The 1,153,433-nt window shown below is 46.7% G+C and overlaps 5 protein-coding genes and 2 pseudogenes across 7 annotated transcripts; 3 read left to right on the forward strand and 4 right to left on the reverse strand.

Annotated features, from left to right (window-relative positions):
• Positions 1–253: 253 nt before the first annotated feature.
• GSPT1 (G1 to S phase transition 1) lies at positions 254–34,943 on the reverse strand. The gene is made up of 15 exons (XM_028117491.2): positions 34,328–34,943; positions 19,580–19,624; positions 19,419–19,460; positions 18,468–18,695; positions 17,447–17,480; positions 14,989–15,066; positions 11,406–11,586; positions 10,616–10,770; positions 10,299–10,439; positions 8,769–8,862; positions 7,870–7,950; positions 4,075–4,248; positions 3,046–3,135; positions 2,383–2,551; positions 254–740 (listed from the first exon to the last, which is right to left on the reverse strand). The coding sequence occupies exons 1-15, from the start codon at positions 34,689–34,691 to the stop codon at positions 688–690; spliced, it is 1,929 nt and encodes a 642-aa protein (XP_027973292.1). The 5' UTR covers positions 34,692–34,943; the 3' UTR covers positions 254–687.
• Positions 21,021–29,812, reverse strand: LOC148162845 (small nuclear ribonucleoprotein F pseudogene; annotated as a pseudogene).
• A 76,169-nt stretch (positions 34,944–111,112) lies between the features above and the next one.
• Positions 111,113–113,782, forward strand: TNFRSF17 (TNF receptor superfamily member 17). The gene is made up of 3 exons (XM_028117670.1): positions 111,113–111,352; positions 111,710–111,841; positions 113,404–113,782. The coding sequence occupies exons 1-3, from the start codon at positions 111,235–111,237 to the stop codon at positions 113,679–113,681; spliced, it is 528 nt and encodes a 175-aa protein (XP_027973471.1). The 5' UTR covers positions 111,113–111,234; the 3' UTR covers positions 113,682–113,782.
• A 3,642-nt stretch (positions 113,783–117,424) lies between these two features.
• Positions 117,425–624,436, forward strand: SNX29 (sorting nexin 29). Its single transcript, XM_028117489.2, has 21 exons — positions 117,425–117,500; positions 134,891–134,955; positions 137,288–137,340; positions 161,944–162,068; positions 181,115–181,295; positions 184,179–184,249; positions 185,624–185,872; positions 187,301–187,676; positions 194,074–194,192; positions 200,397–200,472; positions 201,461–201,543; positions 239,280–239,343; positions 241,429–241,557; positions 311,812–311,894; positions 378,002–378,108; positions 443,548–443,664; positions 473,072–473,127; positions 477,657–477,738; positions 529,017–529,157; positions 568,239–568,378; positions 619,830–624,436. Exons 1-21 carry the CDS (start codon positions 117,494–117,496, stop codon positions 619,957–619,959), a joined length of 2,454 nt encoding a protein of 817 aa, XP_027973290.2. The 5' UTR covers positions 117,425–117,493; the 3' UTR covers positions 619,960–624,436.
• LOC114219871 (ATP synthase peripheral stalk subunit F6, mitochondrial pseudogene) lies at positions 286,346–286,672 on the reverse strand (annotated as a pseudogene).
• A 67,268-nt stretch (positions 624,437–691,704) lies between the features above and the next one.
• Positions 691,705–793,884, reverse strand: CPPED1 (calcineurin like phosphoesterase domain containing 1). 3 transcript variants are annotated; one of them, XM_028117528.2, is made up of 4 exons: positions 793,684–793,884; positions 770,658–770,871; positions 724,885–725,307; positions 691,705–692,203 (listed from the first exon to the last, which is right to left on the reverse strand). In XM_028117528.2, the coding sequence occupies exons 2-4, from the start codon at positions 770,809–770,811 to the stop codon at positions 691,974–691,976; spliced, it is 807 nt and encodes a 268-aa protein (XP_027973329.1). In that variant the 5' UTR covers positions 770,812–770,871; positions 793,684–793,884; the 3' UTR covers positions 691,705–691,973. The 3 variants fall into 3 exon arrangements, with proteins under 3 accessions (XP_027973329.1, XP_027973327.1, XP_027973328.1); XM_028117526.1 differs by having other exon boundaries at positions 770,658–770,876; XM_028117527.2 differs by lacking the exon at positions 793,684–793,884 and adding an exon at positions 747,880–748,141 and having other exon boundaries at positions 770,658–770,771.
• Positions 793,885–864,431: 70,547 nt separating this feature from the next.
• SHISA9 (shisa family member 9) lies at positions 864,432–1,146,493 on the forward strand. Its single transcript, XM_028117450.2, has 5 exons — positions 864,432–865,117; positions 877,424–877,551; positions 1,121,161–1,121,316; positions 1,128,059–1,128,106; positions 1,146,114–1,146,493. Exons 1-5 carry the CDS (start codon positions 864,432–864,434, stop codon positions 1,146,491–1,146,493), a joined length of 1,398 nt encoding a protein of 465 aa, XP_027973251.2.
• Positions 1,146,494–1,153,433: the final 6,940 nt, after the last annotated feature.

A 1,153,433-nucleotide genomic window follows, 5' to 3' on the forward strand; every position in this document is an offset into this window, starting at 1 on the left:
GCAGCTCCATAAAGGTTATTTACTGGACATACGCATTAACCATCAAAGGAAGTAGTCAAACTAATTCTTTCCTGTAATACAAACTTGCACGTCGTTTGGAAATGCCTCATTTAAAGTAGTGGGTAGGGAAAGAGTTTAGAAAAGTCCAAGTCATAAAATGTACTCAATTACTTGGTAAGTTAAAAAGCTAATGCAACAATGTTACATCCAGATAAAAAACGTTATTCAAAAGCAATTCAAATACCGAAAAGGATTTCAAATTGAATATTTTATTAACATGGTAGTTGTCTGTAACATGTGCACACACTCGCACACTCAGAATCATCTGCCTGGGGGAAAAAGACTAAGTATGCCTAAGGGGAAAATGAAAAATAAAAAAAATTCCTGTAAGTTTTCATTATTGTAGGCAATTATGTCCACATCACTTACAAAGCTATTGCCAAATCTGTCCAAGGAAGCAGAGTTTGGGAGGGGAAGGAAAAAAATCTGGGGGGAAATTCAACAGTGGCATAGCAGAGCTCTCAATATGAGAAAGCTGACACAATGTGGACTTTTGCTGTGGATTTCTGTCTTTGCAAAATATGGGGAGAAGTTTGTCAATGGGCAGAAAACAAGAGAAGGCGGTGTGAAGTAGGCTTTTGCAGTCAATTTTCCTCACAGTATTGTGCAGGGTCATCAAGAAAATGCTTAGTCTTTCTCTGGAACCAGTTTCAGAACTTTTCCAATTGCAATGGTTTTACCTAGAAATGAAATTAAAAAAAAAAAACAAACAAACAAAAACCCTTTTTCAGTAGTCAACAGCAAAGCTATGTGAGGTATTCAAGCTTATTATTTTAAATCATAAAATTATTTTTTACAATGTAAATTACTAATTAACTGGCTTTACCACCAAAGGTGTGATTTCTGATTAAGTAGTCTTAATAAGTGGGTCTTTAGAGGATGGGTGGAGTCGAAAAGAAACAATCATTTCCTGTATCATAAACCTAAGCCTGGACAAGTAAAATGTGAACTATCCGTACCGTGGAATACTATTTGGCAATATAAAGGAACAAATTACAAAGAATACATGTTACAACATGGTTGAACCTCAAAAACATGCCAAGTGAAATAAACTAGACACTAAAGACCACAAAATGTATGATTCTATTTATATGGCACGTCCCAAAAGGGCAAACAGCGCAAGATCTGTGGTTGGCTAGGGATGGGAACACCAAGTGACTGTAAACAGGTATCAGGGTTTTTTAGATGTTCCAAATGTTCTAAAATTAGACTGTGGCGATGGCTGTACAACCCTGTAAATAGACTAAAATTCACTATACTGTACACTTAAAACAAGTCCATTTCAAGGTGGATGAATGAAAATAAAGCTGGGAAGAGGGGTTCTCAGTCCTACTGTAAGGGGTACAAATCCTACGAGGTCCTGTGAAAAACCTAAAACCAAGCTACTCTTTAGGAAAAAAGTTAAACATTCTTCCTACATTAACTTCTGTCCACCCCATTTTGTCAGTTAAGATTCTCATTTTGTTATCTTAATAGGACAAACCCAAGTAACCAGGTTCACTATTACCAAGAAGAATTAAGGTTTAAGACTTCAAAATACAGTGAATACTCTCTATACAGATTCCTCTGAGGTAAGGTCCAGGAGCCGTATTCACCATCACATCCCCAGTGCTTGTCACAGTAAGTTTTCTATCGAACAGAACTGGAACGAATGTGTGAGGTGCCGATGCTGTATTTCAAGTGAAGCACTGTGTTTAAGTTTTCCACGCTCTTAAAATAGTTATCTGAGTTAGAAATACTAATGATCCAGAGAATCATTTAATAAGAGCCACTTGGTTTTCATGCTACCAAAGAGTTTCATGGTCACAAGATTCACTCAGAACTAGGTAGAAATGGACACCCACACCAAAAAACTGACATTAAACCTCTATAAAAATCAGGTGCTAAAAGACCATCAAGGTATGTGTCCCTTTCATCCCCCCTATATCAGTGTAGTGAATGTCTGTCATATTTGATTTTAAAGCGTTCTACTTCAGAGGCTTGTATGGTGAAAACCTGCCTTACAGGGTTAAGCCCTTGCAGACGGGCTTTGATCACACATATCACAAAAGATTTCATCATAGCAATGTCTCATTTAGTAAATAAAATAACTCTCAAAGCCCACTACTTGCAAAGTATCAAAATTAAGATTCTTCATCTACAGCATACTGCCACAATGCATGGTCAGTTCTGCCCATTCAATCCACTCAACTCATAAACCACCTGTTATAGAACACACTACAGACACGCACCCAAGTTTTCTATGAACTTGTGTGCGCCGTACTCGGACGGAACAAGCTTCACATCCCTGAGATGCTACTAGGCACGAGTGCAAAGGCTTACCCTCATCTCTTAAGGTAAAGCGGCCCATCTGAGGGAAGTCTTTAAAGGTCTCAAGGCAGATGGTTCCCGCTGTCTTTAAGCGAGCGATGCATACTTGATCTTGTTTCACAAAACGGGGTCGAGTCTTACTTTTTTCTCCTGATTTTTTGTCTACCAAGCAGATTAAGGCCTATCCAAGAAAAAAGGATGAGATCAGAGGGCCAAATAAATCTTTAAGACAAGGAGTGCAGACAAACAATGAATCATGGAACACTACATCAAAAACTAATGATGTAATGTATGGTGATTAACATAACAATAAAAAATTATTTAAAAAAATAAAATAAAAAGACAAGGCGTGCAGGGCACCTGGGTGGCTCAGTTGGTTAAGCGACTGCCTTCACCTCAGGTCATGATCCTAGAGTCCCGGGATCGAGTCCCGCATCGGGCTCCCTGCTCAGCGGGGGGGGTCTGCTTCTCCCTCTGACCCTCCCCCTTCTCATGCTCTCTCAAATAAACAAAATTAAAAAAAAATAAAATCTTAAAAAAAGTTAAAAAAGACAAGGATGCAAGTAAGAGTACATCACTGTTGCCGATGAGAAATGATCAAGACAGTCTTCAAACGTCTTTAAACACACAAACAAAAATGCCAAGTAGCTTAATTATCAATTAATGAAGACTCACTGTTATTTCGACTTCTTCAATACAGGTGTGAATATGCAGCACCGCATTATAACCTGGGCAGATGATGGATTTGTGCTCTATAATCACTATCTGTCAAACAAAAAAATTCACATCTTTATCCCTGGGGTAAAGAAAGAACTGAATGTTCTCCAGCGCCATACAGTAGTACCACAATAGGGAACTTACCACCTCCAGTTATTTTTGAGTTAGAAGTGCTGGGTCAGATCGCCTGATATCCAAACATGAACTCTGACATCCTTACCCTACTGATCTTCTTGGCCAGACCCAAACTTTAGAAACACAGCAGGCAGACTAATTCTGGAGAAGCCTTCTCCATCCTCCCCAAGGATTTACAGTAATCACTGCCACTACAGCTACTTTGGTTTGGTTCCAGATGTGAACTTCTCATGATTTTATCCAATTCTCTTTATCTAAGGTCCAGTAAAAGTAAACAATCTTGTACCCAGCATCAAAATCTAATTTATCATCATAGCTTGTAACAGAACTCAAAATTCTGTGAGCTACCCTGTCATTCTTCTGCGGAAGTCAGGTTGCTAATAACAGAAATTGTGTTTTCCTGTCTGGAAAGTTACTTACTCTGAATGAGCAGACACACCCTAATTTCCAAGGCAACTGTGCTCTATTTATGAGGAAAGACACTTTGAGCAAAATATAAGTTGTTATTAAAAGGAGATCAAAAATAAAAAGGAACTTGGGGTGCTTGGCTAGTTCAGTCAGTAGAGCATGGGCCTCAATTTCAGGGTCATGAGTTCAAGCCCTACGTTAGCCATGGAGCCTAGTTCAAAAATAATTAAATAGATAAATAAAAATAAAAATGAACTTACAAAGAATACCACCTCTTAAAGACTTCATGTGTGAGATATACATCATGGTTGTTGTGATATATATGATGTATTTTATTTCAATACACACAATGGTATGTCACCAATAACCAGGATAAAAGGCATTTAAATTCTAATTTCACTTAGACGGTAAAGATCACTAAGACAATTACAATAATAAGTTTACCTGGGCATCAAATGTGCGTCCAGAATGACAAAGATTATTAGGATCACAAAGTATGAATCCTGGAAGAATCTCCTCCTCTTCAATTCCTTTCAGTCTGATTTTGAGGTTTTCACCTGGGGCTACAGAATCAGTTTCTACATCATCGGAAAGGATTCCAAGAACTTCCACATTGTGCTTAAGGAAAAAAAAAAAAAGGCAGCAATCAAACCCAAGACTGGGGGTTTTCTGACACATTCACTGCATAGCAGAACATAAAATGATCTGTTCACTTAAAGACTTGCAAGTCACATTTTTCTGAGGTTGTGGATTAGCCAAAACACTTATTTGAACGTAAAACTTTATTACATTTGTATGACATGAATTTAATGAAAGTCATATCCTAGAAGTATAAACTGCCAATTAAAATATTCATCAGCTGTTTATTATCACATCCTAGTAATTTCCAAACTGAACACAGTATAAACTAGCATTTGCCTTTTTTACCTTTTCAAAATTAAAACACTGAATCTAACATTTGGATTTTAATTTTATGAATGTCGTTTTTATTATTATCATTAAATTCTAGGATTTAATGGGCACAGCTTCTATTGACTATCAACCCCAAATATTTGAAGAGTGTGCTTCTCAAAAGATATTTAAACAATTAAGCTTTAAAAGAATACTACTTAATGGGTACAGGGTTTCCTTTCGGGGTGATGAAAATGTTCTAGAACTTGATAGGGTGATGGCTGTGAAGGTACTAATGATAAAATTTACATTTTACCATTTACATTTTTTAAATAAAGTGCATATAGATGGGACAAAATGTTAAAAGCAATACCCATAAGCATTCCCTTATTTTACTTCCTTTATGCCCTTGGAAATTCCTATTTTTAGAACACATACCACAAACCAAAGTAACAGCCCTCAAGACAAAATAAACTATCTCATGCTGGTAGATGAAGGTGGAGAATCCAGAATCTGCTGTTCCACACCAGAACTCTACAGACTGTCACTTGCTGAACTCTAGTAAACTCTCCCCTCTCCACCAATAATGGCCTCCTTTCACAGAAGGCAGCTTATACCTTATTGATACGTGTTGAAATTCATCCCAAGAAGTGAAAGAGAGCCATATTTATTAGCTAAATTCTTTCCAGTAACAGGACAAAAGCGCAGAAACCAGCAGTCCCACCATAACAACGAAGCCAAGTACCGTAAACTACTTTTGCCCAAATAATCCAGCATTAACAAGCCCTCTTCTCCAAATGTGGTCTTCTCTGGCTAAATACAGAGGAGCTTGTCTAATCTTTAAATTAATCCATAATTTCAAAAATTATGACTGAGACCAACAAATTCTCTTGGTTTATGAAAGGTAATAAGGATTTTGTCTGTTCTAAGTACCTCAAAGAAGTGGAATCATAGGGGCACCTGGGTGGTACAGTCAGTTAAGCAACTGACTCTTGGTTTCGGCTCAGGTCATGATCTCAGGGTCGTGAGATCGAGGCCAGCACTGGGCTCCACGCTCAGCACAGAATCTGCTTAAGACTCTCCTTCTCTGCCCACCCCCAAAATAAATAAATCTTTAAAAGAAAAAAGTGGAATCATGTATTATTTTTTTGTGACTGGCTTATTAATTCACTTAGCACAATGCCCTAGAAGTTCATCATATTGTATAATGTGTCATAATTTCCTTCCTTTTAAGGCTGAATAATATTCCATTGTATGGCTGTATCACACTCTGTTTATCTACTCATCCATCAGTGGACATGATAGGTTGCTTCCCCATTAAAGCTTTTGTGAATAATGCTGTTATGAACATCAGTTCTTCCAGGCTGGCTTTCCATTCTTTTGGGCTCACATCCTGAGGTGGAATTGCTGGATCGTATAATTTTCTGTTTTTAAATTTTTTTGAGGAAACATCATGTTTTCCACAGCGGCTGTGCAGTTTTACATTCTCACCCACAGTATACAAGGGTTCCGACTTCTCCACATCCTCACCAACATCTGTTATTTTTTTTGATGGGTGTGAGGTGTTTTTTCGTTGTGGCTTTGATTTGCATTCCCCTAATGATTAGTGATGAGATCTTTTCATGTGCTTGTTGGCCATTTGCACATCTTCTTTGGAGAAATGTTTCAGTCTCTTGCTCATTTTTTAGTCAGGTTAATTTTGTTGTTGAGTTGCACTTCTTGATATATTCTGGATTTAGCCCCTTATCAGATTTATGATATACAATTACTTTCTCCCATTTCGTAGGCTACCTACCCATTAATTTTTCAATGTAAGATAGTCTGGCATCTGTGCCTTCTGAAATATTTAACTCCATTCCACTGAGACTCAGCAGGACTAACGGGAATGGAGTCCTTAAGGCTTGCCCCCAGCTACAAGCGAGGCTATGCCGACCTGCCAGTCATCTGTATAAAGTCCCAGCTCCCGCAGAGAAGCTGTGACTAGTCTAGCCTGCCACCCAGTCCACCTGCCGATAATGAATTTTACTTTTCTTTCTATTGTGGTAGAACACTCACAAAATTTACCTTTTATAACCATTTTACATGGTACAATTCAGTGGCATCTAGTTGGCATTCACGATACCGTACAATCAACGCCAGCATCTAGTTCCAAAACATCCTCATCATCCCAAAAGGAAACTCTGTGCCCTTCACTCAAGTCACTCCCCATTCTTCGACCCCCTAGCCTTTTGCAACCACCAATCTGCCTTCTATTACCAGGACCAAACTACTTCTGTAACTGCTCTGAGCTAGGATTCATGACGAACAGACTCTGTGCTGAGTGTAGAGCCCGATGTGGGGCTGGATCCCATGACCCCAAGATCGTGACCCGAGCCAAAATGAAGAGTCAGACACTCAACCGACTGAGCCACCCAGACGCCCCACTAATTCTGAGGTTCTGATGACTGAGGCCTACTTTCCTACATAAACATCTTTGAAGCTGTTAGAGCAAGCCCCTCTGGAAAACAGGTAACAGTTTCTCTAGTATCATGTCTGTAATTATCAGCAACTGAGCAGCCACAAATAACACAAAGGAAGAGTTCATGGAGACTTTACGTGTTTTAATGGAACCCTCTCCAATAATAAACAAATTACAAAAAGGCAGGAAGAAAGAATTAAGACCCATTTATGATAAAGGCACATTCTCTTCTCTCAAAACAGACTATAAGTATAGATTGGGCACATTTTATAGTAACCAATATAACGATAAAGCAGGGACACCTGGGTGGCTCAGATGGCTGAGCATCTGACTGGCAAACAGGTCATGTTTTCAGAGTCCTGGGATCGAGCCCTACGTCAGATTCCCTGCTTGGGGGAAGTCCACTGGTCTCTCTCCCTCTGCCCTCCCCCACTTGTGTTTTCTTTCTCTCTCTCTCAAATGGATAAATAAAATCTTATTAAAAAATTTAAAATTTTTTTAAAATTAAAAAAAAAAAAAAGCAAACTATATCATGATTAAACCCGAGTTTTCATCCTGGGTTCACTTACTAAAAGAAATGTGTTAACAGGAAGAAGTCACTTAACTGCTCCAGAGCTCTACTTGCTTCTGGTGGAAGAATGCAGGTAAAGCTCTCTTGATGATACATCTTTTAGCTCTCACGTGGTACGAATACTGGCTCTTCCCCATTTGTCATGGGGTAACTACAACACCTTATCTTCTGTACTAAATTTTGTACTTGACATTAATAAAACATAATCCTGGATTTTAAGTTTCTTTTAGTGGAAATCCCTACATTTTTCAAAAGTTCTAATTCTTTGCTGATATTTTTAAGAGAAATCTAAATGAGAAAGAGCATTACTAATTCTTACCTTGTTTGGCATCATCACAAGCTGCTGGCCTTTACAAATAGACCCTGACTCCAGCTTTCCCAGGACCACAGTGCCCATATCCTGTTTAAATTTGAAATAAAAAAACCAAGTGGTAGACTTTAATTACTATTCCACAAATTCAACAACCCAAAGTGAAATCTCATGGGGCTTACTCAGAAAATCTTTAGTTCAAGTGGCAGAATGGTTAGGATTAATCTTAAACACAGGATATGTCATCAGCATATGTGCAATTACAATACTAGTAAGTGTGCCGAAGATCTTAAAAAAAAAAAATAAAAAGGCATGGTACCAGAAACAGCACAAAATTTTACATATTGAAGATCTCCATTATTTGTTTAAATTCCAGTTCTCTCAAAAATCTCTGAGCCTGCTTCCTCATGTATAAAATTGGAAAAATACTGAAGATATTTAGCATGGAGCTAAGGAAAGAATTATTTGAGGAGGTCAAAACATTATATACCCATAAAACTTTTTTAAAAATCAAGTTGAAAATCCAGTTAAAAATAATGAAGCTTATCTTTTTAAGACTAGTGGCCAGTGTTGGCAAGGCTACAGTAAAACCAACACTCCTACACTGCTGCTAGTACTTCGGAAGGCTGCTGGTCAATACCCATCAACTTTAACGTGCAAATCCTGGGTCTAGCAGTTTTACTTGTATGACTTTCTCTCTCAGAAATGATCACTGGCTTATTGGGAAAACAGCTTAAATAAACTAGGCTGGCTGATTAAATTACGATCCATCTCATCCACAACACTAAATAACATATGGCCATTAAGAAAGAGACATTTATGCTACGCTGTTAATTATTAGGGTTGTTTTGTAACTTAAAATACAAAGCAATGATTTTCCCTCCCAATCTCGTGAACATCTTGGGTACCTTGTACTTATCCACAATTGGCAGCCTGATTGGTCCATCAACCGATCTATTGAAGTTTGGCAAATTATCCAGATAGGGAATAAACGGTAATCCACTGAGAACATAACAATATCCATTAAAGAGAATCAACATAAATATCTAAATTTTAAGATTGTAACTTTATATGAAAAACAGTTATAATACTTTCATTCTACCCACATACTCTTCTCATCAACCCATTTATTATCTGGTTCATCCCCTCCATTCCTCAGAAAATTAAAAATATTAACAAAATAGTCCTATAAATATAATGAAAGAGCTTCCCCATAAACTTAGTTTATTAAGATTGAGAAAAACATTTTAGGGGCGCCTGGGTGGCTCAGTCGTTAAGCGTCTGCCTTCAGCTCAGGCCATGATCCCAGGGTCTTGGGATCGAGCCCCGCGTCGGGCTCCCTGCTTAGCGGAAGGCCTGCTTCTCCCTCTCCCACTCCCCTTGCTTGTGTTCCCTCTCTCGTTGTGTCTCTCTGTGTCAAATAAATAAATAAAATCTTAAAAAAAAAAAGGAAAGAAAAATATTTTATAGCAAATGGCCTACATTTTTTTTTTTTTGGCGAGTGAGCAGAGGGGGAGAAGGAGAGAGAGCATCTTAAGCAGGCTCCACTCCACGCACAGTGTGAGCCCCATCTCACAACCCTGAGATCATGACCTGAGCCAAAGTCAAGAGTCGAGACCCTTAACCAACTAAGCCACACCCAAGTGTCCCTAAAATGACTACATTCTATTACTTAATTCTTATGGACTTTTCCAGCTCTCAAATCAGGATTCTATAAAATAATTTCCCCTTTAAAACTACAGCATATGAACTGGGAGGTTTACTATTGCCAAGATAGCAATGCTCCCCAAATTCGTTTATGGATTCAGTACAATCCCCATTAAAATCCCAGCTGCGTTTTGGCACAAATTGACAAGCTGATCCTAATGTTCATACAGAAATTCAAGGGACCCAGAATAGCCAAAACAATCTTGGAAAAAAAGAACAACAAAATGTAAAGACTCACACTTCCCAATTTGAAAACTTACAAAGCTATAGTAATCAAGACTTTGTGTTCTGTATCTCTCTGTCTCTCTCTCTGACAAATGAATAAATAAAATCTTAAAAAACAAAAGAAAAAAACTTTACCTAACAAAAAGAAGTTTTTAAGATATTCTTTCAAAATGAAATACACATCTAAATGTAAGAGCTAAAACTGTAACAACCTTAGAAGAAAATAATATGGCTATGACTTCCTGACTGAATTAGGCAATGTTTTCCTAGGTATGACAGCGAAAGCCCAACCAACAAAAGAAAAATAAACTGGATTTATCAAAATTAAAACCTCTTGTACCACAAAGATACGATCAAGAAAGTGAAAGAGTAACAAGAAGACAACCCAATTAAAAAATGAGCGATGGTCGTGGTATTTTTAAAGCCACAGTTACTTACAGTCTGTGTTTTCCAAAATTATTTACAAAGACATAAAGTTTTTCTAAAAGGAAGAAAAGATTACTTACGTGTACCAAGGACAGAAATCTGATTGCTCTTTAAGATTTGCTCCAGTCAGTCCTGAGCAGGGCATAAAGTGAATGTCCTTTTTGGGATTGAAGCCAACTTTTTTCAAAAATGGCACTAGTTTCTCTTTACATTCTTCATATCTATGAATATTCATAAGTAACTCAATTGTAATATAAAGCAAGTGAACTCTAGTCTCATTATTAAACAAATTAAGATTTTAGAAAAACCCCAGGGGGGAAAAAAAAGCGCAGGGTAGCAAAACCATCCTTTATTCCGCTTCCAAGCCTGTAAAAACTAGTATGAGGGCAAAGCTCACCTCTCATTGCTCCAATTGACCGTTGGATCATCCATCTTATTAATAAGCACAATCAAGTGCTTCACACCTGCTGTCTTTGCCAACATTGCATGTTCTCTCGTCTGTCCGCCCTTTTCAAATCCAGTTTCAAACTCTCCCTTCCTAGCAGAGATGACCTATTCCAAGAAATCCAGTTTATTCTTATGTACTCAGGTATACCTCTTGAGCAGTGAAAACAGCTTTCCTTTCAGTTTTATCAGAAGCTTTTTGCAAGAAAATAAAAGTAAATGAGTTGTAACCTGCATGCTTTTGAATGTCACAATGTCTCAACGGCTTAAGATCTTGGTAAATGTTTCTTCTGATCCCCCCAATTTTCCAAAACCTAGGATGCCTTTATATTTTGCAATTCAAACATGCATGTGATTCAGGGCTGGTATAGTGACGAAGCAAACAAAAACAAACCCGCAAAATGCCTGAGGCCTTGAGAAACAAATCATTTCTTACTCCGCTTTGTACCCACAGCACTTGTGGTATGTACACAGTGCAGCAGGCCTGGCACTGAGTGGACACTGAGCTCTGACATGGTCACAGGTCAGAGCACCCGTACGGAGAACAGACGGAAGGTGTTTTCCCAAGTGAGTCCAATCAGAAAGATTTCTGGAGCAGACGCGTGACACAACCATGAAATGTGCCACCGTGTATTATAGCTCACTGCGACTGCAATTTTAGCTTTTAGAGGGTAAACTCAAATACTAACATTGAAGCAGGGCTGCTAACAAATACACGGGTGAACTGGAAAGACCTTACTTACCAATACAGCCAAATCAGCTTGAGAAGCACCGCCTATCATATTTGGGACGAAACTCTTGTGGCCAGGGGCATCCAGAATTGTGAAATGCTTCTTTTCTGTTTCAAAATAGGCACGGCCCACTTCTACTGTTTTACCCTTGTCTCGTTCTTCCTGATTTGTATCTAAGGCCCAAGATAAATACCTGAAATAAGTTTAAAATAAGGTTAATATTGCTAAGAACGTAAGTTTTAAAGATATTCTTCTACCATTAAAGGTGTAATGATGACATCCAGCTTTACATCCGACATACATTTAAATCAGGAACAGGACAGGGGCGCCTGGGTGGCTCGGTCGGTTAAGCATCTGTCTTCAGCTCAGCTCATGATCCCGGGGTCCTGGGATCAAACCCCATGTCGGGCTCCCTGATCAGAGGGGAGTCTGATTCTCCTCTCCCTGTGCCCCTACCCCCTGGCTTGTGTTTGCTTTCTCTTTGTCAGTTAAATAAATAAAATCTTTAAAAAGATAATGATAAATCATGAACAGGACAGCTGGCTTAGTCAGTGGAGCATGCAACTCTTGATCTCGGGGTTGTGAGTTTGAGCCCCATGTTGGGTGCAAAGATTACTTAAAAATAAAAAAAAAAAAATCTTTAAAAAAATCATGAATAGGACTGGATAGAAATGAAAATCAAGAGAATAAAACTTGTATTACTGTGATTCAAACACTTGGAGCTTTTACAAATATCCAGTCAATTACAGGCATCCCGATTTTTGAAAGTTCATGTTATGCCACTTGACTTTTACAAAAGACCTGTCAGAAAAAATTTAAAAATTAAAAATAAATAAATACCTACATTAGTACCTGTTTTTGCTAACTGAAAGATGCCTAAAGAGGATTTTTTGGTGTTTTTTAAAAATATTTTATCTATTTATTTTACTGAGAGAGAGAGTCCGTGCATGAACGGGGGAGAGGCAGGGTGAGACGGAGAGAATCTGAAGCAGTCCCCCCCGCTGAGTGCAGAGCTGGACGCGCTGAGCCAAAACTGAGAGTGGGGGAGTATTTAGCATGTTCAGCATTTCAATGAGCTGTCACAGGGGCAGTGCTGAGCGGCGCCGGTGACGCCTTCAAGCCCTTCCAGCTTTCCCTCCGCGCAGCATCTGCATCGAGCCACCATCACTTTGAACTGTGTCGGTGAGCATCTGTGCTTTACCTCCATTTATTTGGTGCATCCGTTAGCAAGATGAGCCCTAAGGTATCAGAAAAGCCTGAGAGAGACTATTCTCTGAAAAATTTTTCCATATAAATTAATGACGATTGCTTCTTTGCTTTATGCCATTTTGGTTTACAAAAGGTTTCAAAGGAACTCTTGGATAGCAGGGAAAGTGGTGTGTGTGTGTGTGTGTGTGTGTGTAAGGCTCCACACTAGGCGTGGAACCCAACATAGGGCTTGAACTCACAACCCTGAGAGCAACGGAAAGTGGTGTGTGTGTGTGTGTGTGTGTGTGTAAGGCTCCACACTAGGCGTGGAACCCAACATAGGGCTTGAACTCACAACCCTGAGAGCAACACCTGAAATGAGATCAAGAATCAGACACTCTGGGGCATGTGGGTGGCTCAGTCAGTTAAACGTCTGCCTTCCGGGGGCGTCTGGGGGGCTCAGTCGTTAAGCATCTGCCTGCGGCTCAGGTCATGATCTTGGGGTCCTGGGACTGAGCCCCACATCGGGCTCCCTGCTCAGCAGGAAGCCTGCTTCTCCCTCTCCCACTCCCCCTGCTTGTGTTCCCTATCTCGCTGTGTCTCTGTCAAGTAAATAAATAAAATCTTTAAAAACAAAAACAACGTCTGCCTTCAGGCTCAGGCCATGATCCCAAGGTGCTGGGATCGCTTCTGCATAGGGCTCCCTTGCTTGGCAGGGAGTCTGCTTCTCCCTCTCCCTCTGCTTGCACTCCCCCCTGCATGTACTTGCAAGCACGGGCGCTCTCTCTCTCTGTGTCAAATAAATAAAATCTTAAAAAAAAAAAAAAAGAAAAAAGTCGGACACTCAACCGACTGAGCCACCCAGGTGCCTCAACCCTGTGTATATTCTTTTTTTTTTTTTTAAGATTTTTATGTATTTATTTCAGAGATACAGAGAGAGAGAGCATGAGCAGGAGGAAGGGCAGAAGGAGATGCAAACTCCCTGCTGAGCAGGGAGCCTGAGGTGGGGCTTGATCCTGGGACTCCAGGATCATGAACCGTGCTGAGAGCAGACACTCATCAGACTGAGCCACCCAAGCACCCCAAACCTGTATATATTCTATAAGCAAACTGTATTTATGAAAACAAGCTGACGACATACCCAGAAAGACTACTTTGTACCAATGCCAATACGACTGTGAGCTTTTATAATCATCTGGCACAAAGTATAACACAAATAATGGCTATCTAAGGGATATTTTTCAAAAGTGAAAGCCAGTAACCACCATTTGGGAGGAAGGGTTACCTGCTAAAAATTATTTCAGTATTTCTTTGCCATGTGAAAATGCTTTATGTAAGTTCAAACCATCTAGAATAGTAGGTGTTAATTTAGATGACCTCATCATCTGTATTAAATAGTATACGTAGGGGCGCCTGGGTGGCTCAGTCGGTTAGGCGTCTGCCTTCGGCTCAGGTCATGATCCCAGGGTCCTGGGATCAAGCCCCACATCGGGCTTCCTGCTCAGCAGGAAGCCTGCTTCTCCCTCTCCCGCTCCCCCTGCTTGTGTTCCCTCTCTCGCTGTCTCTCTGTCAAATAAATAAAATCTTTTAAAAAATAATAAATAAATAGTATGTAATCCATTTTTTAGTATAACATTGATGATGATCTTTTCCCTTAATACAGAGAAATACAATTTAAAAACACCAACAAAACAAAAACCATGAATGTCCCAGTCAAAACTTAAAAAAAAAAGATTAGAAAGAAAAAGAAATTGACCCTTTTTCTCACCACTCAAAGGCAACCCACTGTCAATAATTCTGTCCGTTCTTTTTATCTTTCCCGTGTTTATTTACATCATTAATGATCATATCCTAAGCACTATCACATCACCTGCTTTCTCCCCCAAATTCCACTATAACTTAAGTTCTACTTCTGGTTATTATAAATTCTCGAAATGCGGGGTGCCTGGGTGGCTCAGTCAGCTGTCTGCCTTCAGCTCAGGTCATGATCCCAGGATCCTGGGATCGAGTCCCGCATCAGGCTCCTTACCAAGGAGCCTGCTTCTCCCCCTCCTTGTGCGTGCGCTTTCTCTCTCTGACAAATAAATAAAATCTTTAAAAATAAATAAATAGATTCTAGAAATGCAATTTTTTAGTGGTTAGGTAATGACCCTATGAAATGAATGGTTTAGAACTTATCCAACAAGTCCATTTCTAGATGTCTGGATGTTCCCAAACGTTCCCTGGGCAAGTTTTGAAGGAATCAAGTCATCAGGAGCTGGTCTACTTTGTAGTGTGAGGGGAAAGGAAATTTTTTCTTTGTTATGACATCACCTCCTCATGCACGTATATCTAAGTAGACTACAACAGCATAAGTAGCCAGTGCTTCCTTAAAAGTAATTTATAGTGCCATAAAAGTTTACTATACCAAGTTTCTCTGTTTTTCTCTTTAGCTTCTCTTTCATATTTCTCAAGTGTCCTTTTGTCAACCATTCCAGTCAAATACCTGAAAACAAAGAAAAAAGAAGGAAACACTTAATTACAAATTATTCAGTGAAATTAAGAAGCCCTTTAGGGGAATTTCAACTCCAGAAAAGAGCTATTTTAAAATAAAGAACCAATAATGGATGCTGAAATCACGGAAAGTTTCAGAGGAAAAGATATTTACATGGTCTCAAATTCTCTCCCCCCAGATAAAGGGGGAAAATAGTAAATTTACCGTGGGGAATCCTGGCAGACAACATGTTAACCAAGTAATCCTGGCTAACAGCACCAGCAGTAAAGAGAACACATCAAGTACTGACATGCGGTAGCCCTGATGGGATGTCCGTGTCACAGTCTTGCCCTGATGTATAACCTCAATCTAACTGCAAAACCTCAGCTGAACCCCAACTGAAGAATATCCTAAATAGCACTCTTCAGATTAAGCAAAGTCATGGAAGATGAGACTGAGGCAACCGTCACAAGCTAGAGGAGACTAAGATGGAACGACTAAATGCAACGTGGAATTCTGGAACCGAAAAATGACATTCATGGAGAACTGGTGAAATTCAAGTAAGAGCCACAGTTTAGTTAACAGTACTGTACCAATGCTAACCTCCTAGTTTTGAGGACTATACTATGGCTATTTAATATGTTAACGCTAGGGATGGCTGAAAGGTATACGGGAAGTCTGTACTATTTTTGTAAGCTTTCTGTAAGTCTAAAATTATTTCAGAATAAAATTTTAAAAAAATTTATTTATTTTAGGGGCGCCTGGGTGGCTCAGTCGTTAAGCGTCTGCCTTCGGCTCAGGTCATGGTCCCAGGGTCCTGGGATCGAGCCCCGCATCGGGCTCCCTGCTCAGCGGGAAAGCCTGCTTCTCCCTCTCCCACTCCCCCTGCTTGTGTTCCTTCTCTCGCTGTGTCTTTCTCTGTCAAATAAATAAATAAAATCTTCAAAAAAAAATTTTATTTATTTTAGAGAGAGACAAATGTGAGCAGGGGCGGGGCAGGGAGGAGGGAGAAGGGGAGAGAGAGAGAGAAGCAGACTCCCTGATGAGTGCAGAGCCCCCCACACTCGGTCTTGTGATCCTGAGATCATGACTTGAGCCGGAACCAAGAGTCAGATGCTCAACTGATAACCACCCAGGAACCCCCAGAATAAAATTTTTTTAAGGGGCAAATATAAATACTATATAAAAGAAGTGGTGTCCAACAGTGTTGGCCAGGCAATTAAATCTTATTAATACATTTCAATATTTAATATTTTTTAAAAATTATCAAAGATTGTAATTTTAAAACAATTCCTTAGGAATACTGAACTGCTTCCCTTGACTCAATCCAAATCAAAGCCTTCCTGTTCAAGCTTTCTTCTCTGCAGTCATCTACAGTGCATACTCCTAGCTAGCTGAGCACAGAATCCTAGTGAAATGCCCACGAAAATTACAGCCCATAAGCAAAAAACACACATTCTCCTAAAACACGAAATCATATGGGCCCAACACTTCCAGCCATAGAGCCTTAGTTAAGGGTCCCTATTTAAAAGCTTATTTTAAGGTCTGTTGTAGAATTTTCAGAAGTAACTGGGAAGGTTACCAACTAAGATTACAAGGCAAGACAATGAAGATATGCCCTCTAGATCCTCTGATAATACAGTTTAAAGAAATGGATCTAATTCAGAAGGGATTAAAATTGTAAAACCTAAGAAAAATAATCTCTATCCCCAATGTGGGGCTCAAACTCACAACCCTGAAACCGAGAGTCACATGTTCTACCAACTGGGCCAGCCAGGTGCCCCCAAATTGCAAGAACTTCTAATTAAAAAAATTTTTTTTCAATACCAGAACACACTGCTAAAGATCAACCATGGTGTTTTCATACTTAGATAGCTTCTATATATGATAAAAAATTATGATAAATTATCTTAGTATGCTAGCAGACTACCTGTCTTTGATTAATCCACCTAGGATTTAAAGAGTTGATGAATCAGGAATAAGGAGTTCCCTCCCCGCCAAGTACCAGATTCATGTGCTGGTTTTCATTATTCCTAAGAAAACTATATTCAAAGCAAACTAACATTTCCTACAATCTAGGGTTCTATAGTAGCTTTTATGAAAAAAAAAAAAATCTAAAATACAGCTTTCAGAAATACATTTAATGTTCCAGAAGAGCCTGACAGTGGTAACCAAAGAATTCTAGGGAATGCCTAAAATCCATCAAAAAATACTAACAATGATCACACACTGCAAAAAATTCCTTCTTAACATCAGCTTTCCTTATAGGTAATGTCTTCATAACTTTCTCAGGTGACCTGTTTTCTCTCCTTTGTATGACTGTATTGTTTATAATGCCCAAAATTCATTCAATCAAGTTAACTCTATTATTTAACAAAAAATAGAGACTTACATTATTTGTCCTCCTATGGTTGACTTGCCAGCATCTAAAAGTAACAACAACATCAATAATATGCAAACCACACGCGTAAAAAAACAAAAACAAAAAAACCACTATACGTGTTAACTCATTACCAATTAGCATATATAATTACATAATTTCAGTTGCAAAAGAAGCTGCCAAGACCCCTTGCCGCTCAACAATGACTTATACTGATCAAGAATTTAGAACTACTTTACTGATAAAGAAGCATTTTTGAACAGACTGTGTTCTGTGACCTTCAGCTAAGAGCACAGCAGCAACAGAATATAAATCACCCAAGGGGATCTCAGGGGAGAGCAAAAGTAGCCAAAGAGCCATGAACTACATTTAGGTAGTCTGTCTTTCACTAATTTTAGCAAATATAGGTGTCCCTTTACAAATTTCAAAGGAGTTCTTGCTACTAAAAAAAGTAGTGTGGTGTAGCATTATATTCAGGAGAAGGCAGAGATAAAGGGAAAAAAGGACACATGATTCTGTATTTTCTTCTCATGATTTTGGGGCTAAGTCAGATGGTCAGGAAGTATCTGAGTAAATTAAATAGGGTTTTGTTTTGTGCTAAACCACTAACCTCACAAGCAGCCAAAAGTCACTCCCAATTATTAATTTCCTTTGTCACACAAAATTAAACTATCTAGGTTAGATGAAGCCGATAAAATTAACAAATTAACTGAAGTTCACACAAAACAACAGGCACATTTTCTAGAATATTAACTAATAATATGCTTAGCCACCATCGGGGGGGCGGTCTATAAACCAACTGTGCATAACATACAAATACACTGAAGCTTGTTTTCTTCCAGCTTCCATGACATTACAAAATTATTTATGTGTCCAACAAAGCGTTGGCAATGTTTTGCCGGCTAAAAAATCTATCAAGTTAAATATCAAAACATTTCAGAGTAATTCAGTTCAGTTTCACTAAACCTCTCCAAGTAGCTGTTTGATGTAGCTAATGCCCGGTCATTGCTTCACTGCTAGGAGTGTAACTTACCTACATGCCCAATGAATACCACATTTACATGTTCTTTTTTAGGAGCCCCAGGGGGTGCGACCACAGATTTAGGTTTTGGTATTTCCTCTTCCTCCTCCATCATTTCTTGGGTGCTCTCCTCTGGGGGTCTTCCATCTCCCAAGGAACCACCCCCTAACTCTGCTTCACTTATTTCTTCTTTGTGCTCCCATGATTCTTCTGGGGACATTTCTGTCTCCCCATTTTCTACTGAAATAAGACATTTAACTTAGTATTCCGAAAAAGACTTACAATCTGTACTGTAAAACACAGATGCCTTCAAACAACAAATAGAACTTTGCATATTTAGTTCTATTTCCTAACAGTCTAGTGAAACATAAGCAGGAAAATCTCTTTCACAACAGAAATGGATGACAGCTGGCCCCACTGCGGACATCAGAGCTGACTCAGAGACTATGAGAGATTGCTATTTTAACAAAGCTTCACTTCCATAAGGACAGACAAAATGTAAACAGGAGATGTACCATTCCTAACAGCCCAGTTATTCCAGTGTCAGGATGTCCTGACACAGGGAAAACGGGAAAGTTGACAATCAGAGCTCGGGATTTACAACATCTTTGCTTTTCCCTCTGCAAATCATTTGGTATCAACTTTATCAAAGACATGGGGAATCTGACACCCTTAAGAGTAAGAAAGTTGCAAAAAGGAAGGAAATTTTTCACAAATGACATCGAACAAGCACAAGTCCTTCAACTGCCTTTAGCGCTCTTCCACTCAGCTTTCACATCTGCGGCCATTCAGTGCATCATGGCAGCGCTCATGTCCAACCAGGTCTGCTTTCTAAGTCCCACAGAAAAGACTCAAAGTCAGTTTTAAATGCAGGCATTACAATAACCATGACACTTACATTTGCACCTTATATCCTGAAAGAGTTTCATATTACTGTATTAATATGGTCAGAAATTTTCTTACCAACAGGTTCTGAAAGTTCCATGCTAACAGCTGAATTTGAACCTAGACGAGAAATTGAGATATAATATGTATTTACAAAACAATATCCAGGCTTCACACACCATAGACAACTTAATGTTTTCTCAATTAGACATTCAAAGGATCGTATCATAGAAAATTACCTTCACACAACAATGACTGTTCGTCTTGAGAAGATTCCACAGGTGCTGTTTAATAGAAACAAGTTCTATTAAAAATTAAGTCCTATACATCCATTTTCATCTATCTTTTAAAATACGGTAAAAATAGAATTTCAATAGCCCAACAAAAACCTCAGTAATTTAGACCAACAGCAACTAACTCAGGTGTTCAAATTAGAAGTCTGTTTAAAAAAAATTTTTTTAACATCCACTGATTACAGCAGATTTCTACCATATTTTCAGTAATTGAAATGTATTCATAAAGGTATGCTTATTCTCTTAATTTGCTTCATAAAATTTTTCCTTCAAAAGTATTATAAAAGTAATCTGCGGCCCAACTGCAGACCAAATTATTAAGATTTTGCTCAACAAATACACATTACTTCTCTAGATTCTCTCTTGCTAGCTCCAGGTGGCCAAGAAGGCTATGATTAGCTCTTTTTAAAATTCCATAATCACACATTATTACTAAGATCCTTGAATAAATTCTATCTGATACCAATAAAATAAAAAGGACATTCACATAAAGTCCTTGAAATGCAAAGGATCCCTTACAACGTGTCAGAAATGGTGATTACAATGACGCCAGTTTTGCCCTGTATTAGAATTCTAAGATCAATAATCCAGTTTCCACAGCTACCACACTGCACCTCTACATGTGACATCCCCGGAAGAGGGGTATGAAAAATATGTACTGATACCCAAATATGTCAATTTATTTTTTTATATCTGATAAACCTAAATGATATCCCAATATGAAAGTGCCCTTGCTTCAAAAAATCTCCAAGAAGCAAAAGGTATCAAAGGATTTGAAGTCACCTGAATCCTGCACACAAAATAATAAATAATGAATTCATAACTGCAAAGCTCCTATTTAAATCACTTCGTAGAATCACCTGTAAGTCAAGACAAAGTTTTGGGCCCAGTCTTCAACAATGTGAAGTGTTGAAGAAAGTAATTTTCTGTTCCTGAAAGGTAAAGGGCAACCAAGTTTTTCCAAGAGAAGTGACATGCTGAGTGTCACCTGGGAAGGTCCCTCTACCATGGCAAAGACATAATGAGAGAGGGGGGGAAAAAAACACCACCAGCAGAAAGACCAACATCACCACTACAGGCAAGCATGCCCTGTGAACACGTGAGCGGTACACCTAGAGAGGAGGGGTCGAGCGAAAGGATAACAGGGGCATCATCTGGCAGGAGGAGGAAGGAAGAGTGAAAGGTCTAAGATGACCCCAGCCTACGTGGTTAGCAGGATATAAACAGAAACTAAAAAATCATTTGAATGAGGTGTGGGAGGGAAAAGGAATTATATATATATTTTTTTGTTTTCCTATTTCAAAGAAAAGTTCATGGGTGGGGGAAGGAAAATTTCTCAATTTTCAGAGAAAGCCAGGCTGTGCGGAGGCAAGTTCATATGCCTCCCTCAGGCTGGAGGGGGCAGCACAGGGTAGTGGTAAGGGGCTAGCACTGAGCTGACTCCTGCTGTAAATGCTGGCTTGTCACTTCAGGTTGTGAGATGCAGCTACTTCACTGGAATTCTGGAAATGACATGCCACCCACCTGACAGGCCCGCTGAGAGAATTAAATGAGAGAATACATTTGTTTTGTATTAAGGGGCACCAAGCAGATATTCAACACGTGAGTCTCTTCCCCCTAACAGGCGCTGGGATACACTCGACTCTATCAACCAGCATGACTGAGTATCAAATATGTGCCAGCCTGGACAGAGGCCCTCACAAATCCACACAGCGCTGGAGGTGGGGGCAAATTACCTCCAATTGATTTTTAACAAGCCGTGATGTGCTGACTCATTCAATCCCCTTCAAACACCCTGAAATACATAACTGCAATCACTCCCATCTAACATTCAGACAAACCCGACCCAACCGGGCTTTGCCAAGTTAGACAAGCGTCATCTCGCCCTCCTTCAAACAGCCCCTGCTGAAAAATTACTCGATAAAAGTACATTGAGTCAGAGATGATGTAGTGTTTTAAGGCAGGAAAAAGATCACACAGTAAGATACCCCAAACTGCAGCTGAGCTTTACAAAACCCAACAATACACATAGCTGACCACCCAGTTCTAGAACTAACTCTTAGATTTACAAATACACAATACATGCAGAAGACTGTAAGGCGCTTCTCAGGATAATGACGTCACCAGACCACCTCAGTGGCTGCAGAATGCACCATAATGAAAATCTGCTCACATTTTTATTTTTCAAAACATCCTATTTATGATATGTTCGCCTTAAGTTTGTAAAGCTCACAGGGACAGCGAGTCAAATACCAAAATCAATTAAGTGCTTAATATATACCTAATGGTATTAAAGGGTCCCAAAATAAAAAGTTGACCATACTTTCCCCAATGTGGAAAAAAGCTTTCCATGCATCCAGACATGGATCACATTATAAACCTAATGGCAAGGCTAGCGACATTTGTGAACTGGTATTTCTGCAATAATGGACCAGAAAAATCAGATATAGCAAGATGCTCTTTTAAACTCCTCAATCTAATTGTACCCCGGTCTTCTTACACGCACACACATACACAGTCAACACTTTCCAGTTCATTCTACTCAGGTCTTATTCATAATGCATATCATATCCTGATTTTATTAGCACTAAGGAGCCCAGGCTCAGAATTCTACAAGGGCCCAAAGTCATTTGTTCATGGTCAGCAAACAGATGACCGTGATTTAAGTCCTGCACAGTTCATATCCCAGTGAAGGAAAAGCTAGTAAACCTCCCACGTAAGGAGTGACATTATGGTTTCATATTTTCCAATGATATTTCCATGTTCTACACCCTTGTCAAGTATTCAAAAAACGAACAATTCTAATTAAGTGGGAAAGTTATCAGACTGCATCAATGAGTAACCTGCCATATCCCAAATTAAAAGGGAAACTAATAACTCTGGTTCATGATAAAGGAAGATTAATGAACTAGGTGTAGATACTGGGTGTATCACCACAAATTTTAAAACAAGAGGTGAAAGATGTTACTGTTAGGCAATATGACTGCCTGTGCTTTAACACCGATGATGATCTGAATCTTAAAACTGTTAGGAGAAAATTTGATCCTGGTGAAATAAGCCAGACACAAACGGTTATATGCTGTACAATTCCACTCATAAAATGTTCAGAACAGGTAAATCCACAGAGACAGAAAGCAAGCTCATGATTGCCAGAAGCTGCGAGGAGGCAAAGGGAATGGGAAGTAACTGCTGAACAGGCATGGGTCTCCTCTCGGGGTGGCGGGGGGGGGGGCTGAAAATGTTTTGGAACTAGACAGAGGTGGTGACTGCACAACACTGGCTGAATTATTCACTTTAAAATGGTTAATTGTATGTTACATGGATTTCACTGTAGTTTTTGTTTTTAAAGATTTATTTGAGAGAGAGCAGGGGGAGGGACAAAAGAGGGAGAGAGAGAAGCTGACTCCCCACAGAGCGTGGAGACCAACACAGGGCTCGATCTCACGCCCCTGAGATCGTGACCTGAGTGGAAATCAAGAGTCAGACACTTAACCAACTGAGCCACCCAGGCACCATGATTTCACTGTAATTTTTGAAAAAAGAATATAAATATTTTTTAAAAGAGCTGATCATGGAGGGGCACCTGGCTGGGTCAGTCGACAGAGCATGAGACTCTCTGTTCCAAGGGCTCATGAGTTCAAACCCCATGTTTAGCATGGAACTCACTGAAATGAAAGGAAATGAAATGAAATGAAAGATCTGATCATGAATCAAAAGACGTCAACATGGAGACTCGTACTTTGTCAGCTCATCAGTGTAGCACAAATTAGTCAAGGCCATACAGGTGGTAGCTAATGAAATGTTTTAATTCAAGCTACATGTTTTCAACACAAATGTCTGGCCAATTCTTGAAAAGTGCTTAATTTGTATATTTCATAAATAACCAATTTGCATTTGTACTGCTTTAGATATAAAACTGATCTTTAATCCTCTTTACACACTAAACAGCAATATATAAAATAGCTACCCTAACTAAAATTCCTTAGCCCTGTTAGCTAAATGGCATGCTCGTTAAAGAAAAAAATAAAAACAATTTCAGTGCTGTCACAGAAGTCACTGTGTGTTACACTGGACAGAAGTGAGAAGCAGTGTGACAAAATTCTGTCCAATACAAGTTTCTGCAGTGAGGGACGTGTTCTCTGTGCTGTGATAGGACAGTCCCAAGCCACATGTGGCTATTAAGCATTTGAAAGGTGGTACCTCAACTGAGGAATGGAATTTTAAGTTTTACTTAATTTCAGTTAAAGAGCCACAAGGGCACAGCTCTAGCGGCTCTCACATTCTCCTCACGTGTACAAACTGGCCACACCTGATCTTCCACTTTTACACACTCCCAACCCAGCCCACCACCTGAAGGCTAATGATCCCTCCTCAGATCTCCTCTAGGGTAGGACCCTGCCTTCAATTACAGGGGCGCACAAACAGATCTTTGTTTCTGGTTCCCCAGGAGATCACAGACTTCCAGAACGATGGTGGTTTTCTGAAATATGGAAACTTTTTTCTCTACTCTTGTAGTCCCCACAGGCTGGCAGAGCGCATGTACCATACAGGATAAACATACAACTGATTTTACTGAATTTCCTTCAGCTTTCTTTTGGTTTTCACAGGGCTAGTTCCTTGTGGTCTTATTGGTTCAGTTTTCTCAGGAGTCTTGTTTACTACATTCCCATAAGGGCTCAACAGAGTAAAACCAACCTTTTATGTACTGGCATTTTTTTTTTAATTTTTTATTGTTATGTTAATCACCATATATTACATCATTAGTTTTTGGTGCAGTGTTCCATGATTCATTGTTTGTTCAATATTTTATTTATTTATTTGACAGAGAGAGAGAGAGAGAGCGAGAGAGGGAACACAAGCAGGGGGAGTGGGAGAGGGAGAAGCAGGCTTCCCGCCGAGCAGGGAGCCTGACGCGGGGCTCGATCCCAGGACCCTGGGATCATGGCCTGAGCCGAAGGTAGACGCCTAACAACTGAGCCACCCAGGCGCTGGCATTTTTTTTTTTTTAAAGATTTATTTATTTGACAGAGAGAGAGAGCACCAAGTAGGTAGACACGCAGGCAGAGAGAGAGGGAGAAGCAGGCTCTCCGATGAGCAGGGAGCCCGACGTGGGGCTGGATCCCAGGACCCCGGGACCATGACCCGAGCCAAAGGCAGACGCTTAACTACTGAGCCATCCAGTCGCCCCTGTGTGCTGACTCTTTAACAAGGGTTCAGTGAAACAGTATCCAAGAAATGTTCAAGTATAGTCTGAGTAAGGAACTAAAACTTCTCTAGCACTCAGGTGACCACGCAGTCTCACCAAAACTGCATGCTGTGGTATTTTTCTCCCACAGACAAAACCAGAAAACAGTAAACATTTCATTTCAGTGAGTTCCATGCTCAACATGGGGCTTGAATTCATAAGCCCTGAGAACAGTAAAGAGCCCACCGAACACATACAAAGGTCCATGGTTTTGCTTTAATTACCTAACACTCTAAAAATAAAAGGAATGATGTCACAGACAGTAGTGAACAGTCTGTTTTAATGATTTTACGTCATCATTTCCTAAAACATATGAAGAAGCAATTTCCAAGTATTACTTTAGAGCACTGCCTCCTTATGAAGATGTTCCTTGGCCCCCACTGACAGAGAACATGGAGACAGTGCCATAGCCCACACATTCATGGGCTCCTTTTCTGAAAAAAGTATCTTGGCCAAAAAGATCATTCAATATCAAATCACAAGGAAAGGGCTAGCAGAGTAACCATTACTAGGAATAAGCTTTGAAATCAGACCTAGATTCTAACCCTAGCTTCTCTGTTTAGTCATGGATGTCACCTTGCTAATTCTTTTTTTTTAAGGTTTATTTATTTGACAGAGAGAGACACAGCGAGAGAGGGAACACAAGCAGGGGGAGTGGGAGAGGGAGAAGCAGGCTTCCCGCGGAGCAGGGAGCCTGATGTGGGGCTCGATCCCAGGACCCCGGAATCATGACCTGAACCGAAGGCAGACACTTAATGACTGAGACACCCAGGCGCCCCTCACTTTGCTAATTTACTTAGCTTCTCTGAGTCTTAATTTTCTTACTTGTAAAATGTGTTTACAGTACCTATACCTCAAGACAGTGTTGTGAAGATTCCATATTAAGCAATGATGGTGGTAACTGCTCAGTAAATTTATGATTACAACACGCAGTTCAAAGCCCCATAATAATTCTAAAAATTTAAGAATGAAATATAAGAAAGGCAAATTCCCGAGTGAGAAGACCCTCGCTGGTTGAGTATCAGCTCTAGGCACACCCTTTTCCCCATTATTAAACAGCGATGTGTGCAGAGAGCACTGAACTAGCAACTGGCAAATGTGGACTCTAGCATCAACCATGGCATTAAAGCTCCAAGTGACCTTATGCCTTCACTTAGCATCTCTAGGCTTCAGTTTCTTTATCCAAAATGAGGCAACTGTTATTACTGCTGGGGTCACTTCTAGCCCTCACATTCCAAAATCCTATTTATTCAATCACTAACACATCGCCACATACCAACTTGATTAGGCTTTCTGTAGAGTTAAATCCCGCTGTATTCTTCAAGCAACCCTAAAACATTCATCTATGATTTATATCCCACCTATGTCAAAAACAACTTGAGGAATACTTGAGATACATCAACCAAAACCATTTCGGACAGCCCCAATAAGGTACAAAAAGAAGAGAAAAACACGTATACGCAACCAAAATCAACCACCCAAAGGAGATGGACACAGACCGCTTAGTAGTATGGTAACCCACTGGAGTTCCGCAGAAATGGTCAACCAGGAAATTGCCCCAATGACATTCACAAGTGTACACTTTTTGTTTGTTTCAAGTGAAGTGACCTACCATTACCTAGTCAGAATGTAGTCCGGAATTTGGTGTCACCACTCTCAGGCCAGGCTAATAAAAGATGCTCAGAAAATCCTGACTAAACGTTTCTCTCACCTGGAAAGTAGAATTATGCTGGGGATCGGGTTCAACTTGGAATACGATAACAATTAGGTTTCCTCAGAACAAAGCCACTTATGAAAAAAAACCAAACACATCTACAGCCCAGCCATGCTTTGTTAAAATCCACTGAAAATAAGGACAAAACTTTTAAGCAGCTTTGGTATGAATCAACGATTGCAGCTAAAAAAGGAGTCTAAGGATCTCAGAACAATTAAGAACCTTCAACTAGTGGCCAAATTCTTGCTTCCCAAAGATTTTTAAGAACTGTGAATAGAATGACGCAGTCCTAAATTAACATGCCCAACAGATACATCACCAGAACTGCACTAACTCACTGCCGCTCCTATGAAAGTGACAACAAGTAATGTAGAAAGAAAAGCCGTCGATGCTCCCAGGGATCCAAGGCACAGCAGGGCACTGGGAGCACAGGCAGCGGTATGGTAATCTCCGCCGCGCTGACAGCAGCTACACCTGTGGTGGGAGGAGCCATTATATCTTACACCTGAAACTCATGTAACATTGTGTCAACTACAAATAATAAAGATAACCAATGCTCTACTCCAGCAAATTCCTAGCAAACTTAATAAAATAGAGAAACACAAAGGTTAACCGTGTATATAAATTAGATCTCGGGCGCCTGGGTGGCTCAGATGGTTGGGCGTCTGCCTTCAGCTCGGGTCATGATCCCGGGGGTCCTGGGATCGAGCCCCACATCGGGCTCCTGGCTCAGCGAGGAGTCTGCTTCTCCCTCTGCCTCTCTCCCTGCTCATGCTTTCTCTCTCTCTCTCTCTATCTCTGTGTCTCAAATGAAAAAATAAAATCTTTAAAAATAAAAAATAAAAAATAATAAAAAAATAAAAAAATAAATAAATTAGATCTCAATTTAAAAAAAACCCAAGGTATTCACAAAGAACACTTAGCAGAAAACAGATCTTTAGCTTTGGGATTACGGTGACAGGACTAAAATGATTTACTTAAGGAAATCTGTGGACAATTCCTCCTCTCAGCTTTGAAAGCCCTCTACCCCCTTTGTATGGTCCCTCTTACCACCTTGGGTCTCCCATTAGAGTAAAATGGGTATTTGATCCATCCCTTTCTATGCTCCTTGAAGGATCACAACTTAATCATCTTGGTGGCATCCCTTCAAGGGCCCAGCACAGCATCCTGTGTTCTGAAGGCATGAAAACATTTGTTCTTTAATTGCAATATATAAGCAAAGCCAGAGATTCACATCTCCAAACATTTCATTCTAATTCTGCTAATTCACCCCAAAACGTTATCAAATCTCTTTCATTCCTTTCTTTTCAACCAGGAAGACAATACTACTTTATTTTTATTAAAGATTTTATTTATTTATTTTGACAGAGAGAGAGAGAGACAGTGAGAAAGGGAACACAAGTAGGGGGAGTGGGAGAGGGAGAAGCAGGCTTCCTGCCGAGCAGGGAGCCCGATGCGGGGCTCGATCCCAGGACCCTGGGATCATGACCTGAGCCGAAGGCAGATGCTTAACGACTGAGCCATCCAGGTGCCCCAAGACAATACTATTTTAACACTTTGAGACATTTCCTCCCTGGGACACCTGGGTGGCAGAGTTGGTTAAATATCCAACTCTTGGTTTCGGCTCAGGTTGTAATCTCAGGGTCGTGAAATCGAGTCCTGGGTCGGGCTCCAGAGTCTGCACGGAATTCTCTCTCCCTCTGCCCCTCCCTCTTGTGTGCCACATTCTCTCTCTAAAAAAATTAATTTAAAAAAAAAGGATATTTCCTCCCCAGGGAACAAAATCAAGCAAAACAAGGCTTAAAATCTGTCCTCTATATTTCCCCAACTCGCATGATAAATTTTTTGGAAAAAAAAAGTTGTCTAGAAGTATATATATAAAAAATTACCCACAAAAGATGCTATTCTCTCATTTCCCCATCATCTTCTTCTTCTTCAACACTCCTGATATATAGGACATTATTACACCTTATTAAAACTTCACCCAAGGGGCGCCTGGGTGCCTCAGTTGGTTAAGCGACTGCCTTGGGCTCAGGTCATGATCTGGAGTCCCGGGATCGAGTCCCGCATCGGGCTCCCTGCTCGGCAGTGAGTCTGCTGCTCCCTCGGACCCTCCCCCCTCTCATGCTCTCTCTATCTCATTCTCTCTCTCAAATAAACAAAATCTTTAAAAAAATAAAAAAATAAAAAAAACTTCACCCAAATGTCCAGACAGTGCTCCACCTATGTATTCTTCTGTGTTTGCAAGCTGCATGTTCATACAGCCATCTACAGATACCAGGTACCCTTTGTACTCCATTCCCCACTTAAGTTTCACCATTACTGGCTTTCCTGTTAATGCATTCAGGAAAGGTTTGGGATTGAGAGGCAAACTCATCGCGACTACAAGCAAATGATGCAGGAAACTCGCCGCCGACCCAAGTGTAGTCCGTCCCTCGTGACTGGCGTAACTCCCGCCGGGCGCGAAATCTCGCATGATAAATTTTAATTGCTGTCTTTTCATGCAGTACGATTCCAGAACAGGTGAAAAATAAGCAAAGGACAAAAGAATGCAAAAAGCTATGTACTAACTACATTAAATAAAACCTGCCCCAAAGAGGGTTTACTCCCAATCAAAAATTCTAACAGTTTGTAAAATCATGAAATAAGAGCCCAAATCTAACAGTCTAATAATGAGTAAGTCAAGGCAGAAAAGGAAATAACCAGGTAGAACAGAAAATTTAGGTAGGAAAAGAAATGACACTCCAGGAATAAGACTTTTCCCCGATTTCCTCTGCTTACTCTATTTCACTTACTGTCCCATGGAAGTCTGAAAAATCCTTGACAGAGTTGTTGTTGCAGGCCTTTGGTCTTACCGAAAGAGAAACAAATCTCAAGAATCTTATCTATTAACTATCTAAACTTATCTCTCAGTTTCCACAGGTATTGTTTAATGTAAATAAAGTCTAAGGGCCCTGCTGGACAAAACAACTATTACTTTGAATCTGGATCTTCTCTACTCCAGTGGCTCTGAGGAGGTCACCTTTGAGAGATGAGTGATTAACAAGCATTCACCAAATGGTGATGGTTGCATAACTTTGTGAATATACTGAAAACCACTGTATAATTCTAAAAGGTAAATTTTTTGTGAGTTATAGCTCAATTACTAAAAAAAAGAAAATCCCTCCCCCACTAAAAGTTAGCATTCAGTGAAACCCAAACACTACAATATAGACCATTTCTCTTTAAAATTCAAGCTTCAGGGGCGCCTGGGTGGCTGAGTCATTAAGCATCTGCCTTCAGCTCTTGGGTCGTGATCCCAGGGTCCTGGGATCGAGCCCCACATCAGACTCCCTGTTTGGCGGGAAGCCTGCTTCTCCCTCTCCCACTCCCCCTGCTTGTGTTCCCTCTCTCGCTCTTGCTCTTTTTCAAATAAATAAATATTAAAAAAAAATAAAAAATAATAAATAAAATTCAAGCTTCACAACATAATGTGCAACATTTTGGAGACAATTCTTTGGAGGGCCTGCTGAGGCCTGCTAGTTTTATTCTGTACTGCTTTTTTTTTTTTAAACATTTTATTTATTTGCCAGAGAGAGACACAGCGAGAGAAGGAACACAAGCAGGGGGAGTGGGAGAGGGAGAAGCAGGCTTCCCGCGGAGCAGGGAGCCCGATGCGGGGCTCGATCCCAGGACTCTGGGATCATGACCTGAGCCAAAGGCAGATGCTTAACGACTGAGCCACCCAGGTGCCCCTATTCTGTACTGCTTTTATTTATTTTTTTTAAAGATTATATTTATTTATTTGTCAGAGAGAGAGAGAGCACAGCAGGGCAAGCAGCAGGCAGAGGGAGAGGGAGAAGCAGGCTCCCCACCAAGCAGGGAGCCCGACGTAGGACTCGATCCCAGGTCCCTGGGATCATGACCTGAGCCAAAGGCAGCCACTTAACCAACTGAGCCACTCAGGAATCCCTCTGTACTGCTTTTAATGGCAGAGTTTTGAGAGGTGTTGAGAGTGGGGTGGTGGAAAGGACACTACACCACTATTTTAGAAGCTCCGGCTGTTCTAAAAGTCCAAGTGCTATGTATGGTCTGAATATTTGTGTCTCCCATAATCCCTATATTGAAATCCTAATGCCTAATGTGATAAAGTTAGTGCGGCGTTTGGGAGGTCCTAGGTCATGAGGGTGGAGCCCTCATGAATAGGATTATTGCCTTTATTTAAAAAAAAAAAAAGAGGTCCCCCTAGAGCTCCCTTGCTCCTTCTGCCTCAAGACACAGGAAGTCAGTAGTTGGCTATCCAGAAGAGGGCTCTCCCCAGAACAGGCCAGAACCCTGATCTTGGGCTTCCAGCCTCCATAGCTGTGAGCAATAAATTTCTGTTGTTTAAAAACCACCCAGTCTGGAGTATTTTGTTACAGCAGCCCAAATAAAACAAGACACAGAGTAACCCTGACCACCCCTGCTAAATGTTTCTCATTTAACAACAACAACAACAACAGACTTAACCGGGTACAAAGTGGAACTTCAAGTACATTCTATCATAGAAAATGTTAGTTCTAGTACAAGTAACCCCTGTCTTGTATTTTCATTCATTTCAGGACCTCTACTTTAAGGAGAATCACTTAGCCAATTTACTCGGATCTGTAGAGAATTACACTTAAATGAATTATACTTAATTACACTTAAATGTGTTCTACTTAATCATTCCTTCCGAAACCTGTATTAAATTTTCTTTTTTCTTAAGATTTTATTTATTTATTTGACAGAGAGAGACACAGCGAGAGAGGGAACACAAGCAGGGGGAGCGAGAGAGGGAGAAACAGGCCTCCCGCGAAGCAGGGAGCCCGATGCGGGGCTCAATCCCAGGACCCTGGGATCACGACCTGAGCCGAAGGCAGTCTCTCAAGGACTGAGCCACCCAGGTGCCCCTGTATTAAATTTTCAAAAGGATTCAAGGTCAACACTGAATCCCAAGTTCTGACGTGGGACAGCTAGAAACAGGCATAACTAGTAGCCCTCCAGTAAGGTGACTGATACTTTGGGCAAAAGCATCTTCCTCCTCTTGCTCAAGGCCCACTGAAACTATTTCCAAAAAAAAAAAAGAAGGAAGGAAGGAAGGAAGCAATGGAGGGAGGGAAAAAGGAAGGAAGAGAGGGAGGGAAAGGAGAGAATTTTCAGGAGAAATGACAGATATTCATTCTAGATAGACACATTTTACAAGTCATTCATTCTGGTGCTCTAGTCTAGACAGACTCCTTCAAGAGCTCTCCTGATATTTCAAAACACACCCACCACAAATTTCAGCTATGGCTTAACAACAAAAGAAAACATGCTTGCCCTACTATTTCCTCACTATAAAAAAAACTTGCAAATCTTATGGTTCCCCCCCCCACTTTGTGAATTTCAATCTAAGTGCTACTTCCAACTTTTTCCCTTCTTCCAAGCACACTTCCCTGCTCTAACGGTGGTATTTTACGGACCTGAATGGGCTGGAACATGCAATCCAACATAACTCTGGACCTCAATTTAAAAATCTATTCTATTTTTTAAGATTTTATTTATTTGACAGAGAGAGAGAGCACAAGCAGGGGGAGCGGGAGGGAGAAGCAGACTCCCGGCTGAGCAGGGAGCCCAATTGGGGGGGGGGGGCTCGATCCCAGGACTCTGGGATCGTGACCCAAACCGAAGGCAGACCTTAATTGACTAAGCCACTCAGGCACCCTATTCTTTTCTAAATAAACATCCTACAGAGGATTATTTTTTAAAGTTAACAGGCATTTTGTAGAAGCATCTGATAAAATCAGTAACACCAATATAGGTTTCCAATAAAAAAAGAAAAACCTGACCACAACGTAGGGAATTTTCTTACCAACAACCACTTCCCCACACACTTTTACATCTCCCACTTCTAGTAGTGTCACAGAGAAAAGGGTTAAGATAAAGCCGAAATTGGCAGATACCAGGAAGAGAAAAGCAATCCCCCCCTCACCTAAGAGGTACTGCCTAACCACTCAACAATAACCATTATTCCTGACTATTGCGCTAAGGACGACTGTCTTTTGATGGCTGATGGCTACATCCCCTGCAAACGGAGTTCTAGGTGTAGCCCAAGTGGTGCTGGAGCCTCCAAGGGAGGGGGGGGGCAAAAAGAAAATGGCTGGATAAAAGGAATCTACCCATGATAAAGCATGGGGAAACAGACACTTTTAGAAGCTGGTAATGAACTAGTTCCAGCAGCCAAAATGGCTTGATCTAAGCAAAAAATAAATAAATAACTGAATTTCCTATTCAAAAGGAAATAACAAGTGCCTATACAAATAAAATACTAGTCAATAAAACAATCAAATCCAAACTGTGTATTCACATATACACTTTGCAAAAGTATTTCTTCACACTCTTTTTGCCTCTAGAGAGAAAACTATAGCAAAAATTTAAGAAACTTACCTCCCAGAGCACTTTTATGATGTCCACTTATCTAAGAAATACCACAATTTAGAACTTTAAAGAGAAATCAACAACCCATTCTCACACACAAATTGTTGGGAACATCTATGACCCAGTCCCCAATACCCTGGTTAGATAATGGGAAGGACATTCCACCTTCTCCTTTCTTTTTCTCTTTAATCAATACGGACAGTTCCTAACATAAGTACCTGTATCTGGGAGGTATAAAGTTCTCTGATTTGACATTCCTATAAATCAGTTCCCGAAAGCATGCTATCACAATGAAGCAGAACACGGCAAGATTTTTAAAGACCGAACTTGACTTGAAACCACAGAAAGAAGGCCTACCAGCGCCGATGAGAATGGCACGTGACAACTACTAAGTCCTAACAAATGCTCAAGTGTGTGAACAGACTCACTGCTGACACAGTAACAGAGACAGAGCGAGTTATTCCAAGCAACCTGAGTAAGGTAAACGATTTTAACGCAATGAAAATTCCAAACGTGTCACTAAGAAGAAAAGCCCAGTCCCACTTAAGGAAAAGGGCACACAGATCAATGTAGTTTCCTAACACATTAACGTTTAAGTGAGGAACTCTTATAAACTTCCTGACACTTTGTGAACTTTACAAGCTTACAAATGCTAAGGGTGAACGAGATCTTTGTATTGATAGCCAACAGTTTCGGCCGTATCACAAGGCTGCAATGCATCTTGGGATTCTTTCAGGACGGTTCCGTGTCACAGACATTTAAAACGCGATTACAGTCTCAATAATAGAAATTGCAGCAAGAGACTCTCTCGGCTCGGCCGAAGGTGAAGGGAAAACTCGAGCACTCGTCCGCGCCAACTCCTCGGATCTCTCAACGCCCACCCGACCCACTCGTGGCTCCATCTGTCCTCACTTCTAGGCCTCGTGGCACTGACCTGCCGCGGCCCCCTCTCCGTCCCATACGGTCCCCACTGCCAGGGGGTGGCTGCGGCCCCCCCCCCCCGGGGAAGGGGCGGCCTCCAGGCCCCGCGGGTGTATCCCGCACGCCGCCCCCGCCCCGCCCGGCCCTTCGCCGCCGCCGCCGCCGCCGCCCCGCGCAGGCGGCCCCCGGGCCGCCCCACCCAGGGCTACCCGCGCCCGGCGCCGCTGTCAGCGCTCCACGTGCCACCCGGCCCCGCGCGGCGCGCCGCCCGAGCCCACCGGACCCCACCCCACCCGCAGCCCCACTGGGCTCCGGGCCCAGGCCGGCTGCTCCCGCCCTCGCCTAGCCCGGCTTCCTCCCGCGCCCCGAGGCCGCCCCGCGCATCCCGGCCCTTTACCCGGAGGGCCTCCCGCGCCGCTGCCGGCTCCGTGGTTGGGGGTGGCGGCGCCAGCTGGGGGCGGCGGCTGCTGGGCCGGGCCCCGCAGGAAGGACGGCACGAACTCGGCGGCGTGGACGTTGGGCACGAAGGGCTTGGCGTTGACGTTGAGTTGCCGGCTGAAGGCCGCACTGAGGTGCTCACGCTGGGCCTCGGTCGCCGCCGTCGCTGCCGCCGCCAAGGGGCCGCCGCCGCCGCCACACGGGCCCGGCCCGGGGGCTTCCATGTCCGCCTGGTCCCAGCAGTCGGGCGCCGAGTCGCTGCTGCTGCTGCCGCTGCTGCTCCCGCCGCCGCCGCCGCCACCACCGCCACTGCCCGGATCCATGATCGGGGGGGCCGTGTGTGTGGTGAAGAGAGGGCGGGAAATGGAGGCGGGGGCGACGGACCGGGCAGGAGGAGGCCGCGATGACCCGGCGAAGCGGCGAGGCAGAGGGGCCAGGGGCTAGCGACACAATCCCCGGCGTTGTCGCGGCGAAGGCTCCAGTCCCAACTCCGCACTCGCGACAACGGCGGCGGCGGCTCAACCCTCCTCGTGTGTGCGAGCGGATCTCCTCCCACCCAACCCCAACCACCTCGGACCGCCTCACCGCCAACCCCACGCCGGCGCGGATTGACCCCTCCCTGCCACCCGTACCTTCGCCTCGGTAGTTCTTGGCCCTGCCCTTCCCAGTTTCCGGCTATGAGGCGCTGCAGCAGATGGAACTACGAGTTCCGGCAGCACCCGCACGACCCCGCTGCGGTTTTCCCGGGAGCCGACGGGAGTCGGAGTTCCGAACCCCAGAGCAACCGGAAGCGGCTCTGGCTTCCGGCAGGCAGCGCGAGGAGGCGGAGGTCCAGTAGTCGCTCCACGGCCCCACCTGTCACTTGGTGGGGGCAGGGGTGGGGGCGCGTCTTTGCGCGACACCTCAGACCCCGGGGTGGTCCTCGCCGTCCTGTTGGGCACAGGATGCGGGGAAACGGACAGCAGTTCTAAGGCGCAGAACACAGCGCTCCCCTCCTGGAATTCTTTCCTTCTCGCATCACCAGCCTGTGCGCTCTCTGCTTCTCAGTCTCCCTACCTTGTGCTCTCTTTCCACCTTCCTTCTCCCCGCCCCCAGCCAGATTTTGCCCTACATTTCAAAGCCGACGCTGCGCGTCTTACATTTTATGTATTCATTTGGTAGAAGAGAATAAAACCGTGAGACAGTACAACTTAAACTGTAGTGTGGCTCGTAAAGCGCTCGGGCCCAGGCTCTGCCCCGGCACAGGGGATTATTAACTGGAAACTTGGAATGACTCACCGTCTGTTAGACTATTCATTTAAAGCCTTCACCCAAACTTTTCCATCACTCCCTCCTCCCGGCCAAGGGCCTTGCAAATTAAACAGAGGATTGGCCTCTTCCATAATGTATCCAGCTGTATCCAACGAATACGGTTATTTTGGTGCGTCCAGCTTCTATACGCATCATTAGGTGAAGTGTTTTTTTTCTGAACGATGGGATTTGCTCGAGTATTCCCGTAGTGTTTTATTGACTGCTTCTCACGCGGGCAGACTGAGTTTAGGTAAACATGGGGGTGGGGGGGAAGCGAAAGATAAATACTTGGACCCAATTACATAAGGTAGGAAAATAACGTTGTTCTGAGTACCTGTTAAGTTTTCCTGTAATTCACCCATGCGGAGCCCAAACGGGGAAAAACATATTGTTGACATTTTCTCCAAGGAGTCTAGACAAGAGTGCAACTAACCTGCTAAAAATTACAGAGTAAACGCGTAGACACACAGAGAATAGATGTTTCTTAACAACCGTATGTTACATCGAGAGAGGGAACACAAGCAGGGGGAGTGGGAGAGGGAGAAGCAGGCTTTCCCTCTGAGCGGGGAGCCCGATGTGGGGCTCGATCCCAGGACCCCGGGATCATGACCTGAGCCGAAGGCAGATGCTCAACGACCAAGCCACCCAGGTGCCCCTTTTTCCTGAACTCTTCTTAATACTTGAGATATCAAGTGCTGTAAGTGTGAAGAAACCAGGGACCTCCGTTATAACAAGCCTGGCTTTAAGTTTTTCTTCAGATCTGTGGTCAGTGCTCCCTGAAATCTTCTGGACATTGATTTTTCTTTTTTTCCATGATAGATGATGTAGTCCCCAGATTAATAGAAAGTTCAGGTTACATACTATTAATATAGTTCTCTGAAGACCCATTGAAATCTTTCTTAAGAGTGTCCCACTTTAAAGTTGGTATTAAGTGATTGCCCTCAAATTTACTCAGAACTTATTAACAATTGATATATAAACTCCTTCATATAAGGGAGACCTGCATTGCTATTGAGATAAATATTTTTATCTTGTATTCACAACAGGAAGAAAATACAGTGTGTCCAAAAGAAAGTGCCTTCTCACTCAAGATTGGCACCCCCTAACCTACTCCTAAAAACAAAGTCAACACACACACACACAAATGTCAAAACAAGCAGCTGACTGAAAGAGTGACCCACACTGTCCTCCAACTGCTTTATCATTGGATGCCATACTTCAACGCGGATCACCCATAGGGCACTGGATGATGGATCCCTCTTAGGTTAGCTCTTCACATCAAATTAAATTAGCAGTGTCTTTGTGCCTGCGGGTTTTTTCTAGAGACAAAGACAAAAACCGCTGAGACCAGCTGCTTAGAAAAGCAGTTGATGTCAGGTCCCTGAATAGGATAATTATGGAAATTCAGGAAAGAATCCACTCCATTGGTTTTCAAAAGCCTTGACCTGCCAGGGTTGAGGCACTGCTCCAGCAGGAAAATGAGAAGCTCTTCTTGATAATTGTTGTTGTGCTAAGATTGAGAGACTTGAGGTCAGCATCTTTTCATCTTCTTTATATTCCCAACGCCCGGTGTGATGCCTGGCATAGGAAACGTGCTTAACAAATGTTTCACTGAATGAATCAGTGCATCAATAGGAAGTTTCCGGTGATACTGCCCTTTTATACTCACTTAGGGCTGTTGAGACACAGGACTATCAACTTTAAGAGAGCTTTCCCAAGGACATCCTGCTCTGTGCTGTGATGCACACACAGGGTTAGCCTGATAACCGCTGTACTTGACAACGCCATACTTATTCAAGGTCTGAGCCTTTCCACGACAGAGAGTTCCCATCTTCCGATGCAAGCCCCACCAGCTGGCATTCCTAGTATTCTCTCTCTTTTGTGCTCTGCCATCTTCCTCTCCTCACTTAGAAAATCTGCCTTTAAAGTGAATCAGGGGGTGTCTGGGTGGCTCAGTTGGTTAAGCGACCGCCTTTGGCTCAGGTCATGATCCTGGAGTCCCGGGATCGAGTCCCACATCGGGCTCCCTGCTCAGCAGGGAGTCTGCTTCTCCCTCTGACCCTCTTCCCTCTCATGCTCTCTGTCTCTCATTCTCTCTCTCTCAAATAAATAAATAAAATCTTTAAATAAATAAACAAATAAAAGCTTATCTTTTAGGGGGCACCTGGGTGGCTCAGTCTGCTAGGTGTCCCACTCTTGATTTCAAGCTCAGGTCTTCATCTCAGGGTCATGAGTTCAAGCCCCGCAAAGAGCTCCACACCTAAACAAATAAAAGTTTATCTTTTATGCTTCTGAACATGAGGCTGATATGAAAACTCATGGCCATCCCAGGGGTTTAGTGGATGAAAACATGTGCACACACATGGACACTGAGGTAGCAGGGCCACTCCTGGAAATGTTTTCTGTAGAAATGTGAATGCAAGTGTAAAAAGCTGTCCTTTCCAGCATTTTTGCAGCAGCTCCAAACCAGAAACAACCTAAATGTCCATCAACAGGGAAATTCTGATTAAATACATGATGGATAGCAACAGTATGGAATAATATGCAGCTATCAAAAAAGAGTGACACAGACTAGGTGCTGATGGGGAAATCCATTTATAATATATGATGAAGTAGGCAAGAGCAATATACCTTGTATGTGTAGAATATACAGCGGATCAGTGTATCTAGTGTAATCCTATTTCTTTAAAAACACCTAGATTTTTCCTCTCCCTGGAATGCTCCTTCCCTAGATCTTCACCTCTCTAGCTCATTGTCATTCAGTGCCAATGTGTCCTCTCCTAACCACCTTGGCCCTCCACCAACCCACATTACTCTCTACCCTCTTGCCCAGTTTTATTTTTTCAGATGCCTTATCACAATCTGAAATTCTTATTTGTTCCCATGCTTACTACCCATCTCCTCCTACTGGAAAATTAATTCCACGACTCTGTTATTTGCTATTGTGTTCTCGTGGCTTGCAACATTGCCTGGCATGGGTAAAGTGCTCAGTAAACATTTGAGAGAGAAAGAGACATATGTATCTCTTTGTTATAAAACTTTTTAAAGTGTGAATAGTTACATATTAAATTGTTAATGGAAGGTGTATTTGTGGGGTGGGATTGGATGTGGAATGGAGAGCAGCTAGAAGAAGAAATTGCAATTTTTTACTATACTTTTATGTTTGGATTTTCCTACAAGAAACAAATTGCTTTAAAAAATTCTTTTATCCGGCGCCTGGGTGGCTCAGTTGGTTAAGCGACTGCCTTCGGCTCAGGTCATGATCCTGGAGTCCCGGGATCGAGTCCCGCATCGGGCTCCCTGCTCAGCAGGGAGTCTGCTTCTCCTTCTGACCCTCTTCCCTCTCATGCTCTCTGTCTCTCATTCTCTCTCTCTCAAATAAATAAATAAAATCTTAAAAAAAAAATTCTTTTATCAGGGTGCCTCGCTGGCTCAGTCTGAAGAGCATGCGACTCTTGATCCTGATCTCAGGATCGTGAGTTCAGAGCCCCATGTTGGGTAGAGGGATTACTTAAATAAATAAAACTTTTAAAAAATGAGGTGAAATTCACATAATATAAAATGAATCATTTTCAAATAAACGATTCAGGGGCGCCTGGGTGGTGCAGTTAGTTGAGCGTCCTCCTCTTGGTTTTGACTCAGGTCATGATCTCAGGGTGGTGAGATCAAGCCCCACATCTGGCTCCACACTCAGCACAGAGTCTGCTTGAAATTCTCTCTCCCTCTGCCCCTCCTGTTCATGCTCTTTCTCTCTAAAATAAATTTTTTAAAAATTTATTAAAAATAAATAAATAAATGGGGCATCTGGGTGGTTCATTTGGTTAAGCATCTGCTTTCAGCTCAGGTCATGATCCCAGGGTTCTGGGATCGAGTCCCACATCGGGCTTCTGGCTCAGCAAGGAGCCTGCTTCTCCCTCTCCCTCTGCCTCTCTCCCGGCTTGTGTTCTGCTCTCTCTTGCTCTCGCTCTCTCTCAAATAAATAAATGAAATCTTAAAAAAAATAAATAAGAAATAAAAATAAATTAAGAAATAAAAATAAAGTGAACAATTCGGGTGTAATCAGTGCATTCACAATGTTGTGCAACCACCACCTTTGTCCAGTACCAAAACATTTTTATCATGGCACAAGGAAACCCATGACTGTTCCAGGAATTGTTCCCATTCCCATGGAAACATGCTCCCCATTCTCCTCTCCTTCCTGCCCCTGACAACCACCAATCTCCTTTCTATCTCTAGATTTACCTATTCTAGACATTCATATAAAAGGAGTTACACAATAGACAACCTTTTGTACCTGGCTTCTTTCACTTAGCATAGAGTTTTCAAGGTTCATCCACATTGTAGCATGTATCAGTACCTCATTCCTTTTCATGGCTGAGTAATATTCCGTCGTAGGCACGTACCACTGCTTATGTATCCATTCATTCAATGACGAGCAAATTGCTTTTGTAACTTAAAGACATTTTTATTTCCTTTTTTTTAAAGATTTTATTTATTTATTTGAGAGAGAGAGAATGAGAGATAGAGAGCACGAGAGGGAAGAGGGTCAGAGGGAGAAGCAGACTCCCCGCTGAGCAGGGAGCCCGATGCGGGACTCGATCCCGGGACTCCAGGATCATGACCTGAGCTGAAGGCAGTCCCCCAACCAACTGAGCCACCCAGGCGCCCAGACATTTTTATTTCTTTTTTTTTTAATTTTTTTATTGTTATGTTAATCACCATATATTACATCATTAGTTTTTGGTGCAGTGTTCCATGATTCATTGTTCATAACACCCAGTGCTCCATGCAGAACGTGCCCTCCTCAATACCCATCACCAGGCTAACCCATCCCCCTCCCCCCTCCCCTCTAGAACCCTCAGTTTGTTTTTCAGAGTCCATCATCTCTCGACATTTTTATTTCTTAAAAAAGATTTTATTTGGGGCGCCTGGGTGGCTCAGTTGTTAAGCGTCTACCTTCGGCTCAGGTCATGATCCCGGGGTCCTGGGATCGAGTCCCACATCGGGCTCCCTGCTCCGCGGGAAGACTGCTTCTCCCTCTCCTCCTCCCCCTGCTTGTGTTCCTGCTCTCGCTGTCTCTCTCTGTCAAATAAATAAATAAAATCTTAAAAAAAAAAAGAATATGTAAAGCCTACTTTTCAGTCTCTGTGTTTGTCTTTTAACTGCTATAGAGTAAATCCATCTATGTTTATACTTCTTTTTTATTTGTCCATTTTCCTACTGATAGGCTGTTAGGTTATTTCCAAACATGTTTTCTACCAAAGGTATCCTTTCAGAAAACAAGTTGCAGAAATTTCCATTCAAATTAGATTTAGCCATAAGAAATGTATTATTTTACATAACTATGTTAAAAATTCAACTGGTGAAATTTTAAAGATCTTATTGGCTTTGTTCAGTGATTCATGAATTAAACAGCTTCCCATCTAGCAGACAGAAGGGAGCTCGAAGAGCTGAACAAAATGAAAGACTTCTACAGGCAGAAGGGAGTGGGACAAGGAAATTATGCTAGCAAAAAGGAAGATTGGAGGGGCGCCTGGGTGGCTCAGGTGGTTAAGCGTCTGCCTTCGGTTCAGGTCATGGTCCTGGGGTCCTGGGATTGAGTCCCGCATCGGGCTCCCTGCTCAGTGGGGAGCCTGCTTCCCCTTCTGTCTGCCACTCCCCCGCTTGTGCTTTCTCTCTCTCTGACAAATAAATAAATAAAATCTAAAAAAAAAAAAAAAGGAAGATTGGTTGTGGCAAGGTCACTTTCCTTTGGCAGATGGCAGAGGTCTATCAGGCAGATGACCTCATTAGTGCTGACCAAGTGATTCCTGATTGACTGATTGAAGATGCCATTTCTGGGAGAGGCCAACACTGAAATTAAGTTGTCTCAGTTTGTTGATGTGGGCTTAGCATAAATGACTCTATTCTAGGCCTATTGTCTGATTTCTAACAATAAACCCTAAGATAGGACTGACTTCTTAGTCCATTGGGTCAGGAGCTTAATGACATCATCAAGGGCCTGTTCCTTTCCATTTATCTGCTGCCTTGGATGTTGGCTTCATCCTCAGGCAGGGCCCAAGACGGCTGCAGATCCCCAGGTGCCAAGTCCAGAGAAACAATAGACAGCATCTCATCCTGCGGCTCTCTTCTAAGAATGAGGAAGTTTTTCCCAGAAACCCTCCAGGAGGTATCTCCCCCATGCCATTGGCACGAATTGGGTCAGATACCCATTCTTGAAAAGGACGTCTCTTTGTATTGTGGTAAAATATACACGAGATAATATTCACCGCGTGAACCAATTATAAGTATATAGCTCAGTGGTATTAAGTACATTTCACACAGTTGTGCAACCATCACCACCATCCAGCTCCAGAACTCTTCCATTTTTCCAACCTGAAATGCTATACCCATGAAACCCTAGCTCCCCATTCTCCTCTCCCCCAGTCCCTGGTAACCACCATGCTATTTTCTGTTTCAGAGGGACTTCAACTACTCTAGGCACCTCATATAAATGGAATCCTACAGTGATCCTATACAAATATTGTATAACTTAGCATAATATCCTCAAGGTTCATCCATGTTACAGCATATGTCAGAATTTCCTTCCTTTTTTAGGGCTGAATAATTTTCCAGTGTGTGTGTGTGTGTGTGTGTGTGTGTGTGTGTGCGTGTGTGTTTTGTTTATCCATTCATCTGTCAGTGGACACTTGGCTTGCTTCCACCTTTTTGGAATAATGCTGTTGTGAATTTGAATGCTCCATACTGTTTTTCACAAGGCTAAACCATTTTTTTAAAAAAGACTTTATTTATTTACTTGAGAGAGAGAGAACACAAAGGAGAGTGAGAGGCAGACTCCCCGCTGAGCAGGGAGCCCAATGCAGGGCTCAATCCTGGGACCCTGAGATCATGACCTGAGCCAAGGGCAGATGCTTAACTGACTGAGCCACCCAAGGCCCCCAAGGCTAAACCATTTTTTTAAAGGAGATATTATCTTAATTTTTTTTAAAGAATTTATTTATTTGAGGGGTGCCTGGGTGGCTCAGATGGTTGGGTGTCTGCCTTCGGCTCAGGTCATGATCCCAGGGTCCTGGGATCGAGCCCTGCATCGGGCTCCCTGCTTCTTCCTCTCCCTCTGCCTGCTGCTCCCCCTGCTTGTACACTCTCTCTGTCAAAAATAAATAAAATCTTTAAAAAAAAAAAGAATTTATCTGAGAGAGAGAGAGAGCATGAGCAGGGGAAGGAGCAGAGGGAGAGGGAGAAAGAGACTCCCTGCTGAGTGCAGAGATCCACGTGGGGCTCAATCCCAGGACCCCAAGATCATGATCTGAACCACCCAGGTACCCCACGGCTAAACCATTTTACATTTTTACCAGCAGTGCACAAGTGTTCCGATTTCTCCACATCATTACCAGCATGGATTACTTTATGTTTTGTTTGTTTTAATAATAGCCATCCTAGGGGCTCCCGGGTGGCTCAGTCGGTTAAGCATCCAACTCTTGATTTCAGCTCAGGTCATGAGATCAAGCCCTGCGGGATTAAGATCCTTTCTCTTCCCACCTCCCTCTGTCTCTCTTAAAAAAAAAATAGCCATCCTAATGAGTGTGAAATTGTATCTCACTGTAGAAAGGGGATTCCTTAGACTAGTGGTTTGCACTGTTGGTTGCACGTTAAAATCACCTGGGGGAATCTTAAACTTAACCCATCTGCAGACTCTGATTTAATTGGTCTTGGGTAAGATGTGGGCATTGATACATTTTATTTTTATTTTTTTTAAAGATTTTATTTATTTATTTGTCAGGGGGAGAGGGAGTGAGAGAGAGCACACAAGCAGGGGGAGATGTAGGCAAAGAAAGAAGCAAGCTCCCCACTGAGCAAGGAGCCTGACACGGGACTTGATCCCAGGACCCTGGGATCGTGACTTGAGCAGAAGGCAGACACTTAACTGTCTGAGCCACCCAGGTGTCCCATGGGCATTGATACATTTTAAATATGAGGCCTCTATGTGAGGCCAAGCTGGAGAACTACTGTCTAAAGACAAATCATCTAGCAAAAAAAAAAAAAAAAGTATGTTGGGGAACCGATCACAGCATTCAATGCTGCTCAGAATTGAAACTACAGCGTCCTTAGTTGGGTTTCTGTACTTGATATGTATGGCTAACTCTAAATTATGCATAGAAATCTAGAAGCAGGTAGCATGTTAGCCCAGGTAACCGTAATGGATAGAAAATAGGACTTGCTGCTTAATTTCCTCGCCCAGCAAATATTTTGGTAGAACTGGCAACAAACACTATGGTAAATTGACTGCTTCTGCACTTTGGCTAGACTTTCTCCTTTCATGTGGTTGGTTTTTGTTTTTAACAGCTTGTTGAGATTCCATTCACATGCCATACAATTCACCCATTTATAGAGTGTACCGCTCAGTGGTGTTTTAGTATATTCACTGTTGGGCAACTGCAGCCAAATATCACGGTGTGTGTTTGTTTTTGAAGTCTGGATGAATGGTAATGCAGTTTGGACCGAAATGACCCAGTACGCTGACATCAAGCAGAAAAGAAGCAGAAACAGGGGGTCTTTTTTTTTTTTTTTTAAAGATTTTATTTATTTATTTGACAGAAAGAGACACAGTGAGAGAGGCAACACAAGCACGGGGAGTGGGAGAGGGAGAAGCAGGCTTCCGGCCAAGCAGGGAGCCCAATGAGGGGCTCGATCCCAGGATCCTGGGATCACGACTTGAGCTGAAGGCAGACGCTTAACGACTGAGCCACCCAGGGGCCCCAGAAACAGGGGGTCTTGATGAGTCAGAAAATCCATAAGCAAAGAAGACCGCAGTGTGCAAGGTAACAAAGGTAATGAAATACTGAATGGATAGTAGATGACAGGGATGTTAAATTTAGTAATTCCAGCACAAGCACAATGACTTTGAGCCCCAGAACTCTGTCTGAAGGAGTCAATCAACCAATTCTCGAGCGGAAATTGGCTTCCTCAACGAGCTCCTGTGGGTTAACCGCCTGTTCAGTAGAACTGCTATGAAAACCAGTTGTTCTGGTTTTCTCAGGACTGGGAGACGCTTCCATGAGTCAATCTTCTATGTCCCTTTGTAGGCTTCATTTTCCAAGACCATCCACCCAGGGGAAATGCTTGCTTTCAGAGATCTTAGCCAATATAATCCCGGTGCCCTCTGTGACTAAAATCCAGGAGGTTTAATGATTGCTGACCCCTGCCGGCTTTCCCTGTAAATGGTTTGTCCCCCTGAAGCAGAAGGCAGATGCAAGGACATTCCCCCCACCAGGAGCTGCCTGTTTCCTCAGCCTGGCCCCGCTCTGCTCCCTGTGTTAGCAAAGCTTGGCTATTAAATGGTATCTAGGTAGCCGCGGTCCCCAGGTTCCACTAGCCTATTGATTTACATTTGAAACAGCTGTCTCATTGCTAATGATTATCTCATTACATCCCCTTTGTGAGTGCCAAAGACCCATAATGGAGAGCACAGAGAAAGTCTGATAATGATCCGTTAACTCAGATGAAAAGTTGATTCATTCTGCAAAAATCAGGGCTCATTATTCCCGAGGTATTAACATATTGCTTATTATGTTTTACCTCTAAGAGCCTGGCCAGCTTCATTCCAGGGTCCTGGCCTGTTTTCACAGACGCCTTGTGGGGGAGGGGGTGTTTATAAGTGGGATCAGGAAAACAACTTCAGTAGCTTCAAGCTAACCCAGCAAATAATGTGTATGTTTTGCAACTATGTAATAATAGCAATTGTTATTTAACCATTTTCATGGCACAATTTGGTGGCATTAAATACATCCCTATTGTTCTGCAACCGTCACCACCGTCCATGTCCAGAACTTTTTCATTTTTTTCTAAAAGAAACCTTGTAAACACTAGCTCCTCATTCTCTCTTTTCCCTAGTCCCTGGTAACCCCTATTTTATTTTCTGTCTCTATTAGTTTGCCTTCTCTAGGTATCTCATATAAGTGGAATCATACATTTCTTTTGTGCCTGGCTAATTTCACTTAGCACGTTTTCAAGATTCACCTGTGTTGTAGCCAGTATCAAAATCTCAAGCTTTTTGTTTACACATGCATCTTTGGGCGGATACTTGGTGGTTTCCACCTTCTGGCTGTGGGGAACAATGCTGCTAGGAACGTAAGTGTACAATGTATCTATCTGGGTCCTTGCTTTCAAATCAAGTGGGAATTACTGGATCATATGGCTATTATCTTTATTATTTTTTAATTATTCATGACATTTAAAAAAAGATTTTATTTGAAAGAGAGGGAGAGAGAGCGCGCACGCGCGGGCAGAGGGGCAGAGGGAGAAGCAGAATCCCTGCTGAGCCGGGAACCCTGATGTCCTGGGGTTCCACCCCAGGACCCTGAGATCATGACCCAAGCCAAGCCGAAGGCAGCCGCTCAACCAGTTGAGCCACCCAGGCGCCCCTAGCTATTATCTTTAACAATAACCTCCAGGTCTGCATGTATTATGTCCATCGTCAAGGGAAGAGACAGAGTTCAGAGATACTGAATTACCTGAACCCAGGTCTGTCAGACTGCAAAGCTATGGCTCATTCTCTACGGATGTAGAGACATAATCCTAACATCACTGGTGTGTCTTGATTAAGGACTCAATCAGAAATTACACAAGTCAGTTTCTCTAAAGAATGCCTCTTAATGCTTTGCTTTAACAAATAAGCTATTTTCTGATCAGTTGGATTGAAAATGAATCTCTGGTTTAAAAATGTCACTGATTCCATCAGAATGGCTGAGCATTCTAAAAATGTCACTGATTCAAACTTCCAAAGAAGATTGGGAGCATTTTATAACAAAAGTAGGAACAATAATGCCAAAAAGCATAATACGAGAGAAAAGAGAAACCAAGATAAACAAAAGGGAGAAGGGGGAAAGGATATCAAGATTTGCCGAGTGAGGGGCGCCTGGGTGGCTCAGTCGTTAACCGTCTGCCTTCAGCTCAGGTCATGATCCTGGGGTCCTGGGATCGAGTCCCGCGTCGGGCTCCCTGCTCCGCGGGAAGCCTGCCTCTCCCTCTCCCACTCCCCCTGCTTGTGTTCCCTCTCTCGCTGTGTCTCTCTCTGTCAAATAAATAAATAAAATCTTAAAAGAAAGAAAGAAAGAGAGAAAAGAACAGGCAGGCTGGGATCAAGCTCAGAAAGGCAACCAGCGCTTCTTGGCACACGGTTCTCTTCAATCTTTTGCTACTTCTCCGAAGACTGATGATATCCGGAGGAAGAAATCCCATTAGAGGAAGTGCAGGAGAACCAGGAGGCTGTTGATGAATCAGTGAGGCAAGAATAAGTAGGTGAAATGAACTGAGGACAGGGACAGTTTTTAATGTCACTCCTGTCCTGAAAACTGTATTCGGCTTACGTGGCCTCATACGCTGGTAAATGTACTCAGTGTTCCCGAGTGTGCTTCAATGCTTGTCAGGACCCCAGGAAAGCTAGTATCAATAATGGAGGCCAGTCACATGTGGGGAGGTCAGGAGTCTGGGAGGGAAGGTGGACCCCAACATCGTAGGTTGTGTTGTATTCGTTGTGCTAAATTCAATTTCGGGGAAATGACTTCAGGATCAGTAAAAAGTTCGTTGGTCCACAGGAGACTCACAGTGAATTAAAATAAAATGAAGGAAGGAAGGAACGAACGAACAAACGAACTAGTGTATACTCTACTACCAAAGAGAGGTACACAATCCACCCATCTCTCTTTTCCCTGCGTGCTGAAGAACTTGGAGTTAAATATTGTCATCAGTCCATGTAGCCTTCCTCACCCTGTATTTAACTTCTTTAAAAGAATATCCAGGAAGGCTTCTCTTAGGAGGTGACCCCTTAGCTGGGTTCTGAAAGGGGTAGGAGTTCACCAGAGGAAATGATGCTCAACATTAACTCGCATAATATGCTTACTCAATTACTCGAGACTTCGGGGAAATGTATGGCCATAATTGTAGCAGAATAAGGTTTTACTTACTTAAAATGGTTATTGAGGGCGCCGGGGTGGCTCAGTCGGTGAAGCGTCTGCCTTCAGCTCAGGTCCTGATCCCAGGGTCCTGGGATCTTGTCCCTTGTCGGGTTCCCTGCTCAGCGGGGAGTCAGCTTCTCCCTCTCCCTCTGCCACTCCCTGTTCCCCTCCTTGTGCTCTTTCTCCCTCTCTCACAAAAATAAATAAATATAATCTTTAAAATCGTTATTGAAGGGTAGCAGAATATGCCACCCCAAAATATGCCACTTTGGCATAAGGATTATTTTGAACCGAGAACAACTGAGAAGAAACAGATTTAAGAAAAATTCTGTGCCCTTGCCCTATTTGCCTACAAGTAGGACAAAAATTTGTAAACGTGTCTCCCCTCCCCCAATACCAGGAAGGACAGAAGTTGATCCCTGGAGACAACTCTAGACCTGGATCATCAAGAAAGGCATCTGCATAACAAACCCCACTAACGATTAGCCCTCACCACCCTTCGTCTCCCCGTATATTTACCTTCCCATGATTTGCTGCCTCTGGAAGCTCAAAGTCCTTTTCCTTTGGTTTGTCACTTCTCCAAAAATGCATTGCTCTTTTGTTCAGAGGCTATGTAAGCCCAAGTTCTAACCACCCCTTCCTTGTGTGAGTGCTTCCACTAAACGCACAAGCTTTTTCTCTTGTCAGTCTGTCTCTTGTTAGTTCAATTCACAGGGAAGAATTTACAGCCAGAGAACGTAAGGTGGGCGGAGGAAAAAGATTTCTTTTCTCCAAAAGATTTCTTTTCTCCCCTATGCTATCGGAGCAGCAGGCACTTCGGACCCATCACGTGGTGTAGGGTGATGGTGGGTGAAGCAGGAAATTGGAAGAAATGCGGGGTTAGTTCTGTGAGTTACCTAGAACCACTTTGATCCGCCTAGGTATGTAATTCCTTGCTCCTGGAACTCTTTTTTTTTTTTTTTTAAGATTTTATTTATTTATTTGAGAGAGAATGAGATAGAGAGCACGAGAGGGAAGAGGGTCAGAGGGAGAAGCAGACTCCCTGCCGAGCAGGGAGCCCGACGCGGGACTCGATCCCAGGACTGCAGGACCACAACCTGAGCCAAAGGCAGTCGCTTAACCAACTTAGCCACCCAGGCGCCCGCTTCTGGAACTCTTGAACAGAGTTCCCCTCTCTGGTACTCAAGGATGTGTTCTCAACATACCCGATGGCGGTGGTTCTCCGAGTTTAAGGCTATCAGATGTACCTGCGGGCTTGCTAGGAATGCAAGACTCAGGCTCCCAACGATGCTGGTGTCAGGTAGCTCATTCTTAAGAACAGAAAGAATGTCAGGGAGGGAGTGGGCGAGGAGAAGGGTTGGGCGTGGGATAAAATGAGAAGAAGAGGCAAAATCCAATCCTGCAGAGCCTCAACAGTAATGATGGCTGTCTAGCAGAGCTCCCCCCACGGCCTTGGCTCCCTCCATCTGTTCTCTGTACAGAAGTTGTTGGCATCCTCAGTTATTCTTCTACTCAAAATGCTGTGTAAGATGATTTCCCGTTGCTCCCAGAGGTGAAGGTCAAAGTCTTTATCATAGCCTGCAAGGCCATGCATCACTTGGCTCCCTGCTACCTGCTCTGATCACTCTGCTCAGCCCCGATGTGGGGCTCGATCCCAGCACCCTGGGATCATGACCTGAGCCAAAGGCAGACGCTTAACGACTGAGCCACCCAGGTGCCCCTATACAACTCGTTTTACAGATTTAATTTCTTCATCAGCTATTCTGTGAAGGTGGAGATTTAATATCATGTCCGGTTGCATGATGTAGTAGAGAGTTTCCCTGAAAAAGCAGGTTAAAACAAGGAGTCGTATTTTGTTTGAGTGTTTGTTTAGGAATTTTTTTAAAGATTTATTTATTTATTTGAGAGAGAGAGAGAGCACGAGAGGGAAGAGGCAGAGGAAGAGGGAGAGAATCTCAAGCAGACACGGCGCTGAGCACAGAGCCCGACTCAGGCCTCAATCTCATGACCCTGAGATCATGACGAGAGCCGAAACCAATTGCTGGACACCTAATCGACTGTGCCACCAAGGCGCCCCTAGGAATTGTTTTTTATTTATATATATAATATATAATAATATAAAATATGTATATTTTAAGGAATCTCTATGCCCCATGTGGGGCTCAAACTCATGACCCTGAGATCAAGAGTTACATTCTCTACCAACTGAGCCAGCAGGTGTCCTGGAATTGTGTTTTTATAAAAACAACAACAGCAACACCACCACCACCTGCATGCTTAAAATTTACAAATGTGCTTTCATTTGTCAATCTCTTGAGGTAGGACCAAACCCTTTCTTCTAGGACAGGTCCAGGTGTTGGGGTTCTTTTTTTTTTTTAAGATTTTATTTATTTATTTGACAGAGACACAGCGAGAGAGGGAACACAAGCAGGGGAAGTGGGAGAGGGAGAAGTAGGCTTCCTGCTGAGCAGGGAGCCTGACGAGGGGCTCTATCCCAGGACCCCGGGATCATGACCTGAGCCGAAGGCAGACGCTTAATGACTGAGCCACCCAGGCGCCCCCAGTTGTTGGGGTTCTTGACCTAGTCTGAGAGTGATAATACCTACCGCTGACTGTCTTATGTGCAAGGACATCAATTGGAAGGCTCTGTGGCGGTGGTTGAGTGGAGACCCAGGTTTGGGAATGGAAATGCCAGAGGGCCAAGACCCGGGAAATGCCAAGCACAGCCACAAGCCACTGGCATGGTCTGGTCAGCACGCCCACATCCCTCTGACCTCTGCTCAACTCACAGTCCAGGGACAGAGCTGAGCATTGGCCAAGCTCTGCTCACATTCTCCCCGCCCCCCCGCCCCCCCCCCCCCCCCGCCTGCCCGAGTGGACCATGGAAGGCGCTCATGTGGGACTGCTTCCCAGCAAGAGAAAGATTCCCCACAAAGGTATTTATTTCCTCAGCCTGAAATGGATGTGTTACTAGAAAGAGGGAATGAATGTGGAATAAGTGAAAACAAAAAATACCAGGACAAACAGTGCTGGACAGACAGCCACGACATGGGCACAGCAGGACGGATGCCCGCACATTTGCCCACTCAGCCAAACTGGCAGAATGTCGTCCTTCCTGTTCAGCTCTTCGTGTAACAAATGTTCAATTCAGATCTACCAGACTCAAGATTTATTTTTTTTTAATATTTTATTTATTTGACAGTGAGAGAGGGAACACAAGCAGGGGGAGTGGGAGAGGGAGAAGTAGGCTTCCCGCGGAGCAGGGAGCCCGATGCGGGGCTTGATCCCAGGACCCTGGGGTCATGACCTGAGCCGAAGGCAGACTTAACGACTGAGCCACCCAGGCGCCAGACTCAAGATTTAAATAGTGGCCGTGTACCTTTGGTCATACGCCGGATTCACTCTTGCTAAATCCAGACCTTGCAAATAATAATCAGCCATAGAGATGGACTTTTGATTCCCTCTGCACAGGGGAGGGTATGGTGAACAAGATAAGCCACAGGATATCCTGATGATCCACGAAGAGGAGTGCTGAGGGTCTATAGGTTTAAGAAGAGCCAGGGGAGGGCGCCTGGGTGGCTCAGTCGTTAAGCGTCTGCCTTCGGCTCAGGTCATGATCCCAGGGTCCTGGGATCGAGCCCCGCATCGGGCTCCCTGCTCAGCGGGAAGCCTGCTTCTCCCTCTCCCACTCCCCCTGCTTGTGTTCCTGCTCTCGCTGTGTCTCTCTCTGTCAAATAAATAAAATCTTAAAAAAAAAAAAAAAAAAAAAGAAGAGCCAGGGGAGAAAGAGGAGATAATAGAAAGAGCCCAACTTGGAGTCAGATAGACCTGAGTCTGAATCTTCTCGCAGTATTGAGCTGTGTGACTTTTGACAAGTTCCTTAACCTCTCTGAGCCCTTTTCCTGAAAGCATATTGCTTGTGCTCAGAGATGGTAATTATAATATGTTAATGGACATGATCGTGATAGTAACTCCTCTACATAATTACTCAAGACAACAGAAAGTGCATTGTTGCAAGACTGATTTGGGTCACGCGTGAGAAAGAACTTTCTGCTCATTAGCATGGAAACGTGTGGGACTTAAGCCCTGGGGTCCAAGTGAGAGAGAGGGCAGGGCCTGGGCTGCTAGGGGAAGCACGGGGGACCATCAGAGGTAAGGTGCTGAGGGTGGGACCATGGGGGTGGCCTGAAGGGAACCCTTGGAGTCACAGGCAGACCCTGATTTTATGTAGGTGATGGGCCAGGATCTATGTGGGACCTCGGGACCGACTCACCCCCATGCTACTTCTCCAGCTTCCCTTCCTGCCTCTCTCTCCATTGCTCTCTCTGCACTTGAGCAGCTCAGACCTCCTTTCTGATTCGCCAGTTCTTCACGCTGGTTTCTTCCTCATGCCCTGTATCCTTGGGGCTCCCGCTGCCTGGCATGCTGTGATGCCCGAACCTCACACGGCTGGCTACTTCTCATCACTCAGGTTTCAGCTGACATGTTACCTACCTCCTCCTCAGAGCGATTCCCAATTGAATACTATCCCCCTGCTCACCCCGCCACGTTCTCTACCCCGTCACCCTCATTTTTAGTCAGTCCCATCATCTGCCCATAGATTCGGCATTTGCGAATCTGCCTACTTGCTGGAATTTATCTGTAACCCCCAAATCAACGCTCAGAGCACTTTCAGTCGTTGGTGGACGCGCAGAGTGGCAAAAGATTTCAGTCACCTGATGTGCCCATTCCCTGATGGATTGGAGCAAGGCCATGATCTGCCTTTTTGTTTCTGCTGTCATATTGTAAGCAAGTGCCCTTTTCCGGAGAATAAAGGGCACAGACTATCCGAAATTGATTCATGTCTATGGGTCCTCTTGCTTATTATTATTATTTAAAGATTTCCTTTATTTATTTGACAGAGAGAAAGAGGGAGAGAGCAAGCACACAAGCAGGGGGAACAGGAGAGGGAGAAGCAGACTTTCCGCTGAGCAGGGAGCCCGATGTGGGGCTCCATCCCAGCACCCTGGGACCATGACCTGAGCCGAAGGCAGATGCTTAACCAACTGAGCCACCCAAGTGCCCCTATTATTATTATTATTATTATTATTATTATTATTGCTCATCTCTGGGCTTGGGGAGTGTAAGTCCTCTGAGAGTAGCAGCCTCACCTTCCACATCCCCTGCTGCCCTCCCCCCCTTTGCCTAGCAGGCACTTAATAAAAGTATGTGTCACATCAGTGAGTGAAACAAAAGAAAAGATCAGCTGTCCTCATTCAGGAGGCAGGGTTAGGAGACAGGCGGGTCCACTGATGGGCGGGTCCACTGACTGGTGTGAGCAGATGGAAGCATGAGCGATGATGTGTAGATGGGAAGGAGCATGTGTGGGCAGGGAGGGACTAATGCAGAAACATCATTGTCCCTGCGGTTCTGCATACATGGACCGGGATGGACCCCTACATGGGTGGGCTTCTGAGTGTTTGCCAAAGCACACAGGCTGTAGCCCAGGGGAAGGCAGGACCATTGTCATATCAATAGCATCAATGGAGTGAGCTGCTTTTATGAGTCAGATGGTGTGCTGGTGTTTCGTTCACATTTCTCTTTAGACCACACAAGTTCTCTGTGGGGATGGGATTATCCCCTGGAACAGGTGTAATCACTGGTCCAGGATCACTGAGCCACCAAGTGGCAGAGCTGAAATTCAAACCCAGGCCAGTCAGACGCCACACTGGGACCCCTTAACCACCACTAATCTGTTTCTCAAACTTCAGCCTTTACTTGTTTGCCGTCAGCACGTCTGTACTACTATTTACTTTATGTTTTTTCTTTAAACCTGCACCCTTTCTTCATCAAATTTATTTTATTTTATTTATTTTTTTAAAGATTTTATTTATTTATTTGACAGAGAGAGACAGTGAGAGCAGGAACACAAGCAGGGGGAGTGGGAGAGGGAGAAGCAGGCTTCCTGCTGAGCAGGGAGCCCGATGCGGGGCTCGATCCCAGGACCCTGGGACCATGACCCGAGCCGAAGGCAGACGCTTAACGACTGAGCCACCCAGGAGCTCTATTTTATTTTATTTTTAAAGATTTTATTTATCAATAAATATTTTATTTGTTGTTTATTTATTTTATTTATTATTAATAAATACATAGAGAGAGAAAGAGAGCACAAATGAGGGGAGGGGCAGAGGGGGAGAGACAAGCAGACTCCTCACTGAGCAGGGAACCTGACGTGGGGCTCGATCCTAGGACCCTGAGATCATGACCTGAGCTAAAGGCAGATGCTTAACTGACTGAGCCACCCAGGCACTCCATCAAATTTATTTATTTATTTATTTATTTTAAAGATTTTATTTATTTGTTTGACAGAGAGAGAGACAGCGAGAGAGGGAACACAAGCAGGAGGAGTGGGTGAGGGAGAAGCAGGCTTCCCGCCGAGCAGGGAGCCCTATGCGGGGCTCTATCCCAGGACCCTGGGATCATGACCTGAGCTGAAGGCAGACGCTTAACGCCTGAGCCACCCAGGCGCCCCATCCATCAAATTTATTTTGAAAGGAAACTTTGTTACTACAATCAACGGAAAACAAGTGTCCCTTCTTAGGGAGAGAAGATCATTTTGACAGTATATATAAAGGAAACAAAATACTGTTACATTTTGGCCAGACACTGTTACCTGCTTGAGGCTCATTTTCTCTTTGTTCACGGGGCAGGTTAGCAAGCCTTGGAAGTGTGTTAACGGAAGAGAATTCCCCTGAGGCTGTCTTCTAGAACTAATCAAGGGATATCTGAAAAGAGAATAATTGTCTCACTGTGTGACTCGCTGTTATTCAATGCCACGCCTCTCCACCCCCCAGGATCTCCCTGTAGTCCTAAAATCAATTCATGTGCCACCCAGGCTTTGGGAAAGGGGAAGTGGCTTCACACCTTTGTGGCCTTATGCCCTAGTGCACATCCTCTCTGAACAGTGTAAGGAGGCAAGTTCATGTCATGGAAAGTTGTAGAGGGAATTTAAGGAGCTAGAAATGCAACTCCTTGAGCTGACATTCGATCCAGTCCCAGGGAATAGGCCAAGGGGTCAGTCGCACCAGACGGTGAGTGTGCTGCTGTATTGGCTTTCTAGGGATGCATCAAAGTCACAATGTAGGGCTTTGAGAATGGTGGTAAGGATCATTGCAGGGAATAATAATTCATAATAAGGGCAGAGTAGGGGCACTGGTAATTGAGGACTGACACACAGTCCTTAGTAGGTGGAGAGCCAAGGTAGAAGATTGTTTTCTTGTTTTGTTTTTGTCTTGAGAGAGAGAGAGCAAGAGCATGCAGGAGCGGGGGGAAGGGGCAGAGGGAGAGGGAGAAGCCCAAGCAGGCTCCATGCTCAGCACAGAGCCCGATGCGGGACTTGATTCCAGGACCCTGAGATCATGACCTGAGCCGAAGGCAGACACTTAGCTGACTGAGCCACCCAGGCGTCCCTATATTTTTATTTTTAGAAAGAGAGAGTGTGAGAACAGGGAGGGGCAGAGGGAGAGGGGGAGAGAATCTTAAGCAGTCTCCACGCCCAGCATGGAGCCTGACGCAGGGCTCAATCTCAAGACCCTGAGATTATGACCTGAGCTGAAATCAAGAGTTGGACACTTAGCCGACTGAGCCACCCAAGCGCTCCACCCTTAGACATTTTAGAATGAATGTGCCCTCAGTTAAAAGATGGGATAAGAAAAAAAAGGGGGGGCACGCCGGGGTGGCTCAGTCAGTTAAACATCTGCTTTTGGCTCAAGTCATGATCCCGGGGTCCTGCATCGGGCTCCTTGCTCAGCGGGGATCTGCTTCTCCCTCTCCCTCTGCCTGCTGCTCCATGAGCTTGCGCGTGTGCACTCTCTCTTTCACAAATAAATAATAAATAAATAATAAATGTTAACAACAACAAAAAATAAACAAGGTAGTTCACACAGGTCTATACAAGGAAAAGTCCTGGGGGTGAATCCGGAAGAAAAATATCTCTGTAGACAACTTCTCCGAGGTAGGGGAGGAAAGCAGTGCCGGGGCGGGGGGCAGCGGCAGATGAATCCCTGTTGAAAAATTCCTCCTACCTGATGTCCACGCAGCTCACCTTTCCTAGTCCTCTCCCTTGGTGGACATTACGGATTTCCTTCTCAGGCGGACAGAGTGCATTACTGAAGGTGAAACCCCTTGAAAATAACTCACTGCTTAAAGTGGTTATTGTTGACACTGTTAATAAATTGCTTCCTACATGAATAATATATGCAAATATTGAAGCGCAGCTCACAATTACAATGTAATCACCTTATAAATACTTTGCTGAATCAAGTCATTCTTGTGGCAATATCCTCAATTGGCATGATTTTTATTCAGCTCTACGGTTAGTCTGAAAATTTCATCTATGTGATGAATACAACCACCTTCATTTGGTCCTCTGTCATATTCTGGTTTTGCTAGATTGTTTTTCTGAGCCTATGAGTTTCATAGTGCTTATAGTAACTGTAAGGAGTATAATATGAAAGATCCTACTTTTTACAAAAAGTATATCAATATATAGTAGAAAAGAAAAAAAACCTATACTATCAATTATACTTCAATTAAAAAGAACAAGAAGAGCGCCTGAGTGGCTCAGTTGGCTAAGCATCTGACTCTTGGTTTTGGCTCAGGTCATGATCTCAGGGTCCTAAGATCAAGTGCCAGGTTGGGCTCCACGCTGGACGTGGAGCCTACTTGAGATTCTCTTCTCCCTCTCCCTCTGCCCCTCCTCCACTCTCTCTCTTTCTCTCTCTCTCAAATAAATAAATTAATTTAAAAAAAAGAAGAAGGGGCGCCTGGGTGGCTCAGTTGGTTAAAAGACTGCCTTCGGCTCAGGTCATGTTCCTGGAGTCCCGGGATCGAGTCCCACATCGGGCTCCCTGCTCAGCGGGGGGTCTGCTTCTCCCTCTGCCTCTCTTCCCTTTCGTGCTCTCTCTCTCTCAAATAAATAAAATCTTTAAAAAAAATAAAAAAAAGAAGAAAAAGAAAAAGTTAGCTTAGACTGAGGAAGTGAAAATCTGCCTGACCACTCAGCAGGCTGGAAAAACAGAAATAGAGAAAGCCCTTGGAAAGTTTTGTAACAGCCCCCTTTCTTTGAGTACTGCCTTTTTACTCATTGAGAAAATTTGTTCTATAAAATCATTGATAACCAGAAATTTACTATACCAGTACGAACATTCCAATGTTAATACCTAAGTCACTTTGACACAGAGAAGCTGCCTTGATTTCCAGCCCATGACAAAGTATCAGGTACTTGATTTTATGTATGCATCTATCCATCCATGCATCCATCCATCCATGTGAAACAGACTGAGATAACATTGACTAACATTTATTGAGCACTTATTATCTGCCAGTGACCATTCTAATCATTGTGCAATTATCTACTAGCTTAAGGTTTATAAGGACTCCTGAGATAAGTCATAGTACTCATTCTTATAGATGAGGAAACTGGCCGTAGAAATAGTAAACAAGGGGCGCCTGGGTGCCTCAGTTGGTTAAGCGACTGCCTTCGGCTCAGGTCATGATCCTGGAGTCCCGGGATCGAGTCCCACGTCGGGCTCCCTGCTCAGCAGGGAGTCTGCTTCTCCCTCTGACCCTCTTCCCTCTCGTGCTCTCCATTTCTCATTCTCTCTCAAATAAATAAATAAAATCTTAAAAAAAAAGAAATAGTAAAAAATTTGCACAATATCACAACCCTGAAGTGACCGAGGAAGGATTTAGCATAGACCCCAGACCCATATTCTTTTTTCTTTTTTAACTTCCAGACTTACTAGAAAGTTGTAAGAGTGTTACAAGAAATTCCTGGAAAATCTTTACCCGGATTCCTTATGTTAACATTTTACTATATCTGCTTTATCATTCTCTATTTATTGCTATAAGTTTTTTTCTGAACTCTTTTTTTTTCATTTTTTTATTTTTTCAAAGATTTTTATTTATTTATTTGTCAGAGAGAGAGAGAGAGAGAGAGCACAAGCAGGGGGAGCAATAGAGGGAGAGGGAGAAACAGGCTCCCCACCGAGCAAGGAGCCCGATGTGGGACTCGATCCCAGGACCCCGGGATCATGACCTGAGCCGAAGGCAGACGCTTAATGACTGAGCCACCCAGGCATCCCTTTTTATTTTATTTTTTAAAAGATTTTATTTATTTGAGAGAGAGAGAATGAGAGACAGAGAGCATGAGAGGGAAGAGGGTCAGAGGGAGAAGCAGACACCCCACCGAGCAGAGAGCTAGACGTGAGACTAGATCCCAGGACTCCAGGATCATGACCTGAGCCGAAGGCAGTCACTTAACCAACTGAGCCACCCAGGCACCCCTGAACTCTTTTACAGTACACCACTTTACCAGTAAGTACTTCAACGTGTGTGTTTCCTGAGAGCAAGGGCATAGCGAGATCAGGAAATTACCATTCATACAACATTACAATCTAATATACAGATGTCATTCAATTTCACTGATTATCCCGCAATGTCCTATAGAGCAAAATAAATAAATAAATAAATAATAAATTCTGGGTCATGTTGCGTTTGGTCGTCATGTCTCTTTAGACTCTTGATTTAGGGAAGATAGATAGTTCCTCTCTGTGTTTCATGTCATTGACCTTTTTGAAGAATACAGTCTAGACTGTGACACAAAAGCACAAAGGACACTGACATTAATACAGTGAAGATCGTTCCATCATCACAAGGATCCCTCATCTTATCTTTCATGTTAAATAATTTCTTCTTCTTTGTCTCTGTCTTTGTCTTTGAACATCCAGTTTCTCTAGCACCAATGTTTCCTCCACTGAGCTGCTTTTGCAGCTTTATAAAAAAATCAGTCAGCCATACTTGTGTGGGTCCATTTCTGTGTCCTCTGTTCTGTTCCATCAATTTTATACCTCTATCCCTTCCCCAATACCACACAGTCCTGATAACTGTAGTTATAAAATAAGTCCAGATGTTGGGTAGACTGATTCCTCCCACTTTAGTCTTCTTTGAAAAACCTGTTATGGAGTTTAGAATTATCTTATCCAGAACTATAAAAAAATCTTACTTGGATTTTGACATGAATTGCATTATGTGTTTATCAATTTGGGAGACCTGACATATTTATTATGCTGAGTCTTCTAATCCATGAACATGGTCTGTGTCACCATTATATTTAGATTTTCCTTATCAGTGTTTATTAATTTTCAGTATAGAAGTCCTGTACATGCTTTGTTAGATTTCCACTAAATGTCCCATTTTTTTCTAAGGTATTGTAAATGGTATTGTGTTTAACGTTTTGGTGCCCAGGGGTGCCTGAATGGCTCAGTTGCTGAAGTGTCTGCCTTCAGCTCAGGTCATGATTCTGGGGTCCTGGGATCGAGCCCCGCATCGGGCTCCCTGCTCAGCAGGAAGCCTGCTTCTTCTTCTGCCCCTCCACTCTGCTTTCTCTCTCTCTCTCGTGCTCTCACTCTCAAATAAATAAATAAAATCTTTTTTAAAAAGATTTTATTTATTTATTCATGAGAGATAGAGGGAGAGAGAGAGGGAAAGAGACAGAGAGAGAGAGAAGCAGAGGGAGAAGCAGGCTCCCAAGAAGCAGGGAGCCCGATGTGGGACTTGACCCCAGGATCCTGGGATCAGGACCTGAGCCGAAGGCAGACGCTTAACCATCTGAGCCACCCAGGCGCCCTAAATAAATAAAATCTTAAAAACATATATTTTTTGGTGCCCACAAGTTCACTGATTGTCTGTAGAAAAGGCATTTGGAAAAAAAAAAGTCTTGGTTGCCGGCCCATGCCCAGAGATTCTGATTCTCTTGTTCTAGGTGGAAGCTGGCATCGATGTGATGTGATTTTATTTTATTTTATTTTTAAAGATTTTATTTATTTATTTGACAGAGAGAGACACAGCGAGAGAGGGAACACAAGCAGGGGGAGTGGAGAGGGAGAAGCGGGCTCTCCACTGAGCAGAGAGCCCATCTTGGGACTCGATCCCAGGACCCTGGGATCACGACCTGAGCTGAAGGCAGACGCTTAAACAACTGAGCCACCCAGGCGCCCCTGACGTGATTTTAAAGCAGATGATTCTGAAGTGGAGCCAGGGTTGAGAACCACTGTTTGAATGAGCTTGGTTTCATGGTCGTTGTTTTCAACACCCCGAATCCTCTTGCCTTGGTAACTCTGGCCTCAGCTCAAATATAATTTCCTCAGAGAGAACTTCCCTGAAGACACTATCTGAAGAGGGCTTGTCTCTCCCCTAAGATACTGTCTACCTAATACTCTCTTATTTTTTACAGCATTTTCACTGTCTGAAATGATCACTGCTTTATTTCCTGGGAATCCACCCCCACTCATGCCCAACGGCAGGCATGGTTTCTAGCCTACTCACACAGTATCCCCAGGGTCTGAATTGTGCCTAGCACACAGTAGACACTCCATAAATACTGGATGAACACATAATTAGATTTCTTTATTCTCAGGGAGTTGGTAATTCCCTAATCACTTTGCTTGAACTTGGTATTCCTTAAGTCTATGTTGGTAACGCACTTACAAATGACCTTTTGAGATTTTTATTTTATACCTGACTAATTTCATGTTATATCTACATTTTAAAATGTGGCAAGTTGCACAAATATGTGTTCAGTATAGAAAAAATAGAAGCAACAGTCTCAAGTTAAAAAAAAAAAACTGTGGTAAAATATGTAAAATAAGCATAAGGGGCACCTGGCTGGCTCAGTGGGTGGAGCATGTGACTCTTGATCTCAGGGTTGTGAGTTCAAGCTCCAGGTTGGGTTTTGAGATAACTTAAAAATAAAATCTTTAAAAATATGTGTGTGTATATATGTATACACGCACACAAAATTGACCATTTTAACCATTTTTAAGTGTACAGTTCTTTGGCTTTAAGTACATTAACGTTGTTGTGCAACAATCACCACCTCCATCTCCAGAACTTTTCCATTATCTCAAACTGAAACTCTGTCCCCATTAAACAGTATTTCCCTGTTTTCTCCTCCCTCTAGCCCCTGGCAACCACAACTCTACTTTCATTGTCTCTGACTCTGACGACTCTAAGTAGTTCATATAAGTGGAATCATACAGTGCTTGTCTTTTTGTGTCCGGCTTATTTCACTGAGCATCATGTCCTCAAGTTCACCCATGTTGTAATGTGTCAGAACGTCTTTCCTTTTTAAGGCTAAAAATTTTCCATTGTATGGAGAGACCACATTTTGCTTATCCACCCATCATTGGGTTGTTTCCATATTTCGGCTATCGTGAGTGAATATGGGGCTATTGCTATGAATATTAGTGAACAAATATCTGTTAGAGTCCCTTCTTTCAATTTTTTTTCTGTATATAACCAAAAGTGGAATTGCTGATTCATGTAGCAATTCTTTTTTTTTCCTTTAAGATTTTTATTCACTTGACAGAGAGAGAGACAGCGAGAGAGGGAACACAAGCAGGGGGAGTGGGAGAGGGAGAAGCAGGCTTCCGGCCGAGCAGGAGCCCGACGCGGGACTCGATCCCAGGACCCTGGGATCATGACCTGAGCCAAAGGCAGACGCTCAACAACTGAGCCACCCAGGCGCCCTTCATGTAGCAATTCTAAGTTTAATTTTTTGAGGAACCACCATACTGTTTTCCACAGTGGTGGCATCCTTTCACATTCCCACCAACAGTGCACGAGGGTTCCAATATCTCCACATCCTCATTAACACTTGCTGTTTTCTGTTTTTGTTGTTGTCGTTGTTATAATTGCCATCCTAGTGGGTGTGAAGTGGTATCTCATTGTGGTTTTGATTTGTAGTTCTCGAATGATTGCTGATGTTGTGCATCTTTTCATGTGCTTGTTGTTCATTTGTATATCTTCTTAGGGAAAAGGTCTATTTAAGTTCTGATTCTAAGTGCCTGCCTTCCCCACCTTCTTTATGTGTCAGGATATCAAGTTCCATACCGTCTTTATATATATATAGTCTCCATTGTATAGATGTTCTACACTGATTTTTTTTTAAATATTTTATTTATTTATTTGACAGAGAGAGAGACAGCGAGAGAGGGAACACAAGCAGGGGGAGTGGGAGAGGGAGAAGCAGGCTTCCCGCCGAGCAGGGAGCCCGATGCGGGGCTCGATCCCAGGACCCTGGGATCATGACCTGAGCCGAAAGCAGACGCTTAATGACTGAGCCACCCAGATGCCCCCTACACTGATTTTTTAAAAAGATTTTATTCATTTATTTTAGAGAGAGAGAGCCAGCAGGAGAAGGAGCAGAAGGAGAGGGAGAGGGAGAGAGAGAGAATCTCCCCCAGACTCCACACTGAGCGCAAAGCCCCATGCTGGGCTGGATCCCAGGACCCTGAGATCACGACCTGAGTGGAAACCAAGGGTTGGGTGCTTAACCAGCTATGCCCCCCAGGTGCCTCTTCATTATTTTAGACAACACAATGATAACATTCTTGTAGCCAAGTCTTCGAAGGCTTTCTTAATTTCATAAAAATAAGTTTCTGGGAATGAACTTCTAGATCAAAAAATATATATGTATTTAATAGAACATAAATATGTAAATATATAAATATATATTTATATTTAATATATATATTATTTAAGGATATAGAACCTCTCAATCCACATTGTCCAAAGCCCCTTGGATCAGGAATAATATCTATACTGCCACCCACGTTGTAAGAGAGAGATACATATTGCATTTGTTTGGTGTTCAGAAACACATTTTAAGCCTTTATCTTTATAAATTATAATTACGTCTTGTTTCTTTGGGGGTTTAAATTGCCTTTGTCAGATGAGCCCAGCTGGTGGGTGCTAATCCTCAGGGCTGTTACTGAACACTACAATGTTACTAAACTAATGAGAGCAGCAAGCTTTAGACTTAGAGCAGGTTTGCTTTTCATTTCCAGCCAGGCGATTAGAGTCTGTTTATAATTGCTTGGTGGAGACAGTGGCTGATTTCCGGTTAGCAAACCAGACAAATAGTATTCACTTGAAATTTTTGTTTGTGTACAAATTTAGTGTTTCCATAATTTACTTTCTAATTTAATATAAAGTCAGAGGATGATAATTTGCCTGATATTTTCTGATACTTCCTGGATAAATATTTGCACCCTTGTTATTTAATGATTGTCTCTGAAAATGCATTTGGTTTTTGTCCCTACTTGTCCATAGGCTTTCAGCCTTGAAGTGTTAGATATAGCAGGGACACAAAAGACTGATCTGGGAAATGATGTTCAATCAAAATGAAATTTTCACAGTGTATGGCTTTCACTTTTCTTTTCTTTTTTTTATTTTATAAAAGATTTTATTTATTTATTTGACAGAGAGAGACACAGCGAGAGAGGAAACACAAGCAGGGAGAGTGGGAGAGGGAGACACAGGCTTCCCGCAGAGCAGGGAGCCCGATGTGGGGCTCAATCCCAGGACCCCGGGATCACGACCTGAACCAAAGGCAGATGCTTAACAACTGAGCCACCCAGGCGACCCTCTTTTCTTTTTTTTATTTAAGGGAGGGCGGGGCAGAGGGAAAAGGAGAGAGAGAATCTTTTTTTTTTATGAAATTTTTTTTTAAAGGCCAGCTAGAGAACCACTTATTTATTTATTTTTATTTGACAGAGAGAGACACACAGAGAGGGAACACAAGCAGGGGGAGTGGGAGAGGGAGAAGCAGGCTTCCGGCGGAGCAGGGAGCCTGATGCGGGGCTCGATCCCAGGACCCTGGGATCATGACCTGAGCCGAAGGCAGATGCTTAACGACCGAGCCACCCAGGTGCCGCAAGGAGAGAGAGAATCTTAAGCAGGCTCCACGCCCAGCGCGGAGCCTGATGTGAGGCTCGATCTCAAGACCCTGAGATCATGATCTGAGCCAAAATCAAGAGTTGGACTCTTAACCGACTGAGCCACCCAGGCACCCCTGGCTCTCACTTTTCTTATGTCTACATGACATTTATGTTATTCTATCACATCACCTGTCATGAATGGATGGTCCCTGTCTAGGAAAATAGCATAAAGAATAGTGATCTAAAGCCCGAGACTCAGAGACATTTGGCTCCACCATGTACCAGCTGTGTGACCTGGGACAAGTAATTGAATCTCTCTGTGCATCAGGCTCATCTTTAAAGAGGCATAAAAATAATAATAGCCGCCCTCTAAATGGGAAAATGAATGTAAAAAAGCTTAGCATGTACCAAGAATATAAGACTATCCCCTCTTCCTATGGAAATTTGCAGTGGAACATTTGAGAATGAAGCAGTGTAACAAACTGTTCATAGTGATAACATTCATTTCAGTCTGTTAATGCTATTTTGGTTTCTACCTTCCCTAGGTGAAGGACCATTGAACTTGCTTTCAACGTAATCAGGGCTCTCAGTTCTTGCAAGGGACGTACCTTGTATCACTCATAGTCTTTCTGTGGGTTAAAGTAGAAGAATAGCTGAGCAATTGGCCCTGAGTTGACACTCTGGTGCATTCATGGAGTAGGTGCTCAGTAAACCCTTGTTGACTGTTGTCCAGGGACTTAGCCATCGGGGGCTTTGTGGTTTCACGCATCACTATCTCATGTATTCCCTTCTTCCTGTCTGTTTTGGGTAGCTTCCCCCTTCTTTAGATGTCCCCCAGGATGTTTCTGAAGAGGTGGCCCAAGTGGTCATATTTGCCCTAGTTTATTCCATCCCCTTGCCAAAGATGATTAGACTAACCCGATTACATCTGCAAAGACCCTATTTCCAAATAAAGTCATGTTGCAGGTACCAGGGGTGGGCTGGGGTGTTAGAGCTTCAACATATCTTATTCTAGGGGACACAATTCAACCCCTAATAAGGGGTTGTGTGTGCTGCTCTTTGGGGGACAATTGACTGAGACCAGGGAAGGAGGGCTCCAGTCCCAAGCTGATCCTGAAGAAGAGCATTTTGAGTATAAGACGGGGCTGGTGTCTTCAGTGGGAAGGAGCTGGATGTGTCTGAGAAACAGCCAAGAGGACAGTGTAGCTCGAACCAACTTCGAGAAGGAACAGAGTTCAAATAGGTTGTGGGGCGAGGGACCCAGATGGTGGAAGCTGATAGTGTAGACCCTTCTCCTTACGTGTCCCCGTCTTCATGCCATGGGGCAGCACTGGCCAGGACCCAGGCACCCAGTCTTTTTTAAACAGAGGCTAGATATCTAGATTTTTGAAATGTGAAATCTCCCAATTTTTAAATGTTAATGATAAATTCATGTTGAAAGAAAATTCATTGGAGGCTGTCCGTTGGCAGGATAGAGCAGGAGGAAGGAGGGGAGTTGGGGAAGGCATCTCAGAGGAGGTTTCGGATGCTGAATAGGAATAAAAAAATAAAGGACAAGTCAAAATATGGACTGAGGTGGTCCCCTTCTTCCCCCACCAGTGGTCTCCCCTGCTCTTCTTTTTCTTTGGAAGTCTGGCATCTTTCCCAGCCTCCCCACTCAGCAGCTCTGTGCTCTTATGGTTAAGCAATCCAGCTTCTCTGTACCTGTTTCCTCATCTGTGAAGTGGGGCAAGTCCCTTAACTTCCCTGGGCCTCAGTTTCTGCTCTTAAAAATGAATGACCATGGCAGGGAGCAGGGCAGCCGTTGTGAGGATTAAATAAGATCCAGTGCCAGGCTCACAATAAGTCGTTAATTAAAAGCCAGTTCTTGGGATCCCTGGGTGGCTCAGTTGGTTAAGCGTCTGCCTTCGGCTCAGGTCATGATCCCGGGGTCCTGGGATCGAGCCCCGCATCGGGCTCCCTGCTCCGCGGGAAGCCTGCTTCTCCCTCTGCCTGCCGCTCCCCCTGCTTGTGCGTGCTTTCTCTCTCTCTGACAAATAAATAAAATCTTTCAAAAAAAATAAATAAAAGCCAGTTCTTATGGTGCTCTGCCCTCTCCTCTCCACATAACCCCACCCAGCCCAACTGTGGGGGATTCATCAGCATCCCAGGCTCCCTAACAGAGAGGAGCTCTGCCCCCTGAGAGGCACGGAGGTCCCACCACGGGGGCCTGGCACTCCTGGGCAGGGGCTGCTGGAGGGAATTCTCAACAGTTCCCAGCCACTTGCCTTGTTTCCCCAGAGACCTGGCAGTGGTCCCAGCGGTTTTGCCAAGTGGGCAGTTGAAAACCAACCATTCCCGGCTGGGGAGGAAGGTCGGATCGCAGGATAGATGCCTGTTACTCCTGTTCTTCTGCCTGGATGCCTCCAGGACTGTGACTATAGCTCTGCGTGCGTGCGTGTGTGCGTGCGTGCGTGTGTGTTCTGTCGCCGAGTGAGGCTCCCAGGTGTGGTAAGGGGAACACGGAGATCCAACTAAAAAAATGACAGGAATTTGGACTTTAAGTGCTTTTCGGGCATTTGGTTACTCTGGACTCACACCTTTGAAAGCTTTAGCACCGACGGGGTCAACTTTGTCAACTTGAGGGGGCACAGTGTGCCCAGATATTTGGTTAAACATTACTCTGGGTGTGTCTGTCAGAGTATTTCTGGAGGAGAGAAACTTTTGAACCTGTAGAGAGAGGGCATTGCATTGCCCTCCCCAGTGCAGTGGGCTCTTCCAGGCCATTGGAGAACCGAGCAGAACAAAAAGGAAAGGTAAGGGAGACGTTTTTGGAGCTGGGTCATCAGCCTTTTCCTGCTTTCGGACTTGGACTCACATGGGAACTTAGGCCATCAGCTCTCTTGGGTCTCCAGCTCACCAACTGCAGACATTGGGACTTCTCAGCCCCCATAATCACGTGAGACAATTGCTGAGAGTAAATCTCTTTTTATGTGTGTCTCCTGTTGTTTCTGTTTCTCTGGAGAACTCTGACTAATGCAGCCACTTCCCCATAATTGAAAATTTCCCCCCTTTTCACCTGTCACAACCCACAGAGAAATCTTCCAAATGAAATGAGTCTGTGGCTGGTTTAATTTGGGGAGTAGAGCCAATTCATTCATTCCTTTATTTAGCAGATGTGGCTAGACTGACACAGTCCCCTCTATTGTGCACTCCTTGGGGGTGAGGTGTGATGTGTAGAGAATGCGCAGGACACAGGTGCCCCCGGAATTGTATGGCTTGGCCCCCCTGTGCCTGTTATGTTAGATCATGGCTGTGTGCTGGGTTCTGGGGACATAGCCCTGAACAAATCTGACGGCTTCCTGTGCTCTGGGGCTCACTCTGACTTGTTGCAAAGTGCTGGAAACCAGACCAGTTTACCAGTCCCAGATGCGTCTAGCCTAAACATAAGGAAAATTAATAGTCTTGATCATCAACTGAAGGGTAGCAGATTTGGAAGCCTGTAGGGAAATATTTTGCTGATTATCCGCACCCCCCTCCCCAGCCTGGCTGGGTTGGATGCCCCTTTCCTTGCTCCCTCTGCATTCTCTACTTCCCTGATCACAGCATTTCTCTTCCTGCTTGAATCTGCAACCAGAGAGACCAGTTAGCAGAACCCAGAGTAACTCCAGTTTTAGAAGGCTGCCTGGCAAGAGCTGTGGCCTTTGGTGGAGGAATGCCATCAGCATGCTGTGTCTGGAAAAGAGAGAGCTGGGGGTATTAACACTGCAGCCTCTTTCCTCTGGTGCTACTGTCCTGCTGGTGTTTCCCGGGGGCTGACCCCGACTATAAACAAGAGGGCAATGATCAATTAGTGTTGATGTAATTCGTATTCATCAGCCCCCGCCCCCCGGAGCAGAAAGCCGGGTAGAGGAGGTAGAGAGTAGATCTGGATGGGTAGATGGAAAATACGAAGCATAGGAGGCAACTCCAAATGTCCTTTGCAAGAAGGTAGAACTTCCTGACTATCCAAAAGATGGAATGAGCCACTGGATGGAAGTGCATGGTGTTTATAGAATCCTGGTGAGGTCAGGCATCACCTGGGAGACTGGGATACACGACCATTCAAGTCCTTTACCAAGGACTTCAGCGAGTAAATGGTCTTGTGAAAGCCACTACCACCTGCTGTCCTTCTGCTTTGTCCTGAGATGGGACGACAGTCATAGTAATGGCAGTAGTAGTAACGATCATAATAATAGTATTACCAATCACCACGACCTCTACTGCTGACATGAATTAACATGTGATGGGTGCTTGGTAGGTGAGACTCAGTGCTACGCCATTTGCATGTTTTATCTTATTTCTTCCTCATCACAACCCCATGAGGTAGCTACTTTTACAGATTCCATTTTGTAGATGAGGAAGTGAAGCTTAGAAAGGGGTTCAGTCCCTTTCTGGAGGTCACACAACTAGGAAGTTTCAGAGCTGGGATTTGAACCCAGGCCTGAACCATGGGTTGCCACAGCCCAGAAGCCAGGGAACAGGAGAGTCCTGAGTGAAGTGTTGGGAGGATATAGAGTGTCTCTGAAAAGAACAGAACCTCCAGGAAGAAGCATCTCCAAGAGTGGGACCCGGTTTGCTGGGGTCTCTCCCGGCATACAGATGCATGGGCTTCGCTGGCTTCTAGATCAGTGGAGATCACCAGTTTCAGTTCTTCCTGACTGTTCACGAGGCTCAGTCGGCTTTTCAGTCTCTGGACGAATGATCCAGCAGCTAAATACACAGACAGCTCCCCCTCCAGCTGGGGAACGGAGAGCTATAAATAATAAGCTTGGGGTTCTGCCTGGAACCAGAGTCTTGTGGGAGGAAGACACTGGTGACGGCCAAGGCCTGTCACTCTTCCTCTTTGCAGACTTCCAGGCTTGGTTTCTGCTGATCCATATCTCTTGGCATGCTGAATGGGAAGGACGCCCTCCTGGGGGCCTCCGACAAAGATCAGGAAACTCTTTGTGCCTGTGGCCCATGGCAGAGCTGGGGCTCTTGTTTTCCTGAGAGTAGGGATACTGTCTCTGGGGCCACATGACTCACAGGGGGGAAGCACACAATAGGGTATGCGTCCATAAAATGGGGATTATAATAGAACCTACTGCATATGGGGGTAATAAGGGCTAAAGATACCATGTAAGAAGCACACCTAGCACAGTGCCTTTTTTTAAAATAATTTTTATTGTTATGTTAATCACCATACATTACATCATTAGTTTTTGATGTGTTCCTTTATTCATTGTTTGTGCATAACACCCAGTGCTCCACGCAGAATGTGCCCTCCTTAATACCCATCACCAGGCTAACCCATCCCCCCACCCCCCTCCCCTCTAGAACCCTCAGTTTGTTTTTCAGAGTCCATCGTCTCTCATGGTTCGTCTCCCCCTCCGACTTACTCCCCTTCATTCTTCCCCTCCTAGCACGGTGCTTTGTACATAGTAGTCAGTAACTCACTAAGCATTGAATGAAAATGTCCCACCTTATAATTCCAGAAGGGGGCACTACTTTGTTATTTGACTTCCCTGTATAACATTCTTGATTGAATGATATCAAATGTTTTCTCTATGTGAAGTGTGATAATCACAGGATTTACTCCCTTTAGCCTAATAATATGATGAATTACAAGGGTAGGTTTTCTTATTTTGAGCTATCCTCGCATTCCTGAGATAAACCTTACTTGATCACAGTATACTATTTTCTTTTTTTTTTTTAAAGATTTTATTTATTTATTCATGAGAGACAGAGAGAGAGAGAGAGAGAGAGAAGCAGAGGGAGAAGCAGCCTCCCAAGGAGCAGGGAGCCCAACGTGAGACTCGATCCCAGGACCCTGGGATCATGACCTGAGCTGAAGGCAGCCGCTCAACCGACTGAGCCACCCAGGCGCCCACAGGTTACTATTTTCTTTTTTTTTTTTTTTTTTAAAGATTTTATTTATTTATTTGAGAGAGAGAGAATGAGAGATAGAGAGCACGAGAAGGAAGAGGGTCAGAGGGAGAAGCAGACTTCCTGCTGAGCAGGGAGCCCGATGTGGGACTCGATCCCGGGACCCCAGGATCATGACCTGAGCCGAAGGCAGTCGCTTAACCAACTGAGCCACCCAGGCGCCCCAGGTTACTATTTTCTTAATACATTGTTGGGTCCAGTTGGCTAATTTCCTAGGTAAACTTTTCCTCTCTTTCTGCTCCCACCTTTATTGAGGTATGACTGACAATTAGAAATTGTATATACTTAAGGTGTACAACTTGACTTGATATTCGTACACATTATGAAATAATCACCACAACTAAGCTAATTAATATATTTACTATCTTCTTGTGTGTGTGTGTGTGTGGAGGGGGTCAGGACACTTAAGATCTACTCTCTTAGCATACTTCAAGTATTCAGTATAGTATTGTTAACTGTGATCAGTGTCGTACATCAGTTAGATCTCTAGAACTTATTCGTGTTGCGTAATTGAAAGCTCGTACTCCTTGACCAGCATCTCCCCATTTCTCCCTCCCCTGAGCCCTTGCCAACCACCACTCTACTGTCTGCTTCTATGAATGTGACCATTTTAGATTCCACAAATAAGTGAGATCATGCAGTATTTGTCTTTCCATGGCTGGCTTATTTCACTTATTATAAATTGATCCAGGTTTATCCATGTCATTGCAGATGGCAGGATTTCCTTTTTTAAGGCTGAATAGTATTCCATTGTATAGATATATACCACATGCTCTTTCTTTTTTAAAGATTTTATTTTTAAGTCATCTCTACACACATCGTGGGGCTTGAACACACAACCCCGAGATCAAGACTTGCATGCTCTGCTGACTGAGCCAGCTAGGCACTCCTATACCACATTTTCTGAATCAAGAAGAGATAGAAAGCCTGACCGGATCAGTAACAAATAGGGAGATTGATCAGTAATCAAAAACTTTCAGCAAAGAAGAGCCCAGGACCAGATGATTTTGTGGCTGAATTCTACCAAACATTCCAATAGCTAATACAAATCCTTCTTAAACTCTTCCAAAAGTAGAAGAAGGAACACCTCCAGACCCTCCAAACTCATTTTATGAGGCCACCATCACCTGATACCAAAACCAAAGACAATGCAAGAAAAGAAAACTGTAGGCCAATATTCCTGATGATCATAGATGCAAAAATCCTCAATAAAATACTAGCAAATCACATTTAGCAGCACATGAAGATGCAAAAATCCTCAATAAAATACTAGCAAATCACCTTTAGCAGCACACATACCATAGCCAAGTGGGATTTATCCCTGGGCTGCAAGGATAGTTCAACACTAGGCAGGACTTTGGCATCTACACTCATAAGTGAAATGGGCCTTTAATTTTCTTGTGTTGATCTTCTCTGGTTTTAGAATCAAGATCACACCAGTCTCATGTTATCTGGGAAGTTTTCTTTCTCTCTCTGTTTCAAATCGTGTTTTGAAAGTTTGGTAGGGGGGGTACCTGGGTGGCTCAGTCATTAAGTGTCTGCCTTCGGCTCCGGTCATGAGGTCCTGGGATCAAGCACTGCATCGGGCTCCCTGCTCGACAGGAAGCCTGCTTCTGCCTTTCTCACTCCGTCTGCTTGTGTTCCCTCTCTCGCTGTGTCTCTCTCTCTGTCAAATAAATAAAATCTTTAAAAAAAAAAAGTTTGGTAGAATCCACTTATAAAGCTGAGAAACAGACTCCTAACTATAGAGAACACACTGATGGTTACCAGAGGGGAAGGGGAGGCGGGATGGGTGAAACGGGTGATGGGGATTAAGGAGTGCGCTTATTGTGATGAGCTCTGGGTGTTGTACGAAAATGTTGAATCACTATGTTGTGCGCCTGAAACTAACATTACACTGTGTGTTAACTAACTGGAATTTATTTTATTTTAAAGATTTTATTTATTTATTTGACAGACACAGACAAAGCGAGAGCGGGAACACAAGCAGGGGGAGTGGGAGAAGGAGAAGCAGGCTTCCCGCAGAGCAGGGAGCCCCAGGAGGGGCTCGATCCCAGGACCCTGAGATCATGACCTGAGCTGAAGGCAGATGCTTAACGACTGAGCCACCCAGGCGCCTAACTAACTGGAATTTAAATAAAAACTTAAAAACATGTGGACCTGGAATTTGGGGGCAATGGAGATCTTGGTGACTCTTCAGTTCCCTTGTACTCAGTTTATTCTAGCACTCTTTTTCTCGTGTCTATCTGTACAAATTCATCTGTTTCCCAAGCCATTGACTGTAATGGTTGAACAAGAGTTCATCTAGTTCAGATAGGTGTGTGTAACTCAGATACCAGCTGGGGACCATCCCGCCACAAAAGGCAAAACATGAAACTGTCTTAGAGACACCTTCCATCCTATGCCCCAGAACTCGCAGAAATCCAAAGTCCTGCCCTTGACTTCTGCTTCTTCCTGGGAGATTTATGTTTTCCTGGCCACCCTTGCCACTTGGGTTCCAGTTTGTCTGTGTGCTATCTCTTCTGCACACCACACCAAGTCCAGTGTGAATTCAGCTTCTTTAGTTTCTACAACAACGGGTCAAGTGGAGATTTTAGGAGATAGTGCGTAGCTTTCCACTGTGCCCCTGGTTTCTCATTTCCTCTCCTCCCTGTCTCCGCTCCTCATCTTCTCCTTCTAGGATTCCCCCTGGGAGACCAGCTGCTTCTCTTTCTCCTTGTCTGGGTGGCTGCCCCTTTTCTGAAGCCGGGGTGCTGTAGGCCCCTAAAGGCCTGGGGAAGAAGAGGAGGCTCACTATCCAACTCAAGCACTTATTGAGTCATCCTGATTGACAAAGAATTCCCACCTCGAAAGAAACTCTTAATGTTGCTGTTAAAGCCACATAATTTTCCCCATCATATTCTACCTCTCCAACTATTGGATATTATTTATCCAATATCTGTCCAACGTCTGTGCTATTGGGACTTTACTGAGATGAGAAAAGGAGAAGTGAAGAATGACTGAACTCATGAAGACTCCGTAATGTTAATACCTTGAAGAGAAAGGCACGTAACGGATTGTGTATCTTATACAATAGTATTCGTTCTGATACTAATTTCTTGTTCTTTCTCACAAAGGAACCATTACACGTTTCTTAGTTTGGGCTAAAATAATATTCTGTGCTCTTTTTCAGTGCGGTGTCCTCTGGCCACTTTTAGCTCATTCTCCTCTCTCTACCTTCCTCCATTCTTGCTCTTGGATGTCTGTGTTGAAGCCAGGTATCTCCCTCCATCAACTCCTTTGTTCTACTTGAATTGTGTTCCCTTTTTTTTTTTTTTTAAGATTTTATTTATTTATTTATTTATTTATTTGAGAGAGAGAGGGCATGCACAAGCAAGGGGGAAGGGTAGAGGGACAAGCAGAGTTCCAGCTGAGCAGGGAGCCTGAATTGGGGCTTGATCCTAGGACCCTGAGACCATGACCTGAGTCCAAGTCAGATGCTTAACTGACTGAACCACCCTTGTGTTCCTTGAACTGAGTTCTTAGTCTTCACTTGAGCAAGCATGCCATGTTCATTCCAAATGCTCAGTCTGTGCACCAGAATTGATAAGGAAATTTGCCTCTCTCCATTATACTCAGCAAAGTGCAAGTAACAGAAAATCCAACTCAAGTTGGCTTCAACCATACAAAGGATTTATTGGCTCCTGTGACTGAAGACGACTGAAGATTGGATGGACTCTGGGTACTGTTTCATTGGTGCAGCTTTCTGAGTTCTTCCCTCCTCTGGGTCACTCATCCTAGGATGGTGAAAAGGTCCCAGACCTCACATCTGTTTAGAAGGAGTGAGGCTACTATTTCTTCATGACTTGCTCTTAAGAGTGAGGAAATGTTTCATGAAGAGATGCCAAACAACATTCATCATTACATAGATGCAAATTAAAACCACAATGAGATACCACTTCATATCCACCCAGATGGCTATAATAAAAAAAAACAAAAAAAGCCAGAATAACAAATGGTAAGGATGTGGAAAACAGAAACCCTCAAACATTTCTGGTAGGAATGTAAAATGGTGCAGCCACTTTGGAAAAACAGTTTGGCAGTTTATTAAACGTGTAAACAGAAACTTACCATATGATCCATCAACTAACTTCCTAGGTATTTACAACCCAGAAATGAAGACATATGTCCATATAAAGCCTTGTACAGGAATGTTCATAGCAGCATTATTCGTAATAGACAAACGTAGAAACAACACAAATATCCAGGAACTGATGAGTGGTTAAACAAACAATGTTGAGTAATAAAAAGGAATAAATTACTGATACATGCTATAACATGGGTGAAGCTCGAAAACATGCTAAGAAAAGAAGCTAGTCACAAAAGACCATGAATTATTCGATCTCATCCCTATGAAATGTTCAGAAAAGGCAAATCCTTTGAGATGGAAAGTGGATTAGTAGTTGCTTGGGGCTTGGAGTGGGAATGGAGTTGACAATAAATGGGCATGAGGGATCTTACCGGGGTGATGAAAGTATTCTAAAACTGTATTGTGGTGATGGTTGCACAACTAAATAAATTTTTTAAAAAATCACCGAGTTGGGGCGCCTGGGTGGCTCAGCCAGTTAAGCGTCTGCCTTTGGCTCAGGTCATGATCTCAGGGTCCTGGGATCAAGTCCGGGATAGGGCTCCCTGCTCAGCAGGGAGTCTGCTTCTTCCTCTGACCCTCCCCCTGCTTATGTGCTCTCTCTCTCAAAAATAAATAAATAAAAATTTAACCAACTGGGCCACCCAGGCGCCCTAAATAAATAAAAATTTAAAATAAAAAAAAACTTTAAGGGGAGCCTGGGTGGCTCTGTCATTAAGCATCTGCCTTCGGCTCAGGTCATGATCCCGGGGTCCTGGGATCGAGCCCCACATCGGGCTCCTTGCTCAGTGAGGGACCCTCCCCACTCTTGTGTTCTCTCTCTCTCTCTCTCTGTCAAATAAATAAAATCTTAAAAAAAGGGGGGGGGGCTAGCCAGAAAGGGAGAATGGCCCCCCAGCAGGATAAATCATCAAGGAAGCATCATCTGGGCAACACGGTGGAGGCTGACCATGGATCTTCCACAGGTGACACTTTGATCTGGCAGATGCCTGTCTTATGAACTTCTAGTCTTGCATTCATGAGATATTGGTTAAAAGCCTACTATGTGCCAGGCCCCGGGGTACGTGCAGGGGATATAATGTTGAACTGAAAACCGGGCATGATCTCTGCTCATGTGATACTGTGATGCTTACAGAACACACATGGATTGGATCATCACCCTGCAGGATGACACAGTACAACTCCACTGAGCACCATGAATATGATGAGGAGGTCAAAGGAGAGGAGCCGCAGGTAAGCCCATGTGTGGGGACCAAGCGCAAGTTACCACGTATTGAGAGTTGGAAGGGAAGGGTCACTCACCCTGTCCCTGGTGTCTTCAATGACAATAGAATTTTTTTTCTAAAGATTTTATTTATTTGACAGACAGAGAGAGAGGGAACACAAGCAGGGGGAGGGGGAGAGGGGGAAGCAGGCTTCCCGCGGAGCAGGGAGCCCGATGCGGGGCTCGATCCCAGGACCCTGGGATCATGACCTGAGCCGAAAGTGGACGCTTAACCACCCAGGCGCCCTGACAATAAAACTTTTAAAACATTTTGATCCCCTTTCTCTATGTTTAGCAGCACTACGGGGGGAGAGAGGGGCAGAGGTACCTCGTGCAAGTTCCTGTTGATAATAACATTTTTTTATTATTTCTTTTATTGTGCTAAAGCATCTAAAATGTGCCATTTTTACCCCTTTTTCTTCTTAGATTTTATTTATTTGGGAGAGAGAGAGTGGGGGTGGGGAGGGGAGGGGCAGAGGGAGAGGGACAAGCAGACTCTGTGCTGAGTGCAGAGCCTGACACGGGGTTCGACACAGGGCTTGATCTCAGGACCCCGAGATCATGACCCAAGTCAAAACCAAGAGTCAGTCACTCAACCGGCTGAGTCACCCAGGCGCCCTTATTTAAATCCTTTTTTAAGTGAACATTTCAGTGGCATTAATCACGTTTACAGTACTACGCAACGATTATCATCATTTCCAAAATTTTTCATCACCCTGAACAGAAGCTCTGTGGTCATGCAACACCAACTCCCCATCCCCTGCCCCCCAAGACCCTCCTGACCTCTATTCTACCTTCTCCGAATTTACCTCTTCTAGGCACCTCGCATTAGTCATACACAACGTGCCCTTTTTTGAAGGGTTTCTTCCACTTAGCAAAATGTTTTCAAGGTCCGTCCATGTTGTGGCATGTATCAGAACTTTGTTCCTTTTCATGGCTGAATCTATTCCTTTGCGTGGAGACGCCCCTCTACGCCCGCATCCACTCGGACACAACGCTAGGCTTCAAGCGAGTTTCTTCTTTGGATACAGCTCTATGTTTCTTTCTCCTGTAACTTCCCCATCTGTAAAATGGGGAAAGTGCTTAAAGGCAAAGCACCGCAGAGAAGCAGATTCTGTAGCCAAAACTAGCCCACTGCATCTCGAGGCCACAGTGAAGGTAGGGCAGAAAAGGCTGAGACACACAGCCCCAGGGGTGAGTACCTTGCCCTGTCGCTGCAATACCACCCAGCAAAAATGTGCAGAGACCCTCCGTTCTCCAGCCCAGGGCCAAAGCAGGGGTGCCAACCCTTAGGAAGCAGACAATGGAAATGAATAAAGCAGGGGGAGCATTAGAAAAACAACAGAGGCATGGGGATAAATGGGAGCCAATGGGGAGTCGTGGGTGGGGAGTGTGGAGAACTGGAGAGAACACACCCCTATCAGCGCCCATCACCACCGTATGGGAATGTGGGTTCAAGGCTGCCAGAGCATCTGCTCCTTAAAAGATGCTGGAACTCTGGGTTTTTATGGGAACTTGCCTGATTTTAAATGCTGGCAATTAATTTGAGACTATTAGACAGCACAGCCAAAAGAAACATGTCTGGTGCCTGCTTGTGCCCTGAGGGTGACCAGGTCCATTGGCAAGAATCCATTCCTATGAAAGGAGGCAAGGCCTACGCCGCTCCCTCATCAGGACCAAAAGTTCATGGTTAGGGGGTGAAATTCGACAAGTGGAGTCCTGCCCCATCCTCGGCCTAATATGCCGGGTGTCCTCGAGAACTCGCCTTCCCCATGGGGGACCTCAGGATGCTCCTCTATGAAATGTGGGGTGAACCATATCCGACCTCCTTTAGGACTTTGCCCCGAGGAGAACCCAGGGGACAATCTGTTCATTTGTTTATCTCTTTTTATTTTGCTAAGGTACACATGACATAATTTACTAGCAGTGGCATTTACTCTATTCATAACATTGCGCCATCTAGGTCCTATCTGGTTCCAGAACATTTTCGTCATCACCCCGAATGATCTCTCTCTCTCGTGTCCCTGAGTTGCCAGGGAAAACGGGCTCATATCTGATCCTGAAATACGTTGCCTTAAGGAAAACATCAAAAGCAGTTGGGAGGTGGGTCTCAGGGGAGAGGAGGCAGGGTGGGGAGAGGAGCAAGTCACAGTGCGTGAAATGGGGGCTTCGGGTGTCCGGGGCACACACAGGCCACCAGCTAATACCAGCGCCACGGCTGGGCCGGCTCCACTGTAGTCACAAAGGAGCCCTGGGTGTTGGCTGACTACAGACAGAAAGCCCGGGCTGCTGTGAGCCGGGTGTTATCGACCACTGGAGCAAAAAGCATCTCATTTCCAAATATCCTACACTGAGAGCCCCCTGGCAGGAAAGCCCCCCTTGAATCTGCAACACCCCCCCCACACACAAGTAGGAGTAGATAAAAGAGGGCTTCAGAAAAGGGGTGGGGGGCGCCTGGGTGGCTCAGTCGGTTAAGCGACTGCCTTCAGCTCAGGTCATAATCCTGGAGTCCCGGGATCGAGTCCTGCATCGGGCTCCCTGCTCAATGGGGAGTCTGCCTCTCCCTCTGACCCTCCCCCTTCTCATGTGCTCTCTCTCTCTCTCAAATAAATAAATAAAATCTTTAACAAAAAAAAAAAAGAAAAAAGAAAAGGAGTGGGTCCATGAGTACTCGGGGGAACCTCCCCTGTACCCCTTGAGTAGCTATGGATTTTAAGCCCTACAGCCTCCAAGTCCTTCCCTCACTAGCAGAGGGAAGTGAGATCAGCCAGCTCCCCCGGCCCCCATCTTCCTTCCTTTCCCCAGGCTATTTGTGCAGTCATCTGCAGGGTGAACTGAGAAAATAGGGTCACCAAAGCCAAGTTTGTCTGTGAGGCTAATGGTGCCCAGTTGAAAGGCTGACTCTTTTCTGAAATGATGTCATTGTGTTCCTATGCTCTTGCTGTTAGGAATTGGTGCTGAGAGTTGATGGTGTTTTTTTTTTTTCTTTTTTAAGATTTTATGTATTTATTTGAGAAAGAGAGCGAGCGAGCGAGAGAGAGAGAGAGAGAGAGAGAGAATGAGTGGAGGGAAGGGCAGAGGGAGAGGGAGAAGCAGACTCCCAACTGAGCAGGATTGACCCAGGGACCACGACCCAAGCCGGAAGCAAACACTTAACGGACTGAGCCACCCAGGTGCTCCCGCAGCGTTTTGTTTTAATTTGGCAAAACGAAAAATTGACTTTGTCCTTCACCAATAATTTTGGAAAATTCACAGATGTGCGTCATTCTAAATTCTGTTGAGACACTGGCCTACCTGTGACTAAGGACAGCCCCCCCCCCATCCCAAGCAGGGAGGGTTAGGACATGGGAAAAATGAGAACACCATGCATCTTCTTTTGATTGTTCTGATTAGGGAACATGTCAACATTTCAAACAGTAAGGAGAATAGCATGTACCATCACTTGGCTTCAAAAATTATCACCAATGGCCAAGTTTGCTTTATCTTTACCCTCACCTTCTTCCCCCTGGATTATTTTGAAGCAAACCTAGGTATCATACCATTTCAACTATAAATATTTCAGTATGGGTCTCTAAAAAGTAAGGACTCTTCCTGAGAAAGCATAACTACAATACGTTATTATACTAACAACTTATTTTTTTAGTATTTATTTGAGAGATAGCGCAAGCAGAAGGGGCAAAGTCTCAAGCAGACTCCCCACTGAGTGTTGAGCCTAACACAGGGCTCGATCTCAGGACCCCGAGATCATGTCCCGGGCTGAAACCAAGAGTCAGACACCCAACCACTGTGTCACCCAGGCACCCCTGTACCAACAACTTCTTAACATCACCAAAAATATACTATTAGAGTTCAGATTTCTCTCTCTAATTTGTTCAAATCAGGATCCAAATAAGATCTGCACATTGCTATTGGTTGATAACGTTTCTTAAGTGTCTTGTCGTCTATAGGTTCCCTCCTACCTCTGTTTTTTCCCCTTTCCACTTTATATATTGAAGAACTAGGTCATTTGTCAGGGCACCTGGCTGGCTCAGTCAGTGGAGCATGCAACTCTTGATCTTGGGGTTGTGAGTTCGAGCCACATGTTGGGTGCAGAGATTACTAAAAAAAAATAAATCAACTTAAATTTTTTTTTTCAAAAGTGGTGTTGAGTGTGCTTTCAGGAGAGGCACACGGGGACGGCTTGTCCTTCTGGGGTGTTAGCAGCCCATGACACCAGAATTCACCAATTCATTAGGCGTGCTTCTATATTTCTATTTGGTGAGTCATTGGGTGACCAGCCCCTTCCATTTTGCCTGGGACTTCCCCTGGGTTGGCGCCTTCATTCCTGAATCCCAGGAAAATCACGCCAACCCAGGCAAAGCAGGACAGTCAGGAACCCTAACTGAGGTTCCCCATTTTCAAGAAGTGGTTCTTCCCATGACCTCCCCCCTCCCTTCTCTGTACTGGTCGGAGAACCTAGAGACAAAATGTGGGTAACAGATCAGAGAATGCTGGAATACAGCTATGGTATTAAGCAGCCATGTGTGGTTGATACCTTGGTTACCCACCGACCTTCCATTTCCATGTTCCTCGTGATACCCTGATTTTTGTGTAGATAGTGATAGTGAACCCTATCCATGCTCTGTGTGTTGCCAGAGAGCTGACCACAGCCCTAGTTCCAGGGATGGGCTCTCCCTTTCCAGAACCGAGGCCCAGGCCAGTAAGTACATGCCATTTCCCAAGGCACAGCCCGGGCCGGTGACTCACAAGGGGCGGTTTGCTCGTGACATTTGAAAAAAACACTTTTTCATTCCCTTTTTTTCTTTAACATACCATAAGCCGTTTTAAGCACGCTTAACGACTGAGCCACCCAGGCGCCCCCCTCCATCTCAAGATTCTTAGCCCAATCTGCAAACTCATCTGTAAAGTCCCTTTTGCCGTGTAGAGTAACACACACGCGGGTTCTGGGAATTAGGATGTGGACATCTTTGGAAGTCTGTTACGGACCTTCCACTCTGTGTGTCTAAATTTTGGTTTATGACCATTTATGTAGAAAATTCCAAGATAAAAAAATGATCTTTCTTGCCTTCCAGTTGCTTCTAATCCTGCTGGGGAGACAGGATATTTTTGTCTCACGGAGATAGTCCACAAAGCCCCAGGCAGTGTGGCCAATGCTGTGACGGCAGGTGCATAATACATTGATGAAATGAAGACGAATATCCAGATCCTCCTTTTTCTCTCTGTATCTCCTCTCCTTGAAGTTGTGGCTTACAGCCGTGTAGGCGGCACCCCCACTAAATCCGGGGCTCACTTTCCCAGGAACCATAGTTCCAGTGAGTGCTATCCCCTGGAGGTGTGTGACAGAGCTTCCCTGCCTTCTCATAGATGGTGAGCAGAGGACTTCGCTTTCTACTTGTATTGATTGCTATGGTCTGAATGTTTGTGTCCCCCCCCCCCCCCCCCCCGGCCAGTTCCTATGTGCCTATGTTCCTAATCCCCAAAGGAGATGGTAATAGGAGGTGGGGGTATTTGGGAAATCCTTAAGTCATGAGGGTGAGTCCTTGTGAATGGGATTAGTGCTTTGCAAAAGAGGCTTCAGAGAGCTCTCTTCTTCTGCCACATTGAGGATGCAATGAGAAATCTGCAGTCCAGAAAGGGGTCCTCACCTGAACACCTCTGCACCCTGATCTCAGACTTCCAGCTTCCAGAACTGTGAGCGACAAATTCCTACTGTTTACAAGCTGCCGGGTCTGTGATATTTTTGTTAGAGCAGACATGGACTAAGACACTGATGGCTTTGTTCTAGGGAGAAGGTTCTCAGTGTTAAGCTGGCTTAGGGTCTGGAAGGTAAATTGTTGGTAAAATGGGGTATGGGAAGGGTGAAGGCATGTCTCCCTCCTCTAACTTCCCAGAGCCCCCAGAGAAATTGTATCAGTTAGAAACAGGGTAGGACAGGGGCGCCTGGGTGGCTCAGTCGTTACGCGTCTGCCTTCGGCTCAGGTCATGATCCCAGGGTCCTGGGATAGAGGCCCGCATTGGGCTCCCTGCTCGGAGGGAAGCCTGCTTCTCCCTCTCCCACTCCCCCTGCTTGTGTTCCTGCTCTCACTATCTCTCTCTCTCTGTCAAATAAATAAATAAAATCTTAAAAAAAAAAAAAAAGAAAAGAAACAAGGAACAGGGTAGGACAGTCCAAAGAACAGGAAATCAGCTACCACATTATACACCATGTGAGCTGTTCCGTGAAAGCATGAACCTTGCAGATCTTTCATCAAGACAGTAAAATACCACTGCCAACAGCAATAAAGACAGGCTGTGAGCAATTTAATTGAGTTATCTGGAAGGGAGACTACCACCACGCATCCAGTTTCCAGGTAATGACTCTGAGTCTGGCACGTGGCTGGAATGAGCTGGGTCATTCATTGGTGGGTAGTTACTTTTTCAATGGTATCTGTCCTGGGATGTGCTCCATGCACCTCTACTTCCTCAGACTAAAAACGGTGATGTCTTCCTCATTAAGGATTACTTGATGTGTGTGAGTTATGTGACAAATACAAAAGTCTTAAAATTTACTTCTACATTGAATCTTTTCTTTAAAAATAGCTTTATTGAGGGGTGCCTGGCTGACTCAGTTGGTGGAGCATGCCTACTCTCGATCTCAGGGTTGTGGATTTGAGCCCCACATTGGGTGTAGAGATTACTTAGGAATAAAAGCTTAAAAAATAAAAATAGCTTTATTGAAATATAATTCACACAGCATGCAATTCACCAATTTAAAGTAAATAATTCAGGGGCACCCATGTGGTGCAGTCGTTTAAGCATCTGACTCTTGGTTTTGGCTCAGGTCATGATCTCATGGTCATGAGATCGAGCCCTCCGTCAGGCTCTGTGCTCAGCGTGGAGCCTGCTTGAGATTCTCTCCCTCTCCATGTTGTAGCACATATTGGTACTTCATTCCTTTATATGGCTGAAAAATATTCCAGTGTATGGTTACCCCACATTCTGGTTATCTATTCATCGGTTGATGGACATTTGGGTTATTTCCACTTTTTGGTTATGAGCAGAGAGTAACGTGGGTATGGAGAGTAAAGCAGCTATGAACATTTGTGGGCAAGTTTTTGTGTGAGCAAATGTCTTCAGTTCTCTTGGGTCTATACCTACGAGTAGAATTGCTAGGTTATATGGTAACTCTATGTTTAACTTTTTGAGGAATAGCCAGTTGCCTTCCAAAGCAGCCATACCATTTAACATTCTCACCAGCAATGTATGAGGGTTCTGATTTCTCCACATACTCTCCAACACTTGTCATTGTCCACTCTGTGGTTGTGGTGGGGGTTATTTGATTGTTTGCGTGGCCGTGCTGGGTGGACCTGAAGTGGTATCTCATCATGGTTTTGATTTGCAGTTCCCTGAGAGTTCATGATGTTGAGCATCTTTTCACGTGTCGATTGGCCATTTGTGTATTTTTCCTTGGAGAAATGTCTGTTCAGATCCCTTGCTTGTTTTGTCATTGGGTGCATTAATCTTGAATAGTCTCCATAACCATTACACACTGGAACCACTATAGAAACATGATTCATAGTGGACACTCTGAAATTGATGGCCTGGATTTGACTCCCAGCTTGGCTGCTTATTAGTACATTAGCCCATTCTCTCTGGATCTGTTTCCTACGTACACAATGGAGGTAGAAATATTAGCTAACTCGCGGGGTTGTTGTAAGGATCAAAATAGGCATGTGCGTGTCAAAGGTTTAGTAAGAACTCGAATGTTATCTGTCATAGTAACGACATCAACACTTGCTAAGCTGTTTCTATTTTATTACGTACACACAGGTGATTTTATTTAATCTGTACATGGCGATCTTGCAAAATAGGTATCATCGCCTCCATTTTACAAGTGAGAAAACAGAAACTCAGGGAGGTGAAGGAATGTGTGCAGGGCTCCACACTCGGTAAGAAGCAGGGCAGAAATTCTACCCAGATTTGGCAGACTCTGGGGCCCTCCGAAAGCGTTAGTCTTGGGAAAGTTTTTAGCCTGAATTGGTGGCGTGTTCTTGCAGCTTCTGCTATTCAAATGCAACTGTAATTAAGCAAATGCCATCAGAAAGGAATCAGAGAAGAACCCAGGAATGAAATCGTCCACAGCTTATTCAGGCACAGAAAAGTGACAGCAACCCCGAGAAGAATGTACTCATCTCGCTCCGGACTGGCTTCTGAGTCAAGGAATTTTTCACAAAGTCCTGGCAAGCTTTCCTTGTTTGGCAAAGGAGCTAACTGGAAAACAGTGAAAGCCAAGGGTCCAGCTTTGCCCACCCCCCTCCCTGGAACCACGATTGAAGATTTCTGTGTAGTTCCCCTTGGCGACATTGGGTGTCACCTTCGAGTTGTCTGAAGCCAATCGCCCCCGGAAATTGACAAAATGTGTTGTTTTCCAAGGGTTTCTGGCTCCATAGAATCCAGTTTTGGAGGTATGCATCACCCGCACTCCTGCCCCCAACTCATCCTGGATCATCTGGTTTTCCTTTGTGGGGCCAAGCATTGTCCTGAAAGAAGTGAAAGCCAAGGATAAGCTTTGAGTTTGAAAACGGGTTCCATGGTCATGACTTTTTCAACTGGCTTCTCTTCCCATTTGTGTTCATGGGGAAGTGATGAGACACAGTTAATGTGAAACCCAGTAGCTCAGAACCTTTTACTGCCGGAGTTCTCTGCACTGCCCCTTCCCAGAACAACTCATCTGTGTCCGTGCTAGCATATAACTGTGAGCTGTTTGGGGGCAGCAACTCTAGCCTTCCCTCTCTCCCTGCCTCTGTTCCTTCTTTCCTTTGTTCCTGCATTCTGTACCTGTTTACTGAGTAGGTATTATGTGCCAGACACTGACGCAAAACAGCAAATTCTCTTTCTTCATGGAACCGACATTCTAATTTCTTCATGATCTGCATGTTCCCAGCACCTAGCACACAGTAGGCACTTAATAACTGCTTTAATGGCTTGGTGTATACACTTCTTTTCCAGTTTTTTCCTTTGCACATCTTTTTTTTTTTAAAGATTTTATTTATTTATTTGAGAGAGCACGAGCAGGGAGGAGAGGCAAAGAGAGAGGGAGAAGCAGGCTCCCCGCTGAGCATGGAGCCCGATGTGGGGCTCGATCCCAGGACCCCAAGATCATGACCTGAGCCGAAGGCAGACGCTTAACGGAATGAGACACCCAGGTGCCCCTCCTATGCATGTACTAACACATATACATGATGTTTAAATTTTAGATGAAAAGGAGATTACCCTTAATGTTACTCTGTGACCTTTTTTCCTACTTAATAGTATATTCTGGCCGTCTTTCTATGTTAGAACATAAAATCGACTTCAGTGTTTACACGTCCCAAATGCTATTTGGAGTCTTCCTGCCCCTGGGAATCTAGAAAAGACTGGCTTGAACCCCAAGTCTATTCCCTGGAGATTCTCAAGGTCAGGTTAGGATTGCTCATGTTCTCATAGTCACCTCTGGTCACTGTCCTTGCTTCTGCTAACTTTATTCCATCCAGTGTCCTTAACCAGTTTCCTACTGATGGGCGTTTAGGTTGTTTTTGGTCTTTTGCTATTCTAAACACTGCTGCAGTGAATAAGCTTGTTCATCCTTTGCTTTATGCATATTGAATAAATTGCTAGAAGTATTGCTGGGTCAAGTTAGCAATAGATACTGCTGTAGATACGGGTACAGTAGTATGCACTCATATTGCTAAATTCTCTTCACAATGATGGTACTAATTTTCATTCCTGTTAGGATGTCTTAGCAAATTGTGATCCTCACTTATCTGTGCAAATACACAGACACACACACACACACACACAAGTTGTTTTTCATATTCTTTGCCTTTTTTTTGGTGAGTTATTAATAGGAAGGAAACTTGTATGTTAGGGCAATTATCCCTTTGTAATTTGAGATACAAATATCTTTTCTTAGTTTATTATTTGTTTTTGCATCTTTTTTTTTTTTTTTTTTACCAACTGGCTAGTGTTCTATTAAATGGGCCTTTCTATTTGGTTTGTTTCCAACTTCTTGCTTATTATAAATATTTTATTTATTTATTTTTTTACGTAAAGTCTCCAGCCAACGTGGGGCTCAAACTTACGACCCATGACCAAGAGTCACATGACCGACTGAGCCACCTGGTTGCCCCCCAGTTGTTTGCTATTATAAACTACACAGCTCTTTCCACCAATCTGCATTGTGTCTCTAAATCTAGGCTAAATTCCTAAAAGTGCAATTGCTTTGTTAAAGAATATCAACTTAAAAAAGCCTTTTAATATGTATTGGGTTTTGGATGGTACATTGAAAAAATTTTTTATTATTATTTAAAAACGACAAATGTTCCTTGGTATAAAAAATCCCCCACGTGCCAGTCACCCACTCACCCAGACTGGCTGGTCTAATCTATACTCCCGCCCACTTCCGCTTCTTCCCAGTTGTAGGGGAACAAATCATCTGCAAAGATTGAAGGATTTGGAGAGAATCTATCTTTGGCTGAGAGACTCACTACCTCTCCTCTTCCAGATGGTGGCAACGGAGAGTTACCCAACACTGCTGTTTGGATGCCTTATGAAGAGGGGGCTGTTCATGGGGCTAATGTGTAATCCCACCCCGAGCGCCCCTTCTCTGGAGCCCCACTCTGCTTTTGCAGATGGGGAAAGAAACGATCGCCCGCATGGATGACTCAGCCAGCCCCAGGCCACTTTCGTCCACTGCAGAATCCCCTCAGACCCAAAGGCTTTGCTTTGACCATAAGGTTTCACTTACCTTTGATTCATCCCGTCCCAGATAGGCAGGAAATAGCTGGTGGTGCATGAATCATGTAGGAGGCTTTCCTCTGCCCCCTCTCATTTCTATGTGGCTTCCTTGTACAATACCCCGACGCCGGTGTTGGGCACTCCCTCATGCCATCTCATCTGGATGGGCACTGACATCTGTCTATGTCCCGGCTGGGCCACTGAGACTCGGGGAGGCAACAGTCACCCATCCTCGTAAGTGGGAGAACCAGGGTTTGCCCCTGGCTTTGTGGGCTCTTTCCACTCTTTTCCAACTCACGTTGCATCTCAAAAAATGGCTTCTCCCTGGGGAACGGCTCCCAGTAGCCACCTGGAGGGGAAATGATGTCAAATACAGTCTTCAAGAGGGTAAAACCTCCTGTTGGTGTTGCCTAGGGAACCACCTCCCAGGACTCTCCAGGCCGGGTTCTGGAAACTCTTGCTCCTGACCAGTTGCTAGGTTGCATTCTTGGTTGGTTTCACCCCAGGGGTACCAGGCACTGAGGGCGGCAGGGCAGGCACCTGGCCAGCCAAGTTCCTGGGAAGGCTTCACCATCCCTGATTATTGCCAAGGGGGCTGCTAGTCCTCGGGATTTGGGAAGCAGAGAACCCACAGGGGTGCAGCAATACCCCGGGGTGCTTCTCAGTCTGGAGATTGCTGCAGCTGTCTGTCTGGAAACGTGAGCCATAGCCTGACTCTCTCTGCACGAACGACATGAACCCAAACTCTGACCCTAGGCAAGCCATCGTGGCGCCAGGCCCTCACCCACACTAGCCCACTGAAGCCTCTGTACCCTACATGTGGGCATTTAATTATTCTTATTTTACTCAATAAGGATAGGGAGTTCTCAGGGAGAGTGAGCAACTCCCTGAAAGTTACATAATAAGCAAGTCATGAACTGGGATTTTGAATCCAAGCCGGAATTCTGACCTCAAGGCCCTTGTTCTTACCTCTTGATTCATTTTTTTCAGAACCAATAAATCAGATAGAGGTCACAGTAAAGAGGCCACCTGATTAACCCCCACCTCTGAGGCCCAACCTGGGTAATTCTCGAGCAATAATGTCAGGTAGGGGTAACGTGAATATTGACCAAAGACAATTTTCCAGGTATGGGTGGGTTCGGGTAGAGGAGTCTTCCGGTGGGAAGTCTGTGAGCAAGGACTCTGGCTTCTTTGGGGTTTTATCTAGAGATGAGAGGGCTGGATCTCCACTGGGGGACTTTCTAGCTCAGTGATGGGCAGTGTTGGGGCCATTGGAATGTTTTCATACCACAATTAACAGAGAGCCTGTGCATGCATGCAAAGTTGAGTGCTTAGCCCAAGTGGGGGTCCTGGGGCTGGAGTCTACTCTGCCACCAGGGAGCCAGGGGATGCCAATGTGGTAGAAGAGAATTAGTTCTGCTGTGTATTCAATGTGAGATAAAAAACAGAGGATTGTTTTGTTCCCACGGTAGGGGTTCAGAATGTCACCCCAAAATATGCCACTTTGGCATATTGATTATTTTGAATTAAAGTTTCTTGAGAAACAGCCAATGTAAAAAGGACACTGATCCTCCTCTGTCCCCCCAAAAACAGGAGAAAAGTCTTCCATGGGAAAGTGCCCTCTCTGTACCAGGAGGGTAGAAGGCATCCTTATCACCCGAGACAGGGAATTCAGGGCCAAGAAGACTGTATAAACAAGCCTCGTTAATTCTTCACCATTTGCTACCTGTAGCCCATAACCCTCTGCCTTGTCAATCCTCCACAATGTATGGTTTCTTTGTCTAAAAGGTATAAAAGCTCCCAGCTCTTGCCACTTCTTGGAGTCTCATATCCTTGTGGGGCTTCCATATGTACATATGTAATTGAATTAGTTTTTCTCCTCTTCCTCTGTCTTTTATTACAGGAGGTCTCAGCCAAGAACCTAGAAGAGCAGAGGGAAAATTATTTTTCTTCCCCTATACCACTTTGCCCCGTTAAATAAAAGTGCACGATGGGGAGATTCCCAATCATGAACTTTGAGATGGGTCAGGGCTCAGGCATCATTTTGCACCAATCTCCCCCGACCCGAGTCCCTTCAGTGAATTTGTGACATGGCCCTTCATCCAGGCTTTCAAATGAAACACAGGCTCATCATCTTCACTCTCCCACACTCCCCACAGCCAGGCATTCATCACTGCCCTCGCTCGCTTATTCTCTCTCTCCGACATTTCGAAACTTGCAGTAAACCCTCCAAATGCATCTCACATCTTTCAACTCTTCTGCATGTCTGTCTCTTACTTGGGGGGGCGACAGTCCCCTCTTAACTGTCTGTGGCTTCCTCTCTGTCTCGACTGCAGCCTATTCTCACAACACAAGGCCAGAATGAGCTTCTAAAACCCAAACCAGATTTTCTCCCCATTCTGCTTAAAATCAATGGCTGTCTTCCCACTGAATCAATGTAGGAAAATGCAAACTCCTCTCCTTGGCCTCCAAGACCCCGGGGAAGCTGGTCCCTGCTTGCCCACCTGGCTCAGCTGCCCTTTTTTTTTTTTTTTAAAGATTTTATTTACTTATTTGACACTGAGAGCGAATGAGCGTGAGAAAGCACAAGCAGAGGGAGCAGCAGAGGGAGAGGGAGAAGCAGATTCCCGGCTGAGCAGGGAGCCCGACAAGGGGCTCAATCCCAGGACCCTGGGATCATGACCTGAGCTGAAGGCAGACGCTTCACCGACTGAGCCACCCAGGCGCCCCTCAGCCGCACTTTGTTGCAGGCATGCTGGCTTTCTTTCATCTTCCATCATTAGCATGGTCTTTCCAAACCCAGGCCATTTTCACCTGTGGCTTCCTCTGCCCGGACTACTATGCACCTGGTCCTTCTCAACCTTCAGGACTCTGCTGAATTGACAGTCCCCCAGAGACCCTTCCTATCATCTGAGCAGATTGCCCCTCCCCTCTTTTAAATGATAGCATTCCTTTAATTTTTTTTCCTTATGATTTGTCACTGGGTTAAATAATGTTCCCCCAAAAGAGATGTCCAAGTCGTAACCACTAGGACCTGTGAAAGCGGCCTTGTTTGGAAATAGGGTCTTTGCAGATATAACCAAGTTAAGATGAGGTCATCCTGGATTAAGGTGGGCACTAATCCATTGGCTGGTGTCCTTATAAGAAGAGGGAAATTTGCACGCAGACAGACAGAAGGAGAACACCATGGGAAGACAGGGGCAGAGACTGGAGTGATGTGTCTACAAACCAAAGAACGCCAAGCTTTGCTGGCAGCCACCAGAAGCTGGAAGAGATTAAGAAGGATTCTCCCCTAGAGCCTTTAGAAGGAGAGTGACACTACAAACACTTTGATTGCAGACCTCTGGCCTCTGGAACCATGAGAACACCAATTTCTGTTGTTTTAAGCCACCAAGTTGTGGTGACTTGTTACCTAGGAAACTAATTGTTGGTAATTGTTTTGTTGGCTTATTTGTTTGTGATTTTTCTCCTGCTTGACAAGACTTTTATTTCTTTATTCTCTCTTGTACCCCTACTGTCCAGCTGGGTGTCTAAAACATAGGAAGTACCCACCAGGGAGTTTCAGAGGAATCGATTCCCCCACATTGTCAGCCACAACATCTTACCAGCTTCAGCTCATTTTGAATTCATCGCTCTGTATCACGTGTATTGTCCCTGCTCTGGCTCATTGCTCCCTCTCAATTACTGCAAGAACCTTCCATCGGTTCTCCTTGCTGCTTGACTTTTTACCTTCTTTTTAACACAAACCTGATCTCACATTTCTGCTTTTAACTCTTTGTTCTTTCCCTATTACTCCACGCCAGCGATTGGACCTCGGCCCTGTGCCATAAACTCTCAGCCTTAGCCTTTGTCTTCCCATTTGTGGGAGTAATGGGAACGGGAAAATTGCTCCTCCCTGACCAGGTGGATGCGAAGATTGACTGAGAATCAGTGCAAATCGTGGAGCACAGTGCCCAGCACCGAGAGCCCACCCAAGTGCTACCTTTCAGGATTAATGTCAGCATTTGTCTTGGATTGAGGCTGGAGGCCCAAGGCGATGTAAAATGAGTCCTTTGTTAAGATGGGAAAAATCACATGTGCAAAGCTGGCTTGCCCAACAACTGTTCAAAATGATGAAGAGGCAGTTTGCCTAGCATCTTGGCCTGTTGAAGTTTGGAGAAGTTGGGAAGCATGAGTCTGCATATCCTTATACACACAATACCAATACAGTAAGTGAGAAACTTAAAATAGACTGACATTTATATTAAAATCATTTAATTTGCACCATAGACCTAATCTTAAGTATAGAAATAAAGGGATTCATTTTAATCATGGCTCGGAATTGGTGTTCTTCACTTCTGAAAAACCTCTTAATCAGGAAGTTTCAAAAAAATGTTTAAAATGCATGGTAAGACATTTCAGAGCAATTCCAAAATTTAATGTGTGCAAATTATTCATATATTCATAATTTTATTATAGCACATAAGATTTGGGGAATCAAGTGCGGGGTAAAGAGAATATCCATTAGCTGCTTAAAAAAAAAAGGCCCTTAAGTGAAATGAATTTAAATATTGTAACTAGCTTCCTATTGGCTCCTAGCTCTCCCCAAAGCACTAGTCATTTAATAAGATTGGAACTTCTCATTGATTTGAGGAGCTAAGTTGGTGACAACCTTTCTTTTCAAGAAGTCAGGCTTTCTGTAGAACTGAACTGAGCAGATGTGGTCAGCTGCTTTGGTAAGTGTCATGGAGCCTGAAAGGGGGCTCCATCCCACGACCCTGAGATCATGACCTGAGCCAAAACCAAGAGTCTGATGCTCAACCAACTGTACCACCCAAGCACCCCTGATTTGGGAAGTTTTTTTTTTGAAAGATTTTATTTATTTGTTTATTTGAGAGAGAGAGAGCAGGGGGAAGAGCAGAGGGAAAGGGAGAAGCAAGCTCCCCGCTGAGCACAGACCATCCCAGGACCCTGAGATTACGACCTGAGTGGAAATCAAGAATTGGACGCTCAACCGACTGAGCCACCCAGGTGCCCTGGGAGGTTTTAAACAGAGGGAACTAATGATTGAAAATGGAGATACAAACCTGCCTGGATAGTACAGTTAGTCCCAGGGAGCTCCCAGCAAAGAAGTATGCTGTAATTTACTATTTATTAAAATTAGAAATTCTCCTAAAAGTAAGAAAAACAGGGCCAAAGTGCATGTGTGTGTTCGTGTGTGTGTGTGTGTGTGTGTGTGTGTGTGTGTGTGTGTGTCTGAGTTTAAAGGAGGCAGAGACTGTTTGACAGGAGGAATCTTGGGAGTTTGTACAGATTCTGGGGAACATACCAGACCATGAGAATTGAACAACCCCCTGGCCCATGCCCAATAGGAGAAGAGTATTCTCTCCACTGTGTCATTCTATTAAAAAGTAAAATCTTCTAAAATGTTCTTTATACAGGCATTCATGTGCTATACAATTAAAATAATGCAGATGAAGTGTTAATGTTCCTCGACCCTCCACTCCTCCCTCTCACCCTCTCCACCTGGGACTTGGCTCCTCTCATTCCAAGGTCAAGGGGCATGTTATTATTTTGATGTTTCTTCCTTCCAGATATTTTCTTTTCTTTGTTATTTTTTAAAGATTTTATTTATTTATTTGAGAGAGAGAGAGCTGAGCAGGGAGCCGGGAACCCGATGTGGGACTTGATGCTAGGACCCTGGGATCATGACCTGAGCAGAATGCAGTCGCTTAACCGACTGAGCCACCCAGGAGCCCCTCCTTCCAGATATTTTCTATGCATTTGCAAACACACAGGTACATATGGAAATATATGGAGATAATGTGTGATTTCTAATTTGCATCTTTTAAAATTCTAAGTTATACATGCTCACCGTTTAAAAAACGAAATCATTATACAAGACCGTTTATTAAGTCCTTACTGAGGTGCCAGGTACTGAGCTGCCATAGTATCCCAAGCCAATTCTAAAGAGTAGCAGTCGGTGAATACTTTCCCTCTGGGTGCACCACACCCAGCTCCCAGTCCCCAGCGGTGGTGTCTTCAGTATTGTCTTATTTGATCTTCACAACAACTCATGTGATAGGTGCCATCCTTATTGTCTCTCTTTTATAGACTAAGTAGTCCAAGCTCTGACCAGTTAAAAGAGATTTGACCAAAGCCACATGACCAGTCCCAGGCAATGTACCAGAATCTCAAATCAGGCAGCCTGGCTCCAGGACACATGACTCCATCCGGGAATGTTACCTGTGGTCTGAAGTTGTTCTTGGGTCTAACTGAGGGCAACGGCTGAGAAAAGAAATGCACTGCAAGGTAAAGCAAAAGCAGCACGACATGCAGCTTTGCATTGTGTCCCTTGACACCTTGAATCATGGCAGGACGTCACACTCCACACGTCATCAGCGGCATCGGTCCTGCGGCTTTCCACGACCGAGAGGAAGCTTCCGGAAGAGGGTCGCGATAAAAGAGCGATGCCTATAGGATCACAGACCCCAGCCACTGCTCGGGGCTTGGCACCTTCTTCTCTGAGTCCATTGCCTCAGTGCGATTTATTCTTGAATCTCCATCATGAAGAAAGCAAAGTGAAACAAGTGTGAGAACTGCTCTTGCTTCAGATACTTGAATGATTTCACCATAAGAATTGAGGAAAACAGTCTCATTTTTCTAATCAATTCATGAAATCACAAATGTGGATGTTTCAAAGTTATTTACATCTTAGGAAAGCATATTTTTTCTAAAGTTTATTTATTTATTTATTTTTAGTCATCTCTGCACCCAAGGTGGGGCTCGAACTCACGGCCCCCAAGATCAAGCGTCACATGCTCCCCTGACTGAGCCGGCCAGGCGCGGCGCCCTGTGTTTAATCTTATAAGAAACTACCCAACTGTTTCCTAGAGTGGCTCTATAAATTCTGCATTCCCACTAGCAACGTATAAGAGTTTTGTTTATTTAGGGGCACCTGGGTGGCTCAGTCAGTTAAACCTCTGCCTTGGCTCAGGTCACGATCCCGGGGTCCTGGGATCCAGCCCCGCATCGGGCTCCCTGCTCAGCGGGAAGCCTGCTTCTCCCTCTCCCACTCCCCCTGCTTGTGTTCCCTCTCTCGCTGTCAAATAATAATAATAATAATAATAATAATAATAATAATAAAAAAATAAAGTTGCTTTAAAAAAAAAGAGTTTCATTTATTTAACTCCCTCACCAGTGCTTGGTCTTGCTGAGAGATTATATATATATATATATTTAGCCATTCTAATATGTTTGTAATGATAGCTCACTGTGGTTTTAATTTGCATTGCCCTGATGGCTAATGATATCGAGTAATTTTCCACGGGCTTATTTGCCTCCTCACTTAGGTGAAGTGTCTTTTTAAGTCTTTGCCCATTTTATTTTTTTATTTTTTATTTTTAAAAGATTTTATTTATTTATTTGACAGAGAGACACGGCGAGAGCAGGAACACAAGCAGGGGGAGTGGGAGAGGGAGAAGCAGGCTTCCGGCCGAGCAGGGAGCCCGATGTGGGGCTCGATCCCAGGACCCTGGGATCATGACCTGAGCCGAAGGCAGACACTTAACGACTGAGCCACCCAGGTGCCCCAGTCTTTGCCCATTTTAGAGAGGGGGGGAGGGGCAGAGGGAGGGAGAGAGAGAATCTTTTTTTTTTTAAAGATTTTTATTTATTGAGAGAGAGAGAGAGTGGTAGAGAGCATGAGAGAGAGGAAGGTCAGAGGGAGAAGCAGACTCCTCGCTGAGCAGGGAGCCCCATCCCATGCAGGACTTGATCCTGGGACTCCAGGATCATGACCTGAGCTGAAGGCAGTCGCTTAACCAACTGAGCCACCCAGGCGCCGGGAGAGAGAGAATCTTAAGCAGGCTCCACGCCCAGCGAGCAGGGTTCGATCAAGAGTCGGCCCCTTAACTGACTGAGCCATTAAAATGAGTCTGCCCATTTTTAAATTGGGTTGTATGTTTTATTATACATTCCATTTGTTACTATTGAGTTTTGAAAATTACATGTTTTAAATACAAGTTCTTTGTCAGATATATGATAGCAAAATTCTCTTCCAGTGCACGTTCATTCTCATAATGTGTCTCTTGCACAGCAAAAGTTTTAATTGGAATGAGGTCCAGTTTATCAATATTTCCTTTTATGGATTATTCTTTTGATGTCCAGCCTAAGAACTCCTTGCTTAGCCTCAGGTCCCAAAGGTTTTTTCCCATTCTCCACCCCCCCCAAACTTCTGTAGATTTATGTTTTACATTTAAATCTGTGATCCATTTTGAATTAATTTTTGTATCAGATGTAAGGTTTAGTTTGAGGTACATTTTTTTTTTGCACATAGATGTCCATTTTTCTACAATTTGATAAATAAAACCGTCTTTTCTCCATTGAATTTCTTTTACAACTTTATCAAAAATCAGTTGGTTGGGGGGCGCCTGGATGGCTCATTAGGTTAAGTGTCTGCCTTTGCCTCAGGTCATGATCTCAGGGTCCTGGGATCGAGCCGGTCTTGGGCTTCCTGCTCAGCGGGGAGCCTGCTTCTCCCTCTCCCTCTGCTGCTCCCCCTGCTTGCACTCTCTCTCTCTCTCTGTGTCAAATAAATAAGTAAAATCTTTTTTAAAAAATATCAAATGGTTACGTTTGTATGGATTTATTTCTGGATTGTCTATTCTGTTTTCTATCTCTCCTCTGTCTTAATTATTGTAGTGTTATTGTAAGTCTTAAAATTGGATGGCTTGAGTCCAACTTCTCCTTTTTCAAGATTGTTTTAGCTATTCTATTTCCTTTGCCTTTCCACATAAATTTTAGAATCAGCTTGTTTGTATCTACCAAAATTCTACTGAGATTTTGATTGGAATTGCATTTAATGGATAGATCAATTTGGAGAGAACTGACATTTTTCCTATGTGAGTCAATCACTACGTGGTTTATCTCTTCATTTATTTAGGTCTTCTTTGGTTTCTCACATCAGTGTTTTGTGGCTTTCAGCATTCATATCTGTATGTCTTCTGTTAGTTTTTTATGTAATTATTTCATTTTCTTGGTGGGGAGCTATTGTCAATGTATCATTTTTTGAATTTCAGTTTCTAATTACACATTTTCAGTACATAGAGGTTCAACGGATTTTTGTGTGTTGAACTTGTATCCCATGCTAAACTGACTTATTAGTTCTAGAAGTCTTTTTTTTTTTGTAGTTTTCTTGGGATTTTTTTCTGTAGGCAATCATATTGTGTGTGAATAGGGAGAGTTTCATTTCTTCCTGTCCAGTGTATATTATTCCTGTTATTTATTTGTCTTGCCATGCTTTTCTAAGGTACTTGCATCATTATATTTGAAGTAACTTTCTTTTTAAAATTATTTATTATTATTATTATTTTTAAAGGTTTTACTTATCCACTTGGCAGAGAGAGACACAGCAAGAGAGGGAACATAAGCAGGGGGAGTTGGGAAAGGGAGAAGCAGGCTTCCCACTGAGGAGGGAGCCCAATGCAGGGCTCGATCCCAGGATCTTGGGATCATGACCCGAGCTGAAGACAGACGCTTAAGGACTGAGCCACCCAGCCCTTTTTATTTTTTTTAAAAAAGATTTTACTTATTTATTTGAGAGAGAGAGAGTACAAGTGGGGAGGGGTCGTGGAGAGGCCGAGGGAGAAGCAGACTCCCTGATGAGGGGGAGCCTGATGAGGGGTTTGATCCCACGACCCTGAGATCATGACCTGAGCCGAAGGCAGAGGCTTAACTGACTGAGCCACCTGCACACCCCTTGAAGTAACTTTCTTGTAGATAGTGCATAATTGGTCATGCTCCACCACCATCCTCCCTGCCCCCCATTTTCACAATCTGTCTTTAATTGATTTGTTTAGACTATTTACATTTAATGTAATTATTAATATGTTTGGATTTAGGTCTACCATTTTATTATTTGCTTGCTTGCTTTCTTTTTTCTCAGGAACTCACAACCCTGAGATCAAGACCTGAGCAGAGATCGAGTTGGAAGTTTAACTGCCACCCAGGCTCCCCTTATTATTTGCTTTCCATTTATTACTTTGTTTTTAACTCCTCAGTTTTCCCTTTCCAGCATGGGTTAAACATTTTCTTAGTATTCCAATAAAATGTAAATGGATGGCAAGATGACATTGCTTTAGGGGCACCTGGGTGGCTCAGCCGTTAAGTGTCTGCCTTCGGCTCGGGTCATGATCCCAGGGTCCTGGGATTGAGCCCTATGTTGGGCTTCCTGCTCAGCAGAGTGTGCTTCTCCCTCTCCCACTCCCCCTGCTTGTATTCCCTCTCTCGCTGTGTATCTCTGTCAAATAAATAAATAAAATCTAAAAAAAAAAAAGATGACGTTGCTTTAGCAGGCAAACAAGCTAGCTAGGTTTAGGAGAAACATCCTTTTTTTTAAAAGATTTTATTTATTTATTTGACAGAGAGAAAGGGAGAGTAGGCTTAGGGGGAGGGGCAGAGGGATAGGGAGAAGCCGACTTCCTGCTGAGCAGGGAGCCCAACACAGGGCTGGAGCCCAACATGGGGCTGGATCCCAGGACTCTGGGATCATGACCTAAGCCGAAGGCAGATGCTTAACCAACTGAGCCACCCAGGCGCCCCTAGGATAAACGTTCTTATCCATTTTCTGTGGATTGTGGTTCCAGTATCAGTTTACTCTTTAGAAGCTTTGCAGTGCTAGTCAGATCTGTCTTTTGTGTGTACCACCAAATGGCCGGTGTGGGATCTGGACTAGGCAGTAGTCTGTCTCAAGGTTCTCCAAGTCTTTTCTGTGTAGAGAAGTTCAGGAGGTCATAAATGACTTTATGGAGTCACTTTCCCAGGCTTCTCCCTTTCTACAATATCCCGGGTACTTTCTAGTCCTCTGGGAAGCCCCTTTTTGGTCTTACAGACCAGATCTGGGGGTTTAGTTATCCCATACTGCCTTGCATTTCTAGGGATGCACCCACATCTGGGCTAAGCAGTGAGAGAATGGGAGGACTCATCTCTGCTTTGCTAGCACTTAATATTTTCTTCTTCATCCCCATTTACTGCCATTATGTATTTTTCAGAGTCCTCAAGTAGCTACATTCCACTCAGTTTTATAGCAATAATTCGGAGAGACTAGGGAGAGTGTGCTTATTTCATCTTACCTAGAAACTGGAACCCTTCATGTAATTTTATTTATTTTTTATTTTTATTTTTATTTTTTTTTTAAGATTTTATTTATTTATTTGACAGAAACAGCAAGAGCAGGAACACAAGCAGGGAGAGTGAGAGAAGGAGAAGCAGGCTTCCTGCTGAGCAGGGAGCCCGATGCGGGGCTCGATCCCAGGACCTCGGGATCATGACCTGAGCCGAAGGCAGACGCTTAACCGACTGAGCCACCCAGGTGCCCCCCCCTTCATGTAATTTTAGAGAACATTTTGAAGAACTTTGAATCAGAGCTTTGGTTATAATTCAGACATATTTTCCTTTCTTCATTTTTCAAAATATTATGTCAAATACTGGTTTTATGGAATTAAAAAAATCCCAAGTGGGATGATCTAGAGAAGAAATTAAATCATTCCTTTTGGCATTCTGATGTATAATCATCTTCCTAATGAGTTTTATGTCTCTAAATCACATTTTAATGGGGTCTTGCTCAATCTAATGTGAACTAAATGGGAATAACCACAGATCTGAGGTGGTTAAAGGTACCTAACAATTCTGATGTAAAAACATCAGTGTTTCCAACATAAGGAGAATGTTAATACACCTCTCCACTGCTGGATGGACAGAAGATTTAAAAAAAACCTCCTACAGTATCTACGCAGAATACCCCATCATCCATAAAGAACTATTTGCGATTAATGACTTGTTCTGTGCTTTTCTTCTCTGCAATACTGAGCTCCATGAGGGCAGGGACTATAACCACATTGTTCACTGCTCTATCTCCAGGGTCTTGTACAATGTCTGGCAAATAGCTAACACTCAAGAGAAATTTGATGTCTGAAGGATTGAATGAGTTGAATGGAATGAGGCAGGAATGGATTCCCCATAGTTACCATAAAAAGAAGTGTGCATGGATGGGGTAGGAAGAGGGCAGGATAAAACCAACTCTAATGTCCACCATACAGTAGTGTTCCAGACTAATACCCTACAACAGAATGTGTGCTTATTTAACAAGCGTCTGTCAGAGGCCCACCAGGTTCAAAGCACTTGTTAGGTGATGGAGAAGAGAGTGATACAAAGATGAATGACGTCAATTTCTTTTCTGAAAGTCACCAGTCTTCTAAACAAAGGGATGCTGTGTTCTAACTCAGAATCCAGGAAGAATAGTAGATTCTATTTTTTAGTACCTGATATGATTTAATTCAATTCAACAAATAATTGTTGCATGCCTACCATATGCCGGATACTGTGTGAGTTACTTTCATAAAAATAAGAACAATAAAAGCTACTATTTTTTCCCAGTGATTACCATATGCCAGATTGTGTTAAATGCTTTGCAGTCGTTAAAAAGTTTTTTTTTTTATTTTTAAAAATTGTGGTAAAATGAACATAATGTAAAATGTACCATCTTGACCGTATTTAAGTGGACAATTCAGTGGCACCGAGAAACCACTCACCACTCACTGTGCAACCCTCACTACCATCCAGCTCCAAACTTTTTTCATCCTCCCAAACTGAAACTCCACACCCGTTAAACACTGACTCCCCATTACCCCTTCCCCAGCCCCTGGCAACCACCCTTCTGCTTTCTGACTCTGTGAATTTGATGACTGTAAGTATCTCATTTAAGGGGAACCATACAGTATTTGTTTTTTTGTGACTGGATTCTCTCACTTAGCATGATGTCCTCCAGGTTCATCCATGTTGCAACACGTGTCAGAATTTCCTTCCTTGGGGAGTCTGGGTGGCTCAGTCGGTTAAGACGTCTGCCTTCGGCTCAGGTCATGATCCCAGGGTTTTGGGATTGAGCCCCGCATCAGGCTTCCAGCTCAGCCGGGGAGCCTGCTTCTCCTTCTCCCTCTCCCTCTGCCCTTGCTCGTGTGCTCTCTCTCTCTCTTGCTCACTTTGTCTCTCAAATAAATAAATAAAACAAAATTAAAAAAAAAGAATTTCCTCCCTTTTTCAGGCTGGGCAGTATTTCAGTGCATGGATAGACCACATTGGGTTCATCCATTGCCGTCATACTTTTATTTAATTCTTACAACAGGTCTCCCAAGGGACATGTATCTATAATGGATACATAGTATGTCCTGCTCAGAGGACCTCAATGCCCTTCTCCTGAACTCTCAGTTGCTCCCCGGACCTGGATCTGACTAGTCGTTTGCCCTAGGAGTTCTGGACCCACCCCTGCAGCCACATCAACCAGCTAGAGGTGTGGAGTTTCTGGCTCCTCCTGTAAATTTCAGATCCCGATGAAACACCACCATCCCAGGTGGCAGCCAAAGCTGCAGCAGGAGGCAAACCAGCTCAGACTAGTTAACGCCCAGGGGAGAACACTTTGCATTCTGGGAAACAGGAAGTGGGAGGCAGTTGGACAAATTCCCTTTCTTTCCTCCTTCATGGGCTCATGGACTATTCAGATGTAGCTTCCCCTTGCAGCCTGTATTAGTTTCCTGTGGCTCCTGTGACAGATTGTCACAAACAGAGTGGCTTAAAACAGCAGGGACTTATTCTCTCACAGTCCTGGAGGCCTGATGTCCTAAATCATGGTGTTGATACAGCTGCACTCCCTCTGAAGGCTGTTGGGGAGAATCCTGCCTTGCCTCTTCCAGCTTCTGGTGGCCCCAGGCATTGCTTGGCTTGTGGCTGTGTCTCTCCAGTGTGCCTCTGTCTTGACATGGCCTTTCTCTTAGACACTGCTTGTTGGATTTAGGAGGTCCTGAACTAATCACATCTGCAAAGCCCCTATTTTCAAATGAGGTCACGTCTGCCCCCATTGCATTCAGGCACCCGTGCCACCATTCCAGGTGGACATGAATTTGGGGGGGACACTACTCAACAAATTACAAAGGCCACCTGAAGAAGTCCTGCATGTAGGACAGACAGCACCTGCTTTGTCTCTCTGCAATTCACCCCAAATCAGTAGCTGTTGAAGTAACTCATATATTGGTCTGTGAGGGCTGCCATATTACATATTGTAGACCATGGGGGCTTAAACAACAGAAACTCATCTTCTCACAGTTTTGGAGACTGCAAACCCAAGACCAAAGCATCACAGGTTTGGTTTCTCTCAAGGCCCCTCTCCTTGGCTTGCAGACAATTACCTTCCTACGTGTCCTTATAGGGGCCTTTCCTCTATGCATGTGCTCGCCACCCTGGTGGCTCTTTTTATATGGACACCGTTCAGATGGGATGAGGGTCCTACCCTGATGGCCTCGTTTTAACAGAATTACCTCTTTAAAGACCCCATCTCCAAATACAGTAGCAATCTGAGGTACAGGGGTGGAGGGGTTAAGACTTGAACTTATGGATCTGGGGGGGGGGCAATTCAGCCCATAACACTGATTACTCACATTGCTTCACTCCCTTTTCTTCTCACCCTTGCTGGCACATTTGCACGCCCCAAGTTTAGCATTAGCACCTTCGTCCTTGCCTCCAGTTCTGTTTTCTAGGGAACTTAGGCTAGTATAGTGTCATTAGGAAAGAAGACAAAATCCTGCAGTTTCACACCAAATCTATGTTCCCTGTCACAGTGGACTTAAGTGAAATAGTTTCTTTCTTTTTTTCTTTTTTTAAAGATTTTGTTTATTTATTTATTTGACACACAGAGAAAGAGAACACAAGCAGGGGGAGCGGCAGGCAGAGGGAGAGGGAGAAGCAGACTCCTCGCTGAGCAGGGAGCTCGATTCGGGGCTTGATCCCAGGACCCTGGGATCATGACCTGAGCTGAAGGCGGTTGCTTAACAGACTGAGCCCCAAGTGAAATAGTTTCTATGCTAAATTGGATCATAACACCCATCTGGGTAAAATGCACCAATGCACTTGGTCTAAAACCCCCCACTTCCATTCCTGCAGGACCGGCCTGGTCTGTGCCCTGCTTACCTCTCTGTTCTCAACTCCAACCTGTGCCCTTTTTCAGGTCCTCCAGCTTACCTGCACCCTTCCTGGCCTACGGGGCATTGCCTTTAGTTTTCCTTTTGCCAGAACCACTGTCCCCTGGTGGCTCACACTGTTGCCTTCTCTTGATCTGGTGGGTCTCAAACTAAATATTACCTTTTATATTCATTTCCTAGGGGTGCTGTAACAAAGTGCCACAAACTTGGTTGCTTAAGACAACAGAAGTTGATTGCAATGTTGTAGGTGCTGGTCCCCACAGGGGGTGTGCGCTGTTGACTGCCAGGGGTGGGGCGGTCAAAAGCCATGCCAGGACCCTTTGGACACCTGTGCCCAGACCAGCAGGAGAGAATGGAAATCATATTAGTGTAGGTAATTGGCCTGGTCGGCAGGAAGAGGTACGGGTGCCTGAATGCAATGGGAGCAGGGAGGAATATGTGCAACCCAGGGAATCTACTTGGGGGCACTCCCTTGTCCCCCCTGAAACTGTGAATGAGCACACGCAGTAATCTGGGCCTGAGAAAGGTGTGATTTGCAAGAGTTCATACCTCTCAAGAGTGAAGATTTGGGCCACGTCACCAGGTGAGCCCTCCCGAGCAGCTCAGGTGATGGCTGCAGGTAAGGAGCTATCGGATGAGGAGTGGAGGAAAGAATGAGACCAGGTGCAGTCCTATGACCAACTGCAGTGACAAAGGCCTTGGTTTGATTCACTAACTTCCCTCAGGGAGAACGGCCCATGGAAGTCATGGCAGGCTGCTCCCCAAACACTCATGGCCGCCATGACAGTGTCCTCTGGGATGTCCAGCAGGGAACACGCTTGACTGACCACGCTGGCTGCCGCCACTCACCACTGCTTTCACACTGAGACTACGCTTCCCCTTTCTGTTCCCAGCCAGGCCTGAGCCCGGCAAGGGCGTTAGCACACTGGGCCCCCTCCTCCAAGACATGAGATTCCTCTGATGGGCAGTCTTGGCTCCAGAACTCCCCTTCAGGGCGCCTGGGTGGCTCAGTTGGTTAAGCGACTGCCTTCGGCTCAGGTCATGATCCTGGAGTCCCGGGATCAAGTCCCACATCAGGCTCCCTGCTCAGCGAGGAGTCTGCTTCTCCCTCTGACCCTCCCCCCTCTCATGTGCTCTCTCTCTCTCATTCTCTCTCTCAAATAAATAAATAAAATCTTTAAAAAAAAAAGAACTCCCCTTCAGACTGGCCTTTCGGGGACTTGCATTGCCTGCTGAGGTGCTTTCCCCCCCGAATTCTTCCCTCCCCTCACCTGCAGTGCAGCTAGGCCTGCATCTGAAGGTTTCTTCTCTTCCGCTGGCTTCCTCCCTTTATCCTTCACAAGTATTTCCGCCCAGAACTTGTCATGGTCTAATTCCATCATGGCAACTGTTTCTAGGAAGACCTCCAGCCAACACTGGAGTAACTCCCCGCTCCCCGGCCCCACTCACCTCTTTTTAGTTTGTGTCTCAGTACTGTGCTTTCTCCTTAAAAGTACTTTCACAATTGGATATGCTTCCTTTATATATATATATATATATATATATATATATATTATATTATATTATATATATGTTTTAAGAATTTATTTATTTGAGAGAGAGAGGTCATGAGCAGAGATGAAGGGTGGTGGGAGAAGCAGACTCCCTGTGGAGCAGTGAGCCTGATGCGGGACTTGATCCCAGGATCCTGGGATCATGACCTGAGCCAAGAGCAGATGCTCAACTGACTGAACCACCCAGGTGCCCCTATATATTTTTGGGGGGGAGGGGGAGAGACAGAGAGCAAGCTGGGTAGGGGCAGAGGGAGAGAGAGAATCCCAAGCAGATTCCATGCCCAGGGCCAATCCTGACTCAGAGCTCCATCCCATGACCCTGAGACCATGACCTGAGCCAAAATCAAGAGTCAGATGCTTAAACGACTAAGCAACCCAGATGCCCCTCCTTTGCTAATTTTTGCTGTGTTTTCCCCACCAGACTGCAACCTCCGTCAGGGCAGGAACCCCATCTAAATGGAACTCACTCTTGTGCCTGGTGCCTGGCACAGAGCTTGGCACGTGGTGGGCACGTGGTCCATCTTTACTGGATGGGAGGACTTCCTCCACCGCTCTGATCCCTTAACGATGCAGACGTCACTGTCAGGTCCTCTGGGTCTTGTGGTTGTTGGTGTTTAAAGCAAGGACAAAAAAGCGTCCCAGGGAGGAGTCAGTGATTTGAAAAACAAGAAACCCCCATTCCCTGACACCGTGAGCCTGAGAATTGCAAGCAGCCAGGACCCTCTGGAAATCAGAGGGAGGCCACTTTGAGAAGTTCTAAAGAGCTGACAGGTTGTGGCGCTTCTGATAGTGTCTGTGTTGGAGGGGGGGAAGCAGGAATTCAGAGGTGCCCGTCTTCAAAGGGAATATTCACAGGCCTCCAGCCTTGGCCTCAAATCAAATTAGCCTTCTCATGTCCCCAAGCAAACAAGGCTTCTGAGTAATGCGCGGAGATCTAAGTGAGAGGAAGAGAAGGAGGGAGGAGCATCTTTGCATTGGAATCTTCCAGTGCAGGGCTCCAGGGCTCGCTCAGTGGGGCTTCTGGGCTCTGCGTCCTTAGATCTCTTGGCTCTGAACAGTTGAACCTCGTCCCTTGCCCCTCAGTGAAGGCTTGCTTTCCCCAGGCTCTGTTTCAAAGTGAAGAAGAAACGAAACCATCTGGAGTTTGTGGGTGCTCTAGTGGGCCAATGATCCTGGTTTAGGGTTTGCTCTTCCTTTGTGTTCGTGTTAGTTTTGTGTGCTTTGGGGTTTCTTTCAGTTTGGACTGCACAACACGAGAACGGGGTTGTTGGGAATAGTAGGTCTCGTGAAGAAGTTGTTAGTGACAGTGAAGAGGTGCAACTGCACAGTGGTTAATACCATGGCTTTTGACCCTTTATCAGTCAGGAGAGACAAAGCGATGTTGCCATAACAAATAGCATCCAAATCTCATTCGTGCCATGTGTCTGGCTTAGTTCCGGCCGCTGTACCAAAATATCATAGGCTAGGGGGCTTCAACAACAGAAATTTAGTTCTCACACTTCTGGGGGCTGGGGAGTCCAAGATCAGGTGCCGACAGACTTGGTGTCTGGTTTACAAACCAGACTGGCTGCCTCCTTGTTGTGTGTTCACATGGCATGATTATTGCTTGAGAGAGTAAGATCTCTGGTGTCTCTTCTTATAGGGACACTAATCCCATCATGAGGGCCTCTGCTCATGACCTCATCTAAACTTAACCACCCCCAAAGGCCCCACCTCCAAATACCATCACATTGCGGGTGAGGGCTTCTACAAATAAATTTTAGGCCCATTGGGGTTTTGCCATTCGGCATGGGAGAGGGAAGAGAATGTGATGACTTAAGCACAGCCTCTGTCTTCAAGTGACAAATGTTTCTTCTGCTCACATTTCTTTGATCAAAAGCAAGTTACATGAGTAACTTCAAGAGGGATATGGAAAATACAATCTGGCCTTGTCCTCAGATGGAAAGAACTGTATTATTGGCAACAGCTCTAATGAGCAGAAGAGCAACACAGTCTAGATGTTGCTGTGGATATACTCTTTTAGATGTGACTAACATTTAAATCAACACACTTTGAATGAGGCAGTTCACCCTCTATAATGTGGGTGGGCCTCATCTAATCAGTTGAAGGCCTTAAGACCGAGGTTTCCCAAAGAAAGAATTTGGCTTCAAGACGGCCACATAGAAATCCTGCTTGGGTTTCCAGACTGCTTGGCTTGCCCTCTGGATTTTGGACTCGAGACTGTGACAACACCAAGTCTTTTCTGAATTTTCAGCCTGCTGGCTTGTCCTATGGATTTCAGACTTGCCAGCCCCCATAACTATGTGAGCCAATTCCTTAAAATATCCACCTTTCTCTCTTGGCTCTTGTTGGGTCTCAAGCCTGCCAGTTCTTAGACTGGAATTTACTTTACACCAACACTATTGATTCTCCTGCATCTCCAGCTTGACAACTGCAGATTTTAGGACTTCTCAGCCTCCATCATTGTGTGAATCAATTTCTTGTAATAATATAATATATATACAAATGAATGTATGTATATGTTTGTGTATACACACACACACCTTGCTGGTTGTATTTCTCTGTAGAACCCTGACTAATACAGGTGTAGATTTCTCCTCCCAAGTGAAAAATCTACTAAAGCCCTTGGAAGAAACTGTGTACTTTTGTTTGGAGTTAAGAGCTAAAGGTTAAAGTGCTCTGTTGTGAAAACTTGATCATAGTTTAATAGTGTGGAGAGAAGAATCTTCTGGTTGGATGGAATTTTCCTTGCAGAGCATGCTAATGTCTTTGGATGTTTGAGGCAGTGTCTCTGCTTCTTCAGAGCTATAAGTAGGTGTAGAAGCTTAAGGCAGACTCCGGGATTGGTTTTCCTCTTGTTTTTTTCTGTGTAGAGTGAGGTCAGACCTAGCACTGTTTTGGTGACGTTATTTCATTGACAAACTCTGTCATGACACTTTTAAAAAATCCTTATTTTAAATGTTGCTCTGCTAAATTCCTAAATCACAGTATTTCAGACCTGGGGCGAATCATGGAGCTAATTTGGCCTCATTCTTCTCAAATTGTGTTCTATGAAACATATATTCCTGAATGTTGATAGGTGGTCCTTGAAAAAAGGGATTCCATGACCAAGTGGATTTACATAAAGACAGCATATACTCTGTCCTTTTTGGAGAATCCAAATGCACTTCAATGAAGTTTGAGGTGCCTCCTTGGCTTGGAAGTAGAGATGTCAAGTAGGCAGTCGTAGTTGGGTCTGGATTTCAGGGACAAGGTTGGGGCTGCACATGTAGGTTTGGATGTTAACACGTTCAAAACCACAGAAGCAGATGAGATTACTTGGGAGAGAGTTTGGAAGGAAGAGGAGTGTGTGAAGTCCGGAGGTGCTGCAGCTTTCTTGTAACCATGAGGGGAGGACCCGAGACTGTAGGCAAGACCCAGAAGATGGCATTGCTGAATTAAATGACAGAGAGAAACCAGAATGCTAAGACAAAACTCAAGCCAGTAAAGCCGATTCTACTGCTGGATTTCTCAACCAGAGGCCAGTAAATTCCCTTATTATTATTATTTTTTAAAGATTTTATTTATTTGACAGAGAGAGACACAGTGAGAGAGGGAACACAAGCCGGGGGAGTGGGAGAGGGAGAAGCAGGCTTCCCGCTGAGCAGGGAGCCCGATGTGTTGTTCGATCCCAGGACCCCGGGATCATGACCTGAGCCAAAGGCAGATGCTTAACGACTGAGCCACCCAGGTGCCCCCCTTATTTTTTTTTTAAGAGAGGGAGGGAGAGAGGCAGGGGAGAGGCAGAGGGGCAGAGGGAGAGAGAGAATCTTAAGCAGGCTCCATGCCCAGAGTGGAGCCTGATACAGGGCTCAATCTCACAACCCTGAGATCATGACGTGAGCTGAAATCAATAGCTGGTTGCTTCACTGACTGAGCCATGGTAAATTCCTTTTTTTTTTTTTTTAAAGATTTTATTTATTTATTTGACAGAGAAAGACACAGTGAGAGAGGGAACACAAGCAGGGGGACTGGGAGAGGGAGAAGCAGGCCTCCCGTTGAGCAGGGAGCCGGATGCGGGGCTTGATCCCAGGACCCTGGGATCATGACCTGAGCTGAAGGCAGACGCTTAACGACTGAGTCACCCAGGCGCCCCCTTTTTTTTTTTTTTTTTGAGCCATGGTAAATTCCTTTTTAAAAAATATATATTTTTTAATTTATTTGAGAGAAAGAGAGAGAGAGGAGAGAGAGAGTGCACACACGAGCAGGGGGAGAGGGAGAGGGAGAAGCAGGCTCTCTGCTGAGCAGGGAGCTCGAGGCGGGGCTTGATCCCAGGACCCTGAGCTCATGATCTGAGCCAAAGGCAGACATTTAACTCACTGAGCCACCCAGGTTAAGTTAAATTCCTTTTAACTTAAGTTTTTATGTCATGCCTTTGAAAGAGTCTTGACTAGTATGACGTCTCCCAACCTCTGTTGCACACTTATCCCTGTCTGCTCTTAGTCTGTTTCCCCATCTCCTTACCTGTCCTGCAGGAGAACCAGCTGACCCTAAGATGTCAGAATTAACTAGTCACTCCCATCCTGAGGAGCAAAGGGGAAGGCATGACACCCCCCAGTCATGGTCCGTTGTTGTCCTTTGAGGCGTGAGTGGAGCAATCAGCTAAAAATCAGTTATGTGGTTAAAGATTTTATTTTTATTTTTGGATTGCTAGCAACCAACCCAAACTGACTTTGGCTAATGTAAGCCAGAGACAGAGTTTATTGGAAGCATCACAGGCTTCCCCCACAGAATCAAAGACAGAGCTGGGACAAGCTGAGCAACAACAGACTTGGGGAAGGCAAGCAATCAGAGCCGTCCCGGGGAACTTCAGCAGGCTTTCATCGAAATCCTCTCTGGGCTGACCACAGACATGGTGCACTCTTGGTTCCAGCTTGAAATGGCTGGGAGATGGAATACGTTTTAAGGATGAGAGTGAAGTGAGATGAGCCTCTTGGCCTTGGTTGCTGGGAGGAACCTGGTTCCTGCATATCAGAGAGGCTTGGTGGCCCACCAAGAAGGGTCAGCCAGACCTCTCTGAGGGTGGAGCCATCCCTGGGCTTCTCCAAGCTGCTCGAGGTCCCCAGGTGATGAAGAACAACCTCTGCAGGACTTCACTGCTTCTAAGACCCAGGGAGAGCTGGGGAGATGCTTCCCTTGGTGCTTTTGGCTTTCAGGACTCACATTGGCCCAGACTCTGCCCATCAGGGGTCTCTCTGACATCTTTATTTTTTTTAAGATTTATTATTTATTTATTTGACAGAGAGAGAGAGAGAGAGAACAGGAACACAAGCAGGGGGAGTGGAAGAGGGAGAAGCAGGCCTCCCCGCGAGCAGGGAGCCCGACACGGGGCTCGATCCCAGGACCCTGGGATCATGACCTGAGCCGAAGGCAGATGCTTAATGACTGAGCCACCCAGACGCCCCTCTCTGACATCTTTAATCTTTATCCCTTTTCTCTTGGTCTCTGCTGTTCATACCTTTCACTCTGCTTTCTTTCCTCTTCCAAATGCCCCTGCTCCTACAGACTAAATATTTGTGTCCCCTGGAAATTCATGTTGAAACCTGATCCCCAGTGTGGTGGTATTGGGAGATGGGGTCTTGGGGAGGTGATTAGGTCATGAGGGTGGAGCTCTCGTGAAGGGGATTAGTGTCCTTATAAAAGAGACTCTGGAGAGATCTCTTGCCCCTTCCGCCTTGGGGGAATATAATAAAAAGATTGCTGTCCTTTCCCCCTCAACCCTCTTGCCAATTTAGCTTTTCCCTTGGACTTCCCTATTTCTTTCCCCATTCTCAGATTCTTCCTAGGTTCAAGAAGTGGGCTCTCACCAGACACCTAATCTCTGAGAAATATACTTCTGTTATTTGTAACAGAACTACACTCAGTCTAGAGGCACCTGGGTGGCTCAGTAGTTAAGCGTCTGCCTTCGGCTCAGGTCATGATCCCGGGGTCCTGGGATCGAGCCCCACAACGGGCTCCCTGCTCAGCGGGAAGCCTGCTTCTCCCTCTCCCACTCCCCCTGCTTGTGTTCCCTCTCTCGTTGTGTCTTGCTCTGTCAAATAAATAAATAAAATCTTTAAAAAAAAAGAACTATACTCAGTCTATAGTATTTTTTTAAAGATTTTTATTTATTTCTCAGAGAAAGAGAGGGAACACAAACAGGGGGAGCGGCAGGCGGAGGGAGAAGCAGGCTTCCTGCGGAGCAGAGGCCGGACACGGGGCTTGATCCCAGGGCCCTGGGATCATGACCTGAGCCGAAGGCAGTCGCTTAACCTACTGAGCCACCCAGGCATCCCATTAGTCTGTAGTATTTTGTATAGCAGCCTGAATGGACTAAAACACCACCCTTAAAAAAAAAAGATTCTTATTTAAAGAATAATTATTCAAAAATAATTATTCAAACAGTACCAAAGATTTTTCAGTGAAAACTGTCTTTTTTCCCACCCTAGCTTACGTCTATATATAGATATATATCTTTATAGGTCTATATACCTACTATTCTACTTGTTTGTTTGTTTTTTTTCAAGTAGTCTCCTCGCTGGGCTTGAACTCACAACCATGAGATCAAAATCTGAGCTGAGACCAAGAATTAGATGCTGAACGGCCTGAGCCACCCAGGCGCCCCTGCCTACTGTTTTATTTGTAAACACAGCAGAAGAGATTACACACTTGCTCAGTAACTTGCATTTTCCACTCAGTGATGTATCGTTCATATGAGAACACATCTGGCGCATTCTTTCTGATGGCCGCATAGTCTTCCACCCCAAGTCCGCATTGATGGATGGGCTTTTGTGAATACAAATGATGAGGCAGCAAATATCCTTGTGCACCTTACGTTAGGCACCTGAGCACACACACATCTGTTGGAAACAATTGTGCTTCTTTTCCCAAGAGTTGGCAAAGCTTTGTTCTTCTGGTTTCTACCAGACTTCCCAGGCATGGCCCACATTGGCTGCTTCTCTTTCTCTCGACTCCTTAAGTACTTACAATATGGCTTCTACCCACAAACATACTCAAGGCGCACCAGTGACCTCCTTCCTTAGTACATCACTTCTGACTTTTCTGTAGAATTTGACCTCACTGCCCATCCCGTCCTGAAACTCTCCTTGTTTGGCTGTTATGGTGGATGATCTTCATCTTCCCGTTTCCCTAAGCGTGATTTTCCTGGGACCTTTGTCTGCCTTATTGTCTGGCAGGAGCTTGAGGGAGTGGAACCTGCTGGGTTAGCTCTTGGTCCACACCCATTTACCTCACTGCCTGGACTCCCAGAGGAATGGGAGGTTTTGATCAAAATCTGAATTCACAATCTCTTTTAGGCTCAAACCCTTCATTAAAAAAAAATAGTGTTGTTTTTAATTCCCGCATTTTATGTTATCATCATCACTATCTTAATATTTATTATGTACCATTTAAAAAATATGAAAAGGTGTGGGGTCACCTGGGTGGCTTAGTTGGTTAAGCATCTGACACTTGATATTGGCTCAGGTCTCGATCTCAGGGTTGTGAGTTCAAGCCCTGAGTTGGGCTCCACGCTGGGTGCGGGGCTTAAAAAAAAAATATGAAAAGATGTCAATAGTAACAAAGAGTACAACAAAAGAATAACACAACAAATACCAATGTATCCACCACTCGGCTTAATAAAATGTGACCAACACAACTGGGGCTCTTTTGTACCCTCCCTGCACCCCAGAGATTACACTGAATTTGGAGTTTGTCATTTTCTTGCATTTTAACTGAATCCTGAATTTCTGACTGACCTCTCCGGATGTCTCTATATGGGTATCCCACTTAGTATGGCTAAAAGCTAACGCAAGTGATTCCATTTATGTAAAAAGGAAAATGTGTTTGCCCTATCATCTATCTATTTATCTATCATCTAGCCTCAGAAATCCTTCCAGAAAGATCTATATCAGGGGTTGACCAAACAGAACCCAGCAGCAAGCCTGTTTGCAACTTCTGTTAGACATCAAAATGTTAATTATTTCTGGATGCTTGGACTATGGATAGTTTTTCTATCTGCTCATTTGTGTTTTCTAAATTTTCAACAGTGGAGCATGGATTACTTTACTACTAATGCCCCAAATCTATCTTCCCCTCAACCCTCTTACCAATTTAGCTTTTACCCCAGACATCCCTATTTCTTTTTTTTTTAAAGATTTTATTTATTTATTTGACAGAGAGAGACACAGTGAGAGAGGGAACAAAAGCAGGGGGAGTGGGAAGGGGAGAAGCAGGCTTCCCGCTGAGCAGGGAGCCCAATATGGAGCTTGATCCCAGGACCCTGGGATCATAACCTGAGTCGAAGGCAGACGCTTAACGACTGAGCCACCCAGGCGCCCCATAGACATCCCTATTTCTGTTGGAATTCTGCAATTCTTCACAGGTCCAAAACCCGGGAGGCATGCTTGATGCCCTTTTCCCTGTTTCACATTCCATTAGTTCTTACTACACCTTGTGGTTGAGTGGATTTCTATCTCCCCTGTTAGATTTTCTTATTTTTTTTAAAGATTTTATTCATCTATTTGACAGAGAGAGAGAGAGAGAGAGAGAGAGAGAGAGAGAGAGAGCCCAAGCAGGCAGAGAGGCAGGCAGAGGGAGAGAGAGAAGCAGGCTCTCTGCCAAGCAGGGAGCCCAATTCGGGACTCGATCCCAGGACTCCGGGATCATGACCTGAGCCGAAGGCAGCCACTCAACTGACTGAGCCACCCAGGCGCCCCTCCCCTGTTAGATTTTAAGTTCTTAAGGGGCACAGACTTTGTCTCCCTGGGGCGCATCACACAGCACAGCTCAAAAACAGATGGTCCAGAAGTGGTTATTGAACCTTTCTGCCTGATGCGTCAGGCATGTCTGCACACCTTGCAACTATCACCTGGCTTATTTATAGAAATTTCCTCTATAAATAAGTGGTTTCTGTTTCAGGTATGGTTTGCCCTTGATATTTACACTCCATCTCTGACCCTACGCCAGCCTCAAACTTAGAAACTGGAATTAGAGCTGGTATTCAAATCCTTAGCCACAGTACAAGTAGCCAGCCCCTCGTAGGAACTAAGTCATAGTTGTGAAGTTCTTTTTTTCCCCTTGACATTCTAGCTGCTGTCAGTACATTTGCTGGGGAATTCCTGACGAGATTTTACTTGTCCTTCCATGCTGTTCTTTCTGGGGTTTCCTTGTTTCTTTTTGTGATCCCGTTCCAGATGGCTCAGCAGTGCATCCAAAATGAGTATTTTGACAAATTGCTTACTGCTTGCAAACCGTGTCACCTTCGATGTTCTAATACCCCTCCTCTACCTTGTCAGCGTTATTGTGATGCAAGTAAGTAATACTGCTTGAACAATTAATTCACTGGCGTGACCTATTTTCTCTACATTGACTATTTATTCGAAGAATAGACATTATGGGGAAGAGGGTGAGATCTCCTGAATCAAAAAGAGAAAGGAAATAAGGCAAGTATTTAAATGCCAACAGGAGCAAAGTAATTACTCAGAACTGAACTCAATTTTTATTCAGCGCTGTTAGCAACATAGATTTTATCAACTCTTCTAATTAAGTGTTATTTAGAATTTACAAGTCAATGCTGATGAATTAAGGGAATTGGATGGTAAATAATCTTTACTTGATGTGGATATTATGTTGTCAGTTCATTATCTCTCTGATATTCTTTTCATTCAGTGAAAGAAACGAATACAATTCTCTGGACCTGTTTGGGCCTGAGCTTGATCGTTTCTTTGACAGTTTTCGTGTTGATGTTCTTGCTAAAGAAGATGAATTCAGAACCATCAAAGAATGAACGTAAAAACACAGGTTGGTTTGATGTTTAGTCTTGGAAATCTATTTCCAAGAGGTCGCTATTGTGAATTTCAGTTCCTTTTCGCGGCACGCTCTCTCTCTTTTTTTTTCCCATGTTGAGTGTTTCATTTGGTTAGAGCCCTTTTGAGTGTGTTAGAGGACAGTTGTGTTAAAAGAACTTTTGGGAAGTAGCAAGCTGTCTTCTTTTTGGTTTGCAGGTGCCCCACAGAGCCATACTTCCCCCACATTCTTCACTCAGTAATTACTCTTCTGAAGTACTGAGGCTTCCTTGGCAAACATCCATCTCTTTGACCAAAGTTAGCACATTGATTAAATGTCTTTCTCTCAGAAACTGCTACCCAGGTCTGCTACTATCAGGAAAAAAGTATTTGACAAGATCCATGGCCATATTCTTAATAGAAATGTAAATGCTGTTTGCTTGGGTGAATATTTTACTGCCAAAAAAAAAAAAACCTGCTAGAAATGAATAACCAGCTGTTCTTGGAGTATTTGAACAGTCATTTTAAAGATTATTATCTTTATTAAGCAGCAGAGAACCAGTCTCGGAGAAGTGAATGTTCTACTTAAAGGCTTTTTAAGATAAAAATATTTCTGCAGCACTTTTGCCCATGATCTGATTCCCAAACACATTGCAGCCATTGGCCTATTTCTTGATGCATTTATTTTCTGTGCATCATCTGCATAAAGCACCCAGCTCGTTTGCAGTAAAGAGAGGTAGATGACTGTTGCCTATAATTTACTCACTTTTCTTTTTTTCTTGTGCCTGAGATCTGAGAGACAGGTGGGGAGTGACTTTAAGTGGGACATTCTGGAAGATGGAGTTATTCTGTGGCATGTTGGGGAAGTAATAAAGCTTACCTTCACCGGCATATAAATGGGGACATAATAGAGGCTCCTTCCTTACATGGTCACAAAAGATGCATTATAAAGGAAAATTTTGATTTGCTACCAAATGCTCTGTAAGGGAAGCATCTTTGAATTCTGAAGTGTCACCCAAAGGCTCATTTTGGTGTGCTGTAACATACGGTAATCTGTCATTTCACCGGTGTCTAATAGGATCAATACCTCAATGCTTCCAAGGGCCAAGTGGGCAACCACTGAATGCAATGGGCCAGGTGGAGGTTTCAACAGTAGAGAGCCTATGCCCTTCCTCAAGGAGACAGGTGCTACTGACTCCAGCCAACTGTTTTCATGTAGGAATGCTAGCTACCAGTTACCCCCATTTTTTTTTTTTTAAAGAGACCAATCACCTCAATTTGCGGGTGAAATCCCTTGAATTTTTTTTGTTTTTTAAATCTTTTGATTTTTAAAGGGGGGGTCAGCATAAAACATGTAAGCAAACACTTAAAAACACTGTATGGACCTAAACAAAGTCTATCTTCAAATCCAATGTGGCCTGTGGTCTACCAGTTCGTGACTTCTAGTGCAGGAACATACTCATTTATTTTGTAGGAGATCTGTCTCCGTGGCTTGGAGCCCTAATGTGTACTGCTAAGACTATCATGACTGCACCACCTGGGAAGTTGGGGTTAATGGTTGTGTTTCTGCATAATCAGGATCGGCTCTCCAGAACGAGGTGAACACTGACCAGGAGGAGGGCCGTGCTAGCAGGACTGGTGAGGAAGTTCTCTTGAGGGGCCTGGAGTACACAGTAGAAGAATGTACCTGTGAAGACTGCGTCAATTCTGAATCAAAGGTCAATTCTGACCATTTCTTTCCACTTCCAGCTATGGAGGAAGGTGCAACCATTCTTGTCACCACGAAAACAAATGACTACTGTAACAGCCTGCTAGCTAGTATCACAGAGATGGAGAAACCCATTTTTACCAGATAATCAACCATTTCACCTGGTGTAGAGCTGCTTTGAAAATCCTATGTCAGAAGGATGAGGTATCAGATCTCTTTAGGATGATTGTACTTATTGGTTGCTGATAGAGCTTTTTGTCCTGTAATTCTAGAAAATCTTTGTTAGATGTACTTCCCTACCTTACTGTTGGGAGCTTAACTGTGGAAATTTCCTTGGTTTCATGATTAAATTCTTGACTCACTGAAGAAAAGCACTGCAGTGTGCAGAGCCCATAGTCCCATATTTCTATGGCTAGCTCCCTTCTCTCCTATACACACACACACATATGTTTCAAGCCAGATTGGATTTTTCTCTTTATTATCAATGGAAAGCAAGGTGATCCTATGTACTCCTGGATATAGGAGAAGCCTAGAGTCAGCCACACTAATTTAGTGTGCAATGCGTGAGGGCAAGGCTCCTGACCTTGTGAGCTTTCAGCTTAATGGAGACATCAGGCATTATTATGATCCCATAAATAAATGTGTAATTGCAAACTATGACAAAGGTATAGTAGGTATCATTTTCAGACCCCAATGCAGGTAATAATAATGATGGCTAAAACTTAGCCTTACTAGGGGCGCTTGTGTGGCTCAGTCAGTTAAGCGTCTGGCTCTTGATTTCAGCTCAGGTTATGATCTCATGGGTCCTGGGATCAAGCCCCATGACTCAGGCTCTGTGCTCAGCAAGGAGTCTGCTTGAGATTCTCCATCTCTCTCTCTCCCTCTGCCCCTTTCCTTGCTCACACTCTCTTTCTCTTATTCTCTAGTAAATAAATAAATCTTTAAAAAAAAAACAACAAAAAACTTAGCCTTACTAATGTGCCAGGATTGTTCTATATGCTTTACCTGTACTAACTCATTTAATGCATACAACAAATCACAAGGTAGGTGGACAATTATTACCTCCATTTTACAGATGATGGCAGAAACTGAGTCAGAGGAAGGTAACATAACCAGTAAATGGCAGAGCCAGGATTTAAACCCAGACATCCTGATTTATTTATTTTTTTCTCTTCATGTCGATTTAAGTTCGAGTTCCCCAGCTCTTTGGGCTACAATCTTAGTCATTATTGGGGGAGGGGGTCCCTCCCTGGGGTTGTGCAAAGGTCCTGAGGTGTTATGGAAAGGTTATGCAACAGGTGATGATGCCCTCTGATAATATGTTGACTTTGATCATTGTTAAGATGCCCACTGACAAAACAGCGTAGACCTCAAAGTCTTGGGGCTTTGTGGCTTTTGTGTCAGGTTTGGGATAAGGGGAAACTTGGTGAGCCCTTTTTACCCATTGGGGGCCATTCCAAGTTTCCATTCCAGGCCCTTGAGGACCACAGGAGACAATATAGTACAGTGGTTAAAGTACTGGCTCTTGGAGCCAGATTGCCTGGACTTGAATCCCGGCTCTGTTACTAGAAGTTACAGACTTCGGGTGACTGTGAAAGTTACTTAACCACTTGTGCCTCAGTTTCCCCATCTGTAAAATGGGAATAATAATAGTATCTACTTGTAAGTTGTTTTAAGGATTAAATGAAAACACACAGACACACTTATTTGCATACATACATGTGCATGTATATATATATATATATAAATTTTTTCATGAAAGTATCTGGTTTATAATAAATACTTTGAGTTACATTGCTGTAATGATTTTTATTAATCCGCTTGAATTGTAGTCTGAGAGCAGGCACACACTCTTTTCCTGTTCTACAGCTATTGCAGGAACGGTATATGGAATACTGCTCCTAGCTTCTCACAGGCCCTCTTCCTCCCCAACCCCCCAACATCTCCTCAATGAGTTTAGTTTTTCAAGGCTGACAAGAGCTGTAGACTTTAGGCTCTTAATTCTTGGTCTTTGAGGACCAGGTGAAAATCTCTGAAAAAAGGAATTACAACGTTTCAATTGGGTTGGTTTGGGATAGAATAGGTAAAGCATAAGCTCTGATGTCACTACTTAATCTGCCTCAAGTGCCATGAAGGAAAGGTACAGGGCGCTATGAGAAGGCAGAACATGTTATCCTGGTGACAACTCCATGAAGCAGGTATGTGATGCCTCACCAAGGGTTACAGAGGCAGGAGGAACCAAACTAGACTTTTGGGGGTGGGGGAGTTGAGGGGGTGGACTTAGGCACATAGACTCTTCAAAATTACAAATTCACAACAAATATAGAGTATAATTTTGGAAAATGGCAAAGACAGCCCCACCAACCAAATACACAAGTATTTTCATCTCTCCATTCTCTTAGTCCCTACACATGGTCATACTTTGACACGATTGTAATCATGGCATACAGACCATTTTGTATGGGGCTTTTTTTTAGTTAACTCATTTTCATTGGCCTTTCCCCATGTTTCCATCTTTATAATTAGCATTTTCAACTACTGCAAGAGATTCCTTGTGAAATGGGCCATGATTTGCTCAGCTATTCTTCTGCAGTTGGGCTTTGGTGCTTTCCACTCTTTCACTGTCATAAATAATGCTGCCCTACAGCCTTCTCCAAAGAGCTCTTGACTTCTGCTGAATCCAAAAGATAAATTCCTGGGGGCCGGAGGTTTTGTGTTGAGAGGCAGTGTAGTAGGAAGACCATGGAGCTGTGGGTCACACAGGACTGGGCTGGAATTCTGGCTCCATTTCCCTGTGGGGCCTGTTCCTCATTTCAGTGTTTCAACTGTGGATCAATCAACTGTCTCAGTCAGCATAAAAAAAAAAAAAAGAAAGAAAAATAGAAGAGAATACATTACCCATGGAATTGTTTTGTTAAACATCTCCTTAAATGTATGCATGTGTGTACTGGGTTGTGATGTAAAATGTATTTTTTTTTTTACTCCGGGTTTTCAGGAAAGATGCCCTTTTAAACCTTTCTGGGTCCCCTTTCCCCCACGTATAAAATGGGACAGCAATCTGAGCTTCGTATTATGAACACGTGTTGGCACATCATCCATCCACCTTCATCTCCAATGCCACCACGCTAACCCCAGACCTATTTCTTGCTGGGCAGCTGACTGCAATGGCTCCCTAAGCAGGTGCCCTTTCTCCACCCTGCCCCACTACAATTCATTCTGAACCCAGGAAGAGTAATCGTCTTAAGACCTAATTCAGATCGTGTCACTCCTCTGCGTAAATTCTTGCAATGGCTTCCCATTCCCTTATACCCTCCACCCTGCTCTCCTACCTCCTCTCTCTCACCCAACTTCTGGCTCCAGTCAAGCCCTGAGGCAGAGCGTTTGCACTCGCTGTTCTGGAACACCCTTCCTGCGCATCTTCTCGGGCCCGTCTCCCAGCCATGGTCCCGGTCTCAGCTCAAAGATCGTTTCCTTAGGGGTGCCCTCCGGAGCTGCCCATGTCCAGGCAGGTTTTGGACCATTGCCCTTTTTTATTTCCCTTCTCAGCTCCTACTGCTCTCTGGAACGGTGTTGGCTCATTTCTCCGGGCCTGTTCACTGTCTCCCCGACAGAGCTGTGGGCCCAAGAGGGCACAGAAACGTCCACTTCGCTCCCTCCGCAGCCAAGCACGCCGGGCGACTTTCGCACCTCGGTGCTTCCCAGCGAGGGTCTCTGACCCGCCAGGACCCCACCGCCTCGCTACGCCGCCACGCCGCCGCGCCGCCGCGCCGCCGCGCCGGCGCCCGTATTTACCTTCCGGGTCGGGGGGCGGGTCCGCGGCGGCGGAGCTCCACTTCCGGGGCGGGGCGGGGCGGGCGGGCGGGGAGGTGCGCTGTCTCCCGGCCTGTCTGGAGCCCGGCGGCGGCAGTGGCGGCAGTGGTGGCGGCGGCACGGCGCAGGCACCGGCCCGGGAGCGGCACCATGAGCGGTGAGTGGCGGCTTCGCCGCTGTCACCCGGCCCGGCTGCCCCGGCTCCCGCCGCTCCAGCTGCACACTCCGGCCCCCGAGTCCCCGGTCTCGCTCGCTCTCAGACCCCCGTCCGGTCTCTCGCAGACCCCGGTCCGCGCGGGAGCTGGCCCCTGGTCACCTGCACTTCTCTGGCGTCCCAAGTCCAGGCACTGCCAGTCCCCTGCCTCCTGTCCATCGCTTACAACCAGCTCCTGGACACCTGTCCCCAGACCCCCAGCCTCTCCCAGTCCTCCGACTGCCTTGCCCAGTCACCGGTCCCTCCCCCCAGTGCTCAGACCTCCCGGCTCTCAGTCCCTCCTAACTCCGGGACCCCCCGCCCCCCAGTCCCAGTTTCAGTTCCGGGCCCCCCTGCTCCGCAGTCATTCCCATTTCCCAGGCCCCTGTTGTGCAGTCGCTCCAGTCTCCACACGGGCATGGTGTCGTCTCTGGACACTGTTAGTTGGATGACCCCTGAACCGCGTGCCCCCCGTGGCTCTCGGTCCCCAGAGGACTGTGAGTTCTCCAGCCTCTTTGTCTTCCCCGCCCCTCCCCTTCCCTCGTGTCCTGTCCCCCGGTGCTTTGCTGTTCCAGTTACCAGTTGTTCCCAGTTACGCTCTCAGGGTCCCTCTCTGGTCCTTGCTTCTTACATTTTGGTCCTTTTTTTTTTTATACTCCCGCTCCTTTGAGTTCTTTTCCTAGCTCATTTGAGGTCTCCCTCGCCCTGTCAGCACCCCTTCCCTTCTTGTTCAGCACTGAACCCATCTGGGGACCATCGCGTTGCCCTTCCCAGCCCACCATCCCCCTCTCCCGCCCGTAGGGAGGGGTGTGGTTTTTGGTGGGGAGGCCGGGAGTGGGCGGGAGGTGGGTGTGGACAGCTTGTGCTCCGCGTTTCTGAAGTTTAGTCCCAAGACTTGGACGTGTATGCTCAGCCCTTCTCTGAAGCGATCTACTGGTGTTTTGGTGCTAAGTCATTCCTGGGTGTTGTGTGTGCAGAGGGACTCCGGGAAGCCTCGCAGTCCGCCCTGTCTGGGATCTGGATTTACTTAGGAGGACCCGCCTATCCTCACACTGCCTGTTTTCCTCTTACTGTGGAGTTGCCTCTGAAGAGTCCCTGCATCCAGCTACCTTGGCCCTAGCCTTTCACCCAGGCATTTCTGGAGGTTGAGGAGGAGGGGGGAGGGCAAGGTGAAGGAGCTGGGTCTCTCTTAATGTTTAACTCTTGAGTTATCTCCGTGGGTCATTTTTTTTTTTTTAAACAAGTCATGCGCCTTTTGTTTTGCTGTTCAAGAGCAAGATTTGTGAAATTGTTGGTTCTAATGAGGGAGCTGGGAAGGGGGTTTCCTGGGAGATAGTCCGTACAGCTTCTGTTGTCAGAGCACGTGACTTTTGGCCTCATTAAACTTCTGGTCCTTGAACATTAGTGATACTGCAACAAAGAGGTGATGAGCTGGTTTCCACCGAGCACGTAGGTAGTACAGCCTGGTTTAAGTGCAGGCCCTGGAGCCAGACAGCCTGAGTTCAAATTCTGACTCTGCTCTATAAAGCTGTGTGTGTTTACGACCATTCTGAAGTCCCAGCAAAATGGGGGTAAATAATAGTACCTGTCACCTAGGCTTATTGCAGTGACTAAATAACTTTATTTAGGTGCTGTGCTTCTTAAATGGTATGTACATAGGAACTTAGACCAGTTGTTTCCATAAGGACCCAGCTGGGGTTCAAGTGGGGTTGTTTTCTGACCCAGTTCTGGGACAAGGGCTGGGGCTAAGTATGCCTTGAAAATCTCTTGCTTTTATTTTTTTAAATTATTTTTTATTTTATTTAAATTCAATTAATTAACATACAGTGTATTCTTAGTTTCAGAGGTAGAGTTTAGTGATTGCATATCACACCCAGTGCTCATTCCATGAAGTGCCCTCCTTAATGCCCATCACCCAGTTACCCCATCCCTCCACCCACCTCCCCGCTCCAGCAATCCTCAGTTTATTTCCTATAGTTGAAGAGTCTCTTAGGGAAAACCTCTTGCTTTTAATATGACCAAGGAGACTCTGCCTCAAGCTCAGGGTTCTGGACCATTCTCCTGCCTTGATCACAGGAACAGTGAAATTGATGAGCCAAGGGAAATTGGTCAATGTGTCCTTCAAGAACCAACTTAATATCAAAGATAACGAGGTTTTGAAATTTAATTTAAAAAATCATTACAAATGGAAACCAACAGATGGCTTTTTTAGGAAAAAGCATTCAAGATGAAAGCCTTCTTTTGGAGAGATTGTAATTGAGGCCGAAAAAGTGGTTGCTGAGGACAGAAGGGAAGTCCAAGGTATTTCAATTTTTTCTTTCCCCAAGTTTTATTGAGAAGTAATTAACATACATCACTATATAAGTTTAAGGTGAACAGCATGATTGACCTATGTTGTGAAATGATTACCACAAAAGGCTCAGCTAACATCCATCCTCTATGGATACAATAAAAAGAACAAAAAGAAAAGAATAAATTTTTCTTTCTGATGAGACCTCTTAGGATTTACTCTCTTAACTCCTATATGTTGTACAGCAGTGTTAGTCATCATGTGACATCTCTAGTGCTTATTTATCTTATAACTTGGCAGTTTCTACCTTTTGAACCTCTTCCTCCAATTACCGCCTTCACGTGTCTTGAGAATACAGTTGAAACAGGGTCTTCCCACCCTTGGGATTGATGACCAGCATACAATAAAATAATGTTGCGTGGAAGTATTTCCTCTCTTTCCTCTGTCCTTTTTTTCAATAGAAAATTTCAGACGTCTCCAAAGTGGAGAGAATAGTGTAGTGAGCATTTACCATCTCGTGACCAGCCCCTATGCAGTCCCCTATATATAGCTGTCTTTTTTACCTCTGTCCCCAGTTTCTTTTGAAGCAAATCCCAGACACTGAATCCTTTCATCTGTAAATATTTTAATATATATCTCTAAAAGATAGGGACTCTTTTAAAAAAAATAGCTCAATTTCATTATCATACTTAGAAGAACTGAGCAATAATTCATAAATATCATCAGATATTAAATGTTCAAATTTCCATAATTGTCTTATAATTTTATAGTGTGTTTTTTAGACTCAGGATCTAAATAAGGTTGAAACAATGCAAATTGGTTTTTTTTTTAAGTCTTTTAGTCCTCTCTTTAGTTTTAGTTTAATTGTTATTTTTTTAGCGTTTAGTATATTCACAGAGTTGTGCCCACATCACCATAATCAGTTTTAGAACATTTTTGTTTGTCCAAAAAGGAACCCGTGTACCTGTTAGCAGTGGTTCCTCATTCTCCCTCCCCTTAGCCCCAGGCAGCCACTAATCTACTCTATCTTGGGTTTTTACCTCTTTGGCATATTTCATATAGATCAAATCATACAACGCCGTAGGGTGCTTCTAAGCTGTATCATATTGTAGCATGTAGCTGTTTACTTCATTCCATTTTGTGTTTGAATACTGTTTCATTTTATGGATATTACACACTTTGTTTAACCATTTGTCAGTTGATGGACATTTGACTTGTTTCCACTTTTGGCTCCTCTGAATAATGCTGCTGTGAACATTCACGTACGAGTTTTTGTGTGGGCATGTGCTTTCATTTCTCCTGGGTCAATATCTGAGAGTAGAATTGCTGGCTCCGGGGCGCCTGGGTGGCTCAGATGGTTAAGCGTCTGCCTTCCGCCCAGGTCATGATCCCAGGGTCCTGGGATGAAGCCCTGCATCGTGCTCCCTGCTCCGCGGGGAATCTGCTTCGCCCCCTCCCTCTGCTTTTCCCCCTGCTCATGCTCCCTCTCTCTGTATCTCTGTGTCTCGAATGGATAAATAAAAAAAATCTATTAAAAAAATTGCTGGCTCCATTTGAACTGTCAGATTCTGCCAAAGTTGGCCACACTGTTTTCCATTCCCACCAGCACTGTATGAAGTGTGAAGGTTCTGGTTTCTTCACATCCTTGTCAACAGTCTTTTTGATTATAGCCATTCTAGTGGGTGTGAAGTGGTATCTTTTTGTGGTTTTGATTTGCATTTCCCTAATGATCAATGACCCGGTCAGCATCTTTCCATGTGCTTATTGGCTCTTTGTGTATATCTTCTTTGTAGAAGTGTTTGTTCAGATCCTTTGTCCATTTTTAAATTGGGTTTTTATTGTTGAGCTGTAAGAATTCTATATAATTTCTGGATACAAGTCCCTTAGATGTGTTACTTACAAAAATTTTCTCCCATTTTGTGTTTTTTTCCTCTTTCTTGATTGTATCCTTTGAAGCACAAAACATTTTTTTTTAAACTAATAGGTTCCTCTTTTCTCTCTCTTTTTACCCCTCACAATTTTTGTTGAAGGAAACAGTTCACCCTGGTTGTTACAGGATAGATTGTTTCTTTGTGGGATTTTGCTGACTGCATTCTTGTGGTGTGGTTTGACACGTTTCTCATTCTCTTGTATTTCCTATAAATTGGCAGTTGTAGCTGAAAATGTTTGAGTCAGAGGTCAGACGGTTTCAAGGCCAAGCGCATTAAGTGCAAATCCCCAGGAAGTGGAATGCCTAGGTAATGCATACGCGAGATAAATGAGTATCCTGAGGCCAGAAACAACTAGGATGACCATTAACAGGGGAGATAATGCATGTATGTGGTATGGTCACATGATGGAAAACCTCAAAGACGTTAAAAGGAATAAAATGGATTTATGCACATCACATAATGTTATCTCAACATTAACCTTCTCTAAAAAGAAGCAGAGTGCAGAATTATACTAAAATATATACCTTGCTGCACATTAAAACATGCATATGAAACAATGTTTGTGGATTTGTATATGTGTGTAGAAGTAAACAATTGGTCTGGAGGAAGGATACTTGCTACAAGTGGGTGGTTGTCTTAGGGTGATAGCAGTCATGATTTCTTTGTTTCTCTTTAAAGAATCCAGTAGGTAGGAATACTTGATTTCCAGCCTCTCTAAGCAAAGGAATTACGAATTTCAGATAATGCTTTTGTTCTTACTTGGAAAGTAGAACTTGAAGGGCCGGAAAGTCATTATGATTCTCAAGTACTGTCTTTCCTAAGACCAGATTTGAAGGTCCTTGGTGCTCATTTCCATCAGTAATGAATCTGTCAAGAATCTTTAAAAACCCAGTTTCAAGGGTGGGGAAAACTTGACCCAGAGAGGTCAGATAATTTGTGGAACCGTCAAGCTCTAGGGGCCTGATAGACCAGGGTTTGGGGCTTGGTGGGTAATTTACTGCTGTTTCATGACTGATGTTTGTGTACATTTTAGCGGCTTTATCTTATTTTTCTGGAATGCTGAGGGTCATGGTTTTCTCTTTGGCATTGACTGGGTCCTTTCCAGCAGTAGCTTGTGTTTGGGATAAAGAATCAGCTGAAGCGAATGAATGGAAAAAAGAATGTTTGTGGTTTTCATTCAAAGCAGAAAAAGTGATGATATCAACTCCCCTCCCCCCATGAAGGCACCAGATTGATTTATTGTGGCAGATTATAAGAAGTAAGTGTTATACCGTCAGCAAATATTTGACTACGTCCTATGCTGGTAAGTGGCAATGGACTAAATCTCATTGACATCACCTCTCCTGCTTTCTTGTTGTAACCAATAAGAAGTCAAGTTCTTAGAGCTCTTAAAGCATGAAACCAAAATCCAAGATTTTATGGACTTCTCTAAATTCTGGCAATGTGTACATAATTCCAGATAAAGCCCCTTCCATCCTGCCACCATCTTGTCTGTACATAGGCCATGCATTCTCAGGGGGAGCGAAAATTGGTTCTCGAGGGAGAGAGAGATTTTAATGTTGTGTGTAAAGCACAGGTATGTGTGCAGTATGTAAACAGATACACAGTATACTTGTGGTATTAAAATTTCATGGAGAGTATGATCAAGAAAACGTCTGAAAAGGATCCTAAGAGGGAAGGTAATGAACAAAAGGTTGAGAAACACTGGTATGTGCTGAAGTAATTTTACCATTACCATATAAACTTGCATTTTGCCTTTACCCTTAGCATTTTAGGATAAAACTTTGCCACATTGGTACGTGGTCTTCATATTGATCACTTTAACGGACTTCATAATCCATCATTAATCCATCGTTTTGCATGTAGTATAATTTTTAAAGTATTTGATTCTACTTATGGAAACTTAGCTTATTTTCCTCCCTTTCCCCTCCCCCCCTTATTTGGTTCCTATTATAAGGAATGATGAAGTGACATTTTTGTTTAAGGTAGTTTTCCTTCCTTTACATTGATATGTCTTTAGGATGATTTCCCTGAAATAGCCATAACATGAAAGTATTGATAGTTCTTGATTGCTCTGGCTTTCAGAGTGTTTGTAGTAGGTTAAAATGCTGCTAGTAAGAGTGAGGACTCAAGTGGCAGCAGAGCCTGGCCAGAAATTCAGGGTTCAACATTCAGCATTTCCTGAATGACAGTTTAGTGCTTCTTCTGTCACTTAGCAGAGGGCTGTACTGTTGGTGTCTGTTGAAGCACATCGAATGAATGCACCAAAAAATATTTTGTTGGAGTAATGGGTGTGTTAGCCAGGACTTTTCAGTTGCATGTGGCAGAGTAGAAGTTGATTTCAGAAAAATTGGAGTTTAAAGCGTCTTGTAATGGAAATGTCTAGGGATAGGGCTGTCTTCAGGCTCGGTTGCATTCAGGTGCTTAGTCATCAGGACTACCTTTCTGTCCAGTTTGAAACTCTGCTTTCCTCTCTGTTGGCTTCATCCTCCAATAGCCTCTTCTCCATGGAGGCAAGATGGCTACCAGCAGCTCTTGGGTCTCATCCTACAATGTAGCAACACCTGAGCCAAGGGTGGGCCTCTTTCCCAGTTGCTCCAGCAAAAGTCCTGAGGCTGACTCACAGCAGTCTGGCGGGCTGTGTGGTCATCCTGGAACCCATCACTGTGGCTTTGGTTGGCCAGGTCTGGATGGCAGGCCCAGTCCAGAGCCCAAGGGTGGCATCTGACTTACTTGTCTGGATAGAGGATGAACTGAAGGGGGAGGGCTGTTGTAATTCTGAATGGAGCCCTCAGGGAAGGCCTCGCAGGGAAGGTGAGATTGAGCAGAGACCTGAGGGAGAGGAGGGTGACTCCTGGGTTTGCTACTGAGCAGCTGAAAAGAGTAAACATTGCCTTTCACTGAGGTGGGAAAGGCTGTGGAACATCAGTTTTGGGTGTGGGATGTAGCAGTTTGAAGCCTTCAGGGGGAGCGAGGACTCTTTCCCAGGCCCTGACTTCTGTGTGCCAGTCCTAGAGCCCTCCAGAGGCCTGGTGGTGTTGCCTCCTCTGTCCTTGCTGCCCCACCCTGCTGGGCCTGTGCTCCCAGGCTTCCTGCTTGGAGGGAACCTTGCCCACCGCATCTTATTTTTCCTTGCCTGAGCTGCATATTTGGGGATCTGCTCTTTTCTTCCCCATCTAAAAAAAAAAAAAAAAAGGCAAAAAACCCAAAATGACATTAAAGATTATTGTGAAAACATGGGATAGCCCTATAAATATACCTCCCTAGAACATTAAATATTTAGATTTTTAGGTATTCCACTTCTGTCTTTGCGCAGTGCATATGCATTTTACATAATTGCCCTGAGTCTACATCTGAATTAGTGTTTCCATTTACATTATAGCATTTATCCATGTGCCTTCCTGTCACAATTATTTAAAAAGGCTGCATAACGTTCCACCAAATGGATATACCATTGTAGGAAAAGAAAGTAAATTCCATTTACAATGTTCTAGGATGGAATTGGCAAACGTTTTCTGTAGAGATGCAGATAGTAAATAATTTCTGCTTCGTGGGCCATCTGGTCTCCGTCCCAACCACTCATCCTTGTTGTAGCATAAGGCAGCACAGTCAATCAATAAATGAAAGGATGTGGCTGTGTGCCAATAAAACTTTATTTAGAGGAACAGGCAGCAGCTGGATTTGGTTAGTTTGCTGACCCCCGTTCCAGGACACTACCAGAAAAGTCTATGTGCCCATGATGCCATGTTTCGGCAGTCATTGGGGTGTAGTGGAAAAAAGTTGGGATTCAGACAGCCCTGGATTTAACTCCCCGTGGAAGAGCCTGAGCATGTTATTGAACTTCTCTGACTCAATTCCCTCATCAGAAAATGGAAATGAAAGCAAGTGATGAACATACAGGGCCTTACTCAGTACCTGGAGGATGGAGGAACTGGTGAAATTGTCACTTACTCCTTTTCTCATTTCCCCCCTTCGTCCCCTCTAGCCTAGTTTCCAAGGTGTCAGAAAGGTGTTTTTTGATATTTTGGTAGCTTTTTGTATGCACTGCCTTGTTGCCTTTCAGAACCCACCGCCCCAATATGTTGTTAGTGGCGGTGTGTGCATGTTTCCCCATAGCTTGTCAGCATTAAATGTTTCTTGGTGAATTGAGTAGTTATATAATGCTAACATGTGGCAGCTAATTTAGTAGGTTTATAATTTGCAATTGCCCAACCATGAGGGAAGATACACTTCTCCTTCAAAATGTTTGTACAGTGACATTTTGGTATTTTTCTAAGCAGAGATTGGCAAACTGTGCCAGCCCCCCTGTTTTGTGAATAAAGTTTTATTGGAACATAGACACAACATCCATTTGTTGACTATTGTTTATGGCTGCTTTCACTCTACAATGGCAGAATTGAGTGGCTGTGACAAGAGACCTTATGGCTTGGAAAGCCTAAAATACTTACCATTTGTTCTCGACAGAAAATGTTTGCTGAGCCCTGCTCCAGAGTCAATTCTTCACCCGTTGATGAATATGCTGTTGACTTAGTCTTTGACCTTTGACCTCACAAGTCCACTTGGATGGCCTGAGGCCATCTGTCTGCCTTGAAGCAGAGCCAGTCTCTTTCCATTGTGTGGTGGTGGACAGTCTTTCCTTTTGTCCTGGCCCAGCTGTGCGGCTTTGCCCCACAGTACAGGGAGCGCCTTGACTTTGGGGAAGAATGAAGTCTGTTTTATCTGTTCGTGTGCAAACGCTGAGTGGACAACCCTGCTGCTTCTCTCGGCTCATGACACACATGCACGAGGCTGCTGCTGTGTGTTGGCTCCTTCTGGTCCTCTCTGTTTAAAGCAGCCACTTGGGGAGCCACAGAACCTAACCCCAGAGCCTTGATTCGACAATTGTTGGGCTCCTTCTGTGAGTCTGGGTCGGGGTTGGGGGGGATTAATGTGCTCCACCCCAGAGAAGGCTCACAGTCTAGGATAGGCACAAGGAGCAGGTTTATGATTCCCCATAATCCTTTCTATAGGGATTATACTAGGGCTGTGATGTGGCTGGAGGGTCACGGGAGCACCCTATAGAGAACAGTTTATTGTGCCCAGGGCAGGAAGGTTTCTCACAGAAAGGGACAGTTGAGCCAGCCACTGGGAGGTTGGTTTGTCCTTAGTGACCCTTTGCAGAGGGCTCCCTGTCTGCAAGTTGAGCTGCCTGAGGTTGGCCTGGCCTTGTGAAGATTGGCGGGCCTGGGCATTGGGGTAAAGTGTTGGGGTGCAGTTCCTGGGGCTAGTGATTGGTTTCTCCAAACCTCAGTTCCTTTATCTGTTACGATGGTGCTGTCCGCTCAGCCATCTTACAGGTGGATATGAAGGTTTAATGTGTGTCTCAGAACAGAAAATTGTTAGCAGATCTGGCCCCGAGGTGTGTCATATTTGGTTCACGCAGAGTTGGCTGAAACAGTGCTCTAAAAAGTATACAGCAGGTGCCAACTAGTTGACATGAAAGTCTTGAGTTTCTGGCTTCTCTGGAAAAACCAGAAGATGGGGCAACTGCTTGCTGGAGTTGCTGTGAGGCGTGACCTGCTGGAGCCCAGTAGCAGCTGCTATTTCTACAGAGACACCCGCCTTGCCCCCTTCTCCCTACCTCACCCTGCTTTTCCATTCTCCGCCTGACCCTGGAGGGATGGGGGTGGGGATGGGGGGCGGGGCAGGGTCTGATCTTGGTCTTGGGCACGCCCCTGGCCTATGTGAGGCCGCCCTTTCTGCCCACTCCTCTTGATTCTGCTTTGGAATGGTGGTGGGTTTTGGGGGATGATGGAAGTTACAGAACAAAGCACCAGCACTAAACTCACCACTGGGCCGAGAGCGCCGAGCATCCTATGCCTGCAGATGTGACTGAGCATGAATTCTAGCAGTGAGCACAAGCTGATGGTGTATCTGTCCCTTGCAGGGCTCCAGTTTGGGCTCTAAGTTATAGGGTGAGGGAAGATGGGAACACAGTGGAGGTGTGGGTCTGGTCTACAGTCTTCTGGGGATCCCCTAACATGTAACCATCTTACTGCTTACTGGGTGGCCATAAAGTTTGCAAACACAGACACTGTTGTTTTAATTTGTAAAACCCCCATCAGATTAATTCTGCTAGGGCAGTGGTTGGCAAACTATGGCCCGTAGGGTAAATCCAGCCCAAGGCCCATTTTGGTAAACAGCTCTGCTCCTTCATTAATGTATCGTCTATGGCTGCTTTTGAGATATAAGAGCAGAGTTGATTAGTTGGGACCATATGACCTGCAAGGCCTAAAATATTTACTATCTGGCTCTTTACAGAAAACGTTTGCTGACCCCTGTCCTAGGGCACGCTAAAGGTGGAGGTTTAATTCGGTGAAAACCAGAAATACACATCGTCTGAGACAACCCACTGCGAGCTTCGGACTTGATAAAAACCGAGGGTTAACTGCAGTTTTGCAGGGTGCATGGAAGGAACAAATCACAGAATATCATTGAGTGTATCATGTCTTCGTTATATAATATCAGTAAGTCATTTGCTGCCACCTGTGCTCCCAGATGTTATGGCCGCTGTGTAGATTATCAATCAGTGCAGGGTGAAGGCGCTGGGGGCAGAAGGGCACCAGAACGGCCGGCATTCTAGGCAGGGGTGGCTCTCCGTGAGAGCCTGGTGGCTCCTGTGAAGGACAAGCTGGCCAGGGCAGCCGAGGAGTGGGGTTGCAGCTGGAAGGGCATGTGGGTGCAGGCATGGCTTTCAGTAAACTTGGGGGAGATATTACAACATCCTCGTTAGCTGTAAGAATTGCATAGATGAGAAGAAACAACTGACCGGGGGACAGTTGCCCGAGTGTGTCCTCGAGCAGACGAGAGGAGACAGGATTCAGAGCACCAGTTGAGGTTCAAGTTATTTAGCCTCTGAGAGCCTCAGTTTCATCATCTCTGAAATGGGACAATCACATGTACTTCAGGGCAGAATTTCCTCATTGCAGCACTGCTGACATTTTGGGCCAGGTAATTCTCTGCTGTGGGCGCACATCCTGTGCCCTGGAGGAGGGGTAGCAGCATCCCTGGCCTCACCCCCTCGTGGCACCCTCCTGAGTTGTGCCAGAAATATCTGCATACGTTGACAAATGTCCATGGTGGGGGCGAAATCACTCTGGTTGAGAATCATTTATCTATACCCACCCCTCATAATTACACCTCCCTGAACTCCCCTTATTTGAGTGTGCCTGTTGTTTCCTGTTAGTAGCCCCATGATCAGACCTCTTAGCATCCCACCCGCTCAGTGTAATCAGAAATATGGAAGAGATGTGAGCATGGGGTCGGGGGGCTATCTGGAGTCCTCTTGTCTACCCGCCAACCCCCCCAGGGCAAATCCTACTGTACCTGTCCCTTTGGTTTGGAATGTGCTCTGGGCCATTATTTGCTTGTGGCAGCCCTTCCCATAAAAACATTATTTTACTGAAGTGAAATTAACATAACATAAAACCATTTATGTTTTTAATACTATTAAAACCATGAATAATTGCTCAATTTTAGAATTAACAATTAGTAAAACAACCATCTTAAAGTGAGCAATTCAGTGGCATTTAGTACGTTCATAATGTGCCACCACTCTCTGTCTAGTTATGAAAGATTTTCATCCCCCCAAAGGGAGAGTCCGTTCCCATTAAGTAGTTGTGTTGTATCTGCATTGATTTACCTATTCTGGTCCTTCCCATTTTTTTAAGCACAACGCAAGTTCCCCCTTTTTCAGTGAGCCTCCCTTGGCTCCAGCAAAAGGGTAGCATGGTTTGGTGGACGGAGCACTGGCCTAAGAGTCAGGCAGACCAGGGTCTTATCCTCTGATGCACCACTTGTTTTGTTGCATGACTTTGGGCAGAATTCCTTGCATGCAGTGACATCCGAAGAACATTGCCCTTTCTTTCCTTCCTTGAACCTTCGTAGTGTGTGCATCGCAAGGATTAGCCTTCAACCAGAGAAATACCTGGCATGACTTCACTTCTGCCACTGCATAGAGAGGTTGGGAAATGCCACTGTGTAAGTGCATATGTGGGCTTGATCAAGTGACCTAACATCCTCTGTGGGTGGCAGCGGTATTTACCTTGATCTCTAGAGTTGTTGCAAGGATGAGAGAAGGAATATACATAGAGTTCCAGGTTCATCTTGCTTGTTTTCCCCTCCCTCCATGCCCTGGGCCCTTTTTCATTTATTCCACCCAGTGCAGTGAGCACAGAGGCCTGGATTGAGTAGCTTTCTTGCGCTTTAGAGAGAAACCAGTTGAAGGCATGTCTTAGGGCCAGAGGTCTTACATCTCTGGGTATAGGGTTGCCAACCACAACAAGAGTAATAATAGCTAATATGTAAAAAGTGCTTGGTCTAAGCTAGGCACTGTTTTAGGTGCACAGTTAACACTCACTCACTCAGTAGACCTAGGAGGGGCAGAGGGGGTCAGTAACCTGGCCCATGGTCACATAGCTGGCGGTGAGGATTTGAATTTGGGCTATTCCATTCTTAACCCCTGCTCTGTCTCCCTAGGAGGTAACTGAGGGCTGGAGGTTTGTGGTAAAAAGTAATGTAGGATCCTAAGGATTCTAAACATTAAAGACAACAGGGATGCACATGAGCCAGGTGATTGATTTTTCACATGCACATGTGACTTCCGAGTTAGAGCGCAGGGGGTCACTACATTTCTCTGACAGCTTTGTGGCCCCCTGGGGATACTCCCTGGGGGCACCTTTACATTTTCTATTCTCATTTTTGATGGTGATCTAAGAAATTAAAAAGAAGCCTGGTTTTTTTTTTTTTTTTTTTTTTTGGCTCATCTGGTCAATAGTGTGGACTGAGGGCTGCCCTTAGAAAAGAAAGAGAGCAGGAAGGTTGGGGCTTCCTTCAAGAGAATCACCCCTGAGCTGCAGTTGGGCTGTGACTGCAGGTTTGTTGCAAGGCTTGAGAGCCAGCAAGATTTAGCAGACGGCTAAGCCTGGAGCTAGTGGACTTGAAACTGAATCCCTCCTTGGGTACTTCCCATGAGACTGCCCTTGGGTGCTCCACACTGAGCCTCAGTGCTCTGGTGAATGGAGCCACGTTTCCTATGTCAAAGATGAAATGTCAGTCACTTAATGGCTTCCCCACTGTTGAGGCTCAGTGGGTAGGCGTTGCCTCCCTGCTCCCCTCCGGTGGTTGCAGTGTTTGAGACGGGGGGATTCTTTTTGGCCCTGGCAGGGGTGCTGTAGTCTCCTCTTGCTCACTGGAAAAAGACAGGAAAGACACTGGTAGCATAGATTGCCTGCCTGTCTGCACGGGGGCCCCATGTTCCAGACTGCGGAGCTAGGAGAGTATGATCTCATGCAGAAACCAGTGCCCGGAGAAGGGAAGTGACTGTCCCTGTCACATGGCCAGCAAGCGGCTCTGTTGGGATGAGAACTCATGATGCCTTGTGACTTCCCGCTGGTCCTCCTTCCGCTGCTCCTCGTGGCCATGGTCCCCCGGGCACCTCCTGCAGTTCGTACATGCTCCCAAGGCCTCATGTGCTCCCTCCACCCTCTGAGACTCCCTTCTCTGAATCCCCAGTTAGAGCCAGGATGGCCACAGGTGCCTCTGCTGAGGTCAGGACTGCCTCACTCGGGTACACTTCTCACCTGCCGAGGGATTGCAGTCAGGGAGGGTGAGTGGAGGGCTGATCCTCTGTAGTGAACAGGGTTTTCTTCCCACCACAAAGAGAGGCTTTGCGGGGTAAGGCAGAGGAGGCTGCTGACATCTCATCTAGAAAGAGCAGTGGATCCAGATACTGTAAAAAAGAACCCGGATCATCATGCAAATCAGGAAGGGTAGGGTGTGAAATCCTCGCTGTGCTAGCGTGGGTCAGGAACCAGCAGCATCAGCACCATCCGGGAACTTGTGAGAAACGCCCAATCCCAGGTCTCATCCAGACCTGCTGAATCAGAACCTGTCTTTGACAAGAGCCTGGCAGATTTCGTGTGAATACAAAAGCTTGAGAATCACTGCACTAAAAATGATCAGTCATGAGATGATGGAGATTTTTATTTTCATTTTACCTGCTTTCCTGATTTATAATTATTTTTTTACATGATTACTTTTTTTTTTATTGTGGTTCAATACATGACAAAATTCACCATCTTAACCACTTTTAGGCAGACAGTGCAGTAGTATTAAATACATTCACACTGTTGTGCAGCCATCACCACCGCCCATCCCCTTGACTATCCATCTTGTAAAACTGAAACTCAGTTCCCATTAACAATAACTCCCCATCCTCCCCTCTCCTCAGTCCCTGGAAACCACCATCATATTTTCTGTCTCTGATTTTGACTACTTCTTATGAGTAGAATTGTGGTATTTATCTTTTTGGGGACTGGCTTATTTCACTCAGCCTAAAGTCCTCAAGGCTCATCCATGTAGCATAGTGCAGAATTTCCTTCTTTTTGAAGGCTAAATAATAGTGCATTGTGTGGATAGACCCCATTTTGCTTATCCGTCTGTCGATCGACACTTGGTTGCTTTCTCGTCTCAGCTACCACCAAGGATGCTGCTATGAACATGGGCGTACAGTATCTTTTTGAGACCCTGCTTTCATTTCTTTTGGGTGTCTACCCGGATGTGGAATTGCTGGGTCATATGGGGATTCTATCACATAAATTACTTCTTTGATTAGAAAAAAAATAGCAAAGGCATTTCAGGGTGGAAAACCTTGTCAAGTTTCCAGCTGGTATTGCCCAAGGGCGGGTAGGGTTGTTGGATGCAGTGCTTGGAAGAAGGAAGAAAGAAAGCCTCACTTGTCCATCCTGGTGTTAGAGAGAGAAGAGCAGAAGCCAAACCTGCTAAACAAGAAAGTAGGATTTACTGGTAGACATAGGTATCAAGGGAGGTGTCTGGGGACTTTGGGCAGGGGGGTGGTCTCCAGATGTCCTGAATGACCCTTCAAACCCCCTTTCTCAAGGCCCCTCCAGAGAAGAATAACAATGACAACGTTGGGGAAGTCAGTTGCTATCACCGGGTGTCCGTGGCGTGTCTACTCCCTGGTTTCATCTGTGGGCCTGGAGTGAGGCAGGAACCTTGTGTGGTGGCCCCGACACAGACTCTCGAGGGGCATGGTCTTGAGTAAGAATCATAGTTCCACCAATTAGTATTCAAATTAGAACAAAACCTGTTATTTTAGTTCGCAAGGTCCTTTGTGACTAGCCCCTGCCTACCTGTCTGATCTTTCCTTCCTCATTTTTGCTTTTTGCTCAAGTCACGGCAGACTTCCTTCTGCTCCTGGAAGACGAGAAGCCTAGTTTCTTCCTGCCTCCAGGTATCCGCCCTGGCTATCTGCTCTGCCTGGAATGCTGGGCTCCCATGTCTTTCCAGGGTTGCTCCTTCTCTTTATTAAGGGGTCAGCTCACATGTCAGCTCTGTGGGGAGGCCTTCCACCACTGCCCTGGTGAACAGGGCCGTCTTGCCTCCTCCCTGTCTCATCACCCCATTTGGTTTTTCTTCCTAATATGACTCTCTGACATCATCTCAGTTTAGGTTTACTTAGGTGCGATTTTTGCTCCATGGGAGGCTGGATCTTCTGTACCATTACAGTCCCATATCCCCAGCACTCAGCACATTGCCTGGCACACAGTAGAAGTTAAATAAATACTGAGTGGGTCAGTGCACACACTTGCTGTCATCTCTGGGCTTCAGTTTTCCCATCTGCAGCGTGGGGATCCTAATACTTTGCTTGTACGGGGGGTGGGGGAGGTGTAGAAATGACAGGATGTGAGGCATGCAGAGTATTCAGTTTAGTGCCTGGCATGCAGGAAGTGCTTAACACGTGGTCACAGTTGTTATCAACCAAGTGGCCCTGACATAACTCAGATGAGTCACTGACCATCTCTGCGGGAAGGCCTTGCTGGGACTCCCTGGTGAAGTCCATGATAAATTGCCCAAGCAAGAAGCAGCTTGGTGTCACTTCAAGGCCTGTGGTGTGGGGCGTCTGTTCTTGTACCTCTGAATTTGAGTTTCCTTTGACTGTGTTCTCCGTCTGGAGCATCATAGTACAGAGCTGTGTCCCTGTTGACTGGAGTTGCTGGGCCTCCTGTGGACCATCAGATGTAGCTCTATAGTGGTCTCCTTGGTGCTTTGAAGTGTCCCTGCCTCAGACCCTTTTAAATGGAAGTTTGGTGCATGCCACGTGTATCAGTTAGGAATGCTTTGGGCTGCAAATAACAGCCCGGCATCCAGTGGTTTGAACAAATGGGGTTGCTTGCTGTATGAGAGGCCGGAGATTTCTAGTATTGGTTCAGCAGTGAAATGGCGTGAGGGCTGGTGTCTCTCTGGTTCTCTTGGCCTTCCCTCTGGGCTGTTGCCTCATGGCTGTGGTCCCACTCTGCCCAGTGTGGTTATGATGAAGGCGTGAAGGATGGAAGGAGGAGTGAAACCACTAACATCTGTTCCTTTATCAGGAAGGCATGGTTTCCCCCCAGCCCTCCCTTCTGCTTACATCTCATCAGCTTGAACTTCTTAAGGTCAGCCTTCCAAAAGAGGCCGAGAAAAGTAGTAATTAGGCTTTTCAGCTTGTACCGTGGGAGATGGCATGGGGAAAGGACGTTGGAGCCGATGGTGAGGTCAGCCAATGGGCAGTGCCTGCCATACTAGGGAACCTGTGTGGTAAATTAGACTGCTGGTTCTCAGCTGGGGGCAGTTTTGTCCCCCAGAGGGCATTTGGCAGTATCTGGAGACATTTTGCTACAACTAGGGGTGTGTGTGTGTGTGTGTGTGTGTGTGTGTGTGTGTGCGCGCGCGCGTGTGTGTGCGCGCGCGCACGCATGAGCGTGCTTGCTTGCTAATGGTGTCTGGTGGGTAGAGGCCATGGATGATGCTCGGGATCCTGCAGTTCACAGGGCAGCCCCCACCACAGAGATTGATCTGGCCCAAACGTCCGTGGCACCAAGGTTGAGAAACCCTGAGCTAGACCTTTCTGGACACATTTTTTGAATGTGGGAGACATTCGTTGAGCTGCTTTCCTGTGAGGTAGCAACAGGCAAATGGCCAAACTTCACTGGAATGATGTAGATTATTGGTGCCTTCACTGGAGAGGAGGCTGAAGCCCGTTGTGGCAGCAGGCGCGTGTCAAACAGAACTAATGAAGCCTCGTTGCATTTTAGGATCACAGAACAATGACCTGAAAAGACAGTTTCTGCTGGAGCGTCTGCTGGATGCAGTGAAGCAGGTAAGAAGAAAGCTCTTGTTTGACTCTCGGGTCGAGTAACAGTGTCAGGCAACTCATGTCGACGTCCCTTGCACACGGACCTACCCCTACTTTCTGTCTGGGAGCAGTGAGGCTCGTAGCATCCCCCAGGCCACGAGAGAGCAGGGAGGGCACTCAGAAGTACTGACGGAGGAATGCCCCGTGTCCTGACTCTTTAACACCGTGGGGGACCCCGTCCGTCATGATGTCCCTTTGAGAAGGGCTTTGGTGTCAGTGTCAAAGTCTCACTTCCCCTCAGTTGTGTTTCAGGGCAACTCTTCTGGGCGCTGAAGTGGTGGCTGGAGTTAGCGCTCCTTGGGCATAAGAACAAAGACACACAGGAGGAGCGAAGCCATGCCCAGGGTCGCGTGGGTCCTCCAGGTGGGCTCTGCTCTGATGGCTTGATGAGATTTTTGATATCGACTTTTGGCTGGCTGTGGAAGCAAGCTTTGGCACGAGGCTGGCTTCGGTGTGCTTGCCTGTGTGTGGCAGACATGTATGGTTAACTGCACACACGTCAGTCCCGTACCGGGCTCTCCGCTGAGTGCTTCCCCTCTAATCCTTCCAACCATCCTGTGAGGTGGTTCCTGCATGTGTTTCCAGTTTACGGACAAAGAAACGGAAGCTCAGAAAGATGCAATAATTCGCTTAAGGAGTTAGAGGTAGTAAGTAGCAGAGCTAGGACCCAACGCTGGGAATTCTCGGTAGCTCACATTTCGGAAGGCGTCACTGACAATTCTGTGCATGTGGTCACCATATAGGGAGGTCGATACTTTCATAGAGATGCGTGTCAAGTGTTGAAGTGAACCCAGAGAACTTGGCATCTCCCCAGCCTCTAGGCACCCAGGTGTGGTATGTGGTGGAAAGGACACAGGCTTAGGTGAAGCTGGGGCCGAATGCCAGCTTCATCTCTTCAAGGCTGTGTGTGCTGGGGCAACTCATCTAGCCTCTCTGGGCATCCCTCTTCTCTGTCATCGGGTCACTGCTCTCCAGAGGGCTGACGAGGGGATTGCATTTGTTAAAGTAGCTAAAGGGCCCAGCAGTAAATACGGAATCCACATTATTTGTTTCTTTGTCCCAGAAGTGGGAAATACAATAAGAAAATGAAGAGGCAAGTGGGACCACTTTGAATGTAGCTGTTAAACAGAAATAAATTGGAGCCTATGCCCAGAGCTGCTGTTACTATTGTTGTTGTTATGATTTGGGGAGATGGAAGCATTGTACACAGACCTTTTAAAAGTCAATCTTATTGAGGTATAACTGAGGCATGCAATAAAGTACACCGATTTAAAGTGTGCAGTTCCATGAGTTTTGACATACGTATCATTTATTTTTTTTATTTTTTATTGTTATGTTAATCACCATACATGACATCATTAGTTTTTGATGTAGTGTTCCATGATTCATTGTTTGTGCATAACACCCAGTGCTCCACGCAGAACGTGCCCTCCTCAATACCCATCACCAGGCTTACCCATCCCCCTACCCCCTCCCCTCTAGAACCCTCAGTTTGTTTTTCAGAGTCCATCGTCTCTCATGGTTCGTCTCCCCCTTCGACTTACTCCCCTTCATTCTTCCCCTCCTGCTATCTTCTTCTTTTTCTTTTTTCTTAACATATGACATACGTATCATTTAAAAGCATTCATTCTTTGGAGAATAAGTTCTGGAATCTTGCAAGCTTGCTACACACAGAGGTGATTCCACACCTTTAAAAGACAGTAGTGGCTACTGCTGATGGTCATACGGTTTTTGAATTGAATGTTATATAACTAAAAATGTTTAAGATGGTAAATTTCATGTTTTCTATTTTTTACCACAATTAAGAAAGAATGGTTTGCTTTTATGTGTACCTGCCCTGGGTGAAATGTCATGCAGCACAACCGGATGACATGGTTGAAGCTTGAAGCATGCTGCCATAATTTTATAGGCAATCATAACAACTCTGGGGCCCTTTCCAAAGGCACCCATCATCACAGATTTGTGTAAGTTTTAATTGTCCCATTGGGAGCTCTGTGTTCAGGCAGCCAGCCTCTGACATACAGAAGAAGCTTCCTAGATAATCCGCACAAGGCTGTGTGCTTTTGTTTTCCTCTTGGTGTTGTTTTCCCACAAGGCTCCCCACTCTGTACAAGTGGCAGATAAGGCCTTCCTGTAAGCGGTGGCTGGAAGGCTGGGGTGTCCACCATCTCACATCTTGGCTTGACACCTAGGGCACCCTGTGTGTCCCAGGATCTTGAAAGCCTGTGTGGGCTGATTGTGATGTCTGAGTGTCCCATCCCAACTGCCGATCTCAGTGACTTCTCTTTCCCTGCAGTGCCAGATCCGCTTTGGAGGGAGAAAGGAGATCGCCTCGGATTCCGACAGCAGGTAAACATGTCGCTTCTAAAACCATTTATTGTCAAGACCAAAAAGGTGGCCAGAGATGACTAGCTTCTGTATTCTGCCGCTGCAGCTGAGGTGTGTGGGGCTTTAGTTTGGGTGATCTGTAGACCACCCATGCTGTGACTACCTGTCTAGAGTATTTGCAGCTTCCTGTGATGCTCCCTCCCTCTAGTAGTCCATTCCGAGGGAATTCCCTGAAATACCTTTCTACTTAAAGTTATTTTCAGGGTAATTGATCATGATGGCAACTCAGAAATCTAAATGCTTAACAGGTGGGAAATGGTTAATAAAGTGCAGTGCATCGGGAGGACGGAATGTTATGTAGCCATTAAAATTGATGTCCATACAACATTTCTTTATTTTTTTATAAATGCATTATTTGTTCTTAGTATTTATTTATTTATTTATTAAAGATTTTATTTATTTGACAGAGAGAGACACAGTGAGAGAGGGAACACAAGCAGGGGGAGTGGGAGAGGGAGAAGCAGGCTTCCCGTGGAGCCAGGAGCCCGATGCGGGGCTCGATCCCAGGACCCTGGGATCATGACCCGAGCCGAAGGCAAATGCCCAACGACTGAGCCACCCAGGCTCCCCACAACATTTGTTTTAAGCAGAGAAATGCACGTGTAGTAATTTACAAATTATATATGTAGTTGACATAAAAAGAGTAAGACACAAAATTATATGGATGCAGAGTGATGCTAGCTATGTTAAACCACCACTCTGGTGAAAAACACATCAGAATGTGAACAGAGGTAATCCTGGGGTTGAGAATATTGGGAATCCTTACACTTTCTGATATTTTTCGTATTTTACACTGTGGTCATGTGTTTCTTTTATAATTAAAAAAAAAATCCTAAAAATTGCTGTTGAACTTCATGACCCAGGAAGGGCTGATGTAATTGCATAAGCTTTTCACATTGACTGGGAGGAGACGGAAATGTTTTGGCAAAGGTAAGAGACACACAGGCCGTTGCTTTGTAAAATCGTTCGGGGCTGATTCATGGTGGCAGGAGGAGCATTCCCACAAAGGAAGGGAAGAGAACTCACGAGCTCAGCATTCATCTCATCCTGGAGACTGGCCGTGGCCGCCACCCTGCCCAGCAGAGCCAGTCCCCATCTGTCCTTTCAGGTCCCTGTCTGCTACTTTACCAGCTGCGAGCAAAGCACGAAGTGCTACATTTTAGTAGAGCTGCGGGGCCAATTTGAACTGGTACAGATTTAAAACTGTACCCCTCCCTTATTCTCTTTTTTTTTCTCTAGTTTTTCTCCTTAACACTTAGCACCCACCAACAGACTGTACGTTAGGCTTTTTTATTTTGTTGATTTCTGTCTCTGTGTCCTAATGTCAGCTCTATACGGGCAGGATGTTTGCTGTCTTATTCGCTGATGTATCCCTGGCGCCTGGAAGCATGGAGAAGGTGCTCAGGAAAGACTCGCTGTCCGGCTGAGCATGTGCATTGCGTTGTGCCATAGTCAGGTGTTTAAATATCTGTGCCACCACGAGACTCGTGAGCCCTGAGAGCAGAGGGGCGACTCCTCTAGTGTTTTGCATGGGCATTTCGTGCCTGTCACACATTTGCTTCTCAGCATATGCTTGTGGCATCAGATCATTAGACTGGTTTATTGCTTCAGTTTTTATGAGGCTCTACTATGGGGCCTGGCCCCGGTCAGCACAGGGGTCCTGATTTGGGGATGCAAGGTCAGCTTACATCAGAATCATCCGGGAGGCTCACTCATCAATAAGGCAACTCTCCATCCCACCGTAGACTGCCTGTGTATATGCACACGAGCGTGTGCATCCATATGGATGTGTATGTGGTATGTGGATTCAGGACTTCTTCCTCCCTTTTTTTCCCCCCCTCATGATTGTCTAGTCTTTTTCCTGAGAGAATCCATCTCTAAATGCCAACATGTTCTTATATAACAGTATTTACAACTAAGATTTTTATTGGGTACAATATTATGTTTTATAGTAGAAGTTAAAAAGTTCATTCCTTCAATGAGAGCTGTAGTTTATGGCTAAAAGTAGTATGCTGCTTTATATTAATAAGAGTGACTGTTTCGGGCTCCTGCCATTCATGATTCATGTTTATGCTTCGTCTTCAGGACAACCCCGGGAGGAGTGATGGTTTTACCCCTTCTTTACAGATAAGAAAACAGACTCAGAGGTAGGATAATGCAGCCTAGGTTAGACATCTGAGAAAGTTAGACTTGCAAGTGGGACCCTAGTTTCTAGGGCTCCAAAGTTTGTTCTTCCCGTGTTATAGCGCATTGAGTGATTTTGTTAGTTTTGAAGGTGGTTAAAAAAAAAAGTTTTTCCCTCACCTTGAGGGCTCCTTCTCAATAACAGTCTTGGTCTTACCTTTGAAATATGTTTGCATAAAGGTGATATCACATTCATATAGGAAAGTCCACGTCCTTGTCCTTACTCTGTGAGAAAGCTTAAGCTCAGGAGGGAAAGTCTCTGAACATTTTGTTGTGGGGTCTGAAAATATAGATGAGTCTCCTTTCTCCTCCACCCCTGACAAATGGCCCAGCACCAGAAGTGATGTCAGATGTTTTTTCTTCTCTCCAGCTCCCCTGCTATCACCTGTCCCAGTCACCACATCTCCCACGGGATAGCTGCCATAGACTGACTGCCTGTCTTCCTTCTTGTTCTGCTTCCTCTGCACAGAGACTTCTGCAGAATTCAGATGCCTTCCTGTCCGCCCCCCCCCGCCACCTCCTTGGAGAACCTTCCCCTGGCTTCTTTTTGCTCTGTGGAAAAAGACTCAGATCCCTAACACAGTCTTGCTCTTTGCTCCAGCTACCCTGGCCTGACCTTTTCTGTTTTTGTTTTATTTTGTTTGTTTTTAAAGCCTTTTAATAATCTTCAGGGAAATCTTCAGATCCCTGACACCAATTCTACCCCCCACCCCCCGCTGCCCCCACCCCCCCCAGTCCTGGTCATCTGGATCTTTTTTCCTTGCTCTATACCATGGATCAGGAAATATTTATATTTGTTCTTTTTTTTTTTTTTTAAGATTTTATTTCTTTATTTGACAGAGAGAGACAGCGAGAGAGGGAACACAAGCAGGGGGAGCAGGAGAGGGAGAAGCAGGCTTCGGGCCGAGCAGGGAGCCCGATGCGGGGCTGGATCCCAGGACCCTGGGACCATGACCTGAGCCGAAGGCAGACGCTTAACAACGACTGAGCCACCCAGGCGCCCCTATATTTGTTCTTGGTCGTGATTGGCACTGAGCTCTAAAACCCCTGGAATTCCCAAAGTGATAAGAGCCATAAAGGTGTCTTCTGTTATGTTAATGCAGTGGCTTTTAGAAAGTCCCAAAGGTTGGGGGCCAGTTACCAAGAGAACCAACCCTGTGACTAAAGGGGTGGACCTTTCTTTCCCAGCCCCCCACCACTGGGGAGAAGAGAGGGGTTGGAGATGGAGTTCAATTGCCAAAGGCCAATGATTTAATCAATCCTGCTTATGTAATGAAGCCTCCATAAAACCCCGAAAGGATGGGGCTCAGAGAGCTTCCAGGTTGGTGAACATGTGGAGGCACAGGGAGAGGTGTGCCTGGGGAGGGCGTGGAGGCTCCATGTTCTTTTCCCTTACCTGGCCCTACGCATCTCTTCCACCTGGCTGTTCCTGAGTTACATCCTTTTATAATAAACTGGTAATCTAGTAAGTAAAATGCTTCTTTGAGTTCTTTGAGCCACTCTGGCAAATTAACCCACAGAGGAGGACGTGGGAATCTTCGAGATACATAGCCAGTCAGTCAGAAGTACAGGTGATAACTTGGGCTTGCGACCAACATCTGAAGTAGGGGGGGATGTGTGCCGTTTTGTAGAACTGAGATCTTCACCTGTGGGATCTAACGCTGTCTCCGGGTGGATGGTGTCAGAATCAGGTGGAGTTGTAGGACACCCAGCTGGTGTCAGAGAACTGCTAGGATGTGTGGGAAAAACCCACATGTCCAAAAAGGTGATCAATCAGCATCACATCTACCTTGCCACTTGGGAGGATTAAGTCAGATACTGTGTGTAGAAGTGCCAGCCAGGTAGGTGTTAATTTCACTCCCCAGGGAATGAAATCTGGGTGGGGGGGACAGTCATCACCTAGCTTTGCCTCCTGCCCATGCTGCCTCCTGATGGAGATAGTAGTCTGCAAACAGAAGGGCAAATGTGAATCAGTGAGCCTTATCGACATTCTCTTTTGCTCTTAGAGGAACAATCGGAGATGGAAGGTTTCTTTCTGTGTAACTCTGGGTATAGTTCTCAGCCCCATTTGGAAGGTGGAGCTCTTTAGGGGCGCCTGGGAGGCTCAGTCGGTTAAGTGGGTGCCTTCGGCTCAAGTCATGATCCCAGGGTCCTGGGATCGAGTCCCACATTGGGGTCCTTGCTCAGTGGGGAGTCTGCTTCTCCCTCTGACCTTCCCCCCTCTTGTGCTCTTTCTCTCTCTCAAATAAATAAATAAAGTCTTTTTAAAAAGTAAATAAATAAAATGGCATTCAAAGATAACACTTGACTTTTTTTTTTTAAAGATTTATTTATTTATTTGAGAGAGCGAGAATGAGAGAGAGAGAGTACATGAGACGGGGGAGGGTCAGAGGGAGAAGCAGGCTCCTCGCTGAGCAGGGAGCCTGATGTGGGACTCGATCCCGGGACTCTGGGATCATGACCTGAGCCGAAGGCAGTCGCTTAACGAACTGAGCCACCCAGGCGCCCAACACTTGGCCTTTTAAGAAAACATCCCTTCTGATTATCCATTATGTCTTAGCAGACACTGGTTCTTAGCTTCCTGCAGAAGAATGATGCAGGAAGAGACACATCTAAAGAGCTCCATTTTCTTTTCTTAAGATTTTATTTATTTATTTGACAGAGAGAGAGAGAGGGAGAGAGCAAGCACAAGCAGGGGGGAGTGGCAGGCAGAGTTCAAAGTAAATTTAAAATTTACTAAGGCAAAGTTCTAAGCATGACTGGGAGTGTTGGCCTGTGGTCACAGCTAGATTCCAGCTGGTTGGATGAACATCAGTGGGAACCTTTGAAAGGATGGTACACAGCTGTTTCTGCCAAGGCTCTTTGGTAACAAGCAACAGAAATCTACTCCAGTTAAGGAAGTTGTGAGCTTATAGAGTTGAGGGCAGGCCAGGTTTGGAAACAGGAAGGAGTCAAGACAACTCCCGAAGGAAGCCTCCTAAGCTGGAAACAGGGGCCCAGAAATGGTCTTCTAGCAGGAATGGCAGTCTAGTTAAGGTTCTGCTGCTGAAGTGACTCTCATTCTGCTCAAGATTGACATTTCAGGGAGGAAGCACCTGATTGGCCATTCTCAGGTCACATGACCCTCTCATGGCTGCCAGTACAAGGATTTGGCTGAAGGAGCTTCCTGGGACTCTACTGGCTTGCTCAGTGCAGTATGTCTACCTGGGTTCACATCCCAAGACAGGATCCAGTGAGGAAGAAATAAACCTTCAAATGAAATCTGGGTGCTCTGTTGAAGGTGACTTATGAACATGGGCTGCCCGCAGTGCCCAACAGCTCTCCCCTGTCTCTACTGTACTGTAGTGATGTAGTGTAGTCTTTCTTGTGACAGTAGTCTCTGGTTTAAAAATGTTCATGTCTCAGGACGCCTGGGTGGCTTGGTTGGCTAAGCGTCTGCCTTCGGCTCAGGTCATGATCCTAGGGTCCTGGGATCGAGTCCTGCATTGGGCTCCCTGCTCTGCCGGGAGCCTGCTTCTCCCTCTGCCTCTGTCTCTCATGAATAAATAAATAAAATCCTAAAAAAAAAAAAAAAATAAAAAAAAATGTTCATGTCTCCATCATCAGTCTCATTTGATCCTTGCAATGACCCTGAGGTGTAGACAAGCAGGAGGGGGGATGATTTCCCTACTTTTACTAGTGTAGAAACTTGGCAGCTGGTCGTTTATGCAGCTTTAACTTAGTATCTGGTACACATTGGTGCTGGGGGCAAAGACTTTGGTTGGGTGGGTCACGTGGTTTGCAGGTAGTGGAGCAGGACTGGAGACAGACTTTGTATTCCTGCTGTGGTCTTCACTCTGGCACTACACTTCCTCCTGTTTTTCTAACACACAGTTTCCCCAGATGAGAGGTTTGTCTCACTGCAAGTGCTTAACATGATTTCGATTGTTACATGTCATGGCATTAGATTCCTTTCAGTTGCCTAGTGGCTCAGTGTTTCGCCTTTTCTTTTTATGTCTCGATATTGATGGTGAGACTTGGTTTGGTATTAATGTTAGGTTGAATTAAATGAAATTGTTAATATTTGATCCTTTTAACCTACAAAAACAACAGTATCCTCCATTTCAAAGTAGTATGTCTCCAGCAGCCCCCTCCTCCTCTTTAAACAGAGGCTTCAGGCTCATTCTTCCTCTGGCTGAGGGGCAGAGACAATTTAATACTTTAATTGCATTTACATTTACTCTGTAGGGCCCATGATGCTGGCTTCCATTTGCAATAGCAATAGTTTTCCCTTTATTTTATTTTTTATTTTAATTTTTTTAAAGATTTAATTTATTTATTTGAGAGAGAGAGAATGAGAGATAGAGAGCACGAGAGGGTCAGAGGGAGAAGCAGACTCCCTGCTGAGCAGGGAGCCCGATGTGGGACTCGATCCCGGGACTCCAGGATCATGACCTGAGCCCAAGGCAGTCGCTTAACCAACTGAGCCACCCAGGCGCCCAGTTTTCCCTTTAAAACAGGCTTCTTTACATGGAAAATATGAGTCAGACTCAGGACAAGTAAATAACAGTACCTGCCGTCAGATGTAACAGAAGTTGCCCAGCTGTTTGTGAACGACTGAAGTCTGGGCAGGAGCCCTGGCCAGTCTGAAGCTGTGTGTGGCGTTTGGGTCTCCACGATAAACAGTACTTTTGGGCTAACACTAGATGCAAAGCCTGAGGGTGTGGGAGGGAGATTTGTTTGATCTTCTACACGGCAAGATGCACCAGTCCTCCTGTTAAGTGTCAAACACCATTTAAATGAAGGGAAATTAGAGGCAGGGCTTGTTTCATCAGCTTCTGGCCTTAGAAACCTCCCCAGGAGGAAATGGGGGCAGTCACTGGGCCCCGAAATGCGTGCGTTTCTCCTTAACTCTCTCTCTTGGAGTTGTTCCCCTTCTCTGTGTTCCCCTAAGAGCAAAGACCCACTCTTGTGCTTCATTAAAATTATTGCACGGACTGTCAGTCATGCTGGCTGATGGCGAGGCTGTAACGTATTATTTTGAATAATTTGCCTTCTAGAAATAATGGCCAAAGAACTCAGCAGGCACTGGAGGTTACCTCCAGGGCTAGATACGTTATTGTTCCACAGAAGCATCTTCTTCCCACGTGGAATTACCGAGCACAATCTGGAAGTTTCTCCTTGGAATTGTCAACAGTAGCCCCAGCTGTGGGGCGGCAGAAGGCGTGTGGGATTTGGGGCTCAGAGTTTGAATCTTGGTGTTGCCAGTCCTGAGTCATGTTGGTCTGTGCGCAAGTTTTGACTTTCTCGTGCCCTGATGTCCTCATCTGTAAGTGGGTACATCTGCCATCATATTGACTTGGTAGAGTTGTGAGTGAGTTTATGTGGAGTCTTTGGAACAGGGCCTGGTGGCTAGGAAGTTTCCAGAAATTGTTAGCTGTTGTTATTGTCACTGTAATTTTATGTAAAATGCCTTGACACTTGGTGACTGTTCTCTGCACACCCGGTCTCTTTGTCATTACAGGGAGGCAGTGAGTCGGCTTTGGGCATTTGTCTCAGAATATTCAGGAATTGTACATTTTTGTGACCCTTTTGGTGACTATGTCAGAAGAAGTCCAGGAGCATTTCTCCTCCTTTCAAAGCTTGCCAAGGAAGAGTGATTGGTTTTGGTGGTTTTTCTTTACCTATGAGGAATTAGAAACATTTCTGAACTTTTCAGGAAGCTACAAAACAAAACCAGCTGCCCTTTGCTGTTCCCTAATGTTATTCTTAGCGTAGTTGAAAATGGTCATATGTATTCCCCTGAACACTTATGAGACCAAATGGCTCTTCCAAGCATTCCTTTTCCTCTTTTATTTTTTTTAAATTTATTATTGTTATGTTAATCACCATACATTACATCATTAGTTTTTGATGTAGTGTTCCATGATTTATTGTTTGTGCATAACACCCAGTGCTCCACGCAGAATGTGCCCTCTTTAATACCCATCACCAGGCTAACCCATCCCCTACCCTCCTCCCCTCTAGAACCCTCAATTTGTTTTTCAGAGTCCATCGTCTCTTTTGGTTCATCTTCCTTTTCCTCTTTTAAATGTCTCTGGATGTTCATCATCTGATTTTCGTCTTCAGTTTCTCATAGGTTTCTTACCAACCTAATAGTTTGAGGTGTTGACTGGATATTCTAATTCTTCTCATCCTGCAAACGATCTGGGGGTTCATTAATTGGATTATCTGTCCTCCCTATCCTGAGCACTTCATTTCCACCTTGAGGATCTGTGGCAGATAGTTCCACATTGTATATTCTTTTTTTTTTTTTACTGTATCGATCAAATGAATTGATTTCTTTTTGGAAAAAGATTATTTTTAGGTACTGGGGAGCCCTAGGGCATTTAGCAAATCTGAGCACATTTCCATGTCTGATTTTTAATAAATATTGATGTTGTTTATATTGATAGCTATAGAAAATAGTGCTTGGCCCACAGGAAACAATATGTAAGCACCATCATCGCTGTCATCCTCATCACTGTCCTGATGGTGGAAAGAGACCGTGAGCATGAAGTATGAGCTTTGATATCAGATGCCCACCCCAGGGACAAATTACCAATTACCAGCTGTGTAATTTGGGATTTACTTAGCTTCTCTGGGCCACGCTCATATCATTTGGAAAGTCAGATGGTGATCACAGCCCCCACTTCCTTAGATGTAACAATGTCTGCTTGGCACAGCCGGTAGGAACTTACTAAAAACTCAAAACGTTTTCAAGCACTAATGCTGTAATGTATGGTGATTAACATAACAATAAAAAATTAAAAAAACTCAATACGTTTTCTTTCTAACTAGACATACCAGTGTTTTGGCTAATTTGAAAGCTAAAGGCTACACTCATTGTTCATTAATTCCTCCATCCAACAGATATCTATTTCTAGATCACTACGTTGGCATTGGGGATATAAACTGGACGAGTTGGTTGCTGTCCTCAGGGAACTCAAAATTGAGTCCAGGAGATGGGCGGGTAAATTGTGGACAGTCATTGGTGGCCTGTAGTAATAATTACATAGTCCAGACGTGAGAGGTGAGTGCGGGGTCTTTAGTGGTTGAGTGAGTAGGATGGGAATTCAGGCAGCAGGAGTAGCCAGTGGGACGGTGTAGGGTGGTGTGAGAATATGGTGGGATGGTCTCGAAAGACGGGAGGGTCCTCTCTTACTGTCACGGGGAAGTATTTGAACTTTATCCACTAAGGTATCCATCCATCCTTCCTTCCTTCCCTCCTTCCCTCCTTCCTTTAAAGAATTTATTTGAGAGAGAGAGAGAGAGAAGAGTGTGCGAGCATGAGCGGGGGAGGGGCAGAGGGAGAAGCAGACTCCCTGAACCCCATAGGGTATCATTTCTTTTTTTTAATTTTTTTATTAACATCTAATGTATTATTTGTTATTTCGGAGGTACAGGTCTGTGATTCATCAGTCTTACACAATTCACAGCGTTCACCATAGCACATACCCTCCCCAATGTCCATCACCCAGCCACCCCATCCCTCCCACCCCCCACCGCTCCAGCAACCCTCAGTTTGTTTCCTGAGATTAAGAGTCTCTTATCGGGGCACCTGGGTGGCTCAGTTGTTAAGCGTCTGCCTTTGGCTCAGGTCGTGATCCCAGGGTCCTGGGATCGAGTCCCACATCTGGCTCCCTGCTCAGTGGGAGGCCTCCTTCTTCCTCTCCCATTCCCCCTGCTTGTGTTCCCTCTCTCGCTGTGTCTCTCTCTGTCAAATAAATAAATAAAATCTTAAAAAAAAAAAAATCTCTTATGGTTTGTCTCCCTCTCTGGTTTTGTCTTGTTTCATTTTTCCCTCCCTTCCCCTATGATCCTCTGTCTTGTTTCTCAAATTCCTCATATCAGTGAGATCATATGATAATTATCTTTCTCTGATTGACTTATTTCGCTTAGCATAATACCTTCTAGTTCCATCCACGTCATTGCAAATGGCAAGATTTCGTGGGTTTTTTTTTTTTGATGGCTGCATGATATTCCATTGTGTATATATATATATATATATATATATATATATATATATTTCACGTCTTTTTTATCCATTCATCTGTTGATAGACATCTAGGCTCTTTCCTTGGTTGGCTATTGTGGACATTGCTGCTATAAACATTGGGGTGCATGTGCCCTTTGGATCACTACATTTGTATCTTTGGGGTAAATATAGGGTATCATTTCTTAAACTATGGCTATTTGCATTCCATTTTCACAGTTTTTGCCATTTCTGTATGCCATCTGAGCCAGATACTGACTTGCAGTGGGATGTGAAGGCCCTGTCTACTCTGGTCTTGTCATAAGTAATACCATCAGTGAAATCAAAGACTGATGGCTGATTGTTTTCTTCCTTGATGCATTGAAATGATTAACATAAAAACGTTCATCTCTGTTCCTCCTAAATTTGTGTCATGTCCCGTGTGTGCCATGGCAAAGTATAGTATGGGTGGGGGAAAGGCAAAGAAGGACAACGACGTAGTTAGAGTTGCATTTCTGGAAGGAGGTGTGGGGTGGGGTGGGGCTGGGTGGGGTGAGATGGGGTCTGGGGGGCAGTGGGGGCAGGCTCTGTGCACTGGGTGGGAGGACTGAGCGGAGGTGGTTGGGAGGAGAGACAGAAGGTTTGAGAAGCCTTATGACTGAGCCTTGATAAGCCAGAGGGGCTGAGGGGACATGGAGGGTGAGACGTCAGTTCTCTGACTCTCAGGTGTGGCCAGAAATCAGAGCAATTGTGTGTCGTTTTTAATTTTGTTTTGTTTATTTTATTTATTTATTTTTTAAAAAGATTTATTTATTTATTTGAGAGAGTGAGAATGAGAGAGAGAGAGAGAGTACATGAGGTGGGGAGGGTCAGGGGGAGAAGCAGGCTCCCCGCTGAGCCGGGAGCCCGATGCGGGACTCGATCCCGGGACTCCAGGATCATGACCTGAGCCGAAGGCAGTCGCCTAACCAACTGAGCCACCCAGGTGCCCCTGTTTTATTTTAAAGCAAGCTTTGGTGTGGAGTTTTCTTTTCCCCAGGCTATGGGCTCCAACCAAGCTTGGAGAGCCCGTGGGCCACTGGCTTAGTGTCACTTCTGTGTTTCCTTGTTTCCCATTTACTCACCCCTTCTGCATCTAGGGACTTGTGTTTTTTCCATTCTCTTTTTCCCATTTGATGGAACCAGCCCCTTCAGCTGATTCCTTCCCGGCTGCCGGCTTCCGGTCCTGATTCTGAAGCTCCTTGTCTGCCAAGAGAGTCCCAGGCTGTGTTTGCGTCTAGACGAAGAGCTGGAGGTCTGGCTGCCCCAGAGAAGACAGTCACTGTGCTGATATTAGTAACTTTTGCAAATGGTCAGAAATTGTGATTCAACCCATTGAAGAATTGGTTATTTTTTTCATTCTGGCTCCTCTGGTAGAACATTTATTTGATTTCTTTTTACATGCCTGTCTGCCACCCTCAAACCTTCACACTTACAGTATCTTGAAAACTATTGCCTTGTGAGTTTTCACTGCTGCCAGGCTTGAATTCTTTCTGATTCTTTGTCAACCTTTTTTGGAGCCTCTTTTTTCTCTATTTTATCTTTTTCCTCCCTCCCTCTGAGTACCTTGTGTTCATGACCAAAAATTATTTGTTCTGTGGTGTTCTTCATGTTTATATAATTTTTACAAGTAACACACACATGTGTGTACACACACACACACACAGATTTAATTGCCATTGTTTTACAAAAATTGAATGATATATAATGTTCTGTATCTGCGTTTTCTCTCTTGGCACTATCCTGTCAAAACCTTTCCAAGTTAAGGTTCCAATAATTGTTGTAATTATTTTTAATTTTATAAATCTAATAATTATTTTTACGAGGTTGCATTATATCTCATGATGCATATGTGCAAATAGCTGCCTATGAGGTAATAGTGACTTCGTGTCCACTGTTCACTGTTGTGGACAATGAAACAACAGACACCCTTGAGCATCTTTACTTGAATACCGAGGATTTTATTTCCTCGGCATAGATTTCTAGGAGTTGGGTTGCTGGGTCAAAGAGAATATGTGTTTTTATTTTATTTAATTAATTGAATTATTTTTTTAAGTAGGCCCCATGTCTCGTGTGGAGCCCAACGCAGGGCTGAACTCACAATCCTGAGATCAAGACCTGAGCTGAGATCAAGAGATGGACACTTAACTGACTGAGCCACCCAAGCGCCCCTGTATCTGCTTAGTTTTTATATTTTGTCTTAAAAGATTTTATTTATTTGAGAGAGAGACACAGAGAAACAGAGCATGAGCGGAGGGAGAGATGGAGGGAGAGGGAGAGGGAAAGCAGACTCCCCGCTGAGTGCCCAGCTCTATTCGGGGCTTTGTCCCAGGACCCTGAGATCATGACCTGAGTGGAAGTCAGATGCTTAATTGACTGAGCCACCCAGGTGCCCCAATATGTGTTCAATTTTAATAATTACTATGATCAGGTATCTTTCTAAAAATTTCTACTGGTAGTGCATGAGACTACCCTTCTCTTTCCTATTGTTTTGAAGTTTTATAGGTCTGATGGGTGGAAGGGGTGGCTCAGGGCGCCTGTGTGGCTGTCAGTCAAGCATTCGACTCTTGGTTTCGGCTCAGGTCGTGATCTCAGAGTTGTGAGATTAAGCCCTGGGTCAGGCTCTGCACTCAGTGCAATATCTGCTTGAGGTTCTGTCTCTCCCTATCCCCCTGCCTCAACCTCCCCCTGCCCTTGCACACACTCTCTCTCTCAAATATATAAATAAATCTTAAAAAAAAAGGTGGTGGCTCACAGTCACTTTAATTTGCATTTCCTTGATTGCTAGTGAATTTCAGTATCTTTTTTTTCCCTTAAATATGTTTTGGCTATATGACTACTGTTTTGTGTAAAGCTCCTTCATAGTATACATTTTCTTACTGGATTATTTATCTCCTTGTCAGTTTGTGAGAGCTCTTTATATATTATTATAATTAATTAACTTTTCCTCTGTTTTCTCTTTGCAAATATTTTTTCATATCTGTCCATTATTTTTGTAAGCACAGACAACAGTATCTATTATACTACCACATTTAAAATTTTTTACATGATTAAATGTCTTTTTATGGACCCATATGCCTACCTACCAGTTTCTAGGTTTTCATTGTTTTTTTTTTTTTAATATTTTATTTATTCATTTGACAGAGAGCACAAGTAGGGGGGAGTGGCAGGGGGAGAGGGAGAGACAGATTCCTGGCTGAGCAGGAGCCAGATGTGGGGCCTGATCCCAGGACCGCAGGATCATGACCTGAGCTGAAGGCAGACACTTAACCACCCTGGGTGACTGAACCACCCAGGCGCCCCATAGGTTTTCAGTGTTTTAAAAAGATCTTCCGAATGTTAGATTGTGCATGCAGTGTTTTTAAAATTTTTTTGTAATATTTTTATTTTTATAGTTAAGCCTTTAATCCACCTAGAATTTATTTTTGTATGGCCTATGGGATAAAACTAAAGCCAATTTTAGTTTCTTCTAGATGGTTGCCATCTTTCTCACAGATCTTTTTGGTCCTTTATCTCTGGGCCGCAGTTTACTTTAATTCCATTTACTTCGCACGGAGAGAGCATGCTCTGGGCCACGGCACGTGGCACTAATTGAGAGCACCAGGCTGGCTTGATTCTCAGGTCCTGGGACCCCTGGCACAGCCATGGGTGGGGGGAGGGCCCTTGCATACTGGTGCTGTCACATTGGGATGTGGGGCCTCAGCCCTCATGATCCTTGCTCTAGATGAATTTGCATGAATTTTCAGGGATGCTTAAGTCTACTCAAATGATGTAGAAAGTGCAAATGATTTAGAGAACATAATCATTGGAACCCACTCCTCTTTCTCCTACTCCCTCACAAATGGGAACTATACCATTTATACTCTATAACTTGCCTTTTTTAAAAATATATAGAGAGAGAGCATGTGAGTTGGGGGAGGGTGTGGGGAAGGGCCGAAGGAAAGGGAGAGAGAGAGAATCTTAAGCAGGTTCTATGCCCAGCACAGAGCCTGACATAGGGCTTCATCTCACTGCCCTGAGATCATGACCTGAGCCGAAATCAGGAGTTGGACGATTAACTGACTGAGCCACCTAGGCTCCCCATTGTTTTTGTTTTTAAACTTAGCCGTGTATGATGGAGATTGTTCCAGGTCAGTAGGTAACATAATGGTGCAGCTTACTATCAATGGCATCTTCACGACCAATGCCAATTTTAATTATATAATTTCATCAATTATGAGGCACAGCTGGATTTCAAAGATGTATATGTGTTGGGGGAAAGGTGGTGCTTCTTAGGGTTGATTTCATACGGCATCTCATCTTTTTAAATTTCTGTGTAATATTTTGTAGTGTGGAGGTACTATAACTTATTTACTATTTTCCTGTTAATGGATATTCTGGTTGTTTCCAGTTCTGTTTTTGCTTTTGCTATTGTAAACAATGCTGCAATAAAAGCATTTACACACACACACACACATATCTTTGCCTACTAGTGTTTTTATATTTGTTTATTTAAACTTTTAATTTTGAGATAATTGTAGATTCATATACATTTGTAAGAAATAATATAGAAAAATCCAGTTTCCCTTTTTTTAAAAGATTTTATTTATTTATTTAAGAGAGAGAGAGACCACAAGCAGGCAGAGCGGCAGGCAGAGGCAGAGGGAGAAGCAGGCTTCCCGCTGAGGAGGGAACCCAATGCTGGGCTCGATCCCAGGATCCTGGGATCATGACCTGAGCCAAAGGCAGACGCTCAACCGACTGAGCCACCTAGGCGTCCCTGGTTTCCCTTTTCCCCAGTTTCCCTTAGTAATAACACCTTGTAAAACTCTAGTTTTGCTTATACTTATTTGTGTGTGTGTGCACTTGTGTGCACATGTGCGTGTGTAGTTCTGTGCAGGATGATCGCTGCATAGGGACACCTGCCCATCACCACAGTCGGATAATGGAATAGTTTCATTGTTACAGGATCCCTCCCGCTGACCTTTTATTACCACACCCACCTTCCTCCTGTTCCCTCCCTCTCCATCCCTAACTCCTGGCAACCACCAATCTGTCCTCCCGTTCTATAATTTTGTCACTTGGAGACATTATAATTGTGGAATCATACAGTGTGTAACCTCTTGGGATTGGGTTTTTTTCGCACTCAGTGTGATTCCCATGAGATCCACCCATGTTGTTGTACGTATCAGCAGTGTGTGTGCCTTTTTGTTGTGAGTAGTATTCCGTGGTATCGAGGGACCAAACTCTGTTTCTTCATTAACTCGTTGAGGGACATCTGGGTTGTTTCAGTTTTTGGCTACTGCAAATAATGCTGCTGTAAACATTCATGTATAGGTGTTTTTATGGGAATATAATGTTTTCATTTTTCTGAGGTAGTCACCCAGAGTGTAGTTGTTGGGTGGATGATATTTGCATATTTAGTTTTATAAGAAACTGCCAAAGTGTTTCCCAGACTAGCTGTGTCATTTACATTCCTACCAACAACATGCAAGTGATCCAGTTCCTCTGCATTCTTGCCAGCATTTGGCATTGTCATGATTTCCTATTTTAACCATTCTTACAGGTGTGCAGTCGTATCTTATGGTGGTTTTAATTTGCATTTCCCTAATGACATTGAACATATTTTCTCATGCTTGTATGCATGTATCCCCTTTGGTGAAATGTCTGTTTATGCTTTTTGCTCATTTTTTAAATTAGTAATGCTTTTATTTTTATAGGATACGTTGCTAGAAGTAGGATTTCTGAGTCAAAGTATATGAGCATTTAAAAAAATTGTACTGTCTAGGGTGCCTGGGTAGCTTGCTCGGTTATGATCCTTAAGCTCTGGTCATGATCTCAGGGTGCTGGGATTGAGTCCTGTGTTGGGCCCCTGCTCAGCAGGGAGTCTGCTTCTCCCTCTGCTCCTCCCCCATCTCGTGTGTGCTCTCTCTCTCTCGCAAAAATAAATAATAAAATTCTTTAAAAAAGTTGTACTGTCTGATCTCTTTGCAGAAAGATGCAGCAATTCACATTTATATTCCCAACAGTGCTCATTTACATATACTTGTGCTTGGTCTGTGATTGGTTTTAAAGTTGAATAGTCCTGAATTGGTATCTTAATACTGTGACACTTTCCTGGCCACTGGTGAGACTGAGTATCTTTTCATCTGTTTATTGGCCAATATTTCCTCCTTTCATGGTTTGTTGACTTGTTGAAAAGTTTATTATTTGAGTTGCTTGTCTTTCACTTATCCGTTTGTAGAAGCATTCCATGTATTATGGCTTTTAATCCTTTTTCAGTTATTATGTGCTATAAGTATTTTCTCCAGTATATCATTATTGTTTTACCATGTTTATGGTATCTTTTGCCATATAGAAATTTAAGAATCTTATGCAGTTAATTATATGAACTTTTTTTTTTTTAAGTAGGCTCCGTGCCCAGTGTGGAGTCCAGCATGGGGTTTGAACCCATTACCCTGAGATCAAGACCTGAGCTGAGACCAAGAGTCAGGCGCTTAACTGACTGAGCCACCCTGGTGCCTCGAATGAACCTTTAAAATTTTGGTTTTAGAGTATCCTGTCTTGAGGTTCTTCTGTATTTTTGTTTATTATTTTTACAGTTTTATTTTTTTCCCACTTATATTTTTCTTTATCTTGATCCATCTGGAGTTTTGTTCTATCTGGAGTTTGAAACACAAGTTTATTCTTTTCTTTTAGCCCTGTAGCCAGACACTTGTGTTATTGCCCCTGCTAAAACAGCCCGTTCTTGCCCAACTGAATTGAAGTGCTATTATTATTATTACTATATTTAATGTTTCCATATTTATTTGGATTTTTTATGAGGGGTTTCCCCATACTCCATTAATACGTTTATTCCTGCACCCAAAACCACACTGTGCCAAGTCCTTCCTTGGACTTATTAGTATAATCCTTGGGATTATTATTGGAATTGTATTCAATTTATACATTAATTTATGTATATTAATTTATACATTAATGACATTTTTATTTTAGTAAATCTTATTCAGGAAAATGGTATTTCTATTTATTTTGACTTTTATACCTTTTAAGAAAATATTATGCTTTTCTTCATAGGACTTTTATCTTTCTTGTTTAAAAGTAGGATTTTTTAAAAAATATTTTATTTATTTATTCATGAGAGACAGAGGGAGAGAGAGAGAGGGGGGGAGAGAGAGAGAGAAGCAGAGGGAGAAGCAGGCTCCCGAGGAGCAGGGAGCCCGATGTGGGACTCGATCCCAGGACCCTGGGATCATGACCTGAGCCGAAGGCAGACGCTTAACCATCTGAGCCACCCAGGCGCCCTAAAAGTAGGATTTATTTTACTTTTGTTACTATTGTAAATGGAATTCCCTTGCCCCGTTTTGTTTACTTAAAAAAATAAAATTTTAATGTTATAGTTTCATTTATTGCAATATTTTTTATTTGTGGGTTGGAAACACTTTTATATCTTTGTATATCTGCTTTTTTTTGGCTTAACATTAAAATCTAAGCTTTTTATTTATTTTTAAAAATTTATTTTTTAATAAATTTTTAAAAATGCTATTTCAAGTTTTCTATAAGCATTTAAAATAGTTGTACGCTTTTTCCTCACCATAACTTACATTTTTAATTTATTTAAAAAATTAAAAAAATATTTTATTTATTTATTTGTCAGAGAGAGAGAGAGAGCATAAGCAGGGGGAGTGGGAGAGGGAGAAAGAGGCTTCCAGCTGAGCAGGGAGCCTGATGCGGGGCTCGATCCCAGGACCCCAGGATCATGGCCTGAGCTGAAGGCAGACGCTTAACCAACTGAGCCACCCAGGTGTCCCTCAGCATAACTTTTATTTATTTATTTTTAAATATTTTTATTTATTTATTTGACAGAGAGAGGCACAGCAAGAGAGGGAACACAACCAGGGGGAGCAGGAGAGGGAGAAGCAGGCTTCCAGCAGAGCAGGGAGCTCGATGTGGGGCTCGATCCCAGGACCCTGGGACCATGACCAGAGCCAAAGGCAGATGCTTAACGACTGAGCCACCCAGGCGCCCCCATAACTTTTAAATTGTATTTCTCCGCTCGTTGTAGCTCAAGGTAGCAATATTTCTGATTCTTGAGACATGAATACTACTTTAATACTTGTTTTGGAAATAAGCTGAGTTCAGAAAAGCATAAAGCCAAGAAAGACATCACCAGCAATTCTTTTACCAAGTGGCTCTTAATGTTTTCACATAATTCCCTTTAGGATTTTTTCTTTTTAGCATAGTTGAGAGTGTACTTAATATATAGTTTCGTATCCTGCTTATTTTTCATTTTATGTTACAAACTTGTAGGTTTGAGTTTTAAGGGCTAAATAGCGTTCGGTTATAAGCTGTGCTATGGTTTGTTGAGCCAGTTTCCCAAGTGTCAAATCTTTAGTGGTTTTTAACTTTCTGCAGGTGTAGATAATGTTGTTTTTAGTATCTTCGTTCCTAAATCTTTATCTAACTTACAGATTGCCATTGAGGATTGGTATCTGCTAGGAAAATTTATAGGTTGAAGGATGTGAACCTTTGGAAAATTTAATTTATTACACATAAATGTAGAGCATGGCCCATTGCAGATGGGTGCCTTGCTCTAGTACGGCTAGTGGTGATTGTACTATGCTAAGTCTGAGATATGGCTGATGCTGTTAATTGGCTGATTTTTATGGGTACAGTTGACTTCGTTCCAGGTAACATTGGAACTTTCCACATGAGGATAATCTGGTCCATTTTCATGATGTACTTGGTTTTCCCCAAAAGGTTCCTGTAACATAGTGAAAGGAGCACTTGGAAATATGCCCTCTTTCATAAGGTTAATTTGATGTCATTCATAAAAATGCAGCTTTTATTGCTGCTCCTGTCAGTTATTCTAACATTTGCCATAAAAAGGTACAGGATTCTTAAGAATCTTATTACAGATTAATGTGGCAGGATAAGGAGTCTTGAAATATAGGTCAAAACTCAGGAAAACCAATGTTTGCAGAATTTCAGCAGTAAACTAGTTAAGCTCACACGGTGTCCAGCTCTGCTGGTGTTGGTAGTTCTAAATTCAGCAGGAGTAAGGTATTTAATTTTCCATTCCTTCATTTCTTTATCAGGCTTTACTGAGCACCTTGAGAGCAGTTTTCTTTTATTTATTTTTTTTTTATTTTTATTTTTTTTTTAAAGATTTTATTTATTTATTTGAGAGAGAGAGAACGAGAGATAGAGAGCATGAGAGGGAAGAGGGTCAGAGGGAGAAGCAGACTCCCTGCTGAGCAGGGAGCCCGATGTGGGACTCGATCCCGGGACTCCAGGATCATGACCTGAGCCGAAGGCAGTCGCCTAACCAACTGAGCCACCCAGGCGCCCAAGAGCAGTTTTCTTTTAAAGATTTATTTATTAGAGAGAGGGAGAGAGCACATGTGCGAGATTGAGTTTGGTGGGGAGGGGTGGAAGGAGAGGGAGAGAGAATCTCAAGCAGATTCCCTGCTGAGCGTGAACCACAGTGTGGGACTTAATCTCAGACCCTGAGATCACCACCCGATTGGAAACCAAGAGTTGGATGCTTAACTGACTCTGCCACTCAGGTACCCCAGTTTTTTAAATTTTTTATTTTTAACAGCTTTATTGAAGTCTAATTTACATACCATAAAAATCTACCTCTTGTAAGTGTACAATGCAGTGATTTTTAAAATTTATTTATTTATTTATTTAATATATAGAGAGGGTGCACACAGGGGGGTGGGGAAGAGTCTTAAGCAGACTCTGCAGTGAGGGTGGAGCCCGATGTGGGGCTCGATTTCACCACCCTGAGATCACCACCTGAGTGGAAACCAAGAGTCATTTGCCTAACCAACTGTGCCACCCAGGCGCCCCCTGCAGTGATTTTTTTAAAGTAAATTTAGAGAGTTGTACAACCATTAGCACACCCAGTTTTAGAACATTTTCATTATGTCTATTTTCTACTGTTCCAGTTTACAATTAATCCCCAGTTCCAGCCTTAGGCAACCACTAATTGACTTGGTTTCTAAATATTTACCTTTCCTCAACATTTCATGGAATCCTATAACATGTGGCTTTTTGGGTCTGACTTCTTTCTGTTAGCATAATATTTTCAAGGCTCATCTCTGTCGTGGTGTGTTGTCAGTACTTCAGTTCTTGGTACTGCTGAGTAGTATTCCATTGTCTCGAGATACCACATTTTATTTATCCATTCATCTGGTCAACAGTTGTATGCATAAAAACTTGAAGTGATTTTCTTGGCTGGTGCTTTTATTTATTTAAAAACTTTTTAAAAAAGGATTTTATTTATTTATTTGCCAGAGAAAGAGAGCACAAGCAGGGGGGAGCGGCAGGCAGAGGGAGAAGCAGGCTCCCCGCTGAGTGAGGAGCCCAATGAGGGGCTCGATCCCAGGATCCCCGGATCATGACCTGAGCAGAAGGCAGATGTTTGACTGACTGAGCCACGCAGGCGTCCCTTGACTCATGCTTTAAAAAAAAAAAAGAAAACATTCGCTGTTACGTTCCCCTACTTAATTACAAACGTGCCCAGTTCATTGACTCAGAGTAGAAGTTAGCTGTGATGAAACGCCATGGAGGTAGCTGACCCACCACGGTGATGCCCCAATGCATCTCGCAGAGAGCATTCTGGGAAATAGGAGAGACCGAGCTGAGGAAATAAAGAGCCCCATAGCACAGGTACTTCTTTCATTTAGTAGGAATGATCATATAAGTGAGTAGAGATGAGAAGAAATGGAAACCTTAGGGTGACAAGGTTATAAATCAGTGCCTAGTGTGCCTGTGGCTACACAAGTGTGTTCTGCTTGATTCACTAGTCCTAACTGACCTGGGTTCGGATTACAGATTATATAAGATCTCCTGAGATGCATCTCTCTCCTAAATGTCCATCAAGCCTGTATTCCGAATGCCCCCAGGGGAGGGACTGTTTTGGTCGTCATTACCACAGTAGCCAGGCATTGTGCTAGGTGCTGGGACAACAAAGATGAATGAGGTACAATCCCTGTTGTGTGGGAGCTCAGGTCAGCATGAGGAGGCATCTCTAAAGCAGATCATTAACAGAGAGGTTGGTCAAGGGCTGCAGTAGAAAGAAGTTGAGAATGAGGAAGCACTCAGGAAGGCTTCCTGGTGGAGGGTACCCTCGAGCTAAGTCTTGAATGACCAGTAGGTATAAGCTCAGGTCCATTGGGGAAGTGAAAAGGGGACATGGGAAGGGTGATAAATAGCATGGCCTTTGGCAAGGTAGTCATCAAAATGAATTAATTATAGGATTAGTACTCTCCCTGAGTTTTCTGCTGTGTTGGGTTGGTTGTGACCTGTCTGCATCTAGAAGGTAATACTGATGATGTAACCCAAACCTTGGGGACTGGTTTTGTGCTGTTCACCTGCATTCCATTCCCTTTAGGGGCTAGATATTATCTAGAGCTGGCAGGGCAGCCCCTGACTTGTGCATTAGAGAGCCAAGTAAACTAACAGAGATTGTTGATTCAATTATTACATTTGCAGATGATTTGTTTAAAGATACAGGATGCGCTTTATTTTTTTTAAGTATTTTTATTTTTATTATTTAAAAAAAGATTTTATTTATTTGAAAGAGAGAGAGAGAGAGCATGAGCAGGGAGGAGGGGAAGAGGGGGAGAGGGAGAGGGAGAAGCAGATTCTCCATTGAGCAGGGAGCCCAATTTGGCACTTGATCCCAGGACCCTGGGACCACGACCTGAGCCGAAGGCAGACGTTTAACTGACTGAACCACCCAGGTGCCTCCAGGCTGTGGTTTATTATGGAGAACTCTAAACACAGCCCGGGGTTTTTGTTTTTTGCCTTGAGATAGGGCTTTGGTTGGGCTCCATTTTGCCATTCCTGTTTTGGTTCCTGGAATTTAGATGGTTTTGTTGGGTGTCCCAGTTTTCAGGAAGCCCTGAAATGTGGGCCTGCATGGATTTGTAGAGATACTAGCATATGCATATCTCATATTCAAGAGTGACATCTGCCTAGGAAAGAGGGTTGTTTCAATGTGGGGGGAGTATTCTGGGACTCATGGCTCAAGATTAATTACTTCCCTGAAAAAGCAATTGTGGAGCATGCACCATGTACCAGACACTGAGCTAGGTGCAGGGGAGCCAAAGTGGGAGCTGGAAACCAAATAGTGTTGTTGAGGACAGGTGTTAGATTTGGGCTAATTAGGCTTCCTTCCTGTGGAGGGCCAGCTTTGATCTTTGACAGTGGTTGCCTAGAATGCTGGGATGGATTAGTGATGTCTGTCATGAGCACAGAATGGAGAGTAAATGCAAGTGCTGTATATTTGCTGACACTGTGTTAGGGTTTTCTGGTGTAGACGGATGACTTGAGTAAAGGAGGGGTGTAGGAGAGAGAGGACATTTGTCTCAGAATAAGTATGTTTGCCTTGGTATGGGGTGTATCTGGAATCTACTTTGGATCAGTTTGGGATTGGGTCGGGCTGGAGTACAGATGTTGTTAATTATGTAGTCTTATAATGCTGCTTATTATGTACTCATGTACTGTCTCTTAAATGTCTTTAGCCTGTTTCTTCAGGTATAAAATGGAGATAATACCTGCCTCACCTGTATATAGTAATGTTGATGGGAGGAGCTAAAGAAATAATGGGTATGAAAATATTTTACCGCCCACAGAGCAATAAGCCCTTGGAGTATTATTACTGCAGGCGTGGAAGGGAGTGGAACCGGAAATGCCTGAAGTTAGGCAAGGTTGAGCCAGATGGTGATGGCCTCAGGATCTTTGCACTGGGTCCCTCTGCCTAGTCTGCTGTGTCTGTCACATCCTGGTCATAACTCTAAGGTTACCTCCATTCAGGCCCCAGAATCTAAACCTGTTCCTGCTGTTTCTTCACCTACCACCTCATCTGGTTTTCCTTTCTTTCAGAGTTCCTATCAACTGAAATGGTCTGGTTAGCATCTTTGTGTATCTCCCTCTGCTAAAACCGTGCAGTTTTGGTGAGGCAGAGACTGTGCTATCTCTGTATCCTCAGAGCCTAGATCAGTAGTGCCTGGTATATAGGAGGAGTTCAGGATTTATTATTATTTTTTAAGGGGAGGGGGATGGGAGAGTGCTAGCGTGAGTAGGGTGGGGGAGGGCCAGAGGGGGAGGGAGAGAATTTTCAGCAGATTCCACACTCATTGTGGAGTCTGATGTGGAGCTTGAGCTCACGACCCTGAGGTCATGACCTGAGCCTAAATCAAGAGTTGGACGCTTAATCAACTGAGCCATAGAGGCGCTCCAGTGTCATGGAATTTTTTGGTTAACTTTTCCTTAAGACTCTTTCTATAACAGTTTTATGTTCACAGTAAAAATGAGAGGGCCTCCTGGGGTTTTTATTATAACTGTGGTGTGTATTACATAGGAGTTCATGGTGCTAAGTGGTGCATAACAAGGCGCCCCAAGGATTTAACATAGGTTGCATGAGTGAATAGAAGGGCCTTAAAGTCCACAGACTCAATGGGCCTAGGTGCCCAGGAGCCCTGGGAGGACTGTAAGGAACAGAAGGTAGTATTGGGTGATGGGTATTAAGGAGGGCACGTGTTGTAATGAGCACTGGGTATTATACGCAACTAATGAATCATTGAACGCTACATCAAAAACTAATGATGAACTGTATGGTGGCTAACTTAACATAAAAAAAAAGAATAGAAGGTAGTAGCTCTGACTTCATCTCTTTACCAGTATGTTCGTGATTTCTTTGGTTATTGAGAAATAAATTTAATTGAATCCCCAGTAGTAACTTAATTGAAAATTCATTCCATCAAGTCTGGATCTGACTTCACAATATAATCCCTTACAACAAAAAAAAGAACAAGAATCAGAATTCATATTATTTTTTTTAGTGTATGTAACAGGCCATGAAATTATACACTGTTTCCAATTTGGCAGGCTGGTGCATTCAATCTCTTGAAAGATAATCTAGTTCCTTAAACTACACGTGATATGAATTAGAGTTGGACTTTGTGAATTGAATACAATTAGCCCACCCTTCCCCATGCCAGACTGATTTGTTTTTAAATTGGCTTTTATTTTTTTCTCCTCTGCTGGCTGGCACCAATTCCATTTTTCTTCCTTTCTTGTGAATTGTTCCTATTTCTTCAAGAGGCTGATGAATATGGCTAGACTGTGTGGGGCTTCCTGGAGGTATGTGAAATAACACAAATGGAGAGAGGTGTGCTGAGGGGCCCAAGTCAATTGCATGTCAATTGCCTGCCCATAAATCCAGGTGTCAGGTGTGTACCTCCCCTGAGGTTTAGAGCTGGTGACTCACCCCTTTCCCGGAGGGGCTGGGGCTGCCCTGGTTGTCTCTCTCCCTGCGCAGGTGGGCTGATGAATCACTGGTTCTCTTGCAGGGTAACCTGTCTGTGTGCCCAGTTTGAGGCCGTCCTGCAGCATGGCCTGAAGAGGAGCCGGGGATTAGCGTTAACGGCGGCTGCGATCAAACAGGCAGCAGGCTTCGCCAGCAAAACCGAAACAGGTACTGCTTGGCCTGATGCAGTGCAGAAGATGTGGTCTTTTCTGAAAAGTTTTTATTTATTTTTTAATAGCGGGCAAGGCAGGCATTGTGTGGGACTGGGATGGGGGCAGCCTGATGGTGCAGAAATCCACATGTGAGGATGTCTTACCTGTAGTCAGTGATGGTGTTGTTCTTTGCAGAATCCTCAGAGCCACATGTTGCAATCTCTGGGGGCTCAGGGTCCTGCAGCCAAGGGACTTATGTCACCAGGTGCCATGGCAATTGCTGGGAAATCGATGATGTGTTTTAGTTTTGTGCATGGGGATAGCATGACATTTTGTAATTAAATCTGTCTTCAACACCAGCAACAGAAACAACAGAATCAGTAGGTCTCTGAGCTTACAGCTCTGCTACCATCCATTTTAGTTTTGTCCAAGTAGTGTGCCGTGCTCCTGTGTGTCTGGATGACAGGGATAATGCTAACAATCACTACTAACACACGGGAGCACTTTGCACAAGGCTGGAACTTCATTAGTCTTTTATATAAATTAACTCATTCAGTTTTTATGACAGCCTTGTGAGTAGTAGGGACCTTTATTTTCTCCACTGTACAGATGAAGAAACTGTTTAAAGTGATTTGCTTTGGATCTGGACCTAAAAGTGTATCATGTCATATAAAAAATGTTCTATGTCTTTCTTCCCCAACTTTTTTTTTTTTTTTTTGAGAAAGTGAGGGTGTGTGTGAGCAGGGGGGTTGGGTTGGGGGCAGAAGGGCCGAGGGAGAAAGAATCTCAAGCAGGCTCCATGCCCAGCGCAGAGCCCGACGTGGGGCTCCATCTCATGACCCTGAGATCATAACCTGAGCCAAAACCAAGAGTTGGACGCGTAACTGACTGAGCCCCCCAGGCGCCCCTCTTCCTCAGCATTTTATTTTATATTATTTTACTTTTTAAAGATTTTATTTATTTATTTGACAGAGAGAGACATAGCAAGAGAGGGAACACAAGCAGGGGGAGTAGGAGAGGGAGAAGCAGGCTTCCCCACGGAGCAGGGAGCCCCATGTGGGGCTCGATCCCAGGACCCTGGGATCACGACCTGAGCTGAAGGCAGACGCTTAATGACTGAGCCACCCAGGCGCCCCTCTTCCTCAGCATTTTATTTTATTTTATTTTATTTATTTGAGAGAGAGAGAGAGAGAGAGCACATGAGAGGGGGGAGGGTCAGAGGGAGAAGCAGACTCCCTGCTGAGCAGGGAGCCCGATGTGGGACTCGATCCCGGGACTCCAGGATCATGACCTGAGCCGAAGGCAGTCGCCCAACCAACTGAGCCACCCAGGCGCCCCTTCCTTAGCATTTTAAAGAGCAGCTTCTTTCAGACCCTGCTTGTGGCTGCCCCGAATTCCTGAATCTCGTTACTGTGATGACCTCCGTGTCCCTGCTGGTGCCCCTCTTTCCCAGCTGACCGTCCACCCTCGCCGTGTCTGGCAGAGGTGTCTGTTGGGAATTCTCTGCCAAACATTCCCTTTGCCTCCCCTGCTCCCTTGTGTTGTGCATCTCCCTTCCTTTTGCTCTTAGCCCTTCAATGAATCTTCACTTGCTGTCATTCATCTCACCAGTTGCCCATTTTCATAAGTGAATGGGGTTCCCGTTGAGGTCAGGAGACAGCTGCAAGAGGGATTCCTGTCACTGGTTGATTTTTCTTCTGTGCTCCTGGGTCCCTCCCTTAAAAGTCAGGGACATAGAGGGCCAGGTCAAAGAGGAGCCGCCTTGCAGGGCCTCAGTCCTTGTGGAAACTACTGCCTACTGTCTTGGTCACCTGGGCTGTCAGCCTCTGTGGTTTTGGCGGTGTCTCCTGGCCTCTGCTTGGGGGTGGCTCAGTGCTGTGGGCTGGTTGATGAGCTGCTTGAGGACGTAAGTTTGCCCAGAGTCCTCCTCGGTGTGATGGGCCCTTGTATTTCTTCTTGTTTCCATTTTCCCTGGCTCTGCAGTAGCTACCTGAGAGAAACGGGTGTGGAGTAGACCACTAGGCTCTGGGTCAGCTTCCATGCCATGAGGGCAGCTGCTAACATGGCAGAGGCAACCTTGGCTTTGGAGTCAGACCGTGTGTGTCAGTCTGGAATGACTCTGGGGAAGCATCCCTCTGAGCCTTAGTTGTTTTCACCTGTGAGGGCCATCTTCTCGTCTGCCTGGGGAGTTGTCTGGAGGTTTCAGTGAGAATCAGCTGCTTTGGTTCATAGAACCTAATAAACATTTAACCAGTTACCCTCCTCTCCCTAACGCCCTTCATTTTATTTATTTATTTATTTTTCAAAAGACTTTATTTGTCAGAGAGCGTGTGCACAAGCAGGGGGCGTGGCAGGCACAGGGAGAAGCAGACACTCTGCCCAGCAGGGAGCCTGACTCGGGACTCGATCCCAGGACTCTGGGATCATGATCTGAGCCAAAGGCAGGCGCTTAACCGACTGAGCCACCCAGGTTCTCCCCCAGCACCCTTTAAACTTGTAACCATTTCTTCCCTCTCATCCTCACTTGGACTCTGAGCCTTGGCCATGCAGAATGGCTCTTTCTGTTCCCATCTGGACTAGAATTCTTGTCTTTTTGTCACTTGGGCCTGGTAATCCGAGGAGCACCAGCACGTTTGTGAGGCACCGCCTGAGTTCCCATTCTTGCCCCTTCACTGGCTCTTAGCTCGATTTCTGCACCCGCATCCCGAAAAGAGACTGACTAGCACGCAGAGTCGCTGCTTTGTTTTCTGCTGCGGAGGAGGTTCTGGGCGGCCTTCTTGCCAATACGAAGCAGGGGAAAGGCCAGACCAGCTTAGCTCTCGAGGGGCTGCTGAGGGCCCTGTCAATCTTGCCTGCGGTGCAGTTAACCATTCATTGGTGCCGGATGGTCCGTGGCTAATTAAAATCTCTTTCCCACTGGGCGCCTGGGTGGCTCAGTTGGTTGAGCAACTGCCTTCGGCTCAGGTCATGATCCTGGAGTCCCGGGGTCGAGTCCCACATTGGGCTCCTTGCTCAGCGGGGAGTCTGCTTCTCCCTCTGACCCTCTTCCCTCTCGTGCTCTCTCTCTCTCATTCTCTCTCTCTCTCAAATAAATAAATAAAATCTTAAAAAAACATTTAAAAAATAAAATCTCTTTCCCGCTGTTGAATGTTTGAATAAAAACCTCATATGGGGAGGGGCACATGTGGGTTTTCAACTGCTAGGAGTCGGGAAAGATCGAATCGGTGGCTGCTTCGTTGCTCTCGAAGCCATCGAAATGACCGTGGCAGGCAGAATGGAGAAAATGAAATCTAAAGAGGAGGCCTGCATGGAAATGAGCATCCCTGTGCTTCCTCGTCCTGCTGGCTGCTGGCCTGGCCCTTTCTGTGGCTTAGTACTTGATACCAGGCCCTAGAGTTGGGCGACTGGGTTGAAATCTGTGCTCTGGGACTCGTCACACGTGAGCTCTCTGGGACATCCCCTCTCTGAGCTTCCGTTTCCTCAGGTGTAAAATAAGGCCATGCACAGGACCGGCCTCACAGTGTTGTGCTGGGGGCTCCAGGAGGAAGTGCCTGCAGAGCCCAGGCCTCGGTACAGAGCTCCTGGAGCTGGTGCTTGATAACATGGCAGCAGCTGGGGCGCCTGGGTGGCTCAGTCGGGTAAGCGTCCGTCTTCAGCTCAGGTCATGATCCCAAGGTCCTGGGATCGAGCCCCGCATCAGGCTCCCTGCTCAGCGGGGAGTCTCCTCCCTCTCCCTCTGCCCCTCTTCTGCTCATACTCTCTCTCTCTCAAATAAATAAATAAAATCTTAAACATGGCGGCGACTGTCCACGCTGGGTGACAATGTGCTTATTGTTTGGATGATGCCACTGAGGCCCAAATAAGTTCATAAATTGTTCAAGTACCCATAGCTAGTATACGGCAGAGCTGAGGATTCCAGCCCAGGTCAGCCTGATGTCAAATTCCTGGCTCTTCTCTGCGCCCTCCTCCTCCGGCAGTGGCCCGATGCCCATTGCTGCTGCTTTGTAGACCACTCTTGCTCAATTAGCTGAATTGGAAGGGACAGGAGACGGTAAGTAATGGTGAATTAATCCACAGGGCTGTTGCACTAGCTCTGTTTACATATGGGAAGCATTACCTTTTGAAGACAGAAGAGCTGAATCAAAGTAATGACTGAGCAGACCGAGAGTATTGAAATTCATGCTACAGTAGATAATACTGAGTCCGCGGGGGCAGGACTGCTGTTGGTCATCGGGGGTTAGGGTGCATGCAGGACTAAGTCTGGAAACTGGTAACCCTTGTATGGTGTGCTTAAAAAAATGTTCTTAAAAAGTCGTCCACATTTATAAATTATGATATTTCATGTTGAAATATGGATTTTTAGCTTTGGTTCACCTTGAGGCTCTGTGGCTCTGGGCCCACATTCACTGCTGTGGTTGGAACCCACGCCCCCTGCCATCTGTAGGGGGGCCCATTGCTCTGGTTCTCCACACTCTGCTCCTCTCCCTCTTGCCCTTGACAGTTGAGACGCGTGGTGTTGTCATTTATTGTCCTGCTGTTGTTATTCATGTTGTTCATGTCTGAAATTTAGCAGTTTTCAAGCATAAACACCTCTCAGATGATAAGCCTTTGAAGTCAGTTTCCAGAGTGTGGACATTGTTGTCATTTTTGTCCAGTTTTATAGTTGCTTTCTGGGGAGAGGATTTGTTAGCTTCCTACTTGGCTATAGCGAGAAGTCCCTTGTTTTTGTTTTGTTTTGTTTTTGTTTTTGTCTTGATTTTGAATCCATCCTTGTCTTTGGCATGTGCTTGGTAGTTTCTACTGAGTGTTATGTATGAAGAGTTGGGTGAAACTTGTGATGATTTATCTTTCTTCAGAGGGGAGTCACTCTTGCTGCTCAGGCAAGTAGGATAGAGGAAGATCAATTTACTCCCATCAACGATTGAGCATGTCATGCCTGGGCTTCAGCATTTGCAAAGGCTGATGTATTTCTGCTTGTGCCTTCTTGCTAGGACATAGTTACTTGGGGTTTCCAACGTGTATTCATTTCCTAGAGCTGCTATAACAAATCTGCACACCCTGGGTGACTTAAAACAACAGGGAGAAATTTATTCTCTCACATTTCTAGAGGCCAGGAGTCCAAAATCTAGGTGTTGGCAGAGCTGACTCCTTCTGGAGGCTCTGAGGGAGAATGCATTCCCAGCTTCCAGTGGTTGTCAGCCGTCCTTGGTGCCCCTTGCTTATGGTGGCTTCACTCCAGTCTGGGCCTCTGTCTTCCCACAGCCTCTTCCCTCTGGGCCTCTGACTCTGTGTCCTCTCTTCAGAAGAACAACAGCCTTACTGGATTTCGGCCCACCCTCCTCCAGTATTACCTCAACTTAACTAATTACATCTGCAAAGAGCTTTTTCAAACAAAGTTACATTCTGTGGTTTCAGAGGGACATGAATTTTCGGGGGACACTGTTCAATCCAGTGCATCCTGGATCCCTGACCTGTTGACCAGTTTCCGTCCTCCTCCACTGGTTCTGAGCCTGAACTTTTTCCCTTTCAGACTTTATGGGAATTCTGAAAGCCCTGCTTAACTTCTCCTCAGAGGAACTCTATAGCTGGAAGAAGCCCCAAGGGCCAAGTAAGGCTCTGAATATAGGGCTTCTGTCTGTGGACTTGCCTTCTCTCGGGGGTCTGGGTTCTTTGTTCCTTGCCTTTGTAGTGCTCCCAGGTCCTCGGTTTTGTTTTAATAACTGAATAATTGCCTAGCTTTTTCAGTTGTTTTTTGTGGGAGAGGTGGTTTGATCTGGATTCATCCTCCAAAGCTGAGCATGGCCCCTTGAAGGCGCCCAGTGGCCACCTTTTCCTCTTGCTGCGTTGCGGCCTGCGCATGGCTTGTCTATAAATCAGGTGCCCGGTGTTCCTTCTGTGATAAACTGTAGCTTGGGAGAGGGAGCTTGCAGGCAGATTTCTTCCACTTCTGTGAGGTTTTTAGCCAGTGCATGCATCCATCCCTCATTCCCAGGTTGGCTTGTTTGTCTGTTTTTTTGTTTTGTCCCCCATTCCCAGGTTGGCTTGTTTGTCTGTTTTTTTTTGTTTTGTTTTGGTCTGTCTTTGGTTTTGGCTTAGAAGTCAGGTTTTGTTTGTTGGTTAGTTTCTGTGTTTTTTGACTTGGGGAGTTTTGACCCAAACATCCCTGAGTTATGAAATGTTGGTAGCATGGACGTGATTACAAACAGGCTGCCAGCTCAGGTTTGTCCTGTCAGGCACTGTTGGTGGGCGTGGGTGTCCGTCCCCAGCTGAGATCCCCTTGAATAGATGGTGCCAACAGGTGGGGTATGCAGGACTCAAGAGAGGCTTGGGATGAGGTTATCCAGTGTGTCTCCTTTGGGATTCAAGCCCCAAAGGCGAGAGTTGGCCGTGTCCAGGGGAGCTGTTTCCTCTTCCTTGGACGAGTGGCTGGATTTATCTATGCACGTGATTGATTTGGTGGCAGTGAGAGATGGGAGTCTGCATTTCCAGAATCTGGTCCTGCAGTTTGTGTAACTTTCTCTTCTAGTTATGCAAGTTTGTGTGAATCATTACAGCAGGAGTTTGTTATTTCTTACCCAGTAGCTCTGTCCCTTCTTTCTTGCTGATAGAATTGATTTTGTTCAGATGGTGGGTCACCAGGAGCTTCAGGCCTGAAGCTAACTCCAGGGGGAGTGAGTCTAGAGCAGATCAGGCCAGCCATAATAATTATCAGCCTTCCAGTAGCTGTTTTCAGAATAGACACTAGATGAAATTCTGACCGAAGGGAAGGAAGAAGTCCGCAGAGGGCCTTCTGAGAAAATGTCTTGCTATTTGAATGGAGACATAAGAGAAGACTTATTTTATGGTGTTGGGTTGTTGTTGAAACGTTTGGAGCTGTGGCAATGATCCTGTGACTATGAAGGGGGACAAGTCTGAGGACAAAAGCCAGTACACCAAGGATGGCAGCTCAGAGAGATGGGAAGTACCTCGGTAGTGTCACCGAGCTTCTGAATTAACCACGTCTAGAGCTGCCCTATCTCTGGACTGAATGTTGTTTGGGACAGTAAATTTCCTAATGTTGGAAGCCATCTTGAGTTGGATATCTGTTTACAGGCCTCCAGAAACAACCTAACTTACACAATAGAGGAAAGCAAGACAACTTTAATAGAAGTCAAGGCCTGTGGTTCAGAAATGAGAGGAAAGTCATGACTAGCCTGTTAATCTCGGAGACGACGCCTGCATGTTTTCTGCTCCTTTTTGATAATCTGGCTGACCACAGGCCTGGATTCCTTGTCTGCTGATGACTTACACTGAGCAGCTCCCGTGAGCCAGGGGATTGGTTAGACCCTCCGTTCATTGTTCCATTTTATTTCTGAAATGACTGTGTGTAGTGAATGAGGGTGTCCTCGTTTTACAGATGAAGAAAATAAAGCTCAAAGAAATGAAATCATTTTCTTAATGCTCCAGACCTAATAATTGTGGCAGAGCCGGGTTTTTTTTTTTTTTTTTAAAGATTTTATTTATTTATTTGACAGAGAGAGAGAGATAGCAAGAGCATGCACATGAGTAGGACGAGTGGGGAAGGGAGAAGCAGGCTTCCCGCGGAGCAGGGAGCCCCACGCGGGGCTCGATCCCAGGACCCTGGGATCATGACCTGAGCCGAAGGCAGACGCTTAACGACTGAGCCACCCAGGCGCCCCAAAGAACCAGGGTTTTGATTTAGGTCTGCATGGTTGTGACTCGGAGGCTCCAACTTTTTTATTCACGATGGCATGTTGTTTCCAGGAAGAGGGCTCTCTGAAAGACCTGTTCCCCCCCCCCGCCCCCCTCATTTGAATTCATGAGTAAGTGAATCAGCAAGTATTTTAAGTTATGAGCACTTAGAGCAGAGGTCAGCAAACTGTGTCCCTATTTTTATAAATAAAGTTTTATTGGAACACAGCCACACGGGTTCACCTACTTACTATGCATGGCGGCTTTTAGGCAGTTGTGACTGAGACCATTTATCTTGTAAAGTCTGAAGTATCTAATATTTGGCCCTTTAGAGAAGAAGTTTGCTAATCCCTGTTTTCGAGAACAAAGGACAGGGGATTCCACTTTACCTTATCACACCATATTCACTTGTCTGTTGTCTGCATACCTCACTGGATGATAAGCTTTGGGACTGCAGGGCATTATGTCTGTTTTACTTCCTCTTGACTTTCCAGCTCCTGGCATAGCATCTGGAAATATATCAGTACTTCAATAAAAATATACTTATATTTCATGATTTCAATTGGCACAGTATCGTATTGCATGATTCCCGAGGTACCTTATACCGGGATCACTGCAGAGTGCTACAAAGGAAGTGATTAAGTTTGGAGGAAAAGAGCCAAGATTGATTTTTAAATTTACTAAAAATGAATTAAAAGTGACTGAGAGCTGCGTAGGCTTGGCTTGGAATTGGAGGATTTTACCGATGTTGGATGCCCAAAGCAGTCAATACAGAATGCAGTGTGGAAAAATGAATTATTTTCGTTCTGCTGGAGAGAGGAGTTAACGCCTGTCTTTGTTTGGGCTGCCGTAACAAAATACCACAGACTTAAGGAGCTCATAAACAGCACGTTCTGCATGGAGCACTGGGTGTTATACGCAAATAATGAATCATGGAACACTACATCGAAAACTAATGATGTAATGTATGGTGATTAGCAACATAATCATAAAAAAATAAAAAATAAAAACATGGAAATATGAAAAGTAAAAACAACAACAACAACAACAACAACAACAAAAACCAGCAGCAGTTTATCACGTTTCTGGAGGCTGGGAAAGTCCAAGATCAAGGCACCAATGTGGTTGAGTGAGGACCCTTTTCCTGTTTCATAGCCAGTGTCTTCTCACTGTGTCCTCACATGGTAGAAGGAGCAAGGGATCCCTCTGGAGCCGCTTTCATAAGGACGTAATCCAGTTCCACGAAGATTCCACCTTCATGACCTAAGGGTCCTCCAAAAGGCCCCACCTCCTAATACCATCATCTTTAGGGGTTAGGATTTTAAGATAGGAATTTTGGAGGGACACGTTCAGACCGTAGCAGTGCCATTTCATGACCAAACCTGGTGACTTGATGTTCTTGTTAATGTCTAATAGATCATCATGAGGTGATGTGTTGGCAGTCCATTACAAGGTCATAGGCTTGGTTCAGAACATACCAGAGACACACCTGCTGTTAATTGAGCTGTCTGTCCTGTAAAATTTAAGTGTCTTCCTTGTCTGTTCAGCAGCCCTTGGCACCAAGGACCCTCTGACGTTGAAACACTGTTTCCCCCTCTTCTGGTGGCCACAACGTCCTGGGATACTTGCTGTTTCTTTGTTCATCCTTCTTATGTATCATTTCTACACCCTCAGATATTAACTATCATTCATCTTCAGACTCTTCTGTTGCCTCTTGCTTCTATACATACACCTACTGTCTGAATTCCTAGGTGAAAATTGCTCTCCATGTGTTGATTACTTGAAGTTCTACCTGCAGCCCACATCACTCCCTGGGGTCCTTCCTCTTATGTGTCTCTATCTGGATGTACCGCAGGCTCGTCACAGGTTCCAAGACTGAATCCTCCTCTCTAGCCCTGTTTGCTCCTGTGATCCTTCCTTAGCAAATGGCTCTGCCCTTCATCCAGCTTTCCTGGACAGCCCTCAGGCTTCCTCGCAGCCTCCTTGTCCTTCCCCTCTGCCCTGTTTTATCCTTCTGCCTTCCATCTCCATCCTCCCCAATCCACTCTGCACATCCTGCCAGTCTGGGGGTGGGGTTCTTCAGTGACCAGCCTGTTCCCTGCTCCCTCCTTAAAGCTCTGTCATGGTTCTCTTTGGAGTTGAGACAGGGGACACACTCCTTGACACGGCTTCCATGGTCTGTCCCCTACCAGCTTTGTCTGTCTCTGCTCTTCCTCTAAACCCTACCCCACACCCAGGGCTAACAGGCAGCTGGCAGGTAAGACATTGCAATACTTATGTCCAGTTGATAAATAAGTCATGACCCGGGTCCTCTGAGTTCCCCTCCTGCCACACCCCCTGCCTGGGGAACCCCTGGGACCTCTTCATAAGTCAGCAACTAAAGTGTTAATGCTGGACACGCTGGGGGAGAAGGTCTTTAGTACCCCTGTCTTTTCATTGCTCAGGGAGCAGTTTAGGTAGTTAAATCCTAAATGTTGAACAGCGTGCCTGGTTTCTATAGTCCTGAAGCTGTCAAGTCTGGAAGTGTTCTTTGTTCTTGCCCTTCTGCTGCCCTCCTTCCTCCAACCCTCATTCAGACACTAACTACTCAAATTTTTTTTCTCTCTTTAAAATTGTGGCAAAGTATACATAACGTAAAAATGACCATTTTAACCACTTTCAGGGTACACATTGGATAACCATCTCCACCATCCATCTCCCTGTGTTGAAAGTCCATCCGCATTAAACACTGCCTCCTCATTCTCCCTCCCCTAAGCCCCTGGCACCTGGACCATTCTCCTTTCAGTCTCTATGGTTTGTCTTGTTTAAGTACTTCACATAAGTCAGGCTTACTTATACTCCACATACCTAAGGCTTATTTCCTTTGCCATAATATCTTCAAGCTTCACGCATTTGTAGTACATCAGAATTTCTTTCGTTTTTAAGACTGAATGGTATTTCATTGTGTGTACACACACCCACACACCACTTTGTTTATCTCCTCATCTGTGGATGGACACCTGGGTTGCATCCATTTATTGACTGCTATAACCTGCATGAACACAGGCATAGAAATATCTAATCGAATCCCTGCTTTCAGTTCTTTTGGATAAGTACCTAGAAGTGGAATTGCTGGATCAGATGGTAATTCTGTTTCACTTTCTGTAGCGGCTGCACCAGTGTACGTCCCCACCAGTAGCGCACGAGGGTTCCAAGTTCTCCACATCCTCGCCAACACTTGTTGTTATCATATATTTATTTTTTGATACTAGCCATTCAGATGTGAAGTGGTATCTCATTGTTTTGATTTGTTTTGATCTCTTCTCTCTTGAAATTTCAGATTTCATGAGCTCCTCACCCAGTGCAGCTGGCCTGTGTTCCTTCTCTAGGTGTCTCCTTTCTACCCCCCTACCCCCCAGCCCTCACTAGTCCTGAGTCCTTCTCTCATCAAACGAATTTATGGCACTTCCTGCTTTTCTTGACTGTCTCTCTTGATGGGGTCCTGGTCAAGGACTGGGTTTATTCTCGCTCTTCCTTGTAGCTCCAGTGTATTGCAAGGTGCCTGGCCACCAAAAAGGACATTCAGAATAATGACTCCAGGACCCAGACTTGAGGACATGCTGCTCCTTGTCCCAGGAAGCCAGACCCCACCCTCTGCTGTCTGTTCGTCTTCTTTACAGTCAGCTGAAAGCAGGTGGTATTAATATACACCCAACTGTAAAATTAGAGAAACTGACTTCCTTGATCCTCATTGGGGATTTTTGAAAACGGTTGATTGCATTTAACTCAAAGCAGAATTTATATTTTGCTTCATTAGGTCACTTTGGGTAACAATTTCATTTCTGTAGAAAAGTATTTTTGGAGGAAGCTTCATGTGCCAGGAGAAGCCTGGGCCCATCCTTTTGCTTGAGAGGGGAAGTCCACTCCCCTACCCTCCCATCCTTGTATGGCTTTCAGTTCCTTCTTTTGTGTTTCTCTGTCGTATTCATGAACTTGCAAATCAGCTAGTTCTGGTACTAGAGACCTTGGAAGGATGTTGGTGAAAGATTCAAAGAAAAGACTGAGTTCTATCCAGGGGTGGTGATAAGAATGTTTAACAGCTGGTTGGGAACTGCTGGCCTTAGGGAGAGGGTCAGAGTCAGAGTGCTATCCCCCATGGGCTAGGTGTTAATCTGTGAGTTCCTAGGTTATGGGGATGTCCGCAGGGTTCTGGGGAGGGTCCTTGACAGCTGGGGTGGCCGAGGGCTTGGACCAGTGGCTACTTACTAAGGGGCAGCAAACTGTCCCAGCATTTTAGGATCTCATATAGCCAGACTGTTGCCTCTTGGCCAAGGATGACTTCTGGCTGTTTTAAAGGTGTTTGATCCTAAGGTCTAGTAAATTAAAACTAGTAATTTTGGCCTCAGAGTTGTCAGTTTTTAGTCCATAATTATCTGGCCTGTTGGATTCATGGGTCCCTTGCTTAGTTCCTGTCAGCCTGAAAATGACTCTTCAGCAGAGGATGGGGTACATCCCTAAAAGGAAACAAGACACAAGCTTCTGAAGTCCTTTGGCACTAGAGAAGGTTCCCACTTTATAATAAAGGAGGTGCTGTAGACTCTTGTAGACCACCGGTGAATGCTAAGTGTGCCCAGGTCCTGGGATCGAGCCCCACGTCGGGCTCCCTGCTTGGTGGGAAGCCTGCTTCTCCCTCTCCCACTCCTCCTACTTGTGTGCATGCTCTTGTAGACCACCGGTGAATGCCAAGTGTGCTACGCTGAGTTGTTAAGAGCTCAGTGCCCCAACTTCAGGGCCAGGCAGATGACAGAAATGAGTGAGGCAGGCCCGCTAAAGGCACCTGGGTTGGTGGAGACTGTGAGTCACCTGGCTGCTGCAGGGCAGGCTGGGAAGCGTCTGGGGGTTCAGGAAGAAGAGAGATTTCGATGAGCAGTGGGGTGGGGGTTCACTCTTTTGCATAGAGTGGTCAGAGACCGTCTTTATGGGACTTTTGAATAGAGACCTTGGGGAAGGAGGGAAGTAGCCATACTGTTACCTGGGGAAGGAATCCTGTGCTGTTCAGCAAGTGGAAAAGCTTAGAGTCACTTGCCTCTGCTCTCACATTTATTCTCTGCCCTTGCCTGCAGACTGTTTCCCAGGCTCCCTTGCCCACTGTCCTCCCGCTTAGCCAGAGGAAGGTGGGAGGAGGAGGGAGGCTGGAGCATTTCCTCCCAGCTCCAGGGGGCATGTCTAGCAGTGCTGTGCTTTCTCTGTGGTCCGTGGACGTTCCACGTAGCCTGCAGGTCAGGCCGCGGTCTTCTTGTTTCACTGTTCTCCTTGGTGCCCCTGCCACAGGCTGGCTGTTGCCTGGTGAGTCTGTATGTAGGAGTGGAATTGCTGGATCGTATGCTAATTCTGTGTTTACCTTTTTGAGGAACCACGAAGTATTGTCAACAGTGACTGTACCGTTTTACAGTGATACTTTTTTTTTTTGAGTAGAGATGGAATTGCCTTTATTTCTCTGCAACTGAAATTAACTCTGCTATTAAATCCCCTTTCAGCTAGTTCTTACACTCTTAACATTACCTCTTCCTTCTGTTCCTCTGGCTTCAGGAATGGGTTGGCTTTCTGACATTGGTAATCTTTGGGTGGCCTCACTGTGTCCTGTTGGGCTTTGTAGCTTGGCCAGAGTCTTTGTAACAGATGCCCTGTGTTCGGTTCCTTCAGTGCTCTCCTGGTGTGGTTTCTGTTCATGGCTGGGCAGGCGCTCACGTGGAGCATGCTTGGCATGTTGGAGGAGCGTTGAGGAGATCAGCGAGGCTGGAGCAGGGCGAGTGAGGTGGGCAGTGGCAGGGGTGCAAGGCCAGAGGTGGAGGAGGAACCAGGCCACCGATGGGCAGTGAGTGGCACTTTATCCTCCTTGGCTGCTTTTGTTTTCCTGATCTCCACCCACCTCCACCAAGATAATTGGCACCTGTTCTGTGGAATCAGCAGAGATGTTTTGTTTTTAGATTTAAATAGACTGGAGTCTTCAAAAGTCATACAGTATCTCAGATTATTGTGCATTTATTCATTCTTTAAAAATCTGCCAAGTTCTGGGGCACCTGGGTGGCTTATCTTTATTTAAAAAAAATCTACCGAGTTCGGATTATAAACTTTATTTTTATTTTTTAAAAATATTTTATTTATTTGAACAGAGAGATACAACGAGAGAGGGAACATAAGCAGGGGGAGAGGGAGAGGGAGAAGCAGACTCCCCGCTGAGCAGGGAGCCCGACTTGGGGCTCGATCCCAGACCCTGGGATCATGACCTGAGCTGAAGGCAGATGCTCAACTGACTGAGCCACCCAGGTGCCCCTGAATTATAAACTTTAAAATGGTGGATTTTATGTTAAGTGAAATTCACCACAATTAAAAAATTAAACCTGGAAGGGGCTAAGTTACCTTCACTTGGCAAGTTTAAGTTTTTTTCTAACTGAAAGGGAATTTAATAGCAGAGTTAATTTTAACTGCAGAGAAATAAAGGCAATCCTACCTCAAAAAAAAAAAATGTATCGATGTAAAATGGCATAACCACCATTGACAGGAGTTTGGTGGTTCCTCAGAAAGGTAAACCTAGAATTACTGTCTGATCCAGCAATTCCACTCCTAAATACAGACCAGAAGAATTGAAAGCAGGGACTCAAACACACTTGTATATGAATGTTCCTAGAAGCATTATTCACAAGAGCCAGATGATGGAAAAACCCAAATGTCTGTTGACAGATGAATGAACAAAATGTGGTATATACACACAGTAGGATATTATTCAGCCATAGAAAGAAATGAAGTACTGATAAATACTAGGGCATGGATGATCCTTGAAAACATTCTGCTAAGTGAAAGTGGCCAGATAAAAAGGTCCCATATTGTACTATTCGACTTATATGAAGTATCTAGAATAGTCAAATTCACAGAGACAGAAAATGGAATAGAGACCCCTGGGGGCTGGGGAGGAGGGGAGAATGGGGGAGTTATCGTTTCCTGGGTATGGAGTTTCTGTTTGGGATGATGGAAAAGTTCTAGAAATGGGTGGTGGTGATGGTTGCTCAATATTGTGAATGTACTTAATGCTACTGAATTATGCACTGAAAAATGGTTAGAGTGGTAAATTTTATTATGTATATTTTACCACAAATTTTAGAAAGCAAAAAAAAATAAGTGTCAAGTTTACAGACTTTTTACAAGTCTTTATTAAACCACACTTCCTGTCTTCTGGTTTCAGGAGGCAGTCCTGTGGCTGGTTGGGAGAGGGCCAGGTGACGAAGCTACAGCCCCTTCTTGGGAACTCTGCTTTGCTGATCCATTTGTGTCTTGTAGTCAGGCTCATCCAGATTTGGATGTGACTAGGATTTGGGGGGCACTTGTGCTCCCCTAAGTCTGAGGCTGGAATAAGGGAGCACTTGATGGCCTTTTGTTCCTGGACTCTTTGATAGCATGGATGGGTGATTCTGTTAGTGTTTTACTTAAAATCCATTCCCCGTTTCTTCTTTGGCTTAACAGAACCTTGATTTTGCTCAGGGCCGTGGGATGTCCTCTAGGTAATAGATCATGAGTGATTAAGTCAATCTTGACATTTTATATCTCTGTTCCTCTTGGTTTTCTGGGCTTACCCTTGCCTGAAAAAAAGGGGTGATAGAGCTGGTTTTATCTTGTCCTCTTTCTTCTTGATTGTGGCTATGATACCCAGGGTGGTGGCAGTCCTCTGGAACCGGGGCAGGGGGGGTGGTGAAGGTCAAGCGGTTGGAAATTCTGCCCATGACAGTGCCTTTGAACCAGCTGTCTACCTCCAGACTAAGTCTGTGAGAAAAAGAAGCCTTTTTTTGTTTACAAGAAGCCTAGCTCCTTGTAGTTGGGTTTTCTGTTTCTCGTTGAGCAATGCTGTCTTGTTTTTATTTCGTTCTGAGGGATGCATTTGCCACTTGGATGCTCAGAGGCACTGCTCAGTGCCTGGAGTGTTGCCCCTCCTCCATAAATGTCAGATGACTGAGGAATGCACCCTATCACACTGCATCAGGCTTCTGGTCGCAGGTGACAGCAAGTCACTTAGACTTCAGCAAACAAAGGGCACTTACTAACTCAAGTAACTAAGAAAACTGGAGGGTGAACTGGGTTTAGGGGCTCCACATCCCCCACATTGGTCTCTATCTCTCAGCCCTGCTTCTGTCTGGGTGGGTGTCTTTCCCAGGTGGGTGTACTCCACAGGAAAGGGAGGAAAAGGGCCGAGTGGCTCCAGGTTTATGTGATTATCAGAGCTCCTACTTCTAGAACAGTAGATGGCAAACTTCCTCCTTAAGGGATCAGATAGTAAGTATTTTGGGCTCTGTGGGCCACAGATACCTGTAGCAACTTCCCAGTGATCACTCTATAGCAGGAAACCAGCTACAGGCGGTATGTGTACAAAGGGCATGACTCTTCCAATAAAACTTCACTTACAAAGACAAGTCGTGGGCCAAGTTTGGCCCTTAGACCATTGTTTGCTGACTTCGGTTCTCGAGGGAGCCAAGGTCTCTCCTCTAGTGGTTTAGGTAGAAGTTGTGGGGAGAACCCTGTGGTCCAGGGCTGGGACTAGGGTGAGACCAGCGAGGCCCTCACTGCAGCCCCAGAATTTACAGGAGCACCAAAAAACTCAGCAATCGGGAGCCTAACATTTTCATGCAATATTTTTAAAAAGTCAGATTAATACAGAAAAAAAATCATGATGCTCAAAATAATAAACAGGGTCAGGCGGGAAGGTGGGGTGAGGGAGGCCAATTGCGGCACACCCCCTGGCTCGGCTAGGTGATTGCCCAGTCCAGCTTACCTGTCCAGCCCTGCGGGAGGACAGGTTTGTGGTGCTGAAGGCAGCTTCACAGGGACCCAGATGAGAATGTCTCCTCAGGGTTTTTGTCCTCCAGAGTATCTAGGCATCTCTTATAGTCGAGTGAGGCCTGTTAGAAACTTTGCCAGAGGGCCTGTGGTGTTAGCTCCCCTCTGTTAACAAGTGCCCTCGGAGGTGGTTTGCATCAACAGCCCCTTCAAGGCTCTTGTACATGTGGGCAAATGGCGTTCAGGCATCTGGAGAACCAGAAGCCCTCACCCACTTCTGGAATGAGGCTCTGGTTTCATAGCAGCAAGAGATCAGTGTATGCCCCAAATTAAATTATGGACGCTGCAAGCGTTAAGTGGCAGCTGAGCTGCACTTGAGATAGACCACATTAATGCTGGCAGTGGAAGTGGACCCCCACTGGGTAATTCTCACCCTTGCTGCGTCACTTTGGCAGGCTGGGGAAGGATTCTGTAGCACTAAGCAATTTGGGAAATTGAAAGGTGAAACACACATCAAGTGTTTCATGTGCGTTCAAGGTCAGAGGGAGGTCACAGCAGTTCTCCAGAAAGACCAGATGCAGGTGAGAGTCACCTGATTTGAGTCATGACAGAGATACAGATGGTTGTTTGGCGTGTTTTGAAACAAGTTATTGGCCTGCCGGCCCTGGATATCGCTTTCACCATTACCCCCGTCCTGGTTTGTGAGAAAAGCACTGAGTGAAAGAAAGGCCGTTACACATTTGTGTGGTCTGGGCTGATCTCCTGGGTTTGGGAAGGGGATTTGTGTGGCATTTAGGGATTGAGACAGAAGGGAGTCCTGAGTGAGCTGCTGTGTTGGTTTTTCCAGTCATTCCTGAGCTGTTTATTTAAACTGATCCCAGAGGTCGGCTTGATCCACAGATACGCGTATGTATGCATTTAGTTGCTGTTAAGAGGAAAAGGAGAAGAGGAAACAACACAGTTGCTCTCGTTTGAGAAGGTTGTCATTAGGTAGATGGCGGTTGGTCATCATGGCCTGGCCATCGTGCTCGGGCTCTCCTTCCCTTTTCTTCAGTCACCCCAGGATCTCTGGGTGCTTCTGTACTTTGGGGCTTATTTGAAGGGAGAGGAATCGGAAGTGTAGCATGACCGGGTGAGTCACCAGGGTCATTCTCTTGATTGATCTCTTCACCACTGTCCAGCCTGCTAGGCTGGAAGCTTCGTTAGGGATGAATCCTTATTGTCTACCTGGTAGCTCACAGCCTTGCCCAGTCCATGGCTTCCATTAAGAATGCAGTCCATGCTAAGTGAGCTGAACTGAATTATTCGAGTGAATTTGCTAACCCGGTGTCCAGTTTATGGAGATGTGTGTGTTTACATTCTTTAGAAGGAATCTTGAAAGATCCTGTCTCTCAGAGGCGTCTATGAGCCTTTTGAGCTCCTGGCTTAGAATCCCCATCTGGCAGCAAAGACTCAGCTGTGTCTCCCTTGGGATATTAAGCAGTTGTGAACATGATCCTCTTGAAGAGGGTAGAGCTGTCTGTCACCACACAAGGCTGCCTGAGTTAGTGCTTTGCAGTCAGGCAGCCCCGAGGTCCCATTCTGCCCTACAGCTTACTAACTGCATACCACTGGGTCAAGTTACCGGCTTGGCCAGGCCTCTGCCCTCGTCTTTGATGTGGAGATGGCCTTGGTGCTTATGAGGACTGAGGTCAGATGTCAAGTCTTAAGTGCAGTGGCGGGTACTTTGCTACTGCTTTGCACACAGTAGCAGCGCTTGCTGGTGTTGCTGGTTATTATTGGCAGCACGGAAGAGGTTTGATGAGCATACGTGAAGACAATGGATCACAAAATGAGGTATATACTAGAATGAAAATTATGAAAAAAATGTCTGCGTGTGGATGAAAAAGGTAGGATGTGAGGAGATTCAATAACTACCTTGTGGATAAAAAAAACTTTTTAAGCTTTCACTTAAAGCCTTAAATCTGTTCCTATTCTCAGACATATGGAAATCCTTTCTAAGGAGCTAGAAATGAGGACAGTTATGGACAAGGAGGTTCAAAGCAGTATGTAGGGAAGATTGGCAATATATCATGTTCCCAGAGGTAGAGAAATGGTTAAAATACGTTTCATTGAGAAGCCATCAAAAATCATGTTTTCAAAGATCTTTATTTTTTAAAAAAATTTGAAAAAGATTTTATTTATTTGAGATAGAGCAAGAGCGAGAGAGCATGAGTGGGGGATGGGGGGGTGGGGGAGGGCAGAGGGAGAAGTAGACTCCCCCTGAGCAGGGCCTGACTCGGGGCTCCATCCCAGGACTCTGGGATCATGACCTGAGCTGAAGGCAGACGCTGAACTGACTGAGGCACCCAGGCGCCCCCACGTTTTCAAAGATCTTTAAACATTACAGCAAAATGTTCATGATCTAGACAAGAAACAAACCCGGATGTGAAATTGTACTCTTCAGTGTCTTCCTTTTCTATGCTAAGGAAGTAACTCTTACGATCCTGAAAAATGCCTAGGGACTATTACTCTAAAATGATGCGTGTCCCGGGCTGAGTGCCATCGTGCCCGTCCCTCTCTCTGCAGAGCCTGTGTTCTGGTTCTACGTGAAGGAGGTCCTCAGCAAGCACGAGCTGCCACGCTTCTACTCCCTGCGCCACATTGCCTCGGACGTGGGCCGCGGCCGGGCCTGGCTGCGCTGTGCCCTCAACGAACACTCCCTGGAGCGCTACCTGCACATGCTCCTGGCTGACCGCAGCAGGCTCAGGTACTGGGGATGGCCTTCTGGGGGAGGCGTAGCTGGCTGGCTAGAATCACAGCATCTGACTGCCTGGGTTTGTGTCCCAGTCTCCTTGTTGAGGAGGCATGCGGGTTCCCCTTTTATAGTCCTCATGTATTCAGCTGTGCTTGGGGCACAGATGGTTAGAGAATAAACGAGAGAATGAATGCTTGTAAAGGGCTCAGTATGGCACCTGCATACAGCAAGTACTCCGTAAATGCTTATTATTTAGGTGTGGGATGTGGAGAGAGCTTTTGTCCCAGGGTACAGCCTGCTCTTCACTTGGTGAAATTTTAATTTGGGCTCCTTTCAGATCTAGAGTTTCTTTCTCAGTAGAAATTGGGTGTTTAGTGCTCAGTTTTGTGTTTGTGTTGGGTTCCTTACAATTCCTTCTATTTTTTTAAGGTTAATCAATCCCAAACTGACTGAAAGGAATAGAGAAGCTTTGTGCTGGGAAGGGAAGTCAATTGTTATTTAAAAAGAAAAAAAACTATTTTATGATGTTTCCTTTTTTTTTCTTGATCGTAAACATACAGCTCACTCTATCAGTATAGGTCAGTTTATGCTGCTGTAACAAACAGCATAAAACCCTCGGTGGTTCGAGACAGCCACGTTTACTTCTTCCCCCGGACACATGTCTATCATGGATGAGTCGGGGTTCCCTGTCTCAGGGTCCCGGGCTGACAAGAGGCTCCCATGATGGCCAAGGTAGGAAAAAGGGATGTGGTTGAACTGAGCACTGGCTTTTGAAGCTTCTGCCCAGAGAGATACTTCACTTCTACCCACATTTCATTGGCCAGCGAGTCACGTGGCCACGGCCTAGCTCAGCAAGGTGGGGGTGTGTGGCTGTCGCATAGCTGTGGGAGGAGGGCACTGCATATGCCTCAACCGTAGTAATGTCAGCCACATTCCTTTCAGAAACATGTGACAGTGCTGTCATTGTCCTATACTCATGTTAATGACTCTGTTGGTGGCTATTACTTATGTCTGAGAACAGTAGACTAGACATGTTACTTTGTGTCACCTGATGGTGCACAGGGACCGTGATCAGTCCTGTGCGGGTTCCTTGAGTAGCTTCCACATTAGCAGTGCCCAGCTCCTAAACAGCGAGGGTTCAATTTCAGTGAATTAATCTCATTTAATTCAGTAAGCTGGCATTTCATTTGTGCCCTGAAGCATTCCCATGATTTTATATGCTGCCATGCGTTCCCTGGCTTGTCTCCTCTTCTGTTTTTTGTGCTGCTTGTGGTCACCTGTCTACCAGCAACTTGTTAGGGGTTCTGGATTGTGCACGAAGGCTCAGACAAATACTCCTGAAGTTCTCCCATTGATGGTGCCTGTGGTGCCGAGTCCGGCTGTATGCTCAGACTATGGGTCTGAAATGGAAGGCGTGGGGGCCAGGACTACTGTGCTCACTGCACCCGTGTGCTGCTTAGGTCTGAGCCCCAAGGCTGTGGACGTCTGGGTGTACCCCCCCAAGCATTAGACAGTTTTAGTTGAGGAGAACATACTCCTGTTTCTTATAGTGAATTTCCTTCTTTTTTTTTTTTTTAAGATTTTATTTATTTATTTGAATGGGGGGGGCGGAGAGAGAGCACAAGCAGGGGAAGCTGCAGAGGGAGAGGGAGAAGCAGACTCCCCACTGAGCAGGGAGCCTGACGTGGGGCTCAATCCCAGGACCCTGGGATCATGACCTGAGCCGAAGGCAGATGCTTCACCGACGGAGCCACCCAGGCGCTCCTACAATGAATTTTCATGAAGCTCTTCCCAGCAGATCATTTGGAAGTAGTTCAGAGTTGTACAACTCCGTATCAAGGTCGAAGTGAATCCAGGTGTTAACGGTTCACAGTTGAACTTACCCGAATCACTAGCCACTTACTAACTAGATGTGGGCACACCAGATTCATTCACGTGCGTGGAAACTGGCTCCAACTTTTAAAGCGTCGCAGTCTGGGGAATTGGAGGTACAGTGGCAGTGCCAGCTCGAGCGTGTAGTTTGCGCTTAGGCCGACACTCTGCTGGGTAAGCTTATCGGATGGTGGGCGTTCCTTTGTTCCGTCGTTTGCATTAAGTCACTTCCGCAGCCAGGGTGTCCCATCTCCTGCTGCACTGCAGGTCCCTTACCACTGACTGTGCTTTAGCGATGTGAGCTTTGACTCCATTAATTGAGAGTTCTCCAGCCTGGTAGGGAAGTCAGGGGTTGAAGATACTTCCTTGCTATTGCTTAGCGGGCCTCGGATACAGAGCTGGGGAGCTGGACTGGGGCACCAGCTTCAGGGCCCTGGCCGTACCATCATCGCCGGACAAGCTGGGACTAACCCTGTAGACCTTGTTGACCCCTTTCTTTCTACTGCCGCTGAGATTCGTGGGTCCCTTTTAGCTTCCCAGCCCTTTCCAGGGGTAACTTGGGCTTTTGGGTCTGCAGCCCAAGCAAGTATTATGTACAAAGGCTCTGGTTGATGGAGCCATGGAACTCTATCATTTCCTTCTATAACTCTCTCTTTGGTAGCCCAGTCATGGCACGCAGGGGGCCAGCTCAGATTTCCTGCCTGCATCTCAGAGACCTTGCTTGACTGTATGCCACCCCTCTCTTTGTCCCCTTCTCCTTTGCTGCTTCATAAATAACTGCGTTTACATCTCATGCCTATTTCAGTACACTCAAGCTCAGGGGACCAATGAAGAAGTCGTAGGATATATACATTCAGTCCTTTGTTTATTAACCGGAAGCTTCGGCTGGGCAGAGACCTTGGGTAGCCACTCTGGGATGACCAGGCACAGATATTCCAGGGAGCCATGTAAGAGAGTTATCTGGCCAATGGATGCAGAAAATCACTTGTTCAGAACTTCTTCCCTTTCTCTTTCAATTTGCAGCACTTTTTATGAAGACTGGTCTTTTGTGATGGATGAAGAAAGGTCTAGCATGCTTCCTACCATGGCAGCTGGTAAGCCTGGCCCAGGCCAGGAGTGATGGGTCCTTAAAGCTTGGTGAGCAGAGTCGGCTGCCTGGGAGGGAATTTATCACTCCAGGAGAGGCTGTGATTTTCCGTGTCCCTCCCCGACTTAATGAGTCACTTGTCACTGTCCTTCCTTTAGTAGCATTGGTCACCGAGTCCATTTATCTTGAATTGGATACCATGGCAGGGAAACCATAGGGTTGGGAGTTTTGGCTGTGACTTTGCAAGACCTGGGGAGTTGGAAGCAGGAGACCTGGCTTTGAAACCTGGCTCTACCTTTTCCTGGCTGGTGACCTGGGGCAGGTCCTGTGAATTCTGTCACCCTTATTTCCGTCCTCTGCATGGTAGGGATCCTGAGAGCATGGGAATTGCTTTCATAGGGCTGTGAGAGAATCAAGTGTGGTTAAGAGTCATGTCCACGATTTGTCAGTGTGGAAGCCCCTGGATTGATGTCAGTTGGTGAATTGTTAGGTTGTTTATCGTTTGACTCTCACTCAAAGAGTGAGCCCAACAGAAGTGGGTAACTTGATTCTTTCTTTCAAATCCTCCTTTGCCTTTTTTTTTCCCTGAAGGTTTACACTAAGTCCCACATATTGAGAGTTACGTTCGTCTTGTCCATTGATGAGGAAAAGTCAGGCTTTGACTGTGATGTCCTGTGTAGGCCAAGGCAAGCTTTTGCCTGAAATAATAATAGTTATAATATTGATGCACATGTTTGATTGCTTACTGAACTGAGTGGTTTTGGTGGGTGATTGTTTCTAATACCCTGTGAAAGAGATACTCTCGTCCCCATTTTACAGGTAAGGAAACAGAAGCTCAGGTTGTACATGACTTGACCCAGGTCTCCTGGAAAGCGGCAGTGCTGGTATCCAACCCAGGCAGTTAGACTTACATCTTAACCTCCCTGGGGTTGACCTCTTATTTGTCTTTGACCGAGAGGGAGAGAATTGGGAAAGACTCATCTGCTATGATAACTGGTGTCTCCTGACCCCATTTTGTGGGAGGTTTTTATTTTATTTTATTTTATTTATTTTTTAAAGATTTATTTATTTATTTGACAGAGAGAGACACAGCGAGAGCAGGAACACAAGCAGGGGGAGTGGAAGAGGGAGAAGCAGGCTTCCCGTGGAGCAGGGAGCCCAATGCGGGGCTCGATCCCAGGACCCTGGGATCATGACCTGAGCTGAAGGCAGACACTTAACTGACTGAGCCACCCAGGTGCCCCTTGTGGGAGGTTTTTAAATCAGTGCTTCAAATCAGGGCGTTCCCTCTTGTGTACTCTATCGTTTGCCCCTCACTTATCGTGTTGGAGGTGTGACTTCCCCATGGCAGACACTCCAGACTTTTCCCTTTTCTGGGCAGGTCTGAACTCCATCCTCTTTGCAATCAACATCGACAACAAGGATTTGAATGGGCAGAGTAAGTTTGTTCCTACCGTCTCAGACCTCTTAAAGGAGTCCACGCAGAATGTGACGTCCCTGCTGAAGGAATCCACGCAGGGAGTGAGCAGCCTTTTCAGGGAGATCACGGCATCGTCCGCCGTCTCTATCCTCATCAAACCTGAGCAGGACACTGACCCCCTGCCCGTCGTGTCCAAGCACGTCAGCGCTGGTGAGTGAGAATGGGCATGGGAGTTTGAACAGTGGGGTTGGGTCAAAGGACAGCTGACCATGGCTGAGGGGGGACACACCTCGTGGTCCGAAAGTGCCAAGGGAAATCTCATACACTTGTGTTTTCAGTTTGCACTTGTGGTTATTTTTCTCCCCCTTACTCACTCTGAGAGGGACTGAGAGCCTCGCTGAGATGTGAAGACGATAGGGTTGGAGCGCACTCAGCTCACTGACAGCACAATGACTGTGAGGGTATGTTGGTCACATGAAGCCAGATGAGCTTCATCTTCATTCATTTATTCCTTCATCCATTCATTCATGTGTTCATTTACTGCATTCTGTGTGCTAGGCAGTGAACTACGAAGATCTCTAGCATTTAGCTTGCAGTCTCTTTTGGGTTGGGTAAGAATAGATATTTAATGACAAATTATACAAGTAAGTATTACTTACTTACTTATTTATCCTTCTGATAAATGAGATGCAAGCCAAGCATGGGGTGCTATGAAGAATGTGCACTCTTGGGGGGAGTGACATTTAAGTGGAGGCCAAGGGGAAGGGAGGAGTTGTCAGCTTTGACTCCCTAGGCTGGGGAGGCCAAAAAAAGTTGATTTAGTTGAGATGCATTTTGTGAGAACTTTGTAATATGCCTTGAGCCTTCTGGAACATCCAGAATGTTGCTACAGCGAAAGTGGAAATTTTGGGATTAAGTATATAGTGCTAGTATTCTCAAATCCTTTTAACAAGGCAGTAATCATGGTCATCTCTTTGGTATTATTAGTGACAGTGAAAATTCAGAGTGTTGTGGGGTCTTTGATATATGCTGGCTTTATCTGTCTTGTCCTCTCCTTCTCCAGTAGAGACCCCAGGCGAAGCACACAGGAAAGAGAACTGTTGAGGGCTTTGTGTAACAAAGATGCTGGAATTTGTATACCCAAGGAGTGTCCTTTTCAATGCTTTTGACACTGTCTCAGAGTTTGATAAACTGGTGAAGCATCACCCTATCATAGCTTGGCTTGGATGGAATGGGATGTCTGGAATCAGCTCAAAGTGTCTCACACCCAAGTTTGACGATTAAGATGGGTGAACATACTGGTCACCAAGCAGCCTTGATTTCTGTTTCAGTTAGTCTTTACTGTGTAACAAACAGCTCCAAAATGTAGTGGCTTGAAACAGCCACGATTTATTATTTTTTTTTTACCAGCCTCTGGGTTGGCAAGATGGCTCTGCTTATTTCATCCGGGCTCCCTCGTGGGGCTGCTATAGATAGATTTTTTTTTTTACCCCAAGGATTAAAAAAAAAAATCTGAATTTATATTGTTTATTTTTCCGAAGAATAGTGGAGGATTTTCCACAATCTAGAGGTAAAATGGCTCAGTCATGGCTTCATCTTGCCTGCCGCTTCTTCTAACACCATATCTTCTTTTGCCAGATGCCAGATGTAAAAAGGAGCGGAAGAAGAAAAAGAAGGTGACCAACATTATCTCTTTTGATGATGAGGAAGAGGAGCAGAACTCTGGCGATGTTTTTAAAAAGATCCCCGGGGCAGGGGAGAGCTCAGAGGAGAACTCCGACCGCTCCTCCATCAATATCATGTCGGCCTTTGAAAGCCCCTTTGGGCCAAATTCCAACGGAAGTCAGAGCAGCAGCTCATGGAAAATTGATTCTCTGTCTTTGAATGGCGAATTTGGGTACCAGAAGCTCGATGTGAAAAGCATCGATGATGAAGACGTGGATGACAACGAGGATGATGTGTATGGGAACATGTCGGGAAGGAAGTGCCTGGGCCACTCGGGGTCGCCTGAGAAGTAAGTGTCACTTGAGCTTTTAATGAAGGGTGGTGCATTAATGGCTTCCTCTTTCTGCAGCATTGGGTGAAATCCGAGCGCACGGTTTCTGTGTGTGTAGTGCATCATTCCCTTTTCTGATCTTGGTCGAGGAGGAAGGAGCATGAGCTTACTGTCCTTCTGAGAATGAACAGAAGGGAAGGGAGTATATTTGAAGGTACTTATTATAAGATTGGTGTCAAGGTGTGTGCATTGAAATTCCTGCTTTATGTATGTGTTTTTGTTTTTGTTGGATATTCCTTATATTTCTGCCTTGTTCCTAGCACAGGAAGCTCCGGAGAGAGGCAGGGTTATTCTAGCAAAGAGTCGCCCACTAGCAGTTTCTGTGTTTATCTACTGGGGTGTGAACAGCAGGAATTCGCCTGTCTTGCTGCTTTAACGGTGGCAGTGCAGTAGATGCGTGTTTATGGAAGGGCCTTGATGCACGAGAAGGCTGAAAGCAGTAAAGCATAGTTAAGAGTGTGGATCTTGGAGTCAAGACAGCCTGGGTTCTTGCTTACTAGCTATGTGGCTTAGGTTGGACAAGTTTACCCCCCAGAACCTCATTGGAGACCTGGGAGAAAAACAGCACCTGCTTTTCGGAGTCATTGTTGAGTTAATGGGATTACTGTGTGTCGGCCTTTGGCAGCAAGAAAGAGCCCAGGTCAGCCGCTGCCCTTGCTGCTCTGTAAGAATTCCTGTGCTTGGTCTTATCGGAATGCCAGATGAACTGGCTATGTCTTCACTTGGGCCTTGCGGTGCCTTGCAGTGCCTGGTGCCATCCGTCACGGCCGGCTTCAGGCCGGCTTCAAACCAGCCCAAGACCCCGCGGCGGGATGCGGGGTTCAGTGTCTCTGGCCCTAAGCTTCTCTTGTCCCATGTGTTCTAATAGGAGTCTCCTTCTTTCTCATGAGACAATGCCTGTTTCTGATTTCTGCTGTCGTCCTCATTCACACGGGTACCTGTACTAGCAGATGACCTTATTGATCTTCTGTGGCAGGCCAGGCCGGCGGGCTCCGCGTGTACCCGTCGCAATAGTAGGAGCTGCCCTGGGAGGTTTTAGTGGGCATCGACCCGTCTTCATGGATGGAAGAACGGGATTCCTTAGAGAGCGGAGATTTGTCCAAGCACTGAGAAAAGCAGGGATTAAGGGTAGGTTATGCTGTGCTTCCAGGCTTTTGCTATCAGATAGTCCGCATTTCTACATAATTAGGACTGTTGGTTAGTTGACAGATCAACACGTCATGATTTGTTGATGTTGCCCCCCATGGTCAGTATTGAGCTTGATGGCTTTTGCTCTTGTTCTCATTTTTGCTTTTTTGTTATCAACCATTCTGAAATGAATACTTTCACACACAAGGCTTTTTTCTGCTCCTGACGTGTTGGTCAGGGTCACTTCCCTGAAGTGTTGCTTCCCTGAAGCGTTGCTCTGGCTCACGGGGTGAGTATTTTCTGCCTGGGACCCGCGTGTTGTGACCTGCTGTGTGAGTCGGGATCTCCACAGAAGCAGAACCAGCAGGGGGGATCCCCCTCATCCACAGGTCCATGGTTACCGTTCCATGGTCTTAGTTACCCGTAGCCAACCATGGTCCTGAAGAGGATGCTCCTCCTCCTCATGGATCATCACAAGGTCGGTAGTAGCCTGGCCTACATCATTCACCCCACTTCATCTCATTGATGCTGGCAGGCTGGGACCGAGGACCTAGAGGGCGTCCCACAGGATCAGCCGAGGGGGTCCCCCAGGACCGGCTGAGGGGTCCCTGGCTGCATGCAGGTTAGAAAACCAATGTGAGCCAGCAGGAGGTAAAAGCAGAGTTGATTGGAGGCATAGAGGGGGTGCAGGTACAGAGTGTCTGGGAGACCCAGAAAGGGTCTGAGGGTTTTTACTGATGACAGTGGTCTGGTGTATGTCACCTCTCAGGCATCCAGCAACCAGTAAGAGCAAAGATGAGGACCCAGGTGTTATTTCTTGGAGCCACCCAAGCACCCCCTCTAAAAAGCAGATTTTTATGGAGTCCTTCAGTCTCCCTGTCTGATCATCACATAGGCAATTTGTCATCACAAGAAGGGTGACTACAGTACAGTATATTTTATGATATACATTCATGTCACCTTTTATTGCAGATCATTGTAGTTTTTCTATTTTATTTATATTTTAAAGGTTTATTTTATTTTATTTATTTTGTTTGAGAGAGAGAAAGAGAATACAAGTGGGAGGGGCAGAGAGAGTCTTAAGCAGACTCCATGCTGAGTGGGGAACCTGATACGGGGCTCGATCCCACAACCCTGAGAGCGTGACTCCAGTCGAAACCAAGAGTTGGGCGTTTAACTGACTGCACCACCCCTCCTATTTTATTATTGTTGTTAATCTCTAAGGTGCCCAATTTATAAATTAAATGTTTTTATAGGTGTGTATGGTTAGGAAAAACACAGCATAAATATAGGGTGCAGTTTTGGGATTTTAGGAATCCACTGGGGGCCTTGGAACGTATCTTCTGTAGATAAAGGGCAGAACTACTGTCTGTCCATCCATATCTGTCTGTCTAGATTTATTTTAACGAACTGGCTCACGTGATTGTGGAACCTTGACAGGTTGGAATCTGTAAGGTAGACCAGCGCCTGGAGACCCAGGGAGGAGTTGCAGCTTGAGTCCAAAGGCCGGCTGCTGGCGGAGTTTCTTGTTCTTTGGGGGGCCTCCGTCTTTTCCTGTTAAGACCTTCAGCTGATTTGATAAGGCCCAGCCGAACCGGGGACAGTGATCTCATCTATTCAAAGTCTAGTGACTGAAGTGTTCATCGCATCCAAAAGTGAATAACGTTGGATCAGGTTATCTTGCCACCGTGGCCTGTAGCCGAGTTTCTGTGCATCTGTGCGTGAGCGCGTCTCTGAGTTGATTCCCTCTGTGTTTGGCCTCAGACACAGTCATTTTCTTCCTACTGGACTGTGCCATTGAGGGAGGCCTGAGGGGGAGGCCAGCTTGTGAGCCAGGGTAGCCGCCTTGGGCATTGTGATGTGTAACACACAAAACAGTGCAGGGTGACCTCTTCAGGGGCCCGGGCCCTTCGAGGCCATTGGGCCTCCTGCGAATTATGGGCAGCCTCTCCCTGGCATAAGGGGGGATCTCGATCTAACGTTCTGCAGAGCATCTTGGGGAGGAGCAGAGGAATGATGACATGGCCTACTGAGTAATCCTTTCATTTTGATTCTAAGCTAATATTCACACGAAAGGTCTAGGAGCCTGGAGGGGCCAGAACCTGAGCAGTTGAACAGCACCGCCAGGTTTGTGAGGGACAGGTGGCCCGTCCAGGAGAAGCACACTGTGGATGTGACAGCCTCCGGCCATGGCAGGGTTCCAATTGTCTCTGAAATGCTCTGTTGGCAAAAAGTTGGGTTTACGTTTCTGTTTGCTGGCAATTAAACCACCTTTGATGACCGAGGAAAAATCTTGTCCCTCCTGCCTCAGTATTTACCAGCGTTTGCTTTGCATTTTGTTTTTGTTTCTCTGAAGAGAGGATGATGTCTTTATTATAGAAAGGGGTTTTTCTGTCGCTTCCTGTGTGACCTCTGACACCAGTGGGGAAGGGACACCAGAAGGGAACATAATTCAAAAAGAATTACTAACATAGGGACAAACATTACACCTCACTAGCAATTAAACAAATGGAGAATGCCATCAGACACCGTATTTTGCCACAACTTAGAACTGGATAAAAGGCAAGCCCTGGGTTAGCGCCCTGGGGGAGGGCTTGCTCTCAGCGTGTCCTGTTGTGTGGTATCTTCCGGGCACACAGGCGGCGCCAAGTGTGGGGTGGATGACGGGGCCGGGCTGCTGCGCAGGGGTGTCCTCGCAGATCTCACAGACGGCCGGGAGTGCTGACAGCCCTCGGGGAAGACAGTTTGACACAACGACAGGAGCCTTAGAAATGTTTATCCCGCTGGATGCAGCAGTTCCACTGCTGGGCCTGTGCCCTGAGGACAGAGTCTCCACGGACCGTGGCTGCGTCTAGATACCAAAGTCCGCCTTTCTAGAAGCAGAACTCTGGAGCTGACCTCCCTTAATAGCCGACTGCTCTGTAGCTTACACTTTAACATCCTAACGTTTCAGGTCTCAAACATCTTTTTTTTTTTTTAATTAAGTTTTTAATTTTAATTCCAGTACAGGTAACAGTGTTTTACCAGTTTCGGGTGTACGCTAGAGAAATTCAGCAGTTCCATCCATGACCCGGTAGGATCTTGAACATCTTCACTGACATTTAAGAGTATCTCAGTAGTCAGGATGAACTTAGGAATGAATATTGAGTGAAAAAAGCAAACTAAATCCTGCATTGAGTTTCATTACGACCTCCTAAAGAAAAGTATGTGTAGGAAGAAAGAAGGGCTAAGGCAAGAGTGTCTAAGTCAGTTTTGTTTTTGGTAGTGTGGCTTTTGGTGTATTCCCCGCCCCCCCTCCTCTTTTTGGCATTTTCTAGGTTTTAAAATAAGCGTCTCTTTTTTCTAATGAAAAGCAAAACCTGTTATTTTTAAGCCAGCTGTGGAACCCTGCTCGGGATTGGTCTCTGTCTTAGGAATCACGTCAGTGTAAATCGTTTTGGGGGTGGTGGCCCTCGGGCACTTTTGCTTGGGTTCTAAAACCTCAGCTGATGGGGTCTGGCTTCACCTGCGCTCTGCGTTTCTGGGAAGTGGCAAAATTTCCCCTTAGAATAAACAGTGGAAAATCCCACCCGCCTGGAGCTGGTGCAGTGGCCCAGGAAAGGACAGGTGGTTTTGTTGCCTTCTCCTGAGCGGCGGCCCTGAGTGCCTCGAGGTGTCCGGGAGTCCCCCTGGTCACCAGCTGCTGGATCTGAGCCCCAGGAGGGCGGCTCGCTACTGACTCTAGAGGCATAGCCGAGTTCACCCCAGAACCTGGCCCCAGTGTGGTTGTGCTGCCCCACCCCAGGCTCCTGAGGGGCTCCCTGTGGGTGTGACCTGCAGGATTAAATGATGGATTCTGCAAAATGCCGTTAGGATTATTTCCCGTTTCTAGCTCAGAGCCAAATATCTGACCAAAAGCTAGAGAGGGCTGAAAGGAAAATCTCCAAGTGGCCTCTTGAAAGGCCTGACAAATTAGCCTATGGGCGAGATCCACCCCCAAGCTAAGAAGGGTCGTTACTTTTTTGAAAGGGCTGTTAACTACAACTACAAAGAAGAATACTTATGGCCACAAAGCCTACACTGTTTCCTGTCTGGTCCTTTACAAAAAAATTGTGTTGATCCCTGCTCTGAACCAAAAGAAAAACTACATGCATCATGCCACACGATGGGCAGCATTCAGAAAGCCCATCATAATTGGATTTGGAAGACGTGGCCTCAGACCCTGAAGCCTCCGTTCCGTCCAGGATGCTGAACTTGGACAAGTCACATCCTCCTGGACTTTTTGTCTACCTTTCCCCCCTTCTTCCTTTCCTCCTCCTCCCCCCGTCCTTCCTCTGTTAAGTAGGTAGGGCTATGATCTGTTTTGGACTTCTTTACACCAGAGTTACAGAGTGATTTTATAAACTTTAACGTCCCCTGCAACTTCAGCCTAGTATTTATTAATATTTCCACTGTCCAGCGGCAAATGCTGCAGTGGGCAAAACCTTCCCAAATACACTGAACTGAACGAGCGGGTGCGACAAAGATGGTTCAGGTTGCTTTTGTGGTTTGTGGATGAGGTGTCGCCATAACAGGTCATGTGAGCCCGGTTAATGGTTCAGCTGACCCCCTTTCTTGGAAGGGATCCAGACACGGTTTTGGTCTGATTCTGCTCTTTTACTAATGAGGGTTTGAGAACCAGCGAGGCGATGGGACACTAGCCCCAGGTCACGTGGCTCACAGCATTTCAGATCCTGGGACCCTGTGCTTCCTCCTGCTTCAGGGCTCGGCACATGCTGCATCCTCCTTGTCCGTCCCCCTCTTCACTGCACTCACCCTGAGCTCTCACCTCTCACCTCCCTTCTTCACGGATGCTGTCCGTGGCCTTGCTGACCAGCTCTGCGACTCTGAGTTGCTGTCTTACATCTCCCTGCGGGGTTGTGTGATTCACGTCCTGGTCCCCCAGCCCACTGTGAGCTCCTTGAGGGCAGCATGAACACCGTTTGGCTCTTTGGCCAGCACAGAATATATGTGAGCCCGGAGCCTGGCCTGTAGTAGGTGCTCAGTGAGCACTGGCGGGAGGAATGAAGGCATGAGGTCTGATCTGGACCGCATGGTGCTGCTCCCCGCCTGGGCCTCCTATCTTCAGCCCCTTCACGGTCTGGCTGGCTCCCAAGAGGGAACTTGAGGGAGGCCCGGCAGATGCTTGTGGTGGTCTGAGCCCTCGGACGCTCTTCGGTCTGTCACGCAGCTGTCCTCTCTCACTTAGGCCGCTGGATGGGAACACCCGCCTGTCCCAGATGCACAGCTGGGCCCCTCTGCAGGTGCTACATGGCGACACCGACGTCCTCTTTCCGGTCAGTGGAGTGGCCTCCTACAGCCCTGCAGGTGGGTGCTTCCTGATTCCTCCCTCCCTCCGTTCACGTGCTGGGTTCCCTCTGCTGGCGGGAGGGAGCCAAGAGGCACGGGGCTCAGGGCAGGAGACTGGAAGGGACTGAGGGTCTGGCTTGTCTTCTTGCTGACCCCGAGTGTTTGAGGTGCTCCTACCCGAGCGAGGGTTGGGCCAAACCAGCTGACAAGTCACGAAGGAGCCCCTATACCAGTTTGTTTTCCTTACTAGTGATTTTTTGGGACCTGGGCACGTACAAGCTGACCATAAGTGGTGACCATTAATTTTGCGTCTTAGGGAGAAACGTTACAGAACTCATACCTCTAAAGGCCCCCGCACCCTTTGCAGCCAAGTGCTGAGGGCTCAGAGAGTGGCTTGCTCAGAACCTGCCTGTGGGGTGGTGAGCGTTTCTGACTCCTTCCATTTGGTTGCGTGTGCTCTCGTGTTACTGTTTTCTTGAGCTAGAGCAAGTCACGGGGGGGGTGGTGGGAGAGGGGGGAGGGGACGTGGATGAGCCGGGTGTGCCCAGAGGGCGGTGGGTGGCCGTCACCCCAGTCCCCCCAAACCCAGCCCCTACACAGGCACCTTCTCCCCCTCCCCGGACTAGGTTTAAGAAACCATAACGGTTTCTGGACTACTCAGGAAGCTGTTGACAGTCTGAACCGGATGACAGACTGTTTTTTTGGTCACAGGGGCGGACAGAAACCCGCTCAAAGGAGCTGGAGCTCAGGGGCAGGTGGGTGGCCGACTGGCAGCCGTCTCGAGTAGGGGTCAGATGGCCCGGCCCCAGGAGCCTCAGGAGCTGAGCAGGCCGGGTCACCTGTCCGAGCGGCAGTGTTCCTGGCGGAGACTGGGGCTCCTGAGCGTGTGTGGCGAAATGACTCAGTCCTCCGGGCCCGTCTCCTCTCTGGAAGGTGCGGCTGATGGTGGTAACGGCAGCCCTCGGAGTGAGCCCAGGCCTGGAAGGTGGCTAATCCGGACGAACGCATCCTCTCTCGACCACAGCTTGTGAGGAAGGGCTGGCCGCTGTTACCCCACCTTCCTCTCAGACTTGTGGTGGAGGCTCCCCAAGGTGCCAGGCAGCGGCTCAGGCCCCGTGAAGTCTGCTCTCAGCACCGCGGCAGTGGCGGGGCCCTGCTGTGGGGTGTCCGGGGACTGGGAGCCGCTGGTCGGAACGGAGGGCGCTCCTGGGTCTCCCCGATTCTGTGCCCCACACTTCCTTATGGGGTCTGCCCCGTCTCCTCTTTTCCTTTGAGAGGCTTTGCTCTCTCTCGCCACCTTGCCCCATCCCTGTCTGGCCTCAGCTGCGTGGCCTCCCATACCGGCCGGCACTTCTTCCTGGGTCTCCACTGAAGTCCCGGGCCGGGCTGGTGGGCCGGGCTGGTGTCTGTGAGCCAGGCCAGCACCAGCAGCTGCGTTCCCTCAGATGACCATGCGGAGCCCTGACGGCCAGTGCGGGGCGGGGGGGGGGGGGCGGGGGTGGTTGGTTAACTTGCCATGGCCCATTCAGGGGCAGTGCACGCACACGTGGACAGGGTGCCTGAGAAGGGGGAGGGGCTTGGAGAGAGCGGGCGGTCCTGGCCTCCCCGGGACCACATGACTTCCACCTGGTGACCTTGTCTCCCTCCCCACCGAGGGGGCCAGAGGTCGCTGGGCTGTCAGGTGCCTGCACTTGGCACTCTATTTTGTTTCCAGTAGCTCCTTCCTTTCTTAGCTGGGCTCCTCTCAACCGTCAGACCCTGGGGGCCGAGGGCCGGCTGCTCCTGGGGTGCTGCTCTCTGCCATTTGTTGGGTCTGGTCTTACAGAACTCAGCGCTCTTCCTCCCTCTGTGGGCTTTCCTTCATTGTCTTCAGGGAGAGTAGCTTCTGGCCGGCCTCCAGCATCCTCGCGGGAGGGCGTCCTCCTGGCAGCTTTCCCACGGTCCCACCTCTGCCTCTCAGCCTTCCAGACCCAGAGGCTTCATCTTGTCGCTCTCGTGGGACCCCGAGCTCCAGCTGATCTTGATTATCCTCATCAGAGATGCTGTGTGTGAGCCGGTCTGCCAACTTTTTAATGTACTATAGTAACAAAGCTGCCAGGAGTCCTGGAAGCTTGCGACAGCCTCAGGGGCAAAGTCGCTGTGGGTAGGAGTTGCACAGGAAGATGAATTATGCTCGGGCTGCAGAAGATACTGGAATCAGAACTGAGGGAGTCGGCTACCTGATTGGAATGCCAGGTTGCTTCGAGTCCCTCCTGGCCTGATCCCCATTTCCTTGGGAGGCCTTTCCCTGGGAAGCTGTGGGCGCACACTGTTACCTATCTCTCTCAGACTGCTTTTCTTTTGCTCATCTCTGACTGGTGTCCCTTCCGATCGATACCCTCCCACTTGATCAAGGTTAACAAATTATTCCCTCTCATTCTAGCCAGGGAGCCATTTTGGTCTTTAATGACAGCTTTGCACACAGAGGGCTCTACCCTTAGGAGACCTTCCCCATCATCTTTGAAAGTGTTGGTGCCTCTAGCGTCCCTGCCCTGGGGGGCATTTAGCAGAAGAGGGAGGGAGGCACTTGGTGGAGAAGGATGAATGTTTTTGGTAGCTAAATCGGGGGTGGGAGAAAGTGGCAGAGAAGGGGACTCTCAACATAGAAGTACTGTCCTTCTGATTCTTGGATGAGGTGGATTGGAGGCCCAGCTTTGGAGCTGCATTTCTGGGGTTAGAGGCTCAGAGAAGGAAGATACCGGCCAGGGTCACACGAGACCCAGGTGGAGGATTAGCTACAGTCACTCCTCTGGGCATGTCTATTACCTGCAAACAGCAAAGCATGTTTACTGACATCTCTTTGAAGTTGCAAGGGAGAGAGAAGCCCGAAAGTTTCTTTGCACTGCGATACTCAGTGGAGGCAAACAAAACACCCACTTCTACCCACTGCACACGTGAAGACGTTATTGCTTCTCTTCTCACCGAGGGTCCTGGCTTTAGTGTTGGGTTTGAGCAAATTCAGAGTCAGTTTCTGAGGGCTTGTTTGCTCATTTGGAGCCTTGGGTCCTCGCACTTTCATTTCCTCATCAGGCTTAATGTTCTTCCACTTCTTGTCCTACCGTTGGGTCTTTGGGGTTGCCCGTTGAGGTTGCGGAGGCTGTGTTGTAGCACCGCTCCCATCTGAGATGGTTGATCTGGGAGCGTGGCTCCCAGAGGGTAATGTTACTGTTCGGAATGTCGGGATACTGTGATGCCCACCCAGCCTGCATGGTGTGTGGACTCCACCCCACTCATGTGGGTCGTGTGCCACTCAGGGCTCATGGATTTCTTTACACAGCCAGTGGGTGGTCGTGCTCTGCGCCAGACCGTGCTAGGCTCTGGGAGGATCCAGAGGTAAACACTCTCCCCGCCCCGCCTGGAGTTTTGCAGGCAAAGAGGGGACGAGGGACAGCAACATCTCTCCCTGCTTCTACCCCTGCCCCCACTCTGGCCATTCTTCTTACAGCAACTGGAGTGATTTCTTAGAACATAAATCAAATTGCATCATTCCCTTGCTCCAAACCTTCCCAGCTCCCTGAGGATAAAATCCAGAATCCTCACTGTGGCCCCCCAGACCCAAGCTCAGTGCGCAGCCTGATCTCCTCCCATTTTTCTGTAGCTCGACGCCCCTAGCCACACCAGCCTGTGTCCACGTCCAGTCTCTCTCCTCCTGCCCTCTGTGTGCATCCTTCAGGAGGCAGCCCAAGTGGTGCTGGCTCATAAAGGGCTCGCTCCTGTGCCCCTTCCCCCCGGCAGGCCAGGCCTCACGTTCACACTGCCAGAAACCTCCTGTGTCCCCAGTGCCCTGACCTCAGCTTGTAATCTGGTAATTCCTGTCCCCCTGCTAGTCTTTGAGGTCTGTGAGGGCAGGCCCGTGTCTTCTTGGTTCCAGTGTGACCGTGACCCTGGCCAGAGCCAGCCCACGGTGGGGGTGGTGGGGCTCAAGAGTCATTTGCTGAGCAGGTAAGCGGTGGGTGGACCGAGTGAGCGGTGGGTAGACTGAGTGCATGGGGATGGGGCATGCTGAAGGGAGTGGCCACCTGGCAGTTGGAAAAATGCTATCCGGTTGGGGACACGGTATAGACACAGGGGTAGGGCAGGGAGTCCAAGGACCCATAGGGGGAGAGGCACGTAGCTCAGATCAGCTGTATGAGAGGCGATGAAGTGGGTAAGGACTCCGCTCTGCCTCTGGGCACAGTGAGGTTCAGACCCTCACACGTTAGCTTGCGATCTTGGACGGATCACTGAAATCCTCCAGGGCTGTCTCCACATCTGGTAAAATTAAGGTAATAGTAGCGTGCACCTCAGAGGGCACCTCGAGGGTGAGCGACACAGCCCGTGTGAGTGCTCGCTCTGCGGCCCCAGCGCGTCAGGCCCGCTGCGGTGTCCTGGCTCGCGGGGCCGGGTTATGGTGTGATATCACGGGGCCGAGTAGGCCTGGGATCTGGAATGCTGGTGGGTGACCATGGCCTTTCCTCCAGCTGTGGATTTCTGCTGTGCATGTTGGAGTCCCTGTTTTCGCTTCAGGGAGAGGAATCCAACAGCCATGAGTTGGATTAACAAGGGCGAGACAACTGTGGGGAACCCCTGCAGGAGACCCCTAGAAGGCATGGAGCCTCACCACTAGGGCGGCAGTGCACTCGACTGTGGATGAGGAGTGGCTGATAACTAATTGGAACCGGCTGGTCTGGAGGACCCCGTGACGGGAGGGAGGCGGTGGTCCCGTGGACAGGGTGACAGAAGGGAGTGCTTTGCTCGGTTGTGATCCGGTGGTGGGCCCTGCAGGGTATCCCAGTGGAGCTTTCCGGCAGGCGGCGAGCTCCGTGGAGGAGGATGCAGGGTTGAGGTCCCAGCCAGAGGTGGGGCCAGGACCTTGTTGGGTTTGCCGGGGGGACAGAGGCCTCTGAACCGCGATGCAAGAGATACCTTCACAAAGGAATCAGAGAAAAGACGATGGGGTGGTGTGTGTGTGCGAGTGTGTGCGTGTGCGAGTGCGTGTGCGAGTGTGTGTGTGATGATGGGGCTGTGGTAGGCGGGCTGGGTTGTGGAGCTAGTTGCGCTTAGCACGCAGTGACTGTTCCCACTGAAGCATGTGTGTTAAAACGTGAGTTCAGTCATGTGGTTGGTGTTACTAAAATGTCGTAGGGCAGGCCCTGGTGTTACCCCTTCATAGTTGAGGAAGCCGAGTCACAAAGAGGCTAGGCAACTTCGCGCCGAATTAACAATGGAGGCAGAGCCTGCACCTGTAAACTAACCACAACGCTCGGGAGGGAGGCAGGGGACGCCGAGGGGGAAGACACTTGCTGTTTCCCTTTCGAACTTCTTAAAAAAAAAAAAAATCGAGTGAAATAGCTTGATGAGGACAGCAGTATCAAGAAACTGAAAAAAAGAGAAAATTCTCTTTAGGATTCCCTGAGTACAGCCCCTTGAAGAGCTGGGGAATCTCAAGCAGGAGGAAACTCAGGCGAAAACAGGAGGGATGGCAGGGAGGCGGCCGCGGAGCTGAGGGCCCGGAGATGTATCCCCCATCTGGGCCCGGTTCTGCAGTCGGCCTTGAGAAGCCAGGAGTGTCTCCAAAGGGCACGTGTTACCCTGGCTGATAACAGGCCTTCATGGCACTGTCCAGCCCAAGGGCGTTTGCACTCTTTTCTGGAAAGAGACCTGAACGGCAGCTAATACATTTATGAAAATCCTTAGTGCCTCTAGAGATTATCTGTGGCCTCCCTTCTTCTGAATGCCTTTCCCACACACAACCCGCGCGGGGAGGCGGCCTTCTAGAAAGTGGCAGGGCACTTGGTTTTGATGCAGACAGGCGTTATCGGTGATGAGACTGTGCTGCCCCCTTGTGTCTGTCATAAGCCACTACAGCGAGAGGGGTTTTGTCTATCAGAAAGCTGATTATTATTCCCTGATCCTGAGGCTGGCTCTGAATATGGACTTCATGCACAATTCCAGGTGGCTCAAGGTCAAAAAGGTTAAGTGGGAGGATGGGGCCTCCTATCAGTGACTGATGCCAAATCTGAGATGATGGCCAAAAAAACGAAACGAGTAGCAGATTAAAATCTATTGTGCAGGTGAGGAAACATTTGTAAGCCGACTGATTGAGCAGATGAGCCTGTGTCTGCACTGTGTCCTTGCCTCATGGAGAACATGAAATGAGAACAGACAGCTGACTTTCTCTCTGCGACTGCTCTCTATACACAGATGCCCCCCTTGGAAGCCTGGAGAACGGGACAGGACTGGAGGACCACGTTCTCCCAGAGCCCGGCCCCCGGTACAGGTTAGTATTCCGGAGCCAAACTGCCTTTGGGATTGAGTTGTCCTGGTCACAACTGTGCATTTTATTCTCTTTTAAAGATAGGGGTGCACCTGCCGGGATTCAAGGTCAAGGCCTTATTTCACATTTATGTTCAGGTTTGGCTTACATCATAGAATGTGAAGTTGCCAAGGGCATCAGAATGTGAGAGACGGTATTTAGCAAACTTTAGTTGCATACCACCTTTACTTTTACGGTTTGGGGGCCATACCTGGGTGCTCCTCTCCCATTATGCTTGATTTTAGCATTTGATCACAATAATGCAAGACTTGAATATTATATAATATCTGAACCACTTAGCTCTCACATATTTGAGAAGTGCTTAGTCTGGCATATGGTCGTAAGTGCCATATCAGTTTTCTGCTTTTCAAATAAAAGTCTCTCAAAGGGAAACTCGAGTTGCTCAAAGTCACTGGATGTTGGGTGGTGGAGCTCAGATGGACACTGAAGTCTCCCCAGTGCCGCCAGGATCCTCGTTACTCTTCCAGGTGTTTTCCTTTCTTCGTGCGAGTAGGGTTAGACCCCATCTGCATTTTCAGCCTTAGGTCCAGGGTGGGAGTCACTGATGACCCCGAAGCATGCTTGATGTTACGGATAGGGCCCTGCTCTCCGACACTGACCGCGCCTATGGGTTCCTGCACAGTTCATACACTGTCAGGGAGGACTGGGGTCACCAGGTCCCTCCAGGATGCACAGTCCTTTTTTTTTGCTGTTTATTTTAGACAAATACTGAGTATTGGTTTTGGGGGACACACACAGACTTCGGCAAGAAGGCAAATTTGCAAGTAGGGAATCCGCACATGACGAGGGTTGCCTGTGATTTCAAAGGGCTGCCTCCTGGGCTTCTAGTAGGTGCACCTGAGTACACGTAGCACCTGCTTGGTTTTTGAATAGTGAGGTTGTGTATTTTGAGTGGCCGACTGTAACTTCCTTCTGTCTGCCTTTCTTCCAGTGTGGAAGCCAGTCCTCCTGGCCAGGGAAGCCCTCTGAGCAGCCTGTTACCTTCTGCCTCCGTGCCAGAGTCGATGACAATGAGTAAGTACTTTTTGAATGTCCTCCGCGGATACTAGTGACCCTCGGGCCTGCACATCAGTGGAGTGTCTTTGCACTTGGTCCTGTGTGACCGCGGACTTCACGGAATGCGGGGTAAAGTCAGGTGTGTGTGTGCCCTGGCATGGAATTGAAGTGTGGTGTGTGCTTCCAAGCTTCCTGAGCTGCACTTAATGCGTGATGCTTGGGGTTGGGGGGTGTGCACGCTGTAAAGGACTTGCTTCAGAGATGGAGCAGCACTGAGCGAGAGAGAAACTTCTGTTGTTCCGGGTTTGGGGGTTTGCCTCCTGGAAGGCTGTCAGCTACAGAGGAACTGTGCTAGTTGGATTTCCTTTGTAGCTCTGGAGGGATCATTTTTGTGAGGAAGGAAGAGTGTGTCTCTCAAAGAATAATGAAGGTTGCTAAAGGTCAGGTTCAAACACTTTCTAACCTTATTACTGAGAAAAAGTATTAGAGATATAACAAGATTAGGTTCATGTGGCTTTATATGATAGAGAGTAAACCAACTGTAGCTTAAGGAGACAGAAGTTCGTCTCTCTTTCCAGAGGTAGACAGGCTGGGGCTGGTGTGTGGCTCCATGTTTATTAGATACTGGGACTCCGTCCATCTTGCCTCGTGGTCCAAAATGGCTGTTTTAGCTCCAGCCATCCCATTCTCATCCCAGGTAGCAAGAAGGAGGAAGGAGCAAAGGAGAGACTTCCTCCATTTCCATAAGTAGGATTCAGGGCCTGAACTTGCATAGGGAAGGAAATTACAACTTTTTTCTCTAGCCTCTTCCTGAAATTTACATTTCCTTCGATTATGAAAGTAGCAGCAAACCATAGAAACCATAGCAGTGTTAGCAAAATGGGTGACTTTGTCCCTGATGGAAGTCACAGGCGCCTGAAATGAACAACATCTCAGAATGTTGTTTGTGCTGGAAAATAGTTTTCAATGTAGTAATAGCTTTCAATGTAATAATAAGGAATTCTACATATTCCGATGTCACTTTTTTCACATTTTGAGAGTTCTTTTTCAACATGATCCGTTTCCTTTGTAGTCTTGTGTGTTTTATGTATTTTAAACTATTTTTCTGAGAAGAGGCCCCTGGGCTTCACCGGACTGCAGAGTGGGTCTGTGGTACAGAACAGGTGACCCCCTGCCCCGGTCATGAGGCCCTGTCCTAGAAGATGCACGCGGTATCCCATCGGTGTGGCCAGCATCAGTCCCATGGCCTCCACTGGCTGCTAGGGAGCCGAGCGCCCCCAAGAGCGGAGTTTGGGAGCCAACTGGCATTCTTTGAGTCGGGAATGAAGAAGGAAGTGAGCAGACTCTGTAGGGTGGGCGCAGTGGGGACGACCAGTCTGTCTCCGTGCAGTGGAAGCATGCGGTTCATCACGGCACTCTTCAGGCTGGAGTTCAGCCGAGCAGATATCTATGCGCCTATACACATGGGGCACACGGGCCTAGGAGAACACTGAAGTCACTGGCTTCCAAAGTTCCATTATTTATTTACCGCTGTACTAGTACTTACCCTGTAATGTGTGTTTGTGTTTTTTAATGGGTACACTTAAGAAAACCTGAATGCCTTTACTGAAAAAGGGAACTTCGCCTGAGTACAGTGAGTGGAGAGCCTCTGTTAGTTGACGGAAATGGCAGGTAACTGAAAATAAAGACGCTGGAGAGGACCCAGTGTTGAGTCGGCCTGGATGTCCCTGCCTGGCCCAGCTTCTGTCTGAGACCCCCTCCCATTGTTGTAAGGAGAGGCGACTAAGCAGCAGCACGAGGGGTTTGGGGATATGGTAGTGCTAAACTCAGATCTTTTTCCTGGAAGAAACCAGAGGGACTGACAAGGGACAGAATCCCTCTTGTCTGAGTCCCTGCTCCTTCACGCCTCGTCTTTCTGCCTCTGCAGGGCTCTCCCTCTGAGTGGGTTCTACCTCGTGTAGAAGGCCGAGGCTTCATTCTGGCTCTGAGGTGTGTCTGCTCCAGACAACACCGGGTTTGCCTTCCTTTCGTTTGTCTTGTAAAGAACAGCTCCTGGAGACTGCGGGCTTGAGCACCAGGCCTCGCCACTTGTTCGGGTGCAGGCACCTTCGTGTGCCCCGGCGGGTATGCAGTGATGCGCTTCCAGGCGGGCTGCCTGCTCCCGGGGGTGAGGCCTCTCCTTCCCAGCTGACCGCGGTCCACTTTGTCGGCGGCTTGGTGGCTCTCCCTGGGCCACGTTCTGCCCGAGGAAGCAGCTGGCCCTGCTTGGGCATCGGCACTACGGTCATCCGTTGTCGTGCTGTTGGCCAAGATGTCGGCTGTTTGTCTTCTCTTTAGTCATATGATCTTCCAGAAATGTCAGTCCACTTTTATTATTTGGTATCTTTGCCAAGTAGGGGCCTACCCAGAGTTTATGACTTGAATCTTGAGATGTGTCACCACACCCACATCTTGACCCTTGATTCTTTGTATCGATGGACTCTGTGAGGGGTGGCAGTGTGCTTCCTGGGGCAGTGGGTGGTGGCGATTTCAGCGAGCCTTCTGGACACAGCGCTGTGTCACCTGTGTGTGTTCCAGATGAGAGATCTGGATTCTTAGAAATTTTGGATGGAAGGTGGTTTTGATGTGTGTCCCCCTCATCCTGTCTCTGCTCCTGTGACATCCCAGAGAAATAAGAAGAGCGAGCCTGTCTGGGGGTCCAGGGTGTCAGCTGGGGTGGCTGTGACAAAGTACCACAGGCCGGGCGGCCGGAGCAACAGTCTCTCTCTCTCGTAGTTCCGGAAGCTGGAGGTCCAGGTGACTTCAGTGCTGGTTCCTGGTGAGACGGCTGTCTTTGGCTTGCAGGTGGCCTTTTCTGTCTGCCTCTGCATTCCTGGTGTCTCTTCCTCTGTGAGGACCCCAGCCCTTCCGAATTAGGGCCCCACCCTTAGGACCTCATTTAGCCTTAATTACCTCCTTAAAGGTCCTACCTTTACAGTCCTACAAATACAGTCCCATTGAAGGTTAGAGCTTCACGTGTGAATTTTGGCTGGGGAGGTGGAACTCATTCAGTCTTGGAGTGTCCCAGGAATGGTGTCCCAAGAGCTGTCCAACTCCAGATTGAGAATTCTATCCCAGGACGTGAAGCACATGGGCTTTGACCTGGGAGATGGTTGACTCAAAAACCCCGTGGAGCCTGGCAGAGGAGCCCCAACTCTTCTCTGTGACGCAGGGAACCTTCCCTCGCACCCTGCCAGGTGCCTTCCCTGGCTCCATTTCATCATGGGTACAGGGGTCTGCCTCAGCGCTCATCCTCGGTGCTTGGCCATGACTGACAAGTCCTCTGCCAAGCAGCCTTCCCCTCCTGGGTGCCTCTGAAGTGGCACGGGGTGTTGTCCTGGGCTTTTTGGGTGTATATTCTTGTTGTCACGAAGTGCCCACAAGAGGACGGCGAGGCCAGGCCCACATTCCTGCTCTTTCTACGAGGCCCTCTGGTACTTAAGAACACACAAAGCCTGTTTGGAAGAATTAATCACTTAGCAAAGTAGTAAAGACAGTTTGGAGCACAGCAGAACCCCTGTACCTCTGCCTCCGGGCACTTGCCATTTGGGTGGATGAGTGTGTGTCTGTGTTCGGGGTGTGCAGGGCCGTCTGGGGTAGGGGGGACTGCAGCCCGCCTGTGCTGTCCCGGCCCGGAGGGCATGCCCTGAAGCCTGGCTGCCCAGTTTCCCAGGCTTCCCCGGGGGTCTCGAGCCTCTCAGGGCCTGTTTCCATACCCAAACACTGGGATGCCCTGAGCACCCAACATTTGCTGAGAAGAGTATCTGCGTCAGAGCTGAGTGTCCGTAAATAGTGCCTATTACCAACCTGCTAATATTTGCATTCTGCTTTCTCAGCATTATTTGCTAGCATTTTTCCCTCTTCATCTCCCTGGTCATCCTGCTGAATGTGTAATAGTCCAGTTTACTAGATGATTTTGGGGCGAGGGGGTGCACCAGCCACGTTTGTTTGTTTTTGCTGAGTCTCTTCACTCAGTGTAAGGAAAAAGGAGAATCAGCGCCAGGCTTGGAGTAAATTATTTTTTTTCTGCTCTCTGTCCCTTTGTGGTAAATTCTGTGGGCTGTGGGGCGAGTGGGCCAGAGATGAGTCCCGTATTCATGGGCTTGTTCTCAGTAGCCGTCTCGTCTTCGGAGTGACCATGTTGCCAGTAGGATGACAGCTGCCTGTTTCCTTACCCTTCACTGACCATAGTCACCAACATTTTACTTTTTTTATTTTTTAAAATTTTTGAAAGATTTTATTTATTTATTTGAGAGCGTGAGCGCGAGACGAGGGAGGGGCAGAGGGAGGAACAGACTCCCCACTGAGCAGGGAGCCCGCTGCGGGGCTCCATTCCAGGACCCTGGGATCATGACCTGAGCCGAAGGCAGACGCTTCACTGACTGAGCCACCCAGGCATGCAGTTGCTAACATTTTAATGCATTTGCTACTTTAAGAGCTGGAAAAATGGCACTCAGAGGCTGGGTGGCTGTGCGCTCCCTGGAGGGACACCCCCTCTCCAGGCCTTTGTTTAACATTTGTAAACACCCCCCCCCCCCGCCCCCCGCACCGCGTGGGTTGTTTGTATCCTTTGTTTTGGGGTCTCCCGTCCTCCCATTGGCTGTTCTGCCTGATGTGGAGACCAGATGGGAATGGGGCACAGAGCACTATTTGCTGCTCCTGGTACTGGCTGCGTGGCTTGGGGCCAGGCCAAGAGGACAGGCTGACAGGACCCCTGGCCCTGTGCTAACCTTCGCTGGTGTGTCAGGCAGCAAAGAAGCCAAGAGCCTGCCCCGAGGAGTTGCCAGGACAGAGGGGAGGACACGCAGCAGCGACATGAACGGACACGTGAACTTTGCTTGCACATCGCAAGGGCTAGGAAGGTGGGGCACGGAGGCGGCTGTGTCAGGGGGTGTTATCAAGACAGGTTGGTCTCAGGCGGCGGAAGAGCTAAGGGTGAGGGGTGAAGGGACAGTGTAGTTTTGGCAGTGGGCAGTGCCGGTGGAAGGGTAGCTGGGCAGAGGGGAGAGCCGAGTCGTTAGATGCTGGAGAGGGCCCTCTGTTGGGTTGAGTCCCACGAACAGTGGGAAGCCGGGGGAGGGTCTTAAGCCGGAGTGCTGGGACCGTGGCCACTTGCTCTTGCATATGGCAGGTCGTGCAGCTTGTCTGCTACCTCAAGTGTCCTCAGAAGTGTGCCCTCCAGTCCTTCCTGTAAGTCCCCGGTGGCCCTTGCTTGCTCGGTGGTTCCTGAAGGCCTCCCCTGTGCCTCACAGGCTGGGGACTCCTGAGTTGACATGGGTGTCCCCACTCCTTCAGTTGTCAGCAGTCCCCCGGCGGTGCCCTCACACCCATAATGCAGGGGTGTGCTGAGTGCTGCAGGAGAACAGGGGGAAGACCGTTCCGTGGGTGGCGACCTGGGGTCTGGCCCTGGCTCCAGGGCTTGCTGGCTAGGTTTCCCTTTCTCTTTCTTTTTTCTGCCCCCAGACTCTCTGGGCCCTATTTCCTCACGTGTAAAGTGAAGACACTTACTTCTGGAGACCTTCGGGGGGGGGGCGGGGTCAGTTTGGAGCCCATTGAGTAGCCCCAAGGGCTCAAGCCCTAAACCTCAATTAGAGCCCAAACCCCTAGGATTGTGGAGCCTGGTCCCTGACATTTCCATCCTGGTTCTTGGCTAGTCCATCATCAGGTAGCAGATCCACTCACGAGTTCAGACCTGTCTCTGGGGCAATTCCAGTTTCCTTCAAGGAGTGCCTGGAAGAGATTAATAATACGCTTATCTCCTCCGTTGTGTTGCCTCTTGTGACCCAAGTGTGTATTCGTGTTATTGCTCAATTGTCACAGCATCCCTGCAACGTGGGTGTGTTGGCCTTGTCGTCCACTTGGAAGAAATAGGCCGAGGGAGGCTGCAGAAGGTCCGAGTGCCAGGATGTGGTGGAGTTGCGGTTTCCTTCCTCTCTCCCTCCTTGCTGTTTCTGGAAGCCCCCGGCTTCTGGAATGATCCGCCCTCAGAGGGAAGTATTCAGGTCTGCGGAGATGTCCCTCCTTGGAGAGGCTTCCGTCCCCTGACCACACATCCGAAAGAGCTTGCCTGCACCACCCGCTCTCTTCCTCCAGATTTTCAAAATGTTCCTGACCTGAATATACTGTCCGTTTTCCATGTCCCCGCTGGGATGTGAGCTCCTTGAAGATGGGTGCCTTGCCTGCTCATTCACTGCCTGCACCCCAGTGCCTAAAATCCTGCCTGCCATGGCGTTGTGGCTCAAGAAACTGCAGTTGAGGGGGTGAAGGAATGAACCGATGTTGATTTGAGTTCTAATAAGCCTGAAAACTTTTATTTATTTTAAAAGATTTTATTTATTTGCAAGAGAGCGAGCATGTGTAAGCACAAACGGGGAGCGGCAGGCAGAGGGAGAAGCGGGCTCCCTGTGGGGCTCGATCCCAGGACCCTGGAATCATGACCCGAGCCGAAGGCAGATGCTTAACTGACTGGGCCACCCAGGCATCCCAAGCCTGAAAACTTTTAAAAAGTGTTGTGCAGGGGCACCTGGGTGGCTCAGTTCGTTAAGCGTCTGCTTTCAGCTCGGGTCATGATCCCAGGGTCCGGGGATCGAGCCCCGCATCCGGCTCCCTGCTCGGCGGAAAGCCTGCTACTCCCTCTCCCACTCCCCCTGCCTGCTACTCCCTCTCCCACTCCCCCTGCTTGTGTTCGCTCTCTTGCTTTGTCTCTCTCTGTCAAATAAATAAATAAAATCTTTAAAAAAAAAAAAAGTGTTCTGCAGGAATGACCCGAAAGCCAGTACCCCAGTCACCGCTGCATCTCTGGCTTGGTATGCACTGTGTTCCCTGCCGAGGACTCTGAGTTCCGCATGGGGGCAGGGGAGTGAGAGATCTTCCACCTGCCCTGCACCAGGACCAGGGAGGCACGCTGGTGCTAGCAGAAGGAGCACTAGCTTGGGAATCAGAAAAACCTGGTGCTGACACCGGCTCTGATAGCAGTGGGTCCCTCAGTCGCTCTGTGCCTCAGTTTCCCCAACTGTAAAGTGGAGGAGGCTGCACTCCAGGATTCCTGGCACCTCTGACCATCTGTTCTGGGAAAGGGGTCATGATCCCTACATTCTCCTTTGTGATGTGAAAGAACCAAGTCGTCGCAGCCTGGAGGTTTCTCGCGTCTCGCCCGGTCGGGCTCATTGCTCTGCTGTCACAGGCAGGCCTCTTCCTTCTCTCCATGCTCGTTGTCTGCTTTGTGAACATGTTACTGTTGAGCTGACTTTGAGTGACCTTTGGCTCAGAAAGCTAGTAAGCATAAACCTACCGATGCTGACATTTGGCCCGTAACTGTTCCTACTCCAGGCCAGGTGTTGGCTGATGCAGGAGGCATGATGGTTTGGAGAGAGGCAGGGTGGGATTTGTGTGAGTGCCTGGACGCCTGTGGACTGCTTGGAAGAGACGCAGTCTTACAGAGTTGGGAAAGGTGAATTAACCCCTGTGAAAGGCAAATGCCACCTTCCGGTTTTAATTCTGAGTGGCGAGCAGCCCTTATCTACATGGTCCCTGCCAAGTTTCTCTCACCGGAGCTGCTAGAAGATTAGACATATAAATCCTTTACTCAGCCTTTATTTTTATAGTATTCGGGCATGGGTGGTGGCAGATGAATTGAGAAGGCCGCATTTTGGGGTGGAAAGAACACTGGGGTCAGGCAGACCGTAGTGCCACTCTTCAAGAGCTCTGTGACCTTGGGCGAATGCTTTACCTTCTGTGAACTCAGTTCCCCAATCCCCGAAAGGAAATGAAGTATTACCTGCTTACAGGATTCTCGGTGAGGTATGTGCAGTGTCTAGCTTGGAGCCTAGAGTATCTTCTGTCCGGTGCTTCTCTGGAAGCCCGCAGCGAGTTTCAGAGACTGCAGAAGCCCTTGCAATCGTGTGCAAAATTGTATTTGTGTGTTTGTGCTCATACGTGGATGTTCCCTGGGGAGAATTCCTTTGCTTTCATCATTCTCCCTCAGAAGTTTCCAGACCTTGGAAAAAAGTAAGGACCATGTAGGTGCTCAGTTTGCGATAACTGCACGTAGCGTCTGCAGCTCCCCTAGTAAGTGTGGTGCTGTTTATCCTTGCCATGGCTCTTCTGTTCTGATTTCCTATCGGGTAGGCTCGCTGTCTTCTTACCCGCATCCCTCCACGGATGAGCAGTGGGAGCTTGGGCAAGTTATGTGGCCTGTCTGTGCCTCAGTATTCTCATCTGTAAAATGGGGCGAATAATAGTACTCTTCTAAAAGGGTTGTGAGAATGAAATGATTTAACACATGAAAAATACTGAAGACACTTTATGTAAATCATACCTTGGTAAGAAAAATTGGAAAAACATATTCTGGAGAGCGCCTGGCATATTGTACATGCTATTATTATTAACATTCCTGAAAGGTTACATTGCTGGCTAATCATCCCGAAGGCAGTCCCTGGGCCTTCTTGTTGAGCTGCAAATGGATAGACCTGGTTTCCTGTTTCACTGATACCCTCCCTACTGCACAGGCCCCGACAGTTCCCTTTACCTGGCTTTTACTCCTTAATTTTTCCTCCTGGTTTAGAGGAGATCAACGTGTACCCTCTTCCTGTGAAGCTGTAAGAATGGAAATGAGGGTCAGATAGGACGGTGGTTCTCAATGAGGGGTGCTTTCAACCCCTAGAGGACATTGGGCACTGTCTGGAGACATTTTTGGGGGTCACACTGGTGTGGGGATGCTGCTGGCATCTCCTGGGTAGTGGCCGTGGCGCTGCTAACATCCCACCATGCACAGACGGCCCCACAGCAGAGAATGATCCCCAGATGTTCAGTAGTGCCGAGGGTGAGAAAGTCCACGATAGGAGAGGGAGGCAGTGGGGCTGTTTTCCAGGAACCGTGTTTTGTTTTAAACCTTTTTCTTTTTTTAACCACTTGCCTCCTGCATGCCTCAGGGAATGAAACTTAAGAGAAGAAGGAATCCCAAATGAACCCAAACGAAATGATTCATCCCAGAGAGCATTTGTTCTTGGGTGTGTCTTTGGGAGCGGCTTCGTTCCATCACTGCGGTGAAGATGATTTAGGGGGGCTGTAGGTGCATAAGAATAAGCACCTGTGGAATGCACCAGAGTAAATGATAGCCATATCGTCATGATAGCTGGAGAGACCTTCACATTCAGCACGTGCAGCTTTTTGGGGCTCAACTTACTGAGAATTCCTTCAGTCGATACTTATTGGTATTCATGTCAGCCGTACATTGCCTTCACTCCCTCTGTAGAAAATGAGTTTCTACTCCTGAATTGAATTCTTTGTTTGACTCTATGATCATTGGGGAGCTGCAAGTTGCAAGCAAGTGGCTCAGTCTTCCTTCCTGCACAGTGCAGGAAGGGCAGCCCCGCAGCCACCAGGGGGCGCTCCGGCTCTTTCTCTGCCTTGCTCGCCCGCGTTTCCCTCCTGCAGCTGTGGGTTGTTGCTGTCTCGAGTTTTGATGTCCAGCACTTGTGCCCTATTTTAACTGTGAGGTGGGGATGGTGATGGCAGCGGGAACAACGGTCTTTTCTAGTTGAAGAGCACTGAGCATGCACAGAACATTGTATCTGCCATGAGTTAAGTAGGGTTGTACATTGCCAGTGGCTTTCTGAGGAGGTACAGGTGTTTGATCCTGTTTTGAAAAAGGAATATAAGCTAATTAGAAAATATTTCTCCTTTGTCATTGCTTTTCACGAGATAGAATTAATTATCCGTGGAGTTTTACTCATCATTGCAATCCTAATCATTGCCTTCTTTTCCTTTTTTGGCAGGTGGGGGTGGGGTGGGAAGTGATAGGGAGTAGAGAGAGGTAAGCCCAGATAATCAGTGTGATTGTTTCCTTTTGATTTCTCCTCACTTTTGATATTGAGCCAGGGCAGAGGGCAAGAAAAACATCCTTGGTTGTCAATAGGCTTTGCTGAGCAGGTCCTTTTTTGTCCCAGCTATTATTGGAAGGGAGTCTTAGTACTAGTGAGGAGGTCTGGCTCATTGCCTGGCAACACAATTCCAAACATTCTGCAGCTTGAAGGGTGCTGTAGTAATGATTCAGAGGAGGTGGCAAGGCCCCACGGCCGGCTGATTGCTTGGCCAAGGTTTGGATGATTCGGTTTGAGGAAGGAAGGAAGGGCCCCTTGCCCCTTTGCTCCCTTGCCCCCTTAAGCACAAGGAGTGAATCTAGTTGATAACGGCCAACACAAGTCCTTGAGTTGGGCGAGTTTCTTTAAAGGGGAAACTTCTCACTGAATGTTATCTGCTAGACTTTCAGTCATTGTCTTGGTAGTTAGAATGTTCCAGATGGAAATTAGGCATGCCTCACTTCTCTGTTGATTTGTTTTTTTCAGTCCACAAACATTTATTGAGAGTCTCTCACACGCTGAGCACTGTTCTAGGTGCCGGGGAGTCAGAGGTGAAGGAGATCCAGCTCTGCCACCCCGAAGCTCTGTGCCTCAGTTTCCCCATCATGAGAGTGCAGGTTATAAGAGTACCAGCACCCTGGGTTGTTGTGAGGAGTTAACATAAAGTGCTTATGGCAGCGTGTTCTTGTTCCATGGACCCTGCCCACAGGAAGTTCAGAATCTCCTGGAAGTAACCACGGTGAGAAAACCCAGAAGCAAAAGAAGAATGGTTGCATGAGGGAAAGGAAGGCAATTGGGTCACATGGGGGTGTTGTATTCTTTGTTGCCTGTGGGCACCTGGAATGAGTCCCCCCCGGAGCGGGCAATCCTAATCAGAGTTTTGGATCGAGGGGCCTCTAGCCCAGTGCGGGGTGCTGTGCGCACTGACATACATGGCTGTTTCTGGGCTGTTTCTAGGGATGGAGGCTGCTGTTCAGGCGGCCAGAGGAGGGGAGGGCCGAGGGGCAGGGGCAGGGGGCGGGGTTGAGGCAGCCTTGATGAGGAGGGGAGGGCACGCCAGGGAGAGGGCAGCCCTTTGCAAAGGCTTCTGAACAAGGAGTCCTCGAGCCCCACCTCCGAGCCCTGCTCAGAGGGCTATGGGACACCCTGTGGGTCTGGAGGGCCTCTTTCTGCCGGCAGGAAGCCCTGGAAGAAGTAATGGGGATGCTGCCGAGTCCTGGGTCCGCTCTTGCCACGTGCACTCACTCTTCACAGCAGTCCTGTAACGGTAGGGCAGCTCTTAGCCCATTTTGCAGAGAGGGGAAGTGACTGGCCCAGCCGGGGGGACTCACTGCATGCCCTCTGTCCAGGAGGGCTATGCTTGAGGAGCCCAGGGCATTTCCAGGAGCCTGCCTTTCCGGGCAACCTCCTATTTTCGGCTGGGGTCACTCCCCTGGAAGCTTTCCCTTGACCGTACCCGTGGGCTGCTGTGAACTCTCCGGGTCTCAGTATTGTGTCTGTGCTCCTGGTGCTTTTGAGCCAAACGTGATTTCCCCCCCACTTTTGGGATTTCCTCCTTCTAGTCTGAGGTCTCTTGTGTTCCTGCCATCCTCTTAACAACGCAGTCTCCTAATTTGTTTACAGACATTTAGGGGTAGGGGTTCGTTGACCCCTCAGCCAGGAATAAGTTTTGGTCTTGAGCCTCCTAGTGGGCTCTCGGCTGGGCCCAGCAGCGGCTTATGTAATGGTCTGTTGTAATTCCGAGCTGATTCAGAGCAGGCTCCTTGCTCAGGGGATGAAGCACCAGTCAGACTTGTTCGAGATAGCAGCTCTGTTTGAACTGTGCCACCGCAGAGCTGGGGCAGCTCAAGTTTGTAGAGCTGCGTCAGGGAGGCACTTACCGGGTTTGAATTCGGGGTGGAGGTGGCAGGTCACCGGAGCAGTGGGGCCCAGAGGACAACCCAGGCCCCGGGGGCTCATGTCCTAAAAGGGGGTGAGCACCCACCTGTGAGAGGGTCTGAGGAGTCAAGGGGAGGGGTGCTTTTGTTTCGGTTCTGGCTCCACCTCTTGCTCCTTCTCTCCTGGATCTTAAATGTTACCTTTAAAGATAACTGTTAAAATTGGTACTTTGTATGTGAATACACCTGCATGAAGATACTAATGGGGCACAGTAAAGAGTTTGCCTTCCTTGCTCTTCCCAGCCACCTTAGCCGCCCCCCAGCCCCCGGCCTCTAACCTTGGTGGAGTTCAGCCTCTGGAAGGTCACAGCTGCCGGACTGGACGGACAGGGCTGGTGGAGCGTCTTCTCCTTACCCTCTGATAGGGTGTCCAGTTGCTTTTCAGTAGCACCAAGCTGCCTCAGGCCCCTGCACCCTGAGCGTTCAGGTGCTCAGGATACTGTCTCTGCTGGACCTTCTGCTTGGAGCTCCCCTCCCCCCCCGTGTCGCCCCTCATGGCCTAGAGAGCACTTGTTCATCTTTAGGACTCAGTGTCACCAGACAGAGAGATGCAGATCAAAATGGTAGTCTTGTTATCAATAGAGCTGCCTGGAAAATCGCTTTAAAGCTGTGAGCTGGTGGACTTGCAAAAATGTCAACCCTGAGTTCACTGGTCAGGTGGAGACCCCACAGGGCCAGGTCCTGAGCATACCCCATGGGTGGTGAGCAGCTGGTGGGCCCTGAGAGAGGGAACCCCCAAGGGACTAGGCTGGACATGCTCAGTGCCTCCTACCAGGCTCCTAAGCGGGACAAGGCACCTGTTTCTCGGGGGAGCAGTGTGTGAGGGGCAGGGAAATGGGGGCGGGAAGTTGGGGACACCTCTTCCCCGTGGAGATGGACAGTGAGAGACTTGGCATCTCTCCATCACAGAGCCCTTCCCTTGAGAGGAGACTGAATTCAGGCTGTTTTTAGGTATATGGTTGTGGGTGGGTGACTTTCCCGAGGCTCTGTTTCCTCTTCTGCAAAATGGGATCAGTAATCTCTGCCTCACAGATTTGCTGGCAACCTTGGATAAAATAGAGCCTGTAAGAATGGTGCCCGAACCTCCTGGGTGACTGGCTGAGCGTTCAATCCACGACTCCTCTCCCTGGGAGCCGGGCTGTGTTTCTTTGTGCCGCCCTTTTCCCTGGTCCTTCTCAGAAGGCACAGCTCCTGTTCTCCTGGAAGCCCAAAAATGGAAGCAGCCATAGAAATGGGGTACATATGTAGCAGGGAGGTTCAGTTCTGCTCATGGGGCTCAGTGTTTGGTACCTCCCATGTGCTGGGGGTTTGTGGGGGGCAGAGTAGGGTAGGAGTCGGGAGAATGCCATGGCCCAGGTGGGTTTTGATCTCTCCTGCTGAGTGTTCTGATTTATTTAGCCCCAAATTCAGAGCTTCGGGGAAATAAGGAGACCTCAGGGAACAGGAACAGAAACGGACATAGCCCATCTCGGGGTGGGTTGTCCCTTGCCTCTGGGTTCTTTCGTAGCCTTCTGCTGGTCCTGCCAGCCACGGCGCTCTGATTCTCAGACTTGCACTGGGCTTGGGGAGAATCGCACCAGCATCCATGCACTTTTGATTCAGGGAACGCTTATGAGTTGGGCTTTTCTGAGGGAGCAAGCAGGATGCCCATATGTGCCTGAGCCTCCAGGACGTGGCACAGACGTCCTGCAATCCAGCGCTCTGCGACCTACGACCCTTGCACCTGGCCGGTTCTGACGGGGGCTTGGAGCAGAGGAGCCTGGACACCAACTGGTACGGACAGTGGCGGCTGGACTGCTGGGACTCACGTGAATAAGGATGGACTCGGTGTGTTCTGTGCCCCAGGCTCTGCTCTACGCAGGTTATGGTTCTCCCCCCTCCCCTTCCCATCCTCGGCGGCTCTGCCCTGCAACCCACGAGGCTGGTGTATCATTATCCCTGTCTTACTGACGAGCAAGAGCTGGGTCTTGGTGATGAAGGGGCTCGCCTCCCCTCACACGGTAGTGAGTCCCTGACAGGAGCGCCTGCGACCTTGTGGGCCTGGTTCCCAAGCTTGGTGACCTGCTGCCTCTGGCTGTTCACTGATTCAGGCCTTCATTCAACAAACACCAGGGGCCTCCTGTGCGCCAGGAGCCGCTCTGGGCTCTGGGGCAGGTTCCCTCGGTCTCAGCTCTGCTCACATCTGGGTTGGGTCATTCCCTGCGGTAGGGGCTGTGCTGGGCGCTGTCGGAGGCTCAGCAGCAGCCCTGGCCTCCCCCTCTCGAGGGCCAGAAGTGTCTCCAGACGTTGCCAGATGTTCTGTGGGGTGGGCACACCCCCCCCACCTTAGGTGAAAACCACTGCTCAAGGGGGATAGCAGGAAACAGGGAGCTTACCTTTTACTGGAGAATTTCAGAGACCACAAACTAGTAAATCTGTTAGGGGAGACTGTGTCCTCGGAAGGAAAACGAAGCAGAACACGAGCACAGATGGAGAGTGGCCGAGGGGCTCTGTGGCCTCCTGTCTGTGAAGGCCCTTCTGGTGAGGGGCTTTTGGAGGAGAGGCCTGAGGCAGTGAGGAAGGGAGCTTAGTGGAGGGAGAGTTTCCAGCAGAGGGCACAGCCACTGCAGAGGGCTTGGGGGTGGGAGGGTGCTGCGTGTGGCTTAGGCAGACTGAGCCAGGGGCAGCGGGAGAGTGGGGCGGGGGTGGGGTGGGGTGGTGTTAGCGGTCACTCTGCATGGATGGGGACTCCAGAGCAGAGGAGGGCCACGCTGGCCACTGGGTGGAGAGTGGATGGTGGGAGGACTGGGGGGCAAAGGAGAACAGCTTTTTGGGGTCCAGGCAGCAGAGCCAACCACTGGAGGAGGCTTTGGGGCTCTCTGCTTAAGAGGATGACTTGTGGGCTCTTTGGAAATTCAGACGACCGATGTCCCTTCTGCCCTAGGTTGAAAGCCCCGGCCCACCTCTACCCACATCTAGTCCCATCCGTCCCAGGACTTCATCTTTGAGCTGTTCCTTCGGCAGCTCAGGCCTCTTCTTTGACCCCATTTCCTGAATCAGCATCTTTAGGAAAGATCAGTTAGCTTCCTGCTAGGAAGGGCAGGGATTGTGTTTCCTGATCTGAGCACCTTATTGGCCTGAAGGAAGCCACCTTTTCTGGTCTTCATCCTCAAGGCCCCTGTTGCTTTTTCTCTTCCAAATCCAGTTGCCCTAGGGTAGTTCTCTGCTGCACGTTGCCTTCTGAGCCTTCAGTTCCCCTCGTGTTGTGTTCCTCCCTTTAACTGCCAGTTTATTGACCCCCTAATTAATTTTCATCATTTTATATTGGCAGCTTTGGTTAGTCACAGCTGCCCTTTGATAATAATGAAAAAGGAAAGTGTCTTAACGTGTCCTTGATTCCATTTATCATCTCTCCATGGCGTTCTTGTGATCATTAATTTATTCACTTATCCCCAGAGGCCTCTGTGATTGGGGCCTTTCTGAAATTCACAGATAAAAAGATGAACTACACTTGAAAAAAACCAGTGACCTTTTCTCACTTCAGTTTCCTGGAATTGGAAACCCACATCTAAGACTGTCGTTCAGGATGAGGCCACAGAAAATCAGAATGTGTCTCCTCGAACTGTGCCTATGACTTGGTCCCAGACCTTCTGATAGTTAGGTGCCCTGTTTGAAAAATCAAGGTGTGGTTCGGTGCTTGTGGGCATCTGGATGCCAGGAGAATCTTTTCAAGGGAAACCAGATGCCAAGATCACCCTGGCTAGAGTTCTTTGGGGCCAGTTCTTTCTAAAATGTTCTCACCACCCACATTTACGTGGTGGCGTGGCTTCATCCAGAATGGCTCCAGGATTAGCTTTGGGTTGAGGCCATCACTGTCAGGCGCTGCAGTTGAAGTGTTCTTCATTGCACACAGAATAGTTGACTCACTGATCACCACGAATACTGGAAATCTGGTGCATTTTCCTGTGCCAGTCTTTGTTAAAAATAGTTGCTGACCCTGGTCTTTATTGCTGTATACTGTATTCGGAGCATCCCCGGCCTTCCAGAGATAGGTCCAAATGGCACAGTGTGACAAGGAAAAGAAACTGGGAAGAATGCCAGACAATTCGCCTTCTGCTGCATCCGGGTGTCTGCCAGGAATGTCGGCATGGCCCGATCTCTGCAGGTGGGATGAGCTGGCTCTGAACTCGGACCCACTTGCATCCAGTCAACGCTTCTTTGCCACTTCCCTGGCTGATCACTGCAGGAGGGAGGTTGAGGCTGGCTTTGGGGGTTTTGGGGAAGTCAGCCTCGCTCCCCAGAGTGTTGGGAACAACATAACATCAGGTTTTCCCCAGTTAAGGCCATGGTTAACTCAAATACAAAGCTGGACTGCTCTAAGAATTTGATGCTCTAAGACAGCATTTGGGGGAAAAGAAGTCCAACAACATATCTTTAATGAAGTTTGACTCTTCAGTCTATGTTAGAATTTTTTCTCTTCTGAGTAGCACTGATAACTTAGAGCAGCAGATTTCTTTTTTTCCAGGTAATATGTGAGCCATGGAAAACTCAAAAACCGGTGACATGGGCCGTCTGTGTGGGGATTCCTGTCCCTTCTCCCCTCTCCCCTGAAGCCTGCAGATTCATCACTATGGTCCCGTCACACAGATGAGTCACCGTCCCTGAAGTGGAGAGAGCGCTGTGGAGAGGAGAGTTTCGCAGAGTTCTGTGTGGATATTAAGTTCAGGTGATTGAATTGAGAAGTTAGGGCCAAGGGACCCCAACCATATTTAATAGAGAGCTCCACAGTGGGTGTGCTGCTTGGTCCAGCTTGGGAGGAGAGGAGGAGCAATTGCTTTCCAGAGGCAGCCCTCCACCATCCATCCTCACTAAGATGGCTCCTCTCGAGGGACAGGGACTACGTCTGCATCTAAATCACACTGGGGAGGAGGGAGGGACACTGAAGCAAGATTGTCACAGCTTAAGACGCAGTGCTTTCACCAGGGACCCGAGAAGTCTGGCTTCTGTACATTTCCTTTGCTCATTCCCAGCCCTTGTGGGCTGTGGGATGGCACTGAAAAGCCACCTTGCTAATGCGTTGGTTGCTTCCTCAAGAAACGCATATGGTAGTATACTAGACAGGAAGTCACTCTGACTACTGTAATAGACCCGCAGTAACCCCGGTTAGACCAAGATGGAATTTTGTCTCTTCCCACCTAACAGCTTGGGACCTGGTTCCCCCTTTATGTGGCTGGCCTGTCATCTCTCACGCATTCCCCTTGTCCACATGCCCGTGACATTCACCTTTCTGCCAGGGAGGAGGCATGGCCCCACACTCCCAGCGTGCTTTCCTGCTCACGGCACTTGGGCTAGCATGAATCCATGGCCATATCTAACTGAAAGAGAAGGTGGTTCAGGTTTTCATTCTGAGCGGTCATGTGGCCAGCTACAGAAGAGGAAAAGGGGATTTGGGACAGCTGGTGCCCGCTCCAGGTGGAAGATCACACGGTCAATCTGACCACGGAACTTTGTGGGGTTTTTTCCTTTGGCATTAAAAAACTTTGTTTTGAAAGAATTTAAACCTCACAAGAAATGGTAAAAAAAAATATAGGTGATTTCCATGTACCCTCCCCCGCAGTGTCCCCCAGTGGTATCATCTTACAGAACCAGAGTATGTTGTCAAAACCAGAGAACTGATGTTGCTACAACCTTATCTGATTTCACCCGTTTTTATAGGAGCTGGAATGTGTGTGTGTAGCAGTGACAAATGTTACCACCTATGTAGGTTTGTGTAGCTTCCATGAAGGTGGTGCTTACCCTTCAAAGGTTGCCCACGCCCCAAGATCAAGTCCAGGATGCTGCAGGAGCCATGGGTCCCTGCCCAGGCCTGAGCTTTATCCCCTGCCATTCCTTGATCTTGGAATGTAAACAGCTGGGGATTTGCTTGTTTACTGCGTGGTTCCTTCGCTTTCTGCCCCCACTTATGCCCGTAGGTTTCAAACTGGCCGTACAGAGGGGTTTCATTTGGGCTGCACAGTGTTGAAAATATCTTTTTTATTAGTCACCAACATTTAATCATAGGGTGATTTTCATGTTAAAAAGAAAACCAACAACAAACCAAACAACCCCCGTGGGAAAAGCAGAACATCTCATGGCCTTGAGGCAATTTTGCATAGCATTCAGCGGTAGCCTAATCGTGGCTGCTGGCTGCCTGTTAGCGGTCCCTCCTAGTCCCACCTGCCGGCTCGGCTCTGCTCACGCGCGCTGCCTGCCTGGCCCGCCCACCCCGAAGGTGCAGGTCCGATTGCTAACAGAAGCAGTTTTCTCTCTTACAGGGGGCCTTATCCAATTTTGGGGGGCCGGGCACTCTCTGGCGGAGAAGCCCAGCACCCCAAGACTCTATCTATAGGAGGTTCCTGTAAGATGAACATTCTTACCGGGCCCAACATTTAACCTCTTCAGCTTCTAATTTCTTCATTTCTAAAACGGGAGTGATCTCACCTGTTTGGTTTCTTCAGTGAATGTAGAGGTTCAGGTGCTTTGAGAATGATGAAACTCATTTCCAGAAAGCTGGAGTTGGCAGTGAGTGCTGAGCTGGGTGGGAGGTTTCTCAGAGCTGCAGCTTGTGTGTCTCCCACTGCAGCTGGTCTCGGATGGCCCTCTTCCCCCGTCCCTGCTTGGGGGTGACCCCCCAGCAGTTCCTATGGCAGGTGGGAGGTGGCCGTGTTTCTGGCCACTTGTGCTCAGCTGGTCCCGGCCCTCATGGGGTCCAGCAGCCAGCACCCCCATGTCTCTCTTGCTGCCCATCTTGGTGTCTGAGCATTAGTCTCAGTAAAGACTAATTTTGGAGCTTGGCACAGATTTCTCCAGACGAGTGGGCTTTGCACAGATGCCCACACCATAGGCCGTGAGTAACACAAAGACAGTCTTCAGTGCCAGTGCCTGCTGCCGGGCCCGGCGACCAGGACAGGACCCCGTGTGAGGGATTGGGTTGCTTGACACACCCCTGGTTTCCAGAAGGTTTAGGAGCTAGGCTCCCGGCATGCCTATGGCCCAGGCTTTTACAAATGTGCAGCCGGAGCTGAGCACCGGTGCTTCCCAGGGGGCCCTGGTGTCTGGAGGCCGTGGCTCTGCTGTCAGGCAGGCCCGTCAGCCACCTCTCTAAGGTCTGCGGCTCGAGCCCTTTTAAGACAGTCTGGTGGCCCAGGAAGCAGACGATTAGCACCAGCTGGTGTTTCCTCTAGGGGCCCAGGGGTTTAGTAAAATGGGACGTGCACAAGGACTCCTAGAAAGACAGACCACATACCCTTATCCTGTTTACGACATGGTGGTTTCTCTGGGCAGATGGGACACGGGCACGTCCACACCTTCCTGCCGTGGCTGACTTCCCCCTCTGAGCCCTGCAGGGCCTTTTTCTGCACTTGGGGCAAAATCCAGATTCCTGTTGGGGCCTATAAAACCCTGCTCTTTTGTCCCATGTTCTGTGCCTGTCGCTCTCCAGCCGGTTCCTCATCCCTGCTGAGTGCGTGCTTGCTTCGGGGGGGGGGTGGTTGGGGGGCTTGACTTGGCCCTTCTTTCTGCCTGGATGCCCCCCCACCCCCTGCCATCACCTTTCAGTTACCACCTTGCTTCCCCCTCAGACTCTCTCCTTCCAGAATATTTCTCCGTCCTGTTCTTTCCCTCCCCAGCCTCTGTTTGTGGCGCTTTCCCTCTGGGCCTGTTTAGTGTCTGCTCCCCCACAGGTTTGAAGCTCTGTGAGGGGGACCCTGCCCCACTCCGGCTAGTGTCGTGGGTGGCACATAGTGGGGGCTTGGGAATGACTGGTGAATGAATGAATGAATAACCTCGGGAGGGGCGGGCGCCGGACCAGGTATGGGGTGTTGTGAGCTGCCCAGTGAGAGAACTTGGGGCCATCTGGTCCCCGAGGAGCTGCCATTCCTGGAGCAGGTGGTTGTGAGCTTGTTCTAGCTTGTTCCTGCAGGAGGGGCAGGGCCAGGGCCAGGAGGCAGAGGCAGTGAATGCAGGGATCTCTTCTACTTGGCTCTCCTCTCCTCCCATGGTTTTAGGAACTGTTGGCAGGTGTTTGGAAAAGCCTGGATTTGGGCTCAGGGTGCAGCTCAGTTCTGTGTGATGCTCATCATGCGACCTCGGGCCAGCCCCAGGTCCTGGGTGTGTGCGTGGAGGGGGCAGCCCCGCCCAGGGTGCTGTTCAGCTGGGGTTAGTGAGCCAGCTGCTTCGTGCCCTGGGGTCGCTCGTAACACCTGTTGCCTTCCTCTTGCATTAAGTCAGGAGGACGCTGGGCTTCCGGTCTGCAGTCGGAGTGCTCCGTTGGTTTCTGTGGTGTGCTCTCCTCTCTCCTGTGGGTTTCTTTGGTGGCAATGTGGTGTCTGACTGCAGGAATCACCATGAGTAACAGATGGGCTCAGCATTTGTAACGCCCAGACTGTAGGTTCACACAGAAGGGAGCTGTGGTCGGAGGGTGTCTTTCAGCCCCTAGAGGAAATAGATGATGGAGGCAGTGGTCCTCAAGTTCTCTCCCTGAGGGCCTCTGGGAAGGGGGTCCCAGACCTGGCTGCACCATCTGAGAGTAGGTGGGCCTTCTTTGGCTTCTTAGGTCTCGGGTGATGGGGTTTTGGAATATAGGTGAGGTTCGGTGGGGTGAGGTCCAGAGCCAACGACCAAGAAAGAATTCTTGAGATGTCTTTGGAGCGCAGTGGTGGTTTATTCAAGCCCGGGAACAGGACCATGGGCAGAAAGAGCTGCTGCCCCGGGGTTGTGAGGGGTGGCTGATTATATACTCAGGAGTTGGGGGCAGTTAGGAAAAGGGAGTTGTGTTTTTTTTTTTTTCCAAGATCTTATTTATTTTATAGAGCAAGAGAGGGAACACAAGCAGGGGGAGTGGGAGAGGGAGAAACAGTCTTCCCTATGAGGGCGGTGCGGCTCGATCCCAGGACCCTACCTGAGCCGAAGGTAGCTGCTAGGACTGAGCCACCCAGGTGCCAGGGAAAAGGGAGGTTTCAAAAGAAGTTTCACATGTTAAAGAGGACCAACCTACAAGATACCAGAGGTCTTGCCATTGTCAAATTGAGGTTGTTTTCCCTCTAGCAAGGTATTAAGATAGTTGGGAGGTCCCTGGAAGAATGTCACACATGTCCCACCCAAGAGTGGGGGGTTGGGGAGGTTGCAGGGTGTCAGTTTATGCTTTGTCCTCTGCTTGCCTTCTGCTCCCTCATCATGGGGACAGGGATTCAGCATGAAAGAAGGCAGAGGTTCAGGAGGGCTGCATTTTATCTTAGGTGCAAAAATCCCCTACTCAGTCTGGGGGACAGTTTCTGCCCTGAGGAGTCCGTCCCCCCCCCCCCCCCCCCCGTTTGCTCTGTGTAGTGCTTTTTTCCTTGCTCTTCCCTGCTCCTGCCAGGGAGGAAGCCCAAAGAAACTTGGTTGCCCCAAGGGCATGTGGTGGTCTCTCCTCTCACTTCCTTTAGAGGATTTGATGGGGGGTGATTCTGCTCCAGGGCAGAATGGGGGGCCTGAATAGGTGGGGGGGGGGTTCGCTTTCCAGCTTCTGCCTCCTGGTGTTTTCCAGTAATCCCCTTTAATCCCCATAATGGCATAATGCCTGTTGGGGGGTGGTGGGGAGAAACTGCCCTCACCATTTTACAGGTGAGGAAATGGGTTGAGAGGTTAAAACCCTCGCCTGAGGTAAAACCCCATAGCGGATCTAAGCTCTTCTGACCCTCAACCTGGAGGTGGGTTGGTTGGTTTGTTTGTGACTGTGTTGCGCTATCTCCCAGGGACATCAGTCCTTATTGAGAACCTATTACGTGTGAGTAATTGTCCCATCCTAGCAAGTACTTCATTTCCCTTAGTCCCCAAGGCCAACCTGCGGCCATTGTTCTAGACTGTGACTGGAAGGCCCCGAGAGCAGCACTAACTCAGTTCTGAGCGGGATGGGGCTCCAGGTGGGGCTGATCCCAGAGAGGGCTTGTTGAGCTCCAGGTGGGCCTGCAGGTAGGCGTGTCCTCAGCACTTGTGCGCCCCTGTCACCTCACCTGTGTAAGCAAGCTTATTTCCTTCCTGGAACAGGAGGTCGGGAGGTCAGTGGTTGCTGGCAAGGTTCAGACACTTAGTGCCACCACGGATTCTAGTTCATTCTGCCCCAGTTTTTTTTACTTACCGTTATGTAAGTGTAACTGTTATATTAGTTTCAGGTGTATAATATTCAACTTTTTTTTTTAAGATTTTATTAGAGAGAGATAGCAAGAGCAGGAACACAAGCAGCGGGAGTGGGAGAGGGAGAACCAGGCTTCCCGCGGAGCAGGGAGCCGAAGGCAGACGCTCAACGACTGAGCCACCCAGGCGCCCAATATTCAACCATTTCTTAGTGCTACTTGAGATGATTGTACTCCTAATCCCCTTTATGTGTTTACCCCCTGCCCCGCCTTCCCGGTGGCAACCACCAGCTGTCTGTATTCAAGAGTCTGTTTTTGTCTCTTTCCCTTTTGTTTCTTAAATTCCACATGCAAATTGGTGCAACCCTGGGGAAAAGAGTATGGAGGTTCCTCAAAAAATTAAAAGAAATACCACGTGATGTACTAATTCTATTACTGTGTATTTATGCAGAGAAAATATCTTAATTGGGGAAAAGATACATGCCACCCCTGTGTTGATCACGGCATTATTTATAACCGCCAGGACACGGAAGCTGCCCCAAACTTGTGAAAGGGTAGCCCCTGCTATTTCTTACTGGGAAAGGCTTGTTCCTGCTCCTACAGAGCTCCTTGAGCCGGGGCGGGTATCCTCAGGCTGCCCCAAGGTGAAGAATTGGCTCCATCTTGTAGACTCCGCAAGGCTTCCTGCAGGAGAGGGTATAAAGGTGGACCAGGGGTGAAAGAGCACTCAATGCATGACTTTGGAGGCCTCTGGCCCTTCACTGTCCAGTTGTGCGCTTCTTCCAGTGTGGCTGGTCCTGCAAATCCTCCTGCTCTTAGCTGGTTGGAGTCTCCACTCCCTGCCCCGGCCGGCGGGGGCGGGGGAGGGCGGGCACAGCTTGATCTGTGAGTCCCATCTCCTTCCTGTATTCCGCCTGCCGTTAGACATGGCCCCTTCTTGGGAGTCCTGGGGTGCGGGGAGGGCCGCCTCATGGCAGCAGCAGCTGTGGAAAAACCTGGTACTTGGGACAGTGCGATGCATGGTGTCAGGGGAGTCCAACGATGGCCATTGCTTGTGGGCCTCTTGTGTTCTGAGTGTCTCTTGTCTCTACCTTTTTGGGCCTCCCTGGCCTTAAACTGTAAGACTTGCAAGCATCGTTGTGCCTTCCCTGCTGTCCCTTGCTGCTTAGCCAGACAGGAGTCTCCCATCCTGCATTCACAGAGCACCTCCTGTCAGCTCTCCTGTCACTTCAGAGGTGGGGAAACCAAGTCCGGGCGGGTGAAACACCCACGGCTGCACAGGAAGTAAGTGGTGCAGCCGGGGCTGGGACCTGGTCCATCCTGGCAACATGGAGCTCGCGTTCTGTGGACCAGACCTCACAGTGTTGAAGTGTAGAGTGGGACAGCAGAGAGCCAATGGATTCCGTCTGCTGTGAGGTTGGCCTATGTCCTCTGTAGCTGTGTGCTTCTAATTAATTGCAGATTACGTGTGTGGCTCTGTCTGAGAATTGGCCATACATGGGATATCACAGCCTGAGGGCGGAAAGAAGCTGTGCAGCTGATGTCTTAATTATTTATGGGTATTTCACATATAATTAATCTTCCTTGCCATCAGTTAACCCCACCACTCTGCTGTGCATGAGGCCAATCGCAGCAGATGTTGGTGCGGCCGCCCTTGGGGCTATGGCAGACTGGGCGCCATGGACTGGTCCAGGTCCCGTTGATGCTGTTGGCTTGGGGCGGTCCAGCCAAGCGCAGCTAGCCGGCAGAGAGGAGCAGATGACGGGGATGCCCGAGGCTCTCTCTCTGCTGGCAGCCGGCAGAAACTAGAAAGACTCCTCCGCTGTTCCCCCAAGAATCCCAGCCTCACAGAGGTAGGAGGATTCTAGAGGACCAGCTTGTTGAACCAGCTCATTTTACAGACGCACAGGGGCCGTGACATGCCTAAAGCACTTTGCCCTAAAGCTGAACCAGCTGAGGACCTAGAATCCTTATTTGTTCCTTGTCCTGTCTCCCATCTTTGCTTACATCCTTCTCTCGTCCTGCCTGTGTCCCGGCTTGCTGGCCATTGACTCCAGTGCTGATTCGCTGTAGGTCCCAGATGGCAGCTTGCGGGGTAGGACTCCTTTGGTTGCAGGTGCTGGGAACCAGCTTCCATCAAGTAAGGGAGTGTTCCTTCTCTCCTACCTCCAACCCCTGGCATCTAGATGGTACTGGAAGCCCCGGATCAGGTGGTCAAGCCTCGCTCCTCTGTTGGTAGAGGAGAAATGAGGAAGAGGTGGGGAAAGTGTGTCCACAGCCTCTGGCCCAGCCGACTCTGCCTAGAATTTGTTAAGGCTTTGTCTCTGAAAATTAGCAGTGTTGACCTTTCTTGGGGTGTGTGTGGGGGGGATGTATAATATAGCTGGTCTGGAGCCCTGGCCTCTCTCAGAGATCCCCCCTGGGTTTGGAGAGATCGTAGGTATCACATGGTAGTTGCGGTTGTGGGTCTCCTTGTCAGGTGGCTGGGGTTCTGGTCTGTGTCTCTTTCCTTATTGATAAAATGGGTTTGATTCTAGAACCTCCTTCCTGATACTGTTTGGAGGGCTTAATGAGACCATTTTTTACAGTGTTTCACCCAATGTCTGGTATGAGGAGGCATGCATTCTGCTAGCTGCAGTTACTGGCAGAGCCCTGCTTGGTTTTTCCACCTGTAAGATGGGGGAGGACCCCACCAGCCCCATGAACTAAGGGACTCCTTGATTCCTTTTCTACAGCCAAGCCCTGACCTTCCCTCCAAGGTCAGCAGTAGATACAAATTTGCCACGTGCAGGAAAAGGTTAGAATCTGGGGCCCTGTCTGCTCTGTGTCTGCTGTTCGCTTTTGGCTTGCTCCCAGTCACCCTGAAACCCCAAGCTGCCCCTGGGGGCGCTGTATCCCCTTTAATGTTCTAGTCCCAACATGAACACTTGAGAGCAGGCTGGAGTGGTTAATAAGGCTTGTGTGAGTGTTGGGGCACACTTCCGTCACTTTTCCCCAAAGGGAAAAAGTTCCCACAAGCTTCCCCAGAGAAACCATGGTGATCTTTCTGGACAAAGGACCGAGGCCTCCCCATCTGGCTCTGCAGCCTAGTGATTGGGAACACAGGACTCCAGCACAGCAGGCTTCCCAATTTCCTAGCTGTGTGACCTGAGCAGGTTATTTAACCTCTGAGCCTTTGTTGGCTCATCTGAAAAATAGGAACGGTGACCACTTACACTTAGGGGGTTGTTGGGGGGCTCGATTGAGGCGACGTCTGCAAAGTTCTTTGGACAGTGGCTGGCCCCCAGTGGGAGCTTTTGAAGGTTGGCATGTACCACTGCCGCTGTGCTGAGGTGTCTTCAGCTGGGGATCTCCTGCTGCCCAACCTTGGCTGCACGGTGAGCTGAGGAGCTTTACAAGGACACTGATGCCTGGGTCCCACCCCTGGAGATGCTGGACTGGCTGGTCCTGTGGTGCACTCCGAGCATCAGTAGAGTGCGTGTGTGTGTGTGTGTGTGCGCGCGCGCGCGCATACACGCATGCCCATGCTCACGCATGTGTTTTTGTTTTTGTTTTTAATGGTTTCCTAGGTGGTTCCAGTGTGTTGCCCAGCCAGGCTGGCGAACCATTACCCTCCTAATATCTGCCATGATCTGTTCTGTCCTAGCTCTGTCCTGCCAGGTCCAGGCCCTGGAGAGTGAGATCTGGGGAGGGAGGCTTTGCTTTTCCAGGGGGCTGAAGCCAAGAAAGCAGCCTCTCTCAGCAGAGACTTTATTCCCTGTCCACACCCATAGTGCCAGGGCAAAGCTCTTGGACGGATGAAAAAGGTGCACTGGACAGAACAGCATGAGGGGTGTCTTGTTGTCTCTTCATTGAAGGTGGTATGTGAACGTCATGGTTGTTGACCAGACCTGGGTCACTCCCAAGAGACCGTTTGCCAGAGAGGATCTACTTCTGATTTCTACATGTTTGTGACCTTGTGGGAGCAGAGCATTCTGGCAGCTCTGTCTCTGGAGTAGTAGGGAGGGTGCCGTGCTACCAGCATTGTGTTCCTTACGGTCAGAAACCTTTCTGTGGTAGGGATTATGTTCTCACCACTGCAGAGGAAGAGCCTGGTTTCCCCATTTACCCAGGGCTTATAGAGCTGTGTGGCTTCAGGAGTCAGGCCCGTAAAACCTCAGGCAGGGGTGGGTTCAGCGAGAGAGGACATGGTCTGTCCAAAGAGCTTCTTCTTCTTTTTTTTTTTTTAAGATTTTATTTATTTGACAGAGAGAGAGCACAAGTAGGGGAAGCAGTAAGCAGAGGGAGAAGCAGGCTCACAGAGCAGGGAGCCCAACGTGGGGCTCAATCCCAGGACCCCGGGATCATGGATTGAGCCCCCCAGGTGGCCCTGTCCAAAGAGCTTCAGATGAGTTCTTGCTGGGCCCTACTGCAACAGCACAGGGCGGGTGGGTAACTAAGTGGAGTCCCACTGGCATAGCAGTAGGATGGCCCACGTTCTCCATGCCATTGTGAGTACCTTGGTAGAATATACCATCTCCTTATGGGCACCTACTGATCTAGCTGTGGGGCAGTGAAGAGCAGTAGGCCCTGCTTTGGATAGCTTTGCATTTATCTGACACCATCTAATTAACACCTGTATTCCACGCTTCACCTTAACACCAGGCCCTGGACTGGTGTCCACTGTGTGTTTCTCACTGGGCCTTTCTTGATAAAACACTGCAGCCCAGAACTAGCACTGCCTGCACAGGAGAGGAGTACCAGCTCCATGTAGGACAGTGAAATAAAGCACCTGCCGTACCCTGCAATAATCCCCGCTTAGGGGGTGCCTGGGTGGCTCAGTCCCTCTCCCACTCCCCCTGCTTGTATTCCCTCTCTCACTGTCTCTCTCTGTCAAATAAATAAAAATCTTAAAAAATAATAATAATTCCCACTTAGCTGAGCAGCTGTCTTCTGCCCCTTCTGTCTCCACTGCGGGTCTCCACCGGAATCTGTTTTGGAACTGGATCTGTAGCAAATTTGTGTTTTAAAATCTACCTGCTGTGAATAATGACTCAAGTAAGAATAATAAGAATTGGCCACGCTGGGTGGTGAGGGCCTGGCTATCGACCACACTCATCTGAACTCTTCTGTGAGATGGCAGGAAAATGGTGTGGCAGTTCTCCAGAAAGTGCAGTAGAATTACCCTGTGACCCCACAGTTCCACTCCCAGGTGTCTACCCTGAGGAGTTGACAGTTGAGACTCAAACAAGTGCGTGTCCGTGAACGTTCATGCAGCGCTGCTGACTGTCCCCCAAGGGTAGCAGTGGCCCACATGTGCATCAGAGGACGAGCCGGTGAACCGAAGGTGCTTTATCCCCACCACGGCAGGCCGCGCGGCCATAGGAAGGAAGGAGGGCCAGTTCACGCTCCGACGTGGGCGGACCTCGGAAACCTTCCAAGCAAAACACACCAGGACCAGAAGGTCACCTGTTGGAGGATGGGACGTGTGGACTGGCTGGGAGAGGAAATTGCCTGGAGCCAGAAAGCAGTCCAGTGGTTGCCAGGGGGAGGGCGAAGCGTGTGGGGAAACTGCTGCTGGGGTGCAGGGTTTTACTTTGGAGGGGCAGAAGGGTCTCAACTACAGCCAGGTGTTGGCTGTGTGACACTGCGTGCGCTGGGCACAGCCAAAGGGGTCGCTTTCAGATCCGTTTCACCTTACGGGAGTTTCACCTCCGTACTTGCTTAAAACAATCCGTGACTGTACCCACCCCCCCCATCTTCTTTCTCGCCAGATAAGTCTCTCTGTTCTATTTCTTCTCCTTGAAGCAACCTTTAAAACTGTTTTTAGTTCTAAGGCAGATAAGTCTTTAAAGCTAACTGCTGTGTTGATGCCTTTTTAACTTTGGAGAATAAACGTACAGACTGTTTTTGACTTGTTGATAAGTTCCTACCTTTCCACTTACTTTTTTCTTAGGAGACCCTTCCCTCCCCATCCCCCGAGTCACTCCTAAAGTGACTGTTGGTGTGTCCTCGGGTGCTGTCTTTTCGAGGTGCTGCTGAGTGGGCAGGGCGGGGAGACTAGGACCCTTGTTGGTTCCCAAGTCCATCGCTTTGAGGTTCCTGGGGAGTTTCCTGGGGAGTTCAGTCTCTGCTTCTGCCCCCTTCCAACTCTGTACTTCTGACATTCTCTAGGAGACTTTTGTGTGTGTGTGTTTTTTTTTAATATATGGCTATACCGACGCGCCCTACTTAGGCTGTTTGCAAGCTGGTGGCGATCAGAAGCTCCAGCTTTGGAGCAGGGGATCTCTGAGTGGTGACCCATAGCCGGGATGTGTTGGGCCTGCTTGATGAGAGCCTTGTCAGCTGCGTTTGAATCAGATGTACGTAAAAATGTGGTTGCTGGCTTCTCTTGACACATGAGAAATGGTGGTAGCCTGGGATGGTGGACTGGAGGTGGGGGCTGCTGCCTTCCTGGGCCACGTTCTCCCCTCTTCCAGTTGGCCCCACACCACTGTGAGGACTTCATTGTGTTCACCGCCATCACTTGTGGGGCCCAGTCTGCTTTTGCTTTTGGGACTCTTGCCTTAAAGTTTGTATTAAAGTCGCTGTAAATACAGTGTGTGTGCCTGAGAGTGTGCGTGCATACACAAATGAGACAGAACCCCCTGATTTCACATGGGGAAGGTGATAAAGATCTAGAACTTCATTGTTGTTGTAAGGTATTTTTCTTTCCCTTGTGATTGTATTTCTCATTTTGTTCCCATGGGTTCCTCAAACCTTTTCTTTTTCTTGGGTTATGTAGAAACAGTGTTAAGGGTGGGGTGGGGTGGAGATTTTAATCAGAATCCTGATCCCCTCCCCCCCGCCCCTTGTAGGCATAGGTTGGGGGAGTGGAGGCCATATGCTGGGGGCTTGGGTCTTGAGTGTGCCCCATCCCTGGGGCTGGCTCGGCCTGGTGCTGCCAGTACAGGTTGGGGATAGGCTTCCCAGGGAGGCTGACCAGGGTTGGGCCTTGTGGGATGGACTCTGGGGCCTGTAGCAGGTGCCTTTTTTGGGGCCTTTGTTTCCCCATTCATAGAATTGGTGTAATAGGCCTTGCTTCTCTGGAGGTGGCGAGAATTCAAGGAGATTGTGGAGAGAGTGTGCTCTTTTCTGGCTGGGCACACCGGAAATGCTGCAGGATCCCTGCTGGCCTTAGGAGCCCTGGCAACACGTCTGGGGCATCCCCCACCCCCAATCTTAACAAATTGCAAAGTAGAAACCCTGAGTTGGCAGGGAGGCCGGAAACAGAACAAAAGGCAACAAGGCCGGATGGATTAGAGAAGTTACAGAGGAGCTCGATATAGTTTATCCTTTCTCCTGGAGAGGAGCGGGAGTGGGTAGGCAGAAAAAGATATAAAAAGCATTAAGTTAAGTTTAAAAAATGACGGTGTAGGTTAAGTATATAGCCGTAGAAGCATATTATTTATTTCTGTGTCTGTGCCCTCGTGAGCTCTCTCTTTAAATATAACTTAGTATGGGCCCCAGGGGAGCATTTGTAAAGGCTCTTTGAGGTCTTTGGGAAGAGCTGCTATATAAAGGCAAAGAACTATTATACAGATCTACGTATATGTGAGAGTGTGCGCGTGTGCGCACCATACGTCCCAATAGACTGCGTCTGGTTATCCTGGGCCTTGAGTTTTCTCATTTCTTAAAATGGTTTTTAACTCCTTTTTCAAAATTCATCTTAAGATCTTCCCCTCCCCGCCCCCACCAGGGCCTTCAGAGGCTGAGCATGGGCAGGCGCTCCCCCTCCCGCCACGGTCCCTGCCCCAGTACTTCACAGAGCAGCCTCTGACCCCATCACCCTTGTGTGAAGGGTGTTCTCTGTGGCGTGGGTCTGCGTCTGTGTTAGTCCCTGCTCTGCCGATCTGTTTGAAATCTGGGATTCGTGTGGGTGGGTTCATGTGCCGAGGAGGAGGGGAAGGGTCCAGTTTTGGGTCCTTGTGATGATAGAAGAATTAGTGCCCTCCCTTCCATTCCCAAGACCCGTTGGAGAAAGCTGGGTTTGAGCCTGAATCCCTGTCCCTGGGGCAGGAAATTACAGCTGTGAATGCGGTGGTTGGTGTTTTCTGGGAAGGCCTTGAACTTATTAGTAAACGCAGTTGATGTTTCTGCCTGGCTCATCCCACACTCAGTTCCTGGAGATGAGTAGACTTCAGTCGTGGGCACCAATTGCTCATTAATTCATGCCACCTTCACTCATTCTGAAGGTCTTGGGTGTACGGTGGACAGGGGCTGGGGCAGGTGGGGGGTCTACTTCTGGCCGCCCCTCCCCCGCTCTGGGCTGTGTGGGGGCTTTGGTGCTTTCATACTGGTATAGATACGGTGTGATGGGGCCTTAGGGAAAGGGGGGTCTTGGCGGCTTGGTTGGCTGTGAGGACTTGGGATGGCTGAGGTTTGGGACACAATGGCGGGATAGTAGGGGATCCTAGGGTCCTGGGTGCTGGAGGGATGGTAGAGTCAGGTGGGAGCTGGGGTGGCCATTCCTCTGCCTGCGTTATTCCTGTGGCTATGTGGTTTCTGCAAGTCACTCTTAGAGGTCTTGGCTGCTACATTTGTGCTCGCAGAGAGCAGGTCACCCAGTGGTAAGTTTACCAAGACAATAGGGATTCTTCTTAGAGTTTGGGTTTCTCTGTGGCTTTGCCTCAGTGTTGGGCAGCAGGGTTCTATGGCTCGTGTCTGACACTTAAGACACCAGTCCCTTTGTGAAACTCCACGTTTTCTCTGCCCTGGGTTTGCCTGGAGGGGTTTTACTGGCTCTTCCCTTTGGCGGACTTCTGCCCTTGTGTCTGCCCACGGCCTGACCAGCTGTCCTCCACTCAGCTTTCAGCACCTGTATCTTGTGGAGCAACTTAGAACCGTTGGTTCTTGGCCAGCTTCCATCTCCCTGCCGCCCCTCCCCCCTTTATATCTAGTAATGAGACTGGCGCATCCCAAACTTTTGGAGGGCTCCCTCTGGGGCTCAGTTTGAGTTAACCAGCTGCCCAGTGTCTCCCTGGCTGCAGCTGGAGGCCTGTGGGGGCAGAGTCCTGAGGAGGGGTATGAGCAGGACTGGGCGGGCCTCCTGGCCCCTGTCGGTGGGGGAGGGCCTCACAGAAGAGGTGATCCCTGGCTGAAGCCTGAAGGAGGCTCAGAGTCCCTCAGGACGGCCCGTGCCAAGACCCAGAGGCCTGCGAGAAGGGGAGCGGGTCTGCTCTGTGGCAGATGAAGCAGGGAGGAGTGCAGGAGACGGGCAGGGTGCGAACCACCCAAGGGGCTGGGGTGCACGCATGCTGGAGTGTTGGGCATCCATGGGCTGCAGGTGGTGGCTGAGCCCTGGGTGTAGATGCAGCCGCCCCTGGGGAACCACTGAAGGCAGACAAAGAAGGTCCAGGGCAGGAGGCTGAACAGGGATAGCTGGAGGGACCAGTGGCAAAGCCGAGGAGATCTCTGAAGAGCTGGAGGGGGTGGCCCGCCCGTAGTGTCTGAGGCAGCAGCTGCTCGCCTGCCGGCTCACCTCTGCTTCTGCCTGGCTGGCAGTCTTCCTGGGGTCCAGCTGGTGAGCTCCACTGCCGGGCCTGAGTGTCCGGCGGGCCCCCTACCAAGCCCCAGACTCTGCCTCCAGCCCTGGATTGGAGGAGGCTGCGTGTCGGGGAGTGGAGGGCAGCGTTTCTGGATGTTCTCCTAAGACAGGCACACCTTTTCTGTAAAGGGCCAGATGGTACGTATTTCAGGCCATGCAGCAGGACCCTCTGTTCCTGTCATGCAAAAGCAGCCGCAGACTGTATGAGAATGGATGAGTGTGGCTGCATTCCAGTAAAATCCTGCCATGCCCTGCCCTGTCCAGTGAGGCTGGCAGTGCCCGCTGAGGGGGTTGCCTGGGCTCCCAGGAGGGCACTTGAGGGGTCTGGGATTTGGTGAGGGAGAACTATGTTTTTTTCCTACTCTGTTGGCTACCCCGAACAAGGTCAAGTTTCCAATATGGATCAGGTTTTTGTTAGATGGGCCCTCTATGGGCAGAAGTTGACAACAAAAAAACAAAATATAATTTCGTTCATATACTTGTTTGCTTTCACGTTAAGGCCTCTGCTGCAAGATGGCGTAAACGTTTGTTCACAGATTTCTAGTGTTTTATGGCCGCACGTCACATTGAAATGATTCCATTTGAAATCTATTTGGGTATATAACAGCGGCAGGGATGTAAGATTTGTTTCTTGCTCCCAAAATGGCAACATTTATGGATGGATTCATCCTTTCCACAGTGATTCGAGAGGCTGCTCTTTATCCCAGATCAGTTTCTTACAGTTAAAGTGAACATTGTCCTGTGTACTTGGCCGGATTTGCTCGTCGGTTCTCTGAAGCCAACCAAGGAACCGATTTTTGAGGTGGACGGTCATCTGCCTTCGGCCCGGGGCAAGGGAGACCCCGGCTCAGGCAGGCTCTGCAGAGGCCGCGGCGCAGAGACGCTGCTTCTCTGGCACTTGAAACGTGTGTTGCGGCAGGTAGTCAAGAGGAAGAAGACCACAGCGATAGAGACTAAACCAGTAATGCGATGTGCGGTGCTGGGGGGCGGAGAGGCGTTAGGGAGTGCCTCTGCCGGCGTATGTCACTGGTGCTTGGGGAAATAGCCTGTTTATGTGATCTGTGAAAACCAACCTCAGTGTTACCTGCTGTCTTTACGGCCCGAGAAGGCAGCGAGGTGAATGCGCATGAAAGTAAAATCTGTCCCGAGTGTTTGTTCGAGGATAGCTGCCGACTTGGGACGTTTATCATGGGTGGCTCTTGGGTACTGTGCTCAGGGTCACTTCAGGACAAGCCTGTGGTCGAGCTCGCTCATTCCAGCTACCGTGGCTCTTTGCTGGAAGAGCATTTGTGTTTTCTGGGACTTTCCAGGGACTGCTGCCTCCTCCAGGTTGTCTTTCCCCCATGGAATATGCCGTTTTTAGCTGCAGAGTCTGAGGGGAAGTATCTGGGATCCCTTCATGCCATGCCCCCAGAACCCAGACACTCCGTCTCTTCCAAGTGACACCGCATTCTTTGGGTCTGATTTCCCACGTTGCCCATGGTGATCTTGTTGGACACTTCAGAAAATTCTATTATCGAGTCTGCTGCTCTAGGGCTTACACCACTTAAAAGAAACTTCTATTTCCCAAGGTTGAGGTACACAGGAACTCCGTAATGTCCCCTGACTCCTGAAAATGTGCTCGATTGAACCAACTCCTACTTGGGTAGTCACGGCTACCTCGTCCCCATGTTGCTGTCCCCTGCTGTCGAAGGAGAAGTCACTACTTACAGTGATAGGTAACATGTTGAGTGTTTACTCTGCTGGGTATGCTCTGAGCACCCCATTGACATATTACATATTGAATCCTTACGACACCGTATGAACTTGGTGACTATTGAGATCCCAGTTTTGTAGATAAGGGAGTTGATGCACAGAGAGGGTGGGTAACTTGCCCGGAGTTACCCAGCTGCAGGTCAGAATTTGAACCTGGGTCCCCTGTTTTAAAATTCAGGACCCTGAACCACTTCTCTGCCTTTGCTGCAGTGTATCTGCCAGGCTGGGAACTTGATTTTACTCCTGAATCATTCTGCAGGGAATGTGGCATCATCACCCCTTTGTATTTTTGCAAAGGTGGAAGCCCACTTGACGGTACTAGGCCTGGTACCTTCAAACCCCAGCTGCTGAGCTGGGGTTTGAAGTCAGATCTGCCTAGCCCAGGAGCCTGTTGATAGCAGCTCTTTATGGATCCTGCCCCTGTCTTCGGAGTGGAAGCTGCTGGAACTCGCACCTGACTACCTTGCCCCACCCCCACTAAGGCGACTTTGTTCCACCTCTTGGTCCTGCCAAAGGCCTTTCCCACAATTCTTGGACTTAGGGTGTGGAAAGTGACTTCAGACCCTATGGCCTTGTCGCAGTGTGGGTTTCTGCTCTGTACTGAGCGTCCACATTATGTGGTTGTGAAAAGTAAAACAACACTTGTCAGGTGCTGTTAGTTTGCACATAGAAAGTGGTCATCACATAGCAGCTTTACTCCTGTTGTTAGTTTCCATGGTACTGTATTTGGGTAAGAATAGTCTAGATCACCCATTGTCATGAACCTTAACCAAGCACCCAACGTGATGGACTTTTGGGGACCCAAGGTGCATAACGTTTTGTGCATCTTTAAGGAGTTGTAAGCTAATTGTAAGAGACAAGTGCTTAATTATTGCACATTCTGCAACTTGTTGAGGGGTGGGGAAATCCCGGAGGGCTTCCTGGACGACGTGCCTTTTCATCCGGGCCTGAATAAAAGAGTAGGGTTTTATCAGACTGGAAGTTGGGCGTGAATGTGAGAAAAGACACACTCTGACCATGAAACCTAACAATTCATGTATAGGGTCAAGATAGTGCAGTTAAAATCATTCCAGAGAATCTCAGGGAGGCCTCTGTTCAGAAGCTGCTGTCTCTGCAGTTGAGGCCAGGCAAAGGGGCTGCAAGCGTGTCATAAGGCTCGTGTGAGTGGCTGGTGACGTGCTCCCTCCCGCAGAGGCTTGGCAAAGTGGGGAGCAGGGGGTACTGAGCAGTCCAGGGCACCCCGTGCTGAGCGCCCTGGCAGTGGTGGTGGGGTGCCCTGCTGTGCACATGCGCTCTTGCAGAGCTCTCCTGCTGCTTAGGTCCAGTGCCAGTGGGTCACTGGTGTGAATCAGACATGTGTGTGCTGTCCTGCCCCCACACAGAAGGCTTGCGGATGGAGTGTAGTTTCTCCTATTCATAGGGGGTTGTGCTAGGGGTTGGGGGAGGGAGGATGAACAGGTGGAGCACCGGAGACTTGGTGGGCAGCAGGACTGTGTTGTGTGATTCTGTAACGGTGGTCACAGGTCAGTACGATGTCCGAACTCCTAGAGTGTACAATGCCAAGAGCCAACCCTGATAGTAACTTTGGGTGGTTCCAGCGTATCAGTGTAGGCTCCCCAGTCATAACAGATGCCCCGCTGTGGTGGGGTTGATGATGGTGGGGGAGGCTGTGCCTGTGTGGGGGCAGGGGGTGTGCAGAAAACCTCTGTACCTTCAAAACTGCTTTAAAAAATAGTCTGTCGAAGAAAAAAGTCTCACCTCTTCCAGCCTCCTGGCACCTCACTGCAAATGCGTACCTTTTCTTCTGTCCCTGTAAGAAGTTTAGACCAGTAGAGAACCCCAGTGGGAAGGTGGTTTTGTAGGAAAACTCGGGAAGCAAGCAGTCCTTGGAGGACAGGAGTGATTTCCGGGTTTGGGTCCACAGTCCATGGCTGCTGGCCACTGGTACTGGGCCTCTCTCTCTCTCTCTCTCTCTCTCTTTTTAAGGTTTTATTTATTCATTTGAGAGAGAGAGAGAAAGCACAAGCAGGGGGGAGAGGTAGAGGGAGCAGCAGACTCCCTGCTGAGCTGGGAGCCCGATATGGGACTTGATCCCAGGATCCTGAGATCATGACCTGAGTCAAAGGCAGACGCTTAACCGACTGAGCCACCCAGGCGTCCCTGTGCTGGGCTTCTTGAAGAGAAAGGCCAACTAGATCTTATCCTGTACCACCCCCCCACCCCCCCGGGCTCCTCATGGCTGTGGTGTACTGGAAGAAATGACTGGGTTGTTTGTGTATGGCTCCCCCCACCCCCCGACATTTTCCAGTTAAAGTTGTACATGCTGAGTTCTTGTAAGTTATTTGCTGCAGGATGTAAGAGGTAGTGCTTTACCACAGTGCCTTCCCATCCCCTTTCTCCTCTGAACCTTCTGGCACCCCAGGGAGTTGGGAAGCAGGTGCTCTTTTTGCCTCTTGGATCCGAGGGAAAGGCTCAGAGGGGCTGAGACACTGGTATGAGCCCAAGAGCCAGGACCCTGCTTACCTGGTCACGTTCAGAAGGCAAAGTCCTCTAGATCCTGTTTCATAATAGGCATCTGTGAATGTGTATTGTCCGCTCAAGAAATCCTCCTTTAAAGACCTTCCTTTCTTAATTTGGGAGCCTGGCTGTGTTGTTGGGAAGGTACATTGTGCCCAGTGGGGTACTCTGCAGACACCTGCCGAGCCCGGCTGAGGCAGGCACACCCTTGGCGGCTGTACTTGCTTCGTGCTCTGGTTCCTGGCTTTCCTGGGCATGCAGGGCAGCTTGGTCCCCGTTGTCTTGTCAGGCCTGTGAGCTCTGCTTGAGCTCCTTCCGTCCTTCTCGGCCCTTGCCCCCAACCTGGCTCTTTCCTTTTCTAGCATCTTTTGTGGGAATGCTTTTTCTGCCTTTTTTTTTTTTCTACTGAATTTTTTTTTCTACTGAATTTTCAAACGTTGAGCAAGGTTGCAAAGATCCTGTGTGACTGGGGCGCCTGGGTGACTCAGTTGTTAAGCGTCTGCCTTCGGCTCACGTCATGATCCCAGGGTCCTGGGATCGAGCCCCGCATCGGGCTCCCTGCTCGGCGGGAAGCCTGCTTCTCCCTCTCCCGCTCCCCCTGCTTGTGTTCCCTGTCTCGCTGTGTCTCTGCCAAATAAATAAAATCTTTAAAAAAAAAAAAAAAATCCTGTGTGACTCTGGTCTTGGAACATGTGCCGGGAACTGCACCCCCGCGGTCCTGGTTGTGGCCTCGTGACCTGGACATGCCTTGTTTCTGGATCTAGCACACGTGTGACCTGGGTCTCTTTCCCGGCCCTCCTGCCTTCTGTCAGGGCCGTGGGTCTTCATGGCGGTGTCACCCGGGAGTTCGAGAACTCGGTTTAGATCCTGGCTCTGACATGAGAGGTGTGAGGTTGTGTGACTTCCCCTGTCAGGGTGTGCTCTTCCTTTGTAAGATGCATTAATGTCCCTGTGAGGCATCTGTGAAATCCAAGTTCCTCCATCTCTGCATGTGACCAGTAGCTGTTACTGTTTCCTGAGGTCCAATGCAGAGTTGACAATTGGGAGATTTGGATTCAAATTCTAGCGCTGCCGGCATTTAATCTCCTTGAGCTCATGTGCACGCCCATAAAACAGCCTGTCGTGGTTGCCATGTGGCCCCGTGCGCTCACCGGTGGGTCATTTGGGCTGTGAGCTTTCTAGCGGCCAATCCTGCAAGGGAAACAGAATTTCACAGGGTTTGTTGGGAGGCAGCGAGGAACAAAACTGGCTCTCCTGAGGAAATCCAGAAGTTCTGGGTCTTGAGATCTGAGTGATACGGTAAACGTTTTTAATAGGCGGATAGATTGTGAAAACAGTGAAGTTTGATGCAGATAGGGAAGTTGGATGCTTATTTAAAAGAGTGGCTTTCTATTACTGAATGCTTTCCTAAGTGGAAGATACCCAGAAGAGTAGCTCCTATAAGAGGGACTGTGTATAGGAGGGGCCCCACCCCTTTCCAGTATATACTAATGATAGAAGTCCGGGTAGGAAAAGCACATCTCTTAGGAAACTTGCATAAGTATTTCTGTGTCCACCTGGAGCCAAATGCCACTTGATTGGCTTGCTCATCTCTTGATAAACAGCTGTAACTGGGAACAGATCATTGTTCAGAGCAGATGTTGTCCAGTAGCAGGGGTTTAGAAAAGCGTGTAGAAGCTGCAAAGCTGTCCTTTTTTCCATAGCAGTGGAGTATGCTGCCTAAGGAAACCCTCCACACTCCTTACTCTGCCCGGCGTTCCCATTTCATGTGGCTAGTAAGTGATGAGCTGTGCCCACTGGGTCTTGGAGACTGCACAGGAATTAATTTTGAAAGGGAAAAGGGAACTTGTCTAGACAGCTTGCCCTAAATAGCACATAATCCAGCTCGGTGAGGGGATGGTGAAACAGGCGGGATCTGCCGATTAACCTCGACTGTGCTTTCTTCCCTTAGGTGAACTGCGACAAGCCATTGTGGCCATGATGAACAGGAAGGATGAGCTGGAAGAAGAAAACAGGTATCCTGACTTTTCAGGCTTGAGGAGTTGCCTCTTGGACATTACAGCTCTGGGATGGAGAGTCTCAAAGATGAAGGAAATTTTGCTTTGACAGGATTATGACCCATGATCTCTTCTTGTGTGGGATGTACCACTTGAGCGTTGGCAGGGATTGAAAACCCTCCAGTCATGGCTCTACCTTAGATCACACTAAGAATTTGGTAAAGCAATATTCTCAAACATCTTTTTTTAAAAAGGGACTTTGAGATACACTTCACACGTTATATAACTGACCCATTTCAAGGGTACGGTTCAGTGTTGGCAGACATATGCAGCCATCACCAGGGCCCTCTAGAATGTTTTCACCACTTCGCAGAGACCCCCCATACCTGTTAGCGGTCTTCCTCTGACACCCCCCCCCCCCCCCCCCGCTGCCCGCCCAAAGCAGTCTTTGGAGTAACCTTTTATTTGAGGCCTTTTCTTACCATATTCCAAGCGCTCAAATTACTTAGTTTTCTCAAATCGGGGATACCTAGGGTAAGATGGTATTTGGCTTTTTTTTGACTTGTTCAGAAGAAGCCCAGTTGCAGAAAGTGAGCAGGTGAAGGGCTTTATTCGTTTTAGGTTCCCTGTTGAAAACAATGGTGGATACCTGCCCTGCGTTAGCCATGCTGCACCCGTCTGGCTGCCTTGAATGTGAGCTGCTCAACTGGCTGGGGCGGTTGGTAGAGGGCTTTGCCTGCGGTTGTAGGCTAGGCTTCCGTGAGCCCCACTGTCCTGCCTCCCTGGGGGTTAGGGGACGTGCGCACATGTGCCTGTGTGCAGGAATTAAGTGTCCATGGTGACAGGCAATCATGATTGTCCTTTTTAAGCCTTATTTTGGGCCCTGCTTGACAAGCTTCTTCCTCATCCTTTATGGAAACACAGAAAAGCAAACAAGCCTGATTTCTAAAACAAAAGATAATTTTTTGAAAAAGGAATCTTGAGACAGCACAATTTTCCAACTAAAATAAACTTTAAATGAAGGGCTTGTAGCCATCACAGGATTCTTTTTCCTTGCTCCAGCTGGAGCTGTTCTCTTTGGCAGAAGCCATAGGTTCTGTCTCACCTTGTGAAGAACGACAGTCACTGTCTGTCAATTTCTCCCAACCAGCCGGCGGGGAGAAGATCACACCATGTTTGTGTCAGGGGGTTCCAGGCCCCAAGAAGGGAGTTTTCCAAAGCTCTAAAGGAACCTGGGCCTCCGAGTTGAGTGAGTGATAGGGGCCGGGGGTGGGGTGGGTGGGCTCTGCCAAGTTCACAGTCACACTTCTACCTCTATCCTGATGTCATCGGCACGTTACACTAGATTAGGGGTGTAGGTGCCCCAGAGTCGGTAAATGATCTCCAGAACAAGCCATTTGAGGTCCAGTGAAGTCAACGGTAAGTCAGAACCATGTTTGGCTCACTTCTCGGTGGCAACTAGTGGTTCTTTCTGGAAGATCTGCCGTGTTGTCTGCTTTCAAGACCAAGGGTGACCAGTGGATGTACTTTGGAGGGTTAACTCCCAAGTATGACACAGAACAGAATCCCTGCCGTGTGAAACCAGATAAGGCTATAAAACACCACGTCTGCTTGTGTCACCTGGAGACGCCGGGGCAGGAGGCCGGTGTGTTCTGTGGGTAGAAGGGGAAATGAGAGGAGGCCTCTGTCCATATTCCACTGTTACTGCTCACAGGACCCAGGTGGCCCGTCCTGGCATCCCTGCCCTGGTTCAGTCTCTTCTCCAGCACAGCTGTGACAGAATGGTCTCCTTTCATGTGCTGCCCCTTGTGGTGGGATGCTTTGAAAGGGCTTGCCTTGGGGGTCTCTGAACTCCTTGTTTACCCGTCATTAGCGCTGCTTGGGCTGTGGGGGGCACAGAGCCTGGGCCACATCCTGGTTCTTACTCAGAGGCTCTTGAGCAGACATGGGTGTCTCTGTGAATCCCCTTACATGAGATAGGCTGGAATGAGGGTTGAAGCAGACCCTCATGGAAAATGAAGGGATGAGGACTTCGATGAATCCCTGTGTTGTGGCACGGTGGGCTCCGCGGGTGGTGCATGAACACATGGCCCCTCTGCCCAGGTCTTTGCGGAACCTGCTGGACGGGGAGATGGAGCACTCAGCGGCCCTGCGGCAGGAGGTCGACACCTTGAAAAAGAAGGTGGCCGAGCAGGAGGAGCGGCACGTCCTGAAGATCCAGGCGCTGGCAAGGTAGGGGGGAGCAGGGGGCACGACAAGCAGGCATGGGGGGGTGCGGGGGCTTTGTGCAAAGCCCAAGCACACCCTTCACCGGCGCTTACAACTAAACAACAACAAAGACCAGTGTAAATCTATGCATTTGAAGTTTTAATCGAACTTACTGGATAATTACTGCATAATATGTATGCATACGGCTCGAAATACAAAAGGTACACGTGGTAAACGATGCCATGGCCCTGGAGGCGGGCAGGCTAGCCGGTCCAGAGATGCTCCTTCACCTCCGGCTCCTGCCTTCCTTCCCCCTCCGTGAGAAACGGTCGTGTATTCCACACCCCCTCACTTGGCATCATAGAGATGGTTCTCTACTGGGGTATGTGGGGCCGCCCTCTTTCTAATCGTGATCGCTCGTCGTCCGCACCAGCGTTGGTTTGACGACCAGGGTGCCCCCAGCCAGGCATCAGAGGTGGTTTGTGATGATCTGCTGAGGATGTTTGTGATGATGCCACAGTGCATAACCTTTGCGTTCGTCGCTTTGTTCTCCTGAATTCGTTGGAAAAATTCCTGGAAGTAAAATTGCCGGGTCCAAGTGCAGTAGTTTTCGAAGGTTATTAGAGGTCAACACCTCCTCTGCCCGTTCCCTCAGCCCGTTACCCCCACCCCCCAACCTTAGAGGCTGTGCTAACGTGTGTCCCGCAGCAGCAGGTAAGAAGACCTGCTTCTGCCCAGCCGTGCCCGCAGCGGTCGGGCCCCACGTCTGGGTCCCGGATAACCTCACAGGCGAAAAGTGGCCCTGGCAAAATGGTTTTCATCTGCGTCTTCCTCATGATGAATACAGTTAAGCCTGTTCTTACTAAAGAGCCATTTTATTTCCTTTCCTGTGATTTAGTTTGTATTTTATTAAAGAAAACTCACAATCTCAAGTCCCATAGAAATGTGAACTTCCCTGAATTTCTTCATACACAAACATTTTTACGTACTGCATTTAAAATCTGTAGCCTGTCATTTCTTAGTCTTCTTCTCTGAAGCACTTAGATTTCATGTTAATGGCTTTTACGTGCTCGGATGTCGCATTTCACTGAGCTAATGAACCACATGAAAATAATTTCCATTTGTTGGACATTTGAGTTCGAGTTTTTTCCTGTTTTAAGGTAGGATAAGCAGTTTATTGGTGGTTCTTTAAAGCTACTTTAAAATAAGACCAGGAAGGGCAGCTGGGTGGTTCAGTCAGTTAAGTGGCCATCTCTTGGTTTTGGCCCTGGTCATGATCTCTGGGTCATGAGATGGAGCCCCGTGTTGGGCTCCGCACTCAGTGGGGAGCCTGCTTGAGGTTCTCTCCCTCTGTCCCTCTCCTTGCTCGTGTGTGCTCTCTAAAAAATAAATCTCTAAAAAAACCCCAAAAACAAAAAACAAAACAAACCCAGGAACTGCCGTCCTGTGGATCTGCAGGGGTGTCCCGAGTGCCCATGTTCACAGCAGCGTTACTGTGCTGGTACTCCCCAGTGATATGTGTGTGGAACTACTGGATTTGTTACGTATATGTAGTCGAACGTTGGTGCAATGATCCCATATCTAGTTTTAATGAGAACTTCTCTGCTTTTTCATACTTTGAAATGCCCTCTCAGGAACATCAGACAGTTGAAAGAGAGTAAGTACAGTCCCCGGCGTTTTCTCTAGTGGGCCACCGTTCAGCCTGGCGTGCCACGGTTCTGGGGTAGAATTGTGTGTGTTTACGATAAAGACTGAAGTCTGCAGACAGTCTGGTTCTGAGTCACAGACTGCTATTCTCCGTCACTTTGGGATTGTGTTAGGAGGCTGCTTAGCCTTGAGTCCCCGCCCCGTTGCTTGCAGGTTGTTTCTGGGTGATGGCCGAACATGAGCAAGCGTGCATTTCTTCGTTGAGGAAATAGATGATCTTCTGCCCTAGAAAGGGCAAAATGAGAGCTGTATTGGAGAGGACATGGTGCTCTGGTTAGAAGCGGTTAAGTGTATTTTATAGGAAGTGTGTTTTAGTATATGATAATTCTGAGGAGAAGTTTAGCCCATGAAGGCAATAGAAAAAATTAATTTCTTAAGCAGCTTTTATAATCTGAAGTGTCCCCATTGGAACCGTGGGTAGCTAAGAGTGGAAGGTGCCTGAAGGTTTGCTGTCTGCAGGTAGAAGGAACATCCATGAAGGGGCACGTACTTGAGCAGGAGAACACAGGAAGGAAGCAAATGAAGCAGCTGGAGGTGTACGTTTTGATACTGCTGACCTGTTCCAGAGAGTTCCTGTGCCAGTTGTTGGAACTTTCTTCTTGCTCCTGGCCACGGAAGGAGCGCGGTCAGTGCTGCCAGATGGTGGACCTGCATGGGAGCCTGGGGTGCTGTTCATGACAGGGCCCAGGAAGGGTCACAGGCCGGAGGCGAGGCCCTCGTGTGTGCCCCGGGGCTGTTCTGTTCTCACGTCCACTTGTGTTCAGGTGGCAGGTGTCACAGTGCAGGTGGTTCAGCTTAGTGGTCGGTGGCACGGATGCTACCATCGGACTCGGGGCGGGGGGGGGTCCAGTCATGGCTTCGCTACTGCTTAGTCGTGTGAGCCTGAGCAAATGACTCCTTCATTCCTTTAGCTGTAAGATGAGGATAAGAAAACCCTGGACCTCACTGTTGTTGCAGGATAAAATGGGAGTGTGTGTCAGCTCAGTAAATGTGCTTCATAAGTGCTCGATAAAGGTTAATGGTCATTATCCTTTTTCTTTAGTATAACAGTTATATTACTAAGAAAACTTATCTAATCAAAACCTAAATTTTAATGGCAATGGTGCAGAAAGAATTAAATGTTAGGCTATTTCAGACCCTAAAAAGTGAAATTATTTTTGCTGTAAGGATTGGAATACTCAGACTGTGTTAGTGTGTATGTGTGTTTTACTGGATTTGAGTGTTGTTGTAAAACTGAACCCTCCCGCCCCCCCAGAACAAATCCAGCATTTTCTCACGTACCTTTTTGCTCAAAATTCATGCCTTTCCTTTGGTGCAGTCATGGGGTACAGTCATGGCTCAACCAAGAACAAAGTCCTATAACCAGCCCAGTGCTTTTGTGGCCCCGAGCAGCTGCTCGATCCTGAGGTGAGGATATTTTAGTCTGGAGCAGTTCAGAGTGACTCTCATGGCTAAAAGGTTGCCCTATTTCCTACTGAATTAAGCAAACTGAAGCTATGAGACAGGGGTTCACAGAAGCAGACCCTTACATGCAAACTACCTTTCAGAGAAGCAAGTGACCAGGGTTGTTGGATTATTGCTGGCATGTTTTCTGTTTTTGCTCATTTTATTAGCTTTTTTTTTCCTTTATAAAGATTTTATTTATTTCACAGAGAGCGAGACAGCGAGAGAGGGAACACAGCAGGGGTGGTGGGAGAGGGAGAAGCAGGCTTCCCGCTGAGCAGGGAGCCCGGTGCGGGGCTCGATCCTAGGACCCTGGGATCATGATCTGCGCCGAAGGCAGATGCTTAAAGAGTGAGCCACCCAGGCATCCCTATTAGTTAGCTTTTAATGTGCAACACATTATTTCAGAACTTGGCAGTTTAAAACAAATGTTCATGATCTTCACAATTCTTGGGGGTTAGGAATCTGGGAATGGATCAGCTGGGTGGTTCTCGATGAGAGTTTATCATGAGGCTGCAGTCACCTGACAGCTTGGTAGGAACTGGAGCGTCACTTTTTTTTTTTTAAGATTTATGTATTTGAGAGAGAGCACATGTGTGCACAAGAAGGGTACAGGGAGAAGGAGAAAATCCCAAGCAGACTCCCCGCTGAGCATGGAGCCTGATGCAGGGCTCAATTCCATGACCCCGAGATCACAACCCAAGCTGAAATCAAGAGTCAGATGCTCAACTGACTGAGCCATCCAGGTGCCCCTGGAAGGTCCACTTTCAGCTCACTCGTTTGGCTCTTGGTAAGAGGCCTCTGTTCGCTGCCACGTGGGCCTCTAAAGTAGGGCTGCACGTAGCATAGCAGCTGGTTTCCTGGGGAGTGAGTAACCTAAGAGCAAGAGAATACACCACACAGAAGACATGGTCTTTCACAACCTGATCTTGGGAATGAGACCCTATCAGTTTCCCTGTCTCCTGTTGTCACACAGATGAACCCTGATTTAGTGTAGGAGGGGTCTGCACATGGATGGGCCTTCCAAGAGGCAGAGATCACTGGGGGTCAGTTTAGAGCCTGTCTGCCGTGGCCACCAGGATTCTTTTTCTCCCTGGGGTGGACACTATCCCAATCTTCTTGGTTGGGTGGTTCTTCCTTCCTGTTCCGTGTGATTTGGTGGGACTGACTCTGTCACTGCCTACCTGGGCTCCAGAGCAGGGCAGGTGATACAGGCCTGGATAGTCAGCTTGTTCTGTTTCTTGATCATTGTGATTGGGTCACAGAAGGTATGCAGCCAAGTTGATTTGCTAAGAGGTGATTTTGGCCTTGAGAGGATAGGATGTAAGGCAGGCATTGTTGGTGGCAGTCTTTGCTGCTGTGTGGGAAGATCCTGACCTCAAATGGCAACAACACGGTGGAGAAACGGGGGCGGAGAGAGAAACAGGCAGTTCTAATTATATACCTTGAGCCCGTGGATCCAGTCTTTCTTGAAGCTGTTTTTCCTCTGGACTTAGCAGTCACATGAACTAATAAATTCCTTTTGTTACTTGAGTCAGTTTGTGACTGGTCTTCGCTGTTAAAATCCTGAGTCCTAACAAACCAGACTTCTTCGTTTGTAGAATAGGGGGTTGGAGGGAGTTGTGTTTCCTCTGTGCCTAAGTAGAATTGCTCCCTCAGCCATCAACCTGCCAAGTCCATGAAGAGATGTGCAGCTGGTCATGATTTGGGAAGAGGGTGACGAGCGTGTCCTGATGAGAACCCACTGGGTTGTTTCAGAGAGCCCCAGTGAAAGCCTTTTCATCCTGTCTCTTGTCAGGGCCAGCCTTACTATTACTGTGGGTCACAGCTTTATCTCCTGTTGGGGAGCTTGGGTGTGTAAGCAAGAACATACTGGTTGTGTGGTATAGCCATTTCCTTTACCCTCCTGAGCCTCTGGTTCCTCCTCTCTTGAAAATTTAAAAGGTAGGGGGTCTTTTCCGTATCTCCTGTGAGGTGACAAGAAGCAGAATGCAGTGTAGTGTGTCCTGGTGAGTGCTGGCTTGCAAGGCCTGTGTCTAACCCTTGGCTAAGGAGGCGGCACAGTGACTCTGGTCCTGGCTGGGCCACCTAGCAATTTTTCACATCATCCTTTCTCTGTCTGTGAACTGGTGCATAATAATCTGAACTAATACTAATAAACTTTTGGCTGTAGAAATCCAAACCAAATTAGCTTGGGTCCACAGGGGCATTTGGTGTCGGTGGGACTGGTCGCTCTCTTCAGGTGTTATTGGACCTGGGTTCTCCAGTGAGGTCATTGGTTTCTCCCCTCGCTTTTGGGTCTGTGTTCGTGTCCTTCTCGGGTAGGGCCTCTGCACATAGCAAAATGACCTCTGGTAGTGCCAAGCCACATTGTGCAGGATCCAAAGAGAAGAGACTTTCTCCTATTGTCCATATGTAACCTCTTAGACTCTTTACTGGGCATGTTGTGGCCAGGAGTGAACAGAAGGCCATGATGGACTGCCTCGCCAGGTCTCCAAGGCAGGCAGTGGGCAAATAAATCGTGTTTGTGATACTTCCTCATAGGTTTGTGGGGAAGGGGACAGGAGCTAATGCTCCTAAAGTCCTCGGCAGATCTCCAGGCTCATCATCTGCTTGGTGGATGTTCCTGGATTTCTTCTGAGCTTGTGTATTGGCAATGGGTGGCTAGGGATGCTGAGGCCAGGCAAGAGCTCGTGGGTCTGTCTCTTGTCCTTTCCCCTGCAGTGGGCATCTGGGAGCCTTTGGCCACTGGCCTTCACTTGACCTTCCGCTCCTCCCAGTGTTTTTTCCAGTCCTGTGTGTCCCTTTATTTGTCCCTTTTGGGCTGTTGCGTAGTTACCTGCCGTGGGTCCTGCGTGTGAGATGGAACCGTACTGCGCAATCTGTAAGAGAAGGCTAAATAAGGCTCTCGGGCACCCCACTCCCATCGTTCTATCTGGCCCCTGAGACCTTCACTGGCTTTCCAGGGAGGCTTTAAATCTCAGTCTCTTCCTTTTGTTGTTTTTAAATTAGAAGTGTGAGGGGGTATGCTTTTAGTATAAAAGGACCATAAATGTCTTCAGTGTTCATCTAAAGTCATTGATGATGGTTTTCATCCCAAGAGTCCAATGGTCAGAGTTGAGAAGTTCAAACACGGGCTCTGTGTCCTCTTTTCTGTCTTGCCTTGGTTGGATCTTAAAGTCCAGTAATAATTTGACCTCCTTAGCAAGCACCAAATCTCATGGATGTGTAGTTTTCAGGCTCTAGAAGAGTCTGTATTCCTTTTTTAAAATAAAAATAATTGGGGGAGAAAATTTTGGGTAAGGTCCCCTTTATTGTACTGAAATGAAATGCATGGCTACTACGAGCTACCTGTAGAACTAATTATTAAATGAGTGTGACACTCTAACTGCTATGAAGGAGAAAGAAAAGGAAAGGAATTGATAATAAAAAGTAGATTTCAATATATATTGGCTGGGTATGGCTTTGTGGTTAAGTGCTTGCACTACTTATAATGCATGAGTTTGGATTAAAGGCCATAAGAAGATCACAAGGCATTCTTTATAAGAACAGAAAATGAAAGAGCAGAGCGTGGTGGATTCTAGGGTAGAAACTAACACGTTGTGTGTATATTAAATGAACTAGATTGTAGTGTCAGACAAGAAACAAACTTTGCACCTAAGTGAAGGGTCCAGGACGATTGAAAGTACAATAGGATGTAGGTCACTCTTGGGTGTGGGACTGCCTTGGCCTTCAGGACAGCTAGTATCTCAGGCTCCAGGGGATAAATGCAAGCAGCACCCCATCATTCTGGTGATGGCCAAAAGCGTCTTCATACTTTGGTGTTGCTTAGACTTTGCCAAACATGAGTCACCGGGGGAGCTTTAGAAATGCCTGTGGCCACAATCTCTAGGAGGCGGTGGTATTCCCAGTGAGAGTCCTTGCCTTAGCCCTTACGCAGTATTCTTACCTTGAGCACAATTTGCAGATATGCTGTCAGAATTGGGTGGGAGCCTTCTGACTCACTTTGAGTTGCTTTAGTTTCCGAGAAGCTTTGGCTAAGGACTAGACCCTGACTACAGTGAATTGTCCGTTGAGCTCCCACTGTGTGTCCCAGCCTACTCTGCTGCTCCTGACCCTCACTTCCCCCTTGGATATGAAGCTTGCTTTCCCCAAGGTCACTGGCTCTTGCACTTGGCTGAGTCTCATTAGCTGAATGAGCTGTGCTCTTCCTCATCCTTCAGCACGTCCTTGTCAGCAGCTGACAGGTCCTTGATGACTTACACCAGAGCAGCCTTGGACAGTTGAGTGCATGGGGTGGGACAAGGAATAGAAGATGTATGCATCAGGGCAGGAGACAAGATGGCTTCGGGGCAGCTGGGTTCCTGAAGCTTAATGCTACTGAAATTCAGTGAAGGATGGTTCGTACTCACGTGTTCATTTGTTGAGTCAGCCCACAAGCATCTATTCTGTGTTAAGCTTAGTCAATCAGATGAACAAGACAGATCTGACTCGAACCTGTAGACCTGAAAATCAGGGGTGGGATATGTATAAACAAAGACTTTAACCTTTTGGCTGACAATTCCAGTTGAGTTGGCGCTTCTTGGAAGGAAGTTTAGGGTGATGGTATGGGGCAAGCCTTGGATTGGAGCCCTACTTCTCAAGGTCAGGACTAGGGTGAGGTGAGTAAGAAACTCATGCTGAGGGTCCTGCCAGTGCTTCTGCCACATTGAGATGTGGGATTTCTGGTGGTAATTATACCCCGAATGCTTCTCACCCAGAAAACGGGGACAGTCGTCTCTCCCTTCTGGATGCTGTCAAAGAGATAACACATGAAAAGTGCTAGGCACAGTGAGTGCTCTGAGTAAGTACTTGGTAAAAGCCAGCCGTGGTTGTTACTGGTTTCATGGAAGTAAATTATTCCTCCATTCAAGCTTGCAAAGAGTCATTTTGTGGAGTAAATCTAGCCTGCTGTTGCTTAAGATGTAACTAACTTTCTAATAAAGAATTCTTTGGGTTGAAGAGCTAAATGGCTCACTTAGACTTGGCTATATATTACCAGGGGAGCTTTTAAAACTGTGTCCAAAAACAAAAAAAAAAAAAAAAAACAAAACCAAAACCCCAGAAAACCAACTGTCCAGGGCCCCTCCAGACCAATTAAGTCCATCTCTGGAAGTGCAACCCAAACCGGTCCAGTGATGCGAGTGCTCAGCCAAGGTTGATGATTGGTGGTTTAGAGCAGCACTCCTCCAACTTGAATGTCTCCACCAGGAGCACCTGGCCGTCATGGTGGGCTGCAGGCTCGGCTTCAGCAGCCCTGGGCAGGGCCTGTTAGCAGGTGTTTCTCGAAAGCTCCGGGTGATGCTGATGCCTCTGGTTCTGCAAGGATCTGCAAGGCGAAGTTCTCTGAAGCCACCTGGGCTTGGAGAGAGCGGACAGCACTCGTAATTTTTCTTTCAGGGCCAAATTGGGAGTTAGTTCTGTATGCTAGTTTGAAAAACGGAGTACTCTGATCCACTGCAAGAATTAGCACCATTAACATTTGTCATTTTTGCTTTTGATGATATTTTTAAGATGTATTTAATTGAGATAGCACAGTGGGGAAGAGGGAGAGAGAAACTCAGGCTGAGCGCGGAGTGTGGGGCTCGGTCCCATGACCCTGAGATCAGACCTGAGCCAAAATCAAGAGTCAGACGCCTAACCGACTGTAGTATCCAGACGCCCTGATAAAAAATACTTTTTTTTAAAAAGGTTTTATTTATTTTAGAGAGATGAGGGGGAGGAGCAGAGGGAGAGAGACCATGTCTTAGGCAGACTCCACGCTGAGCACATAGCCTGACATAGGGCTCAATCTCCTGACCCTGAGATCAGGACCCGAGTTAAAATCCAGACTTGGTTGCTGATCCGACTGTGCCACCCAGGTGCCCCTTTTGATGATCTTTTTAAGTTAACGATCAATACTATGCAGGCTTGCTTTTGGTGAGTTTTGAAGGATCTACATGTGTGGTATTAGCATGAGCCCATGATCCTGCAGGTTGATTTACTCACCTGACATTGAATTGGATGCTCTCATGTTCACATGCACACAAGTGGGATTCCAGGGCAGAATTCTGCCATGACTAGTCAGCTGGAGAGTTCCTGAAAAAGCTGTTGTTTCCATGCTGTTAAAAACAAAACAAAACAAAACAAAAAACCAAACAGCTTTAAGGTGTAAAAGCAACATAACCTGAAATGGAAAAGAGCATCCCAAATCTCCCAACCCTAGCATAATGATTATTTCCCCTTAGTCCATTTAAGTACAATTTTTACATAGTTCTACCACCATCAGTGTGTGCATGCAATTTTTTTTACTAATGTTTTCTTGTGTTTCTATTTAGATTTCTAATTGTGTTTAGAGATCCTCCCCCACCCCAACCCCTCGGAATATAAAAATGTATGAATTATAATCCTTACGTCTGAGAATAAGAGCAGTTTAAAGAAAAAAAATCCCCTGGACACGATTACCATTAATATGTTTTATTTATTATTTATGAGACATTTTATTCCAGTTCATTTTATGTATGTATTCATTTTACATAATTCAGATCATTCTGAATCTGTAAGTTGGTCTGCTTTGAAAAGCAGTTAGCATCCTACCATGAACGTTTCCTCACATTATTCCCTTCTGTGGATATCCCTTTCAAAGGCTGTGTGGAATTCTGCGTTGGGTTGTGTCCTTGTTTCTCACACATTCTTCTCCACTCTTCTCTCCCCTCGTAGGAGTAGGATTTCATGAATATATTTTTTGGTACAACTCTTTCTTTGTCCTTTTTTGTTTTAAAGTCCTTAGTCTAGATCTCTAGAAGCGGAATTCCCACATCAGAAGGCATCTGTAAAGCTGCGTCCAGGTGGCTCAGTCGTTAAGCATCTGCCTTCGGCTCAGGTCATAGTCCCAGGGTCCTGGGATCGAGCCCCGCATCGGGCTCCCTGCTCAGCGGGGACCCTGCTTCTCTGTCTGCCTCTGCTAATCCCTCTGCTTTGTGCTCCCACTCTTGCTCTATCAAATAAATAAATAAAATCTCAAAAAAAGGGGGGGATCTGTAAAGGCTCTTGATCTATATTGCCAAAATTCTTTCCAGGGCAGAGGTGTCACCGGATACCCCCATGGTGGTATGTGGAGGGCCTGCCTCTTTGTCCTTTCTGAAGGCTGTAAAGGACTCTACAGTGGACTTAGTGGTTGCCACACAGGTTCCTGTTTGGGCTGCTTCTACTTCTCTGAGATTGTAGTTGCAGGCTGAGATCGTATCCTTGTGTCTGTCACTTGTCCCCTATGCGAACATCTTTCCTTTGTACATATTGGCAGGAACAGGATCACAGGGCAAAGGATACGAATGCTTTAATGGCCCAAGTGAGGTGTTGCTCTGGTTCCAGGGTGAGGCAGGAAGGATCCCCCCACCCAACAGAGCTTGAGCCAGTTTCTTCACCCTTCATCACTGCTTGGCTCCTGCTTGGGGGAGTGTGGAAGGGATTTTCCAGCTTATTTTTCTTTAGGGAGTAGAGACGTGGGGATCCTCCCTCCCCCAGATAGAAAGATGGAAAAGCCAAATGTGTTAATATCTGAACTTAAAATTACAGAAGTACCTTCTCAGATACCATGAGAAGTGGAGAGCCATCTAAGTTCCTTCACGCCCCTTTCAGAACTGGGTGACGACCCATTCGAGTTTCCTAGATATTTTTTCTGTATAGACGTGGACAGGAAGAGAGGACCAGGAGCATCATGGCATCTGTTGCAGCAATCATGTACGAGGGAGAAAGCCATGTGCTTGTTTATTTTCTCTAATGCTTCTGGAATCCAATCAAAGACTCTGGTTTTGTTGATGAACTAAAATTCTTAGGGGGAGTAAGCAGCAAGGTATATTTGCATGAACAGCTGCATTTTGAAGCACGTGCCCACGTTGAATGGTTAAGCGTTAGAGCCATTAGTAGCTGGTGGCAGATGTTCCCTGCAAAATGTGCACCGAACGTGGATTGCGGCGGTTCATCAAGATGCGAAAAATCTGCAGCTGCTGAGGGAACAGAGAGAAGGTTGTGTCTGAAACATCACTTCAGCCCATCCCTTTTCCCATCAGAGCACAGGAGCAGGAGAGAAAAAATTACCCAAACCAACAAATATGATAGAACTCTGATTAAATGGTTATGGTAATTATCCACAGTGGGGCAGGCGGGTGGGACGTGGTTACCATTCATTAATGCTCCATTTGCTGTTTTATTCTAATGAGAAGTAGGTAGAGCAGTCTGGAGGGGTAAATAAAAATAACAGAACGGTTTTGAGGGAAAACAGAAGACAGCAGAGCCAGGGAAGGGAGAAGAAGTGGAAGAGAGTGAGCACACCATCTAAAGTGAGCATTAGCATTTGTGCTACTTGAGAGAAGTGGTTGAAAAGAACCATTCGGACCTGGCTGATCCCCGAAGCTGGAGCCCCTTGCTCGGTTGAATGCCCTGGCTTTTCCTCTTTGCCTTGGGAGAGGCAGAACTTGCAACCTGGTGATTCGTAGAAAATTTTTTGAACCTTGCCTTTCCGGTACGGTTCACAAGGTGGCAATTTCCATGTCAGTGAACGTGAAGCCTGGCTCTTAAATAGAGCCAGCATGTGAGTGCCCTGCAGGCGGTGGCAGGGGCGATGACGTCACTGCCAAGCAACTTCTTGTTATTTTGGAGCCGGGGAGGGGAGCAACAGGAAGCTCAGCGGACGGGAGATATTCTTGGCAGCGGCAGAAGTGCAGTTTAAAGAGAGACAACTGTCAAGTTGAGGGATTCTGGAAGTTGGCGAAGTTGAGTCGCTCACTGAGCAAATGAAAGTTCACGGTGTTTGTCCCGGGTGCCAGACACACCGTACAGACGTGTGAGATGCTCACCTGCCGTCACGTGGCTCCAAGGCCAAACACCATCACAAAAACATTTAAAGCCCAAGATCTGTTTCTTCATTTTTTTTTTTTCCAATTTAAAATCAATTAGCCGACATACAGTACATCATTAGTGTCAGAGGTGGAGTTTAGCAATTCATCAGTTCCTTATAACACCCAGAGCTCATCCCATCATGTGCCCTCCTTCATGCTCATCACCCAGTTTCCCCATCCCCCTACCCACCTCCCCTCCAGCAACCCTCAGTGTGTGTCCTGTAGTTAAGAGTCTCTCATGGTTTGTCTCCTTCTCTAATTTCTTCCTATTCCATTTTCCCTCCCTTCCCCTATGATCCTCTGTGCTGTTTCTTAGATTGCTCATATGAGTGAAACCATATGATAATTGTCTTTCTCTGACCGACTTATTTTGTTCAGCCTAATACCCTCCAATTCCATCCATGTCAATGTAAAAGGTAAGATTTCATCCTTTCTGATGGCTGAATAATATTCCATTGTATATATGAACCACATCTTCTTTATCCATTTGTCTGTCAGTGGACACCTGGGCTCTTTCTATAGTTTGGCTATTGTGGACATTGCTGCTATGAACTTGGAGGTGCAGGTGCCACTTGGGATCATTACATTTCCAGTTTTGGGGTAAATGCCCCAAAATAGTAGTAGTGCAATTGCTGGATCCTAGGGTAGCTCTATTTTTAACTGTTTGAGGAACCTCCATACTGTTTTCCAGAGCTGCTGCACCAGCTTGCATTCCCACCAACAGTGTAGGAGGGTTCCCTTTTCTCCACATCCTTGCCAACATTAGTCGTTTCCTGCCTTGTTAATTTTTGCCATCCTAACTGGTGTAAGGTGGTATCTCACTATGGTTTTGATGTGTATTTTCCTGATGCCGAGTGACGTGGAGCATTTTTTCATGTGTCTTTTGGCCATTTGGATGTCGTCTTTGCAGAAATGGCTGTTCATGTCTTCTGCCCATTTCTTGATTGGATTATTTGTTCTTTGGGTGTTGAGTTTGATAAGTTCTTTATAGATTTTAGATACTAGCCCTTTATCTGATATGTCATTTGCAAATATCTTCTCCCATTCCATAGGCTGCCTTTTAGTTCTGTTGACTGTTTCCTTTGCTGTGCTAAAGCTTTTTATCTTCTTTCTTGATTAAAACTATCCACAGTGTAGGGATAAAGGGAACATACCTCAATATCCTGAAAGCCGTATGTGAAAAGCCCACGGTGAATATCCTTCTCAATGGGGAAAAACTGAGACAGGGAGGTCCCCTCTCACTACTGGTGTTCAGCATAGCACTGGAAGTCCTAGCCTCAGCAATCAGACAACAAAAAGAATTAAAAGGCATCTGAATTAGCAAAAAGAAGGGCAAACTCTAAATTTTCGCAGATGACCTGATACTCTATGTGGAAAACCCAAAAGACTCTATCCCAAAATTTCTAGAACTCACACGAATTAGACAGTGTGGCAGGATATAAAATCAATACACAGAAATAAGTTGCATTTCTATACACCAACGATGAGAAGAAAGAGAAATTAAGGAATTGATCCCACTTAAAATTGCACCAAAACCCATAAGATACCTAGGAATAAACCTAACCAAAGATGTAAAGGATCTGTACTCTAAAAACTATAGAAAACTTATGAAAGAAATTGAGGAAGACAAAGACATGGAAAAACATTCCAAGCTCATGGATTGGAAGAATAAATATTGTTAAAATGTCTATGCTACCCAGAGCAATCTACGCATTCAGTGCAATCTCTATTAAAATACCATGAACAGTTTTCACAGAGCTGGAACGAATAATCCTAAAATTTGTATGGAACCAGAAAAGTCCCTGAATACCCAGAGAAATACTGAAAAAGAAAAGCAAAGCTGGTGGCATCACAATTTCGGACTTCAAGCTCTATGACAGAGCTGTCATCATCAAGACAGTATGGTACTGGCACAAAAACAGACACATAGATCATTGGAACAGAATAGAGAGCCCAGAAATGGACCCTCAACTCTATGGTCAACTAATCTTCAACAAAGCAGGAAAGAATGTCCAGTGGAAAAAAGACCATCTCTTCAACAAATGGCGTTGGGAAAATTGGGCAGCCACATGCAGAAGAATGACCCTGGACCATTTCCTTACACCACACACAAAAATAGACTCAAAATGGATGAAAGACCTAACTGTGAGATGGGAATCCATCAAAATCCTTGAGGAGAACACAGGCAGCAACCTCTTCGACCTCAGATGCAGCAACTTCTTGGTAGACACGTCTTCAAAGGCAAGGGAAACAAAGGCAAAAATGAACTATTGGGACTTCATCACGAAGGACTGTTTCTTCAAACGTATTCTTTCTGAGGCGCTCCAGAGGTAGCCTCACTGAGCGTGGAGCTGTGCGGGCTGGGGTCTGGGGGCTGGGGGTCCCAGAATACCACCTACTGAGCTATAATAAAACCCCCTTGTGAACCAAGCTGCCCGAAAAGGCAATTTGAAAATGATCACCTAGGGTGGAAGAGGTTTGCCTTGGAGTCCAGTTCTGCCTTGTTTCTGCTCCATGGAACTGAATCCGCATGAGGCTTCTGCATCTCTTCCCCACAGTGGGGCTTCACCAGGAGCCAAGTTAATGGTGTCTTTTTAGATTTTGTTTTTCTCTTCATTGACTCCTCTTGTCTGTGAAATTTCCTAGTGCGATCTCTCCCTTTCCCACGTTCTCCGTCCCCCTTATTTGTTCTTTTTTCACTACTGCTGCCTTTTTTTTTTTTTTTTAGGTTGCAAGCCTCACAAGGGCAGGGATCTTTGTCTCAATTGTTCACAAATCTGCCTCAGGGACCTGCATAATGCCTGGCATGTAGTAGAACCCAGAAATGTCTTGAAGGAACAAATGCGTGTTGGGCAGTTATTTCTATGTTGTTGCTCTCCTGTGTTTGGCTTAGCTTACTAAGGTCCTTTCATGGTCTAAGAAGGCTGCTAGAGCCCCAGCCATCACATCTGTATTCTAGGCAGCAGAAAGGACAGAGCAGGGGAGGGGAAAAAACTGTGTGTGTTGACTACCCCCCCCCCTTTTTTAAAGGTTTTAATTATTTTAGAGAGCTCCAGTGGGGGGAGGGGCAGAGGGAGAGGGAGAGGGAGAGTGCGAAGCTCAAATCCCAAGCAGATTCCACACTCAGTGCAGAGCCCAACACGTGGGGCTCGATCTCACGACCTTGAGATCATGACCTGAGACAAAACCGAGTCAGATGCTTAACCAACTGAGCCACCCAGGTGCCCCTGTGCTGACTTCTTTTAAGGAGGTTACCCCCCATTCAGTCAAAACATTTTCTTACTTTTAAGTGGCCTGAACTTACTCTGTGAGGGATGCTGAGATTTTTTTCGTAGCGTACCTCCTCATCCCACACAGGACAGCAGAAGGGGAGAATTGATATTTTGGAAGGCAGACAGTGGTCTGTGCTCAGTGCCATGAATGTAGTCCTCTTTCTTGGGAAAAAGTCACTTTTGTTATATAGAATGTAAACAGGTTCAGTTTTGTGGTTATTGGCAGATTGGTATATTCACTTGCCCCCAAAAGCAGAATGGCTTTTTTTTTTTTTTTAAGATTTACTTATTTTAGAGAGCGAGAGTGTGCATGTGAGTGGGAAGAGGGGCAGAGGGAGGGAGAAGGGAAGTAGACTCCCTGCTCAGCGGGGAGCCCAGTGTGGGGCTCAATCTCAGGACCCTGAGATCATAAGCTGAGCCAAAAATGGAGTCAGATGTTCAACTGACTGAGCCACCCAGGTACCCCAGAATGGGTTTTGAGTCAGAAAGACCATGGCTCAGATCTCCGTACTAAGCACCTCCTTAATACCGTAGCTGTGTGGCGTTGGGCAAGTTGGTTTCCCTCTGAGCTTCAGTTTAAAACAGTCAATAAAAGGGGATAATAAAGGGCCTTTTCATACATGATGGTGAGGACTGAAGGGTATAATCCAGGTGAAGAAAGGTGGCAGGGTGTGGCATAGCAAGTTCATGGTTGGAGGCTGTTCTGTATCCTCCCATGATCTTGATGACCATCTTAGCTGGTGATGGTTTCCAGATGCCAGTGATCCAGGGATGACAAAGACATGGTCTCTGTGTTCTAGAAGCTCACAGAAGGGCGTGGTAGGCAGAAGAATCAGTGCAAGGGAGGAGAGGCATGATTCTGGGTGGTAGGTTGAGGAAGCTACAGGTAGCTTGGGATGGTGGCAGTCCAGTGTCCTGGAGTCCACAGTGTATTTGGGGAAGGACTAAGGAAGGTTCTCTGGAATAAGGACCTGGGGACAATTCCAAAGGCCCCAGTGAGGAGTTTGGCTCTGATTCTGTGACTGGTGGGGAACTAGCAAAGGCCCTGAAACAGGAGGGTACTTGGTGAGGTTTGTTCTGTGGGCCGTTCCTTCCCCCAGACGCTGTGGAGAGCTGGATGGCAGAAGGCGCGTCTTGGAGGAGTGAGTGTGGGCTGGGGCCATACAGGCAGGAGGTGGGGGCAGCCACATCTCTGTAGGGCGGGTGATTCCAGAGAGGAGATGCTGTCGTCAGGCTGTGGTGGGATCAACACCGAGGGGTACGAGACTGATTGCTTGGATTAGGGTCTGTCTGCCCGGCGGCCTTCGTTTCCTGGGGGCTGGGGGTGGGGATAAACAAGCTGTGAAGGAAGTACTTGCATGGCTCCCTGAGGCAGAGGGCCGTACCCAACCCGGGTCCTTGCCAGCACCAGTGTTTTCTCTGTGATGTTCACTTCATGGCTGAGCATCTTCCTTAGTGGCAGGGCTCTTGGCGAGGCAGGCAGCATGGAAACGGCAAAGCCCTGTGCCCCGTAGCGGTGACCCCCTGAAGCCCCCACTAACGAGCTCGTTACTGTGCAGTGATCGCGCCTTGAGGTTGGATGTGCGCGCCTGCATCCCTTTGTAATTACTGTGGTCTTAACATCAGCAGGCCCCAAGCCCACAAGGAGGAGGTTGTCCCTGGGTCACCGGGGCGGTCACAGCTTGTGGTTTGGGTTCATTTGTGCAGAGTGAGGGTAATCTGTTTTGACTCCTTTATCAGACTTGAAAATGGCTCCACTGGGCCTGAGATGTGGTCTTCTAGCAGATGGACGCTGTGATGTGGTGTCAGGGGACGCAACCTGGATTTCCTGCCCGGGTTCGTTGCTAATCAGATTGTGACCTTGGTTTTCAGAGGACCTCATCGGGCCAAGATAGCTCTGCCCTTCTCTGCCACATGGTGACAGAGTGAAACTTAGTATCTGTTTGCTCCTGTTTCTTACTTAACTGATTATGGTATTTTCCAAACACATAGAAGCAGTAGAAGAGTCTAACCCACCACCCAGCCTTAGCAGTTACTGACATTTTTGTCGCTCTGATTTTGCCCATCCCTCCACACTGTTTGCTGTTTTGCTGGAATTCTTCCGGTGCTAGATGTTAGATCACCTGTAAAATTGGTTTTATGTGAATCTCTGACAGATCAGGACTTGTGAAAAAACCATATGCAATGCTGTTAATGCCTTTAATACAATTAGCAACCGTCTGTTGGTATTCTCTAGTTTATAAACTCAAAGATACTTGGTTGTCTCAGATTCTTAGAGTGGCTTCGTTTGAATCTGTTTTGATTTTACTTTCAGAAGTATAGATCTGCCCCTGTCCTTTTCATAATTAAAACCCTGTGCACTGAGGGGGAGAAAAAAATGTTCACCCTTGACCATGGCCTGCCAGCCTTGCACGATCTGACCTGTGCCTGCCTGCCTGCCTCCCTCTGGGGATCTTTGCTGTTTCTTGTGCCTGGAACATTCTACCCCCAGGTCTTGGCACAGCTGCACCTCTGCCTGATCTCTGAAGGGAGGGCTGCCTTGTCTACGCAGTTTTCCCCTTCTCCTCCAGACCTCTTCTCTTAATCCCGTCAGGTTCTAAACTTATGTACACTGCCTGTTTTTGGACATTTCTTCATGTTCTGTTTGATGTCGACCTCCTTCCTTCCACTGACGGGTGTCTGTCACCGAGGGCCGGGGCCAGGCCTGCCTGCCCGCTCCCATTTCCCTGGTGCTTGGCACCGAGACGCTCAGCCGGTTTTTGTTACGTGAGTGGCTGATCGTATGGCCCAGCGCCTCTGCACGGCGTGGCCGGGAAGCCTGTAGCACTCGCCTCTTGTAGGGAGAAGGTCCATCTCTCTCTCTCTCTCTCTCTCTCTCTCTCTCTCTCTCTCTCTCTCTCTCATAATCAAAATGTTGGCACAGGTAGCTCAGGCCTTCAGAAGCAGCCATGCTAGTGATAGTTATTATTTATATAATAATACTCTGTAGATAACACATAGTAGAATCTTTCATTTCTATCACTCCTTCCTGTTAAGAGGAGGTCCCAAATACATCTTTGAGTCCTCAGCTCCCACATAGAGTCCGGGAAACTGGTTAACAGACCGGGAAGTCCAGACTCCTGCAGGTGGGCCTCTCAAGGTTTTGTCTGCTGGTATCTGGAGAGGAGACCGTCTAGCCTGGTGGCTTGTGCCCTGGAGTTCAGAGGAGAGCTGTTTGGAAACCCTGTCCTTCCTTTGCCGCATAACCCTGAGTGCATTGCTTCCCCGAACCTCAAGTTGCTCATGCATCTCCAGAATCTCCAAAGCAGCGGGCAGCAAGGCCTTCCTCGGTCTCTTCACTCACTGCTCGGGGACTGATGTCTGCTCACAGCAACGTTATTGGTGACTTTGTTGTTAGGCTGGGAAATGAACGAGCACACACCCCCAGGTCCCTGAACAGATGCTGCCTGTTAATTAGGGTTAAAATGTGGCTTAATGTCTTTTTTTCCTTTTTGTGTTTTTTGTGGATCGGGGACTGCTTGTTTGGTCTCCTACCAGCTCAGTTACCCCTCACAGCGGCCAGTGAGTTGGGTCCTGGGGTTCTCTCAGTTTACGGGATGGAGGTGCCTGGGTTAGGCAAGCTGCCCAGGGTCACACACATACACAAGAGGCTGGGCCCAAGGTCAGACACATACGTGGTGGACTGGGCTGAGGTTTGAACCTCTGTCTGCCTCCTTACCCTGTTGTCAGGTCCCCTTGACCTCCCTCTTCACCGTCATCAGGATGGTATTAATACCGTGTGATGGTCCCAGTGTGTCTCTTTTGTGGTCTGTTTTTTGTTATTGTCCCAGCCCTGGCTGCTGGCAGTCCACGATAATGATGGTTGAAAAGGGGGCCACCTCCTGCATTTTCTTAGTGCCAAAATAGCATCTGGTTCTGAACCTTCATCTTGTTGCCCCTTAATCTCCTGGCCGGTCTCCTTGTATGTATGGCACAGGCCGAAAGCGTCTGTCGCCTGCACCTATGTATTCCTTTTCCCCAAATCTTCATGGGGAACTTGAGAATGCAGACTTCTCAGAAGGTTCTATGTAGCAAGACACTGTGACAGGAAGACAAATTGTGGAGCTTTTAAATTGAAGAAAAACAGGAGGCAATTTGTCTGATGTGTTCCAGTTCTGTTCTTTTTACCTTCTTCTAGTCTGAGTTATGGAGACAGTTTCCTCTCGCTTTGAAGGTTAAACTGCTGGGAGGTGTTTTATCAGGGAATGTTCTATTAAAGCATTAAGAACAATTAGATGTGGAGTCCTTTTTTATATTTTGCAGATTTTGACATCTAAGTTATTGGAAGCTTGGCTCTCTTTTGCTCTTCCTTAAAAGAATTCTGAAAACACTGGAATGAGATGTATTTTAGCGGGGGGGGGTTTGGTAGCAGGCTTACTGTATTCTCCCAGAAGGAGAAAAAACATATACTTGTGGAAGTGGAGTCTGATCCCCCGGGCCTGAGGGGCTTTCATGGGGTAGCTGTGCCCTCTCCTCAGAGACCTTTCAGATGGATCAGACTGGTCTTTTGTAGATACTGGCAGGCTTTTTTCCTAGCCCTGACTCTGGTTTATAATTATGTATTTGGGACCTCTTTGATGATGGTCTGTCTCCTACTGGACTCGGACACCCACGAGAGAGGGGGTCCCGGTTTGTGCCTCCTCTCTGGCTGTTCAGGCCTGAAGCCCGCACCTAACACAGCAGATGATTGATATCTTGAGTATTTGAGGAGTGAATGAGTGTAGCTTGACTAAGACTTGCCCTCTTGCTTCCTACTCCCCCACCCCCTCGTCCTTGGACCTGTGACACCCTCTGCCGGATGCCCCAGGCCTGTTGGTGCCATCTGATCACCCCTTCCCACTGCAAGCCCACTCTCCTGCCTTGGCAACTGTGCCGAGCAGAAGAGTAAACTCCATCCCCGGAGGAAGTGAATTTGGTAGGAAGGCTTGTGACATTGTAATTATGTGCCTAGGACTGCTTGGAAATATTCTGTACGTTATATTGATAGAAAAATACTGTGTTAAGTCGGTGAATTCAGAACACAGAATTTAGCAAGCCTTTGGGAGGAACAGCTAACAAGAAGAGTTCCTGAATGTTTATCTTCTTGAGAGCACATGACCGAGGTGAGCCAAGGACACAGTCACTACCAGGTACAGGGGAGGATCTGGTGTGGGTTGGAGGACTCCAGACCTCTCCAGTGGGCTTTGTATAGAGATTGGTGCTATGCTTTGGTGGAAAAGAAGAGGGTTGACTGGGCTGGGTGGTTACTGAGAACACTGGGGGGGACCAGAGTTTTATCTGGTTGCCCTGTTGGAGGGGCCATACCAGCATGAAGACACTGAGCAATCACCAGCCCTGTGGCCTCCCCTGCTCTCCTGGGGACAGCGCTGCAAGGAGGGGACCTGTGCCGATGAGTGCACATGATGTAATGTGCACTCAAGAGTCCCACTGACCTGGGTCCCTTCGCTTCATGCTGTGTGACCTGGGGCACGTGTGAACCTGTTTGTTTGTTTGTTTATAACATGGCAGGTGTGAGGATGAAATGAACCCGAGCTCTTAGCCCCGTGCTCAGTACATGGTTTTTGGCCATGAAATTGTGAACTCCAACAAACTTGTCCCAGTGAGTGCCCAGGAAGTTGACTTTGACATTGACCCCCAACTCAAAAATCCTCTTTGCTTGTGGAGTTGAGTTGAATGGGTGGAGAGTAGGATTGGCAACACCTGCTGCTGGGTTAGTAGAACTGTCCTCTGGGCAGGGAGACTCTGGTTGTGGGTGTCTGGAGAGCACCTCTTGTTCACTCTCTTAGCAATTTGGACAAATGAAGCTGCCAGATGACCTCTGCCAAGGACACTGGTCCAACAGAGGGCTTGTTTGGCTCCCAAGAGTAGTTGGCATCTCCACAAGTGTGTTGACGACTCCCTGCCAAGTGAATCCCCAGTTCTGCCTAATTCCCAGGTCCTGGCAGAGCCTGCAGAGTACTGCAGGGATCTGGCTTCATTCCCTTGCTGTCCAGAGACAGTGGCTCATCTCACTGTGGGTTTGACCACCTCTCTGAAGAGGCAAGAGCTATTCCTAGTGGTCTCAGGGCCCAGCATGGAGCAGATACAAGAGGATCTGGAGAACCACAGCTGTTTCATGTGCTGGGCTTTGGCCTCAGATGTTAGACAACACTTGTATACCTATAAAAATGAGGAATTTTCACCAAACTGGAGACTGCATCTCCTTGGAGCCACAGTGGAGTGTTACTTCGAGGAGGTAACCTCACCAGGAGGAGGAGGCTAGAAGTCCCCAGTGATGGGGGAGCGCACACCTCCAGGGTACCAGCCTCACTGCCCCGGATGCACATCCTGGGAGGGATGTAGGTACAAGTAGCTTGCTGCCGTTCCTGCATCCCTTGCTTCTGGCACACGTGTGTCCTCAATCCCTGTACTCCTTGATGTAGCCCCAGAATCTTCTTAGTCCCATGTCTGGGCATCCACTTCTGATCAGAGTTGGTTCTTCAAGCAATATCTTCACCTTTCCTGTCTCTCTGAAATCAAGAAAGGCCCTTTCCAGAAAAGTAGAATAGCCAAACATCTCTAACAAAGGGTTCTAAGGCCACGTGGGGGTGATGAGCTTGGCCAGAGCCAGGAGGAGCACCGAGCTTGTCATGATGGGCAGGCCTGGTCACGATGCCAAGGCATTGGTCAAGCTGACTGTCTGGCCCCTAAAGATGGCCTTCTGTCCCTTCCTCGCCATGTTCGTGCTGTAGGTGGCCATGGTAGGAATAAGTGTACAGTCTTAACATGAAGAAACTTGCCTGGGTGGAGAATGCTTGCCCTTCACCTGGTTGGGGTTCATGACTGTTTGACCCTCTGTGTCGGCCTCCTGAGTTAACCAGCAGAAGGACTCTGGTGTCCTGCTGAGCAGCCCAGCCCACCAACTGTGAAGGGTCCTAGTCAGAAAAATGTCGCAAACAAAGCATTTAACAACAACTCAGAGCTATTACGATTCCACGTGCAGGTAATGTCCAGGGTAGGCAAATGTGTTGTGACAGGAAATAGGTGTCTGGTTGTTGGGGGTGGGGTGGGGAGCAGTTGGGAGTGACTGCTAACGGATACAGGGTTTCTTTTTAGGGGGTTGAAAACGTTCTGGAATGAGTGCTGATGGCTCAGGATATTTGGGTGTAATTACGAATTACGCAACTATACGCTTTCAAAGAGTGAATTGTGATTTGTATCTTAATAAAAAAGGTGGGAAAAGTACATGGAGATTTTAAGCAAAACACGCCAATTTTACTAAGAGCTCCTATTTATTGAGCACTTGAAACAGTAACTTGGTGATACAGGTGCTGTGCCTCTCCCTATTTCTTCTTCTTTCTAGAACATCCCTGGGGAAAGGAAGATGGTGGGCTTTCCCTTTGGGGTCACAGGTAGTAGAAACTTGAATCCTTTTTTTTTTTCCTTTAAATTTTTTTTTATGGTTAATCACCATACATTACATCATTAGTTTTTGATGTAGTCTTCCATGGTTCACTGTATATAACACCCAGTGCTCCACGCAGAATGTGCCCTCTTTAATACCCATCACCAGGCTAACCCATCCCCCACCCTCCTCCCCTCTAGAACCCTCAGTTTGTTTTTCAGAGTCCATCGTCTCTCATGGTTCGTGAAACTTGAATGCTTTCATTACTGACTGTGCACAGGGAGCGGTTAATGTGTGTTTGATTTTTGAGATGCGCAAACTACCCTTTCCTGGGTCCTCTCAGGAATGTTGACACATGACAACTGATCAGAGTACATCCCTGGTTGCTTTTTTGACAGAGAGGCAGTAATAACTTCATCTTTCATTCCCGTAACCCTTCTTTCTCCCAAGGAGTACATCTGTCTGGTACCTCTCAACATCCCATGCAGTTGAAATCCTCGCCACTGACGGATGGTGGAGTCGCATTTTCACCTTCAGGTGTCCCAGGGATCCCATATAGATGACGTCTTCTCCTCTGGATTTAACATCCACTCTTCCCTACTTCGTTTGGCACCCTGGGAACTGCACCTTGATGGACTCCGTCCCTGGGCTCCGCTGCCCCCCACCTTGCAGTGGGGGTTCAGTCTGCTTGGTGGATGGAAGGTGGTGGCATGGGGAAGGCTAGTTGGGGGCATTTACTCCTCTGGCTCCCTCCTTGCCAGGCCTCAGGCTGCTGGTCGCTGTGTTCCTGTCCTGGAGACTACAGGTCCTTAGGTGTCCGCCCGTGTCCTTCTGGGTTCTTGTTACTGCTGTCTCCCTTTGACCTTTTAGGCCTGAAGGAGTGTGGCATGGCGGGGGGTGGGGTGCGTCCCACACTGGCCAGCTCCTGAGTCAGTCACCATCCCTTGCTGGTTTCTCTTCACCTTGCCTACGTAAAGAGCTTCTTCATTAAACCCCACGATCTCCCCCTTTGACTGTGCTGTTGTCTACCGGCCTGTGACTGAACCTCCAGGCTTGATCTAGCTGCATGGCTTTGCACTTGATTGTTCCTCTCTTGGAATCTGCTTTTGCCAAGATGATGGCAGATACCCAGGCTCGTTGTAGATGTTACCACCTTGGGGGAACTCATCTGTCTACCCTCCTACCCTTCTCTTCAAGGACCATGACTTACTTCTTATAGCACTGGGACTCCTGAAATCATCTTCTGTTTTGTTGGCTGGTTGGTCTTGTCCAGGGTATTCTGGCTCTCCCAAGTGGACAAGGGGTCAGCAAAACTTTCCTATAAAGGTCCAGAAAGTGAATATTTTCAACTTAGCACGCTAGGTGGTCTCTGCTGCACCCACTAAAGTCTGCTATCATAGCAAGAAAGCAGCCACAAACATGAAATGAATGAGCTTGTCTGTGTTCCTGGAAAACATACTAAAAACCGAACAGAAACTTGTGGTAGGTAAATGACCTCTTAATACAGCTGTTACAGAACACCACCAATATAAGCATGATGGATTTGGCCCATGGGCCATTGTTTGAGAACCGTCAGCTAGACTGAAAGCTCCATGAGCATTGGAACCTTATTTGTCTTATTCACTTTGGGCCCCAGGGCTTTGAGTGTGGACCGGCATGTAGGAGGCATATGGCAAATGTTCACCGAATGCAAACACTTAACAAATGCCTGCTCTGTGTAGGTCATTGAGTTAGACAGTGGGACCAATGGTAAAGGAAGACAGTCCTTGACCTTGAGGTCCCTGGGAGGCTGACGGACATGGTTTATTGTGTAACATACCTGTTGGTTCTGATAGATGGAAATCGCCGATGGAGTCCACAGGTGAATCAGCTCACTCTGCTGGGAAGGTCAGGGACTGGCCTCCATGTGGAGGAACGCTTGAGGTGCATCTGGAAGGATGACAAAAGGGTTGGCAGGTGGACAAGGTGTGGTGTGTTTGGGGGACTGGGCAGAGGCCAGGTCATGGAGAGGCCCATTGGGCCGCCATTTGGTCGTTGTCTGACAGCCTGTGGAGAGCTGCTGGATGAGGCTAACCTGAAGAATTCCTGTGATGAGAGGTTTTCATTGAGAGCAGCGTGGAGGCTGGGTTGGAGGGAGCTGGTAGCAGGAGGAGACCGGGGACTATTTAGAAGCTTTTTGCCGGAGAGTGGGTGTTGGTCTAGGGCAGGGTTTCAGGAGGACGTATATGTCTTAAAGCTGAAGTTGATGCTTAGCTAGGTCTGGTGACCGGTCCCTGCCTTAGAATGTGGTGTGGGAGGGAATGGACAGTAGGCTGATGCAGATGGTTTCTGGCCTGATGGATGGTGGTACTGCTCCCTGGTGCAGGAGGGGGAGCAGGTGTGGATGAGGCAAGGATGTGTTCAGAGTTCAGACAGTGGTTAGGATAGGGAGGAGAGTGACAACAAGAAAGATATTAAAAAAATAAGGTTTTGTGTAGTGCAGGTATCAAGAAGACAAAAGATGGTTGAGATAAAGCTACTGGGGATGTCTGGGGAGAAGCTACCACTTCCCTAGTGAAGGAAAGCCTCTTGGTGGTTGGTGGGCGGGGCACAGAGGAGCTGAGGTTGGAAGGATGAGAAGGAGCCAGTTCTCCCAAGATCTGAGGGCAGACCATTCCAGTTAGAGGGAAGAGTATATGCAAAGGTCCGGAGGTGATAATGGATGTGTGATCTGTGCAAGGAATGGAGAGAAAGCCAGTGTGACCAGAGCAGACCATGAGGAGGGGAGTGAGATACAAAAGTAGACCGGAGCCGCCGCCACCAGGAGTTCCATCATGGAGGCCACTGTGAGCCGTCTGCAAAATAGAATTTCCCGTTAATCGAGACTTGGGGTTTTAGGCCTGCTTCAGGGAACCGGTGCAGGAGTGAATTGTTGTGTAACAGATTGATAAGATGTGCTCGGGAATCCTTGGCTGTGTAGGTTGGAGGCTTTCAGAAGTTTAGCCACTACATTTTCCCTTCTGGCCCAGTGTGACAACTTTGAGAAGATTTAGTACTATTTACGACTGTGTTCCTTTCTGGTTGATAATATTTTTTTAAACTTCTCACTTGAAAATGGGCTGGCATTGGAAAGCTGTATGAGCAGTCTGAGCACTTGGCTTGTTTTTAATCCTGGGATTTTCTTATTTGGGCAGTGAGATTCGTATGGAGTGTGTTTATTCATGCTTTCTTGACTGACTTCTCCCACGGCTCTGGGTGAATTTGCATTGCCACCGTAGGAATGAATCAAGAATTTGTCATATTCAGGCTTGTGAGGAAATAAATAAGAAACATTTACCAGGACTTTTGGGGAGGCATGAACTTTTTGCTAAGTGCAAAGTATACAGTTTTGCAGGGAAGTGAATAGAACTGAGCAGGCCTCCGTTTTGGCTCCAGAGTCATTGTCTCTGAGTCCGCCTTGCAAACATGGTTTCTGTAGGTAATCATCCTGAAGGACAGAGGAGCTGGAGTGATGTCCCATCTGCAAACCTCTTTGCCCTTACTGCACGGTGCTTGCTAGCTGTTCGGTGGCACCTACGTGGCTTGTCAAGCCATTCAGCGATTCATTGGCATGAAAAGACCACTTGCCTGTCATTTTCTGTCTTGGGTCAGCTCCCTTACTCCTAAAGAAAGGGGAAAAGTGATGTATGTAGTAAAAATTGTCGATCCTTTAGTTTCTGAAGGCTTATTCAGCTAAATGTTTTTTGTAAGCCTACTTTATAGGCCTATTTTTATCACTCAGATAATAAGGAACATTGATTGCCTGAGCACTTCTGGGGGGGGTCGTGCATCATTTGGGGCTCTTTTTAAAAATTTTTTATTGTTATGTTAATCACCATACATTATACATCATTAGTTTTTGATGTAGTGTTCCATGATTCATTGTGCATAACACCCAGTGCTCCACGTAGAACGTGCCCTCTTTAATACCCATCGCCAGGCTAACCCATCCCTCCACCCCCCCTCCCCTCTAGAACCCTCAGTTTGTTTTTCAGAGTCCATCATCTCTCATGGTTTGTCTCCCCCTCCGATTTACCCCCCTTCATTCTTCCCCTCCTGCTATCTTCTTTTTTTTTTTTCCTTAACATATTACATTATTTGTTTGAGGTACAGATCTGTGATTCAACAGTCTTGCACAATTCACAGCGCTCACCATAGCATATACCCTCCCCAATGTCTTATCACCCAGCCACCCCATCCCTCCCACCCCACCCCCACTCCAGCAACCCTCAGTTTGTTTCCTGAGATTAAGAATTCCTCATATCAGTGAGGTCATATAATACATGTCTTCCTCTGATTGACTTATTTCACTCAGCATAACACCCTCCAGTTCCAACCACGTCGTTGCAAATGGCAAGATCTCATTCCTTTTGATGGCTGCATAATATTCCATTGTGTATATATATACCACATCTTCTTCATCCGTTCATCTGTTGGTGGACATATAGGCTCTTTCCGTAGCTTGGCTACTGTGGACGTTGCTGCTATAAACATTGGGGTGCACGTACCCCTTCAGATCCCTACATTTGTATCTTTGTGGTAATACCCAGTAGTGCAATTGCTGGATCGTATGGTAGCTCTATTTTCAACTGTTGGAGGAACCTACGTGCTGTTTTCCAGAGTGGTTGCACCAGCTTGCATTCCCACCTGCAGTGTAGGAGGGTTTCCCTTTCTCCACATCTCCGCCAACATCTGTCATTTCCTGACTTGTTAATTTTAGCCATTCTGACGGGTGTGAGGTGGTATCTCATTGAGGTTTTGATTTGGATTTCCCTGATGCCGAGCGATGTTGAGCACTTTTTCATGTGTCTGTTGGCCATTTGGAGGTCTTCTTTGGAAAAATGTCTGTTCATGTCTTCTGCCCATTTCTTGATTGGATCATTTGTTCTTTGGGTGTTGAGTTTGATAAGTTCTTTATAGATTTTGGATACTAGCCCTTTATCTGGTATGTCATTTGCAAATATTTTCTCCCATTCTGTTGTCTTTTGGTTTTGTGGACTGTTTCTTTTGCTGTGCAAAAGCTTTTTATCTTGATGAAATCCCAATAGTTCATTTTTGCCCTTGCTTCCCTTGCCTTTGGTGATGTTTCTAGGAAGAAGTTGCTGCGGCTGAGGTTGAAGAGGTTGCTGCCTATGTTCTCCTTTAGGATTTTGATGGACTCTGGTCTCACATTTAGGTCTTTCAACCATTAGGAGTCTGTTTTGGTGTGTGGTGTAAGGAAATGGTCCAGTTTCATTCTTCTGCATGTGGCTGTCCAATTTTCCCAACACCATTTGTTGAAGAGACTGTCTTTTTGCCATTGGACATTTTTTCCTGCTTTGTCAAAGATGAGTTGACCATAGAGTTGAGGGTCCATTTCTGGGCTCTCCCTTCTGTTCCATTGATCTATGTGTCTGTTTTTGTGCCAGTACCATACTGTCTTGATGATGACAGCTTTGTAATAGAGCTGGAAGTCCGGAATTGTGATGCCGCCAGCTTTGCTTTTCTTTTTCAACATTCCTCTGGCTATTCGGGGTCTTTTCTGGTTCCATACAAATTTTAGGATGATTTGTTCCATTTCTTTGAAAAAAGTGGATGGTATTTTGATGGGGATTGCATTGAATGTGTAGATTGCTCTAGGTAGCATTGACATCTTCACAATGTTTGTTCTTCCAATCCATGAGCATGGAATGTTTTTCCATTTCTTTGTGTCTTCCTCAATTTCTTTCATGAGTATTTTATAGTTTTCTGAGAACAGATCCTTTCTCTTTGGTTAGATTTATTCCTAGGTATCTTATGGTTTTGGGTGCAGTTGTAAATGGGATCGACTCCTTAATTTCTCTCTCTTCTGTCTTGTTGTTGGTGTATAGGAATGCCACTGATCATTTGGGGCTCTTGATGGGAAATGTCAGGAAATCTAATGCAAAATGACCAGAGCAGAAAGGGGATTCATGGGCTCCTATGACCCAGCTAGATTTTGTCTTCAGGTGTGGCTGGATCCAGGGTGCACCTCTGTTCCCCTCTCTGGGTGGGCCTCATTCCTAGACAGAGTTTCCATTGGCAGGCATGGGATGGTTGTAACAGCTCTAGACCTCCCATGTTCTTAGTTTTATGTCCACTGGGCAGAATAGAGCTTCTGAGGTCTTGGAAGTCAAACAAAAGTCTTAGGTTTGACTCTCGTTGGCTCCTACTGAGGCTAGACGTGTGCCTGTCTCTGAGTCAGTCCCTGTTACTGGGGAGAGTGAGGGCCTGATTAGCCAGCTCCGAATTACCCATCTGTGGAGGTGAGGTGGGGTTAGCTCCCAGGTGAGCACAGGGGTAGGAAAAAGAGCTGTGGAGGTAATGTTTTTGCTCTGAGCAAAAGCAAGGTCTGCCCCCTAAGAGGTAGCCTGTTTTTGTGTGTATCCCTTTTCTCCAGTGCCTAAGTGCCCAGAGCAGTGCCCCACCTGTATTGGTTAGATTCACTGAATGTCTTCAGAATCAAATTACATACCTGGGAGACTGCAAATTAGACCGTGCCCAGGCCGGCCAGAGGGGGCGCTGTGGCACTGGGCTCCGTTCTCCAATTTGGGAACTAGGATGGCTTTTCTTGCTGTACAGATGATGTTTTTATTTCTATAAACATGTTTATTTGGTCTTGAGAAGGTGTAACCCATCAAATGTGTGACGTTTCAGAGTCTATTGCTTAGGACAAGGTGCTGTTAAAATGTGGGTTGGCTTAAAAACATTGAGGAAATATTAGCATAGGTGCCATAGGACATGATAAAAAGTTAGGGGCCCACGGGTGACTCATGGGTGCGCAGGCCTGGCACAGTGACGGTTAAGAGTCGGGATCTTTGAGCCAGATTGCCCAGAGTCGGCCAGCTGTGCCGCACACTGGCTGTGTGACCTTGGGCTGGTTGCCTCATCTCCCTGGGGCCCCTTTCCCCCTGTGCAGCGGGGCTGCCCAGGAGGGTAGTGGGAAGGAGGTGTAGGAGAATTGCATAAAGTGCTTACCACTGTGTTTAACATGTGGTAAATGGTGAGTTGCTATCAGCTATTGTTAGTAGTGGTAGTATAGACATGGCTCAGGGTTAAAAATGTGTTCTGGAGGTTTAGTGAAGTACAAACATTAATCAGTGAAACGTTTATTGGGCACCTACTGTGTGCCAGGCCCTGAGCAGAGTATTTGGGATGCAGAGTGAACGGCAGGGCCCTTGCGTTTGAAGGGCATCTAGCCTATTGGGAGAGACCAACGAGGAAGCCATGCTGGGAGTGCTCCAAGGGCATTAAGGGGAGGGTGCTGTGCTAGCTCAGAGGAAGACGCCTACCCCGAGGGCAAGGGCTGGAGAAGGCTTCCAAGCTCTGCCTCGAGACTGGAGGAGCCGGCCAGGGAAAGATGGGGAGGGAAGGGCACTGTACCCGGAGGAGCTGGTATGCTCTAAGGCACAGGGCATCGGCAGCTAGATCTCACGGTGTGCTGGCCAGACTCGGGTACCGGGGGCAGAGGAGTGCTGTGTCATTTGGGTGATTTCTTCATTAAATTTTTTCCCACCTACTTCGCTGGGGACTGTTCTCTGTTGGGGGACTAGAAAGGGGCAAACTATTACATAGCCACAACTCACGGAAACTCAGAAAATTCTTTGTGCCCTTCTTCTCTTGGAGACCCCGTCTTTCTTTGAGAATTGCCACCAAACGCTTCAAACATACAGAGCGTGGTGTATATGTACATATGAGAATACATGTGTGTTCAAGATCAGGAGCATGATAAAGCTTTATTGTATGGATCCAGGGAACCCCTGGTCCAACTTAAAGCTGTGAATTTAATAACTGTAATTATTGGTCTGTTTGGGCTACTTATTTTTTATTTTGCAAAACAGAACTAAAGCCGTACTTAAAAAAAAAAAGATTTTATTTATTTAGAGAGTGTGTGTGAGCTGGCAGGGAGAGGGAGAGAGAGAATCTCCAGCAGACTCCCCGCTGAGTGCAGAGCCTGACATGGTGCTCAGTCTCATGACTCTGGAGCCCGACATGGTGCTTAGTCTCACGACCCTGAGATGTAAGAGTCAGACGCTTAACCAACCGAGTCACCCAGGGGTACCAAAGCCCTACTTGAAACAATGAAAATGTTTCCATCCTTGCTTTGGATTGCTGCATGGATCTCCCCTTATGTGTGGGGTCTGCCAGTAGTCTGCGATGGTGGTAAACCAGGGAAAGTCAGGTACAACTTCCCACATGGCTCATTAACGCTATGCCTGTCTCATTGGCATCCCAGGGAATTTTTGGTTTTGTGGGAAACCTGTGATGAAGTCTTAGCTTTGCAGGCTGCACCAGGAAAATGGATTTCCTGGCTGGCTGTCAGCTGATGAAGTCATTATCCTCATGTGAATATGGAAACACCAGGTCCTTTGTCCTTGTCTCCCTGCCTCTGGAGAAATCAGATTCCTATGGCCTGGGACTGTACCAGCTGATGGCCTGGCCCAGAGCTGGAGTCCCCGAGAGGTGCTTTTCTGCTCTCTGCCAGGAAAGCAGGAGGGTCAGGTGTCCAGAGGGGACGGTGGTGAGCTACCTGTCTGGCTGTCCATTCCGTCAGGGAGCCTGTGTGTCCGAGTAGATATCTTGGAATCCCTTTCCTTCCCCAAGCTCGCCCGGTTGCCTCTTTCCTTGTCAGGGTTGGCTTCATGGTCCTCATTGTTAACAGGGCCACCGTTTATGAACTGTCGAGGGTGGGAGGTGCAGTCATTGGTTTGGTCATCCTTACCACCATTAACAAGGACTTTCATGATTATGGTAGCTCGAGTGCTTGCTGTATTCTGGGCACTCATTGAATCCTCCCAGAGTTCATTGAGGTAAATACTATTATCCATGCCATTTGACAGAAGACGGAGGCACAAAGGGGATAAGTGGCTTGTCCGGGGGGCCATAGCTGGGGAGGCACTGAGCCAGGATTGGAATTCAGACACTCACTCCGGAGCTGGGCTTGGCAGACTGTGGCCGGCAGAGCTGCCATCTGTTTTGGTAAATACGGTGCTCCTGTCACACGGGCATGCCCCTCCATTGACGGGCTGTCCACGGCAGCGTTGGCCCCGCCACAGCACAGTTGAGCAGTGGCAACACTGGCCGTTGGGCTCACGAAGCCTGAGGTGATTCCTGTCTCACCCTTTACGGAGAAAATGTGCTGACCCCTGTTCTAGAGTCCAGGCTCTCCGTCACCATGCTACACTGCCTTTCAATTTGAAAAATCGAGTCCCTGAGTTCCTATGGGCTGCTGGGTGCTGTGCCAGGAGCCCTGGGAGACAGTGACGCGAGCTGGCGGACACGTCTCACATTCTGGTGGGGAGGCAGGCGGTCATCAGGCACTCACCTCAGTAAGTGTGTATTTGCAGGCAGAGTTGTGCTCTGAAGAAGTGCGGGCTGTGTAAAGGCAGTAAAGAGACACTTAGTGCTTGTACGTACACGATGGAGGGCGCGGATCAGGGAAGATGCTCTTGGGGAAGGGATGCTTGAGCAGATAGAATCAAAGGGAGGAATCCTCAGAAGGAGGCAACAGGATATGCAAAGGCTGGGAGGTGAGCAACAGGAGACGGGGGAGAGGATAATTCTCCTTTCGGAGGAAGAAACGGAGGCTCAGAAGCAGAAGTAACCCTTGTCCAAGGTCACAATAGCAAGGTCATGCAGGCAGTTGAACCCACTTTGATTCTAAACTCTGTGTAGTTACTTCTCTTCTGTGTTCCTCCATGTGAAATGTCCATCTCCTTCTGTGCCTTACTCCGGCTCAAAGCCTCTGCTCAGAATGGGATAGGCTGAGGGGTGTCCCAGTGACCCTAGGGCGAGGCCTGGACACTTAGCAGGCAGCCGCATGGGCAAACTGGGGCCTTGAGACCCTAGTGTGCCTTTTAGCGCCCGATCCACTTAATGTCCCTGGTTTTCTCCTTAAGAGCGACTTCTTGGGGCTTCTTTTCATCCCTCATCACAGTGAGGCAATCTGAGCACTTTCCTGAGTTCACCTTTGCTGCTAGAATTTTTTTAATGATCCATCTTGGGTTATTATTAGAGTGTTACATAAATTCTTATCAGTGCTTTCTGGTAGGTTGCCCTCTAAGATCTTTTCGGAAGATAACAGGAATTCATAGAAAAAGGAAGTGAATGAGTTGCAGTAACTTGAATGCTGGTTTCTTCTTGCCCCAAATCCTTGCTGGAAGAGGCTGTGAGCATGGCAGCTAGGGGCTGGCTGGGGAGGTGCCGTTCCACTTCTGACGGGCACCGGCGGGGGAGGGCATTCACGAGGGAGGGCCCACATCTGGACGGACCGTGCCCTCCCTGAAGGAGGACTTCAGAGGTGACCTCAGCACTTGAGGCCACGGTTAAGGGGTGTGGGTTTGGGGGTGATGAAATGCCCGAAGACGGAGCGTGGTGCTACTTGCAGTAAAAAACATTTATTGTATGTGTGCAGTAGGTGACTGGTATGCTAGGTGAATTGTATCTTAATAAACCTGTTAGAAAAGGGAGTAGAGGGGAAGGAGAAAACCCCCTTGAGCTCATTCAGGCTCAAAAAAACAAGGAGTAAGGGGCACACTAGGGGATGTGAGAGAAGCTTGAAGAGGTTTTAGTTTGAGGGCCCTACTCCTGTCTACAATTGTGAGGGAGCCCGCGTTGCAGAGAGGACTTGACCAGCACCTAGGGTGGGCTCGGAGCCCAAGGCCGACTGCTGTGTACACAGGCCTTCCAAGGCCCCACTGGGACGTTAAATATGCCAGAAGGTGCCTACTGCACATGGAACCCTTTGGGGACTTCTTCCCAGGAAGGAGCCCAGGACACCCTGTGGGGCTCGTCGGTGGGCACAGACTTGTTGGGCCTGGACTGGGGTCTGGTGTCTCCTGCCTCCTACCTGAGGGACTGTGGTGCAGTCCCTTTATCTTTGGACAGGGTGCTCGGTGAGTGGGAGGGTGCAGGAAGCAGTGAGGGAGTCACTTGGAGTATGCACGTACCCCTGTGTAGCCGGCACTGGGGGGGAGGGGAGACAGTAAGGCAGGTAGAAAGGATTTCTCCCCGGTGGAACTTAGTCTCAAGTGGGGTCACCCCCCCCCAGCCCTGTGGATGTTAGGGGCTGTCACTCTTTGTTGGAGGCTGTCCCATGCACTGCAGGACCTTGAGCAGCTTCTCGGGGCTCTGCCCGCTAGATGCCAGTAGCAGCCTCCCCTCAATCATGACCACCAAAAACGTCTTCACACGTGGCCCCCTGTCCCCAGCATTGGCATTGGCCCCGATGGAGAACTAGTGCTGTGGAGAGGGGGAGCAGCTCCCCTGTGCTGGAGGCAGCCCGGCAGCATGTGGGTGAGGGAGGCGGCCCCGCAGTGAAGGGCAGTGGGGCCTCAGGGAGCCCTGGCACTCCGCGGGCGAGGTGGTTGCTGGGAAAGCAAGCAGCGAGCACAGCGGGGGCGGGCCTTGGAGGGGGGCGCTCGGGGACAGCCCAGCTCCCCAGGTCTCTCCAGTGCCCTGGCAGCCAGTCTCCCCTGTGCTGCCAAGGGAAGGACAGGGCTGTGGGCGTGTGGCGCCTGGGGTGCCTGCCCATGCTGTGTGCCCAAAGCCGGCATGTGGAGTGATGGCGCCCTGGCAGTGCATTTGGGGGGGTGCTCCCAGCAGGCTGGAGGCCAGGAGGGGGAGGGTGGTAGTGATCCGGGGGTCCAATGGGCTGCCCTTGAGAGGTGCTGGTGGGCCATAGAGGATACTGTGTGTAGAGCTGGGGAGGCAGGCTCCGTGAGCCGGGCCGGTTAGGACGAGGGAGCGGTGGAGGATGATGGGGCTCTGAAGGAGGTGTGTGGGCCTGAGCGTGTGTGAGTGCACGTGCCTGTGTGTGTGTGTGTGTGTGTGTGTGTGTGTGTGTGTGTGTGTGTGTGTGAGAGAGAGAGAGAGACCCGGGGCTTCATAGGAGATCTCCAGGAGACCTTGATTTCCAGGTAGATAGTGGTGGGATTTACTTATGGCTCTGGAGCTCAGGAGAAAAATCATGGCTTTTAGGTGCTTTTAGGGTCGTGGGGAAGTGATGGGAGTTTTGTATCTGAGATTACTTTGGTGGTTTGAAGGAGAGCTGGGAAGACCTTTGACTAGGGCCAGGGTGCATGCTGGTGGTCTGTGATTCCTTCGCTAGCTCCTGATAGACCCCATAGGAGAACTCCAACCCTCCTCCCCGCTTAACAGAGACTCTCGGACGATCTGACGGTTTCCTCCAGAAATGTATGACTCCTGCTGTTAATGGGGGTTTCACAGAGTTGCTCCCATCATCATCACGTTATAACTAAGAGCACCAAATGGATCCTGGCTCTAGAGCCTGCTGTTGTATCACTAAAGCCTTGCCAAAAGGCTGAAATTTATTTAAAAAAAAAGAAAAAAGAGGGGGAGCTACAAAGTACTCAAGTTACTTCCTTCTTGTGATCCTCCTGAGTCAGGTAGCAGTAAATGTACACTTTTGATAGGTCTCTGCCAGAGCATGGTGTGTGTGTGTGTGTGTGTGTGTGTGTGTGTGTGTGTGTGTGTGTGTGTGTGTGTGTGGTGGACTCTCTTATTTTGAGCCTGTGTATTTAAAACCGTTTGCTGAGAGAGCGAGAAGGCGGGAGCCCCCAGCTCCAGTTGGGGCCGTATTCCAAAGTCCATGTGGTTTCTTTGCCAAAGAGGAGTGTATGGTTCGGGGCGGTAGCCGGTGGGTGCTTTCCCTAGGTATGGCGAATGTAGAGGAAGCCCTGTGTGTGAGGGTTCTTTGGGTTGCAGGTTTTAAAAAAAAAAGTGAACTCCAGTCAGTTTACATAAAACAAAACCAAAAAAAAACAAGGAACCTATTAGTGGGAAGCCCAAAAGGATGGTGTCCGCTTCTGATATGGATCCAAAACAGGAACAAAGTTTCTGGGCTCTGAGTCTTAGCCCTGAGCTTTCTTTATGGATTGACCTCTTACACAGGTGGGCGTTCTTGAGAGGTGGCAAACATGACCTTGAGCAGCTCCAGGCTTACAGTCTTCTTGAAGGATCTCTGCAGAGTGAGGAACACCATTCCTCCCCAAAAGGACCCTGGCTCAGTCTGTAAGGGTCAGTAGGGCCTCCCCTGGCTTGGTTGTCAGTTCCAGAGGGACAGGCTAGCCAGGGTCAGATGTCCACCCCCGGTAGGTAGGGAAGGTGGGGCTGTGGGATTGATAGACCCACTAGAATTTCCTGAAGGGCAGTCTCCAGAAGGAAGGGAATGGGGTGACTCCCCCAAAAGCAGACGAATTTCTTCTACCTGGAAATGTTGGCAAATCCAGGATCCTGGATTTCAGGTCTTTGAAGTGAAGAGTAGAGGAACTTCTGCTGGTCACGGGTGAAGGATCCCTACTTTTTAGGCTTAATAGAGCATTTATGTCAAATTCACGTTTGTAATAATTATTACAGGTGTTCGTTGTTGACCTCAGCCTCTACTGTCTCCTTTGTCCACAGCTTGTGGCATGGTTGGCGGTCAGTGGTTACATCTGGTTGAGGACTTCGTTTTAATTCTCAGCTCTGCTCCTTACAGGCCGTGGTACCTTCAGGCAAGTCTGCTGCTCTCTACCTCAGTTTCCAATGGATGCCAAACCTACCTAACTCATGGTGCTTTTGTGAGGACCGATGGGAGGCCTGAATTGATGAACGGTGAAGTTGTTAGCAGACATTCCCCCCACTGCTGCTTGCTGGTGGTGGTCTGGGGGCACACATGGGTTTTTAGTTTTCCCCCTAACTTAGACCAAAAACTTCGAATTTTTATTCTGGAAGTATTACACTCTCTGAGAGTTTGTCTGTGTGTGTGTTTTCAAATTTTACTTTTTACGTACTTAACAATGTGAAGTGTTGCCCAAGAATGAACTGCAGCTCGGTGCCTGAGGAGACTCTCACATGGTTTGGCTTTGCTTACGTGCTGAGGAGAAGTAGGTTATGTATGTGTCTTAAAGTAAAAGGTGGTGTATTGTTCTTGGCAATTTAAGGGGAGAAGGAAATGGCAGGAAGGAGAGGATCAGGCTGGAGGAAGAGCACGGAGACAGGGCAGAGGGTGTCAGGGTGGCTTGGGTGGGGCTGAGATCCGTCCTTGCTCTGCTCTGGTGGGTGGCACCTCTACCTGTGTCCCCAGGACCTGAAAGGAAGGGGGTGACAACACGGATTAGGAGCTGGGGCTGAACCTCCGCTCTGCCATTGACTAGAGCTGTCACCTTGGTCATCATTCTCTGAGCCTCCTGTTCTAGTCTGTAAAATGGAACCATAATATGATTTTCTTCATAGGGTTGTTGTACGGATTAAACAAGGAAATCTGGGTAAAGTGCTTAGAACTCGACAGCAGTTATTAAGGGTATAATGTTACATTGTTAAGAGTATAATGTTAGAACGAAAGAATGTCATTTTTAGATAGGAAGGAAGTTGGCTGTGCAATTCTCACTTTAAGGGTAATGGACACTGAGATTTGAAGATATAAGGTAACTGATGTGAGGAATCGTATGGCTCGTGAGTTGGTAAAATTCGTCTGTAAGGGACCAGATAGTAAATACTTTGGGATCTGTTGACCCCATGATCTCTGTCGGAACTACTCCACTCTGCCAGCGCAGTGTAGAAACGGCCACAGATGACACATCAATGAACAGTTGTGGCGGTGTATCCGTAAAACTCTAATTACAAGATACTGTTACCAACAAAACTTTATTTCCCATGGTTGTGGCTGCTTTTGGCCTGAGGTCTCATTTTGCCCTCCCCCTGACAGCCCTCTTGCCAAGTGGTTAGTTGCCAGGTGCTGAATTAGCTACTTGCATCTGGGTCTTGAGGCTTCACATTCTAGCCCTGTCCCACTGTGACACACAGCTGCATCTACATGCGTATTAGGAGAAGCTTGTCTGCCAACCAGGAGCCAGACACCTGCTTTTGCAGCTGGTGAGACCCTTTGGGAGAAGGGAAGGGCTTCATCTCCCAACTTGTGAGATGCTGGTAGAGAAGTTTCCTCTCTTGAGGGCTTAATGTATTTTAATTCCTTGGATGCTTGGCTGGGTTTTACAGCCTTGCCGCTGTTTGTTGATGGTTCAGCAAAAGTGAAAGTGATTGATGGGAAGTCTTTATCTGCAATGGCAGGCACCTGCTAACTGTCCCTAAAATGACAGAGCCTCAGACTCCAGATCAGCACCTCCTTGGTGTTCTGTCGCTGCTGCACAGCATCCCCCAGGGGCTTCTCCTGGGATGTGGCTGGGCCTTCGGCTTTGTGCTCCTGAGCTGCAGGAACAACCATGTGGGAGGGGTGGTGGAGCGGAACCCCTCAGGAGTGCGCTTGGCTCCTGGTCAGCCTGTGACCGCTCTGCTCGAAGGGCAGGAAGAAGTCACTGGAGTTTTTCCAGCCTTGACCTTGGCTCAGAGAAGAGTGTTCGCTCTGGGCAGAGACGGGGTGTGGAGGGGTTTGTCGCTGGACTCCCACCAACTGCACGGCAGGTTCGTGCCAGGTGCCCTGGGCCGGGCAGGAGCAGGTTGGAGCGGTGACAGCACCCCACCTCGTGTGGCATTCACCAGCGGTCAAGGCAGCCTCGGAACCAGCGCAAAAGAATCCTCAAAGCTCATTTAAAAACCTGCTTCTCCTTCTCCCTCTGTTCCTGCTTGTGCGCTCTCTCGCTCTAAGAAAAAAAAGAAAAGAAAAAGGAATAGGTGTATTTTCCATGCGATAACCCTGTTGGTGCTTTCTTAATAACGAATGACACAAAGATGAGGAGGTTGCACAACGAGCTGAAAATGGAATCTCCTGGGTGGCTTGTTGGAAAGTGACTAAGTTCTCCCCCTTAGTAATAAACAGCATGTTGAAGGAGATTGTGTGTTGTGTGCGGTTGAGCTCTTGGGATTTTTGGAGGAGGAAAATGGTTCTATAAATTGCAAATATCATTAGTCTACTGCAAATTTTAAGTCTTCTGTCCTTGAGCTAGGAGGGACATAGCTTAGTGTCCTCTCTGGAGAAGCCTAACAAAAAATGTTAATTACATTTCGTTTACCGCTTAGGTAACTTCCAAAGGGAGATGGGGCTCGGGCATAATTATTTGGGGATTTTTCCATTTTTAGAGCTGATGCTTAGGGATTATCTGAATTGTTACTAATCTTACTGGGCTGCATGTTACTCCCTGCCTTGCTTATAAACTTGCTATGGCATTGGCCTCGTCAGAAGTGGGTCACTATTTGCTAAACACTGAGTTAATGTCCTCCCAAAATTCCTATGCTTGCAGTCCTAACCCTTGATGTGACTGTATGCGGAGACAGGGTCTTAAAGGAGTAATAAAGGATAAATGAGGTCATCAGGGTAGGGCCCTGATCCAAAATGATGGATGTTGTTAGGTTCTTAGGAGAAGAGGAAGAGCTAGCAGGAAGGAATGCAGGCACACAGAGGAAGGACCATGTGAGGACACCAGGAGAAGGAGACCATCTGGAAGCTGAGCGGAGTGGCCTCGGGAGTAAACCAAACCTCCTACACTTTGGTCTTTGGCTTCCAGCCTCCAAAACGCCGGGAAATACATGTGTAGTGTGTAAGCCACCGGGTCTGTGGTACTTGGTTATGGCAGCCCTAGCAGAGTAAGACACGATTCACTGATGTCTCTTGTCCCAGCTTCTGACAGGTGCAGGTTCAAATCCTGGGTCCACGGCTTATTAGCTGTGAGTATTTGGGGCAGGTTAATGAACCATCCTGTGCCTCAATTTCTTTTTCTGTAAAGTGGGGGATAGTATATGTCCCCGAAATGGCGTATTCTGTGATTGTGTGTTGTTGTAGTGTGACTTGTGAAAGGGTTTGACTCCATCTGAGCCTTGTTTTCTGAGGGTAACCCATAGGCTGGTGTTCTGTAGCCCCTGTTTTTTGTTTTTGTTTTTGTTTTTGTTTTTAATTGGTTTTCCGTGACTTCCACCTCAGTGATGGAGGCAAACATCTCCCTAGCATTTATGGCCAAAGCGGTGTGGTATAGGGGGGAAAACAAGCTGGTCCTGGGGTCAGGTTGCATGTGTTGGGGGTGGGGGGCACTGGCTGCATTTCTACTTAAAGCTGCAGTTGGCTCAGTGTATAATGGGGCCAGTGTGGAGTTGGGCTGGAATTCTTGCATGTTGCACAGACTAGGATTCTATGACGCCATTTTAATCCACGTGGGGCTATATCCCTCATGGCTGTCCTGGTGGTTTTTCTCCCCTGGTGGGGGGGTATTAGTCTGTGGAGGGTCTTAATAAAAGATATTATCAGTCTTATTTAGAGGCAGACCTTGTTGGTTCTGTGTTCGCACATCATCAGTGCCTGGTATAAAGCAGGTGCTCAATTATTTTTATTAAGTTTTATTGATACACAATTCACATGTAAAATTCATCTACTTCAAGAATGCAGTTTAGTGGTTGTTAGTACGTTGGCAGCATTGAATTATTTTCTCAATTTTAAATAGGAATATGAATGAATTCATTCTCTGGTGCTTCACTTGTAGCGTTCACTCATTCGCTCGGTGTTGGCGGAGTGCCTGGTATGTGCCAGGTGAGGTGCTAGTTTCAGCCCTGGGGATCCAGCAGTGTCCCAGGCACATGAAATTGTGTGCCTTCATGGAGGTCACATTGTTGTGAATTTGGGAGGACGCAAGCCAGGATTTGGTAGTGGTTGGCTTTCCCTCCCTCATGTAGCTGCTGGCCAGCTATTGAACAGGACTACCTAGCGATAACTCTCTCTGCTTGACCTTAGACTTCATTGTTTCTGCCATCCCAGAAGTTGCTAATGTGGACTCTGTGTCATTGTAGTTTTCATCTGATCAGTATTCACTGGACGTGGGGAAGGGACCAAGGTCAGCAAATACCAGGGTGGAGGTTCCATGCTTCAGTGAGCTCCGGAGGATGAGATGTGAAGGGACCTCTCCGGATGAACACCTGGTCACAGGGCATGGCTGCAGTGGGGGGGCTGCAGTAAGATTTTTTTTACGTACACTTTCCCCATTCTTGGAAAAAAATCCCTTTGCATCTACATTACCTGAGCCCTCAGCCAATAACCTACTTTTTCACTTTAATCCTTGTTTAGTCTTTGTTCCGTAAGTTGACATAAGTTCTGTAAGTTTTTGCTCCAGCTCTTTGGCTGGCTGGCTAGTCATTTGGGCTCTTAGAAGCTTGTTCTCTGCTATTTTGTGGGGAGCTAGGTGGGATGGGCTGGTGTTTTCAGGAACAACCTGCTCAGACTTCCTGCACGTAGTTACTAGTTTGTGTTCTTTATACTTGAAAATAAACTAGGTGGATCTGAATACCCTTAGATCACATTATCTTGATTATCTTAAATAGGTTACTGTGTCTTTTAGAAGCATCGCTTTGGAAGATGGATGATAACCTAATTTTCTTTCTCTTAGAAGTCACTAGCCCCAGGGGATTCTTCTTTCTCCCATGGTCAATAATTGCACTAGACTGCATCTTGGTGTTAGTCACTCAAAATTCGTATTCCCAGGTACATGGTGTGCTCTGGCAATATGTAATAGCAAATTTCTTGCAACAAAGATTTTTTCCTCTCCAGTGGCTTCTGTTTGCTCTATATTAGATCTTATTTCTCCCTGAGTATTTGTCACTTTCTCTCAAATCATTTTTATCCCTTTATTTCCTTTCAGTTTTTTTCTTAGTGTTTTTGAAAGTTTTTTCTTTTCTTTTTCTTTTTTGACCTTGCAGGTGTTCCTTCTAGGTTGGTATTCATTTCTGAAATGTTTTCTTCAATTGCCTGAGTTTCGTCACCTCATGACTGCGTCTAATTCTGCTTCATGTTGTTTTTTCCTGTGTTCCATCATTTCCGTGTGTCTTTTTTTTTTTTTGTCCATGTGTCTTTGAACATAGTTTGAAATAGAAAGTTGCAGTTACATGCGTATTTCTGGCATGCCTTCATTACATGTAGATATGTTCCACTTGTTACTCTTACTTAGAACTTTGGGATTTTATCTGGATCCTTCTGTTGCTCTTCATGTGTAGTCAGGAAAGTAAACTTCTGGAGGGAGGTGGGGTTGGTGGCTGCCTTTTCCAACTTGGCAGTGCTCCCTCTTCTGTTTTGATGGTGTGATCAGGTGTGTGGGAGCCTTTTCCCTGAAGCTTCCTGCCCTGGTCCTGCTACCTTGCCTTTACCTTGGTTGTCTTCTCTCCCTTCTGGTGTGTCTCTCCTCCATTATGATTCCACTCAAGTGGGTGGTGTCTTCATTGTGGGTCCCTGCCCTGGAAAGGAGACTCAGTGGGCCAGTTTCCAGGATGAGTGGAGGCCAACCTACATGAGCCCCGTCAGCCTCCCTGTAGGTTCCTTGTACTCAGCTGCTGCAGGGAGGAGGGAAACTCCCCCAGTGTTTCTGTACTTGATGGTTCGGCATGTTCCTTCCCAGGGAGTACCCGTGGTGGATGAGGGGGCTGTTTTTGCAGGATATCTTATCAGATGCCCTTGTTTCCCTCTGCACTCACCTGCCCAGAAGGTGATGCCACCATGGCTGATGGTTTGTCCTTACCTGCTTATTAGTCACCCAGCTTTACATTATCCGTGAGCTTGTGGTTTTGGTATTTAGTTGTTATGTATATATTTAGAGAGATTACAAAAATATCCTGCTCTCCCTACTGTTTTCCTAGAATCCCTTCCTGAGTAAACCTTTAAAATAACACTGATACCCCCCGGCCGCAAATAATGATTCCACCAGATAAAGCACAAAAGAGGGAAGTTGCCTTTGGATGTGAAATTGAAGGTGAATAGTAAGCTGGTAACAGGCTGATTGATTACAGTGGATCAGAGTTCATTTTCCTTCATGAAACTGCTGATTCTTTTGGTTCCTAAGCACCTTCATTCGTTCCCAGCAGTGCTTCTCATTCCGGGTGCTGCACAGGGCTTCTGGGGGCCGAGGCTGTGAATCCTTCAGCCCGTGATGTCGCCAGAGGGGCTGAGGTGCCAGGTGCCCCTGGCCAGTCACCTCTAGCCTGAGCAGCTTCATCTGTTACCCTCAGTGGGGCATAGAAAAGTCATTTTGAGTCCTGCTTATGGATTTCTTTATTCACCAAACATTCCTTATTTGAAAAACTTTCGCTAAGGTTTTTTGTTTTTGAAAAATTTCAAACCTACCCAAAATGTGCAAGGTTAGTACAATGAATTTGGGTACACATACACTTCTCCTAGATTGACCAGTGGTTAACACTTAGCACATTTGTCTTTATTTCCATTTTTTTAAAAAAATTTAAATTCTAGTTAGTTAACATAAAGTGCAATATTGGTTTCTGGAGTTGAATTCAGTGATTCATCACTTACCTATAGCACCCAGTGCTCATCACAGGTGCAGTCTTGAATGCCACCACCCACCCATCTCCCTCTATCAACCCTCCCTTCTCTATTGTTAAGAGTCTCTTAGGGCTTGTTTCCCCCCTCTCCTTTTTTTTTCTCTCCCCTTTCCCATATGTTCATCTATTTTCTTGCTTAAATTCCCCATATGAGTGAGACCATAGGGTATTTGTCTTTCTCTAACTTACTTCACTTAGCGCAATACATTCTGGCTCCGTCCATCATTTTTTTGATGGCTGAGTAATATTCCATTGTATATATACCACATCTTCTTTGTTCATTCATCAGTAGATGAACTCTTGGGCTTTCTCCATAGTTTGGCTACTGTAAATAATGCTGCTATACATATCAGGGTGCATGTACAGCTTTGAATCTGTATTTTTATATCCTTTTGGGTAAATACCTGGTAGTGCAATTCCTGGATCGTAGGGTAGCTCTATTTTTAACTGTTTGAGGAACCTCCATACTGTTTTCCAGAGTGGCTGCACCAGCTTGCATTCCCACCAACAGTGTAGGAGGGTTCCCCTTTCTCCGCGTCCTCGCCAACACCTGTTGTTTCCTGTGGTGTTAATTTTAGCCATTCTGACAGGTGGGAGGTGATATCTCATTGGGGTTTTGATTTCTATTTCCCTGATGATGAGTGATGTTGAGCATCTTTTCGTGTATCTGTTAGCCAGTTGGATGCCTTCTTTGTACAAATTGTCTATTTATGTCTTCTGCCCATTTCTTAACTGGATTATTTATTTTTGGGGTGTTGAGTTTGATAAGTTCTTTGTATATTTTGGATACTAACCTTTTATCAGAATGTTGTTTGCAAATATCTTCTCCCATTCCGTAGGCTGCCTTTTAGTTTTGTGGATGGTTTCCTTCACTGTGTGGAAGCTTTTCATCTTGATATCAAGTCCCAATAGTTCATTTTTGCTTTTGTTTCCCTCGCCTCCAGCGATGTGTCTACTAAGAAGTTGTTATGGCCGAAGTAAAAGAGGTTGCTGTCTGTGTTCTCCTCTAGGATTTTGACAGATTCCTGTCTCACATTTAGGTCTTTAATCCATTTTGAATTTATTTTTGTGTATGGTACAAGAAAGTGGTCCAGTTTCATTCTTCATGTGGCTGTCCATTTTTCATGACACCATTTGTTGAAGAGACTGTTTTTCCCATTGGGTATTTTTTTTTCTTCATTAAAGATTACTTGATTATATAGTTGTGGGTCCATTTCTAATTTCTGTATTCTGTACCATTGATCTGTGTGTCTGTTTTTGTGCCAGTACCATACTGTCTTGATGACTACAGCTTTGTAATAGAGCTTGAAATCTGGAATCGTGATGCTCTAGTTTTGTTTTTTGTTTTCAGGATTGTTTTGCTATTTGGGGTCTTCCATGGTTCCATACAAATTTTAGGATTGTTTGTTCCAGCTCTGTGAAAAACGTTGATGGTATTTTGATAGGGATTGCATTTAATGTGTAGGTTGCTTTGGGTAGCATAGACATTTTAACAGTATTTGTTCTTTCAATCCATAAGCAGGGAATGTTTTTCCATTTCTTTGTGTCTTCCTCAATTTCATGAGTATTGTATGGTTTCCAGAGTACAGATCTTTTAACTCTTTAGTTAGGTTTATTTCTAGGTATCTTACTGGTTTTGGTGCAATTGCAAATGAGATCGATTCCTTAATTCCTCGATTTCTTTTTTTTTTTTTGACAGTTGAGAAATGTATGTTTATTCTGATACAGTTGTACAACTAATCTAGGACAAATTACCAAATAAATTTTACATTCTTTCTTTAGGACTGGGGTTTTTCGATGACTTCAAATTTAGGTTCTTCAAATTTGAAGTCCGGGAATGTATTCATTTCTGCTTTACCATACATTTGCTTAAGCTTAAAAAGCTCTCTCTCTAGGTCTTGCTGGTACTCTGGGCCAGTATCAACGGGTCCTTCAGATGCCTGTTGCTTAGTTCTGTATTCTCTAGTCTTGTCCACAGAGAGTTTCTGTACAGGATCAAGTTCCTTATTAAATGCCACTGCTGTAACACCAGTGTTCCTCCTCAAATGAACTGAGACTGCAGACCGAATGAGAGAGGAGAATCCGAAGAGCCTCTGAAGAATCATGGTGATTCTGTTACTTGCACTCAGTCCCAAGCTGCCAGAGCCTCTGTGGCTGCCACCATTCTACCTCGATTTCTTTTTCTGTGGCTTCATTATTGGTGTAGAGAAATGCAACAGATTTTTGCACATTGATTTTATATCCTGTGACTTTGCTGAATTCATATGAGTTCTACCAAGTTTTTGGTGGAGTCTTTCGGGTTTCCTATATAGATTATCATTTTGTCTGCACAGAGTGGAAGTTTGACTTCTTCCTTGCTGATTCAGATGCCTTTTCTTTTTATTGTCTAATTGCTGAGGCTAAGACTTCCAGTACTATGTTGAATAGTAATGGTGAGAATGGACATCCTTGTCTTGCTCCTGACTGTAGGGGAAAGGCTCTGAATTTTTTGCCATTGAAGATGATATTAGCTGTGGGTCTTTTGTATATGACCTTTATGATGTGGAGGTATGTTCCATCCATCCCTCCTTTGTTGAGTGTTTTTATCCAGAAAGGATGCTGTATTTTGTCAAATGCTTTTTCTGCAGCTATTGACAGGATCATATGGTTCTTAAACTTTGTTAATATGGTGTTCCACATTGATTTTTTTGCAGGTACTGAACCACCCCTGCAGCCCAGGAATAAATCCCACTTGATCATGGTGAATAATTCTTTTAATGTACTGTTGACTTCGATTTGCTCATATTTTATTGAGAATTTTTGTCTCCATGTTGATTAGGGATACTGACCTGCAATTCTTCATTTTAGTAGGGTCTTGATTTTGAAATCAAGGTATTGCTGGCTTTGTAGAATGTGTTTGGAAGTTTTCCTTCCATTTCTATTTTTGGGAACAGAGTGAGAAGAATAGGTATTAACTCTTCTTTAAATGTTTGGTAACATTACCCTGGAAAGCTATCTGGCCCCAGACTTGTGTTTGTTGGGAGTTTTTTTTTTTTTTTTTTTTTTTTAAGATTTTACTTATTTGATAGAGACAGCGAGTTGGGGAGGGAGAGGGAGAGAGAATCTGAAGTAGACTTCAAGCTGAGTGCAAAGCCCGAAGTTGGGCTTGATCCCATGACCTGAGCCAAAACCAGGAGTTGGACATTTAATTGACTGAGCCACCCAGGTGCCCCTGTCGGGAGATTTTTGATTACTGATTCAATTTCTATGCCGGTTATGATCTGTTCAAATTTTCTATTTCTTCCTGTTCCAGTTTTGGTAGTTTGTTAGTTTCTAGCAATTTGTCCATTCCTTCCTGATTGCCCAGTTTGTTGGCATATAATTTATCATAGTATAAATGTGTTGGTTGTGATATCTCCTCTTATATTTGTGCTTTTATCTATTTTGGTCTTTGCTTTTTTCTTTTCGATAAGTCTGGCTAAGGGTTTTGTCACTTTTATTCTTCCAGAGAACCAGCTCTTAGTTTCATTGGTTTGTTCTTCTGTTTTTTTGTTTGTTTCTATATAGTTTATTTCTGTTGTAATATTTATTTCCCTTCTTCTGTTGGCTTTGGGTTTTATTTGCTGTTCCTTTTCTAGCTCCTTTAGGTGTAAGGTTAGGTTGTGTATTTGAGACTTTTCTCGCTTCTTGAGGTAGACCTTGCAATATACTTCCATTAGGGCTGCCTTTGCTGCATCCCAAAGGGTTTGGACTGTTGTGTTTTCATTTGCATTCATGTATTTTTTAAATTAATTTCCTGGTTAACCCATGCATTATTTCTTTGTATTTTTTTTTTTTTTTCATCTCTTCATCTCTTGTTATAGTCTTTGGTTTAAAATCTAGTTTGTCTGATATAACTGGCTACTCCAGCTTTCTCTTGACGATGTCCATTAGCATGGTAGATGGTTTTCCATCCCCTCACTTTCAATCTGCAGGTGTCCTAAGGTCTAAAATTAGTCTCTTGTAGGCAGCATAAAAATAGATCTTGTTTTTTTTTTAATCCATTCTGAAATCCTATGTCTTTTCTTTTTTAAAGATTTTATTTATTTATTTGACAGAGAGAGGCACAGCGAGAGAGGGAACACAAGCAGGGGGAATGGGAGAGGGAGAAGCAGGCTTCCCGCGGAGCAGGGAGCCCGATGCGGGGCTCGATCCCAGGACCCTGAGATCATGACGTGAGCCGAAGGCAGACGCTTAACGACTGAGCCACCCAGGTGCCCCAAATCCTATGTCTTTTGATTGGAGCATTTAGTCCATTTATATTCAGAGTGAATATTGAAAGAGATGAATTTAGTGTCATTGTGTTGTCTGTGGAGTTGGTATTTCTGGTGATGTTCTCTGGTCCTTTCTAGTCTTTGTTGCTTTGAGTCTTTTTCCCCCCACTCACAGAGTCCCCCTTAATATTTCTTGCAGGGCTGGTTTAGTGGTAATGAACTCCTTTACTTTTTTTTTTTTTTGGTTTAGGAAACTCTTTATCTCTCTGTTCTGAATGACAGTCTTGGTGGATAAAGAATTCTTGGCTGCATATTTTTCCCATTCAGCATGTTGAATATTTCCTTTTATTCCTTTCTGGCCTGCTGAGTCTCTGTGGACAGATCGGCTGCAAACCTGATCTGTCTTCTCTTGTAGGTTTAGGTTTTTTTCCCCCTTCCCGCTTTTAGGATTCTTTCCTTGTCTGTGTATTGTGTGAATTTGACTATGATAAGCCTTGGCGATGGTCAGCTTTTGTTGAATTAATGGGAGTTCTCTGTGCTTGGATTTTGGTGTGTGTATGCTTCCCCATATTAGGGAAGTTTTAGCTGTAATCTGCTTGAATAAATGTTTTGCTCTCTTTTCATCTTCTGTGACTCTTAGGATACCAATGTTAGTCTGTTTTAATGAGTCGCTGAGTTCCCTAAGTCTGCCTTTGTGATCCATTACCTTTGTTTCCCTCTTCTTTTCAGTTCATTATTTTTCATGGTTTTATATTCTGTATCACTGATTCCTCTGATTTGTCCATCCTCATTTTTATGGCATCCATTTGAGTCTGCATCTCGGTTATAGCATTTTTAATTTCAGTTTGACTAGATTTTAGTTATTCTATCTCTGCAGTAAGGGTTTCTTTAGTGTCTTCCATGCTTTCTTAAAGCCCAGCTAGTATCCTTAAAATTGCTTTTAAATTCTACTTCAGACATCCTACTTATATTTGCATTGATTAAATCTGTCGCTGTTCTTTCTTCCTATTCTTCCTTTGGGGTGAATTCCTCTGTCTTGTTATTTTGGAGGGGAGGGGAAAGGCGAAATAAAATAATTTTAAAAATTAAAAAAAAAACAACCCTAAAGTACAAAACAGAAGTTAGATCCTGGGTGTGTTTTGGTCTGCTTGTTATAAGAAGCTTGTTAGAAAAATAGAAAGAAAAAAAAGAAAAAAAAATATAATATATAAAATTAAAAAATGGCTCTGTATCCAATAAAAACAAACAAACAAAAAAGACAAAACAAAAAGAAACAGACCCCAAAAGATGCTGGATCCTGTTTCCCCTAGAGCTGAAGCTTTGCATCACTCTCTGATCAGTAGACTTAGTGTGGGTGAGAGGTTTGTGTTGGTCTTCTGGGGGAGGGGCCTGCTGTTCTGATTCTCAGGTGGAATTGCCCTATCCACTCTTTTTCTTAATAAAAGAATAAACACACACATATGTTGTACATAACTTTTTTTTCTGAGATACTGGAAAAATGGTTTCAGACATGGTGATTCTTTAGCCCTACATTTATTTCCCAAGAATAAAGACTGTATCCTATATTACCATAATATTATGCCTGAGAAGGTAAATCTACAATAATTAACATACAGCCTGATGTGGGAAAAAAAAAGCAAAATGAAACATTAAATTTTCTTCCTACAACCCTATCGACAAGTCCTTGAAACAGGCAGAGTGACACTCCTTTAGAAACTCAGCTGCCTCGATGTTAATACATTGCCAAGGGCAAGAGACAATTTTAGCCCGACCCCCAGGATCCTTTGAGTCTTGTTTAAGATATAAAAAGTCTTTTAGGAACTTCCTTTATTTCTACCCCCAAGGTACACATTGGTAGCCATCCCCCAAGCATATGACCCACTGATACACATCTGAAGGGTCTCATGATGAAGGTTTTATTAGACAGTTAAAAATGGCCTTTTCCCCAACAGTAGCTAGCCCTCTCAAGGTCCTGGAAACCTTGCTTCCAAAATTCCTTAGAGACTTATGCACCCCTAACCCCCTGCCAACTTGGAAGTATATACTGGGCCACTCCTCGTGACCCCAGGGCAGTTCTTTCGGCCCACCGGTCCCTGTGCTTTAATAAAATCACCTTTTTGCACCAAAGACGTCTCAAGAATTTTTTCTTGGCCGTCAGCTCCAGACCCCAACAACACTCCAAAATGACATCACTGCCCACAGTCCCATAGTTCTATTCCTTTATTGTTCCTAAAAGGTTTTTTTTTTTTTTTTTTAGTAATTACTCCCCCCAGAGTCAGGTGCTGAATGAAGTGGATGTGTTCATTATCTTCGGTTGTTGTGTTGTCAGACCATCTTTGAGCATGAGTTCCATGCTCTGCAGTACATGCTGCATGTTGTGCACGGTCAAGTTCCTGCTTCTGAGGAGGTCCTGCCTACAGGCAGCCACCTTACAAACAAAAGCAAGGAAGCTTTGGACCTCCTACAGCTTCCTGCTGGTTGCTGTATTCCTGAGTTGCAATCGCCTTTATAACAAAAGCCATCCAGTTCCCTCCTGGACTTGAAGACCACCATGCCTCATCAGCTTCCTGGAAGGCACAGGATTTCATTCAGGTTTGGGCACTGACCTATATAAAGCCATCTTCAGAGCTTTCCAGGCACATTGTTCTGGCCTTCTGGAATTTTCTGGGAACCGGGAGGCTAGATAACAAACATTGCTTATACTTAGTAGTGTCCTTCATGGTTTCTCAGTAACTCATCCTCAAGGTGTGGGGTGGAATTGAATATAGTAGAAAAATGTTTTCATCCAGTGAAGACAAGCAGCAGTGACAAGACAACTTGAAGGAGGCTCTTTTTGTTTTTTATTTTTGGTGTTTTTTCTTTTCTGCTCTGTCGACTTGCAGTCATTATCTGTTCAGGGAAAATAATTGTGTTTCCTCAGAGATGTGTTTTAGTTGGCTACATCCTGTGGGCTGACTCTTCATCAAGGTGAATGTGCCTTTTTGAGCAGACCAGTGAACATTGTGCTGTGGTCACGAAACTGTAAGCCATCATATAGGGAGGGCTGTTGGTATGAACCTGGACTTAAAACACTGTGGTAACCTAAGTTTTATATCCCATCTTTGCTTTGACCATGAAATTTCTGTCCCACAGCTGTTTCTGGAATTGGTTGGAGTGCCGGTGTTTATGTGTAGTGGGGCTGGGAGGTGGTGTCTCAAACTGGAATTCCTACAGGGGCCAAGTGGATAATGGAAGTGAAGAAAGCAGGGCCTAGGAGAGAACAGGCAGCGGGGGGACCCTTTGGGACACTAGAGAGCACTTGTCCTGCCTGAAGGAGCAGCCGACTACTTGTTGTCACCCATGAGTGGCCCCGAGAGCCCGTAGGCCCTCTGTGGTCACACACTGGCTTTTTTCCAAGATAACTTGAAAACCTGGATCTCGGAGGAAATTACCTTGATTTTTAATTACTTGTATCTAATAAAACTGCATCACATGCGCACACCCCGCCCCCCCCCGCCACAGACACCCGATCCATCCCCACCCCCTAACCCCTGTGGGTCAACAGAGCAGGTCTTCCAGCCAGACAGCCCTGTGTAGTAACCTTTGTCTCTCTCTGTCTCTCTCTCTCTCTCTGCTTCTTGGCCTCCATTGTTGTATTTTGTTGTTCCCTGTTAAATTCATAGAGTCTCCATTTCCTGCCTGTAGTCTCAAGAGGCTGGGATTTGATGAGACTATTGTGACTTATTCAAGAGCCAAATTGAGTTTTCACCTTGGTATTCAGATGCAGGATGTGTCTGCCTCCCAAGGCTTCAGCAGTGACAACAGCTCCTCCACAGACCATCAAAATCCCAGACGCCACACCACCTTCCTGAAGGAAGGGGACCATTCTAGGCCTCCCCCCCGACCCTGCTTCCTATAGGCAGACTACACAGTAATGGTGAGCATGCCCCCTCATGCCCAAATGCTGCTAGAAGTGTTGGCCAGGTTCAGCAACAGTGGTCCTGTTGGCCTTGGCACAAAGGAGGAGGTAGGTAGGTTTCATGAACTGCAGCCCTCTGAACTTGATATTTATCAAAGTAATAGTACTAGCTAGGCCATGTTCCTCTCAGATCCTATTTAATGTGCTGTATTTATATTTATAAAGCAAACTGTTGTGGCCTTTCAGCACCAATTATGAGCTATTTAACCCTTTCAACCCTACTTAGTGGGTTGTTATCATAAACCCATGTTTTCATTGGTTGCAAGCCTGGTTTGTTTGTTTTTTTTTTTACACATCTTTTTACTTTGAAAAAATTTAAAAATTGCTGAAGAATTGCAAGAATAGTGGAAGGACTCCCATGTACCTTTCAGCCAAATTAACTAGTTGTTAGCATTTTATCATATTTGAGGTAGATTTCTCTGTATCTACCTATAAAAACATTTTTCCTGATCATTTTTAAGTGCTGTGTTTCCTAAGAACAAGAGCATTTTCATAAATACCTATCGTGTGTTGGTAAAATTCAGGAAATATATCACTGATGTGATAGTATGTGATGCCCATATTCATATTTAACCATTGAGGCCAATTAAGCCTTTTATGGCCCTTTTCTTGGCCCAATCCAGAATCTGGCATTGCATTGAACTCTTGCATCTGTTAAATCTCCCTTAATGTGGAGCCCTTCCACACTATCTTTGTTTTTCATGACCTTGACTTGTGTATTCCTTTTCTGGCCAGTTGGCTTCGTAGACCATCCCTCAGTCTGGGTTTGGCAGCTGTTGGCTCACGATTAGATTCAGGTTATGCATTTTTGACAGGATCTGAAGGGTTTTAAATCCATTTCCTCTTGGTCTAAGACAGGGACGCTAACTGGCACATAGACTTATGGTCTGATGGAGGGCAGAGCTTGATATTGAGAGGTGAGTGTGAAAGAGCTCTGGGCCCCCGGCCAGAACTTGCCTCACAGGTGGGTCTTGTTGGGCATGTGAGCTGTTTTGTGTGTGCATGTGTGTGTGTGTGTGTGTGTGTGTGTGTGTGTGTGAATCAGTGTTTAAGACCTTAAAACTTGACAGAGAAATCCAGATTGTCAGCTGCTCCTGAAGGGCTTGAAGATCTGTGACACTGGGGCCCCAGTCCTGTGTGCCTGTTGTTGAGTCATAGATGTCCCCTGCAGACGTGTGCACTTTCCTGTGACTCCTACCTTCCCATGATGTGTGATGGATATTTGATGTACGTTGCCTCTGTCTGCTTCCCTCCTGCATGTTACTCACCTGGTTCCTGTGGGTCTGCGATTCTGAGACCTCCAGAATAGCCCTGCAGTTAAGCTCTCTCTGTGTTCTGCTCCTGTGCACGCTCAAGCATTCTTGTTGGGACCTTCTTCAGGGAACAGGTGGCCATTTCATAGCTGCTTCTTTTGCTCGTTCTTCCCTCTTGTGAGAGGTTGCCTTATTTGGCTCTATTTATTGTTATCCCCCTGCAGTGATACGGTTTGCATTCACTCTTCCTAAAGGTAGATTGTCACATGGAGGACCTTAGGGTGTCCTAAACTGGCTCCCGAGGAAGCCGAATTCAGTGAGACGCCCCTTCAGCTCCCAGTTAATGTGGGAAAGGCTCTATCCCTAGAGGGGCTGACACCAGCCTGGGGAAATCAGGCAAGTATTTTCGGAGGAGGTGAGTTTGAATCGGTGATTCATCCTATTAGCTTGGGGGACTAGGACTCTGTATTGATGCCTGACGTCGAAATACTCCAGGAATGACTTGTGCGTTATTGAAGGTCTTCCCTCTCCTTTCACTTCCGTGGAGAAAACCTTTTTCGGTTAGGAGACAATGATGGTAGAGCTCCCATTTATAATTTATGAATAATGATGACAGAAAAGAACAGCTAACATTTACTTGGTACTTATTTACCAGACACTTGATAGATAGTTGCATTTATACACACACATGCGTGTGCACACATACACACTTATTTTAATTGTGCCTTTAATTTCTTTTTTTTTTTTTAAAGATTTTATTTATTTATTTGACAGAGAGAGACACAGCAAGAGAGGGAACACAAGCAGGGGGAGTGGGAGAGGGAGAAGCAGGCTTCCCGCCGAGCGGGGAGCCCAATGCGGGGCTTGATCCCAGGACCCTGGGATCACGACCTGAGCCGAAGGCAGATGCTTAACGACTGAGCCACCCAGGCGCCCCTGTGCCTGTAATTTCTGAAGCAGGTATTTCTATTCTCCCATTTTATAGGTGATAAACCAGGGCCCAGAGAGGTCAAGTGACTTGCCCAAGGTCACACAGAGGCAGAGCCAGCATTCATGTTAGGCCTGTTGGACCTCAAAGCAAACCCTTAAATGACCTAAAGGACTGAACTGAGCAGTAAGCTGCCTTAAGTCAGTGCCCTATAGAAGTAACTCGAAAGAGTTTTGAGTGAGTGTAAATGACAGTCAAGTATGAGTCGACTATTAAGTTTGGAACCTTGTGATTTTCCTTTTGTGCTCAGGATATTTCGGGTGTGTGTCCTCTGCAGTTAATTACCTCTATGAGTTGCTGGAGTTGTTTGAGCTGTTTCCCTGGCTCTGGATATGAAATATGGGGCCAGTGTGCCATTCTGAGTGGAGTTTACCACGTGGCTAATGAGATGGGGCTTATAAAAGAAAGAGTGAAATGGTGGGAACAGGGAGTGAGCACTAAAAATCAAACAAGCTTTTTACAACTCCCCTCCTTCTCCAGGTGGCAGATGAGAAATCACACAGCTCAAGTCAGGGAACAGTCAGGGAGAATTGCAGACTTCGGGAATTTGGGCCCCCTTGGTAATCCTGGCCTGGCCCTGTCTTACTAGAGAAAATGGCTGGAAAGACAGAAGTAGTCCGATTTGATTTCTTTTCTTTCTTTCTTTTCTTTCTTTGATAGAGAGCAGAGAGAGAACACACAAATGGTGGAAAGGGGCAGAGGGAGAAGCAGGCTCTCCACTGAGCAAGGAGCCAGATGCGGGGCTTGATCCCAGGACCCTGAGATCATGACCTGAGCCAAAGGCAGACGTTCAACCCACTAAGCCACCCAGGCGCCCCAGTAATCAGATTTCTTGTGCACAGTAAGGGACCACTGCTTTCTGAACCACATTAGGGGGAGCATGGTGGTGCCTCGGTGGGCTTTCGCTCAGATCGGGTTGTGCTGGGAGAGTGCAGGGTAGTGAGTGGTTCTTGGGCTCAGGTGTGTCCCAGAAGTGACCTGGAAGCTGGTTAAAATGTAGATTCCAGGCCTACTCCAGAGTGCAAATGTTGAGTTCTACAGCAGGGCCTGGAAATCTGCTTTGAGGTAATTTTTTTTTTTTTAACTTCTGAATATGTTTGTTTGCTAGGAACAGAACATTATTCTCCATAATGCATACAGTCATTCAATCAGATAATTTACATTTTTACCATCTAGTCCTTTTTTCACATTCAGTCTTCACCCAATTTCCCAGTAATGGCCTTTCTTGTAAAATGATTGATTCCAGAATGACTTGTTGCATGTAATGTCTTCAGTCTGGAACCGTTTTTTCCCTGGACTTCTGTGACCTTGACAGTCCTGAAGATGATCGGTCAGTTTATTTTGCAGAATGCTGCTCGGTTGGTTGGCTTGTTGTTTCTGAGATGAGCTTTCAGTCCATGCATCTTGGTTATTAACATCACCGAGGTGCTGCATGCTCCTCTCCGAGCATCCTAGCAGGTGGTGCATGGCTTCAATTTGTCCCATTACGGATGATGGGAATTGTGATCCCTTGATCACTGTGGTGTCTGCCACCCTCCTCTGCTGGGAACATCTTCCCCCTTTGTGGTTGTTCAGTATTTTGTGGATAGGTAGTTGGAGTCTATGTAAATAATCTCATTATGCATTAAACTTTCCACTTACTGCTGGGCTCACGGATTTCTGTTTTATTCAGGGGCTCATCATCTGTTACTATCACCCTTTTGATGGTCTGATTGTCCTGGATTTGTCCAGCGGCAACCCTGATGAGTTGGCTTCTGTGTCCTTTTGAAATGACCCCGTGAGTTCACGTGGACACCCAGAATTCCAGTGCAACACCACACTGTTGACCTCTAGTCTTCTCACTTTATGTATTTGTTCCTCCCTTCTCTGAAGCAAGAACCCTGGCTCCCGCTGTCTGCATGTTTAGGTATTTATTTACTTTTAAGTGAGATACCACTTTTTTATTTTATTACTTATTTTTTTACTTTAAAGTTTTTACTTTAATTCCAGTTAACATACAGTGTAATAGTTACTGTTCAGATGTGCAGGATAGTGATTCAGCACTTCCTTACATCCCCTGTGCTCATGATGACAAGGGCGCTCCTCAGTCCCTATCATCCATTTCACCCATCCCCCACCCACCCATCTCCCCTCTGGTGACCATCACTTCTCTATAGTTAAGAATGTTTCTTGCTTTGACTCTGTGCTCTCTCTTTCTCTCTCTCTCTCTCTTTCGAATTTGTTTCCCTTTGCTTGTTTGTTTCTTAAATTCCATGTGAGTGAAATCATGTGTTATTTGTCTTTCTGTGACTTATTTCGCTTAGTATTACACCCTCTAGCTCCATCCACATTGTTGCAAATAGCAAGATTTCATTCTTTTTTACAGCTGAATAATATTCCATTGTATATCCGTCCCACACCCTCTTTATCCATTCATCAATCGATGGATACTTGGAGTGCTTCTGTCTATTGGTTGTTGTAAGTAAAGCTGCTATAAACATAGGGGTGTGTGTATCCCTTTGAATTAGTGTTTTTGTATTCTTTGGGTAAATACCCAGTAGGGTGATTCCTGGATCTTAAGGTAGTTCTATTTTTTTTTTTTTAAGATTTATTTATTTATTTGTCAGAGAGGGAGCGAGGGAGAGGGAGTGGCAGGCAGAGGGAGAAGCAGGTTCCCTGCTGAACAAGGAGCCCAACCCGGGACTCAATCCCAGGACCCTGGGATCATGACCTGAGCCGAAGGCAGATGCTTGACCAACTGAGCCACCCAGGCGTCCCAAGGTAGTTCTATTTTTAACTTTTTGAGGAACCTTCATACTGTTGCCCAGAGTGGCTGCACCAGTTTGTATTCCCACTAACATTGCAAGAGGGTTCCCCTTTCTCCGCATCCTCGTCCACATCTGTTGTTTCCTGTGTTGTTAATTTTAGCCATTCTGACTGGTGTGAGGTGGTATCTCATTGTGGATTTGATCTGCATTTCCCTGATAAGTGATGATTATCTTTTCATGTGTCTCTTGGCCATCTGGATGTCTTCTTTGGTAAAATGTCTGTTCATGTCTTCTCCCTGTTTTTTAATTGAATTATGTTGTTTTTGGGTGTTGAATTTAATAAGTTCTTTATGTATATTGGATACTATTTTTGTGCCAGTACCATACTGTTTTGATTACTAGAGCTTTGTAATAACAGCCTGAAGTCCAGAATTATGATGCCTCCAGCTTGCTTTACTTGTTCAAGGTTTCTTGGGGTATTCGGGATCTTTTGTGGTTCCATACAAATTTTAGGATTGTTGGTTCTTGTTTTGTGAAAAATGCTGGAGGTATTTTTTTTTTTTTAAGATTTTTATTATTTATTTGACAGAGGGAGAGACAGCGGGAGCAGGAACACAAGCTGGGGCGGGGGGAGGTGGGAGTGGGAGAGGGAGAAGCAGGGAGCCCATTGTGGGACCCGATTCCAGGATCCTGGGATTATGACCTGAGCCAAAGGTAGACGCTTAATGACTGAGCCACCCAGGCACCGTATGCTGGAGGTATTTTGATAGGGATTGCATTAAATGTGTAGGTTGCTTTGGGTAGTATAGACATTTGAACAGTATTTGTTCTTCCAATTCATGAGCATGGAATATCTTTCCATTTCTTTAAGTCTTCGGTTTCTTTTATCCGTGTTATATAGTTTTCAGAGTACATGTCTTTAATCTCTTTAATAAGGTTTATTCCTAGGTATCTTATTATTTTTGGTGCAATTACAAAGGGAATTGTTTTGTTAATTTCTCGTTCTGCCACTTCATTATTGGTGTATAGAAATGCAACAGATTTCTGTCCATTGATTTTTGTATCCTGCGACTTCAATTTGTTTATCGGTTCTAACTGTTTTTTAGTGGAGTCTTCGATTTCTTTTTGTTGTCTGATTGCTGTGGCTAGGACTTCCAGTACTATGTTGAATAAAAGTGGTGAGAGCAGACATCCCTGTCTTGTTCCTGACCTTAGAGGAAAAGCTCCATTTTTTTTCCCATTAAGGATGAAGTTAATTCCGGGTTTTTGATAAATGGCCATTATTATGTTGAGGTATACTCCCTCTAAACCTATTTTGTTGAGCGTTTTTATCCTGAAAGGATATTGTATTATGTTAAATGCTTTTTCTGCATCTGTTGAAATGATCCTATGGTTCTTATCCTTTTTCCTATAGATATGATGTATTCCATTGATTTGTGAAATTGAACCACCATTGCTTCTCAGGAATAAATCCCCCCTTGATTGTGGTCAGTGATTTTTTAAATGTATTGTTGAATTTGGTTTGCTAGTATTTTGTTGAATAGTTGCATCTGTGTTCACCAGGGATATTGGCCTGTGGGTGGTGTTTTGTTTTGTTTTGTTTTTTTGTGTGTGGTGTTTTTAGTGTCTTTATCTTGTTTTGGTATCACAGTAATGCTGGCCTCATAGAATGAATTTGTAAGTTTCCCTTCCTTTTCTATTTTTTGGAATACTTTAAAAGAGTAGGTATTCTTTAAATGTTTGGTAGAATTTGCCTGTGAAGCCATCTGGACATGGACTTTTGTTTGTTGGAAGCTTTTTTTTTTTTATTATTGACTCAATTTCTTTGTTGGTATTGGTCTGTTCACATTTTCTATTTCTTCTGGTTTCAGTTTTGGTAGTTCATATGTTTCTAGGAATTTATCCATTTCTTCCAGGTTGTCCAGTTTGTTGGCATATAGTTTTTCATAGTATTCTCTTATGATTGTTTGTATTTCTGTGATGTTGGTTGTTTCTTCTCTCTCACTGTAATTTTATTTGAGTCTTTTTTTTTGTTCTTGATAAGTCTTGCTAGAGGTTTATTTATTTATTTATTTATTTATTTTCAATGAATCAGCTCTTGGTTTCATTGATCTGTTCTATTGTTTGTTTAGTTTATCATTTATTTCTGCTCTAATTTTTATTATTTCCTTCCTTCTGCTGGTTTTATGTTCTTTTTCTAGTTCCTCTAGGTTATAAGTTTAAGTTGTTTGAGATTTTTCTTGTTTCTTGAGGTCAGCCTGTACTGCTGTATACTTCCTTTTTAGAATCACTTTGGCTGCATCTGAGAAATTTTGGACCATTTTAATTTTCATTTGTTTCTGTGTACTTTTTAAATTCTATTTCCTGGTTGATCTGTTCATTGTGTAATAGCATGTTATTTAACCTCATGTATTGGTGGTCTTTCCCAATTTTTTTCTTGTGGTTGACTGTGAGTTTCATAGTGTTGTGGTCAGAAAATAGGCATGGTGTTACCGACCTTCTTGAAGTTGTTGAGGTTTATTTTGTGAGATAATATGTGATCTATTCTGGAGAATGTTCCATGTGCACTTACAAAGAATGTGTATTTTGCTGTTTGAGGATGGAATGTTTAGAAGATGTCTATTAAATCCATCTGTTGCAGTGTGTCATTCAAAGCCACTGTTTCCTTGTTGATGTTCTTTTTAGATGATCTGTCCATTCCTGTGATCAGGGTGTTAAAGTCCCCTATTATTATTGTTATTATCAATTAGTTTCTTCATGTTTGTTATTAACTATTTGAAGTATTTAGGAGCTCCTATGTTGAGTGTATAAATAATTTTTTTTTTTATTAAAGATTTTATTTATTTGAGAGAGAGAAAGAATGAGACAGAGAGCATGAGAGGGAGGAGAGTCAGAGGGAGAAGCAGACTCCCTGCCGAGTGGGGAGCCCGATGCGGGACTCGATCCCGGGACTCCAGGATCATGACCTGAGTCGAAGGCAGTCGCTTAACCAACTGAGCCACCCAGGCGCCCGAGTGTATAAATAATTAAAATTGTTAGATCCTCTTGTTGGATTGTCCCCTTTATTATAATAGAGTGTCCTTCTTTGTGTGTTGTTATAGTCTTTGTTTTAAAGTCTATTTTCCCTGACATAAGTATTGCTACTATGGCTTTCTTTTGACATCCATTTGCATGATAGAAGTTTCTCCATTTTCTCCCTTTCCATCTGCAGGTATCTTTAGGTCTAAAATGACTTTCCATCTGCAGGTATCTTTAGGTCTAAAATGGTTCTCTTGTAGGTAGCATATAGCTGGGTCTTGTTTGTTTGTTTTTTAATCTGTTCTGTTTTAATTGGAGCGTTTAGTCCATTTACATTCAATGCAAGTATTGATAGATATGTATGTGTTTCCATTTTATTATTTGTTTTGTCGTTGTTTCTAAAGATTTTTTCTGATGCTTTCTTGTTGCTGTCTCTTCCAAGGTTTGCTTATTTTTCTTTAGTGATATATTTGGGTTTCTGTCTTTCTTATTCTTGGCATATTTATTAGTGGTTTTTGATGGTGGTTACCATTAGGTTTGTATATAATGTCTTGTGTGTATAGTAGTCTGTATTAAGTTGATGGTTATTTACCTTTGAACTCATTCTTTTCTCCTCTCCTCCCCACAGTTTAGCTATGTTGTTAAATTTTATGTCTATTTTTTGTGGGTTCCTTGCCTGATTTTTTTTTAACAGAAATACTCATTTTTCCTGCTTTTGTGTTTCTTACCTCTATACTGTCACTTTTCATCTCTCCTTTGTGCTCAAAGAGTCCCTTTTAATATTTCTTGTAGGGCTGGTTCAGTGGTCATAAACTCTTTTAGTTTTCATCTGGGAAGCTCTTCATCTCTCCTTCTATTCTAAATGATAGCCTTGCTGGACAGAGTATTCTTGGCTGCAGATTTTTCCCATTCAGCACCTTGAATACATCATGCCCCTGCCTTCTGGCCTGCCAAGTTTCTGTTAAGAAATTTGATGCTAGCCTTATGGGTTTTCCCTTGTAAGTTAATAACTTGTTGCCTCTAAATTTTTTTCTAGATCACTATATTTTGCAAATATAATCACAATATATCTTGGTATTTTGACTCTGTTGGGGGTTCTCTGTCCTTCCTGGATCTGGATATCTGTTTCCTTCCCCAGATGAGGGAAGTTTTCAGCTCTTGTTTCTTCAGATTTCCTGTCCCCATTTCTCTATCTTCTTCTGGGACTCAGATGATATAAACATTATTAGGTTTGATGGAGTCATTGAGTTCCCTAAGTCTATCCTTGTTTTGCATAATTCTTTTCTCTGTTTTGTTTGGCTTGAGTACTTTCCATTACTTTGTCTTCTAGGTCATTAATTCATTCCTCTGCCTGGGGTGTGTGGCTGGTGTGTGGCTGGGGACTCACAGGTGGGTCCAATGCAGGGGTAGTGCGTAGGGGCAGCTGTGCACCTGGTTGGCTTATTGGGGTGCCTGGGTAGCTTTAACAAAGTTTGCCATGAGCCCAGGGCAAGGCCAGCAGGCTTGAAGTGGGTGAGTCCTTGGAGAACTTGTGGGTGTGGTGCACCACTAGGGGGTTAGGTAGCAAGTGTCTATGCACCTTGCCTCCTGCAGGTGTCTCTGTTTGTATGCTGGCAGATGGGGGAGGAAAATGGCAGCTACTAGCTGCCTCATTTTCATAGCAGTCCCCCCACAGGCTCAGAAGTCCATATGAACAGATGCCTCCTCTTTGCCCCCTGTGTTGTATAAACTGCTGTGGTTAGGTTGCATTTCTGCCCAGGCTGCTGTCTCTTTAAGGGCAGCTTCCTGGCTATCACTTGACCTCCAGGCTCAGCCAAGGCTGAGTCAGCTGAACTCCAGAACAAACTGTGAGAATTCAGCCTTTATGGTTTGTAAAGCCAAAAGTTGCAGGGCATTAGTCTTCCCTGTGTGGGGTTTGTTTTTCTGCTCTCTCTGCTCATGCAGCTCCCTCCTTCCTCCAGGCTCACTTCCTCTGCCTTTCTCAGCTCTCAGATGCAGTTTGTTTTCTGTATTTAGTGGTGAAGTTTGTTCTGCCAGTCCTGGGGTCACTCTCCCGTTTACTGATTTGGATGTGGATGATATATAGGTCAAAACATGGGACAGGGTGAGCTCAGGGTCCTCGTACTCTGCCATCTTAGGATATCAGGCTATATTTAGTTACTTCATCATTGCCCCTCTATGTAACTGGTTTCCAGTGGCTTTGGCAGGATTGGTTCAGGAAGAGCAGGGCTGGGAGATACCTTCTTTCTGATTAAGCTCCTCCAGCTGATTCTCTTATGGGAAACCTCTATCCTCTGACCACCTTGGAAGAACCCTGGCCTGTTGCAGACTGTGGACTTTGGAGTTGCCTAGATACCAATCTTGTTTCCATTCCTGGGTGACCTCGGCTAATCTCCAGCCCTGCTGAATTTCCCTTTCCTCATTTGGTCAAGTTTGGACAGTAGTAATACTAATATTTTGAAAGGACTGAAACAAGAGAAAGAGGATTTCCTCAAGATCTTAGAGTCTAGATGGGGGTGATGAGCACAGGCCAGGGGTATTAACATATTTTACTTGTTGGGAGGGAAGCTTCTCTGGGGTATGGTGGGAGTGGAAGAGGGGGTGGTCACAAACCCCTGGTGGTGGAGGAAGGGCTTCAGAGAGAACATGCCTTTGAAGAGACTGCTGAAAAACTTGGGCATGTTAACCAGGACAGATGGGAGAGTTGTGGAGAGATGGTCAGATCAGCCTTGGGAAGCCGCAGGTGTCGGGAGAAGCCTGGTTGGTGTGCGTGACAGTGATGAGCTGATGGCCAGATCCCAGAGCTGGTTGGGGTTCTTTGTGGCTGGTGATCTGAGAGGTTTGCCCCTTCCCCTTGTATTAGCGGGTAGTGGTATTTCCTTGAGTTTGGAGAGTTCTTTATATATTTAGATACAAGTCTTCTGTTGTCTGTCTGATTTATAAATATTTTCTCCCAGTCTGCAGTTTGTCTTTTCATGCTCTTCACAGTGTCTTTTGCAGAGCAGATCTGATTTAACATTTTTTTTTTCTATTACAGATCGTGCTTTTGGTGTTAAATCTAAGAGCTGTGTGCCTAACCCAGCTTAGGCATGCAGATTTTCTGAAATGTTTTGCATTTATCTGTCCTACAGTTTGGGTTAATATTTGTGTAAGGTGTGAGGTATTGAAGTTGACTTTTCTGCTTATGGATGTGCACCTGTTCTGAAACCAAGTATTGAAGAGACCATCCTTTCTCCTGACTTGTCTTTGTACTATAGTCAGAAATTACCTGGCCAGGGGCGCCTGGCTGGCTCAGTCGGTGCAGCATGCGACTCTTGGTCTCGCGGTTATAAGTTTGAGTCCCATGTTGGGTGTACAGATTACTTAAAATCTTTAAAAAAAAAAAAAAAAGGTTAGCCAGATTTGTGAGTTTATTTCTGGACTCTTGGTTCTGTTCTGTTGGTCTGTGTCATTTTACAATACTCCATTCCTTGACTGCTGTACCTTTATAGAAAGTCTTAAAATTGGGTAGTATGAGTCCCCCAAAATTGTGCTTCTATTTCAAAATGATTTTGGTTATTGTAGTTTCTTTGCCTTTCCATACAAATTTTAGAATCAGCTAATGCATATATATGGAAAAAAGCCTGGGATTTTGATTGGGCTTGCATGAAATCTATGGATCAGTTTAATTGACATCCTATTTTGAGTCTGCCAATCCATGAACCTGATAGTTCGTGCATATGTAGTTACATTTTGATTTCTTTCATCAGTGTTTTATAGTTTTCAGTATCCATATCCTGCACATTTTTTATTGGATTTACACCTATGTATTTCACTTTCTGGAGCTATGATGAATAACTCTTATGATTTTGCTTTTTAATTGTTTATTGCTAATGTGTGGAAATACAGTTTTTGCATCTGACCTTTAAAAACTCATTCTTAGAGATTTTTGTAGATTCTTGGGATTTTGTGTGTAGAAAATCCTGTCACCTGCTAGTAGGGGCCAATTTAGTTCTTCCTTTCCTATCTGGATGCCCTCTTTTTGGCCTTAGTGCACTGGATAGAACCTCTACTTCTGTGCTCAGTGGGAGTGTTGAGAGCAACTTCCTTGACTTGTTCTCCAACTTCTGGGAAACCATTCAGTCTTTCACCACTAAGTGTGATGCTAGATGGAGGTTTTCTTCCCTGCCCACCCCCTCCCGCCCCCCCCCGTGTTAGATCTAATCTTACTTTTTTTTTTTTAATTTTTAAAAAAGATTTATTTGTTGGAGAGAGTGTGAGCACATAAGCAAGGGGAGGGGCAGAGGGAGAGGGAGAAGAAGGTTCCCCACTGAGCAGGGAGCCCCATACGGGGCTCCATCCCAGGACCCTGGGATCATGACCTGAGCTGAAAGGAAGACACTTAACCAGCTGAGCCACCCAGGCGTCCTGATCTAACCTTACTCTTATATTCCTCCACACTCCCCCCCCCACCCCGCCCCAGTTCACTGGTAAAGTGTATTGATGGAAAACTTGAAAATGTCTCCTAATTCCGTCATTCAGAAATGAACACTGCTAATGTTGTTTATATATTCCTACTGTAAATTGACAGCAAACTGTACATAAGGGGCTATGGTAGGTCAGCTGCCTTTGTACTCTGCTGCTTTCACATAATGGTACGTTACAAATGTTCCTCCATGTGAAACATGCATACCCCTCACAGCTGTGACAGCTCCAGAATATCTTGTTGTAGGTGGACGCACCATAATTTATCCACTCCTCTACCTGACATTTAGTTTGTATCCAGTTCCTTTCTGATATATTCACTGCATCCTCATGTATGTGTTATGAGGCTTCTCCTCATTTATAGACTTTGGCTTCCTGGAAGTGGAGTTGGTGGGTCAGAAGGTGTCCTGTTCTTGAGGCTGTTGATTCTTATTTCCTAAAGTTCACCTCTGACCAGCCACTTCCACTCATGAGATGTGTGGTGTGATGGGTGGCAGAGGTTTGCACTGTGCGAGTCTTGGAGAGTCATTCCCCTCTGAGCAAAGCTAGTCAGTCGGGAGAGACCTGTTCACATTTGCTCAGGAGTCAAACCAGCCAAGGGAATCTGCAGACCCATGCTTATCAGCCCTCATTGTTTAGTGGGATCTTGCAGGGCTTTGAGTTGTCGACTGCGTACATGTGCTTAATTAATTCCCTAAAGGTGTATGGAACAACGTGAGACCTTGGAATTAAGGACTGTGGGTTTGAATCTCAGGTTTGACTCCCTGGGCCGCTGCTTTTCCATCTGCAAAACAGGTACAGTAAAACCAGCCTCCTGAGGTACTGGTGACCACATGTGTGACAGAGTCAAAGAACAAGGACTTGGGGATGTTTACTTGTGAATTGTGACCCTGCCTTGAACCCTGTGATTTTGGTGGGCAGGGGGGCACTGCTTAACCTCTAGCAGACTCCATTTCTTCATCTGTAAAATGAAAGGAAATAAAATTTGGGGATAAGACCAACCCTTCCTGCGGGGTTGCAGTGCAGACGGCACAGAGCCTGTGTGCACCATCTCTGACATGGAGTCCCCCATGCAGAGGCAGACCCTGATGCGTCGTAGAGAGAAGAGGGGCTCGCCTAGTAAATGTGTAGGCACCTTTGGAGTGAGGCACAGCTTTTACCTCTAGGAAGTCTTGGCCCTGAGCTGCTTTTCCCTTCTTAGCTACCATGGAGGAATTTCAAGGAAAACCTAGAGTTCCCAAGTGCCCACCTCTGCCACAGTGCACATGGGCCACATTTTTCTAACAAAAACTTGGTTCTTTGCCACTAAAATTTGTCTCCCAGTCTTAGGGGGTTGTGTCCATTCTGAAAAAGCAGCATTTCACCAACTTGTAGGATAGCCAGTGTGTATGAATACATCGAAGGCCCTGGGAAGCTCTGGGGCAGTGGGGGGCGGGGGAGAGAACAGAGGTGTTCAGCGCATCTCTCCCTGACTGTGTCTACCTGTAGTCCCCATCGCCCTCTTTCCACGGCCTTTTGTCACCCCCTCGAATACAGCTTGGGAAGTGCACTTTGAAATACCTTGCCTGTATACCTTTATTTTAAAGCAAAGATTCTCTGTCCCAGATTTTGGTCACTGCACCAGCCTCATGGTTTGGGCCACACCTGTGTCCCACCTGCATTATTCTCTCTTCAGTGTTCTTTCAGTCCATTTTTGAAAGCCTTTGAACTTCTTTTCAAAAGATTCTTTATATCACAGCAATTCTAAAAAATCTAGAAGAATATCTCAGTGTCTAAAAAAAATAAAAAGATTGGTAAACCTCTAAAATGATCTTGGGAGTGTACCGCATTTGGAAGATTCTGTTTAAGTTCATTCGCTGTGTGTGTTTCCCCTCTTTGATGGAACTGTGAGGAAGTTAGCTCCCGCTGCCCTTGAGAGTAGAGAGCACTGGATAAGTACTCAAGGGCAAGTGGGGGAGGGGGATTTCTGCAAATTGATCTCGGTGAGATTGGTTTCCTGCTGCAGTCGCTTGGGCTATGACAGACCCGGTCTGCCTGACAGAACCCCTCCCCACTCCTCCTTGTTCTGTGGTTTTCTCATCGTTGCCCTTGTGATGGCTGAAGGTACCCCTAGTTACTTGGAGGCAGATGGGTGAGTTACAGCTGAAAGGCCAGATTCTTGGAGAGCTGCTAGCCTTGGCAGGTGGATCACTGACTGGTCCCAAATGGGGTGAGAAGCCCCCAGCTGCACCTGGAGCAGTGGTGACTACACTCTGGTGGACGGGGAGAAAGCAGTCGGACCCTCAGGACTTGCTGGTGGCCCATGTTACTAGAAAGTCTGAGTGTAGGCGGTTCTTAGCAACAGTAGTGTCCCTGCCCCTAAAATTTCTAGATGGTTTTTTAGATGATCGGTCAGGGTTTGTTATTAAATCAACTCTGTTGGTTACAAAAACAACTAGATGAGGTAGGGTGATCTTCAGCTGAGCTGTGTCCTCCTAGAATGAAAGAAGGGGAAAATCCTATGAAATGGAGAAGAGGGAGTTCCCCTAAGGTCTTAACGGACAGGGTGACAAACACCTGTGCGTCCTTGATCAGCGCTGTCCTCCTCACAGGCTCACCACGCAGGAGTTGCCAGTGTAGATGGGGTGGAGGTGCCTCCCCCGTACAGGTGACGGGGTGGCCTGCTCCATAGCAGCTTCAACTTTCCTCCTTAGCATTTTCTTAGTAAGTTCTTTAAGGCTTAAAAAAAATACTTACGAGACTAGATAGTGAAAGTGTTTTTTGCCTGCAAGCATAACTTCGCTGTAGAAGATGAGGGAACAGGGCTGAGCAACCAAAAGAGAAAGAGGCCAAAAATAAAAGCCCTATGACCTCATTGCTCAGAGGAGTCTATTGGGATACCGCCCATGTGCACTGTCATCAGGGCTGTGTGGCGCACATACTCCCTCATGTGCGTGCACACATACACGCTGGGGGGTGTGTAGCAAAGAGGTGAAGCCCCCTGGCTCTGAAGACACACTGCCTGTAAGCTGATGTGCCCAGAGCCCTGCTCAGGCTTTGGTCTTCCCTGCTCACTTGGCCCTTTACCTGTTGAGGCTGACGAGCACCTGGCGGTGGGACCTGTGGTGGCTTGAAGGCCCTTGTCGGGAGATGGGGGGGAATGAGTGAGCCTGTACCACCCTTCCCGTATTTTTCATGTGCTTGGAGGGCCTCAAGCCTTTTTATAGTCAAGATTCATTTAGTTAACTAATGCATTCTATTATCTCATGAGGTGTCAAATAAAAAGGCATTTTTAATTTGCTAATCATAATAGACCTGTGTAATAAGAATGATGGACTCTCTATGGCTCTTCTAGCTACCAATTAACGTCCTGTCAGCTGGTTGCAAATTAGTTGTCCAGAGCCTGGGAATTATTTTCTTGGCCTGCTGATGTGCTTTTTTTTTTTTTTTTTAAGTTTATTTTTGTTAGCAATCTCTACACCCAGTGTGGGGCTTGAACTCATGACCCCAAGATCAAGAGTTGCATGCTCTTCTGAATGAGCCAGCCAGGTGCCCCGGTAATATGTTAAGTTTTAAAAAACAACAACAACAACAACAACAACAAACACAGCGTTTTGGTGGGGCAGGAGCTCCCTGGTTTTCAAAGCCTCCTGCCCTCTACTCCCTCTTAGTCCTGGTTGGTACTGTTTCTTGGCCTAGCCTGTGTGACTGTAGTGGCCATCTAAGTCTGTATTCCATCTTAAGAGAGACACGGCGGGAGAGGATGCTTAGGAGCCTCAGTGAAAGCAGTGGGTTGGACGGAACCACACACACATTGACACACACGCACGTGAGCGCATACACACATGCACACAGGTTGCCCCATATCAGACTCCTGGTTTTGCTCTTGCTCCATTGGGGAGGCGGGGCCAAGGGCATAGAATCTCTTGGTATGATCTTTGCAACTTCATGTGAATCTATAATTACTTAAAAAAAAAATTGAACCAAAAGGGCCTCGTCAGGTGTTTTGAGTTTCATTCATAAGCAGCCAGTAACCTGGAAGTGTTAACTGCCCACAAAAGGCAAACAAGTTCATAGGTAAGAAACTGGGATGAATTTATGGCTCCCAGAGGTGCTCATCCAGTGGTTTGATGTACTCTGCACTTTCCCTTCATCTCGTTTGAGATCAGTTTATATTAAAAACCTTGGTTTTAATCTATCACATCTAATTTTGCATATTCTGCCATGTGGAAGATGCTCTGCCATGAACCCTAGTTAAATGAGGCCATGAAGAAATGCAGATAAATTGCTTTCCCTAGTTTTCAGGTCCTCTGTGACTTGAATTCACACGTGGAGAGGAGGTGTAGGTTGGGATGAGTGACAAGACTCTGCCGAGGGAATCCAAGAAAACAAGCTATATGATCCACGTGTATCAGGGAACATTTCCCTTCCCCAAACCTTTCCAGGGCTTGTTAGTTGCTTAGCTTCAGATGTTTGCTATTCACATCACAGATGGTGGAAGTTGCAGACACCTTTACAAACATCCGTGAGAAGCTGTCTAGGAGGAGGGAGGGGGGTGATTAAGGGACTCCTCTGTGGTTCACTCTCTAGAGCTTCTGAGATGAACGCAGCCTTCTCAGGTGACACCTAAGTATATGCTAGACTCTGCAGTTGGTGATGTTCTTTCTGCCAAAAGTACAGAAAAAATAGCAAACACAGGGCTGAAGTGTAGTCACATGCATGGAAAACAATACTGACGATGGGCAGTTGAAGTTTATACCCTGAGTAAATGTGTGGCGCACATCCATACCAAGGAGTGGCATTCGCATCCATAAATAGAGGGAGTTAGAAACTGCCTGTGTGGTGAATTGTTAAAGAAGATGACCTGGTTGCGGAAAAATTTATAATACCCGGTTTCGCAAAGTAACCTATATTTGAGTGTATTGGGTTTGTAGTGACTATATGAGTGTGGAGGAAGTCTTGACATGTATATCTGGATTTTCACCACTGGTTACCATGAGGAAGGGGGGTGAGTGGAACAGTGAACAAAGGGAAAAAGACTTCAAACAAAAAAATGAAAGGAGTGCGAGAAATGTTTCACCCAGGGAAAACAGATTAACTTTGTGTGTGTGCGTGTGCGCGCGCGCATGCCTAGAGAGAGAGATGATAGCATAACTATAGAAATGTAACTGGGATTGATTTTAAGGTGTTGGGCTTTCAGCTGACTTTTACATTCCTGCTTAAATGTCCTCTGATTGAGTATTTTGCGATGAGCATTTAAATTTTTATAAAAGAAACCCAGTCTTAAAGCTGTATTCATATTGAGGAAATGTTCTCTCATGTTTATTTATTTTTTTAAAGATTTTATTTATTTGAGAGAGAGAGAATGAGAGAGAGAGAAAGCACATGAGAGGGGGGAGGGTCAGAGGGAGAAGCAGACTCCCTGCCAAGCAGGGCGGCCGATGCAGGACTCGATCCAGGGACTCCAGGATCATGACCTGAGCCAAAGGCAGTCGCTTAACCAACTGAGCCACCCAGGCGCCCTCTCTCATATTTGAAGGCACTCTGGCTCAAGACCTTTGGGTGAGAGGAGGAGTAGAGTCAGAAAATGTGGAAGAGGCAACTCTCCCTGGGGCGCTGATGACAAACCAAGTTCAAGTCCCAAAGGAGATGGAGAAAAGCTCTTCTGGGCCTTGGCGACAGAGACACCTGTGTTTGTGTCTTGGCAATGTCCATTTCTTATGACCTTGACCTTGGCCGTGTGACCCTAGTCACAGGCCTTATCTGTGTCCCAGTTCTTCTTTATAAATTGAGGAGAATACTATTGGGTCATTGTGCCTAATACATGACAGGCATTTAAACATTTTCCCAATGAATGAAGAATGAACGAATGCATGCTTGATTCAGCAAAGTCACTTAGGTAAAGTCTGAGCTGTGTGACACTCAAGAACTGGTAGTTTTCTCCTTCTCATTCTTGTGTTCTTTTCCTCAGCCAGTGTACCTGGGGTTTGACCTTGGTAGAGTAGGGTTTTGATGGAGCCTGAGTTCTGTGTTCTATGGTGTAGAGTCTTGTGTGGAGGTGGGTGTGGACCAAGCTGCTGGTCTTTATGATTCCCTTTCCTCTTCTGTAAAATAGGTGTTGTAATGACACATCAGAAAGGTTAAAGGAGATGATAAAGACTTCACATGATGCCTGGTAAATACTAAATGTTCATTGCATGTAGCTGCTAATAAAAAAAGACTATTCCCCAGGTTGAATAGTGGTACTTAGTATATGCTTCCGTAAATGGAGAGAATATTACTGGAGTGCCTGACACCGAATAGGCACCTAACAGCTTGACAGATTCAGATAATCCGAGCACAACCATGTCCGCATCCTGACTTGGTAGGAACTGGATCCAGTTAGCATTTGCTTTCATTATGAATGAACGCTTGTTGCAGGCATTCTGCAAATGTGCCCTTGCTAGTGTAGTCTTCCCCAGCTAGGATTTCTAAAACAAAGAATGTATTACTATTTATAAGACGAGCCCCATGTGTTTTCTTTACACAGATTGACTCCCCCCCCGACTTAAGTCTAAATTGCCAGTTTTTAAAAATGTATTTTTTTAACATTCTTGTACCTGCAGAGAAAACGAGGTGCTCAAAGTCCAACTGAAGAAATACGTAGGAGCTGTCCAGATGCTGAAAAGAGAAGGTCAAACCGCTGAAGGTGAGGGGGAGACTGAGCTTGGGTGGGAAGGGGGCCAAGCTTTTTCACCTTCCTAGTCCCTGTGCCTGGTACACAGGAGCCACTCAGCATGGGATGAGTGCATATGCAGATGAATTAGAGAAATAGTGCTGGTCAGAAACTCTGGAAAACAAATTAGATGGAACATCCGGCTGTGTATTCTTGGTACATGCATAACTCATGTCCTAAGACTTAGTTGCTGGATTACTAGCAACGGTTGTATTAATTTGTGTGCCTAGGGAGTTTTATGTCTGAGGTCTTGAGATACTTGCCTGGTAGAGAACATTGCAGCATGATTAAGTCCCATCAGGCCCGTGGTGAAAGCAATAGAACCCCAAAGTGGTGGAGAACCCGAGCTGTGGAATTAGGCTGACCTGGTTCCAACCCCAGTTCTGGGTAAGTTCCTTCATCTCTCTATACCTTAGTTTCTCCATCTGTAAAATGGGGTTAGTTGACAGTCCCTACCTCATGAAGTAATCCATGTAGACATCTTAGCATAATACCTGCTATAGGGTACGTACTGAGTAAATTTTAGCTGTTGATATTATTAGTCAGAAATACAAGTAGAGAGAAAAATGATTACTTGACCAAGATTGCACTAAAGGAGGTGATAGCATACGCTTCGCCTCTCTGCATTTTGGCTACAGTTTAACTGTCATGAATCAACTAAAACTTGTCTCAGTTTGGCTGGAATAAAGTATATTTCACTTTGGCTGAAATGTCTTGCAGCCTTCAGCCAAATTACCATTAAGAGATTTCCTTAAACACAAATGAGCTCTTGGGATGTAGACATTGTAACAAAGGGGTGGACCCTCCAGGCTCATAGGTCTTGGGAGTCTGCCAAACCTGCATTTGAATCTAGGCTCACCCAGTATAATTTGAGGTGTTGGAGTTATTTTGCCATCTGTAAGTGGAAACATCCCACCATTGTCAATGGAGGTAGTTGTGAGGATTTACTGAAACAATGAATGTGAAGTTTCCAGTATGGCACCTGGCCTGTAATTGGTGTTCAGTAAATGGTAGTTATGTTTCTTTGTAATAGAGGGAGACAGGATTGGAGTCAGGATGTGATTTGCATACTAATAACAGAAAGGCTTGAAAAGCTTTTGTTGAAAGCTTTTGTGTTGATTATGGTCTCTGGTTGGCTTCAACATCTTGGTTATTATTATTAATTTTTTATCACATGCCTTGCTTGGTTCATAATTGGTCTATAACTGTTACCAGTCTAGGGGTTATCATTGCAGAATTAATCATGTCTTCCTCTGTGGGCTCATCACTTTTTCAAACAGACACTGCTTTTATGGCCCTGAATCCATTTTACCATGTGTTCTGGGGGTGTCAGTCTTTTGACTTTGACTCTGCATCTTTTGTTTCCCCAGCACCTAGCTTTTGTAGTTGCTCATTCCATCCATTATGTGTTTTGAATGAGTAGTGTTTGTCTACCCTTTACCCTTTCCGGGGAGCTTCAAATCTGTTTCCTTTGAACTTTGTCACCCTGTGAAGAGTAGGATTTTTCCTCTATTTCAATTTTTTGATTTTTCTTTATTTTTTAGAAAGTTCATTATTGGAGGCTTAGGAGAGCTTAAGGGGCTCATATGTGTATCTAGGGTGGAAGTGAACCCAGGTCATTTTCCTCTGAATCCCTGGTTCTTTGCCTTACAAAGTTCTTAAACTGAAGTCCACAGAGGGCATTACCTGGGGAACTTATTAAATATGTCTGTTCTCAGGGAGGAAGAGCGCTGCTCTTGTCGGCAGTGGTTTCAGTGGATCTAGGATGGGCCCCACGGTTGCACGTCCAGATATGTGACTCTAATGCACGTGATACATGGATGGCACCCCACCGCCTTTTGAGAAATCCGTACTCTGCTTGCTCAGAACTAGGGTTCAGGGCAGTAAGAATATTAAACCTAGGAGAAAAGAAGCACTGTTTGGCTTTTGTTTGATTGAAAAACGTCAGCGCTATAAAATACATTTCAGAGTATGAGCATTATTAGAGTCCTTCCACCGGCATGTGGGTATGTGGAACCCACAATGTACAGAATAGCTTTCTGTGGCAGCTGTAGTTGCCCATCCTGAGGCACAGCCTGGATGTTCTGAGCTGAAGTTGGGGATGTGCCTTCGGGATGCTGAGACCGCCCTGGAATGGATCGGAGCAGAGACCGTGTGGAGGGTCTTGTACTCCTTGTGACAGCAGTCCTTCCTGCGAAATTCAAGACTATCTACCTTCTCAGTGGGTCATCTGTCACTGCAAGGTTTATCTGAAAGTCCTCGGGTGTGGGTGTGAACTGGTGGGTGCTTGGATGTGACTTAGGCCCTGTAGTTCATGCCTTTCACTCAGAAACACTAGTGCGCACCTGCTCTGTGCCAGGCACCGTGAAGCAACCTCATGAAAAGGTACTCTTTTAAAGAGCTTTAACCTAATTTTCAAGTGACGTCCTCTATTAGTCAAGCAAATTGGGGCTCACTCCTCAACCCCAGCTAGTTGCTGACTCATGTTGAACTACTGAGTGTGTGTCCTTGTCAGGCTGTGGTAACTTGGGGTGTCTTGGCCAGGCTGGGATGGCCAGGGTTGTCTGGGGAGTTGGAGGAGTAGGGGGAGGGAGAGAGGCTTTTCCCATTCATTATTTCCTTGGCTCCTGGTGTTACAGGGGTGGACATAGAGATGTATACCAGCTTCCTAAATTCTAGGTGCGAGTTCAGAATGCATTTTGCACAATATAAACCTTTTAGTTTGAGGTTATAAAGATTCTTTTTAACGTTTCGCAACAACTTCTTTATGAAGGTGTGAGCTCTCATCAGTAAGGAAAAGAGTGAAAAAATAATTTGAAGCCCCAAATACCTTCAGGGTTGAATTTATTGCTGTGGCTTATGTTGGGACCCCCACCTTCATTGTTGTGGAAAAATGCCTTCAGGATTAAAAAAAAAATTAATAATGGACCATTAGAATAGATTGTTACAACATTTAATTTTGTAGATCTCAGATTCCCATTGTCATCCTTTTTTTTTTTTTTAAAGAATAGTATTTTCCCTCTAAGAAAATTGAGTTTTTTTTTTTTTAAGATTATTTATTCATTTGAGAGAGAGTGTGTGCACAAGCAGGGGGAGTGGCAGAGGGAGAGGGAGAAGCAGACTCCCCATGGAGCAGGGAGCCCGATGGGGGTTGGATCCCGGTACCTGGGGTCATGACCCAAGCTGAAGGCAGATGCTTAACTGACTGACCTACCCAGGTGCCCCGAAAGTTAAGGTTTAATCAGCAAAATACTGAACAGCATTTTGGCTGCCCTCATTAACTAACTGAAGGAATTTTTTGTTCCTAATGTGGTCCAGAAGTGTGAGGTTGGGTTATTCACCACTCAAGTGCTAGTTGGCCTTGCTGAGATCTGATTTCCCAGAAGCTTATGCCTTCCATTGAATATTTGGATCTCTCATCCTGGCATGTACTGTCTGCTCCCCATCTAGCTTTTGAGCTGTGGCATGAGGGCTGCCATGTCCACAGTGAACTGGCTTGACCATTAAGCTTGCAATGTGGCTCTTACTTGGTGTTTAATTGGTTCTGTTAAGGAATTCAGACATTTCTCCTCTCCAGCACAGGGCACTTTCCCTTACTGAGGGAGAGCAGGAGATGGCTCTCCAGACTTCATGTTTCCATCTATGGCTTCTCTGAAGTTTGAAACCTAATACATCAAGTTGGCTTCTTGCCTGGAGAAGGCCTTCTGGCAGCTCCCTGAGGGGTCTGAGGAGCAGGCAAACCCACTCAGATACTTGCTAGGGTGTGTGAACAGGACTGGCTCATTCTCTCAAGAGTGAACTCAAATTGGCCAAGCACGCAGAGAATGCTGTGTAATCAGAAGAGCAGTTCATTCAGTGGTTAGTGAGAAAGCAGATGGCGAGTAAACCAGGAGCCCAAAACTGACGCTCAGGCCCATCATTCCTTTGGGTTTACCAATTTGGGGAGCTGGAGTCTCCCCTGATGGTGGCTTGTTGAGTCCGAGAAGGGGCAAGTAGTTTGGTGCTTCATCTGTTGAGCATCCTGATGGCTCCCACACTGGGGGAGGGAAAGGTCTTGGCGCTGCAAGCCCATGGAGATGATGTTCCCTGGCTCTTTACATGGTCCTTTTCCTTTTCTTCCGGCTTGTGGTTTAACAGGGTTCCGTGCTAGTTCTTTCAGATGGTAGTTGAGAATTCCCTCTCTCACCAGAGAATGTGCGTGTGGGGTTTTTCTGTGAGATTTAGATATTTTGTACTTGCCTCATAAGCAGTAGTCAGCAGATAACTTGGTTTCAATTTAGAGATGATCCTTAATCTTTGCTTGTCTCCTTTCTGCTCCAGTTCCCTGTAAGACATAGACACAGGACTCTCCAGGAAACTCCAGCTTGACCTGTAGCCACAGTCCCCCTTCCCTAACAGACTCTGACCCAGGTGTAGACCCAGGGACGCCCCTTGTGAGGGATTGTTGGGTCTGTAGAATTCTCACCCAGTGTGGACTGAGAGAGAAGAAAGTCCGTGGGGGTAGGTAGTTGACTTTTTAATCAACTCCACCCAATTGAGAATCTCACCAACCAGCTCTGAGCGTATTTGGCTGGTGGAAGTCTCCACGGGGAAACGCAGCCTCTGGATGGAGGCGCTGTGCTGAGAGCCGTGAGGACTGCAGCTGGGGAGAGGCCTCTTGAGGGGGAAATCCTGTCAGGGCTGCGTCGGGGGCGTGGTGTGGCGAGTGGCACCTCCTCCATTGCATCGACCATCTGGAGAAAGAAGGAAGGCTTGTTCTGTCAGGGTCCGTGCGTCTTTGTCCAAGGTGCCATTTCCTCCTGAGCAAGTGGCCCTGTGTGTGGCCCATGAACGACGCTCACAGCCACAACACTGGGGAAACCAGCACTCCACATGGTCCTAGCAGCTCACGATGGATGTGGGTGGGTGAATGACTTCTGTGGAAGGACACCATGGACTCCCCTGCACAACTGACAGGGGCCATGTGACCTTTCTGTGACTCCGTTTCTTCCTCTGTAAAACGGGAATTGCAGTAGTGACTTCCTTATGGGGTTTTAGGGAAGATGGAAGTGGGTTAGTACATGGGAAGCAATTAGCATCCTGTCTGACACCAGGCACTCAGTACATACTGGCCACTGATGCTCTGGTCACTACCTCTACCTCTCTCAGCCCTTCTGTACGATCCTAAAGTTAGGATGAAAAGAGTATGTACTTCATGGGCTGTTGAGAGGATAAATAGTAATTAAATGAGATAGTGAAGAGAACATGCCCGTGTCCGGCTCTGGGATCTAGAAGATGCTCTGGTAGACAGAAGGATGGTCCCCCAGGGACGTCCATGCCTGGTGCCCAGGACCTGTGGATATGCTGCCTTAAGTGCCTTAAGCAGAAGAGACTTATTGGATGTGGGTGAGTGAAGGATTTTGATAAGGGGAGATGATCCTACTCTATCCAGATGGCCCCAGTGTAATCACAAGGGTCCTTACAAAAGGGAGGGGGAGGGCCAGGGCGGGAGAAGATGTGACAACAGAGCCTGGAGTGAGGCAGGGCCCCAAGCCAAGGAGTGTGGGCATCTTCCAGAAACTGGGAAGATCAGGAACTGGGTTCTCCCCTCGAGCCTCTAGAAGGAGCACAGCCCTGCCGACGGCCTGATTGTAGACTGTGAGACATTCGAGACTTGTGGCATCCTGAGCTCTAAGGTAAGAAATTAGTGTTGTTCTAAGCCACCAAGTTAATGGTCGTTGGAGCAGCCGTGGGAAACCAACACAGAGGGTGAGTTGAACTGAGGTATTAATTTCACCCCTGATGGGCATGGGGACCATCGTCATCAATGTCTTACTCCACTTGTAGTGGGAGGTTGAAGTTTTGAAGGTTGGGTATTGGGTAAGAGGACCCCAGATGGACGAAATGGGACCTCAGGGAGATCTGTGGCCTTTGAGTGGCCGCACACGTGGGTCAGGAAAGCCCACTGTCCCTGACACGTGCCCGTGCATGGCGTGCTTGTCTGGCCCAGCAATGGGAGCCCTTGCCCCAGGCACACACTTGCCCCACCCTAGGGTTGCCGTCACCAGCCCCTGTGGGTGATTGCTGTCACCGCCTGCTCTGGACATGGGAGGTGAGGCCTCCACGCTGCATGGTTGGGCCTCGCTATCTGGTGGACCATTGGTGTTACTTTTTCTTGGTGTGGTCGGTGGTGGTGTGGTCAGTGGTGGAGTGGTTGATGGTGGGGTGTGCAGCTGTGGAGGCCAGTGTCTCAGTGTCCCACAGGAGGACCTTCGGGACGGGGGGGAGCTCCTGTTATTGTTGGAACCCCTGGATCAAGACATCTCTGAAGACAGGCACTTCAACATTTTTTTAGGCCAGATAAAACTGGATTTTATGACTGTTGTAGTCAAGAACTCCCAATGACGAAACCATAGGAAAGGGGAAGCCATATGTGAACTGTAGTTAAAAAAACAGAACTGTGTGTGATGAGAAGAATCTGCTTCTAGGCATAAGCATAAGAAGGGTCATATGGGGTCTGGCACATGGCTGGTGTGCCGCTGGAATGAAGCCCCTTCAACTCGCCCACGGCCGTGCTCTCCGGAGCTGCCATGGGTCTTCCGTCACCTACATGCCATGCAGCTGGGTCCTACAACAGCTCCCCTGAAATGTCGCTTCATTCATGTCATGAACATGTGTGGAGCACATACCACGGGTCAAGGACTGCTCAAGGCACTTTGAACACAGCAGGGAAAAGAGCAGATAAGGTCCCTGTTCTTGTGGTTTGTAGAGGGCAGTGCGGGGCACAGATGGCGAACACCGAAGGGGGTGAACCATTGAGGTACTCCGACATACCGATAAGCTCTGTGATGAAGATAAAGTAACATAAAAAATGAGCGAGAAGATTCAACATGACACAAGGCGGTCAGAGGAGGTGACTGCTGAGCAAAGACCTGCCTGACAGGCTGGGGTCAGCCATGTAGACACTGGGAAAGAGCATTCCAGCAGAGGGACTGAGGCACTCGCGTTAAGAACCAGTCTGGTGTGTCCGAGGAAAAGCCTGATGGTCAGGGTGAAAGAAGGAGGTGGGAATGGAACATGGCAAGAGTCAGACCACAGCCAGCACTGGAGACCATCATCAAAAGGTCTGGAGTGGCTTTTAAAAAGCAGACTGATGTGATCTTATGTTTCCATGAGGTTCCACGTTTACCCTACTGCAACCAGACAGGAGCACATACACAGAATCATGAACTTCCTTGCAACTGAAGAAGCCTACTTCAGACCAAGACATCTTTGCCTCTGTCACCAGGGGCAGGGATGCGAGGCCACCCAAGTGGAGATGGCCCAAACCTGCAATAGTTTAGTCCGCAGGACACAAAGTTACACCCCACATGCCCAAGACACATGAAAGCTGTAGGAACCCCCTCGCCCATGGCCATCCATCTCCACAGAATCAGGGGGTCTCAACTGTCCTGCCCTATCTTCTTGGAGCCCAGGTAAACAGAAGCCCATGAGAACAGGGAGCACATACACTCTTGAACAGGGGATCAGTTTGTTTTGTTTTGTTTTTTTAAACTTCTTCTGTTTCTTAGAGTCAACTTTGTTTAAATTGCTCCCAAGCTTCTCTCATCTGTCAGGTTCCTCCCACTGTACCTCCTGCCTTGCCGCTGATGACTCCGCTAGCCACCAGCAACAGGCCATTTTCTTCTCCCTCTATCCCTGAACCCACAACAGATTGATTAAATGGAGCCACTGACAGGAGCATGCCGCCTTAAATCCATCCCCAGGGAATAAGATATGGTAGCCAAGGCAGAGGAGGACAGCAGAAGATACCTAACGAGAGGGAGGGCAGGAGCAAGAGCCTCACGAGACACACCAGACACTTTAGCATCTAGAAAAACGGACTCGAACAAATAAGAGCCCCTCACAAGGACAGGATGGACTCCATAGCCAGTAAAGAGCTAACGGTTTGCCATGAGCATAGGAACTACGGAAGCCCAAACTCAAGCTTAAAAGCAGGCAGGGGAGATTGGTGGAATTTTTGCTCTTAGTAACAGAAAGCTCAAGGCTAGGCTGCCTTGTCAAGCACAGCTGCATTCAGGGGCTCCAACACCTCAGCTCCTGTCCGCCACCCAGCTCGGCTCCTCCCTCTACGCAACGGCCTCAAATGGACACAAGAGAACGACAGCGGCCCCAGCCTTCCCAGCCCAACAGGAAAGAACTGTGTCCCCGGCAGCACCAGCCCTCTCCCTCAGTCCCGAGAGCCTGCTCCGATTCCCAGGTAAACACTCCCCAGGCGAGCCCAAGAGAAGCCAACACCAAGCAAGGTTCTGTTGAGCAGGAGATGTGGTAAATTTCTCAAGTCTGTTCTTTGCTCTCCCCAGTGTTGGCGGGGTGTACTGGTATGTGTTTAACCACTAGTCGTCTGGGGGAAAAGGGCGTGATTTAGGGTGCTAGCTGATTGTCGTGGTGTAGATGCTCCCACTGTGGCTGATTCCTGGCTGCCAGCCCTGTGTCCCTGAGGGCCGTGCTGGGAAGAATGTACACGCTGGGCTCCTGTGAGCTGCCGTGCCCCAGCCCCCACACCCCACTGGCTGCCCGATCTCAGGCAGGCGTTCTCATGCTGGCAAGAGGCTGCCTGAAGCTCTAGGTATAATCTTCTCAGCAAACCAGCAGAACAGCGTGCTTCTCTTCCCCACCAGTTTCCTTGTAAACGGCTCTGCCAGCTTTCTCCCACTTAGAGCGGATCCGTGGTTCTCAGTCTTGGCTCCACATTGACTCCCCTGGGGAGTTGTAAACACTCCCCTGCTTGGCCCCTGGGAACCACTGCCTTGGGAGGATACTGCTCTCAAATTAGTGAAGTTCAAGGTCAGCCAGTGTGCTACAGATGTGCCAACAGTCTGATTCCTGACCAGCAGGAGAGGTCTCAGACCAACTGAGGCTCTGTCTTTTTTTTTTTTTTTTAAATTTTTTATTGTTATGTTAATCACCCTACATTACATCATTAGTTTTGGATGTAGTGTTCCATGATTCATTGTTTGTGCATAACACTCAGTGCTCCGTGCAGAACGTGCCCTCTTTAATACCCATCACCAGGCTAACCCATTCCCCCACCCCCCTCCCCTTCTCATTGAGGTTTTGATTTGGATTTCCCTGATGCCGAGCGATGTTGAGCACTTTTTCATGTGTCTGTTGGCCATTTGGAGGTCTTCTTTGGAAAAATGTCTGTTCATGTCTTCTGCCCATTTCTTGATTGGATTATTTGTTCTTTGGGTGTTGAGTTTGATAAGTTCTTTATAGATTTTGGATACTAGCCCTTTATCTGGTATGTCATTTGCAAATATTTTCTCCCATTCTGTCGGTTGTCTTTTGGTTTTGTGGACTGTTTCTTTTGCTGTGCAAAAGCTTTTTATCTTGATGAAATCCCAATAGTTCATTTTTGCCCTTGCTTCCCTTGGTGATGTTTCTAGGAAGAAGTTGCTGCGGCCAAGGTGGAAGAGGTTGCTGCCTGTGTTCTCCTTTAGGATTTTGATGGACTCCGGTCTCACGTTTAGGTCTTTCAACCATTTGGAGTCTATTTTTGTGTGTGGTGTAAGGAAATGGTCCAGTTTCATTCTTCTGCATGTGGCTGTCCAATTTTCCCAGCACCATTTGTTGAAGAGACTGTCTTTTTTCCATTGGACATTCTTTCTTGCTTTGTCAAAGATGAGTTGACCATAGAGTTGAGGGTCCATTTCTGGGCTCTCCCTTCTGTTCCATTGATCTATGTGTCTGTCTTTGTGAGGCTCTGTCTTTGATCTCCGATCTGGGTTTGGCCTCAGAACCTGTCTCCACAGAGGTTCCACCACTTAAGAAGATGGTGGGTGGGAAGGGGGGAGGGGTGCAATGGAAGGTGTTCACTGCTGTCGAGTTCACACGGTACTTGTACCGTGCCCACCCTCGGCCCCCCTCAAGGACCCACGGTGGGTGTCAAGCACATCTCCTTTCTTTCTGTAGTCTTTCCTTACCCTGCAATCTTGCCTGTTCTCCTTCGTGCCCAGAGTGCCCTCCCTCTGGGCACTGCTCATGAAGCTTCAGTGCAGTCTGGCCACGTGCCCCCAGCCTGACCTCTTCCTGATCTCTGCTCTTGGCTCATCCAGTTTCCCTTTTCGGGAAGTGCCATTTCCCTTCCTCTCTCGTCAGGCCAGATGTTGCTTTTATTCTAAGAGCCTACTCTACTCTTGTCAACATAAAGAAATCTAATTCCACCGATCCTAGGGTTTGTTGAACTGTTGCACTTAAAAGCAACAATCAAGGTTTGGCATTTGATTGCTCACTCTCATGAGTTTGTAATCCTGTCTTCTGGGTGTGTAGTCTGTCTGACCACACAGAGGATCATAGAGACTTCCTTTTGTTTTGGTGTGTGTTGACCAACTGCACGATAGGTATGTGATAAAACTTTGTTGCCAGACTCCACCCAAGTAATCTTAGGAGTGATTTCAGAGTAATAGGCACATTGGTATAGACGGGAACAGCATTATCTGAGAAAGAAGAAAAGTTTGGGGAAGTGATTTTACTTGAAGAGGAAGAGAAGAATTGTTCTCCCTTTTTCCAGGACTGACCCACACCACTCTGCCCATGGCCCATGGGTGGTCCCACCCAGATGCAGAGGGGTCTGGGGACTGTCGTCTCTGGCTGGGCAGCTGCTTCCCTACAAGGGAAGGGGAGTAGGGGCTCGTGCCAGTCATGCTGGGTACTCATTTGATGCTTGTGGCATCTGTTTTCGAAGCCAGTTTTGTGGTTCCTTAAAAGAGACCTCATACCCAATGTGCTTATTTTGGGGCTTATACCCTTTGGAGTCTAGGAAGGAGTGCTTGTAAAGGTCTGCAGTAGAAAGAGTGTCCAGGGGCATCTGGGTGGCTCAGTTGGTTAAGCATCTGCCTTCGGCTCAGGTAATGATCTCAGGGTCCCGGGATCGAGCCCCGTGTCGGGCTCCTTGCTCTGCGGGAAGCCTGCTTCTCCCTCTGCCTCTGCCCCTCCCCTTGCTCATGCTCTCTTTCTCTTTCTCAAATACATAAAAATCTTCAAAAAAAAAGGGGGGGGGCCAAAAATGTGGCAAAGACGTGTCTGTAAGAAATATTGATTCCTTTATCAGTCATTAATTGGGATGAAGAGACCATGTTGTACCTACCCATTGTTGAAAGATGTTTCTGGTGTCCCCTTCACGTCTTGGCTTGTTGATGGTAAGAAAAGATGCCCTTGGATTCACTCAACAGATATTAATTGAACACTGACCATGTGCCAGGCACTGTTCTGGGAGTACTTCTGTAAATGGCTGGTACAGGCTCTACCTCTGAGCTGACAGCTTAGTGGGGGAGACTGTAAGAAGGTAGGCAAATAGATCTTTATAAATGATTCTCTAGGAATCACCTAGAGAAATCTTTGGTTGACAGTGGAAGAAAAGGTTCCATCCATTGTGTACGTGGAAGGTGCTAGACGCTGTGCCAGGTTCTTAGCTACAGCATCTCTGCAAGGTTGGTGCTCTTGTTATCCCCATTTTACAGATGTGGAGAAACCAAGGCTCTGAGAGATGGTTGGGGTCAAGGCCACCATATTAGCGTTCTCCAGAGAAACTACTGCATATACACATACGTGCAAATATGCACATGTAGAGATGTGTATCCGTATACAGGTCTCTGTACATGGACCTGCCTACATGTCTGCCTGTCTAGATTGGATTGATTTAAGGAACTGGCTCATGCTATTGTAGAGTCTGGGAACTTGAAAATTTGGAGGCTGGCAGGCTGGAGACCCAGGGAGGGGTTGTTGCAGTCCTGAGTCTGAGGCCATCTGGAGGTGGGATTCCTTCTGGGGAGCTCAGTCTTTTAAGGTCTTCAGCTTAAGGCCTGTTTCCCTTTTATTGGTTGAGGTGCACCCACATTATGGAGAGGAATTTGCTTCACTCAAAGCCTACTGTTAAAATGTTAATCTCCTCTAAAAAAAAAAAATACCATCATAGTGGCATTCAGACCGATGTTTGACCAAGTACCTGGGTGCCATGGCCTGGACACATGGGTACGTGAAATGAACATGCCAGTCTTCTGCCTAGGAAAAGGCCAGGCCAAGGTTATAGCCAGGTCTAGGCTCAGTGCTTGCTTTCCCCGCACCCCTACACCTCTGTTCTCTTGGTAGTGTCCTGCGTGGTAAGATCTGTTACATTGTCCTGGGCCTCAAAGGTGGTGGTGTGTAGGCGCTGACGAGGAGCTGCCTGCCTGTGTGGGGCAGCCTGGGGTGGCGTGGCATCTACCCCTTCACTTTATCCAGGAAAAGCTCTGCTGTCTTCCCCTCCTCTCCCCGGAAGACTGATGAAACCTGTTCGTGGGCTGCCAGCCACATGCGGAGCTGGCTCAGAGCAGGGGGGCCTTGGAACTGGCCATCAGACTCGGGGAGACACCACTTCTCCGTAGTGGTAGAGACCACGCATGCTACCTGCACCTCTTTCCTTTTTCAGTGAAGGCTCCTCCTTCTACAATGAAAGGAGAGGAGGTGCGTGGAGGGAGGCAGCCGTAGGTTTTCCTGCTGGTGGGATCTGGGTTGAACCGCCGCGCTTTGACTAGTTCTAAATTCTTGGAATAAGGTTTTTTTTTTTTTTTTAAGATTTTATTTATTTGTCAGCACAAGCAGGGGGAGTGGCAGGCAGAGGGAGAAGCAGGCTCCCCGCTAAGCAAGGAGTCCGGTGCCAGATTCGATCCAGGACCCTGGGATCATGACGTGAGCAGAAGGCAGATGCTTAACTGACTGAGCCACCCAGGCGCCCCTGGGAATAAGTTTTTATTGCAGAGCTTCTGTGTGTTCATTTGAGGAGCAGAGATGATAATGTTGACTTGATGCAAGCATTTGAAGTTTCAAAGGGATGACATATGTCAAGTGCCAGGCAACTGTTGATGTTATTTTGGATTAGAGATGCATTTTGAAGGGTGTCCAGGCTGCAGAAGGTCAAGGCACATTAGCAGAACACCTGTACATTAATTTCTGAAAGTGGGTGAATAATTGTGGTGATAATTGTAGAGTAAATCTCCTTGAAAGCTTTGCAGTCCTGGTAAAACAAAATTTGTGTGATGAGATGGTTTACTGACCTTTAAATCACTATCTGAACCGGTAGCTCGGTATCTGGCCCCTTTGGCAGTGCTCAGTATGGCAGCACCCAGGGAGCCATTCCTGGGACAGTGGCCCAAATTCTGAATTTTTTTTTTAATGACAACTTACTAGAAGAGTCTGGGGAATAAGGTACCCAACACCCAGTGTACTCACCACCCAGATTTAACAGATAATTTTCCGGATTTATTTCAGATCAATAAAAATAAGTTTTAAGTGTCATTTGGGATGTCCTTACTGATGACATCCATGTGTTTCCAGATGAACACTGGTGGGTGGCCCGGCTTGTGTGGCCTGCCTCACTTAAGCTAATCCTGAGGATTTCAGAGGAGGGTTAGAACTTGGATGAGCCAAGCCAGGCTCCTCACATGCCCACTTCTGGAAGGGGGTGAGGTGGGAGCAACTTCTCCTAACATACTGGGTTGAGAATGGGGGCGGCACTCCCCTGAAATAAGGATGGATACTGATGTTAGGGAGCAAGAACACTGAGGGTTGTGCAGCTGGAGAGACGTGGGAAATGGAGCATCTCCGGAATTGTTGTTTAGGAGAGGTTTGATGGTTTTGTTGGGTAGGGCTTTGGAGGCATTGTCTTGACACTGCATCTGCATAGCATGAGCTCTGTTTTGGTTGAATTTGTATGTTCATTTGGGCTATTGTATCAGGTGGACTAGGTTTGGCTGCATTAAAAAAACAAAAAAACAAAACCCAATCAACAGTGACTTCCACAAGATTTTTCTCTTATCACAAGTCTGGAAACAAAGTCTCATCTAGGGCGAGTATGGTGCTTTTATGATCATCAGGAATGCAGACTGCTTTTTCTTTGTGCTGAACCATCTTCAGTACACAGTTGTTTTATCTTCTTGATTGCCTCATGGTACCCATATGGTGGCTGGTGTTCCAGCCATTACATCTGTATTTCAGGCAGGTAGAAGGAGGAAGTGGATAAGGGCAGAACGTGCGTTTCACAGCCGAATTCTATAAGGATTTAAAGCTTGAAGGATAATCGTGCTTTAAGGAACTTCTCAGGATACCCGCCCTCCATAACTTATACTTAGAACTCTTGGGCCTCCCCTAATTGCGAGGAAGGCTGAGAAAATGTGATAGCTTAATTGGCACATAAAGGAGGGATCATGAATATTGGGAAGCAGCGGCAGTCCCTGCCACAGGTGGCTTTGGGGAAGGTGAGGCTGATGGAAACTCTGTGGGAGAAGTTGGGGGAGGGAGCTTGCCAAGGCTCCTCCCACCCCCCAGACCAGCCCTCAGTGCCATCACTATGGAGAAAAGCTTCATCAGAGGTCATCATGGCAAGAGGATCTGGTCCCGGTTTCTAGAAGTGCCCATGTCTCTCTGGGGACTGCCATAAAGGATAGTGTTTTATTTGCTCAACTTGATTTCATCCTCTGCAGGTTGCTTTCCCCTCCAAATCACTGCAAGAGCAATTGCCTGGAAATACCAAGTATCGATTCGTGATTTTTGTTCATTTCTTTTTTATTGTTTGGTGGGAAAATAAGGCCCAGAAACAGAGCAGGAGCACTGGCGGGGCCTCAGCTCCCCCTTTGGAGGCGGAGGCCCAGGCCAGACGTATATTTATCATTGTCGCTGTCCCTTTTTAGGGCTGCCTTGATGTTGCGATTTGTTGTGCAGTTTGTCAGTCAGCGTCTTGTTTGGTGTTCACGTCCTCTCCTTCCAGGAAGCTGACAGGTGGCTTGTTCTGTTAAATGCCACTTTGGTTCTGAAAGCTGCTGTTAGAAGTTTCTAATTACAGCTTTCATCAGGCATCCGGTCATTGTGCTTTGCTTGAGTGGGTAATGATGCCTTGTACCTCAGATGAGAGTGAGTTGTCTAAGTGTTTTTTTTTTCTCGGACTGAATAGAAAAATAGACCTCCTGTAAAGAGAGAAAGCTGATCTCCCGATCTGGGGTTATTTCACTGGTTTACAGCCTCAGTTTCACTCTGCGTTTCTGTAGAAATACCCTCCCTCCCCCCACGTCCTCCATGGAATGTCTTCTCACCTGTGTGCCTTCTGTTCACTCTGTCTAGAATCTCCCTGTTGCCCGCACACCCGCATTCACGGGCTTCACCGCCCCACCGTCATTCCCTCCAGCTCTGTAGTATTGCTGCCTATTTTGTACTTTAAAGTTTTTATTTCTTCCTTTCTTTAGTGACCCATTCAGTAAACACGTATACCAGGATGTGTACTCCTCCAGAGTAGCGACAGACTTGGTTTTGATGCTGTTGTGCAGCCAGCTTTGGAAACAGACGCCTGACCCCGGGTAGGTGGGGAGCAGCTGGTTGATGAGAGAGTGAAGGAATGAATGTCGTTGAGCGCTTTAGAATAATAGCTAGTGTGGATCAGGCATCCTATGGCCTGTCCCGCTCTAACTGCTTGATAGGCAGCCTTCCCGTGAGGCCAGTACTATTACCGTCCCCCCTGTACAGGTGGAGGAAACTGAATCTTTAAAAGGTCAGAACATGCAGTGGGGCCACAGTGGATGAAAGCCCCGGCTGTCCCCGTGTAAGCACTTGATTGTTGTTATTGTCAGCAGCACGGTCCAGTGCTTTGCTCAGGGCGCACGGCGGGCAGATGCTGGGACTGATCGTTGTTGTCCCGACACAGAAGTGAATGACGCACAGTGTGTACCCCTCTGGAGCCCACAGACTGGGGTGACTGGGTGGCCCCCAGGAGAGGGGGCACCCGAATTTCTTCCAGCCTTCCAAGCCAGTGGGCAGGACAGGACGGGTTATGGACATGGAGCCATGCACCGGGCTTCCTGGGTGCACTCGACCGCAGTAATTGGGAGGCATTCTGGGTACGTGCTGTACCTGAAACTTCTCACCTTGCTGCTCACCCCTTTACTCTTGCATTTCTCTCAGATTCATAATCTCCCTTTTCCTGGGACCCAGTCCCTCCAAAAACACACCCTCCTTGCCCGCAGGTGGAGCCAGTTAGGCCAAACTCAGCTCGATCTTGAATTACTTGTGCCTTCATTTGCGCCTGGTTTGTCTCATTATCCAGCTATTAGCCGAGCGCAGGGGTCCCCCCTGGGCAACCAGGAAAGGTGCCTGCACAGTTTGAGGCCTTGCTTCTGTGCTCCTGGCTTCCTTCTGAGGAGTAAAATGAAGGGTTTGGAATAGACAGTAAGCAAATGTACACCCATGGGCCGAAAGCAGTCTGCTGACCTGGTAGCTTGCCTAAAAATGGTTTTTCAGCAACTTTATGGTTTGAACAGCAATTTGTGTTTTCTTGTTAAAAAAGAAACCATATGCGTTGTAGAGCAGGTAGGAAGAAAAGATAAGCAGAAAGGGAACGAAAAAGAAAAATCACAACCTGTCAGGCGTCACTAATAATCGGGAGCGTATCCTTCTAGATAGGTGTGGCACTTTGCCATGTGGCCTCTCATGGGACAAACCCTCCCCCACCTGAAGATTTTAGTGATCTCTGACCCCATATGACACACGGACCTTATGGGCTAAGAGAAGAACTGATGGCATTAGAAAAACCACACATGATAAATAATTTAATAGTGAAGTCGGGCAGCAGTACGGTACGACTGTGAATTACATCAGGTATCTGTCAGTGACCAGTCACATGAGTGCTGAGTGCCAGGGAACAGGGTTTGATGGGGTGCAGGCTGGCTGCTTGCTGTCTTTCCTCCTTTCTCGCCTCTTTTCCAGAGTAGAGTGGGACAGTGTTCATGAAGGCAGCCAGTATTGGAAAGTGTTAGAACATGAAGGTGAGACCATGGGTTTGGCCCAGAAAGTCCTAGCTTTGTCCTTTGCCGGCGATGTGACCATGGGCAGGTTACTTGGCCTTTGTTTTTCTGCCATTGCGTTTCAGTTTGGGTAGTTTCTGTTGGTAAGTCTTCCAGTTCCCAGACCTTTTCTTCTGCACTTTCCCTATGATATGTTCATGGGGTTACACTGAGCTGTGGGGGATAACTGGGAAATGGTCTTTGTTTCCCATCCCGATAGTCAGGTGCCCGGCAAGAAATATTGGTGTTTTTCTAGCTAAAGAAGGAAGAATGGCTGTTAGGGCACACAAGCCGTTTCTGCCAAGCTTCTGAACTAGCAGCTACTTTGCTTTGCCATGGGGGAGGTGGTGGTGCCGGCTTTGCCTGCTGTGGCAGTAACTGGGGCAGCTTCAGGAGGGAACTGGGGAGAAGTAAAATGTGAAAGATGCTTTCTGCTGAACACTTGTGAAACTGTCCCTGTCAGAGTGAAACAGGAGAAACAGGAGTCCTCCTTCTCTTGATGTTCAGGCAATAAGGTGCCAATTTCTTTGTGTCCCGTGCTTATTTGTGCTGTGAATCTAGGGTGCCCTTGTAACGTGCAAGATTGGATTGACCTTGGACGAAGGGCCTATTGATAGCTACTGGTCAGTGCTGTGAAAATTGGATTAAACTGGAATTGAGATCCAGGTGTGAGTCCTGACTTAATGCTCAACGGGTGTCCTTTTGGGATGGCTTTCCCTCAGCCTTTGGTCTCCCATTGGGAGGGGAGAAGAAAATTAATCCGCTTGGTTTCTCATGACTTGGTGTTACTCTTTCCACCATTTTTTTTTTCTTTTAATTGAAATTTGTAGCTGGAGAGTTCTTTCTGGGACACTTGGCATCCAATTAAATATGAATAACAGAATCCCTTCTGTTACTTGCAATAATAAAAAATTGTTAAATGTATTAGAGAATTGATGTTAGTGAAATCAATCACTACATACCTTGTATTTCATACCTTGTTTTTTAACAATTGAATATTTTTGAAATCTTAAAATTGAGTTATATATACTTTTTGTAAGAAATCCAACAATACAGAGATATATGAAGTTAGTCACCCAATACTACCCATTTTAAACAATCAGAATTAATTGACGTATGTCACCTTACACAGATCTTGACAAACATGTACCCTCCCACCCCACAAGAATGGGATTACGGTCTCTATCAGAAATTGGCACACTCTGGTCCATGGGCATGCCATAAGTTTGTGTAAATAAACTTTTATTGCCACTCAGCCACACCCAGTTTTTATGTATGTCTGTGTGTGATTTCTCGATAGAACAGAATGTTGAGTAGTACAGCAGAGAACAATAAGGCCTGAAAACCTGAAAATAGGTTCTATCTGGCCCTTTGAAGGTTTGCTGACCCTTGATCTACTGTTACATCACTTAATAGTCACAAATCTTGCTCCAGATCAATTGATGCAGATCTAAATCAGTCTTTTTTTTTTAATTTTTAAAGAGTTTTTTTTTTTTTTGAAGATTTTATTTATTTATTTGACAGAGAGAGCACAAGTAGGCAGAGCAGCAGGCAGAGGGAGAGGGAGAAGCAGGCTTCCCGCTGAGCAGGGAGCTCGAGGTGGGGCTCGATCCCAGGACCCTGGGATCATGACCCGAGCCGAAGGCAGACGCTTAACCAACAGAGCCACCCAGGCACCCCTAAATCTGTCTTCTTAATATCTTTTTATTAGAGTCCATCATGCAGCTGTGATAAAATCTGATTTTTTTTTTTTTATTTGAAAAGATTTATTTGAGAGGGAAGAGCGATCGTGTGGCTGAGGTGGGGAGGGGCAGAGGGAGAGAGAGTCTCAAATGGACTCCACCCTGAGCACGGAGCCAGATGCAGGGCTCCATCCCAGGACCCTAAGATCGCGACCTGAGCCGAAACCAAGAGTTAGATATTCGACTGACTGCACCATCTAGGCTCCCCCACTGTGGTAGAATTTTAAAGATCATTAGGCATATAGAAGACATTTAGGTTGTTTCCAGGTTTTTGCCACCACAAACGGTGTTGAAGTCAACGCCACATATGTGTCTTTATGTCCAGGGGGCTTCACATTGCCGGGAAAGATTGACAGAAGTCCAGTCATTAGGTGTAAGCCTGACTTCTACTCCCGTCAGTTGCCTTTTGGTTTAAAACCAATAACAGAAGAGGTTTTCCAGTCCTTTTTGACTATGACTCATGATAAGAAAGGTGCTTGTACGCGCACACCTTCTTGTGTTAAGGAATTGAGACAGTACCTTCCTAGAACAATACTTAACCTTTACTATGTGGAAAACATTTTTAGGTTTTATATCCTATTCTATTCCATCTTTTTTTTTTTAAGGAATTTATTTATTTATTTATTTTTAAAATTTTGTTATGTTAATCACCATACGTTACATCATTAGTTTTTGATGTAGTGTTCCATGATTCATTGTTTGTGCATAACACCCAGTGCTCCATGTAGAACGTGCCCTCTTTAGTACCCATCACCAGGTTAACCCATCCCCCCAGCCCCCTTCCCTCTAGAACCCTCAGTGTGTTTTTCAGAGTCCATCGTCTCTCATGGTTCGTCTCCCCCTCTGATTACTCCCCTTCATTCTTCCCCTCCTGCTATCTTCTTCTTTTTTTTTTTAAACATATATTGCATTATTTGTTTCAGAGGTACAGATCTGTGATTCGACAGTCTTGCACAATTCACAGCGCTCACCGTAGCACATACCCTCCCCAATGTCTATCACCCAGCCACCCCATCCCTCCCACCCCCCACCACTCCAGCAACCCTCAGTTTGTTTCCTGAGATTAAGAATTCCTCCTATCAGTGAGGTCATATGATACATGTCTTCCTCTGATTGACTTATTTCACTCAGCATAACACCCTCCAGTTCCATCCACGTCGTTGCAAATGGCAAGATCTCATTCCTTTTAAGGCATATATTTATTTTGAGAGAGCGTGAGTGGGGGTAGGACAGAGGGAGAGGGAGAAGCAGACTCCCCACTGAGGAGGGAGCCTGATGCGGGGCTTGATTCCAGGACCCCGGGATCATGACCTGAGCCAAAGGCAGATGTTCAATCAACTGAGCCATCCAGGTGCCCCTATTCTGTTCCATCTTAACAAGTAGATGTGACTCAGTGAATTATCTTCCCCACCCCACTAAAGGGATGCAACCTGTAGTTTGAGAAACATATTATAGAAGGGGGTAATACTCCAGAATCTAGTAATATAGTTAACACGTTCAGTATTTTCTGTGTTTAAGGCCATTCCTCCCTCCTTCCCTTATTTTAAGGTATAAACATTATTTCTCTTACTGAAAAGCCTTACATGTTTTAGCTCATGATGTCTTTATCCTTAGTTTCAAGGTGGGCACAGACCAGTTCTCTTTGGAAATGGGAATTGTCCTTTGGTCTTAATGGTTCCCTGAAGAGAGTGACTTAGGGGCTTTGCTGCCATGCATTGTGGGTAACTGTCCTTCCTTGGATCTCACCCAGTCCCTCCTACATACATCCCAACCATCCTCTGACCCCAGCATTCATTCTCTCTCTCTCTCTCTCTCTCACACACACACACACACACACACACACACATACACCACACACACACATACACCACCACCACCACCACCACCACCACCACCACCACCTGCTGCCCCTGCTGAGTACTCTTGAGTTTTGGCCTGGACCAGCTGTGAGCGCTGCTCTTCTCTCAGGGTCTGGGGAGGCCTCCAGCCTTGTTTTAGTAATAGAAACTTCCCTTCTTTGGCAAACAATAGAAACCAACTGAAGCCAGCAAGAAAGTACATTATCAAGTAGAAGTAGGTCTACGGTGCAGGTACGGCTGGATCCAGGTATGCAGACAGTTCACCAGGAGCATGTATCTCTCTGCCCCTTGGTTCTGCTTGCAGTGTAGGTTTGTGTCATTTTTGGACAGGTGTTCTCTCCTGGAGGGAGGAAGAGGGAAGAGATAAACAGGGGTCAGAGTCAGCAGCACCCGTTTGATGTCCTGAGAGGTGTGGATTTTATCCTCAGGCTTGGGGCGCCTGGTGAAAAATTAAAAGTGGGAGGTGACATGAGCCAATTTCCCTGTTTCCTCCCCTCAGACGAAGATCTGCCTCACGTGTTGTGTTGTTTCTGTGCACGACACAAATGATTCTGCCGTTAGAGGGCTGGTTACTTTTAGACACCTAAAATATTTTTCTTTTCCTCTTTTTTTTTTTGAATTTTCTGACATTGTTTGAATTTAATGATTCATATTACGAATTATTCATGAAAATGATCTTTTAAGCTTCTTATAATAGCTGAAATTATCCTTCATTAGATACTGACAGGTCCTGTGATGGGTGTAATTATAAAAAAATATTCTTAGGCTAGCTATATTCTGCAGTGTTAAAATTACGCAAATGAGCAAGGGATAAGAATAGAAGCTGAGTAGGATGGTCAGATTTTATGGGAGCCGGGGGGTGGGGGTGGGGTGGCAGCTCTGCAAATTTTCTAAAAAGAAATAAATATGTGCTGTACACATTAAGTACGTTTTTATTACAGTCTGCCTCCATGCTTATCCTTTCCTCATTGGCAAGGGAGCGAATTAATTTTAGCGCCCTGAATTGTTTGTAGCTCCTGCCCATATATGAATCGCACAAAGGAGAATTTTTTTTTTTTCCTCCCCTTCCTCCTTCCTTCCACTCAGCATTTTCTGCAAGGCACGCTGTAGTATTCTGAACGGCTGTGAGGAAAGGCTTGTTGCTGAGACAGGGAGCTGAATGGGGAGGGGGAGAGATGGGAGAGTGGGGGCAGGAAGCTCCTGGGCTCCAGGATGGCCCTCTGGCTGATGGAGCCTGAGAAATCACGACCTTCCCTCATTCGGGTCCCAAGGATGGCCAAGTGGGATGTTCATGGCTTTTGTAGGGATCCACCTGCTTCTTGGAACGAACTGTGGCCACTCTGAGGGAAACACTGGACAGGGAAAGCACCAAGCGGCCCATTGCATCTGTTCTAAAACTGCAGCGTCCCGCGTGACCTGGCCCTTCCTGCCTCTCTGAGGACTCTGTTGGTAGTGCCACCTTTCTACCCCTTTTTCGGGTGGCCCCAACCCTTGTTGGGTGCTCTATGGCAGAACCCCTGAGAGAGGGGGTGGTTAGCAGGGCACCATCACGGACTGTACAATCTCCATCCAATTCTTAAGTAAAGCCCATGGAGTGAGTGAACCCTTAATTCTGCATCTTTAAATTGGACCGTTCACCAAAATGTGGGTAGAGAGAGTGATTAAAAAAAAAAAAGGAAAAAAGCAAACATTTAAGTAGTGCTTACTCTGTGTCAGGCACTGTTTGAAGAACTGTCCATTTAATCTTCTTATCTTAGATGGTAGATGCCATTACAATCTTTGTTCTGCAAATAAGGAAAATAAACAGAGGGCTTAAGTCACTTCCTCAAGATCACACAGCAAATTAGGAAGGCTAAGTAACGCTGGTGAATTTCCATTGATTGGGGTTGGGAGCGCGGGGATAAACCCCTGACCTGCCCACCCAAGGGGTTTGCAGACAAGCTTGGGTTTATTCAAGGGGACACGTCTTCTAGATTTCTCCTTTCTCTGCTCCTCTGGTTTGTCTTCATCCAGTCTCCCATCGAGGCTGTGAGCCCCCACTGTGCTGACACTGCCTCTTGTACGGCCCTGTAGGATGCAGATGGCTTGGTGTCCTCCTTACCTTATAGCTGAGCACCCCTCCTTGCTGTTTGGGTTTCTTCCAAAATGTGCACCAACCTCCTCCTGCTTTCAGAAGACAAGAGGGAGATGTCCACTGTCCGCTGTATCTTAGACCGGAGCTAAAGTCCCGGAAGCAAACATTTTGGGCCTTGTGGATGGTGTGTCTCCTTGTCTTCTTCCACTTTTTTCCCTCCTCCTCCTCCTCCTCAAATGTGCGGTGTTTACAACAAAGTAGACTGCAGGCTGGACTTCAGCCACAGGGTGTATTTTGTCAACCTTTGTTACGGACATTGGTGTTAAACCGCCTCTTTTTAAAAAAACTCAACTGTCCTTGTCCTTGTGGGTCTGATTTTTGCCTCAGGTTTTTCTTCTCACCCTTATCATGTTGCCTTTTTTTCTGAAGTGCTGTGGACCCACTTTTATATTTTCCGCCATTGCCCATTTATCTCTTGCCCCTCTGGCCTGTCCTTGTTTTGCTCCAGCCACACTGGTGCTCTGGAAATTTCTCAGAGATCGAGTGCTGGTGGAATGAAGGGTATTAGTGATTCTTCTTCAGAGTTTCTTTCTATAGTTTCCATGGTAGACATGCATTGCTTATATCAGAAGAAAGTCTACTTGATGAAAAGGTAACCTTCCAGCCTCTGTGTTGGCATCAAAGGGTTATTCATTTGGGGCGGCTTCTCCCTGAGCTTCCAGTGTAGGCGGGAAGCGGAGTGGGGTCGGCGCACTCCCTGGGGAATGAAGCTTTCCGGGTTGCAGAGTGTTGTGCTCTTATTGATCCTTTGGCAGCCTTGTGAAGTCACCAGGGTAGGTGTTCTTCCTCTGACTTTGTGAGAAAACGGAGGCACAGCACAGGGTTCTCTCAACTAGCCAGTGGCACGGCTGGAAAGCGAGTTGAGGTCTTGGGCTTCCACATCTGGGGTTTTGGCCATTGCCTCCTCCAGACCTGAGGAGTTCTGGAACACTCTTTCTCAGTATGGGTCTGGGCTGAGAGGAGGGTTTCAGGAGTCCGACCGTGTGGAGGTGAGCCCCGCCCTACAGCTCAGCAGCTGTGTGATGTTGGTTGAGCCACTTCCCCTCCCTGGACCTCTGCTTTCCGACGCATAAAATTGGAGATGATACTAGTACTGCCCTTATGGGGTTGTTGTGACTATGGGATAAAATCAGTGAGATCATGCCCTGTAAACAGCACTGTCAATGCTCTTTCCTTCTATAATCTTTATTTTTAATTGTGTAAAATATGTGTAACAAAATTTACCGGCTTAACCCTTGTTAGGTGTGCACTCGGATAGACACAGTCACGCTGTTTTGCAACGAATCTCTGGAATTCTCTTCAGCTTGCAAAACCAAAACTCTAAACCCATTAACCAACTCCCCATTCCCTTCTTCCCCAGGTCCTTGCTGTGCTTTTAATTTTTTACTTTTTATTTTTCTTGCTGTGCTTTAAACAAACAAACAAACAGGCGAGAGCAGGGTGCCCTCAGTGGAATTGAAGACAGCTCTGCAGTCTCTGGCTGGTGGTTGTGCTGTGGGGCGAGGCCATGGCCCAGGGGGTGTCTTCCTGCCCCGCTGTCTTGGCGCCTCCCTGTGAGTGCCTACTCTTCCCAGGCCGTGGGCTGAGCCCCTCGTGGGCCGAGTCTGGCGCAGGCCCTCACACAGGGCTTTCCAGCATGTTGGCACGGTTCCCCTGCTTTGCATCTGCAGAAGTGGCCTCTCGGAAGGACTGTGGCTGACAGGGCCAAGGGACAGAGGGGGAGAGCCAAAGCTATTCACCCTCCCCCGGGGGAGTGGCTTTGCTTTTTTGGGCTTCTCATCCCTACCATATCTGTTGTTGTCGGAGAGCTGTGGTGAGATTTGTTCCTCATTTTTTCCCTCGGTCTGTGAAATACCAGTCTGCTCAGTAGTAGGTGATCGGGGCATCTGCATCAGACTCAAAGACCGAGAAGTGTGCCTCCCTCCCTACCGCTCCTTCCTCCCTTTGTTCCCTCCTTCTCCGTCTTTCCTGATCCTTAGCCCCGCCTCCTCGCGTCATCGAGCTCTCTGATGTGGGGACCGAGGGCCCACCAGGCCCAGTGCGGGTGCTGGGCTGCGGACACGAGACACGGTCCCTGTCCCCAGAGCTCACAGACAAGAAGTGGGGAGGTCACAGTACGGCAGGCCACGTCCCTTGAGGTGGCCCTAAGGAAAGGCCAGGTGTGACAAGAAGGGTTCTTGAAGAAAGTGCCGTCTGTTGTGAGGGTTGGAGCTTGCGTAGGAATTCTTCCAGGTGGAAAACGGACGGATGAAGTGGACGAGAAATTTTGAAGAAACTTCATGTGTAAAAGTGGGAGGATTATTGCAACTTCCAGTTGCTCTTTGTCCAGCCAAAAGATAAATATGTATATATTTTTAACGTAGCGAGTGGGCACGGAACCAGACCTGCTTGATGGCGTCCCAGCTCTGTATCCTCCTAGTTGCTTCCACGGCTCTTCATGAAAGAGCCCAGGGACCGTATTCTAGGGGCAGAATCTGGTAGCATTAACTAGGGATTCCCATCGGGGGCTTGTCCACAAGGCCAGTTCAGAATTCGGCCTGGGTGCTTCGGGAAGGGTGAATGCTGTCGGGTCTCCTGGATGTTGAACTCTCACCAAGCAAGGATGTGTACGTACAACGTTTCTAGCTGATCTGTAAACTGGATCCCCACTTAGTTCAGTGAAAATCTTGATGAACCCCCATTATTCTAATTCACACAGCCTTTGTTGGTGCCCAGAGATAAAGATGGCCTAAGTCTTAATATACCTATCTTTAAAAGGCCTGTTTTGTATGTGGTTGTGGAGGTGTCATTAAAGTTGCTATCGGTGTCCGGATCTGCCCAGGCCTGGCCTGGGATGCAGGGTAGAGGCAGCATGGAAAGTTTAGGTTCCTTCCCCCGAGTTGTTGGAGGATTTGAGGAGCTGATGTAGGTTCTGCCCAGATCTCGGCCAAACCATAAACAAGTCTCGTCCTTAGGTCTGAACTCCACAAGCTTTCCTTGATCTGTTAAAAGCATTGACTGTCCACCATCCAGCCCCACAGCTACCCCGCCATCCTGATTTTAGTTAAGCCTACAGTAATACACTGGAGCTGATGAAGAGGCCCTCCTGCCTTTTAACTAACACTAGTTAGACAGATGAAGTAATGGAGCCCTGTGTTTTACTCTTGGAAGCTAGCCAGCATGCAGCCCTCCTCCTTCGGCAGCCTGGCAAGAGGCAACTTCATCCACGTACGAGATCCCTTGCATACAGATGACTTCTTTGTTGTCCCGCCCCTTACTGACAATTAATACTGGTAATGATTAATCTTTTTCGTCTTGCATTAAACTAGCAGTCTTGTTCAGTGTTCGGGAGACCTGAGAAGTGCTCTGTGGGTTTAATGTTAATATGCAGCCACTCAGAAAGGTGCCAAATAAATGGGATTAATACTGTCTGAGAGTTTGGGATGATGGAACCAGCAGAGGCCCAAAAGTGAGGTGTGTGCTAGTAGAAACCATGAATCACCTCTCCGCAACAGGAGAATGTTCTCATGATTTTTTAAATGGCCCTCTGAAAACGAATGTGCACTATTAAGGCAAACTCATTAAAAATTAAGGCTTCTGTAATTCTGTGAGTTTAAAAGGGAGAGAGGGAGAGAGAAAAGAGTGTAGACTATACGAAGCGTGAGAGGCAGCTCTTGGGGCTGCCTGTGACTGCACAGAGCCGTAGGGGCTCTGTTTATTTTAGAAAAGGGGCCTCGGTTTCCAGGGAAGCTGAATGCCTTGGACTGAGCCTGCAGGTTTTGGGAATATTTATGTAACACCAAGTCCACTGGCCAGCTTATTCCTTCTGCAGGCAGCTGGGTCTAGCTACGACCCCTGATTCTGAGCTGATTTGGATCTGTCTTCAGGAGGGAAATTTGGACTTCCGCTGATGTTCACAATAGGATTATGGACCAGGAGCGTGGCGGGGTCCAAACCGGGGATGCAAGCTCTGCTTTGGGCCTTCTGTTGGAGCCGCCGTTGCTCTCACAATGCAGTGCCAGCATCGGTCCAGCAGGGGGCGCAGTGCTCCTCCTCTTTCTTGCCTTACTGTATTTCCCGGCATTTACGTTGCTCCGAGTTCAAGTAATAACCATGTGGTCAGAATCATCCGTGTTAGGCAGATTTCTGGCCTTGCGCTTTCATTGCTGCTTTTTTTGGCCCCTCTCCCCCAACCCCAACAAACGATCTTCAACTTGGTAAGGATGCAGCAGCTCCACAGAAGATGTACGCTACATACAGGCAACGCTGGTCGTATTCTAGAGGGGTGCTTTTTTGGGTAAGCTATCCCCGGAATCTTAGGGAGTTCTTTTTGTAACGGGTGAGGGCTGAAAGTCTCTCTCACACACACACACACACGCACACACACCCCAATTCAATCAACCTTTCTCGACTGTCCTGTGTCAAGTGTTAGGAGCTGGTGCTCACTCTGTATAAATCTGTGGGGACAAAAAAGAGTAAGTCGTCTAGATCCTTGCTATTTGCGGTGAGGCCTCTGGACCAGCAATACTGGCATCAGGAACCTGTTAGAGGTGCAGAGGCTCAGGCCCTCCCCCAGCCCCATTCTTGCAGAACCTGCACTTTAATTAAAGGTCTCTCGGTGAGTTGCCCACATGTTACAACGTGAGAAGCATTGCTTGAAGTTTCTGGAATTGGAGGACAGATAGTGACGCGTGTTGCTATTACTCCTTCTCCTCTGCCTGGGGCAGGCATCGCTAATCCAACTGGACGTTTCTTCCCAGTGAACCCTGTCTGTGCTTCACATTCCTTCTCAACACAGTGGTGGAGGCAGCTACTTGCAGTTGCTCAGAGCAGGCCCCTGAGATCAAGCTTGGCTACTCTAGCCCACCTCCATCACGGTCCACGATTACCTGTCCCTGGACAATAGCAACATCCTGCTCCCCCCATGCTTGAGCCCTTGCGTCCTCCCCCCTCCTGTCCACAACACAGAGTCCTCTTCTAAAAATACAAAACGGCCCTGCTTAAAACCCTCTAGTGGCTTCCCATTGCAGTTAAAATAAAACCGTGCCTGACTAGGCGCTCTGGCCCTGTCTTGTGTCCCCTCTGTGCCCTTGCCTGCTCTGTACTGCTCCTCTGGCCTTGTATCTGTTTGCGGAGCATGCCCCACTCTTTGCACGGCAGGGCTGGGATGTAGGCAAGTCACTGTTTCCCTTTGTCTCCCCGTTGTCCATGTGAGAAAGCTGGGGAGCACAGAGTTCTGATCTGCCTGACGCCGCATAGCCAGAGCCCCAGCAGGCTCATTCAAAGCCTGAGCTACTTGTGGAAGTTAACCCCGCTCAGTGGACCACACCGGGGAGCTGTCAGCAAGTCCTCTGAGTCTTCCGTGCTGCCTGTGTCTGCGGTGTTGAGAACACTCCTCTCTCCCTCCTCCCCGATGCCTTGTGTGGCTGGCTCCTCCGTATCTGGCAGGGCTGGCCTTGGGCCTGTCACCTTCCTGGAGATGCCCTCTCTGGCTGTTCTAGTCAGGCAGCCGCCACAGTTACACCTCAGCATCCCACTAGTGTTCTCGAGAGCACTTGTCAAAATTCATGATGAGTTTTATTTATCTGTTCTTTGGCTTGTTTTCAGTCTCTCCATGGTGGCAGGAATTCTGTTACTGTTATTGGCCCCACACCCAAAGCAGTGCCTGGCACATAGTCAGTATTCAGTAAATATAATTTGGGCTTAGGCTTGAATGAATTAGGGAAGTGGGAGGACAGTCCTAAAATTTTAGGCTTGGTTTGGACCCAAGAGTACGTCTAACCCAGTCTCTGCATTATGCAGATGGTAAAGCTGAGAAACAGAGGTGTGACCTTTCTGAGGTCAAGTGGATCTGAGCTAATCAGATCCAGAGCGATTTTATTTAAATACAAGGATGCTTTTGAAAGTTACCTACTCCCAGTGGACCATAACAGCCCCAGATAAATACCCTGTTGTTCATACCCTTTTTAATTATTTTTACACAAACTTTCATAACATTTTAATTTTCACATATATGCAGTATATTTATATAAAGACTGCCATAGAAGCAACAAAACATTTGTGTAAATATTATCTGATGGCATGGTATTTGAGAGCTTGGTGGAGGTTTTATAGATAGGGAAATCTCAAACCTCACCAAGAGCCCCAAAAGAACACTCATCCAAAGATAAGAATTGAACACATTCAGATGTATTTCATTATTAAATAGATCTGCTATGAAGTTGCTTCATACCCTTTTTAAAAAAAGATTTCTTTATTTGAGAGAGAGCGCACGAGTGAGCATGAGCATGAGCAGGAGGGACAGAGGGCAAGTGAGGGAGAATCCTCAAGCAGACTCCATGCTGAGTGTGGAGCGCAGTGCAGGGCTTGATCTCACGACCCTGAGATTACGACCTGAGTTGAAACCAAGAGTTGGACGCTCAACCGACTGAGCCACCCAGGTGCCTCCGTACCCTTTTTATCTTATTTCTTTGAAGAATGGTGTCTTTTTAGACTCTCACATGACCTTTTCTTAATCAAGATACTTTCTGTCTTGTGCAGAGATGTTCCATCAGAGTGAGTTATGTAGCAGTTGAAGTAGGGGGTTTGCTTTCCTTGGAGGAACAGACAGTCTCTCCGTGGGGTGGTTCCCGAGCCAAATCAGAAGGGATGAACTGTGCTGCCTCTGACTTCTACAGCCATCCCTGTCGCATGCTGAGATCTTGACAGGTAGCTCATCCTGTCTCATACGAGGTATCTTTGGACCTATGAGGTGAGTCACATGAATTGCCTTCATTCTTCAGAGGACAGGGTTCAGCAAATTTTTTTCTCGAAAGGGCCAGTTAGTACATATTTTCAGCTTTGATAGCTACTTGAACGTCTGTGAAAACTACTCACCCCTGCTGTTGGAGCACAGAAGCAGCCCTAGACATTCTATAAATGTGTGGTTGGAGTTGCATATCAATAAAACTTTATTTACAAAAACAGTGTCAGCCCAGATTTGGTCTGAGGGCCATAGTTTGCAGACTGCTGTTCAAGGATGTCCAAAATAAAAAATCAAAACCAAAGAACTTTGAAAGTTAGCTTTCATTTGTTCAAGTTTGTGAAGTACCTTGAGATGGCTTTGAGATCGGGAACAGGTTCTAAAACTCGAGAAACATGATTGTTTTTGGCTTTCTCTTTGGGCAAAGAGTCAAACAGTGATTTATCAGTTGCAAAAATAGTTTTTATTTTTCAAATAAACAATCTCATTCTCATTAGTAACCCATCTGCCGGGCCATCAGCAGTGTTGAGGAAAGATTCCTTCATAAACATGGTAGGGAGCAGGATTGCATTATCCAACTAACCCTCATTCTTGAGTGACGGCCTAGTTTTGGAAACTGGACTGCTTTGCAAATGGGTCCATCATCTTTGCCCAAAGGCTGGGAGGGCCCATTCAACAATTAGTGGAAATGCCAGTCTCCTTTTAGATAGAGCAAAAAAAAAAAAAAAAAAGGCTGCAGGTGGACAAATGTCAGCATTTGTGTTTTTGACTAATGAGCAGTCTTTGAGTCAGGTTGGGGAAACAGAACCTCAAACCCGAAGTGAGAATTATGGTTACTCATTCCCCTAGAAATGATTTGGGCTGTAAGTAACAGTGTTTTTTGTTGTTGTTGTTTTGTTTTGTTTTGCTTTTTTGTGGGGTTTTTTTTTTTTTTATGTTTTTTTAGAATAGGGGTTTATTTTCCCTTAGAGCAAGTCATTTAAAAGTTAAACTGGCTGAGGAGGACACTATTTAACCAGGTTGCTTAAATAGAGTACAAAGTTGACTCTCTCGGGCTCCAAATCTTGGTGTCTTTCCATCACACTATGCCCAGTTCATTAGAGAAAATAAAACAGGGTTTCCTTCAGAAGATTTTTCCCTCTGTTAACATTTCAAAAAATGTTGAACTCATGCTGTGTATGCATTTTTGTACCTCGCTTTTCCCCATAATCATCTATCTCAAGACTTAAAATTCTTTCAAGACTGCATAACTCCCAATTTGTAACAACTGCATGATACTGTATCTAGGACATAGACCAGAGTTTATTTAGTCAATTTCCTCTTGTTAGACATTTTTCCTTTTTTTTAAATAAATGTTATTTTGCTGAAAAATGCTGCAGGGAATGTCTTTTATATACAGAATTTTCCCATGTTTCTAGTTACTTCAAAGGATGTGTTGCCATAAATATAATTGCGGGGTGAAGTGCTATGTTTTTTCTGACTTCTGTGATGATCATGTTGCTCCTCAGGGTTGTGTCCATTTGAAAGCGTCCCCAGCAAATGGGGCCGGTTGGCTACTCTCTTCAGCATTAATGAATGGTTACCATTTAAATACCACTAGGCAAAAATCTAGCTGGTTGTATTTGATTTGTATTTCCTGAGTTGCTATGGCGATGGAATACTTTTTTTCTATATTTATAAATTGAATTTCCTTTTGGTGAATTATCAGCCCATTTTTTTGGCCTGTGTAAGAATTTTTCCTATGGGTTATATGAGGGCTTGGCATTAATAAACATGCTGGCCTGTTTTTTAACCAGCTGTGCCTTTTCTGTTCATGAACCCTATAGCACAATAGTAGCTGGCTTTGTTTTAGTGGGTTCCCAGTTCAATTGTCTTGGCATAGTTCTAAATTTTCTTCTTCTCTGGTGTCCTTGGTTGGGGTGTTGAGTAGTTGGCCCAGTGTAGGCACTCTGACAGTCCATATTTTGAGAATGAAACCTTCAAGCCTTGGTTGGAAGGTAATTACAAGGGCTTATGGTCATTAAGGGGGAAAAGCACCTGTAAAACCATGTTGAAAGTTCCCTGCCGTCTTTCCCATGGTATAATTGCCTTGGTAGTGGATGTGGTTTACTGGGCTTACTTATGCTTTGATAAGGGAAAGAACAGCTCTGGTTCTTAATCTCCCAATGAGCCTGACAGTGGGAAATCTGGCTGTCAATGAGGGTCTCATTCTCCCTAAGCTATGAGCATGCCGATACTTGGTTACTGTGTAGAACCCATTACCCTAGGAACAAAGCAAGGCTTTGAGCAGCCTCTGCAGGAGGAGCATGGATGGCTGCCAGTCTTGGATGAGCACTTGCTGTGCGAGACCTGGGGGTACTGGGGAAGAGGCTCGGGGATCAGGCTGGCTGTCCAGTGGGTCCTGGCCATACCACCTCCACCCCCCACCTCTGCCTTCTTTTGAAGAGAGCAAGAGAGTGAGTGTGTGAGCCGGGGTGGAGGGGTGGGTAGAAAGGGAGAGAGAGAGAGAATCCCAAGCAGCAGAATCCATGTTCAGTGCAGAGCCCGACATGGGGCTCGATCTAAAGACCCCGAAATCATGACCCGAGCTGAAATCAAGAGTCGAACGAATGCCTGGGGTGCCTGGGTGGCTCAGTCGGTTGAACATCTGCCTTCGGTTCAGGTCATGATCTCAGGATCCTGAGATCGAGCCCCATATCGGGCTCCTGGCTCAGCGGGGAGTCAGCTTATTTCTCTCTCTCTCTCTCAAAAGAATAAATAAAATCTTAAAAAAAAGAGAGACCCCCCCCCAACTGACTGAGCCACCCAGGTGCTCCAGCCATACCCTTTTTTGAGCTGTGTGCCTTAGGAAAGCCACTGTTCTGAGCTTTATATTCCTCATCTGCAGAGTGGGCCTGGTAATAGTTGCCTGAGAACTGTCCCTGCCAAGATCCAATGAGATGAGCCACTTCCTGCCCTGTACCGCCTAGGAGGGACTCTGCTATTCGTTTCCTTCCTTGGTCCGTCTCATACTTACGTGCCTAGGGTTTACGAAGTGCCTTCATATCTACCACCTGTGTGCCTAGTTCAGATAACTTCATGGGTTCTGGTCTCTTTAACATGCAGATCAAAGCAGACCATCCTGTCACTGTGTCAAACCCCTCGTGACCCCTCATTGCTCTTGATGTCCCCTCTCTTCAGCATAGGCCGGCCTGTGGTTTCTGTAGCTCCCTCCCACATCCACACATCTCTTCACCTTCTCTCTGTGCTCTAGCCACCTGGGCTTGTCCGTTCTTTTAGTTTGCAGGAGCATAGCCCTTTTCCTCTTAGGGCCTTTGCACTGACCATTTCCTTTGCTTGAACCACCCTCCCTACTCCCCCACCCCCCGGCCAGGAAATAAAAACCAGCCAACTCCTTACCCCTTCTGATTGGCCTTTAGGCCCCAGCCAAGGGTACAAGGCCTAAGGGGTATGGGGACTGGGCAGTGAGACGGTGTGGGGACAGATTATTTCTCCAGCATGTGGGTTGGTTTTTGCTTACACTTAGCTGGATTGCAGTTAAGCCATTTATGTAATTCTGTGCTCCAGATCTGTCTTCCTGGAAGCAGCCACTCCTTCCCCTCCCTGCAGCCAGCCACTCATCTATTTTCTGTCTCTCTGGACTTGCCTATGCTGGCCATGTCCTATGAAGTGAATGGTGCGATATGTAACTGGCTTGTTTTCATTTAGCATAACATTTTCAAGATTCATTGAAATTGTAGTGCATATCAGTACTTGATTCCTTTTTAGGACTGAATAATACTCCATTGTATGCCTGGACCACATTCCGTCCATCCCGTCTTCTGTTGAGGGACACTGGTGCTATCTTTGACCATTGTCAATAATGCTGCTTTAGATGTTCACATACCAGTTGTCTTGTGGACATGTCCTTTCTCTTGGGTATGTACTTAGGACTGGCATTGCTGGGTCATAAGTAACTAACTTTGTGAGGACCTGCCACACTATTTTCTGAAGGGCGCCTCCCACCAGCAGCAAATGAGGACTCCAGTTACTCCCCATCTCTGCCAGTGTGTGTTACCATCTGTCCCACTTATTACAGCCGTCCTAGTGGAAGCAAAATGATATCTCATTGTAGTTTTGCTTTGCATTTTCCTGACGACAAGTGATGTTGATGATTTTTCATGTTCCCCCTGGCCATTTGCGCATCTTCTTTAGAGAGCTCTCCCTTCAGACCTTTTCCCTTGGGTCGAATTGGTTGTCCTTTTTATTGTGTGTTATTTGTGTGTTCTGGATTCTGGACACAAGACCCTTATCAGATATGTGATGTGCAAATATTTTCTCTCACTCTTTAGGTTGCCTTTTCACTTTCTTGCTGATGCCCTTAAAGCACAGCTATTGTTAATTTTGGTGAAGTTGAGTTATTCTTATTTATGTTGTTGGAGCACATGCATTTTGGGTGTCCTACCTAATTGAGTTTCTTTTGATAATTGGTGTTTTTGTCCATTTCATGCCTCAGAATGATTTCCTATTGAGGATTAAATACTCTTTGGCTCTGGCCCAGCAGTTTGGGGTTATTCTGGATGGAGAATTGTTCGTCTCCCCTCTGGACTCACCACTGTGCTACATGACACACCTCTCACACTTGGGCCTGTTTCGGGCACGGCCGTGTCCCCACTGCTCAGTGTAGTGGGTGCCTGGAAAATAGCCGCTGAGCGAGTGACCGGATGCTGAGCTGCTTACTCTGGTTCTTGGTTCCCCACCCAGCCTGTGTCTCTCCCCTCTCTGTTCCTCAGGTGCCATTCGCACCGCCCTCCGCCACCCTTTGGCTTCTTCCTCCTCCTCTGTCTGTCACTCTCTTTAGGTCCCTCTGGCTTGGTCTCTTTATTTCCCTTGAATCTCTTTCTCTCCTCTTTCTTCATTTTTCTTCTGCTTTTTCTTCCAGTTTACCCCATCTGATGGTTTGGGCAGGTGATTGGAAGCAGACGTCTCTCTCCCTTCCTTTCCTTTCTGGCTTGGATTGTCTCTAGTGTTGTGTGAGTTTGGGGAATGTAGACACTGTTGAACTCCTCGTCCCGGCTCTGCCGCTGGGTTGGCGGGCGTTGCTCCGGAACTTGCTGGCACAGTGCTCAGGTCTGCAGCATGCTGTGTGTGAGCCTGTCCCCTAGGCCTACGGTACTTAATTTGAAATTTGGTTAGGAAGCTGCAGTGAAGCACTTGCCCATCGCGAGGTACATCTTTGGCATGTCGGACGGGAGCAGTGCGGGCAAATTTTTCCCTGGGCACCACTGTTGGAGTGGGGAGCTTTATCATGGAAATCACCCTTTCTGCCTTTCCATTTTCCCAAGTTACTCGGGAAAATGGTATATTTTCACCTGTGCAACGTTGGCATATTCTTCAGGGCTCTTGCTTTCTGACTGAGTGGCGAGCCTCAAAATAACACAGGGGAAAGAAATGGAAAAACCTCTGGGTAAAACAGATTTGCACTCCATGCTTCTTTTATTGAAAGGAGAATCAGTGTTTGGAACAGAAAAACTTAAACACAGTAAGAGGTGGATGAAAACCTAGGTTGTAAATTTGATCCAGGTGTATATATATATGTTTGGAGTATAGATTCTGATTTATAATCACGGTTCTTTTTGGCAGGATATAGAAGCCTTAGGGAACCGAAGAGAAGCAGGTAAGGATTTGGAAATAAATAACAATTTAGGGGTATTGCAGAAGTTTTCTATTTCTGTAGGACTTGTTTCCTGCTCTGGGGGAGTATGGGGGGCGGAATACGTATGACTTAAAACCTGATCTCTCTTTTTTTAATATATACTACTCTGGTTGCATAGATAACCCAGAACTGCTTTACATATATATTTCCCAGTACTACCAGTTTTGCTTTTATATGTCTGGTTTCTTCACATCAGTCTGACACAAATCTCATTAAATAAGTGTCCATCAGCTGTGTTTCAGCAATTACTACATGCTGTTGGTTTAACCGAAAGACTGGACAGGAGAAAGAAAGGCAGTCAGTTTCAGTCTGTGAGTATTTATTTAAAACGTCCTCACTTGAATGCGTGTCTGCACGAACAGGGCTGATGGCTACTGTCTGTCCTTTGGTTAAGGAGCTTTCTCTGAGGCCCCATCTAACAACCTGGCTTTACAGCTTCCTGTCTGGTCTTCGGTGAGGGAGGCTTACACTGGGCTTTTGGCCTGGAGCATGGCCTTCCTGAATATGACTGGGCTTTTGCCATGAAGAATGAGGCAGTCGATGCCAGGCAGGCCGCCCTGCCCGGGCTGTAGAGGTCATGCTAGAGCAGGTCATGTTCACTGAGCGATGCCACGGGCCAAGAAGTTCACCAAGCACAGGAAGTGTGCGGCATTGTGCGTAACCAGATGGAGCTGACGTCTGCCCCTGCATTTAGCGTTTGATTGGCCAGTAGACTTTTTCATTGTTCAGCACCACCTCCTGGGTTGTCTCTAGCTCACTGGACAGGAAAACTCCTTGAGGACAGAAGTCTTCTCACATTTGTTCCCGCAAAGCATAGCTAGCTCAGTGCTGTGTGCTTAGGAAATGTCCACCGATGTGGACGCACTAAACCAAGGCTGTTTATATTGACGTGTGTGTGTATTTTCTAACTATAAAGAGCTGTGTCTTTATTAGAGATGAATTTTAAAAGCTGGCACTAGGATGGAGAAAGGGAAAAAAAAATATATGATCTCATCACTCAGATGTAGCCGCTGTTAAGATTTTCAAAGTACTTATTTTCAGTCTTTTATCTTTGTGTGTCTGTGTAAAACACATTTGGATCATTCTATGAATATCATTTTGCTTTCTCCCATTTCACTTAGGATTACATCATGAGCGTTTTTGCATGCCGTTAAACACTTTTGCTTCTAAATCTTTGTGGCCACATAACGTCCCCTCCTTGCTACGGCCAAGCATGAGCGTGTGTTTCTTTGTTACCACAGCTGTGGTGACCATCTTCATGTGCATGTACGTATGTGATTCTCATGGTTTCTCTAGAGTCCACTCCTACAAAGAGAATCACTAGGCCATTTGAGGCTCTTGGCAAACACAGCCAACACGCTTCCCAGCAGGATCGCATCCATGGCGGCTTTGTGGGTGCCCCCATTTAGCTTCACCCCTGCTGGTACTGAGTGGTAGCATCTTTGCTCTCTGCTGATTGGATGACAAGTGCTAAGTTTCTGTAGTGGTGGGATTTTTTCCCCAGGTGTTAACCATTTGTGGTTTGCTTGTTGCTATGAAGAGTCCATTTGTTGTCAGTCTTGCTGCATTTTTTTTCCTACCAGATTTTTAGGCTTTCCTATTTTTGATCTGGTTGTGCTTCCTGTTTACAAGAACCGGTAGCTGGTGAGGGAGACTGCAAGGCTCTGGTTGACCTGGCCCTATGTCACATGCCAGCCCTAGAGCCGGGCTAGGGTCAGCCCTTGGGTGGTGTCAGTGGTGACTGAAGGTTGGGGAGAATTGGCTTCTTGAACAAAAGTGGGGTGCTCTTTCCCAGAAGTTGAGGAAATGGAGTCTAGGCCTCCACTGTGTAGCACAGGGCTACAGTAATTTCATGAGTGGTGGGGCATTCACCGCTAGTGTACCTTGAGAGAGCAGAGGGCAGGCAAGGGCATATCAGAGGGAGCTTGCAGCATCCTGACTTTTTCAGGACAAGGGGTTACTTTCAGTGCTGACCCCAAATCCTGTGAGTGCTGATATTTGCAGCCCTCTTATCTTCTCTCTGGAAAGCTGCTGTCTCTTCTGCGGTCCTGGCTAGAGGAGCATGAGGTTGATAGGTTTCACGAAGAACAGCATCCGTCCTAAGAATTCCCTTAGGTCTGCTTTGGCTGCCTTCCGTTAGTACCAGAGACTCCATATCACAGGTAGCCCACCAGATAATGAAGACACTCATGGCATTTTTGTAGCTCTCCAGCAGCTGATTTCACATAGGGGTGAAGCAGAGCGGTCATGAATGATGGTGTTGGTGGTGCAAAGCAAGCTGCTGGTGGATGGTCAGCATGAAATCCCAGCAGAACCTATTAGGTTACGGGTGTATTCAGGAGGAGGAAGAACAGGCGCTTTGAAGAAGGCGGTCAGTATAAGCTAAAGCAAGAGGTTTAATGGAAATTTGTCACATTGTCAAAAAGCAAAGTTAATTTTTATGCTTTTTTTCTTGTCCCTTGTGTTTCTCCAACACATAGTTCCATGACCTTTGTATTTCTTTTTTTTTTTTAATATTTTATTTATTTATTTGAGAGAGAGAGAATGAGAGATAGAGAGCACAAGAGGGAAGAGGGTCGGAGGGAGAAGCAGACTCCCTGCCGAGCAGGGAGCCTGATGTGGGACTCGATCCCAGGACTCCAGGATCATGACCTGAGCCGAAGGCAGTTGCCCAACCAACTGAGCCACCCAGGCACCCCTTGGCCTTTGTATTTCTGTGACAGGTCTTGCCAAGCTTCTCAGTAAGGAGCTCCATAATTGAGTCTTTGGTGGGCTCAAGGGATGCTTCTTGTCTGGTCAAGAATGAAATGATAATCCTGTTTGGACCTTCATGCTGGCCCAGACACCTATCGGGCATTTAATTGAGTTAAATAGTTGCGTGGTTGGGTTTTGGGTCTATGCATTTAGAAGACACCAAAGGCTTTGGGTCTGTCCTCATGGGATCTGGGCAGGATCTCCAACATCCATAGGTACTACTTTTTCATCTGCTGAAACAGAAGGGCTGCTGGTTACAGGTGCATCCGTGACTCATGTGGGTGAGGTAGGCTAGTATGTGTGAAGACTTCGTATCTCTGTATAAATCCAGCACGTCCGTGTCTATTACCTCATGTCACAGAGTCCGTTGTCGCTCTTGTAGAGGTTGGGCTCTCACCAGCATGGATGGTGAGAGTCCCCAATAGTTAAGAGTTATTCTGGAAAATGCCTCTGGGGAAGGTAGCATTTCATGGGTGCTCCTGCTTCCAGCGGTGGAACGGATTGTTGCTTGTGAGGTCAAACCTCGCACCAAGTGGCTGGTGGGCATGTAAGAGCGAGGTTGTTGATAAACACCCACACTCTTTGTTAAACCCTACAGCCTCTCTGTTGAGTAGGAGCCTCGGACTGGGAGAGGCACGTGGCTGCAGACACTCCTGGGAGTGGCAGTCTGCACGTCTGCTTTGTGTGTGTTCTGGCGTGCAGGCTCGATGAGCGGGATTGTGGGGTGACACCAGTATTGGGCTTGTTTTTGCCTTTATCTTTCAGTGCAGGCCTGGTGTTGCACGTCCACACTGGTCCATGCACCTAGGTGAACACGGACGAACTAAGTGTGCATTTGATGCCCCTCTAGGGCACGTGCTGCACGGAACCAAAGCCTGGTCCCCTCACCCAGGCAGTCACGCACCTTGTGGGGTGAGTGCTGGGAGCAGGTTTCCTGTCTGGCCTGGCTGACCTCACAGCCCCAGCTTCTCCTGCTCTGTTACCTGGCTGTTGGTCTTTACCTGCCTGGCATCTCCTTTTGCAGTTGGTAATATCATCTGATGCCTTGTGATGAGTTTATTAATGGGTGAAGGTGAGCACATCGGGCTGAGGTTTTCAGGGCTTGTGAGGTCATTGGGTAACTTGACTGTGATCCTGGTGGTTAGTCTTGTTCCCTCAGGGTGATAAAGTGGGTCTAGAATTCTGAGAATGGAAGAAGATTCTGTTTTTTCCTTCATATCTTCACATAAATCATACATGCTAAACAGAATTTCTTACGCTTCCTGGAAGCAAAGACCTCTTCTCAGCACTGATGGGGACAGTATTATCTAAATGGAAGATGGTTTACCATTTTTGAGAAACCGTTCCCCATCTCTGAGAACAGGCTGCGGCTGGCGGGAGTGATGCAGACGGGTTCGCACGGAGGATGGCTGGTTAATGTTCAAACACAGATGTGCCTAGCTGCCGGAGCCCAGGGTCTCACCATTTGTTACTATTACTTAATTTGAAGTGACAGTTTTGTGTTCTCCAAAGAGCAGTCACGTTTCTCCTTCCAGATTTGTTGTGGCAATTTATTAGCGGATCTAATTATAACGTTTGTTTGGTGCGGCCTCAGGTGAGGATCCACCTAAGTGGTAACAGCACTGCTTTAAAAATAAGTCTGAAAGGGCATGTTTTTCTTCTGATACAGAACATTGATTTTTATCTCCCAATAAAAATTCTCCTAAATAGTAAACTTAAATTGAAAAATGTTTCACTTTTTTGTGGATCATGTATGTGGTGGTTGAAGGCTTGAGCGTTGGAATCCGTTAGTCTTAAGGCCAAATCCTGGCACTCCTCCTTATTAGCTGCATGCCCTTGACTGGGATGTGACATGGACCAGCCTCAGTTTCACTGTCTGTGAAATCGTGTAATAAGAGGAGCTCCTCACTTCCTTCCCTGGGATATGCTGTGACAGTGGGTGTCAAGCACTGAGTAGGGTAGCCCCCATCTCCCTAGAAACTGCCCGATATGTGTCACTACTCTGATGATTGCTTTGTTTTAATTCTTCCCATTTGCTTGAATTTTGAACGACAGTGACAACTTCTTAAGTTTCTTTTAGCATAGGAGATGCTGACTTTTCCTAGTTAAATTTAAAGGAAGATGTCTCTCGAACATTTTGAAAAGTACAGTGCTTATAGACATTTTACCTTTTTTTTTTTTTTAAATATTTTCCCCCAAACTGAAACCAGTGGTTGACATTTAGCTGACATCAATGTTCTGTCCTCCTTGCCCCTAGTTAATGGTGACGTGGACCCTGGTCAATAAATTCTGCAATAAAAGCTGTTTCCTATGGGAGCAGTAGCTTTCCTTTTGTTGGAAGCAGTGAGTTGGCTGCTCTGGGGCAGGCTGGTTTTGTGGTCCACGGTGTGTTCTGGAGAGGGGAGTCGGTCAGGGGGACCCAGAGTTTCTGCTGCAGGAGCTGGTCGTCTTGATGGACAGTGGAGGGGTTACCTGTCTGGACTTCCCAGCCCTCTGACCTCGGGTTAGTAATTTCCTTAAGCCTCACCTTTCTCAACTGTGAAATAAGGATGTTATCAACAACGTTCCCTTTGTAGAGTTTTTGTGCAAACTTAGATGAGTGCGCAAAAGGGAATGAACACTGTGCCTGACTTGTAGTAAGAGCTCCTTAAACAGTAGTTGTTGTGTTTGTATTTCTATTCTTACTTTCCTTGTAAAGCTCTAAGGGTGACTGACCGAGAGGGTGGCTACGTGTGTTCACCTTTCGTCCTTTTCCTTGGAGTCGGGAGTTTTGGACTGAAACAGGTTAATACTGAAATAAGTTAGAGGTTAAAAAAAGGTGGTCCCCTTATTTCCGAGAAGGGCACATCTCTTGATCAAGTCTCCACCAAGAGGTGGCTTGCTGAAGTTCTGACACAGGACTTTGGATGGGCTGAGGAAGGGACAGGTTGCTGGTGGGGACAGAACTAATCATAATTGGTTACAGCTAATCCCTCCTCCTTTGGGGGTGGGTCATAGCTGGGAGGAGTCTGGATCAAAAACAGCGCTAAGCTTGATCATTAGTGATTGAGTCTTGGAGTCAAAGGGGTAGCCTTTCAGTATCACCAGCACAGAAGGGCCAATTGCTGGTGTTCTGAGAAGGATGACCCCAGCCCACCGCGGTCACTGTCAAAGATGATGGCTGTAAAGGATCCACACCCGCGTGCAGGTTGGGGTGTGGGTCTGGCCTGGCTCCTGAGAGGAGGAGATGTTGGAGCTTGGGCCTGGAGGAGTTGCCTCCTAGGTGGAGAGAGCCCGAGGCACGAGGGGGAACGGGTGTGTCAGAAGGACTGAGGAGAGTGGGGGGATGCGGTGGGGCCCCGAGCACCCAGGGCCTCCCTCCTAGCGCCCAGGAAAGGGTTTAGTCTTTATTTTAAGAAGCATGGAATGTCTTTGAAGAGTCCTAAATAGGGATCCGATCCGCATTTTAAGTTTGCCCGACCCTCCCCACCGTGGAGAGAGAACCGAGCAGGGCGAAGGCCTGTGTGGGGCGAGCTGCTGGCCCCTGCAGCCACACCAGCTACCGTGGTTGGCACTTGGGGTGGGGACACGGGGAACGAGGGGACAGCAGAGGATTTGGTAGCTGAAACGGACAGGACCGGGAGTCCCGGCCTTACATTTTTAGATAGAGCTCTCTCTTATCAGACTGTATTCTTCCTTTAGCCTCTCCGCCTTTGCTTCATCTCCCTGTGGCCTGTGCAGTCCCTTTCCTTCCACTTTTCCCTGGAAATGATTCTGGGTAAAAATAAATACCTTCCAACTTTGAGCAGCTCCTCTTCCAGATGAAGCGAATAAACGAGCGACGGAAGTGCGCTGTGATTCGGAATGAGAAGGGAGCCAGTGGTCCATGACTGACAGGTGCAGCATCCCATCCCGGAGAGCAGGGGGTCCCGCGGTCCGTTTACAAACCGCACAGCAGGGCCCGCGTCCCGTAGCGCCCTTACCACTACAGAGCGTTACAGTGCTGTTTAGTTTATTTTCAGGCTCAGTTAAGGCTGAACAAGTCCCCCTTGCAAGCGGTCTCCAGACTAGGTTTGCTTTTCTGTAGATGGAGGTCCTTAGGGGGTGGGCTCAGGAGGTGCCGTTAGAGCCTGTCTTACACAAGAACACCACCGGTCACGGCAGCCACGGTCTGTTCCTCTTTCACCCTCGAGGGTGTGGAAGAGTGACAAGCTAATTTTCATCTCCGAGAAAGGTAGAAAGGTAGACAAGGGCGAGAGCAGCAGCTCTGAGCCTGCTGGGGACCCTGCTTCCACCCTGGCCACGCCTGCCCTATGGTCGCACCTTTGCTGCGTCCAGGGGGTGCCTGTGGGAAGAGAGGGTGGGTCCTGTCCCCTCTGGCCTCTTGGGCTTCCCTTCGTACTTGGGACACAGTTAGGCCCTGAGCATGGTCCTCACAGCCCCACGTGGTCTGGCCCTTCCCCCCCTTTCCTCTCTTTCCTTCCACCGTCCTGCCGCAGACACCCCCCTCCTTCCTCTCTGCCGTGTTTCACTCTCAAGACACTTGTTCTTGCTGGCCCTTTGGCCTGGGATGTTCTACTTTTGTGTGCCCTTCTCCCCTTTTCCTTCAGGTCTTCACTTAAGTAGCACTTACCCCAGAGGCTGTTCTGTCCGTCCCAGCACCCCTGACATAGCTTCATTTTTCTATGTAGCTTTTGGCCCTGCTTGACACAAAAACTTATTTGTTGGCTTGTCTGACTCCCTCACTAGAACGTAAGCTCTCCGGGAACTGGGGCTTTTTCTCTTTTCTTCTCGGCCAGATCCCGGGCCCAGACAGTGACTGGCGCACAGTGTGCTCTGTGAATGTTGCTGAATGAGTAAGCCCTTGAGAGGTAACCCACTGGGTACTGTGTGATCACTGCATGATCCTGTCTGTGAAGGCAAGGCAGTGTTTCTGTTACCTATTTTTGCTTAACAAACCACCCCAAAAGTTAGTGGCTTAAAACAACCACCGTTTTATTTGCTCATGTTGCTGTGAGGCAGAGGTTTAGGTGGTGCACAGCCGGGAAGAAGCCTGTCTGCTGCCTGTCTCCTGAGGCCTCGGCTCAAGTGCCTCAGAGGACTCGGGGGGCGGGGGCGGGGGTGGGCTCTGGGCCAGTTCAGCTACGGCCTCTTTGTCGTTGCCAGCATTCTGACTGGTGGCCGAGTCCCTTGGTCCTCCTTCACGTGAAGTCTCCACGTGCCTCGCTTGGGCTCAGGCACACCTGGGCATCTCAGACTTCTTGGGGAGCATTCCCAAAGGACAAGCCCATGTGCGAGGCTGTCAGGCCTCTCCTTGTCTCATGCCTGCTAATGCTGCATTGGCTGGAGCAAGTCTCATGGCCAAGTCCGCGTGGACTTGTGACCGCACAAGCGCAGGGATATCGGGAGGGGTGGTTCGTGTGGGCTCTCTGCACACAGGCTGCTGCTGGCTGTGTAATGTGCAGCTGAAGGGACAGAGTTAGAACCAGACTGCTGGGTTTGCATCTGTATTTATCTACTCGCCAGTGGCAGGACTTTAGGTAAGTCACCTGATTTTCCTGTGCTTGTTTTTCTCATCTTTAAATGGGGCAGAGGCTACTTCACAGGGTTGTTACTGAGTTTGAATAATCTGTGTAGAAGTTCTGAGCATGCCTCCTGGCCCTTAGTAAACACTAGATGAGCCAGGGGGTGCCCAGCACCCGTCTGCGTGTTCGACTGTTCTGTGCTCCCATTTGCCCATTCTTTTCTTGGCTCACTCTTCATTTTATTTATCAGAAGTTTATTAAGCACCTGCTGAGTATACCAGGTCCGTGCTTGGGCTCTGGGATGCAGGAGATCCTTGTGGAGCTTGCAGGAGGGTGGGGAGGGCAGATGAGGAGGTCAAGAAGCCACCTCAAAGTGTGAGGTGAGCCGGGTTGGAGAGCTCCAGAGCTCGGGGAGCCCAAAGTGGGAGACCCTCTCCTGGGTGGTAGTAGGGATGGGCAGGGAAGGCTTCCTGCAGGGAATCACGTAAAACAATTCTGGCAGGATAAGGTAGATGTCGGTGGGCAAAAGGTTCAGGTAAGTGGAAGGGCGTGTGCAAAGGCCCAGAGATAGGAGGTGGGTAAATGGGGGTAGACAGAGGAACTGAAAGAATCGGGGCAGGAGGGGCTATTGGTCCCGCCCCCAACATAGCTGTGGTTCATTACTTCTCAGTCCATAGAGGTGAGGCGTGAGAAGAAGAGATGCTGGTGAGAGCCCCAGGAGAGAAGCTGCAGGCGGTCAGTTGGCCCTCAAGCTAGAAGGGCCTGGCAGAAGCCAGTTTCTAGAAGGAGTGGAAGTAGATGTCACTTGGCCAAGAGCTCGCCTGAAGTACAGATGGATCAGGTGGTTGGGGAGCTCGTTCTGCGGCTCCTTGTGCCCACCGGGTTATGTCTCTAATGCACTGCCTGCTCGCTTGATCTGCTGGGTGCAGGCTCTTAAGGGAACAGCAAAGGGCCTGACACACGTCCTTGGGCTGTATTTGGGGAACAGCCATTTGTTTCCATTCTGTAAATCCTCACTTGTGATCAAAGCAGATCCTCGTACAGACGGTTGAATCATTAGGTTGCAGTTGACCCAGTTATAGCGCATGGGAGGTAGAGAGGGCAGAGAGATGGGCTGTTTTGGGTGTTTCAGGGCAGGCTTCCTGGAAGAGGTGACATCTGGGAGTCCAGTCTGCATCCAGTGACATGGTGGGAGGTTCCCAGGAGCACTTGGGGTTACTCTTGCCTTGGCTTGGTGCATGGACAGCTGAGCTGGGGAACTGCTGGGGAAATTGGCGCAGTGGGGGGCTTGCGTGCTGCTCCTCTTGAGAGCCCCCGCCTGACCTCCAGGCCCTTGCCCATCTGTAAAGTGGGGGCAGTAAGAGTTCCTGTGTCATGGAGCTTTGCTCGGGTTTAAATGGGACAATATATGGCAAGGACTTAGAACAGTGGTAAGAACTTAATAAATGGAGTTGTTATCGTGGCCATTGATATTACAAGTCCTTGGACAGCTTTTTAGGGTTTTATATGGCTAAACTTGATGATGCAGGAGCCAGCACTCCCCCAGTTCCCACTTGTTGTTACAGATGATCCATAAAGATTTCCAGAAAGAGTTCAGTGACACAGAAAACTGTCCACAAGCCCCATCCTCAAACCTCAAAGTGACAGATATAAAGGAAACTTTGGCACCCCTGGTCCCACCAGGTCCCAAAGCATTGGAAATTTCTGGCTGTAAGCTGGAAAACTGGGAGCTGCCAAGAAAGTCTGGAATGGGGTTCCCCTTTGGCGACCTTCTCCAGTGTCCTCTGGAAGCCTCAGCCATACCGGGTCCCCTTCCCCACCCACTGGCTTCTTGACTTCTCGGGAATTCGGTCTTCCCATCTCCAAAACGGGGGGGTGTATGTACTTGATAGGAATGATGAGAGCATTAAATCAGGAAATGTAATTGCACTATGGTTTGTGTTTACCCGCTGTCTGTGAACAGGGGCTCCTCTCTGGTTCCACCAGTGCTGTGTGTCACGCCTGTCTATAGAGGGCGACCTCCCACGCCTGCCTCAGAGCCGTCTTGGGGTGCTGGCAGCCAGCCGTGCCTCAGCCCTTCGGCATCTCTGGGAAAGCTCTTTGCTTCCCTGGCTCACACCTCTAAGAGGCAGCAGACACTTGAGGGGCTCTGGGCGCCCAGCCACACACAGCCTTTGGGCCACCAGCTGCTTCTCCAGGTGGCGTGGTGCCCGCAGCGGGGGGCGCAGCTGTCTAATTGCTCGTCAGATGCACTTGAGCACCAGCATAGCAAATCTTACCCCTTCATCCCCAGCCATCTTTCTCAGGGTCTGGACTGCTGGCTGGGGGTGAGGGTGGAGAGGGGAGTTTGTGTGTTGGGTTTGAGGAATTCTCAGACCCAGATGGAAAGCTGGTGGTATTGGGGTCTCTGGGTCCTCTCTCTGGGTCTGGCGATCCCGAAGAAATGGGCCTGTGGTCAGTGTTCATTCAGCTGGTGCCCTCTAACCCTGCCACATCCTGGAATAAGGTGAGGTGAGCAAGACAGAGATGGCGGGACACAGTCATTTGGGCCGTAAGCCCTTTGTGACCGGGCATTTACTTAGAGGTACTCGTTTATTCTTTTATTCGTCTTTCATTCATTTATTCCTTTAAAAAAAAAATTCATTAGCTGGCTATCATAGGCCACTCCTCCTGGAATTTGGGCTAACTGAACAAAACAGATATAGACCTTGACCTTGTGGAGTTACATTCTTGTTGGGGGAGACACCCAGTCATCAAGAAATAGGATAAAAAAGGTATGTCAGAACGTGATAATTGCTGCGGAAGAAAAGTAACAATAGAGCAGGCTAAGGGCGGGACCGGCAGTGTGGGAGAGTCTGATGTTAAATATGGGAGGATGAGCTTCATTGAGAAGGTGGTGTTTGAGCCCCTGCTTGAAGGAAGGAGCAGTGGCCATCAAGTAGGAGAACACTTGAGGCAGAGGGGGTGGCCTGGTGAGTGTGCCTGGCATGTCCCAGGGGCAGTGAAGGGTGACTAGGAGGAGGTGAAGTCACAGAAGCTTCCTGTGGGTCAGATCCTGCAGGGCCTTATGAGCTGCTGTGAGGAGGTTATGTTTTTCTCTTTGTGGAATGGGGAGCCGCTTGGAGGATTTCGAGAGAGCACTGTCATCTGACTTAGGTTTTGGGGGGTCACTTTGGCTGCTGAGGAGACTAGAGTGCAGGGGAGCAAGGGGGGAAGCAGGGGGTAGCAAGGAGGTTATCACAGGAATCCAGGTGGGGGGTGATGGCCAAGAGCTCGGTGGATGGTCAGAGTGGTGGGAAGTGGCTGGGCATTGACAGTGGAGCTAAAAGGATTTCCTGGAACTTGGGCCGTGGTGTGTGAGTGAGAACAGCAAAGGATGGCTGCAAGGAATTTGGCCTGAGCAACCAGAAGGATGCCATTGCCGTTCACTGGGATGGGGATGGCTTTGGATAGAGCAGGCTTTGTGGGGGCCAAACAGGAGTTCTGGTGCAGACGTGCTGAGTTGGAGATAGCAGGACATGCTAGAGGAGACAGGGAGGGGACCTGTCTGTCCTGGGCTGGAAATACAGACATGGAAGGCATGGACAAATCACGACACTTAAAGCCCCAAGACTGGAGGAGATGCTTGGGAGAGTGAGTATAGATGGGCCAGGACTGAGCCCTGGGCCTCCCACGTTCGGAGCTTGTAGGCAGGAGGAGGAGGTACCAGTAGAGGTGTTGGAGAAGGGAGGGCCTAGGGAGGGAGGGGGACCCCAAGAGAGTGGGGGGTCCTGGAAGCCCAGTGAAGAAGATGTTTGAAGGTGGAGACTTGTGAACAACAGTGTCAGATGCTGCTGATGGGTCAGATGAGATGAGAATAATCTAGTGGATTGGAATAATCTAGTGGCAACCAGTGGTGACACTGACAAGAGCAGGTCAGTAGAGCAGATGGGGGAAAGCCTGGTGGGAGAGTGTTGGGGAAAGGAACTGGCAACAGCTGGTGTAGGCAGCTCTCTGGAGGAGGTTGGCCATGGGTTAGAGCAAGGAGTTGTGGCAATGAGGGCAGGGATGTGGAATGAGAACTTGTTTTTGCTAGGCTCCACACCCAGCGTGGAGCCCAGTGAGGCATTCGAACTCATGACCCTGAGATCAAGACGTCAGCTGAGATCAAGTTGGATGCCCAAAAGGTCGGAGTCACCCAGGCATCCTGAGAATTTTTTTTTTTTTTAAATAGGACAATCAACATTCACCCCACCATTGTTTACTCACTCCACCTGCTGTGCTGCTGTCTGACTTAGAGTTGGAGCAAGACCCACCTCCTGAGTACATGGGCTTTACAGCTACTAGAATTGATGGTGGAGGAGGCAGGTGTGACCCTTGACCTCTCTGTGTGGGCGTGACCACCCGCCTTCTGGCCTGCTCCGCTGGGTTTCTGATGACAGAGCCAGAGCACTTGCTCTTCTTGCCTGGCCTTCGGTTCTTCCCCTGTCTTTCCAGTTGTGTTAGTTTTCTCTTGCCGTGGTAACAAACGGTCAGGACCTTAGTACTTTAAAGCCATGCAGATTTATTATTTTACACTTTTGGAGGTCAGAAATTTGACACAGTCTTTCTGGAGTGAAGTTGAGATTTCGGCAGGATTGTGTTCTTTTCTGGAAGCTCTAGGGGAGAACCCATTTCCTTGCTCGTTCAGATGTTGCAGCAGTCATTTCCAAGTGATTGTCAGACTGAGGTCCCCGCTGCTTTGCTGGCTGTCAGTGGGGGCAGCCCTAGCTCTGTGGCCCTCTTCCAGGCCCGGCACACGGCCCCTGCATCTCCGGACCAGCAGCGGCCCACCGACTGCTTGTCACATGTGCGATCTGACTTCTCCTGCTGCGGCATCTCCCCTGCCTTCCAGCTGGAGAAAGTTCTCCTCTTCTAAGGGTCTGTGTGATGAGAGGGGGCCCACTCAGGTCATCCAAGGTAATCTCCCCACCTCAAGGTCTGTGGGTGCTGTGCTGGGTAATGCATCCACAGCTACCTGGGATTCGTGTGTGGTCCCTGTGCGGAGCATTCTGCCTCCCACGCTTGTCTCAGTAAGTGCTACCAACTGGTTGCTCAGATGAGAGATCTTGTGAGTCAACCTTAGTTCCTCTGCATACTTCACCTCCCATTTCTGTAAGGAGGTCTTGTGTGCTCCAGAATACACGCCAGAGATAACCAGTGGTTTCTGATCTCGCTGTCATGAAACTGGCTCAGGCCACTACCATCCCTTGCTGGAATGTTGTAGTAGCTCCTAATGGGTCTCCTCTCTTCCTGTTGTGTTCTTTTGCTGTCCATAATTCACATGGTGGTCAGAGTGACTGAAAAATAAGCAAGCAAATTGCATTATATGACTTCTCTGCTTCAAATCCTCCACTGGCTTCACCTGCTCACGAGAAGAAGATGGAAAACTCTTCTCACGGCCCCAGAGGGCCCTGTGGGATCCAGCTGACACCTGCTTTCTGTGCTTCTCTGTCATTGTGCTCCTGTTGATCATGCTTCAGCCACACCGGCCTTCCTTCTGTTCTTGGAGAAGCCACAGCATTCACTGTTCCTTTGCCAGAATATCCTCCCCTATAGCAGTTCTTCACTGATCTTGCTCCTCAGAGGGTTCTGATCTCCCCTTGTCTAAAGAGCTCTTCCCCCAAGTCACTTCCTCCTGGTTATTAGATTTTGCGTGGCAGTTGTTATCGTCAGAAATTATCTCCTTTGTTTGCTCATTTGCCGTGAACCAGATATAAGTTCTGAGAAGGCAGTAGCCTAGCATGTCCTGCTCCCCATGGCATTGAGAGCATCTGACCCATGGCCACCATTCAGCATGTATGCGCTGTGTGAAAACACGAGGTTGCAGCATTAGAATTCTAGAATGCTTTTGGAGAATAAGTTGTGTCTCTAAAAGAAAAAATGTTTTCTTCTACTTGACTCACAATACTTCTAACGCCAAATGTGTGGGGATTTTCTCTGTACCAACCAGTCCCCAAATTTGGGGACACCAGCCGGGTATCCTACAGTGCAATTCAGTTCTGATAAACTGGGGTTCGTACAGACAACGCAGCCTTAGGGCACGGTCCCAGCAGATGGCCTCCCTTTCAGATACCATTCTCAAGCCCTAGGTCTCTACCTGTGCTTCTGACCAGCTGGCTATGAATTGGAGTTCTTACCACCCCTTCCACGGGTTCAGTAATTTGCTAGAATGGCTCATAGGACTCAGGGAAACATTCATTTACATTTACTGGTTTTATTATAAAAAATATTACAAAGTCTACAGTGAACAGCTAGATGAAGAGGTACACAAAGTGAGGTTTTCTCAGGTCCTGAGCACAAGAGCTTCTGTCCCTGTGAAGTTGGGGTGCACCCCTTTGCTGATATGTGGATATGTTCACCAACCCTGAAGCTCTCTGAACCCTATAGGTTAGGGATTTTTATAGATAATTGATCACATAGGCATGATGGATCATGACCTCAGTCTCCAACTCCTCTCCCCTCCACCAAGGATAGGGGGTGGGACTGAAGATTTCAAGCTTCTAATCATACCTTGGTCCTTTTGGTGGCTGCCCCCATCCTGCAACCCATCAGGAGTCGCCTCATGAAAACGAAAGATATTTCTGTCAGGAAATTCCAAGGGCCTTGGGAGCTCTCTGTCAGAAACTGGGGTCCAAGACGTGTGTGTGTGTGTGTGTGTGTGTGTGTGTGTGTGTGTGTTTTCTATTGCTTATTATTACACAATTTATCTGCCTTTCCACCTTACTAGCTCGGAGGAAGAACTGCTTTTTACCTGCCCATGCTGCCCATGTTACATGGGACTTGTAATAGTTTGGGAGTTAGTTCACACATCCAACATCTCCTCAGAGGTGCCAAGTATGGAGAGAGTGGTTATTTTTTAATCTAATATACCATCAGACACCCTAGGGGACTTCTAGCCTCCCTTGGGAAATTTCCTTGACTCTCGGTAAGGGTAGGACTTCATTCTTATGTCATTATATGACTGTAATAGTCAAGTACAAAGAGACAACCGTAAGCAGACCAGAAACATCCCATCAGTACAGAGAGGTGGATTCAGCCCTCTGGCTTGGAGTGTTCCAGTTCCTTCCCCAGCTTCCTCCTCCTCTCCCTTCTGTCCTCTGCTTCCCCCAGATCTTCCTTGCTTTGGGTTCTTAGATATAGTTAACATTTTCTGGGAAGTTGTCAGGGTTGCAGAACATCGCTGGGGGCCTTTTGAAATAGCCTCCTGGTTTGTCATATATTATCATGTTGTTCCAAATATGTCAAAGTCTGTTTCTCACGTGGGAAGGAAGCACACTCAGCTTCCAGGTGTCCAGAGAATTGTTCAGAGCACGGCGTGATCACGGCCAGGCCACCTGGTCCTTCTGCCCCATCTGAGCGGAGGCCGAGTGGACTCCCTCCCAGCATGGGTCAGGTTGGTGGGGTCACTGGTGGACGTGGCGCCCTCCCTCTTTCTGCCTGCCTTCGGCTAGAACAAGCTTGAATTACGCCACGTGTGGGGAGTGCCACGGTGCTCTGGCTTCCCTCACCCGGCAGCCTTGCTAAGAGCCGTGACTGAAGGCCCCCTGCCTGATGAGCTTCATGGAGCCCTGGGGAGCAGGATTATTGGGGCTAGCCCTGGAGGGTCATGTGTGGCTCCTGGGGGTGAGCACTTGGATGTCCTTGTTCTCCTGTTTCCTAGTTACGGTCTAGAGGACACTCTGTCATTGCTTAATGCACCAGTTCTCAAACTTAGTGTGTGCATTGAAATTACCTGAATACTTATTAAAATGCAGCTTTCTGATCCTTCCCTCAGACCTATTGAATTAATTCTGGGAACGGGGCCTTGGAACCTGGATTTTAACGCTTTCTGCTCCCATCCCGTCCTTGTCTGGGTGATGCTGATGAGGGTGGCCCATGGTCCACCCTTAGAGTGGCGCTGAGCTCATGGACCTGCCTGTGGGGTCACTACGACTTCTGTGAGCACCCCGCTGTCCTCCCTCCCAGAGTTAGCAGCCTCTCCTGCCCCTGCTGCATTTGCCTCTGTCCTGCTTGGACCTTTGCTCTTCCCCACAAGCATCCATCTTCCTTGTTGTTCTGTCCCCTTCGGAGGCAAGTGCCACGTTGACACTCCTTCTGTGCTTCTCTGTGGCCCCTTTTTTCTTTTCGTGGTGACTTGGCCTTATGGTATTCTTTAGAATTCATAGGGGACGTGAGCTTTTTCAACAGGATTTCTTTTCTAAACCAATCAGTCATGTCCGCCTACTCCCACCACCTGCCCTCCATTCTCAAAACATCAGCCATGACCTTGAGTCTCAGGGATAAGGATTTTTCTTTCATGCTTGTGTTCTGGGTGTCCCTGTTTCAGCCTTGACATTGCTCTGTTGTGGGTGCCTAGAGCAGAGACAGATTTTGAGCTTTCAACATAAATTGTGTGAACTTGAAAAAAAAAAAATCTCCCCTTGAGAAAGTTCTCTTTCTTAAATCTTTTGTTACTACTGGCTTTTGTTGACCGGCTTTGTACTTCCGGCTTCAGGTGTGGTGAGCGTCCTCTGGATCTTGTGGGCTACAAAAAGAACTGTAGATCTGAAATTGACACGAAGTCTTCTGAGTTTCATCTGTGAGGACACTGAGGCCATGGCAGTGAGGTGGCATTTCAAGGTCACAGAACACTGGCAATCTCCGGGGCAGGTGGTGGTGCGCAGGAAGCCTTTGTTAGGTATGACAACGTAAGCTGTGCATACCCTTCAACCCAGCAGCTCCGTTCCCAGGAGTTCAAAGAAGAATCTCTATGCATGCACAAGGACAGGCACCAGGCTGTGGACTGTGGCCTTACTGGACTTGGGATCCGTTCCAGAGCCTGGTGGAAGGGATGGTAGTTGTGCCCTCTGGTGGCGCTGTGATGAGGAAGGAAGCCGGTCTGCCTGTGCTGGTGGGGTGTGGTCACCGAGGCTGGCTGTGGATTGACAGGTGGCTCTGCAGCGAGTGTCATTTAGGTGATAAACCTGCAAGAGTACATCCGCATGTGTGTATCTGTGCGTATAGTCCAGGAACAACAGTGAGGGGACGGGCGTTGGGGCTGAGATGCTGAAGGTGTGGCTGCTGTGAGGGGTGCACGACTCTTGCTGTGCTCTATACTTAGGCGGTTGAATTTTTTTATTGACCTAGAATTCATGTCACATACAGCTGGCCTGTCTTAAGTGCACAATATACTTCCAGGATATTCACCAATGTGTGCCCGTGCGACCGTCACTACTCTAAAACCCCAGAACATTTCCATTACCCCAGAAAGAAATCCTGAACCCATTAGCAGTCAGTGTCCACCCATGGCAGTTACGAAACTACTTTCTGGTCTGTGGATTTGCCAATTCATATTACCCCCCCCCCACTATCGGAAAGCAGGGTGTTCCTGGGAAGCCTTCCGTAAGCTGAAGTGGTGTCAGGTGAAGAGCTTTCCCTGCTTTCTAGAAGTTTGTGTCCAGCCCCTTGGCATTCACAGTAGACATGCATTAGTACCGTGACAGCTTTTTTTTTTTTTTTTTTTTTTTTGTAAAAGGGAAGACCTGTGGATTTCTTTTTGTTAGCAAAAACAGGTAGTAATGTAAGTCTTTTGTGGAAGTGAAGTGGCATAATGCAAACTTGGGGAAAGTGGGGGCATCTGTAAGTGGAACCAGGCTGTATGTGGCCTCTGGCATCTGGTTTTTTCACTTAGGGTAATGTTTCCAAGGTTTATCCTTGTGGTGGCATGTATCAGTACTTAATTCCTTGAAAAAAAATTTTTTAATTTTTATTTGTGGTAAAATACAACAAAATTGACCTTAAAGCACTTTGAAATGTACAGTTGGGTGGTATTAAATATTTTCGGTTGTGCCACCTTCCCCACTGTGCATCTCCAGACTGTTTTTAATCATCCCAGAGTGGAACTCTGTACCCATTGAACAATAACTCCCCACTCTTCTTTCTCTAGTCCCCAGAGATCACCTTTCCACTTTCTGTCCCCATGAGTCTGACTTCTTTAGGTACTTCATATAAGTAGACTCCTACAGTATTTGTCTTTTTGTGACAGTGGCTGGCTTATTTCACCGAGCCTGATGTCCCCCAGGTTCATCCATGCTGTAGGATGTTATGCTTAACTTCCTTCCAGAGTGTTCCTAAAGGCTGAATAGTACTCCATTGGATGTGTAGACTGTATTTTGCTTATCCATTCATCTACTGATGGACACTTGGGCTGCTTCCATGTTTTGGCTATTGTGAATAAGGCTGCAATAAACATACGCATTCTCTTGGGTTGAATTTTCTTAAAGAACACATTTGTGCTCATGTATTTTGAGTTTATAACGAAATGGGAAGTAGAAAATAAGTGGTCACATATAGGAATTAAATGTTTCTGGATTCTGAGTGTCTTTCCTGGTATGGGGTGCTGGCATGAGGAGAGAAAACCATCCTGGGAATAGCATTCTCAGTTTGTCTGAAGCTTGCTCAGGTCTTCCCTCTGGAATCAGGAATCCTGTCAGTCTCCACCAGGCCAGACTGATGGGGTCGCAGGGAGAGGATGGAGTTCCTGTGGAGTGGTGTGATACAGGGATTATAAGACTGTGCTTCCCTCACTTGCAGATGGGGAAGGAGGATGAAGTATGTTAGTTCTTGTAAAGCGCTTACAATAGTGCTGGGCACTCAGTAAGCATCCCCTGACTGTTAACTGCTGTGAAGTTACTATTGTGTCTTATCTTCTTGGATAGGTGCCAATCCACGAGTAGTTGTGTGGGCCAAGCAGGAGTGGGTGTGTGCACTCCTTTGAGAGAGTATGAACTGTCGAGAAATACAGTGGGTCATCCTAAGACCTACTGGCTGGGTTGGGATTTATACCATGTCCTTGTTCCTTAATTGGCTGAGGTCTAGTGCTCTCTACAACAGGGGCATGAAAATACAAAAATGGATTTTTTTTCCCTATGGTGAACATATGTTACTTTTATAATTTGAGAAAATAAACTTATTGAAGAAATGGAGAGGAAGCACAGACCAAAATCTGAAAGCCATGCTAAATGTGCCTTGTCAGTAAGATGGCTTCTCCAGTAAGAGTGGCCAATGTTGGTTGACCGAAAATCTTGGTCAGTTGGTACATTAAGACTCAAAGAGGTGTTGGTCAGCCAGGCAGGAAGTATTGAGAATCTGACTTGCGCCCTGATTTTGAACATTTTGTGAGTTGAGAGAAACAAGACGGAATCTTGAAGGAGCTTCTAGTCTAGGTAGACAGACAAGGTCACACACCCTTGCCACATTTAGAGCCTGCTTTCTCACACAGGCCCCTGCTGGTTGCTTCACCAGCTTCCTTGGGTCCTCCAATGATGTGATGATCCCCCTCTTTACCAACCAGAAGGCTGGCTTTGGTCAGCTAAGCATCTTGCAGAAAGTGGCCAAGCTGGGATTGGAAACCAGGGGCATCTGATTGCAGCTCTTGTGCCTTTTGCTCTGTTACGTCTCTCTTACTGTATTGACGTGTTTCCTTTTCTAACTGCACGACATGGAATGGCTTAGGGTATGACACCAAGTCCTGGGATTGAGGCAGTTCCAAGATTCGTCCACACGGGCTTTTGAAATTCCAGGAGTCTCTTCTGAAGAGCGCGTTGTACAGTGATTACCCAAGGAAGTTTCGATTCCCATAAATCCAGGGTTTACAGGTAACCCATTTCTGCCTCTGTTGTATGTAGCTGTGCTGTTTTAAGAACAAATTGCAGAAGTCACACGTGTTTGTTTGAAAGAAAATGATTTAAAAGCTTAGAATGAAAATACTGATTGTTCTCTACTGCTCCTACAGCCCAGGTTTCCAAGGTTGACAGCTTGGGTGTACCCTTGTTTTTGCTCGGACAACCAGGTACACACCTAGGTGCTGTCCTTCCTCGCCGTTCCTCCCGCCCTCCCTTCTACCAAAACAGAGCCACACATATTTCTGTGACTAAATTAATACTTGAACCTCAACACATTTGCATTTTGAAATGAAACGTTTAAAATCCTTTGGAGCCGTCCATGTCACCTTGTCTCATTGTTGACAAGTTGACCCTTGATGAACCTCCACGGAGTACGGTCTGGCCCAAAAGTTGTGTTGAGCAAACACTCGCACTACTTAGATCAGGGCAAGAAATCCCTGTGTCTGGCATGCCTAGCTGCATGTTTCATTCCAGCAGAAGAAGTGGTTTTCACCGTCAAGCTGCTTTTCACTTAAGGGGAAAAAACACAACTCTCAAGTTTCTACCAGAGCCTCTGCTGGGCTCCATCACATGAGCAGGTGAAAATGTGCTCAGCGAAGGGTGTGAAGACAGTTCTGGTTTCCGCCGCCGTCATTCCCAGCTGTCCCCGTGCATGCGTTATATATTTAGATGATCTCTCAGAAGAGAGCGGCGGTGTCTGAACAGGTGAGCATCTTTCTCTGGAAAGACTTATTTGAGATGGGAGCCTCTCATGAAGAGACTTTTCTGTCTTGGGGGAAAAAAAAAGGCACGTTCTTACTTAACATTTGTCTTAAAAAGTTACCCTATTTTTAATGCTTGGAGTGAGGATATAAAATACTTGAGAGTTTTCTCTTGTTGAATCCTCACAAAAGGTGTCCCCCTCTCTCCCATTTTACAGAGGAGGAAACAGAGACTCATAGAAATGAAGTAGTAAGTAAAGTCTCGCTCTCCTTGGTGGCAGAGCCAAGATTTGAACCTAGGGATGCCCTGTGTGTCTGCCCACACTTCCAATCGCACATAATTCCTCATCTGTTATTAGGAACAATATCCCTCTTGATCCCTGGGTTCCTGGTCCTCATATTGAGGGATACAAAGGACTCTGCTCTCTTTTGGTAGATCTCATTGGCATGGGTATCCCATAGTAGGGTATTCTTTGGATAACATGCTCTTGGCTTGACTATCACCACATAAGCCCCCTGCTTTTTTTTTTTTTTTTTTTTTTTTAAAACCAGAGAATCCTCTGTGAGGTGGGTGGGTTTATATGAGGTTTTTGAACAATTTGGTTTCAACTTTCTGGACAGCTGGAAATTTATAGTATTCTTACACCATGAGGCAACCAAAAATGTCAGGGTGTGTGTGTTTGCATATAGCGAAGTAGGTCTCCTTCGGAATTTTGGCACATGGTCTTGGCATTCTGACATCCGTGGAAATTGGTACCGCCTTGGTGAGTAGGCTCCGGATGGCAGGGAGGCAGTGTGGTGAGTGGGGGAACAGTGTGGGATTTTGAAACCAGGTGGACTGGGGACTGTATAACTGGGTCCCTCATTTACAGTGTTAAAAAAAAAAAAAAGCAACCCACCCCAACCTCTATTTTCTCATCTCTGAAATGGAAATTTTGTGCAGTGGTATTTTCTTCTTTTAATGATTTTATTTCTTTATTTGACAGAGAGACACACAGTGAGAGAGGGAACACAAGCGGGGGGAGTGGGAGAGGGAGAAGCAGGCTTCCCGCCGAACAGGGAGCCCGATGCGGGGCTCGGTCCCAGGACCCTGGGATTATGACCTGAGCCGAAGGCAGACGCTCAACGACTGAGCCACCCAGGTGCCCCTGTGAGGTGGTATTTTGAGCCTTAAGTGAGAGGATGTCCCTCCTCTGGGAGGTGGGGTGTGTTGGGGCTCAGCTAACAGGAGCCCGTTGGGCTTTCATGGCTGCCTGTAGGTGGTGTGTCCTGCGCCTGTGACTGTGTCCGTACGATAGAGCCTGCTCCTGCACCCGAACGGAGCAGCCATTCCTTTTCCGTGTGACATCGCCCGTCTGATGCCACCTTCTTCACCAGGTACTGTGACCTGACATCTTGTGAGAGATTCTACAATTCTACACAGGATAAAGATTTCTTAGCTTTTGGGGACATTCTCCCCCAAGATCGAAAGTAGCTGAACAGCAGCCATGGTCCGTCTCTTGCCCCAACCCTGGAAAACCGTAACATGTTGAGCGCTGAGTGGGTCAAGCTGTCTGTGGAAGCTCTCCTGAGAGATTCCAGAAGCTTTCGGCCTGGCCGGCACCGGGTTTGGTGAAGCTGGAGCTCTGCGGGGGCCGGTGGCAGTGACCCTGTCTTCTGTCTGTGTTGCAGCCCTGGGGCAGGGAGAGGAGCACTGTGGCCCTCGCCACCGTCTTGCCGGAGTTCTCCTTAGCTTTTGGGTCTCCTGAATGCCTGCTGGACCAGGGTCTGAGCGACAGAGTGAGGGATTCCCCATCACTCAGCCGCTGACGGGGGAGTTTTTCTGATTTTGTCACTTGATAGCCGTCTGACCTTGAGCAAGACATGAAACCCCCTGGAAACTCAGTTTTGGGGGTTGTTAATCTCTCTTTCGCATGTTTATTGTGAGGACAGGAAATACTGTAGTGAAGCTTCAGTCGTGAGCCTGGTGGGTAAGCATCACGGTTAGCTGATGAGTGCCAACCGTCCGAGCATCATACTCCCAGCTGCGTTGTGCTGCGTATTCGCCTGCATCAAGTGGCTCATCCATGGCTCTTTGGGGTTGGCCTATTACCATTTTACAACAGGAGGAGACTCAGCTTCCGAAGGATGGGTGATCTCATCCAGTCCTGTGGTTCTATCATCTCTACCCTATTGCCTCGATATCCCCAACCTCCCTCTCCTTGGAACTCCAGACTCCCATGCTACTGTGTTCATGTTGCTATCTCAGATGGTTGTGTCAAACCTTCCTTGTCTGAAAACCAGACTCCTGGTGGTCATTCACTCTTCCCTGTCACACCTGCCCCTTGCCCAGCTCAGTAAAATGATAGCTCCCTGTTCTTTGAGGTTCCTTAGGCCAAAAATGTTGGCGTTAGCGTGCCTCCTCTCTTCCCCCTAATCCCATCAAATATATTAGCATCTTTTGTGTCTGGGGGGTGCTGTAGCTGGAGGTGGTCTGCTAACTGCACTCCTTGCAAAGAATGGTAGGTTCTTCCTTGAAGGGAGACCTGAGCCATGCCCCGTGTCCCCAGTCACCACACCTGCCCTTTCAGCTTCCCTGCTTACCCCTTCAAATGGCTGGTAGAATGATCTTTAAAAAAAGGTCTGGTCATCCTGCCTTTTGCTCTGAACCTTTCAGGGGCTTCCTGTTTTGCTCAGAATAGAATATCCTAGCCTGCCACCTTCTCTGTGGCCTCATTTCCTGTTCTCTCGCATCCATTATCCTTCAGCCATGCTGGCATCCTTGCTGTTTCTGGAGTACCCCAGGGCCTTTGTACTTGCTCTTCCCAGGAATGCTGTCCTCCAGGGCTTGCATGGCTCACACCCCCACTTTATTCTGGTCTCGGCTCAGACAGCATCTCTTAAGTGGAACTTTCCTTGCACTGTACTTAATTAACACTCACCACCCTGAGTGCTCATGCTTTCACCACCCCCATCAGCCCTTCTCACAACCTGATACATTAAATAGTTGTTTATTTTCTGAGGCCCCACTCAAGGGTGAGCTTCATGCTGGCAGTCACGGTTTCCCCCCTTACTACATCCCTCTATGTCTGGTGCCTAGCGCCTGGCGTAGAACGAATCTTCTGTAGCTAGTCGTTGAATGAATAAAGAAAAGACTTGGTCAGAGTCACTCCCTGGGGAGTGGTGCAGCCAGACGTGGCACTTGGTCTGATTGCAGAGCCCACACTGTCTTCTTGAGCTTGCTCTCTGCTTGCCACAGCTGGCACATGGAAAGCGGTAGATGCTATTGTTATGAAGACTGTTTCCTTTGCTGGAGCAACTGCGGATACCTGCTGGCTTTCGGGGTCATTGTCACTTCACCCAGGAGGGACCTTTCTTCGTTAAAACCTTTGGTGGCCCAGATTTCCCAGCCCACCAAACCGGGGCTGCTCTTCCAGGGCCTGGCACACTGCCTTGTGTCCATCAGGACGTTCACGGGAGCCACCTCTGAATTTAAAGTGGTTCTTTATCCTCTTTGGCCACCAGCGTCTCACACTGTTTGCATCTGGGGTCATGCTAAGCTTGTTGAAATCTAAAGCAAAACAGTAACCTTATCATACTGTTTGCCGTGCTGCTCTCCCTGGTCTTTGAAGTTTTGCTTAAACTAATTTAGGCAGAAAACCCCATGTGTTCTCTGATGCCTGCTAGCGAGGCCGGCATAGTGTCTGCTGCTTCCAGATAACTTATCACAGACACCTCCAAACAGTAACGGCAGGCTGCAAGGAGGTGAGAAACTGTGTCATGTTCGCTCAGTTTAAATGACCTGCTAACGGTGCTAACAAACCCACAGCTTTTCTGGAACATGAAAAATAGTTCTGATTGAAAGTTAGCATTTCTATGCTCCTCCCAAACACAGTTCCAGTGTCTGTTTGGATTTAAAAAGAGAAGGCTTACTGGTTGGGCCACATTTTTCCATTTGGAGTCTAAGTTCTATAATGAGGCCGTCATGGAAATACCAGAGGAAATTGCTGACCACTCAGAGTATATGCAAGTAAACCAAGTGTAGATTTTCCTCTGAACGGTGTGGCTCTTAAGCGGGTTGCCTGGGCTAATGGGACATCCTTGGCTACACAAAGGACATAGACCTCTTCCCTTTCGGCCCAGGCTTGAGATAGCCAGACGGACTTGTGGATGGAGGCCGCAGTGAGATGGTGCATTTGAAGATGCATTGTGAATTCTCAAGGGCTGCATCACGTAAAGCACTGTACTGTTGAGTTTTTGTGAGCACCTGCCATACATGGATGCGGCTCTCCAGTTTTGTTCAGCACATTAAATACGGTTCTTCCTTTTGCTTTTGGGCCTATCTCTGTGCTTTGGCTTTTTCAGTACAGCTTAAGTTCCTTATCCAAAATGGAAATTCCCAACCCCATAGATGGAAGTTCCTGTCTTGTTGGGTCCTGGCAGCTATGCTTGGCTGATAGTCCTTGACCAGGGCAGGCTGTGGAGGCCTGAAAACTGTCTGATAACTCAGATTATGGACTGGAAATGTTAACGCTGGAACTGTAGGCTGAAGACTGCATTGCTAACCAGTTTTCAGATCTTGGGTTCCTAAATTCAGGAGCACCTGTAATTGATAGGAATACAGAACCATGTTTTCCTCTTGGACTATTAAGTTGGCATTCCCTCCATTTCAGACTAATAGATCACTCGCAGGAGATGTGTATATTTAAAAAACTCCATCACCAACCTCCAGTTGGATCCATCACAAATGTTTGTATTAGTTGGGTAGATTGGACTTTCCGAGTTCAATCACAATTGATCCTCACCGTGCTGCTGGGTTTATTGGGGGATGTGCAGAAAGTATGGAATGGGGATGTAACGTGCTATTTTTGGGTCTCAAATAACTTGATGTTACTTGGGCTTTGATTGTGCTACCTTCCTTGAACACCCAAATGTTCCCTTGTTCTGAAGGCAGATGAAGTCCTCCTGACTTGAAAATAAACAGTTGAGACATGGTGAGTGTAAAATTTAAACTGACGGAATGACTGGCCTCTCATGCCTCGCCTCGTGTTTGCCTTGCCAGTGGAGAGGTGGAAGGGGTCTGACCGATGAAATGGCTCCCTTCGCTTTCCTTATAACCATTAAGCCATAGAGGTAGTTCAGCCAAGTCCACTTCTGTGTTGTCCTTTTCATAAACGTCATCCATGTGGAACCGTACCATCGTCCTTATGACTCCGGGGCCTAACTCAGTAGTCCTACCCAGAGTGCTCTCTGAGGAAGTACCTGTTGAATGATTAAAGGTACTGTATTGTTAATCTCTTGCTGTGTAACAAATGACCCCAAAATTCAGCTGCTTAAAACAACAGACCCTAACTGACTTCAGTTTGTGTGGTGGAGGAATCCCGGCGTGGCTCAGCTGCGTGTTCTGGCTCAAGGTCTCTGACAGAGTTGCGGTTGTCATCTGAAGGCTCGACAGGACGAGGATCCATGTCCCCTTGAGTGGCTGCTGGCAGACCCCCGGCTCTGGGTGGATACGTCATGGGTCTCTCCATAAGGCAGCTCCCAAGGTGGCAACTGGCTTTCCTCAGTGCATGGGTGCGGGCACCCAAGACAGAAGCCACAGTCTTGTAGAACTTGATCTCAGGAGCGACATGCCATCCCTTGTGCCACATGGTGCTCATTCGTGTTGAGTGAGTCCAGCCCATACTCAGGAGTAGAGACGATAAACCAGGGTGAATACCAGGAGGGAGGGATCCCTGGGAGCCATCTTAGAGGCTGCCTACCAGGGAGGAAAGCCTGGTGTAGCTGGGATTCGTTATCTGTGATTTTATACACGGGATAGAAATTTTTGACTTGCTTGTTAAAGCTGTGGGAACTGAACCAGGGCAACGGGAGGTCAGATAGTTGCAGGGGAAGGTCGGCTGGTTAGTTTCTAAGAGACCTTTTATAAATTCATGACTGTACAAGGTCTGTTCCTTCGTCTTGAAGGTTCAGAAGCTTATTCATGCATCTTGCTCCTTCAGTGTGGAAGATTGTGGCGTGCTCTTAGATGCACCTTCGGAGGGCCTGGTATCTGAGGAGGGAAGGCCAGTGGTTGGATTTCTGAAGAGCTGTGCAGACATCAATCAGATTGGATGGCCATATGCTTCTGATCAGCAGGATCTCCTTGTGGAGGAAGACAGCCTCACTCATGCAAAGATCAGATCATTGGGAGCGTACCAGCAGGCCGTGCTGTTCACACATCCGTCACGCCTTAGATGTGTCCTAGCGCCGGGCTCTGCTAATCAGCCCCATCCAGCTTCGTGCTGGGGGTGTCTGCCCTGCCTTGGCAGGCACTGCTATTGCTGGTCCAACTTGTCTAAGTGCAGCCTCCTCTCACATGCTGTTTTCTTACTTAAGATCAACTTCGGTGTTTTGTTGTTGAAATCCAGCGTTTGCACGTAGCCTTACCATGGAAGACCTGGTGCTTCTAGCCACCACACCCTCTGCCATTTCCCTCTCCCCACAAGCAGCTGCTTCAAACCTTTTAATGGATTGTTCTGGGAGTTACTTTGATGCCTCTGAATAGTACGGTCTCGCGCTGCTTGTTGATTGCTCAGCTGGACGTTTCTCCCTTGATTTCTCACCGTGGAACAGGAAGGATAGCTTTTCCAGCCCTCTGCCCCCTTAGCTCCCCTCTCCCCGCCGACCCCCAGCACAGACGCGCCATCTTTCTGGTTTGATTCCTGGGCCATGGATACATTATTAGGACTCTGAAAATGCTATCCAGCTGAGCTGTGAGGTACATGATCATTATTTTCACACAACTTTAAAATTCCTTTTGAGTTAATATCTGAAAAAAAAAATTGGTTCGTGTTGTGTGAACTCCTTACTAACCCAAATGCAAGTGCTGTCTCACGGAGATTGCTGTATGTTAAAAACCGGGCACCTGTCCTTTTGATCCTGAGACCGTCTCTCCTGCGGTGCTGGGACTCGCTGTGGCCAGAGGAAGCCTGGCTGCTCTGAGGGCCTGTTTCCTCCAGTTTGCTACTCCCACTGCTGCTCCTTTATTCAGAGAAAATTCACGTGCCGTACAGTTCACCCCTAGGAAGTGCACGGTCTGCACCTCTCTGTGAATCCAGCGTGTTTCATCACCCCAAAGAGGAGCCCTATACCCATTAGCACCCCATCCCTCCTTCCTCCTGGTCCCTGGAAACCAAATGTGTTCTTTTTTTTTTTTTTTTGATAGAGAGAGACACAGAGAGAGAGAGGGAACACAAGCAGGGGGAGTGGGAGAGGGAGAGGCAGGCTTCCCGCGGAGCAGGGAGCCCTATGCGGGGCTCGATCCCAGGACTCTGGGATCATGACCTGAGCGAAAGGCAGACGCTTAACGACTGAGCCACCCAGGCGCCCCCCCAAATGTGTTCTTGACATTGTGTATAAGTGGGATCCTGCTGTCTGTGGCCTTTCATGTCTGTCGGGGCATCTTTCCCTTCACAGGATGCTTTCAGGGTGCAGCCGCATCTGTGATGGCTGTGTGGGTTCTGTCCACTTTTTGGTTATTATTAATAATTTTCTCACTTCTGTGTTGTATCCTCTATTTCCTAGAAGCTCTGCTTTTTTCTTAGATTTCTTCTCCTCCTGTTTTGGTTGGAGGCCAGGTTAAGATTTTTGAAAGGTGGTGTGTCTGAGGATGTTTTCACCTTCTTACCCGAGGGCTTGGCTTGGTACGTAATTTAGGATGTTGACAGGATCACTTACTTGCTTTCTAGCTTGCTGTGTTGCTGTTTAGAGATGCTGTGTCATTTCTAATTGTCTATCCTTTGTGCAAGTTCTCCCTCCACTCCAAAAGGTAGTGTCCACTTCCTCTTTTCCCTTGTGTTCTGAAATCCCCTGGGAGGTGTCTGAGCGTGGTTTCCCCCCCTCAAGGTGTGCTCAGCAAGCTCATTCGTCCCCACATGACTGGCTCTTGGTTCTGGGGCGTTTCTTGAATTAAGTCTTTGATTTCCTTGTCTCTGTCCCCTCTCTGCCCCCCACTTTCTTGGGTTCTTCTCAAATGGTAACTCTCCATTTCCTTTTTTGTTTTCCTTTTTGTTATCCTTTGGCTCTATTTTCTGGAAATTTTCTTACCTTCTCTGCTTTGTATCCAGTGTTCCATTTCTTTTGTCACAGTTTTGCTTTACAAAAGAGCTTTTTTTTTTCTTCCTTTATGTGTGCTGTTTTTTCTTCTTTTTAAATACCTCCCTGTTCCTGTTTTCAACTCTACCATCTTCTCTCTCTGGGATTATTACTGACAGTTTGCTTTTCAAGTCTTCATTTTCCCTAAACTGGGGGTCTTTTCCTTAAAAGTTGTTTTCTGTCTGTTGATTCTGGTCCCTGTTTCCCAGCCTAAGAGCTTGTCTCAGCCGTGCGGTGCCTTCTGGCCGGCCCCACACAAGTAGGAGTGGGACACGGAACAGCTAATGGTGCGCAGTGCTTGGCTCCTGGTGGGGCGAGCTGGCTCTGCCATTTCACCGGAGAGATCCTCACATGGGTCCCTTGAGGGCTTTTTCTTCAGCCTCTTAGATTCCCAGGACAGTATTTTTTACTCCCTGCTTAGAGATAGGTCTATGTTGGCTGCTGGCTTCTCTGGGAATGGGCAAAGAATGAAAGAAGTTCAGCAGTATTATTTCTTCTATTTCCCGCTGGGTACCCTGACCTTCCCCTTGGTCCAGAGCTACACTTTTACCTTCTTTGGAGAATAAACCCCTACTTTCCTGCAGATTGCTGCTTAAACAGACTTTGTATCTCTTCACTGCCAGCCCCATGCTTACCACCAGTTCTGGAAGTGTCTCGTATTAGGGGTTTATCAGCCGTTGGCAAGTTGTCCCACGTTAATCAGGTGGAATGTTCCTCTGACCCCATTACAGCCAAGAGGAAAGCTTACTCAGGCCTGTCATGCTCCTCACCAGTGATCTGCCTGCTTCTCAGCTTCTAGAATTTTGTCATCTGGTTTCCTCTCTCATATCTTGTTTTCTCAAGGGTGGTGCTATTAGAATTTTTAAAAATGGGCATTTTAATGGAACTCTGAGAGTATGTGAATGTAAATTAATGTATTCAGTCTGTCAACTTTAACTGGAAGCCCTGGAAATTTTCTCTTAATACTTATTTCAGGTTGCAGAGGGTTATTGGGTCACCGTCCACAGCAGTGGCTGGAGCTGTTTTGACTCCTGGGATGGGAGCATCTTCGGGTTCATTCCAGCGTGTTGGGTGTCGTCATTCAGGGCCGTGCTGCCTCGGGCGCTCGTGCTTGCTGTGGCTTAGGCGGGGGGGCTGACGGCAGAGATGCACGTAGCGCAGGTGCAGGACCCCCATTTTTGCTCAGCCTTTGCCCACTTGCCCATTCTTCCCAGGCTCTCAAATCCCAGTTCCCCGGGGCTGGCCTTCATTACCATCTGCTCCCGCCCTGGGGGGCATCCTGGACTTTGCTCTCCCGGAACACACAGGGGACAGAATCTGCTTAGTCGGTGTTTGTTTTCAGACTTTGAGGCTAATCCGTATTTCTGATACACGCCTTTGGGGGTTTCCTGCAGATTGCTGCAGGTGTTCCCCTGCCTGTGTTCCCGATTTTCTTGGAATTCGCCTGCTCGTTCCCAGTCCTAACTTCCTGCTCTTCCCCACAAAGTGAGCATTTATGGACGTGTCCCTGAAAGGAGGAACAACACCCACTGGTGTATACTGTGCTATTAACTCTTGCATTGATCTGGAAGCCAGTCTCTTGTTAGGATGTCCTTGCATTGTCATTATGCATCGATTTCAGAGCTTTTCCCGAAGCTGTCTGGCTTCCGCTCTACATACGGTTTATAAATGGCAATTCTTAGTGGCTCTTCCTGTACTCTGACCCCCTCTGCCATTGACGTTGAGCTGTAGGCAGATGATGCTGCCCTGGGAAACTTTTTTGTTAGAGAAAGAGAAATGTGACCATGGTAAAAGATGGAAGCGCAGGCCCTTTTGTCAACGTGTTGTCTGTTTTGCCCCCGAACGAGAAGTAGTAATAGGATTATTCCCCAGACTCAGGTGCATCTGTCTCTGTGACTGTTGTTCCGTTTTTATTTTTATTTTAAAGATTGTATTTATTTATTTGACAGAGAGAGAGACACAGCGAGAGAGGGAACACAAGCAGGGGGATGGGAGAGGGAGAAGCAGGCTTCCCACCGAGCAGGGAGCCCGATGTGGGTCTCGATCCCAGGACCCTGGGATCATGACCTGAGCTGAAGGCAGACACTTAACGACTGAGCCACCCAGGCGCTCCACCATTTTTAAATACAGCTTATTATTCACTTCATCGTACTCCTGTGAAAATGTTGTGGTGTGATCCCTCGGCCAAGACCCTTCATCTCTCCCCCATGCCCTAAAAAGAGCTTCTCTTTGGAGAAGCCATTGGCAAGAAGGAAAAAAATTTTAACTGGGAGAATAACTTTCAATTACTGCTAAAACGTTTATGGGGTTTCTTTCTTTCCCTAAAGTTGTACCAAATCTTTGGAACGTTGATGGAGAAGTTGCAGTCACTGAGCAGAAGCCTGGCGAAGTGGCCGAGGAGCTGGCGAGCTCCTACGAAAGAAAGCTCATTGAGGTAAGGCTGGAGGCCTCTCTGCGTTTACTCTGTGTTGGCTGCCCTTGGGGACATTACGGGAACAGGGCCAGCCTCTTATGCAGATGTTAGCAGCACAATCTGACGCTACTCCCCTCCCACTGCCAACAAGACAAAACACAAAATGGTAAAAGCATTGTACTTGATGAAGAAAACTAAGAGCTGGTTCTTCAGAAATCTTAAATTAGACACCTTTGGTGCCTATGGCAAGGAAATAGAGAAAACACAAATATGTCATGTTAAAAATAGGAAAAATGTACTTTTGGATTTGGAGATTAAAAGCAGGAGAGACTATCACAAACAACTCTGATGCTGACAAATGTGCAAATGTGGATGACATGGACTATTTCCTAGGATAATGTTTATTATTCAAATTAATTGACGATGCAGCCTACTTATCTGGAGGGCATCCAAAAACCGGAAGAAAGTTGTAAAAATAAAGGAGGTGCCCTAGGAGGTAGCAAACCTGGATGGCTTCATAGTGGTTTCTAGGAAGGCTTTCAAGGAATGTACAAACAGCCCTTTGCTCTTTGTACTTCCTTAAAGCCTTTTCTCTGTCTTTATGTGTATCTGTATCTTGGTTCCAGTGTGCATTACTGCAGTGTCACAGAAGCTGACAAAGACAGCCTAAAAAGAAACTACAGCCCAGTCTCACTTGTGCATCAATGCATAAAAATTCTAGAAAGATATTGCCCAGTCAAACCCAGTTGTATATGAAAGGACCAATCCACATGAAATTGGGATTAATTTAGGATCTCAAGGATGACTTCATGTTAGGAAATTCATCGAGTCAGCTTACTGATAGACTACAGGCTAAACACCAGATACAGATCTTGTTTGCTACCAAACATTCATCATCCATATCTACTGAAAATACTTTTTATTGAAGTAGAGTTGACACACAACGTTACATTAGTTTTACGTACACAACAGAGTAATTTGACAACTTGATGATAAAAATACTCTTGATCAAGAAGAAGAGTACTTCTTTAATAGGATAAAGTGTATGTGTGTTTGTTTGTTTGCTTGTTTTCAGAAATCATTAATTGCCACCATACTCAGTGGTAAAGCTGGAAGGCCAAGTTTTCAAATAGGCAACTAATAGATAAAATACATATATGTAGGTGTGTGTATATGTTGTGGTCACATGATGGTGGTATTGATTTTGAATCCTGTTTGTTTGTATACATACATGCATATAAGTGTATGACTATACTTGCAGTGCTTTGTGAATATTCTACAGTACATTTTATTTTTGCAATCAGAAAAACACCTGCCATTGCCATGGAGACATGCCTGACCTCAGGGTAGGTTTTAGAAACCGGGCTCTTTGAGGAGGAGCCCCCTACGCTTGTTCCTGGTTCAGGCTGACCATCTTGCAGTCTGTTTCACCTGGTTCCTAATGACCTCTAAAGAAGGGAGGTGAGAAACAGTTTGAATTCTAACTGAAGGGAGCTCAAAGGGGGAGATGAGCTGGGGTCTGAGCATAATAGGCTGATAGGGGAAGAGTTACAAACCAGGATGGAAGTGCCTGGAGGTTGAGGGGGGGACTGATCCTTCAGGGCCTTTCCTGACCCTAGTGCCCATCCTCGCAGTCTCATGCAGTGAGGTGGTTGACCAGAGTTGGCTGGTGGTGATGCCAGGTGCTGGGCCATCATTCCATTCGCAGAAAGCCTGGGTGGAGAGAGGAGACTGGGCTGTGTACCCTCAGGGTTGTGTCAGCCTGTGTGTTTGTCTCCCCTAGGACCTCCGGTCCCTGGAGGGCAGAGACCATGTCTTTTTCATCTGTGTATACTCAGCTACCATTTCTTGGCAGATGGTAAATGCTAAATAACCCTTGAATGCATGTATTTTAAGTTCTCCTAGGACACGGATGTCTCTGGTTTGTTGAATGAATGAAGAGCTGATGAGCTAGGGAGGATGGCAGGGTTCTTAGCAGAGTGAAAGTAGGTTGGTAGCCCGTGTTCCTTCAGGAAACCCAGGGCAAGGTGTTCAGTTGTAAGGACTTTGTCAGGCCTGCACATACTTTAGAGGCTGATGCTCATGTCCCGGGGCTCTGGTGAGCCTGCTGAGCACTGGGCGGGGGTGGGAGGGGGCAGCGTTCTACCTGTAGGTTCTACCAGGTAGAAAGCTGACCTGCTCATCAGTAACTCTAGCTCTGGAGGGTTCAAGAAGACCGTGACTGGCCACTTGACCCACTGAACAAAGCACCATAGTTCATTGGTTGGGTGGGAGCTGGGTTGGTTGATGGAGTGTTTTTTTGAGTCCCTGCTTTCTGCATAGGGGATGGCAAGGACAAAGATCCTGCACAGGGGAAGAGTTGGCAGGTTCGAGGACCAGAAAGGAGACCCCAGGTCTGGCCCAGAGCAGATGGGGAGAGCGGTGGCGCTGTGGCTGCCGAAGTTGGTGGGCCAGATGACAGGGCCTTAGAGGCCGTGTTGTGGCCGTGCCACCACCCGCTTTGGTGGTGACAAGAGTCTCACTGTCTCACTGCACCGACTTGAGTGATATGCAGGGAAGACAACCACGTGATGCGAAGTTCCTGTCCAGTTCACTGGGATTGTTGTTCTTGTTAGCTGTCACATCAGAGGGAGTGGTGGTTGGGGTATAAGGATCTCTTGTTGGCCTTAACTTCCTGTCTGGTCCTCTGTGACTCCCTTACCCAGTAATAGAGTGGGTGGCTGTTGTTGAGGAGCTGAGAGAGATGTGAACTTGAAGCAGAGATGTTCTCCTTCGGCGTTTACTGCCCCAGGCTGATATTTCATTATTTTCTGTTGGCAGAGTGAATGGCCAGTCATCTTTCCTCTGTGAGTATTAATAGCATCTCATTACGCCAAGACCTTTGCTGAACCCTTTAGGTTAGCAGTAATCAAGCGCTTTACAACATTCTTTGTGATGCTCATCTGTCATTTTGTCAGTGGTTGGTTTTTACCCAAGGAGTTCTAAACACATGTCGACTGGAGTAATGAAAGCATGTGGGGGAAGAGTTGATGTACTTCCTTCCATTTCAGAAGGGCAGAAGAAGAGGCATTTCATTTTATGTAATAGGACTATTCAAAGAACCCCCACAGTTGAATTGCTCTTTTGTGATTCATCCCAATGAAAAAGGAATTCCTGAACATTCTTTCTTTAGTTGTCTCTCAGAGCCTTAAAACCACCTCGTCCACCTGCACACACATATGCTGCACACGGCACATGAGTGCTCAGGGACCTGACACCCGCACTGCCGACAGCTCAGTACCCAAAGTCAACATTGTAAGCTATCTTTCAGTGGCTGGAGAGCATCGGGGACCAAGGACTGGAGATGGAGAGATTGTTCTGACACCCTTGAAGACGAGAAGGAAAGCAAAATGCTGGCAGGTGTAGGTTCATCTGGCAGGGGAGAAACCCGAATATAAAAGCACGAATTACCCAACAGCCACTGCGATACAGGCAGCTAGCTGTCAGGTGCACACTTATGTCCAAGCACTGCGCTAAGGCTTACACGTAGATCAACTCACGTGATCCTCAGCAGCCTTTCTTGAGGAGGATGCCATTCCCAGATGGAGCTTTGAGAAACTGAGTAAGGTGCCCAAGATTTCTCGGCTTGGTAGGAAGCAGGGCTGGATTCAGATCACGCAGGCTGTCCAGCAGCAGAGCACAAACCTGTATTCTGTCTGCCTGCTCCAGAAGGCCATGCTCGCGGAAGAAACCAAAGGCGGACCTGGCAGAGGAGTAGGGACCGCCCCTGGTCCCGGTGGAGAGAATGGGGGGCAGGAGGAAAACAAGCAGTAGAGAGGAGGGAGGGTGCGACACGAGAGGTTTGCAGCAGTGCTGGCAGGGGCACGCCCCACACTCTTAGTGACAGCAGAAGGGAGCCAGCACCTCTGGGCCGGAATTACCTGCTTCTGAAGCAAATGTAATAGAACGCCAGGCTGGGAGCTCCTTGAGGGAACTGTAGATGATACCTTTTTAATTGTGTATTAATTGCCTAACACGATTCTAGCATCCAGTAGGAGCTCCTTAAATATTGAACAGAACGTCAGTCTACAGAGAGGATTCAGCTGTTCAGTATAGTGTTTATAAATAAAGTGGTAGATGTGACTTGGGAAGTCCCGGATGGAGCGTGCGTAGTACGGGGCACCACTGTAGCTCAGGATACGGGGCTAGTGGGAGATAACATGGGTTCTTTAGAGGAGGCAGACTCTTCTAACATTCAATTTTGGGAGGAGTTTTAGCCTGGAGGGTCTAGAGACGACCTCGAGGGACGGATGGATAATTCCAACAACTTCAGCATGTGTTATTGAGGGCCTTCTAGGTGGCCAGGCTTCCTCTTCCACCCTTCTCCTCTCATGGATTTCCCACCCCCAGGAGCAGTAGACTTGATGGTTCTAGGAGGTGATTTGTGGGAGCTGTGAGTCAAGGCAGAGATGGTCCCGGAAGGGCATTTACTTCCCTAGATTGACTTTTCCTTCTTTTTTGATGGCAGCGTCATTGATGTTTCATTGCCGGGTAGCATTAGCTCTTCATTGCCCCCCACACTGGTCCTTGGTCACAAACAGGAGTAAGATGCTGTGCCTGTCTTTGGGAAGCTCCCAGCCCGGGGGGTGAGGCAGGCACGTCTGTTAGGATCATCAGGGAGCAGGGTTGAAGCGCAGATGTAGAGTTAGGACTCATGGGTTCCTGGGGCCATGTCCTTACCGACTGTTCTGCAGAGCTCAGGCACTTTATGGGAGCTTCTAGAACATGTTCCTCCCTTTTTCTTTGGGACTGTTAGTAATGAAGCTTGGAATTTCTTCTGTAAACTTCCCATCTGTCTTGAAGATCTAGACATCAGGGGAAATGGATTTCTTGTCACCAAGGGTTTTGAAGATAAAAAGATAATGGACATGTCCAAGAAAGATCTAAGATGCTTCTTTACTTCTTTTAAGTACAATTCCTTTGGTTTAGACTCTCCTGTAGAGATTTTCCCATTCTTCTCCAGCTGTTGTTGTCAAGAAAAATGTAAAATGCTGGTGGCATTTGGACTTGATCCTGCATCTCTTCAGCCTGCCTTCTACAGCCTTGTGGCTTGACGAGCACACCTGTCCACATCCGACAGACTGAGTACAGATTTGTCGCTTACTGCCCCGTGTTCTTGGGTGGCGCTCCTATCCTCTCTAAGCCTCCGTTTCTCCATCAGTAAAATGCAGCTAAGGACACGCGCTGGCAGGGTTACTTTGAGGATGGAATATTAAGAATCTAGTTCAGTGCCTGTAGTAGACAGGAAGTAATTTTGTGCCTCTTTCCTCCCTTCAGATTGATTGATTGATTGATTGATTTTCTTTTTTTTGAATGACCCCTCACCACAGCTTGCTCTGTTGGGGGGAGTAAATCCAAGTTCTCTGCCCTTCTTTGGCCCAGGGGCAGAAGTGTGCCTGAGCTAAGGCCAACAGGGCTGTTAGTCCTGTGTGGACAGCAGCAGTATGCGGGAGGCTGTTCATTCAGTAGCAGCCTCCTGCTTACTCTTGTGGTTCCTGTTGAACTTCCCAGAGCTGTTCTGGTTCCAGTCCCTTCTCTGAGCCAGTTTCTCCCACTTCTCTGTTTACAGGAATTATTTTTTTGTTAGGTTAGAATCTGTTTCTTTTACTAATGTCCAAAGTGCCCTAGCTCATAGGAAGCTTTATTTATACAGTTGACCCTTGAACAACATGGGTTTGAACTGTGTGGGTCCACTTACATTGGGGATTTTTTCAATAAATACAGTATAGTACTGTAAAGGTATTTTTCTCAATATTTTCTTTTCTTTAGATTACTTTAAGGATACCGTACATATAACATACACAGTACGTGTTAGTTGACTCTGTTCTTGATGAAGCTTCTGGTCAAGAGTAGGCAGTTAGTTAGGTTTTTGGGGAGTCAAAAGTCACATGCAGATTTTTGATGGTGCAGAGGTTGTACCCCGAACCTCCACATTGTTCAAGGGTCAAGTGTGTGTGTGTGTGTGTGTGTGTGTGTGTGTGTGTGTGTGTGTGTGAGAGAGAGAGAGAGACAGAGACAGAGACAGAGACAGAGACAGAGAGTATGATCAGTAGATGATGTCATTTCTCCTTCCATCGTCTGCTTACCAGGGCTCCTTCACACCTGCCTTCTTTGTGCCTAAGTTTTGATTTACAGCCGTGCATCCCCGCTGTTCAGTTGCCTGTGGGTCCCATGCTTCAGTACTGCCAGTCCATCCTCTGCAAACAGATCTTCACTTCCTCCCACGTGTCAGGACTCAGCTAGCTGTTGATTGATTTTTCAAATTACAGGATACTTATCATTTACTGTATGAGTGTAGTTAGTCCCTGAATTTTTGCTCATGGGTGAAATAAATGGTATATTAGCAACATTTATTCTCATTATAATGGCAGGTTACTATTAATGGAAAAGTAAGCTCAAGCTGGTAAAAACCACATTCATAATCACATGTTAGAGATAACTGAATGTGATCCTCATTTCAATAAAATGTCGAAGTTCCTGAGGCAGCTGGGACCTTGGGAACAGTAATACCACCAGCACTTGCTTCGTAAGTTGGCACCAGAAGTATCCAGCACGCTTGATGTATCTGAGAGTCATTTTTATGCAAAAGAAAGATGAGCTTTTAAATAAAGTATTGCATTCCATGTAAGGACTCGGGATAAAGAACTCTGGGTTGAGATCTACATTAAACTGATGCCCAAAATGAGAAGTGTGATGTGACTTTATTTTTATTATTTTAGTCATAAGATGCTGAGTGATGGAGAGCAGGCTCTCACCTCCTTGGGAGGGGGAAAGACGTTTTCTCAGGAAGCAAAACAGTTGAAGCGCTTGTTAGGTATGAGTGAAAACTGGTGAGGAGTTGGGGTAGGTGTAATTCTCACTAAAGCATGAACGACTAACAAGACTAAACCTGCAAGGGCGTCTTAAAATCTTTTTATTATGGAAAAGTCAAAACATGTACAAAGCCAGAACAGTCTAATGAGCCTCTGTACTCCTTACCTCGCTTCACCAGTTAGGTGTAGCTGTTGACCATTCTTGCTTCATCCTGATCCCAGTCTACTCCCTAGTCTCTCATGGTATTTTGAAGCAAACCCACTTTCATTCCTAAGTATTTCAGAATATATTTGTAAAAGCTAAGAGCTCTTAGAGAAAAAAAAAAAAAAACCCAAACAAACCCACACAGTACCATTAAAAAGTCTTATAAAGGAGGCCTCTGCCGGTCCTAGTGAATCTCAGATGGAAGTATCAGATAAAGGGACTTCTTCGAACAGGGCACCTTTCAGGGGGCCCCTTGCTTTTACAGATCCCCGTTCTCAGGAGAGAAGGAACCTTAACCTCTAGGTCATGCCAGGTGGCCCAGCTCAGGTCGTCTCTTCTTCTCTATTCTGCCCTTGGCTTGGCTCATACACTGATTCCAGTTGGTTTTTACCATAGCCCTGTCACCATCACAGCTGCCCTGGCCCTTGGGGGTTGAGGAATTTGGAGATGAGGAGGAGTGATGACAGCTCGCAAGTTCTCCCTGGCGCCATGGGTTTCCAGACCTCCCGTGTGCTGTTGTTGATGAGTGAACTCCTTCCCTCATGATGCTCTCAGGAGAGGCAGGCTGCCTCCCACAGGCGGCTCCATCAGTGTTTTTTTAAAGGATGTTCTTACTGTGGACACTTGAAATTTATCTAAGAGTAGACAGAACAACATACGAGCTTCCGTGAACCCATCACCCAACTTAAACCGTCGTGAACTCGCGGCCAGTCTTGCTTCATCCGTACATCTTTCTGCTTTCCAGCTTCTCACAGTAAGGGAAGCCAGTCCAAAGCATGACCTGATTTCATCCCAAAGTATTTTGGGATGTATCTCAAATAAAACATAAGGGTCCTTTATTTTTTAAAATGAAAACACCCTATAACATCGCTATCATACCTACAAGCCAGCAATAATTCCTTAATATCATGAAGTATCTGCTGAGCGTTCACATTTTCAGTCCAGACAGATGTTTGTGTAGGGTCCAAATGGGGTCCATCCACACGTTGTAATTGGTTCATAGACCCCTGCAGTCTCTCTCAATCTACAGGATCCCCACCTGGATCTTCCCCAGCCCCTTTCCTTCTTCAGTTGTAATTTATTAGTTGCAGACACTGGAGAATTTCTCCCATCAGTGTTTTTTGAGGGTTTATAATGTACCTTGATTTTTCAAATTATAGGATGTTTATCATTTACTGTGTGAGTGTAGTTATTCCCTGAATTTTTGCTCATGAGTGAAATAAATGGCGTATCAGCAACATTCTCATGATGGCAGGTTACTATTAATGGGAAGTAAGTTCCAGCATAAAGCTGGTACAAACACTCTGTGATCTGTTGGGCTTTTGGTGACGTTTATGTACAGAAAAGCAACCAGCAAACGATGATGATGGCAGTTAGCATACATTGAGGGCTTACTCTTGTTTCTAGGCCATGTGCTGATGGATCATCGCATGTTTGGTGCATCCTTACAGGTGAGGAAACTGGAGGCTTAGAAGACCCCTCTCCGAGGTCACAGGGCTTGCCCGTGTAGAGCTAGCATGCAACCCTGGCTGGCTGACTTCCAAGCCAGTGTGCTCGCCACGACGCCTCCTGCGGCCTGGCCAGAAATCGGAACCAGGCCTTCCTGGCTGGCGGTCTGTCACTTAGCTCTGAGCGGGAGCCAGGGTGATGGAAGGCAGTGACAAGCATGCCAGCCATGAGCTTGTCAGGCCCGGGGGACTTACGGAAGGGAGAAGGAGGGATAATAGAAATAAATTCTAACTGACACACACGGTCCCTGATGTAAGCCTTAGCGACGTAAACAAACCCGAGTGTCTCGAACCCGGGTGTCTCATGCCCGTCAGATGGCTCCAGTCTGCCCATGTGTGTGTAGGTTGTCCACCCGGTGCAACAAAGGAGAAGTTTCACTTTTCTCAGTGCCCCTGCTCACCCGCAGACCTTCCTTCTTCCCTCCGTCCCTCTGGCCTTTCGGTCACACATTGCTCTAGGAGGGGCGTGTCCAGCCTCAGGTGACACTGGTGCCCCTCTTGTGGCATGTACCTGCTCCAGACTCATTAGCCTCTGTCTTTGCCCGTCTTCCGATCTCTCTGGTAGACCTTTGGATCTCTCGTTTCCCATTTGATGGTGGACTCGCCTCCCTCTGGTGACGGTGCTACGGGCCCTGCTGTTGGCTCAGTGTCTCCACCCTGCGTGTTCCATTTGGCTTCCAATTCTCTTAAAGTCTCATTTCCGCCTGTGCCTCTGATCTGGGAGCCTGGAAGACTTGACAACGAACAGATGAACTTCCTTAAACACCAAGGAAAATGATCCACTAGTCCTTTCTGGGCAGTAGATAAAAATAGTTGTAATTAGGGTGGCTGGTTTTTAGCTTTTCAGACCCACGCTATTTTGGGCCTGTTTTATATTTGCTTTCCTCTTCTAAAGTGGGAAGTGGCTTCTTGAAGCTACTTCTGGGTCTCAGAAAGAATTGTCTCTATAGCAGTAGGTATGGGAGGTGCTGTCCCGTTGAGGTTGGGCTCAGTGTTGAGAATGTGCCAGGTGAAGGCACAGGAGTGTCCCAGCCTACCTGTAACATCTACATGTTCTAGATGCTAGTTGTCACCAGCAGATGGAGCTCTAGCCGCTGGGGGGACGGGGTGGAGGCTGAGGGCTGAGACCAGGAGGGGGGAGGCATTGACTTTAATGAAAAACACCAGACCGACTGGACTGGTGAAAAACAGCCCAGTCGGTCCAGGCCACTTTCCTGCATAAAAGTTGAACGGCTCACCTTTGTACTTAGATTCATGGGAACGTGACCCATTTTTTATATTTAATATAAGATGCTGCATGTTCGAGCTCTTTGCCTCCCTCTTCAGACACAGGTCTCCCCTCCTTCCGGGTTTGTTTCTGTTCCCGGGTGCACGTATTCTTTCCGGGTCTGCCCACGGACTGGTCTTTACGTGGATCCCTGTTCTTTCTCCCATCTTCCCTCCCTGTTTTCCCCAGCTGCTGCCTTTGATCCTTGAGATGTCCTCCTGCAAGCTTTCCCCGGTCACCCCACCGCCCTGCTGAAGGCCATGGTCGGTTCCCCGGGGGGCCTTATTGCAGCCCATGTCCCCTCTCCTGGTCCCGTCAGTGCTGTGTTGCTGCTGCCTGGCCTGTCCGTGTCTTTGTTGCCCTCGTTCCCCCGCGTTTGTTCATGGTCGTATTCCTGGCGTGTGCTGTGATCCCTGCCACCTGGCTGGTGCTTAGCGCACAGAGGAGTCTTTGGGCTGCGGGTGGTAGTGGCTGTGCTGTGCGTTTATCAGGCCTGTCTCACTGCTCTCCTCCAGGACCAAGAGGACGGGGCGTTTCCCCGTCTCCCTTATGGTCAGGTCAGGACCCTGTGGGTGCTGCTGGCTGTTGGGCTATCAGTGGAAGTGATGATGTCATCCAAGAAGAGGGGGTGTGAATTAATTTTCTTCCCGTTTCTCCTGCCATGGTGACCCTGGAAGCAGTATATTCTGTGTGGCCCAGCTGTAGGATGACACCAGCCGGGGTCCCTGAGTCCTGGCTTGGAGGGTGCTGCCCTGTCGTCCTGCTGGGGCTACTACAGGCTGGGTGACAGCAGGAGCAGGCCGAGATGTGTTCAGTCCCTGAGCTGTCAGGGTTTGCCTGTTACTGCATCAGAGCCCCACCTACCCTGACTGTCCCCAGGAAGAGAAGTCCTTGATCCAAGGGACTGTGTGGCTTTAGGTGTGGCTGAATCGGGGGCTGTGAGCTGTGATATCAGGCTCCTGTTGTACTCTCTGGTTCCTGCCTCTGTCGTTTCTGGGTTGATCTCATCTTTAGTGCCCCTGCCGCCCCCTGCCCCCTCGCCCCAGTCACATGAGGCTGTGATAACCCCTGGATAAATGTTCTTCTGCCAGGTTCACGTTTAGAGGACAGAGCAGGAGTCTGTTTGCATTGCCGACAAGAGCCTTGAGCTGACTCCGACAGAGCTGGCTTAGATCCCAGTGTCCTTTTTCAGCCAACCACGGGGTCTCCTTCATGGGCTAGGCTGAGGGGGGCCCCATTCACACATGTAGAATGAAGGTGGGGGTTGGGGGGGCAAGTGAAAACTGAGGCCATTGCTAGACGGGAAGTGGGTGCCAGAGAGGCGGATGCCAGCACCAACATCAGTGTTCAGTCAGGGTTTGAATGAACGTATGAAAGAATGAATGACTGAGCACCAGACGAGTCGACACATGGATGCATAGGCCCTCGTTCTTGCCTAAGGGGCTCACAGCCTACTAGGGGAATAAAACTGTAATTTCCAGCAGCAAGGGGTCAGGGAAACCAAAAGACGCAATACAGAGAAGAGGGGGTTAGCTTCGAGATCCGGTAGTGGAGGGGATGTGGTTTGGCGTATTCTAGAGAAGACACTCCACAGCTCTTCATTTCTAAGCTGGGTTTTAAAGGCAGAGCAGGAGTTTGCCAGAGAGCCAGAGAGAGGAAGGGCAGTCTGAAGAGCAGGTACAGAGGTCTGACCAGGTTGTGAGGAGGACACTGAGGAACCAGGCGATGGGGGCTCAAGCTGAGCATCGTCAGAGTTTCTTTACTAGCACTATCCATTGGTCGTGCCTGTTAGTCTCCCTCCGTTCGGTTGCTACAATGAATGTCTGTTTTTCCAAAAGCAGTATGATTGGAAAATGTTCTCTTTCCTTGGCCTTCTCCGGTCTGCTTCCCCTGACACAGGTGTCTGGGGGCTGCCACACCTCCCACCACCTGGCCGCTCTTGGCCCTTTGAAGTCCCTTGTAAAGCCCAGCCAGCCATTGCTGATCTGTTCAGGAAGATGGTAGTTTTATGGGTCAAGTTAGTGGTGTGCAGAGACTTCGGTTTCATAAAACCCCCCTGCAATTTGGTCCTAAGGGATGACACCTGAAGACTCCTAGCTTGAACAGTTTGTAGTGGTCTGGCTCGGCGGGTATAATTGGGAAAGATTTGGTAAAAAGTGTTGCCTGAGGGCGCCCTGTCATTTTAGACATGGGACTCGGCTTCTAACGGCTTGATGTTCTTGTTTGCTTAAAGGAACTAAAACTTTCTATCACCTGCCTGTTCTCTTTGACTGAGAGGCTGACACAGCCCAGGGGCTCTGGTGATAGGATAGGTTTGCAAAAGCCAGAGGTTCCATCGTCACAGCTTTTATGTCAGAAGTGCTGCTCACGTTCATCTGAGCAACTTTCCCGTGTGGAACAAGTAGCGGTTTTCCCCAAAGTGGCTCACTGACCTAGAAATGGAGGAGTAAATGAATGAAAGGTTAACACAAATGAATACAATTGATACCACTTAATAAACACCTATTACATGTCAAAAGCTGGACTGGGACATCACACGCATTCTCTCATTTAAACAGTAAGCAGCAGGTCAGGAAGCAGGCTCAGGAAGGTTGAGCAGACTGTCCTGAGTCATACCACTTGGGAAGTGGCAGAACTGACATTTTAACTTGGTTCGAAGGCCAGCAGGGGTTGCGATCCCCTCCACCCACCTCACTGTCAGACGGTGCCTTTGTGGACGAAGGTATCCCTGGGGTTTGACGGCCCTTGTTGGAGATTTAGCTTACCATTTGTTTCCTGACACATTTTATGACTGTCTTCCAGTGGAATACTTTCCTAAAACTTGAAATAGACCCGAAATTGGACTGGCACGGCTTTGAGGTTTGCTGGCCGCTTCTTGCTCATTCCAGTGCAAATTAATCAAATGAATTATGTAACTCAGCTAATAACTTGCTTTGATCCAACAGCTCTGTAGAAAGAATGAGTTGAACATTTTTGTTTAATCCACTTTGGGGGCATAGTTAAGTGGATTAAAAAAATTAAAAACATAAGGAATCCTTTTTATTCATTAATTTTGAGCCTTTCTGTTCTTCTGGGTGGGTGTCTTTCTTCATAATTGTTAAGATCTTTGTCAGGCTGGCTAGCTTACATGTATTCAGTGTCTATACTGTGCTGGGTGTTTTTCTGAGCTCCTTATCTCATTTGACCCCTACGGTTGCTCACCGTTGCGATATTACTCTTACCCACATTTTCTAGAGTAGGAAACTGAGGCGCGGTGAAACACGACTCATGTTTAAGGTCACATGGATACTTGGTGGCAGAGTTGGGACTTAAATTCCAGACCCGAGGCTTGTAACTCATCCCTGCTGGAAAGAATCCTTCTTGAATCTTAACTACAGGTGGTGGTGGGGGTGGTCTGTCCCCAGGTTGGCCGGAGTGTGAGGGTTCCAGCATGGCATTAGGTGTGTGCCTTGGCCCTCGTATCTAGCCTCTGGGAGCCTTGGCTGTCCTCACCTGTGGCCTGGGAATCATCATGTCTGATGTGTAGTATTTACACATCGAACAAGGAATGGTAGGCATCGCTTCCTGCTGTTCCCTCTTCTCTGTGGGTGGCAAAGGAGACTCATCTCATTTACCTGCTGGGGGACCGACAGTGTCCCTCCTGAGTTGAACAGCCATGAGCCCCACCAGTCAGGGAGTAGCTGTGAGTCTAGTCTTCTCTTGGGCTTGTCTCTGCTGATGGGCTGAGAATGACCCGTGTGCTTACTCAGGGACAGTGAGCTCTTGCTGGTTTCTGAGGACACACCCCTCCCCCCGAGGCCAGGGACCTCCACAGTGCTCACCTCTCTGTAGTCTGTGCAGGATCTGGGTGGCTTTGGGCTCATGCTGCAGCCACCTTGCACAGCAGAAAGCATCATCTCTGCTCCCTGAGAGCGGGTGCCGGCTCCCCGCCCCATCCTCTTGTAGGAGATAAGACCCCGTCACGGCTGGTCTCCAGGCTGGCTCCCCTCTCCCCCTCCCCGCCCCCCCGGCTTGCCGTCATGTAGCCATGGGCCGCGTGTTTTGCCCCTGGAACTGCTCTGCGCCTCTCTGGGTCTTTGATTCCAGGCCCGGTGCACGGGGAGCCCCCGGGAGAAGACATCTCTCCATTCCCACCTCCTACGTTCTCTGCCTCTCCTGTCTGGGCATTGACATGACCAGGATGAAGAGCGGTGGGGGTCCCTGGGTTCCTCCACAGGGCAGCAAGGCCTGCCTCCTGCTTTTCTTCCCACACTGCCCCCGTTACAGCTTCCCCAGAGCCTGCGTTTGCCAGATCCCTCACCAGGCTTGTTGCAGGACAGGCTGCCCAATCCCTGGCCGGTCCTTCTCTTCCTACCAACCTAAGCGCCTTCGCTTGCCAAACTGCCCAGCGCTTGCTGAGTTCTGCTTTTCACCCAACAGGTCTGTCTCACAGCTTCTCTGGTGGCTGATTTTTCCCACCGGCACCCTTCTTTCTCCGCAGATCCTGCTGACGAAGGTCAATGTTATCTCTGGTGCAGGCGCAGTGAGGAGCTGCGTGCGCCCTGCCTCCTGTCTTCCTCCATGTGAGCCGCAGGCTCCGTATCCAGGGCGGCTGACCCTGCTTCACCTGGTCAGACTCTCCGCCCCTTTTGCACAGTGACAAGTCCTTTTTAAAAGACCTTTTTCTCCTTCACGGAGACTTTAGAATGCCCCAGTTCACTTACTTTCCTGGGCCGTGTGCGCAACTCCATGGCCTGCTTTGCGCAAACAAGGATACTTGAGCAAAGGAGGCTGAAACTGGGTTTTGTTGATTCCCCCCCCCGCCCCGCCCAACCTTCTCAGGTGGTTTAAAAAAATGCATTTTTAACAGTCTAGCGAAGGGAGATCAGTCTTAGAGAAACTTAAACTTTGTTTCTACAAGGAACAACTTCTGTGCACCGGCTCTTTGATTTCCAGGTGTCTGAGATGAATGCTTCTAAAAAGGAGCCTTTAAAATTCAGTTCTCCTCCTCTAAATGGAATGTGTTTGGTGGGAACGACCCAGTTCCTACTATGTAATATGTAGAAATTATTTTCCCTTTGCGAGGAAAACTGGATTTAAATGCTAGGATATTACTTTTTTGTTTTCTTGAAAGATCTTCTTTGCCTTTGGAGGAAAAGCTTTTAAAATTAATGGAAAATTCCTCCATCCATTTGCTGGAGCTCAGGAGGAGAGCAAGATTCTGGCTTCTCTGTAAATAACATAACAGCTGCCTTCCTGGCGTTTGAGGTTTGAATTGCTTCAACTGCGTATATTTTAAAGCAAGGCGATGGTCAATTTGGATGAAAAGTGATCAAATTGAGTGGATTAAATTGGCTGTCAGCCATTAAAAAGCCATTTTGCCTCTGAAACTCTGTGCCAGTAGCCTTCATGGATGTAGGGAAAGAAATGTAAGTTTTCCACAATTTTTTGACGTATCAGAATTATAACTTGGTGTGTGTGTATAGCACTTGACAATTTCTAGACCCTGGGTCTGTACAACTTTTTCTATAAAGGACCAAATATGAATTATTTTAGGCATTGCAGGCCACATAGTCTATCTTGCAGCTGCTCAGCCCTGCACTGTGGCGTACCAGGGCAGTCCTGCCCAGTATGTAAGCAATTGGGTGTGGTTGTACCAGTGAGACTTGATTTACGAAGTCAGGTGGCCGTGTGCTGGTCCCGGATCTAGATGGTTCTGCTCCTTCACGATGGTGGTGCTGGTGGCGATGTGGAGCTCATGTGTTAGAATTGCCTACCGTCATGGGTCAGGCAGTAGGCATATTTAATGCTCTTAAATGCTTGAAGGGAGGGGACGATTATTGCCACTTGACAGAGGAATAAAGGGAGGACTCATCTATGTTCTAATAAAACTTTATGAGAACCACGAAAAAATAAAAATCTACTTGTGCATTTCAGAGACCTACTCTTGTATAGCTTGTGCACGGACACTAGAATTTTCCATTGGTGTTGATTGTGTTGTCTGCTCTGCTGTCATTCTGGGAACTTTCTGTCAGGTGTAATACCTCTTGCCTAGCACAATGGAGTATCTTGGAGGCATATACTCTTTTTTTAAAAAAATTTTTATTGTTAATCACCATACATGACATCATTAGTTTTTGATGTAGTGTTCCATGGTTCCTTGTTTGTGCATAACACCCAGTGCTTCACGCAGAATGTTCCCTCTTTAATACACATCACCAGGCTAACCCATCCCCTCACCCCCCTCCCGTCTAGAACCCTCAGTTTGTTTCTCAGAGTCCATCGTCTCTCATGGTTCATCTCCTCCTCTGATTTCCCCCCCTTCATTCTTCCCCTCCTGCTATCATCTTCTTTTTTTTTCTTCTTAACATATATTGCATTATTTGTTTCCGAGGTACAGATCTGTGATTCAACAGTCTTGCACAATTCACAGCGCGCACCATAGCCGTACCCTCCCCAATGTCTATCACCCAGCCAGCCCATCCCTCCCACCCCCCACCACTCCAGCAACCCTCAGTTTGTTTCCTGTGATTAAGAATTCCTCATATCAGTGAGGTCATATGATACACGTCTTTCTCTGATTGACTTATTTCGCTCAGCATAAACCTCTCCAGTTCCATCCACATCGTTGCAAATGGCAAGATGTCATTCTTTTTGATGGGTGCATAATATTCCATTGTATGTATATGTGTGTGTGTGTGTGTGTGTGTGTGTGTGTGTGTGTGTGTGTGTGTGTGTATAGCACACCTTCTTATCCATTCATCTGTCGATGGACATCTTGCCTCTTTCCACAGTTTGGCTATTGTGGACATTGCTGCTATAAACATCGGGGTGCATGTACCCCTTCGGGTCCCTACATTTGGACATACACTCATTTTGAAAGACCTCTCACCATTTTCTTAAAAAGCATTTCTAGTTGGAGAGGATCCATTTTGGGCTCTTGAGGAAAAGCCATCACAAATGAAGGGTAATTTGATTAGTCACATTCTCTTGTCACTAGGAAGAGAAGTAACATCATTGGGGAAAAAAAACCAAAACAAATACAGAAGAGTAAAACTTTAAAAAAGAAAATTCACTTGCAGTTCATCCCAGAGATAGTCACTGTAGACACTTGGGGGTTTGTTATGACAACATTTTATTTCCATGTATAGATACACTTACCTGAATCCATGTATAGATCGATACATAGAGGTATTCTCTGTCATATAATACACTTTCTTTTGATTGGAATGTATTGAATTTTTCCAACTTGGAATCCTCCTCTCTGCAGAGTTGTAGAACTTTTATCATTGAAATCAAATCCCCTCTCTGGAGGTGTTACCAGTAGTCCGTGTATTAATACTGCCATTTCTGAGTGCATAATGTGACCTCCTAACAGGCTGTCAGGTTGCCTTCCAGCTCATTTGGCTTTGAAAGGGTGTTGGGATCTGTCCTTGGTCAGGAGCACATGTGTCTTCCCGCTGGGTTTGTGGGAATGAGTATAAGGTCAAACTTTCTGCTGTCCAGAAGTCTTCGAAAGCTCATTTTTAAGAAGTGGCATTCACCAACACCTGCCCGAAAGTCATATGGTCTCCCCACATGAGACCCTTTTGTCCTTGAACTAAGCTAGATCATGGGCAGGAGCACATGGGGTCTGAATTGCTTTACTGCCTAGAGAATCACCTTACAATTCACCACGGAGCTGTTGGCCTGAGTTGAATGTTGCAGGCCAGGAGCTGATAGACACCGTCCAGCTGTAGAGAGTCAGTCTACATAATGTTCTTTTTTGATTGGAATCAGTTTGGCCGTAACTAAAGCCTAGATTTTTAGCTCTACCCTCAAGAAGCACTTGCCCACATGCACCAGGAAGGATACATACAGCCATGTCCATTGTATTGCTTATAATGGCAAGACATTCAGTACAACTCAAATATCCATCAACAAGAGAATAGATTTAAAAAGAAGTGAAATGTAGCCTAGAAATCAATGTAGCAATGAAAGTGGGTGATCGTCAGCTGTGTACATCATGAGAGTGGGTTTCATGCATATTATGTGGCCTGAAGAAGGCAAGTTGCTGCAGAGCCTGCTTCTATAAAGATCAGAAAAGTGGAGAATGGAACAGGAGATAGATTAGGAATTCACACTTGGGGTACACTATACAGAAAACCAAAGGGAGGACACATTTAAAAGTCAGGGCAGTGGTAACAGGGGAGAGGGTTTCAAAAGTACCAGAAGGTTCTGTATCTTAAGTGATACAAGCAGGGAGTTCGTATACAGGTGTTTGCTTTATTACAGTTCTTATTTCCTAGAGCTATGTGTTCTTGTAAGCTTGAAGTATTCCATAATTGAAAAATTGGACTCTCTGGAAGCTCTGGGCCCATATTCCCACACAGTGGCAGTTGGCTGGAGTGGAGTTAGACCTTCCTTTTTTAGATGCCACACAAACTTCCCAGCAGATAGTCCCTAACTACCTTCTGTCTCCCTACTATTCCCCTGGCTCAGCATCCCATGCCTGTTTCAGTGGCACTTGAATTTTGATCTGTGACCTTGCTTGGGGTGTTTGGATAATATAGCCTTCTGAAAATCGTCATCGTTTTTTTCTGCAACACGTAGGTAAGGATGTCATGGGTTGCTCACATTGTATGTAATTTCTATGTGACAGAAATTGCTCTTAGGTATAAGGTACAAGGAATGATTTTCTTGACTAAGTAGTCAGTTCTTGTGGGTGTGATGAATGTTGTCACTGATGTTTCCTTCTTTGCCTTGGCTGCTAGGAAGCTCACAGGCAAATGTGGGCTCATCCCTAGCTAAAATGGAAGCGTTAAGGCCTGTTTTTGATTCTAACCTTATATTGGGTTCATCTGTTTTCCTGCCTACTATATCTTCTCACTTAATGTAAAATTAGGATTCCATAATATACCTGTTCATAAGCGGCCATATTCTTTTTTTGGGGGGAAAAAAGGATATAAATTATAAATTCTCACTTAGAGTGATGGCAGAATATGGGTTTATGAGAATATTCTGGAAATCTGAGCTTTACCAGAATGTTTTATTCACAAAGCTTCCTTGATGATCTATTTCAGCTGTGTGGGTTACTAATTTTCCACAATGAGAATATAATTAAAATACACTTAACGCTAAAATGCAACTGAACATAATTTGATCTTCGATAATTTAGAAGGCAGTTAAGGAACTTGCCTTGCCTCAAGGCCATAATTACAAACATCAGTTATCATAGTGTGACACTACAAAAAAAATCTGGTTATATCAGCTTTCTGATTATTTGAAATCTGTAGGAACTAGAGTTGAGAGTCTGTGTGCAGTGTACTTGTAGGTCTTGTGAGCGCCCACCTAGGAATAGTTCTGGTGTGATTTTATGCCCATGAGTATTAGGAAAGGGGAGGCACGTGGGTCCCAGTGGAAAGGGTTCAGTTCTCCAGACATACTAGGTAGTGCCTACCCGAGTGCTGGAAAAATCCTTGCCTTTCGCCGCGATGCACCAGGTAAGAATGTCAATAGGTGTATTTGTCAGAAGTGATGAATGCCTTGGTGGTGCAGATTGCTCTCTTCCCTGAGCCTGAAAGGGGTGGTGAAAGGAGTCACTGTGCTGGGAAGTGTCATGTCCGCTGGGAGGCAGAATGTGGGTGGATTGGGGTGTGGAAGAATTTAAGAAGACCGAAAACAACCTGGTCTGTTTCAGGGGCTTACCTCTTTATCCATCCTTACCCTAGCAGTGATAAGGAGGTGGTGGAGGTGAAGGTGGCGGAGGGGTTCCTGATGGGGAGGGGGTGGTGTGGGACATGGGAGGCTGGTTTCAGCATTGATTGAACATTGCTGGGCCAGGCACTAGGCTGTGCGCTCTACACATACCGTCTCATTCAGTCCCCATAGCGACCCTATGAGGGTAGGTATTTTTTGTATTCTCCATTTTGGAGGCGAAGAAGCGAAGTCCATTCCTCAGGAGACGGGAGTGACCAGGGAGGGTGTGTAGGGGCTTATTTCCTCATGTCCTTCGGATGTTCACTCGGGCGTCCACTACTTCGAGAGCCCCTCTCTAGGAACACCTGCTGTTGCCTCGGCTTTATTGAGGTCATAGTGACGTATACTTCAGGTTTGTGTAAGAGGCGTACAGTGTGATGATTTGATACACGTGTATATCGTGCACTGATCAGCACAATAAGGTTAGTTAACACCTCCATCCCCTCATGTAATTACTGTTTGTGTGTGACAGGATGTATGGTCTCTTCTGTCCACTGCTTTGTGCCCAGGGCCTTAAAGAGTGCCCACATGTGGAGGGGCTGATGCTTGTCGCAGAGCTCTTGCTTTCCTCACCTCCTTGTGGCAAGGTGGGCCTGCTGTCACAAAAACACTTCTTTAAGAGGACTCAGACACATCTGGGTTTTTCTGAAAGCTTAATTTCAAAATGTTGGCGACCGATTTTAATTGTAAGTACCCAGGGAGTCTGACAGAATCCAGTTGCTTGCTGAATTCAATTTAGAGGCTGTCAGTCCGGGAGAAGCAGAGGTGTGATCGGACGAGGTTTGCCAGCAGCACTGTGGCGTCAGGATTGGAGTGGGGCCAGGGAGGCTGGTGACCCCATCCCCAGTGAGGGGGCTACCGACAGCACCGTGTGGGGGGGCCTCGAGACCTGGGCATTTTAGTTACCAGTGACTTGGTGACTCTGGCAAGTCACTGCCCTTTTCCGGGTGTGTCTACTGTCCTCAGAAAGAGGAACTGTGCAGAGCCCAGCCGTGTCAGAGCCTGAGCTTAGCCAGAGGAGAAAACAGTTCTACTGATCCTGTCTTTATGTATAATTTGGCTCTTTTGTTTGTTAGAGATTTTTTGCATTAATTTTGGTTCTTTAGAATATTACATGAAAACATTATTTATCATGATGAGTGAGTTTTTTGGCACGTCCTTAAAATTTGCACCTGGCCCTTGCTCACCCCAGTCCCACCCCAAAAAGCAAAAGCAGATTGCTTTTGACGTTGGGGCCCATCTGGGCTCTGAAACCTCTGACACAGTACAATTACGGTTTTCTAATTATGGCTCTCTGGGCTTTGAAGAGGAATAGAGCGTTTCCACCTAGAATTTTGTCAACTCACTTGTCCTTTGATGTGGCAAGGTGGGGTCCCACCAAGCCTTATAACCTGTCCAGATTTATGGTAGACCTTGAAATACATTTTGTGATTTGTTGAAAGAGCAAAATCATTGGCTGGAGAATGAGATTATTATGGAATGTTTGAAATCTTTGTCCTGTTCTGGCAAAGGCTGAGTGTGTGAATGTCTTTGAATGCATATTTCGCCACCTTTACAACCATGTTCCTAACAGCTGAAACTGAAGGCAACTTCTGTGTTTAATGATGATTGCTCTGAGTTAGCCCACTGCTAATGGTAGAGCTCCTGTTGTAGTGGCCTGGCCTTCGGGGATAATGGCAGAATGTTCCTTTTTGCTTCCCTAGCACTTTGGAAATTCTTCAGAAAAGTTATTACGGGTCTGACAGCAAAGGGTAGACTTGCTGGGCGAGTTGTCCTGTTGAACTCACTGGGAGTGGGAGCCCCTAGTTGAGGCAGAAGGTTTGCCTTGGTTGGGGGTAGGTAGAATCACCGCTCTTCAAAGCTTTGTCTTAAGTCAGCACTGGGGATTATGGGAACACACCCCACAGGCCACCTGTGTCCATGGAGGGAGAGGCGGCAGTGGTGGCGGGGAGAGCAGAGTGGTGTCCTAGAGAGAGCATGATGTTCAGAGGGACCCAGGCTGGATTCTTAGCCCTGGCCCTTTCAGAGGTGGGTGTTTCGGTGATCAAAATCAGGTCCCTCCCCTTCTCTGTGCCTGTTTCCTCGTCTGTAAATGGTTGATGAACGGGCCCTTCTAGGAATGGATTGCAGAAGGGAGCTCCCTAAGCTGTAAAAGAAAGATACAAGTTCAGATTCTGGGCACTTTAAACTGCTTGGAGCCAGAATTTTCTCCTCCATCGAAGGGAGCAGTGATGCCAAGTGCATATTGTGAGGATGAGTGATTCTGTGTGTCAGGTGCCTGGTGGACAGGGTGTGAGGTGGACAGGGTGTTCTGTTGTTGGGACTTAGGGAACTCTTTGCTCTTGGGTGCAACAAGGATGCATTTCCCCCCACTACGTGGGGTGGTGTCCTGAAGAGTGTGAAGAGCAGTACGAGGCAGGTGGAATTACCCTGCACACACGTTGCATGAATGTTGGATCGGGCAGCTGGTGCGTGAAGTCCTGCCTCGTGAGGGGCCGGTCCGGGTCCGTTTTTATCCACTGTCTGTTTTATCCCATGTGTCTGGCACGGAGTGGGCCAGCTTAGTAGGTGTAAACATCGGCCAGATGCCATGTAGGCCAGGAGGAGACAAGGAGCCATCAGTGGCGGAATCCTTGGAGGCTCCTTGGGCTCCTGAGTGGTCTTGAGTGTGTTCAAGTGTGGAGTGGCTCTGGGAATCCCGGAGGCCTGTCTGCATGATAGTCCGTGCCTGGCTGCCTTCTGTCAGGCACTGAGGTGGCCGTGCTGGTCGTTAAGATGGTGAAATATGTCCCCCACCTGTTGGCAAAGTGCTGCCAGGAACTCCCCATGTCATCCTTCCCTTCCCCAGTGACCTTGACTCTCTGGACTCTTGGCCTACCAGCCACCTCTGCTCTGAGGGTGTTTTATGGTCAGCAGCAGAAGTGAGCCCTCGCTGGCTGTGCTGGCCCCTGGCAGGCACGTCCCTGCGGCTCATCTGCCCCACCAGCTGACAGTCGACCCCGTCTCCTTTTGTAGTGGCTTTTGGGACCTGCGGCCTCTGCTCTGTCCCATACCGATTGTTCCCCACAGGGCCTGGGATGGCCCCAGGTTTATTTTTTTATTTTTTATTATTTTTTTAAGATTTTATTTGGCACAGAGAGAGAGAGAGTACAAGCAGGGGGAGCGGCAGGCAGAGGCAGAGGGAGAAGCAGGCTTCCCGCGGAGCAGGGAGCACGATGTGGGGCTCGATCCCAGGACCCTGGGATCATGACCTGAGCCGAAGGCAGACGCTTAACGACTGAGCCACCCAGGTGCCCCGGTCCCAGGCTTAATATAGGCTTCAGGTTGTATATTATCCATGTGCTAGATGATTGCTGTGACCTAGCACTATTCCTGGGCCCTGTACCATGCAGAGGATATTCTTCATCTCGGACACTCCTGGGTTAGGTACCATCATCGAGTCTTCTTTGTATTTGTTGACTTACTGTACGAACGAATACTTGGTGCTTATGGTGTGCAAGTCTCTGTTCTGGGTGTCAGGGATAAAATGAGCAAAGCAGAAAAAGATCCTTGACCTCATAGGTAGAAGGCAGATTGTTGCAATACATGTATAATATTCCCTATTGCTGTTTACACATAAATGATGTTCTAGATGGGTACAAATTATAGACCATTCCATCAGTTTCTCAGCTGGAGAGTCTTGATAACATGTAAGGATTTATTTACCTAATGAGCAGAAGCAGTAAAGATGCCTACAAGGTATGGCAATCCTAAGTGTGATTATGTAAGCTGTCGATTATGTCAAGACATTAGGAACCTATTAAACCTTTTGCATGTAGAGAGGCGAGGAGTCAGTCAGGGAAATGCAGGTCACGGCTGGCTGGGGATAATGGGACCAACGTGAATGCTTACAGCAGACTGTTTAAAAGGAAGCCTTACTGTGATGGAAAGGTTGTCTTTCTTTCGGCCCTTAGCCTTGACAGAAACTGCTCTAAGATAAGATTATCCACCAAGTGTGTTTGGGAGTGATCTTGTTTTTGGAGGCCCTGCTGTGATTTCTGTGTATCCCAAGAGGGTGGGAGGGTGGGGAAGACAAACGCTTCCCCCAGGAGTTGAGGGGCCATTGGAGTCGGGTTCGGCTCCTAGGCCCTTGGGTGTGAACAAAGGATATGTTAGCCCCTGAGCCTCCCCAAAGGTGCTCGAATGGGGGGGATGCGGAGACCCACACTAACTCAAGTCCAGCCATCCACACATCCCTACACACGTTTCTAGCTGACAGAGTAACAGTGGCCTACAGTTGGGTTCACAGTGTGACAGTCATGGCGTGGTCTCTGCTCAGATGTCTGCCGTTCGGGAGGTCCTTCTTGATCCTCCTCTCCGAATAACCTGCCTTCTCTACCCCTGCCACACACTCCCCTTTTTTTGTCCCCACACCTGGCACGTACATTTACCTGTGTCCCCTCTGTCTTCATCAGCTTGCCTGTCTGCTTGGTGCGCGTGGGGACTGCTTTGTTCGCTGTGGTGTCCCAGAGCCCACCCCAGTTCCCGGCATGTAGTAGGTACTTGGTAGACGTGGACTGAATGAACGCACGCTCACATGGACTCCCGTGGGTGGGTTCCACTGTCTTCAGGGACATTGGGGCCTGGGAGCTGAGTCACAACTTAAATCCCTCTTACCAGTGTTTATGGTGCTGGAGGTGTTGTGTGGTTTGTAGGAAACTGGAAGATTGCCCTTGGAAAGGGCAGGGGAGTTGAAGGCTCTGACCATGTCTGCCATTGGCCTGAAATTGTTGTGCATCCCCTTGAAGTACGTGGCTTAAGTCACAGCTCAGTGCCGGTTGATGCTTTGTCTTCGTACTTCTTGAGCAAAATATGCAGGAGTCAGGGTTTAGTCAGAGAAGCAGAACTACCAAGAGATCTGTCCACATATATTTAGGCATTGGCCTCACACACTTGTGGGAACTGGTTAAGCAGATTTCGTAGGGCCATTGTCTTCCCATCTGATGCTGGAGTGGAAAGTCCTCAAGGCAGGCCGTCAGGGAGGGTAGAAGGATGTACGGTGGGGACAGCGAGAGCCACCTGGAAGCCACACATGAGCTGAGGCCCAGGCCGATTCTCATTGCCTTCCCCTTGGTGCCGTGGGTTACTGAAACAGCCGGCCCCTTCCTCAAGGAGGTAGACACAGGAGAAGTAGATCTGAAGGTGGAGTACTTGTTAGGAGTATGCGCACAAAATGCATAGTATTAAAAGAAAGCCCTGAGAGGCAGCTGAGCATACTGATGGAGAATGTGGCCCCACAAGCCAGGTGGTAGGTTCAGATCCTGCCTCTACTATGCACCTGCTGCATCAGTCACCTGGGGTAGGTCACTCCAGACTGGCCCCTCCTTGTCCTCAGTGTGGCATTGAGAGTCACACCTCTTCATAGGACTTGGAGGGGATTAGTTCACGGCATAACTGGAAAGTGCTTATCACAGCCTGAGATACACATTAAGTGCTCAGAATGTTAATAGTAAGAACAGGATGAAAACATTTACCTTTGCACTCTCTCGAATCCAGGTTCCCTCTCATGTCCAAGATCATAGTTGTGCTGCATTTGGAGAGACTCCGCTAAATGCTAATCCCAGTATTTGAGCCTGAAAAGATACGCCAAAGGGATCATGCTCCACCTTCAAAGACAAGGTTGTCCTTCCACTCTGAGGTTTTTATCCATGAGAAAAGGAAATAGGTGTCCATGCAAAGACTTGTGCACAAATGCTCAGAGCACCTTCACGTGTCGTAGCCCAAAGCTACAAACACCCCAGTAACCATTACTAATAGGTAGATACACAAAATGTGGTGTGCCTGTACAATAAAGGGGCAATGCACCAGTGGTATGCATAACATGGGGAGTCCCGGTTGCGCTGAGTAAAAATAAAAAAATCAGACCAAAAAGAGAATATACTGTATGATTCCATTTGTGGAAAACTCTAGAAAAGGCAAACTAACCTGCAGAGCGGGAAAGCAGATCGGTGGTTCGGTTAGGGGATGGTGAGGGGGTGGATGGGAGGGATTGCCAAAGGGACCTTTTGGGGGTGATGGATACGTTCGCCACCCGGATTGTGGTGGTGATTTCACGCTTGTCAACCTAAGTTGGTACTTCCCAGTTACACACTTGAATTATGTGTTGTCAGTTGTGTGTCAGTAAAGCTGCTTTAGGCGAAGAAATGATGAGGTTGGAATGGCCTCGGCTGTCCCTGCACGTTGGGGAGCAGCGGCCCCACTGCAGGAGCACCTTCCTCAAGAGCCCTGGTTCGGGGAGACGTCTTGGGGAGCCAGCAGCTCATCCCCCGGAGGAAAGCCCATTATTAAATAACCCCAGGGCAAGGAGGGAAGGAGGAGGGAGATAATGGGATGAGGCATCCCTGGGAGGACCGTAACCTAGTGATAAATTGCAGCGAAAAGAAAGTAAACAAGGCTACCTTCAGAAAGTTGTGAGGGCTGGTCATTAATAATCACCACTTTGGGACGAAGCTCTGTGGTTAGGAAATGGAGCTGTTCATCTGAAACACTGCTGGGGACGTGGAGGAGTCGTTTTGAAGACTCCTTCTGGGCAAGGCGACTTCCTTCCCTGCTCTTCAGTGTTGGTCCTCCCCGAGGTTGCTGGACACGTGTTATGGTGTTGGCCACCGGGTTCCGTTACAAGGGGAACAGGAACTGAAGGCTCGGGGGGTATCATCTCCTGATCGCCTTCCGTGACCCACGGTATACACTGGGACCGTGCCCGGCGTACCTCTTGTGGTGCCCTGTCCTTTCCCCTTGCCCCAGGTCTTAATCTGGGTGGTTTGTCTGAGCATTTGGTTTTCTGTCTGTTGTCCTGCTGGACTGCAAGCCCCACCCCACTAAGTCTCCCATTACTGTTGGTTGAGAGAATGAGTCTGTGAGTCATAGGTGCTCAGTAAATTGTCGCTGTGTGAATTGAATCCCACAACAGTGGCTTCCTATAACATAGAGTAGTTATGATCTTAGTTTATAGCAGCTGAGGCTCAGAGGTCGTTAGTCTGTCTAAGCTTATCCTGTTCTTTCACACATCGCTACTGTGTTAGTTCTAGAAATAGGTGGTGAACGAGCGGACCAGAAATGTGACCTGTCCACATCACTTGCACCTGACAGAGAAGAAGGAAGTGATGGTTGGGTTGCTAGAGTCAGACAGCCTGGGTTGGAATTTTCACTCCTTGAATCTGTAGCTGTGTGACTTTCGCTGAGCTACTTAGTTTGTCTGAGTCTCCCTTTGCTCACCTATAAAATGAAGATCGTAAGAGCGGCCCTCTCAGCGAGCACTAAATGAGTTAATGGACATGAAGAGGTTCACGGCATTGCCTGGTGCCCAGGAAGCACTGTTTAAGTCTTCGTTTTAAAAAGACCTAAAGTCAGGTCTTCGGCATCTTGCCTGTGAGCTTTTGAAACCAAGGCTCTTTGACACTAATTGAAATTGTGGTCAAGTAGAAAGAAAAAGCCACGAGAGGACTAGAAGCAGTCATGTCTGTGGCCCTGAATGGATGTTGGTGGGTAAAAAGTGACCCATAGGACATCACTCTGTCTCATACCAGAAGGCCTGGAACACCAAAGTCCCTTGTTTTAAGAATAGTTCTTGAGTTGTTTCTAAATTATGAACGCGGTGTTAGCAGACCTGCATCCTACCATATCACTGTGGGGCTGGCACCTGGCAGGTGATTAAGTTCCCTAAAGCCCTGGGTATATCTCCATTCTGACTTTGTGGGCTTGAATTTATAATCTCGGGTTTCATACTCCAGAATCTCGGGAGCCTTACTGGGTGACTGGGGAGGGGCACAGCTCCCGGTGATCGTGAAGCAAAGCGACAGTACCCAGGTGCTATGGACGGGGCTTTAGGTGGCATCCTCTGATCAAGAATCCTGGGGGAAAAGGAGGCTTACTGTGATACATTAAATATGATGGGGCTTTGTTCTGGACCAGAAATCTACAAACTTCTATGAAAGCCTGGGTAGGAGATTTTTTGTGCTTTGCACGTCTGATGCTCTGTGTGGCAGTCCCTTGGCTCTGCTGCTCTAGCACAGAAGCAGCCAGAGACCGTATTTAAACACACGTGTGTGGCTGTGTTCTGTATGGACTCAACTCTCTGAATTGTGTAAACTGCCCCCCCAACCCCCCAACGTGTGCCTACATTGAATCCCTAACCTCCCGTGTGACTGTTTGAGCAGCTAGGGCCTTCAGGGAGGTAATTAAGGTTAAATGAGGTCCTAAGAGTGGGGCCCTACGTCAGTAGGACTGGTGACCATAGGGGACATTTGGCTACAGAAAGAGCCATCAGTGTGCTCCCGGAGGAAAGGGCACTCAAGGATCCAGCAAGAAGGTGGCCATCTGCAGTCCACAGAGAAGCCAGCCCTGCTCATGCTTGCATCTTGGGCTTCTAGCCTCCAGAGCCGGGAGCAATACATTTGTGGTGTTGAAGACATCCAGCCTGTAGTACTTTTTTATGGCAGCCGTGGGAGACTTACTGCAGTTCCAGTCAAACTTTGCAACGACCGATGGTGAGCTGGATTTGGCCCGCCATCTGGAGTTGGCTGACCCTGCTCTAGAGCACCGTCAGCACTGAAGAAATCAGTAAGGAGGTTTTGTGCACACATTCTGAGCCAGGTGCTGGGGACCTGAGGGGGTAATAGATTAAGCACAAGTTCTCTGCTGGAATGGAGTTGACATTCTCATGGGAGGGACCCACAGCACAACCGACACATGCAGAAAAATAAAGGCAAGCTTTATTTATCTCTTTATTTACCAAGCTGGTTCCTGCATGGGTGATGTGATCAGGTGACCACTCGGAGGTGGGGGCAGGGGGAGGATGGTCCGGGGGCTCTGAGGAGGTGAGGCCAGGGGTAGAGCATCCCAGGCAGAGAGGCAGCAACAAAGACCAGAGGCAGAAACAAACTTGGTAAGTTGGAGGGGCTGGGAATAGCCTCGGTGATGGAAGGGTTTGGGCGAGCTTCCATAGGGATGGGGCTGACCTGCATCTAGACCAGCGGCACATGGAATCCAGGTGGTATTGTCTGTCACCTGAGCGGCCATCCCTGCCTACCTTGGGGTAGTCTGTTTATACCCCGAGGCTCCTCACTGCCGCATCCCCGTTCCCCACCTCAAGGTCCCGCTCCCTGTGGGCTTAGAGTGGGTGCATCTCCTTCTCTGCATCTCCCCATTGCTCTGCATGCTTTTCCCTCTTGGCTCTTTCCTCCAGCCCTCATGGGGTAGAACGGTGAGGGCAGGCCTGGCGCCCAGTAAGCTGGGAAGATGGCAGAAAGTGAGGTCTTCGAGGCCATGTGGAAACTCACTGGAGTGTTTGGAGCAGAGGCAGGTTTTAAAAAGCTCATTCTGGCTGCTGGATTGAAAATGGACTCTGGAGTGGTGGCAAGGGCAAAGCCCATGTCCCTGGGAGTTAGAAAGGACACATTTCGTTATTTGTTTTTTTTTTAATTAAAGAAATTTAACTTGTCCTCTTCTTGACCAGCTTGCTTCCTACTTGCCCAGTTGGAGGAAATCTAATCAGTCAAATATTCTTGTTCCTCCTCCCCCCTCCCCCCCCGCCCCAAAGTTTGTATTTCCAGCTTGGCGTTCTGCAGGATCCCAGGGCTGCTCTAGAGGGGGCACAGGTAGGCAGTCTTCGGGTCTGCAGCACATGGAGACGGCTGCTCCCAGTGCTCCATGCGCAGGCCGTTTGCAGGCAGGGGCATCTGTTGGGGACTGCTACTTTTTCCAGGCCACAGGGCCGTAGGGGCATGACCACAGGCTCCTAGTACGTGGGGCTCACCCTACTTTCCCATCTTGGGGTCCTGCTCCCTGAGCTCATGGGGCCCCTTCGCTACCATTCCCTCATCCTTTCTCTTGGTATCTGTCTTGGTTCTATTCCAAAACCCTCACAAATAACCTATCTTTTCTTGTCCTGTCCCTTCTGTGACGGGGCTTAGTGACTCATCCAGAGATGGGCAGTTTGGGCAGCTGGGCTGCAGAGCCTAGGACCTCTCAGAACCCGGTGGCCTTTCTGGGGTTCTGTCTGCAGTAACAGTGGCCCCTCATCCCCTGAAGATGGGAGCACACTGCTTATAAAGCCATGGAGAACAAATCACGGGGTTTAAACGCCCACACTCTGCTATATGACCTGCCGACTTCCTTGCCTTGTGAGCAGCTCCATGTACATTTAATACCTGACGTGCTCTGTGAAGGCAGGGGACTACGTGTGTGTTGTGCCCCATTGTATGTATGGTGACTTGCATACAGTAGACGGTAAGTGTGGAGTGAATATGAAATGAATCAAACAAGCCTTATTAACTGGGCAACCCTGGACATGTTCCTTAACCTGTCAAAGCCTTACTTAGCTGCTTTATCTGCAAGATGGTGATGGTCACAACACATCCCTCTCTGTGCTGGGACCCAAGGGGCTAAATTAGGCACAAGTTCTCTGCAAGGAGAATGGAGTTTACGTTCTAGTGGGGGAGACAGACAGCTCCTCCCAGGTTGCAATGAGATACTGTATATGAGGCACTTGACCCGGGACCTGCTCGTATTTGTCAGCACCTGGTATTTCTAGCTGCTCTGGGGTGAACCCCACTTGGTTTAGGTGGTAACACCAGCCGGGTCACCAGAACTCCCCAGTACGGCCACACTCTGTATGCACTTCTGACCTCTTGTGAGGCTCTGTGCTGGCTGTCTGTACCCTTGGCTCTCAGCAGTCCTGTAAAGGAGGTGTTGTCAGTCCGTTTCACAAAAGAGTCACTGGGGCTCTGAGAGGGTAAGCCACTTCCCCCAGAGAGTGCCCTCTGAGTGTGGCAGGAAGCCAGTAGCCACATGGCAGAGCCCAGACGGGAATTCACATCTCACTCAGAGCACGCCCACAGTGGGAAAGTGCCGTGTTCTTGCCGGAACCGGCAGCCAGGTAGGCCCTAGCTGGACAGTGAGCAGCAGAGTTTGCTCAGACTGCTTCTTCCGCCCTGAGGTCCTTGGATGTTGTTCCTCCTGGTTTTCCCTGGGTGACAGAGACCCTGCGGGCACCGTGTTTTGCCCAGTGATGGGTGCATCATCTGCTCAGGGTGGATGGGATGCAGCAGGTGGAGAGCATCTGCTTTCCTTCTGCCTCACGTGGGAGATGACGTGTGACTTGGATTGAGACTCCGTGTGGAGGGGGGGAAGAGCTCCTTGCAGTGCAGAGAGAATTGAACTGGGAAGGCAGAGCTGTGGAGCTCTGTTCCTGTTACTTGTTAGGGAAGACATGTGATCCAGCGGTGAGAATCTAACTGCTCAGGATGTGCACTTTCTCCCAGGGCATTTCAGAAGGCACAGGGTTTAAAAGTTGAGGGACCCCATCCCACTGCTTCAGAGGGACCCTCATAACAGTAACAGCAATGTTTTAGCTGTCTCATTGGTTGAGTGCCATTATTCTGAGAATCAGGGTGACAGTTGGTCTGTGATGCTGCTTCTGCCCAGCCCGGAACCAAGAGAGGTGGTGATTGGGTACCCATTTTATAGATGAAACCAATGCCGCAGGAGAAGAGGAAATAATATTGGCAGCAGCCATATGAAGGCTCTGCTCTGCTCTTCCCATGTGGGAGCTCAGATCCCCGCAAGAAAGCTGAGAGATCAGTGTCCTCATTTGCTTTGTGAATGGTGGAGGCGTGAAGTCAGGAAGGACCTTCTTTCTCTTGGAAGTTTCCTGGACAGCAAGGACTGCTAGGGCTCAGCCCTAATTCGCTTCTTGGTGGCGGGTTTCTTTAACCTCCCACATAGGAGAGCTCAAACTTAGTGTCTGAAGGTGCACCTTCCTGCCAGTGCCAGGCCTCTCTCTCTGCACCGGCCCCCCCTGCTCTCCAGGAGCTGATACCTGTAGTCAGTACCTGCCCCCAAAACAGTGAGTGTGACCCTGGGTCAGCACAGTGGCTCCAGGCTGACTCATTGGTGGGAAAACCCTTGTATTCAGTGTAACATTTGACCAGTGAACAAAGCAGGTGGGTAGAGCGTACTTTCTGGTGGAGCAGACACAGTGGACGAGTATCTGTCCCTGCATTCCCAGCAGAGGACCTGAGATAGAACCCATCAGGCCAGTCATGCTGGTGGTGGCAGTGAGGGAGACTTCCCTCATTGGCTTGACCTAATCCTACATTCCACCCCAGAGCTGGGTGAGGTCACTAGCCTGGAATTACACGGTGCCCTGCTGGGAATCAGAGGCCGTCCCAAGAAGGGCAAGGAATAGATGCCACCAAGTGACCACAACAGGTTCCCTGGGGTTCTACCCCATGGGAAAATGCAGGGAGTCTTGTCCTGGGGTGGACAGGCTTCCTTGATCGCAAATCCCACTTGAGAACAAGAATCCTCAGTATACGTGTCCATTTGCAGTCTACCTAGTTAGATTATTTACAACATGTAAAGCAAAAACCAGAAACTTAGAGATGATGAGTAAGAATAACTCTAAATTGGAGTTCTGCTACTTTTTGGTGCCCCAGAGAACTGTCAGGAGCACCCTGCTCTACAGGACCCCATCATGTGCACAGACGAGGGCTGAGTCGTTCTCACGCCCCCATGTGTCATGCCGTTCCCTTGAGTCATTCCTATGCTCCTGTCAGGACTTTTGCTGTGTCTGCCCACCAGCGCTGATGGAATATTTTCCTTAAATTGGCTCCCGTTTTTTACCTAAAGTCAATGTATTTATAAAGAAAAGCAGTGTGGTTTGTCACTGGGAGAAAATACCAGCAGAAGCACTATGGTGAATACAAAACAATGGTTAGTTTGTAGCCAGAAGCTGTCGGCTGCCCCGAGGTGAAAAGGGAGACGAGCCCCAAACCAAGACTGTGTTCCTGAATCCTCAAAGAGACTGGGCATGTCTGAAGAAGGGAAGAACTTTGTTTCTGGGACTCGGCATGGGCCTCTGGTGTCCAGGCAGCACAGTGCACTCTCCTCCGTGCTGGGATCTGTGCTAGAGGGAGAGGGGGACACCTGTGGGTAGGTTAGGAACTCTGGAGAGGGATGGACGTGAGTGTGAGTGCGGTATCATTGCACCTTTGTGCCTCAGTTTCTCCCTTTGTAACATGAGTCTCCCTCACAGGGTTGTTGGATTAAATGGACTCCTAGTTTGAAATCTCTTTCATGTAGTACGCAGTTGATAAATGCAAACTTTTATTATTATTGGTTTGAATTACTTGAGCTGTCCCATGCTTTTTAAAAGCAACTTTTAGTTTAAAAATATTAAAATAGAGATGGATTTGAAGTGCTTTTTGAGCAAACTAACCCCATCAAAGAATCCAGTGAACTTCCTCAGTTTCCCCATGGGGCCTGAGCTCACACTGGTCTCCAGCGACCCCAACTCAAGCCATCACAGGTGTTTTTTTTTCCTGTGTGAGTATAACTTTCTCAGGGGAAACCAGTGTTTCATGGGCCCTTGGGGGTGCCCTTGGTTGACTTGAGAATGACATCCTTGGAACCTCAGGAAACAAAGCAGCCTCTCACCAGCCGGTCGTGGGGTGCTGGGAGAGCAGGCCCAGTAATGCCGAGGTCCAGGCTGGTAGCATTCAGGAGGGGTGGAGGACAGGGGGAGACAGGAGTGTCCCAAGAAGGTGGTCGTCCCTCAGCTCCAGCTGATTCTTGCTCTGTGGGGATGCTTTTGGCATTTCGGCACCTGGCTTGTGTTCTCTTTCTTGAAGCTTGCAGTCTCTGGCCAGGGCCCATCTGTCCATCTGGGTTCCATCCCACCCATTGCCCCCACATCGTTGATCTTGAAGCTCAAATCTTGGCTCCTTGCCCCCATCTCCTAGCCCCTCTGATGGTAACCACTGCCATGACTATAACTCAGAGCTGGCCGACATTCCTCCTGACTTAGCAATCCATCTATCTGGGAAATGACCTTCCCCCCCCAACCCCCGGCCCCAAGCAACTTAGACACCTTTTTCTAAAGCCCCAGTAACTCCATCGGGTGATGAAAGATACTGAAGGGAATTAGAATACCAGAGATAGCAGCCGCAGAGTCTCAGCCAGGACACAAGCTCAGAGTGCCGTTACCCAGAAGGCTCTCCTCCCCACCCCCCCACCTGTAACGGTAACGGTAGGCAGGTGACAGACAGCACTGTTGCAGAATGACTGCCTTGCAAAAGGTACGGAAAACATACAAGGACTCCAAAGTTTTAACTGCATTTCCCTTGCCCGATTTTGCCCCGCATGGGCAGTTTGTCTCGTTTCTACACTCCACCAGGCCCCTCTCTGATGAGAAGAGAGGAGTGAAAAGCTGAAATGCCTACATTTTGAGTGTAGCCATTCCTGTCACCCCCTCTGAAAGGTGCCAGAAGGAGCCGCACCGTTGGAAGGCCGCGGGGCGTATATTTGCACAGTTTCGTAGCAGATTTCAATCTGACAAGGAGCCTGTGCCTACCAGGAGGAATTGGGAAGCCAGCGCGAGGTGATTCGGAAAAGGTTTGCTTTGCAAAAATTAGTTAAATGCATTCTGGCAGCTCTTCTTTGAAGGGTAATTGTGATACTGACTGTTAGGGAAAACCTAATTAATAATAACAGGAAAAAAAAACTACACTTAAGTAATATTAAGGTTGTGACAAGCACTTTATAAAACCGAGAATTCAACATTAAGGTTTAGACTTGATCTTCCAGCCTGTGGCCCATTGTTCCCAGGTGGTGAAGCAGATAAAATGCTTTAATTAAATATTTGGGAGGCACTTTGCTGGTTCTTCTTATTTATTATCTTGTGCGAGGTTGACATCTTGGCAATTTCTGAGAACAAAAGAATCCACAGAGAAATTGGTTTGCTCTTTATTTCATCGGCAGGATTATATTTAAATAGAATTTTTTGTCTTTTTTTTTTTCCCTCCCTCTTTCTCGGTGTGAGGGGCAGTCAGGGTTGGGGAGAGTCCTGGAAGGGTTGGATTGGGTGGGCAGGGCAGGGGGTCAGTTGTCTAGAACGAGGTCAGTGGACTTCATGAAAAGGGCCAGATGAGTAAGTTCAGCTCTGTGGACAAAAGGTCTCTGTTGCATGCCCCTCATTGTGTGGACGTGGTCATAGACCAACACAGAAACAAACGGGCACGTGCAAACACGGGCAGCAGGGCTGGATTTGATTTGCCAATCCCCGCCAGAGAGTCTGAATTCTGGGGGCCTGGGTTAGGATCGAGGTCACTCCCGAGTCTGCGACCCTGGAGAAGTGCTTTCAGTTTCTTGGAGGAAAATGGGGCCATACTAGTACCTAAGGTCGTGGGGGTGCAGTGAAGGAGGCCCGGAGGCCCGAAGCAGTGCGGGGGGGCCGTGTGTGGGTGATGGTGCCTGCTGGCAGGGGCCCGGGGGCAGCCCCATTGAGGTGGAGCCCAGTGCGTCTGTCACCGGGAGCCGTTGTCAGGAACATGGGGGAAATGCTGGACTTGGGGGGCCGCTGAGGGTGGGGGAAAGCCTGGCAGCTCCCTGCTGGGCTGACCGAGCTCTGGGCTGCTGCGTTGGTGAGCTGGAGGGCTGATCCTGTAGGCCTGTCCACAGCAGGTCGGCCCAGCAGCTCCCCGGCGCAGGTCAGCTCCTGTGGTGGTTGCGATTTCCCTTGGTTGGTGTTGATGATAACAGAATAGCCCCTTCCTCTACAGCTGTCTTCAAAGACGATGGCTCTTTCCACGTTTCTGAGCAGCCATCAGCTTTCACAGCAGGATGGGAGCTCCTCCAGCTGAGGAGATGGGATGATGGATTCGTCTGCTCAGGCTGCCATGACAAAGTACCACAGACTGGGCGGCTTAAACAATAGGCATTCATTTTCTACCAACTCTCGAGGCTAGAAAGTCCAAGATCAAGGCGCCAGCCAAGCCAGTTTCCTCTGAGGCCTCTTGCCTTGGCTTTAGATGGCCACCTTCTCCTCATGGTCATCCCTGTGAGTGTCCGTGTCCTCATCTCGCATAAAGACACTGGTCATAGTGGATTAGGGCCCAGCCCGGTGATCTCTTTTTACCTTAATCACCTCTTTAAAGGTAATGTCTGCAAACACACTCACATTCTGCAGTTATGGGGCTTAGGATTTCAACATAAGATTTGAGCTGAGGGTATACACACTTCAGCCCACAACAGATGGAATCTCTAAGTGCATAAAAACAGTAGGGGAGAGAAAGTGCACAGAAATCTGGGAATGCAGGCCTATTCATGTGTGCAGGGAGGATGGGGAGGAAAGGTCCTCAGCTGGGCCCCTGCTGGGCTCACTCCGGTGAGGTGACCATTTGGGATTGGGTCTGAGCAACACTCACTGAATGCCAGGTAGACCGAGCCCTTTGTGCCACCAGCCTGGGTCATGGCATCATCCTCCTGATTTCCCCAGCACCTCTCTGTGGAGCGCAGCACCACCCAGGGACCTTATTCAGACCGTGTCACATAGTGGCATGAGCAGCGAGCGTCCTGGGGTCAGAGCAGCTGGACCGTGGCTTGCTCAATGCCCTGGGGCAGGCCACCCCTTGGCTGAGCCTCCCGTTCCCTATCTACCTTACAGTACTGGGGAGACGGAGAGAAAATCTCCATGGGAAGTATGTACCTCCGTGCCTCCCACAGAGAACACCTTCACAAACGTTAGCTTTTTTGTTGTAACTACTGCTTTTATAATTTCACTACTTTTGCTGCTTTCTCTCAACCAAAGACATTTCTGGCTTTTTGGTATAACCTTGGTCTTTCAGATAGGTGTTTATTAAAGCAGCTAATCCTAGAACAGACTCAGTGATGGTTCCAAGTATCTTAGCAAATGTAAAGAAAGTTCTTCGAGAAGCGAAACAGCAAGCTTTTGCCCCTCATATCTTGTATCTTGTGTGCTGGCAACAGCTCTCAGAAAACAAGCACGGGCTGTGAGCCTGGCCCCAAAGCACTTTGCTCTTGGCCGTGGCGGGGGGCGGGGGCGGGGGGGGGACACCTGCAGACAGCAAGGCTTTGCGCAGTGTGGCTGATTCCCTGGTGCCTGGGATTTGTGGCTCTCTGTCCCCAGAGGACCCAGCTCTCTGACTCATCTGTCAGTCACCCTCCTTTGTCTTGCCACGCCCAAACTTCTCTTGGGAAGGGTTGTCGATCCCTTCCCTTGGGCATCCCCTGAATCAGAATCCCTTTCTAAAACAGCTCAGCTGATTGTGCTTCTTTCTTACTCTTTACGTTGCTTCTCACTCGTCGGGCTTCTTTTCGTTAAGATTGCCAGAGACCCATCTTTATTTGATTTGGGCATCGTTTTAACCCACTTGATTGGCACACGAAACAGAGTCTTCGAAGGGTGGTGGCTGGATATGGGCGCCAAGGTGTTGGATGTGGACGCCACCTCCCTGCTTCTCCAGCTGGCTCCCCTTTCCTGGCTTCGTTCTCAGCAGACTTCCATCCTGGAAGCTCAACAACTGCAGCTGAAAGCCTGGGGTGGCGTCTCAGTAGCCGCTTGGTGGCAGGTGACTGGTGAGAGCCTGGTGCATACCCGCCGGAGGTGGACAAATAATGGTTTCCCGAAGCAAAGTCGTTGAGCTGTTCGAGTAGACGGGAAGGAGATGCCGGCCTGCCACAGCACCTGGCACAGCACCAGCGTCTTTAACCCCTAAGAGCAGGGAACTCTGGCTCCCTGGGGTTTGTTGTCCCAGCCCCTGGCAGAGTGCCTGGCGAATCAATCAAAGGCATTGAACAGAATTGTCACATGAAGATAATTGGGATCCTCAATTGGACCTCGTTCTCCCAACGGCTCTTGTGGTTATTTCAGGGTACGAGTGACCCGGGAGTGATCTGTACCATGTACAGGCCTGCGCAGTAAGCGGGGACGTGTATTATGTTAGTGTCGGCACTCGCTGAAGGCAGAGCACATTTCCTGGCCGGGTGTTGGCCTTCTTGAGTTCACGGTTCACTGGTGCCAAGTCCTGCTTTATGTCCCTCGAGAGGCGGAATAGAGAAGTTTGTACACATATGAAGTGGCCCTTCTCTGTTCAGCCAACACTGAATGACTTAGCTGGTGCTTTTCTTTTGTCCTTTCTACCCTTTGACAAAGGACTCTCTTCCCAGAGGGATGGAGATGTTTGCAGTCCTGTGTGTGTCTGTGGGTACTGCGGGGCTACAGTTGGGGAATGGATTGTGTGCCACGTGTCGTCCGGAGTCGGCTTTGTGGGCTGTTGTGTAGGCCATGCCTCTTCCCACAGACAGGTGTAAACGTGTGGTCCGGTTCCCAGGCTGGCCCACCTCACTCTTCGGACCCGAGTAGATTTCACTGAGAAGCACTAACAAAACTGCGAGAAAATACGTCTGCTCTGTCTCCTAATGGAAAGGGGATAAACGTGCCATCGGTGAATGCCTCCGGTGGCACTAGCTTCTTGTCCTCACACGCCGCCTTTGCTAAACTTTCCCAGTCACGCGCTGCCGCAGATGAAGGACTCCAGGGTCGGGGCCTGTGCAGGGGGCTCTAGCGCATCCCAAAACCTGAGACAGGCCAGCCTGGGGTTCTCCACGTCGTGGTGGGGGGGGTGGTGGTGGTGGGGGGGGCGGTTAGTGTACTCCCAGGGGACATCAGGCAGTGTTGGGACACATTTGTGGTTGTCACAACTAGGAGGGGTGCTCCTGGCTCTGTGAGTGGAGGCCAGGGATGCTGGTAACATCCTGCAGTGCACAGGACACCCCCAAGCAATGAACTGTTGAGCCCCAAATGTTAGTGGTGCCAAGGCAGGGACCCCCCTTGGCCAGTCTTCCCCTGTTGCCCATTGAAGAAACAGTGCAGGACGATGAGATGATGAGTCCGTTCCCTCTGGTCACGCAGTGTGAGTAGCAGAATGCAGACCGGGCTCAGGGTCAGCCTGGTGGCCAAGTTCCTGCTGTCCTCTGCCGTACTGGCCCAGGGGGCCGTCGTGGCTGTTACAGCCACCTCCTATCCAGTATTCTGAGCCGGAGGTTGATAAACTTTGCCCGTGAGGAGCCAGATAGGAAGTATCTTAGGCTTCATGGGCCCTGTGGTCTCAGTCATTGTGATGCAGAAGCAGCCGGAAACCGTCGTCGGTAAAGGAATGGCCATGGCCGAGTTCCAGTAAAACTTTGTGTAGAGAAGCTGGCCACGGGCTGGATGTGGCCTGTGACATGTAGTTTGCTGATCCCATTCTATGTGGTTGTACGTGGAGTTTCTCATTTTTGGGGTCCTTCATGGTCAGAGAGCGTGTGATACAGTCAGAAGAACATAGATTTTGTTTGGAAGAAATGCAGGTGAAGTTGTCTGACTGTGTCACTCAGTGTCCCAGATCCCAGTCCGTGTCTGTAGAATGGGGACAGTACCGCTGAGCTCACATGGTGTGACTTGGGACAGAGGTGTTGCTCTGGAAACATGGATTCCCCGAGCCTCACTTGCCATACCTCTGGAAGGGCTTGGTGGCGACAGGCGATAGTGACTCCTGCAGGCCATCTCTGAGCCGGAATTTCTGCAAGAAGCAGACCATTGAGTCCTTCCGACCGCTCTGCCAGCTAAGTGGGCGCTGCCATCACCATCTTACAGGCAAGAAACTGAGTCCTGGGGAGTTTAAATGGTGGCGTAAGGTGACCTGCCAGCAGGTAGTTGAGCCGGGCAGCTGCAGCCCAGAGCCCAGGCCTGCCGGGCCCTTCTCCAGAAAGAGAGAGCATCTTGGCTTCAGCCGCTCAGGGCCAGCTTCCCAGGTGGCTGGACTTGGCTGTGCTTGATTCTCAGGACCTCCTACATGGAGATGGAGATAACAGGACTGAAGAAAGACTAGCACCTTCTCACTGTGTTCCAGGTCAGTCTCCTTGGGCACAAATTGCTATGGCCTTGCTGTGCCAAAAATGGGCTGGAGGCTCCCTAAAATTTGATTCATTCATTCATCCTCTGTCTTATTCTGAAAAGCATTTGAAGCAGCATCTCATACATACAGGTGCTGGAAGCCTGGAGTGTCACATCAGATGTGCTGTGTCCTTGTGGACATGTTCCTTAGCTTCCTCCAGCCTCAGTTTCCCCATCTTTGAAATGGGAACAACAGAAGACTTATTGCAGGATGTAAATAATTTACAGCATCAACATTAGTTATTTTTGCTGTTACTGCTGCTGTCAATATTATTACTGTTCACCTCAGGAAAAAAACATGATGGTCAAGGAAGATGAACTTTTAGTCTGGCTCAGAATGAGGGATGAGTGTGTGCGTGCGTGTGTGCATGCTTGTGTACAGGTGCGTGTGTGCATGTGTGTGTCGCAACCTCATTGCCCAATGGTTGCATCTGGTTTTTCCTTGATGAAGCACCATCACTTTCCTTGGATTCTGAGCAACATTTACCTTTTGCTTGTAGCTGAGGTAGCTCGTTAGTAGTCATGCCTGTTAGGAATGTCTGGTTAAAGCAGCTCTATTGGCAATACTTTAAAAAAAAATGTGTGTTACTCTCCGTGTTTCCCTTATGCCTGTTGGAGTGATGCCCTCAGATCATCTCCTGTCCCGATCACGTTTAAGGCCATGGTCTAAAAGCTTGAGAAAGACCTGATGCTTGGTGGGGTGGCTGTAGGCTCCCCAAGGATCCTTCAGTAGATGCTTCTGGTTCATGAAGACCCCATCTTGAGGCCTGCTTTCCGGGTTCATCTGTATCGGCAGCCCCTGGATGGACACCCTGCCTCTGTGTTACTCGCCCAGCCTGACCAGTGTCACTTCCCTGTTGTCGAGCTTCTTCCTATGGACTCTTGCTCAGCCCTCACAGTCCTGTCTGGTTTCCTGGGATATTTCCATTGGCTTCCGTCGTCCTCCTTCCTCCTCACCATATCTGCTCTGGTCCTTCAAGCTTCAGTTCTACCCAGCAGAGCTCCTGTCCCGGGCCAACTCCGAGACCCTCTTGGCAGCTCTTCTCCTGTTGTTGGTGTGTGCTTATGCATGTGTGCTGCTGGTGTTCACACGGGAGGGAACGGAAGGAAGGAGGCGGGAAGGAGGAATGTGAGTCTGTGACATCCGTGAAGGACTGGGTGCCGTGTTGTATAGTCACCTAAGGTTACAACAACTCGGAGTGCGGTGGCAGCATTTTTCTTGTTGGAGAGAGAAGAAACCTGAAGCTCAGAGAAAGGATGTTATTGGCCAGTGACGTGAGATGATAAAGCATTGAATTCAGGCTTTGTTCATTCACTTGTTCATTCCCAGCTTTTCGTCAAGCACCTGTGGTAGGTCTGGTCTTGTTCCAGGTGCTGGGCTTATGGCTGTAAGCAAGAGCTTCTGTGCTCTGGGGGGCTCACAGTCCAGATCCAAACCCAGTTCTGTCTGACTCCGTGTATGTATGTTTTTGTCACCATATCCTCTCGGGAGGATTTCTTCCCAAGGTGGTGATAAGGTCCTACTTGGACCACTATCTACATCCTGCACAGAGCCTGCATTTCAGGGACTGCAGAGGAGCGGGGAGTCCGCATAAGGTTGCATGACTGAGGAAAGGGCGTGGCTAGCCAAATCCAGTCTGGCTGTCCCCAGAGACCCGCCTGAGCATCGGGACAGCAGCTGCTGACCTGCATGTGTCCAGCCTTTCTGTGTCCCATGCTTTTCTTTGCCACTTCATTGCACTTGATGCAGCTTCCTGGGAATGCTGGTTTCCTTCTGGAGCTGGTGGGTCCATTTGTTCAACATTTGGGATGTTCATTTTTTGGATCGCCTTTTAGGAAAGATAAAAACAAAGGATCTTCCCTTTCGGCGAAAAGGAAATAAGGACAAAATCACACTTCAAAGGCAGTGTCCCTTCCGAAACCACCGCTTGCAGATTTTCAAGTTGTGACTGAAGGCCATTGTGCCGAGATGATAAATGTTGATTTACAGCCCTAATGTGGAGAAACTCTGGATGGGATGTTTTAAAATGAAGCACAATGCAGATGAACCCTCTTCCCTTGGGGCATCTGTAGTAGGACGTGCTTGTTGACGGGCCTTTTGATGGAGAGACATTGGAGATTGAGATCTGGGGCTTTTCTTCTAGCAGGCTCCATCATCTTCTGTAGGGAATCCCACTTCAGGGACAAGCCGGACCAGGCTGGAGTTGAACGTCACTGTGTGCTGGGCACTGTCAAACACTGTGCGTAGATGATCTATTTCACCTTGATGGGTGAAGCCTATGGCTAAAGAAGCTGTTACTCTGACGGCATAGGGTTCTTCCCCTTCAAGATGAACTCATTTGCGGGACTCCCTTCAATCAGAGATTCAAATCTGGCAAAGTCATCTGCATCTGGACCCCAGGTCTGTTTCATTTGCCTGACAAAGTTTTTAAATTGATTTTGTGGACAGTGTTCAACAACCAAGACATTCCCCATAATAAAATCTTTGATTTCCAGTTTGTCTTGGAAAAAAAAAAAAAAGGAAAGATCCATCAGCACTGGGTCTGTGCTTACCCGGGCCTGGGTAGTGGTCGCCCCTTTTCTAGATGTGTCCCCGCCTAGCCTGTCTCTCTCACGGTTTACCTGCCCAGGCCCTATGGGCATTTGTGTTGGCCCCTCTGCTTTTAAATGATCAACTATTTGCTGTAAAGCAGTAGTTTCTCAGATTTGGTTTCGTATACAGACTTTGAGGTGTGTCATTCATTCAGCTTTCATTCAGCAACTATGTGCCAGAAAATGGAATCTGCCAAGATGCACATAGGGGAGATGGAATATTGCTTCCTGACTTTTCCTGTGGGGAATGACTTAAATTGCAATGGGAAGAGGCCAACGGGACCCACAATAGCACTTCTTCCCACAGTGATGTCCTATGAAAGCGTGGTTTCGGTGGGCGTCTCTGTACGCATTTCTGTTTGGCTGTTGTCTTACATGGGCTGGGTCATAGGTCATAGATCTCTGAGAGCCTTGGACTCCAGGCAGGGCTGGGGCACAGCGGGAAGCTGCTTCCAGATGTGGAGAAGAATCTACAATTTTACTTGAAACTGTCATTGTGTGGAGTAAAAGAATTCACTTCATCAATCAAAGAAGGCTAAGGCTCCCTACATTTGTCCTGTGTGCCGGGCAGCATGTTAAGTCTCTGTACCCAGGTTGTGTCCGTTCCTTTTTACAGAGGTTTTCCAAGTGAGGATGTCAGGGCCCAGCACGGATTGGTGGTGCTCAAGCTCATACAGCTTGGAGCTGGCAGGATCAAGGTTTTAACCCTGCAGTGGGACCTGTCACCTCCACCCTCTCCTGCCTCCCAAGGATCAGGGAATATCCGAGAACACACACTGTAGCTCTGGGTCTGTATGCATTAACAGTGGTCAGGTCAGGACACTTTGTCTTTGTTGAACCATTATATTCAAAGAAGAACCAGTTGGCATTCGGGAAGGTAGGAAAGCATAATATTCACATTTCGGATCAAGTTCAGTGAGACTATCACCAGAGACCCAGAGGCACTGATTGTTCCTAGCGTAGGTAGCAGAAGGTTGAGATTACTTCATGTTGCCATCTTGCAGCTTTTAGGGAGAAAGTTTTCATTTGGAACTCACTATAACGCAGGTAGGGCCGAGATATTCAAAGCAGAATCTCTGCTCAGCATGCCACAGTGGCATGGGAACCATAAATAAATTTTACTGCAGAGCTGTTCTTGGCAGGACTTAAAAAAAAAACACAAAAAAACACACAAAAAAACCCCCAAAACAACACAACTTGTAGTGGGTGACATGAAGCTCTGTTCGCACTGCCCTGTATGTGTCGTGACGCTGTTTAGATGGGCCTGGGCACGTTGGCACGCCCCACTGGTAGCTGCTTGTGGTGACGGTGATACTGTCACCTTAGAGTTCTGTTCTCCAAGTGGAAAATGATAGGGATACTGTGATTTCTGTCTGTCCAGGGTTTGCATTAAAACTGGTGACCTTTGTACTACTTTGGGTCTTTTGAAGGGGTGGTGAGTGACAAACCGTTGCTTCTCCCATTTTAGAGATGGAAGACCAAGGTACAAGGAAGCCCTGTGTCCTGCAGCCATCCCCTGAGGCTGGCCCTGGAGGAAGCCACGGGAGGCCAAGGGGCTGAACATTAATTGAATACCAGCATTGGCCAGGCTCTTGAGAATTTTTTCTCAATTTTGTCTTCTTCTTCTTTTTTTTCTTTTCTTTTTTTTTTTAGAGAGACCATGCAAGCATTGGGGGAGGGGCGGGGTGGGGAGAGCATCCTAAGCAAAGGCCACCCCTTTGGAGCATCTCACGACCCTGAGATCTTGACCTGAGCTGAAATCAATAGTCGGACGCTTAACTGACTTGAGCCTCCCAGGCCCCTTCCCGCCATGTTGCCTTTTTAACCACCCTAGGCAGCAGGGAGCAGTAGACTGTTTTACAGACAAGAACACGGAGTACGTGACACTGAACATAAGTTGCGTTACCTGTTCAGGGTCAGCTTGTAGGTGATGGAGCTGGGATGCAGATCTAGATTTGTCTTCTCTGTTATGAGTCCTGTTCGTGGCACAGTGCCACATTGTCCCCAAAGCTATTAAATGGAGATCTTTTAAGGTACCCACTGAGGGTCCTCCTTTCCTAGGCACCAGTTTGACTCTTGGCTTTCATCACTGTCCTGGAAGAGGCAGCTGCAGATGAGGCACAGCCCAGCAGCTCAGAAGTGGTGGCGAAGGACCATATCCTCCCTCCTGTCTGTTGAGCTCTCATAGTGTGCATTTCCGTCTTTGTTAGGCACCCCCTCAGCAGCTCTGGTCATACCACCCACGACGAGGCAGAACCAACCTCTCTTTCCAGAAGCCTCTACAGGCATCTCCTCCCTTCTTGTACACTCTGATGTGGCTGTCCCCGAACCAGTCACTTGGGATGGGAGTGGCATCAGTCATGCCAAATGCCTGTGGTGAGAAATGGGAGAGGGATACTTTCATTTGATAATTTGTAAGAGCTTGTTGTCATCTGTGTTACAGAAATATTTCCCTTAGATCTGTCATTTGCCTGTCACATGACTGGCTGCATCATTTGCAGGGTCCAGTGCAAAATGAAAACGCTGCTCTTTGTTGAAAAAATAGGATTAAAGCGTCTTCCTCCCTTCCAGTCTCTTTCTTGTCCTGTCAGGGTGTTTTAAAAATTTTTTACTTGCTCTTTTAACGTCATGTTTCCTTGGGCATGGGGATAGTTGCTGGGCAAGTGCACGCCCTCACAGGCACCAGGAGCCTTTGCCACAGTGTGGCCTGTGTGGGCATGTGCACACCAGGCCCTGGTCTGGAGTGGAGTGTGGCAGCACTTCCTATGTGGGGGAAGGAGAGTTGGGCAGCAGAGAACCTGTGTGTTCTCTGCTCACGCACACACCCCATTGCCCATCACATCTCACTTAGAAAGCACTGATTCCAAGGTAAAATCATGAAGGGTTTCAAGATGGTGAGCACGGAGCATTCAGCCCCAGTGGCAGGGCCACCTCTTCGGAGCACAGGCCTGTGTGACCACAGTGGTCACATACCCATGAAGCTGGCCCTAGACTGTTGACTTTGGGTATGGTCATTCCATGTAAAGTTAAACATAGTCACCTTTCATTTTAGTTGCTGGATTTTGCAAAGGCAACTCCAAGGTTCTATTGGAAGGAGGAGTCTGTGCTGGGCAGTAAGTAGCAGAGTCCACTGCAAGGAGTTTGCTTTGGAAGGTTGGAAGCTGTGTGTGTGTGTGTGTGTCTGTGTGTGTGTGTGTGTGTGTGTGTGTCTGTGTGTGTGTGTGTGTGTGTGTGTGTGTGTGTGTGTGTGTGTGGTGTCATCAAGGAATGGGTGAGACATAGGGATGTTGGCTCTTGCCACCGTACTAGCTCAGACGGCCTATTTCAGTTGAACATCATCCCCCCGAAGGCTTGGTCCTTGAGTATTTTCTTTGACTACAGCCTGTTCTTTTTACTTTAGACTCTCCATCCTTTCAGTGGAGAGAAGCTCCTATCTCTTTTTGCAACTGAGAAAGTAGACAGCTAGCCTGGCCCAGCACATTCCTGGGCTCCTATAACACCTTCCCTTTGGGGGGGGGGCGATGGAAAGTGAAGAATGGTGTGTCGTCCCATACCCCCTCCCTCTCCTGCTCGGCCTGCCCCAGCATCCAGGTGTGGGCATCTCCAGCCACATCCCCACCCCCAGCCCATCCCCCGTCTCTCCTGGTGATGATTTCCTTTTCCTCTACTGAAGACAGTGAGTTTATGTGTTAATGCTCCTGGCAGAGCAGCAAGTTGTTTTTAAAGATCTGTTTTATTGTTAATTTCTGCCTAAATTTACAAAGCAACATATGCATAGTACTAGTCTGTCAGTACTGAAATCACACGCCAGTTCTTTCTCCAGAATAAACTGCTCAGAGACAGGGGACATCTGCTGAGTTGTCCCAGCTCTTCAGACTCATTTGGCCAAAGCAGTAGTTCGACGTTCAGAGTAGTGTGGAGGGCAGCGCCCCACTTTGGGAATCAGACGGACCTGGCTTTGAATCTGAGCAGCCTGGTGGCTTTGGCCAGTTCCTTCAGCAATGTAGGGTCTCCGTTTTCTCATATGTAAAATGAGGGGGAGTAATGCCTACCTGATGGTGACAGGTTTAGGTGAGACAGCTTGTGCAAGACTGGCACGCTTCCACCAGCGTCAGCCGGTCCCATTGGCTCAGAACGTACGAGTGTCCTCTTCAGTGTGTGGAGCCCCCCTGAGGAGACTCCCAGGGGCAGTTTCCCAGTGTGGTTGATGTCACAGAACGCTAACACTGGAGGGAGTGGGATCCGGAGCCTCCCTGCTCTGACCTAACTCACATGGAAATTCTGCTGATGTTGTGTTTTTCATTTCACGAACACTGAGCGCCTGCCAGGCACTGGTGTGTGCAGCTGTGTGCCCACGAGCACACAAGACGGACTTGTTCCTGCCTTTATGGAGCTTATGTTCTAGCAAAGGGAACAGACTAAAAATAAGCTGAAGAAGTTAGTCTAGGCACATTAGTTGTGGTTTCTGTGTTTTAGAAAAAAAAAAAAAAGACTCCTAAATGTAGTGTTTGAAAACAACATTGTGTGGATTTGTGGTAAAAGTTGCCATCCCACGTGGGGATGTGCCAGTCTGTCACTGCCACATCACATGCCGGTTCCCCCCTGGGCCTCAGGTCGTGCTGGCTGGGGCTGTGGGCAGCCCCCGGTTCCTTTTCACCGGGGCATCTCCTGAAGGACGGCTCACACGTGGCAGCGGGCCCCCTCTGAGGCGCATCAGTCTCTTGTGACTCATCTTAACCATGATGTCTCAGTGCTTTTGCCACTTGGTTTGTTCACGTGTAGTCGCGGGGTCGAGCCCACCCATGAGGGGAAGGGATTACACACAGGCATGAGGTGAGCAAAAGCGGGGGCTGGGCAGAGCCTGTGTGGACAGGGTGGTCCAGGAACACCACCCTGAGGAGGTAACATTGGAGCTGAGTTCCGAGTGATGAGAAGGAAGAGCAAGGAAGGTCATTGGAGACTCTGAAATGGGGCAGGGCTCATCAGGAGGAACTAGGAGAGCATTGTACCAGGGCGGAGTGAGGGTCAAAACAAAAGTGTGAAATGAGGCTGGAAGGGTTGGCAGGGACCGGTCTTTGCTTGTTGAGATCTTGTGCTCCTGGGGAGCTCACCACCTTACAGAGCAACCTGTCCTATTGAAGGTTAAATGCCAACCCCAGGACTTCTGCTGGGACCGGTTGTCTTGCACTGGCCGCAGGTCCTTGGTCTGGGTTCTCTGTACTTGAGCCGTTCTCTATACTTGTACTTCGTGGACACAGTGGGGGCCCCCATGTGGGGTGCAGTGGGCTGGGCATCACATTTCTACTGACGTCCACGTCACAGCGTTCCGGAGTTTGGGGAGCCTTGGGGGCTGGTGAGAAGGGCCCAGGCTCAAGGCAGAGGTAGTAGGAGCCGTTTTGTTGGAGGCGCGGGGCCCACTAAGGGTTAAAGGCAGACTGATGATGGCCAGTGGATGGGTGTGTAGAGGCTTCTAGAGGAAAGTGCCCTGAAGGCATCTGGACAGTAGACAGATCCATGCCTCGGTGAGGGGCCACCTCCTGCTTTGCAGACGGCCGTCTTCCTGTATCCTCACATGGTGGAGAGAGAGCAACCGTTCTGGTCTCCTCCTGGAAGGACACTGCTGCGGTCCGAATGTTTGTGTCCCCACCAAATCCTTATGTTGGAAACCTCATGCCCAAGGTGATGGTGTTAGGAAGTGGGCCTTGTTGGGGGGGGGGGGTCACCGGGACAGAGTCCTCAGGCGTGGGGTTAGTGTCCCAGTAAAGGAAGCCCCAGCCCCTTCACCCGTGTGCACACAACTGCCACCTGGAGTAGGGCCGTCACCAGCCCAACCATGCTGTCACCCTGATCTGGGATTTCCAGCCTCCAGAACAGTTGAGATATACATTTATTTTCTATAATTGACCCACATTTTGTTATAGCAGCCTGAAGCAACAAAGACAGGCACGAGTTGCATTCATGGGGGTTCCACCCTGGTGACCCGGTCTCCTCCTTAAGGCCCAGTCTCCTAATCCCGTCACGTTATGGGTAGACTTGAACATGTGAATCTTGGCCAGGGGACACATTCACTCCGTGCACCAAGTTACATCTTGGCCAGAGGTTGCAGGTGCAGATCATTCACTGTGGAAATAAGTCCTGGGGTTCTAATACTTGCTTTTCTAACATGTAAGCATTGAACATAACATCTAAAAAATGCTTAGAGGTGATGTATATTCCTCTCTCCCCACATGCTCCATACGTTTATCGAGTACTTACTGTGTGCAGGAGCCACTGTTAGGATCCCTGGGGGTATGGCAGTGGACACAAGACCAAAATCGCTGCCCTCCTCTTGCTTACTTCTTGTGGGGCTGGAGTGAGTATGAAGAAAAGTAGTCAGCTGATAGGAAAGATGATACTGAAATCAGAACAAGGTTGGGGAGCACTGGGGTAGGGAGAAATAGTTTGTACAGTGTGAACGTGCAAGTTCATAGTGACACAAGCCAGGAATGAAGACCCACAGGTGGGAGAGAGAATGAGCCAGGTGTGGTTAGTTATCTGGGGGAGAAAAGTCCTATGCAAAGGGCACAGCAAGTACAAAGGCCTGTATGTTTAAAGAACAGAAATGAGGCCGGTGTAAGGCTGGCGATGGTGTTAAGGGCAGAGACGTAAGGGCCTGGTCAGGTTGGGCCTCCTAGGCCTTTGTAGGGACATGGCTTTGACTCTGAGTGACATGGGAGTCGCTGGTGGATTTTGAGCAGGGACAGGCAGGGCCAGTGCACTGGCCATTCTGTTGAAAGCAGGCGAGTGGCGGGCACCTCCTAGGGACTCTTGCAGGAGTCTGGGTGAGATAGCATGGTGTCTTAGACCAGCATGCTGGTGGGAAGTTGTAAGAGGGTGGCTGGCTTCTAGATTTGCCGGGGAAGGAGGGCCATCAGGTTTTGCTACGGGTTGCTTGAGGGCTATGAGAGAAGGAAGAGTCTGGGAGGATTCCAGAGTTTCTGGCCCACGCAAATGGAAGGCAGTGAATTGTCATCTGGTGTAATGGGGGCAGCTGCAAGGGGAGGACAATCAAGTTTGGTTTTCAGGCCATTTACTTTGAAGTAAATGAGTGAGCAGTGGAATATGCATGTCTGGGGTTCCCAGAAGGAGAAAGAAATTTATTGGTCCTCCGTGTACACACGGTGTTTAAAACCACAGGACTGGCTGAGGGCATGTAAAGAGGTTTTAAAGATCCCTGTCTGAGAAAAAAGCTTGCAAGCATCTCCCCACCCATTCGCCAGATGTTGAGTGGAGGGGTTGAAAGCCCGTCTCAGTGTGGCAGTGAGGGGTGGCCTGGCTCCTGGAGGACCCCTGGAACCTGGCCTTTCCTAGCCGTCAGCTACTGAGTTCAGCACCTTCCCTCGCCATCCTGGGGCTGGCCTGATCCCCGTCCAGTTCTAGGAATGAAAGCACCGTGAGCATGCAGGGTTTGCCTCGGAGCCCTTACAGAGTGGAAGTTTCGGGGGCTGAGTAACTGCTGATTCATGCTTCCCTGCCCACCCTCAGCTGCAGCTGCGTCAACTGGGACGTGCAGCATCCTGGAGCCAAAGTCCTGTTCTCTCCGCAGCGCTTCGCCGGGAGGCACTTGCCCCTGGAGAACCTCCAGTCTGTCCCGTGATGGATTTTTCTTCTTGGCATAGGCAGAGCTCCACCCACTTGTCTCAGAGGTGTTTGCAGAGGCTGAGTCATGGTGAGGGTCGGAGGCTGACCAGCTGTTTGGGCCAGACATTGCCTTTTTCATGTGCTCACGAGGCCTCGGTTTCCTTTGCAAGGGAGAGTGTTGGTGTGCCGCCCGTGTCCTTAACCAGGGCAGAGGTGCGCATGAGGCCTGGGGAAACAGGGAAGGAGGTGTGCCCTCTTCAGCAGCTTGCTCATAAATCCTCAGGCTATTTCGTCGTTTCCAGAATGGGCCAGCAAAGGAGCCATCCTGCCTTGGCTGCCTTCCTGCTGTGACATGTTCCTAATAACGACACTCACTCTCTGTTTTTGTTGTTAGGTATCTTGTGCTGTTCACTGCACCCCACATTCCCTTAACGGCTCTGGAAAATCAGAATCATTGACATCCCATTGGACAGGTGGAAAAACCAAGTCTCAGATGAAGCCATGTAATTTGTTTGGGGTCTCACAGTATGAGGTCTGCCTGAGACCCCAGCCCACACTGTACCTGGATAAGGGGACATCATCCAAAACCTCTTGATTTACCCAGTGGCAAGGGCCTGGGAGATGGGAGTGTATCTAATTCTTTGCACCCCAGACCCTTCACCTTATACATGGGAGGCCCACATGTGTGGCCCAAGACCATACAGCATTTCCCAGGGTAGAATTCGTGATGCTGTCCCACAGCTTAGTGAGTCCCCTTAAGTAAAAGGATGTTGTGGATGGAGGGATGGCGCTTGTTTCCAACCTGACCCTCATGGGTCAGTCCTAGGACTCTAGGCAGAAAGGAGGAACATGCCATCATCACTGTGTAAAGATGAATGGTAGCGAATTGCTTGCGATTAGGGGTGTTCAAGCAGAGACCAGACATGACTTGGTGGCTCTGGTCGTCAGGACGTTAAGCTAAAAGACAGAAGACCCAGTGCAAACTGGGTTTTAACAAAAAATGAAGCCTTGTGGTTCATGGAAACATTGGGGGCCCACCCAGCGGTTCATCTGGCCTTGAGCCAGACAGCATCCAGGAGTCAGATGATCATACATGGGTGTGCTCTTCTCTTGCTTGTCTTTGTTTTCTTTATGGTCTTTGTTCTCAGGCAGGTGCACTCTCTCTCTCTCTCTCTCTCTCTCTCTCTCTCTCTCTCTCGTCTGTCTCATGGTTTCTAGCAGGTTCATCTTACATCCTATGAGCTTAGCAATTCTGGTGATGAGAGGGGTTTTTTTTCATTAACTCTACCAAGAGTCTTGGAATCGAGCCTCCTGCCATCTCTGAACCAGTCACTGTGGCCAGCAGGGTGGTAGGTACCGATGGGTGAGGTCAGGGCACATGCTGACTGGGACCAGGGGTGTATGGTCAGCCCCCCAAAAGCTGCTTGACCTCAGAGCAGAAGAGGGGTGGTTTCCCAAGAAAACGCAGGGTTCTATTAGCTGAAGAAGAGAGGAGTGGATTGTGGGCAGAGGAAACCGGGGACTGTTCAACATGAGGGCCTCTGGCAAGAGGTCTTTGAGCATCAAACGGGGAATATTGCAGATGATCACTTTTGAAAAAAACTATTTTTAATCTAAGACGTAAGGATCAGCTTGATTTCTTAGCCAGAAGGCATTCACTGTTGCTGCCGCTTTTCCGTCTTTGCTTTTGTCTTTGTCACATCCATCTCCTCCTTTCCCGGGATCGCTAGCAAGAACGGAGTCCGGCTGCAGTGAGACCTGCTCACTGCCTCCGATGCGCAGTCAGGACCCTGCAGGATCTCACTGGAAGCTGGGCCTCTTGTTTGTAGTCCCATTCCCTGTGACAGGGCACAAACACACCGTCCCGTGGTCAGTAAGCACTTGTAACCTTGGGCACTAGGAGGCAAGCTCACGGGAGGCAGCGATTTGGGGCAGTCTGTTCACTGCTGTGTCCCCAGTGTGTAGATGGTGCTTGGCACATGGTAGGTGCTCAGTAAATATTGGGTGGGTCGGTGGGTGGGTTTGGGAGGCAGAGTGGGAAGAGCATCATTTGAAACTGGACAGATCTGGGTTTGAATCTGAAGCTCTGGAGGAAGTGATCTTTTATCCACCTGGTGCCCAGGGATGACTCAGGGACATGATTACTCAGGGACATGATGACTCGGGGACCTGGCAGGTGCTATCATCACAGGTCCCCGGTAGCCAAGAGACGAGAGGCCCAAAGCTCCCGCACAGTTGGGAGGGCCCAGAAGGGGTTATCTCTCCGCAGCCTCTCTCCCTCCTCTAGGAAGGAACGTGTCTCAAGAGTCTGACCATGTGGGCCCATGAGGGCCAGGGATCCTCCACCAATAGAGTGTTCCTGAATCTCCTATTCTGTAGCTGTTCATGTGGAATATCTTTCTTGCCCTCCGTTAAAGGAACCTGTATCCTTTGCCCATCTCTGTCTGCATCTTTCCTTTATTTATACCAGCATCTCTGTGTGAGAGCTCTCCTGTAGTCTCTGGAAGCCTCTGTTTCCTTACCTGTAAAATGGGAATACATCTCGAAGAGAGGTGAATATTGCAGTGAAGGAATGTTGGTGAAGGGCCTCGCACAGTGGAACACAGAATGTGTGCAGCCTGCGGTTACAGTTCTCACCGGAGCCTAGGGAGGACCTGCATTGCATTCAGGGCCCTTGCCACATGCGAGAAATAGATGGAAAACACTTGCTGGTGGGCCCGTGTAGCAGACACAGCACAGACCTTGGGGCTGGTAGATCTGCTTTCACATTGTGGCTTCACCCCTTGGTATTTGTATGGCCTTGAACACACTATTTAACTTGTCCAAGTCTAGGTTCCACTTTGATGAATGGGGAACGGGATCCCACCTTCCCATGGGTGTTGTAAGATGGCCTCTCCCAAACTTCTCTGGACTCTGTGCCGTTCTGCAGACTTCCAGGCCCATTGTGAGAGTCCGGGAGATACAAGGCTGTTACACTGAAGGATTGTGTTTGTCAGGATAGGCTTGGTTCTACTGCAGTAACAAGCACTCCCCGGTCCTGGTGGTGTAACACAATAAAAGTTGATTTCCCATGCTATGTGTCCAGCATGAGCTTTTCGAGTCCTAGAAGATGGAGGAAAGTCACATTTGATGAGGCCCTCTGTAGGGGTCGATCGTGGAGGAGCCGCTGTGATACTGTTGCATTTATCCTCACTAATATGTCATGGGGCTTCAGTGACCCAGAGAAAAAGTTGTTTCCATGGCCCTCTGTGGAAGGAAGAGAGGTGAGTGATGTTTGTGGAATGCCTGCTGAGGGCTGGGCCGTATTCTCGGTACTGACGCATCCGTTGCATCTTAGTTACATGGCACAGTGCCCCTTGCAGGGAAGAGGGTAACGTCTCAACAGTGGGACTTGGAAATGTTCAGAACTGGGGAGAAATGGTAGCCGCTGCTCTTCATGGGACGCAGCCGGCCACGGGTGACCCTAGGATCAGACCCAGTCTGTCTGCCTCTAAATTGCATGCTTTTTGTTGGTTTGTTTTCTAAACCATTTTATCCTGTCTTTGTATCCTAATGACCCTGGGGCTTCAAGAAACGTTACAGGTGTACACATTTTCGTGTGTTACCAGGAGCTACAAGAGTCATAGTCATAGTTGGGGCACTGTCAGTTGAGCCCTAGTTGTGTATGGACTCCGTTACTAGCGACCCTGGGATGTAAGTGCTTCTGTGGTTGCCATTTTATTGATGCAGAAGCTGGGCCCAGAGAGGCTGAATGACTTGTCCAAGGTCACCGAGCAAGTGACTGGCAGATGGGGTTCCCCATCCTGGCCGTCCAGCTCCAAGTTCATCCTCCAAACCACTACCCTACATTGCCTGCTTAAACTTGAGCATGACCTTCCTTCTGTACGGGTGTCTGTGTCCCCTGCTCACCACTTGGCTCCCCCCCAGGGAGAAGCCACGTGACCATTACCCCAAGGGGGCCCCCTCTCAGCTTGAGGCGAGTGCTGTGTGATACGAGAAGGGGACTTTCCAAGGAGAAAAACATTTTTTTGATCATGAAATTTAATGTTTTCATTTACTGTCTTTCTTTTGAAACTTGGGCATAATATAGTGAGCCGTGTTTGAAATATTCAGGAGGTCTCTGTATTCCTTCTGATGGAACATGATTAAGAATGTATGCTGGCCTCCCCTCATTTTTAGAAGACATTGGAATATGACAGAGAGCCATATAATTTCAGAATTTACATCTTCATATGAAATTCTGTGCTTTCCAGCACTCTGCACAATAAATGTAAAAGCAACACTCCAGGGTGAAATAATTTTTGAAGAAACCTCTGGAATGGGGAGTGGGTGTTGGATACGTGATATTATATAACTTCCTGGGTCTGGCAACTAGTTCTGCGGAACGAGAAGCAGCTGTCCCATGGTGAGCACCTCCCGTGTGCCACCCTGGGTGCTCTGAGGTGTGTTCCTGTCCCGTTTGGTTCTCCCCGCAGCCCTGCCTTTTCTGTGACAGACCCCCACTCGATAGCTGAGGAGACAGAGTGCAGGGGCTTGGAGGTGGGGCCTGGGTGTTAGCTCGTTCTCCTGCCTTCGGCTGCCTAGCCTCCTCCTGCCTGGCAAGCTTCAGCTTGGTACTGGACCTCTCCCCTGGGCCCAGGCTGAGTCGGGGTCTCCCCTCCATGTTCCTGCAGCACCACTGGCCACACTGTGTGGGGACCGTCAGAGTCTGAATCCCGTGGAGACAGGGAGCTCCCTGAGGGTCACTGCTGATGCCCAGCCCCCAGGACAGTGCCTGGCACACCAGCGAAGGGCCAAAGAGGCAGATGCGGTAGTCGTTCGGAAGTGTGCAGGGAGGCACATTTGGCCTCAGGAGGAGCTTTATAAAATAATGACTCCAGGGCTGCAAGAGATCGTATATACCCCGTGGTAGTAGTTAGGAGCATGGGCTCTGGGTTCGGATCCCAAGTTCTCTGTTGGTAAATCCTGACTAGGACTTCCCCTCTGTAAGCCTCCGTGTCCTCCCCTGTTCCCTGGGGATGGTAGCTAGAATGCAGAAACCGCCAGGGCCAGGGTTTTATCCCTTCTGTGGGCCTCTGTATCCGCAGTGCTGAATTACAGGGCTTGGTGGGTGGTAGAGGCTCCATCAAAACTTGTCGAATGGATGAGTCTGAGCATTTTTAGCTCTTGCAGAGGAGTTTTCAAAGAAGGGAATCTGCTGTGGCCGGGCCTCAACAGGTTGCCTGCGAGTGAGCGGATGTGTGGGTAATGCTGAGAACTGGGTCTGACACAGAGTTGCGTGCGCAGTGTTGGTTCCTGGTGATGAGGGCTCCCCTCTTCCTCCTCCTTCAGTGCTGGCCCTGCAGGCTGGAGAAGGCTTTCTCTGCTGGGAGGTGGATGAGGTGCATCTGCCTTCCACTCTGGGGTCCTCAGGAATCAGTAGTTGTCCCCCGTGAACCAGCCTGAAACAGCAATTCTTTTGAAAGGAGAGGCCAGCAAAGCTTTCTAAAGTAATTCTTCACCCCTTTCAACAAGCTCAGCCGAACACCGTATCTTGTACTTGTGATGGCTTATAATTACAACCATTGTATGATGCCAGGTAAACTGCATTATCCCTGGTGTTAACAGAAAGGAGACTTGGTCCTCTTCCACCATGGACCCTCCCATAATTGATCCAGCAAAGAAAAGCCCAGAAGTGTCTGGTTTTGTTGCCAGCTTTGTCAGTGATTCCAAGTAAGATGTGTGGAGATGGGCGAGATCCTGTGCTCCATTCCAGGACTGTGAACTGTGTGGGAGGCAGCATTGTCTGCTGGGTGCCCGAAGGCTGGCGATGGCATTGTCGTGCCACCTCCTGCAGGAGCTTTGTGTAACAAAAAGAATGTGGGTCTGGGTGTTAGCTATCGCAGTAATCTCTCTGTGATCATGGGCAAGGGTGCTAGACTCTTGGATCTCATTTTCCTCCCCTCTGAAATGGGAGCAACAGTAGCACCTGGCAGGATGTCTAAGGCCACTGTGTACAGTTGTTCAGGTTGTTCGCTGCACAAGGGCATGTGCTCGGAGTCCAATAGGAGCTTTATCCAGCCCCTGCCTCACCCACTGAGCTTAGGCCCTGTGAGGCTGTAGCTACCCGGAATGCACACCTTTTTGTTATTTGTGCAAAAGATCCTTTATCTGTGGCCCTCCAGATGCTTGGTCTGTATTAGGTGTTCAGAAAACAGCAGCTGTTCCAGCTACTGCTGATGCATCCTTTATGGAGACGATGCGTGAATGGATCAAAGGAGTTGGGGAGGGAGGTCGACTGAGATTTGAGTTAAGCTTTGAAGGGCAGATGGGGGTGTTAGGAGGTGTGCGAGGGAATGAGTTGGAGGAGGAGCTGGTAGTCTGGTCAATGTCAGTCTTCCCCTTGAAATGTTGCCTCCCCTCCTCTCCCCCCTCGCCCCTCCTTCTACCTCACCTCTCCTTCCATTGCATGAATCCTATGTCCAGGAAATGAATGGGATGCCACTGAAAGCTGTTTTTAAATTTTGGGTTCTGGAGAAATTTCAGTGTAGACAAAAACGGTGTCACGTTAGGTCTCTGTGCCCGTTACGGGCCCCACCCAGCTCCTCCAAGACCAGTCCTGCTGCGTGCTAGACCTCCTCCGCCCCCTCCTCCGTATTAGCTTGAGGTCAGTTGTGGATGGCACGTATTGGTCAGCATCATTGACAGGTGTTAGGCAGGACTTGGTGTGATCTGCTTTGGGTTTCAGGGGGGCCGTTTGAGCATCAACTTGGGAGTGGGGTGGAGAACAAGATGGACAATAGGGGCTGTCATGTTTGTTCACGTGGGAGATGGGGGCCCTTCTGACCCAAGGCTTGGGTGACCCGTTGGAGGAGAGGGAGCGGATCTGAGAGAGGTTAACGTTGTAGATGGTATAGGCCTGTGGCACCAGATGCTTTTGTTGGTGCCTGGTTAGTAACAAATAATGGCTGTAACAGTATGGAGTACTTGGTGCATGCCACGCTCTAAGCTGAGCACTTCTTACCTCTTAACTCGTTTAAATCTCACAGAAGCCCTGTGAGATTTACACTGTTAGCAACCCTCATTTTATGGAGGAGAAATTGAGGCCTGGAGAGGTAAAAGCAATTTGGCCAAAGGCTCTGCTAGGAACGGGGCATCGTCTCCTGACCCTGGGCACGCACCTTGGACACAGTGCCAGGCGGCCTCTCTGCTGGGGCTCCAGCAGGAGGGTGGCAGGTGATGGGACCTGTTGGGGAGCTTCGCAGCTGCTTCTTGCCTGTGTGTTGCTCTTGTGTGAGCGCATTTTTCAGCAGAAGGCTGGAACTCATGATTCTGTTTTGTGTTTTCTTTTTTTTTTTTTTTCCTCTCCCGTCATTGCTCATTTGTCTCAGCCGCTGGGAAGGTGTTGGCTGCTGCTTGATTATCACGCTTTCTGTATATTCTGCCTTTGCTCTTTAAGGGCCATTAGCCGAGGCAGGAAAGAAAAGGCTTTATCTGGGCTGTTCACAGCTGCTCCGTGTGACCTTTCTCCACGACTCACCCTGTGTATTCTCCGAAAGGTCACGCGTCAGGAGAAACGAGGACCAGCACTGGGGACTGGGACCCAGCAGCTCCATGCCGGGGCTGGCACAGTTACCGAAACATCTGTCTCTCAGAGGCATCCCATTATTAATTGAGCTGTTGTTCTTTCTGGGTATTTCTTTCCCCCCATTAAATTGTAATCCCAGCCGAATGTTTTCAAGTATGACTTCACTCAAGCTCGGCGGTTCTGAACACACAGGGGCTGGCTATGGAGGAGTTTAAGGGAGGCTCTTTCAAATTGAACTTATCAGCAGGGTTTCCTTACAAGCCTCTACTTATCTCAGACAGAGCCCACACGGCCTATCTCAGTGGCACTTGAGGATGGGTCTGTCTCAGGCTTTGGCTGAGCGTGTCACTTGACAGCTTTATAATGTGATGTCGAGGAGGACCAGTCCCGAGATCGCAGAGCTGCTGCCTCATCGGGGGGTGGGGTGGGGGGAAAGTGCGGGGAAGCCTGAGCAGCTCCTGGGCTCAGCAACACCCCCCTCTCAACTCCGTCCTCGGCCCAGCAGGATCACAGCGAAAGGCGGACTGGAAAGAAGGAGGAAACTGGGGAGACTCAGAAGACAGGTAATGCAGTGTTGTGAGCTTTGGGTTTACTGACCCCCCCTCCGAAAGACTGTAACTTTGGACAATCACTTGCCCTTTTTGAAACTTGGTTTTGCCTTCTGTAAAATGGGCATAGAGCTGTAGTTCCTAGGCTTGTACTTTGTGCAGGCGTGGAGGGCCCTTGGAACGCTGCCGGACTCTAGAAAGTGCTCGTCATGGTTACTGAAGGATCGTTCACTGGGGTGGGCTGGGAGCTACCAAACTCTCTCTCTTTGCTCCTCATGGCACACCTGGACAATAAGGGACAGTGTCCTCATTTGACAAAGAAGATAGTGTGAATCAGAGATGTGAAATTACCTACTCATGGTCACAGAGCAGAGAGTAGACAGAGCCTGGATTGGGCCTCCACATCCCTTGTTTTTCTGTATCCCATCCTGATTTGAACCATCCTGAAGTAATACCTGAGACATCCCTTGGGATGTCTTCATGTTGAAATTGTCACTTAGAAACTGGTTTCCAAAATGTCTTCACATGAATCAAAAACCACTTTGCGGAAGGCTCCTCCCGGCGCCTGCGCACTCCTAGAACGTTCTCTGGGGCTCTCCTTTGGACTCTGAATTCCAGGGTAGGGCCTGCCTTAGCAGAGGTTCTTGCTTACTCTGGGTGCTCTTTCCTGTGCCACCAGGGTCTCCTCAGTGTGGGTGTCTGTAAAACGGTCTGAGGCTGGGCCTCTGGGGGCTCAGAGGGCAGTGGTATCAGCCAGAGAGAGCCCAGATGGTGGTCTTTGCCTGCTGGTGGCAGCCATGCCCTGTAGGGTTGATGGTGCCATTCCTCGGTGTGTGTGTCTGTGGGGGGGGGTGCGTGCATGTGTAACCATGCCCTTTCCTAGGGGCCGTGTGCACCCGTGTGTGTGACCGTTCCTTTCCTGGAGTGCATGTATGTTAACGTGTGCACCTGTGTACGGGTGACAATGTGTTGTCCAGAGGGGAGGTGTGAGTGTGCCGGTATTCCTTGCCTGGGGCAGTGCTCTGAGTCCTTGAGCCCAGGTTCGTCAGCGCTGGCAGGCCCTGTGCTGTGCTGTTGAGACAGTGGCTCAGCATCCTGGTGATGCTGGGTGGAGAGGCCAGGCAGAAGAGTCCAAAACATGGACTCGGAACTTTGACTCTTGCTTCCGGTGCTGCTGGCTTCCTGTGTGGCCATGGGCAAGGTGCTTACCCTTTCTGGGACTCCATCCCCTCAGCTCTGAAATGAGGAAAGGTAAGAGCGTTCACATCCTAGGGAGGCACAGCATCCGATGAAGTGCTTCCTGGAGCGATGGGGGAGCAGCGGTAGAGCAGAGTAAGTGCGCCTGACTCGATCTCCCCACGAGCACTGCGCATCCTTGCGAGTCTCCTGCCCCCATTGGAGGAACAGGCTGGCTTTAGCAGCAGGACATCTTACACAGGGCTCTCAGCCTCTCTGAGCCCAGGCTTCCTCTCACCCCAAAACGGTTCCAGGATTTCCCTTGTTCCGTGACTGATCCATCACCTGAGGGCTTGAGTGGTGGAAAGAATACTGGCTCTGGAGCCCTGATAACTGGGTTCAGATCTCAGCTGTCACTCCTGAGCTCTGGGACCTGAGACTTCCTCAGCCCCCGAGCCTCACCTTCCTCCCATGGGAAATGGGCACATTCAGGCAACTGTAGGAGACTCAACATACTGGGTCAAAGAGGGTGATGGCAGCTATAACTTTTCCAGGACTTCTGAGACTGTGTGTCCTGGCCTGGGTGTGGGTACTCAGTATTTTAGTTACCGTTCCTAATTGTCTTGGTTTTCAAGCTCAGACTGACACTGTGCAAGAACACAGTCTGAAAGAAGGACAGGTATTGATGCAATCAGTTCTATCTTGTTTTTAAAAAACTCAACAAGTCTTATCTAAAAACGGTCCTATTTTGGCTTTCTTTTTTCATCATCATTCATCATTGTTTCTGATCATTAATGTAAGACGTTGTTTCAAATATAGCCTATGTGTTGTAGATAGGTGCCTTTAAACTACCTGTGGTGAAGAGCACCATTTCCATTTCATTGCAGACTGACGTGTACAAAAAAAAAAGTCTAGAAAAACTATGGAATTCCTGATTTCATAGCAATATGAAATTGTGTTAAATATTTGTAGACCTTTACTGTCAACTCCTGTTCTTCTTTGTCCCAGGTGGGTAGCTCGGAGCCCACCTTCTGCATCTCGGCCTCTGTTCCCGGGCCCCTCTGGGCAGCCCGGCCGCAGACTAACCGCACCGTTAGCCAGCATCTCACCACGTGAGGTGATGTCTGCTGTCTGTTGTCAGCCGGTGGCTTGAGGTAGTTTTTCTCTCGCTTGTGGCTTTGTTCACCTCAGTGAGAAGGTGGAAGTGGACGGCTGACAAGTGGAGAAGCTTCTGTGACATCGCTGTTGTGGAAATTTGGGCTGAAACACTAGGTTTTCTGCAACTAGGGACTAGCCCACCTGCAATTCATACCTCAGCCTGTGAAATGCTTCCCCTTGGTCTTTGCTGGTGACTCCCAAATCTGAGGGATCATCATGGCCAGTGGGATCTTTTTAAAAAAGTACTTCTTCGGACTCCCTGCCCCTCACTGAGTCAGTTCCTGAGAGTGAGGGCCAGAAATCTGTATTTTTCAAAAGCCCTCCAAGTGGCTAATGACCAGCTTGTTTTGGGAGTCACTGGTCCACACTGCACTACTTCCTTTCACTCTGTGGGGACACTCCTCTCCTTAACCCCTGAAGGGCTCAGCTTGTCTCCTCTAGCACAAGATGGCGTGCAGAGAGCAGAGACCGTGGCCATCCTGCCCTGCCACTACCTGAGCCCCACACCTTAGTTTCACAGCCTGGCCTCTCGGAGCCTAGAGGCTCATCCTTAGGGAGACACGCCCAGCCTGCAGGAGGGATTCGAGCGAGGGTCATGTGAGCAGATGCTTGTAATACCTGGGAAAGGCCTGGAGCATACTTGGTGCTCAAAAGTGGATTAAGACAGATGGGCATTGGCAGGGTCTTCGTCTTTACCTGGGTGCAGTGTCCTCATCACAGAAAGAGGGTCTAGATCCCTCCCTGCAGCTTGTGTATTTGGAACCAAAGAACAGCTTGTGCATTTTATAAAACTTAACGATGCTGAGACTTCAGAGTGAAAGTTCTCGGATAGTTTGGGATATGTGACCAGAAGAGCCTCAGTTGCCGTTGAAATTTGGGGGTTGTCTTGGTCTAGTTAATCAGGGAAGTGTCTAATTAGGTAGCTGAGGGAGGGAGAAGCATGATTTGTTTGAATGTGATTAGATAGAACATTCCGATATCAAAGGAAATGCCAGAGGCTTTTTTTTTTAATTTATAATTCTTTCGTGATTTGGCAGGTAATTATGATAATTCCTGGGATTTTCACAGACTTAAAAGCTTTTTCACAGCCACATTATTTTTGGAAATCGTCTTCTCTGATGCTCCAGCTGGAATGGATTGCTCAGTCTCCTGAACTTCCAAAGCTTTCGTCTTCCAAAGCCGAACTCAAATGTCACCTTCCTGATGACGCTTTCCCCCATCCCTTATGCCAGGGATGCCAAGTCGGTGTCATCCATGGGCCAAGTCTCTGATCAGTTGGGTGTGGCTGCCTGAGTGTTTCCTTCAGGAAGGAGTGCAGCCAGCAACTAGTCCTGTCTGCCGGGGGGCCAGAGGCAGGGGAGCCGATAAATTTTACTGATCCTGTGTGGCTGAGCATTTAGGTAGGTTCCAGCCATTTGGAGCTAAACTGGTGTTTTGGGCACAGGTGCAAGTAGAGGGGCTGGGTAACTCCCCAACAGAGATTTGCCAAGTCACAGGTGAGTGATTTTAAAAGTTTGATAGATGTTGCCAAACAGCCCCTGACTTAGAGTCAAGAAGTCTTCTGTCTTCTCTCCACCGTAAAGGGCAAAACCCAAAAGGTGACTGAGAAGTGCCTGCGCCTTATTAATTCATGAGTTGTGCACTTTGAGAGGCTGCCTCTCCAAATGGCGCTGGGCATTGTGAGTGGGGGTGAGGGGGAGGCTGCCCAGCTTGTGCCAAGGCTGAGGGGAGAAGTGAGGGACTCCTGAATGTTCTCTCGGGGGGAGGCCTTGCCTCATGCCCCGTCCTCTTTCCCAGTCCTCCTCTCTCGGTGAGTTCTAAGTTTGTCTGATCTCTAGGGTGTGAACCCCGTGACCTTCCTTGGGCTCCCCCCGGCCCAGAACCAGGCCTGGCACATGGTTAGCAATTCTGTTGGTGACATTTCCTTACTGAGGAACAATGAGTCTCTCTCCACAGCTGAGTTCCTTGGTATAGCACATGTGGCCCCTTTCCATCTGGCTTCTGCAGACAGCCCTGTCCTCCATTTCCCTTGGATGTGATCACCCACCCTGTACAACCAGTTCTCCTCCGCCGAGCACTTGCCACGCACAGACACAGTGCAGAGCTGGTTAAGTGCGGCAGCTCATTCTGGCCGCACAGTGGCCCCATGCAGTTGGTAGGGCTTTGAATTGCCGTTTTGTAGGTGAATGGCTTTAGGCTCCTCAGGGTTAAGAGCCTGGCGCCAGAGCACACTGTAAAGGGATCAAGTGCAGGCCTGTCTTGCCCCAGAATCTGAGCCCTTAACTGCCTGTCTCAGCTGCCCCTGCCCCAGCCCCAGCAACCTTTGGGCCTTTGTGCCTGCAGTTTCTTCTGCTGGATATGCCTTTCTTCTTCCTGTCTCAGGGTGACCTTCTAGAGTGCAGCCTGTTTATGGGACATAGAAGACCTGTGGGTCTGAGGGACTTGAGATGTTGGGGAGGGGGGCAGGTGATGGCGTTAGAGAGGCTGATCATGAGCGTGTTTGGTTTTTATTTATCCTTAGAGCAGTGGGAAGCAATGAAGGTTTTAAACAGCAGGTGATATCGGATGTTGCTTTGGAAGGATCACTCGGTCGGCTTGGCGGCGCGAGAATGGACTGAAGGGTAGCCTGTGTCTGTCTTTCTGTTTGTCTGTCTCATTCCCTGCGACTCTCTGTGGCTGCTGAAAACAAGGACTGGTCAGGTGAGACCTGTTGAGTGCCCTCAGAGCCTAATAGAAGCTCCAGCCAGCGGTTGTGCTGCCTGCTTTTGTTTCTATAATCTCCGCTTCCTGTTCTGAGGCTCTCGGAGTCTTGAATCCATTTCTAGTTACACTAGACTTGGAAAGAGTTATTCAAGGAACAGTAAGCTCAGCATGGTTTATGTAAGATCAAAGCTGTTGGTCTCAATAACTGTATGTAGGGATATCTAATCTAGAAACTCAGAGTTTCAGAGTTTAGCTTAGTAACAATGAATATCGCAGTTCTAATGGTTACTCAGAATTATTTCATCAGTTTATCTCCTCAGTTCCCCCGATTCCAGCCGCCCCCCGCCCGCCCCCAGTTCCCTACGGAAATGAAAGCTTTGTCTGATGTGGTCACGTCACTCTTCTGGCTGCAAAAGAGAACCAGGGTTTTGACAGCTCCTGATAAATACCATTGCAAGCTGGGATGTTCCACTGTTTTATGCGTTTATGGAAAATTGTTTTAACACTCTGGCTCCCACTGCAAAACAAAGCAAAACAAAAACAAAGCAAAACCTTGCTTTGCTTTGGAAATGCCGGTGGCATTTATTTAAAGGTCTGTTTTGTGGGGGTACAGTAGCAGGTATTTAGCAGTAATATTGACAGTTGTGTGTTTCCTGCTTACTGTGTGGTAAACGCGTTCTCCTCCCCGAGGAAGCTCATGGAGGATTTGGGTGATTGCTGTGCGGAGGATCCGCAGAGGCGTTACTGATACTGTATTTGTTTGTGAAAGGCCAAAAGAAGATCGTCCTAAGCTTTTTTTTAATTTATTTTTTAAAGATTTTATTTATTTATTTGAGGGAGAGAGAGAGAATGAGAGAGAGAGAGCACGAGAGGGAAGAGGGTCAGAGGGAGAAGCAGACTCCCCGCTGAGCAGGGAGCCCGATGTGAGACTCGATCCCGGGACTCCAGGATCATGACCTGAGCCGAAGGCCGTCACTTAACCAACTGAGCCACCCAGGCGCCCTCATCCTGAGCTTTTACTATACAAAAGGAATAACACAAGTGGGAAATCATTAATTTTAGGTCTGTACAAAAAGAAGCTGCTTAAAGTCTCAGTGACTTATTCTCCCGTTGTTAATTGTATGGTACTTGGAATGTCTTCTGTGCTGTTCTCACTTTGCATTTCACACTGGTTTGAAAGAGGTGGGCACGTGGGGCACAGGTGGGGATTCATAGAGCAAGTTGAAGGAATCAGGATGTGGTTGGGGGCCCGGTGCATTTTGTGTTGCTTGTACCATGGCTGCCTTTAGTTTCGGGTGAATAATTTTAATTCTTTTAAAGAGTCCAAGTGGTTCTACCCACTGATAAATGGGAGAGTGTGTTCATTATTAGCAAACTAAAAAGTAAGGAAAAATAGAAATAATGGGAAGAAAATCTGTCCCTTGACTAATGTTAATATCTTGTGTATTTCCTTTTGTGCCTTTTACCTTTTATATAACAACATATTTAAAAAAAAATGGCCCCCCCTTACTCCTGAGGCCCCAAGACTTAGGTTAATGATCCTTTCTATTCCTACAGAATGTCTCCCTATATCCCTTCTTGATTCTGACAGTATGTTTTATATTTAATATGTAGTACTTATTACAAGTGGTCTCATACTAATTTTGTCTTAGAGTATAAGGGAGGGGCGATCTCTCAGGAAAAGCGTGAGGACAGGACTGGGGGGAGGTCTCTTGACCTCTCAGTTCTCGAGGGGTTCTCCTTAAGATGGTTGCAACAATCTTCTTTCAAGGTTCCTGAAGAGCATGGCAAGATGACATCGCAAATTTCTCTAAAATGTTTAAATTGTAGTCTAATTTGATCTTAAGACCCCACAAGATCGCTCATGTAATCAGAGAAATTACTCTGTTTTGACCATATAGGATATCACTGCTTTTTGTAAGTTGACAGCTGGAAAGACCTGTGGTCAATTCTGTACATCAGTCATAGACTACTTTATGACAACCTCTTTTTATTTCTTTGGGATGAGCCGAGGGCACATTCGAGGGCTCTCACGGCAGGCCCAAGTGGGCTGCACGTGCTCACGGTGTAAGTGGTAGAATCATGGAGTCTGGCCCTGTGGTCGAGAGCCAGGGCCCTGGAGTCAGCCCTTCGTTGGCGGTATGACCTTGAACTAGCTGCTTCTACTCTGTGACATCGTTGCCCTTCTGTAAGGCGGGAATGCTAACACCTGCCTCACGAAGCCCGTGTCACGAAGATGCGAGGAGCACTCGGAAGGGCTGTCCCTGGCAAAGATGAAGCGGTGACTGAGGGGTCGTTGTGCCACTGCAGTAGGATCTGTCACCGTCACCGTCGCCATTGCCCCGAGGCTCTGGCTCTGTGCTCCTGGTTTTTAGAACCAAGACCCCGAGGAACAGAAGTGGTCAGTTGCTCCACCTGTGCCATTAGCCAGGTGATTCTTGGCAGGCACAACTCGGATGAGGAAGAAAGCCTTGGCTAGAAAAGTGTCCGTGAAGGATAGAAACCAAAGGCCCAAAATGACCTGATAGGGCCCTGTCCTGACCATAAACTGTGGACCGTTGATTCTGTAGTGTTCATGTCAACCCAGTCACAGATGTGTTCGACTTAGAGGTGGGTTTGCGCAGTTCATAGGTAAGCACTGTTGTGTCTCCGGCCTGACAACCTCCTGGTGCCTTGCTGACGAGGGGCAGGCCTGGAGAAGGTGGGACGCGTGCTGGGGGGTGGCGCGTGGGTCCTCCCTCTGAGCCTGACTGTTCGGTGCTTGTGTGTTCCAGGTGGCGGAGATGCACGGCGAGCTGATTGAGTTCAACGAGCGCCTGCACAGGGCCCTGGTGGCCAAGGAGGCCCTCGTGTCCCAGATGAGGCAGGAGCTCATTGACCTGCGGGGACCGGTGAGTGCTCCCCCCTTGGGAAGGTCCCAGCCTCACTCTTCTGCCTGCTTTGTCTGTCTTCCCAGCCTCTGCTGCCCACAACCACGCTGTTGAGTTTGTTCATCGTTGGCAGTGCCAAGGGTATAGAAAAGTACGGAGACCGAAAGAGTGAGCTGTCATGTACCCACCATCCAGATTTCACATGCATTAACCTTCCCTACGCTTTGCTTCGGCTGGGAAGGGGTAGAATAAACATGGTGATACCAATTCTATTTGAAGCGTCCCCTTGGCAACATTTCATGCCCCTGCACCCCATAGTCAGTATTCTGAAATCGGTGTATAGCCTTCTCCTTCCTGTTTTTATACTTCACTACATAAATTTCCATGAGCAACAGTCTTGGTTTTGTGTAACCTTTACTTAGATGATGCTACCTGTATATATCTCCTTGCCCCTTGTTTTTGTTTGTTTTTAAGTCATTGTTGTGGTTTGAGGAGTATCTCAGACAGTTCTAGTAGAGGATTTTCAAACTGTGGCTCTCTTGATACTTTGGCCCCCTTCGGGTAGTCCCCCCATGTCTGTGGTTCCACTTTGCCATGGTCTGGAAGCAGATGACCCTCCTTCTGGAGAGTTGTTAGGAGGTCATTGGTAGCCGAATGCCACATGACAACCCCTCCGTCACTCACCTCCTCCATCTCCTCACGTGGGCGTTGTGTCCTTTCACATTGTCACAAGAAAGAGGAGAATAGAGGGAATAGAGGACAACAAGGTATTTTGAGAGAGAGGATGCGTTCACATCTTTCATTACAGTATATTGTTAAAATTATTCTATTTGCTGTTGTTGTTAATCTCTTAGGTGCCGAATTTATAAATTAAACTTTGTCGTGGGCATCACATAAAGGAAAAAGCAGAGTATATGTAGGGTTCAGGACTATCCTGAGCTTCCGGCATCCACTGAGAGTCTTGGAATATATCCCCCACAGTTAAGGGGGAAGATCTTAATTACTTGTTGTGGGGGCTGTCCTGTGCTTTGTGTAGGATGTTTAGCAGTACCCCTGATTTCTACCCACTAGAGGCCAGTGGCACCCCACCCAGTCACGACATCCAAGAATGCCTCCAGACATTGCCAGACATTCCCTGAGTGGGGGGGGGGGGCAAACCCCATGGTCGGGCGGGGGGGCCCGGTCTGGTTCGTTCACTTCCTTGACTCTTGAGTTCTCTCTTGAGCGAGGTACCATGATAATTTTAATCCAGTCGCATTTTACTGGACAGTTAGGTTGTTTGCATTATTTTGTCATTGCAAACCACGATGCTGAGAGCATTTTGTCCTCTTGTACATGTTCATAATAGCTTCTTCATTTCAAAGGTTTATTGTGTCCAATGTTAGATGCCCATAGATTAAAGAATCTTAGGCAAATTCATCAATAGAACTGTCCTCAGTGGTGGTCAGTCTTGTTTGAAGTTACCCACACCTGCTTCTCCTTACGTATTATTTTGATTCAGATACTAGGTGTTACTTCATTTATAGACCACTCTGTATAGATCTTAAAATCTTTAAAAAAAATAAAATGGGAAACCATAAATATGATATCATCATCATCATCCCTCCATTGCCCTTTGTTCTTTTATACCGTCAAATGTGTTCAGATTTCTCACTGTTCCATAATTTTTTAGAGTTTTTAAAAAATTAGGATCCACGTGAGGTCCCTGTGTCGTCATTGGTTATGTCTCTTGTGTTTCTTTTTTCATTTTAACACAGTTGTTTTGACTTGAGTAAAATAGAAGCTGAAATGTACTGTCTTAGTCAGTCTTCATCATGTGGTGGGGTGGCCTTAGGTGCAACCCTCACCTCCCTCCATCTCCTGAAGCTTGTCCTTTTCCCCAGCCAGATCTCTGCCCCATGGAACCCCGACACCGACGCCCCATTGCTTCCTCCTCCAGCTGCTGCCCACCACCGTTTTTGCTCCCTTTGTCCGTGAATCGAAGCCCTCGCTGATGTTTCTGTCTATCTGTCGCGTCCTCCTCCAGCTCTTTCTTTCCTTACCGTGTGTTTGTGGAAGACCCTGGGTTGTGTCACCACCTGAACCTGGCTCATGGCACCTCTGCAGCGTTCTTCTCAGGCCCTCTGTTGCTTGTATTTTCTTGAATTGGCACTTGGGTCTGGGGGTTGGGATGGAACTTTAATTTTTCTGTGAACATCGCTGTCACTGGGGCGGTGTTTTCCATCCGGAAGCCCAGCAGGTCTGCCTGTCTCTCTTTCCGATCCTAGCAGTCCTGTATTAGCACTTCCTGCATCCACTACACAAGCGGTTCCTTGAGATCTGCGCCCGAGGGCGAACTTGTCAAATTGTGTGGTTTGGTATTTTAAACGTTACCGAGTTTTACTTTTTTTTTTTTTTTTTAATACCTGTTTATGATCTCTCAGTCAGTGTGCAGGAGTTCCTGCCAACACTTTGACATCCCTACCAACACTTCTGGGCGCGAGGCGGGTTTTAACTTGTGTTTTTATGATCGCAAGCGAAGCGGACCATGTTGCCATTTGCCAGCTTGTTATTTCGGTTTCCACTTCTGTGATGACTTGCAGCCTGTGCCCGTTTCCTGTTGGATTGCATGTGTTTTCTTGCTGATTTCTAATAGTTCTTTACCTGTCTTTTCAGTTGTGCATGTTGTCAATATTCCCTACCAGCCTATGGCTTACTTACAAGCTTTTTAATAAAAGTGGAAAATTTTAAGCCTGTGGCAAAGGGACAATCATTTAATGAAACCCCATCACTCACCTTTGCAATAATCTCCTCAGGGTCGTTCTTGACTCATTCTTACTCAGTTCAGTCCCTTCCCAACTCAGATTATTTGGACGCATATCCAAGTCATGATATTATTTCAGGCACAGATATTTCAGTATTTATCACTAAAAGATATTTATAGTACCATCATCATCCCTAAAAAATTAATGATAATTCCTTAGTATTCTCAAATGTCCAATCAGTATTCAGTGTTCTCCAGTTATCCCAAAACTTTTTTTAAATTTATTTGCTCTAATCAGGGTCTTAGTGCAGTGCAAACAGTGCAGTTGGGTGATAGGTCTTCTCAGCATCTTAATTTGTACATTACCCTCCATATCTGATCCCCCTTTGTTACTATTGAAAAACCTGGCCTTTTGAACGGTCTCCTATTTAGGATTTTGTTGATAGCAACCCCATGGTAATCCTTACCATGTTCCTCCGTCCCTTGCCTTTCCTTTGAATTGGTCATTAGCTGTAGAGTGTAGATGAGTTTCAGGTTTGATTTTTTTTGTTTTTTTGATACCTTGCCCTCACAGGTGGTGGTGTGTACTTCCTTTATATGATGTCAGCATGTGAATGTTACCTCCTGTGCTTAAAGACCTATAGTGCAGTCCCCGATTGCGTTGGTTTCCCTCACTCCTTACACGTTCAAGATGTGTACAAGATCTTTGTGGATTTCATTCATTAGTGAGATACAGGTTTTCCTACGAGGGAAACACAGTTAGTAAGTACCTGTTGTGCACTAAGAACCCTCTGGAAGGTGATTTCATTTTTGTTTTATAGCTTGACTGAGGCTCAGAGAGGTCCCGAATCTTTCAATGAGTATGTCATGGAGTTGGATTCAAACTCCGCTTTAATCCACAAAGTCTGTTTTCTTTCTCAAGCTCCACCAACTCTGGGGATTTGGGGAGAGCAGGTATGGGTGGGTTCCCTTGTGTTACCCATTGCCCTTCCAGGCAAGGTCCCAAGGGTCCCTCTTTATGTCCTTCCCGGCTGTGTCCCACGTTCAAGACTTAGGCAATATGGCTCTTATCTTACTGCCATCTGTGGCCCCCTCGCTGAGAAAGGACAGTGGGGTTGCAGGAATGGGGAACTTGCTGTGCTGACTTGTGCTTCAGAGTGTGAGCGGACCTGGTGTGGGGGGCAGGCAAGTGGCTCCCGTCTCCCTGCATCCTGGCATACTCCAAGGCTGCCTTACTGGAGGGAGACTTGATAGCAGGCGAGGACCAAGGAGTGGTCCTGTCCCTTAGGAGAGGTTCAGTGTGGATCCTGGAGAAGTGCCTGTGTGTCCTCTATGCTGAAGACAAGATCAGTGACTCCTTTCAGTGCAGGTGCATCTTCAGGGAGCACCTTCAGTGCATTATTCTCCTTTGTGGATGATGGAAACAATGAACCAGCTGCTCTAAGTCAACAACTCCGATTTTAATAGGTATCATGTATTGATGTCTGCCCCAAATTTAAACACTTTTAAAGTTTTAGTACTCCATTTAATCCTCCAAGACCCTAGCGGTAGTTACTATTATGATATCATTTTGCATAAGAGAAAACCAAGGCTCGGATATGGACTAACTCAGCCAAGGTCCTATAGTGAGAAGTGACAGATCTGTGTGCCTTGAAAGACTGGAGTTTTCTTTAAACAATTGGAACTTGTAAAATTTTGGACTCTTGACAAATCTTGTTAGACCCATGCTAAAAAGGCAAGTAGTCTAAAAGAGCATGTAGTGAAAAGTGAGTGAATCTCCCTCCTTTCGTGGGCCCCCTAGCATTCCTCCCTGGGGTCAGTAATGATCCCCCAGTGTTGGGTTTGTCTTTCCAGAAATGAGGGATGCCGGAGTGAGTTGCATGCACACTCCCACATGTTTTAGTAACTGGTTGCTTGCTCTATTCACTGTTCAGGATATGACTTTCCCCCCACTTAACAGTGTAGTTAAGAGATCTTTTTATTTTATTTTACATACAGATCTACCTCACTCTTTTTAAGAGCTACACTGTGTTCCTTTGAACTAGCAATACTGTAACTTATTTAACCAGACCCCTACTGATGGATATTGAGTTTCTCGTTTTTATTTTTATGACAACGGGTAGCATAACACTCTTGTGAAACCCTACATTTGGATTAGAAGATTGTCTGGCAGTCCGTGGGACTCAGCTTGGCTGGGTGAAGCTCCAGAGGTCGTGCCTTCAAAGATTTCCAGGGCACTGGGGAGGACCATCACCGCCTTCCATTCTCCTCCACCTGTTGGAGGAAACCCTTCTGGGGGGCCAGCATCCATCACCAGCTCACGATTTATCAAGTTCTTGACAATGTGTTAGGCACCCACTGAGTCTTCATGTTCATTCTCTCAGTTAATTTTGAAGAGAAGCCTGTGAATCAAGCGGGGGTGTTATCCTCTTTTATAAATATGGCAGCTGGGGGACGCCTGGGTGGCTCATTTGGTTAAGCATCTGCCTTCAGCTCAGGTCATGATCTCAGGGTCCTAGGATCGAGCCCCTCATTGGGCTCCCTGCTCAGCGGGGAGTCTACCTCTCCCTCTGTCCCTCCACCCACTTGTGCTTGCTCTCTCTCTCTCTGGCAAATAAATAAAGTCTTTTAAAAAAATATGGCAACTGAGACACAGAAGGGTTGAGTCCCCCCCCCCCCCTGCCACCAATGCCTCATTATGGTGTACCGCACCGATCATTATCTGTCTTCTCTGCTCCATGAGAGCAACTTGTCTGTCTCCTGCTCTCTTTGAGGCTCAGTGATTCATGTGGTGGGCATGGAGTTAAGGTGGGGGGGGGGCTCACTAAGTAGAAAATTGAGCGAATGAATGAAAGTCACAGGTAGGAGGGTGGAGTCCAGATTTTCCCTGGGTCCCTTTCACGTGCACACTCACCTACTCTCTGCCCGGCGGTGCTCCTTTGCTTCAAGTCTGAATGCCCTTCAGGGCAGTGACATCCGTTCACACACAGGCGGCCCTGACTGTCAGGGGGTCTTTTCCTGCGGGCAGGTTGTGATGGCCAGAGGGAGGAGAGAGGAAAGTGGTCATTAAGGGCCTGAAGGCTGTGGGAAGGCTGGCCCTTTCGGCAGTGGCCCTCAGAGGGCGCCTTGACTTTGTCATCATTGCCTCAGGGCTGCTCTGGTTAGCTCCCCAGAGTCAGACAGTGGGGGCCAAAGGAAGGAGGAAGTTTGAAGCTCAGTTTCAGTTCTGAAGGCTTCTCTTAGTGAGAGGCATCTGTTAGGGAATCTCAGCCTCTTCTCCCCTCATTTCCACCCGGTCTAGCTCTCTGCTGCCCCTGGATTAGACTTCCTGCCACACCACCTGAGTGTTGGAGGGCCTCAAGGGCAGCACGGAGTTTGCTTTACTTGGAAACCCCAATTTGCTCTTCTCTCAAGAGGGGAGTAATGTGGCACCTCTGGGTGACTCAGTGAGAGAGTGCCAGTAAAACCGCTCAGCGGTGGGAACGTGGCAGGGGCTTGAGCATTTTCATCTCCGATTCCCCAGTGCCTAGCACCACGGCGCACATAGTAGGCACTCAATGAATGTTCGCTGCGCGAGAATTTCATTTGCACGGAGCCCGTGAGGACTGTATGGACCAAATCATTTTTTTAAAAGATAGGAGCCAGGGACATGGTTTGCTCTGAGTGCTATCTTTTTGTGATATTATAGACTTTTAAGCCAACTCACTTATTTTAAGAATGAGTTTGGGATTAGGGGTTGAAGTTTTTTCATTTTCTTTTTTTGAATGTAAGTATTTTTAGGACTCTGCTCATTATTCTTTTTCCCTCTCTGGTGTAAGACGTGAATGAATGCCCGAGTTTTTTCTTTTTCTTTTTCTTTTTTTTTCCTTTAGCAGGATTTGATTACAGCCCTGAGAGTTCTCTGGGAGCACAGCTCCTGTTTGGAATAATAAATGGAGACAGAGAAATAGAACCTTGTAAGATTGTAAGGTATGGAGGTCAATTAAAGTCCTCAGCGGGGAGAGCTGAAGGCTAAGCGACTCATTACCTGCGAGTTTGTCCCCGCTTGGGAAGCAAACTTGGTCTCACTTTACATAATTGAAGCTGGGTTCCTCTTTTTTTCGGCCCCCATGGTGGGTCTCTGTTTCTTTGTCCCAAGCACCCTTTAATTGGATCCCCTCCCCGGAGGCGGAAGAGATGGCCCACCGTGGTCTGACTGGAGGCCTGTGAAATCACTGCCTTGACTCAGAGCATTAGCCCCAGTAGCTTGTCTGCCCCCTGCTTCCCCTGCCCACCCCACCCACCCCATTACTGCACTCTTGCCTGTCCCCTCCCTTGTCTGTTTGGGGAGGGGACTCCCCCTTTTGTTAGCCATTGACCTTGTGCTTGGTGTTGGTGTACGTTTGAATCCTCTCCCCCTGAGAGATACGGGTTTCTGCCGAGCTAACTGGGTGGGTGTGTGTGTGTGTGTGTGTGTGTGTGTGTGTGTGTGTGCGCGCGCGTGCACATGGCGTGTGCACTGCACAGAGAGATTTCATGACTCAGCCCAGGGCATGCAGCTTCGTGGTAGAACCAAACGCTGATCCAGTCCTTTCTCATTTTTTAAATACCATGCCGCTTACTCTTTTATTTTACTTTTTTTCTTTTGTTCATTTCAAGCAAAATGTCTTGTCTGTTGTGCTCTGGGCCACCACACTGGGTGGTTCTAAAGACTCCCATTCTTCTGTGGTGAAGCTCTCACACATTCCCACTGCCTTCTTGCAAAATGAATCTCTCCCTTTCTTGTCTCCCCATCTCACTTTGTACATCAAAGTGGTTTCTTTTTTTAAGCCTCCTAATCAGTTCATCCCGATATCAAAAGGGCTCTTTTGGAAACTTGGAATCGAGAGGAGGCAGTTTTCCAAAAGCAGAACAATGATTCAGAGGGTGTGCCGAGTTGGTGCCTGTAGAAAAGAGGACCGTGGTGATGGAATTATCTTGAAAAATGTTAGCCTAGAGCATGTTCGATGGGTTTCTTGGCTATAGTGCTTCTCACGATGGTGCCTCCTAGCTCTCCAAAGGAGGTAGATAGAACACGTACTTTATGCATTATCTCCTAAAATTATTTCCCCAAGGAGCATCTTTTCTAAGATGTTTTTGGAGGAATGCATTTGGGAGAGTTAGGGCCACTTTACCCATGCACTAGCTGGCAAGGGGAGCATGGAAGCCTGGTTTGTCTCATGGGCCTGCCCTGGCACGCCGTCCGCAGGGGCTGGAGGGGAGACGGTGACGCCGTGTGGCTGTGGGGTGCGGCGGGCTGGCTCCGACCGGCCTTTCTCGTGCCCCCCGCCGGCTGGGGTCTCGGCCATGTGAGCAGCACCGTAGCTCAGGCCCTCACGGTCTCCTACACCATGGCCCTCCAAGAGCAGGTGGTCCTCATTCTCGCTCGCTCTCCTGCTCTTTCAGTTTGTTCTTCAGTCTCTCTCTCTCTCTCTCTCTCTCTGTTTCTTCTGTCCGTTTGAGCTTCTCTCTCTCTCCATTCCTGGGCCTGTGTCTACGACTCTGCCTGCTTCTCTCTCTCTCTGCTCCTCTCTTTGTCCCTCGGCCTCTGCCTGTGTTTTTCCGCTGCTCTTTCTCTGCCACTTCCTGTGTGTGCCTTGGTCTCCGTCTGCCTACCTGTCTCATGCCCATGCCTGAATCTTTGCCTGCAGTGGGCTCGCTCTGCCTCTGCCCTCCCCGCTCCTCCCCACGTGCTCTCCTCCCGTGAGCATCCACGTTGCTGTGTGGTGTGGAGATGCTCGCTGTTCACTGAAGCCGCCTTGACAAACTCACATCCCTTCCACTTCCTCGTCCCACTGGTGTGCTTTGCACGGGCCCCCCGTGAAGTGACTTACCCAGGATCAAGTTCCCTGAAAGCCTGTGTGGGCTCTCCCCTCTCGGCCGCTCCCCTCCTGAGCCCTTGGCAGGCCCCTAATTGGGCTTTCCATGGCGCTTGGGGCTCCAGCATTTGGCACGCTGTCTTACCACTTTGTGTTGAACTTTGTTTCCTCTGCAGACCGCTAGCTTCCCTGAGACAGGGGCCCCGTGTTCCTCTCCCTCTTCTTGGGGTGGTGCATGGTGTCACTCATGGAGCATTTGATGTGCAAATCTGACTGCGCACCTGTGGTATCCATGGTAACACTGTTAACCAAGATACTTGATTATCAATTAAGGTGCCTTCCTGGATCCTGCCGGATAACAGACCTGCTGTTAATCCTTGCTCTAAGCTGGTTGGTGTTTCCACGGGACACCTTCCTCTACTGTGGAAATGACTGAACTGGTGGGAGAGGAAGACAAGTAATTTAAAATTCAGGGGTGAGATGGATGGAAAAAAACTCATCCCAAGTTTTTTAATATGGCTCACTTTGAAATGAAATGCTTCCTGGGACTTTCTTGGTATCGTTAAAGCCTTCAGAGGCAGTGATCTCATTTGGGGGCTGATGCTATTTAAGTAGAGAAGCTTAATAAGAAATATATTTTTCAGCTGGGTGGCACTTGCAGAATATCTAATGATCAAGTACCAAATTGTCTGCGGCCCCACAGCAGCTCTAAACATCGTGTTCCAAATTATAAGAGGCTTTTAAATTCAGTACTTGGACCATCAGTGTTTTAATCGTCTACCGTCTTGAAGGAGATTATTTTTAAAAGTGCCATTTAAGAGAGGCTACTAAAAATATGTCTCACATAGAGGCTTAGCTTAGAAATGTTAGTTTTTGATACAAAATCATCCAGAAAGATGCTTGCAGAACTTGCTTTAGACCTCTCTGGGCCCCAGAATAAAAGCCCCTCTTTGGGCCCAGCACCTTTTCCTGTCCATAGGCAAATACCCCGAGTGATCACATGCTCCTTGCCGTTATAGCAGAGGGCTCTCCAAATCGCAAGTCTGTTTCCCCACATGTGCCTGGGTTAAACTCTGGTCCCTGGTCTGTGGTTGGCTTGTTCGTCACCATGGGTAGTTGGGTTTCATGGGAAAGCCCCAAGGGGCTACAGTTGACGGTTTGGGTGGGCAGCGCCTGGCTACCCAGGGTTTATGGGTGCCGAACTTTGAAAATACATTTTCATGAAGATGAGAGTTTTGTGTCTATTGGCAAGTGGAGCATGTGCAAGCTTTGTCCCCAAGCGGGTCTCATATTGATGCAAATAGGAAACGCTGGCGAGGTGCAGAATAGTCAGGATTTATACACCTCGTGCTCTGTGATGATTTCAGCTGTACATCCAGAGAGGGATTTGCTGCCCTGGCTTAGGCTGCCTGTCGGTTGCTTGTGTTCTGTGTGGCTGTCTTTATACAGAGTGTGGGCACATAGCAGGGGTGTGGTGGATGTGGAAGACACAGGCTGTGCCCTTGCGGAGGTCAAAGATTAGAATCTGTTTGCCGTGACTTGCATCTCTCCGGTTTTACTGCTTTGTGATTTGGTTGGAGATCGAGGTCTAGACAGGATAACTTATGACACCTTTCCTGCCCCTGATTCTGAAGAAAGAGAAGCCGAGATCATGAGCCAGCTTTTGACCCCCCCCCCCCATTTTACCTATTCTCACTTCCCCAGCACAGCTTTGTGAACGGCTCCTTTGAGTTGGCTGCTCACGGCCCCACCGGCCCCACCAGCCAAATGGGCAGGCAGTGGTAGCCAAGATGCTATGGTGCTCACAGGCCCTTTGCCCCTCTTTTATTTACCACCAGGCTCCTTCCTGAAATGAGCCTGTTCTTCCATGTTTGTTTTCACTTGCCCCTGATGGTCATATTTGGATGAACCAAAGTCCTGTGCTCAAGAACCACACACACTGTTGGTGCGAGCGACTCCCATTCTTATTAATGTAATAAGGTAGCTGTGATCTCACTCTGCCTTCTGTGGAAGCTGCTCCCAGACTACACTCCTGCTTCTCCCAAAAAGGGTAGCAACCTCAAGACCTTGTGTGGCTTTGTTCCCGGCCATTGTGTGTTTTATTGGCTCGTAGGTTTCTCAGTATGGTGTCGTTAGCATGGAAAAGGGGTTCCTGTGATCGAGGAGTCTGGTGGGACTCTGGTAGAGGTTGGTCTGGGCTAGGACCTCTGTCCCACGTGGTCAGACTGCAGCACTGTCTGGGCTCCTTTTTGTCATCCTCAAAATGTAGACAAGCCCCAACATGTTCCATTCTGTCACTCCCATGTCTTAGAAGTCTTTCCGACCAAGTCCTATCCATTGATTCCTAACTTAATCTGTTTGTGCTAAATTAACACACACAGTGTTTCTAAGGATACATAACCACGTGATAATACTTGTACAAACCCTGTAACTAGATAAATTATATGTATTTATTCCTTAATTTAATAAATTTTTCTCTGTGCTTCTGTTTAGTTCTATTTTCCCTACCAACTGCATGTGACTTTCTCCATTTTTTTTTTAGCTTTCTTCCCAATTTTTATAATCTTTTTTAAAAAAAATAAAGGACCATCTCTACTTCTCCTCTCCTGGCCCTTTATAAACTTAGGTCTGCTGTATTGGGCAGTGAACAGTTTTAACTCAGGGGCATCTTGATATCAAAATGACCTTACAGTTTGCTCTGGAATCTTTCCCCATTTTTTTTTTTTTTTAAAGATTTTATTTAGGTATTTGACAGAGAGAGACACAGCGAGAGGGAACACAAGCAGGGGGAGTGGGAGAGGGAGAAGCAGGCTTCCTGCCAAGCAGGGATCCTGATGCGGGGCTCAATCCCAGCACCCTGGGATCATGACCTGAGCCGAAGGTAGATGCTTAACGACTGAGCCACCCAGGCGCCCCTCTTTCCCTATATTATTGAAGTAGATTTATGTTATTCCAGAAAAACGAATACTGTTTTTGTTCTATGTTTCATGGAAGTTGAGTCCCTGGCCAGTTGGTTTGTGGAATCCAGAGTAGATTTTGCCTAGATATGTTGTACTCTCTCTCTTCTGGGAGACCAACAGATTATGTGATTGGATTGGAACAGTTGCATCTTGGTAAAGGGATTCCTGATGAATTTGAAAAAAGCGGAACTGTGGGCTCCCTTGATCTGTTCTTTTGGAAATGACCTCTTCTTGAAGGACAGGCACCATCTTGGACTTGCCCACCGGGTTCCTGAGCCCCTTGGCCCATGGGGACTGCAGAGTGGCTGCTTACTTTCAAGGAAAATGATTTTATTGACCAGGATTCAAATGGTTTTCTACCAGATACTCAAAAACTGAGGAGCTTGTGCACACCAAAATGGGTGGTTGTGGTTTGAGGTGTGCCTGGTGTTGTCAGCTGGGCATTGGAGATCTGACTTGGCCAAAGTTTGTGATGAAATTGGAAAAACCCAGGTCCCCTTAGATTCCCCCCCACCCCCCGGGAAAGTGGTTTTCTTACCTTTTTGCTGTCCTTGAGTATCCCTGCCTTTGGCAGCATGTGTGTGTGCACCTCTACTGAGAATCATCTCCCTCCCATTACAGCAAGGCCCACAGCCATCTGTTGCTCCCAGCACCTTGATACAGAGCTGATGTTTCTTTTAGCTTTGTTGTAAAAAGGATCTGGCAGATGCTGAAGCAGCACCTGACTCTCACCTTCTTCCTCGCCTCTTACTGTTGGCTCTTAGGTCATGGAGTTCTGCCCCCTGCATTTGCTCTTGGTCTTCATACTATGTACCGTGCCTTGCTTCTCCGCCTTTTGTCTTTCAGAAGACATGCTTCACATTTTTTCCTAAATTATGTAAACAAGAATATATTTTTGCAAGAAATTAAATAATATAGACATAAGCCGTATGTTGAAGAGAATACAAAATACAAGTGTCCTTCTCCCGGAGATCTTTCCTATGAGGAGGTTTGGCATCTGTCCTTCCAGATGCGCTTACGCATTTACAGACAGCCAGAGGTATATACGTATACTTCCCTATTTTTACCATCTGGCTGAGATTTGGCTTTCTCCATTCATGAGCATGAGTTGGCGTCTCCTTCCTTCCCTCTCTTCCAAGTCTTTGCCAGCCCTCAGAGTCCAGCTTGTTCTCCAGCCCTTTGTGGCCCTGTCAGGACTGAGTTGTTTTTTTATTCGTGACTGCCTCTGAATTCCTGTAATCCTTCTTTCCCCGCTGGGCTGCCCCTTTTTTCTGCTTTTCTCATGCCATCCTTTGTTAACGAATTTGTTCTGTTGAACTCTACCCAGTTAAGTTTTCCTGCTGCTGGACACAAGTTTGTGGTGCAGTGGAGGGGACCCAGAGGTACGTTCACACGTAATTGTGATATGGAGTACGGTTATGTGTGACAGATGGTTGGCTCTCGAGACGCGTTTGTTGAATGAATGAGCGAACAAAAGACGGAGTTCTGTAGAATGGTTGTAATGGTAGCACAGTGGTGGGTTAAGTGACTGATGGGATTGGCAGGGAGGGCTTCAGAGAGGAGCTGTTGGAGTTGGGTTTCGAAGGGTGAGTCGAGATTGGTCAGGAGGATGGGCCTGCTAGGCCGAGGGAACAGTGGTGGAAGTCAGCATGGTTCCTTTATGGATATTATTCACTGATTTGGTGGGAGTGTCTTTCTGCTTCGGCATCAGATAATGAAGTCCTTAAAAAAAAATGGGAGTGGCGTTTATACTCCAACCTACAAGAGCAAGTTACATTTATTGAGCACTTACTGTATGCCACATTCTTTCCCAAGTATTTCATGTGCAGCACCAGCCCATGGAGTAGGTACTCTCGTGTCCATTTTAGGGATGAGGGGCTGAGGCACCAGTACACGAGTACAATAGGTACCGCCCCCAGGTCCTTGTGAGCAGGAAGTGACGGGGAGGGTGAGCAGCTTCCTTTTCCAGTCCTCACATGCTCGTCTGGAAACAGGACTGGGGTGCCCACCAGAGAGAATTCTATGAGGTTTGAATTAAATGTGATACTGCTTCTAAATTACCCAGAGTAGGGGGTCAGATACCACCTTATCGTAACCCTGATAAAATAACACACCCATGCTTTCTTTTTCTTCCCAGCACTGACCACTAGTTGGCATAGAGGTGTTGATTTGCCATCTCGCTCCTTCATCCTTTTATACTTGACTGAGTCCCCATTGCCAGGTGAAATACTTGCTGCATGAAGGACTGTTTGTTCCCACTTCTCACCGGAGCATCCTGAGTATGGGTGCCCGGAAAATACTAGGTAGATGTGACCGACGCTAAATATTCTGTGCCGGCTCCAGGCGCCAGCGAGGGACCACGGATTTGTGTGTCACAAGATGATCAACATTGCTGTTTGCTTTTTTTATTTGCTGTCATGTGTAAGGAGCTATCATATGTCTCCCGCCCCAGATTTTCCTGGAGTCTTGATTTAAACGGTTTCCAATTTGAGTATGAAATTATCCGTCAGTCACAGAGAGAACTCGTGCTTTCCTCAGTGGCTGTCAGAACAAGCCAGAGCTTAATTGGAGGAACAGTTGTTGGAAGAGCAAGGGCTGGTTGGGGGAGACGTGCCCCCTCCGTCCCGGGCCCGCATGTAGAACGCCACCTCTCCCCTGGATGGTGGTCTCCATCTGGCCCATCCCCCGATCCGGTGTGGATGACACCTCGTTGATGGATTCACCGGATGGGTATTCATGTTCTCTGGGTGTCAGGGGCTGACCTGGGCACTGGTGACATCGGACCCCGGACTAACCTTGGGAGTGGCACCCCATCACTTTGGCCCTACCTCTTCGGTAGAGCAGGTCACCAGGGCCACTAACACTTGAGAAAGGGGATCACATCAGGGCAGGAAGGCCAGGAGATGGGGACCACCAGGGTGTATTTGAGAAGGCTGCTTAGCACAGGAAAGTGGCTGAACACACGCACTCCTTCACATCCCTGTCCCCTTGAGGGGCACCCATGGGGGAGAGCTCTCGCGGGTCCTAACGCCAGGAGAAGGACTTCTAAATGATCACTCTGCTTCTAAATAATCATGGGTTATTTTGTGGACAAAGAGGACCTTGTAACTGGGTTTATTTTACTTCACGGTCACGAGGCATCTGAGTAAAAATTACTGCTTCTCTTGAGTTGATGGTATAGAAATAAGGAATTGACTGTGTAGAAATGTATTATTATTATACAGAACTTCTGTGGCAGGGCTTTATGTGTAGGGCCTCCCTGGTCTGGGCCTCAAATCCTATTTCTGTCTTCAGCTCTTCCCTCCATCCTTGTTGCTTGCTTTATTCTACCCCGTTGGAAATACTCTCCCGAGCCTGTAACTTCACATGTCTTGGGGTTGGGGGAGCTAGGTATCTGAGATTTTGCCCTGCTTCAGGGTGGACTATGGGTTTTTGAGATGCAGAGGTGACCAGGACCTCTGTTCTCTGGGTGCCTGTGGTTTCCAGCCAGGACCATGTGGGCAAGGCTGGCATGGAGAGCCCCAAGCTAGCCGGCTTGTAGGGCAGTCACAGCTTCTCAGAGCCTGAGGTATAATGGCCAACATTTCCTGTGTTCTCCACGCCTCCCTGCTTTTGTAACAGCATGGTTTTGGACAAGGTGTGTTGTCTCTGTCAGCCTCAGTTTTCCCATCCATAAAATGGGGTGTAGAATTCTAGAGTATGCTGGGTTATGTTGTAGTGACAAAGAGCTCCAAAATGTCAATACAGAAAACACAAAATATTATGTCTCATTTACATTACCTGTCCCTCACGGGTCGGCTGGGCTTCTTCTGCCCCATCTCCTCACCATCTTCACACCCAGACAATCTCACTGCAGGTGGGAGGGGGAGTGCAGCCTTGCTAGGCATCTGGAAAGAGCAGAGTTATTTGTGGGTGGCCTTGGTGACCTCCAGAGGTGGCACCTTACTTCTCAGGGTGGTTGTGAGTGTTCCATCAAAGAGTGTTGGGGAAACATCCCACGCTGGGAGATGTGATCATAAAATGGATTTTAAATGGCTCTGTGCCTGGTGTCTGTTATTAGCCAAACTTCATTATTTACTGCCTATTGATAAGAGACAGATTGAAAATCAGGCCGATTTCTCCCTGGCAGGGCTGTTTCTTGTGTCCAATCTCTGTGGTGACAGTTTGGGGCTCTAACTGAGGGTTTTGCTGATTGGCTTCCTCAGTCATGAACACAAGCAAGTGGGCGCTGCCCAGTGCTGATGAGGCCATTGTGTAGCTGGTCCTGGGAGGCGCTGGTGTTTGTTGGGGGCGGGGGTGGGGGCAGTTAACTTTTATGAGTGAGACTTCTGGAAGGTGCTGTTCTGGAGTTCTTGCTAGTCTCCACTGTTGAACATCACAATGCAAGTTGTCCAGGAGGCAGGTTCGGGAATGTGCTGTTTGGGTATTAGAGGACAGAGAGCTCAGCTTCAGGAATTCTTTCTCACTTGCTGCTCTTCAGCGCCATAATCTTGGAGTCCTGCAGCCTGAAGTGTCGAAGGCTTATCAGGTGCCTAAACTCTTCAGTAGGATTTATTTACTCCCCGCCCCCAATCCTCTCACCCATCTGGCATTTCCAAGAGCTGACAGCACGGTGGGGCAGGTTAGGTGAGTGAACTTAGGAAATGATTTGCCCCTATCGTCACCATGTTCCTCGTGGAAGAACATGTCTTCAGCCAGCCCCTACACCCCGTCTTCTGAAACGACCGTCCCCACCAGGGACTGCCACCGTGACCCTCCCTCACTTAGTCCTTCAGGAGATACTTCGGGGCACTGTCTCTGTGGCGCTGGGATACAACACAGCAGTATGCAGTTTCTTTCCCTTACTCCGTGGTAAGCCTAGCAGGGAGGTAGTATCTGCCTGCTTTATCACAGAGAAATGCGAGGGTGGAGAGGCCAGGGCTTGGGTGGGATAGCAGGGTCGCAGTGCAAGCTTGGACCTGTCTAACCCCAAAGCCATGCTCTTTGGAGATGGCATCCTATCCTGCTGTGGACTCGGGACCCTACGCCACCTGGTTCCACTCTCAGCTCTACCCCTTACAACCCTGTGCCCTTACACAGGTCAGGTCACCTCTCGGAATCTGCTTCCCCATCTGTACGTCAGATGCATCCCACAGAGCCTGGCATGGAGCAGGAGGTCAGTACGTGTAACAGATGACCACAAGTCTGGTGACTTAAAACAACACAACGCACGTTATTCTCTGACCGTCGTGGAGGCCAGAAGCCTGCAAGCAAGGTGTGGGCAGCGACGGGGCCTCGCTCCCTCCGGAGGCTCTGGGGGGCGTTCCTTCCTCCGTGCGTCTGGGGCAGCTGGCTCTCCTGTCCCCGCCATTCATTCCTTCTGCTCCGCACTGAGCCCCTCAGCCCACGGCCACCAGATTGCCATCCGGTCAAGCAGCTGTGGTGCTGGTGCTGATGTTGGGGTTCTTGGTAAAATGCCATTCAGGGGGCTCCTGGGGGGCACAGTTGGTTAAGTGTCCGACTCTTGGTTTTGGCTTGGGTCATGATCTCAAGGACATGAGATGGAACCCCACGTCAGGCTCTGTGCTCAGCCGGGAGTCTGCTTGGGATTTTCTCTCCCCTTCTACCCCTCTCCCTGCTTTCTCTCTCTCTCTCTCTCTCAAATAAATCTTAAAAAACCCCTGCCGTTCAGGAAGTGGGGTCTGCTTTAAAACCGATGGAAACCTTGAAACTCTAAGGAATGGAAAATGCACCGGTACATTTGTAGCCTGGGATAAATCATTCCCAAACATGGGGCAAATGCAGATGCCAGCTCATTGTAAATAACAGAGATGAAGGATGAGAAAGAAAATAAAAAGCCTTCATTTCAGAAATGAGGACAGGTCAAAGAAAGGGGAGCAGTGCCTGAGTCTGCATTCTGACGCATAGAGAAGAAGTGTGGTCCTCAGTGCCCTGGCCCCAACAGGGGAAGCCAGGCCATGCCGCTTCTCATGGCAGGGCTGAGGGGCTCGAGAAGATGCAGGGACCTGGGAGAGAGCCTGCTGGAGCATCCCGACCTCCCCACGGGGGCCAGTGTGTTGTGTTTGCAGTGGCTGGTGAGCAGGGGTCGAGATTTCCTGGAGAGAGGAGGAGACAGGGTGGATTCTCACAAGTGGAAATGGGTCCTGATCAAACACAAGCTGAAGGGGCGACTGTAAAGTAAGGGAGCCGCCTGCAGCTGCCTTCCTGTTGTCTCAGTGCAGGGAGGGGGCAGGCAGCAGGAGGCGGGAGGGGGATGAGCGGCAGTCCCTGAGTGCTTACTAAGCAGCGTGGGCAGTATGCTGGGCAGCTTGCAGACAGGGTGAGGTTGCAAGCACTGGCCCCATTTTGTGGATGAGGAAAACCGAGGTGTAAGGATTCATGGTTAGTAAGTGCTACGACCCAGGTCTGCCTGACCTTAAGACAGCAGACCCTGTGTCTTTCCCCAGGGACCTCCTCGGCCAAGACAATCAGTATAGAGCTTCTTGAACCTCCGTGGCCAAGACTAAGCAGTATAGAGCTTCTTGAGAAGCAAACCCCCTCCCCATCCACCCCGGGTGCCTAAGGCAGCATCCAGGATGTGGCTTTTTTACTGGTAAGCAGTAGAAATTAAACCCCTGAGGAGAATCCTGGGAGGAAACATTCCAGAGCCATTTCGCTTTGAGAATGAGCAGCGCCTGCTCATCTGAGAAGGTAATTGTTGCATTTGTAATGGTAAAAAAAAAAAAATAGTTCCTGCGTGGTGTTAGCCGGTAAAAAAAAAAAAATAGTTCCTGCGTGGTGTTAGCCGAAGGCCCAGGCCTACCCATGCTCCAATGACCAGAGTGTCTTCATTGCTCATTCTAAGAAGCGGCCTTCCAGAGGCGCTTGGTTTTACGGGCTCCCTCCTTCAGAGAGGAGCCTGGAATCTTGCTGTGGGACCCACGTTTCTTGGTGGAGAGGCAGCAGGTGTAGTAGAAAGAACACAGTTTGGGATCCAGCCAGGCCTGGCTTTGAATTCTTGCTGTGTCCGCGAGCACATCACTTAGCCTCTCGCAGAATATGGGACACATGCTCCTACTAAAAGGTTGCTGTGCATTTCATGGATAAACATAAATAAAGGCCTGGCTCTTTAAATGCCATTTCTTATCACCCCTTCTCCATCATGATCTGGGGCCTCCTTTTATTCTTCAGCCACTGAACATCATCTCACGAGGCCGTGGAACCCAAAAATTTCTTCCTCCCCACCAAGAAGTGAATGTTGCCCTGAAATCACCAGTAATTTTTCTGTAGCTGCTCCGCTATCAGTTGGAGCAGGAGTTGGCCAAGTTCCTCCGTAAATGCACAGATAGTACGTGTTTTAGGAAGGTGGGCCCTACTGGCACTGTCTTGCATCCTCAGCTTTGTTGATGGAATGTGAAAGCAGCCACAGGTGATGAATGATGCACAAGCGTCCCTGTGTTCCGGTGACAGTTCATTCACAAAAGCAAGCTGGATTTGGCCCATGGGCCGTGGTTTGCCGACCCCTGACCCTATAGTAGGGGGAGGTGCTGGGTTCAGGGTGGAAGTGCCAGCGTGGAGGGTTTCCCCAGCGACACCCCTGCTGTTGCATGTTCATGGGGGGTGTCCTCTTGGCAAGGAGACAGTACTGGAGGTGACAGACAGGGCAGGTACCTTCTGTTTGTTTTGCAGTCTGATGTCTCCAGCAGGTCAACCCAGATGCACCCCCATCTACTCCTGTTGGCAGTAACGAACTGCTTAGACCTGTCGTTTAAACATCCACAATGCCTTTTACTGCTATTAAATGCTGCTTGGTGGCCCCTGGCTAGGTTCTAAGTGGCCGTTTCGGTTGTGTTGGCAGGCACTTTGGGAAACTCTACATGTGCACGCCACTTAGACCACGGTCCTCACGAGAGTGGCTCTGGATGGTAGGGTTTGCCCAAACCCCATATTTGCTTTGGCATCTTCTGGTTGCTCTGCGCCTCCTTTTCTCTGGTTGTTGAGTGGGAGTCAAGGGTGAGATGAGAATGAATGAGGCCATTTGTTCAGTGTTTGCTAAACTTTTTTCTTTTTTAACAAATCCAGCGTGTGTAACCCTTTGTTTAAGAGGCGCTCTTTCTTGGAAACTTGAAATGGGGATCGGATCAGAGTAGATCCTGTTCCTGCTGGCGAGTGTGTGGGGGGCGGGGGGGGGGCTGTGGCCACAAAGCTCCGGGGACGGCTACTAAAACCCTGGGAATCTGCCAGGAGTGGGTAAGAGCCCCGTGTAAGGTATGAGGCGGTCGGAGCCCGCAGCCAGGAGGCGAAGACCTCACGGGGCTCTTTCCTTCCTCCTCGGGCCTCACGGTCCTCGTCTGCAGCAGGAGTAAGCTTGGATTAGCTGGAGCTCCCAGCGCATGATGACGGGCCTATATCTTTCCCTCGAGATTGGCTGAGGATTCTTGAGAACTGCTTTACATCTTAGTAAGTTAAGCCTAGAGAAACAGGAGACCGTCGCTGATTTGTACTTTCTTACAGGTGAGACTTACCTCTGTCGGTGGAAAGGCGGTGGGCAGAGAGGTTGGCAAATCTCCTCGTGTGCACCGTCGAGATGGGGTGTGTGTGTCTCCTTGGCTCTCCCCCCTTGCCTGCCTCCCAGGCACTACTCTCCAGCCAGAGAGACTAAGCAAAAATGCCAGCTAGCCCAGGCTCTCCCTTGCTTACTGCCTCTTGGGGGCTTCTCGCTGTTTGAGCACGGACCAGAGTCCTGCTGTTTTCCCCTTGGTGCTTCAGCCTCCTCTCCAGCCAGCCTCCCTCCACGCCACTTTGCCCTGTCCCTCTCTCAGACGCCTTAGCTCTCCTTTTTCCTCTCTGCGGACTTGCACACCATAATGGTGTTGGTAGGTTGTCTGAAGACGGGTCTGCCCAGCTGGCTTATATGGTACGTGAGCCCCAGGCTTCATCTCTCCTGTTCGCTGCTGCCTCCCTGGTGCTAAGGTGTCTGGCCCTTAAGAGGAACTTAGTACGGGTTTGTGGACTCAGTGTCTGGATGGCTGGAAGGTGTTTGCATCTGTGGAATGGAGCAGTTGGCCCTTCACTCGTCAGGGAGGGCTGCCGGGCCCCAGCCTTCTGTCCTTGCAGCACCCTTGAACTCCACCCAGGATTGATGGGAGTGACTGCCGCGTAGCAGGCTCTTGATCTCCACCAGGTGCTGGTGGAGTGGTCCTGAGGGGTCCTGAGTGGTTCCTCACAGCTGTCCCACGGGGCAGCTTCTGTTGCCCCATTGTACCGGAGGAAGGTGGGCTCAGAAGGGTAGTGGCTTGTTCGAGGTGACACCGCGAAGTCAGAACTCAGTCCCAGCTCACCGAAGTCCCAGCCCAGCCCTTCTTAAAAAATTATTGATGAAGGGCGCCTGGGTGGCTCAGTCGTTAAGCGTCTGCCTTCGCCTCAGGTCGTGATCTCAGGGTCCTGGGATCGAGTCCCACATCGGGCTCCTTGCTCTGCAGGAAGCCTGCTTCTCCCTCTCCCACTCCCCCTGCTTGTGTTCCTGCTCTCGCTGTCTCTCTCTCTCTGTCAAATAAATAAATAAAATCTTTAAAAAAAAAAAATTATTGATGAAGAAATCACAACATGTTTTCATTTGTCAAGAGTTGATAAATACCGCTAATATCTCAGAATCCAGAAACACAAAGCAGTTCTATTAACCGTCTGACACACTTCTATAATGCTTTCTCTCCTACGTTTTTAAGCTGTATACTGTGATAGCCTCTTTATAAGACAGGGACATAATGTCATTTCCTATGCAGAGACTAGAAAGGTAATTTGGTCATTCATTTGATCATTTGGTTGATCAAAACTTATTTTTTCCAACATTCTACTTGAAAATTTTAAAACAGCTGCGTTAAAGAATTTTATCAGGAACACGTGTGTACCCACCACATAGATTCTGCCATTAATAGCTTACTGCACTTGCTTTATCTTGCATCCTTCCATCCATCGCTTTCTCTCCTTCCCTTTATATCCCATCAATTCATCTTTTTTTAAAATGCATTTCAAAGCAAATTGCAGGTGTTAGCCCATCTTCATTGCATGCTCACTGAGTTCTGACCAATGCCTGCACCTGTGTAGCATAAGACCCAGAACTTTGCCGTCACCCCAGAATGTTCCCTGATACCCTTTCCCATTCGGTCCCCACCACCTACCTTAGAGTTAGTCACTATCTTACTTCCCCCCCCCAATATAGACATAATAAGTTTTCCCCTTAGTTTAAAATTTCAAGGTTGTTACATTTATTTTTCGAAAGGGTGACTACTCTTGAATGTAGTAAAACTTGATAAGGTATAAAGTTGTACAGTAAAAAAAAAAAAAAACTCTATGTTCCTCACGCCCTTGCTTTTCAGAGCCCTTCCCATAAAGGCATCTATGGTTGGCCGTTTCTTGTGTGTCTTTCTGGAAATGGTTAATGCAGATGCGTGTCTATCTTCCAGCTTCTTGATGAAACTAGTACTTTACCTGACCTGTTGTTTTGGGTCTTGCTCTTGTCACCTGACATCATATGCTGGAGGTCGTTTCTTGTTAGCAGAGGACGTCTGTGCTGTTCTAGTCCTTGTGCAGTCGGGCTCTGATGGTACCATTTTATGGAGCCATTTCATTGCTGGTTTTCTGGCTCTTACTGCCGTCACTGGTAATGGGTGTATGTCCCAGTAGAGCTGGGTGCACGTCTGTTGTCCGTGCATCTTCATTACTTGCAGAGAAACGTGATGTTCATTCTTAGTCGACTGAATACTTTCCTCGTGCCCCTTCCCTGAAGTTCCTTTGCTCCATGTATCCATTTCTCTATCTGTTCATCTCTCCATCCAATGGGAACATTCACTGAGCAACTAGTGTTTGCCTGATACCATCGTGGGCTCTGGAAATACTGTCCTTGAGACCCTCATCGTCTTTTTGGAGAAACTGACCCATCAAAACCTAATTCACGGAAGTGTCCTAGTCTGCACTGGTTCAAGTTTCCAGGGCTTCCCAGATGATAGCCTAAAAAACTCCTGAAAGCTCTTCGTTGCCAATGCTTTACTCACCACGGAGAGTCTTTGACCTCAGCTGATTTTTTTAAACCGCATGAATGCCTCTCATTGTTCGTAGAACAAAACAACAAATGAACAGACAAACCCAGAAGCCTGAAAGTGGTCCAGACCCAGGCTGGCTGCCTCCTGCGGGCCCAGAAAGCCCAGGCTGACCTCATGCTCAGGGCGCAGGCCAGGGCCTTGGCCAGCCATGCTGGAAGACAGCCATGCCATTGCACGTTTTGTTCCTTATTTTAAAAAATTAGAAAGTAGGGGTGTTGGGGGGGGGAGGCCGGGAAATAGTGGTTGTTTTTGGCAGTGCAAAGTGAGGGTTAATTGCTTAAGGGAAGGCTATTTGAAAAGTTCGATGAGGGAGAAAGTGACTCTGGAAAACATAAATCATGGGTGTCATTTCGTGATTGGGACAAAGATTGGCTGCTTCATAATATCTGCCTTTTGCCTTTTCTTCTGAGCGGTAAATCTGAAAGCCGTGTGATTAGAAGAGAGAGAATACAATTCTCTTCCTTTGATTTTTCTTATCTCCAGACCAAGTTATCCTTATCATGGGTGAAGATTGCGAATTGGCTACAAAGCAGTTTCAGAATAGATTGACATTTCAGTGTGGAAATACAGCTTATATTATCATCCATTTCTTCTGTCACAAATACTAATTCAGTGTCCGTGCTGGGCCCGGTGCTGGGCCAGGCTGCCGAGTGTCACAGGGCACGTGACCTCCTGATCCCAGGGAGGGGCCGGTGCACAGACAAGCCGGAATGCCGCCGTGGCCAGCCACGTGGCATGATCTAGAGATGTGGCACTGGAGGGCCACTTAGTTTTGGCGGTCAGGGCACTCCTAGGAATGTGTATTTTAGCTGAGTCTTAAAGGGTAAGAAAAGGGCCAGCTGTACAAACAGGTTTGGGGAAGAGAGTAGGGGAACATGACTTGACATAATTCTTGCTTCAAATGTTATTTGAGGATTAAAGGTGTGAATATACTGGCACATAGTAGGTATTGAACATGTTGGGCGGGGGTCTCCTCGTCTTTGTGGATTCTTTCTAATAGGGCACTCAGAGACAGGTTGTCAGAGACAAGTAAGGGAGGAAGAAACCAGGGTTTGTTGAAGCCGGGTGACTTCTCTAACAGGCAGTAGGAGGCTTCTCTAACCGTCAGGATGCCCAATTTTCTGCTAGTCCATTGGGACTTGATGTGTTCTGCTTGGAGTCTTTGGGCTGACATGTGTATCCAAAGATGGGAAAGGACCTGGGATTTCCTGGGGTGAAAGCCAGCCACCTTGGACTGGGTGAGCCCTATGCCTTGTTCCTCTAGGTCTGGTGTGGCATCAAAGAAGACAGGCTGTAAGAAAGGCTTAGGGTTTTAGACCCATGTGCATACCTGTGCACATCTACTCATGAGCGGTTGAGTCTTTACAGACCTTCCTGACTCCATCAGAGGTCTCTATACCAGCAGAGCCTCTTCATTGTGGATCTGGGTTACTTCTTCTTCTAGGCCTCCCCTTATACAGAAGCAAAATGCAAAGACTGGGGACTTTATAGTGGGAGGCAGCATAGCTTGGTGATAAAAAGTGTAGACTCTGGAGCCAGACCCACCTGCATTTGACTCCCACCTCTGTCACTTACTAGCTGAATGACCCTGAGAAAGTTACTTTTTGGGATACCTCTTGCTATATGTCAAACCACACCAAAACCTGATGACTTCAAAACACAACCCTTTTCTTACAGTTCATGATTCTAGGGGTTGACGGTGCTTAGTGGTTTTGCTCCGTTGGCTGGGGCTGCAGTCATCTGGGGCTCCACTGAGCTGGACATCCAAGATGGCGCACTCATTCTTCTGGCGGTTGGTGCTGGCCTCATGGTGTCTCTGATTCTTCTGTTTATCCACACCGAATCCTCTTATCCTTGCCTGGGAAATGGGGGTGATGCCTCTGCCCACAGGGCTGTGAGGAGGAGGAGGATGTGGGAAGAGTTGTGATGGGAAAGCGTTTCGTAAAGCAGGAAGCCTTTGACGATGCCTGGTGGTGGTGTGTCTATGTTTGCAGCCCACCCAGGACTGGAAGTGAGGGCAGCTGCGAGCAAGGGGAGTGTGCTATGTCCCCCTTTGCTGCCCCTGCGTGGATCCTGATTCTGGAAGTAGAAGGAGGTAGAGTTTTTCCTGTGGCTCTGGCAGTTGGCTGATTAGTTCTCTCCTCTCTTCTTCCCTCCTTCCCTTCGTATTAAATTAGCATTTACTCAGCACATGTGTTATTCTTTTTGGCAGAATCTCTGTTATCTGAGCCCTTATCCTAGGCTTGAAGAATTCCCAGTCAGAGCACCAGGGTGAACCAGTATCTGAATTCTGAATGTGAGGGGCTGCGGTTAGCTGGCCCATCCCTGCTCCCCAGCAACCCCTGCAAAACCCAGGAAACCAGCCTGTCCCAGCTCCCCAGCGCCCCCCCCCCAAAAAAAACCCAGGAAATCCTGAGTCAGGAGAGGTGGGGGAAGCTTCTTTGCTGATACACCCCGGAAGCGGATTCTCTGTGAGTCTCACCTGTCCCTCCCAATCCATATGTCTGTAGCACCTGGGCTGTTTGTCTAGGAGGATCCGGGAATCATGGCTGCTATGTTTCTCCAGTAACAGGCTCTGCCTTTCCTGCCCCCGCCTATTGCTGCGTGAGTCCCCAGACCACAGGCCGCATGGGGACCTGCATTGTCTGCAGGGCCAGGGAGAAGGGAATGAGGGCATCCATGCTGCTGATCGCTTTTTTATGTGCCCTGTTGAGGGTGAACCAAACAGGCTGTATCTCAGAGATCCATCCTCCAGGATTGCCTGTAGCTTCAGGGGGTGTTACAAGGGATGTTTGTGGCCAGTGGCAACAGAAGGTTGATTTTTCTTACAAAATACTCCCTGCCCCACACTTTTTTCATTGCCAGGGTGTGCAGTAAAATGAGCTTTCTGCATGAGGACTGTAAACCCCAGATGGTATCTGGTACCAGTCTGGATAGACAGCATGAAAAGACAAAACGTTAAAATTGTGTAAGTTTGGGTGTCAGTGATCAGCATGCAGGTGCTGTCGAGCTTGGCCTGATTTGCAGGATACATTCCACAGAGGTCAGAAAGCTGACAGATCCTTTTCCAGCGGAGTCTGGAACTCACGGACACATGTAAATGTCTCCCGGCTTGCTGATACCAATAAGGCCACATAATGAGAAGAAAAGTTCCTAATTCGGAAGGGTTTAACACCTCCCAGCTACATAGATCCATTGTCCAAAATGCTCCCTAAAAATCAGCACCCCTGAGAGTTCACTTATCTGTGAAGAAAATGCCTTCTGAGAATTGATTGTTTTAGAAGAAGCTTTTTTATTCTTAGCATTATAAAGTGATGTCTGTCTGTAAAGCCCTCACCTTCTCTTTTACTTGAGTCCTTCTGGTCACCTTTTTCCTTCAGCTTGGTGGGCTCAACCCAGTCAGAACCTTTCCCTGTTCCCTCACCCGGTTCCCTGGGTCCAAGCTCTGTGCACTTCCAGTCTGAAATGAGGTTGATTTAAAGGCAGTGGCGTGACGCACGTAATGGTGTGGCAGGTGTCTTCATAGCCTGGGAGCCCCTCCTCCAGTCTGCTTACCTGTTTATCCCATCATGCCAGAACAGCCTTCCCCAGACCCAGGTGTGGAGGGGGAGGCTCAGAGAAGAGAGGCCAAGAGCCGCCCCATAGCTGCTGGAGAAGGCGCTGGAGTCCTGGCCGTGTCCGCAGGGCTCCGTGCGGAAGCGCCAAGGGGAGAGTGGTGTCTGCACGGTGACGTGCCTTCCGGACCTCCTCTTGTCCTTTTCCATCTCACGTGCGTAAGAGAAGAGCGATGGAAGGCAAAGTCTATATTTTCTGGCTTTCTGCATTTTAGCCAAATGCATTTTTGTGGCGGGGTGGATTGGAAAGAGTCTTATTTACTTCACACAGTAATACGAGTGACTCTTAATATGTAATATGTGTCTGTTTATGGTTACATGGGTAATGCACCTTCATTGGAGACAGTACAGGAAAGTTCAAATACATACTGCAGATCCATCTGCAGATCTCCCCAAGCTCCGCCAGGGTCATCTTTCTGACCTGCTTCGTTCTGACCTTACTGGTACGTGGACGTCCTAAGTCACGTTGTTACCCAGACTGGGCATTTCAGCTCCCACAGGTGCCAGGAGCTGTTTTCTGTGCCATGAAAAATGTATTAGAAGCACTCTTTTGGTGGGATAATAAGGTTATTTTTTTAAAAGATTTTACTTATTTATTTGACAGAGAGAGACACAGTGAGAGAGGGAACACAAGCAGGGGGAGTGGGAGAGGGAGAAGCAGGCTTCCCGCGGAGCAGGGCGCCCGATGCGGGATCCCACGACCCCGGGATCACGGCCTGAGCTGAAGGCAGACGCTTAAAAACTGAGCCACCCAGGCGCCCCAGGATAATAAATTTTTATTTAAATGTTTAATTGGCAGTACATTATTTCAAAGCTCCAACGATGTAAAGGAGTGCTTAATAAAAAGCCTCCTCTCTAGTCTGTGCACCAGCTGCACAGGCCCCCACTCCCACCTCCTGGTGCCCACAGGGTGCCCCTTTTCTAGGTGTCTTCAAGTTCACTGCTGATGCTTTTTGATGCAACACCAAATACAACTTGATAGTCTTAACTCTCCACTTTTGCTCCCCAGGTGCACCCTGCTTCGGCTCTCACTTGATCTGTCCTGGAGATCTTTTCATTACAGCACATGGAAAGCTATCTTGTTCTTCAAAAGCACATTTAAAATATTTTTCTAAAGCAGTTGATTCAAAAGATACATTTTTTTAAATCTTAATGGAAATACAGCAAATGAAAATTCAGCCTTTCTTTTTCCCCATTCCCACTCCTACTGCATTATCAATGATGGCCACTGTTAGTTTTCCTATATATTTCTCCAGAATTATTACTATGCTTGTACTCTCATGAGTGTGCATGTGTAACTGCTTTTTAAAAAAAGAAATCAGGTCATCTCATACGGACATGTCATAATTTCCCGAATCACTTCTGTATAGTTGGACCTTTAGATTGTTTGAAAAAAATATTTTAACTCGTCTAAGCAATGGAAAGAGGAATGATCCTTGATGTAAATTCTGGCCCGTGTCTTTGATTACGTCGTGTAGATAAATCCTGGGAGTGAGCTGTCTGGGCCAGAGGATGTGGGTGTTTGTAGGGACTGTGGGACACAGCCTCATGGCTTCCCTGGTGTATTATACCGCCTCTCTTCCCAGCCGTCCACGGGAAAATGACACTCACCCTCACAGCAGGGCCACACTCAGCCCCAGCCCAGGGAGTGCCCTGTTATTTTGAAACCGAGGTTTTCTCAGGTTGGCGGTAGACAGGTTTCTCCCTATTGGGTTTGAAGGAATCTCTCAATAGCAACTTCCTAGCAAAAACTGCTTGCGGAGCCCATTGTAACTGCTTAGCTCCACACACCTTGTCAGGGCTCAGGTGGGGTGGTTCTCCGTCCGGGCTGTCATATGTGGGGTGAGAGATAGCCCTTGGGCTGGTGGGACAGATTCTGTGTTGGTATCAAGGATAACAGAACACCCTGCCTCTCTCGATAATTACCACATTATTCGTACAGTGCACAGTTCCTGGGAACTTCCCACCTGCCAGGCCCTCTTGTGCATACCCTACAGGCAGCAGGTTTTGTGTTCGGGACGACCCTCTGAGGTGTGGGACTGTCCTACCTGTTCTACACGTGAGGACAGTGTGGCACAGAGCAGCCCAGTGACTGGCTCCTGGCCACAGGGCCGGGAACCCGTGGAGCGGGGCTTGACCCTGACCTGTGTGCCCCCAGAGCCGAGCCTCCAGAACCATGGCCTTCTCCTGCCGCAGAGGGAGTTACCTTCTGTGTCTCCAGCCCCCTGGAAAGGGTTCAAGTCGTAGCTTCTTCCACCTTGTAGCTGGTTTTCCCTGTGTTTGCTGCAGGTTTATAGCAGCAGAGTTGCTTTGAAGTTGGACAGACCTGAATTCAGATCCAGTTCCTGCATGTGTGGCCTTGGGCAAGGTCTCAGCCTCCCTGAGCCTGTTTCCTCATCTGTGAAGTGTGTGTGTGTGTGTGTGTGTGTGTGTGTGTTGGGGGGCTTGTTAGGGAAATTAATGAACATGATAAATGCTCTTGCCCTCACAAGCCCACACCCTCCCCTGTTGCCCTTGGTCTGCCCTGTTTCCATCGGCATCCTTCCATTCGATCAGAAGCTCCTTCCCTGGACGTAGCGTCACACCGTTCCTGGGGCAGTTGCTAGTGCTGACCATTTTGCGAGCTGCCTTACATAGAACCGGCCATCCTGCAGGGCAGTGCAGTTTCTGTTACCCAATCGCGTTCTCGCGGGGCCCTTCTGAGTCAGCGGCAGCAGCTGTGTTCTGCCTTAAATTGCTCATGCATCACGAGGCGGGAAGGATAGAGCCATGTGGGGGCAGACGTTGGCCTTTTGTGTTTACGTACTAGGTGTGTCTGTGTGTGTGATGTTCATCATGGTGACAGTGGGTATTTTTTCCACTGCTCATTTGATATCTCGCATCTCACATCCTAATTAGGCCTTTATAGCTCCAAAATTACATGATTTTACAGGCCTGCTATTATCTCAATAGGATTAACAGCCCGTTCTCCGTGAAGATAATTGAGATCCCTCATGGTGGCATATTTTTATTACCATAACACCGTCTCTAAGCCATCCTTCCACAAAATCTCTTACTGTTTCCCAGTAACTGCTTTTTCACCTCATTCTGAACAGGAAATGTTCAGGGATCTTTGAGAGGCAGAATTCTTAGGTGATTGTGCAAACCATGGTAACCAAGATGCTTTTCTCTCTCCCTCCCCCTCTCCCGATGGCAGGTGCCTGGAGATTTGAGTCAAACATCCGAAGACCAGAGTTTGTCGGATTTTGAAATGTAAGTCCACGACATCTGCTCATGAGGGGCCCTTTAGAAATAGGACTCTGTTGTTGGGCTTGTGTCCCCAGAAGACCACAGGGGGAAACTAAAATCCCTGTTGAAATCTGCGCAGGCCGATTTGGTTATCTTGGAGGTGAGAAGTTGTTCGCCTGCAGCCCGAGTCTGGCCTTCAAATGTGTTTAATTTCTGTTCCTGGGTATTGGAAAACAATTAATTCTTTTTGGCCGACATTTAGGATTTGGAAGCTATCACATAAGAAAGTAAGTTTCATTTTAAAAATTAAAAAAAAAAAAGGCTCCGATCCCTACCAGGCCACAGAGGGAGCTGAGTCACGGCTGCGTCCCTCACACATGGCTGGTGCTCTTCTGCTGATCACGGTCGTCTGTGTCCGTGTTCCCCCCACCCCCACCCCCAGTGCCTGACTCTGGCCTGCTGCTCTCATTTCATTAGCTGAGTGTCTCCTGGAGGAATATGAGTTTATAAACCCTGAAGTTACCGGAAACCATAGTGGTTCAGGGCATGGGTCTGATTGGTTACTGGATGTGATTCTGTCTGGTGCCTCTGACAGTAAACTCCTGAAGCACTTAGTTGGTCTTCAGACTATTTCAGATCAGGTTGCCTTGGGGTTTGGACAGGTAATCCCCTTGGGTTGGTAAAGACAGTGGAGTGGGTCCCAGGTTAGGGCCCCGCAGGGCCTCCCTCTGCTCTCATTCAGTTGTCCCGAACAGAAGGTGGCCCAGCCTCCCTGACAGCAAGTGTCATCTGGGCAAAGCCCGCCTCTGGAGGGCTAGGGTGAGGGCATCAGAAAGAGCATTTATCAGAGCCAGGCTGACCCTCCCTGCTGTCCCAGCTACAGGATGCACACTGCTATGACCTTGGGCAGGCCTCTAGACCTTGCTGGGCCCGAGTTCCTCATTCATATGGTGAAGGTCATGCTGCCAACCTCACAGGGCAGGGGTGGCAATGACAGGGAGGTGATGAAAAATGCAGAGGGTTCAGGAGGCCGCTCAGTGCTTGGGGTGGCTGTTAGGCTGGTGTAGGGTGAGGGGGTCAATGTGAGGCGAAGCCATGAGGGTTGGATATCGGAGGTGAGCTTGCCCCCTGTGGGCCTATGGGGGGAGTGGGGGTACAGTGTGAAGAGGGTTATGGGGTGGCGGCCTGGTGGGGAGCAAGGGTTAGGACAAGCTGGGCAGAGAGGTGAGCGCTGTAGAGGAGAGGTTTCAGAGACCGTTGTGAGGCAGAAGGCTCACCATTACAGCAGAAAGCAATCAGGCACTTCCTGGGGTGGGGGTGGTCATGCCAGGTCCTTGATGGAGGGCATGAATAAGCCTTAGCCCCTGCCCTCAAGCAGCCACTGCCTGGTCTGGCTCCATCATCTCTGTCCCAGAGATTTGCAGCCCCCTCCTTTGGGTTTGTGCATCTCCACTAAAGCTGGAGGGAAGTACCATTTTCCTCTCTCAAGATGGAGGCGCAAATCCCTCATGTAGTTTGCACAGAAGGCCCTTCCTTGCTGACCTCTGGTTTCATCCTCAGCCCTCCCCGGTGTTCTCCCTGCACACAGCCCCCCTGGCCACCGTGACTCCTCTAACTCACCTGGTCTTCCCTGCTCGGGGTCATTACTTCCAGACTGTTTCCTCTGTGCCAGGCATTGTTCTCACCCGCTGAGTCCCTTTGACAACCCCGTGACAGGGGTACCGTCCTCCAGAGAACACACTGAAGGCAGGGCTCAAACCTAGGCAGTCTTCCTCTGGGCTCTGCCCTTCACAGATGTTAATCTCCCTGCCTGAAGCACCTTTCCAGCCTCAGCCTACCCTCCCCAACTTGGCTCACTCCTAGTACTCCCCAGAGCTCCTCCCAAAGACCGTTTCCTTAGCCTCTGTGATGCCTCAGCCCTGCACCCCCGCCCCCACCCTCTCCAGTGCCTTTCACTGTCCTGAGATCCAATATTCCTTGGTGGCACCAACAACACTGGTAACTAAATAATGTCTTTTAGCAATTGGAAATATCTATGTACCTAACAACCGAGCCCCAAAACTTAGCATGTGAAAACTGACAGAAATGAAGGAAGAAATAGGTAGCTCTGCAAGTAATAGTTGGAAACTTCAATACCCCACTTGCCACGTTGGGTAGAACAACTAGAGAGAAGACCAGTGAGGAAACAGAGGACTCGAACAATCTGTAAACCAGTTAGAGCTGACAGGCATCCGTAGATCCCTCAGCAGAGTACACTTTCTTCTTAAGTATGCTGGAGCATTCTCTAGGCTAGACCATACGTTAGGCCACAATACAAATCTCTGTAAACTTAAAAACATGGAAATTACACAAAGCATCTTCTTGGGGCTTAGTGGAATAATCGTTAAGGGAGTTGTCTCTCTCCCACTCCCTGAGGGCGGGGACTGTGTCGGCTTGCTTCCTTGCTCTGTCTCTGGGATCTAGAGTAGTGACTGACATGTAGTAGGCTCTCGGTAAGTGCTTGCTTTGGGCATGAAGAAACAAAAGAGTGAACAAATGAATTAATATCTGGGAGAGAGATGGTCATGTAAATAATTCCCTTAAGATTTTATTTGGGAGAGGGAGAGAGAGTGCATGAGCAGGGGCAGAGGGAGAAACAGACTCCCCGCTGAGTAGGGAGCCCAATGCGGGACTCGATCCCAGGACCCTGAGATCATGACGTGAGCTGAAGGCAGATGCTTAACTGATTGAGCCACCCAGGTGCTCCAGCAATTCTTTTTTTTTCTTTTTCTTTAAGATTTTTAAAATATATTGATTTGAGAGAGGGAAAGAGTACGAGAACAGGAGCAGAGGGGAGGGTCAGAGGGAGAGGGAGAAGCCGATTCCTTGCTTTGCCCCTCATTTTTTTTTTTTAAGATTATTTATTTTAGAGAAAGAGAGAACACAAATAGGTGAGGCAGAGGGAGAGGGAGAGAATCTCAAGCAGACTGCACTGAGTCTGGGGCCTGATGCAGGGCTTGATCCCACAACCCTGAGGTCATGACCTGAGCTGAAACCAAGAGTCGGACGCTTAACAAACTGTGCCACCCAGGCGCCCCAGTCATGTAAACAATTCTAACACTGTATGGGAAATGCTCTGAAAGGGAGAAATGCCTAAGCCAGCTGGGGGTGTCTGGCCCTTACCAATCAGGAAGGTTAATGAAAAGCAGATTGTTCGGTACATTTCTACACTGCACCCACCCCCTTGACAGAAATGAAAGGGGAGCACTTAGGCCCTCGTGCAATGGGAGACCTTTACAGGAGGAATGCCATTAGATGTACAAACCAACTTGATGGCTCAGAATTACAGTTTTTACTTGGAGCTCTGAGGAAGCGATGAATTATTTTGCCCCATGAAGGAGGCCAGCACCTCATCTCAGAGCTTAGAAGAAATGCTGCTTCAGGAGAGAACCATTTCTTTGTGAAACTAAACTGCTCTCCACTGTAGAGATTGGGAGGCCACTGAGTCATGGGATCTTCCACCATTGTCTCAAATTGTGTTCTGAGCACAGGAGGCTGGCACATGGCTATGAGCTGCTCTTGAGAGAGGAGGGAAGTTCAGGAGAAAGCATTTAGCCCTGGGACGACTCTAAGTAGAGGCCAGGACTGGAACCTCCCAGCCCTTCCAGAATTGTGCAGTACCGTTTTGGTAACCGTCAGGATTGATCTTCAGGCATTAGCAACAGTCAGCCCGTCTGTCCGCATGCCTTGGATTCAGCCCGGTGGAAGATTGGTGGTGGTGGGTATGTGGACCCAGAGATTCACAGTTAGGTGAAAGTCACCACATAAGACAAAACTCACAGAACTCAGAGAACCAAAGGGACCCTTGAAGACCCCTTAAATATCCTGTGAGCATTAACTGCAGTACTATACGTAAAAGCACGCAGGCCTATGTTGTAGGTACTCAGTAAATGATTTGCACTTGAATTTAAATCTTGGTTTATTGAAGCCAAACACAGGGTTTTGAAAGTTACAAAGAGGGGTGTTTGTGCCTGCCTTCCTGGTTTCCCCTTTCCCACCCCAAATAGCTGTTGCTTGCCTAGCCATGGACGTTGGCCTCCTGAGCCTTTTTGTGGAATCTGATCTTAAAATGGGTGCCAGGGTCTAGAGCGAGCACAACAAGGAGGCGGCATGACTCCTCTGGGTGCTCCAGGTACCCCGTGGTCATCAGTGCACGTGAGCCTCCGTAGCTGCCTGGGGGCCTCCAATTATCAACCCCTTTTTCAGATGAGGAAACAGGTTTAGATAAATTCTGAGTCACGGTGACTCATTTGTAAGAATGGAAGTGCAGCCCTTTCTCATTCCAAAGTACAAACTGTGTATATAAAGAACAAACACACATGGATTAAGGTAGGTCCCTTCAGAATAATGCTGGGGGCTTAGGTGAGCAGGCTCGCACTGGCCCCGGGGCTTACTCCTGTGTGCGACAGATGTTGTCACCGATTGCTTGTGTGTAATGCCTCTTAGAGAAGATGATTTCCTCTCTTTTTCTTGGTAAATTAAAATGACTAATTTTGATCTTTCTTTTTGGTCAGATCAAACCGGGCACTGATCAACGTCTGGATCCCGTCGGTGTTTCTCCGGGGCAAAGCGGCCAATGCCTTTCACGTGTATCAGGTGAGCCCCTGATTTTCAGTTGGATGTCCGCACTCGGGTGGAGCAGACGGCTCTTCGTGGCGCTGTGGTCTGTCTGTCTCTTGTTGATGGAACACTGTACTTAGGAGACCACGGCCTTCTGGCTGCCCCACCTCCCTGAGGGAGTCCTTCCCTCATTCACACAGGAGGGACTGGGGTGGAGCTTCTTCATGCCGGTCAGACCTCATGGTGTGGCCACTGCAGATCTCAGCGCGGACTGCTGGAGCCGAGATGGAGTCTGTCGGCTTGTGTCGCAGCCATGAAGTCCAGGTGTTGGTGCGGCCTTGGGCGTGGTTGAACCTGTGGCCACAGATCTGCTGCCTGGATCCCCTGCTCAGGTGTCCTGTTCGGGCTGGTGCTCTCTGCAGCTTGATGGATGGCACTCAGCCTGTCTGGGAGATTTCAGCGTTTCTCCCAGGCCTGTCTTGGATCAGGAACCCATTTCTGACCCTCCAGGCTGGGTGATGCACTTCTGTGATTGGCCAGGCTCGGGCGTGACCACTGCTGGCCCGGGAGTGTGCCGGAGAGAGGGGAGAGCAGTTCTGCGAACGAAAACCAGACTCCTCTCCTCAAAAGAATGGGCAGCAGTTACTTGACAAAGCCAACACTGCATGTGTCTCTTCTTCCTCCCTGGGAAGGGTCACTCCCTGGCTGGGGTTTGAGTGTTAAGGACCGTGGGGTCTTTGTCTGCTTTGGGGACCCGGGACCCCAATTTGCCATCTTTTCTCTGATTTTCCAATGCCTCTTTCAGCCTTGCCTTCTTACCATCTTTTTTGTCGTCATTTTTCTTTGTTTTGTTTATCTTGGATCCTGATCTCCAGCTGTTGATGTTCACCTGTCCTGGACTGCTTTGTTTTCAAGTCTGACTCTTAGCTGCCTCCTGGGTCTGTCATCTTGTATCACAACAACTTTCATTAGGTTTTGTTCTTACTCCCTGTCAGCTCTGTGAAAAGCCTTGAGTTTTGCTGCCCCCCCCCCCCAACTTTTTTTTTTTTTTTTTTCAGTAGAGAATTGACCGTTGAAGACGTCTTCTCGGGTAATAAGATGTTTTCCTAGAGCCTGGGGTGGTGAAAAAAGGACAGTGAACTTGAAAATAGGAGCCCTGGTTTCAATTTCGTAACCTTAAGTGAGTCTCTGTTTCCTCATCTGTAAGATAGAGACAGTCCTACCACGTACCTTGCAAAGCTCTTGTCAGCTCGAGGAGCGGCCGGTGCCCTGTGCACACTCTGTATTCGCGTCTTCATACTTCTCATCTTCCCAAATGCTCGCCCTGTGTGGTCTTCGGTGGCAGGCCTGGTGGCAGGTGTGTGTTTTATAGGAATGGGTATCAGCATCTTAATATCTCGTGGACAGATGAGCTAGGGTTTGGCACGGCAGCTTGTGACTTTAGTCACAGAGAGTGACTTTAGTTTACTTGTTCGTCTGGGCAACGGCAGTTAGTAAGTAGGTTTGTAAGTGTTGGAGAATCTGAGTGTTCATGATGCTCTCTGCTTGGGCTTGAGAAGAATCAGACAGGACAGATTTCTGCATGTCCCCTTCATTCTCCTTCTCGTCTTATGCCAAACCAACCAAAATCCCTCTTGAGTGTCCGAGTTCTGCTTTGTGGTCATTGGAAAGCTGAGTGGTGTTGCCCGGAAGATGGAAAAAGTGAAGCCGACAACTTTATTTTAGAGCGAAATTAAAATGTGATCTCACTTGAGAGGTTTCCTTGACCTTTCATTTCTGACTCTCCCCTCCCCCAACCCAGGATGCGATCTGGCAGGTTGTAACATCTAGAAGTCAGTTATGAAATGAGACGGACACGGCCCATGTGCTATTGCCTGGGAGACAGTTGGCATGGTGATCATGGTGGCATCTGTGCACCTCTGTCCCTGTCCTTCATGGCTTCAGAGCTTTCCTGGGTGTGGTCCAGTAGGTGCCTGGAGGACGTGGCCCAGAGTCACCCACATCAGCCAGAGCAGCTTCAGCTCACACTGTGAGTGCTCCAACATCTTTCCCGGTGTTGCACCTCTGGAGGGCAGCTCTCTCCTTTTCATTAACCGTGCTTCTGGTCGGTCCCTCAAGAGCAAAATCTGAGCATGTGTTTGGAAACATTGGAGAAAGCTTTTGTTTTACAGTGTTTTTATCATAAACAATATCAGATAGAAGGTGACTCACTTAAAATGCTGGTACCATTAGACGTTATTTTTCTTTGTTTAAACAAATGCATTCTATGTATTTCCCCAAAAGATTTGAGATAATTTCTAGAGAAACTCCTGTAAAAGAATGATAAAACAGAAGTAAAAAGTCAAATAACAGGGTCCGGGAAAATATAACCTAGGAGAACTTGAATTAAGGAAACTGAAAATCACACGTATCTGTCATGAGCTCCTGTATGACTGTTCTCATTGGTTTGTGAATTTCCTATGGGCTTCCTGGCAGCCAGGGTGAAAATGGAAATGTGGCTCTTTTGGATAATACCATGGCTAATGAGAAGAAAACACGTCAGCTCCTCAAAGGGAGCTCCAAGAGAAATTTCCACACAGGGCTTTAGATTAGGCAATATTGAGGGATGTAGGAGGCAATCCCTCATTACATCCCTGTGACAAATTGCTGTCATGCTTCATCAGATCGCCCTCAAAGGAAGCCAAGGGCCTAACCTCCAAATGGAAAGAGTTCATTGGAAGAGCCAAGGGGAAAGACTCCGCACATGTAGTTACCTCAGTAGATCTGGGCTTCTCAGTACAACAGCCACTAGCTACGTGTAGCCATTTAAACTTACAGGAACTAAAATGTAATGAAATTAAAAGGGCAGTTCCTGAAGCCCACTGGCCACATTTTATGTCTTTAACAGCCACAGGCAGCTAGAGGCCACGCGTGCGGGGCAGCACAGACACGGCACATTTCCGTCGCGGCAGAAAGTTCTCTGGGCCGGTGGGCAGCTAGAACAGTGTCTCCAGGAGTGTGGGACAGCAGGCCACTCTGTGTGTCAGGTCAGGTTTTAGAAAGACAGAGGCTGGACATGGCTACCAACTCCTGCAGGGAGGAAGCCACTCATTTTTCAGCTCTTCCCTGGCTTGGCATTACCGGGCAGGGGGCTCAGGGAGACCCTGAGTGTGGCCCCTGTGCTGCCCGCACCCTCAAATCTTGCTATTCAGCAGAGACAGGGATGCTCCGGAGGAGCGCCTTGGCAGGAGCTGACTTAAGCTTGATCATGCACGTTGTTTTGTTTTCATTGTGTTTATTTATACATTTGCCTTCTAGTTACGGCACAGAATCCTGTTTTCCATCCACCATGGTGATGCATTGATGCATGTTCCTTTTAAAATAAAGTTAAGAAGAAAGAAAGTCCAGTTAAAACAATAACAACAACAACACTAAGTAAACGATCATGCAAACAGCAAGAGTTTGGGACAGCATTATGTGACTAGTAACATTCGGGAAACTTCGCTGGGCAGAGGGAACAGACAGCAAATGGTAGCTCAGTAACTATGATAGTCCCACCGGGAAGCCACAGCGGCCGCTGCCTCTGGCTGGTCTGTGTGCATTCTGTTCAGTAGCTCACTCAGCCCTCACAACCGCCCTGTGAACAAACTCTTCTTATCCCCATCTTATTGATGAGACAACAGAGGCACCAAGAAGCCTCTCATTCAGTAACATGTTTTTAGCCCAAGTAGTATTTTCTCCCAAGGTACCAGTTGGCAGAGGTTCTGAGGAGGAGGGTGGAGCTCGTCACATGTCTAAGAGGCGAGTGGGGGGGGGGTGGCTCCATTCTGAAGGGAGGGGCCCGGCCTGCACCCCAGAGTTGATGGGCCGAGGGCACACCTGCAGCCCAGCCGGCTGGTTCTTGTCGAACTGCTCGGGGCCCACCGCAGGGCACAGTCTTGTGATCCACCAAGACTTCCAGACCCCCAAGTCGGGCTGAGATGCTCTTGCTCTGGATAATTATCGGAGCAGGTGCTGGTTCGTGGTGGCTGCTCGGGCCGTAGACGGGTTTCAGGGGTGCTCCTTCAGAACCGCTCCCTTGAGCAATGTCAGGGTCTGGAGAGCCTTCCCGGAGGTTTGGAGAAGGTGCTCCTGGATGCCAAGAGGAACTAAGCTAGCTTACCCGCTGCAGGCAGAGCTTGGGCTTTCACTCTTCGTATTGTGTGTGTGGGGGGGTGCTTGGAGTTGTATTTTGCACAAGGGATTCTGGCAAGGGGTGCCGTCCCTGGGCAGGGTTGAATGCAAGTTCTTAAAAAATGACTTATGCCTTTGAGTGCTGTGGTTTCTACAATCGGCCCCCACATCCGAGATGGGGGCCAGGCATGCTCTGGCACTTGGAGGAAATGGCAGCATTTGAATAGTTCTCAAAACACCAGTAAAATCAATGTCCAGAACTTTCCCAATTTAAGGTTTTCATCTATGAATATTTCTGATGCTTCTGGCTCCTGCTAACGCTTGGCTGCCCCCAGACACTAGCCAGGGACAAAATGATTGAATAGCAACAAATAAAATGGGAAAAACTATTTACTAACTGGTCTTGCTGGGTTTTTGTCTCTTTCTGTGTTAACACACCTTTGAACTTGTGAGCTCGATTTTCTGTCACTTCTGTGTGATAGAGTTACATTTGTTGTTAATCAATTAGTACCTGGTTTATACTACTTTCTGATTGTTTGATCTTATTTCCCAAATACTCTCACTTCCAAATAAGATTGAGGCCCACCGTTTTTAATATCCTGCTGTAGTGTGTATAAAGGGATGTTAGACCCCCCCAAAACAAAAACAAAACTGCCTCATTTTTCTTAGGTAAATATTACAGCCACTACACTGGTATGAAATAATCCATTGGTACCACTTACTTTCTGAACCCTCAAATCTTCACCTTTGAAAAGAACTGTTTTAAGTAGAGCTGAAATCAGTCCTCTATATGGGATTAATTTCAGCCTTTGAACTTAAAGGCCACCGGAAACATTGGCCAGTGTACAATATTCCATCTGCACGGCCCAACTAATTAGCTCTCCTTTGTATTAAAAAGAAATATTGCTTTGTTTCAGCAAAGCTCTTCCTTTCTCGAATACGTCCCCTTTCCTAGAGGCCACAGGGTGTCCCTTTGGCTTAAAGGAATGGAAGTGCCCTGGGAAGACCCGCCCAAAAGGAAACCATGTCCCCCGGGGCAGCCATCCTGAAGGTTTATTCCAGCGGAGCGCAGTTTCACATGTGATGCGGGGAATCCATTGTTTCTCCTGTTAATAATAGATCACAGGGCCTAGGTGGGCTGCATGAGGCTGCAGGTGGTGGGGAGGAGGGCGACGTGTTGGGACTTGAGGCCCCGGGCTTCTCAGCCATTCCTTTTCATCCTCTTTCCTCAGAGGCTTCCCCCGTGGGTCCTCCCGTTCTGTTACCTGCAGCTCTGTGCTTGGGCTTGCGCAGTGTGTAGCGATGCAGAGAGGGGAGGGATTCGGGAAGTAGAGGAGGATGAAACAGAAACCGGCCCCACAGCTGCAGCGCTGTGGGCTCTGGGAAGCCCCTGCCCTAGCAGGGGCAGACAAGGGTGGGTTTGCAGGCAGATGTGCTTCTCTTGTCGTTGGTGTCCGGTCCCTCCTGCCACACCCGTTGCGCCAGAAGCAGGCAGGAAAGGTAGTTGAGCCCTCGGATTGCCCGGTGTCCTCCCAGCCCGCGGGGGCTTCGGTGCTGTGCGGTGGGCAACCCCCGGGGACCACGGGCCTTTGCTCCTGCTGTCTCTTTCCTGGAGAACTTAACACTCCACCAAGTCCAGCACCCAAGCGCCTCTGAGGTTCACAGCACGTTAGCCTCCAGCTGTTGGGGGGATGCTGAGGGCTTCTGAGAGAGCCCGATACTGGCGAAAACAGAAAGCAAAAACCAGACAGGCTGTTGTGCTCCCTTTGGACGTATATGTCACCATTATTCTGTTACCGCTTCTATCTTCCCGAGCAGGAAAGCTATTTTTTTCTTTGACAGTATAATTCCTTTCTTCATCCCAAAGCTGTTTTACTGAGGTCCTGCTATATGCCAGGCTTAACTGTTTATCGAGGACCTACTATTTGCATCAGAATTGTTTAAGTGAGACCCCATAAAGGCCTGAAACATTTAATGCCCAGACCCCAATACATGAGAGTTTGGCCAGCTGGGAACTGCCTAGTTGGTGCTGGATTTAGCCTTGTTTTGGATTTAAGTTAGTAACGAATTGCGTTACTCACACACGTATGTCTTTGGTTTCTCTTGCTGCCGGAATTCCAGCTGAAGCTAGCCTCCAGGTGGGCACCGCCCCCACCTCCCCATTCTGATGCTTCTGTTTGCTGGTCCCCAGGCTTTTCCCTCATGGGCATGTTTACATGGGGAACTGTGTCTTGGTCAAGGGCGGTGGTGGAAGTTGAATCTGAGCAATCCCAGAGGCTTGGGTGGCAGAGCCCTCAGGATGCAGCTGTCACCTCAGCCGGACCCAGCCTGATCCTCTGATGTGATCCCGGTCACGTCCAGGCCAGGGCTCCTCAAACTGGGACAACATGGGAGGGGAGCTGAGCACCCTTCTCCTGACCAGGACATTAAATCCCGAGATACACCTGCTCTTTCCTGGTTGTAGGAGAGGGGAACCGGCCCAAACTGGAGCAGAACTCAAGGGGTTCACCACTTGGAACGCAACCCAAAGAAGTGTTGGAGGCAAAGAATCTGTATTACTTGTCACAAGTAAGGAGGCAGGGAGATAGTGCTCAAAGCGCTGTGTCTTGTTGGGGTTAGTGCTAGAAGCTTTTATTCAGTACATCAGGGGTGGGGGCGGGGGGCTTGATACATAAGCGATCTCTACGTTTTCTGTTACATAGGCACTTTGCTTAGGAACATTCTTAGCACGCCAACATGCTAGTGCATATATTGTACGTTCAAAACAGTGGTGGGAAACCCCACCCGTAGGAGGAGATCTTAGTACCGCAGTGAACTGACAGTAACTGGGGGTCATCTCGGCGGGGGGCGGGCTTGGGGGCTGCTGTTTCTGTAAAACAGACACAGTGTTTCTGCTTTTGTCCCTGTCCCTCCTCCCTCCTGCTGACAGCTTTCGGTCCTCTGAGTAACTCAGCCTGGAGCCCTAACAAAACGTAACAAAGGGTGTTCATTAGCGTGCCTAACGGAAAATACCAAGGGCAGACACGCTTGAATTTCAGGGATTCAGTGTCATGAGGACTCCGTCTCCCATCTTTTGAGGAAGTAGCTTTTCCCCTATGTTGGCTCCGTCTGTGCACACGTACAGGCTGTTATCCCCTGAGCCCAGCGGACCCCAGTGGAGAAAACCTGTGTCTCTTCCAAGGCCAGCAACATTCCTGGGTTGGGCATTCTTGGTGAATAAAAATAACAAAAACCACAGTTTATCAAGATGTATTGTGTGCTAGATAGAAACAGTAGCTCCCACTGAATCTTCACAATGACTCTGTGAGGTTGGAACAATTACCAACCCCATTTTATAGCTGGGGAAATGGAAACTCGCGGTGGTGTGGTCCTAGCCCTGTGTGCAGATGGCTGCGTCTGGGTGGACGGCGTGCTTTCAGGTTCTATACCTACTCCCACAACGTATCAGTAGGATTCAGGGTCTTTCCCCCAAGGACAATGAGGGTGCTCTCACCAGCAGAAGGGGGACCGGTGCCTGCACACGTCCTTGGAAGCCTTCAGGTTGTACCCAGCCCGGGCTTGCCTCCAGAGCCAGTTGGGTGGAAGACAACTTTGTCCCAAAGTTTCTCCACCACAGCACATTTGACCTTGTGGATGGGATAATTCTTTGTAGGGGGGCTCACCTGTGCATTGAAGGCTGTTGAGCAGTGTTCCTGGCCACTACCCAGTTACCACCCATACTGTCTCTCCAGCTGTGACTACCCAAGAGCTCTCCCGACGTTGCCAAATGTCCCCTGGGGGCATCATTGCTCCAGGTTGGAAACTGCTGGATTTCCAAGCATGCTGGAAACTCTACATGGATTCATCAAAAGCTGTTACGGTTTTATGTTGTTGAACATAAATGGGATCCTAGGATACATGCCTTCCTCCTGAGCACACAGATCTCTTCCTTCCTCTTTTTAAACTTCTACACGTTCTTTCCTAGAATGAGGGAACCATTACTTAGTATTCTGGTGATGGACATTTAGATTTTCTTTTCCTGGCCATTGCATACAAAGCTGCCAGATTGTTCTAATACAGATCCCTTTGTACGTAGTGTAGACATGTCTCGAGGATAAATAGCTAGAAGTGAATTTGCTGAGGGGGAGAATGTATACATTTTTTATTGTAATAGGCCTCACTGCATTGCTCGTCCCAAGGCTGAACCAATTTTCAGTCACACCAACAAAGTGAAAGAATATTTTGTCCCCATGGCCTTGCCATCATTGGGTATTATTATCAGTATTGAAAATTTCACCATTCTGATAGAGGGAAAAGAATTACATTTCCTTGCTATTTGAATTTGCCTTTTTCTTACTGCTCGGGAGGGTGAGCACAGGTCTGTGCTTTAATTTGCCCTTTGTATTTTGTGTGTGTGTGAATTGTCTGTTGGTGCCTTTCCCTACTGTTTTATGGCGTCGTTCATTACTTTATTACCCAGGTGTAAGAGTGCTTTGGATAGTAATCCTTCGTACTATACGTTTCAGTCTCTGGCTTGTCTTTTAGCTTGATTTATGAGAATTACTGAGTGTTCTTCTGTTACCTGGCCTTCAAAGCTTGAGAAGCGAGGAGTTTCTTGGTTGACCTGCTGGAGTGTAGTATACCTTATTCTGTTTGTTGTTACCGTAGTCCTGAGATCTTATAGATGTCTTTGCCCACCTCTAAAATGGAAAGAATTTGTTCACAATGGTGAGTAAATAATTCATCCAGGGTCTCAGAATAAAAGCATCGAGCTAGGTTCACTACTGGTCTCTCCACCCCGAGTCTAGGGTTTTTATCGGGACTCCCAGACTGCTTCCAGAGGACAGAATGGAGACCAGTGAGTGGAAATTGGAGAGAAGTAGGTTTTGGTTCATTTATTGATCCCTCCAGCTGTCTGTTCATCTGTCTATCTATCCAGCCATCCTGCAGTGGGCTGGGTGCTGGGGATATTGTGAATGATGGAGACATAGTCTTGGTTGTTGACTTATTGATATAAGGAAGATTGAATGTGGAGAGCTGATCAAAGGCAGAGTGGTCTTATCAAGTACTGATCTTGACAAACCCCTGCCCCCTGCCACATTTGACCTTGTTCTATGTGGGAGGGACCAGATGACCTCTCAGGCCCCTTTCCAAGTTTATAAGAACTTAACTGACATATATTTCTGGTCTACATGGGCAAAAAGGACTTTTTTTGGGGCAGGGGGATTTTATAGTCACAGCATGAAAAGTGGATACACAGTTACTCATCCATCTTGAGACTGACCCTCCTGCAAGAAGCAGCCAACATAGTGTCTGCCCCCAGCCTTGTATTTCTTGGAGGAAGCTTCATCTGGGCTCCTCACGGCCAGCAGAGTTAGGACGAGAGACTGAGACTTGCCCCTAGAGCAGGGTGCTGCAGGGCAGGCGTGTGCCAAAGCCCCATTCCACGCCATGGGGGCTCAGCTGAAGCCAGGGGCCTAGGCTCAAGCCAGGTTCTCATGTGGTCCTCCTGGCCATGACTGCCATGTTTATATCTCTAGTCTGGACCTTGCCACTGAAGTCTAGACCCAGGCCCCCAGTGGAGGCTCTGACCTGCAGCTCTGGGAGGCACTGCTGCTCACCTGAACACCTGTTGTTCACCTGCTAGAGGGTCGGCTGCATGAAGCCACAGTTGTGTGTCATTTTGCTTGCTGTTGTTATCTCCAGTGCTTCAGAATAGGGGATTAGGCTCATTACACGATGGATGGATGGATGGATGGATGGATGGATGGATGGATGGATCAACGAACCATCCTGACTCCGGTTCTCCACCCGAAGTAATATTCTGCTAGGCCCCTCTCATCAGAGTTCTCACTGTGGAGAACACTGTTGGTTTACTCTTCCCTAAACTCCTTGGTCCTCCTGGATGATTTCCCTTGTCATTTATCTCGGCCCTGCCTCAGTTTTCTCGCTTATTGAGACCACTTTCCTCCATGTTGATAACTGGCCCAGCCCTGGTTCAGGAAGTTTTATCTGCCCCAGGTAATATGCTGTTTTACAGTGAAGTAGTGGTTTAGTTCTCTAGAGTTTGGCAGTCGAGGAAGGCCTACACCTCCCCCTGTAATCCCCAGACTTTCCCATAATCACCCATACACACTCAGGGCCCCTGTTCTAGCACCTGCTCCAACACTTTAGGTACTGGGAGTAAGAGTTCAGGATTGGCAAGAGAGGGCATAAAGCCCTTCATAAAGAAGGTCAGACAATAAGGATTCATTGAATTCTTGTGGGTCAGGCACTGTGCTAGGTCTGTGAACATTGTGCACGTGATACCACCCTCTCCCCCCACCCACTGGAGTTTATAGTTTTACCAGAAAAGAGACCTTAAACCTGTTAATGTACATAAAACACAGAGATAAATATATCATTACAAACTGTGGATGTGCTGGCGGGAAATGATGGGAACAAATACTACACAGCGTTCCAGAGATTATCAAAGGGCCCAATTAAACTGGAGGTAAGAATGGGATTCTTTGAGAACATCTGCTCATCCCTGAGGGACAGTTTGGAGTTAATGAAGTAAACAGAAGAGGAATAGTCCAGGCTGAGGGACTTTCCTTGAGGCAGGAAAGAGCTTGGTGCCTTAGAGGAGCTGGAAGGCTGGTATGGTTGCGGTGGAGTGAGAGAGGGGGAGAGAAGGCAGAGAGGCTCGGGGTGCTACAGCCAGCTGGGTCTTCCAGGGCTTTCTGGTGAAGCCTGCCTGCCTGCTTGCTTGCCTAGCCACCCACTGCCCCATCCATCCAGCTGTCCACCCACGCATCAAATCCAGCCAGCCATCCACCCGTCCGCCCACTCATCCACCCCCCCACCTGCCCACCTGATCACTATTGCAGGAGCCCAGGTGAGAGGGAATGGTAGTGGAGACATGCAGAATGGCCATGGAGAGCAGAATAGGTGATGTGTTGGAGGTGTGAGTTCATCAGGGTTTCAGGCACCTGGGAGAGTTAGCAGTTCAGATGTGGACTCGAGAGTCAGTCCAAGTTTAAATCCCCCATCTGCCTCTTAGTCTCTAGTTGGATGACCTTTTATGGTGGGGTCTTTATCATTCTCAGTGTTCTCACCTTCAGGAATGTTATTTCCTTCATAAGGTTGTTGAGAGCTTTAAATGAACACGTCTCTAAAGTACTTAGCCCATTGCTTAGCCTACTCGGTGAATGGGAGGGACCCAGAGAGTGCAGCCATTCTTACCATTTGCTCAGCCAAACAAGTGTGCACCTCTGGCACACACCTGTGCCTGGGATTTGAAATGAATGTACGTGGGGTGAGTCTTCACACCCACATGTAGGCACACGGTGGCCCACAGCCTTAGAAATCTGTTCCTCTCCGGCAGGAATCCAGAACCCGATCACCCTCTCCTTCATTCCACCTGGTTGAGCCTTTGAACACAGGGTCTGCTGGTTCCTATTTTGCTGAGACTAGAACACCCGAACTGGAGCTTCTAAACAGGGGGATGCTGCGCTGCACGCGCCTCATTGGGAAATGGCATGGTGGTGCTTCTCTCCCCGCCCGCCTCCCATGCACACACTGAGGTTGAAGGGAGGTAGTGTGGGGAAAACAGTTGATGAGCAATTAGGCAGCTGCTCAAATGTCAGCTATCATGATTTATGTTTATGTGATGAATATTTTCCCAGGACCTAGGGCACGGGAATAATAACTCTTTTATTTCTGTGTTTAAAAAAATAACTCGGGGCGGGGTGGAAAGCCCAAGTCTGTGCATTGGTGAGTAAATGCCTTTCCTGGCAGAGGTGAGCCCTCTTAGGATCTGCAGGACTTGAATTGGGCTGGTGTGGGAGGGCTCTCACATCGCCGCAAGTGTTCACCTGCATGGATGCCCCCATGACGCGGGGACTGTTGGTTTTTCCATGAGCTGGGCTTTCAGTAGCCTTGGGCCCAGAATGAAGTAGGAAGTGGGGGGGCTTCTGCTTTAAGCTTCGGATTTTTTCCCCCTACCCCTTGCAGATACAGAAAAGCATTTTGAATCCAACCTTTAAAGGTTATCTCCTTGTGGCGCCGGCAGACTCATCCCAAGAGACTGTGAATCCCAGCTCCTTGCCAGACTTGCCCGCGGAGTGAAATTCTGTCAGACCGCCCTGGCTGTCGGAGCGGGAAAGCAGACATGCAAGCTGGCGGCCGCATGGAGGCTGCTCTTCAGCGACAGTGGAGAGAGGACTGTGTGACAAGTGTGTAGCGCGCGGATGGCGGTCTCAGGAAGTCTTGAAGGACGGTGTTAGGACTGTGAGCACAGCATGGTGGAGATGGGGAGCAGGAATCTGGCCTCTGGGGTTATGTTGCCGCTTGTCCTCTGTGGCCCAGATGACAGGAGGCCGGTCTGGAGGCAGAGGGCCCACAGAAGATTGACAGGGAGGTGAGCTTCTGACACCTCAGTTGCCAGAATCCTGGAAAGGAAAACAAGCTGCACTTGGCAGCATGTGATTGAGAGGAAGCCACATGCTAGACCACGGAAGTCAATGAGCCATGTTACCAAGTCTGCCCCTCCCCTGACTGCTTTTACTTTATTTATTTATTTATTTTTTTAAAAGATTTTATTTATTTATTTATTTGAGAGACAGAGAGCACAAGAGGGAAGAGGGTCAGAGGGAGAAGCAGACTCCCCGCTGAGCAGGGAGCCCGATGTGGGACTCGATCCCGGGACTCCAGGATCATGACCTGAGCCGAAGACAGTCGCTTAACCAACTGAGCCACCCAGGCGCCCTGCTTTTACTTTAATCTATTTATGAAACACTAAGTATGAGAAACGTACATAAGGCCACTGTGAATAGTAAGCACTGGTACCTACTAAGCCTTTCCCATACAGAGTTCTGATCTGAGAACAAGCATTTTCACCCCTGTTGACAGATGGGGACATTGAGGTCAGAGAAGTGAACTGCCTAAGGTAGCACAGCTGGTGGGTATCAGGAATACACTGCAAACCTGGGTCTAAATGACCCTCCAGCTCTGTGTTTTTTTCGGAGAAGAATGCTCTATTCTTGTTAACTGAGTTTCCTGAACAAAGAGGGAGAATGTGAAATGAAGAAAATGACAATGAGGATAGTGGTGATGGTGTTAGGATAGTTGGTGGCTGATGATGTGATGATGGTGGTTGATTGTTGGTAGTGAAGGTTGGTGAGGATGATGACCGTTGGTGAAGACGGTGGTTGATGGTTGGTGAGGAGGATGGTTGTTGGTAAGAATGGTGGTTGTGAGGTGGGTGGTGATGGTTGGCGAGGATGGAGGACGATGGTAGTTGGTGAGGATGGTGGTTGTGAGGAGAGGAGGAGATGGTAGTTGGTGAGTTGGGGGAACATGGCTGGTGAGTAGGGGGAGGATGGTTGGTGAGTTGGAAGATGGGTGGTTGGTGAGGGTGGTGGTTGGTGAGGAGGAAGATGGGTGGTTGGTGAGGGTGGTGGTTGGTGAGGAGGAAGATGGGTGGTTGGTGAGGGTGGTGGTTGGTGAGTTGGAAGATGGGTGGTTGGTGAGGGTGGTGGTTGGTGAGGAGGAAGATGGGTGGTTGGTGAGGGTGGTGGTTGGTGAGGGTGGTGGTTGGTGATGGCAGCACCTGTATTTCCCATGTACGAGACATTGTGCCAAGTTCTCTCCATGTTTTGTCTCCTTAAACTCTCACAAAACTCTGATGGAAGAGTTCTAATTATAGCTGTAGGAATATGAAGAGGCCCGTGCTTTCCTTGAATACCCCATTTGTGTTAAGGAAAAGCATGTCAAGAAAGATCCTGGAGTCTTTTCACAGCCGAAATTTTTCTACACATTACAGCTGGTTTTCGAGTATTCTTCATTAAGGGCCTAGCAGTGCCTGGGGGACTGAAAGCCGTGGTTAGTCTCCAAACCTTCCGGACCAGATTTTTTCCCGGACTTGATAACAAGCACAAAGCAAGCTACTCCTAATTTCCATCCCCTTGTCTTTTAGGACTAACACTCAACACTTTGGACTTGTAGCTCTTTTCATGACAAAGAAGTTGTGGCTGGCTTGGCTTCCATCAGTCTGTTTTTCAAACACCTTGGCCTTTGGAGCCCTGAGGATCAGAATGTGATTTTTCGCACCTCTGTTATTTACCAGCTGTGTGTGTTTACCAAATGTGTTCCTCATCTGTAAAATGGAGCTACTGAGCATCTTGTGTGTGGGATTGGCATGAGAAGTAAATGAGATATGTAGGAAAAGTGGCAAGCACGGTACTTGGCCCATGGTAGATGCTCGAGAGACCTGTGTCTCTGTGTCGCCGTCTTGCTGTTGAAGTGTGGTGCTTAATCTTCTTTTATGGGCTTGCTTGTTTCTCTCCCACTTTCTCCATGAGCACTGTCTTCATTTCCTGCTGTATCCTGGTGCCTAGACCAATGCCTATCGAGAAATACTTATAACATGAGTGAAGAGACATTGGGGAAATAAGTACTTGCACGAAGAGTCAGGGCATCTCGGCAAAAGATGAAGCTGGTGAGGTGGATGCAGACTTGTCTGTGCGGTTCATAACTTTCCCTATAGAGCGTGAGCTCCCCAAAGTGAAGTTACTAGATGTTTTGCTGAACTGGTTGGTTAGGGAGAAGAAGGACCACAGGCAGCCTCAGCCATGCATGTATCTGAGCTAGAGCCTCATGGGTATGACTTTTAAAAGGAAGGAGGACATGCACTTTTCAGATTCTGGAAGCCGATTTCTGTTCCCATTTGGCAGAGCAGTGACTTCCTCCTGTCAACCTCTATCAGAGGTAAAAGGAAGAGCTCTTCAAGACCGAGTATGGAGTCACTCAGGGTGTGGTCGCTGCCCGAGGCTTGAGTCCCTGCCCTGGAGGCCCTGTTAGTACTTTACCTTATACAGGAGTTTGGTTTTGTGTTTTTATGTTCCTACGAGTGCATATTTTACAAAGAAAACTGAAGCGATAATTGAAATGTGAATGGTTTTATTTCTTGAATGTGCTGATAACATGAAGATGATAATGTTCTGTCTTAGGGCCCATCCTCAGGCAAGTAGAATCTTGATAAGCACCCTATTTTAAGAGCCAAACTCTTCTGGTATCTGTAAATTTTTACTAATAACAACTAAATATCTTTATTGGTGGTAAGAGGCAGGAATCATATAAGAGCCTAGGGGCGTAATTTAATGTGAACTATGTAGGGAGAGAGGAATTTTTATAGCAAGCAGGAATTGGGAAATTATTTGATTGTTCAAACAGACCTTAAATGTGGGAGTGGGGTCCTATCTTCGGCACACTTGTAACTTGTTTTCCCTTCCTATGTACTTCCCTCCCTCCCTCTATCCCTTCCTTCTTTCCTCTCCTGTTACGGATCAGGCACTATGCGAACGACTGAATTACAGTAATGAGAAAGTGTAGACCAGCTTCTTGTCATCATGGAGTTACAGTCTAGTGAGGGGAAAACAAATATTCATCAACCACATAAACAAGTGCAAAATCACAAGCATGACCCGTCTGTCCACAGAGGAATGGATAAGTAAACTGTGGCATATTCACACAATGAAACACTGGTCAGCAGGAACGAAGCTAACTGCAGCAGTACAGAGCACTCTCACAAACACGGTTGAAGGGAAGAAGCTAGATAGCGGAGAATGAAAGAAGGGTATACATCAGGTGTTTGCATTTATCTGAATACAAACTCAGCAAGGATGAATCCATGCTCTTGGAGGTGCGGGGGTTAACAGGAGAAACAAGCTTGGCAAGTGTGCCATCCATCGTCCAGCTCCCCAACCACCGAGTCAGCCATGAAGAGGAGAGAAGACAACAGCATGCTTACCTTCCCTGTGGATGTCAAGGCCAACAAGCACCAGATCAAAGGGGCTGTGAGGGAGGTGTATGACCTTGACCTGGCTGAGGTCAGCACTCTGATCAGGCCTTATTCCACTGGTTCCTGACGGTGATGCTTTGGATGTTACCAACAAAATTGAGATCATCTAAACTGAGTCCAGCTGGCTGATTTGAAATAGAAAATTTTTCACCATTAAACACAAAACAAAAGAGGGCCTCTGGGGTCTTGGTGGTAAGGTGTGGCTGATGTGGGTCACTGAGGTTAGTGGGGCTCAGGGTAAAAGTGGGGGGGCTAGGAGTGAGGAGAAAGCTGGGTCGCCAAGCACATGCCCAGAGACCAGGACCAAAGCCTGGGTGTGTCAGGTTTCAGAGAGGTAAGCACAGTGAATTATAGTCATTAGCTCAACAAATGTCCTAAGGTTACAGGGTCTCCTTGAGGACTCCAGCCTCTGGATTTTCACTGTCTATTTATTATTTAGTCAAGGGAGCAGCAAGTCGTTTTGGCTCCGAGACTGCAGGGCCCATGGAGGAGGAGAAGAACTAGGGGCCTTGGTGCACCCTGATGCACAATTTCAGTTAGATGAGGTTCACTCTACTTCATTGACCAAAACCGTTTTTTGTTTGTTTTTTTTTTAATTTTATTTATTTGTTGGAGAGAGAGCGAGCACAAGCAGGGGGAGTGGCAGGGAGAGGGAGAAGCAGGCTACCTGCTGAGCAGGGAGCCCGATGCGGGACTTGATCTCAGGACCCTGGGATCATGACCTGAGCCGAAGGCGGATGCTTAACCAACTGAGCCACCCAGGCATCTCGACCAAAATTGTTTTAAAAAAGGGGTTGGAGAATGGAGAATGTAAGCAGGTGTACGGTAGAGAGAGAGAGAGAGAGAGAGAGAGAGAGAGACCCCTGGCCTAGTGTGAACCCAAGGGAGGCTGCTTCCTCTACTCTAAGAGCGCGTGTCCTGGAGCGTGTGAGCACCACATGGGGGGCAGGCGTCTCCTCTTCCCTTGGTCATTCCTCCCTTTCTGAATTCTTTTCATATCGTGAGCATCTTGCTGCTTAAAGGTACTTGTTTTTGGTACTCCTTTCTTGTACCCTTGGACCCAATAAGCAATTGCCACAGACACAGATAACGGTCTTAGCCCTGCAAAGGGGTGTGTTTTCGGCAGGGCCGGCCGGCCCCTCCCGTACTGCCCCTAGCAGGCACACAGAGCTGCTGCTTCCAGCCACATCCTGCCAAGCCCTACTGGGCAAGGCTTGGGCACTGGCCAGAGACCTTTGTAAATGGTTTATTTGAAGTTATTTTATAGAATGTTTTAGTACTTTAGCATATCTATCAGCTGAGGCTAACTTCTGCTGTTGTAACAAGCAATCCCCAAATCTCAGCAGCTTATAGTATTAAGTTTATTACATGTCTGCGGAGGGGCCCTGACTTAAGATGGTTTGACTTGGGATTTTTCAACTTTATGATGGCGTGAAAGCGATATGCATTCAGTAGAAGCCATACTTTGCATTTTGTACTTAGATCTTTTCTTGGGTGGGTCATCGGTGAGTACGATCATTTCTCGTGTTGCAAGGAGGGGGGGCACCTAGCCACAGCTCCCAGTCAGCCCTACAGTCATGGGGGTAAACTACCGACACACATTCTGTAGCCCTAGAACTCTCCCGTTTGTCACACGGGAATTGGGGCTTTGTTTCTCCCCATCTTCCAGGTTTTTTAATTTAAATGGAAATCTGGAGTTAGCTGTTAAAAACTCTACTTTTAAATGTTGGCAAAGAAATGAAATTTTTTAACCTGCATAGACTACCAGTTTTGCAGTTTCCACTAGGAACCAAAAATGATTTTTTTCTGGGTGGTGGGGAGTTTGCATATTTTTTTCCTTTTCCCTTATCTGTTTTCTGACTTTACCTCAAAATTGGCTATGTCTTTGTGACACATCATGGGAAAACAAAATAATTAATAGAAGGAAAAATACATTGTAGCTACAGGAATTGCTCTTGACTTTCAACTCTCTATTCAGCTGATAGTTGGTTAATTAAAAAAAAAAAAATAGTGACCTAAAGCACGGGCCATCCTTGGAGCTGCTCGATTTTAATAAAACTGCTGAAGACCCGTGTCTGTGATCAGGAAATGTCAAACCCCGGGAGGAGGTTGCAGGGAAGAAGGCCTGGGGTCCTTTTTGGTGTCTTGCTGGCCTTAGGCATCAGGATTCTCTGTGCTGACTTCCGTTAACACGGTCCTACGTGTCTTGCCCAAGGTGACACCAACTTTGGGTGTCAGCTGTCTTAGTGGGAGGAAGGAGACCCACTGTGCAGGCCAGCTCCCAGAGGTGTTGATGAAGAGAGTTGGGGAAATCCCTGGACTCCCGCTTGGCAGGGATTTCAAGTACAGTGTCTCTCCACCCTCCTACCAGGAAAGGAGATTGGTTGGGTGTGGATGTGAATGTGGGAGTAGGCTGGAGGTTGGGGCTGCTGAATATTCAGGAGTGGCTTTCATTTCTCTTTTCCCCCAACTGTAATTCCCTGCCTCACCACCCATCATGCAAATGTGATTCTTGTGCGTTTTCTAAGTGTTACTCTTTCCCTAAACAAGTAATCAAAACAAGGTTTTGAGCTGTATTTGAGCTGCAAATAAGTTTAGTATAAAATGCAATTATTCGCCTCAAAAAAAATCAGAGACAATTTGGACATTTGAAAGGATTGAATTACCCTTAATCAGAACTCAGAATGGCATCCATTCCAAGGATTAAAATAAGCCAGGACTCAGCCCTAGTTGATAATAGCCAGTTTCTTTAAAAGAAAAAAAAAAAAAACCTTTTAAAAAATGCTTAAAGTAGTACATGCTCATTAGAGAAAAATTGGAAAATAAAGTTAGAAGGAAGGAAAACAAATGACTCATGGCTCCAATATATAGATACAATTACAATTAATGTGTCTTTTTAGTCTTTCCTCTATGTATTCTCTCTCTGGATGGAAGTATCCCTTGTGTGAACATCTGTGTCCTGCTTTTTAACATAAATTTTGCCCACGTTACTCTACACTTTACGTCAAAATCCTCTCTCACCGCTGTGTAATATTCCACCACAGTGATGTAATATACTTTCTTGGATCCCTCCATTGGAAGATAAACCATGTCCTGTAAAACGTTTTGAGAGTCTCCTGGAGCAAAAGGGGATGCCAATGAGCAGCACCACACCAGAGAGGTCAGGAACATCCCACCGACAGGAACTGGGGCAAAGTTTTTATGGGAGAAGACGCAGAGGCAAAGCAGGGAAATTATTTGATTGGCTGTAGCTTAAGTGGTTGCATCATTTGGGAAAGTCTGGCTGGCTGTTTGAGATCGGTTGTTGTTAACCTTGAAGGGTTTTCAGGGATTGACTCTGGTGCATCGGTTTTGGTTTTCTTAGACAGGCTACCGAAGCGCTATGGCCACCTCAGTCTCCTGGCCTCCTTGTTTCGTTAATTTAACACATGCTCTTGTTCAGCATTCGGGTGTTTTCTAATTTCTCACTGTCTTCAACAATTGTAGAGAACCACGTTATCCTTCAGGCCTATTAGTATTTTAGATTCTATTTTCTAAATAGGTCTGTGGTTGGAGGAGGGGCATAGCCCTCCTGGAGTAGTTCGTTCGGGTGGATTCCGATTCCAAATCCTGACCCTGCTGTTCGCTTGCTCTGGGACCACGGGCAACTTTGTGAACTGCACAGTGGGGGGCACCGTCACCGAGCGACTTGCGGGGTTGTCATGAGGTTGAGAATAATGACTGTGAGGTACTGGCCACCAAAGGGTCACTTAGGTAACTTGATGTGCTGTCGGCCACAAGGAACAGAAGACCTGCTTGGCTGTGACCTTGAGATCAGATACACCAGCTTTGGAATCAGGGCATTCCTGAGTTTACATCTCAGTTCTTAGAGAGAGAGAGAGTGGGGAAGAGCAGAGGGAGAGAACATCTCAGGCAGACGCCCCGCTGAGCGCAGAGCCTGTTGTGGGACTCAGTCTCACAACCCTGAGCTCATGACTTGAGCTGAAATCAAGAGTCAGACGCTTAACATCCTGAACCACTAGGCACCCCGGCTCAGTTTATTTGTAAAATGGCAATAGTGGTCCAAAGCTCACAAAGGGCTTAGGAGGATTACATGGAATTGACAAAATGAGATTATATGTACACTTCGTATGGTGCTTGGATCATGCTTGGCACATGATGGGCATTATAACTGTTCTCTCATACTTATTCCTTTCAGTGCTGTGAGTGAGCTCTGCAGAAACTGCTGGGGGAGAGTAAGGACATGCCTCATTCTCTTTGCAAAGGGTGGTGGGAGGTCACAGAAGCTTCCAGAACCAGGCCTTCACGCTGAGCTGGGACAAGCTGGGTGGGTGAGAATGGCTCCCCAGCCCACAGATGAGAGCCGACAGGGGGATGGCTAGGAGAAGGGGTTCAGAGGCCGTGGCCAGGACCCCCCACACAAGTGTCCGATCAGTGTGGACCCTGAGAATGCCACCCCAATGAACTGAGCCAAAAGGGCTTGGGAGGAAGAGGAGAGTATTCTTAGGGTTTTATTTTTAGGGGCGGGGCCTTTGTCTGGTTCTTACATTGCTGTTAGTAATCTGCAGTGTACTAGTGATGTGCTCCAGCTCTGTCCTGTAATGGAAAAACTCAACTTTGGTGCAACACATTTGGAAAGTGAAATTCTCCTGCCCTCCTTAAAAAGAAATCTGATGGTTTGCAAAGTTTCAGAAAACAAATCTCACCTGTGTTATGTAAAGCGCCCTCTTATTTTCTCCCTCAGTTGAACAAAGTCACAAAATAAGAATGTAAACATTTTCTGATTCAGACTGTTGAGATTTCAGTGCCCAGTGTCTTCTGAGCTGTTACCTAAACTCTGGCCCCATGAGATCCATTAATGCTCACCATGTCTGGATAGCTCGCAAGCTCCTTTATGGAAATCTGTTCCATTCGTTCGTTCATTCATTCATTTCTTCAAGTAACCAACCAAGGAACCTACCAACAGTATCTGTTGAGCACCTTCTGTGCCAGACTCTGTCCTATGCCCTGGGGATATGCTGAGGAGCCCAACCAGGTAAGATCCCTGTGCCCACAGAGCACACATTCTAGCGAAGAGGCTCAGTTAGCAAATGAGCAAGCACTGTAGTTTTATTCACTAGTTAGTGCTAGGAAGCAATAAAAGGGATGTTCTGGGGAAAGGACTGGAGTGTATTCAGGTAGAAGCTGTTGCACATGGGATCAGCCCAGAAGGCTTTCTTCATTGGTTGGCATGGAGTATACGTCCTTAAGCTTATTGGCAACCGAGTGACTTGGTCCTCCTCATTCAGAAATTCAACAGATGGTTATTGTTACCTACACCTTCTCTGTGTTTCTGTATTCCCTCTTCCAGTTTGGCAAGGCCAGTGGGCAGAGAACTCTATCCCTTGCTGAGACTGTGTGTCACTGTAGGGAAGGACTTGGGGAGGCCTCTCTTGGGTGAACTTGGCTGGGCTCCGGACGTAGGGCACAGGATGGTGGGCCGTGTCCGGGGCCGTGTCCTGGAGGCCAGGGTGTGAGTGGAAGGGCTCTGGCAGTGCCCCTGGGATGACCTGGAATGGTGTGTGGGGGGTTCTTGGAGGAAGGGGTGCCAAGTAGTCAGAACTCACCATGTTCTTCTGAAAAGTGTGTTTGCCCCTTTCCTTTTGGACCATTGCAGAGATCTGCTCTCCTGCCATGGAGGATGGCAGGTGTCCCATCCTGGTTAGCCATGGTTCTGGGCAGCAATCATCAGTTAAAAAAAAAAAAAAGAAAGAAAAGGAAAAAAAAAAGGAAAGGTGTGGGGTGGAATGTCTTGAGGGGAAATAGCAGTTTACTAAATGAGCCTCCCCCGTCTGCTGTCATGTGCACTCATTGGAATACATCCCTTAGTGGGTCTTCTAGCAGCAAAGTCATGAGAATGGTAGAGTTCAAAAGTCCCCGTCCAACTTTCTGGCATTTGCATGAAAACATTCCCACATCCCGGACCAGAAACCAATGTTTAGCAGCCCCCACTACCCACACTCTTAGGACTTTGATTCCAACCATAGCTGTTTCATTTCTGAGGATTGTCTCCTCTACGTGACTCACCTGCCAGGGTGTGTGTCGCCCACCCCCTATTTTGAGATTCTCTTGTTGGGCATCCTTTTTAACACCTCTTAGACTCATTCCCCAGGTCAGGGGTGATAGGCAAGTCTTCCAGCCATTTACTTCATGTGCTTTGAGATGCTGGGACAGCAAGACACGTGCTTTCAAGTCCTGAGTGGCCTTGGGCAGCTTATTTGACTGCTCTAGGCCTCACTTCCCTTCTCTGTAAAATGGGGCATAGCTTCCATTCCTACATGCCAGAGCTTTGTAAGGTAGTATAAAGTGTTATATGTAACATAGTTGCTGCGTAAGCTCTCAGGGACCCCCTTCGTTTGTCCACAATAAGAATCTGTGAGCCCCAAGATCAGAGACCTGGGCCCTGGGAACAGCCCTGTACCCTGAGAACTGCAGAGCAGGGTGTTTGGTGGCAGGAGGGGGTAGAACCAGGATGCAGAGGGGGCAGTTACTGCTGTTACATGCTTACTCTTCTGTGCCCTCTCTGAGCGAGAGCAGTGGGCTCTGATGTGCCCCCGCCCAGGTCTTGTGATGACCCCCACAAAGCTGGTCCCCTCTGCTGCACACCCTTGAGCAGCTCCATAGTGTACTTGGGGCTTTGTGGGTGTTTTACCCTCTGTGACAGTGCTCTCTATGCTTGGTGTTGGGGGACCTGCTGACCTGACCCAGAGAGAACAGGGCGTTCCATTTGCTCCAGGCCCCTGAGAACATTTGTATTAACCTGTAAGGAGGGGCTGGAACAGGGTGCTCTGCAGGCTTGACTTTTCCACTGTGCCAGGGACATATCTGTTGGAGAATTAAGTCAGGCCCAGGGGGTCCCCCAGAAAAGGAAGCTATCCCTGGGGGTCTTTGCTGTCAATCCCATTGGCTGTAAAAAGGGAGTAGGGGTGATCCTTTCAAGGGAGAGAGGCTGTGTGTGGCTGGGTTCCAGTCCCTTGGCCCAGAGTAGGGTCGGAGGAGTCCGGTCTGCACTGGGGTCTGTGCAGCTCCTCAGTCACCATGCCAGCCTCCACACCGTGAGATCAGCTCAGGTAACCGCCGATGGAACTCAACCTGTGTTAGCTGGGGCCCAGAGTAAAGGGACTTTGCAGGAAGATAGCCTGCCTTACTTCTGTTTCTTAGAATTCTGAACTGTTTTCTCTCTAGGTTAGAGAAAGATCCCATTTACTAAACTGATGAGTGGCAAGTTGATGGTCAGGGAATTTACTTGATCAAGTAATTTGGGGAACTGCCCATTCCTGGACGACCCTTGTGGAACCTCTAGAGGCCAGAGGCATAGGTGACGTTTTAGGAACATGCTAGGGACACTAAGCATGGCTTGGATTCCTTCTATTTTTGTGAGTATCTGTGACACAGCTGGTTCAGGGCACTATTCAGAAGACATTGGTTGAGGTAAAGATTCCCCCCACCTGCCTTGATTAACACAGATCTTTCTAGTGGCTGCATTCAGGAGTGAGAGAAGAGAAATGTAGTATTTTCCACTTAGGCACATCACCATGGGTCCTCTGCTGTGAGTTTCTCTCTTACTTTGTTCTGCGGACGCTCTGAATGGAAGACTAGAGGACCCTTGGTTGCTGTTGTCACCTGCTCTTGGGGCTCCCTGTGTGGAGTCAGCTACCTTTTGGTGAGGACACAGTAATCAAGGCCCCCGGGCTAGTCACAGAGTTTCACATCAGCCTCATTCATTGGGCAGCTACTAGGATCAGGTGAAAAAGGGGTCCATGGTGCTCAACCAGGGCTCACACATCACTCCAAGAGTTGTATATTGAGATGCAGCCCTCTCTCCAGAGAGGTGTTCCAGAGGATCCAAGGCTACTTGGCAGGAAGTGGCTGAGCGTGGCTCAAGCTCTCCATGAGCAGCGTAGGCCCAGTCGAGGGCCCCATCTCTTGCCTGGGCCCGGGCAGCAGGCTTGGGGCAGGAGGCAGTGGGTTCAGGAGCTCACAGACCGACGTTTCTATTCAGAGGGCGGGAAAGGAAGAAAGATGGGAACACGGCACCATTTTTAGGACAAGGAGATGTGACAGCTCCACATGGAAGGTGCACTGCTGCAGGGGGAGGGGGAGTGGGGAGCGAGCACCTGGCTGCTTTCCTCCCAGCCAGCTTCCTTTTCGGGAAGGCACCCGTGTTGCTCAGACAGGCGTTCACACCCGCGACTGCTCAGGCACTTACCTGGCTGGGGATTCAGGGAGGCTGCGGGGGCCCGTCTGAGCTCCAGCTGGGCCTGCAGGGACTCTGGTGGGTGGCTGGCCCCTGGCTGCCGTGGCCAGGGGCCAGGCTGCTTGCTGCTTGCGTGACCTTGGCCTGGCCCTTTTCCTTCCCTGGGCCTCGCTTTGCTTTCCTTCTGTGAACGTGAGGGTTGGCCTTTCCTGTATGAAAGGAAGGTATCAGACATTCACCTTGTTCAAGTGGACAGTCAACCACTTTACTGTAGATTCACAAGATTGTGCAAAACCGTCCCGCTTTCTGATCCCAGAACATTTTCATCAGCCTCAAAAGAAACCCTGGGCACGTTAGCAGTCTCTCCCCATCATCGAATCTCCTCCTTCCCCCTTCCCTGAACTCCTGGAAACCAGGAGCCAACTTTTCTTTCCTTCCTTCCTTCCTTCCTTCCTTCTTTCTTTCTTTCTTTTTTTTTTTTTAAGATTTTATTTATTTTAGAGAGAAAGCGTGTGAACAAGCAGGGGGAGAGGGAGAGAACCCCAAGCAGGCTCCACTCGGAGCATGGAGCCTGATGCGGGGCTTGATCTCCCCACCCTGAGATCGTGACCTGAGCTGAAACCGAGTTGGACGCTTAACCGGCTGAGCCACCCAGGCGCATCTGGACTTTACCTATAAAGGTTTCCCTTTTTTGTGACATTTCACATACGCGGAATCATGTAAATCATGCATAATGCGCCTTTTGTGTCTGGCTTCTTGCACACATCATAGAACTTGCAGGGTTCATCCACATTGTAGCCTGTCAGTGCTTTACTCCTTGTTACAGCTGAAAACATTGTGTGGATGTGAGCGCACTTTGTTGATTCGCTCATCCATGGGTGGACTTCTGGGTTTCTCCTTTTTGGCTGCTATGAACAATGGACCTGTGTTTGTATTCAAGTTTTGTGTGGGTTCTGAGTTCAGTTCTCTGGGGTCGACACCTAAGGCTGGATGGAGTTCCCGGGTCATGCGTCACTGTCGTTGGTTATAGCCATCCTGGTGGTTTGAAGGAGCCTCTTGTTGTGCTTGCGAACTTCATGTCCCTAATGGCTGACGATGTTGAGCGTCTTGTGTGCTTGCTGGCCGTTTGTATAACTTCTTTAGAGGAATGTCTGTTCCAATCCTCTGCTCATTTTTAAATCAGGCCATTTAAAAAATTTTTATTTTTGATTTGTAAGAGTCCTCTATTCTGGATGCAAGGTCCTTATCAGATACACATTTTGCAAACATTTTCTCTGTTCTGTGGTTATCTTTCCACTTTGCTGATGGTGTCCTTTGAAACACAAAAGTTCTTAATTTTGATGATGTCCAGTTTATCTGTTTTTTTCCCTTTTGTTGTTCATGTAGGTAAGAATTGATCCATAAAGTATGGATTGAGTCTTCAGGGTATCCAGGACTAGACTAGGCACCAAGAAAGCTTTTGTTCTTGATTTTTAGAATTCCACTAATAACAAGCACCTATGAATGCATACTTCTGTCCATTTTTAGGAAAAAGCCAGGCAGAAAGGTACCTGAAGTTCATGCTAATGCCCCGTGGGCCTCCTTGAACTCCCTGAATGCTTTGGGAATCCTTGATTGTATTGGAGGGAATAGTTCTAGTCTGTGGTGTTTATCTTAGGTTTTCTAGAAACCTTCACTTAGACCCTTCCTGAAAACTGCCACCAGTGGACGCTCTCGCAAGTCTGTCGAGAGGGGCAGGATGCAGGGGAGGGAGGTGACGGTAAAAGTACCCAGGTATTCCATACTGTCTCCGGCTACTTTCCTGCTACAGCGGCAGAGTTGGCTTTGGGGCAGAGCCCGTATTTGTCACAAAGCCTAAAATATTTACTGTCTGGCCCTTGACAGAAAATACCTGCCGCTGCCCACTCTAGATGTCCCCCTTTAGCATGCTCCCGCACCAGGGCGTCCTCCATTCTGTTCTGTCCACACTGTGTGCTGAGGGTCTGATCCTCTATGTGTCTCAGATCGGGTGGGAGCTCCTTGAGGGCAGTGGCTCTTTCTTCCCAGGCCCAGTCTCTCATGACACAGACACACAGCAGGTGCTCCGTGCCTGTGAGATGTGTAGATACCTGGCTGAAAGAATGAGAGAATGGAACAAGCTCAGCAAACAGTGGGCCAGGACCAAGGTCTTCCTGGGTGAACCTAAGCTCAGCTTTCTCATCTGTAGAAATGTGGCCTTGGTGTAGACTTGGCCCAGAAATTCTCTGCCTGCCATCCATCAGCTCCCTCCCCAACTCTCACAATGAGTAGGTGTCACCCATCAAAGTGGCTGACACCCAACATGGTACCTCCTGTGAGCCTGACCCTATACTGAGAGCCTGATGGATATTAACCAGCCCCAGCCTCAGGACAGTCCTTGGAAGGAGGTTCTATCACTGCTTCTCTTGTGCAATGAGGAAATCACACACTGGGGCAGCTAAGCAGCTTCCCCAGGGTAGCCAGCTAGTAAATGCGTGTGTGTTGGGGGTGGGGGGGAGGCTGCGTTCCAACACACGTGGTGGGGCTCTCGAGTACATGTTCCTTGCAGTACATATCCTGCCTCTTCTGCAGTCCTGAATGTGCAGGTAAAACAGTAGCTGCTTGTTCCATTTAAGACAAGGAGCTCCTTTCAGCTTCTCCTCGTCAGATCTTAAAAGCATAACACAGTTGGTAATTGTTCTTCGTCATCTGGTGGCATATTTAATGCATTAACCTTCTTTAATTGAATGAGTAATTCAGGATTGATCTAGCACTCCGAGAAGCACCCATTGTGTGCTCGATGAACAGAAGAGAGAGTTGGAAGAGCTTGTCAAGAACATGCTCAAAATAGGAGCTAGCAGTAAATGTTTGCATCTGAAGAAGCTGGCCCCGTGGACGAGGTTCCTGGCAGGGTTTCGTGGTGGTGGAGCACCTCGGACTTCTTGAGGGGCTTTGGCCTTCCCTTGCTGGAGGTGTTGTCGTAGGTTGGCTTAAAGTAAGGTTAAAGGAAGGGACCCTTAAAGCAAGATCAGGGTGCTGTGGCCATAAGAATGTGGACATGCTGGGAAGAAAAAGCAAAGCCAAACAAACGAGAAAACGGGCTCCTGTTGTTGGTTGTCGGAACAGGCACTGACAACTGTAGGATGTGTGTGTGCAGGGCACGCTCGCAGTCTTATCTTTTGTTCATTCATTCTTTCATTCAGTAAATAGGCTGATCACCGTGTTAGGTGCTGAGTAGACACTAACGAGCAGAAGACCCCCATCCGCTGCTTTCGTGGGAAACCTGGCAGCAGGTGACCCAGGAAGTCGGATGCAGGTTAGAAGGCTGCTACATATGCCAGGCCCCAGGTACCGGCTGGGTGAATTACATAGTGATGGGACTAAGCTAGGATGGCTGGATGTTGCTGTCTCCCAGTAGGGAAGGTCTTCCCAGTGCAGTTGGAAGGACCTCCACTCTGTTGGTGGAGAATCTGTCTCCCTGGGATGCTGGGGAGAGGGGCAGTGCCAGTGCCTGCTTCCTAAAGCTCCATGTAGTACTTCTTAGACGAGTACTAGGTTGAATGACATGAAAATTCCGTTTTTGTGTCACAGCTACAAAATGTGACCCAACCTTAACAAACGCTTGTATTTAGGTGCCGGGCTGATCTTATAAGCTGGTGGCACCTCCCTTTCTTGAAGGAGGTGTCCCATGTTCAGATCTGTTAGGTGTGGCTTGTGCACTTGAACTTTGGAGGACAGCCGCCACCTCCAGCTCTCTGGGTTCCTGAGGAAAAGTATCTCATGTTGCCTTCACCTGCCACCTAATGACAACTTCATTGACATTTGATGGCCTCCTGTACTTGATGGGAGCCAGAGCATACAACATGTGCTCCCCAAATTCGTCTGAAACGTCAGTGCTTCATTCCTCTGCATTTTAGCCACACTGTTCTTCAAACAGTTCCTCTTACCTCTTGGGTCTCTTTAGAATTCAGATGTTGATTCTGCCTGTATTTTCTTACCCCTCCTCCCTCTCTGTCCGCCACCTGCCCTCTAAGACTCAACTAGAATCTTCTTGCCTGGCTAGATGTCACCTTGCCCTTCTCTCCATCCCCGTGGGACTGTTTGGACCCGTCTCGTAGCATGACCCACAATCAGTCATAAATGGCACTGATTTGGGTCTGTATGCCAGGACAGGAGTTCAGGCTTTGGGGCCTGACTGCCGGGGTTCTCTAGCTGTGTGACCTTGGACAAGTGATTTCACTGTCTGCACCTCAGGTTGTGAGGATTAAGCTATGGAAAGCACTTTTTTTTTTTTAAGATTTTATTTATTTATTTGACAGAGAAAGCATATGCACACAAGCAGGGGGAGCAGCACGGAGAGGGAGAAGCAGGCTCCCCATGGAGCAGGGAGCCTGATGCGAGACTTGATCCCAGGACCCTGGAATCATGACCTGAGTCCAAGACAGACACTTAAATGACTGAGCCACCCAGGTGCCCTATGGAAAGCACTTTGAATCAGGGCTGGTATAGACTAAGCTTTCAGTATGAAATGGCTCTTGATTGTATCCTGCTTTATTAAATGTGTCACTGCAAGTTGCCATACATTCTTTGTTTTAATAGAGCAGGATACAAACATCTGAAGTACCACAGACTAGGACCTTTCCTTCAAATAACAACTGTGGTTCCTGAAGTATTCAGGTAGGTGAAGATGGCCCACAGGGGCATCAGCATGAACCTCAGGTACCTTTCAACTGTGCCTTTTTCTAGAGATGGGCAGAAATGCAGATTAGTGGCTATTTGTTGCTAGTGAATTCTAAAAATCAAAAGCTGGTGCCCAGCCTGGTCCTGAATACCCTGAAGACTCTCAATCGATAATTTATGGATCAGTTTTTACCTCCTATCAAACCTCATTTTCAAGGTATGAAAATGAAAGTTTGGAGAAGCCACTTGGATGAGGCAGAGATTTCATAAATGGGACAGAGGTGGTATAAACCAATAGTCCATTCTCCTCACTCTTAAAGCAAAATCAGTTTTCTCTTATTGTTACAGCAGATTCATGGAAACCAGTTGGTCAGGAGGCCTAATTGGATGTGTTTTGGAAATGCTCCGTTCTGAGCTGAAATGCAGGTTAACAGACAAGGCTGTCAACCCCAGCATTGTTTTTCAGAGCTCACCCCGGAGATTGTTTTTGTGATGTGACTAATTACAGTGCTTCATCTTACTGAACAAAAGCTAAAAGAGCCCTGCCACTCACAGAGCCCGGCCTTCCCTGCCCCACTCGACAGACTTCAGAGAGTCTCCATTGGTGGTATCGTTGTCAGGAAGAGACTAGGGGACGGGGGCTTCCAGAGAAGGTGCTTCATGTGGTTACCTAAGATTAAAAACCCCTCCAACTCCTGTGATAATTGCTGAGGCTGCTCTCAGGTAGCCCAGGGAAGCCCAAAGGTTGGGGCTCGGGAGACCTGAGGACGACAAAGATGTTGTTCCTGAGAGCATACTGGTCATCATGAATATGTGATCTCCTTGCCTTGAAACAGCTCTGTAGGGCACCGGCAGTAAGAATATCATTATCTCCGTTTCAGAGAAGAGCACTGAGGTTTAGAGAGGTTAAGTGAGCTGAGCAAAACCACACAGCTTGTAAGCGACCAAACCAGGGCTTGAAGCCAGTCTGTCTTACTTCAAAGCTTGTGCGTTTCCTGTGAACCACCCACCCCCAACCCCAACTCCAGCGGGCCACCCCAGTTCCTCTTGCTGAAATTGCATCTTGGTTAGAGGTGACAGTGACCATGGCAGACGCCAACTGAGCATTTGACCATGTTTTTACATGATTCTTCAATTGCTGCAGAATATCTTTCTTAGAGTGCCGATTATTAAAATTGTTCATGGCGGTTGGGCACATTTTTCTTAAACCACCAGCCAGTGATCCCACTTGACTTAGGAGTATCTTTTGCTGTGACATCTCCTGTTTATGTTGCAGCTCAACATCTGGGACATACTTAAGGTTCTGAGCCAATGATGGGGAGAAAGGAGGTAATTTTTCCAGATAATCCTCTGGCCCACATTGCTCCCTAGAAAAGCCTGACTCCATCATAGGGCCTCATCCCATTCATTCAGATGTTGGTACATGGTGCTAATCACAGCAGTGGCTGCCCAGTGCCCAGAGACACAGCTGAGACTTTCCGTTAAGTGTCTGGTTCATAGTCTGTCTGTCTGTCTTTCTCCAATGCCGTAGGCCATTCTGATCAGGTGCTTTGAATATTCATCCCTTGTATCCAACCCTATCCATCATCTCACTTCTAAGTAAGTATCTTCTTTTCCCTTCTAGACAGTAGTGATTGGCTTGGTTTTCACAGTCCCTGGACTCTACCCAGAGTTTGATTCCCTGTGATCAACCCAGGGTATTGAAGTACTTATTGGTTGCTCCTAGTGGAGCAAAACTCTGTTCAGGTTCAAAAGACATTGTCCGAGTGTGATGTTCAAAACAAGGGGTAGAAAGATGAGGAAACATATCTCCTTACCCTTGGGTGGTGCTCATTCCAGCTGGGGAGACAGAGGAAACAGGCCTAGCAGCAGGTGGGGAGTGGGGAGGGACGGGGATAGAGGTTAGCCTAAAGCACCATGGGAAATGGAAATGGGATACTCTTGGGAGCAGGAGGAGAGAGCAGGGCAGATTATTCCTAGGAGAAGATGCTTGTGGGCAAACCTTGCCAGATGAGTAGGAGCTCACCAGGCAAAGAAGGCAGGGTGGGGACAGGTGGAGAACACGGGCTGAGGAAAGGGGACGTGGCCCTTGTGGGGATCTTGAAATCAGTTGGTTCAGCTAGATTGTGCGGCGCAGAACGGGTAATGAGGTTTATATCTGGCACTTTCACTTGGAAATGGCAAAAAGCTCAACCCAAACTGGCTTAAGCAGAAATGGAATTTATTAATCCCTGTAAGTGAATAGCCTTGGTGTAGGGCTGGCTTCAGGCACAGGTTGATCAGGGGCTCAGACAAGGTCTGCTCTTGTGTTCTCGGTGGGCACATTCTTCTCACCAGCAAAAGGCAACTGTGGCAGAATATACTCTACTTCAGGTCAGTGAGAAAAGAGAAGGAATCTCTTTCCCATTGTTCCCAGCAAAAGCCTCACCAAATCATAGGCAGTCACGTGCTTGTTCTTGAACCAGTTGCTATGGCCAGGGGACTGAAGGCATGAGCTGATGGGCTTATGCGTGGGTCACAGGTACCCTCCAGAGCATGCCATGTGAGACGGGAGGATGGCAGCTTCTCAGAGAGCGGGTAGGCCACCATAACCAGAGGGAGCTGTATGAACCAGCTGGCCTAACACAACCCATGCGCAGTGCAGGCTGGCGCGGGGGCCTTTACCCAGCAGGTCAGGGGTGCCCTGGGGAGTGACGCACAGGATTGGTGACAGAAGCCAGTCGTTGTTGCAGTGGAGAAGTGGGGTTGATTGTGGGCCGTTGGGGTTCATTGGGGGCCGTTGGGGGTTCCTTGCAGGAGTTGATGAAGGACTGAGCTCAGGAGTGGGGAAGAGGGAGTAAACCCGAAATGCAGGAGGAGGTAAAATGGGCCACACTCAGTGTGCTTGAGTGTTCAGGGAGAACACAGAGGGGAGCTGTCCCGAGCACTCACATGGCGGCCCTAGCCCTGGGAAGTAAGGCTCTTGATCGTGGAATTTAAGCTGAATGCTTATCTTAGGCAAGCAAGGGAGAGAGTCCGTGTGCTGCCAAAACAGTGTGGCCACTTCCTCCTTGTATCGAAGATCTCCTGAGATACTTGCTGTTTTTATTTATTCAACAGTCCTCTACCCGGTGGCCCCAAACTCTTGAGATTTATCCTCTCATTACTCCTCACCACATTGCTCTAAAGTACACGTTAGGTTCACAAACACAATTTCAGGGCTCTGTGCAAAGAAGCAGATGCACTGTAACAGAAAATTAGCTTCCCTGCCAGCCCCGTCGGGTTTAGATTGCATTTCCTTTGACGGCCGTGTTCTTGGTGGGGGGCAGAAAGGCGCCCTTGGGTTAGAAGTCTTAGTGACTAATCACCCAGTGGTAGCCGCCTCCTGTAACCCATCATTCAAGCGTGTGGTGGTGGCGGCCCAGTGTGCAGGACAACCCATGACCCTTTGTGTTTTATTTACCAACGAAAGCTATCCCAGGAGGCAGCCTTGTGGCACTAGGAGCCTTACCAGAGGCCGTCTGTGCAGTGATTGTCTCACTTCAAGGAACAGATGGTTTCCAACCCAAAGGGCTTTGCTGAGCACCTCCCCCTCTCCCTGTCCTAAAACAAGGAGATCATGTATCTGACCAACCTGAGATGGAAGATGGACATCCACCGGATGGTGGTGAGGAAAGTGCCAGAGCTCAGAGGAGAGTCACCTAAACCACCTGGAGCAGTGGAGGGGCTTGGGGACCACTTCGTGGAGGAAGGGCACTTGAGCTGAGTCTTGAACTTGGCATGGATCCTTTTCTCTTCCTTCATTTGGCCTGGCTGATGTCACAGGAGGGACACCAGCCCTGGGCACTGGGTATGGGGACAGGTGGTCTCCCCGAGTGACTCTGGGCCCCTGTGAGTGTCTGTCCCATGGGCCTGGGGAAGTGAGAGGAGTGCCCTAGTGGTGAGGGTGTTGGCAGGCATAACACTCCAGGACAGGAACTGTCATCTCTGTTCCAGTCTAAGATTGTGGCTCTGTCCTTTTAAAGTTGGGTTTTAAAATAAAATAGCATCTTGTTCTGACTGTGGCTGTCACTTCTTTTGTTACTTTTGAGGCTGTTAGTAAGAGACATGATTTAGGGCTTGGAGGTGGCCTTCATTTTGGCAAGTTGCTAAGCACCCACTTTCTCGAGGCACAGGGGCCCTAGATGGACAACGGGTTCTTAGCAGCAAGACCTGGGGCCATCTCACCTAGTGGCAGCCTCTGCCTCCCCTCCCACCCTCTGGTGATGGGGACGCCGGAGTTCAAATGCAATGTTTCCACAGACAAACCCACCACCAGTAGTCTCGCAAGCGGGAGCCTTCAGCACACGGCATGCCGGCATGCCCACCACGCCCCGTTACCATGTCCGTGGCAGACATAGCTAATCAGTCACCACTTTTTTCAGTGAGCTCAGTCTCACTGAAAATTCTCAGAATCCTCCCCACAGCCCCTCCCTTCCCCAGGCAGCCCCACGAATGGATCAGAGTAGGCTGGCAGCTCTAGATGTGCAGATTGGCCATCCCTGTTCTAGCTCCTTGCTGGCCATGTGGCCCTGGGCACATCATAGGACCCCTCCACATTTGTCTCATCCTCTGCAAAATGTGGATGATATTACCTAAGTTGCATGGTTGTTACAAACACTCAAGAGAGGTAAAGACAGATTAAAGTGCCTAGGATAGCTCCCTAGTACATAGTAGGTGCTTGATAATTGTTAACTGCCTTCCTGTTTGTATCACACACCCTCACAGACTGCAACAGGTCTTGGGGTCCATTTTCTTCCCAGCTGATACTATCATTTATATTTTCCACTGTATTTTTGTTCTGAATCAGACTTTGGGCATTTACAGAGCAGGGATGGTGTCTTAGGATTCTTATCTTCTGCTCTTCCATCAAGATGTAGTAGTTGGATGCACAGGAGTATGGCAGAGACTGCTCTTTGTTTATCCAAAATATCCCTTTCTCAGTTACCTCTTAGTAACAGAGCCCTGGGCAATGTGCCCAAGTGGAAAAGACTACATTTCTCTGCTTCCCTTGCAACTACACCTGGCCATGTGACTGAAATCTGGCCAACCAGATAGAGACAAATTGGGTGTGGCTTCCCAGGAGACTTGCTCAAAGGGAGGAACCTCATCTGGGTGGTACATGCCTTGCCCTTTGCTTCTTCCTCCTTCCTGCTGCTTAGAACTCAGACATGATAGCTGGAGCTCCAGCAGCCATCTTGGCCCATGAAGGGATCTTGTAGGTGGCAGAGAAGCAGGATGGAAGGCACTTGGGTCAGGGACTTTGTGGATTAGTCATACCAATCCTGGACTACCTCCTTCCCGACATGAGAAAATAAACCCCAAATAATACGCCCCTGCTGTTTGGGAGCCAAATGCAATTCCTAAAAGCTACAAAGACTTCTTAAAAAAAAGGTTGAGAGAATTGCATGCCCAGAACCCTAGAGGTGCTAGACACGTGATATTTAGGGACCTTGGAGTTTAATTAATAAATTTGACAGCTCTTTAGGGGTTCTTAATGTACCAGGTGCTGCTGGGCTGTGTGGCCCATTGCTGGGTTTAAGAGGGGCAACGGAAGAATCCGAGAAGAGAGATGAGCAAGGGAAGATCATGCTGTGCCCCTGAAAGCACGTGCAGGAATTTAGACTCACTCTTGAGCACGATGGAGAGCCACGGAAGGACTCCAGTGTGTGCTTTGGAACCACCTTTCTAGCTGTGGCGTGGAGAAGGGGCGGGAAGGGAGAGAGCTGAGATGAGGTTTCCTTCTCCCCGCTAGAAGACCTGAGCCTCTCTGCCATCTACGAGGACCCCCCCCCCCTCCGTTTTCTACACTGGAGCCCCGGGTCTTACTTGAGTGACCAGTCACACCTTGGTATATTTCTGGCATCCTGTAACACTCCAACAGCTCTGGACATTGTGGGCTGGGCCTTCTTGATCCTGGGTCTGGCCCTGTCAAACACCTTTTAACTGAGAAGCTCATCCTTTCCTGGTCAGCCCCAGCCAAACAGTGGCGGTGTGCCCAGCATCCGCTCTGTCCGTCAGTGACCTCTAGGTGGCGGTGCTGCTCCGGGCCATGGTCACCGGCAGTCCTCTTTCCTCCCCATTAGCCAGTGTTGCTGGTCTCTTTCCTCCCTGAGTTTTGGATCCACACACCTGTTTCTCTCTGTCTGACATGCTGTCCTTTGACTTCGCGGTTTCCACTGCTGTTAATATCTTTTATCTTCTTTACAAAGTCTTTATTTGTCAGGAGGACTGGATGGGGCATCACACAAAGCCTCCATACGTAGACTTTGGTCCTGCCTGTCAAAGACCTCTGTCCATTGCTCACTGTCAGACAGTCGCCGACGAGGATGGGCATGTTTACGTGTAGGTAGGTGACAGGATGCACAGGATGAACAATGTGCCTGCCCACCTTCTTTCTCCTTGTCTCTTTTCCTTCTGCTCGTCCATCCAAACATCCAGTCCTCTGTCCATTCAGTACTATGCCCTTTGAGCACTTTGAGGCCCTGAGGATTCCCAGGAGCATCTCAGCCATGGGTTGTTGCCCTCAAAAACTGTATCACCTAGTAGAGGTAGAAAAACTTGTAAAGGTCCAAATGTAGGGAAACGTTCAGGTGGCGTTCATTTGTTCCTTCAGTCACCAAACAGAGTTTACTGGGCATCTGTGTTCCAGGCGTGGGGATGGGGCATAGTGAGCTATGGGAGCTTCCATTCTCTTCCATGCTCCTTGAGAGGAAGCAGAGAGCAGTCAATAAGTATGCAAAAGGATTGCCAGTTAGGCTGTATGCTAGTAAGAAACCTAATATGTCAGAGGATGAATTTGGGGCATGGAGTTGATAAAACCTCTAGAGAGTCCAGTGGGGGGACCCCTTGGGGAAAGTAGCAGGAGTTGGGTGAGTGGAGTCTTGGGAGATGTATAGGGTTCGCCAGGCAGACTGAAGAGGGAAAGGCATTGCAGGCAGAGGGCCTGCCGTAGAAAAGGCCACATGGAGAGGAGCACCTGCGTGGGGGAGGGAGAATCCGGGGGGTCTCCGGGGACAGCTGAGCATGGTGGTGGCCCAGCTACCAGATTCCTTTTTCAGAATTTGAGGATGTTTGCAAGCTAACATACTAGAAGCCCTCTGAGTTGAGTGTAGTTCTTAGCCATCTGGGCTTTTGCACTCAGACCTGGCTTCCTGAGCCTCAGTTTGTCTGTCAAACAGGGATAACTCCTCTTGGAGTTGTTATGAGGATTAAATACGGTCAACAATAAGGCGCTTAGTCCCAGAGCCAGGTGCAGGTTAGGGCTCAGGAAGTGCTAGCTGTTGTTGTCAGAGTTAGTGCCTTATTTCTGCAGCACCTCTCAGAGTTCTGGATACACAATTGGCGCTCAAAACATTACCGTTAGTTGTCACTTCTCATCCTTCCCGCCCAGGATCCCGTGGTGACAGTAGAGGTCATCTCTCCATTCCTCTTCCACAGCCACCATAATGGTGGCCAAAGGAAAGTCAGCATACCATGCTAAAAGCTCAGGTTCTGAAGGTCAGACAGATGGAGGTCGAATCTCTGCTCTGCACCTTTCTAGCTGTGTGAGTTTGAGCAGGAACGCTAGTTGTCAGACCAGGCCGGTCGCGACTTCCTGGCTGTGGTGGCTAGCTGGGTCCCAGGACTTTCTGGAATGCTCTGAGATGATTTGTACAGGTGTGTGTGATTATCTTTTTTCAGAAGAGAATCCATAGGCCTTAATGAGTGTTTTCGGGCGGGGTGTGTGTGTGTGTCTGTCTGTCTGTCTCCAGGAAATGTGGAAAGCTTCTGAATGCTGCTCTGCTGGGACACAAGGTGGGATAGGAGAGCTGCTCAGGGGCCCCCCCACATGCAAACCCCTGCAAGGCGGGCACCTTCATCTTACCTGCCAATGGCTTCTAGAAGATGCTCTGTGTGTCTCTAGGCCAAGGGAGTGTTTGACTCAAGTTGCTGGAGTTGACGGTGACAAATCCTTTGCCCTCGTGCCACCTTCTTTGGGCAGTGGGCCGACATCTCCAACAAGGCCCACTTTCCCTCTTTGTCCCTCCCCAGATAGCCGTGCAGTCATGGAGAGTCCGGTCCTGCCTGTGTCTGTCTCACAGTCAACAAGAATTCAGCCCCTCATTGGATTGCTACTGATGTGATAGATGCGTCATGCACTGTGTCATTGGGCAGTGACAACAACCAGTGAGGAGATGCTAGTGTACCCCATTGTACACACGCTAAAACCAGGGCTCGGAAAGGTTAAGCAGCTTGGCCCAAGTCACCCAGCTGGAGCTGGATGGAGTCCCTGGGCTTTCAGTTTGGTTCCCTGGAGAGGACCCTCCCCACTCGGGGTGGCCAGAAGCTGTTGACCCGGTGTTGCTGTCTCCTGAGACGCGAAGAAATGTTCATCCCAGCCTTATCTTGGACATCAGGAACTTTTTTTTTTTTTAATGCCATCTTAGGGGTGTCATTATGAGGGAGAAATGAGCACATGAAGCAAATTAGCTGTGTGATGATGTTCGTGGTCGGCATGCAGGCAAAATTTGGTTGTGTGGGGAGATAAAAGAGGGTTCTTCCTAATGACTAATATGTCTCCTTAAGTGTCCATGAGAGAGAGGTGCACAAGTGCTCACATCACGTCGGAGATGTTCTATTGTTCTGTTTGTTTTTTCATTACTCTGAAATGATTACTGCAAAAATTCTTAAATTGGATGCTTTTCAAAGAAGATTAAAGACCATAAGCAGAGGCTTGCAGCTGTGTAAAAAGGAGCCTGCATCTGTGTTGCTCAGGGAGGCTTTGGGTGGAGTAGGGCAGCTTCACCTTGGGCTCTCAGCGGGGGCCCTGGGGTGCCTCTGCCAGGCTCCCCCCCACGGGCCTGCATGGAGCTCACTTGGCATCTTGGGGCATTTCTTCCCTGGCCATCCTTTTGGCATGATGTAACTGAAGCCTCCTAAATGCATTTCAATGGGGGACGGGTCCTCATGGTACCAAGGGAAGGGTGCTGAGGCATACTTTTGCGTCAGCAACTGCCTGAGAATTTGTAGCTGTTTGACTAAGGATCAGCTCTAATTAGAGAGTCTGGTATTCATTATCCACATATTTTGGTAGTGGTTAGAAAGTTTTGTTTCTTGAGTGAGGAGACAAGTATTTGTACTCCTGGTGTTGCCTGCAAGGTTGTCCCAGGATCACTGGGGGAGGGTAGGGGAAAAACTTTGCATTGTTGTGCAAATGAGTTAAAGGGCCCATTAAACTCAGAAAGAGGAATACTTTGGGGCAAAAGGAGGAGTTGTCCTTTAGAGTACTTTACCAACCTCCTTCTCTGAGAATTGCCCCAAGGTACACTCACTGGTCCACAGTGGACACCCAGCTAGGGGAAAACTATCTGGGTAGTGGCCTAATCACGTTCGCTTTCGGTTTGAATTCTTTTGCGTGTAATGGCAAAAACTTCATCTTAAAGCGGCTTGAATACAACAGTTAGTTGATGGGCTTCTGAGCTGAAGGGTTTAGGTATGGCTTGATCCACAGGCTGTGTGCCTTCCCCCCTCCACCACCACCACCCGCAGTTCTGCTTCCCTCTGTAATGGCTTTATTCTCTGGTAGGTTCCCCTTCTTGTGGTCATCAGCAGCTCTGAGCTCATATCCTTACAGGCCAAGAATAACTAAAAAAACCCTCTCAGCTCTTTCCCAGTCACACACACTCCAGATTGGCCTGGCATGGGTGCAATGCCTGTGCTGTGGTGCAGGTGGGCTTTGACTGGCCACACCTTCCTCTTGTACCTGCCTGTGGGCTGAGAGCTGGCGTGGGATTCATGGGAAGCACAGACACTGAGGTCGGGTGGGGAGTGGGTCCCTGGAGGAGAACTGAGCTGTTGACGCAGGCAGTGAGGGACAGCCATGTTCACCCCAGGTGCTCTCTCCTGGAACCTTCGGGATTGGGCAGGCTTGACTGGGCTGCTCTGAATGTCTCTAGGGCTGGGTTTGAGAGGTGTCCTATTTGGACCGTGAGCTCGGAAGTCGAGAAAGCAAGCTGTGGAGAGACCGAGTAGAATTGAGTGGGCGCACACAGAGAGCAGGCGAGCGTGGACTCTGCAGCCACCTGCCCCCTTCTGCATGGCTTTGTGGCTCCTGGTCCAGCCCTGCAGAAGGCCCAGCAGAACTGCCAGCCCTTGGCGCTCCGAGATGCCCTTGTGTCCTTCCAGTAAGTGTGCATTTCCTGGAAGGCATCATGAATCGGTTTCTCTTCTTGGTCATGAAGAGTCCATGACTAGGAAGACAAGGGCCAGGGACACCGTTAGACCAGCTCACAGGGTTTCTCTGCAGGAGAGAGGCACCCAGCTCCTGGTCTCAGTGGGGATGGAGGTGCCAGAGCAGAAGCACAATGAGACAGAGCCGAGTCTGGTATGAGTATATACTGAAGGAAGCTATCAGTTCCTTAAAGGACAGTTAGCAGCAGTAGGAGAAGGAGGGTCATTCTTAATCACATTAGAAAGTGACATGCTTTCCTTGCTGAATCATTTCCTTGCTGATGGATGGCCTCCCTACCCCATCCGTTTATACAAGAGCTGCTTGCCTGCGAGACACTTGGTCACACAGCCCACATCTTGGGAGGCCAGATGCAGTGGTCCCAGCGGAGCTGAAGCTTTTCATTCAGAAGCCCTGAGACCATCGGGGGGTAGCCATTTCTTTGCTGCCTGCAGAGTTGAGTGCACTGCTTGTTCAGATGCCACATTCTCTTATAACGATTTCTTTCTTACTCGTCTTCTCAATATTTGATGTGGGAAGGGCTTGGTGTAATCAAGCAAAGCAGAAAACTCCTCCTATAGCTTTGGCCTGGAGAGCCGCCCCCCTCCCTCGGGCCGCCCTCCCTCCTCTTTCAAGGCTGCGCTTAGACATTATCACCCCCGCCAGGAAGCCTTCCTTGATGCCTTCCACACTGAATTATATGCCCGTTCTTGCCTCCTGGCCTCCTTTGCTTCCCTTTGTCATAACTTATTCCCCCAGACTGCAGTTTCTGTTTTTCCGTCTGCCTCACAAACGTGTGACCTTCTTGAGAGCAGGCACCTAGCTTTTGCTGATAACAGCTAACTTCTGTTAAATATTTACATGCCGAGCAGAGTGGCTGATCTTAGACACAATTCTAGAAGGTAAGTGCTAGAATTGTCTTTACATTAAGAAATTAGGGCACGCAGAGAGGCTTACTAAATTACTTATGGCCACATAGCTAAATGGAGGAGGTGAAGTCAGTATTTGAATCCAGGCATTCCTTGTCCCCAGACCGTGCTCAGAATCATCGCTCCAACCATTGGCCCACCTCTGTCTCTGTGCTTGCAGCCAGCACAGGGCCTGGGCATAGTAGGTGCTCAGTAAGCACGGGGTGGCCCGCAGGAGCTTGGAATGCCCAGAGCTGGATGTGCTATGAATGCCCTGCTCAGCACGGAAGGACAGTATCTGAGGGGCTTTTGCTGTTTTTATTCCTGAGAGCGAGAGGCATGCAGTCAGAGCCTGTTCTCACCACAGCCCTTCCCCTCATCAGGACAAAGAGATCAACTCTGGTTTTAAAACTTATTTCCCCCACCGACAGCTTTCTGCAAGGCTTTATTTAGTTCTGAGCATACAGAGTAAAAACAAACAAACAAACAAACAAAAAACAAAAAACTTCCAATCTATCACAGCAGTATCATCCCCTGTTGGGGCCCAGAACAAGTTTAGAGCCTCAGATCTTCCAAAAGGGTTTTACTTTAAATTGGCCTGTATTGAATTCAGTCAGTATGGAGATCAATAGGCAAAAGCCTCCTGGGCTCAGCTCTGGCTTCCCACGGGAGTGGGCCACTCTGCTGGGTCTCCTGCCCCAGGGAGGGCTGCCTGCTCCCCAGTCTTCAGTGAGTCCTCCCCTCCTCAGCCCCTGCTGGCTCTGTGGCCCAGATCCCCGCCCCTCCTTCCCCAGCCTGTTCCCTGGGGAGGTTTCCTCTTTCTTCCTAAATGACAGATAGTCCTTTTGTTTCTGGAGGTGGCCATGCTTTTCAGATTGTGTCTATATTTAAAACCGTGTCCGATTGTATTTGGAGAAAAGGAGGGTCAGCTCTGCACTGTCTTCAGTGTCCACCAGAAGTCCCGCTTACTTGAAAAATGTCTTAATTTTTCTATTACCAAAGTCACTATTCAGTAGAGGAAAGAAATGTGGAAAACTCAGAAAACGTTAAACCATACAGATAATAAAAATCCATCAACGTGAAGAAATAACCACTGCAAATGTTTTGATTAGAATCCTTCTGGTCTTATTTTCAGGGATATAATTGCACACATTCATACATGTGATTGGAATCTTACTTTTCAATACATCATAAGTAAACCCTAAATTAACTTACTTCAGAATAAGCAGATATCCAGCTTCTGCTTCCCTTTCCCCTATCCCAGGAACACTTGGCTAGTATTAGTATCTGGGAAGAAAGATGCTGAAGACTTTGCTACAGAGTAACCAGGTTTCAGCAAGAGACTGTGTCTCTCAGAGCACAGGGCTAAGGGGGTACAGTGTACATGACTCAAATATCTAGACTGCAACGTGTGACCAGCGGATGAAGTCATACTTCCTTTTAAAATTCCCTGAATATGATCATTGGAGCCCCCAGTGGCTTGATTGCCGGAAATTAGCGCCCATCAAAATGGCTCCAGCTATTTCTGAGTTTTCCAGGGACTGTCTCATGTGCACTCGGGGCCTTGCCCCTTGTGATTTTCTCCGTGGTCCCTGATGTCGCTGCCCGTGCTGAAGAGGACCATCCTTAGGCTGCCAGGCTCCTGCGCCCAGGCTCCTGCACCCAGCTGCGCACCAAGGATCACTGGTGCTCCGGCTTGGGGTAGGGGAGGGAGTACAGTGCTGTCTCTTCCCTGCTCTTCAAACCCAAATATGACAGCTGGGGCTGTTCCTTATGTTCCTTCAGCGCAACCAATACCAGGCTAGAACTTTTAATAAAACCATGCCAACCGTGGAGGGATCATGGCCGAGAAATATGACATGAGGGGAATTCTCAGTTACGGCTCCTAGACCGAGCTCTCCTCATCCAGGCCCACCTTCAGGGGTTTTTGAAGCCTGTCTCCCTGCCTCGCTTCTGGTGCCCGACTTCCTTGAGAGGGCTTGCTTACCGCCCCACCATGGGAGGCTTCCACATGGCGCCCAAAGCCTGCAACCATGAACCCCAGAGCACGGGCAGCTTCACACTGGTCTCCTCCTTAACTCTCTGGCAGAGGCTGGGGTTAGCAGTGGTTGGAACTGCAGGGAGCTGCAGGGGCCATCTTGCTGAGCGGGGTGGGGGTCGGGGGGTCCTCGGTGGGCTCTGAGGGGATTGGAAGATCCGTTACCTTAGCAGGGGTGGCATGACTTGGAGACCGGGCCCCTGAGTCCTCCGCGACAGCCCGTCCTGCATCTGGCTCTCATCCGAAGTGGTCCCGCCCATGATTTTATCTCATGCCAGGCTTTATTTTCGAGACAAAGTTGTGAGTTGGCGGGTCAGGAACTCAGAGGGACCGGAGTCCCCACCTTTTTCACTAGTGACCCTAGGTCTTGAAGGGGGGAGGCAGGGTCTCGAAGGGAGAGTGGATGCCCTGAACCCTGGGTCCAGTTCCCATCACTGCAGAAAGCGCGCGGGTGCAATCCGGTGGGAAGGCTGATCTCTGGGTACTACTAGCCTTCCGCTTGTGGAGCTGTCGAGACTGCTATGCAGTGTCAGAGACAGCAGAACTTGAGCTGGAGCATAGTGAGCGGGGCCTGTGTGCCACGATCCTCTCCCTGAAGAAGCCGTCTGCTGCTCAGCCGGTGTCCGTGATTGTGGTGTCGCGTTCCGGGTAGCGCAGAGGCTGGGCTGGGTCCGGTCCACTTGGAAGGTGCCCATTCGCTTTCCTTCTTGGAAAGGTATGCAGGGGCTTGTGCCGGCAATTCTTAGCGTAGACTGCCATTCCTGCTTCACTGGCCTGCCGAGGTTATATAACCCCGGGCACTAAAAAGTCATTTTTTCTCCAGCCAAGTTATTTATTTTATTCTTGGCATCGGGCTGCCGTGATATCACTCCATCAACGTGGTCATATGGTAATTCAGGCATTTGGTTCTAGCAATGAGGACACTTATAGTTAATAACACATGAAGCCATTTCATTAAAAGGGAAGTTCTGTTAGGACACATTAACACAGGCCGCCAACCAAAACACAAATCATTTCATTCCTTGGATATTAAGGAAGTAAAATGAATTAGGGACCTAAAGCCATTCTTAAAAACAGAAGCTTTGTTATCCTAATATCCTCTGACTGTCTTTGCATTTAAGCATGTGGCAGAAGGGCATTGCAGTTCAGAGCTGATAGCACGCTCTTCCTCTCAGTTACAGACGACGTGGCTCTTGGGTGTAGCATCAACTCAAGGACCTGTTCGACTCCCACCTCCCCCTCACATTAGGCATATCTCTTGGTTGTTCCGAGTCTCTGTTTTAGGGCCTAAAATTGCAGGGCCTTGGTGAAAATTGTAGGTAAAATCTGTGGCACTAAATGTTACATTTCCTGTAAGTCCAAAGAAGTTCACCCCATCGAATATCACACATAAAGAAGCATTCGGTGCCTTGGTGTGGGAGTTTGGATCATTAAAAAGGGGCCTGAAGTTTGAAATGGAGAGGCATGCATTGGGCTGATGCTGAAGAAAGCAGGGCAGCCTGGCGTTTTGTTTCCCAAAACCAGCTGTGTGTAAATAAATGAGCCATCATCCCTGAGCTCTTGCTGTACTCCCATCAGCAGTTTCTGTCTAGGGTCTGATCCCCGGCGGTAACCATGAAGTACCCTTGTGAGGTCCTCCTCCTAAAATAGCACTCTCGTCCACGACCCTTGGTGCTGGTGTGACAAGGGCTGTGTAAATACCAGGCTAGCCCACAGCCTGCCGAGAGACGGCGTACCGAGGTCCTCCTTCATCAGCAGCCCCAAGATCGCTTCCCCGGCTGTGCTGCAGGACTTGAAAACCCTCCCAAGAAGGTCACACACTGAACTCTGCTGCTTCTGTTGACAGTTTTTTGGAAGCAAAGGAGAGGCTTAACTGCCCAACCCACAGGCTCTACATTATGTTTGTGATTCCTCGCCTGCCTAGCATTTGACAAATAATTAGGCATGGTAATTACCTGCTGTAATTTTGTGATTACACATCTTATAATTACCCCTAATTCTGTAATAGGGAAGTTCATGTACACAAAGGCAGACAGCAATGAAGGTGATGGTGTCACGGTGTGAGCAGTGCCTGCCAGGCCCAGGCCAGGCCCAGCATCTCACAGCCACGCTGCAAAACGCTGTTGTCCCCATTATACAGATGGAGAAGCTGAGTCCTGAGGTGGAGTACCGCCTGCAGGGGCACAGCTAGCCAGGGGAAGGGCTGGAATTTGAACGCCGGCCCGTCTCCCTGCGCAGCCCCGGGCCTTCTACTGTGTCCTTCTGCTTCTGCAGAGGAGGCCTCGGGTGTCCCTGAGGTCAGCGTGTGCCTCTGCTTGGCAGAGCCTTGAAGTAGATTCGGAACCTTAGGCCACTGAAAAGCAGCTTTTAAATCTTCATTCCCCCTCTCCCCTAGTCCTCCTTTATATGTGTTTATGCATATATCTGTACATACATACATGTGTGGTGTATGTGTGTGTGTATATAACTCTCCATATTTAGTCGAGGCTTGAAGAGGTGAATTAACTTACCCAGGATCGCTTGGCTAGCAAGAGATGGAGCTGGAATTCGAACGCACATCTGTCCAAGGCCAGAGTCTAATCTCTGGACTCCTCCCCTCAACACTGACCTCTAATTACGTGTCAGGTCCTCATGGATGCTCACCCACTACAGTCTCCTTAAGACCTCCTGGGAACGTAAATTTGGGTAAAAGCTCAATCTCCTGAGAATAGTGTAGGCATGGCTTTGGGTGGAAGGGCTTTTGCTTTGAATTCTAGGTTTAATATAAATATCAGGTGCATAAATCCCACGTTTATCGTTCAGTGGATCTTTACTTCTGTATATATCCGTGTGAGTACTGCCTGGAGATACAGGGCATTTCCCACAGCCAGAAGGTGCTTTGTGCCTTTTTTTGGGTTCTGTGTAAGAATCCTTGCCGGCCTGTAAGGTCATGAAGATACTCTCGTATGTTTTCTCCTCGTAGCTTTATCATTTTAACTTCCCATTGAGATCTGTGATCCCAAAAGATATAAGTGCAGAAGCCAAGTGCATGAATGCCCGTAGCTGCCTTACCCATAACAGCCCCAACTGGAAACAAGCCGAATGCCCACCCCAGCAGAACAGGTAGACAGCCTGGGGTGTGTGTTCCTACAGTGGGACGTACTACATGACGGTGAACGACACGTGGGTGCTATGCCCTGTAGCATGGAGATACCACACAAACACCGTATGGAGTGAAAGAAACCAGACACAAAGGAGCCTGCTATGTATTAGATGAAGTTCAAAAACAGGTGAAGAAACCGGGGCGGGGGGTGATGTGCAGAGAGTGCTCAGCAGAGGAGGCCGGTGGCATTGACTAGTAAGAGGGGCATGCAGGGGCAGGTAGGAATGCTCCAGCAGATGTTGCTAATCTTCTAAATGGAAGTGTTTCTGGAGGCCCTGTCTACACAAGAGTTGGTTGTGGATTCAGTTCATTGAGGGTGTAAAGTCCCACCCCCTCCTTTTACCCCATGTTGTTATAGGCACTGTGAGGGTAATTCTTCCCAATAGAAAAGAAACCTCCAGATGCAAATTTCCTGTTAAAACAGAGAAGAGAGGGTTTGCCCTGATTCCTGATTGCAAATATTACCCTCCTATTTTATTTTTCTTTTGCTGAGTCGAGGACATTACACTTGAAGTGGCTTTTTTATTGCTTGCTTTAGAAGGGAACGTGCTTTTGCTGGAAGAGGTCAATTCTTGTTATTCCTCTAAGGAATTATTATCTTTGTGGCTCAAGCAGAAGGAATTGGGGCCTATCAAACTGAATTTGGAGAGGGGAGCCCTTAAAATAGAAACTAAAATCCAAAGAGTTTTGGACATAAGCACTTTTAATTCTTCAGTGAAATAAATGCACAATTGGGTTAAGTGTAATTCAGGGACAACTAAATTTTCAGAGACCGTTTTCCAATTGTGGATGCTAAAAGCATTGCTGTTGAGGATGGACCATCGAGGTAGTTTGGCAGTTTTGATGGCATTAGGAGAAGACATGTGAAGGCACGATTGGAGCGTGTGGTACCAAAGGGACTGTTCCAAGGACATCTGATCTGCCTAGGAAAGGGGCAGGTGGGCCACAGAGCTATCGAGTAGGGACCTTCCTTGCCATGTGCTAGTCCCAGGTGCCAGCACGGCTGGCTTGGGATTCCTGGGATCCTGGGGAGCCTTGAGGACTGTGGCGCCGTGCTGTAGTGGAAAGTGCCAGGCCTTGGCATCAGGCAGACCCGAGTTCTCCCAGGCAAGTGACCTACCCTCTCTGAGCCCATGTCAGCATCTGTAGAAGGAGCAGGTTCCCCATTCCCCATCTGCCTTGCAGGTTGAGATGAGGATGGAGGAGGAGGCCTGTGTAGTGCCTGGCACAGGACCCAGCACACAGTAGGTGCCTTGTGAAGGGCAAGCAGGAGCGTTGAAGAGAATTATATTTTATTGGAGTTCTGAAAAAAATTTTTACTCCCTTGGGTCTGGCAGTGGGCCACTCCACTCTTGCTGAATTTCTCATAGAGCATCATAACTTCGTCTGCCAATCGAGGAGGTTCGGATTTGACCAGCGTCCAGACAACAGCAGAAACGGAGAATGGGTGCTTTGAGAAGAGCAGCTAGAGCCTGTTGCAGTGGCCCAGGCAGAGGGGTGGGTTGTTAGGCCCTGTTGTTCAGTACCTGGACATGTGGGTGAAAGAACGGGACTGGTCAAAGGTGATGCCCAGGTCTCTGGCTCAAACAACTCTGGTTCATTCCCTGAGAGAGTAAGGTCCCAAGAAGAGGGAGGAGTGGAGTTGCAGTGGAGGTCGTGGGTTCAGATGTAGACATGATGAGCTTTATCGAGTCTGGATCTGGAGCCCCTATCAGAGGTCCAAACTAAAGATACAGATTTGACCTAAAAAGGAAGTTGGAGTCAGATGTTCGTGTAGGGGAGAGGAGCGTAGGGAGTGAGAACCTCCATCTCTGGCATGGGCAAAAGAGGAGGTGCCCACATGGAAGAGCAAGAAGGGGCCATCAGAGAAACAGGGACTCATCACTTTCATGGAAGGAAGCCATAGGCTCTTGAATGTATTATGAAGAACTGAGAGTCATAATTTACCAGTCATGTTAGAGATGCCCGTTTTTACCATTATGTTAGAGGTTTTAAGATGTGCATTGACATTTGCTACTTGCAGGTTCCACTCGCTGCTTGTCATTGGAGATTTTACTCTCCAGGCTCTTCTTAACTCATGCAGTTTTTAAAAATGCATTAATCTACTGTTTTCCCTTCCAATGTAGTTGCTGTGTGTTTCTGGATGGTATTAGGGCCTATAAAAAGCTGAAGAGACAGCCCTCACAATGTGTACCCCCAGAATGGTCTCTCGAGAGCTCCATCTTGATGAAACTAAGGAAGTTTTATGCTCCACTTGTGCCTACCCCATCTGGATGTGACCTTCCATCCAGCTGGGTTGATGTCAACCCCGGCCCCTACCTCCTTCCCCAGATTTATTTCCACGTCCTCTGTGGGGGGGTCTGCGTGATCCCAGGCCTAGCTGCGCTGCTCGTGTGTCTGAGTGTTCCCAGCACCGCTGTTAGTCAGTTCCATATTATAGGGGAGGAGACCCATAGTCAGGAGGCTGCGCTAAGTCTGTGCTTTACCTCAGGGGTTCCCCAAGTGGCCTGCTATCTTAGTCCATTCGGTCTGCTCTCGCAAACCACGGTAGCCTGAGGGGCTAAAATACTTTATCGCTCCTAGTTTGGAGGCTGGGGAGTCCAAGATCAAGCATCAGCAGGTTTGGTGTCTGGTGAGAGCCTGCTCTCTGATTCAAACACAGCATCTTTACACTGTGTCCTCACGTGGTAGAGGGGGCAAGGGAGCTCTGTGGGGTCTCTCTTACATGGGCACTAATCCCATTCATGAGGGCCCCACCCTCATGACCTCATGACCTTCCAAAGGCCCATCTCCTCACACAGTCACGTCCAGGGTTAGGATTTCAACGTACGAATTCTAGGGGGACACAGACATTCAGACCCTAATGTCCACTCATCAGAATCACTATGGAAGCTTTAGAGCACGACGGATTCCTGAGTCCCAGAGGGTTAATGCATCCCAGCCAGCAGCTGGTAGTATTTGGAAAGCACTGCCCCTTTCTACACCAGATCTTGGATGTGTCCGTGGGGAACTAACAGTAATGAGTACTGAGTATCTAGATTGGGGGTTGGCAACATGCTTTTTTGTAAAGGGCCAGAAAATAAACATTTTCAGCTTTGCAGGCCATATGCTCTTTGTTGGAACCACTCACTTCTGCCGTTATATTTCAGAAGCAGCTATAAACAATAGGTAAATAAATGGATGTGGCTGGATTTGGCTCATGGGCCGTAGTTTACCTCTACTGATCTAGGTAATTAACCTTGTGCATGATGATCAGACAAGCAGTTGAACTTGCCACTCTCCAGGGGATACTTGGATTTGTGTAACAATATACTACAGGCAGATAGAGTCCATTCAAGATGTGGCAGGTTGGAGCTGCATTCAGCCACCAGGACACAGACCTCTAAATTCAAGATGAATAACTCTCTTTTGTTAGAAAAAATTTTTTGAGTAGATAGTCTAGTAATTGATGTGGTGGCTCCATAATGACATCAGAGACCCACAGTCCCTTCTGTCTTTTTCCATAATTGAGATGATCTCGTGAATACAAAATGTCTGTTGGAGCTCCAGTCATCATCACATTTGTGAGAAAGAAAGAAGAAAGGAAGGAGGGTAAAAGGGCACTATTAGCTAAGTCAAATCTCTCCTGAGGGCTTCCTTAGAAGTCCCAGTGATTTTTGCTTACATCTCATTAGTTGCTCTTACCTCGAGGTAGGCAGGAAAGTGTTTGTTTGTTTGTTTTGGGTTTTTGTTGTTGTTGTTTTGTTCTTGAACACATTGCTATCCCCAGAAGTACTTGGGGAAAATGGAGACCAGTTCGGCAACTAGCACCTGCTGTGACCCAGGAGAACCCAAAGAATGCCCCAAATGTGCTGCGTTAAAGTCCCCTGAGCTCCATCCGTTGGGTTTATTTGCTAACTGATCCATCGTGTCTCAGTTTATAGAGACTGTGAAAGCCTGAAGTCCCTTTTCTCCACAACTTGCCAGGTCCTTCCAGATGCTTCTGGAGTCTTATAATTGGGATAACAGTCCCATCCGTCATCATACCACTGCTTGGACACCCCGTGCCAAGAAGCCTTTTGCACTAAACCTTTTCTTCTTGGCAGCTTTTTTTCCCTTTGGAAATCTGTCTTCCCCTCCTTTGTATCTGCTGGAAGTCTGCTTCCTGGGGTCATCCAGAAAACGTCACCTTGGTCTTTCCTCTGAGATCTTTGCCCCCTCCACCCTGAGGCTCAGATTGTTACCCTTCATTGTCTTCCTCATAATTTGGCTGCAGACTCTCTGCTCGGCCTTAGAGTGTGTGAACCACTTGGGTTCTTGTTCTGAGCAGTGCATCTGGGGTGGAGCCTGAAATGCTGCCTTCCTGACATCTTCCCACGGGATGCCGATGCTGCTGGCCCGCGGACAGCCCTTTGAGGAGCATGTGATCTGGGTCTTTCTGAACATATTTCCATTCATCTTTTAGTAGGTGGCAACCAAAACCTAACTAAGTTGGTATGGTCGATGTAGAATAGAGCAAGATTTCCAGCTCATTTATCCCAGAAGTTATCCTATACCTTTTAACAAGGTCTAAAAGGACATAGGCTTTTTTGGTGCTTTCCCACGTTATTTCCTTAGCTCAGATTTACTAAAGTCTGGAAGTCTTTGTCCCACAGGCCACCCCTGTGCCATATTTCCCCATCTTTTACTTACGGGGTTGGTTTTTCAGATTTTATTGTAAAACCTGACACTGATCTTTTTGAATTTCATCAACGTTGGATTAGATTCATCCCTCAGGCCAGTTGAGATCACTTGATATCTGTCATCCAGTATATGTGTTGTCTCTCTCAGCTTGGAGGCTTCTAACTAACTTGACAGGCCTCTGTTTTTCTATCTCATTCCCCTGGAAACCTTCTGTCCCTTAATTAGAGTTCTTTGGTTTAAATCATCCGTCCTTCATCTTGTTGACAAGAGTATTACAGGAGACCGTGACAGTCGTCTTGCCAAAGTTCGGGTATGTGATGTCTGCATTTGGGAATACTGGGTGGTTTTCATGTAGATGCAGAATTATCACTCACATCACAGATGCCTCTTTTTATTATATTAGAGGTTTTTAAGATGTGTATTGGCATTTACTGATTACAGATTTACACTAGCTATATATCATCGGGAACTTTACTCTCTGGGATATTCTTGTATGATTTTTTAAAATGCATCGATCTCTCTCCCACTTCTCTTTTCCCTTGAGATGTAATTGCTGTGTGTCCCTGGAAGGTGTTAGGGCCTGTGAAAAGCTGAAGAAACAGCCCTTAACCCTGTGTACCCCCAGAATGGTCTCTCGAGAGTCCCATCTTGATTGAAACTAAGTAAGTTTTATGCCCCAGTGGTGCTTATCCCATCTGGATGTGACCATCCATCCAGTTCAGGTTGATGTCAACCCTGGCCCCTCCCTCCCTCTCCAGCTTGATTTCCAAGTCCTCTGTGCGGTGGTCTGCGTGATTCCAGGCCTAGCTACGCTGCTTGTATGTCCCAGTGTTCCTTGGAAGGAGGTGCTGTTAATCAGCTGCATCTTACAGATGAGGAAATGCATAACCTGAGAGGAGGCAGGCTCTCACCAGCAGTCTCTCACCGCTATAATATGCATGTGACAAAAGTATGAGCACCATCTCTGAAATCAGCTAGACTGTTGATCTCTGCAGATACTGGGAAGTGATACACAGGGTGTTGTTCCCGTAACCTGCCTGATTTATTCTTTCAACCTCTTTGTTGACTCACTACCACTGAGGCCCTTCCCTACTAGGCATTGGGCATCTGGTGGCTTGGAAGATGGATGTGGCTCCCTGCTCTTTTATGGGTAAAGCATGACCAAAATCCCACCCCTTTGTAATGAGAGCTTTTTTTCTTTTTTTTTTTAAGATTTACTTATGTTAGAGAGGTGTGGGGACAGAGGGAGAAGGAGAGAGTCCCAGGCAGACTCCGTGCTGAGTGCAGAGCCCATCGTGGGGCTTGATCCCACCACCCTGAGATCAGGACCTGAGCCGAAATCAAGAGTTGGATGCCCAACCGACTGAGCCCCCCTCCCCCCACCAGGTGCCCCTGTAACGAGAGCTTTAAGAGAGATTTACATTTTCTTTCTCTTTCCCTTTCTTGCCAGGTCTACATCCGGATAAAAGACGATGAGTGGAATGTCTATCGGCGCTACACAGAGTTCAGGAGTTTGCACCACAAGTTACAGAGCAAGTACCCTCAAGTGAGGGGCTACAACTTCCCACCCAAAAAGGCCATTGGGAACAAGGTACTGTCACTGCGGGGAACCAGGTAGCTCACGCACCGGTGCCTGATTTGCACACACATGCTTCTGTAGCCCGTGACTCAGAAGTTGGATAATACAAGAGAAAATAGGGACAGAGAAAACAGTCATAATTCCATCACTTAAAGACAAGCGCATTATGTTTTGTTTGTGGGCGTCCTCTTAATTCTCTAGGGCAGGGGTCGGCAAGCATGTCCTGTTAAAGGGCCAGAGAGGAATAATTTTTGGCTTTGTGGATCACAGCACCTTATCTGAAAGTACTCAGCTGTGCCCTTGTAGTGTGAAAGCAGCCACAGCTGGTGTGGGCACAGATGGGCGTGGCTGTGTGCCAATAAAACTTTATTCGTAAGCATAGGTGGCAGCTCGGTTTGGCGGATGCATCATAGTTTGCTGACCCCTGTTGTGGGCCAAAACGATGTTTTCCGGTTTTTACCCATAGTTATGATACTTACTTGGACTCATGGACGTGGGGTTATTTCCCAGTAAAGTTTTCTCAGAGGAGCTTCCTTCTGGTATAGGGTTACTTCCCTTAGGAAGGTTGAGAATTGATAATGACCTGATTTGTTTCCAGGTATTCATCCAGGCACCCTGGAGAAGGGAGGTGCTAGCCCTCCACGAGGCTGCTGGTTGATGAGGGCTCGTTCCTCCAGCAGGTGTCTACTGAGCACCATTACAGAGCACAGTACAAGGGGCTGGAGCCCAGGCCCCGGGAGGACAGGCCTGGGCCTGGCGTGGGGCCTCGCATTGTCTGCTCTTAGCCCGGTGGCATCATTTTGTCATCCCTCACATTAGCTTAGCGCAGCGGTTCTCCCTCTTGGCTGCACTTGGAATCACATGGGGAGCTTTCAAAGCTTCTGAGACCTGTAGGCCTCCACTCCCATTAGGATTTAAGGTCTGGAGTAAGGCAGGGGTCCTGAGGGCTTTCAGATGTCTCCAGGCGGTTCCTGCATGCAGCCCAGCTGGAGAACCCCTGGCTTCGAGTCCGGTAGGACACGGTGACAGGTGCACAATTGCAGTATATTAACTAGTCTGGCAGGGGCAGTTCGGCCAGAGGAGGTGAGGTCATGACCCTGCTGAGGACAGGTGAGAGAGAAGCTGGGCCTTGTTGTTAGGGAGATCCCTCTACCACCGTGGTTCTCAGAGTGTGGCCCCTGACCAGCAGTAGCAGCGTCGTTAGAAATACTGATTTCCAGGCCCTGTCCCTGACCTACTGAAATACAAGCTCTGGGGCTGGCGGCCCAGAAATCTGGTTTCGATCTGTGTGGTGCTGATGCCCGAGCAAGCATGAGGACCGTGGTGCTCTCACATTGACAGAGCCGTGTGGCAGCTTCCCTATGTGATGCATTTCCTAGTTTCTCTCTCGACAGAGGCACCTGGCTAGGGTCTCCTTGGATCTTTCTCGCGGAAAACCAGAGCAAGTGTGGCCGTACCCACTGCCAACACTTGGGAGTTCCACAGGGAAAACTCTTACTGACTGTTCTGTTTACATGTTCGTGTATTTCTGTGCTTAAACCAGATTAGAAACCTGATCACGTCAGGGTCTGTTAGATCTTAATTAAAACTGTTATAAAGCAGGTTTATCTGAGGCCTAGAATAAATGTGTCATTCCATTTTTTTCTGAAGATAAGTGGAGTTCAGCCCATAAAAACGGAAGACTGAGAAGTTCTACACTTGTTCACAGCAAGAAGGACAATAATTCTTATGAAAAGAGGGGGAAAATTATATACTGATTTAATCTAATGACTTGCAAGCTCATACAGATCTTGGGACCCATCCAGAACATCTTAAAATGTCATAAAACAAAACTCTGCCTAACCAACGTAGTATCATTATAAGATAGTCTCATTTGCAGAAAGCATTATGCTGAAGCAGCCTTTCCATGATACCTTCTCTGGGGAACGCGGCTTATCTGTATCTCACTAAGGGAAATGAGTGCAAGGGGGAGCTAGGGATATTCCGATGGTGAGACGTCTTGTGTTTTTGTTTCTAGCGGCTGCCAAGGTGGCACCCACTGTGTGGTCTAAAAACAAATTTAGGGCGCCTGGGTGGCTCAGGTGGTTAAGCGTCTGCCTTCGGCTCAGGTCATGATCCTGGAGTCCTGGGATCGAGTCCCACATCGGGCTCCCTGCTCCTTGGGAGCCTGCTTCTCCCTCTGCCTCTCTCTCTCTCTCTCTCTGTCTCTCATGAACAAATAAATAAAATCTTAAAAAAAATAAAAAATAAAAACACAAATTTATTATCTTATCAGTTGTGGAGGTTGGAAGTCCAGAATCTGTCTCCCTGGGCTAAATTCAAGTTGTTGGGAAGGGGCTTGTTCTTTTTGGAGGCTCCAGAGGGGAATCCTTTCCTTTTCTAGCTTCTGGAGGCTGCCTGCATTCCTTAGCTTGTGGCCTCCTGTGTCTTCAAAGCCAGCAACCACCTGACTCTGACCTCGCCTCCTGTCACAGAGTCCCCTCTCCTTTTGTGACTCTTCTCCCTCTTCTAAGGACCCTGGCAGCGATGGTGGGCCCACCCAATAAGACCCAAGAATCTTCTAGCTCAGCATCCTTAACAAATCCTCAGAGTCCCTTTGGCCAAGTAAGGTGAGATACTGTCAAGTTCTGGTATTAGGCAACTTTGGGGGCCACACATTGCCACGTGCTTTCTCGGCAGACCAAAGCAACTCCCTCCCCACCTTGGATCTCGAGGCAAGCCTTAGAGCTACTGCAAACTTACTTAAGACAAACCTACCCACCACCACCACCACCCAGGAGCAGGGACTGCACTGACATTCCCCTCTGAGGTGGGCCATCCCCAGCCCTGCTTCACGTTCTCCCATCCTTGTCAATCCTGGGACTGACTCTCAGCAGCAGTGGGCTTTTGCCCCGTGAAATCTGTGTCAGTAGGGTACTATCCCCCCCCCCGCCCCCACCCTCACCCCCATACCCAGTGCAACACTGTTTGTGAATAAAGGAGCTTGGGCATTAAAGGCTTACTGACTTGCTGGGTGTGGCCCAGTGATGGCCGGCTTGTACAGATGCCCCGGCCTGCTGGTCCTTTACTAGATTGTTGGTCCTGCTCCCCATGGTCAGGGGTGGACCTGATAGTTTCCTCTGTTGCTCAGGAAGCTGACAGCTCATGAGCAGTCATGGGGCCTCTTGTCTAAGCCTATGCGGCCTTCTGCCTTCAAATTGGCTCGCTGGCCATGACTATACTTTGATGCCCTCTCTCCCTGCGCGTTTGGCTGAGACATACCCACTTTCCTTAAGTATGCTTTGGCTGCTACCCAGGACAGAGCTGAGGGTTTATCTGGTTTTCAAGGGCAGATTGAGTCAGCCTGCAGGACTGCAACATCCAGCAAAGGCTACTGATGAAGTCTGTTAAGAGACAAAGCCCGCACTGGCTCCAACCAAGCCTATGGGCTCAAGGTACCTGCCTTGATACCCCGAGGACAAGTTCTCTAGTGAGTTTCTATTCTAAATCGGTCCAGAAAAGTCAACCATGTCAGCATCTTTTCCTTGATTAGGTCACTTCAAGAACGTCTCACTTGCCACTTGTACTATTAATGTACACAGACATGACTTCTTTATGTGGATTGAGTTACATGGACCTTGCTACTGTAAGCCTTGCACCCATTAAGTGATTCAATCCACAATCCACAGAGCTGGATAGTATTTAAGAAAATATTAACCAGAGTTTAGTTTTTTTGAATTTGCCGTATGAGTATATTTCTAGCCTGAATTTCTAGGTGTTTTCCTAACACTGTCTCCATGGTTCGTGATCTCCCAACTGTAGAATTAAAATGTCATCTTAATCCAAGTTTTAACTTTTTAAAAAAATTATTTATTTTAGAGAGAAAAAGAGAGAGAAGAGAGCGAGTGAGCAAGCGTATGAGTGATAGGGAGGGGCAGAGGGAGAGATTCTCGAGCAGACTCCTCGCTGAGCGTGGAGCCCGATGCGGGGCTCAATCCCACGACCTATGAGATCATGACCTGAGCCAAAACCAAGAGTCGGACGCTTAACCGACTGAACCACCCAGGTGCCCCCAATTTTGAACTTCTTTTGATTGATAAAATAGCACATTTTATAGTTTGTGGATGCAGGATTTGTCTTTAGCAAAGAATTTCTTTTGCCTTAGTATGTCATGCATGTGTTTAACTATAAATACCCAGAGTGCTCACTAGAGCTACCTTGCCTTCAGGGTACCACATCAAGCCTAAATCATGTGAGATAATTTCCTGAATATCAGTCCACCACTCGATGAAGTTTATTCCTTTGTAGCTGAGTCAAGCAAGCCACAGTAGTTATATATTAAAGTTACTCATTAAATTCAAAATATCACAGGCGTGGGGCTTGTATCAAGATAGTCTTCATTAGGCTGGATTAATAGGCTGGAGTAACAACTCCATGATCTTGGCAGCTTAAGCCAACCAAGGTGTATTTTTGGCTCATATTTCATGTACATTGTGGGTTGGCTGGGAGCTCTGCTCATCATAACATCAGGAGGCTAAGGACAGGGGCAAATCAGAAACTTTGGCTCTTAAAGCTTCTGGCCAAAGGTGATACATGTTTATTCCACTCATATTTCATTGACCAAAGCCAGTGACTCCGCCATGCATAATGCCAGGGGGCATAATGCCAGAACTAGAATTTTTACGATCAGCTCTCATGACCCCCACAGGGGTGGCACTTGTCTTGAGCCACATTTCTGGGGATGTAAGGTGGGAATACTAGGAGAGCACAGTCTTACCAGTTCGAGACTGGTGTGCCAGGTCCTGTGGGTCTCCTTCCATAGAGTCGTAGTTCAGGTGCTCCCCTCCATCCCAACCCAAGCCTGGTCCTTCCTGGCGTGGGCATCTGCACCTTTTCCACTCTTGCCTGCCTACCCTCCACTCCCCATGCTGCAGCCACAGTGAGGTTTGTATGACGTAGATCAGATGGTGTCGTTGTTGATTAAAACCCCCCCAATGGCAGCCATGGCAGGTAAAGTCAGAACTCTTCATGACCTTTGAAATGGCCCCCCATCTGTCCCCCACTTCCTCCCCTACTTTATCTCCTGCCCCATCCCCCTCCTCTACACCCAGTCACACTGACTTCCTAAGACTTCCATGCTGTTCTCACCTTGTGGCCTTTGCATCTGCTCTTCCCTCTGCCAGAATTGCCCCCCCCCATCTCTGCATGGATGGCCCCTGCCTTTCATTAGATCTCAGCTCGAATTCCACCCCTCGGGGCAGTGTTTCCAGACTGCCCTCATTAGTGCTGCCCCTTCAGTCACCCTCCAACTCATGACCCATTAGTCTGCTTTAATTGTCTCCTGGCACGGACCATCCATCCAAGTGATTGGCTTGTGACCTTGAGTAGTGTTGTTTCTGCCCTGGAATGGAAGCTCAGGACAGCAGGGCCTTGGTCTGTTCACTGCTCTCTCCCCAGCTCCTAGAATAGCACCTGGGGGCCCAGAGAGACTCATGGCCGGAATTAAGGAATAAAGTGAACAGGCATTAAATGGGAAAATTTCCCTGCTATTTTCTTCTTCATGTCACTGGGTCTCAGTGCAAATTCAAAAAATCTGAATTCCCAAAATGGGTGGAATAATTTTGAGGGTGACTTGGGGAGTCACTCTCACTCCACTTGGAGTGAATTTGTTTTTTGCAGAATGGGCCAGAGGCCGGCAAGCCTTTGCAGACCAGAAAGGGGGCTCTCTTAATAATCTGCCGGGGAGTTGCCTGGCAAGCTCCCCATCCAAATGGACTTTGCCAGCTTGAGGGATTGGGAAAAAGACTCGTTTTTGATGATGCTCCTTCAAGTCTGCATGATTGCTCAGTGAGATAGATTTGAGAGGCTGTCATTTCTTCTTAGGATAATGGAGTCAGTCTCTGAAAGTTCATTTGGCATTAAGGCGAGGCAAATCGCTTTCCCCGGAGCTACAGATAATTCAACTTGTTGTAGAAATTATGCGTTAAAATCCTCATTAAAAACACATACACCAGTGTGTGCTGGGGGAACCAACCAGTGCTTACCAAGCCACAGAAAGCACCTTGGCAGCTCGAGAGGAACAGACTTAAATGCAGCCCTGGGGGCAGCAGGCCCCTAGCAATAGGTACTTGCAGTGGTGGGAACCAGTGGGGATTTGGAAGAACATCGAAGCTGCTGAGTTTTTACCAGTTAGAAATACTTCTGGAATGTAGGGGTGTAATGTTAGGTGTCAGGGGACTAAGATGGTCTAAAGTAAGGTCTCTGTCTTCACAAAGTTCATGGCCTTGTGGGGACAGAGACCAGTAAATGGGTTCTCATGGAAGAGTCCTGTGATCAAGGGGAAGGAGGGTCCCTAGTGCACTCCACAGGGGGCGGTGAGCAGGGCTGCCTTCTGCAGGGGGTGCGAAGTGCTCAACAGGCCAGCAGGATCCTGTCAATAAATCTTCCAGGTGGGAAAGCAGAGTCAGTTCAGGCGCTAGCCTTTCCTTCTCTGTACCCTGTGTTAGCTTTGTATTGCTGCCATAAGAAATTACTGCAAACCTAGCGGCTCTAAGCAGTACACATCTCTTATATTACATACAGTTGAGGAGACCAGAAGTCAACACGGGTATCACTGACTTGAAGGCAAGGTGTCAGCAGGGGCTGCGTTTCTTTTTCGAGGCTCTCGGGGAGAATCCCTTTCCTTGCTTTTTCCAGCTTCTAGAGGCTTCCCACATCTCTTGGCTCCTCCTCTCTTTAGTGCTGCGACTGTGACCATCCTTGCATAGTGGAGAAAGTTTCTCTCCTTTGAAGGAGTGGGATTAGTCTGGCCACACCACCCTGAATGTGCCGGATCTCGTCGGAAGGAGTGGGATTAGATTGGGCATGCCTGGGTAACCCAGGGTCATCTCCCCATCAGAGGACCCTTAACTGAATCACCTCTGCAGAGTCTCCTTTGCCCTGAGCACATTCACAGGGATTAGGGTGTGGAAATTGGTGAGGGCGGGAGGAGCATGCTTCTGCCCATCTCACACCTCTCTTTCCTTGTCTGGGGTATAGGAACAATGAGTGTTACTTCACAAACGGGAAGAGGGAGGCACAGGGAGGTGAAGTGACTTGCCCAAGGCCACCTCGCTTGGCACCATCAAGGTGACACATGGGCCCAGGCAGTCTCCAGGGATCTGCCGTGGAGTACCGTGGAGGGCAGATGAGTGTAGATGATTTAACCCTTGTCCCGTGGTGGACACTGACTCCCTTAAGTCAGTCCCTCAACCTCGGTGGTGTAGAAATCTGCCTCTCCCTCTCTGGATTCGCTGCCCTCACCCACAGCCCACCCTGACTGACTTAGGGGCCGCTTGTACAGCTAGGAACTGCTGCCCTCATGGTCGACCCAGAGGCTTACATAACCTTCCCTCATAAACCTGAGCGTATGGTGGGCTAGTCCCTCGTTCATTTGCCCATTTATTCATTTATTCATTCAAAAGGACTTTGCCAACTCTGAGACTCAAACCCAGAAAGAAAAAGGTTCCTACTGCTTCACTCGCTGTATGGCCTTGGGCACGTTCCTTGAACTCTGTCGGCCTCAGTTTCTCCCCTACATCCCACTTCCCTCTGGTGTGGTCACAAGGACTTGCGGTCCTTATGGTAACCTTACCGTGGGGTAAGAGCTGTGGACATGTTAGTGAAAGGGGTGCACCGGCTGGTACTGAGGCAGAACTGGCCAACAGAAGCAGGTCGTCGGCACCGAGGGGGCATTGGACGAGCCTGACACAGGGGCCCGTCCACAGCCCTCACAGCCTGCACCTCCCCGTACAGTAATGCCAACCATCGTGGGCCAGGCGAGTGCACGGCGGGGGCTTGGTATCCAGTCTTACACTGTGGGATTCTTGCCACGTCCCATACAAAATATCTTTGGGGTGGGGAAGCCCGGTGCAGAGGCTGCAAGCATCCTGCCCAAGGTCCTGTAGCTCCCGTCAGGAACTGAGTCAGACGCCTGCTAACGCCGCCGCTCCCTTGCACCTGGGTCTGGAAGCCACGTGAAGCCACCCCAATGTCTGGGAGGTGGTCGTGCACCAAGGGACACATGACGACAGATCTCTGTGGGGAGATGCAAGATCTCGGGGGTTTCTGCCCAAAGTTCCATCATGTGGAAGAGGATCCAGAAGACTGCAAATTTGGGAGAAAAAAGAAGCTCCAGCTGAATGAAGCCATAAACTCACGCTTGTTTCTCACTCGACACTCTGCCAGCCGCTGTGTAAATAGTCCTGGTACTTAATGTATTAAGCAAGAAGAAGAGTGAAATTGGGCTCATTATACATCACACATTTGTGTTTCTCTTTAATACAGTAAAAGCCTCTAAAGATATTTTCCAGGAGAGCGGTTGCTAGAGTCATCTTGCCGGAGAAATGGTCTCAGGAGAGAAACTTTGAGGAGCCTCAGACTTGGACTGCGTGTACACGCATACATAGGCAAATATGTGTATGTATTTAATAAGGGGGGCTTCCTTGGGAGTACTTTCTTGTAATACCAAATTAAAATCCAATTAAAAAAATCAAGGTCCTTTTATGAACAAATAATCCAGAGCCAGCAACAAGAAGTGCATTTGCTCTCTGTTCCCGTCCTGCGTGTTTTCGGCAGGTAGCACGTGGAGAGGTTGAATCCAGGCTGATCATTTTGGTGATCTCAGGCCATAGACCTTGCAGGTGCCACCACCTCCAGGAAGCCTTCCCCAAACTCTGAGTGTTAGCTGTCCCTCCTCAGGCTGCCTGATGGCAGTCTTCTCTCTCCCCACCAAACCCGTGGAATTAGAGCAGCACCCGGCCTAGGGAGTCTTGGTCTTTTCAGCATCGCACGCAGCGCCTGGTTGCACGGTGGGTGCTGAGTAAAAGGTGTTTGATGAACCTAAGAACTCAAGCCGCCTAAAAGCTGCTGGGCGACGCCAGAGTTGTGCAGCTCCTGGTTCCCTTTCTCATCCCTTCCCTCGCTCCCTCTCACATCTCTAGTAATTGTTCAGAGGAAGATGGACACAGCAGAGTGAATATTTGTGTGAGGCTCTGAAGAGACTGCCCATTCACCACGCCTGGCAACAGAGAGGAGTTATTTGACCCGCCTGGGATCTGGCCCTGCCAGTTCACCAGCCAGACGTGGCGGGCTCCCTGTCCTTTGCCCATCGCAGGCTGAGCTCCTGGCCTCCGATGCCGCAGCGGTGAACCCAGGGGTTTGGAAACTGACACGAATTACAAGACCCTTGACTCTCTGCTGGGCATTAAGTGTTGTCCAAAATATTTCCGGGGCCATTAAATTACTTGTATGTCATTATTTAATCCCCCTTTCCAGCTCTGAAGGCCTTCTGATTATACTTAACCCATGTTATATCTGTTTTTCCCCTCACATTTTTGGACAACTGATTAAAATCACAACCTAGAAGAGTACTTGTCAGCTCTTAATCTCTTCTTGAATAATTGAGAGTAATTGCTACGTCCCCCTTTAGTACTGCCATTAATATGTGAGAACTCTGTACTGCAGTCTTCGTTCATCTTCAGCAAGCTAGAGAAAAAACATTTGTAGTTTTTCGAGTCACCACCATTGATCTGCGGAGTTCCAGAATCCCTTGTGTATGGAGGAAGCGGTCCCCTTCCCCTTGACGCCCTTACAGGCCATTTGCATTTTTAGAAGGCCCACAGTACAGAGGTTAAGAGTTTGGGCTTTGGCATCGCACCGGCCTCCCTTCGGACCCTGTCTCTGGTACACACCAGCCACGTGACCTCCGCGTGTCACCCGGCCCCCATGATGCTCCATTGTCGCAGCTGTCATGTGGGTTGAGGGTGCTTACATCATGGGATCTTGTGATAATCCATCCAGCACATCCTGAACCCTCAACTGCTAGCTTAAAAAAAAAAAATGGGTCTGCAGAGGAAGCTCGCCAATTTGGTTTCCATTCTTTTGTAATTTGTAATAACTCGGACATGGGCATGCTTGGCTCTTTTTTTCTTTCTTCCCCTCTCCTCCCTCCCCTCTTCATTCTCCTCACTTTGGCGTGGTGTATGTTTGTTTTCTGCCCTTTTTTTTTTTTTATTAATTTTAAAAATCGGGTTAGAAATGCCTCTAATCTTACATGCATAGCACGATAGATTTGCACAACAGGAGTGCACCTAAGCGAACAGCACAGTCAGCAGGAAATACATCATTAGCAGGACTCTAGGCCTCCTTCCATAAGTCTCCCCGCTAGGGTGGCCACCATCCTCCCTACCTGATCCATGGATTCGTTTTGCCCATTATAGGACTTTATGAGAATGGGATCATAGAGCGTGAACTCCTTTGTGTCTGGCTTCTTTTTCTCCACATTACATCTGTGAGATTCAGCCACATTGTTCCAAGTAGCAGATTGTTCTAGCCTTTTTCATTGCCGTGTAGTACACCATCGTGTGGATCTATCACAGTTTCTCTTTCCCGTTGGTGGTTGTTGGGTGGCTTCCAGCTCGGCTCGCTTACACACACTGCTGTAATTAATGTCTTCTTGTGGCCATCATTGCTGGTTTCTGTGGGTCTGTCCGTGGGAATGGAATTGCTGGATCACAGGGTGTGCATATGTTCGACTTCAGCAGACAGTGCTGAAGAGCTTCCCAAAGTGGTCACACAGTGATGATTTCGTGAAGGTAGGGGACGAAATACAAAGAGTAAGAGAGCAAGTACCCATATCCCCACCACCTAGAATTAACAGCTGTTCCCAGTTTGTTGTATTGGCATCTAAGCTCTTAAAAATGTATTTTAAAATGTTTCACATGTGTCCCAGAATACATGGAAAAATAGAATGAACGTACATCATCCTCATTTAATACGGTCTTTATTTATTTATTTTTAAAGATTTTATTTATTTGAGAGATAGAATGAGATAGAGAGCATGAGAGGGGGGAGGGTCAGAGGGAGAAGCAGACTCCCCACTGAGCAGGGAGCCCGATGCGGGACTCGATCCCGGGACTCCAGGATCATGACCCGAGCCGAAGGCAGTCGCCCAACCAACTGAGCCACCCAGGCGCCCTAACATAGTCTTTAGAAATTAAACATGACGGGTAATAGCTGAATCCTCTTCCTTCCCCCAAAGAGGGAACCATTCAGTGGGAGTTGTATATCCTTCCTGTCTGTGAATACATTCCTGTCCGAAAAATATATACCTTGTATTTTGCACCAATATTATCTTTTAGTGACTGATACACTTGGGGGCATAGCGTTTCTAGTTCATTAACTTTGACTGCCATACTGCCATCCTGTCGGTGAATATTCAGTGTTGTGTTGCTGTATTCTCCCTTCTGCGGGCAGTCAGACCGTTCGTTCACAGTTCTTGCCTCTGCAGACGGTGTGCAGTGAATACCCTGTGCCTGTCTCCTGGCCTCGCACTTTTGTGCTCCGTTCCCCCAGGCTGTGCTGCGATGAAGAGAACTGCTGCCTCATGGGGCCTGCTTGCCCTCTCCTGTCCTTCTGGCTCTCGAAGCGGGTGGTCCATTTGTTCTCTGCCAACCACGTGGACCAGGGATTCCCATGGTGGGGCATTCTCGGCAACACTTGGCATCGTTAGCCTTACAACTTCTTTATGTTTGGCTAACACGATGTGTACAGAGGGGCCCCGCATCATGGTTTCCATTCCTGTTGGCCTGATTACAGACGAGGTTGATGATCGGTTCGTGTCTTTTTGGCCCTCCAGATTTCCTCTTCTCTTTCTCACCTGTGTTGTGTGGGCTTTATTTCCCCGGAGTTTTTGTCTCACTGGTTTTTGGATCTTGTTATGTTTTCCTGATGCTAACCTTTGTGTGTTCCTTTACAGAGATGGAGCTCTTGCCTCTTCCTCCGAGAAACCCCTCTAGCTACCCTGCCTGTCCTTCCATGTGCTTCTTGTTCCCTTCACAGCCCCCCTAAGGCTTCAGTGCGTACACTAAATGCTGGCTTTCCTTGCTGGACCGGTTTTCCAGAGGAGCGAAACCCCTCATCCTACGATACACAGCAAGACGCTGGCATGGTGCTGTGGATCAGCAAAGGCCCCATCCATGGTTATTTGCGTGAGAGAACACTAGGCCCCAGCTTGTGTTCTCTAATGTGGCCCCAGAGTCCCCCCACTCCAGGGCTCCTCTCTCTGAGCTGGGGTCCTGAGAGCTTTGAGCCCTGCTTGGGAGAGCTGCTCTTCCCTGCCAGTTACCAACTACATTAAGCTTAGCTGCCCCTGTGGAACTTTGTTACTGTTTAATTTCTCGGCTCTTCTGCCTTCAGAGGGAAAGTGAAGTTCTTTTTCCTAATGAGTTTAGAAGCTTTTTTGAGTTAAGTGCCTGATCCTCATAAGCTCATGAAAATGGAACTGTTTTGTATTATAAAGGAGCCCTTGATACTGGCTTTTAGCTCTCCCTCATGATTTAGGCAGCCTTCTTCCTAGCAGCAGGAAATAAACAAGCCCTTCTTCACATCAGCACTGCCATCTTACTAAGAATAGCGGCTGTTTGTTGAGTGCTAACTACATGCCAGGCGAGGTGCCAAGGACTTTGCCTGTGAGCTCATTTCATCCCCCAGCGTCCTGGTGGCCGAGGAATTATTATCCCTGCCTCACCTCCTGCCACCACTGTGCCTGTCCCCTTTAGATCTTGAACCCTTGAGCTCTTTCTTGCCTGGGGGCTTTGCTCACACAGTTCCTTCTGGAATACTGCATCCTCCCCTGTCCTGTGGCAGGGTCTTTCTCATTTGTCCAGCCTCAGCTTAAATTCTCCCTCCTCAGAGAACCCTTTCCCAGCTGCCCAGCCTCAGTGAACCCCTCCAACACCCACATTCTGGGCTTTCCTGGCCCCTCGTTTTTTCCCTTTATAGCATCTGCTCTAGTGATTTGTTGAAGCATGGCGGGGGAGGGGCGTTGAAGGATTTCAAGCAAGGAACGACAAGCTTTGTGTTCTGGAGACATTGCTGCCGTGTGGAGGATGGCTTGATAGGAGGTAAGCAGGAAGACCCTTGCCAGGGCGTGGGCAGAATATCTGTGCCTGGTGCCAATAGTTTTGGGTTAGTGCAGTGCCATCAAATACTGTGAGAGCATCATTAGCAGCCCTGGAGATGTGGGGTCTGACCAGAGACAGAGGCTTGCAGAAAAGACAGACCACGTGCATAGGTGACTGTTCTCTGTGGTCTGGTGGTCCTATAATCCTGCCGTGGGCAAAGCCCCAGCCCCGAGCTGGTCAGCAGGCAGTCCACGGATCACATTCTGCCTGAGATAAGAGTTTGAGAATGATGACAATCACAGTGGCAGCAATAATAATAAACCCATGCTGGCAGCTTGGAGTCAACACACTCCCCAGCAAGGGGAGGCTGGTCTTTCTCTTTATCTCTGATTTCCTTGTGGCAACAGGAGATAGGAGCTGGATGGAGGCTGGCCCTTACATGGGGCATGTGCGCTCCAGATCCCCAGCCTCTCTTGCTTCTCTCATTTCCTAGTCCCTGAAGGCTTTTGAATTTCTCACCCCTGAAGTCAGTTGAGGGTAGACTCCCTCGAGGGGATGATTTTTCATGTGAGCTTTGAAGAATTGAGTAGAGAGGAAAGGGAAGGGCATTCCAGTTAGGGGGCAAGCACCAGCAGAGGAGCAGAAACATGACAAATTAGTGGGTTCAGGTGTGTGTTGGCTTCTTTATGTCCTGGTGCTCCAGCCCCTTACCTGGGCAGCATGGGGTCCAGCAATGACTCTGGCCTCAGTTGAGGTCCAGGTGAGCAAGGCACAGCCGTAGTTGGACCCTGGGTCATGTGCTGTCTCAACACATTGGACCTGCCCCTTCGTGTTACCTCTGGGATCTCCAGCTTTGGAGAACTGAAAAACAAGCATTCAGGGCAGTAGAGCATGCTGACAATGGCCAGGACCTGAGGAGTCTAAGAGTTCTGATTAAAGTATAATGAGGTAAATGGAAGGCTCCGTTCATTCCCAGATAAACATTCTTTTCCAGATAGATGTTCCTTTATTTATTTATTTTTTTTAATTTCACAAATCCCTTTGGGTATTTATGATACAAGAAGTCTTGGGGCTATTGAGGCAAATGAGATGTTTCTTGTCCTCAGGGTGTGCACAGTCTAAGGGCAATTGGCAGATCACCCCCCACCATTAGGTGTTTGTGGGAGGTTAAATCATGGTTCTGTGGGAGCACAGGGAGGAATATATCATCTGGGATGCTTTCCCCTGCAAATGATAAAAACCAGAATCAAAATATTTGTAATCTAAAAAGAGAATTAATTGGCTTGTGTAAATGAGAAGTTTAGGTCTGACTTCACGAATGGCTGGATCCAGGAGTTAGTGACATCTTAAAATGTCATTATCTCAGCCAGTCTTTCTCCTTTGCTCAATAACTCTCTTGCTTATCTGCCTGCCTGTTTCTCTCTCCACTTACCCTCTTTCCTGAGCTGGCTGCATTCTCAGACAGACACTCCTTTCATGGCAAAGAATGGTCACATACCTCGGCTTTCTCTCTATGACTCCTAGCATCTCTGGCAGAAAGAACCAGTCTCTTTCCCTGTAGTTCCAGTCTCCGTGCTGACACTCACTGCCCCACCTTGAGTCCTGTGCCCATCTTAGGACCAATAATAATGACTGTGATTGGCCAGGTCATGTGATGAGCCCTGGGTCAAGGGGTGGAATCAGTCCCATCCCAACCTCATGGTCTGAGAGTGGGAAAGGTTGACTGTCCAGGGGAAGATGGTTGTGCCATCACCAGGTGAAGGGGGCACAGGGGCTGAGTGGGAGAAACAAGGGGAGCCAGCCTGGGGTGGGGTGAGGGGGAGAAGGGAAGGAGAGACACCAGAGAAACTTCAGGTTGGAGGTAATACCTGAATTGAGGGCAGAGCAGGATCCAGCTCTTGAGTGAGATGGGGAATTCTGGGCAAAGGAAACAGTCCTTGCGGGGCCACAGTTTGTGGAGCAGCTCTACCTCCTCAGGCCCTTGATGCCTCCTGAGAGATGCCAGGCACTGCATGCCCTGGGTGCACGTGACATGGTGTGTGGCATGTGAGGGGATCGCTCAGAAGAGCCAGGCAGGGACAGCTACCTTGCATGCTCAGCTGAGGAGTTCGGATTTTCATTCCAAAAGCATTATTACTTGGTTAAAAAAAAAAAAAAAAAAAGACTTTGCATTTTTTTAAAAAGCTCACTTGGGAAGCAGTATGGAGAAAAAATATCAGTAGGAGAGACTGGCCCAGCGGGCTATACGCATACAGAGGGGGCCATCATTCATTCTGTCATCCATTCGTTCCACAAGTCTCCCTTGAACACCTCCTCTGTGCCAGCCCCTGAGCAGACAGCAGGGTGCTAAGTGGGTAAGGTCCTGTTTGCATAGGGCTCACAACTTGCGGCTGGGTGTGGGTGGCTGGGGGAGGCAGAAGATGTGTACTTTATGCAGACATACAGCCAATTTCTAACAGTGTCTTAAGTAACATAAACTAGGTAAGAGATTTGACTCTAGATCTGTCCTGGAAGGGTTACCCAAGTCACGGGAGATTTCAAGTTATGAGGTGAACGGTATGGAATTTCTTTGACCTCCAAATTAAAAAAAAAAAAAAAAAAATTTTTTTCTCACTGCTGCCAACCAACGTGAAAGTATTCCGCTCCCTTTGAAAGACAAGTGTAAAGATAGAGAGGTGGTGGGTTTTCAGCTAGCAATGAACCATCATTGTGCTTGACCTTCTGCCTCCTGACGTTCAAAGTGGCTGTGTGTGCTGGGTAATGGATCTGTAGTTTGTTTTGGACAGGTGCATAAATCTTTTAGGGAAGCTAGAAAAATGGGCTAGCCAGGCCGACCTGGCATTCTGCTTCATCTTCATTTCCACCTTTTATGTCCTCTCCCACCCTCGCCCTCTGTTCCTGCCTCCCTCCCACAGCGGGAAATCCCCTGCAGAAAGCACAAACCGGAGTTTGGCAGAGGCATTCTTCAAATTAGAGCAACAAATAAGAAATGTCTGGGGCCTTCCCCTCAGTAATACCATTAGTGTTCAAGCAGGTCTGGAGAGCTGTAAATCAGGCCTTTCACCATCCGCTTCAGGGACTCTTGCAGAGGCCTTAGATGCATTGATTTTGAGGAAATAATTGGACATAACTGTTTTCCCTTTGCCAACGGGTTAGGCTTCACTGCTAGGCTACAGGTGACTGATGGGTATGCCAAAAATGCCGGCATCTAAGCAGAGCAAAAATGTCTGCATCTTTTTCAGATTCTCAAACAATGTGGTGAATTATCGGCTCCCAGGGACCCCCTAAGTGTATATTGAAGCCACATCACAAGTCACTGGTCAGCACCACGGACAGTTCCACCTCACCTGCCATTCAAAATGAGATGCTCAGACCACACCCCCGACTTGGTGAACTAAAATCTCTATGGGTGAAGCCCTAGAATCTGTATTTTTGTAAAATTCTTGGATAATGCTGACACAGCTGGTTTGTAGACCAGTGATTGGTGGCACTGACCAGAGGCCCAGGAAGAGGAAATGACTTGCTTGGGATTACATGGTGAGGTATTCAGAGAGCCAGGACTGGAACTCTAATGAGTTCACTTCTTTATGATCTCCGCAGGCTCATTTGCTCTCAGTATTGTGCTGTTAGGCAGAGGAGCAAAGAACACAGGGGTGGATGTTTTTATGAGTTGGTGCCAGGCTTTCTAGCCCAAATCTGGCTTGAGATTAACAATATCAAATAGGACCTCAAAGAAAGCTTTTAAATTTCTGTTTTTTATCTATTCTTTCCAAAGGTCTTCCCACTTAAAAGTGTGGTTTGGACGGGCACCATGAGTCTCACCTGAGAGCTTGTTAGAAATGCAGAATCTCAGGCCCCCCCATTCTTCTGAATCAGATTCTGCATGTTTCACATGCAGGTGAGTTGTATACACCTGAACTGTCAAGAAGTACTATTCTGTGTTGTTATTGTGTTCATATCTGATTGGGCCCTTGGAACAACACGCTTCCCCATCTCCTTCTTGTCATGCTCACCCTGATTCCCTCCAGGGATGAAGATGGATGCTCGGGTTGTCAGGTAGTCAGGCTTTGAGCCACACCTGTTGATGGACAGAGTCACCGTGTGTTAAACTGGTCCATCAGGATGTGCCCGTGTCTGGTCTCGACCTCCCGGGCTGTAACAGGAGGCTCCCCGGCAGCAGCTGGCTCAGTCCCTTGTTGCTTTCCTTTCTTCCTGTGTGATATTTATTGATATTTATTCAGTTCACACAGTTGTGTTTAAGATGTGGAGGAAGAACAGTTGTGGGTCCCACCCTCGTGGAACTTTGGGTTTAGCAGAGACAGACATTAAAGAAATCAGCCATAAGCAACCTTCAAACAGGGCCCAGTTTCTGCTTAAGCACAGAAGCCATAACACAGAGGACCTGACGTAGTGAAGGAATCCAGGTAGGGATGTTGAAACTGGGAGGAGGAGGCTGTGCAGTAGCGGGCTGGCAAACAACCTGGAAGGCGTGTTCCCAGCAAAGACAGGCCCTCGGGCGGCTCCACACTAGATATCGGGCCAGATGCTCACTCACTTGCTCTCCTTGGCTCCTGTGGCCTTTCATCTTGTTTGAATGGAAAGATGTTCATTCTTGGTGCAAACTCAGAGTCGGCTTTGTCTCCAGGCTCAGGACTGCCTGTCACCCAGGCAGAACCCATGTTTCATACAGATGTGCAAGGTTTGGAACGGAGGCCTCTAGCTCAAAATCAAGTCTGACTCAGCTTCTCTTTGCCTCCTCTGGGCATTTACCTCCCCTGGGCCTCTGGGGTGGGGGAGGGCAGTGAGAGGCCGTGGAGGACAGCATGTGGCCTGGGGTCAGCATACTTGGGTTTGAATCCTGACGCCAGTGTATAGCGGTCTGTCATGTCGCTGTGCTTCGGTGCCCTCCTAAGTGAATATCCTGGTGTCTCCCGAGTGAGTCTGCTGTACGGATTCCGTGAGGAAATACAGGGAACAGGCTCAGAGCACAGCCTGGTCTACAGTGAGTGCTCAGAAGCCACTGGTGGTGACGAGGCCGTTTCCTGGGTCTCCTGGCCGCACTTCCCTGGGAATACCATCCCCTTCCCTTCCATGCCCCTCCCCTCCCCCCGGGGGGCAGTGCACCATTCTTAGTCCCACATGACAGCCCAGAGGGCCCTGCTTGGGGGCTCAGCCTGCTGCAGCCCACGAGTTCTTATTCTGGGGTCTGAGGATAGGTCCAGGTGGTCGATGAACAAGAATTACACGTTTTTTGTCACTACCATCTAATTAAAACATGAACTTCAAACATGAATTTTGGCCACAAACTGTAACAGTAGTCCTAGTATCTGTGACTTCGTCCCGAGTAAACATTAGTCTGCTTATCTTCATATCCCATGACAGTCACCACAGATGGCTCCGAATATCCCCAGACGAGATTGGGCGCGTTCAGGGTGGTATGGCCGTAGACTCCAAATATCCCCAAAGCTCATCACTACCTTGAAATTACAGTCATGGTAAGACCTGCCACTAGATCTTGTTATCTAAAACCTCAGCAAAGAAAAGCTTGTACTGCTTTATCATCGTTTTGATAACTGCTTAAATGTAAGTGCTTTTCTTTCTGATCCTGTGTAGCTTGTTTCATGTGTTTAAAAAGACAGCTCTGATTAGGGAATGGTAGCCTTCAGCAAGACCACACAGAGAACCCTGCTGGTGCCCCTCCCTGGGGACCCCTCTCCCCCCACATCACATGGCTCCCTGCCCTGGCTGGGAGCCACCATGCACCACTGCTGTTTTTGGCTTCCTTGCTCTTTCCAGACTTTTCTCCCTATTCCTTTTCTGCTGAGTTCCTTTTTTTTTTTTTTTTTTGTGACGCAGGTGCTAGATAAATAATTAATGGGGTGGGAAAACTTGTTGGAAATAACACAGCCCATGTTTATTTTTAAGCAGCTGAGTTATAGAGCCCTGCTCCAGGTGCATTCCAGGTGGGAAAAGTGTTTCTGGCTAAAAGGAGGTGCTCTAAGGTTGAGGGGAGGCCGCTGCCAGCAGGAGGGAGAGGATTTCCAGAAAAGCCTGTGTGCTGGGAAAGGTCGGGTATTGGGTGGGGGGCTCCAGGGTGGAAAGCCTGGGGAATTGCGGAGGGGTTTGTGACCTGAACAGTGAGTGAAAGATGCCAAGGAAGAATCAGAATCAGTGAGGAACTGAGCTAAAATCCTCCCACACTGGCAGAGTTCTGAGAGGAATTGGATTGATGTGATTGAAAAGAGCAGGAACGGATTGCGGCTTCAGGCATAGCTGGCTCCAGGGCTCACAGTCCCGTCAGAACTTGATCTTTCCTTCCTTGCCTTCCTCCTTGGCTTTCCTCCGGCTGGCTGCTTTCTCAGACAGGCTTTCTCTCCCAAGATAGAGCCTCTGGCAGTCCCAGGTTTATGTGACCCTGACAGAAGAAAGCACTGCCTCTCCCAGTAGTTCCCGTGAAAGTCTGGGAGTAGATTTCACTGTTCTGCCAGAGTCATGTGTCCTTTTGTTGTTGTTTGAAACAGCGTCATCTACTTTTTGTATCTGTAGATTGGCCTGTTCTGAAAATTTCACGTAAGTGGATTCGTACACTGTGTGGTCTTACGTGACCTCACGGAAGCGTGCGGTTTCCAAGGTTCGTCCATGCTGTAGTATGTATCAGAACTGCGTTCCTTTTTATTGCCAAGTACTGTTCCATTATACAGGTGGACCACGTGTTGTTGGTCGTTTGGTCTGTTAATGAGTGGTTGGGTTGTTGCCACTCTTTTGCGCCATTCTGCTGTGGATATTTGTGTGCAGTCTTCAGTGTGGACACACACACTTCTCTTTTTCTTCCATTTCCTTCTTTTGTTTGATTTCATTCCATCTAGGAGTGCAGTGTTGGGTCATGGGGTAACTCTGTGTTGAGCATTTTGAAGTACTGTCCGTTTTCCACAGTAGCTGCCCCATTTTATATTCCCATCAGCCAGGTATGAGGATTCTAATTTCATTTCACATCCTTACGAATGCTGGTTACAGCCGTGTGTGTGTGTGTGTGTGTGTGTGTGTGTTTGTGTGTTTAATTACAGCCACCGTAGTGGGTGTGAAGTGGTGTCACATGGTGATTTTCATTTTTGTTTCCCTAATGACAAAGGATGCTGATTGAACATCTTTTCATGTGTTGATTCAGATCCTTTGTCCATTTTAAAATTGGGTTGTCTTTTTATTGTTGAGCTGTAATCGTTTTTGTTTTTGTTTTTTATATGTTCTGGATACAACACAAGTCCCTTATCAGATAAATGATTAACAAATATTTTTTCTCATTCCCTGCATTGTGTTTTCACTTTCATGATGATGTCCTTTGTAGAGCCTGAGTTTTTAACATTGATAAAGTCCGTTGTACATATTTTTTCTTTGGTTCCTTAAGTTTTCTGATGCTGTATGCAAGAAAGCTTTGCCTAATATGGGGTTGCTGAAATCTATTCCTATTTTCTTCTAACAGTATTACAGTTTCAGTGCTTAGATTGAGTTCTGGGACTCACTTGGAGGTAACTTTCTGTACGTTATGAAGGAAGAGGTCCACCTTCCCTTTGTACACATGAATATCCAGTAGTCCCAGCACTGCTTGTTGAGGAGACTGCTCTTTCCCCCACTGAATTGTCCTGGCGTCCTGGTGGAAAGTCAGTTGTCCATCAATGTGAGAGCCTATTTCTGGACTTGAAGTTCTTTCCCAGTGATCTAAATCTATCCTTAGCCCAGTGCCATTCTGTCTTAGTTACTGTAGCTTTTGTGGTAGGTTTGGGGATTGGGAAGTGAGTCTTCTGCCTTGGTTCTCTACTCAAGATTAGTTTGGTTGCTCTGGGTCCTTTAAATTTCCATATGAGTTTTAGGATAAACTTGTAAATTATGTTAAGAAAAAAAAACCACAACAACCCCACCAGCAACTGAGATTTTGATAAGGCATTACATTGAATCTGTAGATCAATTTCAGGAATATTGTTATTTTTATAATACCTTCACGCTTATGAACGTGGGATGTTTTTCCATGTATTTAGGTCATCTTTAATTCTCTCAACAATATTTTGTGGTTTTTAGGGTACGAGTTTTGTGCTTCCTTGGCTCATATGCCCATTCTTGAGCCACTCTCTTTGGCCAGGGGGATGGAACATTCCAGTAGGGGACCTGACTCGTGTCTGCTTCTACAACTGCAGGAGGTAGCCTCTCCCCAACTATATGGACTGAAAATGGGGAACGGGAGATTTTTGAAGGGATTATTATAGTGCTCTTAACAGTGGCATAGAGGGGATGGCTGCTGGGCAGGCAAAAATAAGAAAGAAGAAATTGTCTGTCCTAATGCCTTAAAATCAAGGCTTCAGTAAAGGCATCTAAAGGGATGTAGAGGCAGTAGAGCCAAGGTTTAAAAGGCTCTTGTCCACTTGGTTACCCCATAAAAGAAGAGATAAGAAAAATCGCTGAGGTCTGTAAGCATCTTTGGATACAGAAGTGAGATTGTGGCATCTTATATTTACCAAAGGCAGAGCGTGAGGGATTTCAGGCAAGGCAGGTTTGGGAACATCAGGTCTGGTCAGTGAATGGAGGTAGCAAAACTTAGCTGGGGAAGTGGGATCTCCCTGCCTAGACGACCGGGACTGACCACACCCCCTCCCAACCAACCCACCGCCTTCGCTGGAACCCCATTCCTCAGGTGCCTCTCCTGGGGCTTCTCCTTAACACAGCACATGTCTCCTCCTTGGCATCTTCAGTTTTGCATTCTTCTGACAAAGCCGTGGAGAAGCCAATACCATGTCTCGTGTGCTTCTCCGCTAGTGGAGATTTTGACTGTCTGAAGCCCACAGGTGATGCTGAGAATGAAATGACCTGGCAAAGTGGTAACAGCGATGGGAACGGTGACCCAGGCTGAGTGCCTGCTCCCTGCCGGCCCTGCACCCACCATTGTGATCCCTCTTGTAGCGACTGTAAAATGAAGTAACTTTTCCAAGGCCACAGCTCCAGGAAGGGGTAGAGCCGGGCTCCAAACCCGGGTGGTCTGACTCCCCAGCTCATTCTCTTTACCAGCAAATCACAGCAGTTAGCACAGTGCTGGGCACACAGCAAGCCCTCAGTAAATGTCAGCTGCCATTTGCAGTCAGAGAAGAAGCAGCTTGACCATGCAGAGTAGCTGATATTCGGCCCCATTGTCCCAGGTCTGGACAACCAGTGACCAGTGCAGAATGGAGTCCTCTCCCTCATCCATTTCTCCACACGTGTTAGTTGGGGTAGAGCTAGCTGCTGCAACAAATTTACACCCCAGACTTTGAGGGTGTTCCTTGTTGATGTAGCCATCTGACGTTTGTGGTCGATAAGTGGCTTACTCGTGGACCCAAGCTCTTTATGTCCTGAGCTTTCACCATCCCTTAGGGCAGAGGTCAGTAAATGTTTTATGTAAAGGACCTGATAGTAAATATCTCTGGCTTTACAGACCATACGGTCTCCGTGGCAACTACCTCATTCTCTTGTTGCCCGTGAAAGCAGCCAGATGACCCACAAACACATGGGTGTGGCTGAGTTCCAATAAAACTTTGTCCACAAAAAACGGGCTGACGATATTGTCAGGTGGATTTGGCCCTGGGGCCTTGGAACACTGTTTACCAAGAGGAGAGAGGAAAGGAGAGCGGATGGAAGAGACACATCCACTTCTGAAATGCCTCAGCCCAGAAATGCGGCATCACATCCTAAATTTGACTGGATAGAACGAGTCCTGTAGCCTCACCTAGATGCAGGAGGGTCTGGGAAACTGAGCCTTTGGGCGGACCCTGCTGTCCAGGAGCACGTCTGCCCCCTGGGAGGGGAGCGTGCATGTGGGTGTCAGCCTGCTGGTGTCTCTGCCGCATGCCCACGAGGTGCCTTCCCATGCTGCCATGAGTAGGCTGGGAGTCACTGGGCCCACGTTTGAGGTTTGCCTATTTTCATCAAAGAGCTTGAATTTTTTTTTGCATCACCTCCTCACTTGCTGACTAGAAATAAGAGCTCTTTTCGTAGCATGGCTCCTTGGACATCAGCTGACTCAGCAACTGAGGTGTGTTCTGTGTGATCTGGCGGAAGGAATTCCAGGCTGGGGATTGGAAGGCATAACCATGCTGGGCTTTTGGTTCTTCCTCTGTAAGACTAGGGTGGGCATCACAGTTGGATTTAGTTTAACTTAATTTTGGCGGTGGCACCTCCATGGGACCAGAGAGTGTGGTTGGATATATGGATTCTGAAGTCAGAGGGGCCAGGGTTTGACTTGAAGCCCCATTGTCCAAAGGATGTTTGACCTTGGGCAAGTTTTTCACCTCCGTACCTCAATTTCCTCATCTGTAAAATGGGATTAGTTATAGCGCCCACCACACCCAGCCTAGCACCAAGTAGGTTCTGAGTAAATGACCACCATTGCTGTCATCATGGTCACCATCTGCAGTGCTTGAAACAGACAAAGGGGAGCTGCTTTGTTGAATTAGCCCCTCCTGTTATGTCCTGGATGGAGTCCCCACCCAAGACATTTCCAGGAAATTCTGCAGGAACCCCGTTTGAAATGATCTTTTAAAAAAGTAATCTCTATACCTAACGTGGGGCTCAAACTCACAACCCCAAGATCAAGAGTCACATGCTCAACTGACTGAGCCAGCAGGTGCCCTTGCAGGAACCTCCTTTGAAAACCCCAGAACAACATGAGGTCCGAAGCCCCTTTGGTTCTGAGGGATGAGGTCCAGGAACCTGCGTTCAGATTTGGCTACCAGGCAGGTCTGTGCTTCAGGGGCCCCACCTGTGCAGGGGGTTTGGCAGTAGCTGTCTCGCCATCAGTGGGTCATTTGGGGCCAGGGTCGGCGGGCGAGGTGGGGGGCACTTTGTGGAGGAGCTTTGAGAGAAGCAGGAGGAAGGGGCGGTCCTGCTCCCAGGTCTCTGCAGCAGGCCCTGCAGAGAGAGAGAGGAGAGACCTACCGGCCCTGAACTGTGGCCCGGCCAGCTCGTCTGCACCACTTGTGCTTCCTGCCCGTTGGTCCTCTGACGCCCCCCTCGCGGCGGAGTTGCCCGGGAATGGAGTGGAGCGTCCTGTGCTGTGGTCTCCTGCACCATTGTGGGTCCCAGCTCCTAGCGCGTGCTTGGCGCACCCTCTAGATGCATGAAGTCAGCTCCCACTCGCTTACAGGTAAAGCAGCTGAGACCCCCAGCTGGGGCATGTCTTGGCTCTAGCTAGATTGGATCCTTATTTGACTCTGATTTTATTCTTACTTTCTTTTTCCTACACAAAAACTCCAGGGTCCTTGTCCAGGGTAAATAAAGCTCCCGAGTAAAACGTGAGAATAATCCCTTTATCCTTCTTGCTTTGTCTTATCCATTTGGTTTTTTGATACTGTGATATCGTTAGACAACCTAGTAGTGTCTGGAAAGTTGGAGAATTGGTTGTCGGTGTGGGAAAAAAACCCCTACACAGTTGATATCAGAAGCATTGCGGATAAACACAGCTCAGGCTTGCATTAAACTCAGATGTCCTGGGGCGCCTGGGTGGCTCAGTCGGTTAAGCGTCTGCCTTTGGCTCACGTCATGACCCCGGGGTCCTGGGATCGAGCCCCCCCCCCCCTCGGGCTCCCTGCTCGGCGGGAAGCCTGCTTCTCCCTCTCCCACTCCCCCTGCTTGTGTTCCCTCTCTCGCTGTGTCTCTCTCTGTCAAATAAATAAAATCTTTAAAAGAACCCAAAAAACAAAACTCAGATGTCCTAAAAAGGTAGGTCTCCTGTCCTCTCTCGTCCCTCCGGTGCCCAGCATGGTATCAGGCACACTGCAGAGGCTTTCTGAGTTGAATGGAATTTTTATCAACTTCCCCTGTATAAACAAGGGGGCAGCGTGGGACGGCAGAGTAGCCGGGCCTGGAAGTTGGATGGACCATTTTCGCATGAGCATGACAAGTTACCTCATATCTCTATGTCTCAGCGGCCCTACCTGTAGAAGGCAGATCCACCCCCTGGCTGAGAAGTGTGTTTTTGAGGGTTAAGTGAAATGCTGTATTCTGAACACTTAGCCTCATGTGGGTGTGCTTGCTGTTGAGTGTGTAATGCTTAGAGTCAAGGGTCAGAGTTGTGGGATGTGGTGCCCTGTTACAGCCCCAGCCCTGTTCTGGTGTTCGAGCTGGTCCCCACCCCCTCCCAGGGTTTCCAGGGTATTTCTGGAGTGTATGTGTAGAAAGGCACTGGGCATGCAGAAGCCTGGAACTGCCCCCTCGCCTGAGCCCAGTTTGATGGACTCTGACCAGGGGCAGGGGGGGTGCGGCGGGTAGCGGGGAGAGCCAGTCTTGCAGAGATCTGTTTTTGATGACCTATCGATTTTTTTCTGTTGTTTTTGGATGGCTTGCACATAAATTTTCTTTGGTCTGCACCATGATATTCAGGCATTTGAATTAGCTGCCAACTGATTTGAGAATTGAGAGATTTTGCCTTCATCATGCCTCCCTTTGCCCATCCAGCCGTTGTCGCCCATGGCCACTAGTGGTGAAGAACGGATCCTATCATAGAGGCTACAATTAAGACAGAGATGGCCCTGCATAATGCCACTGCCACCGCTGTTAAAGCCTTTGAGACTCTCTAAACCAGAGCCCATGTGGCCATCACATGTACAACAGAGCGTGACATGATCCAGGGCGTGGTGAGGGCACTCGCTTGCCGCTCCCGAGGGAATGGCTGTGTGCGTGCCGTCTGTCAGCCCCACCATCACCGGGCCAGCCCAGGGCCGGCACAGCCACGGGGTTGCATGGAGGAGTGGGGCCCCGGGGGGGTGGGGGTAGGGAGTGCTTCCCATGGGAAGGGAAGACTGGAACATCAAATACAGGACAGTGCTCTGAATTTCCATTGGGAATGTTGTAGCTCCATCTCCGTGTCTGAAGTTTCTGGACTTGGAGCTTCTTCAGGGCAGAGCACTTGTGGACCCAAGTGGTCCTGCTTGGGTCTTTGGGTCTGATGGAGGGAGGTCCTGGCAGTAGATAGGGGCAGACGAGAAAATACTGCTGCTCCCCTTTCTGTGTTCCGTCCTTGGACCTCAGGTACAAAAAAAGCAGGATTTCGCTGTTCTTCAGCCCCGATAAACTGCCCCCATTAATGGTCGCCCTGAAGCCTCCAGCCCTGTGTTGCTCATCTCCTATGCTGTCCGGCTCCCGTCCCCCTGCCTGCCACGAGCAGCTGCTCCTGGGTTTGGCTGGAGCTGCAAATATGTTTGTTTCCTTCTAGACTGTTTTGCGTTGCTGTGTATATTTTGTATTTACTTACACGGTGCTGGGCTCTAGTCTCCATTCCTTTACTTTGCATACTCGGTGTCCCATTGCAGCTCCGTTCATGGGGGTGTGTCCACCTGTGCTTTGCCTCTGTAACTGGTGATTGTAGTTTCAGGTGTGCATCCACCACATCTCACGCTTCCTCTCACCCAGAGGTGCCCTCAAGTGGCTCCTGACTCCAAAACCTTGCAGCGATGAATCTCCCTATCTGTGACCCTTATGATCCTGCATGAGCATTTCTCTGGGATAGACGCTCAGAATGGAATCGCTTGGTTGTGTAGTCTACTATATATAATTTGACCAAATATTGCCAGATTGCTCAAAAATATAACCCTTTTATAGGCAGAAGGAAGCTGAATTGTGCTCTGTTCTAAAAAGGAAATTCATTGTGTATTGAGTGTCCCCTGTGTCCTGAGAGCAGCCCCAGGTTTTGCTTTACAGGCATTATTTCATTTGGTCACACAATAATCCTCCTAGTCTGCCATTCTTAATATCTGCAGTGTGCAGCTGAAGATGCTGAGGTCCAGAGGCAGCTAGTGACTCGTTCCCGATCCTTCAGCTAAGCAGCGGTTAGAGCTGAGCCCGCCTCTGAGGGACTCTTGTGGATACATCATGTCCCCTGCCAAAGCTTCAGGCTGGCTGCCGTGAATTTGAGGAGCGTGCTCCAAGTTAAGGAGCATCTGATGAGATCATACTTCTCACATTGGTACCTTTGTGTGGCCTGCTCTTTCTTTTTACAATTATCTTTAAGCATTTTAAAATCTGAGATTTCACTTAAAAATCTGGGCGATCTGCCTGCTTTGGCATGAGGCAAGCTTCCAGGATTAGAGGGGTGGTGCCCCTTCCCAGCCGGCCTGTCCACACTGCCCTCCGGTGGCTAGTGTTCGCTGTGGCTCCAGAGGCCCTGAAGTTTGTAAAAGAGACATTTTTGTGGGTGGGCAATGCCCTTCTTTCCCCTCTGAGTTCTTCCCATTAAATTCATGAACCGGCCTTCCCCCCATCCCCAGCTGTTGGGACTGCAGTTTCCTTTGGCTACAGAGTCAGTAACAGAGACCAGTGGGCTTTCGCGGCAGTGGAGCCTGCTGCTTGCCCGCCAGAGCTCATTTGTTGGGTCCTTCTGGGGGCCCGGCCTGTGCCCGGCACTGCAGAGAGCGTAGCAGATGCTGGGGGGTGGGAGGTGGGCCACCATTCCCGACCCGTCTTGAGCAGAAGACGTGGCGGTGAAGCCTCTGTGCGCAGTCCACCTTCCCACCGCAGAGAGTTTATCCAGCCCCAGATAGTTCTCACTGTGCCGGGGGCGAGGGTGGGGGAGCGCTGGGAATGATGGTATTTGGTTCACTTAGTGCGAACTGTGGGACTCATTGGTTTTGTATTTCTGTTTTTAGCAAAGCTGTAGGTCTCCTGCGGTTGTGAATACGTTGATCCTGACAGGCAGGGATGGCATTGTGCTTATGAGCTGAACTCAGACACAGGTGGCTGGGAAGCCCAGCTCTGTCCCCCACCAGCGGGTCCCCGTAGAGAACGCACTTCCTCTCTTGGAGCCTCTGTTTTCTGATCTGCCAAATGGGGGTATGAGGGCCCGGTTCATAAAGCCCTTGCAGGGCCAGAGTAAGATAATGCAAGTAGAGGCTTCAGCCAGGGCTGGGCACATAGTAAGCTCACAGGAAAGGGTGACAGAATTATTGTTACTGTTGTTGTGAGAAACCTCTGGGAGGAGGATGTAGATGTAGCTTGGGCCTGGGTGGGTTTTCTGTTGCTTTTCTGAAAGAGTTGGCTTTCTTTCTGGAATTTGCAGTGACGGTCTGGCGTGGGTATGCCTCCCTGCAGATGGGGGTCGGGGTTTGTTGGCTGTTCTGTCGCTTGGTGTCACCCACTGATGGGATGTGAGTGCTGACCAACAGCCTCCTCACTGCACCTGCTGTACTCGCCCTTGAGCTGCCCAGCCCTGGGGGTCTGATCGGCCTCTCGATTTAGAGTAAGGTCTCGTCCGCTTTGGGGCTCACCACAGCCCCCTCAGCTGTGTGAGCGGAGAAGGAGGGTCTCGGGGACCCAGAGGAGGACCCAGGGGAGGACCAAGCCTGTGGCATTTCCCAGGAATGAAGCATGGACAGGATCGGTCCGAGAAGTCCTCTTCGGCCCTCCCTTTCCTTCCATCACAGGCGATAGATACCTCACCCCGTTTCTGCCAGAACCCAGCCTTGGGCTGCCGACAGAGTCCTAAATCTGCCCGTGCGTCATGTGGGAAGTCCTGACTCAGTGTGGTGGGGGCGGCCGTCGGGCTGTCTGAAGCCCCTTGGCCTTGCTTTGGGGGTGGCAGCATACACTGTTGACAGGGTCAGAGGACCTGGTTTGAATCCCAGCCGTGTAATTCACCGGGTCCAGGAGCTTGGGCACGACCCCTCCTCCCCCCCTGCCCCCCGCACCTCTGATGCCTTATTTGAGATGGGCGCATGATAGATCCTACCTTGGAAGCTCATTTGGAGGGTGAACCAGATAACAGGTACAAAGGACTAATCCCAGAGTGGCACAGAGTAAGCCCTGAGATGTTAGCTGAGATGATTATTCTTGCTGGTGTTCTGTGTGCATCTGCTGTGTGCATGTTTGTAGTGGAGGAGCCCTGTCAACTGGGGAGAGTAACGTGGGATGAGGTGACTTAGGGAAGTCGCTTTTTTCTTTAATCAGTCTTGACACTTGGCATGAAAGGAGCTACAGCCTCACTAAAGCAGGGGTCCTAACGTGTCCGCCCAGAAAGGAAGCTGAGGGACCCTTGGACCTGCCCATTCCCTTTGCAAGTGAGAGAACTGGGGCTCTGAAGGGGCCTGGCTTTCCCAGGGATGTACACGGGGTGGGGGAGCAGCATGAGACCAGGACCCAGGGCCCCAGCCCCCCAGCCCATGACCCCTCATCACCTGCACCAAAGCACAGCTGACATTGGATGGCTTCAGGCTTGAGGTGAGGAAATGGGTCTCTCTGGTGTCACTTCATAACTGGAGAGGTCTAGACACTAATTTGTCATGCCTATTAACTTGGAGGGTTGCCATGCCCCTTCCCCTAGAGCTCATGCCAACTCCGTGCCATAGGAGGACAGGGATGCGATGGGGATGGGGATGGGAAGGAGGGGTCTTGTCTGGGAACCAACTGGGTCTGCAAAACAAATCCATTCAAAAGTGCAGGCTGGAGAAAAGGTAGACCAGAGCTTACCCAAAAGGCAGCCCAGAAACCTATGATAGGAGGAGCCAGGAATACCTCTACGCGTGGATATAGTTTGCATCCTGCGACATCCCCACCAGGGCCCTAGGAACCTGTTCCTCTGGGTAACCTAGGGGCCAGCTCTCAGGAATGGCCAGTGCTGGAGAGTTGATAACAGGTTACTCTTCCAGGAGTAGATCTGCATTTTCACAAGGACTCCGAAACCCCAACTAAGTGGTTGGGGTGTGGGCTCTAGAGTGAGCCGGGAGATAGGCCTCGATGCCACTTCCAGACCGCTTACTAGCTCTGTGAGCTCAGGCAAACTTCTTAGCTTCCCCATGCCTCAGTTTCCCTCACTGTGAAGTATGAGAGGAGCAGAAGGGACCGTAGAGGGAACTGCACATGCAGATCCAATGTTCAGCAGCGTCTGTTTAGTCAGTAAACACTTAGCAAGCACCTGCTGAATGCCAGATACTGTCACCAGGCACCGGGGACATATATGGTCATCACTGCAAGAAAATAAAGGGATAAGGAAGGTGGCAGAGTGGACCGGAGGGTCTCTTATTGGAGCAGAAGGGACTTTGGGCCGAGATGGGGAGACACCGAGTGACGTGAGTCATGCAGGTATCTGGAGGGAGGGCATTCCAGACTGAAGCAGCAAGTGCAAAGGCTCAGAGACAGAAGCAGTCTATCCACCCCTCTGTCCAGCTCCCTCAGCCCTGCTCACCATCCCAGTGCTTCCCCCCTGCCACCATCTCTGGACATCCTACTCACCACCCCCCCTCCACCCTGGACCAAGGCCTGTAGTGCCTACTGCTAATGCTCTCCCACACCGGCCCAGCTGGAAGGGAGAGCCACTCTACACCAGAAGCTCTTCTCTTGTTCTGCGCCAGAGTTTTGTTGATGTGCCTGCCTGTCATCCACCCCTGGACCGAGAGCTGGTGCCATGATTGTCATCAGTCTCAGGCCCCCAGCACAACACTTGGCCCATCAGCCTCCTGAAATGTTGTTAGAAGAATGGAGGGCTTCTACATGGAAGCCTTGGGGGCAGCCTTCGTGGTGCCCTCCTCTGGCACCTGCTCCCCACAGCCCCAGGTGCAGCCTGGCATCCAGGGAATGCGGATGGTGACGGGACTCTGTACCCTGGTGCCTGCTGGCGCCTTTGGATGCATGAGCGACATGTGTAACATACGATCCTGTGGGCTCCGTAATGTCAGAGAGGGAGACCGTGACCGCTGAATGTCACGCCTGCTTCCTGGCTTGCTCTGTCCTTCCCAGTTGATGGCCGACTACATGCTTGGTAAAAGGTGATGGGTTGAGCCGCCGGGGTGAAGTCATGAGCAGGACTTTGCTTCCTTTGTCCCTTCAGAAGGGCAGTGACTTTGGCTCCTGAATTCGGGGGGTGTCTGTAGAGACTTAGGGCGTGAAGTTCTCACTAAGGGCGCTTTAGAGACACATCCGGCCTTCCTCTCCCTCCCCTCCCCAAACTCTCCAGATAAAGCCTTCTCCTTCCCCTCTTTGTTTCACATCTGGTGCATTCTAGCCAGTGAGCACCCAGGAGAAAAGCTTGTTAAATGAGACTTGTTTAAACCAGCCAGTCACTCATCCAGCTGTCCAGCCCTGGTGTGAACCTGGGGACCCCCCTCACGGTCGCTTGGAGAGCCTGTTCTGGGTGTGAAGATTAGAAGCACAGTCTCCTCCTCTAAGTTTGCACCTTTGTTATTTCCCTGAGTTAATCAAGAGAAGATGCTTTGTGCAGCTTTGCCAAAATTACCCCATCAGAAGCTTATACAAGGGGCTCAGTGGTGTTTGGGAAGCGGTGCGAGGGTCCATCATGCCCGACAATTCATTGCTCTCAGATGCCTCTGTGAAGAGTGTTGGAAGCGGCAACTGCGGGAATTTTCTCTTCTGGCTTCCCAATTAGCGATTACATAACAGTCTCCCTGGAAACAAGTGCTCAGGCATCACGCCCGTGACAGGGCGGGCTCACGGAGCTCACCGGTTTGCAGCATGCGTGCGGTGCGGACTGTCCCCATGTCCCAGGAAGGCGGACCAGGGCCTGCGGTTGAGATCAGCTGCGTCCACACCTCGCAGCTGACCCATCCTGGAAGGAAGAAAGGCTGGTTGTCAGTACTCCGAGACAAAGCAGAGTGAGAGGGACCTAACAGAGCTCTTGCACACCGGAGTCAGAACTTCTTCTCTGTCTTATGGAAGGAATAGCTGATTGTTACTGTCTTGCTTCAAAATACCCGTTGGAAGGAAGAGCTGATTGTTACTGTCTTGCTTAAAAATACCCGTTGCCCCAAGGGCAGAGTCCACGTTCTCGAAGGTGACCTCCCACGTCTGCCCCTCCAGCTCCCCCCGCTCTGCTCCTGCCTCCAGGTCCTCTCCAGCATGGCCCTTGGCATATCCTGGCGCGTCTCTCTCCCTCTGTCTCGGGACAGCCAAATGCGGGCGCCGGGCAAGGGAGCAGGCTCCGTCTTTGTGAGCGTGTGGGCCCTGGTGCTTCAGCCTCTGCCTCCACGGCCTCTTTCGAAAGTGCCTGTCTCAGTGGGCTTCTGAGAACGCAGTGAAACCGTGCCGAGGTGTGCTCAGCCCGGCACCCGAGGAGGAGCTGCTCCCTGCACGTGAGGAGTGCTGGCCCCTGGGGAAGCCCCCCATGCCCCACAGCAGACCCCGCGCACACCTCTGGCATGGGTGCAGTGCTCACTGCTTCACCTACCTCTTCCAGCCAGCTGGAAGCTCCGTGAAGTCAGGACCCAGGCCTGCTCTCCCTTTATGTTCACAGTGCCTGGCTCACAGTAGGCCCCGAGCAATGTCTGTTGAATGAATGAATGAACCAGGGAGTGACTGGATCGTTGAATGAGTAAGCGAATGATTCTAACCCTTCGGCACGTCTGACCGAGAACTTGAATGCGTTTGCTTCCCTTCCCAGGTTGGCAGCCTGGGCCACGCCACCCGCGCCTCTTGCCTGGGTGACCCCAGCAGTCTCCCCACTGCTCCCCCTGCCTCTAGATCTGCCCTCCTCTCTCTTCTCCGGTCTTACCTTTGAAGGTACCCCCTCCCAGGGGCCTTCCTTCCCCCCACCCCGGCCAGTCCGTCTGCCTTCCTCCTGTCCATCCCACACCCAGCTCTTCCACAGTGCTTCCCGTGGTGTATTCGTGTACCTGCTTCTTGTCCGCTTCCCCTACCAGCCTGGAAGCTTCTTGAGGGCAGGGGCCACATCTGTTAACCAGGGTACATTCTTTTAAGGCATGCTGCCTTGGACACAGTCAGGCCTGCAGCAAATCTACAGGGAGTGTGCCCCGTGGGAATCCGCAGAATTAGCAGGAGGACCTCTGACAGTGCATGGTGCAAATCTGGAAGTCTCTGGCTGTCGGCAACGAGGTTAAGTTCTCATTCAGCTCACACCCAGTGCAGGGGGGATGGCTTCCTGGTGAGTGGCTCTGCCATCTCCCCCTATGACCTCCACACTCCCAGAGGAAGGGAAGAGAAGGGAGAGGGGAGGGTTGCAGGGTCCTCGCCTTCTTCTGGCAAGGCCTGGACGTGGTTGGCTCATGTGGCATCTGCCAGGCCTGGCCCGCGGCTTCCACGTCACAACGGTGCTGGAAAGTTTGTCTCCCTTGTTCCCAGGGAGCAGAAATGGGGCCAGTGAGCCAGTCTGCTCAGAATTGGGCATGGGAGGGGATCTTGTCGCCAGAGGATCCTCCTGCTGGGCTCCCTGGGAGTCTAATCAATGTTCCAGAATGCTCCAGCCAGGGACAGTGTGTCAGGTCAGCAGACACTGGAGTAGCCGTCTCTCGACAGGGCCTGAGCCACTCGCCGCTCCTGAAGCCAGACCTCCAATTTATTTTATAAAACACCATGATGTCCTTAGATGAGGATGAAAAGGAACTTGGGATTACAGAGTCACCTCTGTGCACCGGCAGGCAGCACACGGGAAGGGCGGCCCCGGGGAGACAGTGTCAGAACATGGGGGGTCGGGGGTCAAGCGTTTGTTCTGGGAAGCACGGCTCGTTGCCTGGTTTACAGTATTCCATTCTTAAAATTGCTGTTCTTTTTTTTTTTTTTAAGATTTTTATTTATTTAAAGAGAGAGCAAGCGGGAGCAGGGAGGGGAAGCAGAGGGAGAGGGGCAAGCAGACTCCCCACTGAGCGCTGAGCCAGGCTCAGTTTCCGGACCCCAAGATCACGACCTGAGCTTGAAATTACGAGTCAGATGCTCAGCCGACTGGGCCACCCAGGCGCCCCTTGACAGTTGCCGTTCTTAATGTCATGGCGCCTTTATTTTCTTGAGGCTCAAAACAAAATGACCCTTTTCTGGAGGGAAGAAAATACGCCCATCCAGAGAGCCCTGGGTGTTCTTTTCTGCAGCAGGCCTGACCCCCAGCACTATTAACGGCTCTAGACACTGAGCGAGAGTAGCCTTGTGATAGGAATACCGCAGAAGCGACGGCAGGGCCACGGGCCACGGCCGCGAGGGCTCACAAGCAGCCTCCGGACAAGTCTGGCAGGTTCCGTGAGCTAAGCTTCCATCCACTGTGGCCACTTCTTGCACCACGTTTGGGCTGCAGCCCCGGAGCCCAACAGTGAACTCGGAAATACCTCATGGCCCTTTGAGCGCTGACCCAACCCTGTGGGGCAGGGTCTGACAGGACACCGATCTCCTCCCAGGTGCCCCATGTGACAAGTGGGGTCTCAAGGACCAACTCCCTGTCCGTGTGCAGTTATTACCTGTCTTCAGCTTGCTGGCCGAGGCCATGTGGAGGCCAGCCTCCTTTCCTCCATCCCACTCCCCACAGGGGTCTTTGTCCACCCTCCTTGGACTTGGCCACAGCCTTCAAACTGTTCTGCCTCGTGGCCTGCCTTTCCTCCCCTGAGTTCATCCCCCGCATTTATTCGTTCTTGCAGTAAGAGTTTGTGGGGCCTCTCGTGATCTCCAGGCGCTGTGTTAGGCTCTGGTGATGCGGGCGGAACAAGACAGGTAATGGACCTGCCTCCCTGGGACTTACGATCGACGAGGGGAGGTGGGGGAGCAAAAGGCACATGATGAGTCAGCAAGACCATTCCAGGCAGCCGTGAGGACCACGAAGAAGAGAGAGCCGAGCAACATTAGCTAGTGTGTCCTGGAGGGCTTCTCAGAGGTGGTGGCCCAAGAGCAGACACCGACATTGCGAGGTATTCCAGGCCAAGGGAACGGCTCTGGAAAGGCTAGAAGGCACCGAGAGAGTGTGTGTGACTCGGGGAGAGAGGGGGGGCAGGGGGCAGATGCGTTGGCAGTGTTGGGTGGGTGCTCAGGGGGGGACAGGGAGACGTGAAGTGAGGTGGCTGTGGCCACGTTGTGCAGCTCCCCGTGAGCCGTGCTGACGGTTTAGATGTGCTTGCTGGGGCTGGATAGAGTTCACCGGGAGCCACTGAACAATTCTGAGCTAGGACAGTGTCGTGACAGACTTTTGAAAGAGCTCTCTGTCGAAGGCAGCCTGCAGCCGATGTCCCCCAGAGTGGTCTTCCTAAATGCCTGTGAGATCACAGGTTTCCTACCTCCCTCCTCCGACCGGCCTCCTTCTCCGATGGTCTCCAAGGCTGTACATGGTCCAGTCCGGCTGCCACTAGTCTGCTCTCGCTCACATGGCTGAGCCCAGCGATGGGGCCTTTGTCCTTTGCATTTGCTCTTCCCTCTCCTTGGCAGGTCTGTTCCCCACCTGAGGGGACCCACCTGGACCCTCTGACTGACGTGTCTTTTCCCCAAGAGATGCTAAAGCAGTGTTTTCAGCAGTGGCTTCCTTTGACTGAAACCCTCTCTCCGTCCCTCTTGCAAACTTCCTTCGAGCTTCCCCGAGCACCCGTGGATCGCTGCTTCATAGCACTTACCCCGCCTCAACATCTACCATCTGCCTGCCTGTTATTCCCCTGTCCACATAGAAATGCCTTGAGGGAAAAATCCTGGCGGAACATCCATGAATCACCGTCTGTCGTAGCCCCGGCAGATGGTGTTCGTTGCCAGGGGCGTAGCCTAGGTTATCACAAGTGAGGTAGGCTCCGTCCTTATCCCCATTTTATGGATGAGAAGCCTGAGGCCGCCCCCTGGTTTAGCCCCCTGAGGTGGAGCTGGTAAAGGGCAACACAGGTCGCTCTGCCTGCCTGAGGGGACGTCATCGGGTGCAATCATCCCACAGTGTGGCCTCTCGGCTGGTTTTATAGGGGCCCAAGAGGCCAGGCAGGGGATTGGACCAAGGCGGGGTGGACTGGGAGGCGTGGTGGCCCTGTGCCTGCAGCTAATGAGGGCAAGATTGCTTAGTTTTCAAGGGAGGCCAGGAATCTGGATTTTGCAGGAATATCCTGGTTTTAATATTTCTAGGCCATACAAGCCACCGGCGGCTGGTGGTGGAAAAAGTAAAGTCTTCTTCACCAGTAGGGTCAGAAGCCGGCGGATCCCTGAGGGGGAGTCTGTCTTGGATAGTGTTGGCGTTCAACCTCCTGGAGTCACCGGCTTCCTTCTGGGATGGATGACAGCCCCTTTTTAAAAAATTCGAGAAGCAATAGACACATTTGAAAAATGGAAATGTTTAAACGCGGCCTGCGTATGAGCTAACACCAGCAAATCAGCATTCATTTTGTTAGAGGTGCTAATGGTATTGTGGTTAAATAGGAAAGCATTCTTCATGTTTTAGGAAGACATGCCGAAGCCCCCCGTGGTGAGATGTCACGATGACTATAATTCACTGTAAAAGACCTCAGCAAAAAGGTAGCAATGATGAAGCAAATACAGAAAAGGGCTATGGCTTTATTAGGTAAAGGGTTATGGGGATTCCTGGTATGATCTGCTCTGCTTTTTGCCATATTTTGAAATTTCCATAATAAAGTAAAAATGAAATGACAAACAAGAGAAAAAATGCAGTCTTCCACGAAGAGTTCTGAGATCTTCCCTGCTCCACTGAGATCTCTGTGGGGACTCGGGGTGTCGGCACCTCCAGATCAGACTGAGACCCGAGGGATGCGATGTCCTGGGCAGAGGTTGGCTGCTGGGCACCAAGGTGACACACGGCTTTCTTCTCTTCATATGGTCAACAGCTTCTGCTGGTGCTGACCCCCGAATGGAATTTCTCTGAACTGAATCCTGGTTTGGGGAAGCCTATGCTGTGGAAGACTCGTAGCTTTTTCTTCTGTTAAGTTGAAGAATGTCTTCTGGATGGAGGGTGGCTCCGACTCTGCACAGGTTGAAGACTGTGCACGGGTTGAAGACCCGGGACCCTGCTCATCTGCCTCCTGATTCTGAGCCCTCGGGCATGTTCCTTGCCCATTCTCAGCTTCTGTTTCCAGCCTCAGACGGGTTGTAAGCATGCGAGGCAAGGAACGTGCTGAGCACAGAGCATGAATAATGATTCCACAAATACCTTTGCTTATTCTGAATCGCTCGGGTAAAAATTGCCCACTTGTCAAAGTGAGATCTGCTGCCATGTGGGGTCTTCTCAGGGCCTGGCCGGGTTTCCAGGCACTGGCCATCTGGAGGAATGAGTATGTGCAAGGATTTGGGATTCTTCCAGGGTCATAACCTTTCTGCCATGTCACTGCAGCCCCCAGGACCTGGGCTTGAGGAGGCCCTGAGACAAGTGAAAACGGGTGTTTCTCGACCCCTGGGTGGCATCCTCTCCCCTCCCTTTTGCGTGTCCTCACCTCCCTGGGGTCCGAACCCTGCAGGCAGCGTGAGGAGCCGTCTGCCATCTCTGCGTGTTCCCGTAAGAGCATGCTGACTCCCTCCTGCAGAAACGGGGAGACCTCTGCCAGCTCCCCTGGGGCTGATGGGCTCCTTTGTTGTCCCGCCACGGCCTCTCAGGCAGGCCTTGCAGGCTTTTGTGCCGCTGAGCACTCAGGTCTCATGAGCTCCATGCGGCACTCACCTGGCACGTTAACCGACTTCCCAAGGAGGAGCTTCTCACTGCGCAGTGATGCGGGACTACAGAGCGGCCGGCTCTAGCACGGGGCCCAGGACCTGCTGCTCTCCCCGCCCAGCGCGCCCCCTCTGGGCAGCGGGGACCCGAGCTCCCCGCCCTGGGCCGGCCGTGCTCAGTGCTCTCACTCTCTGGAGGAGGGTCGCGCTGAGACAGCCGCGGGGGTGACTCTGGAAGAGACCTTGCTGGGACCCGGAAAGAGCCCCCGGGGGCTTGGCGGCAGCCGCAGCTCCATGACTCTTCCTCCGTCCTGGTGCTCCGGGAAGGCTGCCAGAGGAAACAGAGGATGCCCGGTGAAATTTGACTTTCAGATAAACGATGAATAATTTCTTAGTTCAAGTATGTCTCAATATTGTGTGGTACGTAGTTGAATACTGAGAAATTATTGAGTCATGAATTATTGAATATTGAGTTATGAATACTGAAAAATTATGCATTGTTTATCTGAAATTCAGCTATCACCCAGCATCCTGTAATTTTGTTTGCTAAATCGGGCAACACTTAAAGAATCTCCCTGCCGTGCTCAGGGCCTTGGCTTTGTGGGGACTCTAATCCCGAGATCAGGGCAGGTTCTGGGCAGGTTCTTGAGTGCCTGTGAGCGCAGCCGTGTTCAGCAGACTGTTGCCGAGCCCCTCCCGGGGACGGCTGTGTGCTGGTGGGGGCAGGGGGGAGTGCCCCACTCCGTCTCTGGGACCTCGTTCATGCACACGCAACCCAGACACTCTCGGCGCCACCACCTCTTCATCTGTCGTGTGACATGAGTCAGAGTGCGTCTCCTCTCATGCTCTCCTGAGGATGGGTGACCCCCTTCTTCCTGTCCTTGCTCACCCCATGTGGCTCTCAGAGTTTCCTGCCCCGCCCCCATGCTATCCAGGGTGCCTTTGTGGTAAGCCAGGACCCCCAGGGCAGAATCGGTGGGGCCCCTTATTTCAAAATTATTAAGGATGTCGAGCCGGGGACGGCAGACCATCACACAGGTCCGAGTTCTAGTGCCCTGCAGGCACACACATGTGGGAGGCCGGCAGTGCCGCCAAGGGCCAGGCAGACACGGGGGTGGAGTGGGGGGTGTGAGTGAGGAGGGTCAGGAGCACGGAGCCCTGGAGCGCAGAGGGCTGGAGAGACTGCATGGACCTGGGGGCCCGTGCCTGCCGCAGGAGCCCTGCTGCCCAGCCACAGCCTGGGGGGCCCTCTGCTGCCACGGAGCCTCGTGTTTGAAGAGGAGGTACAATTTGTTTATCAATAAAACCTTTCTTAAATAGCGGTGACTGATTCATATTTTGGAAAATTCCCATGTTGGCAAATTAAGCGTGGTCTCTGGAAGACAGCATTTAGTGGGATGAATAATTACTTTGGCCTGTGTGGTCCCTGGATCTGTTGGTGTGTCCCACACAGGCCTGTGACCTCCACCAGCGACACAGCAGTGAGCCTTGGGCTCATGGTTCAGTCCCCATCAGCATACTTGGCTCGCTGTAGGTGCTCCATACATAATGGCCGCAGTTGTAAGACTTCATTCATTCGTGGGAACACACCGTGGGTGGTTGTGGGGACCCGCTGTGCCTCTCTTAGTAAGAATACCATGAGCGTCTTCCCTGTTCTTCAGTGGGATGGCCCATATAAAGCCTAGACACCATTTGCACGTGGCAGTTACTCAGTCCACTAGCTGTCTGTCTGGTATGATGGATTGCTGTGTCTTCTATGGGCGGTTTTTGGATGGGCAAAGAGAGCATGCCTGAGCTTCCCTGTGTGTGTATGTTTTCTCAGGATGCCAAGTTTGTGGAGGAGCGGAGGAAGCAGCTCCAGAATTACCTGCGCAACGTCATGAACAAGGTCATCCAGGTGGCCCCCGAGTTTGCTGCCAGCCCCAAGAAGGAGACCCTCGTGCAGTTGATGCCCTTCTTTGTGTAAGTACGGTTCCCGTGGGCCCTCCACCCAGCACTTCGTCCTTCCCCTCCCCTGAGGTAGGCCAGCGAAGTGGGTGTGTGTCCTCGCCACGTTGGGGCCCAGGTGTTCCCGGAGCCGTGAGCCGGGATGCTGCGGGCCGCGGAAAGGGCTTCGAGACCACGAGTCTGCAGATGAGCATGGTTGAGCTGAGGTTTGCAGCTAAATGCAGGCCTTTGCGGTTTTGTACTTCATACCTTCTGATCAAAGGAGAGATTAATTTTCTCTGCAGCTCACAGAATATTCCAGAACCAAATCGGTCTGTCACTCTTGCCTCAGTGGCTAATGGACACAAGGAAACATTCTCAGACTCCCACTGCTACTGACTTGTTATATTAATATGAAAATAATTTGTGACCTAACTTAAAATTAGGTATAAATTTCTTGTTCTTATATCTCATAAAAGTGAAAACGAAAGCCATTGGTTGACGTGTCAACACTTACAAAATCATTACCATTCAGAATTGTTAACACAGTGGATGTTGCTATTTTTCTGACACTAAAGCTTTGCTCACAATGGCACGCAGCACATTCTTTTTGCTTGCCCCGTGTGGTGCCCCTGTGTTTCCGTGCTGATTCCATGCCCCCTCTTCGATCCCATTGCTGGGGAACGTCTGTGCGGCACCTTGGGGCAGGTGGTCGTCACTTGGTGTCACTACTTGATCACTGATGAGTCCACTCTGTGCTGTTAAGTCTGTTACTAGCCTGACCCATTTATACCCTGGAATTGGGACTGAGGTGATGGAGCAGACTTGGTTTTTTATTGAGCCTTCAGATGCTGTAGAATATAATCATATCATTTCTAGAATATTAGCATCATATGGACACGAGATGGAAAACCCCATATGGCAAACCTGTGGATCCCAAAAAGGGGATTGGGATTCGTTAGTTGAGAAGCACTGGTCTGGGTCTTTGTGATGGCTCAGGGTAAATAAGAGTTGCTTTGTAGTCTAGCTCTCGAAAACAGCACGTAAGGGCTTGGGGGCCTGTCCTCATTACCAGTGATGCTCTAACTTCAGACCAGAAGCTTACTTTGCTTGTGTCCGTAGGGGCACCTTTGGGTCACACTTCCCGGCATTTCCAGGTTGAACTTCCAACCAGACAGACATTGGCCTGACTGCCCCTCTTACTGCTTGCAGCTTGCTTATGTTTTTCTCATTGTTTCAGGGCTTTTGTGAGAAGACAAAGCCTGTATTCTGCCTCGGGTAAAAGGCACCTTTTTTCCTGGATGCACCAGATGGGAAACTACATTTTTCTCTCATTTATTTGTGATGCTGGGGCCTTGGTTTCGCTGTTTTGAAAGCGCTGTAATAGCTCACAAGGGGAATTCCCATTTTCTAAAGGCAGCCCCCTGGCTGGGGTGCGTGTTGGAAATTAACCTGTCACCGAGTCCTGTGCGTTTGGGCTAAATTTTCTGATGAAAACCGAGTTTGAGAGTCGGTCCTAAGACCCTGACGCAAAGCAAGGCTGCCTGCCCGAATCTGAGAGGGAGGAAAGACTGTTCAGAGCAAGCTGGTGTCCTTCCTGCCAGGTATGGGCAGCCCTGGCGTCTCTGGCTGAGTGTTTACCAAACATCAGCCTGAGGGATGGTGGAAACTGTACATTCACTGAGCATCTCAGTGTGTGGGGTAAGCGGGGCCGTGCCGGTTGCCATTCATCAGAGCTGTGAGAGAAACCTTTTGTGCCTAATTAGCACAGAGAACATAGGGTTTGATGTCACGGGCTTTAAAAAATACAAAGAATTTCAGTAAGAGACTGTGGCAGATGACACAGTATTGACACCAGACTTCTGAGTAAACACTAATCTAGACTCCGGTTGGGATTAAGCCACTTTTCCCCTTTGGCTTTCGTTGCAGTCCACATTACGCTGCCCTGTCCTCTGTCTTTTTTGAGTGAGTTGGGATTCCAGGTCAGAGCTTGTGGATCAGTTCATTTTGGGGCAATGGAAGATGAACATTGGCCAAATGCGTCCATGCTGGTGAATCTCCATATGGTAATTTCCTCTTTGTGTGTGCCTGCAGAAAACAGTGTGCCTGGCCTTGTGCTCGAGAGCTCGCCCTGAGAAATTCCTAGTTAAAAAAAACTCTCTTGTCTAAGGAAATAAACCCCACAAAGCATAATTATTCTTATAAATCTTGGCAGATTTCCTCAGCTCTTTCAAATGCCGATTTAGGATTCTAAAAAGCCCTTTTAGCTACTGAACAGAAATGAACTTACTTAAGGATGGCACTGCCTGCCTCCTTTCATTATTGAGCACTTACTATAGGTATGAGTACGTGGCTGAGTGTTTCCCCTGCTTGATCTCATCCAGTCTTCCTGAGAACCTATGAGGTGGAACCTTACAAACTTGCCAATAACAGGGCAATTTGATAAGCTTCCCCTCAAAAGTGCTGAGGAGAGTGAGGCCCAGAGAGGTTACCTGCTGACCCCAGGGTTACCCAGCCAGCACGTGGGGAGCCCAGGCTATTTGGCGCCATATCCCATGTTTCGGGACAAACCTACAGCCTGTGGATTGAGCTGGCCCCTCTGACCTGTTTCATTTGACCAGTCCAGTGGGCTTGTGTTATTTGTCTTAATTGAAGTGATGTCAACATCAAAATATTAGATGGTGTCAAAAAAAGAAAATGAGGTATCAAAATTGGTCATGTCCTATTATGGGCTGAACACTTGTGTCCTCCCAGAATTCCTATGTTGAAACCCTAACCCCAGTGTGATCATGTTTGAAAGTAGGGCTTTAGGGAGGTCCTTAGGTTTAGAGGAAGTTATAAGGGTGACACGATGGGGTTAGTGCCCTTATAAGAAGAGAAAAGAGGCACTAGAGTTCTCTCTCTCCCCCCTCCCCCCATGTGCGGACACAGTGAAAGGCAGCCATCTACAAGCCAGGAAGAGAACCTTCACCTGGAACCCAATCTGCCTGCCCTTTGGTCTTAGACTTTTTGTCTCCAGAACAGTGAGAAATCACTGTGTATTAGGGCAGCAGGGGCGGATGAATCCCCACCCCAGCCCCTCTCCCTCAGCCTCCCTTGGCTGTAGTGGAACAGTGCTGGCCTGCCCTCACTGAGAACCACTGCTCCCGTAGTCTTCTGGACTCTGAGCAGCCCTTCCCTGGCTGTTTTTCTCGTACACTCACTTGCGTTACCTGCCTGGCCCCTGCTAGAGGCTTGAGTTTGCCGTCCTGCCTCTTACCCACTGCTCCATCTAGGGGGATGGGGGACCGGACTCTCTGTTACTCACAATGTGTTCCCCTCACACTCTGCTCCCACGCGTGTTCTACGAGGTGGTCCGCTACTGAACTTCTAAAGGTGGTCCTGTTCCATCTTGGGCGGGAGAGGGAAGGTGAGCAGGGGAATCGAAGCAAGTGGGTAGAATTTGCTCATTTTCCTTCATCAGTCTTCCTTAAAACCTTCAGGCTTGTGCAGCCTGGAGTCCAGTATCCAACAGGACCTGCTTTTGCACGCACGTTTCTGTGTCGTTTTTTCTCTTTAATGTGTCTGGATTTCACTGTGTTCTGCAAGGGGCATCATGGCTTCCAAGTATCTGCCATCTGCCCAAATCTGAGAGTCGAAAAATCAGCTGAATTCCCTCTCCAAATCTCTCTGCCTCCCGTTGTCTTCCTTGCCAATGCCAGCAGCAGTCTGAATTAGAAAGCAGGACGGTAGAAAGCAGGCCATTTCTTTTCCATTTTGAACTCTGTGTATCAGGTGGGGACCAGAATCTGCCCCCAAAATGGTGGGCAGATGAAGAGTGGCCCCCAGTAGCCGCCTCCTTCGGAGCCCCGTGTTGTTTGCATCCTCCTGGCATTCCAGGGAAAGGTGGGCGCCAAGACGTGGTGCGTGGCAGATGTTACCCCAGACACTGGGGGGGGGGGGGGATGTCAGGTGCTCTTTTGAAAGCCTGTTAATGAGGGAGGCTTGGAATCCAAGAATTCAATCCACAGAACTGGACCACAAATCGGTGAAGGCTTAAATGATGTTGTGCTGTCATTTAGCACATTATTAAAATGTTTTCTGCAGAGTAATTCGTCCTTGGGAAATGCATCATGTTCTGCTGTTCCTGAGGGGACAGGAAAAGTTGCTGGGGGCAGAGGCTGGGGTCACGTAGGTCACAGCATAAATTCCCAACTGAATTTTCAGCAGAAAATGTGGTCAATGTTTGCCCTCCACCATCCCCCCCCAATCTGCTGTTCCTAAAGCTGTTGGATGTATTTCTTGCTGAGCTTCGAGCTACCATGTTCTCCCATTGAGCAGGGGTTTAGCTCAGGGAGGAAATGCCCCAGCCCTGCGCCACCAGGGAGACCCGGGGTCTCTGGTTGAGAGCTTTGGCTTTGCAAGTTGAGCATACCCCAATTTGGCACCTTCCCAAATACCTGGTCTTGCATCTCCCCTTGGCTGGCTTCGCTGATTTACATCAGCTACCCGGGCCCTGAAAGGCAGAGGAGTTTGAGATCCCCAGTAGCCAAAAGAAAGGGCGGTGAGTTTGGAGTCCGTGATAGTCCCCAGCTCTGCCACGAAGGAGGATGTCGACCTCGGGCAAGGATTTGACCTCTGTGTCTTGTGTCCTAAAGAGTATAAAACAGAAAGAGTCGTACCAGGGTCGCTGACCTGTTGGGCTATTCAGTGAGGGCACGTGAGAGAACCCGCACAGTGTCTGTTCTGTGATGGCTGCTAATCATGAGACTCACAAGAAAGAGGAGGAGAGAATCCTCATAAAATCCCCATGGACATTTCTCTCTTTGTCTCTTCATGCAGCCGTATGTCCATCTATCCCTACAAGTAAAAAACTGGAGGCCCAGAACATGTAAGTGATTTGCCCACAGTTCATCTGAATTATTCCTAAGGCCAGCCTCTCCATCCCTCCTTCCTCTACTGGGGCTCTCCTGCTCCAGACAGTGACTCAGGGCCTGGGGAAACCAGGTGCGGCAGCTGAGCTCTGGATCTTCAGGGAGGAGGAGAGGTCAGCCTGGGTCCAGGTGGCAGTGCCCTTCTGTAGGGGTCAGGCCTCTCCCCCAGGAAAGCACCCCGTCGCTTGGGAGCTCATTGCCATGGGCCTCTGCCCTGGGGGACCTGCTGCCCTGTTGCTCTCCTGGAGAGGTGATGGTGCAGTGCCATCTGATCCCCTGCAGCCCAGCTAGGCTCCTTCCAGGGCTCCTTTCAAGGGATGTGGAGGAAGTGGTCACCCCAGGGTGCTGGCCCTCCACAGCCTCAGGGCTCTGGCCCCAGGGGATGGGAATGAGTCCCTCCATTTGAAAGTGACAGGGGCACCAGCTCCTCTTCTCTGATACTCAGGTAACCTCCGTGTCCCCCAGGCATCCCACCACCCAGTGATCGGGTTCTCCCTCTGCCATCTCTTTCTGCTGGGTGGGCAGTGGGGCGAGGTCAGGTTCACAGAAGAAGCGGGAAGGGGAGGAGGAAGAGGGTGGTGCAGCTTTAACGAGTTCCAGAGAAAATGGGGGACGCTGGAACACCTCCAGAACAGCGCTCTGCTGGGCGGGCACATGGAATGTCCCTGTCGAAGGAGCCTGCATTCAGCAAACATTTTCATATGGTCACTGAAACAGAGCACCTACATAGTACTCAGCAAGCACTGGAGTTATTAGTAGAGAGCAAAACAGAAAAAAAGATTAAAAAAAAAAAAAACACCTCTGCTTTTATGGAGTAGGGGAGTTAAAAAACAAACATATAGGCTGTCAAGTAATAAGGTCTTTGAAGACAGTTAATGCAGAGCCAGAGCCTAGATTTATACAGTGACGTTTTCCGTCAGATGATCAGGACCTCAGGGGCCTCTCTGAGGGAAGATCTTACAAATTTCTGGGGGAAGGGTGTGCAGTTAGGGGGAAGTACAAAGGCCCTGGGGCAGATTGAGGCCAGAGTGGCCGGAACAGAGAGAACAAGGGAATGAGGCTGGAGAGCTCAATAGAGCCAGACCGTATGGGGCCTTGGAGGCCCTAACAATGACTTTGAGCTTTATTCTCAGTGAGTTGGGAAGCCACTGAAGGGTTTAGAGCAGGGGTGCGATAATGACCTGGTTTGCATTTTTAAAACTTCACTCTAGATGTGCGAGAGAGAATAAAATTGGAGAGGGGTAGGTGGCAAGGCTTTCGTTAGGGTCTGGGCGGGAAGAGTTGGTGTCTTGGCCAAGGTGATGAGAAGGGCAGGCGAGGAGTGAATGGACCCCAGTGTGTTTGAGGACGGGCTGTCAGGTATGAGAGTCCGGGATGACACACCCAGCATCCCGCCAGGCCAGGCAGATGGAGAGATGCCCCAAGTCTACTCCGTGTAGACCATCTCTGTATTCAAGTCAACACACGTTTATTGAGTGCCTCCTCTGTATAGGCCCCTGGGCTAGCAGAGAGGTTGGCAGGGGTATTATACAGATGACTAAGACATGGACCTGGTCTCGGGGGCATGCATGGGGCATGATATTACCAGGCCACGTGTCTTTCATTCATTCATTCAATAGGAGCTTGCAGCGTGCCTCATCATATTCACACTGCCCGGTTTGTATCCTGGCTCTGCTTGGTCTCTGTGGTCTTGAGGAAGTCACAAGCTCTCCCAGGCCTCAGTGTCTTCATCTGTACAATGGAGGTATTCGTAGCTCCACCTCTTGGGGGGGGGCCTAAGGGCGCCATGAGCGCGTCTGTGTCAGGCCCTTCGAACAGCGCCTGGCACATAGTAAGCATGTACTTGTGGAACTATTTTTACCAGCAGAAAGGAAGCACGGGGGAAGGAGAGTCTGGGGAGCAGACGTTTTGGAGGAAGTGATAAACTTAAGGTATTAAAAAAAAATGAAAAGCTACAGAAAGATAGGAGATCAAGAAGTAAACGTCACTCGACTGAGTATTGTGGAGACCACCCCCCGTCCCGTGATCAGCGTCAAGCTGCTTTTGTAATCTTGTAGAAATTGCTAATACTTATGTAAGTCGGAGCCAGATTCTACGCAGAGTTCTGTAGTTTGCCTTTTTCATTGACTAAAGCTGGCTCATTCCTGGCGAAAGCCACATAGTATCCACTGCAGCGCCTGTTTGATAATTTATTCCGCCCTTGCTCTCTTGGAACATTTCAGAGGTTTCCAGACTTTTCTCCCTCCAACAGTGTTGCCGGGAATGTTGCAGTAGGTATACATTTCAGCACAGAGGTCTGTAGGATTGATTTTTAGAAGCCATTCTGGCTCAGAGGGCAGGTGCATTTAAAAATTTTGACAGATGTCACTAAACCCCACCCTCTTGTGCCACTTTGATATGCAGAATTTTGATAGGCGCAGAAGGGGAAGATGTTCTTTTCGCTGTACCCAGAGAACAGGGGTTGGCTCCTGCAGTCAGGATGCCCCAGAAAGCAAGGCTGGGACCTGGGGTGGAAGGTCTTGAGGGAGTTTCTGTCCGGGTTTCTGGAAGGGGTGCCCGTGCAGGCCTTTGGGCTCAGGTCTGTGCTTTCGGAAGACCATGCCGGCAGCTGGGGTGGCGGGGAGTGGAGCAGTGAGGGATGGCAGGGTGCTTTCATGGTAACCCAGAGAAACAGTGGGTCCTGGACCGGATGGTGACCAGTGTTTGAGGATGACTGTCTGGGCAAATGATGTGGCCAAGGGGACAGAAGAGAAGCCCATGTGGGAGCAGATGAGGGGAAAACCAGGCGCTGGATTTAGAAGCTAGTCTCTATGGGGTCCTGAAGGTGAGTTGGGAGCCAGGTAAAAGGCTGGGATGCGTGTCTCCAAGGATTGCACTTGCTGAGCCTCGCATCAACTGGAAACTCCTTCCTGGCATCTCTCAGGAAACCTGCATATTCACATCTCAAGAGAAATCCGTCAAGAAATCAGGAGAAAGCATTGCAGTTCTCTTCTGGAAATTTCAAGTGCCATAATCAACATCGCGTGTGAAGGGATCCACAGCGAGGAGGCGACAGAAAACCAGGAAGGGCTGACACACAGAGGTGGTGAAGGTCGACATTTCCAGGAACCAAGGCAGGAACTGCTAGGAGAGAAATGGTCACGATCGAATTAGTCAGGCTTGGTTTTAGCTGCTGCCACACTTTAAGTGTGTGTTCATGGCTCCGTCTGCTGCAAACAATGAGTCATTCTTGCAAATAAAATAAATACTAATAACCCTATGTGCACAGTATACTTGATGTGAATGGTCTTCTCAGAAATAAGTTTTGGAAGCACAGTGAGAGATTTCGACCCCCAGTCCTGTGTGGTGCTGCCGACCTTGGTGGGGGCATTGGCACGCTGTGTTCTTACAGGAACGGTATCCAGTAGTGCGCACTGGTGTGGTCCAGTGTTGGGGTGTTCACATGAGGCTGCAGTTCTTTATAAAAACCAACAAACTTCCCGTGTCTTATTTAGGGAAGCAATCTTTTTAGATTTCCAAAGTAATAAACAGCACAGAGAACGTCAGGAATGTTTGAGGAACAAGTTGTGATTTGGGAAATTGCCAAGAATGCCCAGGAAAGGCTCTCAAACCCTAGAGAGTCCTCTCCTGCAGGAATTGGGGAACCCTCCTTGGGAGACAGTCTCCTGACACAAACTTGGCACTGGTCACCGCAGACGTGGGGAAGGGTGCCCAGCGAAGCGGGAGAGGAGAGGCGGTGACAGCGAGGGATGGACGTGGGGGACGGGGCAGGCCCTGTGGGGCCGGCGAAGCAGCAGGAGGGGGGGGCACAAAGCTGGGTCAGGGTCATGTTGCCCAGAGAAGCCTCCCTGCGCACACAGGAGTTGCAAAATGAGCCCCAAGTCCCGGAGCAGGAAGAATAGCAAGCTGTCCTCTTTGTTTGCTGCCAAGTTGGCCGCGGACCCACAGAGCAGGTGATTCGGCACAGCTGGGGTGGCATCCCCGTCACCCTCGCCAGGGAGAGTGGGGCGAACGCGCCATCCAGGGCAGCAAAGGGGAAGCGGCACCTGCCCCCGCCCAGCCCGCCTGTCGCGCCTCCAGGTGGGGCCGGGGTCCAGCTCCCCAGCTCTGCGGGGAGATGCGGCACCTCTGACAGGCCTCTCTGGGCAGGGGCCAGGCTCTGGGACTGGCGGCGGTCTGGGGCTGAGGAGGGCCCTTTGCGGTGGTTCCGCACAAGCGGGGAGTTGCTTCTGATGCAGAGCACTTCACATGTAGTTCACAGCTTCCGCCTGGAAATTCAGTGACGGGCACCCCTCTTCAGGAGCCATGCCCTTTGCTGCTGGAATAACCTACATAGAGGCCACTGGGGCTCGCGGAATCTTTGGCCCCTTTTCTGCTGCGTCCCAACAAAGCACCAGCACAGTGGGGGTAAAGCACTAACGTGCCCCCCCACCCCAAGTTCACAGGGGACCCCGAGCAGGCTTGTATGGAGGAGAAAGTCTTTCCCGCCACAGCCTTTGTCACTGTTTTCACCTCCACACCTGCCCCGTCATTATGACCCAGGTGTGTTGTTTGGGGGCAGAGGCAGTGTGCCTCTGGGACGGACACCCTTAATGGGTGGGCAGCTCCCTCCCGACTTGTTTCTGTGATCTCTCAGCATCTTGCTTCTTGATGGCACCTTCCCCCCAACCCGAGAGCAGGAGAACGAACGTCCCCAAGTTTACCCCTACCGACTGAGGGATGATGGCAAATTCAGATGCCTGTAGGTCCAGGCAGGTCACTTAAGGGAGAACGCCCTTGAGGTGTGACCTCAGGGAGGGGTGTGGGTCCCGTCTGAGAGGGTCAGCCGCTGCTCTCCCTGGGCGGTTATTAGTATGTGGATCTGCAGGTGGCCAGATCTTCGAATTCTCCAGAGGGCAGAATCCCTTCTCTCAGTATAAAAAATCTGATTTTGAAATTAGCTGTCAACTAATTTGGGTGGGGGCTGCATACAGCCCGTTGTTTCTCAAAAGGCTTCCAGGGCAAACAGGATCTGCGTTAGACGAAGCTGCTGAGCACAGGAAGAGACGCAGGGTGGAAGGTGGTGGTCACTCCTTTGATCCCAGGGGACGATGATGACCACATACTGACCAGGGTCGCTCTGACAGCTAGCCCTCAGGACACGGCAGCCCCCGCCATTCTGACAGGGGTGCCCTCGGCGACAGGCCATCGGAACAGTGCACAGGCGGGAGGAGCCTGCTCGCATCCAAGTGCAGCCCGTCAGCCCCGCCCCCTCCCCGTGTGGCGGGTTCTGGACCCCCAGGGAGGGCTCCGCGACTGGTCGTGTGTCCGACTCTGGCGGGCAGACCGCCTGCCTGAGCCGTCCCCCTCTTGTCTTCGGCAGTTCTTTCTGCTTCTCGTCGTCGCTGCGAGCCTCTCGGGCAGGGCCTGTTGACCTGTAGAAAAGGAACACAGCCAGTCATGATGGGGTTTTCTTTCTAGAAGCTCACGAAGAACGGAGGGTCCCGGGAGGGCATTTGGGTCTTTTGCTGGGAATTGGTCATAGGTTATGAGGGTTGAAAAGGAAATCTGGTATTTTCACCTGCTAAGTTCAAGAAACAGCTCTTGGTCACAAGTAAAACTTGCCTCAAGGGGTTTCACGCAGAGTAGCCGGGGTTGGCCCCTCTCTTGTTTCTGTTGGTGTCTCTAGGTTGGCTAGGTTTCCGCTGCTCGATGCCCTGCCCTCCTGAGCCCTGCTGGGTTTTCTTGTGCCCCGAGCCCCAGGGTTCTCAGCTGGGGCCTCTGTGCCTCCCAACCCCAGGGACAGGTGGCAATGAAGGGAGACATTTTGGGCTGTCACAAGGCGGGGGGCATGCTACTAGAATCTCGTCGGGTACAGGTCAGGGGTGCTGCTAAAACTGCTAGAGTGCGCAGGACAGCCCCTCACAACAGAGAGTGTCCTGACCCCCGGTGTGAGGAGCGCCAAGACCGCGGGCCCTGATCCCGCTCGAGAAGCTGTTGTGTTGTTGAGTCTTAGAAAACCCGCGGCAAAGCTCTGTGGCTCCCGGCCAAGAAGAAAGGAGGCGTGAGGCCAGGAGCTCTTCTGAGATTAAGTGCTCTCATGTCCCCTGTGCGGTTGGCGTTCCTGTGCCCTCCTGTCAGACAGGGAGACGAGCCCCCGCCCGTGACGGGACCCGGCCGTGGTCTCGCAGCTGGGACATGGGCTGGGTTCACGTGGCTCTGCGGTCTCTACTCCTGGTCACCATTAGGTCACAATGAAGCATATAACATGGTCATCAATCTCTTCATGACCTGTGATTTCCAAGTTCCCCGCTACGGGTCCTAGTGTCCCCAGGAAAGGTAGCCTGGGCTCTGTCACCCCCACCTCCCCTCCGGAGGGTGTGTGGTGTGGGCTCCAGGCCCTGGCTTTAAACCGGCTCCCACCGTGGTCACATGGCACGCATCTGTGACGGGGCCCCTGGGGGGTGCTGCCCCAGGTCCTACCCATCTCCCCCTCTTTGGGGTTAACTCCCCACGTGAATGTTGCAGAAAGGCCTGGAGATGGGGCCCAGAGGGATGAAAAGCACTAAGGAGGGTTCCAACCCAGGTGAGAAAAGCGGTCTTAGCTAACTGCCCCCCACCCACTTCCCAGCCATCTCCTTCCTCCCTGGGCTGCTCGTGGGCCGCGGCCCCTTCCTGTCCTTCATGAATCTCATGTACCCGGGGTGTTCATCTGGACTGGAAAGGAGAACCTACGTCCTGCTTCGGCCCCGGGAACACTGTCCTCTGAGCACACAGTCAGCTGGCTCAGCAAGCCTCACTCAGAAGAGAAGGCAGGTCATGGACGGAGGAAAAACAGAATTCCTTGTTTCAGTTGCTCTTTTTCACACAAGAGACCTTGCTGTGGTAGCATCATGGATGTTTTTCTCACTAGCTCGTTCTGGGAAGGCAGGTTGAGAAGTTACTAATGCAACAGGAAACAAGGCATTCTGTTGGAGTTTGGGATGCGGCTTGTTTTAGGACTTTCACATTAAAGGTAGGCGCAGAGTGGCATCGTCGTTAAGAGAAAGGGCTGCAGTCCCACAGGCCTAGAGGCCTGGCCACTTACCAGTTCGGTGACCTTGCATTAGACGTCTTAAGGACTCTGTGCCTTGAGTTCCCCATCTGTAAAATGGGACTGACAGTGGGTCCTCCTTCAGAGGGCTGATTCAGAGAGAGAGCGAGACCAGGGCTGAAGCACTGAACGCTGGGTACATGGTAAGCCCTCGGCTGTGGCTACTGGAAAACTCTTCGCTGCAGCAGCTGTTGGCGGAGTCTACACAGCTCATGTGCGCGGACCTTGGAGCTCCGGGGCTTTCAGAGGAACACCCAGCAAGCACATTCACTGAGGATCGGGGCGGGGGGCACAGGAGTCTTCATGAGTCTTGCCGCCACAGTCACTCCCTTTCTTTCCAGATATCAGTCAAGTTGATCTGGGAGGCTGAGGCTCTGTGTTCCTGTCAGCGTGAAGTTGGCATCCCTGTGACCAGGCTGCCGGGTGCCATATTCCCCCAGAACCGCAGACCTTTTCACTGCAGTAGACTGTTGTGTTTGAGGGACGGTCAGATTTCCTTATAATGGATAAGTCCACGCTCACAGGACGAACAACCACCGTTTGGTACCTCCCTGAAAGAGCAAGACCTCAGGTCCCAGGTCACAAGACCTGTACCACCTAGCTTGTGCCCTTGACCGCTCTGTGCCTCAGTTTCCCCATCTGTAAAATGGGGCCAGTAGCATGGGCCTCACGGGTTTGGCAAGAGGATGCCATGCAGTGTCACCCAGTAGGAGCTTCTCCAAGGGGACTTATTTTAGCTGTGGTCGCATTTCACTTAGTCCTTTGTTCAGACTCTCACTCCAGTCCCAGAATGATTTCAGCTGGCGGCTTAAATAGTATTACAGTTGCCTGTCCTACTTCCTGTCTTTTATTTTTAAACATCGGAGCATCTGAAAATTCAGTGTGGAGCAAGGGAAGCAGATTAGGTTATTTTGGGCACAGTAACCTCCATCCTATTTTAGGGTGAGTAGAGAAATAACAAGTAATAAACGTTCTCTGATACCGAGGAGGTGAGACTGCAGCCCACAGGAGCTTGGCAGCTCTCTGCCCCCCTCCCCAGTTGTCCTGTCGCACAAAGTGTGGTCCATCCGCCGTCACTGTCTTCTCAGTGGGCCAGCGCACCGCTCTCCCGCCCGCACTGGTTAGCTGAGATCTGTGGGGGTAATTGGAATGGAGACTGTGGGGTGAGGTGTCCGGTGTGGACTGCCACGTCAGCACTGGGCGGCAAGACCCCACGGTCCCCTGGCGGCACTCAGTAATCACGGCGGCCTGGGCCATGGACTAGGAGGCCAGTTTCTGCGTCTGGGGATCCGCTGGCTGGCGGCTGGTCCAGGATGGCCTTGCCTGAGAATAGTAGGGCAGCGGGGGCCAGGGAGGTTGCCCGGCTGTGTGCGGCAGAGCAAGAACAGGGAAAGCCCAGCCCCCGTAGCACTTTCCAAGCCCTGACTGCGTCCTGTCTGCTAACCTCCTAACCTCCCGTCGGCCTTGGCGTCCAGGGTCAGAGCAGGAAGGCCCCGCAGAGTCGCAGGGCTAAGGACAAGGCAGAGAGCAGTGGATAATTGGGGCCATTTTTGCAACTAGCACAGACAAGTAATTTGTTCTAGGTGGGAGGTGGAAGTGCGTGAGCAGGGCAGTGGGGTGGGGGTCAAGGGCGCACCTGTGAGATTACAGGGCGAAGGGCAGAGGGAGGCCAGGGATGACCTCCCCGGCCATCCATGAACCAGCAGGGGGGCTCACTCCACTGTACTCCAGGCCACGTTAGGACCTTTAATGTTCTGACTAGAGTCCTGCTTGCTTTGACTTTGCAAAAAAAAACAAAAAACAGAAAACAAAAAAACCCCATAAACCCTCTTTTTAAAATTAGCATACAGTAAAAGTAGCTCTTTTTTGTTTGGAGTCAAGGTCTGTGAATTTTCATGCATGTGTAGGTTTGAGCTTCCAGCACCGTCATATTGAGGATACAGACAGTTGCATCACCCCAAAACTCTCCCTCGTGCTGTCCCTTCACGGTCACACGCTCTCCCTCACCCTAAGCCCCGGCGACCGCCTCTCTCTTCTCCATCACTACAGCTGTGTCTTTTCGAGAATGTCCTCCACGTGGACTCACACAGTAACCTCTGGAGACTGGCTTCTTTCACTCCTCACCGTTCCTTTGAGATGCGTGCAAGCTGGGCGTAGCGTGAGGGGCATTCATTCCATTACGTGGGCGGGCGTGCCGCAGGGGATCCCCTCACGAGACGCGCGTTAGTCCCAGCTGCTGACAGTTTCGAGCTAATGTAAGCGTGCGTGTGCTTTTTATGTGGGCTACAGCTCTCATTTCTTTGGGGTGAATACCGAAGAGGGGGTCAGCTGGCTCCGTCAGTGTAAGAAACTGGCAGCCTAGGCTCCCGCGCGGCTGAGAGTTTCAGGTGCTCCTGTCGTAGTGTTCACCTTGGCCGTTCTAAAGGGCATGTAGGTCTTACCGTGGTCTCAGCGGGCATTTCCCTACAGGCTAGTGATCTTGCTTCAGTATCTTTTCTCTGGGGAAGGTCTCCTCAAGTCTTGGGCCCATTTTTAAAAATTAGGTGTTTTGGGTTTTTTTTTTCCTGTTAAGTTTTGATGGTTCTTAATATATTCTGTGTGTAAACCCTTTGTCAGATAGGTAGTTTGTACATAATGCCTTCCAGTCTGTAGCTTGTCTTTTCATATTTCTCAACAGTGTCTTGTGTGTAACAAATCTTTTTAATTTTGATGAAATCCAGCTTCTCGGATTCTTCCATTATTGCATTTGGTGTCCTAAGAACTCTTTGCCTAAACCAGGGTCACGCAGATTCTTCTCTTAGGTTTCCTTATCAAAGTTTTATATTTTACATTTAGGTCTGTGATTCATTTTCAGTTAACTTTGCGGTCAAGGTTAACAGACTCCCCACGGCTGCTGCTGTGTCCAGAGCCGAGGGGAGGGGACCCAGAGAGGAAAGCACTGAGCGTTTACCCCACGGTCTTGGGACCACACAGCTCTTCTTAGGCGAGAGGAAGACTCCCCCCGTGTGAGCTTCCCGTGTCCGCTGGAACTAACCACCGCAAACCCACAGATCTGCCTTCTTGCAGTTCTGGAGGCCAGAAGTCCAAGATCAGCCTCCGGACACTCAAGTCAAGGTGTGTGCAGGGCTGGCTCCTCCCCGGGGCTGCTGGGCAGAATCTGTTTCCTCGCCCCTTCCAGCTTTTGGAGCCACCACACTGGGGCCCTTCCTTGCACCACTTCTGTCGACTGCTCTGTGACTCTGCCCTCCTGCCTCCCTCTTACAAGGACGCTTGTGACCACCATGGGCCTCTCCAGAAAATCTGGGATCATCTCCTCATCCCAAATATCGAAATGGATCCCATCTGCAAAGTCCTTCTTGTCCATGTGCTAATCCCCTAGGAGTCACAGGGATTAGCACATGGACATCTTCGGGGAGCAGTTTTTCCCCGTACCACAGCCTCTCTTGGACTCCTGGGTGCTGAGGATGGCTGCAGACTGAGGCATGAGAGACCAGAGAGGGGAGAGAGAGAGACCCGCTCGCCCTCCCAACCGCTGTACCCACCGTTCATGCCGCTTGCTGCTCTTTGGCCAGAGCCAGAGGGCTCACCTGGAGCCCTGCCCTTGTGTCCATCCCGCCCATCTCTGGGTGTGAGGCTGTCTTGACTCCAGGCCGGAGGGTCCTAGAGGGGAACAGCGGTAAACTAACTGCGGTTTTGATGGTGCATCAAATTCTGATTTTCTTCCCCAGCCCCCCACTTACTTCCTGTCCAGAGCCGCTTAGTAGCTGCCTCATGCCTTCGCCACACATTGGATGGCGTTGATGCCTTCTTACCCAGATCTGGAATCCCTTCTGTCGTGTTTTCCACCCCAAAGTATTACAGAAGAGTGGTGCATGCAGAGAAGGGATGTGCTATGTGATAGAGGTATTATGTCAGGGAGTGAAGTCTCAGGAACGGATATCGCTAGTCATGATGGTCAGCATTTATTGAGCACTTTCTGTCTGCTATTAATTCTTATTACTCTCCCTATGAGAGTAATTGCTGTGTTTAGGCGCATTTTAGATTAAGAAACAGGCTCCGAGAGGCTAATGAACTTGGCTGGGGCTCCATACTTAGTGAGTGATGGTGCTTGGTTCTCAGACCCAGATCATGTGACTGGAGGGGGGCGGGCCATAACCACAAAGTCTTGCAGTTTTTAACCCCCCCTCCTGAGCGCAGAGCTTGGCTACGTCTCTGGATTCACTGAGTCTCCTTTGGCTCCCGACACCCCATTACCACAGGCATCAGATGGGAATGTGCGTCCCTCTCTTGATTCCTGTCACCACATGCGCTTCCCTCCATAATGGAAGCCAGGGCCTTGTGCTGACTTGACGTGTGGACGTGTGTTTCTCGCTCCTTCAAATGTAAATGTCCAGGGGGCAGGAACCCTGCCTCTTCCCTTTTGGTCCCTCCGTGAAGCACAGTGCTGGAAATAATGAATGCCCTGTGAACACCTGCTGTACTGAACCACAGCTATTTTCCATGGATTCACAACAGGGAACGCCCCTGACAGGATGTTTTTTGATCCATTTAAGGAGACGTGGCTTGTCTGAAAAATGTTTACAATTCCACTTCGGTTTTCTTTTCCTTTTATTTTTTTTTTCTTTAATTAGTAAAGCAGAGATAGACCTAATCACCAGTTAGCTCCAGTCCTTGCAATACTCTCTCCTCCCAGACCATTCCCTAACCTAAGCCCCCATTTTAGATTCATCCGTGTCACCTGGGGCTCCTTCTAAGTGTGTCAGGCCTTTTCACTAGCATTTTACACATGGAGCTCATTGAATTGGCACCTCTGAGAGAGGTGGGACGTGTCTGTGTTCCCACTTCCTAGAGGAGAACTTTGGGCCTAGACAGAGGGAAGGACTTGCCCAAGATGGCACAGTCGGGTCTCATAGCTGGCGTTTGAATGCAGGCCTGAGCCCTACACTCCAGCTGCTGGAAGGCACGTCGTTCAGAGGACAGCCTTTGCGCTCAGACAGGTCTTGGTCCCAGGTTTCTTTGGCTAAAATCCACGTTTGTAAGCACGCTACTGTTCCCGCTCCTTTAGTAGAAAATAAGTTAGTAGCTAAATGGCAAAATGGGGTAAAGGCATCTAGTAAGCTGTCAGGGCCCCTGAAAGCATGCAGAGTGCTACTGGTCTGAGTCTCTAAAGGTCTCAGAAGATCGTATGTGTCACGAGGGACTCTGGTTTGCAGAATCTCAGAAACTCACTACAAATGAGCTTAAGCTGAAAAGAAGTATTTATTCATGTAACTAGAAAGACAGGGGAGAGTGGTCATCTGTGGAGGCTGTAAACTTCCATTTCTGTACCTTGTCTTGTTCTGAAGAGGCTGATATGCTTATGGGGCCCTCAATGGACGTTTTATGTGGGGAGTTCTATGGCACAGTCCCAGGATATTCCATTAACGGATTCTTTCGTTCCTCAGGCTTTTATTAATCCATTGCCATTCCTCATTCTGTGTCAGACCCTGGGGTCAGTGGCTCATGAGAGATCCCATTTATTTGTCATTATGGCTCTTAAAGAGTTATGGCTATAATGATCTTCACTTACCAGCCTTTCGATGGTGCCCTGAAGACTAAGCCCAGGGAGGTGTATTGACTTGCTCTGGGTCACACAGCTGAGGAGTTGGTAGAGCTGAGATTCCAGAGCTCAGGCTCTTCACCATGCCAGGGCCTCATGCTGGGGAATTCAGCAAGGCCTCCTTGGCCAGATGCCCACAGCTTCCGAGGGAAGGGTGGTAATGAACCTGTTTGCATTCCTCATGAAGAATTTCAGAGCTGCACAGGTCCCAAGGATTAGCTGTAGCAACAGGTGTCAGTCAGGCTCAGAAATCCAGACAATGAGGAAGGTCACAACAGATGGTTCCTCAGGGAATAATCCTGATGCCACCTTGTGCACAGTCCCTGGCCCATCAGTCAATGGCTATTGGCTATCATCACTGTCCTCTGTGGGTATTATTTACAGATGAGACTGAGGTTCAGAGAAACCAAGCAACTTGCCCAAGCTCACACAGCTAGGAAACATCAGATCTGGGTTTAAGGGGGCGCCTGGGTAGCTCAGTCGTTAAGCGTCTGCCTTCAGCTCGGGCCATGGTCCCAGGGTCCTGGGATCGAGCCCCACATTGGGCTCCCTGCTCAGTGGGAAGCCTGCTTCTTCTCCCTCTCCCACTCCCCCTGCTTGTGTTCCCTCTCTCGCTGTGTCTCTCTCTGTCAAATAAATAAAATCTTAAAAAAAAAAAATAACTGGGTTTCAGTAGTCAGCTCTGAGACTCCAGGGCCCAGGCACACTCTCCCCACCTCCCTATAAGAGTTACTGAGTGCAGATACTCTGGTAGCCTTCAGAGAAATAAAAATGAGTAGAAAAAGAAGGGGGGATGACAAGGACGTAGGCCCTGCTCTCAAGTAGCTTCATGGAGTTGCGTTGAGTAACTAGCTTGCCGTGCGGATCTTTGTAAACATGGACGACCTGCAGCCCCCTAAAGAGGGGGTGACATAGGGGAGGCAGCCAACTATAACACAGCAGGTGCTCAGTCTCCTTCCCACCCCGCCCTGCCTGGCTTCTTCCCGCTGGGACCTTTGCCGGGGCTCATGGACTGATCCACGACCTTGAGCGAGACCTTGCCTTCCTATAGATTGTGCTTTGAGAGAGCAGTGTTCAGTTCCCAGTTGCAGCAGGCGATGAGGGCCTTTGGCAGCAGGGGATTTTTGGAGAAGCTAGTTTGAAACAGACTGAGGAACCCCTTTCCTCTAGAATCCATACATACAGAAAGCAAAGATCAGACTGTTTCCTTCTGTTCTCTGAGCCCAGACTGGCCCTTACCCAGCTTGTAGCCTCCAAATAAAGGAGATTGGATGGTTCAAAAGTGGCCCCGTTACTGTCTAAACTAGGGAATCCACAGATTATAGCCTGGGGGACAGACCTGGTTGCTCCTTATTTAAATACAGTGTAATTGGAGAACAGCCACGCCCACCCGTTCTGTGCTCTATCTATCTACTTTTACTTTGCAACTGCAGAGTACAGTCGCTCCTGAGCCTGTATGATTCTTACAGCCTAAAATATTGACCGTCTGGCCCTTTACAGAAAAAGCTTGCCAACAACCTCTGCAGTGAACATTTCGAAACCATGCCCTCCCCTGTGGTTACTGCAGGGAAGGACAGCTTTATAATTCAGACTGGAAGTTAAAGACGGAGCTTGGTTTCCACTGTGGCAGACAGTATAGACAGCGACCAAGGGCCTGGGGACCCTGCCCCTAACTACCCATGAGACCTTGAACAAGTTACTTCACCTCTTCTGGTCTCAGATTCCTTGTCTGTCCAATGCAGTTAACAGTAGCGAATGCCTTGTTGGGTGGTAGTGAGGATTGCTCCGAGACCAGTGCCTGGCCCATCATAAACGTGATACATACTTCCGCCCTCTCGGTGGCTGCTTCTGTGGTTATTGTTAACCGCAGCATGGCATGCAGGTGTGGTCCAAGTCCTAGTTGTGTTGCTGAACAGGGGTGTGAACCTGGGGGCCTTACTCTGGGTCTCAGTTATCTGCTCTATCAAATGGGCACAACTGTCATTCCTCACCTCTTGGGGTTGCCAGGAGGATTGAGCAGGACAGAGGCTGCAAGGTGCTTGCCCCATGGCCAGGCCCAGGGTTGTGCTCCAGAAATCAAGGGTAGGAGGGTCGTTTTATGGTAAAGGTGTTGAATTTTGTCAAGTCCTTTTTCTGCATCTATTGAGAGGATCACTCCCCCCCGCCCCGCTACTTCATTCTGGTAATGTGATACATTACACTGAGTGACTTTTGTATGTTGAACCATCCTTGCAGTCCAGGAATAAATCACACTTGGTCACCGTGTATGATCCCTTTAATATGCTCCTGAATTTGGTTGGCCAGAATTTTGTTGAGGGATTTTCATCCATGTTCGTCTTGGATGGCTTTTTAGTTTTCTTGTATTGTCTTTGACCTGGTACCAGGGCAATGCTGGCCTCATAGAACCAGTTAGGAGGTATTCCCCCCTCCTCTTTGATTTTCGGGAAAAGTTTGAGAAGGATTGTCATGACTTCTTTAAATATTTGGCAGGATTCACCAGTGAGGCCATCGGCTCCAGGCCCTTCTTTTGTCAGGAGACTTTTGATCACTGATTCAGTCGCCTTACTAGTTACAGGTCTCTTGAGATTTCCTGTTTCTTGGAGTCAGTCTTGGTAGGTTTTATGTTTTTAAGCATTATCCCGTTTCATGTAAATCATCCAACTTAGGGTGTGCAGTTGTTCACAGCATTCTCATGATCCTTTCTTATTTCTGTAGAATCTATAATAATGTCCCCATTTTCACTTCTGATTTTAATAAATTGAGTCTTTTATTCCTTAGTCCATCGAGCTAAAGGTTTGTCAACTTTGCTCATCTTTTAAAGAACCGACTTCTGGTTTCATTCATTTTCTCTCTTGCTTTTCTGCTCTATTTTATCTCTGCTTTCTATCATGTTCTTCCTCCTGCTCACTTTGGGTTCAGTTTGTTCTTTTTGTAGCTCCTTATAGTATAAAGTTAGGTTGTTGATTTTATTTTATTTTATTTTAAGATTTTATTTATTTATTTGAGAGAGAGAGAATGAGAGACAGAGAGCACGAGAGGGAAGAGGGTCAGAGGGAGAAGCAGACTCCCTGCTGAGCAGGGAGCCCGATGTGGGACTCGATCCCGGGACTCCAGGATCATGACCTGAGCCGAAGGCAGTCGCTTAACCAACTGAGCCACCCAGGTGCCCAGGTTGTTGATTTTAGATGTGTTTTGTTTTGTTTTTAAGGCAGGCATTTACAGCTAGAAATTTTCCCCTTGGCACTGGTTTCGCTGGATCCCACTGGTTCTGGTAGGGTGTGTGTTCATTTTCATTCAGCTTGAAGTATTTTCTAATTTCCCCTGTGATTTCTTCTTTCATCTGTTGGTTGTTGAAGAGTGGTGTTAATTTCCACAAATAGGTGAATTTTCCAGTTTTCCTTCTGTTAATGATTTTTTTGAAAAAAATTTGATTTATTTATTTGAGAGAGAGAGAATGAGAGCCAGAGAGCACGAGAGGGAAGAGGGTCAGAGGGAGAAGCAGACTCCCTGCTGAGCAGGGAGCCCGATGCGGGACTCGATCCCAGGACTCCAGGATCATGACCTGAGCCGAAGGCAGTTGCCCAACCAACTGAGCCACTCAGGCGCCCCCTTCTGTTAATGATTTCTGACTTTGTGCTATTACAGTCAGAGAAGATACTTTTTATTTTTTTTTTAAGATTTTATTTATTTATTTGACAGAGAGAGACAGTGAGAGCAGGAACACAAGCGGGGAGAGTGGGAGAGGGAGAAGCAGGCTTCCTGCGGAGCAGGGAGCCCGATGTGGGACTCGATCCCAGGACCCTGGAATCATGACCTGAGCCGAAGGCAGACGCTTAACGACTGAGCCACCCAGGCACCCAAGAGAGGATACTTTTTAAATCTGTTGACACCCATTTTGTGGCCTGACAAATGGCCTATCCTGGAAGGTGTCTCTTGGGCACTTGATAATCACATGTGTGCTGTGGTTGGGTAGAGTGTTCTGTGTCTCTCTGTTTGGTTTGTTAGGTCCTCGATTCCCTTCTATTTGCTGGTTCTGTGCATTATTATTAAGAGTAGGTATTGAAGTCTTCAGCTATAATCCTGGAACTGTTTCTCCTTTCAGTTCTGTCCACGTTTGCATCATATATTTTAATGGGCAGTTAGTGGTGGGTAAATGTTTATAATTGTCCTCTCTTTTGCTGTATTGAACCTTTTCTTAATATATAACATTCTTCTTTGTCTCTTGTAACTTTTTTTGACTTAAAGTCTTTTCTGTCGTATATTAGTACAGCTATGCCAAGGGCACAGGGGTGAAAATGAGACTTGTAGTCCCCCTGCTTTGAGATTCATTCCTTCATTTACAAAATACTTAACTGCATCTCCTCTCCCCTTGCAGGCCCCAGGCACCATGCTAGGCTCTGGGAAGACAAAACCAGCAGTCTCTGGCCTCAGGGAGCTTCCCCGTCAGTCTGGAGGCCTGGCTGAGGGGCAGGGGGAGCAGTCAATGAAGGGGTCTCTCTCCCTAGTGCTGTGACCCCACTGGGGAGTGGGTGTTTTGGGGGTGGCCCCTTGGTACAGCCAGCATCACAGAGAGCATGCCATGAGCCCCTCACCCAGGGAAGGGTAAGCTCCCTCCTTCATTCGGCGGATGGGGCTCTTTGGCAGGTTTCCTCATCAGACATGGGTGCCCCGCTCTGTGCAGGCCACAACTGGCAGGAGAGACCATCATGAGCTGAGCCAGCAAGGTCCTGCAGATGCCAGGCCAGGTCCTCTCCCACTCCACCTGGCTGCCCCATCCAGCTTCTCGAATCCACACTTCTGCTCCTCCAGCCTCAGCAGGAGACAGGGGCCCTTGGGTCTGGCTCTCCAGACTCGGGCTGCCTGGAGGCAGAGGTTGGAGGTATGTGACCACCTTAGGGGGCGAGGAAGGGATGAGTCTCAGGGGAGCCTGAGCATCCCAGGTATTTGGGGGAATTTGGCAACTAAGTGCAGGACCTAAGCTTTGGTGGGGAGTATAGTTTGTTTTGACATCCAGCTAATCTGTCTCCGTGTGCACAGTGGAAAGCAGGACAGCCCCGGGCTCAGGTTCCCAGTCTGTCTCTTAGCTCGGGGACCTTGGACAATATGTTCACCGCTCTCCACCTCCTATTTCTTCATCCAGAGAAAGGAGCTGATCACCCAGACCACAACATGGCGGTGGGGAATGACACAGGGAACACGAAACCACAAGGCACATAGTAGGTGTTCAACACTCTGGAGCAGAAACGCGTTTCCCCTTTCCAGTCTTTGTTCAACCAAAGCAGCGTTAACACGAGTAGACTATAAATACAGATTGATCGTTATAAACAATTGGAACAAAGAGGGGAGAACCTTTATTTCTTAATCCATATAGAACCACTGCAATTAAAGCTGTTGTTTTGACTGGAAAACTAAGAAAACATGAGAAAATGAGAGACATTTAAGCACCCACCTTCTATGCATGTACATTTTTTAAAGGAAATTTTAAATATAAATGATTAGGATTGCTTTCAAAATACATAAAAATAAAGAGATTAAAACGAGTCTAAACACAAAAAGGTGAGACCAGGCTCAGGCAGTTCTCCCCAGGATGCGTTAGTCCCAGGGACAGGCACAGCTGTGTCATCTGGGGCAGGGCCAGAGAAGATTGGGGCAGGGATGGAGGAACATTCCTCAGTCTGTCCACCCACCCCTCAGCAGATACTTAGTGTGCACCTACTATGTGCTAGGCACCATTTCAGATTCTGATTGCATTTATTCAGCAATGAATAAAATCCCTGCCCTCTGGACATTCTGGTCGAGTAGACATTAAATGAGCAAATAAATGTGTGTAGGTCAGATGGTGGTTGCTATGGAGAAAAATAAAATAGCAAATGACACCCTATGGAGGTGTGTAGGGGAAGGGGCCAGGTGGTGGTGTGGTGTTTATGGCTGGGGAAGGCCACCAGGATAGTTTGGTACACTGTGCGGAGGCCAGAGGGATGTGTCAGCTAGAGGAAGCAGCAAGTGCAAAGGTCCTGAGGCAGAGCTTGCTCAGCCCGCTTGAGAAAGAGCAGGAAGCCAGTGTAGCAGAAGCAGAGGGAAGGGCAGGGAAGAGCAGAGGAGGGGGAGTCAGGGAGGCAAGGAGAATGGCCCTATCCCAGAGGGCAGTATAGCCAAGGGAAGACTGTGGCTGCCACTTGGAGTGACATGGGAGCCATCAGAGGGAAGAGCTCTGTTGTGACTGAAGATAGGGGACTGGGAAGGAAGCAGAGAGGTCAGGTGGAGGATGATGTGGTCACGCAGGCGTGAGGATATGGTGGCTGGGTCGGTCTGGGTTGGGCAGTGATAGTGAATAGCAGTCTGACTCTGGATGTACTCTGGAAGTGGGAGTGGACAGGATGTGCCACAGGGTCGAGGTGGGCATGAAAAGAGAGGGGTCGGGATGGTGCTGTGGTTGTGGGTGTGAGGAACAGGAAGGAGACTGTTGCCATTTATAAAGTGGGCCTGGCCACGGGCGGTGGGGGAAGCAGGAGGTGGCCTGGGACATGTTGCCTCGGAGCTGCGGGTCAGACATCCAGGCAAAAAGCGGGAGGGGCACTGAGCCAAAGAGTCCGGCCTTCAGGATGGAGGTCTGGGCTGGGAACAGACTAGGTAGGAGTCCCCGCGTGTTCGCGGCACTTAATGCTGGGAGCCTGGGCCAGGTGCAGGGGCATGAGGACGGAGAGGGGGACAAGGGCCGGGCTGCCTACCTTGTGGAAGTTGGTCCCCGAGAGGGAACAGCAGGGAGAACGGAGGAAAAAGAGCCAGGAGTTCCAAGACGAATCCCAGCATGGAAACCCCAGGAGGATGTGCACCAGGCAGGAGAGCCAACAAACTGAGATCTAGGTGCTTTGGATGGTGAGCAGCCTCTGATCTTTGTCCAGGAGGCAGCGCTGTGCGGACAGGACTACGTTTGGGGGTCAGGCGGCCCTTTCCAGTGGTGGGGAGCCCTGGGGCCCTTGCTCATCCTCTGAGAGTCTCTTCTGGAACAGGATGCTGACCCCCTTCTCAGGGGGACTCTGGGAACCTTCCCCACTTGCTTGGTCCTCAGTGACCATGCCCCATAGCTGTTGTTGCCCAGGACCCATTCAGGGGCCATCCCTCACCCTCTAGAGTAGCCAGCGGCCTCCAGCAGATGCTTCCCGAAGTCTCTGAAGGGTGGCATGAGGGCTGAGCAGAGCTTCTTCCCCACAGCTGTGTGCTTCGTCTTCGGTCACCCCTGCAAGGAGCTTGGTCTGCCTCAGCCTGGGGTCTGCCCGTCCTCCTTGTCAGAATGGTACCCTTGGTTCTAGAAGGGTGGCAGCCGTATCTGTAAGACGAAGTGTTGTCACCAGGACTGGGCTCTCGTTGGGCCACATGATGCCTTTTCCGCCTCTCAGCCTTGAAACGTCCCTCCCTCTACCAGGCCCCTGGCATGGTCTGCCATGGGTGTTGTGCTCCCAGAGGCCGTCTGATGTCAGGGGAGGAGCCCTGGGCTTGGCTGAGTCCAGGCAGCAGGAGGGAGACATCTTGCTGGGTGGAGACTGAGCCCCGGGTCCCCACCCTGAGCCTCAGTTCCTCATGTCTAAAATGGGTGTGCTGGGCTTAGGAGCTCCAGGACCCTCCTCCCGGCCTCACCTGGAGCAGGTGCAGGGCTTGGGGTAGGTGAGAGGAGATGGCCACATACGGGCTGATGCACTGGTCTGGTGGGCTCCGTGGGGGAGGCGACTTTCCCTCCGTGGCGTGGACCGAGCGTGCAGAGTGCTTCTGCATCTGGGGCCCGCTGTGTGGCCCGTGTGCCCGGCCCGGCTGCCCCTTCCCTGCTGCGCCCGCAGCAGCACAGCCTGTCTGGTCAGCCCGGAGGGGACCGCAGCCTGCTCTGCAAGCCCAGGCTCGGGGCCGCCACTCCCATTGGAGCAGGGCTGGCGCTGAAGATGTAACGGATCTGTGGTGCTCACAAAATAATTACAGCAGCGATCACGGTCCCCATGGCTATCAGTTCACAAGGGACCCCCACTCTCCCCGATCTGTGAAACCATGGGAACCACGTTACAGGCCTTCTCGGCTCTGGTCCTCGACCCTGGAACATAGCTACTGTCCTTGCTGTTGGACAGGTGAGCGGGTTGTGGAGCCGCCGAGGAAGTGAGCTGCCGAGATTGCAAACCAGACCCCCGACTGCAGAGCGTAGGCCCACCCCTCCACAGGGCGCCCCCAGAGGTGGCCAGGCCCGTCCTGTTGCATCCGGGCTACTGGTGGCATCGTGGCTGCACCATGTTCTGCCTGATCTGCAGGGAGGAAGCGGGGTGGGCAGGGACATCCTGGCGCAGAGAAATCCGCTCCTCTCACCCCGGACCTAGCAAGTCTGCTGTGGCGCGGGCTCCAGCGCAGAACGCGCGGAAGCTGGGCCTGGGGAAGCGCGGCTAGTGCGCACCTGCCGTGGCCGCCCAGGGGGCCGGCTGCTCAGCCTGCTTTTACGGACCGAGGTAGGCTTTTTAATCCCCGTCTCAGAAATGAGGAACCGGACACTCAGGTTGCAGAAGTGACTCCGGTGGGGGGGTCCCTCAGCAGGTGTCGGGGCTGGGATTTGACCCCAGGGTGGTGGCTACTCTGCCTTGAGCTGTGTTCGGCTGGCCACATGGACTGGGTGCGTCCAGAAGAACTGTCTGAACAGGGAAGCCTGGGTGGGGCGTGCAGGGGCTGCACCCAGCTGGACCTGGCCGTCAGTTTCAGCTCTGCCACTCCTCATCGTGGGGCCTCTCTGACCCTCCGTGTCCTCATCTCTCTCAGCCTGCTCTCAGAGGAAGGCACAGTAGGCTGAGGGACCTGGCCTAGGCCCCTCCGTCTCTCAGTGAAGCAAGATCTAAGGGCCAGGCATGGTGCCAGCCACACCGGAGGGACTCAGCTAGAAATTTGCTTCTCTTCCATGAGTGTGCTGAAGTGCCTGAAGGCTAGGGTGGGAGGGCAGGGTGGCCTCAGATTTGTCTCCAGGAGTGGCCTCGTTTCCAGGACAGTCCTGTCCGTTGTAGTCTTCCCCCACGGCCTTGGGCCTGGTTCCTCATCATGCTGCATCTCTGTGTAGGTGAGGCACTTCTCTTTGCCCATGCTGTCACTGTGTGGCTCCTCGGGGTGCGTAGGGACAGCTGGGCACAGCTTGTCTCCTCTCTGATCTGTGTGCCGTCAGGAGGAGCCCTCTGGGAGTTACCTCTGTCTGGTGTCTGCTCTAAGTTCTCAAAGGTGGCTTGAATGGAAGCGCCCCCTGCCCCAAGCCCCATGACTGTGCCAGGACCATGGGCTTGGCCCAGGGCACATGGGGTCCCAGCACCACGGGGCACTACTGGGGTGGAGGTGGCATTCCTGGACTCCACGGCACTGCGATGAGCCTTGCCCTCAGCTCAAGCCCTGGGGACCCTGGGTCAGAGGACAAACCTGTATTGTCTCTGCCCAGAGTGGGCTTGGGTCTGTCCGGCTCTTCTCGGTTCCTCAAGTCTCCAGCCATGGCGCTCAGTGTGTACCCTGAGGATGGCAGCACTGATTGGCAAGCAGGTGCTTGGGCTCAGCAGGCAGGACACGGACAGCCCTGCTCTTCTGGTGGTTTGGGGGGTGGGGGTGAGGCGGAAGACTGAACAGGTGATTCTAACTGTAGGCAAGGGAGCAGGGCAGATTTCTCTGAAGGAGAGAGAAATGGGCCATGTAAGGGTACCTGGGCAGGCCGTCCAAAATGGAGCTGAGAGAGGATAGGGTAAGGAGAGGTGGGCCCAGAGGCGTGAGCATGGACGGATCACGGGAAGTCTTGAAACTTCTGGCCACACTTGGAGCTTAGTATTAATCGTAGCATTTCGCTTTATGTTAAATGATGGGTTCTTGGGGACATAGTAGATGGAAAATCCTGGGGTAGAATTTTGACCTTGTTTTTAACAATTTTCATCATATTGGCCATATTTGAATGTCGGTGTGCCAGGCCCCTTCCCACTACTTTGCATTGGTGTCTTCTGGGCCCCACACAGCTGGGAAGGGGCTGGAGCAGGGCTTTGCTCTTGGCTCCAGGACCCCAGCCCCGGGGCCTGTGCCTCTACTGCCCCCTGCTTTCTGCAGCTACAGCGCTCTCGACCTCCACCCACATCTCTAAACTGAAAACAAAATAAGTCAGAGAAAGACAATTATCATATGATCTCACTGATATGCGGGAATTTAATAAGGCGGAGGATCATAGGGGAAGAGAGGAAAAAATGAAACAAGACGAAACCAGAGAGGGAAACAAACCATAAAAGACTCTTAATCTCAGGAAGCAAAGTGAGGGTTGCTGGAGGGGAGGGGGCCAGGGGATGGTGTGGCTGGGTGATGGACATTGGGGAGGGCATTTGTTGTGAGGAGCGCTGTGTCTTGTGTAAGACTGATGGAATCACAGACCTGTACTCCTGAAACAAATAATGCAGTCTATGTTAATAATTTAAAAATAAGGAAACAATGCTCCTTGATTCCCCTTGAAGTGGTCCCAGGGCCCGCCATGTTGGTGTCCTGGATGCTGCTCGGGGGGCCAGGAGAGTCACCAGGCAAAATCTGTTCCAGCGTTTAGCTTGAGCTATGTTGGGTGAGAAACAGATGGAGGATTTGTGTGTGCAGGCAAGTACTCGTGAAGGAGAAAGCCCATTCCTGGCCCTTGTGCTTCAGGCCAGCAGGCAGTGCTGTCTTGGTGTCACGCAGCCATTGACAGAACTGATGAATCGCCAGAGTTTAGGCTAGAACAGCAGTCAGCAAACTGTGGTCCACAGGCCAGATCCCACCCACTGCCTGTTTTTGTAAATTCTGTTGGAACACAGCTACACGTATTTATTCACATTGATGTGGTGTCTTCATGTTATGAGGGCTGAGTTGCATGTGTATTCTTGGCCCCTTCAGAAGTCCGGTCCCTGGTCCCTACACTAAAATATTGGAGCTGACCTGCCTGTTGTGGTATGGAAAACTCTCCATGATAGAGCTCTAAGAGGAAAAAGCAAGGTGCGGCACAGTGCATAAATTTCCACTTTTAGAAATAGCACACAGTATGGATTGGGCATATACGCACACCTGTGTTTATGGAAATGTTCTACATGCAATGGAGATCTAGAAAGATACATTGAAAAATCACCATGGTTGCCTGGAGGAGAGTGGGGATGGGGAGACTCACTTCATACATTTTTCTCTGCATGCTTTTTTACTTTGCACCACTTTGAAGAAAATAATTTAGTTCAACAAGTATATTGAGGCTTAAGAGTGGAGAAAAAGGAAGACGGAGAAGGTAATTTCTTTTGCCTTATTTAACTTTCTCAAGAAGATGGAACTCCTTTTTATACATGGGACCTTTCTTATTTGAATGTTATCTTCTAAGAATGACTTGGGGGAAAGCTGCAAGAGAAACTCAGAATTGCCCGTGATCTTGAAATGGAAATAAATTTTCACTTGAACCCTAGAGGTAGAGAGGCCTGGGGCACCGTGGAAAATGAAGCCTTTCTTCATCTTGAGGTGGGTGAGCCATGCTTCTAAGTAAGGTGCTATCCTAGCGAGGGGAGCAGCACTTTTAAATACTCTGATGGTCGTCTTTTTCTTGGATGAGGTCTGATCTAGTCTGGAATGGTGAAACCAGGGCACATATCTGCCAGGAAAATACTAGAAAAATCTTCTTCACACACTGTGCTCAGACCTGCCCTCTTCCAAGGAGGGTTTAAAACTGTTTCTCTAGGAGCACCTGGGTGACTTGGTCTGTTAAGTGCCTGCCTCTTGATTTCAGCTCAGGTCATGATCTCCTGGTTATGAGACTGGGTGTGGAGCCTGCTTAGATTCTCTCTCTCCACGCCCCCTCTCTAAAAAAATTAAATTGTTTCTCGAGAACGTCTGATACAGTCCAACGTTCAACCAGTTTGCCAATCCACCCAAATACCTGCCTCTGAGCTCAAAGATAAATGGAACACTTCTCCTTTTAACTGGTCTTCCAGTCTGCAGAACTGCCCCCAAGTGATAGGGTACTTTAAATGTTTTGGCCCTCAGCCCTGGCTTGCACACTGGATCACCTGGCAGGAGTCTGAGTAGTACGGAGGTCAAGCCCTGCCCAGTGCAATAGGGCTGCTTCTTTTTAAGTCCCACTGGTGGTGGTTCTAAAGTATACCCAGGGTTGAGAACCCCAGCTTTTAAAAAGGATTGGAGGAGAGGCTGGGAAGATGGCAGAATAAGGGGACACTAAGCTCACCTTGTCCCATGGATAGAACTACCTCACACATCAGCATAAGTAATCCAGAAAATGACCTGAAGACTGTCAGAACAAATTTCACAAGTACAGGCAGAGAAGAGGATGCATGAAAGAGGGCAGGAAGGGCAGAGACGTGGTGGGGAGTGAAACAGACTGTGGCCATCCATGGTCAGGAGGGAGCGGCGGCTGCAGAGAAGGGCAAGAAATGGACTACCGCGCTGGGGGGCCTGCAGGAGCCGGACAAATTCCAGTGACACTTGGCTTCTAAAGTGGGAGGGACCGAATTTCCTGAGCTCTTAAAACTTACTTAAAGCCTGGAATTCTAAAACTAGCAGGCTCGGCTCAGCTCTGCAAGATAGTCCCGAGTCCCCACCCCTAAAGAGCCAGCAGGACAGGCAGCCCATGGAGATACAGCATAAAAGCAGCGGTTTGAAAAATGCCTGAGGGTTATTTACTCAACTCAAAGCATGTCCCAGGGAGACTCCTCCAGGAATAAAGGAGCTGGCAGGTGCATCTCCCTCCCCCACGCCCCAGCATTAGCTCAGGGTCACCTGCGGGAACCAGTGCCGTGCCAACATGTACTACGGAACTTACTTGCACCAAGCCCTGCCCCCAGCACTGCAGGGACTGTGCCCTTTCCAGTCACATTTGCCTCAGTCCCCATGCTACAGATCCCCTCCCCCAGAAGACCAGTGGAAACCTTGCCAACACCACATCGCCCCACCCACACGTTTTGCGGGGCCTTGTCCTGGCAGCCATGGTGGCAGACCCTGCGGAAGCCAGAGGCACCCTTGGTTAAAATTGCACACCCCACCCAGGGACCCAACGCTGTCCACAGCAGGCAAAGAGAGCCTCTGCAGGTGACTGAAGGAAGAAGCAGCAGGGTACACGCACCACACATAGGTGACAGCCCCTGAAGCGCCAGGCTCTGGGGTCAGGGGATGCTACACCACAACGCACTATAGGACCTCTTCCTAAGGCCATTCCTTTCAAGAGCAGGAGCAGTAGCTCACTTTCCTGACACACAGAAGTAGACAAAATGATACAGAAGAACATGTCCTAAATGAAAGAACAGGACAAAATCACAGCAGGAGACCTAGGCAAAATGGATACAAGTATAACAGGTCTATAGAGAATTTAATGATCATAAAAGTCCTCGCTAGACTTGCAAAAACAGTGGAGGACAGCAACGAGACCCTTAACAAGGAGGTAAAAAAGCAGTCACAACACAATACAATGAAATTAAAAAATACACTGGATAGAGGGACGCCTGGGTGGCTCACATGGTTAAGCATCTGCTTTTGGCTTGGGTCATGATCCTGGGGTCCTGGGACCGAGCCTCGCGTCAGGCTCCCTGCTCAGTGGGGAGCCTGCTTCTCCCCCTTCCTCTGCTGCTCCACCTGCTCATGCTCTCTATCTCTGTGTCTCGAATGAATAAAAAAAAAAAAAACTTTAAAAAATACACTGGATGGAATAAACAGCAGGCTTGAGGAAGCAGAGAAATGAATTAGTGACCTGGAGGACAGAGTAAGGGAAAGTAAGCTGAGCGGGTGAGAGGAAAAAAAAAATTATGCAAAATGAGAATAGACTTAGGGGATTCTGTGGCTTCATCAAATGTAGTAACATTCATATTAAAGTGATCCAAGAAGAAGAAAAGAGGGGGAGGGGGCAGAAAATTTGAAAAAATAATAGCTGAAAACTTTCTAAATCTGGAAAAGGAAACAGATGTCCAGATATAGGAGGCTCAGAGACCCACCAACAAAATCAACCCAAGGAGGTCCATCCCAAGACCTACATTAATTAAACTGGGGGAAAGTAGTGATAATTGATTTTCTTTAGAGAATTGGATTTTATTTAAAGATTTTATTTATTTATTCGACAGAGAGAGACACAGCGAGAGAGGGAACACAAGCAGGGGGAGTGGGAGAGGGAGAAGCAGGCCCCCCGCTGAGCAGGGAGCCCGATGCGGGGCTCGATCCCAGGATCCTGGGATCATGACCTGAGCTGAAGGCAGATGCTTTAATGACTGAGCCACCCAGGTGCCCCTCTTAAGAGAATTTTAAAAGCAACAAGAGAACATACAGTTACTGCAAGGGGAACCCCATAAGGCTATCAGCAAATTTTTCAGCAGAATCTTTGCAGGCCAGAAGAAAGTGGCACAATATATTCAAAGTGCTAAAAGGAAAAGAAATATGCGACCAAGAATACTCTATCCAGCAAGACTACCATTCCAAAATAAAAGGAGAACTAGAGTGTCTCAGACAAACAAAAGCTAAAGGAATTCATAACCAGTAAACCAATCCTACAGAAAATGTTAAAGGGGACTCTGAGTGGAAAGGAACAGTAACTATGAACAGTAGGAAACACAAAAATAGTAAAAGTAAATATATCTGTAAAAATCCATTCAGGGACTCACAAAATAAAAGGATATAAAATATGACACAATATACCTAAAACATGGTGGGGTGAGGAATAAAGAATGGATTCAAACTTAAGCAACCATCAACTTAATATATTCAGGAGATGTGTAGATAAACTTCATGGTAACCACAAATAAAAAACCAGTAACAGGCAAAGAATAAAGAGAAAGGAATCCAGGTATATCACTAAAGAAAGCCAGCAAACCATAAGAGAGAGTAAGAGATGGAGCAGATAAAAACTGTAAGAAAACCACAAAACAACAAAATGGCAATAAATATCAATATCAATAATTACTTTGAATGTAAATGTAAATTAGTCAAAAGACATAGGGTGACAGAATGGATACAAAGAAAAAAATAAGACCATCTATATGCTGCCCACAAGAGACTCATACCAGACTATAGACACCTGCAGATTGAAAGTGAGGGGATGTGGAGAAACCTCTATCATGCAGATGGATGTCAAAAGGAAGCTGGGGTAGCAATACTTATATTGGACAGAATAGACTTTAAAACAAAGACTTTAAAACAAAGACTATACCCAAGAGACAAAGAACACTATATAATAAAAGGGGCAATCCAACAAGAAGCTATAACAATTATAAATATTTATGCACCCAACATGGGACCACCCAAATACATAAAACAGTAACAAACATAAAGCAACTGATAGTAATACAATAACATTAGGGTCTTCAGCACTCCACTTACATCCACAGCCAGATCATCTAAGCAGAATATCAACAAGGAAACAGTGGCTTTCAATGACACACTGGACCAGATGGCTTTAACAGATATATTCAAAATATTCCATCCTAAAACAGAAGAATACACATTTTTTTCAAGTGCACATGGAACACTCTCCAAAATAGATCACACATTAGGCCATAAAACAAGTATCAACCAACTCAAAAAGACTGAAGTCATACCATCCATCTTTCTGACCACAATGCTAGGAAACTAGAAATCTACCCAAGAAAAAATCTGGAAAGACCACAAATACGGGGAGGTTAAATAACATGCAACTAAACAATGGGTCAACCAAGAAATCAAAGAAGAAATAAAAAATTACATGGAAAGAAATGAAAGTGGAAACATTACAGTCCAAAATCTTTGGGACATAGCAAAAGCAATTCTAAGAGGGACGTTTATAGCAATACAGGCTTACCTCAAGAAGCAAGGAGAATCTCAACCTAACCTTATACCTAAAGGAGCTAGAAAAAGAAAACCCAAAACCAGATCAATGAAACCAGAAGAGATGGTTCTTTGAAAAGATCAACAAAATTGATAAACCTGTAGCCAGATTCATTAAAAAGGACTCAAAATCACAAATGAAAGAGGAGAAATAACAACCAACACCACAGAAATACAATCAATGTAAGAAAAACTATATGCCAGGGGCAACTGGGTGGCTCAGTTGGTTAAGTATCCAAGTCTTAATTTTGGCTCAGGTCATGATCTCAGGGTCATGAGATCAAGCCCCTTGCCAGGCTCTGTGCTTAGCATGGAGTCTTCTTAACTTTCTCTCTCTTCTCCATCCCCTGCTCATGCTCTCTTTCTAAAAAAAAGAAAAGAAAAGAAAAATTATATGCCAAAGAATTGGATGACCTAGACGAAGTGGATAAGTTCCTAGAAATACATCACCTACCAAAACTGAAGCAGGAATAAATAGAAAATCGGAACAGGCTAATGACCAGCAATGAAAGTGAATCAGTGGGTGCCTGGGTGGCTCAGTTGTTAAGCGTCTGCCTCTGGCTCAGGTCATGGTCCCAGGGTCCTGGGATCGAGTCCCACATTGGGCTCCCTGCTCAGCAGGAAGCCTGCTTCTCCCTCTCCCACTCCCCCTGCTTGTGTTCCCTCTCTCACTGTCTCTCTGTCAAATAAATAAATAAAGTCTTAAAAAAAAGAAAGTGAATCAGTAATCAAAAACTCCCAACAAACAAAAGTCCAGGACCAGATAGCTTCACAGGTGAAGTCTACCAGACTTCTAAGGAAAAATTAATACCTAAAGATACCACGATACCATACCAAAAAAGAGAGCTATAGGCCAATATCTCTGATAATCAGAGATGCAAAAATCTTCCACAAAATATTAGCAAACCAAATCCAACAATATGTTAAATCACTTACCACAATCAAGTGGGATTTATTCCTAGAATGCAAAGGTGGTTCAATATTTACAAATCAATCAACATGATACGTCACATCATTAAGAAAAAGGATAAAGACCATATGATCATCTCAGTATATGTAGAGAAAGCATGTGACAACGTACAACATCCATTCATGATAAAGACTCTCAACATAGGAGGTCTAGAGGGAACATACTGCAACAAAATGAAGGCCATGTATGAAAAATGCACAGCTAACATCATACTCAATGGGACAAAACTGAGAGCTTTCCTCCTAAGGTCAGGAACAAGACAAGGATGTCCACCCACCACTTTTATTCACAGTACTGTGTGTCCTAGCCACAGCATTCAGACAGCAAAAAGAAAGAAAAGGCATCCAAATTGGTAGGGAAGAAGTAAAACTTAATACTATTTTCAGATGACATGATACTATATATAGAAAACCTGAAAGACTCCACCAAAAAAATGGCTAGAACTGATACATGAATTCAGTGAGGTTGCAGGATACAAAATATGCAGAAATCTGTTGCATTCCTATAAGTTAATAATGAAGCAGCAGAAAGAGAAATTAAGAAAACAGTCCCATTTACAATGGCACCAAGAAGAATAAATTACCTAGGAATACACCTAACTGATGATGTCATAGACCTTACTTTGAAAACTATGGAACCCTGATGAAAGAAATTGAAGATGACACAAAGAAATGGAAGGACATTCCAGGCTTATGGATTGGAAGAACAAATATTGGTAAAACCCATAGCAATCTACAGATTTAATGCAATGCCTATCAAAATACCAATGACATTTTCACAAAAGTAGAACAATCCTAAAATTTGGATGGAGCCACAAAAGACCTCAAGTAGCCAAAACAATTTTGAAAAAGAAAAAACTGGAAGTATCCCAATTCCAGCCTTCCAGTTATATTACAAAGCTGTGGTAATCAAAACAGTATGGTGCTGGCATAAAAAAAAAATACACACAGATCAATGAATAGAAAACGCACAAATAAACCCACAATTATATGGTCAAGTAATCTTTGGCAAAGGAGAAAACACACAGTGGGAAGAAAGACGATCCCTTCAACAGATGGTGTTAGGAAAATTGGACAGCTACATGCAGGAGTATAAAACGACACTTCTTCACACCATACACAAAAATAAATTCAAAAAGGATTAAAGATCTAAATGTGAGACCTGAAACCATAAAAATCCTAGGAGAGAACACAGGCAGTAACGGCTTTGACATCGGCCATAGCAACTTATTTCTAGATATGTCTCCTGAGGCAAGGGAAGCAAAAATACCCTATTGGAACTATATCCAAATAAAAAGCTCCCGCACAGCAAAGCAAACAGTCAGCAAAACTAGAAGGACCACCTACTGAGTGGGAGAGAATATTTGCAAATGATATATCTGATAAAGGGTCAGTATCCAAAAAGAGAGAGAATTTAGTAAAGTCAACACCAAAAACACACCTAATCCAATTTAAAAATGGGCAGAAGACATGAACAGACATTTCTCCAAGAAGACATATAGATGGCCAACAGATGAAAGATGCTCAACATCACTGATCATCAGGGAAATGCAAATCAAAACCACAATGAGATATCATCTTACACGGGTCAGAATGGCTAAAACCAACAACACAAGAAACCAATGTTGGCGAGGATGCAGAGAACTAGGAACCCTCATGCACTCTGTGGGTAATTTATTCTTCTTGCTGCCATTGTAAATGGGCTTTTCTTAATTTCTCTTTCTGCTGCTTCCTTATTAACTTGTGAATGCAAACTGGTACAGCCACCCTGGACACCAATATGGAGGCTCCTCAAAAAATTACCAAAGTATGGTAATTACAGAATTACCATATAATCCAGTAGTTGCACTACTGGCTATTTACCCAAAAAATACAAAAACACTAATTCAAAGGGATACATGCACCCCTATATTTATAGCAGCATCATTTACAATAGCCAAATTATGGAAGCAGCCCAAGTGTCCATCTGTAGAGGAACGGATAAAGAAGAGGTGGTGTGTAGACACACGCACACACACACACTCTCACACAGATTATCACTCAGCCATAAGAGTGAAATCTTGCCATTTGCAACAACATCTATGGATCTACAGAGTATAATGTTAAGCAAAATGAGTCAAAGAAGTACCATATGATTTCACCTACATGTGGAATTTAAGAAACAGAATGAAGGAGGGGAAAGAGCAAACCAAAAAACAGCTTAATCATGAAGAATACACCGAGGGTCACCAGAGGCTGGGTGGGGGGGGCAGGGAATAGCTGAAACAGGTGTGATGGGGGTGAAGAAGTGCACTTATGATGAGCACCAGCTGATGGACAGAAGTGTTGAATCACTATACTGTACTCCTGAAACTTAACAGAACAGCATATGTTACCTACATTGGGGTTAAAATTTTAAAACAATCAGATGTTGGACTCAGACCTGAGTCTGAACAACTCTGCCACCTACAGTGCTCCGTGGGCCCAGCTGTTGTCCCTGAGCCTTGGTCTCCACTCCCGTGTGACAGGAGGGCCCACCACCTGCCTGGCCCTTGCTTTACAGAGCTGAGTAAGCCCAGGGCCACCCCTCACCCAGAGCCAAGGACCCCCGCATTCTGGGTCTACCGTGGGGTAGCACACAGACCTTGGAGTCACACGAGCAGGTCCTCATCCCAGCTGGGCCCTGCGGGAGAAGCGGTTTGCCCTTCCCGAGCCCCTGGGATCCTTCTACCTGGCCGTAGGGAGACTCGGAGGACCCAGCACAGAAACCACCCCCAGCTTCCCCGCCGCAGAGAATAGCAGCCCATGGTGCTCTGCCTAAGCTCCTGCCCAGCTCTGTTGCTCTAGAGAAAGCTGGGAGTTACGGGCTGGAGAGTGGAGTGTTCTTGGCTTTGCACTCGGGCCACTCAGCTCTGCAAGGACTCAGCTCTACCCTTATAGTGTGAAAGCACCACAGGCAATAGACAGGGCCCTGCTCTGTGTCCACCCACCAATTTCACCTTTTTCTGTAGCTCCAGCCTTGCAAGCTAGGGTGGGGATTTTTTTTTTTTTTTTTTTTAAGATTTTATTTGACAAAGAGAGCACAAGCAGGGGGAGTGGGAGAGGGAGAAGCAGGCCCCCCACTGAGCAGGGAACCCAACGCGGGGCTGGATCCCAGGAACCTGGGATCATGACCTGAGCTAAAGGCAGACGCTTCACCGACTGAGCCACCCAGGCGTCCCTAGGGTGGAAATGTTCTTACGGAATTTTATGGAGAGGGGAAGAACTCCAAGATGGGGACAGTACAGTACATCGGAAGGGAGGGAGAAGACCTGGGATTCAGACAACTAGGAACCTGCCACCACTGTGCTCTTAACCCTGGGTCCATTAACCTCTCCGTGCCTCCGCGTCCTCACCTGGAAAGGGTATGAGCGGGCCCTCCCTCCCTGGCTTCGGTGTGGTTTACCGCATACATGCAGGACAGTGAGGACAGTGCCTGGTATACAGCAAGCATGACATGAAGGTTAGTTGTTGCAGTTCAACCGTAGAAGTGATACGCCTCCGGCCATCAGGTCACACGCCGTGGTGCCCCAGGGGTCTTGCTCCAGAATGACCAGTTGAGCAGCCGCTCATTCCTCAGCCACTTACCAGGCACCGCTGTGCACCAGGCTCAAGGAGTGTGCAGTCTTGTGGACGGGAGACCAAAACATCACACAGACGGAATTTCTGCAATGGGAGATACGTACCACGAAGGGAATTTAGAAGCGAGGGACCAGGGTAGATGAGGGACAGTTTCTCCACTGGGGCAACTTGCAAGGAGCAACACGAAGCCCTGAGGAACAAATGTGGCCACATGGGGAGTCTCCCTGGTGGAGGGAGCATGGCCTGGTCCGCAGGTCTTAGGGAGCGTGAAATCTATTCATTGTGCAGCGGCAGCCTCTGGAGGGCTGTGAGCAGGGGACTGGGCTGGGATCAGCTTTATGTTTTAAGATACATGAAAGGAGGGCACCTGGGTGGCTCAGTTGGTTAAGCGACTGCCTTCAGCTCAGGTCATGATCCTGGAGTCCCAGGATCGAGTCCTGCATCGGGCTCCCTGCTCAGCAGGGAGTCTGCTTCTCCCTCTAACCCTCCCTCCTCTCATGTGCTCTCTCTCTCTCTCTCTCATTCTCTCTCAAATAAATAAAATCTTTAAAAAAGATACATGAAAGGAAATAATCTAACACCACTAATGCTTTCCTCAGACCCACTGATGAGTAGTTAAAGCTTGGTAGGGAAGGTGGTGACTGAAGGCTGGGGAGCCTTGGACCCCCGGCTCACAGCTCTGCAAGCTTTCTGGGATTTTGGATCCCTAGTCAGTGCATGCACAAGGGTGGTTCCTTCCTGAGGCAATGGTTCGGAGCAGGTGTAGCGGCTGGACCCGGTGGAGACTCGCTTCTGCCAGTGGAACCTGCACCAGACGTGCTCAGAGCCCCCCTAGGTGGCGTGTACTTGCTGTCACTGTACCACGGAGAGGGACCAGGGAGACTGCGCCTCGGGGGCCTCTAAGCAGCAGTGTAGGGGCTCCTTCATGCAGCCTTTTATTTTATTAAATGAGTAACGTGTAAGCCCTAGTTACAAACATTTAATTAGTGTCAATATACAGAACACATTGCCCTGTGTCTCCTGCTGATCTCTGCGTTTATGTGCATGTGCTCAATTTTCTCATTTGAGGTTTTTTTTTTTTTTAAAGATTTATTTATTTATTTGAAAGAGAGAGAATGAGAGAGAGAGAGAGAGCACATGAGAGGGGGGAGGGTGAGAGGGAGAAGCAGACTCCCTGCCGAGCAGGGAGCCCAATGCGGAACTCGATCCAGGGACTCCAGGATCATGACCTGAGCCGAAGGCAGTCGCTTAACCAACTGAGCCACCCAGGCGCCCTGAGGTTTTGTTTTTAATGACGTTCAGATCCTACACTGTCTTCCGTTACCTGTTGTTTTCACATAATTGTATTTTGTGGAGGTGTGTGCACACGGGTGATTGCGAATATGCCACTGTGGATTTAATGAGCGTCCCAACCTACGAGCAGGTAGTCTGCAGGCTTCCCAATCAGAAGCCAGGCTGCATTGAATAGCCTCACACACATCTTTGTGAAAATGCTCCCCTATGTGTGTCGAAGGGACCCCCGGAAGTGGAGTTCCGGAGTCAGGATTCGCAGAGGATACATGTGCACCTTCGCACACAGCTCCCTCGGTTTTCCTAAAAGGTGTCCCCTGTTTGTACGTCCAGCAACCACCTAGGATCACCATCCCAGTGCTTGGTAACAACATCTTTTGCCAGCTTGCATTTTTCTGCTGACTGATAATGATCTGGGGCTGTACTGGATGCCCTGCAGACCTGCTCTTTCCACGCGTCTTCACAGAGCGCCTGTTCTGCCCCCCCCCTCCCCCGACGTGCCAGCTTTGCATCTGTGAACCAGATTGATGGCAGCAGCTCATGCCGAGGGCTCTTGCAGGGGAGGCCGCACCGAGACCCAAACGAGAAGACAGAAAGGGGAGAAGGCCAGATGACCCTTCTGTCTTTGGGTACCAGTAACCACAGAGGCACCGGGTCAGGAATGTGCCCAGTGCCTGCTGAGAAGCCTGAAGGCTGGAGGAGATGGAGGGTAGCAGGAGAGGAGGCAGGACCACATCAGGGATGGTTGTGCAGGGTACCGTAAGGGTTTCACTCATGGGGGCGTGGATGATGAGAGGGTTTGGAGCCAAGGAGCGTCCTGATCTGGCTTGTTTTAGCTGGATGGTTCCAGCCGTGACTCAGCTCCCCCGGCTTCAACAAGTATTAGCAGAATGACTAACAAACCGGTGTACCCCCCTCCCCCAACGAAGTACCCACCGTATCCTTTCCCTGCATGTCTGTTGGACTGTCCACTCGCTCTTGGTGGGTCTTAGGAGCCCTTCAGACACTCTGGGCCTTCCATGATCTGCTGTCTCCCAGGCTGTGGGACGCCCGTCTCTCGTTCTCTTCTGTGTTTCTGCTGGCTTGTAACACCACCCTTAGGGTTTTCTATGCTTTTTGTTCTCTGCACCTGCCGTGTTAAAACCACTGAGCTTTTACGGATAGAACAAACCTGGATGATGCTTCTGAGGGGGTACCTTATTAATAGTCTCAAAAGTCCTATTATCACCCTTTTGTAGGAGAGAAGTGAATATGGATTATTACTCCTGTTTTCTCAAAGTAAACCTCAAGAGCGTTCATGGCTTTCTGATTCCAAGGCCTGTGTTCTGGCATCACACACGGCCGCCTCTGCTAAGCTGGGCGTGTCCAGAGTCCTGTCCGACCAGAAGGACAAGGCTCAGTGCAGATGACCTTGCCGTTGGCAGTCTCTGTGGTTCTGCCTGAATGATTCCATGTGCCAGATGTAATTCTAGGTGCTGGGCAGATGGTGGTGAAGGGGCCAGAGTGCCAGTTGCCATAAAGAAACTAAAATACAGTGACTGGGTGGCTCATGAGTGGAGGAGACTTTGGAGCATGACCTGTAGCTGAGGGACAACTGAGCAGAGCCGGAGGTGGCATGGGCTGGACCCAAGGGCAGCCAGAAGCTGTAGAGGAGGGAAATGGAGGACTTCAGGCGAGGGGCAGAGGAATCCGTGAACTCAAGGAGACCATTCAGAAATCTGTTGGGAGTCCAGGCCAGAGGCCACGGTGGCTGGACCTGGGATGTCACCGTGGGCATGGAGGAAAGTGCAAGTGTTGCACATGTGTCCAGACGGAGAGCCCATGGGGCAGTTTGGCGAATTAGGCACGGAATGTCAGAGGAAGAAAGACCAAGGTGATGGGTCAGGCTTTGAGCAAGGAGGCAGATAGTTGTACCATTTAGGAGAGCTGAGAAGACCAGAGGAGGGAGAAAGGTATGAAAGGGAAATTCAGGGTTTCTGTGTTGGCCAAGTTCAAGACTGGGAGACGGGCAGTGGCTACCATCGAGCCCAGAGTCCTACCGGTAAGGAGGAGAGATGGGACTGAGAGGGGGCAGTGGCAGGACCCAGGCAGTGGGGGCTCTGGTAGGAACTGGCCATGGGTGGGGGATAATGAGAGGCAGAGAGAGAGAACCATCCAGCCCTTTCTCGAAGCAGCCTTTCAGGGGGAGGTCCCAACATGGCAGATGGGGTGCAAAAGCTTCTGGAATGTCGGTCTCAGTCTGCTCGGGAACCCGTGGGACACCCACTTGGGGTAATGGGCTCTACTTGAAGAGGCCCCCAGGCACCCCATCAGCATCAGGTGGTCTGTAATGATCAGAAGCCCATGCCCAGGGGCGCCTGGATGGCTCAGCGGTTAAGCATCTGCCTTCAGCTCAGGTCATGATCCCAGGGTCCTGGGATCAAGCCCCGCATCGGGCTCCCTGCTCCACGGGAAGCCTGCTTCTCCCTCCCCGTCTGCCGGCCACTCCCCCTGCTTGTGCTTTCTCTTGCTGTCAAATAAATAAATAAAATTAAAAATTAAAAAAAGAAGCCCCTCCATGGTCCCTGGCCATGAAATAATTAAAGCTGATGTCTCGGGAGCTGCAGGAGGCAGTAGTGTTTCTGTGGACTCGAGCCATCCTCCTACGCACACTAGGTCTAATGCAGTTATCCTTCCTCCAGTAGCGTCATTTACCACAGGGACCCCCCAACACGCATGCCTTCACTTCTGGTACCCTGTCCTCCTGGCACCTGCTGTATCTTCCCCTCCAGCTCAGCTGCCCCCCACACCCCAGGCTAGTCTCCAGACAGAACTGGAACCTGTTTTCACTCCCCCCTCCGATTGCTCACTGTGCCCACGGGGGCTCGCTCTCCAGCACCCCTGTACTGTCAGCCCTACCCCTGCTCAGTTCCTGCTACCCCATCTTGGTTCTGACCTCAGCATCCTTCTCCGGGGGGCCGTACCAACCCTACAGGGCGCCCTGGCTGGGGGGCTCCTCCCTGTCCTCGTTACTCCCGGCCCCAGTGGTAAGCTTTAGAGACTGTACATCCGAAGTGGGTTACGCTAATGGGGCTCCCCCGATCCTCAGGGGGGCTCACGTGGCAGTCCACAATCCAGCCCCCCTTCCAGTGTCAGAGCCCACCTCATACGGTCTTCCCAGACCCTTGAGATCTTTTTCCCTGCAAATATCTCCCTGTCCTCTGCCCCTTAGCCCAGAGCATGAGAAGAACTGGCCCTAGTCAGATGGGCCCCGGCTTGCGTCCTGCTTTCACCTAGGAGACGTGTGACATTTTTGCACCAGTCCCTGCACCTCTGCATGCCACACTCGACATTCTGTTCTAGACCCCGTGCGTGCAGCAAGGTGGGTGGGAGGCAGACACTGATACAGGATTGGTGCTCAGGCCCCCCACTCTCCAGTAAGCACCCTGTGACTGTCGCCCGTAACCTCTGCACACCGGCACTGGCACCAGCCCCCGTGGCATCCCAGGAACAGAACGTCACAGCACCTCCCTCACAAGGCCAGCGCATAAAGATCATATTGAAAATCATTAAATCACCAGAGACCTTTTGGGGTTAGGAACTGTGGGTATCCGAAGAAGCAACAGAACCATCTGTGGGTCAATCTGTGAGAGCAGAACTTCGTTCTTGGGCCCCAGATCTAACCACGAGGCAGGAAACCGAGGAAGTGCATGGAGGCCACCTTCCCCTAATTCACGGGGATGGTCTCCCCCGAAGGAAACCTTCAGGACTGGGGCTGACGACTGGTACACAGGCACAGCTGGTCCTTTGGATCCCCATCGTAGGGGCCGGAGCCCTGAAGCGTGCCCACAAGCCAGTTCAGAGGCTGTGTGGCCTGGTGCACCTGGACCAACAGGCTCACAGCCCTGACACCACAGGCCGTGGGGGTGGAGCGGGGCCTCCCCTGACCCCGCAGATGGGAGGGCAGCTCTTCTTCATGGTTTGCACACCATGGAGGCAGAACGTAGTTCTCCTAACTCCTGCACACACGGACCTCCCCAGGGAGCCAGGTCTCAGAGGACAGTGGCTACAGCTTCGGGAGGAAAGAGCTCGGTCCCATCCGTGCGCCGGGGCCCGGCCTGGCAGCCAGCATCATCCATGCACAGCCATCCTCCAAGCCACAGCAGGCGGCTCCCAGCAAATGGAGTATTGACCGGCTCTCTGCACCCGGTTTACCAGCGAAATGAAACGTAACTCTCTCCCCATGGCCATTTTTCACTGCTGCGTGGCTGAGACCATCGGATCGATGTCACCCAGGCGCTGGGACTGGGATACCAGGGAGGTGCACCCCAGAGGCTTATTAAAAAGAAGTCACCCCTGGGGCTCCTGGCAGGTGCTGCTTCCACAGACTCGATTTCTCTGGCGCCGCGATGGTAGCCAGCAGGAGGGACAAGGGCGAGTTTCTGTAAGGGCTGCTGAGCTAATTGTCAGGGAGAGAACCCCCAGCAGCTCGAGGAGAAGGTCCGTAGGGGACATGTGGGCTGTGTCCTGGGTGAGCTGCCATGCTCAGGAGGCGGCTTCTCCCACCACCTTCCAGCTGAGGGTCCAGGCCAGTTTCCAGCTGAGAACCAGATGCCCAGTGTCGGGCATAGGGAAGGGACGTCCCCCCACAGGGTTCCCGTCTCCAAGACCGGGAGTCCCTAGAGCCCAGGAAGTCTGCATCTCGTGGCCTGGGGGAAGGAGGCCCCTGCATCCATCTGTCCCTCACTTCCTGTCCCCTGGTTGAGTGCCTGAGACCATCCCCATGTGCACACCAAGATGACTTTAACAGGACCTGAAGGACCGGACTCTGTTAGAGCGCAGCAACCGTTTTCTCAGAGGACATAGTTGCCGTGCGGGCGGGGACCAAAGCCAAGTTCAGCAGCAGGTGAAGAAAGCTAGCACCAGGCACCCAGCATGGTGCCACGCTCTGTCACAGGGACCTGCCAGGGAAGATCCTGCACCGTCCCTCCTCTTTGTTTTTTTCAGCTTGGACCACTTTTTCAAATAGCCTCCTTATGGCAGAGTGCACACGCCATACAGTTCGCCCACGGAGAGTGCACCCAGATCAGTAGCTTTGAGTCCAGAGATACATACAGCCACCACCTCACTTTAGATTTTCATCATGGCAGAAAGGAGCCCCGTGTTTCCACAGCCCCACGCAACCACTCAACTTCCCATTTCTCCAGACAACCCTATTCTGGAGCTTCCCACACATGGAATTGCGTAGTACGCAGACCGGTGAGCCTGGCGTGTTTCGGCCAGCACGGGGCTTGCAGGCCTTACCCGCACCAGGGCACGGGGCGGGGGCTGGCAGCGTCTCCCCCTCTCAGGGCTTCCGGCTGGCCTGGGAGTGAAATCCGCATATGCCCGAGGAACAGGGCAGAGCGCGGGGTCACAGGTGCTCCGTGACATGGGAGTGATAAGGGAGACAGGACCCCCCAGCTGCCAAGACCTACCTGCTTCTACGTAAGGGGGAACCAAAGGCAGGTGTGGAAAAGTGAAGTTATGGGGGGCAGGGGGGGCGCAAGGAAGAGAATTATTTTCACAAGATCTGATTGTACAGAATGCTCTTGGCCCCACTTCCCCTCGAGAAGACTTACTTTGCTTCTGGCATAGAAAGGACTGCTTTTCCGTGGAAGTTTTAGATGGTCTGCTTTTAAGGAAAGGGAGAGTCCTCTCCTTGCATTTGCTGCTTCTGACCTGCCTTGACCCCCGTGTAGTCCGCGGACCGCGGTGTGGCGCAGGGGTGCATGCCGCGGGACTCGTCCCAGAGCCTCAGCACGCCCACAGCTGAGTCCCCCTCCCCCACTGGACGGACAGAGCACCTCGTCCGCTCTCCTGATGGACCCTGGTGGTGTCCACGCTTTTGGGCCACTAGGACCATTAGGGGGAAACTTTTAAAGAATGTTTTAAGATGCCTTGAATCCATTTTTATGGGTATTTTTTTCATCAGCCAAAGTAACCTATAAATAGAGGTAAAGAAAAATCTTGAGTTTTATAGGGGAGCTATGCAGATAGGAGGAAATGGGGAAGGTGTAAATGGTGATGAAGATGGAATCTGGGAAACAGGACAGCTCTGGGCATGGCGACCCTGGGCCTCAGTGACCGTTCCTGCCTATGATAACGATGCTGGGACTCCCAGAATCCTACCCCGAAGGTGGCCTCCCCCTTCCCCACTGAGCCTGGGTCCGAGAGGAGCTGCACGGTCCCCGAGACTGGAGCCTGAGTCCTGGCTGGGGGCTGCAGCCTGTGTCGGAGCATGTTCTCCAAGCGAGAAAGAGGGGAAATCCCATCCTCAGCACGTTCCTCTTCAGGGTATTCATGTTGATGAGGGCCCCGAGAGGGAAGCTGGATCATGGTCACGTGTTCTGCCCTTCGTAGAGCTCATCGGTTGGTGTACATTATCCATGGAGTAGATCCAGTACAGCCTAGTGGTGGGGATAGCACAGCCCCGTCCGGAAGAGGTGGTTCTGTGGCCAAGTCTTCACTCACCCCCGGGTCTATCCCTGCAGAAAGCAGGTGGTACAACTCCAGGTCCGCCATGGATCTGGATCACCTTGTAGCCTTCCTTGGCCGCGCACACCCACGTGCCGCCCCGCATCCGTGGGCAGCTTGGGGCCTGCAGCCGGTCCTCTTCCTGGAGGCTCTCACTGTCCTTCCTGCCCGAAAGCCCCTCCCTTCCTCCTGTCTCCCGCGGGCCTCCCTCCTGCCCCAGGGCTTGCCTCGGGCCCTGCCCCCAGGACCCTCCCCAGCTCCCCTCCCCCCAGGCACGGTGGCCGGCCTCTCTTCGGTCACTTACTACACCCCCACTGCCCAGGTCTGAGCAACCTCAGGGTCGAAACCAAGTCTTGTCTTCACTGCCCCAGAAGCCCACAAGGGTCTGGCCCTGGCTCAGAGAGTCCTGTGATGATCTCTCAGTGGCTTGGTCTTCCCTCTACGGTGGCCGCAGTCTTTGGCCCCGGTTCCCTGACCTCTGAAGGCTGGGCCGGCACTTCAAGTAGCGTGTGCACGTCCCTGCCACCTACCTGTCCTCAGGGCGCCTGCCGGCACACGAGACCGCCCTCCACTGGGTCGAGACTAGGCAGCTTACGGTCTGCCACCCGAGACACGGGTCTTTTCCAAAAACAGAAGGAGGGTCACTGCAGAGGAGGGTCCCTCCCCTCTCCCCCAGGTTGGACAGAGGGAGGGAGCGGAGGATGGCAGGGGTTGAAGTTACTATAGTTTGGTCTTTTGCAAAATCTTTGTAAAAGCCTCTACCTGGTTCCTTGCTGCCAAAGTGCTTTTGCTTGCTGGACTTCACCTGTGTTCTTGCACTCTTAGCTCCGTTGTCTGGGGCCCTGAGCGCGCCACATCTACCTCGAAGGGTAGCAGACTCAATCCATAGGTGTCGAATGGTTCACTCACGGTAGGAGAGACCCGTAGCATCCCCATTTCACAGATCAGAAAACTGAGTCAGGGGAAGGTGACATACCTTCCTCTAGGGTTCTCTAGTGTCTAACAGAATGAACCCTGGTTTTCGGACTCCAAAAATGAAGTCCGGTCCAGTGCTTCACAGGGTTTAAGGAGGAAATCCCTGCTTAGGGTGGAGGCGGGGCCTTCCTCGTCTGGGGAAGGGGGCAGATCGCCCCGACCTCCGGACAGAGGCGGGAAGATCAGGAAGGTAGGTCCACCTTGCTCTTCAGTCCGCCTCCCACGAGTGTCTGGGCCCCCACTTTATCAGACAACACAGCCGTGCTGGAGCAGCGACAGGGCTGGCTTCTCAGGGGCCCGCCCTCTATCGCCGGGGCCAGGGAGCAAACGGGTGCCGTCCCGCCAGACCCACAGTCCCACGGTGCACGAGACGGAGAGAACTGCCTTCTGAGGACACAGAGCTGGGACCGCAACAGAGGCAGTGGCTACAGTAGGGGCTCGAGGGAGCCTCAGTTAAAGACAGTCTCCCTGATTTCAGGCTGTCCTTGCGAACGCCTCTTCCCGCCTCCCTGGAATGGCCTGTGCCCAGCCTCGTGGCACCAGTGACCTCTGCCCACTCAGAGCAGGCTCAGCCCCTGCTCCCAGCTCGCCACCCCCTCTGCCCTCCCAGTGACACGTACCCACAGGCTCACGCCTTCTGCTACGATGCACTTGCCAGTATTAGACACACAAAAAACCATACGGTGTGAGAACATGACATCTACCTGCTACCTTCAGGGCGGGTATTACATTCTCGGTGACGACAGGGACAGTGTTGCACAGCAGGGCTCTAGAAAGGATTTCAGAGTAACTGAAGCTTTGTGCTGCTGACTCGTAACTCCCCCACTCTAATGGCCAGAGTTCCACTCTTGATTCTAGGAGTCAGCCTATTTTAGACACCGCCTGTAGGTGGAATCCCACAGACTTACAGCTTCTGTGGACTGAGCTCACTTAGCATAATCTCCTCCAGGTTCATCCCTGGGGTTGCTTAGCTCAGAATTTCCTGGAAGGCTGAGTAAGATTCCATTGTATGTACACACCACATTGTCTGTACCCATCCATCCATCCCCAGACTCTCAGCTGGTTTCCGTGGCTTTGCTGTTGTGAATAATGTCTCAGTGAACATGGGGGTGCAGATATCTTTTCAGGATCCTGATTTCCATTCTTTGGGGGCAATGCCCAGAGCTGGGATTGCTGGATCATACAGTTCTCTTTGTCATCGTTTGCGGAAGCTCCGCGTGGTTTCCCTTAGCAGCTGTACCATCTTGCGTCCCCACCAACAGTGTACAAGGCTTCCAAGCTCCAACTTTCTTCCTAAAACGGGGTGGCTTTATGAGAATCACCATCCTGACAGGTGTGAGGTGACAGCTCCTTGTGGTTTGGATGTTCATTTCCCCAATTAAAGAGCCATCTAAGGACTGGAGTAGGCATTTCTCCAGAGACGACACGCAAATGGCCAATGGGTACAGGAAACTGTTGGATAGTTCTTGACCTAAAACCCCGTAGAGTTCCTTGGGGTTGGGGCCTTACACAGGCCCGGGGCTGGCAGCTCTTTGTCCGGCTGCCTTTAACCTCTACCCAGTCATTACTATGGCTCCCTGCTCCCCCTGACCCTCTCCCTATGCCACCAGCTCAACTCCCGGGGCCTCCGTGCCGCCCCCACTGCTCTGGGTTTATGGGAGTTACTGCAACAGCTTCCTGCCCATCTCCCCCAGCATGGCGGCCAGGCTCACTGTCGCTGCTTTGCTGGGGCCTTGAGGCTGGAGCTCTCCGTCCCCCTGTACCAGCTACTTTCATGGTCAGGCCCCCAGCCCCAGCAGTGACACTCAGAACCCGCAAGCATCAGCTCAGTGACATCGCGGTCCACCCGTGTGACCAATCCTGCCTTCCGGGAAGGTGAAGCAGCCGGCGAGGTCGGCCAGCACAGGGCCTTTGCCACGGTGAACCACCCAACTCTGTCCTGCTCATCCTTCTCTGCTCTTCCTCCTCCAGGAAGCCCTGTAACCACCATGATGAGCATGTCTGGCGCCCTGCTCGGAACACCCTGTGTTTACCCCTGTCAGGGCAGCTACCGAGCTCCTCTCTAACAGTCTGTCCCGGCGTCTGCGCTGCCCATCCCCAGTGAGGCTGTGGACCCCCGTCTGCCCAGCACAGTATCAGACAACAGAGCTCACGTAGTCTGAGGGGCTGACTCTCCCTTGAACTCTCAAAACAGCCCCATCTTCCTTCTGTCCTGGAAGCCAGGGCTCAAGGAGAGCCAGGCACTTGGCTGAAGAAAGGCAGCCAGCATATGGCCTTACATGGGGTTCAGGCCCCCTTCCTCCCCGAAGCGTGCTGAGGGCCACGTGCTCCGCCTTTCTCTGTGCCCGACGAGCAAGGCGCCCAGACCCTGGGTGGCAGGACTGGGCCCTGGTTCAGGGCGAGGCTGCCTCCACCTCCACAGGTGCCACCTGTGGAAAAACAAACTGTCCCAACTGGCTTGTAATTCTCCCTCCCCGGAGCCGCTGACCCCGGGGCCTGACAGGCTCTGGCGGGACCCACGCCCACCTGGCACGTCATGCCCAGTGAGGGCAACAGCCTCTGAGTTGGGGTCAGCCACTTGGACTCTGGATCCTGACCAGTGAAGGGAGGGGGTGGTTTCCAGTGACATTTATATGCAAGCCCTCCTGCACAGTGTGAGTGGCGAGGCCTTCCAGCATCTTCTACCCGTCCTGTAAGGGGCCTTCAGGGTAAAGAGGCTTTTGTTACCTCGGGTAGTTTCGAGAGAAGAAACAGTAACCTATGGCCAGGTGTCCTTTTGAAGGAGGACCATGCGGCTAAGCACCTGCATGGACGCTGGGAACGAGGAGCAGCTCCCACTTGTTCTCGGCTGGACGGTACCACTCTCTCCTCCGGGAACATGACGCGAAGCACAGCCTGACTTTTGGGGGGAGGAGATCGTCACTAGAGGAGTTTCTCATTTTGTTAGTGAGATACTGTCCTGAACTCACCACAAGGGGCATCTCCCTGAGCACAATGGCTGTGTCCCTGCAAAGGTGGGAAAATCCAACCCCTGTCAGCAGAACCACTGCTGACATGGGGGAAGGAAGTGGTCTGTTTCACGGAACCCACGGGGACCCCGGGAGGCAGGGGCAATTTCTTTTTTTAATGTGGCTCATTCCCTAACTCGTCTGGAGGGGCTTGGACGATTCTGGATCTGCCACTTACTCCCTGGGTGGCCGGGGTCCTGCTGAGCCTCAGCACTCATCGACAGAGGGGCTGTCTTTGCTGGCAGAGTCTGGGGGCCGCACATTCGGAGGGTCAGTGGCGCAGGGACACTCGAGACGCGAGAATGAGGTTCACCTCAGCTTGGTTTTTTAGACACGTTTTGTCCCAGTGAGATATGGTTTGTAGAAGTTACCGTTTCTTACTCGCATTTTCTGCCAGCTGTAGAGCCCATTGATGTTCAAATACCAAATCTTGTTGATTCCACTGTTCCAATCTCTGTGCCGCACAGAATAACGCTAAGAATGTCCACGCCCCAGTCCCCGGACCCTCTGTGTCCCCTGACCTGGCGCAGGGGGCTTGGCCGGTGTGGTTAAGGATCTTGAAAAAGGCAGATGGCCCACGTGGGCCCCATGTGATCACGAAGGTCCTGGTATGAGGGAGAGGAATACAGGTGGCCAGAAACAGGGAAAAGCAGGGAAACATTCTCCCCTGGAGCCTCCAGAAGGAACCAGGTCTGCCAACATTCTGACTTTAGCTCCATAAGACCCATTTTGGACTTAAGACCCCCCACAACTGCAAGACGGTATGTTTGGCATTCAAGCCACTAAGTGTGAGGTCATTTGTTACAAGAACTGTAGGAAGTAAGGCAGAGTTCAGCAACTCTGCGTTCACAGCCCAGACCCCTCCAGGCCCTTCTCCCCAGGGCAGGCAGGGGTCACTTCAGATGGCAGCTGGACCATGGACGACTACCGGCCCCCCCACCCCCAGCCAGGACCACCTGACGGGCCTCCCTCCTGTCGTCCTGCACCAAGAGCCTCTCGACCTGACCCACCAGCACTCTCAGGCACCTTCTGCCCAGGGACGCTCTGGCTGCCCTCATCCCGTGTCCCACAGGCAACGTCATCTCCCCGGTGGCCCGTGAGTCTCCACCAGGCCTGGGAGAAGTGGTTTGGCTCGCGGCCGTGTCTGCAGGGGCTCCAACAGGGCTCGGCCCATACAGGTGCTCAAGAACGGCATGGAAGGAAGGGACAAACCGCCCTCTCCCGCAGGTTTTCCCAAACACCTGGCAGGGGCCCACGCCCTATTTTGTCTCCGGTTCTCCTCGTCCGTCCTCCCTGGGCACTGAGTGCCCCCCTCCACCACATCCCGTAGCGCGCCCACTGTCCTGGGGCACAGGCCGTTTAAAACCCAGGTGGGTCATCCCCTCTGTTGGACTGCTGAGTGGTTGTGCTATTTTTGGCTCTTTTGCACGGGAACGTCCTTTCTAATTAGACGGTGGCCTACATCCTGGTTATTCTTTTAGGATGAATTCCACAAGAAGGCCCCCCCTTTTTGCTATACCTCTTTTGATCTTAAATGCAATGTTCTCCAAAGCGTTTTCTTTGATCCTCTAGCAAGGGCATGGGTCAGTGACAATGGGGGAAGAAAGCCCTGGCCCCCGTTGTGCTCACCTATTGGAGCTGGGGAGCATCTGTCCCCTCTGAGACCACTCCTGCCCTTCTCACACCCTTCTGGACACCCTGACTTAATTGGATCCTTCCCTGCTCTATCCTACAGTGACATCACCCCTCCTGGAGAACCGCTGACCAAGAACGCCCGGCCCAAAGTGGCTTCCCGCTTCCCCAAGCTGTCCCGAGGTCACCCCAGAGAGACCCGCAACGTGGAGCCCCAGAGCGGCGACCTCTGACCTCCGCCGAATCCCAGACTTGGGCCCTATGTGCTGCACCAGCTGCCTCCACCCAGCCACTCCGCGTCTGACCTGGCCCCAGCAGCCGGCCCCTTCCACCCTGGAGTGAGCCCCCCGTCACCTGGTGAAGCCACGAGAGCGCACCTTCCCCCCCCAGTCCCGTGGCACTGATTAAACTGGGCAGTCTCAGAGGGCAAGGCGGCTGCTGGCCGGACACACGGGCGCCCTCCCAGGGCCTGCCCGTTCCTCTCCCTCCAGCCCAGGGGCCGGCAGGAGGGTGGGCGCCAGGGGGAGCGTGGAGCCCCGTGGTGGAGATGCACAGCTCTGAGGTGGGTCAGAAACCACCTCTTGACTCTTACCCACATGGGAATTAGAATGACTGTTACCCTGGTTTTTTTTTTTTCTTTTATCATAACTGCCTGCTGTAACCTATGGCCATGTGGGGTTGGCGGGGGAGGTCGCGTTCCTTCCCCTTTTACTCTCTACCAGGGGCCCTAAAACCCTCTGGTTGTAGAATCCGTGGTCAGTGGTAGCTCACGTGGCCTCCTTGAGGAAAACATGCTAGTGGCCTTGTGAAGGGACTACTAAGGACCCTGAACTGGGGTGCATAGAGCACTTCCCCCAACCTTCTGAGGTTGGCTTCGGGAAGGACTAGCCCCTGTAGGAAACCAGAGGCCGCCTGGGCCCACGTGCACCTTGTGAGGCTTGGCAGGCCCTGGGCTGTCCAGAATTCCAGGGCCTTGACCTTACAAGCCAAGAGGCCTCAAGGTCGTGAGAGAGACTCTGTTCTGGGAACTACGATGGAGCAGGCCACAGGCCCTTGGGCTTGCAGACCACGCTCCAGAGCCCTGCAGAACTCCGCGGGGCTCCCTGGGAATTCGGACAGTGTGTACTCCCACCAGATCATGGTCATTCCCTGAAGACACGTTCACGCTGTACCCTCTGCCCCCCGCCGTGCTCTCAGTGTGTGTCCCCCTGCCCCCCCCCCCAATCTCTGAGCAGGCCCCCTTGGCAGGAGGGAACTGGGTGAAGATGAGCTGCTCGGCCCGGCTCCCGCGGCAAGCACTCCCATGTCCCAACGCTTCCCAAGAACCGGAGCCGGGCCCCCCTCACTGGCGGCAGGAGCAGAGTTGCCCTGGACTCTGAAACCTCGAGCTGCCCCAGGCCTGCCTCCCCAGGGTGGGTTCCTGCTCCCCCTCAGTCTAGGAAGCAGGGCTGGCAGCAGATAAGGAGTGGAGCCTCCTGCAGCCTGTTTGGGCACTGGGCCCGACACATGTCCGAGTGTGAGTCTGACCTCACCTTCTCCAAAATCCCCACCAGGAACCTGCTTTGACATTCTGCAGAGGCTAAAAAAAAAAAGTGCCCAGAACTACGATGGACAGATGCTAAGCCTTGAGAAACAATTACACACTCAGCCTGTATTTACAAAAGAAGAAACTCAACTATTTTTTAAAGCTTAATTATTCATGGAAAACTTGCCCTGCTTTCCTGAAACACAGATGGAAAAGCTTGTTCCTGGGACCACACAGAGCCCATCCAGCCTGCTTACTACATGCACCCCCTTTTCCTGATGCAGCAGAAACCCTAGAACCATTGTCAGCATACGGACCACCTCCCCTCATTTCAGCTCAGATCCGCATGCGACATACACATGACAGCCACTCCTCAAAGCCTTAACTCTGGAGTCACAGAATGTTCTGCAGTGGTTACCTCCATCACTGCTCCAGATCCCCGCCCTGCTGGGATGCAGAGAAGCAGTGGAGCTCCAGTTCCTAGACAAAGAACCACAGACCTGGGCCCAGCCAGGTGCGGACTGAGACCCGATGCACAAAATGCCACCTTCTCCCCATGTCCGTGTTGTCTGCTGCCCTTTGGTTCGATCCAAATCAGAGGGCTGGCTGGCCCTTGCCCTGCACGACACCCACTCGGCCCCGTGACCCATCAGAGATAAACACAGTGCAACAGAGAGAACCAGTAGAAGTTGTTCCCGTCTCCTAGATCCAGTAAGATCCTTCGGCACCTCTGAAGTTGGCACCCGAGGAAGGTGGCGGGGCCCACCTGGGAGAGGGCATTCTCTCCCATGATGGTCACCTTTAGCACCACTACCCAGGTACACCCAAGGGCTCTGGTTACAAAGGGATCACCTCGTTGAGTTGTTGAGACAGGAACAGAGAGGGAGGGATGGGGCAAGGGTCTGTGGACAGGAGGTAGTTACGCGCTGGGCTCTCCTCCACAGCTGGGCACCTCCTGAGTTCTTGGCTAACCACTCAGAGTTGTCAACATTGGCAGAGTGTGGGTTGTGCCTTTAAAAACAAAGGGCAATCAAAGCTGTTGACAGTCGTCAGATTGATAGCTCAGCTGCAGCTCATGCCAAGAGCCAACCGGCATGGGAGGCCTAATAACGCATCATGTGTTTGGGCCCCGAGTCAGGAAGCGGGAACGGAGAGCTGCCAGCCAGCCCTGTTGATCAGAAACCACCCTGCTTGCTTCCCCACACCCTGAACCAGGGTCTCTGTGGCCAGGCTGCACCAAGTGTTCTCTTTCCCTCTCGGCTCCGCATGGGAAAGTTCACCCACCTGAGGCGCAGGCTTCTAGGCCTCGACCCCCTGCCCCCACATGTTCACCTTCACCGGGGGAACCGGCCCGCCCCCCCACTTGGAGGCCAGGCCTTGTCCTCTGGGGTCCCCACAGACACCGCCACACCAGTCTCCTCCAGAAGCCTTCATGCCTCAGCCTGGAGCCTTTGGACGCACCAGAGCTCATTCCCGGGGAGGCGCCCTACTCCCGAGGGGCCGTCTTGCCTGGGTGTAGAACTGAGGGCAAAGGACAGGCTCCATTTTCAGCCTGGAGCGACCGTGCCAGGGCCTCACCTGCCCAGGAACATCAGACTGGCGTGGAGGTGTCCCAGAAGGGGCATACCTCCTGCCCGATGTCAACCCCAAAGGCAATAATTGTCTTGACCTTTCTTTCCTCTGTGGTTCGCGCGGGACCGTGCCCCACACGCTGGGCTCTGTCCCCAGCCCGGGCCGCGGCAGACAGAGGGTGCTTCCGGCAGGCAGGCATCTGCTCAGGAGCAAGGTCTTGTACAACCGTCATTTTTCTAAATATTTTGCATTGTTTCATTAAAGCTAACATTCAATATTTGCTGTTGGGTTTGGCTTCTGTGCTCATTTCACACCATTGTAGCACTGTATATTTTATCTAACATTTCTGTGCCAAAAAGTTCATTTTCCTGTTTCTGTAACACGTGGTTTTGATTAGGTTTCTAAAATAAAACTTCAGCTACTGGATCAGTAGGGAGGAGGGGGAACATGGGCGTGCTCAGAGCCGACTGGCTCTGGGCTCAGCCTGCCCCTGCCCAGATGCACCTGCTCAGCTCAACCCCATGCGTCTCACCTTCCCCTCAACCATGAACCACTGTGGTATACGGACCTGAGGTTGACAATTCTCTGTGAGGGCAAGGAGCCTCTCCTCGTGTGTCTAAATCCTCACAACCACAGTGAATGGGTTTTAACTTAACCTACCCAATCCATTCCTTTACAGGAAAATACAAAATCTGATTTCTCTAAAGGATGGTTGAGCTTACAGCATGGGGAGGAGCACCCCACCACAGAACATGCTGAATGCACTACTGTTCTGAGGCCCAGGGGTTAGTTCTTAGGGCACATGCATGCCTCTCCATCATGACTGGAAAACCACTAGCTGACCTCCCCAGGTAGCACCCTTCTCCTCAGAGCCTGATCGGGTCCCCTTCCTGCTTTCCTGACCTGCACACGGAGAGCCCACTTGTTCACCTTGAAAGACTCTTTCTACCCTCAGTAGAAACTATGTAGGGAAGGCCCTTGCAAAAATTGAGACTGAGGCCACAGAAGGATACAGAACAGCAGACCGCACACTTGCACCCAGTGTTGCTGAAAGGAAGCCTGAAGAACACACATTTCCCGGAGTGAGGGGGTGGTGGAGCTCACTGGGATGTTTTCTTATCTAGCATCCGGCCGGGAAAGAACGTCTTTGCCTCTGCAGCCTTAGCTTCACCATTGCTGGCGGCATCATTTGGTGGAACTCTTTGCCAACCTTAGCAGATACGGACTTCCTGGAGGAGGGAGACCGGTGAATGCAGAGCCCTGGTGTCCCAGTGGGGAGGCCATCCCCCCCAGAAGAGTCCCCCTTGGCTGACCGGGTCCCTGCGAGCCCTCTGCCAGGGAGGTGGGGACATGGCAACACCTGGAGAGTCTAGTCCACCGTCTGGACATACGTGGGGCCTAGCAGTCTGCAGATTCGCTCCAAAACGTGTAGTATTATGTTAACTACCCTCTTATGTTAAGGTTTACACAATAGAATTTTTAAACAAATGTGTTTTTCTAAAATCTCTTGTATTAAAATTTTCTTTTGGAATAAGCTGTGGTAATTTTGTTACAATCTGGTTGAGATACACCTCTTTACAATGACAATAAAAACGGTCACGTTTTATAAATTAGATAGTCCACTGATGGTCTGTTTCTGTGCATTCTTTTTCAGTGATTGGGGATGAGCGCAACTTTCAATACACACATTGTAAAAATATCCAGAAAACTCATCCACCATTTCATGCGAGATCCTAGAAAACAGCATTGGCTTAGACCAACCTCAGTTTGATTGGAGCTGAAATGGAGCAGAAATCCCACTGTGAGCTGTGAGCCCTGTAGAACTTGGAGATGCACATTCAAAATGCCATACAGAAAAAAAAACAAAACCCTTGTTACAGGTTCCTACTCATCCAGATAGTTGCTGGGCACCTACTGTATACCAGGCATCTTGCCTGGAGTGGGCATAGAGCACCCTGGCCGTCTCTCACTTGAGTTGACGGGTGAGACGGGTGGACAACAGAGATTTGTGAAGTCAGCCACCACCGAAATTACGGCCCACGTTAGGTGCCACGAAGGAATAAGCCGGGCTTGGGGAGCCTAGAATGGGGCCAGGACCTGGTTTGAACCACCGAGGCCAGGGTATCTCCCCTGTGGCTGTGCCCACACTGGGCAGTGGGTACACGGTGCTGGGGCGGGGGGAGCACTCGTAGGATGTTGACAGTGTACCTGGTCCCGACCTACGGGATGCCTGTAGCACCATGCAGCTGTGACCACCAGAAAGGTCTCCAGACTTGGCCACGTACCGCCTGAGTGAGAGCCCCCGGTTGAGAACCACTGGGTGAGGCCAAGGGGTGCTTTCGGCAGAAGTGGCATTTAAGCTTTAGCTGGAGGATGAGAAAGAAATGCCACACTGTCCTTCCCCGCCCCTCCCAAGTGACGTTGCCTTGAAAACCCACACCACACAGCCAGGGACTTGGCCTGGGTGACCTACTTAAGGGAACGGAGGAGAAAAGGAATCTTGGGTTAAGGAGAGCCCAGGCGTGAGGTCATTCTGTGAAACTCCTACCATCGGCTCTGGGGATCTGACCAGGGCTCCAAGGAGGGTGCCCTCCAGCCTGATGACATGGGGGGGGGGGGAAGGTTAAGGGCGTGTGTGTGGACAGCACTCGCCCCGCATGCTGTGGCCTCCAGCGTTCTCAACCCTATGCCCCCACCCTCCAGCCCTCACTCCTGCCCCGTGAAGCATGCACCTTCCTGTGTATTTGAACAGATAAGAAAACTAAGCTCGGGCTCCGTGTTGGCCCCGGCTCCCCCAGCCCAAGGTGGAGGAGAAACTGGGGGGGACTGTCCACATCAAGCCCACAGCCGGGATTGTCTTGGCCATGCTCCAGAATGTCCCAGCCGCCCCTGCCTCATGTCCGTGTGTGTACTGAACACACCCTGACACGTGCAACCTCTCCTCTGGGAGGGCTCAGCTTCTTGGCCGCCTCCAAGCACAGCTCACCCCCCAACAGTATTCCCTCGAGCTGTCCCAAGCGGAGGCTCATTCTCAGTTTCCCTATTTCAAACCACTTTGTCTCCTCAAAAGCATCAGTCCCTGTGGCCCTCAGGCCTGCTACTGGTAACAGCCTCTACACGCAGGCTGGCCCCCTCTCTGACCTCCGTGGGGCTTCTCCTCACTCCCTGGTCATTTACATCCCAGCTGATGCCCCGCATCTCACTCCTCAGCTTCTCTCTCCCCAAAGGCTTTTCCTCTTGGCCACTTGGCGCCTCTTCCAGACCCACACAGCAGCCCTGCCCCGGCCACCTCTGGAGTCTTGACTTTAGGTTCTCTACTCAGATGTCCTGCCATTGTGTTACTCCCATATCCCCACCGCAACAATTCTTCAAATACTTTAAGACCTGCAACCTGTCTTTTTTAAAACCCTGTCCTCCTCACTTTCTTGCCAAGCCTCCTCCTTCCCAGCATTGGTTTCATGGGCACAACAATCATCCTTCCCTTCCAGACTTACATTCTCTTGCCCATCTTTCCACTTGCTTCGCAAAAAACACACCCCTAGTCAAGCCCAACCAACAAGCCAGTATTACTGTAACTTTTCTTTGTGACTCCACACTTTGTTTTCCATTAATTTGAGACTAATGCATTTGAAAGAATTATTAGTTTATGTTTGGGGGCACACAATGCATAAAGATATAATTTTGTAAGAGCCACTGAAAGGGGTAGGGACAGAGCTGTAGCATTTTGTAGGTTATTGAAGGGGAGCTGGATAAAAACACATTTGAGTGCTCTAGGTTTAGGATGTTCTGTGTAACCCCCACAGTAACAACAAAGAAGATCACTATATACACAAAAAGAAGTGACAAAGGAATTTCAACATTTCACTACCAAAAAAAAAAAAAAAATGAACACAAAAGACAAGGAAAGCAAGAAATGGGAAGCAGAAGGCTGTTAAGGCATACTGAAAACAAACAGCAAAATGACACAAGTCCCTCCTTATCAGTAACTACTTTAAATGTAAATGGATTAAACTCTCTGGTTAGGACAGATTGGCAGAATGGATAAAAACACATGATCCAACTATAATGCTGTCTATGGGAACTCACTTTAGATCCAAAGACAAAGACAGTGAAAGCATGGGAAAAGATATTCCACGTCAATAGTAACCAAAAGAGAGGAGCAGCTATACTAATATAAGATTAGACTTTAAATTAAAAAAAAAAAGGTCACATGAGACAGTTATATAATACAAAGCTCGAGACAACAAGAAGTTATAAATATAAATAAATGCACACTTAATGATGGATCACCAAATTCTAGGAAGTAAAAACTAAGAATTAAGGGAGAAAAAGACAGTTCTACAATTATAGCTGGAAACCTCCACAACCCTTCCTGGTAATGTATAGAGCCACCACATAGAAGCAAAGGGAATGTAAACACAATAAACCAACTATATCTAGCACATGCACAGAACACTCTACCCAGGGACCATGTACACACAGTTCTCAAGTGCACAAAGGACCTTTTCCAGGACACACTGTATGTTAGGCCACAAAACCAGTCTCATATTTAAAAATACTGGTATCATACAAAACATCTTCTCCAACCACAGAAAAATGAAGTTGGAAATCATTAACAGAAGGAAAACTGAAAAAATTCACCTATTTGTGGGAATTAAGACACTCAAACAACCAATGGATCAAAGAAGAAATCCCAAGGGATATTAGAAAATATTTCAGGATGAATGAAAATGAAAATACAAAATACTGAAACTTATAGGATCCAGTGAAACCAGTGCTAAGAAATGCAGAGCTATTAATGCTTATGTTGAAAAATAAGATCTAAAATCAACCACCTAACTTCACACCTTAAGGAACTAGAAAAAGAACAAACTGAACCCAAAGTGAGCAGGAAGAAGAAAATACAGATTAGAGCAGAAATAAACAGAAAAGAGAGAAAATTAATGAAACCAAAAGTTGGTTCTTTGAAAAGATCAAGAAAATTGACCAGCTTTTAGTTGGACTAAAAAAAGAAAAAAAGACTCATTAAATTCATAAATTAAAATGGGGACATTTTTACTGATTCCTCTGAAACAAAAAGGATTACGAGCTCTCTGTGAACAACTGCTTGCTGTAAGTTGAATAACCTACGGGAAATGGACAAATTCTTAGAAATACAAAACCTTGAGTCACTAAATTCTGCACCTGAAATTAATATTACACTGTATGTTAACTGGAATTTAAATAAAAACCCGAAAGGAAAAAATACACAAAGCCTACCAAAACCAAATCCAAAAATAGAAAATTTGAAGAGACCTTTAATTGAATCAGTGTTCAAAAGTCTCCTGGCAAAGGGAAGGCCTAGACCCAATGACTTCACTGGTGAATTCTGCCAAACATTTAATGAACAAGTGCTAAGCCTCAAGCTTCTCCCAAAAATTGAAGAGAAGGGAACACTTCCTAACTCGTTCTATGAGGGCAGCGTTTCCCTGAAACCAAGTCACCACAAGAAAACTACAAATGAATATCCCTGGATAAATATGGATGTAAAATTCCTCAACAAAATACTAGCAAACATTGAGATGCATATTAAGAGAACAATGCACCACGACCAAGAGGGATTTATTCCTGGAATGCAAGAATGGTTCAACACATGAAAATTGACCAATGTAATGTGCTACATCAACAGAACACAAGGAAAAACCAGTGGATCATCTCAACAGGTGCAGAAATAGCGTTTGACAAAATTCAACACCCCTTTTATGATTAAAAAAAAAAAACTCAGTAAAGTAAGAATAAAGGAAACTGCCTCCCTGTAATAAAAGCCATGTATTGAAAAATCCATAACAAACCTGGTATTTACTCAATGGTGAAAGACTGAAAGCTACTCCTCTAAGATCAGAAACAAGACAAGGGTGCCCATCTTCACCACTTCTATTCAACATGGTACTAGAAGTGGTAGCCGGAGCAACTAGGCAAGAAAAAGAAGAGCATCCAAATTGGAAAGAAAGAAGTAAAATTATCCCTGTTCACAGATGATAGAATATATGTAGAAACCCTAAGGATTCCACACACAAAAACACAAACCTGTTAGAGCTGATGAACAGCTTCAGCACAGTGCAGGATATGAAGTCAATACGCAAGTCAGCTGCATTTCTACACCCAAACCATGAACAACCCAAAAGAGAAATTATGAAAGCAGTCCCATGTACAAAAGCATTAAAGAATAAAATACTTAGGAATTAACCTAACCAAAGAAGTGAAAGACAGAGAAGATAAAAATAAATAAAAGCACATTCGTGGATTGAAAGACAATATAAGTTACATCAATACTACTATTAAAGAAAAAGAAACCCGAAGCCCAAAATGGTGTGATGTAGACAGAATTCCCAAACCAGTGCTTAATACATAATCTAATTGCAGTCTCAACCTCCCCCAGAAATGTTGCCTTAAACACTCAGCTAGGAATTTTTCAATCCATGCCAGTGAGTCTGCCCCTTGAGCCCTCTCCATCCCCCTATAGAAGAAGGAGGTAATCTGCAATAAGACGCCATGCTCTTCTTTCTAGAAAGTGGCCTTAACTGCAATAATCCTTTTCTTTTGCCAGTGACTTTTTTGCCCCTCCCCTCCTTCTATAAAAACTTTCCATTTTGTACTACTCCCGGGAGCACCTCTCTCCTTGCTACATAGAGCACCACCTAATTCATGAATCATTTAATACATCCAGTTAGATCTTCAAATGTACTTGGTTGAGATTTATTACTTAGCACTACCCAAAGCGATCCACCAATTCAATTCAGTCCTTATTAAAATCCTTTTTTGCAAAAATAGAGAAACCCATCCTGAAGTTCATACAGATTCTCGAAAGAACCTGAGTAGCTAAAGCCATGTTTGAAAAGAACAAAGGTGAGAGACTCACACTCCCTGATTTCAGAACTTTACTATAAAGCTACATTCATCAAACCTTTATACTCTGGCATAAAGACAGGTACAAAAACAGAACAAAATGGAGAACCTAGAAATACGCCGTCATGTATACAGCCAAATGATTTTTTACAAGGGTGCCAAGCCCATTCCACGGGGAAAAGGAGACTCTTTTCAACAAATGGTGCTGGGAAACCTGGATAGCCACATGCCAATGAATGAAGTTCAACCCTTACCTCACACCATACACAAAAATTAACTCAAAATTTATCAAAGACCTAAATGTAAGACCTAAAACTATAAAACTTTTTGAAGAAAAAGAAGGCAAAACCTTCAAGACGTTGGACTTGGCAATGATTTCTTGGCTATGACTTCAAAAGCATAAGCAACAAAGGCAGAAATAGACATATTGGACTTACAAGAATAAAAAAAAAATGAGCACCAAAAAACAGTATCACAATAAAAAAAAAAAACAGAAGATATTTGTTGATCATGTATCTGGTAACAGATTAGTATTCAGAAAATACACAGAACTCCTAAAATTCAACCAAAAACCAAGTCAGCTGATTCAAAAATGGGCAGAATGACTCAGACATTTCTCCCAAGAAGATATACAAATGGCCAAAACACACATGAAAAGATGCTCCGCACCTAAAAATAGTTCAAATACTCAATTTCGTTATGTGCTTTACCACAGTGAAAAATAGATACGTTGAAAATAAAGAGGAGCTTTAAAATCACCAAGACTTGAGTTTGCAACAGAGGAGATGTGGAGCCATGCTTCAGGACCCCCCTACCCCGGCCGCTGTTTCCTCATCCGTGAAAGGGGGCCCCGAGCTTGGACCTGCTCTGGGCTGTGACAGGTCAATGAGGCACCTGACACTGCGGGGACCATGCAAGGGGCCCATCACTGCCCTCCTGCTCTGGGTCACTCATCCTTTCAGGAGCCACCCATCAAGGCTGGGCCAAGGCTGCCCAGACTCCTCAGGCTAGACCAGCTCCTCAGAGGTTGGAGGCGGCACTCGGGGGGGAGGCAGGTTTGGTCCTTGGGTCCTCCCAGCTGCCGGGCGTAGGAGGACGAGCTCACATCTTCGTGGCCCCTCCGTGTCTCCGCAGGGAATAGAGCCCTCTCCACCACCGCGTCCCCAAAGCTCTTCCTACACCAGCATCTCCGTCCTCCCCCTGTGACTGCGGGACTGGTTCATGTGCTGGAGAGGCAGGGGGCCATCCCCGAAACTGGCCGAGTCCTGAAACCCTGTAACGCTGGTGGGCAGGGAAAGGCCGCACGTGCCCACTGGAGGGGTTCGGGTTCTGAGACTTTCTAACTGTCCCCACGATTAACTGATGAGTATTGCGTGGTACCCCGGGCCTCTGTGCACCTTGAGGAGCAATGTGCCCGGGTGGGAGGGCCTGGCTTCTCACTTTGTGCCCTCCGCCCGCCCCGCCACGGCAGGCGCAGGCCCCCCAACTATTCCCTCGGGCCGTATTGGTCCTGAGTTCATGATTATTCCTGTGGACTGAGCACCTGCTGTGAGCCAGGCCTGGGCTGAGCTCTTCAGGCACTTTATGTCCTGGAAGCCTAACAGCGACCCGAAGAGGAAACAGAGGAGAAGAGAGGTGCTGGAAAGTGCCAAGGCCACACAGCACAGCAGGGCAGGGGAAAGCAGGGGTCGCTGTGTCCAGCCGCACCCCTGCCCCTGACTCTCTCCCTGAGCTATTAGGCACCTGTGCAAATGAGCAGAGACGTGCTTTTTCTGGGAAAAAGGCATTCACGCATCTCACGTTACTCTGTCAATGTTCTGATTTCTGCATTATTTGTCCACCAACCCCCCGAGCCTGTTCACTTTCCACATAATTCTTATCACTCGCGCGGTCTTCATGGATCAGCGTTCTGGGAAAGAGCAAAGGGATGCACCCAGCAGGGGGTGCTTTTCCTGCAGGTGCTTAAAGTTCCTGGAGGAGCGGGGCAAGCGGTCACCCTGGGCCACCAGCTGGACCTGAGGTTCAGGGGCCACCTGCAGCCGCAGGAACATCCTCATCGGGCCCATCACAGTGCGGGACGCAGGCACCAAACGATGCCGCCAGCACTTAGGGGGGGCGGGGGGGTCCAGCTCCTGGCCCCTAGAAGAGGCAGCGGCCCCATGGGGGTCTCGCACCTTCTGTCCCACCAGCAGCAGGCCCTCCCTTTCCCATGAATGAGGCTCAAAAACCCCAGCACCCCGTCCCTGTGCTCAAAGTGGGGGTGTTCTTAAGGGGGCATCGCCACCACTCAGAGGGCTGGTTAAGACCCAGAGGGCGGGGCCGGCCGCCGGGAGCCCTGACCCCGGAGGTCTGGAGGGGGCCTGAGAACGTGCATCTCCGCTCAGCTCCCACAAGGCCCCTTCTCCAGACCGGGGCACACGCCGGAGAAGCCGGGCAGCAGAGGTCGGTCACAGCAGCGGTGAGGGAAGCCCGTGACATCCTGGCTGTGTAATGAGCTTCTGCATAAACCACCCCTTCCCTGCCCCCCACGCCCACAGGAGGTAGGCACCATCACTATCCCCAGCACACAGATGGGCAAACCGAGGCCCAGGGAGAGGAAGTCTACGCTAAGTGGCATTACTGCAGAATCGAAGAGTATTTGCATCAGGGACTTCAGACTTTCCAAACCAGCAGACAGAGGGGCTTCCCGGGGAGGGGGGAAGGGCACTCAGGCTTCCTCCTTCCCCAAAGGCACCTGTTCCAAGGCAGTGGGCCACCTTTCCCAGAGTGGCGTCCAGCTAAAGGTCCTTCTGGGTTTTTTTCTGCCCTGTTCACAGGCTCTTCGGGCTCAGGGGCCAGTCGGTTCCCAGCCAGTGGGGGTTAGGGGAGGGAGATTCTATTTGGTCTCTCCACCTGAGCTCCTCCTTCCAAGCCTCATTTATCTGAGCCGGACACTGCAGGGGGCGGGGGTGTCTGTGTGAAAAACTGCCCAAGGCCAAGTGCTGCCTTGAGGCCCATAGGCCAAGCTCTTGGGTGGGAGGTCCCCCAGGAACTGGAGCTGAAGAGCGAGGAGGGGAAGGAGGATTAGTAGACGGCTGGGTTCTGACCTAGCCCGCTTCTCCCCCGGTGCACACTTGCTTTGCATTCACGTGACACAGACGATTTAAGCCAGGACAGGGAAAGTCTCCTCAGTGGCAATATTGAAGCTGAGACCCAAAGAGGAAGCAGGAACTGGTCCGGTAAAAATGAAGGGAACAGCATTCAGGCCGAGGGAACAGCATGTGCCAAAGCACAGGCAGGAAATTTAGTTAAGGGCGAAAATCTGCTTGCGGATTTGAGAGGACAGTTTTTCCTCCCAGCTTTGAAGGTCGCCAGTGTTTCTCGGCTTTTGTCTAGCTCGCTGTAGTCATTGTGCCAGACCCCATTCTTAGCATTGTGTACAGATTTTGTTTAATCCTCCAACAAACAGCTGAGGTAGGCACAGTACTCCTCATTTTACAGATGAGCAAGGGAGGCGCAGAGGGTTCAGGCACCTCGCCCGAGATCACACAGCTAGCACGCAGGGCTCTGGGATTGCAGCCCTCATCTTCCAGACTCTCAAGATCACTGTACCCCAGCTGTAGCCTGCCTGAGGAGGCAGGGGCTGGGTCTCCCTCCCCGGCACCTGCTTTGAGCAAAAGCTTGCTCTTCATTGTCCCGTGTAATGCTCTTTGCAGCCGCGTGTGTGTGTGTGGGGGGGGGCACTGTACTGTTTAACAAAAGCTGAATCAAGTCCAGGAAGATGAGGCTATAAGAGATGGAGCTGGACTCTGATCCCCAGGTAGTCTGACCACCGAGGTCCCCCATGCCCCGCACGGTTCAGGGGTCCCCAACATGTCCTATTATCTCAAGGTTCTTGATTAAAGACTTACTCCATATACGGTCAGAGGGGCCGCCACAACCCTCTACCCCACACCCACCTGCAGGAGGGGCAAGGGCCTGAGGGGCCTGAACTGGGGCAGCCAATGACAGCAGCCGATGCCCAGAGAGCTGGAAACTCACCAAGTTCAGTAGACAAGTCTGGAGAGAGCAGGCACCCAGGAGATAATCCTTGAGTGCACTGGACGGAGGGAGGGGGGATGGATCAGGGTCAGGTGCTGCACGGGACTAGGATTTAACAGAAGCCCCAAGATCAGAGCCCGAAGAGCCCAAAGGTGGTCGGGGACCGGGAGGGGAAACGTCCATCCCCTGGAGCTGTGGGCTCTCAGGCATGTGGTGGAGGAGCCGGGCGTGGAAGCCACTGAAGCCGGGACTTCAGTACCTGGGTGACTAGCTCCCTTGGCCCTTGCCCTTCCCTTTCAGAGAGAGGGGACTCAGCCCTGCCCCAGGTGACAAGGACACAGCCATCACTCCATGCCAGGCACAAGCGTGCTCTGTGGACTTCACATTCACAATCTCCAAATCCCTCCACGTGTCCACAGGCAGGATTCCTGTGATCAGACAGGTTAGGCGGCTTGCCCAAGGTCACCCCTGCAGGGCTTGGAAGCTCCAGAGCCTGTGTTTGCCTCCTAGGGGCCCTCTGAACTTGTGACCAGCGTTCCCACATAGACTGGCGGCCCAGTATCCCTGGCACCCGCCCTCCACGTCAGTCCGCTATGTTCAGATTCTGGCTTCAGCCTAGTCTTCCAAGACTGTGCCTTTTTCACCTTCCCTTGCACCCACCTTCCTGACCTTTCCCGAACTCGTGTGCCCAGCCCTCACCTGCCCAAGGTCCTTTGCCCACTGCCAGTCCCAGCACCTGCATTGCTCTCCCTGCCTTCCCTGCCTGGCTCAGTGCATCGAGCACCTCTTTAGCACTGCTTTCCCGGAGAAGCCCTCCCCCACCTCCTGGGCCCTCTCCATCGCTCTCATAAACCCTGGAGCCTGTATATACTTTGATCTTTGTAAGTTTGCTTGCTTACAATCATGGCAGCTGCCCCTGGCTCTAGAGGGAAGGGACCTTGTGGGGCTTAGGCAATAGGTTGTATCCCCATTGCTAGAACGTAGCCGGCATTGAAGAGATACTGATTCGGTAAATGGTTAAGTAAATGAGTGACCACTCCCACTTGGAACTCCTCATCTCTCCTAGTTAAAAGGCACAATTATCTACCTGCTCCCAGATTTCTGAAAACCTGGCCAAGAAGATGCCCACCAGACCTTTATCCCAAGTTGTAAAAGGGTAGGAGTGAAGGCTCTGATTTAGGTCTAATTTACTGCTCCGTCTCGGCTCATGCCTGGCGCTCTGGGGTGGGGGGGGGCGTGGCGGGTGGCGTTGTGTGGTTTTCTCAGGCTCACTGGTCTTTAAATATCTTGTCATGAACCCTGATCCACAGATGGGGTGCACCTGGGCCCCCTAACCTCATTTGGACCACGAACCTTCATTTATCTCCATGCCCAGAGTCCTCCAGAGGGCTCCCTGTATTTTGTGCCAGGAACATTCCGTGTCCCATGCAGAGTGGGTCTCCTGGAAAGTTCTCGCGTGGTTACTGATCCCTGATGAGGAATGCAAAACGTCCATCAACCCGAGGCTGGAAATGTTCTGATGCTGACTAACGGAATAGCTTTTTCATTCTTGGAAAAGCTGAAGTGTTTCCTGGTCCCACTTGAAATGAATTAGATAAATTTAAGTGGATTGATTTGTCAAGTTACATGAATGTGTAGAACATAATTCTGATTTATCTCCTCAGCACAAATGCAAGGTCTTAACATTCACCTTTCTTTTTGTTACTCGAACTTGTATTTCTGCTTCTGTAGATTTGAAGGTTCACAAATGCTGCTTGTACTTCTCCCAAGGCCCCGGTGTTAGAAACCCAAGGATGGGTGGCCGCCCCTTGCCCAGGAGATCTCATCCAGTGCTTGGGACACCGTACACACTCATGACTCCCCATTTGGAGCATTCGGAGTCTCCCATGGGAATGTCTAATAGACACCTCAAACTCAACATGCCCCCACAGAACCCCAAGGATGCCCCCAACCCCAGACTCAGTCCTTCAGTTGCCCATCTCATGATGAAGGGCATGTTCCCCCAGTTGTTTGAGCTAGACCTTGAGTCACACTTGACTTTCTCTTCTTCCACTGCCTTCAGTACTTCAGCGAGTCCCTTCTACTCCAGCTCCTAGAATCTAGCCATACTGGTTGATTAGTGTTCGCCTAAAATTCAGGTCCATCCAAAGCTTAGAAAATGGCCTCATTAAGAAATAGGGTCTTTGCAGGTGTAATTATTAAATGAGTTCATACTGGATGAGGGTGTTCTAAATCCAGTGGGTGGTGTCCTTCGAAGAGGAGAAAGGGCCACACCAAGAAGGCATGGGACAAATGGAAGCAGAGGTCGCTGGGGATACGGCCACATGCCAAGGAGCACCAAGGATCGCCCGCAACCACCGGAAACTAGACAGGCTAGGAATGATTCTTCCCCAGAGCCTTCAGAGGGAGCATGGGGCTGGCTTGCCGATTCCTCAATTTGGGCCGTCTAGTCTCCAGAATTGTTGGAGGAGCTTGTTACTTTAAGCCATCAAATTGGGGTAAAATGGTTGCAGCAGCCCTGGGAAGACAAGGGAATGCTATCCAAACCCTTCGACTTCCGCCTGTTCTCCAAGTTCCCGTCAGCCTTCATCCAGAACACTCCACAACAGCTGGCCAGCTGGTCTCCATGGTATCCCCCAAGACTTTCTCCCCACAGGAGCCCAGATAATTTCTTATGTAATATGTACACTGAATTATGTGTACAGATGTGTAAGTGTGTGTTGGTCTTCTGCACCGTTGCATCTTCATCCCTGGGATATACACGCGGATGTTTGTTCGGCCAGTGAATCGGTCAGCAAGTGAACGAAGGCACCACAGCCCTTGGGAGTGGCCCCCAAGTCCTACCGACCACCCTGACCCCAGTGACCTCGCGGGACCTGCACTCCCCTTCTGCACCGGCCCCGCTGCATCCTGACCAAATTCTGCTGTCCCTGAGCCCTTCTCATCCTCAGTTCTCAAGTCCCAGGCCGTCCCCTCTCCAATAGCACAGTCCCCCACCCCACCCCCCACACACTGCTATGTTCTAGTTTATTCTCAGTTATCTTATTGTGCACGTGCATGTGACTGGTCCACACCCCACCCCATGAGTCCAGTGAGGAAACTCAGCCGTGCCGACCACTGCATCTCAGCCCTGAGAGAACATCCTCAGCCGTATTTGTTGCACACGTGAAGTGATCTGCGAGAAAGTTCGACCACAGCTTACGCTTGTGTGTTACCCATTAGTGCTGTTCTGCCACATCCCTGGGTCCTTCTGGGCATTTGCTTTGGCCAGTGAGCTCTGAAGGGAGTCCAGTGCACAATTCATGTCCCTTCCCTCCGTGGGGTGATTATCCAAGTTCACGTTGCAGGAAACCCTCTACCAGCCTGGGCCCCAGGGTAACTCCAATGACCAGAGCCCTCTTGCTCACCGCTACTCAACACATACTGTGAATGAGAAATCATGGTATTGTGTGGAAACCGTGACATCTGGGCGATGCTCGTCACCACAGCGCAACCTGCCCGATCCCGACTAGTGTCCTGTTCTTCCCGTATGCACTCTCCACGTTCCCCTCCTCCCAGTCCCCCGGGCACCCCTGACTTGATAGCTGCCCAACCACTAGCCTGAAAACATGCTTCGTGAAGATGACACAGCGACACTGAACACCCAACACCCACGTGACCTGACCGTCGGCATATCTGGGAAGGCTGCTCACCCTGTCTCCTTGCAACCCTTTCTTCACTTGGGTTACAGGACGCCATGCCCTCCTGGCTTCCTCCCAACTGCTCTGCACATTCCAATCCTGCCTCTCTTGCTGGGTCCTCCTCATCTCCCTGACCTTTTCATGCAGAGCACCCCAGGGCTTAGTCCCACACCTCTCCCCCCACTTCTTAGTGGCTTCATCCGTCTCCAGGTTTTCGGTAACAGCCGTGTGCTGGTGACTCCCGGTGCAGGTGTGTCGTTCCTGCTGCTCCTCGGAACGCCAGCCTTTTGTCTTCATCTGCTCACTTGACAACCGCACTTGCTGGACTCTTGACATATCACACCAGAACCATCCAAACAGAGCTCCTGATCTTCCCCTCAAACATGCTCCACCCCGTCTGTCCCCACTTCGTGTCCCTCAGTGGCTACGATGAACAGAGGTCGGAAACTCTGGAATGACCTTTCACTCCTTCCTTTCTTCCCTGCCTCACGCGGTGCATTTTTCAGCAATCCCTGTCCAACCATCTCCAGGAGCCCATCACTTCTCACCATCTCCTTGGTTACCTACTCGCTCCAAGCTGCCTGGATTAGTGCCTTAGCCTCCCGGCCAGCCCTACTTCCACCCTTGCCCACTAATGAACATTCTCAACCCGGCAGCCTCAAAAAATCCATCAGAAAATGTCACTCTCTTAAATCCCCTCCACTGTTACCCATTTCTGAGTAAAATCCAAAATCCTTAGCCACAGCCATACAGTAGGAAACACCCAGCCCGACAGCCCCTGGCCTTGTTTCCCAACACTCTCCCCGTGTTCCTTCAGCCACTCGTACCCCCTGGGGGGCCACACTCACACCTCAGGGCCTTTGCAGTTGCTGTACCTTTTGCTAAGGTCACTTTGACTCCATGTTTTCACTCAAATGTCACCTCAGTAAGTCCCAGTCTGACCAGGCTAAGGAATGTGGTAGGGCAGAACTCTAAGACCCCAGGGACCTTCTAGAGTGGGCGCAACAAGAAATGATGGGATATCACTCCCACACTACCTTGCATGAAGCCAAAAGGGATCGCCAGATCTAATTAATATTCCTAATTAGCTGACTTGGAGTTAATTAAAAGGGAGATGATCTGGTCGGCCTGGCTTCATCAGATAAGCCTTTTAAATCTGGCTGTACAGGTCGGGGACAGAGGAAGCCAAAAACTCAAAGCATGAGCAGGATTTGCTGCACCATCACTGACTTTGCAGATGGAGGGGGCCGTGTGGGAAGGAGTGCAGAGCAACTCCCAAATCAGTCAGCAAGGAAACAGGTACCTTGTCCTGGAGCCAACAAGGGACTGAATCCTGCCAGTGACAAGAATGAGCTTGCAAAGAGATCCCCCCCCCAAAAAAAATCTTCCAGATGGAAACTCAACCCAGGGGACACCTTGATTTAGTTTGGGGTTACCCTGAGGATGACAACCTGGCCAGACTATCCTAGACTTCCAGTCCACAAAACTGAGCGGAGACATGTGTGTTGTTTTAAGTGGTCACGTTTGTGGTAATTTTCTATGTAGCCACAGAACAAATAGAGGTAACCTTCAAACTCCCAGGGTGGGAGAAGTTATTTTCAATTCACATATCCTATAAGCTCAGATCAAGAATATAAAGAAACCCTGCAAAAAAAAAACAAAAAAAAACTCTCAACTCAACAGAAAAATGAGCAAAACACCTGAATCAACACTTTATAAAAAAGGATACCCAAGTGGCTAATAAACATGAAAAAAATATTAGTAATCCATCATCAGGAAAAGATCAACTGAAACTGAAATGAGCTAGCAGAACTCCAAACCCCCCAAAACCCAAATTTGAAAGAGAAGAATTATCAAGTGCTGGCCAGGATACGGTACCACTAGAATTCTCCTAGCGCTGGTGGAGAGCAAATTGGCAAACGCACTCTTTGAAGATTGGCCTACGTACTGAACGTGAACCTATGTGTAACCTGGGATCCAGCAATTCTGCTCCCAGATGAATATATTCAACACAAGTAAGTACACTTTGCACAAGAATACTCACGCATGCATCATTCACGGTCACTTACAGTGGTCTGGCTCTCCGAGCTCTTTCCGACCTTACCTAGCCATCCACTCCCTAGCTTTGACATGAGAATCCCTTGTCCCAGAGCAGTTCTCAACTGTGGTATGACTTGCCCCCCTTGGGGAACATTTGGGAATGTCTGGAATTAGCTTGGATCCCCGCAGCTGGGGGTTTGCTAGTATCATCTAGGGAGTAGGGACCACAGATGCTGCTACACATCCTGTGATGCACAGGACAGCCCCCCAAAACAATTGTTCAGTGTCCCCAACAAGAGGTCCACAGTGCCAAGGTTGAGAAGTCCACCCTGCATATCACTATGGCTCAGCTGCCGATTTCCCTCAAGTCTGCTAGAATGCCACTCTCCCAAGGAGGCCTTTCCAAACCACCCCATTTACAATTTTAAAGGGCATTTCACTAAGGCACACCTTCTCCACATCTCTGCCTTTGTTTCTCCATAATAGTTACCACCCATCTGACAGACTGTATGTCTTATTTGTTACAGTCTCTCTCCACTCACTAGAATGTACCCTTTCCTAAGACAGTGATTTCAGTCTATTTTTTCTCTGCATTCCTAGTGCCCTAGAACAGGTGCTCAGTCAACATTTGTTGGATGGATGGAATGCACATTAAAGGAGGAAAAACATCCAAACTTTACCATGTGCCCGGCCATTTTATTTGTTCTACTCCACTGACCGGGAAAATTAAACTGAAAGGTAGGTAGGCAACTCTTGTTAAGACCCCAATAAACCACACAGATGACTTTGAAAGAAAGGCTTCTCCTCTGCCTATATTCTACTCGTTATAAGTAGTTTGCTTTCAAGGTCTAGCGCCTCACTATTGAAATCAGACTGTACTTTTAGTTCAAGGCAACTTGTTCTTACTGTCCATAAACTCGGGGCGGGGGGAAGGGAAAAGCAGAGGCAAAGACCACACACGTTCGGGAGGCAGATGGTGACCCTATTTGGATATAAACCCTATGATGGCCGAGAGGGAAACTTCAGGCAGCGTGGTGTGATTTGACCACACAAATGGTTTTGTTTCTAATGCTGTTCATCCTGACTGTGTGAGAAGTAGCTACGTTAGCACTTTAGCGCTGGTATGGAAGATGAGCACCTCCATGATTCTGATGTGTTTTAGGGAAGGGGGCTCACTGAGAGCCTGGGATGGCTCTGGGGAACGGGAGGATGGGCGGGGTCTAACAGGGGCCTTGGGTCGAGGGGCACAACTACGATGTCGACTTCTCTTTGGCGCAGTGCTTCCAAACGTTCCCAGTCACGCGACTTGTCTGCATATTTCTGAGCCTCAACTTGCAAATTTCTTAACTTTAGAAATGAAATAAATGCGTTCTAAAATAATATGCTATTTATAATCCGTATCCCAAAAGAAGCGCTTTAAAAGACTGAGATTTTCAGCAGTGGAACTTTTATTTGTATTTGCTGTTCTTCCCAATGACTTGTCTTCACTGCCCTCTGGGGACATGGACTCCATCCTGGCAACCAGTGCGTTAGATGAAAATTCTCCACTGGCTCCATAAGAGCTATCATAGCAAATGATGTGGAGCCTGAGCAGCAGAAGTTTTGTCCTAAGAGGGTTATTAACCTCAGTTGTCACCAGCCATACTCCATCATGACAGGGACTTTGGAATTAAGAAGAGAATGTGGCAGAAGACATCTGGGACCATTTCCATCCTTTCTTTTCATCTGAACATCCTTGGCCTTTTCTTCCACCCTCTTCTGGAGCTTTCTAAGTTCTGGCCAATGGGACGTAAGCATCAGTGAAGTTCAGTTTCCTTAAAGGGAAAGATGCTTGCCCTCCCCTTCCCCCTGGCTAAAATGTGGCCATGAGGACAAGAGCAATAACTTAGGCATGTCAAGAGCCGAGGCCCTTGCCAACTTTGCAGAGCAGAGTTGTCTTAGCCTTCTTTAGGCTCCTCTCATTCAGTCTATTGTTTGCAGCTGAAGTTATGTAACAAGACCTTAACACACTGGAGAAAATCCTGGAAAGGTCCAGCAGATAATGTGGGGTCTGGGGCTTGTGTCTTAATCAGTGTTTGAAGGCCTAACAGATGCTTAGCCCAGGGATGAGAAGACTAAAGCAAAACATGGCCCCTAGCTTCTGACACCCAAAAGGCTGTCCCCAGGAAAAGGGCGGTCTTACTCTGGTCACTCCAGAGTATTTGTTGAATTGGTTAATGAGTGGATAAGACTTGATGTGTGGAAGTTTCAGGAAGGCATATTTTGGTTCCACAATAAAAATCCTTTTGAACAATTGAGGTTAATAGGGACGAATGGGGGAGAAGTAATGTTTAATTGAGGCGCTGTCATATGCCAGGTGAAGTGTTAAGTGCTCAGCTTCCTACCTCTGAGGCCATCCCATCCAGTGTGAATTCCCAAGTACACATTCATTCCCCATGTACACCTCAAAATCCTTCTCCATTTCTCTCAAGTAGACAAAGTAGACAAATGGTCAATAAGCACATGAGAAGATTCTCAACATCTTTGGTCATTAGGGAAATACAAATTGTAGCCACCATGAAACACCACTCCACACTTACGGAGAATGGCGAAAGCAGAACAGACAAACATCAGCAAGTACTGACAGGGATTTGGACAAATAGGAACGCTCATGCTTTACTCATGGGACTGTGAAACGGGCTGCTTGGAAAACAGTCTGGCAGTTCCTCACAAGGTTCAACATTGTTTCTCTATAACGCAACTATTATCACCTAGGAGTATGCCCAGGAGAAGTGAAAATATATGCTCATATGAAATTTGCACACTAACGCACATAGCGTTATTCAAAGAAGCCAAAATAAAAAGTAGAAACAACCTACATGTCCATAAGCTGATGAACATAAACAAAATATGGTCTGTCCATGCAATGGAACGCTTGTCGGCCATGAGAAGGAATGAACCATGGACACGTGCTAGAGCATGAGTGATCCTTGAAAACAAGCTAAATGGAAGAAGCCAGATGCCAAAGGACAAATATGGCATGATTCCTTTCAATGGAAATATCCACAAGAAGCACTTCTTTGGAGACAGAAGACAAATTGCTGGTTGCCAGGGGAAGGGGCTAGAGGAGGCAATGGGGAGCAACGGCTAGTGAGCATCGGCTGTCTTCTTGGACTAATGAAAACATTTTAAAACTAGATAGTGGTGATAGTATTCACAAAGATGGTGTGGCCAACGACTGAAATATATAGAGGTGATTTGTAGTTTATGTGATTACCTCAATAAAGTGATTTTTTAAAAAAATCCTTTAGCAGCCCTGTTGCCTACTGCTCGATCCATGTGCACCATTATTGACTCAATATTTTCCTTTAAAGCCCCTGGAAGTTTTAAAAAGGAAATTTTACAGACTTCTGGGAAGATAGCAAAATAGAGGATCCTAAGCTTACTTCATCCCATGGACACACTGTGACAACATCCTCATCAACACAAGCAACCCAGAAACCGACTTGAGGACTAGCATTGTAGACTTTCCACAGTTAACTGCAGGGAGGAGGCCACACTGAAAAGAGCAGAAGGGGCAGAGATGGGAAGAAAACCCCCAGAGAGACTAACCACAAATGGGAGGGACACCACCAGCACAGGGAAGGGAGAGGAACAGACTCAACACCAGGCATCCCAGACATGGGGGACCTGCACTGGGAAGGGGAGTCCCCAGAACATTTGGCTTTGAAAACCAGTAGAGCTTCACTTTGAGTTTTTACAACCAAGAGGGCTTACCCTCCGGGTACTTTAAAAATCGGCGGGCTTATCTCTGGGAGAGCTGGAGGGTGATGGAAAAATAAAAAGGACAGGGACTCAATTAACAATCACTATGTATTTATAAAGAGAACATGCACTTCAGGAGGGAGAGCAGGAAAGGGAGAGAGAATCTCAAGCAGACTCCACACTGAGCTTAGCGCCCAGCGTGGGGTTTGATCCCACAATCCTGAGATCATGACCTGAGTTGAAATCAAGAGTTGGATGCTCAACCGACTGGGCCACGCAGGCACCCCTTTTTTGTTGTTTTTTTTTTTTGAGTTCCAGTCAACCAGCGTAACAAATAACTGGGCTGAGATACAGTGTAGAAGCAGGAGTTTGTGCCTGGGGTGTACAGGAAGGAGATTTATTTACTAATCTCAGAATGTGTGCTGGAGGGACAAGTATCTTTAGATCCTTGGAGAACCAAGAATAAGAGAGCTGGCAGGCCCCATTTCTACTGCCACCAGCCCCAACCCAGATAGCCTGACACTTGCAGAACCAGCATGAACACTCTCCACCCACCTTGCTAACACTACATGCACCCCCACCCCTACATGCCTGTGCAGATCTGCCCCACCCAACCCACTCCACTCAGCAGGAGTCCCTCTCAAGTGCCTCCTTCTGCATCACATCCTGTAAGCAGCTGGGGAAGGGAACCATTCTAAAGACTCCTGCCCCCAGGGAAAGGGGAAGATGGAGACACACTCCAGTGCAATCACAGTCCTAGCAGCCACACCTGAGCGCTGGCAGTGCAGAGAAAGTGTTCTGCTGATTAGGGACTAGAGCCCCAGCAGGTGGACTGGGCTGACTGCTGGCACTCCCCAATGATAAGCCCAAAGCAGCCCCATACTGGCTACTTAACAGCACGGGGACCAACATCTGCCTGATGTATCAACAAAGTGGGCCACTGCAGGTGACTGGACTGAAGGCAAAATGCAGCTCACCCACAACACTAAGGCACACGTAACCTCTCAAGTGCCTGGTGCTGGTGAGCAGGGGACATTGTGCTAAAGGACACTACAGGATCTCTTCTTAAGGTCAGGACATGTAGTTGACTTCCCTAACACATAGAAACACGGAGTTATGCAAAGCGAGGAGAGAGAGGAGTATGTCCCCAATGACAGAAGACAACAAAACCACAGCAAGAACGCTAAGTAATATGGATCAACAGCACACCTGATGAAGAATTCAAACTTATGGTTGTCAAGACAATGGACTTAAGAGTGGGGATGATCTCAGTGAGATTGTCAATAAAAAGAAATTATAAAAAAGAACCAGAGATGAAGAACTCAGTAACTGAAATTAAAAATACAGTAGAGGGAATCAACAGTAGACTAGAAGAAACAGAACAGTGGATCAGCAAGGGTGGAAGACAGAATGGAAAGCAACTGAGCTGAACAGCAAAAAGAAAACAGTAATAAAAAATAATAGATTACGAGAAGTCCACGAACATTCAAGGGGAATAACATTCACAATATAGGGGTCCCAGAAGGAGAGAAAAGTTGGAAGAAAATTTGAAGAAATACCAGCTGAAAACTTCTCTAACCTGGGGAAGAAAACCAATGTCAAGATCCAGTAGGCACAGAGAGACCCCAATAAAATCAACCCAAGAAGGTCTACAGCAAGAAACGTATTCATTAAAATGGCAAAGAAAAAAAAACAAAGTAATAAGGAGAATTTTAAAAGCAGCAAAAGAAAACAGTTACATATAAGGGAAATCCCATAAGACTATGAGATGACTGTTCAGCAGAAACTTTGCAGCTGAGGAGGGTGTGGCAGGATGGAGTCAAAGTGCTCAATGAGAAACACCTGTAACTGACAGTGCTCTACACAGCAAGGCTGCCCTTCAGAACAGAAGGAGAGAAATCATTTCCCAGACAAAAGTTAAAAGGAATTCATCACTAAACCAGCCCAACAAGAAATATTGAAGGGAATTCTTTGTGTGGAAAGAAGAAGCCTTATGAAGGAGTAAGAAAATTAGAGGAAAAAATTCCACAGGTAAATGCAAACATAATGTAGACTAATTGCTCCTAAGACCAGTACATAGGTTAAAGCACAAAAGCAATTCAATCTATAAAAATCACTCACAGGATTTACAAAATAAAAGGATATAAAGGGTGACATAGGATACATAAAATGTGCAGTGGGGGTTGGCGGTGGTGGTAATAATTTAGTTCTTTTAGAATGGTTTCAAACTTAAGCAATCATCCACTTAAAGACATGCATAAGATATTGCATGTGAACCTAATGGTAACCACAAATCAAAAACCTGTAACAGTTACACAAAAAGTAAAAGGGAATCCAGGCATATCACTGAAGAAAGCCATTGAACCATGAGGGAAGGGAGCAAGGGGAGAAGAAGCAAGAACTACCAAAACCACCACAGGAGAAGTAACAGAAGAGAGGTAAGTAGCTGCCTATCAACAGTGACTTTAAAGGTAAGGGGACTGAATGCTCTCATCCGAAGATACGGGGTGACTGCCTATATGCTGCCTACAGGAGGCTCACTTCAGGCCTGAAGACACAGGCAGATTGAAAATGAAGGGATGAAAACACATTTATCAGGCAAACAGAAGCAAAACAGAAAGCAGGGGTGGCAATACTGAGATGAGAAAAAAAGACTTTAAAACAAGGACCATGACAAGGGACAAAGAACGATGCTACATAATCATAAAGGAAACAATCTAACAAGGTAACAATGTAAATATTTATGCACCCAACATGGGAGCACTTAAATACATAAAGCAACTATTGACCAAGAAAGAATAGTAAGTAGTAGGATTCTGTAACATCCCACTTACCTCAATGGATAGGTCATCCAGATAGAAAAAACGAGGAAACAGTGACTTTGATTGAATAACAACACACTGGTCCAGATGGACATAACAGATAATCAGACCATTCCATCCAAAAACAGTGGAATACATACTTGTTTAGTGCACATGAAACATTCTCCAGAAGGGATCACATGTTAGGCCACAAAACACATCAATACATTCAAGATTGAAATCATGTCATGTATCTTTTCCAACCACAACAGTATGAAACTAGCAATCAACCACAAGAAAAAAAAAACTAGAAATACACAAATACGTGGAGGTTAAATAATATGCTAGTAAATGATGAATGGGTCAACCACCTTAGGCTATTCTTCTCAAACTATTCCAAAAAAGAGGAAGGAAAGCTTCCAAATTCATTGTAGGAGGCCAGCATTACCCTGATAACAAAACCAGATAAAGACACTACACAATAAAGCAAACAAACCGTAAGCCAGTATCTGTGATGAACATAGATGGGAACACCCTCAACAAAGTATTAGCAAACCCAATCCCACAGCATGTTTTTAAAAAGTCATTCACCCCAATCAAGTGGGATTTCTTACAGGGATGCAAGTGTGATTCAATATTCACAGATCAATGTGATACATCATCACATCAATAAGGAAGGATAAAAAAAATCATATGATCATTTCAATAGATGTAGAAAAAGCATTTGACAACATCCATTCATGATAAAAACTTCAACAAAGTAGGTTTAGAGGAAATGTACCTCAACATAATGAAGTCCTTATTTGAAAAACCCACAGCTAACCTCGTACTCCGAGGTGAAAACCTGAAAGCGTATCCCCTAATGTCTGGAACAAGACAAGGATGTGCATTCTCACCACTTTTCTTCAACACAGTATTGGAAATCCTAGCCATAGCAATCAGACAAGAAAAAGGCATCCAACTTAGTAAGGAAGAAGTAAAACTTCCACTATTTGCAGACAACATGATACTCTATAAAGAGAACCCTGAAGACTCCACCAAATAATTACAACTGGCAAATCAGGTCAGTGAAGTTGAAGGATACAAAGCCAATATACAGAAATCTGTTGCTTTTCTATACACTAATAATGAATTAACAGAAAGAGAAATTAAGAAAACAATCCCATTTACAATTGCCCTGAAAGATTCAAATACCTAGGAAAAAACTAAAAAGGTGAAAGACCTATACTTTGAAAACTGTAACACTGATAAAAGAAGTCAAAGATGACACCAACAAATGGAAAGATATTACATCCTCATGTATTGGGAGATTATGAAAACATACATACTCCCAAAGCAATCTACAGATTTAATGCAATCCCCCATCAAAATACTACCAGTATTTTTCACAGAACTAGAACAAACAATCCTAAAATTCATATGGAACGACAAAAGACCCTGAGTAGCCAAAGCAATCTTAAGAACAAAAAATCTGGAGATATCACAATTCCGGACTTCAAGTTCTATTACAAAGCCGTAGTCATTGAAACAATATGGTACTGGCATGAGAACGGACACACATCAGTGGAACAGAACAGAGAGCCCAGAAATAAACCCAAGATTATATGGTCAATTCATCTGTGACAAAGGAGGTAAGAACATACGGTGGGAGAAAGGCTCTTCAGCAAATGGTGTTGGGAAAACTGGACAGCTACATGCAAGAGAATGAAACTGGACCACTTTTTTCCACCATGCACAGAAATAAACCCCAAATGGGTTACACAACTCAATGTGAGACCTGAACCCATAAAACTCCCAGAAGAAAACATAGGCAATAATTTGACAGTGGCCAGAGAAGCAGTTTTCTAGCTAGGTCTTCTCAGGCAAGGGGAACAAAAGCAAAATTAAACTGCTCGGACCAAAATAAAAACATTTTGGCTCAGTGAAGGGAACAATCAACAGAACAAGGCAACCTACTGAACAGGTGAAGATATTTGCAAATAATATATCCAATTAAGTGGTTAATATTGGAAGTACATCAAGAAATTACACAACACCAAAAAATTAAAAATTAAAAAAAAATGGACAGAGGACCTGAATAGACATTTCTCCAAAGAAGACATCCAGATGGCCGACACGTGAAAAGATACTCAACGTGACTAATTTTCAAGGAACTGCAAATCAAAACCACAACAAGTTATCACTCACACCTGTCAGGATGGCTGGTATCAAAAACACAATTGTTGGGGAGGATGTGGAGAAAAAAAAAGAACACTGTTGCACTATGGGTAGGCATGCAAGCTGGTGTGGCCACTGTGGCAGGCAGCATGGAGGTTCCTCAGAGAGTTCAAATAGAATTACCGAATGATCCAGTAATCCCACTATGGGGTACCCGAAGAAAACAAAAACACTAACTCAGAAAGATATGTGCACCCTATTGTTTATTTGCAATAGCCAAGATAATGGAAGCAACACAAGCGTCCATCCACAATGAGTAAAAAATACAGAACGGACTATTTCTCAGCCATAAAAAATGAAATCTTGCCATTTGCAACACGTATGGACCTCTAAGGCATAAGGTTAAGTGAAGTAAGTCAGAAAAATAACTAAGAATTTCACTCCCATGTGGCATTTTAGAAATAGAACAAATGAACTTAAGACAAAAAGAGAAACAAAAAAGAAAACAACCAGACTGTTAAATACAGAGACCAAACGGGAGGTTACCAGAGGGGAGGTGGGCAGAGAGTGGCGTGAAGGGGACGAAGACTACACTTGCGACAAGCCCTGAGAAATGGACAGAATTGTTGAATCCTGTTGTACACCTGAAACTAACCTGGCACTGCATGTAAATTACACTTGAATAAAAGAAATTATCCAAACCAAAGTGGAGAGCAAAAGCCACCTCGGAGACCCGTGGGAGAGTATCAGTGTAACGTGTGTGCCTTGGGGGTGTCAGGACCACCAGGATGCAGGCAGGGTTTCCGTTCTCAGGCAGTGCTCAGATTCAAATGTATACATAACTCAAGAGGAAATTTGTGAAAGGATTTATGTCTCAATCTTAAGTTAAAAAAGAAGAGCAAATTAAACCCAAAGCTAGCAGAAGGAAGGAAACAAGAATGCAAAGCAGTGAAACAGAAAACATGGTACTGGCCAAAGATTTTTAAGTTGATTCTTTGAAAAAGTACACGTTGATATGCCACTAGCTTAGAAGGATTAAGAAATCTAAAGGGAGGGCGCCTGGGTGGCTCAGTTTGTTAAGCGACTGCCTTCAGCTCAGGTCATGATCCTGGAGTCCCAGGATCGAGTCCCGCATCGGGCTCCCTGCTCAGCGGGGAGTCTGCTTCTCCCTCTGACCCTCTTCCCTCTCGTGCTCTCTGTCTCTCATTCTCTCTCTCTCAAATAAATAGAATCTTAAAAAAAAAAGAAATCTAAAGGGAATAACATTACAAATGAAAGGACGTCACTACAGTCTTACAGACATTATGAAGAACTTTATGAACCATTATTTCACTCAGTTTGACAAGTTGTTAAAAGTCAATAAATACCTGGAATGAAATGAATTAGCAACACTGACCAGGAGGAAACGGGCAATCTGAACAGTTTTGAGTCTATTGAAATTAATTGAATTCCTAATTTAAAGCATCCCACAAAGAAAACTCCTTTCAGAGAGGGCTTCACTGGTCAATTTTAATCCATCATGTAAGGAGTTTTATCTAACAGCAGGAATGCTACACCAAGTCTTTCATAAAAGAATATTCCCAACTCATCCTAAGAGGCCAGCATCATTCGCCACACAAAACCAAGCAGAGACACTACAAGAAACAGAAACTACAGACCATTCCTGCTCATGAACACATACACAAACATTCTCAACAAAATATTCAGAAAATTAAATCTAGCCATCAGGTGAAGCTTGATTCCGGAATGCAATATTGGTTTAACATCTGAAAAATAACACAATTCACCACATTTAGGAGATAAAGGAGTAAAACCATGTGATGAGGTCAACAGATGCAGAAAAAAAGCTTTGAAAAAAAGTCAACACACACTTAGGACAAGTCTCAGAAAACCTGATAAAGTGTGTACCCACAAACAACCTATAGCTACCATCTTAACAGTGAAAGACCGTGCCGCCTAAAATTGGGAACAAGGGAAAGAGGCTTTGGCCTCTGGCTTTGGCCAGTTGTATTTAACATTTACTGGAGATGGTGGCCAATGTAATAAAAAGAGAAGGACATCCATGTCACAAAAATCAGCAAGGGCTAAAGCTAAGTTACAACATGTTGTATATAAAAAATCCTAAACAGGGCGCCTGGATGGCTCAGTCATTAAGCGTCTGCCTTCAGCTCAAATCATGATCTCAGGGTCCTGGGATCGAGCCCCCACATCGGACTGCTTGCTCAGTGGGGAGTCTGCTTCTCCCTCTGCCTGCCACTCCCCCTGCTTGTGCTCACTCTCTCTAATAAATAAAATCTTAAAAAAAAAAACAAACGGGTAAATTTCAACAAGTAGAAGAAACCTCACTGAAAAATACAAAACATCAATCACTAGAGAACAACTAAATGAAGAGGTGTATTACACTCATGGATTTGAGGATTCAATGTTAAGATGTCAATTTCTTCTCAAATTCACCTGCAGACTTTATCTCAAAAACCTCAACGGGATTTTATTGTGGAAGCTGACAAGATAAATATAAGTTTTATATGAACATACAGAGGACCTAAAACAGCCTAAAAGAGTTTTGGGAAGTATGATTTTGACATAGGGACCAACACATCAAAAGAATAGAACAGCAAGCCTTGTAATAGACCCACACTTACAAAATAAAGCTTCAAAAAACAAAAAAGTTGCCAGACAATTCATTATGGAAAGGAAAATTAAATGATTCTGGGAACTAGGTATTTCTGCAGAACAAAAGGGAACTTTGATTCATACATCATTTCATACACAAAAGTTAGAATAAGATGGATCAAAGACCATCCAGAGAGGTTCTAGAAAACATAGGAACATACCCTCATGATCTTGAGAGAGGCAAAGTTGTAGTAGATGGGGGGGTGGCGGGCAGAGAGAAATAATCACTGAAGTTGTAAGATGTTAAGATATACTTCATCAAAGTAAAACATCCAGAACGTTTGTCAGGACATCAGTAAGAAAAGGGTAAGCCACTAACCAGAATAAAAAGTCCTAAGACATGTACCTGACCAAGGACTTCCATTCATAGTATGTAAACAAATATTACATCTGAGTAAAAAGAGAAAAAAAGAAATGGAGAAAAGACCCTTTACAAATGATCTAATGTCCATTAAATACATGGGAAAGCACCAAAAGTGATTATTTATCAGGGAAAAGTAATTGAAAGTCAATGAGCTACCACCGTGCACCCATCAGATGGCTAAGGTAACTATCACATACTGGTAAGGACATGGAGCCATGCACCTCTCACATGGTCGGTGCAGGTGTGTAAAAGGATCCAAGCAGAAACCTTCTCTAGGACCAGAGATCCACTCCAAAAATGAAAACATGTATCCAGAATGGTCGCAGCAACTTTACTCTTGGTAACCCAAACCCGAGAACAACCAGAATGTCCATAAACTGGTAAATACATCACATTCACATACTGCAATACCGTTCAGCAATAAAAAGAATGGATCGCTTGTACCCTGCTCAGTGGGGAGTCTGCTTCTCTCTCTGCTCCTCACCCTGCTCTTGTCCTAATAAAAAATCTTTAAAACAAAACAAAACAAAACAAAACAAAAACGAATGGATTGCCCGTAAATCCAACGTGGAAGGACCTCAGCAAACTGGTGTCTGGAAAGGGCTGGACTCCAACCAGGACATACGGTTGGATTCCATCACACGCAGCTCCAGAGGAGACAAAACCAACCTACAGAGAAAGAAATCAGGATGGTGGCAGCCACTTGGGCAGGGGTGGGAGGTAGGTAGGCAAAGGGCATGAGCCATCTTTGGGGGAATGAAGCCATTCTGTAGCTCGGTAGGGGTGTGGGTCCCTGAACTGGACGCTTGAAGATCTGAGCGTTTCCTTGTATGTAGGTGTCTCAATTTCAAAGACTTTTGATTTGAAAGTAACGATTGTTGCCACTCCTAAAATTTCAGGCCTTGAGCAGAACTTCCTGCGCAGAGAGTGCCACACGCTAGAACCCTCATCCCCATCATGACAGGTTACACTTCTTGAGCGTGCGCTATGTACGAGGCACTATTCTAAATGTTTTAGGTAGATCAACCACCCAATATGCACAAGTGGTCTTCGGAATACTTCCCTTTTACCGACAGAAAAAGCTGACCCACACATTCACACTGATGGCCTCACCTGGGAGTCCCTTAACAAAGGCATTTCAGTTAGTGACTGCGATCCTGATTCCGGGCGTGACACGGCTTTACTCCTGGCAAGGTGATGCCACACTTTATGTTTCGGATCAAGTTCATGAGTGAAAGCTATAGACGTACAGCTGATCAAGGCTAGACAGAAATCCAGGTTTTCTGGAGTCCATGCTGTGCTGCACCCCTGGGGGGAGGGGAGAGGTCAGGACCCCGTGCTTGGTGAGGAAGGCTTCCTCCTGCCTGTGGACCTCAGGCGCCACGTTGGGGACTGCTGAGTCTTCCCACAACCCTCCCCCCCAGCCCATGAGGGATGAACTCTAGCCAGAAGGAATTTAGGAGAACCCTCAAGTCTGGTGACCCTGATGCATCAATGTTCCGTTTCTCTCTGGGAACAGATGAATTATGAACAGAGACCTTTGTTTTTTAGCACGTTACATCAGCGCCCATGTCCATGGCTACACATGGACAAAAATAAGAACCACAGTGCTTTTGGGTCCCTGTTTGTGTAAATGTAGGGCAGGCTTGCTTTCTGTTGGAGAATTGGGGAAAAAAAACCTGTTGGAAATTGGAGGAAAAAACCTCTCACTACCCCAGGCCGAGGAGCTAGCCTTGGTTTTTAGGGGCTCTCAGATGTGTGGTAGCTTGGCTCGGGGACCTTCTGCCCTCACTCTCACCCACAAGACTCTGGCCTGATCTTGCCCCCTTCCCTGGTTCAACTAATTCATTTTAAACACACACACGCGGGTGCCCATAACAGGTCTTTATACAAGTAAGAAGGAAGAACGCTTCCCTTGGGCAGAGGTAGCCCAGCCCCCCACACACATGCACAAGCTTGGCAAGCAGGACATGGGTTGGGCTCCATTTCCCACCTACCACACCAAGGCATCCTGGGGCCATGTGCCATCTCCTGAACCACACAGGGCAACCCTTAGAGGTGCCCCGGATTTCCACCCAAGGGGAGCTAATGAAAGGGATCAAGACTGTCTCCCATCCAGACCTTGGCTATGGGAGGCATGCCTCTTTGAAACTGCACTTCACCTAAGACCCGTTAATTTTTATTTATTTTTTAAAGATTTTATGTATTTGACAGAGCAAGAGAGCACAAGCAGGGGGAGCAGGAGAAGGAGAGGGAGAAGCAGGCTTCCTGCTGATGCGGGGCTCAGTTGCAGGACCCTGGGATCATGACTTGAGCTGAAGACAGACGCTTAACCATCTGAGCCACCCGGGCGCCCCAAGACCCCTATTTAGACCATGAAGAATCTCCTCTTGACTAAGGGCTAAGGTGGCTGTGTGGATGACACGGGGGATGCATAACTGGTCCGTCTCCAGCTGTCCTGGTGCTTCCTCCCTTTGTGCTGAGAATCATCAAGGGGACACCAAGCCCAGGCCGAGGAGCTAGCCTTGGTTTTTAGGGGTTCTCAGATGTGTGATAGCTTAGCTCGGGGACCTTCCGCCCTCACTCTCACCCACAAGACTCTGGCCTGATCTTGCCCCCTTCCCTGGTTCAACTAATTCATTTTAAACACACACACGCGGGTGCTTTGTTAAAACCACTCTACAGGGGAGCGAGGGGGACTCAGTAAGTATCTGTCCATGGTCACACAGCTAACAGATCAAACCCAGAACTGCCAACTGCGCATCTGGTGCTCCTCCCATATGCTCACCATACATGGGATCTAAGCCAGGAAGACGCCCCAAATATCAACACCACTTAAGAACATGGTATTGCTGACTGAGCCCAAAACATGCCTCCAATGAATCCACATTAAAATGATCCATGTCATGCATGCCAGGCTGGCAAAATTAAGAAGTTTAATAACAAATTGGGATAGGTTGAAAGATGGTTCCTGACGATCTCCACACCCTCATCCCTGAACAAGGAGTAGGTCCTGCCACGTGGCAAGTGTGTGGATGGAATTAAAGCTGATTGGAGATGGGCCCAGCATAATCCCCAGGGTCCTTCAGAGCAGAAGAGGGAGCCAGAGGGGGACAGAGGGGCCCGGTGAAGATTCCACCTGGTGGTATGAGCCTTGAAAGAGGAGGCCACAAACCCAAAAATACAGGCGGCTTCTAGAAGCAGGGAAAGGTAATGAAACAAACTCCCTCTGCCCCCCAAGTCTTAAGAATATGGCCCTGCCAGCACCTGGGTTTTTACCCGGGTGGGACATTACTTCAAGCTCCTGAACAACAGAACTGGAAGATACTAAGTTCGTCTAGTTTTAAGCCATTAGGGTGGTGGTAGTTTGTTAGAGTAGCAACAGAACACAAACACCCCCAGAACCTTTCCTGGCACCCTGGTGCTGCGTGCTAGGGGAGTGCAAGACTCCCGAAGTCATGATGGAGAAGGCAGGGTAGAATCAGGGGGACTTGCTGGAGGCGGCAGCGTCTGAGCTAGAGCTGGATGTGCAAACCGCGGGAGGGACTCTGCTTTCCAGGTCTCGCTGGAGAGCCAAGCCAGCACACGGCGCCTGGAGAAGGGCATGCAGTCGGTTCTCACAGCAGGAGAGAGGAGCGGGCCTGGGGCAGCCGTGGTGCCCACATCAAGGGTCTTGGACTTTGTTCCCCAGCAGTCGAGAGTGGGTGCGTGTGTGGGGGGTATGGTTGGGTAGTCCTCAGGGTCTTCCAATCTGCCTTGGGGAGCCCACCCTGTGGGGCGCGCATGGGAGGGGACACCGGAGGCAGCCAGACCACACAAGAGGCTGCTGCAGCATCTGAGCAGAAGGCGACAGGCCTGGAGGAGGCTCTGGCAGAGGGGGAGACTCACTGATGGACTGTGGGGGGGGGGGTGGCAGTCACAGTGACCGCTCACCCGGGCGTGGGGTGAGCAGAGGGATGAAACAGGTAGGTGGGGTCGTGTTTGAGGTTCTGGGCCAGTCCCGTTGCCCACAACTCTTTTACCATGTCCTACCCTGAGTCTCCAACAGCTGCTCCGTCCTCCTTGAAGCTGACGCACGTCCCTGTCCCCAGAGGAACAGTGAACGGGGAACGGGGGTTGTCAGTGACCATCTGCTGAGCAGGGCCGGGCCGAAGAGGACGCGTGGTAATTAGGAGGGACGCAGGCGAGGGAGAAAATGACCACCATCTGCTCTGGTGCTTTGGGGGACGGGGGGCGGGGAACAAGGACATGGAAGTGGTGACCCCAATTTAGTTCCAAATATAGCCGTCTCGAGGCTGGAGCTTCAGGGACCCAGGTGTCCTTGGTGATGCCCTCGGCTGACGGCCTGTGGTCCCCACCTGGAAAGTGGCCCTGGGCCTTCTTGCCGAGCAGGACCCACCTGCCATGGCCCGTCCACACTGGGTGGCTATGGGAAGGGCGCCCGGGCAGGGACTTTGACCCAGTAGGGGTATGGCGGTGGGCCTAGGAGGCTGCTGGGCTGAAGGTGGTATGTACAGCGGGGAGGACCGAAGGCGGAGAAGCTGGTCCCAGGACAAATGGATTCAGGGTGGGGATCCTTCACATTCTAAGCAAGATGGACACCATTTCCAAGTATAGTCAAGATTAGAGCGGGGGGAAGGGCTCATGTAGCTCAAATACGGTGTAAGTTAACCTTAGGAAGACTAAAGGAGTTACAAAAATCCTATGAGGGGGAAAAGTTCTACTATGGCCATTTGATAGGTAGGGAAACTGAGGCCCAGGTAGATTGAGAGGTCCAAGGTAGTCTGAACAAGCCTAAACTCAAGTTCTGGTCTGTGGTGCATGCATGCTTGGTTCACCCACTCCTTCCTGGGAGCAGGGCTGGGGTGACGGGTCTATGACCACCCACACGTGCATCCCGTCCCCCAACACTGAGGCCATAGCAATTAATCCCTATTGGCCCATTTGGTCCATTGAAACTGTTCCAGCTCTGACTGAGTGAGCCAAGAGCACAAATCTCAGCTCAGAAAGAAACGGTCGTCAGCCAGGGGTTGGCTTTCCCCTATAAAGGGCCAGTTAGTAAACACTCTAGGCATCACAGGACAGATCTTCATTGCAGCTACTCACCTGAGGGGTCGGAGCATGGCTGTGTTAAAATCAAAGTTTACTCAATAGGAGGCAGGCCAGATGTGGGCCACAAGTTCAAGTTTGCTGACCCCCACACAGTATGAACAATTTACTAAAAGACCACCGTATAGGCTTGGGGGTAGATATTAGATCCCAAAAAAGGAGGTTCACACGCTTCCTCCTTCCTGTAAGACAAGGAACACACTCTGTGAAGACAGGAGAATAAGGATATCTACTTTTAACGTGGGGTCTTCTGAGGGTCAGGTATCTTATGTTCGTCAGCCGTAATCCTCAAAAACAACTCAGGCAGGCTTTAGCCCCGTTTTCCAGGTTAGAAAAAAAGAGGCTCAGAAGGAAGGTGCCCATGATTACATAGCACTGAGACAGCCCTCCACGGTCCCTGCTGGCCTGTCAGGGCACAGACCCTCAAGGACAAGGGACACGAGGTAGCCCGGGGCTGCCTGCTGAACACGTCAGCCCAGGGAGAAGGTGAGAGAGGGGCAGCAATCAGAAGAGCTCATGCTGAGCCCACATGAAGCCTCTGGAGATGTAGGGAAGTTCTGTAGGGTACTTTGAACTTCCAAACATCGAATAGGGGTTTAAAAAGTAACTAACCCAGATTTTAAGGGGCAAAGACTTCCAACTGACTTCAGGGGCCACACCTAACTATTTAAAACCGATAAGGGGGCTGCTTGGTGGAAATGGGAAGGGACAGACCCAGGAAGCTCCTCTAAAAGTCCATCTAGCGATGGTACTGGGGTTTGAGTCTTTTAACCTGGAGATGTAATCATTAGGACACCAATTGTATCTTAGATGAAAATCACCCTACAGCCAGAGGGGCTGGATCATTTCTCTGTCTTTTGGCTAAGATCAGGTGAAGCCAGAGAGGCAGGAAACAAGGAAGATCATGCTCCCAAGACCAGGGTAGACCAGGAGAGGTTAGTTCTGTAACCCAACAGGCACTTGGGTGCCTGTGCCCTTGCCCTCGAGGATGGAGAGACAGGAGCCCCATTTTCTTCCCACAACCTGCACCACCCCTTGCCTCACCAGAAAGCTTCCTGTGGCCACGGTGTTTGGCGTCCACTGTCCAAGGAGAGACTTCAAAGCAGCGTGGAGCCTCAGGAGCAGAGCTGTGAGCACGTTTACTGGTTTCCTCCTGGGGCACCCACGTGGGTCACAGCAAGGTGAGGAAATAAGCTTGCAGCCTCCGAGAACCCGGATTCTGACCATGCACACATGCGGCACTATATGTCCTAGTATCTCTGGATGTGTGAGCCCCACTTTGCCAGGGACATAGCTCCTGTCTCCCCATTTCATGGCCAACTTCGCTCACTTCAAGCAGAAAATGACCAAGGACCATGGTTTTGGCCTCTGACAACACAGGTAAGTCACCCAGAACACAGAAGTCACTTTACAATGGATGCGGGAGACTGTTCAATGGGAGATACCTGACAGGGAAGAACTGGCAGAAAGTGCTAAGTGGTCCAAACGTGACTGGTCTAGTTCTGGCCTGCAAGATGGAGTAAGGACAACAGCTAGGGTCACTAAAAGCAGTCCGCATGTATTGAGCACATACAGTATGTTATGTATTGTGGGTGAGGGGGCTCACTCTAGGGCTGCCCTAACCACGTACCACAGGCTGGGAGGCTTCACAGCAGAAATTTCTCATTGTTCTGGAAGCCCAAGACCAAGGACCTTCTGGAGAAGCTGCTCTCCTGGTCTCACCCACAGGCAACCCCTCACGCGTGCTCACACGGCCCTTCCCTTGTGCAGTACACTCCTGGGCACGCTTCTTAGGACACTGGGTGTACTGATTTGATCCACACCTTCATGACCTCATTTAGGCCGAATTCCCTCCTTAAAGGCCTATCTCCAAATACAGGCACATTGGGAGTTAGGACTTCAACACAGGAGTTTGTGTTGGGTTTGGGGGTTGGGGGTGGGGGGTGGGGGCGGGGACACGGTTCAGTCCGTAGCACATGGATTCACCTACTCATCACTATCTTACGGGGAGGTATTATTTGTTTTACATTTTAGAGACGTGGAACCTGAGACTTCAGGTATGCAGTGGGTGCTTGGTGAGACAAGTCTCAGTTTGTTTTCCCAAAATGGTCCCGTGCTCCTGACTGTGGGGTGATCCTGCCTTCCCTGGGCACCAGCCACGCTTCCTGTTAGTGGACTGCAGAACATTCCCCCAGCAACAATACTTTGAATTTTCTGGGCACTTTCCTAAGGGATCTGCCAGGAGGAGAACCAGGAGTTAAAGACAGTCTCTGCCTTCACCTTCAAGTTGTGACCTCTTGAGTAGCTACAGAGCATCCTTAGTTTGCTTCCCATGTAAACAGGGAGAGGACGTGCCAATGCAGGACTGTGGCGAATCAGGGGATGCAGGGCCCTCAATCCATGAGAGGTGCAAAGAGATTCCGTGGTCAATCCTCCATCTTGGTTTTCAGAAGTTCTTGGCACTGAAGACCTTCAATCTTTCTTGCCCAAAGAGATCCATGCCCAGAGTGTCCCTCATCACAGCAGAGGGGAGTCGAAGAGGTTCAGTGAATCCACTACATGGTGGTCACCAGCAGAGTTGATGTTAGACAGTTCATTTGTCCCACAGAGAACAAAGAGGCCAGAAAGCAAAGGAGATGATGAATAGGGGAGCAAAGAAATTAGAATGGACCTTAGAACGGATGGTTTTCCCAAGAAACTATTAAAACACGGTGTCAAGCTGCAATAAGCAGCAGTGTGAGATCAACCTAAGAATTAACCCTCCCAACAATGGAACTGAATTAATAGCTTTAAAATGGGTTGCAGTAGCATTTTGTAAAAGTTAGGACCCGTGCAAAAATGCATGCTTTCTGTTCAGACTGGTGCTGGGGGTTGCAGCCCATGTAGAAAGAACTGGAAATAGCAGAAACAGACACAAAACTACAGATCATTGAATACAAAGTATTTCCTAGAAAATTCTAAGAAGAAATGTACATACCGTTTATGAGAGCAAAGTGGGCAGACAGTAGACACACATAAAAAGATGCAATAGGAAATTTAAAAACTGGAGAGCAACAAAACCTTATAAAAAAGGAGGTTGAATATAAGTCTTTCCTGATTAACAAGAGACTCATTAATGGGATGCTGCAGGTTCATGAAGGAGAAGACTGTTATAAAAATGGAAGTCACTTCTTCCCAAATTTTATAAATGTCATAAACTCCCTTGTCAAAGCCCCAGTAAGATTTTTTCATAGGGTTTTGACAAGATTACTCTGAAATTCAAAACAAGAGCCAGGACCATTTTGGGAAAACAAACTAAGTGAGACTTGTCTCACCAATTAAAAAAATAAATTACGAAGCCATGGGACACTGGAGCAGAAATTAACATGCCTATGAAGGACAATCTAGACCCAGGGAGAGAAGGCGGTTTATTGTGTGAAAGGAGAGACTTCCCATAAAGACTCTTTACATGGTTCGTATTGGGAAAATTGGCCGTGCATTTAAAAAAACAAACAAATGAAAACAAAACCCAAACACAAAGGCTGGAGCCCCACCTCATGACCCACAGTAGTAAATTTGAGTAAAAACAAAAGCTATTAAATTATTACAATAAAATCTAAGCGAACGTTTGACTTGAGGGTCTCTTTTTAAGAGAGACAAGAGGTTTTAAAAGACATGAAAGACGACTGGTAAATGTGAATGATACTAAGACATTAGGGTTCCACATAAGAAAAGCAGAGTTCAGGGCGGCTGGGTGGCACAGTCAGGAGAAGGTGCCACACTTGATTTTGCTCATAATCTCCAGGTTGTGAGATCCGGCCCCCCGCATTCCCCCTACCCCTGGTGTGGGTCAGTGCTGGGCATGGAGCCTGCTTAAGATTCTCTCTCTCCCTCCCTCCCTCAAAAAAGCAAAGTTCAGGGGCACCTGGCTGGCTCAGTCAGTAGCGTGTGTGAATCTGGATCTTTGGGTTTGAGTTCAAGCCTCACATTGGATGTAGACATTGCTTAAAAATAAAACCTTAAGGGGCGCCTGGGTGGCTCAGGCGGTTAAGCATCTGCCTTGGGCTCAGGTCATGATCCCAGGGTCCCGGGATCCAGCACCCCATTGGGCTCCCTGCTCAGCACAGTGTCTGCTTCTCCTTCTCCCTCTGTACCTCCCGCACCATCCCTTGCCCCAACTTGCACTAATAAAATCTTAAAAACTTAAAAAAACCAAGTTCAAAGGCAAGCAACCTTCCAGAAGATATTAACACATGTGACATGCTATCTAGAATGACTATAGATTCATTTGAGGGGGCAAAAAAGCCTTTTATGTTAGAAGATAAGCCACAAGGAAAGTGGGTAGTGGTGATGAATATGCAACTCAGAGAGGAAATACAAGTACCCAGGGATCATATGAAAAGGGGTTCAACCTACTTGGCCATCAGAGAAATGCAAATTGAAACGATGAAAGGATACTTCTACCTACTAAATTGGCCAAACCTGAAATACAGTACTTTCACGCATGGCTGGTCGTCAGTTGCCAGAACCATTCTGGAGACCGTATCAACAGTATCCTACGTGCCGACCTGGGATGGAGGTCGTCCTCTATCCCAGGGGAAAAAGCATTTGTTTTATTTTTTTTCTCCGTCCTCCCCCAGGGGAAAAGCATTTGCCTGAGTTGGCAAGAAAGCCTGAACTCGGTGTTCATCATGTCGTGCATAAAAGCAAGATCAGAAGACAGCCCAAATTAAGTGTACTGGTAGACCCCTGATACAAGTGGTAAAAAAAAATTTTTTTTGAACTATACATTCGTGATGGTATTGTTGACCCCAAAACCAGAAACTGTCCTTTCTAAGGGTACGGATATTCATGTGCAGAAAAATGTCTGGAAAGACATACACTTAACCAGGGACAGAGGAGAGAAAAGGAGGCAGGTCTGGGTGGTGGTCACAGAGAACTTTCTAACATCTAGGTTATAAAGAACGTAGTTGTCTAAAAGGACTGAGAAGAACTCACGCTTGGTCAGTAAATGTAAGACCTTGACAAGGATCTCCAGAAAGAGCTACTTGCATCCTAAGAGAATGGGCAAGGGATGGGAGCAGGGAACCCGACTTGGAGATGCGTGAGGTTGGGTCCGCCTCACTCCAATAAAGCAACGTCAGGAGTAAAGCATTCTGCTTGATCAAGTTCGTGATCTAAGAAAGTGGCATTTCCTCTGGTCCCCAGGGACACAGCGTGTGGTCAGTTATAAAAATCAGCATTTCCATACTCAAGTCCCAACCCCACTACTTCTAAACTGGGGATCTTTGGGCGAGCCATTTGCGATCACGGAGTCTATGATTTCTATATACAGGAAAAGGGCATGCCATGCTACCCGCTCTTCATGCTGATGGAGTCAGACACAAAATATAAGCAGGAGTGCTCTAAAGGCTATAAAAAATTAAATATCTACAATAGTGATTCTTTCCCCAACACACACACACACACACGATAATGTACATACCGAGTAATTAAAGACATGGTTAAAATAGTCTCCCCCCCCAAATTTCTCATCCATTCAATACCTCACAGCACATTCTCAAATAAAGTCCAGATGAAATAATCCAATCACATCAAAATGAAACCATAAAAAGACCCAAATCCAAACATCATTCCTAGACAGGAAAGGGTTCGATCACACAATATTCAGTCACACAAAAATTTTAAACTTCTTTACATCAAGTACTGTAAGCAAAAATAAGGCAGGCAACAAACCTCCAAAGCAAAAGACAGCATTTAGTACAGAAAGACCTTCCACAAACCAGTGTGAAAAACACAAATTCTCTAACAGAAAAATAGGTGCCAGAATTCTAAGCCAATAAACCCAAGAAAATGAAAAAATGAAAACTCAAAGGAAAAAAATAAAACAAATGAGATACTTCTTTGGCCACCATATTGGCCAAAATCAAAATACCAAGAATATTTAATGCTGCCAGCAACCAAGCAGGACAGACCCCCAGAGCAATGCCATTTGAGCCAATACCTGTCAGCCAGACACGTGATTTAACACTTTCCAGGATCTGTGACAGAAGCAAAAATAACCGAGTGAAATTTTAATATCTTTAACCCAATATATCAGAAGTGTTATTTTAACTCGCTATAAAGTTAAGCTACGTTCCTTTTTTTTTTTTTTGGAAAGGTAGTACTTCTTTGAAATTTGGTATTTTAGACTTACACCATCTCTCAATCCAGACGCTAAACTTTTGTTGGAAGGGTTTTAAATTTCCTAAGATTTTCCGTTGAAAGAAAGATTCGCATACCCACTTTGTCCCCAGTGTATTAAAGTTTTCCAGGAACCGAATCGCGTATCAGGCTTTAAAGTTCATTCTAGAGGAATTAAAATTCAAACTGTTCCTTGGTCCCACTAGCCCTGTTTCAAGTGCCTGAGCACCAGGCACAGCTGGCGGCAGCCCGTCCTGGGCGGCATAGCTCTGGAGTTCGGGAATAAGTCTGCCTGACTAGCTTCCTATCCCTGCAGTTGGGAGAAGCAGCTCTTGGCTCAGGCTCCTGAAACTGGGCACAGGGACTCGGAATACTGTCCCTCAAGTATTTCAAGACTCCCCCTCCGATAGCGGCACCTTCCAATCCCTGGACAGGACAGATCCATCCCATTGTCCTTATCTGTACCAGCCGGGACGGGTTTTCTAGGAGGCCCCCAGCCCCATCCTCAAGAGGTGGGCACATCTTAAGTTCTCAGGCTATAAATAGTCAGTAACGACAGGAATAAGAAGGCTAATACAAAGCAGTAGGTCCCATCTGTTGAGCAGCCCATGGTACCAAATGCCTTCCATTTTTCAATAGTCTGCACACCTCCAGGTTACAGACAGGAAGCAGGCTCCCCGCAAGAAAGCAGTGTGTTCAGGTCACACTGTACGAGCTTATTAGCAGAGGCACCCATTGTTGGGACGAGAGCTAACGGCCCGAACCCTTCCCAGACTGTTCCCTACTCTGCGTGAAAGCTCCCTCCCCCAGTCACCAGCAGAGGCTCCCAACCCTCCTTGCAGGATGGGGGATGTTGGGATCCCCTAGGGGCATGGCTTCTTTCCAGAACATCACTAAGCCAACACAAAGAAGGGAACCACCACGAGACAACCTATTCTGTGCTGGGCACTATGCCAAACCCTTACCAAACAACTCTCGCAGCAACTTGTGAAAGAGGCATGGTCCTTTCTATTTTACAGAGAACTGACTTGCCCAAGGGCACACAAGAGGCAGGAGGGCTGGGATGTCACTGCGGAACGTGCGCCCCACGCTCTCCCCAGAGGACTGTGCTGTATGGGCAAGACCACCAGGGACAGGGTTCCCCCCATAACTCAGTCCCCCGCTCGGAGATGATCTAATACCGGTCTCAGGGGGCTGCAGTCAGGGCTGAGGAAGACCTACAATGTGTCCAACAAAAGCATTCTCATCAGTTCCATGTGTGTCCTACATATAATGGGACATTTTGAAGTCCGGCGTGTTGGGGGTGGATCACCGGGGCACCCACTACGCGATAGCTCTGCTAAGCATTCAGCCATATTTTACATCTAAGACACGTATGTCCGCAGGCTAGGTGCCAGCACCTGCATTCCTGAGAAAACAAACGTATGAAGGCACAGAGACATCTAAGACAACAAAGCGAGTCGACGGCAGAGTCGGGGTACGAAGCCACATCCCATAAGCAGGGGTTCCCTCTGAAGGGTCATTCTTCGGGCAAGCGTTGTTGACCGGACACTGGGGGCCAGGCACGGACGAGGCACACAGGACCCAGAACGGAGTAGGACCAATGCTGTGCACGGTCCCAAGTGTTCAGCCCCCAGTGGGGGGGCCGTCTTCCCCGGAGCCCACGTTTCCATCTGCCACCCCCCCCCTTACCTGCAATGTCCCGGCCCCTCCAGAGTTAGGTGGCTGGGACACGGTCACTGGCAACAGCCTGTAAGCACTCCGTGGCAGTGAGGGGGGGCCCTCTCCAGGGGGAGGCACGACACTCTGCTCTTCCCCATCACAGACCAAGCTGGTAACCAGCCCGGATCCTGAGCCATCCGCTTGTGGAGGCGGAACGCTCAGGAAAGCCTCTCGGCAGAGTCGCCAGAGCAGAAGGCTGGAGGGGAACGGGGAGCTCCGGGCACAGGGACAGCCAGAGGAAGACATTCCAGAGTGGCTTTGCAAACCCATAAGGGGCAAAGAGGAGCAGAGGAGAGTGAATCCTGTCTGAGATACAGGCTCGGGCTGCTCCCGTGCGGAAGAGAGTCCTGAGCACGGGACGAACATTATGCTTTTCGGGCTTCCAGAGACTCTCTGGTGACAGGACTGCTCAGCCAAGGGCGGCGGGGGGGGGGGGGGGGGGGGCGGGGCTCTGAGGGACATCTGACAATGGCTGGAGACACGGGTCCTAACTCAGGGGATGCTACGCGTTTCTAGTGGTGAGGCTGGGGATGTTGCTCCATGTCCCGTGGTGCCCAAGACAGCCCCGGAGCAGAGGACGATCCAGCCCCAAGCACTGTCAGGGTTTGCTAGAGAAGACACTGCAGAAACACGGCAGGGGCAGCCTGGCTAGGCTACTGAATTCAGACCAAGTGGTGGCTTGGACCCGGGTGGCAAGAACTGGATTCTGGATGCTCTTAGAAAGAACCATGGACAGGATTTCTGGAAAACTGGAAATGGAACGAGAGGGAGAAGTCAAGGACAACATCAAGGCTCACAGAGCAACAGAAGAGGCTTTTGTATGGTAAAAGTGTTAGTTGAGCACCTAGTACGTGATGGGGAAACTGGCATTAAAAATCCCTGCCCCCTAGGGGCGCCTGGGTGGCTCAGTCGTTAAGCGTCTGCCTTCAGCTCAGGTCATGGTCCCGGGGTCCTGGGATCGAGCCCCGCATCGGGCTCCCTGCTCCGCGGGAAGCCTGCTTCTCCCTCTCCCACTCCCCCTGCTTGTGTTCCCTCTCTCGCTGTGTCTTTCTGTCAAATAAATAAAATCTTTAAAAACAAAAACAAAAAAAATCCCTGCCCTCACTGACACTTAGCACTGAATGGAAAGAAAGGCGGCAGAGAAGCCAAAAAGCAGTCATTTCTCATAGCGATACCACTCTCTTATTGCAGTTTGAGAGAGACCTTGATCGAGGGTGGCTGGGGAGCTTCTCCAGGGAGAGACCTCTGAACTCCAGGCAGCCAGGAGACCTGGGGTGAAGACGTGCCAGGCAGGGCATGCTGTGGATGCAAAGGCCCAGAGGTAGGAGTGTGCACCTGTTTGCTGAGCTGCAGGAAGACCAGTGGGGCTGGAGCGAGGGAGTGGAGGAAGTGGGAGGAAGTGAGACCAGGACAGGTAGGGGGAGGTGCAGAATTTAGGGGTTCTGTGGCCACCTGAGAGTTCAGATTTCATTTTCAGTGCCCCTGGCTGCCATTTGAGGGCTCACCGCTACAAGGTCTCCAAGCTGCCAAGGGGAAAGGGACCAAGGGCACGTCGGGAAATGCAGAGACCCCTGGGAGGCTGTGCAGATGTTAGGAGAGGGGATGCTCCCCCCGCCCCTGAGCCTGGGAGGCAGACGAGCTTGCAGAACCGGAGACGGTAAGATTCTGGCAGCTGGGCTGGGGCTCTGAGCCTCCAGGGACCCAGGCCTCCTCTGCACCCTTGCTGGGATCACATGGCACTGTCTAAATACCGACCATCCCCAGCCACAGCGCCCTGTGGGTGGCTCAGGAGGCCAGTGGCCTGGATGTTGGGTCCTGGCCACCAGACGCCAGTCAACTCTGATTTCCAATGGCCAAGGTGCTTTGGTGGGACATCCCCAGAGCTGCACCAGGGGGCTGCTCCAGACCCCAGCAGCCCATCCTCCAGCTCCGATGGAAAACAACAGCTGTACCTGCCGCTTAGTTGAAAGCATACAGAGTGCCTGGCCCATAGCAGGTGCCCAGGAAATTGGCGGGATCATGTGGGGGGTGCAGAATCGGGTATTAGGTGTACGCCCTGCCCAGCCACTTGCAATTCATCAACTCGAGGCCAGAATGTGTTTGGATGGGAAGCAATCAGCGTGCTGGGGTCACCAGAGCCAGGACACCTGGGCCAGGGCCTCACTGTGGGGCTCAGGCAGCTCCTTTGATGTTCGCTGAACCTCTGTTCTCAGCTACAAAGTGGGAGGAACATGGCGACGACTTGCCAGGGTGAGGAGCGCGCACGAGCAGGGAGCGTAAAGAAGCTTTGGCGTTGGGCTGAAGCAAAGACGGGGGTGGGGGGGCACGGCGAGCTGTGTTTAAAACGCGGGACATACACTACAGGGGGAGACCCACTGCCCGCCGTAAGCCAACAGCAGGGGACACCTTTCGGCCATCTACACACGCCACGTAGGCAAGTCCACGGGCCAGTGGAGGGTGGGCGTGGGACCAACGACCCTGCGCTTGCGGCTTCCAGTACCTGCTGTTCCCGGGCTAACAGCGCAGAGGACTGGCTGTCGATAAACTTCTCACACACCTCCGTCCCTGGCAAAGGACCCCTTCCAAGACCTAGTCACTGATTTCGTATCCATGGTTTTTTTTTTCTCCTCGTAAGTGTCAGTGATTTCTGAAAAAGACCCGGCAGATTGGGTCAACTTCAGGCCCTGCAGCGCCTCCCCCTGCTGCCGTCTGGACAGGCAGGGGACATTACCTGGGCACGGACATTTCAGTTGCTCAGTAACCACGACGGTGCTTCTCAGACTTCCCCGGGCATCAGCATCCCCAGGAGTCATTACTAAAATCCCGTGGATTAAAACCCACCCTCAGTGTTGGAGGCAGATGTGGGCGGAGCCCAAGGATGTGTATTTCCACAAGCTCCCAGGGGACGCTGCTGTAGGTCCAGGATCACAATGCGAGAACCTCAGCTCTAGGAGCGTTCTTCCTACCTCCACCTGCCCCTAATGACCCTAATTCCCCAACTTCACTTAGCTAGAGAAGTTCCCTCAGACCGTAATCATCCTTGACTTCTGTCTCCAAGGGGGTAAGCCCTGCTTGTCCACCTCCCTCCAGGAAGCCCTCCCTGACTGCCCAGGCTTGGGCTTGGGGCCCCTTCTCCGGGGTAGCCCTAATCCTGGCCTTGTTTCCCAGCTATAATAGGGTAATGGTCAGTTACTTCACAGCTGCCCACAGCCAGATCTTCATCCAGCCCCTGGTGGCCGGTCCTTCCTCCCTCACCTAGCGATGCTGTCCGTCCCTGCAGCCCTCACAGGGGCTCCGATGCACGCTGCCCCCGTTCCCCAGACAGCCCGGCCTCTGTCCCCTTGGCCATTCCACCTCCACCCTTATCCCACGGCGCTCAGCTTCCCCCCGCTAGCCCCCTCCCCGAACTCCAACAGCAAGGGGACTCCCCGGAGTTGAGTGAAACCTCAGAGGCCTGGTCCAAGGCTGGTCTAAGGCTGACAAAAGAAGAAAGAAAGATGCTATTCACCTCTCCAGCTCCCAGGACATCCTCAAGGACCTGCAGAAGAGCTGGCTCTGGGGAGTGTGCGGGCAACAGAGGGGCTTTAAGGCCAAGTGGATTAACTTGGGCCATAGCTGATGACGCTCAGGCAGAGCCTCATATAGATTCACTGCAGGCCCCTCAGACCCCCGAGGGGAGCCTCGATCTCCAGCACCTGGTCAGACTCACCCAAGGCGGCCCCACCTGAGACCCATGAGTCACAGCTGAAGTGGGTGGGGGCCTGGGGATCTGCTTTTCACAAGCAAACTCTGGCCGGTGCCCGCACATACACACACACACACACACACACACACTCACTCACTCACTCACTCACAAAGGAAAATCTGAGGATCCCTGCTCCTGGATCTGGATGCCTAGGTGTGTATTTTCAAGCCTTCTTTATTATCAGGGCATCCGAGGGGCCTCAGCTATGAGGGGTCTGCTTCTTTCTTCAGGTTTTGTTTACTTGCATGCTCTTAATGAGCCGAGGTACTAACAGCCCTCAGTTCTCACTATGAGCCGGACAATTTTACAGACAAGGAAGCAAAGCTTTATGATTACAAATCACCCCATTTAAAAATATCATCTTCCCCATCCTGTTTATTCATGTCTTGCGCGGCCATTTAAGGCACTGAGAAACCATAAAAATATTACAAATTATAAACATAAAAATGATAATCACCTGTAATCCCCCCAGCGACAGATACCAACACCCGTTGACATTGTGATACATTCCAGCCAGTACTTTTTCTATACATATATTTAGCACAATTGGGAGCTCATCAAATGTTTTTTTTTTAAAGATTTACTTATTTATTTTACGGAGAGAGAAAGAGAGCGAGAGAGCACATGACCCAGGGAGGGGCAGAGGGAGAGAGAGAATCTCAAGCAGACTTCTCACTGAAAGCAGAGCCCAACATGGGGCTTGATCCCAGGACTCCGAGATTCATGACTTGAGCAAAATCAAGAGTTGGACATTTAACTGAGCCACCCAGGTGCCCCTAGTTTTTCTTTAAAAAAGCAGCTCATATGGTGAGCGCTGTGAATTGTGTGAGACTGATGAATCACAGACCTGTACCTCTGAAACAAATAATACATTATATGTTCAAAAAAAAGATAGTAGGAAGGGAAAAATGAAGGGGGGTAAATCGGAGGGGGAGATGAACCATGAGAGACTATAGACTCCGAGAAACAAACTGAAGGTTCTAGAGGGGAGGGGGTGGGGGGATGGGTTAGCCTGGTGATGGGTATTAAGGAGGGCACGTACTGCATGGAGCACTGGGTGTTATACGCAAACAATGGATCATGGAACACTACATCGAAAACTAATGATGTATGGTGACTAACATAATATAATAAAATTTAAATAAATAAAACAATTATCTTGTGGAAAAATAAAAATAAAAAAGCATCTCAATTAAGGTATAATTGACATACAATAACCTGCACATATTTAATTTGTATAATTTAATGTTTTGACATGTATACAACTCATGAAACATCACCACAGTCAAGATGATGAACATATCCATCACTCAAGATGATGAACATATCCGTCACTCCCAAGTCAAATTTTTTTTTAAAGATTTTATTTATTTGAGAGAGAGAGTGAGAGAGAGAGCATGGGTGGGGTGAGAGGCAGAGGGAGAAGCGATGTGGTATTCAATCCTAGGACCCTGGAATCATGACCTGAGCTGAAAGCAGACACTTAACTGACTGAGCCACCCAGGTCAAATTTTTTTAAGTGGAGTTTTTATTTTGGAATAATTCTGGATTTACAGAGAAGGTGCAAAGAGAGTTCTGGTATAACCCAGACCCAGTTTACCCTAATGTGAATGTCTCACATACCATGTACGTTTGTTAAATCCAAGACTTGAATGTTGGTACGTTATTATTAATTCAACTACAGATTTCATCTGAGTTTCACCACTGAATTTCACGGTGGCCTCTTTTCTGTTTTAGGATCCAACTCAGGATGCTGAACTGCACTTGGCCAAACGTAGCTTTATAGCTTATCTTTGGTTACTTAACAATATCCCTCTTGAAAAAATAAACCCTTCAAAAACATTGTTTCAAATGGCTGCTTCATATTTCTTGATAGCAGTTTTTCCTATTGCTTGATGTAGGTGATTTCTAAGTTTTGCTCTTGTAAGTGATGTTGCCATGAACATCTCTGCACCTAAATCTTTGTTCGCATCTTGTCTTTTTCCTTGGGGTTTCTTCCTTTCCCTCCTCCCCTCAATTGAGATGTAATTGACATGTCAGATTGTTTTCCTTGAAATATAACTAGGAGGTCGAAGTCCTTTGATACATACTTCCTTCTAGGCTTCTCAAGAAGGCAGTAAGATTTGACAACCCCTCCCTTCAGTGCAGAGTCATCATGGAAGCTAAAATTAAAGTGTGAAGGGGGATATCCTTCACATGGTCTCAAAATAACTCCCCGCATATTACTCCTTGATTACAAAGGAAAGAATAGCCACTTTAAGTGGAGAAACCTGGCAGGCACCACCTTAATTGAGTGATGGGAGTTAAAGACATCCGAACGACACAGGCCAACACCTGAGACCCCCCCTTGTCTGACGCGCAAAGGAAACTGCAAGATCAATCTGTGACATTCCTGCCCCAGATGCTTTACCTGAATCTAATGTGAAAACTTCAGGCAGACCCAAACTGAGGAACGTTCTACACAATAATTGGCTGCACTCAGCAAAAATGTCAAGGTCATGAAAGGCAAAGGGAAGCTGAGGAACGTTCTAGATGAAAGGAGATGAAAGAGACATGACGCCCAAAGGCAATATGTAATCCCGGCCTGGATCCTGAACCGCTGAAAAAGATTTTTGGGGAAAAAAAAAAAAGTATGTAAAAGACATTTTTGGGAAAATTGATCCATAGATAAGAATACTGTACCAATGTTAATTTCCTGACTTTGACAAGTACTTTTTTTATGGAGGAGGTAGTGCGGACTTCCATCTGTAACGTGTTCCAGAGATAACTGATATTAGACTTTTATTATTTTTTTATTAAAAGATTTTATTTATTTGACAGAGAGAAGGAACACAAGCAGGGGGAGTGGGAGAGGGAGAAGCAGGCTTCCCCGCAGAGCAGGGAGCCCGATGCGGGGCTCGATCCCAGGACCCTGGGATGAGGACCTGAGCCGAAGGCAGTCGCCTAACGACTGAGCCACCCAGGCACCCGTAGACTTTTTTTAAGCGCTAAGAGGCATATTATGATGCTTTAGGATTCAAGCATCAGAAAAGCCTTATTACCTCTCCAAGGTGATGGTGACATGCTTCCATGAAGTCTTGAGGTTCCCAATTTCCAGGAAAGTTGCAAATTACAACAAAGAGCTCCCATATGCTTCTTAACCAGAGACCTTATTCAAGTTTTAATAATTGCCTGATGATGCTCTTTAGTAGAAAACATTCAGTCCACAGTGATGCATTGTAACCAAGTTTAATGTCTCTCCAGGTGACGCCAATGGGTCCTGACACCTCCTCCTCATTGCACTGGTCTGGTGGGTCTGAGATGCTCCTGTCACCCGTTTCCGCTGCAGTGGGAGGTCTGCGTGCTGAGCATGTGCAGTGCGGGACACGTGCCCTGTGGGCGGGGAAGCTCGAGTCCAATCCACAGGTTTCCAGATCAGCTCCTGGGCCTTTAGGCTTCCTCCCACTGCTTTCATGTGGCCTGACTGATCTTGCAGCTCTGGGGTCCCCTCCTTCTGGATTTATGAGGTGACTCCTGGGTGGGGGAGCCCAGCCCATGTCCAGTTGAATGCAGTGGTTGAGAGTAGCAGTGCAGAGGGCAGAGAGCAGGGTTCGAGGCCTGCTTCCATCACTTACTGTGTGGCCTTGGGAAACTTACTCAACTTCTCTGAGCCTTCCTTTCCTCCTCTGTAAGAAGGGGTTAATAATCATAGCTATCCATATCATGGGGCTGTGTTAAATGAGATAGTCTGTGGTAAGAGCTCACCAGGTATCAGCTATTTACTTCATTCACAGTCATCAAGCCCACTAGTCAATATTAAATCCTTTGCTAAGAACTGGGATTAAAAATGTCTTTAAAGGTGAAAGAGTCTTTGTTCTCAGGTGACTCAGAGTTTAACAGGAAAAGGATACCACGTAATATTTAACTGTTATTTTTCAAAATATTCCCACACTTACTATCTTCCTTAACTTTTATTATAACCCTGAGGTAGCTATCAGGACTCAGGTTTTATAGAGGATGACATTAAGATTCACAGAGGAACGGAGCAACGGGCTGGGGTAGCAGGGAGGCTGGGCTGCTGATGTCACTTCTGACGCCAGACGTGTGGCTCTCGTGCAAGCAGTCAGGCGTCTGGCGATTTGGGCCTGGCCTTCCTCAGAGCGAGTGCAGACCCCACAGGCGAAGGCTCCTGTGAGAGTTCTGGTATAACCAGAACTGGTTATAATTCTGGTATAATTTAAGGACCCTTAAATTCGCTGGTATCACAAGACACATGCAGCCAAATGAGTAAGTGCTAAACTCACATTTCTTCTAACCCTGGACAATGTTCTGTTCCCACTAAGCCCATTTTATATAGGAAGACAGCTAAAATAATAACTTAATCTTTACAAGGGTTCAACTCTAAAATCTTACTCAAAGAACTGGTTATTCTCTTTTTTTTGCGGGGTGGGGGGTGCAGGGGATCTCAAGCCCCAGCAGTGATCGTGAAAGAGCTCTGGTACAGGACTCCGGAGTTGTAGATTATAATCCCAACTTGGCAACTAAGTAGCTAAAGCTTTGGGAAATCTCTTCCCGGGTCTGGGCACAAGCTGTTCCTCTAGGAAAAGGAAGAAGGGTAGGACTACATAAAGGATGGAAATAGGTTTCCTTTGTGACAGCTTTTTCCACAATATGGGGCCTGTCCCGCCAGAGGGGCAGAAAATAATCTGTTGTCCCACATCTCATGATTTTAGGTGGCACTGCCACGTGAGATGAAATAATACCCCCACTTACTGAGATAAATTCCTTCATCTCAGATTCTTTTTCAGTCCTGCTCACACCCAGGTTGTGGCATGTCAACCCCGAACACACAGTGGAGTAATCAGGCTCAGTAAAGACTAGCTGCTGTAACAACTCCAAAATCTTCCTGTCTTACATGCGGATGGCCAACAGACATGATACGATGCTTGGCATCACTCATCATCAGGGAAATGCAAATCAAAACCACCTGTCAGAATGGCTAAAATCAACAACTTAGGAAACAACAGGTGTTGACAAGGATGTGGAGAAAAAGGAACCCTCATGCACTGTCGGTGGGAATGCAAGCTGGTGCAGCCTGCTCTGGAGAACAGTATGGAGGTTCCTCTAAAAGTTAAAAATAGAGTTACTTTAAGATCTAGCAACCAGACTACTGGGTATTTACCCCCAAAATACAAAAACACTCATTCAAAGGGATATGTGCACCCCTATGTTTATAGCAGCATTGTTTACAATAGCCAAGTATGGAAGCAGCCCAAGTGTCCATGGCTACATGGATGGATAAAGAAGAGGTGGTGTATATATACAATGGAATATTAGTCATAAAAAATCATGAAATCTTTACATTTGCAACAACACGGATGGAGCTAGAGGGTATAATGCTAAGTGAAATAAGTCAGAGAAAAGACAAATACCATATGATCTCACTCATATGTGGAATTTAAGAAACAACACAAACGAGCAAAGGGAAAAGAGAGAGAAACACCAAGACAGAGACTCTGAACTGTAGAGAACACACTGAGGGTCACCAGAGCAGAGGGGGGTGGGGGATGGGGGGAAATAGGTGATGGGGATGAAGGAGTGCACCTGTTGTGATGAGCACCGGGTATCCTAAGTGAGGAATCACTATATTGTACACCTGAAACTAATATTACACTGTATGTTAACTCTACTGGAATTTATATTAAAACTTAATAAAAAAGAAAAAGAGAAAACAAAATCTTACTGTCTTAACACAATACGGGCTTATTTCTTGCTCCTTTTTCACTCCACCCATTCATTCAGGAGCCAACCTCCATCCAACCTACTGGTGCCATCAAACCCCAGGCTTCTTACTTACACCTCTGCTTCCAGAGGTACCTTACTCCAGCTAGCAGGTAGCGTGAGCGGAGGATTGCTTGAGGGTTTCAGAGCTGCACCAGGAAATGGCATGTGTTGCTTCTTCCCACTTTCTATTGGGCAAAACTGCCACAGGACCTCACTGAGAAGCAAGAGGACTGGGCGGCGGGGGGGGCCTAACAGTGAACCCTGATACTGGTGAATCATTAGCAAGTCACTGCCATACTTGCTCATCTTTAGGACCAGAGCATTCTGGAAGCATCAGTATCTCAGCACTATGAAGTTACATTGTTTGGCTTTCAGAGTGATTCTGTCTACTGTGAGCTTCTCTTTATGGTAAACAATGCTGGCTTTCCATTTCAGTTGTAACATAAAATTTCCATATTAAATATCTTTATATTAAAGACTTATTTATTTATTAGAGAGTGTGGGGTGCAGGGGCAGAGGGAGAGGGAGAGAGGAATCAGACTCCCTGCATGAGTGTGGGACCCGCTGTAGGTGTCGATCTCATGACCCTGAGATCATGACCCAAGCTGAAACCAACAGTAGTTCGCTTAACTAACTGCACCACCCAGGCACCCCTAAATAAATATCTTTTTAAAAAGTGAGTCAATGTGGCAAAAAGTGTAAAGGTATGTGAATGTCTGTCACTTGGGAAACAGTGATCCAGGACAGTGTTGTCCAATGGAACTTTCCACAATGATTGAAATGTATTCTGTGCTGTCCAGTATGGCAGCCACTAGCCACATGCAGCTACGGAGCACTTGACATGTGGCTAGTGTGACTGAGAACTGTATTTTTAATTAAATTTTAAATTTTACCACATAAGACAATGCAGATCTAGGGTGACAACCAAGATTGACAATGAATGCCTGGAACATGTCTCAGGGGCGATTCAGAGGGCAAGAGTGCTGTGATTGATTATTGATGTCTGGTACAGGTGTGAGAGGAAGGTGATGGTGAGCATGCCGCTATACTTGATTTTCTCAAGAGGGTCTTTCTAGCTCTAACATTCCAGAATTATATATTCTTTCCTAAATCTTCAGTAGAATTTAGTACCCACTTAATGATCTGCCTAACCCAGGATGTAATGGAAATATTTCTCTCTGGTCTCTGTGTTCCTTTTAAAACCTCCTACCATCTGTTCCTTTCCCGATAAATGTAGAGACTATTGATTAGAGGGATTAACATGAAAGTACTTACCCATATCTACACGCATTTGCCCCGAAATTAATGATTTCAGGCTTCTGAGATGTGAGTCACCTTCTCTTTTTCTCAAGAAAGACATCAAAAAGCCACCTCTTTAGAGGCAAGGGGTCATTACCAACGGAAAAGGGAAGGACCCCTTCTGCTTAATGTGTGGCTAAAAGTGGGATGCTGGAAATAGCCTTTTACCATGTGACCGCAGAGGGGGGACAGGCTGTCAACAGGCTTCGGTTGTCTTGGAGAGAAATCCACAGGTTCTGCTGCAGGGGAAGGAGGGAGGGGTGTGGAGCAGAAGCTGAGTGTCGGGAAGACTGGCGGCTTTTCTAGAGCCCTCCGCAGCATCCCTGGCAGGCCTGGAGGGATGGGTCACGGGGCTGACCCTGGCTGGCATTTCAGACAGCTTTATAATTTACACTATCTATTCTTCAACTTACCAGTAACCTTTTGATCTTGTTGGAACGCATGTGTGTTTTAGATGTGTCTTTTGTCTTAGCCTGATATTCTAATCGTCATTAGATGAGATTTCCTCTCTGGCCTTTTTTTTTTTTAATAAAGATTTTATTTATTTATTTTAGAGATGGGGCGAGAGAGAGAGAGAGAGAGTGCATGAATGAATGGAGGAGCAGAGGGAGAGGGGGAGAGAGAACCTCAAGCAGACTCTCAAGTGGAGCCTGACGGGGGGCTTGATCTCATGACCCTGGGATCATGACCTGAGCTGATACCAAGAGTTGAACGCTTAACCAACTGAGCCACCCAGGCGCTCCCTCTCTGGCCTTCTTTATCATTTAGACCACAACCCTGGGTTGTTAGGGGCAACTCAGTTCTCCTTCCTTCTGCTTTTTTCCTAGGATTGAATTACCTTGAACAAGGTTTCCCGTTTGTGAAATAAAAGATTTTGATGGCATCCTAAGAACTGGTGACATACAGCTCTTGACCTGGCTCGCCACGGTTCTGTCACCTGCTGCTGTCAATGCCTCAGTCCAAGCCCTCATCCTCTGTCAAAGTTAAGACCGTGGTCCTAACACACCTCAGGGGCATCCCCACAGGCATTTGGGCTTTCCCCTCCACCCTGCAAAAAAAACATTCTCCAACCTGAGCCGGAGTCATCTTTTCAACATGTAAACTGGGAGATGAGGAGGTCACGAGGGTGGAGCTCCCATGAATGGGACAAGTGCCCTTATAAAGAGGAGAAAGCTTGCTTCCTCTCTGTTCTCTGCCACGAGAGACACCAGAAGGCAGCCGATGGCAAACCAGGAAGGGGACCCTCACCAGACACCAGATCTGACAGCCCCTTGACCTCGGACTTCCTGGCCTCCAGAAATGTCAGAAATAAATCGTTTGTTAAGTCCTCCAGCCTATGGGACAGCAGCTCAAACTGAGACAGCGAGGAACCTGGTACTCCATGACGGGACAGCAGAGTGGGGAGAAAACTGGACTTTGGGGTTTAAATACTCACTCTGACATATGCCATCTGTGGACTCTGGACCCATTATCATCTAAAGCCTGTTTCTGCCCCTGTGCACGGAGTATAAAACAATGAGTGCATAGCATTCTAGGGAAAATGAAATAAGATCTGTATGTAAAGTTCAGAGAACAGAACCTGATGTTCCATACGTGTCTACTGATGGCTGATAAGTTTCTTAATTGGGGTGAAAGTGATTGTTAAATTCTGATAGCTTTCTCCTAATATTTTTATTTTTTAAAATTTATCTATTTGAGAGTGAAAGAGAGAGAGAGTGCGCACAAGTGAGGGCAAAGGGCAGAGGGAGAGGGAGAAACAGGCTCCCCACTGAGCAGAGGACCCTGGGATCATGACCTGAGCCGAAGGCAGATGCTTAACCGACTGAGCCACCCAGGCACCCCTTCCTAATATTTTTAAATGACAAATTTCAAATATAATGAAAGGTTGTAAACATACCCACCACCTAGATTCTACCATTAACGTTTTGCTGTATTTGCTAACACCCCTCTGTCTACCCATCCATTCCTTTATCCATCCGTTGACACATCTTATTTTTGTTATAATTCAAAGTGAATTTTGGGCATTACCTACTTCATATACTTGACCCCTAAATACTTTGGCATGCATATCATTAACTAGAGTCCAATGTCTGTCTTTATCTCTTCCGATGTACGATCTACATACAGTGAAATGCATAGATCTTGATTGTATTTTCACTGAGTTCTGACAAATGCATACACCTGTGTGATCTAAACCCCTATCAAGACATGGAACATTATTATCCACAGAAAATTCTCTCATGCCCCATCCCAGTCAATTCGTGGCCCCACCCCCAGAAACAACTACTGTTCTGATATTCTTCATTCTAGATTAGTTTTGCCATGTGTTTCATACACATGGGATAAAGCAGTATATGTACTGCACATATTCCTTTGTGCAAGGCTTATTCTCTTGACATAATGTTTTTGGGATTCAAATCAATAAGTTTCTATCACAGCATCTATTGATCAGCTTGGGCTGCCTTACAAAATACCATGGAGTGAGTGACTCAGACAACAAATTTAGTTCCTCAGAGTTCTGGAGGCTGGAAGTCTGAGATCAGGGTGCCGGTGTGGCTGGCTTCCCAGCGAGGGCTCTCTTCTTACTGACTCGGAGATGACTGTTCTCATTGTGTCCCGATCACCTACCAAAGGCCCCACCTCCTAATGCCACCACATTGGGCGTTGGAGCGTCAACGTGTGAATTTTGGGGAGATACAGACATTCAGTCTGTAGCACAGTCGCTAAGGTTTTCCTTTCCACATCTAGACATGTCTTGAAACTCAACTGGCAGGCTAATCCATCTGGCTCTCCTCAGATGGAAGATGTCAATAGCTATCAAATAGCTTATTATGAACCAGGGCAACAACTCATAAGCTGTAAATGGCACAGATTTTGAGAAATACAAGAGTGCCTATTATATTTGGCAGAATAAAGGCTACCCAAGGGGCAACCACAATGGCATAATTAAAGTGCCTGGGGATTTTTATCTTTCTTTAATGCTTGAGTAGGGCAGGGAGGCTCTTTGGCAACTGTTACATGACATGAGGCTTTTGGTCCGACATACAAGCCAGTGGACTTGAGTTAACAGACATTCAGGACAGGGATTCTATCTTACTTTTCCTCTGCAATATCCTGGACCTGGAAATGGGCCTGGAGAGTAGTGGGTGATCAATAAATATTTGCAGAATTAATTGAGCATCACAAATGTGCATCTATGAAGTGCTGGCTCATCCTCCCAAATAGGTTCGTCCTGAATTTCCGGTAACTCTCCTATGAGTCTGTGCTGCCTTCCGACCGGTCAACATGCATTACTCCCTTGCCATGCTTATAATCCCATCCTTCAGCCTCCAGCTCTGGTTTATGGGAATAAGCTACAGAGTTAGAATGGAGAACACAATGGGAGTTGAGGTCAATAGGAGGAATGGTATCTTAGGTCTCTTTTGATTTGTAAACAACAGAAAACTGACTTAAGCAAAGAAGGGAGTTGCTGGCTCATTTAATTGAGCAGCTAGGCATTGACTGGCACCAGGCATCGCATGGCTTCAGGCATGGCTGGACCCAGGGGCTCATTTTAGTTTCTTAGGTCTTCTTTCTTGTTCTCTCTACCTTTCCCCCACATTTCTGTGCCCTAGTTTCCGTTATGATGTTTCATTCCTGGTAGGTTCTGTTACAGGTGAAGCCTCCAGCAGAAAGAGAGCCCCTCCCCCAGTAATTCCAGCAACAGTCCTGGGATTATAGCTTCTTGATCTGATCCGGGTCACGTGGCCTTGTCTAGCTCCCTGGCACCAGAACCTCGTGGCACTGTGATTTGTCACAGGCACTCCTGCTTCCACCACGCGCAAAGCCCAGGAATGGGACCAACCCCACCTGAACAACACGAACTAAAGTCGGGGAGAGGAGGCCCCCACAGAGTAAAATCAGAAGGGGCAGTGGATGCTGCACAGGGTAAGTGACAGATGCTAGTGGCATGTGGGTGGTTCACACGGCCACGAAGTCACCCTGGATGAAGGTTACACTTGGGGTGGACAGGAAGACCTGTTAAGAAGGTCCCAAAGCTTTCCATAAAAGAGGGATGAGTTGCCAGAAGACTGGTAGATGATTTCAATGACAACAAGCCATGAGGCGTATCCCCAGCACAGAGCATGTGGCCAAGAATTCGTGCAATGAATACACAAAGGAGGGAAAGGCCATGTAGGAGAAGGGGTTTGGAATACTAAGTGGGTAACTGGGAGAACACCAGTCTTGCCTGTGGGAATTGTGGCCTTTGCAACTGGAGAGTAGGGGACAGCGTACCCTCAGAGAGAGCTGCCGGCAAAGCCAAGGTCCTGCTTGGTCAGCCGCGGCCAAGGGGAGAGGGGGTGTCCGAGCCCAGACTAGTGGTTGAAAATGTAGGGAGATTTATTTAAGAGAAATGGGAGCACCAGGGGCTTCAACGAAAAATGTTGACAGAGAGAGGGGGGAGACAATGAGGGAGAGGGAGAGGGAGAGGAGGTACAGAGAATGAGAGCAGGGATGGGCTAAGGAGTGGCAAAGACGGGAGTCAAAAAGGCAACGACATTACAGCAATTAGGAAAAACTTGGAATGGGCCTCCTTGGTCCTCTGATGGTGCACGGCTTCTCTCTTACAGACTTCCTGGAACTGGGTAATGTGCAGCAGGAAGGCAGCATTGTTCCCAGACTGACGTTTTCAGACTGTAATTAATTTTGTTAAAAATCTTTACTTCTCCAAAGCTCAGTGGAATCCTGCCACAGGGGAGATCAAATTATTCCCCTACTCTTTTTCCTTTTGAAACAAAAGCACATTGTGAAATTTATCAGAATCAATTAATATTTGTATCTGCTCTAATCCTTTAGGTATTGAACCGTTTTCCTTTCTGCTGGGTTTGATTTCATGACAGTAAATGGTGCCCAGGGGCATGATGATTGCACTAGTGATTTAGTCAGAATTTCTGATGCTTGGCAAAATTCATCCCAATGCAAACAATTAGCCTTAGAGCCCGTGAAGAACCCAACGGAAGCCAAGAATGGCAAGGTGTCCAGGACAGAGAGAAGCAGAGCCGAGTTCCAAATTTCTAGTTCCCTAGGATCTAGTGTTAGCACCTTCAGAAATGCCCATCATGCACCAAAAGGGTGTTACAATTATCAGCCCTGTTGGGAAGATGTTGCTGAACTGTCTACACAACATCAGAAAGCTTGTTTTCTTGAATGATAATTAGAACATCTCCATGGGAGAGCTAGTTCATAAAGATGCTCCCTATGAAAAGGCTCCATCCATATAAACAAGCCAGACGGGGTACAGCAACCAGGAGGGCAGAGGCCGCCGCTAATTAGACATGACATCAGCATTTACAGTCCACTGGCCAATTATGTCAGGAGAAGTAAATAAAGCTAATGAAACTTTCTTTTCATCTGTGCCAGGAGCTAGAGTCTCTGCAGGTGAGGCTGGCCCAGAAACCCCTCTGCTGGAGATCTTGCAGGGGATGTGTGACTTTATTGCCAGAATTCCTTGGAGACAGAAAAACTTGATTGAATAATTAAATAGATAAACTGCATTCCATTTGTCGGAGGAGACGTAATTTGGGGATGGAGAGAGTTCGCTTTCCAGTTTGTGACTCTGAAGAGGGGACTCCACGTTGGATGGAGGACAGGCTGGGGTCCTGTTTGGTGACATGGTCGACCCTTTGCAGCTAAGGGGCCACACGTGTTGCTTTCAGCCCTTTCAGCACAGGGGGCTGGGGCCTGTCCCCGTGCCAGAGCCCTGGCAGGACACTTGGAGGCTGGGTACAGTGTAGGGGTCCTGGGCTCCGATCGCACAGCTTGGGTTTGACTTAGCTCTGCCACTCCCCAGCTGTGTGATCCTGGGCAAGTTCCTTAATGTCTCTGGGCTTCAGTCTCCTCCTCCATAAAATGGGGATAATAATAGTACTTATTTACCTTGGGGGGGCCGTCGGCAGCGTTCAGTGAGCTCACGCACACGAGGGGTGGCTGGCCATGTAGCTGATGTCCCCCGTGCCTCAGCTACCTGCCCCCCACCCCCGCAGTTAACTAGAGGGCAGTTTCTTGTTTCCTTTTGAGGATGAATCATAAAAACATCAACTGCCGCTCTGCTCTCCGTCACACCTGCCTTCCTTCTTCCCTGCTCCCGCTGCCAGACCTGTTCTCACCACCTGTTGTAATTATCAGCAACCATGTTATCCCAGAAATTTGGGAATATAAATCTATTTCTTAAAATATTTTATTTATTTATTTGAGAGAGAGAGCATGAGCGGGGGGGGGGGGAGAGGGAGAAGCAGGTTCCCTGCTGAGCAAGGAGCCCGACGCAGGGTTTGACCCCAGGGCCCTGGGATCATGCCCTGAATTGAAGGCAGACGCTTAACTGACTGAGCCACCCGGGGCGTCCCTATAAATCTATTTTTAAGGAGACAATCTGGGAGGCGAAACACGAGGCATAGGGGACAGTGGGGCCCCTTGTGATGAAGTGCCGGACTCTGTGCGGGTGTGGCCGTGGGAAGTCAAACGTGTGGTGTTTGATGATGATCAGCATGGATGTTACTACCTACTGTGTGCATATTCTGCACCTAAGTGCAGTATGCCAATGCATTAAGGAATAAGGTCATTTAAGCCTTATGGGGAAGGTACTATATTGTACCCGTTTTATAGATCAAGAAACTGAGTCCCCCAAACAGGATATGACCTGCCCAAGGCCTCAGAGTTATTGGACAACTTTCCCTCCCTGGCCTGGAAGGGGCAGGGCATTTCAGAAGTGGGGAGCGGGTGGGAGGCCATCACAACGATTCGGGGCCCTGAGTGGCCGCTTTGGCAGAGTGCGGATGACATTTGCTGAGGGCTCACTGCACGCCCGGCCTTAGGCTAACAGCTCAACACACCCTGTTTAACTTGATCCTCACCCAGGTACCGTGGTTATCCCCCTTTTACAGATAGGAGCGTGGGTGAAGTTTGCGGAGGTTAAAAACGCCCAAGGTCAGCCAGCCATTGGAGGCCCAGATGGGCTCTGGGTCCAGAGTCTGACTTAGGAGCCCCTGCTGTCATCCACTGTGCCAAGGATCCGGGGGCACTGACGTATTAGCAGGTATGTGAGACTGGACATGGCACCTGCGGCAGAGGGACAGGTCGAGGCTGGGTTTCTGATTCAAGGCAGATGGCTGCGGAATGTTGCCACTTACCAAGACAAGAAGAGAAGAAAGACGGTGTTTTTAGAAGGAAGATGAATTTGATTTTGGAAATGGCTCTGAGTTGTCTTAGGGACACCGTTTTGCTGTCCAGTTGGCCTTCGCAGTATATAATTTGGAGGCTCAGACGTTCATCTCGTCTTACAAATGGTTTATGTAGGGATGGTCATCACAAAAAGTGGTTAATGAAGGCTGTGGGTACTGATGCTTCCCAAGGACAAAAGCGAGTAGAGCAGGCTGTCCGGGACACAAGGAACGTCAATGTTTAAATTGTCTCGCTGAAGTTGAAGGCTGCTTTCTGTTCACGGGTGCTTGGTGCAGGGTGTGGTCCCTACTTGACAAACGTCTTTGGGATGGATGAATAGTTGGAGGGAAGGTTCATGGTATGGAGAGGGTTGCTGAGTGGAGTATGCCAACACATATGTACAAAAGGGTACCAGGCCCTGGGCCAGGTGATGAGAACACAGTGGCCAGCGAGACACTGTTCCTGTCCTCAGGAGCTTATGATCTTGTCTGACAAGCACTGGAGATCGGGAAAGTACAGGACTGCATGGTAAGTACAGTACAATTTCATTTAAATGGCTTTTCAAAATCTGTGACAGCTAAAATAGGTGCTTAAGGGACACAATGTTCCAGTTTGGGAGCTTTAAAAAAAAAAGGAGATCCAGAGAGTCTTTCAAAGATGTTATATAAGATGAAATCATCTAATTTCTTTGGGAAAGTTGGGAAAGAAGAGTCTCAAAACCCAAGGAGAGACTTTTCTCCAGCATGGTTGTAAGCCACACCCTGCACTTGCTCTCCTTCGACATCTAAAACCCATCTCATATGGCCCACCTGGAGGCAGAGAGTCAGGGATAGCCAGATAGCGACCAGATGGTGGCTCTCGCCTGACAAGGTGAAGGTGAACTGTGCATCAGTCCAGAGAGTGAAGCACAAACTGGGAGCCCCTCTGAGAAACGCATCGGCGGGAAGTGGGATATGCCTGCGCATCGGTCGCCCCATGGCTCCATCCACACTCTCAGTCTTATCACCCGTTCCATCCGCCCCATTCTTCTCTCGTGGCCAAGGCTGTGCTCCCAAGCCCATTTCTTTCCCCCTCCAATGTCCTTCTCGCTCCAGATGGCTCGACCCACACACCTTTCTCCACTTCTTCTCAGTCGACTCCCCTCCTGAGTTCCCTGGAAAGACGGGTCTCTGCTGATGCCCATTTCTTTCTCACTACTCATTTCTTTAGCAGCTTGTAGAGTGGCTTTCACGTACACAGCGAGGTGCTCTTTCACAATTACTGGGGTGGGCCTGAACCCTCATCCTAGGGTCTTTTTTGGTGACTGCAGTGGCTGTTGGTTTGTATTGTTGGTATTTCTGGTTCTGGCCAATGGGACTTAGGATGGAGAATCCGTGAGGGACCTCTGGGCAATAATTTTCCTCTTGATAGAAAAAATGACTCTGGAGGTAGAGACCCACTCCACCAGCCCTTTCTTCCCATCGTGGAACACATTTCCACGTGGAGGTGATGCTTGGAGCTGGGTCGTCATCTTGTCAGTAGGTAGGACTCAAGGAGCTGTCGACACTGAGCTGCTCGAACATCCCAGAACCAACATCAGGACTCAGGACTTACGTTGTATGAGGAAAATACCCCCCTTACTTATCAAGCCCTTTCTGATCTGATATTGTTACCATCGGCTAGAAATGTTTCATCTGATGCAATGTGTGCTTTTACTGATGAGGAAACTGAGATATAGGGAGGTTAGCAAGTCTTGCGAGAGAACCCACGTTCACAGTAAAACCTGAGAGCCTGGATTCAAACCTGGGTCTGTCTTTAGAGGCACAGGAGCTCTGGAAACAAGCATCTCACATGACAAAATGCCTCAATTTTATTGAGAAACAGTTTATGTAAAATAGACTACTAAGCTGCACACATTTAAAATCTTCAATGAGCTTTGGCAGAATATACACCTGTGTCACAACAACACAAAAGGATACAGAACACTTCCATCCCCCCAAAACTTTACTTTTGCCCCCTTTACTGGCCAGCCCTTGCTCCGCCCCCACTTCAAGGCAACCACTGATCTGCTTTCTGTTACTATAGGTTACTCTGCATTTTCTAGACTTTGCTGAAGTGGAACTGACTTAAATGTATGGAATAAGTGCGACTTCTACTCAGCATGGTAATTTTGAGATTCACCCATGTTATTGCATCTATTGATAATTCCTTCCTTTTTGTGCTGGGTAGTATCCCATTGTATGAATGTACCACATTTTGCTTGTTCATTCGGTTACTGATGGGCATTTGGGTTGTTTCTAGTTTTGGGTTATTTTTATGAGTAAGCTGTGAGGCTCAAGTTTCTATGTGGAAATATGTTTACGTTTTCCTTGGGCAAATCCCAGGAGTGGAATGGCAGCATCACAGGTGAAACTGAATTTTTTAAGAAATTGCCAAACTATATTCTAACATGGTTGTACCATTTAATATTCCCAAGAAGAATGTATACGAGCACAGGTGCAGGAGACACTCTTCCTTTATTCACGACTCTCCTGATACTTCTGTTACCAAGTGTGTGGGACCCCACCTCCCTCCTCCGCCCCCCCCCCCCAACTCGCCAGTGACCAAGCAATTCTGCAACACCAGCTGGGTGTCCCACAAGTTGCCTCAATTCTGACACTCTATACCTGGAGATGGTGTCAGGTCCCACAGCCTAGGGCTCAGTCCCACAAGACTGTCCCCTTCCCCACTTCAGCCGCAAGTCCAGGTTGTCCCCTGTGCTTCTGACTGGTCAGTTATAAACTAGAGGTTCCCACACCGCCTCATCGGGTTTGGTTAATTTGCTAAGGTGGCTCACAGAGCTCAAAGAAATATTTCACTTACTAGATTACCAGTTTATTAGAAGAGGATATAACTCAGGAACAGGCAGGTGGGAGAGATGCATGGGGCAAGATACGTGGAAAGGGGCGTGGGCTGCCATGCCCTCTCTGGGTGCAACACCCTCTCAGCACCTCCATGTGTAATATCTGCAAGCGATCCGAACCCCATCTCTTCGGTTTTTTATGGAGGCTTCATTATACAAGCACAGTGGATTAAATCATAGGCCATTTTGTGATTAATTCAAACTCCAGCCAATCTGCACTCCCCCGAGGACAGGAGAGGTAGCCAAAAATTTCTAACACTCCAGTCAAATGGTTGGTTCTCTGCACAACCAGCCCCCATCCTTAGGAGCTTTCCAAAAGTCACCTCATTAACATAAACCCAGGTGTCATTGGGAGGGGGCTTGCGATCAATAGCAAAAGTCACCTTCATCTGTCTTAGCACTTAGGAGATTCCAAGAGTTTTTGGAACTCTCTGCCAGAGACAAGGATGAAAACCCAGTATGTACTTATTGTAAATCCCGATATTGCAGTTGGAGTTGTACCCAATCCTTGCCATCACTGAGTATTGTTTGTCTTTGCCATTTCAGCCGTTCTGGTGAGAGCCAGATGGTGTCTCACTGTAGTTTTAATTTTCACTTCCATGCAGGCTGTGATGTTGAGCATTTGTCATGTGCTTATTGGCCATTCATCATATATTTTCTTTTGTTAAAGTATCTGTGCAACTATTTTTCCCACTTCTTTATTAACTATTTTTAAATTGAGAGAGCTTTCCACATTCTGGATACAAGTCTTTTATTTGATAAATGTGTTGCAAATGTATTTTTTAGCCTGTGGCTTCCATTCCATTTTTTTAGTGGTGTCTTTTGAAAAGTGGAGTCTTTATAAAATCCAGTTGGGTGATATTTTGTTTTATGGCTCATGTTTTCTGTTTGTCGAGCATCTGGAATTTTTGTCTTTTACCAAGTAAGGGAAGTGGTCGGCTTTCATTTCTTCAAATATTTTTCTGCTCCATTCTTTCTTTCCTCCCTGGGACACATATAACCTGTACATGAGACCTTCTGACATTGTCCCACAGGTCCCTGAGGTGTTTCTTTTCCCCCCAACTCTATTTCTCTTTAAATTAGTTAATTTCTATTCATCTATCTTCATGTTTGCTCATCCCCATTCTGATATTAAGCCCATCCAGGGAATTTTAAAGTTTCAGATACTGTTTTTTTCAGTTCTGAAATTTCCATACGTTCTATTTTTCAGAAGAGATAGACTTCCTTGTCATTCAACATTTTTCCATTTGCTTTGGAAATGTCAGCATACGTTCCATTTCCAACTGAGCATTACCATAGCTGCTTCCTGTTCCAGTGTGGTAATTTCAGCATCTGGGGCATCGTGGGGCTGGTTGTCTTTTCCTTTGAGAGTAACTCATAGATTCTTACTGTTTTTGTTTATTTTGCACAAGTCATTTTGGATTGCATTCTGGGCATCACGCATGTTATGTTGTAGAGAATTGGCATTCTGTTATATTCCTCTGAAGACTGTTGAGGTTTTATTTTTGCATCAGCAGGCAGTTAACTTGATTAGACTTCCGTGGTACGTTCTCTGCTCAGGGCAGCTGTCTAAATCACATTCAATTCTTTGGGCTTTTGCTGCCCTGTTTGTTCTGCTTGTGCATACTTAGGGGTAAACCAGAGATTTGTGTGAGCTCATATACAGAACTAGGAGATTCTTAACCAGCTGTCTCCTCTCTGGGATTGCTCCCTCTCCAGTGACCCGGGATTCTCTCCCTGGTTTCTCTGGTAAGTAGATGGTGGATTTTTCGATAACAATGTTATCCATCCCTAATGTGGTGCCCCACAAAGGCAAAGTGTGGGGTGGAGGAGAGAGGGAAAGTTTTGAGTTCTCTAGTTTTGTTCACTTTCCAAATTACCAGGTAGTTTTTTTAGAAACTGTACTTGTGTGCAAGAGCGCTGGTCTATGGGAGTGCTTAAAGCATTAAACTGCAAGTGAAGCCAATTCCTCTCCCTGTTTGTTCCATGTGCACCAGTCTGAAATTTTCAGCAAGATTCCCCTTCACTCCTTGCTGGCTTCTATCTTTTGCTTCTTTTGTGGGAAACAAAAATGTTCCCTAAAAGTCTGCTTTAGGGTACTGTCCTTAGGTCTCCTCCTGTGCTGCCAAATTTTGTCAGGAAATGTCATTCATTGAACATAACCTCTTCCAGCACCACTTCCAAGATGCTCTTTTCACTTCTTCTGAGTCCCAGACTTATATTTCCGGCCATCTCTTTTACACATTCCCATATATCCTTTAATCTAGAATCAGACCCTTCTCTGGGCTGACTTGTTTTGGTTACTGGCAGTGTATTCATTCAGGGAGCTAGGTTTAGAATTACTAAGAGTCAAGGACACTTGATCTTTACCCCAATTCCTTCACCGTGAGTGGGGAACCAAAGAGAACAGTGATGCTGCCAGTTATTTGCTGGCTTGTTGACAATCCCTGATGTTGAGGACAATCCCAACAGAACTACCACAGGCTCAGGAATGTGGCCTCCTCTTCTTCCTTCCTCCCCTGTTGAGTGTTGACGTGGATAATTAAGTATTACTATATGTCCTTGCTTACCTTATTATTCCACATTCACGGCCAAGTATTCACTGAGCAGCCCCACCCCCACCCCGTGCCCCTGGTATGGTTCTAGGCATTGTGGGGGAGAATGGCCAATGAGTCAGACCGGGTCCCTGCTGCTCTGAAGCTCGCATCCTGGTAGGGAATACACACGAGGATCAGGAAGCCAGCAAATCTCTTAATGGTGTGCTATGAAGAAAATAAACAGGGCCACACCTGAAGATGAGCAGCATAACCACAGAGAAGGTGGTGAGAGGCCACTGTAGGGAGTGACCATTGAGCTAAGATCAAAATGTAATGGAGGCCGGTTCCCATCAGAGGAAACAGCAAGTACAAAGGGTGGTGGGATGTTCTACAAGGAGAGGCCGTACAGACAAGGCTGAGAGGGGGTCTGGGGCAGAGTGAATGGGCCCTGGGCAGTCATAGGAAGGAGTCTGAACTTTATTCTATAGGAGGTGCAAAGTTCCTTTCGTGAAGAAGATGACTTCTTAAAGACAAATATCAGAACAGATAATGAAAGGTACCTTCTGATTATTCATGTTCAGTCAACTTTATTTATATAGGATTTTAAAAAAATCTACATAGGTCCTTTAGGTTTTATTTAAAAGAAAAATCCAATGTGTATATATGTGTTCATGTGTAATGTCTAATGGTAAAGAAATAATGGCAATAAAAATCCATTGAAGGAAAAAGAGAGTTTAGTCAGTAAAATCTTTTCAAGAAAGATGTTAGAAGTCATTATTATTACTATTATTCCAAGAATCCCTAAGAACTCTACAATGACATAAGACAGTATTTTATGAAGTTATAAAAAAAAAATCCATATTACCTGTCAAGTACTATCTCTTGCAGGTGCAACCAAAACTGCTAAGGTTATGTGAACAAGAAATCAAGAAATCCCTGGTGTCTATTACAGAAAGCTTTTAATAGAACTTACCTTGACAACTGATTCCTAAATCTTCCTTTTCCCCTCAGCTCAATACAATATTGCTACTTAATTTCACAAATGTGCAAAGCTGTTTTTAGGCACTACTTGGGGAATAAGTATTAAGAGTTCAAGTAAATGCAAATAATGTTTCTGGTACTTTTTCTCAAAAGATTTCAATGAGAAAACAGACTATAATATTAAGCTGTATTATGTGTATATAGTTTCTACTGTTATCTGTAACTCGGTATCTTTTGCAGTACATAAGGGAAATGATCCTAGTGTTCTTATTCAGGCTTAAAACTAGGGTTTGCTTTGTAACTCTATCAGGAACTGACAACCTTGTAATGCTGGAAATCACAAGATATTATGAAATATTCTGTTTGCTCAGTTCCATGAAGTTTACTACAGACTCTTCCCCCCTATTCTCCGACCTCAGGGGAAACAAGACTGATTTCTAGAGATAAACTTACTTATTGTAAAAGGTGAATGCAATTAGGTGTCTCCCCGACTCTCTCCCCAAACCTACTGGAGTCTTGACAACTCAATTTTAGATTTCCTTAAATAACTTTTTCCTTTTAGTAGCCCCATTTCCACCCCCAATTGAAATGATGAATTAGATGGGGAGTGTTAGGTGGCACTGCGTGCCTTGAGAGATGCGGGTGTCCTACCCCCAGGGAAGGGAACTGTAAGCAAGGAGTGAGCATCATGTGACGAAGCGTTTACTGATGTGGGCAAAGCTGTGTCCTGTGGTCCATTATGGGTCCACCTCAGTCATCCAGTCTCCTCTGGTGAACATTCTCTGACTCGAACAATCTGGACAGGCTTTGCCACTCTGGACCTAGGTGTGTCTGGGCTTTGCAAACCCTGGGATCAAGTCCCACGGCTTCCAGCTCACATTGGGTTGTTGTCCAGTAAAGGTGGTCAAAGGTGCTGAATACTGTAGTATTGCCACAGGCTGAGCTGGTACAAAGCTCTCATCCATGAAAAATGTTTTCTAGGAAAGAGAGGATCGTGTTAAGGAGCATGGGCTGGACAGTTGGGACTGCCTCCATCTCAATCCTTGCTTCCCCACTGATGAGCGGTGTGACTCAGCCAAGTGGCCCCACTTCTCTGAGCCAAAGCACTTAAAATGTACGTAGCACATAAGAAACATTCAACACCATAGCACTTAGGATCATGGAGGATTTTATTGTTTTCCACAGCATAAGGCACTTATTTTTTAACGTGCTTTTTCTAAAAGAAAAAGCAATCATAGTGAATGCATTGGTAAATAGCTATTATCAGAACAATACATGCATATGTACAAAATCATTTCTTTCTGAACCAACCAGCATCAGGGAATACCGCTGGTTACCTAAAAAATGGTGAGAATTTCGTATGGTTCCCTATTCTTCGCGTATCTTTGCTGTGTTTTGAATCATTTCTTTTACATATTAGGTTTGTGGGGAAGGAGATTTAGAAATTTCATCTCCATCGCTCTGAATTATCTCCACTCCCCACCCCATCCCAGGTGCCCCAGCCTACCGAGCATCTTGCACACGTCACACAACAGAGAGGGCTCTGGCGGTCCGTTAGAATTCCCGTTTCCCTGTGCTCCCAGCAGCCCCACATCTGCATTTACAACCCTGCCGCCTGATTCTGAAAGTCAGCACATCCCAGGCCTCAGACGCGCCGCTTCTTACCTTTTACTGACCTCCTGTTCCTGACCTCTTCAAGCCACACCTGTTGTCGAGAAAAATGAACACAGAGCAACTCTGCGGCAAAATGCTAAAACAGGAGCATTCTAATTTTGAAAGATTTTAATTTTCTTTTTTTTTTTTAAAGATTTTATTTATTTATTTGAGAGAGAGAGAGAATGAGAGATAGAAAGCACGAGAGGGAAGAGGGTCAGAGGGAGAAGCAGACTCCCTGCTGAGCAGGAAGCCCGATGTGGGACTCGATCCTGGGACTCCAGGATCATGACCTGAGCCGAAGGCAGTCGCTTAACCAACTGAGCCACCCAGGCGCCCGAAAGATTTTAATTTTCTTGTGCCACAACACAACGAGCTACTGGTGCATCACCAATCTGTAGCATAATTAACTTCTTGTCTTTTGTGCCTTATGAATTTACATATGCAATTAGCCTTCTCTTTAATTTTTCACGGTTTTGCTACGTTGACTAAAACTTTTTAACAAGAAGTCTTTTGATTTAATGGACTTTGCAGTTCATTTGTAACTGGTTGTTTGGGTCTGACGGATGCCACCACCTGGCGCTGTGAGGTTGTTCAGGTGGGACGGAGTGCCGGGGCTCCCCATCGAACGAGGCAACAGATGCTATCTCGCGTGGTCGGCAGCCGCACAGAGGCAGCGGCAAAGGAGCTCACATAAAAACGGTGTTGATCTTAAACCACCCGCGCTCCTTTGCCAACGGATCCTGCCCCCTGTTCATTTCATCCAAGTCGGCGCCGATTCAGATCACAGGGCTGAATGTATTGTTTCTGTGCCCGCCAGGGTTTCTGCTTTGTTTCTTTTCAGAACTCTGCATGACTCCCACTTGCTCTGTCCAAGGAGACACAGCAAAGAGGGCCATCCCCATCACACAAGAATGCCAATCTGCGGAGCTCCTGTGCCCTCGGAGGGGACCGTGAAGAAACTCAAAACAGACAGAGAGGCGGTGCTTTGGGGCTTCAGTTCTAGTCTCTGGGGGGGAGGGGGAGGTTTATAGAGATGGCCAATTTGTGTGCCAAGGAGGCTTTTCTCGTCACCCAGAAGGCAAATTCAACTTTGACTAGCATCAAATGCATCGTCGACAATAGTAGGAGTCTCAAAATTTAATAGCAAGTGCTGTCTACTCAGTTCTGTGCCAAAAAAAAAAAAAAAAAGCCCACGCAGCTCTAATAATGGGATACAATGATTTGCTTTGTTAGGATGGAAAGGCGATGACCTTTGTTTCTGCCTAGTATTTTGGGAGTCGTGAACACAATCTAAGACAATCAGATGCGGTTTGTTCACGGAATTATCAAAGACCGCACTTGGATATCAAGGTGGGATGGAGGGTGACAGGTAGACTTTTACCATCTGCTACGGAGAAGCAATCGATTTCACAGGCAGAGCTGAGAAACACATCATTAGGAGAACTGACTCAAACACTAAGGCAGCAAGATTCTAATATCATTTATTCCTTTGTTTTCAGGCTTTCCCCACCCCCCTCTTTTTTAAGGGGAGGGCAGCTCTTTATTTTGAATATAACTTAGGATAGGAGGATAGGACCCAGCTCTCTGATTTATGCAAAATGACATAAATCCACAAATCGGCCTGGAATACTTTTATGTTTCAACAGGGGGGTAAGAAACCAGTGGAAGTGAACCGTGGACTTGGAGCAATCTATGGGTCTAGGAATGAAGGACAGACACAGGCTCAAGGGGCAGTCACTTTTCCTCCATTAGGCCCATGAGATCGTCTTCTATTCCCTTCTCACTCAGCTCATCCAAACTGTAGTATCGATGAACGATTTTCTCGGCGGTGACCACCACGACTCGGAGCCCGTGGGTGTCTTGGCCCAACTGGCACCCGATGGCCGACGACACCACCATGTCCAGGTTCTGGTAGGTGCCCCCGGCATTCCGGTGGTAGTGGCCTGAGAACACAGCTGTGACACCTGCAGGGGAGGGAACAAAAACATTAGGGGGCCAAGGATCTCCATTTAGGGAACTGGGGGCTCCACGGCTTCCTTCTGGGAGCAATACAGTATGTTATGAAATTAAATGCACTAATATTACTCAGTGCATAATAAACGAGAAGACTGCATATGTGACATCCAGAATCCTCGCAAGGATAATTTATTGATACAACATATTAACACATTTGTCATAAGTGGTACAAGAAAGTGCTAGGGAAAAAGAAGAGAGAAGATGAAGTGACCGACTTTGGGAGAGATACAGGAAGCGGAAGGAAATATTTTGAGGCCTGTATAAACAGCCATATGATGGAAGTTAAATGTCTAGAAAAAAGAATGTTTATGGAGTTCTATTCAAGACAGCACAGCATGCTCAACATTTAATGTACCTCCTCCGCTCCACACTCAAGAGCCATGATGGATAAAATCTAAAAAAGAAAACCAAAGGACAGAAGTGGCCTCAAAATCAAAACAAATAGCTCCATGGATGAGAAACAAGGCAGAAAGGCAGAGTAGCAAGAGGGGTTACAGTGCTGCTGGGAGTTAAGCTCCTGGAGGGTGACAGAGACTGCAAGCAGTTTCTGTGACGGGAGGAAATAAAGCCCGGCCCCCATTTGAAAGAGAGTTGGCGTGGGAACCTCTGTTGATGGAAAGAGGATGCAAAAAACCATTGCAGCCTGCTGCCTGGGGCTAGGGTCGTGGTATGCAGGTGTTTCTAACAAGTCCTCCAGAAAATAAAAGAGAACCAATCTGTAATGTTTACTAATTTCCATGGGGGTGAACACTCTGATGGTGGCTGATTTCAAATTACCGATGACGTGACGTCACTGCCCAGACGTGGGAAGACATGCCTGGTAGCGTCATTATATAGTGCTTCTACCACACAGACACACAAGCTGCGAGCTACCTTGCCAGCATGGTAATAGCAACACATAGCAAGATAGTTAGAAAATAATCAGTTTTGAGTAGTTATTACCTTTGCTTTTTATTATAATTTATTTAATGGTGAGTTTGTAGAATTTAATGTTTACTAATGGTTGTTTAACAAGGAGCTCACAAAATTCCTTAAAATTTAATAATTGGTTTTCATGAACTGGGTAGGAGCTGACTGCAGCACAGCACTGGGCTAGGGCTTGTAGCAATCTATGGGTCTAGGAATGAAGGACAGACACATGCTCAAGTCTAGGAAATGAGACATGTTTTCTCAGCGTGACTGTGGGCAAGGGCCCTCAAGCTCTACTATAAATAAGACCTGGCCCTGGGTGGGGGCTGGGGTGGAGGTGACCCAAACCACTAGACAAGGAGAAGCTATTCAAGAGGCAAAGTGAAGGAAAAACCAAAGCTGAAATTACCTCTTAATCAAATTGAATCTGAAAGAAATTCCACCACTGTGAAGAAATTTCATGCTAAGACAGTCTACAGACTCCTCAATCAGGAATATGAATTCACTCCAGGTGAAATGAATGATATAAAACTGCCTGAAAAATATTTAAAATGAGTATGTTTAGGGCATCAAAAAGTCCTTAATAAAGGAAAAGAACCAGATGTTATGAAACAAAACAGGCATGAATTCAGTGAGAATAACTGGTAACGAAAGCTTAGAAACAGTGGCCATTAAAGACAGCCATTAAAACAGAACACAAAGACAACTCTCAATAAATGGGATAAATTCTAAACTGGACACTAATCAGAGAGGAAATCAGTGAATTAAGAGACAGAATGGAGGCACTGAACCAACCAAAAGACAACACAGAGACTCAGACACAAGCAATAAGAACACGCAGTTCAAAGAACCCAAAGAATGGATAAAGGGGTATCAATGTATGCTTAAGAGGAGGTGCAACAGGAGAAAGGAGGAAATAATAGTAAGAATAACTTGAAGAAACAATTGTTGGGGATTTTCCAAAATGAAGGAATATATAGGTCTTCAGATATAAAGAACTAAGTAGGATAAATAAAAATCAATTTGTATCATGGGGATATTGTGGAGCATCCAACAAAAAAACCCTAAAAATATATCATGGCAGAAATACTATAAAGGAATGACAATTAGATAGCAGGCACTCCAGCAATAACAGAATCGAAGGGTAATGCCTTCCAGAGCTGAGGGGAAGCAACTATGAACCTCAAATTTTATACCCAGCTAAACCATCATTCAAGTTAAAGGGCAAAAGAAATACATGCTGGGGCATACGAAGACGAAGAGTTTACCACTTACAAACCCTCACTGAAAGAATTATTAGGAGATATGTTTCAGCAAGGAAGGGATGAAATATTAAAAAACAATGATGAGCTAACACTGATAAAAATATTTTGGTAAATTTAATTAACTACTGATTTTCTTTGAAAACCTCTTTTTTAAAATGTAAAAGTGAAACTAAAGCTCAAGAATGTCAAGATGGGACGTTCAATGGATAATTAGAGCACATAAAAGCTATTGTCATGTTTGGAAGGAAGAAGAAAATAATGAAAATAATTTTATTTTGCTAGAACAAAATGCGTAATTAACATGCTTCTTAAAAATGTTTGGGCACAAGCAACCAAATTAAAAATAGGCAAACTGTACTTCATCAAAATTTTAAACTTTTGTGCATCAAAGAACACCATCAACAATATGAAAAGATAACCCATGGAATGGGAGTGAATATCTGCAAATCATCTACCTGATAAAGGTCTAACATCCAGAAAATATGAAGAGATGGATATGAAAAATACAAAAACATGTTAAATGTCACTAATCATCAGTGCAATGAAAATCAAAACCATAATGAGATTTCACTTCACATCCACTAGGATGGCTATCATCAAAAAGATGGAAAAGAACAGGGATCTGGAGCCATTGGAACCCTTGTACAGTGCTGGTGGAAATATAAAATGGTGCAGCCATTCTGGAAAACACTTTGGCAGTTCCTTAAAATGTTAAACATACAGCTACCACGTGACCCAGCAGTTCCACTCCTGGGTATCTACTCAGGAGAAAGGAAAACACACAGCCATGTAAAAACTTGTGCATGAAGGTTCACAACAGCATTATTCATAGTAGCCAAAAGAGCAGAAACAACCTAAATGCCCATTTGAACTGATGAATAAACAAAATGTGGCACATCCATTTGATGGAAGATTGTCCAGCTGTCAAAAGGACTGAAGAGTACTGACACATGCTCCAACATGGACTGACCTCGAAAACATCACGCTCAGGCAGTGAAAGAGGTCAGATGCAAAAGGCCTCGCACCGTATGATTCCATGTATATGAAATGTCCAGAATAGGCAACGCCAGAGACGGAAAGATTATTGTTTGTTGAGGGCTGGGGGGGAGGGACAAGGGGAAGCAGGAGTGACTGCTAATGGGCACAGTGTTTCTTTGTGGAATGGTGATGGTATGGAATCAGACAGTGGTGATGGCTGTACAACCTCATGACTATATTAAAACCATTGAATTTGGGGCGCCTGGGTGGCTTAGTCGTTGAGCGTCTGCCTTCGGCTCAGGTCATGATCCCGGGGTCCTGGGATCGAGCCCCGCATCGGGCTCCCTGCTCCGCGGAAGCCTGCTTCTCCCTCTCCCACTCCCCCTGCTTGTGTTCCCTCTCTCGCTGTGTCTCTCTCTGTCAAATAAATAAATAAAATCTTTAAAAAAAAAAACACCAAACTTTTTCATGTTAAAAGTGTGAATTTTATGGTATAGCTCAATAAAAAAAAAATGCAAAAAAAATATATGGGAAGGGAAGGAGGCCAGAATGCTCCGTGTGGCAGTGATGGGAGGTGGAGACATCAGTATGAACTCATGTTTACCTTAATACCATGTTAAAAACAGAGAATGACAGAGACATTGACAGATGTATACGGACACAGGTTAGTATAAAGACACGTATTTCCTTGCTCTGTCAGCTGTCAGTGCCTAGAAACAAGGGCACATACTGGCCATGAGCACACCTAGCGTCCAGATCTTGGTTTCTAATACCATTCTCCAATAAAAGGATCCTCGGAGACTTGGCTGACTGTGGGACTGGGGCAGGAAATAAATAAGATGAGCCTGGAGCATCTTGTTGGGCCAGAAAGGAAGGAAGTGCTCAAAAGCTCGAGCTGATGGGGGTGTGTCAGAGAGACACAGGAATCAACAGAAAGAGCTCCCCACAGCCAAACCTTAACAACGTAAGCAACAAAATAAACTCGTACCAAAGTATAAAAAATAAATCCACAAGTCCAAATTAATATAAATAAATAAATGTGGGAAAAAGAGACAAAATCTCCCATACCTTAGAAGAACAAATAATTTATGTCGATCGTCTGCCCTTAGGAAGCTGAAGCTCCCTGTACGTGTGGACTGTGCATATGGACTTCTTTCCCAGAGTCACTTAACAGTGGAGACATGGGCCAAACATCAACAGGGATGGGAAGTCAGGTTGTTAGTCTGCACCCCTGATGCACCTTGATGACTGTGATAAAAACTGCACACCTGTGTGGTCTTCCTCCTCCCAATCCAGGACTCCAGCATGAGAAAACCATCAGACCAATCCCCACAGAGAGACGTTCTACAAACACCTGACCAGTACTTCTCGAGAAAACTGTCAAGGTCATCAGAAACAAGGGCAGTCTGAGAAATGGTCACAGCACAGAGGAGACTAAGGAGGTGTGATGCCTAAGAGAGGTTTGCTATGCTAGATGGGATCCTGGAGCAGAAACAGGACATTAGGTAAAAAAGTAAGGGAACCTGATTATGGGCTTTCATTAATAAAAGTGCATCAATATCACTTCATTAATTATAGCAAATGTACCACATTAGTGTGAGATACCAATAACGGGAAACTAGGGGCAGGTGTACATGGGAAGTGTCTATATTATCTCTGCAATTTTTATGTGGATTTGAAATTGTTCCACACTTAAAAAGTTTATTTAAAAAAAAAACATACGGATAATTTCCAAAACAACCAAATGGAATATGCAGCTTTCAACCAGCAAAGAGGCAGGGGGAAAAAATCAGAATGACTACAAAAAAACAAACAAAAAAAAGTATCAAACACGAAATTTTAAAATGTTCCTGACACCAAATGCTGGGTCTGGTGCAGAGAAACTGGATCGCGCCTGCAGTGCTGGTGGGAAGGTAAACAGTCTGGTTGGTAAATAGTCTGGTAATAGTTGAAATTGCATTTACTGTATGACCCAGCAACAGAACTCCTGGACATTTTTCCCAGTTTCCCAAAACTTATGTTCAAATATTTGTACGTGGATGTAAACAGTAGCTTTATTTGTAATAGCCAGGAATGGGAGGCAACGTAAATGTCCTTCCACAGGGTCTACGGTTACACTGTGGTACATCCACGCCACGGAATACCACCCAGAAATAAAAAAAAGGAACAACCGATACGCACAACAACTGGAATAGATTTCAAGGAAATTATACTCATTAAAAAAAGCCAAACCCCGAAGGTTCCATCCTGTATGATTCCATTTATGTAGCATTCCTGAAATGACAAAATTATAGATATGGCTGCTAGGAGTGAGGCGCAGCAGTGGAGGGGATCGGGGGCCCGTGTCGCTATAGGAGGACGGCAGGAGGGATCCTTGTGGTGATGGAACTGTTTGCATTTGACAAGGATTCAGAAAGGTCTGAAGGGAATGTGCTCTAAATGTTGACAGCAACTGCTTCTGAGAGGCTCTGAACACAGCATTGTGACTACAGCCGTCAGGGCTCGAAGCGGGCACAGGGACACACCTGTGGGCAGGTGTGGCCATCTGCTGGCTGAGGTCCACACCCAGGGATGGGAAGGAAGGACACCCAGGTTGGTCTACATGGGGCATCCAACGGTGGCGGGAAACAGCTATTTCCATTTACTGTTATTAGGATATAAACAGACACAACTCATTTCAGAGAGTAATTTGGTGCTATTCTCTCCCGTTTCATTGTGCGTTCCCCTTGACCCAACACCACTACTTTGGTAGAAATTTATCCTTCAGAAATACCCAGTACAGTGTTCACCGAGGCACTGTGTGTGATGTTCATTTATGGGAGGACTGGATAAATTACAGTAGGTGTATTTTTAAAAAGAGGTAGATTTACATGTGCTGGCAATGAAAGACACCAGACACATTATTAAATAGGAATAAGATATTTTAATAAGTATTATGTGATCCTGGCTTTGTAAAACATGGACAGCGTATGCATAAGAGGGTGTGCATGTATGTTTGTAGCCCCCAACTGAACTGGGATACATTTGCACTGCTCACACTGGTGATTTCATGGGGGTGCTGGTGGCTGGGATTAGCGAGAGGGTATTGTTTTCTACTCTTTCGAACCGTGGTATAATGTTATCAATGATCATGAACACGAACATCAAGGTGCTGTGAAGAGCGTGGAGGTGATGTGCCAGATGGACCGAGTGGGTAGGGGCGGAGGGGAGAAGAGATGGAATGGAGGTGCCCCCACCCCAGGGGCCAAGCTGTTCAGGTCAGATGCTTGCAGCTGAAGCCCTGGGTTGGGTGCCCAGAGGGTCCTCACCACACCTGGAGAATTGAACAGTCCTGACCACACTGACCAGAGGACCACAGAAGTGACTGCTTCCTCCACGGCCTTCCTGGGGTTTCAAAGCTTCATGGCCTGTGCGGTTGGAGGCCCACTGCGAGCCGGTGCCATCAGACCGGCCTCGGGGAGTTCCTCTTGGCCAGACAGAAACCACTTAGTGTTGTTATTATTTTGTTGTGTACTAGATTATGTGCATGGAACTTGGCTCTTTATGCCTAATTCATAGTTGCAAACTAATATTCTGGAAGGAATGCTTGGCAATTTTGAAAATGGCTCGCATTAGCCGTAATTAGCTGTAAAAACTCATTTATGTTCAAGTTTCACGCCATATTTATTGGCGTCCACAGAGACAGAAGCATTAATGGGGCTGTTCAAGTGACCTGCAGAACTTTCTGAGCAGATCTCAGTGGACCCTGGACAGCTGCGCTGGTTGGCAGTGTGTGCTATCCATCTTTCCACTGCAAACCCCTCAGGGCTCACAGTTTATTGTTAATGTCCCGAGTCACAGCAAGTGTGACCGAATGAGGAGTGTGGCATTAGCAAGGATACCTAAGAGGACTAGCAATAAAGATGAAAGAGACTGTCAGTGAGCAAGGACACGGTGTTGAGAATGGCCTCCCCTCTAGCAAGGAGAGCCCGCCCGCCGCCCCCATGAGTACAATCAGGAACTTCACACCTTGGAGTCCTGAATAAGACACCGTGGAATGGCCATGAAAGAAGTGCACAAAGGGATGGTCAGGCAGGAGGCTGAAGTCTGTCAAACGGAGGAGGGTGCGAGTAACTCTCCATTCTGCCAGGTTCTGGGGCGGAGTTCAGGGCTCTGGGCTATTCCCGGCTGGCCCAGGAAAGACCGAAACATAAAGGATGAGACTTGAGGAGGGACATGAGAGTCTCTTCCCGGGCTGGAACCAGGGCCAGAAGCAGTCTGGTGGCTGATAGAGGGGGTTTCTATCTCCCACCTCCTGGGAAGCCCAGCAGTTCTGAACCCGGTATGTTCTCCGAGTCCTCCCTCGAGTAAGGGCAGTATCGAGGCAAAGCAGAATGGGGATGGCTTGGAAGGAGGATAGCAGCAGGACCCTAAGGACTTTCCAAGTATCACCTTGCTGCATCCTCCCAACGGAGACTCGAATCACCTCCGTTTTACAGATGAGAAAACCGAGGCTGGGAGAAGAAACAAAGTTATGGAGCTGGAAAACTCATGTTAGAGCCCAAGTGCTGAACCGGCCTTGCAGACTCTGGCTCTGTTCTTTGGGGACCTTGGGCAGCCTGCTGCCCTTTCTGGGCCTCCACTCCCTCCCCTGTGAGATGAATAATGATTAACACCTGTCTCACGGATGGCAGAGAGGTTTAGAGGAGAGCACAGAACCGGGCAGCAAGCACCCAGCACACAGCAGGTGCTCATCAACCCTCAGGGCTCCCTCCCAAGCAGGGCCAGCAGCTCACTGGGACACAGACACCACACGCTGGCCTGCGATGCACAGTCTCCTGCCCGAGCTACAATCCTGTCCCTTTTATGCCGACAGCCCACGAGGACCCATCTCTGCTTTCTCTTAGTTTTTGATGGGGACGCATCGATTCGCAACTCAGTGCAGGTAAGGAATGCATTAATAAATCGTGGCTTCCCTGACGGGGGATTGATTTTAGCGGTGTTTTCACAAGTCATGCCAAATTTCCATTCTGGCTGTTCATCAGTCACCTGGGGCCGACATGCCTCTATGGTTCCTTAATTGAGTATTACGTATGGATTGTTTCTGAATTATGAACTCCTGTAAGGAGATGACAAGCATCTTCTTAAATTACCGCCAGAAGAATTCCCCAGCACAAGACAGCCCCTGCGCACCAACAGAGGACAGCTTCTGTGGTGTGAGCTTCGTATTTATTTCTCCATGGTATCAAGTCATAAGGACGCTATAAAAGCTATTTTTTTAAATATTTTATTTATTTATTTGAGAGAGAGAGAATGAGAGAGAGAGAGCATGAGAGGGAAGAGGGTCAGAGGGAGAAGCAGACTCCCTGCTGAGCAGGGAGCCCGATGCGGGACTCGATCCTGGGACTCCAGGATCATGACCTGAGCTGAAGGCAGTTGCCCAAACAACTGAGCCACCCAGGTGCCCTATAAAAGCTATTTTTAAGCTGTCTTGATTCAAATTCATTTCAAATCAATCAGAGGATGGGAATGCAATCTCCATATAATTTGATATTCTAATACTGGAAGCTTGCCTCAAATCAATCAGGAAATCGGGATGTACCCCAGTGCAATTTTAATGTTAAAAATTGGCTTCCTTAATGTGCTAGTGTTACTTAAGCCCGGAAAGTGCAAACAAATTTGAATTGGACCTCTTTTGTTTTTATCCTGAGTATACATTGATGAAAATGCATCTTTACATTGTCAGCTGTGACACGGAAAACTGTGTGGTAAATCAGTAGTCACTCACATTATTCTGCCTCAGTGGTAAGGAAAAAAACGTGACTCACTGGAAAAAAAAAAATTGGTGTGAACGGAGAGGAAACAGGTACAAATAATCCGTGCTGTAGGTAAAGAATTTCGTAGGCAGGTTGCCGAGAGGCGGGCCCTGAGATGGTGGTCCCTGCCAACAGCCAGCAGCTGCTAATCCAAAATCGGGGTACAGCCCACCTGACTCATTAAGTAAGAGGTTCTTAACTATTGGGTTAGGGTTTTGAGTTGCCACAGGGAGGTTAAGGGACTTGCCTGGGGTCACACAGCCAGGATTTGTACCTGGATCAGGCTGACTCAGAAGCAGATGCTCTCTCTCCATTACCTTAGAGGTACCAAGTGCCAAGGATCACACACTGCAGGCCCAGTAAGGCGTGCCCTGTAGGGGGCAGCTTTGACCTAAGTGACACCCTCCACTTCTGCCAGTTCTTTGTTCACATGTGCCCTGGGACTTGAAGTAGGATAGTGATTCTTGTAATAATAATGATAGTAAGTGGTATTTATGGAGTGCTCACTATCAGTCATTGTTCTGAAGAAGAGCACTTCACATGTTTTTAAATCGTGTGAGCCCCACAATTTCCTTATGAAGGAGGCATAGTTATTACCCTGGTTTGGCAGATGAGGAAAACGGACGTAGACACATTCCATGTTTGCCCAGCTCGGCCTGTCTCTGGCAGGGCTGTGATCAGAGCCCAGCGGTCTGGCCCCTGAGTCGGCACTCTTAACCAAACTCCTGCCAAGTGGAGGGAAACTGAACGCACATCAGAGACGGGCCACGTGAGTGAAGAATGAAGAACAGGAGTCAAGGGTGTTGAGGAGGCAGGAGCTAAGTAACCACCACAGAGCTTCTGCTGACCTACCACCACCCACGGGCACCCCCTAGTCCTTCCCTGTGCTTCTGTGTGACACGGGAGAAATTCCTATGTGAGTTTTCCAGGGTAGTGCACGGTGGTACCAGGATTCCAGATCAGCGTCTGGCTCAGTTGGAGGGCAGGGCAGCTGGACTGACCACTGGCTGGAATGGAGACAAGGGAGGTGCCAGGCTCAAGTCTGCATCCTCCTCCTTGTGGGGAGAGCATCAGAGTGTCCCATCACTGCCAGTGTCAACCTTTCACGAATCCAAACCTTCCCATCCCCAAACTCCCATTAACTTAAGTGGGGTCTTAAAGACATTTTCATGGAATTTCTTTTGAGCTCGTAACTTAATTGACCTGGGGTCTACAAATATTTTCTCTAAGAGGTCAGAAAGTAAATATTTTAAGGCCATGCAACCTCTGTGGATCTACTCAACTCTGCTTTCCTTCACAGCATGGGAACAACCAGCATTCACAGTTATGTAAACATGTGGGCATGGCTGCGATCCAATAAAACTCTATTAACAAAAATGAGCGGAGGGCCACTCCCAGTAAATGGAGAAAAAAAAAAAGCATATCATCTTCTAAAAAAACACATTTGGGTGATCAAAGTTCAGCCACAATTTCTCAATCCTTCAAAAATTAGGAAGTTTTTTTCTGTAACTTCTCACAAATAAAGAAAACAACAAAGAAAACAGTAATTTGTAGTTTGTAAAACTATGAATGCCATCCTGACCAGGGGAGACAAGTGTATTTGCCCAAAGGAGACCACTGCTTTAATGAACACAAAATTATTCTATAAACAAGTACTCAATTATATAATAATTCAGGGCATTTGCACTAATGGTCAGAAAGAGACTTCTATATTTACTTGAAACCAGGAGTGTCCACATCCTTCCATCTAAAAAAGTAACTCAGATCTAAAACATTAAAAAAAATTGTGTGCTGACAATTTTTGTTTGAAATTAAATGTCTAATGGGCTTATAGAGTAAATGCGTGTACCCATAAGAGAGATTATAAAATTCAACCAGCATACAGTTTACGCTCAATAAATATAAATCTATGCTGCTGAATTAACATTCTAGTTGTCCTTTAAACAGACAATGTGAAGTGGAAAAGGCTCTGAAGTGGTCCTGCTCAAGAGAAACATAATGTGAGCCCCTTGTGTAATTTTAAAATTTTCTAATAGCTGCCTTTTAAAAAGTAAACAGTAACAGGTGAAATTAATTTTAGTTATGTGTTTTAACCCAATATTTAAAATATTATTTCAACATATAATCAATATATAAAATATTACCATTTTTACATTATTTTCATACCAAGTCTGGAAAATCCAGTGTGTATTTTATACCTAGATCCCACCTCCATTTGGACCAGCTACATGTGGCTACTATACTGAGCAGCGCCATTTTTTTTTTTTAAGATTTTATTTATTTATTTGAGAGGGAGAGAAACAGCGAAAAAGGGAACACAAGCAGGGGGAGTGGGAGAGGGAGAAGCAGGCTTCCCGTGGAGCAGGGAGCCCGATGCGGGGCTCGATCCCAGGACCCTGGGATCATGACCTGAGCCGAAGGCAGACGCTTAATGACTGAGCCACCCAGGTACCCCAGCAGCGCCATTTTGGAGTGGGGCAGATGTGGAAATCCAATCCCAGCGTTGGCTCTTTTTTAACTGAATGGCCTTAGTTTCACTATCTGAAAAATGGAGATAATCGCAGATAACCTTGCAAGGCTGCTGCTATGAAAAACAGCTATACTGTGCTGGCACACAGTAGGCTCCTCATGAACGAAAGCCATTATAATATCAATTATTAAATCAGTGAATATTTCCTTAACAGAAGCACTGAATTATTAATATCATCGACAAACACAAAGGCCCTTTGGCAGAGCAAAAATAACCACACCACATGTAGAAATAGACAAAGAAGGTAGCTCTAGGATCAACACTTTCCACATTTTACAAGAAAGCTGAACTACTGGGTCAAAGAATACCTCCACTTTTTTGGTACAGTGTCAAGTATAACTGAAGAACCATAAACTTCATATATTTTGATCAATTTTAACACAGGTACACACCTGGAAACCATCACCAAGATCAAGATCATGAACACATCCCACCACTCCCAAAAGTTTCCTTGTGCTCCTTGGGAGTCACTCTCTCCCTCTATCCTGGCCCAGGCATCATCTAACCTGTTTTCTGTTTCTACAGATTGATAGGATTTCATATATTGGAATCACATAGTACGCAATCTTTTTTGGTCTGGCTTCTTCCGCGTAGCATGATTTTGAAAGATTTTGAAATATTTCAGGAAAGAATCATGAAGGCATGATTTTGAAAGATTCTTCCATATTACTGTATGTATCAAGAGTTCATCCTTTTCATTGCTAAGTAATATTTGATTGTATGGATATCCTATAATTTGTTTACCCATTCAACTGCTAATGGGCCCTGGGGTTATTTCCAGAATTGCCTCAGCATGTGTGATGAAAAATGATTAACCATATATGTTTGGGTTTATTTCTAAACTCAATTTTCTGTTCCATTAATCTCTTCATCTTTTAATACTAAATGCCAGCTTTGATCACTGTAGGTTAACAGTTCTGAAATCAAGTAGGGTAGGTCTTTCAATTTTGTTCTTCTTTTTCAAAATCATTTTGCTATTAGGTAACTTGCATTTCTTTTTTAAAAGATTTTTTTTTTTTTATTTATTCATCTGACAGAGATACAGAGAGAGAGAGAGAGCATGAGCAGGGGGAGAGGCAGAAGGAGAGGGAGAAGCAGGCTCCCTGCCCAGCCAGGAGTCCCAAGTGGGGCTTGATCTCAGGACCCCAGGATCATGACCCAAGCCAAAGACAGATGCCCAACCATCTGAGTCACCCAGGCACCCCAGTAACTTGCATTTCCACAGAAATTTCAGAATCAGCTTGCAGATTCTACCCAAAATAAAACTGCAGGAATTTTGATTGGGATTATGTTGAATCTACAGATCAATATGGGGAAAATGCCGTATTAACAACAGTCTTCCAATCCATGAACATGGTCTATCTTTCCATTTACTTAGGTCTTCTTTAATTAATGTCAGCAATGTTTTTATAGTTTTTAGGGCAGAAGTCTTACATGTCCTTTGTGATTCCTGGGTATTTTCTGGTTTTTGCTGCTATTGCAAACAATTATTTTTACAATTTGACAAGTGTTTATTGGTGGTATATAAAAATACACTGTGTCTATTAACCTGATACCCTGAGACCTTGCTAAATTCATTTATTCTAGTCATTGTTTTGTAGATTCCTGGGATTCTCTAAGTAAATAATCATATCATCTGTAGATAGGGACAGTTTTATTTCTTCTTCTCTGATTGTTATGCTTTTTCTTGCTTTTTGTAATGACTGGAACCTCCAATATGCTCTTACATAGGAATGGTGAAAACAGGCAAGTTTTCCTTATTCCTAATCTCTGGGGAAAAATTTAGTCTTCCATATTCCCATAGTTTAGACTTTGGATATGACTGTCAAATTATCTTTAAGGAAAGAAAGCAACTTAAATTCTAACCAAGGAGAGGCGCCTGGGTGGCTCAGATGGTTAAGCCTTCAGTTCAGGTCATGATCCCAGGGTCCTGGAATCGAGTCCTGCATCGGGCTCCCTGCTCAATGGGTAGCCTGCTTCTCCCTCTGCCTCTCTCTCTCTCTCTCTCTTATGAATAAATAAATAAAATCTTAAAAAAAAAAAATTCTAACCAAGGGTGTGAGAGTTTGGTCACTGAGATTTCATTCCTTGGTGATCTTACAAGACAGAGCCTTTCCAAGATTAAAAGGGAGACTTCCAGAACAACACACATTTATCCAGAAATTCTGAGTAAGCGCTATCCTCCCTGTTTTTTTTTTTTTTTTTTTTTTTTATTGTCATGCTGGGTAATCCCTGTCCTCTTAACTAAGACCTTTCACACGATTTACACTGGTGGATGCTGTCGGTGTCCTCACCAGGCCCCTTTCCAGGCTGGTGCATCCAGCTGCTGCTGGAGGGTCGCTGCTAACTGCTCACAGCTGCCCTGCTCCTGAGACCTGAATGACTGAACTAACGCCGTGGTGGGGGGCACAGCCAGTGAATGAATGACCCAAGAGTGCAAAAGGTCAACCCCCAGACCATGTGGCATAGGACTCCTAGTATGGGAAATACCCAGAGTAGACAGGCACATCTATGGCGACTGAAAGCAGATTTCTAGGGCAGGGAGGGAGGAAGTGGGGAGTGGCTGCAAAAGGGTGCAGGGTTTTTCTTTCCTTCCTTCCTTCCTTCCTTCCTTCCTTTCTTTCTCTCTCTTTCTTTTTTAAAGATTTTATTTATTTTTGACAGAGAGATGGCGAGAGAGGGAACACAAGCAGGGGGAGTGGAAGAGGCTCCCCGCTGAGCAGGGAGCCCGATGTGGGGCTTGGTCCCAGGACCCTGGGATCATGACCTGAGCCGAAGGCAGACGCTTAACGACTGAGCCGCCCAGGCGCCTCGCAGGGTTTCTTTACAGCGTCATGCAAATGTTCTAAAACTGACCATGGTGGTGAAGGCACAACTCTGAATAGACTGAGAACTGCTGAACTGTACACTTTAAATAAGTGAATTGTATGGTACGTTAATGGTAATGGAATGTTAATAAAGCTGTTATGGTGCGGTGGGGGAGGGAAAGAGAGGGAACAATGGCCATAATCGTCATAGCTATCACCTTTTGAAGACCTGCTACGGGCCAGGCACCGTAAACAAGCCTCATTGTACTACTTTTAATTTTTCCACATCCCTAAAACGGATTATTGTATGTGGGGGTTGGAGGACGTGGCCCCCCTGCCTTAAGAGGAGGGGTCCACCGCTGTGGTGTGATTCATGCTCTGGAGCTCCAGCTGGATCCGGCTGAAATCCTGAGCACACATCCTTGCTTATTAGCTTCGTTGTTGGCCCGGTCCTGTGTCCTCACTTCCCTGCTCCAGGGAACCTCCCTCAGACACTGACCTAAGGAGGTCAGCTGGACTTCCTATTACTCTCTTGTGTGAGTCCCAGGGCTGCCCAAGGGTTCCTGGCTGCCGCTTTCTCCCACAGTCCCACCCACTTTACAAATAACAAAGACTTTCTATTAAGAGCTTCAGCTTGCTCTTTTCGGTGGTTTTAAAATTTCCTTTCCACTCTTTATCTTTATTGTGTTTCTGCCTTCAAAAGTAATGCCTGCCTTAGGGCAGCAGCTGAATGAGCTATGGTACACAACAGTGCAGCGTAAGGGAAAGTCAGGAAGATCTCCATGAACCAATACGGAATGACAGCCAAGAAAAATTATGTGAATAAAGCGCAAAAAGCATACACAGTAGCCTTCCTTTTGTGTAAGAAGGGATAATAAAACAAACACACATGATGCATGCAGCTTACCCTCAAATAGATCAGAAAAATACATATGTATTTTAGTTCACTGTGTACTGTCCAGATATTTTAAATTGTCTACACTGATAATACAGGTATTAGGTATATGTCTATAGCAATACACGTATATACAAATACACACAATTTCACAAAAATGGGATATGCTACCTATGGATGTGTGACTTGCTTTTATTCACTCAACACTATCTTTTCATTGTTCTACTCAGGACATACAGCTCTATCTCAGAAGCACCCTATAAAATTCTGAAAACTCTATTTCCAGTATGTAAAAATCTAGGCTGTTAGATGATCGTTCTAAACTGGGAGGTCAGGTGGGTTCAGCGCCTTTCAGCTCTGCACACTGCTCAGGTACAAGGAGAAACTCAGAGTTAGCAGAGCTTATCAAAGAGCCCCGGGGACCTGGGAGCAAACCACTCCTGGGAGGAAGGAGTCTCATAGCCCAGTCACTCTGGCGGGTCTCAGGGGAGAATCCCATCTGTACCTGTTTGGGGCAGGATCATTAGCACAGGAAGAGACTCCCAGGTGTACGGAGCACCTGAGCCAAGAGGCCCTGCCTCTGCGCAACCTGACCTGGGGCCAGGGCTGCATTGTCTCCTACAGGAGCTGGGACCCAGCCTGCTGATGGGCGTGAGCCCAGGTGGCTGGTGAGGACTAAACTGTCGCGGCACCAGGCGTTCCTGGACGGGGCTGCTGCTGGAACCCGGGGTTCGTGCTTCGCCCTCTCCTGTGGGCACTACGGAGCTTGCAAACATCTGGTTACCTCAGGTGTTTGCCTAGATGTCTGGTTCACGTGACGTGAAACATCTGGCTTGTCTTAAGGATCCACAGCCTCCTCTTGGGACTCTTTCTTTTCTTCTCTCTCTTTTTTTGATTGGGTAGGAATTAATGGCCCAGTTGTTGAAATGACCTTCACTCATGGCCAACTCATTCATACTCTATAACCACAAGAGATTTTTTTTTCTTTTTAAAAAAATTTCCTCCCCTCAAGAAATTACACCTTTCTTGCCTCAACTCCATAATAATCCACAAAAATTATATTGTTCCTGGTTCAAGGCTCCTCTTAATTAAAACTACAAGAAGGTGAGAGAGGGGGATGGAACTGTAATTCCCGATGGCACAGAAGTGGCCCAGGCAGCACCAAGGGCTGTGCATTTTCAGCTTGATCGGGTTGTTAAGTGGTTCTACCACAAAAGCCCCAAAGAAGAGCCGATGGGGAGAGAGCGGCTGGTCGGAGTCATCACACCAACACCCAGCAGAGTCGAGAGGGGCCCAGGTCCTGTTTAGAACATGATGTTTACACTTCCACACTCCGGACCCACTTACACTTTTATAGGACACGAGCCTCCCCTGCCTTTGGGACCACCTGAGCTTGGAAAATCCAGGGCACAGAGCGGCGCTGCTGGGAAATCACTCCTCTCCAAGGCCTGCAGGTGCCTGGCTGCCTGCACAGCCAAAGCCCACGGGGTATGGCTGCAGTGGAGCCCCACTCCCTGACTTGGACTCAAAAATTAATTAATGCTCCTACAAAATTCAGACTCACTTCTTATTTATCTACAGGGGAAGCTTTGCTCAACTTTGTAATTTAATTTTTCCCCTTCCTGATGACGCAGAGATTCAAAACGTGTGTGGAATATGCAAGAGGAGGGCTGTGTTTTATTCATACTAATATTTGGTTGCCAAAAAAGCAGTGGCAGCCTGGGGTAGGGGTCAGGGGAATGCAAGCTTGAACCTCAGTCTCTGTGAGGTAGCGTGTCCATCAAACTCCCTGAGCCTCAGTTTTCCCGGGTGGAAGGCAGGACTAATATTGACCACCCCCAGGGTTACTTCGAAGATCAAGGGACACTCAGAGCCATGCCCAAGGCTGCATGGCAGGAAGCTGAGTGTGACGTACTCGGACGGCGCTCAATAATTAGACCTTCCTCTGAGCCTTCTCTAAGTATCTGATCAGAAGATCTTTTTTTTTTTCATTTGCACAAATTACATCTTTTTCACTATTCATAATTTCCTCTTTATTTTTAAAAGAAGATGGTGGGCTTGTGTGTGAGATGCAGCGCGGGGCACACATTAAGGTTTCAATCCAGAATGGACAATTTTCTAGATTTCCATTACCCGGCTTCCATGCCCTATCTTAAACACAGCTGTCAGGACAAGAGGCTCATTAAAAAGATTGTTTTGACTGACGGCATGTTCATGTATCAAACTGGAAATCTGTCCAAAAATACTCGAGGGAGGTAGACAGAGGTGGCAGTAAGCTGCAGAAGGGAGATGTTTGGCAGGGTGTCGAAGATGAAATGTGCTGGGGAAAGAGTGCTTTAGCTTGGACTCGAGCCAGAGAGGTCTGCGAGGGGAGCTGTCGCCACTGAAACATGAGGACCTTAGAAAAGTCAGCTTCCATTTCAGGAACTGCAGAAAGAGAGATGGCAAGACTGCAGTACGGCACATGCCAAATAGCGTGCTTTTCCATGACCCCCTTAGACGGTGGGCTCTGTCCACACCCTTGTCTTTCCGTGGGATGACCACTGCCTCCACCTGACCTGAGCCACACCGCCCATGACAACTCCACTTCCCAGAGCTCCTGGACTTCTTCAAAGGCCCTCTCCTCCTGACTCACTCACTTCTTTCGCCCCCAGTGCCTCCTCCTCTTGTGGGCTTCCCTGGGCCAGCGCACCAGTCGCCTGCTCCAGGGATGCAGGCCATTCGTCCCCCTGCTTTTCTGCTAGAGCCTGCTCACAGCCTTTTCAGCCCTCTGCCCTCAGGACAGTCTCTGTGACTGCCCGCTCTCCTTACCCTCCTGCCTTCCCAGCTGCCCTCCTTTCCGCCCCTAGGTGTATCAGGACGACAGTCGGCTGTCAGTGGCTCGAACACGTTGTATTTGTTGTATTTATCCGCCCCATATAAAGAAAGGAGGCAGGTAGACAGGGTGGGTACAGTTTTGCTCAAGGATTTCACTAAGAATGCTGGTTCCTTCTGTTTTTCTGCTCTGCCATCCTCAGCCTGTGGCTTTGTCCTCAGGACTCCAAGATGGCTGCAGAGCTTCCAGGCACTGTGTCCAAGTTCCAAGCAGCAACAAGAGAAAAGGGCAAACAAAAAGGTTTGCAGCTAGCTCCACTTGCTAAATCCCAGGACTGGGACCAGTAGCCACACCAGGTGTAAGGGGGGCTAGAAAGGAGCATTTTCAGCCTGTCACACTGACAACCTGAACAAAACCTGGTAGGGAAAGAGAAAATGCATCCTGGGTAGACTGAGCAAGGTTGTTCTTTCTAAAATGCAAAACCATTGATGAGAAACCTTTACATGCTTCTTTAATACCTGAGGGTCCTGGATCTGGCTCCTCTTCCCTGCCATCTAAACACCAGAGTCCTGCTCCACTCACGAGTGGTTTCAAGGCCGGCTCTGGCACACGCTGGGCTCACGCTCTGCCCTTTGTCTTCAGTGCTCCCTTCCTGCCCACATCTGCCTGGCTCACTCTCCTTCATCCTTCAAGACACGGCCTCCTCCTCTCCTGGAGGAGATCATCCCTGGCCCAGCTGAACGAAGCTTCCTCTCCTTCCTCCTGATTCTTGCACATTCCTCTACTTCTGTCCTGGGGCTGCCTGCTTCCCACCTTGGTGTCCCCTGCTGGTCTGTGAGGGCAGAGAGCAAATCTATTTAACTGGATATCCATCCTCAGAATGACGAGAACAGAGCTGCTACTCTATAAATGACCATTGGCAGACGGACGGACAGATGGATGGTGAATGAATATATGAAACTTGAGCAACTCATAAGCTCTATGTTAGTAGGTGCTGTGGGGGAGAAACTCCGATCTCCCTGTTTTGTCAAAGGAAAAGCAGAGTTCCAGTGTTTTCTGATACTGCAAAAGAACTACCACGCTCCTTGTTAATGAAGGCCTGGTTGTTACTAACAAGAGAGTGGAAGACAGGGACAGAGAAATGAGCACTAACTCTGAATCCTGTTACTCAAATGCCACAAGACACTCTACTCCACCTCCCCAAACATCCGTTTCCTTGATTTTAAAGAGGGGATGATAATAGATGCCTCATGGAGTTGCTGTGAGTTTCTGAGATGATGTGTGTAACCCCCCAGCACAGGCTCAGGGCACAATGGGAACACAGTGCTTTTCGACACTGTTTCTGAAATAAGGCGTGAACGTGGGGTTCTTTCCTCCTGGCCACGGCAGACAATGCTGCCTTCTAATACCCATACTCTTCCTTTTTGTTTTTGCTGAAAAAAGTCCCGATTTTGTTCTGGGAAATGTCCTGCTCTGGGAAGTCATGGGCTTTATCCCCAGAGCCAGGATCGAGGCAGCTGTGGCAATCTTCCTCGTAAGGCCACCAGATGGGAACAGGTCTGTGTATGGAACTGTGGGAGGAGAGCTGCTGGGATCCTGGGGAAGGTTTTATTTCTTTTAAAAAGCCCCCTGTCCCACTCTGGAAAACAGTACGGAGGTTCTTCAAACAGTTGAAAATAGAGCTACCATACGATCCAGCAATTGCACTACTGGGTATTTACCCCAAAGATACAAATGTCGGGATCCGAAGGGGGACGTGCACCCCAGTGTTTATAGCAGCAATGTCCACAATAGCCAAACTGTGGAAAGAGCCAAGATGTCCATCGACAGATGAATGGATAAAGAAGAGGTGGTATATATACACAATGGAATATTATGCAGCCATCAAAAGGAATGAGATCTTGCCATTTGTATCGACGTGGATGGAACTGGAGGGTGTTATGCTGAGCGAAATAAGTCAATCAGAGAAAGACACGTTATCATATGACCTCACTGATATGAGGACTTCTTAATCTCAGGAAACAAACTGAGTGTTCCTGGAGTGGTTGGGGGTGGGAGGGATGGGGTGGCTGGGTGATAGACATTGGGGAGGGTATGTGCTACGGTGAGCGCTGTGAATTGTGTAAGACTGTTGAATCACAGATCTGTACTTCTGAAACAAATAATGTAAGATATGTTAAGAAAAAAGAAAAAGAAGAAGATAGCAGGAGGGGAAGAATGAAGGGGGGTAATTAGAGGGGGAGACGAACCATGAGAGACGATGGACTCTGAAAAACAAACTGAGGGTTCTAGAGGGGAGGGGGTGGGGGATGGGTTAGCCTGGTGATGGGTATTAAGGAGGGCACATTCTGCGTGGAGCACCGGGTGTTATGCACAAACAATGAATCATGGAACACTACATCAAAAACTAATGATGTAATGTAGGGGGATTAACATAACATAATAAAAAATATGTTAATGACCAAGAAATACAAAAAAAAAAAAAAAAAAAAGCCCCCGTCAATTCTGAGCATCAAATCCAGGACTATGGCAGCCATCTGAGAAGGTCCAATCTGAGGAAAGGGCCACGTGGAGTGGCGGGCGGGGGGGCAGTGAGCAGATTCACAGCAAGATCCAGATCCTCGAGTTGGCCTGGCTGAGAGCCTGAACCAGGCCTAGCCTTCTATGCGATGAGATGATAAACCTCCTTATTCTCTGTGTTGGGCAAGCTGGCTAGTGTTTCCTGGTATGGCCAACAAGGACTAATACTACCCTATGCTTTTTACAACAGTAACTCTCCTTTTGGGGTGACTGATAATCCACTTTTAAACACTACATAAATTGGCTTTTGGAAGCTCTTACAAAAGAATGGACTTCCCTTGCTTTCCAGCTGGTCCCACGACGGTTCCTGGATAGGGTGGAACTCCATGAGAACACTATTTTGTCAGTGACTTTCTCGACATCCCTTCTCGGGCTCGTGAAATCGCTTTCGGGGCACCTGGATGGCGTCAGTTGGTTAAGCGTCTGCCTTTGGCTCAGGTCATGATCCCAGGGTCCTGGGATTGAGCCCCGCATCGGGCTCCCTGCTCGGCGGGAAGCCTGCTTCTCCCTCTCCCACTCCCCCTGCTTGTGTTCCCTCTCTCACTGTGTCTCTCTCTGTCAAATAAATAAAATAAAAATTTTTTAAAAATGAAATTGCTTTCCCAAGCATCACACATTCAATGGGACCGAGGCATGGACCCAAGGCAGTGCAGCGGCACAGAAGAGGGGCAAGGGGGCTCGGTCGCCTCAGGCCACGTCTGTATGACAACTCAGAGGCAATTTGGAGGTGAGAAACAGACAACACACACTGGAGGCAGAGTGTGTCATTACAAGACCCAAAATGTGGTCAATCAAAAACAAAGAAGGGCAATCTTCTCCTCCCTTAGATTTCAAGCTTTGCACATTGAAGATTAAATGTGGAAAATGCTACATGGCATAATTTTTTGAAACAAACCGATGGCTCTGTAACTATTATCCTTAAATATTAAGTGTCAGTGTTAAGTACCTGGACCATAGGCTCGGAAACTACAGTCTGCTGTCTGTTTTCCTATAAGATGTATGAATAAAGAATGCTTCTTAGCTTTTTAAATGCCTCTAGGTAGGTTTATATAAGCACCTATGTAATACCCTTAATTTTGCCTCTTGGCCCACAAAGCCAAATAATATGTACTATCCGGCCATTTACAGAAACCATCTGCCAACCTAGATGTCATTGTAGGGATTCTTTTTTATTATTTTTTCTTTTTTTTTTGGAAAAACTTAAAAGATTCAGATGAATACAAAAAATAATTTATATTCCCACCACCCACAGATAACATCTTGTAAGATCTGCTTTCACAGTTTTTAAGAATGAAAAAATTGTAATTATATGATTTTTATACAATTATAGCCCACGTCCCCTTCGATCGCCACCTGTTATACCAGAGGCACTTGGCTTTAGCTTTAAGGATGGGTACCTCTGACGAGAGGGTCAGCGACCTTGACAAGGTTAAGACAGCTGTTGATCGGAAGACAGGAAATGGGGACAGTGATCACAGTGCTTCTATGTACTGATGGATGATTCATACAGAAAAGACTTCTTTCCCTTGAAAGCTGTCTCTGTCATGATATATGGGCTTGGCACAGAGTAGGCAACCCCCAACATCTACTGGATTGAATGGGTGCCCCCATCAAAACAAATGTTTGATGGAGTGATTTCATCATAAAGACGCAGCCATCAAGTAAAGGTGGTTATGAATGAAAAGAAGGATGAAAAAAAAAAAAGGATACAGGAAGAAGGGAAGAAATGTCCCGATATGTTAGCTATCCAACCAACAGGTATGACACAATTCTCACGTTCTTATGGGAAACCATGCCCCTAACAACTAGGTAGCAAGGCAAGTATTTGCACGGCTTCAGACGTGATTTCTGGAGAGAGGAATTTAAATATTAGAAACAAATGTCTCATGCATCATGAAGTCCCCTCTAAGACATCTACATTGACTATAATTCTCTGGTTCCTTCCCTGACTTTTCCCCCTAGACCGAGCTTCTTGAGGGTAGGACCGATGCTTACAATTCAGTGTTCCTGCAGTTTCCAAATGCAGAGAATGTGTGCACTAAGGGTTCAACATGTAAAGATGAATGTGACAATAGACAAAGCACCCAACCCCAGTGTTCAAGAGTTCCAGTAACTCTTCCAATCAGAACGCTGAATCTCTTCAGCAAAATATGACTGGAGGTCACATCTGGCTTTAGCAAGACCAATTTTAGGCACGGGTTTCATAAATAAAAAATGGAAAAGCATTTTTAGTTTAAGATTTGGACCTATTTGTGCACAAAGAAGTTCGAGACAGTAGTTGTTATCACAGAGAAAAAGCGAAAAGACTTAAGTGTCCAATAAGGGCAAAAGAGTTCAATGAACATGGTATGTCTATGTGTAGTTAAAATATTGGTGGTTTGGGGAACATTTTTAATGACACATGATAATGCTGTGTAAGACATCATCTTCTGCTTCTAAAATGCTCATAGGATAAGATCTCAGCTGTATGAAAAGAAGGAACTCCTTAATAACAAGAAAATGTTAATGAAGAGATTGTTTACAAATGAAGAGAAAAACAAAACAAAACCCACCTTGTACAACCCAGCAGAGGCACCTTTGTGTTGAATCACAAATCATGCTAAAGACATGGGGTTTCAGAAAGCCAATGAAAAGACACTTGGAGAATGGCCAGAATTGGGAGAAGGGAAAGTCATCAACATGGAAGGCTCTAGCAGAAGAAACACACAGATGTATATACAGGAGAGTTCCCGAGAAGGGCAATAATCAAATTACTGATGGATTCAAAAAGAGACCCTTAGGGAAACTGATGAAACCTGCAATTATTTTTCTCTCATGCAAAAATGGCCCTCGGTGATGCTGCTGTCAAATGCACAATGCCGTCGAACGATTATTTTAGACTGTTTAGACCAAGGAAACCAAGTTAACGCTTGATTCATTCTAAGAGTTGGCACACATTTGCAATAACAACCAACGTTTTATCAAATACAAGTTGATGTAAATGGATTGCCATGATTTGTCTCTTTTTGCAAGGTAATGTCCCAAACCAACCCTTTTTTTTTTAAAGATTTATTTATTTTAGAAAGAGAGAGCGAGAGCACGTGCTCGAGCACACCTGCACTCTGTAAGGGAAAGGGGCTGAGGGACAGAATCCTAAGCAGGCTCCACACCCAGCATGGGCTCCATCCCACGACCCTGAGCTGAAATCCAGAGTCGGATGCCCACCCGACTGAGCCACCCAGGTGCCCCAAGCCAACCTTTATTTTTATTTCATCACTCTTGGCTAAGAGCTACAGTTCCCATGTTTTAGGTAAGCTTTTTCTGGTGCCCATTATCCTTGGGTAAGAGCCGCCCTGGACTTGAGTCTATAGGGGTGGCACAGATCCCTCCCTGCTTTCCAACAGCATCTGTCTGCAGAAGGTGTGATTTACATACTCAAGATCAAAGGACGAGCTGAGGAGCTCACTCTGAAAGAAAGGCTGCTGCGTGCTGAGGCCAGAGGTGCCTTCCTCACCCTGCAGGTGTGCTTCCTGCAGCCTCACTCCGCAGACCCCTCAGACACGGTGGTTCTAAGCCTCCTTGGCAAGGTGGACCAGCTCCTTGCCAAGGCAGCCCCTGCAGAAGGGCAGGTGCAGGGTGGACGGGGTGGATAAGCAGGTGGGACCTACCCCCACCCTAGCTGGCCTGGCAGCCTGCATCTTGCCATCAAGTCCACACGCGCGCCAGAGGCGCATTCTACTCATTACCCGGACAGCAGCGTGGCTAAGGGGTCAGAGCCCTAGAACGGGAGCCCGGCTTGGCCGCTTCCCAGCTGTGCGTCTCTCTTCCTTGTCTAAAAAATCAGAGCAACAGTATCTGTCCTGTTTATTAGTCTAATAGTACTGTACTATAATATTTAATAGGTGGTCACTGTTATTACACGAGTGTAATGTTGATTGTGTTTTAAACGGCTAAGGAAGTAAAACTGATACTGGAGGAAGTCGGCGACCCTGTGGTTTCCAGCACCCACTGGTGGCATATCGTGGGGCTGACTCAAGGACATGGGACCCCAGCGTGGTGGGCACAGGAGAAGAAACAACATGGTCAGAAAGATGAGGGTCCCAACTCTGGCAATACTCCAGCACCTGGCTGTGGGTCAGAGGCATGAACTTGCAGAAAGGAGAAAATATGTTCCTCACACATCCATTTCTCTAACGTTAAGTCACCATATTTTTAGGATAAAATATGGTATCCTCCCGACAGCGGCGGGAAGACAGGTACCACTAACAGCACTGTTCTTACTGAGCACTCCCCAGGAACCAGACCCTGTGTCATGGTACTGGCTTATCTGACCTGATCCCCCATGAAAACCGGAGATATTACCACACCTGATGCCTGCTTCCCAGCCTTGTGACCTCAACAAGTGACTCCAGGCGGCTCATCGGGGGTAGCTTGTGCAGAGGCTGTGCTGACAAAGAGCATGGCCATGGGCAGACCAAAAGCAATAGTAAAACTGACCATGAGTTGGCTCTCAAAAGCCTTGTTTATCTTTTCCTTTTCTCAGGAGAAAAGCTGCTCTTTTTGGTGCCTGTGACGTGGCTTCTGGGAGGGAGCGAGGGAGGCTACAGCCCCAAGGGAGACACAGGTGCAGACCACAAGGCCCCACCCAGGCAGGGTGGCCCCGTTGGAGGCTTGTGGGCAAGGCAGCATTGCACCTGCCCTTGGATGTGACCCCTTCCACCTGGGCAATGTTACTGCAGGGAGCTCCTCACCTGGCCGCCCACGGGTACACAGAATAGTGCCCTGTGGAAAAGAAGCAGCTGCGAGAAGCTCTTTCCTTTCCTTTTATGTGTCTGTAAGTTAAATTTAGAATGGACTCAGAGCCAGAAAGTGTCTGTGTGCTGGTCTCCTCACCTGCGCTGCACACAGGGTCATGGGCTCCTTGGCATTGTGACGAGGGGCACGGAGCACCATGCCTGCACTAGGAGGCTTGTCCAAAGGGGTGCCATTCTTTCACTTCCAAATGAATCATCCATACGCAAACATTTTTGTTAAGTCAAATTAAAAAAAACAAAACAAAAACAACCACAAAACTAAAGCAACTGCCATGTTAAATGACAGTATTCTACATTCTTACTTACATCGTTGGCCATAGTGGGGGCAGATGCCTCTTAAATGCAAGCAAGTCCAGTACTGAAAATACTTGAACTACTACTGGAAGTAAGTAAGAGTGTTTAGCTAAGTGAGGGATATTTCGATTTTACAAAGGAATCCCAATGCTCATTTGAAAGTGACACTAATTGCTATTTTTAAAACATGACCTAAAAAGAGAGGCTATAATATTTTGATTCTGTACACTCAAACAGTCATTACAGTTTCCCATTGCTGTGCCTCCTTTCTGAAATGTCGCAATGGCAGTTTTCAACAAGACTGGTCATTTTCAGTTTGAGCGAGGTAGCTGCGACACCAGAGGGGGGACCTCTGTCTGCTCCGCTTCTTCCTACCCTCAGTGCCTCGCCCAGGCCCGCACTACGTGTTGAAAGAATAAATGTGGACTTAACTCTGGGAACTGGCAGCACAACACTGACACGCGCCAGATTCTCGGTTTATAAATATTTACAATCAGGACTTGATTTCGATGTTAATGAGCCCAACTGTTAAAGATACCTCCGAAGCGAGAAATGTAATCCATCACTTTCCACCAGATGCAGCTTCGGTGGTTGGTCCTTTATCTGGGTTTGCAGGGAATGAGGCACAGACATCAAATGACTAGAGCAGGATGTTTTATGGTGGGATTGGTCAAAATGGAAAACAGACCCAACCTGGGAACATGAACTCGGGACCAAATCTAAATTTAAGAGGGTAAATTTCCTCAAGCAGATAGGCTCCCAGAAACTCTGGAGTCCACGGATGCTTCAAAAAGGATAGTTTATGAGGTCTTGCTTGAGAGTTGGTTAAAAAAACAGCCACTAAGATAGTTTTTTAAAATGCATTTTAAACAGAGGGCATTGTGCGGGTGTCTGGGGGGCTCAGTCATTGAGCATCTGACTCTTGATTTTGGCTCAGGTCGTGATCTAACAGTCATGAGATCGAGCCCCAAGTCGTGCTCCACGCTCAGCACAGAGTCTGCATGGGATTCTCTCTCTTTTCTCTCTTCCTCTGCCTCTCTCCCCATGCTCGCGGGTGCTCTCTCTCTCTCTCTCAATAAATAAATAAAATCTTTAAAGAGAAAAGCTGACCGCCACGGTCTTGTGGACACATTGGCTAGATTCAGAAAACCTGAGTATGAAATTATGCCCTCACAGGTGTGTTTACCAACACATTAACTGGCGTGCTATGTGCTTTAGAAAAAGTAATGAGGAGTCAAATTCTATCACCAAATTCCACAGGAATTTTCCATCTAGTGAAGCGCTTCCCCCCTTTTAAATTAGTACCCTCTTTTGATAAAATTAAAAATAACATGTATTCCTCATTCGCCCTGAAAAATCTCAAACTCCTTGAGACACAGTCTGTCTTCCTGCACATCCCAGGAGCTAAGAGACGTTCTGTCTAGCTTCACTTCCTGCAGTTTGTATTATGAAAAGAGTTGCTAATTCCTTTTTTTTCTCAACTGACAAAGTCTCATTAGAAAACATGCCTCTTCTTGCTTGGAGATTCTCGCACACCCCCCTGCGAGAAGACCCTGCCCCTCCTGCCAGCACCCCAGGATGAGAAGTGCTTCGGCAAGGATAAAGCCAGACCTGCGTAAAGCAGATTTGCCTGCTGTGCGCTTGCGATCTAACAACTGGGTCATCTAACAACCAACAACCCTGCATGGAGCACATACCCTGTGCCCACCTCACTTTATCTGCTTCTCACACCAACCCTATGAGGCTGGAACCAGAAGCCCCATTTAACAAGTGAGAAAACTAAGGCAGAAAGATGTTCAGCAGCTTATGTGAGGCCACGTGGCTGGGGGAGTGGCACCAAAGGATTTGAATCCAGGTCTGTCTGAAGCCCAAGCTTGCCTGCTGCCCTGTGATGTGATAGGGCCTCATCCCTCCCGCCCGCCCGCACGTCACTCCTGCACCACAAGTCACCCCTGCACCACAAGTTCTGCCTTACCCACAGGCTACCTGTACTATCATTTACTGAATGTTTTTCTTTAACTTGAAGAGCTAGTTATACTTTTTCTAACACGTGTTGAAAATAGACACCCAAGTACTAGATTTTAAATGCCCCCATGTCACCTCCCACCCCATACCCCCACATCATGTCAAGGGCCTCCATTAGAACAGGCTTCACCCAGGCGTGCCCTCCACTGAGGACCCCGAGGCTTGCTCTGGGCAGACCCTTCAGCGAGTCAGGCAGCTGCCACAGTGGGGTCACCAGAAGCATGCTGGAGTTAGACACATGCTCAGCGTGGACACGGCTTCAGGGGAGGGCACGGGCATCACATGGTAACAGGAAGATTTCTCTAAGCCAAGGGCGGGAAAAATATGGTCTGCAGGCCTGCTTTTGTAAACAGAGTTTTACGGGAACACAGCCATGCCCGTTTGCTTACACATGTCCGTAACTGCTTCCACACTACAAAAGCAGAGCTCCGCACTGGGTCGCTACAGAGACCACAGCCCAGGATGTTTACCGTGTGACCCTTTGCAGAAACGGTTTACTGACCACCACTCTAGGTGATACATTTCCCATCCAAAAGTCAGTTAGCAAACACCAATCCATAGGTAATATGGACATTACGTACGATTCTGCTGATAAGTATGTGAATCAAATTTCATTCCATTCCACTTAACCAGTACTTACTCATCGACAGGGCCCTATACGACAGTCTTGGCAAGGGGCTAGGCTTATAGAGGCGAACAGAGCTGGAGGAATCAGGATATAAACAAATAATTTCAGTACAACTCAGTAAGACATTAGAGTAGGATCTGATGTTTTATTTTTTCCTATAAAGTGGATCCTGGAAACCTGACCTTTTTGTTCTTTCAAACTTTGAAATTCTAAAACTGTAACCATGGGCTAAGAGCTCTTTTTTTTTTTTAAATGCATAAATACTGGAGATGAAACTATTTCTGTGAAATTACTCATTAACTTTTGCAGGAAAGATCAACTTATTGGAAGTTTCCATAATTGCCAGATTTCGCTCTGGGCTTCTGGCTACACAGTTCTCATCTCTATGCTGAGAGTGGAAAAGGAAAAGGTATCGAGACATCAAGGGAGACGGGGTCAGTTAAAGAGCCAGACTTTTGTTTTTTAAGATTGAGTTTTTAAATTGGAATCCTTATTAATTGGGCCACATATTAACCTTTTGCTGAAAAAGGCATGAGGGACAGAGACAATGGCTGGGTCTAGCCATGATTTCATTATCTACTATCTGTCTTTGCAACTCAACTAGCTATCAGGTGAATTAAGGGGAAAACCAATTTCTACCTCCCGTGGATGTGATGAAATTGATTATCCTCGGGCAGAGCAGAGGAAGACCGACAATAAGGGGTACGGCTGAGCATCTGTGCAACTGTCCTGCCCTGATAACTGTTTATGTGCACCGGCTATTGACGACGCCTTTGTAGCACACAAAGAATGTTTTTCACTGAGCTTCACAAGTGGAAACAGAATGCATCCGTTTCTAAGGAAACCTGACCGGGGAAGCTCGCAGGCTTCGATTCATAGAATGCGTCCCCATGCACACAGTGGCCCATTTGTACGGTAACACCCCTCCTCCTCATTTACCTCCTCCCATTTGAAAAACTAATGCAACAATGAGAGATGATTGTTGATGCTCGTTATTAAATCATTTATTCATCCCACACAATGATTCAGAATTATTCATTAAGCTTGCTGGAAGGAAGCTGGGTTTTACCTCCATGGGGGTTTGAGGCGGGATGTGCTCTTTAAAAGGATATTTTATAACAACACAATTATCATAATTAAAAGCTACCCCAATATTCTGATGAGCTTTTGACATATTTTTGAGTGCTGGCATTTTAACACAAGGAGATAAATGAGACTGGAACAGTACTAGGGAATAACACTGCTGTGGGGGAAAAGCTGGGGGCAACACTAAACAGCACCATTACCCCCAATTTTATCATGGTCCTTTATTAATGAATTTTACAAAATGTCACTTGAACTTCTGGCTCTCCCAAACGAGTCCAAGAATTGCATTCTGTAACCTGAGCAATCTTCCACATTACTGAGTCATGGATGCATACATTCCCCACGAGAGCCTACCTATCCGTGCTGCCAAAGCAAGCAGGTCACTCAGCCCGCCACTGAGCTGGTCCACATCTGGCCTCTGATCTCTTCCCAATACTGCCCCCGGTTTGTTGCAGGTCGGAAAGGCCATAGGGCAAAGGGCCTGGTTTGATAAGCCACTAAAACTGACAGGTGACAGCAGGAAGGGCACCCACCTCTCCGCTTTTGCCTGGTTAAGCTGGCTTAGGCACAGATCCTGAGGCCCTGGCCTCAGGCCAAGAGGATGCCTTCTCATACATGAAGGTGCATGGCGGGCACGGTGGGGGCCACATGGGGAGAGAGAAATGGGCTGCTGTGTGGCCCTGGGCAGCCAACAGGTGGATCACGGCAGAGGCACACAAGTGGCTTTACCCCGGAACGAGGGGCTGGGATGCTGTGGGATGTGTGCTCAGCACTTGGAACGCACCTTGGAAAAGCCTGGCCTTGGAGCTCTGTGAGAGCATGGACCTGGGCTACTCTGCCCGACCTACGGTGGCTGCTAAACAAATAAACGGGCCATGTTAGTCCTTCACTCACTCCACAGACACTGATGAAGCGCTGATTATGAGCTAAGAGCCGAGCCAGGTGTCCTGAATGCAGAGACGACCACAGCAGCAGCCCCACACTCAAGGAGCCGGGTCTACTGGGCGACTGAGATGAGTCAACACATACAAGTCCGCTGGGATCACGGAAAGCTGAGGAAGAACCCAGGAGGGGCTGGGGGCACCTCATACAGAAGGTGCTGAAGCTGAGTAGCCGGCCAGGTGAAATGGAAGAGGCAGAGACCCCGGGAAAGAGTGGGGAGCTGGCCTCATCCTGGGGGCGGGGGGACCCCAGAAGGGAGGGCCGCTGTGGAGTTGCTGCTATGACCCAGATGGTGGCATCAGGAAGCGGACAGTCTGGAGATGCTAAAGGCACTAGGAATATCAGAGTATTCAGGGCAAGGAGGCCCTACTGGAGATGGCTCCGTCAGTGTTCCAGAGCCTGAAGCCATTGAGAGCGTAACAAGACGAGTAGCTCCTCTGCTCTGGCTCATGCTGAGCAAGCAAGCTCCTGATTATCACTTGGCATCCCGTGTTGCCTGGCCACAGGAAGAGACTCTGCTGCTGGGGCTGAGGGGGAGGGTTTCAGTCTCGCTCTAAATCAGTCAACTGGCATCCTGCAGGTAGCTATCCACCTGCGAGCTGGGGCAACCGGAGCCCACCTCCAAGACACAGACCAGCTCTGGGTGTGCTGACAAATCCTTCCTGAGTCTGCAGGGCTGCACAGGCCTGACGGGGAGGTGGCTGGCACATCCTGAATACGACGCCAGGCTCCTGGTGGGTGGGCAGCAGGCATCCCCCGAGGGGCTGCCTTGTTAGAGCTGTGGGCTCTCTCTTTCTAAGGGTCTACAGGTCTCCATATCTGGGGGTGCGTGTGGGCTGCATGTGGTCCTCCAGCAGGGAATGAGAAACCCAGAACCACATGCCACTCAGGAATGTAGCTGACAGGAGCAGAGAACAAAGAGCAGTCACGGGGACGGCATTTGCATCATTTAACGTTTGATATGAAAAGAACCTTTTCACTGCCACTAAATGTTCTCTCTGGCATTATTCTCTGTTACAAAATAGTCTCCATGGTGGTGCTGAAGCCATCGTGACACTTCATTTCCTTGTCATCAAAATGGTTTTCTGCACCAACTCAAGCATGGCATGAAATTTCAAAGACCTCAGTACAAGTTTTCCAACTTCATCTCCATGGAACAGTTGGAAAATGTCTCCAATTATGCAAGCTTTTTGTAAAATGTCTCAAAAATACAGAAGGGCCTACTGTACATTTCATAAGGAAATGCGAACACATTTAATGCTCAAAGACGAAAAGAAGAGTGTCAAGACTTTTTTTTTTTTTTTAAACAAATGCTTGCTACCAGGTCAGGCCACCACCTCCCTCTCCCTACCTCCTAACAAATAAATGGATGTATTTAAATGTTAGAAGCGTTTGATGAAGTATACTCTGGAAGGATCTGAAAGGAGGCATTAAAACCAAAACAAGAGACACAACAGTTGTCAGAATTGGAATCCTGCCAAGTCACTGGCCACGCAGGGAAGCGGCTTAGAACGACCCATTTCTCATGAGAGCAACAGTGCAGGTGCTGCCAGGAGGGGAGAGGGCGGGTGTGCGGACCAGTACACCATCGTGGGCGCGTGTGTGCATGTCTGTGTGCACATGCCTGTCAAATACGTCATCAGCGGATAACTGACAGTGGGTTAAACCAGACTAAATACATTTCTTTCTCCTGGTTCTGGAGGAGAATTCAGTCCTCATCCTAGGAAAACTGATGAGGAGGCTCCAGGACCTGCCATGTCCCAGGACTTCCCAGGGTTACATCTAACACCGGTGGAAAGCTGGGCTCTTAAAGATCACCCGCCGTTGAGCAAGTTCCTGCTCAACAGAGATATGAGAAAAGATGCCTCTGGCATCATCCCTTCTCCTGGGGTCAGTACAGCCTCAGTCAGACCCCCTCTGCCCCCAATAACTGCCTCCCTGCAGGACCCCCATCCTCAGCAGGCAGCAGCCGCTGCAACTTTACTACTTGTAGCCCAGGGGCTACTGTAATGATTTACAGACCCCCTGTCCTTTAATCCTAACGACCACCCTATGACAGAGCTCCTTCTCCTACTCCCACGTTACAGATGAGTCCATTGAGGCTGGAAGGGCTAGGCAGCTGGTCCGAGGCCACACTGTCAGTGAAGGGTGGAGCTGGGGACAGAACCTAGTTCTGTCCAAAGCCCCATCCTCTCTACCCTTCGCCAGGCTGCAGGAGGTGAAAGGATCTGGAAGCCTCCTCTCTAGCCGGCCCTTCCAGCCAGCCCCTAGGGTCCCGGGTCACTACCTGCTCTGATGAACTTGTCGGCCACCTCCTTCCGCACGGACTTGGTGAGGTTGAAGTAGTCGTCTTCCTCGTCGATGCTGCGGAGGAACAGAGGGATGTGCTGGAAGACAATGGCGTGCTGGCACTTGCGCTGGCCCGCGACACTCAGCTGCTGGTCCAGCCACTGGTCCTGCGCCTGCTTCAAGGCGGGGCATCGGGAGGCATCATACCAGAACTGGGAGTTGAGGACGAGGAACAGGACGCCCCCGAGCCAGAAGCTGAAATAGTCGTCCCCCCAGGTCCGCTGGAACTCCGCCACCGTCTCGGGCGTGGGGGTGTTGCCCACATCGTGGTTGCCGCTGACCAGCACCAGCGGGATGTCGCTGTCCACGCGCGCGAGCACCCGCTGCAGGTCCGCGGTCTGCTCCTTCCGCCAGGGCATCCCTGCAAGAGTGACGGTCAAGTCTGAGACGGCCGCAGCTGTCCATGCGTTTACAAACATAAGGTAAGAGAGCATGGTCTAGAAATACACTCAACCCACGTGCAGAAACTGCAAACAGCTGCCGTGTGTTAAAAGCAAATCAGTAACTTAGGTGGGAGCCTCTATCTGCCCCCATTCTCTCAGGATGCCTTGGGAATTCAGTGTCCAAGTGGTCATGTGACCAAACATTGCTGACTTGAGTGATGATACAGAGTTATTCTAATATTAAATGTTAGTAAGGCTTCATTTCCTTTGTTCAGATGAAAAATATGAATAGTTGTAGCTTTTCTGTCCCATCTCAGTGGGTCATTATGTGTGTCCCTATTGTGTGTGGACACAGCTTTGAACACTAGTCCCAAACCAACTGCTACCTACAGTTACACCATACCTGTGGCCTTGCAGACTGCATGAGCACCCTTACGAGAACTCTTAGAATCCAAACGGCCAGATCAAGTGGCACATGCATCTTGCAAATCCCACTCCCCCTGCCCATAAGGGGAAGAGGTACTTTATATATTCCACTAATGGTGTGTAAAAATGCAAGGGCTCAATGTCTTAATATTAAGTGTGTCTCCCCACCCCACCCCGCACCCCAGACACACAGGATTCCGTATGGAGATAATGTATTAAAACTTTAATGAATGGGATTTGAAATGACCACTTCAATTCCGGATCTTTTTTTTTTTTTAATATTTTATTTATTTATGCGCGCCTGGGTGGCTCAGTTGGTTAAGCGACTGCCTTCGGCTCAGGTCATGATCCTGGAGTCCCTGGATCGAGTCCCACATGGGGCTCCCTGCTCAGCGGGGAGTCTGCTTCTTCCTCTGACTCTGCCCCCCTCATGTGCTCTCTCTCTCTCTCAAATAAACAAATAAAATCTTTAAAAAAAAGATTTTATTTATTTATTTGACACAGAGAGAGAGAGACGCAGCGAGAAAGGGAACACAAGCAGGGGTAGAGGGAGAGGGAAAAGCAGGCTTCCCATGGAGCAGGGAGCCCGATGTGGGGCTCCATCCCAAGATCCCGGGATCATGACCCGAGCCAAAGGCAGATGCTTAACGACTGAGCCACCCAGGCACCCTTGGAATCTGTCTTCTTTTTTGTCTTTGTTTTGTTTTGTTTTTTGAGCTCCTCTGTGCTAATTTATTCAACAAATATTTATTGAGTACTGACTATGTCTAAGGCACTGATTTCGTTACTGGGGCAAGCTGTGAGCCAGAGACACAAATCCTTCCCTCCTAACTGAAGAGTCAGATAGCTGGCCCAGCAAATGATGGATGCACACTGTCTGTATCAGATGCTAAGGAAGCATTATTGAGGAAAGCAAGGTGGGGAAACAACAGGATTCCTGCGCCACGTTAGTCCCGAGGAACATGCTCAACATTATGCACAGACAGCATTAGGAAAAGGATGACCGAGAAGAGCAGTCCAACTTCCCTAGGGGTGATGAAAACTCACCTGAAAAACCTGCCATGAGCAGATGAAAATTATACCCAACAGTCCGTGTCCATCATGAATTTAAAAGAAAGCAAAAAGGGTCCTTACAAAGCAATTGCACTGAAGAAGGAAAACCTAACACAGAGAGGAATTCAGTCTAGATGGTCATAAAATAGGTGAGCGTGAAGCAGGACTGGGTAGAACTAACTCGGGAAAGAAATAGAGGCAAGAGACAAAACTGTTTCAGAACGTACAACTATAAAAAGTTAGCAGTGGCAAGATCTCCTTTATAGCCAAGTATATGCCCATTTTTCTAAATGTCCTGTGTGAGCTTATAGAGAATGGACATTCTCTAAATGTTGAATACGGGGCTCCTCGTATCTCCCCTCAATAAAACCTGTTTACGGTGTGATTCAAGTCTCCTGTGTCATTTGTTACTCCTTGCTTTTGGCCTACTGACCCGTGTCAGTTTCAGGGACTCTTGGTTAAGTCTCCGCTGTAACTGTGAACTGATCTGTTTCTCCTTGTAATTATGCCAAGTTTGGTGCGCATTTTACTTTTAGCTATGGTATTGTGTAAGAGGTTAGAATTTCCGTATCTCACTGAAATAGCTTTATAATTCATTCTAGTAAGATAAATAAATAAAAATAAAAGAGAGGGAGATCTACATTAATACACTAGAAAAATCATTAATATATTAAGTTAAAAAGGTAAGACATGGAGGAAAATATCACATGTAAATTTTTAAAAGGCTTACACATATTCATATACTATGGATAAAACTTCTCCAAAGACACAAAGAGAACTATAACTCTGGTTAAACCTGGGGAACAGGAGGGAGGGGGACTTCCACATTTGGTTCAAAACCCTTAATACTACATTTTAAAAGTTCCTTCCTTCCTTCTTCCGAGCTTATGTAATATTTCCATTTTGTTTTAAAGTGTTTTCTTGGTTTGTCTGTTTGTTTGTTTTTTTAAAAAAGGGGCTTTTTACCCCAGGATCCCAAGGTATAAAGAAGATTCAGGAGAGGCCAGTCAGGCAGCTGCATTTCCAAGCGATCCCAATTTCTAGGATCAGTGGAATTTGCTTAGAGAAGGTGTCAGCTGGCTGGCCCGCACAGGGAGAGCTCCTGAGGGGAGAAGCAGGTCCTGCCTGGCACCAAGGACCAGGAAACCCCTCCCTCGGTGGTGCTGGGCATTTGCCCACCTCCAGCGTCTGCCTCCTCGCTGGTCTGGGCTGGCCCTGGGGCTCCTGGTTTGAAGGGGCGATGGACTGATGTTGCTTCTTTAGCTGAACCCAGACTGTGGGCGTCTGTGTTGACTTACATAATCCCCTCTAAGACCCCACTGGTCAGTTCTTTTCCCATGTCAACAAACAGGGAAGATGAATCCTTTATGACCTTGAACATGATAAACCATTTCAAAGGGACTCCATAAACCAAGGCTAATTCATCACTACTTTCCTTAACCAGTGTTCTAGAAACCCCAAAGCTGCCACTAATGTTCCCTTCTTTCCCTTCATACTTACTTGGGGATACTGTGATACTCACGAGCAGCCAATACTAACCTGGCACGTACTATGCGCCAGGCACTGTTCTAAGAACTGTACTCATACTACCTCGGTTTGACAGTCAGTGGGGGCGTCTGCATTTGAACTCACTGTTCCAGCTCACTGTAATGCCTCTCATTACAGGGTCCTGGTCACAAATTAAGGTCCTAGCTCCCTGGGTGACTTCTCCCAGCTGTCCTGATCCACAGAACATGGATTTACAACACACTGGGGTGCACAGTGTCTCCCATTGGTGAATTTCAAAGGGCATTTCATCACGACGCTTCATATACTGATTGAGTCAGACACAAAGAATGTTCAATTAGCTAATGACCATATAGAAAAAAGCACCTTAAAGGAAAGGCTTACTCAAAACTTGGAAAGGAGACCTTATCTACAAGCAATCTACAGGGAAGAGCTGTGAATTACACACAGTAACAGGATGGTTGTTTCCAAACTTCAGGGGGATCCTGGCTTTAGGGGAAATCACAAATATCCCCCAATAACCTGTTAAAAAAAGATGAAACCCATCTTCTCTGGATCCCCTCGGTCGAATATTAGCCTCTTTAGTGAGGCTTTTCCAGAACCTTCTGTACCCCTCACATGGAGGCATGGTTTGGAGGTGGAGTCTAGGAAACCTGGGTTTGGTCCTTGGCTCTTGCCCCTTACAAGCCACGTGGCCTTGGTGAGTGGTGAGTCACTTGGTTCCTCTGAGCCTTGGTCTCATCATGTGTGAGATGAGGGTGACAGGCTCCATACCTCAGAGGGCAACTGTCAGCATTCATACCAAGATAATGATTTCCAGAGTTCGGTATGAACAGGGATGCAAAAATGTTAGCTGTCTTCCTTCCACCCCCACACCCAAATGTACCGAATTCTCCCTTTTTGACCGGTGACTCACAGTGTGCACATAGCAATCAATAAATCATTTCTGAAGGAAAGAAAACATTCCCCAGGAATATAAATAATTTTTAGGTGAGAATTTAAAAGTGAAGGAGTAACTTCTCGATTACAAAAAGCCAAGTTTAAGGAAAAGATCTGCATTATTTTCAACACACTTTGATTTGTGTAGATCAGAATTTCTTTAGGTCAGAATATCAATAATCCCTTAGTATTTATCAGCACAGCTGATAGTACATCTTAGCACAGCTTCCTAAAGAAGTCATAATACTATAGCGAAGGCCAGAGCCAAATCTAAGTAGCATCAGGAACAGAAAAAAAATGTTAACTTGGCCAAGGATATAGAGTTTCCATGAGTTTCTTATGGATCAAGTGGGGCTCTGCACTTCACAGCAACGACAGAAAGAGAGGCAGGGAAAGAAGAGAAGAGACTTTCGTGAAGGAAGAAAAACCGCAAGAAACGACTCAGAAGAGAGAAGGTGATTCCATTAACATTTTAGGATTATATATAATGTTCTAGTTCTGTGAAAAATGTTGGTATTTGGATAGGGATTGCATTAAATCTGTAGATTGCTTTGAGTAGTGTGGATGTTTTAACAATATTGGTTCTTCCAATTCATGAGCGTGGAATATCTTTCCATTTGTTTGTGTGAACTTCACAGAACTAGGACAAATAATCCTAAACTTCATATAGATCCACAAAAGACCCTGAATAGCCAAAGCAGTTTTGAGAAATAAGAACAAAGCTGGAGGCATCACAATCCCAGACTTCAAGCTATATTACAGAGCTGTAGTAATCAAAAAGTATGGAACTGGCCCCAAAACACACACATAGATTAATGGAACAGAATAGAAAACCCAGAAATAAACACAAACTTCTATGGTCAATTAATCTATGACAAAGCAGGAAAGAATATCCAATGGGAAAAAGATAGTCTTTTCAACAAATGGTGTTGGGGAAACTGGACAGCTACATGCAAGAGAATAAAACTGGATCCTCTTCTTACACCATACACAAAAATAAACCCAAAATGGATTAAAGACCCAAGTGTGAGACGTAAAACCATAAAAATCCTTGAAGTAGTAATTTTTTGGACATTGGCCATAGAAATATTTTTCTGGATTATGTCTCCCGAGGCAAGGGACACAGAAAGCAAAATTAAACTATTGGGACCACGTCAAAATAAAGACCTTTTGCACAGTGAAGGAAACCATCAACAAAACAAAAAGACGATCTACTGAATGGGAGAACATATTTGCAAATTATATATCTGACAAGGGGTTAAGATCCAAATTATATAAAGGACTTATACAACACCGAAAAATCTCCCAAATAATCCAATTCAAAATGGGCAGAGGACGTGCTCACTGATGAGAAGAACCCTGGATGGGACTGATGGGGGCAGTGTGGAAAGCTGTGACATGTTCAAAATATTTATTTAAAAAAATTTTAAAATGCGAGTTTAAAATAAAACCAGGAGGTAAAAATCATTATAAAGATAATTACAAAATAGTTATTTATATCATTGACTAGCCTTGAATTTTCAATAAGATGGGGTACCACAGAATGTGTAACCTATTACTGTCAATATTCATTAAGGCAGAGATGATTATCTTCTTGTTTTGAGAAAAGCCTTAAAATACATTGTCGGATAAAATCTCTTGGCAAACTTGGAAGAGAAGTAAACATCCTTAACTAGGTAAAGTACATTCACAAAAACCTTGTAGCTAATGTCACGCTTAATGGTAAAAGACTTAATGTTTTCCCCTGCCAGGACTGAGGACAAAGCCAAGATGTCTGCTCTTACCATTTCCATTCAGCATCACACTAGAAGTTGTGGCCAGTGCAGTAAGGCAAGAAAAAAGAAATAAGAAGCATACAGATTGGAAAAGAGAAAATAAAACTGCCTGTTCTCAGAAGACATGACTATCTTCATAGAAAACCCTGAAAAATCTATTTTTCAAATAAAGCTTCTAGACTAATAAGGGGGATTGGCTTGGCTGCTGGACGCAAGGTCAAAATATAAAAATTAATTGTATTTCTATAGACTGGCAATGGAGAATTGGAGGTATAAAGAGAAATATTTGAAAGATACTTAGGGGATAGAAACAATGGGAGTCCTCGTATTTGTTACAAGGAGAGGAAGGACTCAAAAACCATTCTCCATGTCTCAGCAGCTGGGAGGTTTAGTCATATCATTTATGGACATGGAAAAGACTGGGGGAGAAATAGATTATAAGTAAAAATCGAAAGCTCTGTTTCAATATAAAATTTGCCATACTGATATAGATAGAGGCAACAAAAGGAAAAAGCAGATAAAATGGACTTTGTGATAGTTAGAAACTTTTGTGCATTACAAGACGCAAGTATCAACCACAGAGTGGGAGAAAATATTTGCAAATCATACATCAGGTAAGGCATTAATATCCATAATACCTAGAAAACTCCTAAAGTTCAACAACAGATTAGGGCTCCATCTTCTGAAGGGAAAACAACAAGGTACTTCACTTCAAGTACATCTCAGAGAGAAGTGCAGGCAGATACCATAAAACCTGAGTGTTTACCTGCCAAGCACAAAACACCATGATAAACATATTTTGTTTTCCCTTTTGGGGATTAAGGAGAACAGAAGCTGCCTCCAAGCCTCAGAGAGTACAACCCAGCTACAGAAGAAAACAGAACAAGAAACGAACAGTGAACCCACGTGTTTCTACTCCCCTTCAACCATCCCCATCCCAGCAACCAAAACGCAGTGAGGGCAGAATTCCACCCGGAAACTACTGATGAAAACCAACCACCTCTGAGGCCTTCCCAATATTTTCTTTTCTCTGTGGAAGCTGTCCAAATGACAGATGCTGTGAATAGATTTCAACAGTGCTATGAATCTATTTACTAGCTCAGGAAGAAGATTTTTCTCCTTTTTTTTTTTTTCAATAAGCAAACTAATGTTCTCTGTAGCAGACAGACAAGGAAGGATGTTGCTTACAGAAAATAAGACTTCTATATTCCCTAGTCCCTGTAGGCACGAGAACTCAAATGAGAGCCGATGATACTACTACTCAACCACCATCAGGAAAATTTAAATTGAATAGCGGGGCAACCTTAGCAGGCACGTCTGGTGATGTAACAGGCTGTTCATTCAGGGGCACCCGGACCAGACTTCCCGGTTCGACGCAGGCCGTGGTGAAAAGAACAAAATCAGTATGGTGCTCGAGTAAGCACTCTGAGTAATCACTCGCAAACCAAATGATTCCTCCAGCCAAGGCCAGGGCAGGAGACAAGGATGAACCAGTGTGTGATGGCAAAGGAGTGCCTGTGTGGAAGACGGTCAGCTCTCTTGACACCCGCACAGTCTTCTTGGCCTGGCCCGGCTCCCTGGGGCTTGCTTCTGCCTGGGATTTCACATGTCCCCAAGGCCCAGCTGTGTGGTGAGCAGCAGTCTCCAGGAGCATTTTCTTTGCACTGCAAAGATACCTGGTAGATATGTATGAATTTGGTCTAATTTGGGATGGGCTGGGTGCAGAAACTGCTGGGAAGACACGGCGATAGGCACAGAACACCCCCGTCTTGTCCCTCCTCTCCCTAAGGTGAGCAGTGGGTTTTCTGCTGGGCACCCTCCGAACGCTTCTTCCTCAGTCCAGGCTTACTGGGAAGAAAAGAAGGTTCAGCAGCTTCTCCATCCAGCTGCAATCCTACTCCTACTCCTACTGCTACTCCTACTCCTACTCCTACTCCTACTCCTACTGCTACTCCTACTCCTACTCCTACTCCTACTCCTACTCCTACTCCTACTCCTACACACCCCATTCCTGTGTCTAAAGTCTCTTCTCCTAACAGAGCATAGCCAAACTTGAGGTAAGTAAAGGCACAGCTTACTGCTTGCTCTGTGAAGCTGCAATGGGTCGCCGCATCTGCCTGTTATGGGCCGAAATGCTTCCTCCCAAATTCGTATGTTGAAATCCTAACACCCGATAACTGCATACGGTATACAGGCCCTTCCCGGGACAGCTGACCCTCTGTCTTCTGGAATTCCCCTTTACCTATCCTTCCTGTGTCACAGCAAAGGCAGGACCACGGTTCTTCTCCCCTGGTTGTAGCTCACTGCCTACATGGCCTCCAGCCCGGCCCTTCGCTCCCACGGGTGCCCCTCTGCAATCCGTCCTCACAGCCAGGTGTCCAGTCTGTCTAACCGCCCACCTCGCCCAATCACAAACTACTCCAGGGTTCAGATTCCAGCCCTCATCCCATCTCATCCTCCCATAATCCCTGTGACGGTGCAACGGATGGATGACCGTGTGGCCTCTTGTGCAACAGACGTGTTCTGAGGGCCCTGCCCAATATAACACGTGCCTGGTCTGCAGAATGGTGTAATTGGCTTAGCAGCTGGAGTGTTCCTGACGTTTTGCAGGAACGTGACAAGTTCTGCATTTACTCGTCACCAGCTTCACCAGCTCTAAAATGACATGATTCTTGACACATGTTTAATTTGAAGGGATCTGTATTACTTCAAAGCTAAAGCATAGAGAGGCTTTTCTTTCTTTCCTTTCCTTATTTATTTATTTATTTTTTTGGTTATCATGCTGTTTTGGATTCACATAGCATCAATTCATTATTCTATTATCATGGTTTACAGATGAGCAAACCAGGGCTTACTGCAGTCAAAGGGAAGGCAATGGGGAATGGGGACCCAGAGCTGAGCTGCATGGAGCCCAAGGGCCAAGCCATGGAGGGCTGGCCTGGGAACTAGGAACTCATCTGGGGGGTGTTCACAGTGAGCATTCGGGGAGTGGGGAGACAGGTGCCTTAAATCTCTGTGACCAACCAGACATGCTCTTTTTGGCAACATTCAGTTATGAACATGCCCCTTGCTATCATTAGTGAGCTTCTATCCGCCAGGGCACCAACATAAGAACTTCAACACGTCCACTTCTTACTTAATGGTGCACTGCCTTAATTTGTCCAGGTATAAAGCAGCAGTAGAAACCTGCTATATCTATTTTCAATGAATGGAAAACAAAAACAACGACATCACATGGGCCCGGGGTAGTGTGCTGAAGGGGACAAACGTGGTCCCTTCTTCACAGAGCTTCGAATGAGTACACAAAGCTTCTGCCGGTGCTGGGAAAGGGAGGACACTTCCACCCGATGCTAAGGACCGCCCTCACAGATCCCGTCGGGGAACCACTGACTGACTGAGAGCAAATAACTCTCACAGCCTTTTAACAACAAACAACTTGACCCCTGGGTTTATGAGGTATGGTTAGGACATCCAGAAGTGTGTCAGGTATCGGGGAGTTCTTGACTTGTTGAAATGTATCCAGGGGAATCATGCAGACAGGCATCCCAGCCAGTGGTAACAGGGAGTACACAGCAGCTAATTCTCTGACCAAATCATCAGAGCTGCCAAAAGCATCAGGGAGGCCACTGGAATTATAGGGGAGACTCTGGATATCAAAGCCACTTTTATTCAAGCCTTCCACTCAGGCAGAGTGACGTCAGTTCCTTGATAAAGAGGACGCTCTACACTTTCTTTTTTAAGATTTTATTTATTTGAGTGAGAGAGAATGAGAGATAGAGAGCACGAGAGGGAAGAGGGTCAGAGAGAGAAGCAGACTCCCCGCTGAGCAGGGAGCCCGATGTGGGACTCAATCCCGGGACTCCAGGGGTCATGACCCGAGCCGAAGGCAGTTGCTTAACCAACTGAGCCACCCAGGCACCAGATGCTCTACACTTTTCTGAGTTCATCACAATTCTGTACTTAGAAACATTATAACACAGATGTATTAACCCGCAAAAGTTTGTTGTTTGACAAATTGTCCCCCTTGTAGCATCCAGCAGTATTTTTTTTAAAGGGGGAAAGACACTAGAGTTGCAAAATTTTTAAACCTCTTAGAACGGTTTTCAGTTTGCAAATGTATTGTGTGCAAAAGTTTGCTCATAAACTGGCTACTTGGAATGCAACTAGTATCTGTCACAGATAATAACATTATAACTGACAATGAGATCTCAGGCTCACTCACAATAACCCAGTTAATCCCCAACACAGATGAATGTACTCACTGAACTACATAAAAGTTAGAATTATGCTTCTCTTCCCAGCTGCAATGTTTACCTTTCCAGCAAAATATTTGAGATTTCTGTTAGTATCGCCAGTTTCTGCGTCTTTCCTTCCTTTCAAAAATGCTCTTACCAGTTAGCATAAGAACCTAACCATTATTTATACCCACAGGTAACAATAATTACAAGGGAATTTAATATACTAGAAGAGAGAAATGTATTACATGAAGTAATGAGTACACTAAATGCATCTGATTAGAGGTTCGGTAGAGGTATAATTATGTGGTTATCTATACTTAGAAATATTATTTGTTACATTAATAGAAGGAAAACGTACTAAATTAGTGGTTTTAGGGTAACGTATCTCTGATATATGAAGGAGCAGAGGAAATAAAGATGAAGGGTCTTCAGGTTGAATATATTCTTGGGACCCCAAAGAAAGAGTGAGGTAAGCCAAGGTCACAGTTTGAGTTTGACCAAGCAAAGCAAATAACTCTCCTAGGAGACTCAGAAGCTCGCTCTGTGAGAAGAAGTAATAAATATGATGTCAGCTATCACGAAATTCTTACCATGTGCTAAGCACTGACATTACTGCATCCTGACACACCTGTTTGTGCCTGGCCAGGTGACTGGGGCCCTTCCTCATGCCAACACTCTTCTAATGAGTAAAACCACATCAAATGAAGTGTACTATGGTCTTGCTGGTTCTGTGATGCAAGAAGGATGGGTAAAGGGGGTAAGGAGAAGATAAACGGTCAGCTCTCCCAGGAAAGGGCCTGAATGGTAAATGGATAGGACATTCTAGGTCTGGGAGCTCAATAGCATCTTGTCTGCCATCTTGTCTGCTGGCTATGGTCACCACCATTGTGAGCAAAGAGGGTGTCTAGAACTCCTCATTGTCATCCCCACCCAGCCTATTGTCATCTTCTCCCAGAAGGAGCCCAGGGGGTGGGTGGGGGCCAACATACATCCTCAGTTCTTTGGGGGAAACACAGTCTAATTTCCAACTCAAGGTTCCACTGTGCCTCCTAGTTCGAAATGCTTTAGAAGTCCCAGGGGTGCGGGGAACACCTGGAATACAGGCTTGGGAAACTACAAGGTTAAATGTTAGGGTACTCAGATTTGCCTGGACTTGAGCACAGCAAGCTCAGGAAACAAAAAATTAAGGGAAAGAACCCCACAAAGTATACATTCAGTCTGTGTTCTTTATTGATTTTTATGTCTGATAAAGCCATGGAATCAGAATCATCTTGTCATTTTGCTGGAAATGAGGAATGCAGAAAACAACGTCTGGAGTAGCTATGAGAGGCTGAGAGCAATGAAACCTTGTTTTTCTCACACCTTTAAGCAGAAAGGACTCAGAGAAAACATGAGAGTACCAGAGAGTATAGAAAAAAAATCTCAGGGGGAAAATCATCACTGAAATAATTCGACAATATTTCAGAACTGAAGGCCATGACTTTAAAGAAATAAATAAAGCAGATTCACACCACAGTATATCACAATGTTATTTCAGAACCCTGGATACAAAGGGAAGATCCTCTATGTTTCCACTTTCATATCAAGGATCAAGAATCAGAGGGGAATTGAACATCTTAAAATCCATACTAGATGGGCAAAGGCAAGGAAGTGGAGCTTTCAAAATGCTGAGAGAAAAATGACTCCTTACCTAACATTCTATACCCAGCTGAACTACCACAATCTCAATTTAATGCAAGGGTAGAATGAGGATATTTCAAATATTCTTCTCCAGAAGCTACAAGAGCATGTCATCCATCTAAAAAGGAAGGAAACAGGATCCAACGTGAGAGAGGTGAAGGTAGTCAGTTTCTAGAATGGGGGTGGAAATCTCAAGACAGTAGCTGTTAGCAGGCTTAGAGTAACCAGACAGGAAACAGAGAACTTTCTCCTAAACAAAGCTCAAAAAGCTGAAGCTGACAGAATGCCCAATATTTTTAAATTTATTGACAGGAAATCTGTGCACTTTCACCTGAGGTTGAATTAGTACAATTAAAAAATTAAGGGGTGCCTGGGTTGCTTAGCCAGGTAAGTGTCTGCCTTCAGCTCAGGTCATGATCTCGGGGTCCTGGGATTGAGTCCCAGATCAGGCTCCCTGCTCAGCAGGGAGTCTGCTTCTCCCTCTCCCTCTGCCCCTCCACCCCACTTGTGCTGTCTCGCTCTCTCTCTCAAATAAATAAATAAAATCTTTAAAAAAAATTAAGACATTTTGGGGCACCTGGCTAGCTGAGTCAGCAGAGCATGTGACTCTTGATCTCAGCGTTGTAAGTTTGAGCCCCATGTTGGGTGTAGAGATTACTTTGAAAAATAAAATAAAATCTTTAAAATAAAAATTAAGACAGTTTATTTTAAAAACAGAAAAAGAATCTGCAGGGAAAATACTCATGGTATACAAACATGGCCCAGTTGTGAATAATGTTTAAGGTAATGTCTACATAGATGAACTATTATAAATACCAAATACTGATATAACTAAAATTAAAATTTAATGAAGATGCAGATTCAATAAATAACAATGAGCAGATCCAGAAGTGGTAACATAAGCAGGTTATTTAGAACTACAGAAGTGATTATCAACATCATTAGCCAAAATCACTGATGGGGGCTGCTGCTGGGAAGGGAGCCACGGCAGGTGAAGAGTCATGATCTGCCCCTTCTCGTAACAGTCTGTGTACGGTGATTTGACTCATTAATCTGGGTACCTGTATAATGTTGAGAAAGATGAAAAACCGAATCAAAGAAGCAAGACTTTAAATCATAATACTGTTTTTAGTTACTGTAAAATAGCAATTCCAGAACCTATATAAACTAGTACACAATAACTTTTGTAATTAAGAAAATCACTTTAATGTCCCAAAGGTATTTAAATGTCTAGAATGTAGTTCACCTCCTCTGAGTGGCTACAGGGTTCTCACGAGACCCCTCATCAGAGCAGATGAGCTAGTGGGACTGAACACAGGGGATCACAAGCCATGGTGTGCGCCCACGCAGACCACTAAGCAAGTGACAGCCTCAAAGCAGAGATCGGCCAGGGCCAGAGACTAAAGGGCTCTTCTCTTCTACTTCATGCTCAACTGCTCTCACATGCCCGCCACCAGACTTCAGACACCAGGCAAGGCAGAAAGATTTAGGATAGGAAATGGGGTGAGCCCTGCCAACAGGCAGAGAAGTGGGGAATGTTGTCTGGAGGGTCAGCTGGGGAGATGTCGGTTGCTGCCATTGCAAATATACGGACGTCTGAGGGACCCCGGGTGTACCTCCTTTTCAAGGGCCTGAAAATCTGCCCCTCTGGCACACTCCACCGAACAATTACTATTTTTCCCTTTCCATCCCTTGGGCAAAGAGATACAATGAGCAGGCATGACTGTAAAGCAATTTGCAGCAAGATCCAGGTGCCCCTTCCGCAAAGATGAATTACACATGGCGTAACAGTATGTACAATTATACTGCCTGCTTTATAGGGTCGTTATGAAGACTGAGTGACTTCATCTTTGCAAAGCACTTAGAGCAATGCCCGGCACACAGCAAGCCCTATATAAATATTAGTTATATTGATAAAATAAGGGAAGAGAACATGGTGTGTTTGCAAAGGCGCAGTGGAAAGTCTCTCTCTGTCCAGAAGTTGTGCTCATGTGCTGAGGAAGGGGTCCTACAACAGACTTAAAAGGGACCTGCCCGCCCCTTGGTGCCCCAGTGAGGAAAGGAAGTGCATTTAGATGAAACTGCCCCCAATGGTGGGGGAGACATAGGCCTGGATATCATTACAGGCCAGTGTTTTGACCCTAGGGGACATGTAAATGGACCAGAGCACCTGCCACCTGAGACACAAGACGCCCTGGGCCCTTGCAGTACAACTGAGCTTGCTGCAGTGTTCTGACTTTGTTGCAGTGAGCTGGGCATACGGGGCATGGGGGTGGGTCCCTGCTAAGTCTAAGGTGGCTTGGACCGTCAGAAAACCAACCCTGAGGCCAGCAATGGTCTGAAAACTGGGTGCAGCACAACCAAATTATTGCTTAGCACTCTCCACATATGAGGAGAAGGTCCAAGTACCTTTAGATTTTGGCTCTTGGTGTCTGGAAACTTCCAGCTATTATTGTATTCAAAGAAAGTGAATTCTAACCCAGAGAGAAGGCTACAAAGAAAACAGGGGAGTGACTTAGACTTAGTATTCTTCCCATTGGCTTAACAAACATCTGCTAAACACCCACTCTGTCTGGGCACTAAGAGCACAGATGAACAGAAAACAAACCCAGCTTCTTGCCCTCATGGAATTCACCCACTAGTGGAGAAAGACTCTCAGTCCAGTTAGGACGTAACAGTGTGTTGGATGCTACGTGGCACTGTTATGGAGAAAAATACAGCAGGGTAGGTGTTAGGGAGAGCAGGATGGGATGGGAATTGCAATTTTACAATCAGGGATAATCTCAGCGAAAAGTGGACCTGCAGGCAAAGGCCTGAGGCTAAGATTACAAGTACCTGGAGGGTAGGAGAGGAGGTAGCGGGAATAGTTTCCAGGGAGAGGAACAGTATGCATGAGAACAGAAAGGGGGCCCAGCCCATAGAGGAACTGAAAAGCAGTCAGGATGTCCGGGAGCCAGAGAACTCTGAGGCAAGTGACAGGAGAGGTGGCAGGCAGGGCCAGATGAGGCAGAGCCTTGTGGCCCACCGTAGGGACCTGTCTGCTTTCGAACAGCAATGGGAAGCCTCTGAAGGGTTTTGAGCAAGGGATGGGCATGGTCAGGACAGAGGTTTCAACCCGTCCCACTGGCTGCAAGTCTTGTATTGGCCACAAATCTTTTGAAGAATGAAACGGAAACAGGAGGAGTCTGCAGAGTTTCCCCCTGCCTTACTGAAGATTTCTATGCAGCATGGAGGACTGTAGAGGCTGGCCGGCTGCCTAGCCGGCCAGGCTATGTTAAGAAAAGGGACACTGGAGCTGGGCAGCAAAGGGGCTCGAGGCTAGCAGCGTGGTGGCCAGATATGAAGCAGTGGAAGGGGAAGGCTGGAGGGAACACCTGAATAATGTTCTCTCTGCCTTCCTGGTATTCATCCTCTCAGTGTCAGGGGGCAGCTGCCGCAGGACTGAAGGATCTGGTCATTTTTTAAAATATAAACACTGCTGGCATCTCGTTCTACCAAGGAAAAGTCATCGTGACAGTAAGAATGACTGATGGTCATCAATGATAGACTGTTAACATGGACTTTGAGGCAGATAGAAGGCCTGTTAGCAGATGCGTCAGGTTTTGAATGATTCTTCCTTTAGAAAATGTTAGCAATCCAAGGCTCACATCATGATATCCATGAGGTAATCCAAACATCCACCAATAAAGGATGCAGCTGGTGGGAGGCAGGTCTTTAAACCATGGATATGGAATGGCATCCTTCTATTACAAATAATTTTCTAGAAAGAGCCAGATGTAGAGGGAAAAGCAGGAATGAAGGAATGTGTAAGTCAAAGGCTGTGCTCACTTTCACTAAGAAGAGCCTCAGACTATGCGCCCCATCATACCACCCGCTGTAGCCCCAATGCCCCTAGACCTGCAACCTCCTCCTCACCACAAGAGAGGGATGCAAGGCTGGTTGGTAGTCACATTATTCTCTAAGAGACCAGCCTCCTGGAGCAGCGTGGACATCCTCACACCACGAGGCACGACAGAGAGAAACAGGGAGGGATTTGCCAGTGCTTTGTTAGTCGCGGGCCTGCAAACTGGACTCCAGCGCACCACACCATTCTAAGACCAACAGGCTTCCTGTGCACAGACAAGCCAGTTAATAATCTGCAGAGAAATTGTCAGACTGAAGTCTCGGTGAGGCAGCAACGATTTCTGTGTTGGGAACAGCCATTTGCAAACCCTAGAAGCGTTTTAGTCTTTTTTGACAATCACAGTGCAATCACATGCAGGTTCATATACATAAGAAAATGAAAGGTCACAGGTGAGGGCTTGGAACTGGAAGGAGAATACTGGGTACCAGTTCTCCACTCTTCTTATAATACAGAGTTGGAATATGCCCTGCAGACCTGATGCTAAAAAAAAATAAAAAATAAAAAAAATCACCCCTTGAATTATGCATTTGACTTAAGAGGAAATGATGTCTTCTGAAAAAAAAAAAAAAAGAGAGAAATATATTTTACTAAAAATTAAAAAATCCCAGGGTGCCTGGGTGGCTCAGTTAAATGTCTGCCTTCGGCTAGGTCATGATCTCAGGGTCCTGGGAATGAGTCCCACATTGGGGGTTGGCAGGGAGTCTGCGTCTCCCTCTCCCTCTGCCCCCCAACCTCCTTGTACCCTCTCTCCCTCTCAAATAAATAAATAAAATCTTTAAAAGAAAAAAAAACAAACTTCTGTTCTGATGGGTTCTCATATTTGTAGCATACGGTACTTGAGGGAGTAGAATAAGTTATTTTCCAGGCTTTGAAATGCAAAACCAAAACAAACATGAGAAAACATACTGTCTCCATATAAACTTGAGCACTAGACCTGGCCACAGAAGAAATGATAGTCATACCTCCTCAAACATGTGTTGCAGCTACTCAGACTTCCAGATGACAGCCTGGCACTCTGCAGCTCTTGGGGAGAAAGAAGGAAGAGGGCGGCTGAATAGAACACATGCTTTCACACTGTTGTCTTGATAAATCTGGATTTGGGGTCAGCACCCTAGTGCTTGCTGGGCAGGAAGAAATCAAGACATATGACACGGGCCCGGGAAACAGGAACCAATCGCGGGAGCCATAAAATGAGGAAGACACTGGACATTTGGAAAGAGAACAAACATTGCCGCAGTAAAGAGATCAGCAAAATGGGGAATACGCTTGGGCATGTGACACCACAAAACACATTTACAAAATCTTAAAATGAAGAGACCAATGCTGAAGAATATCTATCAAGAAAATGTTTGTCCTAAGGCATGTAAAATAATATTCAAAGTATTTTTTCTTAAGGGGCTCTATTTTATTTACTTATTACTTATTACTTAAGGGGCTCTGTTTTATTTTAGTGCGCATTTAAAAAATATGAAAGATGGTGTGTTTTTAATGAAGGGACATTATGCAGCCATTCACAATGATGCTTGTAATAACAAAGAGGCTTATTTACGTTACATGAAAAATCACAGTGCAGAAAACTGCAAATAATGTATGAACTCAGCTATGCAAAAAAAATTTTTTTTTAAAGATTAGAAAGGAAATATGCCAAAAATGTTAATAGTTATTGCCTCTGGGTGGCATAGAATTATGAGTAATTTTTCTCATTATTCTTCTTCCCTAATTTCTCTCAATTGAGCATTTATTACTTTTACAATCAAACATACAAAAAACACACGCACACACTACTAAAGAGCATGTTGCAGGGATGAAACGTCTCTGAGTATTTTAGTTCATAAATGCACAGCTGTAAGCTGAGGGCATGAATATAGATGATCACGGTTTCTTTTATTCTGAAACAAGAATGCTGGGATTTTCGGGAATAATGAAGGGCAAAAGCTCCTGGCAGTGTCTCACCTACTTAAACAGCAAAAGATTATACAAATGATTTAGAATCTAAGAGTATGGACTAACTGCTGGGTAAATGTTTATTAAGTAGGCTACCATCCCAGGCCCCATGCTAAAAATTACAACCCTACTCAGGGAATGAAAGTCACTTTATTAGACCCCAAAGATACAATCATCCCAAATTACTGTTGCAATATTATTAACAAACTGTTTCTACCAAAACGTGTTTAATGTAGAAGCTAAACTCTGGCAGGCCATAGTCGGTGCCCCCCGGCAGGAAAAGGTCAAGTGCAGGAGATCCACTGTAATCACTCCAGCAAGCAGGGTGTCACTGTGGAAGGCAAGAGGATCTGCTGGGAGGAGGTCTGGCTTTGAGTCTTGGTTCTGCCCCTTACTGAGCTGCATAACCTTAGGCAAGTCATTGATTCTTCCTGAGATTCCATTTCTAATTGCAAAATAAGGCTCATAATGTCTACTTGCTAGAGCTGTCCTGAGAATAAGAAAATGTATGTGTAGGGTATGAGTATAGAGACTGGCTCACACCTCAGACAATGGATGAATGAATGTACAAATAATCAAAGCAAGTGAGTTTTTCCTACTTGTCCACTAACACCAAAGTACTTGTCCAGGTGAATGCTGGACGAACAGGGGTGGGCAGACCATCACTAGTAGGCTGGCCTAACTCCCATGTCTTCCCTTTTTCTCTCTCGTTCACCTCCAGTACGGAGGCTGGAAAAAGCTACAGACCTGGTTTCTGGGGTCCCTTCTGGCTAGAAGTGGCAAAGTAACAAAGTGACACAAGAAGAAAATGCCTGGGGGGATTCCAGGGAAACTTTTGCTTTCTTGATGACAGGGTCACAGGCCAGTGGTAATGCCTCCCTCCCTTCCTTCTCTTAAACATGGAAGGGATGCCTGGGCCACAGCAGCCATCTTGCAGTCATGAGGAGAGTCACGAGAACACAGCAAAGACACTGATCGTGACAGTGTTAAGCAACGTAATACCGGCAAGTGCCGACTTTTAGACTTGTTATTTATTACGTGAGAAAAATAGGCCCTATTTTATTTAAGCCACTTTTTCTTAAAATCCACAGCCAAAAGCATTCTAAAAGAATAGAAATCATGGGTATAATTCTGTCTGGTCCTTGCTCATGTGGAGCTTATTGTCTACTGATGATAAGGACAATAAAGGGGGCTCACGTATACATGTAAAATCAGAATGTATTATTAGTGTTACAAAGAAGGGGGATATTTGAAATTCTGTCCTTTGTATATAAGGGGTTTTGAGCCAGTGGAGAAGGTCAGGGGTGAAGGGGACGAAGGAGAGAATGCTCAGCAGAGTGAACAGCAGGTGCACGGCCCCACGGTAGGAAAAGAGTACAAAGCAAGAGGATGCTAACCAGGACCGTGGGCTGGTGCAGAGGGTGCAGGGAGCGCAGACAGCACAATGCAAGATCAGGCCGTGGGCAGTGGGGAGGGCCAGACCTCTCTGGACCTTTTTTTTTTTTTTTAATAAGTAGATAGGGTTTTTCCCCCTAAGAGCAAGGGGAAGCTATGTGAGTGAGTTTGGCAAAGTGGGGGGCATGTTCATATTGAATCCTGGTGGCTATCGGTATCTACCTGTGGGTGTGGTGTGGTATACGAGAGAAAGACAGAGACTGAAAATTCCTACCTGTGGCGTATTGTGTACGCAGGACCCCTTCTCCCTTGCCGACAGAAACCTAATCTTGTTCAGGGCAGCACTGTGCTGTGCCCTGGTGATGGACTCTGATTGGACCATGCCAATGAGCACTTTCTTCGTCCCTGTTTTCTAAGATTCCCTGGAGTCCAGGAATAGTCCATGTAGCCCTGATCTGACCAAGGGGACCTCAGCAGGAGTCCATCTGCTGGTGGGGTAGGGGTCGGGGGTGGAGGTGTGTGCAGAGGGCATAATCCTAGGGACTCATTCACCTTCCTGATAAGAGGGGAACCCTATGTTTCGACCACAAGGTAACAAGCAGGAACATGAAAGCCAGCACGCTAAGGGTGATGGGGCTTACAGTCAGAAAGACCCTGGGACCCTGAGGGCCCTGCTGGGCTGCTGGACTGCAGAGTTACTTGTTTAAGCCTCCAAAACTTGGGTGGCCACTCCCTGTAGCTGAACACTCTCCTAAGTGATGTGCCTGCTATCTACAGAGAAAAGGTGAAGGGCCCACACCCAATTAACATGCCTGGTAAGTAATCTGCTTCATCGGTCTGAAGAGCCAGCACTGTATTAGGGACATTCCCGCTTCCAAACCGGGAGAACTGCCTGACACGGGAAGATAATGGGACCGATTATGACAAAACACGACAGTAACTTCAGGCTGGATGAGACTGATAATATAAGTGGGTAGGACAGCAGACAGGGTAAACCATGGATGGCAGCAGAGACCTTCTGAATAGTTTGAGATCAGACTTCAAAACGTGAGCAGAAAAATTAAATCTTCTTTGGATGCTTTTTTTGTAGAGTAAGTGAATTGAGACAGACCTGTTTACGGAGGGCTGCGGAGAATTACGTGAACGGAAAGAGACGGTAATCATCACGAGTGATGAAGGGATATCCTCTCACTGTGGATATGGTTAAAGACATTACGCTTAATTTAGAGCAGTTTTTGAAATGGGCATGATTATCTGCTTCCCTTCATTAGGGGAAAAAGCTAGTTGGACACTACTGATCTATTCACACGAGCCACGAGAAAAACTCACTATGGAAAAGCTGGTCCGATATGTGAATTTCTATGGGACAGACAAATCAGACAACAGCTCTAGTTTTAGGGGAGGATTTGCAGTTAACTGTGCTACAGCTCACGACCTCTAGCACATACGGCCAACCGTTCTGTGTGTGCTTATTCTGGTCTACGGTCAACAAAAGTCAACAGGATTTAAGATATGACAAAATAGAGGCATTCCTAGAAACACATGGACAGAGAAATATATAGAAATGATACCTGTAGAAAAACTATTTTAAATTACTGTGGACATGTCTTTCAAAACATGACAAAGCATGGAATCACTTGTGATTTAAGCGATTAACCAATAATAAACTGCTCCCTAAAGAAACATAGTATGAATGTAAGAAACTGGTTGAATAGTTGGCTTGCTATGTTAGAAATCACACATTGACATGTCTCAGTTCGGGCTGCTATAACACAGTATCAGAGACTGGGTGACTTACACAGAACAGAAACTTCTTTCTCACAGTTCTGGAGACTGGAAGTCCAAGATCAGGGTGCCGGCATGGCCAGGTTCTGGTGAGGCCCTGTTCCGGGTTGCAAGTGGCCGACGTCTTGCTGCGTCCTCGCGTGGTGGTTAAGAGGGGCCGGGGAGCTCTTGGGGTCCCTTTTATGAAGCACTTATCCCACTCACTTCCCAAATGGGATCTAATCACCCCTCCCAAAGGCCCCACCTCCTAATACCATCCCATCGGGGGCTAGGACTTCAAAATAGGAATTCTGTGGGAGACACAAACATTCAGGCCAGAGCATGACATGGAGGTGGGAATGCCAAGCATGTTATAAATGACCTTGGGATTTTAAATTCTCAGACATGAATGAGGGAGGCAGAAAATTCTTACCTGAAGATATTAGAGGAATTATAAATATTTCAAGATGATAAAAAAAAAAACACTTTTTTCCCATATCTATTTACGGTTGGCAATCACAATTTGTTTCACTAATTGCAAAAACATAAAATATACCCGCCTGAAAGATTTACTGCTGATTATTTAACACCTTCCTCCAAACTACCATAGCGCTTTACCTGCTCCTTTCTTAGGGTTATTAATTACCATTTATTGAGTGGCACAGGGTATATGCCAAGAATTGTATAAACCACCCGAGAGGGAACAGGCCTTAGGTGCTCCAATGAAGAAACTAGTGTTCAGGAGTCGTTACGAACACTGCCCAGTATCTACTTCTGAGAAGTCCGCAAGACCTCTCCCAGGTCTGATGACTCTTAGGAGGGCTCACGGGGCAGAACTCTGCACACAGTCATGCTCATGGCTGTGATTTATTGCAGCAGAGGATACACAGCAAAGCATGCAGGAAATCAGCCACCAGCTTCCCAGAGTCCTCTCCCAGGAGAGGCACAGAGGACACGCTTAACTCCTTCGGCAGTGAGCTGTGACAACACGTGTGACATGTTGTCTATCAAGAAAACACCTTAAGACCCCGTGTCAGGCCTTTTATTGGGGGCTGGTCATGCAGCCAGCCTCTGCCAGGCACATAGAACATTCCAGACTCACAGAATGGAAGCAGGGGTTCCACGTAAGCCACATGGTCTACACAGCTGCGGCACAGTGAGGTCTCGTCAGTTCTGGGAACCCCCCAAAATGCTGGTTCCCAGATGCCAGCCAGCTGTGTGGACAGGCCCCCCTATGGCAGTCTCAGGCCTGCCATGCTAACTCTTGTCTTCACAGGTAGACTCATCATTACATGGGGCTGGGGCAACTGGCGATCACAACTAGAAAACAGTAAGATAAAACCGGATCCCACTCCCACCACACACTAAAATCAATTCCAAATAAATTAAAGTCCAAAATATAAGGACCTTGTTAAGCTTTTAGAAGAAAATATAGTAGGATAGCTTAATGACTTCAGGGTAAAGAATGATTTCTTAGAATAAAAAGTGCACTGACCATAAAGGAAACTGACAAACTGGACTATATTAAAGCTTAAAACTTCGGTTCAACAAAAATAATTTTTAAAATGAAAAGACAATTCAATCTAAGAAAAGATAGCAACAACTGAGATATGCTGACAAAAGATTAATCTGTGAAATACATAGCTATTCCAAGTTACTAAGAAAAAGATATATATATATATCTCTCTCTCCCTCTCTCAATGGAAAAAAAAAACAGGCAGACAAGAACAGACAATTCAGAGAGGAAGAAATCCATGTGATCCAAAAACACCTCTCCAGCAATTACAAAAAGGAAATTAACAAGCACACAGGGACTTACTTCTGCTTCCAGGCAAGGAGAAGGAACACACACGGGGTTTACCCTCCTGCCTGGAACAAGTGAAACACTGGAAAATTCGACGAACCACTGGTGCTCAGGACACTGACCTGGAGGCAGGAGCAAGTGAGGTGGGGCCGGCCACAGCCCAGACACTGTGTGCAGAGTCTCCCGCGGTGCTGCAGGAAGAGCAGACCCAGGCAGAGCCCGCCGTCTCTGAGCTAAGAGTCCAGGCAACAGGGGTCCAGAGTTTGAGGGCAGAGAATGAGCAAGGACAGAGCTGTTTGGACAGAGAACTCCAGGGTCCCCCTTGATGGCTGAGAACAGATCAGCGCAGGTGAGGGAACCATCCCAGGCCAAGGAAGGAAACATCTGAAAGATGCAGAGAGAACAGTCCTCAGTGTCCACACAGGGCCGGGAACGATTCCCATCCCCACCAGCCAGAGGGGAAAGCCTCCTAATTCAGGGGCCGTTGGGAAAAATACTCAAAGGGGTTTGCTTCAGTAGTGGGAAAAATTAGCCCCAAACCAAACGTGGCTCGGGCCCTGCCCATAAACTTAAAAGCAAGACTGAAAAGGATGAACTGTTCCAAACAGCTGTGCCCCAGAACGGCTCAAAAATACTAACAGGGGGCGCCTGGGTGGCTCAGTCGTTAAGCGTCTGCCTTTGGCTCATGTCATGATCCCAGGGTCCTGGGATGGAGTCCCACATCGGGCTCCCTGCTCAGCGGGAAGCCTGCTTCTCCCTCTCCCACTCCCCCTGCTTGTGTTCCCGCTCTTGCTCTCTCTCTCTGTCAAATAAATAAAAGCTTTAAAAAAAAAAAATACAGGAAGAGAGAAATATCCATCATCCAACAAGGTAAAATTCACTATGTCTGGTGTCCAACCAAAAATAACCAGAAATGCAAAGAAGTAGGAAAATAACACCCACAATGGGGAGAAAAACCGATGGATTGGCTAATGGAATGGGAGAGAGTAAATGTAGTAGCAAAAAACCGCAAACACCTTATCTGTCGGACGACAACACAGCGACTGAGGAAGTAAGTAAGCTGTGGGGTGCTTGTCCATGGAAATACTCTCCAACAGTGGAGAGAAACGAGCCAGCGTGCTTCATGTCAATCTAGAGGACTCCCACATACAGCTCGTTGGGGCAGAACACACACAGATCATGCTACCATTTACACGAAAACATGTAAAATAAGCTTAGGTCTTCCTGGGGGAGGGGTCATACACATAGAGTAAAAACATAAAGAGATCCCATTTTAAAACCCTTTGAACTCAGGATAGCGTTTGCCTCAAGGGGAGAAGCTGCTAGCTGCCCCCCTAATCACCCTTCTCCTTCCTTATTAGCAGCACCTGCTAAAGACTGTATTTTCCAGTGCAAGTCCAGTCTCTGCATTGGAAGTCGTTAGGGGGCCCTTCCTGAAAAGCCCTTCTGCACTGGCCTTACCTCCTTCCCAGGCGTCTGACGTGAGGGTTGCTGGAGCCGGGAACAAGGGCTGTATGCTGACGATGGAGGAGCACGGAGCTAGAGAAGCCTGGGTCCCGGGAACGCTCACCCGCAAACTTCTCATTGCCGGAGACAGAACATGCCACACTTACTTGGGATTTTCTGTCACATGCCCTTAATCCCTAACGAAAGTGGCATACAGGCGGCTTCCAGAGCTGTGTTCACGTTTTACTTCAGAAGCTCGCCGGTAGACACATTATACTCATTACATTCATCTTTAGACTATTTTTGGCACTCTTTATGCTTTTCAGTTTTTTTTTTAAATGCTGAAACGTCTAAAATTTAAAAAATTTGGAGCCCAATACCTAATCCTCAGAAAGAGTTGAAGACTCGGTGATAATGAGAAATGTCTTTTGAGGCAACTCAACAAAGAACACTGAATCAGAAATAAAGAGGAGGCTTCCTAGAGTCACTAAGCCCGTAGACCGCAGGGCCAGAGTCCAAGGTCCGAGTGCTTCCCCCTCCACGGCTTTGCCTTGAAGATAAAGGTTTCTCCTAATAAACTGGTTCTGGTTCATGAAATCAAACGCAACAGTAGTGCAGAGGTAAAGTACTATTATGAAAAGGCTCTCTAAGAAAACGCTACTAGAAGAAGGTCACGGGTTGGAACTGGATTTTTGGTGAGAAGCACTCTGTAGGTCTTAAAGGGCCTACTTGATGTTCGTTTATAACACAGATGTGCACCTGAATCGCTTGCTGCTCAGGTGTGAAGAGGCTGCCGTGTTGGGTGAGACACTCTCACATTACCTATTACTCTAACACACACACGGCAAAGCTTTGTTCGATCCTGACAGCCCTCACTTAATTCTCCCTAACTGCCTTCTGGTCAACCACAGTGGTCTTTGGATGGGTGGGAATAAATCAATTTCGTCAGTTTTAAGTAGATCAAATTTATTAAACTCTGAAAATCGGTTACTCTTGAGAATTGGATCATCCTGGCAGGTAAACAAATGAACAGACAGAGAGAGAGTCTTTGTAATGGTTTGAAAAATTATATATGTAATTCTGCCCGTGTGGCAGTATCAACTCCAACCTCTTTTGCCCTTCAGATTTACAAGCAAGCTTGCTTCCTCTCTCTGCTCTCCTCCGTGTGAGGACACAGCAGAAAGGCGGTCATGTGCAACCCAGGAAGAGCCCCTCATCAGACACCAGATCTGCCGGCACCTTGATCTCGGACCTCCCGTGAGAAAGAAATGCATGTTGTTAAAGCTGCCCTGTCTGTGGCAATCTGTTACAGCAGCCTGAGCAGACCTATACAGACGTTACAAATGCAGTGCTTTCAAAACTTCCACTAGACTTAAGCACCAACAAAGGAAAATATTTGGGTCTGGTGAGAATTACCTACTGAAATCTAGCTCTGCAGGACAGCTTTTATTTCTGTTTTGTTCAGGGTTTTCCCCGCTCGATGCTTACCGCCAATCCATTGAGTCAGACCAGGACTACTGCTCCCCACCCCATGTGTGCACAAGGGTCCCAGGCCGGCAGCCACGGGAGCACTGGTGCCTGGCACAGGGTGAGCTCGGTAGGCGAGGGAGGGGGGTGGTGGGAGTGGGAGCAAGCAGAACTGCAGGACAAGGAGTCTTGAGACCAGCCAGCACACAGCCATGGCTTCCGAGCGTCTTCCCTAAGCTGCCGGGTTCCCCGCCTTCACTCTGGGTGGTGGGGAAATCGGTTCCAGGAGGCAGAGGTGTGTCAGAGCCTGGGAAAGGCGGACGATGTTCATGCACCGTCTCCCCTCCCTTCCAACCCAGCCAAGCAGGTCTCTGCAAGTCCCCTGACTAACCTCAGGGCTGTCCTGCCCCTGCGTCTTGTTTCAGAGTGGCCCTCTCTGTGGTCGACTCTGTCGGTTTTACCGGCCCTGTATTCGGTCTCTCCTTTTTCTGACAACTGCGCCACACTGTGATTGGCAGGACCACCTTAGCCAGTTGTTCACAGACTCTGCTGGGATGGCCATTTAGGACGACATGCTCTCCCCGGCAGAGGTGTGGGTGCACATGTCAGCTGGGCCACTCTGACTCCCCCTCCCTGGCACCGATTCTCGAGTGGAGTGACAGGAGCATGGAGCATGGTGGCCGCAGATGCTCGGCTTCTCAAGTCCCCAGGGCTGGTTGGGGCCCTCTGCTCTCCAGATGCCCATTTTTCAGCTTCTCCTTCAATCCTTGAACCACCTCTAATCTTTTCAATGAATCCATTTTTCACCTTCAATCAGCCACTGATTTCTGTTGCTTGCATCCAAAAGACCCTCCTCTCCCCTCCAGGAGAGATCCATCTAGAAGATTCCTGCCCCCCACTGGCACACACGGAGAGGGACGAGCGCCAGCAGCCATGTTTGTACAGTGTGACCCCAGCCTCTGGCGATGGCTGGCTGGTCTCAGGAGACATCCGATCCCACCTGAGCCAATCACACGCTCTCTTCTGGGCATTGGAAATTGAACCTTTTGTATCTATGCACCTCACTGAGGAGAGGAGCTATGAGACGACATGAAGGCAGGGCGGGGATCATTCTGTATGTGTGCCCAAATCGAGAAAGCTGGTCTTCGGACAGGGGAACAACGAAGTGGAGAAGGCCATGGGGACCCAGGCAAGGCAGAAGTCAGCGGCCACTGCCTTTCCCGGCTCTGTGCCCACTAGTCTCCCCCTCCTCCTCAGCTCTCAGGGGACTCCTCCCTCCCATTCACTAAAATCCTCCTGACCGCCCCCAACCCCGACACACTTTTTTTTTCCCCTAAAGTTTGAGTAGATTTCTGTTTCTTACGAGAGAATCCCCTTCCTTCAAGATCCTCATAAATCCCTCTCTCCTCTAGAATCCCCCTCCCCTACTGTGCGGGGTGATTTGAACACACTTTCTATTTTTCACAAGAAGTCTGTGCTTCCTTCCTTTTCCCTGGACCATGCTCCCGGTGGGAGCCCCACACGCACCTGTGGTTACTCCTGCAGAGCCTAGCCTTCTGGAAATCCAACCCAGGAAGAGGAAGTGCAGCTGTTCCTCCCGTGTGGGCTGTGAAGAAGCTGGACAAGGATGAACCAAGACAGCCACCAACGAGGCTCTGGGTTGCTGAAAAGTTCATCAGGCTACTTCCCTACAACGCATGCGACCACCCCGGGGTCCTTTCCGGCTTTCCTCCCTGGCTGCCCGTCAGTCCCGGCTCCGACCTTCTACTTCCTTGGGTGGCAGTTCTGTCAGGTTGAAGACAGAGAGGTAGCGGGTCTTCAAAGTGCATCTGGAGCAAAGAGCCACACCCAGGTGCACTGAGGCCTTTGAATCCACTCACGGGAGGTTTTGCAGTCTCGAGGAGGACAAATGAACTAATAAAGATTGGTTTCAAAACCGGCTCTGTCCCTCCATCATTTTGATGGGATGTTTTCAAGCCAAACCCAAACCAGAGGAAGCCCTTGTAGTTCAAGGCCACTTTCACAGGCACCTGCTTATTGGTCTTGGATCTGCTGTGCATGCACACACGCACACACCAGGGCTGCTCTTCCTCCCAAGAAAAGGGCCCCGCACACTAACAGCCACTGTTCTTGATTCACTACAGGGGTGGGGGTGGGGGGCGGCACGCAATTTCTCAATCTGATCCACAGGCATCTGATTAAACAAACTGAGGGGATTAGTGCGCATACACACGGATTCCGCGCCCTACAAAAGGAGAAACTGTAGAGATCTCCAAGATCCTCTGCCGCACGCAGTCTATTTATAAAAATCTAATTTGCACGGGACCTTCTCTATTGCTGGGATAGGAAGAGGCCAACAGGGAGAATACCAGCTTTTCTTGGACCTTAGAGAGGAACAAATTAGAGAAAATGTTAACATACAGCAGGAAGGGTGGCGGGGGGGGGAGGGTAAGACTCACGATGAAAGTCCTGTGCCCAGGAAGCTGCAGGGCAAGTGACAGTGTTCTCTCTCTTGGGTGCGAGGGAGCAAACAATGGGGTCAAAGGTCTCTGAGGAGTGTCTCGGGGCAAAGGAACTGCATCATTTCTAGGACTGTCACAGTGACCCTTGTGGGTTAACCACTGAAATTCTCTCAGGGTGACCCTTTTGCAAGCATTTCAATCTATCTCTTTATGTATCTACTAGCTCGGATGTTAGATCACTCTTATAATAGACATCAATACGTTTGAGAAGGCTCATATCCATATAATGATATTAATTCATTCTCTGTTGCCTCGTCATATGAAAATAGCTAGAATGTGTCATTCAGCAAATTTGGTAGATATGTTGGGGTAGTGTGACATAAAATCCAAGTTAAGTGACATATTTAAACTTCATTGCAGGTTCTGCAGGGTGCCTCAAAGAAGCAGAAGTTGGTTCAGCTGCAGAGCCTCTGAAATAGGTACGATGCTACATCCACAGGACTGGGAGAGCATGTTGTCCATCCTGACAATCCGCAGACACAGACGGCTGTGGTTTTAAACAGGAGCCCCCGGATGGGAAGTCACAAGGGCAGAGACCACAAGAGGGGTGATCTGTGACAGAGTGGGGTCATCTGCAAGCTGCTCCACAGGAAGGAGCCACAGAGACGTATGTATTTAGCAACAGTGATTCTCCTGAGTGATACCAGGAAAGCCAGGCAGCAAAATAATAAATCAGACAAAAGTAAGCAATTAAAGGGCGCTTAGCCAAGTTTAGGGTGCAATTTTAACCCCTAAGACCAAAGTTGTAGACCTTGACCGTAACGCTCTCCTAAAATATATTCCCGATGGGTTGTTTCTTCCTATAGAGTGGTGAGCATTTATATGAAATGCATGTATCAACAATTTTCCATGTTTCACTTCTATAATTTTTAGTTACAATGCCCTGAAAAGTGTTTATCTTCACAAACGACAATCTGGGTATAGGAAGACTGTACGATAGCACGTTGAGGGTGACCAACCATCTCGGTTTGCCCAGAACTAAGGGGCTTCCTAGGACGTGAGACGTGTTAGTGCTGTAACCAGGACAGTCCCTGGCAAAGCAGGTTGGGTGGCCGCCCTAATCTAGAGTAACACGGAACTCCAAAGTCTAGCTACAAACATTAGCAGATGCGAAGGGTCCCATGCAACGCAGTCTGTCTGAAGGGAGTGCATACCCGAACCGTACAGAAGGGCCTAAACACTTGCAAGTAAAATCCACAAAACTGAATGCCTTGGACTAGTTTCCCTTGGAGCATTTGGTATTTTATAGACAAGACCTCAGACCCTAGGCATTGCTAATCCACATGGGGGTCTTAGAAGCAGAGCTACCATGAGTACATAACAGTTTGCATCCATGACGGGCTTCCTTCCTTCCAGATGATCTACCAAACCCAAGCCTAATGGCAACCTTTTAAGAAAGGATAAAAGGTCTTCCCAGAATGCTCTAAAATGATACCAGATTAAAACATTGTGTAATTATTTACAGGAAACGGAGGTGTGTCAGAGCATTTGGCTGAAAACACCATGTTTCCAAATAAATTTGGTAGAAAGCTAGGGGTGCTCTAAAACAGAGCAAAATATATGGCAACGAAAGGCAGAGGAGGATCTCGTCACTTCGGTCCAGAATGGTGTCAAGTGAGGATAAAGGAAAACCAGCAAGGACATCACTCCATCCCTGCTACCACCAAGGTCCGTCACAGGCCCTGTAATTTATGATCTCGTTTAATCCTCCAGACAACCCAAGAACATAGATGTCACAACCCTTGGCTTCCAGATAAGGAAGCAGATGCTCAGCAAGGTCTAGGAACAGCTCCTAAAGGACTCCGTTCTAAACTCAGGTCTTTCTGTCTCCAAAGAGCATATATGCTTTGAACACCTACTAGTGTCCAATACCGTGGTAGGGGCTGGGATGCAATACAAGCAGCCACACCGTAGCAGGTGGGACACTTACTGAGTGCTCATCAGGTGCCAGAGATTGTGCGAAATGTTCCCCAGTCATTACCTCAGCCAGTCCTGATACACCTACTGCTTTCCATTCTTACTATTTTCCACAGTTGTCCAGAGTCTGAGGCTTACAGAGGGTAAGTAACTAGACCAAAGTCACCGGGTTAATTAGTCACGTCCTCTGACTCCAAAATCCAGACTCTTAACTAGACCATGTGCGCTGGACAAACGCAGCAGATGACAGGCTGATCTTGGCACAGCATTAATGAAACAGACTACGGGGTTTAGAAGTAGAAGGAATCACTAGAAACTGGTACTTCTGGAGAAGTCTTCCAGAAGATCGGAACTGGAGCAGAACTGCACAGGAAGACCTGCTGCTCCTGCTGCGGGCAAGGACAATGACAACGGCAAGATGGGAGAGGATGGTGGAGGACGACGCTTCAGCCACCATTTATTCAGTGCGTATTTCATGCCAGGTTCTTTATCTTGCCTCTTCTCCACAGCAAGCCTCTGAAAGTAGGTACCATTATTAGCTTCGTTTTCCAGAGGAGGAGGCCCAAGGTCACGTGGCCATAACAGGACGCAGCTGGGGCTGGTACCCAGGCAGGGAAGATGGATGCTGTGGCCTGTGCTTCATCACTGCATCCGACTGCCCTGCTGCAACCAGAGGTGAAAGGAACACAAGAAACACACTCCATCGCCCAATGGGAAGAGTCGCAAAGTCACACTGCAGGATGGGGTGCACGGAAGGGTGCAGAATGGAGGCCATTTGTAATAAGTACACCACACGGGTGATGGCCTGAGCACATGACATGGTGGAGGTAGGCCAGGTGGCCAGTGGAAGGGACAATTTGATGAGGGGCCACACTGTTGGTAGAGAGTTCAATCAGGCAGCTGCAAAAGTCCTGGCCTGGGCATTCGGGGCTAATACAACAGAGGTGAGTCAAGGCTATAGGGAGAATGAGCCACACTGCGTAGGGGGTTGGGTGTGGAGGAAAGATGGTTCAAGAATGAATCCAAAAAGTTCACATCCTTATGACTGAAGGAACAATGAGATACTACCAAATGGAAAGGAAGTTCTAAGAAGAGCGAGTTTGGTTTTCCCATGATGAAAGTGAGTGGAACAACCAGGCAGATACCCAGGGAGAAGCACAGAGTGAAATCTGGCCTGGGGGTGGGTAAGTAATAGGGAAGCACAGAAGTGATGTGTAAGCTTCCATTGGTCAGGCTCTTTGTTACAAACAAGTAATTCTGGCTAGTTTAAGCAGAGAAGCAACTGACTAAAGGGTGTCAGATAGCTGCAAATCAAAGAAAGCTGGAGAACCAGGTTTCAAGGCTAAAGAGGGGAGAAGCAGCACCTAAAATCACACGCAAAAATGCTTCCAGGGAGAAACACTGTGTGCAACCCCCCCAACCCTGGCCTGCCTGGTGACAGTGCCAATGGCCATGCGGGATGCTAATAACATTAGGACCCTGCCCACCGTTGCCCCTGGAAAGTGGGTGTAGCTGCCAACCCCTCACCAGGTCAGATCCTGCCTCTTTTGTGTCTACAGCTGAAGATTCAAAATCCACTTCAGGTGAGTCTGAGTGGTTGAAACCCGGTCACATGCCTGAGTCTTAGCTGCAAGGGAAGCAGGAAAAAGCATCAGGGCTTCTGGGCATCTGGCTTCAATCACAGCAGGTGGTTTCTGCCTCCCTCAAAGGTACTGGGAGACCAAGCATAAACATCCACTGAAAGCATCTGGTTCTGTCTTTTCCAAATAACCGATTGTTAAGTTTGCCCTCCACAGATAAAAAAAACCTTTACATGTCTCAGAACAGAGAGTTTAACATGGTGATGCTGCTAAGATTTTGAGGATGGTCGCACTCATCTTTGGTGAGCCTAGGGGCTGCTATAATGATATTGTCAATTTTTTTCTGCTGCTGGGTGCCCAGTGGTCCTGGGGCAGGCAGTCAGCAGGCCCTGTCACTGGGAATAAGGAAGCTGTCTTTTCTTCAGAATTGCTGCAAATCTCCCACAGCATGTGCCAAGGGTTTTTGAGGTCCCTGGGTTATGGACTCTGGGGACCATTTTTAATTTACCGATAAGCGAAATTTTAAAATGTGACATCTTTGAGTACCGCTGCCCTGGTCTATTAAACAAAGAAAAGCAACTCCCAAGACAATATCATCCTATTAACCTAAAGCTGATAATGTTGATGTGGCCCAGGGCTGGCAGGCTGGCCTAAACTGGAACTAGACCACACCTGTTTCTGCCTGCACACACTGGCATGGCCAAGCCCTTACATGGACACAGAGACAGATTCTTTTTGTATTTTGCAGCTTTAGATCCAAAAGAGCCCCTAGGGGTGGCTGTCATCATCAAACTCAAGTCAGGCACAATTGTCCCCCACCCGCCTTCACCCTTTTCCCTGAGTTTTCATGCAGCCTTGGCCCATCGGAGGGTGCCAGATAGAAGGCCTGACTCTAGGACGTCTGTGCCCTGCGAGGGTCCAGTAAAAGGAGCCTGCCCTCTGAGTTTGAGAGCTGGGCTCAGCCACAGCATCCCATACTGGCTGGGCGGTGCTGGGAAAGCTCTCAGACCTGACAGCTGGCTCATCTGGAAGAAGGGATAAGAACACCATGATCTCAGCTGTGTTAACAGCTACCGTGGTGGCTCCCCACTACCATAAGTAACGACTATTTAGGGTAAGAAGCTCTTCCCAATTTCTGTGGCCACTTTGGTTTACCTAACGATATGGAATGAGTCAGGAAAGACCGTTTTTGAAGCGATTACTTAAAAAAAATAAAAAGAAAGAAAGAAAGCTACAGATACCAGGAACTCAACTCAACTTAGTGAACTTGGTATTTAGTTTCTAAAAGTTGGGGTTTCATTTCCAGACAAAAAATTTCTTAATGAGGGCGCCTGGGTGGCTCAGTTGGTTAAGCGACTGCCTTCAGCTCAGGTCATGATCCCAGGGTCCTGGAATCAAGTCCCACGTCGGGCTTCCTTTGCTCTGCGGGGAGCCTGCTTCTCCCTCTCCCTCTGCCTGACACTCTCCCTGCTCTCTCTCTGTCAAATAAATAAATAAAATCTTTAAAAAAAAATTCCTTAATGAAAACTGTGGAGAAGAGTTAAGAGTCTTATGATAAATAGATTGATTCTCATCTACTGGAGATGGCAAACTGGCTTGACCTGAGTCAGAGAGCTGGGCCACTCTCCACCCCCTCCATTGTGTTGAGTGCCCTGGACTTTCATTTCCACATTACAAACACCCTCTCTTTTATTTTTACTTTTTGGGGGGGTGGGGTGGGGCTCAGACACAGAAGACAATAAACTTGATCTTTCGGGCCACTAGGGATGTTATTTAGTAAGAGGATAAAAAATACCAAAATGGACTAGTTATACCATATATTAGGACAAAGGCCCAATTTCTGCTTTTCTTAGTATTACCATTTGATTCAACAATCTACTTCTAGGAGTTTATCTCACAGACGAACAAAAGGTGGATAAGTAAACTGTGGTAGATCCACACCGTGGAATATTATCTGGATGTGAACAGGAGCGGAGCGCCGACAACTGCTTAGTGAACTTGGTATTTAGTTTAGGCAGGGGAGGAACCTTGAAAGCACGACACTCAGTGAAAACCGCCATTCATAGGAAACGTCCAGAATAGACCAACCCACAAAGTGTGCTGGTGGTTGCATAGGGCTGGGGGTGAGGAGGGGTTGGAGGGAAACAGGAAATGACTGCTAATGGGTGCACAGCTTCTTTGGGGGGTGACAGAAATGGTCTGAAATAGATGGGGTGATGGCTGCACAACTCTGTGAATATAATGAAACCACCGAACTGTCCACTTTAAACGGGTGAGTTATATGGAATGGGAATTATATATCAATAAAAAGCTCTCATTTCAAAAACCCAACTAGTAGAAGTAATTGTGGTTATTGTACAGTATTAAATTCCATACAGGATTCTAAGCACTTTTTAAAGTTTGATGAGAAGTGCCATGATTATCTGCACTTTACAGATAAGGAAACTGGGCCACGCAGAGAGGTAAGTCGCCCGAGGCTATCGGGCCGGTAGACAAGGGATCCCGGACTTGCGTTTCAGCAAGCTGACCTCACAGCCATTCCTAATGGTGGCACACATGCACATAGGTGCGGGTTCCAGCAGGGGCCCTAGGTCCTGGCCGTGACACAACGGGGACACAACAAAATGTCCACCAGCTGGGGACAGATGACAGACGACGTGCACTCTGGTAACTCGGGCACCTGTACATGCTGCTATGGAAAACGACAGAAATGACACAAACAAATGCTCTTTTTGGCTCTCATTCTGCTTTTTTACAAACCGCTACACATGCATGCGTACATAAGCTTGACGACGTTCTATCATTTTTCATGAAGAACTACTGACTGGTTTTCTCCGAAGAGAAGTACATGAGTGGTAGCAGGAAGGCAGACGTTTTCCTGTATACCTTCTGGCACTGTTGGATTTGATCTGATGTTGGAAGCCATGCACGTGGCGTCACCCAGGACCACTCCAGCTTCATGCAAGCTGCTCTGACCCAGCATGTCAGACCAGGGGTGCGCACCGCCCTCCCTCACAGAACAGCCTCTCTCTCTACGGTCACCAGATTTGTCCTTTTCTGTGGCCTCTCTCCTTGACCAGCCTGGATACCTCCTGAGGCCAGGCACTGGGCCTGGTCCTTGCTAAGCTGCACCGCACACATACGCAGGCCCTCCATACCTCTCTGCTGTGATGGGTCGGACGAGTGAGTAAATGAACTACAGTCGAATGACCTGACTTCAACAACCAACGGAGCCGGAGCCGACCGGCGGAACAGGAGGACGCTGCTCTGGGACGTACCAGGACTGGGGACTCCATGGCACAGGCAGTCCTGAGTGCGACTTAAGAAAATGATTTATTTCTTTAATTAAAAACATTTAGTTTCATCTAGTGCCAGAGAATTTATAGAGCCATAACCCTTTCCATCTTGAATCCTTTCCATTATCTTCTCCTAATTAATTGAGGTATGTATATTCATTGATCTAAAACTTTGCAAGCCTAGGCATTACTCATGTAGTGATCTAGTGACACACTGCCAACAGATCAAGCTTAATCAGGTTCTACCGCTTTTTAAATTATATATATGTTATTAGACAAAATTCATTTAATTTTGCATCTAACAGCTACAGCTTATTACACTGGCTGCTCCCAGACATTTACTGCAACTCACTGTTGAATATGTACTATAAGGCAACTTAGGATACAATCAATAAAACGTCTGACATAATTGGTTGCTTTGGTATGATATGGAATATGCCTTAATGTGTTTGTGAAAAAAAAAAAAGATGAAGGAAGGTATATTATCCGAGTGAAATTTCTGAAGTTGCTACCTTACAGATCAATACAAAATTTCTTCACAGAGTATTTATGGATTATGGCAGCAGTATTTCACCCAAATAATACATAAAGGAAGGCAGGAATAGTAAATTTTTTATACAACCCAAATAATGTATATTGAAAAGAACTTACCATGGTTTTCCAATAAACTATTCAGGAACTACTGCTGAATATAAATATTCAACAATCTAGAATTCCAAACATGCAGGTGAGTTTCTAAATTCTGCAGGTTACAAAACAGGTGCCCCTCAGCGGTTCTGGCACTTAAATGTGCCATGTTTCCAGTCTCTCATTATTTTTTTCATTTCACATTCTAATCACTTGACCAATTACCTGATAACTGAACTCCTTTGGGATCATGTTCCTTTTTAGTATTTCATTTAGTTGCAGAAAATAGGCCCAAAGAGGTGAAATGTCCCAATTCCAGGAAATGAGTGATTATAGAGCAAAAAACAATAAAAGGAAAGATATAAATGTTCCAATCAGCTAGGCACAAGCTAGAAAGACACTGGTTTGGTCTCTACAATATCACTTTGCCTGGGAACTCTGCATGTTTCTGCATCATCCCTCTGCCAACCCCGGAAAGCCCTAGCGTGAGGCAGAGGGTGGAAGAGGGCTCCAGAGCAGACTGCCACAGGTTCTTGGCCTGATCTCAGCTGACCACGAGGGAACATGTCCTCAGATGGAAGTCGAGGGCAGGAGCACTCAGCTCCTAGGTTCTTTATCCTTCTTTTGAGTCATGGAGCCTTTGAAGGATCTGATGAAAGCTACAGACCTTCGCCCCACTCCACTCCCCAAGGCATCTCTGCAAGTACATTGGCTCTTGCCTAGTTTGACGGGACTCACTGGCTGGACGAAGCCTATTCACGGGCTTCACACTCAGGGCAAGAAACCGGACTCCAGACATCCCCCTGTCGGACCTTATATTACTTAGTGCCCCAGAAAGAAATACTCATAAAAATTTTCTTTCAAATCTAAGACATTCTAGAAAAAGCTGTGCCCCTCTTAGAGATGGCTTTGATTTTGTTTCTTTGACAACTGTCATTTTTTTTCTCTCTGGCTAATCTACCATCTTATCAACCACAGTGGCCCTTAGACCTGCCGATTTGTTTCAGCCCCTCCCTCAGATCTTGACTTCATAAATGAACTTGTATTTTCTTTGGCCCTGACTGGTCATTCCTTACTTTTATTTTTTTATTGTGTGCTTCTGTTTATTTTCAGCCTTCTCAAACGCTTCATGGAATAAATGAACCAATACAAGGCTCTCAATTTTCAGTTTTTGATCCAAACACTGGAAGCCAGAGAGAAAGAATACAGAAGGGTTTTTGTTGTTTTCCTTAATCAAAAGGCAATTGTTCGCTACCTCCTGCTATTCAGCTCCAGCCATTTCTTTTCACTAAATAATCAAACACCCACATTTTCCTAGTCACAATTAAGCAGACTTTTTAGCCTCTAACTAAAGGTAGAATTTATACTTTGGTCAATTATAATATCCACATGTTTTGTGTGGACAGGGCAGCTCCAGAGGGCAAACAAGAGTGTATCGTCCGTACGTGCGCACGGAGACAGCTTCTTCATCTGGGGTCCACGGGGACCTGGGAACCTACATGGGGAAACACTACAATTTCAGTCACCTCTTTTATTTAGCATTTCCTCCTACTATTAAGTGGAAAATCACAGAGGTATTATTAAGGCTCCTGTGACTGTGTCACCAACAGAAACCACAAGGACTTTTCATATCCCATTAGAGTTGTTGTAGATCCCTCCCGATACTGTGGAAGCTCAGCACCACTTTGAAATGACGGTAGTGATTAGCCCTGCTGTTAGACTGTGTTGTATAACAGATCAACAAAGAAGTATGTACTTTACTCTATCAAATAATTTAAAAATATTTTGAGAAGTGTATTTCAGTATGCTTGGTTTCCTTTGAAATCCTATGCATTTTATTTTCTGCATTTGAAAAAAAACATTATTCTGAGAGGTGGTCCAGAGGTGGTTTGCCAACCTGCCAAAGGGGTCCGAGGCACAAGACAGGTTAAGGTGCCCCGACTGGGGACAAAGAGCTGGCACAGCCAGCAGCGAGCACAGCCCCTCTGCCAAGACACCATGTGGCCAAGTGCTAGGGGGCTGGGGGGCTGGGGCCGGGGGGCATGATCACGGCTGCCAACAATGCTGCTTCTGATCACACAGCTAATCAGAAACAACTTTTCAAGTAATGCTCCAAGCTCCCCAATTAGTAATATTAGGTAAATTAGTTCAAACCACTTTCAATCAGCCTCGGCAGAAGGAAGGTACTGTCGCTGATTGCCTGGAAGCTTTAACAGGCTTCTAATGGATGTGAAGGATCTAAAGAGCCACAGGGCTGGCTGATTGCTGCAGGTTACCACTGCTCAGCATTCAGCCACACACAACCCCCTGGAAGGGCTGAGGCTGACAGCCCCGCCCATCCCAGGGCCTGGTGATAGCTGAACCCAGGCACGTCACTTCCCAGCACTCATGTCACCCCTTTTTATGTTTCTGTATGTTAAGCTGTATGGGAAAATGTCTTCAAATCTTGGCATTTCTTGGAGCTGGAGTAAGCACTTAAAATAAGAAACTCAAGACTAATGAATCACACAGGTGAGGAAATGAACATACGTTAACTGAGCTTTAAAAAAAAAACAAAACCAACAGCAACAAATCCTACTGTGATAGGGACAACAGGGTTTCTGTTCAGTGGAAACTTTCTGAGTAGCTACGGTGTGGTGGGCAGTGCAGACACTTATCACTTGTATGACAGGGACTGAGACGCTGGTGGCACCAAAGAGGGAATATGGAAGTGTGGGTCAATCCCCAAGAGATGTCCTCCGGGGAATCACACAACAAACTGATTAGAGCAGATCCCAAACCCAGCCAACCCATCCGACTTCAAGAAAAACTGACCCGTGTACACAAGAATGTCTGATAGAAGCATTGTTTAGATTAGCTCCAAGATGAGATTATCGGTATGGCCAGGGGAGAGGATTACGAGATCTAATCCATGGAATGCAATGCACTCATTAAAAGCCTGACATAAACCTCTGTGTATCAACATATAAGGATTTTCCAGGTACATGGAAGGAAAAAGTAAGTCACAGAGCAACGCGCATAGGATAATGACATTTATATAAGACATGGATGCTCACATATGGGGTGACCCCAAGGGAAGGACTTGGGTGAGGTCACACAGTTTATTCTAGATGTAGATTCTAAATCTTTACAAAGGGAAATATTGACATATTATATATGTAATTTAAAAATCTAATAAAATAATAAAATCAATCCCTATCTACCACGAGGTTTGACTACTACAAAAGATCAGAATGACACACACACACACACACACACACACACACACAAAGAATGTCACGTGTCCATGTTTCTTTTTTCTAGGTCAAGCAAGGACTTTTGTCTGTTTTATTCACTGATATAGCGCAAGCACCCAGAACAAGGCCCGGCACAAAGTAAGCACTCAGTAGAGCTCTGGTAAATAAATGAACCGATTGTTCATTTAATCCAGAAATGTGTGCTGGTGCCTCCCGTGTGCTGGCCACTTGCTACGCATCATGGGAAACACAGAGTGATTCATCTGACCTGCATTCAGGGAACACCTTTCCCCTGACCAAGAGTGTCTGGCACTGGATGAAAAGACAGGCCAATACAAGCCCACCCCCCACCGCCCTGTAGGAACTTGAATTAAGCTCAGAGGAAGGTGAACTTGTAGAGGTTGCAGGGATGAGATAAGGTCTTTCTTGGCCAGAGCCTTAATCCTGGCTTTGTTATTCAGTGCCTCTGAGGCTTTGCTTCTCGTAGTCTGTCTCGTACCAGAATTATGGTCATGTGTTTTGTGCCTACCCAGCCGCGGGAAAATGAACACCAGCCCTCCCGGATTATGTGAACGCTGGACGGACAAATGGCTTATTCTTTGCCTGAAGCCCAGCGCACTAAAGCACCCCATCTTTGCTCGATATGGCTTCATTTCCCAATTCTATCCATTCATCCTAGAATGAGAAATCTCCAAGTGGGGAAGGTGTCTTGATGGTCATTTGGCCATGGCTACTCCTATCTGGACCTTGGCCCAGCCATTCACATCTAATTTAAGGCAAAGGGCTACCAAACTACATGAAATAGGATTCTTCTGATTTCATCGGATCTTTTCAAAAAGCCACAATCCCCATTTACTAGTAATTCTACTTTAAGTTCCCACAGCATCTCCCAATTCCTAACCACCATGCTGCTGCTTTACTTTCCAGCCCTTGACAGCCATTATCTGCAGCCATCCAGCCCCTTTCTGCCTGAAGTTTAAGACTTTTCCACCTAAGTGGATTATTCCGCACTTATCTATAGCAAACATCACCTTGGTGCATACATCCTCTCCTTCGGCTTGTCGGAGTCATTTCTGAATTCAAGTCCATTTTCATATTCAGTCCTTTTGGTCCCAAAAAGAATGGTGCCCCAAATTCAAATACAAGATGCCTGGGATCATTTTAACTTTGAAACTAAAATGTGGTTCCTGTGCAATGGTGTGCATATGTTACCTCGGGAGAAAGTTACACCAGAGGAAGGAAAAAGCCTTCTGCCTCTAGTGATAAAGGGCTTCGTCATCCATAAATCCAAAATTACCAATACTGCAGATCTGTATATTCTTATCCCAATGAGGGGCCAGGCCCGCTTTCAAACTGGGAGTTTTTCAAACTTAAAAACAGCAGTATTGGGCACGGGGCACATATTAAATGACACCCAGAGCTAGGTCTCAGGCAACAACCCATATGGAACACCATAGTATTTCACTTGCAAAACAGATGAATATTCTCACTAAGTAGGAATAAAAGGAGACTATAAATAGCCTCATGTCAGTTTAGGTCAGTTTTGCTGCCAACTGAGTTAGTGTTCAAACTTGAGAAAAACTCTTGGCTTTCAGAACTTTCTGGATTTTGGAATAGCAGATAAGGGATTATGCACATGGACATGACCCAGATCAAAGAACCAGTTCTAGCTCTCCTGACCATTCCACATAAAAGCATGCATGTGGGATCGTTTTCCTGAAGATTCTGGACAACTTCTGTTTTGACTGTGCACGGCAGAGGTCACTCCACTTTAGTTGTTCCAACTATTGTTTAGAAAGCAAAATAAGGGGCACCTAGATGGCTCAGATGGTTAAGTGTCTACCTTCGGCTCGGGTCATAATCTCTAGGCCCTGGGATTGAGCCCCGAGCTGGGCTCCCAGCTTGGCCAGGAGACTGCTTCTCCCTCTGCCTCTCCTCCCTGCTGGTGCCCCCTCTCTCTCAAATTCTCTTCTCTCTCTCTCTCAAATGAATTTAAAAAAAAAAAGAGAAAGCAAAATAAAAGCCACAAACTTAAAACATTTCCCTTCGAGAGCTGAGCATGGTAAATCTAAAGTAATAACAGTTCCCTTGTTAAGCACCATTATCGTTAACAGTTGAAGGGAATGTCCACAAACTACTAGTGCACACACAAAAATTGTACCTAATACAAAAAACACAGAGCCTGGTACATTTTTGTCTAGCAAGTGCTTCTCAAACTTGATTGTCCATAAGTTCACCTGGGGATCTCATAAAAATGCTGATTCCGTCTCATCAGATCTGGGTGCGGCGGAAATTCTACATGTGGAACGGGCTCTTGATGGCTGCTCGGGGGCCCACCCTTTGAGTAGGGAGGCTGCACTGTGAAGTATGTGAGGTTTGAAAACAGCTGGACCCGAGTGAGCTCCTGACTCCGCCACTTACAAGCCGAGTGACCCCCAGAAAAGTACTGACCTGCTCTGAGCCAGATTCCACCATCGGTTAAAAGGGAAATAACAAGGACACCCTCTTTTCATGACTCTAGTGAGTAGGTGAGCTAGCAGCACCAGGCAGATGCACACCCTGAACTGCATCCCATGCCATCTGCACGGTAGGCTGAAAATGGCCCCCAGAGATGTCCTCACCCCAAATCTGTGAATGTGTTATCTTACACGGTAAAAGGGGAGTTTGCAAATGTGATAAAGTTAAAGATCTTGAGATGGAGAGGTTAACCTGGGTTATCTGCGTGGACCAATAATCATAAGGGTGTTCATAAGAAAGAAGCAGGAGGGTAGGTTCACAAGAGAGAATATGAGAAGATGAATCAAAGATGAGAGAGAAGATGAATCAAAGATGAGAGAGAAGACGCTGTGCTGTTGGCTTTGAAGATGGGAGGAAGAGGCCACGGCCCAAGAAACGTGGGCAGCATCTAGAAGCTGGACCTTCTAGGAAGAGGGCAAGCCTGCACACCCACTCTAGACTTCTGACCTCCAGGACCGTAGGAGAGTAAATCTGTGTTTGTTTGAAGCCATGAGGTTTGTAGTGTTTGTTACAGCAGCCATGGGATACTCATACACCAGCCACTGGAATAATGCTAACGCGGGCTTGCCTCGCTTCACGTAACGGAGGACTTCTGGAGCTGAATTATGAACCACAATGAAATCACATAACCGCTGCCCAAGCGGAGGTCAACAAAGGCTCTTCAAAGGAGCCTTTATCTCTAGGGAAGAATGTGTTCTGCATGCTCTGTTTTGTTTGGCTGTGGCAATTTTTAATCAATGGGCCAGACATGCACATTAATAACGAACCATGCTATGGCCTGAAAGGAACTCTTGTACTCGAACTGCATCACCACATTCTTATCTGTCAAGTCCTCACGTGACCTGCTGAAAACTCAGAAGGTTCCTGGGGACAGTACCAGTGGGTCAATGCCTCCACGTCAGGGTGACCCAACAGTCACCCTGGGCTTCAGCCTGAAGGACTGAAAAATCAATGGTCTCAATATTTGTACAAATCTCCACTTGCTATTTATAATGTGGCTTATCCCATAGAGAAGCTTTATAAAATAAGAAAAAAACTAAGGTAACCAAAAAGACATCTGCAGAATGAAAACATGTGATTCAAAACTAACTAGACTTTGTCCTGCATTTCTGGAGCTTTCCCTGAAGGCCGTGGTACCAGGAGGGCCCCTCACCATCCCTGGTTTCACACTTCCCTTACCTGGCTCTAAGCTCCACGGAAGAGCCGCCCTTTCATTTCCAACCATCATATCCACAGCACCTAGGGCTTTAACTGGCACTCAGTGGGCACACAGTAAGTATTTGTAGATGAACAAATATTGTGATGAATATGTATAATGGGAAAGTGCCATTATGACTTTCATTAGAAAGAGCATTATTCATAAAGTTCTTTTTTCTCTAGTTTGAACTTAAAACTACTTGGCCCAGGATATTATTTATGGAAGAATTAAAAGTATGCTTTCTGATTTTATTTGCTTATTAATACATGCATCTGATAATTAACAATGTGCTAAGCAGTCTAAGCAAATAATTACTTTTCTAGTGTCTGCCCCTGTGTATGAGCTAAATAAGGAGGAAGCCACTAATTGCATATTAAAAAATGGTAACTAGCTTTAAAACATTCTGTTTAATCTGAGACCACAATATTCAAAATAGTTACAGTCCTTCCACTGGCTCAGTTACAACCCCACAAAATAGTCCAACTCTTCAGAACAGATGTGAATTCTGCTCCGGTCACACTGAATATAAAATTATGTGCTCAAAAGATTGCCAGTTCACATTTATAAGGTCTTCTGCCCAATGGAAAAAGTGGATCATAAAAACCGTATCTTTTAATTTACTATGCTCAGTATATTTTATTCAGGAAGCAATGAGACCGCACAGAGAGCTTTCATTTTAAATCTTATTTTGAAATATGACTGAATACATTAACATAATTCAGAATGAGTCAGTAAACATCTACAAAAACATGTTATATAATTTTAGTGAGTCCTATAACATTTCTGCTTTCTTTTTTCTTTTTTAAGATTTTATCTATTTATTTGGCAGAGAAAGAGAGAGAGTGGACAAGCAGGGGAAGCGGAAGAGGGAGAGCAGGCTCCCCCCTGAGCAGGGAGCCCGGTGAGGGGCTTGATCCCAGGACCCCGGGATCATGACCTGAGCCGAAGGCAGATGCTTAACCGACTGAGCCACCCAGGTGCCCCTACATTTCTGTTTTCAAAGAAATGAAGCCACAGGACATAAAAATTGTAAAATTGGAATCTGACCTTCAAGTGTCCAATAAAAGCAGAAGTTTGCTTACTGGATGGTCCAGAGTGACAGATCTAGCTGATGTTACAGTGCATATTGGGCCAAATGATTCCAAAGAACCTAGCTAACAGCAATTCAGACCATTTGGAAGCAGTATTAATCTGGCCAACTATGGTATTACCTTGGCTTTACCTGGTAAACCAAGACTCCGAGTCCTGCTATGATTTCTAACTCCTTTAGAAACTAGGGCACTCTGTGGTCACTTTAGCAATGTACGATATCAGCACCAGGAAACCCTCGGTCGAGGGTCACCAAGGATGGCCCAGTCCACAAGCAGCTAAGATTTTACCTCTCTACAAAACAAAACTCAGCACCATCCTGTGAATGTGCTTCTGTACCAAGCTGCTGAGACGTCCACCACCTGCACAGAGAGACGGAGTTGTCTGACCCTTCATTGTGAAGCCCCAGGCCATCGAGGTTTTGAATGCTTACTGCATCAATGGGCTCTTGGTTCGGAAATGGAGGCTCTGAGAAGGAAAGGGGTCGGTCCAAGTTTACCCAGCACATCAGTGGCGGGTGTGGAGCTGGGTCTCTGTCCACTGCCTTATTTTCCTTCTTCCCCACCTTGCCGCTTTTGCACAAGCCCAACAGCAGGACAGGTTCTCCGGGGATGACCACCCTGGGTTCTCCCCAGTGGGACCCAATGAATGACATGGGCATGTCCACATCCATGACTTTGCGTTAAATACCTATAAACAGAGAACGAGGGCAGGCCTGAGGGTTCCTCTTGCTCATGATACTCACTGGACCTTGGGGACAGTGATTTTGGGCAGCCCCTTTCCCATTCTCACATCTTCATTTTGGGATTCTTCTGGAGAGGTAGGCTGCCAGACAAGTGAACCTTGAGGGGGGAAGAATGAATGCACCCCAGCTTACCACAGAGTGCCTCAGCTTCTAAAGGCCCTGGAAATCACAAGACTTAGAGCCCAGGTTTACAAGACAGTATTAGCCAAAGTAAACATGCATGGCCACCATGGTGTTTTCTGCAATGGTCTTCAGGCCCACTGTTGCTCCAAAGGCAGAGACCGCTGTTCCACTAAGGGTGGCCATGGCGGTCTACTCTACCTCTCTGATGGGCAGGCGCAGTTCCATCTGCTTATACTTGCTCACTGGGCTTTACTCTTGCCTGGGGGAGAAGGTATCAGAGGAGGAAACAAAAATGCAAGAGAGTTCTAGAAGGCATCTCTTATTTTTACATTCTCTCTCTCTTGTCTTGAGGGGAATCATTCTGCTCTTCAGACCGCATTGCTGCAGTAGAGATGACCCCCACCCTGGCTTCAAGGCGCCACGTGAGCCGGACAGCTATCAGTCTGGGACTTTGAATGGACCACCAAGAATAAGGCTCTTTCTTTCTGTTGTGGGTTCTGTGAGAAGGATGTAAAGCTGGAGCTCCCAGAAGCCACGACCTAGAGGGAATGCCTGCGTAAGAATGGAGTCAACCCAGAGGAAAGCGGGGCTGAGTGAGAGCCCAAGTCCTGATAACAACCTCTGAGCCTCTGGATCCAGCCATACCTGAAGCCCAGATTTGCCCCTGGATGTTACAGTCCCATAAAGGAACATGCACCTTTAATTTAAAACAAAAATTCAGTTTAAGTTAGATTTCTGTCACTTGCAAATGAAAAAGCACAAAGACAGGAGAAATTAAAGTGTAAGAAGAGAGGAAATAAGAGAAGATTACACTTATGGATATGGTATCTGGAAGCAGTTCAAGTTTGTCCCCTGGAAATAAAGGTGACATGTGGGAGTCTGTTCCATTTTTCAGAGTAAGTTCAGATCAACAGAACTGTAGCTCTGCCTAATTACTGTGATTAATCTCGCCAAATTCTAAATATAAAATGAGGGTGAATTTCCTGACGTTCAAGGATACTCCAACAGCCATGGAGAGAAGGAAGAGGCCATTACCGAACAAAGACATCTCTTAAGAGAAATCTTTTTTTTTTTTCCCCCGTTCAAATGCAGTCATGACTGGGAGGAGAGAGGTCACATCAACGGCGTAAGTCTTACCTGGCATGGCATGGATGAGGTCCCCGCAAAGCACAAAGAACCTGGGTTTGGGCTTCAGCTTGTTGATGGCCTCAACAGCTTGCTCAGTTAGACGGATCTCCTGCCCCCACTCGTCACCACCACTGTCACTGTCCCCAGTGGACCAGGCCTTCATTAGTCCGAACTGTGGGTCTGCGCCTTGGATGAAGTAGAACGGGCCTTTCCATTCCCTTTCCTTTTCTTGTAAAAACAAAAGATGAAAAAAAAAAAAGGAGAGGGAAGAAATATTATAAAATCTGTCAGGGAAAGCATCCAGGTTATCGTGCAAGTGGATACAATATTTTTCTTAAATTAAGTAGGTCATTTTAATAAGCTGCTGTTCAAACATACCATTTTCCTGTCATAGTCTAGAGGATTTTGATTTATACTAATTATGCCTGGGACCTGGTGATTCCCAAAGGCTAGGAAAGACCACGTGGGCCACAAAAGCCAGGCAGCCAAGCTGTTTGTTTAAAACTAGCCGGCCAAAATGGAGCGCTGAGGCAACCAGCAATGCTGTATAGAGGATATTAATGTTTAATAATAGTTTTTAAATTAGAATTAAAAATACCAGAAATTGAAAGCTGCCAGAAGTATTATATTTAAATTACTAGGTGAAATGCTTTCGAATCTTTTATGCCAGGCTTAATGGCACAATTTGCACTGTTTCGGGGGATGTGACAGAATTTTAATTATAAAACTTGGAGCTTGGAAGCTCTGGCTATCTGGTAGGAAATGCAAGTGCCAGAAATGAAATCTTGAAATGAGTTAGTCAACGAGGAAAAAAAAAACTCGATGCTAACATTTCAAAGGCTGCATGATGTGGGCTTAAGCGAGGTGTGAGGCTAGGGAGTGGGTGGAAGCGGGGGTAGGGGGAGGAAGGGAGAGGGGATTCTTTCTGTTCTTGGAAAGGGCACTAGATCACTTGCACCAAAATTATTAGGTGTGCCCTTCCTATTGGTTCTGCTGAACCTAAGCTCTGCGGGCCACAGGTCTCTACCCTTGTTAGCCAAAAGGACTGCAACCAGTAACTGCTTTTGCAGAGCTGGAATGGCCATTGGTGGGCATGGAAGCCCTGTGGGTGTCAAACCTCACCCCCCCGCCCCTGGTGACAGCATCCTTTCTTCAAACAAAATCTTATATGGTAGACCAATGTTGAAAAACAGAGCCTCCTCTCCCTGAGACCCCCAATCTATAGCCCCTGCATTTATCCACTGAGAAAACGGAGGCCCAGAGAGGGGACGTGACTGGCCTAACGGTCACCAGCCATCAGTGGCAGGGACAAAACTACCCCACAATTGTGAGGCTGTTTTCTTCTTTTTAACAAATTAGTATATTTTGCATGTTAACTGAATAAGTGGCATTTCCTTTGGAAGTCATGAAGATATTACAATTTCCAAAAAGCTCCTTGGAGTCATTTCACATCTGTGTGCTCAATTCATTCATTGATTCTGTAAGTATTTACTGAGAGCCTACTGTTGGCCATACGTGGTGCTGATGATACATGGCTGGACCTAGACAGAGGAGGCCCCTGCTCTCCTGGGCCTTAGTCCTCCTGGGGGAGACAGACTGTGAACAAGGAAATGAGCAGGGAATGGTGCCGGGGCACCAGGTCGAGGAGCGGGAAGGCAGAACTGATGGCTAATTTCAACTGGATGCACAGAGAAGGCCTCTTTCTGAAGCATGTCATCTACACTGAGATCTCAACCGGCAAGGAGCCAGTCTAACCTTTCTAAGTTTCATTGCCACCCTCCCACCCACCGTGCCTTGCTTACTGTCATCTTAGAGTGGATCTCTGACTTTAGGCCTCCCTTCCTTCTCAATTCCTTTTTCAGAAGCCAAAAATGCAAGCATGCGAACTACCTGCACATAACTGTATAGAACAAATTCTATATGCAAGTTAATCCACCAGTTCTGGACCCACCGCTCAGACTGTTAGCTGCTTAATCAAATCACAACCAACTTGAACTCAATCTGAACAAGGAGTGCATAAAACCCTGGAGTATGCATCTTGTTGCTAAGTACGGGGATCGAGCATGATGATGGATGTGAACTCGTATTTATGGAGCCCTTACTACCTGTGGCAGAAGGACTCCAAGAAGGTCCCAAAGATCCCTGCATTGTGATATTCACGTCCTTATGCAATCCCCTCCCCTTGAGTGTGGCCTGCACCTACAGACTTTGTTCTCATAAGCAGAATACATCGATGGGATGTCCCTTCAGGGATTAGGCTACACCATGATATGGAAACAATCTAATTGTACCTCGATGGATGCATAAAGTAAATGTGGTATATATGTACGATGTAATAGTATTCAGTCTTAAAAAGAAGGAAACCCTGCCATTTGAAATAACATGGATGGACCTAGAGGGCACTCTGCTAAGTGATATAAGCCAGCCACAGAAAGACAAATACTACCTGATCTCACTTCCATGTGGGTTCTAAAATAGTCAAACTCATAGAAGCAGAGAGTAGAACGGTGGTTTCCAGGGGCTGTGAGGAGGGGGAAATGGGAGAGGTGATGGTCAAAGGGTACAAAGTTTTAGTTCTACAAGACAGAGAAGTTCTGGAGACTTACTTGCAGCATAACGTCCACAGCTAACAATACTGTACTGTATATGTGAAATTTGCTAAGAAGGTAGAATCTATGTTAACTGCTCTTACCGCACACATAAATAATAATAATATAATAATAACAAAGAGGTTGCAGGAAACTTTCGGAAAAGATGGTACGTATGTTTACGACCTTGATGGTAGTGATGGTTTCACAGGTGTTTACTTATCCCCAAACTCATGGGCTTGTACACATTAAATATATACAGCTTTTTACATGTCAATAATGCCTCAATAAAATGGTTAAAAAGAGAGAGAGGAGAGAGAAGAGAGATCAGGCTAGAAAAAGACCATGACTTTCATCTTGCTCGCTCTCTCTCAGAGCCCTTCCTCTGGAGGTAAAAGGCTGCCATGCTGTGACTCACCTACTGGAGAGGCCAACATGGTAAGGAACAGAGGAAACAGCCTGTGAAGAGCGGAGACACTCCAGGCAACAACCCAGAAGGAGCGGAATCCTGCCAACAACCACGTGAGCAGACTTGGAAAAGGACTCTCCCTTAGTCGGGCGGTCAGATGAGATCACAGCCCCAGCTGACATGGTGCCTGAACCCTGTGGGAGACCCTGCAGCCAAAGGATCCTGCCAGGCAGCCCTCAGATCCATACTGAAACTGTGAGATAGCTCTTTCAAGCTGCCGAGTTTCATGGTACTCTGCTACAAAGTAATAACAGATACTGAGCATTAAAGATACAGAGTCACCAAGACTTCTTCAGGAGTTGAAGGCTGGTGTCATAAAAAAACAAAACAAAACGAGATTCCAATTTGTGTTTTAAAATTAATTGTTAGCATTATTCATTTATTATACTTGAATAATAACCTTTTTACACCGAATGCTTTTAGCGACATTCCTGTTTCTCAGGCAGTTTGCAGAGCTGTTTAAACTGGGTTAATTAATCAGAACCAGATCAGGGAGGTGATCGTCACCCCAAGGTTGGTGCATAAATCAATCTTCTATAACAGAAAGAATTTATAAACAGTTTTCTACAGCAAACATTTTAACGAATATAGTTTCCTACAACAAATAGTCATCGTCTCAAAAAGTCAATAGTCCTTGGAGGTATTAAAATAAATCTTTCATTATTATTTGCTTACTTAGTAAAATCTTGGATAGAATCTCAATTTTATGATGACAAGGTACAAAATAAATAGACTTGACCTGAAATAAATGACAGCTCACCTGCCTTATCTATGTAATAAGAGCAATTTGTTGACTTGACACTCTGCCTTCTCAAAAGCACCTGGGTCCTCTTAAAGTTCTACTACAGAAGCTTGTGGTCTTCAGTCTCATCTTAATATTAATCAAGGCTGCATTATGGGTATTTGAGACTTATAATGCTTAGTTGCAGAGGGAGGAATCTTTTGTAATACCTTCCCCATCCCTCAAAACATTATGAAAGTGAATGCTTGGGGTGCCTGGTTGGCTCAGTCGTTAAGCGTCTGCCTTCGGCTCAGGTCATGATCCCGGGGTCCTGGGATCGAGCCCGCATCGGGCTACCTGCTCCGCGGGGAAGCCTGCTTCTCCCTCTCCCACTCCCCCTGCTTGTGTTCCCTCTCTTGCTGTGTTTCTCTCTCTGTCATATAAACAAATCAAATCTTAAAAAAAAAAAAAAAAAGTGAATGCTTAACACTTGCCTTAAACTATTTTGCCAAAGTCCAGAGTCACACCCAGGGCAGGGCACAGGTATTAGCTGACATCTACATCTTGCTATGCCATCTCCTGCAGGGCAGAGCACGTGTCTGACCCTGGCACAGTCCAGCTGCTTTCTTTAGACTCCCTGAAAACATTGTTCCGGCCATTCAAGCCACAGAAGTTCAGAATGTTGAGGTCCATTCCCGAAGCAACCCAATACACAATCAGAGCATTTAAAAAAAAAATTTATTTATTTGACACACACAGAGAAAGAAAGTGCACAAGCAGAGGGACAGGCAGAGGGAGAGGGAGAAGCTGACTCCCTGCTGAGCAAGGAGCCCTATGCGGCTCAATCCCAGGACCCTGGGATCATGACCTGAGCCGAAGGCAGACACTTAACTGACTAAGCCACTCAGGCACCCCAATCAGAGCATTTTTCATTACTGAAAAAAAGAAAGACACTTAGGCATCCAGCAAGTTTTTTTTTTCCCCTAGTCAAAGAACTTAACTATGGGACTGCTTCGTTAAGTGGTAAGGGCCTGATAACCCCACAAAAAGGAAAACTGCTGGAAGTGGAGTCTGAGGGAGACGGTAGGTATGACAAGAGGGCACCAATGAAGCATGCTGCCCTGGGAGCGAGGAGCAGGGCTGGGTCTACACCTCGGGCCTCAAGGTGTGGCCCCGGCACCAGCATCAGCACCTGCGAGCTTGCTCAAGAGGCAGCATCTCAAGCCCAGCCCAGACCTACGGAAGCACAGTCTGCATTTTAACAGATACCCCACGTGATCTGTTTGCAAATCCAAGTTTGAAAAGCACCGACCTGTAACTAATCAAGGAACTGCTTAAACGTGTTTGATCAGAAACAGGTGCAAAGTGATTTTTGTTTCCCTAAATTGAAATAATGGCTTGGAGGATTGTTTGTTGTTTTGCCTATTTTCCTGTTGATGGTTTTTTGTTTGTTTCATTTTATTTTTGTTTTGCACATGTTCTTGTTCATTTTTAGGTCCCTATCTGTGTCCAGCCCGGTAATTTCCAAAATTGATAAAAGAATGCAGTCAGGGACCCTAACTGGTGACTATGATGAGGCCAAGGTCAAATTTTGAGATAAACTAAGTACTTGTAGAATGAATGCATTAAAGAATAAAGTGAGGTTGATTAAATTGAGACCTCATTTCTGATCTACATGGTACCAAAACAAGACTACAGTCTTTTGAAACATTTGACACAAACTTTTGGTAGTGTCTATAGGGTACTTACTAATACATCATAAAGCATGCAGGTATTTAAAACACCCAAGTCTTCCATAAATAAGGATGTCTGCAGTGAATTGAATGTTTTTCAATGTTAATTTTTGTAACAAATTCACAGAGATGGTGTATTAGCCATCTACTGCTATTGTAACAAATGAACACAAATGTAGTAGCTTGAAACTACACATTTTACTATCTCAGTTTCTGTGGGTTGGGGATCTGGGCATGGCTTAGCCGTGTTCTCTGCTCATGGTCTCTCACAAGCTGAAATGAAAGTGTCAGCCAGCACTGAGGTCTCCCATGAAAACTCACGTGGGGCAGGATCTGTTTCCAAGCTCACTTACGGGGTTGTTGATAGGTTCCTTGCTGGCTGCGGACCAGAAGCTACCCTCAGTTCCTTGCCATGTGGGCCTCTGCAACATGGCAGCTCATAACATGAAAACTTGCTTCATCAAAGCCAGCAACGGAGAGTGTCTGCTAGCAAACCGAAGTTATCCTCTTATGTAACATGGTGATGGCAGCGATATCCCATCACTCTGCTGTGTTCTATTCATTATCATCAAGTTGCTAAGGCCAGCCCACGCTCAAGAGCAGAAGATCACACACGCCATGAATACTAGTAGTTGGCGATCACTGGGGCCATCTTAGAGTCTGTCTGAAACAGAGGGTACTATTAAACAAGGCCTAGCCTCACATACTTAACCACACCACTTAACGCCTGACCCTCCTGTACTGAGCTGAGTGAGCCCATTTATTGCAGCCTATCCCAGGGAGGCTGAAGGCTTACCTTATAGAAGCCAACCTTTGCCCACTACAGCATTGGATATTTTCAGTGCGGGAGGTATTTACAGAATTACTAACCCCCTTATTTAACCAAAAGGGGATACTGAGGCCTGGCTCGGGATCTTAGTTATGCTCAAGTTCAAGATCACACAGTTAATGAGCAGTGGCTTCTACTGTTCAGAATCTCAGTGCTGCTGAGCTGGCCTGGAGGGCAGAGAGCCATAAAGGAGACGCAATGTGCCTTGGGCTGCCTGCAAGTTGTCCACCTCCATAAAGACATTTTTATCTCCAAAAAGTTTCCTTCAAATGGAACATCTTGGTAAATAAGAAGATTGTACACAAAGATAATGCTGGCAGACCCAGAGCTTTTCCCCAGAAGGCTGTGATGCTCACAGTCCCTGCCAACAGCACAGGGCTGATTCAGGGTATAGGCTAGAGCCCAGAACATCCATCTTCTATGGGATGCTAAGTGGTGATCTTCTCCAGAAATTACAAACTCCAGGTCTCTGGCTGCGGTCTGGCTAGCAGGTGTGTTTTGTTTGGCCCACATAATAGTTATAAAATTCTGAATTTGTTGCCAACATTTTCAATTCATGAGTTTCATATAGATCCCTGGTTTTCTAGATTCTCTTGGAAAATCCAGCCAAACCAGGCCCAATTGGAGTATGCTGATTGGCTGGGCTGGGCAGTGGCTGCTCCTCGAAGGGGGCATGTGGTCTCCCATTCACCATGGTCCACAACTGGCCCCATTCACCACCTGGTCCCTGTGGACGTGTGCAGTGACAAGCCCGTATCTATGGTAACTCTTCCATTGTGCTTAGAGGTGCAGAAGAAGAAACTCAGCAAGGTCAAGGTTAAATACCTTGCTCGAGGTCTAACGGGCTGAGAGGCAGAACCAGGCCTGTTATTCCACAGAGCCCTGACTTCACGGCAGGTGGGTCACATAGGGGAGACTGTAGAGAAGATCTATCTAGCTAGGACTGCCAGTCTGTCCACAGGATAAGTGAGAAATATATTATTTGTATAATATATATAATATGCACATTTTATATATATTTATTATATTATTATATATATGAAATTATGGTAATTTATTATGGTACCATAGCCTGAATCAAATTCTAAAATTTAGCTTTTAAAAATTTAAATCAGGGGCGCCTGGGTGGCTCAGTCGATTAAGCATCTGCCTTCGGCTCAGGTCATGATCCCAGCGTCCTGGGATGGAGCCCCGCATTAAGCCCCGCTGAGCCCCACGTCTCCCTTCTCAGCAGGAAGTCTGCTTCTCCCACCCCCTGCTCTTGTGCTCTCGCTCGTGCTCTCTCTCTCTCTCTCTCTCCCGATCTCAAATAAATAAAATCTTTAAAAATTTCTTTAAAAAAATTTAAATCAATTTAAAAATATTTTTATAAAAGAAAAATTGGCCTCAGATAGAAATCTGATTCAGCCCTTATATAGAGAGTATCAGGATTTGGCCTCTTCCAGATTTTAGCTAAATGATAGAGACTGTCATAGAAACCATCTTTCAAAGCTGAGAAATAAAAAGACAGTGGATTTGGGTGGTATTAAACCATAGACAGTAAAGGCCTGTGAGTCTTCTTTAAGCATTACTGGGTACAAAGCAACTGTACGCAGAGAAGAATCTTAAAAACCTTTAAAAACTCACACAATGCCTTACCACTAATCATTCCTATGAGACTGTTTACGTGCCAATATCCTGCCTGAAAGACAGATATTCAGATTGCAACTGCTCTTTGAGATTAATATCAGGAACTAGATGCTTTCTTAAATCTGTGTCGGTCAATACATTTCCTCTCCCTCATTTTTATTATACCTTTCAGGCATATTTGTCCACTCTTAATGAAAGCTGACTTTTTAACATATACCAAGAATTAGAAATTTCATTGATCCTTTTGCTATTACCAGTTAATAAATGACTGATTATAATAAATGCACCCTCAAAAGCAAATGAGTCACTATTTTCATCATGCAACTAGGAAAAGGCCTACAGGAATCAGTCATGCCATTAATCAACACCTAATACTCTTTAACAATTTGTGCTCTCCTGATGTGCCAAACCTGTTACTTTACAGGAAACATCAAATGGTTCAAGGTGGAATACAGTGATAAATAGCTCTCAGTTTAATTCTTATAAAGCAAAGTCTCATTTCCTAAATCTCGTCTGCTTTTTGGAAGACACTGGTTAAGAAGGCTGATGAGCAGGCAGTCTAATGAACCAGGCCCCTAACATTATAACAGCACATCACCAAACCGTAACAGTATTTAAAAGTTCCATGTTTGGGCTCCTGTTAACTTCTCTGATTCAAAATCATACATGAATGGGACCAGAGGGTCAACATGTCTCCCTTTGACTAGAAAGCCACAAAATTAACTAAAAAAGGGAGTAGAGAGTACTGTGTTTGCTTTTCTGGGTATGTCCAAGCTCCCAGCTTGTCCCATCAGCACCTTACAACACTTTCCTTCAAGACTGGTCTCTTTTCCTGATGGCCCTGAGTCTGCCACCATGGTCCCCAGTCCCCCCATCTATAGATGACAGGACTGTGTGTCAGTGGGTCCATCTGGCTTGCCAGGTGGACGCACCCACATCTCCAGCGCTCCGCAGGACCTCCTTCCCCTCCGTGACCCTATCACCTGGGTCAGGGCTCCACCACTTCCCCCAGGGCCACCAGGCCAGCTCCACGCCAGGCTCCCCACCCACTCTGACCCAGCACAGGCAATCACTGTTGCTGTGACTTCCTAAGACCCTGGTCCTGATCATCAAACTCCCTTGCTGAAGGGTCACTGCACTCTAATCTCCACGAGGAAAGGCCCGAGTTCACGCTCCCTTTCCGGTTTGTTGTCAACAGGTATCACGGGGTCACTGGCATGTCAGAGGCATTCAGTAACACCTGGTGAAGAGATAAAGGGAGATGTCGAGGGATCCTCATTCATTCTGGCACCTGGGTCTAAAATGGAGTGCAAGACTTTTCCAGCTGTACTGATGACTGTCCCCATTAGACTGGGGGCTCTCGACCAGGGATGATTTTGACTCCCAGAGGATATCTGATGTCTGGAGACTTTTTGGATTCACCCTGGGAGGGTGATGGTGCTTCTGGCATTCAGTGGATAGAGGCTAGGGATGCTGCTCAACATCCCATATTACACAGGGCAGCCCTACAACAAACAGTCCAGCCCAGAATGTCAATACAGAGATTTGAGAAACCCTATGCAAAACATGCCACAGGATCCCTCCAAAGGGACCCTTATCTGCTCCTCATACACACGCCATGCTTTCCCACTCTTTCCTCCAGGGGATGCTCCCCATTCTACCAACTCTTCCTGCTAAAACTCCACCTACCCTTCCCAGCCCAGCGCCTCCCTCCCTCCCCCACAAGCAGATGCAGCTCTTCCTTCTTCCATCATTCAGCACATTTGTTCTAAGTACCGGCCACATGACAGGTGCCACACTAGTCGCTGGACATTCAACAGTGAGCGGAGCCATAGGTCCCATTCCTTGAGACCTTACACAGTAGCGGGGAGATGGATGACGAACAGGTCAACAACTAAGGTGACCGCATGTTGTGCTCATTACTACCGCAGAAGGAATCACTGCGATCATGGACAGAGTGAGTGGTGGGTGGGGGCAGGCGCTGGACAGAGCTGTGAGGTGACACGAGAGCCAGGCACAGAGTGGCTGTGGGGACGCCCCCCAGGCAGAGGGCACGGCAAAGACCGGACCCTGACACCAGAGGCAACTGTGAATGGAGGGCAGGGGATAGATCATGCCAGGACATGTGGGCTTGAGGAAGACTTAAAGTCTCCATCTCCCAAAGCTCTCACCCAGTCCCAGGGTGGCCTAGACTCTGAAGCTTGTGAGCCAGGCCCAAATCCCACTTCCACCTTTTACCAATCACATGACAGGACCAGGTTAAGAGCCAGGTTCTTAACCTCTCGGGGTCTCAGTGTCCTCATCCGTTAAGTAAGAGTAACACAGCTACCTCAAGAAGGGTTGTTGTGAACAATTACTGAGTGAATACATGGAAAGCATTTGCACTTGGCACACAGTAAGCAGTCAAGTGTGAGCTTCTGTGATCATGACTGATACTTACGGTAACTCCTACCCTTGTCTTAGCATAGACAAAGCCACCAAAACCTTACCCATTTCTTTATTCCCCACAGCACATGGGGGCGCAGAAAATACGTGATGATACAGATACACGCGCATGCACACACACATATACAATTACACGCTTTGATCTTAACATCCTCTGTTCACATACTGGGGATATTGCTTCGGTTATAAAATGGCAAGGATGGGGAGCTTTAGAGCCGTCTGGAGGCTTTCTGGCTAAAGAGCAAATGCCAATGAAATGCAATTTTTGCAGTTTCTCCCAGTAGCCATCTGCACCATGAATCACAATCTAAATGTCTTCAGCAATACCCCTCAACTCCTCCGGGGACTAATCTTATTTTAGGGGTTAAAAACAACAACAACAACAAAACCACAACAGCAACAAAACAATCTTCACCACTTTGGGACTCTTTCTAGTTTAACGATCCAAATGTCCCGACTGTAAAAATGCCAGAGCTTATGCCCCATTTAATAGTGCCATTCGTTAGCGGCCGCCCAGGGCTGCAGTGGCGGATGGGGTGACAGCTAAGGGGTGCCGGGTTTCTTTCTGGGGGATTGAAAATGTCCTAAAAGCGACTGTGGTGATGGTTGCACAACTCGGTGAATAGACTAAGTGGCACTGAATCATACACTGTAAAGGGGTGAATTGTTTGGTATGTGAAGCTGTTTAAAAAAAAAAAATAGTGCCCTTCGGGGTCCCTTCCTCCCCCAAAATAATTACCTGTGACAGCAATATCCTCAGTCTCCATATTACTTCCTAAGTAGCAGAGTGAATTTATCCAACCTCTCTTTTCTCTGCCTAAATGCATCCAAAGGTGGTTTTTGAGACGCACAAAAGCTTCTGAGTCATAGCTTGGCAGCCACACTTGCCATTCCAGATAAAGGACCTGCCAAAATCTTTATCTACAACCCTTCAGAGAAGTCAAAAGGCTGATAGGCCAGGGCTTCTTGGCCAGGTGGCTTTCAGCATCACTGGCTTCACCCAATGCTCTTCTAGACAACAGCTACAGGGCGAAAAAGACATTTCCTGAACCTCTCTTGCTTTTCCAAAGCAGAACTCCATTTGGGGTTTGCCTTTTTGGGGTGGATGTTTGCTATGACTTGTTTCCCACCATTACCCATGCTACCCTGCCAAGAGAGCAGGCAGCTGCTGACCCAGATGGTGCTTTGGGAAAAAGTGGAAGAAGGTGCTGTCTCTGGGCAGAGATGCCCTGCAGATACAAGGGTGGGCAAAAACAGAGGCCCTAGATGTGAGAAGGCATCCCCTTCCTCAGGGCAGATGCAGCCCAGAGAGGGCACCTACCTGGTAACAAGAACCTCCTTTAAGGGACACCTTTGAGCAGTGCACGAACCTCAGGGCCACCCAGGGTGGTTTGCAAGGGGTCCTACGGACTGATTCAATACCTTGGATTCTGCTTTGTTTTGTCCAGAGGATACATGGTGTAAGGAACAGGTTAGGCAGATACCGAAATGTGATCACATTTACTTGTTTCTTTCTATAACAAATGGCCACTGAGTGACCACCACTGCCATTGTCCTAGGTCTGGGCTTCCTGCCCTCCAGGAATTTATAGTCTAGAGGCATGAAAAGACATGAAAGTCACAGGAATAAATACACAACTATAAGCTGTAATAAGTGTCATAAGGGAAAAGAATGAGCGAACGGGAATAACAGGGCCCTAATTGCAAATGGAAGAATGAGCAGGGGTTTCTTCTAAAATGCTACCTGAATAAAAGGCATCCGAATTGGCAAAGAAGTGAAACTCTTCACTTTTTGCAGATGATATGATACTTTATGTGGAAAACCCAAAAGACTCCACCCCAAAACTGCCAGAACTCATACAGGAATTCAGTAAAGTGGCAGGATATAAGATCAATGCACAGAAATCAGTGGCATTCCTATACACCAACAACAAGACAGAAGAGAGACAAATCAAGGAGTCAATCCCATTTACAACTACACCCAAAACCATAAGATACCGAGGAATAAATCTAACCAAAGAGGCAAAGAATCTGTACTCAGAAAACTACAGAATACTCATGAAAGAAATTGAGAAAGACACAAGGAAATGGAAAAACATTCCATGCTCATGGACTGGAAGAACAAATATTGTGAAGATGTCAATGCTACCTAGAGCAATCTACACATTCAATGCAATCCCCATCAAAATACCATCCACTTTTTTCAAAGAAATGGAACAAATAAGCCTAAAATTTGTATGGAACCAGAAAAGACCCCTAATAGCCAGAGGAATGTTGAAAAAGGAAAAGCAGAGCTGGTGGCATCGCCATTCCGGACTTCAAGCTCTATTACAATACAAAGCTGTCATCATCAAGACAGTATGGTCCTGGCACAAAAACAGACACAGAGATCAATGGAACAGAATCGAGAGCCCAGAAATGGACCCTCAACTCTATGGTCAACTCATCTTCGACAAAACAGGAAAGAATGTCCAATGGAAAAAAGACAGTCTCTTCAACAAATGGTGTTGGGAAAATTGGACAGCCACATGCAGAAGAATGAAACTGGACCATTTCCTTACACCACACACAAAAATAGACTCCAAATGGTTGAAAGACCTAAATGTGAGACAGGAGTCCATCAACATCCTAAAGGAGAACACAGGCAGCAACCTCTTCGACCTCAGCCGCAGCAACTTCTTCCTAGAAACATCGCCAAAGGCAAGGGAAGCAAGGGCAAAAATGAACTATTGGGACTTCATCAAGATAAAAAGCTTTTGCACAGCAAAAGAAACACTCAACAGAACCAAAAGACAACCGACAGAATGGGAGAAGATATTTGCAAATGACATATCAGATAAAGGGCTGGTATCCAAAATCTATAAAGAACTTATCAAACTCAACACCCACAGAACAAATAATCCAATCAAGAAATGGGCAGAAGACATGAACAGACATTTCTGCAAAGAAGACATCCAAATGGCCAACAGACACATGAGAAAATGCTCAACATCACTCGGCATCAGGGAAATCCAAATCAAAACCTCAATGAGATACCACCTCACACCAGTCAGAATGGCGAAAATTAACAAGTCAGGAAACGACAGATGTTGGTGAGGATGCAAAAAAGGGGAACCCTCCTACACTGCTGGTGGGAATGCAAGCTGGTGCAGCCACTCTGGAAAACAATACGGAGGTTCCCCCTGCTTGTGTTCCCTCTCTCGCTGTGTCTCCCTCTGTCAAATAAATAAATAAAATCTTTAAAAAAAAAAAGTTGAAAGTAGAGCTACCCTACGACCCAGCAATTACACTACTGGGTATTTACCCCAAAGATATAAATGTAGTGATCCAAAGGGGCACCTGCACCCCAACATTTATAGCAGCAATGTCCACAATAGCCAAACTATGGAAAGAGCTGAGATGTCCATCAACAGATGAATGGATAAAGAAGACGTGGTATATATATATACACACACACAATGGAGTATTATGCAGCCATCACAAGGAATGAAATCTTGCCATTTACAATGACGTGGATGGAACTAGATGGTATTATGCTAAGCAAATAAGTCAATCAGAGAAAGACAATTATCATATGATCTCACTGATATGAGGTATTTCAGAAACAAGACAGAGGATCATAAGGGAAGGGAGGGAAAAATGAAACAAGATGAAACCAGAGAGGGAGACAAACCGTAAGAGACTAACTCAGGAAACAAACTGAGGGTTGCTGGAGTGGAGGGGGGTGGGGGGGATAGGAGGTGATGGGTGACGGACATTGGGGAGGGTATGTGCTATGGTGAGTGCCGTGAATTGTGTAAGACTGATGAATCACAGACCTGTACGCCTGAAACAAATAATACATTTTATGTTAATAAAAAAAAAATAAAAGGCTACCTGAAGAGAGAGAAAGAGAGGGGCCAAGAAAAGCCACCTCAAGGGATGACGGCCCAATTTTTGTCTCAGAGAGAAGGCTCTGAATGCTGTACAGGGAATGGACGAGTGGGGCAAGAGTGGGTGCAGAAGTCTGCTGGAACTGTCCCGGTGAGAGATGTGGGTGGCTGGGCTCCCAGTGGTGGGAGCTGGGAAGGGGGCAGTGGACAAAACCAAGGTGAGCTCTGGAGGTTGAAAGGACAGGGCTGTGGAAAGAGGGGGAGGAGGAGAAGTCAGGGTTGCCTCTCTGGTTTCTGACTGAACGGGAGTTGGGGTAAGACAGGAGAAGGAGCAGACTGGGGAGGAGAGGAGGGGTTCTGTCCTATTCCAGTATGTTTCAGTGGCGAGGCCAGAGGGCCAGGAGCCAGAAGGGTTGCACTCCCTTCTTGGCCCCCCCACCTCCCAGTTTAGGACCTCAGATCACCCAAGTGTCTCAGCACCCTCATGGAAGCGAAGCCAACGCATCCATCACCACGGATGCATCTTAGACAGCTGGAGCCAACACTCTGCCTTCGTTTTACAAATGAGGAAGGACCTCCAGCATTAGCGTGACTAGGTGTTTCTTTTTTTTTTAAACAAGGGTACATGGAGACTTTAGGCATTCTTTCACTGAACAAAAATTTCCTGTCTGGCTACATATCAAACCTGGTCCTAAGAGTGGCTGAGAGTGGTTCTCAGGCTTCCGGAGGCTCCAGCTGCCAGGGCCCCATGCTATCACCTGTAACTAGTTGGGAGGGTTTGGCAAAGTTAAAAATCCTATGCTTCACAAATATAAAAAGCTGCCAGTTAGTTCTCTCCGTGAAAGAGACACTCTCCTCACAAACCTCCAGATTTACCAACGCTCTCCATGCCCTCTACAAAGGCATGGACTGTCACCTGAGGTCCCTCAAGGGTTCTGCTCTGTGCATCCATCAGGAGTTGTCCCCGAACCTGTTCATGCTAGCCCTTATTTTTAAATCAGTCAATTAAACATGTAAACCAGAGAAATATGAATTGTAAAAAGGGCTGCTTCTAATAAAACGAAGACAGATGTTTTGGGAACACTCAATAAAAGGCAAGTTGGTGAAAATAAAGTACTACTGAATTAGGTGTTGTGGAGACAAGCATAAAAGATTAGAGGAAAAACAAAGTATAAAGCTAGAATTCTTTACTCGGGGTGCTTTCCAAATCATTTTTAACTGACTACTCCACTGGAAAAAACCCAAACTGGAAAAAATTAATTATGGGCATTGTTTATGCAAGAAAGGCTCCATGGCAGGCTCATCTGTAAACCCAATACTCCAAGACAAGTCCTTGGCGCGACCTCAAAAGAATGGTAAATGAATGTATATTTATAGTTTACATTAAAAGGAAATATTAAAAGAATGGCTAATTTTTTTCTCTTCATTGACAAACTACTAGGTTTCTACTGTAGCAAAAACTTTTTTCTAATAATTAGACCCTTACCCCACACCATACATAAAAATTAATTCAATATGGACCTAGACCTAAATGTATGAGCTTAAACTAGAATACTGTTAGAAGAAACCCAGAAGTCAATCTTCACGATTTGGGGTTAGGTAAAGGTTTCTTAGATAGGACATCAAAAGTACAAGTGATAAAAGAAAAAGGTGATAATTTGGACTTCATCAAAATTAAAAATTCTGGTGCACAAGATATTATCAAGCAAGGGAAAGGGGAATCCACAGAATGGGAGAAAATATTTGCAAACCATGGATTTGATAAGGGATCTGTAGCCAGTATATATAAAGAACTCTAACAACTCAATAAAAACACAGCCCAATTAAAAATGGGGCAAAGGATCTGAAAAGATATTTCTTCAAAGATATACAAATGGCCAGCTGGCACAAGAAAAGATGATCAACTTCATTAGCCTTTAAGAAAATGCAAATCAGTGGCATTCCTATACACCAACAACAAGACAGAAGAGAGACAAATTAAGGAGTCAATCCCATTTACAATTGCACCCAAGTTTTATAAGGTACCTAGGAATAAATTTAACCGAAGAGGCAAAGGATCTGTACTCAGAAAATTATAAAATACCCATGAAAAAAATTGAGGAAGACACAAAGAAATGGAAAAACGTTCCATGCTCATGGATTGGAAGAACCAACATCGTGAAGATGTCAATGCTACCTAGAGCAATCTACACATTCGATGCAATCCCCATCAAAATACCATCCACTTTTTTCAAAGACATGGAATAAATAATCCTAAAATTTGTATGGAACCAGAAAAGACCCCGAACAGCCAAGGTAATGTTGAAAAAGCAAAGCAAAGCTGGCGGCATCACAATTCCGGACTTCCAGCTCTACTACAAAGCTGTCATCATCAAGACAGTACAGTCCTGGCACAAAAAGAGACACATAGATCAATGGAACAGAATCGAGAGCCCAGAAATGGACCCTCAACTCTATGGTCAACTCATCTTCAACAAAGCAGGAAAGAATGTCCAATGGAAAAAAGACAGTCTCTTTAACAAATGGTGTTGGGACAATTCGACAGCCACATGCAGAAGAATGAAACTGGACCATTTCCTTACACCACACACAAAAATAGACTCCAAATGGTTGAAAAACCTAAATGTGAGACAGGAGTCCAACATCCTAAAGGAGAACACAGGCAGCAACCTCTTCGACCTCAGCCGCAGCAACTTCTTCCTAGAAACATCGCCAAAGGCAAGGGAAGCAAGGGCAAAAATGAACCACTGGGATTTCATCAAGATAAAAAGCTTTTGCACAGCAAAAGAAACAGTCCACAAAACCAAAAGACAACCGACAGAATGGGAGAAGATATTTGCAAATGACATATCAGATAAACGGCTGGTATCCAAAATCTATAAAGAACTTATCAAACTCAACACCCACAGAACAAATAATCCAACCAAGAAATGGGCAGAAGACATGAACAGACATTTTTCCAACGAAGACCTCCAAATGGCCAACAGACACATGAAAAAGTGCTCAACATCGCTCGGCATCAGGGAAATCCAAATCAAAACCTCAATGAGATACCACCTCACACCAGTCAGAATGGCTAAAATTAACAAGTCAGGAAATGACAGATGTTGGCAGGGATGCGGGGAAAGGGGAACGCTCCTACACTGTTGGTGGGAATGCAAGCTGGTGCAACCACTCTGGAAAACAGTATGGAGGGTCCTCAAACAGTTGAAAATAGAGCTACCATACGATCCAGCAATTGCACTACTGGGTATTTACCCCAAAGATACAAATGTAGGGATCCAAAGGGGTACGTGCACCCCAATGTTTATAGCAGCAATGTCCACAATAGCCAAACTGTGGAAAGAGCCAAGATGTCCATCGACAGATGAATGGATAAAGAAGATGTGGTATATATATATACAATGCAATATTATGCAGCCATCAAAAAGAATGAGATCTTGCCACTTGCAAGAACATGGATGGAACTGGAGGGTGTTATGCTGAGTGAAATAAGTCAATCAGAAAAAGGCAGGTATCATATGACCTCACTGATATGAGGAATTCTTAATCTCAGGAAACAAACTGAGGGTTGCTGGAGTGGTGGGGGTGGGAGGGATGGGGTGGCTGGGTGATAAGACATTGGGGAGGGTATGTGCTATGGTGAGTGCTGTGAATTGTGCAAGACTGTTGAATCACAGATCTGTACCTCTGAAACAAATAATGCAATATATGTTAAGAAAAAAAAAAGAAGAATATAGCAGAAGGGGAAGAATGAAGGGGGGTAAATCGGAGGGGGAGACGAACCATGAGAGACGATGGACTCTGAAAAACAAACTGAGGGTTCTAGAGGGGAGGGGGGTGGGGGGATGGGTTAGCCTGGTGATGGGTATTAAAGAGGGCACGCTCTGCGTGGAGCACTGGGTGTTATGCACAAACAATGAATCATGGAACACTACATCAAAAACTAATGATGTAATGTATGGTGATTAACATAACAATAAAAAATTTAAAGAAAAAAAGAAAATGCAAATCAATACCACATGAGACACCAATTCACACGCATATGGTTGGTTATAATCAAAAAGACAGATGATGACAAGTGCTAAGTGTTGGCGGGGATATAGAGAAACAGGGATCCATATACCTTAGTGGTGGGAATGTAAAATGGTGCAGCTGCTCTGGAAAACAGTTTGGAAGTTCCTCAAAATGTCAAACATAGTTATTTATATGACCCAGCAGTTCCAATCTTAGGTATATGCCCAAGAAAAATGAAACATATGTCCATACAAAGATCTGTATGTGGATGTTCATATCAGCTTCATTCCTAACAGCCAGTGTCCAAATTGCGGAACGTCTGCCAACGTCCAAATGTGCATCAGTGGGTGAATGGGTAAACAAGATGTGGTTTCCCATACAATGGAATACCATTCAGTGAAAAGGAAGAGAGTGCGGCTATCTGCTACAACATGAGAGAATCTTGAAAAGATGATGCTAAGGGAAAGAAGTCAGTCACAAAAGACCACAGATCATATGATTCTATTTATATGAAATGTCCAGAAAAGGCAAAGCTATGGACATAGTAGTTCCCTACACAGGGAGTGGAAACAGGAACAGACTACAAATGGGCACAAAGTTTCTTTTTTGGGGGGGGAGACAGAAAGGTTCTAAAATCCTGACACTGTACCCCTCTGCAAATTTATGAAAAATCATTGAACTGCGAACTTAAAATGAGTGACTGTTATGGTACCTCGATAAAGTTATAAAATACAGAAAGGCAAAAAAAAAAAAAAAAAGGCACTCAAAAATAAAAGTTCCTTTGTCTCTTAGAAATGTTACCACGGGAACATTTTTACACACTAATTTTGCCTGATGATGATATTTATGAGGTGGGGATAAATAATCAAAATTCTTGTTTTAATCACAGGAGCCCTTCTCAAATAAGACATAACTGGTTTGGCCTAAATGTACAGCATAATTAAAAGCATTTATTTCATTTTCATTTTCTTCATTGATCTGTTAGAATTTTTCAAACTACACTATTTTCTACTCCACGCAGACCTGGATACACATTTTCAGGTCTACTGTTTCTAGAAGAGTTCTTAGGTGAGAACTGGAAGAGGAGGGGCAAGTTATTTATTTATTTTGGAGACTCCCATTTATTTTCTGCCACACGAGAGGGTTTCCAGAGGGGACCGAGAAATATTCAGGACTGGTGAACATGGTCAGCTCCTCTCAAACAGCTGCAGAGATTTAAAACGTCCGGGGAAATCATCTTTTTAAGAAAACCACCAAAGAGCCCTATTCTTTAAGGTGGAAAATATTCTGGTGGAAAAATGAAACTGGAAAAGAGAACAGCTTAGGGCCTGAAAACAAATAAATACAGGAAATTTTTGGAAACCTATTTTACCTTAATATTTCTCCTTTTTTAGAATTTCTTCAAAACAGATGTAAACTTTTCAGAAAAACAAGTATTTGCTAGGAAAAAGTAGTCTTGATTAGGGTATGTGTCAAGGAAACATAATTATCAATTTGCCTAATTAAAATGACTATCTGAACATGCCTGAGGAATGTGAACCTTCTCAAATGAGACATGTACAATTCACTTTTTATAAACATCTGCTGACGGAGCCTCTTGGATGATGTTAACAGGGAACGGATGACTGCAGCCAAGCTTCTTCGATGATACTACTCGAAGAAGTGCATGCAGTCCTGCCACTCCCATAAATCACCAGGGGGGACAGGGTCTTAAAGTGCTTACCACACACTGGATGTTTGTGTGCCCCCAAAATTCTTATGTTGAAACCGAAACCCCAACGTGATGCTATTGGAGGCAGTGAGGTCAGGAGGGCTTGGTGATGAGATTAATACCCTCTATAAGAGACCCCAGAGTGCTCATTCCCCGCTCCCACTGCGTGAGGGCACGGCAAGAAGATGGTCGTCTGTGAACCAGGAAGGTATGCACCACACCTGCCTTCCACGGGCGCCTTGACCTTGGACGTCCAGCCTCCAGAACTGAGAAGCGTCTGTTTTTTCTAAGCCACCCAGCATGTGATGCTCGGTAATGACAGCCTGAACGGACTAAGACTCTTCCCGTCACCTGCCAGGCTTCGCTTGAGTAACAAACTTTGGCTAATTCAGGAAGGGGCTTCGAGGAACAAGTGTATGAGGGTTATCAGGGCTGTGATTTGGGACAGTGTTGCTTGAGTTAACCACACCTCTGACACGCAGGGTGTATTTTAGCAAGAGATGGGGAAACGCCAGTTACTTCCCTTTCTCTTCGGGGCCGGCCTTTAGAGCCACCCTCCCCTCCCAGCTCAAGCGGCTTCACCTTCCCACGGGGCCAGGCCTGGCAGTGGACCCTCTGCAAGCAGCTCTCAAAGGTGCCAGCAGTGCCCGCAGGGAACTAGGTGAGAGCAACGGAGGCACACTGGTGGTGGACTAGGGCTTCCGCTCCCCGTGATGTGAACCCACAAGACGAGGTGTTCTCAGCCCGAGCCGCCAAGGCCGGGCCTCTGAAAGCCCTGCGCTAAACAGCCCCCACTAAGCATGCCCGCTGGGGATGCTCAGCCCACACAGGAGACCCGGCATAGGCCCCACCGCTAAGGGAAGCTCAGGGTCATCTTCCCTCTTCTATCTCAGCAGGGGAAGTGTCCTCTCCTTTTATCTTCTCAGTCTCTCTGCCCACCTCCCCGTTCTTGTCCGGGTGAATGACTCTCTTGTTCTCTGGAGCCCCTGGCAGCCTGTAGCAACCCCAGTGGGTTAAGGAGTTTTGACACCTCCATATCCTTCCCCCATAATCTCCATCGGAAGCCCTCCCCGCAACCACAAGCACCTCCAGCTACCACGAGTAAATAAACCCAAAGTGAACAAGGCGGGTGCTATGGAAATGTTGCTTCAAGCCAAGTTCCTGGGCTCCAGCTTGCAATCAGACTGCACCCCAAGTTCCTCAGGCCTAGAAATTCTTTTGCTCTCACTGCCGCAGCTAGACCATTCTTTCCAAAACGGAAATCTGATCAGTGTCCTTGTTTCCTCACACATGCAGCTTAAAACTCTTTGATGCTATTAGGTAGAGACAAAACTCCTCATTTACTCCCCCCACCCCCGACCATCCTCCATTCTCAGAGAACAACACCACACCCCTATCCTTCCCTTCCCCATCCTGCCCGGCCACAGACTTTTACACCTGTTCCACCCACAGTCCACAATGCTCTTTCCTCCCTTCAGGGCCCTGTTAACTCACACTCAACCTTCTTGATCAGATAACACACCCCTCCCTCAGGGAAGATACTCTGCATATCCAGCAACAGAAGGTACACAATAGAATATTGCCCAGGAGGGAAGTGAGTCAACTAGAGCTACTTATATCAATACAGATAAATCTCAAAAATCTCATGTTGGGCCAAAAAAAAAAAAAAAAAAAGTCCTGCTAAGGTATTTTTAAAATGGGCACTATTGCAGACTCTATTTTCCAAAATCCGCCACAGCTATACTTCTGGCCCCCACATGCTCTTCCAGAACCTTGTCACTCCCCCACCAAGAGCTGCAAAGAGAGAAAAGAACAAGGTTTTAGGACAGAGACCTTGAGGAGGAACCTACTTTTTAAATAGGTTAAAACCTGACCCCGGAAGTGACTTAACTTTGTAACTAGAGTTAGAGGGTTGAGAAAGAGCCAGGCCCTACCAGCCCGGCTATTAGCTATGGGAGTAGAGGAAAAGAAAGGCCTTCGAGAAAAACCAGAGCGGCAGGAGAACCGGGCAAAGGGCAGGATGACAAGCAAGAAAGGTGGAGCACAAGCCAGATCATGCAGGGCATCTGGGGTGATGTCCCCGGGGCTAACAAAACCGGTGAGGGCGTGGGAGGGAATCTTGACTCCAGGCAGAGAAAAGCCAGAGAGGACCAAGAAATCAGCTGTTCACGCTTCCCCCAGGAGGCATTTAAAAAAACAAAACAGGGGCGCCTGGGTGGCTCAGTCGTTAAGCGTTGGGATGGAGCCCCACATCAGGCTCCCTGCTCGGCAGGAAGCCTGCTGCTCCCTCTCCCACTCCCCCTGCTTGTGTTCCCTCTCTCGCTGTGTCTCCCTCTGTCAAATAAATAAATAAATAAATCTTAAAAAATAAAAATAAAAAAACAAAACAACAAAAAAACCCCACATTTTTACAACGAGGCAGACTAAATCCAAACCCCAAGCACTTAACTCTGACCCGACCCTGGCCTGCCCTCCCGCCTGCTGTCCAATGGGCACAGTGCACATTCTGGTGGATTACCCCTATTGCGGGAAGTAAGCGGGACTGTGGAGTATAAAATACATCCTGGTGAACTACCACCGTAAGAATAACCGCATCTACCGTGCACCGAGCGCCTACGAGCGCCACACACAAGATCACGGTTGTTATTCCCGGTTTGCAGGTGGGGAAACTGAGGCCGAGTCCTGCTGAATAACGTGTCCAAGGCAAGGCTGAAAGCAAGTCTAACTGCACAGCCCACGCTCCCGGGAAGCACGCTTTGCCGCCTTACTCTATCTTCTCCTCTCTCAGGCAAGTTAGGTCAAGGCCAGCAAGGCCCCATTGCCGGGACACCCGTCTCTAAAACAGCGCCCCTCGAAGCCCTAAGCGCGGGCGGTGCGGCCGCTATTGCGGTCCCCACCCCCCCGGAGTGCAGCCCCCGAAGCGGTCCGGCTGGAGGCGCGCACCCCCAAACCGATTGTTCCCCCGACGGAAGGTTCCGCAGTCTTGAAGTCATCCCCTCCCCGGGCGAGAGGCCGGCAGTACCTGAGGGAAACGCGTCTAGGGTCCTGCCCCTGGCTCGGCGGAAAACACCCCCCGCCTCCGTAACCGACATGGCGAGCGATTTTCTGGCTTCCCCTGAGTACACAGTGTGGGAGGGAACGTCAAGACGCCGAACAGCCCAACCGCCGGGCCTGTCCTGCCCGGGTCCGGGCGGCGCCCTCTGCTCAGGGCGGGGCGGCAGGGTCAGTGCGCGGGGCTCGACCGCTCGGGGCGCCGCTAGTGCTGCTTGAGCGGGGCGGAAGCGTGAACGGCCCCTCTGGGATCGACTGGGGCGCCTGGCCAGTGGAGGCGCCTAGACTGGGGCCCGTGTGCGTGCGCAGGGCGGGTGCTTTTGGGCTCAGGCCTTGGGGGGGTACTTTCTTTCCCCTAAGGTGGCGTTGCCAGGTCCCACAAGTAAAAATACAGGACGCCCAGTTAGGTTGGAATTTCAGATAAACAGTGAATGACTGTTCAGTGTAAGTATAGCCCATGCAACATTTGGGAGATACTTACACTAAAATTTTGCCTCGTTTATCTGAAATTCCAGTGTAACTGGGCTCCTGTATTTCAAACGACAACCCTAGCCTGAGGTCAGAAGAACTGGGCCCTGTCTCAGGACAGTCCTCCGAGCCACCAGCTGTGATCTAGGACACCTGATCATGAGGCATCTTCATCATCATCCAGTCACTGTCATCATCGATCACTAGGAATCATAGCTCACCTAATCTGCACATCAGCGCCAGGAGATGGTGCTGTCATTAGCCGCATTTGTCGGAAGGGGAAACTGATGATGCTCAGAGACTTGGAGCAGTTTGCACAAGGTGACTGCAAAAGCAGTGAATTTGCCACCCACTCAAACTGGGATCTGTCCAGAAGAAAAAGGAAAAAAAAGGGGGGGAGCCATTGCGCTACACTGCTTTAGGCCAGTGTTTTTGTTGAAGTTGTTAAAAACACAAATTCCAGGAGGAGTTGCACCTACTGAATCAAATCTCCAGGAGAAGGGTCTGTTTTTAACTCCTTAAGGAGTTCTTTTGATCCGCCAAATTTGGGAAATTCTCAACTAGCTGCCTACATCCAGAAGACTCTGCCTCCAATCTTGGACAAGAGTTCTAATAGCAAATGGTAAGTCCTCAAAGAATATTAGGCATAATAATCGTCATCACTATTGATCACCATATCCCTATTCCCTGCATATGGTCTGGCCCAGGGGAGGATTCTCAGGAAACATTCAAGAGGGAATGACAAAATGAGAAATAAAAGTCCCAGTGGGGGAACTCAAGACCCTGCAAGTCCCAGCCCCCACCTACCTCTCACCCAGTAACTGTCCTCTTTCAGTTCCTTAAATATACAAATCCAGTTCCCTTTTTGCACAAGTGGATCCTTCTGCTTAGAATGCCTGTGCCCATTTAAACATCAAGGCTTCTGCTTAATCATGCTTCCAAGGAGAGGCTTTACCCCCCACACCTGCACACACCCTTCCTATCTAAACCAGGTCTCCTCGTTCTTTTTATAACACTCTGTTCTTGTCTCTTATAGGTGGCCCTTTGCACAGTTGGTGCTATCACCACACATGATCATTATTTACAGATGTACTTATTTGTTTCAGGTGTCATTATTTATTCCCTGATGTCTTTCCCAGTTCGGCTGTTAAGGTCCACAAAGGTGGTTACCGCGACTGTCGTGCTCACCAGGCAGGATGCTTGAGGCATAAACACTCCAGTAGCTGCTGCATGAATAAATGGATTATGAATATCCTGACAATATAACCCTGACCTGAACCTGGGCAGTGGTTGGGCGTAGCTCTATTGCTAGTGATGATGAGTAACCTCAGAACTACATAGGAACCACTGAATGATGATAATGGCTGGAACCAAACCTGTCCACCAACGGGTCCCAGCAGCCTCTTTAGCCTCATTGCCTGTCCCATCTTCCCCTCATCACTACAGGTCAGTGGTTCCACTCTCCTCTGACCAAGCTCTTCCAGCTCATACCCTCTTCTGTGCAGCTGTCTGCCTGGCAGCATGAGAAGAGCATATTCCTGGGCAGTAAGACCTGCTCTGCTGGACCTGTTCAGTCCATTTCCTTTCTGTGCAACCTTGAGCAAGTCACGTAATCCTTCTGAGCTTTAGTATCTTCATTTAAAATGAGATAATCATAGCACCAATGTCATTTGCTTTTGTGAGAAGTCAGTGAAGCTCTGGGCAGTTTCTGGAACATATGCGGTGCTTGATAAATTTTTTTCTGAGTTGATATTGTTATTATTGTTATCGACTATCTCTTCAACTCATTCTTTTCTAGTCAAAATTCTTTTTTCAAGATTAGGTGTTCTATCAGTCAGGTATCATGTCCTAGCAGATAACCAAAAATCAGTTCAAATTGGCTCAATCAAAAAAGGAATCCATTGGCATATATAAATTAAAAACCCTAAGAAGCTTCAGGTGACGTTTGATCAAGCTGCTCATAGGCTGTTATAAGAATCCAACTTTCTCCATTTATCCTCTCTGCCTTTGGTAATTTTGGCTTTATCTTCAGTCTCCATGTAGGGGACTCCTTCCCATCACTTGAAAGTTCCAGGCTCCCCCTTCACAGGAGCAGAATGGCTACAACAGTTCTAGACCATACCCTCATGAGATACCATCTGGGGAGGAGAAGGAAAAAAAAAAGTCTCTTTTTCTCAAGCCCCCCCCCACCACCCGGCAAACGTCCATTTGCATCACTGCAATCCCAGTTTGAATATGTGCTCCTTTCTGAAGCAAGGTCAGAAGATAAATGGCATGTTTAGACTGGCTTAAGCTAGAAGGGCCACCCCTGTAGAAGGAGTGTTATCAATATCACTCAAACCATCTGCCTGAGGATGAAGAGCATAGTTCTCTGAAAATGAGATCCGGATGCCCTGATTGCCCCAAGAAAGAGGGAATGGCTAATTTTTTAAAAGAGCCAGTAGAGAATTCACCGTATTCCCCATGCACAGGCGAGGGTTGGTGGTGAGAGGAGGAGAGCATATCAGCCAGTGACTACCACGCCTGCTCCCCACCCTTTAAAAACTGCCCCTTTCCTTCCATCCTACCCCTTGTAACAGCTAATCCAAATGTGTTGTTGCTTAGAGACCCAGGTATATAATGAAGAACACCAGTTGCTCTACTGGGCTCTATTACAGCCTCATTCCATGAAGCAAGCAGAACAATTTGTGTTAACACTCAAAGGCCCTATGCTGCTGAGCTCTTACTGTTTTTCTGTCTACTTTTTAGAGATCTTCCATCTCCTCCTCACTGTCAGGATGTGAGCTGTCACTTCTCACTGCTTCTGGGATCTGCCTGTATCAAGTCCTCACTCTAACTCCTTCTCTTGTTTCTTGTCTGCCCAGGTTTGGGAAACCAGACGACAAAGGTTGTTAGGATTATGAGCCAGGTTGGTTTACAGATTTGAGCCAGTAGGCTTGGCATAAGAGCTCAGTGCCTCATTTAGAGGAAAGTGCCTGGGCTTGACTTTAATGGATATAGTCATTCCTGGTGGACTATGTGATGGTAAGTTTTATGTCAAATGACCTGGCCTCCAGTGCCGGATATTTGGTCAAGCATTATTCTGGGTGTTTCTGTGAGAGTATTCTTTAGATGAGATTTATATTGGTAGACTTGGAGGAGAGCACATCGGCCTCCATAATGTGGGTGGGCCTCATCAAATCAGTTGAAGATCTGAATAGAACAAAAGAGTGATTCCTCAAGCGTGAGGGTATTCAGCCAGCAGATGGCCTTTGGATTTCAACTGCAGCATTGGCTCTTCCTGGTTCTCCAGCCTGCTGGCTCACCTTCCAGATTTTGGACTTGCCAGCCCCCATGACTGTGTGAGCCAATTCCTTAAAATAAATCTCTTTCTCTATATCTACACATTTTTGCTTCTGTTCCTTTGGAGAACCCTGACTCACACAGATTGTCAGAGGTCTCTTTTGGAAGTGTTAAAGTCCCAGAGTGAGGCTGTAATTCAGGTTGGTATCATCATTCTGGAAGGAAGGAGATTATCCTTGTGCAGCACATTTGAGATACATGGAAATGTGAGACACAATATAATGACTCAGCAATGTGGGCACCAGGTGCCCCTCACCTTTACCCACTCCTGACCTGCACTTCTTCAGGCGGGACTCAGGAATGATGGACTAGGGAATGGGATAGGGTCAAGGTGAAGGGCAATCCATGAGGATGTCAATTTTATACACTTGATCGTTTTTTAAAAACTGAAAATAAGTAGCTTGGACCTGGTCGACATGCCATGTATCCTTCAGACCCCCCAAGTCGGTGTGTTGTTGTTTTTTTAGTTTATTGACTTCACTGATATTGTCACAGGCTTGGTATTAACAGGACTTGCACACTTTCCCCCTTTCCAAGGTGTTGGAGAATTTCCAAAATGCTTCAGGTATACCTGTGTTCTCCAGCATAAAAGTTAAATCATGTCCTTGAGGCCTTTTAGACATCATTCCAACTCTCTTGGGTGAGCCGCATAGCTTGTAGATTGTTTTTATTATCAGAAAGAAAATATAATTCTTATGTATGCTACCATGTATAATGATCATTTATGAGTGTCTTCCAGGTCTTCACACATAGTTTCTCCTGTTATTCCTCAAATAAAATAAAGTTTCACCTCATTTTAAAAATGAAACGATGGAGCCTCAAGAAAGCCAAGTAAGTGCCCGGAGTCATCCCACCATTTACCAAAAGAGTACAGCCTACACCCCTCTCTTCACCCTCTTTCTGCTGATCATGGTCAATTTCCATGTCAACTTGGTGCCAGTCCTCCTTGCTGCTTACCATTTGGCTTGAAGAGTTTCTTTAGTCTTTGAAAACTTGTCCCCTTTGGATGCAGTCTTTTACCCTGTTCAGTCACGTGACCTGAATGTAAGCTCATTCTACTTACCAGCTCTGTGACCTTAGGCAAGTCACTTAACCTCTCTGAGCTACGTGTTCCTCACCTGTGCAGTGAACGTAATCATGTTCACCTGCAGAGGTGTTGGCAGAAATCAGGGTCATAGCATATTTAAAGTACGTCTCATGGCACATAATAATTGCTCAACAAATAGCTTGTTCTTTTTGTGGTCATTACTTTCTCAGATACGCTCCTGAAGACTTCCCAGCATGGCAGGGCACTCGGGGTTTCTTGTGCATGGAGGCGGGGCTTCCTGACATGTAAAACCCGGAATGAGTTCGAACACCATCCCCAGGGAAATCTCACGCTGGCAGAGGTCCTCCCACATACCCTATTTCTTCAGATCGGGCTGACCATTACGGTAACCGCTAGCCACACATGACTACTTCCATTAATCAAAATTAAATAAGATTTCCATCACAGTTCTTCAGGTACACAAGACATATTTCAAAGGCTCCTTAGCCACACGCGGCTAGGATGACCCGAGTTAGGGGAAAAAGATCCAGGACATTCCAGTTCAATCTGAATTTCCGATAAAGTATGGCCGAGCATACTTACAAGAAAAGAAGTCATGTGTTGTTTATCTGAATTCACAGTTAACTGGGCATCATATCTGATTAGGGCTACCATGCTGGAGAGCACAGATGTGGAGCGTTCCCATCATTGTAGAAATTTCTCATGGATAGCTCTGCTTTAGAACCTTCATGAGCAACTCAAAACTAATGAACCCTACCCCATTCCTGGTGTTTTTCTGTCCACCTGCACATGATGGGCATGCAGATCATGAACAGCCAGAAGTGTCCAGAACTACTATAATAAAGTTCTTGGCCTCTGAAGCAGTTAATACTAATTACTCCAGTTTTTTTTCATCCGAACACTTGAATTTAATTTCCTCATTTAAGCTTTTGTTCCTCCATTTTCTTTTCTTTTTTTTTTTTATCTCCCCTACATTGCTTAACACCCCTTGTAAATAATATTCTGGCAATAAATAATCTTGTAGGGGTTTACTCTTCCTTTCCAATCTTCATTTTATTCAACTATATCATGAACTCAGCCTCCTGAACTATTTAAATATTTTACAATTACTCGGTGCCATGAAAAACCCTTTCATCCCTTTCTCAACAAGTATTAGTGTTCTCCTGGGTGCCTGGGCGGCTCAGTGGGTTAAGTGTCTGCCTTCGGCTCACATCATGATCCAAGGTCCTGGAATCGAGTCCTATGTTGGGCTCCATGCTCTGCAGGGACTCTGCTTTTCCCTCTGCCCCTCCTCCCACTCATTATCTCAATTTCTCTCTCTCTCTCAAATAAATGAATAAAATCTAAAAAAAAGAACTAGTGTTCTCCTGAAAGCTCCAGTCCTCATGACTCAATCATATATTGAGTGTACGATCTGATCTCCTTGCAGTGTTGGGGGATATCATCAAAACATTGTGACTGCCAGTTGACCCATGAACTAGACCTGGGCTCTTGGAGCTCACCTGCTCCCCTGTCCTTAGAATGTGGGTTCTGCTTGCCTTCCCTGCTGAGTGGGGAGTCTGCTTCTCCCTCTCCCTCTGCCTGCCGCTCCCCCTGCTTGTGCTCTCTCTCTGTCAAATAAATAAAATCTTAAAAAAAAAAAAGAGGGTCTTTGCATATGCAATCAAATTAAGGTGAGATCCCGCTGGAGTAGGACAAGCTTGGTCTGAGGACTGGGGTCTTCATAAGAAGAGGAGAGGATGCCCATAGACTCCCAGAGAAGAAGGCCATGTGATGAGAGATGCAGACATTGGAGTGACACATCAACAAGCCTAGGGACGCCAAGGATGGTAGCCAACCACCTGCCGCTTGAAGAACAGCAAGGAAGGATTCTCCCCTAGAACCTTCTGAGGGAGCACAGTCCTGCTGACACCTTGATTTTGGACTTCTAGACTCCAGAGCTGAGAGAGATTCTATTTCTGTTGTTGTCGTTGTTTAAGATTTTATTTATTTATTTTAGAGATAGAGACAGCATGAGCAGGGTGGGGAGCAAAGGAAAGGACAAGCAGACTCCCTGCTGAGGGCAGCGCCCCATGTAGGGCTCGAGCCCAGGACCCTGAAATCATGACCTGGGCTGAAATCAAGAGTCAGGTGCTCAACTGACTGAGCCATCCAGGTGCCCCTCGCTTTCTGTTGTTTTAAGCCATCCAGTTGGTGGCGATTTGTTATGGCAGCCCTAGAAAACTAACACAGATTTGTATTATTGCCATCAGGCTGATGAGTAAACAGAGGCTGTTTGAAGGACACAGAGAAGTTAGACATGGACCCTGTCACCATAATAATCTATCCCGGGGGCTGTAGGGAAGCATCGTGTGCAGATTGAGAGCTTGGGCTCTGGAGGAGACAGACCTAGGTAGCATCTCAGCTCCATCACTTACTTGCCATCTGACCTCATGCAAGTCCCCTAGGGTCCACCGAGCCACAGTGTCCTCATTTTCAAAGTGGAATACTTCATAGATGTATAGGGTGAGGATTAAATTAGAAACTGGAGGAAAAACACCTCAATTGGTATGTGATCGGCTCTCCAAAAAATGGTACCTGTCACGATTGTCCATATTGTCAGTATTAATAGTAGATGAAACTGGCCAGGAGGCTTCTAAGAGGAGGAGGAGTCAGAATTTAATTCTGATTTTGTGCTAAAGCTTCACCCTTTAATGTGGCCTTACTGGTTTTGGGCAACAAAATCAATCGGAGGAGAGGGAGGAGGGTCTTGAGCTCCCCCTAGAGGTGAGCGTGGGTTACAAACCATGGGGGGAGAGGAAAGGAAGGGAGGAAATAGATCTGTGGGAAGAACAGTATGGAGAAAGACTGGTTAGGTAGAAGTAAATTGGGGAAAACCTTGAATACTAGGCAGATGAGTTGCCCTAAGACAGACAGACGGGCAGACTATGGTTTTGGTTGGAAGGAACTGGATGTGAAGAGAGCAATATAAATCTGAAATGGCTAGGTGGAAAGTTCTGGCAGTCAGAACGGAAAATTAAAAAAAAAAATGTAGTACAGAGATGCTATGAAACAAAGAACCCGGTGACAGGATGAATACAGGGACTCTAAGTCAGGAATCAAAGGTTTGGGTTTCTAGCCCGAGAAAATAGAAGAAAAAATGATTCCGCTCTCAGAAACAGATTAGTTGGAGGCGAGAGCCAATTTTGGGGGTAGTGGGGAGATAGTGAATTCATTTTTGAACAAGCGGAAATGGAGGGAATTTTTTCTCCTTTTATGACCCTTTTTTGCTGGTGTTCTATTCATACGTTTTTGTCTGCCACCCAGGTAGTCCAGTGTTACAGGAAGATGGAGATGGTAAACTGTGAGATTTAAGGCCCCTCTTTAATTTCCCAAATTTCCCAGGAAAAGTCCAACTATTTAATACAGCCATGGTCTTTACAAAATGGTAAAGCACTGAAGAGAAGATGAGAGTTTCTGGAATCCTATCCTTCCCAGACATCCCTACAACAAACAGTTTTAGATATACAGATACTGATACTGGTATAGAAATAGCTTGACTTTATAATGCTTGTAGGAATGTGTGTGTATTAGGGATTTAGGGGGGTGTCCAAGAAATATCTTCTTTATTAGCTATATAAGGATATTTTATTGGATATTTAAGGAGATCAATCTATCTCTTATCACTGATAAAAGCAAAATTGGAGGACATGGCTGATGTAGGTAGCCAAGTGGGCTTTCTAATACTTTCTGCCTCTGAATGAGATGGACTTACTCGCCCAGTCATTGCTCAGCTGGACAATGATCAGCATCTCCCAGCAGGGGCAGAATCGGCTCCTCTCAACTTGCCTGGTTTAGTGGGAAGCAGATAACAGGAGGTCAGCTCTGGAACCAGGCTGACCCAGTAAGAGGAAGTGCTCATGCCCAGTTCATCCTTGACAAGTGACCAATCAGAGAAGTCTTCCCTCCTCCCCTGGCATGTTATAAAGGGGTGGGATGGAAAAGAGTCAGGAAAACCCCTCCACTGGGAAACACGATGGAGTGGGGGGCGAAGGCACAAAATATTAGAATTTGTATGTTTATTTCTGAGCCTTTTTCACTACCCTCAGAGCTCCATGAAAATGCTCAGGGGGATATGGGGGGGATCTGTTTTGTAAGCTGCTTTCTTCACTTAATATGTTGACACCATTTATACACAGAGAGTGTGTGTTTGTTTATGTGTAAAACTCTGAATCGTTCCAAATTCCATTTGGGTTCTATTCTGGGGTTGTTTCAAATTCTCTTCTTCTCAATAGAACTATGTGAAATTGCTGTTTTCATACATCAAAGTCGTCAAATATCAGCAGTTAATGTTTAAACCTAATATTTATAAGCAATGCTGCAATGAACAGTTTCAACATATTGGTACACGTTTCTGATAATTTTTTCAGGATAAATTCCTAGAAATGGAGCCATTAGACTAAAGAGTATACACATGTGAAATGTTGATGGGGTTTCTCAGAGTGCCTTCTGTTCCACCAACATGTATGAAACTCCCCAGCTCCCCTGACAATTGCCAAACAAAGCCATGGGTAGATCAATTCACTCATTATCAAGTATGCATGCACTCCTTTTTGTTAGATTTTTCCGTGGAACTTTTGTTTCCAGTTGCCTTCCTTTGGGGTCTTCTTTCCTCTGGCATACGGATACCCAACTAACTGCCTCCCCCACCCCTCACTGCCCAAGAATCAGGAGGAAGAAATCTGAACTATGCTTTCTTCCATGTCAACTGTAACAGAATTTCTTGAAGTGTTATTTCTACGAAAAAAATGGCTTATCTATTTTAATCTCTTGTACATTGCATTAATTAACTTCTGAGATTGGTGTGCATGGTGAATACAAAATGTTGTCAGTAGGGCACCTGGGTGGCTCAGTCAGTTGAGTGTCCGACTCTTGACTTCAGCCAGGTCATGATCTCAGGGTCATGAGATCGAGCCACCTGTCAGGCTCCATGCTCAGTGCAGACTCACTTGAGATTCTCTCTCTCCCTCTCCTTCTTCTCCTCCCCCCATTTGTACTCTGTCTCTCTCTAAATAAATAAATAAATAAAATCTTAAGAAAAAAATAAAATGTTGTCAATAAAATAAAAGTAAATTTTAAAGTAAGCTCACAAGGTGCCAGCTATAATAGTAAACATTCAGCTTATGGAATCTTCACAGCCAACCTGAGAAATAGGTATGGGCATCCCCAATTTACAGTTGAGGAACTTGGGCTCAGAGAGGTTTAGTAGCTCATCCAAGGTGGCACAGCCCCCGTATTAGTTATCTATTGCTACATACCAAATTACCACACGCTTAGCAGCTTAAAACAACAACTATTTATTATTTTACATTTGCTGAGGGTCAGAAGTCTGGGCATAGCTTGGCTAGGAACTCTGCATGTGGGCTGTCACAGACTGCCTGCAGGTGCCAGCAAGACTGGGGTCTCATCTGAAGACTTGACTGGGGAAGATCTGCTGCCAAGCTTTTACATGGTTGCTTGTTGGTCTGAGAGCCTTAGTTCCTGCTGGCACTTGGCTGGAGGCTGCCCTCAGTCCTCTGGCACATGTGCTTTCCAACATAGCAGCTCACAGTATCAAAGCCAGGAAAGGAGAAAATCTTCTAGTGAGAGAGAACTCATTGTGCATTCATCACAGAAGTAGCATCCTGTCACTTTTGCTATAGTCTTTTGGTTAGCAGCAAGTCACCAGACCAGTCCACACCCAAAGGAAGAGGGTTACATAGGGTCATGAATACCAGGTGGTAAGACTCTTTGTAAGACATTATATACCCTGCCTGTCAAAGCAATTAAATAGCAGAACTAACATCTGAAGTTGATTTTTTTCAAACACTGAAGGTCCCCATAGTTAACCACCATGTTTACTGCCTTCCCAGACAAAATTAACCCCATTACATCTCAGAAAGATTAGTCTGGTTATCCTAACATGGACCCTAGGAGTTTTGTTTGTTTGTTTGTTTGTTTTAGGAATTATCCTTTTAAATTTAATCTCCCAAGTGGGAAGCAGAAAGATACATCTGGGGTGGGTGAATTAACCAGTTCCATGGATTTTAGTTAGGGGTAACTTTAGAAAGTAAGACTAATGACCACAAGACTTCCAGTGTTAAATCCTAACCCCTAGATATTAGACTTAGCCTTCTCATATGATTTTTAGATCCTTCAACCAATTTACTAAGGATAATACAAATAGAGCAGACAATTAGATTCAAAGCAGGGCACAGCTCCCTTGGGAGAAATAACTTATACTATTTGTCCAATCCTTTCTCTCCTCCCATTTGGTATCTTGAATCTGTAGCTAAATTCAGAATTGAAATGACTAGGTTTAATAAACATCTTCAGACATAACCATACATCTGTGTGTAATTTGGTTTGGGGAAGAACAGGAGAACTGGTTCATGGGGGCATCTATGTGGGCAGAGAAATATCTTCATTTATTGAAATGTTCTTAGCAACAGAAGTTTGTTTTCTTTTTCGCCCCCAAATTCTCAAACTAGAAACAGGCAAAATAATGATAAGAAATTTAGAAAATTATAGATTTATATTAGTTTCTTTAGAGTGTAGTTGTGTTATAAGGATATCTTGTTGCATTTGCTAACAGAAAGTCAAAATCTTTTTTTTTTTTTTAATGCCAATCTTGGGTTAATGTGGATTTTTTTTCCCCAAAAGCTAACTTATACAACAGCAGGTAAATGCTATTATATTAGATTGCTTCAGGACTGCTTTGGCATTTCAAATGCCTTTCCCTCGTGTGACAATTTTTCTTTAGCTATTTTCATATTATTCAACCCTGCATGCATTTAGAACTTAGCGAGTTCAATCCCTTCTGGGAAGTAACAACAACAGCAATAACGTTTATTAAAAAAATATATCCATCAATTACAGTGTTTCATACCATGCTCTGCATTTTCCACAAATTGCTTCATTCTCTCTCCATAATAATCCTAAAAAGTAGGTACTTATCCTAATTTTACAGATGAAGAAAATGAGGTTTGCAGCTCAGAAAACTTTAGCAAAGTGCTCGAGGCCACAGAGTTAGGAATTGGTGGAGCAGGATTTGAGACCGTGCTCTTTAGAACTTAGGTTATGCGGCCACCCCAGGGTTTGGGCATATACAATGAATGAATGAATGAATGACCAACGAGCTTAATTACAGCAAGCCTTACTTTAAAAATCGTATTTTCTCAGGGCGCCTGGGTGGCTCAGTCAGTTAAGCATCCCACTCTTGGTTTCGGCTCAGGTCATGATCTCAGGGTGGTGAGATGGAGCCCCCCTGGGGGCTCCGTGCTCCGTGGGGAGCCTGCCTGAGATGCTCTCCCTCTTCCTCTGCTCCTCCCCCTTTTCTCTCTCTCTAAAATAAATAAATAAATCTTAAAAATAATTTTTTAAATCATATTTTCTCAACTCCCCCACCCTCCCTTGGCAATACGTGTTCTATAATAGAAGCTCCCACAGAAGGTAAAGAGTATGCACTGTGACGTTAAGCAGTGCTTTATTCCAGTTCAGACTTGCAGCTTTTTAGCTAAGTGGTCTTGGCCAAATTGTATAAACTTGCTGAGCCTAGTTCGCTCCTATGACAAAACAGGAATCCTACGTGCATCCACTCCTTAGAGTCAATATCTGTATCTACAAGGATGTATAGATCTTCTTCAACTTATGATGGGGTGACACCTGGATAAACCCATCATAAGTTGAACATGTCATTAAGTCCAAAATGCATATGATGCACCTAACCCACTATACAACGTAGCTTAGCCTCGCCCCCACCTTACACGTACTCAGAACATACATATTAGCCTACAGTTCGGCAAAATCATCTAGCACAAAGCCTATTTTATAACCAGGTGTTAAATATCATGCACAGTTTATTGAATATAGTACCGAAAGTGAGAAACAGAATGGTCATATGGGTACAGACAGAATGGTTGTCAGCTTATTGGTTGTTTACCCTCCTGATCACGTGCCTGGGGGCTGCAGCTGCCGTCACTGCCCAGGATCACAAGAGAGGATCCTACAGCATGTCCCTACCCTGGGCAAAGATCCAAATTCAAAACTCCAAGTACAGTTTCTATTGAATGCATCTCACTTTCACACCACTGCAAAGTCAAAAAATTGTTAAGTCGAACCATGCTAAGTCGGGGACTATTTGTACAAGCAAAGAGCTTCACGCCATGCCTGACATGGGTAAATGTTTACTCGTGGGCAGTTACTACCACATGGAGTTGTGAGGATCTGGATTTAAACCCTGGTTCTGGCACTCTGGCTCAGCATCTAGAAGCATGTACTTAACCTCTGTAAAATGGGCATTGTAACATCTCCATTGTCGTCAGGGATTTTTTAAAGGGTTGGATGGCAGTGGTTCTCAAATGTCATCAAGCAGGCATTTGGCCATGTCTGGAGACATTTTGGTTGTTATGACTGAGCGGGGATACCACAGGCATCTGGTGGGTAGAAGCCAGGGATGCTACCAAACACCCTATTGTGCAGAGGACAGCCCCCCCCCCCAACAAAGAACCATCTGGACTCCAATATCAATAGTTCCAAGGGCGATACATCCTGTTGTGTGGGCACGTCATGAAGAGCAAGTGCCCAATCAATGCTAGCTAGTATAATTTCCTATCTCTTTGAGCTCCCATTTCAATCAAAGCATTGTTTCTGGGAGCCCTGTCAGTTTTAAAATTCTCTGATTCAACATATGTGAAGTAGCTACACCCACACATATAGGACACGAACACTGTTTCTGAGTATTCTTGTGAAGACCAGTCGAAAACAATGATCTATGTTGGCAAAATGGAAAATTCACTTTTTTGTTATTCAAAGTTCTGTAGAAATCTTACTTTAGAACAAAAGTTGAAAGCAGTCCTTATAAAAACTCATTTTTCTCCCCATTTTATACTAAAAGAACAGCCCTGGAGAGAAACTATTTGTGCTATAATCCCATGCCTATTTGCAAGGCTTTTATAAAACTCAAGGTTTTCTGGGACAGGAAATGTCCACTTATTACTAATTTTTTTTTCCTGAAAAGTTATGGTTATGGGCAATTTGTCCATTTATGTCTTAGGAGTTAAAGTTGACATGTCAGGTCATCCTTTCCCTAGAGATTGGCCTTTTTTTAGTGCATGCTCTTTTCTTTTTATAATAGCAACACTTAATCATGGTGGTGAATTTGCAGAATCGAAAGAAGTATCATAGAGAAGGAGGAGAAGAAGAAAACAGGCATAATCTCATCACCCAAGTATACCCAAAAGAAGTACTACTAATATTTTGGCATATTTCTTCCTAGAGTTCTTTCTCTAAGCATTTCTTTAGACAATTGAAATGAAACCACATAAAAAGTTTTATATTACCTTCCCCACTTAACATCAAAGCATAAAAATTTCAGCATGTTATAAAAATACATCCTAAACATTTCTAGAGCAGTAGCATATTTCATCATATTAATGTATACTTTAAAAAATTTATTACTTGCTTGTAAAAATATTTCATTATATAATGAATTAGTTGCAAAATGTCAAAAAAACAGAGTATACCAAATGAAAATTAAAAATTAACCCCTCGAACCCTCCTACACTGTTGGTGGGAATGCAAGCTGGTGCAACCACTCTGGAAAACAGTATGGAGGTTCCTCAAACAGTTGAAAATAGAGCTACCATACGATCCAGCAATTGCACTACTGGGTATTTACCCCAAAGATACAAATGTAGGGATCCGAAGGGGTACGTGTACCCCAATGTTTATAGCAGCAATGTCCACAATAGCCAAACTGTGGAAAGAGCCAAGATGTCCATCGACAGATGAATGGATAAAGAAGAGGTGGTATATATACACAATGGAATATTATGCAGCCATCAAAAGGAATGAGATCTTGCCATTTGCAAAGACATGGATGGAACTGGAGGGTGTTATGCTGAGTGAAATAAGTCAATCAGATAAAGACAGGTATCATACGACCTCACTGATATGAGGAATTCTTAATCTCAGGAAACAAACTGAGAGTTGCTGGAGTGGTGGGGGTGGGAGGGATGGGCTGGCTGGGTGATAGACATTGGGGAGGGTATGTGCTATGGTGAGCGCTGTGAATTGTGCAAGACTGTTGAATCACAGATCTGTACCTCTGAAACAAATAATGCAAGATATGTTAAGAAAAAAGAAAAAGAAGAAGATAGCAGGAGGGGAAGAATGAAGGGGAGTAAGTCAGAGGGGGAGACGAACCATGAGAGACGATGGACTCTGAAAAACAAACTGAGGGTTCTAGAGGGGAGGGGGGTGGGGGGATGCGTTAGCCTGGTGATGGGTATTAAAGAGGGCACGCTCTGCGTGGAGCACTGGGTGTTATGCACAAACAATGAATCATGGAACACCACATCGAAAACTAATGATGTAATGTATGGTGATTACCATAACATAATAAAAAAATTATTGAAAAAACATTAACCCCTCGATCCTCCTCAAACTTTCTTCAGTTGTAACTATTTTTAACGATTCCATGGGTGTTTCCGCGATGCTGTTTGTGGTACCTGCCAAAGAGTTCCAGCCATTTTCCCAGGCACCTAGCATGATCGCACCTGCTGGCTAGTGCAGGGTTTGGTTAGACCACATGACTAGTTCTGGCCAATGAGTTGTGAGTATTTAATTCCTGCCGGTAAGATCCTCCAGGGCCTTTCCTCTGCCGTCTCAGCTACCAATGTTTCAGTTAGTAGCTGCTTTCTCAGCCAAGTACCAGAGAGAAGGTGACACAGAGCAGAATTCCCAGACAACTCATAGAGGGCAGGTATAGTAACTGAGAAATAACACAAATTGTTTCATTGAGGGGTTGTCTGTTACAATGTTTTGTAACAGACACCCTATCCTCACTAATAGAGTGGTAGTGTTTATACACATACACACATGAACACACACACACACACACAAAGTTGACTGTAATGTATGCATTCTTTTGTAGTCTGCTCTTTTTTGCTAAGAAATAGATTTATTATTCAAAAGTTGTACACTGAACATCTACTATGTCTTGGTACTATGCTAGATGTTGATACTGTATCATTGAACAAAACAACCAAAAAAAAAAAAAAGAAAGAAAACCCCTACCTTCCATGGCACTTACCTACATGGATATCTTTCCATGTTGTACATGTATACTGACTTATTTTTTAAGATTTTATTTATTTATTTCAGACAGAGAGAGAGAGCGAGAGAGGGAACACAAGCAGGGGGAGTGGGAGAGAGAGAAGCAGGTGAGCAGGGAGCCCGATGCAGGGCTCTATCCCAGGACCCTGAGATCATGACCTGAGCTGAAGGCAGATGCTTAATGACTGAGGCACCCAGGTGCCCCTGACCTTATTATTCCTAACAGTTGCCTATTATTCTATTGTAGGGGTGTACCAGATTCATTTGCCATACTCCTATTTCTGAATATTGAGGTTCTTCCTGACTTATCTATTCTTGGAAAGCAAGGGTACTGTAAATATCCATGTACACGTGTGTCACACGCACCTGTGTGTGACAACTGCCCTTGTGAATCCACCTTAGTTCACTTCGCTGTTCTTTCACAACTGAACATGGGAACCATTTTCAGTTTTTGGTTGCTGTCTATGTAGTATGTAGTGGTTTTAGAGTTAACACCTGTTCGTTTGAAGATTTGGGGGCAGTAGGGCTGGAACAAAGAGTCTGGGCACTCTCCAGCCTGTTGGCACATGTTGGCATGATTCTCTTCTACAGACTTCCTACTTCAGCAGGAATTGTCCTGGCATCTGGGGTTGTTCTACACGTAGGAAGTAAGAGGATGTGCAATGCCCCTCACTAACCCTTCCTTCTCAAGGCCATATGAGACATCAAGAAAAATCAAGCCAGGAAATGAAAAACTCAGTTGATATGGTTGGACAGACTATTTTTATTAAGACTATTTTTAAGCCATTAGCATTTTACTTGATTTTCTTTTCTAGGCATTAACGTCTTTCTTTGTTTTTTAAACAAAGTTGCTCTAATGGACAATTTACACAGATGACTTCACAACTGCATCGACCTTGAGCCCAGTAGGGCGCACCTCTTGGGCTTCACGGTGAGCTCACTTTTCTACTCTCCAAGACAATGACTCATATCTTTTCACCTTATCTTCCCACTATCACACCTACCCCCTGCCTGTGACTGTACCATGTACCCACCTCCCTGCTTCCAATGATCATGTAGGAACAGACTGTGATACCCACAAAGGACACTCCGTATCTTGTGCTTAGCATCCTATTCTCTCTTACCAGCCCAAGAGACAGCAATGCTCCCTTTTGCTACTTTATCATTCACTTTAACACGGAATGGTGCATAGATTATTTTTGGAAATATTATTATGGTTTATTATAATTTTCTTCCTTCCTTCCTTCCTTCCTTCTTTCTTTCTTTTCTTTTCTTTTTCTCTTTCTTTCTTTCTTTCTTTCTTTCTTTCTTTCTTTCTTTCTTTCTTTCTTTCTTTCTTTCTTCCTTTCTTTCTTCCTTTCTTTCTTCCTTCCTTCCTTCCTTCTTTCTCTTTCTTTCTTTCTTTCTTTTTCTTTTTCTTTCTTTCTTTTTCTTTCTTTCTTTCTTCGACGTAGTGTTCCATGATTCATTGTTTGTGCATAACACCCAGTGCTCCATGGAATACATGCCCTCTTTAATACCCATCACCAGGCTAACCCATCCCCCACCCCCCTCCTCTCTAGAACCCTCAGTTTGTTTCTCAGGGTCCATAGTCTCTCATGGTTCATCTCCCCCTCCGATTTCCACCCCCCTTCATTTTTCCCTTCCTACTATCTTCTTCTTTTTTTAACATATAATGTATTAGCTGTTTCAGAGGTACAGGTCTGTGGTTCATCAGTCTTACACAATTCACAGCACATACCCTCCCCAATGTCTATCACCCAGCCACCCCATCCCTCCCACCCCCACCACTCCAGCAACCCTCAGTTTGTTTCCTGAGATTAAGAATTCCTCATATCTGTCTTTCTCTGATTGACTTATTTCGCCTAGCATAATACCCTCTAGTTCCATCCATGTTGTTGCAAATGGCAAGATTTCATTTTTTGATGGCTGCATAATATTCCATTGTGTGTGTATATATATATATATATATATATATATATATATATATATATATATATATACCACATCTTCTTTATCCATTCATCTGTCGCTGGACATCTTGGCTCTTTCCACAGTTTGGCTATTGTGGACATTGCTGCTATGAACATTGGGGTGCAGGTGCCCCTTCGGATCACTACATCTGTATTTTTGGGGTGAATACACAGTGGCGTGCATAGATTTTTGTTATAGGACAAGGCTAGCCACGAAAGTGCCTGCTCTTCCTTTCTGGAAAGGGAATAAAAACAAGATGCAAAGGGCAACATCTTATCAGGTTTTCTAACCACATCAGAAGTCGTCTGGAAATGATGTGGGCTGCAACTGTGCTATCTGGAAGGATTTGCCTATGGGACAACCCAGCCTCTGCCCACATTGCAGATTGTCCCAGACATGCCGTGAATTTTTAACTGCTCAAGGCTACTGTATTTCCAGTCCCCAGATTTGTTGGTGGCATGACATTCAGGGTCCCTAGCATGCATGCAATCAGCAGAGTGGACTAACTGGAAAAAATGAAATCTTACTGTCTTGCTCTTTATCCAGCATGGTTACAGGCTTTCCCAGTTAAACAAATAAGTAGGCAGAACTCCGAGTTAGGATGATGGGCAGGGGGAGTGGCCTGTCCTTGAGACTTGCATTCATTTGTTCTGCAAATATGTATTGCATGTCTCCTTGGTACCAGGCACTGTTTTGGGGGCTTGGGATTCAGGAGTAAGTAAAACAAAGATATCAGTCCTCGTGAAGCTTACGTTCTAGGAGGGGAGTTCAGATAATATATATAATAGATGATAGAATGTGATGGAAGATGATATTCATGCTATAAAAAAAAAAAAAAAGGACAAAGTCGAACAGAGCAAAGAAGTCTGAGCACGCCAGGGAGGAAGAGAAGGCAGTTTTCATCATCATGTAGAGCGGTCAGCCCTCTCGGAGAAGATAAAATTTCAGCAAAGATCAAAGGTGGTAAGGGAGTTAACCAAGCAGGTATCTGGGGGAAGAGGGTCCCAGTTGAGAAAAAAGCTAGAGCAAATTCTCGAGGAGGTCGGGGGGGGGGGTGCCTGGAACATCAAGGAGCAGCAAAGACACCATTTTACCAGGAGTCAATGAGCAAGAGGACTGGGGTAGGAGAAGTAGCCCGGGAGGGGATTGGAACACATCACGTCAAGTCCTTCTATACCACCATAAGAGTTTTGAGTGAAATGGGAGCCAGTGCAAGATTTTGAGCAGAGGTGTGATGTGATCTAAATTAGGTTTTTAAAGGATCACTCTGTCTACTATGTTGAGAATTGAGCAGAGGGAAAGAGAGAAGCCAGGGGTCCTATCCAGACCAGGGTCGACATCAGGACCAGATGCTAGAGGAGGAGACAGAGAGCAGTGGTTAGACTCTGAATGCATTCTGAGGATAAAGTCAGCCTGATTTTCTGAGGGCTTGGATGAGTACAGAAGACTTGGATTTCATCCCGAAGAATGGAATTGGTAAGACATAGTCTGGGAGCATTGGTGGGAGAAACAGATTTCAGGGGGGGTGGGGGAATCAGGAGTTCATTTGGGGGCATGTCGGGTTTGTGATGCCTGCTAGATATCCAAGTGTAGATGTTAGTAGTCAGTTGGATAGATGCCTCTAGAATAGAGGAGAGATGTCTGGGTTTGATATTGGCAAGTGCTTAAACTCCCCCCCCCCTTTTTTTTCAGGTAGGCACCACGCCCAACACGGGGCTTGAACCCACAACCGTGAGATCAAGACCTGAGCTGAGATCGAGTCGGACCCTCAACCGACTGAGCCACCCAGCGCCTCAAGTGCTCACCTTTTTTTGGTCTATTTTTTAGGAGTCAAAATTCTGTTATGCAAAATCGTTATTAACCACGTTTTTGTTTTGGTTTGTCAGCATTTCCACGAATCTATCATCTATAACGTTTGATATTCCGAATGCTGAACTCGAGACCCATAAGACCCTCAGATACCTTCCGATTCATCAGTGGAATAATAAAATCAAGGTAAAAGGACCTTTTGGTTTAGTTTATACTTGACAGTTGATATCTCTTTGCAGCATGCATGCTTGCACGCCACCAAGACTATTCTTTTATGGATCCCTTCTCCAATTCTATCTTTACAGAAGGGAATGGGGCATGAGGGAAACACCTTTAGAACCAAGTATCTGAGTTAGATCTTAGAGCTGGAACTTTTCTGCTGTGAAGAGTAATTAAAATTTTCAGAATCCCCGAATCTTCACTGCATCATGAGGGTAACACCCGTCTTGGAGGGCTGTGGGGGGAAATGCTGTGCCTGATCCCCGATAGTCATAATTTTTGTCATTTATACCTTGCCCATCAGGTGGGTGCCCAGTAAACCTTTCTATGCCCTCTATTCCTCCCACAACCACCCATGAAATGCCTAGCACATAGTAGGTGGTCAATAAACATGAACTGATTCCCCACTCAGGCTATCATCATTTCTCTCCCTGTTCTTCCAAAATACATTTGTTTGTTTCTGTTGATAGTGCCTATCACTTTGTGGCATGTTGTAATATGTTTATTTGTTGACTCTCCGCCTCTCCCAGGAAACATAAGCTCCAAGAAGGTAAGAACTTGCATTCATTCATTCCCTATAGCTCTAGAGCCTAGAACTGTGTCTGGTGCACTGCAGGGGCCCGATAAATACTTGTGGAATAAATTGGGAGATGAACGAATGATGTCAACAAACAAACCAACGCTACTATTTCATATACAAGGTGAAACCTCAAGGACCATAAGCCCAAATCACCTTGAAAAATCTGCAGCCCGGTAAAGGATGGACCTGAGATTATTTCCAGCAGTAAGGTTTTACAAATTAATTGATTTTTCTGACTCACTTAGTGTGGGTTTAAACCATTTATCTGAAAGCGCCGTAATATATTCTTTGAATTAGTCTAACAGTAAGAGACATAAAAGCTGAACTAATGAGTTAAACACTTAGCTGAGCTATCTTTATTAGCTCCTTATGCTCACTGGTCTCCACATCACCTCTGTTGTGCTGGCTTCAAAGCCCATTTGATTCTTTGGGGGACAGATTCAGCAAGTCTTCCCCTCCAGCTCGTTGCAGAAAAGTGCAGACCTGCCCTTTGGTGACATCACCTCCTTTAAGATCAGGAGCCTTTGTTAGGGGGCATGCCAGACCCTCCGAATAAAGCCACTGCCTCTGTCTTAGCCCTGGTAGGCCACCCACCCCCTCGGGAGTAATATTTAATAACACGAGGACTACAAAGCCCGGCTGGATGAGTCACTGTTGTGAGTGACCAGCCAAACTGAAACCTCCTTTGACAAAAAGGCCTTGAAATGCAGGAATAGGGCGCCTGGGTGGCTCAGTTGGCTAAGCGACTGCCTTTGGCTCAGGTCATGATCCTGGAGTCCCGGGATCGAGTCCCGCGTCGGGCTCCGCTCTCGGCGGGGAGTCTGCTTCTCCCTCTGACCCTCTTCCCTCTCGTGCTCTCTGTCTCTCATTCTCTCTCTCTCGAATAAATAAATAAAATCTTAAAAAAAAAGAAATGCAGGAATAAACTGCACTCCTTTAATTTCCACTTTTAGTGGACATATTACGCATGCCCAGGGACAACACCTGCGTTTTCTTCCTCCCGTTGGCTATCATAAAACCTTTCTGAATCTAAGTGAGGTTCAAAGTTCTTCCTTAACGCAGTGTTCTCTAAATGTCAAGCACTTCCCCCACCATTCCTCTCACTTTCCCTGCCCTGTCTGCAGACCACCTCCTGGTTTACTTGACTGTAACTCGCCTCTGCTACTTAAATAGCTTTGCTCAAAAGAAACATTTTTCTTTTTAATCTCACGACTCATGCCTCTGGTAAGCTAGCTTCTCCTGCCACAAACAGACATGTATCAAATTAGAGGGGAAAATAAAATAATAGTAATACAAGAAAGACAGCTTCAGCTGTCTGCTGGGGACTCTGAGGCTGGGACCTGTGAGGTGTCTCCGACGAAGAGGGAGAGGAGAAAGCGTTTGGTGTTAAAGACACGGAGACTGCAGATGGGGACTGTTCTCCTTGAAGTCGTGAAGTGATGTGAAAGAGGACCCAGATGGGGGAGCTCCTTTGTGGGGATCTGTTCGGTACCAGCATGGTGGCGGTGGTGGCCATTAAGCTCTACACTGGATCCAATTGCATACACACACACACATACACACACACACAAAACGGGTGAAATCTGAATCGGGTCTGTAGCCTGGATGACAACACTGTATCAGTGTCAATGTCCAATATCAGTGTCAATGTACATGCATGACATGTCACCACTGGGGGAAACCAAGGGAAGAGTCCAGGGGGCTCTAATGTACTATGTCTACAGTCACTTCCTGTGAGCCTACAATTATTTCAAAATAATTTTTTTTTAAAAGGAGTACCGCCTCCCTTATGCAGCCTGCATGTATGTCGCCTAAATCCACAGGTGCGTCACCAGCTGCCCCATCCCCCAATCTGGGCAAAAATTGGCTTATCAGTTTGTGGAGGTGAAATCTAAGAAGAAGATGCATTTATCAGACTTCAAAGCCCTCGAGAGATTTAGGCATGTAGTAAAGCACTTAGCATACTGCATGGCACTTAATAAGGGCTCGATAATTATTGTCCTATCATTTTCTTTCTCTTATTCTTGCTCTTCTTCCTATCATCATCATCATCATCATCATCATCATCGTAGTGGATTGAATTGTAACCCCCCACCCCCCAGTGACATGTTCAAGTCCTAACCTCTGGTACCTATGAATGTGACCTGATTTGGAAATGGGGTCTTTGCAAATGTAAATGGGGTCTTTGCAAAAGATGAGTTCATGCTGGAGTGGGATGGGCCCTGACCCAGTGACTTGTGTCTTTATGAGAGAAAGAGGGAGTTGGGGAAATAGAGATGCCAGAGTCACATGGGGAAAAAGGCCATCTGAAGATGGAGACAGAGATTGGGAATTATGTTGACACAAGCGAAGGAATAACAAGGGTCACCAGCAACCATGAGAAGCTAGCAGAGGCAAGGAAGGATTCTTCCCTAGGGCGTTCAGAGGGAGCATAGCCCTCCTGACATCTTGACTTCAGGCCTCTTGTGTCTAGGATTCTAAGATGACAAACGTCTGTGTCTTTAAGCCACCTAGATTGTGGCAATTTGTCATGGTGCCCTAGGAAACAAATATAACCGTCATCATCCCTGGTCAACAGTTTTATGCCCAGTATCTCGGTTATCTATCATATTCCCATTTAAAAGGCTCTGTGAAGTTCCGTAGAAAGAAGCCCATTCAACTTTCTTTGCCCTGTATTTCCAAACCGTTTGACCAGAAACTAGCATCTGCCCATAGACAGAGGAACAAGCATTTGGAAAATCATCTCATCTCACAATGAAGAAAACTAAGAACCAGTGGGAGGAGTTGACTTGCTCTAAGTCACAAAGTGAAAGCAATGGAATTATAACTCAGTCCTCCTCCCTCCTCTCCATCCTAAGCACAACCAAAATAATCATTATTGAGCCCCAGAATTCTAACGGTTAGTGTCTCAAAACTCATCTAGTCCAAAGCCTTGTTGAAGAACCTGAGGCCCAACAGGAGAGGGTTTCCCGGGGCACCTGGGTGGCTCACTCCTTAAGCCTCTGCCTTCGGCTCAGGTCATGATCCCGGGGTCGGGGGATCGAGTCCCGCATCAGCCTCCCCGCTCAGTGGGAGGCCTGCTTCTCCCTCTCCCACTCCCCGGGCGTGTGTTCCCTCTCTCGCTGTGTCTTTCTCTGTCAAATAAATAAATAAAATCTTTTTAAAAAGTAAATGGTTTCCCAACGTCACAAAGCAAGTTACAGTACTTCTTTCGCACACAGAAAACGTACACCCCAAATTACCCAGTGATCAACCTAAAATAATAGTGATGCTGCCCCTAGTGGCCGAGCTCTGCAATGACAGCGATCGCCGCACATTTTTTAAAAAGTAGCCTCCTGGGTGGCTCAGTTGGTTGAGCATCCAACTCTTGGTTTCGGCTCATGTCCTGATCTCATGGGGCCCACATCGGGCTCCATGCTCAGCGGGAGTCTGCTTGGATATTCTCTCCCTCTGCCTCTTTTCCAGAGCACGCTCTCTCTCTCTCTCTCTCTCTCAAATAAACAAATAAAATCTTAAAAAAAAAAAAGGTAGATTCCTTAACAAAGATAATCAACCACAGACCACACAGCTTCTCAGAGGTAAAGTAAGGTTAATTCCTTAACATGTTAGATTTAAGTTTATGATTACACTGAGTTTGCTATGGAACATTGATTATTGATACCAAAATATTTCTCTTAGATGATTTTATATCTTTGTTTTCTTTTTTCTAGGTTATTACAATATCTGGAGCATACCTGGATCTAATAATTTTCTACTGAATTTTAATACATAGTAAAATGTGCTTAAAGCAACCAAAAAGCAATGTGTTCCCGCCAACAAAAAGTACTTTAAAATCACTTTCAATACATGTATGATGAGAAAACAATATTTATAATTTGTCCCCCCAAAAATGTAATGTAGAATTGGGGTATATTTTATATATCCACACAGGTTATGTGCCAGAAAAAAAATGGTAGTAACACAGAAAAACTGGGTTTTTTATATTTATGTCTCAGTGGGGAATCTTCTATTTTTTTTCTTTCTAAATTCATCTTATCCTTCACTTCTGAGTCAGTATTTACATGAATTTCAGGAAAAAGTTGACTGGTTGGGGCGCCTGGGTGGCTCAGTGGGTTAAGCGTCTGCCTTTGGCTCAGGTCATGATCTCAGGGTCCTGGGATTGAGACCTGCGTCGGGCTCCCTGCTCAGCGGGGAGTCTGCTTCTCCCTCTGCCACTCCTCTTGCTTCTGCTCTCTCGCTCTCTCTCTCTCTCTCTTCCTCTTGCTCACTCTCTCTTTCAAATAAATAAAATCTTTAAATTTTTTTTTTAAAAAGTTGACTGGTAAACATGCTACTTATCCTATCCCCCCCCCACTTAGATGAGGAGTCGTTCTAGACATACAGGTATATGATCTATTTGTTGAAGCCTGCATTAAGAGAACAGGTCTGAGGAGGTCCTTTTTCTGGAAAGATCAGAAAGTGCTCATTGGCTCTGCTTCCTCAACTGTAGACAGACAGGGTTAACCACGATTAGTCGGCCCGGTCTTTGGCAAAGAGCTTCAGAAATGAGCACAGCCCTCCCTCAGGTCTCACCATATTCTCAGAAATAGAACGTGATGACGCCAGGCCACGGAGAAGAAAAGAACCAATTCATGTTGACGTTACCTCGCCTATCTTTCTCTGAGGAAAGCTGAAGGAAACCCAAATTTTTGTGCTAAACAAGCACTTGAAATGCTTCATCTTTTTAAGTCCTAACTGTACATGTGAGGAAGATGCCAACCCCGTTTTATGAATGAGGAACCTGAATTTCAAAGAGGCTCATTTGCCCTTGGTTTTCCATTGTCAACTAGCATTTACTGAGTACTCATTTTGTGCCAGGATCTGTAGAATTTGCTGACTTTCATTTAATCTTCAAAATCGATGTGGCTTCAACCATATTTCTCAGAGAAAGAAACTGAGACTAGAAACTGTTCAAACTCTCACAGTCTTAAGAGAGCCATCGATAAGGTTCCTTGGAACAAATTGAGCAACAAGAGACAGGAGTCAGAAACACAAAGACCAAAACACCGTGTGGAAGACCAGAGGTCAGCTGAACGAAGATCCCTCCCCAAAATGTCACATAGCCAAACTCACACAGCTTGTAAGCAGAGAAGGTGGGATTTGAACTCTATTCTGCGTGGCTCCAAAGCCCCAAATCTTATCCACCACACTCTCCTATCCTTAGTCTTTCTCTCTTTTAGAGAAATAATGGGATAACACGGACATCCGACAAAAACAAGTTTCATCCATTCAAATCTTGGTTACCTGTAGGGGATTCTAATTATTGTCACTAATGGGTTAACTATGGGTTAATTAGTACTTCAATTCTTTTCATTATCATCCCTGGAATGAAAAAACCTATTGAAAAATGGTCCTCTGCCTGACTGAGCAAATATGATTAGGACTCTTCATGGCAAGTACCAGGAGCACAATTCCAACCAGCTTAAACAAAAGGATGCCTTTATTAAAAGGACACTTGGAAGTCACACAAAGAAGGCAAAGATTGAATCAAACCAGGAGAAAGCAGAGCTTCCACGTGAGGATGACAAGAAGCAAAATCTTCCAGAAGGAGTGGCTTCTCTAGCAGCAAGGGGCTATATTAGAGTCTACAGCTCCTGGAGCACGTGACCACAAATCTAGTGGCTTCAAACCACACAAATCTATTATCTTACAGTTCTGGAGGTCAGAAGTCTGACACAGGGCTTACTGGGCTGAAATCGAGATGTTCACAGGGCTGCGCTCCTTTCTGGAAGGTCTGAGGGAGAATCCATTTCCTTGTGTTTCCCAGTGTCTAGAAACTGCCTGCATTTCTTGGCTCACGGATCCTCCGTCCCTCTTCAAAGCCTGCAATGCCGTATCTCTCCCTGAATGCTCTGTTTCTCACCTCTCCCTCTGCCTCTCCTCCCCTGCCTCCCTTCTTCCATTCTTAAGCATCCTTATGATTACACTGCCCCCTCCCCACAATCCGGGATAATCTCTGTATTTTAAGGTCATATAATGAGCAACCTTAATTCCATCTAAAACCTTGATTCCCAGGGCGCCTGGGTGACTCAGTGGGTTAAGCGTCTGCCTTCGACTCAGGTCATGATCCCAGGGTCCCGGGATCGAGCCCTGCATTGGGCTCCCTGCTCAGTAGGGAGCCTGCTTCTCCCTTTCCCTCTCCCCCTTGCTTGTGCTCTCTCTCAAATAAATAAAATCTTTTTTTAATTAATCAATTTATTTATTTATTTTTTAAGATTTTATTTATTTGACAGAGAGAGACACAGCGAGAGAGGGAACACAAGCAGGGGGAGTGGGAGAGGGAGAAGCAGGCTTCCCTCCGAGCAGGGAGCCCGATGCGGGGCTCGATCCCAGGAGCCTGGGATCATGACCTGAGCCAAAGGCAGACACTTAACCATCTGAGCCACCCAGGCGCCCCTCAAATAAATAAAATCTTAAAAAAAAAAATAAAACCTTGATTCTCCTTTGCCATATTCCATAATATATTCATGGGTTCTGAGGAGTAGAACGTGACCATCTTTGGGGGGCAATCATTATTCTGCCTACCATAAAAGGGTATACACCTGGATTTACCAATCAGCAATTCTGAACACCATGGGTGAGAGATGAACTTTCAAAGGGAAGTTGGGACCTTGGAAGGGGGAGGGGATAATTTGTGAGTGGTCAAAAGTGACAAAAGTCCTCAACTGATGGAGAGCTCACTCATTCCAGAGAACGGAGGGGCTGCCGAGTGGACACAACCAAAGTTATCTACTGCAAAGCGACATTGCAGCTAAATCTCTCTTTGATGATTCATGCTTTCTCTACGTCTCAAGATCAGTCTATGACTACCACCAACGGGATATTGAGCTACACAGGAAATGGAAGTGAAGACGGATTTGTACTGGCTTGTAAAGTATTCTGAAGTTTTGCATTCCTTTTATAAAAATTCCTGCCTATGTTGTTTTGTTGTTGTTTGTCCTTTTCTTATAAAAGGTAAAATGTAGAATTCATGAAAATGATTATGTGAGGGCACCAGGGCATGGAAATCTGGTTCTGCTGTGTTAAAGAAAATAAAGCATCTTAAAAATAAATGGTTAGTAAGAACTCTTCTCAATTTAAGGCATATACTTATTCTCATCCCTATTAAGATGGAACCTGAACTTGGTGAATTTTCACGGTCAGATAGAACACTTCATTTAAATTCTGGATTGCTGTGGAATACCCCCACATCTCATTTTATTTTCGATTGGGAACTATGATTTATAGTTTGGTGTCTAGATTCTTCTAGTTCTTTTTATATACATTCTATGGAAAACATACTGTACAAAAGTTTTACTTGATTTTTTTTCTCAAGTAACCATGCTCTTTAGAAAACACTGTAGGTCAGGCCAGCGGTTCCTGGGTGGCTCAGTCAGTTAAGCATGATTCTTGATTTTAGCTCAGGTCATGATCTCAGGGTTCTGGGATTGAGCCCCGAGGCAGGCTCCATGGTCAGCGGGGAGCCTGCTTAAGGATTCTCTCTCTCCCTCTCCTCCTTCCCTGCTCCTTGCTTGCACCCTCTCTCTCTCTCTCAAATAAATAAATTAATCTTAAAAAGAGAAAGAAAACACTGTAGGTCTGGCCATATAATTCTACCTTGTTCTTTGAAGTAGATCACATTGAGATCTTCTGAATGTTTTGAGAGAAGCCAATAGACTGAGATTTTTATGGGAAAAGTTCCAATTTTTTAAATGTTGGCAACTCATTTAAAAATGTAAAGAACAGTGTGAAGTCTTAACTGAGACTACACCTGTGGGCTTGATTCGTCCTATAAATGGCTAGTCTGTGACATCTAAAAGGATGTGCTCTTCAATCCAGCCCCACATGCACGGTGTTGGTAGAAATTTCAAGGTCTGGAAGTACAGGGATAAAGGAGGACAGCAGACTCAGATGGTCACGGTTGAGATGCGTATTGTTTGCCAGTATAAGGGGATCGTACTTCTCAGCCTCCTTGACATTGGGCAAAGCCATGCAACTAGTTATGGTCAACGGGTTGCATGCAGGAGGAATGTGAGTCACTGCCAGGCTGCTCTGAAACACTCTTGCTTTGCTCTTCCCCCAGCAATCATGGAAGTACATCCTAAAAATGTCCTTAAAAAAAAAAAAAGATTTTCTTTATTTATTTGACAGACAGACAGGGAGAGAGGGAGTCCAAGGAGGGGGAGCGGCAGGCAGAGGGAGAGGGAGAAGCAGACTCCCCACAGAGCAGGGAGCCCAATTTGGGACTCGATCCCTGGACACCGGGATCATGACCTGAGCCAAAGGCAGACGGATAACCAACTGAGCCACACCCCAAGCCTGTGGTTTTTAAAATAATTTTCAACTGTAGTATAACTTGGTTTATCCTGACTAATATGGGGTGTATTTGATTTCTATTGCTGTGCAACAAATTATCATAAATTTAGCAGTTTAAAAGAATGCTCTTCTATTTGTCCAAAGTTCTATAGGTCCAGAGTCTGGCACAGTGTGGCTAGATTCTCTGCTAAAGGTGCCTCAAGGCTGAAATCAGGGTATCCACTGATCTGCATCCTAAACTAGGGGTTCAGCTATAGAAAGTTCTATTTCTGAGCAACCTTGGTTGTTGGCAGAATTCATGTCCTTGGGGTTGTAGACTGAGGTTCTCAGTATCTTGCTATTTGTTGGCCTGGGACCATTCTTAGCTTCTAGAGGCTGATCTCGGGTTCTTACCATGTGGCCCCTTCTTCAACAGCAAAGAATCTCCCTGAAACTGAATCCTTCTCATGCTTTGGGTCTCTGATGTCCCTTTCTATGACCAGTCAGAGAAAATTCTCTGCTTTTTAAAGCCTCTTGTGATTAGATCATCCCCATTGGGATAATCTCCTTATCTTAAGGTCAACTGTGGCACACGACATAACCTAATCATGAGAATAAAAATCCATCAGCTTTATAGTCCTGGGGATTATGCAGGACAATTTACACCAAAGGGGAAGAAAATCTTGGGGTTTATATTTTTTTTAAAAAAGATTTATTTATTTATCAGAGAAAGAGATAGAGAGAGAGAGAGAACACAAGCAGGAGGGGCACAAGGAAAGGGAGAGAGAATCTCAAGCAGACTCCATGCTGAGCACAGAGCCAACATGGGGCTAGAGCCTACTATGGGCCTGGATCCCAGTACCCTAAGATCATGATCTGAACCGAAACCAAGAGTCCCGTGGTTAACCAGCTGTGCCATCCAGGCGCCCCTCTTAGGGTCTGTATTAAGATTCTATCTAACACATGCCAGTGAGTAAGACTCTTTGTTGGTCTGTTTTTGTATGGGGAAGAATCTATACACCTATCTCTTGTTTAATGACTTTAACTCATTCCTAAAAACTTTGCTACTAAATAAAAAGCCATTGAATGGGGGGAAAATTCCATTACTTTTAATGGGAAAATTATGATGCCTCCCATCCCAACCAAACCATCCTCACAATTTTCAAAGATACAAAAATACGTCAATTGAACAATGAAAACAAGTTTACTCAAGAACTAAGGAAAAAATGGAAAGTAAACCAATATAGCATGTACATAAACTATAATGCAAACAAGGCTTATTGTACCTGGCAAAGGAGGAAGATAAGACTTAATTATGGAGGTATGCAAGGTAATCATTTCTTTGAAAGGTGCATTTTTCTTTCTATGCCATTTTCTTCAGTAATTTCTGAGCCATTTTGGGGGTTAGTGGGTAGGTTGTCTCGCACTCAAACTGCTTAAGAAAATAACAGTAGAGCTCACATAAACACCTGTAGGACAAAACAAGCCTAAATATGAGTGCACTCATGGCAGTACTGTATGTTAGAACCTACCAAGTGGTATAGAAGATACTGCCTCCTTATCTCTTGATCTTGGTGTGCACAGGCAGGGAAAGTCCTTTGGGTCCATCCAAATAGGGCTTGCAGTTCAAATTTGTTCCACTTGATATTTTCTGACTTGAAACTGTTGTGTTGGGTAAACTGGAGAGTGTGTCTTTGCCTGAAACTATAATGTCAAACTATCACTTCCTATACACATGTATTGTGTTTTGGGGAAAAAATATTGGAGATTATATATACACACACACACACACACACACACACACACACACACATATAAATAATACGTATAATAGTGATTATATATATATATATATATAGTGGTTGTCCAAAAAGTAGCATACTTTTCAAGAGCCATTATGGCAGAAATGGATTGAACAGTTATCCTGTGATCTAATATTTAGATCTCATCCAAGGGTACATAGTTTAGGAACCCTCTGAAATACATAGGCCCATAGCTGGTTTATATTTATCACCTGCTGTTGGAAAAAAATCACTCTTTTTTCCTCCCTTAGTTACACTGAAAATTAACAAGTCAAGTATCATAAAAGGAAAAAAATTGAGATTAAATTTAAACTAAAATGACATCCATTTGGAGGTTACCACTAATTAGGAATTACTGGATGAACCAGGCTTAAAAAAAATGAATGTAGAGCTGAAAGTAGATAGTTATTGGCTTTTATAAATCCTTTTATTTAAATTTTTAAAAAGGAAATTTCAAACTTAAAGGTTAATTCCACATTTCAGGGTACTATTTCCTACAGCACAAAAACAAGATAATGAAAATATAATTTTTAAAAATCAGCACAAAGGCAAAAATAATGAAATTCTGTATCTTTCTTTAAAACATTTTAGTAGGAACTGTCCATTTATGTTATAGTATTATATTTCTATTTCCTAAATGCCATGTAGGGTACTTTTTTGGGATCCTGAATGAGGTAGAAAGGCTGTAAGCCTCAGCTTTTTCTGTTATTTGTCCAAATTAGTCTTACTTGAAAAATTCCTGGGAATAAGTTTAATGTTCTCGAAAATGGACAAAAGCATATTTTTGGTAAAGTGCCTTGATAGTTCAAGAGGAGAAAATACAGTTTTAAGCAAATATTATATAAATCTAATACACTTGAAATAATGTTTATAGAAAATGTTTCATGTGTGTCCTCAATACATTTATAATCCAAAACTATTTACTCTGCTTCAATTCTAATATTTTTAAGTAGGTTTATTAAGAACTAGCCCACACACTGTACTTAGGGAGAAGTATGTGGAGAAAAGTGAAGGAGAAGTCAACATATGATTCATATGTTGAGAAAAGTGAAGGAGAAGTCAACATATGATTTGGGGAGCAATGACTCTCCACCACCAATGGCTTCAAGAAGAATTCCGTCATGCACTCCCCTTTTTTTTAGGGAGAGAGAGTGTGTGAGTAGGGTGGGGGAGAGGGAGAGAGAGAGAATCTCAAGCAGGCTCCATGCTCAGTGCAGAACCAATGCAGGGCTTAATCTCACAACCCTGAGATCGTGACCTAAGCCAAAATCAAGAGTCAGACGCTTAACTGACTGAGCCACCCAGGCACCGCCTTCATGCATTCCTTTTGAATAAGTTATATATTTATGGGTCTTGCCTTATGCAACCTGATTCCCTCAAGACTTTTTGAGATGAAATGGCATTCGATAGTGTTAGGGCTTCTTCCCCAAAAGTGATGACAAGTTGGAAGACATTATGTTCTAACAGTTGAACAGGATTAGTTTCAACTGCAATAAAATCCTCGTGACGTTGACTTAAGAGAAATGTATTTCTTTTTCATATAAATGACATCTAGAGGCAGGCAGTCTGAGACTATAATGAAGCTCCATAGTTCTTGGGGATTCATGCTCTTTCTATAGTCAATACATGATTTTGACCTCATTGTCCAAGATGGCTGCTGGTGGTCCAGCCCACAGGAAGGACAGAGGAAGAAGAGGCCAAAGGTACATGGTAGCTACCTCTTGGGAAGGTTTCCCAGAAGACAAAACAGATTATTTTCTCTCCCACTTGGAATTTAGTTATATGTCCATACCTAATAACAGGGGAGTCTGGGTGGCTACATGTCCTAGTTAAAAAATTTGAGATTTTATTATAATGACAAAAGGGGGAAGGGTTCTTGGTCTCTGACACTGGAAGAAAGAGCATGGTCTCTGAAGTCAGACACATCTAGATTGTCAATCTAGCACTTACTGTGTGACCTCGTGAAAGTGACACAAGCCTCCATTTTAAAACCTAAGACAAGGATGATATCACCTGCTCTTATGGTTATTATGGCCTGCTTTCCTAATTTCCATGAAGCATATCTGTAAAATAACAACACTCTGACTCCTGATACATGCACCTTACACTGTATCTTCCAACACATTCAATCATCTTTGGAAACAACTCTGAAAAACTTCCTTCAAAGTCACATAAATCTCATTAAATTAGAATCCACCGCTTAACACAGAGTGTTTGTACAGCAAATGTAGATTGAAAGAGTAAATACATTTGAAGAATACTCCCATGAACCCCACTACCCAACTGTATAATAAATACTGACTGAGTAAAAAGTGAAAGAAAAAATGAATTACTCAGATTCTTTCTTTCTTTACCTCAACAATAATTTTAAGTAAAATTATGCAGCCTGGGGGTAGCCTTTCCCTGTTTCCAACCCTATTGTGAAGAGAGGGACTTTTTAAAATTAATTTTGTATTATGAAAGTGTATTTGTTAGGGCTCTCCAGAGGAGAACCAATATGAGATAGATTGACAGATAGAAATACAAACATGTCTCTCTATATAGATACATAAATCTTTATATTTATATCTACACCTATATCTAAAATTAAATTTATGATAAGGAATTGGCTAATTAGATTATGAAGACCGAGAAATCCCACAATTTGCCACCTGCAAGCTACAGACCCAGGAAAACCAGTGGAATAGTCCAAAGACCTGAGGTCAAGAGAGTCAGGGATGTAGAATCCGTTCTGAGTCTGAAGACCTGAGAATCAAGAGTCCCCAGGGCCAGAGAACAGTCAGGCAGCAAGTGAATTCTCCCTTCCTCTGCTTTTGAATTCTATCTGGGCTGGGAGTGGGTTGGATGATGCCACCCATATTAAGGAGGGCTACCCACTTGGCTCAGTTCACCAGTTCAAATGCTAACCTCCTCTGGAAACACCCTCAAAGACACACCCAGAAATAATGTTTAACCAGTTATCTGGACCACCCCCCGCCATCCCAGTCAAGTTGACACCGAAAGTCAATCATTATATAAAGCAACAACAACGACAACAACAAAATGGGTTGCAAACAAGTACAGAAAGGGTTCAAATATTAAAGCCCATCATTGACTTCATTCCCCAAGATAACTGCTGTGTATAGTATAGGATTTTCCCTTCCTGACCTTTTTTTACTATCCATATTCAAACAGACATAAGGAGAATACTAAACACATGATTCTGCAACATCTTTTTGTCCTTAACAGTGTATCTTGGACATTGAGCCACACCAGTGTATAAAAGCTGACCCCATTCTTTTTAACTGCTGCATAGTACTCCATGGTGTGGATGTTCCATACACTTCTTAAGCAGGGCCCAAATGGGGATGTTCTACCTGTGTCTGGTTTTTCTCTATGACGAACAATGTTGCCAGGAATATCCTTGTACAAATATTTTTGCTTATACCCATGGGGGAAAGTCCTGGAAATTAGGTCATCTGGCCTAAGGATCTGCTCATTTGGCAAAGGAACACAGAATGACATAATGCCAGAAGAAGCCATTTAGACATCTTTTGTTTGCCAGTCCCTGATTGGTGTCTGGACCGAAAAGAAACTCCCCAACTGGGCACAGATACAGATTCCTTCACATTTTCAATGCCCACATCTCCTTATACCTCTTTCCCCTAGCAGCTCAGCAAGATGTTCTATGCCTGAATGGCCCCTCTTAGGTAGGCAAGAGAAAAATAAGCCTGACTAATATTTCCCTAACATACCGATAGCGTTTTCGAAAGCAGAGATGATGCTTCAAGCAGACTGTTTGCTTTAGGTCGGCGGCACGCAAGCGATGACCTGCGGGCCAAAGCTAGCTTCCATCCCTTTCTGTACAGTCCGTGAGCTAAGAATGGTTTTAAGGATTTAAGTAGATTTAAGCGGTTGTCGGGGAATAAAAACACAAGGAATATCGGTGATGCACAAAAATGGTACGACATTAAATTTCACGTCCGTAAGTAAAGCTTTACCAGAACTGGTTTGCAGGTTGTCTGTGGCCACTCTTCACCAAACAAGGGTGGAGTGGGGCAGCCGCCAAAGAAACACTATGGCCCAAAACATTGAGCATATTTACTATCCAACCTTTTGCGGAAAATATTTTCTCACCGTCCCTTCGTTTATTTGGTATTAAAGTATAATGAACTATGCTGTATTAGTTGTAGATGTACCATAGGACTCAACAATTCTATACATTTCTCAGTGCTCATCACAGTAAGTGTAGTCTTCATCCCCTTCACCTGTTCACCCGTCACCCATCCCCCCCTTTCTGGTCACCACCAGTGTGTTCTCTATAGTTGAGTCTATTTCTTGGTTTGTCACTTTTTTTCTTTGTTCATTTGTTTTGTTTCTTAAATTCCACATGAGTGAAATTATATGGTATTTGTCTTTCACTTATATTACACCATCTAGATCCATCCACGTGGTTGTGAATGACATGATTCATTTTTTATGGCTGAGTAATATTCCATTGTGTGTGTGTGTGTGTGTGTGTGTGTGTGTGTGTGTGTGTATCTCACATCTTTATCCATTCATCTGTGGATGGACACTCAAGCCTCACAAAACATATAATCCAATTAAAAAATGGTCAGGGCTACCTGGGTGGCACAGTCAGGTTGAAACCAGTCTTGATTTCAGCTCAGGTCATGATCTCAGGGTCCTGGGATTGAGCCCCATATGGAGTCTGCTTGGGATTCTCTCTCTCTCCCTCTGCCCCTCCCCCCGCTCAGAAGCTCTCTTTCTAAAATAAATAAATAAAATCTTTAAAAAAATGGTCAGAGCGGAGTGCCTGGGTGGCTCAGTTGTTAAGCATCTGCCTTTGGCTCAGGTCATGATCCTAGGGTCCTGGGATCGAGACCCACATCGGGCTCCCTGCTCAGTGGGAAGCCTGCTTCTCCCTCTCCCACTCCCCCTGCTTGTGTTCCCTCTCTCGCTGTGTCTCTCTCTGCCAAATACATAAATAAAATCTTAAAAAAAAAAAGTCAGAGGATCCAAATAAACATTTTACCAAAGAAGACATACAGATGGCCAACAGACACATGAAAAGATGCTTGACATAACTCATCATCAGGGAACTGCAAATCAAAACCACAATGAGATATCACCTCACACCTGCTGGAAAGGCTAAAATCAAAATCACGAGAACAATAGGTGTCGGCAAGGATGCGGAGAAAGGGGAACCCTCCTACACTGTTGGTGGGAATGCAAGCTGGTGCAGCCACTCTGGAAAACAGTATGGAGGTTCCTCAAAAAAATTAAAAATATAGAACTACCCTACGATCCAGCAATTGCACTACCGGGTAAAATTTACCCAAAGAAAATGAAAGCACTAATTTGAAAAGACATACGCACTCCCATGTTTATCAGCATTAGTTACCACAGCCAAGATATGGAATCCCACTCTTCCGTCAGGTCGGAGGTGCTATTTTTTCTTTTGTGCTAGTCTCATGTTTTCTCTTCCAAATTCTTCCTATCATTCTGTGTGTTATTTCTTGTTTTCCTCCACAATTCTCTGAAGATAATACTGTAAATTAGCAAGGCCCATTTTAATAGTGAATTGCATTTTCCCACTTGCCAAGTTTCTGAAGGTAAAATATAGGGAATTTTGTTTTTGGTGAATAACAAAACATAGCTCTTCATCTTTCTAGTTCTACCATTCCCTTTCTAGGGAAAGGGAATCTAGACTGATTTAATGGTAGGGTAGGAACCAGAGGCAATGCTACCCCTCTACACTTGGAAGTCCATCAAAACACAAAATCATTAACCCTTTCTGAACCAGGACTGGCCAGAAGCTGAACAGCTGCTAAAGTATTACTGGGAAAGCCTATTTCTAGGCTCATGGATAGAGGGAAGGGCTTGGTCTTTTTAGATTAATCCCCTGGCTCTCAGGTGATTGCTTGCAAGGTGACAAGGTAGTAGTAACATCAAAAGAGAGGACGGGTGAAGGAATTCTGTGGCCTCTTTCTAGGTAGACTGCCATTTTGAGAAGACTGTGTGGAGCAGTGAGGTGGGGCTGTGGTTAATGGATGGCTCATGGAGCCAGAGCGTGGAAACAAGATGGCTCCTTGAGAAGTAGACCATGACATCCATGTTCCCAGAACCAGCTTTGCCTGGGACTCACTACAGATGGGAGTTATCAGGCCCCTACCCTAGACCAACTGAATCAGAAAACCCTGGGGTGGGGGGTGAGGCTGAGCAATCTGTGTTGTCACAAGCCTCCAGGTGAGGGCAATGCATTTGTGCAAGGTTAACAACAGCTGTATTCAATCCCTACCTCAGGGTTCAGGGTGGAAGCAACACCAGAGAACTCACCAGAAACTGTTAATTTTGAAGTTTCCTGTTTGTGGGTTGGTTGTTTGTATAATGATGGCTACGATTTATCTAGGGCTTAGTTATTATGTCTCAGGTACTGTAGCACATTTGAATACCAAGAGCTAGTGCATTTTTTGAATATATTCCGAACACTGTTCTAAGCGCTTTCTTCTACCACCTCATTGAATTCTGAAAACAATCTAATGAGGCAGGTGCTGTTAATACCTCCATAACACAGAAAACTGAGGTACAGAGTAGTCATGTCCTTGGTGAAGGGTCATATGGGTAGCGAAGAGAAGACCCATGATGTGGACCAGGTAGGTGGTCAGGCTCCAGGGCCATCACTGGTAACCACAACGGACTGTTGCTGATATTCTGAGATGCATTAATTAATTCAGTGCACCATTTTAGCCACTTCACCTTTACTTAGAAAGTGAAATGCATTAACCATATTTTATGGCTAAAGAGTCAGACGTGCCGAGAGGTCAACTAACTTGCCTCAAATCACACAGCCTTTACAGGCTCAGCTGGGCTTGGACCCTGGTGTGCCTGCTTCTGTGTTGGGTCCCTTGAGCTATCATGCCACGGTCCATTCTCAGGATTGTTGTGGTGCTGGCATGTCAGCTGGGTCATCGACACCCAGGGAGGGCCCTGACCCTGTTTTGGAACAGCCTGGCCCTTTCTTAAGGGCGTACAAGGCACAGGTCCTCCATTTATCCCCAAACTGAACCACACCAAAAAGAAAAAAAAAAAGTCCCCAGGAGCATCCTGGGAGCTCAACGGAAAATGCAGCAAAGGTGAGACCTGGATTCAAGTATGACTCATGTGAACAGTTTTCCTTAGCACATAAATGGAAGGGGGGGGGCAGGGGCATCAGTTAGACTACGTAGCTAAATAATCACAAATACGCAGAAAATTCTTGGATATCCAGGAAATCAGCATGGTCCATGAACACTAATTAAGAAACACAGAATCTCCTTTTCAGAATTGTTAGAAAGGAAACCACTTGGCCCAACACGGTGTCACTTTGGTTAGGACCCCAGGTCAGTAAACCAAGAACATAATACCTAACGGAACTACAGTTTCAAACCCCCCATGAATGTTAGCTTTAACCAGTCCACGTGGGAATTTCCTGGTCAGCCCCAGGAAGTTTACTGATAGAACCCTTCCATTCCCTTTAGGAGGGCAACCTTGCCTAAAACGCTGGCTTCTTAGCTAATAACTTCCCTTTTTTCTTCTGCCTCTCTCCTTTTAAAAAGCCCTTTTCTTTCCCGTAGCCCTTTGGAGCACCCCTTTACTGGCTAGCTGGGACGCTGCCTGATTCATAAATCGATTAGTAAAGTCAATTAGATCTTTACAATTTACTTGAATTTTTTGTTTAATGGACTAAATGAGGTGCTCAAGATTCAGGAACAGTGTGGTGATGTACAAAGTATGGCTACTTTCAGGTTTGAGCAGTCTGGTCTCATCACACTGGCCTTCTGTTTGTTCTAACATGCCAGGCTGGTTCCGAACTCAGGCCCTTTGCCTGCTCTTCCTTCCCTCCAGAATACCCTGTCCTCAGATCTTAGCTTCATCATCACCTTAGCCAGGATGCCAGGGGAAGTCACTCAAATAAGGGGGCTGAACGTTACGGCCCAAGGGAGGAGAGAGTGGGACAGAAGCAGAGAAGAAATGTGTTTTGTTTTGCAGAACCAGCCAACCAACGGTTCCAGCCAAGGAGATGCCCAACTAGGCGTCTCACCTAACAGCTCCTTATCTGAGCCAGTTTGGGCCAGCCTGGAGCTGACGGCCCGCACAGAACCCCAGCTGACCTGAAGTTACTGTTAGCTCATTACAATACTAAGATCTCCTCCTATGGGCGGAGTTTTCCACTGTTTTTTGAACATACGATGCAGGCCCTAACATGTTGACACACTAGGCATGTGCCATTGAACCAAAAATACCTGAGCAAGCTCTCTGGCCCTGCCCTGGGATGCACTGAATGAAAGCTTCCTGTACCAACCCCAGGGGGAGACAGTACCTTGAGAGCTCTCTCCCTGTCTCCTGCCTTGTAACAAGTAATGTTAGTTCTTGGCTTTCAACTCTTACATGGGTTGTGTTCAATTTGGTATCTGCCAAGCAGTGAACCTCTTGCATTTGGTTACAACAACGTTCAGGGTTTGGCTGGAGGGTCTTATCCTTAGAGAGGCCTTCCCTGGTCACTTGGTCTAATGATGCCCTTCTCCGTGGCCCCCCACTCCAGGCCAAGCATTAGCACCTCCTTTTACTACACATTCCCTCCACTTTCTAAAGTCGTTTTAGTTACTCATTGGTTTATGTTGCCTCTGTCCCCTCCTGGGACCCTGCGCTCCCTGGGAGCAGGGCCTTGCCCCTTATGCTCGCCACAGCATCCCCAGAGCCTGCAACAGTGGCTGGTACCTGGGAACTGAACCCTACCTACTGGTCTCACTTCTCCCTGGGGGGAAATTCCAGATGCCTCGCCATTCCTCCCCCCTTGTGCAATCCGGACCTGATCTGAAATCTGATCCTGGGTTTGTAGGAAGCGCCCTGCCCCCCTGTGAGCATTATTCACAGGGCAAGCCCGGAGGGAGTGTGCTCAGCCCTGCTCTCTTATCTGGAGAAGGGAGGCTGAGCAGCTGCCTTGCTCCTGGCTTGCCCAGAACAGCAGCCCGAGCTCACCTTTCCAGCCCAGAGGTCTTTTTGGTTCTGATGGTGATTATTCGAATGAGGCATTTTTAACTGCACAGTCCAAGGGCTTCTCAGCAGGGGACCCATTAACACTGGCCTAAATGGGAGTCACCTAGAGGGAGTGAAGCCCCAGGGACGCTCGGAAAGCCTTAGCAGAGGGCGGGGCCTCCTCTGTCGCTGCGGCTTCCCCAGGCAATCAAATGGGCCGCAGACAGGATTGCTCACTTAGCATCTCCAGCCTCCAGTCTCTGAGGCCGCCCTGGAACTGTCTGCCCGGCTGCCTGGAAATCAACCATCTGCCTCCCAGGCTCCCTCCATCTCTCCTCCGCCCCTCCTTCTCCCCTTCCTTCCTGCCGTCCATCTCCCCTTCCTTTTCTCCCTCCTCCCTCCCTCCCTCCCTCCCTCCCTTCTTTTCTTCCTCCTTTCTCTCTTCCTTTCCTCGTCCACCCCTTTCTCTTCCCCCCTCCCCCCTCCGCCCTGCCCTAAGGACTTTACAAAGGCTCTCTGAATTTCCTTCTTTCTACCTCTGAGCCCTGGCAACTGGCTCCACCCACTTCATCCCTTTCTCCTGCATCTGGCCTGCATCTAAAATCTGAAATATCAAGGTGACCTACTTTCGCTTTGTAGGTGGAGGCCATGCAGCTGTGGCTAGGTGAATGAGAAGTGGGTAGAGGTGCCCAGCAGGCGGGAACCGTGGGCCCTACAGGTGATATATCTGATGGGGCTGGGGGAGGCTGCTTGCGGGGGCAGATTTTCAAAGCCTGGCCCCTCCGGCAGGCTTCACGCACCTGGAGCACTTCACGGAACCTCCTTTGGCAGCAAGTTGGACAGAACCTGGGATTTCTATACCAGAGTGCGATGTTGGACCCCACATTTACTGAGCGCTACCACCACTGTGCTAAGCGGTGTGATCCAAGTAGCAGTAATCGTGATCACTTCATAAAGCAAGCACTCTGCACACACCCCATCTCGAGGGAATGCTCCCCAAAGCCCTTGTGAGATGGGGGTGATTTGTGCCCATTTTTCAGATGAGAAAACTGGGGTGTAGAGGGGTTAAGTTATACTGTTTCTCAAATTACAGTTCTGTGAGGTGAGAATTCTGATCTCCATTTTATTCATGAAAACCCCGAGAGGCTCAGGGTAAAGATCCCACAGCCGCCAAGTAGGAAACCCAGGGCTCAGCAGCAGTCCCCAGTGCGTGCTAGGCTAGGCTGTAGTGCCCAAATAAACTAATGCCATCTGCAAAATTTTAAAATTCGGTTGCCCTGTGACAGATTACCTCCTTGGTGCTGACCAGAAAATTCCCGACACTTCTCGGGGGAGGTTGGAACTGCAATTAGGGTAGGTATTAAGCCCAGGTTTGGTGATTTAGCCTAAGTGGCTCCATCTGCACAGTAGGTGGGTATTAGACTCAGAGGTGGTGCAGCAGATAGTAAATACGGCTTCACGCGGCTTTCTCTTTAGCCACGCCCCTTTGCAATGTGATTGCCCTCCCCCACCAGGGGTGCGGAGTCTAAGGCCCCGCCTCTTGCATCTGGGAGAGAGAGGTGACCTCCTCTTACAGGTCACCTCACCAGGCAGCCAGCCACCCCCAGAAACAGCAGTGTGGCTGACCAGCAGCTGACTGTGGATGCATGAGGGGAGCACAGGTGAAAGTAAAAGAACTGCCCATCTGAACCTGAACCCAGCCTCAAATGCCAACCACGTGATCACGAGCCCACTCATCATCTCTCAGAGTGTATTCTCCAGCCCAGCCGCATCAGCATCAGCATCAGCATCAGCATCACCCGGGCACCTGTTAAAGGTGTAGATTTTTATTTTCATTTATCTATTTATTTATTTATTTATTTTAAGTTAGGGTGTTTTTTTTTTTTTAAGATTTTTATTTATTTGACAGAGACCCAGCGAGTGAGGGAACACAAGCAGGGGGAGTGGAAGAGAGAGAAGCAGTTTTCCCACAGAGCAGGGAGCCCGATGCAGGGCTCGATCCCAGGACCCTGGGACCCATGACCTGAGCTGAAGGCAGACACTTAACGACTGAGCCACCCAGGCGCCCCAAAGGTGCAGATTGTTAGACTCACTTTAGAACTAGTGGATCATGCACTCTGGGAGTAGAGCCGAATGACGTTTAAAAAAAAAAAAAAAGTCCCCCAAGTGATTGTGGAGCAAGCTAACAATTAAAAACACACTAAACTAAGTATGTGGTTTAAGCCACTAAGTTTAAAGACGCTAACTGGTACAAGGGTAGAAGATGAACTCACCCATGCCCTTGTGATGCTTAGATTTCATTAGGGGAGATAACATATTCTTAAATATAAAAAGCCTGCAATGTATGAAGTCAGATGTTAAAATTATAAACAAATATCAGATTGCATGATCCTAATGAGAACTAATATTTATTTTTAAGATTTATTTTTTATTTTTAAGCACTCTCTACACCCAACATGGGGCTCGAACTCAAAACCCCAAGATAAGGGGTTGCAAGCTCCACTGACAGCCAGCCAGGCACCCCTGAGAACTAATATTTAAGTGAATGCTTATTATGTGCCTGGCTGTGAAGTGCTCTGCATTCATTATTTTGCTAAGTCCTCACAGGAACTCCTTGAGGGTCGGTGCTATGCTTCCATCCATTTTATTGACCTCGGGTGAGGCCTAAAGAAGATAAGCGCTTTGCCCAAGGTCACTTAACCAGCCAGTGGCAGAAAAGGATTCTAACCTAGGTGTGTCCCAGACCCTTAAGGCCATGCCCCTGGGTGTCGTAGGATCCAACCCCCAAGTGCACTGCAGAAAGCAGAAAGCATGCTGGGAACATCCAGAGGGAGAGCCCGGGCGCAATCAGGAGGGGATTTATGGCAGAGGGAGTCCCTGGGTTGACTTCAAAGGCCAAGACATGTGAAGACAGAAGGGAAGAAGAATTTCAGACAGGAGACCAACTTGGGCAAAGGGGAGAGAACAAGCGAGCCTCAGGAAGAGGCACTCATTTCACTGACAGAAGACAGTGTTCCAGGGAAGGACTGCGGCAGAATTTTAAATTCAGAGAGTTACAAAGAGCCAGCATTAATCATCTTGTTAGACACGAGGTGTGGAAAGGTTATTTGAAATATTAAATTATTAAACTCAGCACTAACTGAATGTATTCTGAATTCTGGGTGGTGTGGTCTCTGAGTTGGTTTCCCTCCACTGTTGGACTATCCATGGTTTGAAGGTGTTGGACTTGAAAGGGCAGGAAAACTATTTTGTTCTTGTTTTAGTCTGATCTCTCACACACATTTTTTCATAGAGATATTTTTTTCCTTGAAGCTTATTGAGAGAGTAGGACCCCTCTCTTTCTGCTATCCTGTCTTTATGTATCGACAGTCAAAAGAGGGAATGCCTAGGTAAGCATCTACTATTGTGATCAGCATTCTGTTCACTGCCAGGGAAGATGCTACCCCTGCTCGCAAGGTATTTAGCAATCTAATTGGACACAAAACTGTCCGGCACAAATGCTAAGGACTATTAACAATGAGAGCAGAGAAAAATCAGTGTAGGCTGAAGCAACCAGGAAGACCTTCCGGGAGAAGTCAGTATTGATGGGGAAGGAAATTTCAGTACAATATTCAGTATCCTTAGTATCAGTTAGAAGATACTCTTTATTCAATTTAGAAAAAAAGGACAGGTCACCCTGTGCCTAAAAATTTCTTGGCACTTTTTCAGTCTGAAGTAGCAAATGTGTTTCACCTTTTGGATCTGTTGTGCTTGGAGGGCTATCTTGTAAAGAATTTTGAGTCCGCCAGCCCCGGGGGCAAGGAGTGCTGGAATCAACTGGTGATGTCTGCCATAGGTGTGGAAGGAGCCAGGGAGAACGTTCTACATACACGACTTCTCCCACACTTTTCTCTGTGACTTAGAATAAAACATAACTGTTCTCATGGACCCAACTAGCTGAACTCTTTAACTAACTGGACTTCATGCCTTGCTTTTTGACTTTTAGGACAGACGCACAGAAGGAAAATGAAATATATCAGATACTTGAAGAGAATCTTCCCGTACATTTCTATTCAGCTCGTTAAATTTTAAACCGATATCCTGTGCTTTATTTAGCGTATTGTAAGCTGATTCCTTTATATTCTGAAAGATGACTGTGAGGCACAAAAAAATCGTGGATTATTAAGGATAAACTGTGTATTTGTATAAACACCAAGCTATGTTCTGTTGAAAACATGTGTTCTTAGATGAAAGTCTATTTGCATTAAGAAACACTCATTTAAGGATGTAGTTACTTGCCACAGTGGTAGGTGATTCTGAAAGTGTTTGGTTCTAATTAATGCTAGATTTGAGGATAGAAATCAGAAAGAGAAGTGGGTCACAGGAGACGATTTCTTCTTGATTAGACAACAACAGCAGCAAGAGGAATGGGGTGGAGGTTAGTAGGGCTCCGCACTGCACAACTCTAGGAGAGGCCATTTGTTAACAGTTACCTGCAGCACAGCCAATGGGACTTCTTGGCATTCCATCTTAAGCCAAGTTCAAGTTCAAATGCCAATTTCAGTTCAGCTCAACAAATATTTATTTAGCATTTACCAGGTGTATTAGTCAGGGTTCTCCAGAGAAACATGAACCAACAGGATATATAGGAGATATATACGTAGGAGGGATGGATGGACTGACTGATTAAAAAGGACCGACTTCCTTGATTTTGGAGGCTGAGCTGGGGAGAAACCCAAGAAAGCCATTGATATAGTTCCAGTCGGAAGGCCTGAGAACCAGGAGAACCTACGGTATAAATCCTGGTCCAAGTTCTGGAGAAGATCAATGTCTTGGGCCTAGGAGTCAGGCAGAGAAAGCAAATTCCCTCTTATTCTACCTTTTCGATGTATTCAGGCCCTCAGGGGATTGGGTGATGCCCACCCACTTTAGGGAGAGTGGTCTGCTCTACAAAGATGCTGATCTCATCCAGAGACACCCTCCAGACACATGGAGGAATGTTTAGCGAAATATCTGAGCACCCCTATGATCTGGTCAAGTTGATACATAATATTAACCATCACCCCACTGTGTTTACACCTACCTGAAAATACAGAGGTAGATAAGGAAGGGTCTCTCATCTGGAGGAGCTCTCAGCACAGTAGGGAGGAAGACTGACAATTATGTGTCAGTGTGATGAACATTAGTACAGAGAGAAGTGCCTGGTGATGTGGGGATACAGGCAAAGGGCACCCAGCCTGGCCAAGGAAAAGAGAGCAACAAGGAGTGGGATTTGGGAAAGTTGCTCCAGGCAGAAAAAAAAAAAAAAAAAAAAAGAGTGTGGCCGAAGGCCTGGGCATGTGAACAACCACACGGTGTAGTGGGAACACTAAACCATCTGGTATGGCTCCCAAAGGGAAGTGTAGGACTGCGTGTGGCCAGCAATCAGACAGGGAGCTCAGAGAGGACTCTGATGCTATACTAAGCATTGGGGACTTCTCACCGAGGGTACCAACTTCTCACCGAGGGTACCAACTTCTCACCGAGGGTACCAACTTCTCACCGAGGGTACCAGGCAGTCAGTGAAAACTTTTCAGACAGGGGTCAGATTATCCTTTTTGCTAAATCACTCTGGTGAAGAGTGTGAAGAAAGTCCAAGAATAGACACGAAACAAAAGACCTCTTCCCTCCTTTGCACAAAGAGATGGGGAAGAATGGAAAAAGTTCAGAAGGTCCCTAGGGCTTTGATCTCGACGAGCACCAAAGGCTAAAACTTGGAGCTAGAAGGAGGTTTAGGTACCTTTGAGAGTCTTTAGGAAAACCACAGGACGGAGATGGAGCCATTTAGGCTAAATCACCAAACCTGGGCTTAATACCCACCCTAATTGCAGTTCCAGCCTCCCCCGGGAAGTGTCGGGAATTTTCTGGTCAGCACCAAGGAGGTAATCTGTCACAGGGACCCTCTCTATCTGCTCCCCCAAAGGAAGATGAGGTAATCCACCTAATAAGACCTCCTGCCTTTCCCCCTAAGGAAAGGTGACCTTGACTGGAAAAATCCTTTCTTTCTTTTTTATATTTTTGCTAATAACTTCCTTGCCTCACCCTCTTTCCTATAAAAAAAAAAAAACCTTCCACTTTCTACAGCTTTTTGGAGCGCCTCTCTACTTGCTAGATGGGATGCCGCCCAATTCATGAGTTGCTTAATAAAGCCAATTAGATCGTCAAACTTACCCAGCTGAATTTTGTTAACATTCTAGTAAGAGATTCTGAAGAGCTGGTTTTACTCAACCTCAGGCATAGATACAGAATTATATTCTGCAGAGATTTTTGAATTAAAATTTGGTGGGAACCGACCCTAGAGAAACCTATGCACATGAGCTCAACATTCATGGTCTCAGATGTTTGTAAGCACATTGTTCAAGAGAGCCCCAAAGTGGAAACAGCCTAAATGTGCCTCACCAGCAGACTGGATAAATAGATTGTATACTCATGTAATAATATAGTATATACTATGTTACATAACATTATTACAGGAATATAGTATTCTACATGAATATAGCAATGCAAATAAACATAAGAGAGCTAGTAAAACTATAAGGATGAATCTAAAGAACACAACACTGAGCAAAAGAAGCAAGATACAAAGAATACATACACATGATTCCATTTATATAAGGCTCAAACTCAGGCAGAATGAAACTAGATTGTTAGGGGACATAGCTGTATGTTGTAAAACTACCAAGGAAGGCAAGAAATGCCTACCTCAAAATCCGGAGGGAGTGTCGGTTGGCAAACTGGCCCGGCACGGCAAGGGCGAGGAGAGGGGAAGAAGCAGACCATTCCAGATGGGTAGGTGGTGGGGTTCATAAGCAAGGGAACTTAGGGGCAGCTGCAAGATGAGTTGATCTCAGCAGCTGCCTGCCAGAATCTTACAGTTTATATAGAGGCTTTCTGCGATTCATTCATGTATATTACCTAGATGGTCTCCACAACCCCTTACTCTCTCAAGGCTCTGTCCTTGGACCAGCTGCTAGCGTGGTAAGGGTGGCCGGAGACTTCACTGCAAGGAAGGGGGACTGTGAGTGTGTGTGTGTGTGTGGGGTAACCTCTAACTGCCTGGGTCCAGCTTGCGGGTCGACTGGGGATCATGTCCTCTCCATGACCTCCTCCAACAGGATCTCAGCTATGTCAACTATGCAGAGAAATCTAGACACCACCTGGGGGCAGCTCCAAAAATTCCAAGGGGTGGTGCCTAAGAACCTCTCAAAGGTTGGTCCAGAAAATTTCAAACTTCTGAAATGATGATAGATTCAGAGCTATAAAAGGAAGACTCATTTTTGTTTGCCCCATGTCTTGGGAGCAGGTGCAAAATCACCCCCGCTTCAGAACCACTGTTCTAGAACAGTGCTATTCAAGGGAGGCACATATATAATTTTAAATTTTCTTGTAGCTACACTTAAAAAAAATAGAGAAACAGGTGAAATATATTTTACTTGACTCAATATCCAAAATATTACCATTCCAATATGTAATCAATATTAAAAAATTGATGTACTTTCTACTCTTTTTTCAACACTAAGTCTTTGAAATCCCACATTTTATACTTACGGCACAACTCAATTTAGACTAGCCACTTTTCAGGGAGTCTGACTGGCTCAGTCGGTAGAGAATGTAACTCTTGATCTCTGGTCATGAGTCTGAGCCCCAACTTGGGCACAGTGATTACTTAAAAGAAAAAAAAAAGACTAGTCACTTTTCAAGTTCTTAACAGCTCATGTGACCCATGGCTGCCATACTGGACAGCATATTTCTAGAATATAAGCTCCAAGAAGGTAGGAATTCTTGTTTGTTTTTTTACATTGTTGAATCTTCAGTGACTAATATCATGTATAGCACATTGTAGACCCTTAACAAATATTTTTAAATAAATGATAAAATGAACAACCAATTCTATTTGTAAAAGAGAGGAAGGACATTCTTCTTTTTTTTTCAGTTCTGTTGAGGTGTAGTTGACATACAACACTCTATAACATTGAGGTGGACAGCATAATGAATGACTTGACATATAGATAATTATATAAAATGATTACCACAATAAGTTGAGTTAACATCATCATGGAAGGGTCTTCATATATTTAGCAGGACACTTTAAGAGTAGTAAGGGCAAACCAAAGCAAGTCAGAATAATAAACTCCCATCTGGTGAGAGTTTAAATCTTGCACAAGATGAAATTCATAAGACCACCAGTAAAGAGGCCAGTTTGCTGTTAGGTGGAGGACGTGTGTGGGTACAGCACGCGCGCGCTCTCTCTCTCTCACACACACCCAGGCACTGATTTCCTGCTGTCTCGTGCACTTCCCAATAGGATGCTGAGTTGTCCCCTTTTAAGCATCCTCCTCTGTCACACCCCTCCCAGAAACGTGGTTCTGAAATCTAAATCTATTGTCATCCCTGTTGCAACACTATTTTAACAGTTCCCACACTGTATGAAGAACTACAGATTTCTTCTAGCCGTGTGGCCTAAAAAATATTGGCTTGCTGTACCTGCACTTGAGATTGAATTTTTTTAATTGGTGAACACCATGATCTCCTGTGTATGTGTAGGCAGTTCAGTGTGTTATTAAAACAGGATGGTGTTTTGCTCTTTACATATGACATGCTGATGCAAACAAAATGGACACAAAAGACACAACCAGGACCTTCTCTCAGCAACTTTCCCCCCATCTTCTCCCAACATCTTGATGTACTTTTCAAATTAGATTCCAAGTCCTTTTGGGTTTTGCCTCAAAAAAATTTTTTTTCCCTCCAGCAATAGGAGCATCACGATTCTGGGCAAGCTAGTTGTGCAAGGTGACACCGAGTATATTTTGTGGACTTACCTTCCTCCCACCCCTCCCTGGCATTGATATAAACAGGCTCATACAGATGGACTAGGTTTTCTTTTTATCAGTTCAGGAAAAGGATTCTCCCTATTGCCAGATATCAGGGGAGAAATCTGACCGTACTAACTGAAGTACACTACTTTCTCATCAAGAAATCATCTATATTACAATTGGATTTTGCCTTTTCAACTAGTCTGCCATTTGGTCCCTGTTCCTGTCGACACATCTGCTTGGTAGATATTACACGAACCTGTTGTCTCCCTGGAGGATAAGCAGGAAACACCTTTCCAAAAAGCTCCTCCTGATGCCAACCTTTTTGCTTTCCGCTAAGTGGTGACAGTTCGGGCTTGCATTCTCTGGTTAACATGGTTTACAGGTGATCAACCCCCAGCTGAAGCAGAGGGACCAGCTCCCCACCCTAGTCCTTCACTTTTGAATCTCCCCAGGCAGGGAAAGACAAGACTTGAACTCCCCAGTGAGGACAGATCAGTGGTGTTGAGACTTTCCAAGTCATTTTAAGGTAAATGCATCCCCGAGGTTCACCACCACCAAATGTGGGTGATCAGTGGAATCATTTGGAAGAGTTTTAAAGCACACAGATTCTAGTGCACCCACTCTGGAAAACAGTATGGGGGTTTCTCAAAAAATTGAAAATAGAGCTACCCTATGACCCAGCAATTGCACTACTGGGTATTTACCCCAAGATACAAATATAGTGATCCAAAGGGACACCTGCACCCCAATATTTATAGCAGCAATGTCCACAATAGCCAAACTACAGAAAGAGCCTAGATGTCCATCAGCAGATGAATGGATAAAGAAGATGTGGTGTATATACAAGGAATATCATGCAGCCATCAAAACAAATGAAATCTTGCCATTTGCAATGACGTGGATGGGGACTAGAGGGTATTATGCTAAGCAAAATAGGTTAATCAGAGAAAGACAATTATCATATGATCTCACTGATATGTGGAATTTGAGAAACAAGGCAGAGGATCATAGGGGAAGAGAGGAAAAAATGAAACAAGATGAAACCAGAGAGGGAGACAAACCATAAGAGACTCTTAATCTCAAGAAACAAACTGAAGACAAACCATAAGAGATTCTTAATCTCAAGAAACAAACAAACAAACTGAGTGGAGGGGGGTGGGGGGAGAGGGGGTGGCTGGGTGATGGACGTTGGGGAGGGTATGTGCTATGGTGAGCACTGTGTATTGTGTAAGACCGATGAATTACAGACCTGTACCCCTGAAATAAACAATACATTATATTAAAAAAAAAAAAAAAACAACCAGATTCTGGGGCACCAGTGTGGCTCATTTGGTTAAGCATCTGCCTTTGACTCAGGTCTTGATCTCAGGGTCCTGGGATCCAGCTCCACATTGGGCTCCCTGCTCAGCGGGGAGTCTGCTTCTCCGTCTGACCCACCCCACCCTGCTTGTGCTCATGCATGCTCTCTCTCAAGTAAATAAATAAATAAGAACACAGATTCTGGTTTTAGCGAGCATGAGATCAGTTCTCTGGCAGGACTTCTGGCAATAGGATCCTAATTTCTCCGAGGCAATGCTGTTTACATGATTTAGGTGGAGTTGACACTGATAGCCCTGGTCCAGGGATGGACACGTGACTCAGCCCTCACCTATCAGAGTACTCCATCCTCCTGGCTAGTGACTGGTTCAAAGATGGGCATGTGACCTAAGCTAGGCCAATCAGATATCTCCCAGGGACTTTTCGCTGAAACTACCAGGAAAGAGATGCCCTCCTGTCTTTGAGGATCACTAGCAGAAAGATGGGCAGCACAGAGCTGTTGGTGGCTATCATTTTATCACCTGAGGAGCTCATGAATGAAAGCAAAAGAGATGATGAGAGCTAGGAGATGGAAAAAAGAGAGAAACTTGAAGGCAGCATTTGAGTCCCTAGAACTAGCAAGGGCTAAATCTAATCCAGGACTTTTTAGTTTTGTGAACTAATAAATCTGTCCACTTCGTTTTTCCTTGGTTTATATTAGTTTCACTTGAGTCTCTGTCATTTTCAGATAAAACTCTACTTATGAACACACTCATATTCTCATGATCTCTCTAGTTGGAAACTACCGAGTCAGAGATACTGATATTTTAACTTTAGAATGCATAAAGTTCAAACAGAGGGCTTTTAAAAAATGCTGATTTCTGGGTCTTCCCCAGCGATTCTGATTCAGAAGGATGCAGCCCAGGAATCTGCATTTGGTGAGCACTCCAGGTATTCCTGACATAGGACCACACTTTGAGAATTACAAAATTAGAATATCCTCATGGGTCACAGCTTCAGAATGAAGGAAGGTGACTGACTGGGTGCCTACTATGAGCCAGCCATACCCCTGGGCTAGGTTCTCTACTTACCTCCTTTCATCTCCAGAACAACGTAGTGAGGTTCCAAAAAAGAAGTAAAATCTCTCCGTCTAGATTTGCAAAACGTCTTTGCATAAAAGTACAAGAGCAATTCCACTCTTTTAACCCAGAGAGATGCAAAACAATAAAAGAAGCCATGAAGTTTTTCATTGATTTTCCAGATGTTAATAATTCCAAGGATACATGTAATTAGAAGTTAATTAATTTCTTAAGTAAAACCTGCTGGTCTTGTACACAGAGGCACGAGGAGATAGTGCATCTTTCAACAGACAGAATCGTTAGCCTGTTACAGCATCTGAGTAGTAAATACTAGAGCTGAAGCTTTGAGAGACTGCCATTACATCAGCCATAATCTGAATCGTCCTGTTCTGTGAAAACTCGACACTGGACTTTTCTGAAGCTGGTCTTGGACCAACGATGTTTGTGCTTTCTGTTTCTGGTTTTGAGTTTAAACTTGCAAAAAAGATTGTCCGAGACTGAGTTCTTCTGGAGACCCTGAGATGAGGATTCATGTGTAATTAATTTATTAAGGAAGCTCTTGCAGGAGAGACTGTAGCGGAAGGATGAAAGCCAAGCAAGTGTGATTTAGGCAAAGCTCTATAGCTGGTATCTTCAGCCTAATCTCGCAGGGGACTCTGGAGGGTAAGGTATGCCTCTGACTTCGTTCTGACCTGAGCAAGGGAGCTGGAATTTCATACTCTTGTACCAATATGTCATTGACCAAAGTCTCCTCAGAGGAATGTAAACCCCCCAAGTACTTCTGGTTCAGAACATCCAAGCAAGTTTGCTCCACTGGCCTGTGACCATTCCTCCCTTTTAAAGACCTACTTGTGCATGCTCATAGAAGCAAAAGCACATCATATCAGGCAAGGGACACAACAGGTGGTCAAAAGAATCCAAGGGAATCTCGTTGGAGGACCAACAGTGCCCAGTCCAATAACACAGATTTTATTGCTGACTTGACAAATCTAGTAATTTGTATGCACTTTATGAATTCACCAATGGACAGCTAGTGGATGGCAGACATTGGTTTTATAACACAGCTCCGATCTGATTTCAGAATGCAAGATTAGGAAGTATCCCTTCAGGTTGCCATCTCTCAAACATGCTCAGCTTATAACATTTTTTGTGCCCCAAATGTGCATAAAATAGGCATAGACCTTGTTTTTTTCATTAACAGTGTTCCATTCAATAAAGTGAGTAACCTTCTAGTTGAAGAACACACATATTTCCATGGGACTCAATAAAGCCATGTTTGATTAAAGAAAACTTGTGGATTTATTAAAATTACAAAAGGCATGCCACAAGAAATCAAATAAGAAATGAAAAAATAAAATGGAAAAATCTCCCTTTTAAATAACACTGCCTAGAAGTGACCACATTCTAGGGGTTTATCTTATTTACTTCCTTTTATTTAGCTAGTGGTCTATGGACATTTAGGTTGTTTCCAATTTTCACTAATACAATGTTGTAACACAATTTCTTTTGTCTACAGTCTTGTGTAGGATATGAGTATTTTGTGCACAGGGATAGACCCCTTGAAGGAGAATTGCTGATACCAAGGTTCATGCATTAAACATTTTGAAAGATGGAGTCAAATGTTCACCCCACACCCTAGTCCCACAAATGAGCCCACTAATACAGACTCTCACCAACAGTGATTAGGGCCCATGAAAAAAAAAGGTTGTCTATATATATATATATGTATATATATATATCATTGTATTTCTTGAATTGGCCTTTGTATATAAAATTGCACTCCCCCCCCGCCCCCAGCCTTATCCCTGTGGGTACAATCTGTATTAGAATATGACCTTGCTCAGGGCACCTGGGTGGCTCAGTTGTTAAGCGTCTGCCTTCAGCTCAGTCATGATCCTGGGGTCCTGGGATCGAGCCCCGCATCGGGCTCCCTGCTCAGCGGGAAGCCTGCTTCTCCCTCTCCCACTCCCCCTGCTTGTGTTCCCTCTCTCGCTGTGTCTCCCTCTGTCAAATAAATAAATAAAATCTTAAAAAAATACCCACAAAGAATATGACCTTGCTCAAGCTAAGGCTTGGGTCATTTTCACCTCAGCCACTTTAAAGTGATTAATTCATGGCTTTTAGTACATTTACAATGTTGTGCAACCATCACCCCTGTGTAGTTCCAGAACATTTCCATCACCTCAAAAAGATAATCATTCTTAATGACCTTTGTACTGAGTGAGCATTGACTGCTTATGGGATGTTTGGGGGAGGGACAAAACACATTTCAAGTAGAAAAAGTACTCATCACTGAGATTAGAGTTCTGATAATCTCTTCTGTTGTGGAGTTTCTAGAACATCAAGGGCTCCTTTCAGTGCTTGGAGACTTGCCAAATGTGCTACTCTTAAAAAAAAAAAAATCCCTATTGGCCTGAATAATTTAAAACACTGAGCTGGGATCTTGGTAAAACAAAACAAAACAAAACAAAACAAAAAAAACAATGTGGCTCACTCTCCTATTCTCATCTTGTTCTGCTAACCGGTCTTCCACTTCATTCTACCATGTAGCTCATTGCTTGGCTACACCAAGGACCAGTGTTTCCAGGCTCTGTGCCTTTATTTAAAGTGATCTCGGATGTTGAACCAACTTTGCAGCCCAGGAATAAATCTACTTGGTCATGGTGAATAATCCTTTTAAGGTACTGTTGAGTACTATTGGCTAGGATTTTGGTGAGAATTTTTGCATCCACGTCCATCAGCGATATTGGTCTGTACTTCTCCTTTTTGTTGTGGTCTTTGTCTGGTTTTGGGATCAACGTAATGCTGGCCTCATAAAATGAGTTTGGAAGTTTTCCCTCCATTTCTATTTTTTGGAACAGTTTCAGAAGAATACGTATTAAATCTTCTTTAAATGTTTGGTCCAACATCTGCATATCAATCAATGTGATACATTAATAAAAGAAAGAACAAGAACCATATGATCCTCTCAATAGATGCAGAAAAAACATTTGACAAAGTACAGCATCCTTTCTTGATTAAAACTCTTCGCCGTAATGTCCACAATAGCCAAATTGTGGAAAGAGCCAAGATGCCCATCGACAGATGAATGGATAAAGAAGATGTGGTATATATACACAATGGAATATTATGCAGCCATCAAAAGGAATGAGATCTTGCCATTTGCAACGACGTGGATGGAACTGGAGGGTGTTATGCAGAGTGAAATAAGTCAATCAGAGAAAGACATGTATCACATGACCTCACTGATATGAGGAATTCTTAATCTCAGGAAACAAACTGAGTGTTACTGGAGTGGTTGGGGGTGGGAGGGATGGGGTGGCTGGGTGATAGACATTGGGGAGGGTATGTGCTATGGCGAGCGCTGTGAATTGTGCAAGACTGTTGAATCACAGATCTGTACTTCTGAAACAAATAACGCAACATATTTTAAGAAAAAAGAAAAAGAAGAAGATAACAGGAGAGGAAGAAAAGGGGAGTATGTCAGAGGGGGAGACGAACCATGAGAGACGATGGACTCTGAAAAACAAACTGAGGGTTCTAGAGGGGAGGGGGGTAGGGGGATGGGTTAGCCTGGTGATGGGTATTGAGGAGGGCACGTTCTGCATGGAGCACTGGGTGTTATGAACAAACAATGAATCATGGAACACTGCATCAAAAACTAATGATGTAATATATGGTGATTAACATAACAATAAAAAATTAAAAACAAAACAAAACAAAACAAAAACTCTTCGCCGTGTAGGGATATAGAGAAGATACCTCAATATCATAAAAGCCATCTATGAAAAACCTACAGCGAATATCATTCTCAATGGGGAAAAACTGAGAGGTTTTCCCCTAAGGTCAGGAACACGGCAGGGATGTCCACTCTCACCACTACTGTTCAACATAGTACTAGAAGTCCTAGCCACAGCAATCAGACAACAAAAAGAAATAAAAGGCATCCAAGTCGGCAAAGAAAAAGTCAAACTCTCACTCTTTGCAGATGGTATGATACTTTATGTGAAAAACCCAAAAGACTCCACCCCAAAACTGCTAGAATTCATACAGGAATTCAGTAAAGTGGCAGGATATAAGATCAATGCACAGAAATCAGTTGCATTTCTATACACCAACAACGAGACAGAAGAAAGAGAAATTAAGAAGTCGATCCCATTTACAATTGCATCCAAAACCATAAGATACCTAGGAATAAATCTAACCAAAGAGGCAAAGAATCTATACTCAGAAAACTATAGAATACTCATGAAAGAAATTGAGGAAGACAAAGAAATGGAAAAACATTCCATGCTCATGGATTAGAATAACAAATACTGTGAAAATGTCTATGCTACCTGAGCAATCTACACATTTAATGCAATCCTTATCACAATATCAACCACTTTTTTCACAGAAATGGAACAAATAAGCCTAAAATTTGTATGGAACCAGAAAAGACCCCGAATAGCCAGAGGAATGTTGAAAAAGAAAAGCAAAGCTGGTGGCATCACAACTCCGGACTTCCAGCTCTATTACAAAGCTGTAATCATCAAGACAGTATGGTCCTGGCACAAAAACAGACACATAGATCAATGGAACAGAATCGAGAGCCCGGAAATGGACCCTCAACTCTATGGTCAACTAATCTTCGACAAGCAGGAAAGAATATTCAATGGAAAAAAGTCTCTTTCACAAATGGTGTTGGGAAAATTGGACAGCCACATGCAGAAGAATGAAACTGGACCATATTCTTACACCACAAAAATAGACTCAAAATGGATGAAAGACCTCAGTGTGAGACAGGAATCCATCACAATCCCTGAGGAGAACACAGGCAGCAACCTCTTCAACCTCAGCCGCAGCATCTTCTTCCTAGACACATCGCCAAAGGCAAGCAAGGGCAAAAATGAATTACTGGGACTTCATCAAGAGAAAAAGCTTTTGCACAGCAAAGGAAATAGTCAACAAAACTAAAAGACAACCGACAGAATGGGAGAAGATATTTGCAAATGACATATCAGATAAAGGGCTAGTATCCAAAATCTATAAAGAACTTATCAAACTCAACACCCAAAGGACAAATAATCCAATCAAGAAATGGGCAGAAGACATGAACAGACATTTCTGCAAAGAAGACATCCAAATGGCCAACAGACACATGAAAAAGTGCTCAACATTGCTCGGCATCAAGGAAATCCAAATCAAAACCTCAATGAGAACCCCCTCACACCAGTCAGAATGGCCAAAATTAACAAGTCAGGAAACGACAGATGTTGGCGGGGATGCGGAGAAAGGGGAACCCTCCTACACTGTTGGTGGGAATGCAAGCTGGTGCAGCCACTCTGGAAAAACAGTATGGCGGTTCCTCAAAAAATTGAAAATAGAGCTACCCTATGACCCAGCAATTGCACTATTGGGTATTTACCCCAAAGATACAAATGTAGTGATCCAAAGGGGCACATGCATCCGCTGTTTTTTTTTTTTTTAAGATTTCATTTATTTATTTGATAGAGAGAGACACAGCGAGAGAGGGAACACAAGCAGGGGGAGTGGGAGAGGGAGAAGCAGGCTTCCCACAGAGCAGGGAGCCCGACGCGGGGCTCAATCCCAGGACCCTGAGATCACGACCTGAGCCGAAGGCAGACGCTTAACGACTAAGCAACCCAGGCGCCCCTAAAGGGGCACATGCACCTCGATGTTTATAGCAGCAATGTCCACAATAGCAAAACTATGGAAAGAGCCCAGATGTCCATGGACAGATGAATGGATAAAGAAGATGTAACACACACACACACACACACACACACACACACACACACACACACTAGAATATTATGCAGCCATTAAAACAAATGAAATCTTGTTGTTTGCAATGACATGGATGGGGACTAGGCAGTATTACGCTAAGCGAAATAAGTCAATCAGAGAAAGACAATTATCATATGATCTCACTGATATGTGGAATTTGAGAAACAAGCAGAGGATCATAGGGGAAGAGAGAAAAAAATGAAACAAGATGAAACCAGAGCGGGAGACAAACCATAAGTGACTCTTAATCTCAGGAAACAAACTGAGGGTTGCTGGCGTGGTGGGGGGGTGGGAGGGATGGGGTGGCTGGGTGATAGACATTGGGGAGGGTATGTGCCATGGTGAGCGCTGTGAATTGTGTAAGACTGATGAATCACAGACCTGTACCCCTGAAATAATACATTATATGTTAATAATAAAAAAAATTACAGGCAACTCAACAGTAGGAAAATTAACAACATGATTAAAATAAAGAGATCTCTCTGCCCCAAATCCCCTTTCCCTGGGACTTCCTGCTCATTCTTCAAAGCCCATCTTTAAGGTCATCTCCTCCGTGAGGTCTTCCCCAATATTGATCGCTTTCTCCCACTTATACCCACAGTGCATTGTTTAAATCTTCTCTTTCAGGGCCGCCTGGGTGGCTCAGTGGGTTAAGCGTCTGTCTTCAGCTCAGGCCATGATCCCGGGGGGTCCTGGGATCAAGCCTTATGTGGGCCTCCCTGTTCAGCAGGAAGCCTGCTTCTCTTTCTCCCTCTGCCACTCCCCTTGCTTGTGCTCTCTCTTGTGCTCTCTTAATAAATCAAATCTTAAAAAAGAAAACAAAACATCTTCTCTTTCAAATAACCTGCTATTTGAATGGCTTGACTGTATGCCTTTCTCCGTGAGAATGTGATATCTGGATGGCAGGGACATTGCCCCATTCATCTTTGAGCTGTGGCAGAGTTTCTACCTCAATACATGTCTGCTGGAGTGAATTGAACCATGGAACGCGTTACTATGAATTTTGATGGTATTTAGTTAAAAGAAAGTAATCTCAGGAAAAAAAAATGATTCGCATTTCTAGGTAAAAAAAGAATACTTGTCTTAGGTTCTTTTGGATGAAGAAACCAAGTCTGTTCAAATTAGCTTCGGTGTAAGGGGGTTTTTATTTATTTTATTTTATTTTTATTTTTTATTTTGTAAGTGGGCTTTTAAAGAAAGACTAAAATCCCACAAAATCCCAAGACAAGCTAGAAATCTCATTCTCTCAAAGGAAAGGAGCTGGGTAGTACCAGGAATCTACAGCTGTCAGAGTTTATAGACCATCCCTCCAGTGATTAGTTTTTCTTTCAGCTAATCTTTATCGAGCACCTAGTATGTGCCAGAATGGTGGTGAGCACTGGGCATAGAGCATGAAGAAGGTTGCCACAGCTCCTGCCCTCATGCAACTTTCAGTCGGGTCCCTAAGCGTTAACGTAATGGGACTCTTCCCCCCCACCCCCATCTGTATTTCCTAGCTCAAGTTCTTGAGGAGAAATCTAACTGGCTTTGCGCAACATGATAATTGACTGGATCCTCCTGGGTCAGGCCTCTGGGTCCATTTCTGGCCCCGGCGCTGGAGGACTTCTCTCTGAAGAGGTGCGGGGCTGATCAGGCACCCAAATGTGCCTCTTGTAAAAAATCACCTTATTCTACATGATTTTCAAATATGTGATTGATGATTCATTTTATATCCTTTAAGGCGCCAGATTCCAAAGGTAACTCTAATAAAGAAAAAGCCATTTCGTATTATGATGGTAACATCCCATATGCTGCTATGGGAAGCCGGGACAATTACTGCTTTAATTTGAAAGAAAGTTCTGCCCGAGCCATTAGCTCTGTCAGCGAATATTGCAGATGGTGTGTGGAGCTGGGGCCTTAGGGAGCATGGAATTCTGCTGACCTGTTTTCCAGATGAAAAAACCAAGGCCCATAAATGGGGAGTGGCTTAGTCAAGGTCGAGGATCCTTCACGGAGGCGCTGGGGATGGAACTCAAGTAGTGGTTGCTGAGCTGTTTGAGGCTTGCTCTTTTTGCTTTCATCTGCCCTTCATCCATTCCCCTTTCTCTTTTCTTTGCTTTTAAAGACACTTTAATCAATTACTATCCTGGAGTAGCTGAAGCATACAGGTGGTTAAAAAAACAATACGAAAAAGCATACAGGGAAAAGCAATGCCCCTCCCCCCGCCACTTCCTGTCCTTGAGGGTCACAATTGCTTTGAACACATCTTCCCAGAAATCCTCTGTACATTTTTTTAAAGATTTTATTTATTTATTGACAGAGAGAGACACAGCGAGAGACGGAACACAAGCAGGGGGAGCTGGAGAGGGAGAAGCAGGCTTCCCGCGGAGCAGGGAGCCCGATGCAGGGCTCGATCCTAGGACCCTGGGATCACGACCTGAGGTGAAGGCAGACACTAAACGACTGAGTCACCCAGGCGCCCCTTGTCTGTACATTCTAAGCATAAGTGTACTTTTATTTCTGTTTTGCTTTTTTAAAAAGTTATATCTTGATTGAAGATCATTTGAACTATAAATATATATATACCCACACACAGGATGTAATTTATATATATGTATATTATCTATTATAAACATAAATTTATTTCTAAGTTTAATATTTGTGTTTATATACATTCATATATTTATTATATATTTTATAAATAAATGACAATGTATTTATTATCTATTTTCGTAAAAACATTTATAAGTATAATGTAAGTTACGATTTATTATAATTTATAATATATTTAGAACATACATATATTTATTTATGTATTACATATATGTGTAAGGCAGTAATGCCTAAACTGACTTCCAGATTTTTTAAATTGCTCGTTCCTTTTTTTTTTTTTAAGAGAGAGAGAGAAAGAGTGTGAGCAGGGGGTGGGGCAGAGGGAGAGAGAGACTCTTAAGCAGGCTGGAGACCGATGTGGGGCTCGATCTCATGACCCTGAGAGTGTGACCCTGAGATCATGACCTGAGCCGAAATCAGGAGTGGGACATTTAACCGGCTGAGCCACCCAGGCGCCCCTTAACAGATCATTCTTTTTAACTGCTTACGGAAGTACTGAGAATGTTTTAGCCGGTATCTCCATGATGGAGCGATCTCTCCGGGAGAGCATCAGTCCTCTCACTGAGGGAGGCTGTTTTCCGGGCTTTGCTCTTACAGACAATGCCACGAAGAACATTCTTCTCTATCTTTGTGTACGTAGGCAATGCCACCGTTCTCTCTCCTCCCCTCCGCCCTGTCCTGTTCACGCCTCTTCCCCCCACCCCTGCCCTCTGTGATCTCTCCTCCTCCTATCTGGCCAACTCATGGCATCAGGGAGGAGAGACACAAAATGTGACACTTGGTGGTGATAGGATGAAGGCCTGAAGAGAGAAACTGGAGACAGAGTATCTCGGTCAGAATTATAACAGGAATCAACTTGAGTTAATTTGGGCACAAACAGGAGGAAGGTAGGAGGACTTTATTGGAAGATCCAGGAGTATCACACAGAACCCCCAAATCTCAGGATCCAGAAAGCCATCAACAAGGTAGTTAAGTTTCTTTGTGTCTTGTTTCTGCTGCTGTCTGGAATCAGGCCCATTTTCCCTTCTGTTTCCCCGCCCTGTTTGCTCCTATCTGTGCATCGAGGCCAATGGCGATTCCCCCACAGGACTCAGTATCGAGGTTCTCAGCCCAGGATGGTTGGCTTTTTCTCGGTCCCAGATGGATGCTGAGGACCAGATTAGCTGGCAAAGGGATCTACATAAGATGCAAATCTGAACAAATGTGTCTTTCTTTGCTTTACATTGTTAGATGAGGTACCATTGCTATAGGAAACAGTCTTGAGCATCTTAGCAAGGCACTGAAACACTTTAAGCTGACCCCCTCCTTGACCTTTTCCCCCCCATCTTTTCTGCTCGAAAGCTCCAAGTTCTGGCCATGCCAGACATCAAATCATTTTCTGTATACACCAAGAGTGCATGACTTGACCAGAACAGTGCAGGCCGGGTTTCAGCCCCGGCTTACCCCCTGGCTGGGTACCTCTGTGGAGCATATATCAGCATAGCTGCACAAGCAGAAGCAGGAAATCAGAGTCAGGAGAGATTAGGAGAAACATAAATCCCTTGATCATGGCGTGGGTGGTGATGAAGGTTAATGCTGGATTTCCCTTTCTTTGGCGATGGCGCTTGAACCATCTTACTCAAATTACAAAGGACATGATGGTCTTGGCAACTACAGGATTTGGAAGAAGACATCCAGTGGATAGCACCTGGGTTTCACAGGTAACTTTCCTTTTCCTTTAGACCTCCCTGTTTTGTCTCTAATCGGGATAGGTGGCTAAGCAGGTTCTGTCCTCTGAAGGTACCATTGACCGTCAGAGTTGGTGCAGCTGATGTTGGTGATGGAGTGGATGTCTCATGTCAGAGGCAGGCCATCACCGAGTCCTGGTGAGTCCACTCCATGTTGTCATGACCCTGAATTATTGCCTTTCTGCTTTTCTCCTGCAATAAAACAAATGACTGCCTTCGACCTCCAGCATTGGTTTCCCTGTAGAGTAGGCACACCTGTCTTGCAAAAATGCAAATCTTAGTTAAGTCACTTCTGCTTCAATGCCTTCCCAGTGCCCTCAGGTTTAAATTCAGTGCCCCCCTCCCCAAGAAAAAGCCTGTTCGGTCTGGAACCTTGCTACCCTTCAGCCTTAACCTCTAGCCTGGGCCCTGCCCTCCTGTCTTTTTGCCAGACTCATTGATGAGTGGTTTTTCATCTGCAACTCAGCATGGGCATTAGTGCTTACAGGAGTTTCCTCTTGCTGTTGTCATAAATTACCACAAATTCAGCTTTTTAAAGCAAGAAAAATGTATTCTTTTATACTTGTGGAGGTCACGAGTCCAAATTGAATCTCAACAGGTTAAAATCAAGATGTCAGCAGGCTGATTCCTTCCGGAGACTCCAGCAGAGCATCTCTTCCTCACCTTTTTTCAGTTTCCTGGGCTTGTGAGACCCTTCTTCCATCTTCAGAGACCATCACTCCGCCCTCTGCTTCTTCTATCCTGGCTCGTCTTCCTCTTCCCTAGCCAGATCTCTTTCCAGCTCCCTCTCGTAAGAACACTCGTGATTACAGTTAGGGACACCTTGGATAATTCAGGTTAATTTATCTCAAAATCCTTAACTTAATCACATCTACAAAGTCCTTTTTGCCAGTAACTCGGTTTGAGGTTCCAGGGATTGGGACTCGGACGTCTTTGGGGGCCACTACTCGGTTCACCTACCTTCCTGAGTCCCAGGATATATTAAATACATTAGGCCCTCCCCCGGTTCCCACAGGATGCCCTACTTTTCTAACCGTAGTGTCTATCATATGCCTTACAATCGTCTATTGAGGAAGGAGCTGGTTATATACTCACCAGTTCTTTTTCCTCCTCTGAGCACATAAGAACACTACATTTCCCAGACGTCTTTGTGTTTAAGTTGGGACCATGTGACCAAGTTCAGCTAATGGAATATGGTGGGAATGATGTATGCCACTTCCAGACATGGCCATAAATTGCCCCACGCCATCCCTCTGCTCTTTCCGCTGTGGCTCCATATGGCCTCCCTGTGGCCTCCACACAGCTAAAAGTCAGTGATTTCATGATGGCGGAGCTGCAAGATGGGAGGGACTTGGATTCCTAAGTCACCATGTACTGTGTTAAGCCACAGAGACTTTGTGGTTACACAGTATAGCAGATGCCCTACCCTGACTAATAAATTTGTCTTTTTGTGTTTCTTTCCTTTACCAAACTATAGGCTCTATCCGATCTCCTGTTGTATCCCCCGCCACCAGCACAGTGCTTGGCACGAAGCGACCATTCCATAAAGGCTCGCTAAGTGACAGAAAGGCAATTGCATATTCAGGATGAGGACATGGTGGGGGGGGTAGGCAAAACTAGGGAGCCGTATCATTGTCACTGTGAGAGATTATGAGGGCTGAACTCAAGCAGGAACAATGGGGATGACAGAAAGGAAGGATTTGATGCTTATTCAGGAGGGAGAATTGACAGAACTTGGTGACCAATAGGATATAGAAGTCGAGACAAAGGATGGCATCAAGGACCTCCCAGTTCACTGGTTTGGACCCATGGCTGGCTATTGGTGCACTGAACTTTCAAATGTGGGGGTTGTTCTGAACATGTAGGTGAAAACACAGCTTATGTAGATCTAGGTAACCATTGCTTCTCTAGCTGTGTAAAAATTTCTCCTGGAATACTGTTGGTGGGGCAGTCTTGGTGATAACGGAGATTTTCATTCTACTGTGGTTGATAGTAATGGGATTTGAACTGTGTGGTTAGTCGATGCACGTCTGTGCATCTGAATGTTTGTGTCCTCTCAAAATTTGTATCATGAAATACTAATGCCGAGTGTATGGAATTAGGAGGTGGGACCTCTGAGAAGTGGTTAGGTCATGAGGGTAGAGTTTGCGTAAATGGAATCACTCTTCTTATAAAAGAGACTCCACAGAGGTCCATCACCCCTTCGACCATGGGTGGACACAGGGAACAAGTGCTGACTTTGAACCAGGAAGAGGGCTGTCAAGAGAATGTGACCATGCTTGTGTCTTTATTTTTTTAGAGAGAGAGAGAGAGAGAGAGAGAGAGAGAGAGAGCATGAGAGCATGGAGGGGAGCGGCAGAGGGAGAGAGAGAATCTTAAGCAGGCTCCATGTCCATCGCGGAGCCCGATGTGGGGCTTGATTTCATGACCCTGAGAGCATGACCTGAGCTGAAATCAAATCAACCGACTGAGCCACCCAGGTGCCCCGACCATACTTAGGTCTTGATCTTTTTTTTTTTTTTTTAAAGATTTTATTTATTTATTTGAGAGGGAGAGAATGAGAGACAGAGAGCACAAGAGGGAAGAGGGTCAGAGGGAGAAGCAGACTCCCTGCCGAGCAGGGAGCCCGATGCGGGACTTGATCCCGGGACTCCAGGATCATGACCTGAGCAGAAGGCAGTCGCCCAACCAACTGAGCCACCCAGGCGCCCCTTATGTCTTGATCTTAAACCTGCCAGGTTCCAGAACGGTGAGAAATAAATTTCTACTATTCACAAACCACCCAATGGATGTTGTTTTGTTAGAGCAGCCCAAATGGACTAAGACCGTTGATATGGCTACTCCGTCCCACATCCCCATATGCATGTCTCTTTTCAATGCAACTTTGCCACTCTTCCAATTAAGAGAAGTCTATTTCCCTCCTACTTAAATATGAACTGGCTTTATGGCTTTGCTTTGTGCCAAGAGAATGTTCTGACCCTGGGTCTCAATAAGTCTTGCATACTTTATTTTAGTGATTCAAGACCCCTGCTGAGGCACCACGTGAAAAAGCTAGCCTGATGGCTGATGAAAAATCTCATGGAGCAAAGAGGAGCTATCCCAAATGAAGGCTGTCCCAGACCAACCAGCACCCTGGGGACCTGGCAGTTAGCAGCAAATTCATGAGTGAGTCCAACTAAGACCAGAGGAACCATCCAGTTGATACCAACCTAAGTTGCCAATCTATAGAACTGTTAGTTAAATAAAAGAGTCATTATTTTAAGCCAGTAAGTTTTAGGATGATTTGTTACATGGCAAAAAACTAACTGATACAATCTCTATTTGTAGGCATGGGTGGGAGCACAGAGACATGGGTCTGGGGAGCTGTGTGGTTTCCATCTAGCCTTAGCTGATTCCTGGGGAGACACCTTGTAATTTTAGCCAAGGTAGCTAGCTGGAAAATGCATGACCCTAAAACCTGTTCTGGTTTCCCAGTACAGCTGGAGGGACTTAAATTATTCAGATAACTGCTTCAAACTGCCACTTTACTTATGAACTAAAGCGAGGTTCTTAAATTAGTCATCCCAGACACTGGGATTTCATCTATAGTAAAATGACCAAAAATTGGGGAGGATAAGTTTACCAGTTTTTCCCTGGTAAAAAGTATTTTAAAAATACTACAGACACACACTTCAGAAAGTGAATTGTTATACAAATAGTCTACAACCATTAAAAGAGGTGCTTATTGAGTGCCTATTTTATCAACCATACTTTTTCTCAATTTTCTGTGGACCAGTGGAAACTCTACTACTGACACCTTCACTGTTGTGCTTTGGACTGACATTTGAGGACTACTTTTAAAGAGAGTATACCAAAATTCTTCCGGCTCTGTTGCTGAGAATGCTTGTACACATTTAACTTAGGACTGCTGGAAGTTGGAGCTAAACATCCCCCTCTAAGTCCCCATGAGCTTGACCTCTCTTTCTATCCAAGCTTCATCCCCTATAGAGAGGACCGGCTACATAATGGATGGGGCCCCATGTTTAGAAATCATGTAGAATTTCAAGGCAACTGCAGAGCAGTGGATGAAGCCTGGGGCCCTCTTGAGCATAGGATCCTATAAGACTGCACAGTAGGCATATTCTCTCTTGCCCTGGAGATTTGGAGGTCCTCGAGGGCAAGGATTTTGTCTTAGCATTCTGCCTCCCCAACACTCAGGGCACCCAGTAGGCCCCCTCAAGCTTCCTGCAATAAGAATGACCTTTTACTAAGCCCTGCCAAGGTTCCGTTCACTGTGCTAAGCACTCAGCACCAGATACGGAGTGTCTTTAATATTCCTGGGAAAAGACACCATTCTTATCCCCATCTTAAAAATGGGAAAACTGAGGCTTAGAGAAGTGACATCTCATTTGAGGTCCTAGACCTCAGATGAGAAAGCAGCAGGATTTAAACATAGGCAAGAATAACTGGTTCTCAGTCGATTTTGCAATGTCCACTTGTCAAGGGTTTTTGGTTGTCACAATGGGGAGCTGTTACTGGCATCTAGTGGGTAGAGCCCAGGGATCCTGCTAAGCCTCCTGCAATGCACAGGACAGCCCCCCACCACACAGAAGGATCCACCCTAAAATGTCAGTAGAGCTGAAGCTGAGAAACCCCGTCCTGATACCAAAACCCATGTCTCCTAAACACCACACACTTCACATTTTCTTTATATTTCATTAATAAATACTATAACATATTTATTATTTTTCTTACATTGACTTTAAATTGATGTACACCTTAAATATTTATGCCGTGAAGCCACGCGTTTGATGTGCCATTATTTTTTTTCTGCTACACATTGAAATAAATATAAAACTATTAAAAAAATCTTTGGGGGTAAAACCAAAAATCATCTCACATACCTCTTGCAGTCTGGGGAAATCGTACTTCACACCCACTTGACTTCTTCCATAAGGGATCCTTTATCTTTTCAGAATAAGAGAATAAAATATATCAAATCAGGGTGTTGCTTGAGCATGGCAAGGGACTAGCCCCATTTTGGCTTCTGTTGGAGGAAGTCATGGAGGGGACATGACCTCTGGCTGACCCCTGGGGGGCTGCAGGTGGGTAGAAACTCCTTCCCCCTCCCCTGTCCTCAGATGTATATTCCACCCACTATTCTGGCACTAGGAGTCTATTTCAAGGATGTGGCCTTGAGAGAGCAAAGTGCTGTTAGGACCATCTGGACCATATACTACTGACCCCCAACGAAACCTCTATATAATAGAAACTTTTTAAGATTCTGGCGGGCAGGTGCAGAGATCCCCTTGTCAGTGGCGGGCTCAGGACAAGCCTTGTTAAGTTCCCTTGCTTATTACCCCTCCTACTTACCTTTCTGGAGAGGTCTGCCTCTTTTCTTTGGTCTCTCCTTGACCTTGGTCTGGGGGGGGGGTCCAGTTTCGATTTTCACCCATGTAGCTCCTTAGGTTTCAAACCAAAAGCTTCTGTGTCATCTCTCTCTCTCTCTTTTTTTTTTTCTTCCTCAGGGCTAACAGTTGCTAAGAAACCTTTTTGAAACCCTAAAAGCTATCTGATGGCTTATTAACAAACAACTTCCATTGAGGGCCACGGCACACATAATCTAATTTGCTGACTTGCTGATAGACCCTGGTTGCAAGTCCTGGTAAGTAAACATTCTTTGTAACGTTGTTCCCTCCCCTAATTGTTGGGGAGTACAGATTTTGGTCTTGTTGCAAACCATACTGCCATCTGACATAATTAAGCCTAGAGAGAATGAGATTCTTCTTTAGATATTAAAAGTGCCTGTACTGTAAATAATAATGTCATCATCTCTTTCATAGAAAGTATTTTCATTAAGAGCTGCATTTTAATTTCAACACATTTGCATGAATTCATTTGGCTAGTGGTGGGGGGTGGTATTTGATGATTTTTCATCTTCCATGAACTTGCCAGGTGTTTCAATTAGGAAGTTTGTAAAACCCCTTCTCCCCCTCAGGAGCCCTGAAAGAAATACGTTCTCAATCATGTGTTCTGAATGGGGGCATGTTCTCAATAACCACACATCTATTAGCAGGTAGTGACTCTATTGATTGAGTTGACATACCCAGAGGAAAGGGACTTTCTTCCGGGGTGCCTGGGTGGCTCAGTCGGTTGAGCATCTGCCTTCAGCTCAGGTCATGACCTTGGGCTCCCTGCTCAGTGGGGAATCTGCTTCTCCCTCTCCCCCTCCTCATGCGTGCTCTCGCTCTCTCTCTCTCAAATAAATAAAATCTTAAAAAAAAAGGGACTTTCTTCCTTTAAAGAGTGAAATGAACCTAGACGGTTCTTCCCTCATGTTTTTCAAAGGCTTGGGAAACAGGTGTGGACAATATTCCAGAGGTGCAGCAGCAGCCTTGGCAGGCAGGTGCAGCAAGGGAATTTGGTTTGGGTGAAATTCAGGGCAGGGGGCGGTGGGGGGGCAATAGCAGGCTTAAGCTTTGGGATCTGGCAAATAAGCCATGAGGGGTAAGATCAGGTCGGCTTCTTTCCCAAGCAGGATCCCTGCGCTCTCCTTGTCACAAACAGGGGGCAGTCTCTGTTAATTAAAGCCGGGAACCGCGGCCAGAGTGCGGCTCCTCTGAGGACCGGACTCAGATGTCCTGGTGACAGGCAATACTTTATGGAGATTGGAGGCAGATTCTAAAATGGACTTTTCTGTCTAGATTTTGTCTCTTTTCGCTAAGATTTTTTTTTCTTTTTTCCCATTAAATTTAGAAGTGTCTGAAAACCCCCAGCTCTTGGGGGAAGGAGTCTGTGACCTACTCTGCTATCAGGTTGTTGCCCTAAGCTCCCAGCCCTGATGCTGGCTGCGAGGTACCTCAGCGGGGTGCAGTGGGGTGGGAAGGCAAGAAAGCAGAGATTAGAAGTCTGGCAGTCTGCATCTAGCCCTGGCTTTCCCATTTGCTGGCCACTTGACCTTGGACAAAGCCCTTTAACCTCTCTGAGCCTCAGCTTCCTGGACCTTGGCAAGCCTGCTGGAGTAGCCCTCCTGGATTCTAATTTAGTGCATAGAAATATCCCAACCCCTCTGCAAGGTCCCCACAGCAGAAACTCCATTGTCTGTCTCTTTCCTCTCTTGGGTTAACACCAAGGGTCTTGCGTTAAAGATCTTAACAAGTTAATCAAAGCCGACTGTAAATAGTTTTTGAGTGCTTCTCACATCCAACGCTGCTGTAGGTGCTGGGAGACCGCAGGAGTCAAGGCCTCTTTCTGCCCTGGAGTTTACCATTTCAATGTGGGGAGACAAACCAAACATATATTATAACATCGGGTGGATAGGGAGTCTGGAGGCCTATTTTAGGAAGGCACTACCTGCAGTGGTTAGAACACAGGCCCAGGAGTCAAATTTCTTGGGTCAAAAGCCAAGGGAGGCACTTCCCCCCTGTGCTACTATGGGAAACTGGTTTAATTGCTTTGGGCCTCAGTCTCTTCCTCTGTTGTGTGGGCCTGGTTATATTATCTAGCAGATAGAGTTAAATGAGATCAGTCCCTCAAATGTTTTAGCAAATATTCCCAGATTGTCTGCTAGATGCTAGGCACTGCTCTAAGCATCTGTGAGGAGGTGATTTTAGAAAAGACAAGCTTAGTGGGCATGTTGCAAGCACTGAATAAATGTCAGCTATCATTAGCTCTCACACACCAATGCTTGTGTTTGTAGAGACTCACACAGTGGTGGTGGGTGTGGGTCGACAGACGCGCCACACTATCCTATTTTGGGGATCCCGTTATGATGGAGCTGATGAATTTAGACTAAACAATTTCATACCTTGTCCAGGTGGGTTTGGGACAAAATACAGCCCGCAATTCAATGAATCTTCTAGGGCTGGTATACTCCTGGATATGTTCCATCAGTGTTGGCCTGGTGTTTTTGCTGGAACAGGGTCATTCTTGGCTCGTCTTTGGGAAGACAGGTGACATTCATCAAAGAGAAGGCACAATTATCCAAACTCCCTCTCATCCTGAGAAAACTTGCAGTAGAGTCCAACACCCACGTTCCATGCTTTTTCAATTAAGGGGACCCAGGATGTCATTTTATTTGTGGCCCAACATTTTGGGGCTTTGAAAACGCCCGGAGAAGCCCCCGACTGCAGCCCTATGGAGGGGATTGTGGTGGAGACATCATTTCCCTGCAAATCGCCTAGCCGACTGCAAAGTGTATACTTAGTTAATGCAATTAAAAACAAAACGCAGGGGCGTGTGGAGATCTAAATTCGGTGTAGCAGCTTTGGTGCACATCCCGTTTTGGGGGCTACTGGAGTCAAATTCAAGCAGAGGGAAGAAGAAGTGGGAGAAATGGGAGAGGGCCGACGGATGACTGGAATCGGCTGAGTGGAGAAGGCCGATTTGGAAATTGCTGACAGGCGACCGGAGGCTGGAAGCCGAGGGCCCAAGGCCGGACTCCGCAGCACTGGGTGAGGATGTCTGGGGGGTGGGGAGGTGGTTCGGTGAGCACAGGGGCTAGACGGCTTCGGAGACCCACGCGCGGGCTCCAGGTGCGGGAGGGTGGCTGAGGCTGGGCGCCCAGGCCTTGCGCTGCATCAGATCTGGGCGCGCAGAGGCGGCGCCGCGGTGTGCCCTCCTGTGGAACGCAGGGAACGCTGCGAGGTCGTAGAGGGACAGAAAGTGGCAGGTCCAGGGGCCTAGGAGAGTCCCAAGGAAAGACATTCCGGGACGTGGGACGTGCCACTGTCTTGGCCTTGTCTGCTGCCCCCTCCCTACCCCCTGCGCTTCTTTGACTATAGTTCGTCCCACGGCCGTCTCCCGGGGGTGCCTACCCCGGGCCCAGTTGCTTGCCACCCCGCCTTCTCAGCTCAGCCTTGGTCCTCGGCTCCTCCCAGGGAGTTGAACCATCCGGGAGGCGCGCCTGGCTGGAGGGCGCAGTCGGGGGAAGGGCGAGGTGGTCCGGTGCACCTGGAAAGGGCGAGCCTAATCAGACTGTGCCCCCGTCTGCCTTGGAGTGGAAGCCACTTAGTCTGTCCTTATCCCCTCCGAGTCACCCTTTCCCTGGAGGGCATTTTCGAGCCGCAGCTCCTGCGCACGCACGCCTGAAAAAGCCACGGGCGGAGCCGCCTCTGCGCCCAGAACAGGTCTGAGCCGCGCCTCCCGCCCAGAGAGGGCGCGGGAGGTCCCGCAGCGGTCCTCCACCTGCCGGGAAACCCGAGCGGTGCCTTCAGCCCTGGCGGCTGCCGAAGAAGCTCCCTCCTCCCCGCCCGCCAGCCTAGCTCAGCTCTGCACGCCCCCCAACTCGCTCCCGCCCTCCCGAGTCACCTCTTCCGCGCCCCCGCCCCTCTCGAGCTCGCGCCTGTTCCACCCCCCTCCTCTGCCCGCCCTCCTCCCCTCCCCCTTCCCTCCTGCCCTCCCTTCATTCCACAAGTGTTGCTTCGCTCTCTCCAGCGCACTTGGCGAGCTGGAGAGGTGAGAAGGATCCTGCGAGCGGGCGCGGGGCGGCTAGTCCGGAGCCGCCGGCGGAGGGGAAGCGCGAACAGATCGACTCTCCCCTGCTCGCCAGCCCCCGCCTCTCCCAGTAGCCGGCCGGACCTGCACCCGGCGCTTGCCCCCGCTCATCCTCCCCCCTCCCGGCCAGGCGCGCTCCTCCCCGGCCGGCCCCTCGGCGCGCGGCGCGCTGGAGGCGAACGCGGGCTGAGCCGAGCGCAGTGGCCGCCGACCACCGAGCGCCCCGCGCCGCTCCCTGCATGTGCGGCCCGCGGCGGCTCGCAGCCCCCGGCAGCAGCCTCGGCAGCTTCGGCCGCGCCTCGAGAGGCGGCTGCAGCGGCTCCAGCGGCGGCCGAGCGGCCGAGCCCGGGCTGGGAGACACGATGCGCCGCGTTCTCCGGCTGCTCCTCGGCTGCTTCCTCACCGAGCTGTGCGCCCGCGTGTGCCGGGCGCAGGAGCGAGCGGGGCACGGGCAGCTGGCGCAGCTGGGCGGCGTGGTAGTGCTGGCGGGGGGCAACCGCTCCGGGGCCGCCTCCGGAGAGGCCGGCGAGGGCGCGGGGGTCTCCGACGCTCCGCCGACCCGGGCGCCCACGCCGGACTTCTGCAGGGGCTACTTCGATGTCATGGGCCAGTGGGACCCGCCGTTCAACTGCAGCTCGGGCGACTTCATCTTCTGCTGCGGGACTTGTGGCTTCCGGTTCTGCTGCACGTTTAAGAAGCGGCGACTGAACCAGAGCACCTGCACCAACTACGACACTCCGCTGTGGCTCAACACCGGCAAGCCCCCCGCGCGCAAGGACGACCCCCTGCACGACCCCACCAAGGACAAGACCAACCTGATCGTTTACATCATCTGCGGGGTGGTGGCCGTCATGGTGCTCGTAGGCATCTTCACCAAGCTGGGGCTGGAGAAAGCGCACCGGCCCCAAAGGGAACACATGTCCAGGTGGGCTGCCTCCCCCCTCCGCCTCCCCTCCGGGCGCCGCTCTCCCTGCTCTTCCCTCTTCACCTTTTCCCCGGCGTTGGCACTCCCCCCCCATCCCCCGCGTTTCCGCTGGGGGAGGTCGCCCGGGAAAGCCAACTTCGGCTGGGAGCGCGGAGAGGGGGGCGCTGGGCTCCGCACAGGTGTGGATTTGCGCGTGTGTATGTGTGTGTCGGGGGGGGTCTCTGCCCTCTTCACCCTCTCGCCGCCCCCTCCCGCTTAGGATTGAAGCGGATCTGAGACACACAGCCCGGGAGCCTGTGGCCCCGAAGTCTTGGGTTTTGGGGAGGGGTCCCCCGCTCGGATTCCGCATCCTAGCCTCTAGGTAAACAGAGCAGGCGAGCTCGAGAGGGAAGGGAGGCGTGTGTTAGCCCGCGCGCGCGTGTGTGAGGGAGGGAAGGTGTGTGTGCCGCCTGCAACTCGTACGGCTCGCGAAAAAGAGGCGAGGGAGGTGGAAAGAGAGGGGAGGGCGAGAACAAAAGCCTTGCCTGGAGCGGCCGCCTCGCTCTCCCTGAGCTGCCAGGTCCCTGCAGTTGGGACCTCGGTTGCCTCCCCCCGCCCAAAACCCTCACCCGTTTCTCCCGTCACCACCTCTCCTTGTTGGGGGCCGCGGCCTCAGCTGCGCGCTGAGCCCCTTGCCGGGGTTAGCGTGGACTCCAAGGGCCGGAGCCCCGCTCACCAACCCCCTCCCCCCCGCCGCCCCCCAACACCCTGATTCGTCAACTTTCCCGGTTGCCTTATTCATTATGCAAGTCCCAGCGCGAGCAAGTCGCAGCAGATGGGAGAAGGCATTTGGGGATTAATGGAGCTATTTGCCTTTTGCTTTTTTAAAAAGTGTCTAAATTGATTCGCACAACTTTGGAGGCGGAGGACACCGCCACGGGGACGCAGCCCCCAGACCCGACAGAGGCCAGGGTTGGCGTGAGGTTTGGGCGGGCGGGGTTGAAGAGCGACAGAAAGTCTTCCAACAGCTGGAGGGTTGGGCGCAAGCTCGATCTTCTTTCCGAGTGTGGGCAACGGGGTCGCCATGTGTCCCACCCCCTACACACCGACACACACCCTCCCCACACCTCCGGCGGGGGCCCATGTGTGCGCGTGTGGATGCACGCGCTCCGTGCGCCTGCCTAAAAAATCTGAACAAAGAGACCCACCAAAAATAGGCGAAGGAACATTACCACCTCACTAGTAATTATTTTCTATTTATACGCAGAGTATCCGATGACTTTTTTTTCCCCCCAGTGGGGAGGGATTTGGGGGCAGAGGTGAAGAAGTTCCTCTTGGTTTGGGTCAGCAGGGAGGCGTGGATGGATGTTGGGGTCTTGGGGCACCAAGTAAGCTTCGAGGGTATTCAAGAAACCCTGACCAACTACAAGAGTAACACGCTGGCCCCGCCCACCTCCTGCAACCCCAAGATGCCCGGTCTCCAGCCCCAGCGGCGGGTGCTTCGCGTCCCCGCAGTCCCCCGCCAGTCCCTGTAGCTTCCTGGGGTCTGTGTTAAGGTGAGGGCGGAGTGCCGAGGCAGGACTGCGGCAGGCGGCGGGTGTCGCCTTGGTGTAGGGAGAGAGTCACCCAGGGATAGGCAGGCTGCCTTGCAGATTCGGGTTAATTCCTCTGCCGAAATACCCACTGAGCCTTTTCCTTGCAAACCAGCGCTTAAAGGAGCCCTCCTGGGTGTTTGATTGGGGGGTGGGGGAGGGTAGGGAGGCCGGGAGTAGAGAGGCGAGAAGGTGGGTGTCGAGCTAAGGGTGGGTGGCTCTCTTTGGACGTCTGTGGGAGAAGGTGATGCTAGCTTCAGGCTCTCTTTGATCTGGGTATTCCTGTGGAGACAGCACTTCACCGCAGACCTGAGGGCCCAGCAGGGACTCAACTTCCTGTCCTGCCCCCTTGCAGCTCTGTCAGGAGAAAAAGAATCGCCCAGCCTAGCGGGTTGCAGCCACTTCTGCAGGTACCTGGAAAGGGCTGCTTGGGGTGGAATCTGCGGACACCCAGTCCTCTGGTAAAAGCCTCAACATGGCTTCTCCTCTGTACACATTTTGGGAATTCCAGAATGCAGTGGAAGTGCATTCTCTTGAAGAGAAAGAACAGTTGAACCGCCCCCCCCCCCCACGCCCAGAGTGGAGCCCATCCCGGGGCTTGAACTCACCACCCTGAGATCAAGACCTGAGCTGAGATCGAGTTGGAGGCTCAACCGTCAGAGCCACCCAGGTGCCCCCAAGAATAGTTGATTTTTATTGGCAGTTTCCAGGGTATGGTTTCAACCCTGGCTGCTATTTCAGATCCCCTGGAATGCTTTTTAAAAAAATCCTGTTGCTAAGGGGCCCCACCCTAGACAATTTAGATCAGAATCTCTAGGGCTGCGTGCAGCCTGTGTACTTTTGTAAAGCTCTCTAGGCTTTCCAGTGTGTGGCCAATCACTGTTAAGGAAAAGGAACTAACATTTGCCAGGCACTGTACTAGGGTGTGTGCGTGTGAGTGCATGTGCGTGTAAACCTCTTATTTAGTGCTCCCAACTATGAGACAGGTGTTGTTAATTCCCATTTATAGAGGAGAAAATCCTGGCTTAGTTTGGGTGGCTGGCCCAAGGTCACACGGGAAACTGCGAATCCCCAGCCCCCTGGTTTCAACTGTGTTTTCAGTTTCAGCGAGCATTGGGGGGTGGGGGCCCCTTCCTAAAAATGCAAAATGCACATTCTCATGGTTCTGTCTGGAGAGATTCCAGATCAATGTAGGTCTGGGATGAGCCCTAGAAAGCCTCATGTGTTAACAGCCTCCCTGAATGGCCCCTAAAAAGTGGCCTTAGCGTTAACAAAGACTGTTCTTGAGTTTGGGACTATCTTACAGGGTTGGGGGTGGAGGAATTAATCCAGTGTGACTCTCTTACTTGCTTTCTGTTTTGTGTTGCCTGCACGTATAGGGCTCTCTGTGCATTTGTGATGCTGGGGGCTGCCCCAAGGACCCTCCAGATGCATCTTGCCCTGTTGAGGCAGTGAATCATTTGGAGTCCCAGCCACAGCCCGAGCTCATTAGCTGTTGGCTGGAGGAGCTGAAGGGTGAGTTGGGTGGGGGCGGCACACCTGAACTTGGCCTCAGAGAGGGTCTAAGGTGGCTTCCAGGTGAAACTGCTGTGCTGGCTGCAGCCTCTTAATTTATGTTGTCTTGGGCTGTGAGGGTTACGGAGCTGAGGGGCTCGTTCTCATTTCGTCTGACCGCAGCCTCCCTTCAAAGACTTACAGCCCCTTGCTGTCCCCATGTCCCCAAATGCTCCTGTGACCCTGTGCACTCGTGTGATCCCAGGAGAGGCCTCAATGATGTCAGTTTTCGGGCTCAGAGCCCTGGGCATGTGACCTGCCCTCCTTCTGGGCTGATTGGGACTAGAAGCAGGAGAAAGTCAGTAATTCTCAGAGCTGTGGGGGTCTTGCCCACGCTATTGTAAGAGCTTCCCAGACACACCACCAACTATAGCAACATGACATCCAGCCACTATTTATTGGAAGAACAGACTGCAAATGGTGGCCAGCTGTGGTTATCAAACCGCACAGACATGTTTTGTTTGGTCTGCAAGGTATTGCTATTGATGCATTCTTAATTTTATTTTTAAGTTTCTCCTTTTTTTTTTACTGTGAAACATTTTAAACATACCAAAAAAAAAAACCCCAAAAATAAAACCAAAAAACTTGAAAGACTAATAAGAACGAACTCCAGAATAGTCTCTGAGGTTTCTTACCCTGGCACCACCGACATTTGGGGCCAGCTCGTTCTTGGTGGTGGGGGGCTGTCCTGTGCAGTGAAGGGTGTTTGCCAGCATCCTTGGACTCTACCCACTAGGTACCAGTAGTACCCACTCCGCAACCCAGCTGTGACTGTAAAAAAAATAAAAGTCCTTAGCCATAGCCACATGTCATCAAGGGGGTAGAATCAGCCCTCACTGAGAACTACTAATCTAGATTGAACAATCATTAGTTCAAATACGACATTAATTTTGTCATATTTGCTTTATAGTACTCTCCATATTTTCATTTTCTCTCTCCCTTTCTTCCTCTTTCATTCTCTCCTTTTTTCCTTTGTCTTTTGGCTGAAGCCTTCGAAAATCAGTTGCAGACATGACACTTCATCCTTACATACTTCAGCGTGGATCTCCTGAGAACAAGGATGTTCTCCCACAAAACAACGCAATTCCAGTATCACACCCCAGATGAAGGATGGAAATTCCATCATATCGTCAGATATCCAATCATATTAAAATGTTCCCAGTCATGCCAAAAAATGTCTTCCAGAGCTTGGGGTTTCAAACTGGGATCCAGTCAAGGCTCACTGCATCTGGATGTGAAATTTCTTTAATCCCTATTATATATCGTGTTTTAAAACCAACTTAGGAACCAATTGCCAGTGTTTAAAAGCTGGGCGTTTTCACGCAGATAACCAGATTTCTGACTTCTCTTGAGAAATTGGCAGATCCGACAGCACTGGACCTTCATTTTCCCATGGAAGTTGTTGGTTGCCTTTGAGAGGTGACTTCCCTCTTAGGAAGCTTGCAGGTCCCCCTGGGTCTCCACCCGCATGCAGTTCACCTAGCACTGTTACCTGCAGTCCCTAGAAACTCTGTCAGGCCGACCTTAGCAGCAGGGGCTCAAGTCATATGGCCTGAGATTCAATCCGGCGTGGCCACTTAATAGCTATGTGACCTTGGGAAAGTGACTTCATCTCTCTGAGTTTTAGATTCTTCTTGTCTGTAAGACGAGATAATAATGATCCTTGTGTCATAGGCTTGTGTGAGATTTCGCTGAGACTGGGCTTGCGAAGCTCTTAGCACGGGACCTCTTTATGGTCACTGCTTAGTGACTTATTATTAGAATTTTCTGTCCCGTTTCTGCCGAAGGGGTAAATGCTGTATTCTGGAACTCAGTACCTAGCCCTTGCTCTGCTACATCTTTTTAGCTGTGTGACATTGGTCAGGTCTCCCAACTCCAGACTTAGCAGGAGGAGGGGCAGGTTCGGAATAAGAGAGAAGACCCATGGATTACCACATTAAATGCCTTGCAAAGTTTTGGCCTCGGTGATGCTGAAGTACCCTCGGCGGTGAGCTTGTGTGTACGTTCTCACGTAATTTTAGGTCCTTCCCCAGTGAGGCAAGCCTTAGGACAGTCTGCCTTTTAAGAGGCACAGATTACTTTCCATGAGGATGAACAAGCCCCCCGGGGAGTGGAGGAGTCAGACTTCAAACCCAATCAGTCCGGGGCCAGAGCACAGGCCCCTGACCACTAGGCCGCACTGCCTTTGAGTGGACACATGCAGGACATCTGCTGCTGTCTCAGATCACAAGAAGTGCTTGATGCTTTGCAAATGGCAACATGTGCGGTGGGGCCAGTTCAAGGAGCCACTGTAAGATCAAGACCAGGGATGTTTTCTGCATCTGCCCCTGGCAGGGCCAGCCCTCTTGGAGAAGGCATTGATGAAATGACCTTGGGGGCAGGAACGCATGTTTGAAGCTCTGTACACTCGAAACCAATAGTGAACACATGTCATTATCTTGCCCACCTTCAAACAGAATCAGAAATCCAAGTGGCACATTACATAGCCCAGTGTCCTGTGTGTTTTTCAAACACGCTTTGCAAGAGTTGGAGTCCCTTGCAAAGAAATAGCATCAAGTGATACATGTCCTTCCTTCTCTTGCCTTTTCTCTCTCTTTCCAGCTTTCCCCTCTTGCTGCACGTCTGTGCTTATCCTGTGGCTTCGACCAGCTCCCCAGGTTAGAGAATCCCTTGCATGCATATCCTGTTGGCCATGGAAAAGTCTTTATAAATTCTTCTTCCTTGCAAAATATGTTTGCTTCTCTTTGGGCATTGAGTACTGCATTTTATTTTATTTTAATTTATTTAGAGAGCACGCAGGGAGAGGGGCTGAGGGAGAGGGAGAGACTCTTAAGCAGACTCCACGCCCAGCATGAAGCCCAACATGGGGGGCTCGATCTCACGACCCTGAGATCATGACCTGAACCGACAATGTCGGCCACCCAGGTGCCCCTGAGTCCTTGCATTTTAGAAGTCACCTTCATTGGGGTATAATGTACACCATAAAAGGCAAAGTGCAGTTGGATGAGCTTCATCTACACCTGTATCACCACCGCTCCAGAAAGTTACCTCCTGCCCATTGCCCTTGCATTCTAAAGAATAAAAGATGTTTCTGATAGGAGAGGAAATGCTCAGGAATCCTATTCAAGTGTTTAAATGTCAGAACATAGTTCAGACCTTGGGACTCCTGGAAGCTTTGAAGCAAGATGCGGGGACTCTGAGCTCTGTTTGGAAATGTTGGGGTCTTTTATTTGCTCACTATAATTGGAAAGTAAAGGGACACAGCCTTCTCTTTTTGTTCCTCAAATGTACCAAGCTCATTGCTACCTTGGAGCTGTTGTGTTGGCTTGGCTCAAATTCTTCTCCTCCATCAGACCTCACATGCTGGCTCTTACTATTCAGGTCTTAGCTCAAATATCACCTTCTCTGAGAAGCCGTCCCTGACCACCCAGGCTCAGTTACCACTGCCCCCGCCCCTCCGCCCATCGCTTGGTGTTTTTGGCTTCATTTCACATTATAGCCTAAAATTAACTTACTCATTTACTGGTTTGCTAGTTTATTATCTCTCTCTTTGCATTACTGTCCACAGGAAGGAGTGCAGGGACACTAAAGTCTCTTCTGCTGTTGTATCCTCAGCACCCAGGACAGTATCTGGCACAGAGGAGTTCTACTTTCTGACATCCTGGTTTACATAAGAAAGTATCTCTTCTTTTATTTATTCACTCTTTCACATAGTCGTGTAATAGGTATTTATTGTACAGACACAATTCCCGCACTCACAGAGCCAACAGTCAAATGGCTCAAGACAAATAACACATAAGTACATCTAGAAGAAAATGGACACTAAATTGAACCTTATAAAATTGCTAGTATTCAATCATCTGACTTCAAAAATGGCAGCGTTTCCACGTAATTGTTCTGAACTGGGTGAAGGGATATCAAGGAAGAGAGACATTATGTGGACTTGCCCTTAACGACTCTGAAATCTGCAGAACTGACATCCCAGTTTGAAGGCTGTCCAGCAGGAAAATTCCCTTTTACTCAGGAGAGGGTCAGCCTTTTGGTCTATTCAGGCCTTCAACTGATTAGACAAGGCCCACCCACACGGTGGAGGGCAATCTGCTTTACTTAGTCTCTTGATGTAAACGTGCATCTTCTCCAAAAGCACATTCTCAGACACATCCAGAATGGCTTTCGACCAAATATTTGGGCACCTTGTGGCCCAGTCAAGTTGACACTAGAAATTGACAGTCGTAGTACTTTTAGGATCTTGCTACTCAGAGTCTGACGTAGAGCAACGACATTTTCATTACCTGGGAGCTTGAGCAGAAGGATCTCTAGCCTTGCCTCAGACTTGCTGAAACTGAATCTCTGCATTTTTAAAAAAGATTTTATTTATTTGAGAGAGAGAAAGAGCACACAAGCAGGGGGAGCGGCAGGCAGAGGAAAAATCAGCCTCCCTGCCGAGCAGGGAGCCCCATGCGGGGCTCGATCCCAGGACCCTGGGATCATGACCTGAGCCGAAGGCAGATGCTTAACCGACTGAGCCACCCAAATCTGCGTTTTAATAAGACCCCTAGGTAACATGAATGCACTTTGTTTGAGAAGCACCCAAACTGTTTGCCATAAATAGATGACAAATCCCATGAATTTGTTTGGCTTACAGCACATAGTTGGTTCTTCCCCTTTATTTATTGTATCTTTTGTACACGTGTTATGTTTTTTAGTACGTGCCCTAATACACGCCCATTTGTTTTACTAATAAGTATGTGCTCATACCCGTGAACAGCTTTTAGGAGCATGATAAAGCATATATGAAAACAAATTTCAAACTGAGCTGAAGGTACAATAAATACCTTAAAATGTGTTGCTAAGCATGATGATGTCATGCAACCATCAGCGAATATCTCAAAGGTTGAGGAAGCTCATCATTAATAAGCAATCCATTTTTTGAATATTTCTCATGAGAGTTTTGATTGTTTTTGGCTGACTTTGCTTTGATCTGAATAGACAATCTTTGTTTTTAACCTTGTGACAAGCTAGCTGTTGCAGAGAGGGGGAGAGTTGACTCTATTGTGTTCTTGGGTTTGCTCTGTTAGTATTATCTTCAGGCTGTGGTTTTGTGGTGGGGGGCATTTTTAAGCCACAGGCCTGCTCGGTGATGGTTAGCCTACTCATAGATAGGTAATTTATCTGCATAGCCCCTTTCAGGGTGCCCAGAGCTGCAGTATAGGCAATGCACCCCAATGATGGTGCTGTTACCAGTCGCCCTCCTGGGCCTGAGGTTCCTGATTCTCACTGTCCGACATGGGCTTTTCAAGGGTGGGCTCCAGCATCCATACACAACATTACATTGACTTCTTCCTTGAACCACTAAAGACCACACACACAAGTTCTCAGATTTCCTTTCCTGATGCCAAATCATTTTATGTGGTCCCTGGAGGAAGCAGACCATACCTTGCAGACTGCTTTTCCGGGATATGGAGGCCTCTTAGGAACCTGTCATTTCCACTGCACACTCTATGAGGGGCTGCCTTGGGGGAAAAGCAGCCTTGGCTTCTGCGGTGGATTTTCAAGAATTTCAGCACTCAGGAGAAGCCCAGGGGATCTGTAGAAAGCAGTGCCGACCAAGTTCATGGTAGCTTGTCCTGATAAATTACTTTGCTAACCTCTTGAAAGCCTGAATACTTTGGAATTTTTTTTTTGGGGGGGGGACTCCTTAGAGAATCTGGGGAAAGCTATGGCTTCTTGTTCTATGGGCACAAAATTTCCATTCAATTCCAAAGGGGTTCACAGATCTCTTGAAGCTCATGATGAAGAACCTGTTTAGAAGGGAAAAAGGCAAATTAGAGTTAGAGGGCATGTGCCCTTTGCCTCAAACGTTCCTTTCTCGTAGCCCTGTTGAGTTTCAGAAACTGCTTACAGCACATAGCGGGGAAGGAGGCCGAGCTCTGATGTTAGGGACACTCAGGTTTGTATCTTGGTCCCTGCACTGATGAGCTGGGTTAACTTGAGCAGCTTTTTGCTCCATAAAATGGGTAGGTTAATCCTCACTTTGAATGCTCCCTTCCTTCTTGGCCATCTTCCAGCTTCATTGGCCTTCTTTCTTGCACCTCAAATGTTTGATCTCTTTCCTGCCTCAGGGCCTTTGCACTCACTGTTCCCTCTGCCAGGAAGGTTCTTTCCATCATCTTTATGTGACCACCTTCTCACCATTCAGGGCTCAACTCAAATGTCTCCTCCTCAGGAAAGCTTTTCCAGATCACTTTTATCTCTCTTTCTCTGTTTATTTAGAATTTTTAGAAAGTGTGCAATTCAGTGATTTTTGGCATAGTCACAGAGTTGAACCACCATCACCGCTCTGATCCCAGAACCTTTTCATTATCGAAAGTCCGTATACATTAATGCAACAGCCAGTCCCCAGTCCTCCCTCTCTCTAGCCCCTGGCCATCTCCACTCATCTACTTTCTATCTCTATGGATTTGCCTCTTCTGAACATTTCGTATAAATAGAATCATCCATTCTGTGGCTTTTTGGGTCTGGCTTTTTTTGCAGAGGATCAGGTTTCTAGGTTCCATTCATGTTGTACCAGGCGTCAATACCTTATGCTTTTCATGGCTGAGTCATACTCCAGCTCATATCACATATTTTGGTTATCCATTCATTCGTTTATTTGGGTTGTTTTCCACTTTTGGGCTGTTTGGAATAACGCTGCTATGCACCGGTGTCTCTTGATCCTGTTACACTTTTGTGTATTTAAGTTTCACAGCTCTTGTTGACTTATTTAACATGCATATTTCTTATCCTGTCCCCTAGAATATAAGCTCCAAGCAGGCAGTGGTCTTGTTCATCTTGCATATTGCTGTGTTCCCAGAGTCTTAAATAGTGCCTGGCACAGAGTAGGCAATAGATGTTTGTTGAGTGAATGAACGAATGAATGAATGGGAGCAGTTGCTATTCTCTTGTCTCTTGGAGGACTCAATCTTTTCCTCTAATTCACATGGGACTCTTGCTGTGTTCCCTGTATCTCACATCTGACACTTCTTGCCGCCTGTAGTTCTCCATTATCTCATTGCCCCATGAGCAACCACTCCCCCAAGCTCGGGGCCTCTGTTACCCTAACAGAGTCTCAGACTTGAATGTGCAGCAGAAAACGCAGGTGGCCTGGGCTCTGGAGTTTCTGAGTCAGTGAGTCTGGGTGGTTCTGAAAATTTGCATTTTAACACGTGCTCCGGGGGAGGCTATTGCTCTTGGTTGGCAGACCACTATCTGAGAATCGATGCTCTGGGGGGGGGGGGGTGGGGGTAAATTTCAGCCCGCAGACTGGGCCTGTTGAGTTCAGAAGTGGTATGTGTGGGCCTCACTCAAAGAGCTCACCTTGCTTCTCTTTCTCCCTTGATGGGGATTCAGAGGGTTCTGGTTTGTTAAGAGCATCCTGATGGATCTGAGATCATGGCAGTATTGCTTGTGGGAGTGGACCCTGGAGAGGAGGCACGGGTGAGGATGCTTACTGCAGGGTTGTGTACGGAGGCGGGGGGGGTGTCACTGACCATCCAGGTTCCCCTAACCAGGGAAATGGATAAGCAGGGCGGGTGCTCTGCCACTTCACCGTGAAACCACAGCATGAAGGAGATTCACATTTTGCAATAGGGCTATAGCTCTCAGATTGTGCAAAGAGAAAGAAACCATGAGGTTTATGGCAAAAACACTGCTCATGTCAAAGATACACAGCTGTGCAATGATATCTGCAACGGTCTATACCGTTGCAGGATAATCCTATCTAAACAAAGATACAATGGAGAGCAGGTAAAGTGAATGTGTTGGTGAGGTCTGACCTCAGGAGTGATGTCTCTTTGACAGCTATCTCTGTTCTGTTCTGTGTGCAAACATTGAGCTGCTTGGCTAAGTTTACGTCTAATTGTGAAGGTCACTGTTCTGGTTGAATTGGGTGCCAGCCCTGCTCCACCCCCTCCCCCCCCCGCCCCCCCCGCCCCATTAAAACAAGTCTTTTTTAAAGTCCTGGTCTTGTGGTCCTGGGAATGTGACTTGATTTAGACATAGGATCGTTGCAGATGTCGTGATTTAAGGCAAGGTTATCCTGGAGCAGGGTGGGCCTCTAACCCAGTATGACTGGTGTCCTTAAAAGACAGAGACGGTGGGAGACCCACCAGGGGAAGATGGAGATTTCTAGCAACCAGCAGAAGCCAGGAAGTGTCAAGGGAGGAGGCTCCCTGTAGGTTTCTGAAGGGGTGTGGCCCTGCCAATATCTTGATTTTGGATTTCTGGCCTCCAGAGCTGTGAGCCCATAATTTGTGTGGTTTGAAGCCACCTAGTTTGTGGTACATTGTTATAGCAGCCCAGGAAACTAATATAGTCCCTTAACACCTCTCACCTTGTTTTCTTATTTGTTGAATAATAGTAAAAAATATCAACCCTTGGGTAAGCGTCAGCGAGATTAAACATGATGGTAAACGGGAAAGGCCCAAAACACAGTAGGTGACTCGGGTTGTATGCTTTCCCTTCATCCCAGCTACTGATCAAGAGGGGCACCAACAAGGGGCGTGGCTGGATCACACCATATCCTCCCTAGCTGCAGGAAACCCAATTCACGCAGGATGCCGAGCTGTGCGTAGGGTCTGGCTCAGCCCTGTCCAACTGGCTGTGTGACCTTCAGTAGGTTAATTTACCTCTCTGAGCCTATGTTTGCTCATCTGTAAAGAAGGACTAATAAACCTCAGAAGGTGTTCGTATGCTACTTAGTTGAATTAAGGCTTGTAACGTGATTAGCATGGGGGCCGGCTTATGGTAAGTACTCCATAAATGCTATTTATTGCTAATAGTGGGCCATTGCTCTACATGAAGTGTGGGATCTAGCGTTAGCTATGAAGGGGGACTAAGTTTATGGGGTGCAGACATGTTAGATTCTTCACTGAATCCTCTCAACAACTCAGCAAGGTGGGTGATACTGCTCTTACGTAGCTATTGTGAGGAGCATGTGGACTGTTTTGCACGAAGTCCTTATGTAACCTCTAATTGCAGTGACCATTTTACTCCCTTACATCCTTTTCTCCCTCCCAACCCCTCACTAGAATGGCAGCTCGTGGAGTCAGGGGCCTCGTCTTCATAAGCCCAGGGCTCTGAGCACAGCAGGTGCCAGTCATTGTGTTTGGAATGAACAGATTGAAATTCTTTCTTCTTTCAGGGCCCTTGCAGATGTCATGAGGCCACAGGGCCACTGCAACACTGACCACATGGAGAGGGACCTCAACATTGTGGTTCATGTCCAGCATTATGAAAACATGGATACCAGAACCCCCATAAATAATCTTCGTAAGTATAGTCGTGCGGTCCACTCCCAGCCCCACTTGGTGATCCATACAGTGATCACATGTCTAGATTTCATGGTCTGTGTTTGGGTTCATCAAGAGCTTTTTTGTTTGTTGGCGAGTTAGAAGTTTGATTTCATCTCTCCAGGATGAAGCTGTGTTTGGCTTCATCAGATTTCACTTGGTTTGTTTCTCGGTTAAAGAGTGATTCCACTTGGTTGGTTTCCTACAGTTGGTTCTGTTAACGAATGGCCCTCTTGGTTGGTTCATGATGGTTGGGTACCTCGTTAACCAATGGGTTACTTGGTTGATTCATCTGAGATAGTTGATCTCTTAGCCCAATAACCCATTTTATTGGTTCATCTTGATGGGGCAATCGGTGAACCAATGGCCCATTTGCTTATTTGCTTCTTGAGGTAGACCAGTTGTGATCTTTAGGTTTCATACTGTTTTCCATGAACAGATAGTAGTTCAGAAGAATTTGATCTCTTTTTCATCAAAATAGAGTTTGGCAAAAATAAATCACAAACTATCCTGTGTGTGTATGCACACACACGTGCACATACATGTTTGTGTGTGGTGTGTTCCGTTGTGGTTATGTTGGTTTGGGGTGTGTACATGCGACTCAGAGTAGCAAATTCCCTTCCATTTTTCTGCCAGGGGGACAAATGCTACATAGGTATTCTTGAGCTGACAGAGCATACTTGGGGATCTCAGGATGGTCCCTCAATTTTCCTTTCCTTTCAAAGGTCTTTATATACAATATACGTTATGGAGCTGATGTACTGACTAATGGGAGGAGGGGAAGCAAGGTTGTTTAGTTTTTGACAGTAGGGTACTACCGTGTTTATTCCTAGCAATTATGTTTTCAAGTAACCCCCACATTAAAGTAATGTGGAGGGCTTGGTTTGAAATAACAAAAGCCAGACAATTTAAAAGATGCATTTAGTTGTGGCTGGAGGCTCTTAAAAACATCATGCATTTTAGAGGCTGGGTTGCCTTGGCTGAAACTCCACTAGCAGAGTTGCAGCACTGTTTTATTTGCTGAATCATCGTTTTCAACTGTTTGGCCACAAATTTTTATGCTCGATGGTTGGTGGAATAAATCTGTGGCGTTTGATAGAGGTGATAGAAATTCTTTGATTCTGCATGGTGATAATTTTTCATAGCCTTGGAAAAATGTTGCGGTATATTTGTAAAGTCAACGTTTACATAGTTTGAAAATGGGTTACCAAATAGAATGTCTTAGGTGTCATTGTATTAAATAATTCGACATTATTTATTTATGAACCCGGTCATAGAATGGCATGAGAAATAGCCACATTTTAGAGCCAAATACATCAGCATTTGGAAGTTTTATGACTGAATCTCACAGCCCTGAAAGATACGGTAAATTGTACCAACTCTGACAGGGCGGTTGCTGAGCCCAGTTCTGGCTTTGATGGAAATAGGCACAGTCTCTTTCAGATGTCACCGGGAAATAAGTTGAACCTAGGTGTACGTGAGCTAATGCCATCGTGGAGGAGACAGAGTTGAAATGGTGTTGAGTCCCTGGCTATACAAGGTGACTGTTAACAAGTTTCTCATGTGAAGTTTCAATCTTTAGGATGATTTTTGAATCAGCACTCAAATGGAATAACAAACTCATTGAAGTCCCCCGCGTTTCATCATTGCATCAGGCAAAAGGGCAAGGAACATTAATGAATCTGTTTCAGTAAGGGACTTTTGTTTAAAGTTGTACTGAAAACAAGTTACTGCTCAGAGATGGGTGTCCGGGAACTGAGTAATTCAGAAGTCTCTCGTGACGGACTAACTGGGCTTATTTATGATTCTTGCCTTTAGTTTGTATCTGAGTCTCTCAGTAATCAGTGATACTTATGCTAATTAGAAGAAATGTATCTTGTAATATTCTACTGGGTAGAAGTATACCACAGCATTCCTGGTAGACTACAGAAGGGAATTCCAGGTGTATTCCCACATTGCATTCTTGCATTAACAAGATGTTAATTTGCTGCTGGGTTGATCCAGTTCTTATTTCCTAGAATTCTTGGGAACATCTGGAAAATAAGCATATAGCCCTTCCACAGATTTCCACTAATCAGTTCAATTTTGTAACTAATGCAGTACTTTGTAGTAATGATAGGCTTCCTTGTAATGATTTTGTCTTTTTATTGATTCACAGGAGCTATTTATATATTACAGACATAGGGAAAATTTACATGTTCAGGAGAAGGAATGATTTTTGGGAGTTCACTGAAAGGATAGGCCTCGATGACTGGTGTTTATCAGTTGTCAGGGGTTCAAGAAGCCATGCAGTTGCTAGAGTCCATTTTGACCCACAGAGAACTAGGAGAGAAGGAATCCAGTCCAACTGAGAAGTTAGGCCAGCTCTTGGTGCCAGAATGAGAACGCACCTATTGAATATAAAACCCTTTTCTGGACATTGTGGGAACTGTGAAGATTTACAATTACAACAAATGGAACAAAAATGCATCCATTTGTGATATACCAAAAAGGGGCCCATCATGCCATTGTTGGGGTGTTCTTCACTAAACATTCAAGTGACCAGATTTGACCGGGAATTTGATAGCCCAAACTTGAATGTCATTTTTATCTCTATTCAGTGACCCGCTCGACATAGCTTTAAGGGAATCCTCCTCTCCATCTATTTATCTTTCTTCATCTTAATATTAATGCTAGACCCCTTTCTGGTCTTCCCATTATGCTTTGGTCACATGCTAAGAGGATCCAAAGTCAGTGGCTATTTAGGAGGAAGGGAGTGGGGAAGGACTAGGGTAGAGGCAAATGGAAGGGGGCGGAAAGCTTCAATGTGGGGAAATTTTGCCACTTTTCCTTTATAATTTTCCTATGGTAGATTTTTCCTGTGATATGCAAGACTTGCCTTTTTATCTGAAGATGGATTTTTCTTCAGCTGATGCCGTTCATGTTCTTTCCAGGCATTCAGTGGTATTGCCTAAAAATATTTAGTCTGATAATCAAAAGGGCCTCGACCTCTTTGATGAACAGGATGTAGATTCAGATGAGATAGTGATTTTTCGCAAACGCTCCTCAGCTTCTGTGTAATTATAGTTTGCTTTTGAAGGCACATTTTGTCCTCAAGTGCTATGAACGTGCTTCTGTCTCCCCCACCCCAGCCTCACAGCCTGCCAGTGACACTCCCCATCCTTTCTGGGAGTGCAGGGTAAATATAGGCTCCCTTTCGTCTTAAGGATGGGTGATGGGATTGAAGACTGTGGATACAAGGAGAGAGCTTGGATCAACGTCTCTCAACTCGTTTGTGTTAACAGCGCGCTTTATTTTTTTTAAATGCAGTTTTGGTTTTGGAATACTTTTATATTTACAGAGAGGTTGCAAAATAACACCCAGAGTTCTGTATACTCCTCACCCACTTTCCCCTAATGTGAACATCTTCCATTACTGTGTACACCTGTCAAAACTAAGAAATCAACATTAGTATGTTATTTTTAGCTGAGCTGTAGATAATGTTCGGATTTCACGATATTTCTTCACTTATGTCCCTCTTCTGTTCCAGGATCCACTCCAGGATGCCGCATTGTATTTAGTACAGTAAACTTGATAGTAGAATTTTGGTTGGCCGTATGGTTTAATGATGTGGTAAAGACTGAAAACAACCCTAAATAAGTCAGCAGCAATTACAAAGCCTTTATTGCCATAGTATAAAAAGTGTCTCCCAGGGTCTATAAAAACAGCCACAGAAAATTGTTCACCTGGTCACTGTTGGAATAGAACCAGCTGATATTCCGACTGTGCTCTCACATAGACTTGTTGGACAGAGTACCCTCCGGTTCCACCCAAACACGCGACCCCTCTTTGGAATTGGATTAATGTTCCCCTGTTTATTTAGCGGCATAATCTGAGAAGGTGAGATCTCACCCTGAACTGAGGAGAAGTGGTAACTTGATGTTTCAGGATAGAGAATCCATCAAAAAGACCAGGCTCCCTTTCCAGCCTCACCCCACCCCCTACTGCCCCAGAACCATTCCCAAGTGGGTTTACAAGGAACCAGATGCAAAGCAGATCCATGGTTTAGCTTCTGAAGATGCTGTACAGCTCATGTCTAGGGCCAAATGGATTTCTATTCATTTGTCCACATTTACCAAGGTACCTGGGTGTCATTTACGTGACTTTTGGAGGCACTTGTCCAGATATTCCTAAATATCTTTTCAAAATCGGGGGAATTTCCTAATCAGGGCAGGTGTATAAGATTCAAACATATGTAAGATAGCGAAATGTTAACAGCAACTTATATAGACAGCGTTCTAAACCCCCAAAACAATGAATCTTCAAAACCTTATTAGGCTGGTACTGTTATTTTCACCTCATAAAGGTGGGGAAGCTGAGGCTCAGAGAGGTTAAATGGCTTATCCAGAGTTCATACAGCTACTCAGTGTTGGAGCTGGGATTTAAACAGGGCCAGTCAGACCCTAAGGTCTGTGTTGTAACCACTATACTACATGACCCCTCCTTCTGGGATAGGTGTTTGCAGAATGGGGAAGTCTTCCCCTTAGGAGCTGAAGTTAATAAAGGATATGCTAGATGAACCCAAAGGTCAGTTGGCACTGTAGGAAAGAGAGCTATTTCCAAAATATAATCCAGTGTGCTGAGTATATTGTGGAGTCCTTCCTTAGGAGGAACAGTAACTAACATTTATTGAGCACTTGCTATGTGCCAGGCATTGTGTTAAAACTTTGGATGCCTTAGCTCGTTTTGTACTGAAAACAACCTTCAAAACAGCCTAGCTCATCCCTGCCCCAGGATCTTTGCACTTGCTGTGCTTCCCACCTACAGAACCCGGCTCCCAGGCTTCCAGCCTTTTACATCTTACCCCCAAAGCTGCCTCATTGGAGAGGACTTCCATGTTTCCCTCTGACCCCCAAGTCACCTACTGTTCCTCATTTCCCCATTATTTTCTTTGTAACTTTTCTTCCCTCTGGAATTGTCTTCCTCATTATTTATGCCTACAACATAAACTCCATGAGAACAAATGCTGTGTATTTTCATAGCCGCCCCACATGCTGTGGGAACCGGGCTGGCTCACCACAGCAGCCCTGTACATTTTTGTCCAGTGAATGAAAAAGCCCCTGGAAGGGGTACTGTTATGCCTGTTTTATGAAGGAGAAAACTGAGATTCATGGAAACTGAGGAACTCACCTAACACGATGACTGGGGTTGACTTTAAAAAAATCACCAGGAAAACATAAAATTGTGGGGGATGGCAGATGAAACAGAAGGGGGAGAATATTATTGCAGCTGGGTGGCCAGATGCATAGGGGTTCATTCTGTTCTTGTGTCTATTTGAAAATATCCACAATGAAATTAAAAGTGAAAGAACTTGTCCATGGTGTCCTAGTTTAATAGAGGAAGTGGGATTCACACCCAGGTCTGTCTGACTACATAGCCTGAACTTTGTTGGATACACATGGGGGTATCTTCTGGTGAATATATAGGCTCAGGAAGGGTGGGAATCAGGGCCACCTTTGGGACTTCAGTAGGTGGAGTGAGTAATAAAGCATCATGATCTTTTGTCTTTAATGCACGTAATCACTGTGTCTTTTAGTTCATATTCTTCAGAGAGACAAAATATGATTAGTTTCTGACTAGCCAGTGACCTGGCTTCCTCTGGATCGACTGTCTGACTCTGGTTCAATCACTTGGATGTGGTGGAGAGTATCTTGGCCCCTCTCATGACTATGGTGGGGCGGATTCTCCAAGAAGGTCATGCTTGAGAAGTGGGGTGGAGATTGCCGTTTGAAGCTTTCTTGGGGTGGGAGCAGGGATTGTGTCTGTTTTAGTCACCCCTGTATCTCCTGTGAGATGACACAGTGCTCAATAGATGTTTGTTGAATGAATGGACACATGCATGGATGGATGAATCTCAAGCCTATGTGCCATAAGAAGCCCACTGGAACCTGTTACTGTTAGCAGGACCCTTGGGATTTTGAATGTTGAGGAAACTTGGCTAATTCCAACTCCTGTGAGGCTTTAACTCTTTTCAACTCAGCCACAGCTACCAACGCTCTTTGTTTCTGAAATGTGAACATTCTTTTCCACAGTTGGGCGGGCTAAAACTGCTCCATCTGAGGACCTATGACTATTACGGTTTTGGCACATGGGTCAGTAAATTATAGAGTTAATAAGAGTTAGGGGTTGGATCTATAACTGAATTAGCTAAAAACATTTTTTTAAAGATTTTTATTTATTTGAGAGAGAGAGAATGAGAGAGAGCACAAGAGGGAGGAGGTTCAGAGGGAGAAGCAGACTCCCCGCTGGGCAGGGAGCCCGATGTGGGACTCGATCCTGGGACTCCAGGATCATGACCTGAGCCGAAGGCAGTCGCTTAACCAACTAAGGCACCCAGCGCCCCTAGCTAAAAACATTTGTAGCTAAAAACAAGTGCAATGGTTTGAGTCAATTTTGTGTGGTTTTAGATCAAGAGTTCTGGTTTTCTCTTGAAGTATTCAGTGTTACAGATGAGTCTCTGATGTGTGGATGGTGCCCGCTAAACATATCCAATGTGACTTCGTGATAAGTGCATTGAGGGAGTGGGGAATATGGGCTTGGCAGGTCTTGGGTAACTGAACTGGGTATCTGCTCTTTCACCTATTAGCTATGTAATCTTGGAAAAATTAATTTTTTGAACCTCGGTGTCCCATACTATAAAAGGAGCAAAATACAAGATTGTTGGGAGGATTAAATGCATTAACACATATAATGAACTTAGCATGATGGCTGGTAACATATAAATGTTGGTCGCTACCATTATTATTTGTGGAACGAGTGAACATTAGTGCTAATGTGGTCCATTAACGAGGGGACAATGATATACACCAGCACGAATTCCTCGTGCATTTGATATTTCAAAGTGAAAATGTTTTCACTCTGTGTGTCAGTTGATAACACAATCTGTGTGTGTGTGTGTGCGTGTGTGTGTTTGTTACTACTAATGTTTTTGATGCAAATGAGAACTAAAGAATCTGTCAATTTCTTCCCAAGGAAATAGCTCTGATGGAGCAGCTGTACCATTCTTAGACATTTGTTCCTGTCTTATGTTTTCCTTCAATTCTCGTTGAAACACACGAGCTTTTGTTCTGTTAGGAATATTGATTTTAATATTATATTTACAGTGGCAGTCTAGGCCTGTAGGAATCTGTATGGTCTCAAACATGTCTTTTGTTTCCACCCAGAAAATGAGATTGTGTATGCATGAGGGTGTGTGTGTGAGGGTGTGTGTGCAAGCAACAGAGCAACAGAGCCCTTAAAAGAAAAAAAAAACAAAAACAAAACAAAAACCCAAAACCTACCACCTCCTGGGCTATTTTCAAAAATTGCTACTAATGCTGGCCACATGGCATTGCCTAATTAAATTTGCATTGCTTTTCCAAAGTGCTTCCAAGCAGCTGTAGGACTGTTTGTAAAGAAAGCCTAGGTGCCCACCCCAGTGTCTGGTTTAGCTTAAAAGATGCCAAGTTCTGTTACTTCCATAGCCAGGAAAGCCTATTCTTGGACACAGTTTCTTTGGGAGAGCATTTCTATTTATATATCGGGATTAAATGATGCAACATGCCTACTATGTTTTTGACACTTAGCGTGGGTATAAAAAGAGTGAAAAATGAAACAAATACAGGTATTGAAATAGGTATCACACCGCCATGTTATAGATGAGAAGACTGTGGCTCAGAGAGTTTAAGTAACCTGCCCAAGGCCACAGGCATATTCGGTAAGGCGTTCAGATCCTATACATGGGTCCAAACACGAACCCATCTCTGTCTGGCTTTAAGCTTTGTACTCTATTCATGACCTTTCTTGTACCTTCCCCGAAGACCTACACTGGGTGATGCTCCAGTTATCTCTCTTCTTCTCTTTCTTGTCCTCATTTATTGATTTCTGCTAAGAATCACTGTATTAGACTCTACTAATCTTTGAAAATGGGCCAGTTGTGATAAAGTCACTATTTCTGTTTTGGAGGACTCAGATTTTAGTCAATTTGTCTGATTCCTTGTCATTAAAATTTCCATTGAGTCAATCAATATTTAGCTGATACTTACTATAATCCTGCTATGAGCCAGGCAGTGTATTAGGAATTGGAGGTATGAGGATCGATGAGACAAAAATAGGAACTATTCTCTTGGAGTTTATGGGACAGTGAAGTAGGTAATTGCAAAGAAGCATGGTAGGAGTAAAAGTCAGGGTGCTATGGGAGCAGGCAGGAGACCTCCTCGAAACATCTGGGGTTGAAGGAGAGGGAAGAGATTAGGACCTTTTTTTTTTTTTTTTTTGAGAAATTGATATTTCGTTCTGAGAGAGCAATACACCCTAACAACTTTCCAAGAATCATAGTGAAAGAAAGCAGAAAAATTTCATGTACTGATTTTCCTTGCCTTTGGTCGAGGGGAGATGTTTCAGTTTTAGAATGTATAGGTCTTTCTGGGCACCTGGGCGGCTCATTCGGTTGAGTGGCTGACTCTTGATTGCCGTTCAGGTCGTGATCTCAGGGTCCTGGGATTGAGCCCCATGACAGGCTCCCTGCTCAGTGGGGAGTCTACTTGAGGCTTCTCCTTCTTTCCCTCTGCCCCTTCCCCTGCTCTTTAACATGAATAAATCTTTAAGAAAAAGAATATAGGTCTTTCTTGCAGGTCTGATTAGTCTTATACAAATTGTATAAAGGGAGAAGGGGATTTTGTTTGGTTAGGGTCACACAGCTTTTAGTAGGAAAACAAAAGTGCCATATTTAGGAAGACCTAAACTTCAGGATTAGCTGTCGGGAGTTGAATATAGATTCTTTTCAGAGTATTCTTTTTAGTTCAGTCAGCTTGCTGTTCTTCAAGATTAGCGTTGAATTTTTTCTTCTTTAAAAAAAATAACAGCTAATACAAAATTAAGCAATATAGTTTACTACCATAATACATACATTAAAATAATTTATAATAAGGTTTTAGGAAGCTGCTTGAAAAACTCCAATAAGAATTCTCAATAAAGTTAATTACAAGTTGAAAAGGAAACCCCATCACATTATTCTGAGAATGCAGTTAATGAAACTAAGTGTAATCATAATCTGAATATTTCATTAAATGGAGACTTAAACTCATTAATTTAGGTATTAGGCTGGGAGTTGTGTGCTCACATGAAGACTGCCATGTTCAAAGCAGAGCCTGCACTGTATTCTATGCATTTAAATCCAGCCCTTGTCCCCCAAGATGGGCTCTCATTTGGAGATCTGTCCCTGATGCTGAATCACTCCCTGGATGCACTTATATGGTTCAAACGACCCAGCAAGAAAAGTTTATCTCCTAGAATTTTGGAGCTTGAGGGCACTTCAGGAATCATCTTGCCTTTGGCTCACCCCAATTTTGGTTTCAAAGATGATTAAAAATTGTAAAGAGAGGGACGCCTGGGTGACTCAGTCGGTTAAGCGTCTGCCTTCGGCTCAGGTCATGATCTTGGGGTCCTGGGATCGAGTCCCGCATCGGGCTCCCTGCTCAGCGAGGCGCCTGCTTCTCCCTCTGCCTGCCCCTCCCTCTGCTTGTGCTCTCTCTCTCTCTGACAAATAAATAAAATCTTTAAAAAAAATTGTAAAGAGATTGAAGAACTGTGGGATCCACATAGTGTACTTTCAATTTTGCCAAGAAAGGGAAATTATGGTAAAAATAACTACAAAATACTATCACCATTGTTTCATAAATGGTATGGGCATTTTAACACCCAACATGTCGGTAAGAAATACTTGAAATAAAATACAGTTCCGAAATCAAATGAAGTGTTAGTTTTTTGAAAAACTTATTCCCCTGTCCTTATTTTTTTCTCTCTCCTTTTCCCTCCCATCAGTTGAAAATGAGAACAAGGATTTGTAGTTTGGGGGATCATTGATTATTCCTTAGATGGTTTGCTCATTGAATGAGTATTTACTGAGTAAATACTGGGGGTTGGTGCTGGGGATACAGAGATTGGCTTTGTGTGTGTGTGTGTGTGTGTGTGTGTGTGTGTGTGTTTAGGTAGGTAGGTTTATACATATATGACTTCATAGAGATTATACTTAGTCCATTCTTTACATTTTACAAGTAATGAAACTGAGGACCAGGAAAATGTATGTTTTTTTTTTTAAGTTCTACAATAATGAAACTTATCAGATTAACACTGTTTTAAAAATTTTATTGACTATTTAGGACACAATAATTGGTCACAAATACATGTTTACTTGGCAGTTCTCTGAGATGGACTTAAAGTTGTGAAGGGAAGGGATAGACTTTATAGCAATTGGTACAGCACTAGTTTAGTTTGATGCCTTACCTGTAATCCAAACGAAACTCTTTGAAATATTCAGATATTCTTGACATTTTAAAAAAAGATTTTATTTACTTATTTATTTAGCACGGGTGGAGGTGGGGAGGGGCAGAGGGAGAGAGAGAATCCCAAGCAGGCTCCATGCTGAGTGCAGAGCCCGACATGGGGCTTGATCGCATGACCCTGAGATCATGACCTGAGACAAAATCAGGAGTCGGATGCCCAACCGACTGAGCCACACAGTCGCCCTAGACATTGTTGACATTTTAAAGAAAATATTGACTTGCCTAGAGCCCATGAATTGGAAATTGTGCAAGGGCAGCATGTGGTATTTGACCTCCTTTATTGAGTAGTAACAAGGAATGGAGGAAGTGTTTCATTCTTCAGAGACATTACTTGAAAATGTTAGTGCATATATTCAAAGTCAAAGATGGTCATCAATCAAAAAATTCTTTGATGACAGCCAAGACATTGCATAAACTTGCTTTTAAAAATTGTTCCCTGTGAACATTTTTGTTCCCTAATTAGCTTAGAGGTTTAGATTCTGGTATGCTTCTTAAAACATGTATTTATTGTTATTTTACTTACAAGAATGTGACATACATACATATAGTTATAAAAATCTTTAATATAGTACTGAAAATCTTGCTTCTGTCTTTAATAACTCCTTTATAGATACAAACATGATCTTAAGTCATATAATATTAATTCAAGGTAAGCTAGAATATTTCATTTTCTTTCAACGTGTATGTATCATGTATGACTTACATACTTAAATTTCATCTACTTTGTTCATTGTTCTATTTTCAGTGCCTGTGATACTGTCTGCCATATAGTATGTGCTCAGTGTGTATTGCTAAATGAGTGAATGGATTTATAGAATTTTGGCACTAGAAAGGAATTCAGAGATTAGTTAGCTGGTCACCTCAATTTAACTACAGTACTGAATCATCATCTATAAATTTTACTTGCCTAAAATTGCCTCATTTTTGGGCAACAGCACCTTGATGTTTCTTTTGGGGGAACCATTTCTCATCTAGGTTTTGAGTGCAGCTAATCTCCTTCTCCAAGTGTGAGCTTTTGACTCAGTCATAAGCCAACAAATGTATTCTGTTTCCACAGTGTATTCTAAATTTTGGAATAATAAAGTGTTGATCATCCAACTTTGTTATTTTTCTTCAGAGTTGTTTTGACCACAGTGATGGGTTCAAGACTAGGCAGGCGACCCAGTAAGACCTAGGTCCACAATTTTGTGGCTGTACTGGAGGGAAAACAACTTACTGATAGGGTTGCAAGGAAGAGAAGATGTTCTCCTGGAGTTTCTGGAAGCCATCTTGTCACTACAATGTGGAAAACCTCCTAGAATAAAGCTATTATGCATAAGGCAACAGAGAGTGAGTTTAGTTCTGATGATCCTATTTGAGTTCCTGGATCCAGCCACAATTGAAGTGAGATTTTTAGTGACCTAAGAGAATGAATTTCTTTCAAACATAATCAGCTTGAGTTGGATTTCTGTCACTTGCAATGGAAAGAACTTCTGTAGGCAAAAGCTACATTTTCTAAATGATAGTTTTCAAAGCGTGTATCTCGTTTAAATCTTACAAAAATCACCTGGGATTGTAGCCTATTAGCCAGGAATACCCCAATATATGCATAAATGGGCTAATTCTGTTGTGATTTCATCCTACTAGGCTGTGAGCTCTTTGAGGTCTGGGATTAGGTCCCAACATTTGCACCTAAACATCTAGTAGGCAATTAGTAAATATTTGGTAAATAGACTAATGAAGCCCTGCCACTTAACTAGTTGTGACTGGTCTATGCTAAGTGACTACAGCCCCAATCTCCAAGGACTAGAACCCCAGTCTCCAAACTCCAGATCTAGTGCTCTTGCTTCCCCACCTAGCATTTGAGCATTGGGCAGTTTGGGGGTATAGTGACATCTGGTCTTCACCTTAACTTCATTACATCCTGAATTACGTTACCTGCTTACCACTATCCAATTGAGCTTTCCATTGCTCATTTCCACTGCAATAAAAAAAAAAAAAATACCGAACTCCTCACATGCCTACAAGATCCTACATAACCTGCCCGAGCTCTTGTCCTTCTGCTCTTTATCTCACTTGACCACAGCAAGTTCTTTTTTTCTTCTTCGAACACACCAGGATCACTGCCACCTTAGGAGCTTGACTTTTGCTCTTCCATCTGCCTGTGACACTTGTCCCCAGATCTTTGCAAGTGCATGCTCCTTCCTGTTATTCAGGTCTTGGCTAAACTGTTATCTTTTGGGGAAACCTTCCCTTAAAAAGTAGCCTATCCTGTATAAAGAGTCCTACCACCATCCCTATTAGGTCCCCATTTTATTTTCATCATAGCTCACTCCCTAAAGTCATCTTGTTTCCTAGTTTTCTTTGTGTCTTCCCCACCAAGGTGTCAGCTCCATGACCCTGGGGACCTTGTCTGTCTTGTTCCCCACTTGTATCCCCCCTGCCCAGCACGGTGCCTGGTGCATGGTAGGTGCTCTATAAGAATTAGTCAAGTGAATGCTGTCACAATACAATCCTGGGCACATATTCAGGTATTTGCCACTGTTACTTTTTCTTTGTCAATCCATGGGGGTTTGATTTCTTGTGGACTCAACCTTCAGTGTTGTTATCAGAGTTTAGCAGATGCCAAATTATGTGCTAAGAGAAGTTGCATACACATTTAAAAGATCATGAACAGATATTCCAGCATTACCTGGAAATTATGAAATGTCACACAAAGAATGCTTTCAGAGTCCAGTCGACCGATTTAATCACAATTGATTTTTTTTCAATAGCGTTTCCCTCCATTTCTTTCAGCTTCTTCGGATCTTAGATTGCCTTGTTAATGTCTTATCCATGCTGACTCTCAATTTCATCAGCATGAAAGCAAATTAAAGAAGGAATTGGGTGTGTTTAATATTTATGCAGTGACTATGGTGTGTTGATATGGGTAATAAAAAAAAAAACACCTTAACTCTGATGGGGCGAAGTAACGTTAATAATCTCCTGCTTTGGATCACAATATTGATTTAAGTGTATTGCCAAGCAGAGTATTCTATCTCCAGCAGCTATGTTCTACATTTAATTATTATACTTGAAAGGAAGTCTTAACAATCCAGAGGGAGGAGGTGGTGGGTACAAGGAAAAAAAAAATCACAACAGACCCACAGATTCATTTCATATCCTGTAATTGGGCAATCATCCAATGGCAAGCTCTAAGCCCTGGCTTATCCATGGTTAAGATCCAATATTTACCCACCCTTTGACTCTGAGTCCCAAAATGCCCCAAATATGCCACCAGATCTTATAATCCTCATCTCTGGAGCAAAATCAGGTCAAGCTAAGAAAAGCACTTAAGAACAAAAGATTCAGTCTTAGGATTTTCAATCACAAACTCTTTGAGCATCTCCTGCTTCCCAGGATACTTTTTAGTAAAAGCATGGGAAAAAAAAATGGGATAGATTGTGTTGTGGATAGAAGGGATGGAGGGAGGAAGTTGTTTTTTTTTGTTGTTACATTTTCTTGGTTTTCTGTCTTTGTGCCCCATTGTGCTTGCTTCAGCAAGGTTTCTGTTCATGCCAGTCCATTTTGTTAAGCAATCACTCTGTATGTGAAAACCCTCTCTGAGCACGGATAACATTTACTAGATACCTGCTGTGTGGCAGGTGTTTCGAATATATTATCTCATTCAATTCTCTTAACAAAGAGAAGGTGAGTAGGATTATCTATATCTGACGGAGTAAACTGGCCCAGACTATCCTTCTGCTACATGGATTCAAACACACCGTGGTCTGACTGCAAAGCCTGGGCTCTTTCTTCCACCCAGATTAGGCACCTAGGGTTCCTGTTGGGTGCTATCGCTCGTGACCACTAGCTGCTGCCTGAAGTGGAGTGTTGAAAGGAGTTTCGCAGCTGTATTCCAGCTCCGTGGGCATGAGTGGTGAGACTGATCAGCCATGGCTGTGGCTTGTGTGCTATATATTTATGCCCCTATTTCTGCCACACATAGGATAAAAGCCCCTCGAAGGCCTTATAATTTGGGGGGCTTCTGGTGGCTCTGTTGGTTAAGCGTCCAGCTCTTGATTTCAGCCCAGGTCATGATCTCAGGGTCGTGGGATCGAGCCCCACGTTGAGCCCCGCATCAGCCTGCGTGCTGGGCCTGGAGCCCGCTTAAGATTCTCTCTCTACCCCCGCCGTTTGCACATGCATGTTTTCTCTCTCTCTAAAAAAAAAAAACAAAAAAAAAAAAAAAACTTATGATTTTGTAAATGAGGGAAGATGAATGCAATATAAAATGAGGCAATATAAACCAAACTGATGGATTGGGAGGGTCTCAAGTGTGTAGTGCCTAACGTGTGGTGTTTGAATGTATAATAGGTGATTAGCATACCTTTGTTGAATGGATGAATGAATGAATGAATGAATACATGAATGGACAGTTGGAAGTATATGATAACCTTTTGTTCTTTTAGGTTCTCTAGTTCTCTAAGCTATTTATGTGTATCAAGTCATACTTCCACAAAACTATGCATCAGAACTACATCCCTTTTAGTTTCCTGCAGGCATGCCAATCCAGGACTGTATCTTAATAGTATACCCTGTGTGTGTTTTTGTTTTTTTCAATCATGGTTGATGTAACAAAGGGCAATGTGAAGAACGCATATGCATTCTTGTAAATCTGCCATTGAAAATGGGACATATTCTATTGTTCAATATCCTTTATATAGAGGATGACTTCTGGATTACACATTCATTCCACAGACCTTTGTCTTGCATTATCTAAACACTGTGTTAATGGAGCAAAAAACAAAACAAACAAACAAACAAAAAACCCAAGCCACATCTCCGACCTCTAGAGTCTACACATGAGTGGTGGAAAACTGTTCTTATATTCAAGAGATCAAAAAAGTAAGAATTATTATTTGTGATATGCATAGGATGAAACAAGGAAGGTGACAGGATCAAGAATAACAAGGCTAGCATCACCGAGGTGACACTTAAAATGAAGCCTAAGAACGAATGAGAAGGAACCATCCAAGTGATGAGTGGGGGGAAGTCGTATTCTAGGCAGAAAACCCGAATGTGCAAAGGCCCCGAGGCAGGAAAATACTTTATCATGCCTGGGGACATAAAGGAAGCCCAATTGGACTAAAGTCTGGTGAGGGAAGGGAAGGGAAGGGATTATATAAGTAAATGTAGAGAAATGCTATTCAGAAATGAGAGGGAGCAAAGTGAGATACTAAGTACGGACTATCATTACAATTTTTGAGAGCCTACGGTGACTAGGCACTGTGTTACATGCTTTACGTCTATTGTATGGTGTTTCAGTGGTTGATCTGTCCTTGTAATACTGCTTCCCAGTGGGTGTTCCACTGAACACTAGTCCTTTGAGATGTTCTGCAAAATGAGCATTTCCTAGCCTAATAAATTTGGGAATACCTTCATGCTCTCTTGCATCTTGGAGATTTTCGGTAACATATTAACACATTAGAGACTCAGAATAAATGCTACGAAGCCATTAACAATGCTGTTCATTTCCGTGTTTCTCAACCTGATATATCTACTAGACATCTTTTTGTATAATAATCATGGATCCGTAGAGAAAATAACATCTGGAGAGCTAGCTTTGAAGAACGCTGTGGGTGAATGTGAACCTGGCCCTCCTTCATCCCCTTCTTTGGTGGTAAACTCATTATGTCCCCAGGCGATCCATTCTGCTCTCAGGCAGGCCTCGTTGATAGGGAATCTGCCTTATGCCCATTCTTTTTTTTTTTTTTTTTTTAAGGTTTTATTTATTTATCTGAGAGAGAGAGAATGAGAGACAGAGCACGGGAGGGAAGAGGGTCAGAGGGAGAAGCAGACTCCCCGCCGAGCAGGGAGCCCGACGCGGGACTCGATCCCGGGACGCCAGGATCATGACCTGAGCCGAAGGCCGTCGCTCAACCGACTGAGCCACCCAGGCGCCCTGCCTTATGCCCATTCCAAAGTCAAAAGCCACGCCCCTTAGAATGGCCTAACAAAAGAAGTGGAGGCCAAAGCTATTAATAATGTTCTTTCCTCCTCTCTGTGCATACTAATCCCTGTCCTCCTTCAAGGTTTAGGGTCAGTCGGCATCAGGGTGTTTTGGTTACAAGCAGCAGAAATCAGTGCCCTGTGACTCATGTAACAGAGGAGCTCTTTTGAAGAAAATGGGATGGTTCATAAAACTGAGGGCACATCTGAAGAGCAGAGTTTGGGATGGTGGGAACCTGGGCAGCTCTAAGCAGGGCTGGTGGCGTGAGCTAATGGTATACTCTTAGCAGAGATTCCCTGCAGATGTCAATCGTTGTAACCTTTTCCTCTCTTTGGCTCACTCCACTTAAGTTTAAGGTCCGAGGGGAGAGTGTGGTAGGCCCACACTGAGTCACGTGCTTGACACTTGACGAGGGCGAGCAGGTACCTTGAATGACGGTCTCACCAAGATCGCCCATAGTAAAGGAGGTGAGAGCCTCCAAAATGAAACTGAGATGTTGGGCAGAGTAAGTAGGGGATGGGTGCTGAGTATTCCAAAAGAGAAACAAATCTCTAAAGGTCGAAACAAATCTAGTGTTCTGCCTGATCTAGCCTCTGGATATTATTTGCCCTGCTGTCTGTCCACGTCTTCCATCCCACTCACTTTTCCCAACTTCCGGATGCTGCCTGGCCAGCTTTTCCTACATTGTTTTCCCTCCCTGTGCCTTAGCCCTTCTGGGCTGTGTTTGCCTTGTGCCTCTGATTAGGCATAATAATGAAACTTATCGAAGGTCTCCTGCAGAAGTTGGCGTAAGTGAGCACCAAGGGATTATTCATGGGGGAGGGAAATCAAGGCAGGAAACGTGGGATGTATTGAGGGAGCAGGATGTGGTTGGTGAGGAAGGAGATGTGTGGAAACACGGGCTCGTGGAGGCGCCCATTTGCAGAAGCCAGCTGGGGCAGGTGCCGAGGAGCGAGCCTCGCTGGGGCAGACGGGATGGCACCAGGAGTGAGGGGGGTGACGCTGACCGATGAATGGGAGGCCCTGAGGTCCAGCTTAAGGAATTTCGAACCCAGCCTCTTGGAGTTCTTGACCAGACGCGTCCTGCCTTACATCACTTGTCTGACTAACAGCCGTCTTGTTGGGCTGGCGGGCTGGTGGATGAGAAGGGCCTTGAGAAGAGTTTGGGGAAGCTCTCCCAGCAATCTCGAACACACCAGCCACTACCTTAGCCTTGGCATCCTCCTTCCAACCCTGCACCAAAGCGTTTGGAGGGTTGCTAGGAAACTGGGGATGCTTGAGCATTTGGGATCTGATTATCACAATTCTCTAAGTTTCCATGGTTGGAGGAGGGAGCTGGCCGGTCCAATGCCACGCTTTCTTACCTTACCACAGAGGAGAGCCAGGCATGAGTGCTTCTAAGCTATGCACATTCAATTCTGTGATCTCAGGTCAGGGATGGGGAGAAGTGAATGGGAGAGGGGGAGCCAGAGAGAGAGAGAGAGAGAGAGAGAGAGGACATAAATAATGTCGGTATTTCTGGTCACCATTCCACACAACGAGCATATGCTGAAGGAAGATGGGAGACATGAGTCTGCTTTTGCCTCAGACAGACTCACTTCCCACGAGCTTCTCCTGAGTGTGATTCTAGCATTTAAAGATATGCATTTTTCATGTAACTTGGCCCCTAAACACAAGCCAGTTATTTCATCTGGTGCTCAATCAGAGAGACAGCCATTGCGGGGAATTCTGGCTGAACATGATTTTAGCTGCTCCCTCTGGCCTCAGACCCCTGCACAGGATGGGGCTCCAATGTACGGTTCTGTGAAACCCCTAGTTGGTGCCCACAGCTGATACCATTTAATCCCTGCCTGCCGACTAGCCCACTCCTCGGCACAGTGTGGACTGACTGTAAAGTAGTGGGGCTTAATTATTTCTTCCATACCCCCACGACGTCTCTTCTGAGGTCACTGTTATAACCTGGAGCAGAAAATATGGCCACGTACCTTCATACAATTAGCCGGTCCTCTCGTGAACCACAGCCCTGTGCCCCATGCCGTGTGAGCCCACCGATGCCCTTGCATGGCATATTTATTGGAATTTTAGGTGGTTTGCGTAGCTGGAGATTTCCCAGAAGGACAGCTTCCCTAGGTCTCTGGGCAGTGTATTCTGCCCATTTACATAGAGCGCATTTTAAAAATTAATGTATTTATTTTTCTGAATAGGTCAATATGTACATGGAGAAAAAAATATCAAGCAGTAGAAATAGGTGTGAAGTAAGCACTAGGTGTCCCCTGTCCTCCAGTGCCCTGTCGTCCTCTTCAGAGGCAACCACTCTAACAAGTTTATTGTCTATTCTCCCAAAGATCCTCTATGCGTTTATTAACATTTATAAACAGCTTTGTACCTTGTTTATTTCGCTTAACAGTCCATTTCTGCTGAGGCAGCTCAGGCTCCCATAACAAAATACTACAGATTCTATGGCTTAAACAACAGAAAGTTGTTTCTTACAGTTCCGGAGGCTGGGAAGTCCAAGATCAAGGTGCTAGCCCCTTTGGTTCCTAGTGAGCACTCTCCTCCTGGCTTGCAGAAAGCTGCCTCCTTGCTGTGTCCTCATGTGGTGGAGGAGAGGTAGCTGGTGTTTCTCCTTCTTAAGAGGGTACCAGCGCTATCAGATTAGAGCCCCACCCTTGCTGTCTCATTTACCCTTTATTACCTCGTTACCCGCCCTGTCTCCAAATACAGTCCCCTTGGTGGTTGGGGCTTTAGCATAAGAATTTGAAGACGGTGTGGGAAACATACCCAGGGAGGTAGTTACTCGGCCAAGAGGCTGTGTTGGGATTTGAATCCTTAAATCTGTCCAGCTCATGTTTTCCCCCTCCATCAGCCTTTCTCAATCCGCCTCCCCCTACTCCTGCCCATGCGCACGCTCCCCCTAGCCCTCATGGTGATACTCGATGAAGCATCACAGAAATGATGGAAATGACAAGGCCTCTGGCATATGCCCAACATACAAGGGCTTGTACCTACAGGGTCCCTCAGCTGAACCCCATTCTCTCAGGGCAGAGATGCTGAGAGCAAGTCTGGGGTTGGGACTGGGACATACGGCTGTTTAACAGTCTTCACCCTTCTGCCAGGTGATGCTGACATAGATGGTCCTGGGCCATATTGTGAAAAATACTTTCTTAAGAGTCCCAGTTATCTAGGTAACTAATTTGGACTCTGGTATAAGGGGTAGATGCTCAACTAAAGGTTGACTCCTCCCAGATATCATATTTTAATGGTGTGACTCACACAAGGTCCCGATGAAAAGGAAGGCATTTTTGGTTGGATGAACCCCAGGGGCAGGGGGTTCTTCTGCCCACTTGTGGTTCCTGCAAGGTGGTGCCCACCTTCCAGGGTCTGAGGCAGAGACCAGAGGACGGGCTTGGGTGTCCTTTAGACATAAGTCCAAATTTGTGGGTTCTGCTTCTTACTAATGGTGTGACCTTGGGCAAAGTACATATCCTCTCCCTGCTGCTATATAGGAAATGGTGGTGTTATTATCTAGTACTTTGATGGATTGCCATGAAGATGAAATGACATTGCATGTAAAACCACTGGCCCACTTCCAAGGGCAGCAAAACCAACTAAACAAAACAAACACAAGCAAACAAAACAACTACACCTTGTCCTCCCTAGTGTCACAGTGATAATCCTTGGCTACAAATCCGGCTGTGTCCATGATACATGGTTAGACTGTGCCTCATCAAATCATCACTTCTCCCAGACAAGTTCAGAGACATGGCATTTTTTTGTTTTTTGTTTTTTCTTTGTGAGGACAGAGACTCTGGAACAGTCTGTTACTTGGGTCGGAGCCATTGGAGATCCTCGGTGCAGTGACAGCCTGATGGTAACGTGAGATTGTAACAGCTTGCATTAATCATGGAGACAGGAGGTGAGGACAGGGGAAGCTCTTGAGGACAGCCCCCCGACATCTGCAAACCCCTCGGTGCAATCTTAGGGCTGAAGGACAGGAGATTCTCACTCTCTTGAACTTCCCTTCTCAGTAGGGGAGAATAGAGCCTTCAGAAATTGGTAGAAGTGAGCTTATTTCTGAGCAGGAAAGGGCAGAAACAGGCTGAGAATTATTAGTGGCTGAAATGTTCTAGAACCAATTCCAGGAATGTTCACATGTGGAAAGAACCTTCAGAAATGTGCGTCGTTGGAGCACATTGCCTTCCTCCTGATCCCACAGAATCAAGTTGACCAACCATGTAAGGATGAATCCCCCAGCATCCACAACAGAGTCTAGATAGCAGCTTTGCAAATCCCATTCTTATATTTGCTGAAGGGTGTCCGTCAAAGAGGACATCATCTCCATATCTTGGCATTTCCTTCCATGAAGCCCATTGTACTTTGAGAAGCCAATGCTAGGACAAAGCTTTGCTTCTCATAGGGAGTTTCAATGTTCTCATTACGGGCAAAGGAAAATGATGTATATAATCAGCCTACCCTTTCCACTTTGCTTACCCACAAGCATACAACCAAATTCAATCCTGTATTGACCCTCATCTCTTGCTCTCTGGTTTCCATTTTGCTTTCCTTTTGGTATATACCCCGTACTAGGTCAGGATCTTTTAGGTTCCAGTGACAGAAGCCTAATTAATGCAAGTGAAAAGGGATTCAGTGGGCCATGTCACTGGCCTTCAGACATGGCCGGGTCTCAACAAGTGTTCTCAGAGCTCCATCTCTAGATCTGTTTGCTTTTTTAAATTTTATTTTATTATGTTAGTCACCATACATTACATCATTAGTTTTTGATGTAGAGTTCCATGATTCATTGTTTGCGTATAACACCCAGTGCTCCATTCTAGATTTAATGTGCTTCTCTTGACTTAATTTTTAAGACAGGCTCACTCCCTGGGTGGCAGCCCTAATCCAGCATTGTCCTTAGCTTCTAGATCCCAGAGGGTAGGAAAGCTGTACTTCTCCACGAGGTTGGAAAGAACCTTGGAGAGGTTTCTGATTGGTCTCTGATAGGTCATATGACCATCCCTGCACTAATCACCTTGACCAGGTGGAGTGGTGCTCTGATTGGTCATTTGGAATCATGTGTTCGCTGCTGGCGGTGGGAGGAGTCAGCTCCATCCAAGTCTCACAGACTGAACAGGACCATTATTGAGCCCGTGTGTGTTTATGTGTGTTTATGTACATGGCATATTTGAGGGGGAGTTCTTCAGAGAAGAGATTCCAAACACACAACAACCATCACAAAAAACCCTCCACGCCCCCTTCTAATTCATAGCCTTCCTTGTCAGGTTGTGTGATTGTTTGTTTATATCTACTTTGCCGCCTCAAACCCTTTGTGAAATGAGGTGTAATAAATACATGATAAGATGTGTAAAATGACTGAAAAGACCCATCAGTGCATCTCTCCTTACAAAAGGAGGGTGGGCGGGGTTGACAGAGATAGCAGTTGGGCAAACCCAGCACCGGGCTGAGCTGTGGCATGTGCTGGAGGTGGAGAGCTCATCTCTGACTTCCTTCACACTTCCTTGCTGTGATGGGCACCCTGGTTTAAGAAAGGACCCTGCCTGGGGCGCCCGGGTGGTGCAGTTGACTGGGTGTCGGACTCCCAGATTTTGACTCAGGTCGTGATCTTGTGGTTGTGGGATGGAGCCCTGCATCTGATCGTGCTTGGTGTGGAGTCTGCTTGAGATTCTCTCTCCCCTTTTGCCCCTAGCCCCTTGCCCTCCCTCTCTCTCAAATAGATAAATCTTGAAAAAAAAAAAAAAAAAAGGACCCTGCCTCCATTTGTGGATGCCCACGAGGGGCTCATATAATCCAAGTAGCGTTTTACAGATTGATAACCAAAGCTGAGAGGAAGCCGCGAGTTCAGGCTTCATGTCTTGAAATTCTTTGTTTTTTTTTTTTTTGTTTGTTTGTTTTTGTTTTTTGTCATTCTCTCTCCTCCTTCCTCTCTTACAGGGTCTCCCAACCTTGACACTTTTGACATCGTAGGCCAGATAACTCTTTATTGTGCAAGCTGTCCTGTGCATTGTAGGGTGTTTAGCAGCATCCTTAGCCTCTACCCACTAGATGCCGGGAACACACCCGTTCCCCAGTTATGACAAAAATGTCTCCAGACATTGACAGATGTCCTCCTGGGGGTGGAGGCGTGCAAAGTCATCCTGATTGAACCCAATGCTCCATTCGAATGTGGCTCCTGAGAGAAGAGGGAACTTGTATGACTTGGTCTCTGTTTAATGCCTCTAGACCTAGCACATTGTCTGGAACTTAGTGGATGCTTAATAAATATATATTGTTTTCTAATAGATCTTTGTCGACTGAATGAAACTGGCCCACTTCGAATTTATTTCTAGGCACTCTTGGCGTCCAAGCAGCCACGTTTCTTTGCATTAGGAGAACCAAAATAAATAATTTGTGTAAAGTCTTACCTTCTTTCAGGGATATGACAAGCACTCAATAAATGTTAGCTTCTGGTGTTGCTATTATTATGACTATTTCCTTCCTGGAGTGGTACTAAGCCCAAAGCCGTGTGGTTATTTTGCACTAAAAATCATCAGTGTTTCTTGAACCCTAAGGAAGGCCTGGGCTGAAATGGCTGGAAATGGGAGAGCAGCAGACACGGAGGGTGTGTCTGAAGGACTTTGCGGGGGGGGGGGGGGGGGGGGAGGGGGCGGAGGCGATTCTCCATGAAATGACATCGCCATGGGCTTTTCTTAGAACCAGAGGTCTTTGACTAGAAAGCAGCTGTGGAACTTAAATGTTTTCTTAGGCAGTAAGCCTGGGTGTTTGGAAGTTGTAGGAACTTTTTCAGTGTTAACTGGTCTGGAGAGCTGCCTTGGCTTGATTTTTGTGGAAGCTGACCCTGAGACAAGGATCTGAGGGCAAGGCACGTTTTTGGGAGGTGGTCCCAGAAAACACTGGCAGGTGAGGGTTAGCAAGATGGGGAAGGCGATAAAGGGTGTGTATCAGGCCACTTACTGCCTGGGCAACTGGAGTTCAGTCCTGCTGGGGACTTTGGGAGCGCAGAACGTGCCTTCAGAGTCATTGCAACTGAGGGGCAGGGAAGGTTGGGGGCGTGCAGTTGAGCCACCAAACTCTAGCTGCTTCCAGAGGCATCAATGCCTGTGTAGGAACCAAGTGTGTTCTCCACATAGAGCGAAAGTTGCCAGGCAGAGGGTCACAGGTGTCTGCAGTTGGTGGCACTGGCTGGAGAGGTGAATGCTGACTGGGTTGCTGGCAAGGCACTTACAGTATGTGCTATGGGGCATTTGGTGGACAGCTGCAGTGGTGCTAAAATCCTACAGCATCCAAGGAAGACACTCTCAAGGAAGAATTATCTCACCCTGAATGCCGATAGATAGCCCTTTGAGAAACACGATAAATGAGAGCAGATATTGCCTTGCTCCTTCGGATTCTGCAAGAAAGAACCCTTTTTGTTTGTTTTATTTTGACTTATAAAAACAATAACTGGTTATTAATGGAGTGGTTGTTCCTTGTAGAAAGTGTGAAGTACAAGAAGAAAATCCCCAAAAAACATACAATTTGGTGCATCTCCTTCTTATTCTGTCTATAGGCAGTAGGAGTAGTGGCTAGAAAAAGTGAGTTGACAGTCAGACAGTCTTGGGTTCTAGTCAAAGTCCACCACTTACTAGCTATATGGCCTTGAACAAGCTAATTAATTAGAACTTTTCACAAACATTCTTTTTTTTTTTGAGGTTTTATTTATTTTTTTGAGAGAGAGAGCCGGGGGGTACAGGGGAGGCAGAGGGAGAGGAAGAAAGAGAATCTCACACAGACTCCTCATACCCCACACGGGGCTCAATCTCAGACCCTGAGATCATGACCTGAGCTGAGATCAAGAGTTGGATGCTTAACCAGCTGAGCCACCCAGTGCCCCCACAAACATTCCTTTAAACTATTGTGTGATTATTCCTTTGAGTACCATGTTAGTTACTTAATGCTACGTAACAAATCAGCCCGTTTGGTGGCTTAAGACAACAATAATTTATTATCCCACATGGTTTCTGTGGGTCAGCAACTGGGGAGTGGCTTGACTTGGTGGTTCTGGCCCAGAATCTGTCATGAGATCACAGTCAAGATGCTGGCTAGGGCTGCCATCATTTGATTGGGTCAGAAGGACCCACTTTCAAGATGACTGCACTCCTGGTGATAGTGTAAATCCCAGGATGTGAGAATCACTGGAGGCCTTCTTGGAGGCTGGCAAATATGTGGGCACTCTTAATTATCTGTTGAATCAATTAATGAATAGATGTGATGCAACGGTCTTCCTGTTGCTGCATATTTGGATTTTTTCTGGGGGGAAGAATCTTTGGTCCACGGGAAGGAGCCCGAGTGGGGAGGCCAGACTGCCTTGAAGCTCATGACAAAGCTTGATTTTTCTCATGTTAGAGTTCCTTGTCCCATTAAAAGCAAAAAGCCGAGGGGGGCGTGGGGTGAAAATGTGCACAGTAAGGTGCCAGAAAAGGATCAAGTCAGGTAACAAGATCATCTACTGTGTGGATGGATACCAGCCAATGAATAACAAGACCTGATAATAAAGCAAAAATATTTTTGGAGTATCTGCTGGTTGCCAGGCACTTGGACCTTTGTGTTAATAATTACAGCAACTCCTCAAGGTAGCCATTCTTGCTCTCATCTGTAAAATGGGTGACGTGGGCACACTCTGAGCCTAGCTGTCCTCATTTATAAAGGGGCTAACTACAGAACCTTCCTGATAGTGCGCTGTGTGGGTGCCGAGGCACCTAACACCAAGTTCTCCGAATAGCGCCTGCTACATAATATACCGCTCAAGACGTGCTCCTGCTCTCACCGCTGTTCTTGCTATTTTTATTTGTCTTTCTTATTCTTACTATCTTCAGTCACAAACCAGGTCAGTGATAGAGCCAGGATTTTCACCCCGGTCTGTGAGAGTAAAAAGCCCGTGTTGTTTGTCCTCTACCACTGTGCTGAAGATATATCCTCTTTGGCATTCCCTGCCCTCCCAAGGCTCTCAGGGTCTTCTTGGGAATGATATAACTTGGAAGCATAAGACAGCCAAGGGAAAAACAAAACAAAACAAAACAAAAACTGATAGCCCCTGGGAGCTAGCTTGGGTTTTAATGTCTTATCTCAGGTTGGTTTCCTAGAAGTAAAGCCCAAGACAGAGGTCTGGGAGTGTTGCATCTACTTAGGAGAAGGGAAGTGAGAAAGCAGCATAGGGCAGAGGAAAAAAGCTAAAAGCAAGCCTGTGGTCTTGATGGGAGTCTAACTTTAGTCTGATCCCACGGGGACCTCTGGTGCTGCCTTGAGGCACACACTACAGGCCACATCCAGCCTCCTGTTGTTTTTGTAAATAAACTTTTAGAATATAGCCACGCTCATCATCCTGTATTATCTCAGGCTGTCGGTGCTCCGACGGCGAAAACGTTTACTATTCCCAGGGACTGGTCTTAGGGGGTCCAGGGAAGATCGAGGTGTTCAGCATCATCTGGCGTGGCCCCAAGCTGGAGGTCCCTTTTCCCTGGGACTTGGGGATGGATGAGGAATCAGGAAGACCTGCAAGGACTCGCAGGTTAATGCGGGCACAGGGGAAGAAAATACACCCAGAAAAATGTGGAGGACTGCACCGGGGAGCCCGAGATGGTACAGAAACTTCTCTCCAAAGACCACATGGATATCTGGGGCAGGAGCTTGTTTAAGTGAAGAAATCCACTTAAGGCTCATTTCCAGGGAAGAATTCCATTTAGAAACCCTTAATCAGAGGAGTGCATGGTCTGCGGTGCGCTAAACGCAAATGCATTCAGACGTAATTATTCCGAGCGGCTATAAACAAGTCTGGTCACTTAAGATAAAGACGTAAAGCACACCCTTTGCCTTCATGGGAACGGCAAAAGGAGAAAGGGGTGTCTCAGTCCTTGATATTGGTGAACACTTAGCAGGAATTCACTCAGCACTGGCAGACATCACGTGCTAGCTAACAGGGACGTCGGGACGGCAGCTCTTGAAACCCACGGACTGTTTTTGTCAAAGGAGAATTCAGGTTTAAATATTCGATGCCTTTAGGATAACTCTTCTATCCCTGGGCCAGTTTAAGTCTCATTAATCACATAAAGGAGAAGGGGAAAGAACTCCCTGGCCCTTGAAGGTATTAGTGCACAGCTGGGAAATGGGACGCGAGGGGCATAAATATGCAGAGATGGGAGTGACAGTGACCCCCCTGAGTGGGGACTGTTCCTTGACTCAAAATTGCCAATTGTGGCTTCTGCCGCAGAGCTCGGGGCAACCTGAATTGAGGGGATTTGGAAGATCGTGATGGGGATCTAGGGAAGCATGGGAGTTTTGGGGTCAGTCAGCCTCCACTTATGGGTCTGCCATCCAGCGAGACCTACTACGTGCCAGGCACTGCACACTTTAAACACAAACTCTCAGTCACAGCAGCCTTATAAAATATGTATCATTGTGCGCCCCGCCCCTTTTACTGATGTGAAATTGAGGTTTAGAGACATTAACTCATTTGCCCAGAGTCATAGATCTTGATAGTGGCCGAGCTGGGATTTGAAGCCCGGTTTGACTATTTCCAAACCAAACTAAGCTCTTTTAACTGTAACCCTAACCTCAAGGGAGGCCAAATCTCATCAGAGAAGGAGCACTTAGGCACCTTGGAAATACTGGAAAGTACAAAATGGTAGGAAGTAGAAGAAAAATAAACAGCCATTAATTCTAATTGCCCAAAGTAAGATGGATAACATTGTGGCGTCTTTGCTTTCAGGCTCTTAAAAAATGTTCACATTTTAAAAACGCTTGTATTCACACAGTGCCTTTTTTATCCTATTTTTCCAAATCAACATTATGCCATAAGTGTTTAAATATTATCACATGCCACTGTAAGTATAATTTAAAATAACTCCATAATATATTATTGAATGAATGTACTCATCTACATGAGTTCCCTTAGCTTTAAAACATGGCCAATATTTCCTACCTCAGAGCTTTATGGTGAGATAAGATAACAGTTATTAGGTGTCTGACACGTGATAGGTACTCAATAAGTATTTGTGCTCTTCTCTCCCTGTGTCAGAACAAGTTTGCTAGTGGAAGAGCCTGAAATGAGGATGCCTGTACACGTCATTTTTGGTGGAGGTGTTCTCAGATGATATTCCCATCATCAGGATCATCAGATGACGATCCCAAATCCTAGCTTGTCACCTGTATTTCTGATGAACCAGTAATAATTCAAACTTCCCTTGCCACCCTCCTTGAGTCTCATAGTTTGCTGGAATGGCTTATAGACCTCAGAGAAACACTTCTATTTACCGGTTTACTATAAAAGGGTATGATAGAGGATACAGTTGAACATTCAGATGGAAGAAATCCATAGGGAAGAGTATGTGGGAAGGAGGGTGGAGCTTCCAGCACCTTCACGTGTTCAGCGACATGGTGAAGCTCTCTGCACTTTATGCTTTTGGGGTTTTTATGGTGGCATGATTAGATAGGCATGATCGATACTTGACTCAGTTTCTGAAACTGAGTTTCACTCAGGATCTGGGTGGGACACCAAGAGGGTGTTCTCCCATTTCTCTCCTGGTTAGGGAAGAATTCTCTGCCCAAATGATTTCCCTTTCCCCTTCCTGGAGGATAGAGAATGGGGCTGAGAATTCCAAGCCTCTAATCATGATTTGGTCTTCCTGGTGACTAGCCCCCATCCAGAAGCCCATCAAGCATTGGCTCATTAGAACAGAAGACACTCCTATCACATTTCTGGGGATTTAGGAACTCTGTGTCAGGACCCAAGGTCAATGACCAAATATTAGAACAAAAGATGCTCCTAGGGCTCACATCGTTTAGGAAACTACAAGGATTTCAGGAGCTCTGTGTCAGGAGTGGGGACAGAGACCAATATATGGATTTTCTGTTATTTCACAGGTGTAGAACCTCTGGGTGAGGCATTTCCTAGTCAACCAAAGGAGACTTTCTAGAACAGTCCTTTCCAGTATGGTAGCCCCTAGCCACATGGCCTATTAAGCACTTGGAACGTGGCTGGTCTTAACTGTGATGTGTTGTAAGCATAAAATACAGACCAGACTTTGAAGGCTTACCATGAAAAAACAGATGTCTACATCATAAATAATTTTAAAGTCAATTACATGTTGAAAAGATAACACCTTGAATATAGTGAGTTAAATAAAATATATTATGCAGGTTAATTTCACTGATTTCCTTTTTTTTTTTAATGTGTTAGAAAAAATTGAAATTACATACATGGCTTGCATTTGTGGCTCTCATTATATTTCTATTGGATAACATTGTTCTGGAGTAGGGGTTGGCAAAGTTTTTCTGTAAAAGGCCAGAGAGTAAATATTTCAGACTTTGTGGGCCACAGAATCTGTGCTGCAACTCCTCCAACTCTGCAGTCGTGGGGGCGGGGTGATGGCTATAGACACAAGAGAAATGATGAACGGGCATGGCTGTGTTCCAATAAAACTTTATTGATAAAAACAGGTGGTGGGCCGGACTTGGCACATTGGGCTGTAGTTTTCTGATTCTTGCTTTAGAGGGAAAAAAAAAAATCAGCCGTGATGGTATGTGTGTGGGGTGTACCAGTCTGTTAAAGAGGATCTGGGTGGGACACCAAGAGGGTGTTCTCCCATTTCTCTCCTGGTTAGGGAAGAATTTTCTGCCCAAATGATTTCCCTCCTGCCTTTACTACTGACCTCTACTACTGTCTCTAAAGGAGCAAACCTGAGAGGGAAACATTACTTTGGGGAACTTGGATTGTGAGGCTAAAAATGGAGAAATAGAAGGGAGGAGAGTCAGTCTAAACATTTATTTCTCTAAGAATCAGAGGGGAGGAACACATGCTCACCCACACAGCATCTAAAGATACTACTGGGTATTCTGAGGGTCTGTGCAACTGGTCTACCCTGGAAGGTGGAGGAAGTGGCGTCTTGGGGGGAGTTCAGTGGTTCCCTACCGCCCCCCCACCGCCGCCCCAGCTTTTGCCAACACAAACATAAACATGGGGTTTTTCAATTGAGAACAATTAACATAGACTGCCTTAGGCCAATAAATAATTAATACAGAATTGTGGGGAAATGGCAGCTCTGCAGCTCCTGCTTTCCCAAGGTAGACTTACCCAATTAAAATGATCTTTGGCCTCCAGAAAACTTTCTGTGACCTGTTTAGGCTGAACCTGAATGCCTTTGCTGGCTCCGAGCATCTCTCCTGGCAGCCCCGCGGCCCTGCCCTTTCTTGAAAATGCCAAGAATCTTCCAGAGATCCCTTCGGCAGGTTCTTGATGTTTTTACCCATTTATTTTATTTTATTTTTGTTTTTTTTTTTAAAGATTTTATTTATTTATTTGACAGAGAGAGAGACAGCAAGAGAGGGAACACAAGCAGGGGAAGTGGGAGAGGGAGAAGCAGGCTTCCCGCGGAGCAGGGAGCCCGATGTGGGGTTCGATCCCAGGACCCTGGGATCATGACCTGAGCTGAAGGCAGACGCTTAATGACTGAGCCACCCAGGTGCCCCTGTTTTTACCCATTTATAGGTTAGAATGCCCTCCGCAGTCTCCTGTCTCTTCCAGTCAAGCACCTGTTCTTTCAAGGCAGATTGACATCTTCTTCCTTCTGGTTCTCTCTTCCTTTCACAAATGTTTATTGAACACCTGTTACGTGCCAAGCCTGTGTTTTAGGCACCATTTATGAAGTCAGGCTTCGTATGCTAGTGGGGCAGACGAATAATAAATATGTAAATAAAAAAGTAAACAATACAACTCCAGGAAGTGATCAGGGCTCGGGAATTGAGATGGGGTGGGCAGGAGAGGTCTTCTTGAGAAGGTAAGGAGGACTAAAAAATAGAATAAGCATAGCCAGTGTTTATATAGTGCCTAACTCTGTGCTAGGCACTGTTTGGAGTGCTTAACAGGCATTGGTCAATCTCCATGACAATGCTGTGAGGTAGATCTAGGATGAGCCCCAGCTGGTAGGACTGAAGTGTAGAAGGATGAAGTCACTGGCCCGAGGATGCCAAGTTCATCAGTGGTGGGATGACTCCAAGCCCCTGACTCCAAGTCCTTTTCACTCTCAGGAGGCATTAGGACATTGATTTATTGAATATTTTTGATTCATTGATTTATTGCAATCTCTCACTCAGAGAGGACCTGATATAGGCCACGAAGACATAAGTAAGACCTGTTCCTCTTTCATTACCTTGGCTTAGAGGCAGCCTTGGGGTTCAGGCTTGACATATGATCTTTTCTCAGCCTGGGATGGTGGAAGAAGGAACATGGAGATCGTTCAGAGGAAATGACAAGATGAATTGAGACTTGAAGGCTGAGTTTGCAGGAAGACAGTGTGGGAAAGGAGGGGTCAGGAAGGCTGGCAGGCAGAGGGAACCGGCTGTGTAAGGACATGGAGTCATGGCAAGTTCAGGGAAGTAATGGAACGTGGACAGAGAGTGCACGGGGGGAGGTAACCTCTCATGAGACAGGAAATATGGGCAGAGTTCAGATTGCTTGAGGAACTGGGGTTTTATCCTCAGGGAAATGGGGAATCATGGAATGATTCTAAGTAAGGGGTGACATTGTTGAAATTGTGTTGTTTGAAGATCCGTGGGTACCGTGTATGTGTGCATGGTGGTTTGATGGGGCACATGTTATCCCCTCTGTTCTTGACACTTTCCCATGCACCTTACGGATAGAATTTTCTCCTTAACTCTTATGTATTTAAACAAATAACAAGAGCAACTAATTCTTACTGGGTACGTACTAGGGGCTGAGTAGATTCTATGCTGAAGACTCTACATATTTTATCATATTTAGTCCTTAAGACACTACGAAATAACCGCAGCTTTAACACATGCGTATCTTCTCCAATCATGAAATCAAAGCACGGTGCAGAGTTTGTACCGAGTACTAAGGAGGGGGTCCACGTATGGCTGGCTTTATTTTCTTTTGCTTTTGTTTGTGGAAGGTGTTCAGCTGACATAAACAGAAGTTGGCCAAAATACTGCCTGTACTATTACTTTCCTGTATAATTCACTTAAATAAAACAGGTTAACCTCAAAGATAGCAGTTGAAATGTTCCATCTTATGTGTTTCTGTTAAGTATTACCATTATGGTGCTACTGAGCGTTTTCTTTTGATGAAAAATGCCATGGGCTGCAGTCTTCATCCACCACTTTTTCTCACCAGGTCCATTAATATGCTTATAACACTAGCGCTAGTTATTTTGTTTGATAATGCTTACTATGGTATTTGTATATTTGTTTGCATTCCAATTTTGTTCAATAGTGAGTGTGTAAACTGCACACATTAAGTACATGTAAATACTAATGTAAAAAAAAAAAAAACCCAAACCCACTGTGAAATAGATACTGCTGTCCTTTCTATTTCACAGATGAAGAAACTGAGCACTGTAGGGGTTGAACGTGGCATCTCAAATTACACAGCTGGTAATTGGTGAAACAGGGATGACAACCCTGGGCTTGTCATTCCAGAAGCCACAATAGGAAGCACTGTGTTTCTTTGCTCATCTTGTCACGTGCACATGTCCCATTTCCACACCCAGGGGACAGGGGATGAAGGAATGCACTTATTGAGCATCTACTATGCACCCGGTGCATGGCAGACAGCTCTGCACACACTGTTCTTTGCTCACAATAGCTTGAGCCTGTGTACCTCCTTTTAACACAGAAAACGGAAGCCAGGTGTGGGTTGCTGTGTTTTTCTCCTGGCTAGTGTTTCTAGTAGTTCCTAGTAGTCTCTCCCCGGGCGCTTCATAACCTGTGTTCTCAATCTTCGGCATCGTTTTTTAAAAAATTTATCTTCATTTTTTAAATTTTTTTAAAGCTTTTATTTATTTATTTGACAGAGACACAGCGAGAGAGGAAACACAGTCGGGGGAGTGGGAGAGGGAGAAGCAGGCTTCCCGCCAAGCAGAGAGCCCGATGTGGGGCTCGATCCCAGCACCCTGGGATCATGACCTGAGCCGAAGGCAGACGCTTAATGACTGAGCCCCCCAGGCGCCCCTCAATCTTCTGCATCTTTGACTACTTTTGCCTCCCGTGGGACGGCCCACATACTCCCTTGACATGAAGTCTAGCCTAGCCAATGGCCATGTTAGGATTTGTGGTGTTGCCATCAATCCTCAGACTCGAGTGCTTTTTCTCCTTATTGATTCACTTTTTTTAAAGATTTTATTTATTTATTTGAAAGAGAGAATGAGACAGAGAGAGAGAGAGCATGAGAGGGGGGAGGGTCAGAGGGAGAAGCAGGCTCCCCGCCGAGCAGGGAGCCCGATGCGGGACTCGATCCCGGGACTCCAGGATCATGACCTGAGCCGAAGGCAGTCGCTCAACCAACTGAGCCTCCCAGGCGCCCTCCTTCTTGATTCACTTAATGGCCATTGCTTCGTGGTTTCTTTGCCAGGTGACTTTTTCCATTAGCAGCCTTCTCTTCAGGCTGGTGTTCATCACACCTCTGAGGATAACCAGCCCCTCCAGGCTTTGTGTGGATGTGTGTCTTTGAATGTCTGTTCCCACAGGGGTGCTGGGGACAGGGAGGAAGGATTGCATTCCCAGAGACTAACTCACGTCCCAGTGACCCCGAGTTCGCTTTTCCTCATGATGGCATGATTGATTTATTATGGACCAAAAAAAGGTGTATTTGCATATCACTTCTTACTCCTAAAGTAATATATATTCATCACCAAACATTTAGACTGTTTGGCTAAGCAAAAAGAAGAAATCAGATGTAACCTTTAATCTTACCGTCTAGAGATAAACACTGCTAATATCTTGGAACATGTTCATCCAGTTCTCTCTCTTTCCTTTTTACTACAAAATGGAATCATACCATAAACGCTATTCTGTAATTGGTCATTTCCCTGTCACATTTGACAGAGGCACCTTCACATTCTTCTCCAGTGATGGTTTTCAGACTTGTGTTGGTGGCTTCTGAACTGTTTCTACAAGCCCAGGCGTTGGAAATGAAATTTATAAGACAGATGGCCTTCGTCTGCTGGGGCTGCTATAACAAAACCATAGGTTGGGTGGCTTAAACAACAGACATTTATTTCTCACAGTTCTGGGGCCTGGGGAGCCCTCGATTAAGGTGCCGACTGATTTGGCCCCTGGGAGAGCCGCTTCCTGGTTTGCAGACCCTCTCTTTCTTGCTATGTCCTCATGTGGCAGTGACAGAGAGAGAGAGCATGCTCAGGTGTCTCTTCCTCTTCTTATGAGAGCATTAATCCCATCGTGGGGTCCCACCCGTCACCTCCCAAAAGGCCCACCTCCTAGTGCCATCCCATGGGGGAGTTAGGGCTTCCACATATGGACTGGGGGATACAAACATTCAGGCCATACCACTGACAAAAAAAAAGAGGTTCTTTTTGCAAAGACAAGACTTCCTCCTCTGACATTATTTTAAGTGGTTGTATTGGAGGCCATTGCACACATGTCTCCAGTTCCCTATCAGCAGACACCTAGCCTGCTGTCCATTTTCCACCATTAGGAACGAGATGACAACGGACGTCTTTGTACTTCAACGTTGTGTGTACCTGTGATCGTTTCCCTCACATGAAGTCTTAGAAGTAAAATGTCTTTTGATCCCTGGCTTGTGGAAATGTCCCTCTGAAGCCCAAATCTTTATTTGGCAGGCCAGGAGTGTGGGCCTCGGTTCAGGGTGAGTATGTGCTGGGCACACTATGTCTTCTTAGGAGACAGCCCCCGTTAGCCTGCTGAGCCATGCTGTGTCATCAGGTCAGCAACAGACGTACCCCTGGGCCTAGGCTGGCACGACTGACGCTGATGATGTGATCTTACATTCGCAGCAGTCTTTTGTAGTTTTTACAGCCCTCTTCCTTTCTTGTCCCACAGTTACTTCATGAGGTAAATGGGGACGGGAACGAATCTATCTTTAAAAAAATTTAAGTCTGGGGCGCCTGGGTGGCTCAGTTGGTTAAGCATCTGCCTTCGGCTCAGGTCATGATCCCGGGGTCCTGGGATCGAGCCCCGCATCGGGCTCCCTGCTCGGCGGGGAGCCTGCTTCTCCCTCTCCCGCTCCCTCTGCTTGTGTTCCCTCTCTTGCTGTCAAAAAAATAAAATCTTAAAAAAAAACAAACATGAGGAAAGGACACGATAAAAAAAATTTAAGTCCTACTGAGGTTCAGAGAGGTTAAGTGACTAAGACGATACGTCTTGTAAATGGCGGCACTCTGTATCAGTCAGCCATTATTGCAATAATGTTGCCCCCCCACAAGAAACCCCAAATCTCAATACCTTACATCATTAATTCTTGTTCTTTCTCTATGACTGCTGAGTGTGAGGGTTGGTGGTGGTCTGGCTGATGTCAGCCGGGCAGGTGTAGCGGGGTGCATGGGACAAAGGGAAAATGGGAGCAGATATTATCTTAGAGGAAGATTTGGGCAGGACCTGAGAGGCCACAGCAGGGGGTTTGAATGTTAAATTTATTTTTGCAAAGGGGAGCTATTGAAAGATTTTACAAGGTGGGGGGCAGTGTGATCTGATTTATGTCTTAAAGGATTATTTGGACTTGTTTGTTCAATGTTTGATTTTCCTAGTTCATCATAGATGCTCCAGTAGTATTGTCTTGGATTAATAATGAATCTGGTTCCCAGAGAAAGCAATGTTGGCAAGACCGGAGGCGCTGAATGCCGTCCTGTTCTCTGTCAGAGGCTGCTAAGTTGGATGGCTTCTCTGGGCAGGATCCATCAGTTTATGCATTTATGCATTCATTTCACTAATTCAGCAAACCTGTACTGGCTGCTTCCTCTGGGGTGCCCACACCAGCAGAGAAAAAGTTGTGTACCTCTGCAGAACTTTCTGGAGACCTCAGATAAGGCCCTGGCCTCACCTCCTCGGCTGATCTTTCTTTCTCTCCAGGAGGAAAAACTCAGAGAAGCTGGTGAATAAAAGGGGTTCATCCTCACGAGAGACAGACTCCTCTCTATTGGAGTCAAATAACCAGGGCAGAGGGAGACAATCATTGCTTATGCCAGAGCAGCCTTTCTCCATCATCTCATTCAGCTCTGTTGTGTGGAAGAGGAAACCAAGTCCCCAGGTAGGGGGGCGGTGGAGGGGAGGTGACCTGATTGCTCCACACAACACAGCAAATTAGCACACAGTAGTCCCTGGCCCCCCTGGTTCTGCTCCTGAGGCTCTTAGCATCCCCTTGCCAGCCCCCCTTTCCCCCCCATTCACCTTCAAGCCAACAGTTTAAATAAATGCTCCAAATACAATTTTGGGGAAAGAAGAGAATGGTGTTTATTTTGAATTAAAATGCTTTTTTGATTAAGGACCAACCCCATAAAGGTAGTTTACATTTAAACTGGAATATTAAAGTGCAAAGGTTGCCTTCAGGAGTAGGAATTACGGTTTCTAATTATATAGTATTTGGGACTACCTATTTATGGAACCTTTGAAGAAACGCCTTTATAAATAGGTCACAACAGGCCTCACAGTCCTTATGTGTTTATTTGCCTGGTGTGCTTATTTGGCATTCGGCCCCGATGTTGTGCAGCCCCGAATCTGGTTACATATTCTTGTGTAAATGAATCATCTCCAGCTAGACTGCAAGCAGGATTTTTTTTTTTCTCTCTTTGTCATTTCTTTCCCTCTATGACAGCGTCTAGCGTCATGGTGCCTGTTTCAGGGAGCTTGCTCAGTAATAAATCCATTTCATTCTTTCCCTCCCCTCCTCCCCTACCTCTCGTCCTGACCACTCTCCTTCCTTCCACAAACGTCTCTGGAAGAAAACAGTGCCAAGAACTTTATAGCCACTGGGGATTCAGTGATGAGTAAGGTGAACGTTTCCTGCGCTCACAGAGCTTTGAGTCTAGCTGGGGAGGGCCAGGCGCGAAGCTGTAGGATGTGCGATCCCTTGTAAAATGACATCTGTAACGTGAGCAGTGGAGAGTGGGTGACAGGAGAGCGTGGGGGCCTTTGATCAAGGTCAAGGAATGCTTTCCGCACCGGAATCGCTGCTGGAGCTGAGAACTGGAGGCCCCGGAGGAAAGGCCGACCAAGGGAAGGGAGAGGGTGGACAAGCAATCTGGGCCCAGGGTATTGGGCGGGAGGGCCTGGAGGCAGGGAGTGGCCTGGGTCTTTGGAGGAGAGGACAGGAGCCTTGTGTGGCCAGAGCAGAGAAAGTGGAGGGGGCACGGAGAGGTAAGCTCGAACACCTGGAGAGGTCTCAGAGGCCATGGGGGGAGATTCTGGCGTTTTGCTTGAGAGCAGGGGAAATCCGCAGCAGGGGTTTACGCGGGAGAGAAACAGTCAGAATTTTGATTCTGGAGGGTTCCTTTAGGCCAGAAGTGTACGCCGTTCCATCAATAGGGAGCGGGTTAAAGAAGCTGGGTTGGGTCCGCACCGTGGCACACTCTGCAGGTGTAACAGAGAAAACAGGAGATCTCTGTAGCCTGAGATGATGGAAAGGTCCCCAGAATGACACACTAAATGGGAAGAACCAGGGTGCAGAACCGCATCAGAAATAGAGGGGATAAGACCATATGTTTGAATTTATGTGTATTTGAATAAGGAAGCCCTGGAAGGACGCGTGGCTGGATGTTGTGTGCGGGGAAGACGGACGGGGACAGCGTGGCCGCCGTGGACTTCTCCCCATATGCCTTTTGTTATCGTCCTGCCTTTTGAGCCACACGGATGGGGATGGCTTATGCTTCGAAGATAGCATACCGGCGGATGAGTGGAGCTGGGCTCTAGCAGCCCTGGGGCTGTAAGTTTAGGGGTGGGGCAAGAGGGGTGCACTTAGGCTGTCGGATCTCTAAGAGAACCGTTCTTTGAACCTTGACTGTCCTTGCCCTTGCTTCCTGCTGTGATGGCAATGTTTTAATCATTTATTGAACAAATAGCCCCTTATCTCCCATTTCCTACTCTTTCAAGACTCCAGCTTTAATAACAGTAATTCACTGACATCAGATCTTTGACAATTGCTGTAGGGTTGACCCAGCTGGAGGGTAACGTGATCTAACTTTTATTGAACACATACTATAGGCCAGACACAGTGTTCTACCTGTATTGTCAGGTTCAATTCAGACGACAACCTGGCACCACCATTTTGTGGAGAAGGAAACCAAGACATAGGAAAGGGAGGTGAGTTTGTTCCAAGTCTCCCTTAGAGGTCACCCTGTGGAGGGCAAGACATTTATTAATTGGATGGCTGTTTGCAGGGGGCCTACTCTGTGCCAGGCGCTGGGTTAGGTGCTAGAAACAAGCAGATGGCTAAGGAGTGGTTTTTGCTAAAAAAATAAAAATAAGAAAAGAAGTGGGTTTTTGCTCTCAGGGTGCGCTAAAGGGCCCAACAGAACTTCCACACGTAACCGTTATGTAGTGTGACAGAGGCTTTAAGCCGGATACTTGCAAGGCCAAGTACAGTACAAAGAAATGGGGAAGGGAATCACAGAAGGCTTCCTGGAAGAAGAGGAGATGTTTTAGCAGGGTCCTGTGACATGTATAGGAGTCTGACAGGCAGATGGAAAGTGGAGAGCATTTTGAGGCGGGGGGGCATTTTAGAGAGAGGGGACAGCATGTGCAAAGGCATGCAGACAGGAAACAGTGACCCCAGTGGTGGAAATATAAATGCTCTAAGACCGACAAGGGGGAGGGACAGGTTGGGGGGCCAGGTCATTGCAGGGCTTTGATGCTGTGTTCGGGCTTTATGGCATTTTCCCCAGCCAGCCCACTTGTGATGTGGGTCTTTCCCTGCTCTCAGTATGTCCCTTTGCCTTTATAATAAGTCTGTAGTCAGCTCCCAAGATTCATTCCTTGCTCAGCTGAGCATTTGCTATGTGTCAGCCTCTGAGTAGGGTGAAAATGACGTGGTGGTGTCTTGGGTGCATCGGGCATGGAAATGGACGGTTTCCACTCGATAAGTGACATTATACAAGGAAGCCCAGAGAAGGAGCCTATAGGTTGAAGCAGAAGGTAGTCTGGGAGGGCTTCTTGGAGGAGGTGACCCCTGAGCTGAGCATTGGTAGATGAGGAGGAATTGGTTGGGGGATGAGCTGGTGATGCCTCAGAGTAGAGGGGGCAGCAGAGACCAAGGCCCAGAGGCACGATGCAATTAAGTGTGTCTGTGGAACAGTGGAGTGAGCAGAAATAAGGCTAAAGGGAAAAACGAGGGTCTGGGAACCAAACACCCTGAAGGTCGAAAAGGGAGTTTTCCGAGCGAGGAGGGAAGGAGGAGGAAGGAGAAAGAAGGGGAAGAATGGCGACATCCTTATATTTCAAAATAGTCTCAAAGCCAGAGCCCATGCTCCCCGCCAAGAGCAGCCTATAAATCAGTCCTGGAAGCACATAGCGATGGAACTTTCCCCGGGGAACAGCGTGTTCCTCACAGTAAGTCCGGATTCGGCCGAGCCCTGCACGTTGGGCGGCTGTCAGGTGTGATCACACATACCTGCCGGGGCTGGCCTGTCTCTGCCAGGGAGTTAGGTCTTCCAGCATGGCTGAGACGGGGCGCCCAGTGGGCCAGAGCCTCGGGCCTTGTGAGAATAATTAAAATGAGAGTCGAGCTGTGAAGGCAGGATGAGATCAGGGGTCCCTGTGGCGATGTGGACATCGGTGCTCCCAGCATGGAGGCCTCTGGCCACGGCTACACTTAATTCCTGAGGGCTGGGCCCCTGTCTGCCTTGCCTGCTCTGGCCAGGCTCACCCCAGCCAGAGGGGAAGGAAGGAAGCACGCCCACCTCCACCATCCTGTGTCGGCGCTGTGCTGTTGTCATGTCATCCTTGTGATCTGAAGGCTCAGGACGACAGCCCCACGAGGCAGGAACGGGAAACTGAGGCCCAGAGAGACTCAAAGATCTGCCCACAGGCCGTGGGAGCCGACGTCAGGGTGCGAACCCAGGTCTTTGGGCTGCTTGGTGTAAGTTCTGGGTTTTGAGCCCTTGCTCACCAGTACTTTTCAGCCCCTTGCCCCCCGCCCAGTTGTGAGAATGATACTTGCCGTGGGCACCGTCGTGGACTGAATGTGTGTGTCCTCCCCAGATTCCCATGTAGAAGCCCTCACCTCCAGGGGGATGGTGTGTGGAGGGAGGTCTTGGGAGGTGATCATGGTTCGGTGAGATCATGAGGGTGCAACCTCCCCGGTGGCAGTGATATCCTGAGGAGAAGAGGACGAGACACCAGAGCTCTGTCTGTTGTGTGGGGACACAGCGAGAAGGTGGCCGTCCACCTGCCAGAATGCCCTCTGAGTGACCTGAATCACCTAGCCCCTTGATCTTGCACTTCCCAGCCTCTGGAACTGTGCGAAATCAATCAACGTGGGCCCCTGGTCTGTGGTGTTTTGTTATGGCAGCTGGAGCAGATTTAGACAACCGGCACCTCCCCTTGTTTCCTCACAGCACCCCAGTTTCCATTTGGAGACTTACTTCCCCTCACTAGTGGCCTGTTGGTGGGCCTGACCATGGGGTGGTCTTGTGACCATACTGCCAATCAGAACTGTCCCAGAGTCTGGCCTCCCCATGCCTGACCCCAGTCCTACTTCCAAACCCGGTTCTCAGCCTCCCATCCACTCTGTAAGCTACCTGGGGTCTGTCCAAACTTGTCCGTTTCTGCTCAGGTCACTGTTTCTGTGGCTTTCAGCCAGAGCGGCCTGGGTACCATGGTAGCCTGCTTCTGGGCACTGTTTGTTTTTTTTTGTTTGTTTGTTTGTTTTTATTTTTTAAAGATTTATTTGAGAGAGAGAGAGGGAGACAGAGCACGAGAAAGAGGGGCAGAGGGGGAGAGAGACTCTTAAGTAGACTCCCTGCTGAGCACGGAGCCCGACCCGGGGCTCGATCCCAGGATCCCGAGATCATGACCTGAGCCGGAACCAAGAGTCGGATGCTTAACCGACTGAGCCACCCAGGAGCCCCTACAAACATTTTTTTAAGTAAATTCTGTGATCTATGGGGGGCTCGAACTTATGACCCCAACATCAAGAGTCATAGGCTGTATGGATGGAGCCAGCCAGGCACCCCACATGCCATTTGTTTCTGAAAGTGTGTGTCATTAAGAGAAGGGGTGCATGTTGTGAGCAAGGCTAGCGGAAAGGTGATGAGCATGGAGTCTGTCTTTGCAGGACACAGCACTTGTGTGTGGGGGGGCCCTAAGCGAGGGGGCCCTAAGCGAGGTGACAGTCTGAGCCACTCCTCCAGCTCGAGGGGGGCGTGGGGGGCTCAACAGTGCATGAAACACAGGCCTTGGGCTTTGGGGGCCCATAGTGTGGCAGGAGGGATGCGGCAGGGCATAAATAACATCATGGTGGAAGTAATAAGGACAGGAGGGAGACCAGGCGTGGTGGGTATTCAGAGGGCAGAGCTTGTTTGGCGTGTGGGATAATTAATCATGGTAACAGAAAAAACAATGAGGTTCGGGCATTTATTGAACCGTTATTACGTACTGGCTGCTTCACCTCATGTTTTATATTTTTATTTCATTTGATCTTCATAGTAGCCCGACGAGGTGGCTACTCTTCCTTCTCCCATTTTCCAGCTGGGGAAACTGAGGCACAAAGAGGTTGTTAAAGTGGCTCCAGGTTACAAAGATCAGCGCTGCACTGAAACCCTCCCCTTTCTGGCTCCACAGGTCTTGGTTTCACAAGGTTTCCCCAGGATAGAGGTTTGGGAGTCGAACTGTGAAGGCAGGATGAGAACATTTAGCCCAGAATCAGATAATACTCACCTCAGGCAGAAGGCATTAAAACAAGCTTTTTACATGTTCTGGGTGTTGTAGCTGAGAGAAAATCATTCATGTAATCCCTTACCTCCTGTCCTCACCGAGGGGGCTTCTGCAACCCCTCAAGTCGCAGTCTTATAATTAACTAAATGAAAAGCTCTCTGCAAACAGGGAATCTTCAAAGAGCTGCTGCTTGCAGACTAATAACACTCACAGATCATGGTTTTCATTAGAACAGATTGCTGCAAAGTCGGGCCTTGCCCCAGGTCTTCCTGGGATATGTTAAGAAGCGGTCCATTTTCAGATCTGGTCCTAGATACTGAGTTTGAAAAGAACTTGGAGCCAGGAAACAGACGTGGCTGATCTGGAAGGAAGCAAGAATGTATCTCCTGTCTGCTGGCCCAAGACCGTGGCACACAGTGGGTGCTCAATAAATATCTGATGGCTGAACAAATAAAAATAGTTTAAAAGTAATCATGGAATGCCACGTGGGTAACATGAGCCAAAGGGGTGATGGTGTATCAGTCTAACCTTTGGGGTTTTCTGCTTTTGGATGCAACAGAAATTCAAACTGACTTAAACAATATAGAGAATTTATTGGCTATATTAACTAAAATGTCCAAAGGTATAGTGGCCTTCAGGAAAGGTTCGATCCAGCACTGTCAATGTCACCAAATTATTGTTTTTGCTGTGAAAGCTCAGCGCCTGGGAAATTCAAGACAGGATGTGTTTATACTATAGCCCTGTTTGATGTTGCGGCTTGGTCAGGGGTAATATTTTACAGACACACAATCTGGCCTAAGATGGAAAGAAATCACCAGATTGCCAGGCTTTTGTGAAGTACAGAGGAGCAGATCAACAGAATTCAAGAACATGACAGAGAATGGAGGGAGTTTCCTGCTGTGTTAACCTCAGAAAAGTTGCCCCAAGCTCCCTGAAACTTGTTTCCCTGCAATAAAAATGAGTAGTCATTTTTACCCCATTTAAATCTTGGGGTTATCAAAAGGCTCAATTCAGAAAATATATCTATTAGAATTATACACAAATGAGCAAGTATAATTAGTGATCCTGGGAATTTACTTATTGATAGTGATGATTTCTTCTAGTAGGTGCTTAGGCTGATTTGTTCATTTATCTATATTTTTAGTCTCAGGAAAGTTTTGATCCAGCAATGTCACCAAACTATTGTTTTTGTCTTGAAAGCTCAGCCCCTAGGAAATGTAAGAGGTGACGTACTTGAATTATAGCCGTTTTAAGTCTGTTTGAAATATGCATGCATGCGTGTGTGTGTGTGTGTGTGTGTACATTTGAGATATAATTCACACACCATACAATTTCAGCCTTTTAAGGTCTACAACTCAGTGGTTGTCAGTAGATTCATAAAGTTGTGCAACAGTCACCACAATCTAATTCCAGAACATTTTCATCACCTCAGAAAGCAACCCCATATTCATTAGCTGTCATTGCCCTTTCCCTCTGGCCCCTGGCAGACTCTATACTCCTTTTTGTCTCTCTTATTGAACACCTACTGTGTGCAAGGCATTCTACAAGGTGCTACACAGATGATAATAAGAAAATTTTCCCAACTGATTTGGAATCAGATGAACAAACCCTGAATTTTTCAGGCCAAAAAAAAAAAAGAATGAACCTGGCTGATTGCCAGTGTCACTTAGGAGGTGACTGCTTTTTTGGGGAGGGGTGGTATAGGGTGGGCAGAGTTTATTCCCTCGGCCAGGATTTGGCAGCCAGGTGGGCTTGGTCTCATGAAGCCTATTTTCTTGTCCTTAAAATGTTGCCTACCTTCTAGTGTTGCTCTCCGGACAGAATGAGATGATGCATGTTAGGTGCACAGCACGTAGCACATAGTAAATGGTCAATAAATGGTAATAGTAGGGCACCTGGGTGGCTCAGTCGGTTAAGCATCTACTTTCGGCTCAGGTCATGATCTTGGGGTCCAGGCCTGGACCCTAGCCACTGGGTACCATTTGCATCGTTCATGTTGTAACAACCAAAATTGTCTTCCAACATTGCCAGATGTCCCCTGGAGGGCAGAACAGGGGTGGCACAGGTCAAAGCTGAATACTCAAGTACTTTTTGAAGAACACTTGGCTTTCCGGCATCGGTGACTTTGCTTACTTTGGGGACCTTCACTTCCCCTGCGCCACTGTGTCCAGAACCCACCATTGGCTTTCCAGGCCAAGTTCAATTGCCACTTCCTTCTTGGATGTTCCCTGGTGAAAGAGCTTCCCCCATCTCAAATCCTTAAAGCACTTTGTCTCTACTTCTTGTATGATGAGTATGAACCACGTAGGTCTTGGCTTTACAGTCCTCATGGTCGTTCCACAAGGAAAGCATCATTCCCTTCATTTACAAATGGGGAAGCCGAGGCTCGGAAAAGCTATGTAACTTGCTCAAAGTCATACGGCTGGAAAGTGGCAGAACCAGGACCTCTTTGGGCACTTCAGGGTTTATGTTTCTTCCCCCAGCCCACAGAGTCTTTGTGAAAATCCCTTTCTTCTTTGCCCTGGCATTATCCGTGTACACAACTCCGTTCCTCTGAAGACTGAGAAACCCTTTTGCATTCATTTCTAGCGCTGTGCCTGGCACCTACCAGGTGCTAGAGAATGTTTGTCCATTGAATAAATGACAAGTAGAAAAAGTCTCAGGGGAGGCTGCCAGGCGCGGTCACCAAGATTTTGAACCTGGGAAAGACTCAGATCTATCCAGGATGGTTAAATATTTATCTTCTGGAAGGAAGGTTGTTGTCTGGGTTATCTTTTGAATTCTTGCCACTCTATAGTTTCTTGAGTGTCTCCTGCATGCCAGGACTTGTGATAATCTCTAGGGGTCTAGAAAGGGACAAGACATGGTCTTCTTGGTGGAAATATTTTGGAAACCAATTTGGAAACTTCTTGGAAAGTTGAAGATGCTCATACCTTCCAAATGAGCAACTTCTCTCCTAGGTGTAGATCCTAAGATCCTAAGAAACTGTGTCACGGGCACAGGGAGACATGCAAAGAATAGTTATTGCATAAAGAAGAGTTAATAGTGAGAAAATTGCAAAAAAAAATTCATCGGTTCCCAAATTTGTCTGCATGTGAGAATCATCTGAAGATCTTTTAAAAAATTCCAAAATTCAGGCTTTAACCCATATCAAGTAAATCATAATCTCTGGGGGTGGAAAATAGCCGTCACTATGTTTTGAATCTTCCAGGTAATTCCAATGTGCAGACTGGTTTGGAACTACTGATCTAAATATCCACTGTCAGGTGAGTGAATACATAAATTATGGTATATTTCTATAGTGGATTACTTTGCTATAATTACAATGAATGAACTACACTAAAAGATGTGGAATGGAATGTCACACATCAGGGAGAATGAACAAACTACAGTTACATGTGTCAGTCTCGTAGGCTATTGAGTAAAAGAAGCCCAACCCAAAGATGTACAGACCGTGTGATTCCATGTATGAGATGTTCTAGAATAGGGGTCAGCAAACTCTTCTATAAAGGGATGACAGTCAATGTTTTAGGCTTGTGGGCGGTATGGACTTCCAGCTTTGCCATTCTAGTGCAAAAGCCGCCATGCACGAGACATAACCTAGCATGGCTGTGTTCCAATAAAACTTTATTTATAAAAGCAGGTGGCAGAATGGATTTGGCCCTCCATTCTGTAGTTTGCCATAGTTCGCTGATCCCTATTCTATGGCAAGCAACATTAATTTATGGTGAAACTATCATGACATTTGTTACCCTAGGTGGAGACTGGTGAATGGAAAAGCAGCTGCTGGGACTTTTTTTATTTGGCTGCTGATTATGCTGATATGTTTACTTTGTGGAAATTCATCATTCTGTGCACTTACGATGTGTACACTTTTCTGTGTGATATTATTCCTCAGTGTTGTGTTTGCATTAGAAGCAGCAAGCAAACAAATGAACTGAAACAATATGCATTAAATCGTAGTGTGGAACACTGAGTTTTGGAAGATCTATACAAAATGTAAAATAGGCAAAAGAATGTAATAAACTGTTTAGGGACCATGCACTGGATTAAGATTAAGAAGACATCCATGGAAATGGTAACCACCACAGTTAGGATAGTGGATATCTTGGGATGGAAGGAGGGAGGAAAATGGGGTGGGTAGGGGGGCTTTTTGTGTAGTGCTGATTTCTTATTTCTAGATCTGAGTGGTGAATAAATCATGTTATCCTTTATTTCCTTTTATATATCTAAATGTGTAATAATAGAAGCAACAGATAATATCTCTATTTTTCAGGGGCGTATGTTTTAAAGTGGGTGCAGAAGAATGTGAACCCAGGAAGGCAATGGTTTTTAATCTACTTAATTCATTTCTTTCTCTCCAGTGCCTAGAATAGGGCCTGAGATATAGTGAGCACATTCATCGAATGAATGAGTGAATGAATGAATGAAATGCTTATCACACAAGACAGAGATTGATTGATGAATATAGTTTGTAAGTGTTGTGGGAATTTGGAGGGAAGGGGAACCAGAGACTCTCTGAGGACCTGCACCTGGGACCTGGGGACCTGGGCAGGGAGAGGATGGGGACCAGCAGGGACTCCCCTTCTGCCTAGTCTTCAAAGGTGCTAATTTTCCAGCCTAAACGGCAAGATCAAAATGTTGGGGCAAACATTTATTTATTTATGTTCTTTCCTTTTTTAAAAAAAATATTTATTTGAGAGAGAGAGAGTGAGTGTGAGCGGAGGAGAGGGGCAGAAGGAGAGGAAGAGAGAATTCCGAGTAGGCTCCATGCCCAGCACGGAGCCCGACATGGGGCTCTATCTCAACAACCCTGAGATCATGACCTGAGCTGAAATCAAGAGTTGGGTGCTTAACTAGCTGTGCCCCCCGGGTGTCCCAGGGCAAACATTTAAAGATGACACTTGCTGACCTTGTTCCCCCTCCAGATCCCGAATTAGTGCAGGGAAGATGTGAGGACCCCCTAGCTTGCCTGCTTTGCAGACTGTCTAGTAAATTCTGAAGCCTTTGTCGGGAGCCAGGAAGCTCAGATCACCAGTGCACCCTGATGGGGAAGGAGGTGGTGGGGGAGATGCCGGCTGTGTCTGGCCGAGTTTGAGAGGCAGGCAGAAGCCCGCTTGTCTCTTGGCTGGCTGCCCTGTCTTGAATGGGAAAAAGGTCTTCCCATGAAACATGAGTCAGCCTCTGAAGCTTGGGGAGCGGTGGGGGAACTGTGGCCTAATTTGGTGCATAATTGGGGAGGCAAGCATCCTCCCTGTGCTCTGGGGATGCTGTTGTTTAAAAAATTCATGAATCTCCTTACTCTCCCAGTGCTGTTGTGTGGATCAGCTCTCTTTAGGAGGATGAGCACCAAGAGCCGTGTGCTGTACCCGATTATTTCTATGATCACCATTATTATTAATGCCATCATTGTTGTTCTTGGGGTGGATCTGTGAGGCAATTAATCAAAGCAGCCAGAGTAGAGAAAATCCTGTAAAATGGAGAAAGCTGGTATTTGGCAGACTTTCCCAGCTTGTTTTCAGCTCAGTGTTCGGCTCAATTTTAGTGGTACCCATGGGGTTATTCATATTAGCTTTCTCTTTAGAGGATTGCCCCATGGATTCTGGCCTGTCTTTGCATTATATGTAGTCTATTCATTCCACAGAAATTTCTCTTGAGCCTTACTCTATGCCAGGCACCTGCTAGACTCTGGAGATATGGTTGTAAATAAATTAATAAATAAAAGCCCTGCTGTCCTGGAGTTTATGTTTTAGTGTGTGTGTGCCGGCGGCGGGGCGGGGGTTGCAGGCATGAGGACAAAATAAATATGAAATAAACATGTAAATATAAATTTCCAGTAGTTGTGAGCACTAATATTAAAATGGTAGCAGGATACATTAGTTAGGGTGATCAGAGAATGTTCCCTGGAAAGGAGATAGCTGGATTAGGACCTGAACGATAAGAAGACATAGTAGGGCAGAGTAGAAGAGTGTTCCAGCCAAAGAGAACCACAGGTGCAAAGGTCCTGAGGCAGGAAAAGTTTGGCAAGGTCTAAAACCAAACAAGAGTCCAGTGTGGTTGGAACCAAGTGAGCAAGAACAAAGGTGGCATTTAATGGGGTGAGAGATATTGCAAGGAGTGCAGTCATACAGAATCTCTCACACCCTGGTAAGGAGTTGAGACCTCCTTCTAAGGCAGCACTGTCCAATAAAGCTTTCTGTGACGATGATCTGCTCTGTTCAGTCTGGTAGCCACTAACCATATGTGACTATTGGGCAATTGACACGTGGCTCATGCAACTGAGAAACCGAATTCTTAATTTATCTAAAATTATCGAAGTTGAATTTTAATCAGTTCACAGTTAAATTGGAAATAGCTACATGTAACTATCAGCTACCATATCGGACAGTGCAGTTATAAGTGACCCATACACCAGTGAGTGGTTTTGACCAATGGAATGGTGTGCTTGCGTAATATTTTTCTTGATAATGGTTTTTTTTTTTTTTTTTTTTTTTTTTTTTTTTGGGCAAGAGTGGAAGCAAAGGCCCATATAGGAGGCTGGTATATCCTTTTTACTTTTCCTAGCAGCTGAGTCCAATAGAAAGAGAGTTTTCCTTTATTCCCTCTTCTTTTCCTATTCAGATGCCATCAGCTCTTCTGGAATGATACAGGATCATGCCTGAGCAGATTCTTTAGGAAAATAGCTAGTCACAGGGAGTAGGCTTTGTGTTTTGGTAGGCAGCTCCATTCCGATGGTACTCAGGAAGAGATTCTTGACTCCCATAAATATATGGGCTATAGACCAAACTAGCTAATGCCATCTGAACAATCACTGGGCAAATGCAACATGATCTCAGAGCAGAGAGCTGTCGGGAAACTGGGCAAGATAAGGCCAGTTTCACATTTAGGATTCCCCTCTCCTCCTGCAGACAAAGTTCACATAATAAAACCTACAGATGTTAATGATAGTTGCCTTTCTCTCTTTTTTTTTTTTTTTTGTTTTGAGTACATAGGAGCTATATCACTAATGTATATGGAACACATTGAATTTTGACCACCTCTCCCCCCTATTAATGATAGATCCCTGAGAAATGTCAAGATATCAATATTTGTATTAAGACTCCTCGAGGTAAGGAGGGCATCATTGATTTGGGTACAGTGAAAAGAAGAGAGGACTGGCGCTCCAGAGACCTTTTCTAAACCGTTTATTAAATTTTATTTATTCATTTGAGACAGACAGACAGAGAGAGCATGAGCAGGGGGAGAGGCAGAAACAGGCTCCCTGCTGAGCCAGGAGCTTGATGAGGGGCTTGATCCCAGGACCCTGGGATCATGACCTGAGCCGAAGGTAGATGCTTAACCGACTGAGCCACCCAGGCGCCCCCAGAGACCTTTTCTAGCCTCAGTTCTGTCACGGATTGGCTGTGTGGCCTTGGGAAAGGCTCTTCTTGTATCCACGTGTTATTTGGAGGGGATTAATGAGGTATTCTCCAAGGCCCTTTTTGGATCCCGCAGCCTGTGGCAGAAAAGGGTGTTTGCTTTTCTTTTTTCTTTTTTTTTTTTTTTAAAGATTTTATTTACTTATTTGACAGTGAGACAGCGAGAGAGGGAACACAAGCAGGGGGGAGTGGGAGAGGGAAAAGCAGGCTTCCCACTGAGCAGGGAGCCCCAACACGGGGCTCGATCGCAGGACCCCAGGATCATGACCTGAGCCAAAGGCAGACGCCTAATGACTGAGCCACCCAGGCGCCCCTGTGTTTGCTTTTCTGATCATGCACAAGTGGCATTATTGAGAGTGGGGCTCAGGGAGGGATGAAGACATGGCGGAGGGTCTCCAGCATTGGCACCGTCAGGATTCTTGGGTGGCAAGCAACAGAAACCCATTCTGGCCATCCTGGAAAGCTGAAGTCTGAGGCCTCAGAAGGACAGGAACCAGGGAGTTCCAGGCTATCTAGAGAACGGCAGTGAAGACCTCTCTAGGTTGAGGCCTTGTATCACATGCTCATGATTCAAATTATGGGGAAAAAGTATATTATTTGGGCAAGTCTGGACCACTCCTTGGCCAGGAGAGGGCAGGCCGCCTTTACTGATAATTTCTCAAAAATTAAGTCCAATGGGAGAGAGGTAGTTCCCGGAAGGAAAATTGACACACTCTTGCTGACAGAAGGAGGGGAGAAAGCCAGGTTGGCGAAAATGACCAGTATCTCCTAAAAACACAGATTATATTTTTGAAAATTAAGCATGTAATTGAACTGCCATCTACACATCGACTGTACCAGCCCTAATTCTAAGGGAAAGGTGTCTATTAATCAGAATCCTCAATTCCCTGTTTTTTGTTTTTTTGCTTTTTTTTTAGGTTACTCAGTGTGAAAAATATTCTGAACCTGGAACTCTTTCTATCTACATCTGAATTATCTACATTTCTATCTATTTCTCTATAGAATATCTTGGGTTAGTACATGGTCAGATTCAAACTCTTATACATTGTTAACCGACATGCATCATACTCCCATCCATCCATCCATCCATCCATCCATCCAATAGATATTTGTTGAGTACCTGTGCGGCCAAGCACTGTTGTTTAGGTGCTGTGAACACAAAATTGTGTAAGATACCATCCCAACTTGTACTAGGCATTTGAGGAGTTTTTGGTTAGGTATGGGTTGTTGTCCACGGGTGGGTGGGGAGACATTTAAGCTAACAAATGAATTGCCATGTCTACTGTGGTCAAAGTTATTCTGATCACATGAACTAAGCGTTGTGTGTGTGTGTGGGGGGGGGATGGGGCTCAGAGATTAGAGCTATTCGCTCTGCCAGAGTAGTTGGGATTTATGGAAGTTGGTGTTTAAGGGTGATTAGAAATATTTAGCTCATAGTGACCAGGGGAGGGCATTCGGGCAGTGATAACTGAGGAACACAGGCAGGACACTATGAATAGACCTGGCCTATCAGGACTTGTTTCAATTTTAGATAAAATTTGTGGGTGAGTGGTGTGGCAGAAATGGGTGACACCCCAGATATTTGATGAGACCTCCGGTCGTCCTTGTGGGACTTGAAGTCATCCTCAGTGGCCTGACTTATCAAGAAGGTTAAGAGATTCATTTGTTTGAGCAGCATTTTTGACAGTGAACATTAAACCAATAGAAATTTCTTTTTTTTTTTTTTAAGATTTTATTTATTTGACAGAGAGAGACACAGTGAGAGAAGGAACACAAGCAGGGGGAGTGGGAGAGGGAGAAGCAGGCTTCCCGCGGAGCAGGGAGCCCAATGCGGGGCTCGATCCCAGGACCCTGGGATCGTGACCTGAGCTGAAGGCAAACGCTTAATGACTGAGCCACCCAGGCGCCCACCAATAGAAATTTCTTGTTAAACATGAATTCATCAGAGAATCTCATGACCCAGAGCATCCTGACTAACCAAAGTTTTACTGCGATTCTCAATTAGTCTCACTTGGCAACATGTTTGAACCAATCATGAGTTGCCTTCCCCGCTGATTGCTCTAGGAAAAGAAACTCATTAATTTTTGAAGAGGGTGGCCCTCTAGATTTTCTCCTGTCCTTTTGTGGTCATTGCCATGTGTGTATCATCTCTTGGCTTGAAAGCTTTGAGACTCTGCCTCCCCTGCTGATCATTCACATTCTGCTACCATCTCCAGTATCACAGCGGTTTGGAAAGATGCTTTACTTCCTCCAGAATACAGTTATCCTGTCTGTGTGGACCAAAGATATTTTCTCCTATTCTCAGGATCTCTGAATCATTCTAAATGTGCCCAAATGTGGTGATGGCTTTCCACAGCAAGGTGACTCGCAGGGGTTAAGTGACAAGTGGTGTCTAGGCAGGTGAGTGTTATAGCGGGGGACAGTGAAACCCTGGGGCTGAGTCGGGCCACCCTGGTTTAGGCACCTGGCTTTGCCTGGAATGTCACCCTTGACAGAGAAAATGAAATAGCCTGGCAGAAATGGGGAGATGTATCAGGGACCGCAGAGAGAATGGCTGACGGTGAGCCAGTGAGGACTTTTAGAAGGAGATGCAACCAAAGGAACGTGTAGGGTTGCTGAGTTTCTCTGGAGGAAGAGAACGTTATGAGCATGAATGATATGGGAAAGGAAAGAATAGTGTGAGCAGAGACCATGTTGGACATTTTCGTGGGGATTGGGGCTTGGTAGGATGATTGCGTATTAGTCATGATGGTTTGAGTTATGCCTCAGTAATAAGCAATCCCAGCATTTCAGTGGCTTAACACAAAAAGGTGTATTGCTCCTGCTTCAGATCTGTGGCAGGTGGGCTCTGCTCCAAGTTGCACCCACTCAGGAACCCTGCTTTTTCGGGCCTCCATTCTCTGGGATGTTGCCAGTCTCCACATTGGGGAGAAGAGGGTGCAGCATGTCATATGGTGTCCCCTCTAGCCTTCCACTCACGTGTCACTGGCCCAAGCAAGCCACGTGTCTCTGCCTGACTTCAAGGGGGTTGTAAGGTGCAGTCCTACCCTGGAGGGAGATATCAGTGTACAGAAGGAACGACTGACTACTTACGGAATTATCAAATCGGTTTGGAATCCTTTAGTACCCTTTATATGAGGGGAAGATGTTAATGCTTCTGCGGGGGATCACAGCTGCAGACCATTGTGCACATACTACCTACTAGGCACTGGCTCTGTGTTTTACCTGCATTAAAAAATTGAGTCTTCACAACCTACCCTGTAAGCTAGATTTTTATTATGCCCATTTAATGTACGAACAAACCAAGGTGCTGAGAGGTTAATCTAAGTTTGCCCGAAGCTACCCATGTGGTGAGTTGTAGAGTCACGACTCGAAGCCAGTTTCCTCTTGCGTCAAAGCTCAGTCTTGGGGTGCCTGGGTGGCTCAGTCGGTTAAACATCCGACTCTTGGTTTTGGCTCAGGTCACAATCTTGGGGTCCTGGGATCGAGCCCTGAGTTCGGCTCCATGCTCAGTGGGGTGTCTGCTTGAGGATTCTCTCCCTCTTCTTCTGGTCCCCACCCTCTCTAAAATAAATAAATCTAAAAAAATAAAAACCTCGGTATCTTTCCAGGTGAAAAGGAGATGGAGCCCATATAGGAACACAGTGGCTCCCGTCGTGTGTGTGTGTGTGTGTGTGTGTGTGATGTTCCCACTGGATTGTGAGTTCTATGAAGGTAGTGGACATTTTTTATCTCATTGACTATTGTGCTCTAAGTGCCTAAAGGAGTTTCTAGTACTTGCTCAACAAGTATCTGATGAATGAATGAGAAGGGGAAGACCGTGTTGGGTTATCCTATAGCAGGCCCTGAGCATGTATGCGAAAGAAACAGCCCCTCCCCTTAGGAAACTCATTGTAGGGGAAGGAAGCATGTGGTGCTGTGGAGAACACAGGCCAGACTGGGGGATTCAGGTAAGGCTTCCTGGGCTCCCTGAGCATAGCTGTAAAGAATGAGAGCGACTTATTCACCTTATGTGAATAGGTGAATAAGGTGGAGAGACAGCTTACAGTGGGGCTAGCTGGTGCAGAGACAGAGGGGAGAGAGAGAAAGAGAGACAGAGAGAAAGAGAGGGAGAGCGCATGGATATGGGTCAATGACACATGGGATGGGATGCTGTTCTCCAGGTAATAAAATGGAAGCCAGATTTTGGCCCACATCTAGATCATACTTTCATTAACCAAAATGGCACTGCTGATTTGGTATAGGATAATCGGACTGCTCACTGTTTATTCTGGAAGAAACAAGCCCGACTTCTATTCCCCCTTGGGGAAGAATTTTCATAAATGCAGCCCTGTTTCATCAAATTATGATTGCTGATTTATATAAATGAGGAGGAGCACTGTGTAACCCAGGGAGTCAATTTTGATTGTAACTGACGTCTGAGTATGATTTGAAGGACTCGGAATTTAATTTTGCTCCATGTAGATGGTGAATATTTGAAATGTTAGGCAATGAGTGTGTTTTCAAACCCCAGACCAAATGCCAGAGATGCAAATTGCCACCTCCATAAAACTCCCATAAAGAACAATTAAGAACAACAGTATTTGTTTCCAGAGTATTCTGTTTAATATCTAATGGGAATGACGTTATAAATAGCCCCCAAGGAGTGCAGCTCCCTCGGGTGGGGTGGGGGGCAATTTTAGATCATTGTACACACTGTTTGGTTTCTATGCATAAGGAGGCGAGATGTTTACTTTTAGCTTCGTTTTCTTCCCGTTGCAATGTAACAGAACCAGTAGGAGAACCCTCCCCTTAGAAAAACTAATAATAGTAAAAGAAGATGGGTTGAGGGTTGGCTGGAGAATGGCTAGAACAATAGATTGTGTGAAAGAAGATAGATCCAAGTATTAATTGTAGAATCTATGTGGTGAGTATGTAGGTCTTCACCATATGATTCTTTCCAATTTTCTGTATCTTGGAAAGTTACCATAATAAAATGTCAGGGGAATGAAAGAGCCAGGCAGTCTCTTCAAAGGAGGGGATGGTTTCTGATCTATTTTGGGGCTTCCAGGACCTGGTCACCAACCTTGATTCCTCTCCCCTCTTGGGGTTTCCATATGTCATCAGCCACCAGAGTCCTGTGGGTTCTGCATCACATTGAATCTTCAGGTGTTACCCTCTCCTGTCCTGTTGCCATGTCTCCTCTCTCCATCTGTCCTTGCTTGGGTTACACAACCACACCCTCTTTGCTGGTCTTTCTCTGATCCCTCTCCGGTCCTTCACGCTACTGCCAATGTAATTCTCTATTCATCCATTAAGCACCCTTTGAGTATCTGCCTGGCACACAACACCGGACTGATCATACTCCTTGGTATATAGCACACTCTCTTTGTTCCATCCAGGACTTGCTTTTGTGTAGTTAATTATGTCTAATAGTTATAGTTGATTATTTTTGATAATGTAATAAGCACCTATGAACTCATGCCCCAGATGAAAGTAGAAAATTGATAATTCTGTGCATCTAACCGTACAGCTCCCTACCAGCCCACTCCCCTGTCTTGCTCCCTCCAAGCCCGCTGCTGTTATTTGCCCTTGTCCATTACTTGCTTGCTCTCCTTCTGATACATTTATTGCTTCTATTTATATTCCGAAATGTTTGTATTTTTATTTTGGCCGCTGTTCATTTCATAAAATGTGGATCATGTGATTTATAATCTTTTGGGTCTTCCCTTTCATCCCTGACTTAATGAAGGTTTCATCCTTAATATTGCATGTTGCTGTAGCTCATTGATTTTGGCTGCTGTTTCTCTGTTTTATTTCAGTCTTTCTCACTTTAAAGGTTTTAATCCTTGCTTTCCTTTCAAAAATGGATCTCTCTCTCTCTCCCCTTTTTGTAAGATGAGAACTTCACACACTTTTCCATCCCTTTGTTTCTTCCCTCTTTACCCCTACACCCACTACTGACTTGATCTGGACTGATGCCTCTCACATTTTAATATGTATTCAAATCACCTGGGGACCTTATTCAAATGCAGAGTCTGTTTAAGTAGGTTGTGGTTGGGGCCTCAATCCCTGCATTTTTAACAAGCCCAGGGGATGCTGATGCCCGCTGGTCCAGGGACCACACTTTGAGTAGGATCTGGAGGTTTTTAATTCTGTGTTTTTATGGATATAATTTCTCCTTTTATCTGGTCTTAGCTGTTCTTTAAAGACCACATCAAGGCATTTGATCAGCTACCTCTGGGTATCTGGTACCATCTCCTGGATATGTCTTCCCTCTTATTTAGGTAATTCATCCGAAATTATTTTCAACGTGGGGCTTTGTGTGACAGATCTTTGAGGTCTTCTATGCCTGACAATATTTTTATGATACCTTCATGTTCAGATGACAGCTTAATTGGCTATAACATTTTAATTTCTATGTTTTTCTTCCCCATTTAATTCCTTGAAAATACTACTTTGTGTATTCTTGCGCACAGCATTGCTGGTGAAAAAATCCTGGTGTCAGTCTGATTGTTTCTTTATAGAAATGTGATCTCTTTCTCCTTGGAAGCTTTTAGAATTTCCTCTTTGATTTTGATCATCTTAAGGGAGAAAGCGAGAGCGGGAACACAAGCAGGGGGAGTGGGAGAGGGAGCAACAGATTTCCCGCCGAGCAGGGAGCCCGATGCGGAACTCGATCCCAGGACCCTGGGGTCATGACCTGAGCCGAAGGCAGACGCTTAACGACTGAGCCACCCAGGTGCCCCCTGCTCTAATATTTTTGCTTCTGTTTGAACTTGTAACCCATGGTGTTGCTTTTCTTTTGAAATGGTTGTACTCCTCAATGTCCTGTTATTTGGGGTTGTGAGCTTGCTTTACCCCGAAGGTATTGGGTTACTGTGATGAGCAGGGTGGATGGGCGAAGGCCAGACCCCAGTGTCAGCTCCATTGAGCCCAGAGGGAAGGGGGGTTGATGCCCTAGGATGGAGAATCCCAGATGCCAGAAACCCACGGCCGATCACTGCTCACCATTCAAAACAGACTTTCAGGCCCCTCAAGGGCAACAATATAGGAGGAGACACTTTTGGGGTTGTGAAGAGGGAGTGGTCCTCACCTCTCTGTGAGGTCAACTTCTCTTAGGTCACTTAATCTCCGCCTGCTTTTCTCAGCACGTCACAAACACATGGCCTTCTTGCCTTGATTTTTACCCCTGACAGCATCAGGACTGGAGGTCTGAGTTGGGCAGTAGGGCAGGGGCTGTTTGCTCCAGGGCAATGGTCAAGGACCACCAAGGGCTAACTTCCTATAGCCTCTCCTTCTGCTTTATCCTATTATGGCCATGTTGGGCAACTTCTGCCTCAAATCCCAGTCATTTCCCACTCACCCCTGTCCAAAATCTTTAGCTACTCTAGCAGCTCCTGCTGGGTCCTCTGCTTTTCTGTCTGCTTGCTCCAGGGTGGACCATGGGGGAAGGATCTAGCAGCCAGGCTAGCTCAGCATATCGATCAGAATGGAATTGCCAATCTTGATTTCCAGTCTGCTGTATCTTTGTTATGACATAAATTGTCCCCCCCCCCCCCCATTCATATATTTACATCCTGACTCCCGGTACCTCACAGTGTGACTATATTTGGGAATAGAGCCTTTAGAGGGCTAATTGTGTTAAAGTGGATCAAATGGGTGGGCTCTGATCCAGTGCAACTGGTGTCCTTATATAAAGAGGAGATTAGGACACAGAAAGTGGGAGGGCCAGATGGGGATAGAGGGATAAGACTGCCATCTACAAGCCAAAGAGAGAGTCTCAGAAGAAACCGACCCTGCTGACACCTTGATCTTGGACTTCCAGCCCCCAGGATGGAGAGAGAATAAATTTCTGTTGTGTAAGCTGCCCAGTCTTTGGTACTTTCCTAAGGCGGCCCCAGCCGATGGTCTGTTGCTCATGGGACTCTATGCAGACCACCCCTCTCAACACCTCTCAGAACTTCTCTCCACCTTCCGAACCGCACTGATGCGTGCTGATTGATAACTACATGCCAGGCACTGTTCTAACTGCTTCACACCTATCAACTCACCATCCTCATGGTGCTCTGAGGAGGTAGTTATCATTATTCCCGTTTTGCAGATGGGAAAACTGAGGTGCAGAGAGGTCGTGGAACTCTGGTCAGAGACACCCAGCCAGTTTGAGTTGGAGCTGGCATTAAATCTGCCTCTAGAACCCACTGCGTAACTGTTAGATAAGGCTGTCTAATAGGGCGGCCGCTAGCCATTTACCTTTAAATTAATGAAAATAAAATAAAAATAAAAATTAAGTTAAAGTAAAAAGCTGTGAGACCTTGAGAAATTTCTTTGACCTCTTGGAGCCTCAGGTTCTCCATCTGAAAAATGGGGATGTTTGTCCCTCAGAGCATGTCTGTGTGGGTTAGCTGTGAGATAATGCAAGCAGAGCATTCAGCACAGGGCCTGACACATAGTAGGGCCTCGATAAACATTGTTTTTATGTGGTATCAGAGAGGAGAAAGTGCTTTCAATTTTTAACTTTCTGGTTATTTACCCTGTTGAGCTCAGTCCTCTACCCCCAATTCTTCCAATTAAAATCCACTTTAACTCAAGCCAATCTGAGTGGGCTTCTGTTTCTTGTAACCAAATGGTACATGATTAAGATAATGAGTGCTTGTTGGCTCTTAGCACTGGCTCCTGTTCATGACTCCCATATTGGCATCCATTCTACTCGGCTGTTGGTATTGTTTATTTAAATACTTGGTAGGTAACATTGATTTTGAAGCTCGAGACCATCCTGAACTCCCCATATGGGATCTGGCATTCATGTAGTCCCACCGCTCCTAGCCCAGAGCCTCTGGCCTTCACACCAGTTTGCCCTTGTCACTCCATCGCCAGTACACTGATTCTTATTGCTTGAAGCTTCCTCAATATCGAAGCCTCCATCATCAAGGAAATGAGCAGAGGTACCGAGCGGCAGAAAGATATGAAAGGCACATTCAATATCTACCATGGTGAAAATTGGAGCCCCTGTAATGTATTCAATCATTTTCCTTGTAGAAGGTTTTCATATTAAATCTTAGCGGCCTTTTATTTTGCCCCCAAATATGAGCTCAATTTGCTGAAGTCCTGTGAACAGTCAAATTCTCTCTTACTTACTGATACATGTATGAATAAAGCTGAAGATCCAGAGGCAAGTTACTTAATTATGTCTTTCTCTCTCTAGAGGTGTAAAATGGGATGCTTTCCTTAGATCAGAGGCATGCTCTGGTAATCGGCTCTTGGAAATGGTCTTCGAGATGATCTTTAGAATATCAGGGATGGAGATTTTTTTTTTTTTCCATCAGACAGTAGGGAAATTGGTTCTTAGGGTTTAAAGTCTAGGGTTTGGGAAAGTGCTGCTGGGCTTGGATAAGAATGATGGAGGCCAGTGTGTTGTCCACGTCTCCTGCCATTCTTTGGGCTCTCCTTCTCATGGTCTGCTCCTGCAACTCTTCTCTGAAGGACTCCTTTGGGTGACTGGAACCTCGCTCTCTGGGAGTCTGCATGCCCCCGGTGCCTAGTGGTGCAGGCATATGGAGCCCAGTTCTCTTGCCTTGTGTTGGGACTCACTTGGAGGTCTCATGTTCATATCAGAGTGACAAATAGGATCAGGCTAAGGCTGGCATATTCCCTGAAATTGCCCCTTGCTCAGCCTCTTCCCCTTCCTTGTCCCGATTCCCCCACCCCCTCTTACCAGTGTTTCTTGTAAGCATTTTCTGGATGACGTGTTGCCCATGACCTGAATTGCACATGAATCCTCATCTCAGGGTCTGCTTCTGGACCATGTTTGCACCAAAAGGAAGTAGTTTTGGGCGGGGTAACTCTAGAGTCTGGTGGGCGTGAGGTGCTGGTATCTCTGTCTGTTACCACTCATTGGTTGTGAAACCTTCTCTGAGTCTTTTAAACTTTCCTAGCCTTAGTGTGCTCATCCGTAAAATGGGAAGAATATGACCACCTTGCAAAGTGTTGTGAGGTTGGACACATGATCTGCATGATTCCTGGCCCACTGTGGGCATTCTTTTGAGTTTTAGCTCTTATTGCTATTTGTGATCGAGGGGAGCGAGACTAGAGGCTAGGAGTTCATTCAGAAATGAATGACTGGAGAGGGGTAATGTCGAGCACCTGAGCAGGTACCCCTTGCTACCATATATACCATATATACCATAGTCATCATTTATATGTGTTCCCTCCCCACCTAAGGGCTTGGGCTGATGTTTACCTGGTGTCATGGACAACGTTGGCACTCCATCCAGATCCGCCAGTTTTTCTTTTGACGCTTAAAATGCCGGATTTTATTAAAACATGTTTTTGTATCGCTATTATTATTTTTAAAGTTATTATTATTATTATTATTATTATTATTATTATTATTATTTACCATTTTCATGGTCTCCAGCCTTCGATTTTCCTGCACTTTTGTATCCAACAGCGAGCACAGTGGCTCTTGTTCAGAAGACTTTCCGGGCTGCTCCTGGAGCTGCTTTGCCTGCATGCAAAGAGCCAAAAATGCCTGACAGTTTGCATCCTTCCTCCCAGGACAGCCCTTAACTAACGACTGCCGGGTGCAGGAATTGAAAGTCCAGCTCTCTTGCCCTGGATTGGGCCATCAGTGGGGCTGATTTATACTCCAGACCCCGCCCCCCCTCCTTTCTTTGTTCTGCTTCATTTGCTTCCTTGCTGGTTTGTTGTTTGTGGTTGTGTATGTCTGTTTGTTCGTTTTTGTCTTTCTCTGGGAGCAGTTTCTTAATAAGTCACCCACAGTGCAGATCCTCATCGCAGACTCTACTTTTAGGGAACCCCGTCAAGGACAGCTGGTACACACCAGTATGCCTATAGTGGGTATTAAAATACTGAAATTCTTCCCTGCCGATTGGGATATAGCCATTGTCCTAGTGCCCCCCTAAGTGTCCACCTGCCATCCTGACCCTTCCCTTGGATCCTCTAAACCTTCCCAAGGTTTTTAAGGAAAGGGGTAACAGGAGGGACTTGCAGAACCTTCTCCAGCGCTATCTATGGTCAGTATCCATTCTGATTGTTCAGTAGATGCGCTGTCAGTGTTATTAAATATTTTGTCTATCCCGGCATCTAGGAGGCACACATGGGGTTACTCAGAAGTGTGTGTGTGTGTGTGTGTGTGTGTGTGTGTGTGTGTGTGTGTGTGTGTGTGTGTGTGAGAGAGAGAGAGAGAGTGGCAGGCAGGCTGGCCCAAATTTATCATTTTGTGGTGGCATTTCTCCCAGACATCACAATGCCTCCCTTGTTTAACAAAACCCTCAAGCACTTCTGTCTGCCCAAATGTCCAGACTCATGCCAGGGAAAGGAAGAATTGACTTCTGTTGGAAGTCAGCAAGAGACCATGAGTCCATTCAGCTTGAGGCTCACCCAGAGTGGCCCGAGGGGGCTTTGGGGCAAGCAGCTGTGCTGGTGGCATAGTCACAGGGAAGACACCTGTCACCTGTCTGCTGTGTCTGGGGAGGCCAGCAGAGGGTGTGCTCAGGTGTACAACCCCTGTTCATCCTCAGACAGTCCTGCCTTGCCCATAGTTCTTTGCTCACAGCCCTGTCCTGGTCGTGTCAAAGGGCTAGCTTTCTCCCTCCCTCCCTCCCTTCCTATCCACCCCCTCTCTCCTTTCCATTCTGCCTTTCTTTTCTTCCCACCCTCCCTCCCTGGACCGTCTCTCTTTCCCTCCCTCCCTCATTCTTTTGTGTGTGTATGTGTGTGTGTGTGTGGGGGGGGGAGATGGGGAGAGTGGGCTATCATTTTTAGAAGTGATTTAGAGTTTCCTTTCCATGTAGTAGATGGATGAATTACTCCTTACAACTGAGAGTCTTTTATATTTTTAGGGAGGTGGTAGAAATAATGAAAGTATACATTGTGATTCCTGAGCAAGTTTACTCCAGATCTGTGTGGGGGGAGGGCGCCTTCAGATACGGTGAGATCGTGAGCCCTGAGGTCTGCCTAGGCTGGATATTAGAGGGGATGCCTAACTCCTGCTGGGAGGATCTCACTCCTCTGTGGGTCAGGGAATCAGACTGTCTTCCCAGGATCCCTATATCTAGTCACCCAGATTTTAACAGTGGTAGCAGCTCCCATTTATGAAACACTAACTGCGTGTCAGGCACGGTTCTAAGAGTTTCCCCTTATTTTGTCCTGCCAAGAATCCTATGAGGGAGAAAGCACAACTGTTATTATCCCCGTGTTCCAGAGGAAATAGTGAGCCTTTAGAGAAGGAAGCCATCTGTCCAGGTTTTCACTTGGTGGACGAGATGTGGAGTTAAAGCCAGAGAGTGTGGCTCTAGGACCTGAGCACTAACCATGATCCGGTTGGCTTCTTCTGCTGAAGAGATGATACTGCCCTTGACTGAAGTGTATCTGTGTCTTCCATATCTGTGTTCTCCACTGGACTCTGAGCAGCCTGAGGCCCAGGCGCTTTTTTTGATCATCTCAGTATCCCCAGCACGTCCCCAGGACCCAACACAGGTCAATGAGTGATGAAGGGAAGGGAGAATTGTGGGCAGAAACAGTGAGATGATGAGCCCCAGAACATTTGATGGGGCTGAAGAGTTGCTGCCTCTCATTCTTTGTGCACCTGCCCACTGACCTACCCCACGTGAGGAGTTTCACAAGGACTCATTCCACTTTGAGGAATGTTCTAGGTCTATGTTAGGAGTCACTTAAAAAAAATGAGAGCTGCCATTGCAGTGAGTACTTGCTAGGTGCTACCTGGCATCAATGCTAAACAGTTTACGCAGCGTAGATTCTGTCGTCTGCCTCTTGTAGATGAAGAATTGAAGGGTTATTAGATCCACAAAGTCAGTGACTTGGTCACAGTTATAAGAGCTAGTACAGACGGGGTGGCTGGGTGATAGGCATCGGGGAGGGTATGTGCTATGGTGAGCGCTGTGAATTGTGCAAGACTGTTGAATCACAGATCTGTACCTCTGAAACAGTGCAATATATGTTAAAAAAAAAAGATAGCAGGAGGGGAAGAATGAAGGGGAGTAATTCGGAGGGGGAGACGAACCAGGAGAGACGATGGACTCTGAAAAACAAGCTGAGGGTTCTAGAGGGGAGGGGGGTGGGGGGATGGGTTAGCCCGGTGATGGGTATTAAGGAGGGCGCGTTCTGCGTGGAGCACTGGGTGTTATGCACAAACAATGAATCATGGAACACTACATCAAAAACTAATGATGTAATGTATGGTGATTAACATAACAATAAAAAATTTAAAGCGAACAAACAGAAGAGCTAGTACAGAGTGGGCCCAGGATTCACCTCTAGGTGGTGGGGCTCCAGCTGTCCTATTCTTACGCACTAAGCTGTTCTACCTGTCTAAATACGTCAGTAGAGACCCAAAGAGGAAAAGGAACTTGCAAGATCTTGAAGCCAAGTGTCCATATTCTTTCAGGACCTTCCCCATGGCAATGGCCACAGTCTTCCTAGATTGTCCCCCAGTCACCTGGGACTCCTGACTCTCCAGGCTCTGGTCTCAAAGGACCACCACGTGTACAGTAACATCTGCAGACTTGACTCCCATGCCTCTTTGGAAGGCCTTTGCTTGGCAGTTTAAATTGTCAGGTCAACTCTTCATGGCTGTTGACATCTTCATACTCTTGTCTTGAAGATCGCTCACTATCCCATCCGCTTGAAGTAACGTCTTCCCCCAGGCTGGGTGGATCTTTCATCCCTGTCTTCACTCTGCCACTGAGATTTCTGCTCTATGCCAGATCCCCCCCCAACCACCAGCGACCACTCAATTGTCAGACAGCATCTCTCCCTGGAGAAACCAGACGAGCTCCTCCTGGCTTGGGGCTGTGTATTTGTTTTCTTTTGAAGAAAAAGATTTTCATTAAGATGTAGTTCCTGTTCATGAGAACGAACCTCTAGCTGGATACTTAGGACCTGCCAAGCACCTTGCTGGGCCTTTATATGCATGATCTCGTTCGTTCTTCGCAGTAGGCACGTGGTTATCCCGTGTTGTAGATGAAGTCACAGTGACTCGGAACTCAAGAAGTGAGCAAGAGGAAGAGCTAGAAAGGGGCAGTGCTGGGATTTAAAGCCAGGCTTTTCACACTAGAAAGCCATTCTCAGAGCTTATAGAACCTAGAGCTGTTTTGAAAAAGGACATGAAAACTGCTTTTTCATCCTACTGCCTGGAGATCATTGTGACGGGCATTTGCGTTAGTTCTACTTAGTCTTAGTTTTTCTAAGAATACGTGGCTAATTCATTTTCTTTTTTTTCCACTTTTTCCCCCCACCTGTCGTTTTTATTATGATTAGGTTTCCATGTCATTAAATACTTCTTAAAAGCAACATTTTAAATGTCTACATCATATTCCATCATATGAAGAGGGCATAAAGTATTTGACCCTTTTGTTATACTTGGACAGGCAGGTGGTTTAAAAGGGGTTGTTCTTTTTTTTTTTTTTTTCTTTTCCATAAGTAGGCTCCCTGCCCAGCGTGGAGCCCAATGTGGTGCCTGAACTCACGACCCTAAGATTAAGACCTGAGCTAAGACCGAGAGTTGGATGCTTAATTGTGCCACCAGATGCCCCTAAAAGTGGTTATTCCTTTTTTTTAAAGATTTTATTTATTTATTTATTTGAGAGAGAGAGAGAATGAGAGATAGAAAGCACGAGAGGGAAGAGGGTCAGAGGGAGAAGCAGACTCCCTGCTGAGCAGGAAGCCCGATGTGGGACTCGATCCCGGGACTCCGGGATCATGACCTGAGCCGAAGGCAGTTGCTTAACCAACTGAGCCACACAGGCACCCCCTCAAAGTGGTTATTCCTAAGTCGGTGGTTCTCAATGGGGATTTTGCACTGTCTTGAGACAATTTTGATTGTTATAACTGGGGGTGGGTGGGGGGGTGGGTGTGCCCTTGACCTCTAGTAGGTAGAGGCCAGGGATGCTGCTAAGCATCCTACAATGCACAGGACAGCCCAGCAGCAGAGAATTATTTGACCCCAAATGTCAGGAGTGCTGTGCATGACTCACCTTGAGATCTTAGATGATCCTTATGATGGACATCCTGTCCGTTAAACCAAGCACGTTTGACAGAGCTTCTACGGTTGATTTCCAGAAAGGGAATTGCTGAGTCAGAGATTACCACCTCTTTGAAGGCTCTTGAAACACAATATCAAATTGTTATCCAGAAATGCAGAAATATTATTCTTCCAACACCTGTACCTATTCCACTACGCTCCAGCTAGCGTGGAAAACTATGATGTTATAACCCTTTGTTAATTTGAAACAAGGAAATGCTCCCCTGTTGTTTTAATTTGCATTTTCTTTGATTATTAAGGAGTTGAGTACCTTTTTCATATGCTTCTTAGTTGTTCGTATTTCTTCTCCTGTGAATTACCAGCTCGTGTCCTTTGCCCATTTTTTTTTTCTACTGAAGTTTTAGGGGTTTTAATTGATTGGTGGGGAAGCATTCCTTTTCAAACCTTTTTTGGATTTCAAAGGCAACTCAGAACATACATTTTTGACTTACTATGCATAACTTATTAAATATCGTTTGGTAAGTGACATCTAGTAGGATGATTATGGGTTTTGTGGAGCCTTTCCCCTGTCAGATAGAGAGAAGTCATTGAAAGTTGACAATATTCTTTGAAGATGAAAACATCTTTGCCTGGGTGTAAACTTACGTCCTGTTGAACTGAAGAGAAGGAGATGAAAGTGACTGAAGTTTCAAGTGTGAATTGAAAACAGAACCAGGACATTTAAGCATGTTCTCAGACTGACAGAGCCCTAGTCTCGGGCTCAGAAGAAAAATTATTGTAATTGTGGAATAATTAATTAATGTCACTCTGTTCCTCACTCTATCACAGTGGACTGGAGGAGAGGAAGGTAAGCTGTGTCCATCTTCTGCTCAGAGGTGTTCAGAACAGCACCCACCTTGTATCCCTGGGAGCACCTGAGATTATATAGGTGGACATTGATGGACCCTTTTAATAGTTACACATTTATTTCAACGTACCCTAGGAAAAATATCTCTCATTACCTCGTTGATCCCATGAGTGCATGGATATCTGTCCAGGATAGGGGTAAAGTAGTATAATTAAGTAAAAAAGGAGTGTCTGACACATATTAGGTGCTCAACAAATATTTGTTGGATAAATAAAAAATAGGAAGTGGGTAAGGCCCCTGGGTGGTTCAGTTGGTTAAGCGTCTGACTCTTGGTTTCGGCTCAGGTCATGATCTAATGGATGGTGAGGTCAAGCCCCACACTGGGCTCTGTGCTCAGCGAGGAGTCTGCTTGAGGGTTCTGTCCGTCTGCCCCTCCCTCTCCCTCAAAATGAATAAATAAATCTTTAAAAAAATTAAGTCTGTAATATGGGCGGTAGGTGGATGCTTTACAGTAAATACTGCGAAGGTGGTAGAAGAACAGAGAGTTTGAGAAATAGTGCTACTAACATCCTTGACTTCAGACAAGAAAACCAAGTCTCGCAGAAGGGAAAAATTTGCCCAAGGTCTCATGGTAGGACTCGGGATCGGGTCCTGTATTCTGTCCTGGAGACCAGTGCAATTTCAGCCATAAGAAAAGGTTGTTTCTAACAGTGTTAACATGGCATTTGCCTCTTTCCAGTTGTAACTGTAGTGTCAACAGATGTTACCGTGTCCTTTTGTTTCTGGGACATGACAGGTGGTGTCTTGGTGTCTTGCATTTTGCAAAGGGCATGCTTTCCAGGGGCAGCAAACATTTACTGAATGCGCGCCATGTACGAGGCAAAGCTGAGCACCTGACACACTATATCTCTGCTTTCCCCCACACCCCTCTGTGACGTAGCTGGTAGTACTATCCTGCCACTTCACAACTGGGAAAACTGAAGCACAGAAAGATTACATCACACTTCCTGGTCATCTTGTCTGTATAATCCACGTGGCCCTGAGGCACACACTGCCAGCAACATTTTCCTTATCTTAGATTCTTAAAGAATTCATATTCTCTGTGTATATTTACGTCTCTAAAAGACATTACATGTTTTATGGTAGGGATTGGGTGGAGGGGAGAATGGGCTAGTCTCCGTCCCTCCATGAGGAGCCCCCTGTGCCTACCCACAGATGCGTTTTTTGCAGGAGGAAGGAGTTGACTTCCTCCTCGTCTTTGAGGCTGTTAGTTAGCAAAGAACAGGGTCATGACAGGGCGTCTCTGGTCGCAAGAAGTCGCTTTAGGTTTCCTCTAGAGGAAGCAACACACAAAGCACAATAGTTAATTGTGTGGACTCCGGAGATAGACACAACTGGATTTGTTCCTGGGTCTGATTCTTCCCAGTGATAGGACTTGAGGCACATGACTCTGCCTATCTGAGCTTCAGTTTCCTTGGATTAAGATACTGAGATCAGGCATGGTGGTGAGATAAAACAACATGCTCAATAAGAGATGGTTTATATTCATTCAACAACTAATTATCAAGCATCTACTATGTGCCCTGTGTCCATCACTACCGACTTGGTGGTGAGCGACCCAGATCCAGCCTCTGCCCGCGTGGAGTTTACCATGTAGCAGAGGGGCGGACGTGAGGCTGATAATTAACCCCGCTTTTAATTTTTCAACTTTCAATAATTCCAACTTGTAACAAATGTAGGGTTATTCAAGGAACTAGTACGAAGAGCCCATTTAGCCCAGGCAATCCCTTGCCTTTCTGAGCAAGGGATGTTACACTGAGATCTGCAAGGTGAATAGGAGGAAGCTCAGAATGCAAGGAGAATGGGGAGGGGGTTCCAGGTGGAGGGAATGGCATCTGGAATGGCATCCATGTTGAGGGAGTGACCGGGACACAGAAAAGAGGTTGGCGAGGTAGGGGGGCCTGAGGGAAGGCCAGTGTGGCTGCAGCATGAGTGAGGGTGTAGGGGGGAGGAAATGAAGCCATGTATCCCAGGCTAAAAATATCCCAGGACTAGAGAGGTAGTGGGGGCCCTAGAGGTCAGGAGAGGGAATTTGGACTTTTCCTGAATGCACTGGAGCATTCAACATGAGCTGATCAACCCTGTAAACAGAACATGCTGGTTTCTTATGGAAAACAGATTGGAGGGGCCATGGAAAGCAGGGAGATAGTTGGAAGGCTGTGTGACACCCAGTTGAGAGATGGCAGTGACTTGGACCAGGGTGGGGGCAGTGGTCATGGAAAGAAATAGATGGATTCAGGATAGATTTTTGGAGGTCATGGAGGACTGTATTATTGTTTGGCGAATTTTCACTTTCCCCCCTGCCATTGGAAGAAGGTACTTCCCCACTCCACTGATGATGGGCTTGGCTGGGTGACATGCTTCGGTGAAAGGAATATGGGCAGAACTGACAGTATGGTCTGAGAAGAGGCTCTATGAGGACTTGTGTGTATCTGCCAGGCTCTTGTGTTCTCTTCATTTGCTATGAGATTGTCAAGCCTGATTGGTGGTGGTGGTGCTCCATCACCCTGGTTCTGGAATGAGGGGACACGTGGTATAACCTTGCACTTGACCTGCATCTTGAGAATAAGCCCAGCAGAATAAGGCAGAGTCCCATTTGACTCACTGTGGTCAATCACTAAGATTTTGGGAGTTGTTTGTTACCCTTACAGAGGTAGAACGGGTATGATCAGTAGACCATGGTCAAGGATGTGATGTCATGGGTGAGGAGAACAAAGGTGTCAAGGTGATGCCCACATTTTTGGTATAGGCAGCTGGATGGATGATGGTGCTATTTACTATGAAGATCAAGGTTTCAGTTTTGTTACTGTTAACTTGAGATAACTGTACGGTGCCAAGTAGAGATATCAAGTCTACAGATGGGTGTACATGTCTTGGACTCACGAGAGAGTTCTGGGTTAGAGGTAGACTTTTTTTTTTTTTTGCCTTTTCCTACCAGCATCTAAACAAGGCTCAAAGTCATAGGAGTGGATAAGATCATTTGGGCCAGTGTTTCTTGAACCTTGGGGTGTGCCCAAATCTCTTGAGGATGCTTGCTGAGAAAGCAGGTGTCTTGACTGCACGCAGGAAATTCCAACTCATTAGGCATTGGATAGGATCCAGGTTATTGAATTTTAAGGAAATCTCCCCAGGTGGTTCTTTGGTAGGGCGTCTGTGGACCATACTTTGAGAAACACTGGCCTGAGGAGGGATATCTCAAAACTAAAAAGGAGTGTCTTTCAAATGTTTATCTGGCATTCAGCCCAGCAAAAACAATGTGCTCGGTTTCTGAATTTAATCCTGCTCTTTACTGCTCCTTCACCTGCCTTCCACCTTCCCACCATCAGAGCCCCTAAGCCTCAGAGGATTTCTCAGAGTAATCATGTGCAAGAAGGGCTGGAAGAGAAGATGTTTGCATTCATTTCTGTTTGTTTATTTATAGAGAAAAGTCTACCATTAGATGATCTAATAAGCATTTTCAGTAGACAGGTTTATCACGTTTATTCATTTAAATGATGCCTTTGCTGAGCTGCTTGAGGTTGGGATCTGCGTCCCTACAGCCTTGCAATACCTGCCTTGCCCATGGCCGTCCTGCGCGTGCATCACTGGTCAAGGGATGGGTAGACAAGCAGGAAGCAGGACCCACAGCACTCATGGTACTTCTTGATTGGCGTTTGCTGTTCAAGTCCCTGGTAATGCCAATTGCATAATTTCCTGGAAGTTTCAGGAAGGTGTAAGTAAAATCTCGTGACTCTCAGAAGGCAGATGGCTACAATTCCTCAATGTACTCAGGACACAGAGGGATAATGCATACCTGCCTCTCCTTATTTGTTGCCAAGAACACAGAATTTTTGATTAAATCCTGAAACCAAAAGTTGCAAACTGGCGACCTAGAAGGCTGGATTTGTCTGGCAGATATATATTTGGTTTGGGCCACACCGTGGTCTTTAAATCAATTTAATTCCCAGCACTGAAAAACTGGGAAGCTGCATATAAAATCCAGATTTTTGGCTCTCTCGAAAAAATTCAGATCTGGCAGTGCTGAGCACGTTTTCCCACATAGCAACAATCGGTTGGAGGTGAGTGTAGCAGCTGTCCCCTTTTAATGGGGTTGTGTTCACCAGTTTGCCTCAAGCCCTGCCACACCCTCCTGAGCTTGATACTCTGGTGGAGCGCTAGTTACCATTTGTCATCTCTTCCGGGCCTATTTGACTTGCTTCTGTTACCTGCATGGCACCCAGGGCTGCTGCATTCCACACTTCCAGGGATGCCATTCACATCATAGTCTGGACTTGCGCAGTTGTGCACTGTGCACCTGTCCTCAAGCCTTGCTAGTTCCCTTGGATCAGTGGTTCTCAATCTGGGATCCATGAGCCCTAAGGGTCTTTCGATGTGTCTCAGGGTAGCAGGGGAGGCCCTGAGGGTGGGACCTTCGAAGGATCTTCTGTTGCTTATCTCTACCTCAAACAGAAAAACTTCCTTTGGGTCTGTTATTTTGGAATGCTGAATAATATTTTCATTTTGAAAAAAAAAGTTTCATGGCTAAGAAGATTTGAAAAAGATGACTGCCAAAATTATCTTTATATAAGGCACCCAGTGCTGAGTTCTCTGGGGATAATACCACTCAGTAGGCATGTAATTGGCTTCTGTAGCCCCCCAACTGCCAAACCCTTAGCCTGGAATTTGTTTTAATCAGTATAATTTACATATGGTGAGCTGTGCATAGCTTAAGTGAATAATTCAATGAGTTCTGACAGATGCATTTACTCATGTAACCAACTCCCGAAATCAAGATGAGGAACCCGTCTATCACCCCCCAAAATTCCCTCATGCCCTTTCTCATTCTACCCATCCCTTAAAGCAAACCACGATTCTGATTTCTTTCACTGTAGACTCGTTTTGTATGCTCCTGAATATCGAGTAAATGGAATCATAGCTTATGCTTATGCTGTCCTTCCTGTTTGCTCCTCTAGCTGGCCAATCCTTGAGGCCCATTGACCAAGGGTCAGAAGGTCTTTCTGCTATTCCTTGAGTTTCCTCCCCATTCCTGAGATCACCAGGGAGGAGGTATTTACCTAAGCCTTTGGTTCTGAATCTTTACTGCACAAAGAATCTCCTCTAGAATATTTAACATTGCAATGCCCCCACAAACGTAAAAGAGAAATCAGACCTGTGGTTGATTCTGGAGAGAGGAGGTGTGGATTGACCGAGGAGTGGTATAAAGCAACTTTCTGGGCTGATGGTAATGTTCCATATCTTGATAGAGATTGGGAATATGCATTGGAATAGGCAGTGTTAAACCCATAAAATGGTGTACTTCAAATTTGTGTTACATTCTAAATAGATCTTACCTCAAAAGATAAAAGCATAAGTAGATATTGAACTTCAGTTAATAACATCTTAGGCATGCCCAAGTATTTAGGGGGCAATATACTGATGTCTTCAATTTACTGTGAAGTGCACAAAAAACTGGTATGGATTGATGGGTAGATAGAGGGATGGATGGATGGATGGATAAATATACAAGAAAGCAGGAATAATAAAATGTTAAATGTAGAAGTTAGGTTGTGGGTAATGAAGGTTCGCTGTAAAAATCTTTCAACTGTTGTGTATGCTTAAAATTTTTCATTATAAGGATTTTGGGGAAAGTGCCAATGCCCAGGACCCTCCCCCAGATAAATGGGGTTAACTGGTCTGGACTGGGGCCAGGTTGTCAGTACTTTCTAAAGCTCCCAGTGGTGGAGGACCACTGACCTGACTCAGGGTATAGCATTTCTGCTTTATAAAGTGCCTCTTATACACCAGGACCTCTACATATGATATTTTACTTAATCCTCCAACAGCGCTGGGTGATCAGAGAGGTGGCACGTGTTCATTGTCACACAGCCGTTAATTGGAACAACGAGGTTTGGAAATACCACACTCCACATCCCTAAACATGTGATCTTTTGTGACAGGTGTGATCTGTGCTGCAGAAATCCAGTTAGAGGGCATATGAGTCTTTCTAAGAGGGACGCCGGCCTGAGCCTTGGGCATGAAGAGGCCAATCAAGAAAACAGCCATAAGAGAAGAATATTGAGCTGAAATATGAAGAAATAGTTAGTCTTCGCAAGGGGAGAGCACCTTCCAGGTGGAAGGAGAAGCTTGTGCAAACACTTAGAAGTGGGAAAGAGCAAGAAGGAGCAAGAAGGCCAGGCTGGTTGAGGCAGAGTGAGAGATGGAGGGGGTGGTGCAAGCTGAGGATAAGGCAGTAGCCAGTGGCCAGATCCTGCAGGGTCTCCTACACCAAGGGGGTGATCACTGGGGAACCAAGGAGGGATGTCAGACCTGAGAAGAACATGACCTATTTTGCTCCAGGTTCCATAAGTTGGCCATATGCATAAATGGCCAAATGAAGATTTAGACCAGCATCTCTCTCCCTCCCTGTCTTGGTTTTTCTCTCCTACGCTGTCATTCTAAGCTTGATGGGATTCCGAACTTTGCAAACGCTGGTGTGTTTCCAAGAATTGGTTGTGTTGGCCGTGTACGAAAGCCCGTTCTGCTCGAACGGCGAGGAAAATTCTCCCCATTCTAAGGCAGAGGGCATGCAAGCAACCTGCAAATGCCACTAACAACAACAACAAATGATAATCAGAAGTTACAATACCCATAATATTCTGTGTGGCACGACTCATTAATGGATGTTGGATAGGCAGTGCGCTGGCCATGCTTTCTTTATGGGTTCTATTACAGAGGTGTCCTGGGAGAACAATGTGTTGGGCTCTGGTGGGAAATAAACAGGGAGGGGAGGACAGGTTGGAGGTGCTTTGCATGTTCTGGGCGTTCTGCTTAATAAGTGCTCAGGAGTTGTCTGACAGGAGGACTGTGAATCTGTTCCTTAAGCCTGCCTCTGAGGAGCTATAGGAAAAAGCCCAGCTTTTGACAGATGTGGAAGGATCCCTAGAGCCCAACTTGTCCATTTTAAAGATAACCCAGAGGGGAGATGTTATGCAGTCAAGGCTCAACAGGGAGCCTGCAGAGCTCAGGAGCCTGAAACCAGGTTGCCTGATGGACAGGTCAGTATGTTAAATATCTCCAAAATCAGGGCCAAAGACATGGTCAACGGTGAGGCTGGAGGGTGGGGCTGGACCAGTTTGTGCCTTTTTTTGGGAGGGGGGCGCTGAGGTGAGGATTTTGACTTTATTCTAAGAGCCCTGGGAAGCCCCTGGAAGACTTTAAGCTGGTGGATTGACTTGACCAGATTTATATTTTATAGAAATATCTCTAGATGCTTGGTCTAGGGTGGACTGGCGCAGTCATCTGGGTGGCCGATGATGGTGATTGAGCCTAGGGTGGGATGGGGGAGTTGCGGAAAGGGGATAGAGTCCAGAAATATACAGAAGATACAATCGGATGGGGCCTGCTGATGGTTAGGCATGAGGGTGGGAGAGAGAGGTGTCAAGGATGCCTCCTAGATTTCTGGGTTGGGACAAGAAGACCAATGAAGGTGCCATGCCTGAGGCAGAGGTGACTGGTTTGTGGAATTGGTGGGGGAAGGGTGGCTCACTCGCTGGATTTGAGGCACTGAGTTCGGGACGCTTGCGAGATATCCAGACAGAGATGCCAAGTCAGCTGTTGGATAAATGAATCTGGAGTTCAGAAGAGAGATCGGTGTTGTAGATTTAAATTTGGGAGTTTTGGAAGGGCTGCAAGACAGATGAGATCAGCTGCTAAGGAAGCATAGAGGGAGAGGAAGCTGGGGGTGTGCGCTAAGGAAAACCAGCATTTATGAAGCACCTACTACGCACCAGGTCATCTTGCAGCATGCAAGCACCATGGGGGTGGATGCCCATTTTGCCAAAGAGGAAAATGAAGCTCAGAGAAGGGAAGTCGTTTTCCCAAGGTCACACAGCTAGTAAGTGGTGGCCGAGATGGAATTTAATCCAGATCTTTCCTCTTCTAGGAAGAAAGCTTCTCCTGCTCAGGGGATCTCATGAGGGTTCTGGGACTGACACTTGCTGGACAAATATGATACTTTCTCATCCCTGCATCCATCATTCAGGCCAGTAGGTCCTCTTGATTGGCTTGGCTTGAGACAAGTGCCAAGCCCTGGGCCTGGACACTGACCACCTGGCTGGGGAGTGGAGGAGGGGCGGAGCCGTTCCCCAAGGAAGGGGGAGATGATACTAACAGGGACAAAGAGCAGGTGCTCACTGCAAACAGACACAGCCCCATGGGCATCAGCATCCCAGGGACTGCTGCCTGTTTGGAAAAGCATTGCTGCCACATGGTGGCTCTTGGGTGACCTCGGTTTGTGAGCAGGGGAAGGTCTGAAGCGGTGGGCGGCTCTTACTTCAGAGAGTTGAGCACAGAATGTTGGAGTCCTTTCAATTGCAAAGTCACCCACAAAGGCATATGTCTCTCTGCAGCTCAGGCTACAGATGGGCAGTGATGCCACACACACACACACACACACACACACACACACACGCACGCACGCACGCGTGCGCGCGCACGCGCTCTGAGAGACTGATTTCAGACGAGCTTTTATTAGCTAGCATATCATCTGTGCAAAGAAGAGACTCATAGTTGAGCATTTGAATCATTGGAAGGAAAGAAAAATAAGTCTGCCAGACTCTTTCCTTCCTCCCCCAAAGGAAGGGGCAAGAGTGACCCCAGCAGCCTGGGCGGGGGGTGGGTGCGTCTGCTCTGAACATCTGTCCTTTGGCTTGTTTTCTCTGCCTTGAATGAGAGAGGGCAAACCACAAGCCCTCAGCAGTGACAGAGAGTCTGGGGGAAGGAGAAGGGTCCCCCTGCCTGATACCCATCAACGTAACAGTCAGCCCGTGACACTGGGTCAATATTTATGCAGTACGTTCTGTGTCTTTCCACCTTGTGGCTGAGGGCAAAGACGACGCCAGCGAAGTGTGACTCAGAGTTCTGTCCCCAAGGACTTTGGAAGTCACTTGGGACTTGATTCATTCATTCATTCATTTATTCATCAGACATCTGTATCTGTCTTCTCCATTATTGCATTGCCAGCACCTTGCACATTGCCTGGTTCAGAAGAGGTGCTCAGTGAATATTTGTGGCATGCACAAAGGAGGGAAGAAATGAGGAACTGTAGGAGACCCATGATGAAGGGACTGGGAACCTTCCTTCATTAGGAAGAAACAGGCCCCCATTGCTGTATCTGAGGTACCTCCCCAAGCCTGCTCAGCTGCACCTTGTGTTTGACTCCGTTGGCCACTCTCTGATCTTTGAAACTCACCCATCCCTTGCTTTCACGCTCTACTTTCTCCTCCCCTTCCCTTCCTTCCACCTCTCACTCCATCCAGCTCAGGCTGCTCTTTTCCCTCCAGCCTCTACCTGTAGGTGTCCTTAGCTTTCTTTTTATCACCTTCCATACCTTCTGCACACCTGCTGTCGCAGGGCTGTGTCCATGCTGAGGAACGTTACCCCCCTCCATCCCATTTTTTGATCGACAGAGATCTATGGGGAACTATAGATCTTCTAGATGCCAGGCTCTTCTAGATGCTGGAGATCCTATGATGAACCACACAGACCAAGTTCTTGTTCTTGGAGAATTCTTCCATTCCAAGCTCTCTCTTGAACTCCAGACTCATGTAGCCAGATGTATACTTGACATTTGATTAGACATCTCTCCCGTAGACCAGCCCATCTTCCTGTGTGATGGATCTCAGCAGATGGCTCTTCCCACCACCTAGTTCCCCGAACCAGAGAACGGGGGCTTACCCTAGATTCCGCGCTTTTCCCATACCCCCTACACCCAGCAGGTCCCCAGTCCAGTGGTTCCCACATCTGGCACATCTTCTGTATCAGCCTCTTGTTCTCCACCCTCCTGGAACAAGTGCTCTGTATCTCTGGCCTATATTGTTGTGGCCACCATATTGGTCTCCCTGTCTTTGTTCTTGCCTCCTTCCAGGTTATATCCTGACTGTTTCCAGAGGGATGTAGGTGTTTCCATTGCTCAAAACCTCGAAGGCCTTACATTGCCCTAGGGTGGGGACCCAAGATTTTAAACATGGCTTTGGGGCCCATCAGGGCCCATTGTGACTTGCCCCCTCTGGATGCTTCCCCAGCCTCAGCTTTCCCCGGCTCATGCAGATCTGCGCACAGTTCCTTGAGCCTGAGCCTCCAGCCCTTTGCTGGTTTCTTACACCCCTGCCTAGACCTGGTCAAACCCCTCTTGTGCCCTGTGACCTACCCCTGCACCTGCAATTCTTATTACACATGATCATTTCCACATCTTTCTTTTTAAATCCCACAATGGAAGGAGCAGTGTCTTAGTTTTGTCAGGGCCTGGCACTTGTAGGCAACCATCCCGATGCTCTTGGTGCCCTGCCCCTACTCCTCCTGCTTTCCCCTTTCCAGTATAAGCCGCAGGCCTGCGAGCACCTGGGAGTCTGCCTGAGGACTTTCGCTGGAGCATGCAGGAGGTGTGAATGTGGCCGGATGGAAGTAGATGCTGTAGGGGAGCATTGGTGGATAAATGAAAATTAAAAAAAATGTATGTTAAATGAGGATTGGCACTGGAGGATTAATAGCCCAGCTTCCTTACTCCTTGGGTGCAACGACCACGAGATGATTTTTACACCCTCTCCCAGAGGTCCCCGTTGTGAATGTGGCTCAGTTATGTCAGTGGTAACCTGCTCGTTAACACACCCTTCCCCCTACAACCTGCCTCATTCCTCTGCTCAGGACTTCCTAGGACGATCATCTCAAATAAACCACTGGACCCAAAAGCTTTGTCTCAGTAATGTCTGCTTCTGTGGAACCCAGCTAAGATAGTGCCTTAAGAAATGTTTGATGACTGACCAAACAACTGTAATACAGTGACTATAAAGTATCCATCAAACAGCAAGTGAGCTGCACAAGACCCCTTATAAGCAACAATCAACCGTTCCAAAGCTTTCTAAACCAGGGGAGAAGGACCCCCGCAAGGATGGGGAGTGATAAAGGCTAACACTGAATGGGCATTTACTATGTGCCGGGCTCTGTTCTAAGGCTGTGTGTCTGTGTATATATATTTTTTCTCATTTAAATGTCACAACAAGTCATGGTAGGTGCTATTTTAACCCTGCTTTACACATGAGGAAAACTGGGACACAGAAGAGTTGGGCCCAAGTCTTCCCAAGCTGTAGGTGGAGGAGCTGAGAGTCTGCTCTGAACAGTCTGGTTTCCAGCTGGATGCTAAACCGCCGTGTCTTGAAGAGGTGGTGAGATTTGATCTGGGTCTTGAATGGCTGGAAGGGATTGGGGAGGACATCTAGAACGGCAGGTCAGCAGGAGGCCAGGGACGATGAGAATGCACATGCCTTGCTCAGGGTCCTACGCCATGGGGGAGTCTTGATTTGCAGGAAGGTCTGCTTTTGCAACTCTCTCATTTCCTCCTCCGTTTTCCCTGTCCCCCAGATTATTTTTGGCACCAGAGGATGTGGGGAAGGCTGAAGGGCCGAAAGCTGGAATCAGAAATCTCTGAGGAGCCTGGCTGTAGACACAGCTTTACTCATTTGTAGTCAGAGTTTGCAAGAGTCTCAAACACACATGGGAACTTACATACAAAATCACAGGATCCCAGAGCAGCATATCCAAGGTTGCACAACTCAAATGCCTGTAAAGGCCAGGCAGTCAAGGCAAACAGTGAAACGCCCTGATGTCAGATGTTAAATGCAGACTTTGTCTTGCCTGGAGGGGACAGGCAACTCCCCAGTGCAGCCTGTCATTGCCTGCTAGGAGTAGGGGCTCAGCATGGCTGGTTTTCCCCTTCAGTAAAAAAAGAGAAGCCGGAAATCCAATTTATTTTTTATTTTTTATTTATTTATTTTTAAAGATTTTATTTATTTATTTGAGAGATAGAGAATGAGAGACAGAGAGCACAAGAGGGAAGAGGGTCAGAGGGAGAAGCAGACTCCCCGCTGAGCAGGGAGCCCGATGCGGGACTCGATCCCGGGACTCCAGGATCATGACCTGAGCTGAAGGCAGCCGCTTAACCAACTGAGCCACCCAGGCGCCCCTGGAAATCCAATTTTTAAAAGGTGACACATCTCAAATGCTAAAAGTTGGCAATAAATTAATTTGAAAAAACACTTTTCAGGCTGACACTGAGGAAGTCAAACGAAATGTGTTCGTGGGTTAGGTTCAGCCCACCAGCCCCCGTGTTAGGACCTCCTACTGTTGGGGGGGTGCCTGGGTGGCTCAGTCGGTTAAGCGTCTGACTCTTGATTTTGGCTTAGGTCATGATCTCAGGGTCTTGAGATCAAGCCCCGTGTTGGGCTCTGCACAGAGCATGGAGCTTGCTTGGGATTCTCTCTCTCCAGCTTCTTCTGCCCCTCCCCCCGGCTCTCTCTCTCTCTCGCATGCGCTTGCTCTCTCTAAAAAAAAAAAAAAAAAAAAAAAAAGACCACTGTAGACAACAGAATATTGTACTCAAATCAACAGAGGATACAACAGAATCTTGTATTTGGAGACTCTTAGCTTCAGAATCATTAGTGTTATAGATTCTTGGACTTAAATCTCTTCTAGATACTTGGCACATTGAATCATGAGAATAACAGACAGAGTTTTAGCTGAGACCTCAGGTACGTAGACTCACAACCAGAAAATCAGAATCGTTCATGTGTTAGGTTTTCTGAGTCTGAACTTTTATTTGTTAACCTTTAAAATCTCACCATCGAGCATTATTGGAATCAGATGACTTCTACATTCAGCGTCTGGCCTTTGATATGTTTAAAGTTATTAAAGATGTTTAGTTAAATAAGTATATTTGCTAAATCTCTGCCTGAATGAATCTCCCCCGCCCTGATATTCTCGTTCATGTCTTCCAAAAATATTTTTCTTGAGCACCTAATACAGGCATCAGTGAACAAGAGAGACAAAGTGCCTGTGGTAATGCAGCTTGAATCCTTGTGCAGGTAGGCGGGCAGTAAACTCGTACACAAGATGATTTTAGACAGTGATCATTTCTAAGGAGAAATGAAACAGACTAATATAGAAAGGGACATGGTGGGGCAAAAACATGGGTGTCCAGGGTGGGCTTCTCTCGGAGGTGACCTTTGAGAGGAGACTCAAATGATGAAGAGGAATCAGCCATGGGAAGATGGGGGAAAGAGAGTTCCAGGTAGGGGCAACAGCAAGTGCAAAGGCCCTGAGGTAGGGACAAGGTTGTGTGATTGAGGTGTAGGAAGAATACCAGTGTGGCCACAGCAGTGAGTGGGAGGGAAAATGGGGGGAGGTGAGGCCAGATTGTTGGCCAGGAGCACACCCTCTTTTCAATTCAAATAAATAATGAGAAGCTTTCAGCACACCTGTGTTTAACCCACTGTCCACTCTGCATCACACGGAAGTGCTTGATAGGGGTTTTTGGAGGCCGAATCCAAGTCACAGAGAATGAGGTGGGGGTTAGCACTGCTCTTGGCCACAGTGTCATACAAGGGTCCACAGTCATTCTTCCTCAGTGCTCTTGCAAGCATCCCCTTGCTTTGTGGCATCCCCTCTTCTCTGGTCCCTGCAGAGCTGGGGGTCTGGTGTCTCTATCGGCAATGGCCAGACAGAGAGGACAGACAAGTTTCAGAAAGGTGTGTGAGAGCAGTCACAGTCTCTGTGCCTGCTATCTCCATGGTACCCAGGCAGGGGGACAATCTAATTAGGCTATTTTCAGCATCCTGGAGGGAGGGGGAGTGGAGGGAGACAGGGAGAAGGGGACCTGCCTTTCCTGCTGCCGGTCTCTCTCCCCTTCCCTCTCTGAAGTTATTATTGATTAAACAGTCAGGGGCCAGGGAGGCAGGACCTTTCTGTGCTCCGTGCTGGGATCAGAGGAGGCTTTCTGGCAATGTGGTGGGCCTTGTAAACCGTGTCAGGGACCCCAGGGTAGGCAGACTCCCAAGCCCCCCGTCACTAATGAGCTCTGAAGCTTACAGCTTTGACCAGAAACACGTCCCCTGCAGGCTGTTTGTCCTTTCCTGGGGCTGGCTGCCCTCGGCTTCCTCTGGAATGATGGGCCCAGAGACAAGGATGCTGGCAGCCCTTTGTTTCTTAGCCCGGGGTCTGTGTCGGCTTTCAGGGCTTTTTGCCTGTGATATTCAGAGCCTTGGAGGTGAGCTAGGCTTTTGTTTGCCTGGAGCACGTGGGCCAGTGGCTTCTGGAAGTGACTCATGGGCTGTAGACTCAGTGGAAACCCGCTGGACTCTTAAGTTCCGAGTAGCCAGCGATCCCATCCAGTTCCTTCCCCCAGGTCCCGGCATCTAGCACCGACAGGTTGCTAAACATGGATTCACCAAATATCCTGCTATGGACCTCTAAGAAGGCTGCCTCTAAACAGTTTTCTTGAACCCACAAGATACCACTTTTCACATCTGTCCGTTTGCTCCTGCTTTGTTCAAACTTTGCCCAAGTCTGCTGGATCTGGTTGTCAATATGGTCCAATCGGGTTGCAAAATAAAGCCGTTACTGTATGTGGGAAACTACCCGGTGAGCCCCAGGTATTGTCTTGGTTAACCCTCAGAACAACCCAGTGAAGTAGTAGATATTTTTATTAGCCCCATTCCACAGATGAGAAAACGGAGGCACAGAGCAGGTGAAGGAAGATGCCCAAGATAACAACAGCTGGTGTCAGATTTGGGATTAAAACCCAGGTTTGCTCGACTCCAGAGCCAGCTTTCCAATGTCACAGATTTAAATGGGATTCATGGCTTCAGGCCTCAAAGGAGTCTTTAATAGGTTAATATGAGTTGCGAATATCAAAGAGGGGACATTTCCTAAAATCATTTGACCCTTCCGGCACACTTGTTAACATCGTCTGACAGCAGTTTGGGAAGGGCTGCTAGGAGGTAATTAAATAGCTAGTGATAATGTCCTTAATTAATCCAATTCACTCTCTTTCATTTGTGCTTATTTTCTTATATTGGCAATAGCTCCAACAGGAGGTCTTGAACAATCAAATCCCTGGTTATTCCTTGGGACTCCAGAAAGAGCATGAACACCAGAAAGGGCATTTTTAGGGAATCTCCTCTTGGGCTACTGCTTTGCACCAGTCTGAGCCACTGTGAATTCTGAGCCAGGGTTAAGACTGTTACACACACACACACTTTTATACACGCTCTTACTCATGCCCTGATGAATCAGAGCTTACCTCGGGACTTTGCCCTTTTATTATGGAGTCACAAGACTGTGAGGGCATCCCTCTAATAAGTCTCCATTGGTATATTCCTTTTTACCCATTATGAACTTTTCTGGTGTATGAGTGCCCTGATGGCAGGATTTCCTTCCTCTGCTTCTCCTTCTCCCCTCAGTGTCTAGCAGAGGGTTTGACATGCAGAAGCACTCCACAAATGACTGGTTGGTGGATCTTCTTCATTCCTCAACATCGCTATCAGCATGATCAAAGCTATCACTGGTTGAATGTTTCTGTGAGTGGACATTGGACTTCATGCTTTATAGCCCAGAGTCGATGTACTGCAGCCTGTTGGCCAAATTCAGCTGGCTGCCTGTTTTTTTGTAAGGAAATTGTTAGCGGAACACAGTCATGCCCGTTCACGTGGGTATTATCTGGGGCTACTTTTGTGCTGCAGTGGCCGAGGTGAGTAGTTCAGGCAAAGCCTAAAATATTTACAATCTGGCCCTTTGCAGAAAATGTTGGCTGAGCCCCGCTTTATACACACACACAATCTCTTTCAAATCTTGTGAGCATTGAAAGGCAATGTTCCCATTTCACAGAGGAGAAGATCGAGGTTCAAGAAGGTTAAACAGTGTGCTCAAATGTTAAGTGGTAGATCCGGGGTTTGGACTCAGGTCTGTGTCTCCAAAGCCAGGGCTTTCTACTTTTCCCTGTGCTCCCCCTTTCCTCAGCACCACAGAAAATTGAGAACAGTCTGAATTGTTTCACCTTTAGTTTTGACTCAGGTTTTCTGAGCATTGGTTCTCTTGGGGGCGGAGGGGGGCATTGCCAACCTGAAATCACCCGAGAAGGCAGGCAGGATGCCTGGGTAGTTTGAGCTGGAGGTGACTGTTACCCTCTGCTTAGATACACAGATTCCCTCCTGGGGATCAAAGGTGTCTGAGGCAGCAGATTTATCAACACGTTTGAAGTCTGGTGCCAGTTTCACAAAGACAAATTAATTTCTTTAGCTTCCCAGCCTCTGATGGCTTCAACACTCGCAGTGCTTTCATCTGGAAAGTCTTCCAGTATTTCTCCGTGCTGTGGGTTACTAGAGCAGTCTAAATCTTCGGTGACTTACCCACGCAGGGGAGGAGGGCTGGGTAGTAAGGCTTAGTTCGCAAGCTTAAGTCCCAGTGGGCAGCTGCATATGGGTGCCAGCGAGGGCAGAGAATTTTCGTGTCTCTGGAAGGAATACTCACACGGACTGATCTCCCAGTTGTTGGTGGAGTTTTTACCACTGACATTTGTGTTAGGCAAATCCTGCAAGCCTAACAACCCAACCCAAACTGAGCACATTTTATTTTGTTTATTTCACTTGGACCTATGGCTATCTTTATGTGAAGGCATGACAAATGCATTATATCATGTGTTAAAGGAATGGGCTTTTTGGAAAGCATGAAGTGACAGGAAGTCAAGACCTCTTGCCAAGGCAAGGGCGTGCTGTCTCTCTACTTGGTAGGCACTTTTCAGGGACGTTGAAAAACCCAGTCCCCAAGAAAGACAGCCTTGTCCTTGTGAGCTTTCCCTGGGATTGGGAATGAATTTCAAAGTACACATGAGGGGAAGAACAGGTACCTGTGAATGTGCATGCGTGTGCTGGGGGCCCAGATCCGCTGGAGCCTTGGCTTTCCTGAAGGGATGGGATTGGGGATTCTGTGCAAGGCGATATGCTGTACGTTACCTTTACATAATAGCTACATAAACAGTCTTCCATGTTGGATTTGTTATTCTCATTTTGTAAAAAACAAAAAGGAAACGGAAACTCTAAATTGTTAAGCAAGTTGCTGTAAGTCTCACAGCTACTGGCTAAGTGGGGATTCCCATTTAGTTCTGTCTTCTTGCAAGTCTTTGAAAATAATGGTATCAGCAGCATCATCAACAGCAACCATCATAGTTGATGGAATTGAGTGCCAACTAGGTGCCAGGTGCCGTGGTAAGCACTGTCCACGAATTATCTCATTTCATCCTCATGATAACCTTGTGAGGTAGGTTTTATGTTATTCCCATGATAGAGATAAGAGAAACTGAGGTTCAGGGCAGTTAAGTAACTGGCTCAAGGCTCCCCAGCTTGTAAATACCAGAGAGAGTGCTCGAGTGCCTCCCAAGTGAGACCAGGGCTGCAGGGATATGAGCTCTGCTGCCTTCCACTCAAGTCACACCAATTCATGTGCTCAATGCAGGATATCTTTCTTTGGGGGCCATCGCATCCAAATCCCATCCAACAGAGGATCCCCTGGGACTTTAGGAAACCCCCTCATGCCCCTCTTCCTTTTTCAAAGGAGTTTTTCAGCCAGGAGAAAGGTCTAGACTCTCCCTTCTTCCATATGCCAACCAAGACCATTCATTCTTCTCCAGTCCTACGTTGTCCTCCACTGAGGGACTAGCTCAGAGCCCCAACCCTCTGCTGGACAGAGGCAGCCACAGCTGGACCCTCACACAGCCCACCCTTAATGCCCGTCATGGAAACATTCACCATCGGCAGATGTCGACGTGGGGAGGGTTATTGAGCTACCGCTGGCCTGGCTTCCCCTTATCGTTCATGCCCTGCACCCAAAACCTTGGCCCTGAATCCGGCAAGAGGGGTCTGGTCTGCAATTTGAATTCAGTCTCTTGCCTGTTGGCCCTGTTCTCTGGGGAAGCTATTGACAATGGTCAGTTAAGACTAGTTTCTTGGCATTTCCTGTTTCCTTCCTGGTCTTTTCTCTTGTTCCTTCTCTAGTCCTCAGTCTGCCTGCCTTCCCTCTTAGCCTTTGCCTGGCACCCACATCGTCCACCTTCTGGGTCATCCTTTACAAGCTATGCCTTTGAAGTGGGGGCAGAGGAGTGGGTTTCCTGGGGATGAAGGCAATTTTTAGTCCAGGAGGGGCACTGCAGCTGGCATTTCCAAAATAGAAATCTGCTTAAAATTTCTTACCGATTCCTAGTCACCTGTCGACTTTGGTTATACAATTTAAACATGCATAAACATCGCCTTGTGAGTCAGTAAAAATGCAGAGTCCCAGGCCCCTCTATCAGAGGTCCTGACTCAGTAGATGTGGGTTATCTGTATTTGCAAGAGCGTCTGGGGGATTCCGGACAAAGTCCAAACTCTTTGGTATGTCTCTTAGTCTGCTTGGGCTACAATTACAAAATGGTATAGACTATAGGCTTAAAAAACAGAAATTTATTTTCTCATAGTTTTGGAGGCTGGACATCCAAGATCATGGATCTGGCTGACCCAGTTTCTGGTGAGATCTCTTTTCTTGGCTTGCAGATGGTACCTTCTTGCTGTGTTTTTCTCCAGCCTTCCCTTGGTGTATGTGCAAGGAGAGAGAAAGAGAGAATTGGTGCCTCTTCTTATAAAGACGCTAATCTATTGGATCAAGGTCCCACCTGTATGACCTCATTTAACCTTAATTACTTCCTTTAAAGGTCCCATTTCCAAACACAGTCACACTAGGTCATTAGGGCTTCGGAATAGGAGTTTTGGAGGGGGACACAAACATCCAGTCCAAAACAGTATTGCACTCAAGGCTCTTTTTAATTTTTTAATTATTTATTTTTTTAAAAGATTTTATTTATTTATTTGACAGAGAAATAGCGAGAGCAGGAACACAAGCAGGGGGAGTGGGAGAGGGAGAAGCGGGCTCCCCACTGAGCAGGGAGCCCGATGTGGGACTTGATCCCAGGACCCCGGGATCATGACCTGAGCTGAAGGCAGACGCTTAACGACTGAGCCACCCAGGCGCCTCAAGGCTCTCTTTTAAAAAATTTATTTTTTTAAATTATTTTTATTTTTGAGAGAGAGATAGAGAAGAGCGCATATGTGGGAGAGAATCTTAAGCAGTTTCCATACCCAGCACAGAGCCTGATGTAGGGATTGATCTCATGACCCCAAGATCATGACCTGAGCTGAAATCAAGAGTCAGATGCTTAACCACCACCTGAGCCACCCAGGCTCTTTGAGACCCGATCCTATAGATCCTCTGTGTCTCTATCAGCCCTTCCACTTTGCATTCCATGGTCCAAATGTATCAAACTATACTAGGCCTCTGAGGGATAGGTTCTCAGACCTTTGTAGCTATAAGGTGTTCAGAGTGAATCTGACACATACTCCTCTTTTTTTTTTTTTTTTTTTTTAAAGATTTTATTTATTTTTCAACAGAGAGAGAGAGACAGCGAGAGAGGGAACACAAGCAGGGGGAGTGGGAGAGGGAGAAGCAGACCTCCCGCGGAGCAGGGAGCCTGATGCGGGACTCGATCCCAGGACCCCGGGATCATGACCTGAGCCGAAGGCAGACGCTTAACGACTGAGCCACCCAGGCGCCCGACACATACTCCTCTTTGAAGGAATTATATACAAGGAACAGAGTCTTGATCTTATTTCCTAACTGCAAACATCTGTTCTCTCTCCAACCCCGGGCTTCTGTGGTGATTGGTGCTAGGGCAAGAAGCTCAGACCCAGAAACCTAAATTAGAATTCCAGTCTTGGTTCTCTTGAATCTGGAAGAGCTGGGTGTGCCAAGCTGAACTGGTTCATTCAGCCTCGTGGGCAAGGATGGTGGGGTGTTCCCACTTTCCCCACGACAAGGTACATGTGTGCTAGAACCTCCTCTAGAGCAGGGGTGAATCAACCAGGGGTTATTTCGCCTCTTCCCCATCTTCTCCAGGGGTGTTTGGCAATATCTGGAGACATTTTTGATCATCACCAGTGGGAGACGGCAGTGGCTTTTGGCATCTAGTGAGTGAAAGCCAGGGATGCTGCCCAATATCCTACAATACCCAGGACCCTCTTCCCTCCATACCCACATAACAAAGAACTTTCCAGTCCAAATAATAGTGACGAGGTTGTGAAATTCATTTTTAGGGGTCCTGCTGAGGGTATGTTTGCTGGGGGCATGTTTGCAAAAACGGTCTTCCGTGTTTGGAGGCAGGAAGTGAAATAGGAGGGGGGGCTGGCCATCTGATCTTCACAGCTCAGTTGTCCTGCCCACTAGTAAAATGTGACTCAATCAGTGTAGCTAATTCCAAACATTCGGATGAGCAACTCCTCTGCCCATGGGACACAGGAAGACTGGGAGCTGGGATAAGGGAGAAGGAGATGGAGAACAGATCATTCTTTTCTCTCTCGGCGGAGGTGGCAATGGGGGGTGGGGGCGCAGGCAAGAAGGTGCGTTATAAGTCCCGTGGCTGCCGTAAGAAATTACCACGTGCTGCAAGGCTTTAACACAATAGAAACTTATTTTCTTATAGTTTAGGAGGACAGAAGTCTGAAATCCAAGTGTTGGTAGGGCCACACTGTTTCCAGAGACACAGCGAGAGAGGGAACGCAAGCAGGGGGAGTGGGAGAGGGAGAAGCAGGCTTCCCGCGGAGCAGGGAGCCCGATGCGGGGCTCGATCCCAGGACCCTGGGACCATGACCTGAGCCGAAGGCAGACGCTTAACGACTGAGCCACCCAGGCACCCCTGTTTCCAGAGTCTTGAGGGAGGATCCTTCCTTGTGTCTTCCAACTTCTGGTGGCTCTAGGAGTTCCTTGGCTTGTGGCTCATGGCCAGCCTCTGCCTCTGTCTTCACGTGACCTCTTCTCCGTGTCACAAATCTCCCTCTGCCTTTCCCTTCAGAGGGCACCTCTCACTGGATTTAGGGCCCACCTGGATAATCCAGGATGATCTCATCTCGAGATCCTTAATTGGATTACATCTGCAAAGACTGTTTTTCTAAATCAGGTCACATTCACAGTTCTGGGGATTAGGACTTGGACAATCTTTTGGAGGGTTTGCCGTCCAACCCACTACAGGATGGGCTAGAACACAAGGATGGGAGAGGATAAAAACACTCTACCGAATGTGCTTTACCGCCTGCGATTCAGGAAAGAGGCTGAGGAGGGAGAAAGGAGCAGTAATAGGACATCCACCATGTGCCAGGAACCAGGCCAAACCTCTCCATTTCTCAGATCCAATAATCCTCCCTGTTACTTGGTGGATTGGTTATCTCCATCTTAAAGATGGAAATAGAAGCTCAGCGAAAGTAAACAAGTAGCTCAAACACATACTGAAATTGAACACAGGTCTGCTCTTTCCAGAGCCTGTGCTCTTTCTAGGATAAAGGAAGCATTTGCAGCCTCTTACTAGCAGCTGCGGGAAGAGGCCAGCTCCAGAACATCTATTTTGCAACAGGGAAGCTGTCATTGCTCATCCTGGGCTCCCCCAGCCTGGCGTTCACCTGCTTCCTTTGGCGGCCGGAATCCAGGTGCTGGACAGCCCAGCTTGTCCGGAGCCTCCTGGGGCAGGGGTATGGAGGCAGATTTTGGCTGGTTCAGAGGCAACGCCCCCTTTGGCACCCTGGCCCGCTTGGCTCTATAGAGGAGCCAGTCCCACAGATAAATATTAGAGGGTTTGGATTCCCTACTCCCACTGGTGCTGGGATTGGAGCAACCCAGGCAGAATTTTCTAAGAGAGACTGCCCAGTGTGATAGAAGGAGGAGGTTGGAGCGAGACAGACCTGGGTTCAAATCTCACCTTTACCATTAGTGGGCTGTGTGACCACAGGCGAGCTCTTTCAGCTCTCTGAGACTCAGCTTGCTCAACATGAAACCAAGGGTGATAATAATCACCCTCGCAGGGTGTACACATAAAACATCTTGAATGATGCCTGCTGCATGGCAGATTCTTCAAGTCCCTGGGTTGGCTCAGTCTACAGGTTCCTGAGATGCTACCCTATACGAGGTTAGCAACCGTGCGTAGGGCTAGGTCTCTGCTTAACTCTGCAGTTGTAAAGCTGGGACCTCATTGTCCGGTACCTCCTGTCAAGTGCAAATGTGGTGTGCATCATTGCTTGTGGATCCAAAGAGGTAGTAAAATCTGCCTTTTGTTTCTTATAAAGGGAAACTTAAACTTCAACACTGAGCATGCATCTCAGAAATTCCATTCTTAGGTGTTTACTCGAGAGAGGGGAAAATTACATCCACACAAAGGAATCTACACTAATATTCACAGAAGCTGTATTCAGAATAGCCCCAGACTGGAGATAACCCAAACGTCCCAACAGAATGAATCAACCGACTGTGGTACATCCACACAATGGAAAAATTCTCAGCAATAAAAAGGAATGAATATTGATACATGCAAAAAACATGGTTGAATCTCAAAAGCATTCTGTAGAGTGAGAGAAGCAGAGTGTATGATTCTATTGATGAGATTCTAAAAAGGTAAAACTGTAGCGATGGAAAGTGGACCAGTGGTTGCCTGGGGTGGGGATGCAGTAATTGATTTCAAACGAGTGTGAGAGACCTGCCTGAGGTCTCTCTCTTGATTGTCATGGTAGTTACCTGATTGTACAAATGTCAGGATTGATGGAATTGTACTACATTTAACAGGGGTGCATTTTATTATATGTAAATTATACCTCAGTAGGGTTTATTTTTAAAAAATCTGCCTCTATCTCTAGGCGTTGCTCATCGTTACGTGCCTTCACTGTCAGGTTGCCTCTCCCCAGGTGGTGGCAGGGACCATCCTTACTGGTCGATGCCCCTCTATTCACAGCAACCCCCAGGGAAAAGAACATCTTCCTATTTAAAATTAGAGTGTGGATTGTTATTGGGCTAGCTGGGTCATGTGACTTTCCCTGAACCAATCATTGTCAGGGAATGGTAGTGGAATTCTCTGATTGGTCAGGCCTGGGTCATGTGCTAAATCCAGGATGTGGGCTCAGCCCTCGGTAACTAAGGCGTGTTGATGGGGGAGAGGCGAGTAGAGGAGGTCTTACCAGAACGTGGAGGAATGGATGGGCTGCATAGACCTTGCCTAGATATGACATTCCTGGGTACCTAGCTCTCTTTCAGATCCCTCATCCTCCAGAACAAGAGGGATCTGCCTCTGTTTCATCTCTTACGTGGCTTCTGCCAGCATGAGGTAGTAGACGAGGGTGTTGGGTGTCCGAGCCACGCGGGTTCGAGTCTCAGCTCGGCTTCTTCTTAGCCCCCTTGGCCCCGTGCAGTTTACTGAAGTTCTCTAAGAATCTGTTTTCTTACCTCTGAAACGAGCATAAGTGGACGTCCTGCCCCGTGACACAGCTGTATTAAGTGAGATAATTCATATCGAGTGTTTGCATAATGCCTGGCACACCCTAAGTCCTTAATATCATGTATTATCACTGTTTCTACTGTTTCAGATTTAAGAACTGATTATTTTTGTTCATGACCGGCGCTGGCAGAGGTATCGGTGCCCTGCCATGCGCCCTGGGCACGCTCATTCCCATATACACAGATCCCATCTTCCTTACTACAGGCACCTCTCACTCATTCTGCCCGGGCGCTTTCTCTGGCATATTCTTCGTGCCTGTGAGGTGGGCTACAAGTGCTGAGTGTTGGCGCCCCGGGAGGAACCCTGGGCCAGTGATGGGTACCCAACTTCCTCATCTCTTGGGTGAGACGACTCTTGGGCATCTCCCAGGGCATCCCCCTTCCCTATCCCCACTACAGGGCTGAGCCTCAGTTGCTCCTGGTAGTAATATGCCCTTTAACGGGGGTTTGGCTTACTGCCCCTTTCTTGGCTGATTTCCCTGCTCCTTCCTACCTACTAAACAGACTATTTGCATCCAAACTTTATTTCAGGGCCTGCATCTGAGGCAACCCAGCCTGAGATCCAGACCCTATGAGTGAGTTGAAACGTCATGTTTTTTTTTTGCTCTTGGCTGGAATTGCCCATTTGTTTACTGTTACAGTGTAGGGTGCTTACCTCTTGCAGGCCAGAGGCATTGACTGGCAGCCCTTTAAGGTTTTGATGAATAAAATATGGTAGAAAAGAATTAATTATTCCTTAATGAATGCCATTTGCTGGGTAGGCAAACCCTATAAAAACATTTATAGAGAGGAATGCAGGGGCGGGGGGAGTGAATCCCAAAAGGCCCTTTCATGGCAAAAAGAGAGGGAGTCACTGACAGGGGAGTTCTCAGTAAATATTGGTTGAGTGAGTGATTAGCCTGGTTCCTTGCATTGGGCTATTACTCAGTGTCAGAATAATGAGCTGTGGGTTTGTGTGCATCCAAGCTGTGACTTTGCAGAACTGCAAGGTTTGGAAGACTGAGCACACACCTCCAGGCCACTCCTGTAGTTCTGTTGTGTTGACAGGAAAGGGCCTAGTTTAGAAAACAGTGGCTAAACCAAGTGCCACTGGGTCTTATTCCAGGCATACTGGAAATGGCTTTGCCTCGGGATTCCCAGTCTCAGATTTTAATCCCTCTCTGCCATTGTCTTCATGTGTGACCTTGGTGAGTCCCTGGCTCCCTCTGGCCCTCAGTTTCTTCCTCTGTCAAATGGAATGGTCTGGATGAAGAGATCCCAGTGTGCTTTGTGAGCTGTATGAGTGCTGTTACCTTGCCAATGGTGTATTCAGCCACTGCACCTTTTCCGTGATGTGGGTGGTTTGCAACTGGGCACTGACCCATTTTACAGGTGGAATGACTGAGGTCGAGTGAGCCATATGATGCAGTCACTACATACTATGCCAAGTTTTAAAAATTTCAGTGCAGAGACTTGTGTAATTCCTGAGACTTGACAGCCAGGGGTAGGGCAACTTAGACATGTGTCATAGGAAATGGTGGTGTTTAGGTGAAGCATGCCAGTGTGGAAAGCATGTGATCACTACAGTCTGATAAACAAGGGTTGGAATCTTAGCTTGGCCACTCACTGGCTCTCTGAACCTCAGTGTCTTCACTTGTAAAATGAGAGAAGTCATATCTCTGTCATAAGGTTAAAAGTGAGGCTCCTATGAGCTAGTTCTGCTACAACACTCATCCTCCCCAAAACGTGAATCTGTTGCAGTGCGATTAATCTATTAGGAGACAGTTAGAATATAGTGCGGATTTCACATTTGTTTATGTGCAGTTTCATCAGCGAGAGGCAATAGGTGAGTGAAGACAACTGCACGCAGCTGAACTGAGCCATGTGGGACGACACAAAATGCACCCCTGCACACACCTCAGACACCCACCAGATGAACTGGGAGCCATACCCATTGGTGTTAAAACCTGGTGTTAAAACTTCCCATCTGATTTTGAATAACCAGCATCAGTCCCACCAGTTCCCGGCTCACATTGCAACACTTCCAGCACGTACCTCCACAAACCAACTTCAGGTCTTTTCCAAGGTCAGCTGGCATGTTTTTTGTCAGATTTTAAAATCTGTTGGTATTTTAAAAATCACTAACGATACATAAAATGGTGCTACCATTTTTATTAGGTTCCTGTTGTTGTTGTTGTTGTTTTTTGATGCATCACTGGTGAAGTTTCTGAGTGTTATCCCCCAACCTTACTTCCCCATAAGCTCTGTGATTTTCATTGCACGATTTTGCATGGTGCAGTGACTTTTGGGAATGCATGTGTTGTTTTAGAGCAGAACTACATGCAGTGAAGTGGCTGGGGTGGCGCATAACGCAGTATCCTCACCTTTCCACTTCTCGTCCTCAGGTGAAAGAAGGTAGAGAGACATGGATTGTGACTCTCGATTGTTAGTAAGAGAACCTGCTCAACCTTTATAGGTAGAAAAGAACCATTTGTTAGAATTCTATAGGGATCTTTCAGGGAAAGAATGGAACTTGGCTTCAGGGAAGTCGTAGTTATAACCTTTGGTTGTAAGAAACAGAAAACTCACCTCACACTTGCTAAGACACAAAAAGCTTATTGGCTTGTTTCTAAAAAGTTCACAGAAGATTTGCTTCAGTCACAGCTGGATCAGGGAACTCAAGCCACACTATGTCACTGGGACTTCGTTTCTATCTCTCAGTCGTCCCTTCTGCTGTGTTGGCTCTGTTTTCAGGCAGGCTTTATCCTAGTGGTGGCAAGATGGTGGCCAGCAATTCCTGGATCACATACATAGAGCTTCAAGTCTAGCGGGAAAGAGAGGGTGCTTTTCTTCTAGTTTCATTTGCCTAAATCCTGAGATTTGCCGGCTCTAACTGGGTCAGTATTCCTGCCCTTGAAATGATAACTGTGGGCAGAGGGGCATGATGCTCTTATTTGGCCAGGCTTGGGGGACCCACCCTGCCTTGGAATTAGGGTTTTGTCAGCTCTTATGGGAATGACAGGCACTGAGGCTGGGAAAATAATCTATCTCCAAAGAAAATTCAATTAGTTCCTGCATAAGGAAGAACAACTGTTAGACAGGCAAATGCATTATAAGAGGTTACCATTATAAAAGGTTACCAAACCAGGGATTTGGAAGCCGTTTAAATTGTCTTTCCTACTCTGTGCTTCATTCTTTTCTTTCCTGAAACCTTTCTTTCTCTGCTTTTCTGATTCATATGATCTTCATAATGGGCAGAATCTGCCAACCCCACGGTTGCCAAACTCTTATAGAGCCAGCCACCAGAAGGGAGTGACTATCCAATTCAAAATTCTAAAGGGAGGATTCTGTCTCAGCTTGGATCAGGGGCCCACTTACATTCAAATGACCTGACTCAGGCACGGGGGTGTCGCTGTTCTGTTGTGCAAAGAAATGCCAGGAGCCCACTGTTATGTCTGTAGATGGCGAGACTAACGGGAATGGCCCATGTGAGTTGGTCAGTTCATAACAAGGCAGGTCTTTTCCCCCTTGCTCCTGCCTTTACTGCTTTCAGGATTCAAGTCCAAGATGGCTTAGCCCATCACTGATAAAGTGGATGGAGGGTCGTTAAGATACCTTTGTCTGAGGCCAGAATCTTCACCTCCTGCAAGCAAAGTAGTCGTCTGCTTGATTCCTTGGAATCTAGTCCATGTAGCAGGATAGAGAGGAACACAGAGGAATGAAGTTGAGGGGGTAGAGGCAGTGAGAACCACCAACACCTCTTTACGAATGACCCAACTTCCCAGCTTCTCTTTCACCTCCTGGCCCTGCTAGACTTGCTAATGAACAGCAACGCTGACTCATATCTTATAGAAGTCAGGTCGTTGGGACGTTCTTTATTCCTGGGAGGAGGGAAATTGGATCATAGATATTCAGGCTCGGTCGAGAATTAGTGAGATAGGAAAGCAGGAAGTAATTTAAGTTTATCATTTTGGTCCACTTGGGGATTGTTTTGTGTGGTCCATGTGGGGATTGTCATGACAGACCCACTTCTTCAGCCCTCCCGATATGCACACTCTTCTCTATGTGACTTTGCTGTTGCCATCACAAAGAGGTATAACTCTTTCCCCGGCCTCTTAAATTTGCTCTGGCCTGTGATTTGCTTTGACTAATAGAATATTGATAGAAATGACTGTGTACCAGTTCTGAGCCTAGAGCTGAAGAGACCCCGTGCGTTTCTGCTTGTGCTTCTGGCATCTCCACCACTACCCAGAAAACATGCCCAGACAGGCCTGCTGGAGGATTATAGACGCCTGAAGCATAGCTGGGACCCCCTGTAACCCCACCTGAGGTTTTCCCAGATTAGCCAACAGTCACAGGCTCCCGACGTGTCAGTGAGCTAAACTGAGATTGGAAGATCCACTGGTTGATCTTAGCCTCAGCCACTGATCATAGACTTGGTAGCTAATGAGATGCTTTTTTTTTTTTTCCTTTTTAAAGCTTCAGTATTTTAGGGGCAGGGGTGACTTTTAAAGTAGCATTATTGTGGCAACACATCATTGATATGTCTGGGATAGAACTAATATCTCCATATAAGTATTATTATGCAACAGACACGTTATATACACGGGCTTTTGTCTTCCCAATGTATTTTGGTAGGTTACATTTTGTAGACAACTGAGATGGAATTAAAGAAATGAGTGGCTTACTTGGGGCCAAGGAGCTAGTAAGGGGTTGGTTTGAAATAATAAGACAGAGATAATTCCCTATATATCAATCTGCCTACTTTTCTTTTGTGTATCCACACCCATCTTGGCAATAACCCAAAGAGCTCCATAATTCAGAATTAAAGGGGGAACATTCTCACGCATTGTGTCATCCTGACGTTGATTATATCTTCCTGTAACTCTGTTTTAATAACTTCTACCATAATGATCTTGGATTTGTTGGTGGTGTTAAAACCATACTTAAAAGGGCAAAAATCTGAATAGACAGTTCACCAAAGAAGATATACAAATGGTTGGTCAGCTCATGAAAAGATGCTCAACCTCATTAGTCACTGGGGAAATGCAAATTAAAACTGTAGTAACATATCACCCATTAGAATGGCTGTGATAAATAGAGTGACAATATCAAGCGATGACAAAAATGTGGAGGCCACTAGAATTCTCATACATGGCAGGTGTAAAAGGCTACAGGAGAAAAGAATTTGGCAGTTCTTTTATAAAGTTAAATCTGCACTGACATATGACTCATCAATTACACTTCTCAGTATTTACTCAAGATACATGTAAACACATCTACACAAAGACTTGTACAGTGATGTTCATAGAAGCTGTATTCATAATAGTTCTAAACTGGAAGCAACCCCAAAATTCACCTCTAGGTTAATAGGTAAACAAGTCACTTGTGAGATGTTCCTTAACAATGAAAATTAGTTAACTACTGATATGCGCATTAATATGGATGAACTCCAAAAAAGTCATGTGGAGGGAAAGAAGGCAGATATAAATGAGTACTTACTATGTAATTCCAGTAACACCACGTCTAGAACTGACAAATCATATCTGTAGTGACTGAAGGCAAATAAATGTGTTTTCTGTGGCTGAGGATGTGGGATTTTTCGTATGGGGCCCCAAGGGTCTTTTGAGGGTGGTGGAGATATTCTATATCTTGGTGGTGGTGATGGTTGGTTAAACCAGTATCTAAATTTATTAAAGCTATCAAAATGTACAATTAAAATGAGTGCATTTAATTGTACATGAATTATACCCAATAATGTTGACTTTCAAAAAGACCTAAAATTATGTCTTTCTGAAAGTCAGATGGTCAGGAATTCTTAGGAGATGGCGGATGGTATGGCATAAAACCAGCTTCCGGAATTAGGGGGAAAAAGCCCCCCAGCTGCCCAAGATAATTCAGGACCATGGACAGCATCTCAGTGTTCAATGATCTAATGCAGGTAAAGCCGTTCCTTAGCATAGAGCCTGGCAACAGAGTTAAGCACTTACTAAAAGGCAGTTCAAAATACCCTTTAATGAATGCCTACTACGTGCCAAGTATCATGTAAGACCCTATTTATATGCATTATTTCATTTTATTCTCACCAGCCACTAGTATTATCCTCGCTTTGCTGTTGAGAAAGGAAGCATTTTCCTTAGTGCAATTTTACAAGGAAAAGGAAAGTGGGGAACAATGACACACACACACATACACACACACACACATGCAGGTTAAACTTTAAGATGTTTCCTGAAAGGAGAAAGGGCATTCTTGCTTCTCTTGTATAATCATGTGCTGCTTCCAGGGTGTCTGAAGGCAGGGTAGTCAGCAGGCAAACAGGTGTACCTGCCAGGTTGTGGAGGAACCACAGGTACATTTGCCCTAGCCTCTGGCGGATTGTTTTTTACATACAAAATTACTTGTCAGGCAGACGCTTTTTTCTCCCTTAGTTCTCATAAGATAGAAACAACAGTGTTACATAACCTGCATCAGCAGCGTTGGTTTTGCAGAGCATCTGACCAAGATTGGGGGGGTGGGCAGCAGCAAGGGAAGAGGCAAGTTGTAGCTAAGAGCATCTCGAAGGCTGAGGTTCTGGGCAGGCTGCTGGGTGGGAGCATGGGGCAGAGATGAACCCTTCTCATTGGAGATGGGGCAAAGGCCCAAGCTGGGAGCTCACACCCGGGGTCCTGGCCTGCCAACATCTCCTCTAGTTCACACTGTCATCCCTGTGGTTCCACACCCATCTCTTGCCTGAGCTTCGGAAGTAGCTTCCCAACCAAGTCTTCCTACTTCTGGCCTTTCTTCATCTTAACCCTAGAGCTTTGTACATGTGCATCAGCTTTTTTCACTCCCTTCTATCAGATGTATGAAACGTTCTCCCCAACCGAACTTCCTCATGCAGAGTTCTTCACAAGCATCAGGTGTCATTCAAAATCAAGGCCCCTGAGTACTTTGCCCGTCTCTTTCCTTGCTCTTGTGCACCCTTCGTCATCCTCCTACTGAACTGTTTGCAGGTCCCTGAATGCATCATGCTGTGCTGTATGTTGCCTACGTGGTTCCCACTACCTGGATCCGTTTTCCTTCCTCAACTATCTAACTCCTAAATATCCTCAAAGCAAGAACTTATTTGTCAGCTTCTCCCAGAATCTTCCTCATCTCTCTTCCCCCATTATCCTTCCAGCTGGATTAGAGATCCCTTCTTTGTGCTCCCACGGTATCCCTATTCCAATCCCTTAATAAAACTTGTACTTGGTACTACATGGATCTGTTTAATCATTCTGTGGTTTGCCTTTTCTCCATTTCCTTTGGAACAACTAGGATAATCATTTTAGGGCCCCAATCTTGTTGACATTATTCCAGCTACCATGGCTTTTTTGGGGGAGGGAGCTTCTCCAATGTGCACCATACTCTCTCTGCCTCAGGGCCTTTGCATGTGCTATTCATACTAACTGGAATTCGCTCATCCTTTCCCATAGCTTCCCATCTCATGGCTAACTCCTATGCATCTTTTAGAATTCAGCTCAATCATTTTCCCTGTGACACCTTCTCTGAGCCTTAATACCACCCTGTATTTTTCTTTAAACACATGTAAGAACAATGTGAATTTAAATATTTGCTGATGTGATCATTTGTGAGTTCTCTCTTCCCAGCTAGACTATAAGCTACACAGAGGTGGGGACCATATGTCATATCTCTGTTACCTACCACTGAATTACTAGCATCTGGCACATAGTAGAGGCTCAGTAAATTTTTATTGACTCACTCAATCGTTCTCTCTGCCTTGTTCCCTCATTTTAGGGTAAAAAGTTCATAATGTTAATTGTCATGTTACCTGTTTCAGTTCACAAATGACTTTGACATGCAATGTCTTACATATTTCCACTTGAGCTTTCTGAGATTGACAGCACAGGGTTATTATCTCTTTTATTTTTTTTTAGAAGAGAAACTTGAGGCTCAGAGGTTAAGTGACTCAACAAGGTCATCCAGCTACTCAGGAACCTCCACCTCCTGCTCTTTCCACGTCCCCGACTCCGGCTTCTTTATATGGAAAAGACATGCCTGACCGATGTGTCAGTGCCATGGGTTTGTTTATTTCCATAACTCATAGAGGAGGTTGTGAAACTAAGGAGAGTGGCATATTTAGAGCCCAGAGAAAGCTACAGTATAATGGAGGCCCTTATTACATTACTCTTTGGAAGATGAATTGGAGCTGCCAAGCATTTGCCTAAATCAATAAGCAGTGTGGCATTAACTAGTGTGAGGTTCATTTCTCGTCCCCAAAAGAGGAACATTTGGTGTAGAGGGAATCTGCGCTAATCCCACACACCTGTTCTTTGACAGCGACCAGAAGCACAAAAGCTCCATAGAAAGAAGGCGGACGGGAAGGAACACGACGGGCTCCGGGGCCGCACAGACCTGATTTCACATCCCGGCCCTGACAGTGTCCAGCTGTGTGATCCAGACCTCACTTTTCTTATCTGAGAAAGTGGGGATCATAAGCCATTCCTCATCATCCCCCTCGGTGGTTGGTCTGCTTGATTCTTTTCTCCCCTGAGTCCTGTCTACTCGGTCTAACGATGTGCCCTGCATCCCTCCACTTCTTGGCACCGTCCTCAACCAGGCCACCATCATCTCTCTGCTGGTAGCCTGCCAGAACCTCCTACCGGGATTCCCGATTCCACTCTTGCTCCCTTGACAGCCTGTTCTCCACAGGGCAGCCAGAGTTGTCCTTCAAAAACAAATCAGACCATCCACCTGCCGACTCCTTACCATGCCCTGCAAGGCGTGCTTCACCGGGTCTTGCTCATCTACACCTCCCTGTACCTTTACTACTCAGTCACATGCACACTGGCCTCTTCTCATTCCTCAAACACATGACGCTTGTCCCCACCCCAGTGCCTATGCACTTGTTGTTACCATGGCCTGGGGTGCTGGTCTCTCCAATGTTTGCATGACCATCTCCTTGTCATTCATATTTCAGCTCAAATGCCACTTCTACAAATGGTCTCCCTTTCTAAAAAACTTCCTGCCCTGCCAGTTTCTTTCTTTTGCATCTGCCTGTTTAAATTTTTTTATAGCATTGATCACATTCCAAATGATCTCATTCATTTGCATGTTTTCATGTTTATGGCCTGACTCCCTCATTAGAATATAAACTTCAAGAGAGAGGGATCTGGCCTATTTTTTTCCTGCTCTATCACCAGTGCCTTATACAGTGGCTGATGCATAAAACATCCCCATCGAATTTTTGAATTAAAAATAGGGAAGAGTCTCTCAGTAAAGAAAAGCTTCTTTTCCTTCTCCCCATCATGCTAAGGTCTGAGGACTCTTAGAGGTAGATTTTTGGTGCAAGTGAATACTAAACATATGATTTCTACAGTCCTAAGCAAACACTGCTTGTCTTAAGCTGCCCCACTGAGCTTCAGAAGCCCCTTTTCTAGAGTCAGCCTGATTTTTCCACCACTTGGAGTGGGGAGCAAGTGTCGAATCCTGAACCTCACATCCAGGGACTCTCCAACCTGGAAACGGGCACCTTTGCTTAAGTGAGTAACAGGGCTCTTGTAGCAGACATACCCTCATCCATCTCCATACCATCCATCCATCCATCCATCCATCCAACCAACCAACCAACCAACCAACCAACCAACCACCAGCCAACAAATACTATGTTGTTGGGGGCAGGTTCTATGCAAGTACTGGGCTTGGCATACAGGATATAGCCTTGAAGAAAACACACATCTTTTCCTCTCAACAGCACACAGCTGGGTGTGATGTCTCAACGATGGTACTCCATCAGAGCAGCATAGCTATCCACAGGAGCAATGCTGCCTGCCCCTCAAAAGCACCCCCTTTCCTTACCATTTCCTCCCTGGCCAAATGGAGCCTGTTTCTTTGGCCAACTTGATTCCTGTTTGCCTCTCTCTGTCCCACACCTGATACCTCTTTGTGCCTTGGGATCCAGCCTCATCATGGCTGATCCAGATTTAGGATGCCTGCCTTGGGTTCCACCCCAGGCTTCGCCAATCCTTGACTCCCTGCTCTGCTGCTGTCAAGCTTTGCAACCTGCCTTGCTCCTCCCCAATGTCCAACATCCCGCCCACATCTCTTTGGCTCTTCTGTTCCTTGTCAGGGTCAGGTAGCCTCAGATACGGCTTCTGTGGTACACCCTCTGCCCTCAGCAGATATCCTGAAGCTTGGGCTTGCAAAATGAGAGGCTGTACGCAGCTCTAGTCTGATAATTTTGTGTTGTGAAATCCTGATGAAGAATTTATTTAAAGGAAGGGGTCTGTGGCTCTGATCAAGTTTCAGAACCACAGATCAGATCAAACAAATGCACAAGCCAGTTTCTTCTCATTTCAACAAAATGTCAAAGCCGTGCCTAGGTTAGCAGTTCTCAAATTTTAGAGTATCTGAGGTGTGTGGAGGATAAAGCTTGAGAAAATACCAGTTTCCAGGCTTCACCTCCATGGATTCTAATTCAGTATGTGATAAGACTCTGAAATCTGCAGTTTTAATGAAATCCCCGAGAATTCTGATGTAGGTCCAAGGGTAATATCAAGAACATTTAACACAAGTTACGACCTAAGCACCATCCAATCAAGAAGACCTTGTGGATCCCCCTCAACCTTTTACCACATGCCTAGCTTGATCTTTTGGTTTCTGGATTGGTAGGAGGTTTAGGGGACTTTGAGTGGGCTGGGGGGTGGCATTTGGATAATCCAGTGGTTGTTTAGGGTTCTCAGGTCAGTGGCTATTACCAGCAAGTAGGGACATATTTCTCTATTTCAATAACTGGTATGACTTCTAAGCCCCTCCATGATTGGCTGGGTAGAGGGTCTGCAGAATGCAGTGTGAACACAGGCCATAAGGAAAACTGCAAGTCTTGGACCAGTTCACACCTCACCCTATAACTGTGTGTTCATGTTTACTAGCATCTGGAAGGGGCTTCTTACTTGCTGCTCGGCAAAGTTTTAGTACCATGCTTGTGATTGCTTTCGACTCATTGGCAGAATTTGTTCCTTTGGGGACTGGTATATAGGATTAATGAAGTGGCAGATTTGCTTTGACTATAATTAGTGAGAAATACAATAGCAATTTCTCGCAGAAAATATAGCTGAGCCAAACTCACCAGACACTTTCGGTAAGCATGATCAGGCTCTGAACAAATGCCTCCGTCGTTCTCATCAGTCTTCCCAAGCCAAGATGGTTTGACTTCCATTGGGTTGGATGTCCAAGTTTTTGATGAAGGGGTTCAAGAGTGGCCCCTTTTTGACAGTTCTCAGGTATTCTCATGTGTAGAATGCTTGTGGATACTGAAACAGACTTTTTTTGTTTCAGAAGAGAGGTGGAGGGAAGTGACTGCCTTATTCAGGGTAAGTGCCCCGCCCCCTACCCTCTATTCATGTCATCTTGTTTTATTCCCAGTAGAGCTCTTACCACAGTCTAAAGTGATGTTATTTCATTGCTTATATACTGTCTGTCTCCTCTCACTAAAGGAGTTGCAGGGCCCTTTTCCTTGTCCACCACTGTATCACTAATGCCTAAAAGCATCCCCGGCATGTAGTTGATGTTCAAAGAATATTTGTGGAATGAACTAACCCAAGGAGTATATTGGTTAAAGGCATGCTAGCTTCCAAAACGGATAAACCCCAGAATCTCAGGGGCTTAATACAACAAATTGATTTTGTAGTCACATAAAGTCTGGTTATACATTCCTGGATAGCAGTTGGGGTCTTGAGGTGGGGATGGCATTCCCTGCTCCATGCAGTCACTCATGGACCCAGGGTGAGGGAGGAAGGTCCAGCTTTAACCTTTGGCTTTCAAGGTTGGTCTGGGCATCACTTTATCGCCAGTAAATGATGGGGAATGGCATGGGCACAGGAGTGAAGGGTCCCATGGGAGGTTTTAATGGGCTCGGCCTTGAAGTAGGTACATCAGTTCCATCCATAGCCTGTTGGCCAGAACTCATTCACATGGCCACAGCCAACTGCAAGGGGGCCTGAGAGATGTCAAGCTCTGTGCCCAGGAAGAGGGAGAAATGGGCGTGGTAAACAGCCAGCCACTCCCAATTGCAGGGGTTTTTGTGGTTGCTCTGGGGTTCCAGAATTGGACTTGGAGGTGTTTCACTTGGTTTCTGTAAGGACCCCAAATTGACATCTATCTTCCTGCAGCAGGAAGTCCGATTCTCCTTAGCCTTCCACAAGCTGAACTTACTGCCCCAACAGGCTCCACGAATATGGAGTCCCTCCTTTCTTAATCGTCCTGTCTCTGCTTTTTCAATATGCTCACAGTTTTCCATCGGGGTGGGAGGGATGGGCAAAATAGGTGAAGGGGATTAAGAGGTACAAACTTTCAGTTATAAAATAAATAAGTCACTGAGAGGAAACGTACAGCATGGGGAATATATAGTGAGTAATACTGCACTAACGTTGTTGGTGACAGACAATGGCGACATTTATCACGGCGAGCACTGCGTAATGTATCAAACTGTCGAGTCACTGTGTTGTACACCCGAAACTAACAACATATATCAACGATGCTTCAACAATAAAAATTAAAAGTTTTTTCCATTATAAAAAAAATCAAGTAAAGTTCCACTCAAAAAGCGATATATTTCCTGAGGCAGCCCGGTGGGGCCATGAAGCACACAGATTCTGGAACCTGCTGCCTGTTTGAATCCCTTCCCTGCAGTCCCTAGCTCTGTGGCCTTGTGCCAGTTCCTTGATCTGTAAGATGGTGATAATAACAATACCCGCCTCGGGGACGCATGGGGGGCTCAGTTGGTTAAGTGTCCGACTCTTGGTTTCGGCCCAGGTCGTGATCTCAGGGTCGTGATATCGAGGCTTGCCCTGGGCTCTGTGCTCAGTGGGGAGTCTGCTTGAGATTCCCTCTCTCTCCCTCTGCCCACCCCCCCATCTCTCTAAAATAAACAAATCTTTTTTTTTTTTTAAGATTTTACTTATTTATTTGTCAGAGAGAGCAAGCGAGCGCCCGAGCGCACAAACGGGGAGAAGCAGGCAGAGGGAAGAAGCAGGATCCCTGCTGAGCCAGAGCCCGATGCGGGGCTCGATCCCAGGACCCGGGGATCATGACCTGAGCCGAAGGCAGACGCTCAACCGACTGAGCCACCCAGGCATCCCAGTAAATACATCTTTAAAAAACATAATGGTACCCTCCTCATAAGATTGTTCTAGAGAATCAATCTGTCTGTTACTATTAGTGGGAGTGATTGAAAGTGTTAAGCAGGTGGTTAAGTCAAAATCATGAGTCAATGTAAAAATGTTAAGTTATTCCCTGGCAACTTTGAGTACTTACCGGGTGTTATTCTGAGTACCTGGAATGTATCATCTCATTGAACGCTTACTGTGAGGTGGGTGTTATTAAACCATTTCACAGGTGCAGACAGATAAGTAGCTTGCCCAGGGTCATGCAGTTAATGACAGAACAAGGATTTCAGTGCTGGCATTCAGTCTCTAGAGCCCACACCACTAACCATGACACCCGGCTGTCCTCGTTTAAATAGCACCAATAGTCCATGGACATGACACAAATCATGAAGTCTGTTCACTCACGAAATATTTATTGAGCATCTACTATGTGCCTGGCTTGTTGGAAAATGCTGGGGTTACAGGGTGACTGGTAAATCTCCAGCCGAGCTGCCGTGTACAGGTGGTCCATCAGTAAGCAAAGACAGAAACCACATAATTTCAGACCCAGATAAGTCCTGGGAAGAAAATAAAGCCAGATAATGGGATAGAGTGGCTGGAGAGATTTTGTGTGGCCGCTGCCCTGGAAAAGGCCACATGAGACCTAGAAAGGAAGGTTTTTGTCATTTTGTCATTCCTCCAGCTGTGGCCTGTCCTTCCTGATAAGCCGGACCACATCACTGTTCTGAATTCTATCCAAATTTCAAGACTGTCAGGCCTATTAAGTCAGACCTTTTGACGAGTGTGCAGAGCACAGATTTATTATATGTAAATGTTTGTTTAAGTCTGTAACTCTCTCACGGTGGAATTGGGAAGGCAGGCTCCAAATAACCATCAAAGCCCATTAATTTTCTCCAAATGTAATGGCATATTAATCAGATGTCATCAAGAAGCTGTGGTCTGGAGGTTAGGCTAATGCAAGACAGATATCTACTCCGTACCCCTCCACCCATTTCCTGGGGAGAGGCGAGTTTTCCTCTGGCTGTGTAACATACCCAGCCTTGTTGTGTGCAAGACGAATATAGAATCACAGTATATCTGAGCCAGAAGGGACCTTACGAGGGAGGCTATTTTTCCTTGAACCTAAATTCAAGTCCTGTCTGGGCTGACAGAGGATTTGGGAGCTGCTTCTAAATATGAGAGGCATTCTGGATATGGGATCCAGACTCCCAGAGAGCAGAGTTCCTAGGTGGTTTGGGGGCTACATGACACAGAGGCTTTCCTGGGCCTGCCACGGGGGGCGCCTGTATGTATTCTTGCCGTGATCCATACCATCCGTCCTCTTGTCTCATCCTCCAGAAGAGAGAGCTCAGAGAAGGTGTGAGTAACCCATCATCATACATCAAGTTATTGAGAGAACCAATATTCACTGTAAAACAGGCTGGGCATGTTCATAAAAGGGAATTTAATGGAGCCTCCTCCTGCCTAAAGCCCTCTGTGGCTCCCCATTGCTCTAACAAGGAAAGTTAAACTCCTTACCATACCCTACAATACTTTGTGTGATCTGGCCCTGGCCTATTTTGACCTCTGACTTCCTCCCCTACATTTTCTAATTCAGCCATCATTAACTTCTTTCAGTTCCTGAGAAATTTTAGTCTCTCGTTCACCCCCAAGTGTCTGATAGCTTTATTTCCTCTCCCTAAAACACACCACCTCTACTTCCCCTGGCTAGTTTCCCCTAATTCTTCCTCTTCTTCTGTAGCTCCATTTCTTCCATGAGGTCTTCCTAGAAACTCTAGCTTAGACTAGCTGCTCCTGCTCTGTGTTCCTGTTACCCCCCACATCCCTCTCCATACTACTCTGCCCCAAGCAGGGCACAGAAGAGAAATCTGACTAACATACAGTGCTCACACTGAGGATAATGGTGAGAGCAAAATTCTCTCTCCAGTGGCTCTGGATTGCTAGGAAAGGTACTAGAAAGATTAGAAGGGTCTGCCCCACTCCTAACTCTTCATCTCTGCCTCTGAGACCCATGTTTCAAGAGTTACTTTCTGGCAGAGACTTAACAAATCCTTTTCCACGCCTTCTGCCCACCCCAGAAGAAGGGAGCCAGCTCACTCCCTGCCAGCTGCCCCCAGGCTGCCTGTCCTTCCGTTAATCAGACCATCAGCTCGTGGTTCCTCATCCATTGTGGGGAAAATCAGAAACATTTCTTGGAGCCTTTGGGGACAGGGCTGGGGCCTCCAGCTGTGGCTTCCAAGGCTGGCATCCATCCAGCCCCGGATTGTGGCAGATTTGCAGTTTTTATTTTAAACAGACTTTCTTAGGCAGCAGAGTGAAGTTTGCAGTTGGCTTGCCCAGGGCATTGGAATTAGCTTTGTGGTAGTGGCTTTCTGGAGGGTGGTTGAATGTTTACTGCATGATGGTTCTGCCTTTCAGAAAGAGAATAAATTCAGAAAATCCCTAATAGGGCCATCTGGAAAAAGTGACAAGAAATAAACATATATCAAGTACCTCCCGAGTGCCACAATCAGTGCTAGATTCTCTACGTCTTTTATCTCATTTGAAGCTCACACAACCCTATGGGCTTAATACCACTAATAATATTTAATAATAAGATCGCTAAAGCATACCGAGCAATTACCACGTCCCAGACCTTATGTTGGGGGCTTAAAGTGCAGCATCTCATTGGACCATCAGCACCTCCCCATACAGTAGAAGGTATTAATGCTCCTTCCTGTAAAACCACATGGAAACTCAGAGAAGCTGAGAAACGTACATAGGTTTACGCCGTTTGGAAGTGGGACTCAAATCCTGTCCAGTAGAGCCAAGGCTCATTCATTTTCAACGCCCAGCGTTCCTGCTTATTTGTTGGCTGAGCTTCTCATCAAGATTTCTGAGGCTTTCCCAAGGATACCGCCCCAGGAGGCAACCCCCACACCAGAAATTTCTGGAGATGGATTCAAAAGGCTCAGCTTTGAGGTACCATGCCTCCAAAATTTGCATACCGAACAACTCATTTGTTATTTGTTTCCCCACACCAGCTCTGTTGTTTTTGATAAATGACATCTCTCACACAAAGTGTGATGATGAAGTAAACAAGGCATTTCTTTGATGTTCCATTCTGCATAACTCAAAATCAGGTGGGGTCATGAGGACTGCTGATCAGCGTGGTAAGGAGGACAAATATTTATGGAACCCAGAGCCAATCCAGGCATATCTTGAGGGTCCAATTTCTAATAAGCCTTTCGAGCCACTGAAAATGGCTTATGGACTTACAGAGTTTTTAAAAAGCACTTTATGGGGCGCCTGGGTGGCTCAGTTGGTTAAGCGACTGCCTTCGGCTCAGGTCGTGATCCCAGGGTCCTGGGATCGAGTTCCGCATTGGGCTCCCTGCTCGGCGACGAGCCTGCTTCTACCTCTGACCCTCCCCCCTCTCATGTACTCTCTCTCTCATTCTTGCTCTCTCAAATAAATAAATCTTAAAAAAAATAAAAAAATAAAAAGCACTTTATGGGTCTAGGAATCTAGAAAGGAAGCTGTATTGTAAGGTGAGCTTTGGACTTCAAGAGAACCCCATAGCAGATAGAGGGCATGGGACCCAGGTGTCAAGTATGTGTGGGTTCCACTGAGTAGACTCTTCAATCATGAATTAATTATTCAATTAAATACATTCAATCATGAATTAATCATTCAATTAATACATTTAATATTTCATTTCTCCTATTATTTATTTATTGATTATGTCATTCAATTCCTTAAACCCTTTCCACAAACGTTTCTGGTCCAGTGTGTGAGATGCTGGAATCTCCCAAAGGAAAAGTAACCTTAAAAGAAATCTACTTTTTGCTCTAGGCTCTTCAGGCATGATCTCGGAATTATTTTTTTTTTTAAAGATTTTATTTATTTATTTGACAGAGAGAGAGACAGAGAGAGAGGGAACACAAGCAGGGGGAGTGGGAGAGGGAGAAGTAGGCTTCCCGCTGAGCAGGGAGCCTGATGTGGGACTCGATCCCAGGACCCTGGGATCATGACCTGAGCCAAAGGCAGACGCTTAACGACTGAGCCACCCAGATCTCGGAATTATTGACAAATTGAAAGCTTTGAGCAGCCATTCTCATTTTTGTTTAGGGTGTGTGTGTGTGTGTGTGTGTGTGTGTGTGTGTGTGTGTGTGTGTGTGTGTGTGTTGAGTTTTGAGGCTTGCTTGGTATTTTTGCCAGGTGGGTCTCAAAGAGTCATGAAAGTGTTGCATGGCTTAGGGGAAGAAAACGACACTGAAGAATGGTCCCAGACTTGGCCCTGGGGTAGTGGTTCCGCTCCTTAACAATTACGTCATTTCTGGTGAGTTGAGGGACATCCCCGAATGTAATGTTCCTGTCTGTAAAATAAGCCGGTTGACCAGATGACTTAGGATTCATTTTATGATTGCTTATGAAGGGCCCAGCTCTGTGCTCAGAGTCATTCAGCTCTCAGTAGATCATCACTTCCTTTGTGTCTCTTGTTCCAGGTTTGAAATGAGGACTCATGGAGACATGACTGAGTTTGGTTGTGCTCATTGCACTCTGGGGAGGAAAGCGTGTCCTCTCTGTTGTTTTCCCCTATGGGATCGTTGATAGTGGCGAGGGAGTGAGGGATAGGGGACTAGCTTGCATTGTAACTAAAACAAGAACAGCTCTGGACAGCACAAATGTCTTCTCTCTCCATACCTTAAATCTTCCCTGTCAAGAGGGGAAAATTACACAAAGGAAAAATTCGGGAAGGCTAGCAAGTCCTCTTCTGCTGTTTCTCCTCCCTGGGCAGTGAGGTTAAAGGGTCCTGGCTTCACCCTGCCGCCCCCAACTCAGTTCATGCTGCCAGATGATTCTCTCCTTGTGCAATACTCAGGTTGGAGAAGTGATGGAATGGGGGTCCACCTCTCCCTCTCTCTGGGTTGGTTCCACACCTGGAACCCCACTCCTGATTTTTTCCCCCTTGATGTTTGTTTTCTCGTATGTCTCTACCAGTGTCTACTTGAGGATAGAGGTTATTATGCACCTTTTCCTCAAAAGGAGAAACAACTTCCTGAGGAATTGATCCCCAGGAAGTCAGCCTGGAAGTGTCAAACTAAATGCCCAACAAAGGGGATGTTATTGAAATATGACATCACATCATGAAGATGTAGAATAAGTATTGACATGGAAAAATGTCTAGGATGTACTGTAAGTTTTTAAAAAGCATGGTTGTAAAATTGTATGAATGAGGAGCGCCTGGGTGACTCAGTCGAAGAGTCCAACTCTTGATTTCAGCTCAGGTCATGATCTTAGGGTCCTGGGATAGAGTCCCAAGTTGGGCTCTGTGTTAGGCGTGGAGTCTACTTGAGATTCTCTCTCTCCCTCTCTGCCCCTTCCCCTGTTCCCTTCCCTCTCTAAAATAAATAAATAAATAAGTCTTTTAAAAAATTGTGTGAATGATATCCTACTTGTGATAGGGATAGAGATATGGACAGAGATATAGATATATCAGTGTACAACAAAATGTTAAAGTTCATCTCTGGGAGGAGTTATTTGTCAATTGTCTTTCCTTAGTCCCTTAACCAACTAGTGATAGATTAGGGTTAAGTTTTTCTGTTTCTATGCTTAAACTCTTTTCATGAGACATCTTGTCTCCTAAAGATCCATCAAGAAGGACCCACCAGGAAAATCCCAACTCTTTTGCCATGTCTCTCCTACGAGTAAATCCCTGTGTTGTAGAAGCGGTAAACCTTTGTGTGCTCTGGAGTTCTCTTTTACCACTCCTTAACTTGGGTCTCAGTTTTGTCATCTGAAAATGGGATTAATAATGATCCCATGAGATTAGGCTTCCAAACAATACTTAGCTGTGGCTGTGGCAAAGGGAGAGGAAGAAGCAGACTCCCCACCCAGCAGGGATCCCAATGTGGGACTCGATCCCAGGACCCTGGGATCATGACTTGAGCTGAAGGCGGACACCTAACTGACTGAGCCATCCAGGCTCCCCTGTGTCGTTAGTTTTTTACTACCCATCTTCTTATCCACTTTGTTTTTTTCTTTTCTTCTTCTTTACCTTGTTCCATCCCCCTCCTCCCAGAGCTCTGCCTTCCTCAACCCTTCCTCCTGTACCCGCCAGCCACACTCCTGCCTGCCTCAGTGACCTGCCTCAGTGACCGTGCATTTGCGCTTGCCCAGAACACTCTGCCTCCAGATGCAGGACATAGCTTCTCATTCCAGGTCTCTGGTCAATGTCACCTCCCCAAGAGGCACTTGGGACCATTCCAGCCAGGGAATCCCCACCCTTTCACCCCTAGTCACTCTCTTTCACATCACCTCCTTTATCACTTCATCTTGTTAAAGCCCATGTCAGTCTGTGGAAATAGTTTGTTTCCATCTCGGTTTGCTTCATTTTATGTCTTCTCTGTCAGAATCTAATGTCCATGAGGACAGAAATTTTGTCTGTGTGTCCCTCACACGTAGAACCCCGCCGGGCACTTCTTCCAAGTTCAGCAGTCCTCTGATCACTGAATAGATGATTCCATTCTTGGGTTTGGAAAACATGGCCCTACTCTGTGCCATCAGCTCTTCAAATCCCTTACGCTTACTTGCTTTTATTTATTTTAAGTTTGTAGGGACCTGGGGTATGAGCAAGCTTGCCACGAAACAAGGCACCCCCATGCCCAGTAATATTACCCAATCCAAAATTTGCTCGGGAGCTTGCCTTTGGAGGATTTTCCTGGTGGCTCCGGTGTGGGACGTGGGCAACCATGCTGCTTTGCCTGGTACTGGGGAGTTTCCTGGCAAGACTTTCAGCGTTAAAACTGGGAGCATCCCAGGCAAACTGGCAGGGTCAGTCACTCTGATGAGAAAGAAGGGAGCAGCCACCCTGCCAGCTGACCTTTAACCATTGCTTTGTCTTTCTTCCTCACCTTGACCATTAACCAAGGGTAGCAGACAGGCTATGGATTCAGGCTTTGGTTGAAACACTGACCTTAAACCATCTCAGGAGACTTAGTTTAGTCATCTGTTAAAGTGGGAATAATAAGGCTCTTTACCTTTACAGGTGGGGCGTGGGGGTGAAATCAGGAATACCTGGGTGGGGCCCATTGTCGGCTTGGCTCCGCCCCAGGTGCACAGTTGGCCTCAGTGAACGTGGCTCCCTTTCTTATCTTTCCCCCTTTTTGTGTAACGCTCAAGTTTCCTGAGCAGCAAATGATGACTGTTCTATTTTAAACTCCCCGATATTTCTGGGAACCAAGGAGCCTTGTAAGTCATTTGACTACACACACAGCCACGGAAATTCTTATTGGCGAATCAAGGAGAATGCCTTTAAGTTTCCATCATAACCTCCTTTTTAAAAACAGTTGACAAATTTGACTTGTTTTCAGGGCAACAATAGGATTTTGCTAAGGGTGGGGGGTTGTGAAACTCCTCTGGAGATGGTTGATAAAATGGCAAGTAACAAATTGCCCGGTGTGGGGAGGGTTTAGACTTGCCTTGAGGCAGATGCTTAGTTTAGAGAGAAATCTTCAACATAGGCTGCCTCTCTCCAGCCCCATCTTGAACCTTTGTTCCCCTGACACTCTGCCTTCCAGTTATGCCGACCTCCTTTTAGTGCTTGGAACTTTCCTTGTGCCCTCTTGCCACGGGGCCTTTGCATGTGCTGCTTTGAGCTTGCAGTCTGATTCACTATTCTCTCTACTCCAACCTGAGTTAGGCTTCACTTGCCTTTTAAATCTCCACTCAAGCAGCCCTTTCTTAGAAAACTTTCTCTGACATCTCCAAATCAAATCCCTTTACCCTACCCTGCCAGAGTGTCTCAGTGCTCGCATATGCAAGTTCATATTCATGTATGTTCATTGCCATTGTTCATGCCATTGTTCAATTAACAGTCCTTTCCTAAACTTGGCCATCGTCATCACAGCTTACATGTTTAAAACGTCTTCTCTGTGCTAGGCACTGTTGTAAGCACGGTACTCGTGTTAGTTTATATAATCTACACAGCAGCCTCGTGAGGGTAGTGCTATGATTATGCCCATTTTTCAGGTGGGGAGACTGAACCACATGGCAGGTAAGTGATTTATCGAAGACCACATAGCAAGTAAGTGGAGGCAGTATTAGAACTCAGGCATCCTGTTTTGGAGTCTATGCTTATAACCACCTTGCTGTTCTGTGTCCTTTGAGCATGGTGGGAGCAATGACCAAGGAAATTTTTTCTACTCACTGTCTCTCCAGTTCTACCACAGGGCCCAACATGCAGTAGGCTTTGCCTAAAATTTTGGAGGATGATTAATGGCTTTCTCTCTCTAATTATGTGCTCTGGGCCCTCTATTTCCTTTGTCTTGGTGATGATCACAGAAAGGTGTCTCGACTCTCTGCTCAAATCCCAGTTTCATGAGATCTATAATGAGGCTTTGTTGCGCCCACCAAGGAATGGGCCGGCATCCCCTTCTGATTTACAACAACCGAGCAGAAGTCTACATTCACCCTCCACCTCTGCCCACCCTGGTCCTTCCTGGAGCTCTGGAGGCCATGGCCACCCCCGGGAGACACTGAAAATATGGAGGAGTTGCTGGAATAACCCAGAACATGGCAAAGTTGATATTCTCTTATTTGTTACTCAACCAAGGTGTTTTTTTAGAAAAACATATCTTGTACTCAGCCGAGAGTGGAAGAAAACCACCAACTGCCCTTGGTCGCCTCCAGTGAGCCCTTGCTAAATGGAGCCCATGGGTTGCCATCCGGACCTACAGACTCTGGCCAGTGCCATCATACGTGGTTTTCATGATGCTGGGGGCACAGATGTACTTTATTGGGTCACACACCTATCTCCCTCAGTAGATTGTGAGCTCTGGGAGGACGAGGGCTCAACAGGAAGTCTCCAGGGCACACTTTAGAGCCTGACACAGAGTGGGAGCTCAGGAAATGTTGGCTGAATGGATGTATGAGATATAGGGCCCATGCATGTCAATGGGCTGGGCTCTGATTCTTTATACCAGGGCAGCAGAAGAGCAGGGAAAGCATGTGTGTGCTGCACAGCATGAAGTGACAGGAAGTACACCGGGGGGCGTTCACGTAAATTGAAGAAACTTTGGTTGGAAAAGGAGGAAAATATATTTTACAGGGTGGAGGCAAACCAGGCTTTGTCTGTGGGAGGGTGCAGTCACCAAATAGGGGCCAGAACGCAAGGAGGTAAAAGCCCACTCTCTGAATCAACTTCTTTTGGCCAATGGGATCTGTGTCGGGCCATTTTTGTTGGACTCACCCATAGACATCAAGGTCAGATATGTAGACCACCATTCGGTATGGGGAGGGACTTGTATTCAATGGGAGCTTGTAAAATGCAGATTCTTGGGCCTCACCACAGATCCAAGAATCAGAGTTCAGGGAGTGAGGGCCCCAGAGCCTGCATTTTATTTTATTTTATTTTTTTAATTTTTTAAATTTTGTTATGTTAATCACCATACAGTACATCATTAGTTTTTGATATAGTGTTCCAGGATTCATTGTTTGCATATAACACCCAGTGCTCCATTCAGTACCTGCCTTCCTTAATACCCATCACCAGGCTAACCCATCCCCCACCCCCCTCCCCTCTAGAACCCTCAGTTTGTTTCTCAGAGTCCATAGTCTCTCTCATGGTTCGTCTCCCCCTCCGATACCCCCCATTCATTTTTCCCTTCCTGCTATCATCATCTTCTTCTTCTTTTTAACATATAATGTATTTTTTGTTTCAGAGGTATAGGTCTGTGATTCAACAGTCTTAAACAATTCACAGCATAGAGCCTGCATTTTAAATACATACCTAAAGTGGGGGGTGCCTGAGTGGCTCAGTCGGTTAAGCATCTGCCATTGGCTCAGGTCATGATCTTGGGGTTCTGAGATCGAGCCCCGCACCGGTCTCCCTGCTCAGTGGGGAGTCTGCTTCCCCTCTCCCTCTGCCCCTGCTTGTGCTTGCTCTCTTTCTCTCTCAAATAAATAAAGTAAATCTTAAAATAAATAGACACCTACCGGGATCTGATACATGACGCATGTGGACACTGCTGCTGTAAAGCAGTGATTCTTCATCAAGGGTGTACTTCACACTTGCCTGGGGAGCTGTTTCCACATGTAGACTCAGGGGCTCCCTGGTGGTCAGAGCAAGGGGAACGTGCGTTGACAAATATCTGCTATTTTGGCCCTAAGCCATGAGGTACTTTATGCTCCTTCCATTATTGATTCTCACAGCTATCCTAATAGGTATTCATTATATTCCCCCTTTATAGATGAGCATAGTTGAGGCCTGGGGAGGAAGGAAGCCATGATGCTGGGAAGTGGTGAAGCCGCATATAAAATGCTAGACCCACAGAGGTCCTCCTCTGAGCTTTCACTCCAAGCTCGACATAGCTGCGAGCACAAGCTTGTAGGGATGGGTCATAGAAGTTTTTGCACATGCTCAGGGCTGCCATACACCCATCTGGCACCATGACATTGGTCTGCTATTGGCTGGTGTGCATGTGTTGTGCGGGAGATATCTCCTGCTGGTAAGGATCCAGCTCAGGACCAATAGAAACTAACACCATCAATCCGCTCACCACAGGGCGATACATAATCCTAGACCATTTGGCCAAGGTACGCAATGGCTTTGTTTTTGGGATGGACGTCTGAGAAGGTGTTTCCATGTATATTTTCTGTAGTAATCAATAAAACATCCTTAGGAGGTCATATAATGGGTTGAATTGTGTGTCCTCCCCCAGAAACATTTAATATGTTGAAGTCCTGAACCTCAGGACCTCAGAATGTGAACTTCTTTGGAGATAGCATCTTTACAGAGGCAGTCAAGTTCAAATGGGGTCACTCAGGTGGGCCCTGATCCAATAGGGCTGCTGTCCTTATAAAAGGGGAAATTTGAACACAGAAACATGCATGGAGACAAGATGAGATGAAGACAGAGGGAAAGAGAGCCATCTACAAGCCAAGGAGGGGCCTGGGACAGAGTCTCCCTTACAACCCACAGAAGGGACCAACCCCGGCCGACACCTTGATTTTAGGCTTCCAGTCTCCAGAGCTGTGAGACAACACATTTCTGTTGTCTGAGCCACCAGTTTGCGGTGCTTTGTTACTGAGGCCTGGGCAGACCAACATAGGAAGTAATTACTGCAGTTACCCCATTTTCCAGGTGGGGTAACTGGGATTCACAAAGGCCACGACCCCATGACAGGGAAGTGCAGATGCCCCTGCTGAGCCCTGACTTGACCCGACCCCAAAGTCCTGGCTTTCTCCCCTCCCTCGTTGTGCTCCACTGGGCCAACCCACATCGCCCTGGGAAAACCATTCGGATTTCTTTCCCCCGCCTTCCTCTGACTGGGGCTGCCGGTGAGGACAAACCATCCTCAGAGCGCATGCCTGCCTTTGGAAGCAGCCGACTGAGGTTGAGATCCCCTGCTCTGTGTCTTGTCAACCGGAGCACATGGGACAGGTTTGTTTTTTTAACTTCTCTCTGGGCCTCAGTTTCCCTCTCTGAGAAGTGGGGAGAATGGAACTTAGCACAGAGGGTGATGGTGAGGATCAGAAGAAATGATGCTTGGAGGCACCCTAGCACGGTGCTGGGTCTTCCAGGTCCGGGTGGTTAGTAGCTGCCTCCGTGATTACTTGGAATCAGATGGTGTCCCCTTCAAGTCAAGGTGCTTGTTATGGGGCATGGGGGCCTTTTTGCCTATCTCCACCGAGACCCATAGAACTGTCATACAGGAACAGCAGGGCTTGGCTGTTACCCTACCACTTGGATGCTAATCCCCATTAACCATAAGAGATGCTTTTTCAGCCCCTCCCCACAGGGCCTAATAGGGCTACAAGGAAGACCTACTAGAAGAGGCTCTTGAAGCCTTTTCATATGCTCCGTGCTACAGCCAGAGATATAAATACACCTCACACACAGTGTTAAAAGAATCATTCCACAGCCTACACAGATGTCAAAATAATAACAGGATGATGTTAGGCGAGGAAATATTTTTGATGACTGGTCCCCCATCTAGAGTTATATAATCTACATACATATATATATACATATATATATATATATATTTTGGTTGTTATTGTTAAGAGAAGTCATGTGAAGGTTGGTGAGTCCACAGGTCTTAAGACTGTTCCATATCGTCAAAGCCTTTGAACTTGGTGGTTTTATGCTGGGTTCAAGGGAGTGTGGGTACGAGGTCACTTTGAGGGCAGGCAGGGTGCTGCTGGACTAGGGCTGCCCAGCAGTTATTTCGACTGGACACATTTGTTGAGCGCTTTCTATGTGCCGCGCGCTGTGCTTGGCGTTGGGCATGGAGGCAGGGCCTGTGAGGCACAGCGGCTGCCTTCTGGAACTTGCAGTGCATGGTGGAAGGACAGCCTGAGACCACAGGAGCAGACATGTCATAAAGCCCTTGCATGTTGTGATTTCTGCTATAAAAGGAGCAAACAGGCAGAGAGACAGAGAAACAGGACATGAAGCGATGGGGAGGCTTCTCTGAGCCGTCGAATAATGGGGGAAGGAACATTTTAGGCCTTGCAGTGTCCTTCAGGGCGGAAATAGCTCAATGTGTGAGGAAGGGAGAGAAGTCCGGGTGGGGGGCGCTGAACTTGAGGGAGGGAGGGAGTGAGTGATGGCAGGAAAGTGCCCAATTAGGTGATTATTTTTATTACATGATTATTTTTGTTATCCCAAGTCTGTTGCAGCTCGGGTTTCTAAATAAAATACAGGATGCCCAGATAAACTCAAATTTTGGACAAAAGCAACAGATAACTTTTAGTGTAAGTCAGTCCCAAATATTGCATGGGACTTACCCCTAAGAAAATCATCCTTTGTTTATCTGAAATTCAAATTTAACAGAGTGTCCTGCATTTTTTATAGGTTAATTCTATTTATAATTATTTAACATATAATGTATTATTTGTTTCAGAGGTACAGGTCTGTGATTCATCAGTCTTACACAATTCATAGTGCTCACCATAGCACATACCCTCCCCAATGTCTATCACCCAGACACCGCATCTTCCCCCACCCGCCTCCACTCCAGCAACCCTCAGTTTGTTTCCTGAGATCAAGAGTCTCTTAGGGTTTGTCTCCCTCTCTGGTTTTGTCTTGTTTCATTTTTCCTTCCCTTCCCCTTTGATACTCTGTTTTGTTTCTGAAATTCCTCATATCAGTGAGATCATATGATCATTGTCTTTCTCTGATTGACTTATTTCGCTTAGCATAATACCCTCTAGTTCCTTCCACGTCATTGCAAATGGCAAGATTTCATTTTTTTGATGGCTGCATAATATTCCATTGTATACATATACCACCTCTTCTTTATCCATTCATCTGTTGATGGACATCTAGGCTCTTTCTGTAGGTTGGCTACTGTGGACATTGCTGCTATAAACATTGGGGTGCACGTGCCCCTTCGGGTCCCTACATTTGTATCTTCGGGGTAAATACCCAGTAGTGCAATTGCTGGATTGTAGGGTAGCTCTATTTTCAACTTTTGGAGGTACCTCCATACTGTTTTCCAGAGTGGCTGCACCAGCTTGCATTCCCACCAACAGTGTAGGAGGGTTCCCCTTTCTCCGCATCCCCGCCAACATCTGTCGTTTCCTGACTTGTTAATTGTAGCCATTCTGACTGGTGTGAGGTCGCATCTCATTGAGGTTTTGATTTGGATTTCCCTGAGGCCGAATGATGGTGAGCACTTTTTCATGTGCCTGTTGGCCATTTGGATGTCTTTGTAGAAATGTCTATTCATGTCTTCTGCTCATTTCTTGATTGGCTTATTTGTTCTTTGGGTGTTGAGTTTGAAATTTCTTTATAGATTTTGGATACTAGCGCTTTATCTGATATGTCATTTGCAAATATCTTCTCCCATTCTATCGGTTGTCTTTTGGTTTTGTTGACTGTTTCCTTTGCTGTGCAAAAGGTTTTTATCTTGATGAAATCCCATTGGTTCATTTTTGCCCTTGCTTCCCTTGCCTTTGGCGATGTTTCTAGGAAGAAGTTGCTGCGGCTGAGGTCGAAGAGATTGCTGCCTGTGTTCTCAAGGATTTTGTTGGATTCCTGTTTCACATTTAGGTCTTTCAACCATTTTGAGTCTATTTTTGTGTGTGGTGTAAGGAAATGGTCCAGTTCCATTCTTCTGCATGTGGCTGTCCAATTTTCCCAACACCATTTGTTGAAGAGACTGTCTTTTTTCCATTGGACATTCTTTCCTGCTTGTCGAAGATTAATTGACCAGAGAGTTGAGGGTCCATTTCTGGGCTCTCTGTTCTGTTCCATTGATCTATGTGTCTGTTTTTGTGCCAGTACCATACTGTCTTGATGATGACAGCTTTGTAATAGAGCTGGAAGTCTGGAATTGTGATGCCACTAGCTTTGCTTTTCCTTTTCAACACTCCTCTGGCTATCCGGGGTCTTTTCTGGTTCCATACAAATTTTAGGCTTATTTGTTCCATTTCTTTGAAAAAAGTGGATGGTATTTTGATGGGGATTGCCATTGAATGTGTAGATTGCTCTAGGTAGCATTGACATCTTCACAATAGTTGTTCTTCCAATCCATGATCATGGAACGTTTTTCCATTTCTTTGTGTCTTCCTCAATTTCTTTCATGAGTATTCTATAGTTTTCTGAGTGCAGATTCTTTGCCTCTTTGGTTAGATTTATTCCTAGGTATCTTATGGTTTTGGGTGCAATTGTAAATGGGATCGGCTCCTTAATTTCTCTTTCTTCTGTCTTGTTGTTGGTGTATAGGAATGCCACTGATTTCTGTGCATTGATTTTCTATCCTGCCACTTTACTGAATTCCTGTATGAGTTGTAGCAGTTTTGGGGTGGAGTCTTTTGGGTTTTCCACATAAAGTATCATATCATTTCCAAAGAGTGAGAGTTTGATGACTTCTCTGCTGATTCAGATTATGTCTTTTTGTTGTTTGATTGCTGAGGCTAGGACTTCTAGTAGTACTATGTTGAACAGCAGTGGTGATAGTGGACATCCCTGCCATGTTCCTGACCTTAGGAAAAAGCTCTCAGTTTTCCCCATTGAGAATGATACTCGCTGTGGGTTTTTTGTAGATGGCTTTTATAATATTGAGGTATGTACCCTCTATCTCTACACTGTGAAGAGTTTTAATCAAGAAAGAATGCTGTACTTTGTCAAATGTTTTTTCTGCATCTATTGAGAGTACCATATGGTTCTTGTTCTTTCTTCTATTAATGTATTGTATCACATTGATTTGAGGATGTTGAGCCAGCCTTGCAGCCCGGGAACAGATCCCACTTGGTGGTGGTGAATAATCCTTTTAATGCACTGTTGGATCCTATTGGCTAGTATTTTGGTGAGAATATTTGCATCCATGTTCATCAGAGATATTGGTCTATAGTTCTCCTTTTTGATGGGGTCTTTGTCTGGTTTTGGCATCAAGGTAATGCTGGCTTCACAAAATGAGTTTGGAAGTTTTCCTTCCATTTCTATTTTTTGGAACAGTTTCAGAAGAATAGGTATTAATTCTTCTTTAAATGTTTGGTAGAATTCCCCTGGGAAGCCACCTGGCCCTGGGCTCTTGTTTGTTGGGAGATTTTTGATGACTGCTTCAATTTCCTTAGTGGTTATAGGTCTCTTCAGGTTTTCTATTTCTTCCTGGTTCAGTCTCTAGGAATTCATCCATTTCTTCCAGGTTGTCTAATTTGCTGGCATACAGTTGCTCATAATATGTTCTTATAATTGTCTGGATTTCTTTGGTGTTAGTGTGATCTCTTTCATTCATGATTTTATTTATTTGGGTCATTTCTCTTTTCTTTTTGATAAGTCTGGCCAGGGCTTTATCAATCTTATTAATTCTCTCAAAGAATCAGCTCCTAGTTTCGTTGATCTGTTCTACAATTCTTTTGGTTTCTATCTCATTGATTTCTGCTCTGATCTTTATCATTTCTCTTCTCCTGCTGGGTTTAGGCTTTATTTGCTGTTCTTTCTCCAGCTCCTTTAGGTGTAGGGTTAGGTTCTGTATTTGAGACCTTTCTTGTTTCTTGAGGAAGGCTTGTATTGCTATGTACTTTCCTCTTAAGACCGCCTTTGCTGCATCCCAAAGGTTTTGAACAGTTGTGTTTTCATTTTTATTGGTTTCCATGAATTTTTTTTAAAGATGTATTTATTTATTTGAGAGAGAGAGAATGAGAGAGAGAGAGAGCACATGAGAGGGGGGAGGGTCAGAGGGAGAAGCAGGCTCCCTTACTGAGCAGGGAGCCCGATGTGGGACTCGATCCCGGGACTCCGGGATCATGACCTGAGCCGAAGGCAGTCGCTTAACCAACTGAGCCACCCAGGTGCCCTCCATGAATTTTTTTAATTCTTCTTTAATTTCCTGGTTGACCCATTCATTCCTTAGTAGGGTGCTCTTTAGCCTCTATGTATTTGAGTTCTTTCTGACGTGAAACTCGAACTCTTGTGATTGAGCTTGAGTTTCAAAGCATGTGGTCTCAAAATATGCAGGGAATGATCCCAATCTTTTCGTACAGCTTGAGGCCTGATTAGTTACCTAGGCTATGATCTATTCTGGAGAATGTTCCATGGGCACTAGAGAAGAATGTGTATTCTGTTGCTTTGGGATGGAATGTTCTGAATATATCTGTGAAGTCCATCTGGTCCAGTGTGTCATTTAAAACTTTTATTTCCTTGTTGATCTTTTGCTTAGATGATCTGTCATTTCAGTGAGGGGGGTGTTAACATCCCCCACTATTATTGTATTATTGTCGATGTGTTTCTTTGATTTTGTTATTAATTGGTTTATAAAATTGGCTTCTCCCATGTTAGGGGCATAGATATTTACAATTGTTAGATCTTGTTGGATAGACCCTTTAAGTACGGTATAGTGTCCTTCCTCATCTCTTATTATAGTCTTTGGTTTAAAATATAATTTGTCTGATATAAGGATTGCTACCCTAGCTTTCTTTTGGTGTTCCTTAGCATGGTAAATGGTTTTCCACCCCCTCATTTTTTTTTGATGATTTTATTTATTTTTTTGAGAGAGAGAGAGAGAGCCCATGAGGGGGGAAGGTCAGAGGGAGAAGCAGACTTCCTGCTGAGCAAGGAGCCCGATATGGGACTCGATCCTGGGACTCCAGGATCATGACCTGAGCCGAAGGCAGTTGCTTAACCAACTGAGTCACCCAGGCACCCTCCATCCCCTCACTTTCAATCTGGGGGTGTCTTTGGGTCTAAAATGAGTCTCTTGCAGACAGCATATCGATGGGCCTTGTTTTTTTTATCCTCTCTGATAGCCTGTGTCTTTTGAATGGGGCATTGAGCCCATTTACATTCAGGGTAACTATTGAAAGATAGGAATTTAATGCCATTGTATTGCCTGTAAGGTGACTGTTACTGTATATTGTCTGTTCCTTTCTGGTCCATGTTACTTTTGGGTTCTCTCTTTGCTTAGAGGACCCCTTTCAGTATTTCTTGTAGGGCTGGTTTGGTGTTCACAAATTCCTTTACTTTTTGTTTGTCCTGGAAGGTTTTTATCTCTCTTTCTATTTTCGTTGACAGCCTAGCTGGATATAGTATTCTTGGCTGCATATTTTTTCATTTAGTGCTCTGAAGATATCATGCCAGTCCTTTCTGGCCTGTCAGGTCTCTCTGGGTAGGTCTGCTGCCAATCTAATGTTTCTTCCATTGTAGGTTATAGATCTCTTGTCCTGATGCTTTCAGGATTTTCTCTTTGTCTTGAGACTTGTATGTTTTACTATTAGATGTCGGGGTGTTGACCTATTTTTATTGATTTTGAGGGGGATTCTCTGGGCCTCCTGGATTTTGATGCCTGTTTCCTTTCCAAATTAGGGAAGTTCTCTGCTATAACTTGCTCCAATATACCTTCTGCCCCCCCCTTCTTCTTCTAGGATCCCAATTATTCTAATATTGTTTCATCTTATAGTATCACTTATCTCTCAAATTCTGCCCTTGTGATCCAGTAGTCTCACTTTTTCTCAGATTCTTTATTCTCCATCATTTGGCCTTCTATATCACTAATTCTCTCTTCTGCCTCGTTTATCCTACCAGTTAGAGCCTCCATTTTTTATTGCACCTCATTAATAGCCTTTTTGATTTCGACTTGGTTAGATTTTAGTTTTTTTATTTCTCCAGAAGGGGATTCTCTAGTATCTTCTATGCTTTTTTCCAAGCCCAGCTAGTATCTTTATAATTGTCAATCTGAACTCTAGTTCCAACATCTTACTAATGTCCATATCGATTAGGTCTCTGGCAGTTGGTACTCTCTCTTGTTCTTTTTTTTTTTTTTTTTGAGGTGAGTTTTTCCATCTTGTCATTTTTTTTTTTAAAAGATTTTATTTATTTATTAGAGAGAGAGAATGAGAGATAGCACGAGAGGGAAGAGGGTCAGAGGGAGAAGCAGACTCCCCGCTGAGCAGGGAGCCCGATGCGGGACTCGATCCCGGGACTCCAGGATCATGACCTGAGCCGAAGGCAGTCGCTTAACCAACTGAGCCACCCAGGCGCCCTCCATCTTGTCATTTTGTCCAGAGAAAAATAGATGAATGAGAGAACAAAACGTTAAAAGGGTAAGAACGACCCCAGAAAAATATACACTAAACAAATCAGATGGGACCTGAAACCTTCCTGAAAGGGGTTGCTTTTCTGTTCATGGAGTTGCTGCTTTTCTTTTCTTCGATCTCCTTTTGAGTTTGTAGGTGTTCAGAATTGTGTGATACATATCTAGCTGAATTCCTGGGACCAGACCAAATTTGGGTCTCCTACTCCTCCGCCATCTTGCTTCTCTGGGCATCCTGCATTTTTATTTGCTAGATCTGGCAACCCTAGCTGGAGTGATCAACCAATGCCATGAAGACTGGGAAGGTAGAGGAGGTGTTCAAATAAATCTTATAGGCAAAGATGATGGTTTATTTTGCCCCTGGAAATTCTATGGAGTAGAATAAGGACTGTGTCTTTGTCCATCCGATCTTGCTGTGGGATCTAGAGTGGTTTGCTTAACCTCTCTGTGTCCCACCTGCCACAGCTGAAAAATAGAGATACTATTTGAGTCTTGAGGGCCTCAACAGGTTTTCCTGAGGCTTCATTTGCAGAATATTTGCTGAAGTGCTGCTAAGGGTACTGAGCATTTTATAATTTGAGGGCATGAGTTATGACAACCCTTATGGGCTCTTGATACTAGGGTACTTGGGAGTTTCCTGGATTGGGAAGAACAGGGTACTACTGATTATTGGCCTCAGGCTTTCATTTGGTTTGGCACAGCAGTTACTGATTCTGTGTCTATTTCCAAGTTTGACAATTTTTCGTTTTGGATTTTTTGAGTTTATTTTTGATTTTTAAAACTATTACATTAGAATATTTGTCATGATGACTGAGTATTTTGATGCCTTGTTTTTATATTTTGCACCCAGACAGGTGGCTCACTCCCTTACCTAAGTCCTGGCTCCTGATGGAGGAACACAGTTTCGGGAATCAGACACACTTACCCGGGCTTGATTTTGGACCCAGCGCTTACTAACTGAGTGACCCTGCCTCATGGCACCTCCGTTTCCCTATCTGTAAAATGGGTTTCATAAAAGCACATGTCTCAAAGTTGGTTGTGGAAAAAAAAAATCCATGTCAAATGCTGAAGAGAATGCCTGGCATCTACGAAGTGTCCAAAACATGGCGGCCATCAACATTAGTCTCTTTGAACATTAGTTTCTTCACCTGCCACATGGGGACAATCCTAAGTTCTCCCTCCGTGACTTACTGTGGGGCATCACGGGAATAATTACGCAGAACGACTGTCCAAGTGCTGGGTCCTTCAGTGTCCTCTCTTTCCTCCACACCAGGAAAGCAGGTTATCTTTGTCATGCCTTTCTGTTTACAATTCACCTCATGCCAGCGAGGATCCTTCTAATCAAGGGCACACATGCTGGAGAGGCGCCTGGCTCCATTGCCCTTGCATTCCCCTCCTTTTTCCTGTATCATGACTTTAGACTCTCAATGCTTGCTGGGAGCTGAAACTCAAAGAGTAGTGTAAATGCGAGTCGTTCATTTATTCAGTGGACAGATATTTATCCAGAACCTACTACGTGCCAGGCATGTCTGCAGATGTTGCGGATGGAGCCGTAAAGTGACAGAGATGGGTCCCCCCTCCACGGGAACTTATCTTCTCAATGTGGCAGCAGGGGGGACCTGAGAGAACACATGCAGAAGCAAGGCAACTTCTGACGGCGGGGCGGGGAGGAAACCAAGCAGGGCCAAGGGAGAAGGCGAGGGGAGGAGGGGCCTCAGCCAGGGTGCACACTGAGGTATGATGTTGGATCAGGGGGCCGATGGAGCACAGTCTGCATCCTTCCTTTGAGCTTTGTATCTTCCTCTGTGCCATGGGGGTAAGAGTCCCACTGCCCAGGGTGACCTTAGGAGTGGACACTCAACAGGTGTTTGTCCCCTTCCCTTCATGTGGTCAGTCTGACCGTAGTGTAAGAGATCTTGTCTCCATCTCCCCCATGTGTCCCAGACCATAGTCCTATCTAAGAAGGTGTCACTGACATCTGGGCCTCACCCTGCTGTGTGCTTGTGTTCTCTGTTTGCTTGCTTGACAGGGAGCATACCCCATTCATGCTGGTCTCTCTCTCTCTCCTCTCCTCTTGTTTCCTCCCTTCTCTTTCTCCTCAGTCTCTTTGAAACCCAGCTTCTCACTATCATGTGAGTTGGGCTCCAGTCTGGGCAACAGCTCAGTGTTTAGGTCTGGACTGGATGTATGTAAGCAATGAACCAATGACCCCTTTTGAGAGAAGAGGGCGGAATTCATGGTCCACAACCATCTCCACGGCTCAGCCAACTGAACATACCTCTGTTCACACAAAAAGAACATATTTGTTTAACCACTTGCTGTAAAAGTGATGATGTCAGGCATCCAGATAGCCTTTCACCCCATGTTCCTAGGTGAGATTTCCCCTCTTTTTAATGCTCTTCAGGTTCTGTGCTAGGTTTAATAATCCTGTGGCCATGGAAGGGTGACAGGCTTGTCATGTTTTCCATGCTGTGGCTCTCCTGTGGAAAGAAATCGAGAAAGGAAAAGAGAAGTTTCTGATCCAAAATGGGAGTCCTTTGAATGTTCCAAGGGAGGTAGAAGCAGAGAGTCTTGTGTGGAGCTCCTAGAATCTCTGCTTGTCAGGATGACTCGGCAGGTCTTTGTCTCCCTGAACTAGACCTTGACGGTGCACCCCCTCCCACAGTTCACTTGGCAAGTCCTGCTCTGGTGTACCTGTGCCATGTGGCCTATATTAGGCCAGGGTCCGTCGATAAGTCATCCTAGTAGGCTGGCTGAGGGAGCAGGTGCAGAGTGGTGAAAGACCAGCGCCTGAATCCCGGTTTTGCTGTTCGCCATCTAAAGGGCCTTCTGTGCTCTCTCTACTCCAGTCAGTGTCCCCATCCTGCCCTCATTACTCTGAGGGAGGGGCAGGAGGGCTGATCACAATACTGTTTTTCCTTCTTCCAGGAGCAAGGTAGGATCACGCTTGTCCATTGCTTTAAGTCAGTAGTAGTGGCCATGTGGTTGCTTTGGCCAGGAAGTATGAGCAGAAGTGATGTGTGTGTCACTTCCTGTGGAAGCTGTAATAAGCCAGTATGTAATTTCCCCGAGTCCTCTTTTCCTTGCTGTGGAGATCACGCTGAGATTAAACATATGTTGAGATGAAGCCTCCTCCATCAGCCTGGGTCCTTGAGTGACTACAGGGAACACACCCCTCCGCCAGCCTACAATTGACATGCATTGTGAGTGGAAAATGAACCAGCCCCTGGGACTTAGGGGTTGTTTGTTACTGCAGCACAACCTAAGGAATCCTGACCGATACAATATCCCCTTTAAATGTTTGCTTTTTCCTTTATAGCATGTATCACCACCACCAAACTTACTTATACGTATTTGCTTATTTTTTGTCTCCTTTCTCTAGAAGTTCCATGAGAACCATCTTTTTTTGTTATTGTTTTTTGTTTGTTTGTTTTTGTGAGAGACAGCACGAGTCGGGGGACAGGGGCAGAGGGAGAGGAAGAGAGTATCTCAAGCAGACTCCATGCTGAGCGTGGAGCCTGATGCAGGGCTCAATCTCATGACCCTGAGACCATGATCTGAACCAAAATCAAGAGTCGGAACAGTCAACTGATTGAGCCACCCAGGCATCCCTTTCTTTGTTATTGTTTATTGGAGTAATGCTAGTATCTTGAAGACTGTCTAGTACATAGTAGGCACCAAATTAATATGTACTGAGTTGGTTAATAATTCAGTTAATGTGGCCAGGTCACTTAACTTCCATGAGCCTCACACTCCTCATCTATGAAATGGGGATACTCATCATACCTGTGTCACAGGAATATTTTGCGAAGGAAAGTGTCACAAATATAAACCACCTTGCACCATGCCTGGCACATAGTAGGTGTGCATAAAATATGTGCTTTTGTTTTGTAACACTTGTCAATCCAGTGAATCAAAAACAGGGCCTCTGTTGTCAGTTACATTCGGCAGATATATTTTACACAGTTCCCCAGACTTATGAAAGGTCCCTCTGCAAATAGGCAGCATTGTTATAATGGAGTCCAAGGACCTCAGTCATAGAAACTCCACAAGACTTGTTCTAAGTGTCTGCTTTTCGTTCACGAGCAGGAGGACATGGGATCTGGGAAAGTAGCTGTTCCGTGTTGGGCTGGAGCACCAGCAAGCCCCCTACGAGGTCTTGGGGTGGATGTTCAAATAGGAAGGAGTAACTAGGGCCTATGCCATCTTTTTAAAGCCTGGGAAGAGACAGACGGGGTGCTTACACTTACCTTCGTTCTCAGTGCTGGGTGTGGAATCCCATCCTGATGTGGGGGATCTCTTCCAGATTCCTGTCTGCCGAGGGATGGATGCGTCTCTAAGTTACACCTGCTGGGCAGGGGCTTGGGTAGGTGCTGAAGCAGTGGGCTCTGGGGTGGGATGGACTCAAGCTTGACTCTGGGCTCCGTGACTTTATAGACCTTACAGACTTTGGGCAAACATCCTCTCCTCTCTGTGTGTTGGTGCCCTTATCTGTCATTTGGTGTCATTCTAGGGAGAAGCAGGTGAGATTCTCTGAGTTTTCAGCTAAATTTGATCTCTTTCTATCTGCTCTCTTGGCCGAAGCCAGTGTGTTGTTCCTAAAAGGCAAATCTAATCCTGTGACTCATCACCTAAAGAACACATCTTCAGTGGTGTGGCATTTCCCTCAGGGTCGCATCTAAACTCTGCATTCCAGCACGGGTCCTGCCTTGACTGGTCTCTGCCCACCTTTCCGTTTTTACCTGCTCCTGCCCGCCCCGCTGCTGCCCAGCCCCCCAGTCTTTGTCGGAGGACTTCAGGCCATTTCTTACCCTGTTTGGCTCACTCCACACACCTGCCTTCCACCCCAACTTCCGTCCTCCCAGTGGTTCCTCCTTGACCTTCAGATCTGACTTTAGGTGTCGCTTCCTGGAACCCCAGACACTGGCATTTAACGAAGGGGACCCAGTCTCTAATGCACAGGCAGCTCCAGGCTGGCTGAGATGGGGCTAACATTCTGGGAGGACTGAGTGTTTCAGCACCCAGGCTCTGCAATTGGGTCTCTTGGACAGCATGCTTTGCCTTCCTGTGCCTCAGTTTCCCCATCCATCAAACAGGCCAACAGCAGTCATTGTTGGGAGGGGTGGCCTTGCTTTTAGATGGAAAACGGGACTTGTCTTTTCAGGCTCTCCTTCCGTCCCGTAGTAGTAGCTCCGTCAATAAAGTGATTTGGAGGCACGGCTTTGGCAGGCTTCCCGAATGCCAGTGAATACAACAGCTGGGCCCTGGGCTTCCCAATAACTTGCAGGTGGGAAAGGGTTCTAGGTGTGTGTGTGTGTGTGCATGTGTGTATGTGCACATGTACATGTGATTTCTGTGGGTCTGTATGTGCATGTGTGCCTATGCTCATGTGTGTATGTGTGTGAAAACAGCAAAAGAGATGGTGTTTCTTTTTTTCTTTCTTTCCAGCCTTCTTCATTTCCTCCCCGCGTTCCTGCCTGTGTCACTTGGTCTCCGTGACTGTCTCTGTTGTCCGTCCTGTGTCTGACCCTCGCTCTGTTGGTTTGCACCCCTGGGTCCCTCTCTGTGCCTTCCCTCGGCACCCCCTCGCCGAGCATCCTGTCTCTCTGTTGGCACAGAGGACTGGTAACCTAGGAAACCACTGCAGGGTGAGCACGTGTGATTGGCCAGGCCAGGGCTGACTCTGGGTTGGCGGGCAGATTTTGGGGGTGACTCTCGTCGTCAATCCCCTTCGGGGGAGGGACATTCTCCAGGACATGAAAGGAACCTGAGTGTGCTGTGGTGAGCAGGGTTCCTCCGCTGGGGAAGGAATTCCTGTCCTAATGAGGACTCAGAGTTACAGAATGAGGTCACACTAAGAAATTTCCAAAAAGGCAGGCATGCAGGAGGCTTCGGGAGGGGCTGTAATAGTAATAGCTAACGCCTACTTGCCGGCCAGTGTTCGCTGAGCTCTTTCTCTCCATCAGCTCATTAGCAAACCTATTCAGTAGATGCTATTTTTCTCTCCATTTTACAGATGAAGACGGGAAGGCTGAGAGGGAGATCGCTCGGCTAAGTCTTCAGTGGTGGTAAAGCGGGGCCGGGATGTGAACCCAGGCGCGTCCTGTATTTCAGACATCTGGGAACTCTAGGGAAGGGATGGAAGATGTGGGATCAGTGCTCACAGAGGCAGGGGGATGGACAAGATGGCTTCTCAAGACCCCTCTTGCCTACACCCCCAGCCCCCCATCCTTTGATCTGGCTCTTCTCCCTCTTGGGTAACTAGCCCACCACTTCGTGGAGGCCTGTGGTACTCAGGAACTAATGTGTCACCAACTCATCTGTCACCCCTGCTTCCTCCTGTCTCAGGAACGACAGGGCATCCAGGAAGTGGATGATGGTGCTGGTTATACAACAGTGCCAATGTACCAAATGCCACAGAGGTGGACACTTAAAAAAAATAGCCACCACGGCAAATTTTATGTTATGTATATTAAGGGAAAAAAAAGGGACCAGCATCCTATATGCATCCAGCTGGGGGTCTCCTGAGCCTGTGATTCTGGCCCTGGGCTTGTCCTGTGGAAGAGAGAAGAGTCAGCTGGCAGGGTGCTTTTGAGGACTTTCTCTATGCTAGGAGGGCCCTCTGTGAAATGCTTAAACACTCATCGATCCTCCCAACTCCCTGTGAGGCAGTTTGCCATATGAAATCCACCCATTTCACAGATGAAGTCCCTGAGGCTCTGGGACGCTGAAGGATTTCTGGAGCTTACACAGCTAGCTAGTGATGCCTTCTGGTTTGAACCCGGGCGTTTCCGACACCATAACGTCTCCTGAATTTGCAAAGGCCTCCTTACTGCCTTCCTGTTCCGAGGATCCCAGTGAGAGAGCCCCGCTTCCCTGTCGTCCCAGGAGATTAGGGGATTCCTTGTCCCCGGTTCCAGCTCCGTCCCTTCTCAAGGCCTCGGTGCCCATCCGTCTCCTTGCGGACAGTTGGCTGGCATGGGCCGTCACACCAGTGTCCTCAAAGTGTCAAAGCCAGTTCAGTGATGTTACAGAGTGGTGGCTGGAAATAAGCCAGGGACCCAGTGCAGGTAAGCCGGCCAGATCAAAGCTAATGAGGCACGTCCCCGGGACGCGCAGCGGAGGTGGGCAGCATCGAGTGGTTACCTGTCACCACTGGTTCTGGAGATGCGGCTGGGCAGTAAATTGGCCAGAGAGGAAGAATTGGGGGTTCTGCAGGGCCCAGAGAAGAAGCGAGGGGGCAAGATGCACTCCCTTTTGGTCATGGGGCAGAATTAGAGCCAGAGTCCTTCCAGCCACCATGTGCCCATCACGTATCAGCCTCTGGGCCACTTACTAGGACTGCTGGCTTGCTGAGATGTTTAGCTGTAGCAATGGTTATATTTACATGTATGGTCCATTTAAGCCTTTCAAGAACCGTGATTGGGCCAATCAGGATCCTTTTCCCCATTTTACAGGGCAGGGGACAGGGGAGGGGAGGTATGAGATGACTCCTCCAAATTCACACAGCTGGCAAGAGGCAAAGTCGGGGCTGGCCATGCCCAACCTCTCTTGTTTTATACAGTAGGTCTTACTGCTTCCTGAAGATTAATTGGGGTCACTAGGGAGTCAGGGCAAGGACTTATTAGGTGGTTAAGGATGAAAGATGGGGGCAGAAGTCTGCCATCTGTCATAGTCTGTTCAATGTACACATCTGACACGATTAAATACCAGGACATCAGATCATGTGGGTGTGGCGCTTTGCCCATGGCAGTGGTCCCTGGTCCAGGAGCGTCGGCATCTCCAGGGAAGTTGCTAGACATGCAAATTCTGGGGGTGGTGCCCAGAAATCAGCCATCTGTGTTGACTGGTAGCCCCTCAAAAGATATGTCCACCTGGAACCTGTGAGCATGACTTTATTTGGACAAAGCGTCTTTGAAGATGTCACTAAGGTAAGGATTTTGAGAAGAGATCAGCTTGAATTAGGACGAGCCCTAAATCCAATGACAAGGATCCTGATAAGAGCAGAGCAGAGGAAAGCACACACAACAAAAGCCATGTGAAGCCAGAGGCAGAGATTGGAGGGATGCATCTGCAAGCCAAGGAACACCAAAGATTGCAGCATCCCCCAAAATCTAGGAGAGAAGCATGGAGTGGATCCTTCCTGAGAGTCTCCAGAAGGAGCCAAGCCTTCAGACACTTCGATTTCAGACTTTTGGCCTCCAGAACTGTGAGCAAACACGTTTCTGTTTTAAACCACTTGTTTGTGGCCATTTGTTAAGGCAGCCAAGGGAAACCAACCAGGTTTCCTGCCTGGTGATCCTGATGCACACTAAAGGCTGAGAAGCCCTAGTTCAGAGCAGTACGTCTGCACGTGTGCAGAGGCAGAGGCCTCAGTCCTTGCCCACCCAATCCAAATAGGTCAGGGATGTGTATGTTTTAACAAGCGTCTGTGGTCATTTTTACTCACAGTAAAATCTGGGAGAGTGTAGCATTGAAGAGTACTGTATTGCGCAGAAATGTCTTTGTCTCTCCTCCCCTTGCCAAGCCAGGTGAGAGACCTCCTTTCCTAGCCAGCTTCCTACACTTGCAGGACTTTTCAGCATTCTCATTGTTATGGTTATTTTTGCTAGTTCTGTCTGCTTCTCTGCACTTGGCAAGGGAAGAAGGTGAACATGGTTTATGGTGGAGACATACGTACCCCTTTAGGACCCTATATCTTGCCTTGTGCACTCTATCTGTGTAAGTGCACTCTGGCCCACTGTGCAGAGCATCAGGGCCTGGATGGGAGGTGAGCAAAGCCCATAGATAGGCGTGAGGCTTGACTCCCTAATCCACATCGGGTGTGGGGGCAGACACACACACACACACACTGAGAAAGCAGAGCGGGAGTGTTGAAATTCCTGGTCATCTGCTTGGATGGTGTAATGAAGTCGACATGCCACCTGATTACATAGTTCAGAAGTTTCCATTATTCACTGTGTTCTCATCTTCAGCACCCGGTGTCGGCCCCTCCGGGGGACAGAGGGCCTGGATGCCAAGAGACACTTGCCTGCCCATTCAGGCCCTAAAGCCAACAGATCCTGAGCACATCCTCAGGGCTTGAACCTTTGGAAAGGTTTTTTGAATCCAAGGTGCTCTGCTCTACCTGCTGCTTGCAAGAGACAGCAAAATGGGCAGAAGGCCTCTAACCATGAAAATCTCCTGGCTGGGCTGGGAGGGGCATCAGCTAAGGCTGTGGGCTCCCCTTGGGATCCTCTGGTTTTGAAAATTCAGCCATGGATGAGTAGGAACATCCCATTTCATAAAAAATATCTATTGGCAGTCTCGTCTATGCAAGACACTTCGAATACATTATGTTTTGACCCTCACAGAAGCTCTTTGCTAAAGATATTATTGATTCCCACCCTCCGGAAGACAAAATAAGGCCCAAGGAAAAAGTAGCCTACCAAAGGTCACACAGTTCGTAAGGCACAACCAGGATTTGCTTAACATAGCATTTCTCAACCTCAGTGCTATTGACATTTTGAGCCGGATCATTTGGTGTTGAGGGGAGGGTGCTGCCCTGTGCACTGTAGGATGTTTAGCAACATCCTTGGCTTCTACCCATTAGAGACCAGTAGTACCCTGCCCCCCAGCTGTGACAACGAGAAATGTCTCCAGACATTGCCAACTATCCCCTAGGAGCAAAGTCATCCCTCCCTGAGAACTGCTGGTCTAGCTTCAGATCTTGTGTTCTTTCTAACATGCTACTTTGCCTTGGCAAATATTCCAAATTACACACACACACACACACACACACACACACACACACACACACACCCACACCCACACCCTCTGCCGTTTTAGAGGTTGGAACAACGGAGAGGTTTGTCCACTTGTTTCAAGGTCAAACAGCTTATAAATAACTGAATCGAGGCTAAAGTCCAGTTTGCAGGCCCTCATCCAGTCCTTTCTCCACCTCTCCCTTCTCTTCCCACTACCTCCCTGCAGCTCCAAGGCCCATCTGTTCCTCCGGTAGAAGCCTGGATGGGCTTCTTAAAGATTCATTATATGGCATCAGCAACAGCATCTTGGAATAATTGGTTTCCTTACTTTCCCTCTGTTCTTTCCCAGGAATTATCACTTCCACAGAGTCATAGCTGTCTCTAGTGTGTTTGATTCTAAACTCCCAATCATACACGCATCATGACACCCACACATAGTGGGCCCTCAGTAAATACTTGTTGAATTGATGACGTCACTGTTAGGGCTTTTTCCATGAATAAAAATCACAGGAGCATTCATTAACTCTCGGTGTCTCAACAGTTTGCCTTGGCCACCACTGGTTCCGAGGCGAAAAGTGGAAACCCACTCAAGCTGGATAGAGCAGAAAGGGGTCCTTTACTGGAGAGCCCCAGGGATATCTCACAGACTCCAGGGGCGGTAGGACAGCCAGCTTTACCAGGCATTGGGGCCAGGAACTAAGGCAAGTGGTCTGCCTTCTTTCTGCATGAACGGCTTTACACCTTAGACTTCCGTCTCTCTCTTTCTATTTCCTCTCATTTTCTCTTTTTCATTCCCTCTTCCCGTGCAGACCAGCTTTCTCTACCTTACCGACATGGCAAAAGATGACCTTCTCAAAATCGAATTCTGGATCCCCACATTTACTTGACCCCTTAGTTCAAGCACGAACCTGGACCAAGGAAGGTCTCTTATGGCCAATTTCAAATTTTCAGCAGGGAGAATCTGATTGGTCCAGTGTGGATCAGGTGATCATCTCTGGTCCAATTAGGAATGGCCAAGAAGCAGGTGGGGCTCGCTTGTATAAAAACGACCCCAGAGGCTCACTTCTGTGCGTGCGGGGCAGTTTTGAGGGGAAAGACTCCCAAAGCCTCTACTACACTTTCTTTGCCCAAATGAGAAATATTAGCTCCCCTAGCTTGGTCAAAGGCAGGTACTCAATACAAATCTTTTGAAGGTGGGAGTGGGTGGGAGAAGTGGGTGAGTCATGCCAACCTCACGTGGACACCAAACAAAAAGACTTGGAAACAAATCCTGAAGGGAAGGCGGAGTATCACACCTCTCCCGTTCCCACTGCTACCACTTCTAATTACAGCCAGTCTTAGTTGGATTAATTGGGAGGCGGAAGTCCAGTTTACATTCAAGAAAAGCCAGATACATATATATCCCTCTGTTTTGATTACTTGTAAGGACACCCAAGAAGTTCCACCACAATCATAAAAATGTGGTAAAAACAAGCAAAAAGAAGCCAAGGAGGATGAATAGAAACCTAGGCAATAAAAATCCCAGGGGACTTGCTTTATTCAATAAAACCATCATGGTTGTAATAAACACATAAATGGCTGAAATGAAAACGTGCTTGTTTGATTCTCTTACATAGTAACAATGATAAGAAAGTAAGATAGCAAATGTGTGTATAGCGTTTACTCTGTGTCAGGCACCATTCTAAGTGTTTGATGGATTATATATCAACTGATTTAGTCCTGTAGCAATTCAGTGACGGAGATTCTAAAGGACGTGAAACCTAGTACTAGATGCTGGAGCTGGGGGCTGCTCAAACTCTTCAAAAATACTTCTAAAATTAAATAGGGGGATAAAGAGAAGGGCAAGTCTGACCTTCTCTAGAGGAGGCATAACAGAGTAGTTAAGAGCTGGGAGAGTTCAGGAGCCAGACAGCCTAGCCTGTATGACATTGTATAAGTTACTTGACCTCTCTGAGCCTCAGCGTCATCCTCTATAAAATGGGTGAGGAGTCATTGTGACCCAGAGCATCTGTAAATGCCTCGCACAGCACTTGGCATGTGGTAGAACCTGAATAAATGCCATGATGTAGTTGTTGAGGATACAGGGTCTGGATCCCAGCTGTGTGCCTTACAAAGCTTTGAACACTGGGAATTACTTCTTGCTAAGCTTCCATTGTCTCCTCTGGAAAACATGGCTGCTGATAGATCCTGCCTCGTCGGGTCTGGTGAGGAAGAATTCTGGGAATTCAGGTACTGAGTACCATGTCTCAGGTATTGTAAGTTTCGCTGCCTGCTGTTGTTATGATGATGATGAGCATTCTAGAGAGATGAACTAAAGAAGCACAGAGGAAAAGGTGGGCCTTGAAGAATGACAATGTGAAAACCGTTCTACTGTTAAGTGATTTGCGCTGTGCATTAATCAAATCACACTCTTTTTTTTTTTTCTCAAAAGTGCTTTAACAATGTGCTTGTGCCCAATCACAACACCCCATAGACAGTACCTTGGCCCACTAGAATCCATTTTCTCCTGACGGTGCTGGCTCAGTTGGATGGCATTCCCCTTGATTTGCCTAATTTTAACGAGATGTTAGATCAACGTCGCAAAAGTAATTTCAGATTTCTCTGGTTCCTTGACAAAGATCCTGTTATCATGACACGATCTGGTTTATACCTGGAGAATCTGTGCCATTGATTTCCGGGCTCAAACTCTTCTCTACTGCCAGCACAAGTGTGAAATGGTTTTTTTTTTTTAATGTATCAGTAAGGTTTAAAAAACTCTGAGAAACACCTTCTTGAGTGTTAAGACTACCCATTAATGTTTGTTGATGCAAGCAGCGGAACCCAGACTTGGCTGGCAGCAGTGAAATGAGAATACGTTGGGTGGGGAAGGGAAGGGAAGCCTAGGGAACTAGGAGCCAGGGCAACTCCAGGTACGTAGAAAGCAGGACAATTGGACAGTCTTGTCCGGATACCACCACATGGTCAGCTCCAGCTTTATCTCAACCTCGTTTCCTTCTAGTTGAGGGATGAAGTCCCAACAAGAACCCTATTGGTCTAGCTTGGATTTTGTGTCTGCCCCTTGGCAGGGTAGAGGTAGGAAATTCATGATGACTTACAGTCTCGCCAAGACCATGGATACTGAGGAAATTTCCTAAGAGAGCACCTGGGACAGGAGTGCAGGGCATGGTGTATTTATATGCGCAGAGCCTCCTTTTCTCTAGTTGTCATTTACCACTGTCCCAGTTTGTAGTGACTGATTCATGTCCAGCTTTAGCCATGTACTGACTACCACTGGAGACGTAAAATGGATGGTCGGTAAAGAAGGGAGTCGCTACATGATGAAGGACTGGGGTTTTCTTTCTTTCTTTTTAATTTAATTCAATTAGACAACTTACAGTACATCATTAGATTCAGATGTAGTGTTCAGTAATTCATCAGCTGGGAATAACACCCAGTGCTCATCGCATCACATGCCCTCCTTAATGCCCCTCACCCCATCCCCCCCACCCGCCTCCCCTCCAGCAACCCTCCGTTTGTTTCCTAGAGTTAAGAGTCTCTCATGGTTTTTCTCTCTCTCTGATGACTTCCCATTCAGTTTTCCCTCCCTTCCCCTACGGTTCCCTGCCCTGTTTCTTATATTCCACATATGAGTGGGTGAGGACTGGGGTTTTCTAAACCATTCCTAGTCTCATTTGATTTAGTTCAAGAAGCTCTTGCTGTATCCAAGAATGGAGAGAGAATGTGAGCCCCAGAGGCAGAGCCTGCTAACAATCTGGGCTTTGCAAGTCATTTTACATGGAGGAGGAGTGCCTCGTCTAGATTTAAAACCAAAGCTGTGGGAAGGGATCATTTTGCACCGGGGAGAAGAAGAGATGGGTAAGGCAACTTTAGAGCACTCTTTATCATGAACATAACAGGGTCAGATGAAGCTGAAAGCCAGTCCTGGCGGCCACCACGAATAGGCTAAGGAGAGGTGTATCGAAATTGCAATAAGAATTATGTAGGGGGGACATGAGGAAGGACTTTCTGGCTGCAAGGGAAGTTAGACATTGTAGCAGGCCTTCAAGGGTTGGTTTTGATCCAAGGTAGTCAGTTAGTGCCCCTTCTGCCTCCTTGTTCCTAATTCCTACATCTAGGATGTGTATCACAAGGTAATCACAGCATTTCTTCCAGGTAGGATCAGATTTCAGAATATGTCTCAACTCAGCATCCGAGATGGCCTCCACCTCTCAACAGGATCAACTAGCAAATGGGGGAGGGGGCGATGAACAGTTTACTGCACATAATCTAGATTCAGAATCGAAATTATGAGTGGGAACAGGGACCACACTAAATATCTTTTCAACATTTTGCCACACTTAGGAATCACTGAGGACCCGTTAGGTCATTGTCAAGGCAACAACAGTGAGAACATCAGAAAACCCCAATGAGGAGGGAGAAAGGACAGGGGATTTTGTAGGGGTGAATTCAATGAAGCACAAGTGAGGTATTAACCAGAAGTGTTTAACTCCCTTGCGGACGCGCAGAATAGAGATCTATCAGATTTTAAGACTTTTTGTATTGTTTGCAAAAACCAAAAAACCCGCAGATCACTCTGGCTTAAAAATTAATGCAACCTAGTGACTAAAGCAACAGGAAAATCAAGAGATGACCTCGGGTCAGGTGGGGCTTGATCTAGCTGTTTAAAGACCTGATTTCCTCTTACTTTGTCCTTCCATGGTGATAGATCATCCTCGGGGCATCTCTTTGTGGGTCATCGAGAGCTCCATACTCTCTTCTCCTGGTCTCCAAATGGCTGCAACCAGCTGCAGACTTTCCATCTTCAGCCCGCACCATTCAGAGAAGAGAGAATGTCTCCTCAGATACTTCCTACTGGAGTCCTGGGATCTTCTCTTTTTCACTGGCCCAAATTGGCTCACGTGCTGTACTCTGAACCAGTTGCTGGGTGGGGAGTGGTATGAAGATCAGTCCTTGGAATTGAGGGAAAGACCACTCTGCCAAAACCATGTGGCTTGAGATTGGAGTGGAGGTAAATTCCCCAAATGAGAAGCAGTGTAGGATCAAAAGGAGAGAGGAGAATGGACCCTTGAGGAGGTAATGAAAACTGTTCTCTGCAGTGGTAGTTTGTGCATGTGTGGATGGGTGGGCGAGGGGTTGAAGTCTGTTTCTGAACGGCCATTCCTTAAATAAGATGGGAATAAGGAAAAGATGGAAAGTTTTTCTTGTCCAGAGGTTCTCAAGGTATACATTTTAGAGGGAACTTTCCCTTCCCGAGAAAGTCTATCACCTTCTTTACTGCCTCTTGACACAGAAATTGGTTTGGGCCAGTGTTTCCACTGGATTGCTCTACCAGCTTTCCCAGAGCTTTACCTCCCTAACAACCCTGCCAAGTTGTGTGTGTACCTGGTTCACAACTGATGCGCCGGGTGAACCCAGCATGGGCCACCTGTTGGCTGGCAAAGAGTAACCTGAGATGTAGATGCTATTTCTCCTTCTCTGTCTCTCCTTGCCTCCACTGGGCCTCATGCTGTCTACTCCTTGGATCTGGTGAGGGAAGAGAATAGGGGCATGCTAACACTCGGCCTTGGACAAGTTGCTCAGTCTCTGTTGGCCTCATGCCTCTATGCAATGGTCTTACGAGTGGGTTGTTCTGAGAATTACTGTAGGCATTACATCAGATGATGTACGCAAAACAAGAGTGCCTCCATTTGTGTCTTAGATGGAGTTCCCTAGAGGCAGAGGAGGCTGAGATTGGGGACTCTTGCCCAGGTGATTTATTGAGGGATGCTTTCCTGAGAAGGGTGGCGAGAAAAGCTATAGTTCAGGGACAGGAGCTCAGCAAGAATGTGGTGGTCTCAGCTGGTCTTCAGTTGACCCCATGGGAAGCTCCGGGGCATCAGTTGCATCTCAGAGCTGGTTCCACTTTAAGGCAAAGTGTCTGGTCTTCTGTGCTCCCGTGTTATTCTGTCGTGGACTGTGGGTGGCCCCAAGGGTCTGGGGCGTGTAACCTCATTAGTGAGGCAACTCCTATTCAGTTGGAGCCAGTTTTCCATAGAAGAGGGTGGCAGGGAGTGATTAGCAATCATGGTTCACAGCATCTGGGATTGGGGCCCTTCCTAGTGAAGGGAATCTGGACAGGGCACCAGTGGCACCCACCACACCAGGCTGGATACAGTCTGGTGGCAAATGGGGAGGGACATAGGGCTTGTGATTAACTCTAGTTTATAGATACCGGAACTGATGTAAGAAGATCAGCTCCTTACTCAAGCTCACATTTGCGGTAAGCATTTAGAGGAACAGCAAAGCTACAAAGTTCTTCTGGCCTTTTGCAATGAGGTTATTCATACTATCAGCTTTCTCCAAAAAGCAGAACAATTTCTTATGGATTACGTGGACCAGCCCCTTCGTTTTAAAAACAAGGAAACTGAGGCCCAGGAAAGACCCAAGTGACGCAAATTCATAGAGTAGGGCAGACCCAAGGCCCAACCTGCATGAATATATCCATCAAACCAACCCAGCAAGACTCATTCTGCTGCTGCTTTTTGAAAAGAGGCAAATGAGGAAACGGTTGTTGCTTTGTGGAAATAAGTTCCCATGAACTCAATGCCCCCCTGCTGCTTAGAAGGAAATTTTGATCATGTGGTGAATAAGCCTCCCAGACCACAGTGTTCTTGCTTCAGGAGAGGCTTGTGGGAAAATGCAGTGAGCTCAGGTGCGTGTTAGGGAGGGTGCCAGGGAAGGCTGGCGCCAGGGTGCTCACATTTATGTAGCAAATTTTTATTGTGCTAGACAGTGGGGAGGCAGCAGAGCACAATCCAGATGGGTTCCTTTTTCTGGAGGTTATAGTCCAGTGGGAAAGACAAAAATTAAACTACTCTTTATGCGATTAAAATAACAATTGTGGTAAGTGCGATGAAGATGTGCAGGGTATTGTGTGAACACATAACCAAATGACCTGACCTAGTTTGGGGCCTGGAAGCTTTCTCTGTGGGAGTGATGTTCTAACTGAGATCTAAAGAATGAAGAGAAATTAACTAGGGACGGGGGTTGAGGGAAGGGATGGAAGAACATTCCAGGCAGAGGGACCAGCTCATGCATGATCTCCAAGGTGGGACGGTCTGTCTGAGACCTGTTTGTCTGGGGAAGGCCAGGGTGGCTGGGGGTAGAGTGGGAATGAGTGTGATGAGAGATGAGGATAGAGATTTGGCTTTTTAGTTGCGGAAAAGACATTCAATGAAGGTGAGCAGGAACGGGTATGAGGAATGAGGGTGTGTTTGTGTGTGTTTGTGTGTGTGTGTGTGTGTGTGTGTGTGTGTAGGATAACAGGATAAGATTTGTGTTTTAGAAATACCATTCTGTTAGTTATAGTATAGAGGGAATATACTTAGCAGTATGGCAGATTCAACTGGCATAGCTCTCTCCCTTCTTCAACACATATAAGATTATTGGATATATGTTATTATATATTAATTTATATATACATTTTCTCTTTTTGGTACATTCATCTATCCAGTCTCTTCTGCATGCTTATCTTTTGCTGGCCACTTCTTAATTAAACTCAGTATTAGATTTATCTTGCCTCCATGTCTCTTCAAAGGATAGTTGGGTGTGTATTCTATAGCTCTAATTTTCCTGTTGCCTTTTGGTCATTTGTTTAGTTGGCCATGAGCACTTACAGAACAGATATCATTTCTTTAGTTTAATTGAACTGTAGTTAACATACAGTGTTATATTGGTTTCAGGTTTACAATGGAAAGATTTTTTTTAAATATTTTATTTATTCATTTGAGAGAGAGCGTGTGTGTGTGCCTGCATGAGAGAGACAGAAAGAAAGAGACAGAGAACGCACAAACAGGAAGGGCAGAGGGCGAGGGAGAACGGACCCCCACTGAGCAGGGAGTCAGACACAGGGCTCTATCCTAGGACCCCATGATCATGACCTGAGCCTAAGGCAGATGCTTAACCGACTGAGCCCCCAGGTGCCCTGGAATGATTCTACTCTACAAGTTATACCACAATCCTATGTTACAGAATGCTCATCACAATAAGTGTACCCTTAATCCCTTTTATTTTACCCATGCCCCCTACCTCCCCTTGGCAATATATTATTAATCAGTTTATATGTTAACCGGCACTCCCGCATAAGGCTAGAACTCTTCCTCCTTTACTAAAGGGCTAGAAAAACTGGACACATGTCCAGGGAAGGTTGTTACCTGCTCAGGGTTCAAGGTTGGGAAAAGATCTCTGGTGAGAAAGTGAAAGGCTGAATCTGTGTCATGTGTGGCTGTACCCACCTGGGGTAGAAATTCCAACGTGGGGAATTAAAGTATAAATTAATCTAGGGCCAAGGAAACACCTGAGAGCAAAAAAATCCCTTTGTAGGATAACTTCAGCATCCCTTGGCTCACAGGACTTTTGCAGAATAAAGAACCTCTGTTGAAGATGAGCTCACAATTAAAAAATTACAGGCTGTGTAATTAGGCATCTTATATCAAAAATAGTTAACTGGCATAATAAGTAGAAGTAGCACCTTAAGAACTTTAGACCACAGAACCATCTGGAAAAGACTATAAAATAAGTTTGTGGAAAATGACCAGAGATAAAAGAAGGAAGAAAGACACTAATGAAAGCACAAGATCTTATAAAAAAGAGAGGAAGATTTAAAAAGTTTTTTTATTATTTTTAAATTAATTAATTATTTTTAGGGAGCTAGAGTGTGCGAGCTAGGTGGAGAGTGCAGAGGGAGCGGGAGGGAGGGAATCTTAAGAAGGCTCCACGCTGGCTCAGCACCCTGAGATCATGACTTGAGCTGAAATCGAGAGTCGGATGCTTAACCAACTGAGCCACCCAGGTGCTCCTAGGAAGATTTTTTTTTTAAAGCCAGCTAAAATGTACAGAAATCGAGAATGTCCCTTTTGAAATGAAAAACTCGATTTCAGAGTTCAACAGCCCATCAGACATAAGCTTCAGAGAGAGGCAGTGAATTGAAAGACAGACCAGAGGGAGTAACCCACAGGGCAGAAAAATGGTATTAATACATTGGTAGAAGTCAAGAGTAGATTCAGAGGCTCTTTGGTAATGCAGGTAAGGAATGCCTGTTGTGTCCCAGGAAAAACTGGTGCCAATGAAAATGGGAATAACATGGAATTTAGGATACTTTGTATTTCAGGATTGAGGAAAAGAATATGCCTAGGCAGAGAGCAGGGTGCTTGTCCTCTGAGGGGAAGACAATGACCAATGGATGGAAGCTGAAGAGAGGCAGATTTTCATGCAGTCTTATTTTTCTAAGAACCAGACTTGGAGAGATTATGACTTCTTATTATGAATACTACAGATGGGAATATGAATCTAGCTCTAGACACCAAAGCTCATTTGTAGAAATACTTAGCTGGGGTGTAAAGGGATGCAGCTTTGAGGTTTCCTGTGTCTGGCAGGCAGCAGCAGAATTAGAGAGGGTGGGGAACGTGGAGATCTGGTGCCCTCTTTCTCTGGGTCTCGGCCCAGGACTTGACTTCAGCCTCAGGTGACAAGGTGACGTAGACAGGAGGAACTTCTGATGTTGATCATGCTTCTATCCGTAACAAAGGGGTTAAGAAAAGCCCAACTCTGCCACTAGCTGTGTGATCTTGGTCTCGTTGCTTTCTGTCTCTGGGCCTCTGTTCATCTGTAAAGGGGGAATGCTAATTTTGCAGGGCTTTAGACAAGATCAATGGAATAATGCATAAAATGGCAGGTTGGTTGCAAAATTTATAATAAATGTTGCAGGAAGGTGATCACTCATGACTCTTTCTGGATACAATTCAAAACTTGGGATGGGAAGGGGCCACATATGAGGGGATCTGTGAGCATGACCCATCATGAATCCCAGCAGAAGATTGAAAAGAGTGACTTAACCATTAAAATTCAAGATATGGCCTGTGCATATGGGGGTTGGCAGGGAGCAGACAGATCACAAATCTGAGAAAGCCCAGAGAAAGCCAGCCCTCTGGGGAACATCATGTTTCCCTTTGGGTAGCTTTTGCTCCAATTCAGCCCTGAGTTTTTTCTCCCCGGGTGCTCAGGTGTGTTTGGGGAATTTCCTCGGGAGTTTGGTATTTTTCTTCCTTGGCCTGCCCCTTCCCCCTGCAGCCTTTGGAACCCTCTGCCTCTCCACTAGGACAGGTCTCTCCAGACACACAGTGCTGCCAGTGACATATATATATATATATATATATATATATATATATATAGAGAGAGAGAGAGAGAGAGAGAGAGAGAGAGAGTTGGGAGGGCAAACTAGTTCAGATGAGATTGTCCCTGACTCAGATGTTTACTCCTCTGGCAGAAGAGGGAAGCACAGAAGATTTCATGGATGTGACTGGCCCTCCTTTCTCTGTCTGCCTCCTTTCTCCTTTGCCTCTCCCATCAGCCTGCTCAGTTCCAGGCCACACCCCAAAAGGGATTGCCCCAGTAGCAGGCCCATTCACAAACCTCCCTTCTCCAGGAGGCTGCCCAGGTCCTGCCCCTTAGTACTTTTCCGTTCTCTCTTTGTCCTTTGCCAGGGAATTCGCAGAAGGGATTCTGGGAAAGAAAAAATTGAAAAATTGTCATTGTCACAAGAAAGGAGAAAAGGTAAAATGTGACAAGTTCCTCAAGCATGCTCCTCTGATTTGGGGTAAGTGTAGAAGATGCATTTTCAACGCCCCCCCCCCCCAACCTTGGAAGTGCATGAAACATTTGACAAAACACACAACTAAACTCTAAACTTCCCATCCGTGGAAGATGACTTTAAAATAGGCTATTAGACAAAAGTAAGCTAAGAGCCAGTTTCGTGCTAAATATACCCATTCTTTTAGAATCTGCTATTTTTGAGTTAAATGTTGCAGAAATTACCGAATTTGCATTTAATTATTTTAATAGATCTTATTTACAGATGACTAGGCAAAAATGAAAAAAATAAATATGTCCCCCAAACTAATTCACTTTGACTGCTCTGGTTGTAACTGTGCCTAAAATAGAAAAACAGACTCAGAATATTTCTCAAAGTCGGAGGGAAAGACAACTTTAATTCCATTTTGTCTCCATGTCAACACCACCCAGGCTGCTTCCCCTATTAAGAGAAGTTCGTACTTTTGAAATTGGGGATGAAATATATTTTCTCTGGTGAAGGACTTTTCTGGACCTGTCTCTTAATGGGCTTGCACACTGTGTTTGGGGAGTCATGAGGAGTAACATTTTATGTAATCGCTAAGACCCTGTCTTTGTGGTCAAGCTCAGCCTGGATTGAATTCAACTTTACTAGCTGTGTGTCCTTGGGAGAGTCACTTAAGCTCTCTGAGTCCTGGTTTCTTCTTCTAAAATAGAGATATTAATTTAACTATGTAAGAGTGTCAGGAAATTTAATGGTAATATACATGTAAAGCAGCTAGTATCTGCCTGGCACATAATAGGCGCTTAGTAAATACATTTTCCTTCCTTTTCCTCCTTTCCTTTTCTCTCTAGATGTGATCAGTTTTCCTCCTTCCCTTGATAGAGCCAACTTGCTGGGTTCAGTGATATGTCAAATACTTCCCGGGCCCCAGGGATAACTATGAGAGAGAAGAGCAGAATTCTCTGAGCAATCATTGTGACCACACTTGCAGGCACCTTGTATTTGGAACATGTTTCTTTTTCTTAGGAGACTAGTAGGCATCTACTTGAAAGGTTTTTTTGTTCCTACCATTGCTCTGGGGACAACCAGGCTAAGCCCACAACATACAACTTATCTCTGTGCTTTCAAGCTGAGCTAAGGATGCCAGGAAGTGGTCAGCTCTGCTGCATTGGTTGACTCCCTACCCTCTGTAGAGGGTTAATTTAATGGGAAAGGGGCAACAGGCGGAAGAGGCAAATGTATAGTTTCTCAGATGTTGAGTGTGGCTACCTCATTGGGCCAGGGATGGGAAACCAAAAAAGGAATGTGCTGGGGGACTGCCAGCTTCCTCCTCAGGACTGTTCTAACTCACACGGACTTTTGGCACAATATTTGCCATGTGTTAAGGAAAAAATTGTGTTCCAGACAGTCTTTATTTTGCAGAGCCCTAGCCTTGGGCTTCCAAGTATGATAGAGTAGAACATTCTTTCAACAAACACTGAACAATTAGCTCCATACACGCAAGAGCTGGTGATGGTCTTTTCTTGCCACGGGATTCCCAGCATGCCACATACTATCTGGCGCATAGTGAATTCTCAATAAATTGTGAGTGAGTTTATACTGCCAGACAATAAACACCACTGCAGTGGTTCTCAGACTTGAGCGAGCATCCGAATCCCATGGAAGGTTTGTGAAAACACAGATTGCTGAACATGGCTACGGTTCCCCAATCGTTAGGTCCTGGGAGGGCAGAGAATTGACATTTTGGGAGCCCCTGATCAGGTGGTCAGGAGTGAAAGAGTCAGGGACACTTGAGCTTGAGTCCTTATTTCAAGAGGTATTAGCTGGGTAACTCTGAGCAAGTCACTTAAGTGCTCTGAGCCTCAGGTTCCGTGTTTATATCATGTGAATAATATCAGCAGTGTCATAGGGTAGTTGAGAGCATTAAGTGAGAGGATGCACTGAAAGTGCTAAGCGTAGGCCCAGCTCATAGTAGACATTCAATAAATGGAAGGTAGTTCAAGTATATGCTGAACATCTGTGCACAAGGCTCTGAGATATGCAGTGAGGAATGCAGAGACAAACAAGAGATGGTCCTGGCTTTCGAGAAGCTCATAATAGATCAGTGGGGAAGGCCTATGGCGAAAGCAATAATTATGTACTCTGACCACCTGTGACAGATGCAGACTTCTATGGGAGCACAGAGGGAGCCATCCAAACTAGCTGGCGTTGGGGGGCTCAGGGGAGGATCCCTGGACAAGGCCGATGCCCAAGCTGAATTTTAAGACACGTAGAGAAGATGGAGAAGGTTGTTCCAGGCAGAGAAAATGTGTGGGTAGACTTGGAATCTCCCGTTTTGTATCCTTGTAGATAACTGAAGGCCATTCACGGTGCTTCCCGTAATTTTGGGGGGTCAAGGCAAGTCTTATCTTAGAAGTTTAATTCACTGAGCACTTATCAGGCATAGACCCCATCTCACTTGCTCATTTCTGCCTTCTTTGACCCTTTGACATTTCATGAAGACCCCCAAGCTGTTCCTTCTATCTAGAACTCTCTTACCCCAGACCTTCTCATGGAGGACTCTCTCCCTTCATGTCACCTGCACAGAGAGGCCATTCCTGACATCTGTTTTAAAGTAGCTCCTGTGTTCTCTTCCCTATATTCTTACCCTGCTTTATTTTTCTTCAAGGCACATATCACTCCTGGAACTTATATATTCGTTTACTCATTTACTGTCTGTCTTCCCCACTAGACGGTCAGCTCCATTAAGACATAGACTGTGTCTTGTATCATAAATGTTTAGGACATAGGAAGCACTTGACAAGTATTTGTTGAATGAATGTATGAGTAATTGAGACAATGGATAAGTGAGTGAATCCATTTGTAGAGCCCTCCAGTAGTCCTTGGACACTATCTATTTCTGCTCTTTTGTGTTATATTGGAAGAAATGGAAGCCCAGGGAGGGGAAGGGGGTTGCCCAAAGCCACACAGTGAGTTGGTGTTAGGTGTGGCTTAGAACCCAGGACCTTGAGTCTGGAACAGAGCTCTTACCTCTTCTACCCCAAATGGAGAATAGGTACTTTAGGGGATGAGCCATGAGATGGTAGAGAGTCTTGCATTGTAGTGGCCTTGTCTGGTCATCCAGTCTTTCAGGGCTCTGACTTTGGTCTTTCCTATACAGAATACAGTTTAATAGCACTGGGTGACTGGGGGGTGGTGGTGGAAAGGAGTTTTTGAAGTGGGTACAGCAGAGTATCAAGGTAGACGGCACCTTACTTCACCCAGTTGCCCCTGGCCAGTGGTGGGAACCTTGTGATTCTCACGGTGAGAGCTTCTTTGCTTTGGCAGTGATAGTACCACTAGTTCTTGCCTGAATACTTGTAGTACTCATGATAATTACAGTCATTAACTGAGTGCTTACTATATGTGAGCCACCGTGTTCAGCATTCTCCGTGCAGATTCTTCTCAACAACCTGCAGATTAGATACTGTCATTAGCCTTTTTCACAGAAGAAACTGAGACCCAGAGAGAGGAAATCCCCTGTGCCGTGTTTCGAGCAAGGGTTGGTTGACTCCTGAGCATGTGCTCCTGATACTAATGCTGAAGAGTCACAGAAACCGAGGCTCAAATCCTGACTGTGACCCCTAGGAACTGTGTGATCTTGGGCAAATAACAACCGCTCTGAACTTTGGTTTCTTCGACTATAGAAATGGAGTAAAATGACACTGCATCAGATTGTTGGAAGATTTAGACATAATGTATATAAAATGCCGAAGAAATCCCTGGTGCGTAAATGGCATCCATAAATGCCAGCTCTTATAATTAATGACTACTGTTCTTTTCTTTAACTAATTCAGGATTAGCTGTTCTGAGTTGCCCTTAGACCCATGAGAGTTCCAGAAAGCCAAGGAGTCTCTGTTTCCCTCTCATTTGCTGGACACATGCTTTCCGTCTTGCCTTCTGAGTTTCTGAGTCTTGTTCTTTGCCAATGTTGGGGGGAGGGGCTCTTCTCTTTGCAGAGCAGAGGAGCTACTTGCAGCCTCTTAGTAAGAAAGGAAAGGGGCTCAGAGAAAGTGACAGGTGGAATTAAACCAAATGACTGGAGTTTGGTTTCTGGAGGATGCACAGGGCTGAACATCCAGAGTCTCTTCCAGGACCAGCTGTGGGTTCTGGTTCACTCAGGTGTGTGTGGAAGTTGCTGCTCAGGAACAGAGCACAGTGCTGAGAGGATGGAATTGCAGACAGAGGCTGGGTGGTTCTGGAGTCAGACAGATCCCCGGCTCTGATAGGCCTGGCTCTGTCCCTCCAGATTCTATGACCTTGGACAGCTCCCTTTGCCTCTCCCAACGCCGGTTTCTTCATCTGCGAGATTAGTGTTGTCCTGACGAGTAAAGGAAGGAGCAAGCAGTTCAAAGAAAGTGTTGTATCTACGTAAGGGAGTGACATTAAAGCTCTGAATCTGTTTCAGCAGTCTTTATTGAGTACTTAATGTCTGCTAGGCACCGTCCTAGATCTGGGCTTGGCAAACCGGCCCACGGGTCAAATGCTTCTTGTTTTTGTAAATAAAGCGTTATTGGAACACATCCACATTCATTCATTTGTGTATCATCTGTGGCTGGTTTGGTGCCACAGTGGCAGAGGTGAGTAGTTGTGACAGGGACCCCGTGGCCCGAAAAGCTTTAAAATACTTACCTTCTGACGCTTTACAGAAAAGTTGTAGGTGATGAGACAGAAAATAAAACACACACACACACACACCTCTTAACTCATGTAATGGGACGTCCTAGGAGGGGAGACAGATAACAAACCAAATAAATAATTAAATTTTATAATATGTTAGAAATTGGAGAAAAATAAAACAGGGGTGAAAGACAGGGCATGCTGGGGAGGGGATGCAGCTGTGATTTTGAATAGGTTGGTTGGGACCAGCGTTACTGGGAAGGTGACATTTCAGCCCCGACTTGAAGGAGGGAAGGGAAGGAGCAGTGAGGTAGCTGGCTTGTACTTTACAAGTCCCACTCTGGCTCCAGGGTTGGAGGCTGAGGCAAAATCTAAGAGATTGGAGGGCCTGGGGTCTCCATGTGGACTTCCAAGCCTTCCATCCTTGACCTTTTCACGGGAAAAGGCACCTGAAGACAGTGTCGGGAACCCAGACACGGCCAGGGGCCAGGCTGGGTGTGATCCAACAGGAATCAGGGACTGTAGCAACGTGAGCAAATGGCCCATTAAGGAATGGCTGCTAATCAGTTCCTGCTGTTTGTCACTATATGGCAATGTGAGCTCAGTGTCCCCAGAGCGGATTCCTCAAGAGAACTCAGAAATGCAGATTTTAATATCGAGTCTTCCAGCCTTTATATGTTCGCTAGTAATTCAGCTTATCTTTTTGAATACCGTGCAGAACAAAAGAGAGCTGCAGTGCCTTTCCAGCACAAATACAAATATTCCTATTTTTACTAAATCTCCATACGGCTATGGGACGTCAACTATTAAATTTGTTTGGATTTTTCTGAGTGGGCCAATTGGGACCTGGCATTAGCGAATTGTTGTTTCTAATAATGTACCCTGGTGAATTGTGAATTATGATATGAACCAGAATATGGATAGTACTGGGGGGGGGGGCGGTGCTGCGCATGCCACGTGGGTTAGCATAACCCAGGACTTGGGTCTCTGTGGCCCTTTCTGGCTTCTAAAACCTTGAGGGTGTAGCTAGCACTGCAAGGATGGATGCTTGCTCGGCTCATTCATACTTCAGGCCTGACCCTGTGCTTAGGACTGTCCAAGAGACAAAGGTTGCAGGTTTGCGCTTGCCCCCCTATGTTTTCACTGCAGGAGAAAGGGTAGCACAAATGTCCTTAAAAAAGAGAGAGAAATAGTGACTAGTGCCAGATTGCAAACTGGAGTCCTCAGGTAGACCTAATCAACAATCCTGTTTTGTTTGGGTTGCACGTGTGTGTGTGTACATCTGTTTTAAGCTAGGTGCTGGCTTTTGAACATCAAAAGATTTCACAGTAAATTCCAGATTTGGGCTTTTCTTGAAACATCAAGAGATTCTGGCCACATATGCCCAAATTCCTATGTGGACAATTGAGTGGGATTTGAATCTCTTGAGATTGGGGCTGCAGATCTGAGTGAGACCCACTCGTGGCTGTGTCCTGTCTGCAAGGACTTCCATGGTCATTCCCAGGATGCAGTCCCTCATCCGTCTGCCATGAACAATGACCAGTTATGCACCCTCCCATGTATCGTGCATCCCCACACTTCTAGCACAGTGCTCTAGGCTCAGCCTCCAGAAGAGCAGCCTTCAGAAGGAACTAGTAACAGGCTGAGTGTTGCTATGTTGGTAGATGTCTGACCTGCTCTGGGTGTCTTCCCCTCTGCCCAGTTTCTCTGTCTCACCTGGTGGTCCAGATGGTCATTTCTCAGAGTGTGGTCGTGGTGGCAATTGCTGTCCCTCTGAAATAGGCGCAAGAGAGAGGACAAGTTTTCCCTCCATGCCATCTGATGCCCCCGTGCAGCCTTCTTGGGGAAATTGATCATACGGCAATGTCAGGGTCGCAGTTGGCCCTTGGGAAACATTTCATCCATGAAGCAGTAATTGATTTTACCTCCTTTGTCCTCCCTCCTCACTCTACCCTCCCCTCTCCCTGTTTCTCTACCGCTGTGATGCTTCACTGATTCCCCTTGATGTTTGGGGAGAATTCACTCTCCATGACTTGTTTTGTCCCTCTTAATCCCCAATCAATATGTGGCATTGAATGCAGTCACTGTTCAGGGGGAGATAATAATTATTCTCCCCTGGGCCAAAAGTCCTCTTAACTTACAGGATAAATTGCTAAGTCAACTTTCAGATTTTTCATTCTTAAAGAGACAGCTCATGGGTTGGCAGAGGGAGGCAACGATTTCTCCCTCAATCAATCCCAATATGTTAGTTTATTCATGTAACAATACACTTTTTATTTTTAAAAGCTGCTTTTTTTGAATTTTTTATTAACATATAACGTATTATTTGTTTCAAGGGTACAGGTCTGTGATTCATCAGTCTTACACAATTCACAGCGCTCACCATAGCACGTACCCTCCCCAGTGCCCATCACCCAGCCACCCCATCCCTCCCACCCCCCTCCACTGCCTTCTTATTTCTCCTTTGGTGGAGGGTCTACAGTGTGGGGATCTCTCTGAGGACGTTATCGCTGGACCTTTCCCAATTGCCTTCGAGGTGGTTTAGTCCTATTTGTAACATAAGGAAACCAAGACAAAGAGATTACATGACTAGTCTAGGTGGCAGAACTGGGATAGGAACACAGGTGTGGTAGACTCTGAAGCCCACAGTGGACAAGGAGGAAGAGCCCACTGGTACCTCCATTCTCCTGCCTTTCATCTCATCCTTGCCCATCTCCTGGGACAGCCTGAAAGCCCCCTTCTCAAAACTCCTCTTTTGGTAGGAGTGTGGCGATTTATCTTTCTCTTTCAACCATGATTGGTGGTATTTGGGGTATGCATAGAGGGACGTGATCATGTTTCTGGGGTGAATTCTTGCCCATTTCCAGGTCACAGAGTGTACTTAATGTTCCATGAGCAGGTGCATAGGAGAAGCAGGGGCTGATGGAAAGGAAGCCAGGGTTGTATCTGCAGAGCAAGAAGGGCCTCAGGTGAGAAGCAGCCCTGCTCTTGAACACTAGAACCCAGGCTGTGGGGAAGATGGAGTTACAGGGGCAGGGACTGCACCCATTTTGTGGCCCTTATCATTGTGTACACACATAGGATTTCTGCCCATGCAAAGTCTCCCTGTGTTATGTCTGAGGATTTTTGCAGCAGATTCATTGTGTTCTTGCTTTTGTCTGCCTGTATTCTTCTCACGGTGTGTGCCACCTTTTTTTTTTTTTTTTTCTTTTCCTGCTTTGGCCTCACTGTCAATGTTTGCTGCTTGAGAAGCTCTTGTGGGTGCCTCATGGTGCTAGTACCCATGCATTACCACATCATGGGCTCTATCTTGGGATGTTCACAAAGATGCCAACTCTGCAGTTTCCAGAGCAGTGAGAAGTCATCTCTCCCCCACTCTGGGATACACTCTACCATCTGAGCTGTGAAGCCATCCATCTCGGGCTTTGCACTAAAGTGGCTCATGAAAATGCAGACTTCGGTTTCTCTATTCATATCTTCTCTAGATTGTGCCAGGGGCCACATGCCTGGTTCTTGCTCCATCCCCATCTCTCTCACTCAGGACATCCAGGCATCTTGCTTTCTTCATCCTCCAACCAGTGCCCTCATGCCCTGGGGCCCAGCTCACCTCTCAGACCTGCTGGGATTTTAGTTTGGCTTCAAGGTAGGACATGGTAATATTTAATAGAATGGGCTTGAATGGGGATTTAAAATGGTGCCTTTGCTTTGGAAAACAGGTTGGCGGTGCCTTAAAAAATTAAAAGTACACTTACTATACGACCCATCGTTTCCCCCCCCCCAGGAAATCACTCGAGAGAAATGAAAACATATGTTCACACAAAGTACAGCCATGAATATTCAGAAAAGGATTATTCATAATGGCCCCCAAATGGAAACAAGCCAGATGTCCATCAATCAGTGAATAAATAGACAAGATGTGGTAGATCCATATAGTGGAATACAATTCAGCAATTAAAAAGGAATGAAATACTGACAACTGCTAGCAGATTTGCTTTGGATCCTCAAAAACATGCTAGATGAAGAAAGCCAGATGGATAAGCCATGTTGCATGATTCCCATATGAAATGTCCAGAAAAGGCAACTCTATAGAGACCCAAAGTAGATTAGTGGTTGCCTAAGGGTGGAAATGGGAGCAAGAATTAACAGAAAATAGGCATGAGGAAAATTTTGGGGTGCTGGAAATGTCTAGAACTGGAGGGTAGTGATGATGGATATTCTATAAATTTACCAAAAACATCACAGAATTGTATACATACAATGGGTGAATTTCATGATATGTAAATTATAGCTCAATAAAACTTCTTAAAAAACTATGTGGGCTCTGATTCAGACAGACCTTGATTTGAGGTCCCACTCTTTAGCTTACTGGTTATGCCATTGTGGATACTTAATTTAATTGAGCCTCTGTTTCCTTATCCATAAAATGGGCATAAACACTATTTCCTAGGGCTGTTGGGAGCATTAAAATTGGTCAAAGTCTGGGAAGTGCTTAGCATCAGGAAAATATAACAATAAAGTTGACATTTATAAAAATGAACATTTATACACTCTGCGCTCAGTACAAGTTAATTTTTTTATTGTCTTTCCTCGATGCTGAGATATTTTTATATTATTAACATTTTTGGAAGTGTACCTTAGGAGTGCACAACTAGTAAAGTAATTTGATGTCTGTTATCTTGGAAAGAGTTTTCAAAGCATCTGTGGATTGAAGGTGTCTGAGGCTGGGGGAGGTACAGCGTTATCATCATGGCTTGTCCCATTCAGTCCCAAGTGGTCCTGTCTGAACAGCATTTCAGGCCACCAGCCTCCTTCCTCCCTGCTTACCACAATGGGTCTTCTGGGTTCCCCGGACTCCCAGGCTCCTGCTTCCTATTTTTGCAAAGCTTCCTGTAGACACGCTTAGGGGGAGGATGGGCAGGATGTCCCCACAGGGCTTCCCGCAGCCTCCCATATTAGACTGGTTGTGAGGAAACTCTGGAGGAGGGAGGTCTGGGCTCATGCCAGCAGGATGGCTGTGAGTCTGGGGAGAGAACACAGAGCACGGAAAGAGAGCTGGACTGTCTAAGCAGCAGTTTCATTCTGGGCATGGCAAGTGCTTATGCTGTCAGGAAGAATCAAGCTACTCTGCTGAGGAAAGCTGCCAGGGGCTAAGAAACTCCATCCTTACAGGTCCCCCAGCTCCTCTTGGGCTTCCTGAAAACTTGGCACTGCCTGGTGGGAGATACAGAGCTTCAAGGTTGGGAAATGTTGGACTGGCTGACATTGAGAGCGCCATCTTGGATGATACTGGCATTCAAAGTCTTCATCATTTGGCTTTTACTGTGCATCTCGCCGGAGGCTTGACCCCTCTGAATGTCCCAGACTCCCTATTTCCATAGGTTCTGCCCTCCCTCTGCCTCCTTGTCTTTGTCTCTACAACTGCACTTCCCCTTCTTTTTTGTAGATGAGGACGTTGAGCCTGAGAGGTCAAGAAGCTTGTGCAGGGTCTCATCGCTACTAAGTGGCAGAGCTAAAATTAGAACCTGAGTTTTGATGATTTAAGAGCCCTTGGCTACTAAGCTGTTACCTCCCAAATTTGGGTGAGAATTATAGCACATGTTATCACATTATATCATAATTTGTTGCTGGCACATCTGTCTTCTCTTTGCATGGATTGCGTATTTTCCACCTCTGTATCTTCTGGTCCCAGCACAGAGCCTGATATACAGGAGCAATCTTGGCTTCTGCCACTTACTAGCTCTGTGGCTTTGGGTGACTCATTTAAGCTCTCTTAAGTAATACCTACCCAGGTCATTTGTGCAGATTTGGTGAGGTGATGTATGCATGGTGCCTTGTGCTAACTAGGTGTGGCAGTTTTGTTTGCCTTGGGGCACCACTCAGTTCAGATGGGGTTCACCTTAATCTCTAGCTCCAGGGACAGTGACAGACCCCTGGCTGCTGGCCTGGCCAGAGTGCCAGGCCACAGGGTACCCTGGCCACAGGAGTTGGTTCAGAGGTAGACGTGTGATCTGGATGGGCCAATCCATGACCTCTCTGGGTCCTTGTCTAGAGATTCCAGAAAGAGACACATTCCCATCCTTCTGCGATGGTGGGTGCTAAGGGCCACATAAACAGTGAGGTGTTGTTTTCACTGGGCGGGAAAGCACTTTCTGGAGAGCCCAGAGGAAACAGAACCAATAGGAGAGTGGAAGAGAGAGTTCTGGTCATATTGTTTGAGTTTCTGGATCCGGTCATGCCTGGACTTCTCTAGCTACACGAACCAATAAATTCTCTCTTTGGCTTGAGTTAGCTTACGTTAGTCTTTGTCACTTGCAAGTGAAATTGTGTTTCACATAGTAGGGCATTTGAAAGGGGGTGAGTCCCATTTTTATTTCAATGTTCAGCGCATGAAGGAGTGAACAAAATAATATGTGCATATAAAATGATCAGAGTTGAACTTCAGATTTAGCAAAGATCACAAAATTAGGCAGGCAGGGTGAAGACAGGGGACAGCATCCTGAATTCATGGGGCAGAAGGTTCTTCAGCGGGGTCCAGGACATTGAGACTTAGCTATTTTCTTGTGTGAAAGCCACAGTGGGGGTGGCAAATGATGGCGGCCGGTGGGGACCGGGTGATGAAGAATCTTAAATGTCCTGATGTTGCATTGGAGGATTAAGTAGGGGATAGTGAAACCAAAGGCCAGTAGGTCATATGGAGCAGGAACGAACGAGGACAGTGCTGGTGGGCATGAGGCACAGCTAGTCCTTAATCTTGAATCAGCATCAAACAGGTTGGGGAGGGGGTGTGAGTAGGGGTCAGATCTGGCGGAGCACAAGCCCTACACATAGTAAGTGCTACAGATATAAGCTGGCTTGATTTGATCGATCGATCTCCCTCCCTCCTTCTCTCCCTCCCTCTTTCTTTCTTTCTTTCTTTCTTTCTTTCTTTCTTTCTTTCTTTCTTTCTTTCTTTCTTTCCTTCCTTTCCTTCCTTCCTTCCTTCCTTCCTTCCTTTCCTTTCCTTTCCTTTCCTTTCCTTTCCTTTCCTTTCCTTTCCTTTCCTTTCCTTTCCTTTCCTTTCCTTTCCTTTCCTTTCCTTTCCTTTCCTTTCCTTTCCTTTCCTTTCTTTTCCTTTTCTCTTTTTTCTTTTCTTTTCTTTTTTCTTTTCTTTTCTTTTCTTTCTTTTCTTCTTTCTTTCTCTTTCTTTCTTTCTTTCTTTCTCTCTCTCTTTCTTTTTCTTTCCTTCCTTCCTTCCTTCCTTCTTCCTTCTTTCTTTCTTTCTTTCTTTCTTTCTTTTCTTTCTTTTCTTTTCTTTTCTTTTCTTTCTTTCTTTCTTTCTTTCTTTCTTTTTCCTTTTTCTTTCTCTTCCTTCCTTTTTTCTTTCTTTCTTTTTTCTTTTCTTTTCTTTCTTTCTTTCTTTCTTTCTTTCTTTCTTTCTTTCTTTCTTTCTTTCTTTCTTTCTTTCTAACTGAGCTTGTTGGCTATAGTTTTACATTACCCCATTTCATTCATTCAAATCATTCATTCAGCAGATATTTCTAGGCCAAGCACTGTGCTAGGCACTTGGATTCATCTGGTAAAAAAAAAAAGAGAGTTCCAGACATCTTAGAGTGTACTTCTCATGGGGTAGTGCATGTGTGATATGTTAGGTTGTGGTCAGAGCTAAGGAGAAAGGACGTTTGGGTGGGGGGACAGGGAGTGGGGGAGCAGGTGCCGTTTAGGGACGGTGGGCAAGGAAAGTAGATGAGGAAGTCTGCCTTAAATTCAAGGTGCATGGGAGGGTATGTTTATTAAAGTCCGGAAGATGTTTATAATGTAATACTAAGTGGGGAAAAAATCAGCATAGGAACTACAAAACATACTGGGCTAGAGTGGGATTGCTTTTACCACTGGGAAAATCTTGAATCTGAGCCAATCTTTTCTTTTCTTTTTTTTTCCTTAAGCAACTTTGATATTTTTTTTCCCCCATGATTTGAAAGGACTTGCATTGCAAATGATTCTAACACAAGAGTAGATCATGAGCCCGAGGGGGAGAACTGCTTCCCCAGGTAGAGCCAACTTTTCCACTTTGCTCCAAAAATGCCATGTCCTGAACTGTCTAAAAACCTCCCAGATTTCCCTAAAATGGGACAGACGAGATTGTTGTCCCTAGGCCTATGACAGGCACATGCCTGCGATGATTGGGGTGGGGGGATGGAGTGTGGGTGAGAAGGGTGCAGGGGGCACATCTTGACCTGGCTCTCTCAGATCCACAGGCATTTGATATTTACAAGCTTGTCAGGATTCTAAAAAATCAAATCATTATCTTATTTATTTATTGAGTACCAAGCATCGTGGGCATTAGACACCCATGGCCCTCATTTCTTATTCAGTCTCTCCTCTTGCTCAGGGATGGAGGGATGGTGGCAGGCTCAAGAAAATGTCTGATACTCGCATCCTTTTGTAATTTAGAAACTCTGAATGTTTGATGATTAAAACCAAAAACCTCAGCCTTCTGGAGGTATAATTTACATAGCATAACATTCACCCATTTTAAGTGTACAGTTCAGGGATTTTTAGTAACTTTACTGAGTTGTGTCACTATCAGTCCTTACCAATTTTAGAACATTTTCGTTAGCCCAATGACATCCTTGTTCTTGTGCCCATTCCTGCCACCAGGCAACTCCAGTCTGTTTTCTGTTTTTAGGAATTTGCCTAATTCTGGCTGTGTAATATCAACAGAAGCATATAGTATGTGACCCTTGGTGTCTGGCTTCTTGCACGTAGCATACACTTTCTGAGGTTCATCCGTGTCATGGGTGGCATGGAGATTTCATTTCTTTTTATTGTTGAATAATATTCCATTATAATGGGAGACCACTCCCTGCATCCATCTGGGCTCCTTCTGTTTGGGGAATATTATGAATAATGCCGCTGTGAATACTCTCACACAAGTCTTTGTGAATGTGAGTTTTCATTTGTCTTGGGTAGATACTGAGGTATGCAGTTGTTGGGTCATATAGGAAGATTATATTTAAGTTTTCAAGAAACTCATAGCTTAGCTTTTAAGCTGTGCTAAAATGTCCTCCCAGCCACATCAAAAGGGCTAAGAGTCCTTGGTGGTCCTGACTGCCCTCCACACGTGACTCCCCCAGGGCCCCAGGGCTCAAGTGGGATTTTCAGGACCTTCTGGCACCAGCCAGAGTGGATCCCTGCCCTCCACCCCAGTCCTTTCTCCATGTAGCCCCTTCCCAACCCCAAGGAAGAGGGAGCACAAAGAGGGCTGTGGCTGTCGGAACTAGGCTTTCTCCCCAGACCAGACCCATGACGTCCTATAAAAGCAGCTGCAATGTTTCCCTGCTGCAAAGGGCTTTTCAACCAAGAGACAAAAAGGAGACTGGAAAGGTGAAGCTAGGTAGCTGGGATGAAAAGCAGGCACTGTTTGCTCCACGTTTCTCTGGGAGGAATCAGCTCTGTTTCAGGAGACGTCCCTTTGCAGCTTCGGCTGCTACTTGGGTCTTTGTCAACATCCAGAAGCACAGAGAGAGGGACACTGAGCTGTAGCAAGAATCCAAGGTCTCTGGAGACTTGGAGCTGGCCTCCTGATGGTGTGACAGGTCAGAGGCCAGTCAGCCAGCTCAGGCCACACGTGGCCTCGTTCACCCTTGGGCACCTGGGGAATTTGGGCTGAAATGGATGGTGCCCAACTGAACCTTCGTATGTCCAGGAGGCAAGGGGTCTGCGTAAATTGAACACATGCCCACATTACCAATCTCCTTAGTGGTAACTGATCCTCCCCTAATGGGGCTGAAGGTGATTTAAAAAAAATATTCAAAACCAGATTCCCAAGATTTAATTGTTGGTTGTTGAGAAGGTGCCGTGAAGAAGGTGATCTCAGGCATCAGATTGGTCGTACAAGATCACCAGATAATTTATTTAACCTCTCCGTGCCTTGGTTTCTTCATCTATAAAATGGGACTAAAAATAGTACCTCCCATTTTTGAGGATTAACTGAGATTATTTTTGTACAACCCTTAGCAAAGTGATGGCTCCATAGAAAGACAAGAGTAGACATGAACTGTCATTATTATTATTTTTAAATTCATGCTTATCACTAAGGCAGTTTTCTGTTTTTAGCCTCTATTCTACCAGGTGGGTGAAATGGAATCTTGGTCTATTCCAGGTAACCCCATGTGATTCAGTCTGGCCTCTCCTCAGTGATTTTGATTCTGTAAATGTAACAGGGTTGTCTGTGAACTGATGATCTTCAGTTATCATTTGTCCAGGCTGATATCTATGGAGGCCCATTTTAGCTTGTATTTGCAGCTTTAGGAACTGAAGCCCAGAGAGGTTAGGAAAATTGCCTAAAGACACAGCTGAGCAATGGAGCCAAGATTCAAAACCAGGTGTGTCTGACATCAAGGATTGGTCTTTACTATTTGTCTCCTAAACATGACCCCAAAGGCCTCTCCACCTTAAGTCCAGATAGTCACATCATTAAAAAACAAGGGGGAAAAAGTTTTTGTTGTTGTTGTTTTGTTTTTGAGGAATGGACTACGATTGCCCTGTGATGGAGCAGAGAGAGCCTGGAAGACTTACTTGAGTTGTCTGCCGAATAAAACTTTTTGTTAAGTTTGAAAAGCAAGCTGGTGTCTCAGTTAACAAAATATATTCGGTGCATATCTGTTGAATTGAAGGTAGTGGGGCCGTTGGGGAGAGAAGGGAAACAGAGAGGGAAGAAAGCAGGAAAAAGAAAAGGAAGGTTGGGAAGGACGAAGGGAGGGAGGCGAACAACGGTTTTGGTCTTCCTTCACAAGGCATGCCTTTGAAATGTATTAAATTTATGAGACTTCACCGGGTTATGCCTTAGCATCTCCAGCAGAACATTTTCAGAATTTGTATTCTAGGCCTACCCCCCACACCTACTGAGTTGGAATCCCTGGGGTCAGTCCTGGGCAGGTAAACAGAGGTGAGTCTGAATTGTAACTCTCCTCAAAAACCGTGAGTTTGTAGTTTTTTGATTTTGTTTTGTTTGGTTGTTTTTAAGCAAATTTAGGATAGATTGTGGTTTCACGAATGATTTGTTCTGGTCTGTGGGTCTGGGTTGGTTGTGGCTCTGTCTCTTCTTTAATAAAGACACTTCCCAGCAGTGTCCATGTCCGAGGAGGCCCTCAGTGATGCCTTTCAGAGACCATTAAAAGGCACCCCTGGGTCCTGCCTCCAGCTTGCCTTTGTGAGGGCCAAGGAATGTGTGCGGTTGATTTCCTCTTAACCAAACTCTATGTCACTGGGTACCAAAGTCTCTTTTTTGTACCTTTAATACAAATTTGGACACATCTTCCTGATTTTCAGGACCAAAGATTTTCAGGTCTGAATTGACCCGAATCAGAAGTGTTTTCACTAGTTGTAGCGATGGTGGTGGTGGTGGTCATTCTGAAGGGACCAGTAATACAGCATCTCCTGTGTGCTCGTGTAAGGGGGCTCACCCAACCTGTTCGCCTTAGGTTAGGGTTAGAGTGATCTGTTTTTCCAGGCAGTACCCATCTTGACCTAGCTGGCGGTTGCCTGATTTGAATTTCCTACCACCCAGAGTAGAGGAGGATCATCCTTGCTTGGTACAGCATCTCTGACTTAATTGGCTGCCTTCAGGACTTGTAGGTGTCACCCATTGGACAGGAATATATATCAAAACCTTGGAAAAATTGTCTTGCCTGAGAGGCTCATTATTGCATCCAATACAAAAGAATTTGGGGGCACCTGGGTGGCTCAGTTGGTTAAGCGACTGCCTTCGGCTCAGGTCATGATCCTGGAGTCCCGGGATCGAGTCCCACATCGGGCTCCCTGCTCAGCAGGGAGTCGGCTTCTCCCTCTGACCCTCTTCCCTCTCGTGCTCTATCTCTCATTCTCTCTCTCTCAAATAAATAAACAAAATCTTAAAAAAAAAACAACCTCCCCCCCCCAAAAAAAACAAAAGAATTTGGGCAGGGAGGTCAGAGTTAATATGCTTAATATTCAGTTGCTGTAGGGACCTAGCCAAGGAATTGAGAATGTCCTGAAAATTACTGGCTCATTTGTTTGTATTCTCTGGCTGTGTTCTTGGAACCCATGGAGGAGGGAGGGCTGAACACAATGGAAACCGGGAAATGGCCCAGGCCAGTATCTTAGGGATGAAAAGGGTTTTGTGGCCATAGCCAACAGGTCATTTAATCTGACTCTTAGTCAGTGTAGGCCTCTACCCTAAACTACCTAGCAGGGATTGATCGATCATTCATTCATTCACTCAGCACGTACGTACCTAGGACCTACTATAAGCCTGGAATTGTGCCTGGAAATCTTTTAAAGATTACCTGTGTTGGTTAAAATATTCCTAGAAATAAGTGACTGTTGTTTCCAGAGCACAGAGATTTAAGAATTTAGCAAAGTCATACTACTGAAGTCTCCCCACTCCCAATTTTTCGCTCCTCCAATTATAATTTTTATTTTGAAGAAATAAAAAATGGTGCTGAAAGATACAAAGAATGAGGTAAGAATCATCCAGCATTCTACCAGAATCCATGATTGTTAACTTTCCATCCTATTTCTTCAGACATACTTTTTTTTTTTTTTTTTTTTTGCATCAGAACCAGTAAGTCACAGATTATGTTGAAATTGCCCCTTCCCTGGCACCATCTATATCTTACCCTCTCCCAATCATGCAGTTAAAAGTCATGGATTTTGTGTGTTTCCGTTTTTTAGCTAAATCAAATAACTTTTAACTTTAAATGTTTAAAAATGGTTTATTTTTAATTGTGGTAAAATTTTCATAACATAAAATTTACCATTTTACCATTTTTTGTGGGGGGGAGGAGCAGAGGGAGAGAGGAGAGAGAGAATCTCAAGCAGACTCCACGCTCAGCGCAGAGCCTAATGCAGGGCTCAATCCCATGACCCTGAGATCATGACCTGAGCCGAAATCAAGAGTCGTACACTTAATCGACTGAGCCACCCAGGTGTCCCCCATTTTGCCATTTTTAAGTGGACAGTTCTGTGGCATGAACTGTGCAACCAATACGACCGTCCATCTCCAGAATTCTTTTCATCTTCCAAGACTTAAACTCTGTACCCATTGAATACTAACTCACCAATCCCTCCCACCTCAGTCCCCAGCAATCACCATTCTACCTTCAATCTCTATAAATTTGACTACTCTTGGTACCTCATAGAAATGGGATCATACAGTATTTGTCCTTTTGTGAATGACTTATTTCACTTAGCATAATGTCCTCAAGGTTCAACCATGCTGTAGCAGGGGTCCGAATTCCTTTCCTTTTTAAGGCTGAATAAGTATTCTGTTGTATGTATATACTACATTGAGTTTATCTATTCATCCAACCATGCATACTGGGATTGCTTCCACCTTTTGGTCATTGTGAATAATGTGGCTATGAACATGGGTGCTCAAATAACTGGTTGAGTCCCTGTTTTCAGTTCTTTTGGGAATATACCCAAAAGTGTAATTCCTGGATCATGTGGTAATTCTATGGTGAATTTTTTGAGGAACCACCATACTGTTTTCCATCATACCATTTTATATTCCCACCAGCAATGCACAAGCTTTCCAGTTTCTCCACATCCTCACCAATGTATTTTCTGGGTTTTTTTTTCCCTCTTTTTTTTTTTTTTTTTGGATAGTATCCATTCTAGTGGGAGTGAGATGGTATCTTGGTGTGATCTAGATTTGTGTTTTGCTGATGATGAGTGAGGTTGAGCATCTTTTCATGTGCTTATTGGCCATCTGTATATTTTCTTTGGAAAAAAATGTATATTCAAGTCCTTTGCCCATTTTTTAAAATTTGGTGATTCATTTTTTTAGTGTCGAGTTTTTAGTGTCCTTTATATATCTGGATATCAACCTCTTACCAGATATAGAATTTGAAAATATTTTCTCCCATTCGGTCGCTTGCTATTTCACTCTGTTGATCGTGTCCTTCAATGCACACAATTTTTTTATTTTGATGTAGTTCTATTTGTCTATTTTCTTTTGTCGTTTGTGCTTTTGGTGTCCTATCCAAAAGATCATTGACACATCCGATGTCATGAAGTTTTTTACCCATGTTGTTTTTTAAGAATGATAGCTTGAACTCTTACAAGTAGGTTTTCTTTTAACTTTTACATATAGACTTATGTTTTGATAAATAATATATGGTATTTTGTGTTTTAACTTTTGTGCACCATGTCCTATTTTATGTTGCATTCTGTATCTTTATTCCCCTCACTCAACATTATGTTTGGGGTTTTATACACATTACTGTCTAGCTAGATATTACAGCCTAGCTCCATCTATCCACTCATCCATCCATCATCCAGCCAGCCAGCTAATCCTGTCTCTATTTATCTATCCCTCTATCTTTCTATCTATCATTTATCTTCCTTCTCTGCTTTCTCTTCAATCATCATCATCACCATCATCATCATCATCATCATTTATGTATCTACTTACCTATCCATCTGTCTGTCTGTCTAGCTGTTTTACACCTATTCTATGTTGCTCACTCATTTTTCTTGCCTCATCATGTAGCAGGGGTGATACTCAAAATATTTAACAACCCATATGCTCCAGGCACCAAATAATAAAACCTCGTAATGACACAATCAGACTAAATTTGACTATGAATAACTGGCACATCAATCATACTGGTTCACACCAGCTGACCAGTAGTCCTGGCTTGTAAGCACTGCATTTGTAAACCTGACAGTAGCAATACTTGGAATTCCTTCCAATGTTGACATTCTTATGAACGAAATCTTCCGATGTCCTTCCTTGGGAAGACTTTCTCCTTTGACTTCTGACTCTCTCACCGCATCTCTCCTTGTAGAAATTTAAGCAGCCTCTTTGACCTATTTCAAATAGCACTCCCTGAATGGATAACTCTTGGATCTCTAAGACAAATTTTTGCTTTGATTCTCCACTCTGTCTTATAACTGGGGTTGTATCTGTAGCATCGTCCGTAGGTTGAATGTTCCAGTGGACTGTAAGTTCCTTGAACCTGGGAGTGTACTTTTACTGATCCATCTGATTTCATTTTGTATCCATCTCTCACTTAAACATGTATGCCAGCTGGTCTCTAGGGTACTCCACAAACCCTTGTTAGGTTGGCAAAGAATCGGTGGTGGAGTCTACTTGCAGTGGAGCATTAGAAGTGTGTCTGGGACAACATGAAGATGTGAGGTTTTCAAGTTCTCAGTCTTAGGAAATTCCCAAGGTGTTCTTGGCTCTAATGGTCCTTGGCTCTGAGAGAGCTCGTCAGAGCAACAATGGTTTATGGTATGGCAGAGTGTCATTGCTGAAGGTATCAGGGCAGAGCTAAGTCCCAGATCTAAAACGTGCTTTGAGAAGGTGGAGCCGAGATGCTCTTTGACAGCCGGGCAGTGTGGAGCAGTGAGCAGAGTGCTGGCTTTGGAGCTAGATACCTCTCTGAGCCTGTGCCTAGAAAGGTTTGGAAAAGTGTGCATCTTGAACCCATTCATTCCTGGCATGTGGTAGGCTGGTAGGTAGGTAGTAAATATTTGCTGAGTGTGTGAATGGAGCCAGATAGCCCCGTGTTCAAGTCCTGGTTCCGGTGCCTGCTGCCACCTGTGAGATCTTGGACACATTTCTTATCTGCCCTGAATTTCAATTTCCCTGCCTGAAAAGGATGACAGTACTATCTACCTTCATGGTTGTTGGACAGAGGAGTATCATGGACATGTCATGCCTACCACAACTCCCGACACAAAGTGCATATGCAGTAAACACATTGCACTTAATATAGATTAGGGCTTTTGTGTAGGCTAGGGACAAGCACTCGAGAGACAGACACGTGTGTTTTTCCCAGTGCTATTTCAGTTGTGATACTGGGAAAGGTTTTGTTGTTGCTGCTGTTTATTTGTGTTTAAACTCTCAGCTTTAGTTTTTGCATCTGTAAAGTGGGTGGGCATTAATAAAGCAGAGGTTTTTGGATACTTACTATGAGATCGAATAAGTGGGCTGGATGGTGGCCATCAAGAAGATATAGCCAGGTCCTAATGTGCAGAACCTGTGAACGTGAACTTATTTAGAAAAAAAAAAAAGGTTCTTTGCAGATGTATTAAAGGGAAGGTTCTGGAGATGAGGAGATTATCCTGGATTATCTACATGAGCCCTACCTCCAGTGGCAAGTGTTCTTAAAGGAGGACACACAGAGGAGGTAGTGTGAGCGTGGAGGGGAGATCCTAGAGCCACCAAGCGCTGCAAGAAGCAGCGACAGATTCTCCCCTAGAGCTTCTGAGGGAGAGAGGCCCCAGAGACACCTTGGTCTCGCACTTCTGGCCTTCAGAACTGCAAGAGAATGAATTTCTGTAGTTCTAAGCCACCAGGATTGTAGCAATTTGTTACAGTAGCTACCGGGAACTAATAAAAGTGGTTTCTATGCTAAATTCTGGTTATGCAAGCACCCTTTGCACATTGCAGGCGCTTATGGAAATGCCCTTCAAAAGTTTATGGTACAGTGCTGGGATGCGACACGGAAACCCACAGCTCCACAGTGCAGCAGGTGCAGGCTTGACAGAGGGAAGCCCAGAAAGGACAGGTAACCCAGCAGCAAGGGGTGCGTGTGGGTGTCTCTGGGAATATTTCCTGGGATTTATCTAAGCTGTGCCCCAAAGATCACGGAGGAGTCAGCTTGACAAGGATGTGGGAGGGCATTTCAGGAGAGGGAGCCACACACAGAGGCATGAGACAGCAAGAACAGGCAATAATTCTTGTCTCCCTGACTCTCTTGGGAAGGTCAGTGAGCTGTCTGGAGCAGTGCTTCTCAAAGACTAAGGTGCGCCCGGATCACCTGTAGGATCTGGTTAAAATGCAGACTCTGAATCAGTAGCTCTGGGGTGGATTCAGAGATTCTGCCTTTCTTACAAGCTCCTAGAGGATGCCAGTGTTGCTGGTCTGCAGAGCACACTTGCAGGCACAGAGCCTTAGTGTTCTGAAGTTCAGAGCACTCTTGGCTTTTCCTTACCATATTTGAACCTCCCCTGGAGGTCATGAAGCCAGGTCATGAAGCCAGAATCCTGCAGAGAAGAGGGGCCTTGCCCAAGATCACACAGCCTCAAATGATATCTTTGATTTTATAACCTAGGTTTTCTGACTTTGAATACAGTGCTCTTTTAAATAAGGCGTCATGCAATTTCTTGCGACATCGAAACGGAGGCCAGATTTTGACTTTGACCCAGCCTGAGAGTCTTTTTCTTTGCATATGTAACTTGCATGCTTATTATCAATTATGGCTTCATTTTTTGGTGGTGATGTTCTTCTTCCTTATGTGTCCTTGCTACTTTCTTGCCCCTCCCCCTTGTGTCTTTTACTCTAAATTGGTGGTGCTTCCTAGCATCAGCCATACACTGGAATCCCATACAGAGCTTTAACAAATTTTGCTGTCTCGCTCCCTCCTGGGATTTAGATTTATTTGCTCTGGCATGTGGCTTAGCCATCAGGATCTTTAAAACTACCCCCAGGTATTCTAATGAGCACCCAAGGTTGGAAATCACTAATCTGGTTTTTTGGCCTTGGTTTTTCCTCCCTTCCTACTAATTCCATGATTTCTGGGGTTTTTTGTTTGTTTGTTTGTTTGCTTGTTTTTTTTTTTTTTTAATTCCTCTGCTGGTCACCTGTATATTTTTAACTAGTACATTCAATTCTTTTTCTTCATTTATTAAGCAATGAAATTTGAAGTGGGATCTTTTAATTCGTTACTGTGAAAACGTTTGAAAAAAATGTGGGTATTCCCTCCCACATGCCTCGTCACCTTATCCGTCATTACGCCGGAAAATCCCACTTCCAATTTAGTTAGTAAGCTCTGGCTGTGTATATGTCTGACCCGTGGACTTTCTTTCACTTTTGTTGGTGTTGTTTATTATGTATTATTTGACTTTTCCTTCAAGACATGTAAGATTCACAGTCTTTTTTTTTTGAAACCACCTTCTTTTATTTTTTAAAATTTTTTATTGTTATGTTAATCACCATACATTACATCATTAGTTTTGGATGTAGTGTTCCATGATTCATTGTTTGTGCATAACACCCAGTGCTCCATGCAGAATGTGCCCTCTTTAATACCCATCACCAGGCTAACCCATCCCCCTACCCCCCTCCCCTCTAGAACCCTCAGTTTGTTTTTCAGAGTCCATCGTCTCTCATGGTTCGTCTCCCCCTCCGACTTACTCCCCTTCATTCTTCCCCTCCTGCTGTCTTCTTCTTCTTTTTTTTTTTTTTTAACATATATTGCATTATTTGTTTGAGAGGTACAGATCTGTGATTCAACAGTCTTGCACAATTCACAGCGCTCACCATAGCACATACCCTCCCCAATGTCTATCACCCAGCCACCCCATGCCTCCCACCCCCCCCACTCCAGCAACCGTCAGTTTGTTTCCTGAGATTAAGAAATCCTCAAATCAGTGAGGTCATATGATACATACCTTTTTTGATTGACTTATTTCGCTCAGCATAACACCCTCCAGTTCCATCCATGTCCTTGCAAATGGCAAGATCTCATTCCTTTTGATGGCTACATAATATTCCATTGTATATATATACCACATCTTTATCCATTCATCTGTCAATGGACATCTTGGCTCTTCCCACAGTTTGGCTATTGTGGACATTGCTGCTATAAACATCGGGGTTCGTGTACCCCTTCCGATCACTACCTTTGTATCTTTGGGGTAAATACCCAGTAGTGCAATTGCTGGATCGTATGGTAGCTCTATTTTCAACTTTTTGAGGAACCTCCATACTGTTTACCAGAGTGGTCGCACCAGCTTGCATTCCCACCAACAGTGTAGGAGGGTTCCCCTTTCTCCGCATCCCCGCCAACATCTGTCATTTCCTGACTTGTTTATTTTAGCCACTCTGACTGGTGTGAGGTGCTATCTCATTGAGGTTTTGATTTGGATTTCCCTGAGGCCGAGCGATGTTGAACACTTTTTCATGTGTCTTTTGGCCGTTTGGATGCCTTCTTTGGAAAAAATGTCTGTTTGTGTCTTCTGCCCATTTCTTGATTGGATTATTCTTTGGGTGTTGAGTTTGATAAGTTCTTTATAGATTTTGGATACTAGCCCTTTATCTGATATGTCATTTGCAAATATTTTCTCCCATTCTGTCGGTTGTCTTTTGGTTTTGTGGACTATTTCTTTTGCTGTGCAAAAGCTTTTTATCTTGATGAAGTCCCAATAGTTCATTTTTGACCTTGCTTCCCTTGCCTTTGGCGATGTTTCTAGGAAGAAGTTGCTGCAGCTGAGGTCGAAGAGGTTGCGGCCTGTGTTCTCCTTTAGGATGTTGATGGACTCCTGTCTCACATTTAGGTCTTTCAACCTTTGGAGTCTATTTTTGTGTGTGGTGTAAGGAAATGGTCCAGTTCCATTCTTCTGCATGTGGCTGTCCAATTTTCCCAACACCATTTGTTGAAGAGACTGTCTTTTTTCCATTGGACATTCTTTCCTGCTTGTCGAAGATTAGTTGACCATAGAGTTGAGGGTCCATTTCTGGGCTCTCGATTCTGTTCCATTGATCTGTGTGTCTGTTTTTGTGCCAGGACCATACTGTCTTGATGATGACAGCTTTGTAGTAGAGCTGGAAGTGCGGAATTGTGATGCCACCAGCTTTGCTTTTCTTTTTCAACATTCCTCTGGCTATTCGGGGTCTTTTCTGGTTCCATACAAATTTTAGGCTTATTTGTTCCATGTCTTTGAAAAAAGTGGATGGTATTTTGATAGGGATTGCATTGAATGTGTAGATTGCTCTAGGTAGCATTGACATCTTCACAATGTTTGTTCTTCCAGTCCATGAGCATGGACCATTTTTCCATTTCTTTGTGTCTTCCTCAGTTTCTTTCATGAGTATTTTATAGTTTTCTGAGTACAGATTCTTTGCCTCTTTGGTTAGATTTGTTCCTAGGTATCTTATGGTTTTGGGTGCAATTGTAAATGGGATCGACCCCTTAATTTCTCTTTCTTCTGTCTTGTTGTTGGTGTATAGGAATGCCACTGATTTCTGTGCATTGATTTTCTATCCTGCTACTTTACTGAATTCCTCTATGAGTTCTGGCAGTTTTGGGGTGGAGTCTTTTGGGTTTTCCACATATAGTATCATATCGTCTGCAAACAGTGAGAGTTTGACTTCTTCTTTGCCGATTTGGATGCCTTTTATTTCCTTTTGTTGTCTGATTGCTGTGGCTAGGACTTCTAATACTATGTTGAATGGCAGTGGTGAGAGTGGACATCCCTGCCGCGTTCCTGACTTTAGGGGGAAGCTCTCAGCTTTTCCCCATTGAGAATGATATTCGCTGTAGGTTTTTCATAGATGGCTTTTGTGATATTGAGGTATGTACCCTCTATCCCTATACTCTGAAGAGTTTTGATCAAGAAAGGATGCTGTACTTTGTCAAGTGCTTTTCCTGCATCTATTGAGAGGATCATATGATTCTTGTTCTTTCTTTTGTTAATGTATTGTATCACGTTGATTGATTTGTGGATGTTGAATCCCACTTGGTCGTGGTAATGTACTGTTGGATCCTATTGGCTCATATTTTGGTGAGAATTTTTGCATCCATGTTCATCAGGGATATTGGTCTGTAATTCTCCTTTTTGATGGGGTCTTTGTCTGGTTTTAGGATCAAGGTAATTCTGGCCTCATAAAACGAGTTTGGAAGTTTTCCTTCCATTTCTATTTTTTGGAACAGTTTCAGAAGAATAGGTATTAATTCTTCTTTAAATGTTTGGTAGAATTCCCCTGGGAAGCCATTGGGCCCTGGGCTCTTGTTTGTTGGGAGATTTTTGATGACTGCTTCAATTTCCTTCATGGTTATAGGTCTGTTCAGGTTTTCTATCTCTTCCTGGTTCAGTTTTGGTAGTTGATACATCTCGAGAAATGCATCCGTTTCTTCCAGGTTGTCTAATTTGCTGGCATATAGTTGCTCATAATATGGTTTTTTTTTTTTTTAAGATTTTATTTATTTATTTGACAGAGAGAGACACAGCGAGAGAGGGAACACAAGTAGGGGGAGTGGGAGAGGGAGAAGCAGGCTTCCCGCTGAGCAAGGAGCCTGATGTGGGGCTCGATCCCAGGATCCTGGGATCATGATCTGAGCCTAAGGCAGATGCTTAATGACTGAGCCGCCCAGGCGCCCCGCTCATAATATGTTCTTATAACTGTTCGTATTTCTTTGGTGTTGACTGTGATCTCTCCTCTTTCATTCATGATTTTGTTGATTTGGGTCATTTCTCTTTTCTTTTTGATAAGTCTGGCCAGGGGTTTATCAATCTTGTTAATTCTTTCAAAGAACTAGCTCCTAGTTTCGCTGATCTGTTTACAATTTTTTTGGTTTCTATCTCATTGATTTCTGCTCTGATCTTTATCATTTCTCTTCTCCTGCTGGGTGTAGGCTTTATTTGCTGTTCTTTCTCCAGCTCCTTTAGGTGTAGGGTTAGGTTGTGTATTTGAGACCTTTCTTGTTTCTTGAGAAAGGCTTGTATTGCTATATACTTTCCTCTCAGGACTGCCTTTGCTGCATCCCAGAGTTTTTGAACAGTTTCGTTTTTATTTTCATTGGTTTCCATGAATATTTTTAATTCTTCTTTAAATTCATGGTTGATCCATTCATTCTTTAGTAGGATGCTCCTTAGCCTCCATGTATTTGAGTTCTTGCCAACTTTTCCTCTTGTGATTGAGTTCTAGTTTCAAAGCACTGTGGTCTGAAAATATGCAGGGAATAATCCCAATCTTTTGGTACTGGTTGAGACCTGATTTGTGACCTAGGATGTGATCTATTCTGGAGACTGTTCCTTGGGCACTAGAGAAGAATGTGTATTCCGCTGCTTTGGGATGGAATGTTCTGAATATGTCTGTGAAGTCCATTTGGTCCAGTGTGTCATTTAAAGTCTTTATTTCCTTGTTGATCTTTTGCTTAGATGATCTGTCCATTTCAGTCAGGGGGGTGTTAAAGTCCCCCACTATTATTGTTGTTGATGTGTTTCTTGTTTTTGTTATTAATTGCCTTATATAATTGGCTGCTCCCACGTTAGGGGCATAGATATTTACAATTGTTAGATCTTCTTGTTGGATAGACTTTTTAAGTAGCATATAGTGTCCTTCCTCATCTCTTATTACAGTCTTTGGTTTAACATCTAATTTGTCTGATATAAGGATTGCCACCCCAGCTTTTTTTTTTTGGTGTTCCTTAGCATGGTAAATGGTTTTCCACCCCCTCACTTTCAATCTGGGGGTGTCTTTGGGTCTAAAATGAGTCTCTTGCAGACAGCATATCGATGGGTCTTGTTTTTTTATCCTCTCTGATACCCTGTGTCTTTTGAATGGGGCATTTAGCCCATTTACATTCAGGGTAACTATTGAAAGATAGGAATTTACTGCCATTGTATTGCTCATAAGGTGACTGTTACTGTACATTGTCTGTTCCTTTATGGTCTATGTTACTTTTGGGTTCTCTCTTTGCTTAGAGGACCCCTTTCAATATTTCTTGTAGGGCTGTTTTGGTGTTCACAAATTCTTTCAGTTTTTGTTTGTCCTTGTAAGCTTTTTATCTCTCTCTTTATTTTCAATGACAGCCTAGCTGGATATAGTATTCTTGGCTGCATATTTTTCTCGTTTAGTGCTCTGAATATATCACGTCAGTCCTTTCTGGCCTGCCAGGTCTCTGTGAATAGGTCTGTTGCCAGTCTAATGTTTCTATCATTGTAGGTTACAGATCTCTTCTCCCAAGCTGCTTTCAGGATTTTCTCTTTGTCTCTCAGACTCGTAAGTTTTACTATTAGTTGTCGGGGTGTTGACCTATTTTTATTGATTTTGAGGGGGGGTTCTCTCTGCCTCCTGGATTTTGATTCCTGTTTTCTTCCCCAAATTAGGGAAGTTCTCTGCTATAATTTGCTCCAATATACCTTCTGCCCCTCTCTCTCTTTCTTCTTCTTCTGGGATCCCAGTTATTCTAATGTTGTTTCATCTTATGTTATCGCTTATCTCTCGAATTCTGCCCTCGTGATCCAGTAGTTGTTTCTCTCTCTTTTTCTCAGCTTCTTTATTTTCCATCATTTGGTCTTCTAGATCGCTGATTCTCTCTTCTGCCTCATTTATCCTAGCAGTTAGCGCCCCCATTTTTGATTGTACCTCATTAATAGCCTTTTTGATTTTGACATGGTTAGATTTTAGTTCTTTTATTTCTCCAGGAAGGGTGTCTCTAATAACTTCCACGCTTTTTTCAAGCCCAGCTAGTATCTTTAAAGTCATGATTCTGAACTCTAGGTCCGACATCGTACTAATGTCCGTATTGAGTAGGTCCCTGGCAGTTGGTACTGCCTCTTGTTCTTTTTGTAAGGTGATTTTTTTCTGTCTTGTCATTTTGTTCAGAGGAGAATAGATGAATGAGAGAACAAAATGCTAACAGGGTAACAATGTCCCCAGAAAATATACTCTAAGCAAATCAGAAAAGACCTGAAGCTGGGGGAAAAGAAAGGGAAAGAAAGAAAAAAGAACAAGAAAAAAAAGAAGAAAAAGATAAAAACAAAAACAGAACAAAACAAACAAAGAAACAGAATATGATCAAATATGATCAGGCTAGTGCATAGATCAGTGCCACACACTAGATTTTGTGTGTATTTTGGTCTGTTAAAGTGCCTCCCAAAATTTTAAAGAAAGAAAAACTTATATATGTACAAAAATAAGGGTTGATACGATGAAGGGATGGAATATGAGATTGTAAAGATGAAAATTGTAAAAAATTTTATAAAAGGAATTGAAAATAAGTTGTTTGCAAAAAGAAAGAAGACGATTTAAAAAAAAAGGAAGAAAAAGGGAGAGAATGTGATCAGGCAGGAGACTAGAACAAAGCCATACACTAGAGATTTAGGGTATATTTTGATCTGTTAGAAGAAACTGTATCTCAAAATTTTAAGGAGAAACAACTTATATATATATATGCCAAAAATAAAGGTAACTACTATGAAGGGATAGAATATGACTGTAAAAATGAAAAATAAAAATGTTCTTTAAAAAAGGGATTGATAAGATGTTGGTTGAAAAAGGGAAAAAGAAAAATAAAAAAAAACAGTTAAAAGAATTAACTTTGAAAAACTAAAGAATCATGTAAAAAAGCCATGGATTCTATGTACAGTATTCCCCTAGCTCTGGAGTTCTGCCATTCTCATTGATTGGTAAACTTGGTCTTGGCTTGCTGGCTGTTCTTGCTGATCTTCTGGGGGAGGGGCCTGTTGCCGTGGTTCCCAAATGTCTTTGCCGGAGGCGGAATTGCCTCGCCTTTGCCTGGTCTGGGCTAAGTCATCTGCTCGGGTTTGCTCTCGGGAGCTTTTGTTCCCTGCAAGCTCTCCGTACAGCTTTGGAGGACAACAGTGAAAATGGGGGCCTCCCAATCTCCACCCGGAGGAGCCGAGAACTTGGGGCCCCGCTCCTCAGTGCGCCCCCAGAGAAAAGCAGTCACTCCCGTGTCCACGGTCTCCGGCCGCACTCCGTGCTCACCCGGCCTGTGACCGAGCGTTTCTATCTCTGGCACCTGACCCCATGTGGAGTCTCCAAACCCAGCAGATCCCTGCGGTGCACTCCCGCGCCGCTCCTCCTGGGGGGGGGGGGGGAAGGGGAGTCTCCCCGCCTCTGCTGCTTGTTGGGTCCCTGCTGGAGGAGCAGTGGCCCGACTGTCACCGGTCAGAGTTTATGGCAACCTGGAGCTGAGAGCCTGCGCCTCGGCTCCGTCTCTGCAGCCGGCTTCCCGCTCCGATCCCTGGGAGCTCTGGCGCACTCAGGCACCCCCGGTCTCTCTGTGACCCCAAGGGTCCTGAGACCACACTGTCCCGCGAGGGTTGCACCCCCCGCTTAGCCACTGGAGCGACGTCCCTCAGCGGAGCCAACTTCTAAAAGGTCCGATTTTGTGCTCCGCGGCTCTAGCACTTGCCAGAAGCGGCCGACGGAGGCCCCTCCCCCGCCGTCTATCCTCCCGAATATCGCCTCGGATTCACTTCTCCGCACGCCCTACCTTCCAGTAAGTGGTCGCTTCTCTGTTCTGAGAGTTGTTGCTACTCTCCTGTTCGATCTCCTGTTGAGTTCGTAGGTGTTCAGAATGGTTTGATCCCTATTCAGCTGAATTCCTGAGACCAGACGAAATCCAGGTCTCCTACTCCTCCGCCATCTTGCTCCGCCCCCCTAAGATTCGCATTCTTTTCCCAAGGCTGCTCAGCTTTTATTTTTGTATTTCAGTGTTTTCCTTTGTTAAAACACTTTGAAGAAGCTGGAAGGGCTAGAGGAAGGGAAACAAAATTAACGTGTTCATGATAGTAATAGTAACCACACGTACTGGGATGTGTTCCCCTTCTTATGTGTTGAGTCCTGACATCTTACTAACCAGGGCCAATGAGGGAGCAGGTGCCAGGCTTTTAAGGGGTATTAGTTCAGCTGGGGGGTTTTTTGTTTCTATTTTGCATCTATGTTTATAATGGAGATTGGTTTTCTTGTGTGGTCTTTGTTCAGGAAGGCAGGTCGGGTTGAATTCATTCCTTACGGTCTTTGTCCAGTCTTGGTACCAAGATTATACTGGTGTCATAAAGTGATTGGCATAACTCACATCTTTCCAATATTCTAGAGCAGTCTGATTAAAATGGGAATTCTCTGTTTCTCAAAGGTCTCTGCAGTATGGCTGTAAAATAATTGGGAGAGTGCCTCTATGTGAGTGTATTTCTTTTTTTTTACCTTGGGTTTTATTTTGAAATCTTGAAAAATGTTCAAGTTACAGAAAAATTAAAAGAAAGTACCACAGAAGTGACTTCAATTTTTATATGGCTTTTGGCCTCCTGTGCTTTTCTATTTCCTCTTGGGTCGGTTGGGTAATGTAAATTTTGACGGAAATGTTGACCATTTCAAGTAGATATCTAATGTAGGGTGAAACTTTTAAATAATATTATCTTATTTTTCTACTCTCAGTTCTATCTGCGGTTATAACAACTTCACCTTTTCTGACAGCTTTTGTTATCTCTAATCCTCATAAGGACTTTGTGAGGCAGATACAACATATCACCCATATTTTACAGATAAAGATGTTGAGATTGAGAGGAATTCACTGGCTTCTCAGGGCCGAACAGCTAGTGAGCGAGAAGGCTGGGTTCTCGCTGAAGCTTTATAGCTCCGAGTCCAGCTAACATCAGCTGGGTCTTCACGGCCTGTCGCTCTGCCGACCACACTCTGAGGAGCAAGGCCTGAGTATTCTGAAGGTTACAGCACTTTTGCCCCATCCCTTACCACATGGGAGCCTTCCCTGGAGATTGCCGGGCCCCCCATTTGTAGCTAAGAAATCAGAAGCCTGCCGAGAGGAGCCACCTCGCCCAAGGTCACACGGCCTCAAATGGTACCACTGATTTTAGAACTCAGGTTTTCTGACTTTGAAAACAGTGCACTTTTGACTAATTCATCATGCATTTGCGTCGTGGCATACAAATAAGGGTTAGGTCTTTATTTTTTGACCCAGTCTGGGAGCCTTTTTCTACTAATGGGTTGTCGATAGCCTGTATCCACTTGCTGATGTAACGTGCGTATTTATTATCAATAATAATTAGTATGTCATATACTATTAAATAATGTTATAATCCTCAAATAATAATTATCAATGGGTTCTTAAGAATCATCATCATTAATTATAACTAATTAATTATAAGGAAGCTGCCTGTCTTCATAGTCTCCCGAAAGGTGTGGGCAGAAACCTCTGTATGTGTTGTTTCCTTTAGGGAAAGGGACTTGGTGGGGTTTGGGGTGACCTGGGCTACCCCCAAATCAGTTTTCCCCCCAGTCGGAGTCCTAGATGACTATAGCTGTGGTTTGTGGGTCTTGTGCTTTGCTCAGGCAAACATTGATTTCTTGGCCACCTGGTTATATCAGGTCGGTAGTGACTATTAAGGGGGCTGATGGTTTGTTGCTCCTGTTGTTGTTATAGACTGTAGGGGTGCTAAGCTACCATGCGAGCCTGGCTTCAACAGCAGTCGTAGCCAGGATTTGCAGTTTTTGGAAGGAGGATGGTGGGTGACTTCAGAAAGAGGGGAGTGCTCTCCAAGGGGGATAAGAACATGACAGAGACATGAAAGGGATGATGACAGTGTCCTCCTAGAGGTCAGGCGGGAATGGGTGACAACAGTGGGCATGGCCTTAAAAATGGCATGGCGGTAGTTGGCTACAGTCGGGGATGGATAGTGTGGGTATGTCTGCAGGCAATGCTGAGAACAAACTGAAGGAAGGAAAGGTGCAGATGTACAATTAGATGTATCTGCAGTATTTCCTTTTTTTTTTTTAAAGATGTATTTATTTATTTGAGAGGGGTGGGGAGGAGCAGAGGGAGAGGAAGAGAGAGAATCCTCAAGCAGACTCCCTGCTGAGGGAGGAGCCTGATGCAGGGCTCAATCCCAGGACCCCGAGATCATGACCTGAGTGAGCCGAAGTCAAGAGTTGGACGCCCAACCGACTGAGCCATCCAGGCACCCCGACAGTGTTTCTTAGCTTTGGCCAAGCTAGTTTGATGGCAGGGTTATTCCTGCTGCTGAGGGAACTCCCACAGGACTGTCTATAATAATGCAGGGAGAGCTGATAAATTCCATTCCAGAGCTTTTGGAGCCCTTTGGCTGGTCACAGAGGACCCGTTACCAGGGGACCTGTTAACAGGGGGTCATACATCCCACAGCTGCTCCTCCCCACGACCCAGGATGAAGTTGGCAGCGCGGCACTGCCCGAGGCTGCAGGGAGGCCCCATGTAAGCATTGCCCCTATGCTCCCCATGGTAGTATGTAGGGCAGAGAACACCGGGGACTGGAGAACATATTTTTACACATAAATATTTATGTCAAATCATCTCTGCTAAGAAGGTGGCAAAACAAGGCGTGAAAACACAATGAGACAAAGCAGCCTGACTTTTTGCAAATATTTATGAGAGAGGAAAATGCTGAGAGAGCGATAACCCTGGAAGAGAATAGCCAAGAAGAGAGACACCAAGGCTGCCCTGAGCCATGGGAAGGCTGCCTTCTTGCAGGGGGACAGTACGGAGGGCAGGGCTAAACACATAATGCTGTTAGGGAAGGCAGGGGGTTGACACTTTTTATTTGTGTGTTTAATACCCACAGGACAGTCACTTTGCTAAGCATGTGAAATTCTTTAACATTTTGTCTACTCCTGTTCAGAAGTTCTACAATGAACGTTATGACTTTTGTAATCGATCACTAAAACACACACACACACACACACACACACACACACACAGACACACACACACACACGAGGACAGGTCTATATAACAGGCATATTTGGCATCCTTCTGTTAGGTAAAGTGATGATCCTCTGAGGACTGCGTGAAAAGGTCCACTTAGAATACTGCAGTGCCCAGCATGCTGAAAGTTCTCAATCCATGTCAGATGTCACTGTCATCTTTTCAGCAGGTGGCTCATTCAAGAAATGCAAGGAGGGATGTCTGGGTGGCTCCGTCGGTTGCGGGTCCGACTCTTGAGTTTGGCCCAGGTCATGATCTCAGGGTGGAGAGATCAAGCCCCACCATTGGGATTCACGTTTAGCCGGGAGTCTGCTCGAGATTCTCTCCTTCTCTCCCTCTGCCCCTCCCCCCTGCTCGTGTGCTCTCGCTCTCAAATAAATAAATAAAATCTTAAAAAAAAAAAAAAAAGAGTAGTGCATGGACTGGTGGTCGATGGATCTGGCACATACCCTGCCCATAGCAGGGGCTCAATGCTTTTGTTGTTGTTGAAGAAGAAGTAAATGTGCCGGGACTGACTCCAGATTTGAGAGAAGGAGGTTCAGCGTCTCTATGCCGTACAGCTGTGGGCGGTTACCAGCCCCTGCAGAATTTGCAGCCGGAGGTCTTCCGCTGTCCCTTTATGATGTGGCCATCTCTTGCCAAGCCACCAGCAATTGTTTCTGCCTCTGGCAAGCGGTTATCCTCAGATTGACTTGAGAGTCCTGCCCTTCCTAAATGCTGGAGGGAACAGAACAGAGAAACCTGTGTCACACGGGAAACCAGCCAGGCGGTGGAGGTGGAGGACAAAGAGATGCCCCTAAGCTGTTTGGGCATTTTCTCAATTCGACATTAACGAACTGTCCATTTTCCAGGCATTGTCTTTGGTGCTCTCTGCATGTTTTCTCATTTGATCCTCAAACAGTGCTTTAGGGATATATTAGCATGCCGGTTTTATAGATGAAGGAGCCCACCTGCCTTAGGTCATATAATTCCAACAAATGTGATAGGACTGGGGTTTGAGAACTAGAATATCTAGTCTGGGTTTTAAATCTTTGGGAGAGTGTGTGGGGATAGAAAAATAAAAGATGTGATGGTAAATGTACACATTAGAATGTAGTCGGGCGCCTGGGTGGCTCAGTTGGTTGGGCGACTGCCTTCGGCTCAGGTCATGATCCTGGAGTCTCAGATCGAGTCCCGCATCGGGCTCTCTGCTCAGCAGGGAGTCTGCTTCTCCCTCTGACCCTCCCCCCCTCATGCTGTCTCTCTCTATCTCATTCTCTCTCTCAAATAAATAAAATCTTAAAAAAATTTAAAAAAGAAAGAATGTAGTCAGTTTGGTTTTCTGCTCTCAAGAAGTGGGCAGGAAAGATTTTGTTACTCAAAAGGATACATTTCACTGGTTTCCTTGGGAGCTGTGTTTGGCTCAGGTCATGAAGGCAGATAAGAGTAAAGCTTGAGTGTCTCATCTGATCTCTTGGCAGTTGCTGTTCGGTGGGAAATTGCTGAATGATGCCCGTTATGCATGAGGGATGAGGAATCTGTGGCCCATTTGCTATTTCTTTGACAACTACTCATGGAACAGAGGAGTGGCTGTTCTGAGTAATATAGGAAAGGCCTACGTAAGGGTGGGTGGATTATATCGTTGGAACAACAAAGATCTGAGGTGAATGATAAGCAGAAACCAGACCCAGTGAAAATGGGCCAAGTCCTCATTTTGTGTGATAACAAGGGATAGTGAGCTTATTAATCTTCCCAACTGCCTCCAAGGGAGGCAGCCCAATCTGGGCACAAGAGAGACATTAAGGAAGATTCCAGAAAGTGAATCCCTTTTACAGTAGAGTGGTTACCAACAAAGGGACTTTGGGGGCTGGACAGACCACGTTTCAGATCCTGGCTCCATCACTCGTGAGCTGTGTGACTTGAGTTTTTACCTCTGCGTTCTCATCCACAAAATATGAATACTGCTCCCAACTCTTGGTGTTATTGCGAGGATGACGTGAGATAACATTATTGAAGTGCTTTGCATTCAGCAGGTACTCAGTGTATGGATTGTTCCCTTCTCCTCCATCCAACCTATTGTGCCCCGCATTTGGGGATTCTCTCCTTGGTAAGGAAAGGCCTCGTTGGGGAGCACCAAATCTTGACTCAGACTCAGTCTAGCCTGTGGTAGACAGGTATCTCTAATGCCTGTCCCCCTCCATGACCAAACTTCAGGGCCCACTGGGCTTCCCCTATAACTATTAATGGAAACTGTGTTCCTAATTCCTCTCCCGCTGTGCAGTCAATTTACCTCTTAATGCCTGGCAGAGGCAGCATGCAGAAAGATTGACAACATTGTTCACACTGTTTAAAGGTTCCACTGTGCGTTGAAAATTGTCTAAATGGGGGGATAATGAACAGTCGCCAAATTGGAGCTTTCTCAAGCTGAGAGAAAAGAAAGGCTTGGGAGAGCGGGTGCCACATGACCGAAGTTATTAGCTGGGGTGGGGAGGGGAAGATAGATAGTGTCAGTTCCCCAAGCTCAAGAGAGATTGGATCTTTTAGAGCATGAAGCATTTGGAGCTTTTCACTACTTGCAATTTACTTGGTAACTTTCCAGGGGATGTTGGGATAAGAAGGGCTGGGTGGATTGTGTCAGCTCCATGAATCCATTTGGCGTCCACCACATTGTGGACCTACTTGAGATGGGAATTCACCATTGATTTCCTGACAGTAACTTCCCCAGTGGGATGGTATATGCTGGATGGAAGGATGGTGTCTCAAATTCTGTTTCTCTCTTTTATTCATGGTGGATTGTAAGGTAGGTGGCTTCAATTTGGGGGCTCTACTTTGTTCCTGAAAGATGGAGGGAACTCACAGAACCATTATAATGAGTTATAGTTGTAATACTTAGAAATAAGTATCATTTGCCAAGTTCTTGTTTTATGATGGAGAAGACACTGTGCTCTATTTCACTCAGCAGTCCTGTGACATGGATTCTTATCCACACTATAAAAGTGAGACATTGAGCCCAGTGGAATTGAGATTTCTCATCCAGGACCTCACAATTAGGAACCAAAATCTGTTTCACTCCAGATATGATACTTTATTCCATCTATGCAAGACTACCTCGACATGAGACACTTGATGGTTGTGAAACCACCCAGTCTGGTGCAAGAATGCTGTACAGGAAATATTTATGTTGAGAAATCTGCTGATGGTCTCCTGAATATTTCCTTGTGTGTAACTTTTCTTCTTTCTCTTGATGCTTTAAAGATTCTTTGTCTTTGACTTTTGATAATTTATTAATAGTGTGTCTTGGTGTAGCCCTAATTGAGTTCAACCCACTTGGGATCCTTTAAGCCTCATGGACCTGGATGTTCTTTTCTTTTCCCTAGGTTCCGGAACTTTTTGGCCTTCATTGCTTTACATATACTTTCTGTGCCTTTCTCTTTCTCGTCTCCTTCTGGAATGCTCATAACGTGAATATTGTTACTTGACGTTGTGTCCCATGTCTTATTGGCTTTCTTCAGTCTCTTTCAATCTTTTTTCTTTTTGCTCCTCTGACTGGATACTTTCTAATGTCCTGTCCTCCAGGTCACTGATACTTTCTTCTGGAGATCACATTTGTGGTTACCAAAAGCATGGGGTGGTGGGGAGGGTGAATTGGTGAAGGTGGTCAAACTGGAAGTTATAAAATATAACTTCTGGGGATGTAATGTACAACACGGTGACTATTGTTAATGCTGGTATATGATATATAGGAAAGTTAAGAGAGCTTATCTTAAAAGTCCTCCTCACAAAAAGAATTTTTTTTTCTTTTTATTGTATCTATATGAGAAGATGGATGTTAGCTGAACCTACTGTGGTCATCATTTCATAATCAGTGTAAATCAAACCGTCATGCTGTATGCCTTAAACAGTGGTGTATGTCAATTATTCCTCAATATAACTGGAACAAAAGAAATATTTATGTCTTTATTGTTCATTAATCTCTTCTCATGAGCACTGAGCACTGATCAGCTCTGAGGCTAACATCCGCTGGTTGATGTCTAATATTATCTGACTATTGACCATTACCTGGGATAGAGAATAGGTCGACAGCTGATTACCTTCTTTGACTATCCCAGCAATGGCTGGCCCTACTCAAAATTGACAGGACGAGGGAAGGGTCCAGTTCCATGACATACCCTAGCCAGTGGCAAGCCCTTAGGTGTCTTATTGCACAAGCTGAGAACTCAGGGATCTACAGAGGTTGACAGTCTTTGTAGGCCCATGTGTGTGGATGGTGACATCTTGAGCTTGGACAGAAGTTTAGACAGTGCCATAGAGGCTGCTTTGAAGTGAAAGCCTTCCCTGGGACCCTCGTCCATGCTCCTACAGCCAGCTCTGACTTGCCCATCATAATACTTACTCCTGTGGTGTCTTTTTTGCTCTCTGTCCCCCCACTCTACCCGAGTGTGAGTTCCATGAGAATAGAGACATGTTGAGTGGATCTGCATGTTCTCGATATGTTGTATAAGACGAGGCAAAGAGTAGGTAGTTAATACAGTGAGAGCATGAGAGAGGGAGGGATAGAGGGAAAGAGAGAGAGAAGAAAGGGAAGAACAGAGAGAGAGAATCAAGGTAAGGAGGGAAGGAAAGAGAGAAGAACTAAGGAGGCAGGGAATGAAGAAAAAGAATAAGAAAAGGAGGTGTGCCTGGGTGGCTCAGTTGGTTAAGTGTCTGCCTTCGGCTCAGGTCATGATCCCAGGATCCTGGGATCGAGCCCCACATCGGGCTCCCTGCTTAGTGAGGAGCCTGCTTCTCCCTCTGCCTCTCTCTCTCTCTCTCTCATTCTCATGAATAAATAAATAAAACATTAAAAAAAAAGAATAAGAAAAGGAAGTTAGATAGGAAGGGAAGGAGGAAGCAGAAAGAGAAGGGAGGGAAAGAAGAGATGGAAGAGAAGACTCAATGGGACACCTTTTGAAGGGTTCGCTTTGGCTCTCCTGCAAGACATGAACTCAGGCTGTCTCTGTGACTGGTTTCCCAGGACACTAGGCTGCATGGTGAGCTTCTGGAGTTTTGTTCCAGAAGACCCAACTTGCTCTAGGGCTCAGTCCCCTTGTCTGTGAAATGGGCTTAGCCACATCTACCTTACACAGTTGTGAGAATTAAGCCACATAATCAACAATGAGAAGAGTCACGGCCATTGGAGCATGGGAGACCCAAGCAGAGGAGGTGGAAGTATCCCGAGAAGCTCAGACAGGAGGGAGGGATCTCAGGGAGAACCCAGATTCCAATGAAGACCTGTCAGCCTTTTCTGTTCTAAGTACTGCAATTGTTAAATTTTTTTATTAGACTCTTTTCTCTGGTTTAATAGGCCCATGTCTGTGAACAGGACCTTTCCTGGGGTGCACACAGACGGTGCTATTTTGAATTCTGCATCATTAAGATAATTAGATGCCCAGACAGAATTTAAATACTATTAAGGGTTTGGTGCATACTGGCTGGCCCTGATGGTGGAGTCATCTGGGGACTCAGCCTCTGCTTGCTGCTGGTTTTTGGAGTTCAGAACCTTGCTAGGACAAAATGGCTCTGCTGGGCAAATGAAGGGAAGCAAAGGGAAGGAACGTGGTCTATTTCTGAGCTCCTTCTCAGTTCCAGATGGTCCACAGGGAATTCCATATACATTGCCTGATTTAATTTTATCCTCCTAACAGACTTGTCAGGTGTGTGTTGCTGCTCCCATTTTACAGATGAAGATAGAGTAGTGGAGGGGTGAAGGCATGTGTCTCGGGTCAGCATTTAGGAAGCCCTTCTGGCTAGGTGGCCTTGAACACATTCCTTCACCTTTCTAAGCCTGAATTTGCTGAATTTTTAAATTGAAGATAGCAATAACACCTACCGTGTAGGGTTGATAAGAGAATTAAGAAGCATGGGACATACATAACACTCTTATTACGGTGCTTGGCAGATACAAAGAACTCGATAACTGTGAGTTAGCATTCTTATTTATTCCCAGATTATCTGGGTCCAAAGCCTGAGCTTGGTGTATGAATCTGTGAGCTTAGCTTATGTCCCACTGGGAGACAGACACAGACCCCACATGGACACAGGGAAATCCCTATTCTGTTGAGCGCATAATCATTTTTGGTTCCCATCATGCTATAAGAATTCAGCTGTGGTGTGTCTGTCTCCTCGTGTCTACACCACGGTGCCGTGAGAGCTCACCGTCTCCCTGTGTCTACACCACGGTGCTGTAAGAACTCACTGTGGCTATGCCTGTCGCATGCTCTGTGCCTCCGTGTCCACAAACCCACTTCTGCATTCCGCACAGAACCTTACTGTTCACAGAAGAGCTGTATTGTGTGTCAGCTTTTATCTTTTCTTTCCAGTGACCCTAGGTCACTGATTGACATTTATCTTGTCCTCATCCTACCAATATTTTTTGTCTACAAATGTTTTCTGAGCATCTTGTCTATGTCAGATCATTCTAGACAGAGGCATGAATGAGAAGACAAGAGTTCTTGTCTTCACGAAGCTTCCATTCTGGTAGCAGTGAATGTATCAAGGGAAAGTAAGGTACTTGTATGTACTAATTAGGGCTGTAAAGGAGAAAAACAACCCCACGCTCACAGGGCGTGAGTATGATCAAGGTTCATTTCTTGTTCATATTGCAGTGAGCTCTGCTCCACGCAGTCATGCAGGGACCCAGGATCCTTCTTTCTTCTGGCTCTGCCATTCTCTTAAGGGCCCCGAAGTCCTCCACTGAGCCCAGCAGACTAGGGTAGAATGAAAAATGAGAACTAGATGGGAGGCTTTTACTAGGATAGTCTTTGAGGGGCAAACATAACTTCTACGTATGTTCCATTGGTCAGAACTATTGTGTGGCTATACCTAATTCCAAGAGAGGCTGGTAGATATGGTGTAGCTAGTTTTCCAGGAAGGAAAGGGAACCAGTTTAGTAAAAATGCATACATCCTCTGCCCCTGTGTATATGAGTGTGGTTGTGCTAAAAGCTGTGTGTTTGCAGTTGCATGGGCTTCTTTGGAGGGGCTTGGAGGGCTGCTTTCTGAAAGAGAAGGAGGCATCCCCGGTGGGTGTGTAGGGTTCTCTCTGGTCCCATGATGCTCAGTAGGGCAAATCTGACCTCTGGGCCTGCCTTTATGACATCCCTCTTTCTCTCCCATTGCCATCTCCTACCCCCTGTCCTACCTCGTGCTCAGATCTATACAGTGCTTTGCTTTCTTTCTCTCTTCCCTGAGTTCAGATCTTATAGTTTTGTGACTCCCCCACTGCCCCTCAAGGGCTTCTCACAATTGGGAACCCAGATAATTTCTTGTACCTTTGAAAAATTCTCAGGTCTTTGTAGCAATCAGGTTAATGCTACGACTGAATTTGAATGGCCCTCAGAGTTGTCATTGAACTTTCATGTGCTGAAATTTCTGGCTCAGGGTCTGTCTCTCCCACTAGCCTGTAGGTGCCAGGGTGCAGGGACCATGGCTGTCTGAGCACAGCTGATTGGCACAGCTCCTGGTACCCAGTGGAGCATCCGTGTGACATGTTCAGTGGACAAATGCATACATAATTGAATATATCTTATTTCACCCTCCCAGCAAGTTTAGGAATTAAGTGTCATTAGCCCCATTATGTCTTATTTCTCTTCCCCAGTTAAATAATATTACCCTCCGTTAAGAAAACTGATACTCAAGGAATTTAATTACTCCAAATCATGATAGGAATAATTGGATGGATTTGGATTCAACCTCAGGTGTGCTTGATTCCAAATCCCATGCTGTTTGGCTTTCGTTTGTTTGTTTTCTACTATGTCACATTGCATCCACATCATCTGAATGCTACTAATAATATATAATATGTATTATAATTATAATATATATTTATATCATCTTAAATATAATTGTTATAGAACTTATATGTAATTGTATAATAATGTATTACATAATAAATATATAAATAATAATGGTGTGGTTCATGTATTTCTTAGTACTTTTTCAAAGTACTTTCAGATAGGTGGTTTCATTAGAGCATCATTAGAGCATTACAGTAGGTCAGTGTAGTTTGTAGCACAGGCTTGTTTTAATTTTCCTACTCCACAGATTTAGAAAGAAAATCTACAAAGATGCTTCTACTCTAGAGCTTGACAATCTTTTTCTGTAAAGGACTAGATAGTAAGTATTTTAGGCTTTGTGGACCATACAGTCTCTATTACTACTACCCAGCTCTTCCATGGTAGCACAAAAACAGCCATAGATAGTATGTAAAAGATGGGTGTGGCCATGTCCCAATAAAACTTTATTGACAAGAACAGAAGACAGCCAGATTGGGCCTGTGTTCCAGTTTGTCAACTCCTGCTCTATACAACCATGAGAAGAGCTAAAATGGAAAATATGGAAAATACCAGAAAAGATAAATCAGGCTGGAGAGTTTCAGTTAACTTGCCCAAAGTCCCACAACATATTTGTGGCAGAGCTATACCCCAAATCCATGTTTCTTGCTTCCTGACATAATGTTCTTTCCACTACACCAATCTCCCTCATTAGCCACTATGGCGGGCATAGAGCCTCATCTCAGACTCGTGGATTTGCCATTTGTCCCCTGCAATTGCAGACATTAGTCACTGCTCAGTCTTTAGCTCTGATATCTTCCTTCCATAAAAACCTAAAGAAACGCAAATATTTTGCTTTCTCGCATTCTCTTTCCTAAAGAAATGAACCTAGAAGCCGGAACCAAAATCATCGCCGATTTTCAGTTCAGCAGAGTAGTTAAGAATTAAGGTGGGCATTTGATGGAATGAGCACTGGGTGTTATATGCAACTAGTGAACCTCTAAATTCTACCTCTGAAGCTAATAATACACTATATGTTAATTAAATTGGATTTAAATTAAAAAAAAATTTTTTTTAAAGGAAGAATAAAAAAAAAGAATACAGATTTGGGGCCAGGCAGCAGTGGGAGTAGGAGCTCTGATACATACTGGCTGGGTGACTTTGGGTGCCTCAGTGTCCCCATTACTGAAACGGGGGTAGTAACAAACAGTCCTTGCCTCCAAGGGCAGTCAGATGAGGATCGAAACAGTGAAAGTGTAAAAATACTTAAAAGAGTGTCTGCCACTCAGTGGGTGTTTACTGCTGTTGCTGCTGGTTATCATTATTATCATTATTATTTTTCCCAAATTTGTGGAATGTGTGACTTCATACCTTTACTGCTTCTAACCTTCGATGCCTGTAATGCAGTTTCTTACCCTTGGCATTAGTGACATTTGCAGCTGAGAATTCATTGCTGTGGGGCAGGGAGAGGAGTCCTCTGCATTTTAGGATGTTTAGAAGCATCCCTGGCCTCTACTCACTAAATTCAGCATCCTCCTCCTTTTGGTCGTAATAACCAAAAATGTGCCCAGACACTGTCAAATGTTCCTGGGGTCCTTGAAGGCAAAATCTCCCCCAGTTGAGAACCACTGCTCTAACGTGATTGCTTCTTCCTCATGACAGTTTGGCAAGTCCTGACATGTGCTTTCCTCATGAAGAGAGAAATTAACGGGTATTAAGAAAAAGTACTGAAAGCAATTAACCCTTCATTGAGACCCTCTCACTGATGTGACCGATCTGAAGATCATTGGAGAAAACTTTGGGGAGAAGGTGAGCAGCTTGTGGGAGGCATTTCTGATTGAAATCAAACATTTTGGGACTTATCCCCTGGCCCAGATCTCTAGATCCTCTCCTGTCCATTAATGGGGAAGACATTTTGTGTGACTAAGTCAATCACTTGGGAAAGGCATACTCTCATAGGAGAGCGTCACCAGGTTAGGCCATGACAGAAAGAAGCAAAGTCATCCTTTATTCACTCAACAAACCAAGGGCTACCTTTGTTTCAAGAGGAATGGGAGAGTATCTCCACATTCCAGAAACGCACAGTCCAGTCAATGAAACAGACAAGTAGACTAACTGAGCAGTCCTCCAGAATGGCACTACAGGGCTAGGTGGGATTTGTCTAAACAGGTGCTTTATTTTTCTGGATTTGGGTTTTGCCAAATATTAGGGAATTCTCCATGGATGTGGAAGGGTGGAAATATTGAAATTGAATCTATTATGATAAAGTGTCCAAAACAATTATCATCAAAGCCCCAAGAAATAGAACTTACTCAGAAGGAATGTCCAGGATTTTCATTTCTCTTTTTCCTGTCAGAATAATACTTTGGGGAGCAGCAGGCTGTAGAAATTTGGGTCATTGCCCAATAGGGCCTCTACAAATGCAGGTTCCAGATTCCTTCCTGAATTTTGCTTGCATCTTGGCAGCTCTGGTCACTGGCCTAGGGAGGGCTACCAAGGTGAGATATTTCTCTGTCCCCATGCCTCAGGTTGCTGGGTGATGCCTCTGGATTTACAAAATGGATGATTTTCATCCTTTCCAGAATGCCGGGCCCATCCATTTGGGCTGGCTGATTTCCCTCCAATTTCTCCCACACTACCCGAGGGAGGCGACATGTCAAACTAGGCTACTGGCTTTGCCTTAATGGAAAGTCATGGAAGTAATGGGCTTGTTCTCTGTCAACTGCTACATCTCCATGCTTCACATTACCATCAGTTCTATCAATCAGTTCATTCATCCATTTAACAACCATTCAGTGCTGGAATAAGGGGTTGAGGGCTGGAAATGATCCACCATGGCAGGGAAGAATATTTTATCAGTGACATTGTTTAGAACTGATAGTGCATGGTGATAATATAAATAAGACCAAATTTTAGTTGATTTTATTATTGCTTTCTAATTTTTTATAGTCACCGGACACTCTCTATGCCTGCCCTAGGGACAGACCCCTGATACCTCACTACTTCCATGTATCCCGAGTGTCCGCTATGTGTAAGAGGCTTGGTTAGAATCTGGGCACATATGGATTGCTATAACATGGAACGGTGGTTACGAAGTGGGCAGTAGAACCAGACGGCCTGCTTTTTTCAGTTCTAAGCACAAACTAAGTTCCTTAACCTCTCTGGGCCTCAGTTTTCCCATTTGTAAAATAAGGAATATTGGTAAAAGTTAAACGATCTACATTAAACACTTATTACAGTGCCTGGGACACACTAACACCTGAATATACACTATGATTTATTCCACCAAATATTTATTGACCACCTGCTGAGCACCTGACAATGTGCTCATCACTGGGCGGGGTCTAACAAAATAGTTTCTACCTAGGCCAGTGGGAAAGGTTGAAGGAGTTGTTTCTGCCTAGGGAAAGGCAGGGGGAGGGGGAGGGAAATTCACATAGAGAATACTTGAGCTAAAGCTTGGAAGGGGGGTAGGAGTTTTTCAAGAAGAGAAATGGGTTTGAGGTGGTCAGAGCAAAGCAAGGAGGTGAGGCCTGATGAGAGATGAGACTAGAAAGATGGGCAGAGGTTGGTTTATATAAAGCCTTGCTGAGAAGCTTGAGCTTTATGTCTTGTAGGTAATGGGAGGTGTTTCAGCCAATCTAGGCTAAGTTATGCTGTAGTAACAAAAATCCCCAAATATCTTAGCACTATGAAACAGCACAGGTCTCTATCTCTCTCACAGACTTGTCCACCATGGAGAGCCTGCAGCTTTTGCTCCCTGTGCCTTCACTCAGGAACCCATGCTGAAGGAGCAGCTCCTGTGTGGGATATCTGGATTCTTAGCAGAGGGGGAAAAAAAAAAAAAAAGATGTCAGCACATGCAGTGGCTCTTTAAGATTCTGCTCAGAAGTGGTACACATTACTTTCATTTATGTCTCATTGGCCAATGCAAGTCACATGACTGAGCCTGATATATCAGCGGGGCAGGAAGTAGTTCTAATGGGAGGAAGGACAGCAAATATTATGAACAACAGTAGAATCTACTATATATAGGAATCTACTGTGATCATATCTGGATTGCAAGGAGCAAATGTGCTAATAGATATGACAGAGTCATAAATTGTAAAGCCCCGTTCAAATGTCTGCATCCTCCTTCAAAGAAAGACTTGCTGTCCAGCTACAAGGAATGTGGTCAACACAAACACAGTGTCTGTAGCTACCCATTCCTCAGCTGTAGACAGCTGTATCATCCCATTCTTCTCAGAGCAGCAAGTATCTAGTGACTGAATGAGGACGATTTATTTATTTGACAGAGAGAGAGAGTTGGGGGGGGAAGGAGAGGGACAAGCAGATTCCACATTCCACACTGAGCACAGAGCCTGACATTGGGCTCCATCTCATAACCCTGAGATCATGATCTCAGCCCAAATCAAGAGTTGGGGCCACAACCAACTGCGCCACCCTCATGCCCCTAAATGAGGCAGATTTATAAAGGTTGGACCATTTTGGCCTGAAGACGAACAACCCTAATGCATGATGTTTGTTCCAGAGCTCCTTGTTGCGGTGTCTCAGGCTTTTCAAGTTTGATTGCAGTTCAACTTCTCTGTCCCATCTTTGTTTCCTTCCCCTTTCCCTTCACAGATGTTGACCCTTAATAAACATATTGCATCCTAAATTCCATTTCAGCATCTGTTTTTAGAGAACTCAACTGTGACATTGTTGTAATAGTAATAGTGATAATAATGTAATTATTCTTATAATATACAATAATAACAACAAGATTGACATTTATTATATTATAATGCCCATCAAGGGCCAATTTAGGGAAATAAACCAGGTTACAGAATTAGTATTTAAAGCAACAGCTTATTCCTTTGGATTTTGTCTGATAAAGCCCCCAATTTGTTTCTTCAGGATTTTGTGCTCCCAGGGTAAATATTCCAGGCCACTCTCTCAGGTCCTTCACGATCAACCAGAAGCTGAAATCTTCATCCCAGACCATCTAAAACTCAGATTCTAGGCTAAAAAAAAAAAAGGCCCCTTAAGAGAATCCACAGGCTCTTTTAATGGTTAGAGCTATCTAGAAATAACTATCCTGAAATCCTTGCAATTCTGTGGTCTTGTTTTTTTTTTTTTTTTTTAATCAACCATATCAGTAATGCCCCTGTTTATTAGAGTGTACTAGCAAAAGACACATATTTCAAGCCAGAGAGACCTGGGCTTGAATTCAAGCTCTTTTCTTTTTTTAAAAGATTTTTATTTGTTTATTTGTCAGAGAGAGGGAGAGAGAGCACAAACTGGGGGGAGCAGCAGAGGGAGAGGGAGAAGCAGGCTCCTCACCGAGCAAGGAGCCAGATGCGGGACTCGATCCCAGGACCCTGGGATCATGACCTGAGCCGAAGGCAGATGCTTAACGACTGAGCCACCCAGGCGCCCCATGAATTCAAGCTCTTTACTAGCTGCGTGACAGCAGGCAACTCACATAACTTCTCTGAGACTTCCTTTATAGAATAAGGATGACAAAATTTACCCCATACAGTTATGGTGAGGATCAGATGAAGTATTCTATATGTAAAGCTCTTAGGAAGGTGCATGACGTAGAGTATGTGCTCAGTAAATGTGCATCTCCTCCCATTTCTGTTCTTCCTTTTGGATAAAAGATGCAAATATCACTTGCTGAATAGGGTGGTTTGGTCACTCCCACTGATAACGCTGGTATAAGGATTCTTCTTCCTGAGAAATGCACACCATGAAGGAAAATGATGGTGCCGCTTTTTTCCTACACCTGGTAAAATATTTATTTTGACTAAAGTTCTCAGTCCATGATGATTTAAAGGGTTAGAAGGGTTTTCTCTTTCATATAAGCTTCTCTCAGCCAGTAAGGGATGCCTCGGGAGCTAGGTTGAGGTTTCTGAGATAGGGCCTGGGTTAAGCAAAAAAGAGAACAGGGATTGATTAATGATGTCTGTCACAGGAACAGAATGAGCATATTATGGCACACATACCATTCATTTTCCATCTTTGTGGCATTTCAACAGGACGTAGCCTTCTTTCTCCCTCCGGGAGTTTTCAATCCTGTCTCAGTTCATGGGAAATCAGGTCCAGTTTTGCTTTAGCAATGATGTTGATCTTCTGTGTCTGGCCAAGTGAATGAGAAATATTTGTTGGAGCTGAAACGGGAGGCAGACAGTGGAGTCTATGATAGATGCTGTTGGGTGGAGTTCTTAACATGGCAGTCTTATCTCTTTCTTTAGGACTTAGTTCAAGTAGATCCACAAGGATGCTGCTTCTCAAATGTTAGTGTATACAAGAATCACCTTGAGAATTTAATAGAACACAGCATTCTGGGCTTTATCCTCAGAGATTCTGATTTAGGAGGCCGTAATAAAGCCTGAGCACTTGCATTTATGCATACTCAGAAGTGATAGTGCTGCTGCTAGCCCATGGGCTACGTTTTGAGTAGCTCTGTTCTAGGACCTTGCTTCTTTTTATGTGGTCTGTGACCAGCAACATCCGCATCATCTGGGATCCGTTAGACCTGCAAAATCTGAGGCCCCATCCGGAGCTACTGAATCAGAACCCACACGTGAACAAGAGCCCCTGGTAATTCACATGCCAATTACAGTTGAGAACCACTGGGCTAGGAACTCTTCTCAACTCTCCTACTCTTCTGTGCTGGGATAGGTGCTGGGATCGGCCGGATTGGAGGTTCTCACCACCCCTCACCTACATCATGACCGTCCTGATCATACGTTATATAGTCAGAATGATCTACCTATTAGACTTCAGGCTTTTGAGAACAGAGCCCCACATCCTCATTGCGGTTTATCCATCTCCTAGGGCAGTGCCTGCATAGAGGAGGCCCTCAGCAAAATACATGTCGAATGAACACATATGGCAGCCCTCAGACCTTAGACTCCACTAACCATCCCTCCAGTTCTTATTCAAGTTCTCTCTCCTGTGGTCTTTGAAGAGGGATTTTTTTTTTTTTCTCAGTAATTCAAGAATACGGATGCCCCAGAAAGGGAGTATTTGAATCGTTTAGGACGACAAGGGATTTCCAGACACGCCAGCTCTTATTTCCATGCAAACAATTGCTGTCCTAATTATGAATCATTTCCCCCCATTAATGGGAGCAGGTCGTGAGGATTCCCTATTTGGCAAAATCTTTTTGCGGGATTCATGGCTCATGAGATGGCTAGTGTCTGATCTCCTAACTGAAGGTTTTAATTCCACAACACCTACCTTCACCTTTCCTTTTCACTTCATTGGGCATCCTAGCTTAGGAGCTTTTATTAGGGTGCCTTACTGCACTGTGGGGTGAAGGGGAGGAAGATGGAGCTAATGGAGCTTCTGTTCTCCAACGTGGTGTGCTGAGCTGAGAATGAGAGGACTAGAGTCATCATCACGACAGTGCCGTTTCCTTCCTGTGTGACCTCAGAAATTCACCTCTCCTGATGCCTCATTTTCTGGTGAAAGATTCGGGTGTTAGGAGCAGTTTATTTTCTTCCTCCTTTCATTTCTCTTCCTTAAATTTGCTCCCCCCACCACCCACCTTCCCTTCCCTTCTGTTCCCTCCCTTCTTTCCTTCCTTCCTCCTTTCCTCTCCCCCTCCCTCCTTTTTTTTGTTTTGTTCCTTCCTCCCTCATCTCCCCTTTTCCTTCTCTCTCTTCCTTTCCCTTCCTTCTCAGCCTTCTTCTCCTCCCTTCCAGGCTTCCTCACACTCTCTTTTTCTTTGTTCCTTCCCCCCCTTCCTCTGTCTCTCCCTTTGCTTTATCAGCAGAACCATTTCTTCAAGAATTTTCTGTGGAGTGCCATGCTGTAAGCCAGTTACAAATGGAGCCGCCCTGCTTGGTGTGTCTGCAGCACCAGCCTCCTCCACATTCTCTGTCTTTGAAACAATTCCGTAGAATCCCAGATCCCTGTGAAGTGCAGTTTACAGACCACGGGATTTGATGACCTCCGATGGGCATTTTCTTCCTAACAATTTAAGGATCATATGAGTAAACAAGACAAGTCGGGTTAGAATGTCTTGTTTGGCATCTTCACAGCAAGACAACTTTAAAGCTCTAACCCTGGGACCTCAGAAGAGGCTCAGACTCACTCACACTGGCTCTGACTCAAATAAGGTTCTTGGTCATCTGTATCCCTGTGCCTTTGTCACGGTTCCAGCCACTTCTCACCTGACTTCCCAGCTTGGCTCTGCCTTTCTGTTTTGGCTCTTCGCTCTTGGTCAAGCTTTCTTCTTTTATAAGTCAATAATGCTGCCTTCTGGGGGTAACCAAACATCTGCTCATGAGTCCATTCACTATCCCCCCAACAAAGAACTTACTGTAATAGTTCCATATGCCAGACACTCTACTAGTCACTGGGAATGTAGTAATACATCACACCCTATTCTGCCCTCAGTGATTTTGTAGTCAGGCTAACCAGGCCGACAGATCAACACCAATCAGCATGATAAGTGCAATGATAGAAACCTGTGTCTGGCAGTGAGGGGAGAGCATGAATTCTGTCGGGAGGCTTGGTGCAGTCAGGGAGGCTTTCCCAAGGAAGGTGATACTAGCTAGGTTTTGAAGGAAACATCCAAAAATTGGACTGGGGAGGAGGCAGGGCATTTGAAGTTGTACGATTAGATGTGCAAAGACTCAGAGGTGTGAAACCACACAGCATGTTTGGGACAATTATGGGCATATAGAATTACCCAGAAATACTGTCATCTATAGGAGGAGGGGGAGTAATGGAATGAAACCAGAGAAGCAAGACCAGATCCTGAAGGTATATTACTCTGAGAAGCTTTACCTTGTAGATGGTTGGGCAATAGTGAAGCCTTTTTGCAAATCCAATTTCTCTCAGAAGTAATGGTGGAAAATTTAGAAGACAAAGAAAAATGAAAGAAATAAAAAAACCCCACCTTACCCGTAGAAGTCCACCATCCACAGGCAGCAGCAATTGCTTATTTTCTTCTGGTCTTTTTTTCTATGCACTTTTTTTTTTTTTTTATAGCGGAGATAATGCCATTTGGTGCGTTTTCAACAGGATCATCAAATCCAGACTTGCCTACTAGAGAAATCACGTTATGGGCTAAGTAACATCTTGAGCCCCAAGCAAAATCTCAGTGAACTGGAAATTGCTTCGTAGTCTTTTGTTTTGAAGTGGTTTATTTTAGGATAGTTTAGACTTGTAGGAAAGTTGCAAAGATAGTACAGAGAGCTCCTGTGTACCCCTTGCCCCAGTTTCCCATTTAATAGTCTTAATTAATTGCGGTGTATTGGCGTCACTTGTTAGTCAAGTAAGAAAATAGGCAAGTCATAGGGATTTGTCTAAGCACATAGTGGCTGGTTGCTGCCTCCCCATGACCCCCCATCTCCTGTGTAGCTGTAAATTAGATGTTGAGAATGACAGTTCACACTGATAACCTTCAAGGGACATGTCCGTAGATCGTCCACACAGAAGCAGGACATGAACTCAGATGGTAGGAAGATTCCCCACCACGCAAGTGGAAGTAAACAGAACTTTCTCTTCTATCTGAAATAAAGATCTGGCATTCCCATTCTAGGAACGTTTCCGAGCCTCATCCTTGAAGCCATAGCCAGTTGGAGATGGCTCTGCTGGGTCTGACTCTAGGTCTTTCCTGTCTGGGTGTAGACTGGGTGAAGTGGGACCCCAGGGGTACTGTAATTGTGTTAGATAATGGGGTGTCTAGCATGACCAGGTGGAAGATGTCGCCACAACTACTTGCTAGGTCTTCCTCAACTCCAAATCAGTAACAACCTATGTATTCTCTTCTGTGGCTGTACAGTTTGAGCCCCCCAGTCTGTACTGCCCGAGTCAGACAGTTTAATGCTTGACAGCTTCTGAGTTCCACTTGACTCCCCCTTGGTTTTCACAGTCTAGCTAAAGGCATGTAATCAGAACCCAATTTATTATTACAACTCTTTGGCCAGCTGCCGTGGGAACTTCACAAGTAGAAACCATTAGTCTTTAATGCTTGAACTCCAAGTCCTGATATTGGAGCTGTACACAGTTATCTCGCCCTTCCTATGAAGTCTGCCGGCAGTGCATTATCAGACTGTCCTTTTGATGGTCCATCATCTGGCTCAAAATACCTCTGCCTTTTGTTTACCCCAAATTTCATATTATTTTTTATTATGTCATTATTTCACTGAGGGAACGATATTTCCATGGGGATGCAGAGACCTTACCACTTTGAATCAAGTTACAGCATGTTAGCACACTGTTGAGGAATTTTTTTTAGAGGAGACATTATTCAGGATGCTGTAGAGTGTGTAACAGGGGCTATAAGGCTTTTCCCTAATTCCCCTTTTTATGTGTTTTATGGGAAGAGATATAGTTAAGTTAGTGGGGATGAACTTAAGAGCATGTGGAGGTGGGTAAAGGTCCTCAGTAGAGGTTTCTTTTATTCTAATTGGCCTACTCACTTAACATATTAGTGAAAGTTTTCAGTCTAATACCACAGTGTGCCAAGGATAAATGTGTTCCCATACCTATCCTTCTGGAATTCAAACTGTTACAGCAGAGGGTGATAAGGACTTCACGCGTGGCAGAGGGGAGACCAGTGGGCCAGCTGCACTGGCCCCAGTGGAAGGTCATACTGTGGCCTGCTCACCATGCTCCAGCTGTGCTCCCCAGCCTTATTGGCTGTCCCTCTTGGTGTGATCTGGCTCCAGCAATTGACTGCCACTAGAAGGATACGTAAACCATCATAAAAATAAATCTATTGCCACTGAAAAGAAGAGTTGGCCGTCAAGCAGATAATGTTGAGGTAGATAAGTGATTTCTCTTCTATGGGCCAAACCACTTGGGAAGGTAAAGCACCATCAAAATATTTCTGAGGCAGTACCACTGGGGATGCTGAGCATGCTTGTTTTGACCTACAAGGATCAGTTGTACACATCTTTTCCCAAATCCAACATTCATCTTGTTTGCTTGCAGTTGGACCCAGTGAGAATATTTATACCTTGATCATTGGCAAAGGTTACAAATTACTGCTTTTTTTCTCCCCCAGAAATCTGTTAAACATTTATCAACATATCACTTGACTTGTTACATGTGCCATAAAACATATTTAAGTTGGTAGCATAACCCTGGACATGTACCACCCAGTTCTTGGAAGGTTATGACCAAAGTGATTGTCTTTTACTCTTCTTCTTGTGGTTATACAAGAATTCTGCTGATGGATGGATCTTCTGTTATGTCCCAGCATGGGAGATTTTTTTTTTTTTCCTTACTCCTCCTTTAAGTTGATATTACTTATTTCTACTCCGGTGTCCCTCTTATATTCAGTGGATAACCTGGTTTCTAGAGTCGGAGTTCTTTGGGGCCATATAGCTGTTGGCCTTACATACACTACTGGGGGGAGAGAGTGGCAAGATAAACAAAAAACAAGAGGCAAGGGCTGCTGTCATTTTTAGTGACTGTCACCATCTATCATTAAATGCTCTTCCTGAAACAGTAGATTTAATGGGAGCTCAAACTGCGTGAGAAAGCTGGCCTTCTGATCTTGGGCCTTGGTTTGGACAAGTAGAAGGAAGCGGAGGCCACCACTAAGTGATTTTGCTCTTGCTAATGAGGGATATAGTGCCAAAAAATTAAGTTTCTTTCATTTGTGAAAATGAGGCTCTTCATCAACTTTCACACTGTACAAAGAAAGAAGGAAAAAATACAGGCAGAGGAGAAGGCAGGAAGCCTAGACAAAGTAAACAATTATTTTTGAATTATTGATCCCTGCAAGAAGATAGAGCCTTTGGCAGAACAAGGAGCATCTTTCTTAATTAGCACCATGATTTTTCAGCAGTTACTGACAATGCAGTGTCTTCAGCCCTATTGTTTTCTTAATGCCAGCCTCTTTGCCTGTGCTGTTCAACGTCTAGTTTGGATTCTCCATCAGAGGGATGAGGGGGAAAGAAGATTCTTTGCTTCTCCCCCAGGAAACCAGTGGAGTGCCTGGATGAAAGCATGGTACAGTGTTGGAACCAACCTTGGATTCAAATTCCAGTTGTGTCACTTAGCAATTACAGGGCCTTGGGCAAGTTTTAACCTCACTGGGTCTTAGATTACTTAGTTTGTGCACCTTTAAAATGGAATAATCGGACCTGCTTCTTGATTTTATTGAGAGAATTAGAGGTGAGGTGTGGAATACATTTCACAGTTCAGGTGGAAAGGGGAAGTTATCAATAATAGTAATGGTTGGACAGATCAATTTCTGCAATCTGCTGACAGGTGCAGTATTTACTTTCCTAAGAAATACTTACTCAGAATCTACTGTGTTCTAGACACTAAAGTTCTGTCAGTGAACACAACATGCAAAAAATTGCCAACCTCGTGGAGCTTATATCCTGGTACATCATGAAAAATTTACAGCTATTTGACTTGAGAAGACACTGGAAGCCTCAGCCCAATGGACAAGGCTGAAGTGAAAAGTTTTGCGTTCAGGAAATGAAAGGGTTACTATCCAAGCCCACTGGGAGGAAGTAAGGTGCATACTTTTTAAAGCCAGCATTTTTTGAGCTCTTACAATGAGGCAGCATGGCAGAATCAAAATTCAAACCCAGGCGTGCCGAATCCTGAACTCATGCTCCTTAGCCATCACTATTGAGATACCAACTTGATGGCTGGGACTTTTCCTTGGGACTTCCCTTCACTCTAGATTCCTGAACTCATGCTGTTAGCCATTACTACTGAGACACCAACTTGATGGATGGGATTTTTCCTTGAAACTCCCATTCACTCTAGATTCAGGCACAGGTTATGGGACTAACTTTCTGGAGAAAGGTCTGATTTCAGTGATTAAGCTTTACAAGGGCAAGGTACATATTTGGCTGGATAGCACATTCTAGAAGCTAGTTGAGTTTCTGGAATTTATTAATTACCCCAGAATATTTTGAATGAATGAACAAATCAATCAATCAATGAGTGAGTGTAGTAGAATATGTCCTTCCTGGTCCTCGGTTTTTCTACAGAAGGGAAGGCAGCTGAGTTGGACTTACTCAGCACAAAGGACAGTCACATATGTTTCTTTGAGGGGATGATATATATATATACATATATATATATATTTAAAGATTTTATTTATTCATTTGACAGAGAGAGACACAGCGAGAGAGGGAACACAGCAGGGGGAGTGGGAGAGGGAGAAGCAGGCTTCCTGCAGAGCAGGGAGCCCGATGCGGGACTCGATCCCAGGACCCTGGGATCATGACCTGAGCCGAAGGCAGATGCTTAACGACTGAGCCACCCAGGTGCCCCGATAATATATTTTTTAAAGATTTTATTATTTAAGAGAGAAAGAGAGGGAGAGAATAGGGGGAGGGGCAGAGGGAGAGAATCTTCAAGCAGACTCCCTGCTGAGTATGGAGCCTGCCAGGGGGCTTGATCTCACCACCCATGAGATCATGACCTAAGCCAAAACCAAGAGTCAGAGGCTTAACTGACTGAGCCACCCAGGTGCCCCTCTTTGAGGAGATTATGTGATCCCAATATTATCATAGGGATCATAATTCAACAGTGAAAACATTGCCTGGGGCCAAACAATCAGTAAATTGGTGAAAAGATATGGTGGCCTAGAAGAATGGCAGGGAATGAGAAACGAGTACAGTCAAGTCATGAAGGGTCTTAAAGGGCATGCTAAGGAGACTGGATTCTATCCAGGGGGCTGTAGGGAGCCAATGAAAAGTTGTTAAACACATCAATACAAAGTTGGAGTAGTTAAGAATTTAGACTGATTCTAGAACCAAGAAGAGGAAGGGTTTGCCTAAGGCCAGGCCACAGAACAGTGACAGAGCAGAAACTAGAAACCCTAAAGCTAGAGAATTTCTTCTAAGCCATACTGTGTCTTCTTATTTCTTGTGGGAAACTGAACTGAGTACGTTATTTCTGCTCAGGGCAGTTTTTTGTTGGTTTTGTTTTGACCATCTCCTCCCATTATATGGGAAGACCTTTGCCTATAGACCAGAGTTTGAGAGAAGCCCATAGGTACGAAGAAATGGTAATTGCTCCAAACACTCTGTGCCTAGTCCAAGGGGTAATTAGGGGTTGGAGTCCTGGAGGGCCAAAGTAGGTCAGCATTCTGGAGAACACCTTCAAATATGTCTCTGGAAATATGTTGGGGGAGGATCCAGGATGTTCTAAATATTGGAAAGGCATGATCAGGACTCTGTGACCACCTTTCGTGGGGTCATCAGCCATGGTGTGCACACATGCACACACACAAACAGGCACACACCCCTTCCAGCACACACCTGCGTGCTCAACTCAGTTATGGTGCTACCCACACAGGCACACTGTCAATATACATTTACCACACATCCCACACAATTTGAATACACACAAACACACATTCCCCACACTCAGTGAAATACCACACACTCACAGAAGCAAGAGCAGATGCAATGAAGCCTTATGCTCACATACCCTTACACACCCCTGCAAACACACACCTACCACACACACCATGCACAGTTTCTATAACACACCCATACAACTCGTGCTCTTAGTCACAAAAACACACTACATACCTGTATCAAAACCTTCCCACTCACAAAATATACAGACCTCATACTCACCTACTCACCCCAGTTACATAAACACTCATTCCTCTACCACTCCACCACAGCAAACCACAGCCCACATTCTATATTTATACATATATCTACGTCTGTAGGTGTACCCACAGCCATATCTCCATCTGTATTTATCCACACACACATACCCTGTACACATTCGTGCACTCACATGCATACACACACACATTTGCCTTGACCATACCATGCACATATACTATCCATATTTCCTAGGGATCATAATTCAACAGTGAAAACATTGCCTGGGGCCAAACAAATCCTTGCCTAGGATCACTAAAAAAATATTATTTAAAGTTTAAAATTTTTATGGGGAAATAAAATTCTATTTGCCTATTTTTAGCTCCCCTGAGGTTAAATATGGCCTTATTCCATGCTCAAGCAACTTCCGGGATTGTGTAACTCCAACAGCTCTGACTTCTGACGTCAGTGCCTGCTCTACCCTTGGTGATGGGAGTGTAAGGCCCTTTCATCCAGCAGCAGCAGCAGCAGCAGCAGGTGTTCTAGGCAAAGGGATATTTACTGCTCTGGTTAAGGGATGGAATATTTGGGGGAAAGTGATGCCCTCGGCCCATTTAATGAGCTTCCTGAATACAGTAGAGCCCAGGCCAAAACATTAAAAATGGTTTCTTCTTGCCACATACCCCTTCCCAATTTCTCTTGATGTGAGACGTATGTCTGGGAGAAAGAGTGGGAACTCCAGGTGATCAGGCTCCTTTTCCAGGCATGAGTATTGAAGGGCAACTGGGAATAGAGATGAGGGGGCCCATGAGGAGAGACTGTAGTTCAATGCCTTGGGCTTTACTGCTCATGCTCACTGGGCACAGGGTCACGGACGGTTTCCAGAGTCCACCTACTGGCAGGGATGGAGTAACTACCGTAGCACCAGGTGGGGGATAACGTTGCATGGTGGTTAAGCACATGGTGCCCGGAGTCAGATTATCTTGGGTCACTTTCCAGTTCCTTCATCTATTAGCACCTTGGCCCTGGGGTGGGTAGTTGTCTTCTCTAAGCCTCACTTTCCCCAACGCTAAAATGGGGATTGTTGTGATGTCCAAAAGACTGAATCATGAAAAAAGCATAGCACAGTGCCCAGCACGTAGAAAATACTCAGTAGTCTTCATCAACATAATTTTTTTCTTTAAACCAAGCCTATTTTTCTGGTGTCAATTCTGGCCAAGATCGAATTCTAAAGAAGCCCTGCTCTTTGGTTTTTCCTTTGAAGGTAGTGCTTTACTCTTCCCCCATACTGACCTTTCTGTAGTTCCGCAGATAGGCTACATTTCATTTGCTCATAGCTCAGTGTCTTTGCTCATGTTGACTCCTTTCCATGTACTACCATCCTCTTCCTTGTCGGTTTGGTGAACTTTCACTCACCCTTTAAGTGTGGGCTCATCCTGGTTAGCTTTCCCAGATACCCCAAGGCAGATTCTTCCACTCTGTCTCTGCTCCTTGTGCATGGTGACCCTCGTACCCCCATCCTTCACCCTTTGTGGCAGACTTGGCCCTCTTTGGCAGCAGCAAGAGACAGGGAGAGTAGCTAGGAAGGGGGGCTCACAACAGTCTCCAGGATACTCCAGTCTCCAAGACTTACTCCAAGCCTTGCTGCTCAACGTGTGCTCTGGGGAGTCGTCATCATCACCTGGGAGCTGGTTAGAGATGCAGAATTTCAACCCTACCCCAGACCTACTGAACTGGAATATATACTTTAATAATTGAGGTGATTCATTTGCATGATGATATTTGAGAAGCACTGTCTCGGACTCCCCCCTCCCCCCCGCAATGATGGTGACAGGCAGGGCAGGTGAGTAATGTGCATCTGTGAGCACTTGGTTGATTTTGCCTGGTTTCATCCATGACCATGGAAGAAAACACAGGTAGATATAATATGTATGTGAGATGCAATCAAGAATATGATCTTGGTCTATCCCTTTTACTGAATTCCCAAATCTTTCTCCATACTATCTTCATCTTTGCCCTCATCTTAAACTGTCCCCAAACTCTATCCCCTTATTTCCAAGGTGGAACCAGCAGACTATGGGTTCCTCTGCCCCTAATTATTGCCCATTTACCTGCACATAGATTTTTTAAATATTATAATTAACATGAGAAAGAAGATCCAAAAATGGAACAACTAAGAATGGTACTCAGTCTCTCTGATTTTCAGTAGACTGTAGCCTCCCTTCGTTTGACTGAACAACAGAAAGTTCAGCTTCCTCTTATGGTCACAAGAATATAAAGACTCTGTAGCTATATCCTCTTTATATATCGTATCTACCAAGACATACTCCCTCAACTCTCTCCAATTAGTCTCTCTCTCTGCTGTTGTTCCAGAAAGACTATTTCCAAATTTACATGACAGCATAATTAAACCTTTACAAATTCTTGAACTAAATATATTTTATATGCTTATCAATTAGCCAAATGCACTTCTCTCATTCAGAAAAAAATAGATTTCCCTGCTGATCGTTCTGCACACCAGCACACATGCCTCCTTTATCTTTAGACTCTATTCTCTTCGAGAATAGGACCATGGATGAGCTGACATCTAGTAGGTATGCTTAGGAAATTTGCCTTAGATGAGTGACTGTAAGACCCTCGGGCCCAGGGAGTCTTACTTTTCCATCTTCGTATCCCTAAGGTTCCTGGCACAGAGTAGGTGTTATAATTAATTTTGAATGAATGAGTGGACAGCAGGAGCCATCAGTTTGGTAGCCTTTGCCTGTAGGGCTGAGAATGGCTCCCTAGATTAAATCACGTGAGAAAAAGATCAGGGAAGAAAAAAAGCAGAAACCTTATTTCATGCATATTATCATACTGCTCTTTTCATTCAGTGTAAATAAATAAAAGGGGCTAGTTCCAACAATGGAACTGTGAAAATACCCAGAGATGCATATAACAAGTCTACCACTACCACTCCCTAGAAATAAATTCATCTGGCCAAGCTATTTATTTCACTCTTTTTTTTTTTTTTTTTTTCAAAATAAGTCTGCTGTCCTCCATACAAGTCAGGAGAGTGTGTCTGTGTGCCTGCTTTATATTTAGGTTCTGTGAGTTTCTCTGCTTGTCTCCATGTGTCTCTCTTTGTGCCTGAATCTCTCAAGGCTTGTGGGTTGCAAGCAACAGAAACTAATTCTGGATGACTAAAACAAACAAATGATCAATTAGAAGAAATGTGGGACAGCTCATGGCATTGGGAGAAATGCTTGAGAAGCTCACTTTAGAAAGGAAAGAGACTGGGGAAGTTTCAGAGAACTGGAACTAAAGGGGTCTTTTTAGCATGCTCCGTCATTGAGTTGGCTGAGCCTCAACCATCTTCCATTAGTGGGTCACTCAACTCAAGATTTAAATCCCAGCAACAGGGTGTGTGATTGGCCTATCTTGGGTCACATGGTCAGTCCTTGGCCAGGCAAGGACAGAACACTCGGTTTGCTGGATTGATCAAGACTGCATCAGAAGAATAGATAATGTGCTAGGCAGAATCATGGTCCCAAAGACGTCCACATTTTAATCCCAGAAACCATGAATATGTTATGGCACATGGCAAGGGGGAATTAAAGTTGCAGATGGAATTAAAGTTGCTAGTCAGTGGACTTTAAGATAAGGAGATTATAATGGGTTATCCAACTAAGCCACTGTAATCCCAAGGGTCCTTTAGATGTGGACAAGGTAGGCAGACGAGGGTCAGAGTGATGTATTATAAGAAAAACTCAACCAGCGCATGCTGATGTTCAAGATGGAAGAGGGCCATGAGCCAAAGAATGAAGGCAGTTTCTAGAGGCTGTAAAAAGTAAGAAAATGATTCTCCCCTAGAAAAGAATGCAGCTCTGTTGACACCTTGATGTTAGCCCTGTGAGACCCATTTGGATTTCTGACCTCAAGATACATAAAATAATAAATTTGTGTTGTTTTAAGCCACACGTTTGTGTGGGAGTTTGCCATAATAGCAATAAGATGTAGATACAGATTATCAATCAGAAAAAAAAAAAAAACACACGTCTAAAACAGGGTTGGCCTATAAATGTTTGTTTCCATATTGGGCTTTTAATGAAAAGCTTGGTGTTTGCAATCCACTCAGGGGTAGTTTTGTTCCAAATCTAGCACAGAGGAGGTGCTTGATGCATGTCAGCTTCCTATACTGATAGACAGTGGAACTTTCTTGCTCTTGTCTCTTCCTGTTGTGGTGTTCAGTGGATTGCAGAGGTGTTCTGTGCTCATTGTTCTAGAACCTTATGGTGGAACTCCAACGTGTGACTTCCCACAAAGAACGAGCTCCTTAGTCCCTGCTTCTCACAGGGCATTTAGATAAGGCAAAATTGTGCCCCATGGTACCAATTCCACCCAGTATAAGCGCAGGCAAGCAGAGAGATGTGGCGCTCTGGAGGGGTCCAAACCTGATGTCCCAGGATGTTTGCCAGTCTTCTCTGGAGCATGAGAAAATATTGTACTTGATGATCGTTCATTTTGATTACACTTCTGCTCCAGGGAGTATGGTACTTTTTTTCTGCAATGTTTGGGAACGAAGCATCTCTGGGTATTGGTCTATGCCCATCAGAAATCAGTGTTGTGATATAATTACATTTTTACATTTGCAAAGCAGATGGATCATCAACGAGCAGGTGGCTGAAGCTCCTGTTTCAAGTAGAGGCAACAGATATGAGGGCTGGGCTGGGGGTGGGGGATTGAAATCTCTCCTCTGTTCCCAGATAAGATCCATCTAGTTTGTGCCTATGATGCTTTTGTAAGGAGGTTAGCAGGGAGATACACACAGAGGCTCGGGGAGGGAAATTCATATTTATTAAGCACCTACTATGGGTTGGGTTCTTTCCATTCCTATCTTGTTTAGCCTTTACGGCAGACCTAAGAAGTAGGTTTTAATTATCTCCGTTTTATAAGTGAGAAGACTGAGGCTCCAGGAAGTTAAGGTAGGGGCCTCAAGATACCCAGCTGGTGTGGTAACCATTAGTACTAGCTGTCCATCAAATGGTTCCAGTTCTGCTCCTGAGCATATGAGAATTTCCCTGGTCTCTGACCTTCCCAAAGTGTGATTTCTCTGTCCTGACCTTTGAATGTGGGCATGTGGTCGCCACCAGGGTGATCTGCAGTGTTCGGACAGTGGCTCCTTCATCAGCTGGGTCTTGGCAGGCTACCCTGGAGCAGAGCCCCCAGCCAGTGCACGAGAGACGTGAATCATGAGTGAGAAATAGATGTTTGTTTTAAGCTACTGAGATTTTGGGAGGCTGTGTGATAGAGCTGCTAAGGAGAATATCTGGAATTTGACCGCTTCTTCATCTGGCTTTCCTTCTGCGTGGCACCAAAGCAGACTTGGTTTCTTATTCATGATCTGTGTAGAGTTATGCCTTTGTGGGTTTTTTTTTTTTTTTTTTGAGGGGGTTGCTCATGATTTTTGATTCAATGGGGTCTGTGAAGGCAGAGAGGGTTACACGTTCTCATATTGTTTTGTAAGGATTTTTTCTGCCTCCCCAAGCAGAGTGCGGGAATGGGGACTCTGTCCCTCTCTCCATAACCCTTATGGTGTCCAGGATGGCTCACATCATAGTTGTTGATGGACTACTTCTGGCAGCAGTTACCAGAACAGATGGAAATGGTTAAAAAGACAATGAAATAATGGAACGGGATGCAGTGGGATGGAATGGATTGAGAAAATGGAAGAGCTTGAGGTGCCGTGGAAGTAGATGAGGGAAGAATGGATCACACTGGAATCCAGTGGAATGAGTTGCATTTGGAGTGGGATGGAATGGTTGAGCGCAGATTAGCTTGTAGTGAAATTTGTGGAATAACATGGAGGGAAACATTTGGTTAGGGTGGAATGGAATGAATTGGATAGAACAGAATTATTTATTGCATTAGAGACACAGATTGGGCGGGAAAGCATTCTTTTCTTCTAGTCTCCTATTCCTACCCACCTTCTCCTCTGCCCCAGGGTCTATTTTTGCTACTGTAAGTAGTCAACATGCTGTTGAGAAAATGCCATTGTTCAAAAGATGGCCCCTCCCTGAAGGAAATAATTTCGATCTCCTCATCAGCTCTACCAGGCTGCTCCAGGGATGGCCTCTGGCCTTTTATGGTATGGATGTGTGTACGTGCAAGACACACACACACACACACACACACACACACACAGTGGAGTAGGGGAGGATCCTTGCTGCTGTACCCACACTATGGCCTTCGAACCAGCTCGCAATTACTAGGCCTGCGGGCAGTCTTGCTGGGTAAGGGGGCGTTTGGCCAGTTCTCTTCTGGGGAAGTGCGTCTTGCTATAGACCATTAGCTTCAGCTTCTCTGCCTCTTCCCCGTGCCTGCTCTCCCCCTGCCCCTGCTCTGTGTTCCCTGTATAGTAACAAGAGACTTGCTCTGCTTTTTCCTTCCCTCTCCCAGAATGAGGGAATGTGCTTGGAAACAGTTGCCGAGGGAGCAATCTTGTTTTTGAAAAAGAAACTGTAAAAAAATGTGTTTGCGGGGATGCCAAAGTGGAGTGAGCCTTATTTAAGTGAGTGGGGTGGTGGGAATGTGTTTACACAGCAAGAAAACCCAGGCTGGGTGTCTGCTATTTCTTAAGTGGATGGTATTTTGAAAGGACTTTATGATCTGTCTTTTAATTCATTGTTACTGCTTCCAGCCCAGAAAGTGTGCCTTCCTGGTGTTATTCATGTAGCTTGGGTTAAGCAGCAGAAAATTGACAGCCAGTCTGAGCCTGTGCTTACCTAACAGAAACGTGTGCATGCACAGCTCAGAGCCATGCACATGTGCGTAACTGGGTGCACCCATAACCGCTGTGAGCATGAAATGGGGTTGATATTTGCAACGGGCTTAGGACAGAGCCTGGCACACACTAAGTGCAAATTAGTGTTAGCCCATTATTAACTGTGTGCACGTATGTGTATGCGCCCAGTGTGCAAACACTCCTGATGGGTCCAGCTGTATACACATATAAAATGATGTCCTTGCACAATGGTGCACATCAAAAGCTGGGCACACCTGTGGGATTCTGTTTGTGCACACCTCTACCTGTGTAGTGTACAACCAGATGTGTTCTTATCTGTGCACTTGACTCCACATTATGTGCACCATCCAAACATGAAAGCACAAAGGAATTGAACACTTATGGACTGGTTTTTTTTTAAATATATATATATACAGTCGATATATAGAAGCAATTTGCAGATTTCCTTTGGAAACCTGGCTGAGGGCTTTTCAAGCATGCTTCAGAGGATCCCCATTTAGAAACTTGTTTCTACATTCCATTCTTTCTCAGTTCCAGATGGCAAGGTTCCATCTTGCCACCATCTGAATCCTCATCTTATGTCTCCCTCCCTCCCTCCCCTCTTCCCTCCTACCCTCCTCGTCGCCCTCCCTCCCTCCCTCCCCCCCTTATCGCTCGCTCACTCGCTCGCTCGCTCCCTTCCTTCCTTCCTTCCTTCCATCCATCCATCCATCCATCCTACCATCCATCCATCCATCCATCCATCCATCCATCCATCCATCCATCCTACCATCCATCCATCCATCCATCCATCCTACCATCCATCCATCCATCCATCCATCCATCCATCCATCCATCCATCCATCCTACCATCCATCCATCCATCCATCCATCCATCCTACCATCCATCCATCCATCCATCCATCCATCCATCCATCCATCCTCTCTTTACTAACATGCTTTATGTGCTCACTATTGGCTAAACTTGCTGGGTATTTGGTTATAAGATCTACATCTTCTTTCTTGGAGCTTCTAATCTATCTTGGCATCAAGTAAATTGTTTGCTAGTATGTGTGAAGCAACTTACAGTCACAAAGCTTTATGGCATACATTATAATACTTGATTAGCACAGTACTGAAGCTCTCCCAATTCTGGAGCTAGAATACCTGGGTTCACAGCCTAGTTGTACTAATGACTTGCTGTATGCTGACAAATTACTTAACCTTTTCGTGTCCCACTGTCTCATCAGTTAAACAGAGATTACAGCAGTAGTACCCATTCCATAAGGTTTTGATGAGGATCAAAAGAATTTATGTATGAAAGCCCTTAAAACAGTGCGTGGCACACATTAAGTGCTAGAGGTTGTTTCTCAAATTGCCATCGTTCATTTCTCTCTGACAGACCTGTGTGGCTAGTGGCGTCATTCTCATTTTGTGCACGTGAAAACAGGATCAGAGCAGTTCAGTGTTACCCTTAGATGACTGTCACTGCCTCTCAGCTGTCTTCCCTGCTTACCCTCCATCCCCATAAGGGGGGAGGCCCCTCCCTCATCCCTCAGACAATCATCCATTCATTCCCTCTCCCCGTCTCCCAGGAACTGGCGGTGATTACAGATTTGGATTTTGTGTTAAGATGAGACTTTTAGAAATCACTGCTCAAGGTCCAGCGAGCCCCCATCCCTCTCTTTGTCTGGTCTCAGTGTGCTTCTGCTTCTACTCATCTCTGGGGTCTCATTCCCTCTAACATGGGCTTCTCGGTTAGTCCGAAACAAGATCTTTATGTCAGGAAGTCATGGTGTTGGGGTTGACCTTGGTAGACTAGAAAGAACCAGGGGTTTGCAGCCCAAACCACTGGGTCCCGCTCACTTCTAGGCCGGCCAGTTACCTCCCCTCTCTGTGCCTCATCTATAAAATGGGATTCAAGTTTTTCTAGCATTTCCCGTCAGAACAGTGTAGAAATAGTGGGGGAAACATGGGTTGTGCCTTTGGACTAACCAGCATTCAAATCCCGGCTTTGTTTCTCCCTGACGGTGACTTGCCAGTTTTCTCCAAGGTTGAATCAGCCTGAGTTCTTAGTTGCAAGCAACAGGACCCTAGTCTGGATGATTGCAGTGGAAAATGGATTTATTGAAAGTATATTAGGTTGCCCACAGAATTTCCATGGTGTCTGGAAAACTAGCTTGGAAAATGAGCAGAAGCAAAGAGAGACACAGCAGCCAGAACCACCATGCCACGGAAGCTGACCTGTGAGGACCCTGCTGTTGCCACCACAGGACACTGGATGTTGTCACAGGGACGACTTCTTCACCATCCCTGTTTCTTGTGCCAAGAACTCCAATTCAAAGTCTATGACTAATGCATCTGATTAGCCAAGCCTAGGCCACATGCTCTTGCCCGAGTGACAGGGGAGTTTGGAAAGCAAGTATCTGGTCTTTCCAGCTTCTGGGAGGTAGACTCCATCTCTTCCCAAGACACATAAGATGGGGAGCTTCCCAAACATAAGAAGAGGGGATGAAAATGTTTGGAAAAATAAAACAAAAACTCAGCCAAACACTGTCAATTACACTATTGATTCCTCCTTTGTAAAACTGGGAAAAGAAGACCCACCTCTAAGAATTTTTGTGAAGGTTACATGAGTGAACCCTTGTGAAGTGCTTCAGCATCATACCCAACATATTATGGGTACTTAACAGAAACACCTGTTTTCTGTCTCTTTTTCTAGAAACTACTTCAGGGCCTGAGTTTCAGGGGTGGTTCCCGGAAGCCTGTCCCTTTCTCGCTGTGTAAGTGGTGGAGGCTGCCATGGTCTCTGATGCTGAGTTGTCTCCAGACCCCCAGTGGTACGTGGAGCTTCCTGAGAAGAGCTCAGTGCTGTCCAGTTCTGAAAAGGAGCTCAGGATTGGCACTCTTCCCTTGCCTAGAACAAGTAAAATTTCACTCAGGGTATTGAAAGAATGGATGTGAGTGGCTCTTTGTTCATGAATCAGAGCATCCTTGAAGCATATGCTTTTCTCTTGATGAACATTTGCTACATTTCTATGCTAGCAAAGCTTTCCTTGCATCAATTAGCTAGACGTAGCCTCCTTTAGAGGAGAATATAGGCTCACAGAGATGTCCAAATCATTGCCCTTCCTCCAAGACTCGGATTCGTGTCTGTCCCCTGGGTGAAGCTCTCTATGCCCATTCAGTCCCCCGAATTCTCTCTCTTCCATGAATATTCTTGTAGCTCATATTGTTCTCCTTTTTTTCTGACTTCTTTTTTTAAAAAAATTTTATTTATTTACTTGAGAGAGAGAGAGAGAGAGAGAGAGAGAGAGAGAGAGAGCTCACCAGCAGGGCCGGAGAGGGGCAGAAGGAGAGGGAGAAACAGACTCCCCATTGAGTAGGGAGCCTGACATGGGGTTTGATCCCAGAACCCTGAGATCATGACCTAAGCCAAAGGCAGACGCTTAACCAGCTGAGCCACCCAGGCACCCGTCTTTCTCACTCTTATTCTTCCTGCCACGATTATTCACTGAGGGCCTACTACATGCCAGCCCTGGAGATAAACTGGATGTTAAGGGAAGCATGCTATCTACTCTCAGAGAATGTTCATTCTAGTAGAGGAGAGAGAAAATAAACAAGAAATAAAATAATTTCCTGTCACACCGTGCCATCAGGGAAGCTTAGGAAACTTTATGTGTGGATGTCAGTGGGGTCTCTTCTAAGGAGAGAGAGTTGCAGGTAAAGAGAACCATGGGTGCACAGGCCCAGGTGGATGTGAGCTGAGGTGTTCTGGGTACAGGTAGAGGGTGAATATGGTTAGAGCACAGTGAAGGGAGGAGAGGTTAGCATACAGGGTTCAGTTAATAGTGCTTGGTATCTGGTTTGTTAAATCGGGTTTTCTGCAATCAGGCCTGTGTCTTCTACTTCTTAATGTCTACCTATTACTGTGCCTGGAGTGTACTGTTCCCTGAAGCAGTACTTAAGTGGACACTTGTTGATTGACATTAGTCCCTCCCCCCGTTGTATATTATGTTGCATAGAGGGTCCTGATCCCTTCAAGTGTTATTTCCTGCAACCCAGTGAAGCCAAAAGGTGAAGACCATTAGGTATTACACGGCTTAAGCAAGTTGGGTCATGTTTTGCCCATGTTGTCAAATCAGGAGACCCAACCTCAAGCATTGGATATGAGGAATAAAATCTGATGAGAGAATTCTAGTATGTGCTCTTCAGGGATGGTTTTTATACCTCCTTGGGCTCAGTTTAAAGATATGGCCCTCTGAACCTAATACTTAACAAACTCCTCCTACTATGCACATAGATCTATCAGGATACTTCTGCTAGGAACATTCTGACAGGAAGGAAATGATGATGTCTCCCTGAAGCCTCCTAATTCTGCTGCCTCTGGCTGAGACAGCGTAGGCGAGAAATCAACACTCTCTTTTCAGGCTGGATGGCTTCAAGGGAACAAGTGGATTCTTGGCCTCAGGGTAGATATTGGGTTCAAATGACCCTGGTTTCTTTCCCTAGTCCCATTTCCCATGGCAAGAGAAGCTGAAAGGTCGGCATTTGAGCCAAAGCTTTACACATACTGTGCTGAAAAAGGCAAACCTTGGTTAGAGCCAAAAACATGTATTTCAAAGGAGCCATAGAAATTCACTGTCTTTTCTGTCCTGGATGACTCAAGGGAGTTGTGAACAGAGAGAATTTTAGGCTGTGGGGTGCTCCAGGCTGTCTGGGGCTTTTTGAGATGTCCCTGGAAAATTAGACCATCCACCAATGGTCAAAAGTCAAGGGAGGAAGGGCTCTGCTACCTTGATGGTCAATCATCTTTGTGACATCACTGAGGATGTCATCTTTGTGACATCACTGAGACCTTTATGTCATCAGACTCAGCTGTCCACGTGGGTAGCCCCACATGGACCTGACCCTAACACCGTCTCAATGCTATTTTTTACTTCTAAACAACATCCCCCCCCCCACTCAAGTATAATTTTTTAACGTAAGTGTTATATTAGTTTCAGGTATACAATATAATGATTCAACGATTCTGTATATGAATCAGTGCTCATCCTGATAAGTGTACTCTCAGCTTCTCTTAACCTATCTCGAGACATTTTTCTGAACAGCTTCTGAAGCAGTTAATTAATCCTTTTCACTTTGGCCTTCGCTTTTAGCACTTTTCTCATCTCAACTTTGTCCCTCTGTAGTTAGGATCCCACATCCATACGGACTCAAAGGCATTTTCCTGCCCTAGCCATCTTTTTTTTTTTTTTTAAAGATTTTATTTATTTATTTGAGAGAGAGAGAATGAGAGATAGCACGAGAGGGAAGAGGGTCAGAGGGAGAAGCAGACTGCCTGCTGAGCAGGGAGCCCAATGTGGGACTCGATCCCGGGACTCCAGGATCATGACCTGAGCCAAAGGCAGTCGCTTAACCAACTGAGCCACCCAGGCGCCCCTGCCCTAGCCATCTTGAGTGGAGCTCCTGCGTTGGCCCAGATCTAAGACCAGGACACAGGCAGTGATGAGTTTTTCTTGTTTTTGTATATTCCAGCCTCTTTTACAGGCAGTGGGTTTTTTGGATGCCAACCACATTCATGACAAAGTTATGGGTGGGCTGGAGTTGGAGAGTTTGGAAATCTGCCTTATAAGCAAAACCCATTTCTGGGTATTTTTCCCTACCAGTGCAAGAAATGGGTGGGGGGTACTAAAGATTTGTTTCCTTGGAGACTTTATACGGGGGAAGGGGAAAATATGATGGCAGAGGTAGATTTCAGATGTGGCTGCCAGTAGATGAATTAGCCCATATGGCTCCCAACATTCTCAAGTAGTTAATATAAGGTTTGGTAAAAGCAACCAAGAGGGTGGGTGTTTGGAAGGGGTGGGAGAGAGGTTTTTCTTGGAGACAAGGACTGTGCATATCAGTCTTCGGTTCTTGGGGGACCCAGATTAAGGAGAATAAGTATGATTTTTAAGATGTGTGAGTGTAGAATGGTGTAATTCTTTCTTGGTCAACAGGGAAAGTAGGTATTTGTTCAGATATAGGAATTATTAAGAAACAAATAAGTTTTGCAGGTTCCTATAGGACTGTCAAGGAGAAACAGAGAGATGAGGATATTCTTTTATACCTTACATTAGCATCCATCACAGTGCTGGGGTGTAGCACGCGTTTTTATTTATTTATTTACTTTTAAAGATTTTATTTATTTGACAGAGAGAGACACAGCGAGAGAGGGAACACAAGCAGGGGGAGTGGGAGAGGGAGAAGCAGGCTTCCCGTGGATCAGGGAGCCTGATGCAGGGCTCGATCCCAGGACCCTGGGATCATGACTTGAGCCGAAGGCAGACGCTTAATGACTGAGCCACCCAGGCACCCCACACACATTTTTAATACAAGGAACTGATTGCTGGAATGATAAACCAAATTCCATTAAAACAAATTCAAGACTTGTCCAAATTCTTTTCTGTGATAGAATCAGAATATAGCAAATGGACTTGGAAATAAGTAGGCCACTCCTGGGCCTTGACGGTGTTACATACAGGATTTTGTTGTAATGCCATTGGCATAGAAGGTGGCTATTATCATGTAGGTGTATGATCGTTGTCATAAGAGAAAATGGGAGAGAATGTCAGCAAAGCAGATGTCAGAATATTTGAAAAAGACTTCAATTGCTAGTGCCCTGGAATGGAGAGCAAATTAAGTTAGTCATTTACGTGAAAAAATACTGATATGAGAAGAAGAGGAAGTGGTTTTGAATACATACTGTTTTATCATATTGGAGTAGCTGTCCTTTCAAAAGACGGCAGGCACTTCTTAATCTTAATTCTTAATGTGTTTTTTAAAACATTTTCTAAAGCAGCCCACATCCTTCTTTTAAAGAACATGTTTTAAAAGAACATGGACAGAACTTGAGAGACCTTGAACAATTCACTAACTTACCTGAGTCTCTGTTTCATTGCCTGCAAAAAAAGCTAAGAGTGGGAAGAATGGACATCCTTGTCTTGTTCCTGATCCTAGAACAAAAACTGTTTCTGTCCATTGAGTGTGGTGTTAGCTGAGGGCCTTCATTATGTTGACGTATGTTCCTTCTAAATCCACTTTGTTGAGAGTTTTTGTCATGAACAGATGTTGAAATTTGTCAGATGTTTATTGCAGTATTATTTATAATAGCCAAAGTATGGCAGCAACCTAAGTGTCTCTCCATAGAGGAATGGCTAAAGAAGATGTAGTGCATATATATACAATGGAATATTACTCAGCCATTTAAAAGAATGAGATTCTGCCATTTGCAACAATATGATGGACCTCAAGGGTATTATGCTGAGTGAAAGAACTCACAGAGAGAGAGAGAGACAAGTACCATATGATTTCACTTATATGTGGAATCTGAAAAACACATGATCAAACAAAAAGCAGAAACAGACTCATAAATACAGAAAACAAACCAATGGTTGCCCGAAGGGAGGGGGTGGGGGATGGGCAAAATGGGTGAAGGGGAGTGGGAAGGATGAGCTTCTAGTTATGGAATGAATAAGTCATGGGCATGGAAGGTACGGAATAGGGAATATAGGTAATGATATCCTAATAGTGTTGTATGATGACAGATGGGAGCTACACTTGTGGAGAGCATAGCATAACGTATAGACTTGTCGAATCACTATGTTGTATACCTGAAACTAATGTAACATTGTGTGTCGACTACGGTAAAAATGATAATAACAAATTAAAATAAAATGAAAGGTAATAATGCTAAAATTCTAGGGTTATAGTAAGAATTAAATGAGAAAATGTGTTTGGAAGTACCCATCTAGAGGCAAATGTCATAAATCCCAAATGTCATTTAAGGGAGGAGAAAGGCATGATCTTCACTTGACCTTAGGAAAATTATTTAATATCTCTGAGCCAACTTTATTCTACTTTTCAAAGTTGTCTTGGTTAGTACAGATCTTTTGAATTTCCATATGAATTTCAAAATTAGCTGATCATTTCTGCAAAAAAGTCTGCTTGGATTTTGATTTGGATTGCATTGAATCTATATATTAACATAGATAATTGACAGCAACATGGAGTCTTCTAAACTTTGAATACAGTGTACCATTCCATTTATTTAGGTCCTTTAAATTTTTTCTCAGTAAGATTTTGTAGTTTTCAGTGTATAGGACTTGCACATCTTTTGTCAGATTTATCTCTAAGTATTTAATATTTTTATGCAATTGCAAGTGGTATTTTTCTTCACATTCAATTTCTAATAGTCTGTTACTATTCTATAGAAATTTGTGTGTTGATCTTGTATCCTGTAACCTTGCTAAAATCATTTGTTAGTTGTAATAATGGGGATTTCGGGGTTGATTCCAAGGAATTTTTTACATTGATGATGATGTTACCTAAAAATTAAGACAAACTTAAGTTCCAATATGGATTTTTTTTTTCTTTTCTGGCTTTATTGTGCTTGCTAGAACCTCCAGTAAAATGCTGAATAAAATAGTGTACTAGAACCTCCAGTAAAATGCTGAATAAAATAGTGTAAATGGATAGTCTTGCCTAGTTGCTGATCTTAGGGTAAAGTTTTAGGTATCTCACCATTAAATATAATGCCCATTATCAGTTTGAAGAATTCTCCTCTATTCCTACTTTGCTAAACTAGGATTGGTAGGTGTTGAATTTTATAACATGATTTTCCTGCATCAATTGAAATAATCATATGGCTTCTTTTATATACTGTTATATTATGAATTACATTGATCAATTTTCAAATGGTCAACTAACCTTAGATTAATGACATGATATTTTATTTTTATATATTGTTAAATTTGATTTGTTAAAATTTTCCTGAGACATCTTTCAGTTGTGTTTATGATGGACATTGGTCTGTAGTTTCCTTTTAATGTGTTTGTCTGGTTTGGGTGTCAGGGTAATGCTGGCCTTATAAAATGAGTTGCAAAATATTTCATCCTCTTCAGTTTTTTAGAAAATATTTTGTATAATTGATACTATTTCTTCCTTAAAAGTTTCTTAAAATAAGAACTGAAGCCATTCATTTGAGATCTTCTAATGTGAGCATTTATGCTATAAAGTAAAGTGTCCTCTAAATACTACTTTAGCTATATCCCACATATTTGGTTTGTTGTGTTTTCGTTTCTATTCAGTGAAAATTACATCCTCCTTTCCTTTTGACTTTTTCTTTGACTCTTAGATAAATAATCTAAAAGTATATTTTAGTTTCCAAATATTTGGGTATTTTCCAGATGATTTTCTGTTATCACCTCCTATTTTGACTCCATGTGGTTGCAGAATATACTTAGTATATGAATCCTTTTAAAATCATTGAGATTTGTTTCATGGCCCAAAATATGTTCCATTTATGGATTATCGTCTCTATTTCATTGTTCCTGATAAGAAATCTGCCATTATTCTTGTCTTTCTCCTCTGTATATAATGTGTCCTTTTTTCCCTCTGTTTTTAAGATTTTCTGTATGTCTGGTTTTTAGCAATTTGATTACAATACGCCTTGGTGTAGTTTCTTCATGTTTCTTGTGCTTGTGATTTGTTAGCTGTCTTGGATTTGTGAGTGTGTAGTTTTTGTAATATTTGGAAAATATTTGGCCATTGATTATTCAAACACTTTGTTTTTGCTTCCTCCTGTCTCCTCTCTCTCAGGCATTCAGATTCCACATATATTAGGCCACTTGATGTTTTCCACATCTTGCAGATGCTCTGTTCATATATTTGCTGTCTTTTAAAAAAGCTCAGTGTTTCATTTGAATTGATTCTATTACTGTGCCTTCTAGTTCACTATTATTTTTTTCTCTGTTGTATAATCTGCCTTTAATCCAATCCAATATATTTATTTTTTCTTGCATATTGTAGTTTGTATCCTTAGAAGTTTTATTTGGGTCTTTTATAACTCTCCCATGTCTATACTTCTGATTTCTTCCTCTAAATTCTTGAGCATATTGAATTCAGTTATAATCAGTGGCTTAATGTCTTTGTTTACTAATTTTACCATTTTTGACATTTCAATTGATTGATTTCGTCTCCATGATAGGTTATTTTTTTTTTTTTTTTTTTTTTTTTTTTGCCTTTCTGCATGCCTGGTGATTTTTTAAAAAATTGAATGGCATGATCCCAGGGTCCTGGGATGGAGCCCTGCGTCGGGCTTCCTGCCCAGCAGTGGACTCTGCTTCTCCCTATCCCTCTGCTAGTGTGCTTGCTCTCTCGCTCACTCTCTCTCTCAAATAAATAAACAAAATCTTTTAAAAAATTGAATGGTGACATTTTAAATTTACCTTGTAAGGGGGATATTTTTTGTTTCCATGAATATTCCTGAGATTTTTCTCTAAGATGCAGATACGTTACTTAAAACAGCTTTATTCTTTTGGGTATTGATTTTAGGTTTTGTGAGTTAAGATCATAGAAACTTTATTCTAAGGATAGTCCACCTAATGCCTCATGGTTTATGAGATTTCCCACTGTGACGGTGGTAACAGGAACTATTTCCAGCCCTAGTGAGCTCTGGGAATTATTCCCCCTAGTCCTTTCAGGTGAGCTTTCCCCAGCCTTATGCAGTTTCCCCACAAGCATGCCTGTCACATGCCAGGCACCATGCTATGTTTTCTTGAGGAAATGTTAGTAGAAGCAATAACAAGAGTAAAAATACTATGGTTTTATTTCAATTTTTAAATTTTTAAAATAAGATATAAGATAAATCTCTTATATAAGATCTTACTTAAGTTTTAAATCTTATTTGTCTACGTATCTTTAAAATGAGTAAACTGAGTCTCAGAGAAGTGAAGTGGCATGCTTCAAATCGCCCAGAACCAGGACAAGAATTCAGGCAGTCCGATTTCACAGAATGGAGTCATACTCTCTACAAATCACCACTTCTCTAGAACATCAGCTCAGTGTACTATACATGCCCTAAGTGTGCTGAAGAAGACTTTGGGGAGGGGCGCCTGCGTAGCTCAGTCAGTTAAGGGTCTGACTTCTGCTGGGGTCATGATCTCAGGGTCCTGGGATCGAGCCCTGTGTCGTGCGTGTCAGGCCCTGCATTGGGCTCTGTGCTCAGTGGAGAGTCTGCTTGTCCCTTTCTTCCTCCCCCTGCTTGTGCTCCCTCCCTCTCTCTCTCTCTCTCAAGTAAATAAATAAAATCGTAAAAAAAAGAAGACTCGAGGGAGTACATAATTTATTCTAACTTCAATGATTTATTAGAAAAATATAATTAGCACATCGAATCTGTAATTTTATAGGTGCTACTGCTTAGAACGAAGAAAGGTAGTGCTATCAGACCTGAGTTTAAGAAGAATTATTTAATAAACATTATTTAATTAGCTAATTATATAATAAATAGTGGGCAGATTCGGCAAAAACCATGCAAGTGTCATAAGTTTAGGAAACTTTCTATTAGATTCCTTATCCCATTGCATGGATGGGGAAACTGAGGCTGAGGCTGTCTCACATTCCTCTGACCATCAGTGGAGAAGGCACTTTGCCCTTTGTTCTTTGTCTTCAGGAGGTTCACAGCTTCACATATACCATCCCTTCCCACAACAGGCAGGAGACTGAACATATGATCATATGAAAACAAAGCGAAGATCTTTCTGCTGTGAATTTATTAAGATTAATTTACTCGGGTAGTTGGGGGACCTATTGAGCACTTAAAAATGTTAATGGACAGAATTCCCAATAAATCATGTCTACAGATCTTTATAAAAACAGTGGGGAGCTTTTAAATTGGGCCCAAGAAACAGCTTTGGCCCCACGAGGTGGGCTCAGTACAGCCTTTAAAGAAAATGGCAGATATTATGTGCCACTCAGAGTCTGGAGCCTCTGATTCCCCAGCCACAAAATTCTCAGTGGGAAGTCATTCTCATAATAATAGCGATCATTTGTTAATGCCTACTGTTTAGCAGGAGATCGTGCTTAGGATTTTATATATGCTGCCTTTGATCTTGCAAGTGTCGGTTTTATTATCTTTCATTGCATAACCCTGTGACATTCCAGGTCCTGAGGCATGAAGGGACTTGTCCAAGATTGTGGGTTTTCTCCAAGCCCCTGTCTCAACTGCAGCTGTCAGATTACTAACAGCGCTTTCGTGCTTCTGGGCTTCTGCTCTCATCGTTCCTTCTGACCAGAGCACCCTCTAGCTCCCTCTCCATGGCACTGGCCAATTGATCCTTCACATCTCAGCTCTCTTGATAAAATATTTGGTCAAGGCATGTCCTTGCTCAACAGCCTCAGAACATCCCCTTTGCTATAGGATCAGGTGCATGCTCTTTAACATGGCTGACAAAGCAGGAATGGGAAGGCCTTTCCTGGTCGCTTCTCCTAGTAAAAGCCCTCTCCCCTCTCCCTCCATATTCCCTATCTCTTTTCTTGCTTTGCTTTTCTCTGTTGCGTCAGTAACTGACATTATACACTTGTCTATTGGGCTGCCTTTCCCCCTCACTAGCATGTCACCCCCACCCCCGGGCAGGTCTTTTTGTCTCTTTTATCTACTGCTTTGTCCCCTGGCACATCCCCCAAATGTTGCAGAGCAGCTGTCAAAATGAGAGCAAAGGAAAGGTCGTTGGATGTGATGACTGGAAGGCCAGTGGTGACCTTGGGGAGGTGGTTCTGGGCAATCAAGCCAGACCATGACAGAGGAAGTAGGGGAGTAGAAGAGGCAGTGGGTAGAATACTCTATCAAGAGTCTTGTTGTTATTGTTAGAATACTTTCCCATTCTTATTTTACTCTACTTCTGAGCATTTGGCACAGTGGCCCACTCCCTTCATTCCTGGACACTCCATCTCATTTCTTAGATTTTTCTGTGCTGCTCTGTCTGCTTTGAGTATGACTTCTTGCTCTTCCATGACTTATGGCTTGTCATTATTCAGGTCTCATTCACATGTCTGCAGTAACCATGTTTTCCAGTTTCGGTACTTGATGCTTTGACGTCTTGTGGCCTTGCTGGATCCTGGTGGGACTGCCCATCCCTGGGTTAGCCGATTCCTAGAGATAGTAAGGACTTGCCTCAAGTATGTCTTTCAGATGCAAACCAACCAATCCAGAGCCCATACTGCCAACTACCTTTCTTATAAGGTTCTTACACCCCAGGCCACTCACTGTTCCTCTACCTTAATCACCCACGTTTCAGTACTAGACAAGTAGGATAGCTCCTATGCCCCAGAGCCCACCAAAATCATTCAAAATAACCATTTCTAAGCCTGCTTGCTCTGCCTCTTCCATTCCTTCCTGTAGAGACCACGATAGCCACAGAAACCACAGCTCTTGTCCACGTTCCCGCCCTTGCTTCTCCCTCTGCCTCCCAACTCATGCTGGTGCTTCCCCGTGTGGCCCGCCATGGTGTGGTATGCCCCCTCCTCTTGAGATCTGTGAGTGCATAAGCTATCATTTCAATGGTAATCATTTCCTGATCTCCTGATCTCTTGGCCTTGCCATTCCTGACTAATCATAAAGCCTAAATTTTAAAACGATGTCATCTCCCTGGAGAGCCCTTTGCTGACCACCTGTAATTCTCAATCTCAGTGAACTTGTTGGTTTCCTTCATGGAAAGTACCCTAGATTGTAATTATTTAAACTGTGTGTTCATTTGTCTTATTATCTCTCTTCTGCCATCAGATTCTTTGAGGGTATTTTAGTCAGAGAACCAAAACCAACAGGATATATCAGCTATATCTATATATCTGTGTGTGTGCATATATTATATCTGTCATCTATCTGTCTACTATCTAGTGGAAGTTCCAGTTCAAAAGTCAGCAAGCTCAAGACCCAAGAAGGGTTGATTTTTCAGTTTGAGTCTGAAGGCAGGAAAATATAGATGCCCCAACTCAACTATCAGGCAGATAAAGTCCCCTTTTACTGAGCCTTTTGTTCTATTCAGGTTTTCTGTTGATTGGATGAGGCCCACCTACACTGGGGAAGGTTGCTCTGCTTTATCCTGAGTTTTACTGATTCAAATGTTAGTCTCATCCAGTAATACCCTCACAGAAACACTTAGAATATTGTTTGACCAGATGTCCGGGCATCTTGTGGTCCAGTCCAGTGGACACACATTAAAGAGCCAGGTCCATGCCCGCCTTGCCTGTCATTGTATCTCTGGTACCTTGCGTACTGGAGGTGTTTAATAAAGCCTCTTGATTGAATGCAGAAGGGTGACATAGAGACATATGATTATTCTTTGAGAAGGGGTCTAGTTAGGTGAGGCTAGGCTATGTAACAGTGATGAATAAATCTGGAAACTCAGCAGCTTAAAACAATAAACCCTTATTTCTTATTTACACAACTCTATAGCATATTGGACAGGCCACTTCTATCTTGTGGCAATCCATCCTAACATGTAGCCTCTAAAATTGCCATAGCAGTGGCCTGGAAGTAGCTTACATCACTTCTGCCAACATTCGGTTGGTCAGCATTTCATCACGTCCCAGTCTACCAGCAAAGGAGTCTGGGAAATGTAGTCTTTCTGTGTGCCCAGGTGCCGTGAACTGCTGAGCATCATCTGCCCACGTGACACCATGAAAAGGAAGAGGGTGCCTCTGAAGAGGCTGTGAACCACTGTCATGGAGAAAACTTTCCATGAAAGAGTGAGAGCTTAGAAGCAGCCAGAGGTCTTGGGTTTGCTCTAGATCTCAGCGGCACCAAGCTTCTCTTTTTTCCAACATCCCCCAAGAGCCTAGGAGCCCAAGTTGTGAAATTTGAAGGGCATGATTCCCATCCACTTCTACCATTGACTGGCTGTGTGGCTTTGGGCACATTGCTTGCCCCCTCTGAGCCCCAGTTTCTTCACCAGTAAGAGTGGGCATCAGTAGGGGTCTATAGAGTTGACGTGGAACTGGCCGTCCCGCGTGAGTTGTGCCTGGTGCGGACACCTCGCTGAGCGACTGTCGTCCTTATAGTTGTCATTTTTATCATCTTGGCAATTACTCTGAAACCTATGGAGGCACAGGTTTCTGTGCCTACCTAACCAAGTGCAAGCAGCTTCCAGGTTTTAGATTTCCAACTCCTCCCATATGGTGACCCCCGGAGGACCTCACACCTAGTTTGGAGAAGAGAGATATCCTGTGCCGGGTTTGGCCACTTCTCTGTCTTACAGGTGCCATGTGACCCTCACGGCTCCCAGCTCTAGTTAGAAGGTTAAATGCAGAGCAGCCCTTTTCCAGGGTAATAAGTTTTTAATGTAGATGCAATTAGTGAATAAGCAGTTGATTAGTTCATTATGAAAATAGTGAAAACAACACCATTTGTGGTGGCAGAAGCTCTGGGAAGACAGATGCACTCCTTTTCATTTTATCAGTTGGGTCAGAGTGCCAGGAAAGTTAACATATTTTACCATAATATTAAAGCCCTTTAACACTGAAAGGCCATTATGTGAGGGGAAAAATTTTCCCTCTCTGGGGTATTAATTAGAGAGAGAAATGTTAAAAAAAATCATAATCTCATTAAATTCCTCTCTTATAAAGCCATTTTCATAAAGAATCCTTAATGTGAAATGCGGATGGAAAAACGCAACTCTGGCTGAAGAATTTATGAAAAAACGCCAAGCAGCTGATCCATCCTTTTTAAGGGAGAGAAAAAAAAACAACAACAACAAGGCATTTCATCAAATCCCTGGCTTTGGATTTCTAAAACAATTACAAGCGGCCTGGGCCAGAAGTCAGAGAGTAATGTAGTCTTGGAGGCTCCGTCTCCAGCCTCCCCCAAAACTAATGATGACAGATGATCACTCTGGGTGGAAACTTATGCTCTGTGCCCCAGCCCTGAATCACTCTCTTCTCTTGTGGTTTTCCTGAATTGGACTGGGTCTCTGGCTGATATTATAATCTAGTTCTGAATTCTTAAGCATGTACTTAAAAATATAGGCATTTAAAATATATACTCATTTGTTCATGTATTCATCCCTCTAGTAAATATCTACTGAGCTACCGGGGATGCCATATACTGTGTTAGGTGCAGGGGATATAGTAGTGGATGGAGTCATCCTAAACTTAGATGCTTCTGGTGTAACAGAGGGGCTGTGTGTTAATCAGTACATCTCCAAGACTGGTGAGAAATTGCACGTGGGTAGAGGTAATGGAGGAGGGAGGTATGCAGCTCTGAGAGAGTGACTAACAGGGCATGATGTTGGCAGGGAGGTTCAGGCAAGGCTCCCCATGAAGCAGACATGCAGAAAGGGAGGGGGCTTTACCAGGTTGGGCTGAGTGGATGAATGGTGGTATTCCTTGATGAGGAAGCAGGATTTGCAAAGGTCCTACTCAAGGAGAGAAAGAACAAAGGAAATCTCAGGAAAGGAAACGAGGCCAAGTGTCTGAGAGGGGGGAGCAGGCTGGGGTGTGGGGGAGAGATGTGAGGTGGGACAGATGGGTGGGGCTGTGCAGGACTGTCCCCTTTACCCTAAGAGACTGGAAAACCATCAGAGCATTGCAGGAGGTGACATGATCATTTTACAAATATGTGTACACACAAACACATAAGATACACTAAATAAAGATGCATTATTAACTACGTGATGTTGAATGAATTGCCTTTCTCTCTCTGATCCGTTCCACGTGGTTTGAATGAGGCTAATAATGGGACCTGTCTCTAGCTGTATAGTAGCTGTTATATGAAGTAATCCAAGTGCAAATGCTTCTCCTAGTGCCTGGTATGCTATATGTAGGAAACTTTTTCTTTCTAGACTTCTTTCCCTCTCCTCTCCCTTCCTCCCTCCTTCCTCCCTCCCTCCCTTTCTCTCTACCTCCCTTGTTCCCTCCATTCTCTGCCTTCATCGGGCTAATATCTCTACTGGAGCTGGGGTGGGGGTGGAGGTGGGGGGTAGGGGGGTGGGGAACCCAACCAACCGAAGGATATACTCTGCTGCTTTTAACTTTTAGGACACTCAAGGCTATTTAAAAAAAACAAAACAAAACAAAACACAGGGCTCTGCTTTGCTTATTGCACTTATTAAATTGATTAATCTGTCAGTCTGAAATGGGTAACCTTATGCCTGGTTCTGCAGAGATGACCAGGGAGTGGGAAGTCCTGAGTTGTAACACCTGTGCATCTGCACGGCCGGAAGCACATAGGAAGCCCTTAAACAAACAGGTGGCCTTAGGAATAGGAGACTGCCTGGGAGCCGCCAGGTAACCCGCTGATTGCTCTTTCTGGGGGGAAGTTGTTATGGAGCCCGGCCATTAGTCACGGCATCGAATCACCATGCGGAGCCAATCTGAAGATGCACAATCATCTTGATTATGGTTTTGACTGCTCTTCCTTCTTGTGGCACCATCCATGGCCCCTCAGTCCCTTTTTTTTTTGTGTGTGAAATAATACTGAAAACACCATCCTTTCACCACCACCTTCATGCTGGTGAGAACAGCAGTCATTCAGCCTGCCAGCAACAATCTGAGCCTGTTTTTTTTCTCCTGCCTGTTGAGGCTCATAGAAAAGTGTTAAAAACAATCATACGACTTAATCACAATTCACTTATCCTGATGGTTTCTTTTTCTTCTTTTCTTTTTTTTTTTTCTTTTTGGTAAATAATCTTGATGTAAATTCCTGGTGGGCCATGAGAGAGGAGGCGGGTTTTAATGAACTGGTGATGAAGTGGAAATATTTTGAAATGCTGAAAAATGTATTTTGCTTGTCACCTAATTATCTGCTGCCTAATAGCACATTCCATAATATCTTACTTCCCGATCTGTTCATCTGGCAATAAAAATTCTTCCTGTGATTGCCATGTGCTCTCAAGTAAAGACCGGTGCATTAGCAATCAAACACATAACGATGCTTTAATGACCTGGTAATGTCTTTTTTTCTGGAAAGGAGAAAGGGTTTTCTTTTTTCACTGAAAATTCATTTTCTTTTCCAAGTGAATATTATTTGAAAGACAACTGTTATCAGTCAAGAGATGAACACACACACACACACACACACACACACACACACACACACACACACACTCTCTTACCAATCCAGAAACAAAAGGTCGTTAAATTAGCACCAGCATTTTTTGGTTACTTTTACTTTAACAAGGCAACCTAAACGCACAGTAGTGTGGAATGCATCCCTGAAGAACAAAAAATTTTGTGTTTTGGGGCAATTTATTTTGGAAACCACACTATGGGAACAGCATGTACGTGTGTGCACCACACACATATATACACCCCACATATGCATTTTCATAAGTATAGATCCCGTGTATTCTATGTGTATCATGTTTTGGGCCCTGAGCTGCATCGTCAGCGTATAAAGGACATTGCTTCCGCCCTCATAGACCTCACCATCTAGATAGTTTTTCTCAACGGGGGTAATTTTGCTGTCCTGTGTCCCTGCTCCTCACCCAGCGATGGCTGGTAAGGCCAGGAGACATTTTTGGTTGTCACAACTTTGGGAAAAAGGTGCTACTGGCATGTGGTGAATAAAGGCCAGGGTTGCTGAGACACATCCTACAATGCACAGGACGGTAGCCCCACAGCAAAGAATGTTCCAGCCCAAGATGTCAGCTATGCCACGATAAGAAACTGTGGTCTAGCATAAAAGATAAATGAAATATTCAGCACTTACGCTGGAGTCTGATAAGTGGATTCTGTGCCAGAGGAAGCTGAGAAGGCTGTCAGAGCAAAGGGCACCTAACCCAGCTTGGGAGTTCAGGGAAGACTTCTTGGAGGAGGTGATGGCTATACGGAGTCTTGAAAGGAGAAAAGACATGGACTAGAAAAGGAAATGGGAAGAAGACATTCTGGAAAATACCATACTGACTGGGGAGCCAGAGTCATGGCAGAGCCCACAGGCTGGCTCATGGTGTGGCCTTAAATATGTCCTGTCACCTCCCTGGGCCTCTCCCCTCTGCCTTAAGGTGAGAGAGTAGGGTAGGTGATTTCCAAAGTTCTTTCTACCCCCATGTTTAGGATTCTGTGCCTCTAGCTTGCATCTATTTGCAAAATGCAGTATTCAATTTCTGCTTGGTTTTATTTTTGTTATTTTCATGGTGGGGCCTTCTCATGCGATGACTTCCAGCCTCCTGTTTATTTACCAACAACAAATGACTTCCTCTGGGCTCAGCTTAGTGCTGGGTACTGAGAACACAGATATTCCTCCTCCTTCTCCTCCTCATGCACCTGAAAATCTGGTCCCCAGATTTGCTCATAGAAGCTCCCCTCCATCATTGTCACGACCCTTGAGCATCCCCTGGGAGTTGAAGCGCTGGGAGTCCATTGGTGCCTTTCCTTTTCCTTGGGCAGTGGTCCTAGGAGAGATGGTGGTGAGCTGCTTTAGAGCGGGGGGCATGGAAATAGAACTGGGGCAGAGATGGGGACCACGAAATTTGAGGGATGCTTATAAGAAAGATATAACAGGACTCGGTCAGTTATTGGGACTGTGAGGGATGAAGTGATGGTGTCCAGGACGAAACCTGGGGCTTTGACCTGAGCAGTGGGTGAATGGCCTGCTCTTGGAAGAGGCAAAGCATAGAAAGAAGAAGCTGGTTTCATATGAAAATGGTGCTCCAAATCCCTCTGTCTTCCTGGTAACAGAGCCAGGCAGGCCTGTGGGAATGTGAGAGGTACAAAGTAGATTCCTTTACTATCTGCAGATCGAGGCAGCTGAGATAGGAAAATGAATACCCTTCCTGAGGGAAGAAAGCTGCATTATGCCCCATATTCCTTCGCTTCCTGACACTGGTGACAGATCTTGACCAGGACACGGGAAATCCGTGACTGGGTCCTGGTGCTCAGCCAGGGGTTGGGGGCACCCAAAAGGACTCAGATTTGGAATGAAATAATCTGAACTCGGTTCCAGATCTTTCTGTGGGGTTCTCTTTCTCGGGGCTCCTCTTCTCCCCTTTCCCAAAGGGGGGTGATTCTTCCCGTGTCCAGGGATGCTGTGAGGAGTGGGGGATAAAAGTACTTTGGAGGCTGGAAAGTTCTGGGATTTGGGTGAGATGTGCCCAGTGGTAGGCTCTGAGGTGGGCAGACTCAGGCTCACTCACCTTCATCCCCAGCCAGGCAGAAGGTGAGGGTTCCATGTGACCCATGAGAGAGGTGGGGCTGCTTACAAGGAACTCTCCAGCTAGTCTGAAAGGGACTTGGATAGTTCCAGTGTTTCTCAGCAGGGGCTCTGTCAGCATGTTGGGTGGGATGAATCCCCGTTTGGGACCCCACACACTGCCGAGCATTTAGCCACAATGCCAGGGGTATCCCTTTATCATCTGACCAGTAGAAAATGGCCTCTCTCCCAGACTTGCTCATCTTTCCAAGTGTGGTTGGAACTTCGTGTATAAGGAAACCAAGCAAGAGGGAGCAACTAACTGAGTGCACAGCATATCGCTGTCAGGTGCATAACTGGGATTTGAACGGAGGTAGTATATTCTTATTCTCAGTCTCTCCGAATGTAAATATACGTGTGTGTGTGTGTGTGTGTGTATATAATATATATTATAAATAATATATAATTTTTATATATTTATATATAAATTATTTATATATAATATATAGTTATATATAAATATAAAATATATCTATAAATATAAATATAAAATATGTAAATATAAATATATATTTATAAATATATATTATATATAAATTATAATTTCTATATATTATAAAAATTATATATATTATATTATATATAATATATAATATATATTTATAAAATATAATAAATCTAAAATATATATACATATAAAAATATATATATTTATATATTTGTAATATACCTTTAATTTTTATATTTATAACTTGTATATTTATGTTTTTATTATGTATGTTATACAATATATAACATACATCATATATTATATAATTTACAAAGTATGTTTATGTATTTGTTTCTGTATCTAACACACATCTCTTTTTTTAAAAGATTTTATTTATTTATTTGACAGAGAGAGACATAGCGAGAGAGGGAACACAAGCAGGGGGAGTGGGAGAGGGAGAAGCAGGCTTCCCGCGGAGCAGGGAGCCCGATGCAGGACTCGATCCCAGGACCCTGGGATCATGACTTGAGCTGAAGGCAGACGCTTAATGACTGAGCCACCCCGGCACCCCATAACACACATCTTTATATTATGTTATATGTTATATATAATATACAAGCTTTGTAAATTATATAATATAATATAAATTAATATAACAATATATATTATAAAATATGTGATTATATATAATTTACATTTAATTTATATCATATATATATGATATAAATTATACCCTATTATATAATTTACAAAGTATGTTTATGTACTTGTTTATATATTTGCTTGTTTATATATTTATAACTCACGTATATTTATATATTTATATTTATAAAATATATATTATATATTTATAAAATATATATTTACATTTACTTTTATTTTTATAAGGTTCGTATTTATATATTTATATTTGTTTATACATATAATGCTTATATTTATAATTTAGCTTAGTCTCTGCTTTATGTTCATATTTGGCCTCACGTTAAAAACTTACGTTGGCCAATTAAGATGTCCTTACTCCACCTCCCCGCTTGTGCCTATAATTGCATCTAAATTGAGAGGGGCTGACCCCGTGTCCAGGCATATTTGGGGCCCCAGTCTGGCCTGTAGTTGTCACCTGCACTGGTGCGTGGCTCACATGAGGGACCCGTCCTTACACGGGCAGAGGTGCCCATCTTCTTCTTCGTCTCTGGTCATAGAGTCCATGCCAGGCCTGCTGCTATGCCTGTTTGTCATCCTGACACCAGGGTCTGTCCAGAGTCCCACAGTCTCCCTTCAGGACCCAAATCTTAACCAGTACCGTCTGTGTTCAGTGGTCTCATGCCCGCCTGGGGCCAAATGCTACTCACAGACTCAGGGAGGCTGTGCCGCAGGCAGCCAGACGGGCTCATGAACATGGACCCACACCAGGGGTTCTGAATTTAGCCCAAGATTGGCCCCCTCCCACTGACGGAACTAGTGGTTCTGGTTGCATCTGTGAGCTGGGTTTTGACTCACCACTATTTTTTTTTTCACAAGTGAAATATAATTGCAGGCTTATTGTTACATTATAATCTCACATGGAGGAGTGGGTGGTAGGGTGGGCTGAGGCTCAAGACAGATAATGGCCTTAGAGGGCTGCAGTTCTGGGATCACCCACAGCTCTTTTCCCTGTTTTTCTTTTTGAGGCAAAAACTTAAGTCATGATGTTGACTCGGTGTTACTCATCCATGTGGTTACTCCGAGGCTGGGGAGGACTCACAACTCCAATTATAGACTGTGCCAGCCTTTGATTTTTGAGGACCCAGGGCTGGGAGCCTGCTCATTGGCTGCCTGGGGAAAACCACATTCTTTCTGCATTTCCTATTCCCTGTTCAGCCACCAGCTGGGAATCTCTCTGATCTGGGGCCAACCCTTGATATGCTTGGAGATCTGAGCGGCGGAGATCCATATGTTGTTTCCACCATGAGCAGCATACAGGACCCCGTCCCCAAGAATCCACGCTCACAGCAGCTCACTTACTTCCTCTCTTACCTTGCCTTTTCTTCCCCTGTGGCTCAGAATCCCTATTATCTTCTGGACCAGAGACAAAAATACAAAGCTCAGCAAATGCTTGTCCTTATCAGTACAAGCTCAAAAACCTGGAACCTGACTCTTCGGTTGTCTGATGCCATGGTTCAAACTCTCCCCTGAGCCTCTGGCTGTGCTACGGCTATCTGCCCGATGGGGAAAGGTCAGTGTGTTAGAAGAAGTATGGAGGGAGGAACACAGCAGTCAGTTCTTCATAATATCCCACAACACATGAATTGGGCACAACTAGTACCCAATACTTTTCCTTAAAAAACTGACATGATTTGTATATATATATACACACACACACTCATGTGATTTCCTTTTGCCTACTATCTATCTTTTCCACTAAACCATGAGCTCCCAGAGGCAGGATCGAGGTCCATTTTTTCATTGATGTATTCCCAATGCCTGGGATGATGCGTTGCGCATAGAGGCACTCCAAAAATATCTACTGTATGGGTGAACGAATGTGGTCAGATCTATTCTGAGGTTCTAGAGGGACAAAGAGACTCTTGAAGAACAAATGGGAGCATGGTGAAGAGAACTGGTATATTTTATTCTCATGTTGCTCAGAGCATCTCCTCCACCCACAGGGTTGGTAGAAGTTGGGTCAGGTGTGTCTGTGTGGAGAGAGAAGCAGTCTAGAATTCTGGAGAGTTGACTCTCATCCTGGTACTAAAGCATATGCGCTGAGTGATGATGGCCAAGCCTCTACCCCCTTTTTAGGTCTTGTTTTTGGTTTTGGTTTTTGTTTTTCATCTGTAAAACCTTTGAAGGGACTGGTAGAGTCTTCGAGGTATGCTGTTCTACAGTCTCCTGAGGAAGTGTTTGCCTCCTGTCTTGGGCCTCACACTTACAAGCTGCTTCCTCCAATCACTCTCCTATCTCCTGACACAGCAGATGGAGCTGGTGCCCGCCCACAACTGACAGATGAGCCTCATTTACAGCCCTCAACATTTAACCACTTGGCTATTTGGCAGAGTCATCTAGCTCTGAGACACTGGGGGAGCCCTCCTTGTCCTGAGCAACACAGACAACTTCCCACTCTCGTGCCTTTGTCTATGCCAGGGACCTGGGAGTATGGAACCTAGAAGCCAGCCTCCTACCACCCGTCAAAGGGGCTCCGCAGAGAAGCCATATTTGAGCCTAGCAATATTGCCCAGAGACCAAAAGATGATGAGACAGCGTCTCAGACAAACATTAGCTAGCTTGACCGATTTCCAGGTCACAGAAGTTTGGGGCAGGGGTGGAGTACACCTAAGCCAGAGGCAGCCTGCCCATAGGCTAATCTGTGTTCTCAGAGTGAAAAAGATGAACTGATCAGATGAGATCCCCAACAACCAAATGTTTGGGAATGGAAGACAGACTGAGCCATCCTTATGGATTGAGAATTAACAACAGGGCACAGAGCACTGTGTAGAATGCAGAATCCCACATCTCAGGAAGCAAGTTTGGGCAAACAGTCTCCTTTTCAGACGCAAAGTTATTTTTGCTGCAAGAGACACCTGTTGGAGTCGTAGAGTCAATCGGGGTAACATCTGGAACCTTGCAGGCAATGTTAGTTCCACCATCTTTTTCATCCAGAAACATGTCCTGAGCAGTTTCCGTGGTCCAGCCATTGTGCTGGGTGCTGGCATTAAACCGGTAAGCAGATTAGATTTGGTGACTGCACATTTAGTGGAGGACATAGGTATCAGTTAAATAACCATTCAAGGAAATATATTTTTATGAACTGTGATTACAGAGAGAAAGGATATTGTTATTGTTGTTAGTAGTAGTATCATCGTCGTTACTCTTATGTAAGGGCCAGATTTATGTAGAGGAGGCTCAAGAAAGCCTTCCCTAAAAAAGTAGATATAAGCGGAGTCCAAAAAGACGAACCAGAAATTAGAAGAAGAGAGAGCGTTCTAAGCAAAAGCAAAAGGGAAGAATATGTGTGAAGGCTCTGAGTGGGGAAAGGACTTGTGTATGAGAAGGTCCCAATGAGGGCCAGTGCAGCTGAGGTGGGTAGAGAGTGGCAGGGAGCCAGTCGCTGGCTTGGTGGGCAGCTGCAGGGCATGCATGACCTCCTTGTAGATTTTGTAGTCTTTTCTCCTTTCAAGACTCAGTATAGCCATCACCTCCTCCTTGTGGATTTTGAGTTTACCCAAAAGTGCAGTGGGAATTGATTAAAGGATTTCAAGCAGGGGGTGATGTGATAGCATGTGTGAAGATTGCCCAGACTTGTGAGTGGTTAATGGACCGGAAGGGCTGGGGGGAGGAAATGAGGCATCTCAGTAGGAGGACCCAGGTAGGAGACAATGGTGTTTTGGTCTAGAGAGGGGGTGGAGAACATGGAGAAGGGGCAGGGGAATATCTGTGAAATATTTTGAAGGGAGAATCAAAAAAGACACAACCTTCAAAATTCCCTGGAGATGAGGGGTCAGGGAGCATATTTCATGTAGAATTACCCTGAGGGAACCGGCTAGGAGGAGGAATGGCCATTAGGTGGGGAGTTCAACAAAAGCTTTGCCCCAAGCTCTGAGTAATAAGTATGGTGTATAACTGCCATGGGGGTATTAGGGGTTTGGATGGGGGTGCAAGAAAATTCACCAGGGACAGTGGTGACTGGAAGCTATGTAGTGGTGGGGCATCCAGCAAGCTCAGAGAGAACATGTCAAAAATGAATCAGTCTCTGAGACATCCTGAGTTCTCTTTCATCCCAAGGTAAAAGTTTTCCACCTGACTTGGCTCTAGTATCTCTAATTTGTTTACCCTTGTGAGTCTATTTTAAACCAGATGTATCTTTTTAAAGATTTATTTATTTATTTTGGGGGTGGGTCAGAGGGAGAAGGAGAGAGAGAGAATCTCAAGCAGACTGCCTGTTGAGCTCAGAGCCCAACATGGGGCTCAATCCCACGACCCTGAGATCATGATCTGAGTCAAAATCAAGAGTCAGACACTTATTTTTTTTATCAAGATTTTATTTATTGGAGAGAGAGAGAGAGTGCACAAGCGGGGGGAGTGGCAGGCAGAGGGAGAAGCAAGCTCCCCACTGAGCAAGGAGCCCGATGCGGGACTCAATCCCAGGACCCTGGGATCCCAGGGATCATGACCTGAGCTGAAGGTAGACGCTTAACTGACTGAGCCACCCAGGCATCCCAAGAGTCGGATACTTAACTGACTGAGCCACCCAGGCGCCCCATTTTCACCAGATATTTTTGAGGATGGGCACTCCCTATGAAATAACTATTATTCCTCTCATTTTAGAGTTGAGGAAAGGCAGGATCAGGGAGTTTAAGTCACCTACCCAAGATCACACAGCCAGAAGTCCAAGTCCAGAGCTCCCTATACAAAAGCTTCTTCTTCCCCATTGGTTTAAAATATTTAGCTGAAAGAAGATCCCTCCATTCCTTGTTGGTTCTGTGTCCACATCTCTTGCCTCGTCCCCTTGTTTCTCCCTAAGTCTCAGCCTATCCGCTACTGGTGATAGTGACAGGGTGGGTTTATAACACTGAGTCAAGGTGTGAGAATCCTGTTTTTCTTCTCATGGCCCCAGCTGTAGCAAATGTTAGGGGCTGAAAATTAAATTTCATCTAATTTCCCATGAAGTTAGAAATAGATGTTATTTTAAAGAAATGCAAATTTCGTATTTTCACATCTACAAACTAAGATGTTTTTAATGCCTTGCTGTGTACTGAATCATCCCACAACTCAGCAGCTTGAAACAAAAACAATCATTTTACGGTCGTCCATAGTTCTAGAGGTTGACTCTGCCCAGCTGGTCGGTACTCATTCCGGGTGTCTTATGTAGTTGTGTTCAGATGGTGGCTGAGGCAGATGTCATCTTGAACTTTCTTTACGCACATATCTGGCAATGGACTCTGGCTGCCAGCTAGAACCTTGGTTGGAACTGTCAGCTGAAACATCTACACATGGCCTCTATAGGTAGCCCTGGGCTTCCTCACAGCATGGCAGCTGAGTTCTACGAGCTGACGTCCCAAGAAAGCGAGCAGAATTGCCTGGAATTTTGTGATGAGGCTATGGAACTCACAGAGCAATCACTTTTGCCTGACGCTATTGGCAGGAGCAATCACAAAGATCTTCTGAGGGTTCAGCAGTAGGGAATACAACAGAGATACCCCACTAGATGGGAGAAGTGCCAACATTGTATTATAAAAAGAGTAAATGGACTGTAGAGATATTGTCGTGACCATCTTTAGAAAATGTAACCCGCCACAGATGATAGGAAGTGAAGAGTAGAATGAAACACATTAGTTGAAAGTGCTCACATTATGTGTGTGTACTCGCAACTGAACACTTTCACTGCAGTGCTAGTGGTTGTGAACACTTTCATTGCAACATAATTCATGTGTAGTGCCATAAGGGAAGGCAGAGTAAAAAGAAAGAACTCTTCCCCATATATTTGCTGCTCCAGCTGCTCTATAACCTCTACAATGCTTTTCCATCATTCTTTACCTTTTTCTTACTGTTTCTTCTGACAGGAATCTTCTCCCAGTGGAGAGCTGGCAGGTTCTAAGAAGGCTATCCTCAGTCCTCCGGATAGAATTAAGGCTCTGTGAAGTTCCTCATCTCAGTTTCAACAACTGTGCCCTTCTTTTTGGAAGAACTCTCTTTGGTTCTTTTTGCATAAATACCTGTTCTTGTTTCATGTGCACCATATCCTTCCTCTCTTTGAGAATATTAAGTACCCTTATTTTAAAGTCCTGACCTAATGGCTCTATTGGTTCTATATCCTTGGATTTATGTCATTCTACTTTTTGAGATTATCTTTTCTATTTCGTAGTGTTGGTCTTTCCATGGGTTTGGCGAGTCTGGATTGGGTACTCATCTCTGTGGTTGAGATTCCTTGTTAGATTGTCTGCTGGGTTTGTTAGTACCGTCTTCCTGGGGGAGGGGTGGGCATGGGACTGGGGGTCCTTGCAGTTCCTTAGCCACATCCATGCTCCTTGCAGAGGGGGTGAGGGAAGTGCTTAGGCAGATGGTCTTCTGGGTGGCGGCGATTCCTCCTGAGCACCCCCATCTACTTGGGGTATTGCTCTGTCTATCCAACCTAAGATTTCTCAATCATGGCAGTTGCCTCGCTAACCTGAGAAGCCCGAGGGTTTGGGGAGAGGCAGGATGGCTTGGGTTCTACTCCTCTAGCAACTGCCATTGCAGCACAAAACCAATAACTTGTCGGTGTCCTGAGCCCCTCCTGTTTCCACTACCTCTGGGATGTTTGAACCCATCTTCTGCAGCTGTGTTCTCTGGTTTGGATCCTGCCCTTTGGATTTCTTTTTTAATCTAATCCCATTTTGGCCCCGCATTTCAGAGATTCCTCACAGTTTCTGCTCTGCCAGCAGAACTTTTTGTTGCTAAGCAGGGTAATGTCTTTACATTTTTTTTTAAGATTTTATTTATTTATTCATGAGAGACACGCAGAGAGAGAGAGAGAGAGGCAGAGGGAGAAGCAGCCTCCCAAAGAGCAGGGAGCCCGATGCGGGACTCGATCCCAGGACCCTGGGATCATGACCTGAGCCGAAGGCAGACGCCTAACCATCTGAGCCGCCCAGGCGCCCTTTACATATTTTTAAAAAATTATTTAAATTTACTTTATAATTTATATACAGCAAAATTGATTCTTTTTGGTGAACAGTTCTGTGAATTTTGACAAATGCGTGGAGTCATGTCATTATTACCACAATCAAGACCCATGATGGCTCCATCCTCCTACCTCACCTCCAGATTCCTTGGGCCGTCCCTTGGCAGCCAACTCCTCATCTCACAACCACAGACCTGTTTTCTGTTCCCATAGCTTTGCTTTTTCTAAAATGTTATATACATGGAATCGTATAGTATCTGGCATTTTGAGTCTGCCTTCTTTCTCTTAGCATAATGTGCATATTAAAAAATCTCTTCCTCTGTCCTCAGTGCTATTCCATTGCATGGATGTAGCTTGTTTATCAGTTTCACCAACTGAAGGACATTTGGTTTGTTCTGAGTTTGGGGCGATTATGAATGAATCCACTTTAAACATCACACAGGCTTCTGTGTGCACATAAGTTTTCATTTCTTTTGATTAAATACCTGGGAGTGGGATTGTAGAGTCTGATTCTCAGCATATGTTTAACTTTTAAAAGAAACCGTTATACATCTTTTTCCAAAGGGGTTGTAAGATTTTGCATTCCTAGGAGCAGTGCGTGAGAGTTTCGGTTGCTTCACATCCTTGCCAGGATTTGGCATCGTCAGGCTTTTAATTTTTCTTTTGTTTTTGCTATTCTTCTAGATAGGTAGCAATATCTCATTGTGGTTTCCTTTTGCGATTTTAAGGGTTTTTGTTTGTTTGTTTGTTTGTTTTCGATCTTGATAGTACTTTTTAGGAATTTGGTATAGGATGGGTTACTATAAGGTAATTTTTATCTCGAAACAGAGATTGTCTCAGATCACTGCAGGTACTTGTAATATTACATGTGTTACAGGGAAGTCATTTACCTGTCCGTCCCTGCGCCATCCCCCCCACCCCCCGGAAGGACTATGATCTTTTCAAGGGCAGCAGTAGGTCTTATCCGTTTGTCTTTCCCCCATACCCAGAAAGATGCCTGGCCTAGGATTGGCACAGGGTTGATCATTTGATAAGTGGGTTATTCATTGAATGAATTTGCTCAACCTGCAATTAGAAAGGATTTGGTTTAATCAACAATCACCACTTGGAGCATTCTCAGAGGATAAAAATGGTTAGGTTGTTTTTATTGGGGCTTGAATGTCTTTAAAATGTGGAAATATTATGGGGAGAAAGACTTAACATTACAGAGTCTTACATGTGCCAAATATTAAGGTCAGTGCTTTCCAGACGTGTCTCATTTTATCCTATTCTGGACTCTGTTGTAGCTCATCAGCTAGTATGGAGAAAGAAGCATTGGTTTTGGATGAAGCTCACTTTGTCTCTGCTGTTTGTGACCTTGAATACGTGGTTCAGAGCCTCTTTTTGCCTCAATATTTCTCATCTGCAAATTGTGCACAACAACGCCTAGCTTACAGAATTAGGCCTCGGGTAAAGCACTTGGCACGTGCATTTGATTTTCAAATTTTGGCAAAGAATGCATAACATAAAATTTACTATCTTAACCATTTCTAAGTGTACAATTCAGTCACATTAAGTATATTAACGTTGTTGTGCGACCGGTTTCCGGAACTTCTTCATCTTGCAAAATTGAAACTGTCAACCCATTAAACACCAGCTCCCCATTCCTGTCCCCCACCCCCACCCCAGCCCCTGGCAGCCACCTCCCCCATTTCATATGCAGTGAACCAGAGGCACCAGAGCTCCCTCAATTTTCTTAAGACCTCATCGCTTATACCTTATTGCTGGGGCAGGATTTGAACCCGTGTCTCCTGTCTCTAAATGACCTATTCTCTCTCCATAACCTCGCTTGGCTCTCACATGCTCCTCAAGAGGGGGGATTGGCATCCTAAATCACAGGGGAAGCTATTTAGAGAATGTTGGAAGATATGGAAAATGGGCAAAGACATGCTTGTATCTGTCACTGTGAACTTCAGCCGTCCTCTATGTGACAAGCCCTTAAAATGGACTCTCAAAGCTAAGTGGGGGAGATTTGCACCCCAATTCAAGTGGGCTCTTTGGGAGACAAAGTGTATGGGTGATAGGAAATCAGTGAGTACTCTCCTCCATGCATTCGTTCTGTGAAGCTTCAACCAAAGCAGGAGCTGAAGGTCTTTTTGGTGCACACTGAAAATTTCCTTAAGCAACAAGTCACCGGCTGTCTGAGAGTCCTCCAACCCCTGTGTAGAATCATTCCTACTCGAGACTTGGTATAGGATATATTGCAGCCTCCATCCGTGCAGTATCTGCGTTGTGTTACCACCTGAGGGATACATACCCGAGCATCATAGCATCCCTGGTGTTTGGTTAAGCTGAGCCCGGTTCCCTCGTTTGTTTTATTGCTCTGCTTTTCTGTTGTTGTCGTTTGCTGTCCCAGGCACCAAATCGTCCAGAAACAAAATACTTAGCCAGGGCACATACAGTCCAAAAAGAAAACAAAACAAGTTTCAGAGCATCAAAAATGGCTGTTGCTAAGCCAACCCATATAATGCATTTTTTCTTAGCGAAAAACCTGACTTTTACGTAAAGCTCCTTGCATATTGCCTGTCACATAGCAGGTACCTGAAAAAATGGTCTTTTTTTTTTTTTCCCCCCGCATCCTCTCCTGTGTTAGTTAGAATTCAGTTCCATGGAGGAAGCTCTGGGAACTGGGAACGGAGGGGTGGAGGAGATTGAACATATTCCCTGACCTCAGCGGTATGGGAAAACAGGCATTGGGAATAAATAGAAGTATTTCTGTGGCTAAAGAAGCAAATTGAATCCTGTCCCTCTCGAATTGATACATTGAAGTCCTAATGCTCAGTGCCCCAGAATGTGACCATATTTGGGGATTGGGTTGTTGGCAGATGTAAATTAGTTAAGTGGAGGTCATACTAGAGTAGGGTGGGCCCCAATCTGGTATAACCAATGTCCTTATAAAAAAGGGGAATTTAGACACAGACATGCTTGTAAAGAGAACGCCATGTGAGGATGGAGGCGGATATTGGGGTGATCCTTCCACCAGCTCAGGAATGCCAAAGATTGCCCGCAAACCACCAGAGGCTAGGAGAGAGGCATAGGAACACATTTTCCCTCACCACCTTAGAAGGAACCGATTCTACCAACACTTTGATCTTAGCCTTCCAGCCCCTAGAACTGTAAGATGATACATTTCTGTTATTAAAAGCCCCCCTCTGTGGTTATGGCAGCCCTAGCAGATGCTGGACTGAGGTGCAGAAGTATTTAGGGGAGGAGAGGGTGGGGAAGGTCCCCTGGAGGGTATGATGTATAAGCTGACCCTGGAAAGATGATTCAGAGTCAGCTTGGGAAAGATGTAGGAGAAAAAGGGAAGCATTTTGCAGAAGAAAATAGTATTTTTACCTATGGCTAATTGTTACTTTCCAACTTATTCTAACAAGCTTGGGTATCTAGTTTCTAATCCCACAACACATTTGGACTGATAATAATGAAAGCCAAGAGGACAGGCTGCTGCTTACCACGCAGCTAATAAAGGACTAACCATGATGGAGGGGAAAAGAAAAGTGCCAAGTAGATAGCATTGGGGGGAAGGGGGTGCCTGGGAAGGAGAAGAGGACAAGGGGCAGGAAAGAAGCGTTCAGGCCACACTGGGCTATCAAGGGACGGGGCATCCAAGCAGTGGTAGATGGGCTCATGACCTTGACTTTGGGGAGATGGCCTCTGTGCACACAAGACAGCCTTTGGTATTTACAATGAAGATGCTGAGCCTTCGGTGGTGAGTTAACCCACCTTGAAGATGTCCCGTTTCAGAAGGGATACCAATAAATGGGCATTTCTTGAACATGCTCACGATGCTTCTTCCAGTTAAAATCGTCCTCTGTTACTGTCTTTGATAATCTCTCTTTCTCAGAACGTAGATGAAGAAGCTCTCCTACCTTCTAACACTGGGTGAGGCACAGTGTCCCTTGTGCCGTCACAGGACTCTGTGTTTTGCTGTATCACGGCACTAACTACACCGGTCTTAAGGGTTCTCCACATCCCCGGCGTGACCCTTAGTCAGTTTCCTATCCTAGACTATCATCTCCTTGGGGCACAACCTGAGACTTGGAATGAATCTCTGCCCCCCGCCCCAGAGCCTGCATAAAAACTGGCCAGAAGTGAACATTAAATAAATATGTAACAACTCCAGTTTTAAAATATTCCCATCCTAAATGGTCAAAATAAAAAAAAATGTTTTGCATGCTTAGAGATATAAACCCATGGGTAACACAAATGCCTCATTTACCAAAGGTTTTACAATGATATATGTGCATTTTTTGCTCCATTGCAAATCCTTGCTGGTCCCTCTGCCACCAAGATTCAATAAGATGGATTTAATTCTCTTTCTACATAAACCTTTTCTGGTGAGAGCCTAGCCTGCTATGTTCTCTTTCGACAAATTCAGGGTAATTTTGAGTTGGATTTGATTTTTTTTTTTTTTTTTTTTTTGCTTGCTTGTGGCCAGAGGAAAAAATCTACATGGTGTTTCAAACTATAATTTTCAGGTTTTCTCTTTCAAAGGATACTGGGCACAAAGGTTTGGAAAGGATAGAAAGGAACACAGAGCTAAAAGCCAGAGCTTTGCTATGATTTCTGTACATGTATTCTCTTTTTTGTTGTTGTTGAGAATTAACCAGTGCTGCGGACCCCTGCAGAAACATCTCCTCCCTATTCTCTCTCATTTGTCCTGTTCTGAGACAACTGAATGATCTGGAATATGTCCAAGAATCCCGAGTCCAGGGAGGGCCTTAGGAAAACCTCTCACTCTCTTTTCGTGGCCACCCCATCCTGTCATTTTTGCTTCCTGGACAACTGCAGGCAATAACGGTTTGGTTATACTGTCTCGGATGGTTACTCTGTTTCGGGCGGGATGCTGAGCACTGTGTACATGCTCCAAATCTCATAGCACACCTCCGCCCCCTGCCCCAGAGGAAGCTGCTATGTCCCCATGTTAGAGCTGAAGACTGAGGCTCAGGCAGGTGTTATCACTGATATACCCCAAGATGTTATTGGCAAAGGGAAGAGCCAGAATTTGAATCCAGAACTGACTGAGTCAAAATTCCATTTTTACTTCATTATGTCATGGCAGATGCTGCTGCTTGTGGCTCTGGGACCACTCTGTGGCAGCGAAGGTGTGCCATGAGGCACGGAGAGTATGTTAGGGAGAGTGGGGCTGGAGAAACCTGGGCAGGACCAACATGGCCTCGCCGTCCGGGCAACCTCTTGGGTGTTGAAAAAACGGGAAAATTTGTTGAGTTCCTCTAATTAGTAGGTGGTGCAAGAGCTAAGACTTGTCCACCAAGCAGAATGTCTGGCACACTGCAGATGCTCAAATATATGCGGGGGAAAGGATGGGTGAGCAAGATGGAGAGGTCAGAGCACAGGTGCATTCCACAAGGCAGTAAGGGATTCTCAGGATGGGGCCGGGGGGAGGCCTGCTCGTTCCCTCGGTTGTAACAGTAAGTTCTGTTCTCTGGATGAAAAAGGAAACAAAAAGACAGATCTGGCCAGTGGTTTACTGATCTGAGTGGGAAATTTTATAAGAAGGAATATACTCAAGACAGAAGTATATAGAGGACGCTCAATGCCGAGCCTCCAGTTTCTTCCTGTCCTTGCTACAGGCTGCTTAACTTAGTGGAGGAAACACCTGTTTTGCCATCAGACAAACCTGGGATCGAATCCTGACAGTTACTAACATGCTGTGTGACTTTGGGCAAGCACCTCAACCTCTCTGGGCTTCGATTTCCTTATATGTAAATTAGGACTGTGATACTTAGAGAAATAGGGTTTTTGTTTTTGTTTTTTAATATGGTTAATGTGGTTTTCTATTTGGCCTTTCTGAGTTTGTGACTTTTGTCTGAGTTGGCGCATGCTAACCATCTGCTTGGGAGAGAAAGGAGAGTAGAATAAAGTGAAAGGAAACACTCTGCCACCACGTGGAACCCACTGCCCGACAATGAGAGGTCCTGTAGCAGGATTCCTACTTTGAGGCCATCTGGTATATGTGGGTCCTTGAGGAAGATCAACTGGGCAATCTGGTAGTCGGGTCATACCACTTCGTGTCTTAACTGGCTGAGCTACCCCCTGACAGCTCAGAGCTTCTTCACTTTGAGTTCCTCCCAGAGTTCCAAACACAGGAGTGAGATGAGAGATCCCTGCCCTCAGCATTTCCCTCACCCATCATTCTCCCCAATCAAAGAGGGAAAGTCAAATGACATTCCTTCAGCTCCCTCTCTCTCTCCTTGTCATTTTCTCATTTCCCTAGAATCAGAGGAGGATGGCTTCCCATCCTTTTGCTTCCCTGGCCCACCCTTGACAAAAACTCTGTGGTCTTGCCTACCCAGTCCGGTCCTCAATATGCTAAAGAATGGAGAGAAAGGTATGGGAGGGGTCCTCAAAAAGTTAAAAATAGAACTACCTGCGATCCAGTAGTCGCACTATTGGGTATTTAAAAGAGATACACTAATTCAAAGGGATTCATGCACCCCGATGTTTATAGTAGCATTATCTACAACAGCCAAATTATGGAAGCAGTCTCAGTGTCCATCGTTAGGTGAATGGATAAAGAAGATGTGGTATATATATATATACACAATGGAAGATTACTCAGCCATCAGAAAGAACGAAATCTTGCCATTTGCAACATGGACGGAGCTAGAGAGTATAATGCTAAGTGAAATAAGTCAGTCAGAGAAAGACAAATACCATGATTTCACTTACCTGTGGAATTTAAGAAACAACTCCTGCCCCCTCAAAAAAAAAGACCAAAGGGAAAAAGAGAGAGACAAATCAAGAAACAGACTCTCCACTATAGAGAACACACTGACGGTTATCAGAGGGGAGTTGGGTGGGGGGATGGGTGAAATAGGTGATGGGGAATAAGGAGTGCACTTGTGATGAGCATTGGGTGATATGTTGAATGATATGAATGAATTAGGAATTGTTGAATCACTACATTATATATCTGAAACTAATATAACACTATGTTAACCTACTGGAATTTAAAATTAAATTTTAAAAACTAAAAAAAAAAAAGAGAGAGAAAGGAATTAAAAAAAAAACTTTCCAAAGTCAGTCATGTGACTTAAAATTGTATTATGGTCTGGCTGCAAAATAATTTTTTGAATGTCAGAAGTTTGAATTTAACTCCCTTAGAGCCAATAAGGAAGTGGCCAAGAGCACAAATTCCCGAGTCAGAAGGCTAGGTCCAAAGTGTAGCTCTGCTATATGCAAGTGGTATAAGTTTGGGCAAGTTACAAAGCCTCTCTGTGCCTTGACTTCTTCCTCTGCAAAATGGGGTTAATAATAGTATCTCATAGAGATTCTTGGAATGATGGGATTAGTTCTTATACAGAATAGTGCCTGGTACCTAATAACACTTCTTTGTGTATTATGTATATAAGTGTGTCTTCACCATCTTAATCATTAACTAATTAATATCACCATCATCATTTTCCTTTGTGTTCCTTCTGTAATAAATCCTAATTCCCCAGCCTTACCCAGACATGTGAATGTCATGCCCATCACGTATGTAGGAAGACAGAAGAGAAAAACACATTAATAATTTGAAAAATCCATTGTCCTCAAGACTGTGCTCTAGGTGATAAAGTTGTTTCCCATGGGGATCTGGGGTAATAATTCTGATTTGATAGACATGTATACTGGACTTAACAACTGAGTGAACAGATAGTGGATATTAATAGGGAGCCATGTTTCTTATTGTTAGAGTAAGAGCTTACAAATAAGCAAGAGGAGGAGCCTAGAATGATCCATGTGATTAGAGTTAGAGATAGCAGGATGAACTCATGTTTAGCTTAAGGTAGATACAGATGGTTGCATATACAAATATTTGTAGACACCTGTACATATGAATTAGTACACACACATAGATTTCCTTACTCTGTCAGCAGAGAGAGACCAGAAGCAATGAGCACACCCAGCACCCAGATCTTAGTTGCTAACACAATTCTACAATAAAAAGAACAAAGGCTCTTTGGAGAGATGGCTGATTCTGGCACTGGACAGGGAATATACAAGATGAACCCAGAGCATCTTGTATCACTAGAGAGCAAGGAAGCTCTGAAAAAGGGGCTATAGGAGCCAACTGAAAGTTTCCAATGGTCAAACCTGGAACAATTTGAGAAAAAACAAAATAAAATAGTATTGGTTTATAACCCAAAGTAATAAAATACATGTCTGTGTGTCCACAGTGATAAAAATAAATGGTTGAATAATTAAGTGGAGATAAAGAGACAAATCTCCCATGAAGAAGAATTCTAAATAATTTACATAGAAACTCTATACTGAAAGGGGTGGTAAATAACTCCTCGATCTTTTAAGTATGGGTTGTGCAGAGTGGCTTAAAGAGTATGGCATGGGAAGAGAAAAAATAATAGAATACTTTTTCAGTGGAGAAACTTGACAGACACTACCTCAGGCAGGTGATGAAGGTTAACATCAACAGTGATAAAGCATCATAGTATGTATCCCTGATGGGTGATGATGAGAATGTCACTTTACAGTTCTCCTCACTCAAACCCATAACCTCAGTATAGTCAAGAGAAAAACATCAGACAAATTCCACTCAAGGGCCATTCTACACAATACCTGGCTGGCAGTCCTCGAAACTGTCAAAATCATCAAAAACAACAAAAGTCTAAGAAACTAACAGCCAAGAGATACCTAAGGAAAGGTGATGACTACATTTAATGTGGTAATGGGATGAGATTCTGGAACAGGAAAAGGACATTAGGTCAAAGCTGGGGAAACCTGAATAAATTGTGGACTTCTGTTGATAGTAATTTATCAAAGTGGTTCATTATTTGTAACAAATGTACCATACAACACAAGGTGTTAGGGGAACTGGGCCTGGGGTATATATGGGAACTCTCGGCACCATTTATTTTTTAAGATTTATTTATTTATTTTAGGGAGAGAGAGCGAGCGAGCGAGCATGGTGGGGAGGGGCAGAGAGAGATAGAATTCAGTTAGACTCCGCGATGAGCACGGAGACCATCGTGGGGCCCGATCTCACAATCCTGAGGTCACGGCCTGAGCTGAAACCAAGAGTCCACTGCCTAACTGTCTGCATCACCCAGGCGCCCCTCTTGGTGCCATCTTTGCAGTATTTCTATAAATCTAAAATTGTTCTACAATGAAAACCTTATTTTAAAAGATATATTGTCTGTAGATCTCTACCTCATAGGGTTGATGTAGGAATTAGAGGAGATATAGTGCATGAGAAATTCCTTGCCAAGCACCTGGCACATAATGTACACTACACAGAACTACACCGTTTTGACCATCTTGTGCCATTCTGCGCTCTTCTTCCTGTGATGTGCCTTGAAAGACTGGCTATTGTTGCTTTTCTTCCAAGACGAGCCAAACTGGTCCAGTTTCTGATAGTTGTTACTTGTCTCTTCTACACTGAGAAGCCCACAGCATCCTCCGTGTTTGCAACTGAGCATTTTCACCTCAGCTGACCCTCTCTGAATTGCATTTATTTTATTTCTGTTCAGTGACTAAGGTATACCACATATAATGGCACTTACACAGCAGGTACCTGGGGTAAGTTAGCCAGATGCTTCCAATTAGAGTAGCTCTATCCCACCCTTCTTTGAAAATGAGTGTTAAATGCGTAAGACCTCCTTTTCTGTCTTTGGAAGGCGAGCACGGGGACATCATCAACTTCTTGTTTGTTGACTGAGGCTCTTGATGGAAAACAGCATCCCAGAACAGCAAGTCCTTGTTAGTTATTTCTAAGAGTCAGAATGAGTTCCAAAATTAAAATGAGGCAGGGAAAATTTTTCTTGTGGCATTGGGTAGGAAGTACCTTTCTACAGAGGTGAGGTGGGAAAGGTATTTCTGGCCAAAGTGTGTCTACAAGAGAAACTATCCTCCTGAGAGCAAGACATTGTTGGTCCAGTTGGATTCCTTCTATGGCCATGACTATGTAAATTAAATGATATAGATGATAGATAGATAGATGGATAGATAGATAATATATGCATACATGGACACATACATACATACATACAAATACATATGCATATATGCATATACCTACATATTCTCTTTCTCTCTTACTTTTCTTCTCGCCTCTATTGGCAAGGACAGATCTTACCCACTCTTTGCTCTTCCCTCACCCTATTGTTCTATTTCGCTTGGATTCCAAGCTGGGCTGACTTCCCATCTACACTTTGGTTTCTCCTCCTTAGCTGGATATATTTGTACAAAACTCACAGAGAATCTGGGTTGCCAGGTCTGCTCCATCTTCTCATTCAGTGAAATGAAAATAACATTTAAAACACCCAGTCACAAATGTCTGTTTAATAATTCTTGATTGCTGCCCTGAGACTGGATTTCCATATCTGTGAATATTCGATGCCTGGAAGCGAGCACAAAATGGCTGTCTAAAACGGCTGGAAATTTGCTTCCTGTGGCTCTGCGTGTGATAGCAGGAAAGTGACTTTGGGGCAGCCCCATCTCTTCTTTTGTGAGGGATTCCTTTGGTGGGCCATCTTGGTCAGGCCCACTTACATTAAGTAACTACTCACTGCCCTTGAGGTAGCTCAAGACTTGGGAGAAATCATCCAGAAGAATATACTTTATAATAGCACATTAAATATTCTGTTGAATAATATAAAAGGCTGTCCCAAGTGATGAGGAACATCTCTACAGATTTTTTATTTTCTTTAATTAAGTGTTTAGCATTTCCCCTGGCAGGCCTGGAAACAAAATTTGAGCCTAGTGGGTGGGATCTAGGATTGAGGGAGCAGGGAGTTGGGAGAAAGCGTGGGCTTGGGAGAGGTCAGCTCTTTAACTGGACAGGCTCATGATTGGGATCTACTTCCGGGGTGAAAAAACAGGACTTACCATGAAGACATTAGTAAATTAGCTTATGAATGTCTTTGGGCATTCCCAATCTACTACTGAGGCCATTTGAAATTTCTACTTAATCTCTGTAGAATACCAAGGAGCAATGCCTTTGCCATCTTGACACAACCCCCAGGCCTTTCTTTATAGCCACATGGGCAGCCTCTCCTCTGGTCAGCTTCACTTCCCAGAGGGAATCCGCGTGACAACTACACTAGTCCAAACTCTACATTACAAGGGACAGTAACCCCAAAGCATACTAACTTATTAGAAAGGGGCTTTCCTATCTTCTCAGCTTTCCTCCTGTTGTCCTTATTCCTTCCCAATAAAGAAATACTGCACATGGTAGGTTCAAACTCACTTGAATCCATGACCTCCTGGCTCCTTGACTTCCAAGGTTCCAGAGAGAAAAACTCAGGGAAGCATTCTGATTGGTGCAGCCTAGATCGCATGCTTGCTTCCGGCCCAATCACTAGGAGATGAAGGAGGCATCGTGATTTGTTCGATTTGGATCACATGCTCATTTCTTGGGGGTCCATGCTTCAGCAAAAGCTGTACCTTATGCAACACCTCTTCCATGATTTCATTAAGCTTGGGCCTTCCGGCCCTCCACTGAATCTCAGCCAAAAAGCTATCATGGCAGAAGGATACACCTACTTCCTCACATGCTGGCCAGAGGCTGGGTTACGTGGCATATGTTTGGTGACCTTCCCATTATGCAGTCGGGCTTGTGTGCGTGTGCAGTGATAAAAAGTGCCCTTCTTATCTCTGTGTCTCAGCAGTGGTCTCCCTGCCTCTTCCCATTTGGGTGTATTGGTTTCTAAAGCCAAACATATTCCATATCTGTCATGGGTTGAATCGTCTAGAAGCAGCACTTGAGAGATGGGTTCAGGTGTATGAGACTCTGAGGGAGCGCTACAGACACACAGACACGGACGCATGCACATGCCCCTCTCAGGTTGTGAGGGTAACAAAATAGGAAAGATAAAGGAGCCACTCAAAGATGGGGTTGCAGTCTCAGATAAAGTCTGGACCAGGGGTAGTTAAATTATGGCCCTTGGACCAAATCTCGCAGCCACCTGTTTTTATAAATAGTTTTATTGGTACACAGCCACACCCATTCACTGACATCACGTCTGTGCTTTTTTGCTACAAGGGGCAGAGTTGAGTATTTGTAACAAGTCTGTGTGGCCCATAAAGACGGAACTCTTTATAGTCTGGCCCTTTAGGAAAGAAGGTTGCTTGTTGCAATCCCTGGGAGCTCTGGAGCGCCCACTGCTTCATAAAGCCATCTCTACTTTGAGGCAGAGGGCTGGTCTGCGTGTCCTAGTGTCAGCCAGGCTCTGGTTGCCGACCACCCCCGGTGGTGAGGGTGAGTTGCACGAAGCACACTAAACCCAGGGCAGTGGTTCCCAAGAATAACTTCCTGGGTGTGAGGGGCAGCTGTGAGCTGTGTGCAGCCAAGACAGCAGCCGGGAAATGGGCACGCATTCCAGGTAAAGGCGATCTTCCAAGGCAGCACCAGCATTCACCGCCATGTTTATCTGGATCTGTACATGCGCTTCATGAAGCTGGGGAGAACCCGTATTTCCTGCCTGAAACCGAACCATCATCACCTCGTTTGGACTCCACCCCGTCTCATCTTCCCTTCCCTCCGTCCATCCCACTGCTCTCACGGTGAAGGGGAAAGCCTTCACATGGCCTCCTGGGCCCCGCCGGCCTGTCCAGCCCCACCTCCTTCCACTTTGCTCACACTCTGTTCTGCAGCCACGTGTGCCTCAAGGCAAGGGGGCATCCTGCATTCCCGAAAACACTGCATCCCCTCCAATTTCAGGACTTCTGGCCATGCCCTTCCCTCTGCCCCGAACACCCTCCCCAGCGCCCTCCACCTTCACCCACACATAACCACATCTAGACTTCTGGATCTCAGCTCAGAGAATATTCCCTCCAAACAGACTTCTTGAACCTCTCTCCCCATGAACCCCATTCCCTCTAAGTAGCCAATACTTGGTTCGTGTGTCTTTGCGTATTTTTTTTTCTGTCTTTGCAAATCGCACCACTCAAACAATATGCATAGATATTCTTTTCTTTAACAAAGATACTATATTATATGCATTACTTTCACATTTGCTTTTTCTCCCTTAACAATATAACCCAAAGGAAACTATCCAGGTTGACATGTATAGAGTTAACTCCTTAAAAAAAATATTTTATTTATTTATTTGAGACAGAGAGAGAGAGGGGAGGAGTAGGAGAGGGAGAGAGAGAGAACCAGACTCCCTGCTGAGCAGGGAGCCCGAGGTGGGGCTCAATCCCACGACCCTGAGACCATGACCTGAGCCGAAATCAAGAGTCGGCAGCTCAACTGACTGAGCCACCCAGGCACCCCTAGGGTTAATTCATTCTTAAACACATTTTTTTCCTAACAGCTCCATGATATGTACCAGTCGTGTAATATGGATGTACAATAATTTATTTAAGAATTACCAGCTTCATAGGAATTCAGGTCATTTCTGTGCATGTGCATTTTTGTCACTTTACAGACAATGGTGCAAAGAACATCTCTGAACAAACATCCATGAATCCTGACACTATTTCTGTAGGCTCAATCCCCAGAAGTGGTATTATTTGGTCAAAATGTACCTTCACTTTACGTTTCCAGACACACTGCCATGTTCCTTTCTGCAAATATGGCAAATTGGGCTCCCATGTGAGGTTATGAGACTGGCCAGTTTCCCACATCTTTGCCAGTTTGGTGTCCTTTCCATACTTGTAATGTTTGTCCATCTCTTGGCAAAGGAATGGCTTCTCCTTGTTGTTCTGACTTGCATTTCCATGACTATGATTGAAGTTAATCATCTATTATGTATACATATATGTATATATTACCCATCCGACTTCAGCGGCTTTCCAGAGAGGATCCTGGAGCCGCTTGTTCTGATGTGTCTGTTGCTCTCCTCTCGTGTCCCCGGAGGGCGGGCAGATTGGGACCCGGCGATGGTGGGCATGGGTAGAAGGTCCCGCTCCACCTGTGACCACGCCCTGCTTCTCCTCCCCTGCAGACACGACCCAGATGAACAACGCAGTGCCCACCTCCCCTTTGCTCCAGCAGATGGGCCATCCACATTCGTACCCCAGCCTGGGCCAGATCTCCAACCCCTACGAACAGCAGCTGCCGGGCAAAGAGCTCAACAAGTACGCCTCCTTGAAGGCAGTTGGTGAGTGCTGTTCTGTTTCTCCTCTACTTTTTTGCGCTTTTTTCTCGTTCCCTCTGTTTTCTCTAGTCCTCTCGCTTTTTTCTTCCTACTTCTCCTTTTCTTTCGCTTCTTCTTCTTTCTCAAAATCTGCGTCTCTCTCTGTCTCTTTCTCCATCTCTTTCTCTCTTGGTCTCTTTCCTCTCTCTCTCTCCCTCTTTCTCTGTCCATCTGTCTCACACGTATTCTTGGTCTCTCTACCTGGGGCCTAGGTTGCTGGGAAGCAGAGCCCCTGGGCTGCTGCTTCTCTGACTGGATCGAGTCCTACCTTGCCACGTGGGGCAGGAGGGGTGAGTGAAGGACACATGTGGGGGCTGTTTCCCGGGGAGAAGGGCCTGGAGGCTCATTTGGGTCCGACTGACAGCCCAGCCCTTTGGTCGTCCACCATCTGCCCTCGTGAATCCTCAGGGAATCCAGGACACCCGGTGTCCGAATGCCTTGCCCTGTAGTGGGCAACATCCGTCACCCCCGTAGTCACCCCATCTCTGAGAAGTCGGTACGTGCACGCCCCCATCTCACGCAACTTCCGCTCTTCAGGATGGGGCGTGCCGCCTGGGGCTTGTGCTAACTGGGCCCTTATCCAAGTGCCAGACATTGCACTGGACCTTTTTATACAACCTGCCTTGCTTTCTCACAGGGATCCAAAGAGGAAGACACAATTATTATCCCAATTTTCAGATTAGGAGACTGAGACTCAAGGGGTCTAACTTCATTTGCCCCAAATCAAGCAGCCTGTAGGTTTTTATCACTCCGGAGCCTGCCTTCCTGCCACTAGACTCCCACAGCCTAGCTCACACACGAGGGAGGGTGACAGCGACCCTGATGGTGGCCCAGGCTCCTGAACACATCGCTCATGCAAGAGTTCTATAGGGCGGAAGCCGCAGCCATAGCGAAGTCAAACTTTGGGTAGACACAAGACTCACAGACCACATGCTTGCTTTTATTATCAGCTGCTTGTCTTCATGTCCTCCCTCGTCAGAGATGGGATGGGAGACGCTTGCTGATCAATTCCAGCGTCAAATATCCTAATTCCATTACACACTGACACCGGAAACCAAAGCCCAGACACTGTCACGTGTCTGTGATGCTTGTGGGGACCCTGGTCCCCCAACATATAGAGGCACGAAACAAGCATCTTGATGCTCGGCAGAGGGCCAGGTGTATAGTGGGAACTTGGTAAGCATCGGAACCACAAGGATCTTTAGGAATTCATATTTTTTCCCCATCGCCTAGGACTTCCAGATGGAGTCACTCAAAGACAGGCAAACCAAATTTCTAATACCGAGGGCACAGGTCATGCAGACCGACACAGGCTTTTCTAAATCCTAAGCCCCGCAAGGACTTATACACCAGTTCCCACGTTTCGTGTTGAATTTCTGTGCCCAACTCAGCCCTCACGTGTACCCCATGACCACAGACTCCCCCTGTTCCATATTGCATGTTTGCACAGCATATGCATTGTAAGCACGCTTAAATAGACTCAAATATTAGTGGGAAGAGCTGAGGGCCGTTGCCTAGGAGAGAAAGAGTCAGGGCGTCTACACCGATGTAGCTGCAAAGCCTTCATACACGGTTTGGTGCCCCCCCCCCGCCCCCTTCCTGAGCTTTGCATTCAGGTGATAAATGGCGTCTGCTGGTTCTATTTGATTCTTCTTTTGGCATTAAAAAAAAATCAACCCAGACATCTTTTTCCTTTTGAACTGGTTACATTACCCTAAACAATTCATTTCTTCAGCTTAGGCCGAGTGTCTTGTCCCCCCTCAAAACTCAGTAGCTATTTGGGTAAATAACTGGATAGATATTCCCACAATGCTCCTTGATTTTCTCCAGGATTTATACAGGGATCCTGTGCATAGCAAATGTCTGCAGGGCATTGAGAATTAAATTTGCAGTACGAAAATGTATCTTACCCTCCTTAAGTAACTGTTTCTTCCACAAAGGGAGAACTTCTGAAATGGTTGCTGAATGAATGAATGAGCTTGTCTTTGGCATGAATCAAAGAATAGCTTAGTTGTAAGGAAGCACCCCTAATCTTCTAGAAAACTCTGAAGGATCTTATTTAGAGAACCCTCCACAATCCTGGATATGGCTGATGTGCCCCTCTTCTTCTCTGACTGTTGTGGGGGTTCACAAACTTCATCTGAGTCACTGATGGTCTTGTGACTCCTAGTAAATAGAGGTCCAGTGGGACTGCCTGACCCAATGGCTTACCCAGGTGTCCAGCATCTGTCTGCACAAATGAAATGCAAATCCCATAATAAATGTTCTTTGAAGGGTTCTTTATTAAGGCATAATTCACACCATGATATGTGGTGGATGATGAAGTGCATTTCATTAGTGAAATCATTACCACCAGGGAGGGAAGTTGTTTAAAAAATTGTTTGCTGTTGAAAGCTCTGCAGCCTCTGATAACCAGACTTATTTTCTAAAAATTTCTAGTAAATAAGGAGAGCCTTGGACAGCCTTTAGGGTTAACTGCCAAGTTCAAAAATACCCCTGAAAAATAAATTTCTCTTGGCGGCTTTAATATCCAGAACATCGGGTAGTTTGAGCCAGTCACTGAGACTCTCTGACCTCAACTTCTTCAAGTGAAAAATGAGGAGTGAAAAGTGAGGAAATTTTAAAATAGAAAATGAAACAATACCACTCATCCTAGTTATTAGAATACCTGTGGGTCATTAAATATGTCCCATCCATTCATTGCCAACCCAGAGAGAAAAGGATGGTGACTGTTGGTTTGGTTTAATTTTTTATTTTATTTTATTTTATTTTATTTTATTTTATTTTATTTTATTTTAACTTTATTTTATTTTAGTTGCTTATTGAAATCACACTCATTCATGTTTAAAGAGAACTCTTTTCTCTCTACAGTTCAGGGATACGTCATGTGACAGCAGAATGGCCTCTGTTCCCAAGGGGTTCACTGCCCAATTATCGGTAAAAGAGTAGCACACACTAAGGAAATGTCGGAAGCTAAACCTCATCAGACTCTGTACAAGGAGGTGTGTTTCATTCATTCATTCACTCCCTCCTTATTGAGACACTTACTCTGGTGCCCCTCGATTGTAGGTCCCGTTGAGGCATGAACCATGTCTATCCCATTCATCAATGCATCCCCAGAACCTCCTACCATGTTGGGGGACTTGGTGAGTGCTCCTAATATGTATTTGTAAAATCAGTGAATAATAGTGTGTGTTGGGCACCACATCAAGTCAGGAGCATGAGATGATCAGCAAGATGACAGAACGTGGCATGGCCCCCAAGTTTAAGACCTCGCTCAGACATTTATCAAATAATTTCAGAGATTACTTAACATCCTCAGGTCTCCGTTTCTCCCTCTGTGAAATGAAGATAGTAAAAATAGCTAATTGTTTGTTGGGACTATTTAATGATATAGTGCACAGAATGTGCTTAGCCTGACACACAGTCAATCCTCAGTAAATACTGCCACATACTAAAGTCTCCAGACCAGAGTTGTTTGTTGGCCATAGTTTTCCTTGAATCTCCAAGGTAGACTAGTACTTGATTAACATGCAGTTGCTCAGCTGTCATTTTGAGGGAGGGAGAGTTTATCCCAGTTTAATGGGAAAGACATACAAGGAAGCTAACTCACACTGAGGATCTGATAAAACAAACAAGGAAGCAAGCAAATAGCACAGGACTCTTCTGAGCTGTCCTAAGGACCCGCAGTCAGCCAGACCTCTTCACTGCCCCATCTATAGCCTGAACAATGAAGTTCCATGCCCAGACATATGGCTACTACAATCTATCACAAAAAGCTCCAGTTTCATCCAACTGACTCTCCTTCCTAAGTCAGAAATGAGGATTTAAACATTTTAGACATATCTTCCACTAAAATTGAAGACAAGAAGTGTGTTTTGTGATAGACTGAGTTGAAATGTAACCTGAAAACTTAATTAAGCCTACGAGTTCCCTGGCTGGAGCCACCCATGTGGTGGGTAGTTACGATGTGAGAACCCATTTTATGGTTCTTCGTAGGTCAGTGTTGACAAGACAGAGGTGTGTGGGAAAATATCCTCAAGGCTTACCTGATGGCTTAGAGAGGGGTGGCTCCTGCCTCCAGAGCTGGAAAAAGCCCTTGCAAACAGAAAATTGCCCACACGTTGGCATTTATCTCCCATTGGCCCCATGTCCAGTTTTTTTCTCTATGCATCTAAAAGTTAAACTCCTGACCATGTGCCCTTTAGATGCCTCGGTACGACTCTGGCTACTCAATGAGAGAAAGAGACAGGGCATACCAGCATTATCAATAAAATGCCATGATGCCTTCATTTTTACATTAAAATTTTAATGAGAAAATAATTTTTCTGTTGCTATTTGACAGACAAGGGACTATTTTGCCAGAACCATGTTACATTTTCCAATAGCCCTGTTTAAAACTACAGCAACAATGCACTTCAACGTGGCAGGAACTCCCTCTTCCATCTTGCTGTAGGAATCGTGTGTGAAAACCCTAAGTGACGCATGAGCGCCTCAGCCATGGATTGACTTCTACTAGTTTAACTTTGAGGGAGGTCTTGGTCCCATTCTTGCAGGTGGCGAAACTAAGGCTCAGTGTAGTTAAGCAGTTTTCCCAGAGTCACACTTCTGGTACATGGTAGAGCCAAGAGTCATATTCAGGATTATCTGATTCAGAATCCTGTGTTCTTTCTATGAAATGATTCTATCTTCCAGAGAGCAATTGCTGGCATCAAAAGGTTATAACCAGGTCAAAAAAAAAAAAAAAAAAAAAGGTTTGGGAGTACGATTCCCCCATTTTTTGGAGGGAGAACTTACTAAAATACCGTTTTTCTTTGTTTGAAGTTGGAAGTTTTCCCATGGTGCTGAGTATAATTGGTTTACTATAGATAAAGTATAACTTACATGTGCTGAAATAATGCAGATCATAATTTTACAATAGTGTGATTGTTGAAATATACATACTCTAGAATAACCAACATCCCAGTAAGGATAAGAAATATTTCATCACCAAGAACGTTCCCTCATGTCCCTTTCCTCTCAGTGCCTTAGATCCATCCCCTTTTACTAAGTGTTTAATTTTTCACCCAACAGATTTTTATCTAATGTCCACTAGGGGCACCAAGCATGTAGTGGGACCTTCAGTATATATTTGGAAGCCTGTGTGCCATCTGATTAAGTGTCCTTATTTTCAGTGGATTTATGAAAGAAAACTTGTTAGCGCCTTGCCAGAGCTAAGCCCTGTCTTAGGTAGTGGGGGGCAGGGGTGGCCACGGCCTGGGCATGGTTCCTGCCTTCAAGTGATGAACTTCACCTGGGAGTAAGATGGCCTCGTCGGCGTCAGTGACTCTGACTCAACCAGGCTTGTATCCACCCGCAACGGAAGATTTGGGGCCACATCGCTATTTCCAGATGTCAATGACCCTGGCTCAGAGGGAGAAGAAACATCCAATCATCCCAGGCGGGTCTCACTTAATTTTAACTTTGTCACTCTTCTGTCCCGTCATTTCCCCTCTGTTGTGAGTGATGAGGGTGTTGAGTTCATATCCGCAGGGGGAATGTGGCAATTTGAGCGTCCTCTGGCACGCCTGGGAGGCCAACCGGAAATGTTTAAATGAGGCCGGATCTGTGCTCTGTAATCATTCAGATCACACAGAATGTTCCCTGTCACTCCTCTCAGCTGGCAGCCTGATCTCTCTCTGGAAATTGTGCAGAAATGCTGAGGACTTGGGCCTTCCAGGTAGATTCCTAAGAAAGGAAAGGGGAGCTAGTGGCGCGCGCTGATTGGCTAGGCCTCCAGCCAATGGGCAGAGGCTACTGCACGGACACGTGGGTGGGTTTGCCCCGCTTTGAGTAAAACCCAATCTTCCGGAGAAGGCCTATCAAAGACAGTGGTAGATAGGGTGCAGACATCGCCCTTCTTATGGTCTTTGACTTTATGGAAAGGACCACCGGTGGGATCTGCTAATAATGTGTGATCCCCCAGGGCTCATTCAGTACGCCTGAAATGAAATTCAACTTGGAGAAACTGATTTATAAACAATATGCCGAGCATTATGGGATTCTCAGATAACAAGCTTGATCCCTTTAGCATTTAAGGGAATTTCCCTCCCTCAGGAAAAGTGACTCCATGGAGAAACTTGAATTCATTCATTCATTCAACAGTATTTCAGCCCCTACCCCTTGGGGACCTGCCACCCAGCATATAAAGTTGCAGTTCGCAGAGCCTGGCCCGAACCTTGGATTTGGGGCTAACAATGCTCTCCCACCAACCCTTTTCGGGAGAGGGATTGCACTAAAACAGGGTCAAAATGTATCTCTCTCTTGTCAACAGAGTGTTGTCATTGGCCAAAGTGACCTCATGCAACTCAAATTTTCCTTTCTTTCTTAGAGGGTTGAAATTCAGAGCCAGCTTCACTGCCTAAGAAATCTCTCTCTCTCCCTAATATAACTGAAAACATCTAGGCCTTTTTCAGGGGACTTCTTCTGACCCTCTGCTGGGCGTTATCCTGATACCGCTGCATGGCTTTGCAGAAGGAGGTGCGCGTGCGCGTGCAGAATCACATTTGCACATTTGGTCTCTCGCCCAACTCCCGGGGCCCCTGAGGGCTGCCCGCCTCGTGGAGGCTGCAGCTGGGGCTGCCAGCAGCAGCACCTGGGGGTGAGGACGCAGCGGACATGGGAAGCCGGCCAGCAGATCAGCATCTCTCCATTGTTATTTTTTTAGGAAGTTCTGATGGTGACTGGGCAGTGGCGACACTTAAGTCACCAAAAGGTACTGTATGGCTTTTTCCAGCTCTTTTGTCCAGGTGTTGTCAGATTTGACACCAATCAGTGGAGACACAAAGAGTCCTGGTGTCTGTGTGTGACGCGGTGCCACACGTGTGTCCCCGTTGGGTGGCCCTGAAAGTCCGTCCAAGTTCCAGCGTGTAGGTGTTTGTGTGTGTGTGTGTGTGTGTGTGTGTGTGTGTGTGTGGCGTATCAGTGCTCTGGGTTGTTGTTGAAGAATGTGCTACCCCTCACTTCTCAATATTCACTGCCTGAAGGAAGATGTCACTATCAAACACCATCCCAGGTAAGACATCCAGGAAATGTTGGTTTTTCTCAGAAAGTGGTGCAAACAGAACAGCCCCAAGGTAAATGAATGCAGGAGAGAAAACACAACTTCTGAGGGAGAGAGAAACAGAGTCAGGTTATTGGCTCAGGGTCTCGTGAACGATTAGCCTTGACGCTATTTTTGGCTTTCCCCAGGCAGTATGGTGAGCATCAGATGCTAATGAGGCTGGTCAGGTAGAGTCTGTGAATTAACCAGCTGTTTGACTGGACCAGGGGGTATAGCTAGAAACTTTTCACTCCCTACCGTGTGCCAGACAGAGTGCTGGACCTTTATATCATGTTGTCACTAAAAGCTCCAATGACTCAGCTGCGCAGGCCGTGCCCTTCCCCTTTTAGAGAATGAGGACTTGGGTGTCTGGGCGAGGGTGTCTTGCTAATGTCCAGCTGGGGTGCAGTTTGGACACTCGTCTGTCTGACTCAAGGCCTAGGTTATTTCCCACTGGGGTGTCGTGATGGAAGCAGCTCTTTCTAGAACAGACAGGAAACTCGGTTTTCTTCCACCTTCACCCCGTTTCCTCTATTGGATTTGGTGGTGGGGAGAATGCCACTGACCCAAGGCCATGGTGGCAGAACTCTTTTGTGACCTTGAACTGGGGAAATTAGAAGGTCTCACAGGGCTCTAGGCAGTATACTGGGAGGACCGTTTCTTTTTTTTTTTTCACTTCACATTTTATTTTATTATTTTATATATTTTTTAATTTTTTATTGTTATGTTAATCACCATACATGACATCATTAGTTCTTGATGTAGTGTTCCATGATTCCTTGTTTGTGCATAACACCCAGTGCTCCACGCAGAACGTGCCCTCTTTAATACCCATCACCAGGCTAACCCATCCCCCCACCCCCCTCCCCTCTAGAACCCTCAGTTTGTTTCTCAGAGTCCGTCGTCTCTCATGGTTCGTCTCCCTGGGAGGACCATTTCTACATTCTCGAAAGTTGATTTCCAAATGGAGACGGGATTGGAGGTGGGCGGGCCACCTGGAGGCCCCCCCCCGCCAGGAGGCTCCTGCGGTCACCCAGGTGGGCCGTGACCTGAGCTGTGGTGGGTAGAAGATGGAGAGAAGACAATGAGGTGGAAGGACAAGTAGGAAAGAGATGGTAGAAGGTAGTGAGTGAGTGCCTGTGAGCGGGTAGGAAGGGACAGTGTGCCCTCGGTGGTTCTTATATTTCGGCCACTTGGGCAGCATCAGCCTTCCCTGGAGGGTTGTTAAAACCTAGATTTTGGGCCCTGTCCCAGAGCTTCTGATTCCCCGTGCATTGGGTGGGCACCTGAGGGGCTGCAATGCTAACAGATTCCATTGCGATGCTGCTGGTCTGGGGACCACACTCTGAAGACCACTGCACTAGGGAAATCTTGCTGGGAAGCTGATACCCTCTGATTAGATCTCTAGGGTTCTTTCTGGGGGCTGAGGTTTCTGAAGAGGGGATGACCAGGTCCCAGAGGCTCAGAAACAACCTGAGCTCTGACGGGGGCACGGGAGGGAAGGGGGGCTCATTGTACTCCCGCATCCAGAGAGAGAGCTGTAGACCCACGTGTCTGCAGAGGATCCCTTGACTACCCCGTTGTTGCCTTGAGAGAGGCAGATTTTTGGGTCTTGCATTAGATAATAACTGTTCACATGTCAACATCCATTTTTAGAAATGCAAACAATTTGGAACATGACAGACCTACTAATTTGAGACATAAACTTTTTTTTTCTCTCCCCTGTGAAAAACAAAGCCATTATGATGCCCGTGACAGCATTTGGAGGCAGTCAGCACCCCTGTCCTTATATCGGCTTGTTGTTGTCTGATGCATTTAGAAAATATTTCGGGACAGGTCAAAAGCAAGGGCTTGGAAGCTGTCTTTCTACCCAAACTGGGCTAATTTCACCTGTCCTGTTAAATGCATCTTTATTTATCCGGCCTTGTCTGGGGAGGAGCAGAGGGGTCCCAGGGATGGCCAGACCCAAGTTCCTCTGGGGTCCCTGATCTTTCCCTAGTGTTCTCTACTCAACCTCCAGAGCTGGAGTCTACATGAGGCATGAGAACAATGTTGGGACGTTTGGACGGACCCTGCCTCCCACACCCTGCCACCTTGTTGAAAGGGGGACACATGCAGTCTGCGACGGGCTTAGCCTCAGCACACCTGGGTCCCAATCACCGTCTCCTTGTTGGGTACTCTTGTGACCCTCAGCAAGTCAGCCAACCCCTCTGAGCCCGTTTTCTGATCTACAAAATGGGGACAGTAGTGTCGCCTCCTGCCTAGGTTGCTCTGAAGATGAGGTAGCTTGTACGACGCATGTCACAGTGCCTAGCATTCAGAAAGTGATAACCACATGAAGGCTATTACTGGTATCTTTAGAACTATTATCAGGTGAGCCCATGAAAGGCTCTGGAAAATCTCGTGCTAACGAAAAGGTCAAACTCTAACACATCATTCCCCAAACACTTTTGATGTCTGATCTCTTTTCTCTTCAGGAAAACCAGTTCACATCTTAATATCCAGGGGCATGAATGTTGCTAGGAACCCGCTTTGGGAACATAGGGCAGGAGCGGAGGAGTAGGTGGAGGGGTGGATGCCACCTGGGGAGGTTGGAGAAGGAAGGGGTAGCTGCCAGGGAGAAATGGCAAGGTCTCTGAAGATGAAGTTTTCCTGTTTCCATCCGCATTGACTATAGCTCCCTTGGGAGATGAACCATGTCTGCCAGAGTGGGAAATGGCAAACATCACACCCTGGGGGCCACTATTCATTTTTCTCTGAGGTTTCCCATGCACGCCGCCCCCTAGTGGTCACTGCTGTTGCTCTGCCCATGCCCAGCCCTGGGAACAGCCCCCATCATTATTGAAAACCCTCCCAGGAAAGCATCACTACCTCGAGCCCAGTGGACGCTCCTAACCATGTCTTTTGAAATCTGGTCATTTTGCAAAAATGAATCTTTGAACCTGACATATCGCTAAGTCCAGTGCTACGCTGGAGCACTGAACTTGGGGGAAACTGCCAGCACAGGACTGTGATATAATCACTCTGGCTCAGATGAGAGGCAGACCGTGTGCTCTTGCACGAGCCACTCGTGTGCTCTGAACACCCATTTCTACCATTTCCAAAACAGTGGCCATGAAAATCCACGCTCCGTTGTGTTTGGGGGAGTAACTTTAGGAGACAATATAAGTAACATACTTTAATGATGACAGTGAAGAAAATACACTTTATTCAACCCTTCTGCTCTTCTGGATGAGGAAACCGAGTCCCCTGAGATAAACGAGGTTGCCCAGAGTCATACAGGAAAATTGTATCGGACCTGGAACCAGGACCCAGTCTTCAAAGAATGCCTTACAGACTGGACTCAGAGTCACTGGACATGCTTGTTATAAATGAAAATCCTGGGCCCACATACTGCAGAAAAACTGGGACCACTGGACGTGGGGCCTCAACATTTTTTAGTTTTTCATTTTTAAAATTTCATTTTCCATTTTTTGACTCTCCTGCCTTGGATAATTCTCTATACACTAAAGTTTGGACCTACCTTTTTCAAGACCCAATCCCTAGACATGATTTGTCCTAGAACACCAATTTCACATGCCAGCATTCTTCCAACATGAGTATTTTTGCTGTTTGCTGAAATATAACTATTTTCTTATTTGGGGTTTGAGCTGGAGCCATAGCTGGAAAGTAGGAGCATTGGAGGTGACAGTCTTAGATTCGGTGTCCCGCCCTGACACTTATCAGCTGTGGCAGAGAAATTTGGCAGCCAAATTACTCAGTATCTCTGGGCCTTAATTCCTATTGTCACACAGAAGAGATGGTTTTGCCTTGTCACCTAGGTTTAAGATGGTTTGAATGAGACAATGTTAGTGAAATGGTTAAGAGCGTCTCATACATAGTAGGTACTCAGCAAATATTAGTTCTTTTTTCTAAGAAAATTTATGTAGCTCAGTAATAAATGTTCATCCATTTGATGCTACAGAAGGCACAAGGCAGGAGACAATGTCTAATCTGGGTGGCAGTTCTGTTGGGAGTGCACACATCTTGGATAAGGACCCACCTAAAGGCAACCTTAAAACATTACTTCATGAAATTCAGCCTTTTTCAATGTTCTGATTTGGGTTATCAGTTTGCTGGTGAGCGGGAGGGTGCAGAGCAGGTGGAGGATCGGGAGGGTTTTTTTTTTTTTTTTTTTTTTTTTAACAAAAATCAAATCCCGCCAGCTCCTGAGTTTGGCCTCTTTTTAAAAGCATATAGTGAGCACTGGAGTTTTGATGAGCTTCTTTGGGAACCCATAGGGCATGGAGGAGATTGTTTGCTTGGCAGAAAATGCCATTGTGTAAGATTCAATAAACTTTTTGCTAGTTTGAACATATGTCCCTCTGATGCTAAGCCAGCTAGGTCTTTTTTTTTTTTTTCCCCAGATCTTCACTTCAAACTTCCCCAGCACCTTGTATGGTGCCCACAGCACATAGTAGACACTCAATATGGATTTTATTAATAAGTTATTGAATAAAGTTGGGTGTAGCATTTGAAGAGAATGCTGTAGTCTCTTCTGAAGAGGTACTGGGAAATAGAAAATTTAATCAAATGGAAGTCAAGAGACCTGTGTCCTGGATCCAGTGCTGCTTCTACCTAATTGGTGGTCCTTGAGCCCATAGCTTTAGTAGTCTCTCCTGTAGAATGGAAGGTTGGGGATCATTGATCTCTTTGACCCTTCTATCTCTATAACCAAAGATCCCAGGCTTTGCTCTGATTGGCTTGCCTAGTCATGCACCCACCTCTGAGCAAATTGTTATGGTGAGGGCAATGGAATGGGTTGCTTGTAGTCCCTGGGGAACAGCTGGGGGTGTGTGTGGGAGACTGGAGGTGTGTGTCATCCAAACCACATAGATTAAGAGTAGGAAACAGGTGGATTCCCCACCTGAAAATAGGGGGCTATTCCTGGAGGTAGGGTGAGTAAATGATTGGTGTTTGCCAATCTTGCCACAAAAGTGCTGGGTAACAAATGGTTACAAATCTTGGAGTTTAACATCTATTTAGCAGCATTTACTGAGACCAGGTGTCTATGCTGATATCGGAGCTTCTCCTAGTCTCGCTGAGTTGACATATATGTGGGAGTTGGCTGAATGCTGGCTGATCTGGGCTGGTTTTAGCTGGAATGACTCGGGTGATCTGGCTGTGCTCCATGTGTCTTTCATCCTCAGAGGGAGTAGAACAGACATCTCATGATGACGGCATTGGTGCAAAAGAGGAACCCCAAACCAGTAAGCACTTCTTCAAACTTCGGTTATGTCATGTCGGCTAACATTCATTAGTCACATGGATAAACTCAAAATCCAATGGTGGGGGAAAAAAGATCTTCCTCTTTTGGGGCGAGTTTCAAAGTCACATACAAAGAGCATGAATACAGGGAAAGGCAAATAATTGAGGTCATTTCATGCATGAATCTAACATAGGATCCCAAATCTCACAATTATCTGCTTTGAGATGGTCCTTTGCTATAGCAAATTGGAAGGAAGTACATAGGATTAAGGATAATTAACCCTAATTTGCTTCATTAAAAGAAAAACACCAGTTGTATAAAATCTCACCAGAGGGGAGGTCGATCAGAAGATAAACCACACAAGGAACCTCTGAAAAGAATGATCTCCATCTATGGAGCAGCAATGCAGGATGCGTGGAAGGGCAGGGAATGAATGCATGGTTTCCATCCAGAGCCCTTCTGTGTAGGGGGTTCTGTGGTCAGCCATGGCTGGGGCACGAGTCCGCCCATCTTTGTTCAGTGGCCTCTCAGAAAGAGGTGACTGCATAGCAGGGCTGCCCAAGGGAAGGGACAAAGGACCTGCAGGTTTCGAGGTCTGCTGGCAACAAGACATTCACAGAGGGCTCCCTGGAGTCACAACCAAGGGGCTCATGGCACAGCCTGAACAGCTTTGGTGCAAAGGCCAGGCACTGTTTCAGAATCCTCTCCAGTGAAGACAGTGGGAGCCCCCAGGTTAAGACAAAAAAGATCCAGGCTTCTGGACTCCCCTTGACAATTTTCTTAGAGAGATAGGATTTCAAGGAAGATGTGAAGCCCAGAGGAGAGAACTGGGAGCCCTGAGCTTCATTAGGACCTGGTTCAAATGTGACTTTCCCTACTTGTGTCTCTTCAGCAAGGCCCCGAACCAGGTGAAACAGGGCTAATTCACCATAAAGACAAATCTTCCCATCCCCCCCCCCCCCCCCCGGCTCGCTCCTGTCTGAGAAGCTAGGCTTTTTTTCTGCCTTTCTTGTTTCTGCCTGCTGAGACAGTTTCAGGAACCTGCACAGCTTTAGAGAATGTATTTTAAAAGAAGAGAGAAATACCCGGGTATTTTTTTTAACATGAACTGTCCCTCCTTTTACTTTTTAATTTAGCTTGTGAAGGAGGCAAAAAAAAAAAAAAAAAGGTAGAGACCCAGAAAATATTCCTGTATGTGTAAAAAGCAAATTCTGTCCTACGGAACCAAAGGCCCCACAAATGCAGCAGGTTGAGAGAAAGAAGTATATCTCTCTGTTACAGTCCCCAGAGGGAGTGGTATAAGTTGGTGGGGCAGCTCTACTCCAAACTGTCACTCAGGGACCCAGGCTCCTCCAACATTGTTTCTCTACCACCCTCTACAGGACTGTCCTCATCTGCATTGTTCTGGTTAGCTGCTATCATAGCCAATGGGAAGGGGGAAGAGAGGACACTCAGAGCAAGCGATTTTCTTTTAAGCAAGTCAGGTGAAGTCAAAATTGGATGTGTCATTTTTGCTAACGTACCATTGGCAAGAGATGAGCCACGTGGCCAAATTTAGCTCCCAAGAAGGCTGGGGAAATCTAGTTGGAGCTGGTGGCCCTGTGCCCAAGAGAAGAAGGTAGAGAGAGACTTGGGACTCGAGTGGCCATGTGTTACGTCTTCCCAGGTGGGAGTGCGCCGTGTGTAATGGTTTGTGCTTTTTCCTGCCTTCTCTCCTTGACTTCTGCACTGCACCCTGCAAAGGTGATCTTACTATCCTCATGTGATCTTCTCCTTCCTAACAATGGCAGCAATAGCAGCTACCATCTGTCGAATACCAACTCTGAGGCAAGGACATTGGTACTGGACATGATTCTCTTCCGTACCCTTGACCCCCTGCCATCCAACCATTGTCGTTTGATTTTCAGTTTTATTGGTAGAACTTAGAGAGTTCCGGTAACTTGCTCCAGATCTCCAGCTTGTAAGTGGAAGAGCTGGGATCTGAGCTCAGATCCATCTACTCTCAGAGGTTAGGGTCTTTCTACCATATTGTAAAGAACTTAGAGTCAACAAAAATCAGGTGGGCGTTCTTCCAGACATCGTTATATACTGTATGAACCTGATGCATGGCAGCCTTAAGCTCCTACCTACTATTCCTTCTTTCTTTCTCTCATTAATCTTTGTAATTCCTTGATCTTACTGCTGAAGCCTTGTCCTTTGAGACTCGGGGCTCTGCTATGGCTGTCAAGGACCCAGTGTAGGATTCGAAACGAACGCGTTGGCTCTTTGTCATTGCTGGAAATGATTGCTGCCCTCTGGGTGGTGGGGAGGAGATTGTAGAAGCACAGGGAAAAGAAATATTAGTTAATATCCCAAATGATCCCACTACAGTGTCATAGAGGGAATCAGTGTGCTGAGCCCCGGCAACCACATCTGCCTCATGGGCTTGGGGTGGGGTGGGGGCCGGCTACATGAGATCGTATGTGTCAAGCACCTGGAGAGTACCTGACCTGGAGTCTTCTCTCCGTTCTGTGAGAAGTGGATGGCTCTTTGTCCAGCCCAACTCTGGGACAGGTCGGTGCCTGGCCAGCCCTTCAATGTCAGTGCCCCTCAGAGATGCCAAGACCCGTACACCTGGTAATGCAGCAGCCAGCCTAAATGCTGGAAGAGCCACAATCCGGCAGAGGGTGTCTCGGGTCACCCCCAGCTCCCTCCTCCTCACCTTAAGGGAGTAAAAGATAAACATAGTTTGGCTTAGGGGGGAATTTGGGGCTTTGTTAAACTTCTGGCTCTGACATTCTGACGTTTCCTCTTGAGAGTCTCATACTTACATGTGCACCCCAGTCCCTGATGTTTTGGAGAGGAGGAATCAAGAAAAGTGGTTTCTCTGTATAAGTCTCACTCTGCCCTCCATTTTCCTTAGTTTTGGGGGGATATTTTCTTTTTTTTTTTTTTTTTTTCAAGCCACACATTTATTGTTATGTTAATCACCATATATTACATCATTAGTTTTTGGTGCAGTGTTCCATGATTCATTGTTTGTTCATAACACCCAGTGCTCCATGCAGAACGTGCCCTCCTCAATACCCATCACGAGGCTAACCCATCCCCTACCCCCTCCCCTCTAGAACCCTCAGTTTGTTTTTCAGAGTCCATCATCTCTCATGGTTTGTCTCCCCCTCTGACATACTCCCCTTTTCTTCCTCTCCTGTTGGGGGGATATTTTCTTGCAGATAAAACCTTGTTAAGGAAACAAGACTGTTCTTTTATAAGGCAGGCTCATGGTTAGAAAAATGGTGAGTGTTGTAGCCACAAATTCACAAATTGTGAATTGGGCCTGGTATCCTGGGTTCAAATCCCAGCGCCATCGCTTGGACAAGTTGCCAAAGCTCTGTAGCTTCAGTTTCCCCATTTATAAAATGAGACTGAGAATGGCACCTACCTTGGTAGGATATTGAGAGTATTAAAGGGGTTAACAGGGGCACATGGGTGGTACACTCAGCTTAGTATCCGACTCTTGGTCTCTGCTCAGGTCATGATCTCAGGGTCTTGGAATTGAGCCCTGCGTTGGGCTCCACGCTCAGCAGGGAGTCTGCTTGGGATTCTCTCTCTCCCTTTCCCTCTGCCCCTCCCCATCTCTCTCTCTCTAAAATAAATAAATAAAACCTTTTTTAAAAAAAGGGTTAACAAATTCCCTAGCCAAGTATCTAGAACAGAGCCTGCATTTAATGAAGATGAGCTTTTACTCAGTACTCAGTTTACCATTGGGGGAGCTGGGAGGGAGAGCAGACTTGTGCTATATCCAGGCAGTCTCTAACCAGTCCCTGCCTCTTTCACCCAACTGCATCCTGCCTCCCTGAACTCACTGCTACAGAACAGTCATGCCCCTGCAAGGCTATGGCCAGGGATATGGAGCTGGGCAGCAGGCAGGTTCTCCTGCCCCAGAAATAAGGGAACTTAACCCCTGCTTTAGTCCTGCAATTCCTGTAAAGCACGGGGCACAGGTCACTCAGATGGACTATGTATTAGCATTCTCCAGAGAAACTGAACTGTGTATACACACACACACACACACACACACACACACACACACACACCCTATTATTTATATATATTCATATATATCACATACGAATAACAGGTCATATATACTATTGGTTTGGTTGAAGCAATTCCCCATAATAAATCTTCTTTCAGATATATGTGTGTATATGAATGTGATGAATATTCATATATATGAATAAGAGGATATCTATATATATGGAAGGAGATATATTATGGGGAATTGGTTCATGTCATTGTGGAGGCTGAGAAGTCCCATGATCTATTGTCTGCAAGCTAGAAACTCAAGAAAGCTGGTGGTGTGATTCCAGTCCAAGTCTGAAAACTTGAGAACCAGCGGAGCCAACGGGGTAAATCCCAGTCCAGGAGCAGAGGACCAATATCCCACCCAGGGGATGGGACAGCAGGTCCGCAGGAAGGGCACGGAGCCTCCCTTCCTCTAATTTTTGTGGTATTTGGTCCCTCAACAAATTAGATAATTCCCACCTACATGGGGGAGGGCAATTTACTGAGTATACCAGTTCAAATGCAAACTTTCACAGGCACACCCAGAAATAATATTTAAAGATTTTATTTATTTATTTGACAGAGAGAGAGAGAGAGAGAGAGAGAACACGCAGAGGGAGAAACAGCCTCCCCATTGAGCAGGGAGCCCAATGTGGGGCTCGATCCCAGGACTCTGGGATCATGACCTGAGCCGAAGGCAGACGCTTAACCGACTGAGCCACCCAGCGCCCTCCAGTAATATTTAATCTGGACACCCAGTGTACCCATTCTGGTTGACACATAAAATTCACCATCACGGACCAGATGACCAGAACATGAAACATTCTGCCTGTTGCTCATATTTTAAAGACTGTCATTGGAATCTGAAATATTTCCAGTGCTTTCCTGCCTTCATCAAATGCATCATTGTCCCCCTGCCGTGTGCCAGGCAGTGGGCAGATGTTGGGCATACAGTAGTGAGCAGAGCTGATACAGCCTCTACCCTAATTGGAGCTTATATTCTAGTCAAGGGAGGCAGACAATACCCAAGTAACTAAAAAAGATAATCTCATAAAATGATATAGCCTAAGAATATAGTAAAATGGGGAGAAGTGATGAGAGCAATTGGGGGCGGGGAGGGCTCTCTTTTGACTGGCTCATCAAGAGGGATTTTCTGAGGGGCAGCTGGGTGGCTCAGTTGGTTAAGCGACTGCCTTCAGCTCAGGTCATGATCCTGGAGTCCCAGGATCGAGTCCCGCATCAGGCTCCCTGCTCAGCGGGGAGTCTGCTTCTCCCTCTGACCCTCTCCCCTCTCATGCGCTCTATCTCATTCTCTCTCTCAAATAAGTAAATAAAATCTTTAAAAAAAAAAAGAGGGATTTTCTGAGGAAGTGACCTTTGTTCAGAGAACCAAATGACAAGAAGAATCCAGATATGCAACCAAAAAGAAGAGCATTTTGGCAGAGAGAGCAGCAAGGATGCAATCCAGTGACTCTGACAGGGAAAAGCTTGGTGTGTTCAGGAGCAGAAAGGAATCCTGTGTGTACTGGGTTGCAGAGTATCCCTCCGAATCTCTATCCACTCAGAACCTCAGAATGTGACCCCACTGGGAAATAGGGTCTTTGCAGATGTAATGAGGGAAGGGGAGGTCATACTGGATTAAGGTGGGTCCCAATGCAATGACTGGGACCCTTAGAAGAAGAGGGAAATTTGGACACATAAGTCCATACAAAGAGGATGGCTGGGTGGGGTCAGAGGTTGAGACTGGAACGAGGCAAAAGGCAAGGAATGCCAAAGATTGCAGCAGCTACCAGAAGCTTGAAGAGGCAAGGAAGGGTCTTCCCTAGAGCCCGCAGAGGGAGCATGGCCCTGCTGACACTTTGATTTCAGACTTCTGGAATCTGTGAAAGAATAAATTTCTGTTGTTTCAAGCCACCCAGTTTGTGGTAATTTGTTATGGCAGCCCTGGGAAACTAATACACTCTGTGATGGGTTCATAACAAATGGAAGAGCTGAGGGTGGACAAACAGCCAGAGATCGGGTCATGCAGACCTTGGGGCCGCTGCAGATAACTTGGATTTTATTCTTAAGTGTAGTGGAAAGATTTATCACTTGAGTTCAACACATTCTTAGACCAAAAACAGGGACAAATGAGGAATGGTGAAAGCTTAGGTTGGTCGGGGCATTGCTTACCAGGTTAGATTCATCACCTGAGACCCAAGAATATCACCAAGGGAGAATGAGCTGTAGGAAGCCCTCCTTAAGATATCTTTGGCGCAAGGAAAGAAGGTAGGTGGGAGGCCACCTGCTGAGACCCTCAGATGTGCAGCTTGTTTTGAAAACTGGTTATTACCTTGACTCTCCCCCTTTCCACGGAAGTGGAGGCTCCATCCCACCCTGCACCTGGACAAGTGTCTGCTGCTAATTAGGGGAGAGACAGATGGAGCAAGGTACAGTTTAATTTTACAGCCGTGGTTCCTTCAAGGCAATTAGGCTGATTGGAAGGAAAGCACCTTTTTCATTCTTTCTCCCTCTTTTTAAATGAAGAAAAATCAAACTGGAGAGGCCCAATGTTGTTGAAAGGCTCCCACATCTGTTTCCTGGTCGGCTTGTCAGCCATCTGCCCACGAGGTGTTGGGGCTGATTAGGTTAATGCATTTATTAATGGGGCTTACAAGGCTGTTCAATGAATCTGTTATTTCTTTCACAAGAAGTGTTTTGATATACTGACAGGGACCACACTGCACAAAGCCCAGAGAGGCCAGGTAGGCTTTTCTTCCTCCTCCTCCGGATCCAAGGCAGAGGACACCAAAAACACTGGGAAGAGACTGTCACAAACATTGCATTTCCTGGGTTATGGGAACAGTTCATCCGCCACCATCCACATTCTTGTTATTGAAACCGTCTTGAAAATCACTCTTTGAGGAACAGTTTCGTGCCCCAGGCAAGAAATCTGTGCATGCTCTGTACTTCTCTAAAACACCTCAGAGTCTCGTTTAGGGAAGATGGTCAAATAAATAGCTGTGAATGATACAGTCTTGCCTACCAGGCTTCAGATGGTCTGCTGACCCCTTGCTTTCTTCAGTCTACCACACAAATGTCCTTTCTGTTTCTTGAAGCCGCCAAAGTCCTTCCTGCCTCGGGGCTTTTGCAAATGCTGTTCTGTGTCATTTATATACTGCTGCATAACAAACTACCCCAAAGTGCAGTGGCTTAATGTAGCCACCATTTGTTGGACTCATGATTGTGGGTCAGCTGGCAGTTCTTCTGGGTCGGGCTGGATTAGCTGTTCTCGGCCAAGTTTACTCAGTATCTGGAGTCAGCTGGCTGGTCCATTGATGGCTGTATGGTCTAGGATGGCCTCACCCAGTATCCGGCAATTGGCAGCCTTGTGATGAGCGTGGGCAACTGGCCTGCAGGTTTCTCAGCCTCCAGGAGGCTAACCCGGGCCTCCTCCTTCACATGGAGTCAGGAATCCAAGCGCCTGATAGCAGAAGCTATAGAACTTATAAAAGCCCAGGTTCGGGGCATGTGTGACATCACTTCTGCTACAATCTACTGGCCAAAGCCAGTCAGGAGGCCTGGCCATATTCGAAGGGTAAGGAAAGATATTCCTCCACTTGATGGAAGGAAGTACTGTGGCCATTTTTGCTGTATACCACGTGTTCCCTCACCTGGAATCCTGCTTCTGTGACTTTTACCTCCAGATGGCAGCTAACGGCACATCCCCAAGGGTGCCTTCCCTCATTATCCCAAAAAGATCAAGTCCTCTTCTTAGGCCACTTCATAGGGCAAATGAGGCCAACACACATGGTAGGTGGAGGGAAGTGAAAGGGGAAGGAAGAAAGGAAAGAAGGATTGTTGGCTTGGATGAATGCCTCCTTTGTGCTTAGCAAGTTGCCTGGCACAGAGTGAGTGCTCAATAAATGTCTGTTGGATTTAATCCAGTTCTTTCATAAGCCAGGAGACAGACAAAATGTATGTATTGAATAGTTACTGCGTTCCAGAATTGTGCTATGTAGCTTATATATCTCATACAATTTATTCCTCACAACAAACCTAAGAGTAGCTTGTGTTATCCCCATTTCACACCAAAGGAAAGAAAGCTGTAAGAGGTTAAGTGACATTCCTGAGATCTCAGAAACTCAGGTCTGGCTGATTCCAGAGCCCCCAGAGTTTTCTGCCCACCCTACTCTTGCCCCATATACCAAACACTTTCTATGATCGGGGGTCCCCAATGCCAAGCTCACTAAGGGACCAAGTCAGAGTTGGTTGTGGAGAGGGTTGTAGATTCTCCATGTGGGACCTCATGACTCCTCTTAATGGAGGCTTCTCCCCATCCCTGCACTGATTTGGCAAGAATTGAATGCCTCTGTGACTTCTTTTCTTTAGAACTTTTTGAGAAAACATCACCTATCTCAGCTGTTAGAACACCTACTTTGTAATCAGTTTTCTCAGTTTGTTAAGACAGAGGAAACCTTGAATATATCCTTTTCTCTGAGCATACCTTAGGTTAGTCAGTTTTCTGGAAAGAGGAACATGGGAATGAATGATTCTAGATCATGACTGGGGACATAATGAGGGTGAGTGAGACTTTTATAACAGACTCCCGGGCGGAACAGGAGAAGGGAGCTTCTACTCCTACAATTGCCCTGACATTCTATGTGTATTCATGATATTTTGCTCTTACATCCACTCACTGGGTATTTATTGAGTATCTACTATCTGCCAGGAAGTAGGCTGGACATTGTGTGCACAGTGATGGGCAGGAATCTGACCTGGCCTTGCCCTGTTGGAACAGCAGTGAGAGAGAGAGCCAGTAATGAATGAAGTGCATTAACATGTACAAAATGGCATCTATGATACGTGCCATGGAGAAGAGCCTATCATGGTGGGATGTGACCTTTTTCGAGGTCCTAGAGGGGAAGGTGGTGGGAGACGGCAGGAGAGAATAGGAGTGAAATTGGAGGTCACTTACCTTTAGTTCTCCAGAAAAAGCTATGTGCTGGCATCTAGCCAGGCTTTGCTGTGGTCTCCACTCTGGTTGCACATTAGAATCCCTTGGTTGGAGGAGTGCTTAAAAAGAAATCTATGTCTGAAGCAGACCTGCAGAGATTCTAATTGAATTGTTTGGGGGAGGGATTCAGGAATCTGAATGCTTTCGAAGCTCCGCCATGTGATTCCCAAGTACTGCCAGGATTGAGAGCCCCACAGATGGAAAGATAAGGTTCATGCCTTCAGAGCTCCCAACATCTGGTTCTCAGACCAGCTCAGAGATCTTAGTATAAATATTCACAAGACTGGATAGTCCTTCATAGCCCTTACCATATTTATACTCTTATGTAATCTTTGGGATTATTTGGTCACTATCTTTCCCCACCTAATAGATGTGCACCTCATGAGGGCAGGGACCATGTCTGTTTCCGATTCCTTCTTATATTTCCACTGCCTAACACATGGCCTGTGCCTCTATGATGAATGACTGAATGAGCAAATGGCTTGAGGAGGTTTTGGTAGATGAGGGACATGGTCAGTTTTGCATTTTAGAAAGTGCCTTTGGCTGCAGTGTAGAGAATGGACTGGGTGGAGGGAAGACTCGAGGCAGGGAGGCAATTTGGTGGCTGAAATGGAGCAACGGTCGAAATTGGGTGTGATGTAGAATAGATTAGAGAAACATTTGTAGGCATAGCTGGAAGGACTTTGTGATTTAGCAGTTGTGCTGGAGGGGAGAAGAGGGTGAGGTGGCGAATGCCACCATATTTCTGGCTTTAGTGACTGGAAAGCTGGTGTTGGCCTTTGAGAGATAAGGAAGGACCTGAAGGAGAACAGATCTTTTTAATGTTGATGGGTTCAGTCTTGGCCACCTGGAGTGGGAGATGCCAGTGCATCTGTCCTGGATGTAACTGGATTCATGTTTCCCCCCTAAGTCCAAGAGGGGATATCAAGGCATCCTTCTGTTGAAATTTCATGGCATTGGAAACCTAGAACTTTCTTCTGGAAGGCAGAAGGATGGGGATCTAACCTTGACTTGAATTTAACTCATGTCACTTTTAGCAATGCATGGTATTTGGGGAATGTGTGCTCTTCGCATCTTTAGTAGCAGATTCCTTTTGACATTCAATATTTTCAGACAGCTCTAGAATTTATGGAAAAGGGGACTTTCTTTTGAAAGATCACATGAGCCAGGGCTATTTATGTTAACAGGAACAGAAACCCAACTTAACCGGTATTAAGCCTGGAAGGTTAATGTGTGGCTTCCTGGGATGTTGTGTTGAGGAGTCTGAGTGGAAGTCACACCTGCCAGGACAGAGCATTGTGATCAATGAGTGATGTCTGCCATGTACACAGAGGGGGCAAGTGGGGCATATTTTTGTGCCCTTGGTTCTGAAACTGAAGCTTTCCCTCTGTGGCCTTTGAAAAGCATCAAATAATGTCTGTTGGACTTAGGTTCTACCCTGGCTCAGCCACTATAGCTGTGGGTAACTTTTGTTAATCATTTCATATGCCTGAGCTTGACAGTTTCCTAATCTATCAAGCAGGGGTTAAAATCCCTATCCTTCCTACTTACTAGGGTTGTTGAAAGGATCAAATGGGAAAAGAAACATGGCACTATGATGCCTTCCATGAATGTACATATAGGATAAATTCATATGTGTAACAATGGGGGATGTTGGACGCATGGATGAAAAAGCAGCAAGTATTCCTCCTCTCCAAGAGGAGATGTAAGTTCAAAGGTTTACTGCTAAGAAATAAATTTTATTTTATCAATCTTACTTATTTTAAGTAATCTCCACACCCAGTGTGGGGCTCAGACTCATGACCCTAAGATCAAGAGTCGCATGCTGTACTGACTGAGCCAGCCAGGCGTCCCACTAAGAAATACAATTTAAAACTGTAGAGGACCTTATAATAAAAGAATCATAAGAAAATAAAAGTCTCATAAAATTATCAAATGAATACGTAGGGAAAGAAAGACTAAGGAAGGAAGGAGGGAGGGAAGGAAGGAAGGAAGGAATCAAGGAATCGTAGTGCTGGAGATGGTATGGTGAAATGGTATACAGATTGGTGTGACTCTTTTGTGGCGGAGTTGGAACTATGTATCAAGAACCTTGATAATGTTTATACCCTTTGGTCAAGTAATTCCACTTTAGGTGATTCATTTCCAGGCTGGCTAGTAAAGAGTTCAGGCTTTGTGGGCCCTTCGGTGTCTAGAATATGTACCTGGATCCACCACCGCAGAACAGAATCAGTCACAGACTTTAGGTAAGCAAGTGGGTATGGCTGTGTCCTAGTAAAATTTTATTTACAAAAATATGTAGCATCCAGATTCAGTCCAGGGGCTATAGTTTGCCGTCGTCTGATGTAGATGAAGAAAAATACTTTTGTATTTTTGTGGTTATCCTAAATTTGTGGTTATCCTAAATTCAAAATTCTGAATACAAAAAGAGCTTTAGTCTTGAAGATTCTCTTTTCAGCTTTATTTATGTCAAAGCATACTGGCAAACTTAACTGTTCATTGATGGGAGGAGTGATTAATTTTAATAGTTCCACCCAATGAAATATTATGTAGGCATTAAAATGTTGTTTATTAGTGATTTATAACAACATGGAGAAATGCTTGATAGAATGTTATATGGAAATTAAACTGACTTATAATGAAATTACAATGATAGGGGCTCATATCTTAATACTTCACACACATCATATTATTTAACCCTTTGAACAACCCTATGGGAAAAATATATATATATATTTTTAATGTAACTACTCTCCCTATGCAGAAGCCAATCATAATAAAACCTAAGAAGCTTCTTAACTTTTATTAAGTAGCCAAAGCTACACTTCTAGGAGGTGGCAGAGTTGGGGTTTGGACACAGGTCTGCTTAACTGCTAAAAGCAACCAAAAACACTAATAGAAATCCCAAGTTGAACCCCATTTATTGAGAAAACCAGAAGCAAATACAGCTAAGTATTGCTATTGGCGGTCTTGAACGGTGGGTGACAAATACGAATATTTCTCAAGATGTTCAATATTTCTCCCTAACGAGGATGCATGATTTTAATAATGAAGAAACAACCCTGGGATTTTGTAAGAAAGCCAAGGATGTACAATGCTAGGTGCCTTATGGTGGAGAAGTGTGTACTTAGGGGGGAATCTAGAGTTTCCATTGGGGATGCCCTTACCTTCTTGGTCCTGATCTTGCTTGTGAAAAGAACTTGACTCTTTCCTTCTGTCCTCCTTCCTTCTATCTGTTCCAGATGGAGTTTCTAGTGTGTGTCTCGTTTGGACTGTTGGCCCACTTTGATGCTGTGCTCAGGTTGACTTGCCAATCCCTAACTGTCTCTCTCTCTCCTCTCTCTCCCTCTCTCTGCTCCCTCCTCCTCTTCTCCGTCCACCTTGGACAGCCGACAAGGTCAATGATGACTTCTCCTCCAAGCGACGGCACCTGGCCGAGCTGGCGGCCAAGGGGAACCTCCCTTTGCACCCGGTAAGAGTAGAGGATGAGCCGCGGGCCTTCAGCCCTGAGCATGGCCCTGCCAAGCAGAACGGACAGAAGTCCCGCACCAACAAGATGCCCCCACATCCCCTGGCCTACAACTCCACCACCAACTTCAAGGGCTGGGACCCCAACGAGCATTCCCTCCGGCGGCAGGCTTACGGTAACAAAGGCAAGCTTGGCGCAGCTGAGTCGGGCTCCAGCGACCCCTTGGGGACTCGCACCCAGCACTACCCACCCCCACAGCCATATTTCATCACCAACAGCAAAACAGAAGTGACTGTCTGAGCTTTCACTACAGGGAGCATCCTGGAGACCATACTCAACTGAGAGAGGCAAAAAATATCCCTGGCCCACACCCTCCCTGGCCTCCCTGACCCGCTCCCCTGCACCCTGCCTCCCCTTACCAACTGACGAAAAACCTGCTGGTGACGCGGAATCACGCTTTTCTTGGGTCATGCCTAACACGTGTCAGAGGACAGCTGAGCAAGACGGAAGCAGGGACGTTCAGCAATACAGCAAAGGGGAAACTGAGGCACGGCTCTTCCGACTTCAGGCCCGAGGTGGCCAACTCACACGCCCACACCGTGGGGCTAATTTTTTCTTTTCCTCCTGACTTAAAACTGAAATCCATGACGAAAAATTAAAAGTAGCACAACTTAGAGAAATCGTCCATTTGAGCACATTTGCCATTTACCACGTGCTGTTTCGGGGTGAAAGAGCCAGGTTGGGGTGGGGGGAGCCTGAGAGTGGACATGAGAGAAGAGTGTACGTAAGAAGAGGAGTCATTTGGGGAGGAAGCTGTGTGCATTATAAGTGTTTTCTAATCCCAAGAAGCAGTGACGTGGACACACAATTTTGACAAGCGTGAGTCGGTAGTTGGACCCCAACCATTCTATTTATAGTACTTTTCATATCGTCAATGTTGGAAGCAAAAAAAAAAAAACACACACACACACACACACACACACACTCAAACTCACAAAAAATAGACCCTGAACCCACCGGCAGTGATGAGAAAGAAAGAGCATTTTAGAGAAGTCCCGTAAAGACCATGACCATGGACATGGGAAGGATAGTAGGCTTTTACGGCAGGGAGAGAGGATCCAGAGAGTGTTAAATAACTTTTTTTCTTAAAAAAAAAAAAAATGATCACAAGCCGACTACAAAACAGACAAAAACAGCAAATCCATTTTTGTCCAGAATCCTCAAGACTTAGGAAATGAACAATGACATCAGAACAACAACAACAACAACAGAAAATACTCACAGTTGAAAAGTCGACAGGAGGTGAGAAGGGGACCCCGCATTTCCCGCCTTGCCTCCGAGACAAGAAACAGACACAGAACCCAGTCCTCTATTACCCGTCTCTCCCTGACCCCCCTCAGCCCGTTGCCGCCGCCGCTGCCAAATTTCAACTGCTTTGGACTGAAAATGTCATAAGCGTGGGTGGTGCCTTCAATGTGTTACTGTTTAATGACAGTCTTGTTTCCCAAGTGCAACGTGTGTGCTCTTGGTCCCCCTCCCTCCTGTTTCCTGAAGTCAGAGATGTTCCTCTCCTCCCCCTTTGTTGGTGAGCCCGCCCATCACACATTCTGAGGGGGCTGCTACAATGTTAGGGGTACCTAAAGATGAAGACCTCCCTCCTTCCGACCCTGTCACTCCCAGTCCTACTGTTACCTGGCTCCCCAGAACTCTCAAGCATTTCTGGGTCTCGTAATTCCCACGGCCCTCCAAGCCACCTCCCCAGATACTTCCCCAGATTCATCTCCCACCCAGAATTCCCCATCGGAACCAATTCAGAGTGGTTCTCACAGCCAGTGGCCCTTGGGCATCCCGACGAAGACAGTTTCCCTGCTCCTCCTATTTATTTCGTGGAAGCCCAAAGAGGAGAGTGCGGAGAGAGAGGAGATTTTGATTTTAGGTGAGAGGCTTTCAACCAGTCCCTAACAGCCTTCGCCAATGCACGGGAATCTCTGAGAGACCCAGTGTTCTTCTGGTGTCAGAAGCTGCACGTGGTAGTCCAAGAAGATCCAGAGCATTCCCTGGGATGCCCAACTGCGGCATTCTGCCTCAGCTGTCTCTCACCTCCAACGTCATGGAAGCCGGGAAATCAGGGGCTTATTCTCCTTTTCATTCCTGGCCCCTCTGGGGGACATTGACAATGCCTGTTATCCCTCTGGGCCTTAGTCTCCCATCTGAAACGAAGGGAATTGGGGTTAGATCAAGCAAAACCTCCGCCCATTTTTAAAAAATGCCCCTGTGCACAGAAGCCACTAATAGAAGATCCTCGTTTATAAGGTGGCTCTTCGCTGGACGAAGCAGGGCGGGTGGGGGGCCAGGGCGGAGATAGAGCGCCCACTTTCTCAGCCTCTCTGCTGGGATCCCAGCACTCCCCAGGGTGGGGTAAACACCGCCCAGCTTGGTCAGTGTTTCCGTGATGTTAAATTATCTCTGTACTGCAGCCCGCTTTTGGCATCTCTGTGTGTCACCATCAAAATATTTGTAGCTAAATCAATTCACTCTTAATACTTTGAACTTTTAAAAGGAAAACTTCTTTTCGTCATTACAAATAGAAAAGCAGTATCAGTCAATCACCCTAAATAGAAAGTAAATGTAAAGATAAGGATGAAGGCAACAAAGCAGCAATTGTTCTAGCTAGATGCTGTTGCTCCTGAAGAGTCTGAACTTAGAGCCCTGCGTTTGCTGGATTGCACTTGCTCTCTCTCTCTCTCTCTCTCCCCTCCCCTCCCTCCTCCCCCCTCCCTCCCCCTTCCTTTCTGTCATTCCTCTCTCTCCCTTTTTCTTTATTAATATGATTGGCAGATGTTAAAGAGCTGTTAAAGATATACCAGCACCCAGTGGAGACTTTGCACTCCAAGGGACTCCATCGGACTGACAAAATGAAAAGGAACCCACTCCCCTCTGTGACTCGGTGTTAACCAGTGCTATATCCACGTGCTACTACAAATCTTTTTGCATTTGCTAGTGATGCACAGCGCCTATTTCAGGAAATACTGGGTCTGCTTCTCCGTGAGGTTCCCTCCAGCTCCAAAGGTCTGTGAGTCTTACTTCCCTTTTAGCTCATCTTGCCCCTTGTCCTCAGTTCACTTCATCCGACCTTTTATGCCATCTCTGATGAAGGAGCTTTCTTGATCTCTGAATCTACAGAATTATTTTTCCCCCTCCGTATTCCTCCTCTTCTGAGTAAACTTCAACCAGTGAGTTTCGTGAGTTGGGGTGGGGAGGGCGGTTTGGGCAGGAAGGTCGTGGAGTGGTCAGTATGATGAGGCAGGATGATGGCCTAGAACGTTCCTTTTCTGTCTCATTATCTTCCAGTTGGCTTTGCAAACTGGGACCGGGGTGGTAGGGGTTGGACGGGGAGGGTGGTTGGAATACTGATGGATCTGTGGCTGCCACATATCGACAACAATCTTGTGGCTACAGTGAGGAGCTTAGAAGAGAGAAACCCGAACAAAGTAGAGAGGCAGTTCCTCCCCATCCCGGGCCCTGGCACTAGCCTCTACTTCTTGCCTTTAGCTCTCCCCAACTTCCAACGCAATGGGACCAGAGTCTGATTTCCCTTCGCCCTCCCAGAGCATCTCAGCCTCCATCCGCCTTGGGCTCTGCCTGGCACCCCATCTCACTCCCCTCACCTCCCCAGTTTTCCGTGTAAATGGAGCATATTTTATGTGCGAATATTTTAGTAACCGTATGTTCTGCAAGTAAACCTGTGTTAATACTTGTCAACAATTGCAGAGTTTATGATACCAATAATACTTCCTACAATGAAGAAAAAAAAGACATTTGTTTGTTTTCTAAAAATGTTTATTTGTAAACATGTATTCACTATATTAATATGAATTTCTTACCTGGCAATAAAACTGATTATATGTGATGCTGTTGGGGTTGTCATGTATCTTTTGTCCAAAGTTCAGGAAACAAAACAACAATAACAACACGATGGAAGTAAAACCAATGAATCACCAAAGTGGTTAATTTATAACACTTTATTGTGCACACACAAAAAGACAGTTTGCCAACCGGGAGCACGCAACCGAAAATGTGGAATGAGACTCAGAGGTATATCGTTGTAAAAGCAGCTTAGGTCGCACACAGGCAGTGACTGTTGATTCTTCGAGGCGATGGGTTGCCATATGAGAATTTTCTTAAATGAAAGGGAACTGGTTAGTGGTGACCTCGTATCAGTTTGGGGGAACAATAAGTTTGGCTTGTGATTCTCAGAGGTGTCAGCAAGTGACCCAGGTCAAGTGAGCCTTGATTGTCTTGCAAAATAAGCTAAATTAATCTTTGCTTGTATGACTAAACTGGTTCTGTCTGCTCAGGGAATTCTCAAGGCTGGTCTCCGTTTGTGCTTGATTTTAACACTTCCTAGGGTCCCACATCTTAATCTGAGCTACCACCAGGGACCACCACTATCAGTACAGAGAGCTCAATCTTTAATACATACTCAGGATGCATGGGAAATTGTTATAGGTAAAGGACATTTTTACTTAATAGCAACCTATACAAATTTTCTAGGAGAAAATTTGTTTTTTGTTTGAAGCCTTTTTGGTAGGAGTCTGTGTCTCTTAGGTTCACTTCCTGCCTTTAAAAAAATAACGCCATTGCTAGGTCCCCTCTAAGTTCATAACTAAATTTATCTGCACTGGTCAAGAATCTTGCTGAAATTTGCACTTTTGTTTTTATCAGTGCCTAGGGTTGTAAAAAACACAAGAGATTGGATTCTTCCCCTATTTGTTAAATTTTATTTCCTGCCTGGCTTCTGTTCGCATTATTTCAGTTTGAAATTTTCAGGTAGAAACCTGCCTTAACATGATCTCATTGGAAAGGGGCTCTGAGATCTGAGAGGCGGAGGGGACCCCAGTAGGGGGTGGGAAGGGGAGACAGGAAAAGGAAACAGCCCATAGAGGAGGATACCTTCTCATGCCAGCTACCACTATGAGTGACTGGAATTTATGGCTGCATGGGGTGGGTGGGGAGGGTGTAGAACACATACTCAGGAATCATCCCAGCCAAATGCAGGTGGAGCTGGGCTTTTCACACACCAAATCCCATCAGACACCATTTGAGCATTGCTTTCAGGGACGGTTAATGATCAGACACTCCCAGGCTTTCATGTGTGAGGGCAGAGGGATTTCCAAGGCGTGGAGAAAGCCCCAGGTGCAGAGATGCTCTGGTCATTGGAAGTCAGCCACTGGAGCAAGACACAAGGGAAGAGGCAGGAATTCACAGGGCATGCTCAACGCCCGAGCTCCAGGGTTTCCTGCAGCGAAGCTCCTTGTTTCTGGCCACGTAGAAGAGTTGTCTATCTCAAGCAGAGAGAATACTGGACCACAGTCTGCAATCTGAGTCAGGGTCCTTGCCTTGGGGTGTGGCGATCCTTCATTGGTCACAGGGTCCCTTGGGGTCTCCCAGAGTAGATCTCATGGGCTCTTTCTTTCTCTTTCTCTCTGAGGTATAGTTGTGGTTATCAGAGGAGTCTGATGGCAGAGGATGCTCCTCCAGTACTTAGGAACTCTTCGGAGATGGAGTCACTAACAGCATACATCATAGCCCCGCGGAAGCAGGGATAGGACACAGAATCATGCCTCTGTAGGGGGCAAGGACAGATTCTCCCACTAGTGAAGCCGTTTGGTCACAGCTCAAAAACAACAACAATCACATAAAGTGTATTTGTAGAACTCTCCCTATGTTGCCAAATACTGTTGAGGACTTGGCATGCATTGTCACGTTAGATCCTCACAACAGTATAAGGTAGGCACTGTTGGCTTTGGAGGTAAGTGATCTCTCTAAAATTTGAGTGATTTTGCCCAAAGTGATTTAGCTATTAAGCAGTGGAACTGGCATTTGAATTCCACAATTCATCCTTTGACTACTATAGAGTAGTTCTCACTTGGATGAGCAAGTGAGTCAGCGGGGAAACTTGATAAAAATATGGATTCCCAGGCGCCCCCAACCAAGATGAAGTAGGTCTGAATGGGGGCCCAGGATTCAGTGTTGGTAACAGATGCGCTATCATCACACCCCAGTGGCTCCTGGACCTGAAGAGTGTTGTGCCATATTACATTGCTGGTCATCTAACATCTGTGGGCTCATTCTGTGGCCCCCAGTGCAGAAGGAAATGGGATGGAGATGTGTGCTTCCAAAGAGAGGGACCCTCACGCTTTGATTTCATGTCCAGTGTTGGAAGGCTGTGTCCTAGGACTGAGGACTGACTCCAGAACAGGTTGCTGGTATTGATTCTCACGCTAATTTGCAATGTGTCCTCAGGTCTGAAACTAGTGCTCTTCGAGACTCTCTTCATCCCAAGAAGGAGGAGGTTGGGATAGAAAAATCTCTACTCCTACTCTCTCACTTGATTGGGTGTTTTCCCTACTCATCACTGTGGTGTTTGGTACAGTGAACAGGATTGAGTCCTTTATCACTATACCCTAAGTTTGCTCCTGGATGAGCAGGATTTTGCGGAGTACAATAATAATTATTGTGGTGGCTTCTATGAGCCATGAGCATTTGCTAGGTACCTCGCTTTACAGTTAGGGCTTCCCATTGCTTTAACAGCTATGGACTTACTGCGACAGTTCTTAACTTTTTGTGTGTGCTGTGGATTCCTTTGGCAGTCTGGGGAAACCTATGGATCCTTTCTCAGAATAATGATTTTAAATGCATAAAATAAAATACATAGGATTACAAAATAAACCTATGATCTTGAAATCCAGTTATGAAAATATTTTAAAGACCTACATTGGTGATTCAGTAATATATGTGATTTTTAACTATTGCATTAAATAACAAGATCTAACGGCAGGTGTCCATGTAGTGATGAGTACAAACAATTCATTGAGCTACCTGTTACACGTGCACATTGATGTGACAATATCCACGATTCTGTTGGTGACCTCGTTGGGACTAGTTGGGGCTAATATCATGATGGATTTTTTGCCTGTGTTTAAGACTGAGGGACATACAACATTTCAGTTAGAGGCTAGTGAAAATAAAGATTTTTTTTTTTTTTTTTACCATCCAAGTTCCCAAACCCACTGAATTCTATCCATGGATCCCCTTGAGGGGCTATGGGTCTAGGTAAACCATCCATGGATTAGAAAGACTCAGAGCTACTTTCTTTTCCTTCCATGCTTTGATTTTTCTCATCCTTAAAGTAGGGACAATAATAGTATTATTATCTCTGTCTCTATCTTTGGCTATT

Source organism: Eumetopias jubatus, unplaced genomic scaffold (assembly GCF_037043125.1).
Source record: "Eumetopias jubatus isolate StellerSeaLion01/CBP00866 unplaced genomic scaffold, mEumJub1_p1.0 scaffold_12, whole genome shotgun sequence".
Taxonomy (NCBI): domain Eukaryota; kingdom Metazoa; phylum Chordata; class Mammalia; order Carnivora; family Otariidae; genus Eumetopias; species Eumetopias jubatus.

Coding starts and splice junctions, on each gene's coding strand:
- SNX29 (XM_028117489.2), top strand. Junction 200,473..201,460: donor GAGCCCGGCCCCCGGTACAG/GTTAGTATTCCG, acceptor CCTTTCTTCCAG/TGTGGAAGCCAGTCCTCCTG. Junction 568,379..619,829: donor CAGTTGATGCCCTTCTTTGT/GTAAGTACGGTT, acceptor TCTATCCTACAG/TGACATCACCCCTCCTGGAG.
- CPPED1 (XM_028117526.1), bottom strand. CDS start 793,753: ATGTCGGTTACGGAGGCGGGGGGTGTTTTCCGCCGAGCCAGGGGCAGG. Junction 725,308..770,657: donor CCTCATCCATGCCATGCCAG/GTAAGACTTACG, acceptor TCACTCTTGCAG/GGATGCCCTGGCGGAAGGAG. Junction 692,204..724,884: donor CGACAAGTTCATCAGAGCAG/GTAGTGACCCGG, acceptor CCTCCCCTGCAG/GTGTCACAGCTGTGTTCTCA.
- TNFRSF17 (XM_028117670.1), top strand. CDS start 111,235: ATGGCTCAGCAGTGCATCCAAAATGAGTATTTTGACAAATTGCTTACT. Junction 111,353..111,709: donor TCAGCGTTATTGTGATGCAA/GTAAGTAATACT, acceptor CTTTTCATTCAG/TGAAAGAAACGAATACAATT. Junction 111,842..113,403: donor GAATGAACGTAAAAACACAG/GTTGGTTTGATG, acceptor CTGCATAATCAG/GATCGGCTCTCCAGAACGAG.
- SHISA9 (XM_028117450.2), top strand. CDS start 864,432: ATGTGCGGCCCGCGGCGGCTCGCAGCCCCCGGCAGCAGCCTCGGCAGC. Junction 877,552..1,121,160: donor AACCCCCATAAATAATCTTC/GTAAGTATAGTC, acceptor CCTCCCCTGCAG/ACACGACCCAGATGAACAAC. Junction 1,121,317..1,128,058: donor CGCCTCCTTGAAGGCAGTTG/GTGAGTGCTGTT, acceptor TTATTTTTTTAG/GAAGTTCTGATGGTGACTGG.
- GSPT1 (XM_028117491.2), bottom strand. CDS start 34,691: ATGGATCCGGGCAGTGGCGGTGGTGGCGGCGGCGGCGGCGGGAGCAGC. Junction 11,587..14,988: donor GAGAAAAACAGAGAAACTTG/GTATAGTAAACT, acceptor AACTTATTTCAG/GTATTTATCTTGGGCCTTAG. Junction 10,440..10,615: donor GTCAATTGGAGCAATGAGAG/GTGAGCTTTGCC, acceptor GAATATTCATAG/ATATGAAGAATGTAAAGAGA.